Raw genomic sequence first — 1,153,433 nt, 5'->3', positions numbered from 1 at the left:
CTTTAAGGCTTATTAAATTTTAACCACATCTGTGAGGTCTTGCTTTATATTGCTAGCATTTATTTTGCTATGTCTTGTGTTTTAATGAACTAAGTACAACTTCTAACTCACCAACATACTGTAAGCTCCTTGAAGGCAGAGATTATGATTTATTCATATTTGGATTCCCTGAAGTAATGAAGAAGTGGTCTACACAGAGGTGCAGGTCCATAAATTCTCTGTTAGGAGTTTGCATCATGCTAAGTGCAGAAATTGAGAGTGCTTAGAAACTTCTCCAGCAATCTTACATCACAGCCAAATCCATATGTAGGAACTTACATTTTCTGGAGTGTCAATCCATGAAGGATTGTTGGGGGGGTGGGGGTAAGGAGAGCAGGGGAACCTACTCCTTCACCATTTAAGAAGCACTGCCATAGAATACAGGACATATGATCCGAGAGGCCTAAACCATGAAGGGCATCATGGTACAGTGAAAAGTATTTTGTTCAAACCTCCATATAAATTACCTTGTAATTTTAGTTTTATTCAGAGAAGCAACATAACATAGTGGAAAGAATATGGATACTGGATTCACAAAATCAAGACTTATACTCTGGTTTACCCACTAAGTTGATATTGAGTAAGTTAATTAAATTCTTGAACCTCAGTTTATCTATAAAATTGCAATTAATAATACTAATTTTTCGGGGCGCCTGGGTGGCTCAGTCGGTTGAGCGTCCGACTTCGGCTCAGGTCATGATCTCACAGCTCATGAGTTCGAGCCCCGTGTCGGGCTCTGGGCTGACAGCCCAGAGCCCGGAGCCTGCTTCTGCTTCTGTGTCTCCCTCTCTCTCTGCCCCTAACCCACTCACATTCTGTCTCTGTCTCTCTCAAAAATAAGTAAACATTTAAAAATAATAATAATAATAATAATAATTTTTCTAAGTTGTAGAGATAAAATAAAGTTTTTCATCATGTATTCAATATGTAAATATTTAGCAAATATTGATAGCAAATATTGATTTAGCAAATATTGATTCCCTTTATTTTTCTCATCCTTAATAGTGTTCAATACATGAGATAAATGAATGAATAAGAAAATTAAATGGCATTGGCCAACACAGAGCATCAAAATTTCTTTTTTTATTAATTGTTTTTTTATTTAAATCCAAGTTATTTAACATATAGTGTAATGATGATTTTAGGAATAGAATTATTAAGGATTCACCACTTCCATGTAACACCCAGTGCTCATTCCAAAAAGTATCCTCCTTGATACCCATCGCCCATTTAGCCCATCTGTCTACCCAACCAGCAACCCCACCAGCAACCCGCAGTTTGTTCTCTGTATTTAAGAGCCTCTGATGGTTTGTCTGCCTCTGTTTTTATCTTATTTTTATTTCCCTTCCCCTGTGTTCATCTGTTTTGTTTCCTAATTCCACATATGAGTAAAATCATATGATATCTGTCTTTCTCTGACTTATTTTGCATAGCATAGTACACTCTAGTTCCATCCACATTGTTGGAAATAGCAAGATTTCATTCTTTTTGATCACCAAGTAGTATTCCAGTGTGTGTGTATGTACACACATACACACACACACACCACATCCTCTTTATCCATTCATCAGGCTATGGACATTTGGGCTCTTTCCATACTTTGGCTTTGTCAATAGTGCTGCTATAAATATTGGGGTACATGTGCCCCTTTGAATCAGCACTCCTGTATCCTTTGCATAAATACCTAGTAGGATCTTCAAATTTTCAGGTCTCAAAGATCTTTCAGCAATACATTATAATCATCTCCTTCCACATAACACAATATTCATAATATTTTAGCAGTCAAAATAAATACCATCCTATGTAGCTTAAATATATTTCCTCTCACAACTCACTGTATTTCTTTATAGTACTTACGACAAATGTAATTTATTGATTTTTTTCTTTGTTCTCCTTCATGATGTACTACAACTTCCACACAGTGAAGAACTACATCTGTCATGTTATCCAGTGTATCCTAAAACTTAGAATCACACCAGGTACAGAATAGAGATATATAAATATATCAGGAAATAATTATTTGCTGAAATAAGAGGATATATTTAGATGATTAAAAATATGTTTAATTAGATAGGGAAGGTGGCAACCCAGCCAAAAAGGGAACTACAGGCCAATAACCCTGATGAATATGGATGTAAAAATTCTCAAGAAGATACTAGCAAATCAAATTCAACAGCATATAAAAAGAATTATTCACCATGAGCAAGTGGGATTCATTCCTGGGATGCAGGGCTGGTTCAACTTTCGCAAATCATTCAACGTGATACATCACATTAATAAAAGATAAGAACCATATGATCCTGTCAATCGATGCAGAAAAGGCATTTGACAAAATTCAGCAACGTTTCTTAATAAAAACCTTCAAGAAAGTCGGGATAGAAGGAACATACTTAAAGATCACAAAAGCCATTTATGAAAAGCCCACAGCTAACATCAACCTCAATGGGGAAAAACTGAGAGGTTTTTCCCTGAGATCAGGAACACGACAGGGATGCCCACTCTCACCCCTGTTGTTTAACATAGTGTTGGAAGTGCTAGCATCAGCAATCAGACACCAAAAGGAAATCAAAGGCATCAAAATTGGCAAAGATGAAGTCAAGCTTTCACTTTTTGCAGATGACATGATACTATACATGGAAACCCGATAGACTCCACCAAAAGTCTGCTAGAACTGATACATGAATTCATCAAAGTCGCAGGACACAAAATCAATGTACAGAAATCAGTTGCATTCTTATACACTAACAATGAAGCAACAGGAAGACAAATAAAGAAACTGATCCCATTCACAATTGCACCAAGAAGCATAAAATACCTAGGAATAAATCTAACCAAAGATGTAAAAGATCTGTATGCTGAAAACTATAGAAATCTCATGAAGGAAATTGAAGAAGATATAAAGAAATGGAAAGACATTCCCTGCTCATGGATTGGAAGAATAAATATTGTCAAAATGTCAATACTACCCAAAGCTATCTACACATTCAATGCAATCCCAATCAAAATTGCACCAGCATTCTTCTCGACACTAGAATAAGCAATCCTAAAATTCATATGGAACCACAAAAGGCCCCGAATAGTCAAAGTAATTTTGAAGAAGAAGACCAAAGCAGGAGGCATCACAATCCCAGACTTTAGCCTGTACTACAAAGCTGTCATCATCAAGACAGCATGGTATTGGCACAAAAACAGACACATAGACCAATGGAATAGAATAGAAACCCCAGAACTAGACCCACAAACGTATGGCCAACTAATCTTTGACAAAGCAGGAAAGAATATCCAATGGAAAAAGACAGTCTCTTTAACAAATGGTGCTGGGAGAACTGGACAGCAACATGCAGAAGGTTGAAACTAGACCACTTTCTCACACCATTCACAAAAATAAACTCAAAATGGATAGAGGACCTGAATGTGAGACAGGAAACCATCAAAACCCTAGAGGAGAAAGCAGGAAAACACCTCTCTGACCTCAGCCGCAGCAATTTCTTACTTGACACATCCCCAAAGGCAAGGGAATTAAAAGCAAAAATGAATTACTGGGACTTTATGAAGATAAAAAGCTTCTGCACAGCAAAGGACACAACCAACAAAACTAAAAGGCAGCCAACGGAATGGGAAAAGATATTTGCAAATGACATATAGGACAAAGGGCTAGTATCCAAAATCTATAAAGAACTCACCAAACTCCACACCCGAAAAACAAATAATTCAGTGAAGAAATAGGCAGAAAACATGAATAGACACTTCTCTAAAGAAGACATCCGGATGGCCAACAGGCACATGAAAAGATGCTCAACGTCGCTCCTCATCAGAGAAATACAAATCAAAACGACACTGAGATATGACCTCAAGCCAGTCAAAGTGGCTAAAATGAACAAATCAGGAGACTATAGATGCTGGAGAGGATGTGGAGAAACAGGAACCCTCTTGCACTGTTGGTGGGAATGCAAATTGGTGCAGCCACTCTGGAAAACAGTGTGGAGGTTCCTCAAAAAATTAAAAATAGACCTACCCTATGACCCAGCAATAGCACTGCTAGGAATTTACCCAAGGGATACAGGAGTACTGATGCATAGGGGCACTTGTACCCCAATGTTTATAGCAGCACTTTCGACAATAGCCAAATTATGGAAAGAGCCTCAATGTTCATCAACTGATGAATGGATAAAGAAATTGTGGTTTATAGACACAATGGAGTACTATGTGGCAATGAGAAAGAATGAAATATGGCCCTTTGTAGCAACGTGGATGGAACTGGAGAGTGTGATGCTAAGTGAAATAAGCCATACAGAGAAACACAGATACCACATGGTTTCACTCTTATGTGGATCCTGAGAAACTTAACAGAAACCCATGGGGGAGGGGAAGGAAAAAAAAAAGAGGTTAGAGTGGGAGAGAGCCAAAGCATAAGAGACTGTTAAAAACTGAGAACAAACTGAGGGTTGATGGGGAGTGGGAGGGAGGGGAGGGTGGGTGATGGGTATTGAGGAGGGCACCTTTTGGGATGAGCACTGTGTGTTGTATGGAAACCAATTTGACAATAAATTTCATATATTGAAAAAAAAAGAAAAAGAAAAGAAAAGAGAGAGGACCCAAATAGATAAAACCATGAATGAAAATGGAATCATTACAACCAATCCCTCAGAAATACAAGCAATTATCAGGGAATACTATGAAAAATTATATGCCAACACACTGGACAACCTGGAAGAAATGGACAAATTCCTAAGCACCCACACACTTCCAAAACTCAAACAGGAAGAAATAGAAAATTTAAAAAGACCCATAACAAGCAAAGAAATTGAATCAATTATCAAAAATCTCCCAACAAATAAGAGTCCAGGACCAAAAGTCTTCCCTGGGGAATTCTACCAGACATTTGAAGCAGAGTTAATACCTATCCTTCTCAAGCTGTTCCAAAAAATAGAAAGGGAAGTAAAACTTCCAGACTCATTCATTGAAGCCAGCATTACTTTGAATCCTAAACCAGACAGAGACCCAGCAAAAAAAAGAGAGCTACAGGCCAATATCCCTGATGAATATGGATGGAAAAATTCTCAATAAGATACTAGCAAATCGAATTCAACAGCATATAAAAAGAATTATTCACCATGAGCAAGTGGGATTCATTCCTTGGCTGCAAGTCTGGTTCAACATTCTCAAATCAATCAATGTGGTACATCACATTAATAAAAAAAAAAGAAAAGAACCATATGATCCTGTCAATCAATGCAGAAAAGGCATTTGACAAAATTCAGCATCCTTTCTTAATAAAAACCCTCAAGAAAGTTGGGATAGACAGAACATACCTAAACATCTTAAAGCCATTTATGAATAGCCCACAGCTAACATCAACCTCAATGGGGAAAAACTGGGAGCTTTCCCCTGATATCAGCAACACAACAGGGATGTCCACTCTCACCCCTGTTGTTTAACATAGTGTTGGAAGTGCTAGCATCAGCAATCAGACACCAAAAGGAAATCAAAGGCATCAAAATTGGCAAAGATGAAGTCAAGCTTTCACTTTTTGCAGATGACATGATATTATACATGGAAAACCTGATAGACTCCACCAAAAGTCTGCTAGAACTGATACATGAATTCATCAAAGTCGCAGGACACAAAATCAATGTACAGAAATCAGTTGCATTCTTATACACTAACAATGAAGCAACAGGAAGACAAATAAAGAAACTGATCCCATTCACAATTGCACCAAGAAGCATAAAATACCTAGGAATAAATCTAACCAAAGATGTAAAAGATCTGTATGCTGAAAACTATAGAAAGCTTATGAAGGAAATTGAAGATGATATAAAGAAATGGAAAAACATTCCATGCTCATGGATTGGAAGACTAATTATTGTTAAAATGTCAATACTACCCAAAGCTATCTACACATTCAATGCAATCCCAATCAAAATTGCACCAGCATTCTTCTCGACACTAGAACAAGCAATCCTAAAATTCATATGGAACCACAAAAGGCCCCGAATAGCCAAAGTAATTTTGAAGAAGAAGACCAAAGCAGGAGGCATCACAATCCCAGACTTTAGCCTGTACTACAAAGCTGTAATCATCAAGACAGCATGGTATTGGCACAAAAACAGACACATAGACCAATGGAATAGAATAGAAACCCCAGAACTAGACCCACAAACGTATGGCCAACTCATCTTTGACAAAGCAGGAAAGAATATCCAATGGAAAAAGACCGTCTCTTTAACAAATGGTGCTGGGAGAACTGGACAGCAACATGCAGAAGGTTGAAACTAGACCACTTTCTCACACCATTCACAAAAATAAACTCAAAATGGATAGAGGACCTGAATGTGAGACAGGAAACCATCAAAACCCTAGAGGAGAAAGCAGGAAAACACCTCTCTGACCTCAGCCGCAGCAATTTCTTACTTGACACATCCCCAAAGGCAAGGGAATTAAAAGCAAAAATGAACTATTGGGACCTCATAAAGATAAAACCTTCTGCACTGCCAAGGAAACAATCAACAAAACTAGAAGGCAACCAATGGAATGGGAAAAGATATTTGCAAATGACATATAGGACAAAGGGCTAGTATCCAAAATCTATAAAGAACTCACCAAACTCCACACCCGAAAAACAAATAATTCAGTGAAGAAATAGGCAGATAACATGAATAGACACTTCTCTAAAGAAGACATCCGGATGGCCAACAGGCACATGAAAAGATGCTCAACATTGCTCCTCATCCGGGAAATACAAATCAAAACGACACTGAGATATCACCTCACGCCAGTCAGAGTGGCTAAAATGAACAAATCAGGAGACTATAGATGCTGGAGACGATGTGGAGAAACAGGAACCCTCTTGCACTGTTGGTGGGAATGCAAACTCGTGCAGCCACTCTGGAGAAGTGTGGAGGTTCCTCAGAAAATTAAAAATAGACCTACCCTATGACCCAGCAATAGCACTGCTAGGAATTTACCCAAGGGATACAGGAATACTGATGCATAGGGACACTTATACCCCAATGTTTATAGCAGCACTTTCGACAATAGCCATATTATGGAAAAAAGCCTAAATGTCCATCAACTGATGAATGGATAAAGAAATTGTGGTTACAAACACAATGGAATACTACATGGCAATGAGAAAGAATGAAATATGGCCTCATAGCAACATGGATGGAACTGGAGAGTGTGATGCTAAGTGAAATAAGCCATACAGAGAAAGACAGATACCATATGTGTTCACTCTTATGTGGATCCTGAGAAACTTAACAGAAGACCAGGGGGAGGGGAAGAAAAAAAAAAAAAAAAACAAGAGAGAGGGAGGGAGCCAAACCATAACAGATTCTTGAAAACTGAGAACAAACTGAGGGTTGATGGGGGGTGGGAGGGAGGGGAGAGTGGTGATGGGTATTGAGGAGGGCACCTGTTGGGGTGAGCACTGGGTGTTGTATGGAAACCAATTTGACAATAAATTTCATATAAAAAATATGTCTAATTAGAAGCATCTGTGTGGCTCAGTCAGTTAAGTGTCCAACTTCAGCTCAGGTCATGATCTCACAGTTCGTGAGTTCAAGCCCCGCGTCGGGCTCCATGCTGACAGCTCCAAGCCTAGAGCCTGCTTCAGATTCTGTGTCTCCCTCTTACTCGGCCCCTCCCCCCCTCACACTCTGTCTCTTTCTCTCAAAAAATAAACATTAAAAAAATCTGTTTTAATATATCCAATTATATAATTAAGATGGGTAAAGAGTTTGTGCATAGTTCCTAAGCAACAGAGAAAAACAGAAAATAAAGGATTGTGAAAGTGAAGAAGAGTTAGGAAAAAGAGAAGAAATAAACAAGATTAAAAGGGAAATCTAAAAAGGTTGAAGGAATTAGGAAAATATATACATAACAAAGAAAAGAAGAATAAAGCTTACTTTAAATTAAATAAAGATAGTTTATGAGGTATGATTTGCAATACTTTCTGGATCCATTCTTGACAAATTCTGTAATCACAAATATAGTATTATATCTCCAGGTGTCTTTTAGGTGCTAAGGCTCTTGGGAAAGTGTCTCAAAAGCCTTTATCAGCTATGCACATAGAGCTGTGAATTTATTTGTCTTTTGGCTCTCCAATATCCATCAACTGGGTAAGAACTGAGAATTTTAGGGAAAATGACTTTAAAGCCAAACAAGCTGTGAATATGGAATTAGATGCGCTCAGAGGATAAAAATATATTCGTTCAAATATCAGCGAATACAGAAACTTGAAAAGTTTAGGTCATCAGAGTTTTAAAGTGACTTGAGACAGGGTCACATACAAATCTCAGTCCAGAACAAAAGTCATAAAGAGGTTTTTAGATAGAGACACAAGGATATGTTTATTCACCTAGAAGTCATCAAATACCCATAGGGAAAAACTCCTAAGTGATGATGTTCTGAAATCATCTTCTCTTATATATTTTCTCTTCTTTGAAATAAATTTTCTTAACCATATTAATTATATCCATAATCTTATAACTAATTAAACATCCATGATGCAAAAGACAAGGCCCGACTCTGTCTTCTTTTTTGTGATTAATCCTTTTTTCTTGGTCCATATGGAAATGATTAATCCTCCAGACAAATCTCCATATATTTAATCCTGTATAGGTGAAGGAAATATTGGTAACTATTCTAGTTCTAAAGTTCTAAATAATAGAGTTATCAAGTTAGAAGAGATCTACAGACAGCTGTTAGGTTTGAAAATAGTGCTAATCTAAATCATCATCCATATAAATTTTCTCAATATAAAAATATTTTGAGTTTAACATCTCCCTAAGCTCATACTTTCTATATTTATATCTTTCAAACTATCACCAAACCTTCCTTATACTCAAGTAAAATCTTCCTCTGCTTTTACTTTTTATTACTCTAGGAAAAATAAATCTTTGTCCTTTTCAAATAACCTTCTCTGTACCCAAATGCAACAAAATAGGTCACCCCTAAGCTTTTTGTTTGCAAGATTCAACAAACTCAGTATTTTTTATATTTCCTCTGAAGACCTTTTTCTCACTCCCAACCAAAAAATTCTCATTTGTCAGCCTTCTTTAAGCCTTTTTTCATTCTACTTACAACTTAGAGATAAAATTCATGTAAAACACTCTAATTCTAAACCATTTAAAAGACCGTAAAACTTAGTTCAATCCCCTAGTAGCTTTATAGGTTTTTTTTAGTAGTCCACATTGCATTTTAAAATGACATTACATGGGAAATTATTTATTCAGCTTTGGAGTTTCTGGTCTCCATGTCTTTTATTTTTATTGAAATGTCTATGCAGTCCTTTTCCATCTTATAAACTTAACAAGTTCCTAATAAATTTGCTTTCCTTTTCACAGAAGATGATCAGTTTATACCCACCTATTTTGAAAAGCTAATGGAGAGACAAATACAATTAGTCTTGTTTTTTTGTATCATCATGTGCCATCAGTCTTTCCATCTGTTAATCAAGTGGCAGAGGGTTTAGGATCATTCATGTAATCAGCATTAGGAAAAGAGTGATTAATTGAAATCTATGCTGATCACAAATTTAGAACACAATTTGACCATTTCTAATGTCTTTCACATTACCCAAGGTACAATGTGATTCTAGCTAAAAGTCAAGGTCCATTAACCTTTTCTAAAATGTCAACCAAATTTTTCACAATTATTCTTCTATACTGTTCAGTTCCTTATTCTAGACACTATCTGCTTGAGGATAACACTCATAAACGAGGATATGACTTGTATTCATAGCAATTCTAACAACAAAATCGTGTCTAAAATTAAAGGCACTTTTTTGCATTGCTAAATTTATTTCCAGCCTTCCATTTTACCTGTACAAAGGGAACAGCATCTTCAGGGAGTCTGAAATTTTCCTGTGCTTTCTAACACAAAGTGCCATATAAAATCCTGCCATTAGAAGAAATAAAGCTAATTACAGCTCAAGAATACAGTAACCAAGTGACACTGCAAAAACATGATAGTTTAGAAGGATCTCCTGGATCAGGGGACTTTACCCCTAGAGAGCTATTTGGTTTGACCAGACCAACCAATGATCTAAAACTCATAATAAGACACTAGCGAGGAAGAAGCAAATAAGAGTGGAATATTTTTGTTTAATATTTATGCTATTTCATTGGAAATTTTATAAATATTTATGATTACCCATTAGAATTAACCTCTGAAAATAGGTAAATATTAACTCAAAAAAAACCCCACAAAACTATGGTCATCTTAATCATCTCCAAAAAAGGCACTGTGCTTATTTTTTCAGTATAATTTAAATAGAAAAATGTACACTCAACTTCATTTTTATGTAATCTTTATATTGAGTAATTATGGATGTATACAAATATATGAAACTAAAGAAATTTAAGCTCTTAAATTTGAGCTTAAAAGTGAATGAAACAGGGACCACTGGGTGGCTCAGTCAGTTGAGCATCTGACTGTTGATTTCCGTTCAGTTCATGATCCCTGTGTCATGGAATCAAGCCCCCCATTGGACTCCATGCTAAACATGGAGACTGCTTGGGATTCTTTCTCTCCCTCTGCTCCTCTCCCTGCACTCACTCACTCTCTCTCTCTCTAAAATATATATAGATACATATATACACATACATACATAATGCATAAAAGAAGTTTTTAAAAAAGAAAGAAACAGCTGAAACATGTATCAACTGATGATAAATTAAAGATATTATGATATATCCATACAGTCAAATTCTCTGGTGCCATTCAAAAGCAAGTTCAAAGTTTATGTAATTAAAGACACCCATAACACACTGTTGAATGAAATTCTGGGTAGCAAAACAGCATATATAGTGTGTTGTTGTGCATATAAATAGATATACGTATCTGAACAAATAGACAATAAACTTTTAAAAATAAATACCTCAGGACAGTGGTATTGTTAGATGAGAAACCAAGGATTTTGATTTTCAGTTTTGTGTACTTGTATCAGTCAGGATCCTGCCCAGGCAAAAAATGTCACACCCAAATTAGGTAACTGGAAAAGAACTTAATACATGCACAGAGTCACCTGCAGAAGAGTTTAGTGGAGGGACGCCTGGGTGGCTCAGTCAGTTAAGCATCAGACTTCAGCTCAGGTTATGATCTCACAGTTTGTGAGTTCGAGCCCTGCATCGAGGCTCTGTGCTGAGAGCTCACAGCCTGGAGCCTGCTTCAGACTCTGTGTCTTCTTCTCTCTCTGTCCCTCTCCCACTCATGTTCATTCTCTCTCTCTCTCTCTCTCTCTCTCTCTCTCTCTCTCTCTCTCTTTCTCTCTCTCTCCCCCATCTCTCTCAAAAATAAACATTTAAAAAAATTTTAATAAAAAAATAATTAAAAAAAATAGAAGAGCTGAGTGGAACTGAAGGGGCAAATGGAAGCTATTCTTTTACTCTCTGAATCCACTCTTGTCTTTTTATCCAGGGGACAAACAGAATAGGGAAGATAATATTAGGACAGAGAGTGATTGGGGGAGGGGCAGAGAGAAAGGGAGACACAGAATCTGAAGCAGGCTCCAGGCTCTGAGCTGTCAGCACAGAGCCCAACGCGGGGCTCGAACTTACCAACCGTGAGATCATGACCTGAGCTGAAGTTGGATGCTTAATGGAATGGGCCACCCAGGTGCCCCCTGGCAGGTCATCTTACTCAAGTACAGTGAATAACCTCAATTATGCTCTTATATTGGCATGAATACTGTCATTCTCTGTGCTTTTCTGAGAAGTCCAGCTATGTACCTCTCCCTAGAATTCCATGCTAATGATTTTATAAGCTCATTTCTTAGTTTCTCAAAAAGCCAAATAATTAGGCCTGCCACAAAATGGCAAGATTTGTGCCATAATCTATTGTTTCCTTCCAAGGGAAGCATATAACTAAAGGTATTCCTTGAAGTTCTTTCTATTATAAGGGTTTTCCTTTACCACTATCCTTCAAGGCAATCTCTGAGTAGTTTAAATCTTTATTTATTTTTGAGAGAGAGAGACAGAGTGTGAGTGGGGGAGGAGCAGAGAGAGAGGGAGACACGGAATCCTAAGCAGGCTCCAGGCTCTGAGCTGTCAGCACAGAGCCTGACGCGGGGCTCGAACTCACAAACTGTGAGATCATGACCTGAGCCAAAGTCAGACGCTTAACTGACTGAGCCACCCAGGTGCCCCCAATCTCTGAGTAGTTTAATGCAATGGCCGTTTACTTACAGCTGATGCTAAAATACAACATGCATAACTATTCATAAACCAGTCTGTTTCTTCTCATCCATTGTTAATTGGTCATAGAGAATTCCCAATATCCAAAGAGAAATATGGTGAAAAGAATAGGAGAATCTGGGAGTCTGAGCTTCCTGCTCAGACCTCAAAAGGCTACTTGTGCCTTCCAGACTGTCTATCAAGCCTTTTCTTGCTCCATACACACCTCAAATTTTCCCAATATATAGACTGAAGCAACATGTTCAAATATGGTATATGTTCACCAAGGATTGGGCTTCTTTCTCTGGTGGGTATCAGAAGGTGAAGATACTCTAGAAGAGATATTCTGGTATGCTCCAAACCACTTGGAGATATCACTGATGTTGAAGGTCCCTGAAATTTTGATGTATTTTTCTCATCATTTGACATACATGTGTCTTACAAAAACATCTAGGGTACCTACTACTTGTAGTTCACAAAGTCTAATTAGCATGATGTCATTAGAGTCATGGACAAACATAGTATTCCATATATACTGAAACCATCAGCTACCTTCTCTGACACGTATCTGAGAAGGATCAGGAAAATTATGTCAAAATTTAGATTCCCGGGGAAACAGATGTTGAGATAAAGATCAACACACAGGAAGTTTTTAGGGAATGCTATTAGCATGAGTTAATTCCATTTGAAAGTAGGGAATTAAGGGGCACCTTGGAGGCTCTGTCAGTTAAGCATCCAACTCTTGGTTTTGACTCAGGCATGCTCTCACAGTTCGTGAGTTGAAGCCCCGCATGGGCTCTGCGCTGGTGGCCTGCACAGAGCCTGCTTGGGATTCTCTCTCTCTCCCTCTCTCTGCCCCTGCCCCTCTCTCTCTCATTCTCTCTCTCTCAAAATAAATAAACCTTAAAAAGAAAAGAAAGTAGTGAATTGAGCAGGAGGTGGCAGAGGGAAAACTTGCCAAACTTGTGGGAGCTGTGCACCTGGGATGAGATTCCAGAATTGTCCCAAGTAGACTGTTAATCAATCATTAAATGCAAACTAACCCAGAAAAGTGAGCATATTCACGGGTATGTCAGCTCTCTTTAGTCAAGGGAATTCCCAAAAAAGGGCAAATGGATGCAAGACATCAGATAACGTCTTCCCCAACAGTGGGGAATAAATATTTCTGTCCTGAATAAATCTTTCTGTCCTGAAGGAAGGGATCTGGGTAGCAGGTCATAACACATGTGACATCCACCCCTAGGTCACTTGCATCTCCTTGATTCATTTCAGTTCTAGACACAGCTCCTTCAGAACTTTGCTGAACTTCTTATCCTGCAGTCACTTGAGAGGAAACTTAAGGGGATGAATTGTAACACCTGCTCCTGAAGTGAGTCATGAGCCCACAACTGGTACTCCTATCCCTCCTCTGCTATGTAGTCTAGAGTTCTTGGTTAGCAACTCTACTGGCCTAAATGCCTCTTCTGATAAGGTGACCTAAGTCTTTATGCATAAACGTTCCAAAACCCTGTTTATTGTGTTCTTCTCAGGCTATGAATGTTGCATTTGTCTATTTACCGTTAAAATTGGTTGAGGGAGTTCTAAAAGACACCCATATGAATCACCTGGTGCCAAACTGTATCCTTCCTACTCTCACGTATAACAGCAGCCTTACTTCTTCCTAAAGATCAATTACCCCTTCAGGGTAGTGATTCCTCTTCTTGTCTGTTTATTCTTGGTGCAAAAAGCCTGAATTTCCTGGGCAATAGCCACAAACCAAAATTTAATGGAACTCTTTTGTTGTGTCTCTGATGGAAGTGTTTCGTCTTGTTATAGAAACCAGGACTTCTAAACCCATAGTGCCCAGAGTTCCAAGATGGGAAGCTCAAATTTCCCAATCGTATCATGTATGCTGCCTAATGGGGACACAACACTCAATAATAATTATTTATTGTATGTGTAGTATATATCTCAAAATATCAAGTCCATGCTGGTACATCAGCTGTACCTGCAGTAAGCCATTCCAGTTCCTCTATTAGACCAGCAGATTCTGGTTGGTACAGTTTGATGAGACTAATAGATCTAACGTTCATGTGCCAATTCCCGCACCTCCTTTTCTTTAACGTGGATCCTTGGTATAATGTGATAATTTGTGTTATAATGTGTCTATATTTCAATTACACTGTAATCCTTAGGGGAGATAGTTTGTCCAGAGCTATAAAGAATTGTGTTGTGATTATTTCAATTGATACTTGCTATAAACTTCACATCTGTTCTTTTTTCACTACCAATTTTTCTAATACTACAGGGTACGCCAAATAGGATTGTCTAAGTACAGGGTTATTTGCATAAAGTCTGGAATGCCGCAAAAAAAAAAAACTTTTCCAGATCTATACCCTTTCACATCTTTTAATATATAAGTTTGAGTGCTATTCCTGTTGTTGAATGTTTCCTCCAGAAATAGGAGAAATCTACCAGACGTTGTGCTTCCTTATTAGTGATAGAGGGTACAAGATTCAACAGTTTTCCTTTACTTTGAGAGGATCTCCAGACATGCTCAGACCATTAAACTCCTAGTTTTTTTCAAACTTGATTGAGGATAATTGACAAACAAAACTGTCTATATTTAAAGTTTATAATGTGATGACCTAATACCTACATGTATTGTGTAATGATTGTCAAGTTAACACATCCACCACCTCACATAGGTAACTCTCAGGTGTGTGTGTGTTTCTGTGTCTTTGTGTCATAAAAATGCTTTAGATCTACTTTTAGCAACTTTCAAGTACACAATACCATATTATTAACTATAGTCACCACACTGTACATTAGATCTTATGAACCTATCTTCCTATAACTGAAAGTTTATACCCTTTGACCTATATCTCCCCATTTCCACCTCCCCCAAACTTCTTGAAGCCACCATTCTATTCTCTGTCTGTGAAATCAGATTCTTTTTGTAAAAGAAATTATCCCACGTATAAGTGATAATGTACATTATTTGTCTTTCTCTATCTGGCTTTTATCAGTTAGAATATTGCCCTCCAGGCTCATCGATGTTATAGCAAATGGCAGGATTTGCCTTTTATGGCTAAAGATTCCATTTGCATATATACCCCATTTTATTTATTCAACGTGCACCGAAAGAAATTTACATTGTTTCCATATCCTAGCTACTGTAATAATGCTGAAGTGAAGACAGGTATGCAGGTACCTCTTCAAGATACTGATTTCATTTCCTTTCAGTATCCACGCAGAAGCAGAATTGCTGGATCATGTGGTAGTTCTGTATTCAGTTTTTTGATGAACCATCATATTGTTCTTTGTAAACTTTCGTAATGTTCACTATAAATGAACAGCTGTACCAATTTGCTTGTCAATCAGCAGTGCAGAAGGGTTCCCTTTTCTCCACGTCCTTGCTAGCATTTGTCTCTTTTTTTGTAATAGCCATAATAACAGGTGTGAAGTGATATCTCATTGTGGTTTTGATGTGCATTTCCCTGATGATTAGTGAGGGTGAGCACCTTTTCATACACATATTGTACATTTATATGTCTTTTTTTTTTTTGGAAAAATGTCTTTTCACGTCCTATACCCTTTTTTTAATTGGATTAATTACTTTTTGCTATTACTTATATGACTTTCTCATTATTTTGTGTAATAACCCCTTATCAAATATATGATTGGCAAGCATTTTCTGCCATTCTGTAAGTTGCCTTTTCAATTTATTGTTTCCTTTGCTGTGCAGAAGCTCTTTAGATTTGTTTCTTCTCAATCGTTTATTTTAGCTCTTGTTGCCTGTGTATTTGGTGTCTTCCCAAGAAATTATTGCCAAGACCAGTGTCAAAGACCATTTGCCCTGTGTTTTCTTCTATATTTGAGTCTTTGATCCATATCTTGAAATCCTAAAATTTTAATGATGTGAAATTTCCTCATTCTTTACACAACTTACTCTCTCCCTTGACAACACATACATATTACCAATGGATGAATGTACTTGCCATTTCCTCCTTATCTGGTTTGATGGCATGATGTCATTAATATAATAGACAATTATGATGACATATAAAATATCCAGTTGGCCTGGATCTCTTCAACTATAAGATAAAGGGTAAAACTGTAAATATATACTGATGTCCATTTCATAAAAATGCTGTTTCTAATCTCCTTTCTGAAAGATATGGGGAAAAAAATGGACGAGATCAATGATCACATATCATATGGCCAAGGCTGTGTTAATCTGCTCTTGCAAAGTTACCACCCTTGGTAAAGCAACTGCAGTTAGGTCTGTTACAAGGGTGAGTTTACAATAGTCCATTGTCATTTTTCAGGATCTGCCTGACTTTTGTAGGAGTCACAGTGGCGAATTAAATGGACAGAGGATGGGGATCACCATTCCAATATTGTTTGGGTATTTTATTGCCACCACTGTCCCTACAGAATATAATGTACTTTTTGAAATACTGTCTGGATGTGTGGATGTAACAGTCTCAGCGCCTCACCCTCTACAATAGCTGAAACCCACAGGGCACGGAAACAGTGTGGGGGTTGTATCAACTACCAAGTACCTTCATTCAAATCATACATCAAGGAAGTGGTGCGGTGATCATGGGATGGGAGGGGGTATCATTTGGTGGACACACTATGCATTGCTGTAGACTAGGAGTCTGTATATAGTTAACTCCCACATACCTTCATTCAAACAAAAGGGCCACAGTGAGCCTTTAGGAATTTGAGTATGGTCATGGTAGAATCTAAGAAAAGACTTAGAAATGATAAGGAAGTGCTCAATGTTGATGACTATTTACCAGTAAAAAAGGAATACATAAGAGATATAAACCTCTTTCTTTAAATAGATCTATAGGAAATAACTAGAAGAGTAGAATTTGTTCAGAAATTCAAATGCAAAATTGATTTGAAAGTGATGGGGCAGTGACATGGCAACCAAGGACATAGTTTCTGGTGCCTGGCTCTCTGGTAATTTCTGTCCTGCTCCTGGGCCAATGGCAGTCACCCCTCATTTCTTGGGTTATAGCTAGGGCACCAGAAGGATCAGAAGCAGTGATGTTGGTAATTCAATCTAGCTTTAACTTCTACAATTCTAACATAGAATTAGCAATTTTATACACTGCCAGATAGAGGAGCCTGATAAGGACACCAAGGAAGCAGAAAATGGAGAAATAAGAATCAAACAAAGTAGAAACAAAGAAAATTGAAATCGAGACTTAAAATCCAGTAAGCAGAAGGAAGATAAAATTAATCTTGGTTATTCAATTATGTGTCATGCTCCTAACCATGTGGGTGACAAAGCACATATGATTTGGTTTTTGACACTTTGATGTATAGACTACCAAAGAATAACATCGCTTCTAAATTAATGGTGAAATCGATATCATAGATAGTACTTTTCTAGGCATATAACATCTTAAGTGTTGAGTATTTTCCTGAGATTGTAAAATGTCTTTTCTACAACCAGCATGGGGGAGAATCTATGATTTCATATCTTCATAGCCAGCAGTTCACGAGATCTTCCGGTAATGCACAACATGACTGCACAATCTCCTCATTGCCGCTTTCATCTCTTTGTTCCTGAATGTGTAGATGACTGGATTCAGAAAAGGAGTGATAAATGCATCAAAAATAGCAAAATACTTATCCAGGTTGGATGTGGGAGACGGCCATGTGTAGAAAAACATCAGTGGCCCAAAGAACAAAACTACCACAGTGATATGAGCTGACAGTGTAGAGATAGCCTTGGATGAGCCACCAGAGGAATGTTTCCAAACAGTAAACAAAATGAAGATGTACGAAATGACCAGCACGATAAAGGAGCCCACAGAAATGAGCCCACTATTCACAGTAACCATGAACTCCAGTTCTTGGGTGTTTGTGCAGGCAAGTCTGAGGAGCCGGGGAAGGTCACAATAAAAACTGTCCAACACGTTAGGGCCACAAAAAGGCAAGTCTACCACAAAAACTACTTGAATCAATGAATGGATGAAGCCAATGACCCAGGAAGTGACTACAAAATATAGACACATCCTGGGACTCATGACGGTCAAGTAGTGCAGAGGCTTACATATGGCCACATATCTGTCGAAGGCCATGGCTATAAGCAGCACCATCTCAGTGCCCCCGACAGCATGGCTAAAGAAGATCTGGGTAAAGCATCCACAGAAAGAGATGGATTTGCGCTTCTTGAAAATATCACAAATCATTTTAGGGGCTATGATTGAGCAAAACAACATATCAATGACTGAGAGGTTAGCCAGGAGGAAATACATAGGGAAGTGCAAATGAGCATCCAAGGTTACAGTGAACACAATGACAAGGTTTCCCATCATGCTTGCCAAGTAGAACAGAAAAGAGAAAACAGAAAGGAGAAGTTGGATCTCCCATGAATTAGTGAGTCCCAGGAACACAAACTCTGATACTGTCAACTGATTCCTTCTATCCATTGCCTCAGATACCAGGATCAGTTTTCATGTTACCTAAAGGAAGAAAGAAAATAAAAAACAATTGCCTAGGCAAGTATTAGTGTTTACATAAGGAAACAGTTATCCTATTAGCAGTTCACACAGCCAAATAAGCTTCATGTGATTTATATTGGTCTGCTACTTGGAGGAGGCAAGCAGTGCCCAATGCCAGTGTGGATCCAAAACTGCTACAACTAAATGAATTCCACCTCTGGACCTGTTTCCCTTCTGGTTTCTGGTTTCTTCTACTCTCACTCTTACTATTTCCTCCTGCCCTGCATTCTACCTCAGTAACATACAGGGTCAACTTCAAATACTTTTGACTATGATTTCTTATAAATGGATAAGATTTCAGCGACTCGTGTGAGCCACCTAACAATTCCTCATGCACAGCAAAGAACTTTCAAAGTCTCTGTTATTCCTGTTGCTTAATTAGACTTTAAACATTTTCCTTCTTTCCACTTTCAAAATTTCTCATTCTGTTCTCTAATGTCCCAATTTTCAGTGTCCCAGCTCAAATATCCCTCCCTGTGAAATCTTCCAAACCTGCCTAAGTCTCTCTACTCTGTACTGTTAGCATTTATTTCACTCTATCTCTCATGATTATATCCATTTCCATCTCTCAAGTTAACCAGTGTAGTCTCTTGGGTACAGGAATAATTTTAGTTCATATGGGTATCCCCTACCTCCATTAAAAACACCAGAAGTAACTAACACAAGTAGTTATTTAATGAGTGCATCACACTGATTGAATGAAGGAAAAAAATTAAAGGGAGTAAAGAATGACCCTGGAGTCAAGAGAGTCTATCATAATTCACTAAAGTTCATATTAATAGTATATTTTATGGTACAAGTCAGGAGTTATCACAGGATCCCAAGCTTCATTCACACAGTTGTCTAACTACACAAAATAATTATTTCAGAAAAGAATTCTATCATCAAGTGAAATATGGGATCTCAATTATTAATTTAAAATAGTTTATAGAGGGGCACCTGGGTGGCTCAATGCATTAAGCATCCAACTTCAGCTTAGGTCATGATCCTCACAGTTCGTGAGTTCGAGCCCCGCATCAGGATCTGTGCTTACAGCTCAGAGCCTGGAGTCTGCTTCGGATTCTCTCTCTCTCTCTCTCTCTCTCTCTCTCTCTCTCTCTCTCTCTCTCCCCCCACCCCTCTCCTGCTTGTGCTTTGTCTCTCTCTGCCTCTCAAAAATAAATAAATGTCAAAAAAAATGTTAAATAGTTGATAGAAGTTCTTTGATAGGTTTCAACTGGAAAAAATCATTTTATCTTTTAATGATACTCACTTTGAGAAAAAATTTTCAATTTTTAACATAATACATGTAATGACCTGAGGCAAATAATCTCCTCCGGTAGTAGACACACAAACAGAAATAGAGATGTGGGCACCTGGATGGCTCAGTAGGTTCGGTATCTGACTTGGGCTCAGGTCATGATCTCATGGTTCCTGAGTTCGGGCCCCTCATCAAACTCTGCACTGACAGTGTGGAACCAGCCTGGGATTCTCTCTGTCTCCCTCTCTCTCTGTCCCTGCCCCATTTGCATGTGCATGCTCCTTCTGTCTTTCTCAAAATGAATAAACTTTAAAAGAAAGAAAGAAAGAAAGAAATAGAGATGGGGCGCCTGGGTGGCTCAGTCAGTTGGGTGTCCAGCTTCAACTCAGGTCATGGTCTCACAGCTTGTGGGTTCAAGCCTGCATCGGGCTGTGTGCTAACAGCTCAGAACCTAGAGCCTGCTTCAGATTCTGTGTCCCTCTCTCACTCTGCCCCTCCCACACTCATGCTCCGTCTCTGTCTGTCTGTTTGTCTGTCTCTGTCTCTCTCTCATAAATAGAAAACACTAAATAAAGTAAAAAACAAGAAATTTAAAAAAAAAAAGAAATAGAGATACATACTCATTGAATACCCAAAGATAAGAACTCTGCCACATAAAAGCAGTCTCTTTTCTTTTCAAAATACATCTGGAATGGATAAAAGAATAACAGGAAAAGAACTGGGTGAAAACAGCCAGCCAATATACGGGTCTTCAATGATAGAGGGTCATAACTGAGTTATAGAGATAAAGGGCAGGAAAAGAACTAAGGGACAATAGCAAGATCGGAGCATGGAAATGTAGGAGACAATTACAGTTCTTTTTTTTTTTCAATACATGAAATTTATTGTCAAATTGGTTTGCATACAACACCCAGTGCTCATCCCAAAAGGTGCCCTCCTCAATACCCATCACCCACCCTCCCCTCCCTCCCTCAGTTTGTTCTCAGTTTTTAAGTCTCTTATACTTTTGCTCTCTCCCACTCTAACCTCTTTTTTTTTCCCTTCCCCTCCCCCATGGGTTTCTGTTAAGTTTCTCAGGATCCACAATTACAGTTCTTTAAAGATGAAAATCTGCCAGAAATAAATTATCAGAGGTCCAACTCAGTGGTGGTTTTTGACTGAGTACAACTTCATGTTACACCAGTGAAGCAATTTATATACAAAGAGATATGCCTGAGGACCTGCTCACTATCACAAAGTTAACTGGTGGGAGGGTCCACAGAGGATGAAGAACACCTGGCTCCATTGAAAGTTATTTGCCTTAAATAGAACTTTGTATTTGTTCTATATGTATTCATTATCTATTTCTGCAATAACAAATTACTGGAAACCTGGTAGTTTTAAAACACACCAATGTGACATCTCACAGTTCTGAAGATGAGAAGGCCAAAATGGGTCTTCCAAGCTAGAATCAAGGTGTTGGCCGAGCTGCATTCCTTCCAGAAGACCTAGGAGAGAATTCATGACCCTCCTTCTTCCAAGGATGCCTGCATTCTTTGCTTCATGACCTCTTCCTCCCTCTTCATGGTACAGCACTCCAAACTCAGCAACTGTCATCACCTCTCCTCTCTGACTCTGTCCATCCTGCCTTCCCCTTGTAAGGTATATGCCGTGTGATTACATGGGGCTGACTCAGATAATCCAGGATAATTTGCCCTTCTCAAAATTCTTAATCACATCGACAAAGTCCCTTGTGCCACGTAAAGTAACATATATTCACAGGCTCGGGGATTAAGACATGGACGCCTTCAAGACTCTTATTCTGTACACTTCTCACAAGTGAACAAATAATTTTAGTGGGAAAAGGAAGACCTTATCACTAACCGGTGAATCAGATGGAGGAAATTTCAGAGAGCCTGTCAAGAACATGGAAGAGATATTAAAGGATGAAAGACAGATGGTGCATCCAGACCCTTCCTCTGAAACTACACATAAGACACTTCTGACTCCAAACACATCTAGGACCAAGTCTGACCAACTAATACCCACCAATAATAAGGAACCTATCCTGGGATTATCCCAAGATAATCAGCCAACCAACGTGTTCTGGAAAAACTGGGTATATACTTTAGTCCTGAGTGGTTCTCTGAATGACTTTGAGATGAGTTTCAGTCATGAATTTAGTAAATAATTTTGAGGACCCACAATGCCAAGCACCATTCCACACATTGAGGTTACAGCATAGGTAAGATTTTCTGCTTCTGTGAAGTTGATATTCATGTCAGAAAATTCAATTTTGGTCTGTTACATACAGAGTCTTTTCTCTAGAAAGGATCAGAACCCTTGAAGAAACACTGTAATTCATCAAATACTGGGGAGTCTCAAACACTCTGCTTCCTTCTAGTTCAATGTCCACATTCACAGAATCTCTTCTCAGTATCCTGACTTTTTATATGAATTTTTACATCTTTGATATCTATCACACTAATTTTTCAGTGACTTTCTAATAAACATACATGGATTTTACCTCCCCAAATATATTATAAGACACTTGGAGCAAGTTTTGTGTATCAGGTTGTTTGTACTGACTGAAGAGCAGCTCAGAAATTATGTTGGCTGTATTTCATAACTTACACATTCATTCATTCAAAAAGTATTTTTGTATCAGTCATCAGGACAATTTTAAGTAACAGTCACTTAAACCATTAAATGATTTGACTTAAAACCAAACCTCGATATCACGAACTATGAACTTAATAATAATTTTTTTTCTATGGAATGAGCAGAAAAATAAGGCAAAAAACATTCCTTATGATCACTAAGTAAAACTGTGTTAGCCAAAACTTTTCTGAGTCTTCTTTGGAAGGAGGAGTATGAAATAGGAATGCAATCAGAATATACTATGAGACAAAAATATAAGTGGTGCTTCCTCCAAATTGTAATGTGAACAGCAAAAAAAATAACAAATGAGAAGATAAAAGAAATACTGCTAAACCTGCCTATTAATAAAAATGTAAGGAATAGGGTTAACAAAATCAGCAAAGGATTTATTGGGTCATTCAGGAAAAAAAACTATGTGATCTTTGTAAAGTTTACATAAATAGAGAGTCTAGCACAAGGGCAAAAAGGACAATTTTGGAGAAAAAGAAACTTACATTTTAAAAATCAGAAAGGAAATTGATAGAAATGACAACAAGGAAGGCAATAGGAAATCGGGTTTTTGAATGCAGCAAGAATTCGAGATGGTCAGTTAGATGGGAAAATATGTTAAAAAGTAAGAAATGGCAGACTGGGAGCTTGTTCAGATATACAGTCTCAAAAGTCCCAATGCTCAGAATTCCTTCCTACTAGCACCTAGCATTAGAGTCGCGTTCTTTTTGACTAACATACTGCATCCCCTAGTTTTACTTACATTGCTAAGGGAAAGGTGCTTCATTAAGCTATTAGAGACAAACAAGGAAGTTACCAGATGGCTTTCCTCAGCTGAGATATTGTGCATGCAAGAAATAAGTTTTCACAGTGAAGAAATAACGGATTCATTTATGCCTCATTCAACACCAAAGAAGGATGAGCTTAGAATAGGTTGCTGCAGAAGTCAGGGAAAAACACAGATGAGCTCAGGAGGAGAGGGCCAGACCCCAGGAATGAGAGCTAATGCTGAGTAAAGAAGGATAAATGGGTTCAAAGACAAAATGTACCTACTTTACATCACTTAAAGAGCAAAAAAGAAAAATTACTACAAATAACAAATAGGAAATCTGGAAACTTACTCAGCTCCTGTCTTCAAGTATTCAGATTTCTTGAGTATCTCTCCATTGGCTCTGAGATACAGTCTCTGAATGGCCTCTAGAGGAAGGTCCTAGGTTCGGTCACTTTGAGATATCGCAGGCCTTCCATGGAAACAGGGCTGCTCCTCTAAGGCCATTGCCATTAGAAGATATTCCACTTTGTGTTCTCTACTTGTGGTCTAGCTATTTCTCTCAAGAATCATGACAAGAATTACAGCCATCATTTCATTTAGACTATGTAAATGATCATGGTATGCAGTAAATTCAGATTCTGCAGCATTTAATGGAATCATCATCTAATGTCTTGATTTTTATGGAATTAGAATTGGGCAACCTCTTAGAATAGACTCATGGGAATTTTACATTTTAAAATTTTGTGGGGAAGAAAAACAGAGAGATGCTCATTATGCCCAGTGAATAAAATCACTCAGTTGGAAGAGATCTAAAAATATTTTCTGACCCAGTTCTTTTCTTCGGTTTCTCCACCCAGGACATGGTGGTTTCTCTACAGTTTACCTGGTTTGAAAATTCATTTTCTTCCTTGGTGTCTCACTTTTTATTAACATAGCAATCCAAAGGTTCATCCTTACAAAAAGAAAACCTCTCATTCTTTCAAGTAAACCGATGTCCACTTGATTCTTTCTCTGTGAATAGAAAGACATTGTCAGCACTCTCTCAGATAAATGTTTATTATCCTTGATCTTGGGAGAAGCAAATAAACATCACTCGTCTGTACCCTCTAGATTACCCACCTCCAGTCCTTTAGTCTTCCTTCATAGGATCATCTTCTATCCCTTCATCTTTGGTGCTATTTCACCACGAAATCACCACCATTTCACCATAAAACATCTCACTGGAGGGACCTAGAAAAAAATTCTAACAAATGTTAAAAGAATATAAACAAAAACGGGAGGATCGATTACTGGTTGTCAAAGATGATACATTTAGTTTCCTACTTTTTTCTCCATCCTTCCACCACCTAGTTTTAACCTACACTACATTAGTTTAGTTTAAGGTGAGTTAGATGCATAGATACTTCTAAGCAGGTTTTCTATTATCCTTTCTCCATCTTGATTCTATGAACTTGGGGTTGTGTTTAATGTCACTTATCACTTCTACCTAATGAACTTTCTCTCATATTTGAGTTCCCTGAAGATAAAGGTAAAGCAAGCTTGTTATCATGACCGCACACATATTTGTATTTACTTTGCATACTAATAACTCTCCCTAAAGACCCCTTGGTACAGTTAACAATTCAGCCTAAATCCTGGGCCTGACCACAGTGTGGATTCCAGACTCTGCAGTGTATCTGCATTCTCACCCCCTGAATCTCCAAGTCATTTCCAAGTCCTTATTAAAATTTAAGATTAATTCAGTTTTTCATGTTGACAACCATTCATGTTTATTTCCTGCTCTACTCATCATCTCCCCACCACTAACACATGTTTCTTTCTGCCTCTGGGCAAAAGCTAATTGAAATACACAAAAGCAAACCCTTACCTGAGTTTTCCTCCTGACTGAAGTTTACCTAGTTTGATCTTCCTCCTGTTGTCTATTTCACTCCATCCTTCCCTTGGAGCTATTCCCAGACTATAATCTCAAGCACACAGGAGGTGTATAAATGTATCTATATATGGAACACATAGCTAATTAACTGAACTGAAGGATAGTGACCAACTAATGTTATCCTGACCTGGGATTGCAAAACTAAAGTCAATTAGTCAAGGAAATTGCCTCCTAAAAAATATATTCATTGTGATCCAAGCAACAAAGGGAAGTGTTATAAATGAGTCAGGCGAGGGGCAAATGACACTAGATTATTTAAGAAGATCATCTCTGTTATATGGTTTGCTACTTTAAATCCTATCATCAATAATAAAAGCTTCCTTAGGTAATTTGATAATATTCACCTTCTGAGAATGTTATGCAAATTGCATAGAACAGCTTGATAAATATCAATTTCCCTGCATATAAATGAACTAGGGAACTGAAAGAAAAGGTGAAAATTTTTAAGTAAAAAAATAGCTACACAAGTAACATCTCACTTCTTTTTCATTAGGATCACATAATAAAGCAACTGAGCAAGTTTAACATCACTAGGGATGACGTGTATATTACGTACCCCTGGTATGATTTATAGTATACTTTTCAAAAACCCAGAATCCCAGTCAAATTATGAAGAAAAAATTCAGACAAACCCACATTGAGAGGACATTCTAAAAAATATCTGACCAATATTCCTGAAAGCTGTCAACACCATGGAAAGACTTTCAGGTAAGACTATGAAACTCAAGAAACCAGAGGTCGCTAAGGAATCATGACAGCTAAATGTCTTGTTTCCTTGATTGAACTCTAGAAAAGAAAAGGGTAAAATGAAAAAACTGGTGAAATCTGAATAACGTCTATCATTAGTTAATAGGCACGTACCACTGTTGATCTCTCCGTGTACCACAGAAATGTAAGATGATAACATTAGAAGAAACTGAAACTTGATACCGGGTGAAGGCCATGTAGGAACTCCCCGGACTACCTTTGCAACTTCTCTGTAAATCTAAAATTCTCCCAAAGTAAAAGCTCTATTTAAATGAACCAAAGAGGGTACCTGGATGGCTCAGTCTGTTAAGCGTCTTAACTCTTGATTTTGGCTCAGGTCACAATCTCACAGTTCCTAGGTTCAAGCCCTGCTTGGAAACGTGCATTGAGCTCTAAGTGGGGTTCTCTACTTAACAGAGCAGAGCCTGCTTGGGATTCTCTCTCTCCCTCTTTCTGCTCCTTCCCCAATCTCTCACTCTCTCTCAATAAATAAACTTTAAAAAATAAATTAGTGACACAAAAGATCAAAAAAGAAACATAAAATTGGGGCCAAATATATTTATTAAGTGAAAATCATTCAGGAATGTTGAAGCTCTGACAAACAGACATTCAAGATACAAAGTGGAAAGATATACCAGTACACATTAGTGAAAACTCAACAGTCCAATGGAGATGTAAGACTCAGCAAATGAGGACACAAGATCTAAAATGATAGATGACAACAAAAGACAAGGAGCCTGGCAACTTAAACTCGGAATTTAGATCTTCCATATAGTCCCTTTATGGTCTTGAACTAATTAACTAATTTTCCAGTACCTGAAACTTTTTAAAATAGGGAGAATCTATGAGATGATGTTTACTTTACTTGAAAAATTTAAAAGCCGTGCGACCCTCCCAAGTTGAATTTTAATAATTTTCCATGTTACTGCATGTGCTATATAAGCAATCTTTCAGCTCTGAGGTATCTTTCTATACTCTGTTAGGATGCAGGCACTGAGGCTCTGCAAACTCCTTTCTTTCTTGCCAGCTCTGCCCTTGGAGGGCACTAGAGGGCGTCGCCAAGGCTAGAAACGGAACAGAAGACTTCTTTGCTCGCTCCTCTTTGCTGCCTGTGAGCTTCCTCTCTGCTCACTGTGCCTGGAGCATCGCCCAACGCCCTGTTCACCTCAGCAACCCTGATTTCTTTCCAAGGCAGCAGCTGTGTTCCAGCCTTAGCGCTGCTCACCTCATCACACCCTCCTCAGGAACACCTGTGTTGGCCACCAGCACCCTTTCCTCAGAGGTGGTGACCCTGCCTTCCTCTGAGCTCGGAGACACGAGCAGCAGCCCCTCCTCAGATATTTGAGTTTCAACTCCACAGGTCCTTCCTCCAAGATCTTAATAGCTTTTTTCTTCCAAGTGTACTTATTCTAACTGCTACCCTTTATTTTCCATCCCTAGGGGTGAGAGCTCCTTCGTACAATGCTATGTCTGTGGTATCTCAGGGTTTATTGTTTTTCAAATAACTAGTTAACAGCTTTATATTTAGTTAACCATTCTTTATACCAACATTTTCTCTCATAATAACTGCTATGGTTATTATCTCCTTGCTGGGCCCTGAAAAATCCAGATTAGCAATAGAATAATGAGGAAGGCTGACAGATAAGGAGCTGAAAATATAGAAAATCAATCAGCTGTATAATAAGAAACATAACATGAAGGAAAAATTAACATTTATCCTTAAACTGAGATAGTATGTTTACTATGGGAAAAATAGAAAATGAGCAATACAGGGGTGACTTGGTGGCTCAGTTGGTTAGCTGTTCAACTCTTGATCTCAGCTCAGGTAATTATCTTGCAGGTTTGTGAAATTGAGCCCAATGTCAGGCTCCATACTGGACTTAGAGCCTGCCTGGGATTCTCTCTCTCTCTCTCTCTCTCTCTCTCTCTCTCCCCCCGCCCCTCCTCCAGCTTGTACGCGCACTGTCTCCCAAAATAAATAAACACTTTTTTAAAAATGAACAATAAACCACATATTGCCTTTCAAAGGGGATTGATTAACATTTATACTAATTCTGTTTACCACCATCTACAGGTATGACCCCTGGTGAGATAAGAAATCCATGACCTGTAAGTCTCTTCTATAACCAGAGTCCAGGGAATGACATCACAGTTCAATCCTCCACATGTTTAAAAGACATTAACTTACAAACTGAGAGCATAGGCTCCTCATTGCCACCTTCATATCTTTATTCCTAAAAGTATAGGTGACCGGATTCAGAAAAGGATCGTAATAACTGCATCAAAGATGGCAAGGAATTTCTTCAGATGAGATGTGGGAAATGGCCACACATAGAACAAGATTAATGGCCCAAAGAACAAAACAACCACAGTGACATGAGCTGACAGAGTGGAGAGAGCCTTGGACATACTGCCTGAAGATTTTCTGAAGAGTCACCAAAACAAAGATGTAAGAGATGATTAGAAGTAAACAGAAGGCCACAGAAATAAAGCCACTGTTGGCAGTAACCATGAATCCCAATGTGTTTGTCTCTCCACAAGCAAGCTTGATGAACCGAGGAAGGTCACAAAAAAACTGTCTAATTCATTAGGCCCACAGAAAGGCAAGTCTACAACAAAACCCCGTTGAGTCACTGAATGAATAAGGCCAATGATCCAGGAAGTGACTAGAAATAAAATGCACCTCCACGGGGGTCATGATGGTCAGGCACTGCAGAGGCTTACATATGGCAACATATCTGTCAGAAGCCATGGCGATGAGAGCACCATCTCAATGCCCCCAACTGCACGGATAAAGAAGATCTGAACTACACAGCCCCCAAAAGAGATGGTTTTGCATTATCTTAAAACATCATAAATCATCTTGGGAGCTGTGCAACGGCAAAATATCACGTCGGTGATGGAAAGGTTGGCCAGCAGGAAGTACGTAGGGGACTGTAAACCGGGGACAGAGGTCACACTTAGCACAATGAGGAGGTTTCCCACTGGGCTCGCCACATAGAACACACAGGAAAAGAGGGAGAGAAAGAGCTGGATGTCCCCTGAGGTGGAGAGTCCCAGGAACACAAACTGCAGCATCGCCGAGTGATTGGCCTCCTCCGTTGCCTGTCAGCAGTGACACCTCTCACGCCACCTGAAAGAGGAGAGTAAGGAGAAACTGATTCAGGAGAAATGGCACTGATCTTAATCCTGGGCCATAATATCATTGTCAGAAAACCTGACGAAGACTGATGTGTGCTCCTGCAGACCATTTCAGTCACAACGCAATTCAGATATCCTTGTAGTATACTGCGTCTCAAAAAAGTACTGCAAAAAATAAGGATACCTGTACTTATTTTTATGGGTAGTTCTGTTGTATTTTTTCTGTCGTTGTTGTAGGGATATCTCGTATATGACCACAAGTTAATAGACTTTTATAAATTACTCAACTCCATGAAATAATCAAGTGATGTAAATTTCATAATTTGGACATCTCACAGTCACATTGGCAAGTTCTATGAAAATTATTATAAGCTTTCTTTGAAGACCTGATATGTATATTTCTCATATCTATAAGTTAGCAAGAAAAAATGAGTTAGAGGAAGGAAGGAAAGAGAGGTGTGCAGGATGCCAGAGCGTGGCACTCACCACCCCATCAAAGGATAAGGGCTAGAGAGTGACACAGTTATGGGTTTGTGGAGGACACTCTGCCTAGGTATCATCATACTGTATCTTCCAAGTTATAGCAAAGATGAACGCCATACCTGTGGTAACTCTGTTACTACACTCCTCCCTATACCTCCCAGTCTTAGCTGAACTGCCTCTTCTTCCCTGGACAGGCATCAAATGGTATTTACCCCTGCCTCACACACACACTCGAATGTTTCAGGCCACGGCTCCCCTCCACATTCTTCGCCCAGCCTGCAATGCCTGGGCCTTCATTACATCTCTCTACTTCTTCCCATTCCTCAACAGCACACTGCACAACTCCTTACTCTATCAAGTCCTTTCTCATACTCTTCCTTGACATTTGTGAGGTGAAGGCAAATTTTTCTTACATTGTGGTGACAAAACCAAAAACACTAACACTAATAGTGCCCTGTTCCTGCTCTAACTTTAAATTTGTTAACGTTTGTCTATGTTTGAGAGACAGAGCATGAATGGGAGAGGGGCGGGCAGAGAGAGGAAGAAGACAGAATCTGAAGCAGGCCCCGGGCTCCGAGCTCTCAGCACAGAGCCCAACACGGGTCTTGAACTCACAAACCCTGAGATCATGACCTGGGCCGAAGTCTGACATGTGTGACCGCTCTAACAGAGACCACTATTTAATTCTCTGTTGCTTGACATAAACGTTCTTATATATGTGTTTTAAATGTCTTTTTAGACTTTTTCTTGATGATGATATAGATGATATTCACATTAATAAAAAGCAGCTCATCTTGGCAGCAGTTAGATTCCTTTCCTAGGGATTATCACCAGTAACCTCCCCATGGATACAATTCATCCAAACAAATGATTGATTCTAAATTACCCTCCTTGAAGCTGACAGTTATTCCATCCATGCTTTCCACATACCAGTCAATCTAAACTTTTTTTAGTTTTTACACAAGACCTTATTTTCTCTTCCACACAAAAATGGGTATTTTTCACGCATCTGCTTAGCTCAGATTTAAATAGTAGTTAACTCCTAGTGTTGGTAAAAAGTTGGAAAACAGGATGGTACACTCGTGGATGACACTGCTTCCTAGCCAGTCTTTCACTTTCTGCCTATACTGAAAGGTTGTTAGAGGCCATACTTGGTATCAGTTTCCACTTTTTTTTAATGTCTTTATTTATTTTTGAGGGAGAGAGAGAGAGAGTGGGAGAGGGGCAAAGAGAGAGGGAGACAGAGGATCTGAAGCAGGCTCTGAGCTGATAGCAGTTACTCCGATGCTGGGCTCAAACTCAGGAACTGTGAGATCATCACCTGAGCCCAATTCAGCCACTCAACCAACTGAGCAACCCAGGTGCCCCAGTTTCCACTTTAAAAAAAATTTTTAACAGACACATAGACCAATGGAATAGAATAGAAACCCCAGAACTAGACCCACAAAAGTATGGCCAACTAATCTTTGACAAAGCAGCAAAAAACATCCAATGGAAAAAAGACAGTCTCTTTAACAAATGGTGCTGGGAGAACTGGACAGCAACATGCAGAAGGTTGAAACTAGACCACTTTCTCACACCATTCACAAAAAGAAACTCAAAATGGATAAAAGACCTGAATGTGAGACAGGAAACCATCAAAACCCTAGAGGAGAAAGCAGGAAAACACCTCTCTGACCTCAGCCGCAGCAATTTCTTACTTGACACATCCCCAAAGGCAAGGGAATTAAAAGTAAAAACGAACTATTGGGACCTCATGAAGATAAAATGCTTCTGCACAGCAAAGGAAACAATCAACAAAACTAAAAGGCAACCAACACAATGGGAAAAGATATTTGCAAATGACATATAGGACAAAGGGCTAGTATCCAAAATCTATAAAGAGCCCACCAAACTCCACACCCAAAAAACAAATAATCCAGTGAAGACATGGGCAGAAAACATGAATAGACACTTCTCTAAAGAAGACATCCAGATGGCCAACAGGCACATGAAAAGATGCTCAACGTCGCTCCTCATCAGAGAAATACAAATCGAAACGACACTGAGATATGACCTCAAGCCAGTCAAAGTGGCCAAAATGAACAAATCAGGAGACTATAAATGCTGGAGAGGATGTGAAGAAACGGGAACCCTCTTGCACTGTTGGTGGGAACGCAAACTGGTGCAGCCACTCTGGAAAACAGTGTGGAGGTTCCTCAAAAAATTAAAAATAGACCTACCCTATGACCCAGCAATAGCACTGCTAGGAATTTACCCAAGGGATACAGGAATACTGATGCATAGGGGCACTTGTACCCCCAATGTTTATAGCAGCACTCTCAACAATAGCCAAATTGTGGAAAGAGCCTAAGTGTCCATCAACTGATGATGGATAAAGAAATTGTGGTTTATAGACACAATGGAGTACTACGTGGCAGTGAGAAAGAATGAAATATGGCCCTTTGTAGCAACGTGGATGGAACTGGAGAGTGTGATGCTAAGTGAAATAAGTCATACAGAGAAAGACAGATACTATATGTGTTCACTCTTATGTGGATCCTGAGAAACTTAACAGAAACCCATGGAGAGGGGAAGGAAAAAAAAAAGAGGTTAGAGTGGGAGAGAGCCAAAGCATAAGAGACTGTTAAAAACTGAGAACAAACTGAGGGTTGATGGGGGGTGGGAGGGAGGGTAGGGTAGGTGATGGATATTGAAGAGGGCATCTTTTGGGATGAGTACTGTGTGTTGTATGGAAACCAATTTGACAATAAATTTCATATATTTAAAAAAAATTTTTTAACATTTATTATTGAGAGAGACAGAGAGAGAGAGACAGAGCATGAGTCCAAGAGGGGCAGACACAGAATATGAAGCAGGCTCCAGGCTCTGGGCTGTCAGCACAGAGCCGGACACGGGACTCGAACTCAGAAACTGAAGATCATGGCCCCAGCCGAAGTCGGACGCTCAACTGACTGAGCGACCCAGACGCCCCCCACCGAGTTTCCACTTTTAAACAAGGGAAGAATAGTGGTTTAATTCTGATCTAGTCCATGGAGACAGAGTGAAAGTGTCCACTTAACTGCTCCTACAAAAGGAAAATAGGTTACTAACGATGATCAGCAACTAAATTCCAGTGTGCATTTGTAGTGTCCTGAGTCCCACCCTGTTCAACACACACACAGCATTGACCTCTCACCACACCCCCACCACAAGCCTAGAATGTAAGAAATGACAGATACCTCAGAGATCCTCTAGTGACCAGCTGACTGCCTTCTCGGCCCAGGTCTGTTCATCCTTGTGCTGCCAGCACAGATAGCAAACAAATCATAAATAACTGGGCTCACCTCCAATTCAAGAATGCACGACAATTCTGGAGTAATTTTTAAAGTAGATCAATGGTTGGGGTCACTCAGACAAAGATCTGTAACCCTCTACTTCCTAACCTGAGTTGCAAATTGCTGACGAGGTTGATTTTAACATAGAATTACCAGAAAACAATAAAATTCACAGAGAAACATCTCCATATCATCCTCCTACAGGTTTCTCCACTAGTTTGCTCCTCCGGAGATGAATAGAAGGAGCTCAGGACAGAAGAGCAGAAAGATGTACAGGAATGCTCACTGGAACTTCCTGCTCTCAAAGGAAGAGAGCTTCCTTCTCCTGCTTTCTTCTCCTTCCATCTCCTGCTTATTTTTACTGCTATCAATGCAGCCAGCCTTGGACAAGCTGTTGTTGCTGGGACCTGAACGAAACTGCTAGTGATTATAAAATCTGCTTATTTTAGAGTTAGGAAAACCAACGTAGAGAAAGGATAAACAGCATTGCTGAAGCTAACCAACAAGCTGGTGGCAAATCCGGAATTAATATGGTTGACTCTTTGTTTTAGTCAATCCAGCTTATTTCCACTACCCCACGCTTCTTTTGCTAGAATGGTCCCATTTGGGCATCCAGTGTGTGGCCCAGGAAATCATAGTATGTCAAAGCTAGTTTCTTCAGCATGGTCCAAAATTCTTCTTATTCTGCTGCTACTATATTCTATATCTGGAGACCAACACTCAAAACACATCTGCAAATGTCACGAGAATAGCTCCTCCAATACAGTTCACAATGACATGATTGACTCCACTCATCTTGCTGTCTTCTCTCTTTTGGTTGTGAATTTATCCACTGTCATCTCCCTGTTGAATAATAGAATTAATTCATTTCTTCTAGTTGATTACATCTCCCTTTTCACTGCTCTGTGGGTTTTCACTTGAAGCTCTGACCAGTATCAAACACTGTGTCCTTCCATCTAACTCACCTGAACCCATGCCAAAATGATTATGGACTTAGAGAACCACAGAATGCAGAGCTCTTACCTTTGAAATGTTATTGTCACCTGGCATAATAAGCCATATGTAAAACCTCCAAGCAGGAAACACAGCCAATTAGTGGCACTGAAAAGTTACTTGAGTGCTTCTGTAGAGACCTGGGATTGTCATCGTACTATGTTTAGTCAAGGGAGTTGTATCCTAGAACCACAGAATTTAGCCACAGCAAGCAAAGGGAAAGGTTAGTAATAGGTCACTTGAGGGAAAAAGAGAAGGAGACTAGGGATTTTTGTGGAAATTATAGATTTTGTGAAGGAAGAAACTCCATAAGAATGAAAATGTACACCAAGGCACCTGGGTGACTCAGTCAGCTGAGTGTCCAACTCTTGATTTCAGCTCAGATCATGATCCTAGGATCATGGGATTGAGCCCTCTGTCTGCCTCCATGCTGACTGTGGGTCCTGCTTAAGATTCTCCCTCTCTCTCTCTCTCTCTCTCTGTGCCCCTCTCTCCTGCTCACACACTGTCTTTCTCTTAAAAAAAAAAGAATGAAAATATACACCTTCAAACAAGTGGAAACAATGCTTATCATCTCTACAGGAAGGAAGAGAGGAAGAAAAAGAGGAAGAAATGTAGGGCTCCATTGTGGCACTGGAATGTGTCCCATTCAAAAGGACAACCAAAGTAGAAATAAAAGGCATCCAGGGGCATCTGGGTAGCTCAGTCGGTTAAGCATCCGATTTCTGCTCAGGTCATGACCTCACAGTTCGTAAGCTCAAGCCCCACATCAGGCTCAGTGCTGACAGCTCAGACCCTGGAGCCTGCTTTGGATTCTGTGTCTCCCTCTCTGTCTACCCCTCCCCTGCTCATTCTCTCTCTTTCTTTCTCTTTAAACATTTAAAAAAAAAGCCATCCAAATTGGCAAGGAAGAAGTCAAACATTACTATTGGCAACCTACATGGTACTCTGTAGGAAACCCAACAGACCCCACCAAAAAATTGCTAGAAATGATCCCTGAATTCAGCAAAGTGACAGGATATAAAATCAATATACAGATATCTATTGCATTTCTATACACCAATAATGAAGCAGCAGAAAAAGAAATCAAGGAATTGATCATATTTACAATTGCACCAAAAAACATAATATACCTAGGAATTAACCTAACCAAAGAGGTGAAAGATCTCGTGTCTGAAAACTACAGAACACTTATGAAAGAAATCAAAGAGGACACAAAGAAATGGAAAAACATTCCATGCTCATTGATTGGAAGACCAAATACTGTTAAAATGTCTATACTACCCAATGCCGTGTACACATTCAATGCAATCCCTATCAAAATAACACCTTCATTCTTCACAGAGCTAGAACAAACCATTTTAAAATTTTTATAGGACCAGAAAAGACCCTGAATAGCTAAAGCAATGTTGAAAAAGAAAAGCAAAGCAGGAAGCATCACAATTCTGGACTTCAAGCTGTATTACAAAGCTGCAGTCATCAAGACAGTGTGGTACTGGCACAAAAGAGACACATAAATTAATGGAACAGAATGGAGAACCTAGAAATGGACCCACAGCTATATGGTCAATGCATCTTCAACAAAACAGGGAAGAATATCTAATGGAAAAAAGACAGTCTCTTCAACAAATGGTGTTGGGAAAACTGGATGGCTACAAGCAGAAGAATGAAACTGGACCACTTTCTTCCACCATACACAAAAATAAATTCAAAATGGATGAAAGATCTAAATGTGAGACAGGAAATCATCAAAATCCTAGAGGAGAACACAAGCAGCAACCTTTTTGACCTCACCTGTAACAACTTACTAGACACATCTCTGGAGGCAAGGGAAACAAAAGCAAAAATGAACTATTGGGACTTCATCAACACAAAAAGCTTCTGCACAGTGAAGGAAGCAATCAGCAAAACTAAAAGGCAGCTGACAGAATGGGAGAAGATAATTACAAATGCCATATTGGATAAAACGCTAGTATCCAAAACCTATAAAGAACCTATCAAACTCAACACCCAAGAAAACAATCCAGTTTAGAAATGGACAGAAGACATGAATAGACTTCTCCAAAGAAGACATGCAAATGGCTAACAGGCACATTCAAAGATGCTCAACATCATTCATCATCCAGAAAATACAAATCAAAACCACAATGAGATATCAGCTCATACCAGTCAGAATGGCTAAAATTAACAACTCAAGAAACATATGTTGGTGAGGATGTGGAGAAAGGGAGCTCTTTTGCACTGCTGGTGGGAATGCAAACTGGTGCAGCCACTCTGGAAAATAGTATGGAGATTCCTCAAAAAGTTAAAAATAGAACTACCCTACGACCCATGTGTAGGGTATTCCCTACACATGTGTATGTGTATGTGTATTCCATTGTGTGTGTGTGTGTATGTGTGTATGTGTATATGTGTATATATATATATATATATATATATATATATGTATATGTGTGTGTATGTGTGTATGTATATATACATACACACATACACACACACACACACACAATGGAATACACATACACACACAATGGAATATTAGCCATCAAAAAGAATTAAATCTTGTCATTTGCAATGACATGGATGGAGCTATAGCTATGCTAAGCAAAATAAGTCAGAGAAAGAGAATACCATATGATTTCACTCATATGTGTAATTTAAGAAACAAGACAGGTGAACTTATGGGGAAGGAAAAAAAGAGGGAAGCAAACCATAAGAGACTCTTAACTATAGAGAATAAACTGAGGGTTGATGGAAAGAGGTGGGTGGTGGGTGGGCTAAATTGGTGATGGGTATTAAGGAAGGCACTTGTTACATACAACTAGGTGTTGTATGTAAGTGATGAATCACTGAATTCTCCTGAAACCCAATATTAGACTATATGTTAACTAACAAGAATGTAAATAAAAATTTGGCAAAATAAAAAATAAAGTAGGAATAAGATATGCAGATGTCCTATAAATAGTTAGCTAGTTCTTTATTATGTGTGAGATGTGGAGAGATGAAGAAGGTTTATAATAACAGCACTAGGGATGCACTCAAATGGTTGTGGAGCTGGGATGAGGAAAATCATTAATGGTTTAATCTCTCATAGGTTAGCTCCTTAAAAAGAAACATCAATGAAGCAGAAAATCCCCTCTAGTTATATTGTTTATCTTTACACCAAAAGTATGCAGAAATTCAGTGATGTGGCCATTGATAAACCATCATTATATAGAGCACTCTGTATCAGTTACCTATTACTGTACAACAAAGTAGCTTAAAGCAACAACATTTTCCTTGCTCCTGAGTCTGCAGTTAAGGCTGAGCTCAGCTGGGCAGGTCTTCCATTGGTCTCACCTGGGTTTTCTCAGGAGGCATCAGTTATCTGGCAACTTGACTGGGACTGGAGATTTTAAATGGCCTCATTCTCATGTCCAGCGCCTTAAGCTGTCTATTTGCTGGGCCTGCCTCTCCAGGAGGTCTTCTATCATTAGGTAGTCTTGTCCAAGCTTCCTTACAGGGTAGTAGGAATGCTACAGGACAATAACACAGAAGGTGCAAACTATGCTTCAGTTCTGGAATTCATTGAGTATCATCTTTACCACATTCCATTGGTCAAGGAGAGGCATGAGACCAGGCCAGATTTCAGGTGGGGAAATCGATTCTACCTCTAGACAAGAAGAGGTGCAAAATATTGTAACCATGTTTCTCAAACAATTAGAGACTCCATAACTACTCATTCTGAGTTGTGTCTATTGGCTAAGTATTTCTTAGGTAGAAATACCCTTACTATAAGGACCCGATATATGTCCTCTAGGTTTCTATGGTGTTGTCGCTCCAAATTTTACTAACTCAAAGGAGTTAACTCATCAACTGTCTTCCATTCCTGTATTTGTCTTTGATTTAACAGATTTGTAGTTATTAATTTACATTTTCTTAATGAATTTATATCGATACTATATATGAGACTAAGTAAGTTAAAGCACATGACCTTCCACATTCTTCTGTGTGCAGGACAGACCACTTCCTAATTGTCAAAGAATATTCAGAATCACTGAAGCAGAGATACAGCCACTTTACTTGATATAAAAGGAGCCTAGAGGTCCTGTGGGAAAGTAATTTCTCACCATCAACACATACAGAACTGCCTAATAAGTGTGAGGTGTCCAAAGGAGGGCAATCTCATACATCTGAGAGAAAATCATTATGAAAGCAAAAGACATCTGGCAGAGTAGGTGAGACTAAGCAAGTAAGTGCTGGTGTTAGAGCAGGGAGTATAATTCTAGATGCAAAATGAGGTTATGCATGACTCCTTTCCAACACAGCCTCTCCACCTTTTCCCCTCCGCCCCTATCCCCCATATCCCTGAATGTTCCTGGGCTCTCTGGAAATGAGAGGGCTGTGATGCAAAGAAAAGACCTGTGACAGTAGAACCCAGATCTCTTCTTTGGGAAGTCCCTTCCCACAGAAGAGGCTGTGAGGAAAAGTATAAAGCAAGCCAAAGGCTGGCAGTCCACAGCAGACCTCAGAGGTTCAGACAGTGGTATGTGGGCAACTAGCAACCAGTGGTTTGGGAGAGGTGGGCAATGACTCAAGCAGAAACCTGTGTGCCAGAGTGGCCCCTGTCCTTGAAGCAGAAGAATGGCTGTAGCATGGCCAACAGAACAAAGAGTCCATACTTATATGGGAATCTAACCACCAAGTACTTTAGAGAGAATACTTAGGGAGGAGAACCCAGGAAAAGATTTAATTTCTGCTTCTGAAGCATGTCAGAGAAATGAGACTTGGAATGTTGTGGTAAACGTGACATGTTTGTGCTCGGAGGGTCCTGCAGCTGGTGTTTTGATTGTCTCATTTTTACTTTTTTAACTTGATTGTGTGCCTGCTTATCAGATAGTGTGTGCAGACCTTTATTAAAATGTTGGATACCTAGATAAATATTTTACTTAAACCAAACATTGTCTCTTTACCAACCAAAAGATATGTAAGGGCCAGGTTTACAAAATGAATGAACCTCTTCCCCTTCACCTAGAGATAGTCTCTACAATAAATAGTGTTGGGAAAACTGGATATCCATGTGCAAAAGAATTAAATTGGGCCCTTAGCTTACACCATATACAAAATCAACCCAGAATGGATTAAGGACTTTAAATATAAGACCTGAAATTTTAAACTCCTCGAAAAAACATAGAGAAAAACTCCTTGACGTTGATCTGGGCAATGATTTTTTTTTATTTGACACCAAAAGCACAGCAACAAAAGGAGAAGTAAATAAGTGCGACTGAATAAAACTAAAAAGCTTCTGCACAGCAAGAGTAACAATCAATACAATGAAAAGGTAAGCTACAGAATGATAAAAATATTTATAAATTATACATATGATAAGAGGTTAATATCCAAAATATATAAAGAACTCATACAACAGCATGGCAAAATAATAATCTGATTAAAATGGGCAAAGGCCTTTAATAGATATTTCTCCAAAGATATTGAAATGGCCAACAGGTCTATGAAAAGATGTTCAAAATCACTAACCATCCAAGAAATGCAAATTAACACCACAATGAGATATCACTTCATTCCTACTAGAAAGGCTATATTTTTTTACCTTTCATTTATACACACACACACACACACGCATAAAACTTTGCTAACATACAGTGTATATACAGTGTGCTCTTGGTTTTGGGGGTAGATTCCTGTGATTTGTCATCCCAACAAGTGCCCTCCTAAATGCCTATCACCCATTTCCCCCTTCACCGCCATCAACCCTCACTTTGTGTTCTGTATTTGAGTCTCATGGGTTTGCCTCCTCTCTGTTAGTAACTACTTTTTCCCCTTCCTTTCCCCCATGGTCTTCTGTTAAGTTTCTCAACTTCCACATATGAGTGAAAACATATGATAACTGTCTTTTTCTGATTTATTTCACTTAGCATAATACCCTCCAGTTCCATCCACGTTGTTGCAAATGGCAGGATTTCATTCTTTCTCATTGCCAGGTAGTATTCCATTGCATATATAAACCACATCTTTATCCATCGTCAGTTGATGGACATTTGGGCTCTTTCCATAATTTGGCTATTGTTGAAAGCACTGCTATAAACACTGGGGTGCATGTGCCCCTATGAGTCAGCATTCCTGTATCCTTTGGATAAGTTCCTAGAAGTGCTATTGCTGAGTTGTAGGGTAGTTCTGTTTTTAATTTTTTGAGGAACCTCCTCACTGTTTTCCAGAGTGACTGCACCAGTTTGCATTCCCACCAACAGTGCAAGAGGGTTCCCGTTTCTCCACATCCTCACCAACATGTTGTTTCCTGAGTTGTTAATTTTAGCCACTCTGGTGTGAGGTGGTGTCTCAATGTGGTTTTGATTTGTATTTCCCTGATGATGAGTGATGAAGAGTGTCTTTTCATGTATCTGTTGGCCATCTGGATGTCTTCTTTGGAAAAATGTCTATTCATGTCTTCTTCCCATTTCTTCACTGGATTATTTGTTTTCGGGTGTTGACTTCAGTAAGTTCTTTATAGGTTTTAGATACTACCCCTTTATCCAATATATCATTTGCAAATATCTTCTCCCATTCCATCTGTTGCCTTTTAGTTTTATTGATTGTTTCCTCTGCAGTGCAGGAGATTTTTATCTTGATTAGGTCCTAATAGTTCATTTTTGCTTTTATTTCTCTTGCCTTCAGAGACATGTTTTCTCCTTCTTTGAAGGAAGAAATTGCTGTGGCTAAAGTCAAAGAGGTTGTTGCCTGTTTTCTCCTCTAGGGTTTTGATGGTTTCCTGTCTCACATTTAGGTCTTTAATCCATTTTGAGTTTATTTTTGTGTATGGTGTAAGACAGTGGTCCAAGTTCATTCTTCTGCATGTTGCTGTCCAGTTCTCCCAGCACCATTTGCTAAAGAGATTGTCTTTTTTCCATTGGATACTCACTCCTGCTTTGTCAAAGTTTAGTTGGCAGTACATTTGTGAGTCCAATTCAGGTTTCTCTATTCTATTCCATTGGTCTATGTGTCTGTTCTTGTGCCAGTATCATACTGTCTTGATGATTACAGCCTTGTAGTAAAGGCTAAAGTCTGGGATGGTGATGCCTCCCACTTTGGTTTTATTTTTCAACATAACTTTAGCTATTTGGGATCTTTTGTGGTTCTACGCAAATTTTAGGAATGTTTGTTCTAGCTTTGAGAAGAATGTCAGTGCAATTTTTATTGGGATTGCATTGAATTGTACATTTCTTTAGGTAGTATTGACATTTTAACAATATTTGTTCTTCTGATCCATGAGCATGGAATGTTTTTCCATTTCTTTGTGTCTTCTGCAATTTCCTTCATAAGTTTTCTATAGTTTTAAGCATACAGATCTTTTATATATATATGGTTAGGTTTATTCCTAGGTATTTTATGGTTCTTGGCACAATTGTAAATGGAATCGATTTCTTTATTTCTCTTTCTGTTGCTTCATTATTGTTGTATAGAAATGCAACTGGTTTCTGTACATTGATTCTGTATTCTGTGACTTTGCTGAATTTATGTATCAGTTCTAGCAGCTTTTTTGGTGGAGTCTTTTGGGTTTTCCATGTAGACTATCATGTCATCTGCGAAAAGTGAAAGTTTCACTTTTTCTTTGCCAATTTGGATGTCATTTATTTTCATTTTGTTGTCCGATTGCTGAGGCTAGGACTTCCAACACTATGTTAAACAACAGCGGTGAGAGTGGACATCCCTTCATGTTCCTGATCTCAGGGGGAAAGCTCTCAGTTTTTCTCCATTGAGGATGATATTAGCTGTGGGATTTTCATATATGGCTTTTATGACGTTTAGGTATGTTCTTTCTATCCCAACTTTCTTGAGGGTTTTTATTAAGAAAGGATGCTGCATTTTGTCAAATGCTTTTTCTGCATCTATTGAGAGGATCATATCCTTTCTTATCCTTTCTTCTATTAATATGATGTATCATATTGATTGATTTGCAAATATTGAACCAGCCCTACAGCCCAGGAATTAATCCCACTTGATTGTGGTGAATAATTCTTTTGGTATATTGTTGAACTCAATTTGCTAGGTCCTTGTTGAGAATTTTTATGTCCATGTTCATCAGGGACATTGGCCTATAATTCTCCTTTTTTGTCTCTGCCTGGTTTGGGAATCAAGGTAATGCTGGCTTCATAGAATGAGTCTGGAAGCTCTCCTTCTGTTTCTATTTTTGGAATAGCTTGAGAAGGATAGCTATTAACTCTGCTTTAAATGTCTGGTAGAATTCCCCTGGGAAGCCATCTGGCCCAGGACTCTTATTTCTTGGCAGATTTTTAATAACTGATTCAATTTCTTCACTGGTTATGGGTCTGTTCAAATTTTCTATTTCTTTTCATTTGAATTTTGGTAGTGTGTGGGGGTATCTAGGAATTTGTCCATTTCCTCCAGGTTGTCCAGTTTGTTGGCATATAATTTTTCATAGTATTTTCTCATAATTGTTTGTATTTCTGTGGTGTTAGTTGGGGTATGTCCTCTTTCATTCGTGATTTTATCTATTTGGATCCTTTCTCTTTTCTTTTTGAGAAGTCTGGCTAGGGTTTATCAATTTTGTTTATTTTTTTCAGAAAACCAGCTCTTAGTTTCATTGATCTGTTCTACTGGTTTTTTTGGATTCTATATTGTTTATTCCTGCTCTAATCTTTACTATTTCTCTTCTTCTGCTGGCCTCGGGGTTTCTTTGCTGTTCTGCTTCTAGTTCCCTTAAGTGTGCTGTTAGATTTTGTATTTGGGACTTTTCTTGTTTCTTGAAATAGACCTGGTTTGCAATGTATTTCCCTCTTAGGACTGCCTTTGCTGCATCCCAAAGGGTTTGGACTGTCATGTTTTCATTTTCATTTGCTTCCATATATTTTTTAATTTCTTCTTAAATTGCCTGGTTGACCCATTCATTCTTTAGTAGAATGTTTTTTAACCTCCATGCATTTGGAGGCTTTCTAAATTTTTTCTTGTGTTTGATTTCAAGTTTGATAGCATTGTGATCAGAAAATATGCATGGTATGATCTCAATTCTTTTATATTTATTGAGGGTTTTGTGACCCAGTATGTGATCTATCTTGGAGAATGTTCCAGGTACACTCAAAGAGAATGTGTATTCTGCTGCTTTTGGATGAAAAGTTCTGGATATATCTGTCAAGTCAATCTAATCAAGTATACCATTCAAGGCCATTGTTTCTTTATTGATTTTTCCCCCAAATGATCTGTCCATTGATGTAAGTGGAGTAATTAAAGTCCCCTGCAATTACAGTATTCCTATCAATAAGATTGCTCATGTTTGTGATTAATTGATTTATGTATTTTGGTTCTTTCAAGTTGGGAGCAGAAACATTTACAATTGTTAACTCTTCTTGATGGATAGTCCCTGTAATTATGATATAATGCTCTTCTTCATTTCTTGTTACAGCCTTTAGTTTAAAATCTAGTTTGTCTGATATAAGTATGGCTACTCCAGCTTTCTTTTGACTTTGATAGAATGACTATTATCAAAAAGTCAAAGCAAGTGTTGGTGAAGATGGGGAAAGAAAGGGAGCACTTGTACAATGTTGGTAAGAATGTAACACAGTATAATCACTAGGAAAATAGTATGGAGGTCCCTCAAACAAATTAAAAAATAGAACTACCATGTGATCCAGCAAATCCAACTCCTGAATATATATCCAAATAAAATGAAAATCACTATCTCAAAAAGTTATCTGCACTCCCATGTCCATTACAGCACTATTAACAATAGACAAGATATGGAAGCAATCTAAGTTCATTGACACATGAGTGGATAAGTACACACACACACACACACACACACACACACACACACAATGTATTAATATTCAGCCTTTAAAGAGAAGTAAATCCTGCCATTTATGATAACACAGATGAACATGGTGGGGGAGGTGCATTATGCTAAGTGAATTAAACCAGACACAGAAAGACAAATACTTTGCAATTTCATTTATATACAGAGTCTAAAAAAGTAAATAACAGAGTACCAGAGAATAGGATGGTTGTTACTAAGGGCTGGGATGTGAGATAAAGGGGAGATGTTAGTGAAAGAGTACAAGTACTTTCAACAAGTACTAGATGAATAAATTCTATAGACTTATGTTCAGCATGGTGACTACATTTAATAATAATGTATATTTGGTAGGGCCTGGGTGGCTCAGTCAGTTAAGTGACTGGCTTTGGCTCAGGTTATGATCTCACAGTTCATGAGTTTAAGCCCTTCATCAGGCTCTGTTGCTGACAGCTCAGAGCCTAGGCTTCAGATTCTGTGTCTCCCTCTCTCTCTGACCATAGCCTGCTTGTGCTCTCTCTCTCTCTCTCTCTCTCTCAAAAATAAATAAACATTAAAAAAAATTTTACCTAATAATAATGTATATTTCACATAATAATAATGTAAGAAAGTAGATTTCCAGTGTTCTCACATAAAAAGGAGATGGTTAACTAGGTGAAGTGATGAATATGTTAATTAATTGAGGTAGTCATTTCACATTACATACAAAACATCATATTGTACAACCTAATATGTACACTTTTATTTGTCATCATACCTTAATACAGTTGGGAAAAAGAAAGAAATAAATTCCTGTCTGCTAAATGTTAAAATATAAACAGCTTTTATTTTGATACCTACTAATGTGATGCAGAAACCACCTCAAACAACCTTATACTACTTTCTTTAATATTAACTAAGAAGAGAAAGTTTTGTGTGTGCCCAAAAGAGGTTTACTTGAAGCCTGGTGTTCAATTTTTTTTCTTTATGTCCTTGTTCAGGTATAGAAGGAGCCTAATGCTATAGAATCAGTAAGCAATTTGCCATGTTAAGGTCATTTTCAGCTTTCAATCAAATAGTTGATAAATTGGCTCATCCTCTGCCTGGACTACTGCAAACTGTCTGTTTCTGTTAGGCTGAAGGAACCCCAAGAGGTGTCCACTCAGGCTTCAGTAAGAATACTGAAATAACATGACTCTATCATGGACTAACTATCTCCAAGGAGTAGATGGTGCAATGCCCGCCACTCATGCAGAATTTCGTTTGAATACAAGAGAGTTATAAAGTCAGTTTATCGTATAAATTACCTCTGAGTTTCAGCCCCTTTGTGTTTTTTTGAAAGTTTATTTATTTTGAGAGAGAGAGAGAGAGAGCACCCACACGAGTGAACAGGGGAGGGGCAGAGAGAGAGGGAGAGAGAGAATCCCAAGCAGCTCTGCACTGTCAGTGCAGAGGCCAATGCAGGGCTCAAACCCACAAAATGTGAGATCATGACCTGAGCTGAAGTCAGACACCTAACCAACTGGGTCATCCAGGCGCCCCCAGCCCCTTTGATATCCATCTAGTAAATAGGTGGATATTTTAATGACAGATTTAAATGACAGAATACAATAGCATTGTATTTTACTGAATTGATGCATGTTTTGTATTTGTTATTTTGTGTTATTAAGTAGAGAGAGAAAAGATATGTTCAGATTTTAGAAGGACAGATAAGAGAGACCCACCAACTTTGATGTGTGGTGATTAAGAGCAGGGATACTAGAGCAGAAGCTGTGTGGATTTGCAACCAAGCTTCGCCACTTACTACCTCTGTGTCTCTGGGCTAGTTAGTGTATCTTTCTGTGCCTCAGGTACATCTCCTATAAATAAGAGTAATCATATTACCTACCTGATTTCTGAGAGAATTAAATGAATTGGTATATGTTAACAACTTCAGATAGTACCTGCCACATATATGTTCAATAAATGTTGGTAAACGTAGAGGTGGTGACAGGTGGACAAAAACAATGAATGGGCTTTAAAAAGCTAGTAAGAAAGGTGTTGGATGAGAAGGAGCTATGGCAGTCTCTACCAGGCTTGTAAACGACACAGTTAAGGGCAAGTAAAGTGATAATAAATCTGTACTGAATTTTATTTGGAGTGAATGCACATCTAAGTTTCCATTTTTCAAATAGAAAGGCATGTGATATTATGTGATCCTTTGATCACATAATATTTATAAGGCTGATATTCAAAGGAGCACCCTAAGAGGTCACCAGGAGAAAGATAAGTATAAACAAAGTTTATCAAGAGGAAGAGGAAAAAGGAACAGTTATACACAAACAACAATCATCACCCAAAAGCTAATTTTGCTAAAAAGAAATATCTCTCACTTGGTTAAGCTAATGTCTTAGCCTGTAATTGTCCTGGTAAATATATATTTTACAAACGAATGAACAATTTTAAATAAGTCCAAAATAACATCAGAAGAAAAGTGAATATAGAAGAATGAAATAACTTCCTAAATGAAGTCTGAAACCTGAATACAATACTGTATGTTAAGTAACTGGAATTAAAATAACTTTTTTAAAAATAGGTAAACTGAGAAAAAAAGAAATCTGAAATCTGTTAGTGGCTTAAGAAGATAGATTCATCATGAAGATCTACCAAAAATTGCTAAATAACTGGGATATGAGTACACATATGGCATTTTTAAAGAATCTTTAAAATAAGTAGGCATTAACACAACTTTATCATAGTTTGTGTTCATTATCTTGATCTTGGTAATAACTTCACAGTATATATGTATATCAAATTACCATATTGTATACTTTAAATATATACAATTCTATTTGAAGATTTCAGTTATTCCTCAATAGAGTTAGGAAGGGAACTGTGGAGATCTGATTCTCACCTTAGATCTATCACTTAACAAAAGTTGGAACAAATTATCTCAAATTCCAGTTCTAAAATTTCATAATTCCATATATAATCAACAGCTCTAGGTAACCAAAAGAATGGGGTAATAGGAAGCAGATACCTTAGAGGAAAAAAATCAAACCAATTGGTATTATGGCAGTTTGGTAGATAGTTTGAGGAAAGGACATTAACCAGTTCAAAGCAAGGAAAGTATCACAGTGAAAAGGAATAACATGTTAATTTCCAACACTAAATCATTGAACACATTCTCTGTTTGGCACCTTTTGAGGGATAAAACTGTTGGAAGTGGTGGATTAAGGTGATATCTTTGGTTTGAGACATTTTCCGCAGTAATTAAAGAATGAATAGGAAGAATTTCTTACTTTGTCCCCTCCCCCCCGCAATATAAATCAAGATAAAAATGCTTACTACACAGTTTTCATAAATATTAAATAATTACTATAAAGCATCCAGCACAGGAGGGCCTGAAACACAGACGTGCCAATGTTAGCTCCCTTTATCATAATTAATTCAGGTGCTGGTGATACACAGAGACGTGGTAAATGCTTAAATGTAACCTAGTACATAAAGTTAATAGAGATCTAAAACTTCAATTACTCTATTTTTTTCTGTTGTCATTGAGTGTGTGGGTAAAATTTTTTTAACCTTTAGAGTACTTAGGACATCCTCCTGTAACTCACAAGCTGATGACAGAGTTTCTTCATTGCTGCCTTCATCTCCTTGTTCCTGAATGTGTAGATGACTGGATTCAGAAAAGGTGTGAGAACTGCATCAAAGATGGCAAGAAATTTGTCCAAGTGTGATGAGGGGAAGGGCCAGGTGTAGAAGAAGATTAATGGCCCAAAGAATAAAACCACCACAGTGACATGAGCTGACAAAGTAGAAAGGGCCTTGGATAACCCACCTGAAGAGTGTTTCCAAACTGTGACCAGAATGATGATGTAAGAAATAATCAGTATAAAGAAAGAACCCACAGAGATGAGTCCACTATTGGCTGTGACCATGAACTCCAGCCTATTGGTCTCTGTGCAGGCAAGTTTAATGAGCTGCGGAAGGTCACAATAAAAGCTGTCCAATACATTAGGACCACAGAAAGGCAAGTCTACAACAAAAGCCAATTGGGCCACTGAGTGGATGAAGCCAAGGACCCAGGCTGCAGCCAAAATCAAAATGCACATTCGTGGGCTCATAATGGTCAGGTAGTGGAGAGGCTTACATATAGCAACATATCTGTCAAAGGCCATGGCAATGAGCAGCACCATTTCTGTTCCCCCAATAGCATGAATAAAGAAGATCTGAGATATACAACCCCCAAAAGAGATGGCTTTGCGTTTTCTGAAGAGGTCATAAATCATTTTGGGGGCTGCAATAGAGCAAAACCCCACATCAAGAAAGGAGAGATTGGCCAGCAGGAAGTACATGGGAGAGTGCAAGTTAGGGTCAGTACTCACAGAGAACACAATGAGGAGATTTCCCATTAGGCTTGCCATGTAGAACACAGAGGAAAAGAAGAAAAGAAGAAGCTGGATCTCCCATGAATTAGAGAGTCCCAGGAACACAAACTCATATACCACAGATTGGTTGGCTCCATCCATTGCCTCTGCAAACAGAGGTGACACTAATTTTACCTAGGAAAAAAAGTAAAGAGAAAATAAACTTTGTGGGGAGTCACTGACTGCATGAATTTCATATCGTAAAGAAAAAACATTGCCTTATTTTACACAGCCAAAACACGTCTAATGTAACCCCTTAAACTATAGTTGCATAAAATAGGTAGTAACTCATTGCTACAAAGCGTGGCTTCTAACTCCCTAGTCTCCTTAACTTCCCTAGGTTTTGGTAAGAGAAGATTAAGCAAAATCTTCTGCTAAATCCTAAGGGCCATGAGTGGCAGGCCAGGAATGCCTAGAATAACATGAAAGAAGAAAGAAGAAATGGAAGGTAACTCATTGATTTCTCCCTCGGTGTGTTACTCCTGCCCGTGGAGTCCCCCAAAATTCAGGCAACTTCTGATGATCTTCATGTTCCTCACCCCTTTGATTACCTTCCATATGCAATGCTATCAGTCTCATTACTACTCTCTTATGTTTGGCCTCATGCTATTGCATTTTACCAAATCATGTTCACCTTTTCCTCTCCAAGAGAAAAGATCATGTAGAAACCCTAAAGGTATCCAGCTGTTGTTGCACAGCTCATGGAGTGGAAGTATCACAGGGTTTGAGCTATAAGACCATATGATAAAGTAAGGACAAGCCAAGAGACGTCTTTCCCGCAGAATCTAAACATGGTTGAAGTAATACAATGTAGCAAAAAAAATGCTATGTGATTCGTATTTGTAGATCATTGTCCATTCCATATTCACTTTTCATGGTTCATGGAAGGGCAAAAAGAACACAGCACTTGGAATCAGAACTGTGATTAGATCCTAGCCCTAAACTACAGGAACTTAAATTTTTTCTCCCATCCCTTCTACAACTTGACTCACTTCTTGAACTCAGTTTCACCATCTGTAAAATAAAGGGGCTGAGGTGAGTGATAGTAAGTAATTTTTTCAAGTCTAACATTTCTATGAGTTTATAATACAGTGCCTCCTCAGTAAGTAATGACACTCACCATAATGATGGTATTCTTTGCATTGGACTACTACCATATTCACCATCTATTTCCTTGTCTACAGTTGGTTATACGTCCCATATCCCATAGAAATCCCTCTCCTCATATCTCCCTCTTCTCTAATTCCTTTTGCACTACTTACATGACTCAATTAGCATATTATTGTTAAGTTTGCTATATGATTTATTTTGCCCTTTCTCATAATCATCTGTAATCAATCTACAAACATTTACTAGATGCCTGCTAAGCACAATGCATTGTTACAGGACACTGTGGACCTACTGAAATGTTAAAATACCCACTACCCCTTAATGCTTTTACATTTCAGCACATATACAAAAATATAAACAATATTTAAAGACATACTATATTTAAAAATGTCTAATAAGTAGTATGATCATAAAATTTGTAAAGCAAAGAAGATACCCAGAGTGCCAGAGCGATCAGGGCTTTCTTCAAAAAGAAACCAAGACCTCTGTTGCATTTTAAGATGTGGATATAATTTATTTGAATATGCAACTTCATAGATGAGCTTAAAGAATTTTTGTAATACCTAATATAATCAAGAAATACAATCAGGATAATATGTATAATTAAGAAATATTGGCGCACCTAAGTGACTCAGTCAGTAAAGTGTCCAACTCTTGACCTTGGCTCTGGTGGTCACGATCTCACAGTTCATGAGATAGAGCCCTGCATTAATAGCTCATGGCCAGCTTGGGATTCTTTCTCTCTCTGTCTCTCTGTCTCTCTCTCTCTCTCTGTCTCTCTCTCTCTCCCTCTTACTCTCTCAAAATAAATAAATAAACTTTAAAAAAAAGAACTGTCTCCTAGGCTGTAGCAGTGTTTGATGAGCTATTTATGGAAATAATGATAATCAAAACAAAAAACTGACCACCATGTACAAAACACCACAATAACTTCTTTAAATACATGTTGTTTGATATATACAGAAACCACAAAAGTTGGTATTATTAGCTTCTTTTGCAAAGAAGCAAATCCAAACCAAGAGAGGGAAAGCAACAGATTACAACAATAAATGATAGAGCTGATATTGATTCTCTGATCTGCCTCTCAACCAGTATATAGAGAAGACTACTCTTTTCTCATGACTTTCTGATTGTATGACACAACTTAGTCACTTTCTGGATGCCCAATGTTGCACTTTCAGCATCCTAGCCAGATCTAAGTGAAAGAAAATGAAGTTTTGTCCTCAAGTGTTCACAAACATTTGAGTTTCTTAAACTACTTCTCACACATCTATAATCCATCCAGGGTATTTAAAGAACCACAGTAGGAGAAGGAAAATCCATATGATACCTGCATCTCAGAGCATTCTGGTTGAGTTCCCAGACCAATATTTTCTCAATCCACATGAACTCCTTTAGCTTCCCATAGAAGAGACTCAGCTCTCGCAACTCTCTAATTAACAGAGAAAACAAAGGTGCTCTATCTCCATGTCAACAAATGAAATAAAGCCCAGAACTAAACCAAGTCAGATTTTATTCCCTCTTACAAGACCATCTCCTAATGGTTGAAAATCCCTTTTTTGGTTCTCCAACTGGGACAGCAATGGAGGGGGAAAAAGTAACTTCAGTTTCTGACTGCATGTCCTTTTTCTTCTCATTTTTATTGGTTCTTGCTCATTAAGCTCAACTGAAGCTGCTTCTGTTGTACAAGATAACATATTATTGATCTCTATACAAAACAATCCTGTCACCAGAATCATCTATTCAATGCTGGCCTTTGGGGACTTCAACATTCTACACCAGTATTCCTTAACTGTTGCTGTGTTTGTCACCCACCCACTCATTTAAAGACCTAACATGTGACTGTTTCCAAAGAGTTAAGCATATCCAACTTTCCCTGGTTGAAACTAGCATTACTTCATGCACAGGTAGCTATAAAAATGTTATTATCTTCAGAGATATGGGTAATTGGCACACAGGAGAATACCGACCAAATGACACTGCAGTGGCTTGGGATCACCAGTATGAGTTCATTTATTCACGGGAATTGTCATTCAGAATCCTGGCCAACCATCAGAGGAAGCTATTAATAAGTCACCAAAGAGGAAAAAGATAAATAAATAAATAAATAAATAAATAAATAAATAAATAAATTGCCATTTCTTCACTTAATTGGAGATATTTATTTCATACATAAGGTTAAAGAAGGATCTCCAACAAACATGTGAATATACACTGTCTTATATTTATATTAAAATCAACTCTGCTAAAGAACCCTGATACTTAAAACAGGAACCTTCATAGAAATTCCCAGGATAGTGTGTGTGTGTGTGTGTGTGTGTGTGTGTGTGTGTGTGTATGTGTGTTAATTATTTGTAAATTCATTCTTCTGCTCTATAATCAAAAGCTACCATATCCATAACATAAACCGTTTATCTGTAGATTCTATTACATGATCTACAACTTCACATTAAAAATAATACTTTTAAGTCAGAAAAAACTATACTACAGGCGCCTGGGTAGCTCAGTCAGTTAAGTGTCTGACTTCCACTCAGGTCATGATCTCGCGGTTGGTGACTTCAAGCCATGTGTCGGGCTCTGTGCGGACAGCTCAGAGCCTGGAGCCTGCTTCGGATTCTGTGTCTCCTTCTCTCTCTGTTCCTCCCCCCACCTTTCTCTCTCTCTCTCTGTCTCTCTCTCTCTCTCACTGTATCAAAAATAAATAAATGTTAAAAAAATTTTTGATATTTGTAATTGTACAAGATTGGGGAGAATGTTCATCAATAGAAGAGTAGCTAAATAAATTGTGGAACATCCATAAAACAGAATATTATGAAGCCACAAGAAAAGACTGGGGACATTCTACCTGTGGGGATATAAAATGCCTTCAAACAGCAAGGTGCAAGATAGTGGGTTTAGTAGGAAACCGTTAATGTTCAAACCAAGGAAGAGGGGATGAGAGATAATACCTTATATTAGTACTTACAAGTGAATACAAAAGAAAAAGGTGAATTTTCTTAACTCTAGCAAGAGGAAGTAGCTATCTGAATAACCTTATCTAATTTTTGGATATAAATTTCCTATTCAAGAATTTTTATTTAAAAAATAAGAAGAGGGGCACCTGGGTGGCTCAGTCGGGCATCCAACTTCAGCTTGAGTCATGATCTCGGGGTTCGTGAGTTCGAGCCCCCTATTAGGCTCTGTGCTGACAGCTCAGAGCCTGGTGCCTGCTTCAGATTCTGTGTCTCCCTCTCTCTCTGCCCCTCTCCCACTCATGCTGTCTGTCTCTCTCTCAAAAATAAACATTAAATTTTTTAATTTGCTTTAAAAAACAAAGTTTATTTTATTAAATCATTCCCTCTAACCAGCTCTAGAGGCATTACTATTTGATTTTAATATTTCCTCTAAACCTCTAATAGATAGTAGAGGCTGGGAGGAGACCAGAAAAGTCTGTGAGATTTAAGACTAATTTTAAAGCAGGAAACACTTAGACCAAAAAGAATATATATCTAAAATGAAAGAATTAAAATAAAAACACAAGAATGTCAATTTTCCCAAAGTAAATCCCTAAATATAATGTGATCTCAATACAGTTATCATCAAGACTTTTTTCAGGAGCTAGATAAATTATCAATTTCATTTGAAAGACCAAATGAACAAGGATAGTTAGGTAATCTTGAAAGGGGAAATCATGGGAAGGAGGAGGAGGAAGAACTCTCTAACAGATATTAAAATATATTAAAAGCCTTTGTAAATAAAAACTGTAGGAATAAACAGATAGATTAATGGGACCAAATAGAAAATACGGACATCCCCAACTGCAAATTGAAAATTCAGTATTCAATAAAGATGGCCTCTCAAATCAATGGAAAATATATGGACTTTTGTTTCAAGTTTTTATTTAAATTCTAGTTGGTTAACATATAGTGTAATATTGGTTTCAGGTGTAAAATTTAGTGACTCATCACTTACATATAACAACCAGTACTCATCACAAGTGCCTTCCTTAATATTCATCACCCATTTAGCTCATCTCCTGCCCACCTCCTCTCCAGCAATCCTCAATTTGTTCCCTATAGTTAATAGTCTCTTATAGTTTGCCTCCCTATCTTTTTTTCTTCTTTCTTCTTTTGTGTTCACCTGTTGTTGCCTAAATTCCACACTGACTTATTTCCTGACTGACTTATTTCACTTAACATAATACACTTTAACTTCATCCACATCATTTCAAATAGAAAGATTTCATTCTTTTTGATTGCTGAGTAATATTCCATTACACACACACACGCGCACACACACACACACACACACACACACACACCCCACATATTCTTTATCCATTCACCAGTCGATGAACATTTGGGCTCTTTCCAACTATTGTTGATAATGCTGCTATAAACATCAAGGTGCATATACCCCCGTTGAATCAGTATTTTTGTATCCTTTGGCTAACTACCTCGTAGTGCATTTGCTGAATAGTAGGGAACTTCTATTTTTAACTTTTGAGGAACTTCCATACTGTTTTCCGGAGTGGCTGCACCAGTTTGTATTCCCACCAGCAGTGTAAGAGGGTTCCCCTTTCTCTGCATTCTCACCAATATCTGTTGTTTCCTGTGTTGTTAATTTTAGCCATTTGGACAGGTGTGAGGTGATATCTCATGGTTTTGATTTGTATTTCCCTGATGATGAATGATGTTGAGCATCTTTTCATGTGTTTGTTAGCCATCTGGATGTCTTCTTTGGAAATGCATCTATTCGTGTCTTCTGCCCATTTCTTCACTGGATTATTGGGGCTTTGGGTGTTGAGTTTGATAAGTTCTTTATAGATTTTGTTTACTAACCCTTTATCAGATATGTCATTTGCAAATATCTTCTCCCATTCTGTAGGTTGCCTTTTCACTTTGTTGTTTCCTTCACCGTGCAGAAGCTTTTTATCTTGATGAAGTCCCAATAGTTCATTTTTGCTTTTGTATCCTTTGCCTAAGGAGACAGATCCAGAAAAATATTTCTAAGATTGATGTCCAAGAGATTATTACCAATTTTTTAGGACTTTAGTAGTTTCAGATCTCACATTTAGGGTTTTAATCCATTTTGTACATTTAGGTACAATGTAAAATGGTCCAGTTTCATTCTTTTGTGTGTAGCTGTCCAGTTTTTCCCGCACCATTTATTCAAAAGACTGTCTTTTCGCCATTCTATACTTTTTTCCTCCTTTGTCATAGATTATTTGACCATATAATGTATGAGTTTATTCTTGGGCTTTCAATTTTGTTCCATTGATCTATATGTCTATTTTTGTTCCAGCACCATACTGTTTTGATTACTACAGCTTTGTAGTGTATCTTGAAATCTGGAATTGTGATACCTCCAGCTTTGTTCCTCTTTCTCAGGATTGTTTTGACTATTCAGGATCTTTTGTGGTTTCATACAAATTTTAGGACTTTTTTGTTCTACTCCTGAGAAGAGTACTATTGATATTTTGATAGAGATTTCATTGAATTTGTAGATTGTTTTGGGTAGTATGGCCATTTCAACATTAATTTTTCCAATACATGAGCATGGCATATTTTTCCATTAGTTTGTATCATCTCTGATCTCTTTCATCAGTGTCTTATAAGTTCCCAGAATACAGGTCTTTTACCTCTTTGGCTAAATTTGTTCTTAGGTATTTTAGCCTTTCTGATGCAATTGTAAATGGGATTTTTTTCTTAATTTCCCTTTCTACTATTTCATTAGTAGTGCCTATAAATGCAACAGGATTTTGTATATTGATTCTGAAAAATAAAAAATAGACCTGAAATGAAACTTTCACTAAGTGGAATGGACAGCAGATTAAATATTTAAAAAGATATTATCAGTGAACTTAGTGACATAGCAATGAAATTATCCAAATGGAGCACAGAGCATAAAATAAGTGAAAAAGAAAATTCAGAGCATCAGGAACCTGTGAGGCTATATCAAGGAGCCTAACATACATGTAGTTGGATGCCTAGAGGGAAAGTAAGGGAATGGGACAGAAAAAGTAATGCTTGAAATTTTTCCACGTTTTGTACAAACTATAATCAAACCTAAGTTTACCTAACTCCAAGCAGGATAAAAATAAAGAAAATTCAGCCCAAACAGAGCATAATAAAATTGCTGGTAACCAGTGATAAAGAAAAAAATTTTGAAGACCCAAAGAAAAATTCACATCACATACAGAAAACAAAGAATTAAAGCAGATTTCTAATGAGAAACTATGTAAGCCAGAAGACAATGGAGAGACATCTTAAAAGTACAATAAAGAAAGACAAATATGACAAATAAAAATATTTACACAACAAAATGTCTTTCAAAACTGAAGTCAAAATAAAGACATGTTCAGACAAAGCTGAGAGGATTAAAATTTTAAAACAAAAAATAATAATGAGGTACAATGATTATAGCATATGTAGGTATAAAATGTATGGCAACAGTACAAGGGATGACTGTTGTAAAGTTATTACACTATATGAGAAGTGGTCTAATATTATTTGAAGTGTGAGTATTATGAGCTAAAGAGGTTTATTGTAAATCCTAAAGCAAACACTAAAAATAATGATATATAGCTAATAAGACAATAGTGAAGGGATGGAATCCTTAATTAAAATTGAAACTTGAACATTAAAATTGAAAACTCAATTTCATACTAATTGTTTTAATAATAAAGGACTTAATTCCTTAGGAACATAACAATACTAAATGTGTATGCACTGAACACAGACTTTCAAAATACATGAACCAAAACCAAAAGCCAAAGGATAAATAGGTGAATCCAAAATTATACCTAAAAATTATAATGCTAGAACAAGTAGATGAAAAATCGGGAAGTATATAGAAGACCTGAAGAACACTATTAATCTAATTGATATTGATAGAGTATTCCACCAATAACAGCAGAACGTACATTCTTTGAATGAAATATCATAAAAAATAAACCATATCCTGGACTGTAAACCGTGTCTAAATAATGTCAGATGACTGAGATCCATGCAAAGCGTGTTCTTTGATAACAATGAAAATATGTAAGAAATTAATAACAGAAAAATATCTGTAAAATCTCCAATGTGTTTACAATAAGGAACCTACTTTTAAATATGGGGCGCCTGGGCGGCTCAGTCAGTTAAGCGTCCGACTTCGGCTCAAGTCATGATCTCACAGTTTGTGGGTATGAGCCCCGCATCCAGGTCTGTGCTGATAGCTCAGAGCCTGGAGCCTGCTTTGGATTCTGTGTCTCCCTCTTCCCCTCTCTCTCACTGCCCCTTCCCTGCTCGTGCTCTATCAAAAATAAATAAACATTTTTTTAAAAAATTTTTTAAAAAGAAAGAAATGTGCAAAAGACGCAAATAGACACGTTTCCAAAGAAGACATCCAGATGGCCAAGAGACACATGAAAAGATGCTCAACATCACTCATCATCAGGAAAATACAAATCATAACTACAGTGAGATATCACCTTACATCTATCCAAATGGCTAAAATTATCAACACAGGAAACAACAGATGTTGGCAAAAAGTCAGAGAAAGGGGAACCCTCTTATACTGCTGATGCGAATGCAAACTGGAGCAGCCACTCTAGAAAACAGTATGGAGTTTCCCCAAAAAGTTAAAAATAGAAATAGCCTATTATTCAGCAATTGCACTACTAGGTGGTTACCTAAAGGATACAAAAATAGTATTCAAAGGGGCACATGTACCTTGATGTTTATAGCAGCATTTTCAACACTAGCCAAATTATGGAAAGAGCCCAAATGTCTATCAACTGATATATACAGGGGAATATTATTCAGCCATTAAAAAAATGAAATTTTGCCATTTGCAATGATGTGGATGGAGCTAGAAAGTATTATGCTAAGCAAAATAAGCCAGTTAGACAAGATAAATATCATAGGGTTTCACTCAGATGTGGAATTTAAGAAACAAAACAAATGAGCAAAGGGGAAAAAGAAAGGTAAACCGAAAAACAGACTCTTAATGTTTATTTACTTTGAGAGAGTGTGCACGCATGCATAGGGGAGGAGCAGAGAGGTGGGAAAAGAGAGAATCCCAAGCAGGCCCACACTGAGCACAGAGCCTAATGTGGGGCTCAATCTCACAATCGTGAGATCATGACCTGAGCCGAAATCAGGAATCAGACACTTAACCAACTGAGCCATGAAGCCGTTCCAAACAGACTCATAACTATAGAGAACAAACTGAGGGTTACTGGAGGGGAGGATTACTGGGGACATGAGTGGGAGAATGGGTTACATGGTTGATGGGTATTAAGGAGGGCACTTTTGATGAGCACAGAGTATTGTATGTAAGTAATGAATCACTTACTTCTACACCAGAAACTAGTATTGCACTGTATGTTAACTAGCTAGAATTTAAATTAATCCTTAAAAAGAAGATGAACAAACTGTGGCTCAAAACAGATATCTCAAGGAATTTGTGATGCAGATCAAGCCTTGCTTACTTACAGGGAAATTTATAGCACTAAATATTTATATTGGAAAAAGAAAAAGTTCTTGAAAAAATCATTGAATCATTTAAGCGTCATGAATTATTTAAGTAATTGAAATTACCAATGTCAAGAATGAAAATTACCAATCTCAACATCACTGAAGATCCTACAAGCTTTAGAAGAATAGGGAATATTATGGACAACTCTATGCCAGGGAACTCAACCATTTAGATGAAATAGACAAAATGTTTGAAAGAGAAAGACAAACCAAGAAACAGACTCTTAACTACAGGTAACAAACAGATGGTTAAGGGGGGGGGGGGGGGTTGGAATGGGTGAAATAGATGATGAGGATTAAAGGATACACAGAGTAATATATAAAATTATTGACTCACTATATTGTACACCTGAAACTAATTTAACTCTGTATGTTAACTATACTGGAATTAAAATTAAAAACTTAATATAAAAAGTATCTGAGGGGCAGACACCTGGGTGGCTCAGTCAGTTGGGCATCTGACTCTCGATCTCAGGTCATGGTCCCATGGTTTGTGAGATCAAGCCTCTCTTGGGGCTCTGTGCTGACAGTGAGGAACCTGCCTAAGATTCTCTCTCTCCCTCTCTCTCTGCTGCTCCCCCACTTACATTGTTCATTCTCTCTCTCAAAATAAATAAACTTTAAAAAAGTTTGAGGGGCACCTGGGTGGCTCGGTCAGTTAAAGGTCCGACTTCAGCTCAGGTCATGATCTCACGGTCCGTGGGTTCAAGCCCCGCGTCAGGCTCTGTGCTGACCACTCAGAGCCTGGAGCCTGTTTCAGATTCTGTGTCTCCCTCTCTCTGTGACCCTCCCCCATTCATGCTCTGTCTCTCTCTGTCTCAAAAATAAATAAATGTTAAAAAAAAAATTAAAAAAAAAAGTTTGAAAGATTCAAAACTACCAAGTCTCACTCAAGAAGAAATAATCTGAGTGACCTTCTATTTACTAAAAAACTTGAATTTGTAGTAAAGAAAAAAGAAACTCCCACAAAAAAGAATCAAGGCCCCAATGGCAACACTATTAAACTCCACCAAGTACTTAATGAAGAAATAATGCCATAAATTTGCTGCACAGATTTCTCAGAAAATGAAAAAGGAAACATGTCCCAATCCATTTTATAGAGCTAGCATTACTTTGACACCAAAACCAAAAACATTTTTTTAAAAGGACAGACTCCCGTGAACACAGAGGCAGAATTATTAATAAAATACTAGCAGAGCAAATACAAAAGTATATCAAAGCAAATACATCATGATCAAATGGTTTTATTCCCAAATCAAAGATGATTCAATAATCAGTGTCATTCACTTTATCAAAACTAGAAAAGAAAAATCATTTTTATCCTCACAATAGATGCAGAAAAATAATTTGACCGAATGCAACACATTTTCTTAACAAAAACTCAGCAAACCAGGTGGCCTAAATTGTAAAGAGGTATAACACTATTGAGCTTGAGACTTATTAATAAAGGAAATTTTGCATATATATTTATTTAAATGAAAATGAAAACATTTAATTCAGTGTCTAAATCTTTAAACAAAATCCTCCCCACTACCCAAGAATATGGGTACTCTTTGACCAGTAATTACATATCTAAGATCTTATTCTAAGAAAATAATAAAAAAAAGTGCACAGGGTGCCTCGATGGCTCGGTCGGTTAAGCATCTGACTTTGGCTCAGGTCGTGATCTCACAATTCATGAGTTTGAGCCCCACATCAGGCTCTGTGCGAACAGCTCAGAGCCTGGAGTCTGCTTCGGATTTTGTCTCCCTCTTTCTCTGCCCCTCCCCCACTCACGTTCTGTCTCTCTCCTTCAAAAATAAATAAACATTAAAAAAAAGTGCACAAAGATGTATTATAGCATGCTTTCTACTAGCAAAATGTGATGCCTAATTATATATACATCAGAGGAAGGGTGGTTAAAAAAAATATGGTACAAACTTCTAGATATAAAATAAGTCCTGGGGATGTAATGCACAGCATGGTTAGTATCGTTAATAATACTGTTTTTGCATTTTGAAAATTGCTAAGAGAATAACTAGATCTTAAAAGTTTTCATCATAAGAAAACAAATTTGTAGATATGTGTGATGATGGATGTTAAACTACCATCTTGTGGTGATCATTTTGCAATATATATAAATATTAAATCTTCATGTTGTACACTGAAACTAATAAAATGTTATATGTCAATCATACCTCAATATTTAAAAGAATAAAAAATTTCAATACATAAAAGCAGGAATTACAAAGAGTACCAATATATCTTTCCTGAAGTTTGAGAGTATCTCATCTGGCAGCTGAGATTCACTGGCAAATCTGGGAAGGGAAGAGGGTAAAGATTTGTCAGAAACACTAATTTTAGGCGCACCTGGGTGGCTCAGTTGGTTGAGCCTCACACTTCGGCTCAGGTCATGATCTCACAGTTTGTGAGTTGGAGCCCCACGTCAGGCTCTGTGCTGACAGCTCAGAGCCTGGCGCCTGCTTCAGATTCTGTCTCCCTCTCTCTCTGCCCTTCTCCTGCTCACACTCTGTGTCTCTCTCTCTCAGGAATAAATAAACATTAAAAAAAAAAGAAAGAAAAAAAAGCATCAATTTTAGCCTTGAACATGATTCTTCCCATCTTTTACAAATAATCTGTTGCTGATGATGATCATCTTGGTGCTCATGAATAGCCGGCCAGTTTCATAACAAGTTGCCTAACCTACATGTGAATGATAATGACCTTCACTCAACACCTGCTCCTATTTATTTGCTAGCTTAAAAAAAGTAGTGAGATACTTTGAATAGTTATTTATACCACTTCAAAACAGCATATTTATTTTTTTAATAATTATATATATTTTATCACATGGAAAGTATAATACATTTCTTCATTATAGATGATTCATTAATACATCTCATCATTTGTAGACAGCTTTATAATAAATTTTCTTTTGTAATGTCTATACTTTGAATTTGCTATTTATTTACTTATAAACCTGATACATATAACATAGAAATCTTTTGCATTTTATTTATTCATTCATAAGCCAGTGCTACCTATCCTTAGCTCCAAAATATTCAATCCATTTATAATCTTTTAATATTCACATAGCTTTCTTTACCATATAAAAATTGTTTAGGAAATAATTAGGGTAAAATATAATTATGATACACACTGAGTGGTGTAGGACTTTACATCTCTGGTCTCAAAACATTTGATTAAATAATAATATTAAAGTATCCTAGGTTGTCATTCTATGATTTATCCCAAATTTTGCCTTCAAATTCCCATTAAATCTAAAAACCTCATTATTAGCTAAATCTGAGTGTGTATAGTCAAATCCAGATGTTAGAAGCCTCAAATTCTGAGAGCTACCTAGGCACCTATCTTCATTTTGTTTATTCCTCCAAGTATATAGACAAAAGAAACTCAGAGGGTATGAATATCAGTACATATGTAGACAGAAGAGACATGTCTTTGAGAATCATTACCAAAGAGGAGTATCCAACATTTGTCTTAATGGAAAATGTGCCCAGTATGTGAGATTTCATATTCTTCTATAACAAGAAAGACACTGTATTCCAAGGCTGAATTAATTCCTCCTCAATAGTTTCAGGATCCACAGGGTAAGGGTCCCTATAAAAAACTGACCAGATCAGAACAGAGTCCTGAGGACGATTTTCAAGTAGATACTGAAATTAATAACTAAACTGAAAAGATTTATGAAAAGTTTAAAGAGATTAATTTCCAAAAATAGTCAAGATGAATCCAAATAGCTTTGATTGTTCATGAAAGAACTCTTCCTGACACTTAAAACCTTACCAAACAGTCTCTTTATTGCCACTTTCATCTCCTTGTTTCTGAATGTATAGATAATAGGATTCATAAAAGGAGTGATAAGGGCATCAAAGATGGCTAAAAATTTATCAATTGGTAAGGTAGGGAATGGCCACACATAGACAATAATGCAAGGACCAAAGAAAAAGACCACCACGGTGATGTGAGCAGAGAGAGTGGAGAGAGCCTTGGATGAACCACCTGAAGAGTGTTTGCGAACTGTGACCAGGATGAAGATGTAAGACACAATCAAGATGAAGAAGGTGCCCATGGAGATGAAACCACTGTTGGCAGTGACCAGAAACTCCAGTCTATATGTGTCTGTACATGCAAGTTTGATGAACCGAGGAAAATCACAATAAAAACTATCCATTTTGTTGGGACCACAAAAGGGCAAGTTTATAACAAAAGCCAGTTGGGCCATGGAGTGGATGAGTCCAATGGTCCAGGCAACAGCCAAAAGGGAAATGCACATTCTTATGCTCATGATGGTCAGGTAGTGGAGAGGCTTACAGATAGCAATGTATCGGTCATAGGCCATAACTATGAGCAGCACCATCTCCGTACCCCCAACAGTGTGAATAAAGAACATCTGAGTAATGCACCCTGCCAACGAGATGACTTTATGTTTTCTGAAAAGGTCGTAAATCATCTTTGGGCTTGCAATGCTGGAAACACCAGTGTCAATGATGGAAAGATTTGCCAGCAAAAAGTACATGGGGGAATGTAAGTGATGGTCTGAAATGATTGTGAGCACAATGAGAAGGTTTCCTAACATACTTGCTATATAAAATATAGTAAAAAACAAAAAAAGAAGAATCTGAATCTCCCAAGAACTGGTGAGTCCCAGCAACAAAAATTCAGACACCACTGAGTGATTTCCTCCATCCATCAACTTAATGTGCTAGGCTGATCCTGAAGTTACCTGAAGAGCATAAGAGGGAGAAAAACATGATTTTTAAGTTGAAAGGGAAACTAAAGATCACTTAGCCATTGTACACAGTTACATAGAGTTTACATGGTACAAGACTCACAGAGAGCCAACACCAGAATTTTTTCCATGCCTAGTTCTTTGGTATCATTTAATCATGTGCCTCAAATTTAGTTTCATCTTTAGTGTATAATGAAGAAGGGAAATGTAGACAAGTAACCTAAGAATTTTAGGAGAAATAAATTAGGAAATAGGCTTATATTTTCTAATTTATACACTGAAATATGCCACAGAATAGAAATATGCAAAAAGGCACAGAGAACTATCTGGAGAGGTGTTCTAATTTGTTCTTTTTTTATTAAGTTTATTTATTTTGAGAGAGAGAGAGAGAGAGAGAGAGAGAAAGCACATGAGCAGGGAAGGGGCTAAGAGAGGGGACGAGAGAGAGAATCTCAAACAGGCTCTGTGCTGTCAATGGAGAGCCCAACACAGGGCTTGATTTCACAACTGTGAGATCATGACCTAAGCCAAAATCAAGAGTCAGACACTCAACTGGCTGAGCCACACAGGCACTCCTCTAATTTATTCTTTTTAATGGCTGCCCAATAGTCACAATGTGGATGGACCATAATCTATTTACTAATTTCCCAGTTAATAAGCATTTACCTTGTTTCTAGTTTTTGGCCCCTACAGACAATGCTACAAATTTTTTTCTTTATATATACATCCTTGCATATTAATGCTGTGTCATAGAATCCCAGAAGTGAGATCACTGGGTCAAAGTGCACATATTTTTAATGTCAGTGGTGTTGCCCAATAGCTTTCCAAAAAAGCTGGAACAACACATATCTACAAAAATAAATGTTACCACTTTTGTAAATTGTTGCCAGAATAGTAATAGCTCACTGTTACTCTAATTTTTTTTAATATTTATTTTGAGAGAGAGAGAGTGAGCATGAGTAGGGGAAGGTCAGAAAGAGAGGGAGAGAGTGGGAATCCCAAGCAGGCTCCACGCTCTCAGCACAGAGCCCAAGGTGGGGCTTGAACTCACAAACTATGAGATCACGACCGAGCCAAAATCAAGAGTTGGACACTTAACCAACTGAGCCATCCAGGTAGCCCTGTTACTCTAATTTTCATTTCCCTGACAACCAATAAATTTGAACATTCTTGTAGTTTGGATCTGCTCTTTTGTGCATTGCCTATTCATGCCTTTTCCTATTTACTACTGTGCTTTTTTTCCCCCAATTTGTAAGAGATCTTTTTATATTACAGCTTTAAGCATTTGTCATTTTTTTTTAAGTTTTCTAAATCAATTATATATTAATTTTATTTATGGTTTCTTTTGTTACACCCAAGTTTTCAATTCTTAGATGATTAAATACAGCTATTACTTTTTTATAGCTACTATTTTTAAGATCTCCCTTGCATCTGAAGCATACATGTACATTCTTAGATTTTCTTTCAAGACTTTGTTTTGTTTTGTTTTGTTTTCTATTGGGACCTTGCTCTATTATTTTCTATATGTTTCAAAATATAAGTCCATCTTTAATTTCTTCCAGGTGAATAGAATTGTAATGGCACTGTTTGTTAAATGACCCATTCTTTCCTCTTTGAATTTAACTACCATTTTTGCATTATGCTAAATTCTCAGATTTTAGGATATGTTTCTGAATTCTTTATTCTGATATATTTGTCTATTTCTGTAGAAATATCAGGGTATTTCAAAGCAGTAGCTTTATACTATGTCACTATTTCTGATAAAGCAAGTCCTCCTTCACTGTCCTTATTTTTCATATTTTTTTGGCTATTGATCAGCATATATGATAGCATATAAATTCATTTTATCCAATCTCCCCAAGAATTCCATTGAACTTCTGATTTGAATTTCAGTAAATTTATGTATTAACTTTGAATGAAGTAGCATGGTTATGATGGTGTCTTCCACTCAAGAACATTGTACATCCATCTATTTGTTCAAACCTTGTTTCATGTCCTTCAACAAGATTTTGCCATTTTTTATATATGTTCTATGATTTCTTTGTTAAAGTTATTCCTACGTATTTTATAGCTTTTTTCTTGGCATTATGAATGAAATATTTTTCTCACTTCCATTTCTAGATTCGTTTTGTTAGAATGGACAAAAGTTACTTCTTTTTATCTGTTGCATGTAGGCAACTTAATTATTACTGGGTAAGTAGTTTTTTACTGAAATATCTTGGGTTTTCCAGGTTGCCAATAATGTCATCAGCAAAAAAAGACAACTTTTTCATATTTGATTTTTGCTGGTTTGGTTAAGATAGTATTCATCAGCACCTTATTAACATGAAAGTCCTACTGTACTTTCCTATTTTTTTCATATTTATTGTCCCTTATCCAGTGATACGTTTCTCTATTCTTTTTTTTTAAGTTTATTTATTCCAAGAGAGAGAGAGAGCACAACCAGGGGAACGGCAGAGAAAGAGAGAGAGAGAGAGATAATGAATCCTAAGCAGACTCCACACTATCAGCACGGAACCCAGTGCTCCAACTCACCAACCACGAGATCATGACCTGAGCTGAAACCAAGAGTTGGACACTTGACCAACTGAGCCACCCAGGCACCCCACATTTCTCTATTCTTATTAAATTTTTTTTTCTAATGTTTATTTATTTTTGAGAGGGAGACAGAGAGAGAGTGTGAGTGGGGGAGGGGCAGAAAGGGGGAGACACAATCTGAAGCAGGCTCCAGGCTCTGAGCTGTCAGCACAGAGTCCAACGCGGGACTCAAACCCACACACCGTGAGATCATGACCTGAGCTGAAGTCAGACGCTTAACCAACTGAGCCACTCAGGTGCCCCTCTATTCTTATGTTAAAATAAGATGCCAATTATTTTCCCTACCAATGTGTTCTTTTACCTCCCTGTCTTCCCTTATCACCAATTAAGATAAAACCTCAAAAGTACTTTTCTCCCCATCATCTCACTTCCTCACCTCCCACCCCCATTTAAATTAAATCAGGTCCTTTTTCTTTCTGGAACTTCTAATTGTTTTATATAGTGTGCTTCCTGAGTCTATCCTCCCTATTTTGTTTCCTTTTCCTTTCCATCTCATTATCTTTATCCTGTGTGCTTCAAGATATCCATTGCACCTAACCTTCTAGCCTCAAATTCAGATTTCAAGAATAATCATCCTTTGTTTAAATTCATCTGAATTGTTCAGTTCTAAAGGGTTTTGTTTATATTGCTCATGAATCCCTTTGCAGGCTAATATAACTTTTCATTGAAATTAGCATCTGCTTCTTCCAGAAGTCTTGTGTCCCAACTTCAGCCTAATAGCACTTATACTTAATATGTATACTTAATACTTAACAAATTCTAATACCTGAGATGAAATTTCAGAAATCATCTATATCAGTCTATCTGATTTTAAGATTTATTCAATATATCCAGTCTAGTCTGATACTGGCTTTACTTCTCTAATCTCTCAGGGATGTAAATGCCACCTAATACTAGTGTTAGAATCCTTGTTAAGTGTTGTTGGAATAACAACTTGACAATAGAAAAGTGCCTAAAAAATCTGTGAAATAAATAAATACCATTGCATTGGGGCTTGAAGTAAACTATAGCTCTTAATTACAATATTCTTATGTATTACTTTATGATAAAGTGATAAAGAACAGCCAACTTGAGAGTTTGATTTTTCTTAAGGCTCCAAACTAGGAATTAATCTCATCCCAAATATTTTCTGTCACAGAGATGGGTGATCTTGAAGACAAGTGAAATTTTCTCTACAAGATAACACATTTAAAATACACATTTAAAATAGAAATCCATTCCTATTAATCTTTCCAAATTTGGATACTATGTAGTTTATTTAAATGGGTTCATTCATTTTCTTTCTATGTTTATTGTTCTGGAGGGATAGATGTAAAATGTTGGTTAAAAGTAAAGAATCACAAACCATACTCCTGGGGTTTAAACTTGCCTTAACCACTTGCCCTACCACTAACCCTTGAAATAGGGCTTCAACTAGCTTCATTTTGACCTCAAACTTTCTAATTAAGTTCTTCCATCTTATCTCTTAACTCAGGCAAAAGACCCTGAAAGCAACCAAAACTACCCCCTCAAGCAACAGAGACAGCCCTCAGCCAGCATGACCCCTTGTGATTGACCCCAAGACAATGATCGACCTGACCTTTACTGCCTTCTGCATGTACCCACCCACCTTTGTCCCACACTTCCCTCATAAAACCTGGGCGTATTTTCAGCACTATGGAGACAGTCTTTGAGACACTAGTCTTCTGTCTTCCTGGTGTTGGTCTTGCTGAACTAAATCCCTTTCTGGTTTCACCATCATCTCTCTGCCTTTAAATTTTGTCAGCAGTGAGTGGCCGAATCTGGTCTGAATGAGACCTCTGGAGCCAGACGCTCTTGCATCCCAGTGCCCCAGTTAATACCCTGACCTTAGACAAGTTACTTAATCTTATTGTATCTAAATTTACTCATCTGTTAAATTGGAATAATAATAGTCTGGCCTCAAAAATTGCTATAAATAAAGAGCCTAGAACAGTATTGGACACATAGCAAGAATTCAATAACTGTTAGCTATAATGATGTTATTGTAAACAATCCTTAGTTCACTAAGCTCTCCTGGTGGTCCTAATCTTCAGACTCCTGTTTTTGTCATTCCCTCATTTTTTGTCCTTTGTTCACTATATACGTTATTTAAGATCTTGCCTTGTTCTCCTCCTAAGGGGCTTGTTTTGTATTATAATTATACCTTCCCCAAAAGCTTGACCACTGTGGGAAAGGCAATATGTATGAAAGGGTCTAATAATTTCATTAGCATACAAATGCCAGTTGAATCTGAATAGGTCTATCACTCATTCCCTAATTCTGTCCTAAATAATATAGTCATATTTCCCATAGTCTACTAAACACTATCACCTAGATGCTTATATATCAGTCTTCTGCATGTGGAATTTCACATGACTGCAATAAAGCTAATAATCATCTCATTTCTCCCCATACAGCTTTTCTTTCAGATCCAGTATAGCCTTACAGGCATCTTATCTACCTGTTCTTCTCAAATCCCCCACTTGTTTTCACTAATCATTACTGAAAATCTACCATACAGGGCAAGTGATCTCTCCCTATGTAACCTGAATATGGACATCAGATTACTCTTGCTAGGTAGCACTCTGATTATATAACTAGCACCACCACAAAACTTTCAGTGGTTCTCATTGCGTCTGAAAGTACAAATTCCTAACTTAGAATGTGTTGCTGTACTTTGGCTCCATACCATCTTTCCAAGATGATCTCCCTCTATGCTTCTATTTTCAAGAAATATTTATTCTGCCTTAATATTATCTGCTCTATGGCCTATAGATGACTTCCTCTGTAACTCCCTGCATTCTGGCAGCTGCCTCCTTGACCTTTATACTGGTCTCACTGATGTGGAGCCAGAAAGCAAATGGTCAAGGAAGAATTCTTGAGACATCTTTGGTGCAAAAAGGTGCTTTTATTACAGCACAAGGATAGGACCCACGGGCAGAAAGAGCTTCACTGGGATTGTGAGAAGTAACTGATTATATACTTTTCAGTTAGTGTGGGTTAGAGATAACGTAAGTCTCTCAGGAATTTATGTATGCTGAAACAGAATCTCCAAAACCTTGGAGGACTAGCTATTATCCAGATAAGCTTATTCTTTATTGTTTTAGTAAAGCATTAATCATAAGATCTTTTAGATGTGTCTGAGTGGATCACATGTGGAAAGATGATTGTTATCGTATCCTGGAGGTTTGTGGTTATCAGAGTGAAGTTACATTAACCAGAGCAAAGCTACCCTGGTCAAACGTTAAAGAAAATCCTTGGGAGAGTTGCAGGAGTGTTACACCCTATATGTCTCAGGGATTTATCAGTGGGCTGCAAGTTGTAAGGAGACTTCATTTTAGCTACAATTCTCTTGCCTTTGTCCCCCGCCTCCCATCATCATGAAGATCACTAAATACCTCACAATAGCTAAATCTTCATCCTTATGATCTCGCTGCATCATTTCATACTGTTCACCATTGCCTACTTTCTGAGAAATAGTGAGATGTGTTATGCCCAGAATTCGTGATCCCCAAAGACCACGAGGGAGCCGAGTCCGATGCAAAAGCAAAGAGCCTTTATTCGAGCTAGCTCGAGCTCAATCCCCTACCTGCACTGACGCAGCGGTGAGATACCAGGGAAAGAGCGAGTTTCAAAAGGACAAAGGTTTTATTGGGGCCTAGGGGCAGCTGGTGAGGTAATGGCTGTGGCCTCAGCCGATTGGCTGGGGAAGGGTCCTGGGGAAGGGTCCGAGTCCAGTTAGGCAGGTGAGGGGGGGTTACTCAAGGGGAGGAGGTGTGGTCAAGGTGAAGGACACAGAACAAGATGGAGTCGGCTGGCGTAGGCCCGCCCTTTCAGATGTTTTTTTTCCCTGTTGCCTTTTTTTCCCTGTTGGTAATGTCTTTTCTATAGGCTGGACCTAACAATAAGATAATTCCTCAAGCAAAAATTTTAACTAGAATCATTAACATAAGGAACGACTTAAATTCTTATGGATTTACATCCCATTAGGTTGTACACCTGAAACTAATATAGTGTTATATGTCAATTATACTTTAATTTTTAAAAAAGACAAAAAAGATTAGCCAAAAGAGGAATATTTAGACAAAGGAGAGAAAAGAACTGGAGGTAGTAGATGAGGAACAGGGTAAACATTACTGGAGCATTCAATTGTCACTTCAAAGGGGAAAAATGGGTTAATTTTTTTTTCCACCTGGTTTATAGTTGAAGTGAAAGATTAAAAGTTATTCCCAGTATATGGGCCAGAGACACTTCTGTTCATTGAACATACAAAAAGATTCAGAAGGGAAAAGTAAGTGATCCAAGAATGTAAACAGTAGAATCTCTGATACTAATGCAATATTGTTTCAAAGGATTCACTTCTAGAAAGTTAGGAAGATCATCTTATTTAATTTTCCCCTTCTGTGAGCATTCTTATGGAGACACAATTGAAAAAAGAGAATTCTAACTAGAGTCATTAACATATTAAAGGATTTGAATGTCATAGCTTAGAGGCCAAAGGACAGAACATGCCTACATACACAGTACACAACTTAACTTTAAATATATGCAAATATCTAAATTCTAAAATCCACTTTGGGCATCCTTTTGAGTGTTTCCTAAATGGTTTTCTTCACTCCTCTTCAAACCCTCAGATATAAATTACTTCTTAGGATGATTACTTAAGAGCAATTACTTTTGCTGAATCCTTAGTATAGATGGAAACTATTAGTGCCCACCAGATGCTGATCTTTTTTATACGTGTAAAAATGCCAAAGGGGCCATCAATTATATCTACTGATCAATGAGTCAGCCATATAATTTTTTTAACTCTTACACCTCTTCTTAATCTTATGATATCCAGAATGAATACTTTAAATTTTTTTTGAATGTAGTTGACACACAGTGTTACATAAATACTTTTTATTATTAATGGTGTCTTTTTTCTCAACTCTCTTCAACATATTAGTTCTCTGAGGCTCTTCATGCTCTATACATTTCCTTAATGTGCTAATGAATCTTGGTTATAAAACATTGGAAAGAGTCTATCTATAAATATAGTACATTTTCCCCTAAATCTTACAAGTGAAACTTCCATTAATTCTGATTTCATAATGGCTTTAGAAATTAATAGTATATATTATATTAATATTATATATAATAACTGTATTACATCCTCTGGAAATAAAGATGCTGTGTGTTAGAATATCGTTAGTCCTCATGATTAACCGTATGAGTTATAAACTCATATGAATTGAGAATGTTCCTATTCTCTCACAAAATTACAACTAAGACAATTTCTGTCCTACCATGAACGCTGCTGTTTTTAATCTTGTTTCATTAATCATTTCCTACAGGATATGAATACCAAAATTTGTAACATCAATTTGGTTATTTCTAAAAGTTTATAGCCTCTAAAAACCTTTCACGGGGCACCTGGGTGGCTCAGTCGGTTGAGCATCCAACTTCAGCTCAGGTCATGATCTCACAGTTTGTGAGTTGGAGCCCCACGTTATGCTCTCTGCTGTCAGCATGGAGCCCACTTCAGATTCTTGGTCTCCCTCTCTCTCTGTCCCTCCCCTACTCTCTCTCTCAAAAATGAATAAACATTTTTTTTAAAGATAAAAACCTTTCATGTCTTTTGTTGTAAAATAGGAAAGAGTGTAAGAAAGAGAATATTATCCTTATTTCATAGATGAGAAGATAAGAACTCAAAGAGATTAAATGGGTTGCCTAATTTTGCACAGCTAAGTGTCAAATTCAAGCCCAATTCTTGGAATTGTTGTAAGGATGCAAATGAATACAAGAAGTACTTGAAGAAAATGCCAACATTTTAACAGTTGCTATCTTCCTATGAAGAGGCTGAGTGACTTTTTTCTTTATACTTTCATAAATTTTCTATTTTGCACATCTATTTTTCTCCTTTTTTAATATTAATTTAAAAAAATAAGTTGACTCCAGAGTCCAGGATTTCTTCAGTACACTACCCTGTAAGTCACAGACAAACTATAGATATGAATGACTTCAAGGGCATGAGGAAGTAGCTTCTAATACCAAAGTACTTGATAGAAGTTCATAGAAGGCAGTGTGGGTCTTTAGTGCCTATCTCCTCATCTCCAGATCTTCTGCTATCTATTGTCATACTGCCTTCTACACCTGCTCAGTTCTGTAGTACCCTCATGCTGTCTTCTGGCTGTCCAAGATCTTCACTATGTCATTCTCACCCATATCTGGTCTCTTCTGAGTTCCTAGCCTCCAGTGTTATCCTTTCCAGACGCTTTTCAATTGTACCATTTACATGCTGAGCCACATCTACATAAGGTGTTAGAAGGAAATCAAGTTTCCTGGATGTATATAAATTTAACTCTCATAATATTTTCATTTTAATTATACATTTCCCTAACTGTACTGAGCTTCCTGACTATTCCAGGCTACTCCAACTCTTCCACTCTCAACCTGCCCTCCTTGCACACCAGAAAGAGTCATCAACAACTTGGCATTCAACTCCTAAAACGTTGCCTATACCTGATTTTAGCTCCCTTGGTGAAGTTTTCACATGGGAATTGTAGTTTACTGCATTCCACTGTCTGCTTCATCTATGTTGAGTAACACACACACACACACACTCACACACACACACAGATTAATCTTCTCTCAGCCCTAGAAGTGGCTCACACTTGATGCTGAAAATGTCATTAATCTTATTTGCAAAGAAAGTCAGTGAGAACCAGACTCTCTTACCTGAGTTAGACCAAACAATCTATTTTTCTCAAATAGTAGATCAATTCCCTCCAAATTTTGTGATAAGATAGAAAGCTTCCATTATGTAAGAACTATAATTTCTGAAAGAGAAAAATAAGAATTAGTTTAATGGATGCTGAGAACCAAACGACAAAAGTTGGGAGTTTCTAAAACATAGAATCTGAAAATATCACTTAGGAAATTATCTAGGATAAAAAAAGCTAAAAGAAAATGCAGAATGGAATAGAAAAGAATAAGAAAAAAGATGAAAATATACTGTTTCCTCCTCTCGGAACATCCTCTTCTAGTCAAAATCCCACCTTTGATTCATGATCCAGCTTATTACCCTCCAAATACCCTCAGCAATACCTTTCCCAATACCCTTAGCAAGAGCCATAGCTCATTCATCTTGATACTCCTCCCCATGCCTTGCCCAGAATACATGTATGACAAATATGTGGAATAACAATTAAACTATGTATTAAGTTAAGAGAGGAAATAATTACTGAGCAATCAGTGGACAGAGACCCAAGGATAGGTTGGATTAATGTTCAGTCTGCTAAACTATACATTTGTTTTACATACATTTTACAGGATAGTACCTGAAGTAGGAGCATTTTTCTAGGTTCAGGGGAGGGTAATTTCACATTCTGACTGAGACTGTAAACTTTTCAAAAACAAAGAGCTTAATATTGTTTTTCTCAAGTAAAAAAGATTCTAATTAGCAACCTTGAATACTGGTGACCAAATGATGGTGTGACTCTTGGGAATAGCCAACCTTTCCTTGATTAGATTTTCCTGGAAATTATACCTTGGATTCCACAGTGATTTTCCCCCTGGGGAATTAAAAAAGGACAAAAAGAACTGAAGAAGAAAAGTAGCTTCTGGGTGCCAAATTTAGTAGTACTTTAGGTAGATGCACAGAAATATTTTTGCTTTAAAATGAATCAATAGAGGGACACCTGTCTGGCTCAGTCAGAAGAGTGTGCAACTCTTGGTCTTGGGTTCATGAGTTCCAGGCCCACTTTGGGTGCACTGATTACATAAATAAACAAACATTTTTTAAATAGTAAAATACAATAGGGGCGCCTGTGTGGCTCAGTCAGTTGGGCAGCCGACTTCAGCTCAGGTCATGATCTCACAGTTCATGGGTTCGAGCCCTGTGTCAGGCTCTGTGCTGTCAGCTCAGAGCCTGGAGCCTGCTTCAGATTCTGTGTCTCCCTCTCTCTCTACCCCTCCCTGCTCTCACTCTGTCTCTCTCTGTCTCAAAGGTAAATAAACATAAAAATAAAAATAAAATAAAACAGGGGCTCACAACCTATGGGTAGAGGCATATGGGCATAGCCATATATTTAACTCATTGAAACTACACTGTGTATAATGTGCCCTTCAGCTAACATCTTCTTTCATTAAAATATAAATGTTTGTAAATGTATGTGTAGAAGCATAATGGACTAGCTGTATGTTTCACTGTGTGTAAACTGTTGTTCAAGTAATGTCTTCTTTCATTAAGATATATGTGTTTTCTGTACCTTTATGTCTTTAAAAATGTGTCTTGTCAATAACATATAGATGGATTTTTAAAGTCTATTTTCTCTACAAATTCTCTACATATTCTTTACAAATATGTAAAACCCAGACAATAGTTTTCGTTCATTGATTTTTTTTAACAGCTGATCATTGATAGAGTTTATGTCTATGAGGGATGAACCATTTGAATACATTGATTAATTGTGAATTTATTAAATATATTTTTTAAATGTTCTTTTATTAGAGAAAGAAAGAAAGAAAGAAAGAAAGAAAGAAAGAAAGAAAGAGGAAGAAAAATAGACATTAGCAGGGGAGAGACAGAAAGAGAGGGAGACAATCCCAAGGAGGCTCCATGCTGTCAGTGCAGTGCCCAAAGCTGGGCTTGAACCCACAAACCGTGAGATATTGAGCTAAGCTGAAGTCAAGAGGAGGATGCTAAACCGACTGAGCCACCCAGGTGTCCTATTTATTAAATATTGACTATATAGGGGTGCCTGAGTGGCTCAGTTGGTTGGGCGTCCTGCTTCGGCTCAGGTCATAATCTCGCAATTCACCAGTTCGAGCCCCACGTTGGGCTCTGTGCTGACAGCTGGGAGCCTGGATCCTGCTTCAGATTCTGTGTCTCCCTCTCTCTGCTCCTTGCCAGCTCATGCTCTGTCTCTCTCTCTCTCAAAAATAAATGAACATTAAAAAAAAAAAAAAACCTGGTAAATATTGACTATATATTCTGCACCATGTACCTCTCCTTGCTTTTCTTACTTATCAGATTATGTCAGAGTGAGGTGGTGTTGTTGGAGCCAATCAATTGTAATTCTTGTAAGAGTTAATATTGGGCAATAATACCGGAACAAGAATACCGAAAGATGGTAATAATAGAAGCAGACGAAAAGATTATAGGACAATGAAAGGAAAGTATAAGAACCTCTTAAATGTGTTCAAGGAATGGGGCGCCTGGGTGGCTCAGTTGGTTGAGCATCTGACTTCAGCTCAGGTCCTGATCTCTCGGTCAGTAAGTTGGCCCCACATCGGACTCTGTGCTGACAGCTCAGAGCCTAGAGCCTGCTTCGGATTCTGTGTCTCCCTCTCTCTCTGCCCCTCCCCCACTCGCGTTCTGTCTCTCTCTCTGCCTCTCAAAAATAAAGAAAAGTAATTAAAAAAAAATTTTTTTAATGTGTTCAAGGAAGGCTTTCCTGCAAAAGCTGTATGTATTTTAAAACTTTCTGACATAATTCCCTTTATGCTCCAGTAATTAACACTTTATAACTTGACAGCACTCTGCTGAAAAATTTATGTAGTCTAAGATCCTGGCATTATTAGGAGCAGAGGGTGCTACTGCATAATAAAAGTTTCAATTCACCAGGAACATTCTAAACTTGTACACAATTAATATAATAGTCTCAAAATATATGAATCAAAATTTCATTAGATACATTTTTCCAACATAATAGAAAACTTCAATACCTTTCTTACACCATCTATAAGTCAAGTAGACAAAAAAATAGCAAAGCTATGGATCTAGTTGAAATATATGGAAATCTGTATCCAACAATTAAGACACATGTTTTTTTAAATACACATGGAGCAATTACAAAGAGGACATAAGTAAGTTTTAACGTGTTTCAAAGAATCGCTATCAGGTAGACCTGAATCTCTGACCATAATACTATCAAGTTAAAGGTTATAGAGAGCAGGGCACTGCACAAGAAAAACACTTCCCCAAAACCATTGACTGGGAAAATGAGAAACACTAATTATCACAAGTTTTTATGAGCAACAGAGCTCAAAGGCTAAAGTTTTAGCAGTCTCTGTCATCACCAGGTGGAGCCTGGCAGGCATAGAGATAAAGAAGGAGGGCAGAGGCCTGGGAGTGGACAGTGTGGTCTGAGGATCCCCTGGGTGGCGCTGGGAAAGATACCCTTCTCAGAGTATTTTGGGAGAGGTAGCACTGCCTCACCACAGAAGAAAGAGCCACCGAACACCATTGAGCTGCCCTGTTTGTTAGCATAGTATCAGAGGCAGCTGCTAAGCACAGCTGACCTAGATGCTGACCTTGTGCTGTGCTTTACCTTAAACTCTAAGCCCCTCTGCATTCGTGGGACTGCCCTTCTGGGACAAACTGGCACCAGCCACAGTGATGTGAGATCCTCCTGCATAAGATCAGTGTGGGTCTGTGCCATGCTGGGTCACTAAAATTTGGAATTTTAAACCCAGATGACATGCCTCAGACAGAACACAGGAGCACTGCACTGCACTGCCAGGTGGGCAGACAGCTTGGCCACAGACAAGGTGAAGGCAAGGATCTGAGGGTAGCCAGGGACAAACAAGGGGAGATTGTTCACTCTTCTCTGAGGGCTTCCTGAACAGCAGCAGGTGTGAACTCCCCTCACCAGGGATGAGAGAGCCAGCTGACAGCATTTTTACCCCAGCCCTCCAGTATGGACAGCCGTCGGTGAGAGCAGATCAGCACCCACAGTGAAGGCTTGAGCCACCTACACCAAGTCTTACCTCTCTGCTCCCTCGCAGATGCTTCTGAACTAGGGCAAGCGTGCCTGAGAGTCAGAGCAGCAGATCCCTCCCCCAGAAGATGAGCACAAACTCACAGCACACACCAAGTCTACTGACCATAGAGTGCTGCAAAGCTTCTGCTCTAGAGGAAATGGGATCTAGCCTATTTTCTTTATTTTTTTAAAAGTCTGTTTGTTTATTTCTTCATTTATTTACTTATTTATTTGAGAGAGAGTGTGTGCATGTGTGCAAGCAGGAGATGGGCAGAGAGAGAGAGAGAGAGAGGGAAGGAGAGAGAATCCCAAGCAGGCTCCACACTGTCAGCACAGAGCCTGATGCAGGGCTTGAATTCATGAACCATGAGATCATGACCTGAAGCTGAAATCATGAGGTGAATGCTTAACCAGCTGAGCCACCCAGATGCCTAGGATCCAGCCTCTTTGAACAAGCAGACCAGAACACACCTAGTTAAAACTTGCAACACAGTGGATAAGGTCCAACTCCCCACTGAAGACAAGGAGAAAGTCTGCAGATGACTGACCTGAGGGAAAGATCAGCCAAAACACAACAGAAGAGAGCACACAGCATATACCGGGAACACTTCTTGAAATGCGAGAACCTGGACAGTATAGGACCTCATCAGGTCCTATAGGCCGTTACTCTCAGGAGTAGGAAACATAACAGGCTTTCCCAACACACAGAAGACAGAGACCTAACAAAATGCCGAGATGAGGAAATTTGAATTCTTCCCTAAAGAAAGAACAGGAAGTAGAAGTAATGACCAGGGATCTAATCAAAACAGATATAAGTAATATGCCTGAGCCATAATTTAAAACAATAATCATGGGGCACCTGAGTGGCTCAGTTGCTTAAGCGTCCAACTTAGACTCAGGTCATGATCTCACAGTTTGTGAGTTCGACCTCGCGCCAGAATCTGCTTCAGATTCTGTCTTCCTCTCTCTCTCTGCCCTTCCTCTGCTCACTCTCTTTCTCTCAAAAATAAATAAACATTAAAAAGTAAAATGAAATGAAAAAAAACAACAATCATAAGGATACTAGCTGGGCTTGAGAAAAGCACAGAAGACACTAGAAAATCCCTTACTGCAGAGATAAAAGACCTAAAAACTAGTCAGACTGAAATAAAAAATGCTATAACCAAGTTGCAAAACTGACTAGTGTAATGACCACAAGCATGGAAGAGGTAGAGGAATAAGTAAGTGATACAGAAAATAAAACTATGGAAAATAATGAAGCTGAAAACAAAAGTGAAAGAAAAGTACTGGATCACAAATGTAGACAGAGAACTCAGCGACTCCATAAAGCATAAATATTTGTATCATAGAAGTCCCAGAAAAAGAAGAGAGGGGGAAAGGGACAGAAGGTTTATTTGAGCAAATTATAGCTGAAAACTTCCCTAATCTGGGGATAGAAACAGACATCCAAATCCACGACGTACAGAAAACTCCCATCAAAATCAACAAAAGCAGGCCAACACCAACACCATTTTGTAGTAAAATTTGCAAAATACAGACATAAGGAAAGAATCCTGAAAGCAGCAAGTGAAAAGAAACCCCTAAACTACAAGGGAAAAGAAATAAAGTTGGCAGCAGATCTCTACAAAGAAACTTGGCAGACCAGAAGGGAGGGGCATGATATATTCAATGTGCTGAAGGAGGAAAATATACAGCCAAGAATACTTCATCCAGGTAGGCTGTCATTCAGAATAGAAGGAGAGATCAAGAGTTTGCCAGACAGGGGTGTCTGGGTGGTTCAGTCGGTTAAGCATCCAACTTCGGCTCAGGTCACAATCTCACAGTTGGTGAGTTCAAGCCCCACATCGGGCTCTGTGCTAACAACTCACAGCCTGGAGCCTGCTTTGGATTCTGTCTCTCCCTCTCTCTCTGCCCCTCTGCCACTTGTGCTCTGTCTCTCTCTTTCTCGCTCTCTCAAAAGTAAATTAACATTATAAATAAATGAAAGAAAGAAGAAAGAAAGAAAGAAAGAAAGAAAGAAAGAAAGAAAAGAAAAGAAAGTAAATAGAGTTTGCCAGACAAATAAAAACTAAAGGAGTCTGTCACCACTAAATCGGCCCTGCAAGAAAAGCTAAAAGAGACTCTTTGAGTAGGAAAGAAGGACCAAAAGCAACAAAGATTAGACAGGAACAAAGAAAATCTCCAGAAACACCAACTTTACAAGTAATGCAGTGGTACTAAATTCTTATCTATAAATAATCATTCTGAATGTAAACAGAGTAAATGCTCCAACCAAAAGACGTAGGGTATCAGAATGGATAAAAAAAACAAGACATCTATATGCTGCCTACAAGAGACTCATTTTAGACCTAAAGACGCCTGCAGATTAAAAGTGAGGGGATGGAGAGCCATTTATTATGCTAATGCATGTCAAAATAAAGCTGAAGTAGCCATACTTGTATCAGACAAACTATATTTTATTTATTTATGTATTTTTTAATTTTTTAAATTTTTTAATTTAAATTTTTTAATTTTTGAAGGAGAGAGAGAGACAGAGCATGAGCAGGGAAGGAGCAGAGAGAGAGGGAGACACAGAATCTGAAGCAAGCTCCAGGCTCTGAACTGTCAGTACAAAGCCCGACACGGGGCTCAAACCCACGAACCGCGAGACCATGACCTGAGCTGCAGTCGGACGCTCAACTGACTGGGCCTCGCAGGTGCCCCTTGACAAACTATATTTTAAACAAAAGACTGTAACAAGAAATGAAGAAGGGCATTATATCATAATAAAGGAGTTTATCCAACAAGATCTAACAATTGTGAGTATTTATGCCCCCGATGTGGAACCACCCAAGTATGTAAATTAGCTAATAACAAACATAAAGAAACATTGATAATAGTATCACAATAGTAGGGGACTTTAACACCCCACTTACAACAATGGACAAATCATCTAAGCAGAAATCAACAAGGAAACAATGTCTTTGAATGACACACTGGACCAGATGGACTTAATAGATCTATTCAGAATACTTCATCCTCAAGCAGCAGAATACACATTCTTTTCAAATGCACGTGGAACATTCTCCAGAATAGATCATATACTGGGTCACAGATCAGGCCTCAACCAGTACAAAATGATAGAGATCATACCATGCATATTTTTCAACCAGAAATCTATGAAACTTGAAGTCAACCACAAGAAAAAAATTGGAAAGACCACAAATACATGGAGGTTAAAGAATATCCAACTAAAGATTGAACGGGTTAACCTCGAAATTAAAAAATATATGAAAAAAAATGGAAGCAAATGAAAACACAATGGTACAAAATCTTTGGGATGTAGCAAAAGCAGTCATAAGACAGAAGTACAAGCAATCCAGGACTACCTTAAGAACCAAGAAAAGTCTCAAATATACAACCTAACCTTACATCTGAAGGAGCTAGAAAAGGAACAACAAATGAAGTCTAAAGCCAGCAGAAAAAGGGAAATAATAAAGATAAGAGCAGAAAAAATGATACAGAAACAAGCATAGGAAAAAAAATAGAACAGATAAGTGAAGTCAAGAGCTGATTCTTTGAAAGAATTAATGAAATTGGTAAACCTCTAGCATGACTTATTAAAAAGAAAAGAGAAAGGACCCAAATAAATAAAATCATGAATGACAGAAGAGAGATCAAAACCAACACCACAGAAATGCAACCAATTATAAGAGAGTATTATGAAAAATTATATGCCACGAAATTGGGCAATCTGGAAGAAATGGGTAAATTTCCAGAAACAAAGTACCAAAACTGAAACCGGAAGAAATCGAAATTTGACCAGACCCATAACCAACAAAGACATTGAATCAGTATCAAAAATCTCCTAACAAACAAAAGTCCAGATGGCTTCCTAGGGGAAGTCTACAGAAATTTAAGAACAGTTAATACCTATTTTTTTCAAACTGCTCCAAAAAATAGAAATGGAAAGAAAACTTCCAAACTGATTCTATGAGGCCAGCATTACCTTGATTCCAAAACCAAATAAATACCCCACTAAAAGGGAGAATTATAGGTCAATATCCCTGATGAACAAGTATGCAAAAATTCTCAACAAGATACTAGCAAATCAAACCCAACATTACATTAAAAGAATTGTTCACCATGATCAAGTAGGATGTATTCCTGAGTTGCAGGTGGTTCAATATTCACAAATCAATCAATGTGATACAACACATCAATAAAGAAAGGCTAAGAATCATACGATCCTCTCCATAGATGCAGAAAAAAGCATTTGAAAAACTACAGCATCCCTTCTTGATAAAACCTGAACAAAAGTAGGAATAGAGAAAACTTACCTCAACATCTTTTTCTTTTAAATTTTTTAACGGTTATTTATTATTGAGAGACAGAGAGACACAGAGCGTGAGCAGGGGAGGGGTAGAGAGAGGGGGAGACACAGAATCTGAAGCAGGCTCCAGGCTCTGAGCTGTCAGCACAGAACCCAACGCAGGGCTCAGACTCACAAACTGTGAGATCATGACCTGAGCCCAAGTCGGTCACCCAACCAACTGAGCCACCCAGGTGCCCCAAAACTTACCTCAACATCTTAAAGACTGAATATGAAAGAACCACAGCTAATATCTTCGATGGGGAAAAACCAAGAGTTTTTCCTCTACAATCAGGAATAAGACAGGGATGTCCACTCTCGTCATTATTATTTAACACAGTACTGGAAGTCTTAGCCTCAGCAATCAGACAACAAATCAGCAAGAAAGAAGTCAAACTTTCTTTATTTGCAGACAACATGGTACTCTATGTAGAAAACCAAAAGGACTCCACCAAAAAATTGCTAGAACTGATACACAAATTCAGCAAAAGCACAGAATATAAAATCAATGTACGGAAATAAGTTGCATTTCTATAAACCAACAGTGAAGCATCAGAAAGAGAAATAAAGGAATTGATCCCATTTACAATTGCATCAAAAACCATAAGATACCTAGGAAACAGTCAAACCAAAGAGATAAAAGACCTGTACTCTGAAAACCATAGAACATTTAAGAAAGAAATTGAAGAGGACACAATGAAATGGAAAAACATTCCATGCTCATGGATTAGAAGAACAAATATTATTAAAATGTCTATACTACCCAAAGCAATCTACACATTTAATGCAATCCTTATCAAAATACCACCAGCATTTTTCACAGAGCTAGAACAATAATCCTAAAACTTGTATGGAACTACAAAAGACCCTGAATAGCCAAAGAAATCTTGGAAAACAAATGCAAAGCTGGAGGCATCACAATTCCAAACTTCAAGCTTTATTAAAAACTGTAGTCATCAAGACAGTATGGTCCTGGCACAAAAACAGACACATAGATCAATGGAAGAGAATAAAAAACCCAGAAATGGACTCAACAACTATATGGTCAACTAATCTTCAACAAAGCAGGAAAAAAGATAGTCTCTTCAACAAATGGTGTTGGGAAAACTAGATGGTACATGTGAAAGAATGAAATTGGATCACTTTCTTAGACCATACACAAAAGTAAATTCAAAACGGATGAAAGACCTAAAGGTGAGACAAGAAACCATCAAAATCCTGGAGGAGAACACAAGCGGCATCCCCTTTGACCTTGGCCATAGAAACTTCTTACTCAACACGTCTCCAGAGGCAAGAGAAACAAAAGCAAAAATGAACTATTGGGACTTCATCAAAATAAAAACCTTTTGCACAGTGAAGAAAACAATCAACAAAGTGAAAAGGCAACCTATGGAATGGGAGAAGATATTTGCAAATGACATATCTGACAAATGGTCAGTATCCAAAATCTATAAAGAACTTATCAAACTCAACACCCAAAACACAAATAATCCAATGAAGAAATGGGCAGAAAACCCAAATAGACACTTTTCCAAAGAAGACATCCAGATGGCTAACAGACACATGAAAAGATGCTCAACATCACTCATCATCAGGGAAATACAAATCAAAACCACAATGAGATACCACCTCACATCTGTCAGAATGGCTAAAAACAACTCAAGAAACAACAGATGTTGGCAAGGATGCAGATAAAGGGGAACTCTCTTACACTGCTGGTGGGAATGCAAACTGGTGCAGCCACTCTGGAAAACAGTATGGAAGTTCCTCAGAAAGTTAAAAACAGGGGTGTCTGGGAAGCTCAGTCGGTTAAGCATCTGACTTCAGCTCAAGTCATGATCTCATGGCTCGTGAGTTCGAGCCCCATGTTGAGGTCTAGGCTTACAGATCAGAGCCTAGATCCTGTTTCGATTCTATCTCCCTCTCTCTCTCTGCCCCTCCCTCACTTGCATGCACACACGCACACATGCACTGTCTCTCTCTCAAAAATAAACTTTTTTTAAGTTAAAAATAGAACTACCCTATGATCCAGCAATTGCACTACTAGATATTTACCAAAAGGATACAAAAATACTGATTCAAAGGGGGTACATGCACCCCAAAATGTTTCATAGCAGCACTATCAACAATAGCCAAATAATGGAGAGAGCCCAAATGTCCATTGAGTGATGAATGGATAAAGAAGAGGTGGTGTATATATACAATGAAATGTTACTCAACCATCAAAAAGAATGAAATCCTGCCATTTGCAATGACATGGATAGAGCTACAGTGTATTATGCTAAGTGAAATAAGTCAGTCAGAGAAAGACAAAACCATATGATTTCAGTTATATCTGTAATTTATGAAACAAAACAGATAAACAGGGGGAGGGAGAAAAACAAGACAGGGAGAGAAAATAAGAGACTCTAACTGTAAAGAACAAACTGAGGTTTGAGGAACAGGAGGTGGGTGGGGAATGGGCTAAATGGATGATGGGTATTAAGAGGAGCACTTGTGATGAGCACCGGGTGTTATATGTAAGTGCTGAATTACTAAATTCTATTCCTGAAACCAATATTACACTATTTGTTAACTAACTAGAATTTAAATAAAAACTTGAAACAAAAATAAATAATTTTTAAAAATTTTAAAGTTTATAGAGAGCTTTTTCGAATTCTCGTACATTTTCAAATTTTAAAACTTCTAAATAATTTGTGTTTCCATGAAAATTTTGTGGAAATTTTAAAATACAGAGAACTAAACTTGTGGGTGTGAAAGCCTACATGTGCCTCAATGGAAATGCATATATGAGAAAAGAAGAAAGCCAAAAAATTAAATATCCCATTTTCCAACATGAGAAGTTAGAAAATGAATATAATAAATTCAGAGAAAGTAGAATAGATACAAAATAGACAAGAAAAAGCCAGAAGTTGGTTCCTTCAAAAGACTTATAACTATACACATATATATATTTATATAACTATACACATATATATATTTATATATTTATATACCTTCTTTGGAGAAATGTCTGCTTAAGTTATTTGCCCATTGTTTAATTGGGTTATTTGGTTTTTGCTGTTGAGTTTTGTTTGAGTTCCTAATATATCTATAAATAACCTCTCATGAGGGGCACCTGGGTGGCTCAGTTGGTCAGGCGTCTGACTGTGGCTCAGGCACAGCTCTGAGCTTTGGCTTTGGCTTTGGCAAAGCTCATGAGTTCAAGCTCCACGTCAGGCTCTGTGCTGACAGCTTCAGAGCCTGGAGTCTGCTTTGGATTCTGTGTCTCCCTCTCTCTCTCTGCTCCTCCCCAAATTGCACTCTGTCTCTCTATCAAAAATAAATAAACATTAAAAAATGTTTTGGGGGAGCCTGTGTGGCTCAGTCAGTTGAGCATCTGACTTTGGCTCAGGTCATGATCTCATGGCATGTGAGTTCAAGCTCTGCGTTGGGCTCTGTGCTGACAGCTCAGAGCCTGGAGCCTCTTCAGATTCTGTGTCTTTCTCTCTCTCTCTGCTCCTTCCCCTGCTCACACTCTGTCTCTCAAAAATAAATAAACATTAAAAAAATGTTTTTTAAATAAATAAATAACCTCTTATGAGATACATGGTTTGCAAGTATTTTCTCCCATTCCAGAGGCTGCCTTCTGACTCTGTTGATTGTTGCCTTTGCTGCACATAAAATTTTTAGTTTGAGATAGTCCCACCTGTTTATTTCTGTTTTTGTGTGCCGTTGATTTTATATCCAAGAAATCATTGCCAAAAACGATGTCAAGAATTTTTTCCCCTATGTCTTCTCCTAGAAGTTTATAGTTTCAGATTTACATTTAAGCTTTTAACCATTGTGAGTTGATATTTGTGTATGGTGTAAGTTAGGAATCCATTTTTGTTATTGTTAACCTTAATACTAAAACTGCCAGTTATTTTACCAGCAAAAAGATGGGTTTATTTAGGAATAGCAGAGACTTACAATCAGAGACAAGCAAGCTATAGCAAAACCATAGACAAGTCAACCGTACAAGGAGAGAAATACTTTTTTTCATAGGAAAGGAGGGAGTTGGGAATGGCTGTTATAAACAAAAGTGTAAACTGGGAGTTCAAAGCATAGTGGCTTCTTGTTGGCTGACTTGTGACAGTACCTTATTTGCTGGGCTATTGGCAGGGGAAGAGGAAACGTTCCCTCCTTCTACTGGGATAGTAAAGTACTATCTAATGCAAGATCCTTCTCTTCCTGTTATATTTGCAATTGGCAAAAAGTGGTAGGATATGAGAGCTCCACCTAGTGGCCTTCCCACTCCATTTTAGTGAGGTTTCCCTCCATTAATTTTCACATTTTGCATATGGATATTCAGTTTTCCCAACACCATTTGTTAAAGAGACTATCCATTCCCCCATTGTGTAATCTTGCCATTCTTAATCAAAGATCAGTTGACCATATACACACATAGTTTTATATCTTGGCTCTAGAGTCTGTTCCCTTGGTCTGTATGCCTGTCTTTATGCCATTTGCCAGTACCATACTGTTTTAATTATTGTAGCTTTGTAGTATCATTTGAAATAGGAAGTGTGATGCCTCCAACTCCTTCTTCTTTCCCAAGATCACATAAATTGCCAACAGGCACATGAAAATATGTTCAATATCATTAACTACTAGGGAAACGCAAATCAAAACTACAATGAGATATCACTTCACACATATTAAGATGGCTATTATCAAAAGAAGAAAAAAGATAACAAGTGTTGGTGAGGTGTGGAGAAATTGCAACCCTTAAGCACGATTGGTAGGAATGTAAATTGGTGCATTCATTATGCAGAGCAGTATAGTGTTTCCTCAAAAAATTAAGAATAGAATTACCATACCAGTATCTCAAAGAGTATCTGTAGTCCCACATTTATTGCAGCATTATTCACAATAGCCAAGATATGGAAACAAGTATCCACCAAGTATCCACCAACAGATAAGTGGGTAAAGAAAATCTGATATTCATATTCAATGGAATATTATTCAGCCTTGAAAAGGAAGGAAATCTTGCCATTTTGACAACATGAATGATACTGGAGGACATTATGCTAGTGAAATAGCCATTCACAGGACAAATACTACAGGATTCCACTTATATGAAGTGTCTGAAATAGTCAAACTTGGGGTGCCTGGGTGGCTCAGTCAGATAAGCGTCTGACTTTGGCTCAGATCGTGATCTCAAGGTTCATGAGTTTGAGCCCCACATCAGGCTCTCTGCTGTCAGATCAGAGCCTGCTTCAAATCATCTGTCCCCCTCTCTCTTTGTCCTTCCCCCACTCTCTCTCTTTCTCTCAAACATTAATAAATTTTAAAAGTGAATTAATTTAATTTAATTAATTAATTAAAATAAAACAAAATGAAATAGTTAAACTCATAGAAGCAGAGAATACAATGGTGATTGCCAGGAGCTAGGAAATACAGATGTTTTCCATTGGTTATAAAATTTCAGTTATATTAGATGAATAAGTTCTAGACATCTATTGTGCCGCATAGTGCCTAAAGTTAACAATATGGTATTGTATGTTTCAAAATGTGTTAAAAGGATAGATATCTTAAGTGTCTTACCATCAAAAAAAGGAAAACTAAGGGACACAAGGAAACTTTGGAAGATATTAAATGTCTGTTACTTTAAAATTTTTTTTAACGTTTATTTATTTTGGGGACAGAGAGAGACAGAGTATGAAAGGGGAAGGGGCAGAGAGAGAGGCAGACACAGAATCGGAAGCAGGCTCCAGGCTCTGAGCCATCAGCCCAGAGCCCAACGCAGGGCTGGAACTCACCAACCGTGAGATGGTGACCTGAGCTGAAGTCGGATGCTTAACCGACTGAGCCACCCAGGTGCCCCAAATGTCTGTTACTTTAATTGTAGTGATGGGATCATGGGTATTTGGATATATCCAAACTGATAAAATTGTACACATTAAATATGTGCACTTCTTTGTATATCAATTATACCTCAATAATATACTTAATACACAGAGAGAGGAACAGAGGGAGAGACAGAGACAGAGACAGATAGAGAAAATCAAGTAGAATATATCGACATGATACAGATATATCATTTTTTAATTTTTTTTTAAATCCATTGCTTTAAAAAAAATTTTTTTAATGTTTATTTTTGAGAGAGAGCAAGAGAGAGAGACAGAGCATGAGTGGGGGAGGAGCAGAAAGAGAGGGAAACAGATTCCAAAGCAGGCTTCAGGCTCTGAGCTGTCAGCACAGAGCCCGACGTGGGGCTCAAACTCACAAACCACAGATGGTGACCTGAGCTGAAGTCAGATGCCCAATGAACTGAGCCACCCAGGTGCCCCTATCATTTTTTTTTTTAATAATGAAAATGCTTAGGGGCGCCTGGGTGGCTCAGTTGGTTGAGCATCTGACTTCAGCTTAGGGCATGATCTCATAATTTGTGAGTTTGAGCCCCACATAAAGCTCTCTGTTGTCTGCACAGAGCCTGATTCAGATCCTCCGTCCCTCTCTCTCTCTCTCTGCCCCTCCCCCACTTGTGCTCGCTCTGTCTTTCAAAAATAAATAAACAAAAATAAACATAAAAAAAATAATGAAACTACTATAAAAAAACTTTATGCCAATGAATTTTAAAACTGTAAAGATGAAATAGACAAATTATTTAAAAAATATACTCATACTTTGGGATATCTGGGTGGCTCAATCAGTTAAGCGGCTGACTTCAGCTCAGGTCATGACCCCGTGGTTCATGGGTTCAAGCCCCACATCAGGCTCTGTGCTGACAGCTCAGCGCCTGGAGCCTGCTTCAGATTCTGTGTCTCCTTCTCTCTCTACCCCTCCCCTGCTCACACTCTTTCTCTCTCTCTCAAAAATAAATAAACATTTAAAATATATATATATATATACATGTATATTCATATTTTTTTCTTGAGTGAGTTCTAATAAGTTATATATATTTTTAAAGAAGAATGTATAGAAACTTTTAAATTGAGCAAAATTAAACAACATTGTGGATTTATGCTTCTTTAATAAAATTATTTTTCAAAAAAAGCAAAAGAAATATAAACAAAAAAGAAATAGTGATTGTTTCTGGATGAAAAACAAGATAAAGGAATAGGGGTTGGGAGAATAGGTGCAATGATAGATAGGCTCACAGGTATTTATTTTATTGTGCTTTTTAACTCAAATATATGTTACATATTTTATAAATATGTAGTATTTTATAACAAAAAATAGAAAAAAATTAGATTAGTAGATAATATTTTTTTTCTTTCAGATTTGCAATTATTCAAATTAGTTATATATTCACTGTTTGCAAAGATAGGAGCAACTCATGCTCTAATTCACTGTTGCTGACAGAACTTTATTTTTTTTTTTAATGTTTATTTATTTTAGAGAGAGAGAGAGTGCAAGCAGAGGAGGGGCAGAGAGAAAGGGAGACACAGACTCCCAAGCAGGCTCCAGGCTCTGAGCTGTCAGCACAGAGCCCAATGTGGGGTTCAAACGCAAACCTTGAGTTCACGACCTGAGCCCAAGTCGGACGCTTAACCAACTGAGCCACCCAGGCACCCCTCTGCTGCTGATGGAATTTTAAATCAACCTAATCATTTTATAGGGCGCTTTTGCCGTATTTAATCAAGCCTTACAAATACATTTTGGCCCAGCAATTTCATTTCTATTAAGTTATTATGGAGACGTAATCCAAGCTGTGTGTATATAAAAAGGTACATCATCTTTCATAGCAGAGTTGTTGAAAGCTAAAAGTTGGAAATGACTTAAACGTCAGCAATGAAGTACTGACTAAAACAATATGGCTATTGATCTATTGTTAGATCTATTGATCTATTGATACAGTAGATTATCATATAGTAACCAAGACTAAAACAATATGGCTATTGATCTATTGTTAGATCTATTGATCTATTGATACAATAGATTATCATATAGTAACCAAGAACTACATGCTAGAAGTAGATTTATCAGCGTGAAAAAAATTATACATCATATTGGTATTGTTAAATGGATTATAGAACAATGTGATCCTATTTTGTATAATTTTTCACATGCATAAAGGAAAATCCTAAAAAAAATATAGCAGAATTTTGACAGTTATATTTGAGTGAAATGATCTTTGGTGATTTTTTTTCTTTTCTTCCTTATGCTTATGTAATGTAAGCTACAAATGTACTTTAGATTCCACAAGTTTATTATCCTGAATAAGTTTAACATTTGTGCTAAATCTACTAGATTTCTCTCATTTCTTTCCATTCTTTGCAATTTAGAAAGAAACAGTTGTTTCTCTTTCTCTCAGCTTTTATTTACCATTTGCTCTTTGGACAGAAACAAATAATTATTTACTTCCCACTGTAGGCCAGGAATCCATCCAGGTACAAAGATCAAAACACCATGTTTTCTGTTGTATGGACCTTCCTTCCCTGTGGACAGAAACAAAAAATAATTGGGGCACCTGAGTGGCTCAATCAATTAAGTGTCCAACTCTTGATTTTGACTCAGGTTATGATTTCACAGTCGTGGGATGCAGCCCCTCATCAAGCTCTATATAGGGCTCAGCGCTGGGCCCTGAGCTCAAGATTCTTTCTCCCTCTACCCCTCCCCCACTTGTGTGCACGCACTGTCTCTCAAAAAAAATTTTTTAAGAAACAAAAAATAATTAATAAAACAATAGAAAGCAATCATTCAAATGGAGATGTTCAACAACACATTTAATAGAGAATGACTGGAGTAGAAAGGCAAGAGGGAACTTTAGATAGGAAGTCTTCTCTTGGGGTTGACACTCAGGCTGAAACTTGAATGATGAGAAGGAGCCAGCCCTGCCTATACCCAGGCAAAGCTCTCTGCAAGTGGAAGAAAAGGCCAGTGTACACATCTCAGACCATGAACTGGGTGTATTCAAACAACAGAAAGTCCAAAATGGCTAAGAAGAGCAAAAACGGGTCAATGAAGTTGGCAAAACCAAATCTTGTCAGGTTTTACCAATCCTGGTTAGGCAGTGAGGTGGAGTAGGTATCCATCCCCCATCATGCTGTGATATCAACCTGCCCAAAGCGTCCAGAGCTTTCCATGAGCTTCTCTTCTTCCCAGGGCATGCACTTACCTCAGAAGACTGGTCAGCATGGGATCTAGCCCCATCCATAACATTCACAAATTCACGAATTCCCTCTACTCAAACCCTTTTGTTGAGTCTGCCCACCCTACCACACCGCTTACTTTCTCACCATAATTTTTTGCCTCAGAGATGGATCATCCCTCTCTACAATTAAGTTGCATAGTCCTAACACAATTTTCTACAGTTCCTAGCATGGGACTTAGTATTCAATACCTTTTTTGATTAATTACATTTCTATTCATGTAATTTTTTCATAACCTAGTCAGCTTGGTAACTTCTTCTGGCACATTAAAAAAGCACCACAGATAACCAAAACAAGCTTCATAGAACTATTGCATAGCTCTTAAGAAGGCAATTTGAATCTAAAAGGAAGTGTAGAAAGTAAATTGAATTGTGGCATGTTGAAGTATCAAGGAATTTTATCATTTAAAAGAGTCTTGTTAGGAAAAGAGTACATTCTTTTTTTTTTTAAGTAATCTCTACACCTAGAATGGGGCTCGAGCTTACAACCCCAAGACCAACAGTTGCATGCTCCACGACTGAGCCAGCCAGACAGCCCAGGAAAAGAGTACCTTCTTGACCAAAGTCTGATGAATGGAGGAAAGGAAATAATTTCTGGACAGCATGAAAGAAGGTCATCAAAACTGAGAAGTGGTTTTAATGTTTTAATTCCTTTTATTGAATAGGCACATATATAACATTATAGACCAAGAATTGTTTAAAGCACTTTACAAATATTAATTTGTTCAATCTTTATAACTTATGAGGAAGATACCTTTAGCCATAAGGAACTGCCATTTTGGTAGGTCAAAAAAAATATCAGAAATCTCAGAATGTTCAACTTAACCTCTATTTTACAGATGACAGAATTTAGACATAAAGAGCTAAAGCAATTTGTATATTAGTAAAAAGCAAAGCTAAGTTTTGAAGTCAGGCAGTCTGGCTCAAGAGTGTGTGCTTGTAACCATGTCACTGAAAAAGAAAAGAGTTTACCTAACTCTGAGGAATCACTGATGATTTCAGTATAATTAGGGCAAGAATTAGCGCTACTCAGGACAGAATTATTAAATAGGTCATTGTCTTTGTCCATTATCTGGCCCCCATCATTTAAATCTCCTAACATACAGGAACACAGTTTTTGAAAGAACTGAAGTAATTATAAGGCTTAGTTCATAGTTGCCATGTGCACTAGTTGAAAAGCCTAAGAAGCCATAATCCAGTGATCCAATTTCAGGCTGATAAGATTTCTAAAAAACACAAAAATAATTCAAAATAACTTTAGCTCTGTTTTCATTTAATGAAGGGCAGTATATTTTGAAAGGTAAGAGATAGGGGCACCTGGGTGGCTCAGTGGGTTAAGCATCAGACTCTCGATTTTCAGCTCAGGTCATGATCTCGAGTTCAAGTCCCACATTGGCTCCGCACTGATAGTGCTCTCTCCCTTTCTCTCCCCCTCCCCCATTCGTACGTGCTCTCTCTCTCTTTCTCAAAATAAATACATAAACATTTAAAAAAAAAAAAAAAGATAAGAGGGGCACCTGGGTGGCTCAGTTGCTTAGGTGTTTGACTTCGGCTTGGGTCATGATCTCACAGTTCATGGGTTCAAGCCCCACTGAGAGCTCAGAGCCTGGAGCCTACTTTGGATTCTGTGTGGGTCTCTCTCTCCCTCCCCTGCTCATGTTCTCTCTCTCTCTCTCTCTCTCTCTCTCTCAAAAATAAATAAACAAACATTTTTAAAAACTGAAATGGTCTTCTTTCTCTGAAAAAGGAGGTATTTTAAAAAGTAAAAAAAATTAAATTAAAAAAAGGTAAGAGATAGACAACAGTATCTCTTTAAAATCCTCTTTTTGTCTTTTATCTATTTGTTTCACACACTACAGCTACTCCCACACATCTCACTATAGGACCTCAAAAGAAAAAAAAGAAAAACGCTATCCCTAATAATTTCAATTTTGTCAAATTTCCAAAGCACTTTTCTTCAGATTCTGCATTACAAACCCCAAAACTCAATATGATAAGGGAAGATTCTGCTCAGCACACAAAGCTGGAAAAGAGATATAAGAGGCCAGTAAAGAATCTCTTTTATAAAGGAGGGACAAGAAAATTTGGAAATAGTCATATATTAATACTTTTATTCCATCACATTGCATAAGAAAGCACATCATATCCTCCTTGGTTGTGAGCAGAAAATACATTAAGAAATTCTGGAGTTAATTAAACTAGTAAGTAGAATATCCATGGTGCCGTGTTTCATCAGATTCATGTCTGTAGTACAGTCAGGGAATGTTAGAGATGCTTGTCTTTCTTGATATCAAAATTACTTAAAACATCTTCCTGAAACTTGACACCTGACTGAATATTCTCCTCATTGCCACTTTCACCTCTTTATTCCTAAAAGTATAGATGGCAGGGTTCAGAAATGGGGTAATAATTACGTCAAAAATGGCAAGGAACTTATCCACTGGCACTGTGGGAAATGGCCATGAGTACACAAAAATACATGGACCAAAAAACAAGACTACCACTGTGATGTGAGCTGACAGAGTAGAGAGGGCCTTGGACAAGCCACCTGAAGAACGTTGCCAAACAATGACCAAGGTGAAGATATAGGAAATAACCAAAATGAAAAAAGTCCCCAGAGAGATGAAACCACTATTGGCAGTGACCATGAGCTCCAATCTGTAAGTGTCTGTGCAGACAAGCCTAATAAATCGAGGAAGATCACAGTAAAAGCTGTCCAGTTCGTTGGGGCCACAGAGTGGCAGGTTTACAACAAACACAAGTTGGATCAGTGAGTGGATGATCCCAATGGTCCAGGCCACCACCAAGAGTAAAATACAAGTTCTGAAGTTCATGATGGTCAGGTAGTGAAGAGGCCTGCATATAGCAACATAACGGTCAAGGGCCATGGCAATGAGCAGAACCATCTCAGTTCCTCCAATAACATGAATGAAGAACATCTGAGCAATGCAGCCTTGGAAAGAAATTACTTTTCTCTCCTTGAAAAGATCAGAAATCATCTTGGGAGCTGCAATGGAGGAAACCCACATGTCAATAAAAGAGAGGTTGGCCAGCAGGAAGTACATAGGGGAGTGTAAATGGGAGTCAGAGATCACTGTGAGCACAATGAGGAGGTTTCCTAAAATACCTGTGACATAGAACACAGAGAAAACTAGAAATAAGACAAGCTGCATCTTCAAAGAATTGGTGAGTCCCACCAACACAATCTCAGACACCACCGAATTATTTCCTCCCCCCATGGTTTCAGTCACTTTGGGCTCCAAATTTGCCTGAAAGAACAGGAAAAAATAAGAAATTGGGATTATAGGCCATATCAGTCAAGGTTCCATTAGAGAAGCAGAACAACTAGGAGATAAAATACTAAGGGATTTGTTAGTGATTTGACCTTACATAATCATGAAAGGTGAATCGCAATCTCTGGAAGTCTGTTGTCTTTGCATCTGATGCTGTAGCTTGAAGTCCACGGGACACACAGCCAGGAAGAAAAGATGGGTGTAAAATGGAGTAAAACAAAAATAAACTGGAGCCCACAAGCAAGAGCTAAAGTTCCCAAGGTCAGACGAAAATGAGTGTCAATGTTCTTTGCCGCTAACCTCAATGGTGTGGATGTATTGAGAAACCAAGGCCTTCACCACAAAGCTGAACACACAGCTGGCCCACAAGTCAGAGAAGCCAAAGAAGGATCCCAAGTGGCAGTTGCAGTCCTGGCCCCTGCCTCATACCAATGAGATAAGCCAGCAAAGAAATGACAATGTGTGCGAGTGGCAAATATGGCTGCTGTTTCACTTTGACCTCAAAATATTGCAAAAGAATTTCTCTTATAACCTATTGTAGTTGCAAACATACAGAAAAAGGAATTCTAGAGGACGTAGCTCAATCTAGCCAAGCTGACACAATACAAAGCCACCACGTTGCCTACTTAAAAGAATGTACAAATTTTGAAAATTATCTGTCACCTCTAATCATTTGGTCAAATCATGATCACAGTGGCACCTAAGCAGATATGAAAAAGGCTCTAAATCCATTGGTCCTAATCTCACTCCATCTCCCACCAATTTCCCTTATTATTACGGACTCCATTTAAAATTTCACCATGGGCTCTCTTCTGATGTCAGTAAGCCGCTTCAAGAGAGAACTGTAAAGGACTTTAAATAAAGTTTTGGTGAAAGGAAAACGAAGGTGCTAAGTATTATATGCCAATAAACTGTTGCTTCTACTAGCCCATAGGACTTTCAAAATGTCCAAAAACATATGAAGAAAAACAAAACTTGCAGAACTACAGAAGGAAATAGAGAAATTCTGTTCCAATTTTAGTATATGTGCTGCCAAAGCGAGCATGAAAATAGAGAAATTCTGTATATTTGTGGCAATAGTGGGAGAATGAAATACACTTCTTTCAGTGAATAATAGGGCAAACTGACAAAATGTTAGACAGCATATGAAGGTTTAAAAACATGATTAATCTAATTGAATTATATAGATCCCTGTCCCTGATATATGCAGAATACTCAAGCATTTATAGAATATTACAAAATTTTACCAAATGCTATATTATAAAGCAAATCTTAACAAATTCAAGATTGCTGCCATGAAAATAATATTCTAGCCTAAAGCAATGAAGGTGGAACCACTAACCAAAATACAGCTAGAAAATCTTCATATGTTTGGAAATTAGGTAATGCATTTTTAAATAACTCTTGGGTCAAAGATGAAATCACAATGGAAATTAAAAAATGTTTTAAACTGAGTTATAAAATATTTTATACCAAATCCTGTAAGATACAGCTAAAGCAGTAGTTAGAGGGAAATACATAGTCTAACTGCTAATGTTAGATAAAGAAAAAAGGTTTGAAATTAATTTAAAATTTAATGAGCTAAGTATCCATCTTTAAAAACTAGATAATACAACCACCATACAAAAAGAATAAGAAAGGAAATCATATAGTATAAATTAATGAAATAGAAAACAAAAAATCTACAAAGTCTACCAAAACAAAGCTATTCTTTAATAAGACAAGTAAAATTGATAAGCCTCTGCTGAAAGTAATCAAGGAAAAAAGAGAGATGGCACATAGGACTAATATCAAGAACAAAAGAGGACTCTAAGTAGAGATGTTACAGACATTAAAAGCCCAATAAGAGCCTATAATAAACAACTTTAGGCCAACATATTCCAAAATTTTAATCATAGCAGCAAATATCTAGTAAAACATAACTTACCAAAATTCACTATGCTGGACATTCTAGATTCATTGTCCCTCTTCTCCATCCACCCTGCTCTGTACCTCTGGGAAGGATCTTTAAGGACTGCATAAACTGGGCTCCCTTGCTCTCACTGATGGCTAGTTTTGGTCAATTAGAGGCACTAACAAGAAACAAGAGGCCAGGAAGAGTGAGTGAAAGATAAGGATATCAATCTCCTGACCATCCCCTCCAAACCTTGTGCTTGCAATGTCTGCCTTTCTTTTTAATGGGGCCAACTCTCTCCCACAAGCATAATTTCCTTTACAGATCCCAGCAACTGGGATGCTTCACCAGCTCCTTACTGGTCTCCTTTAATCCTATCCTCAGCTTTCTTTTTTTTTTTCTTTAATAGGATTTTTTTTAATTTTTTTTAATATGAAATTTATTGTCAAATTGGTTTCCATACAACACCCAGTGCTCATCCCAACAGGTGCCCTTAAAACCCCTCACCCATCCTCCCCTCCCTCCCACCCCCCATCAACCCTCAGTTTGTTCTCAGTGTTTAAGAGTCTCTTATCCTCACCTTTCTAAATAGTCTGTTCATTGTTCATCTTCCCTCTATTATTCTACTTGACTGTGCTGTTTTCTGTGGGAACAAATGATAAAATCGGAAACATAAATAATCCTACAACTGCACTAAAGAGATTAAGGAATTTAAATCCAATTTAAAAAATCTTCCCAGAAATATAACACTGGTTTTAATGGCAAAATCTACCGAAACTTCAAGGAACCAATAATTGTAATTCTACTGACATTGCATAGAAAGTGAGAAAACTTTATTCCCTACCTCATTTTATGACACTAATATAATGTCGATACTAAAATTTGACCAGGGCGGTATGAGAAAAAAAATTCTTTAGGACAACGTCACCCACGGATTTAGATACAAAATAGATAAAAATAGTTTGCTATAAAGAGGAAAAGGGGGAGGAAGGCAGTAAAGCAGTCTGGGTTCCCAAAAGCAAGCGCTGAGGTGGAGTTTAGGGTACAAGTTGCTCATGGGTGGTTAACACCTTTAAAGGGAAGTCAGAGAAGGCAGGATTGGGCAAAGAATGAAATCTAACTATGATGCAGACCCAACAAATCCCCACCACAGAGAGCTCTGGAGTGAGCTCAGATTGCCCCATGTGGGGTGAAAATAGCTGAGCACTTGTACCTCCCTTCACTCAGTCATCCACCACATGTGGGCTGCTCTTGTGCGACCTCAGGGCCGCCTGCTGATGGCACTCCCCACAGCTGGGCAGCAAGTCCCTCCCTAAAGGGAAACCCAGGTGGCAGGGAGGGCAGGAGATGATGGATTCTAGTGTAGACATGCCAAGTGTGAAGTGAAAGGTGGACATCCAGGTTTAAGTATCCAGTAGTATTCATTTTTAAACAATGTGGATCTTTTTTTGCTTTTGCCTAATTTGCATACATAAATGGTAAAAAAAAAAAGAGAGAAGAAAAAGCAAGGGATTCTTAACACAAAAATCAGCTGGAGGTTAACTGTAGGGGAACAAAAATAGAGAAACACAAGAGCTTTATAAGGTACTTAAAAAACTATCTTTTGGGGCGCCTGGGTGGCGCAGTCGGTTAAGCATCCGACTTCAGCCAGGTCACGATCTCGCGGCCCCTGAGTTCGAACCCCGCGTTGGGCTCTGGGCTGATGGCTCAGAGCCTGAAGCCTGTTTCTGATTCTGTGTCTCCCTCTCTCTCTGCCCCTCCCCCGTTCATGCTCTGTCTCTCTCTGTCCCAAAAAATAAAATAAAAACGTTGAAAAAAATAAATAAATAAAAAAATAAATAAAAAGGTCTTTACCTTCCAACTGATAAAACACTAGAATAACAGCAGGTTGCTTACTCATAGTTTAATAGAAGGGTAGATAACACCTATTTAAAAAAAAACAAAAAACAAAAAATTATCTTTTAACCTGAGTGATAAGTGCACGGGAGTTTACCTTATTATTTTTAGTATACATATGTTTATATACTCTTTTGTATGTAGAATATTTCACACTTTTTAAAAAATAACCAAAAGAGATGGGTAGGGATATTCCAGAGAGGAAACAGCATATGGAAAGGTACAGAAGTGAGAGTAAGCAAGCAGTTTTGGGGGGAAAGCAATGACTTTTTTGGCTTCAGTGCAAGCTGTGTAGGAGAAACATAAGAGATAAAAAGTAAAGATACATGGGAAACAGATTGCAGAGGTCCTGGAAAGCCAGGCTATGGAGGATGAAATACTCCATGATGGATGGAGAAGGAACCATTTGGGGGATTTAAGTTGAGAAATGTTATATATGTAAAGTAGTGTTTTTTTAAAGAAGCCAAGGCTAGGGAGGTGACTTACAAATCATCTGCATGAATATGATCATTGAAGCCACAAGATATATATGTATCTAGAGGAAGGGTCAAATACGATATGAGAAAAGCCCAAGATTTAAAGTCTGGAAAAAAGAACCAAAAACAGAGAAAGAAAATTTCCAGAACACCAGAGGGCTCAAGGCTCTAGAAGTCAAGAAATGAGATTATTCCAGAAGGTGGATAGTGTTGCAGTGGAATCAAGAATAGGAATTAATTCAGTGTTTCTGGGATCAAAAATAAGAAAATTGGTATTTGAGGGAAGACCGTTCTAGGAATTCTTCACTAATGTATTTCCAGTGCCTAGAATGTAACACATCAGTTATGCTCAATAAATAATTATGGAATGAATGAATATTAGAAGGAGGAACTCAGATTGCCCAGGATACATGGAGAGAGCCCAAAATAAAAGGACTTTTTAATGATTAAATAAACAGCAGAAATGAGAGTTTCATAGGAACAAATGGGGAAGAATATCAAAGTGCCTAACCGCCAGAGGTAATTGGCCATAGGCTCTGGAGTAGCAGAAATGGATGAAATAAAAAATAAAAATAAGGAGGCTTAGCCTTGCAAAATAAAAGGGCCATGTATTGTTCTGAGTCAGGAAGGGAAAAGGAAAAGAATTTGTAAAGATACAAAGAAAAATTATAATAAGTCTTTTTGTTATAGTGAAAAGAACACTACAGTAGAAACAGGTGAATTTGGACTGTACTAGAATCAGAAGGTCTGCCTTTTAGTGGCTATACTGTCAATAAGTTACATGAACTTTAGATTTTCACACAGATGTATAAAATAATTTCTGCCTATTACTGTCCCTTTTTTCATTTGATCATATCACGATCAAATAAATAAAAGAAAAGCCCCAAACCAAGGAAAAAATCGTCCAACATCCTGCAGTTTTATTACTTGAAGAAGAAAAAAATCCAAATTTTCCATGATTTACCTAGAATCTGGTTGGGATGGAGTGGGATCCAGGGAAGCAGGGCAGAGAAACCAAATAAGAAATAGGGAATGAACCAGTAGACCAGAGCTTCAAGATGATACAGTAGTGAGGATTAACCAGCCGAAGATGAAAAAATACAAGGGTCCTACAAAATTCTAAGTGTTCCTGGTCCCCAATCTCTGCCCACCCCTGCCCATTCTACAGCAAATTAATATTCCGGAAACACTAGCTATGCCTCTCTACTACTCCAAATTGGAGACTTCCCATTGACTAAAGAACAACCCTGGTATTCTAGGGCCTCTGTGTTTTGGCTCCAGCACTAACTCACCCTGTGTTCGGCTAAATCAGACCCTTCACCATGTCTGAAACTATCTTTTCCTCCTTTTCTTCAAACTATCCCCTCCAAATAAAACACCCTGCCTCATCTGTCTTGAAATGTTGCTCGTTTTTCACAGCCCAGTTTAAATGCCACCCATTTCATGAAACCTCCCCACTATCCTAGCAGGAAAAGAAACCTCATTCCCTCTCTTTCCCATAGCACTTCATACTTCTCATAGTACCTTTTGCCCTGCAGTATAGTTACTGTACATGACTCGTTTCCTGTGTTCCCAAGCCCTAGAGGGCAGGACCTCTGCATTATTCATCTCTGTCATCATCCTAGCAGTTTCAGAGGGCAGAATTGTCAGTTTTAGGAAGTCAGTGTTTGCTAAATTAATTTGAGTTCATTCCTTTGTAATGTCAACTTAATTGTTTAAAATAAGATAACTTAGAAGATGAAGATTTAGAAAGCATACAAAGAGAAGAACTTGAACAATGGTGAGGGATAGAGAGAAAAAAAGGATTTAATGATAAAACAAAAATGAAGCAAAGGAGTAAGAAATAGAGAAAGAGCGATGAAAAGAATCATGTAGGAGAGAGAGAAAGGACAAAGAATGATGCTTCCCTCAAGTTCTGAGACTAGATGGAAAAATACAGGAAAGAATGAAAAAGTAGTTTACATATTTAAAATTCCAAGGAGCCCTAGCCACACACCCAGTAAAAAGCTTTAGAAAGACAAGCTAATCTCACAAACACAAGGACCTGAGTTTTTCCTCTCAAAAAATATTTGAGGGGCGCCTGGGTGGCTCAGTCGGTTGAGCGTCCGACTTCAGCTCAGGTCATGATCTCACTGTTTGTGGGTTCGAGCCCCACGTCGGGTTCTGTGCTCACAGCTCGGAGCCTGAAGTCTGCTCCAGATTCTCTGTCTCCCTCTCTCTCTGCCCCTCCCCCACTCTGTCTCTCTCTGTCTCAAAAAATAAAATAAACATTAAGAAAAGAAAAAGAAAATATTTGACAGAAGGCCTCATCTGCCATAGAGAATGGCCGATCTTTAATTTGAAACCAAATTTCCCCCTTATTCCCATTTCTTTTCTAATGAGACATTTCCCTAAATAATATTCTTCCCTTACTTACCTCTCCACCTCTCAGCTCTTCCTGCTCCAGGCACAGTAATGCAATGTAACTTTCTATCTTCTATTCCCATGGAGTCCAGCTCATGGGGGTAAGAAATTGTGTATTTTTCTCTGTAAGCCCAGCATTCTGGTTAATGTTGAAAACATAACAGAAGCTGAAGAAGTATATTTTTGTTGAATGAAAAAAAATGGATATACAAAACACCCAGATATCAAGGTTTTATGAATCGTTCAGGAAGACCGTGATCCTTTTAAATTAAATAGAATGTTTGACCTCAGCAATTACTTCAGATTTTTTCTTGTCAGTCATTTCTTGTAGTAACTAATTAAATGGTCAGTGTAGGAGGAGAGAACATGCAATTCCTGCTTCTTTGGCAAATGCTTGACTAAATTGAATAATTCTGTTTGCTTGATCCACTCAGAAGTTGTGTTCTACAACCAAAACCAGACATTAGAACCAACTCTGGAGTGGATGTCTGCTACCAAACTAATCTGACTCGGGAGCTAAATCTAAATATTCCATGCACATCCTAATGTCATTTACACTCCTGTGTGCCTCCTGGATCGCGCCTGACTCTTTTGCATCATGTTTCTTACCCTTGGATACGTGACACTGAATACCTCTCTATCCCTGTTTAAAGACCAATATAGATTCCCTGCAGACTATTTTTCAAACCCTGCCTGTTGACTCAGTTACTCTTCTCAACTCTTTCTCTTCTGGGTGTCCTCTTCTCCTGGACCGCAACTGGGTATTTCAAACTCTGATTTAGTTACCACTGGAGATTTCAAACTCTGATTTAGTTACCAGAAAATATCTCAGCCAACAACAATCTGATTGAATCTGTTCTGCTCATCTTTCTCACCCACCTGTTTTCTAGAAGACCTGAAATAGCAGCATCAGAAAAATCACATCTAGCATATGGAGCTATTTGAAATTCCCCCAGAGTGGAAAAGAGATAGCTAATTAGCAATACAGAAGGTAGTCAAAAATGGTACCAAACAGCACAGGGAAGACCAATATGCTTTCAATCTGTGCTGGGAATGGTCTCAGAATAAGACTGATTTTCCCAGAGCAATGTAAAAGGAGACAGTTAATGAATCACCTAGGGGAAGAGCTCCCTCATGAATAAGTTTGATCAGGTTGTTTTTAGTTGGTTTTTGTTTTTGTTTTTGTTTTACCTCGGGTCTTAGGTGAAGTCCTAAAATTCATGAAAAAATATTTAATTACCTTTTAATGAAAATCATCTTTACTGTTCTCCTATATGCATACATATAAGACAGACACAAACACACAACCGGATATTTATTTTCTAGATACATGCATTTGGACGGGTTGAAAAAAGAAAAGCATATATCCTGAGGTTTAGAAAATACGACAATCCAAGAAAGAGAGCCACCAAAAACTTAAAGACTCCTTGTTCTTGACACCATCCTAAATCTACCTATTCACCTACCTAAGGAATTCACAAATATTCTTGCCTCTAAATGCCCATTGCTCTGCCAAATAAATATTTATAGGATTTTTATGAGATACAGTTATATTTTCTGTCTCACCTGTGGCTTTTGCAGTGTCTAATTATTGCTCATGACAAGATATTTTTCTTTACATGTTCAAAGACCATTGATCAGACTGGTAGAGAAAAGCGTGAAAATATGGAGTTCAAAACAGCTAAAAACACTAATTCAGTTTTTCATATACCAAGTTCTGTTGTAGATGATAATTATGCAGAAGAAAGAGAAGGAGGAGGAGGAGATATGGAATCTCCCTCGAAGAATTCATAGTCTGGAAGTGAGAGAAATGTGAAGAGATATTTTAAATAGAGGATAAGTATAGTATTTAAAACTCCACATAGAAGATAAATAGTAAGATATGAGCAGGAAGTATGAAAAGACTTTATCAAAAAGGTAATAGTTGTGTGATAGCTTCACTTCAAGCAATGTCAAAGGAAGGAGCACAGGCAAAGATATGGAAACCGGAAACAGCAATTTATGCATGGTAGGCTGTGGTTTGTGAAGAGAGCTGAGGATTCTTAGAAATAACTGCGGGCACCGTGGGTTAATGAGAGATGACGTGACCAAAAATCACAGATCAGTTTCTTGTCTAAGAGCTCAGAAGGTGAATACAAGGGGGGAGATATGGACACAAGCCCATAGCCAGATGGAATTGTGATTCCCATTGTGCCTTTTTTTTGTTAAGAAAAACAAAAATCGGGGCGCCTGGGTGGCTCAGTCGTTGGGCGGCCGACTTGGCTCAGGTCATGATCTCGCGGTCCGTGAGTTCAAGCCCCGCGTTGGGCTCTATGCTGACAGCTCAGAGCCCAGAGCCTGTTTCAGATTCTGTGTCTCCCTCTCTCTCTCTGACCCTCCCCCATTCATGCTCTGTCTCTCTCTGTCTCAAAAATAAATAAACGTTAAAAAAAACAAAAATAATCATTTTTCATTGACATATAATTAACATGCAATGTTTTATTAGTTTCGGGTGTACAACATATTGATTCAACAGTTCTACACATTACTCAGTGTTCACCAAGATACGTGTAGTCACCATCTGGCACCAAACAACATTATTAGTGTGCTATTGACTTTATGCCTTATGCTGTAATTTTTTTCTCCGTGACTTATTTATTTCATAAATGGAAGTTTTTACCTCTCAATGCCCTTTATCTATTTCATCCACCCCCCTCACCTGCCAATCCTCTGGCAACAACTAGTTTCTTCTCTATATTTAAGAGTCTGGGCTTTTGTTTGTTTCTTTGTTTCTTGTTTGTTCAATTGTTTTGTTTTTTAGATTCCATATGTAAGTGAAATTATATGGTGTTTGTCTTTCTCTGTCTGACTTATTTCACTTAGCATAATACCCTTTAGATCTATCCATATATAACACATCTTCTTTATCCATTCATCTGTTGATGGATATTTGGGTTTCTTCCATATCTTGGCTACTGTAAATAGTGCTGCAGTAAACATAGGGTCACACACCCTAACCCTAACTATAACCGTAACCCTAATCCCTAACTTTAACCCTAATCCTAACCCTAACCCTAATCCTAACCCTAACCCCAAACCTTTAACCACTAACCCCTAATACTTACTTTATTATTTTTACTGTTTTTAAATTTATTTAGTTAGTTATTTTAATTTCAGTTAGTTAGTGTATAATATAGCGATCCAACACTTCCATTCAACATCCAGTGCTCACCACACCAAATACAATCCTTAATCACCATCACCTATTTAACCCATCCCCCCACCCACCTCCCCTCTATTAACCATCAGTTTATTCTCTATAGTTAAGAGTCTGTTTCTTGGTTTGTCTTTTTTTTTCTCCCCTACGATCATTTGTTTTGTTTCTTAAATTCCACATGAGCGAAATCATATGGTGTTTGTCTTTCTCTGACTGACTTATTTCACTTAGCATAATACTCTCTAGTTCCATCCACATCGTTGCCTAGGCCTGAGAATTTTTTGCTTGGATGCTAGTTGTTTTGATTTTTATATTGTTTATTATTGCATTTTATTGTATTCCTTTATGTTTTTAAGTTTACTTATTTATTTTGAGAGAGAGAGAGGGCAGGGGAGGGGCAGAGAAAAAGGGAGAGACAGAATCCCAAGCAGGCTCCAGGCTGACGGCACAGAGCCTGACACAGGGCTCAATCTCACAAACTAAGATCATGACCTGAGCCAAAATCAAGAGTTGGACTCTTAACCAACTAAGCCACCCAGGCGCCCCTATATTCCTTTAAATAGTGTTGGAATTTGTCTTAGAATTTAGGTCATTAGAATCTTCCACTCTGCTTTTTAAACATCTAAGATTTGGTGAGATATTCTCTAAACAATGATTACAAAGCATAAGCAAGACAAAAGGAAAGCAAATCTGCCTTGACTGATTCAGTCCAACCTAGAACTACGATTTTGTAAGAAATATGGAAAGCTGTCTATAGCCACACCATCCTGAACGTGCCAGATCTCATCAGATCTCAGAAGTTAAGCAGGGTCAGGCCTGGTTAGTATTTGGATGGGAGAAATATAGAAAGCTAAAATGACTTTTGGGGTGTTCTTAGGTTGCTTGGAGGAGAAGAGCCTCTTTGTTCACTATTTTCTTTAAGTAAATGATTGATTCTATTTCCTGAAACACACAGGAGCTCTTAAAAGCTAAAATAATAAACAGATTTTTTTTCTTGTTTTAGAATTGCGTTCTACAGAGCCCCCTCAAAATATATTCCAGCCGTGGTTATTAACAAAACAAGAGATTAAATCTTTCACGTTTCAAGGGCTGCCTATGGTCATGTAACCATCTTTTCTTTCCAGAAAAGTCAATCCCTGAAACATTAAATTCAAGTAGCTAGTTAGTGCTTTTAAAATCATATCAAGACCAAATCTTTTTATACCACGTAATTGGTTTTCCATTTATGTAACAAACTGACTGTCTCACTTGTGTTATGTATACATTGAGAACAAGGGATCAGTTCTGTTTAAATGTCTCTTGTTCACTCTTTAGCTTCAACTCTTCCATTTGAATAAACAAAACATTTTAAAACCTGTTTTCATCTTTTCTGTTATTGCATTGCACATCTCTACTTATTCTCCATATATTTTCTAAACCACATTCTTTTTTTTCACCCATTCTTTTTTAAAAAGAAGAATACAAAGCAGCAGTCTATTAATGTAAAAACTAGGACTGAATAAAAAATGATGCCTCCCTGGTTCTTGCAAGTGATATCCTATTAAGACATCACAATCCCATACAAGCACTCTCCACTAACTACTCATCTGCATCTGAGAATGAGAACTTTTTTAATAGCAACACCCTTGGCTATAAGGCTAATAACCTCTCTGAAATACCTATGGTCCTACTAATAATTCTTTCTGCTCAAGATGGCTTTTTCAAATCCCTTCTTCCTTCTCTGGGTGAAGGGTTTTTCTCTAAGCAAGTTGTATTGTCTTAGGAAGGTTCAGGTATTGTTAAGGGAAGAGAAGACTATTTGCCTGCTAACCAGATCCACCTCAGAGATCTATGGGATTATGAATGCCATATCAGATTATTCTAGCATGCCAGGTACTATCCTTGTCCTCCCTTTTCCTCCTTTCCATCATAACAGTGTGAGTCCAAGGAAAAGTGCACCTTCAAGGTTGATGTCTTTATGTATACCTGGCCCACTAGTGTTAAATGATTAAAAAAAAAAAACTTTATCACTTAGCTGTTTCCTATACTTCAAAAATACTTTCATTTTTTAAATATTTATTTATTTATTTTTGAGAGAGAGAACGCAGGGGAGGGGCAGAGAGAGAGGGAAACAGAGAAACCAAAGCAAGCTCAAGTGCTGTCAATGCAGGGCCTCAAATGCAGGACCTCAAACTCACAAACCATGAGATCATGACCTGAGCCAAAGTCGGACACTTAACCGACTGAGCCACCCAGGCCCCCCAAAAAATATCTTTAAGTCATCCCCAAATGATGCTTTGAAAACTTAAGATATTTGGACTGAACTAAATAGAAGAGAAACATTTGCTTTATCTTGGACAGATTTTCTCTTTACTTATTAGATACTTGGATTAACAAAAAGGAGAATGCGGGAGGGGAATCAATGTAATATAGGGAAGGAGATTTGGACTGAGGGTCCTAATTTTGTCACCTGTATCTGATGTAACCATGTGGAAGTCATTTCATGTACCTGAGCCTTAGGTCTCTCATGTTTCAATTAAGGGGAAAGGGTAGAAAATTAGATGACATATTCACATATCCATTGACAGTCTCTTTCAGGTTTAACATTCTGTATTGTACATAAATATATATGAGGTATCTGATGAAATAGAAAAAAAAAGCAGGAGATTTTTTTTTAAATCTTCAGAAAGGTAACAATTAACTACTGACACCTACTACTGAGTGCCAGCCCTGGGGATTTAGCAATGAAAGAAGCAAATATGTCCCTGCTCTCATCAACTTTAATGGCAGAGAGGAGGACAAACATTAAACAATAAACATGATTCCATTCACACCATTAGTTAATGAGTAAACTGATTGTATGAGCTATGAATACTTTGAATAGGGCTACCTAATCTAATCTGGGCATTAGAAGGTTTCCCTGGGAAACTCATTTAAGCTGAGACCTGACTCAAGGAGAATTTCAAAACATGAAGTATTTTTAAATAAGAAAAATGGGGAAAAGAGGAGACAGGGAAAGAGCAAAATTATAAGGAAAAGAACCCTAAGAAAGTTGAAAAGGAGATAAAAATAAAAATGATATAAGGGATAGCCAAGATATGCATAATATATACGTTGATCTTAGAAATCCCAAATTTAACCAAACGTCACAATTGTCCTGGACATTAATCGCTGCAAAAGTTTCTATTCTGGTAGGTAAAGTTGTTAATTAACAGTTCTGGATATAAGTAATAATATATTCTACAGAGACTACATTATGTCATGTCATCATCCGAGGTTTTTATTTACTTGGGAATGAAGTACACAGAGAACAAACACCTTCTGTGTCTGAGATGAGGTAGGTACTTCCCTGGCTATCAAGAAAGGGACAATGTGCAGCACATTTGCTTACAATGGTAGAGACTGGATGGAGACCTCCTTGCAATCACTAACAGTTCATGTCAACCTCATATATACTCACAGAAAAATAAACTGTCTAGTAGAGAATAGCCCCAAGACCCCCTGTGTGCCTAGTTTACCCCTTTCCGGCTGCCCCGGCCTCTGACTAGAGCTGTCCTCTCCTGTTTTCCTGATTTGAGCGTCCCAGGAGACTATGGGTCTCCATGGTACATCAAGCCTCTCCTTTGTTTCAAGATGTCTTCAAAAAGAGCAAGTACTTAATTAGGAACTTGAGACTTAAGCAAAACTATGTCTTTAGGAATGTCCATTGTACTCTACATTTACCTACAGATAAACAACCAACCAGAAATAAGTATCAAACCATAGAAAAATTAGGAGGTTCTAGAGTTTATAGCAAGTTGAATACTTGTGTCAATGGAAGCAATTTCAGTTCGTAGCAAAATAGCACATGGTTGGTGTGATTTTCCTAGCCTTGATTAGGTAACAGAACATTTCAGGTGTTTAGTATGCGATCTTTGAGGAGATTCTCTTGTGAGTAAAGATACAGATTCTCTTGTGAGTAAAGATGGTCTCTATCTTGCTCACTGCACAGTAAATCCATAGACAGAAATATCACTCTTGTTCTTTATGTGACGAAGGAAAATCATTCAGTAATACCAATGAAGCCATAAATTGACTGCAGAGTTAATGAACAGAGCCATCATCTAAGTACTAAACTGGGACAATTGGTTAGAAAGTAAGAAAATTGAATGGATTTCATGAACTATATGGAATAGCAATTGAGCTTGAGAAAATAACCAATTAAGCCTAGGAACAAATGAATAAATGAATGAGCTGTTTCTTCCTATTTCCACAGATCACCCATGCCTTCTTATTTCTCTCCTACAAAGAAGCTCTCAGCTGCTCATTAGACCCTGATAGAGAGGGGTAGTGTAGCACAGTGGTTTAGAACACAGACTCTAGAGTTAGCCTGCCTGCACTGAAACCATGACTCCATCACAAGTTGCATAACCTTAAACAAGTTACCTAAGCTCTCAATGGCTCAATTTCCTCATCTTTAAAATAGAGAAGAGGGGTGCCTAGGTGGCTTAGTCAGTTAAGCGTCCAACTCTTGATTTCAGCTCAGGTCATGATCTCACAGTTAGTGAGTTCAAGTCCTGTGTCAGGCTCCATGCTAACAGTGCAGAGGCCGCTTGGGATTCTGTCTCCCTCTCTCTCTCTCTCTGCCCACCCCCCCACTCATGCTCTATCTCTCTCAAATATATAATTTTTTTAAAAAACTTTTAAAAAATTAAAAACAAAATAGAGAAGATACTAATGTCTACCTAAAAAGACTCTTATATGTCTTACATTGAGTTAATATGTCTTAAGTTGAGTTAATATTGGAAAGTGCTTCAAAAAGTACACAGCACCTATATGAAGTTCTATGAAAGTGTTCATTGCATAGTTAAATGACAATAACAAATCCAAAAATACTATATTTCTTTGACTTTATTAAGTAGCCTTTTAATTTGTCTCTATCATTTCAATTAGTTTATCATTATAATAAGCATCATCAACACTATTATTGCTAATATTATTATACCAATATGATCTTGGCCAAGCTAACTGCCTCATAATCTATCAGTCTCATCCATATCTGTAAGAAATAAGTATCATTACATGGAGATACTACAGGATCTCAAACCTAATTTCTAGCTTTTCCCAAGAATCTGTCATAATAGACAAAGGAATTCAAAGTAACAAAACAAAATAATTAAAAGTAATGAAACAGTTTTATCTATTAATAATGTATACAGGCCTTATGTCAGTTATATTTCAATTTTTTTAATCTATAGAGGCAAAAGAAAACTGACCTTCAAATGGCCATGTAGAATATTTTATACTTTTTCCTTGTTCAGAAAATGTGGGTACTCACAGACCTATAAAACATTAGAGATGAAAAGTAAATTTGGTTATTTTACAGGTTATATCATATTTACCAAAAATATCTGTAGCAGTTATGACTCTAGGTTCACAAATTCAGGGATACAAGAAATAATGTGTTGCCTTATTTTCTTCTAATCATCTTAAATCTGACTTTGAACCCCATTCTGCCATGCTACTGGAGATATGCACTTCCATCCATTATTTGGGTTCCCAATTCCAAGTTGTGCCAAGATTGTGGGATCTTTTGGCACTGAAGCATGAGAGGGTCAGTCATCTATCCAGACTGCCAAGAAGTCAGTTGCCCCAGTGAATTGTGATCCCTTCCTGTCCACCATTTCACCTCTTCTGTGCATACTCAGAGCATTGAAGTCTTAGGCTGGGGGTCCTGTGCCTCAGGCCCAGGTTTCTAACAAGCACAAGTCCCATTGACTTTTATCTCCTTCCCAGTCTGTAGTATCTTTTATCTCTCTTTGTTTGTCTATTCTTTTCTTTTTCTTACCCACTCAGGACATAAATTATATTCAGTGAAGGTAATATCTTATCAAAATCAAAAAAGACTTATTGACATCAAATTTTGTATTTATATCCTACAAAAATATCTGAAACAAGGAATTTCTCAAGGGCTTAGCTAAGCACTTGAATTGGAGAAGCAGAAATAAATATATGGTGGAGTGCCTAGGTGGCTCAGTCAGCTGAGCATCCAACTCTTGATTTGGGCTTAGGTCATGATCCCAGGGTCATGGGATCTAGCCCCACATCTGGGTCCACACTGAGCAGAGAGCCTGCTTAAGATTCTCTCTCTCTCTCTCTCTCTCTCTCTCTCTCTCTCTCCCTCTCTCTCTGCCCCTCCCCCCAACAAACAAACAAAATCAAAGGCATTCCTGGAAGGCTCAGTCAGTTAAGCATCTGACTCTTGGTTTTGGCTCAGGTCATGATCTCATGGTTCATGAGTTCAAGCCCCATGTCAGGCTCTGTGCTAACAGCTGAGGAGCCTGCTTGGGATTCTCTCTCTCCCTCTCTGCCCCTCCCCTGCTCACTTTCTATCTTTCTCTCAAAATAAATAAATAAAAATTTTTTAAAAATTAAAAATAAAACAAAAAAATAAACATAAAAAGAATTTTTAAAGAAATAAATGTATGGCAAAAAACAAATTAATACTTCCAAAAAATTATCCTGCTACACATCAAACAATTCAATGTAATAGCTTTTCTTATTTGAAAGACTTGGCTCTGAACACCTTTTGACTATTTTAAATTAATCCTTTCAACATCTTTTACAAACAAAAGACTGCCAACTCCAAGATAAGAACCAACAGGACTTGTTCTTAAATAGCCTAACCTAGATGCTTTACCAAGTGGATCTGTGTTATAGACTGATCATTTGTGTTCCCCCCCCCAAAATTCGTGTGTTGAAACCCTAATGCCAACAGGATGCTATTTGGAGGTGGGGTCTTTAGGAGGTGGTTAAGTCACCATTGTAGAGCTCTCATGAATGGGATTAGTGTCCTTAAAATAAGCCAGAGAATGTTTTTCATTCTCTTTCCACCATGTGAGGATACAGTGAGCAGTCAGCAGTCTGCAAACCAGAAGAGGGTCCTCACCAGAATTTAACCATGCTAGCCCCCTGATCTTGCACTTCCAGCCTCCAAACCTGCCAGAAATAAATTTCTGTTATTTAAAAGCCACCCAGTCTGTGGTACTCTGTTACAGAAGTTTAAACAAAGACACTGTGGTTTCTAACGGGACATTGCAAAAAACTGGCTAGTTCCTTAATAGAACTACTGTGATGGAGGTTGATTTTGATAGAGTGTGTCTGCCACCTACTGTAATTTTTGTGAATGACCAGCCAACAAGATGCTTGTACCTAAGAAAAACTTGGAATAAAACTCCATTAACACTGTTCTAAGAACTATAAGAAAGTGCTGCAAAAAATATTGCTAGTGTTTGAGATGGCCTCACAATTAACCCCTTTTCTACCTCATCACCAATAAGAATGGAGACAATAAACAAGGTGGTTGGAGGACAGATATCACTTGTGTTAGTGATAAAGTTGGTATCAGAAAATGTTGTATGAGAGATAGGAGAGCTACATAAGCTTCCAGTGCTGAACCCCAGATTAGACTCAGCCAGATACAAGCAGTGCTGAACCACCACAACCCTTCCCAAGTGGAAGCCTGTCCTTCTGTAACTTAGCGCCTAGAGGAACTTAGAGGAACAAAAGCTGCCTGAGGACAGAGAGAGAGGCATGTCCACTTTCCCCCTCCAAATTCACCCAGCAGATAGGGTACAATATCTCCCACCCCCACAATGTTGGGTGAGTATATGTCCATCCACAAGGAAGGAGATGTCAGGAGGGAAGAAGGAATGACCCTCCCACCTCTCATCCTACCACACTCCCTACCTTAAAAAGGCAAGAAAATTATAAATGTTTGAGAATGAATAAGTTACATATTAGGAAGTAATAGTAGGAAGGACAAAGAACTGAATAAAATTAATTTTTAAATATTTCACTGAGTCAGACAACCAATGGGTAATAGAATGTTAAAAGCTCTTTGTTGTGAGGGGTGCCTGGGTGGCTTAGTCAGTTGAGCATCTGACTCTTGATTTTGGCCAAAATAATGATCTCATGGTTTTTGAGTTCAAGCCCCAAGTTAGGATCTGTGCTGATGGTGTGGAGCCTGCTTAGAATTCTCTCTCTCCTCTCTCTTCCTCTCTCTCTCTTTCTCTCTCTGTCTCTCAAATTAAATAAACATTTTTTTAAGTTTTTTAAAAAAAATTTAATAAAAGAAAATCATATTTGGGGATCCTGAGTAGCTCAGTCGGTTAAGTGTTCAACTAAGGCTCAGATCATGATCTTGAGGTTCCAGAGTTCAAGCCCCACGTTGCTTGGGCTTTTTCTCTCTCCCTCTCTCTCTGTCTCTTCCCCACTTGTGCTCTCTCTAAAAATAAATAAATAAACTTTAAAATAAAAACTTTTTTAAAAGCTCTTTGTCATGAGAATTCAACCAGCTAAAATATAAAGTACTTAGCACCTGCCTATTTCCACCCTCGCCCCCGTTGTGGACTGAATTTTTTTTAAGAGTAGAACAAACAATGTCTCTTCTCTACCTAAAACTGTCCATTGGCTTCTGATTCTGCTCAGAGTAAAACTTAAGACTATAAAATGACCTGCAAGGCCCTATGTGACCTGACCTTTCAGGATCTCCCCCACCACATTTCCTATTACTCCCCCCATCACTGCACTCCTTGCCCCCCTCCAGCATGCAGGTAGCCTCCCTCCTCAGAGCCTTTTACACCTGCACTTCCCTCTATTTGGAATGCCCTTCTCCCAGATAGCAACATCATTAACTCCCTCTCCTCAAACATCACCATCTCAGTGGGTCTTGCCTGATTATAATCCCAGTCACCACCACCCCAAACTGTTGAGCACTCTATGCCCCATCCTCACTTGTTTTCTCTTTAGTGCATATATATATATATATATATATATATATATATATACACACACACATATATAACATATGTTATAACATATATGTTATATAAAATATAACATATCACACACACACACATATATTAAATTGTTTTCAGAGACAGAGAGAGCATGAGTGGGGAAGAGTGGCAGAGTTGGGGTGGGGGAGAGAGAGAGAATCCTAAGGAGATACCACACTCAGCATGGAGCCTGATTCAATTCCACAACCCTGGGATCATGACCTGAGTGTCGGTCTGACACTCAACCGACTAAGCCACCCAGATGCCCCATATACATTTTTTTATGGTTTTTGTCTGTGTCTCCTCTCATTCATGGCCTCTCTCTCTTTCTCTCTCTCTTCTCCAGGAGAGCAGAGATTAGTCTCCTTTTTTCATGGTTGTATCTCCAGAATCTACAACACACAGCAGAGTACATAGTAGATGCCCAATAAAAGTTTGTGGAATGTGGGGCACCCGGGTGACTCAGCTCGCTAAGTGACTGACTCTTCATTTTGGCTTAGGTCATGATTTCACAGTTTGTGAACTCAAACCCCATGTCAGGCTCTGCTGTGACAGCACGCTGTGGCTGCTTTGGATTCCCTGTCTCCCTTTCTCTTTGCTCCTCCCTGACCTGTGCAGATACATGCTCTGTCTCTCTCTCTCTCTCTCTCTCTCTCTCTCTCTCTCTCTCAAAAATAAACATTATTTAAAAAGCTTGTGGAATGATTGACATAATAAAGGAGCATTTCCCCCAGTTTTCTGTAAGAATGGTATACAGACTATATTCTTTTTTTTTTTTAATGTTTATTTCTGAGAAAGAGAGAGAGAGCAGGGGAGGGGCAGAAAGAGAGAGGGAGACACAGAATCTGAAGCAGGCTCTAGGCTCTGAGGAGAGCCCATAATTACAACAGCACAGAGCTGTTGTCAGCACAGAGCCCAAGGCAGGGCTCAAACTATGAACTGTGAGAACATGACCTGAGCCGAAGTCGGACGCTTAACCAACTGAGCCACCCAGGCATCCCCAGACTATATCTATTCTTAAGTTACTTGTTGTAATTATGGGAAAATGCAGATTCTGAGGCCCACCCCAGACCTCCTGAATTAAAATCTCTCAGGATGAGCCAGGAAATTTTCATCTACCTGAAAGCACACAAGAGTTTGATAATTACTGATCCAGCCCAGCCTTCATTTTATAGGCAGCGCCTGATGGTCAAGCCTACAGAGCTAGATCGCAAGAAACGAGAACTACAACTACCATTTCATATTCATTCCATTGCAAATGTTTTTCATTTGTATCATCTAACATGGAGTTAAGGTCTCAGGGAGAACTTGGAAAATGACACTAGTCTTTGAGGTTCCTACAGGGAGGCCATGCAACACTAATTAAAATATTCATTTCTGACAAATAGTTGCAAAATGAAAAAAAAGTAACCAAAAAAAAAAGATATGAGTAGTTCTAAATATTATATACAACTTTCAAGAAAATGTAAGTTTTAATAGTGGAATTTTATTTCATTCCTTTGACCCCAAGTTTCCACTACTACATTTCCCTGCTGTAATAAAAAGAGTAATAATTCATTCCAGTGATTTTTAAGTCCTGCTAGGTACTCTGTTCTACAGCAGCAATAGCAAAAGAAAACAAAGTCCCTGCACTCATGGAGGCATATGCCAAGGAAACAGGGAAATGGCAAACAAAAAGATAAATATACACTTTAGAGAATACTACTGTGAAAGAAAAATAAAACAAGTTACTGAGATGGTAGGCAAGAGGGGCAGGATGGGAAGGAAGGAGTGGTGCTATTTTATATCTGGGGTTCAGGCAGGCCTCTTTGAGGGGATAGCATTTAAATAGAGATCTAGTGATGGGTACCTGGGTGGCTGAACTGGTTAAGCATCATCTGACTCTTGCTTTCAGCTCAGGTTATGATCTCACATTTCATGAGTTTGAGCCCTGCACTGGGCTCTGCACTGACAGTGCTGAACCTGCTTGGGACCCCTCTTGACCCCTCTCTCGACCCCTCTCCCCCCACCCACTCACCCCCGTCTCTCTCTCTCGAAATAAATAAACTTTCTGAATTCCTGGGTGGCTCTGTCAGTTAAGCATCTGAATTCGGCTCAGGTCATGATCTCACAGTTCATGAGTTCCAGCCCCACATCCAACTCTGTACTGACAGCTCAGTATATGGAGGCTGCTTTGGATTCTGTGTCTCCCTCTCTGCCCCTCCCCCACTCACTCTCAGTCTCCCTCTCTCTCTCTCTCACACACATACACACACACATAAAGGTTAAAAAAATGAAATAAAATAAACTTTCAAAAATAAAAAGACATTTTTAATAAAATAAAATAAGTAGAGACCTAGTAAAGGAAGGAAGGTAGCCAAAGCAAAGTCAAGTGCCCTGAGTCAGAAGCAAGCTTGTTGTGAGTCTTAGGTCAGGATTTATAGCAGCAGACTGAGATAAAGATTCATATTCAGGTGATTTATTGAGAAAATGCTCCCCAAGTGTTAACGAGGATGTAAAGGGAATTCTTATGCACTCATGGTGGGAGTGTAAATTAGCACAACCATTATGGAAAATAGTATAAAGTTTCCTCAAGAGATTAAAAACAGAATTATCATATGATCCAGCAATTCCCCTTCTAGATACTTATCTGAAGGAAAAGAAATCACTATCTCAAAAAGATATCCACACCTGGTGTCCACTGCAGCATTGTTTACAATATCCAAGACATGAAAACAACCTGTGTCCACTGATGGATGAATGAATAAAGAAAATGTGACATATATAGATACACACACACACACACACACACACAGGAATATTATTCAGCTATTAAAAAAGAAGAAAATTTGGGGGCACCTGAATGGCTCCATCAGTTGAGCATCCAACTCTTGATCTCAGCTCAGTTCTTGCTCTTAGAGTTGTGAGTTCAAGCCCCATGTTGGGGTCCGTGCTGGGCGTGGAGCCTATTTTTAAAAAAAGAAGAAGGAGGAGGAGAAAGAGGAAATCTTACCACTAGTTGACAACATGGATGGACTTCAAGGGCATTTTGCTAAGTGAAATGAGTCTGACAGAAAAACAAATACTGTATGATCTTATTTATATGTGGAATATCAAAAAAAAATAGGACTCATTGATATAGACAACATATTATTGGTTGCTAGAGGCAAGGAGGGGTGGGAAAATGGGTGAGGGTGGTCAAAAAGTTCAAACTTCTGGTTATAAGATTAAAAAGTCTTCAGGCACCTTGGTGGCTCAGTCAGACAAGTGTTTGACTCTTGATCTCAGTTCATGGGTTCGAGCCTCATGTGGGGCTCTGTGCTGACTGTGACACTGCTTGGAATACTCTCTCCCTTTCTCTCTGCCCCTCGCTTCTTGCTCTCTCTCTCTCTCTCTTTCAAAAATAAATAAATAAACATTAAAAAAATAAAAGTAAGTCCTGGGAATATAATGTACAGCATGGTGACTATAGTTTACTATACCATGGTATATATTTGAATATTGTAAGAGGGTAAATCTTAAAAGAGATCTTTTAAAAAAGTAGATCTCATCACAAGAAAAAAACCTTGTAACTACGTGCGTTGATGGATGTCAACTAAGCTTATCATGGTGATCATTTCATAATATATACAAATATCAAATCATGATGTTGTACCCCTGAAACTAATGTTATATGTCAATTATACTTCAACTGCTTAAAAATACAATTAAATTATGTTGTACATTTAAAACTAATACAATGTTATATGTCAGTTTCTCAGAAAGTTAAATTTCAAAAAAAAATGACTCACTGGAGCAGTATTTCCTGAGTTCCTGCAAAAAAGAAAGAAAGAAAGAAAGAAAGAAAGAAAGAAAGAAAGAAAGAAAAAGAAAAGAAAGAAAATTCTCCCAAAACTAGTCAGGGGAAGCTGGACAAGGCAGGGAGAAAGCCAAGAAAGAGTGCAATCTCATGCAAGGTCCAGCCAGATCCTGCAGGGGACTTCTGGAATGTAGATGATTCCTCACAGTTTAGACTCTATCCCAACTGGAGTCAAAGGAGTTGAGTTCTCATACTTCTGCAGTGACTAAGAACTGGGGGCGTTGGTGAGGAGGAATGTAAACCCCCAGTCACTTCCTTTGGCCTTTGCCTGAGCAAAGCAGCTCTAATACTGATCTCATTTCCTTTGGCTGTATACCCAGAAGTTACACTAAGTGAAATAAGCCAGATACAGAAAGGCGAATGCTGTGAAATCTCACTTATATATGAAACTTAAAAAAGCTGAATTCATAGAACCAGAGAATAGAATGGTGGTGGCTAAGGTTTGGAGACCAGAGAGATGGGAAGAGGTTGGTCAAGGGTGCAAAATTTCATTTATAAGATGAATAAGTTGGGGCGCCTGGGTGGCTTGGTCGGTTAATTGTCCTACTTCGGCTCAGGTCATGATCTTGCAGTCCAGGGGTTCCAGGCCTGCATTGGGCTGTGTGCTCACAGCTGAGAGGCTGGAGCCTGCTTCAGATTCTGTGTGTGTGTGTGTGTCTCTGTCTCTGCCCTTCCCCCACTCATGCTTTGTCTCTCTACATATCTCAAAAAAGAATAAACGTTAAAAAAATTTTAAGATGAATAAGTTCTGGGGATATAATGTACAGCACGGTGGCTATAGTTAATAGTACTATATTATATACTTGAAATTTGCTACAAAAAGAAAAGCTGGGGGTGCCTGGCTGGCTCAGTAGAGCATGTGACTCTTGATCTCAGGATTGTGAGTTGGAGCCCCATGTTGGGTGTAGAGATTATTTAAAATAAAATCCTTTAGGGGTGCCTGGGTGGCTCAGTCAGTTAAGCATCTGACTTCGGCTCAGGTCATGATCTCGCGGTCCGTGAGTTGGAGCCCCGCATCCGGCTCTGTGCTGACAGCTCAGAGCCCGGAACCTGTTTCAGATTGTGTGTCTCCCTCTCTCTCTGACCCTCCCCCATTCAAGCTCTGTCTCTCTGTGTCTCAAAAATAAATAAACGTTTAAAAAAAGTTTTAAAAAAATAAAATCCTTTAAAAAATAAGCTAACTTTGTGAGATAATGGATATGTTAATTGATTTGATTGTGGTAATCAGGTAGCCATTTCACAATGTATACATATATCAAATCATCCCATTGTATACACTATATAGAGAGGGTTTTTATTGTGAAAATAAAAGGCTGGGGGTGAGGGGAAGCAGTTGTAATAGCCCAAGACAGTCCTCCTAAGAGAGTTGCCGGTGCTGGCTATTAAAAAACATTAAAAAATGTTTCACTAAGGAGTCCAAGAGGATCTAGGTAGAGCACTGACAGGGTCCCCTGCAGTGTGTTTAGGAACTAAATGGCTAGGAAGGGGCAGAGAGAATGGCTAGAAATAGGATTGTGATAGGTTTCTAGTATTCTAAAACCCATTTTTTTTTTCATTAAGTAACCATTTATTGAGTACCCATAATGTGCCAAATGCTATGCCAGCCCTGAAGATCCAATGATGGACAATGGGGACACAGTTATTGTGTCCTCTTGGCACTTATAGTCTGACGATGAAAAGAAGCATTAAATTACTCTCAAGCACTATAGGGCACAAAACAGGAGAACATAAGCCAGTTTGGGAGTCAGAGGCTTCTCTGAGAAAGTACTATCTGAGCTGATGCTGAAGAGTGAACAAGTTGTTGTCAGACATAGACTGGGCTGGGGGGGTTGGTGAGGAGGGAAGTGCTTCAGGAGAGGCAACCAGATGTTCAAAGACCAGGAGCCAAGAAGGGTGTAGTGAATTCAAGGAACTGAAAGAAATTGGCATAACTGAGGCAGAAAGAGTGGGTTGGTGATGATAGGAGTGAGCAAACTGAGTAGTAACTAGAGGCCAAATTCAGGATGATATACTGTAATCGAAGGACAGTGACAAGATTTAAATGGGATTTGGCTAACTGGATGTGGAAGTGGTGATTGGTCATGCTGAATTTGTAATACATATTTCTAATGAAAACTAAGATTATAAGAGGAAGAAAAGTTTTGGGAAAGTGTTTTGCCACTTCGTTCTGTTTTCAAATATTAGTATTTTTACTAGTGTAAGATATTTATTATGCTATTTCAAAAACATCTGAAATCTAAGTGTTATGCAAATATATATTATGTACATAATGTATATATTATATATTATATGTATTATATGTATTTTTGTATATATGAGGCAATATGTACAAAATTGTAATAATGGGTCCCTCTAGAAAGTAGGACTGCAGATTTTTTGTTCCTATTTTGCACATTTCTGCATTGAGGTTTTATGAGCATATATTTTTATATAATTATGAAAATGTTGCATATAATAATAAAAAAGAAAATAAGAATAAAGGCAGATTGTGTGTGTGTGCATGTTGTAGTTACTCTTTTTTTAAAATCTTTTTATTTGAATATAGTTGACACAATGTTACATTAATTTTAGGTGTACAATAGTAATTTAGCAATTTTATACATTATGCTATGGTCACAAGTGTAACTATCACCTGTCACACACAACACTACTACAATATCATTGACTATATTTCGTATGCTGTGCCTTTTATTCCCATGACTTATTCATTCCATGACTGGAAACCTGTATCTTCCAATCTCCTTCACCTACTTTGCCCATCTCCCCCATCCCTCCCCTCTAGCAACCATCATTTTGTTCACTGTATTTAAGAATCTGGGGGGGGTTTGTTTTTTGTTTATTTTTTGTTTGTTTCTTTGTTCATCATTTCTTTGTTTTTTTGTTTTTTGGTTTTTTTTAGATTCTACATAGAAGTGAAATCACAAGGTATTTGTCTTTATCAGTCTAACTTATTTTACTTAGTATAATGCTCTCTATCCATCTATGTTGTCACAAATAGGATAATCTCATCCTTTTTATAGCTGCATAATATTCCAGTGGGGTGTGTGTGTGTGTGTGTGAGAGAGAGAGAGAGAGAGACAGAGACAGAGAGAGAGAAAGACATCTTTATCCATTCACCTATCAGTGGATACTTAGGTTGTTTCCATATCTTGGCTATTGTAAATAATGCTGCAATAAACATAGGGACACATAAACCTTTCCCAATTAGTGTTTTAACTTTCTTTGGGTAAATACCCAGTAGTGAAAGTACTGGATTGTATGGTATTCCTATTTTTAGTTTTTTAAGGAACCTCCATACAGTTTTCCACAGTGACTGCACCAATGTACATTCCCACCAGCAGTGCACAAGGGTTCCTTTTTTTCCCACATCCTTACCAACACCTGTTATTTCTTTTTTGCTAATGTTTATTTATTTATTTATTTTGAGAGAGAGAGCAAGGGAGGGGTAGAGAGAGAGATACTCAAGCAGACTCCTGGCTGTCAGTGCAGAGCCCAAGACAGATCTCTAACCCACAAACCATGAGATCCTGACCTGAGCCGAAATCAAGAGTTAGTCGTTTAACCAGCTGAGCCACCCAGGCCCCCCTCTTACCTTTTTGATACGAGGCATTCTAACAGGTATGAGGTGATATCTCATTATGGTTTTGATTTGCATTTCCCTGATGTTGAGCATCTCTCCATGTGTCTGTTGACCATCTGTATGTCTTCTTTGGAAATAATGTTTATTCAGGTCCTCTGCCCATTGTTGTTTTTGTTTTTGTTTTTTGGTGTTGAGGAAGGTTCTTTTTACAGATGAATGCTACCTGGAAATATAGACAAATGACTGAATTAAGAAATCACCCCTTTTGTAGCATTGTGTTCCAACTATACTTCAATAAAGAGAGAGAGATGGGACACCTGGCTGGCTCAGTCGGTTAAGCATCCGATTTTGCCTCCGGTCATGATCTCACAGTTCATGGGTTCGAGCCCCTCATCAGGCTCTGTGCTGACAGCTCAGAGCCTAGAGCCTGCTTCTGAGTCCATCTCTCCCTCTCTCTCTGCCCCTTCCCTGCTTGCAGTCTGCCTCTCTCTCTCAAAAATAAATAAACATTTAAAAAATTAATAAATAAAATAAAAAGAGAGAGAAAAAAAAGAAAAAGAAATCACCCTTTTGTCACCACAATGTGATAATTGATGCAGGTGGGAATCATCAATGGATGCCAAAATCATCAGGAAAGATTGGTAGGAAACATGATGCCTGTGATAGTCTGATTGTAAATAATGGTCTCAATTCTCCTCCCCTCTCTAGCCATGTCTCTTACAACGTGATTTTATAGCTCCCCTATCAAGAGATGGAGCCTATTTTTCTCTACCCTATGAATCTCAACTGGCCTTGTGATTTGTTTTGACCTATGGAATATGGAAGAAGTGACAGTGTCAGTTCCTAACCTAGATGTCACTCACTTCTACTTGCTCTCTTAGAACCCTACCATCATCATGAGAATAAGCCCAGACTAGCCTGCTGAGGAGATTCAACGTGCCACAGGCAACAGTGAATCAACACTCAGGAGCAAAGCCACCTAGCCAATCCACAGTTGACCACAGATGCATGAGGAAGTCCAGCTGAAGGCAGAACCACCCTGTAAACTCAGCTTAAATTGCCAACCCTCAGAATGCAAACTGGTGCAGCCACTCTGGAAAACAGTATGGAGGTTCCTCAAAAAACTAAAAATAGAACTACCCTACCACCCAGCAATTGCACTACTAGGCATTTATCCACAGGATACAGATGTGATGTTTCGAAGGGACACATGCACCCCCATGTTTATAGCAGCACTATCAACAATAGCCAAAGTATGGAACGAGCCCAATGTCCATCGATGGATGAATGGATAAAGAAGATGTGGTAAATATATACAATAGAGTATTACTCGGCAATCAAAAAGAATGAAATCTTGCCATTTGCAACTATGTGACTGGAACTGGAGGGTATTATGCTAAGTGAAATTAGTCAGTCAGAGAAAGACAAATATCATATGACTTCCCTCATATGTGGAATTTAAGATACAAAAGAGATGAAAATAAAGGAAGGGAAGCAGAAACAATATAAAAACAAGGACGGAGACAAAACATAAGAGACTCTTAAATACTAAGAAAAATACTGAGGGTTGCTGGAGTGGTTGTGGGTGGGGAGATGGGCTAAATGGGCAAGGAACATTAAGGAGGACACTTGCTGGGATGAGCACTAGGGGTTATATGTAGGGGATGAATCACTGGATTATATTCCGGAAATCATTATTACACCATATGCTAACTAAGTTGGATGTAAATTTTTTTAATAATAAATAAATAAATATTTGCCAACCCTCAGAATCTTGAGCTAAACAAATCATTATTTTAAGCCACTCAGTTTTGAGTTATTTTGTCATGCAACAATAATGTAAAACCACATAGATTTGTTACTAATAGCAAAGGTGAAAATATGTGCCATTCAGTGGAGTGATCTGGTGTTGACCACCTTAACTCTCACTGGTAGTAGATAGAACAAGCTAGCATTATTGTTTCCATAGGCAATGCAATATCAAATACATCAAGTATAATTTATTCTTGCCAAAATTGTTTAAGCTGAATCTAACCAGGTCTCTAAACCACCAGTCATGCATATAGGGAAAACAGGGGAAAGAAAAACAGTGATATGGCAGCATGAAGAAATAAGTATTTTATAAGATGATTGGCCTGAGGGCACCTGGGCACTGTGCCCAGAGCCTGCTTAGGATTCTCTCTCTCTCCTTCTGCCACACCCCAGCTCACATGCGTGCGTGTGTATGTGCGCATGGGCTCTCTCTCACTCTCACTCACTCTCTCTCTCACTCACTCTCTCTCTCAAATAAATAAATAAATAAATAAATAAATAAATAAATAAGAGATAATTGGCCTGGACTTTTTAGGAAAGAAAAAATGTGTCATAAAAAAAGGAAAGCTAAAGTTATGGAACAGTTCTGGAGGCTGGGAAGTCCAAGATCAAATCACTGGCAGTTTCAGTGTCTGGAGGAACCTGCTCCCTGGGTCCCAGACAGCCATCTTCTCACTGTGTCCTCACATAGTGGGGCCGGGGAGGGGGGGGTGGCAAGAGAGCTCTTCGGGTCCTCGTTTACGAGGGCATTGATCCCACTCCTGAAGGTTCCACCCTCATGACCCAATCACCTTTCAAAGGCCCCATCTCCTAACACCATTACGTTGGGCTTCAGGGCTTCAACATATGAATTTTGGGAAGAACACAAACATTCAGTCTGTAGCACCAGTCAACCCACAGACTCATGAGAAGTATTAAATAATTCTCATTTGAAACCACTAAGCTTTGGGATGACATATAACACAACAACGGATAACTGAAACCATACGGTCTTCATAAAAACCCTGTAAGGTAATTGCCATTATTATCTTCATATTGTATAAGAGAAAACTAATGCCTAGGTAGTTTAAATAACTTGTCCAAGATTACAAAGTTCAGAGGTAGCAAAACCAGGAATTAAAATCTACACTGGTTTGGAGCACCTGGGTGGCTCAGTCAGTTAAGCATCCTGATCTTTGTTTTGGCTCAGGTCATGATCTCACAGTTTGTGAGATCAAGCCCTGCATTGGGCTTTGCACTGACAGCATGGAGCCTGCTTGGGATTCTCTCTCCCTCTCTCTCTCTGCCCCTCCCAGTCTTGCTTGCTCTCTAAATAAATAAATAAATAAATAAATAAATAAATAAATAATTAAAATTTTTAAATTAAAAAAATGTTAATTAAATAAAATAAATAAAATCTATATTGGTTTGATTCTAGAGCCTGACTCCTAAGTATTATATGACAAAGTTTCTGACCAAGGCCAACTTATGCCCCAAGATATTCAGTTATAGAGTAAAAACATTCCTAGAGATAATGTATTCAGAACATGAACAAATGACTTTACTATAGCATTTTTGTCACCTACAGACAACATCTCCAAACCCAGGGCTTTAAAAAAAAAAAAAACACTTTGTCCTGGGGCACCTGGGTGGCTCAGTCAGTTGGGCGTCATGACTTCAGCTCAAGTCACGATCTTGCAGTTTGTGGGTTCGAGCCCCACGTCGGGCTCCAGCTCAGAGCCTGGAGCCTGCTTTGGATTCTGTGTCTCCCTCTCTCTCTGCCCCTCCCATGCTCATGCTCTGTGTCTCTCTGTCTCTCAATAATAAATAAATGTTAAAAAAAAATTTTTTTAACAAAACACTTTGCCCTGTACAGCCTTATTAGTGTTCACCCTGGGTAATGCTAGAGCACAGGGGAACTCAGAGACTTTTACAAAAAAACAAGCACCCTCCCACAGAGAGTAAAAGGAGGAAGGATATTAATTAGGACCAAACATGAACACTAACATGTGGTCTCAGTTGGTACCATGGTTAAGAAGAAGAAGTCTTTGAAGAAAGATTAAAAACCAATGACAAAAATGATGTTCAGCATCACTAGCCACTATAGGAATGCAAATTAAAACCAAAATGAGATGTAATCACACACCTATTAAAAGAGCTAAAAATTTTAAAGTAGTGACAACACCAAATGCTATTCAGAATGTGGGATATCTGAATCTCCCATACGTTGTTTGTATAACTGTAAAATGGGTGGCCATAGTTTGCCAGTTTCTTAAAAAACTAAACATGCAATTACCATACAACCCAGCAATCACACTCCTAGGCATTTATGCCAGAGAAGTGAAATTTGACTTCTACACAAAAATCTGTACATGAATGGTCATTGCAGCTTTATTTGTAATACCCAAAGGCTGGAAACACCCAAAATGTTCCTCAACAGGTGAATGTTACAATAAACTGTGCTACATCCACTGCACGGATACTAATCAGCAATAAATAGGAATGAAATAGTGAAACACATAACTTGGATGGATCACAACAGCACTATGCTAAGTAAAAAATGCGAATCTGAAAAGTTTTTTTAAAAAAGTCACATGCTGTAGGATTCCACTTATATAACATTCTCAGTGTGACAAAATTGCAGTGATGGAAAACAGATTAGTGGTTGCCAGGAATGAGAGATGGTGGGGAGGAGAGGGGCAGGTGTAACTCTAGAGAAGTAACAGAAGGGAGGGGCAGCTGGGTGGCCCAGTTGGTTGAGTGTTTGACTCTTGATTTCAGCTTGGGTCATGATCCCAGGCCGTGGGAGGCCCACGTCAGGCTCCACACTGAGCATAGAAACTGCTTAAGATTCTCTGTCTCTCTCTCTCATTCTATAATTAAAAAAAAAAAAAAAAAAAGGAACAAAAGTAAACAACAGAGATCTTTGTGATGACAGAGTAGTTCTGCATCTTGATTGTTGTGACTGCTACCCCAATGTACACATGAGATATAATGGCATAGAACTATACACACACATTCTATCAATGCCAATTCCCTAATTTTGATATTGTACTCTAGTCACATAAGTTGTAACCCTTGGGGGAAACTGGGAGAAGGGTATATGGACTTCTCTGTACTGTTTTTGAAACTTCAAATGACTTGATAATTGTTTCAAAATAAAAAGATAAGAAAAAAATTACAGTGTAAAATAGACCTCAATAAAGTCTGTTTTAAAACTGACAAGAGGAAATTAATACAGTATCTTGTTAATCTCACTTATCTTTTCCCTGGTTCTGATTCTTTTATCTTGTTTAGACCCTATTCTGTGTGTTCTGATTGTGAGCCCAAAAGCGAATTTGTGAAATATGGCATGAAAACGCAGTAAGTGTGACTTTGCATTTAGCCAACAATGACAAAGCTCCAGGCACTGTGTGAGGCCCTGTGGACATGACTAATACCTGAACACATGCTCTGCTTTGCCTCTTTGCACCCCCACGCCTCCCTGCCTCCACACACAGTCCCTAAGCTAGTTCTCTCCCACACTTCATTGCTTGTTCTTGGATCTTTCATCAGAACTTAAATGGAATTTCTGAGAGGAACAGAAAAAGGCAGGAAGCAGAACTCTTTGGTTGCCCCCAGAAAGGAGGAAGGCTCAGGACAAAGAGGGAGGAGGGAATGACTGCAGAGAAACTAACATTTAGACAGGGGATATGGGAACAGTGGGTGGGCGTGTGTCCCAAGCAAAGGACTTACTGAACAACAGTCCCATAAACTATATTGTGGTGCCAAATTCAAGGCTGTTTATTCTGTGCTGATTTCACTCTGGCAACTCAGATCCCTACCATTATTCCTAAGAAGGATCAGCACAAATCTAATACCCAAGCTGTAAAAGATAGCTCAGACTGTAGTGTTGTCTTTGTAAATACCAAAGACATTCTTTTATTTAGCAGCCTACCATTCTGTGAAGTGCACTGTGAATGCAGATCTCAGAGCAGTCGCTCAGATACAGTGATCAATAGCCATTATTCCAGGCCCCTAGACGTGAGGGACTCACAGAGGAAAAGAGGACATCTGAGATCTGTATCAGCTATTGTGTGAGCTTTTTTTTTTTAAATCTGAGACTCTCCAACACCAGAAAATATTTATTAAACTTAGGTGTATTCAGCACTATGATATGCTCAGGGCCACAGAGATGAAAGTGCCTTTTCCCTTTGCTCACACGTGCCCTTATGCAGTAAACTCCCCCTTTTTTTTTCTCAGGGAGCCTGGGTGACCCAGTTGGTTTTAGCTTCCTACTCTTGGTTTTGGCTCAGGTCATGATCTCGTGGTTCATGAGTCAAATGCCTCAGGTCAGGCTCTGCACTGACAGTGTGGAACCTGCTTGGGATTCCCTCTCTCCCTCTCTCTGCCCCTCCCTGGCTCTCAGTCTCTCTCAAGATAAACTTTTAAAAAAAGCAAACAAAACTTTTTTTCTCATCTCAATCTTATCTTGAGTATTTTTGAATATGCTGAAGTTTAACTGTGATTTTTCCCCCCAATCTCTAATTCCCCCAAGGACATCCTGGGTGAACCTAGAATGAAGGCGTAAAAACTGTGCTATCCCTACCAAGGAGAAGTCTGGTCTCTCAGCTCCCAAAAAAAGAATCTGGCTTGGTATTAAATGAGCTCATTGCCTATTGAGATTTTATGAAATGGACCAATGGTCCTGACTCAAGAATAAGATGGAGTAAAGAAGGTGGAATTCAAGTTCCACAACCATAATAGAGACTGTGCCCAACTCACCTTGTGTGTGTGTGCGCGCACGTGTGCGCGTCTGTGTGTGTGTGTATGTGTGTGTGTGTGTGTGTGTGTGTGTGTGTTTCCAGCACCTCGTATGGTGTCTGGTATAAAGGGATTATCAATAAACATTTTTTCATTAAATTGAAAGCAGACAAGATGGTTTGTCAGGAGAATTCCCTCCTGATTTAAGGCACCTCTGAAACAAATAGAAATACATCCCAAAAGTATATGGGAAACACACTCCTGACTTTGATTTCTCTACCACATGCACAGACTTCTCCAAAATCTTTATCTCCATCCCTGAGCTCCAAATCCACATTTTTAAAAGCCCACTAGACAATGCCTAGATCTGGATGGTGCCTCCCAATAAATATGTCAACCCCAAATCTGCCTGGTCTTCCAAGCTAGACCAGTGGTTTCCAACCTATGAAACAAGCACCTAACAGATCATGGAGTCAGCAGGGTACCAAGTGCAAGTTAATGATGGGGTCAGCCCCAGCCAGGTGCAGGGCACTAAAAGTGCCTCGAAATCAGTCAGCGTTTCACTATCACTATGCATCAGCAATTCTGAACAATGCCAGCGATGAAATACTCCTCCAAAAAAAATATCCAATGAATCCAAGTTTTAAACAATTGCTGTGGTTACTTTCGAGTTTTGGTAATATTTATTTAAGCTTCAAGTTGGACATTTTTATTACTTGCCTTTAATAAACATTGTAATCTGCATGGAATTTAACTCAAAGGACTCTCAGTTGTACAATTGCCCCCAGACACAAGTGGATTCAGTAGCTTTTACCCATCATTTAGAAAGTTTCCAAAGGTCCAGAATCATTCCAGACTACTTCAGGCACCCTTCATATCTCCGGCCTCTGTGGTACTCTGTATTTCTACATTTAAACAGATTTGACCTAAACAATGATAGCATAGTGATAGTGTCTCAGTCAGCTGACAAAATACCATGGGTGGCTTGAAAAACAGAAATTTATTTTCTCACAGCTTTGAAGGCTGGAAGTCTGAGATCATGGTCCGTTTACAGTGAGGGCTTTCTTCCTGGCTTGCAGATGTCAGCCTTCTCACTGTGCCCTCACATGTCAGAGAGAAAGACCACAAGTTCTTTGGCATGAAGTCCCCACCCAAGGGTCAAATATGCTAAGTATACTATGCATGAAGTAATTCCAAGGGATTGAGAAATCAATACAAATGCCAAATGTTAACTGCAAGCATATGTATTTGCAAATACCTGCAAATATCTGCAAATGTTATCTGTATGAAGAAATAATACAACTCACATTATATATATGTAGCCACATGCCTGGTCCCTAATTAGTTGACTTCGAGTTAATCAAAAGTAGTATCATCCTGGATGGGCCTGACCCAATCAACTGAGCCCTGTAAAAGAGAGTCTGGAAGTTAGGCTCTTTCTGGTGCTGGCAGTAAAAATCAAATTACCATAAATTCTCCAGCCTCAAGGAAATGAATTCTGCCAACAACTGAGGGGGCTTGGAAGCAGATCTTTGCCTAGTCAAGCCACCAGAAGAGAACATGGCCCTTGCAACTCGTTGACTTCAGCCTTGTGAGACCCAAAGCAGAGGACCTAGCTAAGCAGACTCAGTAGCTATTCCCATTCATTTGGAAATTCTGACTTCTGACATGGAGAAACTGTGATAATAAAGAGAGGCTGTTATAAGCTGCTAATTTTAAGGCAATGTGTTATACAGCAACAGAAAACCAGTAACAGCAGTTTTTTGTACATAGCAGAATCTCTGACTTAAACTGGCTTAATGAGCAAAGAAATTTATTTTCTCATATAACAGGAAGTCCAGAAGTACTTCAGACTTCAATTTGGTTTGTTCAGAGGCTGTATTCTGTCATCAAAGATCCAGATTCTTTGCATCCCACCACTGTGTTACCCTAAGTGATGTTTGATCTTCAGATAGTTTCAAGATGGCTCCAGTAGTCATATCGGTGTCACATTCAGAAACATCCAGAGGATAAAAAAAGAGTGTTAATTTGTAAGGCATTTTCAGAAAGAGTAAGGAAACTTCCCAGAAGCTCTTCAAATTTTCATTCCTGTCTCATTGTCCACAGCCACATGCCCATTCCAAATCAGTCACTGACTGGGTGAAAAGGACTAGGAGAAATGGAGAGAAAAGACTAACATGTCCACTACAACCCTTAATCAAAGAGTTTACAAAAAAAGGACAGAAGTATGAAATGTCCACAAACACTGAGATGGCTCTGCAATCAGTGATAAGAAATCAGAGACAATGAAGTAATAACATGTCGGAGAGCAGCAAGGAGCAAGAACATTGCAAGAGATATACAAGGTGAACAAAACAAATGATGAGAGAAGAGATATCCACACCAGACCCATTGCCTAAGGGTTTTCCATCAATTCCATAGAATTAGAAATTAGTATCAGGGTGCCTGGGTGGCTCAGTTAGTTGAGTATGCGACTTTGGCTCAGGTCATGATCGCACAGTTCATGGGTTCAAGCCCTGCATCGGGCTCTGTGTTGACAACTCAGAGCCTGGAACCTACTTCGGATTCTGTGTCTCCCTCTCTCTCTGCCCCTCCCCTGCTTATGCTCTGTCTCTCTCTCTCTCTCAGAAATAAACATTGAAAAAAAAAAGAAATTCGTATCAAAACTTTGCGCATCACTGATTATATGTACAATTTAGTGACATAGTAATTTGCATACAATTATTATTGCTATATAGGTCTGTGTCCCAAGCTTCATAACTCCTCCTGGTATGGTTACAGATAATTTATGATAAAATATTAAAGGCATAAAAAGTAAATTATGTGTAACTATACATTTAATGAATTGCCTGAATTGAAGAACAAGAAATTGCAAAAATATTTTAACTATTCTGGAAAACGCAAGATATATAGAAACCTGCTCTCCCTTAAATAGGAGGTAGAAGATATACCTGTATCTTATCATCGCAATGTGGAAATGTTGAGGTGCAGAGCCAACAGCCAAAAATAATTCTTATGGGCACCTGGGTGGCTTAGCCTGTTAAGCATCCAACTCTTGATTTTGGCTCAGGTCATGGTCTCACCATAAAGGGATGAAGCCCCATGTCAGGCTCTGACTCTGCACTGGCCAGGGAGCCTGCTTGAGATTCTCTCTCTCCTTCTCCCTCTGCCCCTCCCCCTCCCTCCCTCGCTCTCTCTCTCTAAAAAAAAAAAAAAAAAAAAAAAAAGTAAATTTTTAGACATCTTCATGCACGAAGGTGGCTTTATTAAAGCAGGGGACAGGACTGTGGACTGAAAAGCTGCACTGGGATTGTGAGGAGTTACTGATTATATACTTAGAAGTTGGGGGAGGTAAAGGTAAGGGGAACTTTCCAAAGGGATTTTCACCATGCTGAAGAAGGCTCAGAGCATCCTGGAAGCCTAGCTATTGTCAAGTTAAGGTTGTTTTCCGCTCTAGCAAAGCATTAATTTTAAGACAGTAGGGAGTTCCTGGAAGAATGTCTTACTCTCCTTGTCTCAAGTATTTGTCAATGGGGTGCAGGTTATAAGGAAATTTATCTGCATTTCTTTGCCTTTGTTTCCCCACATCAATCACATTGTACACCTTACACACTGATGTCAGTGTGATCTCGATAAATCTGAAAACGGTTTTTAAATTTTTTTAATAGGTAAAAGTGAGCTATTGAATCTTAAGAACGTTTAAGAAATAAATCTTGACTAGATATCCCTTTGTTTCCCTGAGAATGGTGACGCTCTGAAGAATACAGGTAGAAATTAAGTGAGTAAATTATGGGGCAAGGAGGCAGAGAAGGGGATCTAGACAGTAGTCTTCTGGCTTTTGCCTGGTCCCCCTTCCAATGAAAGATTAATGGTGTTCAATGACCTGCCACTTGTCCCCATTGCCCTCAGGAAATGGTGACTGACAGGAATGCAGAAGGGAGAAAACAAGCTGAACCCAAGGCTGCCTTCTTTCCACAAGCAGGGAGGTCCCCTTACCCTTTTTATCGTATTACCACTCTGATTTTGTTACTCGCTGTGGATCTCAAAATCCACCCCATTTTCTGATCTCACCATTGAGTTTTCTAGGATGATCTGGGGCTTGGGCGTTAAGGGCAGAGAGGCAGAAGGGGGGCAAACGGAGAAAAAGAGACAAGGATGGAAAAAGAAAGCTGCTGCTGGGGTCGTCCAGCCTTCCCGGTTCCTACTGCCCCTCCCCAGCCGGGCCTTGCGGGCTCACAGGAAGCACACGGGCCAGCCTTTTAAGAGCTTGAGGGCGTCCGGCGGACAGAAGGGGTCCACCCCGCAGAACAGGAGGCCCCGCTTAGCGCAGGCAGAACGCGGGTGCGGAGAGGTGTGAGGCACAACGCATCCGCCAGAGGGCACGGGCGCCTCAAGTCCTCCCGCGATGGCGTCGCCACCACCAAGCAGGGAAGGTGGTCCGCCAGCGAGCCCGCGGAGAGAGCGGGGCCCCACCCGCCCCCGAGCTGCGGGCCTCGGCGCACCGCGCACAGTTCCTGCATTCCTAGCCGCCCGAGGGCCCCGGTCCGCGCTCGGAGGGTGACCTCGACTCCCGGGCGGGGTCGGAGGACGCTGTCAGCTCCGCGCCCACCTCGCGATCCCAAGCCCTCTCCAAGCCGGAGGCCTGCGAGGAGGTGGCGGTGGCCCCGTGTTCCGAGAGGAACGCCCGGAGGCCAGGCCGGGGGTCAGCATACCCCAGCATCCGGCCGCCGCGGAACAATGGCCGGAGGGGCTGCGGCGGGCGCCGAGGAGCCCGGGCGCCGGGGAGCTGGAAGCCCCGCCCCTCCGCCGGCTCCCTGACAACGCGGGCCGGGCCGCGCCGCCTGCTCCCCGCCCCTCGGCGCCCGGCATCAGGCGGGGCCCCGGTGGGAGCGCTGCAGCCGCAGCTGCTGCTCTGCAGAGCGGGGCCCGGGGTCGGGGTCGGGGCCGGGGCGCCCTCGTTCCCACTTTTCTCCCGCCGCTATGAGCCAGGGAAGTCCGGGGGACTGGGCCCCCCTCGACCCTACCCCGGGACCCCCGACGCCCCCCAACCCCTTCGTGCATGAGTTACATCTCTCCCGCCTCCAGAGGGTTAAGGTAAAGTGTGAGCGGTGGGCGTCGGGAGGACTCGTGGAGGTAGGAAAAGGAGGTTGTTTAAAGCCCAGGAAAAGATAGGGATGGGGATCCAGAAAAGAGGTGGGTGAGAAGCTTGGGGGGCGGGAGTTCGGGGGAGCACACGTGGGGGCGGCAGTGGATGGGCGAGGAGTCCTTGGAGAGGACGCGGGATGGGGCGATGGATAGCTCGAAGGTGTGGAAGAAAGGACAGGGTGAGGACGGAGAACGCAGAGGACCCGGGGGAAGGGGAGACGGAAGATACTGGGAATGCGGTTTACATCCTGCGGAGGCCGATGAACTAGGATGGAGGTGGAGGCTACGGAAAGCCGGCGGTGGGGGTGGGGGCGTACGGAGTGCTTCTCGGAGGCTCGGAATTAGAGGGAAGAGGTTTCTAGACCCAGAGCCTGCGCCCCTTTGGCCATCCAACACCCCCCCTTTCCCACTCCCCCCACCCCTGCACTGCAGCACCTCCTGGTGGGGGGTAGGGCGGCTGAGAAAGGGGCAGGCTACAGGAAGTGGAGGGCCGCACCAGCCTAGGGGGAACTGGGGAAGGGTGTGGGAAGGGAGTGTCCAAGGTTTCTGCTGCCCTCACCGCCCCGAAGGCTGGCTCCTGGGGCTCGGTTTGTTTACCTGCGCTCTCCCTAGGGCAGCCCAAGGAGTCACCCTGGCTCCTGGCAACCCCTACCCTGCGGAGTAGGGCCAAGCTCTTGTTTCCCCCATCCTCCAGCACTGGGGGAGTGCTGGTGAGTTGCACTAGTCTGGCCTGGGCCTAAAAAGTGGACCTCTGTGTGTTCCAACTCTACACCTCCCAGGGCCAAAGTAGAAAGAACTGTGCACCTGGCTTCTGTTGGACAGAGTAGCTATTTATGGAATGCGACGTGGGGGGGAGGGACTGTCTCCAGCCTGCGCTACATCAAGCACTGTGCTGGGCCCTTCCATAGGGGTTATCATTAAATGCTCTTGACAGCCTTACCAAGTGCCAGGTGCATTTTATGACTTTTAGGTAGGGTGGGGACCAACCGAAAGATATAAAACATTTAGGTCTGATCCTATTAATGAGGCCCTTAATCCTATCTGTTACCCTTTTGCCCTTACTGATATCTTCATCTCATCTTGGATTCCAATCCATCTTCTGTTCCCACACCACCTGTCTCCTGATCTGCAGGCGGTGACAGCTCTCTATTCCATCCTTGTGGGAGAAGGGAAGCAGTGGGGAGTGTGTCTCCCGGTCCTGAAGTGGCATTCTCTCCCACCCTTTGCAGTTCTGCCTCCTGGGGGCACTGCTGGCCCCCATCCGAGTGCTTCTAGCCTTTATCGTCCTCTTTCTCCTCTGGCCCTTTGCCTGGCTTCAAGTAGCTGGTCTCACCGAGGAGCAGCTTCAGGAACCAATTACAGGATGGCGGAAGTAAGTGGAGCATCAGCCCCCGGAGACCCTACTACTCACTTCTCTTCCCTGTTACCCATTCTGCTCCCTCTTTGAGAAGAAAAGGAGGGAGGATTCTGAAGCTCTGCTACCCATCTTAGGTAGGCAAGATGAGTCAGCCAGGCTCACACCTGGTCCCCAGGACCACAGCTCTAAGTGAGGCACCCTGATGTGTCCCAGAGGAGGCAGACTTCAGCCCTTGGCAGAGGATAGAGGACGAAAGAAGGGCAGCTGCTTTTCCGGGTGCCCAAGCCTGGGAGTGAGTGAGGGAAGGGACGGAATCACTGCCGCTGCTCATGGCCAGCCTTGCCCCACAGGACCGTGTGCCACAATGGGGTGCTGGGTCTCAGCCGCCTGCTCTTTTTCCTGCTGGGCTTCCTTCGAATTCGAGTTCGGGGCCAGCGGGCCTCTCGCCTTCAAGCCCCCGTCCTTGTTGCCGCTCCCCACTCTACTTTCTTCGACCCCATTGTCCTGCTGCCCTGTGACCTGCCCAAGGTTGTGTCCCGTGCTGAGAACCTTTCTGTGCCTGTCATTGGAGGTGAGAGAGTTTAATAAGAGGGGTAAAGGGGAGAGATGACCACTCTGAGCAAAAAAGGCAAGAATCAGAGATGCTGTGGAGAGAACTGGCCTCCAGGGGGAAGGGAGAAGTTAGAAGGGGTACGGACTGATGCTGGCCAATGAGATTCAAATGGACACCTTTTGTGAACCAACCTCTTAGATGCTGAGGGCTGGTGCTTAGAGGGTTGGAGGGATCTCTGATCAGTTCCCTAAAAGACAATATGCAATAAAAGGAGTGTCCCTGTGGCAAAGAGACAACTGAGAAGCATCTCCATACTGTTGAGGGAGTGGAGGGTGCAGGTGTAAATGCCCCTGGGAAGGAACCAAATGATTCCTTGTATCCTGTCTGGATCCCAGCCCTTCTTCGCTTCAACCAAGCCATCTTAGTATCCCGGCACGACCCGGCTTCTCGGCGCAGAGTAGTGGAGGAGGTCCGAAGGCGGGCTACCTCAGGAGGCAAGTGGCCCCAGGTGGGTAAGGGTCTCAGGAGCTTCTGGCCTTTTATATACTCTCAAAGAGACTTCTCTCTCCTCTTACCCCTTCAAGCTACCCCTCCTCATTCTGATCCCTTGTTTTTTTTCCCCCAGGTACTATTCTTTCCTGAGGGCACCTGTTCCAACAAGAAGGCTTTGCTTAAATTCAAACCAGGTGAATAAATGATAGTGGGTGATAGGGTGGTAGGAAAAAAAGTAGCCCCAGATTTACAGAGTCTGGACCAACCCAAGAAGTGGAGTGGGATGGCAGGGAAGAGAGATGGGAGACTTCCTAGCTAACCCTCAAAAGTCTCCAGGAGTCAGAAAGAAACTTATCAATGAAATGGAGCAAGTCCAGGTGTTATTTCAGACCTGTCCCAGACCCCAACACTTCATGCCTTCTAGCTATCTGAATGAACTAACCTCTGCCTGGGGGGGTGGGGGGTGGAAATGGGGTTCAGGAGCCTTCATCGCAGGGGTTCCTGTGCAACCTGTCCTCATCCGATACCCCAACAGTCTGGTGAGTCTGAGTCTAAGAATGGAGGGTGGGGTGCACAAATCCACCCTAAATGGGAATCAGTGAAAACTTCCGAGTGTCATGGTGGGATGTGCATGTGGGGCTGGGGCGGGGCCTCTGCCCAAAGAGAATGGGCCAGCTCCCAGGGAAGAAAAGGAATGCCTTTCTCCCCTCACCTCTGCTTCTCCTGTAGGACACCACCAGCTGGGCATGGAGGGGCCCTGGAGTGTAAGTCTTGGTGTTGGTTCCTGGGGTGAGGGTGGGGAGCAGGGCCCATCAGAGAATTCCTGGCCCGCCTTCCAATCTCCAGACAAGGCCAATGGACCTTCTTCATTCTCAGATTGAGAGAACTCTAGAGAAGGGCGTGCCCATTTCCCTGTTTTGTTCTGATCTCCAGGTATAACCTGGAAGTGCTTTCAGCCATCCCACCTAATCATTCCTGCTGTGATTACAGCTCCTTTTAACTTCCTGTCCTATGTTTCTAAGTGATCTTTTCCATCAGCCATCCCTTCCTGAAAACGAGCAGGTGTGCCTCACCCTTTGTGCAGTCACTCACACCTCTTCCAGCAGCTCTTCCTCAGGCATATGCCTGCTGGCGCTCTCTTTCCCTACCACCTTCTGGCCCTTTCCTCTGTCTCCCTACTGCATATTCATCCAGCTGACTGTGTGGTTAGGAGTCTGTTTTTATATGAATAGGCAGAACTTTCCCACTCCCCTCCTCAGGGTGGGAAGACCCCTAGTTAGAGATTGGTGAGCATCTGAGGTCTCTCTTCTCTTAGACTTAAAGTCCTCTGGCTCACAGCCTCTCAGCCCTGCAGCATCGTGGACGTGGAGGTATGACATCCCCTACCCCCCCTACTACCACCATGAGTGGGATAGGGGAATGGGCATCGGCCGAAGGGGATGAGAGTGGGAGTGGTCACCCATAGCTTTGAGGTCCTGATGTGTGTGTGTGTGTGTGTGTGTGTGTGTGGTGTCTTTCAGTTCCTCCCTGTGTACCACCCCAGCCCAGAGGAGAGCAGGAACCCCACCCTCTATGCCAACAATGTCCAGAGGGTTATGGCACAGTGAGTTACCCACAAAATATTTCCTGGAGCAGATACACAGGGCATAGGAACCACAAGAGGGGTGGAGGGCTGAGGTTCCAAGGCAAAGATGGGGGAGTGGGCAGTGGGATGGACTCTGAACGGTTGATACTTGGAATGGGGGGCGGTTAAAAGGGCCTGGTCTCCTCTCCCTGTTCAGCAGCCCAGACTCGGTAGTGACCCCTCAGAAGAGTCTTCTTCCTTGCTCCCCCTCCATTCCATCACTCTTCATCCTCTAGGGCCCTGGGCATTCCAGCCACCGAGTGTGAGTTTGTAGGGAGCTTGCCTGTGATCGTGGTGGGCCGGCTGAAGGTAGCACTGGAGCCACAGCTCTGGGAACTGGGAAAAGTGCTTCGGAAGGCTGGGTAAGTGACCTTGAACATAAGAGTATGGTCAGTGTCACTTATAGATAGAGAAAAAAGAAGAGGGAGAAATGGGAAGAAGGAAAGTCTTTTTTTTTTTTTTTTTTTTTAGTTTATGTATTTATTTTGAGAGAGAGAGAGAAAGAGAGAGAGAATCCCAAGCAGACTCCACACTCAGCCTGACTCGGGGCTCATTGCCACAACAGTGAGATCATGACCTGAGCCAAAATCAAGAATCAGATGCTCAACCAAAAGAGCCACCCAGGCGCCCAAGGAAGGAAAATCTTTTAAAAAATAATAATAAATAAGAGGGAAGGTAGAAGAATTTTTTTTAGGATGATGGAGTAAAAGAATTGGTAAAAAGTAAGGGAAAGATATTTAATAACCCCAGTGAGGAAAGGAGGAATGGCTCTCAACGGACTGTGAGTGAGAGTACATCTTAGAAAAACACCAGATATGTCTGTGGTGGGAGGGCTGCGGCCAAGGTCGTGTGTCCAGGAAGAAGATGAGTAAGCTGTCTGCCTTCAACATTTCTGTTGTAGGCTGTCCCCTGGCCATGTGGACGCTGGGGCAGAGCCAGGCCGGAGTCGAATGATCAGCCAGGAGGAGTTTGCCAGGCAGCTACAGCTCTCTGACCCCCAGACGGTGGCTGGAGCCTTTAGCTACTTTCAGCAGGTAAAGGAGCTGGGACACAGAGGCCAGAGCCCGGGCACTGCCCTCCAGGCTGATGTGCTCAGGACTTCAGGACACTATCCAGTTGGCCCCATGGGTGGCCAGTTTGGAATCTGCACTGTTGGATGGCCATGTCCTGAGGTCTGCTGGGGGATTCATTTTTTGTAGAGTATCCAGTGCATTGAGGAACAATGTTTTAATCATTGTGGAAAGGAGCAGTGGAGAACTAATCGGGGTCAGTGAGGTCCCTAAGTTTTTTAAGCCACTTTAGGGATTGACCAAGATGGAGGACCAGATGACCTTGTGGGGCACCTGTGTGAGTTTCAGGGAAGAGTCATGAAGGTTGGATGGGAAAGTGACCTATGGAGGAGACAACATGGGACAGGTTAGACAGAGACGAGTGGGAGCCTCAGATCTCAGCGATACTTTTTAAAGATAGCCCGTGGCTGCTTAGGGGATTCCTGAACTATCTCAAGAATTTTGGTACTCTGTATATTTCCTGGGACTTAACTAGGTTTTCCTGTTGAATTATAATAATTCCAAAAGATTCTTAATGTTTGCAAACAGCCACCACTGGCCCCAAAGAGCTCTTTTTGGTCTAAGATGCAAACCGTGGCTCTCAACACCCTCTAGAGAGGGACAGAGTGACCCAGGTGTGTTGATTGCTTAGACTGGGGCAGACTTTCCCTGAAAGGAGCTTCTCTGCTTAGTCTCTAGCATAGCTAAATAGCATGGCTCCGCTGGGGCAGCATCCTCCTTGGGGTTTTTTATGCCGGTGGCCCCCTGTCAGTCTGTCAGACCAGTTCTCCAGCATTGGCTGAGTCAGAAGAGAACCAGTTATTCCAGCTTAGCGTATGTCAGAAACTTGGTGGTAACTTCAGCATTCCTGAGGGATTCCCTCACGTTCATAGGAGATTCCCTAGAGGAGAGTTTTGTCACCACGTGACTTTGGGGTGGCTTGAGCATGACCAAGAGAAATGCTGGGAATCCTGGTGAGTTTAGGGCTTCAGGTTTTGAGGGAAGCAGACAGAAGATCATCATCCCTGTTCCTGCTGAGAAGAGGGAGGAGCCAAAACCCAGGGCAAGAGGGAGGACACAGGGTTGGTCCTCATACTGCCCTGGTTTCTCTTTCACCATCTAGGATGCCAAGGGTTTGGTGGACTTTAGAGATGTGGCCTTGGCACTGGCAGCTCTGGATGGGGCCAGGAGCCTGGAGGAGCTGACTCGCCTGGCCTTTGAGGTATCAGGAAGGTGGAGGGATGTGTGGTGGCCATGCCTACCCCACCCAGAGGCCTGTATGCACTGCTGCTCCCAGTACCTTCTAGATAGTAGGTGCTGGCTATGCACCGCAGTGCCTCCCTGTCTCACCTACAGAGCCCCAGTGCCTCTGTGTCGCAGCCTTGCTGGGAACAGGGCAAGGGCAACAGCTGTGAAGTTTACAGTTCTGCAGAAAGGGCCAGGGTGAGGGTGGCAGGGGAGACGGGGGAGGCTGTCAGGCAGACCTGCAGGGCGGTGTGGGGCTATGGCCTGAGGACAGTGCTTGACTTGCTGTCCCTTTCTGTCCCAGCTCTTTGCCGAGGAGCAAGTAGAAGCACCCGACCGCCTGCTGTACAGAGACGGCTTCAGCACCATCCTGCACCTGCTGCTAGGGTCACCCCGCCCTGCTGCTGCGACTTTGCATGCTGAGCTGTGCCAGGGGGGTCCCCACCAGGGCCTCTCCCTCTGTGAGTCACTGCCTCCTCTGCCAGGACGGCTCGGGCCATCATCAGCACAGGCTGGGAGAGGGTGCTGGGGATCCTCGTACAAGAGGTGAGGCTGGGAAGGCAGAGAAGACATAAGCTAGGACTTGAGAAGTGAAGCAGAAAGGAGAGGGACAAGACATACCAATTCCCAAAACGAGCTGGCCTCCCTCTTCCTCTCCTTCCTGGAGGATGGTTTTACCTTTCCACCTTTGCCCTTCTCACTCTTTCTTACCCGTTCAGGTCAGTTCCAGGACTTCTCCCTCCATGATCCGCTCCACGGGAAGCTCTTCAGCACCTATCTGCGCCCCTCCCAGAAACCACATGCCTCATCCCCAGGCACCCCCACTGCTCTGGCCAACGGGACTGTGCAAGCTCCCAAGCAGAAGGGCGACTGAGCGCCTCGACCTCCCCAGCTTGCCTCCGGCCTACCCTGTGCCTCAAGCCCATTTGCTCCTGCTTGATTTTTTTGTTATTGTTGTTTTTTTTTAATTTGATTTTCATTTTTTTTGTTTGTTTGGGTTTTTTTTTTGTAAGAAACTATTTTATATATAAATATAAATATATATCTATATCTATTTAAAAAAAAAAAAGTAAGGCTGTTACACTGGTGATATCAGCTGGGAACGAAAGGGATTAATGGTTGTAGGCTGCCTGTTGGAAGATCCCAAACGTTCCCAGGGTCAGTCCTCTTGGCCACTGCTGAATGATTCCTCACTTGCAGTTGGACTGGACGGAGCTTTTTCCTGCACAGAAATCCTGCAAATCTCACATCCTCCTCTCCTGCTGTCAAACCTTACATATGCACATTTTAACAGGCTTCCTCATGAACCTCTTTTCAGCCTATTCCCTCTTGTTCTGTCCTCATTAGAAATTAAAAAATAGCTGACTACCATTTTACATTTAGTAATCCTACTGAGAATGATGCCCCCTCCCGTGGTGGGAGCAGAGAGCTGTGTCAGTAGCAGCCAAGCCTCCTCCCTGCAGCTGAGACTAGCCTTAGGAGGGTGTTTTATGCCAGAGGATAAACAGTAAAGTCTCTTCCTTCCAGCCCCTTTTTGAGGCGGGGGAACAATAAGCAACCCCCATGCCCCTTAAAAAGATGGTGTGGAAAATTAATTCGATTCAGAAAATTAGATATCTAACCCAGAGACCTGACAGGTTTAAAAAAAAAAAAAAAATCTTCCCATCTTACAGATTTTTTAAGGGAGATGGATAATGATGGCCTGTCCTGGGAAGAACTGCCAGCTTCAAGTCTAGGCTTTTCATGAGTGGGGGGATAAAGTGATCACTGGGACTTCTCACTCCTGGAGCTTGTCAGGGAGCCTAGATAAGGCTGGAGGCGGGAGTGGTATCTAGATCCGGTGAATCTGGAGCCACCTCCACCTCCTTTCTTCTTTTCAGCACCACACCCCATCTAGCAGGGAACACGCAAATACACAAGGACACACTGCAAGCATTTTCCAACAACCGGAAAATCTTTATTCTTTTTCCCCGTACAACTCTTTTCAAAGGTACTTCACCTCCCACCAAGGGGACCACCTTCAGCCTAGCCAGTGTGGCCTCCCTTCCCACACTCACTACTTTTGCAGAACAACGAAATAACATGGGGTTGAGAACCAGTCTGTTGGTACTCAGCCAGGGTGAAATCTACTCTGGGGCCCCCACCTTCAAGGGATCAGCAGGTGGGATCGTTTGGTCCTGCTGTCCCCTAGTGGCTGCGCCGTCGTTTCTTCCTTCTGCCAGTAACAAAAGTATCGCGCCGCCTTTTACGGGGCTGTGAGGCCCGAACCACCTCCAGAGCCAGGGGTTTCTCCCCAGAGACACCAAGATCAGTAGGTGTCTTGTAGGGCCTCTTGTCAGCAGGAGCTGAACTTCCACTGAGTGTTCTCTTCCCAGACTTGGTCACAGGATATGGAGGCTGGCCAAGGCCCCTCACCTCAGCGGAGAGGGAGCTGGATGCTCTCTGGACCCTCTGTCCTCCCGTGGAGGGCAGTGGGCCTGAGGCAGAGTGAGGACTGAAGGGAGGCCCCCTGGGAGACAGGCTAAGTTTAGAAGCCAAGAGGTAGGCAAAGCTGGCAAGTTCCTCATCTTCCCCCTCCTCCTTCTGCTCTTCCTCCTCCTTTCCTTTGGCCCCATCTGTTGAGCTGCATGTTTCACTGACAGGAGAAGCATCTCTCAGAACTAAGGCATCCCTGGCTCCCCATCTAGAGAACATGCTTTCAATGCCCTGGTGAGGAGACATTGATTTGGGGGTCCCATGTGCATAAGAGTCTTGATTCCCTGGTAAGGGAGCAAGGTCTTGGGGCTTGGATACATTAGTATCTTCCCTGTGCTCTCCTTGGGGGTCATAAGAATTAACATTTGGCAGGCAGGTATCCTGACTCACCCCTAGATGGAGGCCACAGGCATCTCCAATATCTAGTATGTCGACCTGTTCTATGGTTTCCAACAGAGGAGAGAGGGAATTGCCACTGCTCCCCCCCTCTAGGCTGACCTCAGGGAAGGAGGAGATCCCCTGGGTCCCCAGCATAAAGATATTGCCTTGACATGCAGGCTGAAGGGTTTCTTTGGGAGCCCCCAGGGTGGGGGTGCTGATACTACTCTCCAGCATTGGGGGGCAGCCTTTAGCCCACAACTCCCTGGGATCCCCTGTAGCCTCAGGGCTCTGTTCTCCATTTCCTTTAGACCCCAAGGACGGGCTGTTGGCCCTCAGAGGTCTGGGCAGGCTGCTGTAGTTTCTCTTGTGCACAGCTGCTGTGCCGTCTGTGCCTCCATGGGGAACTGCAGTGCTCCCCCCTTCCCCAGGTGCTGTGGTTTCTCCAGGACCCAGAGAAATGTTGCCTCTGGAGCCCAGTGCCTGGCAGTCACCCTGATGCTCAGTGACACATTCCCTGGAAGTGGAGTTCACATGGAAGTTCTCTATAACCTCCTCAATCTCTAAGGGCAGCTCCAAGCCCACAGCATCCAGCTCACTGCTCAGCCAAAGTCCTGGACTGAGAGAGGCTCTGTCCCCATCCCCGTCCCCAGCTTCTTTAGGGGACGGGCTCTGATCATAACTCTGAACTACAGGAGGACCTTTGTCGTCTCCCCACTCTGTCATCTCCTGGGACTCTGCTAACAGCTCCCCCCCTTGAGGAAGCGCTCCGAGCCCCCCTAGCTGCTGTCCAGTCTGCAACCCCACAACCCGCTCTTCTAACCCCTGTCCTTGCAGAAGGGCCAGCCCTGCAAATCCGACATCCAAACTGGGAACCGTCTCCAGCAGGGGGCCTTCCTGCCAACAAAGGGGCGGAGTCTCTGAAGTGCTGTCCGCCACCAGGGAGTGCCCAGGAGACCTAGCACCTCCCAGGTGGTCATCCTGATGAGGGCATATTTGATCTGTCACCTTCCCAGACCCTCTTCTCTCCATATTTAGGGACCCTCGAAATCCCTGCGCAGCTGTAAGTTCTGGCTGCAGGTCCCAGCTGCTGGGAGATGGCAGAGCAGTCCCATCTCTGCGCATCCCCCTCCGGCCATCCGGAGCCCGTTTTCCTGGGAAAACAGTCTTTCCAAGGCGAACAGTGCTGTCCCCCGCCACCCGAGGCCCAGCTGAGGGCCAAAGCCGCCCACCTCCATCTTCGTCCTCATCAGAAACGGAAGGACTGGAGTCCGATTGAGCTCCGCTACAACTCGGAGATGCCTCTGCAGCCTCCTCTTCCAAGGCCAGGAGTCGCTTCTGGACCAGCTGGAAGCAGAATGGACAAACATTGTTCTATAAATGGTTGTGAGAAGGAGTAGCTGAGGGGGTGGTGAAGAGATGGTACTTAGGGCAGGGAATGGAAACAGGTGGCATAAGTCACAGTATCAAAAACAGATACCATCGCTCTTTTCTCCCTTCTCGGGCCTTCCTTCCATGCTTTGACCCCTTATGCTCGCTCCCCTTCTCCTGTGTTTCCACAATCCCTTGCCTACTTGTTCTGCACCCAAACCTCAATCCTGAAGCTGTCTCCAGAAGCCATACCATCCAAGACCGTGTAGAGTTCGATAAAATTATACAAGCTTTTTATTCTGTTATTCCCTACCTCCCAGGTTTACCTGGGCAAGACTGAGCCACTCTTCTTGCTCTAATTCCTCAATTAAGGCCAATGGATCCCTCTGCTGCTCTGGGGACAGCAGATCTGCCAGAAATTGAGGATGAATGATGGCCTCCACCTGGAGAACAGAAGGAAAAATGATCTGAGTCCTTGACAGAAAGTAACCTGTGAACCAAGAAGCTCTGGAGAAGAAGCCATGTCTCCACCCCTCCTCCCCTGGGGTTGTTATTAACCGCGACCACCACCAGCTATGCACGTTCACAACCTAGGAAGACACTAGGAAGACAGCCTAGCTCCTAACTGCCTCGGGCAAAACCCTAGGTCTTTGGTGCCCTGGTGTTTCCACCCCAGGATCTGTTAGAAACCAGATACCCAGGTCCGACCCACCTTGGAGACAAAGACCTCCTGAGAACAAAGCTCCTCGATGTAGCCTAGGAGGCCTGGATCTGGGTACATCCCTTCCTCCTCCTGCTGCTGCTCTTCTTCCTCTTCTTGTTTTCCATCTGACCCCCCGCTGGCCAAGTGACTCCCCAGGAGCCCTTCCATGATGTCAGCATACTCTTTCACAGCTTCTGGTGGGATTTCCTTGGGTACCTCAGGAAGCGGAGGCCTCTGGGCTTTGCGCTGCCGCCGACGGGGGGCCCGGGCCTTGGAAGCCACCTTTTTGGGAATGTACGCTAAGGGAAGAGACGGAAAGGAGGAACACAAGGTGGCACAGAGATTGTGGCTTCTGCCTCCCGACCTTGTGTTTGTAAAGGGCAGCAACCTGGGTACACTGAAATGGTTACAGGCTAGATGAGGCCTGAAATGGTACCAGCCCATAGGAGAAGACTGTGGAGCTAGAAGGTCTAAGAGGATCACCGTATGAGGCATCTGGAAACCTCTGAAATTCCAAGAAGTCCTCTGATCCAGCCCCCATTTCTTAGGCAGATGAAGTATTACGTGCCTCATTTATGGACAGTCTCAATTAGAGACTAGTTGGTCTCCTTGGCCAAGATCAGAGTTTGGGACCAAGGGAAACGGAGAACCCAGCCTCCTATGTATGCCCTGTTTGGAACATCAATGGCACTCCCTGGAGGGAAAGTGACAGAAGCAAGGGCAATGCCTTTCCTAGTCCATGACTGGCTCTGTGTACGCCTCCCTTTGAGCCTTTGGCCCAAGGCTCCTATTTGGAATTGGGTAGCCTTACCTGGCTGCTGGCTAGCCTCAGGGGCCAAGAGCCCTGGAGGATCAAGTTTCAGAGAGGCTGCCGGAGGCAGGCCCTGGGACCCATTCATCACCTGTGTGTTCTGAATCTGCATCTCCTCCTCGGCCTCAAACTCCATGAACCTGCAGAGGGCGAGGAAGGCCTGGAAAGTTCTCAGAAGGTCAGACACTGGGAGGGGGTTGCTCACAGATGGCCAGATAACAATTCTGGAGAAACATCACAAGGTCTCCACAAAGTCCCTTATGTGCAATCATCACTTAGGAAGCTTGTTAAGAAAATGAATGGTCTAGGGGCGCCTAGGTGGCTTGGTCGGTTAAGCGTCCGACTTCAGCTCAGGTCATGATCTCATGGTCCGTGAGTTCGAGCCCCAAGTCGGGCTCTGTGCTGACAGGGCTCTGTGCGGAGCCTGGAGCCTGTTTCGGATTCTGTGTCTCTCTCTCTCTCTGCCCCTCCCCTGTTCATGCTCTCTCTCTGTCTCAAAAATAAATAAACGTTAAAAGAAAATTAAGTAAAAAATAAATACATACATACATACATACATACATACATACATAAATAAATAAATAAAAAGAAAATGAATTGTCTAGAACTTGTAAAGCTTCTCCAGGACAGAACCATGGCTTTCACTTCTATTTCATACCCTATCTCGCCCAGCATCATGGAGGGTATACAGCAGCAATTAATTCAGGCTTGTTGAAGCCAGTCAGGCCTCTGCCAAAGCCTAGCAGGACCCCACCAGCCAGCCCATAGGGCCTGGGGTTGCAATTTAAGGCAGTTCCTACCAGGAGGCAGTACTGAGATCCGAGTCCTCAGCCTTGCACTGGGACCCTACAAGAGTAATTCTGGGAGATACAGGTCCAGAAAATTTGGGGGTTGGAAATGGAAGCTAAGCTTTGGAGGAAAGAGTTCGTCTTCCTTAAGAGTTACTTCTTTAACCAAGGAGATTATCATGGAAAAATGGGGAATATGAGCCAGGAGACAACTCTGGGCACCCAGGACCCTCCTCTGACCAACCTATGCAAGCACCAGGCCCTCCCTGGGATAACAGGGTAAATGATTTCTGTGATAAGTCCTTCACAGATATATACTCTTTCCAGAGGAGGCATGGTCTCAAAGTCTGCATCAATAGCCACTTGCTGCTACCTGGTCAGTGAGATAGGAAAGAACCCGCCTAGTAGGGCTTACCTCCCCATTGCTAGGTCCCTTTAGCAAGGAATTTTTACACCCATTGGGTTCTGACCCCATTCTAAGAACTTCAGTATCAAGGACCTATATAATTCAGAATCTGGAGGAGGGAGAGCTTCCAAGGGACAGGAAAACTCAAGAGTCAAGGTGGTGGAAGCAGTGAGAATCCAGGAGACCCCATTCTAGTCCACACTCCTCCTAGCACCCCTTTGAATAATAATTCCCCCCACACCCAGACTCATGATGTTCAGACCTGACCCCATCCCTCAGCTGAAAACAGCGCCCCTCAGGAGAATGAGGGGTGGTCAGACTCACTTTTCTGCCATCTCATAGAAGATCATCCGGTCAAAGTTGCTGGTATGCTCCCACTCCTGCACAGCCCTTGGCAGTCCCTCCTCCAGGGTCATCGTGGGCTTCAGCCGAGCCAGAGAGCGAAGCACAGGGCTAAAACCCCCACTGGGTCAGTCATGGTCTACAGTGCATGCCCCACTCATCCACCTGTCCTGACAGACACCTCAACACATACCCCCTTGTCCCCTCAGCAGATCTAACTTGCCCCCCAATCCTTGTCACATCCCAACTTCCAGTTAGACTTCCAGACCCCCAACTTTCCATCCATCCTCTACCACACTGGGCTTCCCACTGAAATGTTCAAATCGCATGCAAAATCAGATGATTGGCTCTGCTCCCCACCTTTTGAAATCAGCCACCTTTAATTCTCACAGTGCTGTCCTCAACTAAACATTAGGAAGAAAGCACTCATGTTGTTAAATTAATGGATTTGTTATAAAGTAGGCAGGCTTACCCCTGCCCGAAGGCTCTTGCTTTTGGAGAAAGGCACTACCTAACCCAAATGAATCTCTAATTAAAGGTTGTGTGGTGTTTTTATTTGTTGGTTTTTAAGTGCTTTTTGCCTCCAGGACACCCTTCACAGTCAGTCAAATATCAATACTCTTTAAGCACTTTATGATTCATTTTTGCCTTTCTGACTTGCCAGAGTGCTCAAGCACTGTGCCTAGAATCACCTGGTGAAGCTTGTTATAATTATGGATTCCAGCGCCCCCGGATCTCTTGACTAAGTATTTTACTAGCTTCCTGGGTGACTGTTGCAGAGGGTCTGAACTGCATTGTGGAGGAGACCCTGCCCAGAGCCCCTGAGCATGGAGAGCAGGAAGAGGCCAGGAGTTAGAAATCCAGCCTGCCAGGCTCCAAGAGAACTCAGAGCCGTCTGGAGAAAGCAGGGAGCTGGTAAGCTGATCTACACCAAGGACTTGGGGGAAGGCTCTTGATTTATTCACTCCAGAGTCAGGGTGGAAAGGGAGATTCCTTTAGGTGTTCAGTGATGGCGAGAACAATGTACCTGTATTTTAAGTCCAGTAAAATGTGGTATGTGTTACATAGTGGTTTACACAAGATGTTGAGAGTGCAGTGCAGTTAGGAGCAGCTGTGGGTCTGGGTGGGAAGAAGAGAAAATTCCCCAGATGGCTGGCTAATGACTCTGCTTGATAAACACAAGAGACAGCCTATGACACGTGGGGTCCTTGGCTAAGCGTCCCCTCACGTAAACATTCTGGCCTTTTGTGAATTCTTTTCTTCTACTAGACTGCCTTTTTTTTTATAACGATAGTAATGACAACAGCAGCTACCACTTAATGAAGCATTCTCTGTGCCCAGCACACTGCTAGGTACTTCACAGATATGAATTCATCTTCTCAGCAACCTTTTGAAGTAGGTATAATAATCCCCTTTCTAGGTGAGAAAACTGAGGGCAAAGATAGCAAATGTTGGGCCCAGGGTCACCAATCTAGCAAGTGGTGGAGCCTAGGTCACTGGTCACTAGGCAAGCTCTACCAACTCCCTAGTTCAACTTGAACTGTGGCTAAAATAGGGACTAGTGGGGGTGGCGGTGGCACACACAAGGTCCTTCGCCAGGCCCCACACCATCCTCCACTCCTCCAGGAAGGCTCAGGGCCCAGCACTCATCCTGCTGGTTTGGACGGCCCAACTCGATGTCGGGCGGTAATAAAACAGAATGGAGGCCCCTGTACTTAGTGTCAGAGACCTCAGCTCCACCCATGGCTCCTCGCTCTATGACAGGGAACCTCTGAGCTCCGGTCTTCTCATCTATAAATGAGGACCACATAAAAATGCCTGCCTCAACCCACAGGTTGTGAGGATCACTTCAGAGAAGACACCTGAAAGCTTGTTATACTCTGGAAAGCGCATAAAGAGGTGTATCATCATCCTCGTTATGCTTTTTCATTCTCACAGCATCTCTAGCACCCTCATGACCTGCCCTCAAGCATTCCCGAATAGCCTAACCTCTCGCCCACCCCAAAGTCCTCCCTGTTGAAAAGCGCTAGGATAATCCATGTCAGATCTCCCCACTTACATAAGAAAGCAGGAAAGGGCTTCTGCATCAGGACTTTGAGATAAGTGCCTCCGAGCCAAGACTTTGTAGCGCTGCCAGCGTCGGAAGTTCTCATACACACCCTTGGAGGTACAGGAGAGGTCACCCAGTGAAGGCTTGGATTGGGTGGACAAAGGACCTCCTTCTCCAGTTGCCCCGTGTGGCCCTGGCCAAGCCTTTTCCGGGGACACAATGGGGGCCAGTTGGGCAGCTGGTGGTGGAGCTCGAGCAGGAAGGCCCGGGAGACCCTCCTGGCTGACCCCAACGGCCTTAGTGGGCAGAAGAGTCTTCATGTTAGTGGCTGTCATGAATCGCGGGGGAGGACCCTCAGGGGCCCCACAGGGACTGCCTGAGGCCATCCAGTTGAGGGCTGGCTGAGTAAGGATAAAGTTCTGAGTCTGAGAGGGCTCAGCCGGCCCCACTTCTGTCTTGACTTTGACAATGACTCCAGCCCCAGTGGGGCCAGGGCCCCCGTCCCCTGTCACCAACAATGGGCTGGGGAGAGCAGAGAGCAGCAGAGGGTTGTCTGGAGAGAATGCTGAAGGCATGGGAGGCTGTGGAGGCGGCTCCCAGGGTGGCTGGTCTGGTGGGCCAGAAGCAGGTGGGGGAAAGGGAAGTGCAGTGAAAGGAGACAGGGTGGCACCAGGTTTCAAGGTTATATCCGGTCCTGGCAACGGAGATGCTGTTGAGACAAAGAGAGGGAATGGAGTAGGAGAAAGGGAGGTCAGAAGTAGGTCATCAGAGCTCCATTTAGTCCCTGAACCATCAGAAGACTGATTCTCAACAGGTGAGAGAGGGGCTACGGTGGGGAACTCGCATAGTCTGCAAATGTCCCCCAAGTGATTTTGACTTGAGAATTCTCGCACCAGAGAAGGTGCAATGACCCTTGGGCCCATAACTCATATTCCATAACACGTGCCACCCAGCATACATCTCTTATTCTCACCCACTCCAAACACATTCAAACCACCTGAGCCCTGCTCCCAGCTACTCTGTGGTCCCTGCCACCGCTCACAGAAGTACTATTTCCAGGAGAGGGTGTGTGGATTAGATGTCTCGTTTCCAGAAATCTTGTTATGTAACAGCTAGGAATGACTAGAGATAAGGGCCAGGAAATGGGTGAGGGGAGGGCTGTGCAAGAAGAGAGGTTCCCAGAGTAGCTGCTGCACATGCTAAAATTTGGTGATGTAGACTATCCGTGGTCCTGCTTGGAACTCCTAATAGCAGACATTTAGGGTCCACTAGGAACAAGGCACAGACGGTGAAGTCGGAAACATAGTACCTGCTGATGAGAAGCTATGTGGAGTCTAGTCAAAGGGACCAAGGAAAATACATAAAATACGTACTTAATTAATCAGGACATGTGTTTCTTAGTATTTTTCATTATAATAATAGAAGATCATTTTCCTGATTTCACACGACTCTCCTCCCCCTCTAATAAATAGTTTCCAGTGGCAAATTAACGGCACTCAGCTTCCGCTTCCTGACCATGAAGGAGACATGGAATATGAGCAAACCCCTCATCTCAACCACACAGCAGAAGGCCAGGAGTCTTCCACCAAGTGTGGACAGTGAAATGTGTCTGAAGGCCTAAGTTCCACAAAACGTAGAAAAACTGAGAGCAACTCAGGGAAGCCCCAGCTCTCATTCTGGTTGGAGTTACCCACCTCCCCTGGCCCTGGGAAATCAAGGAAAACTGCTTCCCTGAACTGGAAGAGAGGCCACCTCTTGGGCAAAAAGGAGTCATAAGGCTCTGAGCAGAGGCACTTATATAGTACCTTCCAGTCTGGCTTTGGGGAGAACATTTCTTTACAGATGAGGCAACAGATAACCCAGCAGAACAGTTTTCCAGCTAAGGTCTCCCTCCATTCACCTCACTCAATAAGATAGGGAGTGGCTCCAGCCCGGTTCTCTCAGGGCAAAATTCTAGAGCAGGCTCCAATCGCATGAAGAAGACACAGGAATTTGGACCTTCCCCTTGAGCCCTCTCTGAGCTATTCGCACCACACATAACCCGGCCACACAAACACATGTTGAAGGCGGTCCCTGTTCCAGAGAAATGAGTTGCTAACTTTCCTCTGAGGGGCTCTGATTTATTTACCTCCCAGGAAGCTCGCTTCATCCCCTAAGCCTGGTGTTAATAGCACAATCTCCTTCCCCAGCCTCCCCAAGATGGATGACTTTGCTGGGGTCTAGTGCTCTCACATCCCTCTAGGTGAACCCCAAAAGCTGGTCCCCAGGTAAAACGTCAAATTTGAATCCCCAAGGATGTGGGCAGGTAGCCAGGACCTTCCCCACCACTTTCAGACTTACCTCCATCTGAAGCCATCCTCTCAGGTTTGGGCTCCAACTGTGGCTCTGTGGAAGCCTCCAGAATGGCCAGTTAGGTCCAGGACCCAGAGAGAAACCTGGCCCCAGCAGATACACAGGGATCCAAGTAAGGGAAGACAAAGATCAGATCAAAACAGAACTAGAATCTAGGACTCGAGGCATTCTGCAGTGGGGGAGGGGAGAGGAGCTGGGGTAGAGGTACAGAGAGATTCCAACGGGCTCTAGTAAGTAGGCGGTAACCAGGAATTCCCTCCAAACCAAAGTACCACAACACAATTTTTGAGTATCTTTTTAGGGCAATTTGTAAATTCTTTCTGATTCCCAATATTACAAGTTTTACATCAGTAAATATAGTTTTGTGCCCTTCAATCCCATCCAGTTCTGTAACTGACTTCCTATTAATAGCAGGTTGTGGCATACGCTTGACTTAATTCAATGTTGGCTATATTTTTTAAACCAAATTCAGAGCATTATAGTCTGTGTACTTAAGGATCAAAGAAACAGAATGTTTGAAATCAGGGTGTCTCAGAAAATCCGGGTTTGATGGGCTATATGCATATCATTTCCTTAAAAAGCTGTCCTGCAGTTCCCAAACAGTCCAGTACCATCAGGTCTGCAGTCCACAGAAGGTTCAGCCTTACCCTTGGCTGAAAAGCACCCCCCTATCAGAAACTGCCATTCAGCCTAAAATTCCAAAAGCAAAAAGTCCTTCTTTTTGTTATTTTGTTTAAATTTTTGTTAAATAATTTTAATTTTTGGAATGGGTAATACATCCGCATGTTTCAAAAGTCAAATTATGCCAAATGTAATATACAGCAAGTCTCCTTCTCTCCCCTTTCCTCTGGAACTGAGTTCTTTCTCTCTCTTTCTCTGTTTCTTCTCTTTCTTTCTTTCTTTCTTTCTTTCTTTCTTTCTTTCTTTCTTTTGTTTTTAGAAGCAAGTTCTTTATCTCAGAGGAAACCAATAGTATGCTTCTTGTGAAATTTTGCATTTTATGTAACTACAATTAAATACAAACTGTATTCTTAAAAAAAAGAAGAAAGCCTTCAGGTTTTTCTCGATTATAAAATTAACCTATGTTCCAATGTCTTTGCCATTATAAATAATACTGCAATGATCATCTTTGTAATGACATCTGGGTTCCACTATCATTTTTTAAAAACCAGGTTCCTATGAAGACAATTTCTATGTTCTTTTAAAAATTCGAAATAACCCTATGAGGTGCATCTTATTATGCTATTATTAGCTACTCACCACTATTAGAAAGAGCGTTGAATTTGTGGTAGAGACCTGAGTTTAAATCTTGGTTTGACCACTAAAATCTACTTCACCAGTTTCATAAAATAACTTCACGCTCTCTTCGCTGTACATAATATCGAATACCCATCATGCACTCTTTACCGCCAATACTTTGAAATAGGGCGGAGGAACCGGATGTAAAAGAGGGGAGAGAAGAAAACTTTCTTCTTCTACCATAAGGTAAAGGGGCTCTGAATCCTGGAGCCTTTGTTTCTCCAGGCACTAGAAACCCACTGCCTGTGAAATGGGTGTACATCTCGATATAAAGACAGGATTCTATTAATCAGTGTTCAAGCCATATCCATTCCTACCCCCCTCTAATTCCTAGCAGTGTCTTGCACACAGTGGGCACATTCCACCTATCTCAGAACTCCTGCAAAGTTGCAACTGGAAGCCAACTCCTGCAAGGTTGCAACTGGGTTGCAACTGGGCCAGATCCTGCAATAGTTCGCCCCCTTCTGGCCAGCTGGAGAAAGACCTAAATGGACTACATTTCCCGGTATGCCTTGAGAGAGAAAGAGAAAGACTCTTCCGGCTCCAGGGGAAGGAAATTGACAAACACGTGAGACTGGCGGCGGTTAGGAAGAGGTGCAGACGGAATTGGAACTTCTGGCTTCGGTGTGGTCATGTTTCTCCAGTATTACCTCAACGATCAGGGAGACCGGGTCTATACGCTGAAGGTGAGAAAAGAAGACAGGTTGGAAACGGTTATGGCGAGAAACATGGGTGGGGGAGCGGTTGAGACCAGCCACCGAATTGCCTAGGTGGGTGAGGGGAAGTAGAAAGCCCAGAAACCAGGAGTGATGGAGGCAGGAGTGTATGACTTGTTGATCTAACTGTTGCGTCTCCTGTCTTCCTGTTAATCTTTTTTTTTTTTTTCGCGCAGCCTCCTCCCCATCCCAGCCTCTGTCTCCCTTATGACTCCAGGGATTGAGTTTTCCCACCACTCCTGTACTGAGCTTATGTTCTCTTTCTTCCTCGAGCAGAAGCTTGACCCTATGGGACAACAGACCTGCTCGGCTCATCCTGCTCGGTTCTCCCCAGATGACAAATACTCTCGACACCGAATCACCATCAAGAAACGCTTCAAGGTGCTCATGACCCAGCAACCGCGCCCTGTCCTCTGAGGGCCCCTTAAATTTCATGTCTCCTCTGCTACCCCTCAAGAGACTTTCTGAAACCAAGCTCTTCAGTGTGTGAGCCTAGAAGCCTTCTTATCATCCTTGCTCTTTGGAATCGGTTTCATCGTTACCATTGTTCATGCTTGTGTGAAACAGTCATGGTAGCATACCTCTTAAGGGAACAAGTTTGAATGTTTCCATATTTTTAATCGCTGCCAGGTTATTAAATTGATTTGAAAGAGCTCTTGTTTTGTACGTTGTGGGAAGAAAGGAGGGAGATGAGAGGGAAGAGCACCTGAGGGGTACAAGTGGTACTTGGAAGAAAAACTTCAGTCACTGCAGGAGCGGTAGTGCGCGGGATGGGGTGTCGGGGAACGGGAAGAATGGTTGAGACTCTTCCACAACCGTCAGCATTCACTCAGAAGTACCCCTCTTGTCACTGAAGTCATTCCTTGCCCCTTGAAATGACGTTTTGACTCGGAGGGGTTGCTTGAAAAATAACAGCAGCTATACTGTAGAGGGGATGCTGTGAATTGGAAGTCGGGAGACCAGGATTTTCCCCTCTGCGTGCCTTTGAGAAAGTCACTTGTTTAGTCTCACTTTTCTCATTTCTAAATTCTCTTCCAACTCTAAATTTGATAGAGTTCAGTGGTGGATCTTAATATAGCGACAGTGTGTTATAAATAGAACCGTTGTGAGTATGAATGCCTTTGTTCATTAAATAAATAATATGCATCAATGAATGCATATTTACTGGCCCTCTGAAAATATTCCCAGGTTTTTCGTTTTCTCCATTAAGGAGTTGCCTTCTCACATACACCTAACTTTATTTTCTCCTTGGCAGGCAGCTACTTTGTGGAATTCTACATGGATCTTAATTTAGAAAATCGCGTATGAGAGATTCAAGCAGGGTTTTGCTGGTTTTTTAAGCTACTTTTGGGGTTAATTAAAAAAAAATGCAAGATTTCTTAGGACTTAAGCTGCTCTTATGGGGCAACCATAAATTTTTCAGCCAATTCATAGTAAAGGGATGATGAGGGAAAATGCTGTATTTAAGCTTTCAAGAAATGCTAGCTTGCTTCTTCTTGTCTTTGTCAAGTTAATCAACTCATTATTTCCCAATTTTCCCATTTGTGGCTTTTGACATTGGATTTGAATACTTAGTGCCCCTGATTTTAAAACTGCTTTATGGAGATTGTGTTCTAATTATACAATCGTTTTCTACTGCATCAAGATTCTAGACTCTGGAAGCAGATGTAACTTAAATCAGCATAAATTTGATTTATCATCACTGGTCCTGGAAAGGAATAATTATGTTTCTCTTGGACTGTGATGTCTGACGATCTCAGTTAAAAAGTTAGGGATAATTGTTGACTGCCGAGAAAAAGAAAATCTTTCTACTTGGGTCATAGTTAATAGAAGACAGATGATTGTTGAATCAATTACTTACTTATAGGAATGGTAAAATGAGATACTCGTTTCCTGTCAAGCAATTTTTAATTTCTTAGCCTGTTCACTTCTGGGGTCTTAGCATTGGATCTGAGGGACTTTAAAGTGTTACCCTATCCTGGGGTTTCTGGGTGTCAGGTCATGATCTGATTGTGATGATCGTGGAGCCCCTCATGGGGCTCTGCGCTGATAGCTCAGAGCCTGCTTGGAATTTTCTCTCTCTCTCTCTGCCCAATTGCATGTGCGCTCTCTCTCCTCTCTCAAAATAAATAAAAACATTTGAAATTTTAACATCCTGTTAAGGGGATAATGATGGAAGAAATGTTAATTCTGCAAATAACTAGAAAAAGGATCTGCTATGGAACCTTCTTAAGCACCAAAGTCGGTAAATGAATTCTACCAATGTTTTATAATACTGACTGTAATTTTGTTTTTATAAGTAACCCACTACCCACCCCCGCCCCCCAAAAGGATTACCATTGTTCCATGCTACCTGCTCTGTAAACTGAAATGAAAAGACTTTGACCTGGAAATATTCCTAATTGAAGCAGAGGAGAAAAGGCAGACTGGTTTGAATACCCAGGGCTTTTTCCTTAAGAGATTCTCTAGATATTAATATCTTCTGAGATGTGCTCAAAAACTGGAGAATTTTAAAAGTTATAGTCTATTGGTATTAGGTAGTATATATAAGTGAATGAAAATACAGTGTGGTATGAAACAAAATTGGATGTTGCAGAAATCCACCATTTCTTTATAAAGAGAAAGTCTATTGAGATTTGAATAACTTAGCAGGCCTGCCTGAGAAAGACATCCCTCAGGAAGTGAATTTCTTCCTCAGGAAAGCTGTGAACCTGAGTTAATAATCACAGGCTTTGAAGAGCAAGAATCAAGCTTGAAAGAATCAAACTTTAAGGAGGTTTACATTTTAAATGGGAATTCTCATTTTGTTACCTGGATATTTTTTATTTTGTGGTTTTGTTTTATTTTTTTATAACCTGGTTCATTTTAACCAGACTTTGGACTTTGTGTGTCATTTGCTAAAAAGGGATTTCCTGGCTCAGGTTTTCAGTATAGTTCTGACCTAGTGCTAAGAATGATGCTTAAACATTTACCCTGGGAGGTATAAGGACCCAGGCAAAGCCAGGACACAGATTGTTAAATTTAAATGTCTTGTTAAAGCTATAGGAAGTAACTTTAAAACAAAAGCATTGATAAGTCAAAACTTACTGAACACTCTATTCAGGTATTAAATAAACAGGCTAAGAAAAATATTCTGGTGGCAGTAGTAGGGAAAACACTGGGATTGGAACAAAAAAGTATCTCTTGTTTTCCCCAGGTTTAAAATTAAAGACATTTTATATAGGGGTGCCTGGGTGGCTCAGTTGGTTAAGCATCTGACTCTTGATTTCTGCTCAGGAGATGATACCAGGTCTGTGGGATGGAGAACCGTGTTGCGCTCTGCGCTGAGTATAGAGCCTGCTTGGGATTCTCTCTCTCACTGTCTTGCTCTCTCGCGCTCTCTCTCAAATACATTTAAAAAAAAAAATTATGAAGACATTTTATTTAATGGAGCTTTCCGTCTAACTAGAAAGCGAAAAATAGCATTTCCGCTCACCTTTATTGAGGTATAATTGACCAAATTGTATACATTGTGTACACGATGGCATGAACTATGCATGTGGTAAAAGACATTTTAAGGATGGGGGGAAAATGTAGCACAAAATATATATAGATGTGAGGATACAGTGCTGTAAAAACACATCTCAAAAATTTGAGTAAGGGTCATACGTAGGTGTATGGTATGGGAGGTTTGTGATTTTTTTAAAGAAATTATGAACGGTATTTTCAGAGACGCTTTTATTAAAAAGAGATGGGTTTTCAGGTTCTGAGGGCAAACGGCATTGTCTGCTCCCCCGAACGCCTCCAGACCTGAGTTTGTGCAACACAGCAAGACTGAGAAGGAAAAGGATTTGTTTTCTCCCGTGCTCGTTGCTCAGGCCCCAACACGCAACTACAATTCCCATCGTCCTCCGGGCCTCCCAAGTGTGGCCCTTCAGGCCCGCTGCGACTTCAGCAGCGCATGCGCGCAGCCCTTAACGTCGCCTCGCAGACTGCAGAGGCTGGGCGGGGCTCCTCGGCACTCGCGGGACGGTACCGCCCTCCGACCGCTCCCCCAGGCTTCTCTTCGGACCGTTAACCTCGAATGAGGAACGAGCGGAGAGGGAAGGGAGGGGCTGCGGCGGCGCTGGCACAGCCCGCCGGGCCCGGGGCCGGGGGCGGCGAGGTCACGTAACGGCTGCTCTGGCGTCTGCCCGGGGAGGGGGCGCCCTCCCCGGCAGCCGGAGCCCTCCTGCGCGCTGCTCCGAAACAGTTACCGGCTCGTAAACAACAGCTGCGCGCGCACCCGCATCAGCTGGCGCCGGGATTCAGCACCTGCGACCTCCTCTTCCCCTCATCCCCGCTGCCCCCTCCTGTTCAGCCCGGGCCAGCCTACGGGGCCGTCTCCTCTCTTGCTAGGACCCGAAGGAAGAACGGCGAGGGCCTGACCTGCGCCGCGCCCTGGTCGGGGAGAAGGCGTCCTCCGGCAAAGGGGTGGCCCGTCCTGTCACACGCAGGAGAAACCCAGCGAGCAGACCGTGGGCTCGATGGACTAGCAACGACCTGCCACGACCCTGAGCTGCAGTCCGAGGGGTCTCGATCCGCTCGCTAGCCGCCCCCTCCCAGATCCGAGGGACCGTTCTGCCCGAAGAGCGGGCGGGCCACCCCCGCAGACCTCTTGGAGACGAGAATCCGCTCTGCCCCTGCATCCTCTGCTCACCCTTTTCTCCTCATTCTCCTGTATCCAGTAGTGTGGGGTATTTTTCTCGTTATGCATGCTCATCTCTCCCACCAGACCCAAGTGGATTATTGGCCTCAAAAACATCGGGTGACTCTCCACACACCTCCCAGCCAAACCTGTGGGGTATTCACCTGATACACAACAGGTGGCCGGGTGTATACCATTTCGCAATCTGATCTGTGCTGTATTCGCCTGATAAGGGTGGGCCTGCGCGCACTTTGCTCAACTAGAACCGTGGGACATTTACCAGATAAAAAAGACTTAACTACCTCGGCGGAAACCTGGGGGTCGAGGGGAGAAACGCTTCACCAGCTTCTCTTGAGACCATGGCGCTGGGGTCGCAGTGCTGAACCAGGGGAGATAGCTAGATAACTTTTTGTTTTCCCCCTGAAGAAAGGAAGTTACACGAGTTTGGCATCGTTTTGTCTTTTTTCCTCCTTAAATATTTAATGGTAGTGCACTTTCTGGGATAGTCTGTTTGAATTCTGAGAAGGAACTTTTTGTGGTGTAAATCAAGGTTATTGAAGGGTTTTTTAAGTTATCTTTTCTATTTTACAATCAAAAGTAGCTAGCGTAGGAGGAAGGATTTTGCGGGGGTTTCCTTTTTTCTTTGTTCTTATAAAGGAAAAGAGAAAGAATAATGCATCCTCCAGAAACCACCACCAAGATGGCTTCAGTTCGGTTCATGGTGACACCAACAAAGATCGATGACATTCCTGGTTTGTCAGATACCAGCCCGGACCTCAGCTCCCGGTCCAGTTCCCGAGTAAGATTTAGCTCACGGGAAAGTGTGCCGGAAACAAGCCGGAGTGAGCCCATGAGTGAGATGTCCGGAGCCACCACTTCACTGGCAACTGTTGCACTGGATCCGGCTAGTGACCGGACTTCTAACCCCCAGGATGTCACGGAGGGTAAGTAGAAACACAGATGACAGGATACTTTCATTACCGGCTTATTTATCTGGTTGTCTACTGGAAAATCACTTTTCCATTATACAGTAATCATCAGGAACCAAGGTACCTCTTTTTGAGATGCCTAAGGAACCCTTTGGAATAATGGTCAGCACAGTGACTCTCGGCACCAATAATTTGGCATGTGGGAAGGTATATGGAAAGAAGGAAAGCAAATTTATATTTCGACTTCTTCATTTTGCCTCCTTAGAATTGAAATGAGTGTTTTGGTTTAGGGCAAATATCAAAGAATTTAATAGTTTTTCAGCACAGAGAATCCTAAATGGTGAAATTCAGTGGAGAGCTTTGGGGTCAGAATATTACAGTTGGCTTTTAAGGCTAGTTACCAGGAGTAGTTAATGATCATATCTTAGTTACCGTTTTCGCACAAAGATTTCAGATATTATGTCACCGAATTCTTTGTAAAAAATTGTATCTTACAGAGACAGCAGTTCAAGAAGCTTAGCTTACTCAGGATGAGGCTGGTGGATCTATTGTCCTTGCTATCGAATGGAGAAATTGTAAAGAGGCTTTTAGGGCCTAATTCCCATATAATTTTGTAGAGAGGCTTTTAGGGTCTGATTTCTACATAATTTATTCACTTTGAACATTAGATGGAATGTGTTGAGTCTTTGTAGTCAGGAAATAGTAGTACACAAGCCACTTTCTGACTTACCTTGACCACTACAAACCTTAAGCTGCCTACACTAATTTGTGTTAGCTGGTTTGTAAGTTTTTACAGGATTTAGTGGGAAGAGGTGATGTAATGATAGAAAGGAGATGAGAGGTCATAACATTTTTCAGACTCTGAAGTACAAAAGTTTGAGAATTGCTGTACTGCTTTATATGTTTAGTTTTGTGCTAAATTATAACGTAGGTATGTCTAGTAATGAAAATTTCTCTTAAAACGCTTAAAGATTCTTAAAATGGTATTCTACCCAAATTTGAAAACCATAGCTTCAGCTACTGACTTGACATTTTCCGGTGTCAGGAAGTATTGTTCCTCTTAACCGAAAGGGTGCAGGAAACCAGAATGATTTTAGTTCCTTATTTGTGTTTGTGTTTCTGAATGTCTGGAAACAAGGTAGATGTGGTAAAGTTTGTAGTCTTAGAATTCACTTATCCTTGACTATTTTATGGAGATATGGACTTAACTATTTTCAATTTCTTGACACACTTTATACCATGGAATGGAATAAAAAATAATTTATCATTTTCTCTTCCTCCAAATTAGTTCTAAATTGTAGTTTTAGTCTGTATCCATCATACTATATTTAGGTTGTAAAAATACCAGGTAAAGACTATAACAGTGTTAATTTTTTTAATGCTGTAATTGTTGTTAGGCAGTTTACAGCTAACTGCTATTAGTCTTGTACTTATATATTTTGGAATTGTATTTTTATTCTGTTTAAAAAGTGAACTTATTTCTGTAATGTGCGAGCCTTGTGGAACAGGATCCTTATCCAGGCTGTTCTTCCCTTATTTACAAGCATTATTTACAGTATGGAATGGTATCGTTTTACACTACAGAGGTAAAACTGGGGACCTATCTAGGTGAAATCTATGTTGTTAAATGGGTATAGAAGTTAAAGCTTGGCTCTTTATCTAACATACTCCTTAATGTGTAAATATTATGATACCAAATGAAAGAAATTAACAGTCCAGCCATTAGACTGCAACTTCCACTATATTCTCAGGAAACTAGTTCTGTATTTTACTAATGACCTATTTTTTTCTCTGTCTTCTAAAAAATTATGACAACCAGAATCCTATATTTTCCCCACTATTAGAGGGACTGATCAAAAATACAATTATTTCATCTTTGGCTTCTTAATACGCGGATGCCCTTGTTAGACTTAGATATAGATCTTCACAGGATCCTGTTGTCAAGAAAATCAAGGACATACTAATCTACATTTGTCTCTGGGCTGGAATCAGTATTGGAAAACAACGCTGCATTTTCCACAAGTGATTCTGTCCTTAAGCTCATACTATACTTCAGAATTGTGTTTGCTATTTTAATATTTAGAATTCTGTGATTTTTTTTTTGGCCTTTTATATGTACATCCTTCTGTGGTTGTGACATTGGTATGATTATCTCTCTTTTCTCCACAATTCCCATGCCTCTCACATTTCTTCCATATATTAGCTTCCCACCTTAAATTTCTTTTCTCATCATACACTTTTTATTCACATTACATTGTACAACCAAGGGGGGTGGGGGTGAAACACGAAATTTTATATTTCTGTCTGTGTTTTAAGTTTTTCTCCTGTCGGCCTTTTGAGTAGGTAATTCTTTCTGCTATCAAAGTATTTATAATTTTCCTTTCATTTTGTTAAGGTTCCATTAGAGTTTATAGGATTGTGCAGTTGGTAAATAAAAACAAGAATATTAGACTGTACTTGCTTTTACATGAAGAATGCCTTAAAGATACAGAAGGAACTGTTGAGAGTGGATACCTCTGGTGGGTTATGAAAATAGGGTGGAAAATGGGAACTTTCCTTTACCTAAACAATTCAGAAGGGCATGTACAATTTTTTAGATTGAGGATGCATCACTTTAATAATAAAAATTTTAAGAGGCATAGCATGTTAGGGAACCTCAGATGACCAAGAATTGAATTCTGAAGAAGAACAAGAATTGAATTCTGAAGAACAACAAGAATTGAATTCTGGTCAAACTCTATTTTAAAAAATGGGAAGGGAGTGCACCTGAGTGGCTCAGTCGGTTAAGCATCAGACTTCAGCTCAGGTCATGATCTCACGGTTCTTGGGTTCAAGCCCCGCATCAGACTCTGCTGACAGCTCAGAGCCTGGAGCCTGCTTCGGATTCTGTGTCTCCTCCTTTCTGCCCCTTCCCCATTCATGATCTGTCTTTCTCTCTCCCTCAAAAATAAATAAGCATTAAAATAAAAATGGGGAAACTAAGGCTTACAGAGATGGTTATTTGTAGATCAGAGTGGGAAAGCCAAGACTGAAAAGTGCAGGCCTCCTGACTTATATCCAGTGCTTATATCATTTTGTCTCTGTCATGATGAACATTATTTACATTTGCCTTATAACTATTTTGTTATCTTAAACGATTGTTAAAATAATAATACCCAAAAAGAGCAAGGGACATATTTTTATATGTCTTACACAGGTTCTGATACATTTCACCCTTTTACGATTGAACAAATGCTCCCTGAGGCTCTGCTATGTATAAGGCACTCCAGTAGGAATTATAGGAAATATACCTATGAGACAGTCTCTGCCTTTGGAGAGCTTATAGTTTAGTGGTGAAAATGACCAGAACACTTTATCCATTTCTTCACCAAACATTTACTGAACACTTCTTAGGAGTCAGGCCCTGTCCTGGGTGTTAAGGATGCAAGGATGCAAGAAAAAAAATCCCAATAACTGTTGTAAGGAAAGTTATGATCTAACAGAGAAAACAAACAAATGTTCCTATAAATTATAATGCTGTGTGATAAATACAAAAATGAAGATACAGCAAAACACCAAAAAAAGAAAAATACAGCAAATTTTAGAATAATACAATAGAAAAATTTAGCAAAGGAAAATGATGAACTGAGATAAAAATGGAGACATTTAGAGACTGGAGGTCCTGATGGAGTAAAGTTGTAGTGAAAGATGTAGAAGGATTAAAGACTGTGTTCAGAGAGTTGAATGTTGGAGTTAATTGTTTCAGAGGTGGGGCAGGTCCAGTGTTAAGATGATCTAATATGCAGCCTTGGGAGTGGGTTTCTGAAATGGAGTAAAACTAAAATCCATTAAGTCAAGGAGCTCTAAATATACCAATTCCAAGGGTGACTGTCAACAAGTTTTTATTGGGGGGCATTAGGTGGTAGAGATGCAAAAGTAATAAGTCCCTCCTTCAAAGATAAGTCCCTCCTTCAAAGAGTCACCTTCTGTCTGAAACTTTCTCTGATTTACCCCCACCCCCAGATAAAATAGATAAGTTCTTTATGTCCCTGTATCCCTTATGCAGACTGTTACTATAATACCTATTTCACTTAATTTTGTTGATTTTGTATGTTATCTTTCTCACCTAGGCAGCAAAGTTCTTGGGACAGGAACACAAAGTTGTCTTTGTATCATCAGCACCTAGTATAGTGTGTCATGCCACATATAATTTGCACTCAATAAAATACATATTGAGTTGAAGATCTTCTAAGCCAAAAAAAAAAAGATCTAGAAATAGGGACGCCTGGGTGGCCCAGTCAATTAAGCGTACAACTCTTGGTTTCAGCTCAGGTCATGATCTCGTGGGTTTGAGTCCCACATTGGGCTCTGCACTGGCAGAGCCTACTTGGCATTCTCTTTCTCTCCCTCTCTCTCTGCCCCTCCCCCACTTGTGCTGTCTGTCTCTCTCAAAATAAATAAATAAACTTAAAAAAAAGGATAGAAATATAAACAAAAATTAGAAACATAGTATGGTAAAGGCAAATGAAATGTACCCACTAGAGCAGTGATGCTTCATCTGGTTGCGTATTGGAATGATCTAGAGATCTTTTTAGAAAATACTTCTGCCCCTTTCCCAGGGATTCTGATTTAATTGCATCAGTAGTTTTTAAAAGCTTTTCAGATGATTCTAATGTAAAGCCCGCATTGAAGACCATAGCCCGGAAGAGAAGCGTGATTAATGCTGTGCATTTGAGAAGAACTTTCCCACCTGATTAGGACTTCGCTGTGAGCAGATAGGCACAGCAGGCCTTTCCTTAAATGTCAGGAGGTCTTATAGAGTAGAATATTTATCTGCCCATGGAGCCATTACACTACACACTTACGTTTAGTGTATTCAGCTGATCTAGGGTTAAATCAGAATAATGATTGACTAAGCAACTTGGAGAACTAGCTAGTTGTGTTTTTTTTCCCCCATAAGAACATACTTCAAAGTACCAAGTACTTTTCTGTACTTTTCCAAAAAACTTCTAAGTTTTTGCCCCAAACCAAAATAAGTGAATTACATTGTATTGCCAATCAATGACTATTACCCTTATTTTAAATATATTTTTCATATTATACTTGGCCCTTGAAAAACCCAGGGGTTAGGGGTACCAACCCTCATGCAATAGAAAATTTGAATGTAACTTTTGACTCCACCAGACTTTAACTGCTAATAGCCTACTGCTGACCAGAAGAAGCCTTACCAATAATATAGTCAGTTAACCTTTTTGTACATATTATAGACTGTATTCTTACAATCAAGTAAGCTAGAGAAAATAAAATGTTATTAAGAAAATCATAAGGGATAGAAAATGTGTTTTCTGTATTATTTATAGAAAAAAATCCAAGTGTAAGTGGACACATGCAGTTCAAACCTGTGTTGTTCAAGGGTCAAGTGACTGTGGTTCTTGAATATTGTTCATTTTACTTTGGCACTCTGTGAGCTATAACATTGTAGAAGGTAGTAAGATGGATAGTTTCATAAAAATACATGGATTTGGTACCTTCTTAGCTCATCTGTATCATCCTCTGATTTTATATATTTTTAAGGGTTTCCAGTATTCTCTGAAACATTTTGAACATTTTGGTCACAGACCACATCTGTTTTGGTCCACTTTTCCATACTCTACAGCCAATGATTAAACTTTATAATATACTACTTTACACCACAGGGAGCAATCAGCCAAATCCAGAATATGGGAAATTTTACTGAATAGCCAGATTCTTCAAAAAATAAATGGCATGGGGTGGAGGAGGAGTGATGGGAAGAGAGGGAAAGCTGTTACAGACAAAAAGCAGACCAACCAAATGCAAGGTGTGGGCTTTATTTGGATCCTGATGTAAACAAGAGTAAAAGATACCTTTAGGGTAGTCAGGGAAATGTGACAATGTACTTGGTATTAAATGATTTTAATGCATTATTGTGAATTTTCTTAGGTGTATTTAAGACATTGTGGTAAAGTCCTTGTCTGTAAAGATACATATTGAAGTATCTACAAGTGAAATGAAATGTACTCCACCACCCAGCACCCCCCCCCCAAAAAGTTGAGAATATTGGCAAATGTTTATATTTTGAATTGGAGTAAAAGGTGCATGGGGATTCATTTTACTGTTTTCTCTGCTTTTGTGTATATTTGAAAATATCTATAATAAAAACTTTCAAAAGGTTGAACTGTGTGTAAGAAAGCTGCTTTGATAGAAAGGACTTTCTTTTAGAGTCTGTCCTAGCATACTCTACGTTTTGACTCAGCAGTTGGTAAAGTGATGCTTCAACTTCGTGTCTTTTATTTTTGGTAATATCTTCTATGTCCTCACTAATTCTTTTCTACCAAAGGCCTTATTCTTTCCCTGTCAGTGGCATATTTCTTGCTTCCAGATTCTCATAAACCTTGCTTTGATATTATCTCTACTGGAATGGAAAAGAAGGAAGAGGACACTCCTGGTCACTTTTAAAAGTTATACTTCCCATTTCAAGACTGTTAGAATAAGAGTAATGTTTCTAACGCTGACATTTAAGATAATTTGTAATGACCTATGCGGATGATGTCTTGCTATGAACTTTTGGATTGTAGCTGCCTCTCTTTTTGTCCCCTCTGCCTGCACTCTGAAATAGCAAGACCTTTGTGCAAATTCTTTTTTTTTAAACTTTGTTTATTTATTTTGAGAGAGAGCAAGAGAGAGAGAGAGCAAAAGTGGAGGACAGGCAGACAAGGAAGGGAAAAGAGAATCCCAATCAGGCTTCGTGCTGTCAGTGTGGAGTCCTACACAGGGCCCAAACTCACAAACCATGAGATCATGACCTGAGCTGAAATCAAGAGTCAGACACTTAACTGACTGAGCCACTGAAGTGCCCCAACCTTTATGTAAATTGTAAAAAAGACAGCCCTTCCAGGCTTCACTAGAGAAGGACAAACTGGATTTCAACCCCCAACCCCTGCCCTTTTGGTGTGACACAGTCTGCACAGCAGCTGCATCTGGTGGGTTTGCTGAATCAGAATAATGCAAATTATATGTGTTTGAGTTCTTGGCGAGGTCTCTTGTTGTTGTTGTTGTTGTTTTCTTTTTCTTTTTTGTAAAGAAAGGCGAAAGATTTATGTGATATGAAGAGAAACCAGAGTATGGTGATGGGTTTCTTAGCACATACGAAACTTTGGAGGGGTATATTGTAGGAATTATGAAAGCATTTTATTTTGTGAATGTATAAAACAATGTGTTATTTTAATGAAGTTTTGTAAGTAAATAGGGAAATAAGAAGATTTTTCTCATTGCAATCCTGTGATTAGTGCTTTGGTGTATTGTGTAGAAGCCCAGCAATTATAAATGAAGGTGTGAGCACAAAACTGCAGAACATACAGCACACACACAAGCAGACACACAAGGCATCTTGCTTTAAATGCAGAAGTTCCATAGTTGATGAATAATAAATATTACTACCATATTTGCTCGGTTCTAAGGCATACACTTGTCATCTTTTTAACATTTCTGACATTTAGGTGCATTTTACTTTTGAAGAATTTTAAGCTACTGTTAAATCATTGGTGGAACTTAGAGTTAACAAAATTTCAGAATCAAGTCACAATAGTGAATAAATCAAATTGAAAGGCTGTCCACAATCTGAAATTCTGAAGTTACCTTTGGATGTCTACTGAAAAAATGTGAGGGCTGAAGCTTTTTTTTAGTCTTAAAATGGAAGTTTTTGTAGTTGAAAAGCCAGAGATAGAAAACAAAAAGTGTGTATAAGTAATTAAGAGATAAGAGGTGTGTTTGTGTTTGGGTTTTAATCCTAACTTTAGTTGTTGTATTTTTGTTTGTTTGTTTGTGTTTTTCAATTTAAAATTTCCTGTTCTTTTAGAACTGTGTTTCAGTCTCCAGTTTCTCTACGAAATTAGTCAGTGGCATCTTTGGCTTTGCGTTTTTATTACTGCATTGCTCAGCCTTATACTTTTCTAATGGTCTTGAGAAATCCATGCAAGATATTCAATTGGTAGCATTCCTCTGTTTATTTTTATGTTATTTCTTTTTTTATTTTAGAGAGAGCACGTGCAAGTGGGGCAGAGGGACAGAGGGAGAAAGAGAGAATCTCAAGTAGACTCCGACCTCAGCACAGTGCCCGATGCAGGGCTCGATCCCATGACCGTGGGATCATGACCCAAGCTGAAATCAAGAGTCGGACCCTCAATTAACTGGGCCACCCAAGCACCACAGCATTCCTCTTTTTACAGTCAGAACCATTTGGTTAATAGTTTTAATTTTTGGCCAAGTGGCACCTGAATTTCTTCATTTTCTCCATTTCACTAGACAAATCTACTTTTACTTAGGGGTAAAACTATTCCGTTTTTATACAGCTAGTTTAAAAACAAGAAAACAGTGAGTTTAAAAACTCGTATATATTGGGACACCTGGGTGGCTTAGTCAGTTTGAGTGTCCAACTCTTGATTTCTGCTCAGGTCATGATCTTACAGTTTGGGAGTTTGAGCCCTGCATCGATCGACCTCTGCACTGGCAGTGCAGAGCCTGCTTGAGATTCAGTCTCTCTCTCTCTCTCTAAATTATTTAAAAATAAATAAACTTAAAAAACTTTTTAAAACTCTTGTATAAATATGTACATTATCACTTTGAGGAGCTATGAGAAATTGAACCAAACTGAAATTTATCTTATTTGAGAGCATTTGCATTTAACATCCAAGCTTTTATATATATATATATATATATATATATATATATATATATATATATATATATATATATCTCCAGAAAGAATACTTACTTTCACAACTGGCTAGTTTACATCCTAAATTATTAAAAAAAAATTTTTTTTATTTAAAAAATTTTTTAGGGGCTCCCAGGTGGTTCAGTTGGTTCAGTATCAGACTCTTGATTTCAGCTCAGGTCATGATCTCACAGTTCATGAGATCAAGCCCTGCATCAGACCCTGCTTGGCATTCTCGCTCTCTCTTGTTCTCTGCCCATCCCCCACTTGCTCGTGCACACTCTCACACTCTGTCTCTCAAAATAAACATTTTTTTAAAATAAAAAATTTGTTTCTTAGTTTTGCAGTGTACTCATTTCCAATAGAATTCTAAGAATTATTAGGAAATAGAAAACATTCTTCCCTATTAAATGAAAAATCATGTTTTGATATTTTTCATTTAAAATAAAGTCATTTTCTTCAGAGCTATGATGGGATTTCTCATCCAGGAGAAAATTGAAACTGATAAGGTTAAGTAACCTGCCCAAGGTCATACAAGTAATAAATTGAAGATTAGTAACTTAAACCCAGGTGTGTGTGATTTTAGTATCAGTATCCCTGTTATTACACTTCCTCTACTAACATTAGTTGGCTGTATTGAAGCATTTAGTAAGCAGCAAAGGTAGAGTAGAAGAAGTATAAAAGAAAAAGAATTTTTATGTTCAGTGTACATTTTTGCAGTTTTTTGTCTGGATTGGGGGCATGAAAGGAAATAGGGGTTTTTGTTTTTTCAAAAGAAGGTAGTAAAATGACATGTTTCCTGAGTAATTTTAAGGTTCTGTGTTCCTAAAAGGAAATCTGGCCTAAAAGTATGTATTTTTTTTTTAAGATTTTATTTTTAAGTAATCTCTACACCCAACATGGGGCTCAAACCTACAGCCCTGAGATCAAGAGTCACATGTTCTACCACCTGAGCCAGCCAGGTGCCCTTATTTCAGTGTCTTTTAAATAAATGGCTTGCAAATACCCAGGGCAATTTGGTAGTGCTGAATTATACAGTTATTAGGCACATTAGTTCATCTTCCTGAAAGTTAATATTCGTATTTCTAGTTTCAGTAGATCTACTTGTTTTTTGGTTTTGGTTTTGGTTTTTAGTAATCTCTACCCCCAACGTGGGGCTAGATCACAACCCTGAAATTGGTAATCACATGTTCTACCAACTGAGCCACCCAGGCACCTTGTGGTATATCTATTTTAAAATGGAGTTTTGGGGGTTCTTGGGTGGCTCAGTCAGTTGAGCATCCAACTCCTGATTTTGGCTCAGGTCATGGTCCCAGGATTATGGGATGGAGCCCTGCATCAGACTCCATGCTGAACGTGGAGTCTGCTTGAGATTCTCTCTCTTTCTCTCTCTCTCTCTCTTTCTCTCTCTCCACCCCCTCCCCCCCCCCCCCCGTCTTCTGCCCCTCTCTCCCACTTGTGCATATGCGCTTTCTCTCTCTCATGGGAGTTTTGTTGGAAGAAAGGAAGCAATAACTTCTTTAAAAACAAAAACTTGTTCTCTGAGGTGAAATTAACAAGAAAATTTTGTTTTGAATTGTATTTTCATTTTTCTTTATATTTTTAGAAATATGTCTTAAGTTTTGACAGTATGTTGCAGTTTCATTTTCCATGCACTGTTCGTAGTGTTGACTAGAAACCTATCTAGCAAGTATTTCATTTATAGAATGGAATGTCCTACATCAAAAATGAAATTCTGAGTGAGTTACTGAGTAGTCTATGTTCATAGTGCCAGTGCTACGTTTTTGGTTGGTGATTCTTGGGTCTTACAGTATCTAGGCTATAATCACATTAGACTAATGAAAGAGATGGGCAGCCTTATTTATACAGGGAGTTGTAATATCGTGAAGAAGGAAACAGTGGAAGCTGAGGACTCTTGGGTACACAAAGGGTTTTGATAATGCCTTCTTTAATATCAGCCAAAATGGGTGATGTAGCTATCAAATTGGCCAGCCATCAACTATCCTCCTACTTCGTTCTTTTCTTTAGTGAAGATTCACACCTGTAGGTCCTTGAAGAAGTAACTGGGCAAGGTAGTAGTGCGTTGTGCCCTCAAGGTTCTATGTTTACATTATATTGTACTTACAGAACTGGTCTGATGTTGCCTTTTATTATATAGTGAGGTAGATAACATGATTGTGAGCTCCTTGAGGGCAGGAACAGTGTCTTGTTCTCCATTGTATTCCTATTTCCTGGCACATAATGGTCACTCAAATATGTATTGAATAATGCGTGATTTCTTCAGCTTCAATAAAGCATGAGATTTTCCTTACATTTTGATTTGGAGAAGTCTCTGCCTTTCTTACAATGCAATATTATGAATCCATCAGAAAATAATGTCTGAGGTATTTATTATCTTTCAGTTGTTAGCCCCAACATATGTTATATATTAATCACTGATGCCATTTTATAAAAACCCATTTTCATGGACAATTTTATGTAATTCTGAGATTTAGGGGTTATAAGTTCTTACTATCCATTGTAGTTGGTCTTCACCAGAGTAATTGATTGACTCTATAATTCTTTCTGTACTTGTCTACATAAGGCAATATTTAGAATTTGTGATCATTTCAATATTTTAAACCACTATTTCCAGTGTCTGAAGGGGAAAGAGGGTTTGCTGATATATTAAGGAAAAAATATATATATATGTATATATATATATATTTCTACTTAAGAATGAGAGTCTGTATACTTTTCTAGCTATAGCTCTAAATTTAAGTAGTGAACTGCCAGTAAAATGTTTACAGTATTCTGTAACACAGCCATGGAGTGTAGTATGTAAATGGTGCTGGTCCATCAGCTGTCTACTTAACCTGTGTGAGGAGGTAAGTTCAGAAATTGAAAGTTTTAAAAAACTTGCTTAGCAGTTTGATAGAGCAATTTTATGTCAAATCTAATAATAAAAATTAGAACTTGTGTTTTGTATATTTTTCTAGTAATTCATAAGATTTTTAGTCCTCAATGAATTCTGAATATAAAGAAAAATATTCCTTTACCAGCAATCATTTGCAACGCACTGTTCTTTTGAATGTTTGCCTAACCTTCTGAATGATACCTCATGAGGTAGTGTTTCCCTTTAAAGCCTGAGTAACTGAATGGGGGTCACGGAGTAAGTTAGTCCTTTATGCAAGTCTGATATTTTCCTTAAGAATGCCTGCTTTAACACATGACCTCTTTCTTTTCTTAATATTTGAAGGTAAGTTAAAATTTTTGTAAATTCTGTGCTTTTTTAGAAGTTCTATAATTCAGACATTTTAATGAAATCCTATAATTCAGATCTTTTTCCTGTCAAACAACATCTTTTAATAAGATGAATTTATTGTTAGAAAGATTCATAGAATGAAGAGTACGAAGGGTTTACTTCTATGTAAACTTCATGAAGAATTTACTGAGGATAAAACATAATTAACCTTTGTTGCTCAAAGTTCATCATAAATTTACCTTAATCAAGAAAATTAAAGCATAATGCCATTTTCTATTTATATTTAGTTGCTGGCTGGCATTTACAACGATTTGATGAGAATGTCTATCCTAAATATTTTGAAGTAACAACTTACTACATTAGAAGCAACTGCTTGGGGGGGAAAAAGCAACTACTTGGAAGTAGATTCCACTTTCTTTACTATTTGTTGTAAAAACACCATTTGTAATAAAACAAATGCTGTAAGCACAAAACTGTCAATTGGCTACAATTTTAAAGGCTCTCTCAAGTGTGGCTGGATCTCAATAGTAGATAAAGCACTCTGAATGGTATCTTCAAACTACAAGAGTTTAGGAGAGATTCATAAGATTTGAAGCTGTTTTCCAAATCAGAATCCTTTTTTCTTTGCACACCATCCCCATCAAATGTGTGTGTGTGTGTGTGTGTGTGTGTGTGTCTATGAGAGAATTCTGTAAAAAGGTGTAGACAGATGAGTTAAGTCTACATTGTGTGTGTCATGGGAGCTATTGTTCTATTTTATATTTTTCCAGCTTTTTAATAGCATGCTGGTACCTTTGATCAAGCTCTAGTTGCATTTTTAAGTTTTTTGAAAGAATACTATTTAATATGTTACTAAATCCTTAACGTCATATCTAAAAACTGCTCTCAGGAATGGACAGAATGACATTTGGTAAAACTCATGTATTCAAAATGTATGTGGCTTTTTAATTCCAGGGATTTTGCTTGCTGCTTACTTATAGAAGTTTTCTTGCATCGTGAATTCATTTTTAGCATGCATTACTAGATTCTTAAGAATCACTTCAGCAGGATGTAGTGTGGTTCTAGGTTATTTGTGAATGGCTTTTGTATAATACAGTTCTCAGGTTCTGAGAATGAAGAGGAAATGCATATATGATTTGCTCTAAAATTGAGTGATGTAGTATAACAGTATAGTACAACCTGGAAGAGAATCCTTATGTTGAAAATAATTTCCCACTTACTTTCCCTTAATTGTTCAAGTCTTTTCACTAAATCTAATTTGTCTTTGTTTTTTTAATAAATGGTTTGAATAAAACAAAATGCTGGTTGTCATGAGTTGTTAGCTCTGATTAAAAATAAGTAATTGGATAGTGTAGAACAGTAAATTGTACTTCCAAAATATTACCCATGGTAGATCCATTCTTCTAAAGAATGGGCATGCTTTTTAAAAAAACAAACATAATGTCACAAAAAAGTTTTACTGAAACTAGTAATATAAATAATGTATAATATTTGGCCTAATGTACAAAGCACTATGGGAGTAATGCCATTATAAATGCGCTTTTGCCCTAGCCTGGGCTTATGTCTTACTACTAAAAAATACCATAGGGGCGCCTGGGTGGCTCAGTCAGTTAAGCTTCCAACTCTCTGTTTCGGTTCAGGTCATGATCTCGAAGTTTCATGGTTCAAGCCCACGTCGGGCTCTGTGCTCACGGTGCAGAGTCTGCTTGGGATTCTCTCTCTTCTCCCTCTCTCTCTGCTCCTCCCCCGTTCATGCTGTCTCTATCTCTAAAGAAATAAACTTAAAAAAAAAAAAGATTTGAAAAAAAATAGTTTTTTTTAAATGTAAAACTAAATATTTCAAACGTGTATGATTCATTTCAAACAGCATTCAACACTATAAAATCAAAGTACAGGACTAGCATTTATGTAACTGCTTAAATTTTACATGAAATGGAATTTGACCCATAAGTGCTTTGCTTTATACTCTCACACCTAAAGATCTTTATAAAGATTTCAGTGAACTTCAGTTCATTGAATTTTTTCCAACATTTTATTAAGAAAATTTTCAAACATACAGAAGAATTGTAAGACTTTTGGTGAACAACCATCTTTATCCTCCAGATGCTACAATTAACATTACACTCTATTTGTTTTACTACCTATTTATCCCTTCCATTGGATCCATCTATTTTTAAAGCATTTCTTTTTTTTTTTTTTTTTCCACGTTTATTTATTTTTGGGACAGAGAGAGACAGAGCATGAACGGGGGAGGGGCAGAGAGAGAGGGAGACACAGAATCGGAAACAGGCTCCAGGCTCCGAGCCATCAGCCCAGAGCCTGACGCGGGGTTCGAACTCACGGACCGCGAGATCGTGACCTGGCTGAAGTCGGACGCTTAACCGACTGCGCCACCCAGGCGCCCCTAAAGCATTTCAAATTAAGTTGCGGGCATCAGTTATGCTTCAACTCTAAACACTTTTGTATGCATATGATTAATATGTAATATATAACTTAAAATGTTTTTGAGATTCATCCATGTTGTTGAATGTATCAGTAGTTTGTTCCTGGTTATTGTTGAGTAATACTCTATTGTATGAATATACTACAGGTTGTTTATCTTATTGATGGATAACTTGTCTGTTTCCTATTTGGGCTGTTATGAATAAAGGTTTATAAACATGTTTGAAATTTGTAAAAGGGGCACCAGGGTGTCTCAGTCGGTTGAGCATCTGTCCAACCCTTGATTTCAACTTAGGTCATGATCCCAAGGTTATGGAATTGAGCCCTGTGGTGATGGAGCCTGCTTAAAATTCTCTCTCTCTCTCTCTCTCTCTCTCTCTCTCCCTCTCTCCCTCTCTCCCTCCCTCCCTCCCTCTCTCCCTCTCCCCCTCTGCCCCTCTTCCTTGCTCTTGCTCTCTCTCTTTCTCTCAAATGAAAAAAAAAGACAAAATTTATAAAAAGCTGCCAAACCTTTTTCCAAAGTGGTTGTATTATTTTATATTCCCACCAACATTTGCTCTACATCCTTGCCAACAGTTTTAATGGTGATTTTAATTTGCATTTCCTGAAAGCCAATGATGTTGAACACTTTTTCCAGTGCTTATTAGCCATTTATATAACTTCCTTTGTGAATTGTCTATTTAAATCTTTTTTTATTTTGTATTCAGTTTTTTTCTTATTGAGTTGTAGAGGATTTTTATATATTTAAGATATAAGTCCTTTGTCAAGTACATGTTTTATGAATATTTTCTCCCAGTCTCTGACTTATATGTTCATTTTCATAATGGTGTCAGTTTGTATTTTTTCCAGTGTTTTATTATGAAAATTTTCAAACATACAGAAAGTTGGAAGGCTTTTATATAAGTGAACACCTGTACACCCACCACGCAGAATCTATCATTAACATTTTATTGTACTTTTCCTAACACCTCTTTATCCATCTATCTTACTGCATTTCGAGGTAAATTACAGATATCAGTTCACCTCTCCCAGATACTTCAAAATGCATATTATTAGAATTCAGTATTTGTTTGTAGCTTTTTAAAAAATACATTTATTCATTCATTCATTCATTCATTCATTTATTTATTTATTTATTTATTTATTTATTTATTGAGAGACAGAGACAGAGAGAGCAGGGGAGGGGCAGAGAGAGAGGAAGAGAGAGTTCCAAGCAGGCTCAGCACTGTCATCACAGAGTCTGATGTGGGGCTTGATCTCATGATCTGGAGCTTATGACCTGAGCTGAAATCAGGAGTCGGCCACTTAACCAACTGAGACACCCAGGCACCCTTGTAGCTTTTTTTTTTTTTTAGGTGAAGTTTTCATACAATGAATAACACTAATTTGAAGTGAACATCAGCTAACTTTTGATGAATGCATACACCTATGGAATCCTAAACTCTAACAAGATGTAGAATATTACTATCACTCTGGGAAGTTTTCCTGAGTCCCCCTTCCCCCAGAGGCAGCCCTTGTCCTGGTTTGTTTGTTTTTGCACCATAGATTAGTTTTGCCTGTTGTAAAACCTCATATAGTTGGTTCATATATTGTGCACTCTTAAGGCTACTTTCATATAGCGTGATGTTTTGATATGCATTCAGATTGTTGCTTGTATCACTGAGTCATTCCTTTTTTTATCTGAATAGTAATCTTTTGTATGAATACATCATAGTTGGTTTACCCATTCTGCTATGGATATACATCTGGGTTGTTTCCAGTTTTTGGTTATTGTTCATAAGCTGTTATGAATATTCTTGGACAAGTCTTTTTGTGGGAATATGTTTTCATTTTGGGAGGATAAATACCTAGAAGTGCAATTGCTGAGTTATAGGGGAGAGTACTAGACTTTTCCCTAAATTGGGTGAACCAATTTACGCCAATATATAAAAGTATCTTTTGTTTAACATTCTCACCAGATTTGGTGTTTCCAGTCTTATCAGTTTTAGCCATTAGTGTGGATATGCAGTGGTACTTCATTGTGGTAGTTTATTGATGTTTTTATCTTATTTATTTTTTAAGTAGTCACTATGCCCAATGGGGGACTCCAAATTACAGCCCCAAGATCAAGAGTTACAGGCTCTTCCAACTAAACCAGCCAGGTGCCCCCATTGTGGTAGTTTATTGTACTTTAAATAGCATTTTCTTATATCCTACCTTCCCTATCTAATCCCTGTCTACACAGCACTGCCCTCAGCTTTACCAGAACCGCCCCCCTCCCCAGCTTTTTCTGTATTACTTTAACTTTGCCTTCAATTTTTTTTTGCCATTGCACTTTTATCTATAGGCCACTCTAGGAGAGAACTATTTTAAAATTGCTGAGCACTGTGGTATCAAATCATCGAGTTTGGTAAATAAATACGCCTATCATAGGTCAGCAGGAATGTTTTGCCTTCCTACTTGTTTGGTCTGCAGATATTTTTAGAGGGGAGAGGTGACAGGATAACATTTGTACATAGACTTATATGCACAAGCTGTGCACAAATGTATAACACAAGTCATTGTTCTTATCCATCAACTGTAGATTAGCCCTAGTTCAACTCTCTTTTTATAATAAATATGAAAGGCAAGATCCTATTGGAAATATCCAGTGGCACTGAAGAATTTGGAACCCAGAATCTACTATTGAAATTTTTGACAATTTGGTAGTTAAGTTCCTTTGAATAAATTAGTAGAGTAGCTTCCTGAGTTGTAAGTATGGGAAAATCACCCAAGGCACTACCACGCTTAATTTTCTTTCAAAAATAAAATAGTTACGAAGACTTCTTAGGTGATAAACTTTTTTCCCCCATATAGTAGTAATTTGCAATCTTGGCTGCTTGTTTGAACCATCTGAGAGTGAGAAATAGGGGAGCTTTTAAAAGCCTTATTGCCCAGGCTCTACTCCAGAGCAATTAAATTACAGTATCTGGGATAGGACCCAGGCATCAGTATTTTGTAAATTTCCCCAGGTGATTCCAGTATGCAGCTAAGATTACAAATCAGTGCTACATGGGAACCCATGAAATAAAATTTAGGGGCGTGTGTGTGTTTTCTTTCTGTGAAACTTCTATGTTGCTTACTAACAAGGGTATTACAGGTTTTTAGGTTGGGCTTTGCTGTTTACAAACTCTGTGACTTTGGGCAAGTTCCTTAGCCTAATGTTTCTGTGATGATTAAATGAAATCATAATGAAAAGTTTTTAGTACAATGCAGAGTACAAAGTGGATCTTTAACAACTATTGGTTTCCTTTTCTTTTAGAAACGGTATAGGAATAAATGAGGATTATAAACTATCATTCCTTCTTTGTTAAATTTAGTGCAGCCTTATATGTCAGGTGTTACTAACAACAAAGCCCTTACATTCTATCATCAACATAGAAGTTACCACAGGGCTCAATGTACTGAAGTCCCTTATCAGTGCAGAGATAGACCTCATACTCTATAGTTAAAGCCATCAACTGAGCAGTGGACACAGTTATGTGATAAAATATACCAAGATTTAAATATGTTACATGTGTTGAAGGAACCATACACCACCTAATCAGAGGGATTTTCTTGAATTTTTTTCTTTAAAACACGATGTTTAAACTCTGTCCAAAAAAAAAGTCTGAACTCTTTAAAAGTATTTTGCTCTTTTAAACAAACTTGGACTTCGGGGAATATTAATGTCTGTTCTTGGAAGTTGTGGTATACACTACAGTATCTACAACTATGCCTTGTATAAAATATGTAGGCATTCATTGAATACTTGCTGAATGTTCTCATCGGAACCATAAGAAATTACTATTTTTCATATGCTTTGAAGTAAAGCAACAACAGAAGCTTACAAATAGTTTGTTTCATTTCCTAAATTTATGTGGTGCCAGTTTCTTTTTAAAGAGGAAAGTTTGTACAATGAACTGTTCCCTAATCTTTCTCGTGTGAAATATGAGGGCAGAGGTTGAGATCACGACGTGCACATAGGGATGGAAATAACTTAAGTGAAGGAAACGAGCGGGTGAGCACACAGTGGGCGGCAGGTCATGAATTCTGCCCACTCGCAGCTTTTGGCAGCTCTGGAAAGGCGGTCTAAGAAGTTCTTGGGATTCTTGAGCTTAACAACCATAAGCAAGGGGTGGAGTGCTTAATCCTTTCGAGTGAATGATAAACACTGTGGAAGGCGTGTCTTCCAGCGTTCCACTCCCTTGGGGCTGTAGGTCACGTGAGCAGAAAGTACTTCCCTCTTCCCAGCCTTCGTCTCCCGTAGGCAGTGATTTGAGTGCGAAAGGGGCACAGTAAGGAAGAGGTAGGTAAGGAAAGTAGAGTGGAGGGCAGTGTGAATACAGAAAGAGCACGGGATTTCTACGTGTAACAATGCCACACTTTACCGTGACTAAGGTGGAGGACCCAGAGGAGGGGGCAGAAGCTTCGGTCTCCCAAGAGGGGGCGACCAGCTTAGCAGAAATAAAAGCCCTGATTCAGCATTCAGATGAACTAGGTGAGTACTCAACTTGGGAGCTTCTGGAACCTGTGGGGTCTTTCCTGAAAGAAATGGTGACCAAAATACTAAGAATACCTCCTTAAGGGTGGAGGGAAAGTATTGTGGTTAAGGTGTTTTTCAGTCGGCTGTTTCACTCCTTTGTGTATCTGATAACTTCTCTTTTTTCCCATTCTGGTTTATTTTCCCCACAATGAGTTCTGTGTTCATTACCTACAGGTGAAATTGAATCGGTGGCAGTGTATGAGAAGAGTTTTCAAGCAAAAAGAAAGGCACAGTTAAAGTTAATTATGCCGAATTTAAATTTTACCTTTTGCTGAGTTTAAAATATATCTGGAAAAGCACATAAAGGGGGAAAGCATGGCTCAGTAGTTTTGTACAGTGGACTCTGCACTTGTGCCTTCTCAGATTATCCAGTATTTTGCCTCAGTTTACCAGTTAAACATTAATTCAGTAGCAAATGGTCTAAGAATTCTTTAATAAAAGAAGTACAGTAGGTCATTATGGTGACTAGCATAACATCAGGTTTAGTAAATTTGATGAATGTCATTATCCCTATTATTTTCTCTAAATGGTAACAGTTAGAATTGCTGGCGGGATTGTGGTTTTGAATTTTTAAACATGCAATTAAAATGTTAGTTAATACTATATTAAAGATAGAAGTAGTTTGAAGCCCTTTATTTTTTTAAGTCTATAAATTTCACAGATTGCCAAAAAAAAAAAAAACCTTCTCTAATATATGAATAAAGGCTAAGGGGATAAATAATCTCTCAAAATTCCATGAATCTAATTTTTCCTATAGCAAGTAAGACATCATAATTCCTTTCTGTAAACTGTTTACTGTCTTCTGTCTTACCACGCCTGTATGAATTTTTAAGAATCTCTAACGTAAAAACAAAGGACTACAAAAAAACATTCTTCTTGTTTATTGTTTCCTTTTAGTGAGAAAATTTACTTGGGGGAGATATGATTTTATGGAAACTGTTTGCCAGGTTGTTTTCATTTTGCTGAACAGTCAAGGGTGGTAAATTGAAAGTAAGTTTAGCCTACTTTGAACTTGATTCTCCGCAACTTTAGCTCAAAGAAGTTAGGTTTTCTTCCCTGGATTGTGTGTGTTTGAAGTTACACTTTCTTAGTTGTTTACGTTTGCTGCCGTCAGATTTTAATCCCTTTAGGCTTTTGGCTTTGCTATTGTCTTAATTAATTTCACAAGATGTAAACAAGTGAAGTCTATCTGTACCTCATTTGACTTCTCATTGTTTTTTATTTCCTTTCTTCACCACCTCTATTATTTCATCTTTACTGGTCCCATCATGTTTGGTGAAATTTGCTTTCCTCGGATTACAACAGCGTTGAAATCATTTAAACTATTAGCAACCACCTAGAAGAGCTGTAAAAAAATTTTGATAGCAGCCAACTTTGTAATAAAATGACATTGCTAGGCTTAATTTATGTTTTTCCATAGTTATTGCTTTGGGCAAAGAAGTTACAGATATAATCTAACTTGAATTTAATAAGGCTTTTTATTTTGGCGTTTTCCATGACAGCCCGAAAGTGTCCGCTTGAATGAACTGTTGTTTGGTAAGTGAACAACTGATGGGAATATATTACCTAAATTGTATTTTCTTTATTGTAGGGTTAAATTAGAGGGGAAGGAGGGAAACATATGGGAAAAACTTAATTAGAAGGGTTTTTTTGTTTTGGGTTTTGTTTTGTTTTTGGATTCTAACATTCTTGATGATAGATGGTGTTTTGGGAGCAGTTGCTTGAAATGTAGTAAGTTTTAGCCCTTTGGTCTTCTGAGTTAAAAAATCTCCTAAATTGATTGTGGTTTTGTGGCAAGCTAACACTAGCCAGTTGTATAACCAGTCACTTTTTTAATGTTTTTCTGTCTGTATCTGTGAGGAGAGAAAAATACGTAGTTTCATATAAATGGAACATATTTAGAAAGCAAATCATTCTTTACAATGTGTTTTTTCAGAGGTGAGATTTATTTGAACTAGGCATATAATTTCAGATAAAATAGAAATATGAGTATAGATATAATCTAAACTAATTCTAAGAAATACATTAATCCTTGGCATGCTGGCTACCAATCTAGTAGAACCTGCTTAATTTTGTTTTTTTTTTTAATTTTTGTTTTTTAAGGTTTATTTATTTTTGAGAGGAAGAGAGTGGGAGCAGGACAGGGAGGCACAGAATCCGAAGCAGGCTCCAGGCTCTGAGCTGTCAGCACTGAGCCCAATGCGGGGTTCAAACTCATGAGCCGTGAGAACATGACCTGAGCTGATGTCGAGTAAGCCACCCAGGCGCCCCTGCTTAATTGGTTTTGAAAGGAAAAGCAGAAACTCAGACTCTCCCAACTAACATCTTTCTTGACTGCTTTCCTCTTTCCCTATCCAGTTTAGGTGCCCCATCCTATGTTTTCTTAGCAACCTGTCCATAGGAATTGTATGAACCATCCATATTACAATCACCTGTTACACTTGTCTTTCTTCCCCCAGTAGACTAACTGTAGTTCTTGAGGATAGAGACTTTGTCAGACATTTTTATATCTCCGGATCCAGGTGAATTGCACACAAGAGCCTATTGAGTGAATAGACCTTTTTCCTGCCTTTTTAATTCACTAAACACATGTTCAGTGCAAATATCATGCCAGGTGTCTTACCTTCTTTTTAAGGCTACAAATGCCTTAAGATCCCCACCAAAGGCAGCAGAATGGCTTTGGAGCCAGAGACCTGGCTTTGAATCCCAGTCCTACTAATTATTACTAATTAAAAGTAGTGATAATTTGTATTAATTATTACTTGAGTGACTTTTGGGCAAGTTGTTTAACTTCTCAAAGCCTTACTTTGCTCTTTGATAAAACAAAAGGATATAGTAGGAATAACAGTACCTACTTTACATGGTGGTTGTGAATTACATGGGAAAATGAATGTAAAGCACTTACTCCATGTGTGACACAGCATTCAAAAATAAGAGCCATCTTTTACTTACTGTGATTAGTCGTTTAATAAGAGCAAAAAGAAACAGCTTTGGGTACCAGATGATGGGGAGAATAATAATACGGCCTACAGGGGACCCTAGATGGGTATCTCAGAGGATGAGAACACCACTGATTCTTGAAGGGAGATCTAGAGAAGATTACAAGTAAGAGTAAAACAATAGGTATGAGAGGAAGGTAGAAAGCCTGTGCAAAACAAAAGTTTAAGGCAGTTAGCACACTGGACATAAGGTGAAGAGGGCTAAGAGATGAGACTACTTAATGAAGGATTATCAGTTTCATCTTCTCCTCACTCTGTGGGAATAGTGGGTGTTAATGCCTTTTTAGAGCTACACCAGGCTGTCTGTGGACAGTAAGTACATGCCTCGAGCAACATGGGAGTAGTAGCAGAGGCAGTATTCAAACTTGTAAATTTTATGTGCTTCCCATCACACCATGATGGGAAGTCCTAGTTTTTTAAGAGTAAGTTACTTTATATCTTAATGTTCATGTGTCCACAGGATTTCATATGTCATCAGATCTGTGATGGGTTTTATAGGAACAACGCAATTGAATTTTACTATTTATTACATTTACTTAATCAGGTGTAAATGTTTCATTCATTATGTATTTAAATGTTTATTGAGTTTGTTAAAGTGTTTCTGTGAAATAATTGTTCTTCCCCTCACTCCTCAGATCTTCTTATAGTGTCTACAGATTAGGCAGACTTCAGCTACTGAATTTACTTTCACTTGATATACACAGAGAGCAGATTGAAGATTTCTCCTTTCTTTGAAACAGGATTCTAAGGAAATGTTCAGAAACACACTTGTAACAGAAAAGAAAGGAACCTATACTGGTATTGAATAGCATGTCCAGATATTAACTGTCAAGTAATCCAGATGGTATGAGAGCATACTATGAGAGAGATTGTGTTATATAGAATTTAAATTTTATTAACCCACAAGAAGTTAGACTGCTATTCTGCTATTAGTGCTATTAGTACTTTCTTTACTGACTAACACTGAAATAAGTTGAAATAGACAACTGAAGAATTTCTTTGTATTGATTAAAAAAAAAAAAATCTTTTCTAGGGCACCTGGCTGGCTCAGCCAGTAGAGCCTGTGACTCTTGATCTCAGGGTTGTGAGTTCAAGCCCTGTGTCTGGTGTGGAGCCTGCTTAAAATAAAAAATTAAAAAAACCTTTTCTGTAGTAAAGATTTAAAGCTTTTTTTGTGTGTCCTTTTAACTATTCACGTGGGGCTTTTACAAAGCCAAATAACAAAAATTCACATCTGCTGTCTTAATATCCTCAGATATTAAGTTTAAAAGTTTATTAAGTTTAAGTTCAAAAGTTTATCCTTTTTATTTAAAAAAAATTTTTTTGTTGTTTTTGAAAGAGAGTGCGGGAGCAGGGGAGGGGCACAGAGAGAGAGAATCTTCAGCAAGCTCCACACCCAGCACAGAGCCTAATATGGGGCTTGATCTCATCATCTTGAGATTACCTTAGCTGAAATCAAGAGTTGGATGCTTAACTGACTGAGCCACCTATGCACCTCTCAAAAGTTTATCCTTAAAGGTGACTCAGTGAGACATGTTTTTCTGCCTCCCTTCCTACCCCCTTATATTCCATCATCGTCAGAAAGAACACCTCCCTGAAATACTTTGCCAGTTCTTTTTACTGTGTATTTTTATGCTGTACCTGAGACCTTAATACAAGAATACAAATTTGATTCTGAGTTTTTTCAGTTTTTTTACATCTTAAAACTTTGTTTAGATTGCTAACCTTTATATTACACTCCGGCAATATTGAACTCTTTCATTCCCTATTTCAGTATTCTTATCACCAGTTTTTTAGAGTCTTTCCCCAAATTTTCCTTGCTTAGTGTGCAATCCTCTGTATACCATCTGCTGCTTTTGCCCAACGGGATATACCAGATTGGAACTGATTTGATTCTGTAAGATAAAATTTCTCCAAAAGATACATACATTCTTACTGCTTAATATTCTTATAATCTATACTCAAAGCAGCATTTAGTTTAGGATTATAAAAATGTTAAGTGTAGTTGTAGCATATTGTAAAATACTCAAAGTTTTCAAATTTCCGACTGAATTTGGACATTTGGCATACGTTACAAAAATAGATTGTAAGCTGATAAACTTTAAAGGCTTTAGCATTTCTTGGTTTTGCCAGGTTGAAAGTGGCAATGATTTTACACTACAAAATGTCATCAACATTATAGTAGTAATTGTTGAGTACCTATTGTATGCTAAGTGTGTTACAAATATTGGCTTATTGAATCCTGACAACAGCCAAGACAGGCAATCATTATCAGCATTGTACAGGTGAGGGAATTTAGGTGCCAAGAAATTAGATAGGCTGTTAAAGTGATAGATGGATAATTCAGACTAGAATCTCTGTGACTCTAAAGCCTTTTCTCTTTTCACCACACCACATTATCCCTCTAAACAGACACCTTATTTGTTTTCTCAACTAGGCTGTTCTATTTTCTCAGTAGTTCCTAATTCCTGTTAGGTTCTAAATCTTTTCTGTGTGTAGTTCTCAAAATTAATGGAAAGTTACTTGCTGCTTCTACGTTTTCATGTGCTGGATTTTTTTTTTTTTTTAATTTTGTGTAGAATATTTCCAAATGTAGAATACTCTTACAAATGATGCTAAAAATTGAGAAGTCTGAACAAGCAATGAACCTAGTTTACTCTAACAATCCTTTACTAGTCCTCTGCTCCTCAGATTTCTTTTTTTTTTTAATTTTTTTTTTTAATGTTTATTTTTTTGAGACAGAGAGAGACAGCATGAATGGGGGAGAGACAGAGCATGAACGGGGGGAGGGTCAGAGAGAGAGGGAGACACAGAATCTGAAGCAGGCTCCAGGCTCTGAGCTGTCAGCACAGAGCCCGACGCAGGGCTCGAACTCACGGACCATGAGATCATGACCTGAGCCGAAGTTGGACGCTCAACCGACTGAGCCACCCAGGCACCCCCGCTCCTCAGATTTCTAAGGAGATGTACATTTATCAGTGAGATAGGAATAAAGGCTTCATTAAAAACCAAATGTTAATGGTGGGCATAGGGATTAGTGAAATAATTTTCATGTAACTTTTAAGAATATACTGAACGTATGAAAGATGTGTTTATTTTAGCATATTAGAAAAAGTTACATTCGGGACGCTTGGGTGGCTCAGTCAGTTTAAGCTTCCGACTCATGTTCTTACGGCTCATGAGTTCAAGCTCATGTCAGGCTCTGTACTGACAGCTCAGAGCCTGGAGTCTGCTTCCAGTTCTGTATCTCCCTCTCTCTCTGCCCCTCCCCTGCTCACACTTGGTCTGTCTCTTGCTCTCAAAAATAAATAAACATTGGGGCAGATGGGTGGCTGAGTCGGTTAAGTGTCTGACTTCGGCTCAGGTCATGATTTCATGGTTCATGAGTTCGAGCCCCCGTATCGGGCTCTGCCTGGAGCTTGCTTCAGATTCTGTGTCTCCTTCTCTCTCTGCCCCTCCTCCACTGTGCTCTCTCTGTCTATCAAAATTGTATAAGAAAATTTTTTTTTAAACATTAAAAACAAAAAAAGAAAAAGTTATATTTCTTTTAATGGATCTTATTCTTAGAATGAAGCCAGGTGAAAACACAATTCTATTTAGAGAAAAATACTAACATAGGTAGAACATAGTAAAGATTGACTGTGGTTGCATGAATAGTGTAAATGATTTTAATCTATTCCAAGCCCTCATATAGTGAATTAGATTTCCTTTCTTTTCCCATGGGTTCTTTCCAATGTGACATCTAACCTTTTGGTGATGAGATTTTTTTTTTTTTTTTTAGTTATTTTGGGAGAGAGACAGAGAGAGAGGGAAAGCGAGCAAGAGCAGGGGAGATGCAGAGGGAGAGGGACAGAGGGAATCCCAAGCAGGCTCCCCACCGTCCGTGTGGAGCCTGACTCAGGGCTTGAACTCAGGAACTGTGAGATCATGACCTGAGATGAAACCATAGGCTTAGCGGACTGAGCCGCCCAGGAGATTTTGATGGTGATTGTGAGAATACTGAGGGGTGCCTCGGTGGTTGAGTCGGTTGAGCATCCAACTTTGGCTCAGCTCATGATCTCACAGTTTGTGAGTTTGAGCTCCATTTCAGGCTCTGCACTACAGCACAGAGCCTGCTTAAAATTCTGTCTCCCTCTCTCTCTCCTCTCCCTGGCTTGCTCTCTCTTTCTCAAAAAATAAATAAAAATAACTTAAAAAAAGAATGGTGAACCTATAATAAGAGTCCTTTTAAAAAAGCTGTCTTTCTCTTTTCCCATCTTACTGCCTTTGTTCATATGTTTTTCATCTGAACTCTTCTCTGCCTTCTGCTCCCTGTCTACCACAAAAATTGTGCAAACCCACATCATCTCAAGACCAGGCTCATACTCATTTCCTCCAAGATGAATTGCCTGATTTTCTATCCCAACTTTGATTATTACATCAATCCACATTGATCAGTACATCACATATACTTTGCAGTGTGGCCCAAACTTGCAATGGCTATATAATTGTATCTTCAGCTGTATTGTGAATTATATGAGGGCTAGGGATAGTGTTTAATATATTTTGAAAGTTATATATTTTTATTTTATTATGGAAAATTTCAAACCTACAAAAGCTCAGTGACTTTCTGTTCATACCTCTTCCCTGTTGGTGTTTTACTTTACTTTTAGATGTTCTTTATATTTAGGAATATCATCTCTTTGTGATATAAATTGCAAATATTTTTCCCAGCCAATATTTCTTCTAAAGTTTTTTTTTTGGTTTTTTTTTTTTTAATATTTATTCATTTAGAGGGAGAGAGAAAATAGAATCCCAGGCAGGTTCCATGCTCAGCACAGAACCCAACGCAGGGCTTGATCTCACAACCTGAGATCGTCACCTGAGCTGAAATCAAGAGTCAGATGCTTAACCATTTGAGGCACCCAGGCACCCCTCTTTTAAAAGTTTATTGAGGTATAATTGATGTAAAATACACTGCACATATTTAAAGTGTACATTTTGGTGAGTTTTGACATCTGTATATACCTCTGAAACAGTTATCATAACCAAGATAATAAACATTTCCGTTGCCTCCAAAAATTTCCCTGTATCCTTTTGTAAGCCACTTACCTAATTCTGTGCCTGGTCCCCAGGCAACCACTGATCTGCTTTCTGTCACTGTACATTAGTTTGCATTTCCTAGAATTTTCTATGAATGGAATCATACAGTATGTACTCTCTTTTGACTTTTATGTAACAGTTACTTTTACAATTCATCCACCTAGTCAATATCCTTCAAGTCCAAGTAACATTAAGATCTTCCTTATTTCTCAGAGCTTAACGTTAGGGCAGTAGTTGAAAATGATAGAACCCACAGATGTTTGGACTTAACAGAGTCTTTTTAAAAATTTTGACCTATTTGTCAGGATTTGAATGTTTTTAGTATTAGTCTGTAAACAGACCTTCCTTTTCAGAGTGGGTTCTGGGAAGGTGAAATCTCGCTATCCCTCTGTTCCTGATTCCAGCCTGTGTCTGCCTTATTTGAGCCAAATGGCCCCTGGATCCAGTGAACAGTTAGGTGCAAGTGAGGCCTGGGCTTTGTGGGAGCTCTGTCAGGGAGGGGTGGCAAAGGACTTGTTCCTCAAGGGCTGGTCAAGAGCCTTGGGGTGAGGATAACAATGGCAGCTCCAAGAAGGAGCTTGGTTTGGTAGAGATCCGTGGACTCCTGGAGGCGAGAAGAAAGGGACAGAACCAGGGGACTGATATCTCTCTGTCTCTGAGACTGGGAGATGTAAGGATACCGGAGAGCTGGGAGGCTTCCTCCTGGGCCTCCGCAAGACTGTCATCTTGCCCGCTGGACTGTCCCCTACGGGCATAGAGCCTGCTTTGTCTGTCCATTCTCTTGAGACTGCTACCACTTACTTGTGGTCCTCCAACAATGAAACCTAAGCTCTTCTGAGATCGTAAAGGAAAAGAACCCATGTAGGGAAGCCAGGCAACCAGAAAGAGAAAAATCACTTAGAATAAACAATGTGGTAGACTAGCTAAAGAGAAATGCTGGGGGAGGCAGTAACTTGAATATGAAAATAATAGTATTTAAGGAAGTTCAAGTGAAATACAAAAAAAGACTTCACAGAGCAAAATATGTGATTTCGCAGCTAAATACTTATTATCATCTGACTCTCAATCCATGCACAGATACTTTTTTATCTACTATCTTCACTAAAATGTAAGCATTGTAAGCCCAGGAACTTTTTCTCTTGCATACATTGCTAATGTGTTGTCAACACCCAATGCCTAGAACACTGTCTTGCACATAGTAAGCACACAGTGCATAATCACTGAATAAAGGAGTAAGTGAATATGATCATTTATTGGCCTGGAAGATCAAATGGAAGAAATATTTCATAGCACAAAAATACAAAACATTGAAAAAAAAGATAAGAAATTTGGAGGGTAGATTCAGAGCACCTAATGTGGTTTATATTAGTTTGAGAAAAAGGAACGAATGGAGGAGAAGCACTAATTAAACAAATAGAAAAAAAACTTCCTGAGTTAAAGACTTTAACATGCAGAAAGTAGTTCCAGGGAAGACGAGTGATAAAAAACATACTTAGGGTTATCCTGATAAATTTTTTGATATCTACGGATTCATCTTAGAGGCTTCCAGATAAAAAGGATGGTATACCTATGAATTGTCAGACTGGCATCATAATTCTAATCCACAGAACTGGAAATTAGGAGACAGTGGAAGAGTATCCACAGATCACCAAGAAAAAAAGACTGTTAATCCCCAACCCCTATTTCCAGTGAAGATATCCCCACTATAAGGGGGAAATGAGTTACATAGTATGAGAAAATTTAGAGAATATGTTACCACTTTAACTCTTCTGAGAATATTTAAGAAAGGTTTTTAACCAAATAAATGAGCCGGAACAGAGATCACAGGGTGAAAGGAATAGAAATAGTAGAATGACAGACTCTCCTGGGAATGTGTTGTGTAAATGCTAACCAAAAGGGACATGCTTCAAGGAACAATAATTGCAGTGTAGAAGTACTAAATGAGTCAAAGCAAAACCTCAAAATTGTGTGTGTGGGGGGCGGGGGTAAAGGGGCAAAAGCTTTCCAAAGGGAGATGAGGAGAGGAACAAATACCAGTAGGCACATGTAAAGCTGTTCAACATCATTAGTCATCGGGAAATGCACGTCAAAACCACAATGAGATACCACTGCACATCTACAAGGATGGCTCTAATAAGAAGGTGGACAATAACAAGTGTTGACAAAGATGTGAAAAAATTGAAGCGTTCATATACTTATGGTGGGAACATAAAATGGTATAACCACTTTGGAAAACAGATTGCCACTTCCACAAAAAGAAATAGTTACCATATGGCCCAGTGATTCTACTTCTAAATATATACCCCCAAAGAAATGAGAGTATGTATCTACCCAGAAACTTGTATGGGAATGTTCATAGCAGCATTATTCACAATAGCCAAAAAGAGAGAAATAACCTAAATGTTCACTAATTAATAGATAAATAAATAAAATGTGGCATATCCACATAATGGAATATTATTTGGCAATAAAAATCAGGTTAAGTACTGATACATCCCATAGTATGGGTGAACCTTGAAAACGTTACGCAAAGTGAAAGAAGCCAATCACAAAAGACCACATTTTACATATTCCATTTATATGAGATGTCCAGAATAGGCAAATTTAGGAAACAGAAAGTAGTAGCTACCAAAGTGGTAGCTGTGGACTGAATAATGTGAGGGAATGAAGTGGAGATTACTCATGGGTATGGGGACCAAAATATGCAATTAGATTGTGATGATACTTGCACAACAGTGTGAACATATTAACATTGAATTGAACACTTAATGTGTGAATTTCATGGCATGTAAATCATATCTCAATACTTTTTTTTTTTTTTAATGTTTTTAAGTGTTTATTTTTGAGAGAGGAAGCAAGAGCATGAGCGGGGAGGAGCAGAGAGCAAGGGGTACACAGAATCTGAAGCAGGCTCCAGGCTCCTCACTGTCAGCACAGAGCCCGATGCAGGGCTCAACCCACAAACCGTGAGATCATGACCTGAGCTGAAGTCGACACTTAACCGACTGAGCCACCCAGCCCCCCCCACTCAATAAAACTTTTTAAATAAAAGGACGAAGTACCAATATGTGCAAAACTTGCAGGAATCTCCAAGGCCTTGTGCTGAATGAAAGAAGCCAGTCTCAAAAGGTTATATACTGTAAGATTACAGTTATGTACTTTTTTAATTATGGAAGATCATGACACATTTATTAATCAAAACATGTTTGTGTGCATGTGTTTATTCACATACATACTATAAAAACAATGTTTCTAAAATTTCAATATACAACATTTACAGCAGTTGTTTCCATTTTAACTTCTCTTTATGTTTGAAAATTTAGAAAATGTTAAATTTAGCTTGCATTAAGCAGTTAGCCTTTGTGACATGAAATCAGTACAGGGTCTTAAAATATCAGAAACGTTTACTGTATCCTCTTAGTCCACATAACACGAATTTTTAGCTCCTTAGTTCTTAGCTCTTTAACTCCTTAGAATTTGAGTGTTTGTGTCAATTTCCTACCCTCCTTGTTAAAGAGGTAGTCTATATGGATAGGCTTGGTCTTCGAATACCATCTATTAAAATGAAGGAAACATGAAATATCTTTTTCTAGAGTGAAATAATTTGGGTCACCCACAATGCCAAAGAAGGATATAAGGTATCAAGAGTCTTGAGTGTTCGCAACAATCCCCAAATCCTAAGTAAGAATTATTTCTTGGTGAGATTTTTCTGTTTTATTAACTGTGTAAGTTCTGCCCTCTTTGTGGATTTGACTCGGGAAATCATCTTTCTATGATACTGTGGGCTTTTACTAAATCTGCTTTCTGCTATTATGCTTGCTGTCTCCCAAATTTTACTGGGTGTTAAAATCACAACTCTCTTCTTCATAGATGAGTTCTTCAACTTTTGGTGGGTTTACTCCTATAAATATATTTCATCAAGGGTCTCTATTAATCTAATGCTTATGCTTAGCATACACATCAGAATTTGAAGGATGTTGCTGATGAGCATCCAGCACTGGCGGCAGATGTGCCTGTCTAACCTAGTGTCTCCTGCCACATCTTCTGCCTCTTAGAGCCCATTGCCCCCCAGTGCCATCAGTTTCTCCGCTGCCAACATGCGGCTGTCCCTGTCCCTGCACCACAGCAGGCCCCTGCTCCAAGAGTTGGGCTTGCGTGGCCTCAAGTCAGGATGAGACTTGACTGGGCCTGGTTCTTGGTCTCCTCCAGCCTCAGCTACTTGCCTGCAGGCTGCTGTGGTCTTGCCACCTCTCTTTAAACCAAGTCTGATGGGTCAGAGGGAGGATTGCTAAGTGAATTATCATACATTTTTTCAGGGCTTGGGTATAGTGTTCTCTGCTCCCATTGACTCTGCATTTTTACTACTTCCCATCTTCCTTCCCTTTCTTTCCCTAGTGTCTAGATTGGTTGGGGAAGACTGCGTTACAGCATTGCAGCCATAATTCTTTCAACGATTTTTTTTTTCTCTGTTTCCTTCTTTGGTTGCACTTTGTTGTGTTCACTGTTATTTCCAGGACGATCTCAGTTCCTCTCTCTTTACATTGACTTTTAGGAAAACATATCCTTTATCTTCAACTCTGTGTTTTTATGATGACTTTAAAATTTTTATTTCCATCATTAACTTTTACTGAAACTAGTCCTGAATTTCTATCTCTAGATATTTTTCTTTGAAATCAGCTCATCATCAATTAACATACATTGAGTATTTTATAGCATGTACCAAGCTCTGTGTTACAAAAAGCTATAATCGTCACAGCAACATCAAAACAAAGTTCTTGCCCTCAAAGCACTTAAAATGGGGTAGATAGGACCCTGCCCCTGCCCATCCCCCACCCCTCCCAGTGCTCAACCCTCAACCCTGGATTGACTCACTGGGCCTCCTCTCATTCTCTTTTCCTTAAAAACATTTTTTTTTCATTGAGTTTTTACTCTCAGTCTTGGCAGCTGTGTTGCTGGGGTGGGGACACGGGGATGGTTATCTCACAGCTATGAAAATTGGTGCCACCATAGGGGCGACTGGGTGGCTCAGTCGGTTAAGCATCTGACTTCGGCTCAGGTCATGATCTCACAGTTTTTGGGTTCGAGCCCCTCATCAGGCTCTGTGCTGACAGCTCAGAGCCTGCAACCTGCTTCAGATTCTGTGTCTCCTCTCTCTCTGCCCCTACCCCGCTCATGCTCTGTCTCTCTGTCTCTCAAATAAATGTTAAAAAAAAAAAAAGAAAATTGGTGCCACCAAACATTACCATTTCCAACTTCAACCGTACTGTTAACACTATTCAGAAATTCTTCTAAGTAATCCTAGTTAGCCTCCTTTCTCTCAAGTTCTTTCTCAAGAAAGAAATATTTGGGAGATGCGGGGCTTAAATTCACAGACCGCAAGATCATGACCTGAGCTGAACTTGGACACTTTTAACCAACTGAGCCACCCAGACGCCCCTAGAACATTCCAACTTAACAGCCTCCTTAAGACTGAGTTCAAACTTCACTTCTTCCTTAATGGCTTCTCCATTACATTCTTCAGAGAATGTAATGTATTGTATACACTCTCATATCTCTTTGTACCTCTATTATATAGTGTTTTAATTGCCGTTATATAATTGTTTTACCATATGTGCTATAAATCCTTAAGGGTAGCTACTATGTTCTGTTGTTGGTGTATCCCCTGTGCCTGTCATATAGTCTTGACACTTACAAGTGCTTAGTAAATATTCTTTGAATTAATAGTTGGTTAATGAAAAGATCATACGAGACAGTATATGCCCAACAGTTCAGAAGAGAGTTAAACCTGATAGAAAATTAAACCTCAGGGTAGGCCTATGCCAAGAAGCTCTTGAGTTGGCCCTTTGAAGGATGTAGAAGTCAGGTAAGTAGAAAAGAAAGAAAAGGAAATTTTCAATGGAAATTGGTTTAATCAGAGATGTGTATTTCTAGAATCAGGGCTCACAAAGCATTCCAGAGTGTGGAGCAGAGGGTTCATGACTAAGAACAGCAAATGATAAAGTTAGAAGTAAGACAGTGTTAGATTATAAACAGACCTGAAAGCTAGGGTGAGGTTTTTGGAGCTCATCCTGTAAGCCAAGGAATCCAAACAAGTAAACCAGTGTCTATGTATTGGTATTTAAACGAGTAGCTTCTGCCATTGCCACCCTCATGCCTGGGCTGAGAATTCACAGTAGGAATGGAGGCAGAACCTCCAAAGGCGCCCCTTTCCTTTTCTTGGAGGGACTTGAACCAGTACCGCTCACATTATGTCTCAATATAAGTAAGTGAGAATGATCATTTCTTTTTTTTTTTTTTAATTTTTTTTTTCAACGTTTATTTATTTATTTTTTGGGGGGACAGAGAGAGACAGAGCATGAACGGGGGAGGGGCAGAGAGAGAGGGAGACACAGAATCGGAAACAGGCTCCAGGTTCCGAGCCATCAGCCCAGAGCCCAACGCGGGGCTCGAACTCACGGACTGCGAGATGGTGACCTGAGCTGAAGTCGGACGCCCAACCGACTGCGCCACCCAGGCGCCCCGAGAATGATCATTTCTTAACAGAATGGTTGGGGACACCTGGCACAGTCATTAGGAGAACTTTGAAAGTGTTTTGGTTTTAAAGCAATGAAGCAACCTGATAAAGGCAGAATTTTAGGATTATTAATATGAAGGAAAATGCAGGATTGTTTGAAGATGGGAGAATTGGTGGCAGGGGGAATAATTGATCATCGAAATAAGCTATTTCAATGGTCTGGACTGGAAAGGATGAGAATTTAAATGATGGCAGTGTAGTGGAAGAGATTGGTATAGAAGCCACAATTGACTGGCTTTTTGGTTAATGAGGGAAGGGGAAGAATCAAAAGTTGGTAACACATATGCTGACCAGTTCTTCTTACCCACTTGTTTTTTTTTGGGGGGGGGGGGTCAATGACAACAGCATTCTTCTTTCCTGTCAATTTACATGGATGTTATATATTCGGTACACTATATTTGTATGTATGGCATTATAGGCTAATATATTGTATATCATTATGTGTTCTGTTATACACTTAATATTATATAAAGGTATATTATTAGGTATAATAGTTCCTGTTATATCTCTAGAACTTCTCCATTATCTATGTCCTACCTGCTAATCCCTCTGTCTAGAATGTCTCTCCTCCATTTCTCTCACCCTTTTGCTTTTTGATAAACTATCCATTCTTCAAGATTTAGCTCACGTATTTCCTTGACACCATCCCTGACTGCTTTGTTTTCTTTCCTTTTTGATTCCCACAGTATTTGTACCTACACTTGAACAATTATTTTTATTGTTTCATAATTGCATAACTCCTCTCCAAACTTCTTGAGAAGAAAGGGTCATCACTCTTTTGGTATCTGTAGTGCCTAGCACAGTACCTAATATATGGTAGGCAAATTTCAGAGTATTGGTTGAATTAATAATAACAGCTATTCATTATTGCTATCCTTTTTTAAAAAAAAAATTTAATGTTTATTTACTTTTGAGAGAGAAAGAGAGCGTGTGCACACAAGTGGAGGAGGCGCAGAGAGAGGGAAACACAGAATCTGAAGCAGGCTCCAGGCTCTGAGCTGTCAGCACAGGGCCCAATGCAGAGCTTGAACCCATGAACTGTGAGATGATGACCTGAGCTGAAGTCAGATGCTTTGCCCACTGAGCCACCTAGGTGCCCCTCCTTATGCTATCCTAGAGACCATGTTAGAGGTGGTTGTTAGCACATGGATATATTACAGTGGTCTGATAACAATTACGCCTGCCTGTCTCTAATAATTTGGCATTCATTTCATTTTGCATATTGCATTTATTTCCTTGTCTAAAACACTGCTTTCATTTTGAGACTTCTGTGTAGAGAATTTCAGTTGTTTTCCATCTGCTTTAGACTCCCAAGACTTGCTAATATGACCCAACCCAAAGCAGACCATCCCAGACATGTGCCATATTTATTCTCCTCCTGTGATTTTGAGTTCTCCATGATTGTTTTTTTAAAGTTTGTTTATTTATTTTGAGAGAGACAGAGACAGCATAAGTTGGGGGAGGTGCAGAGAGAGAATCTGCACTAGTAGTGCAGAGCCTGATGTGGGGCTCGAACCCACGAAACCACGAGATCATGACCTGAGCCGCGATCAAGAGTCGGATGCTTAACCAACTGAGCCACCCAGGCGCCCAGAGTTCTCCATGATTTTTAAAGGTTTTAAAAGATCTACTTAAAGCTTACACTTCCTCGATCTATGTTGCTCCTCTACTTCTTTGGAACCTTAACAGCACTAAAGGCTATACCACAGGTTATTGGCTTTACCTCCTTGGGCAAATCATTCCAGCTTTGTCTGAGCTAGTTTCTTCTGGAACATGGGAATAATTTTTCCTCAGAGGGTTGCTGTGATTTGGTGTGATGAGAGTAGAAAATGTTCCCTTAAATGGAGTCATTTAGAGATTGCCTTTATAATGTTTCCATTTTTATGTATCATCTTTGCATTTATTTAATGTTTTTTCTTAAATTGAGTGACTGATTTTCTAGTTTCCTTTACAAAAGGAACTTTATCATTAAATGAAATACCAGAGTGTTTGCCACTCTATAAATAGAGAATAAACTAAAAATAGGTATAATATAAATGGCAGTAATCTTGCTAGATACTGTTGCCAAGCAGAGGCTCTCAGCCTGTCAAAAAAAGAGATCAAGGAGAGAGTTTCATCTTACTGGGATAAGTTATGTTTTTTAATGATCACTGTGCCACACATTAGATACCTATTTTTCTGATTTGTAATTATTGCATAAATACCTTGTTATAATTTCTTTTACCTTATTTTATTCCCAATATATTTTTCTGGATAATGAAGGGTTGACTATATTATTAATACTCATTCTTGTACCTACATTTTATGGCCAGTATCATGTAATAGAAAAATCAGAATCCAGGTTCAAGCCAGTCTTTGAAATGTACACTCAGTATATACCTTGGCCAAACCGTTGAGCCCAACTTAGCTTTTGCTTATTTGTTTGTTTCACAGAATCATCATGGGAATCCAATGAAATATGGGAAGACATTTTAAAAGCTGTTAGATGTTACTAAATGTGAAGTACTACTACCATTCTCTCTTTAGTTTCTTATTTTGAACTTGACCCTTCAACTAGATTGTGAGTTGTGAGCTGCTTCATGTCAGGAAATACCGTACACTCATTCTTTTATTCCTCACAGTATCCAAACACAGTTTTAGGTGTGTTTAAAACTTACTGAGTTACATTATTTATTCGAATAGCAGTCATATTAGTAAACTTGTACTGGGAATGTAACACAGATGCTCCTGGACAATTACTATTGTAATTATTTTATCAAAAAATTCCAAATCCTATGTTAATGCATATTTAGTCCAAAGTATAAATGTATTAAGTTTGAAATAAGACAAGTGACTCAAACTATTAGTATCACAATTTTAAGTCAGTGTGTAGATCAGTCCAAGGATTCACCTGTGTTAACTTTTGCATTTTTCTAAGTACTGCTGTACTGCAAAATGTTTAAAGTTCTAAGAAATATCCCCAGCTACCTAAATTCTAATTTAATCACAGTTATTTCTCTTAAGGGTCATTCCATGGCTCATCTCAATTTCCTTTTTTTGATTATTATTTTTTTTTTTACTTTAGAGAGAGAGTGCAAGTGTGGGAGAGGAACAGAGGGAGAGAGAGACAGAATCTCAAGCAGGCTCCATGCCCAGCATAGAGCTCAATGCAGGGCTCGATCCCACAACCCTGGGATCATGACCTGAGCCAAAATCACGAGTCGGACACTCAACCAACTGAGCCACCCAGGAGTCCCATCATCTCAATTTTCTTAATAGTTACCATTTAATGAGCGTCTACAGTCTGTAGTCCTCACGGTAATTTTCTGTAGTGTAGTATTCCTGTTGCATAGATAGTAAATTACAGCTAAGGAATATTAAATCATTTTGGCAATTACATGAATAGCGTATACAGAGCTAGGATTGCACCTGAGCTTTATCTGCTTCCAGATCCTATGTTCTCTTTTCACTGTGCCTTATTATTTGCTCCAGAATAGCTGCACAGCTGTCACAGTATGCCTCCTCTGACCCACTCCACTCAAGATCGCTCTTCTCCCAGTCTCCCACAACTCAGGAAACGGCATCTCTTTTCGTCTCCTTGCTCTTAGAAAAATCTTCGACTCCTTTCTCCCCTCTGCCCCCAGTCCCGACCATCTCCAGTCCATCAGTATGTTAACCTTGTGAACCCTTCCTTTAAAACATACCCAGCCTCTGACCACTTCTCAGCAGCTCTGATAATTCTGACCTGATCCAGGCTACCATTATCTTTCTTGGACCATTGCAAAAGCCTTCTATTTCCTCTTCCTCCCTTGCCTCCTGCAATCTGTTCTCCAGACAACAGCTAGAGTGATTGTGTTAAAGCATAAATCAAAACCTCCCAATGGTTTCCTAGCTCACACAGAGTAAAACCCAAAGTCCTTAATGTGTCCTACAAGGCCCCATGTGATGTATGCCTCCTTCTCCACCACACACGTCCATCTCTTATCCCGTGTCCTATCACTTTTACCCTGCCACCTTGCTGTTCATTGAACATGCTAACATCACCTGCTTCAGGGTTTTTGCACTATTTCCTCTGCCTGGAGTGTTCTTCCTACAGATATGTGTATGCCTAGATGCCTCACTTCAAGTTGCTGGCCAAATGTGAATTATTTATTATTTTTTTTTTTAATGTTTATTTGAGAGAAAGTGTGCACATGAGCGAGCACGAGTAAGGGCGGGGGGTGGGGAGAGAATCCCAAGCCAACTTGACACTGTCAGTGCAGAGTCCACCACCAGAGGACTCAGCCTCATGAACTGTGAGACCATGACCTGAGTCAAAATCAAGAGATGGATCCTCAACCAACTGAGCCACCCAGGCGCCCCCTGAAATACATTTTTAATCTTCTTGTTTGTTTGTTTTTTAAGTGTATTTATTTTGAGAGAGAGACCAAGTGGGTGGGGCAGAGAGAGAGAATCCCAAGCAGACCCTGCACTGTCAGCACAGAGCCCCACACAGGGCTCAAACTCATGAGCCATGAGATCATGATCTGAGCCAAAGTCGGACACTTAACTGACTGAGCCACCCAGGTGCCCCATGAAATACCTTTTTAGACTCAGTATCTAAACTAGTACACAAACCATCCCCCCTGCTGATCCTTTGCATTCTCTTACTCTGCTTTTTTGGTTTGTTTTATAACTCCTCACTCTTGACATATATGTTGCTCTTTGATCATGTAAGCTCTTGATGGCAGGGATTTTGCTACTGCATTTCTAGTAATTAGAATAATGTTTCATATGTAGAAGGTGCTCAAAAAATTTTATTGAGTAAAAGATGAACTGTAGATTTAGAGTAACATGGACATTGTCTCTAAAGACTAAAGAGTTCTTCTGGAAGATAACATCACTCTCTCACCATGGATTTCACCATCTTGAGTACAGTCATTACCATATCTTCCTAAGATTTCTGCAGTAGACTCCCAGTTACTTCCCCCATTTTTGCTCTTGTTCCTTCCACAATCCATTCTTCAACCAGCAGCCTGCATCTTTTAATTTAACCAGACTTGTCTTGCTGCTATTTAAAACCTTCCCAAATGGGGCGCCTGGGTGGCTCAGTCGGTTAAGCGTCCGACTTCGGCTCAGGTCATGATCTCACAGTCCGTGAGTTCGAGCCCCGCATCGGGCTCTGTGCTGACAGCTCAGAGCTTGGAGCCTGTTTCAGATTCTGTGTCTCCCTCTCTCTCTCACCCTCCCCTGCTCATGCTCTGTCTCTCTCTGTCTCAAAAATAAATACAACGTTAAAAAAAAAAATTTAAAAAAACCCTGTCTTACTAAAAAAAAAAAATAATAAATAAATAAATAAAACCTTCCCATTGTTTCACCTCACTTTAGAGTAAAATTTACACTCTTTACCACAGTCTGCGATACTGCGATAACTTTTGTATGCATTACTTTACATTTCCACCTTACAGCTAAATTATTTCACCAAGATTGCTTTATGTTTTTCACCCATCTATTTATTTAAGCCCAGTTAATCACATGTAAATATTTCTATGTCACTCTGGTCTCATTGCAGTAAGTTCAAAATGTATATAAGGAGGATATGCTTCTTCAGATTTTACCTTATTTCAACTTGTTTTCATCCTTGGGTTCCCCACCACAATAAGTAACCATATAGACAGGCAGAATCTAAGTGTGAAATGTTAGAGTAAGTGTTCCGTTTTTAATCAGCTTTGCCTAACTGAGTCAAAATGGTTTTTCTTGGTGCTAAGAAACTTTGGTTTTTTGAAAGTTGGAGTCCAGAAAATTAAAGAATGTGTTAAGGCTGGTGCTTTCAGATATTTTGTATCCTGAAATAGGTTTTTGAAGTGTGTCTAGATAATATAGACAGTAGCATAATAAGCTAATTGTCCTCATGTGTATTCACTTGGTCATGCCCACTGCTTTTTCTAAAATAATTAGGCCTAACAGTTCCCATTATTGATTGTGTTTTTTAATGAAATTACTAATTCTATCTTTAGTCAAGACTAAAGCCTACACTGAGTTTTAGATGCAAGATACAAGCTAGCTTTTATTTGCTTCAAATTCTCTACCAAGAATGGTAGATGAAGTGATTAAAGGCTATTGCTATGGGCAAACCAAGGGAGATAATTAGGCTCTTCAGAAAAACTATTTACAGAGGCAGTTTTGCAAGCGAGTACCACCCACAATCATTTTTCTCTCTATTCTTTAAGGCATACGGTAAGAAACTAAATAAAATCTCCACTCTTTACCATTTACCCAGGATAAAATATATTGAGCAAGTGCCCATTTGTAAAACTACTGTATCATTACTGTTACAAGGAAATACTTTGAGGTCATTTTTCTGATTGCATTTACTTGTGAAAAGGTACATGTTTCTATTTTGACTGGTAGAGTATCATAGGCTTTTGAGTATAATGTGGTGTATAACCTTTTGAGTTATAACCTATGAATAGCTTAGTTTATGAAGGCCATCAAATGTAAAAATAGTTACATTATTGGCAAGTTGTTTCTATTGCAGGAAGTAATTCAGTTTTAAAATAAATGTCATTTTGAGTAACGTATAGGACAACTCCCATTCTTCGGCAAACTTAGGTGTGCCCTCACCAGACGTAGGCAGGAAAAATATTAAATGGGAGAGTTCAGACATAAGACAATAGAAAGATGCCTAGACATATCTCAGAGCAGTGTTACCAGATTGATTACACAATTTGGATTGCACACTCAGAAACACCCCTCAACTTAAACCCATTTACTAGTTCTGATTTTTACATGCATGGCTAGTTTCATTCTAGTAGGTTCATGAACCTGTTTACTCGTAGTTTTGCCCTTGTTTCAAGTTTTACATGTATCAGTGAAGTATTTGCAGGTTCTTGGAGGTTAGTCTTCAAATTACCAAGTAAGTATCAAGTAAAGGTTGCCCTGCATTCCTTCAATTATAAAAAATTAAAAACAAAAATCTAAGTTGAATAAAGAACTAAACAAAACACTTATTTCTATTCATCTCAAATACAAGAGGGTGTTCAAAGGAAGAGTCCTGGCTTCACTAGAAAGCGTACATACAGCATGTGTGCACAGCTCAGAAGGCAAGGAAGTAGATAGTATAGAAGGAGGTAATGTTTAAGAAGAAAATCATTTGTTTCCCCCATCTAAAATCATACCTATTCTGCCTGAGTTATCGGAGTTGTTCTTCTATTCATAGATTCCCTGGCAATTCCAAATTACTTGTTTTAGGCTATTATGCTTCATTTTCGGACAAAAAAAGTTAGAATTACAGAGTATCAAGAAGCATGAACATAAGTTCCCAAAAGATCAAGACTGTCTCTGTGAGCTTTCTCTTTTGGCAATAGCGTGCCATGTCTTTGGCCACTTACTAACCAACCATTCATCTTCTTGACTGTAAGTATTAAGAGGTTCTCACCTTTGCTCCATCCTGGCATACATAAAAGGCATTCCCATTAATGACAGCATCTGGGAATCAGAATGTTTTTTTTTTTTTTAAATACTCTTTTGGGGCACCTGGGTGGCTCAGTCGGTTGGGCGTCCAACTTCAGCTCAGGTCATGATCTCACAGTTTGTGAGTTCGAGCCCCACATCAGGCTGTGTGCTGACTGCTCAGAACCTGGAGCATGCTTTGGATTCTGTATCTCCCTCTCTGACCCTCCCCGGCTCACACTGTCTTTTTCTCTGTGGAAAATAAATAAACACTGAAAAAAATAATTAAATAAATTAAATAAATAGTTTTTGGTGATTTTGTTTTTTTATTATTTATTTTTTAATGTGTGTTTTTAGGGGGGAGAGAGAGAGAGAGAGAGAGAGAGAAAGAGAAAGCAGGGGACGGGCAGAGAGAGAGAGGGAGACAGAGGATCCAAGGCGGGCCCCAGGCTCTGAGCTGTCAGCACAGAGCCCCCTGCAGGGCTTGAACCCATAAACCATGAGATCATCACCTCAGTTGAAGTCAGAGGCTTAATTGACTGAGCCAACCCAGGCACCCCTGGGAATCAGAATCTTGAGAAGGGTTGTTGGTATGGTTTTAAGGAGAAAAATAAATGACGCTGATAGCTCCTCTCCAACTTTTCCTTTGGAATCACTAGAATAGATCTAGATGATGACCATAGTTCTTCTGGTTCTAAAATTCTGTGATTCTTTCTCTGTTCTTCTTTCTTTGCTACCTGTACACCTGCTTCTCTGTATTGACAGGGCCTAATTTATCAGTTATATGTGTGTGTGTTATGTGTGCATGTATGAGAGAGGGAGAAATAGGATCAATCTAATACACTAATGTACTATAGAACTGTTATTCCTGCTTTGTCTTATGTGCAAACCCATATTGTTTACGTATATGGGAAATAAGATGAGTTTAAATTTAAAAACTTGACAACCCACTTGATGGTATGTTGGGGAAAATATCTGAGAATATCTCTTTTTCAAAACCAAATTAAGGAAGAAAATCTAAAAATATATTTTAAAATTTTCGTATAGCATTTGAAACTTCAGTTGTATCAATCAGGTTTCTTTCCTCCTCTATCAGAGTATGTGCTGTTCATCAGACCAGAATTTGTTAAGGATTCTGAGTGGTTCTTTCTGTCTGGGATGCTTAAAGTGTTATATTTAATTATATGTAAAAAACATTTATGAGCACCATTGAAAATATTATTTGAATTTTGTTTAAAACAGTAATTCTAAATCTTTTTTGTATCTGGGACCTTTTTGGCAGTCTGAAGTCTACAAATTCCTTTTCAGAGTAACCTTTTTTAATGTGTAAAGGATTATACACACATATAAATATATAGGTATAGCATTAAAAAGAACCCTGTTAGGGACCCCTGGGTGGTTCAGTTGGTTGAGCATCTGCCTCTTGATTTCGTCTCAGGTCATGATATCACAGTTCAGGAGTTTGAGCCCCACATCGGGCTCTGCACTGACAGTGCGGAGCCTGCTTGGGATTCTTTCTACCCCCCTCTCTCCCTGCCCTTCCCCCATTCACACATACATTCTCTCCCTTTCTCAAGAATAGATTTTTTTTTAAAGAACCCTATTATATTGAAATACAATTATCAAAATATTAAATTCATGATCTAATATAAGTGCTTTTTTATCAATGCATCGAAAAAGATCTAGAAGCCATTTAATAACTACCATAATTTCAAAGTAGTATTGCACCTAAATCATATTATGAGATACATGCAACAATTATAATGTGATATGAAAATACCAGATATTTATCGTTAACAAAAATCACAGGTACTTTTATGTAGTTTGTTGCTGACATCATACTTGGAGAAAATACTAACTTTCCCCCCATAATTCACAGATACCCTCATCTAAAATTATTTCTGTTTCCCAGACACAGGGAAGCCAGATATAATCCTCATATCTCAAGACACTTAATCTTTGAGGAAACTGGAGCTCAAAGTCTTCCATATTTAGCCCTTAATGCTTTTCAAGCCTTTAAAATAAGCAAGTGGTTAGTTGTTAAATGGTGATTGTCAATACCTCTTGCATTAGGAACTTGGCTTATTGCCACTAGTTTTATTATAGATTACTGAAGAAACATATTTCTAAAAGCCTGTTTAGTTATTTTATCATGAAGTCGAATCAGGACATTATCTAGTAATGAGTGCTTTACTTATGTCTTGACTTTGAGCTGCTATGGCCATTATGTTCCTTTGTCATTAAAGAGAAAATGTAGCCCATGTCGTAAGCCCCGAATCATCCTTCTACTTTACGGAACTATTTTTGCTTCGTCAAATTTATGTGATTGTTTTGTTAGTTTACTTTTTTCTGGTTATTTCTTTTAAATGGAATTATACAATATTTGTCCTTCTGCTTTTAGCTCATTTCCCTTAGCATATTTTCAAGGTTTGTCCATGTTGTAGCACGTATCCGAATTTCGTTTCCTCTTTATGGCTGAATAATATCCCATTGTATGATATACCACATTTTTGTTTATCCATTTATCTGTTGAAGGACACTGGGTTGTTTCCACTTTGACTAATGTAAACAATGCTCCTATACACGTTGTCATATAAATATCTGTTTGAGTCCCTGTTTTAAGTTCTTTTGAGTATATGCCTAAGAGTGGAATTGCTGGGTCTCATGGTAATTCTGTTAGTTAACTTTTCAAAGAAGCTGTGTGATTATTTTTTAAAATAGTTTATTCTGTTTTTATTATCCATTCATTAATGTATTTTGATCACTAAACAACTTTTGGTTTTGGTTTTTGGGGTTTTTTTTGCTTATTTCCTTGGTTGACTTTTGTTGCTGATTTTTAAGAAATTATTTGTTTTGGTCATTCATTTTTTTCTTTTCTTTTCAATTGTTTGTTTTTCAGACCCGAGTCAGAACTCCATCACAGGGGAACACAGCCAGCTGTTAGGTATAGTATTACTATGGGATTGACTTTCTCTACAGTCACCCTTTTCTTGCTTATACTAACAGACATTACTCCCATTTCTAATTCTGTTTTCTATCCCCTCTTCTGCTTTTCACTTCTCGACATTTTTCCTGGTATTTCTGGTCCTAACTAGATAAGTTTTAGGAAACTACTTGTACAATTGATTGTTGAGCCTCAATGTAGTCACATATAAAAATAATTTACATGGTTCTATGTTTAAAAAAAAAAAATCTGTAGGGGCACCTGGGTGGCTCAGTCAGTTAAGCGTCTGACTTCGTCTCAGGTCATGATCTCACAGTTTGTGAGTTCAAGCCCCACATCAGGCTCTGTGCTGACAGATCAGAGCCTGGAGCCTGCTTCGGATTCTGTGTCTCCTTCTCTCTCTACCCTCCTCCACTCACACTCTGTCTCTTTCTCTCAAAAATAAACAAACATTAAAAACAAAAATTTTTTTTTTAGTCTGTAAAAATTAGATCTTTTTTCCAAGATAATTTTGTCAAGAAGATAACTATAATATTCTATAAGCTTGGGCTTTGCAGCTACTTTGCCCTTTTTATTATTTTTCTTGGTCTTTAATCGCCCTCATTTTAATTGCTGAAAGTACTTCATAAACAGCATGACCTTAAGCTGTAGAAGTTGATGTTCCAGTTCTTTATCTATTAAATAAGTTTTGGAAATAAATTTATTTCTTCTAGTTATCACATATTTAAATTTCAGTAAGCTTGTAATTTAATAGGTATTTCACAGCATCACAAGACTGATAAAAAATTAAAATAAAGGAAACATACTCTGGTGAGGATTCAGACAATAAAGAGTATATGTACAGAAAGTAGAGTCCTCTAAATTATCTCTTCTCCTCACCACCTTACCTCTATCCCCTGAGGTACTTATTCTTGGAAATTCTTTAGAAATTTTTAATTACACATTTTCTTACCATCTATGACTATCTTTTTTCCTTTTTTCTCCATGGAATTACACTCTACAGACTATGACTTCCTTTCTTTGACTTAACATTTTACCTTGTGACATTTCAGTGCATAAAGATTTGCCTTATTCCTCTGTTTTAGAATAGTATTCCATTGTTTTCCTGTAGAAATTACTTAAAAACTTAAAAAAGATAATCTTGCTTAGGATAATTAGGCCTAGTACGTTAAAAACTACAATTGCTTTGCCTGCTGAGTAGAATTTATAATAATATCTTTCAGACCTTTTAAGTTTCTTCCTGTCAGTAGGGGGCAGTTATTTTAATGTATCTGTTGTTGGCACTGACTCATCAGATCTCTTACAAAACTTAGGGTTAGGCTGAGGAGATGGATGGAAGAGTGAAACTGCTGTTGTGAGAAATAATTAAGCTGTAATGAATTTTGCTGTGTATATGTGTGTGTAATTTTCAATTTAAAACATTTTAGTAAGCAAGTAAGCAAATGAGCAGTGGTCCCTGGCATTTTTACAACAATTTTTACCAAACACCCAAGGAACAGTAATTCCTTTTCTACAGTTTCTCCCAAGGAATAGAAAAACAAGTAAATACTCCCCAACTCAGTTTGAGGATTGCATAACTTTGATTCCAAAACTTAATGCCAGTGTGAGACAAGTATGGGCCAGTTTTACTTATGAATACAGATACAGATGTCCTAAATGAAATATTTGCAATCTAAATCAAGCAATATATTTTTCTAAGTTACTCCTGACCAGATTGGGTTTCTGCTAGAAATACATTGTTGGTTTACCATTAAAGATCAATTTATATAATTCAGTGTATTAACAAAAGGAGATTAAATGATTAATCATCTTAACTGACGCAGAAAAAGAATTTCATTTGAAATATATCCAATATTTAAATTCATGAGTTCATATTGAGACTTTAAAAAGCTAATTAGTCACCATTGGAGTATTCTGGTGAACGAAGTTGGTTAATAAAGGGAAAGAATGAAGTATTTGCCATGCTTTTAACTGTATTAATGGGTAACCAAACAGTATATTAGAGGGAATATCTCTTTATAAAAGTATTTCAGCTAGTAAGTTAAGGAAGAATAATAGAAAAGAATATCACCATTTTGTAAGCCCTCATAAATTAATGGATCTAGGCATTCATCACCAACAGTTGCTAGTATCTCAGAAAGAAAACCTCCTGACAGAAGATCAAAATACCACTGTGAAGGAGTTTTCCTACCTCTTCCTTAAAAATACTGGATGTGGTTAAGCCTCTAGACCTAATTAGCAATTTATAGGAACTACAAAAACCAAACAACATTTAAACATCATATGGATGTCATCATCAAAATCAGAAACCCTACTGAACACCGGACATGGTTTCTTCAACAAGTAAATAGTGAAGAAAAAGAGAGTAGACGCTTGACTTAGGAGACACAGCAGTCAGTCATACTGCATGCCTCTTATTTGGCTACTGATTGAAGCAAACTATAAAATTAAAAACATAATTTGTAACATTTGAGACAACCTTTCATGTTCACACAGTGCATAGTTCAGACCCAAGCCTGTGCCAGAGGAAATTAAATACATTTACTGCTCTTGTTCTGCCTAGCTCAGACCAGCAAACATCATTTGACGAGATCAGGAGACTAAGGGAGGAATGTGAGATTTATTTATCTTAGCCCCCAATTGTAGTATAGTGGGAAATTATAAAAGCAGCAATATGGAGGTAATTGCACCACAAGAATAAAGTTTTTATTAAGAGCAAGACATTTGATATGCCATTTTATGTTTACCAAAAAAAGTATGCCATAAAAAATGGAAATTTGAAATTTGTAGTAGAATCCATGGCACTTATCAGTCTCTGACTTGTGCAGTGAAACACCAGTAAGTTCCTAGTAATGTTAGCATTATCTGGATAGTAAAATGGGGAAAAACAAAACATAGTGATCTGTTGGGCTGTTTAATTGATAGTGTCAGTAGGTATCCTTCAAAGGAATCCTCTTAGGATTCTGGATAATCATAAAACAGCCCTAGGACATGCATTTGGTTCTTAGTTCCCGCAGAGTAAAACTTGTTATTCAGAAACTCTAGAATTTCCATTCCATTTGGGATTTCCTGAGGTTACAGTAATGACCCAGACTTCTGAAGGCTGTACTTTTGAAACAGCATGATTTCCCACCAAGAAACTGAGATTGAGAATTGATCCATGCCTTTCAGTTAACCACTCCTGATGAGAACTTTGTTCCTTGCCTGGAAGGCCTTGATCTTTCATGATTGACCAGGATCTCTACGGGACCCTCCCACTCCTACCACCACCACAGGTAGACCCTAATAAGATATAATCTTGGAGGCATCATTGGTCTTGTAAATGTAGGCAATGTCTCCAGGGATATTTCTTCCATCTCGAAATAAACAAGCAAATGGAAGTTGGACCAGAAACATCCATGACCAGAGTGTCTAAAAGTTAAGGTGGTTGCACCTGAAACTTGAGAATACAGAGGCCCTGAAAGAGGTGCCATGGCTGCAGCAAGGGGAGCCAGAGCTTTTAGGATGTGGCTTGGACCAGTAGGCAGCAGGATGGGGCAGGATTGTTCTGAAGCCAGATTTTTATAGCAACAGTATTGTGAGACTCTTGAACCATTAGGAAAGTAGGATGTTGGATCTGGGATTCCTAGTCACATAACCCTTAAGAGGGATAAAGTGGTTCTGAGTCTGGGATACAAAACTATCAAATGTTTTCATCAGTAAAAGGTGCAGTTAGATGAGCATATTACCCAGAAATGAAGGACTGTTTAGAGAGGAGAACAAATGGAACTTGTAGAAAAAAAAAAATAGTTATTGATACAAAAAATAAAATTAACGGGTTATAAACAGGTAAAAGGTGTTGTGAACAGAACAAAAGGAAAATTACACCTAGACACATCTTTAATGATGCTGCAGAACACCTAAGAAAAGATCTTGAGATCCACCAGAGGTACAGATCCTCCCCAGAACAGCAGAATGACAGAATTCTCCATAGCGAAACATATAGCAAATGATGTCTTAGTGTTTGCAAAGCTTTTATTATCCTAGAATTGTGCTTGGCAAGATACTCAGTAATAATTAGGACAAAATACAGGCAACTGTTGCTAAATAAAAGCCAAGAACGTTTCTCACCGCAAGACTTGCTCCAAGCTAGTGGTTTACAACTGAGGACAATTTTGTCCCCCAGGGGACATTTGGAAATGTTTGAAGACTTTCATGATTGTCATTGTGGGAGATGCTACTGGCCTCTAGTGACTAGCAGCTAGGGATGCTCTTAAACGTCCTATGATGTAACTGTATGATGTACTACAACAAATACTTATGTGGCCTTGAAATTTCATGGTGCTGAGTTTGAGAAACTCTGAAGGAATTGTAAAGAAGGGACCTCAAGTAAAAGGGAAATGATCCCAGAAGAACAGTGACCTTGACCTTGACCAAAGTCAGTGTTTTGTCTCTGAAATATTTTTAGTGTCTTACTGTGTAGTAAAATTAACTACTAGAAATATTGGACAGAACAGTAATATTATGTGAATCAGAGGACAGTTGAAACTGAAGTGTTCAAGTGTGTTGTTTGTGAGGATGACAGATTGATTAAACTCACTTAACAGTTTAAGTAATATATGTGGTAAAATTTCAAAAGTAATTACTGAAAAAAATAGAATGTGGAAACTCCAAAAGAGGAAAGAGAACAAATGGAATAAGGGAAAAACAAACCAAAAAAAATCCAGGGAGAGGGGCATCTGGGTGGCTCAGTCGGTTAAGCGTCTGATTTTGGCTCAGGTCATGATCTCACAGTTCATGAGTTCGAGCCCTGAGTAGGGCTGTGCGCTGACAGTTCACAGCCTGGAGCCCGCTTCGCATTCTGTTTCTGTCTCTCCCTCTGCCCCTCACCAGCTTGTGCAGGCACGCGCTCGCGCTCTCGCTCTCTCTCTCTCTAAAAAATAAATAAATGAACATTAAAAGAGAGAGAAATCCCAGAGAGAGAAAATGAGAATGAATCATAAAAAAAGACCAAATAGAAATTTTAAAATCCTATCTTTCCAGTCGCTCTCTCCTTTCCTCTCTCTGTTTCAGCCATGTTACTCATTCTGTTTTATGACTGCATTAAGGTTGTTTCTGCTTTAGGATTTTTTAAAATTACTGTTCCCTCTGCTTGAAATGCAGGCTTTTCCTGAACATTCTATGTCAAGGGTGTGCTACAGCCAGCTCATACCAACTCCTGAGAACCAATTGTATGCATCTCTTCCCAAAACCATTCTCAGTGACTTCGCATTAGTAGTTTATTTTTTTTATTTGAGAGAGCACGCGGGCAGGAGAGATGGGCAGAGGGAGAGAAAGAGGGAGTTTTTTTTTTTTTTTTTGAGAGGGAGAGAGAGAATTTTAAGCTGGCTCCACTGCCAGCATGGAGCTTTCTCACAACAGCGAGATCATGACCTGAGCTGAATCAAGAGTCAGATGCTCAACCAACTGAGCCACCCAGACGCCCCAACATGTTAGTAGTTTACAATTGGCGTGTGTGAGTATTTACACTGTGGAAATAGACAACCACTATAAATCAGTTTTATGTGTGTGTGTATATGTTTTTAACTGTCTTCTGTGACTTCATATACACACAATGAAAGCAACATCTTTAACTGCTCTGTCTATTGCTGTATCACCAGGACCTAGAACAGTGCCCAGCACATCATAAGAACTTAATAAATGTGGGGTGCCTGGGTGGTACAAGTCGGTTGAACGTCCAACTCTTGATTTCGGCTCAGGTCATGATCTCAGGCTTCATGAGTTTGAACCCCACATCAGGCTATGCCCTCAGCGCAAAACCTGCTTGGGATTCTCTCCCTCTCTGTCTGTCCCTTCCCCACTCAGGCACACTATCTCTCTCCCAAAATAAATATTTTTTTAAAAACCTAATAAATGCTTACTGAATTAACTGAATAAATGGATTACTTAAAACCGGTGATAATTTTAAGCTGTGTCATTCTCTCTTTAGGATTTTCTGGAACCATTAGAGGAAAAGAATTTCATTTTCTTTTTTTTTTTTCCTTAATGTTTATTTTGAGAGAAAAAACCGCATGCACAACAGAGAAGGAATAGAGAGAGAGGGAGACAGAGAATCCGAAGCAGGCTCCATGCTATCATTTTCCTGTTTTGTTTTGTTGTTGTTTTTTTAGTAACTTTTTATTGTGGAAATTTCCAATGATATAGAAAAGTAAATAGAATAGGATAGTGAACCTCCATGAAGCCATCACTCAGTTTCAACAATGTTGAGAATCTGTTTTCAATCCCCACTTAATTTTTTCCTGGAATATCTTAAAATTCCAGACATCACATGATTTTATTTACTTTAAAAAAAAAAGTTTAAATTTATCTGTTTCAAAGGTGGGGTTTTTTGGGGTTTTTTGTTGTTTTTGTTTTTGTTTTCTACATTTGATTAGAGTCAGGATTCTAACAAGTTTCACACCTTGTACTTGGTTGGTATGTCATTTTAAGTCTCAAATTATGAATTCTGCTTTCTTAGTTTATGCCATTTATTTATTGAATAAGTCAGATTATTTGTCATGTAGAATTTCTCACATTCTGAATTTGGTGATTGCCTCATCTTTGTGGTGATGTTTAGCATGTTCCTCCTCTGCTTTGTTTTGTTTGTTTTCTTTGTTTTGTTTTTGTGAACTGATAGATTTAAGAAGCTTGATTAGATTCAACTTCCATTTTTTTGGTAAGAATACATCATAGGTTGCACAGGGTACTTTTTATTGTATTACAGTAGGGGTTTGTGTCGTCCACTTTTAACAAGCAATGTTAACATTGATCATTGAGTTCCAGATCACCCTGATCCATCCATTATAAAGTTATGTCTTAGCCTTTCATCTAATGGTTTTAGCAACCATTGATGATGATTGCCTAGATCTATTATTTCATTAGGGGTTGAAAATTGGTGGTTTTTTTTCCTAATCCATCTGCATTTAAAATTTTTTTTAATTTAAATTTCAGTTAATATACAGTGTTATATTAGATTCAGGTGAATCAGTATAGTGATTCAGCAATTCTGTGCATTACTCAATTCTCATCATGATGAGTGTACTTTTTTTTTTTAATTGTTAAGTTTGTTTATTTATTTTGAGAGAGAGAGAGACTCTGTCAACGCAGAGCCCAGTGCAGGGCTTGATCTCACAAACCATGAGATCATGACCTGAGCTGAGATCAAGAGTTGGACCCTTAATGGACTGAGCCACTGAGGCACCCCATGATGAGTATACTCTTAATCCCCTTCGTCTGTTTTCACCCATCCCCCTACCCAACTCCCCTGTGGTAACCACCAATTCTCTGTAGTTAAGAGTCTGTTTCTTGGTTTGTCTGTCTCTTTTTTCCCTATGCTTGTTTGTTTTGTTTTTTAAATTCCACACTGATTAGCTAGAATGTTTCTATAATGAAGAAATTTTCTTTAACTTTTTCATCACCTAAAAATATAGTTGGTACAGGAAAGGCAAGATAATTGCTTGATTCTTTCCATTTATTGTTTTTCATATATGTTTGTTCTTAGTAACTTGCAAAGGTGACTAGTTGTTTTTTTTTTTAATATATTGGATATTTCACATACTTACTTTTCAATTCATTGCATTATTTATTTTTAGTGCTCATATTATCCCATTTTTAGCCATTAGGGATCCCATCAGGTTGGCTTTTCTGTCCTTTGACATGATCCAGTTATTTTCATAGCTTGTTGACTGTTTCCCAAACTTACATTTAAGGTTATAGGACTTTAAATTAATTTCTTTAAATTTTATATTAGTGTCTATTTTATCAATATTTAAAGTCTTAGTTCTTAATGACATTTATATATTTTTTTATTTTCTCTCTCTCCTACGAGGTGATTATAATTATATAACTCTTACACAATACAGAACCAAAGCTAAGGATACAACACAAACTTTACTGTGTTAGGGAACCAAGTCTCTTTATCTCTCTCTCTCTCTCTCTTTTTTTTCTTTATAGGTGGTTCACCAAATGCTTGTGGGATGAAAAAAAATATGTGGCAGGAGTTTGTACAAAAATAATTCTTGGTTACATGACCTAATGTCATTTTTTTTTGTTTTTTTTTTTTGTTTTTTTACCTAATATCATTTATAAAAGGTTGGACATCTGTAAGTAGAGGGCTTTTGCTGCCATTGTTCAACAGCAATAGTGTATAAAGGTATTATATACTAAGGACTCAATAAGTACTTTTTAAAAAAAATTTATTCTAGATTTGGGTGACTTTAAGTGTAGGGTCTCTGTAGGTTAGAATCCTAAAAGAATAGTGTGTCCAGAGGCCTTTGTATTAAGAAAAGCAATGACCTATGTTTACCTCTTAGAAATTTATTTTTGCTCCTTTTCTAGAGGGAGCCACATTCTCCAAGCAACGCTAATTGAGTTCTCCCACTCTCAGATTAAAGTTTGAATATGAGGGGTGCTTGGGTGGCTCAGTCAGTTGAGCATCTCACTTTGGCTTAGGTCATGATCTCACAGTTTGTGAGTTTAAGCCCTGCACTGGGCTCTCCGCTGTCAGCACAGAGCCCTCTTCATATCCTTTGTCCCACCCCCACCCTCACCCCTGCTCCTTCCCTGCTCTACTTACGCTGTCTCTCAAAATAAAAAAATAAACTTAAAGTAGTTTGAATATGAAAATGGGTTCTGTTAATACAGAGGCAACATGAAGTTATTTGGTGCTGATACTTCTTTAATACCACTGAGAAACTGACTTGGTTTACTTTTTTTTTTTTTTCCAGATGATGGGCATAATAAGAAAGCTCGAAATGCTTATCTCAATAATTCCAATTATGAAGAAGGAGATGAATATTTTGATAAAAACCTGGCACTCTTTGAGGTAATATTTGGGAGAAGACTAGGGCAGAGATTTCAGGAATAGAGATTTCAAGATCGCTGTTTTCTATCCCATTTAGTTTTAAAACAGTACAGCCTGGATACTTTTAAGAATTAATTGTTAAAGTATAATACTTATGATAACTTGTCATTATAGTTGATTTATTTATGTAATCTAATGATCACTAATAAGTACCATTAAATCAAATTTCTGAGTATTGAGGAAGAATGTTGACATTCTTCCTCAATATGGGGGACCTTGCTATCTAATTCAGCTAGGATGTGAATATTTGCATTATCTACAAAGTGTAAAATAGTGAGTTTTTCAATCTGTGTTTAGGAGGACTTTCACTTACCTTAGAACTACTAAATCAAAAATCGGTGTAGGAAGTAGGCTGCTAGATTAAGAGGACCTTGTAGGTCTTAACCTGAGACCCTACGGACTCTGACGGCGTCTGCAGGCAGGTTCTTGAAAGGAACCTACTTTAGTCCCGCCTTTGTTTCTGGCTTTGGACAGTGATGTGAATGTTAGTTCTCTCAGCATACTTATCTTTTAAATGATATTTTCTTTCAGCTTACTTGAAGAAAAGATCTGTGGTGAATATTTACTTCAGTCACAAAGGTTTTTTTCTTTTAATGTTTGTTTATTTTTGAGAGAGAACACAGCTGTGCGCACAAGACAGGGAGGGGCAGAGAGAGAGGGAGAGAGAATCTCAAGCAGGTTCAATGTAGGGCTCGATCTCACAAACCATGAGATTATGACCTGAGCTGAAATCAAGAGTCGGACCCTTAACTCACTGAGCCACCCAGGTGCCCCTCAGTCACAAAAGTTTTTTAATGAGCTATCCGTATGTGCTGCAATAAATAATAGCCCTAAATTTTGTTAGAATGTTGGTAGCCTAAAGAAAGGGGCACTGTAGTTAAAGATAATATTACCAACATTTTTTACAAGGTTACAGCTGTCTGTAGGGGCCAGTGTGATTTTGTTTTTACTGTAAAGTTAAGCTATTAGAAAGAATCCTAAAGCTTTTCACTTAAGAATCTTATAAGGATTCATGTAGCCCTGATTAAGTGATATTTTACCTTGGGAGGAAAAGAAAGCCTCACTGATGAATTGTCTTAAAATATTTATCTGTGAAATATTTTCTTATTTAATTTGCAATTTTCTGATACATGGGCCATTTTGATGTTTATGCTTCCAGTGTTCTTCATTACTCATTTCTTCCATGTTTACGACTTTATAGGAAGAAATGGACACAAGACCAAAGGTATCTTCTCTCCTCAACCGTATGGCCAATTATACTAATCTGACACAAGGAGCGAAGGAACATGAAGAGGCAGAGAACATCACTGAGGGGAAAAAGAAGCCCACCAAGGTGAGGCCTTAGGATAACAATGATAAATAAAAAGAGTCCCATATATAAGAAAGGAGGAACTATCCAGGGCATCACTCTGTGCTCCGTAACTATTGAATGCTTGCTTTAAGCCAGGCACTGTTCTGGGCACCGGGATCATAGCAAAAAGAGAACCTACAACGTCCTGCTCTCATGCAGTCCGAATTCTGGTATGAAGAGATAGTTGTTAAACTGTATATTAGATGTTGATAAATGCTCTAACAAAAATATAAGCAGGGACAAATAGTAGCTACACTTGTGGCATATCATAGGCAGAGACTTGTCAGATCACTATGTTGTACGCCTGAACCAGTGTAACATTGTGTGTCAACTATACTTCAGTAATTAATTTTTTTTAAAGCAGGCTAAAGAGACTGCAACTGGCCAGCAAGAAAGCCAGGGCAGAAGGGGTTGCTGTTGGAGAGAGGTTAGTCAGGGAAAGCCCTTCTGACAGTGATATTTGAGCAGAGACCTAACCAATGTGAGACAGTGAGCCTGGTTGGGAGAAGACCGTTGCAGGGAGAGGAAGTAGCACTTCAGAAGAGGAGTGTCCACGCCCACCTGCTGATGCCATCTCTCTGTGGTGAAGTGGTTGGGTTTTTCAAAGACTACATTTCAGTTTTTCTCAAAATGAAAATAAGGAACAAGGTAGCTTCCTGGTTGTTCAGGAATTAAATGACCCTCAGATCTTCATTTTACCAACGTATTTACCAGCTACTATGAAAGATTTATACCACATTCTAAAGGAATTCCATCAAGTCATTATTCCGTTTAGATGAAAAGGGAAAGCTGATAGCTTCAAACTACGGAACATTTTAAAAGGGGGGGATTGTGGTCAAATACTTATGTAAAAACATATGGGGACCTGTGTAAAGTAAAAATGTATAGTTCTAGGACTATTAAAAAGTATGGTGATTGACATTTATTAGATGGAGATTTTATATGTGCCTCTTCTAGGATATTCTGATTATCTCTGCCTAATAATTAATATGGTAGTTGGGAGCAAGTTTTTATACACAAGTAAAGGGATAAAAGCATGGCTTCTAGATGACTATATAATTTTTCTTTTGTCAACTTTCTTTCCAGACCCCTCAAATGGGTACTTTCATGGGTGTCTACCTCCCCTGTCTACAAAATATTTTTGGAGTGATCTTGTTTCTACGCCTTACATGGGTTGTGGGCACAGCAGGCGTTCTTCAGGCCTTCGCAATCGTCCTTATCTGCTGCTGCTGTGTAAGTCCTGAGTTGGCTCTTAGAAATCACCTGGAACGTTGCAAGAGCTCAAGATTATATGCACTTGACCTGTTTGAGAATAAAACAAAGGCTAATAGGGGAAGACTCATGATCTCAAAAGGAGAGATTATTTTGATATTAAAATCTGAAGGATTTTCAGTTATTTAGGGCCCACTCTTCACTGCTTAGATCTATAATATGATGTACTAGAAATTACAAAGGAAGACTTCTTTCTGGAGGGAGTAGGAGATGTAGTCCTTGACTTCAAAGAATTCAGAATACAAACCACTTGTATTGATGGCACCAAAGTTGTGATAGAAAATGATGCCGCACTACTCCAGTATAGTATGGAGAAACAAAATGGATTGTTGTTTAGGGTGAGGGGCATTTGTTTTGTTTTCAAGTCTCATCTGTTCTCCCTTCCCTAGAAATTCAGGTGTGTTTTCCAGGTCCTCTCCCCACTGTACTGAGAACATTCTGATCTTCCTTGAATTTAAACTCCTCTTATGCATTATAAGTTGATTATTATAAAAAGTGTATTTTTTTGTTCTGTTACCTGCTGACCTCTTTCATTACTATCATTATTATACCCTCCTTGTGCATTAGGCTCACTGAGTACATACAAAGCAGGATAAGCAGAGATAGTTCCTATCATTAATAAATTAAAATTAACAGTACTACCTCTCCCCCCCCCCCCCCTTTTTGTTTTCTTAGTCTTAAAACTTCAAGGTCATGTTTGGCTCCTTGGTCACCTCTCACATCTAATCAGCTACCAGTGTCAATCAAGTCTCCCTCTGAAATCTCTTACCTACAACCCTTCCTTTATATTCCTGTTTTTTCACTGAACTGTAATAGCCTATTAACAAGTCACTCTGTCTTCATCTGCTCCCTGTCTGCAGTCCATTCTATACTCTGTTGCTCCCAGGCAATGTTTTCAAAATATAGTTTTTATTAGTTCAGAAGTCTTCAGTGGTTCCCTTCCTTACTGAATATTGTTCTTGTAATATCTAGTCCTTAGTCAGTTTCCAGTCTGTTTTCCAAGTTAACTAGGAGACCAAGGTGAGATCAGGGGTTTCTACTAGCCCCTAACCTACTGATTATGACATAGAACCATTTTAACAGAATACTCAAGATGATAGTAATTTGACTAGTGCAATGAGTTGAACCACATCATATTTCCATGCTATTAGGTATGATATCCAACTCCGTCCGTAAAGTATGTAGAGTTAATTATTCAAACAGTGCTCTGAATTCCACAGATGGGAAGATAGTACAGAAATGTCATCTTTATAACAGTAACAGTCTTCTCCTTTCACTTCCTTTACAGACAATGTTGACTGCTATCTCCATGAGTGCCATTGCCACTAATGGAGTGGTGCCAGGTCAGTTGGCTAAGATTGCATTTCAGGGATTGTCAACAATTACTGTATGTTTATGCTGTGAAGCCAGAGGTGCAAACTTCCAAGGGACAGAGTACTATTTAGTCTGTTGGTCATAGGCATTCACACTCTTTGACTTTAGAATACATTCTTTAAGTCTCTTTATGTCCTAAACTAGGGGAACCTCACTCACTCTTGGTGGGAATAGAATCTGATCCAGCCACTCTGGAAAACAGTATGGAAGTTGTTCAAAAAATTGAAAGTAGAAATACCTTATAACCCAGTAATTTCATTTCTGGGTATTTACCCAAAGAAAATGAAAACACTAGATTAAAAAGATATAGGTGCCCTTATGTATAGTGCTGTATTATTTACAATAACCAAGATATGGAAGCAACCTAAGTGTTCATCAATAGATGAATGAATACAGAAGTTGTGGACACATACACACAAAATAGAATATTACTCATCCATCAAAAAGAATGAAATCTTGCCATTTGCAACAACACAGGTGAACCTAGAGATCCACTCATGCAAATGAAATAAGTCCAAGAAAGACAGATGCCATATGCTTTTACTTATATGTGGAATCCAAATAAATAAATAAACAGACAAACAAAAACAGAGACTCATAAATACAAAGAACAAACTAGTGGTTGTCCAGGAAAAGAAGAGTAGAGGGATGAGCAAAATAAGTGAGAGGGAGGGAATAAGAGTTACAAACTTCCAGATATAAAATAAATAAGTCATGGGGATGAAAAATACAGCATAGGGAATACACTCAATAATATTGCAGTAACATTGTATGGTGACAGATGGTAACTGCACTTACTATGGTGTGCTTAATGTACAGAATTGTCAAACCACTATGATGTTGTACTATACCATTTATTAAAGTCAACCATACTTCAATTAAAATAAAAAGGAAAAAAATCTCATCATGTTCTAAGCTAGAAGTCTTAATTTGTATCACATTCCTATCTTCTTTTAGTTAGGATATATATTATGGGGCTATCTCATGCCTGTAGTAAATATTCCTTGATATTTATCTAAGTAATACTGACAAGTTGAACTAGTTGGTGTGGAGCATTAGCTATGCAGTATATTAGAAAGGTTTTATCCTTTATTTCCCATTAGCAAATATACTTTTTATCAAAACATTGAGAGTTTTCAAAAGCCTGAAGCATTTATTCTTCTTATTTATGACTTTGTTTACATTCTTCTTACCGGTGTACTTTCTTTATCCTGCTTACATTGTTTTGTCTTTTAGCTGGAGGCTCATACTTTATGATTTCCCGGGCCCTGGGCCCAGAGTTTGGTGGGGCTGTTGGCCTCTGCTTTTATCTTGGTACCACATTTGCAGCAGCCATGTATATCCTTGGTGCCATTGAAATTTTTCTGGTGAGTAATGGCTTAATTGTGGTCTACAGTGTAGAAAAGATAGAGATTTGGATTTATTTTGTTGTTTGGTAGCAAAACTTCTGAGAGATCCGCTGTAGAATCAAACAAGTGATTCACTGTTAACTTGTCATTGACTTCCTGTTGTGAGTATAAGTCAGAATGGTTGAAAGTCTCCACTGCCTGCCTACTGCTTCCCTTCCACCCGTTTACTAACACCCTACCCACCTCACCAAGAAGTGGAAGTCGTGAGGCAAGACACACTAACAAGGAAAAAGTAAAGTTTATCTTTTGTCATATCTTTATCCCCCCAAAATAAAATGTTTTTCATTTCTTTATTCACTGGATTATTATTATTATTATTTTTTTTTTTTTTTTACTGTTTAAAATGATAGGTAAGTAGGAATAATAAGGTAGGACCTAAGGTAATCATTATAATTATTTTACATAACCCTTCGAATAAATTATTAATGCATTCTTTGCTGTTTCCTTTGGGAAATGCAGATATTCAGAACAACATGTAGCCTTAAAAAAAAAAAAAGATCAATGCTATCCAGTTTTTGCAGGAATAGGTTAAGTCTCCCGTCATTTTCTATCTTAGCTTTTCTTTACTTTGTGAAAATAAATGCAAATTACAACAGCCCTTTTACTTGATGACTATAAAATGACCTCATTTTCTACTTCTTTCACTTAACAGGTATATATTGTCCCCCGAGCTGCCATCTTTCGTAGCGATGATGCACTCAAGGAATCAGCAGCCATGCTAAATAACATGCGTGTCTATGGCACCGCGTTCTTGGTTCTCATGGTATTGGTGGTATTCATCGGTGTGCGCTATGTGAACAAGTTTGCCTCACTTTTCCTGGCCTGTGTCATTGTGTCCATCTTGGCCATCTATGCTGGAGCCATCAAGTCTTCTTTTGCCCCTCCACACTTCCCGTATGTGTCTGCCTCTTACCGGCCATCATTACTGGGTAGTCATTGACAATATCTGGTGATGTGACCACTTCAAGTACAATTTCACAGTGTCCCTGAGATTTCACTTGTGGATAAGCTCAGTTAGCATCTAGGCAGGAAGCCTCCCCGCAAACTTATGTCATGTCAATCCTCTTCCTTATGTCCCAGGCATAGAACTGGCAGCTGTAACCATCATTTGGATGTAGATACTGAGTTTTGTTTTAAAACCTCCTTATAATGGTTGTGCTTGCTTAAACTATTCATGAAGAGCTTTACAAATAATATAGTTATTACCGGCAAGCTTTGTAAAGTATTCAAAAGTTGGATTCCTGTTATTAATGAAATATCAAGAGAGTCAAAGAAACCTTAGCTCCTATTTAAATATTTGTAATTACCCTTTTTATTTTGCTGTTAATATCATAGCAGACTTTCTTTCTACTTATAAAATAAAGAGGAATACATGTCACATTTGCATATATATCTCTCTAGAGAGATTGTATTCCTTACCATAAGTAGTACAAGTACATTAAAGTATATTTTTTGAAGTAGCAATGGATTTGTACAGATAGGTGACTCCCAGGTCACCTGTTCTCTGTTTGACTAGTGGCATAGGGACTAACCAGCACTGAGTGTTTGTAATCTTGCTACAGAGATTGTCTTTAAGAAGCATCTGGATTATCAGGTATCAAACTTATCAGTCCTATGTTCATTAAACCTGATTACAGAAAAATAGTTGTTTCAAGATGAAAAGACAGATCCATAGAGATTAAATGACTTGCCCAAAAGTTAGTTAATGGCAGAGCACAAACATGAACACTTTGATTTCCTAACTCCTGGTGCAGTATTTCTTCTACTATGCTAAATGATGTCAGTGATAAATTCCATCATCAGTTTTTAGTCTGCTCATTTATGGGCTACAACTAGCCGAAAGTACTGAAGGCTACTGGATGTCTTCATTTGAGAAATTCCACTTTGTCTTAAGTTCTTCTTTGATTCTTCTCTCTTTTGGTGGGTAAAAGGTCACGATGTGTGGTATTTTCTTTAAAATATTCCAGCAAAACAAGACAGAATTCCCTAGAGGAACACTAAACCAGACTGTGCAGTGTTGAGTTATCGAAGCTGAGTAATGGGTACATGGCTCATTATACATGTATGCTGTCATTTTGCAGATTTGAAAAGTTGCTTTGTTCCTCTTGAGAGTTACTTTAACTGTGGGTATATTGTTCTTTTGTTCATATTTATAGCTCCGGGTTAAAGAAAAAAATAAAATCAGCAGTTATTATTTGTAATATCCTTAAATACCCTCACTCCCACTGGGTCTAGGCTTACGTTCAAAAATAGTTTTCTCTTAGGCCATAGTGGGATGTGCCTTCTATTTCAGCCAAGCTGTTTTTCTCAAAACGGTAGCCAGAAAGTTTGACCTTTAGCAGAACATTTTCAAAGGGGTTTTTAGGAACATAAGGCTTTTCTAGGCCAAAAAAATAGGGGAAAAATTTTTTTGTCAGAAGAACAAAAGGACTCTGGGATTCTTTTAGGCCTAACAATTGGTTAATAACCTAGAAAATTTGGAAGATGGGTAAGTCCTGTGTCTTCAGATAGTTTTTGTATTTGAATTCTGTCACTACCACTCGAGTAGACTGCTTTATCTCCCTAAACTTCAGTTCCTCCATCCACAACATGGAAATACTCATGCATATTTTGTGAGATGGCTGTGAGGATTAAATTGCAGAAAATTTAAATCCCCATTTACAGAATGAGTCAATAAATGTTAGTTCTTTTCCCATCCATGACAGTAAAAGCTCTTAGAGATGAGGTGTTTTGTTTTAACTTTGCTAATCTAATTTACTAACCTATATCTAACCTATCTTCTTTTCTTAAACGTTTTTTCCCCCTTGCTTCATCTTTCTCTCTCTTTTCACTTAGGGTCTGCATGCTGGGTAACCGCACCCTTTCATCAAGACACATTGATATTTGCTCTAAGACCAAGGAAATTAACAACATGACAGTACCATCAAGGTTATGGGGCTTCTTCTGTAACTCAAGTCAGTTTTTCAATGGCACCTGTGATGAATACTTTGTTCACAATAATGTCACTTCAATCCAGGGCATTCCTGGATTGGCTAGTGGTGTCATTACAGGTAAGTTAGGAGGTATTTGAACAAGTTTTTTATTTGTTTCTGAGGAAAGCGGGCCTTTCAATCTTAGACTCTTATATTGTCCATGACGCCTCACTGCCATTGTATCACTTCCCTGCTTAAGCTCAGCACACAGCTCCTAATTCAGCTTCTTTCTGCTTTTCTGTTAGTGAACTTCTCCTTTTTCAGGACTCCTTGCGGTGTTTTCTGTTAAAATTTCCCACCTTTAGAGAGCAGAGCTAAGCCAGTCGCTTTTTGAACTGGGATAAAGTAATAAAATATTCTGTGTTACTGTAAAGTTGCCAATGTTCTTCCCACAGGGACAGCTAGAATGGAACTATTTCAGTGTCCCCACATGCACATATGTGTTTTCCTAACTCAGCCCGATTTCTGAAGCTCTTTGCTTAAGTGACTTCTGTCTTAAATGTTTGGTCCACAATTTCTTTGCATGTAAGCAGGTTTACACTAAGGTGTTAGAAATAGCATTGATTACTAATTTTTAGAAAATAGGCTTTGCGGGGCACCCATCTTTAGTCTGATTAACTTTTACTAATTTGCATTTGTAAATTTAACTGTATTTGTATGTACCAAAGTCTTTTGTCAAATTACATTTGAACCATTTGAGAAAGAGCATTAGGTTTTTATTTGTGCTTTATTATGTAATATATACATGTGCTCATGTAGAAAGAAACATACCTTCAAACACTAGAAATGAGGAATCTGATTTAGAATGTTGTTTAGGTAGAAAATGAATTACCTTCTTTCCATACTTCTGTTGCTTATATACCTTTTTCTTCCCTCTACAGAGAATCTTTGGAGTAATTACCTACCAAAGGGAGAGATCATTGAAAAGCCCTCAGCCAAATCTTCTGATGTCTTGGGCAGCTTAAACCATGAGTATGTCCTTGTTGACATCACCACCTCTTTTACTCTTCTGGTGGGGATCTTCTTTCCTTCTGTCACAGGTAAGCAGAAGGGCTGTTATCTATTTTAGAAGTTATCAGACCCAGAGAGTGATTTTCCTTAAGACACAGGCTTCTCAGATACCAGTCTTTGGTATCAGTATGAATATCAAAGTGTCCAGGAACTAAGAAATTAACTTGTTCTTTTTTCCTTCTCTAAAGGTATCATGGCTGGATCAAACAGATCTGGAGATCTGAAAGATGCTCAAAAGTCTATTCCCATTGGCACTATCCTCGCCATCCTGACCACCTCGTTTGTCTGTATCCTTGTCATGAATCCAATTTGAGTTTTAGTCATAGGCATATCTGTGGAATGAGGGCCATCAATATTTTTATCCTAGTAATAAAGATGTCTGCTTTCTATCAGCTCACTTCTTACTAGATAATCTACCCACCTCATCTCTAAAATTCAAGGAAAAATTTACAATAGTGAATCTACCAACTAATTTTACTGATGTAAGCAGACACACAGGATATTTCTTCTTATTTCAGAGGGTTAGAGGTCAGTTTCCTTGACTCTCAGTATGGTAGATTTAAGCAATGTTGTCCTTTTTGGTGCCTGTATTGAAGGTGTTGTTCTCAGAGACAAGTGAGTAGTTGATTTCTTTGTAATATTTGTGTGTCTGTCTTCCAGTATATCAGATCACTGCCCCCAAGATGGTCATAAACTCAAAACCTAACCTGAGGTTTATATCGTGACTAACAATTAGAAAATATATGTATATACTTCCCAAAAAGGTTAGTGAATAATAAGTACTAGTTACATTGTTATAAATAAGTGAGATGCCATGAATATAGCTCTTTCATGAAGTAGTGAATTTGTCTGAATGACAAGGACTTGTCTGTAGTACATTAAAAGCTGTTGGAAAACTAAGACCAAAAGTAGAGGAAAGCACGTTAAAAAAACAAACGAAACAAAAACTTTGAAGTGTCTCTAGCATCTCTTCTATGAGATATAAGTATGTGTCTGTTTAGCATTCTAAATAAAATCTTGGAATTTTCTTCATTTCGTTCATGAAGGCTGCTGGGTGTTTTTCCTTTCCTCACACCTATGAGCAAAAAACAAGTTTTTGTAAGAGATTCTTAGAAAAATCTTTCCCCTAAATCTGCTAGATCTCTTCCCATTTTCCCTGTCTGGAGGAATTACAAGCCTCACCATTCACCCTTTCTCAAAACAGAAATGTAGGTGCCATCCTAGACTTTCCCCAGTTCCCTCATCCAGTTGGTTTCTAAGCCCTGTGAATTCCACCTTTCATCTTAATAGATCTCCTTTTCGCTCTTTATCCCCATCCCTTTGCACAGACCTTCAGGATCTTTTTCCTGGATTATTGTAATTACCTCTCTTTCAGTTTTATCACCTTCTAATCCTTCTTCCATGCTGCCACCAGAATGATTTTTCTACAACACAAAATGAGATCATTTTCCTGCTTCACAGCCTGCCAAGCCCATTACTTCAGTCCGGCCCTGTTTACCTTTTTCTTATGTCATCTCCCATCATTCCCTCATAAAGTCCACATGCTCTAGCCATAACTTGAAGTTAAATATGCCTTGTTTCAGATTCCCATCCAGCCACACATTTGTCTGTGCAGTTTCCTTTGCTTAGAATGGGTAACTCCCGCCTGGCAGCCACATGAATCCTTGAAGACTAGACTAAATGTCTTCTGTCCTGTGAAGCTTTCCCATACTTACCCATCAGAGATACCCACTCCCCTCCTTGTTTAGCCACTACAGTATTACACTTAACCATATATATGTATTGTAGCTTTTCATATCACTCTCCCTGACTAGATTGAGTTCTTTTAGGACAGGAACCCCAGTAAATAATATATACATATTGCTGACAAAAATAAGTAGCACAGTTTACTATTACTATACTATTGTCACTGAAAATATATGGGTTCATAGAGGTTTGGTAAATTACACCATAATATAAAAAGTATTGAAAGTATAAGCTGGAATACCACTTTGGAAAACTGTTGGTCATTGTCTCCTAAAGTTGAACATGCATGTACCTTATGACCTGGCACTTCCACTGCTAGGTAGATCCAACAGAAATTCATGCACATGTGCGTTAAGAATCATGCACAAGAATTCTCACAGCAGTATTGTTACTAATAGTCAAAATCCTTATATAGTTCACACGTCATCAGTAGTAGAATGGATAAGTTATGTATTCATGCAATGGGAAATCAGAGCAATGAAAATAAATAAGCCATAGCTATATATACACCCACACAAAAGGATGAATTTCAGAAAGTTAAGTGAAAGAAACCAAGCACAAAACACATATATTGTGGTTCATTTATTTAAAGTTTAAAAACAGGTAAAACTACATAGTATTAACAGGATAGTGATGGGGGAAGGGCTAGTGATAGCAAGTGGGCATAAGAGAGACTGGGGTTCTGGCAGTTTTCTATTTCTTGACTAGATAGTAGCTACATAGATGGTTTGTGAAAATTTATTGAAATGTACATTTGTTTTTTGCACATTACTTTTTGTGTGTGATTCTTAATAAAAATGGTTGAAACCAAAAATAAACAGATGAGATGCCATGTTTCACCCATCAAATTAGCATTGACTTTTAAAATTTTAATATAAGGCTGGTGTGAAATAGATACATGCTATAAAACCTAAACCTTCATATACTTCCAGTGGGAATAAAATTTATTATAACCTTTCTGGAAAGAAGTTAGATAGTGATTTTGAAATATTTTAAGATATTGAAATGCGATTTCATCCCTTTTATTGCGATGACTACCTCTTAGAAATCTGCCATAAGGAAAAAAAACCTGAAGTGCGAATGTAGATATGTGCACAAAGATGTTAATCACAGTATTTTCTATAATACAAAATAACCACTAGAGGAATGGACTGTGTAAATTATGATGCAATATTATTAAAACCACTAAGATTTTCATTCATAAAGAGCTTTTCATGACATAGGAAAATGTAAGTTTAAAAAGAATATGGAATTATAGGTATAGAGTGATCTCCTCTATATTTTAAAAAACATAGTAAAGAGGGGCACCTGGGTGGCGCAGTCGGTTAAGCGTCCGACTTCAGCCAGGTCACGATCTCGCGGTCCGTGAGTTCGAGCCCCACGTCAGGCTCTGGGCTGATGGCTCAGAGCCTGGAGCCTGTTTCCGATTCTGTGTCTCCCTCTCTCTCTGCCCCTCCCCCGTTCATGCTCTGTCTCTCTCTGTCCCAAAAATAAATAAAAAACGTTGAAAAAAAAATTTTTAAAAAAACATAGTAAAGAGACTACAATGTACAAAGTGTGCTAAATATTACCAGTTATGTTATCATGATGGATTTCCTCCCTGCTTTTTATTTTTTGTATTTTTCCAACTTTTCTGCAAAGAGCAGATATTTTGATATTTTGAAGGGAAAAGCTATAATTGAAGCTTAGCTTATTTTCTGGCTCTTCAGGTTATTTTCTTAATATAGGTTAATAATTAGCCTTTTGATCAAATCTATCCACCTTTACATTTCTTAATTTTCATGTCTATCTCCATTCAGTTCTCTAAAAATTATAAATAGAAAAAAATTGGGTGATACTTTTCTAGGCTTTCAGTCTGTAGTTACTTCCCAGTTAATTTTCCCCACTCTTATTTCTCTCCCAGGTTTGGGGATGCTGTGAAAGGTAATCTGGTGGTGGGTACCTTATCTTGGCCATCCCCATGGGTGATTGTTATTGGCTCCTTCTTCTCCACATGTGGGGCTGGACTTCAGAGTCTCACAGGTGCACCAAGGCTGCTCCAGGCTATAGCCAAGGATAACATCATACCCTTTCTGAGGGTGAGTGATCTTTCCCATGCCCTCTTCTTTTTTTCTCAGATTTTATGAGAAACTGTCATCTTCATATGCTTACGAATTATTAGAGCATATAATACGAAGATCTGGGTTTTTAGTACAAAACACTCTAAATCTCTATGAGGGATGAGTTTATATGTGAGTGGGTAAAGGTATTTTTAAAAATATCACAGTTGGGAGTTTGGGTTTGGGGTTTTTGTTTTTTGTTTTTTTTGAGAGAGAGAGCGTAAGTAGGAGAGGGACAGGGAGAGGGGAGGGGGGAACAGAGGATCCAAATCAGGCTCTGCGTGCTGACAGCAGCAAGCCACAGTAGGATGCTCAACCGACTGAGCCACCCAGGCACCCCGAAATATCAACAGTCGTTAACACCATCATCTTTCATATATCTGAAACTGTAACATGGAGGAATCAGGGAGCATTGACTCAAACACTTCCCACATTCCTGTGTCTGATATTTCCCTTCTCTGTACAGGTTTTTGGTCACAGCAAAGCCAATGGGGAACCTACCTGGGCTTTACTTCTAACTGCCGCCATTGCAGAGCTGGGAATCCTTATCGCCTCCCTGGATCTTGTGGCCCCAATTCTTTCTATGTAAGAGCTAGTTCCTCTCTTCACTTTTTCTTGCTTAAATGATACATAATACATGTTGATTTCCATCAGGTGTATAACAGTTGTGGTAAAAGAGTGAGCCAAGTACTGGTATAACTTCACCTAAATAGTATATATTGCTAAGAAGTTTCGTGTAAGGCTTTTATAAATTGTCATGGTTTCTTCCTACCTGTATAACTTGAAAAGTTCTTTTCCTTCCTTTGTGATTCATCATCAACTAGTTGTAGTTTTTACTGCTACTGTTAGGTTGGATCCTTTAGCTGGGACTTAGTGTTGACTTAATACCTACCTGGCACTGGGCAGCATGGTAGGAATACAGAGGTGAATGACACAATCCTAAGAAACTGATGATAGATAAAGAGACCAGTGATCTTTGTACAGTGTGATGAGAACCGTGGTAAAGGTGAACAGCGTCATAAGAACTCTAAAGGGAGGCACCTAAGTGGACTGAGACTCAAGAAGGGTTTACTACTTGCATCTTGAAGGAGGACTGGTGATTAACTCAGCAACTGAATAGTGAGATGTCCCAGGCATGGAATGTGTGTGAAGGAACTGAGGAATGAGATAATGTAGCACATCTGAGGATTGAAAGTAGTTTGGCTTAATAGAATGGAGGGTGCCTGTTGTGAGCTAGCTGAGCAGAGAAGTAGGTAGAGCCAGGTCACAAAAGACCCAGAACTTTTACCTGGAGGGAGGGAATGATCCTTTGAGAAGAGAATGGCCATATTTATGGTTTAGAATGATCAATTTGGTATAAAAGATAAGTGTGAAGGAGGCTAAAATTGAGCTGGGAATGTATGCTAACTGGAAGCTTATTTAACTAATCCAGCAAGGAATAAATGAGAGCCTGAACAAAGATAATAGTAATAGAGATGGGAAGGAGGGAAAAGGTTTAGAAATGTGTAAATAGGTAGAATCCACAGGACTTGATAAGTCAATTTGGAACAAGGATGCGTAACAAAGAGGACACTGGGATTTTTCCAAGAACAACTGGGTAAAGAGTGGTTGTGTCTTCACTGAAGGAGAACACAGGAAAATGAGCAAGTTTGTGGGGAGAAGTTTAAGTTTCTCTACATCCTAGTCTTAATCAGGGGCTAGTGGGCTAGAACAGAGGCTTAAATACAACAAAGGTCTCCGTTTAAAATAATGCCCGGTGGCTTAGTCAGTTGAGCATCTGACTCTTGGTTTTGGCTTAGGGTCTGATCTCACAGTTCATAGGTTCCAGCCCCACACTGAGCTTCATGCTGACAGCATGGAGCCTTCTTGGGATTCTCTTGTCTCCCTCTCTCTCTCAAAAATTAATAAATAAACTCAAAAAAATAAAACAACCCTTGAAGAATCATTTTACAGTAATCTTCATGCCTCTTACTTTGTTTAATCTGCCAGGTTTTTCCTCATGTGTTACCTCTTTGTGAACTTGGCATGTGCCTTGCAAACATTACTTCGAACACCCAACTGGAGACCCCGGTTTCGCTACTACCACTGGTAAGTCTGCTCTTTTTCTTCTTCTTTCCCACATTTGGAGAGAACCCATCATTGAACTAGGAAACTAGGAGATTCTGGGTTGTCAATATAATTTTTCTTGGTCAGCCATTCCATACTGTTGCGACTTGCAGTGCTTACCTGAATTTCCATCATCCTACCATGTTTTCTTCATAGGTCACTTTATAACTTCTAACACCCACTTGAGGATAAAGATCAAAACTATGAAATAAATATTTCCAGCCTGCTGCATTCTTCAGGTTAAACCAACCTACCCTTTGCAGATCTGTTTTCTGTTTACCTCTTAGCTAAGCACTAGACTTCATCCCTTTCTACCTTTATTCTCATACTGTCATCCATTTTCATTCTCGAACTCTCTTTTGACAGTTTCATTTAGCAGGTAAGAGCACGAGCTATAGAGTCAGATGACCTTAGCTTAATGTCAGCTCTACTGTTTCATAGCTTTGTAACTTTTTTAAATTTTTTTTTTTTAACGTTTATTTATTTTTGGGACAGAGAGAAACAGAGCATGAACGGGGGAGGGGCAGAGAGAGGGGAAGACACAGAATCGGAAACAGGCTCCAGGCTCTGAGCCATCAGCCCAGAGCCTGACGCGGGGCTCAAACTCACGGACAGTGAGATCGTGACCTGAGCTGAAGTCAGACACTTAACCGACTGCGCCACCCAGGCGCCCCCATAGCTTTGTAACTTTTAACAAAGCACATAACCACACAGAATTCAAGTTTATTCATTTGTAGAATGGGACTGATAGTATTACGTATCCCACAGGGTTGCTTTGAGATGATCTGAAGTGCTCAGCACAGTGCCTGCTACGTGGTGAAACTCTCAGTGGAAACGTCACTACAGCCGCTGCTGCTGTGTTGGCATCTCCTCAGTCCTAAAGGAGTCATTACGCTTTTTGCTGCCATCCCAGCTCTTCCTCATTTCTTTTCTGTCATGGCTAAAGGTTCTCTAATAGGTCCCATATGGACCTGTTGCTACATTCCTCTTTGCTTTTTCTTTGACCCTTTCCTGGCTTTACTTACCAGTGATGAGCAGTAATGTGACCTTTATCTGGCAGAAAATTAGATCCTCACTGATTTTATCGCCTCTAATCCAATTTCTAGCTTTAACCTTAATCAAAAGTTCACTGTGAACTTTTTTGTGTTACTATTTTGCTTTTGTTTTCTCTTTATCCTGTTTTTACTGGAGCCTAATCTTTCCAGATGGAGCTCTCCTGCTCATTCTTTGAGATTCATCATAGAGCTAAGAAGTTCATTCTATACACAGAAGAACTGCAATAAACATGATTGTTCACCTAATCTATTTGCTTAAAACAAGCATTTTATCATTCTCTGCCATGTTTCTCTTATGTAAAGTAAGAAAACTAACACCAGCTTTCCTTCAGTGGGTTCTACACGTATGCTAATAAACATTCATAAGGTAAAGATCAATATCTACATGAAATATCTACACGAAATACTTTTTTTAGAGATCATCACGTTAATAATTCTGACTATATGCCCCATCCCTGTTTCACCTAGTAGGTATTAATTATCCTCACAACTACAGATAACTTTTGTTGAATCATGGTTATTTATATGTTTTTCCAGCAATGGGACATATCAGCACAAAGGATGGTTTGGGCCTCAGCGCAGGCCACGATAAAACAACTATAAAAATTGAGAAATATCATTTAGAAACTTTTATAGCAATTTGACATTGTCATAGCATCCAGGCATATAGTAATTTTTCTAACAAATCCTTTTTATTGCATTTTACAAAAGTTCACTCTGCAATATATTAGAATTAAAAAAATAATAACAATTTCTCACCAGTTTGAGAAGCACCTCTAGCATAGGCTTCTTTTTTAGTTGCTTAGGAAAGCACTTTTTTCGTTTGTGTTTTTGTTTTTAATTTTCTAGGGCCCTCTCTTTCATGGGAATGAGTATCTGTCTGGCTCTGATGTTCATTTCTTCCTGGTATTACGCTATTGTAGCTATGGTGATAGCTGGTATGATCTACAAGTACATCGAGTACCAAGGGTGAGTTTGTGGATGTGACCTTGATTACTGATAAAAGTATCCACACCAACTAGTTTGGTTAGAGCCAGCCCAATGGAAATTGCATTAAGGATCCAGATAACCTCATTCATCTGTAACTAAATTTTGTATCCTCGACTCTCCTAGCCGTCTTACAAGACACAAGCTTACAGATACAACAAATATTGAGAATACAACCTAATGAGAAAATATGAACAGATCAGTGAAAAAAAATAACTAAAAGGACATGTCGAAATAATAATGATAAGTATGAAAGTATAACACAAATATAAATACTTTTGCTTATCGCCTCAGTCAAGGTATTGTTTTTGAAATGAAAAAGAAGTTAATTCTGAAAAACTGTAACAACTAAGACTTCAGTAACAGTTTCCAAAAATTAGGAGTAAATAACACTCTGGTTCAGAAGATTACATTGAGTTTCACTTTCTCTCCATTATTTTCAGAGTAAATTGAACTTTGGGTCTGCAGTCATTTTATTCTCCAAATTGCTATTTTACATTATTGCTTTTAACAGGTACATAGAAGGACAAATGAGTGATCCTTCCAGCCTTTATTTTGAACTATTTATTGTGCAGTGCAGTCCATCACTGAAGGGCAGTGCGGATCTGCTTATAGCGGGTTCATTATGTTAATAAAGAGCATTTAGTTAATATGAGTTTTAATTTTCTGTCTTGTGCATATGTTACTTTAAGATAAAGAAAAAATAAACTTTATGTTTTGAAATTGTACTTCCTGTAGTTTAAATCTGTCTCTACTCTTTTCTTTTTTTCTCCCAGAGCGGAGAAAGAATGGGGTGATGGAATCCGTGGGCTGTCCCTCAGTGCAGCCCGATTTGCTTTGCTTCGGCTGGAGGAAGGACCTCCACACACTAAAAACTGGAGGTAAAGAAATCAACAGAGCCTAGTGGTGTGGTGTTTGGCACATGGTTAACACACCCAGCCGTGTGCTTCAGGATGACAGGATAAGGAATTGAGGCGGCTCAAAGAACTGGTGTAATATATCTGTTTTGAACAATTCCAAATCCTTCATCTTGATTCCCTTTTCTTCTTGTGGTGTCTGATCTAGACTTCTACCATTTTTATTGTTTGTTGCAGATTGATCAGTCTGCAGTGATACTGCAGTGATACAGGATTCAAAATCACTATACCCTCATCCTGTCCTTTCCTTTCCTTTAATCTCTCCCTTCTGCCCAGTTACATGTTTTATCCAGATCTCCTCAAGTAAATGCTAGAATCCTCATTCTGTTCCCCAAACCGAAAGTCTTTTCTCCTTCCCCACCCCACCCCCCCTGCCAACCTCTTTACAGGCCTCAGTTGCTTGTATTGCTGAAACTAGATGAAGACTTACACGTCAAGCATCCTCGCCTCCTCACCTTTGCTTCACAGCTTAAAGCAGGAAAGGGCCTCACTATTGTGGGCTCTGTTATCGTGGGGAACTTCCTGGAGAACTACGGGGAAGCTCTAGCTGCTGAGCAGGTAAGAAAGAGTCAAGGCCTACTGACTTAGTGGAATGTAGCTTATGGTTTTGTGATGTAAAGTTATAAGATGTTGTATTTCTAAATTAATCCCTTTCCTGAGTGATCCAGGTTGTTTCCTTCTTGGTGCTTGCTTTCGAACAATCGTATTCTCCCAAATAATAAGATGAACCAGAAAACAGTAATTTATTCTTTCCATTTAGAGAGCACTACTGGGGCACCTGGTGGGTCAGTCAGTTAAGCATCCAGCTCTTGATTTTGGCTCAGGTCGTGATCTCAGGGTTCATGAGATCATCGGGCTCTGTGCTGACAGCATGGAGCCTGCTTAGGATTCTCTCTCTCCCTCTCTTTCTCTCTCTCTGCCCCTCCCCCCTTCAAAATAAACAAACATTTAAAAATAAATAAAAATAAAAAGCACTACTAAACTCTTAAGATTATTAAGGCTGAGCACTATTTCCAAACATTGGTTGAGTCAGGCCTCAGAGAGGTCCTTTAAATAAGTCTGTCCCTTGAACTGTGGAGATGGTTCTGCTCAATCTGGTGACAACGAAGAGTGGTAAACAACTTTTTTTCCTCCTTAGCAGTCTACATGGTATTGTGAGCAAGATTCCTTTGCTTTACTTCTGGTTAACTTGCCAAGTATAAGCTCTCCTTAAAGAAGAAAGCAGTTTTCACTCTAATGCTTATTATAATTGATAGAACCAACCCTGTTGTTCGGACAGATGTTCAATTACATTTCAAAAATTTTACTGGGTTGCATTTTGGAATACTTTGAAACCCTAAAAACTAGAAATAATGAAGAAGCATTAGTGCAGGATGATAAATATAAATAAAAAGCACAGGATTGGAAATCAAGAGACCTTGCTTATAGTACCCTAGCTACACCACTGATGTAATCTGTGCCTTTGGGAAAATCATTTCTTCTTTCTGCACCATTATTCCCTTCACCTTTCCACCAGGAGAGCAGAGTAAAAGTAAATGAAATATTATCTCCAAATTGGCCTGAATAAATAATAGTAAAGCAAAGACAAGTGTCATCAATAATCATTTTTAAAATATCAAAAAAGATACAGAAATAGGAGAAACCAAAAAGAAAACATACCTGAAAAGAAAACAAAATTCTTAAGTGAAACTGAATCATCAGATTGAATTTCTAGTAATATGAGTCAGGGTATCAAGGCAATTGAGGAAAGAAGGAGATCATGTTTACACTCAACCTAGTCGGTTAAGAAAGAGTATTGAATCTTTGCTTTGTGAAACCCCTGTTCTTGTTTGTCTTGTATGTTACAGAGAAGGAAAAGGCAGAAACTCCCTATAGTCAACCAGCAGTATGTGTAGTAAGCACTTAGAGAAAAAGGCAAAGGATAATGAAATTCCATCGGATTAATTTAAACTTTTTGGACGTTTCTGTAGGAGATATGGTCTTATGCAGAGTTTGTTAAAGAGGAGGAGAATATAATAAAGAGAAGAGTAATAAATAAAAAGGTTCAGTGTGAAGCAATTCAGTGTTGAGGTTATCTTTTCCAGACCATAAAGCATCTAATGGAGGCAGAGAAGGTGAAAGGGTTCTGCCAGCTGGTGGTGGCGGCCAAGCTGAGAGAGGGCATTTCCCACCTCATCCAGTCATGTGGCCTTGGGGGCATGAAGCACAACACCGTGGTGATGGGATGGCCTAATGGCTGGCGCCAGAGTGAAGATGCTCGAGCTTGGAAGACTTTTATTGGTACAGAACACTTTTCATTTTATCCTGAGGACCCAAAGAGGGGATAGACCTATATCCCTGTTACCTTAACCCCACCCCATAGCCTCCTAAAGTGGAGATTGTGCCATTGTTGAAGCAGAGTATTATAAGGGCACCTAAATGACTGCTAACAGTAATAACCTTATTCTACTCACCCCTCCACCTTTACCTTATGTTCATGAATTGCTTATCTCTGTCATGTATTATGTTGGGAGTTATTACTGAAATTGCCATATTTTCACTTACGATCTCCTATCATTGACATTCTCACAGGAATTGGAAGGATCGTCTTTAATCAAAATCTCCAAAATTCACATATCCTGCCTCCTCCCCAGAAATGTAGTGATCAGAATATATCTAGTAACATAAATCATGGTTCTGAATCTAATTGTGTTATTCAGGTTTTTCTCAATGATTGTTGTTGCTCAATGAGTTATAACCTACTATGTAAACAGAACACCTTGCTTAAAGAAGTGTAAAAAAAAAAAAAAGTAAGGGCACCTGCTTGGCTTAGTCAGTTAAGTGTCCACCTCTTGGTTGCGGTTCAGGTCATGATCTCACGGTTCGTGGGATCAAGCCCCATGTCGGGCTTTGTGCTGAGAGTGCGGAGCCTGCTTGGGATTCTCTCTCTCCCTCTCTCTGCCCCTCCCCCACTCATGCTCTCTCTCTCTCTCTCTCTCTCTCAAAATAAATAAACTTAAAAAAAAGTGTAAAAAAAGCATTATCCTTGGGGCACTTGGGTGGCTCAGTCAGTTAAGCAGCTGACTCTTGATTTTGGCTCAGGTCATGATCTCATAGTTCATTAGATCAGGCCCTATGTCAGGCTCTGCACTGGTAGCTCAAAGCCTGCTTAGGATTCTCTCTCTGTCCCTCTCTGCCCCTCCCCTGTGCTCTCTCTCTTGCTCTCTCTCTCTCTCTCAAAATAAATAAACAATCTGACATGGTGGGAAGCAAGGCAGGCCTCTCTGTTGATCCTGATTCTGTTTTCTCCCTAGGCACAGTTCGAGTGACAACTGCTGCCCATCTGGCCCTGCTGGTGGCTAAAAACATCTCCTTCTTTCCCAGCAACGTGGAGCAGTTTTCTGAGGGCAACATTGATGTGTGGTGGATTGTGCATGATGGGGGGATGCTCATGCTCTTACCATTCCTACTTAAACAGCACAAGGTATTTTAGACACTTTTTGAAAAAAGTCTATCTCCCTTAATTAAGTTTTGTCCTGGTTCACTAGTCAGATCCTTCCTCTTTGATTCTATAGTGTTGGGGCTTAGGATCAGAAGAGTTGGGGATTATTCTTAGCTTTCCCATGATCCCAGTTTCAACCTTATGAGAAATGGTTTTGTAGTTGGTACCTACCTATTTCCACATGAAATTCAGCAAATTAATAAAGTTCCATATGAGCCGCTGGAAAAACATTAACAAATGAACACATCTGTAAAAAAAAAAAAAATACCAAAGTCTCTCAAATACTGGAAACCTACATACAGGTGTATGGGTGTGTGTGTATCTCATATACATGCTCAGGGAGACTGGGTGGCTCAGGCAGTTAAGCATCCAACTTCGGCTTAGGTCACGATCTCACTGTGAGTTGGGGACCTACCTGGGGCTCTCTGCTGTCAGTGCGGAGCCCGCTTCAGATCCTCTGTCCCCCTCTCTCTGCCCTTCCCCCACTTGCACTTTTTTTTCTCTCTCTCAAAAATAAAAAAATAAACATTATATATATGCTCATCCTTTGGTAAGACTAATTAAACTGAAATTTAAAATAGTAAGGGGCACCTGGGTGGTTCAGTCGGTTAAGCGTCCAACTTTGGCCCAGGTCATGATCTCACGGAGAGTTCGAGCCCTGCATCAGGCTCAATGCTAACAGCTCAGAGCCTGGAGCCCACTATGGATTCTGTGTCTCCCTTTCTGTCTGCTCCTGCCCTGCTCGCTCGCTCGCTCTCTCTCTCTCTCTCTCTCTCCCCTTCAAAAATAAATAAACATTCAAAAAAAAAAAACACTTAAAAAAAAATAGTTAGCTATTATAGTCTCTCTGGTACCATCAGTATTCTACCTGAATACAGCACCCTCTTAAGGTATCATATATCATCTTTTGCCAGTTTTTTTCTTGTTAGGAAATTAAGAACCTCTTTAAAATGTTTTAAATGTGTTTCTTAGTCAAGCTTTTGCCCCAGTACCATAATTTAGCAAGTAAGAAACTGGAAACAAATACCCTGATACTACAGCAAGGTTGTCTAAAAAAATGGCTTGCGTTTTAGGAAATAATTATTTTTTTTTGCCTTTTTGCCTCTCACTTTCCATTTCTGTATGGTAATTTCTCAGGTGTGGCGAAAATGCAGCATACGGATCTTCACAGTAGCCCAGTTAGAAGACAATAGTATTCAGATGAAGAAGGACCTGGCCACCTTCCTCTATCACCTGCGCATTGAGGCAGAGGTGGAGGTGGTGGAGATGGTGAGAAAGAGTTTGAGATCACAAAGACCACCCTTCCCCCACTTCCTACCCTGTCTTCCTAGAGCTTTTTCTGGTTTGGGAACTTGTTCAGCTGCAAATATGAATTAATCCCTTAGTTCCAACAAACCCCTAATATAGTGATCGAGAGAAGTGACTATGTATGTGATGTGTATTTGGTGGTGTTTTTAATTTTTGCTTTCTTAGTTGTGACACATTCTTTGTATTTTGGCCAGATTCTTGTCTGCTTAATATAGGTTTTTTTAAATTTTAATTTATTGGGGCGCCTGGGTGGCTCAGTCGGTTAGGTAGCCGACTTCGGCTCAGGTCATGATCTCACGGTCTGTGAGTTCGAGCCCCGCGTCGGGCTCTGTGCTGACAGCTCAGAGCCTGGAGCCTGTTTCGGATTCTGTGTCTCCCTCTCTCTGACCCTCCCCCATTCATGCTCTGTCTCTCCCTGTCTCAAAAATAAATAAAACGTCAAAAAAAAAAAAATTAAAAAAAAAATTTTAATTTATGTACGCGTGGTAGTCACACATAGCTTTTTGTTTTGTTTTATTTTGTTTTGTTTTGTTTTGCTTTAATAACCTGGCAGTAAAAAGAAAATTTTTTTAAAGTAGAGTTTGTGCTTTGGAAACATATGTAATGGTTAGCTTATGGTAGACTCTCAGGGCTTCTATATTTGATCTACAGTCCATAAAATTACATAGCTCAGTGCCTGGACAAAACAGGGGTGAAACTTAGGTTGATGTTGTGATACTTTCTCTGGTTTAGTGAGTGGAAAAGAAAGCTATGGCTGATCCTTGTTTCTCCTTTGTGCTTATTGCCCATGCTGCGTGTGATCCGTGGCAGCATGACAGTGACATTTCAGCTTATACTTATGAGCGCACCCTGATGATGGAGCAGAGATCCCAGATGCTCCGGCACATGCGACTGTCCAAAACCGAGCGGGACAGAGAGGTGAGACCTTCCTGTATTCATTGAATACTGGCCCTGTGAAGTCTTGTCACTGAAAGGGATGATCCTCTATTGTTCTCCTAGGATGACAGATTCTTTCCTTCCCACTTTATCAGTTCTTCCACTGTAACCCTACATTATTGTTTGAAAATAATTGAAGCTGAAGCATGAGAGAAATTTGGGTATAGAGGTCATAGCTGTGTTGGGCCCTCCTCAGGCACAGTTGGTGAAAGACCGGAACTCAATGCTGCGATTGACCAGCATTGGCTCTGATGAGGATGAAGAGACAGAAACCTATCAGGAGAAGGTGCACATGACTTGGACAAAAGACAAGTACATGGCATCCCGGGGACAAAAGGCCAAGTCGATGGAAGGATTCCAGGACCTGCTTAACATGCGTCCGTAAGTTTTCCAACTCACAAGCTTTTCACATAACATGGTATCCCAGTCAGTGGCATACATGTGACTTTGCCTGGATACACAGGATAAAGTCTGTTCACTCCACACCAAATCCAGCCATCTCTGTTATTTCCCTGTGCATACCAGCTACCAGTTAACATTGTACACAAGCTAACCACCCTTCTTCCTCACCATGTTCTGTTCCCGGCATAAAACAAGCAAACGTCGAATGAGAAAACCCAGGCCAGAATATTAAAATAAAGAAATCATTTGTTCATTGCATTATTCATAGTCATTGCAAAAAAGCTCTGTATCTCAAGGTTTTTAAAGTTAACTGTATGTCTAGCTTTCTCTTTGCCTTAACCACCTCTATTTCTCCCTTCCACCTGCCCAGGGACCAGTCCAATGTGAGGAGGATGCATACAGCAGTGAAACTCAATGAGGTTATAGTTAACAAGTCCCATGAAGCAAAGCTTGTTTTGTTGAATATGCCAGGGCCACCTCGAAACCCTGAGGGTGATGAAAACTGTATCCTTTCCAAGAGTGGGGTTATCAGTAAGGAAAATCTTAGCCTGTTTCTTAGATGAGACCACTAGGTAACCTTAAAAGTCATTGTCTGTGCCCACATTTCCCTCTTGAGGAGGGAAGGCTGTTAAAAGTCTTAGGCAAGGATTCTTACAAAGTAGTGAGAGTAATCTCCTTTTGGGGAGGTGGGTGTATATGTTCTCTCTGAACCCTAAAAAGACTTTATAGGTGGTAAATTTGCATCATGACTTCTAATATTTCATGGTATAGAACCCTTTCTGACAGTCCTAGAGACAGAGTACCCACATCCTTTCTCCTTTTCAAGCTCTACCCGCTTTGCAAAGCTCCTGTGGATGGAGTTAGGGGAGAAGCAGTGGAGTGGAACCTCCTTCAAGTGGAAAAAAGAGATAAGGGTTTTTCCTCAGACCCTCATCCCAGGATTGTTTTCATGGGGCCCCTTCAGAACGGCAATGGTGTAGACTGGCCCATTTGCACCAGTACCACTAAGCAAAAAAAGATTAAGAAAAAAAGAATTGGCAGAAAAATCTGACTTGAGCAGCTTCACTTAGAAATTACTTAGGTTCTCTCTAGCAGTCTTCTAAGCTGCCCTGTTGTGACTTTTTCTTCTTTTTTGGCTTATTTTGCTATGTGGTATGAACATGTTATTTGTGGTTTTCCTCCATTTTTTTAAGTAACGTTTAGAAAAAAATCTAACAAATAGAGATCTTGTATTATACATGCAAAGGGACTAGATTCCTGGATTATTTCACAGGGTTAAATGGACTCCAGAGTTCAGATCTCTCCAATTCTTAGTATATAGTAAGTAAAACAAGCATGTTGATTTTGCAAGTTTGTAGTCAGATAAACCCAGATTATCATGTCAGGTTATAAAAATGTGCTTTTCTCCCACCTGTTTGTCTCCTTGACAAATTCTGAAGACATGGAGTTCCTAGAAGTGCTCACCGAGGGACTAGAGCGAGTCCTCCTTGTCCGAGGTGGTGGCAGTGAAGTGATCACCATTTATTCATAATCTACTCCTGAGTGACTCTGCTTGGCCTCACCTTTCCTAAAAGGCTTCCATCCTTCGTGGAAGTGCCAGCTCTTTACTACTACTCCCATCAAGTAGGCCTGGGTTCTGTACACATCACACTGAACTCTCGACAGGCTGAGCCTCAAGTACTTGTGCAAAAAAAGTACAAATAGTTCTGCTCTTTGCTGTCATATAATCTGCCATCCTTACAGAAGAAGCAAATATTCCCTCAACATTGGAACACTGGTCAAGTCCTAAAAGCCATGTCTGTCCCAGTTGAAGTCAAGTTAGAATTAACAAGCTAAACCAATAAAAATGAATTGGCAAAAGGGATGCTAGAAATTCAACTGAAGACCGAAAGCAAGTACAGGTCCAACATTAAAGGGAAGTCTCAGAAGTCATGGTCCAGTGATGACACCATGGGGGTAACAGCCAGAGGACACAGCTTCATCATACTAAAGAAATCCCAGCCAAGTATATGGGGACCTAACATCCTTGTGGAGATAACCTGTGGCAAACCAAGATGAAAATCTTTTTTTAGCTAATTTTCTTTAATGAATCCACTGTTCTCCAGGACTCTGATTTTCTGTTAGGGTACTAATATACAAAAACTGACACATGGCTGCAGCCTTTACTTCTTCCTCCAAAATAAGATTCTCCCCAAATACCAGGTTTAAGTACATATACTATGTTGGTGTGTATATATATGTTTGTGTGTGTGTGTGTGTGTATGCACACACACACACACACATATGTAGGTGTGTATATATATGCATATATATGTGTGTTTACATATACACGTACATATGTGTATATATATACATGTATATATATACACATATGTACGTGTATATGTATACACACATATATATATATCAGCTGGTTCTCAAAATCGATTGTGGTTAAGATTGTAATACAAGCATTATTATCCTGGAAATTGTTTTTTAAAGTTGGAGTGGAAAATTTTCTTTCAGGCTGTGTTCAAATGGCCAAATTAAGGTAACTCCAAATGGTAGCTGTTAAGATCTACTGAAACACAGTCTGTGGTTACCTATGCGACAAGGGCAAACATTAAAGTTGTTATCTAGGAAACCTAGATGATGATGCATAGTGCCCAACAGTTTCTCCTCTCCCTTTTTTTTATGCCCTCTGGGTTGGTAGGCAGGCATAAGTCAAAAATCAGGAACAAACACTAGGAAGACTGGCTGAAATCCTTCCCTAAAAGCATTGGACTGTCTTTTAAAGGGGGAATCTAGCAATGGGATTTGAAGTTCCAGAGCCATACTCCTTCCATAGTGCCAAAGATTGAGCTGCTGCTCCTCTACCTACCTGCTTCACTAAAGTAGCATATGATTGGCATTGGCCTGATTGAAGAAACTTCTTTCACTAAGAATCCTGTGGACTCATTTCCAAAGCCATAGCAAAGACTTGAGGCACTCACCTAAATGCCCACAGTATGAGCAGTTTTCTTTTCTCAATTCTATTCTTGTGACTGCAGAAACTTGGCTTTGAACTAAGAGTATCCAAGCCAACAGTCTTCTGCTATAACAGTTGTTTTCAGAAAGCTCTAAATGTGTCAAGGAAATACTTGTGCAAGCTTAGCTTTTTATTTGCTCATTTACTGGTCATTAAAACACCTGGCTTTCAAGCATAGGGAAACCACCTTGAGTAGTAATTGCAAATATGTGAAATGTTCATTTCTTTTATAGGATAAGTATTTAGAGAAACTATCTTAACTGTATTCATGACTGATTTTGAATCACTTTATTAATGATAAATAGTGCCACTCTTTTTTGATTACCCAATAGGATTTGGAGGAAGCAAACCTAGGTATCAGCAGACTATTCATTTGACTGTAACGGGGCAGAGGAGAAAACTCTTCAGTATGGCTTCAGAAATTGAATCATTTTGTTCCCTTTGCTCTTTTTTCAACCTCAAGACCCAGTCAGGGTAGCAAAGCAGACACAATCTTTAAGTCTTTTTCCTGCTCCTTCCTGCAGAGGGTAGAAGCATTGTTTACAATTTCCACCGTAATACTCCATTGTTGAATTGAGTCCACAGTAGTGGAATAGGTTCCTTAGGACCCAAGATATTGACACCCCAGTCTTTAAAGGTCAGCCTACCCAGGAATTCCTCTACATTTACACACATCCTCTGGCCAAAGTAGTTGATCTTTTTTTTTTTCCATATAGAAAAAATATGGGCAGAAAACAAGGTTTTAGAAGAGCTTTTTGTGGTTGGAGCTCTATAAGAATCTTTTAAAAGGGATAACGGAGTTAGTGGCTACTAATAACAGCTGCTACTTCAGCCCTTAAAACGTACAATCACCATTATGTGGGAAAATGGTTATTAGGCCAGATTTAAACTCATCTCCGTCTAGAGCATTTCATGTCCGTGTGTTGCTTATGTTGTTTGTCTGCAAAGTGTCTTGTCTCTTCTAATCACTGCAAATAAAGCAATACTGAAAACTTGATAAGAGAATGCACCTTAGGGGAAGGGGCTTTTATGTTTCAAGAAGGAAGAGAAAGGAAAGACCTCTTCCTGCCTTTTGAGTAAGATTCAGCTTTTAAGTCTCAGCTATGATTTACCAGGGCAGATTATGACAATATCCATTCTCCAGATGCTGGCCCTCTGCCTTCTAAAGCTATCTTAAAAGCTGAGGTTTGAATTGCAGCATCTGCTTGACAGATGCCAGGTTCCTCTTGGCAGGGGAAAGATCATTACTGTGTATCTTCCTTTGCCTCAGATGGCTGTGGCCCCGACTATCCCGCCAATCCTCACGCCCCCTACATGTGTTAAAAATCCATTATTGTGGATATTAAAGTAGCGATTACACTGTACGCATATTTACGTGCCCTTTTTGTCTGGTTTATTTTTCTTTTCATCATGTATAATCTGAATCCAGCATTAGTTTCTTACATCTTCCACAAGTGTCTCCAACAGAATTTTTATGTTCCAGCTTGTGTTAAATAGAAGTGAAATATTAAGGAAAATAGATTTAAGGGAAACATGTGCAACTTTTTTTTAAGCATTGTTCTCGACCATTTAATTTATTGAAAGGAGCTGCTGCTGTGGTTCTCGATTTAGCAGCGGCCATTCTTTTGTTTACATAGAGTTACAGTTTTATTTGTTGTTTTGCTCTGTACTGGAAACATAAATAAAGTTTTCTACATTATTTTCAGTCAAGGGTTGTAGTATGGTTTGTGTGTGTAGTGATACATACTTGTCTTTCTGGGCCTCACCATGGAGAAAAGAGAGCTTTGGGTTCTTGTTGGCATGAGTGATCATGTGAAGAGTAAGTATGTGAAGGAGGAGCCACTGGACATGAAAAGGTTGTAAATGGGATCCTGATACAAAGGCACCAGGTACTTCTTTCTCAGGTTCACAGAAGCAGTCCTCCACCACTGAACTCCATCCTCTGAAACAAGAAAAGGTGAAGGGGTGTTGAACTAACTCCTGGAATCAAGTACAGTTACTTTATTTAATCACAGGCTCTATTTCACTCTATCCTTAAAAAATGACAACTTCCAAACTCCCAAGGAATCTTATTTCTTAAAAAATAAACTCTAGTACCAACTCAAATCCTCCACCCTCAAATGGGTCAATTATTTACAACTGGCCCAAATTGAACTTTTCTTTTGGCTTACCTCAGGGGGCTCAATGAAGGCTAACCAATCTGATGCATGTGTAGGCAACAGTCCCATTGACTGGCACTTATAAACAGCCAGTGCCAAACCCATGAGGTTTCCAATGAGATATACCAAACCCTGCAGAAACTTCTGACTTGAACTTTCTAGCATCTTGAAAGCTGTTGAGAGAACAAGCCAAGTTTTTTTCCCCCAATATGAATCAGGTCATTTATTAAAACAATATAGACCCAAAGAAAGAGAGCAAATAGGACCACTGAAGGTGAATAAAAAACCATGATAAGTTCCCTCCCCTCCATACTGCCACCATTATCATCACCTCCCTGTACACCCCCCTCCACCCCACTGGCAACTAGCCAACAGCAGTACTAAAGATTTTCATGAATTTCACCTAAGAATATGTCTTCAATTCTTAAAACTTAAGGAAGGGTTGTTCTATCAAGAATACTTACTGGCTGAAATGGCCATAAGTGCCTGAATGGGCCGCCAAGCCATCATACACACCATCATAGTAGGGAAGATGGAGATAGTATTGCCTGCCATGTACATGATGAAGAGGTTCATGGGAATCTGTTTGAGGGGACCCAAGGCGATATCCCAGCAGCGCTAAAACAAACACAGTTTTAACTGATGATCTGTATCCTCCGTCCCACATTTGTCAGATCACTGATGTTAAGGTGAAGTGAACACAATTCCCAATTCTGTGCTTCTGAACCGACTCCTCAGTTCCACCACTTTTGCCCTTCATGTTGCCACAAGAAGCTTTCTCTTCCACTAAAGATAAGGCATCCTCAACATTTGTAATATTTTTCCCCATTGGTTTTCCAGATGTTATTTTCCCCCCATGATCTAACTAAAAAGAAAGACTTCCCTACTTTGGTTCTTGTACTTCTGCATCTATCATTGTCCCATCTACAACTGAAGAAATAGGTAAATCCACAAGATGGGAGTTAGTACATCACAATCAATAACTAAAAAAACAAACTGACAAATCAAGATATTGAAGTCCTGGGGGTGCCTAAGTGGCTCAGTTAGTTGAGCTTCCAGCTTTGGCTTGGGTCATGATCTCACGGTTCATGGGTTCAAGCCTCGCACTAGGCTCTCTACTGTCAGTACGGAGCCCACTTCAGATCCTCTGTCCCCCTCCCCCTCAGCCCCTCCCCTGCTCACACGCTCTCTCTCAAAAATAAACATAAAAAAGGAAAAAACAGATACAGAAGACCTGAATGACATTAACTTAACCCAACTGATATATACAGAACATTGCACCCAAAACCTGTAGATTTCACTTTCTTTTCAAACATACTTGAGACACTTAGAAAAGCTGACCACTTGCAGAGCCATGAAGAAAGTGTCAGCTCACAAGAACCCAAATCCTACAAAGCATGTTCTTTGCTTATGATGCAATTAAGCTAAAAATCAGTAACAAAAAGAAAACAAAACTCCCTACATGTTAGAATTAACAAATGTATTCTAAATAATCAACAAATCAAAGAAGAAATTAAATACGTATTAGAAAACTATTTCTCTTTTAAAAATTTTAAAAAGCTTTTATTTTAAATTCCAGTGAACATACAGTGTAACATTAGTTTCAGATGTACATTATAGTGATTCAACACTTCATACAAGGTGCTCATCACAAGTGCACCCAAATCCCCATCACCTATTTAACCCATGCCTCCACCCACCTCCCCTCTGAGTCTGTTTCTTGGTTTGCAGCTCTCTCTCCCCGCCTTTTGCTCATTTGCTTCTTAAATTTCATATATGAGTAAACCATATGGTATTTGTCTTTCTCTGACTTATTTCTCTTAGGAGAATACTCCTTAGCTCCATCCACATTGTGCTCGGCATCTATTTCAAGAAGTTAGAGAAAGGAATAAAGCCCACAGAAATGAGAAGGGAAGAAAAATGAGAAAAGAAATTAATGAAATTTTCTTTAAGTAAACAAAGCTGAAGGCATTTTTTTTTGAAGATTAATAAAATCAATACTGGAGAGCCTGACGAAGGAAAAAGAAGAGATATTTTACATTGTGAATAAAAGAGGAACATCTCTATAGTTCTTGCAGTGTATTAAAGTGATCATATTATGAATTTTGGGAAATGGATAAATTCCTAGAAGAACTACCTAACAGCATAATATATTAGATTGAAATTTTAAATAGTCCTCAAATTATTTAAGAAACTGAATCTTTAATTAAGCCCAGATGGTTTTCCTTGGCAAATTCTAAACATTTTAGGAAAAAATTAAGCCAATCTTATACACACTCTCAGAAAATAAAAAATGATCATTCTGCAACTCATTAAATGGGGCCCCATAAATACCAAAACCTGACAAGGACCTTATGAGAAAAGCTTATAGATTGATATTACTCCTGAAACTAAATGCAAAAATCCTAAACAAAATATTAAGTAAATCTAGTAATAGAATATATCACTATGCATTGAGCTTATTCGTGTTAAAAGAATAAATGGCCATATTTGTAAGCAGTTCCTGATGTGTCACTTACATAAAAGATCACTTATCTTGGAGTTTAAAGATCAAACCATCCATACAACAGAAGTGTTCTAAAGTATAATAATCTACCTGCAAAATCAGGCCATTTTAATACTTTCATGTTATTCATAGTACTACAACTTGATGTACCAAGATGAAAAGTGATATACTTATCAAGAAAGGCACTGATACCAGCTGTCATTTTCATGTTGTAAAAATCACTGCAATTCATGAAATGAAGATCATTTGGTATTGAACAATATTAAGGCTGAGATGAAAAAAAGTGCCAGGTTGTGTTCTAGCTGTCAGGAAACAAAAATCTGCTCTCCTGGAGCTTACCAACGTAAAAAAGACAGTTGATAAAGTAACTATATCATATACATGAATGATATGGGAAAAATATAGGAATTAGGAAAGGATAAGTAGGAAAACAGGATAGGGAGTGCCATGAGTAGGCTTCACTAAGAAGGTAATTTTTTTTTTAATTTTTTTTAACGTTTTTATTTATTTTTGAGACAGGGAGAGACAGAGCATGAACAGGGGAGGGTCAGAGAGAGGGAGACACAGAATCTGAAACAGGCTCCAGGCTCTGAGCTGTCAGCACAGAGCCCGACGCAGGGCTCGAACTCACGGACCGTGAGATCATGACCTGAGCCGAAGTCGGCCGTCCAACCGACTGAGCCACCCAGGCACCCCTACTAAGAAGGTAATATTTGAGAGACCTAAAGGAGATGGGAGAGCAAGTCATAAAAGTATCTGGGGGAAGAGTATTCCAGGAAGAGGTAAAGAACATGTAGGAAAGTCTGAGATGGAAGCCTGCCAGGTATATTCAAGAAGCAGCAAGGAGGCCATTCTGACTAGAGTGGAATGAAGAACAAAGGGGAAAGTGACAGAAGATGAAGTCGCTCAGACTCGAATGATAGGTAAGGTAATAAATAGTAATAAGTAACAAACTTTCTCATCTGTTGTGAGGATAAAGCCAAAAGTATATCTGACACATTGGTTGTGTCAGGGAACTAGAGTTGTGGTTGTAAGGGAACTAGAGTAAAAGGAGGACTTCAGCTGTTAGGCACAGCACCAGTAGATAATTTCCACCTACTTTCTTACATCGTTCAAACGCCTTTTGTTTTTCCAACTATTAAGCACTTTTACTACTGTAAATTAATCTCAATCGGTTTATCTACCAATATTGGGATTAAGACTCCTACAGTAAATCAGTCATATGCTGCCTGGGAGAGGAGGGTGCGTGTGTAGGTCAGGATTGGCCTAAGAACTACTGTAACATCTATACCTCTGTACCTTCTCCACCAGAATCCGGTCTGTCTCCTGCACGCTGGTATCAGGCACTTGCTTGTCCAAGTAGCCAACAGGGTACAGCGAGTCTCCCTGGCCACCGCCCCGGTCACTTCGGCTCCTAAAGAACCAAAGCAGGAAACTAAGGCTGCACCCTTCCACACTTCAAATCCCACATTTCCTGTTCTATTAATCATAGGAACAAAGAGCCTCAGATACACCTACCCAGATTAGACCAAGCCCTCTCGTGGGTTCGTCAGACCTCTGTCTATTGGGAGGAATAAAATAAACATCCTTTGAACATTAGAAACTTCCGCGGCAGAGAAGCCACTAGCTCCCCAGGAGTCGTCTTTATGCCACCCGTCCTTTTCAGAGAGTTGTGCCTCAGAGATCAGTTCTTATTCCTCTGCGGCAGTACTGGGGTGAATGAAGGCTCTGTTACCTAGCTCGGTCCCTGCTCCTCACCTGCTGCCTCCTCCAGGCCCGCTCAGTTCAATGGCCCACTTGAAGCGCCGGCCTCGGTTAGCCACCAGGCTCCCCTGGGCCGTCATGGCAACGGCCACCTACCAAAGCTGCAAAGCTCCTCACTGTAAAGCGGGCGGGGACCCAGGCCCACTGACACCCGCTACTTCTCTGTCTTACTCTTCAAGCCCGCTTCCGGCGCGTAACGTACACGTCACTTCCACCCGGAAATTGGCGGACGGAGGGTGGAAGAGAGAGTCCTTGGAAGTGCAGAAGGTGGGTGTCGTGAAGGTCAGACCGTACTTAGCTCCGTAAAACGACCCCCGAGCGCTTCCTCCTCTCTGAAGAGGCCTGTTGTGTGTTCCCTGACCTCTGAGGTGCGCTTTGCAGAGGGAAAGTCCTTACTGACCCTGTTAGGAATTGAAGCCTAGAAATCCTTCTGAGCTCCTACGCTCTCCCGGGAAGACAAGATTCAAATCTGCGTTAAAACCTGTATTCACCACGGGTTGAGTGACCTTGAGCAAGTTATTTAGTAGCTTCCGAGTATTGAAAATGCCCTCCATGTCCCAGGAGCTTTGTGTTTAAGAAGTCACGTTTAACCCTGCGCGGTAAATATGCTCATTCCGCCCAATGCTAGGAGGCAGTGTAGAAGTGGGAAGGCTCGTGGGCCTGAGATACAGATGGCCTTCTTTTGAATCCTGGCTTCTTTACTTATGTGACTTTGGACAAGTTAAATCTTTTGTGTTTCAACCTTTTCATATGTAGAAGTTGGATAATCTGCCTCCTTTCCAGGGTTTTGAGGTTAAATGGAGTGCCCGCTACGTATGCATCATTTTTTTAAATTAAAAAAAAAAAGCACAATAGTGATTGGATTTTGTGTTCAGTTGTATACTTATATAATTTAACCTGATGTTCGATATTTAAGTTGTTTCCCGTTTCTACCCCTTTTATAACCATTGAATGTGAACATTCTTGTGTGTGTTGTATTTCCTTAAGTTGAATGCCTAGAAGCGCAGTTGCTGGATCAAAGACTATGCACATTTTTAAGGAATTTTCATTTTCAATGCTCACTAGCAAAATCGCACCCATTTGCATTCCACCAGCTTTATAATGTGTTTTAATTGGCGGTTTGAAAATGGTACTGTATTTTTAAACTTTTTTTTTCTTTGACTCCCAAGTTACTTGATATGGTCGGCTTAGGGGTGAGGGAGGAGGAGGAATGAGGTGAGAATATAATCAAGAGCTAAGGTTGAAAAGGGCCAGTTAAAGAGTTTGGGCTCTTGAAGATGATGCTGATCTGGAGACGCTGAAGATTTCCATCCCCACTTTGTTCTGTGATTTTAAAAGTATCGTGTGTTCATAGACTGTTTGAATAAGGTAGTAACAAGAAACACTTTTCCCCTTCCAATTCATTCTAAAATATTTATCTGATCTTAGGAAGACTCAGCTTGTGGATTGCTTTCCTGCTTTTTTTCTACTTTTCTGCCTTTATCTCTCATCTCTGATAAACCTTTGAGATTCATCTCAGACTTCACAAGGGTCTTGGCCCTATTGGGCAATCTTCTTTGTCCCCACTGTAATCTGCGTAACAACAGCACTTAGTGCATTGCATTTATGTTTGTTGACATCCCCTGAGCACATATCTACCCCCTCTCTTGCTGCACCCTGCCCTAAATTCCTTAAAGGTAGGAGGTATGTGTTAATTATATTTGATTCCATTGCCTAGAACATGATGTACTGAATAACTGTTTAGTGAATGTGAGTAAATTAATTGAAAGTAAATATAATACAGAACTGAATATACTATAATTACATTTATGTGAAAAAATGTAAAAACTAGAAGGGAATACGTTTTAGAACGTTATCTATTGTATCCAATTAATGGTTTTCATGGATTTTTTTTTCTTTTTTTGAGTTCAAGTTTCTTTAATAAATTGTAAAGGAGCACTTTTGAAAACATTGTTAGTCATCCGAATCATATATTCCGTCCCTTTTAAAGTACTCCACCACTTAACTATAAAAATGTTTAAACTGGAACCCAAATCGAGGTTGCTTTGGCCTCAGTAGGTTAGTCCAGGTCATTTATTCCTTTATCCTAGGAATCCTCATAGTGTAATTTGCTAAAACATGTTCCAAAGAACATGAAGACTGAGGTGAACAATGAGACTGAACTGAGAAAGTGTTCCAAGGTCAAATACACTTGAGGAAAACTGTAGATGATATTCTGCACACACACCCTAGAGGGTCTCAGTGTGATTAATATAACATACTAAAACCATGAGAAGTGATTCCGTAATGAATCTTCATTTCCCATCCACCTAAATAAGAAGCCCCCCCCTTTTTTTCTTTATCACACCTATTAACTTCCTATGGAGTCATTGTTCCATAGAATACTTAGAAGTCTTGAGAAAGATGAAGGTACTCCCTGACAAGCTCTGCTTGTTGTTGTTTTTTAAGATTATTAGAATACCATGAGAAATAATATATCCTTTATAGAAATGGAATTTCAAGTTGAATTTAAACTTGAGGACTCAGGGTTTTTTTTTTTGTTTGTTTGTTTGTTTGTTTTTACTAATTATGTTTTGCAAGAAAAGTCAAGGGAAACCTAAATTCTGATCCTGACTCCAAATGAACTCCACTTTGAGTTAGGAACTCTTGGCTTTAATTTCTTCATCTCTAAAATAAGGGACTTCTAGATGACTTCTAAGGGTAACTTCTAATTCTAAAATACATTTTTTTTTTTCAAAAACATTTTGCGTATGGGGCGCCTGGGTGGCTCAGTTGGTTGAGCTTCCGACTTGGCTCAGGTCATGATCTCACGGTTCCTGAGTTCAAGCCCCGTGTCGGGCTCTGTGCTGACAGCTCAGGGCCTGGAGCCTGCTTCGGATTCTGTGTCTCCCTCTCTCTCTGCTCCTCCCCCGCTCATGCTCTGTCTCTCTCTCTCCTTCAAAAATAAATAAAAACATTTAAAAAAACACTTTGCATATTATTCTTTCATAGACATAGAGAAAATGATGAACACATAAAGGAGTAATGTGATTTCAGATAATTTTTTAAATTGTGCTTTCCCATACTTTTCCTAGTTACCTGCATTGTGCAGGTACCATTTTTGGATTTAGAAAAAGTATAAATGTTAATAATATGACACATTTCCAAACCTAGAAGCATAATGGTTCTCTGTCCCGGATTCACAGGAGAATCACCTTGGAATCTCTTTAAAAATATTGATGCCTGGGCCACACTCCAGAGATTCTAATTCATTTGCTTAGGGTAGAGCATGGGTCTACTGTGCAGCAAGTACTAAGAATCACTGACCCAGAGCATTTTGCTACTCTAAAAGGTTTGAACTTAACACAGTAATTTAAGCAAACAGTCAGTGGTTTCTGAGAGCCTCCTTGTATGCCTCCCACTGGACTAACCTTGAATAAGACAATAATGGAAATACTCAATTTGTAAAAATAAATCTTAAACTTCCTTTTGTGACTTTGAGCAAATACGATTTTAATTAAAGAAACTGAGAAGACCCACACCATGATTCCATAGGTCTTGTGAGTTGCCTCAAGTGACTTTATATTTGGGCTGTCTACACAGTTTTTGTATTTGTTTTTGAATCTCCCCACCACCACCACTTTAGGCGTCTAAGATGCTATCTGTTTCTAATACTTTATGCCATTTTCTGAGCAGTTGCATTTGGATTGAAACTTGGAAAGGATATTTTTATTTATTTTTATTTTATTTTATTTTTTTAATTTTAAGTAGGCCCCGTGCCCAACATGGGGCTCAAACTCACGACCTGCAGGCCAGGAGTCACATGCTTTACCAGGGCGGTGCCCCGAAGAAAAAAATTTTTTTCTAAGTTTATATATTTATTTTGAGAGAGAAAGAGACAGCACCAGTGGGGGAATGGCAGAGAGAGAGGGAGAGAGAGATGATCTCAAGCAGGCTCTGAGCTGCCAGTACAGAGCCCGATTCGGGGCTGGAAGCCATGAAGCTGCGAGATCATGACCTGAGCTGAAACTAAGTCAGACACTTAACCGACTGACCCACTCAAGCACCCTGAAAATTTTCTACTCAAACAACCAGATTTGCAAGAATAGATCTCTCTAAAGGGGAAAAAAAAAAGCTTTCATAGATAATGTCTTACATTCTGGGGTATGCCACTTGTCTGTACAATAATTGTTCTGCCCTCTTCCGTGGTCCAACCAGCTTCCCTAGTATGCTGTTCTAAAAGGTCCTGTAGCTTCCATAAAATGGGTTTCCATTGCAAATCCCCAGTTTATTTGTGTTATTTAACTCTCCTATCATCACTGCCTTCTGAAAAGGACCACCTCACACTATTTTATTCAAGATGCGATTTATTCCGTGTCAGTAAGAGTCTTAATGAGAGGAAACTTTTTTCCTCCATTTTGTCTGTTTGCAGTTTCAAACCCTTTTAGTGTAAAAACAATTTGGTGGGGAGTGGGGAGCAGTAAAATACTACCTTCCTAGTTATTGTTGGGTTTCTGTGTCATTTCTATGTGGATTACATTTTTTTTTTTTTTTAATTTCTGGTTTATGGCTCTGTGGGTGTCATGAAATACCCCTGTCAGCAGTGACATGAACTAGACAGTGCTGGGAGATGTTGGCTAGTAATACCATTCTTCCCTAACAATTACCTTTTTTTCATTTCAGGAGAGCTGTTGTGCAATTCACATTTTAACAAGTTCCCATTATAGCACTTCCCTCCAGCACTTGCTTAGGAAACTGGGAGGATTGCCATTCCCACAGATCTTATTAAAGGATAAGAATGACAACCATAGCATGAGTCATGATGATACATTACTGATGGCCCAGGATGCTTCTTCAAGCGTGATTACTTTGGATTCATTCTGGTGATTAATTTCAGCTATCTTGGATGTGGGCTAACTTGTCTTTACATCAGGTATCTGAATGACCAATGCAGGTCCTTCATGGCACTTTTTCCTATGTGCTAATTTTTAAAAGCCTCAATTGGTTCAGATATAAGCACTGCTTTATGGCCTGAATTTTTTGGAAGGAAGATTATTGTGCACTGAATGTTTATGTTTCCCCTAAACTCATGTGTTGAAGCCCTAACACCGACATGATAGTATTTGGAGATGGGGCCTTTGGGAGGTAATTAGGGTTAGATGAGGTCATGAAGGTGGGGCTCTCATAATAGGATTAGTGTCCTTAGAAGAAACCCAAGAGAGCTCACTATCTCACTCCACCATATCAAGACATAGTGAAAAGGTGGCTCTCTACAGGCCAGGAAGAGGGCTGTCTTCAGTAATTGAATCAGCCAGCACCTTATCTCAGACCAGCCTCCAGAACTGTGAGAAAATAAATTTCTGTTGTCTAAGCCACCCACTCTGTGGTATTTCGTTATGGCAGCCTGAGCAAATTAATGTGAGGATTAAGTAGGATTCAGAAAAATTGAATAAGTACCTTCTGGTACTTGGAGGCAAAATCATCCCCTAAAACATAAACATAAATGTAGGGGTGTTTAATTGGTAGGAGCTTATTGTATAAATGTAAACATACTCAACACTGTCCACTGACTTTTTTTTTCACCTTATCTTGAATATCTTCCATATGTGTCACTCAGTTTTGCCTCATTTTTTTAAAGGCTATAGAGTATACATAGGATAGGATGTATGATAATTTAGTTAACCAGTCTCCAGTTGATGGACATTTAGGTTGTTCCCTTTTGTCACTATTACAAAAAATGTTGCTGTGAACATCCCTAGGGTCCTTGGCAACATGGTTCTATAGGAGAAGGTTTGTGGACTAAATTATGTCTATGGTCTTGTAGTAAATTGAATAGCGTCCCCCCAAAATTCACATCCATCTAGATGGAAACTCAGAACCTGACTTTTTTTGGAAATAAGGTCTTCACAGATTTAGTTAGTTAAGGTGAGGTCATATTGGATGACGGTGGGCCCTAAATCCAATGACTGGTGTTCTCATAAAAAGAGAGGAAGACACACAGATAAACAGGGAAGAAGTCCATGTGATAATGGAGACAGAGACTGGAGTAATGCAGCTACAAGCCAATGATTGCCAGAGCCACCAGAAGCTCGGAAGAGGCAAGGAAGGATCCTCCCTAGAGCCTGCAGAGAGCATGGTCTTTGGCAACACCTTGATTTTGGGCTTGTAGTCTCCAGAATTAAGGGAGACTCTCTTTCTGTTGTTTTAAGCCACCCAGATTCTGATACTTCATTACAGGAGCCCTAGGAAATGGATACAAGTTTCTTTCTAAAAGAGGTCCATTCAAATGAATCCAGCTAACAACCAGGGCTAGCTAGCTTCAGTGGGAAAAAAATATAACAAGTAATAAAACAGTATCGCCAAAGCTGCCAAATTAAATTCTAAACTTTCAGAAATTTGCACAAGAAGTTTAATTTCCTACTTGCTTATGATTAGTTCCTGTAATAAAGTGATTTTTAGAAATTAATTACAAAAGAAGGACAATTATTGTATAAAATGGAAAATGCAACTAACCCAAAAAAAGGTAATAAATCATACCATGGAAACAAAAAAATTTTTTTCCCGTAGACATTTTGAGTTCAACTCTTCCAGACTTTTTTGATTTATATTTAGACTTACTAAGACTATACGGTTTTATAACATGCTGTTTCATGAAGAGCCATGCTTTCATCTTTTAAAAAGGCAAAGAAAAAAAGTATGGCTTAATCTTTATTTCAATGTTTTTTAATGTCTCTGATAGCTCTTGCCAGATGTTCAGGCTCTGTTGCTCCCATCCCACCCTGACCAAGATCACGAGGCACCCACCAGACTTCCACACTCCTCTCCACCCAGCCTGCAGCTGGAGCCACACCCCATCTCCCAGGACCTATGCTGGTACTACTACTCTTTCTAGATAGGAGTAATTTTTTTAGAATATTGGCTTTCTCTCCCTTAAAGGATTCAGAGTTCAGGTAAGTTTGGGCAGCACTGCATATAACTTTCTTTTAGAGATTTACAATTCATGTTAGTATTTTTTTTAATTAAAATCCAAGTTAGTTAACGTATAGTGTAATAATGGTTTCAGGAATAGAATTTAGTGATTCATCATTTACATATACCATCCAGGGCTCATCCCAATGCATGCCCTCCTTAATGCCCATCACCCATTTAACCCATCCCCGCTCCCCTCCCCTCCAGCAACACTCAGTTTGTTCTCTGTATTTAAGAGTCTCTAAAAAAAAAAAAGAGAGAGAGAGAGAGAGAGAGACTGAGAGTCTCTTATGGTTTGCCTCCCTCTCTGTTTTTATCTTATTTTTGCTTCCCCTCCCCTGTGTTCATCTGTTAAAGTTAGTATTTTAAAGACTGAAAAGTGCTATAGTAAAGAAATAACTTATTTAATATTTGTTTAATCCAAAGTTGCCAAACTTTGTGTCCAAGGAAGACTTTTTCTTTTTCTTTTTTCCTCTTTGTTCAGTCTATCAACAGCTTATAGAACTGGTATTGTGAAGAACAGAGCTAATTTGGGGTAGGAACTTGAGCCAGTTTAGGTTCAGACTCAATTTTGTCACTGTAGGAGTAGTTTTGCCTTTGCATCCAGCTCCGAGAGGTGGACTTCAGTCTTGTAATCTTCCTACTGCCCCCATCTCCTGAGGCTGGGGATCTGCTTTCCTCTTTCACGTCTCCTTTCCATGGACATTATCCTGCTTCTGATTATTGCTGTCCTGCTCATTTTGTTTCTTTCCTGCCTGCCACCCTGCCCTTGAACTCCCCTCTATAAGGTCTGTTTGTTATGAGGCACCAGCAGTGTTGAGCCCCCATGGTTGGGTGTGTGTTGCATATGGCATAGCTTTCAGATGCCATGCACCGATTACCAGGCCATCAGCACCACAGCGGGTCTGTCTTCCCACCACTGGTCCCGCTCCTAGAGCTGGTGTAATTCCAGGACTCTGCTTTCCAAGGCTGCGCTCAACCATACTGTGTTCTCTTGGAAAGATCACTGAACAGGTAAAGTTCGGAGTTGGGGGATATTCTGCAAAGAGATACACAATCAGTGCACTAGGCACTACTGAAGTGTTTTACATAGGTTACCCTACTTCCCAGCATCCCCAAGGGAAGAATATTATTATCTCCACTGTGCAGTTAAGGTAAAAATAGAGCAGAAAGGGTCCAAAAGCAGTGATCCAGGCTTCTGATAAGAGAGGAGCTTTGCTCCAAGGCTAGTGTTCTTTCCACTCTAAGATGCTGCTGTCTACCATCTTCCAGTTGGTAACAGTGTACCCTAATTGCTGGAAATCTACTTGGGGAAGGAGGAAAATAGTCTCTTGGGATTCAGAGTTGAAAATCTATAAATAACAAATGTTACCTGCTGTCCAGCTCTTGAGTTGTAACAGAGAGCTGCATCAGAGACCTCTTTTCGTTTTTGTTTTTTAAATTTTTTTAATGTTTATTTTTGAGAGAGAGAGACAGAGTGCGAGTAGGGGAGGGCAGAGAGAGAGGGAGATACAGAATCTGAAGCTGGCTCCAGGCCCGAGCTGTCAGCACAGAGCTAAACGCAGGGCTCAAACTCATGAACTGCGAGATCATGACCTGAAGCCAGATGCTCAACCAACTGAGCCACCAAGGTGCCCCCAGAAACTGTCTTAACAGGGGGATCTCCTACTACCCTACAGTCCCCACCACTTCCACCCTCCAGCAGCCCTCAAACCCCCCTCTCCCCCACCCCACCCCCTTGCCACACACACACACACAAACTTTGCTGCTTCTGAACCACGGAGGGCATCGGTACAGCGGTGGTGATTGAAATAATCATAAACCTTGTAAACTGGGAGCGAAATCTGCTCTTTTCCACTGCTACTGCCTTATCTGAAATGTTCCCTAATGCCATTCCTTCCTTCCACAGTCTACACAGGAAGGTGGGGAAGGGAGGAGCAGAGAAAAAGGGATTGACTTCCCACTTGGACTGCCAAAGTCAAGTGCCTGGAATTTTCCAAAGGCTGTGAAGGCTGAGCAGTGGATGCAGTTATTTATGGAATGGATGAGCTATTGCTGTCTTGTATTTAGGTCTCTTTAGGCATTGCCCTTCGTCAGTCTGCACTGATGAGAATGACACACACCACAGTAAAAGCTGTGGCTCCCTGAACCGCTGGCGTGAACTACAGCACTTTCATACCTAAGGTTCTTGCCAGCAGTCCCCCCTCCCTCCCACCAGCCATCTTATATCCTGGTGACGGCTTAATCCTCCTGAAGTACTGATTTAACCATCAAGCTTCCTCGCTAGATGTCTATGCATTTTTTTTAACTGACATTTTTACTATGCGCATTTATATTAATTGGTATGGATTGACTTATATCATATGACATTTATTATAAAAAACAGTTTACAGAGTTGTAGGTAGGATATAATCTCATCTCTGTTCCTAGATATAGTTACATTTGCATAGGAAAAAAAACCCCCATATATTCAAGATGGAAATAGTGCTTATTCATGAGTAATAGACTTCTAAGGGTTTCTAGTGATCTTTTTCTTTCCCCAAAACCTTTGCTTCATCGCTCCAGATTTTCACAACCTGTCAAGTGACCACGTACGTTTTCAGGCTTTGCTCTTGCTACCCTGCTTGTCAAAAATCCTCTCCAGCTTGTCAGGCCTGGTTCAAATCTTCCTCCATGACACCCCCACCCCCACCCCCACCCCCACCCCAGTTGTCCAGTTAGAAGTGTACGTAAGACTTTGCATGAGTGTTCTTTTCTCACGCGGGTGCTTATGTTCAGGGTGTATGCTATGCACTGTCCCTGAATGACATCCATACCCTTAAGCAGATGGGGTGGGGGCAGAAATGCTAACTCAGCTGCCTGTTCATTCAGATAGAAGGAATATAAGGTATTCAGAAGGAAGGAATAAGAGAATGACCAGAGGAGTAATTCCCTCAGACACTGCTCACTGGGAGGTCTAGCCATGAACCACCTTTCTATGCTCAAGGACTCATGCAGGGATACTAAAAACATGTATGGGATGACCTTTATTTATTTATTTATGTAAGTAATCTTTACACCCAACATGGGGCTTGAACTCACAACCCTGAGATCAAAAGCCACATGCTCTACTACTGACTGAGCCAACCAAGAGTCCCTCTTTTTTTAAATCCATAAAAAGAGAAAAGCTTGATTGAGCTCCAAGTGAAAAAAATTCAATTTTGGTTGACTCAAAAGTGTCAATGAAGAAGACGAACCTGCAGTCTCATTGCTAAAATGTATATATTTCGAAAGTTGCAACATGAAGGCAAATCTCTTTATTTTCACTTTAAATTATGTGGACACCAGGCAGCGACATGAGATCTATAGGCCAGGGCTGCTCTTCACTGGTATAACTTTAGAACCTGAGTCTGGAGATGGACTGCCTGAGACACTGTGCCCTAAGAAGACCTAGAAATGAGAATATCGGGATTCGCATCTGGCCTTCAGACAACCCGAGGCCTTGTTTTGGCTGACATCTCTCTGTGTTAACGCAGCACATTCCTTGGGTCCTAGGACTCCGTTATTTGTCTTCTCTCAACATCCAGCCTCCCTTGAGATAAAGTCCCATGTCTTACACTCTTCATCCTCTTCCTATGAGGGCCCCACCGATGCCTTTTGTGGGTTATCAGGAAATTCCTGTTTATGATGGTAGTGATGAAGAAACAGCTTGAAAGAAAGTGACTTCATCCATGTGCGTTGAATTTTTTTTTTCTTTAAAATAGCATACCTACTTAGTGGAGGTCATACGCAAGGAATGTTCTATGTTGCAACACCCCTAGAGCCCAGGGGTCCTGCTCCCTCCCCTCACTCACCCCACTGGCCTCTCTCAACAGTCCCACCTGTTACAGGTGTGGCCACACACATAGGCATGTGCCTGCTTGTGCTTGGCTCTTAAAGGCATTGCCAATGCAAAATATATCTTAAAATATTTCTACCACCAACCTAAAGTAGTGACCCACTCACCATTACTTAATTTTTTGTATTAAGTAGGTAAGGACCCAGTTACCAGGGAGGAAAAATATATTGCTTTTATCATCTAATGACATCTTAGTTCTGATTAGTTTATCTGTGAGGCCTCCCATTGCTCTGAACTCCCACAGCATTTAGGATACACCTTTTGTCATTGCACTCACCACAGTTTATTCGAATGATCTCTTTCCCTGTTTATCCAACCCCCTAGGAGCTCCTCTGGACTATCTGTAGCAGCTGATGCAATGTCAGCCTTGTACATGGTAGGCCCTCAAAGATATTGCTGAACCAAACGTAAGCAACCCATGCCTTAGGCAAGCCCTGGAGAGTTCTGGAAAAAAGAGCCCCCCCCCCCCCACCTCCCAAGAGTGGAGGAATGTAGTCTTGCAGTGAGAAAATGTTTTTTCAAATACACCACTTGATTGGCTTCTGCAAGGGCTCCCATCACAATTTGATTAACCTTGACCAGTGGCTTACCTTTGAAGATGGGTACACTCTGTGTCTACTAAGATGAAGAGAATTTCCTCAGTAGTTAAAAGCAGGTGAGGGACAGACCCAACCCTAACCTCATATTCTAGTGTTTCTAGTCCCAGAGAGACTGAGTTTGCTTTCTGGGATAGGGTTTGCATCAGACATATTTCTTGTGTTCTTAAGAGTCTAACACAGAGTCTGACACATATTAGGAATTGAAACATAATAGCTAATAATTATAGAGTGCTTACCATATGGCAGACACATTCCTCTAAGCATTTTATATGTATGAACTCATTTAATCCTCACAACTATGAGACAGATACTATTATAATCCCCATTTTACAGATGGGCAAACCAAAGCACACGAGAATTTTTATGACTTGTGCAAGGTCACATAGCTCCAGAGTCCATGCTTTTTAAATACTTTGCCTTAGTACCTTTAAATGCGAGTGAAGGAATAAATCTCTCCCTGCACCATACTTTTATAGCGGATGTTTTCCTCTCCTGGGACAACACTTAAGGCAGTCTCCCCCACCAGACTGTCACTAGCACAGGGTCATTCTTTGACTTTTGTCCACCCTCAGTTCCTAGAGCTTGATTGCCGCGCCATAGCAAGACTACCGGGCGTGCGCGTGGCCACCAGGGGGCACTATGGGCACACGTCCTCTTCCCTCCTCCCTCCAGTCCTGCGCGACCTGAGGGGGGTGCCGAGCCAGCGTTGGGCGGAGCCTGGGAGAAGCGTCAAGGGGGAGCTATCCCGGCGGGCCGCGCGCGCGGCCGCGTTTGAATGGCTCAGAGTGGGGCTCGGCCCGGGAGCCGAGGGACGGTGTAGGCTGCCGGGCGCAGCTCGTCAGCGCCGGGGCAGGGCTGAGGTGCCGCGGTACCATGAGGCGCCGGTAAGTGATGGCCGGGCCTGTGCGAGCCCGGCGCCCGCAGCTGCCGTGCCGAGGCCGCGCGTCTCCTCCGGTCCGGCCGCGCCCTGGGCCCACCTGCAGGCCCCGCGGCGGCCTCCGCTCGGCGGAGCCCGTCGGCGGCGGGGCTGCGGGGTCGGAGGGTGGGGAAGGGCGGGGCGGCGAGACCTCCGTTTCCCGCGAGTAGCCCCTGCCCGGCCGCTGCGGGGAGGGTCAGGACAGCGGGCGCGGGAGGCCGACTGGGGGTCGCCGCGGGGCCGGGCCGGGAGAGGCGTGGACGCGACCAGCTGTCACTTATTTATCTGCGGGTGGAGCCGACATCTGCACGCCGGGGAGGGGGAAGGACGGAACGCGTCTGCGGCGATCTGTTTGAGGGCTGGTTTTCCCGAGCCGCCTAGGCCGGGCCTTGGTATTTCCTTATATTCTGACGGGTCCTTGGTTCCCTGACAGATAAGCTTTTGTTTAGCAGGACAGAAACTTGACATAACTGCATACGAATTGCTGATTGCAGCTTTAAAAACCTCATTGTACTTGCTGAAAAGTTGTTCTGTAACAGTACCTAGGCTTTTACCACGCTCTTAAATTGGCGTAAATATGGAGATAACAAAGAGTTAAGTTGTTTTCTTGTGGCTTGTAAAGTTCTTTGAAAACAGAGGTGTCTATGTCAGTTTCTTTACAGATTAAAAGAAAAAAAAAAACAGTAACAAAAATTAGGTGTGTAATTACCAATTTAGCACTAGCAAAAAATCTGAGAAACTAGACCACCTCATAGCTTCAACTTGTGTAAATAGTTTATTCTGGGTTTTTTTTGTTTTTGTTTGAACCTGCTTCAGACTTGAATCAGAATTTTATACGTTGAGGCTTTTACTGGGCTAATAACTAGCACTGTAGTGTTAGCGATGATAAATATTTATTTTGGGCCTTCTGGGTGTTAAGCACTGTTTGAGAGCTTTGCTTTGTGATGGGTACTATTATTATCCCCATTTTGACAAAGAGGAAACTGAGACACAGAAAAGTTGAGCAACTTGTACTAGGTTACACAGCTAATACGTTTGGGACCCAAGCAGGCTGGCTTCGTGCTTTTACCTATGCTGCTTTACTGACTGCCTCCTTTATATATGGCTTTTTTTAGTTTACAAAGCTCTTTCATTTACTTCTCTTAACTGAGGGTATAAAATATGTGAAGTGTGTTTGTGTATATATGCATTCGCACACTATTAAATTCAGCTCTCTGCTTTTGTTGACCGTACGTAAGTTTTGCGTACTGAGCAAAAATTCCGTTGGATATTTTAAGATAAATGGAGTTCATAAAGTTCATGTTTGTGTCATAGTTTATAATGTTAGTTCCTTTGTATCATGTCCTGGAAGTGTAGAGAACAACAGTTTGAAACCTACATACTCTTTAAAATATACCTTTATATATTTTTATTCTGAGAATTTAATTGAGTGGTTACTCTGTTCTTGGAATGATTATACTTACAGCTCCATGACAAGAAATAAAGGTTCAAAAAAAAATCATTTCATAAGAAATCAACCGTTTGTGGTGATTTACAGCAGAGCAGTTAAATTTCATTCATCAGTATCAAGCTTTTGATTGTCTCTATGCCCAGCAGTGTTAGGTACAGTTGGTTATACAAAAGAAATGTGCCAGGGCAACAAACCTTAGTTTGGGATGTGAGATTAACAACAACAATATAAAATACTCTTCTTTAGTACAGAGGGTGTATGGTGAACTGAACTGGGCTGATCGGTAATGCTTCTGCAGAGAACCAACACATAAAGGATGGATCTAGGGCATTGAATAGAAGTGTGAATGGGGAATTTTAGTGAGGAAACAGTGTGTTCAAAGACTTGGAAGTGAAAAGGATAAAAAAAATACTGATTCAAAGGGGCACATGCACCCCAATGTTTATAGCAACATTATCGACAATGGCCAAATTATGGAAAGAGTCCAAATGTCCATTGACTGATGAATGGATAAAGAGGATGTCCATTGACTGATAAATCGATATATATCTATATCATATATCTATCTATATATCTGTATCTCATCTATCTATTTATATAATGGAACATTACTCAGCCATCAAAAAGAATGATGGCAAATTTGCAACCATGTGGATAGAGCTAGAGTGTATAATGCTAAGAGAAATAAGTCCAAGAAAGACCAATACCATGTGATCTCACTCATGTGGAATTTAAGAAAGCAGATGAACATGAGGGAAGGGAAGAAAAAATAAAATAAGATGAAAATCAGAGAGGGAGGCAAACCATAAGAGACTTTTAACCATAGAGAACAAAGTGAGAGTTGGTGAGGGAATGGGATAATGGGTGATGATGAGTATAAAGGAGGGCACTTGTGATGAGCACTGGGTGTTGTATGTAAGTGGTGAATCACTAAATTCTCCTGAAACCAGTGTTAAACTATATGTTAACTAACTTGAATTTAAATAAAATCTTGGAAGGAAAAAAAAAAAGACTTGGAAGTGAGAATAAAAATGATTTTTCTTGAGAACAGCGAACCTGATCTATTTGGAAAGTTCCTATTGAGAAAAATGAGATTATGTGGGCAGGACTGAGGAGTGTTGTATAAGACACATATGGCAGAGAAGTTTAAGTTTAACATATATGTATATACACAGAGAGATGATTTTGGAAGTTTTGAAACTTATATCAGTGGCTCTCAACTGGGGACAATTTTGCCTGCTTTGGGACATTTGGCAGTGTCATGGCTGGAATGGGGAGAGGTGCTAACTAGTATCTAGTTGACAGAGGCCATGAGTTCTGCTGCTAAGCATCTTACGATAGGACAGCCCCTCCATTAGAAATAATTACCCCAAATGTCAAAATGTCAGCGGTGCTGAGGTTGAGACCCTGTTGTGAGTTGGTTGTTTATATGGCCAGCTTCTGCTTCCATGTGCTGTAAAATAAGTATGAATGATGAATTTTAGGAGCATGAGTACAAACAGTATTAAAGCTGGGGGAAGCTGGCTCAGAGACCTCAAGAAGGAGGCTCTTGTTGGAGTCCTCGAAGAAGGGGGAGATTGTAAGGAAATAGGATGAGGGCAATGAGAATGACAAGCAGTGATAAAATGAGACAATTATTTAAATAACAATTTTTCCTAAGTTTGAAAATAATGCGTGTTCACTGAAAATAATGCATGTTCATTATAGGAAATTTTGGACATGTAGAGAGTGAAAAATTAAAAGCACTTATAACCCTCCCACTCCCTACCCCAGGCAGAAACAACTGTTAAGCATTTTCATGTGGTGGTTTTTTTCAAATCTTTTAAAAACTAGGACTATACATTTTTCTCCCTGTGGGCTTTTATTGTTTGGTGTGTTTATTTGTTTGACTCAGCATGTCATGAGTATTTCCCATTCCTTGAAAAATGGTCTTTTTAATGGTCACAATCTTTTTTGGTGTGTGTGTTCTTTTGAAATTGGGAATTTTGCTTATATTCCAGAGAGACACTTTGAAGGAAGAAATAGAATATGATGACTGATTAACTATAGAAATCAATAGGGGTAAAAGTCAATGGTATCTCCAAGGTTTCAAACCTAGGAAGCTAAAAGAATGGCAGGGCTACTGAAATAAATCGGTTTCTCATAATAATTTGGGGGGGGGGGCAGGGGATTCTCATAATAATATCCATCTTAGGTATGTAAACTGCCATCACAGAGACCCATAAAGAGATTTTAATAAGGACCTTTGCTGCCTGTCAGCTTACATTCTTCCTAAAACTCTTAACAATAATAGTCTTTCTTTGTTTTTTTTTTTTGTTATCTTTGTTTTTGTTTTTGTTTTTTACCTTTTGTTTTTTTGTGCTAAGCTTATTTTTCAGTTCCTAGCAAGTTTTCATTTTTCCTCTTCTTGAAAAGTTTTTTAATAATTTACTTTCTATTAAAATACTAAATAAGGCTCAGGTTTGTTGGTCATGAGTCTTTGAGAGATTAAAGGACTACTTGGGATTTTTGAATGTATAGATTGGTACAGTTTATAAGCAAGACGTGAGTATAACTCTTTTCTGGAGGAGGAGGAATTATCTTTAAAAATCCTTGCCCAGGGGCACCTGGGTGGCTCAGTCAGTTGAGGTCCGACTTCTGGCTCCCGCTCAGGTCATGATCTCACAGTTCATGAATTCGAGCCCCACATCAGGCTCTGTGCCGACAGCTGCAATCCTGGAGCCTGCTTTGGATTATATGTCTCCCTCTCTCTGCCCCTCCCCTGCTCTAGCTCTCACTGTCTCTCTCTCAAAAAAAAAAAAAAAAAAAAAAAAAATATATATATATATATATATATATAGGGGCACCTGGGTGGCTCAGTCAGTTAGGCGTCCGACTTCAGCTCAAGTCAGGTCATGATCTCACTGCTCGTGAGTTCGAGCGCTGTGTTGGGCTCTGTGCTGACAGCTCGGAGCCTAGAGCCTGCTTCAGATTCTGTCTCCATCTCTCTGGCCCTCCCCTGCTCGCTCGCTCGCTCTCTCTCTCTCTCTCTCTCTCAAATATAAAAGATAAAACATAAATAAATAAATAAATAAATAAATAAATAAATAAATAAATTTTTAAAAATGCTTGCCTAGAGGTGCCCAGGTGGCTTGGTTAAGTGTCCAACTCTTGATTTTGGCTTAAGTCATGATCTCTCAGTCTTGAGATCACGCCCTGCATTGGGCTCTGTGCTGAGAAGTGTGGAACCTGCTTGGGATACTCTCTGTCCCTCTCTCTCTCAAGATAAAGTAAAAAATTTTAAAAAAATGCTTGCCCAGTGCCTGATAACATCAACCCACTCAATATTACATTACTGTTTTATGAGTCATTATACTTGTTGATCTGTATCAGTTAGTTTAGTGCTTTCTGGAAAATGTATTTTAGGGAAATAATTTTTTTTAAAAAGCTTAAAACTAATACAAATGGTGCTTTTACTGGCAACATACACTTTTCAAATTGGATAAGATATAGTTTGACTTTGCTGGATTCAAATGCTGTGTTTACTACTCTATGCTTATGTCCGAGTATCTTCTCTAATATCCATTAGTTTTGTATTCCCATCTTTGTTCTTGGGACATAATGAAGGTAGAGATGGGAGAAAGAGTCTTCTGAAAGTACCCCTAGTTTGCTTCCCCTTGACCACCTCACTCTCTTTCAATTTTTAAGAATACTTTTTTAATGTTTATTTTTACTTTTTTTTTTAATGTTTATTTATTTTTGAGAGAGAGAGACAGAATGAGAGTGGGAGAGGGGCAGAGAGAGAGGGAGACACAGAATCTGAAGCAGGCTCCAGGCTCTGAGCTGTCAGCACAGAGCCCAATGCAGGCTCAAACTCATGAACCGTGAGATCATGACCTGAGCTGAAGTCAGATGCTTAACTGAGCTACCCAGGCGCCCCTGTTTATGCTTACTCTTGAGAGAGAGAGAGACAGAGACTGTGTGAATAAGCGAGGGTCAGAGAGAAAGGGAGATACAGAATCCGAAGCAGGCTCCAGGCTCTGAGCTGTCAGCACAGAGCCCGACGCGGGGCTCGAACTCGCTCACTCACGAACTGCAAGATCATGACCTGAGCCGAAATCAGACACTTAACCAACTGAGGCACCCAAGCACCCCTCTCTCTTTCAATTTTACACACTGCCTCAAATTCTTTTTGCCTTGAACAGTCATCCAGGAATGCCCATGCTAGCATCTCTTCTCACTAATCTTAAAACAGGCAGCTTGGTGTTATATGGGAAAGGCATTAACACTGCAAGTCATAGTTCTAAGCTGCTCTCTCCTGCTGGTGACTGAGTGTTCTTGGGCAGATCCTGTAATCTCATTTGTAAATTGAAATTATCTCCAAGGTCCTTTCCAGCTCTAAGAGTCTGTGAATCTGTGAAGTCTTTACTTTTCAAGGGTAATTGCCTCTGCTGAGACTATTCTAAAGACATTCTAAGATGTCTTTCACATCTTAGTGTGCATTAATTAGATGATACCTCCCAAAGGCATTTGTAAAAGCTACTCCCATGTAATAGGATTGGGGAAGAAATTTTAGAACGGAATTTAAGTGCCACTAGCATATAAGCTTCAGGAGGGCAGGGATCATTGTTCACTGATGTTTCCTTAGTGCCAGGAATGGTAATTAGCCTGTAACATGTACTTAGTATTTGCTGAAGGAAGGAAGGAATGGACTGGTGTTGAGGAGGACTGCACAGATATTCTGAGTATCTTGAAAGAACTCCAACAAACCAACAGGATTACAACCTAGTCTTTCCTAGAATGTAAAAATACCTACAAGTGGTGGTAAAGCATCCACTGTTCACTTGGTTACCTTTCAGAACTATTAAGTAATTACTGCCCTGATTGCCCTTCATACTCAATAAATGCAGTTTTGTCCATTACCAGATCTTACTTTAGTGCCAGCTTGACTTTTGAGTGCGCCTTTTACTCTTATTTGCAAAAACCTATGCCTTGCTTATTCCTTACACCACTTAATATCACCAGTAACAGTATGTTTAATGTTGTAGCCAAAATAAATCAATAGATTGATTAAAATTTGTCCTCTCATCCATAGAGGATTCATGGCACAGCTGTTGGAAATTAGTACTCTTGGCATTCCTGTTCCAGTCATCTTAATTCTTACTCATATAGAATAATCTTCAAGAGGGGTGGGTTAAGCGTCCAACTTTGGCTCAGGTCATAATCTCACAGTTTGTAGGTTTGAGCCCTGCGTTGTGCTCTGTGCTGACCACGCAGAGCCTGGAGTCTGCTTCAGATTCTGTCTCCCTCTCTCTCTGCCCCTCCCTGGCTCATGCCTGTCTCTGTCTCTCTCTCTCTCTCTCTGTCTCTCTCTCTCAAAATTGAATAAACAATTTTTTAAAATTTTGGGGGCGCCTAGGTGGCTCAGTTGGTTGGGCGGCCAACTTCAGCTCAGGTCATGATCTCGCGGTCCGTGAGTTTGAGCCCCGCCTCGGGCTCTGTGCTGACAGCTCAGAGCCTGGAGCCTGTTTCAGATTCTGTGTCTCCCTCTCTCTGCCCCTCCCCCGTTCATGCTCTGTCTCTCTCTGTCTCAAAAATAAATAAACGTTAAAAAAATTTAAAAAAATTTTAATAATCTTGAAGAAAAGTTAAAAGAATTTTAAGTTTAAGTAATTGCTACACCATCGTGGGGCTCAAACTCATGACCCCAAGATCAAGAGCTGCATGCTGTACTGACTGAGCCAGCCAGGTGCCCCAAGAATAGTTTTTAATTATGTGATTCATACACAAAGCTTCTCAGTAAGTCTGTTTTGTGTACAAAATTAAGTCCAGGTTCCTAACCCAGTATCGAGGGACTTCTGCATTTTATCCAATGCAGTCTAGCATTGGATCCTTCTAGTCTGTTTCCTCCACAGTGACCTGGACTGAGTAACTATTCCGTTATTTGAATAGTTGGGGTAGATAATAATGAAACAACAAGCTGGGTTATTCTCACCTAGGAAGTATGTTTCCAGGTAAGAAAAGGCTGGTAGGTATGCCTGTACAGGGTGACATTCATTATTTGGGGGAATATTTACTGAAAAATAGTATCAGGAACAAGAATTCTTTTTTTTTTTTTTAATTTTTTTTACATTCATTTTTTGAGAGAGCACAAGTGGGGAGGGGCAGAGAGAGAGGGAGACAGAATCTGAAGCAGGCTTCAGGCTCTGAGCTGTCAGCACAAAGCCTGACGTGGGGCTCGAACTCACAAACCGGGAGATCATGACCTGAGCCGAAGTTGGACGCTCAACCAACTGAGCCACCCAGGTGCCCCGGAACAAGAATTCTTAAACTCCACATAAATATTTTTTTCTCTTCTTGTTGGCAGACCTATTTGGAAACTAATAATTAGAAGGAAATTACTTATGTATATTTAGTGGCATCACTTGACTACTTAGTGTGACTAACCACATTATTCTGTGCCCACAGCATTGTTTAGATGGTTTATCAGTCTGGATGGGCTGTTTTACAGTAACAACCCCCAAATCTCAGTGGCTTCAAATAACAAAGGTTTACTTCTCCTTGATTCATCTTACATGTGAGTTATCTGGGGGCTCTGCTCTATGTTGTCCTTGGTAAGGAATATGGACAGATGGAACTTTACTCTCTGTCCTGTTGCTGCTTGCCATAATAGAGGGATAGTAATAGAAGTGAATCACACAAAGTGGCTCTTTATTTCACTGGCAAGAGCAAGTCATATGACCATTACCTAGCTTCAAGATGATGGGCAAGTGTAAACCAATCATGTATCTGAAAGGAGAATTGGAATGTCATGGCACGGTTTTAATGTTTACCACAGTTAGGCACTCTCCCCTTGACATTTTTAAATATTTTGTGACTCCTCCCAGCCTACCATTATCTTTCATGGTCTTTTTTTAGATAGGTTCCTTCATTCAGCAGCTGTTCATTAAGCACCAATTCACTATATGCCAGGCGCTATTCTAGATAGTGAACGTGATTCCTGCTTTCATGGAGCTCACAATTTAGTGGGAGGATGTGGACAATAAGCAAATAAGCTTGCTTCAAATAGTGATGAGTGCTATGGAGAGGGATAGATACAAGGTACTGGCATAGAGGATAGACCCCAAGTTGGTGTTATTTTTGATTGGGTGGTCAGGAAATCCTTTTGGGTGAGTAACATTTGATTTGAGAGGCAGTAGCCCTGAGAGTATATGGGAGGCATATTTTAAGCAGAAGGAATGGTTTGCCCACAAGATGGAAATGACCCTGGCATGTTTAAGGACAAAAGGCCAGTGTGGCTGGAGCATTTAGGAGCAAACAGATATAGTCCAAGGGAGAGATGATGGTGGTTTTGTCTAGGATAATGCTTACAAAAATGAAGAGAAATGAAATAGTTTGGGAATATGTTATAAAGGCAGAATCAGTGGATTCGAAGTAGGGAATTTATGAAAGAGAAAATAAGAATGAGTCTTTGGGGCTTTCAGCAACTGGGAGGATGATGATGGTTCATTTTATTTGATTAGGAACAGTTGAATGTGATGGGCATTACGGAGGGCACTTGTTGTATGTTGTTGTATATGTAAGAGAGGAATCACTAAATTCTCCTGAAACCAATAGTACACTATATATTAACTAATTAGAATTTAAATAAAAATTTGAAAAAAGAAAATAAAAGGAACAGTTGAGAGGATCAGATTTGAGAGGGTGGATATTAAGGCCTCTATTTTCAATATGTTAAGTTCAAGAATAGTTGACTATAGAATTGACATCCATATGGAGCTGCTCACAGGCAGTTGGAGGTTTGAGTTCAGAGTTGAGAATCATTGAGAGAAGCGATTTTTTTTTTTTTAATGCGGTTAATACATTAAATTTGGTTACAGTTCAGTTTTGGACCTGAGTTTCATTATACCTCTAAGAGATGGGGGCATTTTCAGATTTCAGTATATATTCTAATTTCAGCCCAGGAGACATAGTGATAACAAACCACTGTAATGGACAGGGAGGGATGTGTGGTAATCCTTGCACATGTTGGAGTGTAAGAAAGATTAAGAACCATTGTTATAAAAGGGCTCTAGCATCATCTTTTGTTGATTTCTTTGTTTAATTCTTAAAGGGCAGTCTACCCTTATTTGTAAAGTCTTAGGGAGTACTTACCCTGTTTACTTCAAAATTAGGCACAAGTGTTACAGATTTGTAACCTTAGTCCAAATCATGAAGATAGAACATTAAAGTTAGCTTATGTTAGCTGGTCTTTTTTGGAGTTGTATGTCTTATTGCAATATCTTTTCATACATAGTCTATCTTGAAAGCATCAGAAATACGTTTAGTAGCTAAACAAGGGGTCAGAAAGGATCCTTAAGGTGACATTGTTTTATATATGTTTATAAAAATTTCTGAGTTTAAGAAGACAATTAGAAAGGATTATTTTTCTTCCCTATGAATATTTCCAGAAAAAGCTGGAATATTCTAAGAGGGAGAAGAGAGCTATTCACCAAAACATGCTAAGATAATCATCTACTTGGCTTTGGAAACCCTAAGTCTTCCTAAAGATTCATGTGTTTGTGTAGCTATTGAAGAAGAGATGTATATTATATTATCAATACATTTTATTATTTTTTAAAAATATTTTCTTTTCATGTTTTTATTTAAATTACAATGTAATATTAGTTTCAGGTATAGAATTTAGTGATTCTTCACTTACATGCAACACCCAGTGCTCATCACAAGTGCCCTTCTTAATGCCCATCACCCATTTAACCCATCCCCTCACCCACCTGCCCTCCAGCAACCCTCAGTTTGTTCTCTGTAGTTAAGAGTCTATGGGGAGGGGAGGTGGATAAAGATTTTATTTTTAAGTAATGTCTACCCTCAACGTGGGCCTCAGACTCAACCCTGAGATCAAGAGTCACATGCTCTATCGACTGAGCCAGCCCCAGCCAGGAGTCCCATTAACAATACATTTTAACTTAGTTAAAAAATAATACTTGCATTTGGGGTACCTGGGTGGCTCAGTTAGTTAAGCAGCAGACTCTTGGTTTCTTCTCAGGTCATGATCTCATTGTTTATGAGTTCGAGCCCCACATCGGGTTCAGCTCTGACAACATGGAGCCTGGTTGGGATCCTTTCTCTCCCTGCCTGTCCCTTCCCCTCTCCCTCCCTCCCTCCCTCCCTCTCTCTCAAAAAATAAATAAACTTAAAAAAAAAAAACTTACATTTGATACAAAATCCAAAAGCCCGAAAGGAAAAAGTCTCCTTCTCACTTCATCCCCCAGCTACACCTATCCTCTCTCTAGAAGTGACTTTTGTCCCCATTTTCTTGTGTATCCTTTCAAAGGAAGTTCAAGGAATATACAGGCAATCACTCATGTACACATTTAGTCTTTTTGTTTTTTAATTTTTTAATGTTTATTTATTTTTGACAGAGAGACAGACACAGTGTGAGCAGGGGAGGGGCCGAGAGAGAGGGAGACACAGAACCTGAAGCAGGCTCCAGGCTCTGAGTTGTCAGCACAGGGCCAGACGCGGGGCTCGAACTCGCGAACAGTGAGATCATGACCTGAGCCGAAGTTGGAAGCTTAACCAACTGAGCTACCCAGGTGCCCCGACACATTTAGTCTTTATGTAAGTGGTAGCATACTTTTCTGCACCTACCTCCCCCCACATGCCCACTTTCCAGTTATAAGGCATTGAAAAAAATAAGTCTGTGGGTCCAGAACTATTGGTAAAGATGATGATAAATAGCCACCAAGTAATCAGAATTTAGCTAACTTCCTTTTCTCATTATTAATACCAATCCCTTAATGTAGACTACTCAGTGGACTTAATAAAAATAAGGATGAGGTGGTGGGAATGGTAATTCCCACTTAGCATCAATTTTTAAATTTTCGTTTCAGGGTAACTCAGTCATAAGAGAACTGGAATTCAGTTTGGTCTAATTGACTGAAATGATATATTATCATCTTGTATCCATTGAATCTGCAGAAATCTGTATATTCATGCTTGATCTGCCTTCCTGAATTTGATGTTATTTCTCAAACCAACCTTCCATGCATGGCAGACTGAGTTAATAGAAGATGGTGTGATAAATCATCAATGCAGCAAGTAAAAAGCCCTTAGGATTTATTCTGGGTCCTAGGGGTTTTGTGTTGTTCTGAACATGGAATCAGAACAAGGGTACTTAGTTTCATGATTTGAGTATTTAATATCAGGCTCTGATAACTTGGTAAATCCATTTCCTCAATAGGAAGAAACCTAGCAAGTGCATTAGACATCCAGGTAATTTGATGGGGCACCATTTCCCTGGGTGGTGCATAAATAAGTACTGCCTATATTTATTTCTGTGCTTCTTTTTCTTCTTCTCCATTGTTCTTCACCTCCTACCCACCAATGCATGCCCTATGTAATTGAGACATTCTTTCAAAATGCTAACCCTCAATCAGATTAGAATCTAGAAGGGATTAAAAGGCTCCAAACAAAACTAATCAACAGAATGTATCATTTTTCTACCAGTGTACTAGTGAACATGCCATTCACTTTGTCACTTTTTGAGTACAAGTGTCTGCAGTCTTTATAAGCCACTCCCACCCCCCTTGTCCAAATGTGCCTTTAAGAAATCATGGAATTTTTTTTTTGGAATCTGGCTTGATATTAAAGTACATGTGTTTAGTTCTTATGATAAGTTGTGACTGCTCTACACTATGTCACATAATCTGTTCAGCCCAACATTTGTTTTGGACACCCCTGTAATAGTTATGAAAATAAATTTTACACATTAAAATTTAGTGAAACTCTTCATTGAGAATCATTGGGTGAGCCCTGTTGGACTAGAAGCTGTTGTTACTCTATAAAATGATTCTTTTTTTCTTTTTTTTTTTAATTTTTTTTTAATGTTATTTATTTTTGAGAGAGAGACAGAGTGCGAGTGGGGAGGGGCAGAGAGGCGGGTTGTACACAGAATCCTTAGCAGGCTGCAGGCTCTGAGCTGTCAGCACAGAGCCCAACGCAGGGCTCAAACTCATGAACCTTGAGATCATGACCTGAGCTGAAGTCGGATGCTTAACCGACTGAGCCACCCAGGCGCCCCTAAAATGATTCTTTAAACATACTTGCTTTAAGGGGCAGCTGGGTGGCACAGTAACTTAAGCCTCAGACTCTTGATCTCAGCTCAGGTTATGATCCCACAGTTCATGAGTTCAAGCCCTGCATTGGGCTCTGCGCTGATGGCACAGAGCCTGCTTGGGATTCTGTCCCTCCTTCTTTCTGACCCTTTCCAACTGTGTGCTCGCTCTCTCGCTCTCTCAAAATAAAAAAATACTTAGTGCACACACGGAGAAGAGGCAGAGTGAGAGAGAGAGGACTCGAACCCATGAACTGTGAGATAATGACCTGAGCTGAAGTCAGATCCTTAACTGCTGATCCACCCAGGCTCCCCTAAGCCACTTTTTTCTATTTAATAATTTAATTTAGCTCAGCAGTTTTTCCCCTTAAACTATTTGATAAGTCATTGGAGATAATTGCCATGCTTAATATATTTTATTATAATGGCTTTTCTGTGTTTCTCCCACTATGAATATTGTGAAGGTGAGAATTTTATAAGAGGAAAAGTTGGGAAGTTTAAGGGTATGAGCAGAAATGAGGCAGGAAACTACTAGTTGCCATAATGTAGCTATATATAACACCAAAATTCATCAACTTTGAAGTGATTCAGGTCACTGAATTTTATAATTTTACAATTCTTTTGTGTTCCTTTACATAACAAAGACATGTGTTTTAAGGCTTAAGAAACTAATTTATCACTTCTTATTAAGGTATTGTCTTATGTTAAGAAATAAACTTAATTCTTTTATTTAAAATATACAGATCTTTAGGGGCGCCTGTGTGGCTCAGTCAGTTAACCGTCCGACTTTGGCCCAGGTCATGATCTCACAGTTCATGAGTTCAAGCCCTGCATCAGGCTCTGTGCTGACAGCTTGGAGCCTGGAGCCTGCTTCAGATTCTGTGTCTCCCTCTCTCTCTGCCCCTCCCCAGCTCATGCTCACACTCTGTCTCTGTCAAAAATAAATAAACTTAAAAAATAAATTAAATAAATAAATAAAATAAAATAAAATATACAGTTTTTTACTGTAGAAAATTGATACAGAAAAATAAGCTGAAGAAAATGATTCAACATTAATACCGTAAAAAAAATAAACAGGAAAAAAGGATTCAACTGTAATACTCTTAATAAAGAATTTTTGTCCTTTTGGTCTCGTGTTTATTTTTTTCCTATGCTACATGTACGCATACACAGAAACCTATAACACAGGTAGGAACTGGTATTAAAGTTTGCTGACACCATAAAGCATATTTCTTATACGAAAGACAACTTGCTTCATTGGTGATGTCTATGTATATATAACTTAATGATAGCTAACATTTATAGAGCGATTAACCATGTGCCAGACATCGTGGCAAGTGGATTATTTTATTTAATCCTCACAGCACCACTCCGAAAATAGGAGGCTAAGTAATTTGCCTAAGATCGTGTAACTAATAAGTGGTTCAGGCAGGACTCAAACCCAGGAAGTCTGACTCTAGGACTTATGTTTCCCTGTTATGACATACTACCTCGTCCTTTCAGTTTAATCACCTAAGAAAAGTACAAGTGCATACTACTGCTTTCACATGCAAACTAAAACATGATCTTCTATAACATCTGCCAAATTTGTAAAGGCAGAAATTGATAATACAGAATCTTCTGTCATCGGGGGTGCCTATTGTCCATTTGCCCATTTGCCAGGTTTACACGGTTGCCCAGCTTAGTAAATATGCTGAAGTTTAAAACAGGAGTTTAAAAACATTGTTTCTGTGAAAACTAATTGGAATGGTTTAGATAGACTACATGAAGGCAAGTGACTCAAAAACTTCATATCAACTTGGGTGTAGGTTAGAAAGCTAAAGATAAATGAAGTAAAACCATAACAATTTAGAATTTTGTACTGATAATGCTTTGTGAGTGTCATTAGTTCTTGGGGCACTTGAAAGAAACCCAAAGTAGGAATCATTGATGCATATTCATCATTTTAAGGTACATGTGTACATCTCTCTTTTGAATCTCATTTTAAATGATTTTTTGAGTAACCACTATCCCAGTCACATTATATGAAATATTTTTATCATATATTTCAAGAGCTCTATAATCATATTTTTTGACCCACTCATTTGATTATCTAGAGGAAGTAATCTATTTTGTACAAATATATTTATATTTATATCCACCAAAGTATTTTCTGTAAAAGCAAAAATAAAATTCATGTGATAAAATAATATACATTTAAATCGTTTTCAAAAGACTTTCCAATATGTAGGAAAATAAAATGTTGATGACACAATGCAGTATATAAAACTAAGCTGCTTGGCAGGAAAAGCACCAGAATAGTATTGGTGGTTGAATTACTGGTGATTTTTTTAATTTGACTTATTTTAAAAGTAATACTTGTATGAAATGCAAAATTTTGTATAAAGAGAGCATAAAGTAAAAAATTTCTCTACTGTTCTCCACCTTTGTGGTTCACCTTTGTAGAAGCATTCAGTGTTTCTTGGGATATTTTAATGTGAGAGAGATAACTTTTATTCATGTTTATTTCCCCCTTTCATGCAACACACTTCTTCTGTTCCCAAATCCAGGGATATGGAGTTAAAGAGGGAGGGACAGGACCCAGACTTCCTGCCCACATCTGTTTTTGTTTCTCTCTTTTCCCCCCTCCCCTTACTTTCACATTACTCTTGTTGAGACAAAGTTCGCTGCATCTACAGTCATTGAGGGGAACACTACCTCTAGCCCAAAGAGCAAGGACATGCCATTTAAACTATATTATTGCAGAACACTGCTATATATATTTATATATAGCCCACAAATAAGCTTTACTCATTGAAATACTCTAGTATCTTATCTATTTCTTTTAACTTATGGAAATATTTAACCATATAGAGAAACAGAGAGGATGGTATAATGAACATCCCAATTACCCAGCTTCAGCCATTATCAGCGTTCCTTGTTTCAGTGATTTTCCCGTACTCTGTGCAAATCCTAAATATCTCTTTTCATCTGTATGATGTATGTATGTAGATGTATCTCTAAAAGACTCTTAAGAAAACAACAAAGAAAGATAAAATACCATTCAACTAGAAGTAATTAACAATGATTAATAATACTTCCTTACTCTCATATTATTGCTGATAGAAATGCAAAATGGTACAATTTTTTAGAAGTTTGACAGCTTTCTTGAAAAGTTAAACATATACTTACCATCATCCCACTCCTAAGTATTTATTTACCCAAGAGAAATGAAAGTATCTGCTCATGCTAAGACTCGTACAGGACTATTCTTAGCAGCTTTATTAGTAATAGCCCAAATTGGAAGCAACCCAAATGTTCATCAACAGATGAATGGATAAAGAAATTTTGATATATTCACACAATAGAATACTGTTCTGCAGTAAAAAGGAATGGACTATTGATACATGTAACAGCATAGATGATTACCAAAATAATTAGTTGAGTGAAAGAAATCATACCTCCCTCAAAGAAGGAGAATATACTATATGATTCTATTTATGTAAAATACTAGAAATTGCAAACTAATGTATAGTGATGGAAAACAGATCGAGTGGTTAGGGAGGAATTATAAAGAGGCACAGGAAATTTGTTAAGATTATGGATGGGTTCCCTATATTGATTGTGGTAACGGTTTAATGGGTGTATATGTATGTATGTGTACAGAAGTACACTTTATGTACAGTATATTATTTACTATACTTTAGAGTTGTAAACAATTCCTTAATATCACATATTCAGTCAATACTCAAATTTCCCTAATTACACATTTTAGCAGTTTTTTTAAACTAGAATCTTAAGCAATGTCCATACATTGTATTTAGTTGATGCAATGTCTTTTAATATATAGTTTTCTCTTCTTTATTTTTCTTTCTTGTGAAGTATTTGTTGAGGAAACTGAATTTTGTGTCCCAAAGAATTTCTGTTTTCTGGATTTTTAAAACTATATCCCCCACGATAGTGCTTAATAGGCCCTCTTTGTCTTCTGTATTTCCTTTAAACTGATAGTTTGTAACAGACAGTTGAAACTTGATTATGTTCAGGCTAGATTTTTTGGCAAGAATATTTAATAATAGTATTGTGAAGTGTATTTCCTGTTGTATCACACCAGGAGGCATTTAATATCTGATTTTCTCCTTGTTTGCGATGCTAAAGTTGATAAGTGGTTTGGATGTTGTCAGCCTGATCTATTCTTTATACAGTTCCCCATCACCATCTGTATGTTTTTGCTTTGTATTTGTGCTCAAATTGAACAACGATTTCTGGAGAAGAACTGAAAATATAGTAAACAGGAAAGCTCTAGATTCTGATTTTTGAGTACCTAAGAGTTTTTGCTGTGGTTGCTTAGCGAGCTTTCCCTCATTTCATTTGTACAATTTCCTTTGTGTCTTCAGGGATCAGATCAGGTATGACATAAGATGTATTTCTGGATACTTTACTCTCAGATTAGAGTCACTGCTGCTGCTCTTTTAGCAACCTGTTATGTATTTCTCTTTTATAGCACTTATTTTATATTTGTTGACTTTTTCTTTTCTTCCCCACCAGGCCATGAGCTTCTTGAGAAATAAGATGTGTACTTCTTACTCATCTCTTGACACATAGTAGGCGCTCAGTAAATGCATGTTGAATTGAATACATGTGCTTTCTTTAATCATTTAAAAAATGAACTTTAAAATACTAGTACTTTGTGATGATATTTGTTCTGGAGGATATACGCATATATACACACACACATATACGTCTGTGTATATATTTAAATTAAGAGTTGTTGAATTACCTTTTAGATTGTGTAACTAAGAGGCGCCTGGGTGGCTCAGTTGGTTAAGTATCCAACTTCAGCTCAGGTCATGATCTTGTGGTTTGTGAGTCCAAGCCCTGCTTTGGGCTCTGTGCTGACAGCTCAGAGCCTGGACCCTGCTGCAGATTCTGTGTCCCCCACGCTCTCTGCCATTCCCCCACCTGCGCTCTGTGTCTCTTTCTTTCAAAAAATGAATAAACATAGGGGCGCCTGGGTGGCGCAGTCGGTTAAGCGTTCGACTTCAGCCAGGTCACGATCTCACGGTCCGTGAGTTCGAGCCCCGCGTCGGGCTCTGGGCTGATGGCTCAGAGCCTGGAGCCTGTTTCCGATTCTGTGTCTCCCTCTCTCTCTGCCCCTCCCCCGTTCATGTTCTGTCTCTGTCCCAAAAATAAAAAAAATAAAAAAAAAGTTGAAAAAAAAATGAATAAACATTTAAAAAAAATTTTTTTTTTAGACTGTGTATCTAAAGGTGTGAAATGCAGCCCCTGATCAGGAGAATCTCATTTTTCAGTCCAGTTGGCAAGAGGAGACACACCTGGATCAGTTAGTTTTCAGTCATGTCTTACATTTAAACCCTCAATTATTTATTGATTGTTAAAGTCCTAAACTATGTGATGTTAATTTACTAAGTGCCATAAAAAAGTGGTGAAGGAAGAGATCAGTGAAGATAGGAATCAAGAAATGATAGGGAGAGGAAACTTTGAATTCAGTCAATTATGGTCAGAGGCCATGATGGAATGGAAAGGGACATTTCTGTTTCTATAAAAGAAACATTTCATTTCCATAAAAATGAAACATCAGGGGAGGCAGGAAGTATTAATAGCAAAACAAATGAGACTTAATGTTATAAAGTGTTTTCTGTGTTTAAGGATGCTTACAATGAGTTTAGAAGTCCATACCCTTTTCTCATTTCCTTTTGTGAAAGCTTTTTTTTTTCATTTTTTTTTAATGTTTCTTTATTTTTGCGAGAGAGAGAGAGAGAGAGAGAGAATGTGAGTAGGGAGAGACAGAGAGGGAGACACAGAATCTGAAGCAAGCTCCAGGCTCTGAGTTGTCAACACAGAGCCTGACATGGGACTCCAGCTCACAAACTGTGAGATCATGACCTGAGCTGAAGTTGGACGCTTAGCCTACTGAGCCATCCAGGTGCCCCTCCTTTTGTGAAAGCTTTAATGTGGTTAGTTTCTTACATTTTCATCATTTTCTCATACACTTAACAGCCCTTGATCCATCTGTAAAGTTCCAATGTTAGTCCTCTGCTTTCTGTCTTCAAAGTTGGCCTACTGCTTTGAAATCACTTTAGTCAGTTAAAATATTATTTTCTTAAGTTTTGACAGTTAGGTAATTAACTTATTTACCCCCATTCTCTTTATCCTAGTTCTTCCTTTATTTAAAAACAAAACCAGAGTGCCTGGGTGGCTCAGTCGGTTAATCATGTGACTTCGGCTCAGGTCATGATCTCTTGGTTCGTGAGTTTGAGCCTCACGTCAGGCTCCATGCTGACAGCTCAGAGCCTGGAGCATGCTTCAGATTCTGTCTCCCTCTCTCTACCCCTCCCCCACTCACGCTCTGTCTCTCTCTGTTTCTCAAAAATATATAAATGTTAAAAAAAAAAAAAGCCACCAAACTGTTTTATTGTCTGCAGGTTTTCTTTTACTTTTGGAGTGGGGCAGGATAAATATGCAAACATCTTTGTTTTTAAAGATGAGGAAAATGAGACTTAGTTATTTCCAAGGTCACATAGCTAGTTAAATAGGAAAGCTAGAGATTTGAACATGGGACTATTTGACCTAATCTTTTAGCTACGCTAAACTTTAAGGTTGGTTGAGTCTTTAATTTTTCACCCAGTTAGTGAGTTTTGATAACTACTGCATGGTGAGCAAAAAAGCTTTCCAGAGAGCTAGGAGAGACCAGAGAAGCCTGGAAGTCTTTGCAGATTAAGCTTTTAACTCCCACTGGCCTCCAAATGAGAGCACTCACCCTTCATCATTGCACACAGAGGACACTGAAGGCATCTCCCATACTCAGGGCCAGACAACCCACATAGATGAGTAGAACATGGAGAGAGCCAGAAAAGTGAGCCTTAGTAATCACCAATCAGAACAGTACATATTTCAGATACTTGGAGCAGTGTTTCTAGAACGTTCACCACTGAAATATGGACCAGTTTCCTGGAGGAAAAAAAAAAACGGATGGGGCTCCTGGGTGGCTCAGTCCATTAAGCGGTTAAGTGTCTGACTCTGGTTCAGCTTGGGTCATGATCTCAGGGCTTGTGGGTTCGAGCCCCACATCGGGATCTGCCCTGGCAGCCTGCTTGTGACTGTCTCTCTCTCTTCCTCTCTCTGCCCCTCCCCTGTTTGCACACGTGTGCTCTCTAAATAAATAAATAAATAAATAAATAGATAGATAGATAAATAAATAAGCTTAAAAAAAAAAAAGAATGGATATGGGCCTAGTGAAACCACATTTCTCACTTTTGTCAAGTGAGTGTCAAGTGTCCAAGGAGCCTAATGAAAAGCTATGAATGACTTGCGCTCTGCACCCCAATTTTTTATTTTCTTATTTTTTTTAATGTTTATTTTTGAGGGAGAGTGGGTGTGGGGGGGAGAGACAGAGAGAGAGGGAGACAGAGGATCTGAAATGGGCTCTGCACTGACAGCAGCAAGCCCAATGCAGGACTTGAACTCAGGAACCTGAGCTGAACTCAGACACTCACCCGACTGAGACACCCAGGTGCCCCCACCCCAATTTTTTAAAAGTCAAGTTATTGAGGTGTCATTGACATGAGTTTTGACGTATGCAGAGTTATATGTGTTTAGTCACTACCACAGTCAAGGAATAGAACATGTAGGGTGCCTGAGTGGCTCAGTCAGTTAAGAATCCAACTCTTGATTTCGGCTCAGGTCAGGATCTCACAGTTCATGAGTTCGATCCCTGCATTGGGCACTGTGCTGCCAGTGTGAAACCTGCTTGTGATTCTTTCTCTCCATCTCCCCCCCCCCCCCCCGTCTCTCTCAAAATAAATAAACTTTAAAAAAAAAAAACAAAAAGAAATAGAACATGTCCCTCCCTACAGAAAGTTCCCTCTTGTCCTTTTGTGGTCAACTCCCTTCTTCGAGACTGGCAACAGTTGCTATTTTTCTTTCCCTATAATTTTGCCTTTTGGAGAATATCATAAAATGAAGTTGTATGGTGTATGCTGTTTGGAGTCTCACATCTCTCATTTAGCATAATGGGATTGAGACATATTCATGTTGTCATGTATATTAGTAACCTGTTTCTTTTTATTGCTGAGTAGTTGATAATTTTTATGGAACTACAGAAAATTCAGTCTAGGAATGTAAACCTTTTAACTAAGGTGGGTGACCATATATCCCAATTTGTTTGACAAACTTGGTTTATGTCTGTTGACCCAGCATAATTTTTTCTAAATTTATTTTCAAGTTAGTTAACATATATTATAGTCTTGGCTTCAGGAATAGAATCCAGTGATTCATCTGTTATATGACACCCACTGCTCATCCTGAAAAGTGCCCTCTTTAATGCCCATCACCCATTTAAACCTTCCCCCCACCCACCTCACCTCCAGCAACCCTCAGTTTGTTCTCTGTACATAAAGACTCTCTTATGGTTTGCCTTCCTCTCTCTTTTTATCACATTTTTCCTTCCCTTCCCTTATGTTCATCTGTTGTGTTTTTCAGATTCCACACATGAGTGAAATCATATGATATCTGCCTTTCTCTGACTGACTTATTTCACTTAGCATAATGCACTCTGGTTCCATCCACATTGTTTCAAATGTCAAGATTTCATTCTTTTTCATCACTGAGTAGTATTCCATTGTATGTATATACCACATCTCTTTGTCCATTCATCAGTCGATGGACATTTGGGCTCTTTTCATAATGTGGCTATTGTTGATAGTGCTGCTATAAACATTGGGGTGCATATGCCCCATCAAATCAGCATTTTTGTATCCTTTGGATATATTCTTTGTAGTGCAATTGCTGGGTCATCCAGCATTCTTCACAGAGCTAGAACAAACAATCATGAAATTTGTATGGAACGAGAAAAGACCTCACATAGCCAAAGTAATGTTGAAAAAGAAAACCAAAGCTGGAGGCATCACAATTGCGGACTTTAAACTGTATTACAAAGCTGTAATCATCAAGACAGTATGGTATTGGCACAAAAATAGACACATAGATCAGTGGAATAGAATAGAGAACCCAGAAATGGACCCACCAGCCAACTAACCTTCGATGAAGCAGGAAAGAGTATCCAGTGGAAAAAAGGCAGTCTCCTTAGCAAATGGTGCTGGAAAACTGGACGGTGACATGCAGAAAAATGAAACTGGACCACTTTTTATACCATACACAAAAATAAATTCAAAATGGATGAAAGACCCAGCATAATTTTTAATAGTATTTCCTTTCATTCTCAAATATGTCCTGGTTTGGTTGATAAATTATATGGTTGATATGATACGATCATAGTTTACTTGCTCTGCAGTGTTGTCAGATTTGCCTTCCAAAATACCAGAATTGTATATATTTATATTTTTTAGAACTATTGTGATAATAGCAGTAATTACTTACATGTAATATCATTTTGATCTCAACAGCATCCCCATTTTGCATTTGAAAAAACAGATTCAGAATAGAATAAATGACCTGCCAAAAATCATGAGCTAGAAAGTGATAAAACCTGCATTGTCTTATCTACATATTCACCATTAATCTCTCCTGTTACTTGAGGTGCAGTACAGTGTGTTAGTTAAGAATGGAGGCAGTGGTGGCAGAAGGCCTCAATTCCAGTCCCAACTCTTACCATTTTTTTGCTGTTTGACTTTGGACAAATTATGTAATCTTCTTGTGCCTCAGTTTCATCATCTATTAAAAGGGCATAATATGATATCTGCAATGCCTATGGGTAGCATATGGTAAGCTTGTACTAAAGGCTACCTATTATTTTTTAATGATATTGTTATTTGATTAACACCATTGCAATGGAACTTCTGTCCCTCAACAAAAACCTCCGTTCCCACCATATTAAAAAAAAAAAAGTGGGGAGCATTTTGCTCTTTTCTCTTTCTAGTTAAAAAGAAATTATTAATCTTTAATAATATGGTACCCAATTATGAAAGTCTTCAACATTTAGATAAATAGTTTAGTTTTGGGTGTAGTAAATCAATTCCACAAATTATGTTCCTTGGAACATCTGCATCTTTCAAATTTTATATGTATCAACATTTTAAAAAGTAGGATGGTGGCCAAGTTTGGGAAGCAGAGTGAAATAAGATTATACAGGCTTCTCAGAGCCTTGTTAATGTTTAAATGATTCCCAGAAATAATTTAATATGCAGCTTATCCAGACTTATGTGAACAGAGTAAAACATCTATTAAATCTATGTGGATACTTTAAACACAATTCAGGAAATCCTGTAGTAAACAGTAAGAAACTACTGGAGATATGGGGATTTTGCCATGAACACTGTAGGTTGTAAAGAATGTTTTGCAGGGACCAGGAAGGGAGGGTGACAGGAAAGTCAAATAATTGTTATAGTAATTTAGTCTTGAAGTGATAGAGCTGACAGTGGACAAAGTAAGGTCAGAATGGATCCATGAAATATTTTGAAGAAAGATTCAAAAAGACTTAGTAATCTGTTAGAAGAAAGGAGAGAGAATCAAAATAAATCCTAGGTTTTTATTTGGGAGAAGTTTGATGCCAGCTAGGCATGTGGTAGCTAGGCAGGGCAGTTAGTTGGTTTGACATTGGAAGAGACTGAAGAGGTTTGTTTTAAATGTGTTGACATGGACCAATCAATGCCAGATCAGGAAGCCAAATAAATAGGAGTTAAAGGAGAGACTGGGTTTAGAGAAATAGCTGAAGCCGTGAAAACATGGTTTTTTTCTTTTTTTTTTTTCTTTCCAATTTTAGTGTAGAGATAAAAGAGTTGTTGAAGGAAAAGGAACCAAAAGGGTTAGTAAGGGAGCAAAGAGAGTCAAAGTACTGTAGTGCTTTGTCCTATGAATAGAAAAATTGTGTGTGTGTGTGTGTGTGTGTGTGTGTATTGGGGGAACAGTGAAGGGATGAAGAAGCTAAATGGTGAGGAAGAGTGAGCAGAAGTCTTTAGACTTGGCTGGGCTGACCTTGATATGAGCGTCATCAGTGTTATAAAAGGCTCCCTTATAAGCTTCAAGTGACTTTGAAGATGTAATTTTTTTCAAATGAGAGGACAAAATCAAGGTTATAAAGGGTTAAAGAGAAAATGGAAACTAAAAAGCACTCATTGTAGAAATTTGGCAGGAAAGAGAAATAGAGAAAGGGTATAGGAGTTGATAGAGGAAACCTGAGCATGTTTGAAAGCAGAAGGGGAGGAATCAGTTCAAAGGGAGAAACTGAAGATATGGGGGGTGGGGAGGGGGGGGAAGCTAAGTCCCAAATGAGGTGAGAAAGCAAGAACTGAGAAAATTAGATAGCATTGCCCTAATTTTGGAGAAGTTAAAATAGATCTTTCCAATGAAATGTTACCTCTCTGTTTTGGTATTTATACCTTTTTCACTCTTTTACTATAAGGGAGTTGTACAGTTAAGCTGCTTTTATAAGACAGTGACCTCATTAAGTTAAAATATTTATTCAAATTATGAAATAATTCATGTTCCTTGAAGAAAGTAGAGAACCCTGTAAATGAAGGGGAAAAATCACCTGTAATTTCACTAGCAATAAGTAACTTGTTAGTGGTTTAGTAGAGTTCTTATGAATACATTGATCATTTAAACACACACACACACACACACACACACACACATATAGCTTTTGAAAAACCAGGATTATGAGAATGCTAGATGGTGCAGCCACTCTGGAAAACAGGATGGAGGTTCCTCAAAAAACTAAAAATAGAACTACCCTACGACCCAGTAATTACACTATTAGGCATTTATCCACAGGATACAGGTGTGCTGTTTCCAAGGGACACGTGCATCCCCATGTTTATAGCAACACTATCAACAATAGCCAAAATATGGAAACCACCCAAATGTCCATCAATGGATGAAAGGATAAAGAAGATGTGGTATATATATACAATGGAGTATTACTCAGCAATCAAAAAGAATGAAATCTTGCCATTTGCAACTACGTGGATGGAACTGGAGGGTATTATGCTAAGCAAAATTAGTCAGAGAAAGACAAAAATCATATGACTTCACTCATATGAGGACTTTAAGAGACAAAACACATGAACATAAGGGAAGAGAAGTAAAAATAATATAAAAACAGGGAGGGGGACAAAACAGAAGAGACTCATAAATATGGAGAACAAACTGCAAGTTACTGGAGGGGCTGTGGGAGGGGTGGTGGATTAGATGGGTAAGGGGCACTAAGGAATATACTCCTGAAATCATTGTTGCACTGTATCCTAACTAATTTGGATGTAAATTTTTTAAAATAAAAAATGAAACTACAAAAAAATAAATAAAATAAATAAATTTTAAAAAAAACCAGGATTACACTACACGTTTATTTTTTTTAACCTGCTTTTTGTAATGCCATTCCTTTTTTGTCTTTTTTTCTTCAATTTTTTTACTGTTTTTATTTATTTTTGGGAGAGAGAGAGCTTGAGTTGGGGAGTGGCAGAGAGAGGGAGACAGAGAATCTGAAGCAGGCTACACTCCCTAACCTCTCAGCACAGAGCCTGATATGGGGCTCAAACTCATGAAACGCAAGGTTACAAACTGGGCCGAAGTTGGACACTGAACTGACTGAGCCACCCAGGCACCCCAGTGCCATTATTTTTTTAACCTTCTTCCACTCACAAAACATTCTTTGGAAGTAGTGTTTTTAGTATTCCGTTGTAGACCCTGATCCCATTTGGATCAACCTTAGCATTATCAATTACCTTTTTATCACCTTGTTTTTAAACCTGATCCAAATTTCATTTTTAAATGTTTGTGCTGCAGATACCAAAGCAGTTATTGAGTGCCCGGTAGCTGAATTTAGGTGGAGAGAATCTATATCCCCAGGTCCTTAAGATTGTACCAGAAAAATCTCATCTTTACCTTCTATTCCTCTCCCCTTTGTTGAAGTTTTGAAGAAAAAAGCCCATGTTCATCCTTCCCGTTTATTGTTATGCGTGGCTGCTGTCTTATTAAGAAACCTGTGAGTTTTCTTTGAGCCCTGTAAATCCCCTGGTGGGACTTAGAAGAGAGAAGAAAAGCTTACCCTTCAGGGTAAGGAAAGGATGGGAAGTAAGACTCCGTTTTGGTTTATGTTCATTTGTCTCTCTCTTGGCTCCTCAGAAGAATTAGTACTACCATCTTATTTGTTTGTTTGCCTGTTCAAGATTCAAAGTGTTGACTCTCATGTGGTTAGGAATACGTTGCATTCAGTTAATGAAAATAAAGATGTGGAATGGCATGGATTTTATGCCCTACACTCTGTCACTAGCCTAGCGTCTTTGGGTTACTTGATCTCCTGGGTTTAAAAAAAAAAAAAAAGTTAGGCTGAAGCTTTAAATTCTAAAATCTCTTTATTTTTTATTTGTGTATCTTATTATTATATGATAATGGTTATAAACAGTTTTCAACCTCATGACTTGGGGTTGAAGTCAAGCCCTTTGTGAGAGGAAGTCTGGTAGTGATTGGAGGAGAATACTTGATACCAAGAATATTAATTATTGTAATTCTTTGTTCACAACCATGCTTTGCTTTTTAAGAAGAGGAATGAAATTGCCTAGTGATATTGCAGAGTTAAATACATTGTAAGTAATTGATATACTGTGGGGTATTGATGTAAAAAGAAAGCTTGAATTAATTTGATCTTGAGCTGTAAGAAGTTAAGAGTCAAGAGTCCAGACGTGTTTCATTCTTGTATGATAAGTTTTTCTCACGTTTCATTCCTGTATGATGAGTTTTTCTCATCGTTGTGAGTAGGTAGGGAGTATGTGAACACATAGAGCTGTTTAATCTCTTAATTTGGCAGCCATTGTAGATGAATAGATCCCTTTTCATCTTTCCGATAAGAGATAACTACTGTATGAGGGGAATTCAACCCTCCAACTCCTTCTACCAGAGTTTGTTCTATCTTCTCAAGAAAATACCCATAACAATCACTGTTTTATCTTTATTTAAGAAAATATGCACCATACCCAATGTTCAGAACAATTATGGGTAAAGTTAGTATTTCAGTCTCAGTATCTTCTAACCCTTGCTTTCATTCCCTTTAGGCCTTGTTTCATTTTATTCCTTTTGAATTAAAAGATTATCCTTTCTGGTTTCTGTAATCATGGTCTTCATCCACTCTTAATTTTATTTCAGATTATTCTTTTTGTATATTAGCAAATAGCACTGTGGAAACACCTAGGAGCCTCAACAATTGCTTTAAACCGTCTTTTTATCTGAAAAAAAATTTTTAACATGCATTTATTTTTTGAAAGACAGAGGCAGAGTGTGAGCAGGGGAGGGGCAGAGAGAGAGAGGGAGACACAGAATCCCAGGCTGTCAGCACAGAGCCTGAAGTGGGACTCGAACTCACAAACTGTGAGATAATGACCTGAGCCAAAGTCAGACACTTAACTGACTGAGCCACCCAGGTGCCCCACTTTAAACTGTTTTAGTAGCACTATGAAATGCTCTGGAGGGGAAAGGATAATCTTACATTATTGCCCAAGAAGGGTAATAGCAAATGTATCCGATGTAAAGCAAAATGGACTCTGTAGTGTAAAAATCCTTTGTAACGAAACTTTACCAATTACACTTTTTTTTTTTAATTTTTTTTTTCAACGTTTACTTATTTTTGGGACAGAGAGAGACAGAGCATGAACGGGGGAGGGGCAGAGAGAGAGAGGGAGACACAGAATCGGAAACAGGCTCCAGGCTCTGAGCCATCAGCCCAGAGCCCGACGCAGGGCTCGAACTCCCGGACCGCGAGATCGTGACCTGGCTGAAGTCGGACGCTCATCCGACTGCGCCACCCAGGCGCCCCCAATTACACTTTTGATAGTGTATTTTTTTAAAATTTTTTTAACGTTTATTTATTATTGAGAGACAGAGAAAGACAGAACATGAGCAGGGGAGGGGCAGAGAGGGTGAGACACAGAATCGGAAGCAGGTTCCAGGCTCTGAGCTGTCAGCACAGAGCCCAACGCGGGGCTTGAACTCGTGAACCACAAGATCATGACCTGAGCTGAAGTGGGATGCTTAAGCAACCCATTTGCAGTTATTCTCACTCCTGCCTCAGCCCTAGGCAACCATTAATCTACTTTCTGTCTGTGCTCTTTATTTTTATGGATATTTCATATCAATGAAATTACGTAATATCTCTTGTGTTTGTCTTCTTTCACTTAACTGTGATGTTCATACATATTGTATAGCATGTATTATTTTCATTTTTATTGTTGAGTAGTATTCCCAACAGATAGAGCACATTTTGTTTTTCCATTCACCAGTTGGTAGACATTTGGATTGTTTCCAGTCTTTAAAAACATTTTTAAAAATTTATTTATTTTGAGAGAGAGAGAGAGAGAGGCTGTGTGTGGGTGCATAACCTGGGGAGGAGCAGAGAGAGGGGGAGAGAATCCCAGGCAGGCTCCATGCTGTGTTAGCACAGAGCCTGACGTGGAGTCAAACTCACAAACTGTGAGGTCATGATGTAAGCCAAAATCAAGAGTCAGACACTTAACCAAATTAGCCACCCAGGTGCCCCATGGGTTGTTTCTACTTTTTAGCTATTCTGAATAATGTTTTTATCAACATTTGCATACAGGTCTTTGTGTAGACATAAACTTTCATTTTTCATGAGTAAATATGTAGGGGTAGATTTGCTGGATCATATGGTAAATCCATATTTAACATTTCAAGAAACTGCCAAACTATTTTCCAGAGTCACTATACCATTTTACATTCTTACAATAATTTAAGGGTTCCAGTTTCTCCATATCCTTCTCAACATTTGTTATTATATGTCATTTTTATTATAGCCCTTCTCATAGTTGTGAAATAGTATGTCATTGTGGTTGTAACTTGCATCATTAGTTAAAATGGCATGTCCTTGTTCTGCTGTTGTTGGGTGGAGTTTTTTGTCATTGTTGATTTTATCCTGTTGGTTGATGGTTTTGTCTTACAGCCTTGTTGAATTTGTCTGTTTGTTCCATCAGTTATCTGGAGGAGATATTGAAATCTCTAAGATTATTGTGGAATTTCCTGTTTCTCCTTTCAGCCCCTTTCAGTTTTTGCTTCATGTATTTTTCAACTGTCTTCTTTGGTACACACATATTTAAGATTTCTTTTTTTTTCTTTCTTAAGATTAAAATTTTTTTTTTGTTTTTTTTTTGTTTTTTTACATTTATTTGTTTTTGATAGAGAGAGACAGAGCACAAGTGGGGGAGGGGCAGAGAGAGATGGAGACCCAGAATCCAAAGCAGGCTCCAGGCTCTGAGCTGTCAGCACAGAGCCCGACGCAGGGCTTGAACTCACAAACCTTGAGATCATGACCTGAGCCAAAGTCAGACGCTCAACCGACTGAGCCACCCAGGAGCCCCTAAAATTTTTTTGAATTTATCTTTATTTATGTTTTGAAGCAGGCCATTTATTTATTTATTTTTAAGTTTATTTATTGAGAGAGACAGAGACAGCAAGAGCAGGAGAAGGACAGAGAGAGAGAGAGAATCCCAAGCAGGCTCCACACTGCCAGCTGTAGAGCATGATGTAGGGCTCAAACTCACAAACCATGAGATCATGCCCTGAACTGAAGTTGGACGCCCAACTGACACCCAGGCACCCCTTACAGTTTAATTATCTTAAATATTTCCTCTCTGTGTATTTTGAACCACATCAGATTGTATTTTTGCTTCAACTATCAAACATGTTTACCATTTTCTTTTTGTCTTTCTGATGTTCTAAGATTTCTTCTTTAACTTCCTTTTACCCGAGAATGTCTTGGTTTCCCCTTCATTCCTGAAGGATTTCCTCTGCACATAGGATGCTGGGTTGGCAATTCTTTTAACTTGGCAAATGTGCCATTGCCTTGTGACTCTCCTTCAGTTACCTCCATCTCTTCTCTCATGAGCACCACGTTTTATTTCATTTATGTAGAAACGTCTTCCCTTAGCCTGCTCTCCTGCTTCAGTGGTTGTCCTCTACTCCTTGTGCACAGCCTTTACTCATCCTGGAATCTTCCTTCATAACCATCCTGGGAATTCCCTTCTCCTCTTTCCTGTTGGATTTCCATTTGTTATATTTCTAATTTTTGTTTTTCACTTCTCTGATTGCTACTGCAAAGAATGTATTTGGAATTCTGAATGTCTGAAGATATCTCTGTTATACTAAATTGGTAATTTGGCTAGTTATAAATCTTAGGTTCCTTAAGAATTTTGAAGGCATTGTTTTATGTCATGATAATGTGTGACCTGATTGGGGTTTTAGGGTTTACTGTTTGTTTGTTTGCTTGCTTGCTTCATGTTTTCAGCTTTTCTAGTGCCATGAAATGTGACAGTTATGTGCCTTGTAGGTCTATTTTCATGGCCCATGATGGACCTCATTGTGTTTTTCAATGTGGAAATTCATGTCCTTCAATTCTATACAATTTTCAGTTATATCTTTGATTTCTTCTTTGTTTTCTCTGTACTCTTTCTAAAATTCCATTTATTTGGGTGTTGCTTCCTCTAAGCCAATCTTACCTATGTTTTTCCTATATTCCAGGAGATACCCTCAAGTTTCTTTTCCAACTTTCTGTTGATTTTTTTTTTGCTATCTTATTTTACCCTATTTTAAATTTCCAAATTAAATTTTAATTTCTTTGTTGGTTTGTTTTCTGTCTCATTTGTGTTTCATGTATGCAGTTTGTTCTTGTCTCTTGAGGGTTTCTGATAGTTGAGTTTGTTGATATAATTTACATAAGATAAAAATTCATCCTTTTTAGTGCATAGTTCTGTTAGTTTTGGCAGGTAACTACCACCATAATCAAGATGTAAAACAGTTCCTTGGGGACTTTGACCAAAACTGATGTCAGTATTTTTAGATGTGTGAATGTGTAGGTATGTGTGTTTTCCTCTGGGCTTGATGAGAGTTTCCCAAAGAAGGATTTTCTGCACTCCTCCTGGAGTGTATAAGGCTGGCTGCGAGAGGCAAATGGTGGAAACGTTAGATCTCAGTATTTAGTATGTAAACTTGCACTTGATTCCCTATTACAATATATTCTTCTCCTTCATTTCTGCTTGGTATTTCCTATCCCAGGGACTCTGTTTTAAATTTTCTGTACTGTAAAACTTTTATTGGAACTGGGAAAGGGATCTAGGGATCTAAATGTTTCTTAAATGGATATTCAATCATTCTACTTATTCTTAAGCCTGCATTTATCCTCACTTCTTGAGGTCCTCAATATTGCCAACTCCTAAACGTTTGGGGGATTCCGCTTTAAACCTTTACTCATTGCTGATTTAGGGTTTGGCTTTGTCAGGTCTGAAAACTGCTTTGCAGTTTTCAAAATGTTGTTGCCATCGACTCGACTCCTCTTTGTCATTATGAGTTTTATGCCTTTAAAAATCCTTTACTATCATTGTAATGGGGTTTCAGGGAAGGGTAGAAATAATTGCCTATGTTTAGTCCATTATCTTTAATAAGTATCTCTACCTTGTACGAAAGATCCTTTATGATCTAGCTTCTATCTCTCCAGCCTCATTTTTCACTGTGCTGCAACCCACCTCCAGCCTAAGCTCCAGTCACATGCATCTACTTAAGAGATTGCCAACCAAACCGTGTTGCTTCATGCCTTTCAGTTCTGTTCATGCTATTTTTTCAATGTGCTATTTATCCTTTAAGTCTCTCCTCAGGGAAGCTTTGCTGCCTCACATGAGTGTCCTGTCAGGGTGTTTATCGTGTTACTGCAATTATTTATTTTTTTAAAAAGTCTCATCGTAGAGGTTTTTAAAAAAAATTTTTTAATGTTTATTTATTATTGAGAGAGAGAGAGAGAGAGAGAGAGCGCAAGCAGGAGAGGGGCAGAGAGAGGAAGAGACACAGAATTCGAAGCAGGCTCCAGGCTCTGAGCCGTCAGCACAGAGCCTGATGCGGGGCTCAAAACCACAAACTGTGAGATCATGACCTGAGCCGAAGTCGGACGCTCAGCCAACTGAGGCACCCAGGCGCCTCACATCCTAGAGGTTTTTTAATCTGAGATTACAGGTAGAAGGGATGCCCAGGGATTAGTGGCAGGAGATCATAGAACACCCTGAAATTATTTGCACATTTTTGTGTGTTTGTGCGTATTTTTGGAAAATTGTCTAAGGCAGATTTTCTTCTAAGAGGTGCATCAGAAATGCTGTGGAGCTTTTTTAGAAATATAATTGCTTTGGGCTTCACTCCAGAGACCTGCTGAGTTACAGTCTGAAATTAAGGCCCAGAAAGATATGTTTTCTAAAAGCTTCCCAAGTGATCCTTGAGAACAGCATCTCTGGTCCATCATCTACATTAATTCCAGGGCCTGGCATATATAGTGAATGTTCAGTAAATGTTGAAAAAAGGAACAAGGGAGGAACTTGTATTCAGGTCATGGGCTGAAATAAATTTCTTATGTGAAACCTGGGTGCAAGTCAGGAAATCAGTAATTTATTCTGTTACATATAGGAAGTAATAGCCTCTATTTCCTCCCCCTCTTTGGATATAATTGAAGAACTGAGAAATAGTGGAATGGCTTTTCAAAGGGAGAGGAAAGCTCTGGAGACCTAACTGTAAGAATGAAAGAAAAATTTAAGGATTAGACATAAAACAAGTCAGATATATATATATATATAGTTTGATTTTTATTCCTCTGGCTGCTTATAGTTGTATTTGACCCACTGATTTTGATTCTAAAACTAGACATCTATACATTTGGATGTCATTGATACTTACTATATAGACCTGATTTCATAACCTATAAATTTAAATTTAATATATGACTAGTGATAGGGCAAATGTGGAGATTGACATGTTGCATTGGCAAAAACTATATGCCATATTATTGTTTACTAGCTGCAACTAAAGAATGAGGACAGAAAGAGCCTAATTTCCTGGAATGCCCTGCCTTGTGTTTCCTCTGTTTAAGGTTAAAAAGTGTATAAATTAGAACCATGTCCTCTGCTTTACTCATAAACCTCTTTTACATAGTGTTGTATGTTTATGTGTCTGTTAAGGAAATGATCAGGCTCTTTTGCTTTTTGTATTTTCTATTTATTATTTTTGTTTTGTTGTTTAGGTATTTAAGAGATTATGGCAACTGAGGCCCACAATGTTAAAAAACGAACCTTTTGTAATAATATTGAGGATCATTCCACTGATCTTCCTAGAAAAAGGATCTCTAATTTTATTAATAAGAACATGAAGGAGGTAAGTGCATGGTTTCTAGGAAATGGGTGAGAGAGTATCTTAATCTGTTCATGGTGCTATAGCATAATACCATAGACGAGATGACTTATAAACAGTGGAAAGTTATTTCTCACAGTTGTGGAGACTGGGAATTCCAAGACAAAGGCCCTGGCTGATTTGGTATCTGGTTAGAGCTCATTTCCTGGTTCATAGTTGTCTATCTTGTCTGCTGTCTTCACATGGTAGAAGGGGCAAAAGAGCTCTCGGGGGTCTCTTTTACAAGGCCTCTAATCCCGTTCATTAGGATGACACCTCATGACCTAATCGCCTCCCAAAGGCCCCACCTCCTAATATCATTCATTTTGGGCATTAGGATTTCAACATGAATTCTGGGGAGATGTTGTCATTCAGTACATCAGATAATTTACACTGTTAAGTCTATGGATAGTTTTGATTAAACTATTTAAACAACAGGAAGGTGACCATTTGCTTAGTCTCCCAGAATTAGGTAGAATTAATGAAATACTGAAAATTGTTTATATTCCAAAAGCTGTAAAAACTTTATGGACAGTATGCTATTTTTGATGAAGATATCATTTAAATATGGTAGTTTAATTTTAAAGAGGAATCCCAGAGGTGCTTTTGGTTCACCACTGCAAGGCTCATTCATGCTGATAGAATTTCTTTTAAATGATATTAAAAGTCAGTGTACTTTAAGTACCATGCAAATATAATATATGACTAGTGACCTAGAAAATAGGGAGATGAGTATGTTGCTTTGTCAAATATACCTACATAGAGTATTGTAACTAAAGATTGAGACTACAACTTTAATCTGGAAAATTTAACTATTAGATTTCAGATTTGTTGATATCAATCACAAAGTTTACATAGCTTCACAAAAGAACTTTATTATGCTGTTAATAACTATATCTACTTTTATTTTTCAGGTTAAGAAATCTCCAAAACAGTTGGCTGCTTACATAAATAGGTAAGAGCTTCTTTAAAGTTTGTGGGAAACAGAAATGTTGAAAGCTGGGTAATAGTGAAAATAGGGAAAACATTAATTATTCTCTTCTATTGTTATAAGTGACTATTGTCAAACAGCTCCTTTGTGCCAGTCACTGTGCAAAACACATCAGTAATATCTCTAATCCTTACAGCAATCCTACTAGAGAGGTATCATTGCCCCTAACAGTTGATGAGAAAAACTAAAGATTTGTGATTAGTTCAGGGTCATACAGCAGAAAGTAGTGAAAATGGCATTCATTCTCTAAAGGCACTTTCTAGTAAACTACTGGTTCTCAAAATGTGATCCGATAACAGTGGGGTTCCCTGAAGCCCTTTCAGGGAATTTGTGAAGTCAAAACTATATTCATAACAATAACATTAATTCATCGTTTTCATTTTTACACTCTTACCAGTGTACAGTAGTTTTCATATTTGATACCACTGGAGACTGAATGCAGAGTCGGATATGAGAATCCAGCTGTCTTCTGTTAGGCCAGATAGTAACGATTTTGAGCAAATAGAAAGAACAGTGCCTCTTCTTACTATATTTTGTTTTGTTTTGGAAAAGATAGGATTTTTCTTTTGCAAAATACTCTGTGTTAACATGTGACAAGCTTATTATTTCTTAAATGAATCCATAAGTATTCTCAATTTTAGAGTCTGATACAGTAAATATCAGTAGATATTGGCCACATAAAAACATTCTTTTGAAACTTCAATAATTTTAAGAGTTGGAAGGCATCCCAAGGCCAAAACGTTTGAGAATCACCATGCAGAACTGTGAGATTTGCTGTATTGTGTTTCATCTTATTTAAACAAATTAAATATACTTAAGTTTAATCAGAGTAAGTATTCTTTTTTATAATACATTAAAATATATTTCAGATTTGCACAATTCAAACTAATATTTCATTTTATTATTTTTCTTTGTAATATTTCATTAAAAAAAACCTTTTTTTTAAATGTTATTTATTTTTGAGAGAGAGAGAGAGGACAGAGCGCGAGTCAGGGAGGGGCAGAGAGAGAGGGGACACAGAATCCAAAGCAGGCTCCAGGCTCTGACCCGTCGGCACAGAGCCCCACACAGGGCTCGAACTCAAGAACCACGAGACCATAGCCAAAGTCGGACGCTTAAACAACTGAGCCACCCAGGCACCCCTGTAATATTTCATTTTAAAAGCATCTAGTTATTATGCCTTTTCAGTTTCATTTGGTATAAAGTATTATTTTTTTCATTGCTTTCTAGATGGTTTGTAATTTCCTTTTTATTTTCCTCGTCAATCTAAGAGTTAAGATTTTTTTTATTCTATTTTCTTTTAATTTTAGTGGATTGTAATCACAAAATGTGGCCTATTGAATCTTTCTGCTTAAAAAGTTGTAAAGGTTTTCATGTGGTTCTTTTTCATTTAAAAAAAATCAATTCTTTTTACAGAACAGTTGGACAAGCTGTGAAAAGCCCAGATAAACTACGTAAAGTGATCTATCGCAGAAAGAAAGCGCATCATCCTTTTCCAAATCCTTGTTATAGAAAAAAACAGTCCCCTAGAAGTGGGGGCTGTGACATGGCAAATAAAGAAAACGAACTGGCTTGTGCAGGTCACCTGCCTGAAAAATTACGCCATGATAGTCGAACATACTTGCTTAACTCCAGTGATTCTGGTTCTTCACAGACAGAAAGCCCATCATCAAAATATAGTGGGTTTTTTTCTGAGGTAAGTCATTTATATGAGGCTAACTTTATCCTATTATACTATTGGCTTTTTCCTTTGTCATATTCTGCTAGCAGAGTAATTCACTGTGCACTGAATTTAGACTTAAGTAATTGTAACTCCCTGAGCCAGTTTTCTAGATTAATCAAATTTGAATCAGTAGTTATCCCATTTCGTTAAGTCATGATATCTGAGATAGAATGAAATGATTGACAAGCTGCAATAAATATTCAAAATGGCAAGTTGACCAGTAGAGATTTAAAGGAAAGGAAAAGAAGAAATCTTGCCTCAACAGTGGACCACCAAAGTCAGTTATCCAGGAACATTTTGTTTGACTCTCAAAATTACCATTGGAAGCTTCATTCAGGCAAACCCCCTGAGATTTGCTGCTTTTCTAGCTCAGGTAAAGTTAGTTGTTTGAACAGGTTCAAGGGAATATTGGGTGATAGAAATACTCTAAAATTGGATTGTGATGATGATTGTATAATTTTATAAATTTATTACAAATTGTATTGTATTACATTCAGTAGTTGAGTTTTATGAAAAAACACCTCAAAAACAAAAACAAAGCAGCTTTCTTTTAAAAATGATCATTTGTGGGGCACCTGGGTGGCTCAGTTGGTTAAGTGCCTGACTTTGCTTAGGGCATGGTCTCATGGTTCGTGGGTTAATGCCCCACGTTGGGCTCTGTGCTGACAGCTCAGAGCCTGGAGCCTGCTTCGGATTCTGTGTCTCCCTCTTTCTCTGCCCCTCTCCCACTCATGCTCTGTCTCTGTCTTCAAAAATAAATAAACACTGAAAAAAATAAAATAAAAAATAAAAATGATCATTTGAGGCGCACCTAGGTGGCTCAATCAGTTGAGCATTCGATTCTTGGTTTCTGCTCAGGTCATAATCTTACAGTTTGTGAGCTTGAGCCCTGCATCAGGCTCCACAATGACAGTGCAGAGCCTGCTTGGGATTCTCTCTCTCCCCCTCTCTTTCTGTCTGTCCCCTGCTGGTGTGCTTGCTCTCTCTCTCTCAAAATAGGCTTAAAAAAAAAAAAAAAAAAAGGAAATTTCACAAATAAGTTCTTAAAAAATAGTCATTTGAAGGAATAGTTTGATAAAATTTATAAACATGAGTTTATAATTATTATCGCATGTGTATTGTATATGTTGTAGAAAATAAACTCAAAGGAAAAACTTATTCATAATCTCAACATTTCGAAATAATCACGTTAAATTTTTGATGTATCTTTTTCTCTTCATGTTATACATGTTGCTTGATTACTTGATTTTTAAGTTTAATAAATTTGGATTTTTTTCCATGTAATTAAATAATGGTTCTACAATTTTTTGATGGATACATAACATTAACTTCTTTTACTATGAGTTGGTACACTTAGTATTGTTCTATCTGGCATGACAACTTGAAAAACATTTTCTGTGGCATACAAGCAGAAAATCTTTTTAGATTAAAATGATATTAAGCGTGTAGGTAAATGAAAATGAACATTGCATTTACGATAATAAATACAGGTAAATAAGAAGAGGGATGCCTAGGTGGCTCAGTCAGTTGATTTCAGCTTGGGTCATGATCCCAGGGTCTGTGCTGAACATGGAGCCTGTTTCTCTCTCTCTCCTTCTCCCTCTCTCCCTCTCCCTCCCTCCCCCCTCCCCCTCTCCCCCCTCCCCCCTCCCCCTCTCCCCCCTCCCCCCTCCCCCTCCCCCTCTCCCCCCTCCCCCCTCCCCCTCCCCCCTCCCCCTCCCCCTCCCCTCCCCCCTCCCCCTCTCCCCCTCTCCCCCTCTCCCCCTCTCCCCCCTCCCCCTCCGCCTCCCCCCTCCCCCCCTCCCTCTCCCCCTCTACCCCCCTCTCCCTCTCCCCCTCTTCCCCTCTCCCCCTCTCCCCCTCCCCCCTCCCCCTCTCCCCCTCTCCCCCCTCCCTCTCCCCCCTCCCTCTCTCTCTCACTGTCTCTCCCTCTCCCTCTCCCTGTCTCTCTCTCTCCCTCCCTCTCCCTCCCTCTCTCTCCTTCTCTCTCCCTCTCCTCTGCTCACACACACATGCTCTTTCTCAAGTAGAAAATAATGATAAGATAAAAGAAAGATGGAAAATTAAACATTGTTAAGTAAAACCATACACTGGAATATTATTTGACCATTATAAAGGAGTGAAGTACCAATACATATACTACACTATATATAAACCTTGAAAATATTATACTGTATGAAAGAAGCCATATCAAAAAGGCTAACTGTTGTATAATTCAATTTATATGAACTGTCTAGGTAAAGTCATAGAGTCAAAAAGTTGATTAATGGTTGTCAGGGGCTGGCAAGAAGGAAGAATTGAGTCCAGGGTTTCTTTTAGACATGATGAAAATGTTGATTAAAACTGATTGTGATAGGGGCGCCTGGGTGGCTCAGTCAGTTGAGCATCCAACTTCGGCTCAGGGCATGATCTCACGGTCCGTGAGTTCGAGCCCCGCGTTGGGCTCTATGCTGACAGCTCAGAGCCTGGAGCTGCTTCGGATTCTGTGTCTCCCTCTCTCTGACCCTCCCCTGTTCACGCTCTGTCTCTCAATAATAAATAAATGTTTAAAAAAATTAAAAAAAAATCTGATCGTGATAACAGTTGCACAACTCCATGCATGTACTAAAATCTACTGAATTGTACATTTTAAGTGGTTAAGTTTTATGGTATGTGAATTATATCTTAATCTGTTATTTTTTAAAAATGGATCTAGTTGTTCCAGTTCTAAAATTAATCTTACAGAAATATTTGTACAAGTGCATATAAGTGAAAAACAAGGTTTTCAAAAACACAATATTGTAATATTTTAATTTTGTATATCTAATTTGTCTCTGTCTAGAAAATGGTTTTTTAAAGATACATACCAGTCTGTTAACTGTGATTAACAGTTAACACTTCTAGGGAGTGATACTAGATTTTTTGTGGGCAGATAGAGATTATTTACTTCTTATTTGATACAGTCCTGTGCTATTTGAACTTTTTACAACAGGAATGTATTACTATATTATATAAGAAAAAATGAATTTAAATATTGGTCATGACTGAATTTTTGTGGTTTCCTTCTCATGTTATTCAGTTGATAGTGACTAGCCTATACATATTTACTTCTTCCTTTAATCCACATTATAAATTAAATCCCAGGCTTATAGGTGAGCTAAATATAATTTATTTTATAAATTGGTGAGATTTAAAAAGAAAATGGTAGCAAATAAAAAGTATTGATAAAAAACGAACAGGTCCTAAATTTATTCAGATCATTTGTTTACTGTGTTTAACTGCAACATTGCTTTGGCAGGGGGCAGTAAAAGGAGTCACCTCTGCATAATTTAAAAATATGTCTACCAGAATCATTTAATTGAAAAAAAATGGTTTCATGTCATGTTTCAATGTGCTTTTTAACAAATTAGATTACTGCCTTTCAGGTTTCTCAGGACCATGAAACAATGGCACAGGTTTTGTTCAGCAGGAATTTGAGATTGAATGTAGCTTTAACGTTCTGGAGAAAGAGAAGTATAAGTGAACTTGTAGCCTATTTGGTGAGGTAAGTGTGACCTTTTATGCTTTTGTTCAGTTAAAGCAATTTCCAGTGTTTTGTCTTGAAGTGTCTCTTTCTTATGTTATACTGGGTAAAATTTTAAACTTCTTATATTTAGCTTCACTAGTAACAATATAGTTTAAATTACATTTATCACCAATCTAAGAGTAAACAAAATACAGAAAACCATTGGTTTCATCATATTGAACAAAACTATTACCTTCTCTAAAATTTTTACAATATAAAACTAAGAGATACCAGTATGGGGAGAATAACTTTTTAAAAATCCCCTTTGAGCAGGGCGCCTGGGTGGCTCAGTCAGTTAAGCGTCTGACTTCAGCTCAGGTCATGATCTCGCGGTTCATGAGTTCGAGCCCTGTGTCAGGCTCTGTGCTGTCAGCTCTGAGCCTGGAGCCTGCTTCTGATTCTGTGTCTCCCTCTCTCTCTGCCCCTCCCCTGCTTGCACTCTGTCTCTCTCTGTCTCTCAGAAATAAATAAAAACTTCAAAAAATTTAAAAAAAAAGTCCCCTTTGAGCGAAAACTTTAATCATGGCCTTCTTCAGTGTATTCAAGTCTCTTCTCAAACAGTACCTTAATGAGGCCTTCCCTGACCACCTTATTAAAAAACATTTCTTGGGGCGTCTGGATGGCTCAGTTGGTTGAGTGTCCGACTTCAGCTCAGGTCATGGTCTCACAGTTCGAGGGTTCAAGCCCCTCATTGGACTCAGGGCTGACAGCTTGGAGCCTAGAGCCTGCTTTGGATTCTGTGTTTCCCTCTCTCTCTGCCCCTCCCCTGCTCGCTCGCTCTCTCTCTCTCTCTCTCTCTCTCTCTCTCTCAAAAATAAATAAACATTAAAAATATATACATTTCTTCACTCCCAATCTTTCTGGTTTTATTTTTTTCCATAGCACTTACTACTATCAACATGCTGTATATATTTTACTTGTTTGTTTATTGTCTGTTTCTGCCCTCTCCCACATCCTACTCTGAAATACATGTCCTTTCTCTTTGTTTACTGCTGTATCCCCAGCACCTGGCTCATCAGAGAGACTCAGATCATTTGTTGAATGAGTAAATTTCTCAAAAGCAGTGTGAAGGGTATAAACAAGGAAATCTGTTCTCTAAGCAGTTTTGTACCCACAGGATAGAAGATCTTGGAGTTGTCGTGGATTGCCTTCCTGTGCTCACCAATAGGTAAAAATAATATTTTTCAGAAAAAAAGTAAGTTTAAATAGAAGGGCAGATGACCTGTTCATATTTTTACAACTTAGTATTTATTTTAGTTTACAGGAGGAAAAACAGTACATCTCACTTGGCTGCTGTGTAGATTTGTTGCCTCTAGTCAAGTCCTTACTTAAAAGCAAATTCGAAGAGTAAGTGCTAATCTCTCAATTCACTTTTCTCTTTCAACATCCTTAATTTTGTTTCTTGCGTGTATATAGTGATAGATTGAGCTACGTGAGACATGAATGGTGTCTGTTTTCAGAGAGCTTTTAATCCAATTAGGAAAAGAACATGAGATGACTGAAGAATAATTACAAAAGCATCTATAAACAACTTACATAAAATACAGCTTTTGAAAGCAGCAAAATAAATTTTTTAAAGGGGAAAGTGTGTGTGTGTGTGTGTGTGTGTGTGTGTGTGTGTGTGTGTGTGTGTGTGTGTTTTGAAGTGGGGGGAGTGTATCTTTTTTGGTAAAAGCTTCTTGGGAGAAAGCACTTGAATTTTGTAACAAAATGTCATTTCAGATATATAATAGTTGGTTTAAACTGGCTTCAAGCAGTCATAAAAAGGTGGTGGTCAGAACTATCATCCAAAACAGAAATTATAAATGATGGGTGAGTATATCTTTAAAAATAAATTCTGGCTACTAAAAATTTTTTCAGAAAAGCAGTTTGATTAAGCTAGGTGATAATTCTATTCCATGATCACCATTAAATAATAGTTTATTTTCTTCGTTTTCAGAGAAATAATAAATTGGAATAGTGTTCACATGTGAAAATTACATATGGAAGTTGAATCCCAGAGCCCAGTAACCCCATGTATCTCTTTTTCTGGCAGAACCTTACATGTAATTTTAGGAGGAAAAAGCAAAGCAGTGATTTAACCCTCATATCTGTTATAATGAGTAAGGGAGGAAGAGAGAGAGCTTTTGGTGGATTAAGTATTGAGGCACAGAGATCGAAGCATCCTGTAGTGTCTTTTGACTACCTAGACATTAACCTGAAAATTCAGTTGGATGATTATGTACTATAATTATCATAATTTGAATATTGCCTTGATGTAAAATTCTGTGGGTGTTCTACCAAATGAGCCAGATTATCATGAAGCTGCAAAAAAATATCCCCCCAACAGTTTGATTAAAGTCCATAATTTTCTCTTTAGGCTCTCAAAAATTTCCTACTTCATACCCAGGAAGAGGTTGTCCAAATGCTCCAAGTACCTAGTTTTCTTTCCTGCTTTAACAAATAAGTAATCTTTTAATTTCCATAACTAACAAGTATCATTGTAAAGAGTTGCTTGGCTTCAAACGGTACAATTTTCTCCGATAAATACTTAAAATCTTAAAAACCTGTGTTCATTAAGTATATTTACTAAATACGTATTCTTATATTTGGATTTTCTCTCTTTTTTTCCTCATAGAAATATTCAGATTTTAAAGCAGCAATTAAGTGGATTATGGGAACAGGAAAATCATCTTACTTTGGTTCCAGGATATACTGGTAACATAGCCAAGGTAATCAACATTTAAGCTTATAAAGTTAAGTTTGGGGAGGCTGGGTGGCTCAGCCGGTTCAGCCTCCAACTCTTGATTTCAGCTCAGGTTATGATCTCACAGTTTGTGGGTTCAAGCCCCACATCAGGTTCTGCACTGGCAGTGCGGAGCCTGCTTGGGATCCTCTCCCTTCCTCTCTGCACCCTCCCCTGCTTGAGCTCTCTCTCTCTGTCAAGATGGATAAACTTAAAAAAAAAGTTAAGCTTAGGGGCGCCTGGGTGGCTCAGTCGGTTGAGCGTCCGATTCGGCTCAGGTCACGATCTCGCGGTCCGTGAGTTCGAGCCCCGCGTCACGCTCTGGGCTGATGGCTCAGAGCCTGGAGCCTGCTTCCGATTCTGTGTCTCCCTCTCTCTCTGCCCCTCCCCCGTTCATGCTCTGTCTCTCTCTGTCTCAAAAATAAATAAATGTTAAAAAAAAAAATTTTTTTTTTAAAAAGTTAAGCTTAAAAATCTGTATTTAATCTTAATTAAATATTAGAAATGATGTATTAGTATTATGCATTCATAAATGATGTCTTTCAAATATCCAATACAGTACTATTCAAATAAGGTCTAAAGTTAATTTCATATTTGTAAATGCTTAAGGTCATCTGGATATGAATATAACTTTGACAAGGGACACAGGAATTAGCCTTTCAGTGTGTTTCAGATACAGCTATGGAAATGATGCGCTAGAGGGAATTTAATGAACTAGTTCCAATTAGAGAAAAAGTTAACCCAAGTTAGCAAGGCATCTGAAAAGATAGTCACACATAGGAAGCAAGGGGTGAGGAATGTAATCATATGATTTCAGGCTTATTTTTTACTTGGTTTTTGCAAGTGTCCTGCTTTTGGGGAAGTAAATTTTCCAATCACAATGAATTTGACGTTGTTATTTATTTGCTTGTCTCTTTTTTTTTTTTCTTTTTTTTTTTATTTGCTTGTCTCTTAAAGGGAAAGATATGTTGCTAGTTTGGATTTTAACATTTAAACTCCAGAAACCATTAGTAATTAAAATATAAGTGCAAAAAAGAAGTCACTGTTAAGAAATATTTGCACCTTTTACTGGGCATAGTGCTATCATAAATGGGCATTAGTCAAAAATATACAAGCATTCTTTAGTTAAAAAAAAATACAGTATTCTAAATAAGAGGAATTATGTTGTGGATTTACCTGTAAAATTCTCCTTGGATACCCTCAGAAAAGAAGCAAAATGATGTATCAAACAAGTGTGTTACCACTGTGTATAATTTTACTCTGTAGAATTCTTAATGATGAAAATCTCATAAAAATCAGTTTTCCAGTTTTTTGTTGTTTTAGTTTGTTGTTCTTTTGATAATGGAAAAATGAAGTAAAAGTTGATAGAAAATGGAGTACTTACAGAACATACATCATATATCACCTTGTTCTGGAGGCACCTTGCATTCTTGGTAGTAGTACTGAAAAAATATTACCTCCTTAGAAATTTGCTTTCAATTAGAATTTTTTATAAAGAGAGAAGCTTTATCATAAATATAACTTTACAATACTGTATTTATTATTGAAGACAATATTGAGTGATTGAAAGCTCTGTGAAGTTCCTTACCCTATGATAAAACCTCTTTTACAGTATTAAACTCTCCACTGTAATTTGTCAAGGGTGGGAATCAGAAAGGCTGTCATCACGCTGGCCTGTGGTTTATATGGTGCTGAAGGAATTGCTGGGAATGATTTAATGATCTTGCGTAGCTATAAAAGCAGAGTTGTTTGATCACAGGAACCAAACACTCAGCACTTAACAGACACTTACGGAGTATGTGCTGTGTGCCAGGCCCTGTGCTAAGCACATGCAGCTAAAAGTTGAGTAAGACCCATTTTTTTACCCTCAAAAGATCACGAAAGGAAGCTTAAGCAAATCAGGTGACAAAAAAAAGAGAATTGGATGTGTTTATATATATTTACTATACCTGCTAATGGAATGTTTTGTTTTTTTTCCCTAAGGATGTAGATGCTTATTTATTGCAGTTGCATTGAGAGACTATCTACTAAAAAGAGCATTTGATTATTCAAAACGTCCCCAGACTAAGATTTCCAAAAAAAAAAAAAAAAGTCTCCTTTGAGAACTGTGAACTGTGGAAGAAATCAAAACTTTTTTTTTTTCTTAAAAAGCCACACGTGAAACCACTAATGAAACCCTAACAATCTGCTTCACATTGAAGTGGAAAAATGTACAAAAGGAGCAGCTTCAACTTCAATGAGGTGAAAGTGCACTATGAAGATTGTTCCCCTTTGCTGATAAGTCCCCCATTTGGGACTTATATGGTTATTTGGTAACATTGTTTAAGAACTACTGGGTCTTAATGCAATACTGCATAAGAATATAATTTATACTATGTCAGAAAGAAGACAGTACTTATCACTAGGAATCACAAAGACCAATCATCGTTACTTTTTTGAAGATTGTGTTTTATAAGAAAACACTTAAGTGTGTGCAGCTATTTTCTTATTTTGAAAAGACTTTGCAAGTTTAAAACGTCATAGAAAATAATCAGTACTAGAAATTTGTTGTCCACACTGAGATACTGTGTATACAAGATGCCTTAATTATTAATAAGCCAATGTGTATGATATGAATATCTGTTTAAAAAATTAACATCAAACATGCTCTGGCATGATAAAATCATGGAATTAAATCAGGGGTTTCCATTCATGTAGAACGTTGTTGCTAAAACTTACTCCATACCATTTTTAAAACTTGAGAATATTTTTAGTATCTCTGATTTTTCTTTGCCAGAATCATTGTGTCATGTGTGTATGTGTTATTCCTATATAAAAGAAAAGGTGAATATGTGTTTGTATGAATGCTTAACTAGAAATGTCCGTGGAGTTAGCTAATTTATATTCACTTTTTATTGTATATAGATTTCTAATATTTTCAGTTCTGTATCATTTAAGCTTTCTTCATTTGAGTAAATTCACTAAATATTTCTATTTTTTGCTTTTTTAAATTCTTTTATATGACTTCTAGTTCTTTTTCACTACTCATGTTTTAAAGAATTACATACAGTGCTTTAGAAATGTTTACAGTTAGTGCTGACCTTGTGTTTTAAATTCCAACACTTTACTACCTCCTCCAATGGTTGGTATGAAATGCCAGCAGACTGTATGAGGTCTTTTTTCTTTTTTTAAGTATATATCTACCATTTTTAGTGTCAGTGAACCCACTTCTGGAATGTCTTAACAGCTATATATCGCATCTTGAAAGTGATTGGGGTTTAAATACCACTATTGGTGGTTCATGCATCATCTCATCTTTATAAGCCTGAGAGGCATCTGAGCAAAGATTTTTAGTAATCGAATTTCTCTGCAGTAATCTTTCAAGCACTTGAATGTAAATCTTTAGCATTTATCCAGTTAGCCACTACTGATGTGAATTCCAAACAAATAACTTTTTTGCTTTAAAAATGTTATGTTTTACTGAATTCTCTATTTTTTGTGTAGCTGTATTTCATATAGCTATGCATTCCTCACAGTGAACATCCATTTTTGGTTATTTTCTTAAGTCTTTAGAATAATTTAAGATTACTGCATTTCTGTGATTTGAGAGTTGAGTTATTTAAGCATATTGTTTTTCAGGAGGTGGGAATTTGAATCGTAAACCTGCGTCATCTCTGTAAAACCTTAAGATGATGAAATATAACCTTTCTTTGTTCCTATTCCTTTAGTTACCACTGTCTTATCTAACAGTTTGAACCAGTTAACTCAGTTGGAGCGTGGTGCTAAGGAGGCTAAAGACAGGAGTTCAGTCCTTTCATAGGTTCACTAACTTGGCACACTTACACAGATTCGTGGCTACATATTGCAACTTCCTTAGGTATAGGTCTTTCAAATTCAGCTTTTAGTCACAAGGAAGATGGTGTGTATAGCTTAGCATCAACCTTTCACCTCAAATGGAAAGACAACTCAAATAATTGGTATATGTGATAGTATACACTTCTAATATTTAAAATAAACAATATTAATCATGTAATATTAATACTGTAATTATGTCACTATAATTTTCTGTGGGTAAGATCATTTTCTAAACACTATCTTGTAAAAATCAAATTTTAACAAATTAGAACATGGTAAGAGTAGGTAATGTCCTGTTAACAGTGAGTTCTTGTGCCTAAGTTTAGGTTTGTTAAAGGAGAATAGAGAACACTTCATTTTATGTACTCGGAGCTATATAAGGCAACAGAGTCTTTAGCTCACAAATATTCAGTAGCACACACCCCTAATTTCTGTTCTTGGCCTTTACAGTTTTTGTTAGTACCTACCCTTCTCAGTTACTGAGTTATGATTAGTATTATTTTTACTACAGGTTTTAGATTTTTGGGTAAAAGATGTTAAATAAGTAAATATTGTTGAACACTTTGGTTGCTGTTAAGTTTTTCTCATGCTATTTGATCAGAACAGTGTTGATCTCCAGGAAGAGCCAAAGAAAGTGTTTACAAAGTATTTTGGCTGTTGTATTGACCTAGATTAGGACAATTGGTGTCTGTCATTGCTCATTTGTTATTGTGCTGCTAAGAATTATACAGAACCGAGGGACTACCCAAGGTCTCTATGCCTTTTTACCTCTTCTACCTTCTTAGGTGTTCTGTACTTGATGTTGCTAACTTTGCAGGTCTAGGGACAGGAAGTGTATTTAGGTGATAGAGGGTTATAATCAAATAATTTGCTTCCACTAGGGATAAAGTGAATGGATTTTGTAATGAATGGTCATGATCAGAATAAGGGTTAAAAGTTGGGAAGCAAGCTTAATCAGATTTTTTTTTAAATTAATCTTTTGGCAGTAATTTCAAAAGTAATTGACACAGATTATTTACTTGAATCCTGAGATGTGAGGATTTGAACATAAATACTGTATCCACTTTGGGGAATCAATAATATTAGCACTAAGCCCTCAGGGCTACTGAGGAATTAAATCTTAATGCCTTTAAACATTCTTGCTACTTGCTATGTCCTAATCTTAAAAATGGTCATGTGGATTCAGAGCTACCTTTCTGGCCTTGAAATAGTAATTTTCTCAAACTTAGAACATTTCTTTTTTTGGCAAGTTGTTAATTTAACTAACATTAATGGAAAACTAATTTGAGTAATGATTATTAGCTATTAAATGCTGATAATAGGAATCATATTTAAATATTTAGTTTCTTAAATTAAAGAGTTTGACAAAGCAAAATTTAAGTTAATATTTTAGCCGTCATTCCCAGTTATCTTCCTGTTTAAGAACAAGGTGGTAATGTCAGTTGCCTTTGTTGATTTAAAGAAAGAAAAAAAAAAATCACAAGCAGCTGACTTGATTGATACATTTGGATGCATTACTTATCTTTCAATACGTTTACTTTCTTGTTACTTCAAATGGAAATAGTATTGCTGGACATTTGTTGGCAGGTATTTACTCTTATTCTTCCTCCCTTAATTTCTAATTCTGACTATGAAAACTGTCATAAAATTTGTGACCAGCTATTCCCACTCATTTCTTATTCTGTAACAAGAATATAGAATAAAAAGTTCATCCCTGAACACTGTATTTCTAATTTGTAAGATAGCTTGATTGATTCAGTAACAGCACCAAGTATAACAATAAAAACAAACGCTGCATATTATATGCGCAGTATAATGAGTATATTTTCCAGTACTGTACTTAAAATAATATGTAAAAATTTTTTTAATGTTTATTTATTTTTGAGAGAGAGACAGAACGTGAACAGGAGAGGGGCAGAGAGAGAGGGAGACAGATTCCAAAGCGGGCCTCCAGGCTCTGAGCTTCAGCACAGAGCCTGATGTGGGGCTCAAACTCACAAGCTGTGAGTTCATGACCTGAGCCGAAGTCAGATGCTTAACCAACTGAGCCACCCAGGCAGTCCTTAAAATAATATTTAAAATATTGTAGTCATGGGACGCCTGGGTGTCTCAGTCAGTTAAATGTCCAACTTCAGGTTATGATGTTGCAGTCTGTGAGTTCGAGCCCTGTGGGGGACTCTGTGTAGACAGCTCAGAACCTGGAGCCTGATTCGGATTCTGTGTCTCCCTCTCTCTCCCTCCTCTTCCCTCCCTCCCTCCCTCCCTCCCTTTCTCTTTCTCTCTCAAAAATAAATAAATATTAAAATATATATTAATTATACTCGTATTGTTCTCTGGGTCAGAGCATTGACCTAACAGCATCTGCTAAAATCAAACTTCAGTAAAAATTAAGTACAACAAACGAAATGTATATACCACAGTATTTTCTCTAATAGACTGTAATTAATTGTAAAACACAGTTACTGTGTACCAATAGTTGTATGAAAGGGCAGCCCCAGACTGCCAGTATTTTTTGTAGCAAAGCTTGTTATATATTATTTCTTTGATAAACAGAATTACTGTTACCTAAACTGCAGAGTTTTCAAATGATAGATGCCAGGAGTCTAGATGAGGATCCAGCCCCAAGTACACTTGAACTAGTATTGATTTTTACTTATCCTTTACAATATTCTGTATTTTCATTCAGATTTAAACCAGAATTTTTTTTTTTAATGTTCTGAACCTGGCCAAGACTTTTGTCACTACAAATTTATACCAAGTCTGAGAGTAGTTATCAAAATATTTTCTAGGATAAGAAAGAGTTGTCAGTGGGACTCCTGGAGTACACTGAATTGCCAGAATTACTTGCTTCTAGAATTAACTGTGTTGTATTTATCAACCAAACCTGCAGCATGGAGCCTGGATCAGAATTAGACCTTACCTTCCAGAAGTCAGGAGGAGAGTTGGCATTCATTTACTTTTCTGCTTTGATTTTAAAAGAGCAAGAGAAAAGAAAAAACTTCATTAGCCCTTTGTATAAAATTAGTTAAACTAGGTGAATGAGGACCTAACTCACCTCTCAATTGCCCTGAAGTACACTCATCAGTTCCTCTATATATAATTGTATCTTAGGCTCAACAGCAAGAGAAGTGAAGGTTGATATTTTTCCTTTAGGCAAATTCTGAAGCTTACAAAAAGGTTTAGAAGAGGCCTATCTTTCCCCTTAGCCATCCAGATTCCTTTTCCTCTACTTAGATAAGAAATCAGTAAAGGGTACAACCAACTCACTTTTCAGTTTCTTCTTTTGAAGGCTCCTCTGCCTGTCCTTTAGGCATTGGTTGGTGTTCAAGGTTTTGTTTTAAGGTCTCTTCTCACTCTACCAGTTCCCTGAAAAACATTTTTATTCCCATGGCTTCCTTTACTATCTACATTAAGTATTCTCACTGTAGGGGTAGAAGGGAGACAATTTTTTGGTCAATCAAATGGACATGTTTTTTTTTTAAGGTTGTGAAAACACTGAACTGTATATTTATTATTCTGAAATACATATCTTGCCCTAATCTCTCAGCTCATAAGTTATATATGCAGCTGCCTACTGGGAACATCCGTTGGGACATCTTTTAAGCATATTAAATTCAGTATATCCAGAATTGACCTCATTCTCTACTTCCACTTCCCTCCCTTCTCCCTACTCATCCTCAACTCCTCTCCAGGGACACAAGTTATTCTACTTGGGTCCTGGGTTTCCATTCTCACTGAATAGCCCTAATATCAACAATTCTCAAGCCACAGAACTCTGAATCATCTCCAGATCACTCCTCAAATCCTGTTGGTGCAACCCCCTCAATTTCATTTTTCTCTTGCTCTCCACCTCTCCTGCCATTATCTTAGTCTATATTATTGCAACAGCCTCCTGACTGGTCTCTTGCATTGGTACCGTATGTCTATATGCTATCCTCCACACACCCTGCCCCAGAATAGTCTGTAAAGCACAAATTTTATACCTTAAAGGCCTCTTAGTCCAAATGGTATGATTTACAATCTGTTGACCACACCTCCAGGTAGAATGAACTTGTTTGAGTTTCTGGGAAAACTGTAAATGCTAAAAACTTTTTTTGCAAATGCATGGTTTGCCTGAACATTCTTCCCCAAATTCACCCATTTCTCATTTCTTAACCTCCAGGTCTCAGCTGAAACAGTTTAAACACCTCTTAAAACTGTTAAAGGTATCTGCTACACACTCATCTTAACCCTCTTCTCCTAACACTACTAATGGATCAGTGTTTTCTGATTGCTAAGTCTTCCCAGCTATATTGATAACTTAATGAGGCCAGAGACTGTGTTCTCTGGTGCCTCTCCAGTACCGAACATAAAGCCTGGCAAGCAGTAGGCATTAATTCTTATGAATAAATGCAAGGATGTGGCACCTTTGGGCATACATTGTATGAGGGAGTAATTGAATAATCCAAAGCTATTTGTGGTAGCAGCTAAACATAATTTTAGAAGAAAAATATCCAGTTTTCTTCTCTCACTTTTTGTTTTAGGAAATTGCTTTGTATATGTTCATGCTACAATAGAATAAAACCTTAGCTAAAATGTGTTTGATTCCTAAAGGTTGTAACATTTGTTTTTCTATTGTATGGTTTCTACATTTTCACACAAGATCCATGGAAGAGAAGACCATCTATGGGGCACCTGTGGGACCATCTATGGGGGGCTCGATCGGTTCTCTTGATTTTGCCTCAGGTCATGATCTCACAGTTCATGGGTCAGGCCCCCTGGCCGGCTCTGTGCTGACAACATGGAACCCGCTTGGCATTGTCTCCCCATCTCTCTGCCACTCCTCCCTTTCATGCACGCTCTCTTTGTCTCTCAAATAAATTTAATGTTTAAAAGGGAGAGGACCATCTATAAAGTGCATAGTGAAGGTATTTTCGTGTAATGTGTAAAAACATACATTTTCTTGCAATTTAGGGCGTCTCTTTGGGGTTTTGTGTTTCTCTTCAGCTTTTATCTTAAAATAATTGAGAATCATGTGAGGTACAGTATTTTTCTCCTATAAGTTTCTTTTTTAAATCACAAAAGAAGTTCATACTTATTTTTAAAAATATCCATACCCATAATGTCATCCACAAAGAAGAACCAATGTGTCTGTCCTTCCATATTCTGTGTGCATGTATATTTTTAATGCACATATTTAAACCTTATATACTGATATTTGGCATCTTGTTTTCTACTTTCCATACACTGAAAAAGCTTGAAGGTAACTGAAAAACTTTTTTGCCTGTTTAAGCTATATGTTCTGAGCAGTTAATTTCTGTAGAGAAATTGGAAGTAGTCAAAGAATTTTGAGAATTACTTTTGAAGCATTCTTAGTATAGGATTCTGTTTTCTTTGGCCATTGCTAATTATTACCTAATATTTAAAACATTTAACATTTTAAAAATGCTAACATTAAAAAATGCTAGCAAGAGGGCTTATAAGAAAAAACAATTTCTCTATTTTGAAAAGGAATAGGTGTGTTTAAATGATTTTAAGTAGGGGCGCCTGGGTGGCTCAGTCGGTTAAGCGTCCGACTTTGGTTCAGGTCATGATCTCACAGTTCGTGAGTTCGAGCCCCGCGTTGGGCTCTGTGCTGACAGCTCAGAGCCTGGAGCCTGTTTCAGATTCTGTGTCTCCCTCTCTCGGCCCCTCCCCTGTCCATGCTCTGTCTCTCTCTGTCTCAAAAATAAACAAACATTTAAAAAAGTAAATAAATAAATGATTTTAAGTAATTAGGAACAAAATTTCAACTTTCGTTGTAGTGTATTTCTTCTACCCATCAAACATAATTTTCTAAATGAGGTCACCCTTTATTTCTGAAACTGATAATGTTAATACTATGACTATTGAGTCAGTATAGAACTAAGATATAATTTTTAAGATTCAGCCCTTTTCCGAATAAATCAATTCCTAATAAACTGACTCTCAAAATATTTTCTAGACTCTAATGAAGTGGTTCTAACTGAATAATTTTCTCTAGTGACTAATTTTTTTAAGATTCTATATCCTTAATTAAAAAGTAATCATTGCATAGTGTTGTGGAGGAAAGTCACATAATGCTAGAAATAGAGAAAAATGGTAAATAACAGGTGAATAATAGGAAGAGAGGTAGGTAAAGCTAATAATTATACACATACTCGTATGTATTAAAAATGTGAAATTCTCCTATGCCTGGGATCAACCTATTATCCAATGCTATAATCAACCATAAAGATTATTATATCTTTATAGGGAATAAAAGGAGGTGGATTTTCTTATAAATGGGTGTATTAATGATTTTTGCTGAATTCTATAGCATATTAGTGTTTTTATACTACTAACTAGGTAAAATTCCTTGGTCTTTGTTAATTCTAAGATCACACTTTACATTGGCTTGCTTTTACAACCATTTAAATGTTTGTTTTATTTTTAATTTTTTTTTTTGAGAAAGCACATGCACACACAAGTGGGGGAGGGGCAGAGAGAGAAGGAGAGGGAGAGAGAATGAATGAATGAATGAATGAATGAATGAATGAATGAATGAATTCCATGCAGGCTCCACAGCACCCAATATGGGCTTGGACACACAAACCTTGAGATCATGACCTGAGTCAAAACCAGGAGTCAGACACTTAACCAACTGAGCCACCCAGGCACCCCTAAATATTTGTTTTAACAGCAACAAAACTTTATTCTCCACATTATCTGTAAAAACTATTGGTGATTTGTCCAGGTATAGTTTTGTTTGAACTTACGTAGACAATTAACAGCTAAACAGATCAACAAAAATTGTTAGCACCCTTCTAATTAATGATTTTAAAATGATTTATTTGGTTATTTATAAACTTTAAAGATAAATTTAATTACAAATGACTATGTAGCAGTTGAAACAAAAAAACCTAACATGTTAGGCTTTTAAGAACATCTGATAGTATTGATCCAGGGCCATGAACAATTGTTGCCTTAGTCTAATAATTCAATCATTTCTGCTTTTCAGAATTTATGTAATTAATGTGTGTAATGACTTCATCCTACAAATCTTCAAAATATGAAATAGCAAAAGTTTGCTTTAATTAAAAAGCTTTTGATGATAATTAGCAACTATACTTTGGTAAAATTATTCATCTGAAGTATTTTTCTATAAATTATTTAAATACTGACATAAGTTGGGAATTAAATAATGAAAGCCATAGCAGTTACGATAACTGATGTGTGTTTGCTGTAGTTTTCAAAAGAGTAACCAGTGTTTTAGAATAGCAGTATTACACTGTTTATCTTAAAGTTTTCTTGGGCAAATGATATACTTTTGTAATTTGAACTAAATGAAAATAACATGACTTTCTTTTCTGTTATCGTTATTAGGTAGTGGGACCTAATAATTCTTTGAAAATATAAATTGCTTTGGGAGGAGTCAGTTACAATTTTTGTGTTTAAATGACTTAAAACTTAGTGCTTTTTCTTTTAATTCAGCTGTCGACCAGTGTGATATTTGAGGAACTGCATTGTATCCTTGAAATCAAATACTTCAATTAAAAGATATTTATAAAATATACACGGCCTCCATGAGCTGCTTGTAGCAGCTGGTACACTCCCATTTGTTATATCACGTGTGGTGTGAGTTTCATGTCTGCTACTTGTATCTCTTAATCAATCTTTGTAGAAAAAAGTGACAGCTGACTATATAGAAGGAAGAGCTTCCTCAGTTACATCCTAGTTATATTTATTAGCAGTGATCTAAGTAAAAGAATTCTCTGATAGTTTAGAAATATATGTATACAGCCAAATGTTGACAGATCCCAAAGAAATATTAGATTCAATATTTAACAATTAAGTCATTAGCAGGTATATTGTAAAAACAGAGCCTCAAAATTAAAAGTTGAATCTATGGATTCTTTCCCTCTTTTTCAAGTGAGACTGGTAGAAATTTCTCCTGTTAATCATTCTGATTATACAGCTCTCTAAAAGTCATATTTCAAGTTAAGTTTCCGAAAACTTTTATTGGAAAATTAAGGAGGTGGTTTTGTGCCCCAATGAATGCTAACAGGTATGATTGAGACTCTGTCTAAAGTTCTCTGTTTATGGCATGTCATTATTTCCTGCTAAACAGAGACATTAAGCTACTAGATACCCAGTGGGTTATAAGGTGTTAACTGGTTGAGTTAGGGAGACTGTCCATAATCAATAGATTACTTGCTATAAGCTTGTTGATCCTATGCACAAAGGTTGGGTACAGTCTTCAAAAGAATTGTTGTAAAATACTAAATGAACTACAATTCTAAAACCATGCCATTAAAAAAAATAATAAAAAATAAAACCATACTATTGGGAAAGACTTTGGAAGCCCAGAGTTCTTATTTATACTTTTAGGAAGACTGAGATCTAAGCAATCTCATAGTCAAATGCATAAGGTGCTATACTAAACATTTTAAAGGTTTTTTTTCTTTCTGTACCACATGTTACTCTATTTATTAGATAATTGGTTGCAAAAGAGGGAGTCTCTTTGCCCTGGTGTTAAGTCACTCCAGCCTTTATAATCAAAACTCAATAAGCTTAATAGGCAGTTTTGTATACCTGTTTATTTTTAAATTAGATACACAATATTCATACACTACCTTATTATCCACACTGATGTCTTTTGAGAATAGTGGCATCAAGTGGGTTAAGGTACAATTTTCAAGGACATTTGCTCTTTCCATGCTTTTCCTGCATATTATGACTTACGTAATGGGTTGCTGCTAGGAAGTTTTCCTTACAAGACTTTGAGCCAGAAGAATTCTGATTACACCATTTCCAGATCATCGTAAGCTTGTTTTAGTGTTTTTTACAGCTTTATTGAGGTATAAATGATAAAAACACATCTTTAATGCATACATTTTGATGGGTTTGGGTATATACACAGATGTTTACCCGTGATACCATGATGACAGAGCAATAGACATATCCATCACCTCCAAGGTTTTCTTGTGTCCTTTTCTGTGTATGTGTGGTAAGAACACTTGCCATGTCTACACATCAAAATTTTAGTTTAATATAGCATTATTCACAATAACCAAGGTAAGAAAGCAACCCAAATGTCCATTGACAGATGAGTGGATTTTTAAAAAATGTTTTATATACATACAGTGGAATATTATTAAGTCCTGGGGAAAAAAGAAGTCTTACCATTTGTGACAACATGGATGTCTTTGGGAGACACGTTAAGTGAAATAAGTCACAGAAGGACAGACACTACATGATTCCACTTTCTTGAGATATCTAAAATACATTTATAGAAGTAGATAATAGCATGGTGGTTGCCGGGGATGTGGGGAGGGGAAACCAGGGAGTTGTTCAATGGATATATAGAAAGTTACATTTATACAAGATGAGTGAGTTCTAGAGACCTGCTGTACAACATAGTGCCTATGGTTCACCATAATACCTTGTTAAACCATCAATACCTTTGGAAGTCAAGGTGAATGCTCCATTAAAGAAACAAATATAAATGTTTACTAATAGTAAAATTGGGTTTTTTTTCACTTTCCTTTATGATACTTTGCCTCTTTATTTTCTTCTATGTGCCACATACACGCTTGTTGGTATTTAATTTAGATTGTAAGTCTGCTAGACAACACACGCCCTCAATTCTCATGTCCTGAACCATACTGAGTAAATGGCTGTTTGATAAATTCTAAGTATTTGTTTTTCATTTTTCTTTTCTGAATTGTTAAAGCAACATTCTGAATTGCTACTTTTGGCTTTCCAGGGCAAAGTCACAGTTTAATTATAAGTTCTATGCAAAAGCAAAACTGTAGATCCCTTTTGGGTTTCTGATGCCATTATCTTTTATAGAAAAAAATGATAAATTATGTAAAATCATAGCCTTTAAATATGCCTCCTCCCTGTGATACCATTTTAGCTAAAATACCATTTCCTGGTGAAACTGGCATTGTACAGCGGATATGCACTGCCTGCAGATTACATTCCTAATGCAGAGATAAAACCATATGTCAAAAGCATGCCCTTTGAGGGGTGTGGTTAGCCTAAAATAAACACATTCCCTGAACTTTCTCAAACGAAATTGCTGAACTTCTAATTCCAAAGTTGCATATGTTCTGGTAATTCGAGTTTTTCCTTTTAAGAATTCAGAAGGAAGCTGTTCCTTAGCACAGGCTGAGTCACAAGTAGTGTGACAGAGGGGAAAGAGAGGACTACAACCAGGGAATCTTGAGTTTTAAACTCCTAAAAACAAGCTCAGAGAGATTACCAGGTGAGGTAGGTTTTACTCATGTGGATTAGGATAAATGAGTCTGACTTCAACTCAGTACCCCAAAATAATAATTCGTCCATGGTAATAAGTCCTCAGCATACTATACAACTTCTGCTTTGACACTACAGAGAAAGAGTATCTTGATAAAGCTATGTCAAATTTGGCTTGGAAGGTAAGATTTAGGCAACATATCAAACTAGACCTTTTTATATTTGTGAAGGCTGGGCCAAAAGCTAAGCTACATCCTTTTTTTTTTTTTTTTTTTTTTTAACGTTTATTTGTATTTGAGACAGAGAGAGACAGAGCATGAACGGGGGAGGGTCAGAGAGAGAGGGAGACACATAATCTGAAACAGGCTCCAGGCTCTGAGCAGTCAGCACAGAGCCTGACGCGGGGCTCGAACTCACGGACCGTGGGATGGTGACCTGATCCAAAGTCAGACGCTTAACCGACTGAGCCACCCAGGTGCCCCTAAGCTACATCCTTAATAAGCTTAGCTCTTTCACCATAGTCTGACCTACCCATTTTTTGTATACTTAAGGTATTAAAGGTCTCAATAAATATACAACAGCTAGTTGGTTATAAGCTTTGAGTTTCTATAATTATAGAAACATTACACTTTATTTGAACAGGACTCGGTAAATTCATTGCCTTCTAACAGATTTGCCAGGTCACTTGATTCAGTATGTGATTTCTGCAGTACTTTTAAGGAACATAAACATTCCTGTGAAGCACCAGCAAAGCTGTAATCATATCCCACAGGAACATTTTTGACTCCTACATTTAAATCTTGATGCCCACTCATAAGCTCCTCCAACATATTTTACCTATTTACCAAAGACTATTTGCCCAAGTCAGAGATGTATAAAATCTGGTGATTTTTTTTTCTCCTTTCTGCTTCCTAGTTTTTCTCCCAAGAGTTATTAGTGTTTGCAGTTTTACTTTAATAAACATTTTCTAATCATTTGACTTGTTGACATTGAACATATCTGTGTGTTATTGAAGATCAAAGATAATGATAACACAAATATTTAACTCTTTAGAAGTCCTTGATGTAATTGAAGGCCCTCAGAAGAGAAAGTTTCTAACAGTGATGATGATAGCTAACATTTACTGACTACTAATTGTGTGCCAAGCAGTGATCTGAGTACTTTATAGGTATCAACTCATTTTGTCCACAACAGCATGGTGGGTACTATAGTTCTTATGAGGGAATGGAACTACAAAGAATTTAACTGACTGCCTACCTCTCCTCTCCTCTCCCCAACCCCCGTAGTATCCTTACAATGAACAGGAAGCTAATTTCCCTGGGAAATCTATTGCCAAGTACACATGTTCCACGAGTGAAAATCAGTTTCACAAAAGGCTCCCTCTTTTGATCACAGAAAGTCCCGGGATGAGGTATCAATCATTCCATTTTCTGCCTCTCCCCCCAAAAGTGAATCTGGAGACTGAATTCTGAAGTTAAAACAACCATTTGCAAGAGTCAATTTATTACTGTCTTCTCCTTCATTTGGATACTATTTACTGGTATGCTAGGCGTTAATCAGACTTGCTCTCTGCCCTCAAAGCAGCTTCCAACTTCAGCATAGTGTGTTAATTTAATAGTGGAGGGAAATCTAGGACTTTATGGGCTCACAGAGGAAGAACATCTAAACAGACTTTGGTAAAGGAGACCTTAAAAGATTTAGGGGCACCTGGGTAGTTCAACCAGTTGAGGACCCGACTCTTGCTTTCAGCTCGGGTCATGAACCCACGGTAGGATCAAGGCCCAAGTTGGGCTCCACACTGAGGTTGGAGTCTGCTTAAGATTTTCTCTCTCTCCTGCCCCTCTCCTCTGCTCACTCTCTAAAAAAAAGAAAAAAATATCATAGAAATAGCTACCCCAAGTTGAAGGAAGAGGGGTAGGGGTAACTAGCTAGCTTAGCTGAAGAAAGGTAGTCTGGGCAAAGAAAGCAGTGTGTTTGAAGGCATTGTGATTTGAAGCAAAAGGTATACTGTGGGAGGTGACAGGAGAGTTATATGAGGGATCAGATAAAAGGTTTTGTGAGCTCTGAGAATAACATTCCAAGTCCCTAGATTTGGGTTAATATTCATGATTCAAAGCAAGTAAATGCATACAAGTTTATGTTTCAGGCAATTTATTCTGGCAATGATGTAAAGTTGCAGGGAGCTCAACAGAAGCAGGAAGCTCTATGAGAAGACTAGGGAGTGACCCAGGCCGGTAAGGGAGAGACCCTGAACTAAAGCAGAGGTAATGGACTAAGAACAGAATGAGTGCGAGATTGACATGGACATTGTAGAAATAAGTGAATGACTGGTGTTCCAGTTATCCATTGCCCTGAAACATTGACATTATCAACAAGGTTGCAGAATACAAGATCAATATACAGCAGCAATGAAAAAAATTGAAAATGAAATTATGAAAACTCCATTTACAAAACACAAAAAGAATAAAACAGTTAGAAAGAAATGAAACCTGGGGCTCCTGGGTGGCTCAGTGGGTTAAGTGTCTGACTCCTGGTTTCAGCTCAGGTCATGATCTCATGGTTTCATGAGTTCAAATCCCACATTGGGCTCTGTGCTGACAGTGCAGAGCCTGCTTGAGATTTTCTCTCTCCCTCTCTCTTTCTCTCTTTGCTCCTCTCCTGCTCACCCAGTCTCTGTCTCTCTCAGAAATAAATAAATAAACTTAAAAAAGAAGAAATGAACGTAACCTAACAAATATACTCTGAAAACTACAAAACATTGTTGGAAGAAATTAAAGAAGACCTAGAAAAATGGAAAGATGTCCCATGTTAATGGTTTGGAATACATATTGTTAAGATAGCCATTCTCCTGAAGTTGATCTACAGATTCAATGCAATCACTCTCAGAATCCCAGCTAAGTTTGCAGAAATTGATAAGCTGATCCTAAAATTCATATGGAATTGCAAGAGAATTCCATTCATATGGAATTTGGCAAGAGCCAAAACAATCTTGAGAAAAATAAAATAAAATTGGAGGACTCACACTTTGTAATTTCAAAACTTACCACAAAACTACAGTAATCAAGACAGGTTTTGGGGCACCTGGCTGGCTCAATCAGAGAAGCACATGACTCTTGATCTCAGAGTTGTGAGTTCAAGCCCCATGTTCAATGTAGAGATTACTTAAATAAAACTTAAAATTAAAAAAAGAAAGACAGGTGGTTGGGAATGCAAGCTGGTGCAGCCACTCTGGGAAACAGTATGGAGGTTCCTCAAAAAACTAAAAATAGAACTACGCTACAACCCAGCAATTTCACTACTAGGCATTTATCCAAGGGATACAGGTGTGCTGTTTCAAAGGGACACATGCACCCCCATGTTTATAGCAGCACTATCAACAATAGCCAAAGTATGGAAAGAGCCCAAATGCCCATCGATGGATGAATGGATAAAGAAGATGTGGTATATATATACAATGGAGTGTTACTCGGCAACCAAAAAGAATGGAATCTTGCCATTTGTAACTACGTGGATGGAACTGGAGGGTATTATGCTAAGTGAAATTAGAGAAAGACAAAAATCATATGACTTCACTCATATGAGGACTTTAAGAGACAAAACAGATGAACATAAGGGAAGGGAAATAAAAATAAAAACAGGGAGAGGGACAAAACAGAAGAGACTCATAAATATGGAGAACAAACAGGGTTACTGGAGGTGTTGTGGGAGGGGGGATGGGCTAAATGGGTAAAGGGCACTAAGGAATCTCCTCCTGAAATCATTGTTGCACTATATGCTAACTAATTTGGGTGTACATTTTTTAAAATAAAAAAAATTTAATTTAAAAAATAAAAATAAAAAGACAGGTGGTGCTGGCATAAGAATAGACATAGAGATCAATGAAATGGAATTGAGCCTCCAGGAAAAAAAGCCCTCACATTTATGGTCAGTTAGTCTTCCACAAGGGTACCAAAACAAATGGGGAAAGAATAGTCTCTTCAATAGGTGTTGCTGGGACAATCAGGTATCTACATGCAAAAAAAAAATGAATTTGAACACTTCATATCACCTACAAAAATTAATGGATCAAAGAAGGGCACCTGGGTAATTCAGTTGGTTAGGCGTCTGACTCTTGATTTCAGTTCAGGTCATGATCTCACAGTTCATGAACTCAAGCCCTACATCGGGCTCTGCTGATGGTGCACAGAGCCCACTTGGGATTCTCTCTTTCTTCCTCTCTGCCCCTTCCACACTCACATTCTCTCTCCCTCCCTCTCTCTCTCTTAAATAAACCTTTAAAAACAAGTAAGTAAATAAATAAAATGAATCAAAGTCTAAAAATATAAGAACAAAAACTATAAAATATAAGAGCAAAGCTATAAAACTCCTGGAAGAAAACATAGGTATAAATCATTGGTCTTAGATTAGTAAGTAGTTTCTTAGCTATGACACCAAAAGCATAAGCAACAAAAGAAAAAAAAATCGGATAAATTGAACTTTATCAAAATCAAAATTTGTGCTTCAAGGAACACTAGCAAAAGAGTGAAAAGTAACCCACCAAATGGAAAAAAAAAAAAAAACTTTTGCAAATCAGGTATCTGATAAGGAACTTGTATCTAGACTATATAAAGAACTATTACAACTCAATAATAAAAGACTACCCAATTAGAATATGGGCAAATGATCTGAATAGACTGTTCTCCAAAGAAGATATACATGGTGAACAAGCACAAGAAAAGTTGCTCAAATCATTAGCTACCAGGGGAATGCAAATTGAATTCACAATGAGGTATCACTTTATACTCACCAGGACAGCTGTAATCAAAAACACAGATATGGGAATGCAGGCTGATGCAGCCACTCTGGAGAACAGTATGGAGGTTCCTCAAAATACTAGAAATGGAACTGCCCTACGACCCAGCAATTGCATTTATCCAGGGGATACGGGTGTGCTGTTTTGGGGGGACACATGCACCCCAATGTTTATAGCAGCACTATCAACAGTGGCCAAAGTATGGAGGGAGACCAGATGTCCATCTATGGATGAATGGATGGGGAAGACGTGGTGTGTATATACAGTGGAGTGTTGCTTGGCAATCAAAGGGAATGAAATCTTGCCATTTGCAGCTACGTGGACAGAACTGGAGGGTGTTGTGCTGGGTGAGATTGGTCAGTCAGAGGAGGACAGGTATCGTATGACTTCACTCATGAGGACTTTGAGAGACAGGGCGGATGAACATAGGGGAAGGGAAACAAAAGTAATGTGGAAGCGGGGAGGGGGACAAAACATGGGAGACTCGTGAATGTGGAGAACGGACAGGGGGTTACTGGGGGAGCGGTGGAGGAGGAGGGATGAGCTGGATGGGTGAGGGGCACTGAGGAATCTACTCCTGAGGTCATTGTTGCACTATATGCTAACTAATTTGGATGTAAATTAAAAAAAAAAAGGTAATAGCAAATGTTGGTGAGGATATAGAGAAATTAAAGCCCTTTGTACACTGCTGGTGGGAATGCAAAACAGTGGGGCCACTTTGGAACAGTGTGGTAGTTTTTCAAACAATTAACCAGAGATACTATAGGATGTAGCATTTCTGCTCCTAGTTATATGCAAAAGAAATGAAAACATATGTCAACAAAAATACCTGTACATAAAAGTTCATAGCAACATTTTTCATAATAACAAAGAAGTGTGTTGTGGACTGAATGTTATCCTCCCACAAATTCATATGTTGAAATCCTAAGACCCAAAGATGATGGTATTAGGAAGTGGGGCCTTTAGGAGGTGATTGGGGCCAGAGGCGGGAGCCATCATAAATGGGATTAGTGGGCTTGTAAAAGAGACCCTAGAGAGCTCTCTTACCCCTTCCCACAATGTGAGGACACAGTGAAAAGACAGCTATCTATGAATCAGGAAGCAGGCTCTCACCAGACATCAAATCTGTTATGGCATTGATCTTGGACTTTCCCAGCCTCCCAAACTGTGAGACATACACGTTTGTTGTTTAAACAACCCAGTCTATGGTATTTTTGTCATAGCAGCCTGCATTGACTAAGACAAAGAGTAAACAATCCAAATCCCATCAAATGATAAATGGATAAATAAAATGTGGTATATCCATATAGTGGAATATTACTTGATAAAAAAAAAAAAAGGAATGAAGTATTGATGTATGCCACAACACGGATGAACCTTGGACGCAGTATGCCAGGTGAATGAGGCGTGAATGAGGCCAGTCACAGAAGACCACGTTGTATGATCCCATTTATATGAAATGTCTAGAACAGGCAAATCTGGAGACATAAAACAGATTATTGGTTGCCTAGGGGTGGAAGGTTGAGTGGGAGGATTGGGAAGTGACAGCTAAAGGAGTTAATATTTGAAGGGTGGTGGTAATGAAAATGTTCTGAAATTGACTATGGTGATGGACACATGACCATACAAATATACTAAAAGCCACTGAACTATACACTTTAAATGGGTGAATTACATGGTATGTGAATTATATCTCAATAAAACTGTTTTTTTTTTTAAAAAAACAACTTGGTGGCATTAAAAAAAACCCAACTTTTATTATGCTGCTCACAATTTTGGGAGTCAGGAATTTGGGCAAAGCATAGCAGGAACAGCTCATATCTACTCCGCTATGACTGGATCCCAAGCTGGAATGACCTGACTGGCTAGCGTTGTCCAATATGGCTCAACTGTGGTCATAGGCACTGATGTGCTGAAACCAGCCTGCACCAACTTCTTGGAAAAACAGCTGTGCACATCCCAAGTCTGCCTTCCGTGGCATGACGTGATAATTTTTATCGGTCCTGGTGGAAATATTTACACCACAGACCCTGGAAAATGCTGTAAATCAACATTTCTTGATTCTGGTATTAGAGCAAGGTAACAAAGAAAAATGAAACAAAACGGCAACAGAAGCCTTTCTAAAAGAAGCCACCAGTTGTTTCATGCTTTGTTGTTTGTCCGGTTTTAACTGAGGTTTTAACCTAAGGGATAAGCTGTTAACCTGTGTCTCTCCCTAAAAAGGCAGAATGAAAATTAAGACTAGCACATTCTCATAGAGCAGTAAGGCAGCCCTCTACCAGCCTGCATCATGGGTTTTCCATGTGACATTGCCATGTGAGCCTGAGACAGGGAAACTGAAAGGACTCCATGGAAGACTGCTTTTTTTGCTGCCTCTATTCTTGCTAGGACCTCCACCTCCACCTTATACACGCCTTATATTTAAGATAATGTACGTCCTCCTTGTATAGGTCAAGGAATCAATGATTTCTCTGGAGTCCAGCACAATAGGTACCATCTAAGGAGAGACCTGGCAAGGTCATCGTGTACGTTTTCCAGACCACTGCCTCATAAGCCCTCCTGGTTCCAGGGCATCAGTGACCTATGGAGGACAGCTAAGTACCTGTCTTTGTTTTAACCAGTCCCTGGATGCCTGAGAAGACATGTACACCAGACCACAGTCCTCATTAAAACCCCAGCCCCAAAGCAAAGATGAGACTCACTCTCCTTTTCTTTCCACCTCTTCCAAATGCTGTCTCTATTTGGTACTCTCTCTGTGTCTTCAGTGAACTCTGCTCTCACTTTCTCTCTACTTGCATTTGATTTCTATCCTGTGAGAAGTCAAGAACCCTTTTGGCTGGTCCAGCAGGACCCCTCTGGGTCCTCGGACCCAGCCAGCCTGCATCAACCCTCTATTTCAGAAAAGTAAAGGTCTATAGTACCACAGAGCACCATGAAAAGCACAGGAATCTGACATTTACCCTTCAAGGACAGCAATTATAATTTCAAATCTTTTAAATGTACAGTTTTTCCAATGGGAGGGGCATATGAAATCAGCACAGCTGGGTCCCTTTGGCCACACTCTTGTTCATGTTGGGAATGAAATCTTTTGGGTTGATCTGTTTAGAAGTTCCTACTGCTTTACTTTTCCTGTCCAATTCAACACCAAAGTTTGGGAGAGTATGAACTCTGAATTATGTTTTCAGGTGTGTTGTGACCAACAGATTGTTATACACATAAATGCACAGGTGTAAAAACATATCTTCATTGAAAAACACCCTGTTGTATGTACCTGCTGTGTACAAGGTTTTGTGGACTCTAGAAGGAAGCACACAGGAGAAAAATCTAAATAAGTAGCATAAAGCATATGGAGGGAGGGTCGTGGTTGTGTGTGTTACTGTCTTTGTTTATATTTTTCTTTTTGGTGGATGTGGTTGGATAGACATTGGTTACTTTAGCCTGAGGGAATCTGGGAATCTCAGTCTGCAGTCAAATTAGCAATTTCAGGCAGTATATATCAAATGCCAAATTTGTTCAAATACTTTGTAAGCTTATTGTGGATAGAATGTCTTCACCTTTGTCTTCTAATTGGAATAGTTTTATTACTGACATAAACCAAAGTAATGTGTTCTTCAATTTTACAGTTAATTGGGATTAGATAGGCTTTAGAAAGACATGGAGTGAAAGCACCAACACCTGCAGTACAAACAGAAAAAGCCTAATCCTCTTGAATTTGACTCAGAATCTGCTCAGACTTAATCAGTTCACCCCACTGCTGCTAGTGACCCAATTGGACTTTGCAACCTCAGTGTGGTTTTAGCAAATTTAGAAAATACCACCGGCTACTATTTGGGATGGTAAAACTTTTATACTTTTTAATTTTTATTTGTTTATATATATATAATTTATTGTCAAGTTAGCTAACATACAGCATATACCGTGTGCTCTTGGCTTCAGGGGTAGATTCCCATGACTCATCACTTATATACAACACCCAGTGCTCGTCATAAGTGCCCTCCTCAATGCCCATCACCCATTTTTCCCTCTCTCCTGCCCCCCCCCACCATCAACCCTGAGTTTTTCTCTGTATTTAAGAGTCTCTTGGGGCGCCTGGGTGGCTCAGTCAGTTGAGCATCCGACTTCAACTCAGGTCATGAGCTCACAGCTCGTGAATCCGGGCCCTGCATCGGGCTCCGTGCTGACAGCTCAGAGCCTGGAGCCTGCTTTGGATTCTCTGTCTCCTTCTCTCTCTGACCCTCCCCCACTTGTGCTCTGTCTCTCAAAAATAAATAAATGTAAAAAAAAAATTGTTAAGAGTCTCTTATGGTTTGCCTTCCTCTCTGTTTATAACTATTTTTTATTCCTTTCCCTTCCCCCATGGTCTTCTGTTAAGTTTCTCAACTTCCACATATGAGTGAAAACATATGATAGACATCATATGTTTTTCTGACTTTCTCTGACTTATTTCACTTAGCATATTACTCTTCAGTTCCATCCATGTTGTTGCAAATGGCAAGATTTCATTCTTTTTCATTGCCGAGTAGTATTCCATTGCATGTATACACCACATCTTTATCCATTTGTCAGTTGACGGACATTTGGGCTCTTTCCCTAATTTGGCTATTGTTGATAGTGCTGCTATAAACATTGGGGTCCATGTGTCCCTATCAATCAGCACTCCTGTATCCTTTGGATAAATTCCTAGTAGTGCTATTGCTGGGTCATTGAGTAGTTTTATTTTTAATTTTTTGAGGAACCTCCACACTGTTTTCCAGAGTAGCTGCACCAGGTTGCATTCCCACCAACAGTGCAAGAGGGTTCCCCTTTCTCTATCTTCACCAACATCTATTGTTTCCTGGGTTAATTTTAGCCACTCTGACAGGTGTCAGGTGGTATCTCAATGGGATTTTGATTCATATTTCCCTGATGAGGAGTGATGTTGAGCATATTTTCATGTGTCTGTTGGCCAGCTGGATGTCTTCTCTGGAAAAGTTGTCTATTTATGCCTTCTGCCCATTTCTTCAGTGGATTGTTTGTTTTGGGGGTGTTGAGTTTGGTAAGTTCTTTATAGATTTTGGATACTAACCCTTTATCTGATATGTCATTTTCAAATATCTTCTCCCAGGCTCCGTACCTCAGGGGTTAGAGCACTGGTCTCGTCAAATATCTTCTCCCATTCTGTTGGTTGCCTTTTAGTTTTGTTGATTGTTTCCTTTACTGTGCAGAAGCTTTTTATCTTTTTTTTTAACGTTTTATTTATTTTTGAGAAAGAGAGACAGAGCATGAGCAGGGGAGGGTCAGAGAGAGAGGGAGACACAGAATCCGAAACAGGCTCCAGGCTCTGAGCTGTCAGCCCAGAGCCCGATGCAGGGCTCGAACTCACTGACCGCGAGATCATGACCTGAGCTGAAGTCGGACGCTCAACTGACTGAGCCACCCAGGCGCCCCAGGAGCTTTTTATCTTGATGAGGTCCCAATAGTTCATTTTTGCTTTTGTTTCCATTGCCTTCGGACACATGTCAAGTAAGACGTTGCTGTGGCCCAGGTCGAAGACGTTGCTGCCTGTTTTCTCCTATAGGGTTTTGATGGTTTCCTGTCTCACATTTAGGTCTTTCATCCATTTTGAATTTATTTTTGTGTGCGGTGTTCAAAAGTGATCCATTTCAGGCTTCTGCATGTTGCTGTCCAGTTCTCCTAGCACCATTTGCTAAAGAGACTTTTTTCCATTGGATACTCTTTCCTGCTTTGTCGAAGATTAGTTGGCCATACGTTTGTGGGTCCAATTCTGGGTTCTCTATTCTATTCCATTGGTCTATGTGTCTGTTCTTGTGCTAGTACCATACTGTCTTGATGATTACAGCTTTGTAGTATAAGCTAAAGCCCAGGATTGTGATGCCTTCAGCTTTGGTTTTCTTTTTCAACATTCCTTTGGCTATTTGGGTTTTTTTGTGGTTCCATACAAATTTTAGGATTGTTTGTCCTAGCTCTGGAAGAATGCTGGTGCTATTTTGATTGAAATTGCATTGAATGTGTAGATTCCTTTGGGTATTATCGACATTTTAACAATACTTGTTCTTCCAAACCATGAGCATGGAATAGTTTTCCATTTTTTTGGTGTGTCTTCTTCAATTTCCTTCATAAGCTTTCTATATTTTTCAGCGTACGGAAATATTGCCTCTTTGGTTAGGTTTATTCCTAAGTATTTTGTGGTTCTTGGTGTGATTGTGGATGGGATCGAATCCTTGATGTCTCTTTCTGTTGCTTCATTATTGGTGTACAGAAGTGCGATCATTTCTGTGCATTGATTTTATATCCTGCGACTTTGCTGAATTCATGGATCAGCTCTAGCAGTTTTGGGTGGAGACTTCCAGGTTTTCCACGTAGAGTATCGTGTCATCTGCAAAGACTGAAAGTTTGACTTCTTTGTGGATGGCAAAACTTTATGAACCTACTTGCCAGGTTGTCTTTGAGGCGGGGTTTAAGAGAATGACTAAATCTTCTCCCTTATCCCTTGTAACCAAAAGCTAGAGGGATCTTTCCAACATGCCACCATTCATTTCCTGATGTGAAATTCTTCAGTAGTTGTCTATCGTCTCAGGATAAAGTGCCTTGACTTGCTTGACCCCTTGTGTTCTTGGCTTTGCTTTCCTCTCCAGCCTCATCTCATCTTGCCATCACACACACATACTTACACATGCACACTCCACCCCTGGGAGCCAGTGCACTCTTCAGCCAGTATGTCCGAACCACTTGCATTTTCAATTCCAAGCTTTCAAACATTCTGTTCCCTCTGCGAAGAACTCGCCTCCCTCCCTCTCTGCCTTTTCTGTCCAGTCACCCTCCCCAGCTTCTCTTAAAATAATTCTCCCTCGAATCTTTGAGTCCTCCAGTTTGGTTTACGTCAGGGTACTCCGTATTTCCCCTGTCGTGGGACATAGAATAATTGAGTGTACTGCATTTTTACCTATTTACCTGTCAGCAGCTTCTCAGGCAGGATCAGTGTAACATTTATCCCCACCTCCCAGTTTTGTATGTCCTAAATAAGAAACGTATGATACAAGGGCATCTGGCTGGCTGAGCCAGAAGAGCGTGCAACTCTTGATCTCGGTGCTGTGACTTCAAGCCCCACGTTGGGTGTAGAGATTACTTAAAAATAAAATCTTAAAAAAAGAGAGAGAAGAAATGGTCGATAACACATTTGTCGAGTAAACGAGTAAACAGAGGAACAAAGGGCTACTGGGTGTTTTTATTAAACTAGAATATTCAGATAAGACCCAGGTGCCTGTGTTTATCAGGCATTCATTCTTGGCTGTAGCCACCAGGTAACACCTGTTTTTCTATCAAGAGACAATTCACTCAGCAACCGAGCGCCTGTAACAGGACCTAGCTGTGCTGTCAATGAGCACATCTGCAAACCCTCTGTTACTGCCTGGGATTTTCTGCCTTACACATGGATCATTGATTGTGAGACTGCCTATTTTGTTGCAGATTTAATGGCAGGTGGTTGCTCAATAAGGTACCCAACACAGTGCCTTTTACAGTTTCATTGTTTGATAGATATGTGCTGATCATTACGATAAAACCCAGGGGGGCTGGCAGCAGCTGATCAGGATCTGGTGTGAAAGTTATTCCCTCACCACACTGGATGCTCCTCTGACTGGTTCCCAGAGAGGAATGTGAGTACAGAGGTTAGCGATGTTGCTGCCAGCACTGTCTGCCTCTGTTCAGGGACCTCACCGTCAGCTTCTGAGCCTTCTTCTGCTGTTTCCTCACCCCCACCCCTACCCATAGAAAATCATAGTATCGGGAAATGAAAAGTTATTCCTATAGAAAAAGATTAGGGAGGGGCGCCTGGGTGGCTCTGTCGGTTAAGCATCTGACTTCGGCTAAGGTCATGATCTCACAGCTCATGGGTTCTGTGCTGACAGCCTAGAGCCTGCAGCCTGCTTCAGATTCTGTCTCCCTCTCCCTCTGCCCCTCCCCCGCTCACGCTGTGTCTCTTTCTCCTTCAAAAATAAGTACACATTAAAAAAATTAAAAGGAAAAAGGTTAGGGATATTTGAGAATAAGAGTTGGGTAAGTTTGGGATAGGGAGACTGAACTGCTCTATTGGAAATAGAGTTGTTGAAGATTATTTATCTGAAAACGATTCATATTCATTGTAATTTAATGGGTCAGAGAACTCCAGCAAAAAGAACAATGGTTAGTGTTGTTTGCTGATTATGTTACCGCTTTTCTGCCTGGTGTTAGGACATACGCTTCTCACTACTAAAAAACTAATTTATTTTTTGTTTTAGAAAAGCATCTCGTTTTGAGGGAAAGCTATGGTGTGGAGTATGAAAACAGTCATCCAAATCTTGGATTTCCATAGCTTGTGTCTGCTGTGTGGTCTGGAATATGACACAGGCAGCCCGTATAGGGCATTAATTTCTTTCTTTAAAATCATATCCCTGTGATAATAGGGGACTTAACTTCGAAATGATATAAACAAATGAAGAATGAAAAGGACTAGATAAAATGACCGACTTTAAAATAGATAAAACATTGATTGTAATATGTATATAATGGAAACATGTATGTTTCATCCTCCCATGGAACTAATCTATGGTCACAGAAAGCTCATTAAATCGATCCTATTTCTAATCCTGCATTAATCACAGTAGGGTCACACTAAAATCATCTACTGATTAGTCATAATAATAGTGCTTCCATTTATTGGGTGCTTTCCACATACCTGTAGCTGTGCTACATGCTCACTCATATTAGCTCATTTATTCTATTTATTTTAATTTTTTTAATGTTTATTTATTTTTGAGGGAGAGAGGGAGACAGAGTGTAAGCTGGGGAAGGGGCAGAAAGAGAGGGAGACACAGAATCCAAAGCAGGCTCCAGGCTCTGAGCTGTCAGCACAGAGCCCGACGCAGGGCTCAAACTCACAGACCCTGAGATCGTGACCTGAGCCGAAGTTGGAAGCTCAACCGACTGAGCCATCTAGGCACTACCCATATTAGCTCATTTAATCCTCATAACAACCCTGTGAAATAAGTACTCTAATTCTATTTTTTTTTCCACCTGAGGAAATTGAAGCTTGGCAAAGTGAAACCACTTGGCCAAGGTCTCACTGTTAGTAATTGACGCCACCAAGATTCAAACCATGGTTTCACTCCAAAGCCTGTTTGTGTATTCTGCACCCCTATACTTTTAAGGGTTGAGTTGGAGCTAAAGAGAAATTTGTTACTAACCTGATATATGGACATAATAATTCGGCTTCTGGGTATTTGCTAACAGCCACACAGGAAGCGTTCTGCTTAAAAATAGAGCTTGGCATTTACATTATACTTGGTTTTCTGAAAGCTTTACTAGACTACTTATTTAATGCAAATGCTTTCTCCTGAGCTAGGTCAAACTTGGGGTGCATCAGAATCACCTGGGGAGCTTATAAACCTGGAGATACCCAGGGCCCCATCCCAGACCTACTGAGTCAGAATCCCCATGGGCGGAAACCAGGCATCTGACGTTTAATAAGCTTCCCAGCTGATTTCTGACACATAGAAGATTGAGAATCACTGAGGTCTGTGAATGGTAGGAGGGCTTTCTTCAGGAAGGACCATTCCCAGGTTCATAGTGTTACTGAGGGCTTCACAGGAAGCTTGGGAATGGCTAAATTATAATACATAAGTTTCAAACCATCATCCTGTCTAAGTTTATAGAATAATTGTCAATTGGCAACCTCTATGATATGACCCATCACAATGGAACTGATTGTCACCTCATTTTTCTTTTCCCTGTTGAAAAATTGTTTGGTAATAATAGCTAACACTCTGTTTTGTGTGTGTTTGGGTAACCACTATGAATAAAATCTCAAGCAGTTTAACACAACAACTGTGCAGACTCTAAATAAAGAATCACAAAACCCCAAGATTAAAGTCAGCATGTGCAGCCATATGTTACTTGAATTCTCCTTTACGGCATCTCTACCAAGTGGCTAAGTGGTCTATTCCCGCTACAGAGCTGGGACTTCCTGGGAACAGTCTATTCCTTCTGACTTAGAAATTCTTCCCTTTAATTGGGTGAAATATATTTCACGAGAGCTTTCATACTTTGTCCTAGTTCTAACCCGTCTATCAGAATGTTTCACCCAAATCAGCCAAAACCTTTGCTCAAGAAAGCAAAGGTTGCTGATTGCTGTTTTCTAGAAGTTCACAGGATGCCTTTACTGTTTGACATAAGTTGTTGTTCCATGGCCAGTTTCTCTGTCAGGCTATTTTCTGATAGAGGCACTTAGAATTCTAGGACTTAGACTAAATTAATGATTCATATTATTTAAAAAATAATAAAGTTTAGAAGGCACTCTTCAGGATGAGCACTGGGTGTCGTATGTAAAAGATAAATCACTGGGTTCTATTCCTAAAGCCAAAACTACACTGTATGTTAACTAACTTGAGAATTAAAAAAAAAAAAAAGCCAATTTTTTCCTCTGCAAATATAAACAAACAAACAAATAAATTTTTGTAATGCTATATAGAGAAATTTATGGGGGCTATTTAAATATAGAGGTCCAAAGGACAGAAAAACGAATGTGATCTTACATTTTCTCAAAGCATTCTAAGTGCTTCATTTTATATTAATATCTCTAGTATGATATGTTAGATGTAGCCACCAGAATTGAAGCTTAAGATGTTGTTTACTTTCTCTGTGAGATGTTCAGGATCTTCTAAAAAGCTGGTGGGTGTTAATAGGTCTCCTCTAAATGAGAAATATAATGTACTCCAGCTTCCTGTGATTGCTTTGCTCCTTTGAAGCTTGAAAGGAAAAGAACATTTATGTGTGTGTAGTACCCAAGAACTTCTGCCTCTAACATTCCTTTGAGGTGTATGTTTCCTTTTCCTCATCCTCTCTACAAACCAGAACTTGAGACAGTCATTTTTCCAGTATCCTTTTCCTGGGGCCAGAATGAGAGGCCACCATTCTCCTGTCTCTCCTGATACTTCCAGACTTTTGACCTTCTAGCATAGATCTCCTTTCCTGAAATCACTGTGATCTCTTTTTGTGGCTCTTAGCCAGCTGAGATATTTTGCCACCTCCTCTTTAGCATCTGGTTGTACCCACACTCCTATCATCATCGATGACCTCTTCAACATGCAAGTTGATTCTGCAGATGTAAAACAAAGAACAACAATAACAGAAACCCACTTCTGGGTCATTTGTCTTTATTTTATAAGAGAACAATATGAACGTGTAGACATTCCCTGACAACTGAAAGTTACACTGTGGGAAATTACATATCTGTTTCAGCCAAAGGGACTGGATGACGTTTGGAACTACAATAATGCGTGTCTTAAAGTCTGGTTTTTGGAAAACATACACGGATTTGTACCACTGAACTTCCTAGGGTTAAGTCTCACACAAATTAACAGATAAACTACACTGGCAGTGATTTATAATTAAAAAGAAGGGCAGCAGTTGAAAATGATGACCAACTCACAGCACTGCTGATACACTGTTTCAGACAGCATCCTGTCTGGAAATTGTAGGAATTCTAACTATCTGACTGCTCATTAACTGTGGGAGCTCAGCCGCCTGCCAAGTATTGTATGACTGCCAGGAGTCCTCATGGAATTCTGATTTAGAGTCTTTGGCAAACCAAACGCCAACTTATGTATTAAGCACGGTAGGCACAATGTCTAGGGCCCAGGATACTTTTAGGAGCCCACAAAAATATCTTAATTTCTTTTATTTTTTTTACCCCCACCCCTTAATTTCTTTAAAAAAAAAATTTTTTAAGTTTATTTATTCTTGAGAGATAGAGAGAGACAGAGCATGAGCAGGAGAAGGGCAGAGAGAGAGGAGGAGACACAGAATCTGAAGCAAGCTCCAGGCTCTGAGCTGTCAGCACAGAGCCCGATGTGGGGCCCGTACTCACAAGCTGTGAGATCATGACCTGAGTTGAAATCGGATGCTTAACCAACTGAGCCACCCAGGCGCCCCCCCCCTTAATTTATTTTAACATAAGAAGAAAATAAATAAGACAACGATGAATCTCCCTAAATTGTATTTGTCTTTATACCAGTGCAGTTATAAAATAAAATTTACAATTTTTTTATGGAAGAAGGAGTCAACAAAGGCAAAAGTGCCTAGGACGTCCCCAGATCATAAGGCCCTGTGGTAAACTCGAATACTCTGCTAATGTAGCCCATGGATACCAAACTTTAATGGCTCTTAGTAACTTACAAAATATAGCATTCGGTGTTACACGAAACCCTATGGAACTGCTTGCCATGTGATCGTAAGAACTAAAGAAAGGACTTGTATTTTAGCCTCTGGACTGGAGGATACTTATAAGTCCACCCATGAATGGAGGGACATGTTTAATGATTACAGCTCTCCCCCACAACCTCCCTACTCAAAATGTAGCCCATAGCATAAAGGAGCATGAAGGAGTTTGTTAGAAATGCAGAACCTTAGGCCCTACCCAGATTCTGCACTCATAATCAGAATGCACATTTTTTTTTTACAAAATCCTCAAGTGATAAGTATGCTTGGGAAAATCGAGAGGCACTATACATTTTAGAAGAATCTATACCTACGAATTATTCAGCACTCTCATAGGGAGGAACTCTCCAAAAGTGACATGATTGAGTGAAAAGAGAGAGAGAGAGAGAGAGAGGGAGAGAGAGAGAGAGAAATCCTTGATTAACACCTCTAACCCATCAAAAAATAAGTAGTTTGGATCCCACAAGAAGCAGAGAAATCTTCCAACAAATGAGGAGGAGGAGTCATAAAAAGACAGTAAGAAAACTATAAAACTCTTAGAAGAAAATGCAGGGGAAAAGCTTCATAACATTGGATTAGGGACTGATTTTTTGGAGATGTCACCACAGCACAGGCAACAAAAGTAAAAATAGACAAATTGTACTACATGAAAATTTTTAACAGCTTTCCTGAGATATGCCACATACCATACAATTAATCCACTTAAAGCTTTTGGTGTATTCACAGAGCTGTGCAACCATCACTATGATTTTAAAACATTTTGGCCACCCCAAAATGAAACTTCCTATCTGTCAATAATCACTTTCCTCACTTCCCCCCAGATCCTGACATTAATCTTTCTGTCTGTGGATTTACCTACTGTGGATATTAAAAAAAATTTTTTTTAATGTTTATTCATTTTTGAGAGAGAGAGAGAGAGAGAGAGCATGAGCAGGGGAGGGGCAGAGAGAGAGGGAGACACAGAATCTGAAACAGGCTCCAGGCTCTGAGCTGTCAGTACAGAGCCGGATGAGGGGCCCAGGGCCCGTACTCACAAGCTGTGAGATCATGACCTGAGTTGAAATCCGACGGTTAACCGACTGAGCCACCCAGGCGCCCCCTACTGTGGATATTTTATATAAGTGAAATCATATAACCGGTGGTCCTTTTTGACTAATTTCTTTCTCTTAGCATAATGTTTCCAAAGTCCATTCATATTAGAGCATGTGTCAGTAGTTCATTCCTTTTTATCGCCAAATAATATTTAATTGTATGGCTATGCCACATTTGCTTATCCATTCATCAGTAGATGCACTTTGAGTTGTGTCCACTTTTTGACGATTAAAAATTATGGTGCTATGAACGCTTGTGTACAAGTTTTTATTTGGATATATGTTTTCATGCCTTTTGGGTATATACTCAGGGGTAGGATTGCTGAGTCTTATGGCAACTCTAGATTTAACATTTCAAGGAACTGGCAGACTATTTTCAAAGCGGCCACACCACTTTATATTCCTATCAGCAATATATAAAGGTTTCAACTTCTTTACATTTTTAACCAATGCTTGTTATTATCTGACGCTGATTATAGCCTAGTATTTGTGAAGTAGCATCACATTGTGGTTTTGATTTGCATTTTCCCTGGTGGTTACTGATGCTGAGAATCTTTTCATGTGCTTATTGACTAGATGTATTTCTTCTTTGGAGAAATGTCTATTTAAATCCTTTGCCCATTTTTAAATTGGATTATTTGTCTTTTCATCGCTAATTGTATGACTACTTTATATATTCTAGATACAAGTCCCTTATCAGATATATAGTTGGCAAAATGTTTCTCCCATTATTTGAATTATCTTTATACTTTCTTGTTGGTGCCCTTTGAAGCAGAGTAGTTTTTAATTTTGATGATATTCAAGTTATCTATTTTTTTGTTTGGCTATTTGTCCTTTTGGTGTCATATCTAAGAAGACATTGCCTACCCCAAGGTCTTGAAGATTTTTATATTTTCTTCTAAGATTTTTATAGTTTTAACTCTTATATTTAAGTATTTGATCCATTTTGAGTTAATTTTTGTATATGGTGTGTGGTAAGGGTCCAAATTCATTCTTTTGTATGTGGATATCTAGTTGCCCAAGCACCATTTCTTTAAAAGACTATTCTTGGGGCGCCTGAGTGGCGCAGTCGGTTAAGCGTCCGACTTCAGCCAGGTCACGATCTCGCGGTCCGTGAGTTCGAGCCCCGCGTCAGGCTCTGGGCTGATGGCTGGGAGCCTGGAGCCTGTTTCCGATTCTGTGTCTCCCTATCTCTCTGCCCCTCCCCTGTTCATGCTCTGTCTCTCTCTGTCCCAAAAATAAATAAAAAAACGTTGAAAAAAAAATTTAAAACACTATTCTTTCCCCATTGATTTGTCTTGGTACCCTTGTCAAAAATAATGTGAATGTAAATGTGAGGGTTTATTTCTGTACTCTCAATTTTATTGCATTGATGTTTATGAATGTACTAGATAAAAATCGAAAAAAAAACCCTTTTGTACAACAAAGGACATATCAACAGAGTGAAAAAGGCAACCCACACAATGGGAGAAAATATTCGTAAGTCATATATTCAATAAAGCGTTAATATTCAGAATATATAAAAAGTCCTATAACTCAACAATAACAACTATCTTAAAAAATGGGCAAAGGACTTGAATAGACATTTCTCCAAAGACAATATGCAAATGGATAATAAGCATATGAAAAGATGCTCAACATCAGTAGTAGTCATAGTCCATTTGGGCTGCTATTACCAAAATACCACAGACTGGATAGTCTATATTCAACAGAAATTGATTTCTTACACCTCTGGAGACTAGGAAGTCCAAGATCAAGCCACCAGCATGGTCTCATTCTGGTGTGGGCCTACTTCCTGGTTCATAGATGGCCATTGTCTTGTGTCCTCGTGTGGTGGAAAGGGCTAGAGATCTCTATGGAGTCTCTTTTATAAGTACACAAATCCCGTTCATGATGGCTCTACCCTCATGACCTAACCACCTCCCAAAGTCCCCACCTCTTAGTACCATCGAAGAGTTAGGATTTCAACCTATGAATCTTGAGGGGACACAAGCATTCAGATCATAGCACTGGTTATTAGGGATATACAAATCAAAACCACAATAAAATACTGCTTCCCATCTATTAGGAAGGCTATTATTAAAAAAAATTAACAAGTGTTTCATGGATATAGAGAAACTAGAATGCTCATCCATTGCTGGTAGGAATGTAAGTAAAATGCAGCTGCTGTGGAAAACAGTGTGGAGATTGCTCAAAAATTAAACATAGAAATATCATATGATCCAGCAATCCCACTTCTGGGTACATACTCAAAAGAAGGGAAAGCAGGGATTCGAACAGATGTTTATACACCCATGCAGTATTAGCAGTGCTATTCACAAGAACTAAAAGATGGAAGCAACCCAAATGTCCATCAGTGGACGAATGCACAAAAACAATAGTATAAATGTGCAATGGAGTATTATTCAGTCTTAAAAAAGAAGATTGTGACATTGTGACATATGTTACAACTGGGGGGAACCTTGAGGACAGTATAGTTAGTAAAATAACCCGGCTACAACAAGATGTATAGTGTATGATTCCACTTTTGTGAGCTAGCTAGAGTAGTCAAATTAATAGAAACTGAAGATAGAATGGTGGTTCCCAGGGGCTGGGGGCAGAGGGAAATGGGAATTTGTTTAATGAGTATAGAGTTCAATTTTGCATGATGAGAAAGTTCTGGAGATTGGTTGTACAATAATGTGAACTTACTTAACATTACTTAACTGTGCACTTGAAAATGGTTAAGATGGTATATTTCGTGTTCTGTGTATTTTACCACATTTTTAAAAATGTTTATTTTTGAGAGAGAGAGAGAGAGAGAGAGAGGCAGAGCATGAGTGGGGGAGGAGGGTGTGGCAGAGAGAAAGACACAGAAAGAATCCAAAGCAGGATCTAGGCTCCAAGCTGTCAGCGCAGAGCCCAACGTGGGCTTGAACTCACCAACGGTGAGATTATGACCTGCGCTGAAGTCAGATGTTTAACTGACTGAGCCACCCAAGTGGCCCTACCACAACTTTTTTTAAAAGATGGTAAGATTCAAATCAAGAAGATCCAGTTTTTACAATTATTATGCACAGATGTACTTAGAGGGCTATTGCTTTTATAAACGCTGGTGCGTATGTCAGACAGAACAGGGATGTTGCAAAGAGGGCTTAGAGATACCTTGTGTGAAACTGGAGTTCAACTACTGTACTTCTCAAGTTCTGTGACTGGTTTTGGAGCCAGTCCTTTAGCCTAGGTCCCTGTGGTGCATTGAACATTGCTATCCTGCAGCCACAGGCCAGTGAGAAGCTGGGTCCCTCAGGCCTAGAGAGCCCAAATGCACAGAGGGTAGTGTTACATAACTCCTTCATTCTAACACTTTAGCTTCTTATTCACTGGTGTTCAAACACAACAACTAACAATATTTATGTTTTCGTGTTTACAAAGCAGTTTCTCTAGGGGCGCCTGGGTGGCTCATTGGTTAAGTGTCTGACTTCTGCTCAGGTCATGATCTCATGGTTTGTGAGTTCGAACCCCTGCATCAGGCTCTGTGCTGAGAGCTCAGAGTCTGGAGCCTGCTTCAGATTCTGTGTCTCCCCTTCTCTCTGCCCCTCCCATGCTCATGCTCTGTCTCTCTCTGTTTCTCAATAATAAATAAATGTTAAAAAAAAAAAGTTAAAAAAAAACACAACAAAGTAGTTTCCCTAGAAGTTCTTGGGATGTTGAGAATTTTGCCTTTTTTTCTTAATATTAAAGATAATTGTTTCCTCCTCATGCTTGTAAGTTGTTTAGCATTATCTTGACACTGCTCCAATTTATTTTACTTATGGTTTTTTACAGAATTTGGTGGAAGGGATGAGAATCTAGAGTAAAATGGAAAGTGAAATCTCTCCGTTGTGATTTATTTTTGCAGGACATGAAGGCAAGTTAGATGCTTCTGGGACTCCCTCTGAGAATGGTGGATGACGCATCCCATTTCAGACAACTCTACAGGCAACTTCAGAAAGCCAAACCTGGAGTCCCAGTGGATGACAGGCATTTTTAAATATTAAGGAAATTGGCTCCAGTTTACTTGAGTGAAAAACGTTAGCTGATCTACTTGAGGTAAATGAAGTTTGAGAACTCAAAGGACAAAAATCACTTAAAGTAAAATAGCAGGGTGTTTGGGAATCAGCACAGCTGATGTTTTCCAAGCATTCGGCTACTATTACTCTATGTTTTAAAAATAAACCTGTTGAAAATAAATAAATAAGTAAATAAATACCCATTGGCTTAAATATGAGAGAAGCAGCAAAGGGTATGATCCTCATTACTTTGTAGTCACAACTTATAACCTATTACCTCTTCTATAACAATCAATGTATAAAGAATTGTTTGAAAAGCACCTTGACACTGAAAGATGCTGACAAGCAGATTACTGAGAGGGAGGAAGAGATCAAAACCACCATCAAAGACGCCACTTTAAGTGATTATGAAAACTCTAGATAAGGATGGCAACAGGTTTTTTTTGGCTTATTCATTAAGAATTCAAAGAAAATTCTATTATATACTTATATTAATGTTAGCTAGCTTCTCCCTTTATTTTTAAAAATAGGTTTATATTTTTGTAATTTATATTTATATTGATGAAACACTTATATTACAAAAATATTGCAAAAAATCAGAAACATAACACTTTTTAAAAAAAGAAAATACATACCACCTGTAAAACCCAGACTTAACCTCTGCTGGTACAATCCCCTATTTATAAAAACGCTTTGTGTAGTTTTTGAGTTTTGTCTCTGTCCTTATCCTTGTTCACCCCCTTGTGGCCACGCTATGAAGAAGCCAAGAGCCGGGCAACAAAAAAGGAAGAGAGAAAAGCAAAGGGCCTGGATAATAAACTGATGACCTCACTTTAACAGTATTTTCCATAATTGAGATAAGTAGGTCTGCCTGAAATCTATATTGGCCAAGATATTGGCAGGAAATAGATGCAAGGCTTGAAGGGGTTATTGTAAATGATCCCTTCATTAAAGTTTCTTGCAAGTATGGGCAGAAGTAAGGGAAACTGAATAATAAGGTGTCCTCCATATACCTCCTATTGGCCGGACCCAACTGGAAGCTCCCAGAGGTCAAAGGAACCAAGTTTTTGCAATCCTTCAAGATCCAGCCTTCCAAGGCACAAAGCAGAGTAGAGGCTAGAAAGTGGATCTGGCTGGGCAAACAGAGCAAGTCCAGTGCAAAATCTTTTTGAAATATTTCATTGTAAGTATAGTTTCTTTTATTAGGCATCAGTCCAAGAGATACATTATGGAATAACTCTTGTATACAGTTGAATACCTATGTAGTTCCTGTGGTCTACCTGGAAAACACCAGAAGTCATAGAATTTCACACTGCCAGAAAGCATCGTTTAGGCTTCTCTACTTCATCTATGCTGTAAAAGTATCAGCCTTGCATTTGAGGGGTTCAAATCACTGGATTGTTTGGTGTTAGAGTGACAATAAGGTAGGGGAAAAGAGAAAAGGCATGCAGAGAGCTTAGTTGCTGTTTGCGGCTGGTCCTCTTCCACTCTTTGCTCCCTGTAAAAAGGAAACTCCCCGGTTCCTACTTGATTTATGAAGACCAACACGGATTACCTATTAATCAAATTGAACATGTGTCTAAGACACCAACAAAGCAGGGTCACCAAAAATATGTGAATTATCAGAAAATTTGGGGATGAAGCTATTTTTATTTCAGCATATTTGTAATTTTTGTGTCATTTTAGAAAAGTGAAATTTTATTTCATAGTTTAGTGTATTTTTGAGGCGTCGTGGTAGTGGATAGCGTTGTAGCACAGGATAACCTTTTTACAGTAGCCCTGCTTCTTCCAACGGTCAAATGTGAAGAAATGGCTACATTCAGAAGCAAAGTACCTCCAATTGGCGGTTGCTGATGCTCAGGACACTACAGAGTATGGTTGGCCCCAGCTGCTGCGTCTCTACCCCTTGCCAGGGGCTCAGAGTACTCATCTCTTGTATCCCTTTCCCCAATTTTTGTTATTTTTCTTTGGGAGGCTAAGTCTAAAGAGTTCACAGGGCAAAAACATGCACTCCCTTCGATAATCTTCAACAGAGATTTGTAAGAGAAGGCAACGTTTATGGCCAAGAGAAACTGTGGGCAAGTTCCTTCCCTTTGTACCATCAAGAAAATGGAAAAGATTGGAGCGGATGATCTCTGAAATCTCGGCTTAGCCCCCATGATCAACATTGGCAGTCCCTCACCCCCAACGCTATTATGTTTACGGTCAAGCATTCAAATCAGAACGAAGGGTGTAGTACCTGATAAAGGTCTCTCAACTCTTGCCTTTTCACCAGAGGCAACCCTTAGCAAATAGTTCACGTCTCTTTCTATTTTCTCTGCCGAAACATTATCTCCTTTAAACATACAAATGGGAGACTTCATCTCACACGTCTTAGGGAATCTCTAGAATTTCTTCTTTTTTTTAGAACTTTTTTTAAAAATATTTTTTAATATGTATATATTTTTAATGTTTATTGAGTTTTGAGGGAGAGAGAGCGCGAGCAGGGGAGGGGCGGAGAGAGAGGGAGACACAGAAGTCCAATCATGTTCAGCCTCTGAGCTGACAACATAGAGTCGGAGGCAGGGCTCAAACTCAGGAACTGCGAGATCAAGACCTGAGCCGAAGTTGGATGCTTAACTGACTGGGCCACCCAGGCGCCCCTTTTTATAACTTTTTCAAACGCTCTCTTCTGGGCCTGTTTCTCCAGAGCCAGGGCCTCATTTGCAGACACTACTTCAGATCGTCGTCGCTTTCAGTCTTAACGTCTTTTACTCCAGCGCGACGCCGGCTGCCACAGCAACACACTTCACCACTTTCACTTTGGGGGGGGGGGGCCCTTTCCGAGGCACTTGACACTTTCCTCAGACCGCATTCCAAACTCGAGCGCGGGGAGTTCGCGGTAGTACCTTGCCTCATTTCCGCCTCGCAAAGCGATTGGCCCAAGAGTCCTTCCCTTGGGTTTGAGCCTACAGCTCGCGCCAAGACCCGGCGCGCAGTGATGACGACATCGGGCCGCGGCGGCGACGACTGGGAGACTGGGAAGGCTTCCGGGGCCGGTCTGGCCGCTGAGAGCCGCTGTCATGGCGGCCATTCTGTGGGGCTTCTTTTTCGTCCTTCTGCTTTTGCTATCAGGGGATGCCCAGAGCTCGGAGCTGCCTGGGGCTACGGCCGATGGGTCAGGAGGGATTGGGGTCGGCATAGGAGATCGCTTCAAGATTGAGGGACGTGCGGTTGTTCCAGGGGTGAAGCCCCAGGATTGGATCTCGGCAGCCCGAGTGCTGGTAGACGGAGAAGAGCACGTCGGGTTCCTTAAGTGAGCATCCTGTGGGCAGCGGGAAAGAGGTTGGCGTGGAAGCCGGAAGGGAATTCCCTCTAGGAGAGCCAGGTGTCAGGAGCTGACGAAGTCGCTGTCGGAGGGTGAAGGGGCGGGCGCCGTTAGCGGTGTGTGCCGGGAGACCTTGGGGGGGGGGGGCAGCCCGACGCTCCCCCCCTCCCCCCCGTTTCCCCCTCACTCCACTCCCTGGACCTCGGAAATGAGGATGGCAGGTGCTTGCCCCCGGGCCAGCGCAGTGGGGTCAGTTTTCTTCAATTCCATTTTTGCCACATACGGGGTCGACCACTCTTGGGCACTGGGGACAGGTGGGCCCCTTATTTGTCTCATGCTGAATTCTTTGCATCTCATCTAGCTTCCATGGAATCTGGCCTTTTTTTTTTTTTTTTTTTTTTTTTTTTTTTTTTTTGCATTCGTTTCAGTCTTTTGGCAGCTTGATTTGTGTAGAAAGATGCTAAAAACAAATGGGAATTCTCAAAGCCCAAAGGGACTTCTATGATGGCATAGACTGGGAGGCTAACGTTGTCGCTTCTCAAATTAATGGGCCCTGAAGTCCCTAATCAAAGCACCGTTTTTTTGCCTGGAGGTGGGATTGTTGTTCTTTTTTTTACAGTTGAATTCATCGAGGGATTTGCAATATTACACTTGCTGGTATTTATGTGAGACTGGGGTTTCTCTACATTTGCTTATATGCTTGTCTTTTCTAGCTATTAGCAGAATAGGATTTCAGCCTATATTAAAGGACCTGGTGAATTTATTAGCACTCCAGTTTTGTAGCAGCCTGCTTTTCAGATGTTTAGGTACAGATGTGATGTTTTGTATCTTTCATTCGCTTCTTGGGAGGTGAAACTACAAACTGAAAGAAAATATTTAGGAAAGGAAATGTTTCGTTTGTCCACCACCAACTGATATTTGAAACCCAGACAACTTAAATGTGGACACTTCTAAATCTGATTTGCAGATATTCAGATCATCCAGGTGCTGTTGAATGAGAATTTGAATCCCAGATTAATAGATAATGACAACAAGGTTACAATCAGTATTTTGATGCTATTTGTCTTTGCAAATCTGGTATTCTTTGGAGTTTGCCCTAAGTAATGATGTTTTAATGAAAAAACTCTCTTAAGCCTTGGAAAACTAGCCTAAATTGACCATTTGGCTTCTCTTTTCTGCAGTATATAATTACTTTAAAAACAATAATTTTTTTTTTAATTTTAAAATAATGTGTATGCTGTGGCACCTGGGTGGCTCAGTTGGTTAAGCCTTGGACTTTGAGCTCAGCTCAGGTCTTGATCTCATGTTTCTTAGTTCAAGCCTGGCATTGGGCTTCACACTGGGCTTGAAACCTACTTAAAAAAAATTAAAATATGTATAAATATTCTGTTTATTGAAGAAAACATAACAAGTTAGGAGTAGCAAGCCTTAACATTTTGTTGTATATTTTGCAATCTTTTTGTAATCATATGACCTGTTTTTAATAGTAAAATATCTAGTACTTTGTAACCTGTTTTTTTTTTTCTTCAGTTAATATTTTGTGAGCAGCTTCTGATACCATTTCATGTTCTTCCATTTGTATGTAGAAAACTTAAAATTAATGTGAGGAGCTTATGGTGGGAACTTGTCCAAAGAGGGATAGGTAATTTTTCTTGTGCATGTTATGCATAACTAGCATGCAGTTTTATGTTTGTTGGAGGTGGCATTGGTCTTGGCTAATGGAGATGAGGGGAATTTTGACTGAGGATGCTTCGTGCCACTTCTTGCTCTCATCACTGTGTACATAAATCATAATCTATTTAGACATCTTCTTTTTGGGGTCATTTAGGTAGTTTTCAGTTTTTTGACATAGTAAAATTCTGCACGATACTTTTTTGGAACTTTTTACTATGGAAAATTGCAGACATACGCTAAAATAAACAGTAGTTTAGTGAATACTTAGGTACCCATCCCAGTCTACCATTTTTTTTTTTTTAGTGTCTCCTCTGTACTTAATTTTTTTCCCTGGAATATTTAAATATGATCCTAAACATCATATAATTTCACGTGAAAAAACATAATTATGTGTCTCTAAAAGATAAGGGCTTGAAAAACCCCCCACAATACTATTATTGATTTAATAAAGTAAATAATAATGCTATAACTTCATCTAATACCTCGTTCATTTATCTGAAAAATGCTTTTATGTATTCTTTAAATCAGGATCCAACAAGGCTTACATATTGCAGAGTCCATTTGTAAAACCAAGTTTTAAAATTTCATTATAAAATTTGTATATTATCTTTCTAAAGTAAAATATTTACTGTAGGTTGAAAAATAGATTTGCTTTTTCCTTTGGGCAGTTAGTTCTGTTATTTGCATTGCACAGTCATTGCTTTAATTAATTTTTTCTGGACCTAGAAAAATGCTTTGAAATTTTGTTCACTGAGGGTCCTGTGAAGAAGCAGAAGATACACTCAAATTAGAATAATTCCAGGAAAGTCGAATGAAAGGATTAAACAGTATAGTCGTGGTGTAGGGAAACCAGATTGTACAGTACTCTAGAGTTTACAGCCTCAAGGCTATTATCACCTCTGAGCTTGAAGGATGTAGGGGAAGTAAAGTTTACTGGGACGTAGAAGAAAGGACTGCCTTGAGAGGAGCAGTGTCACTTGACAAAACAAGTCACAGGTGGCTTCTCAGGGAGAAAGCTGGGGAAAAATACGCTAAGCTCATGTTCTTTCTTTCCTTCCTCCAGTCTGCAAAGAGAAGGGTGGAGAGTGGGTCCGAAGGGCAAATGAAAGACATCCAGCCTAGTAATAAGTGAACTTGATGTTTTACGTTTTTTCTTTTAATGTTTATTTATTTGAGAGAGAGTGGGGGAGAGGCAGAGAGAAAGAGAGAGAATCCCAAGCAGGCTCCACAATGTCAGCACAGAGCCTGACGAGGGGCTTGATCCCACAAACTGTGAGATCATGACATGAACTGAAATCAAGAGTTGGACACTTAACTGACTGAGATACCCAGGCATGCTGGTGTCTTTATTTCGATTCTGTTTTAGTTTAGTTTGTATTTTGAAGTAGCAAGGAATATGTTTTCCTCTTACATTTTAGTAAATATTGTGCATGTTGCAGAATCAATTACTGCTTTAGCTTTGAGAGAGTCTAATGATTTAAGAAGGATTATTTAATATATTATGCTGAGAATTATCTGATAAAGCCAATCCTTTTAGGATCATTTGTTTCCTAAAACAGAAACTTCTTTTTCCTCAGAATGTCAGTTTTCATTATCAAAACAAATTAATTTTGATCTATGAACCTGAAATTATCAGCTCTTGATGGGATGGTTTTCTAAGTCTAGAAGACTTAGAAGAAATCATTAAGGAAAAGGCAGGTGATTTTAACTACATAAACACGTTAGACTTTTATATATCCAAACTAAAGTAACCAAAGTAGATGGGAGCTATTTGTAACAAGTGGAACAAGTGGTACTTAATACCCCATTTTTTAGAAAGAAAGACAACAAAATGCAAACAAAAACTAGAAAAAAAGCCATTTATTTTAAAAAATCAATTAATTTATTGTTTAATATACGTCCAAGTTAGCATATAGTGCAACAGTGATTTCAGGAGTAGATTCCTTAATGCCCCTTACCCATTTAGCCCACCCCGCCTCCCACAACCCCTCCAGTAACTCTCTCTTCTCCATATTTAAGAGTCTTTTATGTTTTGTCCCCCTCCCTGTTTGCGTATTGTTTTTGCTTCTTTCCCTTATGTTCATCTGTTTTATATCTTAAATTTCTCATATGAATGAAGTCCTATGATATTTATCTTTCTCTGACTGGCTAATTTCGCTTAGCATAATACCCTCTTGTTCCATCCACGTAGTTGCAGATAGCAAGTTTTCATTCTTTTTGATTGAGTAATACTCCATTGTATATGTATATATGTATACCACATCTTCTTTGTCCATTCATCTATCAATGGACATTTGGGCTCTTTCCATACTTTGACTATTGTTGATAGTGCTGCTGTAAACATTGGGGTGCATGTGCCCCTTCAAAACAGCACACATGTATCCCTTGGGTAAATACCTAGTAGTGCAATTGCTGGGTCGTAGGGTAGTTCTGTTTTAATTTTTTGAGGAACCTCCATACTGTTTTCCAGAGTGGCTGCACCAGCTTGCATTCCCACCAGCAATGCAAAAGAGATCCTCTTTCTCTGCATCCTCACCAACATCTGTTGTTGCCTGAGTTGTTAATGTTAGCCATTCTGACAGGTGTGAGGTGGTATCTCATTGTGGTTTTGATTTCTATTTCCCTGATGATGAGTGATGTTGAACATTTTTTCGTGTGTCGGTTGGCCATCTGGATGTCTTCTTTGGAGAAGTGTCTATACATGTCTTTTGCCCATTTCTTCACTGGATTATTTGGGTTTTGGGTGTTGAGTTCGATAAGTTCTTTATAGATTTTGGATACTAACCCTTCATCTGATGTGTCATTTGAAAATATCTTCTCCTATTCCGTCAGTTGCCTTTTAGTTTTGCAGATAGTTTCCTTCGTTGTGCAGAAGCTTTTTTATTTTGATGAGGTCCCAGTAGTTCATTTTTGCTTTTGTTTCCCTTGCCTCTGGAGACGTGTTGAGTAAAGTTGTTGCGGCTGAGGTCAAAGAGGTTTTTGCCTGCTTTCTCCTCGAGGATTTTGATGGTTTCCTGTGTTACATTTAGGTCTTTCATCCATTTTGAATTTATTTTTGTGTGTGCTGTAAGAAAGTGGTCCACGTTCATTTTTCTGCATGTCTGTGTCCAGTTTTCCCAACACCAGTTGCTGGAAGAGACTGTCTTTATTCCATTGGCTATTGTTTCCTGGTTTGTCAAAGATTAGTTTGTGGGTCCATTTCTGGGTTTTCTATTCTGTTCCTTTGATCTGAGTATCTGTTTTTGTGCCAGCCATTTTTTTTTTTACTTAAGAAGTTGTTGCAGGGTATTGCAAAATGGGAACCCTAATACTGTAGTAATAATGTAAAGTGGTAATTTCCCTTGAATGAAGATATGGCTTCAGAATTGGAACTGTGTTCCTGTTATATCACTGTCTCATAGAAGGAATTAGAAGTATTTTCTATGTCAGGATTCTCTGCTCCTGTGGAGTGCTCTGGGCTATTTTCAGAAGCCTGGCAGTGTGATTATGGAAGCTGAAGTGTAGGGACAATTCTTGCCAGTTTTTTGTGGGGTTTTGTTTGTTTGTTTTTTCTTTTGCTAATTGCTCTGAACGTCATTTTGGGGGGAGTTGATTTAGGAGTTAACATGATTTAAAAGAAGAATACAAGCTATTGATCCAAAGTGTCTAAATACGATTTTCATTTTTCTAGGACAGATGGGAGTTTTGTGGTTCATGATATACCTTCTGGATCTTATGTAGTAGAAGTTATATCTCCAGCTTACAGGTTTGATCCTGTCCGAGTGGATATCACTTCAAAAGGAAAAATGAGGTAAGGGTACCTGATGTAGTTTTTACTAAAGGATAGACTACTGAATACCTCCTATATTCCTTTTGGATTTTATAGTTAGGATTGAAAAGTTTTCTCATTTAAACTACAGGTATTCCTTAAAACAATTAAAATATCCTTATATTGTTTTTAATTTAAAAATTTTTCTCACTCTGTTCCCCCTAAAATATCCTTATATTGATGTGTGTGTGTGTGTGTGTGTGTGTGTGTGTGTGTTTTGAGAGAGAGGATGCAAGTGAGCAAGAGGCAGAGAGAGAGAGAGAGAGAGAGAGAGAGAGAGAGAATCCCATGAGGGGCAGAGAGAGGGGTGGGGGAGAGAGAGAGAGAAAAGCGGCTCTTACCCAAAGCGGGGCTGGTGTTCACCTGAAGCAGGCTCACCTGATTGGGACTCAAACTCACGAACTATGAGATCGTGACCTGAGCTGAATGAAGTCAGATACTTAACGACTGAGCCACCCAGGTGCCCTCCTTATATTGTTTTAATCTGTGCATTGATAATATTATAAAGTTGAACTTCCTCCTTCTCTGCTTTAAAATTTATTTTAAAGCTCCTTTATATGAGTATATAGAGAAGAGGCAAGATTACCTACTATGAGAGCAAAAGCCCTATAGAAGTTGTAATTGAAATGGGATTCCTAAAGTGGGTAATAATTTAACTTTTCTAAATTAGAAATATTAATCGTCCCCTGTTTCTCATTGGGATATTTTCATAATACCGTTAATACCTATGTAATAGTTGTATTGATCTAGAAATTTCTACAGTTCTTTCTGAAATATTTAGTGTGCAGTGGAAATTTGGTTTTGTTTGAGAAAACTGATTATATTGTAAGTTTATATCTACGTGAGGATCATGATAAGAGAAGAAAGGGCAGTATCAGAGGCTGGCAGACTAGGAAAAAATTTCAGAATTTCTAAGTAGATGAACACATGCTTTGAAGTTGAGGAGAAAAGAATGCTGGACAAATTCAGGCTGTGTGTGGAATACCACAAATCCATTTGCAGTTGGAATCCGTTGTATAGATGTCCACAGTGTTCAGATTCCTTCTGTTGTAACTCCAGTTTATTGGTTTATTTTTTTTTATTGTCCCATGCCAGTAGTTGTCTCTTTGGCCTAATGACCAGGAAATATATGAAACAATTTTATTTATTTGCTTTTTTTTTCTAGCTTTATTGAGGTATGATGGCAAATATGAAAGAATTTTGAGTGGTTATGTCTCTTCTCTGAATTATCACAAAATAACTCTTTGTTGCAGTAATAAAGCACAGGTCTCACAAAGGCAAAAATAATTTTGGGGTTCGAGGAACTCTGTTTTATGACTGACCTTTTTGGTATATGTTCCAAAAATATTTAGGTTGATTTGTAGAGACTCCAAGTTGAGCTGATCTAATAGAGATATGTTCAGTTAGTACCATAATATTTACATTGGCATTAATGTTTATGCCTAAAATGTTTTCTTCTTTCTTTGCCTTTTTTGGTTTTTTTTGGACATTGAAAGTTTGAAAAGTATATGTAAATATGGTATAGTTCACATAGAGTGAGCCACACATAGAACTGTCTCATCCTTTATATCAGCTGAATATTAGTCCATTGATGCTGATGCCCATTAATGGACAGGTAGGGTTTTCTTTCTCCTCTTTTAACATGTGTGGTGAACAGAGATGATTATTTGGTAGTAATTTAAATTCTTGACATTATCATGAAACTAATATTATGATGCCACTAAGAATACATTCTTTAAAAACAAATTACTTTCCCCCCTATTTGAAGTTAAATTGTTGTCTTAGAATAGTCTAGTTTGTCCAAATTCTAATCGTATTTCTTGCTCTTGGCTATTTAGAGCAAGGGTGAAGCTTGAATTGAAGGTAATGTCTTGTAAATATGTTTATAAATATTTTTTGATAGAATAAATGAATTGTTTCAGAGCAGATGAACCTTATTAGGTATCAAATTTCTCATGTCTTAAAGGCATAAAGATTTTGAAGGAAATATATAGGTAAAATTCTAATGTTAAATTTAAACTTTAAAGAACTTATGACTTTTTATATATTTTAGAATTGGAAGCTTGGAGATGGGTGGGTGTGTTGATTGCACTATACTTATATACATATTTAAGTTTTTTTTTTTAATATTGAAAACAGTACTGGAGGAAATGAGGGTTGTTAAAAGGGGGTATTTGTCTGTTAACACCTATAATTTTTATTTACTTTTGCTCTGAATTTTGCATTAAGTAGTTTAAGCAAATAGAAATATTTTTCTGTATATAAAGTTTTTTGCTTTTTGCTTTGGGTAAAGAGTACTTCCTGCTTTAGCATTTAAGGACTGGTTGCAGCAGTGGGATTCATATTCTCAGTTCCATTCCTGATGATTGGATGCCTGAAGCATAGGTAAAAAAATGAGGCTCTTATCATTTTAATAATTGGGGGTGGAACAAAATAGAGAGCAGATGGGATTCATATAAAATCCTCATATTCTTGACCAATATTTTGTAAGCATGCATGGTAACATGACAGACATTTCCTTTTAAATATATAGCTCCCAGAAGAGCAAGGGAAATCCCTGGGGGACAAACCATAAACCACTTTCCTACCTGGGGGTTTTGATATTCTAACCAAAATGCTTAGATTTTATTAGCAGTATGTAGGTAAGAGGTAAGCCTTAGGCTTGCTTTGGGCGAGAATTAGATCTAAGACTCGATTCCCCCTTTGACTCTTGGCATTAAAATCAACTAGTCTCCCAATCTAGCCCTGGCCTTTTGAAGGGGAAAATCTCTCCTGAAATTTGATAGTCACAGTCCTCCCTCACTGAAATTTGGGGTGTGAACTTATTACTTCCTGCATGATTCAGAAACTTTCAAGCTGTGCAATTAACAAGATCATCCCTGGTCATAATCCTGAACTCCTGGTGAAGACAAATGCATAAACTTTCTGCAGGGAGATATTCTCTATTCAGGCCCACACATAAATAAAATTATCAAATACCCAAGAAAACAATGTACATTGAGTCAGCAGATGAATTAGATATATAAGAACCTTATATAATAGGATTATTGGATATGGACTATGAAATAGTTTAAAGTATATTTAAAATGCCTAAACAAATAAAAGATCTATTTTGTAAGAGTAAGATACTACAAAAACAGACCATTGATATTTGAAAAAGAATAAAATAGAACTTCTACAATAAATACAGGCTTTGGAATACAAAATTCAATGCATATGTTAAACAACTGAACAGAGGTTTGGTGAACTGGAAGACAGATAGGAAAAAACTTACCCAGAATACAGTACACATAAAGGAATGGGCACTGTGAAAGAATTTAACAAGATGCAGAGTAAAAAATGAAAAGGTCTAGAGGCACCTAGGTGGCTCAGTTGAGTGTCTGACTTTGGCTCAGGTCGTGAACTCGCGGTTCGTGAGTTTGAGCTCCACATCGGGCTTGCTGCTGTCAGCCTGTCAGCTCAGAGCTGGCTTTGGATCTGGTCTCCCCCCTCCCCTCCCCTGCTTGTGCTCTGCCAAAAATTTAATAAAAGAAAGAAAGAAAAAGTTCTAACTGGTGTCAAATAGAAGTTCTGGGAGGAAATGAGAGAGAAAAGAGGAGGCAGTTTTCAAAAAGTAGCCTGGAACATGTATGAACATGTTGAGAGTTTTGATTAAAATTAGTGACATCTCTGGTGAAAATGTAGTGTTACCTATGGTACTGTTGCAGGACTTTCTTTTTTTTTCCTTTTTTTTTTTAAATTTTTTTTTTCAACGTTTATTTATTTTTGGGACAGAGAGAGACAGAGCATGAACCGGGGAGGGGCAGAGAGAGAGGGAGACACAGAATCGGAAACAGGCTCCAGGCTCTGAGCCATCAGCCCAGAGCCTGACGCGGGGCTTGAACTCATGGACCGTGAGATCATGACCTGGGTGAAGTCGGACGCTTAACCGACTGAGCCACCCAGGCGCCCCAGGACTTTCTTAAATCATAATTTTTTTCTGCAAAATTTTAGACTTAAAAATTGGGTGTGCTCATTAATGCATATCTCAGACAGCCAAAGAAATAAAATACAACATTTTTATATATTTATAACAAAATTAATTTATTATTAAATATCATCAAAGAACTTTAGAGTTAGAAGAATTCTAAAAGACCTTTTGATACATCCAGAGAAGAACTTGTCTAGCCCCACAGGACTAGGTAATAACAAGAGTTACAGCTAGAAACTAAGTCTCTCTCTCTACATTTTGCTAAATATTTTAGAAATACAGATAAAGCTACTTTAATCCAATTTCTAAGATCAAAAGTTTAGATGCCAAAGCATTTTAGAAAAATGGTAATTTTAAAGGTAATTATAAGGCATTGTTAATATAAGCAGTTCTTTTAACTAGTAATGTTTTTGATAAAATTACTGATGCTTTTTTCATGTTGCTTCATCAGAGCAAGATACGTGAATTACATCAAAACATCAGAAGTGGTCAGACTTCCCTATCCTCTCCAAATGAAATCTTCAGGCCCACCTTCTTACTTTATTAAAAGGGAATCGTGGGGCTGGACAGACTTCCTAATGAACCCAATGGTATGTATCAGGCTACAGTTAAACATCTTTACAAATCTCTAATTTGAATCTAGGAATTTGAAAATTTCTAGCCCCTCTGAGAAAGAAAGCTGAGGTCAGATTGTTAGATGAAAGGATAATTGTGAAGTTTATTGATTTCATAAAAATAGTAGCTTTAGGAATACTAATGAAAAGAATATGGTGAGAATTGCACAATAGATTTGATATTGAAATGTGCAACAGAAATGGGATAAATACTTATTTATGATGAAATGTTTTAAAATTTAAATGGAATAAGAGTATGTGGTAAGTCCCATGGAGTTAGCAGTCTCATCCTTCATACTACCTGCATATAAGTCCACTGATGAATGTGCCATCATTTATTAATCAGCTACTATTGATGGCTTGAGTGAGGGTCTTTCTCCTTTTTTCACATGTGTGGTAAACAGAGAATTTTTTCTGTGGTAATTTAAATCCCTGGTATGAAAATGATGTTATGGTATCCATTAATAATAAATCACTAATAGAATACATTCTTTAGAAACAAATTGACTTTTTTTTCCTGCTTGTGGAAGTTGAATTATTATCTTGTAATTGTCTAAGTGGTGATCATAGTCCTTGCTGATGGCTATTTAGATCACAAACAGGAATATTTGGGGACTGTACATTTTTTGAGAGGAATAAATAGTACCTAGAATCTGCTATCAAGAGTAAAGAAGCAGGAAGGTAGAGTGGATAGGAGAAACCAGCAATGAGGTTCCAAAGTTTATTGAGAAATAGATTCCATGTTCTCATTTCTGAAATTCATGGAAACATATACAGTGCTAAAGCTTCTAGGTCATTTTTCAAAACTAGTCACCTAGTACTATATTGCAGTCTCGAGAGAATGTACATTAAAGGGGCAATATAATATTTTCTTCAAGAACCATAAAGTCATCTGGAAAGAGACGAGCTGGCCATCAGGGTCGCTATTCCCAATGCCAGACTGCAGATTGAAGAAAGTGAATAGATAGTTACATTTGCAAACAGTTTGTGTTAAAACTGTAAGCACAAATATAAAGCGAGGTGTCTATAAATTCCAAATCCACATAGATAAGGCTCTTCTCTACAGCAGTCAGACATTGATTAGCACCTGTATCAAACAGGCTGAATGAGTAGATTTGAGATGGTACTGCTAGGTTTATTCTATATATAACATATGAATCTTTAATTTCATCATGGGTTGTTAAATGCAGATTTTATTCTGCCGTTAAAGGGGAAAAACATTTTCTGGATTTCTTTTTTTCTTCCATAGGTTATGATGATGGTTCTTCCATTATTGATATTTGTGCTTCTGCCCAAAGTGGTCAACACAAGTGATCCTGACATGAGACGGGTAAGGTGATTGCCCCCACTGTGAATTTTTGAACCATATTCCAATGCCTGATTCATTCATTGTGGCTGAATGGCTTGGGTTTTTTAGCTTTATCCTAATTCCCAAGCCAAATTCATTCAGAGGTTGTATTAATACAGTATCATTTTCCTGGTATTAGTTAGTTGTTTCCATTGGACCAGATAAATTCAGTTGGTTCTGCCTGATAAAAGCCTGGGTCTCTTCGTACAGCTAAAACACTGCTTAGTACTGCTCTCTTTGTGCCTCACTTGTTAAATAGTTGAAATGCATAATAATCCTGGTAGTCCAATCCAAATAGTTTGCAAAATGATAGCTTCTTACAATTTACCTTTACTTTACAAAACTCTTCAGAGTACACATTTAGTTTATGTGTTCAGACACACACGCACACAAATTTGGATAACCAAGGGAAGAAAATAGAATAGCGACTTCCAGACTCTTCACCCCCAAATTATACTGGTTTGGCAATGGGCAGAGGATTGCCAAATAAGATGCTTCAAATTTAGTGCCACTACTTTGTCTCTCTGAAATATTGGCTTCCATAAAATCTTCAGAATTTTTTTTAAACCATTGTTTTTCTTCCACCTGGAAATGATTAACAAATACCTCCTGAGTTCTAAGTTTTTCCACTGTATGTAATATATTGATGTGTTGACACCTTCTTTTTGCTGAATGAACATTTATTAATCAATGTTTAGGTTATGGATACTGGGGATACAAAAGTGAATTGTATATCATCCCTGTTGCCAATGAGTTCAGAGTCAAGAGTAGGAAATAGCATGGCTTTATAAAATACTTTCTCTTGCCGTTAGAGGATTGTGGGTGTATGGGTGAGGCAGTGTATTTGTGTTTTAAATGGGAAAATAAGATATGCATAAAATAAATAAAAATACTTGCTGAGGTAGTAGGTGATTAAGTTCTGTAGAAGGCAAGGCATTTTATTCCAAGCTGGAACAGCAGAAAAAGCTTCATGATTAAAGTTTTAAGATATTTCATAATGTCTCATTGCCAAATTTGACATCTTTGCTTCAGTGTTGGTCAGAAAGTATACATCCTATGTAATCCTGGTATCTGTTAAGCCAGGTAACTCTCCGTGGCATCAATAGAAGGAAACATTAGAGGTCACATTGGATTAAAAGTTCATTCCTTGCAAAGTGCTTTGCACATAGTAAGCAGTATAAAAAGTTCTTTATTCAAGAGCTTCAGAATTGAACAGATTAAAACATAGATTTGATGATATATTTTTGCAGGGTCTCAAGACTTGTTACGATATATATTTGATTATGAGGGCATGTTAACTTTTTTTTGGGGGGGAGCATGTTAACATTTTTGATTTATGCTTATGTTTCTTTTCCTGTCCATATCTGTAAAAGCACATTCTCCTTGAGAACCCATGTATAAATTCTACCTTTGGAGAGAAAGCCTAAGCTAATATCCTAGTGGTGTTCAACTTTACATGAGAGATAATATAATATTTGCTATTTTTTCCATGTGTGAACTAATACTATTTTAAGTTCATTTTTGGAATGTTACATAAAATTCATATGTAGCATATATTACATCAATATTGTTGAAGGTAGAACAATACTTTATTGATTGTTGGCTAAATAGAGAGAGGACAAAACCTCAAAATAAAAGTGCCAGATCCTTATGAGGTCCTGCCAGTGACTTGTTTGTAACATTTTTATTGCTGGCTTTAGATGCTGTTAAGGTCCATAGTAGTATTCATAGATTTACTACTAAGGGCCTTAGGAATTAAGTGTTGGAAATGCTGTAGTTATTTTCCGAACTTTTCTAATAGCCTTGATATATAATTAAAGATTGATATTCTTTTTTTAAATGATTTTTTATTTATTTGAGAGAGAGAGAGAGAGTGTGAGCAGGGGAGGGACAGAGAGAAAATCCCAAGCAGGCTTTCATGCTATTAGCACAGAGCCCCACACAGGGCTCAAACTCACAAACCCTGAGATCATGATCTGAGCTAAAATCAACAGTTGATCACTTAACTGACCAAACCACCCAGGTACCTCTGATATTCTTATTTTTATGCATTTAAAGAAAGCATGAGTTTAAGAAAACACTCATTTAGGGGTGCCTGGGTGGCCCAGTAGGTTAAGCGTCCAACTCTTGATTTCGGCTCAGGTCATGATTTCACGGTCATGAGATCGAGCCCCCTTAAGAGTCTCTCCCTTTGCCTTTCCCCTCATTGTGCTCACACTCTCTCTCTCTCTCTCAAAAGGTAAAAAAAAAATTTAAAAAGGAAAGAAAACACCCATTAAAACAGTAAGAAAGCATTTTATTTATTTATTTATTTATTTATTTATTTATTTATTATTTAATGTTTATTTTTGAGAGAGAGAGAGCGAGTGAGCAGAGGAGGGGCAGAGAGAGAGGGAGACACAGAATCCAAAGCAGGGTCCAGGCTCCGAGCTGTCAGCACAGAGCCCAACATGGGGCTTGAACTCATGGACTGAGAAATCATGATCTGAGCCAAAGTTGGCTGCCTAACCAACTGAGCCACCCAGGCGCCCCAGAAAGCATTTTAATCAGAAAACATAAAATAACGGGCACCTGGGTGGCTCGGTTGAATGTCCACCTCTCAATTTTGGTTCAGGTCATAATCCTAGGGTCATGTGATTGAGCCCCATTTCAGGCTCAGCACTGAGCATGGAACTTATGGAACCTGCTTAGGATTCTCTCTTCCTTTGCCCCTCTCTCCACTTCATGGTCTCTCTCTCTCTTTCTCTCTCTCTTTCTCTCTCTCTCTCTTTCTAAAATTAAAAAAAGAAAAGCATTAAATGAAATGACAGGAATATGGTCACATATAATAATAGAAAGTACTGTTTATGAAAACATAAGCCAAATCAAACCCTAGGCAAGATTTATTGGACATTTATTAAAGGATCACATGCTTAGTAGTATAAAGGAGGTATGAAACATGGTTTCTAAAAGGATACAGGAGTGCTGATTCATAGGGGCACATGTACCCCAATGCTTATATTTATAGCAGTGCTATCAACAATAGCCAAATTACCGAAAGAGCCCAAATGTCCATCAACTGATGAATGAATGAATCAAAAAGATGTGATTTATATACACAATGGAATGCCACTCAGCAATGAGAAAGAATGAAATCATGCCATTTGCAACAATGTGAATTGAACTAGAGGGTATTATGCTAAGAGAAATAAGTCAGTCAGAGAAAGACAGATGTATGTTTTCACTCATATGTGGATCCTGAGAAACTTAACAGAAGACCATGGGGGAAGGGAAAGGGGAAAAATAGTTTCAAACAGAGAGGGTGGCCAACCATAAGAGACTCTTAAATACAGAGAACAAACCGAGGGTTGATGGGGAGAGCGGGGACGGGCAGGGCTTGGGGAGGTGGGGAAAATGAGTGATGGGCATTGAGGAAGGCATTTGTTGGGATGAGCACTGGGTGTTATGTGTGAACGAAGAATCATGGGAATTTACTCCCAAAGCCAAGAGCCCACTATGTACACTGTATGTTAGTTAACTTGACAATAAATTAGGTGAATGAAAGAAAGAAAGAGAAAAGGAAGAAAGAAAAAGAAAAAAAGAAAGAAAGAAAAGAAAGAAACGTGGTTTCTGAAGTCCTATTGGGTATGACATTGCTGAGAACCAGTAGCTTCTACTTGTTCTATTCCTCTTCTTCCTTGATGGAAATGTTAGTTGTTAAATGACTTGAAGGATCCCAGTGCCTTTTGTATTATTGTACTTGGTCTTCTTGCAGGAGATGGAACAGTCAATGAATATGTTGAATTCCAACCATGAATTGCCTGATGTTTCTGAGTTCATGACAAGACTCTTCTCTTCAAAATCATCTGGCAAGTCGAGCAGCGGTAGCAGTAAAACAGGCAAAAGTGGGGCTGGCAAAAGGAGGTAGTTGGACAGTCCAGAGATAGCATTTGCACAGACATGGCAACACTGGGTGACATCCAAGCCTTGAGGGAAAACCGTGAAGCAACTACTGTAAACTTGAGTCATCCTTAAAGTTGATCTCTTATAACTGTTGTGTGTGGTAATTCTTTAGCACGTGTTTTGTACTTGGTACACAAGAAAACCCAGCTTTCATCTTTTGTCTGTATAAGGTCAATATTGATGTCACTGAATTAATTACAGTGTCCTATAGAAAATGACATTAATAAATTATATGAAGTTCTATACATTATGTATATTAAAATGTCTTAATCCAGAGATAGAATTATCTTGTCATTTCTTCTTTACTTGATGTTTCTTTTATTCCAGACAGCTTCGTTCTTTCATTATATGAAGCTTGAAATTGATCTTTCCTATCTAAAAGAAGTGGTTGCTATTTTTAGAGCAGCATGAACCATTGGGTTTTTTAATGGCCAGACCTTGAAAATTATCAGCCCTGCCCTGCATTTAACATTTCCTGATGTTTGAGGTAGAACCAAATTCTGATGTCTTAATTTGTGTTATTACAGTTAGTTTCAGAGTATGGATATATGAATTAGAGTAGATGTTACCAGTTTTTAAGTTTTTGTTACCATCATTGGGATTCATTGAGTATCAGCTATGTGCTGTACTTCAAGGAGGGATTCAGAGATGGAGAATGTCAGTGGCTGTCCTCAACAGAGCTTATTATGGAAAGAGGAAGCCCAAATAATAACAGGGAATGCATAGCCAGGTGAAGGAAGTGCAGCAGTAGGAGAGCCTTCTGGAGACTAAGGATGGAAAATCAACCTTAGAGCTCCATGTTGTAACGTTGGTAGTGTAGCACAGGTACCTTTTAAATCCTCTCGTCTCTCTCATCATTGATTTTCAGAGTTGTTGGAATGTAAATATTACTTTCCAATCAGGATTATCTCAAAAACCTTATGTCAATAAGTTATAAAAATTTCATACCTTTTGTTTTTAATTAAAAAGGAACTCAGACTGTTTATAGTATTACTGTAGTAAAGGTCTCCTATTCTCTTCTATGATAAAGAACTCCCCTATTGCTTTCTTAAGGTTATTAAGTCTGCCAGAATGACAAAAAAATATTCCAAACTCGTATTTACCCTTTTGTAGTAGGTACAATTGTTCATTTTGAAATGAGGTTCATAGGTTTTCTTTTAAAGACATAAGCTTTGATACAGGACATTTTATTAACTCATATAGTGTTTGTATTATTATATGCTAAAGTTACCAAACTGGTTAAGCTATGAATGATTAAGGGGGGAAACTGGGCAATGGTAGAACTAGGTAGGTCTTTGGAAATGGAGTCATTTATTGAAAATAACTTAAATATTAGAATGCTAGTTGAATGAAAGTTGCAATTTAAAGGAGACAGGATATAGTGAGAGTCATAGTTATATGACTGGAAATCATCTTGAAAAATTTGAAAATTTGGGGTGTCAAAATTTGCACATAGAATATCTAATGACCAAAAAATTAAAAAGAACTTTCAAGGAAATTATTTCATATCTTAATTAAGAAAGTTTGTGGTTATTTTACATAGATTCTAAAACCATCTGAATATAATATATATACATCCCTTATAATATGGAATATTATTATATCAGTTGTATATGAACATCTTATCTTTGCATGGAACCTTCGTCAAATGCTTATTGTGCTTACAGGTGAAGAAATTATTGTATTTTATTGGACAATATTGGGTTCAGTGTAAAGGGACTGTTTAGCTGCTAACTTGCATTTTGTGACTTTGGGCAAGTCACTTCCCTCTTTGAACCATATTTTATCTTGTTCATTGTTGTATTTCCAGCATTGAGCGTATATATAGGCACACAATAAATGTTTGTTGAATGAATAAAATAATGGGCCTTAAGTTTCCTCATCTGTAAATTTAAGGATTTGGATTAAACCTGTAAATTCCTTTTCAAGATCTAAAAATCCACTATAGTTCTAACCTGGTCCTATTATTTCCTATCCACAAAAACCATATATCAGTGCCAAATTTTTCTTTTTTCCCCACTTCCTTTGATTCTTTTTGCTGTTATTCATCATTTGGAGGCAAAGTAATATTTTGCTCTTCTTTAGGGCCTTTCTTAGATTCAGTTTACATATATCTCCTAAATATAAGCTTTGTGTTTTAAAATTTTTCACATCTACTAAGTTAAACCTGAGTAGTGACTTTATGCAAAACAGATCTTTGTTGTTTCTTGCCAGGAAGTCCTGAGTGCCCAGAATAACTTCCAGGGAGGATCCATACCTCCTAAGTTTTCAAGCAGTGTTTTAGGAGTCAAAACCTCAGGACTCACCTTGAATCTGGTTAACATTTTGAAAAGATTCAGGATTTTACCTAGCTTTCCCAGAGTAGCAAAATATCTTATTTCTCTCTTATGTTTCCTCTAATGGGAGAGAAGAAGCAACCATTCACCATACTTTTCAGTAATTGGAAAGCTTTCAAGGTCCTGATGAGGAATGTCATTGATGTCATTTAAGTGGTCACTCAAACTTTCAGGAAGTGCTCAAAAAATCTATTGAAAATATTTTTATTGAATATCTTAGAAAATTAATCCAACTATTTTTATTTTTGTTTATTGCCTTCCAGGTTACATATAGACCTGCTTTTGCATGTTTACAATTATTTATGTGCCATTTTGTATTTAAACCCAACAAAAACTCTAAGTACTAATCTCAAGGGAATACAATAGAAACTAGTGGCTAAATCCTTTATCTCAATTTAAGGAGTATGTTGAAACAGGACCTAGTTGTACTGTGCTCTTATTTTAGCATTGTATATATGATTGTTGTCATCATTTAGCATCAGATTTTTTTTAGTTTGTAAGGTATGTGAGAATAAAATAACTATTTTAGAAAAAAAAATCCTCCTAGGGGCCCCTGGGTGGCTCATTTGGTTAAGTGTTCAACTTTAGCTCAGGTCATGATCTCATGGTTCGTAGGTTCGAGCCCCGCATTGGGCTCTGTGCTGACAGCTCAGAGCCTGGACACTGCTTCGGATTCTGTGTCTCCCTCTCTCTCTGCTCCTCTCCCATTCACACTCTGTCTCTCAAAAGTAAATAAAGGTTAAAAAATTTAAAAAAAAAATCCCTCCTCAAATAGCCTCAAATATTAGCTTATCTCTTTTTTCTTTGTAACACAACTTTATTATGGGAGTGTAGGGGAACTGAAGCCATTCATGATGGCTACAGTCCAGTAGGATTGAGCCAGCCAGGCTAGCATGCCTGAGAACAGGGAGGAGTAAATTAAGAAGGTCAAGTAGTAAATAAGAGGAATGAGTAAAGGCATAAAAACTAGCTGTGCACAGCATTTCCAACAGAGAGCGTTTGATAGGGCATGTAATTCCACTAAAATTTAGTAAACTAGTAACTTTGAAGATTCATAAGTGTACCTCCTCAGGTAATTTTGAAATCAAGTTTTCCATATATATGAATGTATAACGTACTCACTTTTAATGAGCTCCTACTACATATATTTGAGTATTTTAAAAACACTTCTAAATAACTAATTTTTTTCTAAAAAAATTAGAAAATATTTAGAATTAAATGATCATGAAAATTCAGCATGCAGAGTGAGAAATGGAATCATTCAGAAGTGTTATGAGATGATCCATAAAGGACCGTGAGAAGATATATAAGGAAAGCTTCCTTGCAAAAAACTGCTATCATGGAGTCTTGTGCATTACACATAAGAAAGAAGGAGAAATACCATTTTGCGCTCATCTCTCCACAGAACTGGATGGACCTGCTTTCCCACCCACAGCTGGTTGGACTGAGGGTGGGACTTGGCCAATCAGTTGGGTGGTACTGGATCAGAGAAAGTAGTACGTTGACCCTGAGCCACAGGTAAGCAGAATCAACAGTGGAATCTACCAAAGTAAGGAATCCGACCCACAAAGAGGATAGCAAATGCCCAGGTAGGAGACCATGGTGACCCCCAGGGAGGGATGGAGAGAGTAGCTGCTGGATAACCTTTCAGGTGCATGGAGGCACACTTGGTCTTCTTGCAGTGGATTCTGTGAAGGCCTCTTGAATCCCTTCCCTCACTGCCTCTGCCCTAACCCCTTATCAACTATCCTGACCAGGTGAGTCCTGCGTGCAGTTTTATCCTCTGTAATAGGATACTCTAGGAAGGCTGATAGAAAACGTGCCAGTGAGTGATACTCATATATTGGTTCTACTAACTTCACGACTATATGGATTAGATCTAATTTGGGAAGTATTGAAGGGTCTGTAATTTTTGCAGTTTGGTAAAGAGAATGCTGAGGTGTTCTCAAGTGCCTATTAATCCCTTTAAAGCCAATTCTAATCAGCTGTTTAATCAGCCAATTTTAATCAGCGGTCTGAGAAAGGAAATGGACTTAAATCGCAGCAGAAGGAATTTGTTGTGAAGAATTTCTTGGCACGGTAAACGAAATTGTGAAATGCTAGTGACTATGAGATTTGCTTTTCTTGGAGTTAACACACTGGGCAGTCACCTCTGAGGATGGCTTATATATATACCCACCTGACAGTTCCCTATCCCAAAAAGTGAATTCTTTTTCCCCAGAATGTGAAGCACGGTAAGATCGATATTTTAATGGAGAAGGAAATGAGACATACCAGCAAAATTGGGCTGTGGAGAAGGGAGAGGAAAAACGAGAATAAGCAATTTCTTTTCTTTAATGTACATCTATCTGTAGGGTTGTCATCCACTTTGCCCCTTGTAACTGGCTCTCCCCTGAGCACTGGGTGCAGCCCACAGGAGTATTCTCTCAGCAGCTGCATTTGTGGCAGGTGGCCCTGCTTTTATGGGTATTGCTGATTTTTCTAGGAAGAGCATCTCACCCAGATTAGGCCGACGGCTGTTCCTTGAGAATTTGAAATTAAAACCGAGAGACTAGAGAAGAAATGGCAACGTATAAACTTGCAAGGTATTCATGGCTATGTATTCTATCATGCAAACCACACACACAGAAAGGGAAAACAGTTCCAAAGAGAAAAAAATAGAAAGGAACAGATGCACAGAGAGGAGCTGAAATGCAAGATGAATTTTGAGAACCGAACCTTTGTTCCAACTCTTTCCTGAGATGCCTGTGTTCTTGTCCCCGGATTCCACGGAGCTCTGCTGGATCTTATAATGTAGTGTTTCTGTGTTTTATGTTTCAGAAGTTGTACAGTAGGTTTCTGTCACTTGAATCCAAGTGTCCTCATTTACACACTTTTCCAGAACTGACCAAAATGATCTCCAGCCTGCTGAAAGCCCCTCCTTTTCCCTCAGTCAGTACCAAATTGACCGTGTTGCCTCCACGTCCATCTTTAATGAATGGGTCCTGTTGCTAATTTTCGGACCTTGGGAGAGTTACTTAACCTTTCTGAACCTCAGTTTTATCATGTGTAAAATAGGTCAAAAGCTTCAACTGTAAAATGGAGGAAATAACTGCTTCATGAGTAGAACTTTTCAGAAAACTTCGCAGGTATTATTTAATATCCACACCAACCCTATGCATAAGTCCTCAGTAAAAGTTTGTAATTATTACTATTTTCATATTTCAGATGAGGAAACAGAAGTTAAAAATTTCCCAGGCTCACCAACTGGTCCCCTGGTGTGAATCCTGCTATTTCCTCTAGGGCTTCTTACAAGCTAAACTAAAAAACTAAATATTTCTATACCCATAACCAACACGTAGATATACATCTATTCCAACTTGCCACCCTCTGCCTGCGTTTATTGGCATCATCTAGGGACTTGCCTTTCTCCTTCCAAACACTTCTCAGAGAGAAGCGTGGTGTAGTTAAGAGAAATTGACTTCCAAGAGAAAGTGGTTCTAGTCCTAGTCTCTGGTGCCTAGAGCTTCCAACACCATGAGCCTAAAGATCTTTCTAAAAGGCAAATCTTAAGGGTCACCCCCCTATTAAAATCCTTTGTGGACTCTCTATGGATTTTAGGTAACCCCCCACCCCCAGTCACATTTTCTCCAGACTCACCTCTTGCACTTCCTTCCTGCATACATCTCAAGTTTTCCCACAGTTTACTGGATGCTTTATACTCCCTTTCACCTCTGATCTGGGCCTTTTCAAGTATTTCTTCATCTCAACTCGATGCCCCACCCCTATCCCATTCTCTTGTCTACCTCTTACATCTTCTTCGGGACTTAGTGTAGAAATTACGTTTGACAGAAATCTTCCAGATGCCCCCAAAGCTTAGATAAGAGTCTCTTTTCTGTCCCCCCCCCCCTTCCTGCCTGTGCTTAAGCCATTAGAGCACCTCAATTTATTGGATTGTCTTTTTACTTCTCTGTGTTCCCTCTCTGGACCCTAAGCTGCTTGGACTGTAAGGCATTAGTAATAGTCCTGTCCTCAAGGAAAGGTAGAAGGAATCTTAACTTCTCTTCTAAAATAATTCTGCGGTGGCTGCCATTTGCAACTGAACCTAGCTTCAACTTGCATTGTTGGGATCACAACTCAAATCATTAGGCAAAGATAGAGATCACAGACTCATGGTGAATTAAGCTTCTTCTCAGGGAACCACAAAGATGCTAGTCACGCCAGAACCCGCCCCCCTCCAAAACCCAGAAACCTTGTCTTGCAACTATTTCCTATGTTAAGGTCTGCACATACTTATTTAGTCAAGAATATATGCGAAGCATCTATACTATTGAATGTGCCAAGGGTTACTGGGTGAGAGAACACAGTTAGGGACAAAATAGCATGATCTCTGGTTTCAGAGCTTAAGAGTTTAGTGGGAGAAATTGACACTAATCAAAACACATACTGATGTGTAATGAAAACCTTGATAGGTACTCCAAGGAAAATCCAAGCTGCCAGAAAAGCTTATAACATGGGCACCTGGATGGGAGGGTAGAAGGGAAATGCAGTGACCTGTGATATAAGATGAAAGACTGCGTGGGAATTAAGTAGGCTGAGGCTGAGAAGAAGGGGGATAAGAGTGAGGAGCTTCCCAGCCTGAGCTGAAGTAGAAGGGAGGTAGGCTCCAGAAGGAACTGAAAGAACAATGTAGATAAAGCACTTCCAGAGGAAGAGAGAGCACCTGGACACCTGGGTAGGCTGAGGCTGCCTGGAGGTGTCACAGGACTGAATTTGCCTTCTCTTCCCTTGGACATGCTTGCTCCTCTCGGGACAGATCATGAGGGAGAGGCCCATGTGCGGCGTTCCACAGTCACCTGGCTATGACTTATTACTGATAATCAGTCTGAGCAAACTGAGGAACATGAAAATCATCGCCCCAAACTCTTTAGTTGAAATGTCAGGGTCCCCCAAATATTGAGATAGTATGTTAATTGGAAGAAAAGAAGCCTGGTCTTCCCTCCTGCCTTGCTCCCTGCCCACATTTGGCCCTACCTCTAATCTTTAAATGATGTAGTCCAGCAGAGGCTGGCATGAAGATGACTTCTCTTTCCTCTTCATCCTTTTTGGAGCTGATGGGGATTGGTTGGGAAGGAGGTTGCTGCTCTTCAAGATCTCAGAGGGCTCTTAGTTCCTGGTAGGCTTTTAGCCCTCCCACTCTGAACTAGCTGCCCCCACCTTGAATTTCAGGCTCTTTTCTGTCCTCCCTACTTCAAGTTGTATGTGTGTAAATAGATGTGTGATTGTACGTATTTGGTTTTGCAGGATCCTACTGACCACTCTAATTTGTGCATTCTTACCTGACCTCTGCCCTTGAGAAGAGGTTAGATTATGGAAGAGGAGGATTGGGCTATATCCAGACAGGGCAAGGCTCCTTTCTAGAAGGCATATAATCTCGGCATGTAGCCCAGGAACTGGGAACCACATTGGAAAAAGAGACCAGATGATTGTGCTCCTGAGAGCTTCTAAGTAGAATACTGGATATAATCCACATTCATCTTAACATTCTTCACTTATCATCTCTCTTCAATCATATAAAGGTCTACCCTGTGCAATTCAGGTGCAAGCTTCCCCTTTTGTGCCAAACAGTAGGGATGAAGAAGCCTGGAGAAGGGAAACTTTGGTGCTTGAGAAGGAGAAGGGCCTTCAGCCATCACTGAGCTGATTCTCTGTACTGTAGTTGTTCTGTAACCCATTCTGTTAGTCCATGTTCTTGGGGAGCAGGGTTCCCATGTATCCCAAGTTTGAACTCACAAACTGTGAGATCGTGACCTGAGCCGAAATCGGACGCTTAACCGACTGAGCCATCCAGGCTGCCCTAAATAAATAATTTTAAAAAGAAGAAAACTAGGGGCGCCTGGGTGGCTCGGTCGGTTGAGCGTCCGACTTCGGCTCAGGTCATGATCTCACAGCTCGTGAGTTCAAGCCCCGCGTCGGGCTCTGTGCTGACAGCTCAGAGCCTGGAGCCTGCTTCTGCTTCTGTGTTTCCCTCTCTCTCTGCCCCTAACCCACTCACATTCTCTCTGTCTCTCTCAAAAATAAATAAACATAAAAATAAATAAATAAATAAATAAGAAAAAATATGTCTGGGAAAATAGATAGATAGATAGATAGATAGATAGATAGATAGATAGATAGATAAATACTGGTAACTATCCTATGCCAGTCAAGACCACTTTGTCCTGCCAGGCCTCTTTGAGGCAGTTGAGGACGCCACGTATCTTCTCAGTAGTGACCCTGAAATCCTTCCCATTTGATACTACCCAGCATTGGTCTATAGTTTGTCCATCTATAAAATAGGAAAGTGTTTTTCTCTCTTGGTTATTGTGTGGGTTGAATTGTGTCCCCCCCAGAATATTGGAGCCCTAACCCCCAGTACCTCAGAATGTAACCTTATTTGGAAATGGGATCTTTCTAGAGGTAATCAAGTTAAAATGAGATCTTTAGTGTGCCCTAACCTAGTGTGGCTGGTGTACCTATAAAAGGGGAAATTTGGACACAGAGACAGCTAGACACAGAGGGAAGATGACATTGAAGAGACACCGGGAGAAAAATGGCTACCTACGAGCCAGGGAAGGCCAGAAGTTACCAGGCCCAGAACAGATCTTTCCCTGGGGCCTTCCCTAGCAGCATGGCCCTGCTGACACCTGGGTATCGATTGGATCTCTGGCCTCCAGAACTGAGATAACACACTTCCATTGTTTTATGCTACTTTGTTTGTCGAACTGCAGTCCTAGGAAACAAATATAATTATTTAAAAAATTAGACTGTATAAGTTAGAGAAAAATATCTCTGGATAATGATTGGTTCATCTCAAAGTTCAAACTGTAGAGGACTAAGCTGTATTGTGTGCATCTATCAAAGATGAAAAAGAACAGAAGTAACCTCTTTCTAATCTAGTTATGGATGGGAGCTCCCCATGTTAATTGAAACTTTGAGATTTTCTGCTTAGGAAAAGCTTGAGTCGCCAGATATTTTCTGCAAGATCTGATCATGAAAATTGCTGGACCATACATAGCAGTTCTGTGAGTTTTAAAAAGTGTATGTCTATACTTGGAAGAAAAGACTGTAAGGACAGACACTGAGATACCTAGCAGAGGTTATAGAATTGATGGTAGTTTTTTCTTATTTCCTTATTTATTTTCCAAGTTTTCCGTGAAAATATGTATTATTTTATTAGTCACTATATTATTAAATATAATAATGATAAAACAAAACCTAGAGGGCACCTGGGTAGCTCAGTCGGTTAAGCGTCAGCCTGGATTTTGGCTCAGATCATGATCTCTCTGCCCCCACTGGGGCTCTGCTGACAGCACAGAGACTGCTTGGGTTTCTCTCTCTGCCCCTCCCCTGCTTGTTCTCTCTCTCTCTCTCAGTATAAATAAATAAGCCTAAAAAACAAACCTAACAACCTAGTATCTTTTTTTTGGTTTCAGACTCTCCTGCATAGGCCCTACTTCTGGGTATAAAGGACCTGTCAAAAGGTGTTCAACCATGGTGATCTAGTTTTTTAGGGAGAAGAATGGTTCTCCACATCCCAGGTGTAATCTGTACTGTTTCTTCTTTGCCATCTTCTGGCTGGTGGTTTTTTCTTCTGCAGCCTACTGTACCATATAGTAGGAAGACTTGGCTATAGTTAGCATATCATGGTCAATAGCTTCATGGATTGTAATGGAAAGTGGCTGCACTGTAAACTTATCCTTGGGTATATGTGGGACTACTAAAAAATAAGCACAAGCTCCCAGCTACTGATATTGGCAATAAGTGGGTTGAGTATGAGTTGCTCTTTGCTGAAGATAAGAGTCCCCATTCCTTTAATGAGGACACCATTGCAGATACATTTATGCAAGATAGCTCTCCGTAGAAAATCATTGCCAACGCCTGGGAGTGAAACTTTGGAGAACTGCCCTTAGCAGGAACATAAGGGCATTAATGTCTAGAGACATTAAGTAATAACAGGCAAAAGACTGACACTTAAATATTCACATTAAAGTCAAAGAGGACACATCCAGCAGGGTAAATTACCCTCCCAGTGAACTGTCTTGTCCCCATCTCCTTCGATGAATTAATGTGGGTGCGGGGGAGGTGCTACAACCTTAAGTTTATTTGTGATGAGGCAAAGAAAGCCAAGGTCTAGCTCTGCTTACTGGGCTTGACCATCATCCAGACTTGTCTACATTAGTGTGCCTTATGGCAGTCTATTTCTCCAAAAAGTCCTCATCTTCTTATACTTGAATAAACCTCATACCACCAGATGCCCTTGATGGTTAGTGACATGGAGCCTCACACGGGCTCTGTGCTGATGGCACGGAGCCTGCTTGGGGCTCTCTCTCTCCCTGTCTCTCTCTGGAAAATAAGTATGGGTATGTCAAAGGGTCACAGGAGTCATCTGGAAGGGGCTCTCAGTGCTTACATTTATGACAATTTGAGCACTGAAATAATGATAGTAATGGATTTTAACCAATTACTAAAATGAGTTCAGGAGTCCATAGTATTAGTAAGTAAGTAAGCAAATAAATAAATAAATGGAAAAAGTCTTCCTTGTAGTAGAATGCCATCCATTTGGCTATTATAGAAATAACTTATTTGGGTGAGAATAATAAGTAGATGCTGCCATTATTGGGTGAAAACCCATAAGAAATTTACATAGAATCAGTCTCTTCCTTAAAAATTTTTAATTGCAGAGGGAAAAATAGTACATTTATAGTAGAGAAAACTGGGGTGGGTAGGCAGTGGGGAGCACTTTAACCAAGTAACCAGTGTTAACATCACCAATGATGGGATAAAAGATCATGTCCTCCTGATGTGATACACTGAGGACACAATATCCATTTGTGATATTCTTGCCCAAATCAAAAGTAGCAGACAAATTAAAACGAATCTAATATGGAAATACCAGACAACCCCAAATCGATGGAAATGATGATTTTTTTTTTATTGGATTGAATGCACTCATAAATGACCATGTCATGAATGACAATGGAAAGCTGAGGACCATTTCCAGATTAGAAGAGTTTAAAGAGACATGAGAACAAAATACAGTGTGTAATATTGAACTGGAAAAGAAATTCTTATAAAGAACATTATTTTGGACAACAGCCAAAATTTGAGTATGCAATGTATTACACAGTTATGTAATTATGTATTACATAAAAATATTGTAGCAATGTTAAATTTCCTGATTTTTCAATATTTGTGTTGTGGTTATATAAGATAATCTTCTTAAGAAATAGCCACTGAAGTATTTATTTATTTGTTTGTTTGTTGTTTAACATTTATTTATTTTTGAGAGAGAGAGACAGAGCACGAGCAGGAGAGGGGCAGAGAGAGAGGGAGACAGAATCTGAAGCAGGCTCCAGGCTCTGAGCTGTCAGCACAGAGCCTGATGGAGGGGCTCGAATCCATGAACTGAGATCAGGACCTGAGCTGAAGTTGGACGCTCAACCAACTGACCCACCCAAGCAGCTACCTGCCGCCCACGCCCCACCCGCCAATGAAGTATTTAGAAGTCAACGGACATGATGTCTGCAACTTCCTCCAAATGGTTGAGGAAAAAATACATGTGTGTACACACACACACACACACACACACACACATAGAACACAAATGTAACAAAGTGTTAATAATTGGGGAATGTGGGTGAAAAATAAGGAGTTTAAGGAGTTTTTTGTACTATTCTTGCAGCTTTTCTTTAAGTTTAAAATTATTTTGAAAAAAATTTTTGTTTTTCTTTTAAAGTTCCTTCTGGCTCCTTCCCCGGTACTTAAAAAAAATTTTCCCTTTCTCCTCCCACTCACAATCTGGATTCCTTATTGGGCAAGAGTGCACATATTCTCAAACTTTCCTGGTGAAATGGTGTGGGGGAGATGGAAATTAGAACCATTTATAATGGAAATGAATGACTGGGGCACCAGCTCTGAGTAGCTGCAGAGGAAATGCTGCTGTTCTGTTCTGTTGCAGGGTCTGCCCTACCTCCCGTGTCCTGGAGGGAAAGGGAAGACTTTTAGTCACAGGAATCTTGTCATCATTATTTCATCTTCATTTAGTCATTGGTAGCTGAGAGGAAAGGGCGAAATCATAAGGGTAGCAAGAAGGACCTGTATCCACACTGTCTATCAACCCCGCCTGCTTTTTTTTTTCTTTTCAAGTTTTTATTTAAATTTTAGTTAACATACAGTGCGATATTAGTTTCAGGAGTAGAATTCAGTGATTCATTACTTACATACAACACCCAGTGTTTATCACAAGTGCCCTCCTTGGTACCCATCATCCATCTAGCCCATCCGCCACCCACCTCCCTCCATCAACCCTCAGTTCTCTGTCTTTAAGAGTCTCTAACCTGTCACCAGGGGCATCTGGGTGGCTCAGTCAGTTGAGCTCTCTACTGCTTCAGATCCTCTGTCCTCCTCTCTCTGCCCCACCCCACTTGTGCTCGTGCTCTCTTTCCCTCTCAAAAATAAACATTTAAAATTAAAAAAAAGATTTGCAACAACGTGGATGGAACTAGAGGGGATAATGCTAAGCAAAATTAGAGAAAGACAAATATCAAACATCATATTTCACTCATATGTGGAATTTAAGACACAAAATAGATGAACATAAGGGAAGGGAAGCAAAAATAATATGAAAATGGAAGGGGGACAAAACATAAGAGACTCTTAAATACAGAGAACAAACTGAGGGTCGCTGGAGGGGTTGTGGGTGGGAGGATGGGCTAAATGGGTAAGGGGCATTAAGGAAGACACTTGTTGGGATGAGCACTGGGTGTTATACAATGAATCACTGGAATCTACTCCTGAAATCATTATTGCACTACATGCTAACTTGGATACAAATTAAAAAAAAAAAATTTAATAAAAATAAATAAAATTTAAGAAAAAAAAAAAAAAAAGAGTCTGTAGACCCTCCCTTCTTAAAAGACCAGAATGTGCAAATGTGTGTAGGATCTCTCATATAGATGGATCTATCAAGCTAATTTGAGACCATTTTCTTTATTTTTTTAAAAACCCCTTTTCATTTTTATCTATTTATTTTTAGTAATCTCTAGACCCAGTGTGGAACTCAGACTCAAGACCCTGAGATCAAGACTTACATGCCCTACTGACTGAGCCAGCCAGGCACGAAGACCATTTTCCTATGTATGTATATTTATTTTTTTAGTAATCTCTACACCCATCATGGGCTCGAACTCATGACCCTGAGATCAAGAGTTGCATGCTCTTCCTTTTTTTTTTTCTTAATGTTTATTTATTTTTGTGTGTGTGTGTGTGAGAGAGAGAGAGAGAGAGAGCACAAAAGGGGGAGGGGAAGAGAGAGGGAGACAGAATCTGAAGCAGGCTCCAGGTTCTGAGCTGTCAGCACAGAGCCTGACTCGTGGCTGGAACTCAGGAACAGTGAGATCATGACCTGAACCAAAGTTGGACACTTAACCAACTGGGCCACCCAGACCCCATGAGTCACATGCTCTTCCGACTGAGCTAGGCAGTTGCCCCACGTTTTCTTATTTAAACACTTTCCATTAGACTAGTGTACAGTTAAATTTCTTTAATATCCAGAGTAATACTAGCACGATACAGAAAAAGCAGCCTAGTCCCCACATCGTTAGTTGTAATTCCAGTATTTACAGTAGACAAGTGGATATTCCCATCCAGAGATTAGGTACAGATTTCACAGTTACAAAGAGGCAAACATCAGCATTGCTGTCAAAGGACATTTCCCTAAAGGAGCACAGCAGAGTGAAAACAGATTCCTCGACAAGCTATCAAATTCACAGTCAAGGAGAAACAAGCCACAATGTTAGCAACATAGCAGCATTCAATAGGTGACGAGTCAAAGCTGTACACAGTTTACCATAGACAGAGCTTGGGAGACTGGGGGCATAAAAAGCCTAAGATCCGAAGTCAGCCCGCACCTCACCAAGCCACCCACCCGCCAGGTCCCTGTAGTTTACAATTGGATCTGTTCATTCCAAGGGCCCTACCATAGGCCCTATTCTAAAGAATAGTTTCTCCTAGATTGTTTTTTTTCCTATGTCAAGGGGTGTCAGTAGTCTGTAAAATGGGCTGCCTCCCAAATCCAATGACAAAAAAAGGAAAGCATAGCCCTCTCAGTTTCACAAAAGATAAACCCAAAAGGCTAAGTCCTAGGCAATTGTGGCATATGAAAAATGTGCCCCAGTGTTCGTCCCCTCCCCCACCTGTGCATTCTTTTGTTTGAATTAGCTTGTGTCTCTCTCTGCTGTGAACAGTAAATGCCCAGTGTTGGCTCAAAGTGCTCTTGGAGGGATTTGCGATTTTGTCAGGAATGAAAGTCTTAAACTAAAAGAATCTACTGTCTATCTAGAGCTGGTAGAACAGGTTTGCTTATGAAGTCACACCCTGTTAGCATCATGCAGGCCTGGGAGACTCTCTCCTGGAGAACTGAGCCAATTAATTAATATTCTTTATGAAATTCTTGGCGGGTGTCAACCTGCCCTTCACAAAGTCTCAGCAGCTACATTGCTTCTAAAATGTTTCATCTCAACATCAAGTCCCCATAAGGGTGGGGGAGAGACCTGGGTGCACCTGTGTGTCCCGCCCTGAAGCCTTCTTGGGATCTGGTTTAACAGACTGATTCCTTCTTCTGTGGTAGGAGGAAGTTCTTTTATACTCAAGTACATATGTAATTCCTAGGACAACTAAAGCAGCTATTTATACATCCCCTTAGCAAATGAGATTGAATCATGACTGGCCTACGTTAAGTGAAGTCTGGAGGTGTTAAAACACAACTGCAGATGTTGTCAACAGGTTAGATAACGGGGTTCTGTCTGACGGGAGAACTTCATCTCTAAAACCCTGTGTTACTACACTGCCACTTTATTAATTGTATGCAGTTTTATAGTTTCCATTTCTTGCACATTGGTTTATTCTCAGAATTTTCAAAAAAAATTGTTTATATACACTGTTTATACACATAGAAGAGAAATTCCAATCAAATTTGCTTTTGATCATTTTGATACTCTAATGTATGTTATGTTGATAACTTCTATTTTTATTTATTACTATGATATACATTTTGTTCTTAAAGATGAGGCTTTCATTAAAAAAATTTTTTTTAATGTTTTTATTTATTTTTGAGACAGAGAGAGACAGAGCATGAGCAGGGGAGGGGCAGAGAGGGAGACACAGAATCCGAAGCAGGCTCCAGGCTCTGAGCTGTCAGGACAGAGCCCGATGTGGGGCTCGAACTCACGGAGTGTTAGATCATGACCTGAAGTCAGACGCTTAACCAACTGAGCCACCCAGGTGCCCCAAGCGGCTTTCATTTTTAATGACTGTCGCCAGCTTCGCTGGACCTTAACTGTACTTTTCTGAGCTTCTCATCTTTGATGGTGAATTTTGAGATGAATGAATAAGTCATTTCTGAGCCATGATTTGAAAGACCTATAAAAATAAAAAAGAAAGAAAAAAAGTCTTTCCCCTGCTGTCCTCCAAATAGCACTTCTGGCTGGAGGCTGCACGGTGACCTGCTTGAGCCTGGCTGTGAATTGCCTCTGGATGAGGGAAATTGGGGGCTGGCAAAAGAGTTTTGGAAGAAGCTCAAAAGCATGGAGTGAAACCAAATTTGTTTTCTACAGTTTGCCTCAGGTTTGCCTTGTGAAGAGATTACAAAGCAAGGCCTCTGAAAACAATTAAAAGAATTGTGATGAAATAGCCCAGAGAAGACCTTTATGCATGAACAGAGCATGAATAAATAGGCCCAAATAGTCACAAAATAGAATACACAATATCTGTTTAGACGAAAGGAAAAAAAATCCCATTGGTAGAAACTAAAACAGCTGCAGAGGCTTGATCTTCTTTATTAGCAGAGTAGAGGCCCCTCTATCTGACTGGGTGGGATCAGGTTTCAGTCCAGACCCAGGATTCTGGGGGAAAGGATAGTTCCATGGAGACCAGCAGGGTTTCAGTGGGTACCAGGAATTGGCATCGGTTGTGAAAGCTTCACTCAGATGTAGGGACAGAAGAACATACCACAGTACAGAACACATAACATCGGCATGATACTGATCAGTTTATAAAGAAATGGAGTCTTAGACGCCAGTTGAATATCACTCTTCTTAACAGGTAACACTGACTTATAGTCTCCCGATTCTCACTGACAGGAGCCAACCCCACAGACACACACATATTGCACAAAACCTGAATACAGGTTTCCACAGGGAAGGTTTCCACCCAGTCCCTGCTGCTCTGCAGAGGTTAGGGGACCAAAGTTCCCTAAGTCACTGTTCATTGTGATCCAGTGTTCCTCCCCCTGTGGAGGGACACAAGTCTGTCTCCTCACTTCAACAGCGAACTCCAGTGGCATCAGGAGACCTTGGTCATAGACAAGAATCATTCAATATGGCAGCACTTGTGGCAGCTGTGACTCCTCCCTTTTGGTGACAGATCTGAAGCCTTTACAAAGTCCTCAGGCGCTCAAAATGATATATGTCTTTTTTGAAAACAAATAAGCCAGAATCAGCCCACCCGTCCTCAGAAGAAATTGACCATGGTCACTCTTTTGAGAGGAGTTGTTACTTTTCAGGAGAGCTTGCTATTCCCCTGCCAGTACGGCTTCTCTTCTACTTTTTTCTTTTTCCATCGGCAGAGAAGCAGCATCTTAAAGGTCTTCCTGAAGGTTCTGTTGCAGAGGGCGTAGCAAATGGGGTTGACAGTGCTGTTGACATAGCACAGCCAGTAGCCCAGGTGCCACAGGGTGACTGGGACACACTTGTCACAGAAGGTGGAAACCAGGACCATGATGTTATAAGGGGTCCAGGTGATGATGAAGGCCAGTAGGATGGCACTCAAGGTCTGGGCTGCTTTCCTCTCCTTGACAAGGACCATTCTCTTTCGTTTGGTCATTTGGTGGCTGAGGTTGGGATCCAGGCCTTTCGCTGAAGGGTCCTTGGACACTGGGAAGGAGCAGGGCATGATTTTCAACTTGTGACAGCCGTTGTTGGTCTCCTGGGTCCCATCAGCTTTTACCACCAATCGGAACTTATAGGCCACACATTTCTGACTCCTGGGTCTATGAGCAGCACCTGGGGACAAGAAGTATTTTTGGGTGTCATAGTCCTTTTTCTCAGTGTGAGCTTTCACAAAAGTTTCCTTGGGCTCTTCAGCACTGAATTCCTCCCTTGGGCTTTCCTTGGCCTGACTCTTGTAGACTACTTGGAAGACAGGGTCAGTGGTGGGCTTGTCCTCATCCTCTGAGGAAGGGTAGCTACTACAGGTAGTGAGCTGCTCGACTTTGGCCCACTCGGTGCTTGGGCCGGTGACTTGGGATGGCTTCCCAGTGGTGGAAGTGCTCCTGCGGGAGGATGACCAGGAGGCTTGGTTCCTTTCCCTCTGGGCCAGTGTGGGTCGAGGGCAGCTAAAGCAGGACCTCAGCAGAGCCTTATGAGCTGGCTTTCTTGGCTCAGCTTCAGCCATGGAGTCAGAGCCCTGGAGGTCAGCCAGGTCCTTGGTTCGCTTCTCTGTTTCCCGGTAGATTCGGCAGTAGAGGATTGTCATGACCGAAACAGGGATGTAGAAGGCAGCGATGGCAGTGCCGAAAGTGATGGTGGGCTCAGAGAGGAACTGGATCTGGCACTCATCTGGTGGCACTGTCCGCTCCCCAACCAGGTATTGCCAGCAGAGGATTGCTGGTGCCCAAAGGATGAAGGAGATTAGCCAGGCCAGGCCAATCATGATGCCAGCCCTTTTTGGGGTACGCTTGGCCCGATATGTCAGAGGTCTTGTGATAGAAAAGTAACGGTCAAAACTGATCACCAGAAGGTTCATGACAGAAGCATTGCTAGCCACATAGTCCAGTGCAAGCCAGAGGTCACAAGCCAGACTCCCAAGCACCCAGCGTCCCATGAGGATGTAGGTAGTGTAGAGGTTCATGGAGAAGATCCCAATGATGAGATCTGCACAGGCTAAGCTGAGCAGGTAATAGTTGTTCACTGTCTTCAGTTGACTATTGACTTTGAAGGAGATCATGACTAAGACGTTGCCCACAATGGTGATCAGGCTTACCACAGCAGTCACAGCTGCGATGGTGATGACTTCCCACAACCCATGGCGTTCCAAAGGCTGGTGATTTACTGGGGTGTCATTGACAATGGTTGTATTATGGTGAGATTCTCCTTCCATCCTGGTGCAAGAATTTACATTAGGATTAAGTCTTGGGTTCTAGACCGTCTCTTTTCTATCTCACCTCTTCTTGGCCAGCATCTGGAAGAGAGGGAAGTATATTAGCTCCATTCACCAGCACAGATTTTTCTCCCCACTCATTGTTTATCATTTGAAATGGAATATTAAATGTTGTCACACACATATCCAGAGCAAGATGCTGAAATCCCTAAAGTTTTTATAACATTTTTGTAACCACATCATCCCTTTGCTTGTTACAAGTACCAGTGCCTGAGAGCCTTTTTTGTGCTTGAGGCTGTTGTCCTCTTGTGGTTGCAATAGGCAATTTAAAGAAGAGGGCTGGGAAGACAAGGGGGAAGGGAAAGGAAATTGGGTAATTTGGGAGCAATAAAGAGAAGAAAGCAGGTGATGTCAAGTTACTTTATATTGCAACGGCTTCGAGGTCAGAAACTCATTTTTAGATTCCCAGTGATAAGTACCTATTCTGTCATGCGCTGGGGAAAGAGACAGGTATTATCTACTCTATAGTCTGATTACTAAACATTATTGAGTTTAATTACAAATTCAATTATTAAACATTATTGAGGTACTGCTGTGAGCCAAGACTGTATTATGACACTCCTCCCTGACTTAATGTACAAACTCTCCTTGCATGCACCTGGTTTTCATCTAGAGGGTTTGAAATTGGACCCACCTGCTGATGTTGACTCCCCCCCATCTATTCTTGAGCTATTTGTGATGTAATAGAAATGGTTTAAATTATATTATTTTCTGATTACAAAGTAATATTTTCTTGTAAAATTTCAAGCCATGTCAAAATGTATAGCTTGGAAACAAGCTTCCTCTGACTCCATCTTGCAAAGGTAACCAATGCTTTCTCCTTTGCACATATTAACGAACAGTTAAATACAATTATTTTTAAGTGGGTGACTTTTTAAAAAGTTTATTTATTTATTTTTGGGAGAGAGAGAAAGAGAGTGCATGAGCGTGGGGGAGGGGCAGAGAGAGAGAGAGCGAGAAAGAAAGAAAATCTCAAGCAGGCTCCGTGCCGTCAGCACAGAGCCCAACTCGGGGCTCCGTCTCACAAACCAAGAGATCATGACCTGAGGTGAAATCAAAAGTTGGAGGATTAACCAACCGGGCCCCTAAATGGGTGACTTCTTAATGTTTACACTCTGAATTTTGTTTTTTACCTAACAATTCATCATGGACATTTTTTTTTAAGATTCATTGTTTTTTAAGTAATCTCTCCACCTGAAATGGGGCTTGAACTCACGACCCCAAGATCAAGAGTTGCATGCATGTCCCTCTGACCAAGCTAGCCAGGTACCCAAATGGAGATCTCTTGTATCAGTATGTCTGTTGGATCAAAGCGCTTTTTTCATTTTAATGACTGCACATTATCCCACTTAATGGATGTAATATAATTTAATCAACACTCACTGACAAATTCCAACTTTTAAAAATAAAAGGAAAATTTTCTTTTCCAGATTGAACATCTATGTACATGATAAAAAGCTTCAGTGGGTATAAAAAGGTAAATGCTAAAAGATAGGTCTTTTTCCCATCTCTGACCTCCAAGCTTCTAATCCTCCTTTTGTGGAGGTAACCACTGTTACCAACATTTCTTATCATTCCTTCCAGAGATATAATATGTGCAATATATATTTGATGATATAGGAAAAATACCATTAATTTTTTTTATTAAGTAATCCCTACTCCCAGTGTGGGGCTCAATAAGAGAGCCCCTGAGATCAAGACCCTGAGATCAAGAGTCGCATGATCCACCAACTGAGCCAGCCAGGTGCCCCTGAAAAAATACTATTTTAATTGCAAAATTCCAGGCAGTGTGATATGATGAAGGGAGAATCTTCTTGATGACCCTTTCAAAGCATGCCATGTGGGCAATCACTGCTCTGCCTGCTGACCAGTCCTGACACTTCTATTTTTATAAAGATGACAAATTTGTGAACGGTTCTGGATTTTCTTGGCTTTGTTTTATATTTTCAACTGCATGTTTGGATGTTTTTCTAATGCCTCAAATTCCATATGGAATTGAATTGATGACATTGTCTTGTGCCAGAAACTAGATTCTTCTGACTTTTTGATCGTGTACCCTTTTCCTTCACATTCCAACGGATGCAGTACAATTTACCCATGAAATATCCCTCATATGGGTCCCTTTACTTCCTGCTTCTATCACCCAGGCTTAGCCTTGTGTTACCTTCTACTGATAACCCCTTGCTGTTATCCACATTCCAAAGAGGGCAAAGCATGTCAGATGCCAGGTCACTAGACTGACTCCCTAACACCGGAAAGGCGCAACCTGTAAGTTGCTCTACACCGTACAATTTTCTGAGCAAATTCCATCCCAGGCTGTCTCTATTTGGCAGATCTAAGTCTCACAGTGCAAGAAAGGACCGACAGAAATTCCTTCCGGTCTCCTTCATTCTATCTTTTTTTCCTTCCCCCAATAAATATGCATTGAATGTCTTTTCTGTGACAGACTCCAATGGTGGGGGTACCGTGGAACAAGACACTGGTGGGGTTGTAGATAAAGAAACAGGTAATAAATGTAAGGGGGCGGCACTGCATGCCATAGGGTACATGGAAGGACATGTAACCCAATCCCGTGAGGGTTGGGGGAAACACTTCTTGAGGAAAATATGTCTAAGCTGAGACTTGAAGCATGAATGGGCTTTGGCTAGGCAAGGGGGATATGTAGGGGTGGGCAGGGGAAAGAGTGTTTCAGTCTCAGAGGGGATGAACTTATTTGTAGTAAGCCCAGAGGCAAAAGGAGATACCAAGCTCAGTATCACTGGTCGTCAGGGAAATGCAAATCAAAACTACAATGAGATACCATCTCATGCCTGTCAGCATGGCTAAAAACAACACACACACAAAAACAGGTGTTGGCAAGGATGTGGAGAAAGGGGAACCCTCTTGCACTGCTGGTAGCAATGCAAACTGGTACAGCCACTCTGGAAAACAGTATGGAGGTTCCTCAAAAAGTTAAAAATAGAATTGGGATGCCCGGGTGGCTCAGTCAGTTGAACCTCAGACTCCTGATTTCAGCTCAGCTCATGATCTCACGATTCATGGATTTGAGCCCTGTGTCGGGCTCTGGTTCTCAGTCCCCCACGTATGCTAGCTCTCTCTGTCTCTCTCTCTCAAAATAAATAAATAAACTTAAAAAAAAGTTTAAAAATAGAACTATCCTATGATCCAGCAATTGCACTAATAGGTATTTACCCAAAGATGCAAAAATTCTGATGCACCCCGATGTTTATAGCAGCATTACCAACAGTAGCCAAATTATGGAAGGAGCCCAAATGTACATTGGCTGATGAATGGATAAAGAAGAGGTGATATATATATATATATATATATATATATATATATATATATATATGTAAATGTACACACACACACACACACACACACACAATGGAATATTACTCAGCCATAAAAAAAGAATGAAATCTTGTCATTTGCAATGACATGGTTGGAGCTAGAGTGCATTATGCTAATAAGTCAGTCAGAGAAAGACAAATACCATATGATTTCACTCATATGGGGAATTTAAAAAACAAGACAAATGAACAAAGGGAAGAAAAGAGAGAGGCAAACTAAGAAACAGACTCTTAACTATAGAGAACTGATGGTTAATGGAGCTGAGCAGGGGAATGGGTTAAATAGGTGATGGGGATTGAGGAGTGCACTTGTCATGAGCACCGGGTGTTGGATGGAAGTGTTTAATCGCTATATTGTACACTGGAAATTAATATTACACTGTATGTTAACTAACTGGAATTTAAGTAAAAACTTAAAAAGAGAGGAGGCATCAAGCTGGAGGAAGCCAGAGACATGAGAGGCGAGACTAGAGAGGTTGAGGGGGTGGGGTAGGAGGGACAGGAGTGGACTTCAGATCAAAGAAGTCCACCTTCTGGGAGAGCTGTGTCAGCTGTTTCTATTTCCAGACTCCCCATCTGCTCTGAAAGTAGTCCCAACATCCAGGGTGTTGAGGGAGATAGTCTGGAGAGAAGTAATAAAATGAACTGACTGATGATTTTTTTCTAGTCAAGTCTTCAAAATAGAAATAAATGGTGTTTTGGAAGGATTTAATTTTTCCACCTAATTTTATTGGAAGGTAGTGAGCAATTTATGAAGAGTTCTGGGAATTTGGGAGTGCATGTTCTCCTGTGAACGCATGTGTATAACTAGGGGCTCATGCTCTCCCATGTGTTTCCTCATTTGTAAAAATCAGGAAGTTTGACTAATGGGATGCAAGATACATTTTCATGATTTTGTATGTTATACAGTGTGATGGTTAATTTTATGTGCCATCTTGGCTGTGCTACAGTTCCCAGTTGTTTGGTCAAACACCTGATACTAGCTGTTGCTGTGAAGGTATTTTTTAGATGTGACTAACATTTAAGTCAGTAGACTTTGAGTAAAGCAGATTATCCTCCATAGTGTGGGTGGGGCTCATCTAATCAGCTAATGGCCGAGTTCCTTCTGTCTCCAGATTACCTTTGGATGCAAGACTACAACACTGACTCCTGCTGGAATTTCTAGTCTTTTAACCTACACTGCACATTTTAGACTTGCTAAACCCCACAATCCTTAACAATTAAAAAAAGTCTCTCCCCCCCCCCCTCTCTCTCATAAAAGAAATAAACACTTTGATAAATGGGGTAAAGATCATTTATAGTGTCAACGTGGTCTCTTAATCATACAACTGAATCTGGCAGTGGGCAGTGTCAGGTTCAAAACCTACCTACAGGGGTGCCTGACTGGCTCAGTTGGGAGAACATGCAACTCTTAATCTTGGAGTTGTGAGTTTGAACCCCATGTTGGGTGTAGAGATTACTTAAAAAATAAAATCTTTAAAACAAAAAAAACCCTAGTTCCACTCTTCACTGTATGGCTTTGGACATGTTACTTAACCTCTTTAGGTCTCATATTTTTAAACTTAGAAGTGGGGATACTAAGAGTCCTTACTACCTCATTGGGTTGTTTAAGGATTAAACGAGGTAATCCTCAATAAGTGTTTCACATAGAGCCTGACACAGGGGAATGTTCATTACAAAGTAGCCATCCCGCAGAAGGACATCAAAATGACTTTTCCTTTTGTGGGAGAGGGTCTGAGGCATGGTCTACTAAGGGACAAAGTGGTATAAAATGACAAGACAATAATACTCTCACAACCTTGAAGTGGCTGTTTTAGATGCTTCATGGTGCTAATGATACTTTCCCCTTTAGTTTTGGTAGTTGTGCTCCACCTTTAGGGACAGAACGAATTGTTCCCATCCACTAAAGCAGAATAACCTTGAAGAGAGCCAAGTTAACAGTCTTCTTCAAAGTCTGCTCATTAGAATAGGGCTCCCTCAAGATACTTGATTTAAAAAAAGATATGATTGCATAGTCGAAGAAGCTGAGAAAATACCCTATAGTATATAAAGCTCACAGAGATTCAGAAGACACATGAGCCCAGAGAAGGCTGGGAGGTCCTGAAGTCAAAGACAGTATTGAATTTGGTTTAACACAGAGGTGGCTTCGAGTGTAAGTTTTTTTCAGAGGAACAACTGTTAGCATCCTGCGGCATCCGTGGAGCACAGCTGGGAAATGCGGGTTAGTGGGAAACACGCTGAACCAAGAGTATGGAGATCTGAGTTCACATTTCAGCTAAAATCTTGTGATTTGACACAAATCTCTGGGCCTCAGTTTCCCTACATATAAACTTAAGAGATTGGAATGAATGATTTGCCATCTAAAATGCTTGCAAGCTCTCCCTATAGACTCGCTGTGGGAAATAGTGGACACTATAGGAATTTTAGACCTCCGCTTCCCTCTACTGTCAGCCAGAGAAACAGCAGTCAGCCGCCGTCTGGAAGTTAGTGCAGTGTAAGCAGCTCTCAGCGGATTTGGAGTCCTCAGGCTTCTCATCTGTTAAGCTAGGGTAACAGTATCTGTTCTCTCTTACAGATATGTTTTGAGGACTCCCAAATGAGGTAATGTAGGGAAACCACCACGTCCTATTCTGATGTCGGTTTGGGGTTGTAATTATTATAAAATGAAGGGTTAGTCTAGGTAAGTGGAACTCATCCACTGGCAGCTCATTAGAACCACCTGGGAGCTTTTGGAAAATACTAATGTCTAGACCCCACCCCAGCTCCGTTAACAGGTGTCTATGTGGGAGAGACTTGGACATGATGTCGTTTTGAAATTCCTGAGGTGATTCTCCCCTGAAGCCGGGGTGGAACACTAGTGGCCTCTCTAGATCCTTGCTACTCAAGGTGCAGTCGATTGATGGCCAGGCACCACCCTGGAGCACGTTGGAAATGAAAAAGTCCCCAGGACTAGAATCAGTGCTTCTCAAAATGTAACATGCTTGTGCATCACCTGGAGGATCTAGTTAATCTGCAGAAGAGCGAAGTTTAAAATCCTACATTTCATCATCCCCATATCAACAGCTCCTGAGCATTCTGTCTATACTGCTGACCCATGAGATGTACTTTATTTATTTATTATTATTATTATTTTTAATGTTTGTTTATTTTTGAGAGAGCAAGAGAGAGACAGAGCATGAGCAGGGAAAGGGCAGAGAGAGAGGGGAGACACAGAATCCATAGCAGGCTCCAGGCTCCAAGCCGTCAGCACAGAGCCTGATGCCGGGCTCGAACTCATGAACAGCAAGATCATGACCTGAGCCGAAGTCAGAGGCTTAACTGATTGAGCCACCCAGGTGTTCCTGAACGGTACTATGAATAGCCAGACAGAGGATAATTGCTGATCTTCCTAGAAAAGGGCAACCATAGCTTTACACAGGTGCTATTAAAATTGGAATTTTCCGACTGAAATGTGCAATAACATTTGGATCCCACTCTGCCTTCCAAGGACATTTGAGTTATTTTTATTTCTCCTGTTTGAAATTAATGCATACTTCCTTACCAGGTTTGCTTCTTTCTGTTCTTTCCATCCCCCCTCCGCCTCATGTTTGAAAGGGTGATCTTTCCTGATTCCTAAGCTGGTGGGGATGGACAGATCTTGTCACAGTCAAAGGCATATGAGATAGGGACATGAGGTAGGTTCCATGACTCGAAGGACTGATTTTTTTGTGTGGGTGATAGTTGAGTGTGAAAACTGAGTTTCAAGCATAACAGTCTTCCAAAATAAACATTTGAACCTTTAAAAGGTTTTTGAGTAAAAGATTATGTTTATGGAGGAGTAAGTCTTGTTTTGGGGGGTTGTGGTTGTTACTGGGGAAGGGGGTGAGAATTCTTCTGAGCTCTTTTTTGGTTACTCAAATTTTAAAAGTTCCCATTTTCCACAACTTTATGGAGAGTATGTTTATTTCTAGGGTGCTAGCATAGGCAGAGAGCAGTCACCCCTGGTTTATTTTCCACCCCCAAATAGAAGACAAACCCAGAACAATGAAAGTCTCCTTGTTCCGAACTCTGGCACTTTGCTTCAATAAGTTACAAAGGAAGGAAACCAACATAAACACCAAAAGAGGCAACACAATGTGTCAAATTAATTCTTTTCCTTGCTGGTGGCCTTGATGACTTCTGAGGTTTTGCATGAGATATGCTTAGACCTTGCTTTTCTGAAATACCTTTTCTCTGAGAAGCTTTATGTCTGAACTATGCTTTACTGTTTCTATAGCAACTGCAGTGGAATATGTCAACAGCATCTACAATCTAGTGATATCAGGACATCATCATAACCAGCTCAGGTTGTTATGCAGAGTATTCATGAGCTGATCTTCTCCCAACCCCTTCCTTTTCAAGTATAAATCGAGAGAAAGTAAGCTTAAATACAGATGATAACATTGGTTTAGATGTCAGGAAGAATTTCCAGTGATGGAATGTAGGAGTAAAAGAGGTTCTGAATTTACCTTTTTTGTTTGTATTTTAAAGTAGGTGTATCTAACCTCTTTCAATTAATAGAATGCTGTCCAAAGATTTCTGGTGATTAAGAAATGACTTCTTAATGTTGTTGAAGCAATATCTGGGCCTGAATTTTAATGCAATGCATACTCTTTTAAAATTTCTTTTCTTAGGGTGCCTCGGTGAATCAGTTGGTTAAGTGTCTGTCTCTTGATTTTGGCTCAGGTCATGGTACCACAGTTCATGAGGTCGGGCTCTGAGCTGACAGTGCAGAGCCTGCCTGGGATTCTCTCTCTCTTTTTCTCTCTGCCCCTCCCCTGATCTTTCTCTCTCAAAATAAACACACTTAAAAAAATTTTTTTTTCAGTTTACTTATTTTGAGAGAGAGAGAGAGAAAATGAATAGGGGAGGAGCAGAAGGAGAGGGAGAGAAAATGAGCAGGGGCGGGGGAGAGAGAGAGAGAGAGAGAGAGAGAGAGAGAGAGAGAGAGAATGCCTAGTAGCCTCTGCCTTCCATGCTAAGCCCCATGCGGGGCTCTATCTCACGAACTGTAGATCCTGACCTCAGCCGAAGTTGGATTCTTAACCAACTGAGCCACCTAGGCGCTCTGTAAATAAATAAACATTTTTTAAATATGAAAAAAATAATATTTAAGAATATTTTTGAGAGAGAGAGTGCGAGAGAGAATGTGTGTATACAATCGGGGGGGGGGGGTGGGTGGCGGGAGAGAGAGGGAGAGAAAGAATCCCAAGCAGATTCTGTGATGTCCGCACAGAGACTGATGCTGGGCTCGATCCCACGATCCATGAGATCATGACCTGAGCTGAAATCAGAAGTCGGATCCTCAACAGACTGAGCTACCCAGGTGCCCCATGTATTTATTTTTACTTGAAGTATAGGTGACATACAATATTATATTAATTTCAGGTATTCAACATAGTGATCTAAAAGTTCTATATTTTCTGAAATGCTCACCATGATGAGCATAGTTACCATCTGTCACCATACAAAGTTATTACAATATTATTAATAACACAGTAAGTTCTAACTTTTTATTTTTATTTTTTGTTTTTAAGTTTTACTTATTATTTTAGTAATCTCTATACCTAATGTAGGGCTTGAACTCATGACCCTGAGATCAAGAGTCAGATGCTCTTCCGACTGAGTTAGCCAGGCGCCTTCCCCCCAACCCTGTAATAAGTTTTTAAAAACATATTCTGTGTTCAACACTGTGCTAGATTCCAGGGGGGGCATATAAAAGAGATATACAGTAGTCCTTGCAGTAAAGGAGTTAGACGTCTACAGTTCTAAGAAAAAGAGGATAGAAGAGTGAAGTCGTGCCTTTATACCACGACAACGTGACAGAAGTCTTATGGAGCACATCAAATGACTGTATTTTCAGAGTAAGACAGGAAGACGGGTGGGACTGCTTTACAAGACAGCATCAGCTGGAGCCATTCGGTGCATGCCTGTGCCCCACCACGCCTTGGGGTTGCCTCTGCAGGGTGGGGACTCCTCCTGCTGAGACCAGCCTTGTCTTGTTGTTATCCCAGTGTGCTGGATAATATCATTTCCTGTGTGTGCCATGACATGAAACGGGCTGGGAGGTGCTGCCCAGACGGGTTTATGTGAGAATCTGGAAGTCCGGGAGCTCTGGACGATATTGTCCAAGTCTTCCCTCCGACAGACTTAAAGGCATGGCGAATATATTTATTTTTGCGTTCTGAGGGTAGTGTGTTGTTCCGGAAGCAGCAGCAAGACAGTCCGTGAAGGAGGGAGTTATGAACTGTATCAGATGAACTGTAACATGATCAGTTATGAACTGTGCATGGAACAAGAGCCTAGGACCGGGGACTGACGATTGGACTTACTTACATGGGGATCCCGGACAACCCTGGGAGGTCATCTGGTGAGGTGGTAATGGTGAAGGCCTTGTGGAGCGGATTAGAGAGTTAACGGAGGACGCTGGAGACAGTGCCGCAGAGGACTCTTCTGAGGAGCTTTGCTATAGAAATCCATTATGAAAATGGAATAGGATATGGGGCCAAGAGTTTTCTTGTTTTTGTTTTGTTTTAGAGGGGCAGAAGGATAGCATATTTGCACGCTAATGTGCATGATCCATTGGAAGGTAAAAACTGCTGAGCAGGACAGAGTGGGGCCAGTTGCTGGAGAGGTGTCCTCGAGGAGGTGAGCAGGGATTGGACTTAGTGCAGTAATAGAGGCCCCGGGCTTCACACGGGAGCAGAGACCTCTTTGTAGTAACCTGGAGAGGACACGGCAGGGCAGACGGGCACTGATGTAGGTAGTCTGTGAGTAATGGCAGTGGAAATTCTTTCCTGATTGCTTTCATTTCTCTGTGAAGTAGAAAGCAAGGTCAGCAACTGAGAGTGGGGATGGAGGGAGAGAGAAGGAGGGAGCAAGTCGTGAATCCTGTATGTTGGGAGTTTGCCCCGTTCATTTTCGGTTGTTCCGTGACTCTAGCTTTAGAGGCCTGGGCACCGTTGTGACCTTACAGGCAGTTCACTTGCTCTTATCTTTTTACCACGTTCCAGGCTGAGGATTCTGGGCTGAAAGGAGAGTTCCTGGCCAGATTCCTCCCCCTGCAGTCCTGGAGCACTTTCCACAGTGGCTGTGGCTGTTCAAAAACATCTACTAGATACAGAGACCGCTTTTGGAGAGACCTTATCAATGTTCTCCAGTTTATACTGTTTATATACTAAGCATCAGAAATCAACAAAACTAGAAAATCTGCCTATGAAGAGAAGAATCAGAAAGATGCATATCCCTTGAACATTTATTTGCAAAGGGACAGTGTTTTTTAATTTATTATTATTATTATTTAATGTTTTTATTTATTTTTGACAGAGAGAGAGACAGAGCATGAGCGAGGGAGGGGCAGAAAGAGAGGGAGACACAGAATCCGAAGCAGGCTCCAGGCTCTGAGCTGTCAGCACAGAGCCCAACGTGGGGCTTGAACTCACAGGCCGCGAGATCATGACCTGAGTCGAAGTCACTCAACTGACTGAGCCACCCAGGCGCCCCTTTAATTTATTATTAAAAAAGAGTTTTAAGTCCTATCATAACATCCACTTTTATCAAACAGTGAGAATGTATAAGCTCGGGCTAGGAATTAGGTTTCCAGGTGATATTTGAAGGCTGAAATACTACCTTGATTCAGTGGTTCTCAAATTTGACCATGCATCTGAACCCCTGATGGGGATGGTTGTTAAACCACTGATTGCTGGGCCTCATCTCCAGTTTCTGATTCTGGGGTGAGGCCTGCAGATTTGCATGTCTAAAAAGTTCCCAGGTAATGCTATGCTGCTGGTCCACGTTTTGAAAACTATTGCCTTAAGCAGTTAACTGCCTTTTTTTTTTTTTTGTAATAAATCAAGTCATATATATTAAAAAATATGCAAATAGTGCAGTTTATTTTCTTAAAGAGCTACCTATGTAATTCAGCATTTTCTTTTTGATATCTCATGAATACTACCTAAGGGAAAACTGAATTTTTTATTCATGCAATGGCATACGTTTAAAATCAGGACTATCAAGTGAAAGCAATAGCAGGAAAAACCTTCCTTCCTTTTGTGATTTATAAAATCAAAAGGTCTCTGGGTTCTTGCAATGCAAGAATTTTTTTTTTTTTTTTTTTTTTTATCCTTGATGATCTCTTTACCATGTGGATCAGAATCAAATGAGGAAAGCATAGTCAACATCTTAAAAGAACTTCAGCTAGAGGTGTCCTTCCAGTTAGGAGGTGTTAGCAGGGAGATCTCAGAATTCTCCACATCTAGGGGCGCCTGGGTGGCTCAGTTGGTGAAGCATATGACTCTTGGTTTCCGCTCAGGTCACGATCTCCATTTGGTTCGTGAGTTCCAGCCCAGCGTCGGGCTCTGCGCTGATAGTGTCGTGGAGCATTCTTGGGATTTCTCTCTCCCACTCCCTCCCACTTGACCCTCCCTGCCTTTCTCTCTCTCCCCAAAAATAAATAAACATTAAAATACAAGAATTCTCCATATCTAAATACTCCTGGCTAAAAACAAAACAAAACAAAACAAAACAAAACTCAAAAGGACAGGAGGGGAAGGGGAGTAATACAGGCTCTGGACCTCTGGTGGCATCCGCAGCATAGACTTAAGAACACAGATTCTGCAACCAGACTGAATGGGTATGAACCCCAGTTCTGTCACGTATAAGTTTGAGCAAATTATGTGCAAAACTTTGCCAATTTCTGTGGTGTAAAAATCCCTACTGTGACCCATTTCAAGCTACCAACTTTGTCACTGAATGTAGAATTAGGATGAGATAATGTACCAAAACATTGTAATTCTTGGCTACACAGAAGATGGGGGTCCAGGCTGACCAATGGAGTCTTGAAACAAGCCTTTCTTATCTGTTTGTATCTCCTGTTAGCTCCTCTTTGGTGCACAGGGAAAAGGATACATTTGTTGTTACTATTCTCATCTTCCTGTTTAGTGTTCAGAGGTGGGACTTTGAATTTGAGAGTTTAGCATGGGGATGAATAACTTAATCCTGGGTGCTGACAGTCCTAATTTCACAAATAGAGACATGGAAAAAAATGAGGAAAATAGGGTATGGGGGAATACAAAAAAAGGGGGAAAGGCTGGAGATCAGTGGACAAGGAAAAGTTGATGTACTGTGTAAGACATAATAGTGTCCACTAACAAAAAATGTTAACTATGAATACAACAAATTAACACAGAAAAATATAGAATATGATGTTAAAAAAGTTATGCTGACAACCTTCCGTGACACATCTCCCTCCACACTGTATTCTCTCTTGACTAAAGGCATCATTAACTACCAAGAAAGAAACCTGGGATTCACCTCCAACTTCTCACCCCCCAGCCCAATTACAGTTGGACAAGGGGTCCTATCAATTTTCTCATTATCTGCCTCCTCAGCTCTCAACTTAATTTAGGCCCTAATCATTTGTGGCTGGGACTATTCTAGTAGCTTCCTAATGGCTCTGCCTAGAGTCTGAATGCTCCTCTACAGAATGATTTTGAGTGTAGTGGTTGACAACATAGGCTCAGACTGCCCTAGGTCCCAATCCTTCAATTACGTACTAGCTGTGTAGTCTTGGATGTTACTTAGATTCTTCATCTGTAAAACCGGGCCAACACTAGTACAACCTCCTAATGCTGCTGTGAGGTTTACGTCAGGTGCTATGTAGGATGTACTCAGAACTGTACTCTGAACTATGCTCTGCATCACTATATTTAAGATTTTTTCTTTCCAGTTTACAATCCTTCAGTGGTTCCTTCTGTTTAGAAAGCTCCCAGATCCCACTTATCAATGAGGCAAACTCCTGCTTAGGCCATCAGGCCTTTGTTCAAGGTCGTATTTCTCATGAGGCCTTGGGCTATTCATTTAGGGCTAGTTTCTTTCTTCTTTTGGGCCTTCACCTTGAACCTCCCACTGCACTCAGCACTCCAGAGCAATCATCTGTTTAGAGGGTTATCCTTACAGAAAGCAAGCTACTCAGGGAGCCTGGGTGGCTCAGTCAAGTGTCTGACTTTGGCTCAGGTCATGATCTCATGGTTCATGAGTTTGAGCCTCTCATCTGGCTCTGTGCTGACAGCTCAAATCCTGGAGCCTGCTTCAGATTCTGTCTCCTCTCTCCGCCCCTCCCTTGCTTGCACTCTGTCTCCCTCTCTCAAAATTAAATAAACATAAAATAAAACAGCTTCTTGAGGGCAGGGATTGTTTTTTTTGTTTGTTTTTTGTTTTTTTGTAAATCTCCAGGACAAAAGCAGTGTGGCTGGCATAGAGAAGACGATCAGAAGCAATGAACAGTGTTAAGTACATACGGATATAAGAAAGGACTGAGAAGAGGGGAAAAAAAAACCAATTGTTTTGCTATGCTGATTGGATGATGGGAGTTTTAGTTAGCTCTTGTTTATTCTATGTGGTTTCTGTAATACAAAGTTAAAAATGGCTCCCATGTATCCATATGACCAATTGCCCTTCTGGTTAAAAAAGTAGACTGGATAAATAAAATGGACTACCACTTAGCAATACAAAGGAATATAATTATTCAATCATGGGTAAGTCGCACAAGTTTCTACTAAAGAAGTGATGACACACACACACACACTGAATAGAATGTAGTGAGTCCACCTGAGTTAAAATGCCAGTTGTACCACATAAGACAAGTTGTTTAACCTCTAGGGTTGCTTCTCATCTGCAAAATAAGAGAGTGACGCTGCCAGGAGAATTAAACACTCAGGTGCTCAATAGGTGTGGGGTAAAGTAGTCATTATTACAGAAGTTCTCGCAAGGACTTCAGAGCCCTTCCACTCATCACCAGTTTTGCACTGTGCTATCCCAGCTGCCTGCTGCAGTCCACACCTCTCACCCGAGACCCCCCCCACCTTCTCCATACCTCCTCCTGAACCCTGAGTTCAGAATAATTTTAATAATTATACACATTCATGCTTGATAATTAAGAGATTAAACGGGGGAAAAAAGGAAAAATTAACTCACTGGGAGTCCCACCTTACCGTTAATTAACCTCTGCTTACATCCTGGTATATGCTTTTTAGATTTTTTTTAATGCAAATACACTCATATTTATAATTTTTTTTTTAACAAAAACGAGTTCCAATTATACAGTTTAGCCCATCCATTTACCTTTACTTTATAACCCGTCCTTGAGCCACAGTCCCTTCCCCAGACCCACCGAGTCCCCCACTTCCCGCTCCCACGGGTGGGCCTTTCCTCTGAAGCCCCAGCCTTCCCGGGGCCCCGGTTCCGGCCCCACCTGCCAGGCCCCGGGCCGCCCCGCCCCCGCCGCGGCCGGCTTCCATCCCCGGCCCCGCACCCCGCGCTCGCCGCCACCGGGGGCCTGTCGCTCGCGGCTCCTCCGAGCGACCTGTTTCCGGTGGGGCAAGGGCGTCTCCGCCGCGGCCCAGCTCCGGCGCGCTCAGCATCGCCGGCGGCGGCCAGATGCAGGCGGAGCGAGGAGCTCGGGGCGGCCGCGGACGCCGGCCGGGCCGCGACCGGCCGGGCGGGGACCGCGACCGCGAGCGGGCGGGAGCCGCAGCGGCGGTGGCGAGAGGCGGCGGGGACGGAGGCGGCCGCCGGGGTCGCGGTCGGGGCTTCCGCGGCGGCCGCGGAGGGCGAGGAGGAGGGGCCCCGCGAGGCGGCCGCCGGGAGCCAGGAGGCCGGGGCGCCTGGGCCAGAGCGCCGGTAAGAGGCGGCGGCTTGTGGGGTCCGGGCCGCGATTTCGTGGGACTGGGTCTGATGAGGCCCCGCCGCGAGCCAGGAGCCGCGAGCGGCTTCCCGGCCGCCCGCGAGCAGGGCGGCGGCGGCACCTGCGCCTGCGCGGGACGGGCGGAGGGCGGCGGGGGCGCGCGCAGGGTGCGCACGTGGCGCGTCTGGGGCTGAGCCGCCGGTTGTCTCCCCGCCGGGGTGGCGCGGGAGTAGCCGCTCGGAGGGCTTCCCCAGCCTGCCCAAGTGGTCCGGGACGGAATGGCTAAGAACGCCGGGGCCGAGGCTGTGTGTCAGGGTTGCAAGGCTAGCGGGCTTGTTGGTTTTCGGGTGGAGTGTCGCCTGGATTGACCCTTGTGGTGTGGGGGTGCGGCCAGCGCTTGGTCTGGAGGAACTGAGACTTGGGCAGCCTTAGAGTATGGGCAGATGTTCCTGTTACTAGGAGGGCAGGGATTTTTTTTGATCTGTTGTGTTCACTGTGCAAGGTCTAGCACACGGTAGGATAATAAAGGTTTCCTGAAAGAATGCCCACCACGGAATGGACTCTATAGTATTTGGGGACAGGATCAGATGCATAGTTCTCTCTCTTCTTTTAATAGCATAGTTCTTTTACTACACAAGTGTCGGAATCAGGGGTCACTGGCCTTCGTCTTTAAAATTTTTTAATCAGGAAATGTTTCTGCAGTCAGGTCTGAATTTTAATAGCAATGTGATCGACCTTATTCACACGTTCATAGAAGGACACTTAACAGCTTGGAGCAGGGCATGATAGGGGGCAAACTTCACTTATCTCCCAGCTAAAGGGGTTTGAGTATGGTCTTTTTAGGAGCTGTTATTTTAACATTTGTACTGCAAAACGTACCTGTGCGGCACAGTGCTTGGGGCATCACTGATCCTTGCAGCCACCACCACTTCTGCCACTGTTACCACTATCATATTTTGAGCCCAAAACTGTGTATTTTTAATTATTGTGTGCATAGATTAAAAAAAAAATTTGGTTGAGGCAAAATTTCTTGTTACTGAAATGTTTGGAGTATTTTAAGGGCATAGAAGGTTAAGATGTCCCTAAAGGTAGTAATTGTATACCGAAATAAAGAGCTTAAAAAAAAATTAGAAAACTTAAAATTAAGTGTAACATACTTAACCTGGTTAGGATTAAAGTAGGAAATAAGTAAAATTTGAGGTATGAAGAAATCCTTAGGTTCAGTTGGCAGGAAATGATCAATCTAGTGCACACTGGCAACACATTTTGTCCTCATAACAACTGTATACAGTGGACTCTTGAACAACACAGGCTTGTGGGTCCACTTAACATGGGGATTCTTTTTCTTTTATAAACCAGTATAGTACTGTTAATGTATTCTTTTCATTATTTTCTTAACATTTTCTTTTCTCTAGCTTATTTTATTGTAAGAATACAGTATCTAATACATATAACATCTAAGTTATGTGTTGACTGTTTATGTTATTGGTAAGGATTCCAGTCAACAGTAGGCTATTAGTGATTAAGTTTTGGGGGAATCAAAAATTATATGTGGAATTTTCCACAGCACCCCTATCCTAGGATATGTATAAGAATCAACTGTATATATGTTGCATATATATGTAGTATAACTTTGTTACAACTTATTTTTTTAATTAAAAACATTTTTTTTAACATTCATTTTTGAGAAAGAGCGTGAGTGGGGGAGGGGCAGAGAGAGAGGGAGAGACAGAATCTGAAGTAGGCTCCAGGCTCCCAGCTGTCAGCACAGAGCCTGATGCGGGGCTTGAATCCACTGACAGTGAGATCATGACCTGAGCTGAAGTCGGACGCTCAACAGACCGAGCCAGCCAGGCGCCCCATAACTTATGTATTTATTACAACTTTATTTTTCTTAAATTTTTATTTTTTATTTTTTAGAGAGAGAGACAGAGTGCACACGAGTGGGGAAGAGGGACAGAAGGAGAGAGAGAGGCTCCACCCTCAGCACAGAGCCCAATGTGGGGCTCCATCCCACAACCCTGGGATGATGACCTGAGCCAAAATCAAAAGTTGGATGTTCAACCGACTGAGCTACCTTGGCACCCCACAACTTTATTTTTTAAACAACTTCAAGTTGTTTAACTTTATAACAACTTCATTTTATATCTATTGTATATATAAAATCTTCATTATTACCAATTAAAAATCTTCATTTTTAATTGACTTGCCCAAGCTTTTATAGCTAGTGGCAGAGCTGGAATTTATACTAAGCTGCTCTTGACTCAACTCTGTCTTATCTCTTACATTTTTGTGAACCAGTCACCTCTTAACTGAGAGCAAGGTAGATCGATGCTCCTTTGGCTGCCGGGATCATGTTTTAATAGTAATTGTAGTAATGGTACCTTTGGTACTTACTACAGTGTCTGACACATAGGCGTTACATAACAAGTGTCTTTAACCTGATGAATTGAGTGAATGAAGGTGCTTCTATCTTACAAATCTCTATGGAACTAAATTGAGTAAAATGATGGTACATTGTTTTGAGAATGAATAATATATTTTTTGATTTATGTTAATATTGTAACCTATTAAAATTTTAGGCTTTGATCCCTTTTTGGGATCGTCTTAAAAATCCCATCTTAGGGGCACCTGGGTGGCTCAGTTGGTTAAGTGTATGACTTCGGCTCAGGTCATGATCTCGTGGTCCGTGAGTTCGAGCCCCGCGTCAGGCTCTGGGCTGATGGCTCAGAGCCTGGAGCCTGTTTCCGATTCTGTGTCTCCCTCTCTCTCTGCCCCTCCCCCGTTCATGCTCTGTTTCTCTCTGTCTCAAAAATAAATAAATGTTAAAAAAAAAAAAATTAAAAAAAAAAATCCCATCTTAGGGGCACCTGGGTGGCTCAGTCGGTTAAGTGTCCGACTTCGGCTCAGGTCATGATCTCGCGGTCCGTGAGTTCGAGCCCCGCGTCAGGCTCTGTCTCTCTCTGTCTCAAAAATAAATAAACGTTAAAAAAATTAAAAAAAAATCCCATCTTATATATTCTTTTGGGATTTTTTTTTTCCCCTGCATAGTTTAATGATTCCGTGTGTCAGCATATGTAAATGTGTGGCACAGAGCTTGGTACATCACTGATCCCTGCAGCCATCACCACTTCTGCCACTGTTCCCACTATCCTATTTTCAGTCAAACCTGGATAAAGAGATGTTGGAAGGATTTCTTCCTTTTGGTTTGGTCTGTGATCTCTAAGTCCTTGCACTTCTTAGATTCTGAAGTACTATTCATCTTTAGGCTTGCTAGGAATACCGTTCTTGGTGCGTAAAGATTAAGGGGGACAAGATTGGTTGCCCTGCCTGAGGCCTCCTTGCTCTCCTATTGCATGTTGATTTGTGCCCCAAATGGAGAGTAATTGAAATGATCAGAAAGAAAGAAATTCATGATAGAGGTTTAGCTGTGTAAGGATCAGTTAGTTACCTAATTCCAGAACTTAATGTTGTTTACACCTTTCGCTTTCTACTTTATTTTTTTAAGTTTATTTTTGAGAGAGAGAGAGAGAGAGAGAGAGAGAGAGAGAGAGAGTGCACATGTGCGCGAACACGACTGGGGGAGGGGCAGAGAGAGAGAGGAGATGGAGAATCACAAGCAGATTCTGGGCTGTTAGCTCAGAGCCCCTTGCAGGGCCCAAACTCACAAATTGTGAGATCAGGACATGAGGCAAAGTCAAGAGTCCTAAGTTTAACCGATTGAGCCACCCAGGCACCCCTGTTTTCTATTTTAGACCACTACATACACATGGCTTGTTAATGAAAATCAGGACAAAATAAGACTAAACAAGTACCAGACAAGTAATTCTCGAAGGGAACTTTACTGAACACATTGGGTCTGCTAGTCTCTTGCACTTAAATCATTCCCTGTGTAGATCATATGAACCCTAAGTTTACGGAGTTTGGGTAAGCATATCATAAGGCTAATTATCTCCATTGAATGTCCGTCCACTTGAAGCATGACATTGCACTGGATGTAGCCATTAACTTAAAGCATACTAGGATTTGTTAGTATTATACTTACCTTTTTTTTATTAGTTTTTTTTTTAATGTTTTATTTTAGTTTAAAAAAAATTTTTTTTTAATGTTTATTTATTTTTGAGACAGGGAGAGACAGCATGAATGGGGGAGGGTCAGAGAGAGAGGGAGACACAGAATCTGAAACAGGCTCCAGGCTCTGAGCTGTCAGCACAGAGCCTGACGCGGGGCTCAGACTCACGGACCACGAGATCATGACCTGAGCCCAAGTCGGATGCTTAACCGACTGAGCCACCCAGGCGCCCCTGTTTTATTTTAGTTTTAAGAGAGACAGAGTGTGAGCAGGGAAGGGGCAGAGAGAGAGGGAGACACAGAATCTGAAGCAGGCTCCAGGCTCTGAGCTGTTAGTACAGAGTCCAACGCTGGGCTGGAACTCACGAACTGTGAGATCATGACCTGAGCGGAAGTTGGTGCTTAACCAACTGGGCCACCCAGGCGTCCCATATACTTATCTTTCTGATGAGCTACTAGCAGAGAGGAACTCAAGGCCTATCGGTAGTCCTCGGATAACTCACAGTTAGGAGAGGTTAACTAAGTTATCCGTTATCATGCAACCAGAAAATTACAGAGCCTAGATTCAACCCAAGCATTTTGGTTCCAGAAATGTTTTTTCCACTGTGTCCCTAAACTGTCTCTAGAGTGATTTGAGATTTGAAAGGTCAAGTGTGGCGGACTGTTGTATGATTCTTTCACACACTTTTGTTTTCCTGATGTTCCAAAATGGTGATCAGGATTGAAGGTAACACTGATGCCGTATTTGGTTATTGTGGATGTCGGCAGATCTTTGCTTTCTTGCTCCACGTTCAGATGGCAGCTGCTTTTAATCATTTTTAAATTATTTATGTCCAATAAAAGATAAGGCAGCTGTTTATAGCCACATTAAGGAGAGTAAGAACTTGGAGGTAATTTTTTTTTTCTGACCAAACTTTTGCTTTGCAAACAAAAATATAAATGCTTTGCCTGAATAGTAATTAATCCTAGATGCCCTTGACATTTTTATTGCTACTATTTCAGTAAAAGGGATATCTCTGACTTTGATATTCAAGTTTACCGTGAGCCTGGAGGAAGAAAAGATGTCAAATCCAAGTTGCTGGCAGGTTTCTATAGCATTTGCTCCTTCATTGTTGCTGAAAGGAGTGCCCCTCATTGTGCCAGCCAGACAGAGATGGAGAGTCCGTTAAAGCTCACACTTGATAGCCTCTAGGCTGTATTTCTTCCCTTTTCACAAAGCCTGACGTAAATTCACTTAGACACTGAACGTGCTCAAGTGTCCTAAAAGAAAATTGCTTTCAGATTAGCCCTTGGTAAGGGGTGCCTGGCTGGCTCAGATGGTGGAGCATACATCTCTTGATCTCGGGGTTGTAAGTTTGAGATTAGCTAAAAATAAAGTCTTTAAAAGAAGAAAAAAAAGATTAGTTCTTGGTAATCCATGAAATTGGCCCTTTCCTCTGCTGTAGACCACTCCTCAAACACGGTAACTACTTTGCTAATAACGTATACTGTTTTGAGATCTGTTTTTCTCACTGATCATTGTATCACTTACATATATACATTATTGACACTTTCTGCTGGTATTCTGCTTAAAGTCTTTTTGATAAATTATCTATGACATTGTACTTTAACATTTACAGTTAATACTTTTGATCATTGGTTCATATAGTTTCAGAATGTAAAGTTTCCAGCATATTGTTGATTTGACATTTTAATTAATTGTATATTTGACATTTTAAATAGAACTGTTGCATCATTCTTATACCTGGATGGAGTCCAAATACTATAGCGGTTTGATATTCACCATCATCCATTTAAGAATCTCACATTAATAAACTTTTCAGCAGTGAGAAGATTTACCTTATTTCTTATTCTTTTTATTTTGTGTTTTATTTTATTTTAAAGTTTATTTATTTATTTTGAGAGAGACAGAGGCAGCACAAGTAGGAGAGGGGCAAGAGAGAGAGAATCCTAAGCAGGCTGTGCACTGTCAGTGCAGAGCCCAATAAGGGGCTCGAACCCACAAAGCCCTGAGATTGTGACCTGAGCTGAAACCAAGAGTCGGACCCTCAACCTACTGAGCCACCCAGGTGCACCTTATTTTATGTTTTGAGTCCACATCTTCCTAGAACTTCATCTAATATATCTTCAAACTTGAAAAGCTTTTAGCAATCATTTCTTCTGCTTCCCTGTAACAAATTTTGATTTTTTTTTAAAAAAAGTCTCATAACCTTAAGGGCTTGGATGTAAAATTTTTTTCTTTTAGGTTAAATTGCGATTATACTGATTAATATACAACTTATTTTGATTAGCAGTTGTCACACAGAAAGGTAAAATTTTACTGTAAATGCATCTCATTTTCCCTAATGAGTTTAACTAGGTGTCCATGGATAAATGTGGCTTATTGCCTGAACGAAATAGGATTCAGTGTCAATTCTCTTCCCAATTAGATTTTTATAGATGTAAGCATGACATTATGGTTGGAGCTTCATCATATGTGTCACTCAATTCTTTGAATACCTTTCTAATTCTATATCAAAATCATTATTATAAAAATTTTTTTTTAATGATTTGTCATTTGACAACTGGATTAGGTTCTCCTTCAGTTTTGTCTAAAGCAAGGAATTGGAACCTTCCTGGTTTGCGGGACTTGTTACTCAGTCTTTAGAGTTATACTCTCTCAACATCTATACCTCTATTGAAAATTATCCCTTTGCTTGGGGCCTCAGGGAACGCACGACAGCCAGAGTGAGAATGGCTGAGCAGGGGTCGCCCGTCCTCAAGCGCTTTCTAAGACTGTTTTCAGTTGAGAGTATGGACACTGAAGATCTGAAACTTAATTCCCTAAGAACTCCTTGCTCATATACCTTTTGAGAAATCTTCATGAACCCCCAGGTGTATAGATACTCCATTTTGGGATTGTTGACTAAGAGCACATTACTTACTCTTTTATTATTATTATATTATATTATTTTATTATTATTACTATTATTACTTTAAGGATGATAGTTATTTACATGTATTTACCCAGAGGGATTTATTTATTTATTTATTTATTTATTTATTTATTTATTTATTGGGTGGGGGACGATGCACCACTTGTGGAGTATGGTTTCCAATTGTTGTCATTCTTAATGGTGTTTCTGTCTTTGTTTTAACTGATGCTCAGATGGAAAATGTCAAGCTCATAATTCTAGACTACCAGGATCTGTTTTCTGGGGAATTAGGTACTAAGCTATTGGGCTTTCACTGTTTTCTCCAGAAAAGTAGTGATTATTTTCCACGATTCTGGGAAAGTGAGGTTTCCAGAGGCCTGGTTAGGTCATTTGGTCCTACCCACACCACAGCATGACTTTCTAGACTTGGTTTTTTTTTTGTTTTGTTTTGTTTTGTTTTTTTTTTACTTTTTACAGTAAACTGTACCCCAGACATGTGGCTCAAACTCATGACCCCAAAACAGAGTTGCAGGCTCTACCAACTGAGCCAGTCAGGCGCCCCCCCACCAAGACTTTTTTAAAAAAGAAATTAAGTGGTTGAAAATAGATTTTCTACTCAGATGTCACTGTTTCCTGATGTGCTTTGAAATATCAAAAGGAGAAATAAGGACCATACTGACACATACTTATTTCTATTTTATAGACACTATAGATACTTATTTGTATTTTGTAGACATTAGATTCATTCTTTTTGAAATTTTATTTTCTTTTGTTAGAAGCCATTTGTGTGTGTGTGTGTGTGTGTGTGTGTGTGTGTGTTGAAGTACCAAGAACAAATGCTTTAATGCTGTTAATATTTTTTCTTTTGGGATGTAAATAATGTCAACAATTTTGTTGGTCTCAGAATTTTTTATAAAGGTGTCATGGGGCAGTGCGTGGAAAACTGATATAGATAATCTTTCACTTTTGAGTGGGTGTCGAAGGATGTTGACAAGAAATACAAATCGAAGCGTTTAATTTTATCCTGATGTTGCTAGGAGGCTGTTTTAGAATTTGACCAACCTGATGTCCATGAGCCTTAAATTGCTTAAAAGACAATTTCTGTAAAAACAGCACTCCCAGGAATACTGTTTCCTACAATCCATATCATGTCATTGGTATATGCAAACAGTAGGAAAATTAAAAAAACATGTGGGAGATTGATAGAATGAATTCCCTGTTGTACATATTTTATCCTCTCTTTGGGTCCTCTTTCTGTGAAGGACTGATACAAGTGTGTCTGATCTATACTTTTGTTGTGTGAGAGATAGGGGGAGTGAGTGCACATGCATGTGTGCGTGAGTGGGGGCGGGGGAGGAGAGAGTGAGAGAGAGGGAGAGAGAGAGAGGGAGAGAATCTCAAACAGGCTCCATTCCCAGCACAGAGCCCAACACAGGGCTCGATCCCATGACTGAGATCGTGACCCAAGCCGAAATCAAGAGTCGGACACTCAGGCGACTGAGCCCACCCAGGTGCCGCTGACCCATCTTCTTTAGTACCCAGTCAAACTTGTGTTGAAAGATAGCAAGCACATTTTAATATTAATTTAAGCAAGGCATCATTGAGATGATAGGACTGTTACCAAAAATTCACATATATTCTTGGATTATCAGTGCCATGATTCCTCCATTTATTTAGCTGTGGGAAGTTACTAATGTTGACACATGTTATTCATGTGTGTATATTCTGTGAAATAATTAGTCACCATATTTAGGTTTCTATAATCTCTGGCTTGAAAGGATCATTAACAGTTACATTTTGGGAAAATTTAAAATAGCTAGTATTCACTATCACAGTGTAATGCAGTGCGGATGTCATTTAAGTGGTAGATTTGGAGTCTGTGGCTCTGTTGTTCATCTAAAGGTCACATCCCAGTAGCTGGCTTCATGATATTGAGTACTAGGATATTTCATCCCCACCTTTTCATTTTTCTACAAGGCTGATAATAAAATAACATGTCTTTGTGTAATATTTGGGCTCATTAAAGCTTGGTCTTACTGAAAAGGGCTTAATCCCTGTCACAGGTATATAAATCTCAAATCCTTCCAAAGAGGTTATGAGTTTTCTGGGAGCAAAGCTTGATGACAAATGAATATTTTTCTGAAGACAAAGCTCGGCTTCCTATTTTCCCTTAACTAATCTTCACTTCATTTTCAAGTTGTGTTTTGGTTGGCTGCTTCTTTATTATGCCAGTATGAATTTGTAGAACAATTCCTGTTAAGTTTTAAAAAACATTTTTCTTGGAGCAGCTGGGTGGCTCAGTCAGTTAAGTGACCGACTGTTGATTTTGGCTCAGGTCATGATCTCAGGGTTCGTGAGACTGAGCCCCACGTCTGGCTTTGCACTGAAAGTGCGGTGCCTGTTTGGGATTCTCTCTCTCGCTCTCTCTCTACCCCTCCCCAGCTCTCTTTCTAATAAATAAATACACATTTTTTTTTTAAAAGTATTTTTCTCCTCTTTACAGCCAAGAGAATCATTAAATTAAGAGGTGACCAGAAAATGTTATTTAAGACCATGTATTTTGGGGTGTCTGTGTGGCTCAGTCAGTTGAGTGTCAGACTCTTGGTTTTGGCTCTGGTCATGATCTCACGGTTTACGGGATCAAGCCAGCATTGGGCTCTACGCTGACAGCATGGAGCCTGCTTGGGATTCTCTCTCCCTCTCTCTCTATCCCTCCTCTGCTTGCTCATGCTCTCTTTCTCTCTTTCTCTCAAAATAAATGAATAAACATTTAAAAAAAAGAGCATGTATTTTAATTCACTGGAAGGAGAAATTAAGTAGACAAGTTGATTTTTCATTTTATAATATGGAAGTAGACTTCAAAGGGATGGTTTTTAGACAGAGTTGGCAGGGATGGGGTCTCAGGTTTGTGCCTCATCTGTATTCCGGTTGGCTTCTGGCAGTCAGGGAGGGGAGGGGTGGGAAAGGGCTGTTGAAGCTTGAGGATGAATGTTTGCTCTGGTGGATGGCACCACAGTGATTTCATACAGAATGGGATCTCTGAAAGCTTAAGTGTTAGAATTGAAGAATTACAGACAGAGAGTGATTATTATTTCAAGATACTAGTATAAGTTTACAGACGCATGAATGAGTAGGGTATACCTCCTCAAAACCTACTCATTATTCTGCCTTTTTTTTTTTTTGGCTCTCTTTTCCTTTCTCTCTTCTCTTTATCTTTTCCCCCCACTAGTGTTGCATTTGTTTGTTTGTTTGTTTATTTAGTAAGCTTCACACTCAGAGATCAAGGGTCGCGTGTTCTAATAACTTAGCCCACCAGGTGCCCTGTGTTGTTATGGAGAGAAATCACATGGCGGCCAATAATGTATGTTTCAGAGTCTAACAGAAACTGGTTAGAATCCTACTCTCCATCCCCCCAGTTACTAGTTATATCTGAAAAGTTGCTTAAGCTTCCTGAAACCTCAGTTTCATTACCTGTAAAGATGATTAAGAGTGTTCACCTCACACAGTTGTTGTAAAGAGTGAATTAGGTGAACACAATAAAAGGCAGTTTTTATACTTATCATGCCACTCTGGCGCCCTCCCTCATTCGGGGTCTTCTCAGAGTGCGAAGGTCAAATGCAAAACTATACACTCATTCACATGTAACACATGAACACACGCACACACATATATAGAATATTTAGAATTTATATTACTTATGAATATCGTTTATTCATTTAAAATTTCCTTAAAAGCCTTGAAGCATGAAGTCTCCCAGTCTTTACTGAGGGGCTGCTGTGTGTGTGTTGGGGCATGTGTTCATGCTCTGGCAGGAAACTTGTAACTCTGCCTTAACCTTTCCTTCCTGCTTGTGTAGAGACTCAAGGTTAGCCAGAGGTAAGAGGTCATTAGGGACTTCTCAGATCTTTTCTGGGCATGCCCACAGTGATGCACAAATTGCATGGCCTTCTAGAGTCCCAGGGATATGCCACAGTTTTACAAAGACCTCTTGGACATCTCTTTCCCCAGTTTTAGCTTATAAGGTGTTTGTTTATTTATTTTTTCAGTCTCTTTTGAGGCCCACCTGTTATCACTGCCTCAGGCAGTTGTGGTTTTAAACTTTTGCTAATTGTTTCTCACGAATTCCCTGATGATAGGACTGTTCACATGGAGTGAGCTCTGAACCTGGTTGAATGAAGACAAGACCCAAGAATGGAATTTTTCACAGAGCTGCCAGAGAGGTCAAATAGTGACAGGTCCCTGTGGAGGGGACTTTCAGCAAGCTTTTCTTCCCTCTTCCGTGGTTGTAAGGCTGCTGTTTTTCACGTCACCATAGTTGTGAGCCTGTCGGTTTTCAAAGCAAATGCAAAGTTTGTTACTGCAGAGATGAGAATGGGACAAGTTGCAGTTCTTAGAGATTTAGCTGTTTTTCTTCCATAAACTCTCCTTGGATTGTTGTAGGTTTTGGTTAATTTCCAGAGTTCTTGGTTTTGGCAGTTTTTGTCAGTGTTCTTGTTGCTTTTGCAGTACAGTGGATTTTCAGGGGTCCTTACTCTGCCATTCTGGGAATATTTCTGTTCTCCTTTATTTTATTTATTTTAGAAATCTTTTTTGATGTTTTATTTTTGATAGAGAGAGATAGAGAAAGAGCGAGCAAGCAAGCAGGCAGAGAGAGAGGGAGACACAGAATCCGAAGCAGGCTCCAGGCTCTGAGCTGTCAGTACAGAGCCCGATGTGGGGCTCGAACTCACAAACCATGAGATCATGACCTGAGCCGAAGTCCAACACTCAACCGACTGAGCCACCCAGGTGCCCCTGTTCTCCTTTATTTTGATGCAGCCATTGCTGCTGTTTCTAATTGTTAGAAACTTCTCCCTTTGTTTGAGACAAATCGTATCTCCCCTTCACTCTTTTATGTGTACCAGCCAGAGTTTTGTTCTCTGGAACAACAGAATTTTTGATTGAGCCAAAACACAGAATTCTCTTAAGCCTGAAAAGGTCATGGGGGGTGGTTTCAGTGTTTAATGTGAGAGATTTTTTTTGTTTTCTGAAACTGTCAACTTGGAATTGATCACATATAATAAGAGTATATTAAGAAGGCAAAAACTAATGATTTAATTATTTAGGCAAATTTGATATTCCATCATTTTGTAAGACTCTTTTCATCATTTCTCTGAAGATTTTGGCACCTAATTTATAGTTTACATTCTTTATTACTTTCTGGGTGACATCTACTTATATATGATTGATACGTACCACATCATGATTTTCACTATGTGATTTCTTCAATTTCAAACTTATCTAAAGTATGACCTCTCTCAACATGCCTTGTTTTGTTATGAAAGTTAATCTTTGTTTCCATTCCTCCCCTTTTGTATCAGTGATACACGTATCTCCTAAATCTATAAAAGTTTTACCTATTCTGGGGCGCCTGGGTGGCTCAGTTGGTTAAGCATCCAACTTTGGCTCAGGTCATGATGTCACAGCTCGTGGGTCTAAGGCCTGTGTCTAACTCTGTGCTGACAGCTCAGAGCCTGGAGCCTGCTTCGGATTCTGTGTCTCCCTCTCTCTCTGACCCTCCCCTGCTCATGCTCTGTCTCTCTCTCAAAAACAAACAAACAAAAAGTTTTACCTACTCTCCTGTTAAATGATAGAAAAATACCAAGAAGAAAATAAAAATTACCTATAATATTACCACCTATAAATAACCACTGTTAACATTATGACGTACATTTGTTTTCCATATAAAACTGGAAACAGGTCATGATAAGACTTTAAAGGGAAAAAAGACAATATTGTACTTATGTAAAAATTATAAGATCTATGCATGCATTAGGATCCTAAAAGGATATAAATACGTATCAAACTATTAACTGTGTTTGGAGTGGGAAAAATACAGGGATTATGTGGAACTTTTTAATCTTTTTTTTTTTTTTTTAATATGAAACTTATTGTCAAATTGGTTTCCATACAACACCCAGTGCTCATCCCAACAGGTGCCCTCCTTGATACCCATCACCCACCCACCCCTCCCTCCCACCCCCTATAAACCCTCAGTTTGTTCTCAGTTTTTAAGAGTCTCTTATGTTTTGGCTCCCTCCTTCTCTAACCTTTTTTTTTTTTCCCCTTCCCCTCCCCCTTGGTCTTCTGTTAAGTTTCTCAGGATCCACATAAGAGCAGCACTTTCAACAATAGCCAAGTTATGGAAAGAGCTTAAATTTCCATCAACTGATGAATGGATAAAGAAATTATGGTTTATACACACAATGGAATACTACGTGGCAATGAGAAAGAATGACATGTGGCCTTTTGTAGCAATGTGGATGGAACTGGAGAGTGTGATGCTAAGTGAAATAAGTCCTACAGAGAAAGATACCATATGTTTTCACTCTTATGTGGATCCTAATCTTCTTTTTTAATTCAAAAATTTAAATGTTTGTTTATGTTGTAGAAAAATAAATATGTTCCCCATTGGAAAGAGGATTCTACGGATATACATTGATTATAAAATAAGGTGAGACAGGCAGGAAGATGATGCATATAAAAATAACAGGGATTATCTCTAGGTGATGGGACCATGTGGTATCATGCAGTGTGGTCAGTACAAACAGGTTTTCTGGGGAAAGATGATTACTTTAGTTTGGACAGGCTTGATACCTGTCCATTTTTCTCTGTCCACAAACACACACACTATTTTTTTTTCTTAAAGATTTTTTTAATCTTTAAGAGTAAATGGTAGTGGGGCACCTGGTTGGTTCAGTTGGTTAAGCATCTGAGTCTTGATCTTGGCTCAGGTCATGATCTCACAGTTTGTGGGATTGAGCCCCATGTCGGACTCTGTGCAGACAGCTCGGAGCTTGCTTGGGATTCTCTCTCTCCCTCTTTCACTGCCCCTCCCCAACTTGTGCATATGCACTCTCTTTCAAAACATATAAATGAACATTAAAAACAAAACAAGCTTAAAAAAAAAAAAAAGAGTAAATGGTAGACATGATGCCGTTTTACCCCCTAAACACTTCAGTGTATATTTCCTAAAGGCAAGGAAATTTCATACAACCATAGAACAATGATTGAAATCAGGAAATTAACATTGGTAGAATACTGTTATCTAACCTTATTGAGATTTTGCCAGTTGACTCATTACTGTCCTTCATCAGGTTTTGAATCTTAAAGCAATGACATACAGATGTAGGACAATTAGAGATTATTTCCTATGGCAGTTACCATGGCATCCTGTCTAGTCTGTTTCTGTTATGTTACTGTGTCTTAGTTCTCAACAGCCTGTTCCTGCTTTTTTTTTTTTTTTTTTTTCTCCAGCCTCTAGATTTCTCATGAATTTTAGGAGCTACTTTAAATGAGGAAATTCCATGGGGCGCCAGGGTGGCTCAGTCAGTTGAGCCTCCGACTTCAGCTTAGGTCATGATCTCTCAATATGTTGGTTTGGGCTCCGAGTCGGGCTCTGTGCTGACATCTTAGAGCCTGGAGCCTGCTCTCGATTCTGTGTCTCCCTCTCTCTCTGCCCCTTTCCCACTCACGTTCTCTCTCTCTCTGAAAAGTAAAATAAACATTGGGGTGCCTGGGTGGCAAAGTCTGTCCGACTTTGGCTCGGGTCATGATCTCATGGTTTGTGGGTTCGAGCCCCAGGTTGGGCTCTGTGCTGACAGCTCAGAGCCTACAGCCTGCTTCTGATTCTGTGTCTCCCTCTGTTTGCCCCTCCCCTGTTCACACTCTGTCTCTCTGTCTCTCAAAAAAGAATAAATGTTAAAATAAATAAATAAAATTTAAAAAAAACATTAAAAAAATTAAAATTAGGAAATTCTTTCAGGAAATTCCTCTTTTGCCTAAATTAGCCAGAATTCTGTAGTTTGCAACCCAAATTCTACCGTTCTATATTTTTCACACTTTACATTTTTCAAAGTCTTACTCCCCCTTACATGTTCCGTTCAAATGTCGCTTTTCTCTGTGAATCTTCTGGTTTTCCTCAGTTAGTAATGTTGTACTTTGTAAACATAGTACTTATTTTCAAGTCTCATTTGATTACAGTTAATTATTTACTTGTCATATGTTTGCTTCATTAATTATAAGCTACATGAAGGCCTGTACATGACGCAGCACTGTGATTTTCAAGAAGAGTTCCATTAATGTTTGGACAAACAGCGTTGAGAAGGTAGTTTAGAAGGTAAATGGTGCAAGCTAGAGAGAGTGTGTCTTTTTTTTTTTAATGTTTATTTTTATTTTTGAGAGAGAAAGTGTGAGCAAGGGAGGGGCAGAGAGAGAGGGGGACAGAGGATCTGAAGAGGGCTCTGTGCTGACAGCAGTGAGCCCGATGTGGGGCTCCACTGTGACATCATGACATGAGCTCAACCAACTAAGCCACCCAGATGCCCCTAGAGAGAGTGTGTTTTTAGGTAGAGTCATTTTGGGAGGTCAGGTCAGGAGAACCTTTATGTTTCATTTGTTTGTTACAGTATTTGAAGTAGCTTCTTTGGGTAGTTGAAAGGTCAGTAGCTAAAAAGAGATTGCTCTCCCCAGGGCCAGATTTATACACAAACATGAATTCACATTGGATTTTATATTCTCCTAGTTCTAGGTCTATTAAACTTTACAATTCATTGCAAACAGTAGATGTTTTAACTGTGAGACTGAAACAGGAATTATAGTATCCAGAGATTTTTTTTTTTTTAAGTAGTCTACACCCAGCATGGGGCTCAAACTCATGACCCTGAATTCGAGAGTTGCACGCTCTACCAACTTAGCCAACCAGGCTCCCCCAGAGATCTTTTATCTAGAGAACCCCTTTTCACTCTTCAGTTCCTTTTTATCTTTGTAAACTCAATTTGTTACATATATTTTTCAAGTTTTATTCTTTGTGTGTACTTTGGATTCCTTGCCACTTTTACCTTTGCCATTTTCGAGGTCAATTATTAACTAGAAAGGATTTTTTAAAAAACTAATTATATATTTCTGTATTTTTATTCTGATACTTGAAATGTCGGATTTCGTAAGAAATTTTGTGCTTATTTTTGTGTTTTTTCCTTAACTATTTCTTACACTATTAGTGATGAATTGACAAGAGTACATATTTGTTAAATTTAAACTAAAATTTATTTGTAAGAGTGTGCTGTTTATTTTATGTATAGAATAATGGGATAAGAGAGATCTTTTTTTGACCTAGCAGGGAGGAATTAAAGCACACCAGCATTTTATTAACATTCCCGTTACTATTTTATTTTATTTTATTTTATTAATGTTCATTTATTTTTGAGAGAGTGAGAGAGATAGAGTGTGAGCAGGGAAGAGTGGGGGACACAGAATCTGAAGCAGGCTCCAGGTTCTGAGCTGTCAGCACAGAACCTGATGCGGGGCTCAAACTCACAAACCATGAGATCATGACCTGAGCTGAAGTCGGATGCTCAACCAACTTAGCCACCCAGGTGCTTCCCCTCCCCCCCCCACTTTTTTTTTTAACATTCCTTTATGCTGAGTTAGGTCAGGACCTAAACCAGGCCTGAGCATTCTTGTGTCTCAATTTTGGTTTTCTCATGAATGATTTTTAAATTGTTACACACATCATTCTAGATAAAAGATACTAGCATCATAGCAACGTTTTTAAAACCATGGGGAAGGGGCACCTGGGTGGCTCAGTCATTTAAGCATCTGACTCTTAATTTTGGCTCAGGTCATGATCTTGTGGTTTGTGGGTTTGAGCCTGGCATCCGGCTCCCTGCTGACAGTGTGGAGTCTGGTTGGGATTCTTTCTCTTTCTCTTTCTCTCTGCCCCTGCTTGTGTACTTTCTCTCTCTCTCTATGTCTCTCTCAAAATAAGTAAATAAACTTAAAAAAAAAAAACAACATGGGGAATATAGACAAGTATCCAGTATTTAGAGACATTTACATTTTTAGGATAATGGTAAAACTGCAGTGTAATAACAGTAACAATACAAAGGCCTTTCATATTGATGATGGCTAAGTGTATTCAATGTGTCTCAGCCAATGCTCTCTTTTTTGGACTGTCTTGTGACTCAAGTTTTAAGTTATTATTATTAATTTTGTTTTTTCCAAAAAATGCAAATTGTGGGTTCTTCACAAATTTGCTTCAAAGAGAAGGTGGAAACATAGATTGCTTACAAATGTTCAAAAATCCATGCTAATTTCCTTGGAGATAAACTTCCTAATGCAACTAGGTGTAGAAATAGCCCTTTAAGACTATGTTTTTAAAAAAACAGAGTTGAGCACATTCTGTATTGGCTGATACTCTTCTCTAAGTTGATAGAACCCATAAATGAAGCACTTAGACATCGAAATTTAGCTGGTGGCCCTGCAGTTCTGTAGTTGGCAATTTATTTTGCAGATATGTCTGAACACCTTAGTAAATGTATGGGAGCAATTATTCGTCGCAACAGTGTTTAAATTAAGGAAGAGCTGGAAACAACTTCCAAGTCTCTATTAAGAAGGATTGGTTCATATGTTATGGTATGTCTATGGAGGAATGCCATGTAGCTGTTGAAGAATGGGGTAAATATGTAAAATGTCCTGCATCGGGGTGTCTGGGTGGCTCAGTCGGTTAAGCATCCGACTTCAGCCCAGGTCAGGATCTCACCGTCCATGAGTTCGAGCCCCGCGTCAGGCTCTGGGCTGATGGCTTGGAGCCTGGAGCCTGCTTCCGATTCTGTGTCTCCCTGTCTCTCTGACCCTCCCCCGTTCATGCTTTGTCTCTGTATCAAAAGTAAAATAAACATTTAAAAAAAAAATGTCCCACATCGAGGAGAACAGTTACTTAAAGAAAGTCAGTATAGTATCTTTCCGTTGTGTAAAAAGAAGATAGGTATCTATATGCAGAAGATATTTCTGGAAGGCTAGATGGGAAACATGTAGTAGTTACCTTTGGGGAATGAGACTAGGAGATTAAGGAGGATGAGAATTGAGGATTAATGAGGATTATGTCTTTCTGTACTATTTTAATTTTGATTTTGCTACCATGAGCGTGCATCACTCATATGAACAAGGAAGTAAAAAACCAATAAAATTTAAATGAAAACATTGTTTCTTCAGAGTAGCCTCTAAAAGAAATCCTTACATTTCTTTCTTTCTTTCTTTCTTTCTTTCTTTCTTTCTTTCTTTCTTTCTTTCTTTCTTTTCCTTCCTTCCTTCCTTCCTTCCTTCCTTCCTTCCTTCCTTTTTGAGAGAAAAAGAGAGTGTGTGTGTGAGCACAAGCAGGGGAGGGGCAGAAAGAGAGGTAGAGAGAGAATCCCAAGCAGGTTCCACACTGTCAGCACGGAGCCATCGAGGAGTCAGCATGGAGCCTGACTCGGGGCTCGATCCCATGAACTGTGAGATCACGACCTGAGCCGAAACCAAGAGTTGTACATTTAACAGACTGAGCCACCCAGGCGCCCCAGAGAAATCCTGACATTTAAAGGATTATCAGAATCTCCCTGGGAAAGAGGTAGGCGGTGGTAAATGTAGTTTTCCAGGTGAAGAAATAGCCATTGGGTTGAGTTAGGCCTTTTTAAGAATACAGCCGAGTGGTGGGATTGATACTTGAACTTGAGGTTTCTGATTTCTAGGAGGAGATTTAATATTGTGTTCTGAGTGATCAAAACAATTGACACAATGAGCTGTTTTCTTTTCCCTCCCAGAGCAATTAAGTACTTTTCATGGTTTCCCATCAGGCGTTAATGTCTTTCTTTTTAATATAGCAAATGGTTAGAATGTATTTAATTGTAGCTCATCCCTTTGATCTATAGACCTAAAGCTTTCTAGTTTACTCAGTATGTATCTTCTTACTCTTCGAGATCGCAAAAGGTGGAGTAGTAGGATATGAAGATGGAAGTTTAAGGTTTTCCACCAAATGGCTTAGAAATTGAGATTTCTCACAGAGAACAAACTGGTGGATGCCCGAGGGGAGAGGAGTAGGGGAATGAACAAAATGGGTGAAGGGGAGTGGGAAGTACAGGCTTCTGGTCGTGGAATGAATAAGCCACAGAAATAAAAGGCACAGCATAGGGAGTAGAGTCAATGATACTGTAATAGCATTGTATGGTGACAGAGGGCAGCCACACTTGTGGTGAGCACAGTATCACATATAGACTTGTCCAGTCACTATGTTGCACACCTGAAACTAATGTGACACTGGGTCTCAACTATACTTCAACTAAGAAAAAAGAAGAAACTGAGGTTTCTGCCTGGTATCCTGAAGTCTAGGTGTGTGTCTCTCCCACGCTCTTCTCCCCAAGCTGTGAAAACCATACTTCCAGCCCCAAATTATAGTTCTTTAAAAAACAGAAGAGGTTCCTAGTGGGCTGCTGTGATGTGTGATATTAAAAAGACTGGGAGAGGTGCCTGGGGGGTTCAGTCGGTTAAGTGCCGACTTCGGCTCAGGTCATGATCTTGCAGTTCATGAGTTCGAGCCCCACACCGGGCTCTGTACTGACAGCTCGGAGCATGGAGCCTGCTTCGGATTCTGTGTCTCCTTCTCCCTCTGCCTGTACTGCACTTTTTGCATCCATCTGCCTTCTCAATTTATTTTTTTCTCTAAATTTGGGACATCTGTAGCAAACAGTATTAATTCATTCTCATTCCCACTCTCTCTCACTTATAAAACATTTAAATTTGAAAAGCCTGTAAGAGAGCACTTGGTATTAGAATGCCATCATTATAATTTATAATCAATTAAATCATCCTATGGAGGAAAAAAAAATAAGTGTTCACAGTGCTGTGTTAAGTATACACCTTCTGGAAGTGCAAATTGCTTAGAAGTTGTGATTAAAGGATTTTTTAAAATAAGCAAATTTAGGGGCGCCTGGGTGGTGCAGTCGGTTAAGCGTCCGACTTCAGCCAGGTCACGATCTCACGGTCCGTGAGTTCGAGCCCCGCGTCAGGCTCTGGGCTGATGGCTCGGAGCCTGGAGCCTGTTTCCGATTCTGTGTCTCCCTCTCTCTCTGCCCCTCCCCCGTTCATGCTCTGTCTCTCTCTGTCCCAAAAATAAATAAAAAACGTTGAAAAAAAATAAGCAAATTAAAAAAAAACATTTTTTAGGTTTCATTTATTTTGAGAGACACAGAGACAGTGTGAGTGGGGGAGGGGCAGAGAGACAGAGAGGGAGAGAGAATCTCAAGTGGGCTCACCACTGTCAGCACAGAGCCTGACATGGGGCTTGAACCCCTGAAACCACGAGATCATGACCTGAGCTGAAATTGAGAGTCAGACGCTTAACCAACTGAGCCACCCAGGTGTCCCAAGAAATGAATTTTTAAAAGCAAATGTGTAAGTGCTTTTTGGCCTAATCAAATAGAGGACAACCAATGTCAAATGAAGTTTGAACTAGATGTATTCACTCCTAGGCCCTTGTCCAGCTCCAAAACCATGACAAAATTTCAGGCCCCTCCGAGGCATCACTTGCAGCGCAGAGCCTGTGTCTGCTTGCAGCCGAAATGAAACCAGCAACCAAGCAGTTTTACTAGTGAACAGCAGGGGGGGTAAGCAGTCTAACATTTTTCCAGTGGGGGTAACAACATTCATTTCCTGCTCTAGCCATTTAATCAGAGGACCATGGAATGCATGCATAGTTCAGCCCTTAGCTGAGCAGACTAAAACTACAACAGTAGCAAAAATCTTCGTAGTGATTGCCTGACTGAGCCACTCACCGCCCCAGCAAATGTATGAGTTTAATATGGTGTTACATATTTTATCCTTGACCCAGGAATTTCTAGATGAAACTGTTGACTGAAACTTACTTGTATAAAGTTTTTTTTTTTGTTTTGTTTTGTTTTTTTTTTGTTTTTTTTTTTGGTTTTTTTTTTTTTTTTTTTTTTGAGAGAGAGACAGAGACAGAGTGCCAGTGGGGGGAGGAGGAAGGGCAGAGACAGAGGGAGACAGAATCTGAAGCAGGCTCCAGGCTCTGAGCTGTTAGCACAGATCCCGATGCGAGGCTTGAACCCACAAACTGTGAGATCATGACCTGAGATCATGACCATGATGCTTAACTGACTGAGACACCCAGGCGCCCCTGAAACTGCCTTGTATAAACTCCAGATCTGGTTATGTATTATCGTATTTGTGAAATCTCAATACAGTTTCATTTGTTACTGACATTAATGGCTTAGAGTCCAGGGAGAACTATATATACAGAATCAATTTTGGGGAATGAATAGCAAACTGTGGAAGTTGTTCTTTTCTTTTGAGTTATTGGCCCCTTTCGATATACTGACTTTTGTTTGCACTATGTTCTTAATATTCTGGATTGTATACAGTTTATTGCATATTGCAATTTACAGTTGCAATTTATGTATGTAGAGGCCTGTTGGTACCATAGCCATCTGTATCTCCCTGCTTTCAAAACTAGTATGTCTTTAAGTACACATTTATTTTAAAAGAACAAATTGAAGAGCCATCTTTTTTTTTTAGTGTAGGAGCTGACTGTATACATTGTATAAACATAGACAGTTGGCTCGTGTCCCTCTATGTCTGCACATATATTAATATATTAATGAACATGTAAGTTGTATATTAATATCCTACTTGGAAGCTCCTTATATTCCCAGATTTTCCTTTTTCTTTATGATACTTTATATGACTTAATGGTTTCCTTTAATGAATATTCACTAGGCAAAATAGCTTTCTTTTATTGTTTTTTGACATAAATAATAATCACTCATGGTGTTATGGACTGAATGTTTGTGACCTCCCCCATCCCCAAATTCACATGTTGAAGCCCTAACCCCCAGGTGACTGTATTTGGGCTTGTGTGGAGGTAATAAAGTTTAAATGAGGTTATATGGGTGGGGCCCTAATCTGATACGTTGGTGCCCTTTTAAGAAGAGGAAGAGAGACCAGAGCGCCATCTCGCTCTCTCTTTGACGTGTGAAGGAGATATAGCAGGAAGGCGGCTGTCTGTAAGCCAGGAAGCACCAAATCTGCTGGCACCTTGATCTTGAACCTTCCAGCCTCCAGAATTGTGAGCAATAAATTTCTGTTGTTTAAGTGCCCCCCCCCCATCTGTGGCATTTTGTCGTGACTAATACATATTAGCTAATTCTCTAGCCATAAATAAATAGTTTTTTTTTTTAAACAATGGTTAATATGAAGATTTCAGATGAAGTAAAATAAGAAAACCAACAGGAATTTTAATGCTAAGGCCATGTATTACTGAAATGAATAGCCCAGCCTGCCTTTGGCTGTAGCTTGTATCTTTCAATTCTTTGGTTCCTGATCTTTTGATTCTCTTCTTATTCATGATTGTTTACTCCACACATATGAATAACATTTTTGCCCCCTTTTCCTTTAATTAGCACGCGGTAGAAACACCGCCTGATACTGGGTTAAAAGGGCTCTACCGCTCAAAGTAGGAGAATTCTTTCTGCAGGCATTGTATTCCTCCCTGCCATTGCTGTATGTATTGTAGTGCCACATACTTAGAGGCTTAAAGCAATAGACACTTATTATAGTTCTGGAGTCTGTTTTATACTTTTGGAACTATCTTATAGTTTGGGAGTATGTGGGTCTGTCTCCCTGGGCTAAAATCAAGGTGTTGACAGGGCTGTGTTTTTTCCTGGAGGCTCTACAGAGAATGTGTTTCCTTGCCTTTCCAGCTTCTAGAGGCTGCCACACTCCTTATGACTGGGGTCCTTTAAATTTAAAGTCAGCAGCCTATCATCCCTCTGACTTCCGTGGTCACAACTCTTTCCCTCGCTCTCTTTTTCCACCTCCCTCTTCCACTTCTAAGGACACCTGTGATTACATTGGGCCCACCTGGATAATCCGGGGTAATTTCCTTATTTTAAGGTTAGCTGATTAGCCACTTTAATTCCCATCTACAACCTTAATTTCCCTTCTCTGTGGTCCCAGAAGAGTCACAGGTTCAGAACATTAGGACATGGATAGATCTGGGGGAAGGCCTTTATTCTGCCTATCACAGGCAGAAAGGGATCTACTTAAGACAGCACAAGAAAACTTGGTTTTGAAAATTTTGGGAGTTCATGTCCGTCAGCTTATCTTTTTCTGGAGGAACCATGCTCTGTGAGTGTTTCTCAATTGTTTAAACCCATGCCCTCTTTTGAAAAACAAAAAATCTCGTGTAGTCGATGGTCAATACAAACATTAGGTTTTTCTCCACCTAAGATATTCACATACCCAAACTCTCCCCCCCATCGTGAGAGCTAACAATAGTTTGTCACACCTATACTTACCCTATGTCTGGGCCACTGGGATAGGCTCTGGGATATAGTGTTCACACTTCCGTTCAGATTTAAAATCTGTGTAGTGTTTGCTTTATTCTTGTCACCAACTCCATTTCCCCCATAATAGTAATTATTCGATCTTGCTATTGTGAACTTATTTAAAGAGGCCTAGCAAATATTTTGTAAACATGTCCACATACTTAAGCACTAGGTAGCGTGTGGATAGTGCTTGTTCAGAAAAAGTAAAAGACCTACAATTTCAACTGCTTAGTTGATTAGAAGTTAATTTTCAGTCTCATTCTATCAACTGAAAAAACTCAAAGCACTAGGACAAGGTGATTGCTTTTTGTTGATATGTGGTCTCCGGGCACGTATCCTGCAGGTTTATACACAGGGAGATCGATCTATATCTTTCTATCTACCTTTCTTTCTGTCTATCTCTATAGGTCTATCTCTCTATATGGTTTAAAAAATAGACTTGATAGGCTTTTTAGAAGAGCTTTAGATTTACAGAGAAATTGAAAGAGTAGTATAGACAGTTTCCATATATCCCATGCTTAGTTTCCCCTGTGATTAACATCTCATTATTATAGTACATGTGTTACAATTAATGAACCACTGTTGATACGCTATTAACTCTCCATGCCAGTAGAGGAATGTTCCTTTATTGGAATTTGTCTGATGTTTCTTTCATGATTAGACTGAGGTTATGGGTTTTGGGAGGTTAAGTACCGTCACCCTAACATATCAAGTGCACATACTATCATGATTGTTGATGCTGACCTTGGTCATCTAGCTGAGTTGGTAATTGTCAGGTTTCTTTAAAGTTATGCCCATCTGTCTTCTACACTGTTTTCTGGAAGGAACTCACTCTCTGTAGCCCTTGGAGATGCAGAATCTATGTATATTACTTGAAATTCTTCTGTGTGGGAGATAGATCTACCCCACTGATCTACTCCATCATTTATTTATGCTGGTGTGGACTCCAGGATGTTTATTTTATACTGTGGGCTAGAATCCAATAATCCCACTACTACTTAATTTATTTGGTTCTTCAGATTGTTCAGCTTTGACCATTAGGAGGTCTCTCGGTTGACTTCTGTGCTTCTTTGCCCCACCCTCATCAGGGGTGTGTGTGTGTGTGTGTGTGTGTGTGTGTGTGTGTGTGTGTGTCACCCTCTACCTTCTGGTACTACTACATACTAGATGCTTTAGGTTTATCATGTATATTTTCTGCCCAGTCCTGGAATCTGCCATTTTTCTAAGAATACAGGGCTACATTTTATACTGGATCCGGTGTCTTTGATGATCAGTCCTGTAAACAGTTTGACCAGTTCATTGTATCTACTATTATAGACATTGAAAATAGCATCAACCTACTGCTTATATGTAGTAACGTGTGGTGAGAGAGAGAGAGCGAGAGTGAGCGAGCATGAACGAGAGTGTGAGCAGGTATGTAAATCCTCATTTTAAAGCTGAATGTCAAATAACTGAAAACGAAACAAAATAACTGAAAGCTCTCTCATGAATCTATTGAGTATGGCTTAGTCAAAGAATTATTTCAAGTGACTCTAAAATCATATTTTGGCTATATATCCCCAGTTGGATAAGTCCTAAGAACAAAGGTACCTAAGAGAACTCTTAAACTACATTCAATATTCTTAGTAGTGCTGTTAGTATCATTATGTTGAAAATATTAAAGATATATTACAAGGTAAAGGAAACAAGTAATTATATTAATGTTGTTAGTAACTAAGATTTTCAAAGAGAAAAGAGAAACTAATATAAAAATCGCAGCAATTAAGTAAAAACCCTGTAATCTTAAACTTGAAATATCTGTATGAACTTAGGTTTACTTTTATTTATTTTTATACATTTGTTTATTTAGTTTGAGAGGGAGAGAGAGGCAGGGGAAGGCCAGAGAGAGAGAGAGAGAGAGAGAGAGAGAGAGAGAGAGAATCCCAAGCAGGCTCCACAATGAACACAGAGCCCAGTGTGAGCCTTGATCTCTTGATCATGAGATCATGACCTGAGCTGAAATCAAGAGCTGGTCCACTGAGCCACCCACGTTCTCCTACTTTTATTTTTTTAGGTATGTGTTTTCCACTGAAAAAGGTAGAAACAAAAACAATCCTGGCACAGTGAACATTCTTAGCACTTGGATTATAGTTTCTAAATAGCATTCCCCACTTAAAAAAAAAAAAAAACAGACATATTTGAGAAAAGGCTGATTCCAGGTATGGGGCAGAAAGCAAGAATGTTATCAAAGGTTCCCAGGAACTTCCACTGGTTGGGGCTATTTGAGCATCAATAAGAAATAATAAATGCGGTGGATGGAGAGAGAGCAAATGAGTTTTTAATGATACTCACCACCCCCCAGCCCTCCACCCCCTGCCCCAGCCTTCTATCTTTGGAGGCTGGTAAGGTGACAGTGCACAATTCTGAACATTGATAAAATAAGGGAAGAGATTTAGCAATTATTCTTTCCTGAATGAACTATATACTTTAGGATAACCCAAATAGTTGGTGATGAAAGTTGTTTTTTCCCCCAAAATATACATTGCATCTAATGCAGAAGAAATGCTAGAATTAGAAAATTCCCATTTTCCAGCTCCTACTGAACTAGTAAATCTAAACAGTAATCACTAATGGATGCTAAACTGGACTGTAATCACGCCACTAGATCCCCTTACTAGTTTATGGAGATAAGTGGGATAGAAGAACAAGTTAAAGGACAATATAAAGAGGCAACAGTCAAATCCAAAATGTGGGAAATTCTGTGGGATCAATATAGATTACAGGAAACTTACAGAGGCATACTAAACATGGGCACTGTGTTGGCCTCGTTTGGATCTTCATTCTTAAAACCAAATATAAAAGGAAAGACTTGAGGTAGTTGGAGGATATTTGAACATGGACCAGGTAATGTTAAGGGATTATTGTTTCTCTTGTTAGCTATGACAAAAGCACTGTGTTTATATTTAAAGTTTTTAATAAAAGAGACATAATTAAATAATATGGGTGAAATGACAGATGTGTTATCTCTATTTAAAAATATTCAAGGGGCGCCTGGGTGGCTCAGTCGGTTGAGCATCTCACTTCAGCTCAGGTCATGATCTCACAGTTTGTGAGTTTGAGCCCCGCGTCGGGCTCTGTGCTGACAGCTCAGAGCCTGGAGCCTGCTTCGGATTCTGTGTCTCCCTGTCTCTCTACCCCTCCCCTGCTCGTGTTCTGTCTCTCTCTCTCTCTCTAAGATAAACATTAAAAATGTTTTTTTAAATCCAGAAAAAAATACACTAAAAAGTGTGTGTGTATGCATGTGTGTATTTGAAGAAGCAGGGGGTGATAGATAAAATCAAGACTGGCAAATTATGTGCAGTTGTTGAAGCTGGGTTATGGGTACTTGGGGATTTAGTGTACTGTGTTTGAAGAGTTTTATAATAAAAACACAAGTTCAAAAGCTTAATGTAGTCTTTCAGTTTCTTTTCTTTAGTAGAAAAGAAGTGATTTGGCATTTGAGGCTATTTATGATATATGAGTATTGTTTTGGGGATGGATTAAGTGTGCTTCATTCATCTTTAAGGTTGTGATGTGATTTTGTATTAACTTTGTGATCTGTTAAGACTCTTAAGTGTGTTGGGTTGGGGGATGGGCTAAATGAGGGATAGGCATTAAGGAAGGCCCTTATTGGGATGAGCACTCTGTATTATATGTAAATGATGAATCACTAAATTCTCCTGTAACCATTATTACACTATATGTTAAGTAGGATTTAAAAAAAAAAAAAAAGACTGATTGTGAAGTGGATTGGAACATTTGGTTTAGCTCTGAGTCTGAAAGTAATTTTTTTGGTTGAGATTGAGGGTGAGAAAGATGGTTAGATTAAACCTTGCATTGTTCACATCTCTATAGGTCTGCTTTCCCATCACATTTAGGATAAAATCCAAATTCCTTACCATGCCATGTAAGGCCCTTCATGATCTGATGCCTGCTTAGTTCTTAGGCCTCATTACTACACTCTCCTCCAAGTTCAATCCAGCATAGCCAGTATAATGACATTGGCTTTATTTCTGATCCTTGAGTGGGGCAGGATTGTTCTCTCCTGAGGGCTTGTGCACCTACTGCCTGGAACATTCTGCCTTTCCATCCCCACATCCTGACATGGTTTACTCCCTTATCCGTTCAGATTCTCTGCTTAAATGTTATCTCTGAAGAGATTTTCCTGACTCTTCTATATCAGATAGTGCTCTCATTGTTCTCCAACCCCTTATCGTACTTTATCTGTATAGTATTTGTTACTACCTGAAACAACTGTGTTTTATATTTGTATAACATTCTATATTCATTTTGTTGTTGTGTGATGACTCCTTGAGGGCAGGGAATTTGTCTTGTTTACCTCTATTCTATGTAGATGAAACAGTGCCTGGTGTAGTGTAGGTTTTTCAGAGATATTTGTTATGTGACTGAGGAGTGGATTTTGTGTTTAAGCATGGCATTACTTCCAACATTCTGGAAACATCCACATTCATTTTCTGTTAGCAGCTTTGATTTTCCTATTACAGCTCAAAGCAGTGCAGGGGAGCTAGGTTCAGCTGTGTATCTGAAACTAAACCCAGTCACTGGGTTCCTCTCTGGATATAGTCCTCTAGTTTGCCACCAGTGAAAAGAGCCAGAATGAGTTTAAATGTCTGCCAAAGAAAGAAGCCTCTAACACACACTTTTTCTTTGACGCCCTTAACAGCCTGAACCTGTGTAGGTTAGTTTTTCTTGGTCCCTATCAGCATACCTGATGAGCAGCTGTTTACAATGAATAGTGAACCTCCCACCTGGCTTCTTAAGCCTGGTGTGGTTGGGAAGGAAGGCAAGAGACTGAGGCTTCCAGAGAGCAGGAACTAGGAGAGGACAGTGTGCCAGAGGTCAGGTAGGTTTTTTCTTTCCCTCTGTCTTTTTTTTAAGTCTGTTTTTTTTTGAGAGAGAGAGAGAGAGAGAGAGAGAGAGAGAGAGAGAGAGGGAGAATGAACGCCTGCAAGCGGGAGGAGCAGAGAGAGGGAGAGAGAGAATGCCAAGCAGGCTCTGCACTGTCAGCACAGAACCCTACTTGGGGCTCAAACCCGTGAACAGTGAAATCATGACCTGAGCCGAAGTCAAGAATCAGACGCTTAACCAACTGAGCCACCCAGGTGCCCTCCCCATGTCTTTTGTAAGGATATGAAATAAAGAGTGACAGCTAAGACCAGGATAAAACATGTGCACTGTACGTCCTGGTTTTATGAGAATCAGGGATCGGATTTCCTCCATGCTGACTATACCCTCAAGGAGAAGGTGAGAGGCGAGCTGGTGCCTCAGCTAAGGCGTGGAAACTACTGGAACGCGAAATGGGAAGAGAGGTGCTGCCTTAGCAGGCAATGAGAAATGGAAGTTACTGGAGGACGGGACCGAGGTGAAGTCAGCCCACTAGGTCTTGTTTCTCCTGTGCATTGCGACGGAAAACTATGGACAGATTGATTACCTGAGGACTCGGGAAAGTAAAGAAAAAGTGACAAATTGGGAAGGGAGTGAAAGCGGGGGAGAAACCACCTATGCTGGGGACCAGTGGGGTGAATTTCTCTTTTTTCTTTTCTCTTTGGCCATGAGCCAGAGGCTCTCAGAGCTGCAGCAGATGTGCAGAGGGCACTAAAATCCAAGAAAAAATCCGATCTTTCCTGCCAGAAGAGTAGGGAAATGTAGGCTGGAAAGTGTATAGGTGTCTCTCCCTCCTTTTGAATCCTGGAGCAGATCCCTTGGGGGAGCTCACATGGCTGGTGGTGCTGGCACCTAAAATGCCTTTGGAAATCCTTTTGTTCTGGTCAGGGGAACCAGGATAAGGGGCCCCTGTGGTCCAAAACGTGTAAGAGAATGCCCGTTTTTATTTCCCTTTTTTTCTCTCTCTGCTTTGCCCTTAGAGGAGCAATGTGGGCAGCTAGGACCCCAAGAGAAATCCCACCTCTGGGCCAGCAGATTGGGAGACTCCTTACAGGAAACATCTGGAAGGGGGCGAGGGTCTTCTCTGTGTCCGGACTGGCCTGAAGCTAGGACTCATCCTGAGCTGCACATGGGGGAGCAAAAGCCTTGAGCACTGGGGTGACCTTGGAACCATGGCCCATCTGAACCTAAGCAGATTGGTTGTCTGATAAAAAGGAACAAACAAAATCCTAATGCTCTCCAGAGGATTTGCAACAGGACTCAGCGTCTGCACAACTTCATATTCAGGATGTTATTCTGCGTTTAAAATTTCACAATAATCCAGAAAAATGTGACCATTTCTTGAGACAAAAGACAGTCCACAAACGCTAACCCCAGGATGATCCAGATCCTGGGATTACGAGACAGAGACTTTGAAGCAGTTAACACATGTCCCATGAGTTCAACTGTCTTGAAATGAAGGATAGCTATTCTTCTAGGAGACAAATAGAAAATGTGACCTTGGGTTAGGCAAAAAATTATTAGATATAGCACCAAAAACATGATCTGCAAAATAAAAAAAATTGATAAATTTGGACTTTTCATGAAAAGATAAACCGCATAGAGGGTATGTGGGTGATCTCTGGACTTTGCACTCAGTTTTGCTGTGAGCCTCAAACTACCTAAGAAATAAATTCTACTCAATAAAAAAAAAACAAAAACAAAAACACCACAGACTGGGACAAATATGTTCAAGTCACATATCCAACAAAGGACTTGTATCCAGAAAATATATAGCATTCCCAAAACCCAATAAGAAATAATCCATTAAAAAAAAGGGGGAAAAGATTTAGACAGCTCACTAAAGAAGATATATCAATGGGAACTGGCACCAGGGTGTTCAACAACATTTGTCTTTAGGGAAACGCAAACTAAAACCACAACGAGAAATTGCTGTATGACTATTAGCATGGCTTAGAAAAATGGCGGTACAAAATCCTAGCAGCTTCTTATCAAGTTAGACATGCCCTTATATGATGTGGCAGTTCCACTCTTAGGTATTATTTACTGAAAAGAAATGAAAATTCAGGTTTGTGAATGCTTGCGGTGGCTTTTTTATCATTGCCAAAGGCTAGAAATGACCACCCAAATTCTGGAACTGGTGAACGAATGGATATTCAAACTGTGGTACATTATAAGGTATGTGTCAACTTAGCAATAAAACGGCATGAACCAGTGTCATCCACAAGGATGGGTCTACTATGAATGTACTTTCAGTGAAGGAAGTCTTGGAGAGTTGGCCTGATGGAAAATTTTGGGGGTGATGGGACTGTTCTATGTCTTGATTGTGGTGGTGGTTACATGACTACATTTTTTTAAAAGCTTATTTATTTTGGGAGAGAGCAAGAGAGAATGTGTGTGCTCACTCAGGTGGAGGGGTGGAGAGACAGGAAGAGAGAGAATCCCAAGCAGGCTCTGCACTGACAGCACAGAGCCCAGCACGAGACTCAATCCCACAAACCATGAGGTTATGATTTGAGCCAAAATCAAGAGTCAGCTTAACGGACTGAGTCACCCAGGTGCCCCTACGTGACTACATTTATCTAAATTCATAGAACTTTGTATTTTACCCTGTGGAAATGGAAAAAAGGAAATAATTGCTGAAGAGCCACCTACTTAAAATTTTTGTCAAATCTTAAAAAGATAAGTACTCCAGACCAAGAGGACTATTATTTTTCATGTGAAATCTTTTGTCAGTGAGGATGTAGGTCTTCAGCCCTCCACAGAGCTGAAAGAGAGAGCCTGTCTGCTTGGCAGAGTTGTAAATATAGGATTTCTTTTTTCAAGTGAGTTGTGTGCTTTGAGCTAATGGAATCTACGTTTCTGGATCAGGACCCCGTTCTTGTAGAATCTCACTCTTGCTGCTCTGTGAGGGGCTTCAGGACCCTTAGAAGACTAAAAAGAGTTTCCCTTATTCTTTTTTCCCTTAATACACCGAATTGCTGTGGATAAAGCCTGAAGACTGGTCTTGGGGTTGTATTGAAGGAAGCAAGGTTTATCTTGCTGGTGATTGTGACATTTTCCTTGGGACAGACCCTCTGTTTCTCAGGGCCCTCATCGTGTCCCTTTTTATTCTCTAGGGCTGTCTCTGAGACGTAGCCCATTCAGAACTATCTTAATGATATATCACACTCTAGACGTTTTCTTTTTTTCTCCCCTTGTCAAAGTTGTGATAATGATGGTGCATCACTTGGAGGCAAGGGCTCTGAATTTCACATGACTTCAATCTACTACTCAGTGTTGCCTCCACAGAAATCCCAGTGGGGCTGCTGTTTGGAGGCAGATGAACCTTTTTGTGTGAAGCACCGCAAATTGTGTGAATGCTATACAGGGACGCACAGCGTTTTCATTCTGCCACGACTAGAGCCCGGGTCCTAATAAGCTTTAGCTTTTTCAAGTTTATTCCTCTTGAGCGTTTCGATTACGGTTTTAAATCCGCAGGCCTCCTTGTTAGAAGAAAGCAATACTAGGATTTAATGTGTGCTTCCTCCACAAAAGAGTATTGGATGATGTGGTGGGGGATCTCAAGAAGGTGCAATGAGGGGTCGCTTTAAACGTCTAGAAGGGAGGCAAATAGTGTCACACTTGTACAAAAGATAGGGCACATGTGATGTTAGTGTCACCAGCTCCGAGGGAATTTCACCAGCGTGTGGTCAGTTAGGCCCACTGTGCCGTGTCCCTGCTTCAAGGCCCTTAGCTTGTGTGCTCGATATAATCCTGATCCTGGGATTTGCATTTTGTCCTGGCAGTTGGGAGCTTTGAGAAAATCCACCTTTGTCTAATGCAAGGTAAAAAAGCCTTCTTCCTTCCTTAGGCCTCTTTGCTGCCCTTTCTTTTAATTAAAGTTTTTGCCTCCCCAATGTCGGAAGAGCCTCTTAAAGGTCACACTTGAGAAGAGCTGCAGAAGGGAAATACAGATTGCAGAATTCTGTCCTGACACGGGAGAAATGGTCTGTCGAATCTGTCTGCCTGTGAAAAGCGCATTTTCTTTCTCTTGTTTCTCAGTTTCTCTAAAGTAGCGTGGACCGGAAGGAGTTTTTGCTCATGTGTAGCCATGATGTCATTCCCTTGATGGCGGAGGCACAAGACCACGCGGTGTAGCCAGAAAAGAGTGTGCCAGCCGAGCGCCTTTCAAATGTCATGCATTGTGTGGCAAAAGTACGTTTCACGATTAATATGTGCACTCATCTTCTTTGCAAACAATGCCATCTTATTCCACCTGCAAAATGTTTGCACTTGAAATCTCTAAATACAATTTTTGCAGTAGCTGTCGTTTGATTTCTGCTGGCTTCTCTTTCCAGGGAGTCTGCTCACAGGAGTGCTGTGAGTGCCTTCTGACTTTTCTCTTCGTGTTCATGTGGTTGTGTGCAAGTGCTCTTGAAAATAAAGAAAAGAGCTCAACACACAGAAAAATCCAACCAGTCCACGGAAAAGAAGTGTTGGGCATTTTGCACAATTCTTAAGGGAAGAAGTGAAAAGGAGGAGAAATTCAAAGGTGGAGCTTCAAATGGTAGAAGGCTAGAGAAGGGGAAGCACATGCATTATTTCAGGAGTGTCAGGTCAACCACACGTACAAAACAAGGCTTGACAAACGGTTGGTCTAGTGGCGTCCTTCCTCATCCTTTGGTCAGTCTGTGTATGTGGTCAGTCTCATGTGAACCACATGCTTAAAAAAGGAGGGAATTCTGGTAGATCCATTGTTCTCTAATGTGAATTGGCAAATCCAACAGCTTTTACTGGTTAGGCCTTGAGTTTGGCCCTTGTCTAAAGACAGGATGATGAAAGTTACATGGAGATTAGGTCTTGTATCTTCTGAAATTTGACCTAGTCAGTTAAACTCCGAGCTTTTTTGTCACAAGGAGGGAGAAGATTGTAATTTGGTCAAGGGACCTGAATGCTGTAATGTGTGAAACTTTCGTGTAGGCACACAAATTTCTAGCTGCACATCTGTAACTTAGATCCGTCACTAATGAAGGCATAGTGAGATTGGCAGTCCATTTGACTGAGTTGTGAGGTGCTGGGGGAAGGGTTTTCTGCCAGATGGTGGCATTAATCTTTTAATTAAGCATAGATTAAGGTTTAGATCACACCTGTTTTGTACAGTTTCCTTTTTTCACATTTTACCAATTTATCACGAGTTGACATCCTCTTCTGTTTTCGTTTTGCTCTAAGGTACTTGCGATAATTTTTGCAAATGCTCATCAACTCTTTTCAAATTCTGTGTCTTTTTTTAATTGTTAATGACTATGTGTGTCCCTCTCCTCCCAATCTCTGGCCATATTTATTGCTTTTCACTGTAAGTGACTTCTTACTATCAAGCCATTTCCTCATTCTGTGAACCTTGCTGTTTTAAATGACGCGTATGAATTGGTTGCAGTTGAATAAGCTTTTGTGTCAGAGATTTGCTTTCTCGTATGGATGCTAAATTTTTGGAGTGGGTACATGACCTGTTTCAACTGTATTTCATCTGTGTATATATAATTACATATAAGGTCGTAGCCTATCTTCCAGGACTTCCTTGAAATTAAGATAACTGAATGAAAATGAAGTTTTGAGAGATCAAGAGAGTGTTATTGATGTAAGGAAGGTAGCTTCACACATCAGAGGATGATTCTGGAATCATTGATCGCTGGCTTGCTGTATTTCTTTTGCCATTTAAACAGTGTCCTTGTTTTTTTCTAATGGTAGTCAGGAGTTTTGAATAGAACCTTCACAAAGGCTTTAGAAATGAAGAAACTTAAAACATTATAGAGAATCATTTATTTTACTAAGGTTTTGCTCAGTCAGGAGACATGTTTGCAAAAGCACTGGGTTGCATTCTAGGCAGATTGTGATTCTGCTTTTGCTGTTGAGACCTTGGACAAGTCCTTTTCTGAACCTTTTCTCCTCTCTTAAAGCCTCTGGGCTTAAACCTGATGATCTACACAATACTTTGAGAGAGATAGTATTGTTTCCACCAAATTTTCCATTTGCCTCCATAGATTGACGTCGTAGAGCAAGCATGCAAAGGTATTAGAAAGAAGTTCTATTTTAAAGGTAAAAAAGACATTGTCTAGTAGTAAAACCTCTATTTGGAGGCATAGAAAAAGACTAGATGATTTCTGTTTTTTTTTTTTTTAAGTTTATTTATTTATCTGGGGGGGGAGGGGGAGTAGAGACAGAGAGCAAGGGGGAGGGAATCCCAAGCAGGCTTCTTGAGGGGCTTGATTTCATGAACTGCGAGATCATGAACCTGAGCCCAAATCAAGAGTCAGATGCTCAACAGAATGAGCCACGCAGGCACCCCAGATGATTTCATTTTTTTTAAAAAAATCAAGAATCTGTTGACCTGAGAGGCACTGGACTGACTCAGTTGGAAGAACGTGTGACTCTTGATCTTGGGGTCATGAGTTGGAGTCCTGTGTTGGGTATAGAGATTACTACAGAAACTAAGTAAAACTTAAAAGACCGAATTTCTTTTTTTTTTTAACGTTTATTTATTTTTGAGGCAGAGAGAGACAGAGCATGAATGGGGGAGGGTCAGAGAGAGAGGGAGACACAGAATCCAAAGCAGGCTCCAGGCTCCAAGCGGTTAGCACAGAGCCTGATGTGGGGCTCGAACTCACGGACCGCGAGATCATGACCTGAGCTGAAGTCGGACGCTTAACCGCCTGAGCCACCCAGGCGCCCCAGAAAGACCGAATTTCTTAAAGAAAAAAAAAACAAGTATCTATCGACTCTGTTGTGTGTATTAGATGAAGTAAATAGCAAGCAAAAGAATTGTATATGACAACACAATCTTTGTAAGTGTTGCTAGAGTAAATAGTGGTCAGGTAGCAGAACTTCCAGTCCTTTTAGAACTTCTGAATGAGGCTTACTGAGGTCACTTACCTTGATGATTGACATATTACAATTGGTAGCTACATGGTAACAGGAACATTGCATGAAAAAACTTCAGTGATAAACGTCCCAAAATAGCTGGTGAGAAGGGACTTCTTTGAGGAAGCTGCGTAACTTTATAGACAGAAAGATGGTATGTATCTCCATGGTGTTGAAAGTGGCATGTGGCCGGGGCGCCTGGGTGGCTCAGTTGGTTAAGCGTCCGACTTCAGCTGAGGTCATGATCTCACAGTTGGTGAGTTTGAGCCCTGCGTCGGGTTCTGTGCTGACAGCTCGGAGCCTGGAGCCTGCTTCGGATTCTGTGTCTCCCTCTCTCTCTGCCCCTCCCCTGCTCATGCTCTGTCTCTGTCTCTCAAAAATAAATAAACATCAAAACAATTAAAAACAAAAGCAAGTGGCATGTAGTGGTGGTAACTTTGTCTCGTTTATAGGGCAAGCTGAGCATACGTTCTCTGCTTTTTGATGTTAACAAATGGACCAAGGAGGTGAATTTGGGAGATTATTTAGAAGTTGGTGGTTTAGAACTCAGTATAAAGAAGAAACAAGTGTTTTGTCTGTCAAAATAGCCATTTTTTAAAGAAATGAAGGAGCTCACAAGAGGAGGGAATTCTTTAAGTATTTCCATCATTCATTCTTAAAGGCTGTATAGCATTCGAACACGAGGAGACACTCAGCTTTAGATGATAGTGAATTTGCAGGTTTGATGGAGAAAAGTGTCTTGGCTGGATCAAAAACTCCTGTTAGAAATATTTTAGGGGCACCTGGGTGGCTCCGTCAGTTAAGCGTCTGACTCTTGAATTCGGCTCAGGTTATGATCTCCCAGTTTGTGTGTTTGAGCCCTCATGGTGCTCTGTGCCGGTGGCATGGAGCCCATGTGGGATTCTTTCTCTCCCTCTCTCTCTCTACCCCTCCCCTGCTCACGCTCTGTGTCTCTGTCTCTCAAAATAAATAAACTTAAAAAAAATATCTTCTAAAAGATTTGGTTACATTTCACAGCTCAGGAGAGAAATCTGGCTGAGATACTTTTGACCCAAGTATCCTACGAAGGAAAAGAGGGGAAACCTGTGAGAGCAAATGGACTGCCACAAGCAGGTTACTGAGGAGAGAAGTGACTGTATGAGATGGATATGCAGATGCCCATCAGAGCTGAACTCAGTGCCTGTTTTTATTATGTTGAGTTTGTTACAGAAGTTAAAAAAAAAAAAAAAGTCTGTCGTGTTGATCTGACAGCACCGTGAACTTCAATCTGACAAAAAGCTAGGAAACAGAAAAATTTCCCCAGTTTTGTGTCCACGTAAAGGTTACTGTTGAGATGTGAAGGTGTATTGTTTGAAGGGGAGTTAAGGGCATCTGAGGAGCTGGGCATGGAGAGAAGAGTCGTTCTGACCCAGATTCTCGATTCTGGTAACAAATGGGAATGACTTTTTCATGCCTCCGAGACAAATTAACACCGATGAGGACAAGATAAGAACCTGGAGAAGGGAAAGGATGGAGTGAAGGATTCTGTGGGTTGTTACTAACAACTGCTTTGTGGGTTCGTTTCTGTTTTTCCTCTGTTCTCAGATTCTCTTCAACCTTCCTTTTTTTTTTTTTCTTCTTCATGTGTCCAAGTTTGTCTGATCAAGACTGAGACTGGAAATCCCTTTCCTTTCCTTTCCTCTCCTCCCCTCCCCTCCCCTCCCCTCCCCTCCCCTCCCCTCCTAGGGGTGCCTGGGTGGCTCAGTCGGTTAAACATCTGACTTTGGCTCAGGTCATGATCTCATGGCTCATGGGATCGAGCCCTGAGTCGGGCTCTGTGCTGACAGCTCAGAACTTACTTGGGATTCTCTCTCTCCCTCTCTGTCTCTGCCCCTTCCTTGCTCCTTGCTCTCTCTCAAAATAAATAAACTTAAGAAAAAAAAAATCCTTCACCTCTCAAAACCTATGGTGGGATTTCTAGTTACATACTTAAAACAGTGAAATTGTATTACAATAATGAGTTTTGGGTGGTTTGTTTTTATATACTTATTTATTATGTAAATGCTCCTGTCCTTAGTATCTTTGTCCTTATAATGACAACTTTTTATGGGATTTGACCACGGTCCTTTGTTGTTGGTGATTTTCATGTGGAATCCGTTATCCCAAGCTTGTAAAAGAGGGACACTCTTAAGGATAATTTTCAAGGTTCATGGCTCTGGGGCACCCTCTTCTGTTATTTTAAAGTGCCAAAATACGGACCTTTTCAATTGCAGTGAGTCCCTGCCTCCTCACTCTACACCCCTCCCCTAATCTCACCTTTTTATCCCCCCTCTCTTCACTGTCTCTGTTCTGCATGGTTTGGATTCTGCCTCTGGCAATTTCTCTTCAGAGTGGAGTTGTGTCCTGTGAGGAGCTTTGCCCAGTTACTTCTGAGAGTTTGTGGGGTCCAGATGTACTTGCCCCTTCAAGCTTTTCTGTGAACTTCCTGTACCTGATAGCTGTCGGTGTGCCTAAGACCCAACATTTCTGGCAGCTGCTCTCAGTGGGCCTTGCCCACTTCATGAGCACCTGCTCTTTGTTTTGGGATGCTCAGGTCTGTCAGGTGCCCTGCTGACTCCCTCTGCTTTCTCTCCTAGGTGCTGGTACCATTCAGGACTTGGGATTCTTGCTGTGTTCCTATCCTATCCTAATTCTTGCTATTCTTGCCCATGTTGGGGGCTTTGTGGAGATAGCTCACCCCCTAGGTTTTTGTGGGTGTGTTCCCTGGAGTTTTGATCATGCCGTCCTAAATTGCTCTGTGTGTGTTTTTTATGGGGAAATTTGGGAAGACTAAAAAACCATGCCACTATGGGTACCATCTTCCCGGTGACCTCCCTGGGTTTTGTTTTGAACAGCTGCCATCCCCTGGTTATAAGCATGTCCTTTGCTCATTCTCTTGGGAGCCTGGGAGCTGCCTTCCAGCAGGAGATGGCAGCTGGTGATTCGCTAGGCTGATCTCAGGTCCCATGCCCATGGCTAGAGCTGAATGATATATTCCCTCAACTTGAAATGCTGTCCTCCTTATCTCTGGCTCACAGATACCCTCCCTCTCTCTCTCCTCCATTGCTGGTGCTTTTCCTGTGCTCCTGTGACATCTTATGAATGCACATGCACACATATCACACTTTTTAAAGTATATGTTTGCTTCTCTGTTTGTTCTTAGGACTCTGGCTTCCTAAGGTGAGGGGCCTTGTCTTGTTTGTTTTTGTACTCCCCAGTACCTGAACTGGTGACTGACACTCTGTAGCTACTCAAGAATTAGTTGCTGAAGAAATCTTGGCAACAGTGTAGGAATGTTAGCAGGGAACAAAAGCAGTCCTGCCCCCTTCAGATATATTGTAGGACAGACAGATGAAAGATCAGTGCCATTTAAGGAGGGGAGCCTGGGTGGCCTGTTGGTTTAGCGTCCAACTCTTCATCTCCGCTCAGGTCATGATCTCACAGTATGAGATCGAGCCCTGCATTGGGCTACGGGGTGAGCGTGCAGCCTGCTTGGAATTCTGTCTCTCTGTCTCTCCATCTCTCTCCCTGCTTTGCGTGCATGCTCTCTCTCTCTCAAAATAAATAAATAAACAAAAAAGTTATATTTATAGAAAGAAATGTGTCCAGAGAAGGAACTAAAAATAAAGGTGCTTTTTAATTTTTAATTTTATTTTCAAAATTTGTGGTGTGGAGAAGGTGGCACAGGCTTAGTCCCTCTCAGCAAGTTCATTTTGAGTATAACTAAAAAAGGTTACTGGCATTTAAGAAATGTAGAGGAAGCAATAATGTTTAAGGAATTGGACGTTTGTGCTCATGAAGGATGCAATATGGTTAATTTGGGTAGAAGACATCATCGCAGTCTCTGGCATAGGGTAGACTGGCCCACAGTGTGATTTCCACATCTCACTTGAGGGCAGAGGGTGGACCTGGGCTACTCAGGCTCCTTCCTGTTCAATAATTGTTTCCCTGTTAATTAAGTTCCCTCCCTCTGGTGACTTGTGAGTTTGGGGAGTGTCTTAAAGTCGGCCAGATAACCAACAGCCATTTAATGGTCTGTGAGTTTTCTGGAAAGTGGAAGGTGATGGTGTTAAAACCTCAGTAACCAAGGAAACCAGTCCCGTGCTGGTGGACGAGAGGAGAGGAAATTTAACTGAGGCCGTCAAAAAAAATCTGGCCATTTGCAGCATTAAGCCCAGGCAGTGAAATCCCAGGGAAGATGGGGCAGAGGCACATGTCCCTGATGTATCAATTGCCCCCTTAAGAGAAAGTGAACTGTCAGGGGCTGTGGTCAAGGTGAGCGTGGTTTGTACACTAAGCTTGCCCAGGAATGCTCAGAGTCTACATGCAGCCTTCCTATCAACATTGGTGTGTGTGTGTGTGTGTGTGTGTGTGTGTGTGTGTGTGCGCGCGCATAAGAGATGGGCAGAGAGAGAGAGAGAGAGAGAGAATCCTAAACAGGCTTTGAGATACGGGGCTTGATCCCACAACCCTGGGAGCATGACCTGAGCCGAAATCAAGACTCAGATGCTTAACTGAGCCACCCAGGCGCCCCAGATAATTTCGTGTATACAAAATCTTTTAATTAAATGATTTAACAAAGAGAAGTTTTTGCTCAAAGGCCTCTTAGTTGTATCTCTGGTTATCGTACGTCTCTCTATTTTGCGTGTCAATAGATTGGCAGAGCAAAATGCTGACTTTTTTCTTAGATCAGAACCATACCGAGAAGCAGACGGTCTTTATAGTTCCATTCTTTACCTTCTTTACTAGAAACATTGTTGACATTGACCTAACTCACAGAATTTTATCTGGAGGTTGGGACTTGCAAGGTTGAGTAATTTGGTCGTTTTTAAAACCTTTTTTAGTCTGAATTCTTACATGAAGTTCAAGTTGTAAAGCAGATAAAATGAAACTGATTCTATTGCCACTTCCCTCACCTTTCCACAAGGACCTCGTAAAAGGACCTTCACTAAGTATAGTTTAAAATTGCCATTTAGTCCAATGAAAGTTACTGCAGTCTATTTTCCAAACTACCCTTAAATTACGGCAGCATAAACTCTCAGGGTCTTTGCGATGAGCTATCCCATAGTCTAGCCCTTCTATGGACTGTCGGCAAATGGTAATTTCCTTTCTGTGTCTCCTCTTTTTAGCTAACTCTCCGAAACAAAATAACACAGGTGAGAAAGATAAGATACAAGGACTTGGAGAAAGAAAGATAAGGACTGGGGATGAGTGAAGAGGCCTGGCAGAAGTGTCACTGAGTAGCTGTTTTGAGGATGGGGGTACCACTTTTTCTGTTCTCAGATTCCTCTGTCTCCTCTTCCCATAAACTGATCACAAGGAAGGACAAGAAAAGAAGCTGTAGATAATTCTCTTGTTAGAGAAACATCTGAATTTGATTATGGTCTAAATCACTTTTTCCCCATTCATACTGGCTAGAGAGAATTGTGGAGCTCAAATACTGTGAACATTGTTCTGGGCTCAATAGGTAATGTAGATATACGTGCCATATATTGCATTTATTGTTTTTTTTTCAAGTATGATCACACTCTAATGCATATTTTTATGTAATACACAACGACAAACTTATTAGTTTACTTGTATACTAGTTATATAGTGTGTGTATATATATATATATATATATATATGTTTTTTTAATTTAATTTTTAGCTGAAATTTGGCTTCTTGAAATACTACATAAAATTATTATTATTGAAAAAATTTAATGTTTTTATTTTGTTTTTGAGAGAGAGACAGAGCATGAGCAGGGGAGGAGCAGAGAGAGAGGGAGACACAGAATCTGAAGCAGGTTCCAGGCTGTGAGTTGTCAGCACAGAGCCTGACGCGGGGCTCAAACTCACGGACTGTAAGATTGTGACCTGAGCCAAAGTTGGACGCTTAACCGACTGAGCCACCCAGGCGCCCCTACATAAAAATTATTTTTGCTAGCACACTTCTCTAATACCAAAAACTGTCAGTGAACTCTTCAATTATGATTTATACATTTTTCTGTTGTTAAGAATATTTAAAGTGGTGAAGCATCAGCTGTTTCACAAAATGAGTATAGAAGATAAAAAAAATGACCTTAATAGGGTCATAAATATAAAAGTTGGCAATTAGACTATTAAGTAATGATCTATTTTAAAGCTTGGTAACATTTAAAAATTTTAAAGTTAAGGTGAATTAATATAATTTTCCAATTTTATACATTGTAACATTTTTGGTTGAATATATTTGACATTATTACCTAATTATTGAAATCAGTTCCCAGTGACTTTCTGTTCAAGAGTTTCCTTAAATTTTCTCTTGTATATCTTTCTATCCTGTTGCCTTTTAGGATATAATTACATTTTGTGAGAAACATAGGAAGTAGTTGAAAAATATGTGATTGACTGTGTTCAACCTCCTTATTAGGGAAGCCATTTCCACATCCCTTACTCCAGCAGAAAGTAAAAAAAGGACCTTCAAAAGTTAGGTTTCTGGGGCGCCTGGGTGGCCCAGTTGCTTAAGTGCCGACTTCGGCTCAGGTCATGATCTTGCAGTTCGTGAGTTCAAGCCCTACATCAGGCTCTGTACTGACAGCTCAGAGCCTGGAGCCTGCTTCGGATTCTGTGTCTCCCTCTCTTTGCTCCCTCCCTACTCATGGTCTGTCTCTCTCTGTCTCTCAAAGATAAATAAACATTATTATTATTATTTTTTACAAAAAGAATCTTAAGTATAAAAGGCTTTCCATAGGCTCTTGTTTAGTTGTTAAGTGTTACTAGTAACTTCCCAAGTTTTATTGGCTTATCCGAGGGCTCTTCATGATAAAGAGAATCTTTAAATACTCTCTTGGCCAATGGTCGCCCTTTTGAAAGAAAAGGTAAGAGGATATTTAAAAAACAGCGTTGCCCAAACATACTGTTCAGTCCAGTTAAATTAAGCAGATTGTAATTTAATGTAAATTATAGTTGTAAATTAAATAGCAGTATAGTTGCGGTGAGTAAAGCTTTTATTGACTCCGTTGTGCATATGGTACCTTTTATCTCGTTCTTCTATCCATCATCGAAAGTGGGGTATTGATGCCTCGACCTATTATTGTTGAACAATTCCCCTCGTTAATTCAGTCAGTGTTTGCTGCATGTATGGTGAGCAGAGAGCCTGATACAGGGCATGAACCCATGAACTGTGAGATCATGACTTGAGCCGAAGTCAGATGCTCACCTGACTGAGCCACCCAGATGCCCCTATAATTTTACCTTTTAAAGAATGAGAGAAGAAAGAAGAAGTATAAGCATGTATTGATAACTTTTGTTACATTAGCTTCTTATTTCCTATTGCTAGTTTTGTACATTTGTTTCTGATATTCGAGTTCCTGTACAAAGTCCTGTCCTTACTGCAATACAGTTTTGCTCCCACCCATCTCCTTTGTGCTATTATTGGCAAATATTTTGTTGGGCCTATAACATATGGAAACATAATTAAGCACATATTGTTTTAAATTGCTTTTAAAGTCAGTTACGGGAGGAGAGGCTGTATTAGATACGATTTGTAAATATTTTCTCCTATTCCGTAAGTTCCCTTCTCATTTTTCAATTAAGCTTTTAATTTTAATTCCAGTATAGTTAACATACAGTGTTACATTAGTTTCAGGTGTACAATACGGTGATTCAATAGTTTTATACATCGCTCAGTGCTCATCATGAGAAGTGTACTCTTTAATCCCCATCACCTATTTCCCCCATCCCTCATCCATGTCACCTCTGGTAACCATCAGTTTGTTCTCTATGGCTAGGCATGTGTTTATTGGTTTGTCTCTCTATCTTATTTTTTTCCTCTGCTCATTTTTTTGTTTCCTAAATTCCACATATGAGTGAAATTGTATGGTATTTGTTTTTCTCTGACTGGCTTATTTCACTTAGCATAATACTTTCTAGCTCCATCCACGTCATTGCAAATGGCAAGATTTCATTCCTTTTTGTGGCTGAGTAATATTCCATCATCTGTGTCTATATCTATCTGTATCTACAGCTATATCTAATTTACTTATATTTATATTTAGATATAGGTATACACACATACACATATACCACATATTTATGTATTTCTCTATTGATGGACACTTGGGCTGCTTCCATAATTTGGCTATTGTAAATAATGCTGCAATAAACATAGAGGTGCATGTATCCCTTTGAATTAATATTTGTGTATTTTTTGGGTAAATATCCAGAAGTGTGATTGTTGGATTGTAGGGTAGTTCTATTTTTAATTTTTTTGCCATGTTTTCTAGAGTTGCTGCACCAGTTTGCATTTCCACCAATAGTGCATGAGGGCTCCTTTTTCTCCACATCTGCACCAACATTTGTTGTTTCTTGTATTGTTGATTCTAGCCATTCTGACAGGTGTGAGGTGATATCTCATTGTAGTTTTGATTTGCATTTCCCTGTTGATAAATGATGTTGATGCCTTTTCATTCTGTTGATGGTCTCCTTTGCTGTACAGAGGCTTTTTAGTTTGATGTATTCTCACTGGTTTACTTTTGTTCTGTTGCCTTTGCTTTGGTGTCTAATTCAAAAAATTGCCTAGACTGATGTCAAGGAGCTTACCACCTATATTTTTCTTCTAGAAGTTTTATGGTTTCAGGTCTTACACTCAAGTATTTAATCCACTTTTTTTTTTTTTTTTGAACAGCAGCAGGCCAAAGTTTATTAGAATTTATTAGAATTAGAAAGGAAGAATAGTAGGAAAGCTCTCTTTACAGAGAGGGGACACTTGAAAGTGAATGCCCCCTCAAGTATTGAATCCATTTTGAGTTGACTTTTGTGTAAGGATAAGAAAGTGGTCTAGTTTCATTCTTTTGCATGCAGCTGTCCAGTTTTCCCAGCACCATTTATTGAAGAGACTGTCCTTTCCCCATGGTGTACTGTTTGTCATAAATGACCATATATGTATGGGTTTATTTCAGGGCTCTCTATTCTGTTTCATTGATCTATGTGTCTGTTTTTATGTCATTACCATACTGTTTTGATTACTATAGCTTTGTAATACAGTTTGATACCAGGAAGCATGATGCCTCCAGCTTTGTTGTTATTTCTTAAGATTGCTTTGGTTATTTAAGGTCCTTTGTGGTTCCATACAAATTTTCAGATTGTTTGTTTTATTTCTGTGGAAAATGTCATTGGAGTTTTGATAGGGATTGCATTGAATCTGTAGATTGCTTTTGGTAGTATGGATATTTTTAACAATAGTCTTTTAATCTGTGATATAGTGTATCTTTCCATTTGTGTCTTCTTTAATCTTTTTCATCAGGATCTTATATTTCAGTATACAAAATTAGCTTACTAATTTTGTAATGATGTTGTTAACATAATAACGATGGCTTTATAGTTTTCACATCGCTTTCATCAGTATTTTCCTGTTTGTTCTGTTTCTTCTGTCTTGCAATTTTGCATATTTTGGCCCAGATCATTGCAAAATGAACCAAACATAAAATCTATGGGAGTTTTGAAGATACACCTTTCTCTAAGTTACATCAGATGTCTTCTAAGCTTTATTACTCTTTACTACCCTCTTGTGATGGAGGCTAATGACACCTCTTCTCATCTCTGCAGTTGGGTCGGGGGTAATGAGATCATTATTCAGTGATTCTTGTAAGTTGGGGATTGGTGAGTCATTTAGCTGTTGGAGGCCCCAGCCTATTATACACACGTAAATACTAAATGATGGTGAGGGCAGGGCCGTTCATTTTTCCTAGGTCCCCTGCCTCCCGTTTCAGGGCTTATGTCACTGTTAGTAGTTCCTCAGGTGTTTCAGATCATCATCCTCTTTAGCATCAAGCTAATTACTCTGCCCAGGCTTACATTTTTGCCATGTGTTAGGGCGATGTTCACAAGTTTTATGCTAACTGGATAAGTCTTTCTGAACTCTGTGTACCCAGTGGACCAACAAAGGAAAATTGGATTTTCCCAGATTAAACCCTGCTAGTATTTTCAGCTCTAGTTCAGTCTTCCCCAGTTCTCATCAGTTATGAAGCTGTTTTCTTTAGAACCTTCCTGGTATTTATTATCTAAACAGGAGATCTTACTCAAGCACATACCTTGAATCTGCTACCATCTTTTAATTCTGAGAATCTCTCAGGAATGGCAGGAAACCTGGAGGTTTCAGGGCATCTTTGCAATCCCTAGATTATGATGTAGTTTGCCATCTCTTTGTGCCATCAAGGAGGCTTCTGATGATATTTGAGGGCTGTGAGTAATCTTGAAAGGTCAATACTCTATCCTTTCATGAAAGCTTACTAAATTTGATCCAGGTGAGAATTACTGACTAGCGTTAAATCTGTTTGGGGAATTAGAAATTTTTAGTGGACAAAATAATACCACGCAGTCGAGTTCCTAGATGCAAGGGGGGAAAACCTATGTGTACAGTGGGTGGATCAGACTTCGTCCAAACTCGTTGGGTAATCTTAGCATTACTTATGTTGGGTCAGACATTTATCACCTGTCCTTTCATGTGGTGTAACATAAAGTTCAGAGCACCATCTATGCTGTATTTTAACTAAAAAATATTTAACTTGACCACATTGGGCATTCAGATTTTTAGGGCTTTTTTTTTTTTAATCCATTATTTCCATAAACCATACTGCAAGGAAGCAGCCAAACAAAGGATGGGTCCTTCTGCACCCTACGTGTACTGGTCTCTTCAATAAATCAATGTCTTAAAGATAGAGATGGAACTAGAATCAAAGGGATTTAAGGGACAGTGAGATACAGGGCATGATCTTGACGAGGATACCAGCTTGGACAAAACCAGCTCTAAAGCAAATTTTTGGAGTCAGACAAATTTGGAAATAGTCTGGATGTTATATGAAATGATATTTACTGAGATGGAGGGATGCAGAATTTTGATGAAAAAATTCTTGTTACAAAAAAATGTATATATAAATAGCGCATATATTTCTAGATGTCTTTCTAAGGTGTTAATAGTGGAACTCCCACTCTCCAGTGATAGGAATGTGGGGTTTTTATTTATCTCTTTGCTTGTCTCTCTTCTTACTTTTCTGCAGTGCACATGCCTCATTTTTGTGTTAACAAAAGCTATCTACAACCTATCTACAGATAGTTTGTTATAATATATTTCACAAGGTTTTTCTTGATGAGGATTTTATAATCTTTGGGATGCTTCTTTGAACCATGACTTTAGATTCTACATGCATCTTTCTTGTTTAAAGTTAATTTTTTATTATAATAGGACAATTTCAAAAAGTAGATAGGATTATATAATTATCAATTGTGCCCAGTTTATTTCCTCTGTACCCACCATTCCTCTCCACCCATTATTATTATTATTATTGTTATTATTTTTAAAACGTTTATCCATTTTTGAGAGACAGAGAGAGACAGATCATGAGCGGGGAAGGGGCAGAGAGAGAGGGAGACACAGAATTGAAGCAGTGTCCAGGCTCCGAGCCATCAGCACAGAGCCCGATGTGAGGCTCAAACTCACAAACCATGAGATCATGACCTGAGCCAAAGTCGGATGCTCAACCGACTGAGCCACCCAGGCGCCCCTCCACCCATTATTTTGAAAGAAATCCCACATTCTTGTCTTTTCATCTATAAATAGTCAATATTTTTTCCTAAAAAATAAGAACATTAAAAAAAAAACATGGTCTGGTATCACCGCAAACAATAAATATATGAAATAATTGTATTCCTTCAACATAATCAAATATCCAGTCATTCACATTTCTCTGTCTCATAAGTGATATTTATCTGTAGTTATATTGTTAGAATCTGACTTCAAATAAGCTCCTGGGAGCCTGCCTGGCTCAATTGGTTAAGTATCTGACTCTGGATTTCAGCTCAGGTCATGATCTCACAGTTGGTGGGTTCGAACCCTGCATCAGACTCTGCACTGACAGTGTGGAGCCTGCTTGGGATTCTCTGTCTCTCTGTCTCTCAAAATAAGTAAATTCACTTAAAGAATAGTAAGAGCTTCGTCTCCTTAAAAAAAATAAGTTTCTGATATTACAAATGGTTATGTGTCCATTAAGCTCTTTCAATCTGTAGATATCTCCCTCCTTCCCCAGCATTTTTTCCCTTGCAAATTATTTGTTGAAGAAACTAGGCCCTTCATCTTTTATAATTCCTCACCTTCTGCATTTTTCTGCATGCTCTTTTTTTTAAATACTCAAGACTGGAAGTTGTACTCTTGAATGCACCTGAGCAGAGTTCCCATTTAAAACTTACAAAACTTATTTATTGTGTTTGTAAAATCTGTAAGTGGAAATGGTTGATTTCTATCCTAAAGTCCTCTAAGTTTAAGACTCATATAGCCTTGGGGTGCCTGGGTGGCTCAGTCTGTTGAGCATCTGGCTCTTGATTTCAGTTCAGGTCATTTCATGGTTTGTGAGTTCGAGCCACTCATTGGGCTCTGTGCTGACAGTGTGGAACCTGCTTGGGACTCTCCCCCTCTCTCTCTGCCCTCCTAAAATAAATACCCCTCTCAAAATAAATAAAAATAAGCCTAAAAAAAAAAAAAAGACCTGTATAGCCTTGATTGTTTCAATAAGATGAAACAACTAATGGGAAAGGATACACTGGGGTAGCAGGCATTAGCCCTATCAGTTACACAAATTTTTAGACAGGAACTTGCCAGATTTCCTTTGCAAAGTGAAATGAAAAATTTACCCTGAAAATGAATTCAGGACCGTGGTACATTGGGGTCCTTTTGAAATATAATTTTGTATCCTCAGCTTGATCTATAAAATGCTCTTTGTCATGATACTTGTATACTATTTTTTGTTTTGTTTTACTTTACTGCTAAGGCTGCTATGGTTGAAATTTCCACTGCCTGTGTATTGATTTGTTTGTAATGATTGCAGGTTGAAGATGACAGTGATGCAGAGACCTTTGGAGAAGAGAATGAGGAACAGGGAAATTATTCTAAAAGAAAGATAGTCTCTAACTGGAATCGATATCAAGATATTGAAAAAGAGGTCAATAATGAAAGTGGAGAATCACAACGGGGGACGGACTTCAGTGTCCTCCTCAGCTCTGCAGGTATGAATTCTGGTTGCTTGCCTATGGTTTAGTGCTCTGAAAGTTGCATAGGCCTCTTATTGATGTTCCCTTTAAAGCTGCATTAAAAATTTTTTTTTTTAATGTTTATTTTTGAGAGAGACAGAGACAGAACGCGAATGGGTCAGGAGCAGAGAGAGAGGGAGACACAGAATCTGAAGCAGGCTCCAGGCTCTGAGCTGTCAGCACAGAGCCCGACGTGGGGCTCGAACTCACGAACTGTGAGATCATGACCTGAGCAGAAGTTGGATGCTCAACGGACTGAGCCGCCCAGGCGCCCCATAAAGCTGCATTTTAGTAACTAGCAATTCATCCTTTTGTCCTTTGGGTTTTAAATTCAAGTAAAGGACAGTGTGTCTAATGGTTTGCAAGGGAAAAAGATGTTTCATTAAGTGGAAGCCAGGGATTCCAGGTACTGATGAGGAAGGACTTAAGGCCTGGTTGAAATGGATAAAAGGCTTTACAGAAATGAAAATGCTGAACCATGCCCCTCTAAGTTGGCTAGTCTGAAAACAGAAGTGTTTTCTTTGATATCAGAGGAATCAATGATTATGTTTATACAAAGCTTTAGCAAGCTTCTAGAGTATGTGTTCTTTTCCCTTTTATAGCCAGGAATATGCATATTCGTGGATATGCACATATTAGAGTCCTGTGTACCTGAACACGAAAACTTTTCTGTTTTGTTTTTGGACAGTCTTCTCTATCAATAAGGTGAAATGCTCATTCCTTCTATGCCCAGCTGTTGTTTTAAGATTGACTCTACCCTGAACGATGTGTAGCAGTGTGAAGGTGGAGTAGGAGAGTAGTTACAGAGAGTGATGGAACAGAGCTGGCTGGAGAGATGGCTGCTCTCTCCTAGAGTGTGGCGTAAGAATCGGAAGGACGAAAGGAGGATGGATTAGTGGTTTTCAGGGGTTTGGGATGGGAGGGTGGGAAGTGGATGTGGTTATAAAATGGCAACGTGAAGGTTCTTGATAGTGCTGGTACGATCTTTTGTCTTGTGGTAGTAGGTAGACAAACCTACACAAATGATAACATTGTCTAGAACTTAATACACATGCACATGAGTGACTACAAATAAAACTGAGGAAACCTGAAGAGGATTGGTGCTTATATCAATGTCAGTATGTCCGTATTTCCGGTTGTGATATTATAATACAGTTTCGCAAACTGTTATCATTGGGGGAAACTGGGCCAAGTACATGGGAGATCTCTGTGTGTTTCTTTTAAAAAAATTTTTTTTTTAAATTTATTCATTTTTGAGAGACAGAGAGAGACAGAGCATGAGTGGGAAAGGGGCAGAGAGAGAGGGAGACACAGAATCTGAAGCAGGCTCCAGGCTCCGAGCTGGCAGCACAGAGCCCAACATGGGGCTCGAACTCACGAGTTGCAAGATCATGACCCGAGCTGAAGTCGGACGCTCAACTGACTGAGCCACCCAGGCGCCCCTCTCTGTATTATTTCTTAAATTTGTATGTGAGTCTACAATGACCACGACAACAACAAACAGCATAATATTGCCAGGTTAAAAAAATATAAAGAATTGAGAAGCAGAGAAATAAAATGAAAATATTTTCAGACAATTTGCTTTGAATTCCCTCTTGCCTGCAACTTTTACGTTGCTATTGAGTTCCACCTTTCTTTTTTCTCATCTTGCCTATTATTTTTGAATGCCCATACCAGACTAAGAATCATAAAGTGATGAATTCTCTTTGAGCTTAATAGAATAAACCTCTTGAGTAGAAAAAAATTACACGTGGAGAGAGTAGGGTGAGTGTGGGTCAGCAGAGCGAGGTTCAGACTGGTGTCCTTCTGTTGTACGCTCCCCACAGTGTCACCCTCTCAGGAGAGGTTTGCTGACGGCATCCAACTCATTGACCGTTTAGGGGCCAGTGACTCCTCTTTTTGCCAGTCAGATGAGTACTGCCCTCTTGTCACCTGCATTTTGGCCGCTTGCAGGTTTATAAGCACCTTTCTTCAAGGTGAGAGAAAGGTAGAAGGTGGGCTGCTTAGTTTTAATTTGTGTTAGCTGTTCTGCTAAAGGACGGGGCGGGGGGGTGGGGTGGGGGGTGGGGGAGGGGAAATGGAAGCAGTGTAGTGTGGACTACCTGGTTTTAATTGAATTAAAAGTGTACTCGGTTACTAGGACAGTATCTGGCAAGTGAAAGATACTGCCTGAATGTCGGAAGGCGATTCACAGTTCTAGTCTAACCCGGCAGCTATGCCCAGAGGCTTATGATTTTGACTGTTTATGTTAGCATTTTATTTATAACTTAAAGCCTGGCATGATTTGGCTCTCCTATGTATTTTTCTTGTAGTCTGTCTTTGCTTACTGATTTCTTTTCAAGTAGCTTGTTTATGTGTGATTGGTTTCTCGGGAGATCACAATTGTCCCATCTTCTGACATGTGCTTCTAGCTTTTCCCCACTGTGCTGCTGATGTATCATTTTCTTTTCACCATGTCATATGCCTGAGAAGAGCTGCCATGCTTTCTTCATTGTAGGAGTAGGGCTATATTAGTTTACTTTTGAGAGATGGAGTACATTCTGTGATCATAATATATATATATTTATAACATATATTATATATAATATAATATATTATAATATATTATAATTATTTATAATATATATAATATATTATATTATATATAATATATTATATAAAATATATTATAATATATGTTATAAATATATAATATATATTTATATACATATTTATTATATATAAAAATATAAATATACTAAATATATATACTAAATATATATATAGTAAATATATATATACTAAATATATATAGTAAATATATATATATATATATATTTAGTATATAATTTCTTTACTAACTACCAAAGTAACTCAGATTAGAAATAACTTATCAACTTTGAAAATTTGATTATCTTAATATTGGACATTTAAGTTCAGTCGATGATGTTACAGTCTTTCCTTTGTCAGTGTTGTTTAATATAAGGAGCACAGACTCCTAAGTTGAACAGATGTGGATTTGAATCCTAGTCTATCATGGTTCTGTCGAACATTAGGAATACTATTTCTCTTAGTATCCAGTGCAAGAATAGTTAGATGGAACAGTGCCTAATTTGATGCTGTCAACATCTTATCCCAAATTGGCTGCTGGTTTTAGTTCTGCTCAATGAGTAACCGTGTGCCTAGAATTAGTATGTATCAGAATTTTTTGTCCATAGAAGCTTAATTAACTACCTTCAGTAAAGTCAAAGTCTAATTTCTTGTTTTCCTTGAATGTTAGGCATAATGGCAGTGGTTGCCAATAGAATTTGAAGATCCTTTTTCTGAGAAATTAAAAGGTTTTGGGTGTGATAGAGCTGATTATTGAGTCTACTTGTTGAATAACCAATGGTGGTGGTCTTAGCCTCTGAGCATTTAAAAGTTGGTGATTTTAGGTTTCAGGTTAAGTCCTAAAATAAAATTTCCCCCCTTTTCCTCCAGTTTGCCACCTATAGTTGCTCATTTGTTTTTCTCCTGCATATCTGTGTCTGCCACATGCCCTGAAGGATGGCCCTTGTTGTCCCTGCGACAGATGACAGACTTCATTTCTCTGAACTTTGAACTGTTCTTTATGCATTCTTTTTATTCTAGAATCAGCTGTGTGGTGCATACACCTCTGGTCCAATTCTCAAATGCCATTTTGAGACGGACCTTTTGCTAAGAGTACCTCTAGCTTAATGTGTTGTTACTCACCCAGTAGGATTTACGTCTCAACAGTGAATCTTTGAGGACCAGTAATTAAATCCCAAGAGTGAATTTCTACTGCACACACAGTTGGTGTGTGTGCATGTTGGTATATTCATTTAGGAAGGTGGTTTGTCATTTTTCTGTAAAGTTGAAGATCTGGCACTTGTACCCTGGGAAGGCACTCTCGAGAAGCTATGGTGCCAATGCACACACCGGGAGACGTGTGTGTGCATTCATAGCAGTGCTGGTCAGAAGAGCCACGTGGAAGCAACTCAACTGTCTACTAATGGTGGAATGAATACATAAGTCAGTGGATGAGCTGCTCAAACATACTGTGAAGTAAAAGGAACACTACATAGCCACAAAATACCTCCGTACAATTCTACTTACATAAAGTTCACACGCAAGAAAAAAGCAAGCTGTTATTTAGGGATGCGTATTTGAATGGTAAAATGGAAACCAAGGAAACGGTTATGGTACAAATCAGGATCGTGTTCCCCTCTAGTAGAGGGGTGAGGGGTAATGATTGGGTAGGGGCATGCAGCAGGTGTCGGTGTTGGGGGGACTTCCTGATGTTGATGCTGATCTATTTTTTGACCTGAATCATGTTTACTTATATTCATTGGATAATAATAATAATAATAATAATCATCATCATCATCCTTCTCCTCCCCCTCCTCTTCGTTCTCCATTAATTTATTCATTTTTAGAGGGGGAAAGAGAATCCCAAGCAGTCTCTGCACTGCCAGCACAGAGCCCCACACAGGGCTCAGTCTCACAAACCCTGAAATCATGACCTGAGCCAAAATCAAAAGTCAGATGCTCACCTGACTGAGCCACCCAGGCACCCTGAATAATTATTCTTTAAATCTTACCCATTCTTTTATGTGTCTCTCTACACAAGGAAAAAAAAAGTCTAAAAATGGATTTCTAATGAGAGGATTTCAGTTACCACCACGGACCATGGGGAACATTTTGGGAGAGGCATTCCTTTTTGGCATCCCGAGGTCTTCAACACACAGGTGCCGCCTGCTTTGTTTCAGTCTCTGGCTGAAGGTCATGGCATCTTGTTTTGCTGAGGAAATGGGGAGAGGCCACTAGTTTGTTTGAGGTCACACTCTTTCTGGTAGGATTGGGAGTCTTCAGACATCTTTTTAGGAGTCTTTCTGTAAGCCTCTGAAACAGACGATCGCGCCTACAGCTTTTCTTTTTGAACAATGTTCTTGCAGTTCTAAGTTATGTTTCACAAGCTTGGAGAATGGTACCATACTCTCACTTATATTCAGGCATAAGAATGTTAGATCTTTAAGGAAGTTTTCCGCCCCCTACCTTTATTTTTTTTCCCCAAGTGGTGAGTCATTGAATTCATGCCATATGCTTTATCTACTCCTTTCAAGAAGTCACAGATAACTAGTTAGAAAAATGTTTACAGTGTGAGCAAGAGTGCACTGGGGCAATATTGAAAAGGTTTTTTTTTTTTTTCCCCCACGTTTCTGTGCAAGTCTATAAGCTCTGTTTATTTTCAGTGGAGCAAATAGAAAAAAAATGAAACGATTAGACTACAGTTGGGTCAGTATAGTTGCCCGTGCATATTTTCATTTAAAGCTATTGTAGATCTTTCTTCAATGACATTTTATGAAAAATTGATTGGGGGGAGATTTTAATTATAATGGTATTTGATTTTCCTCCCCACCCTTGGTATCCTTTTGCCAGCAAGTAGACTGGACGGGAAAAGAAAGCCTATCTCTCTAGCAGCCCACGAAGCAGCCAGACAGCTGCATTTGTCCCGTTGACTCAGTTCATTTTTTTTTTCTTTTCCCATGGGTGTGCATTTTGTCAGTTTTTACTAATCTATTCTTGTTACAAAACAGTGTAGTGGAAGAACCTTCCCTTTAGTATTTGAATCATTTGAAATAACAGAAACAGAACTATGTATGCATTAAAAAAAAACCCTTCATTTGAGTAACAACAACAAAAAGAGGTTAAACCACACACACACAAAATAAATAAATCTTTCCTTTCTCGTAGCCAGACAAGGAAATGGGCTTAATTTGATTTTCTTTTTTTCAAGCCTCCAGAGATAAAAGCAGCTTGAATACCTAGAAGTTTGCTGGCTAAATTCCTGCTCTCTGCACCATTTTGTGTTTTTGCTGTCATTGTTTCCATGCCGATTCTCCTTTGTCTGCTTTTACTGGTCCAGCTGCATCCATTTGATCATGTTCCTCATCACCATCCATGTTCACTTTCTAGCCGTGAAACTGTACTTTTCCTGGACAGCTTTAATTCCTCTCCCCCTTCCTTTAAATCTGTGACCTTTTCAAGTTCATTTGTTTAGGGATTCTTGTTGATCCTCCATGATTTTTTTCAGTGCCGTTTTTTCCCCCCTGCCTCTCCTAGTACCTCCCACCTCTCTTCTCTGTTCCTTAATTGTAAATTAAGGCTTCTTTGGCTTTATCTAGTGCTGCTTAGCCTTTTCTTTAAATAGCATTATGAAGTCTATCCATTTCATTTCCCCACGATTTGAGAAAAAGAAGTGTGGATCTTTCCAACGGGTCTGATCATCTAAGTCATCCCAAAGTTTCAGCATTCAGTTTTGCCAGAGGATTCATGTCAGCACCTGGAGCACTTCTGGTTTTCTTCTTGTTCTTGTTTGGTATCTGAATTTAGCTTATACCTCATTTTAATTTTTGTTTTTTTCTTGTTTGTAAAATAATACTCCTTGAAAAGTATTAGAAGGTCTTTATGCTTTTAACCAGTGTCTCTATAAACTTGGGCAAATTCAATACAATCAGACCCTGCAAATATTGATCGTTTCATGCTTTGTGTAATGTTGTTTTCATTTGAATATTTTGTGCTTGACCTTTATCTTCTAATCCTTTATGTCACTAAGGATTGCATCAGCTGGAAAGGCTTTCATATACATGGATCTGTTTTCACATCATTTTTAATACTCATTGGTCATTGGAGAGATGTTTTGTACTCATCAGAGAGAGGTTTGTGTGGGGAGCTTCTGATGTTAGCTTTATCTTTATTTCCTCAAGTTTTGTGTTGGGTTTGCTCAGTGCTTCCATTATATTAAAATCTGTTGTTAGGCGCTTCTACCTATTGGATTTTAGTATCTCCAGGGGAATCTGCCTTTCATCCAGTGTGATCTGTCCCCTTCAAAAACTTGTCTCATGGCAAATTAAAGTCAGTACAGTAGTACTTGATTTGATGACAGATTTTGGTCCCAGAGTAGCCATTTTGTCACAATCCCCATTTTTGGCACTTGGAGCTGTCTTTCTGGTCCTTGTCCCACTAAGCTGGGCCATAGGGTCACCAGCAGTGATGATAGGGTCTCCAGTTCATTTTTAAGAACTGAATGGTTAGCATATTAGATAATTTAGATTATTTTTACTGGAAATATCTTTTTTTATTTATTAAAAAAAATTTTTTTACGTTTACTTATTATTGAGAGAGAGACACACAGAGCATGAGCAGGGAAGGGGCAGAGAGAGGGAGAGACACAGAATTTGAAGCAGGCTCCAGACTCCAAGCTGTCAGCATGGAGCCCGACGCGGGGCTTGAACTCACAAACTGTGAGATCATGACCTGAGCCAAAGTCGGTCACTCAACCAACTGAGCCACCCGGGCGCCCCTGGAAATATCTTTTTTTAAAGTTTATTTATTTTGAGAGAGATGGAGATAGCGCAAGTGGGGGAGGGGCAGAGAGAGAGAGAGAGAGAGAGAGAGAGAGAGAGTCCCAAGCAGGCCCTGTCCCATCAGCGCAGAGCCTGATGTGGGGCTCAAACCCATGAAGCTGTGAGATCATGACCTGAGCTGAAACCAAGAGTCCCACACTTAACCGACTGAGCTGCCCAGGCACCCCCTTACTAGAAATATCTTAATGAAAGAATATTAGTGAATTTTTTTGAATTTGACTTGTATTCCAGATACAGTTCTTGTTGTTCAGTGTCTAACTAGCTGCATCATCAAATTTGCATGCCACGTTCTGATAGCATTTACTATATTCCTCTCAACTGCTGCTGTCTCCTCTCTGTTTATTCTCATGGAGTCATACTTACTTTAAAAAGAGAAATATCATTTCTTTTTATTTTTTCTTTTTCTTTTTTCTTTTAGAGAGCATGGGAGAGGGACAGTTTGGGGCGGAGGGAGAGAGAGAGAATATCTCAAGCAGGCTCCATGCTCAGCGTGGAACCTGATGTAGGGCTTGATCCCATGACCCTGTGATCATGACCCAAGCTGAAATCAAGAGTCAGATGCTCCATTGACTGAGTCACCCTGGCGCCCCATGAAATATCATCATTGAAAGGGAGGTTTTTGGGAAGCAGAGCAAATAAATGCTCATGATCAATGTCCTATTTAAGTGGAAATTGGTAAGTTCTCTTTACTGGCTCTAGAGAGAATACCCTCCTCATTTTCCTAACTATAATTGATACTATAGTAATAATTAATATATTTATATTAATTAATGGTGAAATTTGACATAAAGCTGATATGTAAGGTTTTGTCATGTCAATAAGATTAAGCCTGATTATTAATGCAATTCTTTGTGTAAAGAATACTGAAAGGCAGAATGGGGAAAGTCCAAGCCTTATAATAAAGGCCCCTATAATACTAATAAAAAAAGAGAATAAAAGTTATTTTGGCAAAGCCTTGAATGAAGGTCCGTGGAGAACTCCTTGTAATCTAAAAAGCATGAAACACATGAATTCAGAGGCTATGAATTTAGAATTAAGATTAATAATCCTTAAGATCGTGATGGTAAAGTCATCTGTTCCGGTACGTGTAAGTGAAGTGTAGTGACTTTATTCAGGCAGTAGAGTGGAAACCACCCTTGACTGACGGATGTCAGCTGATCCCAGTCTTGGTTCTGGTTGTCATTACTAAGTACGTGCTCTTGGAGGAGTGAAACTCCTGGAAGCTCTTTTTTAAAGCTGCGAACTAGAAATAATACCTGCCTTGCTTTTAGTACAGGGTGCTTGTGAGGATTATGGAGAATTACTGGAAAAATTAGAGTGCTACACAAAAGTCAATCATTATTGTATAGGCAAGGAAAGCAAACTGTTGGGGTAGAATATGCTAGGTAAGTGTGATGGAGGAGAGTGCGGGGCGGGGGGGGGGGCAGAGAGAGAGAGAGAGAGAGGGAGAGAGAGAATCCCCAGCAGGCTGCACATTGTCAGTGCAGAGCCTGACATGGGGCTCAAACCCACAAACCATGAGATCATCACCTGAGCCAAAATCAAAAGTAGGACATTTAACTGACTGAGCCACCCAGGTGCCCCTGAAATCAGGCCTTTAACTGGGGCTGTCATTAAAATATCCAAACATCGTATTGATATATATAACTAGAATATAGCACACAATGATAATTAGCTCATTTTTTTTTAGTTTCTTTGTAATATGTGTTGACCTATTTCAGTCTCGGCAACTATAGAGGTTACACAGGGAAGTTGAAAGATGATTAAAAATGGGAAAAGCAGGATCTGTGATGAAAGGTTCATGATACTAAGGAAAAGAAGTCTGAGAAATGATTTAATAATTATGTCATATGTGTTCCAAACCCAAGTCAATGGAAGAAAACAAATGTGCTTAACTAAAATACAGAAGATTTTGATAAGATATTGCTGTGCATTTAGTACATGAGATGTTAACTGGGCATCTAAGGGAGAGTTGGGGATCATCTTGATTGGAAATCTTTCAAAATAGATTTGGTCTCCTTTAACTAGAATGAGTTCAGCAATATTCCTTACTGCTGCATAGGGATGGGCAAGGTGATTTCTCAAGGCTTTTTCAACCCTATAATTCTGTTCTCTGGGCTTCTTGTAATTTCTCAGTAGTTCTATAGCATTTTACCCCAATGTGTTAAGTTAGCACATCTAGTGTTCTCAGAAGGGTTAGGCTTAAAATAAATGGGCAAGTGATGTGTGTGTGAATGGAGTCCTGTGGCCGTTAGTGACCCTGTGACAGCAGATGGGCCTGAAGCTGACAAGCAGACGGCAGTAAGAGCTACCACTGCCTGAATACCTACCATATGTAGGCTCTGTATAAGGTGTGTCACGTGTCCTTTTTTCTATGTCATTGACTTGTGACTGTAACCACAGGGTAGATTTCATTATCTTGATACATGTTGAAACAAAGTCTTAAAACCAACGGTAAATAATTTGTACAAAATTCACATATGTGCATATCTAATAAACAGAATAAGGAATCAATGTAAGTATACCTGGCTTCAAAGTTGATATTTGTCCCACTTGATACTATCCATTAAAGTCTACAAATATATTATTATCTAAGACATACTTTTCTTCTATATTTTTTTTTCTGCAAAAGGAAGCTTTATTTATATGTGGTCTGTAGCTTGGGAGAAAGTTTGCGGTTGGTTAAGAAACTGCCTTTGGGTTGGAAGCAGAGACCCAGGCAGAAGTCTGGAGGCTTGGGAGCTGCATCTGGGCCTTGAGGGTACTGCCCTTTGGGGTTCCTAGTCCTGTTGAAGGTAAGCCTTCCAATGAGGCCTCACCCAGCCCTGTTGGGACTGGACTCAGGAGGTTGGTGATTTGTCCTGCTGGATAAGTTTCCTCTTCCTTCGGAAAGTATCTGTTCAGGAAGTCACAGAGATGGGAATCTGTGAGGGCAGGAACTGGTTCAGGGTTTCCTCCAGGGCTGCTTCCTTGGCACCCAGGGTGTGACCCCACTCATCTTGTGTCAGCTTCTGCATGTCCTAGAAGAGGACTCAGCCGCAGTTCTGGTTTTGTGTAGTCTAGACATGGTTGGTGCCCTTGGATCTCCCTGCCAACTTGTGGAAGAAGTGGACCCTGCCTTCCCAGGCCACATTCTTGCAGTTGTGATAGAAGCCCAAAGAGAGAGAGGTATAGGAAACTCATAGGTGCTGGTAGACTGGGCAAGTAATGGCGGCCCTTACCTTGGTAGAATAATTTTGGTGACTCTGGGGGCTCATAGTTGATTGGAGACAAAGAGCTAACCACAAAAAGATGGTATTAACTGGTCTGAGAAGCAAGGGATGGGCCAAAAGATGGGTCCTGGAAGCTACAGCTAGAGAGGAAATTGGAGGGTGATCAGAGGCTGGAGTGGGGGAAATCCTCAGGTCTATTCCACCCAACATTGCTGAAGCAAGAGAAAAGCCAATATGATAAACTAATTTGAGATATTTTAGATGGAAAAAAGCCTTTAAATGTACCTTTTCTAATGGAAATGTGGTATACTCAAAAGATTAATACGCCTGTAGGATCCTTCATCATGTATTTCTAGCGTACTGTCATACCTGAAATGGAAAGGAAAGGATGCCTTCATATGATTTGTTATGAGAATACTATAGTAGTTTCAGCATATTCAGCTAAGAATGGAATGATGTTCATGAAATACCATTATGTACTACTAATTTAGTGACTGAATGTGGTATACATTTCCAAAAGAGTAGCTGATGATGTCAACATGTTGCTTTTCATAATTTGTGGTGAGCATTCTTCCTGGAAATTAAATCTGCCTCTTAAATGTGTACTTGGCACTTGCAAAAGGAACTTGATGGAGAGCCTCTCAGTCATTATTATCCCTTCAGTGTTGCATCCCTGTGTATTGTACACGAAGGGAAACATTCCATCTTTAATAATAACGCTGCTGGTCTTTTAAAATCATAAAGTTTTACATCTTTTCATGTGCCTGTTGGTCATCTGGATGTCTTCTTTAGAGAAATGTCTATTCATGTCTTCTGCCCATTTCTTCACTGGATAATTTGTTTTTCCGGTGTGGAGTTCGGTGAGGTCTTTATAGTTTTGGATACTAGCCCTTTGTCCGATATGTCATTTGCAAATATCTTTTCCCATTCCGTTGGTTGCCTTTTAGTTTTGTTGATTGTTTCCTTTGCAGTGCAGAAGCTTTTTATCTTGATGAGGTCCCAATAGTTCATTTTTGCTTTTAATTCCCTTGCCTTTGGGGATGTGTCAAGTAAGAAATTGCTGCGGCTGAGGTCAGAGAGGTTTTTTTCCTGCTTTTTCCTCTAGGATTTTAATGGTTTCCTGTCTCATTCAGGTCCTTTATCCATTTTGAGTTTATTTTTGTGAATGGTGTCAGAAAGTGGTCTAGTTTGATCCTTCTGCATGTTGCTGTCCAGTTCTCCCACACCATTTGTTAAAGAGACGGTCTTTTTTTCCATTGGATATTATTTCCTGCTTTGTCAAAGATTAGTTGGCCATACTTTTGTGGGTCTAACTCTGGGGTTTCTATTCTATTCCATTGGTCTATGTGCACATGAAAAGATGCTCAATGTCGCTCCTCATCAGGGAAATACAAATCAAACCCACACTCAGATACCACCTCACGCCTGTCAGAGTGACTAAAATGAACAAATCAGGAGACTAGATGCTGGCGAGGATGTGGAGAAACGGGAACCCTCTTGCACTGTTGGTGGGAATGCAAACTGGTGCAGCCGCTCTGGAAAACAGTGTGGAGGTTCCTCAAAAAATTAAAAATAGATCTACCCTATTACCCAGCAATAGTACTGCTAGGAATTTACCCAAGGGATACAGGAATGCTGATACATAGGGGCACTTGTACCCTAATGTTTATAGCAGCACTTTCAACAATACCCAAATTATGGAAAGAGCCTAAATGTCCATCAACTGATGAATGCATAAAGAAACTGTGGTTTATATACACAATGGAGTACTACATGGCAATGAGAAAGAATGAAATATGGCCTTCTGTAGCAACAAGAATGGAACTGGAGAGTGTTATGCTAAGTGAAATAAGCCATACAGAGAAAGACAGATACCATATGTTTTCACTCTTTTGTGGATCCTGAGAAACTTAACAGAAGACCATGGGGGAGGAGAAAAAAAGGTTAGAGAGGGAGGGACCCAAAACATAAGAGACTCTTAAAAACTGAGAACAAACTGAGGGTTGATGGTGGGGTGGGAAGGTGGGGAGGGTAGGTGATGGGTATTGAGGAGGGCACCTGTTGGAATGAGCACTGGGCATTGTATGGAAATCAATTTGACAATAAATTTCATATTTAAAAATCATAAAGTTTTAGAAAGTTTCATTGTTTTCTTCATCTCTTCTTCTATGAGTTGCTAGCTAAGTAGATCATTTATGTGGTTTTTGAATTTACTTTTAGAGTTCTGTGGTGATAGTTTTCTGCCTTCTGTTTATAGAGTTTAATCTTTGTTTTAAACATTTTTTTAAGTTTGAGACAGAGATAGCAGAGTGTGAGAGGGGCAGAGAAAGAGAGGGAGAGAGAGAATCCCAAGCAGGCTCTGTGCTGTCAGCACAGAGTTGGACACAGGTCTCAAACCCATGAAACCGTGAGGTCATGACCTAAGCCAAAACCAAGAGTCAGATGCTTAACCGACTGAGCCACCTGGGTGCCCTGAGAGTTTAATCTTGATACAAATTTATAGTGAAATTTGAGGTGATCATGAATAACTTAAAAATGATTTTTTTAAAGTTTTATTTATTTTGAGAGAGAGCATGAGCAGGGGAGGGGCAGAGAGAGAGAGAGAGAGAGAGAGAGAGAGAGAGAGAGAGAGAATCCCAAGCAGGCTCCTCACGTTCAGTGCACAGCCACATGCAGGGCTTGAACTCATGAACGGTGATCAGGAGTTGGACACTTAACCAACTGAGCCACTCAGACACCCCAGTCATGAATAACTTTGAATAACCAAAATTAATAGAATTCTGAGTTTGTTACCATGAATTTCTACCTCCACGGAGGGAGTATTACACGAGTCCCATCTGTCAGAGACAATCATGCACCTGAGCTTTCTTGCATTCTGCTCTTTAGAGAATTGTAGAAACTTTCAGTTTTAGAGATAGAATAATCCTAGGGGATAATTCATTCACCGAACATTTCTTGAGTTTCTAGTATTGTCCTAGAAGTTAAGAGAATGAAACTGAAAAGAGATTGTCTGTGTATATGGTCACAGTATGGTGCAGTTGTCTTTGGCTTCAAACTCAGCTTATTTTAGCAGGCTTGCATTTAGCAGACCCTCCGGTGTGTCGTATATCATGCCAGGTGCTCAGAGTACAGAAGTGCCTAAAACATACTCCCTGCCATTAACAATATTATTGGAAGAGGCAACCTGTCACAGGTCCTGAGCATTCCTGCCTGATGGACGTGCCAGGAATGTAGGACCCTGATCACTGCCTACCTGGGGCAGGAAGCAGTCATATGAGCTGGGATAATGTCCCTCCCCCCCCCCCGGCAAAGATCAGGCTCACTCCCAGTTACTTTAAGAGCAGTGAATCTCCAAGCTTGGTGTTCCTTTCTTGTAACATAATCCATAGCATGTATTACAGTGCTTCCACGAGGGGCTTTTTGACATCATCCTCTGAGCTGGAAAGGGCAAGAGGAACCAGTGCAAACAAACATGGGGCTTTGGCTACTGCTTTTGCCAAGAGTTATCAAGGCCTTGGTCTGTGATCCAGTAGTCTCCAGTCTTCTGCCAGCATCCATGCAACAGTAATAGGCTAACTTATCTTTCAGACAGGATAAAATCTCAGCCTCTGCATAGTTCTTGGCAAATACCACTTGTGAGGTGATATAGATGGAGAAATGAACAATTACAGTTCAACATAGGAGGCACAGAGTGCTGGAACAATCAAGGGAGAGCACCCAGTTCAGCTTGGAAAGGTCAGGGAGGCTTTTCTGAGCACCTTGCTCTTAAATCGATCGTACTTGATTGTATGTCTGTTGAAGGTAGATCTTTTTATCATTAGAGGGTGGCACAGGGCATAGCATATGGTTCGCAACTAATAAAGCTTGCAGAATGGATGGATAAGCTATTTTTTGTGGTTTTGGGGTGTGATGTAGTGCATCGGAGGTCCGTTTGTTTGCTATTAGAGTTGTCTCCTTTTTAAGACCTAAAGTCCTGGGAAGATAGTCCTCAATGAACAGCACCTCACTTTGTAGCCTGACATGAATCTATTTATTTATTTTTAATGTTTATTTTTAAGAGAGAGAGAGAGACCGCAGGGGAGGGTCAGAGAGAGAGAGAGAGAGAGAGAGAGAGAGAGAGAGAGAGACAGGATCCAAAGCAGGTTCCACGCTGTCAGTGCAGAGCCCGATGTGGGGCTCGAACTCATGAACCATGAGATCATGACCCAAGCTGAAGTCAGATGCTCAACTGACTTAGTCACCCAGGTGCCCCCCTGACATGAATCTATCTCAACAAATGAGGAAAGTGGTCAGTTACAGAATATCTTGCGTGTGGATTTATTTACTACTATGTGACCTTAAGGACCAATTAATTATTTTTTGAACTTTTTATTTTCTAAAACGTTTTAGGTTTTTCAGAAGTGACAAAGATAGCACAGAGTTACCATATACCCTTCACCTAGCTTCCCTTAATGTTAACATCTTACCTAACCATGGTACATTTATCAAAAATAAGAAAGTAACATTGTTATACTACAGACTTTATTTGACTTACCCCAGTTTTTTTTCCTTTCCTGGTGTTCTTTTTCTGTTTCAACTTAGGATACCACACTGCATTTATTTACCTGCTTAGTTTCCACTAATTTGTAACAGTCTCTCAGTCTTTTCTGGACCTGATAATTTTAAGAATAGTGGTTAGGTATTTGGTAGAACATCCCTCAATTTGGGTTTTTCTGATGTTTTCTTATGGTTAGATGGAAGTTACAGATTTTGGGGATGATGTGCCTTTCTTGTTGGATCACATCAGTGGACACATGACATCGACATGACTTATTACTGACAATATTAAGTTTGATCACCTGATTAAGATGATACCCTCCAGGTTTCTCCAGTGTAAAGTTCCTTCCCATTGTCTTCACTAGAAGTGAGTGAGTAGGTCCTACTCATACTCAAGGGGGTAGGAATTAAGCTTCACCTACAAGAGGGAGGAGTATCAAGAGATTTTGGATATAAAGTGAAAACAATGGCAGTAAATAATAAATACTTAGGGGAGATACTTTGGGGCTATGAAAATATCTTATTTTTACTTAAAGCTTCAGGGGAACCTGTTCTCTAAGAATGAGGCCAAGAATTGCATGAGACAAGAGGTAAAGCTGTAATGACCAAATAGTTGACCCTTTTTATTTATGTTTTATGGCAGAGCTATAAATGTATGTGCAAATGTATAAGTTTTGCTGTATCTGTGTCATTGACCCTTTTGTCCGTTTCTTTGAAGAGTAGATGCATTTATATTCAATAAGGTTAATGAAGGTAGTACATTTGGGAAACAAGGTAAAACATCAGTAATTGACTTCAATTTCTGCCTCATAAATCAGTTACAACATGCTTACTTTATCTCATAGCATTTGTTGGCTACCAAGTAAGAAGACGTGTGTGTGTGTGTGTGTGTGTGTGTGTGTGTGTATGCTTAGCTACATTCCAAGTGACTTCTATGCACATGTCTAAAATCCACTGATCAAAACAGCCTCATTTAAAGTTGTGTTTTTATGCAGTGTCACAGTGTCCCATGCAATCAGGTGTTGCAGCCATCCAAAAGGTACCCCCGTAGGGGTTGATAGAGGAGAGGGAGGTATGTTTTAGTGAGCCTGCATCCTTGGTACATAGCAACTATTTATTTTATCTCTCTTGGAAGTTGGGATAATTCTAGGGCAGCCATTAGGGCAGGAGTGTTGTCCAAACAGGTGCTGGTCTCCAGAGAGATGTGTTTTTATGATTCATAAGGGGAAAAGCATCATGAGATTTTGATGGGTGACATAATCATTTATTTCTTACTGCTGATCTCAGCAGCTCTGTAATCTAAATGTATCTTTGTTTAGATATTTGAGTTTGGTAATACAAAGTCTAGAGTAGTAGTTAGTGCAGCGCTAGATATGGCTAAGGATATGTAGCACTGGAAAAAAATTGTAAAATCTTAAAAAATATATATGATCAAGATTTGCTAGTGGTTTAGTAGTCAAATTGCATTGGACCATTGGGACTGAGATTTTGCTATTTATTTTAACTATGTCATTGCTTTGCTCCAGAACAGATTTTAGTAATGAGCTATTCTCAGAAATATTTTCATTGATTTCCTCCACTGTTTTTGTTTTCTTTCTTTCTTTCTTTCTTTCTTTCTTTCTTTCTTTCTTTCTTTCTTTCTTTTTTCTTTCTTTTTTCTTCCTTTTTTCTTTTTGTTTTTTTTTTTGGTTTTGTTTTGTTTTGTTCTGTTTTGTTTTGCAGAGCACAGCATTTCTAATTCTTGGGGTTATCAGAGTAAGGTTTGGGTGTGGAGGGGATGGGTTGAAGGGAGAGGGAGAGATCTTGCAGTGATTTGCAATGGAGAAGGCAACGTTGTTGTGAAATGTATTGGGGGCCAACTTTTATATTAGGTTGAGCAACAGTCACTGTCTTAATTTGGGGCATAGGGGAAGATGAGGTGTAGGCATAAACAAATGTGTTACAGTTGTTTTTATTTATAGAGCCCCTGGCTGGGTATTTGGTACTTTATGTACAACATTTTAATTTCAAGGTAATCTTGCAAGGTCGGTATTAAACAATTTTGCAGATGAGGCAAATTATGTTCAAGGAAATTAGATATCTTGCCTAATGCCACATAATTAGTATATGACAGAACTGTAATATGAATTTCTATCAGTCTGATCCCCAAACCCATTATTACTCTTTGTACTGAACTGTTGCTGTTCAGTCTGCTGTGTGCACACAGCTGGCTGTGCAGCAGCAGGCTCGATTGGTAGATTATGTGGAAAATGAGTTGTTTCGTAGTTTGGGAATAGTTATTTCCCCCTGCCGCCACTTTGTAGTAAAGCAAACAAATGAAGAACCACACACACACAGACACACACACACACACACACACACACACACACACACCCCCTTTCGGCTACTTAAAAAAAATTATCTTGGATAGTTGGGCACCCTTTGATACGGTCATGACAGGGGGAACATTACTCTTATTACTAGCTCCTTGTGTCATTTAACCTGAAAAATCTGGAAAACAAATATGGATTCATTTCACCTATCTGACATGTATTATGACAGAGGTACTCAGGAACTCTAATATGGAAATTAATTTTCCTTGACAGCTGGTAATTATTAGCTCAAGCAAAAAAGATAATTTGTGTTAAGCTGTATATGCTGTGTATGCATAAATGAAATTCATCTGCTTTATATTAGGAAACGTGACAAGGCATCACTATCGTTAATATTTTTCATATTACCTGTTGGATTTCTTATTTAGATAGCTTCTCTCCATAATTCTGAGAGAAAACCATGAGGGATTGCTGCCAGAGCTTGGAGGAGCCCTGGAATAAGTTGTGATCATATGATCATCCATACACCCAGTTTAACCTAAGAACGCTTTTGAGCATTTTTGCAACTTGATGATTCTGATTTTAACATAGAGAGTACTTATTTGCAAAGTGTTTCTGAATCCCCGGTTGGTCTTTTTTGAGCTTTGATTGGAGGCTCTACTGGTCATTTTTGGGGTTGACTAGATTTCTTTCTTTTTTTTTTAAAGAGAGAGGGTGCAAGTGAGTTAGGGACAGAGGAAGAGAGAAAGAGAGAGAGAGAGAGAGAGAGAAAGAGAGAGAGAGAGAAAGAGAGAGAGAAAGAGAGAAAGAGAGAAAGAGAGAGAGAGAGAGAGAGAGAAAGAGAGAGAGAAAGAGAGAGAGAAAGAGAGAGAGAGAAAGAGAGAGAGAGAGAGAGAGAAAGAGAGAGAGAGAAAGAGAGAGAGAGAGAAAGAGAGAGAGAGAAAGAGAGAGAGAGAGAGAGAAAGAGAGAGAGAGAGAGAAAGAGAGAAAGAGAGAGAGAAAGAGAGAGAAAGAGAGAGAGAGAGAAAGAGAGAAAGAGAGAGAGAAAGAGAGAGAGAGAAAGAGAGAGAAAGAAAGAGAAAGAGAGAAAGAAAGAGAAAGAAAGAGAGAATGAGAGAGAGAAGTAGGGCTCACCCAGGGCTCGTGTTTTTACCAGAAGTGGGGCTCGTGTTCACCTAAAGCAGGGCTTGAGCTCACTTGATGTGGGATTCGAACTCATGAACTGTGAAATCATGACCTGAGAAGAAGTCAGATGCTTAACAATTGATTCACCCAGGTGTCCAGGGTTGGGTAGATTTAGCTATATGAGATGTATTGCAAGTTAGTAATTTTCATACTCTCCTTGCTGATTTCATTGGCATATGCTGTAAGTGGGATTTGGGAACTAGCTGAGGAAATTGCCCATATCTTGACTGGGAGGAGGAAGTAGTTTTGGGCTCTCTCTGTGTACAGAGATAATGAGAAATGGGCCAGGTTGCGGAGCAAGTTTATCTTGAGACCTCTGCGTCTTTTTTTTCCTTTTCTTTTCTTTTTTCCACTTAGGTACTTGACTATTACAATGCCCAAGGCTTTTATGTACTCATTTATGCTTTGCCTGTTCTCCTGGTACAGCTCCCAGGAAACCCGTACATGCATATTTAGTGTTTGTACCTGGTAATCACAGTGTATATGGCCTTCAGGCCACAGCTGGAGAAATGGGAGGGAATGTTGCTTGGGAGGAGTCCATTGGAGTGTTGGTGCGTGGGACTGTACCAGGACACCTTTGTATATGTAAAGCAACAGGTAAAGTGAGATCATTTTAGAACGGGCTGCTTGGTAAGGTCTTGTCAAGTCACAGCATTCCCAGTGCACTGGTACTTGAAGGGTAGGTTGCTAACAAAAAGGTATTATTAAATCCCTTCTGTGTAGGAGTGTGCCTGTCTGTCAGCTATACAGTATCATTTCTAAATAAGAATGTGCTGCTCCTGATGTCACTTTAAATCACATATCTACATGTTTGATAAGCTTGTGCCTTCTCTCTACTGTGCCTGGTTGCTATGAGCCATCATAGTTTACTATGGTGTCAGGCAAGATTCCCTAGGGTGCCAAATTACTGTTAGTTGAGTGAAGTTGGTGTCTTTTCCCCTCATTCTTCAGAACACAGTGTATAATGCACACTGTGAAAACAATCTTACATAATATTTGGTCCAAATTTTTCACTTTTCCGATGGGAAAGCTGAGGCTTGTATAGATTGGGTTTTAACCTAAGGCTGTAGGTACTTGGAGATGAATTGCTCAGATAAGTATCTTGTCCATCTGTTCACAGATAGTGTAGTGCTTGGGTCATCCACTGAATTCAGTTTTTATTTCCGAAGGGAAATGAAGAGTTGATTCCCTCGGTGTTGTGTCCTTTGGGGCAAACTTTAATCAGAGTGGTATGTAGAGTGGAAGTAGAAGTGACTTTTTCAGAGTTTAAAATTGTGGATATTCTCGAGTATATAGACCTTCCTAAACAGGTTCATGTAGGATGAAAAACCTGGAGGGTTGTATAAGCCAAAAGTTCCCACCTATCATCTGCTTTTTGGCCCATCTTGTTCTGCTACCCTTACTCCCTACTGTGGCCTGACATGGACATTTCTTTCTCCTCCTCCTCCTCCTTCTCCTTTCTTCCTCTTCTTTCTTCCTCTTCCTCTTCATTTGCTCTTGATAGAGTTGGGATTTGGGACTTCGGGGTAAAAGTGAATATTACTCCCCTGGGTTTTCTATTTGTGATTTAAATCCTTCTAATGTTTCTTGAGTGTAGGACCCATGGGAAAGGAAAAAAAAAAAACAGACTGACTGCTGTTTTTCTCAGACACTGTAGGAACCAATCAGTATAATTTAATTTTCACTTCAGTATTTTTGTTTCCAATTTTAAAATAGATTTTTCTTTTAAAAGTTTTTTTAACGTTTATTTTTGAGAGAGACAGAGCATGAATGGGGGACAAGCAGAGAGAGAGGGAGACACAGAATCTGAAGCAGGCTCCCAGCTCTGAGCGGTCACCACAGAGCCTGACGGGGGGCTCCAACTCACGAACTGCTGATGATGACCTGAGCTGAAGTCGGACGCCCACCCGACTGAGCCACCCAGGTGCCCCATGTTTTCCTTTTCTTTTAAATGCCTCTAGATACCTCCTCTGTCTACAAAGGATCTGCCATAGTCTAGTACCACAACTTGTTCAGGGGGTGTTTAGGAAATACTATTAATACGTATACACCACTTTATTTGGCGTGGCCAGTCTGCATTGGGTCTCTGCCTCCAGAAAAATTTCCTTCTCTCATCATAACTCTGATCCCTAGGTTTTTCTGGATCAGTTCATTTATAACCTTAAATAGGAGTGGTGACTTTTGAAATTATCTTTCTAATTTAAGCCTGGCTACTTTAACAGGGAGGACTAGGTTACCCCAAGATCGTATTATTGGAAACTTAGAGTATAATAGAGAACCTGTGATTCTCCATTTGTAGAAATAGTTGAAGAGTTTCAGTGGTGAGAATTTCACAGACATAGATCTAGAGAGGTAACGAGAAGGAAAATATGCCTGGACCCTTGTTTCTCTCAAAGCATCCTTGAGGAGGGAGAAAACATGGGAATTGTGCTCCGCGAGGCCACTGGGTTGGGCTACAGCAGCCTGTCAGTCTTCAGTCACATCGTCCTGAATGAAAGAACGTGAAGTTGGAATTTATTGTGATATGCAGTGGTTTATTTGCTTATAAACAAAGATAAGGGGAGAGTAGGAAGAGGTGATGAGGAGGGGAGGGTTTATTGGAATCTGTTGTATCTTTGGCATTTGTTGAAATGTCACTCAGATCATCTTTCTGTGGTAGCAGTATGTGAGCAACAGTCTCTTTGAAAGTGAGCCTGTTGGAGCTCGTTCTCAGTGCTTATCCTGAAGGCACTGCTTCCTTGTCTTCACTGTAAGGAGTCCAGCCTCTGGGTTCCCTTTGTATGGAGTTATTATTGTGTTTTTTGTTGTTTTTTGTTTCTAAAAAGGAGAGCGGGTGAATTTTTCTGGCTGTCCTTAGAGTGAGGAGATGCGCATTTTCAACCTTCTTAGCTCTTTGGTACCAACTTGAGCCAAAAATACATTTTTATTTATTTATTTACTTTTTACAAGATGTTAACCTGGCTATAAACAGTTTGTGTCTTTGTGAGTTTAGGTAGGTCTTTGCAACACAAGAAATCACTGGTGAGAACTGGTTTCCTTCTCAAGGAACCATGTAATATTGATAATTTTACTTCTATCCAGGATGTCACTACACCACAGGAACCTGGCACAGAGAGGGGTTGGGGAGGATATGGAAAAAAATCAGTCTATGGGTCTATCCTCTAGGACATTTGCTTCAAAAGTTTGGCTGGGTATCTGAGGTGGGAAGGGTACATATTTCAAAAAAATGTCTTTGTCTCTGTCTTGGTATTTACACGAATGTAAAATTTTTATCAGGAAGATGGTTGTATAATTATGGCTACAAAAGTCCCCTCTCTTGACTTAAAAATCTTAATAAAGATGTATAAATGATAACTGGCTCCTGACATAGTTATCTCAAAGCATAAAGTTGTAAGGTTGTATTTTCTACTGGAGCTTTTCTTCTTTTTTTATAGAGGAACCATAAAAATAATCTGATGCAAAAATGGCAAAAACTGATATTTGTTAAAACTAGGTGGTAAGTACATGGTTATTGGTCAACTGTTTGAAATAATTCATAATGAAATATTTTAAAATAAATAGAATCTCAAGAATATATTTCAAAATATTTTAAAGCATTTTAGGGGGAAAAGAGACATTGCTCACTTGGGAGATTGGCTTCAGAATAAGAATCATTTGAGATTTTGGAATAATAGTTATAGAATTCCTTAGTAAATAAGAAATAGTTTTGGAGATGATCAATGAATAGAAACTAATAACACAACCAGTGGGTCACCGTAATTGCATGTTTTTTGGGGGATGGAAAATATTGCCTCTCGAAAAGGAAAGGTTGCTTTATCCAATATACCCTGTTAGACATAACATTTAGTTATACATGGTTTCTAGTTTAAATACTTGAGCTCTGTCTTACTCTCAAAGTCAAGTAAATTACAAGAGCCCACAAACCTGGAATTTAACTAAAGGAAACTAAGATGTTTAGCACAATGTTATAGGTGAAAGAATATTATGAAGGGGGCCTCTTGGTATTTCCAACAATTAAAGTCTGTTGATTTCTCACACTGAATTGTGATTCCTATTATGACAAATTCTCATTGTTTCATTTCCATGCCTTACTTCTTGACTGCAAATGATATAGTTTTCTGAGATTTTGTTAATTTTAGTTGTTTCTGGGATATCTTAACCCAAATTATAGATGTTTGTTTATTTTACAAAGAACGGGAGAATGCATTTTTTGTTTTTCATTTATTTAATTAATTTTTTAAATAAACTTTATGCCCATTGCGGGGGGCGGGGGTTGTGAAACTCACGACCCCGAGATCAAGAGTTACATACTATGCCGGCTGAGACAGCCAGGTGCCCTAAATTATAGATGATGTTTAATCCTTGTTTATCTACTTGTAATTTATTTGAATCCTAGGTCTTGGTTGCTTGATCATTGTTGAGACAACAGAATGATTGAGTAGCATTCTGCATGTCTAAGCAGCAGTGTTTTGCAACCTGTGCCCACTTGGGCTAGAAAAAGCTATTGCTTGACATAACTCAAATGAGGAGTTTTAGAGTATTGGGCAATGTCTGTATGGAATCAAATACATGTGTTAAATTGGAGAATACCTTTGAAGATCCTCTAGATGGCAGAACAATTACAACAAATATACCTCAGGAGCTGCTCTAAGAAGTGTGGGGAGGGGAGAGTTTAGGAGACATGGGATGGGAAGGGGTCTTTCAGCTAGCAGGGCTCTGTGCTTTCTATCTGGACCCGATGAGGTTTTTACATGCTCTAGGTCTTGCTTTTTATGTGCTTTATGTCTTGATGTTTTATCTAAGATCTTGTTTGAAACAATGTAACACTGCTAAAGAAAATGATGGGATGTCAAAGCCCAAAAATATCTTGAGTTGTGTACCCAACATCAAACTGGATGTAATAAAGGTGTTCGTCCACATGCCCTGAGCATTTCTAGAGACTGTAGCTGATTCCACCCCAACACACATGGTGATGAATTCTAGAACAATGCTGGCCTACCTGAAGGCATTCAGGTACTTTGATTTCTGTCATAGAGGATAATGTGCAGCATGCTTTGGAAGAGATCACCATTGTTGACATAGATTTAACAGATCAATCATGATGATACCATGGCTCTCAAACTTGAAGGAAATTTGACTTAGATACTTGTATAGATTTATTCCTCATGCCCAGAGAATGCAAAATAGACGAAAGATATTTAAGTATGTCACTTCCTCCACTCTCATCTTTGAATGAATCAGAAAACTGACTGTATCTCTTCAATTTCTCTTGTAAAGTGCTTATCCAGATTCTTCTGTAATCACTTTTTGCTAGCAAGGCCAATTTAGATCCTTTTGAACAATTGATGAAGTTCTAGATCATAGCATGGTATGGCAAATTTAATTTCCCAGAAAAAGTATAGGGGATAAATTCACAATCCTGTATTTGTATCCCTCATGGTCTCATGTGGTATACTTAACAGACCAGATCTGTTTGTAGCTATTATTTCAGAATCACTGCTCCAAAATGTTCCCAACATGGAGACTTTTCTGTATTTGTCCTATTTTCTCATTACCAGTGAAGCTGGGGTATATTTTAGAATCATCATTCATCCCCCTTTTTGATGAAATTATACTTGAGGATGTATTAAGGTACATTTTCACATTCATTTAACAAAGCTATTGAGTAACTAGTTCTGTGCTTTCCTTGGGAATAATGAAATGTATGAGATGGGGTCCTTATTCCTGAGGTCGTCACCCAGGAGGGTGCAGACTTAGCAGGCAAGATAAATATATACATAGATTTTTAAAAAATGTTTCTTTATTTTTGAGAGAGAGAGAGAGAGAGAGAGAGAGAGAGAGAGAGAGAGAGACAGAGCATGAGTGGGGGAGGGGCAGGGCGAGAGCGAGACACAGAATCTGAAGCAGGCTCCAGGCTCTGAGCTGTCAGCACAGAGCCTGACGTGGGGCTCGAACTTGCACACTGTGAGATCATGACCTGAGCTGAAGTCAGACACTTAACCAACTGAGCCACCGACGCGCCCCTATATAGATTTTCAATGCAATGTAACAGGGTATTATAAAAGAGGTGTTACCGGAAGTGCTGTGGAAGTTCCTGGACAGCTCTTCTGTAGGTATTACCACAGGTTACCCACAATTAGTGCATGCAGAGGACTGTGTCCTTATGGCACAGATGAAGGAAGACCTGTAGTGGATGAAGGCTTGGACTAGAACCATGTTATGTTCTAAGCCTGATAGATGGAGATTTTGCACCAACCAGCATATTTGGGCTGTTGCACCAAGAAAATTCTGTAGACAGCTAAACGTCTTTATTGGAATAATTGAACTGGAAGCTGACTTTTACTACTCAAAGCACATTATTTAATGCAACCTGTATATAGTGATAAACAATAAACTGGAAGGCCTGGTGTATTCTGATGACAACAGTGTAACCTCAAACTATGAGGTTTATAAAAGTAATGTTTTCTGATTGATCTGGATTCTTGAGTTATTTTGCTAATGCCTCCAGTGCCATGTGAAACATGGAGGATGGCAGGATCGTCAAACAACTGTTGATAATAAACTGGTAGTAATTAGCCAGTATATAGGACTGGATAAATGCTTTAATAATTCTCTAATACACCATTGTTTCAAGCAAACTGTAACCGTAGGTAACAAATGTCAGTTTGGCTTGTAATTATTTATGGAGTTCTTATTATTTTTAACATAGAATCTTTATATAGGCTCTGAATCTAGGAGTCTAAGACACACGTGACTGATATGTTGCACCAGGGCTATTGCAACTCATCAAAGGATAAAGTACATGTGTTCAGTGAGTTGTGCTTTGTCCTTTGCAGCTAGAGCTGCCTAAGAGATACAGGAGAGATGGTCTGTATACGTGTGTGTGTTTGTAAGAGGAGCTCTCATGTTTCTTCTTTGTTGAACCCTAACTCCCAACTCATTTTTGCAAATTTTTGGTGACGACTTTGATAGAACACAGTCATTCTCCTTATTAAAGAGATATTCCTTTTATTTTATGAGTTAATATTTTCTTTAAAAAAATTTTTTAAATGTTTTTATTTATTTTTGAGACAGAGAGCATGAGCAGGGGAGGGGCAGAGAGAGAGGGAGACACAGAATCCGAAGCGGGCTCCAGGCTCTGAGCTGTCAGCACAGAGCCCGACGTGGGGTTTGAACTCACGGAGTGTGAGATCGTGACCTGAGCTCAAGTCGGATGCTCAACCAACTGAGCCACCCAGGCGCCCCGAGTTAATATTTTCTTAATTAGTGTTCTTAAGGAATCCCCATGTTATCATGTTAGTTCATATGCTATACACTCATTAATTTAAGTCATGGAATCACTGTATAATTTAGGAGTCCCTTTCTCATTTGGAGAAATTCATTCCTATTTTGGGAGTATTGATAATGTTCTCAATTTCCTGAGTAGTATCAGTATTTCTCTTGGGACCAGGGTGAAATTTTGCACCAATTCCTCTATGTTCTTTTTCCATTATTGTCTGACTGTTGACTGGTACTTTCCTCCCTTCCGTTTTGTCATCTGTGAGTTTTATTAACACGGTGTTTACTCCCTCTTTTAAATGATTAATGAAGTAAACTGTGAAATGGCGCTTTTATCTTTAATAGTTGATGTTGTACAAGTGACAAATGCAACGAAAGCATCCTTCTCTCATTCAGTTCCTGTCGTGCGTCTCTTTAGTGTCTCTGTGACATGACTTGAAATGACACTGCTCGTGTCTCTTTTGCAGCTAGTTCACACTGAAAGGATATAATCTTCTGTTTGATATCACAGCCACTTCTCCAGCTACAGACTGTGATGTTACAAACCAAAGATTATTCTCTCTCAGCAGGAAGAAGCTGGAGAGGAGATGAATCTCCATGATGAACCATCATCCTTATTCAAATTTGGTCATTTCATAAAATTAACCACAATGAGGAGCAAATATACTGGCTAGTTGAATTATCCTTTTGCCTTAAGCTTGAAAAACTTTACCATTATACTGGAATGAGAGAAATTCTTTCAAAAATTCTAAGTAAAAATTTGGGAGTTATAATAATGCAGGTATCTGTAAATACCTTTTTATGGAGTTTAAAAAATGTTATGTAGTGCCAGACCCTTTGAGTTAGAGGTTGACACGTGAAAATGAATTTTAAGTATGTTTCTAATTTCAGATGCAAAATTATATTGCTTATTGTTTCAGGCAAAAATGACATACCAGTCTAAAAATGTCAACCAAGGCACTAAATGGATATACTTTATTTTGACATATGTGCCTACTTTTATTTTCTCATGGTTTAAGCAAAAAATTTATAACTTTTGGATGATTTGAAATGAGCAGAATCTATGGGTATAGCGGTAGATATCATTGTAAGGATATGGTAGCCAGAATATTTGCTTCATTTCTATGAAAGAATCCAATATTACATAATCGTATTACTTTTATGATACTTTTATATAATACGTGGACATAAAATACATTCTGAATTACACAGACGCAAGTAGGCAACCACTGAATACTTCCCAAGAATGTTCCAAATCCCTTTAAGTCTTAAATGTATCAACACAAGGGAAAAACTCCCATAAATAAACCAAATCTTCAGGTACTAACATAAAATTCCTTGTCCATCTGTACTCATGAGATACTGATGTGGAAGCAATTTTCAGTGTTACAAATGATGTGTTAAAAGGTAGTTAATGTTTTTTATTCAGTTTTTCACTAAAATGAAGAGGAATATGTAGATTATCCCAAATTGCTGTAGATTTTTTTTTGAAAGCTGTTATTTAAACCTCAGTAATTATTATTCAGAATGAATCATTATGGAGAAAAAAACCCCTTGATTTAGATGGGAAAGAAAATGAAGAGAAATTGGGACAGATGCTTACAAGGGCTACAGAGGACGAGGGTCATGTCTGTTTACCCATCACCATCATCAAAGTCATGGAAGCAAAAAGTCCCTGAACTGGTGTAGATCAATAATGAGTAAATAAAATCTAGGAAACTTCACAAGAATAATTTTATGCCCCATTCAGTTTTGTTTATTGGAAGCAAATTGTTTGAGCATAATAGTGTTTATCTTATGTTTTGCCCAAGTTAATTAAAAAACCCCCAAAACCTTATTTATGAGTTGAACTAATGATATTTTTCATTTACAAAAGGTAGGCATATTTTCAAAGCATGTCAGTTTGCAAAATAGGATATTATAATAAGGAGAAAAAAGATGCAAAGAATCCTTAAGGATTCAGGTAAGTCTGGATGTAGGTAAAAAACATTATTTTTAGTTAGGGCTGGTATACAAAGGAAGTCATTTGAAATTTCTAAAATAAAGATTTTTCTGTGAGATAAATTGGTCTATTATACCACGACTGCTTGTACATAAGTTGCTGCTGCTTTCCTTTGGTACTAGAAAATGATAAGTAAATTTCTGTAATGACTTCAGATGCAAATGATGATACTTAAGGTTCTTTAAAGACTGTTTTGAAAAGAGTGAAAGTATCATGTAATTCACTCTATTAATTAAAGCTCTGAGAAAAGGAAAGAATTTAGTGAAATGGAAGAGAAATTCAAATTTGACTTAAAAAAATTTTTTTTGGCAGGTACTGCGTAATTACCTCTGATAACTTTCCTTGTATCATCAGGTCATTTCTATTGTTAGGTGTGATTTGCTTTTATTGTTTCCCTTATCTCTTGTCTTCTAAGATAATAGAACTGTATTATTTATTTTAGGGTTTCTTTATGAAAAGATTAAGCTTTGAACTTTTCCTATTGAATTTATATGCAAACCAATATAGTTGAATTTTGCCTAAAAATCTATGTAGGGAATTAAAATTCTGACTGTCCTGTTTTGTGTGTGTGTGTGTGTGTGTGTGTGTGTGTGTGTGTGTGTGTGTCTTTAAAAAATAGATATATATAAGATAGTCTCTCTAGAAGTCTCATTATGGAGTGATTTCTAGGGAATTTCTAAAAGGCACTTGGACCTTTTAAAATTCTTTGGCTCCAGTTAGTTCTTTACATTTTGCTGTTTGGACCATTGATCTGAGGTAGAGCTTTTGTGGTACTAAGACACCAGACATCTTTTTGTTCTGTTGTTAAATCAGAAAAATGTCCTTATTTAGTCTGTTAACACAAATATGCCCAGTACTGTTACTGTTAGGGTATGAATATCATTCTACTGTGGTGCTGCCTTTTAGTTTGCTAGAGATTGTTTTTCTTGAGTGTGAATGAGAGTGACATCACAGTTTTTTTTTTTTTTTGTAATGCTAAAAATCAGTTCTTGAGCTTTCTTCTTTTGCATTAATAGAAATATTAAAAATGCGTTAATTTTTGTTTTACCAAGTGCCCTGGGAATCAAATTTCATTTGAATGTGTTTGGTATATAACATCTGTGAATGGCTCTTGTGCCCCATTCAGGGTTCTCTTCATGCATGTTTTTCAAGCTATTAAATAAAACAAAATTGGGATTTTAAAAATGAAGACAAAGATGGGACATATCCAATGAAAAATGAATGAGATTTTGGGGATGTTTTTATCTAGTTACGAATGAGTAGTTTATGCAGCATAAGTAAAAGCAAGTGTTTACCTCACAAGGCTTAAATCTGCATAAAGCTTAAGGGAAGGTCGCATGAAATTCAAATCTAGTGGCTCGTGCACAGCATTCAGCAGGTTCAGTTTCAGTAGTCAGGATAGAAAGTAATGTTATAAAATTAGATCTTACCTGGCAGTGGTGTGTGTGAAGCCCAATAATCTAATTCTGGCTGGAAATAGTAAGCTTCGGTACCTGAAATGCCTTCTCTACTTGGCTTGCGTGTTTTCGTTCACCACTGTGTTTTATTTCATGCAGTGTCTGTCTGTCTGTATTCCTGGTAATCCTGTAGCATTAGGGCAGCACGCAATAGATGAAGATTCCACTTGAATAGGATTATAGAGAAAGGGGGTGAGTTTTGCCTTTCTTTATCCGGTAACGGCAGTTGATCTGACCACAGACAACTTGAGCGTTCAGAACTTATTAAAAATTCATTGAATGTTTCAGCAGTGAGAAATCCAGGGTCCTTGTATAGATGTTTTTACCTTCTGGAAAAGTTCTGCTGTCCATATTTCAGCATTACACGTGCCCCCGGATCAAGTTGCTTTAAAAAAATCACTTGGACTGGATCTCTCTCGGATCTTCTCTTGCACTGTCTTGCTTTCCTTGTGTTCCCCTTTACCAACTTTTCAGTCCACTGGCTTCCTTTTTGTAGAGGATTAGGGGGTCTCTTCTGTCTTCCTTGTGCCTCTGCAACACATAGTTCTGGGACACTGTTTTGTGAATAGCGAGGGGAAAATCCAAAGAAGGTATGGCTTTATCATCCCTCCGGACAGTGAGCATACTTGGCATGAATGAAGAGCTGATAGGAGCTATTCAAACCAGACAGCAAACTGATGGGATGACGCTTTCATACATAATAAACCCATTAATTACTTCTCCTGATGGACAGCAGTATGCCCTGAAAGGAAAAGAGGAAGGAGCCGATGATCATATTCAGTTTGATAGGTGCTCTCTGAGCAGCCTGTCATTGTGAAGAGAATCCAGGAAGAGCTGCAGCTCTGGAATGTGATCAGGTAGAATGGGCAAGAGTTGTTTTGACAGGCAGTTAAGTGACGAATTTGGGGAGGAAAAAAAGAGCTGAGCAAAGAGGGAGCTGGAATAATGTTCCAAAATGCTGGTGAAAATGTTCATTGTTTTCCTCCTGTTCATCCTTTTGGCTGGAAGAAAGTACTCTATTTTACCTTTGCATTATTTGCAGAAATTCCGCTGAGCTGTTTTCTCATAATCTAGTTTTCTCTAAAGAAGGAACATAATTTTAAAAAATCCCATGGGATAGAAAAATATATTGTGAGTTTTAAAAATTTGTAGCAGGGAAAAGGCTGCTTTTTTGTGAAAAGGCACACCTGTTTTTACATGTCTTTTGGGCACATGCATTTTGTTGCTTTGGAATAGAACATTATGAGTCATCACTTAGTATAAAATTTTAGCAGAGTGTTTATTTAAAAATATTATATGGAATTCTGAGGAGCTGTATAAAAGAATAGATCTAAAGAGTGTCAGTTTTATAATTTTTGTACTTCATTTTTTAAATAAAACAGGATTTTTTTCCTTTTCCTACCTTTTCATAGAGTCCTTTCAGGGGTGTTTCGGGACAATAAATGCTTTTTCAATGTTTTTTAAAATTATTAAAAATTTCACCTTACACAAGGCTGTGAAAAAATAATGTATGAACTTCCATCAACCCATTACCTGGATTCAACAATTACCGAGTTCTTGCCATGTTAGCTTCGTTTAACTTTTTTTTCTTAGTTGAAACATTTTAAAGCAAATCTCATTCCATCCTTACATACATTAGCATGTATGGACACCTCACATAACCACTGTTCCGTTATCACACCTAATAGTAATTATAATGAACAGTAGTTAATAATGAGGTTAATTGTTAATAATTCTTTGGGGTCGTATGATATCTGGCCTGTTTCAGATTTCTCCTGTCTCAGAGATGGTGTCTTGACCAGGTTTTTTTTTTTTTTTTTTTTTTTTTGAATTAGAATCTAGGCAGGGTCCATATATTATATTTAGTTGCTAGGCATTAGAATTTTAAACACTAATTTAGATCACATGTAACGAAGAAATAAAATTTAGTTTTATAGCAGTCTTCTATGCACATTTATAATAGGAATATCTAGATAAGAGAACATATCTCCAGAATATTTTCTTGAACTCTTGCCCACTTAACATTATGCACGGTAATGATAGCTGAAAAGGAATGTAATTTTCTGTGGTTATGACTAGCTGTTGGTTAGGTTCATTACTCTGCAGGTTTTTCATGATTTGTTCTGGAGTATGATGTCTAAAATTCTGCCCCAAGCTATTGAGTCTATCTTTTAGGCTGGGCAAATTCAATCAAATTCCAGGGTCAGTTCTACTTAATTGCTGAAAAAGACCATCTTGCTTATTTACCTTATCAAACACAGTAGAACATTGTTGTAATAAATACTCCCAAGTTTCAAACCCCTGATTATTAAACCAAGTTTCAACATTTGAATGTGACTTAGAGTTCTGTGAAGATCTAAAAATAGAGAAGTAAAAATCAAATGGGCCATTGTGTTGATGAGAACCAGTGACTCTAATATTATATAATTATATATAATTATATAAATTGTTTTATAATTTTTCTCATAATACCAGGTTTTTCCTTTAGTATGAATTTTTATTTTCCTGTAAGACTGGAACTCCCAGCTCCTTTTTGAAAACGCAGAGCATTTGGCGGTCTACTTGCGTTTTCCTGGAATGTAGTAACATAAGTTCCTGAAATAACTGTGTGGGGCACTGTACCCCACTGAAATTGGTTCTCATTCGGATTCTCTGTTTCTCTCTGATCCCACCCATTCTTCCTCTGTCTCCATCTTTTAAATTGGCTAGATGAATGAGAATGGGGAAGGTGAAATATGGGGAGCCATTGAATGGGCGTGGATGGAACTTCTACCTGGGCTCAAAGGCACTATCGAGGACCATGCTTCCAGTTCTGTGGAAGCCTATAGAATAATACTGCTCTCCAAAGGCTCTGTCTCCTGCTGCATATCATGTTATGACATGATTGTTTGGCAGCTTTGTGTAACACTTTTTTATATTCTCAAACAATCCCTTTGGAAGCCTTGTCCTTACTTAAATGTTGCTGAACAAGCAGTGTACGTGTTTTATTACCTACCTATGTGCTTTATTGAAAGTTTGTGAAAGAGTTACTATGACCATTATATACAAATAAACTAAAGGAAAAAGGCTTCTTTTTCCTAAGCCATTTCTGTAATTTTCTCCCTTGATCATTTATAATGCAATACCAATATTAGGTGGCATTTTACAAATATGCAGTTTTTACTGTAGAACGCTGTATAATTGGTGACAGAGTGGCTATAGAGGGAACTAGACTAATAGATTAGGAGTATATTTTGGGTATAAGTCCTCACTCTATTTCCAATCATTATTTCCCAGTGCACTAACTATAAACTGAATTAATAGGAAAACAGTGACTCAGGCAGTGACCCTGTAGAGTTCCGAACCAAAGAAATAGGTGCACCTCAGCCATTGTGTGAATCCTTTTTTCCAAAAGCATGGAGTTGTTCCTGTGAATAGTATTATTCAGAGATCTAATTTGTCAAGTAGCTAGTTGAGCAGGTGGCTTGTCTCTCATTGTCCCCCACCCCCATATGAGGGGAAGGAGGGAAAGTCTCAGAAAAATGAACTTGACGTTCTTTCTGATGCATATAATAAAGCACAGGTTTTGTTGTTGTTGTTCAGATGTCTCAGTTCCCATCTCCCATTTTGCAGCTGCCTTTATTCTCATATTTGATCTAAACTCCCATTTCTGTTATGAAGTTGACCAGACAACTTAGAAGTTTCATAGGCTTTATAGATTTTTAAAACACTTTATGTATAATAAGATTAATGATTATTTTCCTCCTCAAAATTCTTCCTTGCATGAACATTTGGTCCACACCTAGAAGTGTGGTCATAGGTGATCTTGAGCCTTCGCAAAACTCTAACAGCTTTTATAAGGAAAAAGAAAAAACAGTCCCCTCTTTATGTTCTCCAGTTCTTAAGTGAGTGGGATTTGTGGTTAAAGATTTCTTCTGTAGCAACTACCTATTTTTAGGGCAGTTTAAATATTCATAATCTCAACTGAGTGTGATTATTTTTCAGTTAATAAACCAAGAAAAAAAGTTGCGCTTTAAGGGAGTATTGTAGAATCATGCAAGCTCTTTCTAGAATGCATATATTTTCTTGTTGCTTTAGTGAAAGACATCAAGTCTTTGTTGGCTTACCTGGGTCATTCTAGATCATTCTAGCCTGTAAAAACTAACAACTACTTCCTAGCTCGTTACTGGATACATGACAGTGCTCTAGGTCCTTAGAATGTTCAGTGCACCTACTTTCACAGCTTTGATGCAGACTGTTGTTTGTTTTATAAAGGAGGAAACTGAGACGTGGAGAGCTTAAGTAACTTAAGTTGACTTAGCTAGTAAGATGTTGAACTGTGATATGAATCCAGGCCCAGAATCCAGAGAGATTCCAAACTGAGAAAAAAAGATGATGGAGCTCTTCCCTTCGAGTGTGAGACTCCTAGCAGAATTTTGAAAGAGTGGTGGCTCTGGCATCACCAACCTTCTACCACAATGAGATCTGCAGATTCAGGGGTACCTGATGACTGGCAGATGATCCTACAAATTGACTATCTTTGAGAAAAAGATACTGAGTTTAATATAGAATGAATGTTTCCTTCTTGTCTTCCATGCTAAGAGTTTATAAAGGGGTGGTTTTTTCTTTCATTCTGTTCTTTCATAGTCTCTCAAGTAGATATGCTTTAGAATACTAGTCATTTAAGTTTAAATTAAAAAAAAAAGTTAAGTACATGTGATGTTAGGAGAGGATGTGAACCAGACTTGTTGGTACTCTACTATAAAATTATTAGGAAACCATTGCTTTCTTCAGATGTATCTCATCCAGATAAATGGATTCCATTTTTATCTTCTTTTATTTAAAAAAAATGTTTATTTACCTTTGAGAAAAGGAGGGGCAAAGAGAGAGGGGGGACAGAGGATTGAAGCAGGCTGCACGCTGACAACAGCACGATGCGGAGCTCGAACTCAGGAACTGAGAGATCATGACTTGAGCTGAAGTCGGATGCTTAACCAACTGAGCCACCCAGGCGCCCCTCCATTTTTATCTTCTTATTTGGACTTTTAAAAATGTCTCCTTTTTACACTTCTTTAGTTCATTGCTTTACCAGAGCATTCCCCTGTTTCACTCAGCTAAGGCCTTCACCTGTGTCCTAGTTTGGCCCTTTCCAGTCTGCCCTTCAGATTTTGACTTCTCCTAATGAACTGTAGACCACCACTAGAGGTCTCCAGACCTCACTTTAGAAAGCTCTGATTTTGTAAATTAAACAATAAATAAATTAAAATGTTTCAAAAATAAATAAAAATAAAAAATAAAACTCCCCAAAAGTAAAAAAAAAGAAAGAAAGAAAGAAAGAAAGAAAGAAAGAAAGAAAGAAACCTCTGATTTTATAGGCACAACCCAGTAAGTGGAATAAATATGTTCCCTGGGAGATTAGTTACTGGTATTTCCCCTTAAATACTAATTAAGTGCTTCTATGTTCTAGGTTCTAGATTATGCTATGTTCTGAGGGTAGATTAAGAAAATGGTAAGGTCTCCCCCCTGGAGAACCCTGCAGTCTACTGGAGACACTGAAGTGTGAGCATAACGGCCACAAAACTGCGTGTTAGGCATGGCCACATCACATACTTTTAGATCCCTATTACCAGAATCCTTCAGATTTCTAGGTTTATCAAAGTGCCACTAATGCTCTTGAACTTTCCTGTAGCTCTTCATCTATACTGAGATCACTTCTGCTTTCTTGGTCAAGCCCGCTGATGTGTCTTCATCAATATGGCAGGGAGCCATTCTCTGGGACAGCAGGATTATTTGGGTAGGCTCTGGTTTTTGTTTTCTGATGCCCTTCTCAGCAGCTCTATGCATCTGATCTTTAGGGAACAATTTCATACAAGAGTCCCCTTCTCCCAATCCCAGGGAACAAAGCAAGCCCCATAACTTAGAGCCTTCTGTATCCATTTTCCTTTACTAGAGAAATTTTTTAGAAAGGGTCTGTGTCCCATTTTCATCCCTGGTATGTTAGGGATATTTAAATAGAGAAGTGTCTCATAGTAACATGCTTACTAGTAATATGCTTATAGACATATTGTGAATGATCCATGAAAAACTCGTAGCAAAGTGCCTGGGACATCACTGGCAAGTGTTAAATAAATGTTGGCAGTTGTCATTATTATTATTATGGAACTTAATTTAATTTTAGTGCTGGAGGGGACTTCGAAGATAATGTAGTCCAACCACCCATTTTACACAGTAAGTTTTAGTGCTATTTTCTTTTTCATACAAAACAGTGGAGCTGTTTGGAGTGGTTTTCTCTTACGTAGTGCTATCTGTTTTATATTAGGAAGACCCAAATTTTGGTTCAGTCGTTATCAGCTTAATGGCTATACTAGTTCATAATGATTTTTATGTGGGTATTTTGAAATAAATAGCAATTGTGAATTTTAAAAGAAGTTAAGGGTGAAATTGGAGAAGCATTAAACAAAATAAAATCCTGGCAATTTGTTAGCCTTTCTTCTGTAACAATGTTCCAGAGGGAGTTGTGAACATTATAGATTAGTGACCTTCTGGATGACAGATCTATTTTTTTTAAAGTGTAGAATACTTGAATACTTAGGTGAACAATTATAGAAGAGAAGGTAGCTTGATTTTAGACACAAATAACTGTATGGATGACTAGAAACAAGTGGGTTATATTTTATTAGATTTAAAAATATATTTGGACAAAGTTTACACCTTAAATTCTATTTTAAAAACCTGAATAAACACTAACTATATAAGTAATCTTGGGGACCTTTATGTGAATAGGTCATTTGTCTGAGCCAATAACAAAACTATAGGAATAGATATCATTTCTTGGAATGGAGGAACTTTGGGCATTCTCTACAAGTTGAGACCATTTTCATGCAATGTTTGTTTGTTTGTTTGTTTTTTAATTATTTGAAAGACAGAGGTAAAAGATGGGTCCCAGGACTGGGTAATAATATATAAAACTGCCTGGGATAAATTCTAGTTTAGAGCTCTATGAGTTAGAAGTGGTAGATGCATTTTAATGTAGGCATGAATAAGTGAAAATAATCTCGATCATGACTATGTGATGTTATGCAGAAAGATAAGGGGGAAATTAAAGGTTTTAAGCAAGGGCATGCCATGATTTGCTATGTTTAAAAATTTTTTTATATGTTTATTTATTTTTGAGAGAGAGAGACAGAGAGAGAGAGAGAGAAAGAGAGAGAGAATGAGCAGGGGAGGGGCAGAGAGAGAGAGGAAGACACGGAATTTGAAGCAGGCTCCAGGCTCTGAACTGTTAGCACAGAGCTGGATGCAGGGCTTGAACTCAAACTGCAAGATCATGACCTGAGCTGAAGGTGAATGCTTAACCAACTGAGCCACCCAGGTGCCCCTGATTTGCTATGTTTTTAAAAGATCTCTCTTGAGTCCTGTGTGCCATGGTAAGAAATTAAGAAATTGGTAGAGTAGTAAGGAGATTATTGTAATGGTCTGGGCAAAATATGACGGTTCCTATCTTAGCTTGGGCTGCTATACCAAAATACCATAAACTGGTGGTTTAATCAACAGGCATTTGTTAATCATAGTCCTGGAGGCTGGGAAGTCCAAGATCAGGGTGCCGGCATGGTCAGGTTCTGGTGAGGACTCTCTTCCTGGCTTGCCGATGTCTGCCTTCTTGCTGTGTCCTCACATAGCAGAGAGAAGGATGTTCAGGTTTCTTCTGGGGTCTCCAGTGTCATGAGCTACCCCTTCCCCAGGCTCTACCTCCTACGCTTATCACACTGTGGGGTTAGGGACTCAACATAAGAATTTTGGTGGTGCACAAACAGTCTGTGACCTAGACTAAGGTAGTAACAATGGAAAAGTAACAGAGTGGACAGAATAGAGGAAAATTTTGGAGGTGTAAAAGGTAGAATTTGCTGATGAATTTGGTGTCTGGGTTTGATGGAGAATGAAGGGTTGAGAATGACTCTCAAAAGTCTGCTTCAGTAAGAGGATGAAGTAAATGGGTGGAGATGCCATTTGCTGAAATGGAGGAAGCCAGATGAGCAGCTTTGGGAAAGGGAAGATTGAGAGAGAGAATATTGAATAGGATGAGCTGTGGATCTGATAATTTTTTTTTTCTTTTAAAATTTTTATTTAAATTGTAGTTAGTTAACATACAGTGCATTACTAGTTTCAGGAGTAGAATTCAGTGATTCATCACTTCCATGTAACACCCACTGCTCATCATTAATACCCATCACCCATCTAGCCCATCCCTCACCTCCCTCCATCAACCCTTAAGAGTCTCTTATGGTTTGTTTCCCTCTCTGTCTCCCTGCCCCCCCATATGTTTGTTTATTTATTATTGTTTTGTTTCTTAAATTCTACATATGAGCGAAATCATGGTATTTGTCTTTCTCTGACTTATTTCACTTAGCATAATACACTCTAGCTCCATCCACATTGTTGCAAATGGCAAGATTTTATTCTTTTTGATGGCTGAGTAATTTTCTGTTGTTTATATATACCACATCTTCCTTATCCATTATTCATCAATTGGTGGACATTTGGGCTCTCTCCATAGTTGGGTTATTGTTGATAATGCTGCTATAAACATTAGGGTGCATGTACCTTTCTTAATCTGTATTTTTGTACCCTTTGGATAAATACCTAGTAGTGCAATTGCTGGGTCATAGGTTAGTTCTATTTTTAACTTTTTGAGAGACCTCCACACTGTTTTCCAGAGTGGCTTCTCCAGTTTGCATTCCTCCTGTAGTTTTCTTGTCTTGTCTTGTCTTTTTTCTTTTCTTTTCCTTTTCTTTTCTTCCCCTTCCATTCCCCTTCCCCTTCCCCTTCCCCTTTCCCTTCCTCTTCTCTTCCTTTTTAAATAGGCTACACGCTCAGCATGAACCCCAGTGTAGGGCTTGAACTCATTACTCTGAGATCCTGAGCTGACATCGAGTTGGATGCTTAACCCACTGAGTGACCCAGACACCCTACACCTGTTGTTTCTTGTGTTGTTAATTTTAGCAATTCTGACAGGTATAAGGTGGTATCTCATCATGGCTTTGATTTGTATTTCCCTGATAATAAGTGATGCTGGGAATCTTTTTATGTGTCTGTTAGCCACCTGGATGTCTTTGGGAAAAGTGTCTATTCATGTCTTTTGCCCATTTCTTCACTGAATTGTTTGTTTTTTGGGTGTTGAGTTTGATCAATTCCTTATTGACTTTTGGATACTATCCCTTTATAAGATAGGTCATTTGCAAATATCTTCCCCCATTCTGTAGGCTGCCTTTTAGATTTGTTGATTGTTTCTTTCACTGTGCCAAAGCCTTTTATGGTGATGAAGTCCCAGTAGTTCATTTTGGCTTTTGTTCCCTTTGCCTTTGGCAACGTGTCTAGTAAGAAGTTGGTCTGGCTGAGGTCAAAGAGGTTGCTGCTTATGTTCTCCTCTAGGATTCTGATGGTTTCCTGTCTCACATTTAGGTCTTTATGGATCTGATAATTCTTATCTTCTCAAAAACTTGAGGCACGTGAAAGAATACAATCTTTATATATGAGCATCAATATACTCTTAAGTGCTACTTTTGTGAAGAGATCTTTTTCTGTGTTTCACATAATGGTTTTTAACCTTGTCTTTTTTTTTTTTTTTTTGTCTCCACTATTTACATGTAACACATACTCATCATAACTGCTCTCCCTGCAGGTATTTCAGGGAGGTAGGAAAAGAACTGATAAATCAGTTTCCCTGCATGTGGTGTGATTGGAAAAAGCACTGTAGGAATGAGTATCATGTACTCTTCCACCTCTTCCCCAAACCTGCTTGAGAATCATTTCCTTAAAATCTTCCGTGAATGGCTTTTGACATGTTCACATTTCTTTAAATGCTTTAAAAAAATGTATTGGTCACACTGGTTCATAGGTAGGAGGGGCTCTCAGATGGTCTGGGCACCTCCATTTTCTAGGTGAGAATGCTAGGCATCTGAGAGGTTGGCATTTACTTAAGAATGCAGATCTTGTGGCTGGTTAACAGGAGGTATGTTGAATAGTAGAACTCCAGGAATCAGAATCCCAGCCTATAATTCTTTCCATGACACATGCTCTTGAATTCTCAATTTCTCTCATAGGAGAAATTCTTGTGAATAATACAAAAAATGAAGTATGTTTTATAAGAAATACATTTGGTAAGGTGAAAAATTATATTGTCCCTGTAGAGAGATTTTACGTTTACAATTTGATATGGGGGTTGATTCTTGAGTCCTTAGTCGAGCAGTTTAACACCTAAAAGTATCTGCATTGTTCTAGGCACTGGATGTATAAAGGTAACTAAGGATAAACTGTTCCCAAGCAGCTGATGGAGTGAGAGAGACAAACATACAAATGAAAAACATTGCCCTTAGTGTGATAGTTATTAGAGCATTTATAAAATAAGAGGGAACATGGGGCTTCCACACAGTGGGGAAATAGCTAATTTCACTGGGAGAGATCAGGGTGGCTTCCTTGGAGGAGTTGTGTTAAGCTGGGTTGGGGGTAGACATTGGCTATGTACTCTTTGAACTACCCTGACCCCCCTGCCCCGGGAGCTAATTTTATTTTTCTTGTTGATCCCAAAACATTAACAAGAGCCTTGTTGTATGCAAAGTGAAGAATATAAGTTTGGGATTATTATCTGTAAAGCATTAAAAATATTTCTAACGGAAGTGGCAAGAAAATCGGCCACACACACACTGACTCTCTCTTCCTCTCTTTAACCCAGGTATTCTAGTTGCCATAACAACCTGATTGTGTAGTGCATTTGCTACTGTGGTGGACATTGTGTCAGCAGGTTCCATTGTAAGCTGCAGTTTTCAGGATTTGAAAATTCAACATCCTATTCACTGACATGACATATAAAATTCCATCTGCTGATTGGCTTTGTTTACCCTTATAATTGAATATCAAAAGTCATTCTCCTCTCTGGTCATGTCAAAAAAGTCCATTTGTTTGTTCAGTGTCTAGGATTCTGCTTTTGGTTGTGAATATTTTATTGCTAAAGGAAACCTCCGTATCTGATCAAGTTATCTTAGTTTGTAATTTGGAAATTGAGGCTCTGAAGGGTTAAATGACTTCCCTATGGGAACACAATTCACCAGGAATTTAGTAGTTGATCCACTACAGCTCTGATGATATTGGAGTTCAGCAGCATCTTGTTCTTAGTGAGCTCTCTGAGCTTTGGTTAAATCTCGCAACTCACGTAAATATGTGTCTCTGTGTATTTGATGTGTGTCCTGTCTTGTCTAGTAACATCCTTTTGTGTTACACACTGAGGCGTGTAAACTTGTTTGTATGTCTGTCCAATCTCCACCAAGTTGAGCTTCTCAGGGTCGGACGCTGCACTGTACTTACTATGATTTCTCCAGAATTTGCTGGGAAGGATCAGCTCCTCCTCTTCTTCTTTCTTGCTCTGACTCCAGTTCACCTGGCTTCTGATCTTTGTTGTCTGTTCCTACTCCTTTGACCTAATGACCTGTTACTGGCTGTTGTAGTCTGACTCTAGGACTCACGTCCACAGGGGAGCATAGGAGATGAGGACAGAGGATGTAGTGAGCGGGATGGAGGGGGGGTGTTCTAGGTGGAGGGAGAAGCACATGGAACCATCTGGAAACACCAGAGAGCTTGGTGCTTGGAGGGCTGTGGGCTTTGAATAAAGTACAGGGAGAGGTGGGAGAGACGTTAGAGCTGTCCAGGCTACTAAAGGTAGGCTTGGACTGGACTTCCTACTAAGGAATTTGAACTTCATCTGGTAGGTAATAGGGACCTATTAAAAGGTCTTAAGTAAGGGATTGATATAAAGAGATTACCTAAAAATGAGGAGTCTTGGAGACTGAACTATGCGTGGAAAAAAAGAGAGGCACAGGTAGATATATACATTCTCTGAAGTAGGAAAATGTAAGCACAGAGGAGAGAGCAATTATTGCTGCCTGGTGTGTGATGACAGGGAACTTGTACAAAAGAGGTGATATTGCAGCTGGATTTTAGTGGGTAGCCAGGATTACACCAGGCGGGGACGTGGGGGAGATGGCATTTGAAAAGAGATGAGAAGCAGCCTTTGTTCAAACAAAGGATTGGAGGCAAGAACACGCCTGGTATGTTAGCAATACCCTGACTGTGCCGATGTTGGTGCAGTGTGAGCTCCAAAGGGGCCCATGGCTTGAGATCAGATTGGATATGTTGGGCTGAGACCAGGTTGCCAGAAGTTTTGATGCCCTGCTAAGGACTAGAGACTTTATGCTCCACATAGATAGAAGGGAGCCATGTTTGTGTTTGTTTTTGTTTTTGTTTTTTTGTTTTTTTAAAGCAGCAAGAAGACATTGAGCTGACATAGAGAAATAGCTCTGGCAGTGTAGAGACTGAGCCGGACAAGGTGGGAATTGCCAGCATGGAGCAAAGGCAGGGAGGGAGTGGAAAGGGAGCTTTCCCATTCAAGCTCCTGGTGGATTATTTTGCCATTTATCAAGGTTAGGAAAATAGGAAGAGGAGACCCATTTGGGTTAAAGATGATATTTATTATTTTATTACTTATTTTTGGGGGGGTTAAAGATAGTATTTAAAGAATTGTATCTAAATTAACAAAATGATGTGTAATTTACTTATAAAATGCTCAGATCCTAAGCCAATGTTTTCTCAAGTGTTGACAATTGTATACACCTGTGTAGTCACCACCGCAAACAAATAGAATAGTGGTGCTTGACCTTGAGTATGCATCAGATACAGGAGGGTGGCTTGTCAGGCACAGGTTGCTGTGTCCCTCCCTGCCACCCCTCCCCCCAACCCCCACAGTTTCAGATTCAGTAGGTCTGGGGCAGGAACTTGAGAATTTACATTTCTAACAATTTCCAGATGCTGCTAGTTCAGGGACAGCACCTTGAAAATAGCTGCTATGAAACATTACCATCATCACTCCAGAAAGGCCTTTTCTCTTCTCCAACCCCCCCCCCCCCCCCCCCCCCCCCCCGCCACCACAGCCCTCCACTCCCCAGGGAACCTGGCTTGCTTTCTGTCGCCATGATTAGTTTGACTGGTCTTTAAAGGCAAGCAAATAGGATTAGGCAGTATGTATTCTTTCATGTCTGATTTTTTCCACACAATGTAATGGTTTTGAGATTCACTCATACTGTTGCATGTAGTTGATTCCTTTTTATTGCAGACTAGTTTTGATCATATGAATGTAGCACAATTTGTTCATCAGTTGTCCTGTCCGCAGATATTTCCCTAGTTCCAAATTTGGGCTATTATGAAGACAACTTACAAGTCTTTTGGTGGCTGTATGCTTTCATTTCTCTAGGAGTGGACATGCTGGGTCATAGGATAGATTTCTGTTGAGTTTTCTAAGAAACTGCCAAATTATTTTCCATCCTGGTTGTGATGTAACTAGTTGAGTTGTGATTAAATGTTCATTGACTCTTGAGAGGTTGCTAGACATTGACTAGACTGAAGGCCTAGAAAAGGCTATGGGGCGCCTGGGTGGCTCAGTCAGTTGGGCATCCGACTTCAGTTCAGCTCATGATATCATGGTCTGTGGGTTTGAGCCCCGTGTCAGGCTCTGTGCTGACAGCTCAGGGCCTGGAGCCTGCTTTGGATTCTGTGTCTCCCTCTCTCCCTGCCCCTCCCCTGCTTGTGCTCTGTCTCTGTCTCTGTCTCTCTCTCTCAAAAATAAATAAACATTTAAAACATTTTTAAAAAAAGAAGAAAGGGCTAGGTTGGACAGGGAAGTTTGACAGACTTAACCTTTGGGGCGTACACACAGTTAATCAACAGTGATGCAACTCTTCTCTCAAACCTGAACACAACTTAAATCTGTGGTTGGTCTTAAAAAATGTGGATTAGTATTCATTCAAAGAACATTTATTAAGCGTTTATTGTTTGCTAGTCACATAAGGGTACTTGGGTCCCCAATACCTGCCCCAAAGAGCTCACAGATAAAGGAAATTTCTGTCCTTTCAGAAGGTGTAAGGCAATGCCTTAGCTCTCAACTGCTCTTAATTCTAGTTTATCTCAATACCATTACACCAGGAATCCCAAGCACCAGGGGATCATGACATAAGCAAAAAACTCCAAAGCATTTCAAATCATTGGGAAAAAGATGGATTTGTTAATCAGTGATGTTAGCACAGGTGGAGTCACCAACTGGAAAAAGAGTGGGATTCAGAACTCATACCATGTCACAGGATCGAGTCCACGAGGGTCAAAATTTTAGTGTAAAATAAAAAAGCCATAAAAGTCTTAGAACGAATCACTGCCAAATTGTTTTGTAATGTCAGAATGGGGAGAGTCTTTCTGAATATTTCACAAAACCCAGAAACCATAAAAGAAAAGACCATTAAATTAGATTACATAAAAATTAAGAATTTTTGCCTGGCAAAGCCATGCTGAAAGACAAATGACTATGTACATGGGGTGGGGGTTGGAGAGAGGATTGTAGCTCCTGTGATAGAGAACCAATTGCCAATGTATGTATAATGAGTTTTAACAACCTTGTTGAACATGGGCCAAGGCTATGAGCAGACTGTTCACAGCACATGAAATTCAAATGGCTCTTAAACATGTGAGAAGATGCTCAACCCACTCATGATAAGAAAATGCAAATTATGTTAAACCAGAAGACATATTTTCAGCTCTCAGACTGACAGACCAGAAAGTTTGGTGAGATACCGCGTTGGCAAAGGTGAGGATGCGTGGTGTTGGGAGACACGTGTTCGGGTCGAAGGAATAACAGGAGCAGGAGGTGGGGGCTCAAAAGTAGGGTCTGCAAGTTCAAAGAGGGCTGGGAACGTAGAGGCAAGCCTGTTGCCAGTAGCACGGAGCGACAGCAGGAAACCGACGTCAGGGGAGAAGACAGGGAAACCAGACACGTCCAGGCGAGGACTGGAAGTGCTCATCTGTGTGGAAGCAAGCAGCCCTGCAGGGACCAGCACCCCAGAGTGGCACTGAAATGACTGACCCGGGGTCGCCACCAGAGGTTACATTATGCCCAAAGAGTAAAATGGAATTTTAAATGAAACGGATGTCACACACCCAATAAATGATCATTTAAAGAGATTTCTTTCCCAGTTACCTCAAATTTAAGTTTTGGAGAATACTTTGTATTTGAAGATGCTGAATAAATGAAGTACGTGTCTTACTATTTTAGTTGCTTATCGCCATTGTCAGATTCTCCTACGGTGAGTTATGCTACATCACTGGATGTTTAGGATGATAGTGGCCAGTGAGAGACCCCGTCGTCTCTCTTTGCTTGCCAGGGAACAGCTAACGTAGTTACTGACTGGGAGACAGATGAACTACCACTGCTTGATTTTGGAAAAGCAAGTAATAGGCATTAAATGAACAGAATGGTGCTTGTTATTTTTTTATTATTTTTAAAAATTTTTTATTAAAATTTTTTTTAAGGTTTATTCATTTTTCAGAGAGAGAGACAGAGCGTGAGTGGAAGAGGGACAGAGAGAGAGAGGGAAACACAAAATCTGAAGCAAGCTCCAGGCTCTGAGCTGTCAGCACAGAGCCCGATGCCGGGCCGAACTCACAGATGGCCAGATCATGACCTGAGCTGAAGTCAGACACTCAACCGACTGAGCCACCCAGGCACCCCGGTGCTTTTTATTTTTAATTCCCTTTCCCTTCCCTTCCGTCCTATTTCCTTTTCCCCCCTCCTCATATTTCTTATCCTTCTTTTATCACTCCTGCTTCATTGCCCGTTTGACTCTCAGAAAACTAGAATTCATGATGCTGTATCACTTTTCATGACTACTTCAGCATCGGAGGCAAAAGGTTAGCCCAGATAACTATTTGCGATACCTTCTGGTCTGGGATGTTATCATTCTCTGCAGCACTCCATGGTTTGAAGCATTGTACATTGTGGATTATGCCTTCAGATTTGATAAGTATTAGGGGCAAATAGGGCACCAAATATTTAATGAGTTTCCTGTCTGCTTACATTCCTAACAAAGAATACAATTATATGCTCAAACCAAAAAGTTACCTTCATTTACATTTTCCTTCTCACAATTTGATTGCTATCTAGAGTTTAAAAAAAAAACAAAACACCAAACCAACTAATCCTGTGCCCAAGTATATTTCAGTAGTCCTTCTCAGTCACTAAGGCAAAAGCTGAAGCAGAAAGATAAACTAAGAGAGTACTTCTAATGCTGATCAGTATAGATCCTACAGGATTTTCTGATAGGCAAGACTGCAGGTGTTGTTAAAAAAAAAACAACAAAAACCAAACTGTGATAAATAAGTATCTTCTATGTTGTCTGAAAATTAAGGGTATCATTTTGTATTGGATTCTTGGACAGGTAGTCATTGTCCATTAGAAAACGTAATGACTGGGGAGCCTGGGTGGCTCAGTCAGTTGAGCATTGACTCTTGGTTTCAGCTCAGGTCATGGTCTCTCGGTCCCATGGGATTGGGCCCCATGTCAGACTCTGTTCTAGCAGAGCGGAGCCTGCTTGGAATCATCTCTCTCTCTCTGCCCCTCCCTCACATGCACGTGCATGCTGTCTCTCAAAAATAAATAAATAAGCATTTAAAAAAATGAAGCCTAAAAAAGAAAAAAAGAAAACCTAATGACTGAGAAATATAGATACTGATAATTCAGGTATCATTCCTCTCAACAGTTGAGTGTGTGAGACTAGAAGTAGATGGAGAAGTCTGTTTTACTAATACTGGGAATCTATATGTCCTTGGAAACAAAGCAAAACAAAATAATTCTTTTTTTTTAATAATTAAAATTTTTATTTAAGTTTATTTATTTATTTTGAAAGAGAGAGAAGGTGTGAGTCAGGGAGGGGCAGAAAGATAGGGAGAGAGAAGAGAATCCCAGGCAGACTGCTCGCTGACAGCAGAGAGCCCAATGTGGGCCCTGAACCCAAGAACCGGGAGATGATGACCTGAGCAGAAGTTGGAAGCTCAACTGTGACTGAGCCACCCAGGCACCCCTGAGTCGTTTCCTTTTTAGCTCCATGTGAACAAGGGTCCTGTCAAACTCGGTGTCCGTGTGGGTAGCTTTCTTCCTAAGGTACTATGTTAGCCACTCAAATACAGTTACTGATTGATTGACAGACCTTGGCCTGCATCATTTTCCTCAGTGGGACAGTGTCATTTCCACATCTAGTTCAACCATCTCCGAAAATAAGATGAGGTTGAATTGTTGCACAAAAACCTAATGCTTGTTTAATCTCTGTTTTTCCATTGACGCTGTTCTGGGAGCCATTTCTTTTTTTTTTTTTTTTTTTTTTAAAGAGTGAATACTATTTCATCATTTATGCAATTTTGTATCTTTTCAGACATTCATTATCATTTTTTTGCCATGGAATGCATTGATGTCTGACTCAGAGAAGGCTGAAATTGTAACGAATGAGACTTAATTTCTAATCTCTCTCTCATCAGCAGATGCTACAGGTGCTAGCAATTATAGAGAAGCATCTACAGATGGGGACGTAGGATACATGTAGGAGTCCTCGTCTAATAGGTCCTGGAGTGGGTTGCAAGGTGTAGTGTGTTTTCTTGGTGCTTTGCAGTGTTTCAGCTCCCTCCACCTGTACCCCCAGAAACCTAGAGTGAACTTTTTCTTTTTTTTTTTCTTTTTTAATTTTTAAATTAAAAATTTAAAGGTGCCACTCCCAATGTGGGGCTTGATCTCGGGACCCTGAGATTAAAAGAGTTGCGTGCTTTACTGACTGAGCCAGCTGGCTGCCCCTGTTTTTTGCTTTTTTTTTTTGATGTGGAAAACAACTGACTTATTTTTCTCAATGAAGGCAATATTAATATTTCTGCCCCCTCATTCGTGAGCTGCTGTTATCTCTATAGCCACCTTGATACAGACTCTTCAAAAGCTGGGCCAGATGGAGTGAATTTGTTTCTAACATACATCTTTTGTTGCTAGAGCTACATAAACCCCGGGTGATCTAGAGATCTTGCAGTTGAAATTGAATGGGGTTTTGAGCTACAGAGCTGTGCTTATTTGGATGAAGAACAGTGAATTGTGTGTGGCAGGTATTTAGGAAATTACTATTTGGCATCTGTCTTATCCAGCTTTATAGATGGAATTGAGAGTGATTTCCCTGAAGGATAGAAGCATCCTTCTCAGTGAAGACGCTTTTTTTTTTTTTTTTTTACTTTGAAGTCTAACTATCAATGTGTCCTCCTGTGCTATCATGGTCTTTCTTAAACAATTTCTTCTCATAATGATTTTATATTAGTTGTATGTGTGATACTTTACTAACAGACATGGTCCTAGGACTCAGGAAGTAACCCTCATCTTCATTTTTCTTCCACCTTATTTGTTTGGTTGGCTTTTTCTGGGGTGACCCTAACTCGGTAGGTAGGTACCTTTTCCCTCTTATCTGGGAGTAGCTAAGTAATACAATTTTCTTTATTCCTATTATGGAGACGTTTGTCATATAGCATGGAGTGGATTTAATTTTTTTTGAATTTAATCTTTTTAATTTACATCCAAGTTAGTTAGCGCATGGTGCAACAATGATTTGAGGAGTAGATTCCTTAATGCCCCTTACCCATTTAGCCCATTTCCCCTCCCACAATCCCTCCAGTGATGCTCTGTTTGTTCTCCATATTTAAGAGTCTCTTATGTTTTGTCCCCCTCCCTGTTTTTATATTATGTTTGCTTCCCTTCCCTTGTGTTCATCTGTTCTGTATCTTAGAGTCCTCATGTGAGTGAAGTCATATGATATTTGTCTTTGTCTGACTAATTTCATTTAGTATAATATCCTCTAGTCCCATGCACATAGCTGCTAATGGCAAGATTTCATTCTTTTTGATTGCCGAGTAATACTCCATGGTTATGTATATACCACATCTTCTTTATCCATTCAGTGGATTTAATTTTTGAGGTCACCATGGCTCCTTTAGCTGAAGGAGCACCTTAGAACTTTTTATAGCTTTTGAGCCTGGGTGAACTCGATGCTGTAATGGTAACAATAATCAACTATAAAAACTGTAAGTTTTATTATGTGGCTAAATATGTAAAATTTCATTTGAAGGAAATACACACAGAATTATCTTAAAAAAATTTTTTTTAATGTTTATTTTTGGGAGAGAGTGATACAGAGTGCTAGCAGGGGAGGGCAGAGAGAGAGGAAGACACAGAATCCCAAGCAGTCTCCAGGTCCTGAACTGTCAGCACAGAGCCTGACACAGGGCTCAAACTCACAGACCATGAGATCATGACCTGAGCTGAAGTCGGACGCTTAACTGACTGAGCCACCTAGGCACCCCACACAGAATTATCTTAATATTACATGTGTGTATATTTGTAATACAGATAATTTGTAGTAGCGTTTGGTTACTGATTTATTCATTCTAGAAACATCTGCTGGGCAGCACTGTGTGTTGGGGCACTGTGCTAGGAGTGAGGGGGGCGTTGGTGAAGGTGCAGAGAAGAAAAGTCTTGGTTCCTCCCTTGAGCTTTCCGGCTAGGGGAGTGGGTGGATCTGCATTTATGTGACCAACACCTGATGGAAGTACCTAGAAAGCGGAGAACGCAAGAAGAGTGAGTAGTCTGCTGGGGGAAATCTGTACTAGGAGTGCTGGTATTTAAGTGATGTGCAGAGGCCTTGTTGGGGAGAGGGAAGGGTGGAGACTAGGAAAGAGTAAGGAAAGACTGGGAAAGGCGAAGGCAAATATTTAAAGGAAGGAGTGATCAATGAGTAAAAAGAGGTTTTAAAGTGCCAGTTGTGGGGCGCCTGGGTGGCTCAGTCAGATGGGCGTTGGACCTTGGCTCAGGTCATGATCTCATAGTCCGTGGGTTCGAGCCCTGTGTCGGGCTTGCTCAGAGCCTGGAGCCTGCTTCAGATGCTGTGTTCTCCCTCTCTCTCTCTGCCCCTCCCCTGCTTGTGCTCTCTGTCTCAAAAATAAATAAATAAACATTAAAAAATAATAATAAAGTGCCAGTAATTTTGGCATAGGAGTCACTGTGGGGAGGGCAGATCCAGTGGAGTGGAGAGGGTAGAATCCAGAGCAGGGCAGGGAGGAGGGGGTTGATGAATGAGCAAGAAGAAAATGGAGGGAGCCTAAGGGCAGCTTGCTTTAGGAAGTTCGTTGGGGAAGAGGCAGAGTTTGAGGGAGGGGTGTGCGTGGCTTGTAGGATATTTAAAACTCCTTAAAGTCGAGGAGACTTGAGCTTGTTGGTGAGTTGAGAAGGAATTATAAAAGATGAGATTGAAATAAAAGAAAAAAAGCGTTAATAGTTTGTAGGTCTGAGTCTGAGAGGAAGCAGGAGAGGAAAGAGAATATTAATAATCCTATAGGTCATTTTGTTTTGTTTGTATCTCCACTCTTTGTTCTTCTGGAACCATAGAGAACAATGTTATGCTCACCACAAACTGGAGACACAGTAGACATAAAATCAGTAGCTGTCATTCTCAACAAGTGTCTGCTGTTACGTTCAGTATGAGCAGGTGAGTTCTGAGAGAGAGTGAGTTGGAAACTGTGCCTAGAACCTATGGAATTATTGAGGTTATGTAGAGAAAACACAGGGCAGTAGATGAATGCAGGGCTATTTCAGAATTTGTGTTTATTCAGGTAGATTAGGAAGGAAATTTGTTTCCTGTATGTGTGGAGTCATTTGGGCAAAATGCTTACTGCCTTCCAGGACGCAGGTGTGCTGGGAGGACGGGCTCGAGAATAGTGAGATGAGAGAGAGACCCTGTGAAGAGGAAAAAGGGAACTAATGAAGGGACTTGAAGGCTTGCTTAGTGTTTATTTAACTTTTGGTTCAGAGACTAATGGCTGTAAAGTATTAGATTGACATGGTCAAAGTATTAATTATTGCATTGTTTTCGGAATGCTGTGAAGCGACTGGAACCTGGGAGGCTGAATGTATTTGTTTCCCTCCAGCCTGGAGGCCTTGAGAAAGGTTTGGGACTCAAGGCAGGAATGCCACACAAGATTTGTCCAGATGTGGCCTCGGCCACAGTCTTGCCTCCTCTGTCCCAAGTTCATCCTGTATTTAATAATAGCAAGCCTACTTGGAGTTTCCAGAACATACCATGCGCTCTACCCTTTTACCAGTTGTCTTATCTGATTATACCCCTAATCAACTTTTCCCTTTGCCTTAAAAACTCACTAATCCTCATTCCCTTTCTGAAACTTCCCCCGATGCTCTAGTGTGGTTGGTCAGTCCTTTGTGTTGTCTCTCTACCTTGGACCCATGTTTTCACAATGGTTGTAATGACTTGTTTGGGTGTCTGTCTCCCTTACAACCTTTGAGCTATTTGAGGGCAGAGGCAGTGCCTTTTGTCTTTGAGGTTCAGCACCCAGCATCAATAAATGTTTGTTGAAATGAATTGAGTTGAATTGTCATATTTAAATAATCTTCAAAAACTGTACTTAATTTTATTTTATTTTATATTTTAATGTTTATTTATTTTTGAGAAAGGGAGAGACACAGAGAGCAAGCAGAGGACGGGCAGAGAGAAAGGGAGACACAGAATCTGAAGCAGGCTCCAGGCTCTGAGCTGTCAGCACAGAGCTCAACACAGGGCTGGTATCCATGAACCATGAGATCATGACCTGAGTTGAAGTTGGACACTTAACCAACTGAGCCAGCCAGGTGCCCCAAAGCTGTACTTCATTTTAGACACATTCTTGGGGGCTCAAACTCCTGCCATTGTATCCATGAGTTTAGTGATGGGTTTTTTTTTTTTCCCCTTACATTGTCAGATTCTTTAGGTATTTATCAAGAGCTGGGAAAGTGTTACTTAGAAGCATGATTACTTTCTTTATGATAATTTGTAAAGCAAATTATTAGTTTAGTTCTTGATTCTTTATATCAGTTTGCATAGCAACTGAGACAGCTGATATAGGCAATTAAGAGACATTATTTGATATTCTCATAAGCATATGGGATATGTTTAGAAATAGCATGTGGTCTCTTATGTTAATATCCAATTGTATATATGCTTGAGTATGTTTACATGTATAGTTGCAAAAGATTTTTTTGTCATTCTCGAAAATGAAAAACCTTTTTAAAATGGGTGGAATTGTTCATGGATTTTCCACCTAGAAGAAACTCATTATTGCAATATTTGCCATCCATCACAGATAGAACTTAGCTATCATTTTTGTTCCAAATGATTGTTTCCAAGGTAGTCTAAGCAATTACACTTGATGGTTAAATTATTTAATTTTGCAGTCCCCATGCCAGGTATTTCTATTTTCTTTATCTTTTTCTCTCAACCTCTCATGATGGTTTTTTACTTCTTCTGTCCCTTAGTTGGGGTATACCTCTCAGTTTTCTAGAAATGAAAGCGCTTGGAGCGCCCTGGCTGTTAGGCTTTGCCCTGCCTCACACTGGGAGCGTTTGTTTGCTGTTGCCCAGGCCAGCCTCATCTGGTGCACATGTGTCTGACTGCCTGTATTTTCTGTCCATGGTTTCTTGGATTAGATGGGAAAATTAGGCTGGAGGGGTTGAGAGCTTGGATCTTGAGTTTATCGCCTTTTACTTAATCTTCCTGTTTTCAGTGGAGCCCCTCCACCCCCTTCCCTGGCTACAGCTAGATGCCTGAGGCCAGGATGCTTCCAGTTCTGTGGTTCTAACCTCATCTGCGTATTAGAACCACCTTCAGAGATTTTGAACCAGATTCACAACCAGCCACACCCCATATCCGTGAAAATTCAGATCAGAAACTCTGGTGGGACTCGTAAGTTTATTTTTAACGCTCTCCAGATAATTACAATGTGCGGCCGGGTAGGTAGGGACATTGTTGCTTTGACGGTTCCTTCTATATAACCTGGCCCTTCAGTATATCTCAGGCCCCCTACCCCCTTTCACCTTCACCTGCCTCATCACGTCAGCTGCCACACTGTTCACGCTTGGAGTTCGCTTCCACCTTGAGGCTGGTGCACCCACCCCCATCTGTCTGGAATACTCTTTCCCTGGATGTCTGCATAGCTCACTTCTTTCTTTCTCTGATTTCTCCTCTTTAGCAAGAACCACACCCCCTTCCTGTCCTCTGCCCTTGCTCCATAGCAGTGTCTGATCTGTCAGTGAGGTACTTGCTGGTTCTCCCCCACTAGAAGGGAGGCCCCATGGGGACCAGCCTTAGTTTTGTTTCCTCAAGATTCCTCTGACTGTAAGGACTGCACCTGGCACAGAATAGCTGCTTGCTACCAGTCAATTAATTTCCCTAGGTAAGTTACTTGCTGGTGTTGGTGGGAGGGTCCGTTATGTGAGGGCACCGTGTTGGGCAGCAGATCTGGGGAGTCTAACTGCTCTAAGATCTGCTCAGCATCCTTTCTCCTTGCGGCCCTCCCTGCAGCCCGCTATTCAGAGATACCCGTGCCTCATTCCTATGCCTTTCTTCTGGGCTGCCCTTCTAAGGCTCACATTCCGACGGCTGCCCGATTAGTTTCCCTTTCTGCCCCCCACCCCTGATTTGGCTGCTGTCATCTCTTTTCTTTGTATGGATTTGTGCTGAAGAAAATGTCTTTAACAGTTATTTTTGTGAGAGTGCAGGAGGGAGCAGAGGTAACATTTGCATTCAGCCCACTCTGTTTCACCAGAAGTTGGGCCCTTCATTAATTCCTGCCTTATTCACTTACAGATTAATTTCTTCCATGAATTTACTGACTACCACCTCTGTGCCAGGCATATATGAATAACATATACAGTTCCTGCTCTCACTGAGGTTGTGTCCTATGGTTATTAGGAAGTGGTAGATTTGCATGAAAAGGGTAAGGGGTTCTTTTTACCATGCTTGTAACATTTCTGTAAGTTTGAGCAGGGGAGTGTCGCAGTAAGTTTTGGAACTTCGATTAACGCTGACTGCCAGCTAGGGTGGATGGGTGTGAGGCATGCAAGATTGGAGGGAGGGAGGCTTTGCAGTAAGCCAGAAGTGATGGAGGCCTAAGAGGAGACACTGAGGGTTCAGAGAAGCAGCTTTTCCCATAATGCCCACTTTATCAGTTTCCCTTGGAGGCAGAGCTGTTTCTGTGGTAACATAAGCCACCAATACGCCATTATTAAAGGAAGTAAGCTTGTTCTTATAGACTATGTGTCTCTCGTGGCTGTTCCCAGAGGCGAAGTACTAGCATTTATGACAAAATTGACACTGCAGGATACAGAAAGACCTACCAGAAAGTAACACGAATGATTGCTGTTGAGACAGGCAACTGATTACGGGACATTGCCCAGAACTGAACTCCTCTGGTCTGGTGGATACAACATTAGAATTTGTATTCAAAAATTTCTTTCTGGTTACCTCAGCCATGGATTTTCTATCTTACCGGCTTGCATATTTTTATTTCATTCTTCAGCTTTTGCTCCTTCTTGTTGCTATGGAGAGTCCATCCCTCCTACCCTAGGCTAATAAGCGCCTTAAACATTGTCCATATATCTGCTTTAGTGGAAGGGCATTTCTGTCGTTTTCAATTCAAGTGTTTTCTCTTTTAGCACTAGGACTTTTGGCTAATTGAATGTTTGCAAATTTACATTGACTTCCGTCCCTCGTGTGGGTATTGTCCTTTGTGGCTATGATTATGGGAACTTTGTCCAGAGGAACTGTGGTCTAGAGAAAGCCTCTCTTTTCTCCTATAATTTAGCAGGTAATTGACGGCAACTATGGAACTGGTCAATTCACTGCATAGATAATAGGTTCCCAGCACTGAGCTAACTAAGTAAGTGCAGGGGGTTTCTCTGATCTGCTCAGGGGCAGGGATCACGGCTTCGTTAATCCTGATATTCCCTTGCACTTACCGCAGTTTAGTTGCTTGGTAACTGTTGAACTGAGCAGAGGCTATGACAGAAGTGGGAGGTTTTGTTCTGGGAACCGCATTCAGAGCTGCACGGGACTTTGAGGCAACCGCATTCAGGATGCGCCTGTCTGTGTCAGCTGTAGAACAAATAGAGTGATTAAAAACATTTTTAACAATTGTGGCAAAAGCACATAACATAAAATTTGCCATCTTAGTCATTTTAAGTGAATGATTGAGTAGTTCTAAGTATATTTACATTATGAGTGAAACAGCTCTCCAGAACTTTTTCATCTTGCAAATCTGAAACTTTATTCTTACATAAAAACACTCCCTTCTCCTCCCTTGTCTCCAGCCCCTGGTAATCACAATTCTACCTTCTATTTCTATGAATTTGATTACTTTAGATACTGCGTATAAGAAGACTCATACAGGGGCGCCTGGGTGGTTCAGTGGGTTGAGTGTCCAACTTTGGCTCAGGTCATGATCTCGCGGTTTGTGAGTTTGAGCCCCGCATCGGGCTCTGTGCTGACAGCTGGGAACCTGGAGCCTGCTTCGGATTCTGTGTCTCCCTCTCTCTCTGCCCCTCCACTGCTCATGCTCTGTCTCTCTCTTTCTGTCAAAAATAAATAAACATTAAAAAATTAAAAAAGACTCATACAGTATTTGTCTATTGGTGACTGACTTATTTCACTTACTGCCCTCAAGGTTCATCTATACAGCATGGGACAGATTTCCTTCTTTCTTAAGGCTGAAAAATATTCCACTTTATGTCTACATCACATTTATATATCCACTCATCTCTCATGAACATGGGCATGCAAATATTTCTTCCAGTTTCTGCTTTCAGTTCTTTTGGATAAACACCCAAGAGTGGGATTGCTGGATCATATAGTCGTTCTATTTTTAGTTTTTTGAGGAGCCTCCATACCATTTCCCATAGCAGCCACAACATTTTACAGTCCCAGCAACAGCACACAGGAGTTCCAATTTCTCCACATCCTCGCCAACACAAGAACATTTTTATGTTAAAACAAATGTATAATGGTGTTGAGTCTTACATTTTGAATGAATTTTAAACGGAAAACAGAAGCCCTCAAGTAAATGTTGATGTTATGGTAGCTCCTTTAACAAAAGGAGTACTTTTGGTGGAAGCATTTGAGAAGCCGTGAATTCTAACTGGAGGCGTCGGGATGGTGCAGCTGAGAACAATTCATGCACATCCATGAAGATGAAGAACATCTTCCCAGAGCAGCAGTTACAAAGTACAGCTTGATCTTTAAACACTTAAAACCTCAGGCATTTATTTAGTAGGGGAGCAAAATCTTCCTGAAAGTGATACATTTGGAATGGGAACTTGAAGGAGGATGGGAAATGTGAATTGACAGCAAGAGGAATGAGCGTTAATGTAAATTCCAGACTTCACACTTATGACAAAGCTGTATTTATCAAGACAGTGTTGTACTGGCAAAAAAACGTAGATCAGTGGAACAGAATAGACAACCCAGAAATGGACCCACAAACGTATGGCCAACTAATCTTTAACAAAGCAGGAAAGAATATCCAAAGGAAAAAAAAGACACTCTTTTCAACAATGGTGCTGGGGAAACTGGACAGCGACATGCAGAAGAATGAACCTGGACCACTTTCTTACACCATACACAAAAATAAACTCAAAATGGATGAAAGACCTAAACGTAAGACAGGAAGCCATCAAAATCCTAGAGGAGAAAACAGACAGCAATCTCTTTGATCTCAGCTGCAGCAACTTCTTACTTGATAAGTCTCTGGAGGCAAGGGAAACAAAAGCAAAAATAAACTATTGGGACCTCATCAAAGTAAAAAGCGAAGGAAAAAATCAGCAAAACTAAAAGGCAGCCGACAGAATGGGAGAAAATATTTGCAAATGACATATTGGATACAGGGTTAGTATCCAAAATCTATAAAGAACTTATCAAACTCAACACCCAAAAACCAAATAATCCAGTGAAGAAATGGGCAAAAGACATGAATAGACACTTTTCCAAAGAAGATATCCAAATGGCTAACAGACACATGAAAAGATGCTCAACATCAGTCATCATCAGGGAAATACAAATCAAAACCACAATGAGATACCACCTCACATCTGTCAGAATGGCTAATGTTAACTCAGGCAGCAACAGATGTTGGTGAGGATGTGGAGAAAGAGAAACCCTTCTGCGCTGCTGGTGGGAATGCAAACTGGTATAGCCAGTCTGGAAAACAGTGTAGAGGTTCCTCAAAAAATTAAAAATAAACCTACCCTACAACCCAGCAATTGCACTACTAGGTATTTATCCAAAGGATACAAAAGTCCTGTTTCGAAGGGGCACATGCACCCCAATGTTTATAGCAGTGCTGTTGACAATAGTCAAAGTATGGAAAGAGCCCAAATGTCCATTGACTGATGAATGGATAAAGAATGGATGAAGTGTATGTGATACATACATACACACACACAATGGAATATTATTCAGTGATCAAAAAAGAATGAAATCTTGCTATTTGCAACAACGTGGATGGAACCAGAGTGTATTATGCTAAGCAAAATAAGTCAGAGAAAGACAAATATATGATTTCTCTCATATGTGGAATTTAAGAAACAAAACATATGAATGTAAGGGAAGGGAAGGAAAAACAATACAAAAAGAGGGAGACAAACCATAAGAGACTCTTAAATACAGAGAACAGAGGGTTGCTGGAGGGGTTGTGGGTGGAGGGATGGACTAAATGGGTGATGGGCATTAGGAGGACACTTGTTGGGATGAGCACTGGGTGTTATATATAAGTGATGAGTCACTAAATTCTGTTCCTGAAATTATTGTTACACTGTATGTTAACTAACTTGGATTTAAATTAAAAAATAGGAGCTCCTGTGTGGCTCAGTCGGTTGAGCATTCGACTTCAGCTCAGGTCATGATCTCACGGTTTGTGAGTTCAAGCCCCGCATCAGGTTTTGTGCTGACAGCTGCTGACAGCTCAGAGCCTAGAGCCTGCTTCAGATTCTGTTTCCCTCTCTGCTCCTCCCCACTCATGCTCTGTCTCTTTCTCTCAAAAATAAATAAACATTGAAAAAAATGTAATTAAAAAATAAATAAAATATACTGTTATACGATACACTTATAATAATAAAATATGTACTTATAACAATACAAAATGCATTAATGTAAAGGAAAATGTGATCTCATAATTAAATAATCATGGAGTTTGATTTTGGGAGCTCATAGAGTGCTTTCCCCACCCCCATCCCCCATATTTAGTAATAGCTGTAAGTGGATGTAGTAACTGTGAGCTTATTTAATGAGGACAGTTTTAGTGTTTTTATTGTGATTTTTCTCAAGATCTGACTGTAAGTCTTCAAATGCCGTAATGATGTGTGTCACAAAATTCCTAGAATGGATTTGGAAGACTACTTGATGAAAACACCATTTTGTTAGCTAGTCTCCTAGGACCAAGTGTTTTTTGATGATGGTGATTTAGGGTAAGCTGTTTCTGCTCCTCCTCCTCCCCCTCCCTCCCTCCTTCTTGCTCGTGGCTAGAAGAAAGAACACTTACTGTCAAGCAAACAAATATTGAAAAACCGAAGTGTATAGATGGTAACAAAGTCTGAAACTTTTTGCAAGTATCACCCCATATTGTGTGAATCTAAGTCAATCTTTTTAAAAAAATGTTTATTTTTGAGAGAGAGAGAGAGAGAGAGAGAGAGAGCTAGCGAGTGGGGGAGGGGTAAAGGGAGAGGGAGACAGAATCTGAAGCAGGCTCCAGGCTCTGAGCTGTCAGCACAGAGCCCGATGCGGGGCTTGAATTCATGAACTGAGATCATGACCTGAGCTGAAGTCGGATGCTTAACCGACTGAGCCACCCAGGCACCCCTAAATCAATCTTAATTCAAATGATGATTTATATTTTAAATAAAAATGTCAAGTAAATTTTTATTTATTTATTTTTTTTATAATGGGTTTTCTTCTTTTGTAAGGAGTATCTTCAGACTTGTCCATTGTCAGTTTTTAAATCTCCCTTCTGGTAATTTAAATTATTATCACTTTGGCTGTATTTTAATTACCTTTCTGCTTTAAAGTTTTGTGTTTTTTTAAAAAATTTTTTTTAATGTTTATTTTTTTTGAGACAGAGAGAGACAGAGCATGAACGGGGGAGGGTCAGAGAGAGAGGGAGACACAGAATCCGAAGCAGGCTCCAGGCTCCGAGCTGTCAGCACAGAGCCCGATACGGGGCTCGAACTCACGGACCGTGAGATCATGACCTGAGCTGACGTCAGAAGCTTAACTGGCTGAGCCACCCAGGTGCCCCCCCCTTTTTTAAATTTTTGTTTAATGTTTATTTATTTTTGAGACCGAGACAGAGCATGAACGGGGGAGAGTCAGAGAGAGAGAGGGAGACACCGAATCTGAAGCAGTGTGTGTGTGTGTGTGTTTTTTTTTTTAATGTAAACTGTACCATGACCAAAACTAAAACTAAAACAACCAGACAAGAATGGATGCAAGTTATGGACTGACGGGTAATTAGTGATGTGTGAATTTGGACCAGAGAGCTTGGGATAGTTTCTATCCCACTTGACCATATTCTTTGGGTGGTACGTTTCAGGTGCCCATGTCAGAGGGAAAGCTTTACAGTTTGTTTAATTTTGAACAGTTGGGTGTTGGAAGATTAATTTAGTGTTTAACCTAGTAAATGATTGCCCGAGTGATATAGAATATCAGAAGCAAACAACAAAACATAATGAAGCAAACAACAATCAAATCAGTTTCAGTTTTTAGCAGTGGGTGAATTAAATATTACGTGTAAGCTTGTGTAAGCACATTCCAAAGTGACTTCTTTGGAGCATGAGGTTTATAGAGTGTTAGTGAATAATCTATGAAGGAAAGGGTTTTGTAGTTACTTGGGTTGAGAAACCCTAGATTAGATAATACAAATCAGAATAAAATTTTCTTTACATTTTATTTATTTATTTTGAGAGGGAGGGAAGGAGGGAGGATAGAGAAAGAGAGAGAGAGAGAGGGAGAGAATATGAGTAGGGGGATCATGACCTGAGCCGAAATCAAGAGTCAGACACTTAAGCACCCAGGTATCCCAAATCAGATTTTTTTAGAGCTTCTCAGAGCCTTTAATATTTGCACGTTCCTTGTGAATTGCTCAAGAATGAGGTACAGCAGGCAGCATTTCTGAAACATTTGTGGTATTCTTTTTTCTTAGAGCATCTTGCAGGGCTAATATTCTGTAGAACAAATTGTCGGAAGGATGTGAGGGCCATCTGGATGTGACATCTGTCACCCCAGTGATTGCCAGGGTTGACTGGATGATTAGGCTGCCTAGGAGGGTGTCCCCTTCCTCCCTCACCAGTCCAGGTGCATCTCTCCTGGACTGAAGTTTACTTTGCGGACACTGAACACTGAGTTGTCCTAGCAATCAGTAACTTGGAGCATTGTATTTGCACGTCAGAACGTAGGGAGGAACTGGAAGGTTGATTGATAGGAGGAAAAATAAGAGGAGGTTGTTTTGTTGAAGTACTTGGTATTAACTTGATTTTGAAGAGGTCATAAGTGCCTTAATGGTTTTTTGAACTTGCTGAAAGGAAATTGAGATGCAGATTTATATTACCTGTTAAGTCCAAATCATTTTTTGTTCACTGTACCACATTTTCCCCATCTGTAGAAAAGGGTTTATACATTGAACTTAAGAGCTTCCAGAACTTAAAAAAAAATCCTTTCATCTTCTTTTTAAGGATGAGAAAGCTGAAGATTAGGGATGCTTTTTAATTAACAGTTGATGGCAGGGTTTATATTGGAATACAGAGTCCCTGATTTCTAGTTTGAAATTCTTTGCCATGCATTTTGTACCTTTCCAGTGTGGTAGTGATCTCTGTCTGTCTCTCTCTGGTTTTAGAGTTTACCTCTGTAGGGGACTCTGTCTTTATTTTATTTATCTAGTTTATTCACTTGTACGTTACTCCGTAGATGACAACTGATAGTGATTTCTAGTCTGTGATCACACTCCCTAAAATGATGCCATTTCAAACTCTGGCAACATATGAATGATAATTGATTATTAAAATTTGACCAAATTCTGATGACCACATTGTAAATTCTGTGACACTTAAGTGAAGAAAACGGAACAGTGCAAGACTGCCAGGAGGCCCAAGGGGTTAGTGCCTGGGACAGTGATGGTACCATTTTAAGAAGCAGCCATATATGGTGCTGTGGGTTTGACAGGAAACATGATGTTTTTGGTTAGACATCAGAGCCTCTTTTAAATTATAACTCGTCATTTATTCTGAATATGTAACTTATACATTCCCAATTATAAATAATAAAGTGCTGTTAAGAGGTTCTGTATAAAGAGCTTGCAAGCACTTTTGATTTGTGTGAGTTCTTTGTATATTCTAGAACTAGAGGTTAATTTTAATTTTTTTACCTTTTTTTAAATTTTTTTCTTTAATGTAAGCTCTATGCCCAATGTGGGGCTTGAACTCACAGCCTCAAGATCGAGAATTGTACGCTTTACCGACTGAGCCAGCCAGGTGCCGTGAGAATATTTTCTCCCTTGAAATAGCCTATTTAAAAAGACGTGTTTGTTTTGTTTTGTTTTTACCATGTGCAATTTAATAAAATAAAGCAAAATGGATCTCAAAGATGCTGAGTTGGGTTAAGTGTTTTAAGGATAGGACTCAACATGAACAAACAATAAAAGAAAAAGTAGTAATAAATCGGTCCTCATCTGTCTTAGTCTGATCAGGCTGCTATGGCAAAGCACCACAGACTGGGTGGCTTTTAACAAGAGGACTTTCTTTCTTGCATTTCTGGAAGCTGGCAAATCTAAGATCGGTGTTCCAGCATGGTCAGTTCTGGTGAGAGTTCTCTCCCAGGCTGCGGGCCGCTGACTTCTCATTGTATCCTCCCATGGCAGAAAGAGAATGGCCTGTGTTTTACTTGGGTCATGTGTCTTTTGTTGAACACAACATGTAAATTTTATAGTAACCAAATTTACCAGCATTTCCTTTATTGTTTCAAGTAGATTGTTTTAAGAAGTTCTTATTTTCTCCTAAGATCTTATAAATATGTTTACTTTCTTTTCTTTAACTTTCTTGATTTTCTTTTTTTTTTTTTAACATTTATTTATTTTTGAGACAGAGAAAGACAGAATATGAATGGGGGAGGGTCAGAGAGAGAGGGAGACACAGAATCCGAAACAGGCTCCAGGCTCTGAGCTGTCAGCACAGAGCCTGATGCGGGGCTTGAACTCACAGACCGCGAGATCATGACCTGAGCTGAAGTCAGACGCTTAACTGACTGAGCCATCCAGGGGCCCCTAGATTTCTTGATTTTCATATTTAGTTATTTAATTCACTTGATTTTTTTTTTTTTGGGGGGGGTAAAGTAGACATATATTTTAGTTCAGGATACCATAACAGAATACCGTAGATTGGGTAGTTGATACAACAAACTTATTTTCTCACACTTCTAAGATTACAAGTCCCAGATCAACGTGCCAGCCGGGATCATAGGTTTCTGGTGAGAACTCTTTCCTTGGATTGTAGGAAGTCCCCTCTCTGTGTCCTCACAGGACAGGGAACGGGGAAGAAAACATGTGCAGGCTGTCTGGTATCTCTTCTTATGAGGGTACTAATCCCATCATGGGGGCGCTATGACCTCATCTAAGTCTAGTTACCTCCGAAAGCCTTCATCTCCACACACTATCACATTGAGGGTTAGGGCTTCAACATAAGAATTTTAGAAGAATACAATTCAGTCCATAGCAGGATTTTATTTTACATTTTTTTTTCTATATGGCTAACCAGTTATCCCAGCATCACTTACTGAATTAGCTATCCTTTTCCCACGGATTTAATAATGACATAGGGTCTATTTCCAGAGTATTCATTTTTTTAAATCCCTGCCTTATCTTTAATTGCACTAATACCACACTCTTAATTATTATAGTTATACAATAGAGGCCTTTTTTTTAATGTTTATTTAGTTTTTGAGAGAGAGAGAGAGAGAGAGAGACATAGAGCGTGAGCAGGGGAGGGGCAGAGAGAGAGGGAAACACAGAATCTGAAGCAGGCTCCAGGCTCTGAGCTGTCAGCATAGAGCCTGACACGAGTCTCAAACTCAGGAACCATGAGATCATGACCTGAGCCAAAGTTGGACATTCAACCAACTGAACCACACAGGCCACCTTATAATAGAAGACTTAATATGTGAGAAAGCAAGACTCCCAATTGGTTATTCTTTAAAACTGTCTTGGCTCTTTTTGACTATTCTACCATGTGAATTTCAGGAATAGTTTGTTAAATAATACACGCACACTAAAAAATAACCCTAGACTTACGGATTTTGTTTGGATTTACATTGTATTTACAGGTGATATGGGGAGAACTGACTTCTTTAAAAAAAATTTTTTTTTAATGTCTTTATTTTTGAGAGAGAGAGAGACAGAGAAAGAAAGAATGTGAACAGGGGAGGGGCAGAGAGAAGGAGACACAGAATAAGAAGCAGGCTCCAGGCTCTGAGCTGTCAGCACCAAGCCCCACGTGGGGCTCAAACTCACCAACTGCAAGATCATGACCTGAGCAAAAGTTGGACACTTAACCCACTGAGCCACCCAGGTGCCCTGAGAACTGACTTCTTTATGATATTAAGTTTTATTATCCATGATGATGGCACATTACTCCATTTATTCAGTACTTATATATCCCTGAATGAGATGTTATAATTCTTTTCCACAATAGCCTTTGACATACTTTAATATATTTATTCTTAGTTGACTTACAGTTTTGTTTATATGGTACATAGGATTTTTTTGTCAATTATATTTGCTCGTTATCAGTGGAACACATTTGATTCAGGAGCCTTGGTGAATTCTCATCAATTCTTAATACTTTTGCATTCTCCATGCCGTCTGTGCACAAGGCCAGTCTTGTTTCTTGCTATCTACTTCCTGCCCCATTGACTGCTTTTTCTGATCACACTGGCTTTTGCATGATATTAAAAAGAGGCAGGGATGGAGGGGATCCTTTTTTGTTTTTTACTTTAGTGGGAATAATTATAAAGTTTCTCCATGATGCATAATGTTTGCCAAAGATTTTTGATAACTTACTCATTTAAGAAAGTTCTACTCTTACTTTTTTTTAATTGTGAAGGTGCTTCATTTTATGATTCTGTTTTCAGGAAATTAAGTACTTACTCTTTAACACATTTCTGGCCTGTAGTATTACAAAACTAAATGTGTGAACACATGTGATTCAGTGAGAGTAGCTTTTTTAAAGTTCATTTATTTATTTTGAGAGAGGAGAGAAAGAGAGAGAAGGAGGGGGAGGGGCGGAGAGAGAGGGAAAGAGAAGAATCCCAGGCAGGCTCTGCACTGTTAGCATAGAGCCCCATGTAGGGCTTGATCTCCTGAATTGTGAGATCATGACCTGAGCTGAAATCAAGAGTCAGAGGCTCAACCAGCTGAGCTACCCAGGTGCCCCAATATATTTTGCAACTTTTCCAATGCAACAATATTTAATCAGAATCTTCCCAGATCTTATAATAAGGCTTCTTAGAGTGCCCTTAGATGAATATACCATAATTCAAACATTCTCCTATGAAGGAGGTTCTTTCCTATCACAGTAATCGACTGTGACCTTGTGTATATACATCCTCACTTACTTGTGTGAGCTTTTTTGTGTGATAAATTCCCAGAAAAGAATTGCTATGCCTTAGACTTCCCATGTCTTGGAAATTATGACAGAGTGCTTTTTTTCACTTTAAGTGTTTCAGAACTTTCAGTTTGTAAATCTCTGGTTCAAAATAGGAGAAAATGTAGCCATCAAAATACAATAACCATGTCTGTAAATATTACCATGAAATCATAGCATTTTAGTAGGTCCCCTCACTTCTGAAAGGGGCCTTTGTGACCTCTGCTTCAGTTCCCTTTCTTTATAGGTGAGTAAGTTGAAAATCAAAAGTACTTTCTGGGGTTTGAGATGGGCATGATTATTGTCAAAGTAAAATTTGAAACCTATAATGTGCCAGGCAGTGTACAATCTGCTTTATGTGTGTGATTTTACCTAATTCTTACCTAACCCTGTTAAGCAGGTTTTTTCCTTTACCCTTTGCAGCCTGAGGAAACTGAGGTTTAGGGTTTAGGTGAGTAACTTCCGAGTTACATAATCACAAAGTGGTAGAGCTGGAGTTTGGAACCTCAACTTTCTGATACTAGAGCCTGTGTTATTTCCACCCAGTTACTTCCTTTCTGAGCTACCGCATAACCAAGATGTTAGGTAAACGCATCATATTCAGATTGTTTCTGTGGTGTATTGATTTCACAATGCAGAGTTAAATACATCTGTAATTTACCAGTTAGTCTTCCTTCTTAGTGTGGATGTTAATATGCTGCTGAGAGTCTACTTAACAAAGAGGTTGCAGTGAAGGGAACCAGCTGATACTTGTTGCCCCTATGTGGGTGTCCAAGGTTATTTTGAGATAGATCCATTTAAAAAACAAAACCAAACTAACCTGGAGATAGTGGCTTCCCTCCCACAAGTTCTTTTCTATTTCTTTGGGTTTCTAAAAGAATTGTTTGACATAGAGCTCCTGAAGATTTTTTTAATCCTGTTGTTTGAATTTCACTAGGTATTTTGGGTAAGTAATAGATTGAGTCTCAACCATGAGAAAAGAGGGATTTCTTTAGTAATGAAAATCCCCGTTCTTATGCCAATCTTTTAGCATTATGTGTTTGTCCTCTCTTTTTGCTTATGCTGATTTTTAATTTTAAACATGTTTGATAACTGGGATCTAAGCTGGTAGGTCTGTCTTAATAACTTGTGATCCAAGTCTCTGTTGAAAGTGGAAATCCCTTATTAGCTGACTTGGTGGTTTGTTTTTTTTTTTTTTTTTAATCAAATAGCATTTTGAAGGAGGCTTCACTGCCTTTTCTTTCAAATACTTTTTTTTAAAAAAAGTTTATTTTGAGAGAGAGAAAGCATGAGTGGGGGAGGGGCAGAGAGAGAGAGAGAGAGAGAGAGAGAGAGAGAGACAGAGAGAGACAGAGAGAGACGGGGTGGGGGTGGGGAATGAATGAATCCCAAGCAGACTCTGCACTGTCAGCACAGGGCTCAATGCAGGCTTGAACTCATGAACCATGAGATCATGACCTGAGCCAAAGTCAGACGCTTAACTGACTGAGCCACCCAGGTGCCCCTCTAATACTTTTTGAATCTTTTCTGGCATCGTGGGGGGATTTAAAGTTAAAAGTTATGTGTGGCCATGAGAATGTATCGGCTATATACATTTGATAGTATTATGTACTTATTATTGTGTTTGTTCTGTCTTATGATTGTTGTTGTTATTATTATTTTTATTTTAAGAAAAGAGAAATCATCTCATAAATATCTCAGCAAGTTTGGATCTTTGAGGTTATTTTGGAGATGGAGCCATGTGATTCATTAAGAGTAAAGATTTCCCCTTTTATAGATGCCTGAACCCTAAAATAGGTAGTGTCTTTACATAATTTAGTTGTAGTGAACTCTTTTTTGATTTTTTAGCTTTTAAAAAAGGACGGTTTCTCAAGGAGACCTTCATCGCAGCCAGTGTTAATGTACAACGTAGTCATGCTAAAAAGTGACTAAATTGTAGGTAACATCTCATCAGTATAAAGATAACTGGAGAATGGGGTGAATCTGGGAGGAGGAAATAGTCATTTTAACAGATTGAATCTTACAGTTGAGAAAAAAGATGGATTTTTTTTTTTTTTTTTTAATTCTGTGTTTCAGACTTGCCAGGTTTACAGCCATTTGCTGGAGATCTGGATAGGATGTTCCTTTGTGCCCTAGTGATAACTGGCTTCCTCGTTGGAGCTCTCCATCTTGTAATGATGATTGAAATACCGAAGGCTTTGTTGGTGGCCACTGTTTAGTTGTCCTGTGATGGCTGAAAGATTTCTCTGCAGCTCCGCAGGAAGCTGGGCAGATCACTCAGACCTAACCACTGTCTCTCAGTTCTTTCTGAACTTCACAAGCTGTGGCTGCTTCTGAAAGATCATTCTACTCCAGCAGTGTGTAGAGCATAGACAAGGGCTGTGAATGTGTTCCACTCCTCTTCAGAGACACAGTGGTTGTGTGATGTTGTGATTCATAAAAAGAGATACATGCATTTGATCTTTGTCCCCATTTCTGGTATAGAGCTCCTAAAAGCCTTGGAATTTCCTAAGTGCTAAGAACTGTAAAAGTGTCTTTTATTATGTTAATAAGGTGATTTTGGACCACACCTAAGGATAGGGGCTGGTTGCCTGGACAATCAACTGTGTGATTTGAGGGCTGGGACCTACCTCTGGGGAGAGGAGAAAGACTAGAGGTTGAATTGATTGCCAGTGGCCAGTCATTTCATCAGTCTTGTCTATATACGGAAACCTCCATAAAAACCCAGAAGGACCGGGTTTGGAGAGCTTCCTGGCAGGTGACATGTGGAGATTTGGGGAGACAGGCATGTTGAGAGAGCACCGAAGTTCTGTGCCCTTTTCATACCTTGCCCTGTGCATTTCTTTCATCTTGCTCTTCCTGTGTGATGTGCTTTGTAAGAGACTGGTGATCTAGAGAGAAAAACTTTGCTGAGTTCAGTATGCTGTTCTAGTGAATTAATCTAGCCCGGGGTGGGGGGCAACCTGGGAACTCAGATTTATAGCCAGTCCGTCAGAAGGACAGGTGATAGATAACCTGGACTTGTGATTGGCATCTGATGTGGAGGACAGTCTTGTGGGACTGAGCCCTTAACCTGTGGAATCTAATGTTGTCTCTGGGTAGATAGTGTCAGAGGTGAGCTGACTTCAGGACACCAAGCTGGTGTCAGAAAATTGGTTGGTGCTTTGCAAAAAACCTCTACATTGATTGGGTGTCAGAATAATAGGTTGGGACTTGGTTAGAGGAACCTTTGTGATTCTGGAGCTGCCAGGCTATGAGAAGGAACATGATTATTCTACATTTTCCTTCATCTCAAGCACTGATTACTCATGTTCTGTCTTGTAAAGGCAACGTTTGAGGCGGTGGCTTTCAAACTTTTCATACAAGATCCAAGTAAAAAATAGTTCATTTTGCTACCCTCTCCAGAAATAAAAGATTCGTGAAATAAACCTTTCATTCACTATATGCAGTGGCTTGGATATATATATTTTATTATTTATTTCATTGGAAAACACTGATGCCCATTAAATTGATTTAACAAACCACTAATGTGTGGAGAGTTGCAATTGAAAAATAGTTCTGGATTAAGGAGACTATCATTTTTCTTCATAGTTGCCTATTATTCCTTTTACGGTTTAACTTTCTTTTTTTTTTTTTTTAATTTTTTTTCAACGTTTTTTATTTATTTTTGGGATAGAGACAGACAGAGCATGAATGGGGGAGGGCCAGAGAGAGAGGGAGACACAGAATCGGAAACAGGCTCCAGGCTCCGAGCCATCAGCCCAGAGCCCGACGCGGGGCTTGAACCCACGGACCACGAGATCGTGACCTGGCTGAAGTCGGACGCTTAACCGACTGCGCCACCCAGGCGCCCCAATTACGGTTTAACTTTCTTATAGAAGTAATCTTCTAAAAATGTGTACAGTGTAATCTCATTGTGTATCAAGTTGTCCTGGGAACTGTGCACACACGTAACTGACGAGGTTACTGTATGACTTTTCAGCATGTGTATCCACTGGTAGAAACGCAGACTCCAAAGTATTTTGTTGATTTGGAAATACAGTTAAAACCTTGCCAAATTGGGTATATTTTATTAAGTAGTGTATATTTCCAGAAGGGCCTGAAGTTCTGAAAATGTGTTGTTTTTCTTCAGATTTCTGCTCATTGGGATCAGTAGATGTAGCTTATTTGTAACATCTAATGCTACTCTTAATGGTGTGCATCTTGACCTGGTAAAATGTACTTAACCAACTGGACAATTTTCTAATTTGTACACGCCGGGGGTGCGTTTAAGCTAACTTTACAGGATGCTGGGTAATACTTCTCTTTGTGATCTATTTCCCTGGAGATCATTGCCATCTCAGAATTGGTCCTATGCAAGTGAGTGCGAAGATTCTGGACATTTTATTCTTTCTGTGATCTCTGTGTCTCTCTTTGGTTAGCGGAATTATTTCGACTATGAAGCACTGTTTTCTCTGTTGCAAATTAGCTCTACTTCTAGCGGTGAGAAAGAGATCTTTGAACCAATTGGATTTTGTATTCTGCTTGCTACGTGAATTCTAATGTTCGAGCTCTTTATTAAGGAAAGGAAGATGAAATTGAAAATATTTGAAATGGAATACTTGGTTTTGCTGTAATACTGTTTATTTTATTTGCAAAAATAAACTGTGCTGAATATTTTCACTAAATATGAAAGTGAAGGGGACCTTTTAAAAGGTTTCTTAATTTGATGGTTATGTGCTGATTGAAATAGCTGCAAAAATAAACCCATACAGATGGTCCTATATATGGAATTAAATATTTCAACTTTGGAAGGTTTGGGAGAGCTGCTTCTCTGTAAGTGAAGAGGGATAATGGTTTATGATTCAGGCTATAGATAATGCGCTCATTATTTATACCTACCTGTCGTTGGTAGTCATTCTGAAAGAAAAGCATGGGAAGTTGTAACTTCTTTTTATTCTTAAGGAGTAGGTGGGTGGCGTATGCCCCTAAACTACAGGATTTGCCTTGAGAAGACAAGGGATGTTTAAAAATCATGAAACCACGGTTATCACGATTATCATGCAATCAGCCCTCGGCACTTCTTAAATGGTAACAGATTACTTTTTTCTGAGAATTTTATATTTAATGTGATAATCTTGCTTTGGGGTCTGTCCATAGTGACTATTCCTACAGCACTTTACAGTTAGCAAGAAAGTATTTGTAGGCTGCTTCATGCAAAAGGAAGAGGGAATATTTGGCTCAGTCTTTGAGCAAAGATTTATGGATTGTAATTTATGCATATTTTATTCATGCTAACATTCTCTTGCAGGAAAGTCTCTCTATGTCCAGGACATGACTTTTACCTGGCTTAATTAAACTGGGCTTAAAATTAGTTTTTAGTGAATAAGCTGTCTTGACGAATTACTAAAGTAGGTTCTTTGTTGGATGGACCCAAAATAGTACTGGTGTCATGCTGTGCTTTCTCGTCTTGAGTGGCTCTGTGTCAAGATGTCTGACCTTCTCAACTTTGGAACATGGTGTTGCTCATGCTGAAAAGATCAGGAAGCCATAGACAGAGGAACGGAGAAAGATAGTAGAAGCTTATTTGTAAAATGATGGAAGGTATCGGTTAGGTTTTGTTTTTTTTTTTTTTTTTTTCCCCTGTGGATTTACTGTGTCACATTAGGACACTTTTCTAATCTGATCCTCAAGCTGCTGGTGCATTTACAGAACTCCTTTGGTCTCAGGCAGACAACTGATTTGAGCACTTGGGAAGAACGGACTGGATGGGGTGGTGGTTTTTTAGCAGCAGTTCCGCGAGTGATAACGGAGCATATTTGTACTCATCAGTCTGTTATCATATACTTCTTATTCACCTCCCCAGTAGTTTCATGCCTTATGTTCCTATTTGTTCTGAATAAATTTCCCTTCTCAGATATGTAAAGATTAAACTGATCTGCTTCACTGTGTATTTAGGGACACTGTGTTTCCCATTTATCACCTGCTGCTAATCTTTAGCAGTAAAATTGGATTGACATTTGTTAAAGGGTGTTTTGATCTATCTTTGAAAAGGGTAGTAAAGAGTAATTAGTCACAGTAATGGCTTTTTTTTTTTCATTTTGTGTGCAAATTTAGGTTGCTGAAACAGATTCTAATGTTGTAATGGTGGTAGAAAATTCTTTCTTTAGTTTCATGGTTTGTTTAAACACTTGAAAGTCTGATGAATCCTGATCTCATGGGTTCGTGAGTTCGAGCCCCGGGTCGGGCTCTGTGCTGACAGCACAGAGCCTGGAGCCTGCTTGGGATTCTGTGTCTCCCTCTCTCTCTCTGCCCCTCCCCCGCTCATGGTCGGTCTCTCTCTCTCTTAAAAATAAATAAACATCAAGAATTTAAAAAAAAATCTGACGAATCCTTGAAGCATTTGTAAATTTAGCAGCCATGAAAACTAGCCGCCTTTTCGTTGGTAGCTCCCAGGGCTGGCACCAGCTCCAGTCCTACACAGTGTTTTTCTATTCTTCGTTTGACCCAGAGGTTGGGCTCAACCCTGTCAGTAGAAGGACTGTCTACAGCTCTGAGGTTTGGGCCACTCAGCTGAAATCAGCACTTACGATACAAAGTCAGGGCATTGGCAGTGTGACTTGAGACCAAGATTGACGGTTCTGTGCCTCAGTGACTAACAGTCAACACGAAGTCCTGGGAGGGAACAGAATGTGTGTGGGAAGCAGACTGCATCAAAGGACAGGTAAGACTCTGGTGCTAAGCTGATAGAACATGCACATTTATATGCTGAACATAAGTGATGATTCTGGGTCAGGCATCCCATTCTGCCCCTCTGTGCTTCGAAAGCCCCGCCAAGAGCAAGGCTTCTCTCTTCCCCAATCAGTTGCTTCTTGGAGAGTTCTGACCAGGTTTACCGTTCCCCATCATTCAGCTTCGAACTCTTGGGCTGTTTAGTGTATGTTCCCTTCAGCCCAGATCTGCTGGCCACCATAGTCCGGGCCTAGGATTCTCTCCGGGCCACCTTCCCTGCCAGTTCAACACTCCTCCTGCCTCAGTCTGATGTCCCACTTTACCCTTGTGTCTTTGTGTCTGTTGTCAAACTTAGGGACATCTCTCCAGTTTCTTTCATAATAAGAGCTGTAGGATTTCAGAGCTTTCAAGTTTTCTTGTGTAGAGGCTCATCTTGGAATCGATAACACTTGGGGACCAGTTCTCGTTTTAGTGGCAGTGGCTTACCGTGAGTTTTATGGGATAGTCTTTTTATTTTTTATTTTTTTATAATTTTTTTTTTCTTCAACGTTTTTATTTATTTTTGGGACAGAGAGAGACAGAGCATGAACGGGGGAGGGGCAGAGAGAGAGGGAGACGCAGAATCGGAAACAGGCTCCAGGCTCCGAGCCATCAGCCCAGAGCCTGACGCAGGGCTCGAACTCACGGACCGCGAAATCGTGACCTGGCTGAAGTCGGACGCTTAACCGACTGTGCCACCCACGCGCCCTGGGATAGTCTTTTTTAAAAAAAAAATTTTTTTTAATGTTTATTTTTGAGAGGGGGAGAGAGAGAGAGAGAGCGCGCGCGCGCGCGCGCGCGCGCGCGCGCTTTAGCGGGGGAGGGGCAGAGAGAGAGGGAGACACAGAATCTGAAACAGGCTCCAGGCTCTGAGCTGTCAGCACAGAGCCCACTGCGGGGCTCGAACTCATGAACTGTGAGATCATGACCTGAGCCAAAGTCGAACACTCAACCAACTAAGCCACCCAGGCGCCCCTGGCATAGTCTTTAATAATGGTTCTGCTACATTATTGAACAGAGAGAACTTCCGTTTTGACTAAGTGTTGCAGAGAACTGAAGCTTGAGCCTACTGTTTTACTTGTGATCGTCTGAAGAGTTTTGTATGGATTCGCTTCTGCCTTGATACATTTTGAACCTTGTCTCTTCTCCACTTCCCACAAACATCATCACCAGGTCTAGCAGGACACATAGAGCTCCAGCCCTGTGTATTTGCGTCCTGATGCTGAGTGAGTGGGTGCAGTAGGAGTATTCCCAAAAGGTCATATGCCTTGATGGCTAGCATGACAGAAGTGACTGCATACATATGTCCCGCTAAACCCAAATCAACCATGTCCCCAGCACAAATTCCCTTTATCTAGATCTCCCAAAGGCCCACCAGAGCTACCCCATTGAAGGGAAAGTGTGAAGTCCAAGTGGGAAGACTGCTCTTAACAGATGGCAGTTAAAATATCTTTTGCAAGTTCTAGAAAACCCTATGACCATGTGAACACATTGCTAGACCTCCCAGGACCTTGGAAGGAGCTTGTGCAAGAGAGGAGACCTGAGCATAAGTTTCATTTGCTTCGTAAAGTGTCTCAGGTGATGTCTTACCTTCCATGGTAGAAAAAGATCTCTGGGTCCTATCTGAGTGCAGTTACAAGTAATGCATGGAAGGAACCTTTCCAGTATGCTCAGTATGGATGTCTTTTGTTTTTCCTATTGTAGGAAAGCTGTGGAAAAGAAAAAGATTCATAGAAGGGAAGCTAAAATGAAAGGGGGTGATAAGTAGGGTTCCTAAGAAAACACGAGAGTTCAGACTGTTTAGCCAGACAGAGGACAGGTATTCAGAAGTACTTAATTTTACTGAGTTTTCTAGATTCCAAGAAGTACTTCTTTTCACACTTTAAATGTTTTTGGTCAATGTACACTTCACAGATGTATATAGTAGGCGAGGTTGTAGTGTTTCCCTCTTCCTCCCCTCTGAAAAATTATTTTATTTTATTTTAATTGAGTTTATATGCTTTATTTAATTTATTTTTTTAATTTTAGAGAGAACATGAATGGGTCAGAGAAGCAGAGAGAGAGAGAGAGAGAAAGAGGGAGAGAATCTTAAGCAGGTTCCACTGAAAAGTTATTTTAAAACTAGTAATACACAGGCACCTGGGTGGCTCAGTTGGTTAAGTGTTCAGCTCTTGATCTCAGTTCAGGTTATGATCTCATGGTTCTTGGGTTTGAGCCTCACATGGGGCTCTGCACTGACAGTGAGGAGCCTGCTTGGGATTCTCTCTTTCCCTCTCTCTCTGCCCCTCCTTTGCTTGTGCATGCTCCCTCCCTCTCTCTCTCTCTCTCAAAATAAATAAACTTAAAAAAAGAACAGATGATACAAATGAAAACGGTGTCTTGCACATAAAGTCTTGCTACAGAACGACTATTGTTCACTATCTTCATTTGCTAAAAAAGGAATAATTTAGAGAAAATGGGTTAAATAATACAGGAGAGCTTGAGACCCCAGGAGTGCTTTCTTAATGATAATATTAGAACAGTGCACCAAAAGGAGGTATAGAATTTCAGTCTCTGAAGCTGTATAAAATATGACTAAGAGCTTTTCGTTTTAAATACACTGGGAGTTGAATTCTCACCATGGTTTGGAATTCTTCCTTTCACTTAAGAAAGACTCAGAATAGAATGAACTTTGCTATAGTACCTTGTAGACAAAAATCGCCTTAATTATGTCCCTCATGCACTGCCATCTTACTAGTTTATATTATTCAGCTCTCACCCGGCGCGTTTGCACAGGCCTTACTCTTAAGTATCTTACGTAGTTAACACCATTAACCTCCACGGCTATGTTGAATGCACTGCCTTCTAATCTGACGGCCTCAGAACTATCACAGCCCTGTCACTGCAAGGGCTGGAACACCAGACAAATTAATGACTGTGGAGCAGTCTCATTCTTTTACCCATTTCTTCTAATGACATGCCATAAAAGGCATAATTTGAGATACGCTTGGATGTAAATGGGACTATACACTTTTTTTTTTTTTTAATTGGAAGATTCTCAAGGAATCCACTAAAGGCTGCAGACTTAGTCCTGGACAGTGACATGTAACATGTAACATGTTTTTATCTGCAGAAAGTTCTGCGGGACAGCACTGCTCTTAGGAGTTACGTTAGATCTAACAGCCTCTGTTGACTACTTAATAATCACATATGGGTCTCTAGGGTTTGAAAATGACTCTGTCCCCTCCTTTATGTAGAGCTGGCATCCAACCTGAATTCCCACATCAGTCCTGCATTTCTTCCAAACTTGGTGTCAGACTTTCATAATCACTTTAAAACTTGTCTGCATTTTCACTCCACTGTCTAACCCCTATCTGAAAGCACCCCACTGTGAGCCCTCTTGCCACCTGTCTAAATCATACCTCATTTCAACTTACTTATGCTCCGTATATGCTGCTTTATATTATTGAGCAGCTTTTTGTTAACTTTTTGGAAAACAGGGACCAGACCGATCCCTGGTTCTCTGAATACGCTTTTGCATTCAATAAACGCTTAGTGGACATGAAGATGGTCCGCATCACAGGTGGACAAATAGCCACCTGAAGGAAGGCCAAATCTGGCCCATTCCCTACTTTTGTAAATAAAGTTTTATTGAAACACAGCCACACCCAGTTACTTACTTACTGATTGCTTTTGCATTGTGATACTGAGAAGTTATAGCAGAGACCAGGTGACTGGCAAAGCCTAAAATATTTACTGTTCAGCCCTCCACCAGAAAAGATTTTCCTTTCTCTGCTCTACATTTGCAACACTTCAGGCTTTTACAACCGCATGTCTTAGAACTTGGAAGTCACAGAAAAAATCAATTAATATGCCTAAGTGAAGTAACTGTGATTACTCTTCATTAGTGCATCTGCTTGAGTATTATTATAAGGTTACATATAATTATCATTAACATTATGGAAGTTAAACACATGTTTCAGGGATGGAATAAATTTCCAAGTGCTCATTCCTTCAATTGGTAAAACAATGTTTGACTAAATCTTACATTACTAATTCTTTTTTCTGCCTAATAAGGTTGTTTCATTGAGATGGAACAAAGCATGGTAATTACCAACCTTATATTCCCTTCTTTTTAGCTTATCTCTTTTTAGTGTATTTGCCTTGATCTTGTAAAAACATTCTAATCATAGTATAAAATTTGCATCCTTAAAATATGTGTTCTTAGGTTAACTCAAAGCATCAGATTTATTTAAATTAATATTTATTAAACATATATGATACTGATTAAAATACCTATAAATTCAAATTTAACATTCATTCATTCTTTTTTAAGTATTTTGTTTTACCTAAAAAATTTTTTTTTAAATGTTTTATTTATTTTTGATACAGAGAGAGACAGAGCGTGAGTGGGGGAGGGTCAGAGAGAGAGAGAGGGAGACGGAGAATCTCAAGCAGGCTCCATGCTGTCAGCACCAAGCCCGACACGGAGCTCAATCTCACAAACCATGAGATCTGAGCTGAAATCAAGAGTTGGACGCTTAATTGGCTGAGCCGCCAGGTGCCCCAACATTCATTCCTAACAAAACTTTGATTGAGCTTTGTACGGAGAATTGTATCTTAAGGATTTGGCCACAGACCAGTAACAAAAAATTAAAGTATCAGGAGTAAAGCAGAATCACATTTCGTGAAATAAGCAGTTCAGAAGAAGTCTCTGAAAACACGGAGGGTAAGACTCTGAAATCAGATTCACAAGAATCCAGTCTTACTCCTCATCAGCCTTGACCATAATGACCAACAAATGGTCCTGAGACGTCACACAAAACATGGTGCGGACAGGACTGTGGTCCCACTCTCCGGGTCCTCTCTGGCTGCATTAGGATGCTGTGGTCCAGGTTAAGGTACAAAGTCTCTAAGGAATGCCTGTGGTACATTACAATGCTGCTTCTCTTAGGAAGCATTTCCATTTGTATTCTGGTAGCATAAACGATTTATGTCACTTATTACCCAAGGGGCTGTACTCCCTAAAGTCAAGGATTCCAGATTTATTTATTTATTATTATTGTTAATTTTTTTTTACATTTATTTATTTTTGAGGGACAGAGAGAGACAGAGCGTGAATGGGGGAGGGGCAGAGTGAGAGGGACACAGAATCTGAAGCAGGCTCCAGGCTCTGAGCTGTCAGCACAGAACCCACTGTGGGGTTTGAACTCATGAACTGTGAGACCATGACCTGAGCTGAAGTTGGATGCTTAACTGACTGAGCCACCAGGTGCCCCAAAGATTCCAGATGTATTAACCATAACTAATTCTAGACATATTAGGTATATCCTGCTAAAATGATTCCATAGGTAAGGACTCTTCTGCTAATAAACACCGTTAGATTTTTTTTTTGTCAAGCAATCTGACACTAGTTGTTTATAAGGAGCATTGACCAGGCTAACTGACCTCTTTCTTCCCTAGGAACATTTTCACACCCCAGTCCTTCCTGCTTTGCAAAGAGAGAAAATGAATTGTAGGCTTACTGCCAACCATTTCTTCCTAGTCTCTCTCTCCTTCCCCACTTCCCCACTTCCCCACTACCACACCCCTCTTCCCCCCTCTCCCCCATAGAGAGTCTCATGCTGTGGAAGGTGGAGAGGGAGGCAGACAATACAGCCATGTCAGTTAGCCTGTGTCCTGAGTTTTTCTTTTGTTCTTTTTTCCTAATGTTTATTGAGATTTGCGGATGTGCCTAAATTGAGTGTTATTCTTGTACTTATATTTTCAGAAAAGGAACAGAAGTGTCCAAGTGAATCTTTCTGAATTTCAATCCTCATTATGTCATTGCTTTGTCAGTATTCCTGGTGCCATTCCATGGGGTGTAGTTTAAATATCTTAACCCACCCTTGCAAGGCAATGCACAGTCTGGTGCCAACTTATTCTTTACAACTCTCTTGGTTTTAATTTTACTAAAGAATCCTCCTTGACAACAAGGTGAAACCACCCTTACCTTCAAGACATCTATCCTTCCTGTACCTTTGGGTGACTTCTCTCTTGCTTGCTCTTATCACCCAGTCTATCCGAATGTAACTCCTCTCTCCACTCCAAATCAAACCTCACCTGTTTTGCCAAACTGTTTTTGGCTATCAGTTTATAGCAGGCTCTTTTCTTTTACTTTTAAAAAAAGTTTGAGTATAATTAACACATAATGTTATGTTAGTTTCAGATGTACAACATAGTGATTCAACAACTCTATCCATTATGCTGTGCTCACCACAACTGTAGCTACCACCTGTCACCATACGAGGTTGTTGCAAAATCATTGGCTACATTCCTTATGCTGTACCTTTCATCCCGGTGACTTACTTATTCCATAAGTGGATACCTAGTAGGCTCTTTTCTGAAATACAAGTAGTTACTGTTTGTGTTTGTCACCTGAAACTTGCTTGTCTTTCTCCCTAATTAGATTGTGAGCTCTGAAGGATGGGTGCTGTCTCAGGTACAGAAGGTGCTTAGGTACAGTACTGTCAAAATGAGTCTGCATCTACTAGGAGTTGATCCATGTGTCAAGAGACTACTCTAACAATAATAATACTACAAATATGGGCAGGGTCATCTTTTTCAAGTTGGTGAGATACTTGTTTTCAGTATGTGGTTTTGTTTTTTAAATCATACCTATCAATCCTGTGTGAGGCTAGCACTCAGCAGCACAGTGGGTTAGGGTGAGGACTCTGTAGCCGGTACAGACACGAGGGGGCACCAGGATCACACATATCTGACCCTCAGCAAGTTACATAATCAATTCCTCAATTTCCTCTTCTGTGAAGTGGGGGTAATAATTGTATTTACTGCATGTGGTTGTTGTGAAAATTAACTGAGTAATGTGTGCAGTACATAGAACAGAGCCTGGCACACAGCAGAACTGCTGCTGCTTTTTGCTGTTACTGTCATTGTTGAAGTAAGAAAACAAAAAGCCAACAGTTTTCCTTTAAATGTCTGAAAGTGAAAGTCCATCTGAAAGACAGGTTGTTAAGTTTTTTGGGGAAGCTAGCTATGTCCTCAAGAGATGTTGACTATTTGAGGATGAATTCTGATGCCAGGAAATTTGTGCTACCTAAATGTAGGAAATCTCAGGGCGCACTTATTTCCAGATCAGCCACGTTTTCTATCACCGAGATCTTGTCTGACTAGGACAAGTTTTCCCTCCATTAAGCTATCAGAGCCCAGAGGTGGTAATGAGGGAAATTGCTGATGCTAGCTTGGCTCTTGCAATAGTAATGAGCAACTTCAAAAGAAGAAGGATAAGTACAAAGTAAGAGGCTCTTGGCTTTTTTCTGCCTTTTTTTTTTTTTTTTCACTGGTAAAAAGACCTAGTGTAGAGAGTAATAAATAGGGGAAGGAAAGAGGCATGTGGGTAATGGATCTATATTCACTTTAGGTAAGGAGAATTGGTAAGGGAGGGGAGTGTCTGAGAGCTTATAAAGTGTATTTATCATTCTGTAAACTTCTAGGAATTCAGTGACAGTCACTTTATAAATGCAGAATGTGGTAAGGAGGATAGGTGCTACCAGGTCAATTAATTCAACGAGACTTTTCTGATTAGTCTTTTAAGAGCCTATTTTGAAACTGTGACTCTTAGGAATAGAAATGCGTATTAACTAGTGAGATGGAATGTTACTTTCGTGTAGTTGTGAAAGGAACACAGACAAAAGTGGTTAAAAGTAAGATCCTGTTTTCCTATCAAATCAGCAAATCCAGATGAGAAGATAATGTTCAGGATGCAGTGTGAGAGGCACTCTGATTATGTGGTTAATGGCAAAATGAATTGATAAAACCTTTAGTTAAAGCATGATAGCAATGTGTTTTTAGATGTAAAAGAAAAACAAAACAAAACAAAAAAAACCCTTGCTCTCCCTTCTAATGAATTTACTATTTCGAATCTACCAGAGAAATAGAGGATCATCACACTTGTCAGAATGGCTAAAATCAAAACCACAAGAAGCAGGTATTGGTGAGGATGTGGAGAAAAAGGAACACTTGTACACCGTTGGTGGGAATGCAAATGGGTGCAGCCCCCGTGCAAAATAGTGTGGAGGTTCCTCAGAAAATTAAAAAATAGAACTACCCTATGACCCAGCAATCACACTACTCGGTATTTACCCAAAGAATACAAAAGCACTAATTTGAAAGCATACATGCATCCGTTTGTTTATTGCAGCATTATTTACAATAACCAAGATATGGAAGCAGCACAAGTGTCCATCAACAGATGAATGGATAAAGAAGGTGTGTGTTTGTGTGTGTGTGTGTGTGTGTGTGTGTGTGTGTGTGTGTGTACGTACTCAGCCATAAAAAAAATGAAATCTTGCCATTTGCAACATGGATAGAGCTAGAGAATATAATGGTAAGTGAAACAAGTCAGAGAAAGACAAATACCATATGATCTCACTTGTATGTGGAATTTAAGAAACAAAACAAACAAGAAAAGGGACAAAACAACCAAAGAAATAGACTCTTAACTATAGAGAACAAAGAGAGGGTTATCAGAGGGGAGGTGAAGGGGGGATGGGGGAAATAGGTGAAGGGGATTGAGAGTATGCTTCTCTCTCTTTTTTTAAAATTTTTAAATGTTTTTATTTATTTTTGAGAGACAGAGAATGAGCAGGGGAGGGGCAGAGAGAGAGGGAGACATAGAATCCGAAGCAGGCTCCAGGCTCTGAGCTGTTAGCACAGAGCCTGAAGCGGGGCTCAGACTCACAGAGTGTGAAATCATGACCTGAGCTGAAGTCGGACGCTTAACCGACTGAGCCACCCAGGTGCCCCGAGAGTATGATTCTCTTGATGAGCACTGAGTAATACACAGGATTGTTGAATCACTATATCGTACACCTGAAAAATAACACTGTATGTTAATTATACTGGAATTAAAATAAAAATAAAATTAAAAGAAATAGAAGATCAGATAAATAATTATACATAAGAGAGTTAATTGAATCATCATTTGTTATGAAAAAATGGAAACCATCAAAATTTCCACCAATATTAGAATTATTAAGTTGTGTGGTAACCATAAAAGGAAATATTATACAGCTACTGAGTTTGGATTGGAGAAGAATATATAGTAAGTTTGGACACATTGGTGATTTAATATTTATTTTTAAATGGTATACTTAGAATGTGTATATAATTCATACAAAATTATAAGCACAGGCCATGACTGGGTGAAAATACAATGAGGGGTTATCTCAATCTGGTTGAATAATGCATAATTTTAGATTGCTATATATACATTATTGAATTTTTTAAAAAACTGTATTACTTTTTCTTTATACTTAAAAAATTTTTAATGTTTATTTTTGAGAGAGAGAGAGAGTGAGTGAGTGAACAGGGGACAGGCAGAGGGAGACACACACACAGAATCCGAAACAGGCTCCAGGCTCTGAGCCATCAGCACAGAGCCCCACGTGGGGCTCAAACCCACAAATCATGAGATCATGACCTCAGGCGAAGTTGGATGCTTAACCGACTGAACCACAGGTGCCCTAAAAATGTGTTACTTCTATAATTAGAAAGAAACGTTATTAGATAATGAGCAGCTATTTTCTCATGTCACCTGAGCCCCCCCATTTTAGGGCTCTCTAATGGCCCAATGTCAGTGTAATCTAACAAAGGCAATGCCAGCACTAAGTCTAGCCTGCCATGAGACAGGTGTTCTATAAATGTCCCTTGATTTAGAATTCATCTCTAGGAAGGTTGGACCTAATGATTTTGCCTTTCTCTGTCAGCAACCAAAATAAATAAGAATCGTAATAGAGAGTGTCAATTTTTAAAAAAAAAAATATTTTTAGAGAATCCTAAGCAGCCTCCATACTTAGTGTGGAGCCTGATGTGGGGCTCAATCCCACGACCCTGAGATCATGACCTGAGTCGAAATCAAGAGTCAGATGCTGGACTGACTGAGCCACCCAGGAGCCCCAAGAGTGTCACTTTATTTTTTTTAATGTTTATTTATTTATTTGAGAGAGAGAGAGAGAGAGAGAGAGAGAGAGAGAGAACGAACATGTGCACTCACATGGACAGGAGAGGGACAGAGAGAGAGAATCCTAAGCAAGCTCGGCGTTATCAGCACTGAGCCTCGTGCAGGGATCTCGATCTCATGAACTGTGAGATCATGACTGTAGGCAGAACAAAGAGTCAGACGCTTAACGGATTGAGTCACCCTGCCCTGTGTCCTTTTATTTTTTTAAGCTAACATTCAGAGGGGACTAAGACGGCAGAGCAGCATGGAAGTTCTCAGCTTCTTTCATCCCTGAAACACAGCTCGATCAGCACCAAACCTTTTTGCACACCTAGGAAATTGATCTGAGGATTAACACAATAATCTGCCTAACTTGAGGCACAGAACTCGATAGATAAGTGGTGCAGGGAGGTGAATTGGTGGAGAGAGAAGCTGCAGAGGGTAGGGAACTGATTTTGTGGAGAGAGGACGGAGAAAGGGGGGAGAGTGTGGCCCATGAGGAGAGTACAGGAAAAGCACTCCCCCTGAAAGTAACTGGAGAGAAAGAGAAAGAGTGGAAACACTCACAAGGGACTGAACAAGAAATGTGCTCCCCAACACCGTTGATGGAGAGAAAGGAGAGGGTTTCTTTAAAAAAAATTTTTTTTTCAACGTTTATTTATTTTTGGGACAGAGAGAGACAGAGCATGAACGGGGGAGGGGCAGAGAGAGAGGGAGACACAGAATCGGAAACAGGCTCCAGGCTCTGAGCCATCAGCCCAGAGCCCGACGCGGGGCTTGAACTCCCGGACCGCGAGATCGTGACCTGGCTGAAGTCGGACGCTTAACCGACTGCGCCACCCAGGCGCCCCTAAAGGAGAGGGTTTCAATACCATTAGGACTCTATAGGAGAGCACAGAGTTGGAAATTCTGGAGCTCAATACCTGGCAGTGATCTGGTAGGGAGGAAGGGTGAATCCTGAGGGTGAATCCCCAGGAGCAGGCAGGGAGGTCTCAGGGGTTCATGGGGCACACAGGGAGAAGCTGTTCCCCTGCTTGGAGGGCATTTGGTAGAAGCCATATGGCCTCCCCACGCCAAAGGTCCCAGCAGACCCTGGAGAACAGCCACGTTTGCTGGTATTGGGACAAAGATGCCAGAGTGTGTTGAACCCTGGCACCAGCTGTGTGTCGTGATTTTTCCTAATCTCTGAACCTTTGCCGTTGTGCATTGGCACAAACTTTTTCTGGGGCACCTGACCATTGGTCAGTGAGACCCTTCCCCCGAGGGTCAGAGTGGGTCCAAGCAGCACGGTCCTCAGAAATGAGGGGTTTGGAAACACAGCCCCATCTGAGATAAAATTCGGGAGGGAGGTACCGCCTGGCAGGCTGGCAACTTGGACATGGACAATGTAAAGCCGGGAATGGACAGAAGCCTGAGACAGAGGAGGGATGCTTGATTATGAGTGGTTAAGAGTACAGAGTTCCTGGGCCAGAAACTAGGAAGCTGGGTGACACCATTATCACCTCTTCTGCGAACGCATGTATGCACACAATGCACGCCAGACCGATCCGCCCCGGTAAGCTAAGCAGCACTGCCTAGTGGAGAACAGAGACTTTACACCAAGCCCCACCCAACTGTGCCTTCCAAGAACATGTCCTAGACCACCACAAGTCTCTCTACCTGCTTAGTGTACGGAACAGAGAGTGCTTCATAGTTTGAGTTCTAGGAGACATGGGATGTAACTTCATTCGGGTTTCATCCTGTTTGCTGGTTCATCTATTCGTTTTCTTTCTTTTTCTTTTTCTTTGCTTTTGTTTAAATTGTTTTTTCTTCTTTTCTTTTTCTTGGATACAGAAAAAGAAAATTTTATTTTTATTTTCCTTTAAAAAGTTTTTTTTTTAATTCTTCTCACTCTGTTTTTATTTTTTTTTGTAAATTTTTGTATTCTTTCTTCATTTTATTTTGAGTATGTTTTTAAAAATTTTTAACTTTTTCTTACTTTTTTTTTTCTTTCCCTTTTTTCTCTATTCTGTCAAGCTTCTTTCAACAACCAGACCAAAACATGCCTAGGATCTAGTTTCCTTTATTTGATTTTTTTGTGTTTTTAATTTTTAAATTTTAATTTAATTTTATTAATTGTTTCTCTTCCTCCAAAATGACAAAATGAAGGAATTCACCCCAAAAGAAAGAATAGGAAAAAATGACAGCCAGGGGCTTAATTAACACAGATATAAGCAAGTTTTCTGAACTAGAATTTAGAATCGTGATGATATGAATACTAGCTGGAGTTGAGAAAATCATAGAATCCCTTTCTGCAGAGATAAAGAAGTAAAATCTAGTCAGGACAAAATTCAAAAGGCCAGAAAGGAGTGGCAAGATATATTCAATGTGCTGAATCAGAAAAATATGCAGCCAAGAATTCTTTATCCAGTGAGGCTGTCATTCAAAATAGAAGGAGAGATAGAGTTTCTCAGACAAAAACTAAAGGAGTTGATGACCACTAAACCAGCCCTGCGAGTAATTTTAACGGGGACTCTCTGAGGGGAGAAAAGACAAAACAAAACAAAACAGACCAAAAGCAGCAAAGACTAGAAAGGACCACCAGAAACTCCAACTCTCCCAGCAACATAATGGCAATAAATTCATATCTTTCAGTACTTGCTCTAAATGTCAATGGACTAAACACTCCAATCAAAAGACATAGGGTAATAGACTGGATAAGAAAACAACATTCATTTATATGCTGTTTACAAGAGACCCACTTTAGACCTAAAGACACCTTCAGATTGAAAGTAAGGGGATGGAGAACCATTTTTATGCTAATGGTCACCAAAAGAAAGCTGGAGTAGCCATACTTATCTCAGACAATCTAGACTTTAAAATAAAGACTGTATCAAGAGATGAAGAAGGACATTATATCATAATTGAGGGTTCTATCCACCAAGAAGATCTAGCAGTTGTAAACATTTATGCCCCCAATGTGAACGTACCCAAATATATAAATCAAGAAACTCATTGTTAATAATACCATAATAGTGGGGGACTTCAACTCTCCACTTACAGCAATGGACAGATCATCTAAGCAGAAAATCAACAAGGAAGCAATGGCTTTGAATGACACACTGGCCAGATGGACTTCACAGACGCATTCAGAACATTTCATCCTAAAGCAGCAGAATACACATTCTTCTTGGGTAAACACGGAACATTCTCCCAGAATAGATCACATACTGGGACACAAATCAGCCCTCAACAAGTACAAAAAGATCAAGATCATACCATGCATATTTTCAGACCACAATGCTATGAAACTCAGAATCAGTCATGAGAAAAATTTGGAAAGACCACAAATACTTGCAGATTAAAGAACATCCTACTAAAGAATAAATGGGTTAACCAAGAAATTAAAGAGGAAATTAAAAAGTACATGGAAGCCAATGAAAATGATAACACAACACCCCAAAACCTCTGGGATGCAGCAAAGGCGGTCATAAGAGAAAAGTTTATAGCAATCCAGGCCTTCCTAAAGAAGGAAGAAAGGTCTCACATACACAACCTAACTTTACACCTTAAAGAGCTGGAAAATGAACAGCAAATAAAGCCCAAACCAGCAGAAGACAGGAAATAATAAAGATTAGAAATCTTTATATCATTATATATTTATATCTTTTTATCATTGATATTAAAATAAAAAACAGAACAGATCAATGAAACCAGGAGCTGGTTCTTTGAAAGAATTAACAAAATTGATAGACACCTAGCCGGATTGATCAGACAAAAAGGAAAGAACTGAAATAAGTAAAATCAAGAATGAAAGGGAAGAGATCACAACCAATACTGCAGAAATACAAACAATAATAAATTATTATTAACAATTATATGCCAATAAATTGGGCAATCTAGAAGAAATGGAAAAATTCCTAGAAACATAAAAACTACCAAAACTGAAACACAAAGAAATAGAAAATTTGAACAGACCCATAACCAGTAAAGAAATTGAATCAGTAATCAAAAGTCTCCCAAGAAACAAGAGTCCAGGGCTGAATGGCTTTCCAGGGGATTCTACCAAACATTTAAGGAAGAGTTAGCACCTATTCTTTTGAAGCTATTCCCAAAAATAGAAGTGGAAGGAACTTCCAAACACATTCTATGAGGCCAGCATTACCTTGATTCCAAAACCAGACAAAGACCCCACTATAAAGGAGAACTACAGAGCAATTTCTGTGATGAACATGGATGCAAAAACTCTCAACAAGATACTAGTCAACCAGATCTCACAATACACTAAAAGAATTATTCACCATGATCAAGTGGGATTTATACCTGGGATGCACATTTGGTTCAATATCTGCAAATCAATCAATGTGATACATCACATCAATAAAAGAAAGGACAAGAACCATATGATCCTCTCAATAGATGCAGAGAAAGCATTTGACAAAATACAGCATCCTTTCTTGATAAAAACCTTCAAGAAAGTAGGGATAGAAGGATCATACCTCACGCTCATGAAAGCCATATATGAAAGACTCATGGCTAATATCATCCTTAATAGGGAAAAACTGAGAGCTTTCCCCCTAAGGTGAGGAACATGACAAGGATGTTCCCTCTTCCCATACATTCCAATACAGCATAGTATTGAAAGTTCTGGCCTCAGCAATCAGACAACACAAAGAAATAAAAGGCATCCAAATTGGCAAGGAGGAAGTCAAACTTTCACTCTTTGCAGATGATATGATACTCTATATGGAAAACCCAAAAGATTCCATCAAAAAACTTCTAGAACTGATCCATGAATTCAGCAAAGTCGCAGGATATATAATCAGTGCGTAGAAATCGGTTGCATTTCTATATACCAATAATGAAACAGCAGAAAGAGAAATCAAGGAACCAGTCCCATTTACAATTGCACCAAAAAACCATAAAATACCTAGGAATAAAACTAACTGAAGAGGTGAAAAATCTATATACTGAAAACTATAGAAAGCTTATGAAAGAAATTGAAGAACACACACACACACACACACACACACACACACACACACACACAATGGAAAAATATTCCATGTTTGTGGATTGGAAGAACAAATAGTGTTAAAATATTGATACTACCCAAAGCAATCTACATATTCAATGCAATCCCTGTCAAAATAACACCAGCATTCTTCACAGAGCTAGAACAAACCATCCTAAAATTTGTATGGAACCATAAAAGACCCTGAATAGCCAAAGCAATCCTGAAAAAGAAAACCAAAGCTGGAGGCATCACAATTCTGGATTTCAAGATGTATTACAAATGGAACAGAATAGAGAACACAGAAATGGACCCACAAACGTATGGCCAACTCATCTTTGACAAAGCAGGAAAGAATATCCAATGGCATAAAGACAGTCTCTTCAGCAAATGGTGCTGGGAAAACTGGACAGTGAATGCAGAAGAATGAACCTGGACCAGTTTCTTATACTATACACAAAAATGAACTCAAAATGCGTGAAAGACCTAAATGTAAGATAGGAAACCATCAAAATTCTCGAGGAGAAAGCAGGCAAAAACCTCTTTGACCTCTGCCACAACAGCTTCTTACTCTACATGTCTCTGGAGGCAAGGGAAATAAAAGCAAAAATGAACTATTGACCTCATCAAGATAAAAAGCTTCTGCACAGCGGAGGAAACAATCAGCAAAACTAAAAGGCAACTGACAGAATGGGAGAAGATATTTGTGAAGGACATATCAGACAAAAAGTTAGTATCCAAAATCTCTAAAGAATTTATCAAAGTCAACACCCAAAACCCAAATAACCCAGTGAAGAAATGGGCAAGAGACATGAATAGACACTTTTTCAAAGAAGACATCCAGATGGCTAATAGACACATGAAAAAAATGCTCAACATCACTCATCACCAGGGAAATACAAATCAAAACCACAAGGAGATACCACCTCACACCTGTCAGGATAGCTAAACTTAACAGCTCAGGCAATGACAGATGTTGGTGAGGATGCAGAGAAAGAGGAACCCTTTTGCACAGCTGGTGGGAATGCAAACTGGTGCAGCCACTCTGGAAAACAATATGGAGGTTCCTCAAAAAATAGAACTACCCTATAATCCAGCAATTGCACTACTAGGTATTTATCCACAGGATACAGGAGTGCTGTTTTGAAGGGGCACATGCACCCCAATGTTTATTTAGCAGCACTATCGATAATAGCTAAAGTATGGAAAGAACCAAATGTCCATTGACTGATGAATGGATAAAGAAATGGTGTGTGTATATATATATATACACATACATGATGAACTATTACTCAGCAATCAAAAAGAATGAAATCTTGCCATTTGCAACAACGTGGATGGAACTAGAGTGTATTATGCTAAGCGAAATAAGTCATTCAGAGAAAGACAAATATCATATGACTTTACTCGTATGAGGAATTTAAGATACAAAACAGATGAACATATGGGAGGGGAAGCAAAAATAATATAAAAACAGGGAGGGGGACAAAACATAAGAGACCCTTAAATACAGAGAACAAACTGAGGGTTGCTTGGAGGGGTTGTGGGTGGGAGGATGGGCTAAATGGTCAAGTGGCATTAATGAGGACACTTGTTGGGATGAGCACTGGGTGTTATGTGTAGGAAATGAGTCATTTGATCCTACTCCTGAAATCATTATTGTATGCTAACTAACTTGGATGTAAATTAAAAAAAGAAAAAAAAGGAAATGATGACACTGAAAAGAATAGACATGTTGGAATACCTCGAAAAGAGAAATGCAATGTTGATAGCAAATGAGACATTAAAAAAATAATTCAGTAGAATCTCTAGGACAAACAAGCCACATAACAAAGGACTTAAAATGGCATATTACTTGATTCTTCAGGCATTATGATATAAATACTGATAATTTCCTATAAAAATATTAAAACTTCATTGGGAAATGAGAAAGGGAGGTGGAAGAGTAGGCAGAAGTGCATGTCTAAAACTGACCAATTAAGAAATAATAAGGACAAAATGTTCAGAAATATGAAAGTAACTGCCTAAAAGGATAAGTAATAGCATTAAAATTGATAAAAGTATTTGTCTTTTAAGAGCAGGATTCAAGTGCAGTGGATTGGGGACTGTTATACTCTTTTATTTTAAATATGGGGCTAATCAAGCAGACTTGAAAGAGAAAGAAAAAAATAAAATAAAGCTAAAATTCAATGGGAGGAATTATGGTCACAATAAGTGGTGGAAGTTAGACTTTGTAGAAAAGCATTAAAAAATTATCAAGGGCAAATATGAATATAGCTGTTGAAAATTGAAAAATGACATGTATTTAGGAATTAATCATCAAACATTTATTGAATGTCTTTTATATACTTGGCACTGTGCTAGAGATCCAAAGATGAGTCAGATATGGCCCTTGCCCTCAAGCTCAGAGTCTAGTGCTAAGAGACATACACATGTGTGAGTCATTAGGAGACCGTATGGTAAGTCCAGTAGCAGAGCAATGTCCAGGTTGTTACGGTGACCAGAAGAGGGATGTTGATTGAGGCTGGAATGAGTAAAAGGAACTCTGTCTGGAAGGGGATGATGAAGAGATGATTGTTAATTTTATTTTATTATTAAAAAACTTTTTTAAAAGTAAACTCTACTCCCATTGTGGGGCTTGAAAACTCATAAACTTGAGATCAAGGGTCGCATGTTCTATGGACTGAGCCAGCCAGCTGTCCCTATGATTGTTAAGTGTTTTTTGTTTTCGTTTGGTTTTGGGGTTTTGTTTTTTTTTTTTTTTTTTTTTGGAGAGAGAATGAGGAGAGAGGAGGGGAGGGAGCGGGGCAGAAAAGAGGGAGAGAGAGAGAGAGAGAGAGAGAGAGAGAGAGAGAGAGAACCTTAAGTAGACTCTACACCTAACACAGAGCCTGAATCTGGACTTGATCCCACAACTGTGAGTTCATGATCTGAGCCGAAATCAAGAGTCAGCTACTTAACTGACTGAATCACCCAGGCGCCCCTCGTTGTTAATTTTAAATCAGTATGAGTGAGCTAGATGAAGGAGAAAGGGTACGATTATTCCAGAGAGAAGGAAAAGCAAGAGCCAAGGCATAAAGACCCGTCCCCATAGAGAGGGGTGAGGGAGTGCCAGTTACTGGAGTGTAGAGGCAGAGAGTAGTAGGGGTCAGGCTGATGATGTAGGTATGGAGCAGTCAATAGTGCCCTCAGTGGTATCCTAAGAATCTTAGACTTTACTTTTTACTCAATGGCCATTCACGGGCTTTAAAGCAGAGTCCCAGCAATAGCACTGCTAGGAATTTACTCAAGGGATACAGGAGTGCTGATGCATAGGGGCACTTGTACCCCAATGTTTATAGCAGCACTCTCAACAATAGCCCAATTATGGAAAGAACCTAAATGTCCATCAACGGATGAATGCATAAAGAAACCGTGGTTTATATACACAATGGAGTACTACGTGGCAATGAGAAAGAATGAAATATGGCCTTCTGTAGAAACGTGGATGGAACAGGAGAGTGTTATGCTAAGTGAAATAAGTCGTACAGAGAAAGACAGATACCATGTGTTTTCACTCTTATGTGGATCCTGAGAAACTTAACAGATCCGTGGGGGAGGGGAAGGAAAAAAAAAGAGGTTAGAGAGGGAGGGAGCCAAAACATAAGAGACTCTTAAAAACTGAGAACAAACAGGGTTGATGGGGGGTGGGAGGGAGGGGAGGGTGGGTGATGGGTATTGAGGAGGGCACCTGTTGGGATGAGCACTGAGTGTTGTATGGAAACCAATTTGACAATAAATTTCAGATTTAAAAAAAAAAAGCAGAGTCACAATGAAATTTGCAAATTAGGAAGACACTTGGCTACAATGTAAGGCATGTGGCTTATGGGTATGAATGTAAAGGCAGGAAGACGAACCAGTTAATGGCTGTTGCAGGAGTTGACCTAAAACATGAAGGGAACAGGACAGGAAGAAGGATGAAGACCGATAGTGGGATCGATAAAAGTAGGAAGGAAAATCCAGTATGTTTTAACACCAGTTTGTTAAAAGAATTTTTTTTTCTGCCTCGTATAGACAAAGGCACATAGAAAATCACGACTGTAAGGACTTGTTAAGACTCTAACATCACTGATGTTAATAGTGATTCTTTTTAGGTTGTAGGAATTCAGGAACCAATGCCTTTTTTTCTTGATGTATTTTGCTTTGAACACGGATTACTTTTATAATCAGAAAAGGAGCATGTCCTTTTAAGAACAGTAGGAGAAAGATAAAAGAGAGTACTGGGGTTAAGATAAGTCGGGTTTAGGGATGAGACTGCTATATAAAGGAATACCATAAAGTATTGACAAAAAATAAGTGAAATGCGGCAATCACAAAGGGACCAATACTGCTCGATTCTACTCATGTAAGATATTTAGAGTAATCAAACCCAGCAGTAGAATGGTGCTTGCCGAGGCTGGGGGTGGGGGAAGTGGGGAGCTGTTTAATGCATAAGGAGTTCCAGTTTTGCAAGATGAAAAAGTTTTGGTTGCACAAAAATAGGAATATACTTAACACTTCTGGACTGTACATTTAAAAATGGTTAAGATGGTAAATTAGGTTATGCGTATTTTACCATAATTACCATGACAGGGATACCTGGGTGGCCCAGTGGGTTAAACATCCAATTTCCGCTCAGGTCATGATCTCACGGGTTCATGGGTTTGAGCCCCCTCATTGAGGTTCTTTCTGTTCCCCTCTCTCTCTGCCCCTCTTCCGCTCGTGCTTTCTCTCCCTCAAAATAAATAAATAAAGTTAAAAACAATTTTTTTTTAAATGCAGGGCAAACCTGCATTTTATGGTTATCTCTGGAATACTGCTGCATATAGAAGCAGAGATATATCATGAATCCAGGGGTAGGGTTTTGCTGGCCACTGTAGAAAGGTAGTGGGGGGTGCTGGTAAGAGTGATTTACATGGTCAGTTAGTTCTGGGATAGGGGATAGATAGGAAAGGAATAAGAGGTTAGAAGGGGCCCTTGAAGAGTAGGTATGTTGGGAAGATGCTGAGTTTGCAACCAGAGACGAGTTTGTAATCAGAGAATAGGAAATAGAAGTTGAAATACATTCTGTGGAAGTGAGACTTAGTTACATTCATTGTAAATCCAATTCTCCTGTTAGAAAGGAAACTCTTTAGAGGCTGGCTGGAATTATTCGTATTTGTACTTTGTAATAGTGGAGGGAATGCAACTAAATATTGACCAAATATGCTCAATAAAATTCTTTATCAGTTGAAGAATGTGTGTATATTGAGTCTCACATATTTGGAAGTTGCATCCCACACATCAAAAATGCTTTTTGCCTGCCCATCTTTTCCTTCTGTGGTCTTACTCTGAGCCCCAGATTGCTGAGGTGTTTGCCAAGTAGGCTCAGAATTCATATGGTCCATTCCCATCCCTTCTAGTTTTCCGTCTAAGGGGAATTGGTATTCCACTGAGATTTAGGGAAAATATTACGGATGTTGACTGCATCCTGTAGCTTCTGACTTAATAAATGGCTTTTGGGTAGGAGTTGGGCATTTCTATTTTAAGCAAGCTCCTGGGGTGATTCTGATACACCCTAGTCTTGCACAACTACTACTTGGGAAATAACCAATTTTGTCTTTCTAACGTCAGAATGACCTTGCTGTACTTGCCTTTGCTATGTAAACCATTACCCAAAGTTGCTAGACTAGTTAATACTATGTCAGAGGTACCCAGAGAAGTTTGGAGTAGAGTCTGGAATTCTTTTTCTTCTTTTACTATGAAAATGCATGTCAGCAGGATACTAATATGGGCCTTTTTTCTTAAAAATGCAAACAAAGCAGAGGTATGCGCTATTTCATGTGTTAGATGAGAAGTCAACAGCATTAACCTCCCTTTAAAAATGTAGATTAATTTCCTCCACATTGAGGAAATTGTTAGTCATTTGAAACCATGTTATTTATAAGAAAAGTTTAATTATGAAAAGGATGCTATAATTTAAAAGACTGTGAAGACATAACATGCTTCATTAAATTTTGTGAAATGCTTTGTTTTTCTTTGACACAAATTATAGCAATGTTTGGCCTGTATTGTCTAAATTATTTAATAAACAAGATGTAGAAAAAAGTTGCTAGATTTATATCATCATTTGGATTTTACAAGTACAGAGTACGAGCCAAATGAGCTTAAATTTTATGGTCATTTAAAAGAAATTTCAAGAAGCTTTAAAAAATTGATTAATGTTTTCCAGGACTGCCAATAGCATTTGCTTTTATTTTCTTAGATATGTGTAAGAATTTGCTTTTATGTCAGAAAGGTTAAAATGAAACATATTCATTTTTGTTGTTGTTGTTGCGTGATTTTATTGTAAAATAACATACACGTACAGAAAACCATACCAAACAAATATATAGTTTAAAGAAGGCAAATACCGTTGTAATTTACCACCTGTGTCAAGAAATAAAACGTTATATCTTCGGGTCCTTCTTTGTACTGAGTTTGTAGTAATTATTTCCTGTGTTTTTACTTTTATTTTTTATTTTTTTCAATATATGAAGTTTATTGTCGAATTGGTTTCCATACAACACCCAGTGCTCATCCCAAAAGGTGCCCTCCTCAATACCCATCACCCACCCTCCCCTCCCTCCCACCCTATTTCCTGTGTTTTTAAAAAATAGTTTTATCATGTAAATGTAGCTCTAGACACTATAGGTTAGCTAATTAAAAAAAATTGATCTCTTTGTAAAATCTTTTAATCTAGGGCAACACTGTTCAATAATGGGAGCCACATATGCAATTTCAAAATTTCTAGTAGTACAAACAAGTGCAGTTAGTATTAATATATTTTATTTAACTAAATATATCCAAACTGTTACAATTTCAACATGTAATCAATATCCAAATTGTTGAGATATTTTACATTCTTTTTTCTGGGAGGGGTACTAAATGTTTGAAATCTGGTGTGTGTTTTACACTTACAGCACATCTCAAATTATACTGGATTTGGCCGGTTGGAAGCCCCTTTTAGCTGGCTCCTCTGTACTTGTAACTTGTGCTACCCCTTTTTTTGGATACTTCCTTACTTTGTAACATTCAGGATTTTCCAAACTCCTCTTGTACCTGCCCTGTCCCAACCCCAAATCGGCCATTTCTCTCACGAGCCCGGGTCCCTTTTAAAGGGAGTGGTTTAACAAACTAAGATACGGGTGCTGGGTATGTGCGTTACTCCTGGGGTGCCTTTGCTAGGTGGTCAAAGCTAGGGGACACATGCGTGTGTGTGTACATGTGTATGCGTAGACTGATACATACACATAGAAGCATGCACACAGGTTCATGTATACATCTCTACATACTTTTTTAAATACAGTAGTCATGCATTCACACCAGTACTTCGAATTCCAGTCTATCCCCACAGGTTTCTTTCTTGCTCTCCTCTTCCATACATACTTGCATGTTCCTTCTTTCACAGTGAGAATGCTGGAACTCAGCAGTATAACTCATCTGATAGAGTTTCCAGTCTGCTTATCCCATTTACCACTGCAAAAAACCCAAACTTCCTAGAAAGAGATGAGGATTTATTTGCTGTTTTCACCCACAATTCAGAGTATATAGTCACATACGGCGTTTATAAATGTCTTGAATTAGTTCTTCCTCCCTCCCCCTTTAGCAGGGTTATGGTATTCGCTTGAAATCCAAAGGAGTATGTTTGTTTCTTTTCAGTTTTAGGTATTTCCTCTCCTCCCCACCGTTGTTGATTTAATTATATGTATAACAGTGCCATCTTCCAAAAGTTGACACTTTATGTAAGAGGTACCCAGAGAAGTGTCCCTTCCTCCTATATCTCTTCCACTCGGCTTCCTTGTAGGTAACTTCCATAACTGTTTTCTAGCTTATCTTTCTTACATTTCACGTTGTCATGATGGGCATATATATGCTTTCTTATTTTCTCTTCCTTCTCACATACTATATCCAGAACAGGAAAATCTATAGAGACAGAAGGTACATATGTGTTTGCCTGGGGCTGGGAGACTGGGGGCAAATGAGGAGTGTCTGCTGATAGGTACAGGGTTTCTTTCTGGGATGATGAAACTGTTCTAAAACTGTGGTAATGGTCGCACAGCTCTAAAGTTACTAAACACCATTGAATTGTGAAGTTTAAATGGGTATGTATATCATGTGAATTATATCTTAGTAAAGATGTTGTGTTTTTTAATACCTAAAAACATTTTTTTAATGTTTATTTATTTTTGAGAGAGAGAGAGACAGAGTATGAGTGGGGGAAGGGGCAGAAAGGGAGGAGTCACAGAATCTGAAGCAGGCTTCAGGCTCCGAGCTGTCAGCACAGAGCCTGAACTCATATACGATGAAATTGTGACCTGAGCAAAAGTCTGACGCCCAATTGACTGAGCCACCCAGGTGCCCCAGATGTTGTGTTCTTTTTTTAAAGGTAGCATGTTCTATGTACTCTTTTTGCATTTTGCTTATTTTACCTTCAGCCGTGTCTCCTGGGAATCACTTCACATCAGTTCATAGAGATCTTTACTGTTTTGAATAATAGCTGCTTAGTACTCTGTCGTGTGTACATAGTTTATTCAGCTCTTCTTCTGCTCTTGGACATTTAAGTGGCTTTAAGTCTTCTTCAATGATAACTAGTACTGCAGTGAATAAACATACGCTCATGCTATTGGAGACTTCAGAGTACATCCCTAGAAACAGGATCAAAGGGAAAATGCACATGCGGTTACTAGATAATGCCATTTCTCTCTCTCTCTTTTTTTCATTACTTAAAAAAAATACACTTTTTACTTTGGAATAATTTTAGACTTACAGAAACATTGCAAAGATAGTACAGAGAATTAGTGTATATACCCTTCAGCCAGTTTCCCTGAATGTTAACATCTTACATAACCATTATCCTTTTGTCAAAACTAAGAAATTAACATTAATACAATATTATTGACTACTTTATAGATTTCACTGGGATTTTACCAAATTTTCCACCGACATCCCTCCCTTTTTGATTATTGTGTTAAGAAAACATACTGTGACATCTACCCTCTTAACTTTTCAAGTGTATAGTTAAGTATTGTTAAAGTTTTCACTACTTTTAAAGGCATGACTGCATTTGGTCAGTCACAGCTAATTTATAACATAAACCCAGTTCTTTATTGAGCCTGTTCCATTTCGCATTCCCACCAGCAGTGAATGATTGTGTCCTCCCATAGCCTTGGCAACAGCCTTCATTATCAAGCTTTTCGATTTTAGCCAATAGGAAGGCTGGAAATTTGCCAAATGATGGCTAGTATCTCCTTGTGATTCAAGTTAGCATTTCTCTTATTCTCTTGAATATCTCTTCATATTTTAAGGGCCATCTTTATAATCTTTTTGTGAATTGTCTTTTCATTTTTCTGTAAGATTTTTATTCTTGTTCTTCCTCCATTTTAAAAAGCTCTTTGCATATTAGAGGTATCAACCCTTTATTTCTGTTGTATGTTACAAATATTTTCTCCCAGTTTGTTTTGCATATGTAGAAGTTTTAATTTTATCTGTTCCTCTTAATCCCCTTTATTTATTTCACCTATCCCCCACCCCACCCGTCTCCTCTCTGGCAGCCACCGGTTTGTTCTCTGTATTTAAGAGTCTGTTTTTTGTTGTTGTTGCTGTTGTGTATTTAAGAGTCTGTTTTTGTTGTTGTTGTTGTTGGTTTGTCTTTTTCTTTGTTCATTTGTTTTGTTTCTTAAATTCCACATATGAGTGACATCGTATAGTATTTGCCTCTCTCTGACTTTTTACTTAGCATTATACTCTCTAGGTCCATCCATGTTTTGGAAATGGCTAGATCTCATTCTTTTTTATGGCTGTATAATAGTCCATTGTGTATATATACCACATCTTCTTTGTCTATTGATCTATCAATGAGCACTTGGGCTTCTTCTATATGTGTGCTATTGTAAATGATGCTGCAATAAACGTACAGGTGCACGTATCTTTTTGAATTAGTGTTTTCATTTTCTTTGGGTAAATGCCCAGTAGTGTAATTACTGGAACATATGGCAATTCTATTTTTAATTTTTTGAGGAACCTCCATACTATCTTCCACAGTAGCTGTACCTCTTTGCATTCCTACCAACAGTGCATGAGGGTTCCTTTTTCTCCATATCCTCACCAACACTTGTAATTTCTTGTGTTTTTGATTTTAGCCATTCTGATAGGTGTGAGGTCATATCTCATTGTAGTTTTGATGTGTATTTCCCTGATGATCAGTGATGTTGAGCATCTTTTCATGTCTGTTGGCCATTTGTATGTATTCTTGGGAAAAATGTCTATTCAGGCTGTCTGCCCATTTTTAAATCAGATTATTTGTTTGTTTTTTTTTTTTTTGGTATTGAGTTGTTTAAATTCTTTATGTATTTTGGATATTAACCTCTTTGTAGATATATCATTTGCAGATATCTTCTCCCATTCAGTACATTGCCTTTCTGTTTTGTCAATGGTTTCCTTCACTGTGTAAAAGCTTTTTATTTTGGTGTAGTCCCAAGAGTTAATTTTGCTGTTGTTTCCCTTGCCTTAGGACACATATCTAGAAAAATATTTACCTAAAAAGCTTTTATTTTTATGTTGCCATACATATATGTATGTATATATATTTTGTATCTGGATTTGATTTGATTTTTTTTAATGTTTATTTATTTTTGCATGCAAGAGAGACAGAGCATGAGTGGGGAGGAGCAGAGAGGGAAACAGAATCTGAAGCAGGCTCTAGGCTCTGAGCTGTCAGCAGCTGTCAGCGCAGAACCCGATGCGGGGCTTGAACTCACAAACCGTGAGATCATGACCTGAGCTGAAGTCAGATGCTTAACTGACTGAGCCACCCAGGTGCCCTGATTTTTTTTTTTTTTTTAAAGTGAGCTCCACACCCAGCATGGGGTCCAATGTGGGGCTTAAACTCATAACGCTGAGATGAAGACCTGAGTTGAGATCAAAAGCAGGATGCCCAACTGACTGAGTCACCCAGGCACGTGTGGACTTTAAATCATAGCTAGAAAGCCTTTCTCTGTACTCATGCTATAGAGGGATTTACCTACATTTTCTTCTAGAACTTGTTTCATATATTATATTTAGATGTCTGATGCTTTGAAGTTTATTCTCGTATACAGTTTGAGGGATGGATTTAACCTTTTTCCAAGTAACTATCCAGTGGTACCAATCCTGTTTGTTAAAAAGGCAGTCTTTGCCTCAGTGGTTTGAGGTATCTCTCTATCACATGGGCCTATTTCTGGACTTTGTATTCCATTGGCATGTCTGTATGCATGTGCTATGCACTGTTTTAATCAGAGGCTTTTAAATGTGTTTTGATTCTTCTCACGGCTCTTTAGAGTGTGTTCTTAGCTCTTCTTTTGTGTTTATTTTTATATTCGAACTTTGTAAAGAATCAATCTACCACTTATAAAAGAGCTCAATCCTGTCTTGGGGGGATTTCATTAAATACGTACAATAACTTCAGGAGAGCAGAGATTTTGCCTTCCCACTACTTGTCTGTAAGTGTAATTTCCTTCCCCTCCTTGCTACTCTTTGTGCTGCTGTTTACTTCTGCAGATGCTAATGCACCCCGCCTTACAGTGTTGTTATGTTTGCCTTAAATATCAGTTGTCTGGTCAGGAAAGAAGAGAGAAGAAGAAAAATGGTCTTTTACATCATTCACATACTCCCCATTTCCAGTGCTCTTTACTGATTTCTGTGGATCTGAGTTTCCATCTGGTACCCTGCATGATTTTGACATGTCCTTACCAAGAGCAAGGGCTAGCTTTCATTTCAAGCCTGCTTTCATGTTCTTGAAATGGTGGGAGAGGACATCCTTGCCTTGTTTCTGATCTTAAGAGGAAAGCACTCAAGAAAACTGAGACCAATTATATTTGTGATCATTTCTTATGACTCAGTGGGCTGATTTTCAGCTTTACAAGCAATGTGCAAACTTTGATGACTTAAGGTAATTGGTAGAGGAGGGAGTTACCAAATTAGATCTCATCCCAGAATCACCATGCTTGCCACTTCCCACATTGCAAGTCACCCCACCATGAGGCGTAGGAGATACTGCAGGTAATTTTAATATTAGATTAAGCAAAACATAATTAGGAATGTAAATCTGCCCAAAGCCCCTTATGTTCTGTAATGTGCTGTTCGGTCCCAAATTAATGATGTTTTGGTTGGCTCTATTATCTTCTTCATTAATAGAAAATTGTAGTAACTCCTTGAGAGTTAGTATTACTTGGGATGAGTATGAATATTTCTACTCTCCTTAAAACCAATCCATTTTAAAAGTTTAACATTTGGTTTCAGCCTTTAAAAATAGGCATGGCTGCTCGTTTGTTTTTGTTTTTTTTTTCTCTTATGTCATTTATATGGTAATCTCTCAACCAGTATATCCAGTCAGTCTGAAAATAGGTGCTAAATTAATGTTTACTACTGAATTTTAGAAAGTTCCTGCCCAATATGGACTTTAGTCCCTGGCCTATAGGGAGTCCATTTTTTCCTTTAGCAATCAGTGGGAGTGTGGTACACATGGTGTTGCGTGTCACAGGTCTGGTTGCGTTGACTGATTTATTCAATTAGGAGTGGAAGACAAGCTTATCCCTTGAAAGAGAACATGAGAGAGCTAAGATTAGAACAGCTAAGGGGCGCCTGAGTGGCGCAGTCGGTTAAGCGTCCGACTTCAGCCAGGTCACGATCTCGCGGTCCGGGAGTTCGAGCCCCGCGTCGGGCTCTGGGCTGATGGCTCAGAGCCTGGAGCCTGTTTCCGATTCTGTGTCTCCCTCTCTCTCTGCCCCTCCCCCGTTCATGCTCTGTCTCTCTCTATCCCAAAAATAAATAAACGTTGAAAAAACAAAACAAAAAGAACAGCTAAGCATTTCAGATGGGCAGAACTTCAACTAAGGTGCCCTCTTAGAGATTAGATTACATGTATGGCAATACGTGCTTGGTAATGTTTTATATTGTACTTTTGCCCTTTTACCAAATATTGCCCTTAATATTTTAGATAATGATTTTGTGAGGATCTCATTTAGATGCCCATATTTAAATAACTTGTTCTGTGAATATTTTACATTTCTCCAATTTTTTTTTAAAGAGTTGTTGTTTTTTAAATAAACCTAATTCTAATGATTACTGCTCCATAGCTGAGAATTTTTTTAATAGGAAGCAAGAACCACCACACTACATAGGACACTTTCCAACTATGGTCAGTTAAGTTTGTAAGTGGTAAACAGGGAGCAGATGTAGAGGACACTGATACGGTCTCTCTTCTAAAAGACGGGCATGTATTCCTTCACGCAAACTTAACAGTAGGCCCATGAAGTAGATAGTGTAAAATCTTGTTTTACAAATGAGGAAGTTAAGAGGGATTAATTAACTTAATTAAGGTCACAGAGCCTCTGGCCTGTGGGGCAAAGTCTGAGACACCTGTTTCTTTGATTTCTATCACTTCAGGCTGCTTCCAAAGACCCACACAGTTTATGGATTGCTGGGAACCTATAAGTGGCACAAATCTTTCCTGAAGCCTTGAGTTCCTTCCCTTTCCCCTCATCAAATCCAGTTCTTGGAAGATCCAGCAGAAGAATAGTGAACTGACTTACATTTCAACTCTTGTCTTTCTCTTGTGTCTTTCTGTCTGTACCTCTCTTGATATATAACTGAACAGGAGCAAAGGAACTATGTGCATCACTGGCTAGTTGTCAGCCTTTAAGTAATGGGAAGCTTGCTAAGATGATTCTTAACTGCTCTTCCAGTTTTCTGTAATTTATAATGACAAGGTGTCCATCTTTTCATATTGCCAGGTAGATGAATATACAGTGACTTTTCCATGTTTAAATAATACATGCCTTTGTTTTCAGAGTTCTATATTACTGACCATTGTGTTGAGCTCTTTAACGGTCTCAATTTGTGGCTCAGAAATTCTTATTTTAAAACTCTTGTCCGGAGGGTGCCGTAGATTTCAAATGTAGTTTATGCTTTTAACAAAGAGATGCTCTCCCACGTGGCCTTGGTGTACTGACTAAAATGTGTCTCTCTCTTTTTAAAAGAAAAATTTAAAACATTTTTATTTATTTTTGAGAGAGAGAGAGAGAGAGAGCAAGCACAAGCAGGGGAGGGGCAGAGAGAGAGGGAGACACAGAATCTGAAGCAGGCTCCAGGCTTTGAGCTGTCAGCACAGAGCTCAATGTGGGGCTCGAACTCAGGAGCTGTGAGATCATGACCTGGGCCGAAGTCGGATGCTCAACCCACTGAGCCACCCAGGCATAGTGCTGTGTGAAAGGCTCTGTAAAATATTTTACCAGTTACATGTATTTCATCAAAAAGAAAATGGGGACTCCTGGGTGGCTCAGTTGGTTAAGCATCCAACTGTTGATCTTGGCTTAGGTCATGATTAGTGAGTCGTAGCCCCAGTTGGGCTCCACCCTGACAGCATGGAGCCTGCTTGGGATCCTCTGCCTCTGTCTGTGTTCCCCTGCCCCTTTCATGCGCATGCTCTCTCTCTCTCTCTCACTCAAAATAAATAAACAAACAAAAAGAAAACCACAAGTATAGATGAAAATAGCTAGGGATGCTGTTAGGTTTTTGTGTGGGTTCTGGCTCTTCTCCCTTGTTCCTCAAGAGGCGTCAGCTCCAGCTTTTTTCCGCTGCCCTTATGGAGCTCTCTGGTCAGCAGAGCATGTTTTAACCATGTGCTTTGCCTGACACCTAACACGGCAGTGGCACAGGGGTGATTTCGATGCTGGGACCAGGCTTTGTCCCGGGAAGAGTAAGGAACCTTTATTTCACATCTGGAAATATCTCTGAGGGGAAATGTTCATGGGTTAGATTCAGAGCAGTTCAGTTTTGGGAACTGTTCTCACTGTTTTGGCTTCTCCCCTGACTCCGTGTTGAGTCATGATGATTCATTGGTTTAAAGCTGCTTCTCTTCCCAAAGAGCTCAAAACACTTTAACAGGCAATTTCTGCTCCTGGTACCTGCCCTGAAGTGGGCAAGTGGAGAGCTGAAGTGATGACCAGTGGGTAGGGGCAGAAGAAGGGATGGGTCTCCTCCCGCCTGGTTAGGGTGGCCGTTCCTCTTGGCTAGACCCCAGAGCACTCCATCTTTCCAGATCTGTCTCCCGAGGAGTAAAGGCTCTGGCCCATCTGCAGAATGTTCTTGTGATTCCAGCCTCATCAGTATGTCCAGTCAGGCACATCTCCTCCTGGCCTGGTGAATAAGGCTCCCTTGCGTGAGTTGGGCGTTTTAGGAGGCACATTCTCTCTGTGTCACTTTGTAGTACCCTAGAGCAGAGATTCCTGCCAGTGCCTTGTGAGAGAGGCAGCCTGTGCTCAGCACCTCGTTAGCCGTGGGGTAATTGAACACACACGCGTGGTGACACTGGCTTCAGGCCCCAGTTACGTCTGCACAGTTTTCACCTGTGTGGCCAGTGTGCTTATGGCACCAGGGACAACGCCTTGCGGATAGATAGTAAATGTGTTTGCTTCGTATTATTTGGATTTCTCTTTTGTTCTGTCCTGCTGGTGATGTCTGAGTAGACACTTGAATTGTTGTCCAGCAAGGTTCACAGCCACTTCACAGCTTCTCACCTCGTCTGTTTTTAACACTCCCTCTAGCTCCCCACTGACAGATCTCCGAGAAAGGAAAGGAATGTGCGCCCTTCACAGATGCCCTGAAAGAGACTCATTCTACCAGCAGATGTTTTTAATGCTAAAACGAAAAAAGAAAAAAGCCCTAGATATATGTGGTGTCTATAATTTTGTATACCTGATAGGATTACAGTAATTTTAGTCATTCTAAAATTGTTTCAGTTGAAAGGTGAAATACTTGGATGATTTTTGTAAACAAAACTTTTTAATGTTTATTTTTGAGAGAGACAGAGCGTGAGTGGGGGAAGGGCAGAGAGAGAGGGAGACACAGAATCTGAAGCAGGCTCCAGGCTCCGAACTGTCAGCACAGAGCCCAACGTGGGGCTCAAACCCACACACTCTGTGAGATCATGACCTCAGCCGAAGCCCGATGCATAACTGACTGAGCCGCCCAGGCACCCCAGTATTTAGATGATTTTTTAACTGGTGGCTTGGTGAGGGTAGGAACAGCCAACGGTTTTATCATCTAACTGAAGCTCTTTTTCCTTCTAAAGCCAAGTTGCTAACTCTAAGGAACAGTGTGCTCGTAGTACCTACAATTAAGGAGCTCTCACCTTTATATACAATAGTTTTGTATCTTATAGCAAGCATTATTGTTAACGGGAAGAAAAGATTCCTGCTTTCTTATTCAGACCCTGAACTGGTAATATATCAGTATTTATTCATGTTACTACTAATGCCTTAATAGCATAAATAGTATAAAATCACTTTATTATCACAAATGGGCAGGTTTCACATGACAGTATTATGTTTTGGGTTTTTTTTTCCCTCTGCATATTTTAATTTTGTCTTTCTCCCTGAATTGCCAGCCTATTACCTAGCTTTCTTCCTGTCTAAGGTAGTAAACACAAAATGCCTTCTTCCTTCTTGGATGTGGAGGTAAAGATGTTTCTGTTGTATATCTTTCGGAGGACCCCGGGATCCTGCAAAATTGCACACTAAAGTAACAGGAGAAATAGGGGTGGGAGCAGCCCCCCAGAGCCTATGCAACTTTGTAACCAGATCACTCACAAACTCAAGCACCAAGAAAATAACTAGTACTTAGGGAGATAATTTGAGGGGCAGGTACTCCGAGTGGCAGAAGGCTGCCGCAGGGGCTATTAAAAATGTACGAAACCCTTTGGTCTCTGAAGCAGCTTCAGAGTTGAACAAGAATTATGTGAGGGAAGCTGGTCATGCTTCAGATCTGTGGTGGTGTCACCCCAGACCCACAGACTGCTGCAGTCTGGGCCGGCTTCTCTTCTCCCCTCCAGCAGCCCCCTGTGTGAACCAAGATGCAGACCTCCCGTGTTGGTCCACTAACTGGATTATTTGTCTTAAATTAAAAAAAAAAATGATTTGCACAGAAGATGGAAACATTCTAAAATCCATTCATCCATGAATGAATGAACATGTATAGACACACAAAGGAATATTGTTCAGCTTCAAAAGGAAGGAAATTCTGACACATGCTATGGGATAGATGAACCCTGAAGACCTTATGCTGAGTGGAATGAGCCAGTCACAAAAGAGGACAAATACTGTGTAATTCCATTTCTATGAGGTTCATAGAGTAGTCGGTTACCGGAGGCAGAAAATAGAATGGGGGTTTCTGTTTACTGGGTCCACAGTTTTGGCGTGGGAAGGTAGAAAGTTCTGGAGATGGGTGGCATTGATCGTTGCCAAACGAGGTGAATATACTTAACGCCACTGAAGGGTACACTTAGATTAAAAATATTTTTTGTGGTATATTTTACCACAAAAGTCATTTTTGTGGTGTATTTTACCACAGAAAATTTTAAGATTGATTTGTAAAGTGTACATTGTAGCAGGGGAAGAAGTCTTTTATCTGCTGTGTTGCAAATATTTCTCCCACACTGTCATTTGTCTTTTGACGCCAAAGTTTTTGACTCTACAGACACTTTACACTTTTGGAGTCATACGCATTTTGTAGTGTGTTTATAAAGGTCTTCCTCCCTTCTAAGGGTATAAAATAAAACAAGATCTACCTATGTTTTCTTCTAGCACTTACACTTTTTTTTTTTTTTTAATGTTTAGGTCTTTGCTCCATATAGAATTCATTTTGGTGTTGGGAATTTTGTGGTTTAGGACAGCGTGGCAGGGATATTACCAAGGCTTTATTATTTTCAAGGTTTATTAGGACTTCAGAAAAGCAATTTTTGCTCCCTGAGGCTTAGGAACTGTTGAATTTTAACTTGTATGGTTGTTGGAATGGAGAGGTGAGGGGAATAAAAGACATGAACTCTGTGCTACTTGATGAATTATGAGGACTTTTATAACATGCTGGCCTAAAGCAAAGTCACATTTCCTTCCTTTTTGACAAGCTGACTTAGCATTTTTTTTTATGTGAAAAATATGGAACAGAGAGGTTAACAAAGTCCCTTAAGAGACAACATCTCATTTAAAAAGCATAATCCAGGGGCACCTGGGTGACTCAGTCGGTTGAGTGTCCGACTTCAGCTCAGGTCATGATCTCGCGATTTGTGAGATCGAGCCCCGCGTTGGGCTCTGTGCTGACATCTCAGAGCCTGGAGCCTCCTCCAGATTCTGTGTCTCCCTCTCCGTCTCTCTGTCTCTTCCCCCACTCGTGCTGTCTGTCTCTCAAAAATAAATAAAAAATAAAACATTAAAAAAAAAAAGAAAGCATAATCCAGTTTGGAAGCAAAATAACTGACGTTGGTACCCCAGGCTTTCCTCTGAAATATTCCCAAGGCATGTCGCGGTTGCCGGCCTCAGGTGGCTGCCCTTCCGAGTGGAGAGGAAAGCAGGCGGCTTCATTTTCCATCATCTGAGGTCTCCGCTCCGAGGAGAGGCCTGGTGAACTTAGTGCCTCGAAGGTGCCAGCCGAGAGCTGGAGCTGGACAGGCAGGGACACGTCCTGGTGGCATCTGGAATTTTGATTCTAGATCGGAAGCCGTCCAGATGCCGAAATGGGAGGACACCCCAAGTCTGTAATCATTTTTCTTTTCACCCGTGGTTTGCTGGAAAAGTGTGTGGACATCGACAGGAAGAACTGGGTCCTAATCCCGCTCTACCGCTCACTAGTTGTTTGACACGGGAAAGTCAGCTAACCACTTTAGGCCTCACTTTTTGTGTGTGTAAAATGAGGCAGTTGAATCAGATAGAGTACAGCCCCTCAGATAGCTCCAACAGTCTGTGTGGTGCGCTGGCCCAGAGGGCTTCTGCGTCCCGTGGTGTAGGTTCCGTTTCCTCCTCAGTGTGTTCCTGCCCCTGCTCAGCCCCACCCATCATGCAGACACAAGAGAGCGGGCACACCCATGCTTTCTGGCGGAGCAGTCCCTGGAAACTCGGACCTACCCTTAGGGAGCTGGGTGGCTTTGCGTTTTGCCCTTAGTCATTTTCTTTTGGTTTGGGCACTTGGGTTAATAAAATCAAACGTTAACAACTTACTGCGTGTCTTCATGGATGTATAGAGAGTAATTCACATATAAGAAGTGCTGAGAATCTAGACATACACGCAAGAAAGACAGTGTACTAGAAATAGAGGAAAGAGAACATGCTAAATAATACGCCAAATATAACGAAGGGTGTTGTTGTTTCACTGGGGTCAGTGCGCGCTTGGTTGGATCGGGTCCAGGAGTGAAATTTCATTCTCTTTTTCCTGACTTTGAAAGAAAGAATTCCTGGAGGAGGTGAGTTTGGATTTGACACTGAGAGATGGGTAAGTTGTGTGGGTGGTACTACAGACGTTTACTTAACACCGAATTCATGTCAGACACGGGGTAGGTGTTTTACATATTATTTCATTCTGGAAACAACCCTACGGAAAGAGTGCTATATCCTCATTTTTCCATTTTCCAATGAGAAAACTGAGGCCCAGAGAGTTTGGGTAACCTCCTCAGGTTTTCACAGCAAGTAAGCAATGAAAAGCAGTGATCTCTGACCTCCAGGCCCATGGTTTTTATATATATCATGCTGTTTTTCATTCTTTTAGAATCACCGAAAATATACAGTCTCAATATTACATATATTTTTCCTAAATGTGTCTTTTTACATTGGATCCCATCTGTGCTTTGAGGAGATTTATAGTTAATGAGGTTATCTAGTGCCAGAATTTGGCAAAGTTAAGTGGATCAAGATACCGTATCAATCAAGGTCTTAGTCATAAGCAACTGATAAGAAGTTATAAGTTATAAGAAACTGATTTCGGCTAATTTAAGCAGAAGGGGAATGTATTAGAAATACATTGGGTTAGGTGCTTGGGTGGCTCAGTCGGTTAAGCGTCCGACTTCGGCCCGGGTCATGATCTGATGGTTCATGAGTTTGAGCCCCACGTCGGGGTCTGTGCTGGCAGCTCAGAGCCTGGAGCCTGCTTTGGATTCTGTGTCTCCCTCTCTCTGCCCCTCCCCTGCTCATTCTCTGTCTCTGTCTTTCTCTCTTTCTCTAATATATATATATATATATATATATATATATATATATATATATATATATAAATTTTTTTTTAAAGGCATGCATTGGGTTGCTCACAGTCTCTCTGGAAGCATCTGAGAACCAGGTTCAAGCTTGAGGGCTTGGAACAGGCCTCCTGTTCTATTGAAGAGCTGACCCCGTGAGGGCTTGCTGCTGGTGCTCTGCCCAGGACACTGCGGTTTGTACCAATCCCTCCAACGTTACCGACCTTTTAGAAGTCGGTTATAGTTGCTCCCACCCAACACTAACAATGGAATTTGCATGCTCCCTTATTCTTGTCATTGGTTTTTGACTCAGAAACTAGACATGAGTATTCATGATCAACATGGCCATTGTGTGTGTGTGTGTGTGTGTGTGTGTGTGTGTGTACCCATGTCCTAGAGCAAGAAAATTGGAAAGGGAATATCTGCCATTTTCTCTTTGGTAGTAGGAAGAGGACTCTACTTCATAAGAAAGGGGATTCAGATCTGGTGGCCAAGAGAATGACAAATGGCTCCTGTAGGTGACAGTTGCTTTGTTGCTTTAGCAATTCTGGGAGGTTGTTGGCAGCAAATTGATCATCAAACCATAAGACAGAATGCTAAAGATAAACACATATGATTTAGGCAGGAATTATTTTACCTAAAGTAAAAAAAAGCAAGCACAATTTGGGTTTAAAGAAAGGAAAATGATATTGACTGATGAATGGAAAAATAAAATGTTACAAATATATCCATACAACGGGATATCGGGCAATAGAAAGAAATGAAGTACCAATACATATGGGTACAGGTTTCCTTTCAGGGTGGTGAAATGTTTTCAAATTGATCGTGGCAATGGCTGCACAACTGTGTGAATATACTAAAGACCATTGAAATGTCTAGTATAAGCGAGTGAATTGTATGGATGTGAATTATATCTCAGCAAAGCTGTCATTAAAGAAATAAAGTGAAGCAGGAAACTTTAGGAAACAAGGCTGTCAATTGAGGGGCAGGAAAGGCACTGAAAATTCAAATCGTGGCTTACCTTCCATGATCTCTATTTACTTTTTGAAACCTAGTTCGAGGGACTACACTGAGACTCGTTCTAGCCCGAACCCTGGGAAATCTCTGAGGGGAAGGAAGGAGAGGTATCTCATGATTCCTGATGATGGGGAAACAGTAGGCTTGTCACTGGTAATTAATAGTTGGCTGGTGTTGCCATTTATGAAACTGAACAATTAGAAGTTAGAATTTGATTTAAACTTGTTAACTGTAGCTGAATGTCAAGTTTTAGACCTTAAAGAAATTATACTGTGATTGAAAGAAATATGACACCAACCTGATATTTTAATTGACTTATCTGGCTATACACTCAGATGTTTTGTATTTAAAATTAAAAAAAAAATTGTTTTTCAGAAACGCTATCCACTTTTCCACACTAGAGTTGCTGAAATGTCAGACAGTTGAGAACATGTAGGCACAATGTAGCTTTGTGGGAGAGATGACCTTCTAGATCCCAAAGGGTTTCAAGGACTCATTTCTGTAGAGCAATTAAAATTGCATAGTCCTAGAAAAGGGTTTTAGAAGAAAAGGAGAAAAGATTCTTAAATACAGACCCAGATGCTAGGATGAGAATACATGCAGTAATTGTGACCTTGGCATTCTCGCTGTGAATTCCTGCACAGTTGCTGTCAGTTACGTTCTCTATTCTATGTACTTGTTTGCACATGACTTTCTTCTTGTATGTGAAAAATAATCTAAGTATGGTTCAAGGATCTTCAGCTTTGTCACCTAGAAGAATGAGTTGGTTTGTACTCAGGGAACACTTTTTGGGGGAAGAAGAATTACCAAGATTAAGAGAACAGTTTCTCTACAAATTAGGAATCTTATAAAATTTTGTATGCTAGCTTGCAAGTTAACAATAGAAAAGACCTTTACTGAAGTGAATAAATATAAACAGTTTGAATTAAGGTTGCATTTTCCAAAGGGAACCATATTTTAGCACATGAATGAAATAGATTACACATCAGTAGCAAGATGTTTGGGCCCCTCTAGCTGTTTCTAGTCTTGGTATTATATGTTTTCCAGATCAGTAATTGCTACCTGTGTGATGCGAACAGTCCAAGGAACTGCATTTGAAAAGTCCCTTGTCAAGTTTCTCAGGATCCTGAGAAACTTAACAGAAGACTGTGGGGGAGGGGAAGGAAAAAAATCAAGTTAGAGAGGGAGGGAGCCAAAACATAAGAGACTCCTAAAAACTGAGAACAAACTGAGGGTTGATGGGAGGGAGGGTGGGAGGGAGGGGAAAGTAGGTGATGGGCATTGAGGAGGGCACCTGTTGGGATGAGCACTGGGTGTTGTATGGAAACCAATTTGACAATAAATTTCATTAAAAAAATAAATAAATTTGCTAATGGGAAAAAAAAAAGAAAAGTCCCCTGTCATATTATGTGAACCTCTTCACTGTGTCTAAGCAGGGCTGAGAAAAGAGGGCTGCTATTACCAATGTTACCCTCTCAGTGGCCCTAAAACATCTACTGAATGATGCACAACCTCCTTATTTTGGCATTCGACCACTGCTACCTGGTTCCCACCTACCTTTCCAATCTATCACACATAGAGCTAATGCTTTCATCCAGTTGGGCTCTTTCCTGATGATCATCCATTCCTGCCTCCGTCTTATAACATTGTAGCATTTCTTCCCTTTGCTGAGGATGCCCCCCCTTCTTCTCCATCATGTCTCTTGGTCTCAATCATACTGTTGCACCCAGGACCACTTCAGATACCATTTTTTTTTTTAACATTTATTCATTTTTGAGAGTGAGAGAGAGCATGAGCAGGGGAGGGGCAGAGAGAGAGAGAGAAAGACACAGAATCTGGAGCAGGCTCCAGACATTGAGCTGTCAGCACAGAGCCCGATGCGGGGCTGGAACCCACGAACTGTGAGATCATGACCTGAGCTGAAGTCGGACGCTTAACTGACTGAGCCACCCAGGCACCCCTCAAATACTATTTCTTAAATCGCATGAAGTGCCTCCCTTAAGCCCCCTAGAGTTTCAGAACTATGGCACTTTCTACTCCTTTTTGTGCTGTCCTGTTTCTGCCTTATTTCATAGCTGTTTGAGTGTTACGGTTTGAATTATATCCCCTTGAAAGATAGATTCAAGTCATAACCCCCAATACTTAGGAATATGCCTTTATTTTTAAATAAGGTCTTTGCAAATATAATCAAGTTGAGATGAGATCCTACTGGATTAGGGTGGGCCCTAATCCAATGAATGATGTCCTTTAAAAGAGAGGGAACTTTGGACAGAGACACAGTAGCGAGGGGAGATAGGGGAGGAAGATGTTCATGTGACCCAGAGGCAGAGATTGGAGCGATGCAGCTATCAGGTAAGGAGTACGGAGAATTGCCAGTAGCAGCAGAAGCTAGGGAGAGGCAAGGAAGGATCCCTTCCTGGAGCCTTCAGAGATAATACAGCCCTGCAACACTTCAATATTGAACTTTTAGCCTCCGGAGCTGTGAGAGAATGAGTGTCTGTTTGTTTGTTTTTTTTAACGTTTGTGTATTTTTGAGAGAGAGACAGAGTGTGAGTAGGGGAGGGGCAGAGAGACAGAGACAGAGAGACAATGTGGAATAGGCTCCAGGCTCCCAGCTGTCAGCACAGAGCCCCATGCAGGGCTTGAACTCACACACTGAGAGATCATGATCTGAGCTGAAGTTGGATCGGATGCTTAACCGACTGAGCCCCCCAGGCGCCCCAAGTGTCTGCCGTTTTTAGCCACCCAGAGTGTGGGAGTTTGTTAAGGCAGCCCTCGCAAACTGATACAGTGAGTTTATCTAACCGCTCTTGCTGCTGCCTCCGCCGCCCCTGCCCATTATGCTGTAAATTGGTTAAAAGTTTGGGATGTGATTTGCTCATTACTGTCTCCTCAGCACTGACAGATTCATTCAGCTATGTTTTTGTAAAAACAAGTGTCTGTTTCTCGGGGCACCTGGGTGACTCAGTCGGTTGGGTGTCCGACTTCTGTGCTGAGAGCTCAGAGCCTGGAGCCTGCCTTGGATTCTGTGTCTCCCTCTCTCTTCCCTTTCCCCGCGCATGCTCTCTCTCAAAAAGTAAATAAACATTAGAAAAAAAAGTTTTTAAAACAAGTTCCTATTTTTGAGATATAATTTGTATACAGTAAAATTTACCCTTTTCTGGTCAGTTTTTACAAATGTGTGGTCTGTGGCCACCACCACAGTACCAAGATACAGTACTTTTCCATTGACCCAGAAACGTTCCTTGTAACCCACTGCAATCCCCTCTCCGTTCTCCCAGCCCCTGGCCACCTCTGATTTGTGGGTTTTGTCATTTTCAGAATGCCGTATCAATGGAATCTTATAGCATGTGGCCTTTTTGTGTCTGGCTTCTTTCCCAGTGCATAATGCATTTGAGACTCATCTGTGCTCTTGCAGGTATGAGTATGCTCCTTTTTATTGCTCATCGAGCTAATTTTTATTGAGTGTTGTTATGCACTAGCTGTTGTGCGAATGCTCCACCGATACAGTAATGAATAAGGTGGGCACTGTCCCTACCGTCTCGGAGTTTGTGGATCAGACAAGTACAAAAAGAAAGAGTATCATTAGTGCTGCAATGGTGCAAGTGCAGTGTATCATGGGAGCACAGAGCAAGAATATTTAACTCACATTTGAAGGAGCATGGAAGCTTCCCAGGGGAGCTGCTGCTGAACTTGGGACCTAAGGATGAGTGATTGGGCTGCAAGCAGGTGATGGGAGGGATGAATTCAGACCTGTACCAGCTCAAGAGAGTTGGTAGTTAAAAATTCAGGAGCTTTGCTAGCGGGTTGTTGAATCACAGATAGCTTGACATTGGTCATGGTGAGAGTATTTATACCACTGATATTGTTAAATACCTCGAATTGGGAAGTTGTTTTCTTCTTTAGACAGTCTCCTTGCACATCACACTGGATGGACAAGCATTATAGTCAGGGGAGATTGTTAACTGTGAAAGCAAGAAGTGTTTGTGCAGAACTGAAATAAAATCAGTAGGGCTTAAGTGTAGAGTGTTGAGGGGAGAACTGACAGCTAGAGAATTAGGTGGGGGCAGATCGGATTGGGGGAGGTAAGCTGTATTAATCAGCCATGATGTCATTTTCTTATTTTAACATCTGTGTCAGCTCTGGCTTGGCTTCAATCGATTGATTATTCTCACTGGGGAGAATTATTCTCCTGCTTTACATGCCAGGCAGTTTTTGATTGTACGTCAGAAACTGCGAGTTTTACCTTCTGTGTTCCTGTAAATCTTGGGTAGTTTTGTTCTGGGACACAGGTAAGTTTTACTTGGACACAGTTTGATCATTTCGGTCATTTATTTAAGATTCTTTGCTTGGGACCAGAGCCATGTTTAGTGGAGAGTTAATTCTTCCTACTGTTGGAGCCAAGACCCTTTGAATTCTCTACTGGATGCCCATGAATTATTAAGTTTTCTAGTCTGACTGGTGGGAACAAGCACTATTCCTTGGCCCTGTTTGAGTATCAGGTAGGTACTGACTGGTTCCTGTAAATCCTGGGTCATTTTTTTCTTGACCTTGAACAGTTCCTCACACGTTTGCAGTGATCACATTCTGGTCAACATTTGAGGGGGACCAGCTCAAGCTCCCGAGGGTTCTGTCTCTCAAGCATCCGCCCTGTTGCAATTCTCTCCTGAAGACTCTATTTACCTCATTTCCCTGGATTCTTACTTCCATGTTCTAATTTCAGGGAGTCTGCCTGACTCTGCCTAATCCCCCCTAGATTTTTAGGCTATTTCAGGTGAAGGATAAGTTGGGTTCCTGGTGTTTCTGCAGAACTGAAATAAAATCAATATTAAATAAATCAATAAAATCATTGATTTTATTACAGCTGAATAGTAGCTCAATCAATCAATCAATCAATAAAATCATTGGCTGGACCTAATATCAGTGGAGAGCAATTAAAGAGAGGTTTACATGGGGCTGGTGGGATCAGATTTGCTTTTTTAAAACATCAGTTTGAATGTAATATAGAAATAGATTGAGGGTGCCTGGGTGGCTCAGTCGGTTAGGCATCTGACTTCGGCTCAGGTCATGATCTGCGGTCCATGAATTCAAGCTCCGCCTTGGGCTCCATGTTGACAGCTTGGAGCCTGGAGTCTGCTTTGGATTCTGTGTCTCCCTCTGCCTCTGCCCCTCTCCCGCCTACTCTGTGTCTCTCTCGCTCTCAAAAAATAAACAGATTGTTTTGCTTACCTGTTGGGGTTGCTGGGGACCTGAAAAAAAATTTTTGGAGTTAGGTAAACCAGCTACAGTGGTAGCGCAATAATTCAGTTAAGAGATAGTGGTGACTGGGGTGCCTGGGTGGCGCAGTTGGTTAAGCGACCAACTTTGGCTCAGGTCAGGATCTTGTAGTTGGTGAGTTCGAGCCCCGTGTCGGGCTCTGTGCTGACAGCTCAGAGCCTGGAGGCTGCTTCGGATTCTGTGCCTCCCTCTCTCTCTCTGCCCCTCCCCTGCTTGTGCACTCTGTCTCTCTCTCAAAAATAAATAAATATTAACACAAATTAAAAAAAGAGATAGCGGTCACTGAAACTAGGGAATCGTCAGTATGGATTAACAACAATGTACGCATGGGAGAGATGTCTGTGAGGTAGAAAATGTGAACCAAACAGGAACCGTAACAATGGACAATTAGTAGGGTAAGTTTCAGCGACAACAAATCTATTAAAACTCGGTTGGGTCTGATTAATAAAATAAAAGATATGGCATACTGCAGAGGCAGAGTAAGTATGAATTCAGAGAGGACGCCCACCAGAGGTCAAATCCAGAAACCTGAGTATGGATATGAAGGAACAGTGACGTTAAGCCCTTGAGGAAAGTTGAAGAAAAAAATGCTTTCAGGAAAGGAACATTCTCAGATCTTGCGATACTATAGAATTGGGGCATCCAAAATGTGGCCTGGTTTAGTGTCCAGATACCACTTTTAATCACATAGATTGGACATAACAATTAGCCTGGAAAAATTATGTGGAAAAATGGATAGTTTAATAATCAATTAAATATAAGTTAAACAAGAAACCTTACTTCGTATACTTAATGAATATACTAAATAAGAAACATTATACTTATTATAATTGTGAACATAAGTACGGAAGTTATTGATAAGGCTTTGGGGAAAGAAGCGAATTAATTTAAAATGTCTTCTGCCTTTTAGTAGACATATAAGTAGTAGAATATAAATTCCAAGAGAGCAGGGACTCTGTTTAACCTTCGTATCTCCAGCTTCTAGTCTGGCATGATAGCAGGCACTTAAATACATGTGTAAGTGGGTGAATACATTGTAAGTGTATTCAGATTGTATTCAGTAGACCAGGAGAGCAACATACAAAACTAGTTTCAAAGTATATTTTATCTTTGGACCCAATAATTGCAGTTTCCAAAAATATCTGTCAAGAATTAAAAATGCCAAAAACCTTAGCATTACGTTGAAGTATGAACCTTGAAGAATTAGCTGTGGGATGAAATATGCATTTGACAGATTAAAAAAAATTTTTTTTAAAGAGATACAGACCCCATTATTCCAACTATGCGTGTTGTTTCACTTTTAGTTAGATTTCTTTTTAATGTTTTTATTTATTTTTGAGACAGAGACAGAGTATGAGCAGGGGAGGGGCAGAGAGAGAGAGGGAGACACAGAATCTGAAGCAGGCTCCAGGCTCTGAGCTCTCAGCACAGAGCCTGATGCGGGGCTCGAACCCATGGACTGTGAGATCATGACCTGAGCTGAAGTCGGACGCCCAACCAACTGAGCCACCCAGGCACCCCAACTTTTAGTTAGATTTTTGGCATTTGCTGCCAGTGGAAGGATAGCAGTTCAGTTGCTTGCCTGCAGTCTTTCCTGAAGCGGCATCTCTTACCAAAAATGAGGAGTAAGATCCTGAGAAAGGCCTGTCGGTGCCTTCATGTTCCGTAACCACACTCTCCAGAGCAGGCTCCTTCTGGGGATCTGAGCTCTGAGAAGAGCTATTTAAAATTCTTGGCTTCAGGGTTGTTCCTTCTTCCCACTCTTTTCTGTTTGAGAAACCTTGAGAAGGAACTCGGTATCACTGATGGAACACTGTGATCATACCCTCTTCCAACTGCTTCATTGATGTATTGCACATTTGGTGTGAGCCAGAAGTTGCTGATCAGAGGTGCTGTTTAAGCAAAGAAAGGCTCCCGTGGGGTGCAGGCTTCTTCCTGCTGTTCCAAGACATCTCAGGCCATCTCTGTTTTCCTAGTAGTAGTGACCACAATTTTTATTCAGGAAAGATAAAGCACAAAAAGAACAAAAGTAAGTTTCCAAAGGATTTATATGAAGTCTTTATGTGTTAGGAAAACTGGCGTAAAAGCAGAGAATTCTCAGAGAAATACTGCTTTCTAATACAAGCATGGCAGCTTTGTATGCATCTCGTCCAGTAAATAAAATTTCCCCTGGGGATCAATTTCTAAAACTTGCTTCCTCATAACAAAGGACATCTTTAAAATTTATTGTTTTTAACGTTTATTCATTTTTGAGAGACAGAGACACAGTGTGAGCGGGGGAGGGGCGGAGAGAGAGGGAGACACAGAATCCAAAGCAGGCTCCAGGCTCGGAGCTGTCAGCACAGAGCCTGACGTGAGGCTTGAACCCACAAACCGTGAGATCATGACCTGAGCCGAAGTCAGATGCTCAACCGACTGAGCCACTCAGGCACCCCACAAAGGAAATCTTTTAAAGCAATGTTTTCTAGTATATATTTTAGGACTTCTTCCCTTTTTATTTTGTATTATTTTTTCCAAGTTTGTTGAGAATTGACAAATACATATATTTAAAGTATACAGTACAATGATTTGAGACACAGTTGCATTGTGGAATGATTTGTTTGCTGTAAGAACACTTAAGATCTGCTTTCTGCAACTTACAAGTACGCAACAAAAATTTATTTCCTCATAGTTCTGGAGGCTAAAAGTCCAAGGTCAGGATGCCAGTTTCTGATGAGACTTTCCTTTCTGACTTGCAGATAGTTGCCTACCTTCTCACTGTGTCCTCACGCAGCCTTTCCTTTCTTACACTCCTGGTGCCTCTTCCTCTTCCGTTATCCCCAAGGTAGGGTGAGATCAAGGGTCACATGCTGTACTGACGGAGCCAGCCAGGTGCCCCTCTCTTCCTCCTCTTACAGGCCCACCAGTCTTATTAGGACCCTGCCCTTATGACCTCATTTAATCTTAATTACCTCCTTAAAGGTCCTCTCTCCAAATACAGTCTCTTGGAAGTTCGGGTTTCAATATATGGATGTTGCAGGGGAGGGGAGCAGGGAAGTGGGCCACTGTCCAGAACACAAAGACTTTTTTTTTTTTAACATAAACACAGTACCATTATCACACCTAAAAATAGTAACAATAAACCATATCAAATATTTAGTCAAAGCTCACCTTTTCCCAATTACCTTATAATTTTTCTTAATGTTTGTTTATATTTGAGAGAGGGAGAGAGACAGTGCACCAGCAGGGGAGGGGCAGAGAGAGAGAGAGAGCAGGAGACAGAATCTGAAGCAGGCTCCGGGCTCTGAGCTGTCAGCACAGAGCCCAACGTGGGGCTCAAACACTCAAGCCAAGAAATCATGACCTGAGCTGAAGTCAGATGCTCAACCGACTGAGCCACAGGCGCCCCAATCTTATAATTTTTTTTTTATTAAAGGCTCAAAGTTTTATCTTACTGGTAGTCTGTGGGAATGTCTTTGTATTATGTAATGTGCATTTATTTACTGTGTTCTCGGCATCGTTCTAAGCACAAGGAGGAGCTGAGTGCCCATGTCAGAAAACGGTAAGCTGAGGTGAACTTCAGTTTCTCCAGTGAGTGACCACACGACAGTGCCAATTTCCTTCACCTCACATAATGCCTGACTTCTAGATACAATACAGTGTTATTTAACTATAGCTACCATGCTGTACGTTAGATCCCCAGAATTTATTCTTTGTATATTGGAAGTTTGTCTCATTTCCATCTTACCCCCAACCCCTGAACCAACATTCTACTTTCTGCTTCTATGAGTTTCTTATTTAGATTCCACGTGTGAGATCATGAAGTGTTAGTACTTCTCTATCTGGCTTATTATACTTAGCATAATGCCCTCCAGGTTCATCCATATGGTTGCAAAAAGCAGGATTTTCTGCTTTTTAATGGCTGAATATTCCGTGTGTGTGTGTGTGTGTGTGTGTGTGTGTGTGTGTGTGTGATCTTCTTTATATATTCGTCCGTTAAGGACTTTCGGATCGTTCCTATATTTTGACTATTGTGAATAAAGCTGCACTGAACATGGGTGTACCAATATGTCTTTGAGATCCTAATTTCATTTCCTTTGGCTGTTTATCTGGGAACGGGATTCCTGGATCATATGGTAGTTCTATTTTTAATATTCTGAGGGACCACCATGCTGTTTTCTATAGTGGCTGCACCAATTTATACTCCCACCAACCATGTAGAAGGGCTCCCTTTTCTCCACATCCTCGCCAACATTTGTTATCTCTTGTCTTTCGATACTAGCCATTCTGACAGGTGTGAGGTGATAGCTCATGGTGGTTTTGATTCACATTTCCCTGATGATGAGTGATGTTCAACACTTTTGTGTGCACAATGGCCATTTGTTTGTCTTCTTTGGAAAGATGTGTATTCCGGTCCTTTGCCCGTTTTAAACAGAATCATTTGCTTTTTAGCTGTTGAGTTGTATGGGTTCTTTAATAAGTTTTAGATTTTAACCCCTTATCAAATATATGATTTGCAAATACATTCTCACATTCCCTAGGCTGCCTTTTCAGTTTGTTGATTGTTTCCTTTTCTGTGCAGAAACTCGTTAGTTTGATGTGGTTCCACCTGCTTTTGTTGCCTGTGTTTTTAAGGTCTTACCCAAAAACATCTTTGCCAAGACTGATGTCAGAGAACCTTTCCCCTTTCTTCTCTTCTAGTTTTATGGTTGCTGGTGTTACATTTAGATCTTTAATCCATTTTCAAGTTAATTTTTGTGAGTGGTGTAAGATAGAGTCCAGTTTCTTTGTTTTTTTCTTTTTCTTTTTTTGCATGTGGCTATCCGGTCTCCCCAATATCATTCTTTGAAGAGACTGCCCTTTTTTCCATTGTGTGTTCTTAGTGCCCTTGTCTAAAATTAGTTGCCTACACAAGTTTTTCCCTTTTCAGCAATCATGTTCATAGTCATCAGCTCATAAATTTGCACCATCCACTTTCCTTGGCTAGTGGTAATTATTAGAATGTTTCATTTTGAGATCCGTTTGAGAAAGTTCCTTTTCATTTTTCTCCAGTTTTGAGGGCAATGTGAGAGAAATTCCAGTTGATGGTCTCTGTGTCTTCTCTTGCCCACTTGTTATTTATTTATTTAATTTTTTAGTATTTGTTTATTTTTGAGAGAGAGAGAGAGAGAGAGAGAGACAGAGTGTGAGAGGAGGAGAGGCAGAGAGAGAGGGAGACACAGAATCCAAAGTGGGCTGCAGGCTTTGAGCTGTCAGCACAGAGCCTGACGTGGGCTCGAACTCACAAACCATGAGATCATGACCTGAGCCGACATCGGGTGCTTAACTGACTGAGCCACCCAGGTGCCTTGTCTTGCCCACTTGTTTTTAGTCGATGTCTGTGATTTACCATAAGTTCTGAGTGCAAACATAATTCTCTATTTCATGTTTCTGCCCTGTATTTTTGGCAAGCTTCATGAAAATAACATGTTTAATACTTTTCCTTATTTTTTTATCCTCTACCCCCTTTATGTTCTATAGACCATATTTCTATATGTCTTATGTTCTACAGACCATATTTATATATGGTCTATAAATATATATTAAATATATATTATTTACATAAATATATATTGTATATTATAATAAATATAGGTAATATATAAATATAAAATACATTATATATCCTATATATATTAAATAATATGTATATTAAAGTTTTTTCCATCTTATTTAAGTAATCTGTACACCCAACATAGGGCTTGAACTCATGACCCTGAGATCAAGCATTGTGTGCTCTCCCGACTGAGCCAGCCAGGCACACCTAGACCACTTATATTTATTTGCTGATTTATTTTTTGTACGTTCACTCATTTGCTTATTCCTTCTCGAATGCATAGATGTACACATTATTCATACAGTGAAGACACATTTGCTGTTTACTGTGTGCCAGAAACTGCACTAGTCCCGGAAGTATGTGACAGTGAAGAGATCTGGCTCTGACAGGTACAGTACTTGAGATAATCACGTTAGCGAAGCTGTCTGTGAAATGCAGACGTGATTTTGGCTTTGTGTGGAGCAAGGTGGCGTGGATCCTCCACGAAGATGAGATCGCTGTGTACCTCAGTCAAACCACTGAACACATACTCTGTTGTGACCCCTTTTGTTCCCCTCAAGGAAGTAGAAAACACTTGCAGTATTGAGGAACAGGACCCTAGGCTCTATCAGTGAGGCAGCACCACCACCGGATTAAGATCAGCGTAGCCCAACGTGAAGGGCACTTGGGTGGATACGTGTGGCAAGGTGGATTCTGTGAAGTCTGGTTTTGCAGAACACTGGGTATGTAGGTAGTCTCCTTGCCACACTACTGTGCTACGAGTAGAAAGCCACCCCTTTTTTTTTGTACGTCATTTTCACAGCCAGGCTTTATGACCACTCCCCACCCCTGCCCCCAGTAATATTGTATGCCAGATGCTGTATATACATAGGTGGTGAAAAGGGGCCGTAGTTGCTCTGTAGGCCTCAAAGGTCATGACCCAAAGAAGATTAAAACCACAGTTTGCACATATTTGCTTTAATTTGAGTTGGGAAGGCAAAGCAAAAAACTTGTAAAATTTGAATTACTCTGCCTATCATTTGGCCCTTTAAATCGTAGCTCAGTAGAATGATACTTGAGTGTTTTTCAAAAATAAAAATAAAAAAGTAAAGACAATGTCATGGGAGAAGAAGGCGTGATGGATGCTGATGTTTTTGTTTTGTTTTGTTTTCCATGCGGAAACACATTTCATACTCACGGGGTTGAATAGGATGAAGGAGAGGCAGAGAAACAGATCATTTGAGGTTTACACTGATTGGAATGTGAGAGGGAGACTCTGAGGGACAACATGATGTTCTTAATGAGCCTAATATTATTTTAGAGTTTTCAGCTGAGATCATAATGTGTGTAAAAACAACAAAATAAAATAAAACAGACTTCGTAAGCCAAGAATGGAGAGGGCAATAAAAGCCAGAAATCTGCTGGATGCTAACAGTAATGATCTTGGTATTGGTTAGAAATGGTTTCATTATACTGATTTAGATTAAAAGGCCATCATTATTTGGATAGTGAGATCTTATATAGTTGTCATGTGAAGTGTTTGTATTGCAACAGACAAAAGATGCCCATTTTTATAGTTTGTTAATAAAATAGATTTTTTTAAATTAGAAATTTAGAAAATTAGAAAATTAGAAATTAGAAATTTAGAAATTTAGAAAATTTAGAAAATTACAAAATGTTTGAAATATAAAATATGATCACTAAATATTTTCTGAAAGATATATTTTCAAGTACGCACAAATGAAAAGAATTTTTTTTTTTAAATATGTATAAGAGTACATCTTACTTGAGCTACCAGAATAGGAAAAAAGAATTCCATCCCCAGTGGGTGGCTCCAAGTCATGACCCTGAGATCAAGAGTTGCAGGCCCTACTGACTGCAGCCCTTTCTGCCCACAGGTCCTATCCCTGTTTTTATTTATTTTATTTATTAATCACCTTTTTGCATCAAAGATGTCTTCAAGGATTCTTTCTTGGCCATTGGCTCTGGACCAACCCACTATCACCCTAAAACTTCATCAGATAAGATACAAGCTCCAAGAGGGCACAGACTTTGTTTTATTCACCACTGTATCACCCACATCTGGGACTGTAGGTTAGGTGGTAAATAAATGTTGAGCCAGTGTATGAAAGAATGAATGAAATTGACAGCTGAGAAAATGGAGTTATCTAAGATGAAACTAGTCGTCCCAACTTTAATTACTTTTATTTTTTTTAAGTTTCTTTCTTTATTTTTAATGTTTATTTTTGAGAGAGAGAGAGAGAGAGAGAGAGAGAGAGCGTGCGCAAGAGTGGTGGAGGGGCCGAGAGAGGGAGACATAGACTCTGAAGCAGGCTCCAGGCTCTGAGCTGTTAGCACAGAGCCCAACGCGGGGCTCAAACTCAGGAACTGTGAGATCTTGACCTGAGCCGAAGTTGGATGCTTAACTGACTGAGCTACCCAGGTGCCCCTTACATTTATTTTTGAGAGAGAGAGTGTGCATGAGAGTGTGCACACCCGTGAGTCGGGGGAGGGGCAGAGGGAGAAGGAAAAAGAGAACCCAAGGAGGCTCTGTGCTCTCAGTGCAGAGCCTCATTCGGGCTCCAGCTTAGGAACCGTGATACCGTGACCTGAGCTGAAATCAAGAGTTGGATGCTTAACTGACTGAGCGACCCAGGCACCTCTCCCAACTTTAAATATATCTTATCTCTATTATGTGATTTGCCTTTACTCTTCATGGTTGTACAGAAAAAGACAACACAGCAGGCTTGAGGCTGCTTATCCAAAAGAAAGTCCTGCTTGCAAGGTTGGTTGGTGTCTAGGAACTTGGAATTTGGGAGGATTCTTACCATTCTCCGAACCAATCAGAGTGGCTCACCATGCCTAGATTGTTCATACAGGCTATATAGTTTATATTGGACACCTGCTTTCCTTTTGCATATCTGGAATTTTGGAGCAGGGGTATGGAGAGAGTGCTTATGTGCTCAGTTCCCAGTAAGAACCCCAGTGCCAAGTCTTTAATGAGTCTTCCCTGGTGGGTAATACGTTACACGTGTTGTCATATCTCCTTGCTGGAGGAGGTAAGCACTTCCAGTGGGACTCCACTGGGAGAGGACTCTTGGCTGCTTGTGCCTCTGGACTTTCCCTGATGCACTTTTTCCCCGGCCTGATTTTGCTTTGTGCTTTTTTGCTGTAATAAATCGTAGCCACAAGTACAACTATATGTTGCATCCTATGAAGTCCTTCTAACAAATTATTGAGTCTGGAGGTTGTCTCGGGGCCCCCTGACACAATGGTGTTGCTTAGTGTGCTCTTTTGGCTCATCAGTGCATTACAGACATCCTTCCGTGTTAGTTATACAAGCCTGTCTCAATCTTTTTAATGGCTGTGTAGTGCGCTATATTAGGAACATGCTGTGAGTTATTTAACCGTTCTGTTAATGAATATTCGGAATGATTCTGAATATTCTGAATTTTTCATTTTTATAAATAGTGCTTGTACACATACACTGGGTTCTAAAAGTAGATACACTTTTGTCCATTTTGATAGGTACTGCCCAATTATCTTTTTAATTTTTTTTGAATGTTTATTTTTATTTTTGAGAGAGAGAAAGAAACAGAGTACAAGTGAGGGAGGGCAGAGAATGGGAGAGACAGAGCAGACTCCAGGCTCTGAGCTGTCAGCACAGAGCCCGACACGGGGCTCGAACCCACAAACTGAGATCATGACCTGAGCCAAAATTGGATGCTTAACCAACTGAGCCACCCAGGAGCCCCTGCCCCATTATCTTTTTTTTTTTTTTTTTTTTTTTGCGTGTGTGTGAGATCTGCTTGTTTCTTTTTATTTATTTATTTTTTAATTTTATTTTTTTAAATTTACATCCAAATTAGTGAGCATATAGTGCAACAATGATTTCAGGCGTAGATTCCTTAATGCCTCTTAGCCATTTAGCCCATACGCCCTCCTACAACCCCTCCAGTAACCCTGTTTGTTCTCCATATTTAAGACTTTTGTGTTTTGCCCCCTCCATGTTTTTATATTATTTTTGCTTCCCTTCCCTTATGTTCATCTGTTCTGTGTCTTAAAGTCCTCATGTGAGTGAAGTCATATGATATTTGTCTTTCCCTGACTAATTTTGCTTAGCATAATATTCTCTAGTTAATCCACATTGTTGCAAATGGCAAGATTTCATTCTTTTTGATTGCCAAGTAATACTCCATTGTATATATATACCACATCTTCTTTATCCATTGATGTCATCCATCAATGGACATTTGGGCTCTTGCCATACTTTGACTATTGTTGATAGTGCTGCTATAAACATTGGGGTGCATGTGCCCCTTTGAAACAGCATACCTGTATCCCTTGGATAAATACCTACTGGTGCTATTGCTGGGCTGTAGGATAGTTCTAGCTCTATTTTTAATTTTTTGAGGAACCTCCATACTGTTTTTCAGAGCGGCTACACCAGCTTGCATTCCCACCAGCAGTGCAAAAGAGATCCTCTTTCTCCACATCCTCGCCAACATCTGTTGTTGCCTGAGTTGTTAATGTTAGCCATTCTGACAGGTGTGAGGTGGTATCTCATTGTGGCTTTGATTTGTATTTCTCTGATGAGTGATGTTGAACATTTTTTCATGTGTTGGCTGGTCATCTGGATGTCTTTGGAGAAGTGTCTATTCATGTCTTTTGCCCATTTCTTCACTGGATTATTTGTATTTTGGGTGTTGAGTTTGATGAGCTCTTTATAGATTTTGGATACTAACCCTTTATCTGATATGCCGTTTGCAAATATCTTCTTCCATTTTGTTGGTTGCCTTTTAGTTTTGCTGATTGTTTCCATCACTGTGCAGAAGATTTTTATTTTGATGAAGTCCCAATGGTTCATTTTTGCTTTTGTTTCCCTTGCCTCTGGAGACATGTTGAGTAAGAAGCTGCTGCAACCAAGATCAAAGAGGTTTTTGCCTGCTTTCACATCGAGGATTTTGATGGCTTCCTGCCTAACACTGAGGTCTTTCATCCATTTTGAGTTTATTTTTGTGTATGGTATAAGAAAGTGGTCCAGGTTCATTCTTCTGCATGTCGCTGTCCAGTTTTCCCAGCACCACTTGCTGAAGAGACTGTCTTTATGCCATTGGATATTCTTTCCTGCTTTGTCAAAGATTAGTTGGCCATACATTTGTGGGTCCATTTTCTGGGTTCTCTATTCTGTTCCATTGATCTGAGTGTCTGTTCTTGTGCCATGCCCAATTATCTTTTTAAAAGGCTGTTCCAGTGTACATTTCCACTAACAATGTAAATGCCCCATGTCTCCACATTCTTTTTTTTTTTTTAATATGAAATTTACTGTCAAATTGGTTTCCATACAAACACCCAGTGCTCATCCCAACAGGTGCCCTCCTCAATGCCCATCACCCACTTTCCCCTCCCTCCTACCCCCCATCAACCCTGTTTACTCTCAGTTTTTAAGAGTCTCTTATGGTTTGACTGTCTCCCTCTCTAAGTTTTTTTTCCCCCTTCCCCTTTCCCATGGTCTTCTGTTAAGTTTCTCAGGATCCACATAAGAGTGAAAACATATGGTATCTTACTAACCCTGTTACTCTTTTAAATTTTTATGTCTCATGGTCAAAAAGTGAAATGGCCTCCTATGGTTGTTTAAATTTGAATTTTCTAACAACTAGCAATTTTGAGCATCTTTTCCTGTGTGAGCTTAATCTGTCTATTTTTATGTTTTGTTCTCAATTCTGTTGAGTGTCTTTTCTGAGTTGATTTGTAGGTGCTGTTGGTGTACTAAGGATTTCAGCATTTTGTCTTTTTTATGTTGCTAATTTTATTTTTTTATATTCAAGTCAGTCTTTTTCTAATGTTTGTAGTCTTTTGCCTAAGAGAAGTTTTCAGTTTTGAGTAGTAAACTCTGTTCATCTTTTCCTTTATGGGTTTTCCAAATATCAAGTCTTGCTTTGAAAAGCACTACCCCATTCTAAGATAATAAAACTATTCCTTTCTGGGGGCGCCTGTGTGGATCAGTATCCAACTTTTGCTCAGGTCATGATTTCATGGTTCATGGGTTCAAGCCCCATGCCGGGCTCTGTGCTGACAGCTCAGAGCCTGAAGCCTGCTTCAGATTTTGTGTCTCCCTCTCTCTCTGTGCCCACCCCCATTCCCATGGTGTCTAGTTACATATACCCCTTGTCACGAAGGGTGGCCTTTTATGACTGCTGGATCTGACACTCTTGAGTCAGATACAGTTTTTACGTGTAAATGGTTACCTGTTGTTCATGGTGTTGGTGAAAACTCTGTCCCAGGCTGAACATTTACCCTGACCCCTGTGGAGTCCTGCCTGGGCACCGGTGGCAGGAGCAGTTGAGAGAGAGCTCTGGGCCTGGGTTGATCGTCTTGAGTCAGAGTCATCAGGTCATTTTGGATCTTACTTGTTTCAGGTCATGTGGCCTCTCATGCCACACACACATCGTGGTTCATAGTCCTTGATAAGTGGAGCTGCTTTGAGAACTTTAGGAAGTCATCTCACTACATGTGAGATGTCTCCCTTTATGTTGATGACCCTCTGCATAAGGCTGATCTCTGTCTGCCATTTTATTCTGGTGTCCATTTCATGGCGATTTTTTTTCTTCACATAGGTGGATAGTATATATTTTGATGTGGTTTATGGTTATTCATTGCTTAAGTGTCGCATTGTGAAGCCAGTCTTCTATGGCCTTCATGCCATTAGGTGATCATAGGCCCAGCAACTAAACCAAGAAAGGGGGAAAGTTAACTGTGTATTATACAAGCTATCAAAACCTTTTAAAGTTTGAAAAAATATGTAAACTACATAATCAAAGCTTTCTCTAAAGACAGTTAAGTTACCTTGAAAGACTACATCTATAAATAGAACTATCAGCTTTTAAATGTCACATATAACTGTTCAAGAAAAAAAATCTCCTTCCCATTTGGCAGCCGGATGGACCTCTTCAGAAAGAAACCAAAGGAAAGCAATGCCAGAATTTATTACATTTGAACAGCTTTAAAAATATAATGGGTTTAGAAACATTGACATTTCAAATAGCTGTTTTTTCCCCTCATTTACCACCAGAAAAGAGAAAATCTTTTAACATCTCCTATAAAAAAGGGTGATAAAAATTGACATTATATTTTGTAACAAAATACCACTTTACAATTCAATTACAATTCTGACATAAAGACCATTTTAGCAATAATACATTTTCACAATGTAGTTATAAATAAATGAGCATAATATGGATCACTCACTAAAATTTAACTTGAGAACCCGAGTACAATTGACTGGACATAGGCATGTGGAGCAGCAGAAAGGAGTTTAGGTTCCCGTCCCTTAGAGTTAGAAGCCCTGCATTAGTGGGAAGAAAGAGGGCTGCCCATTTGCCACATTCAGCAGAGGAAATGAAAGGACCAAGCCTGTAGACATTGGGATGCTGTAGGTACTGCAGTGGGGGACCCATGTGTGGTGAATGCATGAACCCTTTCCTTCTCTTCAATGTGTGAAACTCGCTGGGGCAAGAGTCATCCCGGGGCACCTGGGTGGCTCAGTAGGTTAAGCGTCCGACTTTGGTTCAGGTCAGGATCTCGCGGTCCATGAGTTCGAGTCCTGCGTCAGGCTCTGGGCTGACAGCTCGGAGCCTGGAGCCTGCTTCTGATTCTGTGTCTCCCTCTCTCTCTGCCCCTCCCCTGCTCGTGCTTGTGCTGTCTCTCTCTCAAAAATAAATAAGGATTAAAAAAAATAAAAAGAGTTATTCCATAAGCCCCACAAAGCAGCCATCCCAGAGCATTATAATTCTTTCTTTAGAAATCTCTAATTATGCACCGCTTTTTGAAATTTCTTAGGACGGAGTTCTGAATTTACTTTGTACACAAATCTGCTTCTGTTTGTGTCCCATCTCTAAATTACAGGGATGGGAAAGTGGCATGGAAAGTGACTGTCTTCTCTTTTACTTGCTACCCCTTTTCCTTGGAAAACAAAAGTTCAAAAGGGGATACAAACATCCAACCATTTCCGTGGGTGATCATGAACTAATCTGTTCTCATCTGAAGAAAAGCTTATTGTCAATTAACATTTTGGATGTTATATGATGTCATTATTGATGACAACAGGTTGTGTATTAATCACTTTTTAAAAAAAACTTTCCTGTGTTATTACTTATGTTAATTTCACTACTAAATGATGTTACTGATGAGCAGTTTTAGGATCTGCTCATCTCCTAAACATTTCAGGCAAAGAGTAGTAGGCAAAAAGTATCCCAATATCTGGGATACTTTCCTCCTGTCCAGATAACTCGAAAAGCCAACATTACACCCTTATCTAAAATTGGATTCTGTCCTTATAAATTTTAATTAATTTTCTGATTTTAAAGCATCCTTCCAGAAAATTCAGTTCTAATCTGATCAAGTCTTTAATTCTAACACCCAGTTTATAGGAAATATAAGGAATAAAAGAACAGATTAGATAATATGAAAGTACAAATCAGTAAAATCCAGGAAGTGAAAAAACTGACAGGTCAAATGGTCTGGTTTCTTCAACAAATAAATTATGAATGCTAAAGATATTTAAGGGACACATCAAGTAAATGTCTTGTGGGTATTTATTTGGATTATGATTTGAATACACTAGTACATCAGATAGAAAAAACAATCTCCTGGGGCATCTGGGTGGCTCATTTGGTTGGGTGTCCGACTCTTAATTTTCGCTCGGGTCATGATCTCATGGTTTGTGGGTTCGAGCCCCACACTGGGCTGTGTGCTGATGGTGCAGAGCCCGCTTGGGATTCTCTCTCTCCCTCGCTGTCTCTCAAAAGAAATAAATAAATGTAAAAAAAAAAAATAAAAACAATCTCCTCACCATCCCTCCCCAGTCCACCAGAGAAACCTACGCATTTTATGGAGATATTTAAATATTATGTGCATATTTTATAGTATTAATTTATTATGTAATCACTGCCATTTTACATATTGTAATATTGTTGTTATTAAAAAGACACCTTATACTTTAGGGGTAGATGCCAAGACATATTATCTGGTTGATACCAGGCTCCAGATGGGGCTAAATTTGCATACGTACATGCTTAAGATAAATTAGGCCCTTAACTTGCTGAATTCTGCCCAGTGGCATCTCTTGGAAATGCAGTAAACATGAAATGGAGAAAAGCTGGTTAATTATGTCAAAATGATTGCTAAAACTTGTCAAATGGAATTTGGTAAACAGATTCCACTGGTTTCTTGCCTAGCCAAAGTTTCTCATATAGTCGTAGTAAAAAGAGAAGATAATTCTTCCTTTAAAAAAGCAGCAGTAAACCCAACATTTATTACCCTCATTCTACTCCTAAAACATAAGAAATACACCAATGGTTTAGAGCTATTCCTCTGATAGTGCACTTGTATAAATTCTACATTGAGCTTTGAAACTTTGAAGAAGTGTTACTACTTTTGATAATACCCGTGAAAAGCAAAATGGTTATTTTGGGTATACAATAAAACACAAACATGATCATCAAACTGAAAACACTGGAGTTGGCATCCAAACAACAGGTGTTTTTTATAGATAATCCACTGATGTTCCTTTAATTTAACCATAAGTGTATTCTGAAAAGTGTTAAGTAAAGCTTTTAGAAAGTCAGTCACATTTTAAGGATATCAAGGGATCTCAGTACAGATTTCCTCTGCTATCTGAAAGCAGAGTGTTCCTATGAACGCTCTTTGAAGCCAAAATGGTGTCAAGTGATGAGCATTTCTACTTTCTTAAAGTTTGCTTTACACCATTTCACTTTTATGAATGACCTACATTAGTCCCTGTTCTCACTGAAAGAAATTGGAAGAGGATTTTTGCCTTTAAAAAAAAAGCCATTACCATATTATCGTAGGTCTGTCATAAATGTGGAGTGGCATAGCGTGAAATTCTGGAAAGTGGAGGATACCTGTATTTATGTGAGCTCACGAATCCTTTGGTATAATCCGCAAGTTACTCAGTTTATCAAGTTACTGCCGTACAGTTTTGTGTTTTTTGGGTATCAGATTTTTAAAAAGACTACGTCTTCGAGATGTGGAATGTAAACTTTAAGTTAAAGAAAGCCAAGTGCACTGTAAGGCACCTACATAATGAGAATCAACATCCTTACTACTGACAGCCTTAAACACATCTACCAAGGCAACTTGTGACTTTATGATAAAAGTAATGTATATCATTTATATAAATAATTCCAGGACCCAAAAAGTGCCCATCAAAATATGTTCAGTAATAGCAAATACCAAGGCTTCTGAACACGTTGTTTGCATTTCTGCTTCGTAGTGCTGCACTTAAGTGTTGAACACTCTTATCATCAAAATAAATACTGGCATCTATGTGAAGAAAAAAAATAGCTATGAAATGGATCCCAGCAGGCCTGGGAGTGCCGGCCTAGGCCAAGGTTCATAGTTAGGGATTGGTTCTGGAAAGGTGCTGTTTAAAATAACTGTGGTCTTAAATAGCTAAAGTCTAGGAGACAGGGTTCAGTACTCAGTGCCAGGTACCAGGGTTAGAATCTGTGGGCCAGTGAGTAAGAACAGAGACCCAAGAGACTTAACACTAACTCCCTCTCTGCTAATCTGAACAGGTGACAGGGATTCACCATGTTATTAGGTGAGGTGTATACTTCTCCCCGGTTTCGTTCTGTCCCACTATGTTTCCTTTTCCCTTCTGTCACTAACTATTTAAAAGTCTGCCGCTCTCCAGATTAGCGACTCTGGATATTAATTAGGAGGAAATGGAATGTTTGTAGGCATGGAGATTTGTCTGTTCCCAAACATTTCATAGAGGTCCCACAACATTTTTCCCTGAGCTAATTACCAGTCAGGATAGCTCCTCCAATTCCTTAGCTTCATGTTTGGGTTCTAGGTTCTCAAGAATGGCTTGGAGAGATGGCATATAGCCACGGTAATGTTAATTAGAATGAGCTATTATCCTATGTGGACAAAGAGAACTTTTGTATCTTCTACCCTCTATGTTTCGAAGGTGACAATTTGGCCCTGCTATTTTATGTTATGTTATGTTATGTTATGTTATGTTATGTTATGTTATGTTATGTTATGTTATGTTATTCTGTTTCTGTTTCTGTTTTTGTTTTTGTTTTGTTTGGGTTTGTTTGGGTTTGGGTTTGGTTTGGTGTTGTCTCATTTACTCTGTAAACAGCTTAAGGAAAATGATCACTTGAGAGTTAGTATGTGTTTAGGTATTCATGTAAAATGTGCTTAACGGATATGTAGGACGAATTGAGTTTTGCTAAGCCTGGCTATTATTGTGGAATACAGCGCTGAGCAGTAAACCTTAGTAACTGGTTGCAAGTGTTGAGTCACGTGAAGAATATGACCCAGCTTCTCTTCAGTCATGTCTTACCTCTTCACCCCTCACCACACTTCAGTGGTGGTGGCCATCCTGGCCTTTCTTCTGCTTCTCGAATGGCCAAACTCCCTTCTATCTTGAGGCCTCTGCTCATGTTGTTTCTCTGGGGACATGTTGCCCTGCCAGACTCATTCCAGGTGTCCTCAAAAACCAGAATTGGGAAAGTTTAAAAAAGAAAACCAAGAGGAAGAAGAAGTTCAGACTCCCTTTCACAGGTTCTGTGTCGCCCACATGAGTTGACCTCAGTAAAAGCAGTTGGCTTATAGTCTCTTCTCTTCAGCTTGGGTATTATCAGTGCTTGCTAGAGCTGCTCAGCTGAAGATTTTATGGAGAATATGTTTCTGAGAAATGAATTTGACTAGGAAAATCCTTATGTGATTTTCAAAAGAGGCTTTATAGAATCTTACAAATGAGAATAGAAGCTGGAGGAAGAGCTGTCAGCAGTTAAAAGGTGTGAGTTTGGATTTTATACTAAGATGTGAATTAGTACCAGAGAGATGGTTTCAGTGAACTGAGGTACAGTAAGAAAATAATCAGACAAGTCAAAGATAAGACAATAGGAAGACTTCTTAATTCTTCACTTATGAGACTCTGGCATACGTTTAGCAGGTAAACAACAAATTGAAAGCAATCTCATATTCCTGATAGAAATGAGCGTTCAGACATTTTCTCCAGCAAACCGCAAACGGTGTCCTCTGAGGGTGTGCTTTGAGCCATCTGTTCCATCGTCGGATTGCAGTCTTTGGTGCTTTTGATTATTTGACATTAACCTTGATGGAGAACTCTTCATTGCAAGAAGAAAACTTGGGCAGATTAAGGTAGAAAATAACCATGTTTGAGAGACATAAGTAATAGTAAGGGTAGATTGATTTTCAAAAAAGTACTCAGTATAGAGACAGGAAAATAAAACAATAAGGAGCCACGGATGATAGGCCACGGAATTCAGGCAAGGTTTGACTCTGCTAGGAGACCACATTGCTGAGTTTCAAAGTGAGCTTTGGAGAGTACTGTAGTACTAGTGGGATTGTGCTTTTTTCTGTATTACTGCACTGAAGTGTGTGTGTGTGTGTGTGTGTGTGTGTGTGTGTGTGTGTGTGTGTACCTAAGCATCATTCTACAGGTGTCAGGCTATTTTCCAGGTAATGACAGTTTGGCGTTGGCCTCGTTCTTGTTTCTCATCTCTCTCCGGAAGTGAATTGTGTATCACTATAAGATTACTGATGGCATTAGAGGGCAGTCTACTTGAGGTATTAGTCATGGAATCTTTGATTATTTGTATGATGGTTTTCGCCAACTTTTGGGTGTCAGAAAGGCTATAAATAAAGTACAAATAAGTGGACTTAATCTTTTTTCCCCTTAAGTTTATTTATTTTGACAAAGCATAGGAGGGGCAGAAAAAGGGAAAGAGAGAGAATCCCAATCAGGCTCTACCCTGTTAGCACTGAGCCTGACGTGGGGCCTGAACTCGTGAACTGTGAGATCATGGCTTGAGCCGAAAGCAAGAGTTGGATGCTTGACCGACTGAACCACTCAGGCATCCCTGGGCTGAGTATGTTAAGTAAATCAACACCATAAGCATATCATTATGTGTATATAGGCATCAAACAAGAAAGGGACAGCGCAAACCCTTCTAAAGGTTTAGGGAAGGAATTTAACCCTCCTTGTGTGTGTGTGTGTGTGTGTGTGTGTGTGTGTGTGTGTGTGTGTTTTGTGTATACCCTTCTTGACTTGTTCAACTCCAGATCTGAGAGCCAGGAGAGCAGGGAGTGTGTCTTATATATTTATATTATTAACACCCAATAGTGTTTGGCACATAGTTGTGCTGAAAATTGTATGAAAGAATGAAAGAGTTACTAAGTAAGTGAATTGTTACTCTTGAAGTTGAAGAAGTTACTAAATAAATGAATTGTTACTCCTAAAGTTGTTAACTTCACATATGCCCATTTCCCCTGAGAAAGGTAGTAAACTATTTCGGTAAAATTCTTACATTATGCCGGAAACTAGAAATTTATCCTACACTTACCTCAGACCAGAATTGGAGAAAAAAGCTGAAAGGCATGTATTCTCTAAAGTTAATTTTAACTACAGTTTGAGAAGTTTGGATGTTACAAGCATTTCACTGAAATAGAGACAACTCACACTTCAGTGAGCACAATCACTACCCTAGAAATTGACCCTTACTAACTACCCCTTGAGTAGGACCTTCTGATAATTTGTCAGAGAGGGTACAATTGACCCTTGACCATCACAGGGTTTGGGTGCCAACCCCCCGTGCAGCTAAAGGTCCATGTATAACATTTGACTCCCCTCCCCAATTTAACGACTACTGGCTACTGTTGACTGAAGCCTTACTGATTATGTAAACCATTGATTAATACATATTCTATATGTTATATATATTATATATCATATATACTTACAGTACAGTAAGCTAGAGAAAAGAACATGTCAAGAAAGTCATGAGAAAATATTTACAGTATTGTATTTATTGAAAAAAATCATATAAATGAACATGTGCAGTTCAAAACTGTGTTATTCAAAGTCAACTGTGCTTGCTTCCCCATCCCATACTCATTCTCTTTCTCTTCAAACCCCTGATTCTCATCTGGGCCAACAGCCACCTGGGAAGAAATCAATTATCCCACATTCCTTGTAGCTTAATAAAACAATATGCTACTGCCAAAAGAGAAATAAGTGGAAATGTTCTGTAGTGGTTTCTGGGAAAACATAACTGACAGATGGTGCATGCCTTTTGCCCGTTTTTCTTCAAGTCTTCTTGGATCTTGCTGTCTGGAATTTTAATGGGATAGCGGAGACCTGGTAATCATCTTAAATCATGGCGAGAAGAGTCTTCATAGGAATGGCAGAGCAATGAACTGGAAGGAACCTGGGCCACCATGCCAGCATTTGACTGCCTAAGTGTTAACTTCATTTGGTTGATAGAGATATAACTTCTTACCTTGTTTAAGCCATAAATTCGTAGGTCTTCATTACACATAGCCAGGCCTAATCCTAAGGGACGCACTATTTTACTACAGGTTATTGTAACATCTTAACATTCCATTGTTTGTCTGAGGATTGGTCCTTCATTTCTCTTATTTATTCTGCCTTGTCTAATCATTTGCTTCCGTCTTGGGAATTCTGTGCCAGGGTTTGATGTTGGCCTTGTTTCAGAAAATAATTGATCTTGAGGCGCCTAGGTGGCTTAGTCAGTTGAGCATCCAACTCTTGATTTCAGCTCAGGTCATGATCTCATGGTTCGTGGATTCTAGACCTGCATCAGGCTCTGTGCTGACAGTGTGGAGCCTGCTTGGAATTCTCTCCCTCTCTCTCTGCCTGTCCCCATTCCCACACTCTCTAAACAAACAAACAAACAAACAAACAAACTTAAAAATAAAAAAGAATTGATCTGAGAGATTTTACGAGATTGTCTACAATGGTACAGGGTTAATACAGAATATTCACCAACTATTTTGTGGAAAACAGCTAGATTCTAAATTCCAGAATGTCAGCATCATCCTTCTCTCATAAAGCCTAGAACCCTCTTAGTGTACTTGAGTGTATTTGGCTTTTCCTTCAACATAATCCATGCAGATGGGAAAGCCACATTTTAGGGGCATTGGAAAGATAGGCACATCTTACTATGTAGTGCTCAATGTGGATATTTGATGCTCAGGGGCTTTTGGGGCCCCACATCTGGTGAGAAACCTAATTATAGGTCACTGTTGAGCAGGAGGAGAGATTTTTCTTACCTCTCCTGTTATTTTGGCTCAGCCTAACTTTTTTATTAATCACTGTAGTGGCTTGTATAATATTTCTCACAAAGAGTTAGCTGTTGCTTTGTTTTGGGTAAATATCAAAGTGTTTGACATCTACATCTAGAAAAGCTCATCCATGGAAGCTAGACATTGGGTGGCAAAGATTTTTTTATGTCCTTTAAGCTAAACTGTGGGTCATCTCTGGTGTGATCTGTGTCAGCCTGTGGATTTAGGATCCACCTTGACTTCCCAAATATCTCATAGATGAGAATAGAGAAATTCAGAGAGAGAAAAAGGGTATATTTCATTTTCCTATAACAGCCATCGTGATGACTATTTGGACTTACTCTCTTTCTATGAAGATTGTGAACTTGTCAGCCTATGGAGTTCATTTGTGAGTTCCCAGAGACCTATGTCCTGGTCAAGGGCATATTCTCAGGGCTGTATGGCAAATGTGATCACGATAAGAGCCAGGAAAATGGAGCTTAAAACTAAGTATTCATTCAGAACTAGTGATATATTCCTCTTGCTTTCTAGACTTGGTTTCTGAAAGGATGCACTGCAACTCGGCCACTTGGGCCAGTTTTATGAGAAAGAGCTCCAAATACATAGGACAGATGTCAGTTATGGGAATTGGCTGCCACTACTGAATTAGTAGGTATTACCAGGCTTGGGCACATCTTCTGTCTTTTGCGCTCACTCTTCATGTACACCTGATGTATATTGTTGGAACTGGGAATCTTAGTGGGTTCTTATTGCCCACATAAAGGTCGTTCCTTGTTATCCCACCTGAACTTCCTCTGGAGAGCTTCATGGTTGTATTAAGTGCTTTCAATTTTTTTGCTGGTGGGGCTGAAAGGGTAAGCTTATAATCCAAAGCTGTGTTATCTATGACTAGATGGTAAGCTTTTTGAAAGCATATTAATATGGTACTGTGGAATTCTAACAAGTGTAGTGTCCGCTTTGTTACTGATTCTAACACTTGTGTTAGACCAATTTGGGAAGGAAGGCAGAGTGAGAATCCTGGGTATTGTAAATACAGTGACGGACTTGCTCATCACCTTTATTTCTCCAATGCTATCATTAGCAGAATACTACCATTACCAGAGTTCTGTGAAACTCTTTTATTTTTAAAAGTCGTATTGTGGTTATTTAAAGGAACCCCTGAAGTAATCCCTTTCCTAAAGTGAAGAATTATTTACTTTTGAGTTTGAATTTTCATATCTTCCAACATGTCAGCTTGTCTAATGTTAGTATATCAAATGTCATAAATATTTGTTACCTGTTTTTGTTCTAGGAAACTCAGACAGCCAAGAAGCCTAGTGGAAATAATTTTATTAATTATAGGTGTAATAACAAATGGTAGGACTCAAGAGGTGTTGGTGTTCAGCCATTAACTGACCATCTGGCTTTGGTTAGACCACTGAGCCTGTCTAGACCTAAGGTTTCTCTATTCTTCTACAAAGGGAGGGTTATAATGAATGACACCTATGGTTCCGTGGTCCCAGCCTATGAGATCTATGCATATTTTGTCTTAAATGCGTTCTGAGAAGGTCTTCACCCTCAAGAAATTTTAGCTTTTTTTTTTTTTTTTTTTTTTTTTAGATTTCCTTCTTTGTGGCTAGTGGCTAGGTTCCAAAAGTAACATGTGCTTGTTGTTTACAAAGGAAAATTCAACTGGAAAATGTATTATGCAGAAAGGAAAGTCTCCTTCAACCCCATCCTCTGAGAGAGAATCACTCTTAAAATAGGTATATAATTATCTTGGCTTATTTCTATGCATATATTAGTATTTTTGTGATATATACACATGTGTATATAGCATGTGTGCATATGCATATTGCATGCATATATATCTTATTTATGCTGTACTAAAACTTGATTTTTTTCAGGTAGCAGTTGAAATAATATCTTTGCACGTCAGTACATATAGTTACCTTCTTTTTTTAATTGAGGTGTGATTGACATGTAATACTATGTTAGCTTTAAGTTGTATACCATAATGATTCAACATTTGCATGTATTGTAAAATGATACCCACAAATCTACTTAACATCTGTTACATAGTTAAAATTTTCTTTTCTTGTGATGAGAACTTTTAAGATCTACTCTCAGTAACTTTCAATTACGCAATACAGTAGGATTAACCATAGTCATCATGCTGTACGTTACATAAGCTACCTTATTTTTCAAATGCCTCGTACAGTGTCACTAACTGAATATTGGAGGCACACCAAAATCATGTTTTGGCCAAATGGTCAAGTGGTACGTCATATTTAGATGAAACTAAAGCTAAATATCACTGTCATAGAATGGATGTCTGGAATACAAAAAAAAAAAAATCTGAAAACTTAACAGAACTTGAAATTTTTTAATAAAAGTTTATAGTAGTCAGATTTAATTTTGACAATATATATTCTCCTTTTTCCCCAATACCTGGCGTTGGATTATTCCTGCAGTCACTATAATATACTACACAGAGTATAGTACCGCTGATACTAATGTTGCCCCTCGGCAACTAACCTTGTCCTCTCCAATAATAACTAGGCAATAGACTAGTTAAAGACTTACAACCTCATTAACCACTGGCCTTGGAGATTTGTGTGACGATCATGAGTTTAATGGAAGGAATCTCAGAAATTGAAGCATTGTGCACTGCCAGAAACATACTCTCTCGATGTTTTTAGGAGCATACACGTAAGATTGCTGCCAACACATATATCCAACTTTTTAATATTTTTGTTGCCTCATACAATTAGTTATTTGAAAAAAATCTGTCATTAACTTTGGCTCTAAAATTGTGGCAGTAAATTAATGTGGTTGACTTTCAAGATGTAACAGAATTGTTTCAATATCACGTGTATCTGTATCTTGGCTTTCCTTGCATATACACCAGCTTCCCCGTGATTTCTGCAATAGAATGATATGAGACTTCTTATATGTTAGAAAAATGTGAATTCTCAAAGTATATCAGTTTCGTTTAAATATGCCCCCTGCCTTATTTAGCAAATTCTAGTGAATAAATCATGTTCGTAATAAGCTATCATTGGATTTAGCAGGCCTGTGATTTTGGCATTCTTATCAAAGTAGAATATTAGGGGATTTTTGTTGCTCAAGCAGCCTGTGTAACAGGTACCGGCTCTTCCTCCATCTTTGGCTGAAGAAGAAGAAGAAGAAGAAGAAGAAGAAGAAGAAGAAGGGGAAGGGGAGGAGGAGGAAGAGGAAGAGGAAGAAGAAGAAGAGGAAGAAGAGGAAGAAGAGGAAGAGGAAGAAGAAGAAGAGAAGGAAGAAGAAGAGAAGGAAGAAGAAGAAGGAAGAAGAAGAAGAAGAAGAAGAAGAAGAAGAAGAAGAAGAAGAAAGAAAGAAAGTACAGCACTCCTTTTATGCTTTCTAGTTCTGTCCATTACACTGTGCCTTAATTACCATCTGAACATACAGTGTGACCGAAACTTTGAACGCTTGCAGCTCTTAAGACACCCATGTTTGTTCATTGTCAACCACAGTTAGCTGTCACTGTTCATTGGTTTCTACTCTATACTTCTCCATCTGGACTCACCATGTGAGTGTGAGAGACCAGGAACTCTTCCAACAAGAGAGTAAAGCAGGAGCAGGATTGAATAGATTGTTAAGGAACTGTGCTGTTTGTTTGAGAGAGTGTGAGCAGGGGAGGGGCCGAGGGGCCAGGGTTGGGGGGGGGGAGGTAGAGGAGGGGGAGAGAGAGAGAGAGAGAGAGAGAGAGAGAGAATATCAATCTGAAGCAGGCTCCATACCTAGCGAAGAGCTGGACATGGGGCTTGGTCCCACAAATCGTGAGATCGTGGCCTGAGCTGAAACGTAGAGTCAGACGCTCAACTGCTGTTTTATTTAAAGTAGGTCTACATGTCCAAATGTCTGATGCACAGGGTAGAGGAGTAGCACATTTGGTACTATCACCATTGTTTTTGTGCATGTTGCAGTATAATTGAGGAAGAAGAATTTCGGTAACACCTTTTCCAGAAGCACTCTTGAAATGCTAAGATTCATGATTTCCACAAGTCTGGATACTCTTTCATCTTCAGTGACAGGATCAGAGGGGTTGGCATTCTTTCGTAGGCATTTGAACAAGCTTATTTTTCAATGTTGGCCTCTCTGTGATTTATTATAATTTTAATTTTTTTTTCAACATTTATTTATTTTTTGGGACAGAGAGAGACAGAGCATGAATGGGTGAGGGGCAGAGAGAGAGGGAGACACAGAATCGGAAACAGGCTCCAGGCTCTGAGCCATCAGCCCAGAGCCCGACGCAGGGCACGGACCGCAAGATCATGACCTGGCTGAAGTCGGACGCTTAACCGACTGCGCCACCCAGGCGCCCCTATAATTTTAAAAATGTGTTTTTGAAGTTTGATTACTGTAAGCAAATTGTGTTTTCAGCATCTCATTTTCCTCAAGCATTTTCTTCTTTGTATTTTTTATGTGTACATTTTATATGAATCATGATGATTTGGTGGATGTCATTGTGATTTTGTAGATGTTCCTATTCTTAAAATGTTTACATTGCTCAATTATAAAATCCATGTCTGATAAGTCAAATATCTTAACCTCTGTGGATCTTTTTAGGGTTTTATCCCCCCCTCCCCCCGTCACCTTAGTTTTTTGTTACCTTGGTCTCCTCTCCTGATATGCTTGATGGTTTTTAATGAACTCTGGACACTGGTTATGAAAAATAGTAGAGATAATTTTAGGCTATTGATAATGTCATTTTCTTCCAAAAAGGATTTACTTTTGCTTCTTATGGGCAGAATCAGAGACTGAGATGATTTATAGCTTTGCCTTAGACTGTGGGAGGTCTGGCTTATTCCTACTTCATCCCCACCATTACTCCTCCTCCTTCTCCTTCTCCTCCTTCTCCTCCTCCTCCTTCTCCTTCTCCTCCTCCTCCTCCTCCTCCTCCTCCCCCTCCTCCTCCTCCTCCTCCTCCTCCCCCTCCCTCTCCCCCTCCCTCTCCCCCTCCCTCTCCCCCTCCCTCTCCCCCCCTCCCCCTCCCCTTCCTTCTCCTTCTCCTTCTCCTCCTCTTTCTCCTCCTCCTTCTCCTCCTCCTTCTCTTCCTCCCCCTCCTCCTCCCCCTCCTCCTTCTTCCTTTTAATGTTTATTTATTTATTTTTGAGAGAAAGCATGCAAATGGTGGAGGGGAGAGAATCCCAAGCAGGCTCCATGCACAGAGCCTGATGGGGTTCAATCTCACAACTGTGACCTGAGTCAAAATAAAAAGCTGGACACTGAACCAACTGAGCCACCCAGGTGCCCCCCAACTCCCACTTCTAAGATGTACTCATCAGGGCTCCCATGTGAATGTCTTGGGTTTTCCAAGATTCTTCCTCATCCTTGGAGCCTGAATTCCAATTTTTGTCTGCCCTGTACCTTAAAACTAGCAAAAGCTCTCTGCATTCCCTGGTTGTTACTTTATGCTCAGTTCTTCAGTTTCTCAGGACCACCTGTGGGAATGAATAAATGCCTCAAAGGGAAAAGCAGTTCTAAATGTCAGGCTTATCTCCTTAGCTTCTCTTCTTTCTGAGACCTTTGTCACTTGTGTGCTAAGTGGCTCTTTTTGGCCTAGTGTTCCTAAGCTGTTCTCAGTAAGAGGATTGGTTTACATCAAGCTATTTAGCCACTGTTGGAATCTTACCTGTATTTGAAAGTGAATATTCAAATATTAGACAGTGTAGCATGCCTTGTTTGTATTACTGTTACCTTGCGCTGGTTATATATTATTCTATGCAGTCATAGCATCATTTATAATGATTATAGCATTATTTATAATAGCATTATTATATAGCATTATTATATATTATATAACATTATTTATAATATAGAAGCTCAGGAATGCCAAAAATAACACTGAATATGGCATTCAGATATTTGGTCAAGTTTTAAAAATCTACCAGATAGATTTTTAATTTATTCATATATGTGTATATATATAATTATATATATAATATATATATATTTATATATATTATATATATAATTATATATATAATATATATATATTTATATATATTAGCAAATGGTATTTCTTATTTTCACTCCTTTTCCTCTTTTTCTACTAGGTGGTTTATTCTGGTTGATTTGCAGAAGCTCTTATTAACCCTTTGCTTATGTGTGCTATAAATGTTTATCATTAGCAAATACTGCTACATTTCAGATTTATTGAGGTTTTTGGTGGCCTTTTTATAGCTCTTTTTAAAAACTAATGTCGCACAGATATTTATAGAGTACACAGATACAACCATAATATATATGTGCACATACTCATATCTATATATACATAAAAAACCTTATTATATCATTCAGATCCTTTATTGTCATAATTTTTGAGGGATCAAATTGATTTGCCGATGACTAAGAGTATTAACTTTACCCCTTCTAATAGTGGTGTTCTTGGTCCTTTTTGCTTTTAATTTGATCTTGCCAAATGTTCATATTTCTGACCCATGTGTTTTGGAAATGATGGGGGTAGTATAGGGTCTAATTTTATCTTTGTCTCTTTAATTTTGAATTCTTCACTTTCTTTTTCCTCTTTTAATTTAGAAGAATGGATTCTATGGTTAAGTCACCTGAGAGGTATCACAAAAGAGTATAAATATGATATGAATGGGTAGAAGTGTGTGGGTCTTCTAGACAAGGGGGGAGGATTGAAAAAGAAAGAGCCTAGGATAGAATATGAAGTATGTTTGGAATGTGAAAAGAAGTCAACTCGAGCAGAAAGTCTGAAGAAATAGGAAGCAAACATGGGTTATTGAGGGAGGATCACATTTTGGAGAATCCTGAAAGCTAGAGAGAGAAAGAATTCTTCATGTGTAAATTAGATGTTCTTAATGCAGATAACCAAATAAGTATGCATTTACAAAATAAGCCCTGTGTCAAAGCTTGCTGTCCAGGATCATCTTTCACGCTTGTTTATGTTGATCTTACGTGTTCATTTTCCTTTATTCCACGAGCTCAGAGCAGTGCACCAGGATTCACATGAACTAATTTTGTGCACCTTCTTTGAGTTTTACTTTGCATTTGACATTCTAACCAGGTGAGTTTTAGAGTGATGGTTGAGGACGGTCACCTCACCTGAGAGAGATAGTAAAAGTCTGTCATATCGTGGGTAAGTCTACAACTTCTTTCCTTCAATTCGCTTCTTCTGCCTTTTCAGCTGCACCTGCTCCCCAAATCATAAATCTGTTTCCTTGCATACATTAAGCAGATGAGATGAAAATGTGCTAAATACGAGTAGATGGCCATGTCTGCAGGCCTGAACTATTTTGTTGCCTCTCGAGTAGCATGGAGATGGTGGCTTACTGAGAATTGGGTGAAACGGTGAATGATGGCGCCCACAATATTTTCAAGGGCACAGATTGCTGTGTAAGGATGTGGAAGCCAAGAACTTCGACTGAATGATGTCGCCGAATTCAGGACAGTTAGCTCTTCAGAAGTGGCAATTTTATGCCAGAGGGGAGATATAGAGAACTGAGCCTTTTCCTTTGGCTTTTGCATAAAATTGTGGGTTTTTTTTTTTCTTCTATCTCTAGGGGACTCATTCTCTCAGTTCCGCTTTGTCGAGGAGAAGGAGTGGGATGCTGAAGCGTCGTGTCCAAAACAGGTAAGATGGTTTGTCTCGAATGCGGGTTGGCTCTGCTCAAGGCTGGAGGCTAACATCCTTACATTATTGTTGAGATAGAGTCTCCGTGTACAAAAGTCATTCATGTACAGTTTAGTCTCCGTTACAGAAACCGTTCAGAAAATGTCTGGGAAGCTTAAATTATACAGGTCTTTGAAGCTAGAGTTCACCTTTACATCTGGCCATCTGTGTGAATTCCTCACATAGACTGGGCTGCAAGGTAGTGAGTTTATAGTCATGATTTTTGTGTGGATTGCTCTGCCGTTGGGCCTCTCTTCTTTCCCTTTCTGTGAAACTTCTCCTTGGAGTTGAAAAGTAATTTTTTCCCCCTCATACTGCTTTTGGTATCAGGTGAAAAAAAATCCTCAAGTTTATAGCTTTAGATAACTCTTTATCTGTAATTAGAAGAATAAAGCTATAAAAATAAGGACAAATATCACAGAAGCCTTTCAGCGAATCCAGAAAGGCCAACCACTTCATTCGCTTTGTGTTCGTGCCATACTTCCATCCCAAGGAGTTTCGATTCTTTTCCAAGTGGGATTTGACTGATTGTTTCCATATGAGAGATGACAGGTGTTCTTACCCTTTTACAAAGCGCAGAGAATGAGTAGTGGCTTGTCATGGGCTCTCTGACTCCATGGCTAGGGCATACTGTCTGATACAATGATTAGACAATCTGTCCACAGCTTCAGGCAGGTGGCTGAATAGCAGACCTGAAGCCCAAGGGTCGGGCACCCTCCTCCCCATTCTGCTATTAGCTCCGCACACATGCACACTGTAAGTGGTTCATTTTACCCCTGGACTGGTGTGATGTCTACTTGTTTGGGATGAGCATTGATTTACCACACTGTGCGGCGGGGGGTGTTACTTACAAAGTGACTGCCTGTCACTTTACATAGGGCATGTATTACCCCATGGAGAAAGTAGGGAATTAAAAATATTGTCTGCTTGAGTCTGTGTGGGCAGATGCCTGAGGTGCAGTTTAGCATTCTAGGACAAATTGCAAACAGATAACCTCTCACATTTCAACTCCTTTTGGGCGGTGTTGACTCCCAGAGAAGGTTTCAGTTATCCCGAGGGTTTCAAATAATCCTAAAGTTCTTCATTCATCAGAACACTGAGAACTTGCTCTTTACTAGATATTTTATTAGATGCAGCCTGTTCAAAGATGAACCAGACAGAGACCATGCTCGTGCATTGCCCGTAGCACGGTGGCTGACCTAAAGTAGATGATCAGCAAATATTTTTGTAATGAATGAAAAAGCGTGACATAAAATAAGTGGGGTCATCAGTGAATGAAGATAATACTGTGGGGACCACTTTGGGCTGGCAGGGATGGAGAGTAGCACCCGGGGAAAGAGATCGTTTGCTGCGTCTCGGCAGAGGAGTGTGATTCTGGGGGGTCCTGTCAAGGGAGGAGAGCTGAAAGACCGGCCGTGCTGAGAGTCAGGATGTCATTGGGGTGCAGTGTTCCCAGAGGAGGGGGCTTCAGGGGTTGTCCTGGGCCAGTTAGTACCAGCAGTTTGATCTTCATTTTCTTCTCGGGGGAAGTTTAGCATGTGGGTAAGAGCACAGACCTTGGAGAGACATGCCTGAAGGTGGGTGTATCTTAGTTCTAGGACTTGGGCTGACTTGTTTCCTTCTCTTGTGTTCTCATCTGTAAAATGGAACTAATAATAGGATATAACTTGGGGTTATAATGATGGTTTATTTCTATCATCTTCTGCCTTTTTCTAAAAGGTCATTTGTAATCATCACCTGATATATATGTAATTTTTTGTTTGTTGATAGAATTCGGCATTTTATGTGGACTGTGAGTCATTGGTTCGCGCCCTTCAAGAACTGCCTCTCTCGCTCCGACTCAATGTCGCTGCTGAATTGGTCCAGGTAAAAACGCTGATAGCATCTTCCAGCCAGTGTGGGTTAGGGCAGCAGAAGAAAAAACGAGTGAAAAATATCCCTCTGCAGAATGTCTCACAGTGAGCTTTTCCTTTCGTAAATCTGAGGGTTTTGTATCAAGGTAGCATTTTGAAAAGTTTTAAGGGAGAATGAAGTAATTTTTAGAGTTTTTTTCTTTTCTTTTGTTTCTTTCTTTTTTTTTTTTTACATTTTACATTTGAAACATTTTGAAGGATCAAAGGTAATGGAACTGAATGAAATGCAAAAAGATAAAGTCTAGCTGGTATTTTACTCACAAACCTATATGCCAGACTCTTTGTTAGCACTAAGGGGTGATCAGACAGACATGGTTCCTGCTCTTTGGAGCTTAATCTGTTGGGAAATTGGAGTATCAATCAAGTGACCCAATTGTGTTAAGTCCTACGAAGGAGAAGCCTAGTGTGCTGTGAGCATACATAATAACGAACCCGATCTACTTTGGTGTGCTTAAGAATGCCTTTCCTGCAGGAGTGTCCGATTAGCTGAGATCCAAAGTAGAACAACGTCTGAGTTGGAATTTAAAGAAGAGTGACCCAACCGGATCTACCTTGGCAATACTGCTCATAACGATAATAGCAAGGGCCATTCTGGGTGCAGGATAGTAGAGAGTAGACTAGGGGAATAGGCAGAAGTGTCTGGTAAATGTGTGCGTGCAGGCACGTGGCGGAGGAGAGTGGAGGAGGGGAAGCAAAACAGGAGGCCGCTGCACGGGTCCCGTGGGATCCCTGTGTGATCGTGTTGCTGGGGCTAGGGTGATGATGGTGGAGGTGACAGAGAGCTTGACTTTACTTTTGAGCACCTGTGGGTAAAACTGGCAGGACTTGGTCAAGTACTAGAAATGGAGAGCAAGCGAAGAATTGTTCTAGGCTTTCCATCTTGGGCACCTAGGCGGTGGGGCAGCATCAGGAAAGGCAAGGTTGGGACATTACGGGTTTGTGCCTCTGAGATAGCAAAGTGCAAACAGTAGTTGGATAGAGAAATTGATGGTGCAGAATTAAGGGCTCAAAACATAAATGTAGGAGACACCAGCGTAAGACAGCAGTTGAATAATGAACTGAGACGAGGAGGCCCAGTGGACGAGACTACAGGAACTTGAAAATGTTAATTGTGGCTCCACTGAATTATTTAAAAAGCGAAACCCTGAGCAGTCCTAATTGTAAATAGAATCCCGGCAACTAAAATGATCAGCTTCATTCTGCACCTGAATGTGATGCTACGCTGGAGCAGATGCACAAATTGGTTACCCACGCGGGTTGAATTCAGGGCTGGAGGACAGTTAAGGGCAGGGCAGAGAAGTAGAGAGGACGGCATTTGCCTCTAAGGGGGAATCGCCATAGAGCTTTAGAAGTGTTTGGGGTTTTCTTACGGATTGGGAAACCACCGCTGTCTCTGCTGGGTGTCCAGAGATGTTCCAAGTCCCGCCATGCATCGTTGGGTCCCCCAGAATGAGAAATGGTTGTTAGCACTACACATCAGGGTAGCACTGAGATGAAGGTGATGGGGCCTCAGGACTTAGGGAGAAACAGGAAGCGCTGTGAGCATTTGAAAGTGAGGATGTCGTATCAGTGGCAGGCCTTAGAAGAAAGGTATAAAACAATCACAGGAACTTTGAAAACCCGGGTCCTAGTTTTAAATCTCACCCCCACCCCACCCAGTGATGTAGAGCAAACTGTGTTTGCACATTTGAATTACTGGGGGAGTTAAAAAAGCAACACCAGACACCCAGTCCAGAACAAATTCAACGACTCCAGGATTATAATGAAAGACCACATCCCAGCTTTATCTTGCACACTGAGAATGATGGATGAATATTTATGTGTCAAGCCATACTGCTCTGAAAGCCCTGAGGGGTCATTAGCAAGCTGGATCTGCTCAGAATGCTTAAATGCAGGGACAGGTCTTCCAACAGTAGTTGAACCTCATTCTCCATCTACCCACCCTGCTGCCATGCTGGTCACCCCATGCCTCCCCGCCTCCCCACCAGAACAGAGCTTCTCAGTCTTCACTCCACATTACAGTCCCCTGAAGAGTTAACTTTTGTTAAGTCATTACAGAAAAGTGCACGCATAAGTATGTATAACCATGGAATCTGCATCCAGAGCAAGAATCAGGATATTGCCAGCACCCCAGAAGCCACCCCTCCCTCGAGTCACTACTGCCCTAAAAACTACTATCCTGATTCCTAATACTAAAGATCAGTTTTGCCCATTTTTGTACTTTTTACGAATGTAATCAAGTATGTTTTCTTTCCTGTCTGGCATTTTTTACTCAAATGTTAGCAAGCGTCCCTCTTACCTTGGGGAGCTTCTCCCTTCACCTTTCTTATTCACACATTGATTGGCTGATTGCTTCTCGGTGCCTTTTACAGATGTTTATGTCCTCACAGATGGAAGTATACGTACATTCATATAGACCTGTGGTGCTGCCAGCTCTCAGGGCAGTTATAGAAAGACATGGCCCTTTTGATTTCAACTCTGAGTTAACACACAGTGGAGGTGGGGCAGAGGGGGAGGCCCAGCCCTGTTGTGTTTCAGTGAGGTCTCCCATGTTTTAGCCCCCATCAGTAAGGAACGGTGCTGGGGCAGGGCCTGAATTCGAGACCCTTTGTGGACTTGCTGTCTGGATAGAATTAGCCATTGCCCAAAGTTTGGCTTCCTTTGTTTTTGCTTAAGCAAATGTGGCAGGACTCAAGATTTTTTTAACTCTTTATGCTTCTCTTTCAGACCACTCTTCCTTTAGAGCTTCCTCAGGTGAAACCAAAGAGAAATGATGAAGGCAAGGGACGAGGGATGCAGTTAAAAGGGCCCTTGGGGCCTGGAGGAAGGGGGTCTGCTGAGCTGAAGTCTGTTGCTGCTGGCTGCCCCATGTACCTGGGTAAAGATAGCCCAGGTCCCACAAAGGGTTCCCGGGAACCCACTGGCCCACTGCAGTCAGCAGCAGGCCCCTTGGAGGAAGAGTTAGATCTGCTGCTGAGTTTAGATACACCTATAAAAGAGGGAGAGAACATCTTACCAGACCAGACATCTCAGGACCGAGGATCTGAGAAAGATGGGGAGGTGGCCCCAGAAGAAAAAGGTATGGCTTCCATTTGATTCCCTATCCCTCTTCCTGTTTTTCTGCAAACAGCCCCACCTGCGTCCCATCCATACACATCTCCATCAGCGTCTGACATCGATCTGCTGTGGTCCATGGACATCTATTTCTGTGCTCACATCCCCACTTCCCCCTGAGCTGACCTTTCTGACACCCTTCCTCCCACTCGATACACCCGGCTTCCAAAGCTGCTACCTGCCTGACTGCAATATTAAACCCGGGGCTGCAGATTGAACTCGAGCTATAAAAAGGCATTAAGCTTCTCCTGGTCCTCAGCTGTGCATCAGCAGGCCTTTTAATCGACTATCTGAACAGGCCAGTTAACCAACTCTCCAGACTTCTTGCTTGCTGTTTCGATCTTATTTTTTACAAAAGAGCACTCCCTCCCTTGTGTGTGCTCTGCGAGACAGTGGCCCATCTGATAGGGAGAGGCCGAGGGTGACTGCTGCAGCCACACACTGCCTTGGAGAACCTTTGAAGACTTTCCAGGAGTGCTACAATAGTCAAAACAAAACTGAGCTGTTGGTCTTTTTTAAGAAACTAGTGAACGGTAAAAGGCAACTTCAGAATAACTAGAGGGGCAAATCTCTACCCCATTTATTGTGAGGATATTACTGTAACTGATTGAATAACTGAATGTTTCCCCTTGTTGTAAGCAAACAGGTAGGGCTGACTTCTGTCATGGAACAAGCTCCAAGGCAGCCTTAACCCTCACTCTGGGGACCAACGTGTAGTTGTTAACACTGCTTTTATTTCCCCAGCTCCTGCAGAGCCCTCTGTGGTGGAAGAAAAGAACGTGGAACCGGAGCAAGCAAGTACATCAAAAACTGTTACCGAGGAAGAGCTCGAAGACTGGTTGGACAGCATGATTTCCTAACGTATAGAAAGAAAAATGAAAAAAAGTGCCTGAAGCAAATTTTGGTGGCCGTGTCAGCAAGGGCGGGCCCGAGGCTGTCCTTCCAGAACAGCTGGTTTACAAGCATGCCCCACGCCAGTGCGTTCTGTCAACGCTTGCCGCGGTACAGCCTACCTCTGTGTTCCACAACACGAGACTATACCTTTAAGAGGCTCCTTGCATTTTTTCTCTGGCTTAGTGATCTAGTAGATCCCTTAAGGGCAGGGGATGTTAGGGCTCTTGTTTCCAGCCTCCTTCCTTTCAATGTTTACGGCAGAGCAGGTGCTGCTGATAGACACAAGCAACAAGGCATGCATTTGGCCCAAATAAATGAACACTGGTGTGTGGACTTCCTTTCTTTCCTGGGTGGGGTTTTAGGCCATTTGTGTCGTGTCCCTTTTCCCAGCTGTCACAGTGCGGCTGCGGAGTCAGCGGCAAGAGGTGCAACGCAAGACGCCAACGCCACAGAGTGGGGTGTATTACTTTATTGCAGTGGGCACTTCCTTTTATTTAAGGAGATTCACCTAAACACAGCAGCTCCACTACTTACAAGGGGACCAGAAAGCAGTACTCAATTTGGCATAAGATTGAACTTTTTCTGAATTTTCAGTACAGTACTTCTAATAACAGCAGTTGACAAGCTGTTACTGGAAAAAAAAAATTATATGAATAACCTTCAAGTGCAGTTTCATAAAGACAGAAGATCACAACTAATTAATGGAACTATGTCCATCTGGGACATAAACATAAAAAATTTGCATAGCTATATCTAAAGAGATTTTTAAGGCACTTAATCGATATTTCAGTGTCGACAAAGTGTGTTTTTTTTTTCTATTTCTGTAACTGCTTAAAGCTTTTCAAGCTGATTCTGAATACATTCACTAGCAAGTACCATGGGAGAAATTTGCAGTTAAAATGATGTTTTTTGTAGTTCAGATCATGAGTCACTAGTGGATACTGTCATGTGACATCCAAGTGCGTAAAATTTCAGGTACAGTGCGTTGAAGACTTCATATTTCTAGTCCTTTCCTCAATGACTGCCATTGTGACAAACTAGTTCCATTACAACTGAAAAACTGGAAGGTATTCAATTACAGTTTCCTTGCTTCTTTGCCTTCTTTTAACATTTTGAGAGGTTGTCTCCCACAGGGCTATGTCCATTAGGCACAAAAAGCCAAATCAATTCCACGATCTCACATATTTAACAAACACTTTCTCATAAGGGAGGCATTTAGAATATGTCACATTTCAATTATTTTGCAGAACTGTAAAAGGATTTATTCCACTGGAAGTGGTCCAGAACTGTGGAGTTTCTTTCTGATTTATCCAAGCTGATCTTCGTATTGTTTCCGAAAGCAGTCACCAGCTGGGAAGAAATCCCAACACCTTTCTTGGTACATCTTCCAGACATAAGATTCCTGAAACAATGGGAACAAAGGGTACTTCTTTTGAAACCACAGTAAGCTAAAGCCTACGTTGTTTTTACTCTGTAGGTATCCCTTTGGGAATGGTGAGGGGGTTTCATTTATATGAGGCCCAACTAGAACCTTCTTCCTTGCTCTGTTCCCAGCCTAGACTATTTTGAGAGCAAAAAGTCATTCCCTACCCGACTCCTCCTCCCTTTCCCCGCAAAACTCACAACACTGAACACCATGCAATGATTGCCAGTAAATTGCTTAAAGATCTAGAAATAAGCTCATTCTGTGCCACTGATACTTGGTAGTAGGCAGAATAATGCACAACGAGGGGACAGTGAGTGCTAGCTCGGGCAGACACCTGGGGCACTGAAGGCAGATCCAGAACCAAGTGCCTCACAAGTGTGTGAGCTGTGAAGTTTTCCTACAACCCTGATGATGTTGGAATACTTGATAACCTACCTTCTCTTCCCTTGTTCTCTATCTTTGCATTTCTTTCTCCTACTTAATCACAGAATCCCTTTTGACACATACTTTCACTCATACTATCCACACCTCCACATTCCCTGCGTCACCCACACATGAGGTGGTTATCTTTCTCAGGCTGTCTCTCACACCATTTTACTCTCTTTGTTAAGCCGCCCACTCAGCTTCTCCTTGTCTTTTTCTCTGTAATGTTCTCCCCACCTCCAGCTATTCTACTCTGAAGCAGTAACCATAAGGGTTTAGAAAATGTCAGTGTTAGCTGGGAAGGATAACCAGAAAGTCTTTAGGAATAGATGGGAGTTGCCTTAGGATGTGGGGTTTCTCAGGTCACAAAGAGATGGCGGAATAACACAGAGGAAGAACGCATGTGAGACACTAAGGGAATCATCGGTCTACTTCAGACATTCGATGCTCTGGTGAGTCTCAAGGCTTCTGAAAAGGAAACTCAATGCAGGGCTATGCTTTTTTTTTTAATCAAAAAATTATTTTATTATTTCTTTTGTTTTAAGCTCATGCCATTTTCTTTTTGTTGTTATTACAAAAGCAATTTAAATCATGACCGAAAGTCAGAAAACGTAGCCCAACAAAAAAACCAACACTCATAACCCACCAGCCAGAGAGACAAGCATTGCTAACACTTCTGTGACAAGACTTTCAGACCATTTTCCTCACTGGCTATGAGTTCAGGTAGCAGGGGAAGAGTGGTGTTTTGTCACATGTTTTCTAATCCAACGTAATATATTTAGTCAATCTAATTCTAAGTGCAGAAAACTCTAGACTGCAGGGCTATGATTCTTAAGATATTTTATTTCTCACCTGACCCGTGTGTTCTGTTTCATCTTTGTTAATCAGATACATCAGGAAGAACCTGGAACAAGAGAAAAAAGGTATAAGTGAGAAAAAGACATTACTTTGGTTACTCTTTTTGTGAGGAGAAATTCTTTTGTCCCTAAACCTTGAGCTAAGACAACTTATGAGGAAGCATTTTGGCTATCTTTTTAAAAAGCCCTAAACAACCAAATGGTGACTAAAACGCTCTTAATAGGTGAACACAGAACTGAAATTATGTGTGTGTCTCAAGGATAGGTCATGGAAAAGGTGGAAAGTATTTAACCTCCTTAAGTTGCTGCGACTCTTCCAGAAATAGTTTTGTTTGCATTATGGATACCAGAGAAAAGTCCAAGTAGTCTCACTTGTTCTAATTGTGATGGGTCTGAGGTTTGGGTCTGTTTTTCTGGAACACACAAGTATCCATGGAGGCGGGGGCTGATCATTCAGCTCACATTGCATGATCTGAGAGACCACTTCCAAACGAGCCAGTCTCTTGCCCTCTGAGTATAGGACTGTGAGGCTGGAGGTGGGGAGAACCGGAGCCCCAGATTTCACATCCTTTGGGGTGTCCTTAGGGTTATAGCTTCAGAAGCTATGAACAGATTTGGTTCCTTCCTCCCTCTTCCTTGATCAGACTAAGAAGAAGGTATGGCCAGTAGCTTTATGAGGTCTGATACCCAGGCATGTAGGACATTACTCCTTTCCTCGCACATTTATTTGACAAAGCACTGTTTTTAGGGGGAGTTTCAAACATGAATAAGGGGGTTCTCTCAAGCTTGCTGCTAGAGCTGCACAGAGCCAGAAGGGACATTGTTACAATACATAGTGCTCTGGGAAGACGTACAAGCAGGCCGCATAGCACCATTTGACATTCCTCTATTCACAAGTCCTCACAAATGCTCCCCTTTTATAGAAGGACATCCATCCCAGTCACCTCCATTGAGACGAAAACTCTCTTACTGAGAATTAACAATCATGAATACTCACGACTTGAAGGGTATGCTAAAGTTTTTTTAGTTTTTGTTCTCGTTAGGATTTTTTTAAATTTGCGTTTTCGTCTTGAACTCACATTCTAGGGAAAAAAAAATATGTCTTTGCTACTTCTCTTTAACAATAACACCTTTCCCAAAGGCTAGGGCTGTTCCATCCTAAAGAGAGGTTAGTTTTTCCTCAACAATAAAATGTTGACTCAGGGGGAAGAGCTAAGCCAGGGAGCCGCTTTTTTTCTTTTCTTGAAAATGATCACGGAGAGAAGCTGTATCGTCAGGTACTCTATATTCTCTAAGGTACAGGATTCATACACAGTGCATAGCACACAACAGGCTCTGAATATCTTGTTCTTGAGTGAATGCTCTACCTCAGAACAAGTACATACTTACTGGAGCTTCCAGGGGGCCAAGCTCTAGGTGCTGGGACACCCACACCCACAACTATCCCATGCTTGCAGAGCTCGTATGTTCAAGGAGAGGACGGGCAGGGTGAGGCCTGCAAACTGACCATGGAATCCGGCAACACGCAGGGTGCCGACCGCCCTGATGGAGGCCCCTGTGGTGTGGTGGGGAGGAAGGCCTGACCAGAATGGGATCACCGGAGAATGGGAAGAGAAAAAACGGAGGCGGTAAACACAGACATTTTAAGTTTTGCTGGAAAGGAAAGAAAGAAGCAGGGCAATAATAGCTGGAAGTAAAAGTAGGGCGGTAGCCTTTTTGCTTTGTTTAGGATTTTCAAAGAGAACGCATGTATGGTGATAGGGAAAGTCCAGTAGAGAAAGAGAAATGGCTGTAGTGATGTATGGGGTCTGATCCTGGGTGGAGGGGCTGACCGTGGCTATCAGTAGGAACGGCCCACAGCCCCCATCTGTCAACACCCGGGAGACGCAGAGAATAGGGACAAAGGTGCAGGCTCTTGGGGGCTGCTTGAAGTTTTTCCTAATCACCTCTCCTTTTTGAGAGGAATAGGCAGAAATGGCACCCACAGAGGGGACACTGAGGACACAACTGTTTATTTTAACCTGCCACTCCTTCCCCCAGCCACTGGCCCCTCCATTGACCAAGGGTACTCACAAATAGTTGGCTAAGTTGTGCTCCTGTAAGGTGTGTGTTTCAAAACCATGAGGGGTCGTGTCAAAGTAGTCATTGCCAATCCCGCAGATGAAACATTTAGTCTAAGAAGAACAAGAGAAGCAGTGAAGGCATTAGCAAACATGACATTACAGGTGGGCGCAAAGAAAGGGGTGATGATCTCTGACTGAACTGATAACCAATGAAGGATACTTCTCTCCTTAACGTGTTGGGCTATTAGTCGTCTACTTCACAGGGTCCCATACCTAGCTCCTTGCTAGCCGAGGATGCTTGCTCCTGCCCAAGCAGGGGACGTGGTGAAGGCACCAGGGTGGCAGGCTGGGGATGGATAGGGTAGGGTGCAGAGCAGAGAGGGTGGCACAGAAGAAATGCCCAGAGCTGGCAGACAGGTGCAGGGAGGGAACAGGGAAGGCAGACAAAACTTTATTGGTAACTTGCCTAAAATTTGTCTGGCCCTTGGTAATAGCAGACCCTATTATTTAAAAAGTCCCTTTACGGGGCACCTGGGTGGCTCGGTTGAGGGTCCGGCTTCGGCTCAGGTCATGATCTTGTGGTTTGTGAGTTCAAGCCCCACATTGGGCTCACTGCTGTCAGCTCAGAGCCCACTTCGGATCCTCTGTCCCCTCTTTCTGCCCCTCCCCATCTTGCGCTCTCTCAAAAATAAAGGTTTTTTTTTTTTTTTTTTAATGTTTTACTATAAGCTACAAAAATAGAGTTGGAACTAGTCGAACATTACCTCCATATCTTCTCGCACCTGTTCCTGTTGGTCTCTTAGCTCTCCAAAAGCATCAATAATAAGACCTGGTATTTTAAATACAAAGACAGATAAAGTGTTTAGAATACTCTGTTTAGTGGCTCAGGGCAGTGGTTCAATTGTTGAGGCCACAGTGTTTTGAAAAAAAGTGAATTATCAAGGCTGATTAAAGAAAAATCAGAAAAAATAGTTGTGTTTTCAAGTATTGCATCCAGGCTAACCATTTCTCATTGTTCCTCTTCCTCCACCTTGCTGCAGTGTTGGATGCTAACCACGGACTTCGTGACCCACTTGGCTCTCCCCTAGTCCTTCCCTGTTCTATGTTGCTTGGCCATTCCGTTTCCAGTCCTGTGGGCTCTTCCTCTTCTCTAGCCCCTTAGGCAGTGATGTAGATCAGGATTCCTCTTCAGGTTCTTTGCTTCTGCTTCCGGAGCATCTCCTCTCCACTCACATCTTTGATCACCACCACCAGCACTGATGTATCCCATTTGTACTGTTGCATTCGTGTTTATTTTCTGTGTGCTTATTATACATTATTTCTATCCTATTCCATTCCTGACAGGTCTCTTGAAAGACTTACCACAGTTACCCACTTATTAGCCCTCAACACCCGCATGTTTATAGGTACCTCAACTTGGTGTGACTCCAACTAAATTCATCATCTTCCTCTAATTCCTGACAAGTTGTTGACTACAATAGCAGTACCCCTCCCCCCAAAAGATTAAAAAAAAAAACCCAAAACAAACACGTCACTCTCTCATAGCTCCTTTCTCTGCTCCTTCCCCACCCTAATGCCTGGGAAGAAAAATAAGGGCAGGAACCATGAGGCTGTGGGACAAGACTAGCCACAGGAGGGATCTAGGAAGCAGAAGGAGAAGGAAACAACCAGAGTGGGGGATAATAGGGGGGAGGAGGAGTCCTCCCGTGGCATTCTCAAGTTTCTTATGTCAGTGCCCCTATCTTTGGCTCTATGTACAGCCGAATCCCTGCATACAGGAGATAGTCAATAAATATTTACTGAATTAACAAGTAAATAAATGTCCAAACCTCTATACAAAACGTCACAGACACAGAGCAAGAAAGAACTAGATCTAATAAGCCCTGTTCATATTTAACTGGCAACCCTACCTTGAATGATGGCCAGCAAGATGACAATGACAAAGAAGAAGAACGTGATATCAAAGACAATGCGGTACATTTCGTAAGGATCACCAGCAGGGTCTTCAATTTCGTCGCCAATGCCGCCTCCTGCTCTTACTCCCACATACATGTGGAATAGGTAACACTAGAGAAGAACAATAGTGGCCATTCAGATAAAAGTCACGGAGCTCTGTCTTTAGCAAGATGGTCCAAACCTTCGCCTGCGGGAGGCAGGACACAGCCCTCTCCGGTGATGTCAGTATTCTGCTGCCAGCTGCTGTCCTCTGCAGCCCCTGGTCAGTGTGGGGTGTCTAAAGGTGGAAAGACTGTGGGTACGTGTAGCCTTTAAAAGATTTTTTTTAAATGAGCAGATAATAAGTTTTGAACTATTTGACACCTGTACGAGAATTCATGTAGGAAACGTCTAAGTTAAAACACCTTTGGACCCTGATGAGCATGCTTTTGCCAGATGCTCATTTTCCCTCCTTTAAAGTTGCAGCCTCCGGAAAAGGCCTCCTCCTACTTCCACATCCTCTGTGCACCCAGGAGGGCAGGGATTCCTACAGCTTCTGAGAGAAGATGACTTCTGCTCCCGTGCTGCATGGGTCATCCAGGGCAGGGATCTGCCGGATCCTAGAGCAGGGCGCTGCCCCCCCACCATCAGTCCTGCCTAGAGGGGTGAGGTTCAGAGGGAAAAGCATGGAGATAGATGCATGCTGGTCACACTGGTGCTCTAGTGACTGTTACATTGCTGTCTGATAGGGGTACCTGCCCCAAGAAAGCATAAGGTGAGTCTTTGGCCAGAATGTTACCTGTATTAAATGATCACAAGGTAGGGTAGTTCAATGTCACCTGTCCCTGACACACAGTGTTTGCCTGAAATCTCATCATTAGGAACATCTACAGATGCATGTGTCACTCTGCCAGCTCCCCGGGAGCTGTGTTCTTCTTGCCCACTAGTGGCTGGCCTGACAGGAACCTTCTGCCCCGCTAGCCTGCCACTCGCATTTTGTCAGACTATAGCGGCTGTTCTGGGAAAAAAAAAAATCCCCTGGGGCTTCCGGAAATAAACTGGGCACCAGATTCATGGGACTACACCCCTAGATTTCCGAGACAAAGAACCAAAGCTTGACTTCCAAGAAATTTAGATGTGTGTCTGTCCACATTCAGATACAGGTAATTCGCATCTTTACCACAAATGTAGGTGACAGAGACTCTCTGTGCAGTGTGCTCTTTCAACCTAGGTGTAGGTGAGTGCTCCCAAACCCTGTTTCATTCCGTCCCTCTGTCTTTCCTGGACACTTCTCCCTTTCAGAGATGTGGATTCTTCTCTAGTCTCTGTTGTCGCTGTGACCCTCCAGTTCCTCCCTACCCAGGGAGGACAGTGACCAGCTGGCCTGCGGGGGGGGGGGGGTGTCTCACTGTCATCATGTCGTCACACTTCATATCAGGCTCATCGTCATCTTCACTTTTGTTGTAGAACTTGCGGAAGAAGTTGAAGGCCACCACGGTGTAGAGGTAAACCACCACGGCCAGGAGACCCACAGTCAGAACCAGCTGTGAGCGGGAAAGAGACAGGAGAAAGGAGGTGGGTCTTCTCCACCCTCAGAGGTTCTTGGAGACCCCAAGGAAACAAGAAAGGGGACAGAGGAGGGGGTAGGAGCGAAGGTTGCTCTACTGCAAGTGGAGAAAATGGGCTATGGGGAGAAGACAGTAACACTGAGGGCTTGTGGACTAAATTCATCACCTCCAGCATCTCAGAACGTGACTGAATTTGGAGGTCAGGCCCGTAAAGAGGTAAATGAGAACGAGGCATTTAGAATCAGCCCCACTCTGATCTAACTGGAGTTCTTACAAGAGGAGGACGTTAGGACACAAAGAGACAGCAGGAGCTGCAGGCACAGAGGGAAGAGCAAGTGACAAAGTAAGAGGCTGGCCAGGTGTAAACTGAGGACAGAGGCCTCCGAGTCCACCTTGATCTTAGACTCCCAGCCTCCAGAACGGAGAAAAGATAAACGTCCCTAGTTTCCTTCCATCTATTGTTTGGGCCACCGGCCTGGTTCTGTCACAGCAGCCCTGGCAGACACATACCTGGGGATGGGACTGGGCTAAATAATCTATGAAGGCAGGTAGGACTGAATAGAAACTGTGCTAGGAGGAGGTTCCCTAGGTTTTTTACAGAGAGAGCAGGGAGCTGAGGCTTCACGATCTGGCTTCCACTCCAACGCTGCTTCTAAAGAAATTAAAGGTTGGGGCTCTCTCTCTCTCAAAAAATGAATAAACCTTAAAATTTTTTTTTTAATAAATTAAACATTCTTCGGACTGGTGGGTGTCCCTACATTACACGTTTTCATAAATAACCATGAGTGGAAAACTGTGATAGCTTTGAAGTTAGTATAAGAATTATTTATGATGGTTTAGCAAAGTGACGTTTCTCATCATCAACAAATCTGCCTAAAACCTTTGCAGGGGCACAGGGCATGCTTATTTCCAGGCTTCAGGAAGTACTACAAATGAGGACTAGGCAGGACCTGCTCATCTGGCCCATTTGACAGACTGGGGGCTGAGCCGAAGCTAGGAAGATCACAGTCTTTATGAATACAAGAAACAAATTCAGAGGCTTCTTCGAATGGTGAATAGTAACTTACCAAACCTCAGACCGCAGACCTCACAGAATGCAGTTCGTTTTAGAAACAGAGAACCTGGGCTTTGCGCCAAGGAAGAAATGGGCTAGTTCTGCCACTTAGCAGCTGTGTGGTCTTGGGTGAGACACTCAGCCTCTCTGAACTTCAGTTCACTCATCTGTCAAGTGAACATAACATCTACCTTACAAGGTAGTTGTGAGCCTGTCATAGTACTTGGCTGATGGCACCCAAAGCTGGGCATGTTGTTTTGTTTGCTTTTTACAATCTTGCCAGAGTTTATTCAGCAAGCCCATATAAAAAATTCATGGTTTCCCCTTTCCATTTAAGGTACAGTTGGGCGTAATGCCATTAAGCTGAATCAATAAAAACTGAAGTTTCAATATCTGAGTAAAGGGGAAGAAATGAATTCTGAAAGAGCATATTGTAATACTGGCATTCCACAGATCACACTTTAGGAAACACTGCCTTTATAGGATCAAACTTCCCAAGACACACACGTAAAAATACACAATGGCCTTTCTCCCAGGAACCTATAGGGAAGCATTTAGCACGCTAAGCAAATACCTACATCACAGTCTGTCATTACCTCCCCAAACTTGAGTGGTTTGAATGCGGCGGCAAATTTCTATCTCTAGCTTTTCTCTGTTCTTTTTATCTTCAACTAAAACGAGAAACACTGACTGCTGCTAGTGCCAGAAACCTAGAAGAAACAAACCACCCTAATACTTGATGGTCTAGCACCTTTTATCTTGCAGAAACTTTTTTGAGTATCGTTGACAATGAAACACTGGTTGCAGGTGTACAACATAGTGATTCGACATCTCTATTTGTTGTGCCATGCTCAGCATAAATGTAGCTACCATCTGTCGCCATGTAATGCTGTGACAATATCCTTGACTACATTCCCTATCCTGAGCCTCTTATTACCACGGCTCATTCATCCCATAACTGGGAGCCTGGACCCACAACTCCCTTCCCTCTGGCAAACCACTGGTTCTCTGTATTTGTAGATCTGCTTCTATCACCTTTCACTGTAGAACAGTTAAAGGTCAATTTGACTTTAGTTTTTTCTGGTTGGAATCCCTATTGTTTTTTAAGGCATACAAGATGATTTAATAGGTGTACACATTGTAAAATGATACAGCAATCAGGTTAATTAACAGATCTGTCACCTCACACAGTTACCATTATTATCTGTGTGTGGCGGGGCGGGGAGGGTGGTGAGAACACTTCTGATCTACTGTCTTAGCAAATTTCAAGTATATGAGACAGTATTTTTAACTATAAGCACCATGTTTTATATTAGATCCCCCAAATGTATTTGTCTTATAACTGAAAGTCTGTACTCTCTGAGCAACACTTCCATTTCCTCCAGCCCCTGGCAACCATCATTCTACTCTTTGGTTCTAGGAGTTCAATTTCTTTCGATTCCACATATAAGTGAGATCATACAGTATTTGTATTTCTGTGTCTAGCTTATCTGACTTAGCATTAATGCCATCAAGGTCCATCTATGTTGTTGTGAGTGCTATGGTTTCCTTTTTTTTTTTATTATGGCTGATTAATATGCCATTATATATACATACCACATTTTCTTTATCCTTTCGTCTATTGATGGACACTCCGGTTTTTTCCATATCTTGACTATTATGAATAATGCTTCAATGAACACGGAATGCAGATATCTCTTTGAGATAGTGATCTCATTTCCTTTGGATATATACCCCTAAGTAGGATTGGTGGATCATGGGGTAGCCCTTCATCTCATTTTTTGAGGAATTTTCGTATGGTTTTCCCAATGGCTGTACAAAGCTGGGCACATTTTAAGTTCATTCTTTTCTCCCTCTCCTACACAAAGGTTTAGAGACGTGAGGGAACTCCTGCCTCACTTAGGAAGTTGCACTTAATGAGGAACGAAATGCTAAAGAGTTTGAATTTGTTGACAGAAAGAGCCATTAGAGGATTTTAATCAAGGGAATGACCCTGACAGCACTGTAGAAGACAGACTAGACACTGATGAGACTGGACATAGCCATGACTATAGACAGATATAGATATAGACATATATGTGTATATATATATATATATATATATATATATATATATATATATATATGTAGAAGTCATTGCTTCCTAGTCAGAAGCATGTATCAGAAGTGCCTGGGAAGTTTTCTAAATACATAGCCTACTTACCAATCCCCAGGGAATGTATCAGATTCATGGAGGAAAGGGTAAACCTAAAAAGAGTCTCCAAAGTGATTCTGAGATGCCCATCACCTGCTTTCCTCCCCCCTTTCCTGAACATTTGATTAAATGTTCAGGGTTTCTAAACCAAGCTCTTAGGGCTCTTAAGTGATGGCCACAAGTTTGCAAAAACAATCTAGTAGTTCACGTGTTTGGCCAAGAAATGTGTACTATACTCTAAGACCCACAGTTGTACACTAGCAATACTACCTGTTGTTGGCTCCCCCCCCCCAATCCGTATCGAGGCCCCTCCTGTTCTGCATCAGGATAAACCCAATACCTGTTTGCCGTTGTGAGTTACAGATGACAGAATAGTCCTCAGCGTCTTGAAGCCCATTGCAATGTCTAGCAGATGGGCAGCAAAGAAGAAATTGTTGTAGTGGCCCAGGATCGACATGGTTGTATACCAGGCAAGGTAGAGAAAGGACTGTGGAAACAGAGGCAATTTAGTAACTTTTCAGGCATTCCGGCCTCATGATGGGCCCATTAAACACTCCCCCCCTTTTTTTTCCCTCATCTTTGGGAACAGAGCGAGTGAAAGCCTGTCTGCCTTACACTACTGTTCCCCAGGTATGGTGAAGGCCCTCCATCTTTCATAAGCAATCAGTGAATCTTTCTTGGCACCCCCTAGCGTGTTACCCAATGGCATCTAATGACATCCCTGGCCCTGTGGCACAGAATCTCATTTTTCCAGATGCCATACTCACGTTATCGGTAAAAACAACTCCCAGCTTCCAGATATGGTACTTCATGTCGATGGAACTCAGCCTAAAGGGAGACAAGTAATTTTAAAACTTATGTCAGAATGCAGTTAAGTGTTTAATAAGGGGAAAAATTCAGTTTTTTTCCTCTCAGGTTTAATAATCTAAATACAGCTCTGAGTTTTGCAAGCTGTATGTGTTCCCCATGAGACCGAGAATGGTTGAATCATACATCCTGAAATTTTAATTAGTCTTTCTCTTTCAGCTCTTTCAGGCATAAAAGCTGATAGGCCTTTCCATTTTTTAAGGCAGTGTTCTCCCAATATGTTAGAACCTAGAAGAAACTCCTAAGCCAGACCAGAGCCTGAGAGCACACAGACATTCTGCAGTTCCTTCCTCTGGCATGCAGAAGAGGGCTGGAAAATCAAAGGATCCACTATGGCCAGACTTTGGATTTAAACTCCTAAGCTCTGTACCATGACACCAGAGAGGCCGCCTCTGCTTTGCTTTCTTCTACTGGGCTGAAATCAAGGGCATTTTTATCCAAACCTAGGAGTTCAGCAATGCGTTCTGCTCCGTAGAGATCACCATACTTGTTAATCACCTAAAGAGAGAAGACAGCAGGGTGGGTTTGGGCCACTCAACACCATCAGTGTTTTCTCTGGCCCCGAGGTCTTCAGAGCTTTGCTACACTCTGGGCTCTTTCAAGTGACTGATAAAGACATGATTCAAAATGCAACAGGAAAAAAATTAAAAAATCAAATAAGATAACCCCCCCCGCCCCCCCCCCCCCGGAGAAAACAGAAGTGACAGAGATAAGTGAAAAACGTTTTTTTTCAAGCTAGTATCTTTTTGGAACAGAGAAACTAGTATGCAGAAAACAGTGACTGTATTAAGCTGTTTAGGGCAGCTGATTATAGCAATGGAGCCAAAACCTACATATGCTCATAAAAAACCCTTCTGTGACTTACTCTTTTTGAGATACCATCATAAAAACAACATCAAATTTATTCATGTTTGTAGATGAAGAACTTTTAAAAAAATTTTTTTAATGTTTCTTTATTTTTGACAGAGAGAGAGACAGAGTGCGAGCAGGGGAGGGACAGAGAGACAGAATCTGAAGTAGGCTCTAGGCTCCGAGCTGTCAACACAGAGCCTGATGCCGGGCTCGAAATCGTCAACTGCGAGATCATGACCTGAGCTGAAGTCAGATGCTTAACTGACTGAGCCACCCAGGCGCCCCTGTAGATGAAGAACTTAAAAAAACAAAACAACAACAAAAAAACACCCTACATTTCTTTGGTGGTCATGGAACTCTCCCCATCCCTACACCCCACTCCCAACTGACAAGGCCTACCTTTCTCTTTACAAACTTGTCCCAGTAGTTATTAGGAAAAGATCTGAAAAACAGAATAAAAAAGGGAGATACTTAGGATCAAGGCAAGCACATCAAGAAGCTTTGCAATCTGTGTCTGGATCTAGGATCTCCTTGGGTTTTGTCCTGCTCATTCGAGAATTCAGACTGATTGAGAGAGTCCCCGTCCCCACAGGTCTGATTTATGGTTTTGCTTCTTCGTGTTGACTTCTGGAATACTGGAGAGCCACTCTGCATTTTCTGCTTCAAAAGTATGGTAAAGAGCCAGAAATTGTGGCATCAGACTAGACAGAAGCAGATCCATGTCTCCTGATCCCAGTATAACTGCAACCAAAAGCCTATAGGAAAACACATGCATTCAACCTTCCTTCACTGAGTGCCTAACTTCATGTTGGTACCTGGGGTAGCTGATAGGGATATAGTGGTGGAAAGTGTAGACGAGGTCCCTAACTTCATGAAGTTTCCAGTATGGGAATCATCTTTTGTTCATGTATGTGGGGTTTTTCCTAACCAGAGCTCTCATCCACTCTATTTTCCATTCCCATATAACTCCTGTGGGGTCTGCTTTTCTCAGGGAATTAGACCCCTCTTGTCTTTTGGACGTGGTCCCCTCAACCATACCATCCCTAACCCCTCAGAGGCAATTTCTGCCCTGAGCCTAGGAACTCATACCAGCTCCACTGCAAATTGTCATTGTTCAAATTAAGGAAGGACTGTCACTTTTGGGTGGGTTGGCAAAAACCATTTAAGATACTTTTCTCCTTTCCATCCTGAAATCGATCTTTCCTGGGAGAGTTCATTGTGAGTCTAGATTGCAGCCAAGGAACCTCTGACCCTTGGTGCAGGCATTCTTACTTCTGTTTTCCTTAATCTGAGTCATTCTTATTGCCTGTGGAACATAACAGTCTCTTATTTTATAAAGACCACCCAAGCTGGTGATAAGGAAGTGAGGACATCCCTCTCTTCATGGGCCTCTCAGAAGAACAACTGTGAGCAAATGCCACTTCTCCCTCAACAAACAAGCTGACAATCTTTAAACATTTTTTTCTGTAGGGAGGGGGGAAAGGGGAAGCAACAGCAATTTCTTTGTTTCAAACATCCAAATGCCACTTAAAAGCAAAAACAGATGCTGGGGTTACAAAGTAAACTGGTAATAGGTTTTATCTCTGGAGGAATGCAAGTGATTATTTTGATTTTCTTCTTTGTACATTTCTCTACTTGATTTTTTTCACGTATTACATTTAGAGCCTAAAATAAACAAAGCAAATAAAAATCAATCCAGGCTTCCTCTGTCCACACCAATATCTCCTTTCTCTTAAATCCTTTATCCAAATGGTCTTAACATACAACTTGGCCTTGGTCACATTTGGTCCTAAGGGTAAAATTCCACGAGTGATGCCACAGAGATGCTGACTGAAGGTTCCAGGCAAGACCATTTCACAGACATGATCTTACCTTGGTCTGGGTATTCTTGTCCCCTGACTAGGTATGTAAGCTCCTTGAAGGTAGAAAACATAGTTTTACTTGATAATATACATATTTTTAAATAATATCCTTTACTTAAAATCTGAGGTAGATGGGGGCTCCTGGGTGGCTCAGTTGGTTAAGCATCTGACTTCAGCTCAGGTCATGATCTCGCGGTTTGGTTCATGAGTTTGAGCCCCATGTCAGGCTCTGTGCTGACAGCTTGGAGGCTGCTTCGGATTCTGTGTCTCCCTCTCTCTCTGTCCCTCCCCTTCTCATACTGTCTCTCTCTCTCAAATAAACATAAAAAAATTTTTAAAAATGTGAGGTAGACGACAGGGCCTTCAGAAGGGAAATGCATAAGTAAGTGCTACTTCTATATATGAATGGTCAAAAAATAATACAAGATGCTCAACCTCTTTAGAAATCAAAAAAATGCACAGTGAGATGCTATTACACACCTACTGAATTAGCAAAGTTATTTGAGTATCTTAACAAGTGTAGCAAAAAGGCAGAGAAGCAGGAACTCTCATACAGTGCTGGTTGGAATGTTAATGAAGACAAACATTTGCATACCTTACCATTCAGGAAATTCCTTTCCTGATTTCTATTCTAGAGAAACTCTTTTACTTGAGCATCGGGTATAAAAGTATTCATTGTCCCATTGTTTATAAGAGCCAGAGACTAGAAACAGTTGAAGTATCCACTGTCAGGAAAATGTATAAATACACGATACACACATGACAAGTACTTATATAATGGAAAATGCTACAGCTTTGAAAATGACCAAACTATGGCTACACACCTCAACCTGGGCAAGCTCCAGATGCACTCCTGAATGAAAGATTTCAATGACAGTATAATGCATGTAGCATAATTCCCTTTACATAAAGTTCAAAATCAGTTGACATGAAACAATGGTTCCAGGGACACATACCTAAGAGGTAAACTATATACTAAAGCACAAGAATGAATATCACTGAAGCCAGGAGAGTAGTTAAGTGGGGGTTGGGGAGAATACGATCAGAGAGAACATCCCGGACTTTGAAGCTATCAGCAGTGCTCCGTTTTTTAAAGTTTGTCGTTCATTAACAATATAAAAATAAAATAAGATAGCTCTCTTTGACATATAGTTAACTGTAAAAAGTAGGTTACGTGTATTGTGGTGCCATTACTGTGGAAACAAAGATTCATCCATCTAAAATTTTTAAAAATGCTATCTACACATTTCTCTACTCATGGGCATTGAAGCCACTTCAAATGAAAAAAAAAATCAACAAATATCCTTGTTGGAACGTTTTAGTGTAATTGTCTTATTATCTCCTTAGATCCATTCATAGAAGCTGAACTGCCTTTTTACTGAGACTTTTAGGCCAAATCACCTGTGTCACATATACAAGCATTACTAATAACTGCAGAAAGCTGACCAAAGAATCACATTATTTAAGAGTATACAAAATTTCTGTGATGTGATGACAAAGGGTCAGAAATTAGGCCTCGTGTTTTCCTTTTTTTTCTTTATTCGAGCTGACTGGCACAGACATGGAGCAGGGGACAGGCTTTTGATTTGCATGCTCACTTCTTTTCTTCCCCTTTCTAGAGACTATTTTAAAAAGCTCAGCTGGGCCTTTACAGAGCTGCCTCCCTCAGTGTGCCTGACCCTCTTTGGATAAGGAGCAATTTTCTTCTCCCAGGGTCAGAGTTGCTGTTTGCAGACATGCATATTTTAATTGGCACAGCTAAGGGTTTCAACAGTCCCCTCTGTTTACATATCTCTTTTCCTTCAACACATTAATTTATCTTCAAACTCTCATTTTCCCAGTTGGGAACACACTGGCATTACCTTCGCTAATGATGGCAGTCATTTTCTGAACAGGTAGGGAGAGGCAATGACCAACAGCTTGATGCCTACCACGTGCCAGGTGTACTGTACCAAGCATGTGACATATACTCATTGATCCTCCCAGACTGCAGGAGGTCGTAGGTATTCTCATGGCTCCATTAATGAAGAGGAAATCAGGGTCTAAAAGGCTTCATTACCTTGCCCCTTTCACAGGCAACTAAGTTACAGAGCTGACCTGGTAACCCGCCTCTGCCTGTAGAATCAATGGTCTTTCCCATCACAGTACTAATCACATACATGCCCATCAAGACAGGCTTAATGACACAGGTAGTAGCACCCCCAGCCAGATGGCTCTTTTTTAATTATTTGAGAGACAGAGAGAGAGAGAGGCGCATAAGGAGAGAGACAATCCTAGGCAGGTTCCATGCTCAGTGTGAAGCCTGACATAGGGCTCCATCCCACGACCCTGGGATCATGACCTGAGCTGAAATCTCGAGTCAGACACTTAACCAACTGAGTCACCCAGGTGCCCCCTGATGGCCCTATTCTAACTGCCCAAGGAACTGCCTATCCATCGACATTGGAAGGAGCTCTAATACTATCCAGGCTACTTCTTTGAGACAACTTCAGAGTTGGTGCCGACACAGGACTGATGCGCAGCATGGGTGCTCTGGAAATGGATCAGATGATCTCAGAACCTCTGGGTCAGGGAAGCATTCTGTATGACTCGAACATGAAAACTACTTAACACTGTACTGGACCATCTGTTCTTAGTTAAATATGCTCATCACTCCCCGACAGCCTCCAGTCCCCCACTGAATGCATAGGGATACACCACCAGCGTTTGACAGGCAATGGGCTATTTACTAGGAAGGCGGTGGAGAAAACACGTCCTAGAAACCAAAAAAAAAAAAAAAAAAAAAAAAAGGCTTCTATTAATCAGTCTCCAAGGCTGGTTAAGAACATGCCATTCTGTTTACAGTACAGACGCCTTTCCCTTTTTGGGATGGAGGTGAGGGGACACTTACGGTGTGTTGATTACCAAGCGGTCCCACTGCCCCTTGATGTCATCTTCAGATGGCTGTTCAGTGATATACAGGCCATCGAACTCCAGCTTCCTGGCAATTTCTTTTTCTCTTTTGAACACCACCAAAGGGACCTACGAGTGGGAAGACACTGCTTACTCAATGCAGGCTTTCTAATTCAAACACCCTCTCCCAAGCATTTCTCGCAAATTAACCTTTCCCATTTGAGGGGGCAGTAATCTCTTATTTTTGAAGTTTATTGTTTTTAGTAATCTCTACACCCAACCTGGGGCTCAAACTCACAACTCTGAGATCAAGAGTCTCATGCTCTACCAACTGAGCCAGCCAGGCAGCCTGGGGGCAGTAATCTCTTTGTAGTAGGATTCTCAGGGTGCCTAGTTGTGGGTCCAAAGTCAAATCTCTTCTCACTCCTTTGGCTAATATGTTTCCTTCTCCAAAAATCTGGAGCCACCCTCATCTTGGGCCACCCTTTAAGGTTTGGGTTAAATAGCTTGTAGTAATACAAACTGGACTCCTTGACCCATCCTGGGGAGAAGGCCATATTTAGACCAGTCTCTGGGCCAAATGAGTTAGGTACCCTAGGACTCCTAGGCTGGAGTTGAAACATGACTTAGAAAGAAAATGAACTATTCTAGAATGGATTGCTCAGCCACAGAATACCATGGAATGTTCCAGCCCCCTTCAATGGCTAGGGTCATATTGATTTCATGGCGCTGACGTTTGGTTGATGAAACATGGGGGTTTGCTAGCAGGGATGAGAGGATTCACTGGGCTGTTATTGAAGTTTTCTTCCTGAGAGGAACACAGTTATTGGTTTCCTATTACCATTCCCCATTCTCTTACATTTGGAACTTTGATTTTAGCCTAGAGATGGTGGCATGGCTATGGTGGCCTACCACAGAAAAAAGTAGAAAAGGAGGGGAAACTTGCTTCAACCATCAACAGACATACAATAATTCAAATAAGGGACAGAGTTAGTGAGGTCAGAGGGTGCTACTGAAATCCTAGGAAATGAGAATTCAGAATAGCCAGGGCTCCTATAGCCAGGAAAGCTTAATGCAGACAGAGCCAAGGCTTCTCATTCAGCTGGAAAGCCACTGGTTACTTGGCAACATCCCTCAGGCTTTGGTCTCCAAACGGGTTCTTCCAATAACTCTTTCTCAAAGCTCACGTTATCTATAAATACCCATGCTATTCCTTTATTTCCAAGGGAAAAAAAAGACAAAATTTAGATAGTGATTTGTAAAGAGTTGCTTCTTGCCCTTTTTATCTTTAACATGACAAAACAACACCAAGGAAAGAAAAGACTAATGACAGGAAGGTGGCAAAGGCTAATAATAGGCATTGCACCCTGTGAGGAACTGATGATCGCTTGCTAGTTAATGGATGAGGTGGGAGGGAAAGCAAAGATAAAGCTACTCTGACTAATACCTGCTATATTGTGAAATGACTCTGAATAGTCATCATCATCATAATCATAATCATAATACTATGAAGTTTTAGAGCAGTACTCATCTCTGGAGTTTGAAGCATTCCCCCCTTCAGTCTTCTAAGGATTTGTATATCCTTGTAAGTAGGACTTCCACATCTTTATTCCCTAGATAGTGTTTACCTTGTGTTTTCTCTAGGTCACTGGTATATCTGCACTGAATCCAACAAGCTGAGCCCTAGGATGGTAAACTAAGGTAAACCACTAACACTCTAGTGGTTACTATGTTTGTGTTCTGGGTCCCTCTATACATTTTAGTTCATTTAATACTCCCAGCTACTTTTAGGGGTTGTGCTATTATTATTAACACTCATATGTACAGAGGAGGAGATAGGAATGGTGAGGTTAAGTGGCAGAACTGTAAGTCCCACCCAGGCAGCCTCCAGAATGTGTGCTCTCATCATTACAAAAGAGTCCTTAGCGTGGATTAGAGCAAGTGGTCTCCCCACTGGGGTAGCTAGACTTCCCACATGATACTACAGTTCCTGGGGACGAAGAGAGGGCCACAAAGATAGGAATATATGTTTGGGGCTCTTCCCAGGAGAAGATGGCTTAGTGTATGGCCAAGGAGACTTCCTACTTACGAAACAAAATGTAATGAGAAAAAAGATGTGGTATAGTAGCAACAGAACCAGACTTAGAAGGCCAAAAATACTATGATTCACATGAATATATAAAGATTCATATAACTATAGTAGTGTCTGAAGATGGCTCCCGTGAACTATGTCTCCTTGTATTCACGCCCTTGTGTGGCTCCCCCTCATCTCCTGTGCAACCATGAATCTGGGCTGACCCTGTGACTTTCCGTAAGCACCAGAAGGCAGTAAAGTGACACTGTGACAGTTCTAGGCCTAAGCTTTAAAAAGGCTAGCAGCTTCCATTACTGTGCTCTTTTTGGAAAACCCCAAGCCGTCATATGCAAGAAGTCCAGCTACCTTGCCAGAAAGAGCATACAGAGAGGCCAAACGGAAGGGGGAATGCTCTGAGTCTATACGGAGAGAGGTCCAGCTGCCCCAGCTGAGCCCAGCCTTCCAGCTGTTCCCTTGACAACACTCCAGGTGTGAGAGTGTGCCATCATGGACAGTCCAGCCCAGCTGAGCTGACAGATAGTTGCTGACACAGCTGCCTTCACACAGAGCAGAGGGATTGCTCAAATGTGCCCAGCCAAGTCACAGAATCTTAAAAAGTGATCGTTATTTTAAATGACTAAGGTCTCGGGAGGATTTGTTACACAGCCCTACATAGCTGAGACAGTAATCCATCAGTAAGTTTACTTCCGACATCTGAAGTAGTTAAAAACCAATAGATTTTGAAAGGTGAAAAGCATTTTTATAGAATTCCAACATAAGTTCCAAGATCAGAAGCGGCTCTCATTACTAGCTGCATGTGTGACTTAGCATGATGACTCTAATCCTATGAAATTCAACAGGAAGTATCTGAAAAGGGACTCCCGGAGTAAGGCTTCTTACAGCAGGGTGTGAATACAGATCACCCAGGAGGGCATGTAGAGTCGTAGCTTCTGAGGTAAAAGGCCAGGGGTGGGGCAAGATTCTGCAGTTCTAACCAGCTCCCCGGTGATGGCACTGCCACCACTCTCTGAACCTCAGGCTACAAGCAAAGTCCTGGAGAATAAAGGGCTCGCTGGGTTCAAAATGATGCATCCTCCCCAAGGAGTCAGATTAGATTCAGAGTAGCCAGCAACTCACCTTCAGGCAGTAATAGCCCACCACACAGACCAAAGAGATGATGGTGTGGATAATGGCCAAGGCCCGCAGTGCTGGTGCCATATACCCAGTGCTCTCCTGTAGGACAAAGAACACCATCGCTTCTTCCTCTTCCTCATCATTAAAGGAATTCCACAGGTTTGCAACGTCCTCTGTCTCTTCTTCTAAAGGCTCTTCAGTGACCTGGCCCAAGACACACACTTTCTTACAAACATCAGAAAGTACCTCTGCCAGTGGGCTCTCCCCCCATTTTTTCAGACTGCTAGCATATGCTATACACATGGTAGTAATGCAGCATTATTTGCTGAGGGAATGAGGTTTTAGGTAACTTATTCCTAGGAATCTCCAATGTCTATCATAACTACAAAGAAAATTTCCGAGAGACAAATACTATCTCTTGAAAAACAAAAAAAGTTACGAGAGCTGGGGTGCCTGGGTGGCTCAGTCGGTTAAATGCCCGACTCTTGATCTCAGCTCAGGTCTTGATCTCAGGGTGGTGAGTTCAAGCCCCGCATTGGGCTCCGTGCCCAGCGTGGAACCTACTTTAAAAAGGAAGAGGAGAGCTTTACTACATGTGCTATGATCCCTATATCACAGGAGGTAATTTCTGAAATGCCGTGGCCTGGGAGGAGGCGAAGACACGAACGTGCACATACACAACTGCGTGCGCTCGCACATAGTCGACATTTTTTCATTCTTTTTTTAGATGCCTTTGACATGCATGCCTTCAACTGCCATTCTTACACAGATGGCTTCCAAATGTACACCTGTGAGGCTTTCCACCTGCATTTCCATTGCCTGCTGGCTACCTTCCCCTGGATGACTGTCTGCAGTCACTTCAACCTCAGTATGTTTAAAGCCAAGCTTTGCTACACGCCCCTCTACAGACTTCCATTTTTCCTCCATAGGCAAAGTGCCGGACTATAGGCAAAGGAAAGCCATTATTAGTTCAATCTAGTGGCAGGTTGATGTAGATTAAAGCAAGGTTTATACAAATCAGACTGATGGTTTTAGATAAGGAGGGAGAGAGGCAAAAGTTAAAATAGCCAGTTAAAGGCTGTGTCAGGAATTCAGGACCTAGCATTCATTTATTCATGCCACTAACATTTATTATGTGCCTATGGTCTACAAGACCCACTGAGCAATGTTCAAAATCTTTATTTATCCTGATTAGTCCCTTTTCCCATATCCCCAAACCAACTACTGTTAATTCTTCCTTCATAATAGTTCTAACATATGGACCAATTATAATGGCTTTCTGTTACCTTATCCTTTAAGGAAAAAAACTTGTATTTACTATTCATTTTGAAATGCATTATAGTGCCTAATACAGGGTCTAGAATATAGTAGGCACCCAACAAATATTTGGAGAATTTATTAAGTAATGACTAGAACAAGCTTAAACTATGGAGATGACGCCCTAACTGGCCTTCCTTGCAAGCAGTGTCTCCATTCTTCCAAATGTTAAAGACCATATCCTTTTTGGAAGCCAGTGACTTAGAGATTTCCTTAGATATTAGAATTTCTGCTCTAATTAAGGGCATAAGTTCTATTCTGATTTTTAAAAAGTATATAGTATAGTGAGCAAATAACCCCTAAATGCAGTATCACCTTGTAAAAGAGCAGGATGAAGTTGATAGCGAAGGCTACAAACAGAGCGAGGAACCTCAGGTTGTAGAAATTCCTGGCCAGGTAATGCTGCAAAGGAAAGGACAGGCAGAAGTAGAAGAGTTCTGGAAGGGAAAGAGACCTTCCTTCCCTCCAACAGGAGACCTTTTCTGGTTAGAAATTTGCACGGGACTGGCCCTACTCCTTGGTAACCATTGTACTAAGACAGTGCTGGACTTCTTATGGCTTATTTGGGGAGAAACAGGAGCCATTGATTTAGAAAAGTGGCTCAGAATAATGCTAAAAGGAACTCTGCCCTGGTTTACCCCTCAGGGAATCAAAAGCCTAAACAGGTCACTAGCAGAGGACCAAAATGCTGCTGTTAGGGTGCGTGAGTGCATGCGCACTCTATGCAGACGGTAAGTCTATTTAGAAATGAGTTTTCTATGCCCACAGAAGAGCCTTGCAGCTCCCACCCTGGATGTAGCCAGTCTGTGGCCTAAAGTCTTTGTCCCCTTGCAAGTCACCGCCTCTCCCTCTCCCTCTGCCTCTCCCCCTCAAGGTAACATTCCCATTGCCATCTTCCCTAGAAAAATCAGCACTTGGGGGCACCTGGGTGGCTCAGTCAGTTGAGCTTCTGACTTCGGCTCAGGTCATGATCTCACGGTCTGTGAGTTCAAGGCCTGTGTCGGGCTCTGTGCTGAGAGCTCGGAGCCTGGAGCCTGCTTCAGATTCTGTGTCTCCCTCTCTCTCTGACCCTCCCCCATTCATGCTCTGTCTCTGCCTTAAAAACAAATAAAAATTAAAAAAAATTAAAACAAAAAAAGAAAAATCAGCACTTGAGGACTGGAATGATAGCAGTTTGGGAAAAGCTCTCAGTCTCTCTGTGTAGGAGGCTCTCACCAATGGTGTTGGGGAAGGTGTTGTCCTGACCATCAGCAGCTGCACCTCAGTGGGCAGTTTGTCAGAGAAAGGACATTACAAGCTATGCCGAGGGCTGATTGCAGGTGGAACAACAAAGCTTCCAAGGAGTAACAGGAGAAGCTAACATAAGAATATTCTTTCTGCATCCCAAATGGTCTGGCCGCTTCTGAGCTCTGGACTATGACAGGCTAAGTGAGCACATAACACACGAGAGCTCACTGGCAGAGAGCACAGGGCATCCAGTGCTGGGTAGAGGGGCTGGAGCACTTGGCTTTCCCCAGGCTAGCCTCTTTTCCTTTTCCTCCAACACAAAAGGAAACAACAGATGAATGAGAGAAGAAAAGGAATGAGAAAGACAAGGAAGCATAACGAAGCAAACAGTGAAACAGAATCAGTGACCACTCGTCTGAGGTCTGCACCGGGAGCATGGCCAGGCTAGAGTGCTTACCAGTAACTTGGTCTGATAGATTTCCAGCCCTTTGAAGAAATTAGCCATGAAGGCTTCAGGCTTCTCAACTTTCTGGCCCCGTCGCCGCTTCTTCTTCTTTGTCACTTCTGCCCACAGGGCGTCAGCTTGCTCTTCCTCCTTGGCCATACCCTCCTTCTCCCCATCTTCCATGCTGTACGAACAAGAAGCCCACTCAGCACAGAAGGGCAGCAGGGGGCCTGGCCCAGATAGGGAGACTACATTAAAAAGAAATCTTGTAATTACTCCTTGAGGGTGGGAACCTCAGGTCTGTATCATTCCACAGTGCCTGGATGTCAATTTTGCATTTAACGAGCTGTGCCCACTTGGATGAGTCACAATCATGGGCATGTGTCAGTTGTAAATATGTTTGTAGTCTTCTTAAATTCAGCTAAACATTTTTTTTTAACCTTCAGAAAAGTTGTCTTTAAATTTTTTTTAAATGTTTATTTTTGAGAGAGAGACAGAGCATGCATAGAGGAGGAGCAGAGAGAAAGAGAGAGACACAGAATCCGAAGCAGGCTCCAGGCTCTGAACTGTCAGCACAGAGCCTGATGCAGGGCTTGAACTCACGAACCACAAGATTATGACCTGAGCTGATGTCGGACGCTTAACCGACTGAGCCACCCAGGTGCCCCGAGTCCTTTACTTTCTTAGACTGCTGGAATTAGTAATAGTACCTTTCTTCTAAGCTTGTGGTAGGAATTGAGATGCTGTATAAGAGATCTTAGCACAGACCCTGGCATGTAATATGTATTCAGTATCTTAGCACCACCATCAGCATTATACAAAGTTGCTAAGTGTGGTTATTCAATAATTTGTTTGGCGCGATGGTGAAATCCTGGTCTATTGGTGCAATCACAAAGTTAACAAGACCAACAGAATGTGTTTCTTGTATAGCTGGGGTAAAAAGAAGTATGTCCAGGACTTGTACAGTATGTGTTTCCTGCATTAAGGGAAATTAAGTTTTCTACCTACCATTGCAACAGAACAGTAGGTGCTATATCAAGAGCTATGTGCTGTAGCACCTCAAGTAGACGAAGCTACTAAGAACTTACTCTGTCTTCTCAGGCTCCACTTTTCCTTCTGCTTCATGTGATGCTTTCATTTCTGCTGCCTAGACAAAAATAACAGGTAAGTTTTCCTCAAGTTAAAGAGATCATGGTAATGAGCCATATATGGCATTGGCCATTTTCATCTCCTTGGTCACAAGTCCTCATGGCTTTCTCTCTTCAGAATGTCTCTGCTCTTCTCAGGATCACGGGACATAAGTGTCCTGCTACGCATCAAGCTACTCTGGAGAAATGCCAACACAAAGATTTCAAACTTAACAACTCAGTCGTCCTCATTATTCAACTCAGAGAGAAAACCTGTGTTAGGACCCCATGGCCCTGGTCCTACTGCCCCACGTGGTCAGGGTGAGATGGGACACAGATCACACCAGGTCCAATCCAGAAGCTGCTTCCACCAGGTTCCTGCCTTGTCTTCAATCCTCTTAACCACCACAATCCCTCTGAATGGTGACCATTGCACTTAGAATAAAATTTCAGCTCCGCACTGAGCTATGTGGTCTATGTGATCACGGCCTTTCTCTCCATCCTTGTCTTGTACCCACTTGACTTGTTTACTACACCCAAGCACCCGGACCTCCTTTTCTTTCCTGGTACATTCCAAATCCTTCCCTGCACCAAGGCCTTTACACAAGCCATATCCTCTGCCTGAAGTATGACTACCCTCGTCTTTCCTGTGCCTGTCACCCTTCAGGACTTGGTTCAGATGATGTATTTTCAGAAGTCCCTTGGCCATCCTATTCATACCAGGGCCCACATTCACTTTGTAACACATGACTTTGTTCTTATCTTTCAGCATGTGTCACAAGCAATAATTATTTTATCGATTTGTTGTCTTCTTCCACTAGAAGTTAAGCTGTTTTAAAGCAAAAATTTTGGGGGCGCCTGGGTGGCTCAGTTGGTTAAACGTCCGACTTCAGCTCAGGTCATGATCTCGCAGTCCGTGAGTTCAAGCCCAGCAGTGGGCTCTGGGCTGACAGCTCAGAGCCTGGAGCCTGTTTCAGATTCTGTGTCTCCCTCTCTCTATGACCCTGCCCTGTTCATGCTCTGACTCTCTCTGTCTCAAAAATAAATAAATGTTAAAAAAATTTAAAAAATGTTTTAAAGCAAAAATTTTGTCTCTCTTGTTAACCAATGGATACCCATACACTAAGAATCCAGCCTGGCATGTAGTAAGCCAAGAATGAATTTCTATTATGTATCAAACTCTGTCTGGGGCCTGGGGCTACATCAGGGACCAAAACACAGTAAATAATTTTGCACCAAGGCCTATGGCTCTGATGCTTCCATCCCTGACTCTCCAAAATTAGGTGCGAGTTTTCCCCTATACATTTTCTTTACCTGGCACTCCTCCTTCCTAATATTTTTCATGCTTGTACTGACTTCCACAATGTCCTTTTTTCCCCACTAAATCATAGGGATGATGCACTTCTCATTCACCATTGTATCCTCAGAGTCCAAAACAGTGAGAAGCACATACTAACTATTTAATAAATACTAATGAAATGAATGAATAAATGTTGTCTTTGGGCTCTGATGTCTTTGTACTTCTCTCCACATTGTTTTTAGGGCCAGAACGGTGCTGTGAGTCGGATGCTGCAGTGGAGGGGAACACCCAGAACCTTCCATGACCAAGGGGACTCTGAATTACTGTTATTCCCTTAATCTAGTCAAGTGATCAAAGTCCAAATTGGATAGTGGGTGCATCTCAAAAATAAAAATGATGCTAAATCATATGATATCATTTGGACCTTTTGGGACACTGCAGAAGTATTGTCTCAAAAGAAAGGTCTCTCCTTATGCTTTGTAGATTTCTCCCACTATCTGAAAGTTTGCTTTATACTTCACTTTTATGAAAGACCTCCATCAGTACCTGTTGATGCTAAGTGAAAGAAATCCAGAAAGGATTTTTGCTTTTATGAAATGATAAACTTTTCTTTGCTTTATGCCATTTCTGCTTACAAAAGGTTTTTACAGGAACGCTCTGATTTGGATAGTGAAGGAAACCTACACCTGGTTTTCTATGCTTTCGGTTCACTGAAGAAACCTGTATGCCATGAGAACTAACCTTCTAACAAAGATGTGGAAGGCCATCAGCTGTGAACTCTACAATGTCAGCTGAAGACCACTCAGCAGCAAGACCCTGAGACAACCATCTGAGTCTTGCTTTCCCCAGACCTGGAAACTGCAAGATCAGGATATGGGAGAGCTGGTATCTGCACGGTTTTCCTGGGGAATTGGTATCAGAGCTGATTGCAAGTCTATTTCTGGGCATAAGTAAAGAGGACAGAACAACTTATGCTTACCTGTGCTCTCCTTTTCTTCTGTACAGTACTCTCTAGTGTAGGGGGTTCATCCTTGCCAATAATCTCAGAGAGATCACCCAAACCCACTTCAGGCCCATGCTTTAAGCCACCTTCTTTCTTTGAGCGGAATCCAAAGAGATCTGACATGATATCTGCATCTCCTTTCTCACCCTTGACGAAGTGGACTAGTTCTGGTGTAATACCTGGCTCAGTCACCTCTGCCCGCTCAGCCTCCATGGCATCGTCATGGATACCAAACTGGGTTGGGTCAGGCATGTCACCCAGGATCTTGGTCACTCTGATGTTCTTTGCCCCTTCCACTAGGCCCCCTCCAAACACTGTGTTCCAGAGGATCTGAAAGATTCCTCCCAATATGGTGAAGAACAACTGGAATAGCCCCACAAATAACATCCAGAAGAAAGAGAAGAACACCTTCACCAGCTCCTTCACGGTCATCTTCTTCACCTTCCTGTACTGCTTCCTGAAGTTCTTCAGGGTTGCCTTCTTCAGGAAGTTGGCAACGTTTTTCTTCACTGAGGCACAGGCCATGGCAAATGCAGAGGCAGACTCAAAAGACTTGTCATCCTCCTCTTCCCCCTCAATTTCTAACGTGTAAGAAGAATCTTCATCTTCCCCCTCTTCTTCTGGCCTTTCGGCTGAGTCAGATTCAGAGATCTGAGACGCTAACTGCATTTCAAAGATGGTATCCTCACAGAAGTTCACAAACAGTTCCATCTTTTCTTGCTCTCCACCTTCATTGACCACATCAAAGATGAACTGCCGCTTAGATTCCTTCACTTGGGGCTTCTCCCACTGGGTTCGACTGGATTCACTGATCTCAAAATAAACGCGCTCAATTTTCTTGGCCCCACCCATGATCTCAATACGTCCTAGGTAGGGTTCGAAGTAATTTAGTACACTTTCCGCTGGGTCCAATAGGCACTTAAGGCGAGAATCATTTGGCATGTGTTCGGAGAGATTTGTCAATAACACTGCCACATTAAACCCTATGTCCTTGGCCGGCTCATGAAACCGGTCTACAAAATCAATGTAATTAAACATATCATTCTCATCAGCTTCTGCACATGAAAGAAGAAAGTCAATCTCTGACTGTGTGTACTGTTTTTGTCCTTCCATGGCCTTCTGGAATTCTTTTTTGGAGATAATCCCTTTACCATCTGGGTCATATTCTTTGAAGGTGTCTGAGCTGGTTAGGTCTTTAAGTTTCAAGAACATGTCAAAGAATTTCAAGATCATTTCTACATTGGTAGATGACTCTACCAGCGTGTCAACCATCTGCTTGCCAATAGTTCCATTTACCACATTCCCTGTGAGGCAGGTTCAAAAAGACATACAAATATATAAATAAACCCAAGTCATCATGTAACTGGTCAGGTAGCTACCTCTAGAAGAGTTGTATGTCCAATGAGTCGGCCCTTTTCTGACCATGATGGTTTAGAAATGGGTAGGACGGAGCAGCAAGCCATAAAGACTACACCACTAGGAGCCAAGGGGGAAGAAACAAAGGGAAGGAGGAGATGGCCACGCCAGTGCCTTTTATCTGGCCTGGGGCCTGGGAAGTGGTTTCATTATCAGATTATTGGGGACACATAGGGATAAGTGGTGCCCCCTTATCCCCTTAGACCTAGGAGGGTGCCCAACTAGATGGCTGGCATACACACTGGCAGCCAGATGTACTGAAAAGCAATGGGGAGAAGGAGAGGATAGGGTAGAGCAAAGCTTGGAGGTTTTCCCCAGTTCATTCTGGCTTTCCTATTGATATAAAATGAGTTGGTTTCAGGCTCTGTCCATCAGACCATGTGCCCCTCACTCATTTTTTTTGTTTCTGAAAATTTGGCTTTCTAACCAACGTCATACGGCATCAATGACCTGCCAGAAGGACAATCTGCGTGATTAGTATGGTTAGTGCTCAGACCAATTACAGTTGTGTGAATGCCTAGTTATACCAAACAGCCCAACCTTCCAGGAGGGACAGAAGCATCACCACCATGTCCTGAAGGAGATCCAAGAGTTCCTTCAGCAGCTCGATCTGATTGGAATCCTAGAACAGAAACAGGAGATACCCCTGAGCTATCTGATCCCTCAGCAAAGTATAGGGCAGTGAGCAAGAGCCTGCTCTGGAAAGGTTAGGTGAAGGTTGCGTCCATTGTGAATGTGGACGTCGTATCATCCACTGTTTGGAGCAATGGGGAGGCTCACTGCTGCAGGACTCATCCAATAGAGCTCTTCTAGTTTCCCTTTTATCAGCACAATGTGGCAGAGACACCACTTGTTGTCCAAAACTATGGAACAACCCAATCCACTGAAGAGGCATCAGTTATCTCTACGAGTGCATGTTGTTCTTTATACTGGCGAATTATCAGGTGAGCTTTTGGGGAATACTATTGCAGTCCAATTAAGGTGTCAAGGTTATAAACACCAAGTGGGTTCTCCTTTCTTTCTGGATTAATTTAGGGTCTCCTGATTCTAATTGGTGGTGATCTGGCTGCCACTGGTCCCTTAAAATGTTATATAATTGAGGCTATTCCTCTGGAGGGTTTTGATACTAGTCTGTTTGGTTTTCACTTCAGCATTGCAGACGGGGCATTGCCAAGTTACCCCTCTGTTTTCAACTCTATGTCACAGAAGGAAAATAATCCTTGGAAAATAGGAGGTGGGCAGTCTCAGGGTGAGATTAAAAAATGCATTCTGGGCCACACTTCTTGTACAGACTCTCTCTCTCACAAATACACAGTTCTTTGTCTAGTCTTTCAATCAGAAGGATTGCCCCCTCTTTGGTGTGGGTCATAGCCATACACAGAATATCACAGAAGTGTGGAATATTAAGAGCTGGAAGAGACCTCACATCATCTGTTCTAATTCCCAACATTTCAGAGATGATGGAACCAAACACCAGGAAGGGGGAGTGACTTCCTGAAAGTCACCAGTGAGGAGGTTGCAGGGCCAGGCTCCCGTCTCCAGAGCCTCTGCACTGCACTGCCCTGGCTGGGCTGACAGGAGTGGACCTATTACTGCCAAATTAGCAGCGCTCCCAAGAGCTCTCTCCTCCCATTAAGGCCAGAGTCAAAAGGGGAAAAATGAAAGGGTTATATAGCACATTCCAGAAGAGAGGAGGCAGATGTGACAGCCTTGAAAATTTTAGATACACATGACTTAAATTAATGCTGCAAATGTTACTCTAATCAGCCTGAAACATATCCTGAAGTTCTCCCTCATGGGTTGCCATGGAGAGAGGTGATCGACAACCACATACACTACATTTATTTGTTCATAATAAATGCTCTGAGCGATTCTGATTCATCTTGCCAGAGAGATGGGGAGTGAGAAGGAAAGGCAGAGACGGGGGGTGGGGGGGGGTGGGGAGGGGAAGCCAAGGTAAGAAAGAAGGGATGTATGAATTACAGAGACATGCAGACATTTGACAGACCCAGACAGGGCTGATAGATTGTCATAAATTGACAAAACAGTGACGAGGAAGCATAAAGGATTAGCATCATAAAAAGCAAGTGTTGAGGCAATTATGAAAGGACAGTTTGGTGGGACACAAGGAAGGAAGCTGCATCCATGCAAAACCTGTCTGGCCCCCCCCCCCCCCCCGACCCCACCCCACTCCCCAGGCATTTCTTCCTGTCTCCCATTGAAGCCTCAGTTTTAAAAGTGAGATCTAATCTGCAAGGCTTTTCTAGCCATTTGATCAAGCAGCCACATCCACACGGGGGGGGGGGGGGGGGGGGGGCGGGAATACCAAGGGGTGGGGACTGATTTCACATTTCACACCAATGACACAGCAGGGAAGGGCCACAGTACCTGAGAGAGTTTCATCTGCATGTTAGCAAATACGTGCAGGAAGCCGACCACTGCATCCCACAGCCTGCTGTGAGCCAGGCTCTGTTGGTTCCCAATGCAAGGGCCCTATGGAAAGGAGGGCATCCTTATTTCACTTAAACATTATGAGCCGCTCTGCAACTTGCCCTAGTAAAGGCATATGACACCTGCTTCTATTAGCAGATAGCTCCTTCCAAAAGGCATCTATTTTGTGGGTCAGTATTTTCCCAAGGTATTCCTTTTTGCCCCCTATTGTGGGAACCTAGACCTACAAAACACCACTAGGAATTTCACAGTGCAGTGATTTTCAGGTATTTTTGTGTTAGCTTCAGAATGTGTTCTTCAAATAAAATACTACAACGAAGAACATGATTTAAGAGTTAAATGCTCTGGTTGATACAGGACTGAAAACCCGTCCTGCCCACCTCTCACCTACACCTTGGCCTAAGAGGGATTCTGAGGAACTTCAGGCTTCCACAATTTGAAAAGCAAGCCCTACTGTTTTCAGTCAAAGCTATACATAAAATGCATGATCACAGAGCTATCAGGTAAAAAAAATGTGGATAATATCGCTAATGTTCAACTGCCTTTAGGGTCTTCATATCATTAACGTAAACTTTAGATGGAATATCATCTCTACCTTTTCTGAAAGCCAAACATAGAGGGATGACTTCATTCCCAGTTTGCATTTTCCGTTAATAACCTTTCCTCTTTTTACATTATTGAATCAACACTTAAAAAAATAAACTGTTTGGAATTCTCCCACATGGGAGGTTTGTCTATTCTTTCTTATATATTTAGTCATTTATTCACATTAATATGGACTTCACATCTTCATCTTCTGCTTTGGGTTATCATCCAATACTACTTTATTTATTTTGTCACTCAAATTTTTCCAGTTTTGGCCACTGTGTCCCTTGGACATAACCCCCCCCCCCTTTTTTTTTTTTTTTTTTTTGCATTTCCTTGCACTATAGGATTCTCCAGGCTCATCCGATAGATTTCTTGCCCCAGCACTTGGACCAGCCCTTTCTCCAAGAAGCCTGGTCCCTCTCACTGGAGAATGGTATTAGAAGCCATTAGAAACCAGCTAGTTGTGCTTGCTTCTACTGCGATGTCATTACTTTAAGGCCCTCTCAGCTGACAGAGTAGCAGGTATTTGTGTATACAAAATATATAGAAATGTTTCTATCTGCATTAGTATTAAGTTGAGCATGAACTTAGCATACTGATGTAGCCAACTCTAATGCATTTCCACTGGGGTCATCTGGCTGCTTCTCCTTGTGTATCTGTAACCTTCCATTCACCAGGGGGAAACCTTGCCCCTGCCATTTAATGACTGCTCACTTCCATTATATATGTAGAATGGGTACAGAATTATTAGCACAAGAAAAACTTTAGCAACTAAAGTGTTCATGTACAGTTCCTTTTGCCTTTGGTCTTACAGTCTGTATTCATTTCCAAAGTTTCTTAGGTCAGTATCTTATTCCCCACCCCTTCAGGGAGATCATTTTTTACATTTTTTTATACACTTAGATTCTTCTGTCATTTTCTGCCTTCATTTCTCATTATTCACTCTTCCTTATAGTTTATTTTGTTTTTATCCTTTAACTCATCTCCAAATCACTCTTCAATAATAAATTTCCAAAAAGAACACATGTAGCATCTAAAGTTCTAGAAAAGCCTTGGCAGAATGTCCAGGGGAGAGGGCAGCACAAGAGATATTGCCTGCCTTCCTAAGTCATCTAAGCTTGTTGAAAAAATCATCGTTCGTGTGCATTTGGTGTCTGATCCGTAGAAGCCCCTAGATTATTTTTGGAACAAAACCAGCTGTTGTAAGGAACTTACATTCACCAAAAATAAGCTTTTTTTTTTTTTCCCCTTTTGGGTTAAGTGCTCTAAGGGAAATTCTGAAGATTAGAATGGGTTCCACAGAGAGCAAATCAAATGCCTGTCAAATCTGTTCAATGCCCTTCACAGGTATTTCACATTCTGTCACCCTTCAGATCAGTCACCTGCTTCTACCTTTCTCTCGCCATGTTCTTACAATCCTTGAGTAAAACAAGGCCTGATCTCTCCCTTAAAATATTCCAAGTTGATAGTTCTGTATGTAGTTTAATAAGCAAATATAATTGGAGTGTGCTGGTTGGCTCATGAGATGGTTTTTAAAATATATCTTGTGGGGCGCCTGGGTGGCTCAGTCAGTTAAGCAGCCGACTTCGGCTCAGGTCATGATCTCGCGGTCCGTGAGTTCGAGCCCCGCGTCGGGCTCTGTGCTGACCGCTCAGAGCCCGGAGCCTGTTTCAGATTCTGTGTCTCCCTCTCTCTCTGACCCTCCCCTGTTCATGCTCTGCTTCTCTCTGTCTCAAAAATAAATAAACATTAAAAAAAAATTAAAAAATAATAAAATAAAATAAAATAAAATAAAATAAAATAAAATAAAATAAAATAAATCTTGTATTACATCCTAGAGGACTATGATATGGCTACTGATATCATAGAAAATTATGCCTGAATACACCCTGTTTTTACAGTTGTTAGACCACTGTAGGCAATGACCACAGGCTGTTGTAAACAGCGAAAGAGCACTGCAAGATCTAAATGTTCAACTTGAAATTCATTTCTAGACTTGACTGCCACTGGACAGAGTTTATGTGCTGCTAAGTTACCTTTTCCATAGAGTGAATTTCTGAGAAACTAGTAGGCTGTCATAAATTCTATTTTTGATCTAAAGACTCAGGATAACCCCATTTATACCTTTATTCCTTCATTCTATCAATTACTCCACTCCATTCTCCATGCTTACTGAACACCTAGGATGTGCTGCTTGTGCTAGAAATGAAGAATTTTAGGTTGAATGAGAAATTTTATGCCTGCAGCAAGTTTTCAGTCCAGAAGGGAAAGGAAAACGTAAGTAGATAAATGCAGAGTAGGACAACGCTATGACTAGGTCACAGAGAGGGAGATTAACTATAGCTTCTCATAGAGGGTAGTGCTGTTGGGAGTACTCCCGTACAACTGGCTCCTATCTGTCGATAAATATTGTCAGTGCTAGGGCCAGATGCACAGTCCATATATGCATCCAAATATTCTGTATGGGATACAGAACATGGGAATGTTAAAAATGTTCTGTTTTCAGGCATGCATTCTATAGCACATACCTGGATGTATTCTGTAAGAGAATTGAAAATCTGCTTCGTGACTGCCAGAGCTTTGGAAAAGTTGTGCTGTCCAGATTCATCAATGATGTCCTTCCCTGAATAATACCAGTAGAAATCACTGATTGATTCCTAAGAATAAACAAGTAGAGTTTAGTATTTCTCAAATTGCAGTCCGTGATGCTAAACCCAATGCTCAGGAAGCGTACAAGAGAATCCTACATTTTTATGACCTCTTTGTAGAGATAGAAACCCAGGACTCGGGCCACCTGGGTGGCTCAGTCAGTTAAGCATCCAACTTCTGCTCAGGTCATGATCTCATGGTTCATGAGCTTGAGCTCAGTATTGGACTCTGTGCTGACAGCTCAGACCCGGGAGCCTGCTTCCGAGTCTGTGTCTCCCTCTCTCTCTGTCCCTCCCCGACTCATGCTCTGTTTGTGTCTCTCAAAAATAAATACACATTAAAAAAAATTAAGAAAAAGAGAGACTCAGGACTCTGAGAAAGCACAGACGTATCTCATCCCTAGCATCTTTTATATACATATACCCCCTTTAAAAAAGAACAGATAGGAAAGAGGATAGTGTTCAGCTGGACGTTGGTGACCATGATGTAGGACAACTTACTCACAATGAAAAACATACATTAAAGGCAATACTGATTATCATCCAAAAAATGGGCACAATGGAGGCAACACATCAGCTGACACTGTTAGGTGCCACGTATTGTTCTGACCCGCTGCATACGTTTAACCTTTCCATCTTTACTATCCTTGGAGATGGGTGCTACCCATTTTACAGATGAGAAAATTGGAACACATGGAGGTTAAACAGATGGCTCCAGGTCACAACTGTAAGCTGCAGAACCAGGGTGAAGAGTCAGCAGAGAGAAAAGAGAATCTTTTTATGTTTGTGTAGATTTTCCTGATATTATTTGGAATTCTTTCCAACAGCTGAAACGAGTGACTTCCTAAGCACAAAGCGACTTCTTAAGACTCATTCCCACCATCGTCTGTACCTCTGTTTCCCAGTAAAACAATCTGTTTTCATTCATGCATTGTGGCTCTAGGGCACTGCGGTGAGGTTTTCACCGGCAAAACTGAAGTAAATTAGCATTTTATAACAGATGATTTGATATTTAACCAAGTTCCCTATTTCAGTCTTCAAACACACATATTTAGGTGTTTGACTTCCCCTAAGTGTGTGGACATAAATTATAATCCCTTTCTTTTTTTTTTTTTTTTTTTTCAACGTTTATTTATTTTGGGACAGAGAGAGACAGAGCATGAATGGGGGAGGGGCAGAGAGAGAGGGAGACACAGAATCGGAAACAGGCTCCAGGCTCTGAGCCATCAGCCCAGAGCCTGATGCGGGGCTTGAACTCACGGACCGCGAGATCGTGACCTGGCTGAAGTCGGACGCTTAACTGACTGCGCCACCCAGGCGCCCCTATAATCCCTTTCTTATTGGGGCTTGACTGTACGCGGGGCCTTCCCTGACCCCATGGTAACTGTATTCAGCTTCTGGAGACGTACGTGAGCCACACCACCATCCTAGACCCACTCACCTGCAGACGCAGGAGATAGTCCACGGTACTGATGATGACATTTACAGTGGTGGTGTTGCCCATCTGAGTCCGCAGGAAGTTCTGGAAGTCTGAGAACACCAGGGCTGGGTCAGAGCCTGTTCCCAGCATGCCGAGGGAGCTGGGCAAGCCCCCTCGGCTGAACTCAGAAGAGACGTGCTACGTGAAAAGCCTGACACAAGGCCATCCTGTTTGGGTCCTGGCAGGTCCTGCAGGACAGAGTTCTGCCCTGAGCCCTCCCACCCTGGTGATGCCAGAAAGTGGACTTAATGAGCCCCGAGGGACTTGACAGAAAGGGGAGGGTGTTTAGATTCACCATCTGAAGCTTCTGGAAGCAACTTAGCCTGGGTGGCACTAAATAACATCAGCCCTCACGTTAAAGTTCCTTTTATATAAGGTGTTTTTTTTTTTTTTTTTTTTTAAGGAATGGATTAGCTGTCGTCCTTCAGCCAACAGCTGGTTGTATTAAATGTGGCATCCTGAGCTGAATCATAATTTGGCACCTGAATGTTGTTTTCCTTTGACAAATCAATCTGTTCCACTTACCACTGTTATGTCCTTCACAAAGTAACTGCAGGAATCTAAAGAGATCTCGTGTAAACTCGTCATTCTGGAGTACTTTTTCACCTTGAAAACAGAATACTGGTGAGCATTTGTTTGGCTTCTCAACACAGAACACTTCCCGATGCAAAACAGCAGCAAAAATGATAACAGGGCCTGTGTCAGAACAGTTCGGAAAGGGAACTTTAACTGCAGGGGGGGAAACCCGATTAACCTGGAGCTGAGGCCGCAAAATGCAATGACCAACAAAGCTAAAATGTTTAGCCCCCCCACCCCCCATGCATTTGTAAGGAAAACAGCTAGGCTAAGGGCAGTAACGGTGCACAGTCCACACCCATGCTTTACAGATGGAAGACAGTTCCTTAATTAGGCATTGAACTGCTGAGTTAAGCTTCACATGCAACCACCAAACCTAAAATGTGTCCGCACTGCAGCAACTAAATAAGGTCCCTGAGGACTTGCATACATGGTAGACAACTTGGGCCAGAAGCTCAAACTTACCACGCTCACGGACAATGACTGGGGATAAGAGAAAAACAGAAGAATGCAAAGTAAGAAAAATCATAAAGACCATGATAAACTGTGTCTAGTTAAGATTGGCTCTATGGACACATCCAGCCTTTATCAAAGCTACCGATGGAAATATTGTGCTGAAAGTGAGCACACCCTTGCACATTTAGATGCACCGAGCAGGGGCTCTAACCAGAAATAGTTAACGAAGACGGAAATCAGGAAGCCTTCACATTCATTCGTTACTTACGTGTTCCTTCCTCAGTAACCATCCCCAGGCCTTCAGCTTTATTCTGCCTCTCAAATGCATTCAAATCAAGGACACTTGTAACAGACAAGAGGAAACAAGGTTCAGGGCTATGCACGCCAGGAAAATGGATTTCTAACATCACTTGTACCTACTGACTAAGAATCTTGTCATTATATTACCATAAATGGCCTAACACATTACAGTGTGGTTGAAAGTGTGACAGTTCCCTGGGTTTGCGCCAAGCGGTGTTGTCCAAGGACGCCCACAGCTCACAGACATGCACGGAGAAGGGTCAGAAAGAGTTACAGCTGCCCTTGTTTGTCCAGTTTGAGCCCTTTCTTACGCATGAAGATTTAGAAAGTTTTCTCAAGTAGAGTTGGAATAATCTGCTTCTAAGAGTTCCCCAAAGAAAGTTGACTTCAAATTGCACTAATTAATGCTCACCTCCTGCATTTACCTATTCTGAGAATCACAAGGAACTGTAGTTTTTAGTGCTCAGAATGAACATTGATGGAAAGGGCTACAAATTTCAGATTTCAAAGGGCCACACCCTTTTAGAATTCTTGCATCATTCAGAAGCCAACAGTAGCTGGATGAAGCTTTCGGGGGGCAATGGTGTCCGTAGTATTCCTGAACCTGTAACAAGCTGGCCCCTTTTTTTTTTCTTGTTCCCACACTTTCTCCAAATTTCTCAGTCACGGCCACCACCAAATCCTACTTAGCCAGGAGCCACGAGCACCACCATAGAACTTGATAAATAGGACAATGTATAATCATATTATTTCCAATTGGGACTCATTCTAGTTCTCTGACAGGCTCTAACTCCTTCCCAACTCTGAAAGACTTTACAGAACATCATATAAGGTCTCACAAAAATCTAGCTGTTAGGGTAGCTTGTGGCTGAGTCCTTTAAGAGTCCACAAAACTTTGCCTTCCTTTTACCACTGGGCAAAGGAAATGACCGTTGGATTGGAAAGATGTTAGGGAAAAATCCAGCATTTCTTCCCCCTTTTAGGGAGCCACAGATCTTCTGCAACTTAGATACATTTTAAAGAGAAAACAGTGAAATTCCTACTGCCATATTGTTTGTTGGTTTTTCTCAGATCCTGCTGTAAACAGGGTCTTCTCAATAACATAAAACCATCCTTCTATTTGGGTTTTGCTGTCAAGGGAAACAGGGCCTTTGGACATAGCTGCTTTAAAGCAGCAGTTCTGATTCAGCAGACAATCTGGAGACATTTCTGACCCTTACAGTGTTCCAAGCCACCCATTTCAAATGTTTTAACTTCTCTGCTTCAATATTTTACAAATACGTATTATTTTTATAATCAGTAGAAAAGCATAAAAATATCCTAAAACTTCTGTGAGAACTCAGTTGGCTTCTAAAGGTATGTCACTTGTCTCTCCAAGCCATCATTATAAAGGAGTTTAGTAATAGGAAGTATTACAGACTACTAAGAGAACACTCAGAAATTTAATTGAGAATTTCATGGGCAATATGGAACTGGACTGCCTTGATTTTTGCCATCTCTGAGTCTACATGTACTATTTTACACTGAGTGGGTCAGGTCGGACACTATCACATTTTCTTTTCCTGAGAGAGGTAATAAATGGATTGGTTATTGGTGGGGGGAAAATGGAGCTCAGTATAAGGGATTGTACCGCAGCTCAAATATGCTCCCTACAACCCCTGGGTACGATATTTACTCCATCAAAGAAGATTAGCAAAATTATGAACTCCACCAAAAGAATGTCCATCCCGCAAATTTTTAGGTGCAAAGCCTAATGCTCCATTTTTAAGAATATTAATTAGAGGAAAATGAGCTAGATAATTATAACTTTGCTTTCTTTTTTTTTATTTAGAAATTTTAATGTTTGTTAATTTTTGAGAGAGGGAGAGAGAAAGAAAGAGACAGAAAGTTAACAGGGGAGGGGCAGAGAGAGAGGGAGACACAGAATTCGAAGCAGGCTCCAGGCTCTGAGCTGTCAGCACAGTCTGATGTGGGGGGGGGCTCAAACCTACAAACCATGAGATCATGACCTGAGCTGAAGTCGGAGGCTTAACCAATGAGCCACCCAGGCACCCTTCTTTCTTTTTTTTAAAGCTTACCTATTTATTCTGAGAACACGTGAGAGCATGAGTTGGGGAGGGTCAGAGAGGGAGAGAGAGAGGGAGGGAGGGAGAGAGAAAGAGGGAGGCAGAGAGAGGGAGGCAGAGAGAGGGAGGCAGAGAGAGAAACAGAGGGAGGTGGAGAGGGAGAGGGAGAATTTCAAGCAGGCTCCACACCATCAATGCAGAGCCTGATGTGGGGCTTGAACTCACTAATTGTAAGCTCATGACCTGAGACTAAGCCAAGACTTGGACACTTAATCAACTGAGCCACCCAGGTGTTCCAACCTTGATTTCTTTCAGAACAAGCTGTAGACTATTCACAATACATATGAATCTTAGAGGATAAACTGATACTTTTCTTGGAAAGATTGCTAGCTTGTTCCCAAAATGAGCGAGTATGGTAACCTTATGACCTTTGGCTACACATTGTTCATTCGTCAGGGGGTCAGCCATGAGGTGACACTTACATATATGGTAATAAAAGTGCGAAGTTTAATGCTTTGGTTTTTAGGCTATGGCAAAATATTCCTGGGTTAGGATGTCCCTCTGTCGAAACAGATCTGTCAAAATATGTACCCACCCAATACTTACTCAGGCTCCAAGAATTGTTAAGGATGAAGATTAACAAAGTGCCCAATGGGTCTAATGAAAACACAGCATTAGAGTCCTAGTGAGGTATTCCTCCTCTTTTTCATTCTTTTCTGGATTTACTTTTATGAGGATTTATGTTTAGGCGAAACACTCAGCTCTGAGAAAAACAACATACCCCAAAAAAAGGAGGTAAAGGTAATTAAAAAACCAAACGAGGTGTGTGTGTGCGCGTAATGGAGATTACATTTTCCCTTCTGTATGCTCTTTGAACGTAATCTTATAGACTGGAGGAACAATCCCCATCCTTTTAGCTTTCTAAGGCAGGTAGGTCTTTCCTCAACAATTCCTTGACAAACTATTCTATTTTGTGCTCCTCCTCACCCCATTCTTCTTTCTTCTCAACAGAAAAAAACGCTATAGGTGGTTTTCTCATATTTACCTGCAAGACTGCATAAGGCCGGAAAGGCTTTGAAAGAATCCAGCATCCTTTTTCTCCTTTAGGTAATCTAGCATTTTCTAGAAGGGAGACACATTTTAAAAGGAAAAGCAATGTAAATTATGCCACAAATACTGACCCTCCCAAATGTTATGGAGAAATGCCAAGCCCAGTCACACAGAGTCATATCCAGGTGGTTTGTAACCTTGGGTAAGCATTAGAACCACATAAACCTTTCCATGTGCCCGAGCCCCACCCTCTTGTTATGGAACCAGAATCTCTTTGGATGGACATTTTATTTTATAAAGATCCACTGGCATTTGTGCTAGGGCAGTATAGGAGACCATGGGCATTCACAGATTTATTGTTTAAAGTCTCTCCCATTTGGGAACAAGCACCAGGACTGTGATCTAGTTAAATGTTGCTGAGGTAGAATATGAAAAACTCATGTGCTCAGTATGGTACCCTGGAGCAAGGAGCTTAGCCAGTAATGAACCCAGTTGAGAGTTCACTGTCTTTCACAATCAGACTTTGTTACCTCTGTTCTCGGTTACTGGGAAGGCAGTAACTTTGTCTGACATCATAAAAATGTAAAAAAAAAAGAAAGAAAGGAAAGAAAGAAAGAAAGAAAGAAAGGAAAGAAGGAAGGAAGAAAGAAAAGAGAAAAGAAAAGAAAAGAAAAGAAAAGAAAAGAAAAGAAAAGAAAAGAAAAGAAAAAAGAAAATCAACTGATGGGGTGGTGATGGAAGAGAAGAGAAAGTGAAGCGTGTCTTAGAAAATGGAAGTTCTTTCGTGACAAATTGGTTTGGGAAGAATGAAAGGCTGGGAAAAATTATGTACAATAATGGTAGTTATAAATCTGGAAGTTCTCACAGGCTACATCTCTCTGTGATGTAACCCTCACGAATGCCAAGAGTCTTTGAAATGTCACATTCCTGGGCACACAGATGATTTAAGGCAGAGCCTGGAGGGCCCTGGAGACACCAGAATCTTCCTGTCTCCTGCGACCAGCTACAAGTCAGATTGTTGCATGAGTTCCATGTGCCAGGAGCTCCCCATTGGGCTTCCGTGTGTTCTCATTTAATGCGTGGTGGCAAGAGTTTGTAGTTGCTTCATTCACTGCCGTACCCTTCATCCCAGAGCAGAGGCTGACCTTAGTGTTGTCAGCAATCACAATACGGTTACTGAATGAACGAATAAACGAATGAACGGACAAACAGGTGTGTGGGGTTTATGAACTCCACTTAACCGACTGGGCTCCTTGCTCGTGGGAAGACAGCTAACACGTAAAATGATTAAAATAAAAACCTAAGGCTTAGAGAACTTCCTTCAGAGCCTGTTTGTACAAGAAATAAATCATCTGATGATGAAAAAATTAAATGTTTTTCTCTTTGAACCATGGGTAAACCCTCTTTATCAAGCATACATTTATCTGTAGCCTCCTAGCTCTGGTTTTATCTGTGTTCCCAGCTACTCTGATATAATTGGCCACTAAGGGCAAAACACCAGCACAGGTGATTCTGGGTGGCTCCCGCTGTAGCAGAGTCAACACCTCTTGCCCGGAGTGTGACAGCTGCCAACTGGGAATACCCTGGGAAGTGTGCACTACCAACTGCGAGTCCCCAGTACCTGTTGTACACCAGCGTTGCCCCCATTCAGAATGGCGATCCCCAGCTTCAGAGTCTCAACCACCATGGGGCTCATCTCACCTGCCATGGTGAAGATTCGATTGAATTACCACGGAAACAGAGGGTAAATCACATCTACTGGGCTTTGTTGGGACTCTTTAATAATGACTTCGTGTCACAGTGTGCTATCACTGTGGTAGCTACAGGGCCCATCCACAAATCACAGAATCACCTTTGCTGGCACTTATCATCTGGAGGACCATCTCTGCAGCCCCACGCTCATGCAGTCGAGCTTGTTGGTAGAGGGTTTTCTGCTTTTCCATTTCCTTCTCCTGGAAAGAAAAAGCGACAACAAAAAACAAAGCAAGGGAAGATTTATTAATCCTCAGGCAATCTGCCATGGTTAGGTACACTGAGGGAGAGAATCTGCTTAAGGAAGGCAACACATGTAATTTTGAACAGAGGAGACATCTGAGGTTGGTTTTCAGACACTATTCAGCTTTCCAAAACTGCCCATCCACAATTCACTCCTATGGTGATGATGAATTTCCCACTTTCTGCACTGGTAGGAAACATAGCCCATTCCCCTGTAATACTATAATTATAGGAAGTGACCCCTGGTGAAAATGTGTTTGTTTTCAATGTTCCAACATACAGTGAAACCTGCTGAGGGCTCAGGTGAAGCAAATCTGCCTGAATGTAGAGAACACCCATTTATCTAGAATGCTCAGGCCGGGGCGCCTGGGTGGCTCAGTCGGTTGAGCATTCGACTTCAGCTTGGGTCACGATCTCACAGCCTGTGAGTTCGAGCCCCGTGTCGGGCTCTGTGCTGACAGCTCAGAGCCTGGAGCCTGTTTCAGATTCTGTGTCTCCCTCTCTCTCTGACCCTCCTCCATTCATGCTCTCTGTCTCAAAAATAAACATTAAAAAAAATTTTTTTTAGAATGCTCAGGCCACCATTAACAGAGACTTTACCAAATATGGAATACTAGAATGTCAAGGCCTTCCAGAACTATAATTATAGTTACTTTCACTGTTGTCTACTGTGTCTATAAAAAGGGTACCAGTAAACTAATAAGGTTTTTATCTTGGGAGACTCTGAGTCCTGCATGCCTCAAAATCAAAACTGCTAGTAATTACATTTATAGAATAGTAGTGCAAAAATCACCCTAGTGTCTCCATTGGTTTCAGTTTTCATGTTTAGACGTTTGAATTTGTCCTTCTCTCGCTCCTGTTGCTACCCTATTTGAGTAGGAGTACAAAATTTCCCAGAAGACCAAACCCATGGGGGGGTTTGTGGACTGACTGGGTGCCTGCCACTTTTCCTGAGGCTGGAAGAGAGACAACAGAACCATGGCTAACGCATGCGCTCCATGCACGCAGACCTGTGTGCTTGTCACCAGATACACGTGGTGGGCGTGCCACATGGTTAATGTCAGCACCCACCTCTGAAGGTCTGATTGTTGCTTTTGGCTTTGGAGGGTGGCCCTGTCTTCAATCTTAGTAAAAACTTACTTCAAATGTCTTTTCCTTGTCTTCCTCTTCTTCTTCGTCCTCCCCACTCTGACAACTCTGGATTCCGTGGAACAGGGAAAGGAGGGAACAAGTTAAAGATAAGCCTAATAAACAAGACTGTTCTACTGTGCAAGGGCAAGGGACAGGATGTAATTCACACGCACCTCAGGACCTCAGCACTTTGTAGCCAAGAACATTTTGACCACTGCAGGGCAACATTCTACTCGAAATGTTATCTTTGCAGCTACCAAGGGGTTCAAAAATGAGAAATGGGAACACCAAGCTCACAGAGCCAGCAGGGACCTACCTGGTTTAACCATAGACCTGAACTCTTCCACCATATAAAGTTCTGCTGTAAAGGGAGGCAAGAGTGCAGGGAGCTGTCCCTTTCCAAACAAGAGCTCGGGGCTTGGCAAGAAGACTGGAGACACCTAGGATGTGAATCCCAAAGTGCTCCTTCTCATCATGACCCTGTGGTGCAGCAGCTAAAGGAACAGGTGCTCCTGTACCCCAACTTATCCCTCTTTCTGCCTGATGTGAAGGTTTCACATTTGAGAAGGAGCAATTCCCTTACCACTCAGCATTCCGGAGGCCACGGTCATTCTACGTGACATAGGAACAATGTCACTCTGCCTCTGCCAGAGCACAGGCTCTCATTCCAGTGTCTAAAGCCTGTTTCCAAATGTACTGAACTTCCTTCACCTACAGATGTGTTTGAGCTTTTGGATATGTTCTGAACATTGACTGAAAATGCAAAGACAGTCTATACACCTAAACTCCGTATAGCTGGCTTGGAACTGCTGGGTGAACTGAGCCATTGGCACCCACGCTTTCCGCAATGCTTCGGAGTTTCCTGAGGGGGATGGTGGAATGGTTTGCTTATGGCACATGAATTGTGCAGTGCCTGGAGTCCATGTCATGACCGAGTCCTATGCCCTGCTGTTCAAAATGACAGTTTTCGCGTGTCTGAAGAGGCAAAAGGGAAGAGAGAAAGACTCAGACGATGAGAGCAGAAAACTCAGGTGTACCTTGGCCATCATGCTGGAATAGGAGGTGTACAAGGGGTCGTCTTCCAATTTGCTGGAAAGAATGGAGGAAATATTTAGCAGGCTCTTTTTTGGACTCAGCAGAAAAGACTAAGAGCCACAGAAATCTTAAATTCTATGTACTAGTGAATGAATGAACAAACCCCTTCCCCCACCCGGATTCTTAGAAACCGCTCTGAAAATCTGCACCAGCATTGGCTGATGGTGGAATTCAGGGATCAAGGTTACAGTTGCAGGCTCCTCTTCAGCCTCAGTGTCTCACGTTATGACGAGAGGACTGTGGCTTATGTAGTTTCCCCGGATGTTTCCTGATGGCCAACAATAGGGCAGCCAGGAAGAACTGTTTGAATCTGGCACCCCCTTTCCAGGCAGTGCCGTCTGTGGGATGAAAGTGTGGGGCTGGTACAGCCACTCCCGGTGCTTCTGAGAAGCAGGATGCTCTGCTGGTGCTGACCTCCTCTCCGTGAGAGCATTGCGGCTAAAATGGAGAATGATCTGATGAAGTGGGTCTGGGTGCTTGTCTGTTTCCTCCTCCTCCTCCTCTTCCACCTTGGGGCATTTCTACACAAACCAATGCAGACAGGTGTTAGGCATGGACCTCAGCACAAGCCACACAACCACATGCGAACAAAGAGAAGGGAAAGCGCAAGGCACACAGTGCGTCAGATCAAAGCACAGAGAGAAACCACTATGTCGTATGTTTATCACTGGACGAGAAGCCCTTAAGGATGCAAGGTTTGGGACGTAAATATATATATATATATTTTTTTCAGCCAAAGAAACATTGCAATTCTCAATTCCAACAAAATGAAAGGAAAAGCAAAAGCCTGACCACAGGGGAGGAGCTACAGACTCCAGTGAGCAGAAGTCTCATGCAAGCTCTGGACACCCAAGTTCAGGAGGGAGGCTCTGGACAGCTCCCCGAGAGTCTGGACCTCTGGGTCAACATTTGAAAGTTCTCCTGGAGAGGTGGGCTGGAAATAGGGGTGGGGCAGGAGTTATAAAACACGGGGGCCATTTGGGGTCTGCTAACTATTCATTTCTCTCCTAACTTCACTGCTGATTCTAGAATCTTCTTCCTGAATGATGTCATCCTGGAGCTCCAAGCCTGGCAGTTTCTCCTCTTTAACTCTTCTCAATCTCCTCTTATGGAAAAGGAAATAGCAGCTGATGCAAGAGGTGGGAGTTTCTAGCAGCGGCAGAGCCCGCAGGGCATACCATATTCAGTAAATTGTGAGAGCTACGCAGGCTGCGTGAACGGTTCTGAAGGGCAGGGCCAAAAGGGCAGGGCTCACTGTCAAGTTCACTCAACAAGAAGCTGGGAAAACTTAAGAGCCGTCATTCTTACTGATGGGAGTAGAGGAAAAGAATGAAGGGCATAAAGACAAATGGGAGAAAAATGGGAGAGAAAGGATTAAAAGCAAAAAAGAGAGGAGAAGGAAAAGAAACAAAGGGAGACAGGGAAAGAGAAACAAAAGACTGGATATGAGAAACACAGAACAGAACAAGATTAACAGAGAGACTAAGGGATGAGAGAAAAAATAAACGGGGGAAGTAAGGGGAAAGAGAAAAAAAGAACCATGGGTTGGTCAACGGAATGGAGGGTTTATTTTTTGTCTGAACCAGGACGAGGCTCTGTGGTGCTTCTGCAGTCAGCTTTTTTCCCCTTGCATGTCGTTTTAAGTAGTTTTAGAGCATGAAGTCTGTTAGAGACGGGGCATGACACGTTTTCTGAAGGGCCAGATACAGGAATGTGAAATGCAGGAAGGGGATTTGGATGTGCCTTCCCTAAAGCAGAGCTACTGGCCAGAAATGCAGAGCCTCGGCTAGGACGGGGTGGCCTCCTGCAACCAATGGTGCTCAAAACTTCACTTAGCGTGAACTTTTCATCGCATGGCTGTGCATCCCGAGAAATATTAGTTGTTAATAATGATGATGAGGATGGTAACAGTAGTAGCACCTCCAAGTGAAATTTATCCTCTGGCTCCTACGACCATTAGCAGGGCCTCCTCTGATAATTTACACAGTTAGTTCCTTCCCAACGGATACATCCAATTCTTTGTGAATGTTTAACTGTGACAACACACACACATGAATACAAAAGTCAAATTCATTCACACCCGTATCTGCTTCCAGCTGAGTCAGTACTTACAGCCAAGTCCTGTACTAGTTTCTCTTCAAAGGAATACTCCTCTGTTTCTATCCAAAATCTCTGATAGCCATGGAGGAAGAGGTTAATGGAGCGGTGCCTGAGCGGAAGGGGTGAGAGTGAGGTCAAGAGGGATCCATGGCACACCTTGTTTTAGTTTGGGTGGTTAACGGTTAGTAAGCAGGACAGACTTTTGTACAATTCTTGCCTTCTGATTGGTCAGGGCAGCCGGAAGTACACCAGAAGCATTAATTTCAAAGAAACCAGAACCCTCTAACATGCCAGTTCCCGAATGTCTGGAACACCTTCTAAATGAACTAATCATGGTTAGTGGGGGGAGCTGGTGGTAACTGAATTCCTACTCTGGTCCCGAGGGGTCTTTATCACATTTCTCCTCTAATGAGAAATGATTCATTGGGCCAAGACACAATCCTGAAGTATCTGCTTACTCTGGCAATGTGGTTATCCCTTTTGGCCAATAACCTGTCCAGGTAATCCCATTTAAGTAATGCCGACGGCAAGTGGTGTAGCTGCAGATATATCGAAAGCAGCAAAGCGTGGGTCCTTTGCAGTATCTCCAAGGAACGACACCTCCAAGGTGCTCCGGCTTTTATTAGGAAGGCAAGACTCGAGCACCACTTCTGTATGCCGCATGGACTCCAGTGGTGGCCCTGGAACACTGAGAAACTGTCAAGAGCCACCTACTCTCTAAAAGCCAGGACTGACTCCTGGGAATATGGCACTGAATCGTGGTTAACTGATTCCCAGAGGTGAGGATAGTGGTGAGAGGGAAGGAGTAAAAAAGGAAGATGCAGGTCAACATCAGAGTCATCTAAGACCTGACCTTGGTTTCTGGAAGAACACAACCCTTGCCGTCTTTCTTTGAATTCTGACCAATCAGAGGTCTTCTTAAAAATTGTACAAATTTGTGTTTTTATGGTAATGTTAAATCATGAATCAAGAAAGGAGGAGTGTGCAGAAAGTGAGTGGGTCTCTCCACAGGTTACATTACCATTAAAATGGGTATAAGCCTGTCATACTGGGTTTTTTCATTAACCTTTTCCAGCCAAACCCGTTGAAAGGTGCTCAGGAAGAAATTGTTAATTTTGTGTCTGGAGAAAAGCACACAGGTTGTCTTTTAAAAACTAACATCAGAGAAACAGTTTTCACATAATAAAATAAATACCTTTAGCCCTTCCATCTGGAAGACTCCATGCAGTTTAGATCATGACAAGGTGGAGGAAGAAGTGGTCTCCACCACCAGCTTCTCTGTTTTTATTATTGTTGTTATAAAATATACCTACAATCCTCCATGCTGGGGAGAAATCCAAGGCAAACCCTCTAAAAAGCTGGGTTACAGGCGGGCCTGGCCACATTTCATCAAAGACACAGTGAATTCCTGGACTTAACTGTTCCATGTACAGGGGTAGAGAGGGTTGCTGAAGGAGCAACCGAAACATAAGAGGATGCTACTAACATTTTCAAAGGATTTAGGAAAAAAAATGCTTGTTTTGTGAGATTTAATTTCTGCCTGGCTGGCCCTGGAGACATGTGCTGAGAACAGAGTCCTCCCGGAGACCCAGTTAGCACATGAGGCATGGGCCTCTACCACAGAGGAAAGCCGATGCCTTTGGATACTTCACCACTTCTAGGAAACAGACAAAAATCCTGTGCATTTTTGCTTTCTCTACTGGGCTATGAATTTCACTTTTCTGCCAGGACTTTAGTGTCCTTCATACCCACGACTATTTGACTTAAAATTTTGGCTTCTCATTGATGAATTCTACTTCCAAAGACACTAGTCTGTTTTCTCAAGAGTCCTGGAGGACCAGGTGTGTGCCTCAGAGGTCACCATTCTTCACTATCTTCAAAGACCCCAATGGGAAAGCTCAGGAGGCCAATTGGCTCAACACAGGGTCACAGAATGAATGATGGCCAAGAAACACAGTCTGCTGAAAGCAAGTGTCAAGCCTAGGAATCGTCTGTTAGCTCATAGTCCAAGGGAACATTTATTTACATTCAGAAAATGCCTTTCCAAGTCAGTTTATTTTTCCTGACCAGGTGAGGATGGTTCATACTGATTTGCAAGCTGATGAAGCAGAGGCTGATATTCTATCACCAGCTTTGTTTACTGGTCACAGGCCCGACCTTGTTGACTCTGCAATCAGTCTGAGGATGGGATGTCATCGCCAATGACACCGAGTCAAGTGTTAGTGGTCAACGTTTATCCAATCTGCACTGATACTCTGCCCTCTGTTGATGGAGTACATTTCAGAAAAGCCTTCACATATTTTTGACTGCAGAGTATAGACTGACCACACAGATAAGGCAATGTGCCCCTAACTGGCCTCTTACGACATCTTTAGCCAGTGCCCTTTCTTCATCTTGAGGGTGATGACACTGTGCGCATGGATTCTCAAGTTACATTTCTGTAGCTGATGAGGAAACAAAGTAATTTTGGGGCCATCCAAATACCTCAGTATAGATACATTGTTTGATCTGCTGATGGATTCTGAGTAAAGCATTTTAGAGACCCTCCTTTTTCCAGGGTTCCTTTACATCCTCACAAAGAATCCCACCTCAGTAAAACTAAGAGCTTCCATATGCTTACTGGGCTGACTTTAAGGTGTAAAATGGGGAGTTAAGGCAGGCATGGGGCACTAGGGAATCACATGTGTTTTCAGTTTTTCTGCTTACCTTGACTGCAATAGCCCATGATACTACATGCAGACTGTAAGGGTGCCATTTATGGAAAACTCCATTGGAAAACTTGGATCATGGGTGTTCGTGCCACAAGGGAGCACAGCTGAGGGAGGAAACCTTAATTCCCATCACTGGCTCCCATGCCAGAAGAAAATGACAGAATACTTACCTGGGCAAGTTGTACAGAGGGGCCATCCTGAAACAGGCCACCACTGCCCGTTTCCGCTGCTTTGATAACAGTTTGTGCCAGACTGCCTTCTTGGACCTCAAAGGCTGTTCAACCTGAGAAGACATCACGAGGGTAGGTGCACACGAGGCTAACTGGGTGGCAGGAGGGAGTCACCTGCAGCTAAGACTTCGCAACCCTGCCAAGAGTTCTGATTTCTCAACCACAGCCAGCCAAAGGTACCCAGCAGCAAATTATTCAATTTTTTTATTGTTTATTTTTGAGAGAGAGAGAGAGAGAGAGAGAGAGAGAATGCGAGTGAGGGAGGGGCAGAGAGAGGGAGACACAGAACCCAAAGTAGGCTCCAGGCTCTGAGCTGTCAGCATACAGCCTGACATGGGGCTTGAACTCACGGACCGTGAGATCAAGACCTGAGCTGAAGTCGGACACTTACCCAACAGAGCCACCCAGGCGCCCCTCAGGAGCAAATGATTCAGTTTGTGGAGGTCTTAGGTTTTCTGCCTTCTCCTATCTGTTTTTGTATATTTATTGCCTAATAGGTTTACAAATGGGTAGGGGGATTTGAAGGGGTCATTGATCTAAAGGCAAAAATTTGTAAAAGAAAGAAAGAAAGAAAGAAAGAAGAAAGAAAGAAAGAAAGAAAGAAAGAAAGAAAGAAAGAAAGAAAGAAGAAAGAAAGAAAGAAAGAAAGAAAGAAAGAAAGAAAATAAAGAAAGAAAACCTCTGAGGGAAAAGCATTGAGGAATCTGCTACCACCAGGCACCAAGATGACATCTGGAGGTGAGCTGGGATGATACCTGTTCCTGGTTTTGGGTCTTATGAGAACATTAAAAAAATTTTTTTTTTTTTACTATTTACTTATTTTTGGAAGACAGAGAGACAGAGTGCAAGCAGGAGAGGGGCAGGGAGAGAGAAGAAAAGATACAGAATCTGAAGCAGGCTCCAGGCTCCGAGCTGTCAGCACAGAGCCCAACACGGGGCTCGAACCCATGAAGCGTGGGATCATGACCTGGCCTGAAGTCGGATGCTTACCCTTAGACTGAGCCATCCAGGTGCCCCGAGAACACTTAACTAACAGCTGAGTGTAGAGGACAGCTTCCTCAGTCCTCAGGGCAGATGTGCCTTACCTGCTCCAGATGGAAGACAGCTGCAGAAATTCTCTGTACGCGCTCTACGGTCTTTTCTGGATTGGAAGGTTCTTCACTCTTCAAAACATCTTTGTAGAGGTTCAGCTGCCACTTTACTGCTGGGTCATCTGACTGCAAATTAAAGCACACAGGAGGTGAGCAGCACCTCTTGCACTGAAATAGCCTTGACTCCTCACATGGTTTCAGAGCACCTGAGACTCTTCTGTTATCGCTTCTTTCTCATTTTCTCTATCATCTTCACTGGAACATTGTAGATGCTATTTAGAAACTTCGTATTCTAGCCTGTATCTCTTAACTCGTCCTATTTCCATCCCTTTCTATCTGTACTGCATTCTAATTTCCTGAAATCAACCTTCCAATTCATAAATTTTCTTTTCAGCTGTGCCTAGCCTGTTTTTTGACCTATAAATTGGATTTTTAATTTCAATGAATGCTTTTAACTTTTGTAATCACTATGTGGCTTTTGTCAATCCCATATCCACTCTCCTTAAAAAAAACGAAAGAGCAAGTGTTGCTTTATGGCTACCATAGCTATCTTTAGCTCTTTAAGTATTTATCAACTACACTAATCTTTAAATTTCTTTCTACAGTTCCTTAAGCTTGAATTCTTCTCTTGGTTACATCTTCTGATTCTCTAATGATGGTGGATTTTCTTTCATGGTTTTTTTTTGTTGTTGTTTAAACATCACCTTGTCTTCAGGTGGAGTTTTATTTATTGGCATGTTAGCCTGTATTCTAAGAGGTGGAGAGTCTCCAAGTGGTTTTAGGGTTGTCTCTATAGGAGATTTATAGGTAAGGTTTAAGGCTAATTTTATGTAAGTTTCTTGCTCTGCATTTGTGCACAGCATGGGTAATTAGGTCCCACACTCTTCTTCGTTGAAGGTTATTAACAACCCCAGCGTGTAAGATACATATATGGTTCAGAAAACTCTATTAATTTTCCCAGCTGCATCAACTTCTCCTCATTCCTGTGATTTACAGTGTCTTGTTTATCCTGACACTTGGGATATCTTTTTACTGCCTTCTTGTGTACTGTATTTTCCCCACTATACCCATATGTTTGGGGTAGAAAGAGGTGGCTCTTTGTGTCAGCCTAATCCCGCATCTTAGGGCGTATTCTACCTGAGGAAAGAGTTGTTCAGATTCACAGGCCTGGAAAAAAAAAAAATCTCAGACAGCCTTTAAAATCCAAGTGGTTCCCCCCGGTTTGTACCAACTCCAAATCTCTAGATCAGGCTGTGCTAAAACTCCCCCACCTCCCACCTCCCCAATGTCCATTTCACTGTTGAAGAAGCCTCACAGTCAGTCAATTTTGAGACTGATCTAATCCCCCTGCTATGGCTGGATGTGTATACATGGCAGGTGGGAACGCATGCTTCAGTAAATGCCTCTTTGCATCCTCTTTGTAATAGCAAAGGAAAGAACCAAAATGAAGGGCGAACCCTACACCCCCCCCCGCCCCTCCCCCCAACAACAACAAAAACTAAAGGCAGAGAGCTAGTCCTACCACTTAAACATCAGTACTGGGAGACTTTTTTTTAGAACACGTTAGAGAGAACACGAGTAAACTAAATGGGAGGAGGGCCCCCTACAGCCAGAGGGAAGCCTGCACGAGTTCCGTCTTCCTGCCACATCACCTTTTCCTGCAGGTGCAAGTTATTCCGCACATGTTCTTTCACCTCTTCATCGGTGTCCCTCTGTGGAAAGAGATGTTCAGCTTTATTCCTAGAGGTCACTATGCAAACGTAAAGTAAGGTGCAGGGATGTATGGGTGGCATATGGGCAGTTTTGCTGTGATCTTTTTTTTTTTTTAAGTTTATTTATTTTGAGAGAGAGACAAGAGTGAGCAGGGGAAGCAGCAGAGAGAGAGGGAGAGAGAATCCCAAGCAGGCTCTGCACTGTCAGCTTGGAGCCCGACACAGGACTCAAATTCATGAACTATGTGATCACAACCCAAGCGGAAGCCAACAGTCGGATGCTTAACTGACTGAGCCACCCAGGCGCCCAGCTGCAATGTTTATTATAAGAACAAAAGAAGAAAAATTATAGACTTGTCCTAAGGGCATGTGCTCTCAAACCAGTTTTTAAAAAAAATTTTTTTTAATGTTTATTTATTTTTGGGACAGAGAGAGACAGAGCATGAATGGGGGAGGGTCAGAGAGAGAGGGAGACACAGAATCTGAAGCAGGCTCCAGGCTCTGAGCTGTCAGCACAGAGCCCGATGCGGGGCTCGAGCTCACGGACTGCGAGATCATGACCTGAGCAGAAGTCGGACGCTTAACCAACAGAGCCACCCAGGCGCCCTAAACCAGTTTTTTTTTTTTAATTTATTATTTTATTTTATTTTCATTTTTAGGGACAGAGAGAGAGCAAGTGGAGGGGAGGGAGAGAGGGAGCACGAGAATCTTAAACAGGCTCCATGCTCAGCACAGAGCCTGAGGTGGGGCTCAATCCCAGAACCCTGGGATCATGACAAGAGCTGGAATCAAGAGTCAGATGCGCAACCCACTAAGCCCCCCAGGAGCCCCCAAAACCAGTAAAGGTGAGAGTGTATCGCCTGTGTGCACCTTTGTTTCTGTTCATCTGTTGCCCTGGGAAGGAGAACTAGCCCTTCAGGCTCTGAGGAGCTGCCACCACCAGTATTCCATGCTCAGCCAGAGCAGACGGGGGACTTACATAGCTGTATCGTGACTTTGCAAGGGAGATTAGCTCCTGATCACCTGGCGTGCACATATTCAAACCAATGGGCAGCATTTTCTTGAGCGCAGCCACGATGAGAGAGGTCTGGATGGAGTACAAGTCTCCCCTCCGCTTGGTCTTCTTCCGTTCCTGGTCCTGTCCTCCAGACTAGGAGATGAGGTTGAAATAAACAGAGGGGCTCAGTGATTCTGAGAGGAACGGCCTCCTCTTGGAGGCGGCCCGCCTCCTTGTGGCCCTGTCAGTACAGGGGGTGCGGGGGGCTCAGTACATGTCAAAGCACAGTGAGAGGAGTGTGTGAAACACAACCGGATGGCCATAAAGGACCAGCACTGGTCCCGTGCCCTCTCCCTGTGCACATGCTCACAGAACCATGTAAGGGGACACAAACCACAGACACCTGCAGTCTTGGCTCACTCATTTCCGGGCCCAAATGAACAGATAAACTGGTGTCTTTCCAAAAGAATGATTTGGTAACTGATGAGATGACTCTAGGAAAGAACTGAGAATCCTGATGCTGGGCCATCAGTAAACACACGGAAGACGTTCTATGTTGAACTGCTCTGTTGCCAGGGCTGAAGCCAGTGTTTTGGAGCACCGCATCCCGCTCAACCTCTACCCCGAGGCAGTGCAAATTCTCACCGGAAAACACAAGTCCCAAAGTAGGGCTGCTTTGGGATCTGGCAGGGGAAAGCTCGGAGAAACACTGAATAGAACTCCCCCAGTCTGCGAGAGTCCACCCTTCTTTTGCTTAAACTGAATCTACCCAGTGAAGTCCACCCACTGGAGTAGTAGGTTTCAGAACAGTTCAAGGGTCTGCACGGAGGCTCTCAATTGAGAACTCTCAGTGTCCCTGACACATGGCCTTATGGGTAGACTCAAGGACACAAGCCCTGCAGCGACTGGATTTTTGTGAGGTCAGCCTCTGAAGGAGCACACTGTCCACCTGCTACCTCACTTGCTAGACTTTGCGTCAGTTGGGCAGGTGCTTAATGGAAGTGTGGGAATGTCGGAGAGCCAGAAGCAAGGGCTGTGGAGGCAACGACACATGGAGCCCAGTGAAGCTTGGCTTTATGAGGTGCCTGTGAAATGTTTGCAGGAATCAGGGGGCAGTACTGCGGTTTATGATGACATATAGACACAGGGCTCTGGGAGCAGCGGGAGGCCAGGGGCCTCTCCCGGAACTGGCAGTGTGAGACTTGGGACCCTGAGCTGGGGCAGAATTCATCTTAGGAGGCACAGGTTTTCTGAGAGAAGAGGAGGGTGAGAATTAACACTGCCTTGGGACTGATCTCTTCAATTACTTTAAATTACCTTTAAAGTATGAAAGAGGATCGTCATTATTAATGGACACTCTGAAAATGGATGTGACGGCCTTCACCCAGCCTGTGGTGACTGTACCTTCAGGTGGTTACATGACAGCAACCACAGCGAAGCTCCTGGCCAGCACAACTGAGGCCGGCCAAACACCACCAGACAATTCTGCTGGTTGCAGGGCACCTTGTGCTGGGTGCTCCAAAACAGCAGGTCAGGCCCGGGACAGCAGGGGGAGGGGGTGGTCAGAAATAATGAGCAGTGGGTAAGAAAGGAGCCTAACAGAAGGCAGCTTCGTGTGTTCCAGAACATGGTGGAAAGTGAAAGCTGGCTCCTGCAAAGACCACGAAGAGTTCTATCATTTACTGAGTGCTTGCTAGGTTCCTCACATGTTCTACCATCAGGCATAGAATTCTAAAGGTCTTGCCTAAGGCAAAACTCCTTTACGGTCTACATTACCCTTGAACATCATCCATAAAGGACAGAACCCGGTTTTGTGTCCTGTACTACGAGGTGCCCTGTACATATAAATGTAAAAGGTAAATAGTAACATGCAGTATGCAATCAAGTAAATATGCAAAATGTAACGAGGCGGATTTGATACCCGAGTCAAATAATTTCTTGCTCGCTCTATTTTATTTGGCCAATCTCATGGTGTTCTTGTTATAAATGCTGCATATGTGATGTGACTCCAATGTGCCTGCTACTTAAATAAAACATTTCTAATCTTCCCAATAACTGACACACAAACAAGTCCGTTATATAAATGAGAACATGATGCTCAGGGAAGGTAAAGGATTTTTCCAAGGTCACATAGCAGGTGAGCATCTGAGTCAACATCCAGACCCAAGTCGACCTGGCCATGGCTCCATTTTCCTTCTCTAACTAAGAGCTAGTGACCTAGCTCTTGCACGTCTCCTTTTCTCTGTCACACAGCCTAGGGCAGGGAGCTTGTGACAATGGCAGCAGACACACATTAATGAACAGAGAGAAATATTTCCAGGTTCTCATCTGTATGGGTCGCTGGAAAGTTGTCCCAGGGTTTATTCCACCATATGCACACTTTGTGCACAAACACACGGTCATCTGATTTCAAATCTTGAAGGTGAGTCGTTGGAAAACTCTTTGGGTCAAGGGAGCCTTGCATAAGAGGCAGAGGTATACAGTGTGAAAAACCTGGGGCCACTGACAGCACAGAGGACTCTGACCCTGCATGGCACAGCAGAGGAGTGAGCCTCCTGGGCTCTACGCCCTGTCGGCATCCCTATCTCTGTCAGTGTGCTGGCTGCAGAGTGGGCAGCTGGGGAAGGGAGCAGAGATAGCAAGGAGACCTCGGTTAGGGTGAGGCTTGGCTGGCTTCCCCGGCTTCCCCATTCCAAGGGTGGGTAGGCCTACATTCACTCTTTGACGGGCAGGTGTCTTCCCTGGAGCAGGCCTGGGGGACCTCCAGGTGGGAAGATCCATTCTGTACCACCCCCATGGTGATCACAGTGCCGAGGGTGGCCAGAGCCTGGCACCTCTAATACTACGACAGAAAAGACACGTCATGCATTTGACCTGTACCTTTACTTGCATGGCCTGTGTGGGAAGACAAAAGAAAAGAAACAAGGAGAAGAGTCAGTCAGTAAAAAGCAGGGGTCCAAGGCATAAGGTAGCACATGTTAGTCATAGCTTCTTAGCCCCCATTTGTCAGCCAACACAATAGAAACTCAACAGTTCTGGAAGCCAGCTGAGCATGGCATGAAAAGTGAGCGGGAGGTTAGTATGGAGGTTAATTTGGTCAAGAGGACGTACACCCAAACCAAGCAAAACACCCCGAGTCAAGTTCACCTTGAAGATTAACCTCCCTGAGCATGTGCCACTCAGACCCATGTGGGCTTCTGGTCTGGCCGCCCACACAAACCTTTTAGATCTAGAGCCTTTCCCCTCCCCCTCCTCCCTCCTTTCACCTGGGTGGGCTGTAGATAATCTGTCATGTAACCAAAGACCCCATTTTCTTTCTTCCTTCCACCCACCCACATTATCACCTTCAGCAGATCTGTGGTTGGGAAAAGAGAAGGAAGAACTGGGCTAAGGGGCAATGTGTGTGCTTCCATGAAAAGGAGGTTTGCTAACAAGAAGTCCTCTAGGGGCACCTGGGTGGCTCAGTTACTTAAGCATCCGACTCCTGATTTCAGTTCAGGTCAGAGCCTGCTTGGGATTCACTCTCCCCTCGCTCTCTGCCCCTTTCCTGCTTGCACACACACACTCTTTCTCTCAAAAGAAGCAAACATTAAAAAAAAGAGAAAACGTTTAAAAAAATAAAATAAAAATAGGCAAGCCTGCACCATGTGAAGTTCTTATCCCCACTAAAAGGTTAAATGAAGGCAAGTCAACCCAACATTAGGTATTAGGGGGAAAGGTGAATTTCTGCAAGCCAGTCTGAGAATGAGAAATCAAGAGAGAGAAAGCGAAGGAGGGAAGGCAATGAGAGGAGGGAGGAGGATGGAGGAGGGGGGAGGTGGGTAGGGTAGAAAAGAGTGAGAGAGGGAGGGGAAGCCCTCCCCCACCCCCAGGGGGAGACAGAGAGCTGGAGAGAGATAGAAAGGGGGACAGGTAGGGAGAAGGGGAGAAAACGGGAGCTGCACAAGAGCAAGGGGAACAGAGACTAAGTGAGAAAGGTGGGCACTGGAGGGAAGGAGGAGAGACTGGAGTAAGATAAGTCTGAATACCCTTGAAAACCTCAAAGATGAGCTCACAACTCTTCTCTGTCCTTTTTCAATACACCAAAATCACACTCATGGGTGGAGAGGCTTTAAACAATGAGGCACTCTAATATTTCCTGCCTTCCAACCCTTTTTTACTCATAATCTTGGGCAAGAGACCCACATTTCTTGGGCTAAACATGTTCTAACTTACCATTCCCCTCCAAGGAAGCTGCTGCCATTTTTACAGAAAACAAAACAAGTTTAAAAACAAAACAAAACAAAACAAAAAACACTTGCTCAGCTTAGTTACATTTAGCTTAACACATATTTGCAAACTGGTGTTATATAAAGAAAATATACAATGAGCTCTCCAAAACAACCTGCTTTCGCTGCCAGAAATGGAACACATCTTTGAACCAATCTTCAATGAATCAAGTATAAATAGTGTGGCCCACCGTATATTTTGTTTCTGCCTCCTTTCCATTTGCAATGGCATGTGCAGTGTGTGTAGGCATGCAGCATTCGAATACACAGATCTCTGCCAACAACCGCCATATGCACCGAGGCCAAGTTCATTTATACAACACCAGAATTCAGTTAAGAGTGGAGATAAAAGCAAGCACAGGTGACCATTCAGATTAGGTAGCAGAGAGAACATCTAATTTCAGGGAGGAAAAGGCAATGGAGATTGAACTCACAGTAAGAATACCTCCTCCTCATTCTCTCAATATGTAGTTCTACGTCCAAAGAATACCAGAAATGCCTATGAGTTGCTATTTATTGGAGGCATGGTATCTCTCCATCTGAATGAACGTGCTGCATTTATCTCTATCCTAGAGATGCAGTTTAAAGCTGACTTGTAAACATAGCATCCTGGTAGAGCTCGGAGGAGGCAGATAGTAAGCTCAAGCCCGTTCTATAGATTGGTAAACCGGGGTCCAGAAGAGTTACGTGGACGATGCAAGGCCAATACCTTTAGTCAACAGCTGGGCCAAGGGTAGGACTTAGCTTCCTTTCAGTCTCTAGTCCTACTTACTACTATACTTTGTGTCTCAACTGAGGCAACAAGATCAACAGGCATATTTGTCACCCTAAGGAGCATGGTAAATGTTATTTAACACCTGTGGCCTGTCCTCACATTCATCACACTGTAACGTTGACCCTTTTCCACGTAGCTCAGGAAAAACTGGCATCCAAGGTCAAGGGGAATTAAATGAAAGTGTTTGCTCCTACAAACGAACCTTATCAAAGATGCACAGATTCTGAATATGACCATCCTCTGATAAGACAAACATGCCCTTTTCCTCATTCGGCAATATGAATGAACAGAATTTCCAGTTAGTTTGTTAGTAGGTTAGTTTTGAAATGTCATCCTCTGTCACCTCATCTCTTTCCAAGTGTAAACCTAAGGACTCTAAGTAACCACTCAACACCGGAGCATTGAGATGTCTTTGCCATTTCTGCTCATCTGGGATCCAAATCCTTATACCAGAGTCATTTCCATTGCTTTGCTGCCATCCGCTGACAATAACAATGGGTGCTAGCTGGTTCAGTGCTGAGCCCGTGGATCTAACCCAGGGTGAAGGTACCATAAAATCTATCTGGGGTTTATTGACTTTCTGTAGGTGGGTGGAACCAAAGGAGAGCCAGTGATGGCTGTAAGAAGGCTCTTCAGAGGGAATTTAACATAAATGTCCAAGGATCAGGAGTCTGAACAATCTTATCTTTGTGTATCTCACATGAGCAGCAGATACATTTGTCAGAAGTTGAATGCAAAATGAATTTTGGAAAATCAAATAAAAATCATCTAAAGCACAAAAGGATCCACCTTATATAAAGTTCCTGCGCAGCAAAGATTCCTCTTGAATATGAACATATACTTCTGATCTCTCTACTTTGTATATGCACAATTTTATTTGTCAAACTTTATTAAGCAGTGTATACCAGATTCTAAACTCTAAGGGTCAATTTTTGGATGCTGGAAGAAGTGTGAGTGTCAGCGTAGCTGAAAGATAGAAGGTTTGGAAAGTTCAGAGAGACTTCAGCTAACCAGAGCTAGGCAAACATGGTGAAGTTTTGGGTGAGGTTGTCATTTTTCGTTGTTATACCGGCCCCTTGTCTGCAGTTTCACATACACAGGTCTTCATCCCAAATGGTTATTTGGAAAGATGCTCCAAAGCCTTTGCTACAAACCCAAGACTGTCATCTTTCCAGAACTGATTTTCACTTCTGAGGGTCCCCATGCACACTCCACCTTCATGTTCCTCAAAGGCAGTACTGTACCAGCAATGAGAGAGACGTAATCTCAGGTATGTCACTCATACTTGACATATACAATCAGCCCTCATTGAGGCACACTTCTCTAGGGAACAGAGTCAAGAGTAAGCCATAACAGCTGGTAACAAAACATCACATTGCATGTATGTATTTACACCTGAAGGAGTCTGTCTGAGAATTCTTTACAAACACAACAGCAAAGCCTCCCTTTGCAGAGCTGACTCAAGAGGAACTGGGAGTGCAGGTCCCCATCCTGTATTCCTGCTACACACCTCCCTAGGAGTGACTTTTTCTCAAATACCTGGTATGCCCTCTTTTAAACATTTCCTGCGGGGAATGGACAAATGTTTGGGTTTCTGAATGCAACCCACATGGAAAATAAACAGAAGGCATTAAGAGGTCAGCACAACTGAAATCAAACAGCCGCTGGACGTTCCAGAGAGGAGGAAAACAAGCTTACTGGGAGAACAAGTGCTAAGGAAATCTTCAAAGCAAGGTAATTTCCTCGTAGCTAATCAAAAGGTGGCTCTAGGCATGTGCAGTTTGGCAGCTTGACCACACAAGATGTAGTTCTATTTTCAAACAACTAACAGCAGCTTTGGTTTTGGAGACCTCTCGAATGCCTTAGGCAAGTCTTGAAACTTAAACTTTTTGACACACAAGCAGCTATTTATTCATAAAATGTGATGACCATGCTTATTTGGGAGCAGTTCCTTCTGGCTCATTCTCAAAGAAACAACAGTAGAGACTGTTGGTTTTTGTGGTTTGACCTAAAGGCAGTACGGAACTAATCGCTTCATACACCCAAGATACATAGCTTAGGTCAAGATTGAAGAGTCTTTGGAATTGATTTCTATGGACTTACTTTCGACATCTTGCTTTTGCTGTCTCCAGTTAAAAATGCCAAATTATTAATTTCATTCTGAATCACAAAATTTTGCTCTTCCCTCTTGAAGTTCTAAGTGGGGGGCGGGGGAGAAATAAAAAAGCCAACATTACAAGAATGTTTTCTGAGGTCTGTACCTTTCACAGCCATCTCTAAATCCAGGGCCCACATGTTCCTTACGTGAGATTTGCACCACAGGATGAAGACCTCTGCCACCATGCGGAAGAGCTGGTCAGAATCAGCATCGGGACTTTTGAGCCAGTTCGATCTGAAGTAAAAAGTAAATTGATATGCATATGAAATTCAGTAATGATTAAAAGAGTCACACTAAAAATTCTATCAACTTTGGGTGTGTACACTTATCCAGATAAAATTACATTCCCACCCAGAGGCAATCTTCAGAGAGACTAAATATCAGTACACTCCTTACATGCTTGTAGGCAGGTAATTGTAGATACTGCTGAAGGACCTACGATAATCATTTCCATCTTACCAAAGGATTCAAGGATTATCTTAGCAAACAGATGTCAGAGAACAACATTTCAATTTTGTCAAGGGTAGTTTTTTTTTTCTTTTCTTAAACAGATGAGATGATTAAGGTTACACTCTGTTTTGGGACAGGCCTCCTTTAATCCCTAAGGCTAGCAAGACTAGACTTGGTCACTATAACTCCTAATCTTGTCATTGACACTTGACATTGTCAAGCCTCTGAAATATGGAGCACTCTAAAACCAGTTAAGGCCTCACACCCTTTCTTCTCAAAGCCAATTTTATGAATGAAATTTGTAAGGCAATAGATTTTCCACTGCTATTTTAAGTATATAGGCAGAAACCAAACATTTCCTATGTCCTCTGAAATGGTTTAGAAATTCCCTATTTATATAATATGTAATATAAAATTTGTAATATGTAATATATATATTTTTATATATGAAATTTATATATAGTCATTTCATTTTTTTCTTTTTCTTTTTTAATTATAAACTAGCCCAGGTTAAGAATTTCACAGTGGTGGCAAGAAGGCAACATTGCAGAAGAATTCAGTCACTTCTTACAAGTTGGTGTAACCCTAAGTATCTTACATATTTGAGTTTAATTATATTTTGAAAGGGCTAGATAGTGCCGTTTTCAAATATCGGTGCAGAGTAACACAGTACAAGTTAAATTGTCTACCATCTTTCTTAGGTTAAAGAAAACTGGTTCTCATGAATGCTCTGAAAAATCCAATGTCCCTTATTAGTGCATGCAGAGTAACAGCTATCAAAAGCCAGTTCCCTAAGCCTTGGGACATCGCTCTGAATTGCCGTGGGCAGCCTACACCTTCTGCCCATTCATGGAGAGCAACAGGATAAAGAAGAAAGGTGAAGACTCATGAGGCCAAGACTGTCTTTGGACCCCTCTCTCAATTCCTTACTGCTGAGGCTGAGTTTCAGCCTCATAGACATTCTTGTCTCATCTTTCTTGGGTTCTACTTCACTTGTCTTTCCCGTACATGGCAGACATTATAGGTTGCCTACCCAATACTCATCCTCCTCTTCTTAGGAGCAAAAGCCCATTTTATTCAGGGTGGCATTGTGCCCTGCTGAAGACCACATTACCCAGCCTCCCTTGAGGGATAGCTACTATGTAACTAAGTTCTGATCAAAGACATGGAAGTGGAAACTGCTGGATGGACCTTCTGGAAAAGCTCTCTAAAAATGCCTCAGATAGCTGAGGATGCCTGTGCCTTTCCCCTGTTGCTTTCATGCTTCCTGTCTGGAATGAAAATATGATGGCTTGAACTCTAATTGGCACAGTGCATCATAAAGTAACTTCAAAGATGGAAGCCAATGTTAAGGATGGAAAGACAGAGGAGTTAGGCTCTCTAATGAGGAGCAATCATACTGGCCCTGGAAACCTTTAGATTTCTTTTATGTGTAGAGATTTAACTTCTCATTTCTCTAAGCCACTGTAATCAGGTATCCATTATTAGTAGCCAAATGCAATCCAAACTTGAGGCTTGAGATTGGTAATGCTTTCTGATTTCATTCATATGATTTTTCAGGAGTGCTTTTTCTGGATCAAACGTCAACTTTGGTCACAACTGCCAGCCATTCATTCCTCGGTGTTTAGCTTGAAATGAGCTTTGTACGTGTGCACTATGCCCTGAGTGGGAAGAGGTGAGGCGTCACATACCATCCTGCCAAGGAAAAGGACAGCCAAAGGGTGTATGGGCAGCAGGGGCTCTGCAAACAGGTGAGGTCAATATTCCCTCACAGGAGGCAGAAAAGGATTCTGATCCCTTCGCCTTCATATAGGAATGCAGTTTCAAGTGAATGAGTTTTGTTTTCAATACCCTTCTTCTTCTAGGAGGCAAATCTTCACGCTTTATTTCTAGCGAGGTCCTTCTTTCAGGTTTAGAGTGCTAGGTGTGAATGAAGAATACCTCATTACATGTTTCCCCAGGCACACAAACTCTCTACCTCTCTCAAATCAGATGAAAATGGTATTGGCAGGTGCATAGAAGATCCTGACCTCACTCCTCCTATTTGCCCTTCTCCTTTCTGCCCCCAGATGAGCCAACCGGGCTCATCTCCTGCCTGCTCCCAGTCTCCCAGAATCCAGATCTCTCTCAATATCCAGACACCTGTCCTGTTGGAAGTACCGAACTGATATATAGGTCTTTTTTTTTTTTTTTTTATGAATCATCTGCACTGTGTGCTGCCAAAAGGCAGGTGGAACATTCTAGGATGTAGGTGGGGAGAAAGATTGGTTTTAGAGGCAATGGGGGCGACAGCTGAAGCAACCCCAATGGATGAAATTACTGAGCATGTTAACAGAAAACAAGAAGAACAGAATAAAATCTTGGATGACTTCAAGAGTAAAGAGAGTGAGATTTTCACTTTCAAACTGACAAGTTATCAGGTTTTCGAAGAAAGTAAAGGCAGTTATCAAGCTTTCAAAGAAAGTAAAGCCATGCTCCTATGTCCATGGTCAGGTTGTCGGAGTTAGAGCTGAGGGCTTATCTCAACCTTATTCCTAAGCCTCCTGCAGAGGACACAGCCCAAGGCAGTCACCACACAGCATTTACTCAGATTCCCTTCTGTAGTCTGAGAGATGGTTTTTCACCCCAAGCTGCACTGTTTAAAGGTGCTCATTTTTTTGTGTTCCGAGTGTTCCTGATTGCCAGAAAGGAGGCTGAGAAGCCATTGACTCTGGTGGAGAGATCTGTTTAACCTGTGCTGACATATGTCCTGCACAAGGAGATACCCAGCTATTTTGCCCAGCTCCGACCACACTATACCCGGAGTTCTTGCTTATTCTGCATCAGCTTTGGACTGAAGATTAATGAACAGAAGCTTCTGTTCAGAACAGTGTTCCAAATGGCAAAGAAACTTGAAACATGGCCATGACTGGGCCGAAGGAAGTAGAAAGGTTTAATGTGACCAGGAAGAACAGGGAGGAGGACAGGACAAGATGGCTCTCTTCAATATTTAAAGAGGTGCCATGAGAGAGACTGGAACAGTTTTGTGAGAAAAGAAAGGGGGTATCTATTCATCTGGTTACAGGTAAGATGAAGTGACCCCTCTTCTTCCTGCCAACTCCATACTCCCATAATTCCAAGCCAGCAATTCTACTGGTGAAGAAAGTACTCAAAGAAGGTAAAGGCATACACCTAAGAAGGAAGTATTTCTAAGCTAGGCTCCAGTGGCCATAACGTTCTCTGGTGCTCTGTGAAGAACGGGCTGAAAAGCGGGGATGAATGAATTAATGATGATCTCAAAGACTCTCTGACATTGCCATTTTTAGCAACTGTCAAACACTGTGTAAGGAGAACACACTCTATCTTGAGTTTGATTGTCAACAGTGACAAATGCAATTAAAGAGCTATTCCAGGAGCAACCTTACTCTGCTTTCATTTTTGTTTTTACCTCACACTCTGACAAATTCCCTCTCTAAACTGCTAATGTCATTATACTATCGGAAATGACGAAAACGATGATCCTCAAACCAGAGTTTGTTTTGCGAGAGTAAGGTTTCCCACAGACAGTTAAGGGATTTTATTATGTATATAGTAAATGTAAAGCATTTATTTCGAAAGGCTAAATATAATTAATTATTTTAAACAATAATTTGTTTAAACAATTTGCCTTCTAAAATAAACGCTAAATGTGCATATCCAGACCTATTGCCTGCCCATGACAGAATGGCTTCCAACCCAAAAGTTAGCAATGCTCCCCCAAATAGTCCTAAGTCCTTTCAATATCTACAACAGAGTATTTTAAAATTAAACCTTTTCAAATTTACGTGTTAAGGACTTTAAATTTTAAGAGGGCGCAGTATAATAAAAATCCATTTGGTCCTTGCTCTACACTAGGACTAATAATCCTTTGTTCTTCTGCTTGCTCACAGACGTTAGCCCCCACCATGTCCTCACCGTCCTCAACATGCTGCTGAAATTCCATGGTCAATCGTTATGAATATTCTCTTCTATACACCCTCAACACCCTAACCTATTTCTCTTTGTCATACTCACACTGCAAAACCCCGACCTTGGTTACATCCAACTCTTTTCCTACTCTGGGCCTCGTTCTGGGATGAACTGGCTGGAGAAAAAGACAACCTAGTGATGGGTCTCCCTTTAAGTTCATGACCACAGATCTCAGGTGGGGCCCTTAATGCTGCCTGGCAATCACATGACACTGTTCTGACCCATCTACTCTCTCTCCCTCTCACTGGCTATCACCACACACTTTCTCTTTACTCCTCAAACCTCCAAACATCTTCACCCCATCCTCAATATCAGCTGATGATCCTGCTTCCTACTTCACTGAGAAAATGGAAGCTATCAGGAAAGGACTCCTACAGACCCCAGACATAGTGTGTGTGTGTGTGTGTGTGTGTGTGTGTGTGTGTGTGTGTGTGTGTGTGTGTGTATCTGCCAGCATCAGCACCTACACTCCCTGCCCCCCTGCTTGTTGTTGTGGATAAACCGTCTAATGCTGACCCTTGCCTGTGCAGAGAATGTTGCTTTAGAAATTATCTCTCTCACTCTTACAAGGTAAATTTCCCCTTCTCTACTAGATCATTCCCACTAATGAAGAAACAAGCTGACAAGTCTCCCGTCTTAAAAACTCTTCTTTTGACCTTACTTCTACCTCTAGTTAGCATCCTGTTTTTCTGTTCCTCTTTGTAGTAAACTTCTTTGAACAAATTTTCTGTACTTCTCTCTCCAAGTCTTTTTCTCCCATTTTCTTCCAACTTACTCCAAAGAGGCTTTACTTCATCTCTCCATTCCAACTGCTCTTGTCAAGATCACCAATGACCTTCACTCATCATTCTTCCCTCCTGGAAACGGTCTGTGAAGTTGGCACCCAGGACATACCATTCTGTTGGGTTTCCTCCTGTTTCATGGGTTGTTCCTCCTCAGGCTCTGCCATCAGTTCCTCCTCTTCTGCCTGACCTCTTGATGTTGGAGAGCACAAGGACTCAGTCCTTGGAACTCTTCTCTCCCCCACCACAATTCTTTCTCTCATCCAGTCTCATGTTCTCCAATATATTAATGACTTCCAAATTCCAATGGCGACAACAGAACTCTCTCCTGAACTCTGGACACATATATTCAACTTCCCACTCAACATTTTCATTTTTATATTGAATAGGCAACCTAAGTTTAACATATCCAAAAGTGATTTCCAGATATTCCCCTTAAAAAATGTCTCTACTCACAATCTTCCCCTACTCAACTGCTGGACGTTCCATTCTTCCATTTGCAAGAATAATCTTTGACCCTCCTTTCTCCTCTCATTCCCAATTTGGAAGTCCTAAGGGCTCTAACTTCAAAATAGACCCAGAATCTGTCATCTTCTATCAACCTTTATTGCTACAACCCTGGATCCAACCATCAAACTTTTTTTATTGTGGTAAAATACAAAATTTGCCATTAGTGACATTTAGTACATTCATAAGGTTGGGCAGCCACTATCATTATCTAGTTTCTGAACATTTTCAGGACTCCAAAAGGAAACCCAATCCCATTAAGCAGGTGCTTCCTGGTCCCCCCTCCCCCCAGGACCTGGCAACCAGTAGCTGGCTCTGTTTCTAAGGATCCCCCATCAGCTCTTGACTGGATCACTGTGAACCTCCCAACTGGTCTCCTCATCCCCCTATTTGCCTCTATGCTGTGCTCAAAAAGTGAATCTGATCACATCACAGAGTAGCTTAAAGCGTCCACCAACTCCCCTTCTCAGAATAAAAGCCAGAGTCTTCACAATGGCCTCCAAGGGCCTGCACTCTTGGCCCCATATTGCTTTTCTGACATCTCTTCCCTTCCTCCCTACTCCTCACTCTCCTCCACCCCAACATACTCCTTCCTCAGGGCTTACTCCACATGCTCCCTCTTCCTGGGAATATAACCCTTCTCAGACCTGCAGGGTTTCCCACTTCATCTCTTTGCTCAAGTATTGCTTTCTCAGTAACATTATACCTATCTATCCATCCATCCATCCATCATCTGTTTAAAATGTTTATTTATTTTGAGAACGAGCAAGAGAGAACACATCAGTGAGCGGGGGAGGAGCAGAGAGGGAGAGAGAATCCCAAGCAGGCTCCATGCTGTCAGCGCAGAGCCTGACATGGGGCTTGATCCCAGGAACTGTGAGATCATGACCTGAGCTGAAATCAAGAGGTGGATGCTTAACTGACTGAGCTACCCAAGTGCCCCAGTAACATTCTATTTAAAACTGTGACTCCACCCACCTGGGGCACTCTTAATTCTCCTTAACCTTGCTTTGTAGAATTTACTTATCTAAGTAAAGTATATCATTAAGTATGTAAGTACTTATTTTGTTTATTGTCTGTGTGCCTTACTTTCCTACCACAATGAAAGCCCTTAGGCCAGACATCTTTGTTTTGTTCACTCTTGTCTCCCAAAGCCTAGAACAGCACCTGACACACAGTAATATCTGTTGAATGAATATGTGACAGAACAGCGGAGGGGAAGAAGTGGGTTTCTTCTGCCCCAATCTGACCAATTCCTTCTTAGCTATAGTAGCATGTGAGGATGGAAGGGGTGGCCATGTCATTGACCATATGGAGTCGCTGGCCAAGGAAAGCACAATCCAGAGGTCCTACACCCGGAATTTTCTCTTGGAGGGTCTGGGGTGGGTGGGGGTAGGAGCCGTGACTCCCTCTCTCACCTGTAACACAACCCCACACCACCTTTCTACTCTGTGGACAGGCTGCCCCAGGTCTCCCACATACCTGTTGTTGTCCACGTAGCGGATGAGCATGGGGTAGAAGGCATAGAGGTCTCTGCAGAGGACTGCAAACTCATCCAGGATGAGGAGCTCCGCCTCCTGAGTGTCTCCTTTGGTGTCAGCCTTCAGCTGCTCCTCCTCCTGCACAGTCTTCACAGCCTTTTTCTTCAGCTTCTCCAGAGTTGGGATGAAGTGGCTTTTCAGCAGGTCCGGCCTGGCTTTGCTGATGATTGGCTGGGCATACACTGCGTTTGCAAACAAAAAGCCTCCCCCTCATTTCACACATTACAACAATTAATAAAAGGAAAGAGGTGATCCTGAAAGGTGAGGCTGTGACAATCCATCAACTCAAGATAGCCCCTGCCTCTTGTTCCCTTCCTTAGTGGCCCGCTTGCTCTCAGGAAGCCATAGCTGGGGAATGGAGCCACAGGACAAGGTCCCTATTCCTGTTCTGCTTGTCCAGGCCACAGGGAACCCCTGCCACCCCTGACCTTCTCAGGCATGCCTGCTGTTTGCCACACCTCTTAGCTCCTTATCATAGTCTTAGCACGTTCATGCTGGTTTGGGCTTACTAACAATATTACCAATTCCTTGAATGGAGCCTTTTCCCCCTAATAACCAGCTCTGTGCTGAGCCAAAAGTAGGCACTCAGTGCTATGCTTTCTGGTTATTTTATAGAAGAAACTCCTGTTAAAAATATATTAATCCACCCACAGTTCTCACTCTCCAATGTTTGAAAACTGCCAACTCGCTGCCTGGGGGCTCCTCTGGGTCCTGAGGAAGCTAGATAGACTAATTATCTGGTATAATGAATGGAGGGAGAGGCTGGGGTGGCCACCAGAAGTCAAAGAGCAGATACAGTAATCAGTGGAACTTGGGACTGTGATTCTGGGCCTCTTAAAGAGCAAGATAAAACTTAGGTGTTGTACCCTTTTTCTTAAATGAATATCCTCTTGGTCCAATTCATCATAACGATCAGAGTCAGAGTAATTATAAAAGAAATGAGTGAAATAAAATTAGTAAGAGTCAAGAACCAATGCCAATGTGCATGGTGTATGTTTTGTGTATTTCAAGGTTTCTTTAGCTTAGGGCATTTCAATCGGAAATAACCTACATTCTGGCACTTTTTCTTTTAAATCTGCCTTATTTTTCACTTTCACAAAAATGACCATTGCAGAAAAAGGAGACAAAAGCAGCTTTTGCTGAGATGCATCAACCGAGAAGTCGAAACTCAGCGCTTTGAGAGCCATTCACATTCTATACCTTGCCCTACCCGGAGGGTTACTTCTGCTTTGGACCCATAATCAGAATGGCTATTCCAGATGTGGGTGAGATGGGGTTACAACTTAAAATCACTTTTTTTTTGGTGCCAGCAATTAAGTGGCCTGAGATATGGATACCCCTGTGGAGTAACAAGTCAAGTTCAACTGCCACCAGCACACCTTGTGCTGTGACATCTTTCCTCTCTGCACCTCTAGGGAGCTGAAGGAGCCTGTCCTTCCGCCTGCTTCTGTCCCCGAATCCCTCTTGAATTACAAATTAGAGCTTCTCAACAAATTGCCTTGGGGTTGGCAATGTTCTTGGGCTAATGGGTCAGAAAGGAACCTCAACTTTATTTACTTCTATTGTTCACAGAACCCTGCACCATCTAGTAGCTATGGGCACCTATAATATTGATAATTCCAGTCTCGGTTCATTTCAGAGACAGGAAGGGGGTAGGAACTTTTCTTCCTTGGTCTCGTAGAGGAATACCTTCTCATTTGCCTGGGAAGATAAATATCTAAGGTTGGGTTAATAGCTCCCTTTGGCCCAGTCACCGTGTCTCCTGATCCAGGGGATGGCATGGGTGAAAATGCCACCATGGAGCTGTCTACACTGTAGGTTGATGAAAGGCAATGGCTTCCCCTTGGCTTCTGTTTCCTCAGACTTTGCTTTGACAAGAGGACACTAAATATTCACGGTTTCCTGACTGTGAGAAGTATGGTTATTCATTTTCCAAGCCTTTCCTTTTTTTTTTTTTTTTGAGCTTGCTTTAGGAACAGCTAACAAAATTCATTAAGAGCCTATTGCATGCAAGCAGTTCTAGGGGGACACAGATATAATAAACAAAAATCCCAAAGTGATGCTGCTGTGAAGCTAAATTAGAGAGTGTCTTAGAAAGCATAACGTGAAATACAAATGCTAGCAATCTGAGTACAGCTCAGATGGGAGTGAGTTTTCTACATGTACAAAACACACAGGATCACTTACCAGGAAAATATCCACAATTATTACTGTAAGAGCAAACGGGAGTCTTAAGTACCAAAAGCAAATAAAGCAATGAATATCTGAGTCAGGCAGAGTGTATCGAGAAGGGCTTCCTGGAGATTCGAGGGACTTGGCTTAGGTGAGGAGTGGGCAAGAGGCATTTGCTCTAGGAAGCTCTCCAGGGGAAAACCTTTTTACTGTTAAATAACTAAGATGGGGAGGGAGACTAGTTTAAAGATGGACTAAAATGAAAAGAAAACACAGGCACCCTGGCCTTGTGCTGGGGAAAAGAGGCATTTGTGGTACCTGCGATGCGCTTCATCCAGGATGCCTCGTCGATGCCCAGGTTGTTGTTGATGATTTTCAGAATGTTTCCCAGGATGACGCTGAGGTGTTCAGAGGTGACCTTGGTGCACCAGGGCCCCGTGCTGGGGGGCAGGTGCTCTGGCCCCCGCTCCCACCAGTAGGACAGGTAGTTGCACAGCATGGGCAAGATCACCTCGATGACGTGGGGCATCTCCGTGTACCGGGCCCCTGACTCGGCCAGGTCGCTGATTTCCTTCATCAGGCCTTCCAGCTGAGGGATGTCAGGACACATCTCTTCCACTGTGTCTGGCATCCCCAGAACTGACCAAGAGGGTACAGGAAGAATACAGGGACAGTAATTCAAAAGCACAAATAATGTAAACTTCCCTGTCTTTCCCGCCCTTCCTTTGGTCTTGAGACATTAAGTTTCCACCCTCAAGCTCCAGATGAGTGAGCATTGGATATGGGGGAGTTTCTGTCCTCCAGGTGTTTGTGTAAAGATGGCGGCTTCCAGAGGCTGGATTATCTTCCCAGATACCATACTCAGCATAGAACACTTCAACTTAATGCCAAAGGAGCATCACAGAGACAGCTGAGGGACATTTCCCAAGACTTCTCTGAGATAAAGCCAGTCTCTTGACTTCTCCCTCTCTGCCCTACTGCATGCATAGCACACAAGACAATACTAGAAGGAGAAAAGCAACTAATCTGTGTTTAGTTGAAAACATGTAGAGTTCAGTCATCTGGATCTCTGTACTGGTTAGAAAAGGAAAAGAAACCCCTCTCATCAAATATTCCTTCAGCTGGACCAGAGACAACATTACCTTCCATAGGTTGAAATTTGGTGGTGGGGGGGATTGTATTTGAATTAATTTCTGCATTTCCAACAGAAGTTATTGATGACCTGTGCCAAGACTTCCTGTCATGCTTAAACCTTTTTGTTTCTGAAGGCTTCTATGTGAGGAAGAGTGTTAAGCCCCACCTTTTCCTCACACTTAAGACTGAGGTCACTTCACTGAATGCGGACAGACAGGCTGATGCGGCAACAGATGGAGTTCAATGTGAAATTGAGGAAGGCTGTCAGATACAAGAATCAAAAACAGAAGCAGCCAGGGGATATCCATCCTGTTCTACAGGGCAGACGAGGAGAGACTGGAAGCATCCTGAGGTTCTTAAAGGGTGAGAAGATTAGCAGGGACTCTGAAAGCAGTGCAAGCCCACAGCTCTGTCTCCTCCCCTGCCCCCCATCTGCCTACTTCACCTGGACCCAGGACACACATCCTATGCAGACTCCACCCACAAGCCAAACTTCTCACACTGTGGCCAAAGCATCAGGCACCACAGGGGTGAGGGAATCTGAGAAGCCACAGGAAAACGGGGAGCAATTTTCTGGAACATCAGTCCCACTAAATGACTCGAGGAAATTATTTTTGATGCTTGGAGAAAAATGCGACGTTCTCATGAATTTCAAAGGACAAAGTGGAAGACTTCAAATAAAGTCTTTTGTGAATTGAGTTATGCCTGCAGGCCCTTTGCCATTGCGGTTACCGCTGGCTGGAAGTCTCCCTTCTCTATCATTTAGGTACATAGGAACTGAAGGGTTAATGACTAAGAGAGGTCAGACAAATTCTGTGGCCTTTAGAAATACTGGTCAGTTGAAAGGAACCATTTTGATTTCTCCCTTGATTGCACTTTCTGGAGCAGAGATATAGGACAGTGCTGGCCATCGTTGGAGACACTAAATCTGCAGCGGAGACAAGTGAGTCTATTGGATGGCATGGACTGTTGCAAAGCAAATGATACGCAGGAGCCTCCCTGCTATGGAAGAGGCCCCATGAGTTCCTAACACTCTTTGCCTAGTGACGACTTTTTGCTGCCATCACTGTGGCTAAAGATCTCTCTTCCTTGAAAGTCCTAAGTGGACCAATGTCCTTTAAAATCCAGATAATTCTGGGCCCCTGGGTGGCTCAGTGGTTAAGCCTCTGACTCTTGATTTCGGCTCAGGTCATGATCCCGTAGTTCCTGGGATGGAGCCTGGGGTCGGGCTGTGTGCTGACAGTGCAGAGCTGGCTTGGGATCCTCTCTCTGCCTCTCTCTCCCCCACTTGTACTTGCCTGCTCGCTCTCTCAAAATAAATAAATAAATAATTAAAAGAATTAAAAAAAATCCAGACACTTCAAAAGGATTAGTAGCATGAGAGCCAGAGAATGTGACACTCCTGTGATTTGCAAGGGAAGGGAATTATAAGGGTCAGACATGGCTTACTGCCAGTGTTGGTCATGTGCAGAGAAGTCTAGTCTGTGGACACTGCAGCAGAACAGCCACCAGGGGTGACATCAACATGGGGGTCTGGAGGAGCCTCACAAAGTAATTTTACATATACAAGAAGTTAGCGACCGGGAAGTCAAGCTTTTTATCTTGAAACTCTGCACGTCAAACAGTGCCAACTGCCGCAGATGCAAGTGAAGTTTACAACTATTGCCCGTAACATTATAATTAAGCCAGCTCAGGTGTTTGTGTTTAAATGTCACACAGACAATACATCACCATGGACACTTTCTTCCCCTACCTAAGAAAAGAGTTGCTTGAGGGTGCTGCACTGGCATCATTATAATGACCTTTAAAAGTTATTTATATGTAATTGGCCCTTGAGTGAAAGAAACATTTGTGATTCAGATGGTGTTTTATACTCCTAATGCCACATAACAAACCCAAAGAATGAATGCTGCTGAAAAACAGCCTCGGCTCGGTCCTATTAGAATCAGACACAAGGGGTGCCTGGGTGGCTCAGTTGGCCAAGTGTCCGACTGACTCTTGGTTTTGGCTCATGTCATGACCTCACGGTTTGTGAGTTCAAGCCCACATTGGGTTCCGTGCCGACAGTCTGGAGCATGCTTGGGATTCTCGGTCTTCCTCTCTCTCTGCCCCTCCCCAACCCACACTGTCTTTGTCTCTCTCAAAATGAATAAATAAACTTAAGAAAAAAAGAATCAGGCACGAGACTGTTGGAGTTATCATTAGAACATACTTCCCTTTCATCTCTAGATCAGTGGTTCTCAAAGTGGGGTTGTCCCACCAGCAGCATCTGGAAACTTGTCAGTCCGATCTCCTGAGTTAGAAACTTTAGGGGTAGCATCCAGCAATCTTTGTTTTACTAAGCATTCTGAGTTAGCTTCTCAAGTCAGATTTTCTCCACCAGGCAGCTCTTTCATAAGGCGGCATGGGAGAGCACCACCTCTTTGTGTAAACAGACAGCTCACATGGGACCTGGGCCACCGCTCTCTCTGGATGACTGCTCCAATAAGGGCATGGAAGTAAACTGGCTGGTGACTAGGGTATCTTGTTTGATAATCTGATTAACAGACCACTGCCGCCCACAACCAAAGGTTTATCTAATTTTGAATACCTAGAAGATACTAGTATTCACCTTTTCTAGGCCTATCTTAATTTCTGGATGAATCAGAAAATGCTCCAGGGTCTTACAGAAGAGTTACTAACATGAGGAAGTGCTGGCAAAACACCAACTGTCCATTAATAAAGATGTCCCATTGACTGAAGCCTTGATAAATCAGCTCATATTTCTAAACCAAAGGCTCACATGGTTTGTCACCCTATACATTCCTCCCCCACCTTGGTCCCTTGGGGCCACTCACTTTGTATAATGAATGAAGTCTACTTTCTTAGGGTCCATTAAGCCATCAGTCATTCTTTCGCTCCAGGCTAACCTGATTATCCCAGAATACATATTCATGTATGCTCTACTTTTCAAGAGCCGCACTGGTCGGCATTCCCTCTGTTGATTAACTGAATGATGGAAAACATGGACTCAGGGGACTGGGACACATCCCACAGTGTGTCACTGATGGATGAAAAACTGTGTCATCTCTAATCACACCCTTCTCTTTTTCTCCCTGTGGAGTATGCAATGATTTATATTTATTTTTTATTTATGGATATGTCTTACTAAATAAAGGTCAAGTATATAAAATAAGAAGGAACAGGTTTCTAATTGCCCTTGAGAAGAACAACGGGACAGAGTCATTCCCTTGCTTACCAGAGCCCATTCAGGGTTTCCCCCATCTTTGTCAAGTTCTGATTTTACCCCCTACTGTACGTCTATGAGCTGAAGAGCGGAGTAGGCCTATTTCCCGAGGCATAGCTCTACACCCTGGTCAAACAGAGACACAGGATTTCCTGAATCACAGTTGGAGCAGATCAAACACCTAGCACTCTCATGAGTGGGCCCATATCCCTTTGGAGCCGGGGAGGAACACTTTACCTGGCACCTGCCTACAGAGGTCACAGCTCTTTCTCAACATTACCAGAGCCTGCTTAGTGGTTCAGCTCCCATGTTAGCTGCAAGATGTGACTCATTTGGCATCAGCAGAGGGTGGAGAAAAACAAGGTTAGAGATCTATTTTTGCTAGTCTTAGAAAGGGGAAAAAGGGTAAGGTGAGGCTGAGAGCGTTGGGAAATTAGAGATTTCACATGAGACTTTGGCAAGCTGAAGCATCTGGGCAAGGTTTTCTCTTGACTCAATCTGGGAACACTCCTCTCCCCTGTATTCTAGCTCAGGACCAGAACTTTATTAAGTGGCCTTGTCTAAACTGGCCTGGTCGTCATTTCTGGTGACGATGTGCTTCTTTTATCTGAAGTATCAAGAAGCAAGTGGGAATAAAGCCACTGTGGCTTAGTACTCTGTATTCTTACATGCAGAGAGCGACAAAGAAGTGTAACATGAATGCTTACTCTCCAAACTCTCTTCCTCGGGATCTCATATCAGTTTGAAAAGGGGGCTTGACTATGATGAATTGCTATACAGTCTAGTCATCTACTGATACTGTAAATCAATATTTTAAGAAAATATTGGTTCTTAATAGGATAGGCTCTGGTCTGAAATGGCTATGTTTTTTTCTTCAGCAATATTGATTAGGACCATACGTGTGGTAATTTTTGCTTCATGTTACATCAAATTATCATAGTTCTTTCTAGTTGTAGTCCAAGTTTCATTCAAGCTCCCTTGTTTGAAGTTCCTTTGTTCTATTCCACTGACTTCTAGTAGGATCACAGTTCGTCCATATATGAGGACTCTCGCTCCTAACTCCCCAGCAGCAGGTGTATAACCTGCCTTGGATTCCAGTTTCAGGGTGTTTTAGAATACGGGGGGTGGGGGGTGAGGAACTTTTTCTGTAAACGGCCGGATAGTAAATATCTGCAAGCCAGACAGTTTTTTCCACTATGAGTTAACTCTGCGCCTATGGTTGAACTGAAACAGAATGTGCCACTCAAAAATATGCCTCTTTGGCATAAGGATTATTTGGGCTGATTTTTTTTAAAGAATCTACAAACACAGGAAGAAGCTCTGAAAATAGAGAAGTTATCCTTGTGTAAGAGGAATCTAAATTTTATAAAGGAAATTTACATTAGAATGGGGGCGTGTACCAGGAAGTGAGCTATTTACCAGAGATCACCTTTTCATCTGAGAGACTCAACTACAGGGCAGGGCACACGTTTACCAAATGTTTCTACTTTTTCCCTTTCTATGAATTGCCTTCCTCCTTTTGAACTCCCAGAGCCCTATCCCTTTCCTTAGCTCTGAATGGTGTATCTATAAGCCTCAATTGTTTGGCTGCATTTGGAGTCTCATATCTTTGTGGGGCTCCTGTAAGTACTCGTATGTATATAATTAAATTTTTTTCTCTTGTTAATCTCTGTTTTATGGGTGGGGAGGTCTCAGCCAAGAACAATTAACAGTAGAGAGAAAATGGGGTGCCTGGGTGGTTTAGTTGCTTGAGCATTCGACTTGGGCTCAGGTCGTGATCTCACAGTTTGTGGGTTCAAGCCCTGTGTCAGGCTCTGTGCTGACAGCTCAGGGCCTGGAGCCTGCTTCAGATTCTGTGTGTCCCTCTCTCTCTGCCCCTCCACCACTCATGCTCTGTCTCACTCACAAATAAACATTAAAAAATTTTTTTTAATAAAGAATAGAGGGGCACCTGGGTGGCTGGGTCGGTTGAGCATGCAACTTCGGCTCAGATCATGATCTCACTGCTCATGAGTTTGACCACCACATGCGGTTTTGTGCTGACAGCTCAGAACCTGTGTTTCCCTTTCACTCTGCCCACCCCCTCTCGTGTTCTGTCTCTCTCAAAAATAAACATTAAAAAAAAAAGAGTAGAGAAAAAATTATTTTCCTCTCCCCCATATGGTGCTAAAGTGGCCATAGACAGTATGTAAATGAGTAGGTGTGAGCATGTTCCATTAAAACACTATTTACAAAAATAGGCAGCAGGGCCAGATTAGGCCCATAGCCATAGTTTGCCTACTGCTGTTCTAGAACTTAGTGTGTCAGTATTCCCGTTAACTTCCTTTCTTGTACAATCTCAATCCCCTCTGGTGTTTTTCTATGATTTTCTATGATGATAGATAGCATGGGGTCATCCTCTTTAGAAACACAGCCTCTCCCTGTACTTGGAAAGTATAATTAGGTTACTAGTGCACATATGCTTCTTCTGATGAGGATCTGGAGAGGAACCGTAATAAGCGGTCATATCCCCAGGTGCAGAAGGGCACTTGAGACCCAGGGTAGACTAGAAAGCCTAAGGTTTTAGGATGGAAGGGATTTAGAATCCAACCACATCGTATGGAAGAGGAAGCCAAAGTCCAGCGTACTTTGTTATATGTACTTGCCCAAGCCCATTTTTCTAGTAAGATGGAGACATGCCACATGTCTTTGACCTCCCCTCTCCTCTCAGACCACATAAACCCAAAGTTCTACAAGGCTGCTGTTCCCTGCCTGGGTGGCCTTCCTTCTTGGATGCTCTCCTCTCAATATATGGATTGATGACCCCTGAGGGAAGATACTTACTAGACCTCTCTCTGGGGGTTTTGGTGTTGAAGACTGAGAGTGGATTGTAGCGGTTAAGAGTGGGCTCCAAGAATGCCACTGGTATGGCAGCTGCCAGTGAGGCCAGACATTCTCCAAGGGCAGGACGTTGCCTGGAAACAAAGAAGTCCATTTAGAAGTGGTACCACCATATGCTGGCCCCATGCATTGTGGGCCAGGCCCCTTTCCCAAGATGTCTCATAGATTACTCTACTGGGCATCCTTGGGTCCTGGGGTCAGCAAGATTACACACACTTTTCTCTCCCCCATGTTTCTCTGGACACTGATCAATGGCGTGGTCTCACCACCTGGAAACTGGTTCTTAAGTGGCTGAGGCAATATAATAACACACTATATAGCTTTGTTCTTCTCTCCCAGCATTTCTGAGGCCAAGTTTTGCAGGCATCCAAGCTGAATTTGATCGTCTCTTTGTACTCAGAATGTTTTGAAATCATCTGTGTAAGTTCTCTGTGTCTATTCCCTGCTTTGGATGGAGCCAGTGTCCAGCAGAAGGAACAGTAGATAATGGGCCAAAAGCAACAATAAGACACAAAAGAAAAGACCTGCCTTGCAAGAGAAATGTCAGATCCTAAAGCTCATTGCTTGATTTAGAGGAGAGACCTCTAATACCTGTTCCTTCTCACAAATACTCTATACAAATATGTGAGGGTCCACCATGTATAAAGCTCTGGGTCTCAAGTCTTTCTGTGAAAAAAGCACCCAAACAAAAAATGCTTAGGATTCCTTGTTCAGATTTCTAGTTCTCCAACTGAAAGAACTTGCCCTTGCTTGCCTGCTAACCAAGTCTGCAAGCCTAAGTGATGAGAACTAGCCACTGGCTGGTCAAAGCAGGGCTGGTACTGAGATAGTGCTTCCCTTTTCCAGGCCTGGGCTTAGCCTTGGAGTTGTCCTGGCTAGCCTTGCAGGTCCTGCTAGTGAGACAATACAGTTACAGTGCTGTCTTGAAGGGTCCTGTATGGGCACAGACACCTGTTGCTTTCTAATGAATGAGAGACCAGGACCATCTGTTTTTTAGTCGTATCTTCTGTCAATTACTGGCATTGGATGACAGTCAGACTACAAACCTGTTACGTGAGTTACACATGTGATGTCAGTTCCCAAATAAGGAGAAAATTTGAAATATTTCTTCAAACAAAGTAATACTATGAGTCCTTTGTTAGACCATGACACAGATAATTAGTGGGAGATGCAGACAATAGGTCTATAATTAAGGATTGGATGGGGCTTACAGTGCTCCAACATATCTTGTTTGCCTTCCTTTGCATCTGACCAAAGTGAGCGCTGATGCTGTGTATATGAAGCCCACTAGCAGAATCCCTGGGAGCTGAAGTTATCCATCTGTATCTTGGGAGAGGTTCTAGAACCATCATGGGGAAAACTGTCAGCGAGAGAGGGTGCACTTGGAGTCAGGGGCAAATGCTAACCCCGCACTATTGCAGTTCTGTGGAAACAGAAAGGCATTCAGCTCAGGGTTCCCTTCAGCTCCCCAACAAAACCAGAATAGAAGGCCATGTTAATTGCCCTTGACTGTGATAACAGCCGACAATTCCAACAGCACGAAGAAGCCAGAATGTCAAAAGTGTAGGCTCTCTGGATGAGTACAACAAGCATTTACTATGGGGTGGGGGATGGTTAGGGAAACCACTGCTTACTGAGGAGTAAGCCACATAGTTTGAACCTTAACCTTTGTCTTCCAGATAGTGAAAGTCCTTCTCCTTAGAACCTAAAGCAATGTGATAAAATAACATATATTTATGGTCTGATTATTAGAATTAGGACCAACTAATTAAAGCAGAGAAAGAGACTCACTTGAATTGGATTATTGGATTAAAAATGTGATCTTAATTGTTCATAAAAAAATAACTTGTCATGGCTATCTGGGGTACAGTCAGAGTCTGCAAGGGGCAAGCCTGAGGGGCCAAGAACTGCCTAGATGCAATGGGGAACCTGTTGGACTGGAGGGAGAAGGGAAGAGAGAGAGAGGAGGGGGAGGGTGGGTGAGTGAAGGGGAGAAAGCAGTCTTGGAACCCACCCTCCAACTTCCATCAAGTTACCAAACTTAGGGAAAAAAGTCATCCTTTGATTAACTTAAAAGACAATATATGTGGTTTTAATCCTTGTCTTCTACCTTCTTCTTAAGCTCAGCTTTTAGGGGATTACCTGACAGCTTGCTTATTAGCTCCGAAGTGTTTGAGCAGGTAACTTTAAAGTCAGCCTCCCGCAAGCAAGAATGTCCTCAGTCAGGCAATCACTTTAGGTGATGGCACAGCCTTATCCTTTTGCTGGAGGTCCGACTGTGAAATGCCCCCCATCCAGGGCCGCTCTGCAGACAGAACAGCAGCCCTCAGACAGAACAGGTCCTCTGTGTCCTGTGTCTGGAGCTTCCAGGCTCCAGTGGGAGGCCACAACCCTGCTGGAAGGGGAGGGAGTGAGAACTGGGCTTCTCTGTGGGGCGCTTCGCTTCACTTCTGAGCAAGCCTCAGGCCAGTCCTCTTCCCTCAGCCTGCACTCCCTCTCACTACCACTTCTTCCCCCATTATTTCTCTTCTTTGCTGAGCTCAAGATGGTGGACAGGCCCAAGAAGAAGGGCATCATTTTACCTTCAGGCTTCAATGACCAGCACCCTGAGTGATAACTGAGGGGAGCGAGGGCCTGGGTATATCAACTATGAGGATACGCAAGTGGTGGCCGTTCTTTTCAATTAAAAGCCTCACTGTTTCTACCAACCACAGCGGCCACTGAGGAGAAATACTCAGTTTCCTCAGTCTTGCCTTTCGAGGAGGAGGAGGAGGAAATAAGGTGACAAACCATGAAGGTGAAAGAAACACCACAGGGAGAGCGGTGATGAAAGAAAATCTGGGCGAGCATCAGGATGACAAGGGGTAAAGTCGAATCTGAGCACAAAGTCTACTTGGCCCAGCAAGATGAACCTCGGAAAACAGCTGGTCTTCAGCTGCCCTGGTGATAACTTGACCCATCATTCTTCTCTTTTCTCTTTCTCTCATCAAAAAAGTCCTGATCTCACAAAAGTAGATTTCTAGAAAGTTAGCCTGTTGGCAAAGGAACCCTTGGGGCAAAAGACAGTTTTCCAGTGTTGTGCTGCCTCGGGGACATGCGTTCCCTGTGTTCTCTGATATTAATTACTGACAAGCCTGAGCCTCAACAAGGCTCACAACAGGGCATTTTCTAGTCTAGGGCACACAGTGATGCTAATTAGCCATTCAGCTAACAGGGAGGATAAACACCAGGTCTCCTGGGTCAGCTGTTAAAAGTTCTGTAAACTTAAAGTCCAGAAGTTGGCCAATTAATGCTGCAGGCTTTGAAATAACAGAGTGAATGACCTTGGCCCCCAGACTCCTAGAGGGACTGAGCAAAGTCCCGCTGTTATAATGCTTCTCTAGTCATTAGTGCCCTCCCCCCCCCCCCAGGGGGAAGGGTGGGTATGGACCAAGCAGAGCAAGAGCTATGGAAGCATCTACAGAGCAACCAAAGGGCCTACTTGAAGAATTTGTTCACTGGATATGGAACCTTCTTTCTCTTTCCCCTTCAGTTCTTACTGCCCAGTATTTTTCATATAGAACTTGGTCAATGGTCTCAGATTAAACAGAGTGCAATTTGTATTTCAATGTTTGTTACTTTCTAATTTGTTAAGTTGCAGGCTCTCCTCGTCAGTCTCTTGATTTTATTTTCCATGGGTCCAGATCTTGCCTCTCAAATGTCTATTGTTAGGGATCCAGGCAGAGCCAAAGTTATCACGGTAATAAGAATTATGCCTTGCACATATCTGGAGCTTTACAGTTTAGAAAGTTCCTTCGTGTATGTTCCCAAGGGTGCTAAGGAGAGGAAATGATATGTAGCAGAGGACAGAACATGGAGGCAGGCCACGGTTCTAGAACAGCAATACTAGTCTCCTCAGAGGTTTAGGGAAGGTGTGCAGTGTTTGCTCAGAACCAAATGGTCAAATGGGGAAGGGCAGGAAGGAAAAAATCTCTCTCAAGTGTGAAGGGAAAAAACACAGTTTTCATTTGAAATAAAATGGAGATGCAATGCTTAAATTGATTTCCAAGTTTCCTTTCTTGACCAACCCCCCTCCAATGTTCTGTGATTAGTCAAAGTATCTCCACATCAAAGAAGGCAAATATTCTCCACAGTTAAAAGCAGAAGAGCGTTGGCCCTTTGCTGAAAATTTGTTGAAGATGGCTTGTCAGTGACCTCATATTGTCTCAATTAGAAACTATTCGAAAAGAAAGGTCTCTATTGTGTTTCAATGCCTTTTTCCTCTTTACAATCAAACTATCACTGAGGTGCCTAGAATCTTCCATCCACAATGTACACTCAAGCTATAGCTGGAAACCAAATATTTAATGGTTACCTTGCAACCCTGCCACGTTCATTAGCCAAGGAAACTTCAGCAAAAGGTGGCAGAGAAATGGGAAAAAATCTGAATCCATGCTGAGATTAGAAAATGTGTGATTAACATCAAGTCACAAAGTAGGGACCAAATCAGGTGAGGACTCTGAAACTGAAACATACTTTCTGGACTAACAACAGAGTATAGAAGTCTCTGGAAGTAAATACGGGGATTCTGAGGAGTCCAGAATATGAACTTGTGCTTGAAACAATTAGGATTAAGGGGGTGAGCAAGCCCTGGGACACCTGCTGGGTGTGTTGGGCCAGGTTCATACTGCAGAGTGACGCAGGGCAGAGTAGGAAAGAAGTGTGTACATGCCACTTGCCATTCCTGTGACCTGGGCTCCTAGCCTGGAAAAGCCACTGGCGGGGAAGTAGAGTGGAAGAGTGAGAAGTAACGTGTTCTGTAGCTGCTGACCCAAGTCTGCTACTGTACATAGTAGGTGTTCTACATTAAATGACTACCTAAAAGTCCTACGTCTACAGGATGCACTAAAAATTTTACCTGTGACCTCTTACCTGGGGCTCTTACTTACTTTTGTTGGAGGGAGACACCAAAGGCTAGGGGTGGATGCACTCTAGAGCTAAAGGCACTGGGGGTAGGGTGAGAAAGAGCCCTGAACCTGTTTGTCAGATTTGAAGCTGTATGAGGTTTCTTCCCCATTCACTCCTCGACTTCATGTGAAACGAAGCAAATGAACAGAGTCAGGAATGTGGAGAAAGTTTGAGAAATTATCTTACAAACACAAAACAGCAAAGAGCAACCAGCTCAAAGTTACTTGGGAGAAAATGAGAAGGAAAAAGCCAATAAATACACACGATCTCTTCCTGAATAACACCTAGGAAAAACCTCCCTGTGATTACATAATAAAGTGAAAAATTTGTAAGTAATGCAAGACCCACTTGTGAGGCATATTAAGTTCTGAGGAAAAGCAGAGGGGACTGATCTAGAATAAACACATCCTGGAACATATTAGAGGAACTTAATGAGCTTCGAGGCTCCAGAAAGAATCCAGTGAACAGTCAGCTTCTCCTCTCCCATTTGCAGTCATGTGTAAGTCAATAAATCACCCGGTTCAGGGAACATGGTCAGAACACAAAGAAGCAAAGTCTACCTACTTCTGAGGGGAAAAAAAATTACGACTCAGGGATTTTATACCATGAAAACTGTTCACAAAGTCAAAGGGTAGTATTCTAAAATATGCGAGGATTCAAGACTATCTAACAGCTCTTACAGAAATAAGTACTTAACGATAAAACTGGCCAAGAGACAAAAACCCAAAATAAAAATTTAGGAATGGGAAAGTCATGGTTCAAAAGGATTGGCTGTTCAATGAATCATTTAAATACAAACTAAGGTAAACAACTCAGGGAATATTTGTCCTAGAATAGCATGTAAATGTGTGAAATTATACAGCAAAATAGGCAGAAAGGATGGGAAGGTAGGCAGGGATGTGAGTGTACTAAATTTGCCTACCTTTTTAAGGTAAAAAGTTAATGATTATTTTATCTAAATGATAAATCTAAAAATAGGAGTTGGGAATTCAGTTTTTAGTTTCATCCAATGGGACAAAGTTGGGAAGTATGGATATCACGATCTCACATACGTAAGAATGTACATGTGTAGAAAATATCTAGAATGACAAACACCAAACTGTTAATAGTGCTTTCCTCTGGGAATTGGATCCGTGTGTGTGTGTGTGTGTGTGCACACGCGCATGTACGTGTGTGTGTGTGTGTGTGTGTGTGTGTGTATTGGGGAAGGTGGTCTGGAGTAAGAAAAACAGTAGACTTTTACCTTTATATACTCAGTACTGTTAGATTTTTTTTTTTAACAAGTATGTCTTACTTTCACAATATAAGAAAGTAAATAACAGTCATTCGTAGTGATGGCATCACAACTCTAGGATTTTAAATGTTCAATTCCTCAGCTGCTCTGCTAACCGAGAGGAAGGGGGTCTGCTTTCATCTAGGGTCTTCCTCTAGAAATGGCTTCTACTAACATGGAGTATAAAAGTCCGGCACCGATATTCACAATGCTGGAGGCAGCAGATATGCAGTAAGACTGTAACAGATCAAGTATAAAACATCATGAAAAGCAGCCTTTTTCTGGCCTGACATTTCAGAGCTGACTTTTTGCAAGAGAATAATGCATTAGCTTTTCAAAAAGGTGTACCAAGAAACATGAATGCAGACAGATGTATGTACGCACACACATATCATTGGAGAGAGTAAGAAAAAGTATTGAGAAAATATTTACAAATCCTCAACAGAAGAAAGAATTAAGGATACCTTCCTTAAGGTGAAATTCAGTATTAAGTGGAAAGTATTTTTTTATTCTCTTGTTGATGAGATATAAAATCTAGTTAAAACTTTTGTCTTCCCAGGTCCTATTCCTAACTAACAAAACTATGCATGTCTTCTCTAAATCCATAAGGAAAGCTAAGTAACTGGGGATGAAAATCATAATGAAAATAAGTGGTCGTTAGTTCTTCAATTAATTTCTTGAACTCTGGGCTCTATTTGAAAGCTGTGATTCTTGGGGCACCTGGGTGGCTTGGTCGGTTGAGCGTCCAACTACGGCTCAGGTCATGATCTCACGGTTTGTGGGTTTAAGCCCCACGTCGAGCTCTGTGATGAAACCTCCGAGCCTGCTTCAGATTCTGTGTCTTCCTGTCTCTCTCTCTCTCTCTCTCTGCTCCACCCCTCCCCCCACTCATGCTCTGTCTCTCAAGAATGAATAAACATTAAAAAAAATTAAAAAAAAGAGAAAGCTGTGATTATGAAGATAGACATTTCTTCAACATTTTTTTTTTGTCACTAGTGCATGATGTGACAGAGCATGTTTGAAAGGAAAAAAAGTCTTCTAAGGATAAGACTAAGTCGAGAGTTTGGTTAATACTGTGTTGATCCTTCTAATCCCCGTGGATTGAAACGGAACAACACAACACGGAGCATTTAATGCTAAAAACCAGGGGGTCACCAAAGGCCTCCACTGCTCTGGGCATATTTGGGCAAGCAAAGCTGGAACCCCAGCATCTCTGCAGATCAGCTTGTTCAAGATTTCTGAATAGCATTTCTGCTACCAAAATGTGCCCTTGTTTAAAAGTATAGCTAATCTGGCAGCTGTGAACAGTAAAGGTCCACGGTTGTATCACAGAGAAACTCATTCAACACGAAAGTAACAGCCTCCTGTCCCTTGAGCTTTTCTGCAAGCTTTAACCACAGGAACTCTGGAAGCTATTTGGAAGCTGTGATTATGAAGAAAGAGACATTTCTTCAATGTTTTTTGGTCACTAGCACATGATTTAGCTTGGCTATATAGTATTGTGTCTCCAGTCACATACACTGACTAGCTATCTGTTACAAAAAAAAAAACAAAAAACCCCAAAACCAAAAAACAAACAGAATTCAACTGAGTAAATCTGAAGATCTCCTTGGCTTAAGTGAATCATCCTAGCTAGCAACATCCTAGCTAGCAAGTGCTGGGGGGTGCTTGGAGGAGATGGTACAAAATGGAGAGTTTTTATAGGAAGAAAGAAGGATGGGACAACAAAGTTAGAAGCAAAAAAAAAAAAAAAAAGACTGTTCCAGGCTAGAAACTTTCCCTTAAGGGGAAGAGAAGGGGTCTTACCACACAGTTTACCTCATCTTCCTTTAGGGTATGGAGAGGGCCCCTGTGACTGATTACCTCATTGGCGCCTATCAGAAATTCCTGACTTACAAAAGGGTGGCAAGAGAGGTTTAAACCCCTCTCTTGGTACACCCGGGAATGCTTAGCTGCCTAAGAAAACTGTACGCAGGGGTGAAGACAGTAAAGGCATAAACAATGCATGCTACTAATGAGCTGTGGTGGAGTATTTCAGAGCCAGAGGACTGAAAACAGCATATGCATCTCGAACTCGGGTGGATAACCCTAACTACCAAAGTAGAACGAATTGAGGCTTGTCAGTCATAACAAATTGCCAAGAGGCTGGGGACACATACCTTACCTCCTGGCCTCCATAGTAGAGGGCGGACCCTACCTGACCATAGGCGGTCTAAGGACACTCTATGTATTCTGTTATTTAAAAGCAAAACTGTAAGGATCTTTCTCATTTATAGATGAATAAACTGAATGATCAAAAATGAAAAAAAAAAAGAAAAAAAGAAACTCCTGACTTACAAGTTAAGATTTCTATTTCTGTGGGACGTTGAAATTGCAATTAGGTTAGGCAGTAAGCCCTTTTTGGTGCTTTGGCTTGGCCCAATTAATACCAATTTTGGCCTGTGGTTCTCTTTTTTAACAAATCTTCACAGAGGTCATAAATCTCAAAAGCCTTCCTATGTTTCTTAATATAGCCATAAACACTGAATGGCCTGGGCTCAAAATCTCCATCCTATTTCAGTGAGCATTTTGACTTTGCTGTATTAAAAAGATGCTATTAAGGGTTTCAAGCCCATAAGTAACATTTTTCTAAGCCCTGAAATGTGTCAGCCTCTTCTGTTCACTAATTACCTTTCAACGTAGATGTTCTTTCCGGTCCCAAGGGAGTAGAGACTGCAGAGTATGTGGTAGCATGAAATCTGCACATCACCTACTGAAAAGAACAAACACGAGCAGTCACTTCCAGGCCTCAATCCCAGCTCTTCACCTCCAGCACATGGAAAGGGTCCACCGACAGAAAGAATGTGCTGGCATCACCCAAGAGCTAAAGCACATGCACGTGTGCCCCCCGCCCCCGGCCCTCACCCCACCCCCCCAACACACGATACAGCCCTTTCTACCAAATGGTAGCTACAGAGAAAGGACCCACTGACAGGGAGAACACCCTCCAATGAGCCATCCCACTTCCTTTGGGGGCTTTTGATATGAATCACACTGCTTCCAGGGAAAGAAATCATTTGACCAAGGAGATCCACAAGGGTTTTCTTTTTCCCCCAAAAGAGGGAGACACTATGGTTAAATTTTACACATAACAATATTTCCTTTCTTGGAAAGGAAGAATGCAAGAAGTCTGAAGTTTGAATGAGCCTTTTGGCAATTTCCTAGGAAGGTAGGCAGAACATCCTGACCTCTTTAGAGACAGAGCAACGCTTCTCATGTCCACCTGCGTAAGTTCTCTGACGGACATTTTTCACAAAACGGTTCAATCACATCACGATTTTGCCAGATTTCCCGAGGGAAGTGTATGTTCCATTTAGGAATCCACAGAATTTAATCTATAGGCTACATGCTCCTTTAACGCCTGGCACTCATAATAAGGCAGGGACTAAATGAACACAATGAGAACTAATTTAATGTAAAATTTTCAACAAGTAAATGCATTGTTTCCATGACATGAAATAATGAGTTTGGATGTTCCCCTATTCCTTTGCCCACCTCCATGGAAATAACTGATTTTTAGTTGTTCAGGGATACAGAAATCATAGCCTTGGCTATGGACAACTGTTTAAATTGAATTAAATCATGCGCCAACATTTAAAGTGTGAAACTGAAGCTCGGTGGCAGAGTATTTGCACTAAGGGGCTATATGTGGCACTAAATGCAAACTGAAATAATACCAGCCGACTATGGTCTCTTCTGAAGGCTCAGATAATGAAATGTTAGCAGCTCTCCTTTGCTCCTGGTATCCAATGAATAAATTAGGGCTTCTTAACAGGAAATTTGGTATCTGAAAAACCCTGGGAGCAAACCTGTATCCCCTACTGGATTACTCAGATAACCTTTTCAAATTAAGTGGGAACACAACGGCTGACAGCTAAGCTAGTGGGTGGAAAATTCTGGTCCTCAATAACAGTGGAAAAAGATGAAATATTATATACTCAAATTGGGGGATTTCTGCCCCTGTAAGTACCTATTACTCCATTTTTAAACCTAAGAAGAAGAAAGTATGGAATAATTATCTCTATTCCACTTTTTTTTTTTTGAAGATTATTTATTTTGAGAGATACAGAAAGAGAGCGAACGAGCATGTGCGCAAGTGGGGAGAGGCAGAGAGAGAGAGGAGAGAAACCCAAGCAGAGCAGAGTCCAATGCAGGGCTCAAACCCACAAACTGTGAGATCATGACATGCACTGAAATCAAGAGCTGAACACTTAACCGACTGAGCCATCCTGGTGCCCCTCGATTCCGTTTTTAAGGTTAATTCAAGCAAATGAGTCACACACCCTTTTTATCTGGAGCCATGTGCATATAAATCCACAATAGACGGCAATCTGACTTACAGAGTAAATCCACCCCGAACTGATGCTGAGCAACATGCTCAAAGATGGACGTCAGGATGGGGAGCAGAGCCACCGTGGTATAGTTAATATTCTGAGACACGCCTTTAATCTGTGTTCTGGAATGCGTAAACTTCCCGAGCTTCAGATTTTCCGAAGTCTTCTCTAAGTCTTCCGCCGCATTTTCAAAGAAAGCTCGTAACCCAGCCTTCACCAGCTCTGAGCCTGACTTCATGACAGTCCTGTAAGCAAACGATGTTCAAAACCAAAAGCACAATCCTAACCTCTGGCCGACCCCCTTCTTGAAACGGGTGACTTGTAGTTTAACCTGGTCAGACATTTGACACCCCAGTCACCTGACTGACACAGAGTCAGGGGAAGAGGAGAGAGCAGTTAGCATCCAGGAAGCAAGCTGGGTCACACAATCCCAAAGGGGGCTAGCAACTGGACAGTGTTGTCTGTTGGAGGGAGTTGGCACTCGACTCTTCAGGAAGATGTGGAGGAGAGTTTAGAAAGAAACTGATTTTGGTCACTTGCTATTAATAGAATGTCCCAGCAGGCTATATTCCTCTGTAAATTTCTAATTGTAAGGAAGGAGAGGTGAGTTTTTCTTACAGTTCACTATGAGACGAGCAACTTCTTTAAGGAAAGAAATATTAGCTCTCCCATGATGTGGGACCTCTCAGAACAAAGAAATAACTCAGCTTAAGCTTACGTTTCTATTAGCTAGCAGGGATGTACTAGCTTGGAGAAGGACATTTTTTGTCTCCCACACAACAAAAGTTTATTGAAAAATAAAGTTCCCCCTAGTTTTCTCTACAACCGTGGAAAACAAAGCAGTGTTCTCTATGCCGGTACAGTGTATTTGGACAGCGACACCTTATTTGTAGAATCCTGCACTACGTCACCCCAGAAGCGAACAGGAGAAAATGGTTGTACCAGGAGCTGTTTGGGGACACAGACGCAAATGGCCGTTAGCTTAAGGACGTCAAGGTTATGACAGCAACTACAGTAGAAAGGGTGTCACCATCTCCTTTGGCATCGACTATCCTGCTCCTGTCCTGTTAATACTTGGGCATGACAGTGAGCAAAATGCTTCCCAATTTTTCAGAGGGAGAGTGACAGAGCATGAGTGGGGGACAGGCAGAGAGAGACAGAGAGGGAGACACAGAATCTGAAGCAAGCTCCAGGCTCTGAGCTGTCAGCACAGAGCCTGACATGGGGCCTGAACCTACAACTGTGAGATCATAACCTGAGCTGAAGTTGGATGCTTAACCGACTGAGCCACCCAGGTGCCCCTCCGTATTTCAGCATCTTATTCACAAGATTATGACAGGCTTGCTTCAAGGACAGATGCTTTTTATCTCCAGCATTTTCAAGATCATCATCTGTCCTAGCCCCCCACTCCCCCACTGCTAACCAGAAAAAGAAGAAGAAAGAAATGAGGTAAGTGAGGCTTGCTCCTGGCCTGTAAGGATTCACGAGCTATCTTTCTTTCTAGTCTTGGGTTTTTGTCAGGAATGATTATCAAACACGCTGACCTGCATTGAGAAAAAGGGGGGGTACTCTCCCAAAGGCAGTCCACATGCTTCTGGAAATAAAGATTCCTCATCTCAGGTGCACAGAATTTGAGTCCCCTGGGGTGCCTTGGTCTGATCTGCAAACTTGTGCTGTCCTAATACCTCCATGTTTGTTTCTAGGGTTTAGACCCCTAAAATCGCTTTTAATTATCCTTAACATTTTTTTTTTTAGTTTTTTTTTTTTAACGTTTTATTTATTTTTGAGACAGAGAGAGACAGAGCATGAATGGGGGAGGGGCAGAGAGAGTGGGAGACACAGAATCTGAAACAGGCTCTAGGCTCTGAGCTGTCAGCCCAGAGCCCGATGCGGGGCTCGAACTCACGGACCGCGAGATCATGACCTGAGCCGAAGTTGGACGCCCAACCGACTGAGCCACCCAGGCACCCCAGCTTAACGTTTTTTTGATAACCAGTCTTAGTTTGCAGTAGATTTTCATCTTGTGGCCACTCTCTTAGTTGGTTTCTCTCTTCCTCATATTGTTTTGGGAAGTGCGTCATCCTCCCAACTTTGACAAGGGCTCTACTCAAAGAGTGTGTTCAAGAAAGCTCCCTGTCTTTCCTACTACTTCTCCTTTTCATCTCATCAGATCACTTATGTTTAAAAAATTTTTTTAATGTTTTACTTTTGAGAGAGAGACAGAGCATGAGCGGGGGAGGGGCAGAGAGAGGGAGACACAGAATCGGAAGCAGGCTCCAGCCTCCATGCTGTCAGTACAGAGCCCGACATGGGGCTCGAACTCACAGACTGAGATCATGACCTGAGCCCAAGTCAGACGCTTAACCGACTGAGCCACCCAGGCGCTGTTAGATCATTTATGTTTATATTACCAGAACTTACATGTACGTTTGTTAAAATTTCCTTTCCCTTTCAGCCATCTTTCCTGCAAGACCCTCAGGTCATGGGTTTAAACCTGTCTTTGCCTCTGATCTTTTTATCACACATGCCCTGCATTCCCCTGCTTGGCTGCTTTGGATTCAGAGTGTTATGGTTCCCATCTCCCAGGACACTTGTGGCTTCGCCACCCATCAGGCAGCTCTTCCCTTTTTGTGGATAATGAGGTATAAAGCGGCACTTTGCTATATTATATACATTATCTTCTGAAAGATGAACTTCTCAGGAAGAGAAGACAAGAATTGATCAAATGCTCAGCTTTTAGCGTGCGGTACACACCCTGACAGTGGCCCTCCATCATGTGAACTGAAAGATGGAGAGTGCTAATGTCAGGTGAAGATTCATCTCTTCCCTGTCTCCCCTCCCTCTCCCCAGCTCCTGCAGAGCTGTGGCACATCTCCTCTTCTGTACAATAAGTGAGAAGAGAGGGTCACAGAGGGAGTCTTGAGAAACTACTGGAAAAAACTGGGCAGACTTACCTTGTGTCAAGTGTCTGAGCTAAGATGTGAAGACAGCTCACCATTGTAGTAGAATCACTTCCTAGAACAAAACAATATCACTGGTGACTCCCCAAACCCTTCAGCCTGTCTTTTTTTAATGTTTATTTATTTTGGGGGAGAGCATAAGCAGGAGAGGGGCAGAGGATCCAAAGCGGGCTCTGTGCTGACAGCATGAGCCCGATGCACGGCTCGAACTCACGAACCATGAGATCATGACCTGAGCCAAAGTCAGACACTCAACCTACTGAGCTACACAGGTGCCCCCAGCCTATCTTTTAAATGCAATCTTCTCAATATGCACAAACCACATCCCGGCATAATTAACCATCAACACTAAGAGTGCCAGACCTATGTGCTGGGACAATGCATTTATCTTTGGCCTGACACATACACTGTTTGATGGATGTTAGAGGCAGAGCTTAAAACATTCATCGGTGTGGAAAATTTGAGCTGTTGTAGGGGTAGAGAGGTCATTTATCATACTTCAGATCAATTTTCTATGGCAAATTTAGGTGACACCTTAGTCCTAAGGCTCAGGTTGTCTGTAGGCACCAGAAATAAAGGCAAAATGCAAGTGAAGGATAATTACAGGGAGGAGTGAGGCTTTGAGCAATACTCCTCTTCACTTACCAAAGAGGGAAATCCTGTGTCGAACAAGAGCAGCGAGTTTGCAGAACAGGCTGAAGCAGAAAAGAAGGCGAGTAGGAAAGGCACAGAAATCCAAGGTCTTACTCGTACCCTCCCTACCCCAGGCCCCCACACTTTAAAACAAAGAGCACAGAATGACCCCTGAGCCAGATGCACTGTGTTCCTCTCAAAGGATCCTCTGGACCACACTAGAAAAACATATGCTTTCCAGTTCCATCCATGTTGCTGCAAATGGCCAGATTTCATTCTTTCTCGTTGCCAAATAGTATTCCATTGTATATATAAACCACATCTTTATCCATTCGTCAGTTGATGGACATTTAGGCTCTTTCCATAATTTGGCTATTGTTGAAAGTGCTGCTATAAACATTGGGGTACAAGTGCCCCTGTGCATCAGCACTCCTGTATCCTTTGGGTAAATTCCTAGCAGTGCTATTGCTGGATCATAGGGTAGAGTGTTATGCTAAGTGAAATAAGTCAGGCAGAAAAAGACAGATACCATATATCTTCACTCATATGTGGGTCCTGAGAAACTCAACAGAAGACCATGGGGGAAGGGAAGGGGGAAAAAAAGTTACAGGGAGGGGAGGAGGCAAACCATAAGAGACTCTTAAATACCGAGAACAAACTGAGGATTGATGGGGGGTGGGGGAGAAGGAAAAGTGGGTGATGGGAATGGAGGAGGGCACTTGTTGGGATGAGCACTGGGTGTTGTATGGAAACCAATTTGACAATAAATTATAAAAAAAAGAAAAAAAGAAAAATGTATGCTTCCCCCTGTCTTGTGGGACAGTCATGAAGGCACCTTGGAGGCAGCCCCCGCCCCAAAGAAAATAATCCTTCTGCAACAACTAGAGTATTTTGCAGTAACAAGGTTACTGCCAACAACCTCTTGCTATACAGTCCCATGTGCTGAAACATCCATTTGTAGGACATCCAGGAGTAAATGAAGGTTCTGAAAGGGATCATGCTTTTCCCACTGTTGCAATGGATTGCAAACCATTTTGCAGCCTTCTCTGGGGGTGTGAGGCTTTAGTTGGGAGGTGGGGAAGAAGGTGGGAACAGAAGAAAATTAATGGTTCAGGCACAGGGGGATATGATGTTGAATAAAAACATTTTAGGATATTGCTTTCCTCTGTCATTTCCTATCAGTCTGTGGGCCTGACCGAGTAGCTGTCCTCACTGTGCCCCGGGAAGTTAGGAAAGCCCATCTGCTATGCTTTTGTGCTTTCTGACCCTACTCCACCCTTTCACCCATCTTTTCTACACCAGAACCCCTTGGAGGTCCAGCTGTATCTTATCATTTTACTTTCCATGGTATTTGGCAGAGAGCCCTGTGCAGTTAGAAAAAAGCTCCATAAATGTATGTGAATATGCCATGGATGGACCCTTGCCCACTATAGCCGTAATTTGGCCTGAACTGCCAGTAGTTCCTGGGGAGAGAGTACTCAGAACTCTGACACTATGTGACAGTGGCACAGCTAGACAAGAACTTTGTAGTCCCTTGAGAAAGCAGTCCTTCCTGGTGGAACAGAAAAGGGAAGTTAGAATAAAAACACCTGATACAGGCCAAGGGCTTCCAAGGTGAGATTGAGCTGAAGTCCTTCCCAACCTCTCACTCATAGCTTGTCACGGGCTCTCTGACCCACAACAGCGGCAGAAGTCTTTTCGGGGACAGCTCAAACAGAGAAGAAACACATCCCGAGTGTCGGTGGAGATCAAAACTTGCTCGCCTTTATGTACTGAAGTGCTGAATCACTATATTGTACACCTGAAACTACCATGACACTGTAGGTTCAATAACCGGAATTTAAATAAAAACTTAAAAAAAAAAATAATAACACAGACTTGCTCACTTTTAAGTGGCTTTCAATTAATGCCCTGAGTCTACTGGGCTGTCGACTAGAAAATCGCAGCCAAAGTTCCCCTGTGGTTAGTCATCTGTTTTTGCAGTGGGAATAAGTTGGAAACCCTGGCCTAGTGCTTCAGAGAACTCAGAGTAAGTTAATAGAAATCTGACAGACTGCTAATATGAAATTAAATAACAGACTGCTTTTTTGTGTTTCTCATCATGTGTACTTTTTTAAAAAAAAGTTTATTTTTGAGACAGAGAGAGAGAGAGAGAGAGAGAAGAAGAGAGAGAGGGAGAGCCAGAGATTCCGAAGCAGGCTCCATGCTGTCAGTACAGATGTGGGGCTCGATCTCACCAACCATGAGATAATGACCTGAGCTGAAATCAAGAGCCTGATGCTTAACAGACAGAGACACACAAGTGCCCCTCACTGTGTCCACTTAAAAATAAATTTAATGTTTATTTTTGAGAGAGAGAGAGAGGGCACATGTGTGCAAGGGAGGGAGAGGCAGGGAGAGGGGGAGACAGAGAATCCCAAGCAGACTCTGTGTGGACAGCAGAAAGCCTGACCCGAGGTTCAAACTCAGGAACCATCAGATCATGATCTGAGCTGAAATTAAGTGCCGGACACTCAACTGACTGAGCCACTCGGGCACCCCTCATTGTGCCCATTTAAAAAAATTTTAATGTTTATTTATTTTTGAGAGAGAGAGAGAGGGGCAGGCAGACACAGAATCTGAAGGAGGCTCCAGGCTCTGAGCTGGCAGCACAGAGCCCAGCATGGGGCTCACACACACAAACTGTGAGATCATGACCTGAGCCGAAGGCTGATGCTTAAGCACCTGAGCCACCCAGGCTCCCCTCATTGTGTCCATTTTTTAAAGACATATGTATTTGATAAAAAAAAAAAATCATGGAGTTGGGGGAGGGGGATAGCCTGAAGGAACATGTGTGCTGTGGCTCTACTCTGACTAGCTGGGCTGTCCTGGTGAAGCCACTTAGCTGCTCTGGGCATCACTTTTCTCACCTGTAAGTAGACAGTTATCACAAGATCCTCTTCCTTTTTAGAATTAGAATTAGGGGCTGATAAACTCAGATATTTCTGGTGAAATGCTTCAAAGTGGACTCATGCTCAGTACGAAGTAACATTATTTTTAAAAAGTGCATTTTGAGAGAGAGCGAGTGAGCTCGCACGCACGTGTGCACATATGTGCACGAACTGGGGAGGGGCAGAGAGCCAGAATTCCAAGCAGGCTGTCAGCACAGGGTTTGAACTCACGAACCCGTGAGATCATGACCTGAGCTGAAATCAAGAGTCGGCCGCTTAACTGACTGAGCCACCCAGGTGCCCCAAAACAACATTTTTCAAACTAAACCAGATGGTTAGGTCGTTTGATCCTAATACTAACCTGGCTCCCCTTGCTGTCAGAAGCACTTGCCCAGGCATACCAAGGCCAGTTAAGTTTTCAGAGGCCCTCTCTTGTCCCCTAGGGGGCCCATAATTTAAGTAGAAGTCCTTAGGCCAGTGTTATGAGGGGCCAGAGTCCCCAGGTGCTTGCCCATCTCAGAATTTGCAAGTGATAAATTAGAGGGACCACAGGGAGAGAGTGTGGTAGCACTGGCGAAGGGCACCAGATGCAGAAGAGGTGAGGCAGAGGTGAAGGATGCGGACACGAGGGGTCTGGAGGTGGAAAGCATTTGGTGCAGACACAAGCGCTTCTGTGGGAGGGGAGCGAGGACATGATGGATTTGGAAGCTATTTGCAAGGCTGATCAGATCCAGGTTGTATTCCAGCCATGACAAATGGTGCCTGGCTGAACAAATGTTACATTTCCATGAATTAATAATCTAACAAAAATAGATGAAGAAGACAGACACACCTGCCCTCTGTTGGATTATCAGAGTATGTCACTTTGCCTCTCATTTCTCTGCCTTCTTACAAAATACACCAGCTAATCCTGAAAATATTTAGGAAGTCTTTGGTCGGTAACTGACGCTACAGGTATCTCATTTTGAAAGCATGGGCTCCTCCTTTTTTACTAAGTGAAATTAAGTAATGACTGTGCAGAAAAAATGGCACTCAACGTGGATAGAGACGACTCTCATTCTTGCCCTCACTTACTACCTGGGTCACTTCAGGCACCAGCGTGAACCTGACCAAACCTCAGAGTCCCTATCTGCAAATTGGAGAACATATACAGGCAGTTCTTAGAACACTGTGAGGTTTCACAATGATATTTGCAAGAGTTATAGCCCATTTATGTAAGTATGAAAAATGATCTCACTGCTTAGCCTTGTGTTTAATAAATGTTAGCTAAATCCTAAGGTTGAATATCCTCACAAGGATGATGGTATTTAATGGCTGGGCCTTTCTAAAGTATATTGTATGCTGTTCACCATCAATGGCTGCTAGGGAAAGAGTTGACTGCTTCCGTTACAGTTCTTAACTCTGCCGTTTAGAAGTCTAACCCATTCCTTGTCATCTTAAATCACATACGGAGAAAACTGGAGGCACGGTGGAATTCATCTTTTAGCCTGCTCATAAAGCACTCCCTTTGCTCTCCTCTCCCTTGAGGTATCCACACGTTACACCTAGCGGAATGAGGATGAAGGCTGGTGTTCCAGATGCATTTTTTTTTCCTATTAGGAATTTAAATTGAATTATGTTGCTCTAGATTTCAAATATCAGATCATCCACAATAAGACTTGTAAGATCTGATTCTTTAAAACAAATTTAAACTTAAAAAGCCTGTAAGAATGGGATGGAAGCCAGCATTAATCTTGTTTCTTCTCAACGTTGTGTGTTTGCTTGTCCAAGCTTCAGAATTGACTTTGCCTTTTTCTAAATGTTATTTCAGGATAAAACTTGATCTGAGTATATAAAATTTTCCCAAGCCCTACTGATACATCCAAACAGTGCATTTCTCTTCGTTGCCAAAATAATACACAGATAAGTATGAATATAATTACTTTCAAAACCAGGAGGATAACCAAAACCTCTGTGCTACCAATCATCAGATCACAGTTCATTTCTCTGAAGGATTCGCCATTTGGTCTCCAGGAATCTGGGGTTTTACACAGGTCACGTCAGCACCACGACCTTGTCATTTGTAGACTCACCTGGCCACCATTTCTTTCTCCTTATGGGAGGCATAGCCACTGCTGCTGAGGGGTTTTAGAGGGGATGACAGGAAGTAGAGGCGGTGATTGGTGAAGTACTGGTCAACCAGCGGGAGGAGAACCTGGAAAATCCACCATAAATGAACTTCTAGAAAGTTCATCAAAGCCCCTCCTTCAGTTCCTTTGAAAAAGTTCATTTTCAGGGAGCAAAAAGCCTCTAAACACAGGTCCTGGAATTTCCAGGAATCTCTACCCGGTGAATTGCAGTTTCCAACCCATTTTCCTCTTGTACACCTCAAACCAGAGGCCTTGGGGATATGGGAATGGAGAAGGTCACTGACTGACTGAGGGTCCAGAGAAATATGCAAATGGCCCTGAGCCAGTATTTTCAGGATAGTCTGGTGGGTCATGGTAATTCTTGGGCATGGCATCCAACAAGGACACTTGGGGAAGGGCCTACCACTTTCAGCCTTGAGCCTTTATGTCTCTGTTTCTCAAGCACAGTTATCCCAAGGCCTCATGTGCATTCAGGCCTCGGAGTAGGGTTGTTTGGTAGAGACTGCTCATCACTGGTACCCAAATTCATCCTTCTCTTCTTTTGGCAATAGAAACCCCCATGTTTTAGGTGGGCATGGGGTCGCCCAGCTACAGAATGCATCACCCAGATTCCATGGTGGCTGGGTGAAGCTAGAACAGCTGAGTTCTAGTCAATGGGACAGATCTTTAAGAGAGAAGGGGCCTGTCCTCCCCTTTCCCATCGATGTGACATAGGTGAGCCCATCTGGATCCCATTGACGTACATCACACTTGAGGTAATGGTAGAGCACCAGGAGAGGACAGTACCAGAGTCCCTGGATGATGGCATGGAAAAGACCAGGCTTCCTACCATCTCAGTCGACCTACCTGCCCCCGGACTGTTCCACAACAGAGAAATACATGTCCAGCTCATCAAAGCCAGTGGAGTTTTGCCTATCTTTGTTAGATTAGCTTACCGGACACCCTACATTGTACAGATTCTAAGAAGACAGTAATTTGGTTAAATGCAGGGAATCACTTACTTTGGCAAAGAATTTGATCTCCTGGTCATGGGGAGACTTTTCAGTTTTCCCACTGCTGACAATGGCTTCTACAAAGACAAAAGTAACACAAAGTTGGCCATAGTTAAAACAAACACAAAAACAACCACAGCATTTTAGAAACAGAGCAACTTTCCTCAGGGTCATGGAAAGGCCATTTCATTTTTACAAAATATCTCGTATTTTACAAAGTACTTTATAGCTGTGTTGGCTAGGTGTTTCTTCTGTCAGTTCTCTAAGCTGTTTTAGTACCCTTTCCTCTACTTTGTTGATGAGAAAGCAGCTTCAGAGAGGTTGAGTCATATGCCCACAGTCACAAAGCAAAATAATGGAAAAGTTAAAATAGGATGGATTATATGAAAAAAATGACAAGTGGCTCAAACCCTGAAACCAAGGATGAAACAGATTTTTTTAAAGAGGGGGACAAAAATCTCAGCCACCGTTTCCCCCCCAAAACCTATGATGTCTCAATGAATTACGAACAGCTACAGTATGAAAGCATCATCCCTTGATAAAGGAATACCACATTCTTTTTGAGATTATGAAATATTAAGGGAAGCACACATTTGGGGGATATTTCACAATGATACTTACCCAAATGGGCAATAAACTCTTGGGCGGAATCAACATATTTCAGGATCTTCTTCAAAAATTTATAGGCAAACCTCTTTTCCATGGAGGAGGCATCCAGCTCCATATCCTTCATACCTCTAGGTTGGAAATGGGTAAATCCCAGGAAGTAACAGAGATGACTATGTGACTTCGGAGCATCAGCAATCCTATCTGTGTTGACTTTACTTTCCAAACGTTAATGGTTATTCTGGCCTAGTGACCTGCTTTGTCATTTGACTGATTCCCCTTGCACTTGGAACCTGAGTTTATGCGCACCCAATACTTGCACTATGATAACGTCTGAAAAGATTTTTCAAAATATCTTTATCATTCATTCAACAAATATCGAGCTGGGGATAAATCGGAGAAGCAAACAAGATCCCTGCCTCCATGGAACGTACAGACTAGCTGTAAATGGACACAAATAATATATAGCACAAAATATAAATTATGTGGAATGCTAGAAGCTAGTAAGTTTTGTGAAAAAAGAAAGATTAAAGCAGTATGAAAAGGCCCAAGAGGGGGGAGCAAGCAGACTGTAGTGTTACACGGGGCCATCAGTGCTGGTTTCATTGGGAGATGACACTGGGGTAAAGGCTTGAAGGAGGTGAGGAGGTGAGCCATATGGACATCTGGGGAAGGAGTTTTCCAGGCATATGGACTGGTGGTGCAAAGGTCCTGAGGCAGGAACATGCACGCCGAGCTGAAGGAATATGGCAGATGCTAGTGTGGATGGAATGGATGTGAGCAGGCAGTCAGAGAAACAGGAGGTGGTTAATAAATCATTAGGGCCCTATGGGCCATCCTTAGAATTTTGCTTTAGCTCTGAGATGGGAAGCTACTGAAAGTTCTGGATAGAGGAATGACTTAAATTACAAATTACTTTAATTGCTAGGTTTAAAACTGATGGTGGGGGGCAAGGGTTGAAGCAGGTGCCCGGATAGGAGGCTCTTACAGGAATGATGTTAACAGCACGGAAGGGGTGAGAATGGTCACATTCTGGACATCGTTTAAAGCAGAACTATCAGGATGTCCTGAAGGACTGGATGTGGGTTGGGGGAAAAAGAGGAGTCAAGGCTTTTGGCTTGAGCACCAGGAAGAATGGGCTGCCGTGGCATGATGGGGAAGCTGAGGATGGAGCAGGTCAGAGATACGGATAGCGGGAAACGAGTTCTCCTTACTGACGGGGCTCTGGCTTCCTTGCCTGCACACCCAAGTGCCCTCCATAGGGGCTGGCGCATGGTAAACAGCTACTAGGCTATGTCTGCTGAGTTCAACCATCTTTTTCCTTTCCCCCCTTATTTCTTTGATTTCCTTTTTAGTTCTGGTAAAGAGGAATTTTTCATTTCTGTAAGCAAGTTATTTATCAGCAAACCACAGCGCACGTTCCTCTGGGTGTTAAGAAGAGGATTAAAACGACGAAGGGAGTGTTTCTCAAATGCTTCCCCAGAGGTGGTCTCCTGCTGTCTGACCTTTCCTGCTTCACAATATGGCAAGTAAGTTTTGATATTTTTTCATAGGCGCGACAAGAGAAATATTTGTATGGGTTTTTATTTTTTAGTTTATTTATTATTATTCCTTTTTTTGGCCACTCTGTGGCAAAATTCTGTAGGAGACTAAAACAAGAAACAGCAGTTGGCTCAGCAAACGTTTCTTTCAGAAGGAATGGCTGTATCAGATAGGAACCCTGGCTTGTTTTGTCTCTCTTCAAGGGACTCAGCGAGCATGACTTAAGGAGCAAAGCCCACCAGTGACATCTGACCAGTGAGGAAACAGGTTCTAGGTTCAAGCAGCTAAGACCCTATTCATATATAATCCTCATCTAGATAATTCGGACAAGCACAAGTTTGCGATAAAAACTCAGGAAATCTTGATGCATTCAGTCTCCTCAGTGGTGCTGTGTCTTCAAAGAATCTGTTCTCTGTGTTCAAAGACTGTTTATGTCCATTTTGCTCACTATTGCTCTTATGTAATTTAATCAAATATTGTCTAAAACAAAAACAAAATAGAAATTTGAAGACAACTGCTGATTCTGTGAGAACTAGGCTGTACATTTTGCATTTGTGTTTCCAAATACATGTTTCTGAAATAGGTATGAGCGAGATAACTAGCTGTAGAAGACAAGAGAGGAAATTGAAAAAAAAATCTACAAGGGGGCACCTGGGTGGCTCAGTCGGGTAAGTGTCTGACCCTTGATTTTGTCTCAGGTCATGATCTCACGGTTCAGGAGTTCGAACCCCACGTTGGGCTCTGCGCTGACAGCCTGCTTGGGATTCTTTGTCTCTGTGCCTCTCTCTCTCTCTCTCTTGCTCTCTCTGCCCCTCTCCAGCTTGTGTGTGCACACGCTCTCTCTCCCCAAAATAGACATTTTTAAAAATCTGGAAGATACTGCACTTCTACGGTTTTGTATATGCCGTAATTCTTGCTGTCCTGCAAAGAAGCCCAAGTCCCAAAGTTCTGACGATGCCCTATGGATATGCTTTAGAAGGCCAATCGATAAAACAATATACAAAGAGAAGCTTCGGGGGCCTATAGCACAAGATTTGTGAATGAATGCATGTTTATATGTTTCAATTTCAAATTAAATGTTTAAGGTGTACATGTATAATTTGTCATGATTCTTTGCTATAACTGAGCTTTAAAAATTGATATTGACTGGTCCTGTTTAGGTCAGAAAAGATGGCTTCATGCTCCCCAATAAAAGTTTTCTCATTTCAGAATACTGACCATTATCCTGTCTCCCGTCTGTTTTGCAGACAGGCGATTAAATACCTGGGGAAGGAGAGACCACGTCCACAAGTCCTCCCTGCCCCCCTAACATCACCTGGAAGATGACTTACCTAGAAACCACGATGCCGTTCACCTGGAGGAATTTAAACAGGTCCTGTGCCTTTTCTCGGTCCCTGAACTTCTCCTTGGCTGTCAAGGTGTCATATGGTACCAACAGAGGGTGACTGCCGCCACCTGGGGACAAGAAAGTGAGAGATGACCAACTCTTTGGCCCTTCCTTTGCACTTCTGGGAAAATGTACCTGCCGCACCCCCAGCTCCCCTCCTGCAGGGGGCACCGGAAACCTGGCTCACCTTTGCTCTCCAGTTCCAGCTTCTTCTTCTTGGCCCAGATGTTGTGATAGTTCTCGGCCACGACCTCCACCATTCCCTGTGTCCCACCAAAGAGACAGCAGTCAGAGCAAAAGCAAAGAAGAAAAATGGGTCCATATCTGCTGGGCTGTTTCAGGCAGCCTCGGGAACTGAGCACCACCAAATGCTAACAGCACATCGCGGAGCGTCTCCCATCATTAATTAGTCTGTGTTTATGCACCTCATTAGTTTTTATAGCTTCGCCTCCATACAGAAAACAGCTTCTAATTCTGTCCTTCCCTTATAACTTATTATCCTGACAGTCTGATGCATTTATGAGACACACACATTTCCATCTGAAACTGCATTCTGGCAGGACTTGGACATTTTACTCCTGACCTGAAACAGGGAGATGGCAGTGGGTGTCAGAATCCCCCCAAATCCCTTACCTTAGCAGGCTAAAAATAATCACATCTTAGAGAAAATGGCTGCAAATACAATTGTTCAAAGAGAGTTCATCTTTCTAAGGCTCAGAAAATAGTGACCTGGAATCAAGGGTGTACGTTGGAAAGACACTTTCTCCAGGGTCCAAAGGGCTGGTCTGACGGACTGTCTGGGGAGTATCTGCCCTGGGTTGGGGCCAATCCTGGCCACCAATGTATGCGGGAGGGGAGGGCTGAGAGGAGGCAGCTTGGGGCTTTTAATTTCATCCTCTTGGTTGTATGCCCCTGAATTCTGCACCAACATGGGGCACCCAAGCGAATCTTCCACAGGACATGAGATATGCAAGTGCCCTTGCAGCTGGCGGCACCTGCTGGGACCAGGAAGTCACCCTCACCCCAGGGGCGGCTGCTCCACAGGCTTTCTCCTAGCTCTTACTAGTTTTGTTCCAAGTTTTTTTTCCTCCTAGCTGTTAGTTCTGTGTGTTGATACAGTAATTTGCAGTTTCTTCCTCCTTTTAGTGAGTCATTACCTGTGATGATGGCCCTGGAAGAAGTACAAAGCCTGGCCTCCTTAGATAACCGGTTTATTCTAGCCAAGACTTGCCCTGTGGCCCTTGCCCAGTCTGGTTCTTTTCAATTCTGATATTTCAGCGGTGACATGTTCTAGGCTTTCTCCCCTCTCCTCACTCCTTTTTCATTTATTTTAATTTTGTAAAGAGCCCTTCTCTCCCTAGGGTCATTATTTTTTTTTAAAGATTCTTTTTAAATTTATTTATTTATTTTGAGATAGAGAGCACAAGCAAGGGAGAAGCAGAGACAGAAGGAGAGAGAGAATCCAAAGGAGGCTCCATGCCGTCAGCAGAGAGCCTGATGTGGGGCTCGGTCTCACGAACCATGAGATCATGACCTGAGCTGAAATCAAGAGTTGGATGCTCAACCGACTGAGCCACCCAGGTGCCTCCTCACTCCTTTTGAACAAAACTCTTTGGAGGGTAATATGTCCTGCACTTGGGGGCTTTAGAAAGCAAACTGTTCTGGAAGCACCAACACTGACCTGGAGCTCTCTGGAGAGCACAACGTTGGAGAGGTCCAGGGGAGCAGGACTGTAGCTGTTGCCCTGGGAAAGCAAAGGCAGAATCACTGGGTTTGCCATTATTTTCCTTACTCTTACCAGTATCCTGACTTCAGCTACCAAAGACGTATCCTCGAGAGATCCCCAGGTTTCATTGTTGGTAGTCCTCGCCCCTGACACACCAGGGACAGATTTCCCAGATTCTCTGGGGGTTCCTCACTGGCCCAGTGTTGGCCCCGGGCATGCTGTCATACCTGGCTGGCCTGGGACACGCTCCGAAGCTTCTCATTTTCCCGCTGTTGCACCAGGGCCTCTCCCTCTTTGGTCCTCTCCACAGACCAGCCCACAGCCAGCATGGTTTTCAGGGACTCTCTAGCAGGCCAGCGGTAAATTTCCTTCTCCTGGAAGAAAATCCGGGCAGAAGAGCTTTGCAGAGCACGCCCCTGCACTATGACAGGCCTGACTCCCTGGGAAGTTGGCCCCCACGGTGGATGTGGTTGCAGCTGGCTCCAGCCTCCTCTCTCACTAGGTCCAAACACCCTCTGCGGCATCTCACCTGAAACATGTCATTGTCAGTCTTTCTAACATTTCCAAGTGCAAGACCCTATAGTCTCCTGCCTCTGGAGGAAACGTACCAGACATTATCCACAGTTTATGGATAAAGAGGATCAAGAATAGGAGGGTGACTCCTCATGCTCTAGTCACTGTTTCAGTTGGGACATGAGGGAATCCATCTGCACAAAACTCTCCTTTGTGCTTGGGAAGTAGAGTTTCTTAGATTTAGAATTCTCTTGAGCTCTGCACCATTTTACAAATGGCCACTACACCTACAGAGATACATATGCCATCCTTTATGTGTGACATAAAGCTGAAAGCTTACGAAGAACTCTTATTGATACCAAGATAGGAATTCGGAATTGAGTTGAATCAGATTTAATAATAATAATAATAATAGTAATATCATCTCAAAGATACCTGTCCATACTTCCCTAGGGGTCCTTCTCTCTACTCCCTTCATCTGTCACAATTGGAAGTTATTTCTAGCTTAGTTTTCTCCAGCAATTCAATGCTTCCCCAACCCCAAATCCCCCACGTCAACAGTCTGACAAAAGCCCTTCCTAGTCCTGTTGCAAGTGAATTACGAATGCCTTTTGGCCCAGCCTCCAAGGGCTGAACAGTGCTTCTCCATCCGGTGGGTGCTCAGGGCCAAAGAACAGAATGTGAGGATGGGCTCCTGGAAATCGGTCCTTGAGGGTCTTGCCCACTGGTGAGTTTCTGAGGAGTTTATGTAAAGTTGAGAATGAATGTGCCCTGAATTCCTCTGACCACCTGATACAATTCTCAAGTAAGGACAATCAGCATGGCCACTCAGTGCTACCAGAGGCGAGTTTCCTACCTTTTCTGTTAATGTCTTGAAAGGCCTTATCAGGGGATGGGTCTTCACATTTTCATCCAGGGAAATTCCATATTTCCATCCATTCTGACTCTGTAGAAATGTTCTCAGTTCAAATATCCTTGGCATCCAAAGAGCCCTCCTATAAGACCCAAATCCCAGCTTCTATTTTCACTGAACAAATGGAATAATGGGATGTGACAGAGCTTGAAAATTCCCCTCCAAAATGTCTAATTGATCCTTTAAGGCCATTAAGCTCTCTGCCCCCCTGGATTTTGAACTCTGCCCCTTTATTTCTTCTTGTTTCAGCAGCTGTCCTCGCTGCTTACTCGCTTGTGTTTCAGACAGAAGGATGTTTCAAAAGACCTGAGAACAACGCTTCTCAGGTCAGTGTGTCATGTTCACAGGCAAGGAAAGAAGTCAAGGCTAAAGGCATCTGAGGACTGGTCCCACTGCCCACTGCTTGGAGGAGGCTGACCTGACTTGCACTGCTTGTCTGCCAACCCTAGGGAACAATTGTAGCAAGGCAGGTCTTCTAGCATCATAGAAGTTTAGGAATTTCAAAATCCATTCAACAAACATCAGCTGAATGCCTACTACATTAGGTGCCAGACTCTGTCCCTGGCACTGGGGATAGAGAGGAAAGTAAGAGCCCCTGAATTGTCATAACCTCACAGTTCAAAGACTCCTGGATGTTCTTTCTCAGGCTCTGCCTCAGCCCATGCATTAATGTGTATGTTTCTCAAGTTTCTGTCCCTTCTCAAAGGTACACCCTCCCTGGTAGATGTAATCCAGGCCCACGGTCCATAGGTGGCCTAATCTCAAATCGGGATTGCAGCCCAGATCTCTTCCCTAATTTTCAAACATATTTAAGTTCTATTTGGATGTCCACAGGTACCTCCTCACATGCCTGAAACAGAATTCAGCATTTTACTCCTCTAGGGGGCCTCTCCTCTTGGGTTCCCTGGATCTCAGTGAATGGCACCAGCTACACTAACTTTCCAAGCCAGAAGTGTGAGAATCTTCCTCGATGCCCCCTTCTTCTCTGTACCAGCTCATATTATGTTCAACTTCCCAGACATATTCATTTGTCTGCCTCTCCCTAGCTTCCCTGCCAGTATTTTAGTTCAGGCCACCATTGGCTCTCACCTGGAGTACTGCAATAGCTTCTATGTGGTCTCCCTGCCTCCAGTCTTGCCACCTCTCTGTGGACTCCATTTTCTACACCACTGTCAGGCAATATTTATAAAATCACCGAGATCAGGGCACTCTACTGCTTTAAGATTTTCTGACTCCCATCTGTCATCATGGTAAAACCCAAACTCTTTGTGGACTCTAAAGCTACAGCGAGATCTTGTTGACCCTTCTAGACTCATGTCTCACCCTTCTTCATCTGCTCTACTCTGTGATCCCACCATATTGAACTATGGTTCCTTAAAGCCACCAGATTCTCTCTTGCTTCTCTGCTCCCATCTGCTGCTCCCATGGACTGCATTGCACTTGTTACCCTGTGCCTGAACAACTACCTGTCCCTTATCATATAGCAGAGATGTCACCAGCTCAAGGAAGCATTCCTGGACCCCCACTGTTGACTTAGGGACTCCCCTTATGGGTTATGTGCTCTAACCCTGTGCTCATTCCCACAACCTGTATAATGGCTGGCCTATTTTCTTTATCCCACAAGAGTCTGAAGTTCTTGAAAGCAGGGGAAAAATGCTCTTTTCTTTGTTAGATGATCAATGCCCACTTGGCAATGGTGAGCAAACATGTTTCCTTATAAACGTGCTTATAGTCCAGTGGGAGACCGAGAGAGAGATTCATCAAATTCCACACCAGTAAACATGTAGTCAATAACTGGTGAAACTGTTTAATTGTTATAAATATAAATATTAATATAAATATATAAGCTGCTATGAGAATACCATGAAGGAAAAGAACAAGAAGCTAAGAGGGCCTTTATCTGAGAAATCTGGGAAAGAAGTGTCCTAGGAAGAACTCACATGCGGATGGATATTTGAAGGATGAATTGGTAACTGGTGTTTGTTTGTGTGGGTGCAGATGGGGACCTGGCTCAGAATGAAAAGGGTTTCAGGCTTATGTAGAGTGTGTGTGTGTGTGTGTGTGTGTGTGAGTGAGAGAGAGAGAGAGAGAGAGAAAGAGAGAGAGAGAAAGACAGACACACTAAAAGGAGGGGATGAGGTTGGAGAGCAGAGGGCAAAGGGAGAGAGGAGGCTGGAGATGGCAGCAGAAGCCAGATTAGATAGTGTCCGCTGTTGGGCGATGTCTGGGATTTTGGCCTTTGTATTAAAAATGGTTAGGCTATTAAGGGATTTTAACAAGGAGGAGGGCTGGACTGGAAAACAGCGGTAGAATATGACTAAATTTACATACTGAAACTAGCACTTGCCAGCAGCGTAAAGGACAGAGTGGAGAAAATGCACGTGGGCAGACTAGTTAGGATGTTACCACCATCATCTGGGCAAAAGATGACTGTAGCTTGGACTAAAGCCATGGCATAGACAGACATACACAAATTCAAGAGAGACTAAGGAGGTAAAATCCACATGGATTAGTAATGGATTGGATACTACTTTGGATTCATGGAGGTGTCCCTTTCCCCTAATTCATAGGCTGGCCAAATGGGCATATGTGAAGACCTTCTAGAGCAAGGGTCAGCAAACTGGAGCCCTTTAGCCAATCCACCCAACCCCACTTGCTAAATACAGTTTTATCGGAACACACTCTTTCATTATGTGTTATCTCTGGCTACTTTTGTGTTGCCACAAAAGTGATGAGCAGTTGTAACAGAGACTGCTTGGCCCGTAAAACCTAAAATGTTGACTATCTGGCCCTTTATTTTATTATTTTAAAAAGTTTTTTAATGTTTATTTAGTTTTGAGAGAGAGAGAGAGAGAGAGAGAGAGAACGCACAGGTGCCAGCAGGGAAAGGGCAGAGAGAGGGAGACAGGATCCAAAGCAGGCTTCATTCTGACAGCAGAGAGCCTAATGTGAGGCTTGAACTCACAGAACCATGAGATCATGACCTAAGCCAGAGTTGGATGCTTAACTGACTGAGCCATCCAGATGTCCCTCTATCTGGCCCCTTACAGAAAAGGTTTGCCAACCTTTGCTCTAAAATCATGACGTATGAGCCCACTCTATGGTTACGAGGGTTGTTGTTATCACCAGCCCCAAACAGAAACTGATCGAAGGAAAAAAAACTGACCCCAGATCAATGCAGAGGCTGAGAGAGCGGCTAAAGGTGTCCCCTCTCTAGGGCACACTGCTCGGAGGTGGTTTTCTGTGGCTCTGCAGGGCAGACGGGTTCACTGCTACATGCTCGAAGCCGCAGCTGAGCAATGGCCCCAGTCCTCAACTGGCGGCCCACAGGAATCCTGGATGTCTTTGGCACATTCCTCCCACTTTGCCTGCCAGCATTAAAGGGCTGACAGAGCAATTAAACTCATTAAGCAGCCTGACCTCATGTGGTGAGGAATTTTAAACACCAGATGGACAGGCGTATTAATAAGGGAGTGTCTGGAAGTTCTACGGCTGCCTACCATGGGAAGATGTGGGTCCTCCATAGAATGAAATGCAGCTTGCCGACAAAATACAAGGCTAAGGCTTTCAACCGCACTTCCCTTTTTCCAATGCTACATTCAAAGAAAGAATTTAACGAACGCCTCCTGCCCCATACTATGCATTTATGTCAAAATCACGTGCTCGGTGCAAACTCCAGAAAATGCAGTGTTTAGAAAAGAGTTAACAAGCCCAGAATCAATCATTTTCCTGAGAAATACAAAAAGCAGCACCAGCCACTGCTGCTGCCTATTTCTCCGACCTCCACCATCCCTGGGAAATTGCTGCTCAGAAATAATGAATTCTCTTGGCATGGCCAGTCTGTCACTTAGACAAATCAGGCAGATTTCCAGGATTGGACCCTTTAATGTTCTTGGGCTGTTTTTTCTTCCCCCTGACAATTGTCAGTTGGATGATAATCCCTACCTTGTCACAGGCCCATTTGTCATGTGAATGCTCCGCGTACTTGGTGACGATGTACTCCCATTTTTCAGGCAAGGAAAAACTGAAATGAGAAAAAAAAAATTACAACCTCCCCAAGCACTTCAGCTGGATGTACTGAAAAGATGGCCAGAACCAACGATCAGCTGGCAGAAGTTGGACGGGAGGGACCAGCTAACCCAAGGCTGAAGCTGGATTCCCAGCTGTGAACTTCATGGCTTGTCCATGCTGGGTCACAGACACACACCAGGTCTTATTGGAGGACATCACTGTAGGAGCCTCTGCTGCACAGGTGACCTTCCAGCTGCTCAAGATTCCATTGGCTCCTGTGCCAGATCTGACCTGGGTTAGACAGTGAAAATCCCCTTATCCAAAGACACTGCCTGTAACCTCACCAACTCCAAACTGGGAATGCCAGAAATGGGTAGACAGAGAACCAAATGTTACAAAAGACTGTCTACTTTTTTGGATTCAGAGACTCATGTTTAAATATTAGAATTTGGTTAGGAGAGCAGACACTTGTTTCTGTTGGCCTGGCAGCTTCTGTCCCATCTAGTGGTAAAAAACAAAAACAAAAAACAAAACAAAACAAACAAAAAGCACCCCCATTTTCCTTTGAGGAACACGTCTTGAATTGCATGGAGTCTTATGCGAACGGTCACCAAGAATGGACATCTGAGTAGGCCAATCAGACTCACTCTCCCTGGAATTTGAGTCTTAAGTTGTTTGAGGCCACGGCAGCAAAGTCTTTGCGCTGATTCATCTAATGGGGATACTACTTGAAGGTTGTTCATGTCGTCACCCTGCCTTGGTTCCTGTGCTTCCTGAGGCCTGGTTGGTCAGCTTTGCACTAGGTTTTAATTATAACCCTGTATCCTTGCAATCATGTGCTTTTCTGCTTAACTTCTAGCTCCTGTTACTTATATTTTTTGGAGAACCATACTGATGCCAGAGGTATGTGTGAAGAAATCAGAACTCTCAAGATAACATGGAACCACACTCATCGCTAGCAAACAATTGCTAGTGTATATCTCAAAATGTTTATAAAGGCATCCAAGTGATTACACCATCTGTCATCCCTTCAGTATGTTTACGTTTTCACAAGGTGAAGTTCTCCGAAGTCAACACCTGCGTCTCTTGGGCTCTAGCTTGGTACTTTATCACACCCCTTACCTCTTTTTTACAGCAGGTTCAATTCTATTTCCTGCCATCCACTCACTCAAGGCTCCATGTGATAGGATGTGTACATAATTCTCCCGAAGGTGAATTTTATACATTATCAAAGCTGACGGCCCCTAGGAACGGCTCAAGCTATGCCTCTCCTATGGGAGCTACCGCCGCAAACCACAAGTCTAAGGGGCTCTTACAGGATGTCTTGATTTCCCTGTTCAATCTAAAGCATTTTTAGAGCTCTTCATTTAAAATGCACCCGGACATGAAGACTATATGACCCACAACGCATAATCATAACTAGGAAAGAACTGCCAGAAGACAAAATTGGGCATATGTTGCCCAATATTTTATCCGTGGCCTAATCATCACTAGAGAGGAATGCTGGGGAACCAGAGGGAGGAAGTAAAAGACACTATTGTAGGGTGATTCTAAAATTCCAGCATCCCTTGGCATGGCAAAGAGTGGGTCCAGTCTTTCAAATAAGGACCCCATGCTGTTCTGTCACTCACACCCTGAGGCCTTACTGGAGTTCAGCTGAGTGTTATTTATAGAGTTGTTTTGACGTACAATGCTATTAGAACTATAGAGGCCTAATTCACAAAGAATGAAGATTTTTGTCAAAAAATTCATTAATAAATTAATTGCATCATTTGTCAGCGTGGTTCTTAACAATGCCTCGGGTGACATTTATTTGTGGAAAGCATTAGTCTCTTAAAATAAATAAACCAACCCCCGAAAGGAAAGCCCAGAATATAATAATACAGCACATAATCAGATATGGACGGATTAGACCTTCAGAAGCTGACAAAACCCAGTGCCTAACGTGACTTATAGCGTGTCAAAGAAAATGATCCGCAGGGTTAGCAGGACAGAAGGAAGAAAAGTTCATAATCCTCGCTACCTTCTGAAAGAGAAACACCAGCCACTGGCCAAAATGTCGACTGGCTTAGAGATGATTCTGGACTCACTTCATGGTGTTGATGGGTTTGGGGTCAAAGTTGCCATCTGCATCCACTGAGATCTGTTTCTCCAACGTGGCTGAGATTCTGGTATCTAAGTAATCTGGTGGTAGTGCCCCAGCTATAGCACTGAGACAAGGAAGGGCCATTCGGAAAAGGTCTGGGTCATACTTCTGTGAGGGAAGACAAAGACCATGATAGCACAGAGATGAGAACTAGTGCCGCCCACAGGGAACAACTCATCAATTAGCTGAAAAAAATAAAACGCTTGCGTTTGTCCAGATTCACCAAAATGGGGAACATCTATATCCTTTGATGCTTTCTGGTGGAAACTTAAGGATCCTTGGAAGATCAAACGACAACCCGTAAAGCCCTCAAGTCACCATTTGCTTTAAGGTGAAAATCCTTTAATCAAAGTTTAAATCAGTATCTCCCAAATAGTTAATTGCAAGAATATCTAAGGATTACAGTGGTCTATAAACTTGCCTACCACAGATGGTTATAGACCCAACCTGTGACTGGAGAGGACAGGAGAAGCTCTGACAGTCCCCTCTGCAGCTGATATGGGTCTTATGTTGGTATCCTCAGCAGATGGCTCAATATCACATCTGTTCTCTCTTGAATGGGGCCCGGAAGAAATTTCAGTCAAATAATATGGGGTTGGGAACAGTTTTTGATCTACTCCTACTAGACCAAAGGAACACTGGAATAAATAAAATTTAAGTGCAGGTGAACACCAACTGGAGCTATCCACAAGCTTCAGACTGTGGTAAGAAAGCCAGACTTACTCATTTTCCACCTTTAAAGATGGCGACCTCAAAAATCGAAATAAACTGGGCTAAGGGGAGGGGAGGCAAGTCTGACAGTTTGAACTGTATTTCAGTCAGACTGTACAGAGGCCTCTTACTCACTTTTCTTCAAGCAAGTGGCTGTGAAGAACCTTCCTCAGAATGGTATGTGGTCTTTTGAAAATCCCACATCTCAACCTCAGAGCAGCTGTTGGGGATTCTCCTCTACACCTAAGCTTGGTAAAGACTGGCTAACAGGGGCCACACAATGCCAGGAGGAAAGGAATGACAGTGAGGGTAAGTCATCAAAACTGAAACTAGGAAATATTTTTGTAATTTGCTCTGGAAGTCCTTCTCCTGTGTTTTAGCTTTGTGAGTCTGACAGGTTATTCAACTGCTCTGAGACTTTTCCTTGTCTGTGAAATGATGATTAGCATAGCTCCTGTTTCACAGATTTGGGTAAGGATGGTGTGATATACACTTGGGAAGTAACCGGCTCTGTTCCTAGCACGTGGCAAAGGCTAAAAACATTAGCTATTACTATTCACAGGCATTTATTACTCATTGGTTATCAAGGTGCTCCCTCTTTGTTCAGAAGTACTGCCATTACCTTATGGGAGAGGGAGTCGAAAATCCCCCAGAAGAGCTTCTCCGTCAGGTGCAATTCCTCCTCCACAGCTAGCCCGTAGCTCCCCCATCCTGAAGGCAGACAGTAATACTTCCAGCACTGTTCATAGTGATTTGTCAGAAGCTGGGAGGTTTGAACAGGATTGCACCAGTGGGTGGGGTACGGAAGATCCACAGGCATCCGCAACATGCAGGGGAGAACACAACAGCAGGGGGCAGACATGAGAGTGAAACCAACAGTTGAAACAGTTGGGTTATCTACAGAGAGGCCCTCAGACACCACTGGGAATGGTCTGCTTTCCTGCCTAATGAGCTCTAGCCGGAGCTGAATCCACCTGATTAACTCTTGTGCCTCCTAATGTGCCCCCAGCAGTTGCTGGAAAATGGAGAGGAACTCTTTCTACTTCAAATGAAGTAGTTGCTATCTAACACTGCTATTTAACTCAAAGGTGGGAATAATTTCTTCTCAGACATTTGCTTATAAATCTAGAAGACTCTGAGTGATGCTGATATGGAGATGGTGAGGAGCACCCCGTGGGGTCTGAAGATTTTCTCTATACTGATTACTGCCTGTGGCTTCCTTGCTTTTCTCTTGAGCCTTCTGATGGCCCAGCCGTGTTACAACAGTTCCACATGTGGCCAGGAGAGGGCAGAAGCACAGCGCCAAAGTTCCTATCCCAACAGGTGGAATCCACACCCTCTAAGAAAAATCCCGCTGGTCTCAGATGTAAAAGCGAGCTTACTGAGTGCTATTGATGCTGCTTCCTCAGGGACCAGAATCCAGCTGGCAGTACAGGCCTGCTGAGGAAGCAATGCCAGGTTGGACTATGAAAACCATAGTTTTCAGCTAAAATGCTTACTGGGATTAAGATTAGAAGAATAGCCCTTGGAGGGCAGTGGAATCTCTGACAATATACAAGCTGCTTTCTGCCTGGCATGGAGACAGAGGATTGAACTGAAGGCTTCTGGGAATTCTGTTTATCCCAGTAAAATGCTTCTGGAAATCCTTGGCTTTGCCTAATTCTGAGAAAAAGGAAAAGTTCTGTTAAAGTCACCAGGCAGAATTATCAGGTGTGGCTAGCCACTGCCAACACAATGAATATGCAAATACGGCAGGTACCTCATAGGTGAAAGTTAAAAAAACATTTTTCTCTTGGGTGGGCAGTTGATTGTGGTGCCCTCCCACCCAGGCCCAGATGCTCCCTGTGCTAGTGATAAAATTATTGTAATTTATGAGAAAATCATGAATGAGACAACAAATAGCTCTATGGTTCTTTCTACTTTACATTCATAAAGGAAAGCAGGTAAGAGTTAAAAACAAACACAAAAGAGGGTCTGTTCAACAGGAAAAAAAAGGCACAAAACAGTATGGAATAGAAAAAGGACAATTTAGTTTCTGTACTTGAATGAATAATCACAAGGCCTTCAAAGCTTTTTGAGATTGGATACATTCTGAAAACGTAATTAAGGCAGGAAACGGCACAATCCAAGTCCCCCTCATTAACTTCTGCTAAATAACACATAGCCAGTGGAAAGCAATTAAAGAAAATTGGAGCAGTTAATGATCTACTCTCTGCAACCTGGACATTCAGAAAGGGGTGTGATAGGGTGGGTTGTATCTTTTTAGCCCTCAAAAAAGTAAAACTCATTGAATGTATATTTTGCTCCCCCAATTGTGAAGCCCTCATGTTTTGCAAGGCAAGTTTCTGTGCCGTGGACTGTATTTCTGCAGCAATAAAGAGGTTTACCTTAAGAGGCATTTTGCAGTATTCGTTGAGCTGCGGCACATCAAAGACAAGACGTCGCAAGAGTTGCTGTAACATTGAAGGCCTCAAGTGACTGCAGTAAGAAATAAGAAAGAATAGAAAGGTAAGAAAATGATAAAAGAAGGAAGAAAGAAGAAACACTCATTGATAACCATATACCAGAGCTAAGCCTCAGAATAATTAGCTCCTAAAACAAGATCTTGGGTAAATCACGGTCAATGATAACACACTTTAAAAGTAAGTACAGGTGATCCTTTCACAACATGGCAGCTAGGGGTGCTGACCCCTCCAGCATATAACTTTTGACCCCCTCCAAAACCTTACTAATAACCTACTATTGACTGGAAGCCTTACCAGTAACACAAACAATTGATTAACACGTATTTTGTGGTATATGTATTATATACTGTACTCTTACAATAAAGGCAGCTAGAGAAAATGTTAACAAAATTATAAGAGAAATATATTTATACTATTGTATTAATTGAAAAAATCCACATACAAGTGGACCTGTACAATTCAAACCCGTGTCATTCAAAGGTCAACTGTATATTTAAAATATAAAAGGGGAATGTGTGGCTAACGAAGTGAGATACCTAAGGTAAAGTCTAATCACCAGGTGATAAGATGTCCTAGAGTCTATGCATCATCAAAATATAGTTACGGATTATGTACAAAGAATACAATAGAAAGAAGGTGCAGTTGATTTTACAGCCATCTCTAAGGGCCAACTGTCTCCTTGAATTCTGCAAAGGATGATGGAGTTGACCAGTGCATAGGTGGAATCTGAGGCCACCTACTGGTGTGACTGCAAGGGAGTTTAAGACCCTCTGAGTTACTATCCAATCTCTGAAATCCTCATTATTGAAATCATTTCTTTAGGTTAAGGCTCTGTCCTCAAAAAAACAAAACAAAACAACACAACCCTCCTTAAACAGGCAAATACTATAATCAATTAGCGAACAATTTATCAAATTATCGAAGAGTTCATGGCGTTGGTAGTTGGTACAATTCTGAAATAGAGAAAGGAGAGATAAACAACATTGATTCACTTTTATTTTTAGATTACCAAGGCTTTTAAAAACTGAATGGAATGTCCAAATTCTCTGCACAGGAAAGTGCCCATATACATAATTTAGCATGTATGTTCAGTTCAAGACCTACTGACTTCCAACCACAGATGCACAAGGAGCCATGGAGGCCAAGTTAATGACTGATGTTAAATGTTGGAATGTCAGAAAAGAAATCCTACAAGGAGATGGACAAGAGAACTCATCTGGCTGACAACTTTTCCAAGAGCCGGCCTTGTGATAACAAGTCCTGGAGTAAAAAGTGAAATATACAGCAAGTAAATGGCCTTGTCTCTAAATCTTGGAATTATAATATAAAATTCATTACTAATTATTGCTTTTTTTTCTAGGTAGCCCTAATCCCCCCAGTACATAGTCATCTCTTGTGTGATTAGGAAACCATTCATTCAACAAGAATAAGGACCATATCCAGCGGGCCACTACAGGGACACCTGCTGGGCCTGTCTCCTGGACATCCCAGAGCAGTGGTTCTCAATCTTGGCTGTATTATGGAGGCACCTGGGGAGCTTCAAAAATTATAAGCCTGGGTCCCATTACTAAAGGTTTGATTTTGGGGGTTGAGGTATGGCATGGGCACTGGATATTTATTTTGTAGCTCCCTATATGATTCCAAGGCAGAAAACACTGGCTTAACACAGCAAATCAGCATCTGGACCATATTGCTGACACCTGCTATTGGAAGGGGCCTTCTTCCTTTGACCCTATCAGACTTGACAGTTTTCTGAGGATCCAAGTCTCTTGGGTTGACTTTACCATTTTCCTTGGTTGCTCTGATACCTATCTGCAGTGGTGAAAACTACTGCCCTTCATTCCCCACTGGGACTGGAGATTCCTTCTTATCTTTGCTCCAGGTTCTGTGAGCAATGCACTATCTGGAGCTTCTTATCTTTGCTTCAGTGAAAACTACTGCCCTTAATTCCCCACTGGGACTGGAGATTCCTTCTTATCTTTGCTCCAGGTTCTTTGAGGCTTACAGGTAGGCTGCTTTGATTCATACTCTTACATCTGGTCTCTGTGTAAAGGTCCACTCACTTAGAGAAGGAAAAACTTGGTTTCTGGCTTTTAGGAACCAAAACATTAGTTCTTAATCTGAATACTTAAGGCCTGAAAGACAGTTTCATCTTCTGTTCCACCAACCCTCAGGGCAAGAGCCTGAGCTGTGCCCCCCATTTCTCCATAGTGAGAGATGAGACTCCATGCAGAGGTGATCAGCAAACTTGAGGTAAGTGGGAGTCCCTGCATAACCTAAGAGGAGATGTCTGGGGAGACGCTGGTGTATGGCTAAGGCCTGGAAGCTTCCTTAAGCTGGAGTCACCAGCTTATCAATTATACAATTAAGTGCAGTTGACACGGATGCACACATGGAGGTGAAAACCACAGGCCAGGGTACTTACTTGCAAATGGCAAGCAAACATTCTTCTATGGTGTCCCTCTGAGCTTTGGTGAGGGAACGTCCCTTGGAAAGCCTATATATTGTCTGTAGTGTAGAATCGATCAAAGAGGTGTAGTGTTCTGCTCCGGCAAAGAGAGGGGCGCATCTTGTGAGGAGTGGAAGCACAGCAGAACATAGATATCTATTTAGTGCAAGCGCGGCCTCTGTGGTGCTTAGGGAAACCTAGGAAAGGGAATTGGGACACTGGTTAATCTCCTTGGGAAAGACAGAGCACAGCTTACCCTGCGTATGGAGATCCTGTCTGGCAGGTTGTTAAGCTTACGCACAACAGTGTTTCACAGTGACAGAGTGAACAACTCCCTACCTTGTCAGCAGACCTACTTCTCTTTTGCATTTTAAATGGGAAAAAAAAAAAACCAGGTTAAAAGAAAAAAATAAACAGAAGGAAAGCAAAGGCTGGCTGGTCCTAACTCATTCCAAATGATCCACAAACATCTGTTCCCTTCAAAGAGGGATCCTAAAACCTATTAAAATCAGCCGATGACCAGTCTAACCCAACATTCTTCATGTTTGCAAAGTCCAACTGCCAAGCTACTATGTTATTATACTGTCTTAGCTCTTTTTTCTCACCTTGTGCACATTCACAATTTGTCCTGAGGTGATTTTGAGATTAGTAAGTGGCTACTGGCCAAGCGAGCCGTCAAACTACTGGTTTTGTGACAGGTTTACAGAGAGAAAGTGGAGCTGTGACCTTATCACTTAATTTATGAGCATTGTGAGCAATTCACTATCTGATAAATGGCACGAGGGTAGAATTCACTAAAGAGAACCTACCTTTGATGGGAAAAGGGTACAAGGAACATAAACTTAGGACTCACTTAAAAACTCTCCTTTAATTCTCACTCAGTGTTCTTTCTCATTCACTTAGGCTAGACACAAGGCAGGCCCAGTTACTGACATTTAGTCAAAGCATTCTTAGCTACCATCTTTGAAAACTAGGCAACTTCAAAAGAAACCTTGAGATCCACAAAGATAAAATCTTATCGTTATTTCCTGTGATTATCATAGCCATTGTATCTGTAACACATTTTCTGTAAGTTATCACATGATAAACTGTCTTGAACTGTACACATTTCTGGGTATTCCTATTAATTATCAAAAGTTTGTCTTTGATAAGACTTAGTAATCCTACTGAAAGAAATAGCAAATCTTTCACATTTATCATTTTGGTAAATAGAGTTGTCACAATGGGGAAGGACAGAGCTTTGATTCCAGTGGCTTAAAAGTTTTCAAAAGAGAATGCATAAAAATGCATGTGTTAAGGAACTGAACGTTTAGCTTATTTTGCTGCAGATTGTGCCTAGACAAGCATGTGATTTGAACACCAAATGGAAGAACAGAATTTGCTGTTTATTTGACCTATAAAAAACCCAAATGCTTTCATCAGGAACCTTGGGAATGTCCCAAAAGTGAAAACAATTACCATTTTTTTTAATCAAGTAATTTATAGAAAAAACTCAAAACAAAAGTAGCTGTGGAAGCAATGTTTTAATTATCCAAAACGATCATATGTCCCAAACACCTTCAGGAATACGTCATTTCTTAACACCATGCCAAAAATAAGAATGGATCTTCCATTCAGATTGGGACTTGTATTGCTTCCCATTTCTGGGTGATCCTATACATTTGCGAGTAACCCATTCAAATGAAATCCATCCCAGTTAAGGTACTGGCTAGCTGACCACCCATCACAGAGCTCAGACTTCTATCTCTATTGGACACTAGGTGGAGCCTTTGAGAGACTTTATGATTGATTAAGAAGACCTGCATCTTCTGGCTCTCCAAAAAAGTAACCCTACATTGGCAAGATGTTTTTAGACTTATGGTGATCGAATTGTTCTTTTCTCCTTGGACCCAGGACTTCTGGTGCACTGTTTCTGACTTGGACAATCATGCTTCTATGCTTTATAACTCCTGGGGCCTCTGTCTTGATGTCTGTTGATGTTGGATTACTATACTTCACCCTTGACTTTCACACTTGGGTTTGACTTGGCCTCTGGTCTTGACCTTGCCATGCCCAAAGCTCCAAAACTGCTTGGCTTGGATATTATCTTTCCTGATGGTCAGTGCATGAAACTTAAGGAGAGTGGGAAGAGTATTTCCAGCCTATAATGCTGCCAGCCAGACCTTTTCATAAGCAACAAGCCCTGGTTCTCAACCAAGGGAGATTCTGTCCCCTAGGGGACATTTGATGCTATCCAGAATTGGTTTTATGGGTGTGCTACTGGTATCTAGTGGGTAGAGGTCAAGGGATGGTGCTAAATATCCTATAATACACAGGATGTACCCCCACACCAGATAGTGCCAAGGTTGAAAAACTTGCAACAGAGGAATCTGGATTAAATATGTGAGGTCGAGTTTACCTACATTTAATTCTCTGGCCCAACAAATTAAGACCTTCCATTTCTTGGTACTTCTATTTTCTTACCTTTAAAGCTGACTGCTAACATGTAATCAGTGAGGAGATAGAAAATAATCACTTTGAAATCCAATGTTACTAACATACAATGATGGGAAAAAGATAGTTTTCCTTATTTTAGCCACTTACTGTATCTAGAGAGGCAGAGGCTCTTAAGTCAGGTAAAAATCCAACCTCTAGCAAGTGGAGCAGAAAAGTTTGATCCTTAACGCCATAAACACGATCCAAGAACAGCACCATGGGTGCCTTGTGGTCAGGGCAGAAGTTGGCTGCCATATCTGGCTCGCTGACCGACCCATCTGAAAGACACACAGAGAACGTCATGGCCCCTTTTCTATCTCCACAGACTCAAAGGCCACACAGAGTGTGTCTGTCTACACGCCTTGTTCTCCTAACAAGCAACAGGAATGCAGTACTGTGCTGCAGCCAGCAGATACTCGCTTGGAACAGCAGGTTGCTTACATTTCAGGAATTTTCTTGAGCCAGTTGTTAGACATACTCATTATCAACAACTAAAATTTACAATTAAGTAAATTATATTTAGAAAGGTGACAAATACTCAAAACGCATCATCTCCTAATGACTTTGCTATCAACTATATTTTTGAGGTTATTTATATCTGTTTTATTTGCATGTTGGAAATACAATACAGTGGTGTGCTATGTGCATTCTCTTTCCAACTCCGTGGCTCAGTGACACACATTGAGAGCTTGAAATGGACCATGGTGAGAGTACTTACACCACACAAAATGGGCAAATGCCAGGAATCGGGGCTTGGTTTTTTTGCTTTGTTGACTGAAGACAGAAGAAATGAAGGGAGAAAATGTAAGGGAGATTAAGTTTAAGAGTGTGTCTTGTCTGTAGCCATTACATCATAAATAGCACATAACTGAGGAAATATTCTCTTAGTATCTGGAAACTATTATCTGATTTAGGTGAAATTGAGGACAGATCTTCCAATAATTCTAATCTTATTTTAATACAAAAGTTCAAAGGTGAAGTGAGGAATACCATGAATTAAACAAAAACTGCTTGACTTAGAGAATAAAGACAGGAGTTTGAAAGTTTGTTAACATCAAAAAATAGGAAAAAGAGCACCTAAATGATCAAGCTAAATCAGAGCATATTTACATACCGTACTTCATAAATTACCTTGAGAGCCACAAAGGTTTAGTCCTATCCAGCCCAGAGCCTCACTCAGCGCAGGGATCAGTGCAGGGCTCTGGCCAAGCAAGGAGAGAAGGGGACCTTCCCAACAAGAAGCCACCTGCCTCTGCTGAACACCAGGGGGAGCCAGATCTGAATGGCGAGGATGAATTAATCTCTGAGACTCATGTTCTGAGGAACATTCATTTTATCGGATACTACTAAGTGTTTTGTGCTCAAAAAGTTTGGGTAATTCTGAGTTTGACATTTCTTTTATCATATGTTTTTTCAAAGGCTCTATAATCTTTGTTCTTCATGATAAGCGCAACATTTTCGAGATTGATATCACCAAGACTGAGAAGTAAGAGACCCAAAAAGATCAACAATTAGCTATCCATGAACAAAAACAGCACTGGGAGAAGCCAGGAGTCAACGTGAGAAACTTCAGTAACACAGTAGAACAAAAAACCTGAGAATCACTGCACAAGAAAGTAAGGATACATTTTGCCAGCATTATCCCAGGCTGGCACTATTCAGGGCCAAGCAGGAGCTGCTCATCTAGAAAGAGTTCCCTTCACTGGGTAAAGAGAATGGGGTGAACAATCATCTCCTTTACCTTTTGGGGAGCTACATGAAAGATACCTTCTGTCTCACCCCAGCTAGGGCCCAGTGAAGGGAGAGGTCTCAGAAAAAGAAAGAAGGGCAAGGGCCACTTGTATCAACCAGGCAGTGGGAGTCACTGTGGTCACCAGTGACCTGCTCTACAGAGGACCCCAGCAGCTCTTGCCAGTGAAGAAACCAACATCCAGCATTAACCACCGTGAAACCCTGGCAGGTTTCCCAGGTTTTGTGTTTGCAGATGCCCAGCCACCTGGGTCTCTTCTCACTCCCAACTCTCTCAATGCCAGAACCCTGATCTGCATTGGCAGCCAGTCCTGGGCTCTGCAGCTGTACTGATTCAAGATGCCAGCCCAGACCCTTGCAGCTGATACCCACCATCGTGGGCACACTTGGGAAGACTTCCGTCACTGGCCTCTGTTTCCATGTGTACACCCGTGGTAAGATCCTGCAGCCACGGGAGTACATGCAGACAACCAGGGCCCCACAGCTGCTTGTGGGCCCAGCTCTGGCCTTGCCTCCAGTCAGTGGCCTGCACTGCTGGGCTCATCTCAGCTGGCACCTTCAACTGTGAACTTGCATCTCACTGGCCTGAGTCTTGTCACTGGCTACCACTGCTGTGCACCTGTGGTGAGACCCTGCAGCCGCAGGCATGCATGCTGACAGCCAGGGTCCCCGCAGGTGCTAGTGCCTCCATACAGCTCACCCTGATACTTGCTGCTCACCCTGGCTCCTGCCACTCCACGTGTGTCTGCAACTGGCCTGTGCCACTACACAGGCACCTGCAGTTGGTCCCTGCAGCAGAGTGTACACATCACCGGCTCCAGCTACCACCACTGCCTACCTTCTTCCTAGTTGTTAGATATGGACTTCACTGCCGAGGATCCCAATAGCCCTTGCAGCTACTGAGGAACTCCAGCAGGACTTGCCAAGGACCGCATAATTATCAGTGTGGTGGACCACAGTGGCCTGAGCTGCCAAGACATCATGCCCCCCAAGCTCCAGATCTAAAGCCAAAGCACACACCTGTGCTTGGTGCCCTGTCCCACGAGATCTGGGGTCACAGCACACTCTAACATGCCCCCACCTGCAGGTGAGGGTCTTTCCTTACCAAAGTCAGTCCATGAAGTGTGAAGGGGCGACTGCTTCTCCCAGGGTGCAGGTATCTATGCAAGGCTATAGGTGTCACAACAAAGAAGGGAAACAGGACACCACAAAAGGAACACAGTAAACTCCTAGTAATTGACCCCAAAGACAATGGAGACACATGAATTACTTGGCAAAGAATTCAAAATAATTATTCTCAAGGTGCTCAGAGGTCAAAAACATAAAGAAACAAACACAAATTTCACAGCTCAAGAATACAGTGACTGAATGTAAGAATTCATTGTGTAGAGCACTTCAACACCACCCTGGCCCAAGCAGAAGAATCCATGAAATTAAAGAAGGATCATTTGACATTTCCCATTAAGGGGAACAAAAAGAAAAAAGAATGAAAATGAAGAAAGCCTATAGGATTTATGGGACACCATTAAGAGGAACAATCTACACATCATTCAAGTCCCACAGGAGAAGAGAGGGCAAAGAAGGAGAAAGCTTATTTAAATACCATTGAGATCTTCCCAAACCCAGAGAGATCTGTGGACATCCAAGTTCATGAAGCTAATAAGTCACCCTTTAATTTCAATCTGAAATGATCTTTTCCAAGACCCATTATACTAAAACTGTCTACATCAAAGGCAAAAAGAATTGTAAAAGCAGCAAAAGAAAAAATTTCACCAACACCAGTGAACCCCCATTAGGCTATCAGTATATTTCTCAGCAGAAAAACTCTGCAGCAAGCTAAGAGAGATGGGATGATACATGCGAAGCACTAAATGAAAAAAACGCCAACCAAGAATAGTTTACCTAGTGAAGTTGTCTTTCAGAAGTGGAGGTGAGAGAAATACCTTCCCAAACAAACAAAAGCTGGGGAAATTCATCACCACTAGACCTGCCTTACAAGAAATGCTGAAAGAGTGGTGTCTGGGTGGCTCAGTCGGTTGAGCATCCGACTTTGGCTCAGGTCATGATTTCGCAGTTCATGGTTCTGAGCCCCACATCAGGCTCTGCGCTGCCAGCTTGCTCAGAGCCTGCAGCCTGCTTCAGATTCTGTGTCTCCTTCTCTTTCTGCCCCACCCTTGCTTGTGATCTCTCAGAAATAAATAAGTGTTAAAAAACAATTAAAAAAAAAAAAAAAGAAATGCAGAAAGGAGTTCTCCCCCCTCATTTATTTATTTATTTATTTATTTATTTACTTACTTACTTACTTACTTATTTAGAGGGAGAGGGAGTACAATAAGGGGAGGGGCAGAGACAGAGAGAAAGAGAGAGTCCCAAGCAGACTCCATACTGTCAGCACATAGCCTGATGTGGGACTTTATCCCACAAACCATGAGATCATGACCTGAACCAAAATTAAAAGTCAGACACTTAACTGACTGAGCAACCCAGGTACCCCTGAAAGGAGTTCTTCAAGCTTAAATAAAAGGATACTAAACAATAACATGAAAACATAAAACACACTGGTAATATGGATAAGTATATAGTTAGATCCAGAATACTCCCATACGTAAGGAAGGAAAAAAAAAAGAACAGAAATAAATAAGGAATGGAAAAGACACTAAAATGATCAACAAAACTAATAGCTAACTTTTGAAAAGATAAAGTTGATAAAGATTTAGCTAGAATTACCAAGAAAAAGAGGGCTGAAATAAAATTATAAACAAAAGAGGAGGTGTTACAATGGATACCACACAAATATAAAAAAATCACAAGAGACTATTATGCTTAATTATGCACCAACAAATTGGACAACCCAGAAAAAATGGATAAATTCCAGACACACAGACCAATGGAATACAGTTGAGAGGCAGAAATAAACCTATGCATATATTGTCAACTAATATTTGACAAAGAAGCCAAAAATATTCAATGGGGAAAGGACAGTCTCTTCAAAAAATGGTGTTGGGGGAAACTACATATTCATACTCAAAAGAATGAAACTGGACCCATAGTTACACCACTCACAAAAATTACCTCAAAATGGACTAAGGAAATGGAAGACCTGAAACTGTAAAACTAGAAGAAAACATAAAAGGCAAACTCCTTGACTTCAGTCTTGGAAATATTTTTTTTTGGATATGACACCAGCAGCACAGGCAACAAAACCAAGAATTAATAGGTGGGACTACCTAAAAGAAAAAACTCCTGCACAGCAAAGAAAACCAACAACGAAGCGAAATAGCAACCTACACAATAGAAGAAAATACTTGCAAACCATCCGACAGGGAGTTAAAATCCAAAAGACATAAGGAACTCATAGAATTCACAAGAAAAAGACCCTAAACCCAATTAAAAATGGGCAAAGGACTTGAGGGGTGCCTGGGTGGTTCAGCTGGTTGAGCATCAGACTCTTGGTTTTGGCTCAGGTCACGGTCTCAGTTTCATGAGTTTGAGCCCCATGTTGGGCTCTGCTCTGGCAGCACAGAGCCTGCTTGGGTTTCTTTCTCCCTCTTTCTCTGCCCCTCTCCTCTTGCACTGCCTCTGTCTCTCTCTAAACAAACACACTTTAAAAAAATGGGCAAAGGGCTTGAAAAGACATTTTTCTAAAGACATGAAAATGACCAACAGGCGCACAAGAAGGTGCTCAACATTACTAATAATCAGGGAAATGCAAATCAAAACCACAATGAGCTATCACCTCATACCTATTAGAATTGCTATTTTCAAAAAGACAGGGAATAGCAAATACTGGCAAGGATTTGGAGTAAAGGAAACTCGTGTGCACTGTTGGTAGGAATGTAAACTGGTGCAGGTGCCATGGCAAACAGTATGAAGATTCCTCAAAATAATGAAAAATCGAACTATCATATGACCCAGCAATCCCCCTTCTGGGTATATTCCCCAAGGAAACAAAATCATCATCTCAAAGAGATATCTGCATCCGTATGTTCATTGTGGCATTATTCACCAGAGCCAAGACATGGCAACAGTCTAAGTGTCTGCTGATGGATGAATGGATAAAGAAAATGCGAACACACACACACACAGGAATATTAGTCAGCTATAAGAAAGAAGGAAATCTTCCCATTGGCAGTAACATGAATGGACCTTGAGGACATTATGTTAAGTGAAATAAGTCAGAGAAAGACAAATATTGTATGGTCTCACTTATATGTATAATCTAAAAACACTCAAATTATAGAAACATGGAGTAGAATGATAATTACCAGGTCATGGGGGAGGTAGGGTAAATGAGCAGATGGTGGGCCAAGAGCACAAACTTTCAGTTATAAGATGAGTAAGTCGGGGATCTAATGGTATATATAGCATGGTGACTAAGTTAACAATACTGTATTATATCCTTGAAAGTTGCTGTGAGAGTAGAGCTTTAATACTCTCAATAGAACAACAAAAAAGGTAATTATGTAAGGTCAAGGATGTGTTAACTAAACTTATTGTGGTAAACACCTGCAAAATACACACACACACACACACACACACACACACACACACACAAAATCACACTGTATACCTTAAACTTACATAATATTATATACTGTAGCTCAATTATGCTGAAAAAATGTGATCTATCCCAAGGCATTTCCCAAACTTATATTACTCCAAACTTCTTAACACATACAGCAATTAATGTTTTCTACAAAAATGTTCTGTGTAACACCAGTTTGGGAAACACTGTAATAGTCAGAGTCATGTTATCTTTTCAATTCCTCCAACTGCCAGGAGGAAACTGCCCGGATAGCAAGTGCAGTGACATGGAGAAATTGAATCCTTTTGGGAAAGTATAGGTTTTGCAAAGCTAACATTGATAGATGCCAAAGGTCATCTGGCAAGTAGCACTGGGTGAAAACCTCTTTATATCCATGGACATGAGGTTCACGGGGCTGTGGTGGAAGGGAGCCCAAGTCAGGCCCTAGCCGTCTGCTGCCCACCTGGCTGCACAATCCGGGGACACTGAGGCAAAGGAGAAAGAAGGCTGAGGTGAGAGCTTTCATTGGTTCCATTCCATCAGCTTCCTTCCAGAGGGTTAGAGCACTCAGAGGACTGTGAGGTCTAGACTGGCCCTCCCCATGGGGAAAAGGGTACAGGAGTCGTCGACAGCAGACCAGAGGAGACAGCAGCTAGCTGGAGCCAGGAGGAGAGAACTCCTCATTGCCAGAAAAAGAGCAACCTTTCCCAGGGCTGCCTGTCCCATGAGTAGGAGCCTGGAAAGACAGGCTACCTACCAGTACACAGTCCAGCCCCTGAGCGAGTGGCCCCTTGGGAGACTGGCAGAACTCAGCCTTCAGCTGCTTCTCTTACCTTTGTTCAGGGAAGGCAGCTTCAAGGGGATGCTGATGATCCCAACCAGGTCCTCAGTGGGGACCAGGGAGCGCAGGATTGACCTGATCCGGATGGCTTCCCCCTTTCCTGTCTGGATAAGCTGCAATGCAGGGTTGGAGAATGACATAAAGGAAGTTCCCACACCCCTCACCACCCCACCTCCAAACCTCTGGCAGTGAAATAGTTCTCCTTAAGGGGTTGGTACACTTCTATATTTCTCTAATTGCCACAGACACTTATGGCCATGGGGAAAGAAGGGAACTTTCTCTTTTGATTTTCTCGAGGAGGTGCTACTGAGGGAATAACTCTGAACAAGGAGGTCACTCGATTCCTTTGCTGTGATTACAATGGTTATGCAGTTATGGGATCAAGTCTCTGCAGTAAATGTGCAGGCTGCTGGGGATTTTCAGTGTGACTGCAATACACGGAATTCTCAGTGGCCGTGTCAGAAGTGTTGACATTGTGGCCACAATTCCAGACTTTAGAATTCAGCTAAATATAGAAGTTACTTATGAATTTCACCTTCCTACAAGTTTGATTAATGCTGGGGCTGGGGGTGGGCAAGAGGTAGTGATAGAGAATGTCCTAGAGAATGTGAGTGTCTAAGCAGAGGTATCCCGAGATGGATAACCTGATCCATACGATCATGAATGAGCCAACCAGTGTGTACAGGTGCATATCCGGAACATGAGGACAGTGGGTAAGCTTCTGAGAACAGGCTCTCAGCTGCAAACTGAACTGTTACGAGCTCAGGATGGAATCTGCACGGGTGATGATGGCTCCTCCCCTCCAACCACCCCTTATAGAGTAGGAGCCTGAGGGAAGGGTGCTGAGAAGGGTTATGTGTCAACTGTCAAGCCAGAGGGGCAGTAAGGAAGGAAGGAACTCCTTCCCAGATGGAACAGCTCTGATGGCCTACCTGTCCCACAAGGCTGCCCTTCCTCCCTTTAAAGCTTCAGTTGTTGAAAGGCACAAAAATGGAAAGATGGGCTTATGTGGATGAGGCTGATTTATCACAGTAGGAACCAGAATCCTCAGTTAAGAATGCTGATCAGGCTCCCTTAGCAAGATTTAGACTTTCTTCCATGCACAGTACTTTTAACCTGGATTCTTCCACATTGGGATAGTTTCCCTACCCACTTGTAGATGGATTTGCAAATGGGCTAGACTGTGTTTTAGGCAGGCCCATGACATACTGGAAGAAAGAGAAGACTGGGTACTTTAGTGCAGTGTCCTAACCTATAGGACGTGACCAATTAGTGGGCTGTGAAATCACATTAGGGGGTTGTGACCTGCATTAAAAAGCATGAAGTAGATTAGTATAGAAAAGAAAATGTTAGCGTGCAGTGTCTGTAGGAATGGTAAATTTAGTTTCTGGAATGAATATATATATATATATATATATATACACATATATATATATACATACATACATACATATATATACACATACACATATATATATACACACACACACATATATATGCATATATACATATATATGGTGGGTTGCAAGGTAAATTAAATTTCTTACTATGGCTAAAACAATTTTTTTTTTGGTCAAAAAGTTTGAAAGCCACTATTTTAATGAGTTCTGTCTTTTGTAAGAATTAAAAAAAAATACAACATATCTATTGTTAACCTGTCAATGACCAAATACACAGTCTCATCAATACTAGATACCACTGTTTATATTAACCCAATCTGCATTGCAAACCACGTTTGAGAGATACCCTGGCTTAATCCAAATGCGGTGAGCAGTGCAGGAAGAGGCAGGCAGGCACCAGAGGCTTGAATGAGCAAATCAAACAAACAGTTCTTTTAAGAAATGACCAAGGACATTTTTTAATGAAAAAATTTTTAAACTTTTCTATTTTGATATAAAATGGAATTATTTCCTCCTTTCCTAATCATGTGAGGCCTTATGTGAAATAAGGTCACTCTCGCTCATCCCTGAGCAGAGGTGAAAAGGGAAGAGGAGGAACATAACTTTTTAGGACAGAACTGGAAGCCTGAGAAGTCATCCCATAAAAATAGAAGCATCTATTTTTTTTTTCCTTTTGCCTGCAAAGTTTACCTCTGGGAAATAATCACACATGAGCCAGGGAAAGAGACTGCCTTCCTGGTGCCTAACACCATGGGGCATTGGGAAAAGAGGATTTTCCATGTGGAGTGCACCAGTGGCCACAGTCAAGAATCAAGTTGGTCACATTCTGGACAAATTGATGGAATGGAAACGTAATTTGGGGGGGCTTATAAGACGGAATATGTGGAGGATGTGCCCAACTAGCGCCACAGAGAAATCACACAACACAGGGACTTGCTCAGGAATCAATCCTTAGAAGCCTGCGGCATCAGCTATGAGAGGTGGAAACTACTCTAGTAGCTAAAAGGAACTGAGAGAAATGCCAGAGACTGAAGAAGAAATTACATTCAGGAAATCTCCAGTGCTCTTTTGCTCAAGCCCCTCAAAGTTGCCCAGTGGGAACTCACATGCATTTCAGGAGCACAGCGGCCCAGGAGATCTATAAGGGCTGAATAGAAAGACATAATTGCATTGCCCATGTGCACGATCTCTTCTTCATATTCACCGTCCTCCGTGCTGCTGAAAGAGAACCAACATGGGGAAGGTGTGAGGAAGCCTGGCAGGTGTGGCCATGTTATTGGACATGAACTGCAAGACAATGAAACCCTCTGCTCATTCTAAGGATCCCATATCCTTTCCCTTGGACACCCTCCTCCCAACAACGTGGTTTTACTCAGTAAGCTCAAAGGACCCAAATGTTTGTCCACAGAATTCCTAGGTCCTCTGAACTTCAAGGCCTAAGTACTGACATGAGCTGATCCTGCAGACCTGTGGAGTGGAGCAGGATTTCCCAAAGCTCCCACTAACTCTTCATTCCATTTTCTGCCCTGAACGTGCGTGGAAAGCATATTGGAGTAAGTCCATGCCCTGGCTCTGTTGGTAACAAGCTGTACGACCCTGGCCTCTGTTTCTTCTCATGCCACACGAGGAAGGTGGAGCAGCTGATGTTTTGGGTTTTTTCTAATTCTACCAGAGCACCTACCAGAACAAACAATAAACAAACGAACCCCAACTGCCTAGACAGGTACCCCTATGGGGTTATACCCACTCTCTAGATTCTGGGGTCTAATATAGAGGCTATAATAAAAGAAAGGGAACTGGTCCCAATACACAAGGACAAGACAGTTCACCAACCCACCAACTACATCCTGAACCCTTAAATACCGGGATTATCGATGCTGCGATTTTTTCACATTCTACAGCTCTCTTTTTCTCTTTTTTTAAAATTTATGTATTTATTTTGAGAGAGTGAAGTGGGGGGAGGGACAGAGAAAGAGGAAGAGCGAATCCCAAACAGGTTTCCTGCTGTCAGCACAGAGCCTGACGCGGGGCTCGATTTCATCAACTGTGAGATTATGACCTGAGTCGACATCAAGAGTCGGACACTTAACTGACTGAGTCATGCCGGGGCCCCGTACAGCTCCCTTTTTTTACCTGAGGAATCAAATCAAAACACTTTCGGGAAGGAAAGCGGAGAGTACTACCCCTTTGCAAAAGTGAGGTAAGGGATGAGGCACTGAGGTTTAAGCACTAAAGGGAATGGGCTGGAGGGAGACAGTGGCCGTAACCTTGTCCAGTCCAGCCTTTCGTCTCTGCAGCTTCCTCCTGTAGTGATGCCGTAAGGGAGGCACAGTGGGGGCTGAAAGAGCTTTTAGATGGCTCGATCTGCCAGTTGGTGTAAGAGAGAGAATGGAAGAGGAGACATGCAAGGGGTGGGGGGAAGGTGATCCTGATCACTAGCCTTACTTGGGAGAGTCAAGATGGCAGTGTGCTTGACAAAGTGATTTAAAAGGTTTTAACTACAACTGTAAAGAACCTGTGCTTTCCCCACTAGGGAGAACAGGCCCAGAAGGCAATTCCATTCACTTACACTTCTCTCTTATATCCCTGAGAGGGGAGGTCGAGAGCTGGGTTCTCAGAGATCTTAATGGCACCCTGCATGGCTGCCAATAGACCGTTTCCTCCTTCACCTCGCAAGGCTGGGCCGAAGCACTCTGGGCGTCTGATGAGCAGCTTGACCACGACGCTAGCATTTTCTTCCACACTTTCACCTAAGGAAAAGGGGCATTATTTCCTTTTCATTGGAAGGGACACCCCCAATTATTTCTAATTCATGAGGTGAGAAGAACAGTATTGGATTGAGTGTGTCACTTATTCTTAAAATTAGGAGGTAATACTGATGGAGAGAAAGGGGAGCTTTGATAAATTCGGTCAAAATCTGTTTTCTGAAGCATTAAGATTAACCATCATAGAACAGAATCTGAGTTTTAAGTTTGGGATTTTTGCACTGTGATTCTTTCACTACTATTTTGATCCTCAGAAAGCAAGTCTTCCAAGGATTACTGATTCAGTCACAATTGACTTAGAGGACAAAGAACCTGACATGTTTACTAACTCCATGAGAAGCTGCTAAAACCTATCTCCTTCCTTCCTCGAGAAGAGGTAAAATGTTAACTTAAGCTGACATGCTTCAATTAACATACAGGGAAATAACATGGTAGCTCATGAACTGTATTCTCATGGACTATTAACAAGTACTTCAGAACAACCAAGTCTGTGTGGATGGACGACAGACCTTTCTGAAATTATTTATCCAGCTTTATCCAACTTGATAAAACGGTCTTGGTTATTCCTAAGTACCTCTGTGGGAAGCTGCAGGTTGAAGAACTGTATTCTGCTGGCATTTCTCTTTGGAAGAACATGGACCACTGAGACAGGGTTAATTTCCTGAGGCAGTGATTAAGCAGGGGAACTGGAAAACTTAAGGGAGGGGTCCAGCCAGTGCCCCTCAGAGAGAATACTTGGTACCAAAAGCGGTTTTTGCAGCTTGTTCCAACAACTTCATGAAACACACTTTTGGTCTCAGATGAAATCTTAATTTGTGTTGAGAATTTATCTTTGGGCTAAGACTCTGAGAAAAGACTTTTTTGATGTTGTGTATTGGATAAAGGCTGACAAAAAATTTTTCCATGAGATCATCAGATATTCTCGGAGAACTGAGTTCTAGAACAGAGGTTGCCTTTTGATACACTGCTGTGTTAATTATTTATTCTCGCATCAAAGTACTTCAAATCTTAGCAGGCTAAGTCAACAACTATTTACTACCACAAAGTTTCTGTAGATCAGGAGTTTGGGAATGATTGAGCTAAGTGGTCCTGGCATGGGATCTCCCATGAGGATGCTACCAAAATGTCAGCCAGCACTGCAGTCCCGTGAAGGCTTGACTGGGCACGGAGTATTGGCTTCTGTGCGCATACACACACACACACACACACACACACACACACATACAGCTGTTGGCAGGAGGCCTCAGCTCCTCACCATGTGACCTCTCTGTGGGGCTGCTTGAGTGTTCTCACCACATGCCAGCTGGCTTCCCACAGAGGAAATGATTGGAGAGAGTAAGGCAGAAGCTGTGATGCCTTTTACAACCTTGTCACATACTGTCACTTCTGCCATATCCTATTCATTGGAAGTGACTCACTGAGTCCAGCTCTCACTCAAAGGGAGAAGCATCCATCTTTCGGAGGGAGATGCACTGAAGAATTTAGAGACATATTTTAAAACTATCACAGGAGTTCTGTTTAATGAAAACTTTTAAGAATCAACTTAGAGGCATGTTGTAAGAAGAGCATTAGAATGGGAACCCAGAAGCCCTGGCTTTCATTCCAGCTTTTTAGCAAATCAGTGTGCAAGTATGCATGGTGCACAATCTCCTTGGGTCTCACGTCCCTGTTGAGATACTCATGCAACTTCTAGTTTTTTGGAGTCAATCTATTAGTCTAACCTCATATACAGAAATTTCTCCTTCATGTCCAGAGAATGAAAGGGGCTGAGCCTGCTGTCCCAGGGCTTCAGATTAGCTTGTAATGAGCTCTCACGTGAACTCACACCTGAACACACTTGATTTGACTCATGGCCCCGGAGAGCATACAGTACAACCCAGCGGTGGTCCTGGCCTAGAGCTCAGCCTGCTGACATCCTCTTCTCATCCATCTATCTAAAGTACAGGTAAATTCAAGATTATAAATACACACCATGTAAGTTTTAGAACTGTGTAACTGGATTCAGAAAAGTTTTCATTACACTGAATTTAAATAGTCCGCTGGCATGCATTTACTGTTTTATAGCTCAATCCTTCACAAGACTAAAATTCTTATAAAGAGGCTTTCCTCTAGCCAGATTATGGAAAGGGCCTAAATGTCCATCAACTGACTAATGGATAAAGATGTGGTTTATATATACAATGTAATACTACTTGGCAATGAGAAAGAATGAAATCTGACCATTTGCAGCAATGTGGATGGAACTGGAGGGTATTATGCTAAGTGAAATAAGCCAGGCAGAGAAAGACAGATATCATATATTTTCACTCATATGTGGATCTTGAGAAACCTAACTGAAGACCATGGGAGAGGGGAAGGGGAAAAAACAAAAGTTACAGAGAGGGAGGGAGGGAAACCATAAGAGACTCTTAAGGACTGAGAACAAACTAAGGGTAGATGGGGGGGGGGCTGGAGTGGGTGATGAGCACTGAGTGTTGTATGGAAACCAATTTAACAATAAATTATATTTAAAAAAAGAGGCTTTCCTCCAAGTTCCATCTAATATATAAAAAAGAGTTTGATCTTATTAAAACAGAATCCATGTGAAGAAAATTCTTAGGAGATGGCAAAAGGGCACAATAATCACAGTAATGGTATGGTGGAAAGAATCATTGAAGGAGAGAAACCAAGGAGATGTTCAACAATGTTGAGCAACCTGTGGAAGATACAACAATGATGCCAAGTCCTAAGGCCATGTTTTACTATGAGTCAAACCTAGTATTTACATTTGATACAGTTTAATACAGCATATAGGAGGGGCACTTAAAGAAAAGCACTAGGAAAATCAACCTATTAGAGAGCAAATAATCTTAGTTATAGATACAACTCACAGCTCACTACTTTCAAATGTTGTTGGCCTCTATAATTTACCAGGTGTCACTTATATCCACACTCCTAGTTGTCATTTTTCATTGTAAGAATAACAAAGCTAAAACTGTAAAATTTTAAGTGTCAAAAATGGCCAAAAACCTCCAATCCTGTTATTCAAACTTATTTAAATATCATAATCTGATTCTTTCAGTTCTCAGGGTGGAAACACTTGCAGATCAGCCATGATCTTTACCAGCAAGCTGAAATCAACCTAGCTCTTCTTGCCACAGTGATCAGCATCATGGAGTTAGACGGAACATGGACCACCATGTGCAAGAAAATGTGAAAAACTAAGACCGTGGGTTCTACATTGAGCTTGCTATTGAAGTTCATTCACCAAATTAACCTTATTTTATCTGAATCTCAGGGCTTCAAATCTAAGCTAATTAAGTGAGCTGCTACAACTGACCCAGGAAGCCATCTCTTGATTACTAAATCGTAGATGTCTGTAGGGGATGCAGAGAGCAACCTGCAAGAGGAAGGAACTGTAAGCAACCATTGTTGCTAATTGGAGAGAGGACCAAGGAAGAGAATTTCCAATGGCTTCAGAAGGTAGAGGAGACGGCATAATTAGGAGAGAGAACATTCTATTCCTAATTACCTGTAGCTCAGCAAACTAGACTGCCAAACAAATCCACTGTGGGGAAGCTGAATACTGACCTTGAGGGCATTTTTTTAAGGGAGCAAGAGATCTGAGGTAAACTAGTTTTGCCCAGGGGCTTAAACAATGTTTTTACTTGAGTTCCAAAATGAATAATGAGCTTAATAACTGTGTGAATGTTCTCAGTGCCTTTCTTCAAAGGCTCTCAACACTATCTTTACATTGCTACCTTCTTTTCAACATTCCTGAGAAGTCAGATGGCAATGGCTGTGATTCTCCCCCTATCTGACCCTGAAGCAGTCATTCTCACCACAAGGATGATTAGTATTATTGCAATGATTTTACCTACAGTCCATAGATTTTCTTATTCTCAATATTCTAACTACAGTCCTTGTTTCAAATTCCTTTGCCTGGAATGCCTTCTTCCTTCTCATTACCCTAACATAAACCCTTGACCTAGGTAGCTCCCATTCATCCTTGGAAGCCCTAGAGGACCTGGTCTTCTCAAACACCCTGCCCTCTTCCTGTAATCATTGAACACAAGTATAATTAATGAATTGTTTGTATTAGTTTGTGTCTGTTTTTGTCACCAGATTGTCTATGTAATAAGAACAGAGCCTTATGTCTGCCTTATCTAACCCTGTATGTTCAAGCATCTTGTTAACATCTGACACATAATAGGCATTCAAAAATATTTTTGAATAAATGAATAGACTCCATTGAGACTCAAGGCAGAGACTTGAAATGACTGGATGGAAAGTTTGAGGGTCACTATCCATTACTGTATTACTAGATCAACTGTCAGCCTTTGTTTACAAGCACCTGGGTTGTTCATTTCTTCAGATTTCAATTAGTCTTAAGGAAAAGAACATATCCTTCATCAAGTCATACTGTAGGAAGAACGAACACTGGAGGCGTAGCATGAATGCATCTAGAGTGTCTTACCTTATAGTATCACAAGGTAGGGGCGATGAGCAAGACCCAATACCTTTTAATTGTAAGTGCCAACTTTAATACGGTTGTCGGCAATTTGCATGAACCAAGTCATTGCAAGTGTTTAAGATATACGATTTCCTCCTTAGGGCTTTCTAATTTGTGGAGGGAGGAGCTAGGGATAGGTCAATAAACTACTATGGCAGCCAGGGAGCAAATGAGGAACTGTTTGCCCATTTGGTCATTAATTCAACCATTCAGTAAGCACACATTACTTGCTAATCACTGATCCAGGGCCAGTGGACAAGTATTGTAGAAGATGGTCAAGCCTAGACCCTGGAATGAGATAAGTGGAACAGAGGAACTCTACCTGGTCTATATACCTGCAGCAGAGCTTCTCAAATATCTTGCAGATAGTGCAACAGAGGCCAATTAATGCCTTTCTAAGAGTAGAAACTGGGAAATCCGTTTCTAGGCAGCTGAAGTGGTCCAGGTGGAAGATAATGATAGCTTGAGGTAGGATGTGGCCAGTGAAGATGGAGAAAAATCAGTCGATGGCTTTCAGGTAACTTTTAGACATTGAATCTACAGAATTTTAAATGGATTGAATGTGGGGATAAGGAAAAAGTCTGAATTAAAGATGCCACCTAAGAGTTTTGCAAAGTCAGTAGTGCTAGCTAGGGAGGTGGGGAATCTAAGAGAACAAGTTTAGGGTAGATATACAAATTAATCCTTAAGATGTTCAAAATTTGAAATGCCTATTCATCCTTCAAGTAGAAACATCAAGTAGGCAGCAGGTTACACAAGTCCGGGGCTCAGGGAAGAGAAAAAAGGATGGGAATGTACATTGGGGGGATCACGAGCAAACATGTGGAATTTAAAGCCAAAGGACTGAATGAAAACCTTGCAGGGTGGACTGGTATAGTAGTCCAGAAATTTTAGAGACTGCTATTTAATGCTAGAATCATGCTAAAATGTTGCCCATGCATCTAGAGTTTGGATCCACATGGTTTTTTCATGAAATATGTTAAATAAAATTTGCCTGAGACTGAAACCTAGAGTCAGAATTGAGGTGTGTTCTAATAGGGTAGAGTCCACCTTTTAAATACAGGCATTCTCACTGAGTTAATGAAAATCAATTTGTGATGGGTAGGATCATTATACTGCCATTTTGTGGGAATAATGTTGATGAAGCAGCTTTAGTCTGGTTTTACTATTTCAGTTAAAATCTACATTATGTAGGTATCAAACTTCATTTACCATCGTTATTAAGAAAATGATTGATAAAGAATCCATATACCTATGGATTCAGGACATTTGGGCTCATGCCAAAATGCTCAGCCAGCACCACTGCTGGGATCCCACAAGCAGCAGTGGGGGAGAAATGCTGAATGATTTACTTAGCATGAAAATAACAAGGCCAAACAGCTTTTCACACCAGTCAGATTTCCTCATTTTGGTGTTCTGGGCATTTGTTTGCCATTGGCTTCTTTATGTGAGTAATTTATTTTCTATTACTTGTGCTGTTTTGACCATCTATCTCTGGGCGTTTATAGTTTCACTTTGAGTTTCTACAAATGGAGCCACATTTCCTTGTCTTTGTCACTATGAGCCCGTCCTGACCCCAATGACCAATTTCTTTCTTCTCAGGCACAGAGATTCAAGAAGGTCCATTGGGAGAATGAGGAAGATGGGGTAGAAGAGATTCTACATGTCTTGTAATTGGATAGAAGCTATAACTCAGGCGTTAAGTACCCAACCCCCAGTAGCCGTATCTCATTTGTAACCCATATTGAATCTTCTCTCACCACAACAGCCTGAAGTGTCTCCTGAGTAGAACAGTGATGTTGTTTGTAATTGTCTTAAACTGTTATGTAAATCTTTTACTCTTGGTCAATTTTTCAAAAGTTTGCTGAATCTTTCCAACTGTATTATAAATGTGAGCGTAAGAACAATGTCTAACACATTTTAATCCTAATCATCCCTAGTCTTTAGTACCAATCACACCTAAGAGTGGTTATTACATCCTTTCTGACTCTAATAAATACATGGATGGAAATGAACCGGCTGATTTTTTAAAGCATCTTTATCTACTGTGCGCTTCAAAGGTACCATGCTACTTGGTGCTTTTGACTTTAAAATTTTTTTCCAGCTTTATTGAGATAAAACTGATATATAATAAAAGATTAATGTTTCCTAGTTCAAGCCAATCAGTATGCTCTCACCACACTACTCTGTTATTCTATGTCCATTTGTTTCTCCAAGATGTTGTTCAACACTTGCCTTTTTCCCCAGGTATTTGTAGATTCACTCTACCAGACTCCAATATGCACTGTCACTTTTGCCATGTCAGTAGTCCCATGTGTCACTCTATAGGCAGGTATGGTTGATCACAAGGTTTTTAGTAATTATTCCATGTACATTTCCGATAATTCCACTTAAGTTTGCTCTGTTTCCTGCTTTATGACGTCAGGGCTCTTAGGTCATGTCTCTTATTACATCTCATAGCCCCTCACATACGCTTCACGTGTCACATAATGGATCCCCAAGTTATGTCCACTGCTGACAAATCTGCCTAGGGAAATATTCAGCAAAGCTAGGAATAGTGTGTCCCTCACAACTAAGTTTACAGCCTGGGGAAGATATCACTAAAATACTCCAAGGACTCAAAAAAAGCACAAAATAACTTTCCCTTCTTCTTGTGGATTGGTAAGACATCTTCCTTCTTGGAATCTACATTAGGAAGGGATTAATCAGATACCTAGACAGAGCTGTGTCTAGACTGGTTATAAAGTTTACAACTGCTGGGTAAATATAAGCCTCTCAACTTCATTACTCCCACAGTAAAACACAACTCAAGGCTTCTGAGCAACCTAATAAAAAAATGGAGAAAATTATAGCCTCAAGAAGTTCTTTTAAAGACAAATCTTGTTTAATAAGATTTAAATCAAACATTAAGAGAGACTAGGAAAATAATGTTAGAATTTTCCAATTCTATTATTTTGATATGGCAAGAGCTTTTGATTTGGCTTAATTTAAAAAAGAAAAACATTAGTGCCAAACAGTAATTAAATAATGCCACAATTTTTGAACATCTCAAAGGAGAAAATGCTGTTTCTCCTTATTCATTCATTAGACTACGCTACCAAGACAATACTGCACAATGTTTGAGTAATGTTTGGACTCTTGGGCCAAATTGTTCTATTTCAAATCCTACTTCAAATCCTGCTTTACATCCTACTAGCTGCGTGATTCTGGGCAAGGCACTTAATCCTTCTAAGCAACTGGGTCTTTCTCTATAAAATGAGGAAGATAACTTATACCTAGGATTTCTGTATTATGTAAGTTAACACATCCCAATTTTTTAAAGTTATTTATTTTGAGAAACAGAGAGCAAGCATGCAAATATGGGGGAAGGGGGGGCAGAGAGAGAGGGGGACAGAGAATCGGAAGCAGGCTCTGTGCTGACAGCAGACAGCCCGATGTGGGGCTCAAACTCCAGAACCATGAGATCATGACCTAAGCTGAAGTCAGACGCTTAACCAACTGAGCTACCTAGGTGCCCCCAATCCCAAAATGTTTTGAACAGTGCCTGGCACATGGTAAATGCTCAGTAAGTGTCAGCTGCTCTCATCACCACCATCATGCTCACTAACTCTATCATCACTCACTACCACTCACCACAGTAACCCCTACACCCCCTATGGCAATCCACCACCCAACCATCACATCCCATCATCATCCACTGTGACCACCCACCATCACTCATCACCCCCCACAACCATCACCGCACTTCTCATCACTAACCACCACCCACCTCAATCACCCCAAAACCTGCTATGACCACTACTCAACCCTCATATCCCCCATCAATATTACCCCTCACCATCATCCAACTTCACCACCTGTCACCACCCACCATTACCCATCACGACCACTCTTATCATCTACCATGATCACCTCTAACACCTTTATCTTTCACTGCTGTGCAGATGCCACAAAAGGGCTGGGAAGTCCTTTCTAATCACCTTTTAGACATAAAAACTTACAGAGGGCTTTGAGACTCCCAAATAATCCATTTATTAGAGTCTTTCCATTTCAAATGCCCTAATACTCTTGTAAGGATCATAAACAACAATGACAACTAACATGACTGCAGGCTTACTATGTTTCTGGCACTGTGCTAAGTTTTCCACAGATTATTTCATTTAAGTCTTACGACAACTCTGTGAGGTATATACTACTGTTATCTCTACTTAACATACATAAAAAAACTGAGGCTAGGAAAGTTTCAGTAATGTGCCTAAATTTGCAAAGCAGTAAGTGTTTTGCACTGTATTTGCTCCTCAGACACTCCATTCTCGGGCCCAAAGTCTTCCATAACACTCAGCTGTTTTTAAAGCACTCTTGCTCCTTCTTTAAGGCTTCAATAAGATTCTTTTTCTTTCTCATATGTTCCATCTCTCTGTTTTTCATGCTTTCCCCTGTGACAGTCTACGCCCACCGTTTCAACTACAGATCTGCAAGTCTATTCATTCCCAATCTGGTCATATGAAACTAGCATACATCAGTGTTGGAATGTGGGCAATCTAGATAGGTGCATAGCCGGTGGATTCCTTTACCTTCATAACCTATGTAGACAATCCCTCTAAATGACTCATAAAGCTCTTGATCTTGAAAAGGTGGCCAAGATGAATAAATGAGTCTTGCCTTGATTTGGTTTGTGTCATATAGTCTACTGAGATAATTTAGGGAGACTTATGAATCCTTAAAATACACTTAAAAAAATGTCCCTATTACCATAGTACCTCTGAATTAATTCTGGACACGTGGTCCAGAATCAGAAAGATTTGGATAGAAAGTGGAAGAGATTATTAGAGGATACGCTGACACTGGCCTCAGAGGAAATGGAATTCAGCAATGATGGTGAGGAACAGTTAGGGACACTAAAGAGCACTCAGAGAGTGGCAGAAGACAGGTGATCAAGCATCTGACTGGATGAGACCCAGGGGGAGAAACCAGGACAATGGAAATCATTCAAATATTAAGAGTGGAGTCTAGGAAGACAAGTAGTAGTTCGGGGATGAAGGGAGATAAGAAAAGCACACAGGAAATCAGTGATCACATTATGTCAATATATTCTGAGATAAACTCTTATACCTAGAACACTTGGCGTGATTGCTTATTAGCTGTAATCCCTCTTTGCAATCTTGTAACTAGCCAAGCTGGATTTGTTAGCCTGGAACTCCAAACTTGGAGAAGGGAGAAGGATCACAATTCTGATGTGAATATACGTGAATTGGTATTAGAACACAATCTTGGGAGACAGGGCACATTTTCAAGAAAGTAGCCCACTTAAATTTTACACAAGATTCAGTACATTTTACTTGGGCAACTAAAGAGGTTTGGAATTCATTATAAGTAGGAAGTGACTTGTATGAGAAGAATAGTATTTAGGGTCGCCACACAAATATTTTTTCTCCTGGGAGTTGAGCTACCTTTTATGGTTACTCAGTTATTTTTAATTTTTATGCATGTATGCATCCATTCATCCAATAGTCTGGGGATCTGAGGGCACACCTGAGGTTAGCTTTGTGAATAAGTGAGATGAAGCTATTAACAATCCCCTGTTTTACTGATAGAAGAGGTACAAAGCAGTGACAAGCTCTAAGCCTTCGCCTTTATTTTCTTCCTGGATCTGGTGCGAGAGCTCAACACACTGTCCACCAGATGCTGCTCTTGGTCCTTGTCTGGCCTGAGATTGTCCTGTCCCCCACCACCTGTAAAATCTATCCTACTTATAGGTAGGAAGAAATGCAGAGGATCTCTCTTTCCTTGTATGTACCCAAGTTTATGCTATCCTAGGTCTGAAAGGCATGAAAATTTTGGGACTCACTGTTCACAAAGACGGCAAACCTCAGGAAGGACAGGTAGCGCTCCCCTTCGATGGGGTTCCAGCCGACGTCAGGGTACCCTTTGGCTAGAAGCATGGGGCAGCTCTGCAGGCCACAGCCTGCCAAGTAGGTCACCACCTGCCAACAACGGTACAAAAGTAAGTGTCTCAGTTTTTTAGGAGACAGCTGTGAGGCCTACAGAATTCTGGGAACAGAAGGGCTTTCGTTTGCCTAGAAGCTAGAGAGAGCCCCAAACTTTTAATAATTCAGTAAGTTTGAAATCAGAACTTCTAGTTCATTGTTTCCAAATAGCCAAGACAGATTGTCACTGTTATGTAGGAATATGCCATGAGCTCAGTTCCCTGGATTTTCCAGTTCTGGCAAGAGGGAATGGACATATTTTAAAAAAAGTTTTATGTATTTTGAGAGAGAGAGGGGGGGGGGAGGGGTAGAGAGAGAGGGAGAGAGAGAATCCCAAGCAGGCTCCACGCTCCTGGCACAGAACCCGATGTGGGGCTTGAACCCACAAACTGGGAGACCATGACCTGAGCCAAGATCAAGAGCTGGACACTCAACACACTGAGCCACCCAGGTGCCCCAAGAGGGAACTACTATTTAAACATAGGCCTAACTAGGGGGTCTCTGGGGAGATAATGGGTCCAGGTGGGCCATGTTCATTTGGCCATGGTATTTCAAGATCAAAATATTGAGTCACTGGTTGACTCTAAGTGGGCCCTTCCTTGACTAATTGGGGCTCCCTACTCAAGTTCTGCATTAACAACTGTTGTCTCAAGTCACAAGCCAAATGTTCAGGTTGGGGTGGTGAGTGAGGGGCTGTGGCCAGTTAAGACCTGGGATTGGTAGTGTTCTCTTCACTTCCTGGGTCACTGGATATCAGCCCTGTGATCTTGTAGAGTGTTTTATGACCTGCCTACTTTTTAGAAGATATCAGGCAAGAAAAAGTGCCTAGCAAATAGACCTTTGCTTGAAATGCAGTTGCTATTCTAATTTAGCCTTTATTATTTTATGTGTACAAGGAGAAGGGGAGAATCCATTGGACTGTAAACTCCTCAGTCAGGAATTTGTATCTTTTTCATTTTATGATTCCCAGGGCTCAGCACATAGCAGATGGTCAATCAGTGTTTTTCAAATGAATGATGTATTTGCTGAGGTCACATACTCCAAGTTGTTTTGTAAGAACAATGGATCTAAGTCAAAATTCAGTAAGAAACAATCATCACACCGTTTCCTTCTTAAACCAGTAAGGATACTATTCTGCTTGGAGCTTAGATTTGATTTGGCCTTTAAGATGTGAGAAAAACATCAATAAAGGCAAGAATTCAGCAGTGTTTTCAAGGTTACAGGTGCAGGACATTTCACTGGCCGCTGAAATAAGCACCCTTGTGTGTCTGTGTGCGCACATGCACGACGTGTGTTGGTGGGGGGGCTGTTGCTCAATCTTAAGGGACCTAATTTCTGTTGTGATCAATGGCAAGGAAGAACTGTGGCATTTACCTGTCCTTTCCCCTCTCTCCTAGGAACCACACTTGGGTGATTTCCTGACACTGGTCCTCAACAAAGTCTGTGGCCCTGTGCTGAGCCACCGGGACCACCTGAAGAAGCCTCCCCCTCACAGATGTCCCTAGGTCCCCATTTCTTCCCTTTCCCAGCCTCCTGGCCTCTCCTTAGCCCATCTTCCACCTTCCAGGGGGGACTTAGGGTCTTTGTCAAGTGCTGTCATTTCCAAAGCTGAGCTACAGCTGAGGATGGGCACTGAGTCCCCATCAGTGTAAGGTGGCACTGTCCTAGTCTAAGAGAACCATCAGCCACTTTCTTATCCAGGGATCAGTTACCATCTCACCACCTGAAACGGGGAGTTCTTGACTGGTGTTGCAATGTATGCAGAGCAGAGTTTGACTAAAGTCTGTCGCACCAGAAGCAGACTAGGAATATTCATGGCATTTGTGGAACAGCTATCACGCAACGTACCGCTGGGTGGCAGAGCATGAGTCCGTGTGTGTATGGGAGGGGGTGTGTCTTGTCTCTGTTCTCATCAGTTCTTCTTGCTAAAACCAAGATGTGCTTTCTAAAATACAAGTCATTCCTCTGTTGAAAGCCCTCTGATGGTTTCTGTTGCTCGTGGCTCTACAGAGAGGTCCTGTAATATGACAGGTGAGAGCACGGCCTCCGGAGCCAGACCCCTGTGGCTCCTGGCTCCGACACTTACAAACCCCATGACACTGAGCACATCAACTAAACCCCTCTAGGCCTTAGTTTCCTCTCCTATAACTCGGGGCACTAACAAAAAGGCATGTTCTAAGGGTTATGTGAGTTAATTCAGAGTGGGACCTGGCCCACAGTGATCCTATAGGAGTATGAACTTCTATGGTAACCATTATGGTAGCATCAAGCCCAATTCCTGTCTCCCCTCACTGTTCACCACTCCCTCCACACACCCCATGATCCGTCACACCCACCTTCCCAATTCCCAAGCATACCATGCTTTCCTCACTGAACCTCACACATTCTTGACACACTTTTCCCGATGGTGAGGCTGCTGGCTTCCTACTCCCACCTCAGCTCATCACTTTCCTGAGTGACCTTCCTGATCCCCTGGTCAGGATTAGGAACTCTTCTTCCATGCACTTCCAGACCCACTACTCAATGGATGACCTTTAACTTGTTCCCCTCCCCCCTCACCAGACCAGTCTTCATACTGTAAATCTTGGCAGCCACTCAGCCAAGGAAATAGACCCGAGATGGAATGGGGAAAAGATGGTAGGTGAATCAGCCTCCAGTTATCACCACCAGTGGGAGCACACTTCACAATCCCAATGTGGGGCAACTCAGTTTTGCCTCATTTGTACAAGGATAGGACATGTGGGTGTTCCTTGTCCATATATGGACTATACAGTTTTCTATCATGTTTCTTTCTTTAGTGTGTGAACTTAAAAATTCGATGACATAGAACTTTATTAGGATCTAGGTCTCTGGTAGTGTTCCATGTAGACCAATGAGGCTGGGCCTCCACATACAGACAGCACACATATCCAGATATCCATGTCTAAGAAGTTGACTATCCCTGCCCATAGGAGATTCTCTGCTCCTAATTATCATACTGCCGCTGGTTACTCACTTTCTACCACATTTTCATGGAGCATTGAGAGGTTCTGATGGAGACCCAGCCTTTGGTCTGCATTTCCTTGTCCTGGCTGTGCTATAAGGCAGGAGAGGGCAAGCACATTGCCTCCCCAGGGCCAATTACCTTCTCAAGGTCTGGTTCCTCTAAGCCCAGGGCTAACTCGTTGTTGTCCATCACGGAGGAAGCTGCCACATCCAGCGGGGTAGATCCCCTCATCGAAGGGGAGGCTGAGGAAGGAAGAGAGAAGGAGAGAGAAAAGGGACAGAGGCCGTCCAGCGCTGAGCTGAGGGTGCAGTGCATGTTCATGGCCAGGAGAGGGCAGCAAGCACATTAAACTCCCATCACCATTCTAAGGGGGCTGCCTGCCCAAGAACAGAATTTGTTATCCCAGTCCCCATACTCATTATTAATTTTGACCATGGATTAAGTCAGGAAATCAGTGCACGTAATTAGCAGGGACCATGTATTTTCAAGTATTTTTCTAACATGATACTTCTTGGAGCTCTGCTGTGGTGATCACTCAAAAGGTAGTGATGTCACTTAACCAACTAATCTCAAATGAGTCGGTCATTTCTAGAGCCACCAACCAGAGTTTGAGAATAGCCTCAAACAGCATTAGCTCATACAGTTACATCAGGTCACCAATGTTGTCTTTGATTTTCCTTTGGTTCTTATGCTAGAACTCAGAAAAACTTTTTTATAAAAGGTTGGGAGTCCGAGGTTGCATCTGATAAATTGGAAACTCCAGCTTTCAGATTTCACATGCATGTATGAGTGGTTTTGTGTCTTTCACAAACTCATTTGGTTTACATCCAGGACAGTGAGTAAGGCATATGCACTGTGTTGCTTTTCTAGTGGTGGTGATGGATTTACACGGTCCACAGTTGCTCTTGGCCAGTCCACTTCAAAGCTTAGGAGAGAGGGATGCAGCCTGCAGCCAGCCCTCCAAGAAGGGGTTGGGTCTCTGACCTTGGTCTCATTAGCACCTCCTTGGTCAGTGGAGTGGGCTGGGGGTGGGGGAGCGGTGTCCCCAGACTGTATCTATAATTTCAGGCAGCATTTCATGAGCCATGGGCCGCCGGTCCCAAGGAAGACAAGGTAAAAACTGTGTGACTATGCCAACACAAATCTGTCACCAGTTCTGGGTGGCAGCAACATCTCTACTTAGATTGGACAGCAGAGACATGGTATCATTATTTCATTTTTTTTTAGATCAGGCAGCTTCCTTCTTCTATTTAAAAATACCTTAGCAGGTATGTCACTTCTTTCGCTTTACCTCCTAAGTGGCCAGGAGGAGTGTCACCTCCAAGCCCAAATGTGGAAGTGATAACTTGACATACCTAGGCCAACACTGCTGTTCTCCAACAGGTAACTTAGATGCTCAAACATGGCCTTCTGATTTTGCCGGCTAATTCGACAGAAGTAGCAGAGGAAGCGGCAACAGCTAGCAACCATTTTTGGAAAGGCAATCTGTAGGGAGAAAAAGGAAATGTCAAGGAAAAGAATCTATCATGAGTCCTTTCTGAGAAGTCTGACTTCAAAGAGTCTTAGGGTAGGCCATCCACTGACCCCCACCTGTCAATACGGGTGTATAAGCTATGAACGGTTTGCAAAATGCATTTCGTCCTTGCTTCTAGTTTTTTCGAGGACTTATTCACAGGAGGGACAGAGAGGGGACACACCTGAGAGGAGGCTTCCAAAAATATTGAGAGCTAATTATAGTTCCTGAAGTATCTTCCTTTCAAAGGAAAAAGAGGTCAAACAAGAATCCCAGACACCCTCCGATGTCACATGAAATTGCACGACCCTACATCACACTATTGTTTCCATCCGGGAAGGGAGCAGACAGAACTGTGATGAGCAGGTCCAGAAAGGGAGAGGAGCGATCATGATGAGAAGGTCCAGAAAGGGAGATGAGTGATCCTGACAAATAATGCCCAGCATTAAATCAAACCTGGGTCCTCTGGGTAAAGGCTGGTCCCCCCAGAGTTGTGGGAGCCTGATAAGCATTGCCCTCTCCGAATGTGAGCCCTCCCCAATTGCTTTTTTCTTCCCTAGTTACTTCTGTCCTTGACTACTGCTCTCCTACGGGCTCCCATAGCACTTGTAATCTGATTCATACAATTTAGCACTGAGATGCCATCTTATGTTACTGCTGATTGTACTTGGCTTCTCTCAACAAAGTAATTAGCATCTCTAGAGCCTGGCCACATCTTAGTTTTGATCCAATAATGCTCAATAAGTGGTGTCTATGTTTAACTTAGCTCTGGATCTTAGAAAGCCCTTCATTTCTCCTTTTAGAATCATGGGGGTGGGGTGCTCTTACAAGTAAGGGCCCAAAACCTATGCTACCTGCTTGCTGAGGCATGCAGGCATTTTCTCAGGGCTCTTCTGGAGAGTCTGCTTTTCCAAGGGACCAGAAGGAAGTGAGTGAGAAGGAATGTGAGCTTGGCTTTTGTTCTTCCTTCATACCCCCAACTGTCCATACTGGTGGAACTGCTTTGGGAATCATTCATTCCTAGGACCCTGGCCCTCTGGAATTTCCAACATTTGAAAACATCCCCCATCTACTGCCTTAGGACCCTATCTAACTCTGAGGACCCCACATAAGCTAGAATAAATGTCCAGGGGGCTCCCCCTGACAGCAGGCTTGTTATGGGGGGGCTGGGAAGGAGAGCCGACATCCTCAGGAGCTTGGCACAGAGGAAACACATGCACCCCTGAGGGAACACTGCCAGGATCGTTATTAAGATCTTGTTCTCCTTTAGAACAGCATTCTCCTGACACAGCACAAAACATAGCAGGTTTCTAAGTGGAACCCAGAGGAACTCCATGTTGGAAGGAGCAGGGCTGCAGAGTATGTATGGGAAGTAAACTTAGCAGGTGAACAGCCTCGTAGAACGAGTGGGGAAAGCTCTAAGCTTCAGGAGCCAGAGCGCCTACACTGGCTGGATTCCATTCAGCAGCTCTGTCCCATCCCTTGGCTGTTTCCTGGCTTTATGCACATCCCTCCCTCTCCCTGGGAAGAGGAACTGAGACAATGGACACCAGCTATTTGTCTGTGAACAAGTCACCACATGCACCTGCCTAAGTTCTCCTGGTAGCATTACCTGAGACTTCTCTGTCCCCAGCACGTTCACCATCACCTCCATCACTGTCTCGTGCATGCCAAGGACTCGCATGAGGTTGGGATGCTGGTAGAACACCTTGTTGTTCATAATGTCCCTAGGGTAAAGATTGGACAGTCTTCAGTACTTGCTTCTAGCAGTGGTATGAAAATGCAGGCATGAGAAAACACACATGCACAAACACACTGGGGGTGGAGTGACGCAAGCTGAAAGGTAGTAAGAAGGTACCAGAATAGAAGTAGAATTCCTTTTTTTTTTTTTTTTAGCTGATAGGAGTATATTGTACTCTTTTACTTCCATTAAGTACTTTATTTTGAAACATTTCCTTCTAATGACATTACACAGTTGTCCTTTTGTCTTTTTGCTTGTCATAGCTTCAGAGAGCTGGAATCACTGGATTTCTCTTCCTCCATGTGCTCAGTGTCTTTTTTCCCCCTCTCTCGTCCTTTTATCTATGTCTCTATGGACTTCAGTTTTTTTTTTAAATATGAAATTTATTGTCAAATTGGTTTCCATACAACACCCAGTGCTCATCCCAACTGATGCCCTCCTCAATACCCATCACCCACCTTCCTCTCCCTTCCACCCCCCATCAACCCTCAGTTTGTTCTCAGTTTTTAAGAGTCGCTTAGGGTTTGGCTCCCTCCCTCTCTAACCTTTTTTTTTTTTTCCTTCCCCTCCCCCATGGTGTTCTGGTAAGTTTCTCAGGATCCACATAAGAGTGAAAATATATGGTATCTGTCTTTCTCTGTATGTATGGCTTATTTCACTTAGCATCACACTCTCCAATTCCATCCATGTTGCTACAAAAGGCCATATTTCATTCTTTCTCATTGCCATGTAGTACTCCATTGTGTCTATAAACCACAATTTCTTTATCCATTGATCAGTTGATGGACATTTGGGCTCTTTCCATAATTTGGGTATTGTTGAAAGTGCTGCTATAAACATTGGGGCACAAGTGCCCCTATGCCCATCCCCAAAGGCAAGAGAATTGAAAGCAAAAATGAACTATTGGGACCTCATGAAGATAACAAGCTTCTGCACTGCAAAGGAAACAACTAACAAAACTAAAATGCAACCAATGGAATGAGAAAAGATATTTGCAAATGACATATCGGACAAAGGGCTAGTATCCAAAATCTATAAAGAGCTCACCAAACTCCACACCTGAAAAACAAATAATCCAGTGAAGAAATGGGCAGAAAACATGAATAGACACTTCCTAAAGAAGACATCCAGATGGCCAACAGGCACATGAAAAGATGCTCAACATCACTCCTCATCAGGAAAATACAAATCAAAACCGCAGTGAGCTATCACCTCATGCCAGTAAGAGTGGCTAAAATGAACAAATCAGGAGACTATAGATGCTGGAGAGGATGTGGAGAAATGGGAATCCTCTTGCACTGTTGGTGGGAATGCAAACTGGTGCAGCCGCTCTGAAAAACAGTGTGGAGTTTCCTCAAAAAATTAAAAATTGATCTACCCTACGACCCAGCAATAGCACTGCTAGGAATTTACCCAAGGGACACCGGACTTCAGTTTTCTTAATGATAAGGGGTTGTACCCCTCTCTTAAAGGCAATTGTACGTTAGGTACCCATGACATTTGTGGACCGCAGTCTTCAAAAAAAAAAAAAAAAGAAATTAACAATGAAATATAAAAAAATTTATGTTTAAATCGGTCACTATAAATTCACATAATAATGCTGCAGGCAAATCAAAATACAGAGGCAGCCTGTGATGTGGCTGTGTAATCCCTCACGGGGTGGTTTCCCTCTGCCTGTACCCTTTCCCTTGAGTGTTGCAGCTGTCGAGAGGAGACACCACTAGGTTTTACTTGCTGCTATGTCTACTGCGAGAGTCAGGGGAGAAGCTAATTCTATGGTTTTCTTTTGCCATAAAATTCTCTTCGTTTCTATTACATGATTTAGCCTTGGAAAGGAATTTGAAGAATGCGTGCATCCCACCCATGCCCCAACCCGGGGATCTTCAAAGTCTCTCTTCTGGGCCCCAGTGATGCTCCTTCAGTTTGCTGGCTCCAGGGTGGTGGGATGGAATATCAGGTTCTTGATTTCAAAAAGATTTTTTTTTAATTTTTTTTAACATTTATTTATTTTTGAGACAGAGGGAGACAGAGCATGAATGGGGGGAGGGCCAGAGAGAGAGGGAGACACAGAATCAGAAGCAGGCTCCAGGTTCTGAGCTGTCAGCACAGAGCCTGACGCGGGGCTCGAACTCACGGACCACGAGATCACGACCTGAGCTGAAGTTGGACACTTAACTGACTGAGCCACCCAGGCGCCCCCTTAAATTTTTTTAATGTTTATTTTTGAAGGGGGGGAGGGGCAGAGAGACAGGGAGACCCAGCATCTGAAGCAGGCTCCAGGCTCTGAGCTGTCAGCACAGAGCCGGACCTGGGGCTCGCAACAGTGCTATCATGACCTGGGCGGAAGTCAGACACTCAACCGACTGAGCCACCCAGGTGCCCTAATGAGTTCTTGATTTTAATCAAGTAACATCGTGGGCTGGTCAGGTAACTTTTTTGGGCTTTGGTTTTCTCATCCCCAAAAATGGAACTACGCCATTGAATTAAATTAAAGGAGATCTTTTTGATGTCTAAAATGCTATCTTTTAGATAGCATAGCTTCTAAGAGCCACGAGCTACTGTTAGGGTGAAAGGTGTCTCGTACAACTGACAAAACTGACTTCCTGGGTCAGTCCCAAGCAAAGGGAGGGATCCACCCGCAATACCTCAGAGGGAAGTCTCAGAAGAATTCCAGTCAAAAGCCCAGCTGCTCAAAACCTTTCTCTCTTGTTGATTTGAACGCTCTCCCTTCCGCTGAATTTTTTTCATCGCCACCCTGGAGCGATTTTCTTCAGACACAAATGAAGTAACTGCCTTTCTCTAAGACTCCTCCCCACTGCTTCTGACAATGTCCCTTCACCTGGGGCACACAGTCAGATCTCTCAGGTTACCAAAGGGGACGGAGACACGGAGACACGGAGAATGGTTTTCCACAAGAAGTGAGATTAGGATGGCTGGGGTTTTATGCGATTTGATTCCAGAACACCTGCAGAGCAAGGTAAACCAGCTTTTCCTCTTGAAGTTCTTTGGAAAGACTCACACTAACTATGAATGACCTACCCCAGCCCATTGATCATGAGCAGCTCCTCTTCCTTGCCCATTCTGACACTGAGGAGGCAACGGATCTGGCCCAGGGCGGCCAGCAGGTTGATGGTGTCGCTCACGGAGGCCTGACTGATGGTGTAGGTCTTCCGCAGCGCCTGCAGCAGCTCCCCGATGCTGTCGTACTGCCTCCGGAGGAGGTTGAACATCATCCGGACCAACTCCGCATCCTGGATCTGGTCCTCCTGAGCCCAGCGGATCATGGTCTGTGAGATGAGCTCCTTCAAGGTCGCTAGAGGGACAACACAGAGGACCGGTACTGTGACTGTCATGGCTCCGGGAGAGCTGGGTAGCTCAGCCACTCCATTCAACACTAAGACAACATCAGGGGTCAAGGTTAAAACATTCTTTTTCTAAGGGTGGAACACGGCATGCAGAGAAATGAAATATATCATCAAAAAACATATATGTGAGCCATACTACAAGAAAAAGGTATCTCCATTTTGAATTCAGGGTGCTAAATATTTTAATTAAATGAAGTTTGAATCGATATTGGAAATAAAAGACTCAGTAAGACACTGTCCTTGTTTTTAGAGTGCTCACCAATCAGTTCTTTACATTTTCATTTTGATTTTATGAAGAACAACTTTTACCTTTATTTTATAATGCAATGTAAGAAATACTACAATGTGCAAGTGCCATGGGACAGAGCTGCAGGAGTGGGGGGCAAAGGTACGAGAAGATGACACTGGTCACTGCGTCTTTAGAGTCAAGTGATATTAAGCATTGGATTTTCTCTACCATGGATACTATTCCCCAAGCACTTTACATATACCACATACCACAAACCGAATAAACCATGCCGTTGATTCTAGACCTTGAGAAGATATTTTGGCTGACATACACATAGAGCTACGTTAGGAGATGCAAAGAAACAGATGAAGAGCGTTCTGTTACGTCTGAAGACTGCACTTGGATATATGACTATCACCTCCTTGTTGTGACTGTGTTGCCCTGGATCTTTGGCAGGGGCTCAGCTAACAAGGCATCGTGACTACTTTCAGAAGCATCAGGAGAAAGGCCAGTATGGCGTTGAGTTTAGAAGCTCACACTGGTTACAAAGAAAAACCACTGGCTTCACAGGTAAAGGAGAAGTCACTGAAGTGGGACTCGAACCAACTGTGGGACCTTCAGAGGTTGAAGTGAGTGGCTCCTGAAAAGTGCTGGCTGGCACTGTGAGGGAGCATAGTCAGCAGGGACATGTAGGGGTACCAGGGTGGCTCCGTCAGTTAAGCGTCTGACTCGTCATTTCAGCACAGGTCACGATCTAAAGGTTCGTGAGTTTGAGCCCCGCATCAGGCTCTGTGATGACATCACGGATCCTGTTTGGGATTCTCTCTTCTCCCTCCCTCAGTTTATTTAAAATAAATAAACTTAAATATTTAAGTTTATTTATTTTACTTATTTATTTATTAAATATTTATTAAATTAAATATTTAATAAATATTTAAATATTTAAATATTTATTTAAAATAAATAAACTTAAAAAAAAGGTAAGAAGGGAGAGGCAGATCTGAGGTGGAGGACAGGATGAAAGAGGGCCTGCCAGAATGGCTAGGAGGGCACTGCTGTCCCCTCCCTGTGTCTCACACACATGCACACTTCCAGAAAATGCCATGAGAGGAGTGAGAAATGCTGCTCTGAAATAACAATCGCCTCCAAGTCTGGCTCTGCCTATCACATTCCAGAAAGGTATAGATGGCATCAAGATCCTTCATTTGGACCTGGTGATAAAGGCAGAGCTCAGGGGACCATAAAGGTTACTCGGTCCATCAGTGGAGGCATTGGGAACAAGCTCAGAGGGCTGCCTTTGGTAGCCTGCACCACCTCTAATAGTCAAGGTTCTCACCTCCATATCCTTATATATGGCAGATGTCTGCTCTACATACAGTCTTGGCTCATCATAAGGATATAAAAATAGAACTTGGTTACCAAAGCTTCACAAGAGATCGAGATGTAAAGGATGAATTTAACTTACTGCTGGGTCTATCAACCCTGTCGGTGTTTCAGGTTCAGACGAGAGACAGGCTGAAAAACTTAAAAAAGGATACCCAGAGCAGAGAGAAGCAAAGTTAAAAGATATTCCTAACAGATCTCACTAGGCAGGGATTGCTGACTAATACCTGTTAGGTTAGGTAATATCTCTATCCTCTGGGGAAAAATAAGTTATTTATGGGCCAAGATGGGCTCGTGTCAGGAACTTGTTTCCTTGCTGGCCAAATGCAAGAAGTCCTGTTTCTTCTAGTTAATAGTCACAGTAAAAATCAAAGCATGACAAAACCATAGACACTTCAAGTTTTTCCAGTCCCGTAAGTCTAATTCCTCCTTAAGCCTACATTGTGATCATGGTTTTCTCTCCACTAATAACCAAATTCTCTGCTGGGATAATCATCACAGTCCCTGCCACACACGAAGAGCAGCAACCAGGAATGTTAATCAGCTCAAGGACCATCCTCTTTTCAACAGGGAGGGTTACAGAGTCATAAGGAAACCAAGTAAGTATTAGCTTTCCCTTGACCTGGCTTTCAGATTCATTCAGGATTCTGGTGAGTGCTTAGCCACACACTGATTTAATAATCCAAATCCATGTTTATAGAGAATGGAACATTCACAGCCAAACACCTCTCTAGAAGGCAAATGAGAAAGGAGACAGCCCTTTATTTCAAAGAGTAGAGCAGGAAGCACCCCACGGGTTCTCTGTCCAGGTCAGCCTTCCAGTAAGTATGAGAGAACGGGATAAGCCATTATGTGTGTGTGACCAAGCGGAAGCTCGGTTAAAATACAAAAACAAAACAAAACAAAAAGAGCCAACAAAAAACAACAACAAATAACAAAACAAAACGTGGCCCCAAGACCCTGAAAGAAAAAGCAAGACTCATGGTCATGTTTTGGATGGACAGATGTCATTTAGTGGAAGGCATGACATTGAAGGCCATTCTTGTAGGACGGGGTTTCCAATTGTGAGACCGAGGTCCAGGAAGGGAGAGAAAGAGTAACTACAAGAAGAAAGAAAACTTGGGAGAGGTGGCGGGGGAGGAAATATCCCCACAAGAGCCCTGGAAGCATAGCATCTTTGGTGGCCTGACATATGCTAGAGACCCAGCAGCCACCAAGCAAACTTGGCTGAATTGAGGACTTTCTAGTTCTCTGAACACTTCTGGGCCTGAGAAAATGGAGTTGGCACCCCCGGCAGTGATGCTATTGAAAATTCCTCAGATTTTAATTAGCTCCCATGAACTAGCTGCAGAGTAGCATAAATGTACCGGGGTCCAGAGGTTAAAAATAATACACTTTCTAGCATGTGGTAGGCTCTCCATATACAGCTGAAGATTAAAATAACTAATGCGTATAACCATGTCTGGCACATACGTGAGCTTAATAAAGGTTAACTATTCTGTTATCGATATCAGCCTTTGTAAAAGTGTGGGCCACAGACCCTTAGGAATCCCAAGGCCCTTTAGGTGGCTTGCAAGGCCAGATGGATTTTCATAATAACTCTAAGATGTTTTTTGCCTTTTTCACTGTGTTGACAGCTGCCCTGATGGTGGAGAAGCATGGTGGGTAAAAAGGGGTGGTGCCTTAGCGGGAATCTAGGCAATAGCACCAAACATCAACCTTTATCAACACATCCCCAGAAAGATGCTCAGTTTCACGTAAGAGTGTCCTTTAGGAAATATAAAAAATTTATATTTCATTAATAACAATTTCAATGTACATCTTTCCAACCTCCTGTGGGACAAAAAGGCAAGTATGTGCACAGCACATCCCCAAATGAAAGGTCAGAGGATTTCATGAGGAGAAGCACTTGTGTGGTGGCTTGAGTTATGAGCTAAACTGGCTGCTCATTTCGTGGAATGCTATTTTTAATGAAAAGAACGGCAGACAAACTGGGCTGGTTAATCAGACTTGGGTGAATGACTGACATGTCTTCACAAATGAAGGAAGTAAGCTCATCACTTCAAGGAAAACAACGGATGGTATCTTTTGCCAGTAATATAATCTGAGCTTTCAAGTAAAAACCAGAATTTTAGAAAACGTTTATCTGCACAGTGTGACATCTTCCCAGTACTTAAAGGCCTTCTCATTACATCGTTGATGTTAACAAATATGATTTCTAAAATATTTTATAATGAAGTATGTCAACATTTGGAAGTTCTGCGTAACTTGGTGAGGCAATAATTTCCCGATGACCAAACCATGATGTTACGAAAACATTCATGGGTAAAAGATCCCTTCAAGATCAAAGACACACCAATGAGTTTTCATATAACCAAGTACAAACATTTCCTTAATGAGGTTGCAGGTTCTACATGGCAGTGAACTTTTGAGAACCTACTACTTGTTGAGTTTTGAGGTAGTATCGAAGAAGACTATGCGCAATTATCTGAGAAGGTTATTAAAATACTCTCCCCCTTTTCAGCTATATATCTCTTTGAAGCCAGTTTTCTCCCTATTTTTTAACCAGGTATAAGAACCCAGCTCATCTTCTACTATTAATCTTCATTAGAGATTTACAAAAATGCAAAACAATGTCACTCTTCTCCTTATTCTTGTTTTGAAAAATTAAATCATTTCTCACAGAAATATAGTATTTACATAACATGTAATGGGTTGTTTAAAAACGTTTATTTTGAGAGAGAGAGCACGCACGCATGCATGCATAGGGGAGGGGCAAAGAGAGAGAATCCCAAGTAGGCTCCACGCTATCAGTGCATAGACCAATGTGGGGCTCGAACTCACAAACAGTGACATCATGACCTGAGCTGAAGTCAGCTGCTTAACCCACTGAGCCACCCAGGCGCCTGTAGAGCAAAGCTTTCTGTAGGTAACAGCCTGGATTTCCAGTATTAGTGAGAGTAATGTCATTGCTGAAGGGTCAGCTAATGTGGGGCTAAGAATTAAATGCCTCCCTATCCTACAGCCCATTTCTCTGTGTGTCCAACTGTCCTGGCTACAAGCAGGCCAACCAAGGCCCTGTGGCCTCGATGTGAAAGCCACCCACCCCGCTCCTTGCTCTGGAGATGACGGATCTTGAACCCAAATTGATATCAAGAGGGAAGCAGCTAGAGCCCTTCAGGCTGGCAAGGAGCCCCTCGGTGATGGAGGAACAATGGCCAGAATCCTTCCTAACTGCCAAGATTCAAATGGTTCCTTAACTCTCATTTATTTCTCAGTATGAGGTGTCTCACTCACCTTATTCCCACATTTCTTCTACCTCCCATCCAGAAATATGGACGGCTTCCTAAGCTGTCGCTTTCCCAGTTCAGACCAGAGATATTTGATTACAATCACACAGCCTAATGGAACAGGGCTCCATCGTAACTGGACAGAAAGCTTTGCTTTCTGATCATGGCCATCACCTCAACATAGACCCTTCTGTACAAATCAATGCTTTTCCAACTTTCTGGTCTCAAGACCCCTTTTACACTCTTTAAAAATTATCAAATCCCTTTAGTTTATGTGGAATATATCTACCAATGTTACTGAGTTAGAATTTAAAACTGCTGTCAGCATGGAGTCTGCTTCAGATCCTTTCTCCCCCACCTCTCTCTACCCTTCCCCTGCTCACTCACTCACTCTCTCTCTCTCCAAAAAAAAATGAAAAAAAAAAAAAGCTTTGCTCTGGAGTCACTGTGTACCTGGGCCTCAGGACATGGCTCATTTGCAAGTTCTTGCTGTCCTCATCTTAGCAGTGGAGTTAACTCCAATTGTATCAACTCCTAACGAGCTAACTAATTGAGTAGTGTTTTCTGTTAAGTGCCCAACACTGAGGTAAGTAGTCTGTATGAAACTATTTTGAGACCCAGGGATTACCCGAAGCCTCTTAGTTGGGGAAACTAAATACATGTGTGAGGCATTTAATGAGGAGTAACAAGCAAGATAATGGGTAAAACTGCATTGTCCAAGACATTTAGGAAACTAGACAATTCATAGAAAGCCACAATTTCTCTAGTAATACAAAAACTCAAAAGAAATTAAAGACATGATCAGATCTTCCTCTCTTACTTTTTTCCCCAATGGGTCCTTCATCTAAAGCTCTTCCCTTCTTGAAGAGGTCACATTACACAGTGACTAAAGAAGCAGGGAAGAAAGAGTTCTAACATAAAGAGGGCCCCTCCCAGGGATGCATGAAGCGATCTGATGGGAAAGACACCACCCTTGGCTATGGCTATTTTGGAATGCGGTCTTTCAAGAGCTGATCCACACAAGTAGTCCCTGTAGTAAATACTTGTATGTTTTTCTATCAGTGGTGGAATGCCAACAAATTTGGTAGGACCTTCAAACAGCAAAGGGAGTCAATTCTTGAGATATATTTAAACCTCTTTCATAACCACAAATATATTAACAGCAGTTGCAACTAAATACTGATTTCATTTCTGCTGCTTTTCTAAGCTCATCTTTGGAAATGCTGGCCTTTAATAACTAAAAAGACATTTCAGTATGCATAAGAAACATGACTCCTGAGGAGGAAAGACTCCAGGAGAAAGGTAAGGGTGAAGTGGGGGAGTTAACTCTACTGTTTGCTATTATGTACGGCCTCATTTTATTCCCTGACACATGCACACACCCCCAAGTACATGTGCCTCATAACTCCACTCAGAACCCCTACCACAGGGGTGCCTGGGTGGCTCAGTCAGTTAAGCGCCTTTTTTTTTTTTAGATGTTCATTTATTTTTGAGAGAGAGAGAGCATGAACAGGAGAGGGACAGAGAGGGAAACACAGAATCTGAAGCAGGCTCCAGGCTCTCAGCTGTCAGCCCAGAACCCGATGTGGGGCTCAAACTCACAAACCATGAGATCATGACCTGAGCCAAAGTCAGACACTTACCTGACTGAGCCACCCAGGCGCCCCTAAATGTCTGACTCTTCATCTCAGCTCAGGTCTTGATGTCAGGGTTGTGAGTTCAAGCCCTGTGTTGGACTCTGTGCTGGGTGTGAAACCTACTTTAAAAAATAAAAAAAGAACCCCCACCAGATGTAATAAAGTTGCTTCCACAGTCTTTGCTACAACTCTAGGATTTTTCATTCATGACTTACCTGTTTCAAAAATGCCTTGTCAAATGCACTAGATGGTTTAGCTTAGGAGGTTTTTTGTTCTTATTTCAGAGAGCGAGAGAGAGAGACAGAGCGCGAGAGAGCACGAGCGCATGAGAGAGAACAAGTGGTAGACAGGGGCAGAGGGAGGGAGGAAGAGACAGAGGAGAAAGAGAACCTTAAGCAGGCTCCTAACATAGGGCATGATCCCATGACTCCAGGGTCATAATCTGAGCCAAAACGAAGTCAGACACTAAACCAACTGAGCCACTGAGACGCCCCAAGCTCATGAGGTTTTTAAACAGCTACAGTGTTCTTTTCAAAAAGAAAAAAAAAAGTGTAACCAAACATTTGTTTTGTGATGAGATGTGAATCCTACAAAACAGAATGTCTTAATGAAGCTAGTCATGTACATATAGTTCCCTTGATAATTATAAATGGCTTCATTTAAGAAATTATTAACATTCTAACTTGCCCCACTTTTGTAATTAGTGTAATTAGGGATAGTCACAGTTAGGCAATTACATCAGATACACGATCTAGAAACTGCATTCTAAATAATTGTTTAGGCTAACTCAAAAATGAAATATTTCTAAGGTACTGTATTGTTTAGGGGAAACTTGATGCCTGAAAGACACTTTCAAAGAAAAATAGCTACTCTGCTACTTGATTTCTGGACTAGCCAGACATTACTTACAAGAAAAAAGGATTACAAGTGCCCTTAAATTAGAGCTAGCCTTAGTACATCAGTGCGGAGGCTCAGCTATGATTTATTGTTAGGTTGTTTACTGGTCTCCACTTGTCATTCTGTAACCTACTATTGATCCTCAAACCCCAAGCCTACGTTCTGTGACACTTACAAGAAGGTTCCCCAGAGTTACCCACTATATTTGGCAAAACGCTTCTCTAAATGATCAAATTACCAGCTTCGCAATTGCAATTCCAATGAGAAAAAGATCATCTATTCTCATGGTACAGGTTTAAGTTTTTAAAAGGCTACTGAGGTCTGGAAAGAATCTTTCCTTTTCATCTCTAAATTTAGATCACAGTCCAAGTGGCCATCGTGTCCTGAAATACATGCTTATTATCAAAGAGGAGATGTTGGCCACTGGCAAAGCAAATCCCTGAAGCTTACGGATCCCAAACGTAAGCTGGTGTTACATTTCGGTGAGTGTGTTCTTCCATCTGGGTCAGTTTGGAAGAAAACATCTTCCAATTATGTTGACAAGAGGGAACAAACACAATTGCACTGTACTTAGTTTCAACTTAGAAAGCAATTTATAATACTCGTGCTTACAATGGGAAAAGAAAAATAATTATGTGCATCTAAATTATGTGCACTTATTTTTAAATTCTAGGTGATTAAAAAGTCAGCTTGTGATATGCTGTAAATGCTCTGGAGGCATTAACAGGTGGTAGATCACTTCCAAACATAAAGAATGCGTGTATTTTGACCTCTGCTTTCTTCCCCTGTGGTGGGCTGAAGAATGACCTCCCCAAAATGTTCATCTCCTAACTCTCAGAACCTGTGAATATATTACCTTAGATGGCAAAAGGCACTTTGCATTTGTGATTAAATTAAGGGCCTTGAGATGGGGAGATTATCCTGAATTATTACTCAGGTGGGCTCAGGATAATCACAAGGGTTCTTCTAAGAAGGAGGCAGGAGGGTCAAAGTCCTAGAAGGAGCTGTGATGACAGAAGAGATCGCACTGGTACCATTGCTGGAAAGAGCCACTAGTCAATGCAGGTAGCCTTTGCGATGTGGCAAATTCAAGAAATGGATCTTCTCCTAGAGCATCCAGAAGGAATGCGATACTACTAACCCATTTTAGACTCGTGACCTCCGGAACTGGGTGATAATAAATTCGCATTGTGTGAAGCCATTAAGTTCACGGTAATTCATTGCCTTATATTAGAGAACTAATATACTCCCACTGGTACAAAGTCCTGGTTGAGATTACTTGAAGCTCTCCAGATCAGACTGGAGAGGCTCAGTGACCAAGCTGCTACAGAAGAGCTCACAGAAGCTGGGTCCTGAGAGAGATCCAGTTCTGTTTTTGCTGAGGGAACCGGAGTGACAGGGCTACCAACACCTTGAGGTCTGCCTGGGTCTTGCCCAGAGCTTGCGTCAAACCAGAACAACATTAAATGCAGAAAGCACCAATTGCACAACCGCTATGGCCCATCAGATAATGTACACAGAGTGCAGAGGGCACGTTCCTTAGTTCCTGTAACACAGCTTTGTGGCCTCTACTCTCCCTCTGGACGTCAAGAGCTAGAACCGCCTGCATTCCAGCACTAACCACTGAGTAATGGAAGATGACAGCCATCATGGCATCATGAATATTCCTAACCACATATCAAAAATCCATTTGCTCCTTCCTTTAAAAAAAATTTTTTTTAACGTTTATTTTTAAAGAGAGACAGCACGTGAGAGAGGGGCAGAGAGAGAGAGAGAGAGCGGGGGGCAGGCAGAGAGAGAGAGGGAGACACAGAATCTGAAGCAGGCTCTAGGCTCCCAGCTCCCAGCACAGAGCCCGATGTGGGGCTGGAACCCATGAATCGTGAGATCATGACTTGAGCCGAAGTCGGATGCTTAACCGACTGAGCCACCCGGGCGCCCCATCTCCTTCTTTCTTCTTAACAGAACTTGATTTTGCATAGCTATCTGCCTCTCCCTCTTAAGGCCATGAACACTGACCCAATCCCACTCCACAGGTAGGCTCTGCTGACATCCATCATCCAGCACATTTTATTTTCTAGGTCATGCTCAATGGTTCGTAAGCTGGCCCGCGACCAAGTTCTCCGATCAAAGGTAATTTCAGAATCCTTGCTTCCAATACCTGGGCAGGAGAAATGGTCTTGCTTTTCCCTTGGACACTGTGGCATGTGGATATGAGGCCGAGAGTTGCAGCCCCCACCCTGCTGCCAGCCTGAGGGCAGAGCTAGAACAGGAGCAGCTGTGGGAAGAAGGAGCAAAGCCTCGGGTTTCACTCAACCCGCTGGCTGGCTCCGTATCTACCTTCCAGGTACACCAGTCCAGGAAGTCTTTTACCGGATACTCTACCGGAGTTGGATTTTCTGTTTTGTTTTGCTGCAAACATCTGAAATAATAAATGTGGAGACCAAGTTCTTAGGACTCACACTTTGTATATCTGCTTCAGAAGCTGGGAGGCATACCAACCTCTAAGTACTGGAACATTACACTGAGCAGTATTTCACAGAATCCTTATCTCCCTGCCCCCATGAGGTAGGGACATCACTATTCTCATTTCGCAGACAAGGAAATGGAAACATATGGAGGTTTAGAAACTGGCCCAACATCACACTTCGTAAATGACAGAGCTGGGATCCAAACCTCAGCTGCTGGAATCTAAACTCATCTACTTTTCTGGCTGAGAGCTGCTTCCTTTCTATAGCTTCACAAAATCCAGAAAAATACCTATCCTTATTACTGCTTTAAATTTATATTATACTGCCTAGATGCTCTTTTAAACAATGATGTGGATTCAGAAATAAATAAAATCATAAAGCTTTGGGTCTTTTTGTAGCTGATGCTGAGCTAGGAAGATTATTCACATTCCCAGAGCTTTGATCTCTTCACCAATAAAATCAAGTTAGCGAAAGAAAGTTCATGCTGAAGGAAATGAATGGACAGCTGATGTGGTGACAAGAGTGCTGGCTTCTTTGTTCCAGCTCTGGCTGTGTTACCTTGGTCAAGTCACTTTACCTCTCTGGGTCCCTATGTATTTCTACCAAGTCACAGGTGGCTTAATACTCTAGAACTCTATGTTTACCTGACCTGTTGAGCTATTGGAAAGGGTTGTACTAATTTATTAAAATGGCAAATTTTACCGGGTTCACTGGGTTAAAGCAATGAGCACCAAGAATTTTACCCCCACCTTCTAGTGCCCACCTGTCATATCAGGATGTCACCCAGCTTGCTTTTATTAATAGCAAAACTGGAGATCAAAGAAATAAAACAAAATGTTAAAATCCAGCGGTCACTGACCACAGCAAATGGCCAGGGGCTGAGGCATCACCGTATACCATGAATCACTCACATGGGGGAGATGAGCGGTGGCAGCTTGATGGCTCTTTTGACGGCTGTCTTGAATGCTGACAGAGAAAGGACCTTTCCCCCGTCAGGGGTCCGAGAGCACAGTAACACCCTCTTGATTTAGTGGGTAAGACTGAATATGAAGGTCTCATGCCCTCTGTGCTCTGTGCCCCAGAGCTTCCCTCTGGGCTGAAAGTCTGGTCTGCTTCACAAAGTGGCCAAACACCTACTATTTATTAGCAGCAAAGGTCAGGGAGAAATTTAAACCCATGGACTCTGAGGAGACTTGGAAAATTCATCACGCTAATTTCTCTGTGCCTTCCCGGGGCCTCCCTGGCCCAGGAGGTACAGTCAGTGCCACTTTTGCTTAGTTTCACTGGAACGAGAATATTACCGGGATCGTGGAGGACAAGATGACGAGGCTTTCTGGAAACCTGAAAGGGAGAAGCCTGTAAAGACAGTCTGGAGCACTGTTCTTGGAGCTGCTCCTTTCTCCATTTACTCATCAGGACACCGCTGCCAGAGACCCAGCGAACGGCGTGCGATGGTCCAAGGCCGGCCCCGGACAACCCGTGAGGGCACCCAGCCTCCCTTCATCCGAGCTCTATTTAATTTTTGGATGTGTACACCTGTCTCCTCTATTGGCAGGGGAATAGGGTACAAGTTCAAGCTGCCTGCTAAAACATTCTAGTTCTTATCACAGAAATTATAGCCAATGTTCACTAAGAGCTTCCTGTGCATCAGACCCTGTGCTAAATGCTGTACCTGAGTTATCATTTATTCCTTTTTGGTTAAGGTAGACATTTGATTGATTGATTGATTTGGCATGCATGAGCAGGGGAAGGACAGAGAGCGAGAGGGACAGAGGGAGAGAGAGAACCTCAAGCCTGACACCAGGCTCCATCCCACCACCCCGGAATCATGACCCGAGCTGAAATCAAGAGCCAGACACTCAACGAACTGAGCCACCCAGGCGCCCCGTCATTTATTCCTTACAACCACCGTGTAAGAGAAGACAGATGTGGCAGGGACCGAGTTTCCCCCACAGTGAGGGCCATGTTCGCCTGATCCTCACTCTATCCCTTCTTTAGGCAAAGAAGCAGTTCGATTTAAGAAACAAACCTGTAACTACTAGTTACAGGAGTCCTGTAACTAGTAGTTACAGGACTCCTGTAACTAGGGGGTCCGCCGAGGCAGCCATGGCTGGGCGTGCTGCACGGGACGAGCAGCACTGGAGATGGCGCCTCGTGCCTCTATGCACAACTGGTGTGAACCCCACAATCCCCCCAGTCAGGCTGGCCTGGCTGCCCTTGAACGTGGCTCTCAGGGAAGGCTGTGTGTGGATGGCCACATGGCTGATGTATATTTCTGCTAAACCCGTTTCTAAATTTCCCTCCTTAGCGGTTTTCTGCCTTGGCCAGAGCCTCCCATCGGGGAGGGTGGAGACAAGCGTGGAAGCAAAGTGCTGCACCCCCAGGACCGTTTCCCCAGCCAGCCGGACGCGCCGTCGGCACCCGAGGCCGCCCCGCCAGCCGCCAGTGCACTGGGCTTGAGCGGCGCGGCTGGCTGCTGCCACTCCATCTCTGCTGCCCCCTGGGGTCTCATCCATCATATGGAGATAATTAGCCTGTTGTTTTTGGAATCAGTCAACCAGCCTCATAATCACTTTCTCAAAAACATTCCAGAGATTAAATGACCAATGACGACGCCGGGGAGAAGAGCACAGAGAACAGCTGCGGCTGCTCTCGTGTTTGGGAAGGAAATCCCTGACAGGAAGATGGGGCGGAAACCGGACAGCGAAGGGCTCGGGGCCCTGAGGTCTCTGTCTTGACTCTTCTAGAAAAGAAATCGAATCACTTTTATTTCAGTTCCTGTGTGTACTCAGTCTGGAGAATAGACCAAGGATGAGGTGAGCTATAGACCATAGGTCCTCAAGGTCTGTGCTCCCCACCCCTGTCCTGCCACCCCCACGGCCCCGTCCCAGGCACCCCTACACGGTGCTCTGAAAGAGTGTGGGCCCTGGGCATGGAACATGATCCCAGTCTGGGCCAGTTCTAACTTGGTGTAGAAACCTTGTCCAAATTATTTTGCTTCTCTCTCCACTGCCTGACATGCAAAATGGGAACCTGGCTGTCACCGAGCCTAATTGTTTGCTGCAAGGGGTAAATCGGGTGAGCTAACATGAAGTGTCTACCACAATGCCTTGTGATTATTTTAGGTCTACTCCAGTAATCCAGGAGATTTCTTTATTTTAAGCTCAGCTAATTAACAGCCTTAACTGTGTCTGCACCCTAAATTTTCCTTTACCATTTAATACATAGGTTCCAGGAATTAGGACAGGGACATTGTTGGGGCCATTATCCTACCCACCACACCATCCTTAATTCAAGTCCTTGGAGCTTCTCATCTAGAGCACTGCAATGACATCTCATGGGCTCCATGCCTCCAGTGACCCTGCACTGCAATCCTTTAGATTCCTATCCTGTTAAAGCAGAACTAACTAGTGTGTGATACAGTGCCTGAGAAATGGTAAGTGATTACCATTTTTTAAATTTATTTTTGAGAGAGAGAGAGGGAGCGTGTGCTAGTGAGCACAGAAGCAGGGGAGGGGCAGAGAGAGAGGGAGAGAGAGAGAATCCCAAGCAGGCTCTGTGTTGTAAGCACAGAGCCCGACATGGGGCTTGATCTCACCAACTGTGAGATCATGAGTCGAGCTGAAATCAAGAGTCAGACGCTTAACTGACCGGCCACCCAGGCATCCCCAAACGTTTTAATGCCAAATATAGTTAAAATTAAGTGCATACTCTATGCCAGTCACACTTAAAAATACTTTGAATTTTTAATTTAATCTTCATGTCAACTAAGTAAGGTATTAGTGCCATGTCCGTTTTACAGATGAGACAACTGAGGCACAGAGAGGCCATCACATGCTCAGTCTTACCGAGATTGTGTGGCAGAGCAAGAATTTAAGACCAGGTGGCCTAAGTCTAGAGCCCTATGCTCCTAACTACCTCACTACTGTTGAGTAAATGAATAATTTAGTCCTCAAAGACCTTTCATAGCCACTGCATGGTGGGGGGTCGGGGGGGGGCGCAGGATATTATTATATAAATAATATGGATGGCAAGTAGACTCAGGTGACAATGGTTTGAACTTTTATGCCACTACTGTGTGACCCTATAAAGTTGCTTAGAAGGAACTTCAGTTTTAAGAAGATTAAGAAACTTCACTCTTCAGTTTCTTCAATTAGAAAATAGGAATAAAATCATCTACTTCAGCTACTGCCTGTTGTGAAAATTACATGAGGTAACAGAGAACTGCTTCACCCAAGGCTCAGGACACAGCGGGTACCATGTACATGTTAACCCCTCCCTCCCTGCAACTGGATACAAGTGATAGGTCACACTCTAAGGCTAATTGTAGTTGAGTGATTGGATTTTCAAGCCACTTTGTCCTAACACCACTCTACTACCCTCTACCCCATTCTTTTCCTTTTAGAATTCAACCAACCTCAACTGGTTGCTGCTCCTGGAATATGACCTGAACTTTTCTTGTGGGGACCTTCACTGAAGCTGATCTCTTCATCAACAATGTCTGTCCCTTCTTGGGGCACCTGGGTGGCTCAGTCAGTTAAGCACTAGACTTCGGCTCAGGTCATGACCTCACGGTTCGTGGGTTCGAGCCCCGTGTCGGGCTCTGTGCTGACAGCTAGCACCTGGAGCCTGCTTCGGAGTCTGTGTCTCCCTCATTCTCTCTGCCCTTTCTTGGTCCACACTCTTGTCTTCTCTCTCAAAAACAAACATTTAAAAATTCTTTTAAAAAATGTCTGTCCCTTATCTTATCTACAGATCTATGTTCTCTATGGACATTTTCCCAATTCCTCCTCTGGCCACCTCCTGTATTTTATCTGCACTTTTATTCTCCCATAGCCACACTCATGATTACCTTGAGTTTCCTGCCCACACCCATTTCCTCCTTTGTTCAGAAGGTCCTCATTTTCATCATCTTTACGAGCCTATGACTAACATATACTGGAGGTCGGAAAGGAAAGATTTGTGACAATGAATTAAATGTGGCACAAAGACCCAGTGAAGAAAGCAAACAGGGACACAGACATTCCACGTAAGGCAGAAGGTCATACAGGCCCCGTGAGAAGTTCTGTGGAATGGCTGGGGCAGAAGGACGGAGGATGAGGTTGAAAGAAAGACTTCACAGAGGAGGTGTCTGTGCATGTACATCATGGGGAGAGGCTTGTGGGACAGAATCTGAACAGGCTTACAAATATTGCCTGAGTGCCACAGATGCATCTATCACTGAATTATCTCACTTTGCGTATTTGTGCTGGGCTCCAGGACTTATTTTTGTAGTGAACAGTGGGATTTTCCCTTCCTCAGCACTCAGTAAGCTGGAGCATTTAGGCAGGAGAGAATTTCGGTTTGGGTTCTTAGGCTGTTCAGTAATGGGGCAAGAATGGACACAAGTAGCAGCTTTCTTTGTAGAGAGAAGATAATGGAAAAACCTCCATGCTTCGGGAAGGCATTCAGTGAATGAGAGAGAGAGGAACGCACCAACTTGGAGCAGGAAAGTGACAGGTGATCTTCATTTTGTTAATTTCAGAATTTAGCGGAAACAGAGGGTTGGTCTCTTCTGGAGGAGTAACTCAGTGGCAACACATTTATATTCAAGAAACCTTGCTTAAACTGTCATGTGTGAGAAGCCCTGGCTCAGAACAGGCAAAAGATTTTCTCGGGAATTTGCTGGATTAGGATATGCCAGAGAAATGTGACTTAGTATGGCAGGCTGCTACTGTTGGGTCTTTTTTACTTCTTCATTATCATATGATCTTTTAATAAAGATTGTAACAGCTTTCATCAACAATATGGCTTAGAGTTAGTTTAAGCAGATCCTTGGAACTCTGAGCCAGCTAGCAGGATTCTCATGAAGCTCAGGACCCTGTTGATTCCTCTTTTCTAGAAAAAGTGAGGTTTTCCTGCAGGTCAGTTGGCCAACACCAACTGCTCATAGAGGAGGAAGTGTACCACCTACCCTGAACCATCCGAGTGCAGAACTTTGGCTTGGTCAACTTGGGCATGTTAGAATTCTGACTTCTGTTGGGTCACAAGCATGAGTTACCTCACAGGTGCAGTAAGCCAGATAAAAAGATGATGGCTTTAAAAAGCCATTGGGTATGCCATAGCTATGTCGGAGGCTTCACGGGACAATGGAAAGAGCACAGAACCAGAGCCAGAAAACGTGAAGCAAGCCACAGCTTTACCCAGCTCAGTTACCTTGTGCCAGGGACATTCAGTCACCTGGAAAGTTTTCTGGAACCAGGGAGTGGTGGCAAGACTAAATGAATGAACAAGTATCCCTTCATTCTTCAGAGTCCTTTTTTCATCAACTACACAATAGAAGAGTGAAAAAAAAAACCACCAGTAACAAACTAATAACATGTGAAGTACTTGAGGAATTGTCAATTCCCTATCCCATGTTATTCTCTGTAATTTCAGGATTTTATCAAATGTAAGGGTAAGAACAGTGACGTAATAACGTAATAACGTGGACAAAGTTACTAATACCGGAAAGTATTTTGACCCTTTTATCGCGCTATGTATTCAGAAACACTGTCTCCAATTTCAGTGGTGTGGCAGTTAAACCATTCCCAAGATTTTCTCCTCATATGTCAGGCCTGTGTGAGAGGCTTTATGTCTCTGGAACATTTGGAAGAGGACCCACATGGTGACAACTAGGCACGCTTGACCACCTTCATATCTATTTCTCAAAATCCAGGATAGGACACTTAGGACACAATATGCGAGCCCCTCACAACTCTCCTTCTGGAAGGGAAGCAGCATGAGGAGAAGATGTGAACTCTCACACTGGAGCGACCTTGTTTGCACATTCTATCAGAACAGGCAGAATATGGTCTTCCAGACTGAGTCCCGAGGTAGCAATCTGTGGAGCCTGGACACCATTCTTAGAGTTAGGGAGACTTCACACAGCCAAGTGATTTCATCTGACTGACTCCACTTACCTCACATGAAATGGTCACCTCGTGGGACCCCTAGTGGTGACACATTATATTGGAAGCATCCGCTTCCAAAATAGACTCACAGCAGGTAATATGGGTCAGCTCAGCCTATTTTTAGTTCTGCTTTGGCAGTAACCACAAAGGGAATCTAAACTCACTTTTGTGCTTTTAGCATCCTGCTGGCATGCCCTTATCAAAATTCCACCCATAGAAATATGGTGATGGAGAGCACTGATTAAGGGTTGGCAGTATGACTGCTTCCAAGTATCCTATACTCTTTTCCAGAGGTTTTAACACTTGTGCTGAAAAAATGGTGAGGATTCTTTCCCTTCAGAGATATTCTGACAAAGATGAAAGGTCAATAGAAAGGGCAATAAGATGTATGAACCCCAAAGTAGAGTTCTCAGACAAACCAATCATAGCTTGACAGTCTATTGCTCTAGTCTATGATTTGAAAGCATGTTTTAAAATGGTTAAGAATAGGGATGCCTGGGTGGCTCAGTCGGTTAAGCATCCAACTCTTGATTTTGGCTCAGGTCATGATCTCATGGTTCATGAGTTTGAGCCCTGGATTGGGCTCTACACTGACAGCACAGACCCTGCTTGGAATTCTCTCTCTGCCCCTCCCCTGTGCTCTCTGTCCCCTTCAAAATAAATAAATAAACTTAAAATGGATAGGAATAGGAACAAGATAAAAGGCAATTATGTTAAACCTCAGAAGTTCCTTCTTCTTTAGACAAATGAAATATTTGCAGAATTTTGGACGGAAGAGCATATTGATTATATATAATACACAGTCTTCTTCTTAAAACGTTAATGGTTTATGGACAGTACACTTCCCTGCAGAACAAATTATAATCTTGTTTCAACATGAGTCACAGCAGTAGGAGTCACATCTACTATAAGGCTTAGAGAAATGAATTTGGACAAGGTTTGGGATTGTTGAAAAATGGAAGGTCAAAGTCCTCTAGGATGCTACATTATGAAAATCATTGCCAAAACCCCAAAAACGACCCCCAAAGCCCACATCCTATTTCCTTTACTCCCCTCATATTATTATTTTTCCTCACTGGGGCAATTTGCAATTCTAAGAAAACAATGCAAATGATTGAAACAACAATGATTGAAGGACGGAGACCATGGAAACCTAAAAGAAAGAAGAACAGAAATCTGTTTATAGGCATTTTTAACCAGACAGACAAGAGCAGAGCCAAAGTAACAGATCCCTCAGGTTTCAAAAGGCTCTGAAAGTAAGGTCTTTAAATTAGAAAAGCATAGCTCCAAATACACAGTAACCACCACCAATTATAAAAGAATGCCCAGATGCCTCCTTTGAAGCTTAGACAGTCCACCTCTTACACAGCATTTGTCAGAAAGCCAATTCTCTTCATTATGTCAAAGAAGAGCACTGTGTCAGGAGGACTGAAAGGCATGGTCACTTACTAGGGCATCTCTCTTCCTCCTCTGTTGGCTGTTCCTTCGCAGGCTTGGGAGGGCCTTTGATTTTATACACCAAGGCACGGAGTTTCCCAGCCCAGGATGTGTCTTCCTCCTCCTCTTCTTCCTCCTCCAGGGGAACACCTAGCAAGTCACAGAACAGAGTGAAAATCTTGAACAGTACATAAAAATAACCACCGTAAGATTGAAAGAACATAAATCTCTGCTTCCTACCCTTCTGCAACTTTCTCAAGATGCTATAGGCAGCCTCCCATAATTATTTACCTACAGGATGTCTTTTTGGAAAGTATTTTAAAAAGATAATTCCTTACATACAAAAACACCAAGTAATTTCAAACCCTAAAATCAACTCTTTTTATTTTTGAAGTTTATTTATTTATTTTGAGAGAGAGAGAGAGAGAGAGAGAGAGAGAGAGAGAGAGCAAGCTGGCTCTGTGCTGTCAGCACGGAGACTGATGCAGGGCTTAATCCCATGAACCATGAGTTTATGACCTGAGTCAAAACCAAGAGTTAGCTGGATGCTTTAATTGACTGAGCTACCCAGGTGCCCCTAAATTTAACTTATTCTAACCTGTACCCTAAAAGGGCTCTAAAGCATCTAGAAAGAGTTAACATTGAGTCATTTCCTATGAAAATACCACTTATTTTCCATATATTAGTCACTCCATCCATGTACAAGCAGCACAAATGTTGAGAACAATTTAAAATCAGCAGTTACGTATCAAAGGAGGGACTGCAGGTTTACAATTGTTATTTAAAATAGTTATGTATTAAAGTAGGGACTGTAGTTTAGAATTGTTAAAGGCATACGTTATCATATTTATATCACTGCAAAAGATAAGAAGCAAAGGAGATCAGAATCTTGGTTCACCCGGGAGCAGAGTCCAACCATCTAAGTAAAGTGGGTGAAGTTTACACAAGTTATCAGTTATTTTCCTTCTTCAGAGACCCTGTTCACTCTCTTCTATTTCAACAAAATTTCTTCTTGGTAGAAGGAGTTTCCACCATATATGGATATGGCATATATGCCAGAATTATTTTCTGTATCTTCTCTGACCCCAGTAGTCCAGGCAGAATCATTTCTTGAGCAGTTAGAATTGTTCAGTTAACCCTCGAACAATGCAGGGGTTAGGGGCACCATTCACGCACACAGTAGAAAATCCACATATAACTCTGACCCTCTACAACTTAACTATCAATAGCATACTCCTGATGGGAAGCCTTACTGATAACATAAACAGTCAACTAACACGCATTTTTAAATGCGATATGTATCATATACTGTATCCTTATAATAAATTAAACCAGAGAAAGAAAATATTATTAAGAAAATCATAAGGAAGAGAAAATACACTTCGAGTACTGTACTCTATTTATGGAAACAAAATCCCGCATAACAAATGGACTCACATAGCTCAAACCCCTACTACTCAACAATCAAAAAGAATGAAATCTTGCCATTTGCAACAACACGGATGGAACTAGAGGGCATTATGCTAAGCAAAATTAGTCAGAGGAAGACAAACATCATATGACTTCACTCACGTGGAATTTAAGATACAAAACAGATGAACATAAGGGAAGGGAAGCAAAAATAATATTAAAAAAGGGTCAACCGCACTTTTAAATACAAAACTGTCTTCCCAACCCCCACTAGCTTCTAATGAAGGAATTGGGAACAGACTTGTCTTTGATAAAGCTTTCATCTCGGAAGCTCACCACAGTGAATGAGAAGGTCCTCATGGAAGTCATATAGCTCCTCTCGGATCTCTTCTGGGCAGGGGCAATTCTCTCCCAGTCGAAAGTTAAGAAGCATGTTGATCTTTGAGGGACAAAGAAGAATGGGTAAGTGGTTCTCGGTGTTGGCCAAAGAACTCAGATCCTGCCTTAGACACCTAACATTCTTTGCAAATTTTATCTACCTCAAACTTTTTTGTAAAGATGACCATATTTAAAAGCAGCTTTCACCTTTTCTCTGATTATAATGGTGACTTATTAACTGCACAAAATTTGGAAATACCTAAAGAAAACTTACTGTGATCCCACTACCCAAAGATAACCATATTTAATGATACTTAGTTCATAACTTCCAGGCTTTATGTATATAGATTGAGAGCATGCATACTCTAGATAAACATTTTTGAGGTCAGATTTCCCACTTAACAATTTATCTTCAGCATTTTCTTTTTTTATTGATTGTTAACAGGTACACTGCATTTCATCATAAGATGAATAGCAATTGGTGTAAAATTAATGACCTGTTAAGAAATATTTAAATTGTTTCCATTTTTTTGTTCTTATAAATAAATAAATATAGTTTGTTGGAATTCCCTTATAACTAATTTTTGTTCACATCTCTGATTTTTTTTTTTTTTTTTTTTTTTTTTTAAGGATAAACTCCTAGAAGCAACATGACTGGATCAAAAGGTTTGCACATTTTAATGGCTTTCGATAGGAATTGCCAAATCACCCTCCAGAAGGCTTACAACAATTTGCATTTTAACCAAATTTATTCAAGAGTGTGTATTACTTTGCCATCTCCATTACAGTAATGAGAGTTAACACATTTTCAAATATTTTCCAATTTAATGGGTAAAAAATGTCACATCCCTGTTGCTTTAATTTGCATTTAATTGGTGAGGTTGAATTTTGTTTTTCCACACATAAGAACCATTTTCATTTCAGTATTTTATAAATTTCCCATTCATGTTCTTTCTCCCTTTTTCTGTTGGGTAATTTTCTTTTTAAAAATTAATCAGGAGGTGCCTGGGTGGCTTAGTCCGGTAAGCTGCTGAGTTTGGCTCAGATCATGATCTCACGGTTTGTGAGTTTGAGCCCAGCGTCAGGCTCTGTGCTGACAGCTCAGATCCTGCAGCCTGCTTCAGATTCTCTATCTCCCTCTCTCTCTCTGCCCCTCCCGTGCTCACACTCTATCACTGTCTCTCAAAACTGAGCAAACGTTAAAAAAAATTAATCAGTATTTTGCACATCCCTAGACTATTAACTCTTTGTAACATGTTCTCTAAATATATTTCCTGGGTTTTAGTGAGCTTTTAACTTTACCTACAAAAAAAAATTTTTTTTTTGACATGCAGGTTTTAACAGGTAGTTAAACACTCATCTTTTCCTTTAGTTTTGTCTCAGGGAGTCTTAACTGTTTTAATGCCATGGACCACTCTGACAGTCTGTTAAAACCCACCCGATTACTGCTTAAATTAGTATTTTGAATACGTAACATAAAATATAGAAAATTACATACAGAAACCATTACTGAAATGTAGTTGTCAAAAACCATGAAAAAGAAATCTGTGATATAGTAACATGTACTTGTTTATTAACCTATTGGACAAAAAGATCTAGTGGCAGTCTCCTATCCACTGTGATTTTGAAGTAGTGATGAAGTAAATGATATTTCAAGGTATGATGCTCATTGTGACACAGTATGAGAAAACGTGCTATTTCTGTTGTTGCTGGCAAAGTCAGCATTAGTATGTGCTCGGCAGCATTAACAATTCGAAGAAATGCTATCAGAGATTAATGAAATGTTGGTAAGGATGTGGTCATTCATTTCCTGGTCAGATTCCAGGATGTCTCAATTCTTTCCAAAGACCCACGACCCCAAGGCAGTGAATACTGGGAGGGACTGAAACAATAACTAGGGGTGATGTTCTCCACTTTGCTCGCCTCAGGCAGCGTAACCTGAACACCAGGCAAAGATACTTTCTCCTTCTGTTTAGAATTTCTACATTAAAAAACGTCACCATCTCTTTTATTGTGTTTAATGTTGGTAGGAAGACGCTTATTTAAAGCTTCCACTGCAAACAGTTTTTTTGGAAGTTGGTGGAAGTGTTGCCTGTAATAAAATAATATCCATAAAATAGGTTAGGAAAGTAATTTTTGTGGTTGTTCCCCAATGTTAAATTATGGTAGTTACATCAACATAGATTGATAGGTTGTTTATGAAATAAAAACAAGATCTGAGGATCTAGTTTCAGAGCCAGAAAATTGAAGTCTTTGCTGAAAGATCTTGCCGTAGGTGGAATACTTGGGAAGCAGTGGCCCACCAGCCGGCAGGTCAGAAAACCAAAAGAGGAGTGCGGCACCTAGGTGGCTCAGTCAGTTTAGTGTCTGACTTTGGCTCAGGTCATGATCTCACTGTTCTGAGTTCGAGCCCCACATTGGGCTCTGTGCATACAGGTCAGACCCTGGAGCCTGCTTCAGATTTTGGATCTCCCTCTCTCTCTGCCCCTCCTCTGCTCGCACTCTCTCTCTCAAAAATAAATAAACATTAAAAAAAAAAAACAGTGGAGTGAGCTGAACTTTCTGCTACACAGGGCATACCCTTTAATGATGCCTTTTCTACCTACCTACTACTTGCCTGTTTATCTTTTAAGTTTACTCATTTTGAGAGAGAGGCAAGGAGGGGCAGAAGGGGAGAGGGAGGAGGGGAGAGAGAGAGGGAGGGAGGGAGAGAGAGATAGAGACAGAGAGAGACACACAGAGACTCCCAAGCCCAAGCAGGTTCCATACTGTCAGTGCAAAGCCCAATGTGGGGCTCAAACTCAGGAACCACGAGACCATGACCTGAGGAAAAATCAAGAGTTGGTAGCCTAACCAAATGAGCTACCCAGGTACCCCAGTGATGCCCTTTTTAAAGTCAAAGGCTTACTGACTGTGCCTGGCTAATATGCCAATGACCACTGGACTAATCTTAGTTTTACCTACTTTTGTACATCCCCCAAGTATATGTTTTTTTCATCTCTCTGATCCTATATAGATACAAGGCTGAAAACCTTTACTTTCTCCTCAAAGGTTACAGAAGGATGAGATAATTGTATCATTGTTTTAAAATTCTAATTCTTATACACCCAATTTTCCACATGATTTTGTATTGCTATCCCCTGAAATTGATCTGAATCCTCCTTTGTCCATACTCAATTTGGAATTAGAGAGCTCTATTGGTTGGTTCCTTCTAGAAATGAACATTCTGTGAGGGGTGGTAGGTGGGACAGCTGAATTTGATAGGAATTAGTGTCTTTTCTTTCATTTCATTCCTAGACCAACATCATCAGTATTACCTGGAAACTTGCTCAAAGTAAAAATTACTGGGCCTCACACTACAGCTACTGAATTAGAAGCCCCGGATCACCAGTCTGTTTTATTAAGCCTTTCTGGTGATTCTGATATCTGCTCAAGAATCATTTAGTCTAACACATTAGGGAAGAATTTCCCAAGTTCCATCTGAAACCAGTCTGAAATGATTGCCCAGGGGAGTACTGAGAGGGCTAAAGGAGGAAGTGATAGCAGGCCCTGGGGACAGCAGAAGAGAAGGTAAGGAGGTAGCAGGTGAGGTGGGAGCCAGCATGGCCCTTCCAGGAGCCAGGATAGGATCAGTAGCTGTGTCCATGAGGACAGCGTTAGATAGACAGTGCAGGTCTAGTGGGTTAAGCAGATGTCTCAGAAAACATACATAAACTCTACTCAGTGGGTCACTGGCAGAAGGCAAAAGAACCTTCCAACACTGAAACTAATGATTCCACTTACAGAATGTTTACCATATGACAGTATCCCACTAAGCAATCTAAAAAATGATCTCCTGGGTTCTCCATAGAAGGGAGGGAGGGACATACAAACATCCTCATTTTGCAGCTGAAGAAAGGGAGACACAGAAAGGCAAAGGCCTAAGGCCACACAGCGAGAGAAGGGGGAGCCAGAAAAGGAGCCATGCATCACATTGTTCTTCCTGCCCATTATTCACAAATAGGAGTCAGCATCTGCCCAATGAATTGGGAAATGTTTGCACAGGTTGCCAGTCCAAAAGCAGCCTGACAACATTTGGAAAGCCTTTAAGAGTAATCCAGGCTCACTGCGCTTCCCTCGGTACGGTATGAATTACCTCCTCCCATCAATTCAAAGGGCCTTCTCAGTGTGCCTCCAGCAAAGCGATGATAAACTTTGCCTAGTCTTTACAAGGCCAGCATCATTCAAGTGAATCTTTTAAAAGCCAAGATATGTGGTTCACTTTTAAGTCAATATAAATATCTATGTTCTACCAAATAGGTTAGGAAAGTAATTGCACCAAGTTGTACCATTAATATCAAATGGTGGTAATTATACCTGACAACAGTTTATGGATAGACTGCTTATTAAATATACAGAAGATGCAAAGATCTGGTTTCAGAGACAGAAAGCAAATTTCTTCACTGAAAGATCGTCTGTTTTGAACACTTAGGGAGCTGTGGCCAAGCTGCCTGCAGGATGTACATGGGAACAGGGGGACAAATGCCAACTATGTTCTGCAAGGTGTCCCGATCCTATCTGCCAGTTACTCACTGGGATTTTGAGTCTTTTCAAAGCAGTCTCCCCATATGGGCAAGGCTGACTGCAAGGCGGGGGTACTGTACAAAAATGAAGACAATCCCTCACAGAAGGGACCTCACTTGCCCAGTCCTGTTTTCCTCGCTTCTGGGGGCTGGGAGGCTTTGTGAGGGTCTTGGTCACAGCGTAAGGGGCTTCGGGCACTTAGCCGAGGAAGCCTGTGCACCTGCTCTCGTAAGTCAGGAAACGTCGACCAGGCTCTCTTGATCTCTAATACAAAGGAGTGACTTCTGCAAGGACTGGACAGACATTCTTCTTTTTTTTTTTTTTTTTTAATTTTTTTTTTCAATGTTTATTTATTTTTGGGACAGAGAGAGACAGAGCATGAACAGGGGAGGGGCAGAGAGAGAGGGAGACACAGAATCGGAAACAGGCTCCAGGCTCTGAGCCATCCGCCCAGACCGTGAGATCGTGACCTGGCTGAAGTCGGACGCTTAACCGACTGTGCCACCCAGGCGCCCCATGGACAGACATTCTTCTAATGGTGGATCCTTGCTGGTATAGAAGCTGGGTCATGACAGGGATCTGGTCTTTGACTCAGTGACAGGGCACCGGTAGGAGCAAGCAAGGGAGGAGAGGAAGCCCCGCCCTGTGTGCACTTCTGGATGGGTTATTTTCCCATCTAAGATGATTGGCAGATACTCCTCGCTGCCATTAGCATCAGACCAGGCCTGTCCCCTGGCACTGTGCTGGGTCACTGACTGGCCCACACCTCTCACGGGCGCCCCAGGCACATAAAGGTTTCATGTGCCCTGCTCTGTAAGGTTCAAGTTCACCCCACTGGCATGGAGGCTCAGGAAGAGTTTCTCACCTGCTCCTGGGGGGGTGAGCGGAACTCCCTGGTTTTCCGGGCAGTCAGGGCTGCAGACATGTTCAAGGCCTGCATGAGCTCGTTGTAGCGGAACTTCTGATTTGCCTGGAGCTTAGAGACATAAATGTCGCCAAATGCCACAATGGCCTCCACTCGATGCTGCAGCTCACAGTCACAGAGATAGCTGAGGAGCTCACACATCTGCAACCAAAGCGTATATTTATGCTCATTTAACAACACTTCATAAACATTGGTGAAGCAGCTAGCATCCCCATTTTACAGAGGCTAACACGAAGACTTAGGCGCTCTAAGTGACTTGCCCAATGTCACACAGTGACCACAGCTCCGTTACTTGGATCCAAGTCAGTTTGAACCCAGCCACCAGCCCTTTATCCTAAGGACAGGAGAACAACAGGAAAACAAGCTCACCAAAGACAGAATGAACCTGCCCGTGGAGAGTGAGAACGGCATTCCTAAGAGAATTCTTCCCTGGCTCTAAGCTCCCCATGGAAACCAGCACTCAACTGCACGGGAGAGCTCTGGCTCCTTCCTGACATCTTCTGGCTCCAGATGATGGGAACCAGAGACTTCTGTTCCCCTCTCTTTCTTTCTTGTTTGTTTGTTGGCACTGCTTTGTCTGCCACCAGTTCTTTCGGACTGTTACTAGTCCTGATCTTATCGCTACGTGCACTTTCACTAATAAGAAAAACAGCAGCCAGAACTTATTGAGCTCTAATCACCTGACTCTGTGTTAGGCACTTGCCAGACCTGCTCCTTCAAACCTCAGTGTGTTCCCGATACTTTTATTCAGGCGTAAGTTCTATGACCCCATCTCCACATAACCCCTTGCATGACTAACAGACGCTCTCCAGTCCGTCTGGGCAGGGACAATAATGTCCCTGGTGTGCTCTTACCTAGCAGGCTAGTCTCTGGCATATCTGCAGGTGACCTAGGACCCAGAGCACATGCCCCTCACACTTGTGATTACAGTTATCACATCTGATTAGAAGCTGTATGTGCCAATGAAATAGGAAAACTAAATTGAAAGACTAGGGAACATCCGCAAAAGGCAAGTTGTTTTTTAAAAAAAAATACTCAAAGTTGGGTGTGAGTTAGACAACTACAAAAAATTGGGGGAAAATCATTAAAATCTACAAGTGTTCTGCACTCAGGTTGCTTTCCAATAACCTCTAAATCCACAGTCTGTCTTCAAGATACCCCCAAAACTGGCCATCAGGCACATCACACTGTATGTGACAGGTGTCATTTATGTAAAAGAAAGGACTCTACATGCCAGGCAGGGACTCACATGGAAGAAAAAGTCTCAGAAAAAGTCCACATCCGAAGAGCACATTTATGTTTTAATAAAAATGTTTAAGGTATCTGTGTAAAATTTGTTACGTATCTCCTCTACATACAACATTTTGATGAACTGACACCTACCAATCCCACCACATTAGGTAAGAGAGCTTCATTTGGAGATTATTCTAACACGGTTTATGATAAAATATATTTCATACCGTATTTTAAAGATAAAAGTGAATATTACGTTTTATTCAATTATCATCCACATTTTACATATTGTGAAGCCAAGGCTTTGGGAGGCTACTGACTTGGCAAGCCTGTAGAGCTGCTACGTGGTCCAGGGATGCCTGAGCCAGGCTGACTTTGTGGATCAGACTGTACTGCTCTGTCCTCTTTCATTTCTCTTTTCTCAGTGCCCAGAAGACAACAGTTATCATCTTCAGCGTATCGCTGCTGCCAGCTTCCCTCTGGTAAGACTATGTCTTAGGAAACGTTGAGGCTTCCTAGGTGATGCCAAGGGGACAGCTCGAAGCGAGCATGCCTCTTCTCCTCGGCTCAGACGGCAGTTTGTTTGCATGCCAGGACAGCACATCTACACAGTCTTGGTGATCAGTACATGGCAACAAATGAGCCCAAGGGATGAGCATGGCCGCCGTATGAACCAGTGTGGTCTTTCCCACAGCCAAAGGCTCTTCCTCCTCCTTTCCTGACAGGGGCTCACAGAGCAGCCATTTAGTCCCAAAGGGTAAGAGGTAAGATGAGGGCCAATCCATCCTAGTTCCGTAAAGACAATTCTAAGGCACGTGCCTTATTGATAAGGGTTAGCACTTTTCTCTTGACTTCGGGAGTACATTTCATGCCAGAGAAAATCATGAGCAGTGAATGCTCTCTATCAGTATTTCCACTACACTCCAGGTTTAGGCCAGCACCCTCAGTCCCAGCCTTAGCTCCAGGCTGCACTGTCACCCTCCCCCCGCACTTTGCAAAGGCAGGATCTTTGCTGCCCTGAGTTACCTGCAGCTTGACGGACTCTGGCAGTCGGGTCTGCAACAAGCCTTTGACTGGAGCCTCCTTGCTGGCCTTTTCTCCGGCCTCCACTGCCTTCTCCTCCACCTGGGTCACTTCCTCCTTCTCTGCTCTGTTCTCCGTCTCCCCACTGTGCTCCCCAAACACAGAGGGATCGATCAGGAGGAGGATCTGCCTGACGTCATCGTCATCAAACACCCCCATGACCAGCAGGGTCCCGATGAGTTTCAGCACAGGCACAAACTGGAACTCTACAGACCCACCGACAGGGTCCCGGATGTGAGCCCCACTGTGCTGCACTGCCTCCGTCAGCATGCTCAGTGCCTTCGTCTTGAGAATCTCCAAGGGGATCTCAGGGCTCTGCTTCTGGTGCTCCTCACTGGTCACGACAAAGCAAGGGGTGGAGAACCTGAACCCTGGCTTGAGGCACGTTCTCAGGCCCACCCCAGGCAGCCCGTGCCTCTTGGACTCATCTGGATACAGGCAGATTTTTCTGGTGGTGCTGGTGATGGGGATGATGTACTCATTCTTCATCATTAGCTTCCTCTCCTTAGCGTTGGCCAGATGGATGCTGATGAGCAGGTCATAGAAACCAGACCGAAGGCGGCCAGGGAGGTACTTGTTGTCAATGGCGTAGAACAGCTGGGAGAGATCCACGTGGCCGCATAGGGCGTAGGCCACGCGGCTGTTTCCCAGGGCACACACTGCACTGTAGAGTCGCAGCGTGTGGTAATGGAACTGCATCAGGTCCTCCTGCTCACAGAGCTCCAGGACATCCACACACCTGCGGATAGGACAAGCCATCAACCACTCCACGGTTGGAAAAGAATACGCCAGCGCTCAGCAGAGTTCTTCTCTTTGAATCCCCAGGGATTGCACCCAACTCAATGAGGGCAGAGGGCATAGAAGGATGGAGGAGCCTCTGCCCCCTGCCCTCGTACAGGTTATCATTCCTCTCTCAGTTCTGGTCCTTATCCCAGTTCCTGATAATCCTCCCTAACTCAACGAGTCTCAGAAGTCTGAAAGACTTAAAGACATGGATTCCCAAATATGAAAGTGCTCCTTATTAAGGAAAACCCTCCCAAATGGAAAACTGAAAAACATTCAGGTGTGTGACAGAGGTGACTTGGTCCTCTTATTTGTGGGTAGAAGGGGATCCTCTGCTCCCCAGTACAAGAGCCTCAGGCATAGCTGAAGGGGCCACCTGGGTGGCTCAGTTAGTTAAGCGTCTGACTTTGGCTCAGGTCATGATCTCACGGTTCATAAGTTTGAGCCCCTCGCTGGGCTCTGTGCTGACAGTTCAGAGCCTGGAGCCTGCTTCGGATTCTGTGTCTCCCTCTCTCTCTGTCCCACACCCGCTTGTGCTCTGTCTCTGTCTTTCAAGAATGAATAAACATGAAAAAAAATCAGAAAAAAAATGTAGCCGAAGCCCTCTGTCAATCCACCACCCACATCATCTGTATAATCTCCAAATCTACCGTCATCCACAGGGCCTTCCCTCCCCTGAAAACAAACACACCTGCACTCTTGTCCCAAGAGAAAACACTTTGCAATTTGAGTTCAGTTGGCATAATCAATTCACTTTCTCCTTCCTGACTTTAGAAGCCCATTTACAAGGCTGTCTTGCTCCCTCATTTTTTGGGGGGGCTCAGAGCACAGCCTCTGATCCTTGCTTAGATTTTCTGTTTTGTCTTGCTCCTCACCACGGATCTGAGGATCCTTTGCAACCGGCGTACTTGGCTGGATTCCTATTTGTTTCCTGCTCCTTCCCTATACCAGCCTGTCTTGCCGCTGTCCATGACCCAGCAGAATACCTAAATGGGAGCTGTGCAGCTATCAAATCCTGCCACCGGCTCGCCCATTACTGTATGTTTTTAGTCCAACAGATCAAGGGGTGATAATAGGCTAGCGATAAAATTTCTTTCTTTCTACATATAGAAACTATGCTAGTGTAGATTCACCTACACAATTCCATTTATTTCTCCCTGCAGTCCTCTGGGCGGTCATGTATTTTACGTATCATGAGGAAACACAGGTAAGTTATAGGAGTCATTTACCCAAGGCCACAAGGCCAGAAAGTGATAGTGCTGGGATTAAACCCAGGCCATAATCCAGGAGTACTTCTTACCAAGAGGAGCCCAGGAGCCCATTCTTGGTTCTCTAGGCAAACTAGGCATGCCTCATTTTCTCCCTTCTTGTCATTAATGACATATATTTCACGGTCACGTTACACCTTTTAATTAAAGGGATAGAAACACTCCTGACTTCGGACACTCAGAGAGAAGGCCCTGTGGCAGGCATATCGTAGTGGATATTCTGCTGTTTCTAAGTGAATAATGTAAGTGAGGAAGGAAAAGAGACACTGAGGTTTTTGGGAAGAGAGCAGGGCCCCTGGCCAAGGGGGGGGATGCTGCTCCTCCCCTTCTCCTGCCTGCCTCCCAGGCCTGCCCCCTCCTCTGTGGGTCCCTCCACTACCTGTTCTCCTCAGGGATGTGGAGCGCCATCATCTGCAGGGGCTCCAGGCACTGCACCACCCAGCCATGGCGCTCGCTCACCCGCTCTGTCTCCACCTTCAGGAAGCTGCTGGGCATGCGGCTCCAGAGCACAGGCTGGATGGTTTGGACGTCCAGCCGAGGTGGACACTGTGGAACTGGGTTCTTCTCTTCACTTTTAAATATGGCCGCCGACAAGGGCATCGCATTCTGGGGCAAGGCAGAAAAGGCATTCAAAGGGAAAGACAGGTGCACTACAGAGATGCTCAGCTGCTGGACAATGCCACATGGCCCACGATAACCAATATGGTGAGTATGAACTAAAGAGAGACAAATCAATCCGGAGACCTTTAAGGCTTTGCCAGCCTTAATTAAAACCTTGCATGATGGGTTATATTAACATTAAGTAATTCTTTCAGCACCCAGTACAGGGCCTGGGTGAGAAGGGATTCCCTTGTTTTCTGAGGCTTAGAAAATTTTCCCCTAATGGTCAATGCTGCCTTCTTTTATCATAGCCATTGGATGAGGAGGCTGACCAATACCTTCAGCTTCCCAAGTTCAAACTGAAACAATGAAGTGCTCGTGGGCTGCAGGAAGACTGCTGGAAACACTTTGGTATTGGGCTCCACCTGGAAACCAAAACAAATGGAGGTTTGCTCAGAATTATAAAATCGCAGATGGCTAAGTCATTGGGTGCATTCATCAACACCCTCATTTTAACCCTAGCTGAAACAGGACAACTCCCTGGCGGGTCATTCTCTACTCCTCAGAAATTCTGAGACCTGGTGCTTCTGGGAGTGCAGTCACTGCTCTCCACCTTATTCCTGCCCCCCACCAGCCCCCCACCCCCACCCCCCGCGACTTGGGGCTGAACAATCCCACAGTCTTTCATTTTCTCTCACTGATAACAGTAGCCAAAATCTTCCTCCAGTACTCAGGACAGTCACACGTGGGGAGCTATTAACATACCACCAAGGGTAATGCCTGCTTTTATTCATGGAATGATGTGATTCCTGGCTCGTCATAGAGCAGGGAGACACCTGGCATGCAGGTGGCACCATCATTCGTCACTCCTGCCCTCAGGAAGTCATCACTGAGGGTGGTGCAAGGACTTCAGTGTTATTTCTGAAGGCAAAAAGGACTTTGGGAAGGCAAGTCCAAAGGGCGTCATAGGACAGGGCTTTTCAACCTTGGCACTACTGACCCTTTCGGCTGGGTGGGTAACTCTTTGTTGTAGGGCTGTCCTGTAGGACAGATAGCAGCATGGCCTGCTATCCCACCCAGAAGATGGGCCTGGCCTCCACCCAGAAGATGTCAGTACTACTCTCCACCCCCAGCACAGTCATGACAACTAAAAAAGTCTCTGTTGATTGCCAGATGTCCCATGAGGGAAAAGCATGCCCAGATGAGAACTGCTGTTTTACAGGTGAGGGCTTCCTTGAGATAACATAAAGAGGCTGCTTCCAGAACCTATCTCCTTTTCTTAGAACCTCTCCTTTTTCTTGGTTCCTCTGGACTTCTCTGTAACCCCCTTCTCACTCTTTATGACTCTAGAGCTCACCTTAAATAGTGTAGGATTCACTGTCTTCCAGCTGCCACTTAGATGAAGTGTGTGGATTTATTTATGACAGTAGGGGCTCCACTTATCAACTGCCCATGTTGATGAGCTTTTTAAAAAATGTTTATTTGTTGAGAGAGAGAGAGAGAGAGGGAGAAAGAGAGAATCCCAAGCAGGCTCTACTCTCAGCATGGATCAATCTCACGACTGTGAGATCATGACCTGAGTAGAAATCAAGAGTAGGATGGTCAACCGACTGAGCCACCCAGACACCCCTGATGTAGGACTATTGATGAGACTTGGAGACCATGGAAACAGAAAGGTGACTTTAATTCTATCAACTAAAGTCCTTTGCCTTTAAGTAAATTCAGACATTAGGAAATTCTTGCAACTCTCTTGCAGTTAGGGAATGTTGAGTATCCTGGACACACTCTAAGGTGGCCCCCAGGGAGCCACTCTCTCCTACAATCCCCTCCCCAGAACCTATATCTTGTTTCTAACAAATAGAGTATAGCAAAAGGGTGTAGAGATTGCTACTCCCTTGATTTGGTTACGTTTTGTAAGACTGTGTTTCGGTAGACTGGAGAGAAGGTTCTCCACCTGGCGTTGGAGAAAGAAGCTACCATGGTGTAACAGAGCCTGTGAAAGTCTACATGACAGGAGATTTCAGGGGGGTTCATGGGACTGGGAGTGCCCCTGGATGCAGCCATCAAGAAAGGGACCCTGAAACCTACAAACACAAGCACCTAAATTCTGCCAACAAGGATAGGACATGCCTTGTCGGCATTGAAGAGGCCACATGAAAAGGAATATGGACACCTCTGGGAAGGAAGGGGAGGGAAGGAGAAAAGAAAGCAAAGAAGAACGGACCTCAGAACCTTGGCCTATAACCACAATGGATCCTGATGACAACCTGAATGAGCTTAGAGTGGATTCCTCCCATAGCCTCCAGACAGAGGCAGCTCAGCCCAGCTCATGCCTTGACTTTGGCCTTGTGAGAACCTGAGCAGAGAACCCAAACTTACAGAACTGGGAAATACTAAATGTATGTGGTTTTAAGCTATTAATTCTGTGGTCACTTGTTAAGAAGCAATTAAAAAACTGAAACAGTGGCTTCGCAGCCAAGTTGGTCGGTTTGATAACAAATACTTAGCAAGCACTTACTAGGTGCCAGGTCCTATGTCAAGCACGGGGACAGCAACAGGCATGACAGATGGCCTCTGTCCTCTAGGAGGTGACATTCTGGATGGGGAGCTTCCATTTTTTTTTAAATTTATTTTTGAGACAGAGACAGAGCATGAGCAGGGGAGGGGCAGAGAGAGAAGACACAGAATCCGAAGCGGGCTCCAGGCTCTGAGCTGTCAGCACAGAGCCCAACGTGGGGCTCGAACCCACAGACCGTGAGATCATGACCTGAGCTGAAGTTGGACGCTTAACCGACTGAGCCACCCAGGCGCCCCAAGGGGAGCTTCCATTCTAATGTTAGGAGCAGCGAGCCCAGATTTGAGGCTGCTGTGGAGTGCCATGGACCTTTTTTCTATTTAAGGTACCTTTTATCTCTGGCTGATCTTATATCCTTGCAATAATAGACATTTTATTTCTGATCACGTGTGAAGGTCAGGGCATAGGAACTGGCCTGAATTGAAAGCTCACCCCTCTCGTAAATCTGAGTCTTGTAGCTGACTCTGTTCTCAGAGCAGTGTGGCTGGGGTGGCAATAACCGAGTATCTCTTGAACATACATTTTATTTCTCATTCCTCCCATGATTACGTAAATTAAGTGCGGCGGAAAGAGATTTTCAAACTGCACAGCAGTATTTAACGGGGAGGTCTAGAAACATGGTCTGAGAGAATCCTCCTCTCATTATTTTGGTCACTGGTCCTTTCTGAATAGAAAGCCAGTATATAAATATTGCTGCCCTGTTCCTCTTGAGATAATTGAAAAATGAAAATGGCTACGGCTGCAGAATAATAATCATCCCACTGCCGGGAGACCAGATGCATGGCTGGACACGTTGGTGTCTCGCCTGGAATGAAAAAGGGGTTGGCCGGGTGTGAGACACCTGAGGGCTCCTATGCTGAGCCCTGGCACCATCCCATTCACGACAACATGCCTCTGGGCGGGACGCAGGACTGGGGCCACTGAGCAGGGAAATCAGGATTCGTACGCACGGAGTGGAGGAAGGCATCTCAGGAGGTGGGTCGGTGCCAGCACACAGCTGGGAGAAGACAACGGATCAGCCCAATGTGACCCAGGAACTACTGGGCAAGTCAGGATACCAACAGCCACGGCGTCCTGTTGTGACATTTCCTCCTGCATTATGGGCTCTTCCCAGAGGCAGGCAAGTCACTGCTGCTGCGAAGGCCATGGGTTGTTTATTTATTTATTTAGGGACCGCCGAAGCCCGGCTAGCCTTCAGAGTTATTAGATGCTTTAGAGCTCTCTGCAGCTCAGGGAGGACCCTTCAAACTCATTTCAAAAGTTAATGGGAAAAAGCTAATGGATTCTGAAGGACGGCAGTAATGTATATAAGCATTTTCTCAGGGGGCTGGGGGGTGGGGAGTGGAATCATGAGAAAGTACCGGAAGAATAATACGTTACTTTCTGCCTCAAAGCCTGGTTTTGCAAAGGCCTCTTGCTGGAAAGACAGGTCCCTCCGGCTGCCCAGCCAGGCTGTCGAGTGATGTCAGTGGTTCTTACTTTTTCCCAGGAGGACAGGGAGGCACACAGACTGGCATGCATTGCAGGAGATGCAGAAGGGGAGGTGGCTGATCCCACCAAACCCAGAAAGGGTTTGGTCCATCCGTTCTTGGTCACCAAACAATTCAGACTTGGGGCTACTCCGTCTCTCCCCGCCAGATGCCATCTCTTCAAGCACAAGGCAGACAAATGGCTGCCAAGAGGCTTTCCAGCCTGGAGGCTATAACATGGGGCTGACTGTGGAATCTGGGGTTTTATCCATTTACACAGGAGTGGGATGCTTTTCATCTGCTGTAGTTAGCTAAGGGTCCTTAAACACTGTGCATGTCACTGTTCTGGTCAGAAACCTTCAAAAGCTCCTCAATTCCTATCAATACCTCCTGGTTTTTCCAAATGAATTTCTCACCAATAACCACAGAGGCCCATACTATGGTGGCCACTGTTCCTCAAGTGTACCTTATGCTTCCCTATCTCCATAAGGGTATCTCCTGTGCCATTCTTTAAATCAAGGTTTCTCTGAAACGAATATTTCTCTGACCACTCTCAATGGAGGGAAGCTCTTCCTTCTCTGAACTCAGAGGACACTCTCTGTCCACACGTCTCTATTCTACCTTGGAGTATCAAATAGGTTTAACAGAGAAATTTAACGCCTGAAGTTAGCCTTTTCCAGATATGCTTTGTACAACTCCAGACTTCTAGAAAACTACTATGCATGTTAAAGTAAAACAAAACAAAACAAGCCAAAAATGTTTTTGGTTATGTAATATGAGAAATGCCTGGTTAGACAGGTTTCTTTCTGAAGTATTTTTTCAAGTTGTCCTGCACAAATGTTCATTGCCAATGTCAGAAGCAGGATATGATATGTGGTATTTCTCAAGCTTACCTGGCCATCAAGGATGAAGCTCCTGCTTAAGAGAGATAGGGCTTCTTGTTAATGACAGGTAAATCTACTTGTGTGTAACTGAGGGTTTTCCCCATAGTTCTATCAGAGCTTACAGTCAATGAAGCAGAGAAACACATTACTCATATAAATGCAGTTTTAAAAGATCCTGTAAGGAAATCATAAGGAATGAGAATAGCCTTTTTGCAAAAGGAATACACCTTGGCAAACGAGTCTGTTTTTAGGAGTCTGTATTTTGAGCACAGAAGTTTCCTAAAGCAAGGAGTATCTCTGCTCCCCTTTCAGATTTTGCATCTTACAGAGCACAGGTAACACAAGTTGCACAAGAAATGTTCATGGAATAGATGAATACCCTTTTAGAGACCATCACCAAAGAAAATCCTTCTTAGCTTCTAGAAAGATGACCAGGATATCTGATCAACCGATAAAGAACAATACTTTCCCCTATTTTCCCCTCTGTAGAAAACCAAGCCATTTTGTTCTTGTTTCTTTCCCTCGATGGCTTGTGAACCACGTGGGCTCCTCAACCCCATCTGCTGTGGTCGGGATGCTGATGGAGAAGAACGAGGAGCAGAGCCACAAGCATGCAGGCTGGGGATGCTGCTGTCTTGGCCACAGAGCCACCCTTACCTGATAGCAGGTACCCAGCTCTCTCCCATTGGCTGAGAAAGACAACACGCCCATCGCCAGATCCACGAGGCAGCCGATCTCCAGGTCCACGTTGCTCCGGCTTGATCTTTGCGAAGTGGCCACAATATCCCCGCCCCAGACCATGTAGCAGTTGCTGCGTTTCACGCTGGAAACCAGAGAGAGAGGAAAAAGCACAGAATCTGGACTGGGGCAGTGTGCAATCAAGGCTCAGGAACGAAATGCCCCAGAAACCTTCCAAAGAAGCTTTCCAGTCAGCACTTTTTTTTTCTTAAACACATTCATCCAGCTTCATCCTAATTTTCTCAGACATGACCACTCAATTTAAGGATGTGGCAATCTATCAGAATACTTTGGTCCAGAGAGCACGGTGTTTTGGTAACTGTCTCCCGGCTCAACGTCAATTCACCTTTCTGAAATGGATCATGGGGATGGTAGTATTCCCAACTCAGAGATGGGAGATGGGGGCACAGGGAAGGTGACCACCATGGAAAGATTTATACAGGGATTTGGTATAAGAGGCACAAACAAAACTCTGCAGTGTCAGTGAAAAAGGCTGTAACACACTTGAAAACTCAGGCCCGCATTCCTTAGGATGGCAGACCCAGGCTTGCTTGCAAACTAGGTCACAAGTGGTCTGATGCCCAACTACGTCCTTGACCTACACAACCTGGCCCTACCCTGGAGTTCTGCTCCCTGAACTCTTCACCAACTACCAGCTTGGGTGCCTTTCTTAGCTGGCTGTCTACCTACCCCTACAGTGTAGACTCCATCACAGGCATTTATATTCAAAAGCCAATAGTAATAACCAAAGAAAGGCACTAAGGCTCCAAAGCCTGATTCCTTAATTAAAAGATTTCAAATCCTGGGTAGGCTTTGGAGAAATTAGTGGCAGAGGTGATTCTCAGAGCCCGTCAACGTGGCTGTGGGCAAGAGACAGATGATTTGGTCTCCTTCTACTAAGCCCAGCCCTGATGTACAATGCCTAAGGAATCAGTTGTTTGAAGTACTATAAAGTGCTTTTTCTCAGGCTAAACCAGAGCATGACTCTCTACCTGTTGCTTTAATGCAGTCCCTTTAAACACCTAAGGTCAACCTGATTTGACCCTGGAAAGTTAAAGCTTTGATTAGAATTCTCCAAGGTTCTTTCCAGCTCTAGAAGTATATAATTTCCTCCCCCGAGACCAGAAATCCCCTTTGTCAACATACGCTCACCTCCTCTCCTACTCCCTCTCCTTTGGGGGACCAGTGGGGCCAGTTTCTCAGTGTGAATGCCCCTCAGGCAGAGCCAGTACAAACTGCCCCTTCCAACGAGTGACAGTCACGGCGAGATTTCCATACAGGTTAAACTTCAGCCATGCTATTACTGCCGTTCAGTGATTAGAGTCCCAAGTACATTGATGCCTACTGCAGAAGTCCATTGCTAACGTACTGAAGCGGTGGGAATGTGAAGTGACATGCTTCGGTCATACTTTAAAGGGGCCAAATTTGAAATTCCTCAAAACATCGGACATTGTTCCTGTATTTACTTCTTATTGTGCAGGACAAAAAACTAAGAATTACTGAGCACCAACTATCTACTGGGTCTTGCTCCAGATGCTAACGAGTCACTTTTCAAAATAAATGTTGTCACTGAGGCTCAGATAAGTGAAGTCATCTGTGTGGTGTGGCACCATCAGCAAACTCGAGTAATAAACCCAGTTGGGATGGACACGTCAGCTTTTTGTTCTTCTGGCTCAAGAACAAAGTCTTCTGACTTCAGTCAACTGCTTTCAAATGCTTTCCTTACCAACCCAACAAGATGTTGGATGCTGTTTGTAGCATCTATTCTGGGTCTTGTAATGTATAAAAGACATCTGGTAATAGTAGTAATGTAATGTGTTTATTCAGTCCCTGGGTCAAGACATTGTTTTAGGCATTTTTCCAGGTATTTCCTCATTTAATCCTCCTATCACTCCATGAGACTGAAACTATTATCCTCATTTTATAGGTGAGGAAGTTGAGGCCCTGGAAGGCTAAATGGTCCAGGACGTCCTGGAACTCCGTTTAAAACCCAGGCAGTTTGCTTCCAGAGTCTGTGCTCTTAACCACCTACCCACAATGGTCCTGCACGATACAGTGATTATAAGTGACCTTTCTGGTCACCAGTGTTTGATGACCCGGTAGCATCTAAAGAACACTGCCTGCAAAATGTTCCTGACTTGGTAAGGAAAAAGGTCAGCTTGCAAAACAACCTATTATATCTCTAAACATGTCTGTTTGGCAAAGACTCTATTAAGTCTCACTTGGGTGGACGTAAGGCATGGTCTCCTGGGTCACCTCTGGGGCACTGCTGGCTGGAGATTCTTTCTCTGGTGGCAATCAACCCTCATCCCTCCTCTCCCCCATCAATGGACCAGGGGAAGGCCTGAGTGTACCTAAAACCTGCTTTCCCAAAAGATCTCTACGTAATTGTTCGTGAACTTGCTGTATCTCTTTTATGTTCTTTATGCTTTCAGACACTTCACATTCTTAGGATGAGGAGTTCTGAGTCTGTCAGTTGCTATGTGATGTGGTGCATCTTTGTATTTCTTCTGAATTGACTTCTTTCAAGTACCCAGGGGTTTTTCTGTCTTGTTCTGATGTTGCTGAAATTGGGGCTTGCCCAGAATGCACAGAAGAGAAGTGTTTGAGAGGGGGCACAGACTCCCAGCTGTCCATTTGTATCTCCTACCCCTGGGTCATTTTTTTTTTTAAGTTTATTCATTTATTTTGAGAGAATGAGAGAAAGCAAACAGGCGAGCATGTGCGAGTGAGGGAAGGGCAGAGAGAGAGAGAGAAGAGAGAGGGGAGGGAGAGAATCCCAAGCAGGCTTTGCACTGCCAGTGCAGATCCCAACACGGCGCTTGAACTCACCAACTGTGAAATCGTGACCCGAGCCAGAATCAAGAGTCAGACGCTTAACCGACTGAGCCATGCAGGTGCCTCCATGGGTCATGTTTGATACCGTGATGGAATTATCCTCCATTTTCACTAACACACTTCTGCCATAGTACTGCCTATTTAGTGAAGGCTTTTAAGCCTGTGCTTCACTTTTCCTTTTTCATAGATACTGGGATGTTTCTTTCTTTTGGGGTGTTGGGTGGAAGGGAAAAGAAGACAGCTGCAGGGAGAGAGTGAGGAGCCTGGTGGCTGACCCTGCCCGCTTGGGAGCCCCCTTACCTTTCGTGGACCCGGCCTCTTTCATCCCCTAGAGTAACAGTCACCGTGCAGTTTTTACTCAGGTCAAACTTCTCGCTGTACAAGTGATAGTCCGGAGTCACCCATCCGACCCAGACGCAGGAGGGGTCCTGTCCAGCGAAGACGCGGATTGCATAGTAGCACTGCTGGGGAGAGACCACAGAGGGGAGTGAGTGGCCCCTGGTGGGGGGCCAGACATGACAGAACAAATGCAGGAGCCCACGTGGCCCTCTTTCCTTAAAAGGCACACACCGCTCTAGAGCTGGACTGCCCTACACTCCAGACTTAGGACAGGCTGACTGGAGAATCTGCCTTCCCTATTTTTCCCTTTGCATGGAGACAATCGAGCATTTAACCTACCACTTTCTGCCCAGAAGCTGCTGCTGCTGAAATCAGGGGCAGCCGCTCAGAATGGCCAGCACAGAACCCTCACCCTCTCCTGGGCGCTGCCCTTGCCCTCAGGAGACAATAGTTGACAACTTCTGCTACCCTTTCCACTTCCACAGGGACGTCCAAAGTATTTTTTGTGGTTGTTTTGAACGTCTTAAAAAAGATGCTGTAAAAGCAGCAGCTCACATGGTGGCCCAAGGCACCCTGTGTGGCCATCAGGCTCAACGACAGGCAGTATTGAGAATTACAGCAGTTACTGGCTGGCATCGCTATCTGTAACACTACGCTATGACACTAGCTAAACCACGAGGTAAGTGACTGCTTCATCACGTGCCTTGTGAAATTGAGCACATTTATTCTTAATGAAGTTACTTTTATTTGGAGCCTGTTGTTTTTTGTTTTTGTTTTTTTTTTTTTTTTTTTTTTTTTGATTAGGAGACAAAAGGGTCAGCCTGTCAAATGGTGGCTTGAATCTCACCGCCAGCAGCTATTAACTGTGTGCCTTGGGCAAGCCATTTGTCCTCTATGTGTTTCAGAGTGCATAATATGGTCCCTCTTGTGGGGATGCCGTGGGAATTAAGCGGGAAGGTGATTCAATGCACACAGCGTAGTACCCTGCACTTCCTGTAACTTCCTGATGATAGTTAACCTACAAGCTTGTGGTTGCAGGATAAGTTTATAGAAGGGATGCCATGGGGGTGCCTGGGTGGCTTAGTCGGCTAAGCATCCGACTTTGGCTCAGGTCATGATCTCACAGTTTGTGAGTTTGAGCCCCATGTTGGGATCTGTGCTGACAGCTCAGAGCTTGGAGCCTGCTTCACGTTCTGTGTCTCCCTCTCTCTGCCTCTCCCCCACTCACATTCTTCTCTCTCTCCCCCCAAAATAAACAAACATTAAAAAAATTTTTTAGAAGAGGTGACATGCATTTCTCGCAAAGAAATGTTTTTTGTCAGGTGCTAAAGAAGGATGAGAGAAAGAAAGAAATTAGCAAGTGTTGCTTTCTGACTACTGTCTAGCTATATAGAAATGAGACCAACATCAGTTTCCATCATCTGGACCATTCCCTGCTCATACTTCTCACTTGATTGCTTTCAACATTATTGCTGGCACTACTCAGAGACATGGGAGAGTTGATTCACAGAAGTTTACACACAAGAGCAAAAAGAGGATTAAATTAAGGACCGCCCCCCCCATGTTCATTTGAATCAGAAAGGCAGTACTGGTCCCTGGTGGCAACTGGGCACAAGTACACCATGATGCCCAATTAGAGCTCCAGGTGGAGCTTCTCCTTTGTACTAAACAACTGTCTTTCTTTTCCCCATTTGAGAAATGTTGGAGTTGTGTTCTGGAAGCATCAAGATGGATATTAAAAGGCACAGTAATTGGCAATTAAGGAGGATCTCTAGACAGATCTTTGCTGTAAGGGGCATATTCCCAGGCACAACAAAGAATCGAATCATGAAAACCATAATTGAGCACATTTACTTACTGTTGTTGTATGAGAGAGTATTTCTTGCATCTGTTTCCTGGGGTGGGGGCAGGGGGAGGAGATAATCCATGTTTTAGTTATTCCGCTGTACAGAGAATTCCACAATTCGGACAGGCAGTTAATCTACCTTTAATGATGAAGGCAAGGTTAGAAAACTATTTTGTATACATGAGTGATCCCAACTGGTCTTGGGACTTGTGCATTTGTAATCTGCTACCACAAGCCAGGACTGTGACTTGTTACTCTTGTCTCTCAGCCCAGATGGTAAGTGAGAGCTAGGGAGCGGTTGAAGAGAATGAAATAACATAGGCAGGGACACCTCTCAATACCTTGTCCTGTTCTTTCAAGCAGCTGTACTTGTTTAAAGCTGGGTAGATACTGAAACCCTAGAGGCAACCCAGACAAGACAGCTCTAGACAGGCAGACATACATCGATGATTAGAAACAGACATTAAAGGAAAGAAATACAGCAAGGAACATATATATTCCTTATCAGGAGGGAAGAAGTCTTAGTACTCCTAAGTCACATAGCTGCTGGGCTGGACACTGGCCACAGTTATACAAAGACGGTAGTATTTGCCTTGAGAAGCTTTTAATTTCACAAAGGCAACAATTGCACCCTCTTATGTACCTTCTATTCCAAAAACATAGGATTTGTAGGCTGCAAGGAGGCTAAGGACCCAGAGGGCTCAGCAAGAGTGCAAACTTTTCCCCTAGATGTGACCCTGTTTAGCTTGACTGGTCCTCTAATTATGCACTGCACAAACACACACATGCATATGTATACACACGTGTGTACACACACATTCTTGTGACTTTACCTGACTGAAAGTGGACAGAACCTTACCCACGAGTTCCATTTGTACCCGGGTGAGATGGGGGACACCTGAGAGGCTCAGCTGGTTAAGTGGCCAACTCTTGATCTCAGCTCAGGTTATGATTCCATGGCTGTGAGATCGAGCCTCACATTGGGCTCCACACTGACCATGGAGCCTGCTTGGAATTCTTTCTCCCTCTCTCTTTGCTCTCTCTCCTGCCCCTGCTCTCTCTCTCACTCTCTCGCAAAAATAAATAAGTAAACATTAAAAAAAAAAAAAAAGAGGGCGCCTGGGTGGCTCAGTCGGTTAAGTACCCAATTTTGGCTCAGGTCGTGATCTCATGATTCGTGAGTTTGAGTCCCGTATAGGGCTCTGTGCTGACAGCTCAGAGCCTGGAGCCTGCTTCGGATTCTGTGTCTCCCTCTCTCTCTGCCCCTCCCCTGTTCATGCCCTGTCTCTGTCTCCTTCAAAAATAAACATTAAAAAAAAAAAAAAGAAAGGGAAGAAACAGAAAAATGGAAAGCCAACTTTACAGCACACACGATGAGCACCTCTGAGAGTGGGAGGCCTCGCCCTCACCTTTTCTGGAATGCGTCACTGTCCAAGCAGGGGCTGTGGCTGAAGGAGGAGTGGCATTCGACAGGCATGCTCAGGCGTAGGTAGATCATGTTGGCATTGCTATTCTGTGTGCCGAATGTCTTGTGGGTCACCTTGAGGCATGGAGGGCTGTCCATAGTGCCATCTATCCTCACAACCTGGAAACACCATGGGTCCTTACCTGACACACCTGATGGCCTGACCGTGACCTTGTCCCTCCTTCCTTCATTGATATTTCATATGTCATGGCTTTCTGTGAACTATAAAAGTTGTCACCAGTGATAACCAAACCTTATTCTCACTGTTCCTTGGATCCTGCTCCATACAAAATAACAGATCTGCCTCTGGCTAGAGAAATTAAAGATTTAAAAACACGCTCATTGGGTTTTCTGCAAGATCAAGGGTGGCGAACAGGTATAACAGAGGTGGTGGTATCTGAATGATGCAGCATGGCATCTGCTGGGGATGACCTTTCAGGTCAGGGGGTAAGTAGCTCAAGAAGAAGATGCTTCCAAAGATTTCCTTTGTCAGTGGGCAAGTGGCTATTTAAGGAAAAAGTAGAAAGCCCAAAGCTTGACAAGACACATCACAGCTCCCTTGGAGGGATTGTCTCCCACCCTGTGCATTTCTCAGCCCTGCCCCAATCACAGCCTAAGGGTTGAAGTGCCTGTAAATACTGGGGATGGCTGAGTCAGTTAAGCGTCTGACTTCAGCCTAGGTCATGATCTTGCAATTTCTGAGTTTGAGCCCCACATCGGGCTCTGTGCTGACAGCTTGGAGCCTGGAGCCTGCTTCAGATTCTGTGTCTCCCTCTCCCTCTCCCTCTGCTCTTTCCCTGCTTATGCTCTGTCTCTCAAAAATAAATAAATGTTAAAAACATTTTTTTAAGTGACAATAATAATAAAAAAAAATACTGGGGAAATTCCCAGTGCTGGGGCACAGCATCTCAAGGGGTGGGGTTGGAGGAGGAATGATCAAAACTGGGTTTTTAAAAATGTGTGCTACGGGAGGGTGCAGAGGAAATAAACTAAGGAATAATAAAAATAACAATAACAACAACAATAATAATAATAATAAATAATAATAATATTTTTCTTATGGTCTAAGCATTCTAGAGAATAGTTCCTATCCTGGGGTGAGTGTGCTTACACATTTTCGTGTGGTTTGTAGATGGTTCTAATAGAGTCTCTAGACTCCATCCGTTTGTCAAACAGGTTCATTAGTTCCAAAAGTTTATGAGCCAGCTTTCTAAGGTGCTGATCATCGGTAAGAATCAGAGAAATCAAAGTCTCTGCTATTTAAGACTATGGGGACAAGTAGAGGACTAAGTGTTGGTGCCTGTTGGGTTTGCACTGGAAGGTCAGTTAGGGGAACTTACCGCCAGGTGGAAGCAAGCCACTGCATCTTGCCTCAATGGAGCTCATCTATCTGACTTTGCATCAGCCCCCTCACCCATCTCCTCACCCCCCATGAAAAAACCACTGTGGGCACAGGCAAACGGAGCCACGTAGATGTTCAACCAGCACCTTCATCAGGCTCCTTACAACCTCTGGCTCTTCCCTACTCCCTCCTACAAGATGGGGGCATCGTAATCAACTACTACATGTCGGTCTGAAATGCTGGAAGCAGTTCTGCAGAAACTATCCGGGTCTAAAAGACATTACATTAGGAGCAAGAATTCTGTCTAGGACATATCATCTCGAGTATCAGTAACAAACGCTCTCAGGAAAACAACAATTAAGGTCTTTGGATACTGTATGGGTATTGCCACAGCAATGCAGGAACATCTGGAGGATACACAGTAGCCCAAAGGCTTGGGGACTGATCTGCAAGGATGGATGTGCGAGGTGGGCGCCATTTGTAAGGTGCCACTGAGCTGCCCCGGTGAAGGTGGCCACGATCACAGCCCCGAGCGCCAGCCGAGGAGGTGGCTGGGAGGCCGCCAGGGCATGGCCTTAGGTAAGCAGCCGCCTGTTGACACAAGCATTAGCAGGAGCTTAGGGCCTTGGCCCACCTGCCCTGCCGGGGCCAGCCACAATGTGTAACATTACCTCTATGTGCGGATGATCCTTTGGCACATTGACAAATGTCGGGAGGCGCTTGCTGAACCACATCGCCACGTCTCGGTTCATGTTGACAGCAAAAGGCTCAAAGCCCTCTTGGAGGCCGCACATGGTATAAAACTTGAAGGTACTGGCATCCATCCCAAGATTCATGCGGCCGATCTGAGACAGTCCCAGAGAGCAGATGGGCACGAAGCCTGCAGAATGGTGGGGGAGAGCCTGCTTCAGCCCATGGGACCAGCCCGGAAGCTGTGAGGGAGTCAGACCCTGGCTTCTTCAACAGCTTTGAGTCCCAGTAGGAAACAAGAGACACCATCCTTGGTCTTTCTTCCTGGCACACAGACTCCAACAACAGGAGGTCACACGGAGTCTGTGGCTGCTGCTAGTGTATGGGGAAGATACCTGAATTTGGTTCAAAATTATTTGGGTGGGGGGAACCATCATTCAGCCTAAATTATTCTTTTTTTTTTTAAACTTTTTTAAAATATTTATTATTTGAGAGAAAGAGAGACAGAGTCAGAGAGCAAGCAGAGGAGGGGCAGAAAGAGAGGGAAACAGAATTGGAAGCAGGCTCCAGGCTCTGAGCTTCTAGCAAAGAGCCAGACACAGGGCTGGAACCCACAGACCGCGAAATCATGACCTGAGCTGAAGTCGGCCGCTTAAGCGACTGAGCCACACAGCCCCCCCCGGCCTAGATTATTCTTAAGGTGTTAATAAATATCAGCTGGAAAAGTAAAACCAGTAAGAGGATAAGTAAAATTCTTTACCTATGCTTTAGTTAAAAGTGAGATTAGGCCATGGGAAATTTTAAACACTGCCCCAAACGAAACAACACCAGAAGCCTCAAGAAGGACTTAATACCCAGGGGTGCCTGGGTGGCTCTGTTGGTCGAGCGTCGGACTTGGGCTCAGGTCATAAGCTCACAGTTCATGGGTTCGAGCCCTGCATTGGGCTCTGCTCAGAGCCTAGAGCCTGCTTCAGATGCTGTGTCTCCCTCTCTCTCTGCCCCTCCCTGCTCATATGCTGTCTCTCTCTTTCTCTCAGAAAAATAAAAACATTAAAAAAAATTTTTTTTTAAAGGACTTGGTGCAAATAGCCTAACGTCTCAGTGCCTTCCAGTGAAATGAGGAGTCTAACAGTTCTTCCCGTTTTGAGTCTGAGAAGTTTTACATGCTAACAAGGACTCTGTTGGTTTACAAAATACCATTTACAAACTGCCATACCCCCAGCCTGCTGTTGTGGACCCCACCCGAGCAGGAGGTGACACTTCCAGCAGGAGCCATGGGAAGTTCCTTCCTCCCCTCCTATGGCTACGGTCTCTTTCCAAGCTCACTCCTGCATCCCATCATGTTAAAAAACTGCCATGCAGAATATTCCAAAGCAGAGGTTCAAACTGTTTGCTGTTCTTGTTTGTGGGCTATTTATAAATCATAATTGTGGACCAACAAATCAGCAGGGCTGGGAAAGCACTAATTATCCCTAGAGCACTCGGCAAGGGAGGAAGGGCTCTGAGGCCGGTGGCTAACACAGGGACTGGAGCCCCCACAAAGAAAACTGATGTCACTCCTAAGACAGGAGTGTTTATTTCAGGGGAAATTTAAAGGCCAACTTTGGGAGAATTTACATTCCACAATAAGAGGTTTTGTCCATAGACATCAAGGACAAAATTCACTCCTAGAGTCCATGCTTATGTATCATTACCTAAGGCACAAAGTGTGTATGTAGACGAGCCACATACGTGAAAAGTGAATCCTGCACAAGCTAAGAAACTACGAACTCATTTAGGACACTATTTGATACCATTTAATATCGTTTCAAATAAAAGAGCTTTAACACAATGCTAGCAGAGTAAGGGTGATGTTTATACAGAGAGCCTCTGCTCCAACACACAAAGGACTGAGAATACACCAGTGGCCTGGCCCCTAGGAAGGTAGATGGGCAGGTCAGATAAGCACCCACTCATGCAACCTCCAGAACAGGTTCTATGCTTCTGGCATTTTTGCGACAGGAAACCATCTCCTTTCTGCAGACGGGATGTTTATAATTAAGGAACCCTCGGAAATCTGATTCCAGTGTGGAATGAGCATTGCTTATTAGCAACATTTCCTGGGTCCCCACTGAGACAGAGGGCTCTGGTTTGCACTATGAGAAGATGTAAAGGAAGGAAACTATCCTGATCCCAAGGTGTGTATACAAACAGGACAAAACTGGACTAGAGAGCAGTGAATGTTCTGCTGTAAAACACCGCTGCTCCCATGACCGCACTTTGGTTTCTGCTAAAGCGGGTAACGTAACCCAGAAAACCATCACTATAGCGGTCTTGGAGCCATGATCATGAAGCAGCACAGCCCTGAGGCAAGCAGAGAAAGGGCATCTCAAGAAAACCTGTCTTCTCTATTGACTTGAGTGGTGGAACGTACGAGCAGTAGTCACACAAGCCTGAGTGGGAAGAAGCGGGGCTGAGTACTTCGGAATAACTCAAGCCACAGGAGTAACTTCCTAGTCACAGACCCACTGGCAATGGGAGATACATGCAGAAGGAAAACAGGTAATGTTTGCATGAGGCCTTTTTTTCTGTGGGGCTTGGGCTTCTCCCCATTCCTAAGCTACCAGCAAAGCAGACAGCACTTTACTGAGGACAGAACTGGAGACTTGAGAAGCTAATGGACATGACCAAGGTCATGAGAAGGGCAAGTGACAAAACGGGACAAGATCCCACACACTCTGACTCATAGGTCAGCTGCCAGTCAGTGTGCAAGATAAGGGGGGGAATGTTCCAAGGGATGAGTGCCCCAGCTTTAAATAGCAGCCATATCCCAGGGCAGAGTCCCATCCCTCCAGGGCAACAGCCCTCTACACAGGGGACAGCTGAACAGAGCACGAGAGAAGGCATGGCCACAGTGGTCATGGATGTGACAGCAGTGGGGGAAAGACTGTTGGGCACCTTCATGGGACCAAGTGGGCATAGCCACGACAGCTCTGCAAAACAGCAGAAAAGAAGCTAAGTCCAAGGTTTGGGTCAGAAAACAGAAAACCGAGAAAGGACCAAGAGCAAAGATAAATCCTCATAAGGTGCCAGCACTTTCTCCGGGGGAAGAATACTTGATATATTCAGCTGATAACTGAACCCAGGGAATCAGTTCCCTCCACCTGGCTGAGAGGCTCTAGTTGATGATCTTTCCATTCCTGAAAAGTCCTTTTCATGAGGCATTACAATGTCATGTAACTTTCTAATTCTACCTGGTAGATAAGGGGGGGACGATGACAAACCACAACAGCTAATGTTTATCAAATACTTTCTAGGTGTTGGGCACTGGGCTTAGCGCTCTGCTGATTCGGCTCACTGTTATGCCCATTTTGCAGAACAGGAAACCGAGGCTTAGCAAACTGGGTAACTTGCTCGAGGTCTGTCACCTGGTAAGCATGCAGAGCCAGCATGTGAAAAAAGCTGCCAGAGAAGCGGTCCAGAGCAAGTAATTGGGACTGAGGCCAGGATGCCTGGCTTTCTAATTCTTATCTATAGTAACTTGCTTTGTGACTTTTTCTTTACTTTTCCTAAGTGTTAAGTAGTTGAGCAGTTTGCCTCTAGATAAAGCAACTGCAGACCCACAACCACCAACCACTGTAGGCTCCTTACACAAAAAGGGCTACCTCTGAAGAGGCCACATGGCTTCCTGGAGTAAATCTGGATAACAAGTTCCATTTGGTAAGGCCACATGGCGTTCGAGTGAGCAATGACTCTCACAAACAAGGGTTTGTGCTTTGCACACAACTCGGTTAACCCCTAGCTTCAAATGAGACTGGAGAAGTAAGTGGACAGAAAAATAAAGGGGAAAAGAAATGCCCCTCCACATATGCAGCATCATAGATGCAATGTGGTAACGTTTTTGAAAAGGTCGGAGGAGAAGACTTGCACATGGCCTTATCTTGAACCAGGATATGCATGGAGTTCTTGTTCCAGGAGAGGAATGCCAGAACACAGACATTTACATCCTGCCGAGGACTCCAGGTTCCAGTAAGTTTTGTATCACGAGGCCTCCTGACTACTTCTGTGATTAAAAAGAGGGAGAGCCAGGGGGGCATGTTTCAATTATTCAGGACCTTGGAAAGAAACTGGTTCCCTAGAAAATCTAAACCATGGCCCCGGTGTCAATCCATTTTAAAGCTGTGGAAAGACACGAGAGCAGCTCACTAACAGTAAAGGAAAAACGAGATCGTGGAAAGAGCTGGTTAGGTGAGTGCCCAGGCCCCTCCTGGGTGTTTCTGAGAGTCTCACCACAGTAGCCTGTGTTTTACCCATTCGTTTTCATTTCTTGCTAAGCCTCCTGAAGATGGAGTCCAAGGACAGCTCGGAGGTAGTCACGAGACTTGCAGCAAATGCTGCACGTTCCCTGCTCCAACCACTTTCAGAACCATAGCACCCATCTGGAGAGAGAATGGCAGGGGCCCCTTGGCACCAATGTGGCTTGCATGTGGATGGCAGTGACGCCTCCCGCAGGTAGGTTTCATCAGCCACCTACGGAAAGAGCTGCCAGCAGAGCTGGGGGATCTGTTAAATCCTGATGGGCCAATGGCAGGAACAGCCTGGGAGGCTGTCCCTGCAGACACCGAAGCTCTAATGGAGCAGTTTGTCCCTCAGGGGAGTGCCTGGCAGAGAGGCAGCACAGGGGACCGGCAGTAAAGCCTCATTCAGATGCCACATTCTGAGGTCTAACAGGACGTTCAGAATTGTATTTTCTTCTCCTCTAAATGGAATAAAAGAGAAGACTGATCGCAAAGGTTTCACCAGGGAAGCTTCTGAGTTTTCAGATGCTATTAGGTGACAATGCTGAAAGCTGTAATGGTCCAAGGCAGGGATCAAAGTGGGGAACAATGATGAGGACAATTCTAATGAGGCAGATAAGAGTATATCAACTCTTAGAATGCAGAAGAGGACAGAGGTAACAGTTTATAAATAAGCCAGAGGAAAACAGCCATGAATTAGAATGCTTGTCCCTACTCTTTCGCCAAAGGATGGGAAACTTCCCACCAGCACAACTCTCACTTTGGGAAAGGCCTGAATCAAGGCTGGGATGCTGGTGACCAGAATAGAAGCACATAGGGGATTTTGCTTTATGGAGGGATACCATGTACAAAATGCTTTGTTTTCAACAGATGCTTTTCCTAACAGCTCCAGGCAAGAATCGCTGCCTCTTTCCCCCTTATGCAGAGAGCAGAGAGATGCTATAAGGACTATTCTAGGCCTCTGGACTATTATTATCAAAGAATGGCAGGGCGACTTCCTTTCAACTGTCCTTCTTCAGACTCCTGAGCCATCACAGAAGTGAAAGAGCCTTCCAATTAACCTTGTCTCTGTGTTATTAAAGTGCAATACAATATTACAGCATAATATGTGAATATGTACAATTCTATTATAAAATAGCTCGCTAATAATAGACTTTGTTATTCTGAAGGTCAGATCATGTCCCTGTACACAAAGGGTCCAGGAGGCATTTTTTTCAATACAACACAGATGATCTCTAAAAGCAAAGTTACCCTCAAACATCCCTCTTCTTTACAGTATTCCTCTGCTGAAAGCCTCCAACAGCTCCCATGCCCCAGAGAGTGAAGTCCAAGGGTGCGTGGCCCAGATTAGACAGCACAAATTTCTTGAATGTAAATACCAAGTCTTGGTATTTGAGACTGTCCTCTGTACCTTCTCTATCTTTCCAGTTTCGTCTTTTATAAATTCCATACACAAATCTTCCAAACTTTCCCACCCTTTCCTGAAGTTTCCTGATCCCACACTATTACTCACACTACTCATACACTATTATTATTACTGCAGTTATATTCCCAGAGGGGAACACCCTGGCTCCTTTGAGGTGGGCATCTGTTATATTCTTTATTTAACATCCAGTTTTAATGCATTTATGGAATTGCCATCTGTATTAGATATCGTTTGCCATTTCTAACCTACTGCCTTGAATTATTATCTTTTCAGAGTTATGTGTTATTTATTGTTACAACTAGAAAATGAGCCCCTTAACACTGCTATGGCTTGCATTTTTATATATTTTGGACAACTGCTTTTCATGCTTTCATTTGTATGCAAACCACTGGGGTCTGTTGCCACCAGTTTCTGGTCCACTAGGCCTGGTCTGGGGCTTGAGATCCTGCATATCTAACAAGTAGGCCACACTTTGAGTGGCAAGGCTTTGAGCTTCACGTCTAACTGAACAACACACAAGATTCTTATCCCTTCCTTATGTGGAGCCAAAGCCTCATAGGTAAGTAAACTCCCCTAGTTCATACACAGTAGAGCCAGGACAAGTTTCCTCATCCTTGGACTCTGTCTACCTTAGCGAGCTACTTTCCTAGGGGATGAGTCTCAATCTCCTAGTTCTTCCTTTTCCTCCTGGCCTCAAGAAGAGAGCACTGCATGTAGTGGGTACCAGGCAGGTATCTGTTTTCTAAGAATCATGTCAGAAGGCGGATCTTCTACCCTGCCCTCAGGTCCACGTCCCCATTTCCTCTGCTTTGCCTCTGAACCAGCACAGAAACATTTCTTTCTGCTGGTGACCTCTTTCCCCAATGTCTCCAAAACCACGAATCTTTAAGGCCTTGATTTTAAACCTTTTTGGCAGGCATTAAAATGTGACCCCACCTGGCTTTAGTCATCCTGTCTTTCTAGGAAAATACACTCAATTGCAAGCTTTCTGTTTCCCTAAATACGTGGCTCTTAGAAAAATCTTTGAAGTTCTCTTAGAGTACAGTTATGTACAGAAAAGAGGTGTCCATAAAAAATCATGAAAGTGACTTATAGAAACTCTGTTAGTAGAGAATTGTTTAAAAAAAACTCTTAGTAGAGATTGTTAAAAACTCTGCAAGTAGAGAATATTTATTTATTATATATATACAGTGACACGTATTTCTGCTGCTCTCACCTATGTAGTTCTGTTCTTTTTAGCTTTCTTGGTGAAAAGGTTTCTTTTTGCATAGTGTTGGAAATTTAGAGCCAGCCGGAGCCCTCATCATTTAGAGAGAGGGAGATGAAGTTTAAGTCCACCCCAGATGTCCTAAGTGGAGAGCAGCAGAGACAGGAGGAGTCTCTGCTTAAGTCCACCTTCTCGACTACTCCGCCTCATCCCCATCTGTCATGAAGATGGCAGTGACACAGCGTCAAGCATAGGGATGTACGTACAGCGGGCACTAAGTCACTGCTGTAGAATTTTATATCCAGGAAGGATGTTGGAACTTCTTACCGTCTATTTGTCTGGTATAGATGAAGACAGCGAAGCCCAGAGACGTCAAGCCGAGACTCTCTGGGAGCCACAGCTTGTTAGGAGCAAGTCAGCTGACTCAGAGTCCAGTGCTCCTTCTCCTATATGCAGCCAACGTTTGCATATAACGTAGTGAAACAGACAGGAAGTAAGCGCCAATTGCTCCTTTATGTAGCTGGAAGCGCCGTTCTGACTGACGTCTATTCAGGGCCTTTAATAAGTGCAACTGTGCTTGGGTTTCAGAGCATGTTTGAATTTCAAAATAAATTATATTTCATTCAAGGGAACAGCTATGCCCAACTTTTGTGTTTCAATGGTTCTCATCAAAGCATCAAGTTCAATTACACAAACATGCAGACTGACATTTCAAATCAGAATGAAAGGACAATTCTTTAATTCACTGTGTTTTTTATTCTGCCAGGGACATGAATCCACACGCAATTAGCATTTCGTTTGTAACGCTGGGAAACTTTAACATGCCATGCTGCAGGACAGGGAATCACAGGAGAGCTTCTTAATTTATGTGGAAGTTCAGAACTGATATTTATACCAACTATTGCCATGCTCTTGACTCTTCAAAAATGACAGTAAATGGGTTAGTCTTCACCACCAGGGTTTTAAATATGTAAAGGATGGCCCACCCTAAATAAGGAGGCAGATGAGCTCACCCAGCTCTCCCTGGATTTTCCGTGAACTCATGGAGCTGGAACGGGGAGGGGGGTAGATGGTAGACTTACCATTCTCAATCTCATAATCAGCGAAGGCAAGTTCAGAGCCTTTGTTGGTAATCAGCAGCTCCCCATTCAGTGTGAAGATCATTGAAGCATCATCAAGGTTAATCATACATCCAACCACATCTCCTGGCTGCCACGTACGTCCAAAATACCCACTGCCTTGATGCCAACGCTGGCCCTAGGAAATAAGACTCCAGAGCTTAGAGAACTGGAGGTCCTAAAAGCCCCCATGCAGCTAAAGAAATGCCTCCATGAGCAATTTCTCCTAACTGGTAGTGGTACCTGGTCTCTACAAAGTACTCACCTCTCTACCAGGGACAACTCACGGGGAGGAATGATCTGTCTTACAAATAAATGAAACCGAGTTACATAGGCTCATCAGAAAAGGTAGCCAGAGTCTCCCAACACCCAATCAGCTATGACAGCAAACAGAACTCTCTCGAGGACAAAGTGGTAAGATTTCCTCACATACTAGCTGCGGTGTGTTCTGGGAACCTCCTTCAGAATGGAGGCAATGGGCTCAAGTTCAAGGGCAAGTATGGAAGTTACAGAAAGGAACTTGGGTGTATAGTCTTCCCCTATACCAGAGCAAAAAGCAAAGTGACGATCACTAGGTAATGATCACTCAATGACCTAAATTAGCCAGTGACGGTGGTGACTAACTTTGAAGCCAGAGATTTAGACACTCAGAACTTCCAATTGCTAAGGAAATGTTTGGAGAAGAAAAACTCTGGGGACATGTGGACACGACCCAGACTCACCCTGCTGCCTTCAAACACAAAGGCTTGATCATCGGCTCCCAGCTCAACGTCGGGCCGACAGCCCGGCCTGGCCCAGCCAACGCGCATGTCTCCTCCGGTCACCACCTCAAACTCAAAATACCACTTTCCAGATCTCACTGCGTAAGACCGCTCTACCCGGAAAAATCGAATTTTATCTATGCTGACTTTCTCCACAGCTGGGTCAGCTATTGTGAGAAGGAAAGGAGTAGAGGGAACAGGAAGTAAAGAGAGAACACAGGCCTTTAATAATTAGGTAGCATTCCTTACAGGAATTGCACAACAACAAAGACTGACAGACCTCCTGCTACCCAAAATGGCATTTTGTTCATAATACAATCATCACTATGATCATCATATACTAATCAGAAGACAAGGTACATTCACTGAGTGACTACTTTCTGGTAGATCCTTTAGAAACGATATCCAGCAACAATTCTATGAGGTCAGTTAATATGCTCTTCATTCCACAGATGAAAAACTGAGGCTTAGAAAGGTTTACTTGTTCAAAGTCACAGAGCCAATAAACGGAGGAAAGTAAGGATATGAACCCAGGTCTGTCTTACTCCAAACCCATCCTCTTCATTACTTATAATAGTGACCTAATTTGCCTCTAGTCCCTCAATGGGTTTGGGATCCCAATGACATGTTCATCAGTTGTGGCTGGTGATTTTAATGAGTTGTAGAAGTCAATTTAGAGATGAGATGACCTGGCCCAAAAGTAAGCTGAGAGTCACGTGTTTGGTAAATAAGAGAAATAAAGATTTCTCGGTTTTGTGACTAAATATCCCCAAAAGCTCAGCTATGCTGGAGGATCGCTTATTCCCTCTGGGACTGGGTCACAGAAGCGCTCACCATACAAACTCATCACACCGTTTAAACATGGTTCTTTCTCCTTCCTCCTCCCCTCTCTTGTTAAAATACACCATTCTGTTTAGTGCTCTTTGGTACCAATATCATTTCTAAGAGTACATGTTAGACTTGTTCAAAGTCAGCATTTTTGCAGAAGTAACATTTCAGTCGTCTGGGACCAGAATGAACAATCTCAACTCGTTACCTAGTTCTTGGTCTGACGGCTCAATGTTATAGCCATAACCAACAAATGTGCGAACAGCTTCACGAAGGCTGTCCCTATTGGACTTCTTCGTACGCTCATCCAGTAATGCGTATGGCACCAGCCGGGGATTTCTTTTGTTCTTCAAATCCTACATGAAGCCAGACAAAAGAGGTTCTGAGAAAATACATTTTGTCTTTACCAAGAGCTTGTCCACCTTACATGTTCTGAGCCACCATCCCGGCTTCCTCATATCTGTCCACCAGCCCTCCCCCCAGCACCTTGATATTTAGCAATATACTCATTTACTACTTCTCTTCAGGATTAAATGAATATAAATGGCAAGTTTCTGCTATTAAAAACACATTCTAATAATGCCAGGCTGTGAATAAAGTGAAGTATCCTGAAATTGGTTAAAAACCTCTACTCCCAAGGCAAGGCAGGTGGGGATTCACCTAGTTATTCCCCTGTGGAAGATCATGCCTTGATTCAAACCATTAGAGTCTCCTCACAACAGTCTCTTAACAGAGAAACAAGATAGATAAACACGTATGTTCACGGAGAAGCATCAGAAAAGGTGGCAGTGCCACAGTGGGTCCATGTCATTATAGAAGGCACACATTTGTATTGGAGACCTCCTCAGTTCCTTAGGGAGTACTAAGAACACAACGGCCAATGACTGCAGTGATAAGTCATCATCAACAAATATGCCTACCATGCTGTTTTGAGTCTCCCTTACCCCATTCTGCCATGGTTTCCATAGTTGTGGTCTTCTTGGCTTCCAGACATGCGCAGAGTTGGAGACTCAGGCATAAATAAACACGTGTACATACAACTACCCCTGACCTTCCCTGATGGTACCCTGGATACTTAAGGAAATGAAAGAACACTAAAGGAGAGATGGTTTGTCTCTAAACTCCATCTAATTCCTTGCCAGGCCCTGATTCTGGGGCTATCTCCTGTGCAAGCCAAGGACTCTGCCCATGAATTGTGGGCAGAGGCTAAAGTAAGGGGCACAGGCTTCTTGGCAGGCTGGTTTGCCCCTCTCCTGAGCTGGGCTCCCCTCCTTTTCACCTTCAGTGGTAGATGCCTGGGACTGACCCAGAAACACTTCTGAGCTGTAATGCTGAAGTGTGGAAAGCTTACCTTGGCCTTGGAGAGTGGCATAAAAGCTCAGCTCTCCACAATGCCAACAAAAAAGACAGGGAATGAGGCAAGATGCAGCCAGTGGGCACACACACAGGGAACATGATCGCAAGTGAGCCAGATTAACAAAGGAAAGGTAAGCCTATTCATTTCTACAAAATTGGAATTATGCCTGGAGTTAATGTCAGTGTGACCATTACAAATCTCATCCAGTCCCGTGATTCTATAAATAACAAATGCATTGAGGCATGACGGACAGAGTGCAAGGGCAACTTCCATCTTCCAATCTAATACCCACCAACGCAAAATGGCATTTTGATGGATGATCACATCTCCTAGTTTTTCCAGCAGGCTTACTTAGTACTTCTCACCTGTTGGATGCCATAGGTCCATCCTTGTTTTATTCTGTCTTTGGCCCAAACATTATGTGCATTTTCTGCAAGTTTATCCACCAAAATTTCTTGAGGAGGTAATAGCTTCACATCAGACAAATCCAAAGGGGCTGGCTTATAGCCATTGGACATCATATAGCTATAAGTAAACAAAACATATACTTCTATATATATACACGTGTGTATATTCCAGATCTTAGACCCATACCAGATTTTAGACCAGCAACACATGGTAAGAATGCCATGAAAATAAGGCTACAGTCTCAGGTTCTACCCTTTGGTAGAATGAATTGTCCAGCTCTATTGCAAGTCCTTAGATGAAGCCCCTAATCCACCACCCTTTTTGCCAATGCACGTCGCAGATGACACAAACTGCTGGGCAAAGTGGATCGTCAGTGCAAACCCAGCCTTATTTCTAAGAAAGCTACAAATGAGGGGCTACAAATGCCTGACAAATGAGGGGCACATTCAGTGTGCCGTGGTGTTACCGACAGCTCCTTCAACTCACTTCCAAAACAGAAAGGGTTACAACTAGATTGGCAAGGACAGGACCTTGAGCCAAATGGTTTCTTATAAATTAGTAGAGAATGATCATTCCATCTTAGAAAGCTAAACCTTTACTTTGGGAATTAAACAAAAAGTCAGGACATCACACAATGTGAGAGCTTGAGGTGACCTTCATGGTTTGCTCTTCGGTCCAGGAGCCACAGCCTCAACGGTCTGTAATTTGGTAGATAATGTGAAGATGGGAAAAAGTGGAGTATGAGGCCCGGTAGATGTGTGGCATGAATGGAGAGGACCAGGGTACATGGTGGAGTGACTCTCAAGGAGAACAGCTGATCATAGCCACGTAGGAATGGGAGTCTGGAGGCGCTGACGGCCCCAGGGACACCGAATGCCCAGATCAAAGCCAGAACCTGAATGTGATGACTTATAGACCAGGAACTCCCTCTACACAGGAACTGCTGAGCAGTGTGAGAGGCACGGTCTGCTACAGGCATTAAATACTGCCCCTCATCTACCTTCTTGGGATGCCCGATCTTGGGCAGAGTCAACATGTGCTGGCTGTTGAGCACTGACCCCAGCAGTGTGGTCGGCAGGCTCTGCACCTGGAGTTGCCTCTGAGAGTGAGGCTTGGCAGCTTAGGAGTTTCACAGGGAAGATGGGGAAGAGAAACATTTGATTAAAGCTGGCATTGCCTTGGCTCCTAAGTAACTGGGACACCTGTGTGTGAATGCACACGCACCCAAGGCTGGTGCACGTGAGGGTGAGCAAGCAGTTGAGCGTGAGAATGTGCCATGAGTGCATATCTGAATGTGTGAGAACATGTGACTCTCCAGGAATGTACGGGTGAGAGAGAGCATAGGACATAGATTTAGGGGCCGAATTAAATCTTGGCAGAGACAACCGTTTCCACAAAGGAATTATCAGGCTGGCCCAATACCAGAGGAGTGAGTCTTTTCTGTGGCTACCAACCATTTTTGAGCTCCTGTGCCAACTGCTATTCTTACAGACTGAAGGCTGTGTAACCTTCTGAGTGTCGCACCTCCTGCAGACTGAAGGCTGTGTAACCTTCTGAGTGTCGCACCTCCCGGCTTAGAAGTAACAATAGTAGCGTAGGTCCCAGGTGAAGGAGCAAAAAGCAGGGAAGCTTGGAAACACTCATATTTCAGCAGACTTCTGTCTGGGTTTACAGTACAGTCGACGTAACTGGGAGAACCGTGCCCTGCCAGTGCAGGCATGGATCTGGGGCCATCACCTGCCTTTGCCCACGGGCCTCCCATCCTCCCAGTTAAAAAATTCAGACTGAAGCATGAAAGTTTTCGATCATTAAAATAATCACTTACTTTTTGGGCAACTTGACTTTCTTGAGATCCTCCCCAGCAGCTGGATTAACGTGAGCAATGTGGCACCCCAGGGCCAGAAGGGTTCTGTGATGTAGCAGAGGGAGAGGAGAAGGGTCAACTTGCTAAAAGACAGCAAGAACCCTAACCTGCATCTGAGCTGATCAACAACCATGGTGTATGTGTTATTTACTATGCTAAGTCCTTCAGTGGCATGAAGAATCACCATCTCCACTCATTTATCAGAATGCGTCATGTTTTCAAGGCAAGAGACATACCTTTACAGTGTAGTTATAAGGCATTAAATCACCCACTCACTGTTTAGTCCACATTCAATTCAGTTCAGCACTCACTTTAAGGTTTCCGTTGACATTTGTAGGTTATAATTCTTCTCAGTTTCAGGCAGCTTTGAAAACTCCACAAGACAGGGGTGTTGTCTTTTATTGTCATCCCGTGTCTAGGTGACAACATAAGAAAAACATAATTTAAGTTTTGACAACAGGCACTGCCCCCGAAAACAGAAAAGGACACACTTTGAAACATGGCCCAGGCAATCCATATAGGGCAAGACAAACACAGTTATTTGCTGATAGGCAAACAGACCATCTCTCTCTCTCTAGCAAATGACACACATCGTCCCCAAGTTGCCAGCGGCTTGTGCTCTGTGGATTGTTTCTACTCAAGTGTCTGCGTTCAGAACATAATCTCATAGAGAAACAATTTTACACATGGTAGCCATGTTCCTGCCTACCCCAAATTCATGGAACCATAATGATGCTGCAGGACAGCATTCTTTATAAGGGACTACACAATCTGTCCAGGAGACACCACTGTCCCAACAGAAATATAAAGTCAGCCACAAATGTGAACCACATTTATAATTTCAAGTTGTCTAGCAGCCACATGAAAAGAGCAAAAATAAACAGGTGAAATTAATCCTAATGATATATTTTAGGAGCACCTAGGTGGCTCCATCAGTTAAATATCTGACCCTTGATTTTGGCTCAGGTCATCATCTCATGGGGTTGTGACTTCGAGCCTGCATTGGGCTCTTGCTGACAGCACAGAGCCTGCTTGGGATTCTCTCTCTCCCTCTCTCTCTTCCCCTCCCCTGCTAATGTGCACTTTCTCTCTCTCAAAATAAATAAACTTAGAAAAATAATATATTTAACCCACGATAAAAAATATTACCATTTTAGCAAGCCATCAGTATAAGAAATCATTTCTGAGACAGTCTATAGTAGTTTCTCACAGCAAGTCTTCAAAATGCAGTGTATTTTATAACTATAACACATTTCAATTCAGACCAGTCGCATTTCAAGTGCTCAGTAGGCATTTGTGGCTCACGACTATAGTATTGGATAGAACAGATCCAGACATTAACTAATTAAGTCATCCAACAAACATTTGTCAAGTGTCTGCTATGTGGTAGGCACTGAGCTAGACACTAGGAGTTCAGTGGTGAGCCAGGATAGCCCCAGGCCCATGAAGAATACAGTCTAATGGAGTAGAGAATAGTAATAAAATAACCATACTAATAAATGTAATATTGCAGCTGTGAGTAGTTCTCTAAAGGAGAGGTCTGTGGTGTTATAAAAGCACCCAGCAGAGACGTAGTCATCTAGAAGGAGACTATTTTACGGTAGCTATATCGATACCAGGAAGTGTTAGAGTGCAGGGACCCTTTCAGTAACTAAGCTGGAATGTTCATAATTTGAGGGTGTCAGGGTCATAGGCAGCTTCAGAACTCACCTATCCTTATGCCTTCAGACATGACCTTACACAAATCACCCAACACAAAGTCAGTTTACATCCTCTTTGAAAAATGCTTTCTAGCACAAGAGATTCTGTAACCTGAGCGCCTATTAATCTTAGTGATATGTCTGAAAACAGTATTAAACAAATTCTTATTCAAAACAATGAATCAGCCTCTTTTCGCCCCCCCCCCCCCATGAAGAGAGGACAGCTTTTTTCTGAAGAGAAAAAGGGGATGTGAGGGTTCTGAAGGAGGCACCTGACAGTGCCTGATATTCCCCGAATGAAGGAAGCCATTTTCAAGTAAGAAGGGAAGTGAATCCCCAGTTCTGTCTTCTCAGAGCTGGCCTCCCCCACACCCTTGACTGCGCTTAGATAACTGAGTAAAGCTTAGAGCAAAAGCTACACAGAAGGCGGTAAGAAGGAGCAAGGTTGGGCTCATGCGGTTCCCTTCCTCATTCGAGTCTTTCAAGAACCCTCCCCAGGTGACAAGGCAATCCAATCCTCCTCCCCAGCTTGGCTCCTGGAATGCATACCTTGCCAAAAGTCCAGCCAAGCTCTATTTTATTCATTCCCCAAAGTTCGTGGATGTTTTCAGCCAGTCTGTCTCGGATCTTCTCTAGGTGAGGTGGCAAAACCACCTAAAAGGAAAAGGAACAAGTGTGAAATCAGCAGTATACGAACCGGCTGTACTAAAATCTAACATAAAATCTATGTGGATGAGGTGCCGCAGTTGAATTCCCTACACATCCCCCAGGAGAGGCTGCTTGCAGAGGCTCCTTCCCAAGAGAGGCTGTATGATTCCAAACCACTCTGCTTGACCCAGATGCTTCCAGAGATTCCTTCCTCTCTGGGCTTCCTTTGTCCATCCCTTCTCAGTCTTCTTTGGAGATATTTGTGTTGTGTGTTCTTGACATGTGAATGCTTCCCTGGGCCTCACCTCCCCTCTCTCTATGCTCTTTCCTTGGGAGATCACACCCAGCCACAGATATCACTCTTAAGTGTGTATGTCTCCAGCCATGGTCTCTCCTGAAGTTCAGACTTACAGTTCCAGCTGCCTGCAGGATTTTCCCACTAAGTAAACCCAATATACCATTCAAAACTGAAATCATTTCTTTCCTTCAAAACCTTTTCTCTTTCTGTTTTTCTCTTGTTGTTCAGTGGTCCACCATTGCTTCGAGTCTAGAAGTCATCCTAGTGTCTTCCCTCTGGGGTATTACTTGGACCCCCAGTACCATTGGATCAATCACAAAATCAATCATGTTCATCTTTTTTTAATGTAGTTTTCACACCCAGCATGGAGCCCAATGTAGGGTGTGAACTCATGACCCTGAAGATCAAGACCTGAGCTGAAATCAAGAGTAGGACGCTTAGCTGACTGAGCCACACAAATGCCTCTGATCATGTTCATTTTTGAAGCATCTTTTTGAAAGGCTCCCACCTCTAATCACTCAACCTCATTATTTTCTCTTTGGACCATTGCAAGACCCTCACAGTTTGGTCCCCCCAACTCCTGACCAATCTACCCTCTGCATTGTGACCAGAGTGAAGAGTCTACAACAATAAAATCACATCAAAACACTTCCTGGGTGTCTGCAAGTGTTCCTTGAACTCCTAAGACACAGACTAGATGTGTTAACCAAGTATTGAGTGTCCTCCTTCAGTTTTTCCACCATGTCCTCAGAAACACATCCTTGCCAACCTTTGAAATTACTGCAAAAGATCACACTGTTTCACAGTTGTGTCTTTGCATATTCAGTCTTCACCTTTATCAACTTCCCCAATGATACACATAAAATGTGCATACACACACACACACACACACACACACACACACACACACACACCCCTCTACACCACAGAGCAGATGACAAAGACACTCTCCTAGACCAGGCTCCAGATGGGGGTCTCTGAGCCCTTTTTTCCAGCTAGGCTCTATCCTTGGGCCTTGGTCTCAAGATCCCAGTTGGAGAAAGTATCCTGCTAAATCAGTTTGGTGAGAATCCACCACCCTTGATAATGGAACAGCCCTCCACCTACTTCCTTGTCTGATGGAATTTCCTTCTCCCTCACCATCCTCCAGGTGATATCAGATCACTCTGGCCTGCCTACAGACAGAATCCCAGGAGGTCAGTTTAATAAGAATCCATCCCAACCGCTGATGCTTCTCTTAGTAATTTCTCTTCCATTGGCTCTCACCACCTCCCCATCTTGCTCTCCTTGGCTCTAAAGCCCTGGTTGTTCTTGTTGTATTCAGAACCGAGCCCAGATCTACACTGGAGATCCCCTTCCCCTATTTATGTAGCTCCTAACTAAAATCTGTTTTTACTGCTGTAACTGCTGTCCAGCTCTGGTTTTAATCCCAACACCCTCAGTATCCATCCTTCTCAATTTAGCTCAAACGTCCCACCTTTGGGAAGTCTTCCCCAATTACCTTCACGGAGAGTTTCTCCGTGTTTTCCTGGCACTTTGCTCATATCTCTCCACAAAGGTCATACAACTTTTTTCTCCTTTCCTTCCTCCTATGTTTTAAAATTTACTATTACTGCTTCTGCAGCAATAACAATAATAGGTCTTATTCCCATGTTTATCCATTGACAACTTTTAAGCAATGGGAGATTTCATATAAAAATTCAGATATCTAGTTTGCTTGGAAGATCACAAACACTGGACCCACACTTTTGCCTGGTAACCATCAGCTGGAGCTGAGAAGCAGTTTCTGAGGGCTTGTGCACTTGACATACTTCACTTCTGTATCACCTGCCTGGCCCTTGCAATGCCCCCTCTATGACAATGGTTATTAGTATTTCCACTATTTACAAAAATCCTGATTTTGTTTTTCTTTTGAGGCACGGTAGCTTCTGGATAAAAATTGCTTTTGGTAAAAAAAAAAAAAACAAAAACGTGTATCAAGTAAGTGATGTATATGAGATCATGGAGGAAAATTGCAGTAACATATTTAAACTATGTGTTATAATCACTATTTGACTTTCAACTAAAGCCATTAAAAATCAACTTAATGCAATTATCAAAAGGGCAACACTAATAAGTGGCATGAAGTTTCAATAAGGAACAAAATGGGGAAAATTATTAGCCAGCAAATTATAACTGTATTTGGGCTTTGTTGGTAAACCCAGAGAATCTGTTTAAACTAGGTTTCCCTTAGGAGATCATGGACTGCAAAGGGATTTCCATGTGGGAGGAACCAATGTGGGAGACAGTGTGGAACAAGGCCTCCACAAGTACCCCAAATCATAGTTTCAGTGACCTCAATTGGTTACTACCTGGGGCAGAGTAATGCTGGCTTGCTAACTTCCTTAGGGTGTCTGGGATTGGGCTGCCTGGAGTCGGACTCCTTTTTGCCTGTGTTCAGCCAGGGGCTGGGGTGCTTCAAGCCCTGGGTACTGTTAGTGCCTAAGAACAGGGCTCCAGTCAGCAATATTTGGTCTACAAACTGGTTACCATGCTCCAGGGAAAATGGAGTTGACTCTCCACATATATGTTTAACTTCTCCTTTGATAATAATTTCACAGAATAGTAGGTTCTAAAAAATTATAAGGTCTCCTTCGAGATAATAAATTGTACCTTTCCCAAGAGAACTTCCCTATGATTTGATTTCCTGGGAACAAGTCCCTAGTGCCAACGTCCATACAAATTCAATTTTGGGTCCTGACATCAAAGGTTTTTCTGGCCTGTTGATTTGTCTGCGATCTTTAATTTTCAAATCTTCAGTTCTGCACGTTTAGACACTCTTTCCACTCTTTGGTCAAGCCCTCCTTCCCACCCTCATCAAAACACCCCCCCCCCCTTTTTTGAGGCCCACTTCTTCCAGGAAGCCCTTCCTACCACACATTTCTGATTATTTAGTGAGGGGTGGCACAGACAAGTAGGTACCACGTTCATGCTCTTTCCTCACTAGGGCCCTAGTGGCCTTGCATCCATGCAAAAGCTAGTTTCATTCTTTGGCCCTCAGTCTTCGTATCTAGATTACCTAGGAACCAGAGGATCTGATTTCTAGGATCGTCTCTGGCTCACAAACTCCTCCCCAGTTTCCCATCAACCTTCTCAACGCCAACTACTTTCAAGGTGCCGCGCAGGCTCTGTGAAGCAGACAGAGAAATGCTGCTTTACAATAATTTTTATGGGAATTCACACATGGGAATTTGCTGCAGGAGGGAAGAAGCAAATTCACGAACATGCGCGCATAGCTGAATGTAATAGGGTCACATGAATATTATGGGAAAATAACATGCTGGAGACCTTCTACAGGTCAAAAGAGCTATATTTCCCAAAACTACTAACCCCTTGTGCCTCAGAGACAAGACCCCATTGCATTTATTTTTCCCTAACAATGAGAATAGTGATTTGAATAGCACCAGTGTGGAGGAAATATTCAAAGCTGTTGTTTATGCCCCATGTCATAAGCTTGTGAGTGTGTCCCTCTCAAAAGAGGCCCTGGAAAGGCAAAGAAAATGTCCGTTTATCAGCACCTTCCCCTCATATATACCACCTCATTTCTTTCAGTTTTATTTCCAACCCTTCTCCTACACACTCCGCCTCCTCCAAGTATCCAACCACAAGAGAATATTTATCACCACCTCTGTTGTTTTGAAGTTTAAATTCCAGTTAACAGCATAATATTAGTTTCAGGTGTACAATACAATGATTCAACACTTCCATACAACACCTGGTGCTCACCCCAAGTGTAAGCCTTAATCCCCATTACCTATTTAACCCATGCCCGCACCCACCTCTCCTCTAGTGACCATCAGTTTGTTCTATGTAGTTAAGAATTTGGTTCTTGGTTTGCCTTTCTCTTTTTCCCCCTTCATTCATTTGTTTTCTTCATTTCCATGTATGAGTAAGATCATACGGTATTTGTCTTTCTCTGACTTATTTACCTTAGCATAATACTCTCTAGCTCCATCCAGCCGTCCAAATGGCAAGATTTCGTTATTTTTATGGCTGAATAATGACCCATAATTTGGCTCTTATAGACAATGCTGCTATCAACATCAGGGTGCACGTACCCCTTTGAATTAGCATTTTGGTATCCTTTGGGTAAATATCTAGTAGTGCAATTGCTGGGTGGTAGGGTAGCTCTCCACCTGTCCCTACTTTGTGTTTCTACTTCTAGACCCTTACCCCATTCCTGTTACTTCACATCTGGATCCCTCCCCGTTTAAGCTTATTAAAGGCCCTGGTTGAATTCTAGCCTCACAAACTAGACTTCTAGAAATATTGTAGCCTAACAGGTGTCTCTAGCACTTATTTGTGCATACTGTTCGTTTTGCATTTATTACATTCAGGCTTAAAAAATAGCACATTTGCTTTTTACCTCCTTAAGTGGGTTGTGAATTCCCAGAGAATACTGCATATTTGCACCTGTACCTCACAGGGCCTTGCACGTAGCAAGTGGTCAACTTGTCTGGGAAATCCTCAAAGAGCTCAACGTATGCATATGGTGGAAACATGAAAAACAACAGTTGTTCACATCACATGATAATAATACTGAATGCATGACAGGAATGGTTCAGAGACAACAGAGACAGAAGGATTTAGCCCTAGGATTTCATCTGCCTGGGTTGCCTGCTCGAACCTACCTGACTGGTGTCTATGGGGCATGGGATGAAAGAGGCTTGAGAGAGGAACTGGGTGGTACCCAACAGATCTCTAACTCCTTCAACATCGCGTTTATATTCTTTGACAGGCTCCAATCTCATCTTTTCTTTTGGAAGTAAGGCTTCGTAGCAAGGGGCATAGCCAGAGGGAGGCAGGAACTTAAATTCTCCATGACGTCCACCCATCAGGAAACGTACTCTGTACCATTTGGAAAGACCAGGAAGAGAGAGGTTAAAAAGAGAAATCCCAGCCTCGATAAGAGAACATTCAAGATAAACTACCCGTCCCCCGCCCCCAGCAATTATTTTGTGGGAAAGTGCCTGAACTCCGATTCAGTACAACGAACATCCTGAAGTATGCAATAAAGCATTGGGGAAAACTCTCAGTCTATGATCCTCAGGTGACCCATGTCAGCTAAGTTCTTAAAAAAGTTAATTCATACATAAATATCATTAGACTTTAAAAATAATGTTTTTCCTGGAGTGCCTGAGTGGCTCAGTTGGTTAGGCATCCAACTCTTGATTTCAGCTCAGGTCACGATCTTGCAGTCATGGGTCAGAGCGCTACATAAGGCTCCAAACTGAGCTGAGCATGGAGTCTGCTGAAGATTCTATCTCTTTCTCGCTCTCTCTCTGCTCCTGTCCCCTGCTCATGTACTCTCTAAAATAAATAATCATGTTTTTCTTTACCCTAGTAGACAAATCATTATAAATATTACCAGACTATTGAAAAGAGTAGCAGTGATGAGAAGGACATTATTCTCTGACAAGATCATGTTAAAACTACAGCATGAGGACTTCAAATCTTTTTACTTGAGGGACATCACTCACACATCAATTTTTAAGATGCAGGCAAAAGATGAATACCAGAATATTAAGCACAAATGGTATATATGCCAAGTGATACCCTGCAGAGGCTGCAGTTCCCCTAAATAGCCATACGAGGGCGACTCTGAAGAAGCAACAGCAGGCGGTCATAGCCATAGGCAGCCAAATAGGTATGAAGTGTTTGCGCCCTAGGGTACCAGTGCCTTTCTCAGGGGCACCACCACCCTGCTGGCATCCAGGCCTGACACTCTAGTCCACTCCAGCAGTGCCTACAGAGACCTCCCAGGAGGGGGAGAGACACTTGGGGGCTCACAGTGATGCAGGCACTAAATTTCCAGTATACTGAAGTCTTTCAATATGTTAATTCAGCATCTGGCTGCATTTTAGCCTTATATATGTATAGGTTCAGTTAGGGTTATAGGTACACCCCAAAGCTTTCCCTGCAAGGAGGAGAGGGTGAAAGCGAACTATTTCAAAACGATACTTTGTATTCTCCTAGGTTTGTAAAAAGAAAGAGAGCTTTTGCAGATCAGCTTTAACTTAATGAGAAAATATGACCACAGTTTTAAGTAATTAAAACATGATGGGGCGCCTGGGTGGCTCAGTCGGTTAAGCGGCCGACTTCGGCTCAGGTCATCATCTCGTGGTCCATGAGTTCGAGCCTCGCGTCGGGCTCTGTGCTGACAGCTCAGAGCCTGGAGCCTGTTTCAGATTCTGTGTCGCCCTCTCTCTGACCCTTCCCTGTTCATGCTGTCTCTCCCTGTCTGAAAAATAAATAAAATGTTAAAAAAATAAAAAATAAATAAAACATGAAAAGATATGTAGCCCTGCAGGGTCAACACTAATATCACACAGGAAAAATCAGTATATACACATAGCTTCTGCATACAACCCTCACACCCTCTTCCTTCCATTTAACAACGAGTGATCGAACCCATATGACTTGCTGTTCTTTGCACTGGAGACTCGGCAACGAACAAAGACTACAGTGCCCCTGGTGTCACAGAACAGGGATCCAACTAGAAAAACAGTCCTAATTACTGATTGGGAGATATCGAGGAAGGAATAAAGAGGGCGATGTGAAATAACTCAGGAAAGAGGGGAGGCTCCTAGACTGCAGTCAAGGAAGGCCTCTCTGAGGAAGAAACATGAGTTAACCCTGTGGACTAAAGAGGAGCTAAGGAGTTTAAAATCTGGAAGAGCATTCTAGGCAGAGGCATGACATGTGCCAAGGTCCTGAGGCAGGAAAGAGCTTGGGTGCAGAGCCCAAGGGGCATGAGGTGAGGTGGGAGGGTGCGGTGCTAGATCAGGTAGGGTCTGTGAGTCACGGCAAGAAGATGAGATTGTATGCCAGGCAGGAAGCTTCTGAAAGACTTTAAGAAGAAATACAAGACTCTTCTAGCTGCTGTATGTGGACAGGTTAGCAGACCATTTAGCGAGTATTTGGAGGCACCAGACACCCAACTAGTGATGGTGGGAGGTGAGGATAATCGGTTGAGCCAATGTGATGATGGACAAAATGGAAAGCAAAAGCCAGATCCCATTTTTGTTTTGGAATGAGGACAGTTAGGGACTGCTGAGGGAGTGAGGGCATGTTTGCAGGGGGCTGAGATATGTGGCAAAGGGTTATGACCTAGCAAAGCCCTCACAGCAAGACTCTCCACCAGGCCTCACTTTCTTTAACTAGAATGTTCTGGTAGGGCAGCCTTGCAAGAGAGTCTCAGTGTTGGCTGAGTAATCATGACTGTGGAAATAGCCCAATTATGAAACTGGAAAATAAAACTCTTTCCAAGTGGGAGACATTAAAGTTTTTTTTTCCTTCCCAATACAAACAAATTCTTTATCCAAATAGCATTGTAAACAATGCTGTTTTAAAATTAATTATAGAAATCATAGGACATCTCCCACTTTCCCATTTTCAAGTACTAAACAATGATATAGAATTAGAACCACAATTGTCCCTTGTGGATGTTCCTACATTAAATGTTACGTAACGGAGCATGCTATATGTGTATTAAGAATATGAACGATGACATTAAGACAAAATTGAGTCATTAGCCTGAAATGTTACTAATTTAGTGAACCTTCAGGAAATAATGACTAAGCCTTGAAATTATTGGTTGAGAACTTCCCGATTCAACTGAAACACAGCAGATTGTGTTACTGACATATTGAAACTGTGGGATAGAACTAGAGCTTTTTGAGCAAAAAAGAGAGTGTAGGACATTTTTTTTTTTTTGCCTCCCTCTTCTCCTTGAGCATCCTTCCTGTGAGAAACTGAATGCCCAGGAGCTTGTACAGCAAGGGTATGAGTATTCTTTGTTACTCACTAGTGAATAGATTCCAAGAACAAGTAAATGATCTCCTATGAGGTCTTCTGGCTGGACTTAATTATTCATGAGCTGTCTTGCCAGCTCTGTTTAGTGTTAAAATTTCTCTTACATTTTAAAATCTGCCATCATCTTCTGGATAGAGAGCAAATCAAGAAAGCACAGAGAACATAAGGAAAACCATCATTTCTGGTTTTATATTCTGTTATTAAAAAGAGAATAATTTGGTTATAAATCTTCATCTCATCTCCTCTGATGGCCACAAAAACTGTAAAAGGAAAAATGTACATAACCAGAAATTAGTGTGTACTGTTCACTGAAGCATTTGTCTCCAAACGTCATTTCCAGTGTCATCAGTGGGTGGAAGGAGTGGTCCTGGGTTGCTTCCAAAGACAGACAGAAGCCCTGCTCTCCAGCAGGGACTGGACAAGACCTGTGCCAGGTACACCCGCGGTCTGTGGCTCCTTCCCTCGCTACCCGCAGTGCCTGGGAAGGGCTCCAACAAACGAGCACTAACAGTGGTGGTCCTCCTCATACCTCTCTCCGTGAGATCCAGACTGACCACGTCAAAGGAAATACCCAGAGATAAAATGCAGGCTTGAAAGGGATAATCAAAAGAAATACCTGCAACCCACTTTAATTATCTGAAGATATTAAAATGGGATTCCCCCTCTTAGAGTTTTAGCAGAGGTCCCAAAGGCAGATAAATCAGAGGATGCCAGTATTTTCACATCCTGAAGTGAGATGCTGGATCCACTACGAAGATCCATCCAAAAAGTTATGAAACAAATGCAGCTGTAGTCTACCAGGTGCCTGCACCCTGATAAGAAAGGTAAAGAATTCATTTGGAGAGAACTGTCAGGGAGAAAAGGCAGGGAGTTCTCTCCTATCTGAAGTCAAATGAAGAGTGCTTTAAGAACTATTCAGAAGCTTTCGAGTGTCCCCCTGGAATCTAGTGAGGGACATGTTCGCCCGGTGACAGGCAGAGAGGGAGACAGAGAGTGAGAGAGAGCACGAGCAGGAGAGTGAGCGAGCAATAGTTGATCTCAAGGGAAAGAGCTCCCTTCTGCTCAGGGCGGGGCCAAGGACTGCGTTCCTGGAAGGCCAGACAGACTCCACAAATGAGTCAGCTGTCAGCCATCTCAAAAGGAAGTATGCCCCGAGAGGCAAATGACTGATCAGAGATCAGAAAGGAGGTAAGCAGGGGAGGTGGGAGGCCCCGTGTGCGGGGAGGGAAACATATGTAGAATAGGGCTTGGGGTCAGCCAGAAGGAAGCAGCCAGCACAGGTGGTGAAGCCTGTGTAAAAAGAACTGCAGCGAGATGCTTCGAGATGCTCCAGCCTGAGGCTCCAAGGAGACCACAAAGGCCTCAAACATCAACTGCATACAAATCTGAGTTACCTTCTAGTCAAATAGATGGGATTTTCATATGGCTGAGAAGACTGTTCTTATTCTTAAAAGGGGCAATAAAGGTTACAGAATGGGCAGAAGGGCTTATCCAGGGCCAGAAGTCCAGAGCATGGATGTAGAGGGTAGCAAGAAAACAACAGAGTGACAAATAACTAGTCTATTTCTTTTCATAAATCTGGCATCTGGCGCTGAAGGTTTATCATTTAAATCCTTTTTCCAATTAGGATGTAAATCTCTCTTCTCTAGGTGTTATTCTTCCCTGCTTCTTGGGTTCCACTGCATCTCCCAGCCTCAGAAAATGTTAAATTTAAAAATAAAAAGGTAATTTGAGAATTGAGTTCATTCAGATTCATTCTTCTTGATCCTTGGATTTTTCTCTACATTAATGGATTTTCAAATCAACTTAATTAATCAATTTAATCTCTTCCACTAAAGCACCTGTTATCTTCTGGAATTCTTCCTAGAACTCAGGACATTCCATCAGCTCTTAAGGGCGGTTTTCCTCCTAAAGTGATTAGAGTAAGTGGGTCCTTAGATTCTTCTGCCTCCGAGATGAGCAAAAGCTTCCATAAGAGTCTCCAGGGAGTACTGAGATTTTTGGGAGATGTGGGGGAATTTTTTATTTACTTGACTGATTTTGAAAACAGAGAAAATTGTACTGAAAAACCCCTGCTAGCATTTTCAATTCAGCCTTTTGAGATTTAGACATTGTGGCTTTCCCATTTGCAGAAGGGACCAGACTACCTATTACAAGTTCCCAGATTTGAAAGACGGATCCACAAATAAAAACAACACAGTAAAAATCAAGACACGGCTTTGTTATGCTCCAGAAGGATGACTAGGTTTCCTTATCCACGGCTTACTAGCAAACGTGTGACGTCACTTGAGTCTCTCTTCCTGAATATCTCATTACTCTCATCTGCTAGTGAAGCTCTCCCAGACAGCGGGGAAGGTGTTCCAAAGAAGAAAAGGATACAGGCTGTGGTTAAGAGGACAAAGAATTAATGAGCTTTGGCTGACCTGAATTCAACTCGTAAGTCGTGATTCATAACCGCATCCTCTCCCTAAGACGGGAAAACAATCTGAGTTATGTATGTTCCCACATTCATCTTTCCTTCTGGCCAGTGTTTGATGAAAGCCCAGGGCAAACATCATGTTCTCCACAGAAGTATATTTATCTCAGTAATAATTTCCACAGCATTGACCACAGCAAGCTGGAAATAGCTAAGCTGTTGGTTACCTGAATTTTAGCCAAGTCTGGTGGATACCAACAGAAAACAAACAGCAACCACAAATACCAACCACCTTTGGATATTGTTGCTGTTATAAATTAGCAAGGGCCGGTAACAGAGCTACGTCAGGCCGTTAAAATAGATCTCTGGGAAATTTAACTATGTCTATAAACCATATTCTACTACAGCTATGAACTCATCCATTTTCTGAGAAACAAAAAGTATCACCCAAATCACTATATCACTATACGTTTCACTATACGTCATGGCTTCCGTGTCATGTTCTCCACGTGCTTCACGCCATGATGCAATATTGCAGGGTGAGACTGCCTTTTAATGAGGGCTTGCTGGCATTTAAGTAACTCAACCTTTTGGGTGGTCTCCAAGGTACACATGCCTCATCCTAAATTCTGTCCTATAACAAACTGTGTTGTCACACTAAGGGCCTACTGCATGGATAGTATCCACACACAAACCCCACGGAGAAGAAACCTAAGGAGGCACATTCATAATAGTTAGAAAAGAGAGCACATATGGATTTGTGGATTTTGTTAGTAATTACTCATGCTGCCTTTGACTTCACTGTGGATAAATCTAATTGAAAAAGATTTTTTGCTCTTCAGTGACTGCTTACAGGGACATCTTAATCAGGTGTTATTAACAACATAGTTTGTAACTATACAGATAATTATGGGGTCACAAATTCATGACTGTGACCTCAGTAAAGACCAGTGAATAGGAGGAAATGGGGCTGTAAAAGAGAAATCGAATTTAGAAGCCACACCAAAGTTGAAAATAAACACGAGAGACAATTCTGAATGCTTCTATGACAGGAGAAGGACCTCTTTCTAGAATGGCATAATCTTGTACCCTGCTGGAAGAGACACAATACAACCAAACAAGTATTCTACTTACTATATTGGTGAAAATAGTAATTTCTTTTCAATTGTCATAAATACACACACACATATATTTTATAGGAGAAATAAAGTTTTGTTCTTGCAGTTTTTGAAGTTACACTGTGGGGAGTAGTATGATCCTTCAACATGTAGCACTGCTTTCAGAGGGTCTCAGCATTTCTGTTCTGCCTTCCTCAGCTTGACCACTCACGATGGAACTTGGCACAGGACCGAGGACCAGAGGACTCACTTGCCTGATCAACTGTGTTATTCAACATATTTCAGTGAGATTAACTCATATTTAATTAACTTGGAATTAACATCTTGCTTTCTCTCTTGCTTTCTGCACAGCTGAGTGAAAGCAGTATAGAGAGACTTCTGGGTTTCAGCACCAAATCATAGTTTACCAGTTGATGTAAGAATAAGTACGGGTATACTGATCCTCTTTTCTCACAAATAAAAATCAGTCCATTGGCTACTCTTCAACACAAGACCAGCACTGGGAACGACTGAAGACATCATATAAGGGGCTGTATGTACTTCAGTAAAATGTATTTCCCAAATGTGCAGGCAATTCCATCTCTCCTCAGATCATATTATGTTCTGAGAACCAAAGACAGGAATATGTCAGAGGTGACATTTTCCTGAGAGAAAGGAGGCCTGAAAGACATCAAGTCCCACTCATTAGCTTACCACTAATTCAGGTGCTTTAAGCAAGAGGCTCTCATAGCTAAGGTAACAACTTTTCAAATCAACACATCTGGACCCTTCAGTTTCTTAAATTCTCTTACCAGTTTTGTGCCTTATAAATGGGTTAGACAACTCATTTTTCCTATCCTGGAACTTTGCTTCTCTTTTTCCTGGGCACTCAGAAGGCTGCATGCCCTGCTGACCCAGACAGGAGATGCTAGAAGCATCTTCGACATGTGGATATGGTGGAGTCGCCCATTTCTTTACCTGCCAGCTGCAGTTCTTTGCCAAGAGATTTCAGTTTAAGTCCTCACCAAAAAATAAATAAATAAATAAATAAATAAATAAATAAATAAATAAATTCACACACTTAAATATCCTATCTCATTTCTCTGAAGGAGACTGGATGGTTGAGTTCATAATTAAAAATCATTAGGCAACATACAAGATTGGATGTACTGATCTCTAAACACAAACTACTTAGATACCATTAAGCCGGCACACTAAAAAAGGTCCTTTTCTCCAGAGATCTGACTTCTAGCTAAGCCCTTGTCTCAGATGAGATGCTTGAGAAGTAGGCGTACTTGCCTTGAAAATAAGTGAAACCCAGCGAGTGGGATGTGGTCAAAACCAACAGAGAAGGGAAGGGCAGTGATGCTGGGTGACCAAGGCCATTAGCTACCTAGGCCAGTGTGGTCCTGGGAAGCGACTGCTCAGAGTGATCTTGTTTCTCCGAAGAAGGTACTGAGTCAACAGGTGGATGACCCAAACGCTGTTACATCATATGTAGATTTCTGCTCATTCTTTTTCTTCCTGGGCAATCAAGTGGGGAGGATGCACAGTGGAACATGTGCTGGTTCTCCCCCGACTGCCAGGGGTCTCTGTTCCAATCAGTTCTCTTTGGGCTTACAGTGTCTCTGTCTTGCAATAATGCTCCTGGTTTTCTAAATGCTTCTTATGGATATCAGCGAAGAATGGGATGTTATGCCACGCTTAAAACGGGAGAACTGGAATGAAATTCTAACGGGTATGTCCTCAGCAGACAGAAACACAGATAAAGAACTCACAACTCTAGAATACAGTCCCTGGGGTGGACAGAAGATTCGTTGGCTTGCAACAGTGCTGAGTAGATTTGCAGCCCCAGTAAGGTTTTACTATCATTGTTCTCCTTTTGTTAAAAGAATCCCAAACAATGATAATGCTTAATTTAAATTTATTATATCCATTGACATCAACATGTTTATAAATATGTATATGTACTGTATACGTATCACTATGTGTGCAAACATACATTAGCTTATGTGCATATTGCATATCTATATATGTGTATATATACTATGTGTATTTGCATATCTGTGTCAAATTCCCAAGGTTCAATATCATTTCCAAAGGATAATTGTTTATTTCTAAATTATTTAACTGAAACAGAACTAAAATTTCATCCATTAGAAAAATATATCAACATGTCTTGCTTTATCAGTCTACCTGAGGTGCTGAGGACTATCACAGTGCTATCACTTTGGAAATCCATCCCTCAGATGCCCGCAGCTCTGAGATGGCATCTTTGTGGTCCAAGCTCTAAGTGCCTGCTCTCTACAACGCCCCTCCTTTTATGGCCCTTTCCAAGGGCTTCAATGGAAACCAGTTTGATTCTAACTGTGTTGATTCTAGTTTTCCACTCATTCTATTGTAATCTCTTTAATAAGCAGGGATCGAGAATGATTAAGAAAATCTTGGGGAAGAAGAGTCACAATGGGGTCTTGTCTTGACATTAAATTAATGGGGTCTGTCTTGTCTTGACATTAAAATATATTGTCAGACTAAAATAATTAATACAGCATCCAACTGGTATAAGGAAAGGGGCAGAGCAACAAACACACTAGTTAGACATAGTATGTAGAAAACAACTTGTACAGTATAAATCCAATTTAGTGTAAAAATATTCGGATGTATGAATAAAAAGGTAATAGGGTTGTCTCCAGGTTGTGCAATTTTGGGTTCTTGGTTATTTCCTTGATGTACATTATTTTTGTAAAAGGGAAAAACAAAGAAACGACAGGAAAACAAAGCTAAGTGTGAAAATGTAAATCGTCAACTGGGAAAAAAGATTTGAAACCAATAAGGCAGTATTTTAAATAGTCTTAACATACAAAACATTGAAATTCATACCAGATAGGCAAAGAACATAAAAAATACTGGGTTGAAATACTATCTAAGAACAGTAAGCATTAAAAATGCTTAACCACACAAGTAATCAAATAGAAAATTAAAACTAAGTTACAATTTTCTCAAATTAGCAAAGATTAAAAATCACCCATAACAGTAAAAGTTAATGAAGACTCAATCAGTTGGGCATTCCCATATGTTGCTTTAAATGATACTACAAGGCCCAAATCCTTTATCTGAAATCTGGAGTTGTGTTTCAGACTTCATAATTCTTTAGATTTTAAAGAAAGTATACATATTATGTATTAAATACAACCTCTAGACAGGTGAGGGGCTGTACCCCTTAATCAAACACATTAATATTTCTGCAGTTAAGCTTGTAAATATTCAAAAGAAGAGGAATAAATGAAAGATTAAAAGCAACCTCATTTCTGTTGATGACAGTTTTGACAACAAAATGAGTTTAGGTCAGACTCTGTGGTGAAATGAGTTATGAAAAAAATTCATGGGTTTCAGAACTTTTGAGATTCCAAAATTGTTGATAATTATTTCTGAACTGTTCCATACAATCTTCCTGAAAATCTACTTGGCTATGTGATTATACATTTATTATTTTTTAATGTTTATTTTTGAGAGAGACAGAGTATGAGTGGGGTAGGGGCAGAGAGAGAGGGAGACACAGAATCCAAAGTAGGGTCTAGGTTCTGAGCTGACAGCAGGGAGCCTGATGCCAGGCCTGAACTCATGAGCCGTGAGATCATGACCTGAGCCGAAGTTAGACGCTTAATTGACTGAGCCACCCAGGCACCCCTACAAATTTAGACTTTAAAAACTTCATAGCTTTTGACCTACTTCTAGGAAGAACTTAACAGATATGCAGACAAAAGAGTTATGCTCAAGGATGTCCACCATAATTTTATTTATAAAGATAAAAATGGAATTAGCACAAAAGTCTAACAATAAAGTAATGGCTATATTATGGGACAACCAAATAAAAGGATATTATATGGCTATAAAAATTGTTTTTGAGGAGGATACTTAAGGAGTCAGGAAAAGGCTCATTATGTATGGCTGAATGGAAAATAATGAAGACATAAAACTTCATATTGACTGTGATGTCAATTAACAAAGCCTCATGGGGTGCCTGGGTGACGCAGTCAGTTGAGCTTCCAGCTCTTGATTTTGGCTCAGGTAACAATCCCAAAGTTGTGGGATCAAGCCCCACGTTGGGCTCCGTGCTGAGCATGTAGCATGCTTAAGAGTCTCTCTCTGCCCCTCTCTCCTGCTCACGTTCTCTCTCAAAAAAAAAAAAAAAAAAAGAAAAGAAAAGAAAAAAAAAAAGCTCCCAAAATGTGTAGAATAAAAGACTTGAAACTAATAGCAGAGATTATAGTTACACGTTGGGATTGTGACGTTGTTTTATCTAGAACTATATCTTATAAATTTTTAATAATGAGGATGTAATTTTTAAAACAATTATTAAAACAAGGATCTACCTAAGATTGATGTTATTCGTCTTCTTATTTGAAGACATTACAAAACCCTTGGTGGTAGGTACGTATTCAATGACTATCTACGGAGTCAGTGATTCTGGATTGCTCTCCTGCTTTCACCATCATTTTGGCGGGGGAGGGGGAGCAGGGGGGCAGTCTGGTTTATGGTGTGGAAGTCGTGAGGGACACTCCCTTGCTCCCTGGCTCACACGAGTGGTGGGGAGGTGGGCTAACAGCCACTCCCCATGAAATCACAGCCATCACTTACTTGACACCTGCTGAGAAGCTCACCACAGGAAAGAAGAGCCCATCTGTGTTGAAGTTCTCAAACATCCCCTGCACAGGCTGCCCGTTGATGCGGAAAGAGATGCTGGGCACCCCGAGGTCGAGGCAACAGCTTACCACGTCGTCTGATCTCAGGAGGTGCTGGTTGATGGAGGCCACGGCTCTGGGTATGCGGCCTGGTGAGCAAAGAACAAGAAGGCGTTGTGGGACTCTAGAGAAGGCTCTCACAGTGGGAGGTGGGGAGGTATAATGGCACACAGGAGGTCTGGATATGCTCCTGCATTTGCAATTCAACTTGGCTTTCCCAGTGTGAGGGGAGCAGTGAGAAATGATTTCCGGAGCTTGTGAGTGGGCAGCCCAAAACGAGAGGAGTCTCAGAGGAAACTCAAACTGCCAGGAATGAGAACAAACATGAATTCAACCCCCTCAGTGTGTGTTCAGATTCTGGCCCGGTGTCTGAATTAACGAACAGATTGCTTTGCTGGTTGTGGGTCCTGCAGTGTGAGTGCGCGTGTGTGCGTGGGTTTACTCTCAGATGCCCAAAGATCTCACCCTCTTCCATTTCCTGTAAAAGATATGGCCACTCTGGCACTGGACGCAGGAGCCATCAAAGTGAGTAACAGCAAGGTCATCCAGCCATTAAACTATGCGGCATAGTTTACTTGTTTTAAAGAATTCTAGTAGTTCATATAAGCAGTGAAACAGAGGGTCAGTTGTACACTGTGTTGATGACTTTTGTCATTACTGTATATCTCTTTAATAGGATGATTTATCATTGCCTGACCTAACTTACAGTCATGAGAAAATCACCTCTCGGGATTTTCGTGTCACACCATCTCATTCTGGAAGTTCTAAAAGTAAATTATCCTAACTCCCTCACCCATCTCCCTACCACGGTTACAATTCTATTGGCAAGAGAACAATGAAGAGGCAGAACTTAGGTATTAAAATGGACTTTCAGGCAACAAAAATTATAAAAATGTATCTTATTTTTTGATGACAGAGGTAATACATATTCATTATAAATGTTCATTGTATACAAAAATATAAACAAAGAAAAAAATTTAACTCAATAAAAAATAAAAAATGCTTCCACTTTCACACACACATACACACTTTTCATCCAAACTAGGATTCTGTGGGTTTTGTGACTTTTTCTCTACCTATCGTATTGTAAATATTTGATTGTACAATGGAATATTCACTAGAAACTGCATTTTAATGGCTTCATCATATGCCATAAGGTAATTAAAAACCCCCTTATGATGGGTACGTGAGTTGTTTATAAATTTTGTATGCACATCTATGCTATATAATCTTTCTAATCTCAGCTATGAATTATTTAATGTTTCCAGTGGTTAATGCTATTCTAGTAGGTTCTAAATTAAGTGGTGGATTTTATTTTTTTTCAACGTTTTTTATTTATTTTTGGGACAGAGAGAGACAGAGCATGAACGGGGGAGGGGCAGAGAAAGAGAGAGACACAGAATCGGAAACAGGCTCCAGGTTCCGAGCCATCAACCCAGAGCCTGACGCGTGGCTCGAACTCCCGGACCGCGAGATCGTGACCTGGCTGAAGTCGGACGCCCAACCGACTGCGCCACCCAGGCGCCCCAAGTGGTGGATTTTAAAATAGCGAGGGCACCTGGGTGCCTCAGTTGGTTAAGCGGCCAACTTTGGTTCAGGTCATGATCTCAGCTTTTGAGTTTGAGTCCCGCGTCGGGCCCTGTGCTGACAGCTCAGAGCCTGGAGCCTGTTTTGGATTCTCTCTCTCTCTCTCTCTCTCTCTCTCTCTCTGCCCCTCCCCAGCTGTCTCTGTCTCTCTCAAAAATAAATAAACATTAAAAAAATTTTTTTTAAATAGTGAAACTACTACACTATCCTTAATTAAAAAAATATATTAAGTATCCTCTTCTGGTTATCGTGGGCAACTGACAAAACCATATTGTATTTCCCCCCACCCTTGTACAAACGTGAACGAGGCTCTACGTGGTACCAGACACCGGGCTGGGGATCAAGGACTGAAGACCCAGTTCCTGCTCCTAATAAATCCATAATCTGGTGGGAAATAAACATTCAAATAAAGAATTACCATTCAGTCTAGTTAATGGAATGAAGGTGTACACAAGGTGATGCTTCTAAGACACAGGAAGGTGCCAAATCAGCCCGGGAGCATGGGACAAGAGTCAAAGATCCACTATATAAGAAAGACTACTTCTTATAGAAGAATAGTTTATACAGAAGGAGGGAGGAGACCTACCTGTGTGAGGCAGGTGTGGGGACGGATAGGAGCTTGGGGAGTAGATGCAGAACACAGCCGGACTGGACACACAACTTGGACTGTTTGCACCACACCAGGTGCAATGACACAAAATAACGTACGCAAGGCACATAAGCCTGGGACAGCGCCAGACTCGGTTTTTGTAACCTTGCTTCATTCCTGAGAATGAGGAACACGTTCCTTTAAAACACAGCAATCTAAGCCAAATTCTAAGACTGCAGAGGTTTGACACCTTTCCAATTTCTCTGAGGAGACCGAGGGCCCTTGGTTCCTTTTATGGAGTTGAGGTATCCCAGGCCCCAATTATCTTTTCTCCCTTATCATAATCAAGTCTGTTATGAAAGGAATCTATGATATTAAAACTCAGCCAATCTTGCTACAACGGTCTCATTCTCAGTATTTCTTATTTTCCCATTAAAAACCAATCTTTTCTGCTTCAGTTGTTTCTTTCTCCTTTAGTTTAACTTCTGGATAATATCACTGTAGTCATTTGAAAAAAAAATCCCAAGAGATTTCTGTGAATTTGGGAAAACCAAGAAGCCACTGAAACGCTCGGTTGGTCAACTAGCTTTATTTTTTTCAATGTTTATTTTTGAGAGAGACAGAGACAGAGCGTGAGTGGGGTAGGGTGTACAGAGAGAGAGACAGACAGACAGACAGATATGGAATCTGAATCAGGCTGCAGTCTCCGAGCTGACCGCACAGAGCCCGACACAGGGCTTGAACACATGAACCACGAGATCATGACCTGAGCCAAAGTCGGACGCCCAACCAACTGAGCCACCCAGGCGCCCCGGTCAACTAACTTTCAAGGTATTCAGATCCTTGCTGGCTAAAAATACAAATGAGAAGGTCCTTTACTGTTCTGAGACTCACATAAACTAGGACAAACTGACAGTGTTGAATTGTGATGCCAGCGCCCTCTCGTCCTAGCTGCTCAAAGTGCACTGTTGGCTTCCCTGCCGGCCAGAACCTCGGCCAGTAAAGACAGAGAGCAGCTTTCACGAGGGATACTCTTCATCTACAGCAGTGCTTTGATGCCATCGGAAGCTGAGTTCCAAGCTTTATTTAGCCCTTAAGATGCCATAGTTGCCAAGTGCCTTCCCGAAGAATGGCAGCCGAGAGCATTTCTCCTGTCTAGTTCCCTCCATTGGTGGAAAACAACAACCAGGATGAGCAATTATACCCTTGTGGTAAACACCACTGCCTTTTACAAAACTCCTTTATTCTAAAAGAATGGGCACCGAGTAGAAGATCATCAGTAGGCCAAGTGAAATCATGGTTTGAGCCTATTTTTAAAACATATGCAGAATACAGAGTTGGGACTGATACTATCCAGAAACTAAAGGGAGACAGTGGATAATTACGGGATAGGAAGCTTGTACTTAGTGATTACTTAGAGCAATGGTTTGGGAAGTCTATTGGAATAAAAAAAACCCATTTCATATAATGTTCATGTTGTAAAATATCATCTGATAAGGTATATGTAGTTTTAATATGGGAGCAGCGTGAAGGTTCTCACACTAGAAAACAAGGGAATTGTGCAATGGCTTTTACACACTGTTTTATAAATCTGTTCTCATCTACAAGAAGAAATCTCTAGCCCCGTGAGGGCTTTCCAGGCTCCAAATGATTCAGAAGGGTCCTGTACCCCACATTTAAACAACATACTTGTCCTTTAAATTGCTCTGTAGTGAGGTGGCATTGTGGCAGGGAGCAGAAGTGGATCACAGAGGGCTGAGTTCAATACCAAGTCTTTGTCTGTTACCTGAAGCTGGGCATGTAATTTTACCAGAAAATCAGATTCCACCTCTATAAAATGGGTACCGTGTTGCCCACACTATTGTTGTTAAGAGTTGTTTGTAAGGTACCGTTAATTATTCCCGGGACTTCAATGAAACAAATGACTGATGTCCTGTATGCCACTCAAAAGGTTTAGCATGTAGCAATAACTGGGCATTTCTAGAACCAGACTCTCTGGGCTAGAGTCCTGGCTCTGTCACTTACTATGTGACCTTGGGCAAATCACTTACCTTTGTCAACTCAAGTTTCTTCATCTGTCAAGTGAAAATAGCGTCATGAGGTTGTTTGAGTTTTGGATGAATTATTCCCTAAAGAGGGATTGATTAGAAGCGTGCCTGACACATCATAACCCACAGTAAGTACTATTATTGCTTTTGTTTCTGAAGCTCTAGAAACTTTAATTACTAGGCTAACAGTAGAGAAGAATGCCAGAACGCTGTAGGAATGTCTTTGGTATTATGATGAAAAAATAACACTATGGAGAATCATGGCATTGAGGGCGGAGTCCAGAAAGAGACTCGAAAAGTCACTGAATTGAGTTAATAAAAAGGAGTAAGACCCTTTTGTGAAGAGAATGCTCAAAAATAGTCACTTTCAAGTATGTTTCACGTATGTGACCCTTTAGAACAACCAACAGAAGGGCTAGTCCGTAGAAAGGAAAGCAAAGGAGTTACAAAGTCTAAGTCTCTATAATCCTAGCCACAGCCCACCCAAACAGGCTGGGGAGTCCTGTAACCTCTCTTTGTCTGAATAAACTGCCCCTGGCTCAGAGGCCTGGGCCTACCTTAAGGTCCCGGGAAGATCAGAAAGGCCATTCCAAAGCAGCATTGTAAGATAAAGGAAAATCTCACTTTGTCATAGGCTGCACATCTTCAAATTGACCCAAGGACACATTCCTGCAGGATTTAGCCTCTTCTGATGAGTAATGTAGGCAACTGATCAGCATTTCCACTGCCCCAGGCACTGCAGAATTTGGCACTATCACGCAAACACAAACACTCTGGCATTCGGAAGGAGAGAGGATCCAAACACGTAGAAATGCTGGTGTTCTTTAGCCACTCCTTGGGCCCTCTTCACAGAGCAGCAGCAGGGCTGGAAGGGTCTGAGTCACAGTGGGGTGTGCCTCCACAGCTCAGTGCTGGGACTCCTCTCAGGAGGGAGACAGGTAAAGACCCTCTCATACAAATGTGATTGTTGAGCTAAATGATTTAAAAGTTTAAAAAGCCAGACATCATAATAAATCAGGAAATGCAATTTTACCCCATTCATTTCCTGCATCACTTATCACTCAGGAAGGTAGATTCCTCTGCTTATTCCAACTGCACAAGGGGAAAAGGTATTAAAAGGGAAACGTAGACAGATTTCTTTCTGTGAAACCGTCCCCCCAGCCAGGAACATACTACAGGAAGCTCTGAGTCGAATTCATCCCAATGGCAGCCCCAAAAGGCTACATGAAGGCTATGTCAGCAGAGGGAAAGCAATGCCAGGACCAGAAAAGAACCCATCCTCGGAAAGGAAACTCCCAGTGGCTAAGCTGACTCAGGAGCCTGTTAGGAGGGTTAAGATGGGGGACAGATCTACAGCTGATGCTTGAAAGTGGCTTCACAGACTTTGGTGGCTAGAAAGACCCATGAAGACTGCTTTTTCCTTACATAGAGAAAAAGCTCATTCATCATCCCAGGAGGTCACCTGAAACTTCCCTTCCTGTGGTGCCTGGCTTGAGCGTCCGACTTCGGCTCAGGTCGTGATCTCACGGTTTGTGAGCTCAAGCCCCATATCAGGCTCTGCGCTGACAGCTCGGAGCCTGGAGCCTGCTTTGGATTCCGTGTCTCCCTCACTCTCTCTTTGCACCCCCTCCCCCCGTCCCCGATGTGCACTCTCTCAAAAATAGACGTTAAAAACAAAAAAAAGAAACATCCTTTCCCATTCAGCATGGGACTCAGGTAGTTCCCCTGAGGATGGGCTGCTCTCCTGGTCTCCAGTGAGGTACCCACAACTCTGGACATGGTCTTTATGATTACAGTGGACCCCACAGACAATGAGGGATGGGAAATCGTATTTACTGGGTAGCTAATGTGTCATGAACTTCATGTTCCTTACCTCATTGAAATTTCATAAGAGCCTATATATCTTCATTTTATCTGAGGAAACCAAGTCTCTGAGCCCAGAATAAAAAAAAAAATCAGTAAACAGAAGCACTGGGATTCAAACCCAGGCACAACTCCAAAGCCATGCTGTTTCTTCTTGACGCTTTCCAGCGACTACATGTTAGGGGCACTATAATTCCTACCAATAACAACAGTATCTACTGTGCTTTATTTATTTAAAAAAAATTTTTTTTAACGTTTATTTATTTTTGAGACACAGACAGAGCATGAACGGGGGAGGGTCAGAGAGAGAGGGAGACACAGAATCTGAAACAGGCTCCAGGCTCTGAGCTGGCAGCACAGAGCCCGACACGGGGCTCGAACTCATGGACCGCGAGATCATGACCTGAGCCGAAGTCGGCCGCTTAACCGACTGAGCCACCCAGGTGCCCCTCCACTGTGCTTTAATAAGTACATTAAAGATCAGTTCGAGGCAGTAGCTTAGTTCATACATACAGATGAGTTTAAAGTTAATGGACGTGGGCATTTATATCTCAAGGAAAAGGAGAAAACTTGTCAGGAGGAGTTCCCAGTAGGTCTCCCTAGCCACCTTCCCTTACATCCTGCAGTAAGTTGGAGTATTGTTTCCATTTCATTTCTTCATCCAACAATTATCCTTTCATCAGATAGTCCGAGATACAGTGGTGTCCTGGTGGGAGTCATTAACAGAAACCTTATTTCTTCAACTGGAACACATGTTGGCATATTTACCCGCAGTGCCTTCTGCCAGATATATGTTCCCTGTGTGCTGGCTGGGGAATTCGAAATGACGCCAGACCCAAGGAAGCTTTGTGTTTTAATGAGCACGAGATGTGTCAATCTTGTTGACACTGGTCTCTCCACATCTCATCAGATGCTGAGGACTGAGGGGGTGAGGTTCTCTGAATGTACCTATACGGCATTGTATTACTAAGTGTGGGTCATGTTCAGAGAGCCACAATCAGCTCTTGAAACGCGGAGTCCCAAGTCCCTTTCCCCTGTCATCTATCACCAATCAGAAGGGCCACTGCTCGTGATGACTGGTGTGGGCTCGGCGCATCTGGCTTCCCACTCTTCTGCTGAGAAAGGACAAGAGGGATGACGAGCATGTGGCATGCTCCGGGAATGGTACACAATTAGATGGATGTTTGAGTTCTGAAATGCAAATGGCAACCTTTCCCGGATGCCCTGGCTTCTCTGTCTCTTGACTCATCGATGTATTCATTCCGCAAATTTTATGGAGGGATCCACTAAGTGCCCCACACAGTACTACAAAATCTGGGAAGGACTGAGTAACACTTTTCCTTTGAGCACGGTTAGTTTCTCTTTGGAACAAGGGTCCAGTTTGCCTCATCCAACAGTCTAGGTGTCCTCCGGATTTCCTTAACCAGTCCCCACGCAGAGTTCCCTTCAGGTGTAACCTGGGATGCAGGTGTAGCTTGGGTGATGGTGACGAGATGTCAGGAGAGGAGCAGCTATCAGCAGGCAGTAGGGGAATGATGTTGTCAAGCCAATCCCACTCATGCCCCCTCACAGATTCCACCCTACCAAACTCAGGAGATGTAGATGTGGGTAAGAATAAGAACTCTTTATTTTTCACTCACTTCCTCGGAGGCAGCTTTCTGAGCACTTCATGACATGTGAGGCTAACCCACATCACAACCACAGTCTGTATAGCCACGGACACAGTGGCTCCGTGACCCAAGAAGGGAAGATGCACGGTCACTCCCCATGAAGATGGCACTGGCGAAGGGAAGTTGGGAGGATAAGAGAACGACAGGACAGGGCTTTCACGTCACTATCACCCATCATTCGGCCATTTTTCACCTGCCTTTGTCTGCAACACACTGTCCCCTGGGACTCACAAAACACAGATTTTTTTTTTTTCTTCCCACAAATGATCCAGGATACATTTATCAATAAGTAAGCGGACACCATTCCTAAAAGTTTTTAAATGTTTATACTGAATGTACAACAGCACAAAAAATTAAAAAACCAACCCATGCCAACCCGCTGAAAATACATACCAACTGTAAGATATGGAATCAGAGCCCCAGGTGACGGTTTTGGCCCGAAAGTGGAGGGAAAAATGAAAATGTGATAGGTTACATAGTTCCCAGTTACAAAAGAAAATGTATAGGTATGTATTGTAGATACAAGCTTCTCCGTAGTACTGGATTTGGGGAAGAATGCGTGTCATCGTTTCTTACGTAAGAGACATGCTTACATAAGGGATTTCTATAAGGGACACAGTGACTCCAAATACAGTCTCACAAAAGATACAGGTACGATGTGCTGTGGACAACAGAAAGAAGAGGTAAAGCTCTAGTTCTGGGGGAAAGCCTAAAAGTTAGCCTTGCATTTTCGTCTAGGCAGAAGCTAACCCATTCCTGCGGGCACAGGCCACGGATATGCTTGGGGAAAGGATCAGTGGAGTTTTAAAAAGGAAGTTGCACTTTTTTTTTTTTTTTAAGCGATTGGCATTTAGGGTGTGCCCGGCACTGATCCAGGCATTCTGTAAAGTGTATCATGAAGCAACATGTTGCACTGACATAATGATGGACTTGTAGTCAGATCTGGATCCCTCTCAGCATGACTGTAAATAAACTACTTAAACATCTTTGTGGTGGTTCCACATGCGTCACATGAGGCCAATATTATGAACACTGGGGCGCCTGGGCGGCTCAGTTGGTTAAGCATCCAACTTCAGCTCAGATCATGATCTCACGGTTCGTGAATTCGAGCCCTGCATCAGGCCCTGTGCTGACAGCTCAGAGCCTGGAGCCGGCTTTGGATTCTGTGTCTCCCTCTCTCTGTCCCTTCCCTGCTCGCTCGCTCTGTCTCAAAAATAAGTACACGTTAAAAACAATACTATCTACATTAAGGGGTCATTATATAAATAAAGTGAGGGGAAAAATGTACAAAAGGTATGTAAGCTCACTGTCCAGTAAACAAACGCTGAGTCTCTTTCCCTGTTTGACTATATAACCCTTAACATCCTAGGCAATAGTGATGCTACAGGTACAGTCACTGAGCTTGGGAACCGTTAACTGAGCCACACTAGATCACGCAGCTGCAAATAAGTGCCGGAGTCATGGTGGCAAAGCAGGACAGTCTCATTTCAGATCTGATGTGCTTTCCACTTAACCCTCTAATTAGCTGAGACTTTAGAGTCTGCATCCTTTTGACAGAAAGTGACCACCGAAGCTTGAACAATTCAAGCCTCGATCATCTCCAGCAAGGGAAAAGGGGCCAAAGCTCTGGCAAGGTACTCACCTGACCAAAGGTGAAGGCCATCAAAGCCATAGGAATACAGGTCGTCTCCAACACCATTGCCTCCCCATCCTTCTCCACCTCCAGGGTACGGAGCATAGCCTGAGGAAGAGGCCCAGCCCACCCGTAGGTGTGTGGGCTCAGCTGTTAGGAAGGGGTCCACTTGGTCTATGATCAGTTCGAAGTACCACTTCTTGTACTGTGCTGAGCCCTCAGCAACTCCCAGGAAGATGTTTGGCCGAATGCTGAAATTGAACACGGGACAGGTGGCAGCTACAGACTTGGAAGCACGGAGATAAACAACAGCAAGCAGGTTGAACTGGGCCACAGGACGCACTGTCAACTGAAGGCAAGAGCACTTTTGTGTTTTTCATAGGATTCTAAAATAGGAAACGCTTAGAGACTCTAACACTTGATCGAGTTCTCAGTGGGAGGTGTCAGGACAATGTTAATTCTATTTAAAAATATAAAGAACGTCTCCTTGTTCCATTCAAGGCAAGCAGCATTTACTGAGTGCCGACCATGGGTAAAAGATGCTGAAAACGTCATAGAAATGCATAACCATAAATCCTTGTGTCTTTCTGTAAGTGGAAGAAGGAACTTAATCAAGTTCCATCTCCTGGGAAATTGGTTCAAGCTCCCCCTATTCCCACAGTGGCAGCTTTGTCACCTAAGCATAACCAGTAACAGTGGCCTCTTGAAAGCATTAAGAAACCTCTATTTGAAATAAGCCAGACCAGGGGCACCTGCGTGGCGCAGTTGGCTGAGCATCTGACTCTGGTTTTGGCTCAGGTCATGATCTCACGGTTTGTGGGATCAAGCCCCGCATCGGGCTCTGCGCTGAGCAAGGAGCCTACTTAAGATACTCTCCCTCTCTCTCTCTGCCCCTCCCCCACTCGTGTTCCTTTTCTTTCCCTCTCTAAAGCAAGCAAGCAAGACAAACAAAGAAAATGACATGGAACTACTTACAGGTGGAATCTAAAAAAAAAACAAAAGTCAAACTTCTTGAGAGCAGAAAAGCAGTTGCCAGGGGCAGAGGTAGGGGGTGGCAAAAACAGAGGTTAGAAAAAAGGTACAAACTTTCACTTATAAGATGCATATCGTAGGAGGATACAACGTGTAACATTGTAGCTACAGTTGGTAACACTGTATTGCATAACTGAAATGTGCCAAGACAGAAGAACTTAAGGGCTCTCTCACACACAAAAAGGATAAATATGTGAGGTGGCAGATGTGTTACTCAATCTGATGGGACAAATCCTTTCACAATGTATATCAAACCATCATATTCCATACTTTAAATATCCTTTAACTGTTTGTCAATTATACTTCCATGAATAAAGCTGAAAAAATTCAATTGAAGACAGCAGAAAAAGGGAGAAGGGAAGAGAAGCCACTCTTAGCCAACTTTGATAAGGGCTGGAGGACTTAATGTATCCAGAAAGATGGTTAAAAGCTTGGGACAAACCATTTAGAGTTTTCCTAGTTGGAGTGCTATTCTTAAATATCCACTGTTCTGGGCTGGATCTGCATCCCATTTTGGGTGGGCCAGGAAAAACCAGGTTGGTACCAAAAGAAACTGTGTGGATGGCTCAGTTCTGCTCTATGCACCACAGTTCTTTCCTCACCTTGTAGATTAGGGAGTGGGCCTGGGTAGAATATAGCTCAGTAACTTAGGCCTGCCTAATGTAAGTCCCATGAGTTCACATGACTCACATGTGGCTGCACATGTGGATCAGCAGGCTAGGATTCTGTGTGAGCCCATGCTCTTCATCGTGGCCTTCACAGATAACCTCGAATGCCATGTGCCAGAGGATGCAAGAAACCATAGTATCAACATGGGGCATCCATTCTATTACAAGACTTTGAGGGGCACCTGGGTGACTCAGTCAGTTGTGCATCTGACTTGGGCTCAGGTTTGATCTTGTGGTTTGTGAGCCCCACATCAGGCTGGCTGCTGTCAGCCTGTCAGGGCAGAGCTGGCTTCGGAACCTCTGTCCCCCTTCTCTCTGCCCCTCCCCTGCTTGCACTCTCCCAAAAATAAACATAAAATTAAATAAAAGAAAGAAAATAAAAAAAAAAAATAAAAGCAGGACCAACGCAATAGTGCTAGAAGTATCCAGGAGCTGAGCTAGGTTAAAAAAAAAAAAGATTAAAAAAAATAAAAGGTGGTATATTAAAATAAAAGTGAGGGGGTGCCTGGGTGGCTCGGTCGGTTAAGCGTCCGACTTCGGCTCAGGTCATGATCTCACGGTCTGTGAGTTTGAGCCCCGCGTTGGGCTCTGTGCGGACAGCTCAGGGCCTGGAGCCTGTTTCAGATTCTGTGTCTCCCTCTCTCCCTGCTCCTCCCCTGTTCATGCCCTGTCTCTGTCTCAAAAATAAATAAACGTTAAAAAAAATTAAAAAAAAAAAGTGAGTACGTTATGAAGAAGGTACAAGATCTGTACTTAACTGTAACATGAAACATGGTAGACCACTTCGGGTTAAATGCTCTGGCCCTCAGGTGGAACACATACTCTCCACTGTAGGCTACTTCAGGGGAAACGTTTAAAACCCTGTGAAAAGGGCTGGTGTACAGGGCCCTGAAAAAGCACACATCTGCCCAGTCTCATCTTATGTACCCACTTCGCCATGGAAACCATGGGGACGCAGCCCTGGAGTTCAGATCAGCCCTCTTCCTTTCTTGTCTGGAAACAAGATGGACACTGTGGAATGATGATAGTGGCCTCACCTTGTCACGTCGTTAATCAGCCGCGTCTGCAGGAGCAGGTTTCTCCGGGGCAGCAAGTTGTCACAAATCAGATTCTGGTTGGCTCTCACGGCGACCCCATTGCAGAGACAGAGGGAGCACAGCACATCCAGAACCTGCAGCAGGACACAACCCACAAAGCCTTAGGACCACCTGGAGGGCACAGTGGGCAGGACCTGATTGCCAAGACATAGGAAGGAAGCGGGCCTTGTGAAGTGGCGAGGGGAGGCTGGTGGCAGGTGGGGGGACCTATTCAGAGTCAAGGCCACCACACCTTCCTCACCAGGAAAATCAGTGAGCAATGCTGGAGCCTGCTGCCCCTGGGGGACATGAAGCTGGGTTCCTTCTAGCCCCTTTGCCCTCACCTCAGGCCCCTTCCCTCTCAACTATGCATGTGACCTGTGATCACTGTTCTGTGAAAACAGGTGGGAGTATGGACTGTGAAGACAGACTGTCTGGGTTAATATCCCAGCCATGGCAGGACTAGGGTCAGATGAGGCATCTGGAGCACAAAATCCAGGCCTGACACCCTCTTGGGAGTCGTGCATGAATGGGGCATGGACCCAGAAGGACCTGGAAGGTCCTTCATTGGCATTGAGGCTAAGTTTATGCTCCTGCCCAGCCTTGGAAACCCCCTGCACTATGATCAGTAGGGACTCATAGCTGTTCATGAAAGGTGCTGTTAAAGAGAAAGCCACAGGCCCCAAATGGCATCACTTGGGTTAAGGCCCCAAGTCAGTAAGCCAAGACTTAATACCTAATCTAATTGTAGTTTCAAACCCCTAGGAATGTAACCTTTAACCAGTCAGCACGGGGATTTCCCGGTCAGCAATAGGAAATTGACTGATAGACCCCTTCTGTTCCCAAAAGGAGGGTGACCTTGCCTAAAACAATGGATTCTTTGCTAGTAATTTCCTTTTCCCCCCACTTCCTCTCTTCCTTTCAAAGACTTTCCTTTCCTGCAGCCCTTTGGAGCTCCCCTCTACTGCTAGATGGGTTGCTGCCTGATTCATGAATCGATTAACAAAGCTAATCAGGTCTTTAAAATCTCCTTGAATTTTTGTTATCTAACAGCACTCAGCTTTCCATTTGACCAAGGTCCCTCACAGGCAGCAGGCTTGGGGAACCTCACATAGGTCAGTAGAGAACACAGTAGGGCATATTCCAGTTCCTGGGTCTCCTGCTGTGATATCCTCAAAGTTCGTTAAGAGACACTTCTATTCCTACTAATGGTATTCAACAACCTTTCACCCGCTCTCATTCTCTCCTAGAGTGAGAGCAAACCTTCCAGAGCCCAAGTGTTCCCTGAACCTATGAGACCAGCCACCAAGCCACCTCTGCACCTCTTCATTTTCCAGCTGCGTGGGAAGTGGGAACCCAGCCCCCGGCTTCCTAGCCACAGTCTCCTTGTGCCGCATCCTCTCTCATTCAGATTTTGTGTGCCTAGATCGACAGAGGAAACTGTTCTGGGCCAGGCACTGCTCTCCCCTGTCTCCCCTACAGGGAGGTGTGTGCAAACGGCAGTTGATAAATAATAACCGACAAGATTGTGGCAGCCACATTTCAGTCTTTCAAAGTGGCCACGAAGACTCGATGCTTAGTGGGGTTGGATGAATTCAGGTTGTTGGCATTAGTATCCATAATTCTCACAAACCAATTTTCTACCTGACTCCCTGAATGTCAATTTCGTTCCAGATAAATACAAAGCACATTTATGGGACAAGCAGAAAAGAATCCCAAAGGCAGTTTAATGGAGAACTCTTACCATTCCCACTCTGTGAAACATATCAACTGTGGAACTGGAAATCCAGGGGATAATTTCTCATTCTAAGGAAAGAGCCATAGATGGCCAGGAAATTAAATACTTATCATCCAGCCTATCAGACATTTTCATCGGTTTTGCCTTCGAGTGACGGCTGCGGGAGCCTTGCTGTCATAGCTAGAGGGACAGCAGAGCTTAATTCACATCCAGCAGGAAGAGCAAGGAGAAAAAAGGCTCTGTGAGAAGGACCTGCCTAATATAATGTCTCACTTATAAATAAACAATGCCAGAAAGCAACGGGGCTGACTTGTTTAGGCTTTGTTTTAGCAGGCCTTTCTTGGGGTAAAACAGGGCAACGTGGCCAGACTGCCTATATGAGAAGGTTTAAGTGGGTTCCTGTCAAGGTGACGGGAACGTAGACAACAAGGCCAGCCCACCACAGGGGACCCACAAGTATTGTGCCTGGGGGTCATCTGTACTTAGGGAGAGGGAGTATTTTCGTGGCCTCTGAGAAATGTGGCTAGATGTGGCAGGCACGGACGAGCAGTCACCAAGCTCCAATTCCTTCTACTCCACAGCCCACAGAGGCCCCACTTCCCAGCCTACCCTGCAGTGTGTGGGGTCATGTGACTGAGTTGTGGGCAATGGAAAGCAGATGGACATGACCTACATGGCTTTCAGGCCTGGTCCCTAAAAATCTTCTACACAGTCCTCTGAGCATTCACACTCTCCTCCCAGCCAGAAGTAGGGGTCCCGGGGAAGATGACAAGGGCATCACCTAGCAACTTGCCAGAAACGCAGGTGTTTAGGACCACTTCCTCTATTCCCCTCCACTCCTCCCCACACCAGACTCACCAGCTGAGAGTCTTTATTTGAACACAAGGAGTAAAGCACACTGCCTTCTGCGAAGCCTTGAGATGGAAGGAACTCGTGTCTCCCCTGAGTGGCCACACAGCCTGAAGCCCTCCCACTGACTGGCCTAGGGTGGTGATGGGAGCAAAGATAAATCTTCCTAGTAAGAATCTGGGCTGTCATAGGAGTTAGGCTTCTCTAATCTATACACTGGCCCAACCGGAGACTGTCCTTGGCTCGTGTTGTGGAGGTCATTGGCTTCTGGCTGTCCTCCTTTTCAGACCCCACATTTCATTCAAGATCCTCTCCATCTGCTTTTTATTTCCACTAGTCTCTACTCCCAAACAGAGGCTTATGTGGAAATTCTCCTTCAAAAATAAACACCTATCGTACCATGGAAACATCAGTTGGCTGTTGCATTTTGCCCTTCAGCTTATATCTATAAAAACAGCTCCATGCTAAAATGTAATTATTCTGTATAAAAGCTGTAAAAATGCTAATGGTACTTATTCTGTGATTCTTCTTATTGAGTCCTGTATTTGAAAAATGAAGATTTTTGAAGCCCCTGAGGAACAGATTTTTTTTTCTTGCAGCAGAGGCGAACTGGGTTTCTAGAAAAGCTTCTCTATTGCCTTGGCTGCCCGGGGGCTCAGAGATAATTTCATGGAGCTACTATAGCAACTACGTGGGAGTTAATGGTATGCTTCCCTGTGTTCTATCTTCCCCGTAATCCAGGCCAAACCTCCAATTCTGGTGTCTACCTTTTTGGGACCAAAGTTGTTACATTTTACCATATATTTTTCTCACTGGGGGCTCGAAATCCTCATAAAAATAAAACATATTTGTGACTACTGAGGAGGTTTGGAGTAAGATAGGCTTGGGGGCAAGTAAAAAGGGCAGATTTTATTTTTATTATTAGATGCTTAGTCCATGGGAAAATTAGAGGGCGACTTAAAATGTTCCAATTGTTCTTTTCACCAAACAAGAAAAACCAGTGCTACTAACATAGTGTGTTTCTTAGCTCTGATAAGCCAGCCATCTGTTGGATGAGACAAGGCCCATCCATATGGGTGAGCTTCCATCTAAGGTGAGATGGGAATGTATTCTGGCTCCATTCATTGCTTTTATTCATTTAGGACACCCTCAACAAACATGTATTAAATGCCTGCTATGTGTAATGTATGAGCTTGGCACTGTGAGGAATGAAAAGTTGGTCCCTGCCCTGAAGGAACGTAGAGTCTGTGAGAGCAATCTATGTGCAAACATGACTACAGTGATAGGTGAAGCAGAACCAGCAAGGAATGGAGGGCTAGTGGTAGGATGGAGGAGAGGAGATCACATCCAACTGGTATCAGAGAAAGTCTCCTCAGGGCACCTGAGTGGCTCAGATGGTGGAACGTCAGGCTCTCGATTCCGGCTCCAGTCACAATCTCACGGTTTGTGGGTTTAAGCGCCACGTCAGGCTCTGCACTGACAGTGTGGAGTCTGCTTGGGATTCTCTCTCTCTTTCTCTCTCTCTCTCCCCTCGTCTCTCTGCCCCTCCCCTGCTCACACTCTCTCACTTGCTCTCTCTCAAGATAAACATTTAAAAAAAAAAAAAGAAAACTTCAAGGAGGAGTGGCATTTGAGTAAGTTTTGAAGGGCAGACAGAATTTTTCATGGGTGCTGGAAAACTAAGAAGTGAGGAGAGGTGGAGATTTCAGCACGAGTCAAGGCACTGAGAGGTCGAGGGGCAGAGAGCATTCGGAGAATGGTCTTTTCACTCCAGAGATTGTGTTCTTTCCCTCGAACTTTCTGACCTCCATTGGATCATGCTTTAGATGAGTGGCAATGCTTTCCACGTCAGGGAGAGAGCTAACAAGTGAAAAATCTTAGAGGCGGCATTAATTACTGCCACCACTGTATCTACTCCCGTCCTAAACCTGTGATTAGAGCTGGAACAGTACAAAAAGGGGTTCATCAAACCCATGAGATGTACAAACCTTTTTTTTTTTTTTTTTTTTTAAAGAAAAATGTCATGACCCTGAAGACCACAGATGGGCCCACAGGGGAGTGCAAACTCCAGTCTCAGAAACCTTTACTGGTCTAAAAATGCCTTCTAATTATGAATTCTTCACTGTGCAGTTTTGTTTTTAGAGAACTATAAAAATAAGAACGTGCAATTAAAAATATTCTCCCGGAACACGTGGACCCCAAAGAACATGTTCACAGACGGCAGTTTGAGAAACACTGGAAAGAATATTAAACGCTGAGGGGGAGACTCAAAGTCTGGTCCTGGGCTGTCGTGAACGAGTTGTGTGGCCTCTGGCACGTGGCTTAACATGTCAGGGCCCACGTCTCAGCCTTGTTTCTGCCACCGACAAGTGGAAATAACAATGCTACATCATGGGGTCATACTGAGGACAAAGAAAATGCATGGGAATGTGGAGCACAGCACACCTTGCATTTGTCAAATGCACAACAAATGTTAGCTATCGTCGTCACCATAATTACTGTTGCTATTATTGGGAGAGCTGTGAGGCGCTTTGTGCTTCTAAAACTCTATGTATTTTCTGGAGTACCTGGGTGGCTCAGTCAGTTAAGTGTCCGTCTTTGGCTCGGGTCATGATCTCGCGGTTCATGGGTTTGGGTCCCGCGTCGGGCTCTGTGCTGACAGCTCAGAGCCTGGACCCTGCTTTGGGTTCTGTGTCTCCCTCTCTCTCTGCCCCTCCCCTGCTCACACGGTCTCTCTCAAAAATAAATAAACATTAAAACATTTTTTTGTAATTCTATGTATTTTCAGCCACTATCTTCACGGAAAACTAAGTGAATAGATCACAGACATGTGAAAACCCACGACTGGAGAAAAAAGAACAGCATGGAGAGCAAAACATCACCTTGACATTTTCCAAGCAAAAAGAAAACGTCACAGCAGAAGTCTGGCCTTCACTCTGCACATTCTCTATAAAGCTACCACAAATAGCTCTATTTGTGGTAGCTTTATTGATGATTTGAGACAGATTTCTCTTTGGAAATAAAAGTTATCCAGATAATTTCTAAGGGAAGGCCTGAATTCATGGCAAACCAACCTTCATCCAAAAACCTATCAAGAGACAAAAAAAGGGATATCCTTGAGGAGGCTTTTATGTACCGGGAACATACTGCCTGAACTTTTCTAACATTGCCGGAATTTCTCAGTGCCTTGGCTCCCAAAGATTAAAGACCGCCCTGCTACTACATTCGGGTAACCTATCAGAGCAGGTAGTGATTTGTAGCAAAGTCCTTCAGCTTACTGGCCTCAGATTTCTCAACTGTGGAATGGGCAGAATAGTCATCAACTCGCCACCAAGCGACATCCATTAAATGCTCTGTAGCTCTTGGCTGAAAGAAGCTGTCACAAAGCTGTGGTTATTCGTGAAGTGCGTTATGTGGTCTGACCATAAAGATGACCCAGGAGCAATGAAACAACAGCAGCTTTTCTCTAGCCAAAGGGCTCTTCCTGACATCTGCATGTAGCTCATGGCCCAGACCATGTGTTTCCTGGGTGCTTATCAATTACTCTTATTATGCTTTGCTGACAGGAGAGAACATGTCGGAGCATACAGACACTGGTCTGATGCTGGAGCCTCATGCCTGCTTTTGATTTACCCCATTTGGGAAAGCAATTCCAGGCCCCACATATTTCTTTCTCTTCTTTGCCAAGCAATTTCACAGATGCTAAGGACCATGGCTTTTCTGCTTCCTAAGGAAGGCACAGCTAAGCAATGCTGCAGAGGCTTATTCTCCTGGACCCCCTGAAACGTGTCTCAAATAAGCAGCGCCCCCCAATGATGGTGAACACAGAGGGCCAGTGACCAAGCTGAGTTTTCGTCACTGCAGGAGCACAACCGTGGCCGCTCATGTCATCTGCTCTTGAAATACACCCTCTCGGCCTTGGGGTACCTGCCTGCTCACTAATTAGGGCAGGAACTCCCCAACCACAGGGCTGATGTTGAAGAGTCAGGAAAAAGCATATTTTAATAGACTTTCCCTGCAAATCGGGTGTCTTCAACACATGATTCCATAAAAACAGAGATGACAGAACTTTAAGACCCCTAAAAAACTGATGGAGCTTTCTACCTTAGCAAATGAAGTAGCACTGTCTCCACTGCGCAGATGATATAAATGAGGCCCCAAAGCACACAACTATTTTGTATCTGTGCTCTTGCTTGCTCATGAGCAAAAAAGTAGATTCACTTCCTTCGCTTGGTGCGGCTCAGGGTAAATCTGATTTCATTTAATAACAAGCCAGTTGCCAAGACTTTCTATGCTATTTTTATCTGATTTTTGTGTAACTTCTTTCTACAGCTTGGTATTAGCTGTTCCACTACTAAGTTCCTAGACCCCAGGGTAGGTCTTGCACTCACCCCAGCCCAGCACCTTATGCTGGGCTCCATGTTCAGGGCTGAAGGTGATGGATGAGCTGGGCTTGTGAAGCTGGTGGAAAGAGAGAGAGGACCTCCAAGACCCAGTGTGACTGTCTGCCTTGGAGTGTGCTCCTAGGGCAGGAAGTGTCTTTCAGAACCTCAGTTTCCCAAAGTGTTTTTCTTTTCCCTACCCTCAAATCAGAGCCAAGAAAGAGACTAGTCAACATGCTCTCAGTAACACACACTGGTGATTAAGCAGCAGAAGTCCATCCCTGTTTGGGTTCTTCTTTCTGATACCCACCTTGTGATTCCGCCCATGCTTATCCAACAGGGAGATGATAGACTTGATGTGGCCCTCTGCTATCAGATTTAAGGCTTCTGGGCTTTCAGTCAAGATGCAGTGCAAAACTTCCAAGATACCTGTATAAATGCCACAAAAATCGTGTGGATGTTAAAAAACCTGCAGAACCGACCGCACTTCAGAAACCTGAATTATAACTGAAAGGACCATCCTGAGGGGACAGAATACTATCAGCTCCTTGAATGTATTAAATATTTCCAGCCAGAAGAAAGACTGTAGCCATCTCTGGTAGACTTCAGGAGCCTCTGGGGCCTAAGAAGTCTGTGATTTAGAGAGGATATGTCCTTAGGCACTAACCTCACCTTCCTCCTTCTTAGACAAAGACATGATCCTTCTATGTCAAGATATAGAGAAGCAGCAAGTTAAGTAAGTCAGAGAACAACAAATACTATATGATTTCACCCATGTGTGGAATTTAAGAAACGAAACAAAGAAAGCAAGAGACAGAACAGACTCAAATACAGAGAACAAACTGGTGGTTACCACAGGGGAGGTGGGTGGGGGATGGGTGAAATCAGGCCAAGGGGATTAAGAGCACACTTATGATGAACACTGGGTAATTTATAGAATTGCTGAATCACTATATTGTACACCTGAAACTAACAGAATACTGTATGTTGGTCACACTTCAGTTAAAAAAAGAAAAAATTGTAGAGGAGCAGCAGTAAAATGGAATTCTTCACTTGGTCAGACCAAGCAATACTTAATTAAAATGGCGGATGCCCACTCGGAGCCTGGAGCCTGTTTCCGATTCTGTGTCTCCCTCTCTCTCTGCCCCTCCCCCGTTCATGCTCTGTCTCTCTCTCTGTCCCAAAAATAAATAAAAAACGTTGAAAAAAAAAATTAAAAAAATAAATAAATAAAATGGCGGATGCCCAGTTTAGTATCAATTCTAGAGGTCCTTCAAGTAATTCAGAAAATATTGTAAGTGTTCCTTGCCTAAGAGTTTTTCTAGGAACCACCCCAGAAAGTATTTTCATTTTAGATGTACTGGTGTACCAAGCAAACTATAAACTCACTAAATAAAGTTTACCTTTGCCTCTTTACTCAGCACACTGGATGGTTTTCTCTGTGAAGGGAAGGCTTAAGAAACACTAACTGGTGCCCCTGCAACCTGGCACCTACAAGGGTAACACACCGTGATGAAAATATAAGGGAAGTAGTTGGCCAGTATCTTTATTGGTTTTATTGAAAACACTCCCCTTGGTTCCGGTTTTCTCAAGGTTTTCATAAATTATTATGAAATGTAATATGGCCCATGGAGGAGGCACTGATGAAAAAACAGGGGCTTGAGAATACATAGGTGTAGGTGGATAGAGCTTAGGGGAGCCTTCCTTTGGCCTGTCCAAGTTCAGGCCACCTCTGGACAATGAAAAAAGCATCAAAACCTTTTAGCTTTCCAGAGAGGGGTCTGCAGCTGTCACGTTCTCTCACCACCGAGGAAGCCAATGGTTGAGCTTCACAGCCCAGTTACTTAACTTACCAACAACAACCATTCTCTTGGCTCAAATTCTCTGCGAGTCATCAAGAAGCATTATAGATAGATGTCAAGGGTGACTTAGCGGGACGGAGGACCATCATTTCCTCCTATCCCATGTCATCCTTCAGTCTGCTTCTAACCACAACAGGATAAGCATGTTCAGAGAGGGTTTAGAAGCCCAAGGAAAAGAACTGCAAGCAGCAGGTAGGAGACCACTGCCTGGGTGGGGGCAATGAAAGGATCCAGGGGATGGAGATAAACACACAAAGTGAAAAGTGAAACAGAAAAGGAAATCATTGAAGTCTGGGTTAGAGTGGTTAAATAAAGTCACAGCATCACCAGAAAGATTCAGGACCTTCTCTTTGTTGAAGTAATCACTTGAGGATTGCTTACACCTCAGTGGGAAAACAGAATTATTCAAAGATACAACTTTTTTTTTTTTTCCAGAAAGAAAAAACCCCACCTTCTTCAGTGGTTTCCTGTGAACACTTACCTGAGGAAGATTCTAGTCTATCCAATTTGCTGATTAGCCAATCAAGGTTATTAGAGAATTGAGCACAGTTGTTTCTGTTTCCACGAATGAGAGCAGCTGCAAACAAGGACACATTGGAACATGTAGGTTAAAGGGCAGGAGGATGGGCATAAGAATTTGGGAAACTGTTAAGCACAGCACGTGCTTAGCAACAAAAAGGAACTGTGTGTAACCATCTTCCCCTTCCAAGCCCTTTGATACAATTGTTCCTATACTTAGCAAAGTGAAAATCTACCATTCACTCAACTATTCCAGAGAATCTATGTACCAAGCACCTGCCTACTTGCTGGGAACAGAGCGGTGGGAACACAGCAGCAGATACCTGCTTGGTTACTGGTTTAAGAACTCCATTCTTTGCACTGTTTTCTTAAACCCAGCTACAGAGTTGCTATTTTTCAATGCTAAAGGGAGGCATCCGAGTGAAACAGCTGGAAAGGTAGGTGAAACAAACAGGCAAGGGCGCCTGGGTGGCTCAGTCCCTTGAGTGTCCGACTTCAGCTCAGGTCATGATCTCACCGTTCGTGAGTTTGAGCCCCGCCTCGGGCACTGTGCTGACAGCTCAGAGCCTGGAGCCTGCTTCGGATTTTGTGTCTCCCTCTCTCTCTGCTCCTCCCCCGCTCACTCTCCGTCTCTCTCAAAAAATAAACATTAAAAAAATATTTTAAAAATAAACGAACAGGCCAATAACTGCAAAACAGGAAACTCTAAAATACCTAAAACACATTAGCATATGATGAGGGTTCCCCAAGTATGGTCTGTGGAGGCCAGAATGCTTTACCTGAGAACTTGTTAGAAATGCAAATTCTCTGACCTTATCCCAGATCTAAGGATTCAGAAACTCTGGGGATGAGACTGTTTTAACCAGCCCTCCAGCTGATTCTGATGCCTGCTCCAAGTTGAGAACCACTGGTAGAGAACATTGCTAAGAGTGGGAGAGAATATGCTGTCAGGAGATTTTCACCAAACTAGACCAAGCAACCTTCCCTCCACAGGCCTCTGCAATGAATCCACCTAAAACCACTGGTCCCATGCTCTTCATGCTGTTAGTTTTCAAAGACAGTTTCACAGATGCTTCAAAGATACCTGGATGAGGGAAAAGTCTTCCTGAGGACCTCTGCTTTGTACCTCCACAGTCAGAGGAGGGCTGGATTGAGTCTGACCCCCCAAACCACTTTCAGGTCTGCAGCAGCAAAGGGGTTAAGCACAGGGTGCTGGAGTCAGGCGGCCTCACACCGTAGTTCCTTCCCATACTACACGTATGACCTTGGGTACGTTATGACTTTGTGAGCATCAGTTTCTTCGGATTCATGACTAAACGGTTAACAGTGCCTATACCTGAAGGTGTTGTTGGGCAGATCAAAAAGATATTCTACTTCTTGGCAGAAAAGCTCAATAACTGCTTTTTTTTGTATAATTGCTGTTGAGTTTGAGCATACCAGTACAAAGTATTAGAGTTGGAAGGGACTTCACAACGTCACACAGAATGGTGGTAGTCCAATCAGCCTGACCCTCGACATCGAGAATGGGTCCAACCTGATGTTGCTGGTTCCCCTCTGGCCCGCTCAACTTTCTATGGACTTTCTCTAACGGGACATACACTTCTGAGCAAACCCCCAAATGCTGCCTTGTCACCATCTCCAAGCAACTACCGGTGGCTACCTTCCCATTCGGGCGGATACTGTCTTCCACTGCCTTCCTCCTGTAGCTTGCTGGCTGGGCCCTGTGGTGGCACTGGTTAGAGCAGGCCCCAGGACATCACCCCCACTGGTGTTGTGAGAAGAAAGGCTGGGCGCCGAACCTCCTTACTCCCCGCCTTTGTCGCCCCTCCCCCCCCCCCCCCGCCCAAATTAAATAATGAACAGGCCAAAGTGGCAGGAATCACAACCAACCAACAAGAGGTCAGGGACAGGTCAGGGAGCTGAAAAGAGTGACTGTCCTTCAAGTGCAAGTGCCCGAGTCTAAAAGTGGAACGCACTGCAAACATATTCTAGTCTTGTTCCCTCATTTTATTTAAAAAAAATTTTTTAGGGGCCCCTGGGTGGGTCAGTCAGTTAAGCGGCCGCCTTCGGCTCAGGTCATGATCTCGCAGTCCGTGAGTTCGAGCCCCGCGTCAGCTGTGCTGACAGCTCAGAGCCTGGAGCCTGTTTCAGATTCTGTGTCTCCCTCTCTCTGACCTTCCCCTGTTCGTGCTCTGTCTCTCCCTGTCTCAAAAATAAATAAAATGTTAAAAAAAATTTTTTTTTAATTTTTTAAATGTTTATTTACTTTTGAAGGAGAGAGAGACAGAGTGTGAGTGGGGAAGAGGCAGAAAGAGAAAGGGAGACACAGAATCTGAAGCAGGCTCCAGGCTCTGAGCTGTCAGCACAGAGCCCGATGCGGGGCCTGAACTCACAAACCATAAGATCACTACCTGAGCTGAAGTCAGACACTTAACCGACTGAGCCACACAGATGCACCCCCTCATTTTAAAGAGGAAGGACTGGGGGCACCCGGGTGGCTCAGTCGGTTAAGTGTCTCTTGGTTTCTGGCTCACGTCATGATCTCACAGTTCCTAGGATTGAGCCCCAGGTCAGGCTCTGCGCTGACAGCAAGGAGCCTGCTTGGGATTTTCTCCCTCCCTCTCTCCCTCCCATGTGCCTGTGTGAGCGTGTGTGTTCTCTCTCTCTCTCTCTCTCTCTCTGCCCCTCCCGTGCATGCATGCTCTCTAAATAAATAAACTATTAAAAAAAAATAAAGAGGAGGGACTGAGGTTCGGAGACAGTAATGACCGTCAAAGGTTGTACAGGTAGTTTTGGCTGGGCTGATCACAATCCCCTTCCACTCGCTGCTGCCTTCTTGCTCTAAGTGTGGAAAGTACTGTAAGTTGCTGGCGAACAGAACGAACAGTGCTGGGCTGGAATCAACCGGTTAACAAAAGGTGTCCAAGGAGTGAGGCCGGATCGGCGATCTTGCACAGACACCCTTGGAAATCCTCCCAGGGAGAGGCTCCGGGGGTGTGCTTACCCAGCAGTTTGTATAGCAGGCGCAGGATCTCTTTCCAAGCCATGCCACTCTCCTCCCTTGCAATTCCTGCAAAGTGCGCCACGCTGTTGTAGATGTTTAAGCGATCGATGCAGTTTAACACAAGGGCCAACATTCCCTGCGAAGGAGAGTGGGGGAAAGAGTGAAAGCCCCTGAGAAAGCAGGAGCCTTTTGTTCTTTTCCCTCCCACGTCATTCACCTTTTAAAGCTCGTAATGCTAATGTGCTAACAGACCTTCACGATCTTTTTTCCCCCTAAAAACAAAATGTACACATTCTTATGCCTCTGAGACACACGGGGCATCCATTTGGAGCATGAGTTAGCGGTTTCCTCGTGGCGGGTTTGCCCCCGTGTGATTATCTCAATCTAAGGACCTATCACAAGAGGGAGCGTGAATGACTCTCACAAAAGCTTGCTCTGTGTCTGGTGGGAAATGGTTCTGACTCACCCAGAAACAGCCCTACATATAGTTCTTATTTTCCTGTCAAATGTCAAGTGAGTTCAGGAAGTTCCATTCAGATGCACAAAGAAAACCATGCTTGCTTCCTCCCTCTCCCCCTGGCAAAAGGGTAGGATTAAGAGACAAAATCAAAGTGGATTTTTAACTACTTTTCTTCTACATTACAATACTATGCCGCCCAGTGAAAACATCTGTGCCTAGTTGTTCTTAAAGACATACAGTTTCAGTAGCCTTTCAGGCGTAATGTCCCCAAAGCCAGTTTGCTTGGATCAGAAGGCTGAGCAGGGCCAGTCTTATATTCCAGGCCAATGACTTTGGAAATGCCCGAGGGATAAGCCCTGTCCCCGGGAATGGGGGCCCGGCAGGAGGGCGACCATGGCCTCTTACTGCCAATTCATCACGTCAGTGTTCAAAGAAGGCATGTGACCTAAGGTCCCGCCTAACCAAGGACGGAGGCAGAACCCGAGCCAGAGCCCCCGCCAAGTCCCAGGTTTGTTTTTCCTTGCATCCAGGTCCCATCTCTGGTGACTCAGATGCTCAGGTTCTAAGTCAGACCTGGCTCTTTACTTGTTACCTTTCAAACCAGCTCCTCAGTCATTTCCAAAGTGGCAGAACCTGGCCATGTGTATTTTTTCAAACAGGTTTTCTAGGTAATTCTGACATCTTCCAAAACTTGGCAATCACAGCCAATGGCATGCTCTGATAGTTGAGGTTTAGTAACAATAGATTTGGGATACACACATGCACTGTGGCAACAAAGCTCTCAAATACAGTTTGGTCTGAGTGTGCCAATGTGCACGGTTACAACGTACATTGGTAGTGTAACCCGGTGCGGTGGACAGGGAAGGTTGGCTTCTCTTTAATCCTTTTCTTCCCAGCTTCCTTCCTTTCTTGTTCTTTCATAACTACGTGCATGCATGCACACAAGGCTCAAATGCAATCACAGGGATGTTTTAGCGGTGGACGCAAAGAGAATCGCGATGTTCAATTTTCTAGACTTACTTCTTCCTTGAAAAGATTCTGTCTGTTCTTAAGTGAGCGGAGCTTGTTCTGTTTGTCTTCGTGTTGCATCTCCTCCTCTGGGGGCTGGAAGTAGGCGATCAGGTCCTGTAAGGTCTGCAGGACCTCTTCTATCGGCAGGCTGATGGGGGCCGCCGTACGATTGTTTCCACTAAAGAACACAAGACGGACACGGACGTGGACGTGGCTCAGACATGGGCCTTCAGGCAGCGTCCCTGGCTCTTACCTGCCCCACATGGGGCGCAGCGCACGGCTTCCTGCAGCAGTCACTCAGGGAATGACCACAAACTGGCAGTTGCCAACCAACAGACAAGGGAAGAAAACGCCTGCTTCGATTTTCAGGCCATTTCATAAATAAAGGGAAATGACCTGTGGCCGTCTGCCACACTTTTTCATTTTTAAAAGTAAAAACAGATTTAAAAATCATAAACTTATTCACTCATGGTTGTCTGGAACTATCAAAGATTCTTCTTGGAATAAGGTAAACATAGGGGCAGAAGGGCTTCTATCACTGGGTCTCTCCCTCCATCTGTATTTTTGTCTTCTCTCTCCATGTATCTCTCTTTCTGCATATTTTTCATGTCTCTGCATGTGTTTTTCTCTTATAGGTTTTATGCATGTGCACTCACACACCAGCTCCCCCTTCCTCATTTGTTATCTCCTTCGGACTTCCTCTGTGTGCGCTCCGTCCTCATTCTCAACAACTCCGCCCCCATCTTGTGACATCCTTCTCTCCTTCTCTCTGTCTTCATGTCCCTCTCCCTCCTCAGAGTTACCCTCCCCACCATCGCTCTTTCTCTGTTGTGATCCATCTATCCTGAATCTGTGTTTCTGACTCTGTCATAATTTTTCAAAAAGTCTTGTTATTAAATCCTGTCAATGCAGAGAGACCACAAACCTCCACAGATGGCAAAATAAGCCCTCAATTTCCCATGTCCTTGGCAGGTACACTGGTGAGCCTTCTGGAAGGTAAAGGCTAAAAAAGAGGAAGGGGGAAATGGAGCCAGCCCCCGTGTAAATGCATCATGGCCCCAGGGGACTGGGAATTGGTGGAATTGGTATAAATAACGTCATGGCTTTTCCTTCGGTCAATTTCTAAGGCCTTCTCCTTGAATTTACAGTGAATTTAGTTATATATTAACCTGGACACATGCTAAGAAAAGACTGTTATCTAGGCCTGAAGCAAAGGCTTAATAAGCCCTAAGAACCCTCAGCTTATGAAGTGACAATTCCAATTTTGTACATACAAATGACAAGTGTTGGGGCGCCTTGGGTGTCTCAGTGGGCTAAGCATCTGACTTCAGCTCAGCTCATGATCTCATGGTTCATGGGTTCAAGCCCCACATCGGGCTCTACACTGACATTATGGAGCTTGGTTGGGAGCTCGTCCCCCCCCCCCCCCCCCGCCTGCCACCCCGTCTCAAAACAAACAAACATAAAAAAAAATGACAAGTGCATGCAGTAAGGACAGAACACCAGTGGATTACAGGCAGGGAGATCCTTCTCATGAGTGTGTGCTCTGGACCGTGGAGGTGCTCAAGGAATGCTAATGACTATCTGAGATATTATAGTATACCTGCTGTGAGGACATGAGGTGAAGGTTTGAGACTACAAAACCTAATTGGGAATGACTTTCCAGTTCTCGATTCAGAGAAAAATGAACACAGTCTCCCCAGTATGTTTGGTCCAGTTGCAGAGTCCCCTAGCCCCACTCGCCCCCCTTAATAAAAACATTTTAAGTCTACTAGAAACAATGACACCAGTTCAGTAAAAAGTGTGTGATTAAAATAAAGATGAAAACATATAAGAGGTTTGCTGGCATTTTGTATTTTGAAAGGGCAACTTACAGGGGTTTGGGAAACCCAAGTTATAGTCAATGCCATGAACATGTGCTATCTGGAGTGCCTGCTTCTAAGCCTCTTGGGCTTCACTTTCCCCCTGGAAAATAGGAAAGGTACTATCTACTATTGCCAGGGTCCTTCTGGGTCTAATTTTTTCGGAGGGTTCTCAACGTTCGATTGCTTTATCTTGTCCTTTCGAGACACCTCAATATAATAGTCTTCCGCTGGACTAAGGCAGATCCCCCCATTCCCTCAAAACAGAGCACATACCACATGCCCAGCAGTGGGGAAACAGACACGACCTCTGAATGGCTTCAGGGCGCTCATGTTCTACTCCAGAACCTTAGGGAGGAGGCCCAGATGTACCAAGAAGGATAGGGACAAGATGATGTCTCAATTCAGAACTAACTACAATGGTACCTACTTTATCCCAGCCATCTTTCACTCCCTACTTCAGCCACTGCCCCACTACCTTCTCAGATCTTTCCAAGGACTTCTTTTGTTTAATTCAAGCACAATCCCAGGGATTCTGAATATTTACCATACTATTACCATAACACAACTATTTATGTATTGTTTCGATCATAAGGTTAAACTCAGGACAGCTGGGCAATATCTACTCGTCAGCAGGATTTCTGAGACTCCCTCACCCCTCACATTGTTCATCTGTCCTATTGGACAGCTCCCAGCAACTGACCAGAGGATGATGAGACAGCACAAGCCAACGCCAACCTTTCTTCCTCATTGTTCTTTCTTCTTCCTTCCCTATTAATTTAACTTTAATGTGCTTCTTCCCAGAAGGCCACCCCCTGTCCTTCTGGCTTCCACTGTACACAGCATGTTCTGTTGGTTTCTCAAAAGAGACAGGAGAGGAGAATCTTACTCACAAATGATTTTTTATCCTTCATTTCCCAGCTCTTGAAAATTTCAAGTGCTATGGCTTTTGCAGCCCCCTTCACTGCTGCATGGGTTTGTTTTTCAGTAGTCCTCCTTTCTTCCAAAAAAAAAAAAAAAATCTTATGGCTTGGAGAATCCAGAATGTCCCCCATTGAAAGGGAAACATCCAGAACAGCTGAGTGAGGAGCTCAGGAAATCCTCTCTCCCGCAAAATAATGATAAACTTGGGATAAATCATCTAAAACAATTGTTTTAGGACTCTGGAAATTGACCAAAGCCATACAATAAATTGAGACTGATCGACTGATTGACTGGTTTATTAAATAATGAGCCTCAGTAAGAACAGTAGGAGTCTATGGTGTTTCAGTCTGAGGCTGTTTCCATGCTTTCTTCCAGCTTCAGACCACAGAAGTTCTAACAAGGTGGGGTAGACAATGAGCAAGGCCACACATGCTCAGAAAGTACTGGAGAGGGACCTAGTTATCTACTCATCTCTGGCCGAATATGAGGTTTTGTACAAGCAGAAAGCAAAATCCAGGACAGACCTAAAACTGTCTGAACTCTGAATGTGTCATCTAGCCCACAAGCAGGTCCATCAGCAAATACTTGTAAGAAATATTTACAAGACAACCAGGCTTGCCTTCTAAGAAAGACTAAGGGAAGCCCTTCAGGCTGAAATAAAATGACACCAGACAGTAAGCAGAATCCACATCTAGGAATAAAGAGCACTGGTAAAGGTAATTGTGCAGGTAAATATAAAATATGGTATAAACATATTCATTTCTCTTTTGTTTTTATATTTTAAAAAACACAAATGGATAAGAAAATAATGATAAAACTGGGCTTATAACATATGGGGATGTAATATATATACATGACAATATTATCACAAGGAGGAGGAAAGTAATACTGGAGCAAAGTTGCTTTATTTTACGTAAGTTAGTATTAATCCGAGGTGGAGTGTTGGAAGTCCAAAACAGAGTGAGTTTCCTAGAGCAACCACTAGGAATATAACTCAAAAAAGTAGCAAAATAAAAACAAACAAACCAAAAAACCTTAAAGAAATGAAAATGGTAAACTAGAAAATATCTATTTAACACAAAAGAAGGCAATAAGAGGAAGAGAGGAAAAAAGAACATGAGATCTATAAAAATCAGCAAAATGGCAGGCATAAATCCAACAATTTGAATAACTACATTATCTATAAATGGATTACACACACCAATAAAAGGAGGACACTTGTCAGAGTACATAAAAATAAAAATTCAGTGTATGCTCTCTATAAGACCACTTTATAGATTCAAAGATACAGGCTGCAAGTAAGAGGACTGAAGAACTTACACCATGCAAACAGTAACCATAATCTGCATATAAGGCATCTGGTGTGGCTCTACAAAACAGACTTGAAGATAAAAGATGTTCACAAAGAAAAAAGGGAAATGTTTTGTAACTATGAAAAAGTCAATTTATCAGCAAGATATACCTATTATAAACATATAACCATGTAACAACAGAGACCACAATATATGAAGCAAAAGTTGAGAGAATTGAGGGAGAAACAGACAAGTCAACCTACTAGTGAGAAATTAAACACCCTATTCTCAGTTAATGTAACATCTTCTAATGGAACTGTATTAATGAAGGGCAAAAACCATACAATCATCTCAATAGACAAAGAAAAAAAGACTGTCAAAATCTAACTCATTCAAGATGAAAGAAACCTCGCAACAAACTAGGAATAAAAAGAGAACTTCTTCATCCCAATAAAGGGAATTTATAAAAACCCTACAGTTAACTTCATATTTAATAATCAAAGACTGAATGTTCTCCTGCTAAGATCAGGAACAAAACAAGGATGTCTGTTCCTTCCACTTTGATTTCACATCATAGTGGATGTTCTAGTCAGTGCAGTCATGAGGTGGTGGTGGTGGTGGGTGGGAAGAAAGGGCATCCATATTGGAAAGGAAAAAATAAAACTTTCTTTATTCACAGATAATATGACCCTTTATGTAGATAAAGCACGTGTGTACACACACACACATCCACCAGAATAATAATTTTCAATTAAGTCACAGGATATATGATGGATATTTTAAAAACTCAATTTCTATATGCCAGTATTATTTACGCAGTGAAAAATCTGAAAAGAAATTAAGAAAATAATTCCATTTGTGGTAGCATCAGAAATAAATACTTTGGGGGCACCTGGGTGGCTCAGTTGGTTAGGCGTCTGAGTACAGCTCAGGTCATGATCTCATAGTTACGCAGTTCAAGCCCCACGTGGGGCTCTGTGCTGACAGTTCAGAGTCAGAAACCTGCTTTGGATTCTGTCTCCCTCTCTCTCTCTGTCCCTCCCCCACTCGCACTCTGTGCCTCTCTGTCTCAAAAATAAACAAACATAGGGGCGCCTGGGTGGCTCAGTCGGTTAAGCGTCCGACTTCGGCTCAGGTCACGATCTCACGGTCTGTGAGTTCGAGCCCCGCGTCGGGCTCTGGGCTGATGGCTCAGAGCCTGGAGCCTGCTTCCAATTCTGTGTCTCCCTCTCTCTCTGCCCCTCCCCCATTCATGCTCTGTCTCTCTCTGTCTCAAAAATAAATAAACGTTAAAAAAAATTTTTTTTTAAATAAAAAAAAAACAAACATAAAAAAAAATACTTAGGAACAAATTTTACAAAAGCAGCCCAAGACTTAAACACTGAAAACTGTAATACCTTGCTGAAAGGAATTCAAGAAAAATAAATGGAGAGACATTCTATGTTTAAGAATCAAAAGCCTCAGGATAATTAAGATAAAAGTTCTCCCAAAATTGGTCTAAAGGTTCAAACCATTCTCTATAAAAATACGGGCAGGCTGTTTTGCAAAAACTGACACCTTTACCCTAAAATTTATATGGGAATTCAAAGGATTCAGAAGAGCCAATAGAATTTTGCAAAAAAAGTACAAAACTGGAGGATTCACTGTATCTGATTTCAATACTTACTACAAAGTTATGTTTGTCATTTTGGCATAATCACAGGTATGAAAGCCAGTGGAATAGAACTGAGGGTCCAAAAATAAACCCTTATATTTATGGTCACTTGACTTTTGACAAAGGTGCCAAGGCAATGTGATGCGGAAAGGATGGTCTTGTCAGCAAATTGTACAGGGACAACAAGGTATCTACAGGATCCACTTAAATAAATTTCAATTCGTATTACCTCAGACCATGTATAAAAATTGATCCAACATGCAACCTCAGCCTAAATATAAGAACTAAAATTATATAACTTTCAGAAGAAAACACAGGAGAAAGTCTTGGTGACTCTGGGGACACCCAAAAGCACAGTCCAGAAAAAAAGTTATGTCATATAGGACTTCACCAAAATTAAACCTTTTGTGCTTCAAAAGACATCATTAAGAAAATGAGAAGAAAAGCCACAAACTAAGAGAAAACAGTTGCAAATCATGAATCAATAAAAAGCATGCATCCGGAAGATACCAAAAACTGTCAAATGTCAGCGTGAGGACAAACCACCCAACTAAAAAAACAGGCAAAAGCCCTGATTACATTTTACTAAAGAAGAGATACGAATAAGCACATGAAAAGATGTTAAAAATCATTAGTCATTTTGGAAATGCAAATTAAAACCATAATGGGATACCACTTCATATCCACTAGAATATATACAATTAAAAGTCAGACAATAAGGATGTGGAGAAACTGGAACTTTATATATTCTGTGTGGAGTGTCTAACGGTGTGTCTGCTTTGGAAGGCAGGTTTTCAGTTTCTTAAAAAATTGAACATACCTACATGTCCACTGATGGATGAATGGATAAACCAAATGTAGTATTTGCATACAACGTAATATTATTCAACCTTAAGAAGGAAAGAAATTCTAACATGCTACAATATGAGTGAATCTTGAAGACTTTGTTAAGTGAAATAAGCAAGGCACAAAAAGATAAATATTGTAGGATTCTAATTAAGTCAGTCAAATTCACAGGAAGGTTGAATAATGGTTACCAGGAGCTGAAGGGGGGGGCGGGCTGCAGAGGGGGGAGGGGAAGGGAGGAAATGGGGAGTTTTTTTCATGTTTATTCATTGTTGAGAGAGACAGAAACAGAGAGGGAGGGAGATCATGCACACAGGTTAGGGAAGGGCAGAAAGAGAGGGAGACCCAGAATCCTAAGCAGGCTCCAGGCTCAGAACTGTCAGCACTGAGCCTAATGTGGGGCTCGAACTCCCGAACTGCGAGATCACGATCTGAGCCGAAGTTGGATGCTTAACCAACTGATCCACGCAAGTGCCCCAGGGAGGTATTATTTAATGCATATGGAATTTCTGTTTGAAATGATGTAAAAGTTCTGGAGACGGATGGTGGTAACTGTTGCACAACTATTTGAATTTAGTTAACATCACTAAATGGTATACTTAAAAATGGTTACAAAAGTAAATTCTATGCTTTGTATATTTTATCATAAAAATATAAAAATGTTTAAATGAGTTACATATGACTTTGCAATTCCATTTCCTGATATTTACCTAAGAAAAATTAAAATATATATCAAAAGACTTTTACACAAACATCCATGGAACCATTACTGATCATAAGCAAAAATAGAAAAAAATCCACTGTTCCTCAAAGGGCAAACAGAAAGTGAGGTGCATCTGTACCTGTCTGTTCATCTCTCCCTATAGATAGATCTCTCTATACACACGTGTATGTATATACACAATCATACATATACATACGCAGACATTTATATGTGGATGTGTATTATGAGATACAAATACACAGGAACACTCCAGCAATAAGAAGGAACAGAACACCCTTATGTACTACAATAGGGATGAACTTCAAAAATGTAATGCTAAGGGAAAATCTGGATCCAAGGACCACATATTGTATACATTAACTTATAAATTTGTTAAATTGAGATCCAAACCAGATGACTGGTTGCCTAAGGCTGGAGGTGGGAACTGATATACACTGCAATGGGCATAAGCAATCTTTTGGGGGGACTGGAATGTTTTAAAAGTGAATTATGGTGATGGTTGCACAGCTCTGTAAACTTATTAAAATTCACTGAGTTGCATACTTAAAAGGATGAATTTTATGATATGTAAATTATAGCCCAATAAAGCTGCTTAAAAATAATTTTCCCACTGTCAGGTATGTAACTCCCACTGACTTTTTAAAGTAATAGCTTTATTAAAATATAATTCACATATTATACAATCATCTATTTAAAGTGTATAACTCAGTGGTTTAATGGTTTTTAGTGTATTTATAGCGTTTTGCAACCATGGCCTCAATCAATTGTAGAACTTTTTCATCAGCTTCGACCAAAACTCCACACCCGTCAGCAGTCACTCCCCTTGACCCTTACAACCAACTTAGCTCTAGGCAACCACTGATCTACTTCGTCTCCACAGAACTGCCTATTCTGGACATTTCGTATAAATGGACTCATACCACAAATAGCATGTATCAGTCCCTTCTTTCTTTTTTACGGACCAATAATATTCCATTGCATAGATATGCATAAGGCACATTTTATTTATCCATTCATCAGTTCATCATTTGGGTTGTTTCCCCTTTTTGGCTATAATGAACAATGCTGTTTTGAACATCTGTGTCCAAGTTTTTCAGTAGACGTGCTTCATATATCTTAGGTATATAACCAGGAGTGAAACTGTTGGGTCACATGGTAACTCTGTTTAACCTTTTAAGGAATTTCCAGACAGCATTCCAAAATGGCTTTAACATTTTACATTCCCACCAACAGTGTATGAAGGTTCCAATTTCTCTACATCCTGTCTCACACTTCTTATTAAGTCTTTTTAATTATAGTCATCCTTGTGAGAGCAAAGTGTTCTCTCACTGTGGTTTTGATTTGCATTTTCCTCCTGGCTAATGGCTCTGGCCATCTTTTCATATGCTTATTGGCCATTTGTGTATCTTCCTTGGAGAAATGTCTATTCAGATCTTTGCCCATTTGTAAATTGGCCCAATTGTTTTTCAAGGTTGAGTTGTAAGAGTTCTTTATTCTAGATACAAATCCTTTATCAGATGTATGATTTGAAATATTCTTTCCCATTATATAGGCTTTTCCCCCCCACTTTCTGGATGGTGCCCCTTGTAGTAAACAAGTTTTTCATTTTGATAAAAGTTTACATACTTTTTGTATGTATTGTTGCTTCGTATTTTGTATTTTCTTGCTTTTGTTTTTGGTGTCCTATTGAAGAAATCATTGCCTAATCTAAGGTCATAAAAATTCAAGCCTTTGTTTTCTTCTCCCGGTATTTATGGTTTTAGGTCTTACAGTTAGGTCTTTGATTCATTCTGAATTAATTTTTGCATATCTATGAGGCAGGGGCCAGGGACTTTTAAGACAGACACAGGGGCAGGGTTTGAGAGAACCAAGAACCAAATAAAGCCATCCAACCTCTAGGGTCATGGTTCTGGTGACAGTCCAGACTACACAAAAAAATCTTGTTTGCACACAGCTATGTTTTCCTGACTATACCAAGCTATTCATTCATATTATACCCTTTCTCTGAAGAAGGGGAGCAGGTGACACATAACATGGCACAGAAGGGAGGAACCACTTTGCTCAGGGATCACAGGAGACCAGTGGCAGGGCCACAAGCGGACAGAATGGCTGACTTGAAGGCCTCAGCTCCCTTCTGCGGTAGGAGTACCTAACTGTCTGCCTTCCTTTCTCTGCTTTAGTCACGGCGGGACCCCCTGATTGGTACTGGGAACATGGCCAACCAACCAGAGGTTCTATTTCTCAGCCTCACTGCAGCGAGGTGTGGTCACATGACTAGTTTTAACTAGCAGAGTTCAAGAAGACGTGATCTATTTCTGGGTCCTATATTAAAAAAAAATCTCTTGCCCTCCGCTGCTTCCAATTTCTTCCCCCACACCCTCCGTTCTTTTGGGTTTTTTTGGCAGTATGCAACCTGAGAAATGGTGCCAGCAAGCTTTTTTTTTGATCATGTAGATGAAGAAAATATAGCAGGACAGTTGGTCTCAATGGTGTTGAATATTAGAATCACCTGGGGAGCTTTAGTCAAAAGCTAGAGGTGGAATCCCACCACAGAGATTCTAATCCAATTGGTATGAGATGCCACCTTGGCATCAGGGTGGTAAAAGCTCTCCAGAGAAATCTAGTATGTGGCCAAGGGTAAGACCTCTATTCCAGGGCAGTGGTTTGTAAACTTTATTATGCTTCAGCATCAACTGGAGAGCCTATCAAAACATGATTTTCTGGGGGTACCGCTTCCCAGGTGTCTGATTCAATATGTCTGGGGTAGAACCTGAGAATGTGCATTTTTAACAAGTCCCAGGTGATGCTGCTGTGCTGGGTCAGGGACGCACTTTAAGAACCTGTAAATCTCAGGGCAGCAAGATAGAAGGAACCTGAGCCCCTGGAGCCAGACCTTGCCTAACCTATACTATTACTTAAAAGAGAAGTAAGTGTATATCTTGAATTACAACGGCAGCTTAGCCTATATCCTAACTGACACACATTGCTTGGATCACATTATTCCAACAGGAAAAGTAAAGGCATAAAATTTTTTTCTTATTTCATGCAAATTCACACACACAATTTAAGCCCCCCTGGCTTTAGAGATATTCTCCTACAAAAAAGGACGGTTTGGAACACTGCACTGTTTACAACAGAATCCATTTCTCATGGTAATTGGTGAACACAATCCACAGCGTTCTGCATTGGCAGCATTGTTTCGGCATCCAGGGGATTATGATCCAAGCAGGCAGTTCAGTTACTTTTCCCATTTAGGTCTCAGCCATAGGTGGGTAACACAAGGCTTTCAATGCAAATCTACTTGGATCAAAAACCATAGCAACAATTCTGAATGATGTAGAAAGCTTTTCTCAATAGCACGGGAGGGTGTGGAGCTGTTTCTCCCCTCTTCACACACTAATACCAAAGGGATTTAAAGTGCTTTGGCAGTCTTCACTTAATTTTCTGGAGGAGACCTTGGGTATTCATGACACCAACCTCAGTAACCAATGGGACTCAAGCATCTGTTGGGCAGAGGGCGAAGCTGGTAGGAGGTCATTTGCTGGGAAATAAGATTCAGTCCCAAGCTCTCTGTGGTAAAACTCTTTGCTGGTGTTTAATAATTTCCTGAAAACTTCAAGTATTGAAAAGGGAGTGGGGGTAGGTAGGACTGGACGGCCACAGAGTAGAAACTATCAGATAAAGGGAAGGAGCTTATGTACCTTACAAACTGGCTGAATAAGGCTGTCGTGTTCCGGATGATCCGAGCAGCTTGGGACTCCTCGCACTGGCATCTCTGCAGTGTTAGCCCGTCATCCATGTGGCCTTCCTGATGGAGTATGACCTACCCGCAGAGCAAAAGAAACCAGGGCCGTTTATACATGACTCCATAGCTGGACAGTCAACTTTTCTTGCAGTATTTATTTACCTCATCCCTTGTATTCCTTCCCCCCAACCAGGTTCCTCTGGGTCCATTTGAAAATGGGACATTAACAAAGTTATTTTGCCCATACTCCCTATTACTGACCTATGAATCATTCCTGAGACACAGTGCTTTGAGGAAAATAAAATTTTATGTGCTACTGTGGTATGAGTTACAGTAAATTCCTTAGGACGGCCAATTTGAAAAGGTGAAAACATATTTTATAATAGATTTTTCTCTTGAAATCAACACAAAAACTTACCCTTGGAAATGGGAAAAGTCACTTTCTTCAGAGTCTTTTTGTCCAGAGATAAATTGAGGAAGAATAACAAGTTAGACAGAAAACTCTACTGGGTTAACAGATCCGGCTCAGATTCCCCTCCTGAAGGATAGCTACAGTTGACTGTACAAATGGGGATGCAGCTCAAGGTCGTAGTTTGCTTCTCATGGAGGCTAAGGAGGGGGTTTGAAAGCATAGGCTCTGGTATTAGTTGACGTGAGTTCCAGTCCTACTCTGCTACTTCCCATCTGTGTGACCTTAAGCAAGTCACTTAACTTCTCTTTGCTTCAACTTCACCATCAAATGGACTTATAGGGTTGTTTTGAGGACTAAATGATTTACATGCAAATCACGTAGCATGCTTCCTAGAATCTAAGAGGTACTCAATGAATACTTGTTATAAAGGGCAGTGTATTACTGATTTCAAATCAGTTATCTAAAAGCTAAATATACATATTGACCACCAGTGACATCAGGATACAATTCTGGGGCAGGACTAGCAGCTTTGAAGATGGAAGTCAGTGGCATTTTCCCTTGAAAGGATCAAGTGTATGCAGATATTAACTGGGGTGGTTTGAGTCTGAGTCAAGTCAAGTCAGAGTTAAATCCTAATTCAACTTCCTGACATGGTTTCCTCTTGATGTGAGTGAAGAGAGACCATTTATAAGGTTTTAGGGTGTGGGGCAGAGTTAAATCCTAATTCAACTTCCTGACATGGTTTCCTCTTGATGTAAGTGGAGGGAGACCATTTGTAGGTCCTGGGGTGTGGGGTGGGGTCAATTAAATAGAACATGTAGCTCTATAAAATATCTTTAGGAAAAGCATTTTGGTCTCATTTTTATCATTTTCTTAAGTTTATTTATTTATTTTGAGAGAGAGAGAGAAAGAGCCAGAGTGGGGAGGGACAGAAGAGAATCCCAAGCAGGCTCTGCACCGTCAGCACTGAGTCCAACATGGGGCTCAAATTCATGAACCATGAGATCATGACCTGTGAGCCAAAATCAAGAGTCGGACACTTAACCAACTGAGCCACCCTGGCATCCCTGTCTTTCTCACTGTTAGCTCAAAGCAACTTCTTTTCCTTTCCATGTGAAAATCTCTTATTACTTGTTCTTCTGAAATTGTGTCCTACCTAATAGAATGAATTCACACAGGAAGTAGAATACTGGCTTACAAAAGTTTATGTTCAGTTTTGACACAAGACTTAGCACCGCATCTAGCTTAAGTGTTAGCAAAGGATACCCTTAGTATTGGATTCACCAACTGTTTCAGAACTACCTTGTCAGAGCTTCCCAGCAACTGTTTAAGCATTTCGATTCGGCAATATACTGCCACTAGGTTTACTCTGGCCTCAGTCCCAGTATTCGGGTCTCTAAAGACCAAAATCCTTAGATTTTGCTTGTTCAGATACCACATCCAAACCGGCCAGCCAAACAAGAAAGTAATGAGAAATAGGGGAGATGCAGTTGTTAGAACACTGTTACTATGTGCCCTTTTGATCACCGCAGCCCAGTTTCTCCCGGAGGAATCCCATGACCCAAGAACAGACAGCAGAAGCCCAAGATGGGAATGGGAAGGAGGTGGCTTCCTTAAGGTGAATGCCATCCTCTAGGTTTTTTTTTTTTTTTTTTTTTTTTACTGTCTCGTTTTCCCACTGGTTTTTCTAGGTTCCCGATTTGTTTTATGAAATACTTAACACAGATTTGAATATCCTTTGTATTTTTAGAAAGAAATGTAACCTGCTCTTCACAAAATAGAGCAGGGCAGCCCTGCCTGAGACCGAACATTAGGACATCATTTTAGAGAGTTTCTGAAGGGACTCCCAAATTCATATGCACACTGCAGCAGTTCAAAAAATATACACACTATGGTCCTGGAAGAGAAAGGCAAGGAGAGGCACGATAAGTCACCAACTCAAGGTGGGATCTCTCTTGGTTCGCAGGGTCCTTTGAGTATGTCTCCTCCCATCCAGAGCTATTGCCAAGATCCACAAATTCCACCCTCTTTAAATGCCATCATTTCCTTAGTAGGAGTGAAAAATTGTGGAGACTCTAGATAATATTATTGTACGCTACAGAGGATTTAATTTTCTTCTGATAGGCTGGTAGGATAGGTAGGTTTTTGGCATCTATCTTCAAGGTGCCCTTCTTCCAAGGGTAGTTTCATACTCCTGAGGTGGAGCCCTTTTGGGGTTTAACTGAAAGCTTACTGTATTTTCAAGGGCTGGTCCAATCTGAGGGATCCTGAACCCCAACCTTAGCCTCCCTAGTCCTGTCATTCTGTTGACATCTCTGCTGTTATCTTGTCCATCATAGCTGTAGACTTCTATTACTGTCCTGGCTTCACAGCCCATCCATGGTCAGCTTTAGGGGAAACTGCACATAGAATTTCAGGTTCATGTTTCTAGAGTTCCCTCCATTCTAGAACATTGGCCTCTTAAGTCCCAGAGACCCTGGCTGACCTCCTCTCTCATCTGTCTTCTCCAGCCCAATGAGGCCAACACAAGCCCCCACCTCCTTGGTGCCACAACTCAGAAAATATGCTGAGGGGCAAGTAGAGACAAAGGTGTGGCTCACTTGGCATAGCCACATTCCATCTGGGACCTTTAGCACTCATGCCCCGGATGCCCTGGTTGCTGAAGCCTTCAAATGGTTTTGTTGTTGTTGTTGGGTTATACAACCTAGTCAGTATAACCTACTCAGTGTGGCTGTTTTTTTTTTTTTAAATTTTCTCTCTCTTCTTCATAATTTTAGTTTCACATTTATGGATATCTTCTTGGTATGTTTTACTTTACACCAAAGTAAGTTATTGCCTTAAGGTTTGCTTCCAACCTCCCCTCTTACAACAACCTGCATTCTGGGAAGCTTTGCATTACCTGCACTTTTGGCTGATAAACCCAAGCTACAGTGGACAATGGCTCCTAGAACCCCATTCTAGGGTTCCTTGACTACCCAAACAGGTGTCTGGTAAGAGTTTTTTCCAAGAAAACTCATGCCCTTGGCATCTATTCTCTGGTTCCTATCAAAACTGTTACAACAACTTTTTGGGACAAAGATGTGGTGCGTATCCAAGCCAGTTTCCCAATGCAGCCGGCTGTGATGGACCACTCCAATCTGAGTGCTCTCTGTGGATACCCTATCAGTGCACAGGATCTCTTCTTTCTGCATGTTGGTTCCTGCGGGCTTGTTACCATGCAATCTGCATTTTCTCTGTAGCAATTCTATTTAGTCTCTATATCATGAAAATCACACAGAAACTCAATTATCCACTTAAATGAAGAGAGCAATGGTGTGAGTAATCCCCAAACAGCATATCACCAAGAGTTACTTAGTTCAGGTTTTTTAGAGAGCATTGAACAAACTCTCCCCCTTCATCACAGATTTGCCATGTATTTAACTTTTTTTTCCCCTTGCACTGAATATGGGGTCAAAATAACCAATTAGGAAGTACAATCTGTCACAGAATAACTCTTCAGAATAGCAAAAACAGTGTGAAGTAAACAAACATCATGTTCGCCTGATTCTCCTGATCGCTGCTCTTGCCTACTTGCTTCCAGTTCAATGGAAAATAATTCTGGACAGCCTTCGTGAGCCTCACCTTTCTTTTCAGAGGTCCAAGGCGGGAGGTCTTGGCATCTTGTGCTTTGTAGGTCACCCACAGACCACTGGCTATATGCTGGACAAAGCAGACGGAATCTCCATATTTGATTTCTGGAACTCCCATGCCTTCTATATCCCGCTTGTGACTAGAATCCAATTTCTCCTTGATTTCCTATTTCACAGAAAATAAAACAAAGGCATGTCTGATTAAATAGAAATGCAATATATGAAACACATCACCTATGCAGAATTTGTCAGCCAGGGAACCCATTACCAAGATCATCATGATGTGCCTGTCCAAGCCAGGATTTCGGAAAGGCTTGCTTCCCTTAGCTGCTGTTAACTGTAAAGTCAACGGATTCCAAGTTTCAGCCACTTTAGTAATTACTTAAATCCACGGGGAAAGGAGGCAGCTGGTAGGGTCTCTCTTTGGTTTTGATTTTATAAAATTCTCCACTATATTTTCTACTTTTCTTATCCTGACTTAGACACCTTAATAGTAATCAACACTTTACAGGCCAATTACCTTATTTTCAGCAAGTTGTATCCTCTGTAGTTTCAACAGTCACCTGATATACATTCCCAAAGTCAGGGCTTTAAATGTATCTGTTAACAACATATAAAAGTCTTTTCTTTTTAAAAAATTTTTTTTTCTAACATTTATTTATTTTTGAGACAGAGAGAGACAGAGCACGAACGGGGGAGGGTCAGAGAGAGAGGGAGACACAGAATCGGAAACAGGCTCCAGGCTCTGAGCTGTCAGCACAGAGCCCAACGCCGGGCTCGAACTCACGGACCATGAGATCATGACCTGAGCCGAAGTCGGCCGCTTAACCGACTGAGCCACCCAGGCGCCCCTATAAAAGTCTTTTCTAAAGATCAGCAGAGAAAGCAGATTCGTGGAGTAGGTAGCGGCTACTATGCTGTCCTTGTAATGCTGTCATCAGTATTATCCGTCTCTTATGGCCTCCTCAGTAGTGTGTTGCCATCAATGGGTTTCATTCTTCAATTACCTCTGTTTCACTACAGCCTTTTCTCCAGTATGGAAAAAGGAGTTGCTGCACATCAGTTATCTGTCTGGTGACAAGCTGAGGTGCCTGTCAAAGACGGAGTCAGGAAGCAGACCTGGGGTGCATGGTAACTCTGTCCCCTCCTCATTAATCAAGGCCTCTTGATGGTTCTACCCGACTTCTATTTCTCCTCTACATCTTGCGTTAAATTGCTCATTTGTAAAAGCCATTAGCTAGACAGCATTTTGAATTTTTTTACAAAATAAAAAATGCAGCATGCCGTTCCCTCTGCTTGTGACAATTTTACTCTTTCTTAACGAAGGGACAAATAGCACACAAGTACAGAGCTCTTACCAAGTGCAAGGCAGTGTTCTAAGTTCTTTACATGTATGAATTCTTGCCAACAGCTTTGGATGGAGCTACAAATACTATCCCAGTTTTTCAGAGGAAAAAACGAAGATACAGAGAGATGAATAATTTTCCCAAGGTCACTCAAGAATTAATCAAAGAGCCAAGATTTTTTTTTAACGTTTTATTTATTTTTGAGAGACAGAGAGAGACAGGGCATGAGCAGTGGAAGAGCAGAGAGAGAGGGAGACACAGAATCCGAAACAGGCTCCAGGCTCTGAGCCTTCAGCACAGAGCCCGACGTGGAGCCTGAACTAATGAACTGCGAGACCATGACCTGAGCCAAAGTCAGATGCTTAACCAACTGAGCCACTCAGGTACCCTGAAAAGAGCCAAGATTTAACCCACGAGGTTCAGTTCCAGAGGCTCCGTTCTTCCCCACTGTTCTAAACTCCTACTCATCCTTCAACACCCTTTTCAGATGCCACCTTCTCTGTGAGGGTCAAGTAGTTTCTCCTGCTGTATTTCCCCAGCACAGTCTCATTCCTTTACTGAGCACTTAAGCCCATCACAGTGTAAATATGCTTGTTTATATGACACTTTACTTTTGCCAGGCTACAAAACAATCAAGGGCATGGCCAGATTTCAATTACTTTTGGATTCCCAATACAGAGAATCCAGCACCCATCAATTAATGAATATATGTTAAAGAAATGTACACATATATATACACACACACATACACACACACATACGTATGTATATTGCTAAGTCATTTTTCGTTCAAATATATTTTTTCATTTTGGTCTGATTTCTCTTCCTTCAAACCTTCCTAACAGCAAAATTAATTATTTTGTATACCTTTACAGGATCATCTTGAGCAATGTTAATACTTTACAAGGAAACTCTTATTTTAAAGGTACGTTGAAACTCTGGCTGGATTTTTAAATATGACATTTCTCAAAATGAATATTTCTAAAGGAACTTATCTTTGATTTTATAACAAAAGACAATGGGAAAACAGAATCTGATATATTAAGACTTCTTTACGGGCAGGGGGTCAAGAATTCATTTATTTTACAAAACAATGGATACTTGATTTTCATTCCAGAAATATTCCTAATTCTGATGCAAAGTTATCCTCTCTAGTCTGTTCCCTAAAGCATAGATAATTCAGCAAAACAAAATAATATACACTACAACTGTTAAATATGAGTAATTATGCTGACTGCCAAGAGCTCACAGTTAAAATAGTGCATGTTCCCAAACTATCAATGACTATGGTCACTTCATTCATTTTCTCACTTTTTGTTTATTTAAATATGACTTTGTCAAAAGAAGAGCAATACTGGGATATATTTTTTCTAGAGCCTGAAATCAATGGATCATTACTATTTATAGAATAGGGTATCTCTCTCCATCTTTGGTTTTACAAAACAGCATCTACTTCCAGGGTTCTATGGTGGTCACTGTAGTGGCCACTGCTAAATTAGAAGAAAAACAGGAGAAACAACAAGAAAAACTAACACATGGAGACAAGCCAACAATAAAGAAAACCTAGGGGCACCTGGGTGGCTCAGCTGGTTGAGCGTCTGACTTCAGCTCAGGTCATGATCTCATGGTTTGTGAGTTCGAGCCCTGAGTCGGGCTCTGTGCTGACAGCTCAGAGCCTGGAGCCTGCTTCGGAATCTGTCTCCTTCTCTCTCTGCCCCTCTGCACTTGTGCTCTGTCTCTCTGTCTCTCAAAAATAAATAAATGTAAAAGCCAACCTAAGCCAAACATAAATGCCACCGAGGATATAATAAAGAAAGGAGAGTGATCCATGATAGAGACGCCTGAGTCAGCTGAGAGCAGGTTCGTGATCTTCTGATGTGAGCATGCGCAAATGCTCCCCCTCTGTTTTCACTGGAATATGGCCCCATATGCACTTAATCTACTGCTGCAAATGGACTCTTCGTAAATGACAGGGCTAATCCAATTCCTCCTTTGCATTAATTCCCTAATTCCTATAAGATACAATTTTCATTTCTAAAGTTCAAATATACCATATACTTTAATCAAATTGGACTATGTTCCTTTGATACATTAAGATTCCCTTCCCCTGGGTCTTTACGGACATTACACTTTCTGCTTGGCAACCCCGTTTCATCTCTGCATCTTTACATCTCAACCATCAAGCCTTTCCCAGATCCACCTTTGCATTTTCTCTGACCTCATGGCACTTTTTCTCCCCTGTCAAGGCTCTTTACAATATTCTGTGAATCCTTTGCTGGCATGCTTCCTGTCCCCTACCAGACTGAAAACTCTCCAAGGGTAAGACTTGGATTTGCTTGTCTTTGTATTCCATACTATGCTGTGCTTAAAATAGGTTGCAAATAATTTCCTTTTGTTTTATTGGTCTGTGGACATCAATTTGCTGATCTCCATCAACCTTCCCGGTGTTAGATGATGAGCTGATTCTAAGAAGGAATAGGTTACTTGGCTTAAGAGGTGTTGATGGATCATCATCTTCTCCTGTCTCCACTGAGAACTTCTTAATGAAATGGTCATGACCACGTCACAAGTGTTGAATAAATACCTGGTTTAAATGATTAAGTTCCTGCTCTCCAGAATGATTTAAGATTGCTAGAAGGACAAGGAAGGGAATTGCAACTAGGGTTTGTCTAGCACCTACTTAGAGCAGAGTATTTTGCTAAGTACCCTACAATGGCAATGCCATCATGTGAATTTACCAAGGATCTACACAGTGATACGTATTATCCATGACACTTTAAAAACATTTTCTCTAAACCTTTCAGCAGTCCTTTGGTTTTCCTTTTTCCTACTCTATAGATGATAAAACTGAAGCTTACAGAATTTGAGCAATTCGGTCAAAGTCCTATAGCTAGTAAGTAATAGAAAAGAATCTAAAATCAAGTATAATTCCAAAGCCGATTTTTCATTTGCACGTAAGTTTTTGAATGGTTACCATTAGCACAGCTAAGTATTAATTGTATTACTGTTTCAGTTGTTTAAAGGTAATTATAATGAAAAGGTTGAAAGGTTGAAAATATATGCATTTATTTTGTGAAAAAGTGGCTCTGGGCTCATATACAACTTAGAAGTCATACATACAAACCAATAATGATAGCAAGAGGATATGGTCTATAGTGAAGGTGCAACTGGAGTTTTGGAGAGAGAACAATCCATTCTGCCCGAGAGTTAGGTTTGAATTTATGTAAGAATGACACCTGAGGTGAGCTTGGCTAGGAGTGAGAAGCGAGAAAGAAAATAAGGGACTGAATTCTAATAAGATGGGTATAGTGTGGCAAGGAGTGTGGCTGAAGTTCAGGAAGGGACTTGAACAACATGGACTCTGAACGTTGTTATCATAGGTACATGTTTCTCAAACTCACAAAATTAACAGACTTTCTCTAGGAAAAGAGGACTTTGGACAAGCTCTAATTCTTACACCAGGAGCCAAAGGGAACACTAGTTGGGAAAAGCTAGTGTTGGCAATGGAAAGCCACTGAGAATTTTAAGTGGGGGGATAACACAGGGTTGCATCTTAGAATAACTATTCCAGCAGCAGTGTGAATTATAGATTGAAAAGAAACAAGGCTAGAGACAGGTGATTTTTAAGCTATGACATCAGTATTTAGCATATCTGGAACAGAGAAGGTCCTAATTCATGTTTTTTAATTAGAGTGAAATTTGTTATTTGACATAATTAAACTGCCTGTGTCCAGAGACAACAAGAAAGTACCTTTCCAACAGACTGTAATCACCCAAAAATGTTTCAGAGGAAAAGCAAATGTGGGAAGAGGAAACCCATCCATGGATACTGGGGTATATCATCAAAAAAGTCCTGGCTAGCCTGGCTCCTTCCTAGGCGTCTCTGGAGAAACTTTGAGAAACAGCCTTTGGGTTCACTTGTCCACAAACAGAGTCCTTTTCTCAATTTCTAATCTAAAATATGAGGTCTTAGAATAGCTTTAAAGAAATCACACACTTTCAGACACTGCTTGGAACTTGGCTGGGTGGGAGGACTTCACTCCCACTTTACAGTGTGCTGGGTGGGGGTGAGGATGGGGGACGGACCAGACTCGTCTGCTGCATTAGGGAAGGTGCGTTTCTCCGGGGGGCTCTTCCCTCTGTCTTTCTCCTTTAATTCCTACACCACCACCAGGACGTAGGCAATACTACCGCCATTTCATGGATAAGGAGACACTCCCAGGCCACTTTCCTTGTCTCACTGAATCCGCACAACAACCGTTTGAACCACACGTCCTCACCCCCATTTTCTAGACAAAAGACATTAAGGATGAACAGCAAACGGGAGAGCCAGGATTCACACTCAGGTTTTTCACACTCACTGTCTTCCTTGACTGCTTCTCTACTTGGTCCACTTTGAACAATAAAGACTTGAGAAATCATTGGTTTAAATTTTAAAAATACATGTGTAGTTTATTTGAAATGAAATACAACTGTTGTCTCTAGATATTTGAATCTTAAGGTAGATGTTTTCTCCTAGCCCTTTTCTCTCTTTCCCCTACTGATAACTCAGTGAGGAAGCAGAGCAAGCAAAGGGGCTGGAATAAACAGAGTCAATGTTTTCCTAAGGGATGTGCCATGAGCCCAGCTGCCATCTTGATTCAGGCCGCCAAGGTTAAAGGGCACATGAGGCTAGTCTACAGAGATGCTTTCCATACACATCAGAGAGAACAGTGTACAGTTTTTAAAAGACAGGGATTTTTTAGAGCCTGGGTGACTCAGTCAGTTAAGCATCCGACTTTGGCTCAGGTCATAATCTCCCGGTTCGTGGGCTCTGTGCTGACAGCTCAGAGCCTGGAGCCTGCTTTGGATTCTGTGTTTCCCTCTCTCTCTGCCCCTCCCCTGCTTGTGCTATGTTTTTCTCTCTCAAAAGTAAACAAACATTAAAAAATTAAAAGAAAAATAAAAGACAGGGAAGTTTGGCCAAGAACACAGTGCTTAGTAGATATTTGATCATTGCTGACTAAATTGAATTTAGTGTTTAATACACTGAGGAAAAATTTCTTCCAATCGGGAACAATTGTAGTTTTGTTTCCTTATGCAATAAAATAGGCAAACTGAGATTCTATCTCGACCATTCAAGACTTACAGTACAATCATTAAAAATAACTCTAAAATAAATGGCTACATGTGATAAGGCTTGCTTTAACATTACTAATTCCTTCTTCCCCAAGAGGAATAAAGTGTTGTAAACTGATGTGCAGACATGACAGCTAAATAGACAGTATTGCTATGCTAGAGAAAATATTAAATCACATTATCTGACAATCCTTGGGGAATGGCTTTGCAATGTCAAGACAATGGGGAAATGATGTGAAATCAAGTTCACAGAAATTTGACTTAGATGTTCCAAATAATGAATCTGTCTGCTTGAATGTTTATAGGGAGAGTATTCTGATCCAAAATGATTACACAGTGATGGCAGGATAATTCTATGAAGATGAGGAGGGTTAAAATGAAATGGATTTTAGCTTATCTTAGGGTGTGACCACATTCATGTATGCCTTCAGGAAGCCATCTCCACACTTACCACATGCTACACACTGTGCCAGGTGCTGGGGTGCAAAAAGGGGGGCATATGTGGTCCCTGTCATCTAGGGGCTCCTGGTCCAGGGATTGATGGCTGTTACAGAAGCATGAACAGGGCCCTACTGGAGGACAACGGAAGAGCCCTCCTTTTGTAAAAGGCATCCGACACTGGTCTGGAAGGGGGAGGAGTTCATGAGCGGGGGTGTGTAGGAGGGGTAGAAGGCATTCTAGGTCCCGGTTTAGCAGTGAGAAAAAGTAACATGTTCAAGGACTGGTAAATATTTAGTATGCCAGCGCTCAAGGCAACTGTGAGCCAAGTGATGTAGATAAGATGGTAGGGCAGGCAGGGATTGGATCTTAACCCTTTATGACAGACCTCAAATGAGGGGCAACCAGAGTAAGACTGTGTCGAAGACCACACAGAGAGCAGACGGGAGTCAAGGCCAGATCTCGGTGACCTGGAAGCCATTCTCCATCTTACACCACTTCCACATTAAAGAAGTAAGTTGTTGGGGCACCTGGGTGCTCAGTCGGTTAAGCGTCCGACTTTGGCTCAGGTCATGATCTCGCGGTCCGCGGGTTCAAGCCCCGTGTCGGGCTCTGTGCTGACAGCTCAGAGCCTGGAGCCTGTTTCAGATTCTGTGTCTCCCTCTTTCTCTGACCCTCCCCTGTTCATGCTCTCTGTCTCAAAAATAAATAAATGTTAAAAAAAATAAATGTTAAAAAAAATTAAACAACAAAAAAAAGTAAGTTGTGATGCTGCAGTTCAGGGGCAACAACACATCCCCGACCTCCAGGTTGATTTGGATCACGCTGCTGAAGGAGAGGGAGAGAAACTGACCAAGATCACATGCTGCTCATTATTCTCCATGCTTCAAAGGGCTTGCTCGAAGGCCTCGGTTTGATTTCATCTGAGCCAATGACTGCAGCAGGTGTTAGTTTTGAGCACCTTCCATGAAGGCTCAGTCACACCCCTGTCCTATCCATGTGTACAAGATTCACAGGGTACCTGCCACTTCCTCCTAAGGGCAGCCTGCTAAGGATTTTAACATGCACCTGCAGCTGTTCCATGGTCCCCGATTTAGGAGTCATAGCTGTTACAGGCTAATGAAGCCAGACAGGAACACGGGGTGGGAAGCCCATCAGTGCCAAATGACTCACAGCTCAGCTAACCCAGTGCTTCCCTGAACACATGAGCCCAGAGTGTCCCTCCTGGGAATCTCTTTTTCTGTTTCCTAGATTCTCCAACATACAGAGGGGATCAGATGATTACCCTCTTAATCCTATTCACAAAGGCACAAAGGACACAGAATCTCCACCTCTCAGCCTTCCCACTTAGTTCCCCCAACCCCTGTGCCACCACCCAGATCCTGAAATGGTATCTGAGACTACTGTCTGCCATCTGCTCCATCACATAGCACCTATAGCAGGCAAGAGCTGGCAAGATGGCTCAATGGCTCTCACACCATTCAGAAACAGAGCCAAAAGTCTCTTTCTGCGGGGAGCCTCACTACTACCCAGTGAGGGCAAGCACACTGGAGCGTGCATTTAAGGGAGAAGAGCCTGCACCAAGCAAGGTAAAACCACGTTTACTAGGGAGGAATTGAGCCTCCAGAGCAATCAAGGCATTTCTAGTGTTCTTCTCCCAAGAGTTCTTTACATTGTGTATGGCAGAGCCATGCGTGCTCCATACATTCCTGCTTATGGTGTAGCTTCACATTCTAAGATGCCAGATGCTCTGCCCACACAGTGTCCTCAGGAAGCCCTGATCTCCTGGAGGAGCACAGCTGTATCTTGGCCTGCCATGGAGCCTAGGTCATTTTAATTTCAGCTCCTTCCACGTTAAAATGAACAGAGCTGGGCCGAATACTGCTGCACTGGGAGTTATTTAAAACCTGTAACATAGTGACTCCACTGAAATGTAACAACGTTGCCAAGTGCATAGGACAATGTGACTCACGGGTGACTTTTACATCCAGCTCTGCTAGGCCGGCTGTCCCCATGGTACCTCGATGACTTTCAGCCATAAGCTGCTTGCCTCCATGTGCAGAGAAATGGAGGGACTTGGGGAGATAAGAAATGGGCCTTTTGAGGATAAATGTGCTCACAGGCCAGAAGGGGTGCCAAGTGGAAGGAGTGTTATGAGGAGTCTCTACGGTGCTCTGAGTTTTTCTGGCTCTCCCCAGAGACCATGGCAAGCACCAAGCCATCCTACACAAGGCTGAGCCAAGAAAGGAATGGAATGCAAGAATCCCCTTGGGACAGGATTCTGCCAGCTGCCTGGAAGGCCACCTGAATGTCTGCTATAGTAAGAAAAGCCCCTTCTGAAACAGTAAAGACCTCAGTGTCACGGATCCATCCAGCTCAGCCTATCTAGAATGGGCTGAGGGAATCACGGTAGAGCACTCAAAGAGAGAAAAAGCCAAGCTGGCATTCTTAGAAAGGCATTTACTTGGTCATCTGCTATAATAAATCATTTTTCCCCCAGATTTTTTTTTAACTTCCCACATCTGCTGTTGCCCCCTACACCCCATGTCCAAGTTGTGTCTTAGGGAAGAATATGATCTTGCTTGTCTCTGTTCTTTGGACCTTTTTTGTTGCTTTGTTTCACTGAGTTTTTAGCAAGTTACACTGCCATAAACAACTTCCTGGAGCCCAAAATGTTTTGCTACACAGATATATGTTTATATTTAAAATCTTTCTTTTGCTGGCAACCCTAAAAAACTTAAATAAAGGTAACATAAAGGAGATATGGTCAGAAAACCAGAATGAAGTCAAGGAGCCAACACAACATTTAAGGAGAAGCAGATGGAAGGTGATATCTGAGAAAAATTTAGGGTAAGAAGTTTATATATGTTAATGTTTGAAATAAAGGTGTGGAAATAGCCTAACTCTGATATATGGCCATTTGGGGAGAAAAACCTATATGCCAAAGAGATTCTCTGCCTATAAAGACTCTGGGACCATAAAAAAGAAGGAAAAAATGAGTCTGAGCCCCCTGCTTCAAAGAAGGGCAATGGTGGAAGACTGTCTTCCTTTGATTCATTGAGAAGTTGAGCTGCCCATGGAAAATTCATCTGTCAGCTTCACACCGAGTCCTACATGAACAGAATCATCAACCACCCCTTCCTGGAATCGTGTTGGGAACACAAATCAAGATCTATTTCTGGAAAAGAGCAAAGAACAAAACTAGAGATGAAACCCCCAAAAGAGATGTCGAACTGTCTCATTAGGAGGTGGAGGCTCCCTGATAACTAGGCATGCATCTGTGCACAGCCTTTCTGATGCTTGCGTGATCTTTCCAGAACAATCATAAAGTGACAGAGCATCCAACTCTCTGTCAGAAGTTAGCTCAGCATGCAATTCTGACCATCCAACTAGATCCAGCTCTGAGTTATGCAGAGTTAAAAACCTAGCTAGATGTTAAGGATAGAAAGAAGTCTTTAAAAAACAGATGCCTATATACACATCAGAAGGCAAAGCTACATGTTGCAGTTAACCTAACTACCAGAGGGTCTGCTTTTAATGGAGGTTGGGGATGGATGGGTGAGAGCAGAGAGAAGAGACAACCTAGGAAAAAGATGAAGAAGGTACTGGTGACTTTGTATAATACAAATAACTGCAAGAAGAGGTCATGTTCAGAATTATGTCTTCTCTGCATCTTTCTGAAAGAGATTGCCGCCTTGCTTTAAACAAATATAGCATTAAAACTCATGCTTCCATGTTCTTATTGCCTTATAGGACTGAAGCATATGTTTCCAAGTATTAAAAACAACTTAGAATATATTAAACAACATTTTTCATTAGCCTGTGAGCAATAGTGCCCATCCCTGTGATCCTTCCCCTCTATACTCAATTCAAAGGATGGAAGAAGAAAGTGTTTATCAGAAGGCTGAATTTCTTGTTCCAGCCCACTTTCTTTTCAGCCATAGTGCTTTCTGGAAGTTTCAGAGCTTTCACTCTTAAATGAGGTCAAAGTCGACTTCATCACACCTTACCTTGGAAGCCCGGAAAGAGAAGGCTGTGGACTTGGTGTCTGACTTCGCCCGGTCCTGCAGTATAAGGCCTTGGTCCTCTGTCAAGGCCAGGTAGTGGCCTGTGGTGAGATGCCGGAGGCGGAAAGCCTGGCCCCATCTGATGTTACTGCCACTCCAACTGGGCAGATGAAACAGACAAGAAACTGCATTTACACAAAACTATGTCTATTTCAATATTTCTCCTGTGCTTTCTTCCACATGCTAGCAGACTTTTAAACCCTCTTCCTTAAGGGACAAAGCACTTGTCTCCTGGCTTGCTTTAGGATTTCAGGTCTGCTGACAACTCAGCATGGTACTTCTCTTGTGGCCTCTCTTAACACCAATGAGGAGGCATCCTTGTGCACTGTTGGTGGGAATGCAAACTGGTACAACCACTGTGGAAAACAGTATGGAGTTTCCTCAGAAAATTAAAAGTAGAACTACCCAATGATCCAGTAATCACACTACTGGGTACTTACCCAAAGAACACAAAAATACTAATTCAAAAAGATACATGCACCCCTATGTTTATTGCAGCATTATTTACAACAGCCAAGACATAAAAGCAATGCAAGTATCCATCCACAGATGAATAAGTATGTGTACTTATAATCATACATATATACACACACCATACCTTTTTAATAACACACACACACACACACACACAAAATGGAGTATTATTTAGCTATATAAAATGAGGTCTTGCCATATGCAACAACATGGATGGATCCAGAGGGTGTAATGCTAACTGAAATAAGTCAAAGACAAATACCTTATGATTTCACTCATATGTGACATTGAAGAAACAAATGAACAACAACAAAGAGACAAAAATAGACTCTCAAATCCAGAACAAACTGGTAGTTCCTAGAGAGGAGGTGGGTGTGGGTATGGGTAAAATAGATCAAGGGGATTAAGCATACACTTATCTTAATGAGCATCCAGTAACGTATAAAATTATTGAATCATATTGTACATCTGAAGCTAATATAACATTGTATGGTAATTATACTTCAATAAAAATAAGGGAAAAAAAGGAAAAAAAAAAAGAACACCAACAATGATGATGATCTTGGGACAAGACAACAATTTAATGCAACTGGAAGTCTGAGGCTTCCAATTTTTCCTTCACTCCTCTGAAATTTCTTGATACATAAAAACACATGAAAAGAATACCTTATAAAGAAAGCTCATTTCTGGGAAAACAAAGTCATCTCTGATGTGCTATCTCAATTCAAACATTCTACTACCACAAAGAATGCCATCTTTAAGAGAAATAGTAAAAATATTTGTGCAGTTTACACTTGCCAGGGAGAGGCAGAGAATAAAGAAGTGTGTGTGTGTGTGTGTGTGTGTGTGTGTGTGTGTGTATGTATTTGTGTTAGAAGGGGATACATTTTGTGGAAAAAAATAAAGCGAGGTTAGATGATTAAGGTAAGAGAGACCTCGTGTTTGAGTGGAAACCTTTCGATGGACCTACATCAAAATGTTGGCATTCAACAAAAGTCACCGTAAGTATTTGGGGAGCACTTATCTACTGAACAACTGAGCTCATTATCTTTTAAGTTAGAATAAAATCTCATGGTTAGACCTCTAGGGAAATAAACAACCTTAACTGAAACTATATATACATACCTATTTTGACATTTTAAAGAAGTCCATTAAGCAAGAACCAACGCTTAATATCCCGAGAATGTGAGTATGTTATTGCAAGCTTTTTAACAGGGCTGGGAGAGAATACAAATGCCCTGAGCCAGCTAACAAGTGGGTGATCCTTAGAACCAGTATTCTTTAAACCAGAAACTTCCAAAGAGTTGTTCTCAGTAAAAAATTTAAATGTATCTGTGTGCCTAAGTTCTAATATTTTCTTCTGATTTCTACAGATTAGCTTGAAGACCACCTTGGAGGCATATACCCTCACAAGAGAGACTTTCACAATGAACATATATTCAGGGAGAGACTGAGCAGAGAGCCAGTGGAAAAGGCTGACAAGGAAAACCAAACACCTTTCCCTCCTCTGTTATCCCAAGCAGTTCATCTCTAGCCTGACTTGCAATCCCTCTCAGCAAAATAACAGCCCAGAGATTACTGGATGCTGCTTTGTACTTTAATGTTTGGAGACCACATGTTTTTACTCAGGCACACAGCTCAAGTCTCAGCCTCCTGTTCGTTCCACCCCAGGCACAAAATTGTTTCTGACAAGTCAGGTAAATACGGTTTTCCTCACAGCTACATTTGCAGTGATGCTTTAGTCTTCTCTACCTCCTGCCATCACAACCACTAGTTCTGTCATTTAAAGCTAATGTTCCACTGGAGACAACCATACTACTGAGAAGAGAAACACTAGCTGGGTTTCAGAGAATCTGTTCAAGAAAGCAAATGGGAAAAATACTTTGATGACTTTCAGCAGACATATCCAAACTCACGTTTTATAACCCGGTCACTGCAAGGGCAGTAAGACCTGGGGGCTGGGTTCAGGGCAGCAGAGTCCTCTGGCTTCAGTGTGTGTGTGTGTGTGTGTGTGTGTGTGTGTTACTGTTGTTTGAAAACAAACTCAGGAAAATTTCAAAACTTAGCTCTGGGCCAAGGAACTTTTGAGAGTTTGCCAGGTGATGTGGAACAAATGAAATATTTAAGAAAATGGAGAGTATAGGAAAAGAAAATAATCACGAAAAGAGCACCACCCAAGCCCTTCACATTACCTTATCCGAAGGGGTTCCACTCTCCACAGAGATCTGGCTCGTGTCCCAGCTCCCCCAGCTTCATAGAATATCCTCCTGTGAGGAGAGTTGGAGATTAGCTCCTCTGAGCTTGACACTGATCAGCACCGGGGAGGGGACAGCTCCCGGCAGAGATTGTTCAAACCCTGCCGCTTTTCTAAGCCCTCGTAGAGTCAGCAAAACTAAAAGCTGACTCAAAGAGAAGAACAATTTCCCAGTCTCAACCTCTTAGGAGGGAAAAAAGGTGCTATGGGGGAGGGAACTGCTCACCACAACAGATAATGGACACTCATGGACCGTCAGGGGTATGATGAAAAGGACCGTCTCCATTTGCACAGTCAAAATAGCCTAATCACTCACATAACCATCAGAGCAGATACCGAATGCTCCAATTCTTTTAGGTTAAGCTCTTTGATGTAGTTTTCCATCTCTTAAAAAATGTATTCGTACTTTTAAAACATATATACAGTACAGTATGAATTCACTTCCATTATTCTAGGAAGTCCAGAACAAAAAGCTTTATGCTCAATTGCTATAGTGTCCATAATTTTATCACTGTGCTGTCGTCTCCTTTTCTCTATTAAAGATAATCTTTTGATGTATTTTTAAATAAAGTTGTTTATTTTGGAGTAATTTTAGGTTTACAAAAGTTGCAAAGATAGTAGAAAGAAGTATATAGTCTCACTGTCTCCTAATGTTAGCTATACTACACATAAATGTACATGTTACATTTGTAAAAACTAACAAACCAACATTGCTATGTCATCGCTAGCTAATCAAGGCTTGCCTTGGATTTCAGCAGTTTTTCCATTAATATTTATTTTCCCGTTCCAGGATCCAATCCAGGAATACCACAATGCATTTAGCTGTCCTGTCTCCCTTGTTTCCTCTGGCCTGTTCTTAGTCTCTCCTTATTTTCCATGACTTTGACAATTTTGAGGAGTAGTGGTCAGGTATTCTGTAAAATGTCCCTTGATTTGGGTTTGCTTGATATTTATCTGATGATCAGTAAACTCTATTTTTCAAGCCATACAATAGGGACCAACCTACACATGTAAGTTAACTATCCTTGTTGAAGAGTATGTCTCATGAATAGTGGTCCCAGATTACCTGGTATACTGAATCCAGGCTCTTTTTGAGAATCTTGTGACCTTAGATCAAGACTGGTCGTTTAATTGCATTTAACTGCACTAATTTAAAATCCCACCTCCACCACAGAAGGTTTCTCTATACTACAACTGAATCACTCAAGCTCCCTGAGGATCTTGATCTAGATTTTGACACAACAGGTAATCAGAAGAGATGAGGAGAAAATGGGCAATTATTATTTTTTATCTGAATAAGTAACATCATTTTGAGTTGGTTGAAAATAGCGGCTTGGGAGTTGGGCAGACCTCCGTCTGACTCTCTTAGGTGTGTGACCTTGTTAAGTCCCTTCACAGCTCTGTACAGAGCTTTGTTATCTATAAAATGAGCCTGATTTAGGACTTTAGTCACAGAATGGTTATGAAAAGGTAATGTGTTTTTTAAAGTAAAGGACATGCACAAAAATATTCATAGATGAATTTACCCAAAATTAAAAAAAATTATTTTTGAGAGAGAGATAGAGCATGAGTGGGGGGGGGGGGGGAGAGACAGAGACAGAGACAGAGAATCTGAAGCAGGCTCCAGGCTCTGAGCTGTCAGCACAGAGCCCAACATGGGGCTTGAACTCACGAACCATGAGATCATGACCTAAACTGAAGTTGTACACTTAACCAACTGAGCCACCCAGGGGGCCCCCATCCAAATTTTGTTTAAATACAGATGTTTATACGGGTGCCTGGGTGGCTCAGTCAGTTAAGCATCCAAGTCTTGATTTCGGTTCAGGTCATGATCTCACGATTCGTGAGTTCGAACCCCACCTCGGGCTCTGCACTTTCAGTGCAGAGCCTGCTTGGAATTCTCTTTTTCCCTCTCTCTCCATTCCTCCCTCACTTGTGTACTCTCTCTTCAAATAAACTTAAAAAATTTTTTTTAAATACAGATATTTATGTCAAATATAGAATAACACATTACATGGCACAGAAACACTGAAATGTTATGTTAATAGTGGTTGCCTCTGGGTGGTGGGATTATAGAACACATTCTAAACCTTGTCCAAATGTATATGGAATCAGGAAACACACAGTAAACATTAAGAAAGAAATCCTGTGTGACTTGAGAGCTCTAACTGCCCAGGTGTCTCTGTGCCAAGCCTAGAATGGTAATGGCATTGTGCTGACCTCCTACTCACCCGCACTTGCTGAGGTTTTCATTTATGTGTCTCCCCACTCAGGACTGGAAGTGTCTCTCAGGTGAAGAGGGTAGGAGCAGCTCACCCCAGGTCACAGGGTTACAGAATTCTCTCCCTCTGACATCTGAAGAATTCTGGAAGGTTAGTCCCTCCCACCTGGGAAACTTGAGGGCAGCCTGCTCCATTTAATCTTGTAAGGTTACAGAGGTTGAAACAACCTGTTCTTGTTCTATAAGACAATTACCCAAGGAGAAGTGTAGAGTGGGTGGTGAGCTGAGGAACTTTGAAAGCTTGGCTGACAGCTTAGCCTCAGCTTTAACAGGTTAAGTGACTTACCCCAGGGTGCTTGACAAGCCAGAGGCACAGCCAAAGACCAGATCTCAGAATGCTAGATTGTTACTCTACCCGGCCTGCTGCTTTCAGGCTTTAGAAGGAATAGAAATGATTTCCTCTGGAAAGTCAGCACCCTTACTCTGGAATCACCTGCACGCCTTCATGGCTGCTGGTGTCTTTTAGTGCATTCTTGATTCCCTATTCCTTTGTTGTCTCCCAGATTTCAGTATTCCTGGCCATCCTGGCCAGTTCTGAGGATTTTCCTGACACCACAAGACAATGACGAGGTTGCATCCTCTTTTGATTGAGACCCACTGACACAGAATCTCAGGTTGTAGTATAATGAATAGCTGCTTACTCACCCCTTCATGCTTCCTTATAAAGGAAAGGGATAAGGCTATTTTACCTGTAAAATCCCCCCCCCCCCCCCCCAAATACATATTAGATCCTGTAGAATCCTCAACCAAGGGAAGGTCACCTTTGTCTTATTTCAATGATGGCATGCATGCCTGCTTCAGGATGCCATTTGGGAAATTCCTCTCCATCTGTTTCACTCTTCCCAGCACCTCCTTTCAAATATTTGTACAGTCTTTCCTTTTTCATCAGGCTCTTGTTAAAGTACTCGCCAGGAATGGCCACCAAAAGGTGGGCTTCTCCAAGCAGAGTTTCTGCCCAGGCTGCTACTAATTTGGTTCAAATTTAATGTGTGTGTGTTGGGGATGGGGGAGGGGCGGGGGAGGGCGGGTCAAGGGTCATGCACAAGGTTATTTCTTTTTTTCCAAATTCCTGCCCTTTCAAGAAGAACTGGAATAGGAAGAAAGAACGAGTTCAGATGTATTCCATCTTAGAGGTAGCTGACTGCAAAATTCCTAAAATTTCAGGTCTTTACCCACCTGCAAATCTTCCCTTTAGTGCAGAATATTTAAAAGATAGTACCTGGGCTATTGCATCATTTTACCATTTAAAATCAAGAAAAAGAAAATCACCATTGCATACAATCACATGACATTATTTAGGGTAGGGAATCCTTAATTCTAAGGAAATTAGGTCAGCCTAACACCGTATCTCAGAGATAACTGTCAGTTAACTGGACCAATGCCAGGGAGGAAGTCAGTGAATTAATTAGGCACTTGCCACAGGTCTGTACTTTATGCATCTAGACAGTGTTCTGGGTCACATCTGGTTCCCATGGAGAGATATTCAGAGGACAGAGCAAGTAGGAAGAGATTCAGCACAATAGGGATACGTACTGCCAATGCATGGTTTCTAAGACATACATTAACATGTTTGAGCACACTGCTCTGCTCCTGAAGGTCCTTTTATAGCTCATCGGATCAGGAACAAGCACTGGTGGGAGTGTCAGCAGCCTGGCTTCTAAGCTGCCACCTGAAAGCAGCCGGTAATTGACCTTTGGCAGGAGCCTGAGCTAGAGGATCTCTTAGTTGTGAGGACCTGATCCCATGTGTCAAATGAAGTAAAAGAAATGCAGTTAACAAGGTTCCCACAGGCAATTCACAAAAACATAGAATGTATTACCACTGGGAGATCACCCACTGCTGTCACAAATTCCACCTAATTTGGATCCAATTTTATTTTTTTAATTATTTACCATGTTTCTATAGTTACAGGGGTCAAGCTTTTTGGGCTCTGTTCCTTTGGTGATCAACAGGCTACCAAGGGACACTGCAGAATGAATTTAAGACCTGGATTAGTATCGTCTATCTCCTGGTTTTGAATTTTTGAAAAGCATTCGTTGAGGAGTTAAGCAGAGGATCACAGAAAGCATCACCCTCAGAAGTGTCATCTACATGTGTCCCTTGGCACCATCCCTGCTAAATCTAGCTCCTGTTGGATACTGTTATTTGGTTTCTCCAATCCTATTTAGTAATAAGCAAAATGAAATCACCAAACTCCACCTCAATTACTTAGCACCTGAGAGGGGAAAAAGAGAGATGATCTGCCTTTGAAGCGCCCGGTGAATGAGTTAAGTGCACAAACTCACTAGAAAGATTAGCGGGTGCTTCAATCTACAATGAATGCTACCAGAAACTCCTCAGAGAAGCACTTAAAGAAAATGAAGGCACTGGGAAGCATTACAGAACTGCTTGCCTAAGAAGCAACAGGTGTGGCCAGGTACTCCTGTGCTTGAGCTCCAGGGCACTGCCATTCCTGTTTTACAATACCATGGCTGGGTACGGTTGATGTCCACTGACCAATGCTTACAGAATTCATCTGTGGATTAGTCCGAGTCACCCGAGACTGAAACACCTAGGAAAAGGATGATGCTATCAGCTTACCTGTGCTGGGAGTCATTCTGGTCTGTAGATGGTATCGTCAAACACTCATCATGACCATGGAAGAGACGTACTACATGCCCACCAAGTAGGTAACCTGTGAGAAAATTATATTCTACTATGAGCTGACGGGAAATTTAATAATGAGAACACCAGGTTTAAAAAGGATAAATTCACACAGCGTTGAGTCAGTTATAGAAAACACCAAGAAAGAAGCATTTGGAAAATGGCAGATTCCATGAATTCTGGCCTCAGGAAGGAAAGACAACAAAGTCAAAATTCTTTGTTTTATTTGAGAGAGAGAGAGACAGAGACACACACACACACACACACACACACACACACACACACACACACACACACACAGAGACTCCCAAATAGGCTCCACACACAGCACAGAACCCCATGTGGGGTTCGATCCCACAACCCTGGCATGATGACCCAAGCCAAAATCAAGAGAGTCGGAGGCTCAATCAGCTGAGCCACCCAGGTGCCCCAAGAAAGTCAAAACAATTCTAACATTGAAAGTTAAATAGAATCTCAGAGATGAGCAAGTCCAACATCAAAATGTAGGGTGAAAAGTGTCGATTCACATCATTACAAGGAAAATTATGTTGCTAGTATTAGGAAGGGAAGGATTTTCTAGTTGCTTAGGATGAAAATACATCCAACACAAAATTCCTGGATAAGCTCTTACAATCTTGATGTGTCCATTTTGTGGCAAAATCCCAATCAAATTGCAGCCATGGGGAATAAAGAGGAAGCTGGGAAGGAGATCAGCAAACTGTTACTAAGAGCTGTCGTCTTCTCTAAAGAAGACATCCAGATGGCCAACAGGCACATGAAAAGATGCTCAACATCGCTCCTCATCAGGAAAATATAAATCAAAACCACACTCAGCTATCACCTCACGCCAGTCAGAGTGGCCAAAATGAACAAACCAGGAGACTATAGATGCTGGAGAGGATGTGGAGAAACGGGAACCCTCTTGCACTGTTGGTGGGAATGCAAACTGGTGCAGCCGCTCTGGAAAACAGTGTGGAGGTTCCTCAAAAAATTAAAAATAGACCTACCCTATGACCCAGCAGTAGCACTGCTAGGAATTTACCCAAGGGATACAGGAATACTGATGCATAGGAGCACTTGCACTCCAATATTTATAGCAGCACTCTCAACAATAGCCAAATTGTGGAAAGAGCCTAAATGTCCATCAACTGATGAATGGATAAAGAAATTGTGGTCTATATACACAATGGAGTACTATGTGGCAATGAGAAAGAATGATATATGGCCCTTTGTAGCAACGTGGATGGAACTGGAGAGTGTGATGCTAAGTGAAATAAGCCATACAGAGAAAGGCAGATACCATATGGTTTCACTGTTATGTGGATCCTGAGAAACTTAACAGAAACCCATGGGGGAGGGGAAGGAAAAAAAAAAAAGGTTAGAGTGGGAGAGAGCCAAAGCATAAGAGACTCTTAAAAACTGAGAACAAACTAAGGGTTGATTGGGGGGGGGTGGGAGGGAGGGGAGGGTAGGTGATGGGTATTGAAGAGGGCATCGTTTGGGATGAGCACTGGGTGTTGTAATGGAAACCAATTTGACAATAAATTTCATATATTAAAAAAAAACATATATATAAAAAAAGAGCTGTCTTAGGGGAAGCTGGCTTTCAAATGCATTTAACAGACACAGATAAAACCTGGATGCCCATCCCACAGCACCAAGGGGAGGCAAAATGACATTCCAGTATCCCACAGTGAGTGAGCCACTACCGATAAGCACTTAGCTTTCAGCATAAGGAATCTCAACAGCCACAGAGTTGCAAGATGTATGGAAAACAATGAGCTTTAAGTGCATGATGACCCATTAGTCTTCAAATAAATTCTGAGCCTTAATTCAAAAAACATACTAGGAGCAGGACTCTAGTCTGAGGTTTACTTGTACGAAGAAAGCAAAATTTGTAAATTTGTTATCACTTTAGGTAAAAAAAATTCTCTAGGCCAGTCTGATCTCAGGAGACATATGGACTTAATATATGCTCAATGTCTGCATCAGGACTTACAAAAAAAAAAAAAAATCACACAGCTATATCATACTAGGGACTACCGAAGTATTCTGGGTGTTGAATTAACAGTAAGAAAGAGAAACATGCCAAAGGAGAAAGGGCTGTTTATCAATGTATTTTGTACAGGGACAGTGTGATATTCCATTGTTCACTTTTTTTTAACCAGGCGAGGCAAGTTCTTCTTAAACTTTCCTTGAATATTCACAAATCCTTCCCCAATTTTCCTCTACCTTACTATACTAAGAGTTTCACTTGTACAACCTCTTTTGCATTAAAATGATTCATGATATACTGTAGGGGAAATCTTAACAGCCAATTTATTTCGAAAAATTAAAATCTTCCATGATCATGCTCTTGATTAACCTCTCGGTCATCTCATGATGGTGAGGCCACGCCCCATTTGGATCTATCCTTTGCAGTCCTCAGGCTTCTCCAATCAATATTCTATTCACACAGAAAATCGCCAAGTGCTGGTGCATTATGGCTCTTCCTAATTGAAATCTATGAGGGCAATATTCAGGAAAGAAGGGTCATGAGGAGGATCACTTATGCTCTCAGGGCTGAAGTGGGCTTCTCACCAGGGGATGCTGAGAGGGCATTTTCTGCAGGGCCAGATGACTCAGGTGATGAGCTTTCCAGGCTAAATTACAAGGGCACTCAAAACTTCGATAAGGACCTTTATTATGTGATTTGCAAACACTCCTTAATTAATCTCCACAAGCTGTCTGTTGGGACTGGGAAATAATTTTACTCCTCCAGTGAAAACGAAAAATATGGAGAAGAGTAAGTCAAGACTCTTCCTTCAAGAAGACTGAACCCCAGTTTCTTGATTTCTTACAGAAAGGCAATAACAACAGACTCAGGGTGGTGAGTTAGTTTCGGTGTAAAAGAAGAGGGCTAAGCATAGCCTGCCTTTTTAAAGCCTTCCATGAGTTGCGGACAGAGTTAAAAATCTGTCATTTCCTGACTATTCAGCTACAACACGATGCCTTCTAAAACTGGAGCATTGCCTTGACACCCTTAGGCTTCCCTCTATTTTCAAACATGTCATCATAGAAGGGCATTCCTAGTTTGAAACTACTGGGCTCAAGATTAAAAATCGGATTAAAGCCACAGTAGTAGTATTTCTTTAAAATTCTGATCTTGCTGTAAGGTGCCAAAATGTAATATGATAACCTACAGGGTCACTGGCATTTGATTATTCTGCTCAGTTGCAATACTACCCATGAATAAGGTAAGGCCAGTATATTAATTCTGTAACTTGAAAGGTGCATTGACTTTGCCAGCTCCAAGAAATAGGATATGTTGAACAAACTTTGAGGATCTTACTTTCAAGGGAAGAATAAAACACTGAGAACATTTTGTTATTGTGAAATGGCCCTGCAAAAACACAAGTAGAAACAAATGACCAAACACACTTTTATTATGGAGAAAGTCCTTCCTACGATCTCTGGAAAGATGGTCACAGTATCACCTTCTTGGCAAATAATCTCTTCCAAGACTGAAGTGGCTGGGGCCTATAACACTGATAACTAGTAACCATAAATGAAAATGAGAAGTCAGCAGGAGAGGAAAAGTACATATCCAAATCCTGCATGCATAAGTACTAAAACAATGGTGGGCTCTAAAGGATTAAAAGATGTTGTCAGGAATGTCCATGTAATCAGAAATCAGGACAGAAAATAATCCACACCCGCGTCAGAGAAAGACATTCAGGTGGACTAAAATAATGCTAGCTGTGTAGCAAGGCATTAGGTAGGAGCTGGGAAGCAGCAGAAAATGTCAATATATACAGCTCAAGAAAGACTGGAAGGCTGAGGGCTGAATGCATATTAAAAAAAGCACACCTTCTTCGATGCTACTTCCTGAGCACGTGGGATGTACATTCCAGAGTGTTTGCATAAAAGAGGCATCCACTTGTATGTTCCCATTTGATACGGAGAGATGCTGCAGCAGAAACAGAAATGAGACGTCCTTTAAATAACTGGCCTGGTCCTGGCAGAAGCAGCTCACCCAAAACCGCAAGGATTGAGTTAAAGAATCTCACTGTCATCAGGCTCTTTCTGCATAGCCTGTGGGAGACTGCTACACCCAATCCAGAAGCATGCTTCAAAGGGGGACACTTCCTTCAGGGAAGAGGAAGTTTTCTGCCACAGAGGAGGCAGACAAGTGTTGACTTCATCCCCTCAGCTGGATCCCCGATTCAACAGGAAGTCATAAAATGTCTGTTCTTGCTGGGAGAAGAGAATTCACAAATGGGAACAATTACTCCAGCATTTGTTCTAGGCAAAGTAAAATCTGCTGGCAAGATGGGTGCTGAGAAGCTTAAAAACTTATCTCTAGACACTTCTCTGATATTCAGACACCCGAGGGAGCCTAACACTCATCCCCAGGTGCAAAATCTCACCGGCATCTTTCAACCACTGTGACATCCCATTTGCCAAAAGCATTTTAAATTCTCCATTCCTCCAACATAAGCTTATTTTCCTAGATCCTGTTCTTTTTGGCTGGTTCACTGGACAAGAACTAAACCACGTGAGAAATTCAGAGTAATAGTAGCTCACGTTGGTTTTCTCAGAAAGTGCCCAGGGCATTTTGGCAGAGTTCGATGGGCCCAGTATCTTACTCTGAAAGGATAACGAACAGTTAAATTCCAGGCCCCATGAGAATGTGACAAGGGAGAGAATCCAACCACCTCTCCAGTACACCACGTAAAAGTTTCTTAACGTACCCATCCTATTGTGGCTCAGTTCGCCTTGGCCATTAGTTCCTAAAGGAAAATATTCTAGAAATGAAAAGATGCCTGGTAGGAAGTACTTACAAGGTATCTTTCAGAGGACACGCTGACGAGGATGAGGTCATCACCAATTCGAACTTTCTCTCCCTCGGATCTCTGTTTGGAAGCAGGATGTATGGTCCACCAACAGGCTTCTCCTACATAAATGCTCCTTGAGTTAGTCATTGCTTCATGGAAACCAGTGTCCCTAAGTCAGTCCCTCATTCTCCTTTCTCCTGAGAACAATCCCTCAAGCACACATGTGCACACACATACAAACTCCAGACCTCAATTTCTATTTAGCCCCATACCTGCTCGACTGTCTTATCATTTTCATTTTTTCCAGTGACAGGAAAACAGAGTTTGGGAGAGAGTATTGGAATCCAGAAACTACAGAAGCTTTTCAGTATTTTTAATACATACAGAAAAATGTTTCCATCATAGGTCCTTACAAATCTTTAAGAACTGACTTCATGAGTCTACTGACTACTTACACACTTTTATTTTTTGCCATACTCTCCCTGAAATTCTACTGAAACGTGAGTAATTCTACTTAAAACATCAGAGATTTTCAAAAGGCCTGAATCTACAAAGACTCAGACAACAGGTGAGAAGTTCATAGCAAAGAAGTGAAATGGACAATTTGGCAAAAGGAAAGCAGACAGATGCTTTCAGCATAGACAAGCTAACACCCAAGTCCTTAAGTAAGAAAAGGGAGAAGTTGATCTCAAGAAATAAGGTCATCCCTGCTTCGAATTTCTCAGGAAGTCTCTGGAATGGGAGATAAGTTACTTGTGAAGGTAGCAACAGAAGATGGGCTTGAAAGCAGGAGAATTGGCTAAAAGCTATAAAGGAATTTTTATCACCTGGCATCCTTCTCTATACCCAGCACAGCCAGATGACCCCTCCTTCTCTACCCTACAGAAGATTAAGAGTTAAATCCATGGAATGACCAACCATTAAAGTTATGGTTTTGTAATATCAAGCACTGTCAAACAAGAAAGTAAAAACTACTGCTAAAAATAGAGAATTGTTAACATTTTATGCCCTGATTAGTAAAGCCCCAGCTCCTTTCCCTGGGCCTCTATTCCTCATACACCAGCTGTGATCCTAAGTCTTCTCCTCACCTCAAATTCAAGGATTCCTCTTTAGGGAAGCCCAACCACCCAAGATAAAAAATACTATTGTCTGGGCATCTCCAGTGAAATGCGTAATCCTTGACAGATTACCCAAAAGTAAGGCTTAACAGATGGCAAGCCACAGCCACACATTCAGGGCTTCCGGTCAGCTTTTACTGCCTTGATCTAAACATGAAAGGACACCAAGGATCACCTGACATCTGAGCCAAGTCACTAACATGAATGAGAAGAACAAAACAAACACTGAGCAAAGGGACTTGGAGAAAACAAAGATTATGGAGAGCCAAAGAAAACTTTTAAAAATTCATTTAATTAATCATCTCAGATAAGAAAAAGTTTCATTCATGAAATGGCAATGAAAGTGTCCAGGAATGATCCCTTTGGAGAAAAACCCTTGTATCCTGAAAGAGAGAGAAAGAAACAAGAGACTTATAGGATAAAGTTGAAAACTTTTCCCAAAAATAATGAAGAGAGGGGCACCTGGGTGGCTCAGTCAGTTAAGCATCCGACTTTGGCTCAGGTCATGATCTCGTGGTTCACGAGTTTGAGCCCCGTGTTGGGCTCTGTGCTGACTGCTCAGAGCCTGGAGACTGCTTCAGATTCTGTGTCTCCCCCTCTCTACCCCTCCCCTGTGCATGCTCTGTCTCTGTCTCTCAATAATAAATGTTTGAACATTTTTTAAAAAAAGAATGAAGAGAAACATTAGAAATAGGAGTAAAGAGATAATCAGAAAACCAATCTAGCGGATTTTCAGAAAGCAGGAACAGAGAAAACAAAGTGAGGAATTAATGAAGAAATAGTATTAAACATTCCCCAAAGCTGGAAGGCAAGCATTCAGACTGAGAAAGCCCGCTGAGTCCCTACCACAGTGAAGAGAGACCCACAAAAGGGTCCTTTCCTGTGAGACTTGGAACAAAAAGGATCCATGCCCAAACACATCACTGTGGAATTTTAGACAGAAGGGCAAAAGAGAAGATTTAAGTAGCGCTCAGAAAATATAAACAGGTCATACACAAAGGATTGGGAATCTGAATGTAGGTATCTCAGTAGCCAGGCCTTAAGCTAGAAGAAAATGAAGAAAGCCTTCAAGATGCAGAGGAAAAATTTATTTCCAATGTAGAATACTATGAATTACTTGTGAAGCATGATTTAAACTTCTTAGATGATGATTTACCTCCCATGGATCTTTTCTGTAAAAGCTACTGGATAATGGGCTCCACCAAAGTGACGTGGTAAACCAATGAGGGAGAAAAACATGAGATCCAGGAAACATGGAATCTAGGAGAGAGGCCAAGGACATCTCCTAGATGACGGTGGATGTTTCTATAAGAGGACACTGATAGAACAGCCAATATGATTGAATCCCATCAGGGGAAAGTTTCAGTTCTATAAAACAGTTTGAAATGAATGAGCGATTGGGTCACAGAAAATAAAGCAAACGATTCTCTCAAAAAGCCTAAAGTCATTCTACCAATGTCAGCAGAATGAACATATAGGACTTTTCCGATTACATGCTCTAAGACTGACAGCTGGTTTATATATAGTGGCCAACTTACAATCAGTGAGTGTGGCATTTCACTCATTTTGTAATTATCAGCAAAGGTTGACAATACCTTAGAGGAAATTATATTTTAAGAATAACACTTTAGCTGAAAACAAAGCAATCTCAAATCAAATGCAAGTATAATCTCATTTTAAGAGAAAAAGCATCATGGAGCCCACTCTTGTGCTTTGTACAAAAATGAGAAGTGGAGAGGCAGGGCTTCTCCTCAGGAATTCTCAGAAATCCCTGAGCACAATGCAGAGATGGCAGGCACACATCGTTAAAACTTCATTTTTTTTTTCCCTAGATCATCTGTAAAATCAGACAATCTGGATCATTCCCTTATGAACTGACACAATTTTGGAACAACATGTAATTTTGCCCTTTGGCTACCCAACAATGGAACTTCCTGTCATGGTATGAAAGATTGTATTCAAATTAGACTCTTCCTGCAGTGTGACCTAAGATGTTTTCTCTTCTCTGGCCTTTGTTCCTATCCTTTTTCCAGGCCTGGGGTTTCTGCTTTAGAGCAGGTTCTACCCAACCTTCTTCCAGCAAATTCTCATTCAGTTTGAGCTAACCTGAAGTAACTTCTGCCATTTGCAACCAAGAATCCTGATTGATACATAGCCCAACCTGTAAGTGGAGCAGATATTCCATATACATTGTCCTTGAAGGATGGTCATATTACCTATGAATATCTCCAGCCACACCGAGCACCCTACATCCCAGGGCCAGCTGCTATGGTGCTGGATAATTGCAGATATGGCAAAGTAGTTTTCTTCATTGGGGTGAAATGTGTTTCCTTTCAACTTCTATCCCATCGCTCCACTGGTCTATGGAATAACCCACAGCAAGTCAGACCCTTCTGTGACACCGTAACTATTAAGTATGTATAGTTATGCTGGTCCTCTCTTCTTCATTTCTAGTTTCCAGGGAGAATCTGCATCATGGTCACCACCTTTCTTAGCATCCACCTCCTGACTGTCAGCATTTTTGACTGACCTCAAAACAAAACAAAACACAAGCCAATGTTTCCCAAAGTATGTGACTGTGGCGAAAGCATTATGTTGTCCTTCATTCTTAGTTACTGTGTCTCCATCACACGTTGTTTCTTTCTTTTTCCCCTAAATTTTATCAGACCTATTTCTTGACCCCACTGGTTGCTTGGTTTGGAATTCCCAATGAAGAACTTATTATTCAATATCCTTCTCAAAAGCCCTTAGCCCAAGACCCAAGTGAACAGGAGATCTGGGAACGTTGACTTACCTGTGGCATGTTCCCGTAGACCTACATCAAAGGCAAGTTTATCTGTCTGGGATCTTGATGTGGTCAAACATGTTAGATACTGTGAAACAAGAGCAGATGCTAGTGAAGTCATACTCTTCTATCAGGTCTTGGCATCTCACCACTAGTTGGCTTCCAGTTGTCAATTTCAATACTGAGCTACTGTATAAAGGGCTCGTTTACTGTATTCAATGGTATAACACATTTGAGATCTACTTTTACTAGTGTATTTAAAATCTCAAAGATGTTCTTCTCTGGTGACCCAGTGATTTAACTTCTAGGACTATATGCTACAGATATAAGTTTGAAATTAATATTTCAAACAGATTTAATATGCTTTAGTTCAAAGATACTGAGAAACTTTTAAATTGGAGACAAATGGAACGTCTACAACCAAGAATAATGCAAAGGTTAATAAACTTTGGTCCTTCATTTTATGAAATATGTTACCATTAAGAGTATTCATCCAGAGTGTGTAATAGCATGGAACATATGCAAAACAGCACAATTAACAGGTACACAAACCTTAAATGTCTGGCAACTAGGCTAAAAGGAATTACACCAAAATGATATCTGAAGTTCTCTTTGGACAGTGAGATGGACCATGATGATTCCCCTACTTGTATTTATTTTGGTTTTCCAACTTTCTATGAGCTTCAGGACTTCTCAATGTGTACGGGATCCCCTCCCCCCAACCCCCCCGCCACTGATTATAAAAATGCATGCGCATGTAAAACTTAACATTGATATTTAAAATAATAATGGAAAAAAGCCATGGCCTGTTCCTTGCCCCCTTTACTGGCAGGCACAGTGGCTGATCTTAGAATCAAATTGGTTGGCAGATATGCACTTGAAATGTGGTTTCTGAGTTCTACTTCTACTTCTCTGCAACAGATAAATGGAGAATCACTGCATTGTCCAAAATCCTATGTCACAGGCTTCATTCTCAGAGCTACTCCTAAAAAGAACTAGCTAGTAGAGAGTTTATGTTAACTGTGAATCCAAATTTTTCTGGGCCTGGGGGACAGTAAATATAATAATAAATCACATAATCCTTCACATCTCTACCATGCTTTTAGCCCAAGTTGTCAAAGCCATGAGAGGCGTGCTGTTTGAGGTTTTGTTTAGTCTGTTCAGGTAGGAAAAGAGAGGTATTAAGGTTTTATTTACCCTATGGATAAGCACCAGGTTCTGAAAGATACATGATCCCATCTCAGTTCTAGACATCATCAGGATACAAAGTTTCCCCACTCTCTAAATGTCCCCATCTCCTGCTCCTATAACCTTCCATTTGGTCACTTTTGTTCTCTGTCCTCTGCCATGAAAGACTACAACAGAAGAATGTTCAGGCTGAAAAGGTCAACTTCTTACCAGTCCTCAGGAAGAAAAAAAAAAAGCCACCATAAATAAATTATTTAAGAGCCAGCTGCAGCTCCTGCTGCCAATCTGACAGTTCAAGCTTTGAGATGAACTGTGAGCATACTGCAGGTGTAAATGTGTGAAAATGAAGTCTTGAATTAATGTAACATTTTCCACTTGGGCCAGAGAAAGAAGACGAGCCTCCCTTACACTGATACAAGTGACGATGAGCAATACAGGGATGGAAGCAAACAGGATTAGAGCTGGCACGTGTTACATTCGACTGAGATCACCATAGTCTCCTTAAGGTGCCCTGCAAAAGTTCTACAGTATCCAGATTTTTCTAATTTTATTTACTTAAAACTTGAACACTTTTTCTCATGCTACACTGAGTTAGCACCATTTTGGTTAGTTCCGGTTCCAGACCCCTAATTAGTTACAGCTCAATGAGCTTTCTGTGACGGCTTTGCTCCTTATCTTCCTACAGCCTCTGGATTAACATAATACCTTCCAATTATTCCAGGACTGAAAGCAATGGATACCATCCCATTTCCGTTAGCTAGCAGAAGAGTAGAAATTTCATAAAAATCTCATTTGATTTTTCTTCTCTGTTGGTTATCCTTTTATGCTTAACGAATTATTTCATGGTTTATTTCCTCATCAGTTGAACAAATATTTATTGAGCATCTAGTATGAGGCACTGTCCTTGACAGGGTTAGGTTTAGTTAAATTAAAAAAAAGAAAAGACAAGGTCCTTTTTCTTCCCAGAGTGGGGAGGAGAGTGGTTAGACATTAGGCAGATCCCTAATTGCAAAATGAGTAAGTTATATGAAGAAAATGCAAAGCAATAATGTTTACATTCCAAATTACTTGTGTGTTAACATAATCTAGATGCTTGTTGGTTTCCTATACTTCCTCCCCTCTTCATCTCTTTCCTCCTCCTCGAATGGTGAAAGCGGACATCCAGATGTGCTTACCATTCCGCTGAAGGAGTGTCGCAGGAGAATCGCGTGGCCATATAGCAGGGTCCTGTGGCCACCCCCTTGTGCTGCCTGTGGGGAAGGACAAGGAAAAATGTCAGCACGGGCCGCTTGTGGCCCCCCCTAGAGCAAAGCAGGACACGAATTCTCAAAGACAGACTACAAAGGAAAGACCCATTGCGAAGCTCCCCAAGAATTCATTCTAGAAGCGAGTGGCCAGCCTATGGGCGAGGGGGAGACTGGTGACCACAGCCATGCAACATCCTTGGGAGAGGGCTTAGAAAAGTCCCCTGCCCAGGATGAGCAGAAACCCGAGCTGTTCTACCAGAGAAGCGTGTAAATGAGATAGGTACTGCTTACCTTCCTTTGAAACTTCTCAGAAGCATTCGAGAGTGAGAGAGAGAAACAAATGTAACTATAGCCTAGCGACAGAAAGGCAGCTTGGGGGACAGGCATATGGTCACATTCTGTGCCCTGTGGTCTTTTCCCTTCAAGGCATGTGGCCTTCTGCACCATCACTTAAAGGGGTCCTATTTACCCAGATCTCACCATTGCAGACAGCTCTGAAATGCAGGACTTTGAAAGGGCAACCAGCAGTGCAGAAATGGACCCATCAGCTGCAGGACCATCTCGGTACCTTCTCTGCCACCCCAGGTAGCTCCACTTTGGCTGTTCACTCAGTGGCAACCCACCCAGTGGGAGAGGCACAAGCAAAGAGACAACTCAACATAAAGCTGCTGTGTCTGCTTCTTTTTCCCTTCATCTGTCTGATTCACCCACCATGGTCTGAACCCAACAGTACATGATAGGAGACAAAACTATTATTTATTGTCGTTATTCCTGAGTTGGTAACATGACAACATTGAAATCCACAAAGAAGTCCTAGAATTTGTTGGTATCCGCTTTTTCGACCTTTTGCCTAAATCCCTTCCCCATCCTATTACCCTGCTCTGAGACACAGTCAAATAATTTTGATCACACATACCCCTTAGGAAAAGATGTTTCAGCATAGGACCCCATCCCTAAATATGCACAAAAAACATCCAAGGCCTGAGATGAAAGTTAATCCTAACGAGAAATTCTAACATTTTCCTTCTATATGCCAAGAGCACTTCTTAGGCACCGAATATTATTTAGACCTGCACACCAGCAACCACAGGGGCTAGTGTGCGGTGTGGTCCTCTCCTGTGCCTACCCTCCCTCAGAGCAATGAGCAAAGAAGGCAAAAGCCGGTGGTATGGAGAGAAGGCACAGGTCTGAATAATAAGGTCTGGAGTAATTTTATTTCAACTCAATTTAGATTAAAAGAGTCGCTCTGTTGAAGAGATAACTTTTCATGTCATACCAGGAGCCTAAAGAAAAGAAAAATGATAGACGGGGTATCATGTTTTTTAAAAAGCTGATAAGTATATAAAAAGGTGGCTGCACTTTCCTCACAGCTGCAGAGATATTTAAGGGCTCCCCAGACCTTAATACGGTGGAGCAACGAAATGCTCTTTGTACTATTTCCGAATTGCTCAAAATCATTCGAACTAACTTTAGTTGCTGTATTTCCAAATGCGTCAACAGCTACGTTAAAAGGAGTCACACCCAATCATTTCCACAGCCTGTCCGTCTGCTATTTTCCCTATTTTCCCTCCTGAACCAGTCCGATGTCTCAAACCGAACTCCTGACGAAATGACATGTCCTGGTGTTAACTGTGGGTCACACCTTTGTCTTTGTTCCCATCGACTCAGTGAAGCATCTTAAAAGGAGCCCAGCGTCGCTGACCACAAAAAGTGGCACCCAAGAGCGTGTGTTCCCCCTCTTCTCTGGCACTGCTGCAAACATCTCCTGGCCCTCACAGCCTTTACTATGGCACCAACAGAAAAGCAGAGAGATGAAGCACAAGTGTCCCACTGGGACTGAATGCGGCAGCACCATGAAGAACACAGGAGGCTTCGCATCCCTCTGCCTCCCTCTGCCACGGCAGTGCCTCGTTACACTGGTGGGCACCATTGATGGGTTACAGCAGAAGCTGCTGGACACTATTCCTCTGTGCTCGCTCTACCAGGCCTGGGGTGGAACCTGGGAACTGGCGCTTCTAACAAGCTCCAGGGGACAGGACCCTCATGTTGCTGGTCCGGGGATGACATTTTGAGGGCCACTGCTTAAGGAATGATCAAGCTTCAGTGCTTGCCGGAGTAGAAGCAGAGGCTTTGCCAATCATCATCCCGGTGAGAGCTCCTATGGGTACACACCATGGGTAGGTGCTTTCCAGAACATCGTGGCTTGTCATCAGGATTTTTCCAGGGAGGAATGATTGCCCCCACTGACAATGTGAGGAGTTTGACCATATATCCTACGGCTGGATGTGGCTGGTGGTGGTAGTGGTGGGAAGTGACCTCACGGTCAATTCCAGAACATGAGCCTATTTTGCTCTAGTTTTTATAATATATTCATTTGCCTACCGTATATAAAACCAGTGTAAAAAGCAACCAGGAAAGCAGGAGAGAAAGATACTTCCTTAGCTCTTAAAGGAAGGTGAATTGATACAGCAGGGATTTAAGGAGCCCTGAGCATACAGCAGGCACAGAACTATGCAAGGTGTTATACATGAACTATCTCATTTTAGACTTGCAATTAGTGGTGTGGAGTAACTGTAGTCATTATCTCCCTTTTTCAGCAATGCAAACTGAGGCTTTAAAAGGTGAAGTAACGTGCTCCAAGTCATACAGGTTCCAAATACAGAGTTGGGATTTCACCACACGCCATGTTGTCTCCATCTTGGTAGTCTGGTCTAAAAAGACCCGTGTAAAAAAAAAAGCAAAAAACAAAACCATGTTGCAAATAGGAAACAAGCTGCCTGTTTAAAGAGGTGAAGACAAGGCGCATTGGAATAGACTCGAAGGGTAAGAAGGGTGTTGAGGGATAGCATTATTGAAAAGGTAGACCCTAACAGGTCAGAGTGTTGACAACCAATGAGGCTAAGAACGAGGACACACACGAGCAGAGGCCTGTTGGTGGAAAGTATGAAGTGCACACGGGGACCAACAGATGATTCACTGATTCGTTTTGGGGTCAGGTGAAATGAAAGGGAACACCTGGAAAAAAATGAGGGCACAGGTACAGGGAAGTCAGATTATGGGCAGCCATGACTGTTCTACTGCTAATGGGACGCTGGTGTAGTTTTTCGTTTTTGTTTTGTTTTGTTTTGTTTTTTAACTGGTGTAGGTTTTTAAAAGCAGAGGGTCACTGTCAAAAGTGTACCTTAGGAAGGCAACCCTGATTGCACAGTGGTGGAAGAGCTGGAGGCGTCAAACTCTGGGACAGAAAAGATCATTCATTCAGTTCCTATGACAACAGTAGAGTGTGGACCAAACATCTTGGCGTCACCCTTTACTCGCTTCTCCCTCGCATACTCCACAGTCAAGCCACCTCTGGTGCCATCTCTGAAATACATTCAGTTCTATACCCTGCTGCCAACACCAAGGACGCAGTATCCACCTCCTGCCAGGCTGCCTGGTACACACCAGGACGGTAATAATGGTGCCCTAACTATGTTTCCTGCTGCAGCCACACCCCCACCCCCACCCCCTTTTATAGTCTGAGCCAACATGGCAGCCGGAGCCATCCTTTTAAAACTCTGTTACATCGTGTTACTTTCTCGCCCAACTTTCCCACAGGCACTCCCTCCCATCCACTGTGGCTCCGTTTCACACCTACAAGTGCAATGTCCTCACCATGGTCTCCAAGACCCTGCATCAGGACTTGGCAAATCTTCCCCATAAAAGACCAGACAGGGGGCACCTGGGTGGCTCAGTCGGTTAAGCGTCCATCTTCAGCTCAGGTCACAATCTTGCCGTGTGTGGGTTCCAATCCCTCATGGGGTTCTCTGCACTAAGTTCAGAGCCCACTTTGGATCTTCTGTCCCACCCCCACCCCCCGCTCCTCTGCCTGCCAACCCCCTGTGTCAAAAATAAACATTTTTTTTAAAAGAAAAAAAAGACAAGACAGTAAATATTTTAGGCTTTCCAGGACACATGTGGTCTCTGTCATATAGTCCTTTTTAATTTCAACCAACTTTTTCAAAACCGAAACCATTCTTACCTAGAGGGCTACCCATAAACAAGCCACAGCCTGGATATGGCTGCTGGCCTTGGTTGCTGATCCCTGCCATCCTTGATCTGGATCCTTTCTACCTCTCTGACATCACGAGAGTGCTCTCCATCACTCCCTCTGCTCTAACCACACAGGCCCCTGCTCTGTTCTTCAGACAAGTATGCTGCTCCCTCCTACCACAGGGCCTTGGCACATGTGTTCCCCTCTGCCTGGAATGCTCTCCCTCTAATATTCCTGTGTCTCATTCCCAGGCTTCATTCAGTTCTGCGCTCACATTTCTCATTTGGAGAAGCCTTCTCTGATCACCCTTCCTAAAGGAAAAATCACCCTTACTCTGTCATAGTTTGCTGTCTCATTTCTTGAGGCATGTATTATTAGCTGATATGAATTCATGTTATTTCTGATATGTATCTATCCTCCTCTACTCCCCAGGATATAAGCTTCATGAATCTGTTGTATTCTCTGCCACAAAAGCACTTTTATCAGTGCTGGGCAAACAGTAGGCACTCGTTCATATTTCCTGAAGAAATAAATAATAATTACATCAAGTGGTCCTTTTGTCTCCCTTTTATGGATAGGAAAAGATAAACTTTCCCATAATTGGCTTGTAAGAGGTGAGTGGGGATTTGAACTTGGATCGAACTACAAACTCTACTAACTCTTTCCACAGTCTGACTCTACTGTTGGACTAACATTCCAGGAAGGATGTATTACGGTACACAGAAGACTGCATGAACCTGCTCACAGGGGATTCAGACCGCAAGACTCTGAGGCAGCATTGGGATGGCAGTCCTGTCCCTCCATGAGTGGCCTTAGCTGTCCCCAACAGCAGGAGGAGATTATGTGGTACCACCTCACAGCACGGGGGTGGGGCAGGGTAAACCTGGGAAAGGGCCCTGATGCCACATCCAGAGGAAAAATATTCCACTGGATCATTAATTCAATTGTCTTGCTTGTATTTTATTTCTTTTAAGTTTGTTTATTTATTCTGAGACAGACACAGTGCAAGTCGAGGGGTAGGGGGAAGGGGCTGAGAGAGAGAATCCCGACCAGGCTCCACACTACCAGCGCAGAGCCCGATACGGGGCTCGAACCCATGAAGCTGTGAGATCATGACTGTGCCCAAACTAAGAGTTGAATGCTCAAGCAACTGAACCCCCCAGGTGCCCCTTCTTGCTTGTAATTTTAAATGTATTTTTTTTTAATTTTTTTTTAACATTTATTTATTTTTGAAACAGAGAGAGAGCATGAACAGGGGAGGGTCAGAGAAAGAGGGAGACACAGAATCTGAAACAGGCTCCAGGCTCTGAGCCGTCAGCACAGAGCCAGATGCGGGGCTCAAACCCACAGACCCCGAGATCATGACCTGAGCCGAAGTCGGCCGCTTAACCGACTGAGCCACCCAGGCGCCCCTCTTGCTTGTAATTTTAAACTTAACTACTGACATTACTGACATTTCTTTTGGTGGATACCAGAAAACACCGCCTCCCAGTAAGATAAACCTGTTATGGCCACAGAGGGGGAACAGTGATTCTCTCTAGCCACACGTAAGTATTTCAAGATATTTTAAGCGATCTTCTTTTCCAATCTGGAACCCCAAGTTCCTCTTTGGGGACCCCAGGCTCTGGGAAGGCTCCTTGGTGAATGTCACAGAACACATGAAGGCTTCAGTTGCCACCTTCCTGGGAAGTTTGTAGGGCATGAGATCATCTGTTGGATGTGCCTGTGCACGCTTTCATTTGCCTTTTCTTCTCTATCACACTCTGTTCTACTTTTAGGCTATCAAAGAAAGAAAGAAGCCTTTCTAGAAGGTCACAGAGAAATAGTTCCTGGACAGGCTGGAGGCCCTCCACAGTGCCCAGGACGATTACATTTCCTCAGATACAACTGACAACTAATAATGATGCCATATAAGTAAAAACAAACCAACCGAACACCCCATTAACCTAACAGTACCCCTAACAGTACAAACGAAAGCAGGTAACTCAGTACTTTCAGTAAGAAAACGATTAAAGATTCTATTCATAACTGATCAAAAAAAAAAGTAATAAATTTTTCAGGAATTTACTTAGAGGCATTAAACCTTTAGAATGAAACCACAAACCTTTATTCTATAAAATGTAATTTGATTTGGTGAAATATTAAGGTGTACAATGAGAATACCAATATTGGTAAATGCCTGTTCTTCTAAACTTAACTTACGGATCTAATGCAGTTTTAATAATTCTAATGGAATATTTTGGAATTCAGCAGAGTTGCTAAAAATTCACCAGGAAATAGAAGCAGTAAGAAATTTTTATTCTCGGGCACCTGGGTGGCTCAGTCAGTTAAGCAGCCAACTTCAGCCCGGGTCATATTCTCATGGTCTGTGGGCTTGAGCCCTGAGTCAGGCTCTTTGCTGACAGCTCAGAGCCTGGAGCCTGTCTCAGATTCTGTGTCTCCCTCTCTCTCTGCCCCTCCCCCACTCACACTCTCTCAAAAATGAATATTAAAAAAAAAATTTTATTCTGAAAAGGAACTAAGTTTTAGCAAATGTTGTGAAGTAAAATTAATTCATTCTGGTATGGTTCAAAAAGAAGAATGTAGCACAATCTAGGCAGTCCATAAACAAGTACCAAGGATAGCATGTGATAAGACAGATTTTTTAGTACAATGGGCAGGGGAGGCATGATTATTAAACAAATTTCTCTGTGATATGTGAACAGCAAATCAGAAAAGCATTCAGTAAGATCCACAGGAAATATAAAAGATTCTGGATGGATAACAGAATTAAATATTTTATTTTAAAATTAAATTCTAGAACTAGCACATAATAGAATAGTCCACCATTCCTTAACAGAGCTAACACTTACGTATGTTTGAAGTAACAGATGCGCTCAAAGGCAACAAAAAACAGATTAAGATTGTACAAAGATCACTGGACTTCAGAACACTGCAAACACTGAATAGATTTCAGAATACTTTGTATCACTATGACAAATGGGTTAACATCTTGTTGAAATGTAAGAAAAAAACTAAGCCTCAAGTAAAGAAAAAGGCAAAGGAGATGAATAAATGATTCATATCAGGAATAAAGTTCAAATATATGGAAGGGACTTTATCTCTTCTAGTAAGGAAAGGAGTGACAATTAAAGAAAGCACTTTTTAGACATCATTTTATATCAACTAAATTTGTGAAAATGGGGAAAACACAATGCTGTCTGAGCTGCAGTTTGGCTGGTGTGATCCCGTACGAGGGGACACTGGAGCGCAACTCTTGCATGGCAATGTGGTAATACATAAAAGAGCCATAAAGAGGTCTGTAGCCTTTGCTGTAGTCATTCCACTTCTGGGAGTAATTCAAGACAAGCAAAGAAGTATGCACCCTGTTGTGATAAGAGCATTATAATGGAGGCAAACCAAACACCTGGAAAGAGCCTAAATATCCAAAACAAAAATTGTGTCTCGAAGTCATGGGCTTCTTTAGGAAGTTCTATCCATAGCCATTAAAGAAGACCATCACAGAGGCTCCCAGAAACAGAAAAATGTGTGCAACATGCCGCCCGTGAAAAAGGCAGAATGCAAAATGCCTTCGACTGTTATGCATCTGCAACAACGATAAAGAATCTAAAAAAAATGAACTAGCCATTTGGTTGGCTGCGGAACCATTTGAACTTTTCCAAATTTTTCACCCTACTAGCCCGACATTTTAATAAAAAACGCATTTGTGTTGGGGGCAAAAACTGTTGCATGTGTTTAAAGACGTGGAATGCTACAAAAGTGTTTTGTCTCCTCATGACAACTTAAGTTGCTCAAGGATGTCATTAGCTTGCCAGAACTTTCCCTGCCTGAAGGCTGATGGCAACACACAGCAGGGGGCCTTCTTTTTGGCACTAATCCAGAGACTAGCTCTTCCCTGTTGTCAAGTGGAAACACCAGGGAGGAAGTCTTTAGCCAAGACCCCTCTGACTCCCTCCTCATTCCTTCAGGCCCAGGTCCAAACTCCTGAGGAAAAAATCTCTCACCGCAGCAAGTCACTTCTGCTGGGATCCCAAACACACTCGTTCTTCTGACTGCTCTTTGAGGAACCTTCACCTTGGATTCCATCCTGATTCCTGGAGACTCGCTTCCTACACTCTTCCATGCTTCCAAGGCTGCCTGCCCCCCTGGATCAGATTCCAGGCCCACCTTCCCCTATTGTCATAGGCCAGCCCATTACCCACCCTCTGACCAAACTCTCAAGTCCTCACTTTTCTAAAAGGGGTGGGCAGAGAGGACTGGGCAATACTTCCAGAGCTCAAAGAATAAAGGAACTGATGGGCATTTTCCAAACAGGTCTGAGATTGTAAACTCCTGGTAACAGGGACAATTTTTGTTCTTTAACAATAGTTAAGTAGTTCATTAAAATTTAAAAAGTGTCACCTGGGGATGGGAGGCCACATGCACAGATTAGTTTGACTTATGCTTTAAAGTCAGAGTTGGAGGGGCACACCTGGGTGGCTCAGTTGGTTAAGTGTCTGACTTCAGCTCAGGTCATGATCACACAGTTCATGAGTTCAAGGCCTGTATTGGGCTCTGTGCTGACAACTCACAGCCTGGAGTCTGCTGCAGATTCTGTGTCTCCCTCTCTCTCTGCCCCTCCCCTGTTCATGCTCTGTCTCTGTCTCAAAAATAGATAAAAACATTAAAAATTTTTTTTTAAAAAAAGAAAAACCAACATTGGTACCTGTTTTTGCTGACCAAAAGAAATATAAAGGGGATTTTCTATTTCTCACACACATCTACATAAGTTATCACAAACTGTGAGATTATGACCTGAGCTGAAATGAAGAGTCAAGAGTCGGAGGCTTAACCGACCGAGCCACCCAGGCACCCAAAGGGATCATTCTTTTATTTTGACAACTTGATTTTCTATTTGTAATGGGATGGTGCATATGGACCCGAAACTCCTAGTCAGAGGAGGCTGAACCACTGGCTACAGAAGGCCACACCTCCAGGAAACAATCACCCTAAGGGGTTTCCCCCATTAGAAATCCTTCACGTGAGTCTGGGGCAACTCAACTAAGACAGCACAGGCCTTTAAGGTAAATGTACTTGAAAAGAAGCCATATTCTTGGCATTGCTCATGGGCCTCTCGGGATACCGTTAAAAACTGAAATAATGAAACAATTTTAATTAAGTATAGAAAAGAGGAGGAGGGTGTGGCATCTGACAGCCATACTTCCCCACGTTCAGTGATCATGGCAGTCTCCCCAGTTGCCTTTCCAAAAACACAGGCCCACATGTCAGAGGCTGTGAGGCACAACAGGACCCCCAGAGAAAAGTCTGACTCCAGTTGGCTGAAAGCCAACGGGAGTCACTGCTCCTTCTGCTAATACTCTTGCAGCAAGGTAAGCAGGGGGACGGGATTCCAGGGAGCTCCGCCTCCCACACCCTCACTGCTTCCCCCTCCCATCACCACGTGTGACAGGACTGAAGAGTGCAATGTCCCAAAAGCTTTGTATAAAACCAGGCTATTGTCCTTTCCTTCACTCTTCAAGTAGGGAGAACACAATCCATCCCCAGCCACGTACCACGAATGCCAAATTTACCATTCCCACAGTTTATAATTCACTCAATTCAGCCAAGCCCTCCTCTTAGAAGCACACAGAATTATTTTTCTTGGGTAAGAAGATTCTGGAAATCTCATTTTTGTTCAGGTCATTAATTTCCCAGCCACACTGGAAGTGTTTCAGGACATAAAGATGAAGGGCCACAGCCTGATTTGAGAACGTTCTGGGTCAGGAGCGCCCTCTCCAGCAATAACCTGTACAGCAGGGAGCTATTCTGTTTCAGCAAAAAGCCCCTCCGACACAGATCTGGCCCAAATCTTGCACATATTTTGGTAAGTGAAGTCTGAGAGATGGCTCACATGACCTAGGGGCTGTGGAGGGGCTTCCGTGGTGACCCGGAGTTCATGAGTTCCTACGAGAATTTTTAAACTTCTAAGAAAGAAGAGTCCCTGCATGGTGTACACGTAATCCCTGAACGCACGGCTGAAAAGACCTGAGAAATCTCCTGTTAAGTCTGTAAACATAAGTTTTTGATCCATGAGAACCTATGTAGATGTGTATAACCATTTCCCTCACTCCCTCCCAATCTGAGGAGTTTGGGAAACAAACCAAATTACTCTGTGAGGTTCCCACCAGGGCTAGGATTTTACAAACACTGATTGTGCAACAGAAAGATAACCATTCTCCACGAAGGAGAAAGAGCCTGTTGTTGGGATGCCTCCAATTCAGCACAGGGTCATTCTAGATACATCTGTGCTTTCCTTTGAACATAGATGTCCAGGGAAACCAGATAGCCAGAATGGCAGCTCTAACACGTGTTTATTTTTATGGTGTCTTTTAAGAGAGCAAATTGACAGGAGGTATCTGTCAGGGTATTATCGACATTTAGATTGATGGCAAGTATACTTTGGAAAGAGGTGAAGCAATCATTTTTTTCTCCGAATTAATGTTTCCCCCCTCTATCCCACAGCTGGCTAACACACTTCTAAGAATCTGACATTGCCAAGTTCATTCTTTACATAAAAGAACCCCAGCAGTTGGATTTGTTTCCAGTAACTGCTCTGGTTTTTTATTTCAACCACCTACACATCATTCATCAGGCCTCTGATGAAATGGCAGACCAGCGGCCACATAGGGTCAAGACTAAGCACTCTGTCCAATCATTGCCTTTCATCCTAGGTAACATATACTGAGTATTTTCTACCAAGAGTTTAACATCTGAAAGGTCAGATTACCTTGGCATGAAAAATTGAATATGTCTCTAATCTACTATTTCTCTAGGGAAAAAATAGGAGTAAGTTTTTTTTCACAAAGCCACTGTTGAGTCCTACTGTGTGCAAACATTTCTACCCATGAGGGCTATGAGACAGAAGATGAAATCAATTCTATTTTGCTCTTTGATCCTCCTCCCTTTCTCCTGCACTCCTCAACCTATTTCTTTTCCTCTCTCGGATGCCCTTTCACATATTCCTCATACTGGTCTCATATCTGATCTTGCTGAACAGAGATCAACTCCATCCTGCTCTCTATATCCATACAGCAAGGCCAGGGCCATATATCCAAGCAAAACAAACACACAGCCTGATCTGTTCTTGAAGTATATTAAGTGGCCTTGGATGGAGAAGCCAACTCCTAAGAGTTCTGTGTATGTGTGGACCTGTGTGAAGATAAGAAACTAGGTGCCCCTAACACTTGCTATCTGCCCACAGACCATATTCTGCTCTGAGAACCATAGCACAATTCTTCTGAACATCTTATAGACTGATTCCAGACAAGTAGTTCTCAGTCCCACCTATCAATCAGAACCACGGGTAGAGTATTAAAAATGAAACCAAAGCAAGCCAAACAAACCAAAACCCTACAGCATAAAAGGTTGGGCCATCCCCTAAGATTCTCATTCGGTAGGTCTGTGATGGCCTGGGCTCTCAGGGTGGCTCTGATGCATGGCCAGCTTGGAGAGTCACCCTTCTGGGGTTTCTCAGTCACACTGGAGACTTCTCCTGAGTCATCTGTATGGTATTTACAGTCAGCAAGTACTTCGCTTTTCTCTGAATTGTCTTTCTGGATGAGGGACTGATTTTCCTGTTAGCATTTCTCTAGAACCCCACCGAAGCAAAGAACAAATATGGTTGTTACCCCTTGTCCTTGATAGCTTTAATCAAACTACAAATTGCCTCTCTCTGCCTCTTAGCTCTGCTGCCATATATGTGGCAGATGGAAAGACAAAAATCTCTACTATAACATCTCTCTGGGGAGTCCCACTATCATCACCCCCAGATCCACCCATCTTCACCATGTTGCAGGTCAGCTAGATTCTTCCTAATATGCCTCACTCACATTCTGGACCTCCTTCCCCACCAGCCTGGACTCTACTGGGCCTGGAAAAAGATCAAGTTCATGGCAAAGAACAGAACAGGTTAGGGGGAAGTTCTTTTACTTTTCTGCTGTTACCGCTGGGTCACTCCTCTCCCTAGTCAGTCATCTCTGCTCTGTTTTTACTCTGGCTTCTGTGCTTCATTGGTCCCCTGCCCTTAAGAGTGCACAGCATCCCACATCCTTATTTACAACATGCCACTTTTCTGTGTCTGCAAGGTTAATGTCTCTTCGAGGTGTTCTGACTCATGTAACACTTGAGCAGTACTATTCACATGGCTGCTTTCAAAAGCCCGCTTTTCAGAGGTCTAAGTGTTCCTGCCCCCAAGTAGCTCTCTGTCAACGAGAACAAAAAGAAGTCTTCTCCGCTGATCTGTGAATGAAAGCTAGGAATTGGATGGCACAAGCACCACTGGATCTATTTTTCTCCCTATTGTGCAGAGAGTAAATTCATCACACTGACACTGGAAGGATAACCTACAAAGACTGACAAGTAAAACCCAACTTCCCTTGAGCTGCAAGAGAAACTCTATGGGCAAGGGAAAGAAGAGATATTAAAATTAGCAGCAGCCATTGGTCGGAGGAGGGGAGCAGCTCAGAAACATGGAATATGGTTCACAATTTGAAAAATATAACCAAAAAATAAAACTCCAACTTCAGTTGTGCTGACCTTTGCCTCCTTTGATGGCTGGAGAAAAATCCATCAATCAATCATTTCCCAGTGGGTTTGGTAGTTACCCTAATGTGCTGACTTGGTACTCAAAATAACATGACAAGCAACAAAAAATAAAGAAAATAAAGAAAAAAATAAAAAGATCTCATTTTCAATAGCATCAAAAACAATAAAATATTTAGGGTTATGTTTAACCAAGGAGGTGAAAGTTACTTACACTGAGAAGCATATGACATTGATAAAAGAAACCAAAAAAGACACAAACCAGATGTAAAGATGATACCCTGTATTCATGGGTTGGAATAATCCATGTTAAAATGTCTACACTACCCAAAGTCATCTATAGATTGAATGAAATCTCTACTGAGGTTCCAATGACATTTTTCACAAAAGTAGAAAAAACAACTTAAAATTTATATAGACCCACAAAAGACCCCAAATAGCTAAAGCAATACTGGGAGAGAAAAACAAAGCAGTAGGCAACACACTTCATGATTTCAAGCTTTATTATAAAGATAAAGCAATCACAACAGTATAGTACTGGCATAAAAACAAATACATAAACCAATGGAACAGAATGGAGAGCTCAAAAACAAACCTACGCATATACAGTCAACTAATATTTGTCAAGGGAGCCAAGAATACTTGATGGAGAAAACACAGTCTGTTCAATAAATGATGCTGGAAAAGTTGGATATTTAAATGTAAAAGAACAGAACTAGACCCCTATCTTAAACCACTCACAAAAATTAACTTGAGATGGATTAAAGACTTAAATGTAAGTCCTGAAACCATACAACTCCTAGAAGAAAACAGAGAAAAGCTCCTTGATATAGATCTTGTCAATGACTTTTTTTTTGATAGGACAGCTAAAACACACGCAACAAAATGAAAAAAATAGGCAGGACTACATCACATTAAAAAATTGCACAGCAAAATAACCAACAAAGTGAAAAGGCAACCTACAGAATGGGAGAAAATACTAACAACTCATGCATCTGATAAGGAGTTAATGTCCAAAATGAATAAGGAACTCAAACTCAGTAGCAGAAAACCCTAAATAATCCAACTAAAAATAAGCAAGGGACCCAGGTATCTTTCCAAAGAAGAGATGAAAATGGCCAAGAGATACATGGAAAGGTGTTCAACATCATTCGTCATCAAGGACATGAAATCAAAACCTCAATAAGATGTCATCTTACACCTGTTGGAATGTCTATCATCTCCCCGTACCCCCTGAGCACCCCCCAAAAAAGATCAAGTGTTGGTGAGGAGGCAGAGAAAATCAATACCCTTCATGTACTGTTGGTAGGAATGCAAATTAGTGCAATCACAGTGGAAAACAGTATGGAGGTTCCCCCCAAAATTTAAAATAGAACTACCATATGATCCATCAGTGCCATATCAGGGTATCTATCCAAAATAAATGAAATTACTATGTTGAAGAGTTACCTGCACTGCCATGTTCACTGCATTGTTATTTATAACAATCAAGACATAAAAACAACCTAAGTGTCCACTGACAGTTAAAAAAGTTGTGGTGTCTATATACAATGGAATACTATTCAGTCACAAAATGAAGGAAAATCCTGCCATTTGTGACAACACAGATGGACCCTGAGAGCATTATGCTAAATGAAATAAAACAGAGAAAGACAAAACTATATAATGGAATCTAACAAGAGGCAAACTCCTAGAAAAGAGATGAGATTTATGGCTACCAGAGTGAGGGTTGGGGAACGGGGAATTAGGTACAGGTGGTCAAAAGGGACCAACTTCAGTTAGAAGATAAGTCAGTATTGAGGATGTAATGTGTAATATCATGACTATAGGTAATCCTGCTATATGGCATATTTGAAAGTTGCTGTGAGAGTAAATCCTAAAAGTTTTCATCACAAGGAAACAACAATTTTTAATTTATATGAGACAGTAGATATTAACTAAATTTACCATGGTAATAATGTTACAATATATGTATGTCAAGTCATTATGTTGTATACCTTAAACTTATACAGTGTTGTATGCCCATTTTATCTCAATAAAGCTTAAAAGAAAAAGAATATTGCAGCTGATCTCTGCTTATTACTCTTACATCTTACAGACTGGGAGAGACTGTAGCTAATGTTCCTCAGAAATCAGAAGAAGCAAACAGGTTATCTAAGAAAGTCAAGTCCAAAGTGAGAGGCAGAGTCTGAGAGACAGATTGACTGACTTGATCCAAGGCAGCTATAAAAATTCCTGGTGACCTCTCCCTGCCTGTTAATCAATATGCATCTATAACTGTTTCTGCAGCTTGAAGAATCAAGGAAGTTCTTCCTTAATATCCTAGACAACAATGCCATGAAACCAGAAGACAGAAAAGGAATATAGTAGGTAATCCGTCAGTGTTTTTTAAATATAGAAAGCACAGTGCAGTCAATATAGGTACAGGCGATAGGAAATCTGTTACCTTAAAGGGGAAAAAAACCAGTTTAATAAGAGCCCACGTAAGGCAGGAAAAATTGAGAGGCTGCAATTACATAGGAGATACCATTGTGACCCTTATGGTCTTCAAAAACAGGAAGTACCACTAAGATGCTTGAAGTAATCTCTATTTTGGTATCACACTAATATCTCCTCCAGTAGCCACGGCAGAGGCTATGAAGTATGCCTCCCCAACACCAGAGTTTGGTCTCTGACTTATTCCCCATGAAATGGAACCACAGTTGTCCAAATTCATGTGTGTGACAAAAGAATTAAGATGGGTCTGGGCCGCCTTGTTGCCATGTGGGAGCAAGGATGTTCTCAAAAACATCAACTGTAATATTCAAAAGGCTAACGTGTACGCCCTCTGACCAAGCAGAAGGGATCTGGGCATCACAGAGAAAATGACGACTGTATTTTGGAATATGCAGGGTATTTGGAGAGAGACATGGAAAATAAGATGATACTAAAACAAGGACAGCCATGATACATTGTGAGGAAAGGTCACTGTAATGTACAGTTGAGTTTCCAACGGTCTTCAAGTCTTCTCAGTTCAAATTATGATAGTCCTATATTGATGTTATTTTTCAATGACTAGATTATAAAACAAGGACACAAATTAGAAAGACTGTTTAGTTGGTAGGAGAACTCTGGATAACGTGTTTGGCCCTTACCACTGATTTGTTAACATGGTGACCCCCGCTGTCCCTTACTGATGAACTACCATGGCGATTACCTTTAAAAAAAAATCCATTCTGAAAAACTGTAGGGGCTCCATCTGGGACAGAATGCTGTGCAAGGTCTCATGGACTATAAACTGGACTTTCAGGAGGCGGGTGACCCTAGCATCAGGGAGGTTGGGGACACTGGGGGTAGGGTGTCATCTGGGCCTGCCCCTGCTCTGGATGGGCAGGGGATGTGTGAGGAAAAGGTGGATTCAGCCCAAGACTCCTTTCCCAGATCAAGTGACTACATTTAGAGTAGATCTTATAAACACTTAAATCTCTTGGAGGGATAGACACATGCACGTTTGATAAAAACTGGATTATTTGGGACTGGATATACCTGTGTTTGTGCTAGAACCTGAAGATAAATTAAAAGTAGCTCTTATTGGATGAAACATAGGTAAATGTCAAGGATAGAAAGGTCTTGATTACTTTAGCACACTTCTCAGGACACTGCAACTGCGATATCACTCTTCAAAAGAAGAGACTGGAAAAATTTAATACGAGAAATGAAAATAAAGTCTGTTTTTCTTCTGTTGGAATTACATTTTAGTACATTACTACAGGGGAAAATAAATCAAGAAGGGCAGATACAAATAGATTCTTCTCATACAGAGGATAAGTTTGGAAAGACCAGTGCAAGTTGGGGAAATGCTGAGTGATGTCAGCAAAAAGAAAAATACCAAGTTTCATTAACAGAATTAAAATTAAGTTAATATATATTTCTAGAAGTGTACAAGTCCATGAGTGCTGAGGGACAGACAGACAAATGAGGGAAAGGGACCAGCAGGGCTGAGGAGTATTTTGCATTCCTGTGAGCACAAAAAATTAGGTGAAAGGAGTAATCAGTTGGAACTGGACCTCTCAGAACCAGGATTCAGCACAGTGAACTTACCATTCCTGGTTGCCATAGGAACAGCTCAATCTAAAAAAGTCTAATAAAAAATTACAAATGAATTAAGTAATGTTAGAGGTGAAGCAATCATGGCCTAGGTAGTACCACTTGGGAGAGATACAGCAAGGAGTTTATGAGGGATCTGAGCCATAGGTAAAGATTGGGGTTATAAAACTAGGAAATGAAGTTCATTATCAACAGGTCAACCTAAGACTGCCTTCTTAAGAGGGCATGGAAATACTGCCATCCTACTGTTTCTCCCACCAACTTCGACAAAAATCATGGATTTGTAGATATCTCTTTACCCTCCATACATCCAAGTGGCTGCCAGCAAGGAGTAATAAACAGGGAAACAGCAGTTGTTCATCCTCCTGGTGACCCAGGTCAATCGCCTGAGGTCAGAGAAGTGTGGCTCCTCTTACTGAGACTTGCCCCCAGGCCCTTTGCATCACCCTGGGGGCCAGGCCTGCCTGGATGGGGTGTGGGAGGAAAACAGGCAATCAACACCACCACAAAATTTGCAACTTGGAGGAGAGCAAGAGATTCTGAAATGCATCTTGCTAAGTATTCACCCTCCATTCTCACTATTATTGGAAATCTCTAGAAACACGCGAATGGATCCATTTCAAGGCTGAGAGAAAGAATAGGAGTATGAGATAGTATACCATGCCAGGTCATCATTTCCCAAATTTGTACGAATCCTAAAACTGGATAAGGGTTTGCAACAATGTCCCTTTCCCAAGCTGCTATGGGAAAACCCCATGAGGGCAGGTCATAAAGTTGCCAGGGTCATATCATGGGAAGACAGTTTTATAGACTACTGGGGCAAAATACCTGCTTCTCTCCCCTCTGTCACTGGGCAAGAATGGCAAGTAGAGAGTGCTACATTAACTTTGAGAGAGTCAGTGCCACCGTGTTCTCAGCTTGATTAAAGGTGCATCAGTAATTGCACTCCAGTACCTGTACCCATTGGTAAGATAAAATTTGAAGATTTCTGGACCCCAACAATAAATCACAAATTCCTAATACCAAGTCATAAACTTAAAAAAAAATAAACTATTTAAATATGTACACAGAAGTTTTTTTTAAAGTACTGCATTCAACTTAGTTTTCTAAAATCTCACCAAGAGCCATGAAAACAGGTATTTTCAGGAACAGTCCTGCCATGAGTTCCCATCATTGGTCCCAGACCACCCTGACAGCAGGACTCAGGGGAAGAAGGCAGAGGAAGCACCTTCTCATGCCAACTCCCAAAGGCAGTTCTTCAGCAAAAACCTGTTGGGTGCTGGCCACACGGACATGGGAACGGCCCTTAATTCATTCTTTAGAACAACGTCTCCATTCTCCTGCCTGCCACCCTCCACCTCATCAAAGTAGATAAGCAGCAGAAAAATGGGGGCAGAGAACCCAGCCTCCAGCCGCACATCATTAATGACAAAGGAGCAGGCCACTCCTATTAACCCGCCTCTTCCACCTTTCTCTCCATAACAAACACAAAGGATGCACATAACCAGTGTCTAGAAACTCAGAAAATCCCTCCCCCATCCCCTCGCAACAGAGGTGAGACCTGGAGTTATCTATCCACCAAGAAAGAGAACTATAACCAGCAAGGGCACCAACCCTCTGGGTTTCATCAGAAGAGAAGTTTTGTAAAGCCAAGAGCTTTCAAGCCAAAACAGGTGTCTGCTGTTTGAGTAAAACTACTTAGAACCTGGAGTTCATAAGAAGAGGGCTTATGGGTTAAAAAAGTTCAAAAGCTGCTATGATTTCAACATCAGGAGCAAAAGTGATAATAAACATAGTGGCCAGTTTTACATTTTGCCCAGTAAGGGCATTTTTTTTTTTTAAAGAAGAAAGCTATCACCTGCATGATCACTATAATTTCAACCAAATGAATGAATCGATGAGTCAACAAATAAATAAACCCACTTGATAACCATCATCACAAAGACATAATCACAGAAAATAAAAAGGTAGACTTTTCCATTCATAAAGTAACCTTAATGAGACAATCCTTACATTGTTTTCTTGCTGACTTGCAAATCATTATTCTTAGGCAGGCATGGGTCCCGGCACAGTGCCCTATGATGTTTAAGAGCCACTACTGAAGGGGCGGGTGCCTGGGGTGAATCAGTCAATAAAGTGTCTACTCTTGATTTTGGCTCAGGTTGTGATCTCCCGAATCGAGCCCTGGGTAGGGCTCAGCACTGACAGTGCAGAGCCTGCTTGGGATTATCTCTCTCCACCCTTCCCTCTCCCCATCCCTCTCAAAATAAATTAATAAACTTTTTTTTTTTTTTTTTTAAAGAGCCACTCATGTAGCTTCGAAGCCACATTTTGCAGACAGATGGACAGAGCACCAGCAGAGAGAGGCAGTACACAGGCCAAAACTCCCAGCCCGTGCTGGCTGGGCACTTTTCCCTCTCCCACCAGCCTGAGTATTGGCACAGGAAACACCAGCAAAACCAAAAGCATCCTGCCATTCCTGCCCTCTGCAGAGCAGGGGCCTTTTTATCCCAAGGGCCCCCTACATCTTGTAGTTCTTATTCTTGCTTTCCATCGATTCCACTTGATCAAAATGCCAGGTTCTTCCATTCTAAAACCACACCGTTGTAATGGGAGGGTGAGGGTGCTAGCAACAGGGTTTTTTACTCCACTGAGGACTGGAATGCCAGTTGAGATCTCTGGAACCAAGACAATTTTTCTTCACCAGAATATCTACATAGGTGCTTTCATTAAACTTTCATGAAAGGGAAATAAGCTGGAGGCTTTTCTAGTTCATTCAGTTCCCCCTACAAATATATAATTTAAACGCTGGTAGCTGTTAAAAAGTAAATTACACGATCAAAGGAAAAGTCTAATAAATAAACTGAGAGGTTTCTATTCTCCCAGGATTTCTTGAATTTCAAATGTGCTTCATTTTTAAGAGGTAAGCAAGGGTTTTAACCCAAAACATTTCCCCTAAATTCAAGTATCATTAAAAAAAATTTTTTTTTATGTTTATTCATTTTGAAAGACAGCACAAGCAGGGGTGGGGCAGAGAGAAAGGGGGACACAGAATCTGAAGCAGGCTCCAGGCTCTGAGATGTCAGCAAGAGCCCAACGCAGGGCTCGAACTCACGAACGGCGAGATAATGACCTGAGCCGAAGTCAGTCGCTCAACTGACTGAGCCACCCACGCGCCCCAATTCAAATGTCATTTAGAATTAAAACATGTTTCTAAAAATGCAGCTGAAATCCATTTTTACAACCCATCTCTACCCCTGCCCCCCAACTAAACAGTTATTTTTTAAAACCTTCAACAAAATCTTTCATCAATACCCCCCACGAGAATGCAACTATACACTTAACAGTATGGGCTAGAGAAAGCTTAGCTGCCCCAATCCCTCCTCACTCCTCTAAGAAACTTTAATAAAAATGTTTAATTTTTTATTGCAAATTAAAATGTAAGAAAACACAACACGGCATGAGAAATGACCTTTGGTTCAGCCATGGAGAAAAAGCTCAAGCTTTCTAAGATGACTGAGGTCATTACGACAAGACTAGACTAACAGAGCGCCAAATGTCAACAGCAAGAATGGCAAGAACTCCAGGGTTTGTGTGACATTAGCAAGGCTGAATGTTATCACATTTGCAAAACGCCACCAGGATTGCACAGCCGTATCGATTTTAAATATGAGGCACCCGACTCAGAGTGAAAACATTTCCCCCAAGAAAAGGCAATCCCACCAAAGCTGAAGCACTATATTCGGTAAAGAGGAGGAGGATTTGATCCTCTGGAACTTTAAAAATTCACTCTATGGGTTCTTTCACTTGAAAATGCTTCTATTCAGGATATGAGGAAACGTAAAAAGCTAGTTAACCTTAATGGTTGTTCCTAATTGTTGAAATTAACATTTCATTCTCCCTCTGGTTCATTTTGGGGATTGGATGAAAAAGGGAGAGACCATTCAACTAGCTTTTTCCATTTTTACGATGAATTCCAGCCCTACGGAAGAGCAGAACTGGAATCGCATCATGGCACCAGAAGAGAGTGGAAGCATCGAGAAGCTGGCATTGAGGTAAGGCTGCACACTTCTGTCACTTCACCAAGTTCAAGCCTATGGCCACAGGCCATCCAGACCACACGCAGAATAAAAAAGGAGACTTGGAAAACTTTTCAACGTCTTAAAGGAGGAAAATGACTCTGCAGGCGACCCATTCTCCTAATTGCAGAGCGGCAGTTTAACAAGCTGCTTGACAATTAATTTTTAAGTATGCAGCCACGTCTAATTCCACAAGATTGAAGTGTGTGGTGCACAGGGTGGTTTTTTTTTTTTTTTTGTTGGTTGGTTTTAATTGCGGAGGCACAAATAATGGAAATTGCTCTGAACACTCACACGTGAGAAGCTCAGTTCATTACAAATAAGCTGGCGTCGGTTGTCCATTCAAAGTACATGTATATTAAAGGAGTGAAGGGGCATCTGGGTGGCTCAGTCGGTTAAGCATCCGACTTCAGCTCAGGTCACGATCTCACGGTCCCTGAGTTCGAGCCCCGCGTCGGGCTCTGTGCTGACCGCTCAGAGCCTGGAGCCTGCTTCCGATTCTGTGTCTCCCTCTCTCTCTGCCCCTCCCCCGTTCATGCTCTGTCTCTGTCTCAAAAATAAATAAACATTAAAAAAAAAAAATTTAAAGGGGTGAATAACATACCCATTCCGATAGGTCACTGAGCTAGCAAAATCAAAAACAAAACAGTAAATGGATATTTTAGTGTATGAAATTCTTGCAAAAGCTTTCAAGCAATTTGAGGAGTCAACAGATGTTTACTGTAGGAAAAAGAAAAAAAAAAAACCAGTGAGAATAAAGGGAGTGGATTTCCCGCCTAGTGAGTATGTGGTTATTTGAGCTAGAAGTTAAGCAGTGGCATCAGATGTAGAAGTTTGTGTTCACTTCTTCCCCCTGGTACAGTGCTGATGTCTTCAAGAAACTAGCAAGCAGCATGCTACAGCCAAACTTTGTGGGCAGCACTTTTTCATAATTACATTTATATAAGAAAATCCAGGGGCACCTGGGCGGCTCAGTCAGTTAAGCATACGACTTCAGCTCAGGTGATGATCTCATGGTCTGTGGGTTCAAGCCCTGTGTTGGGCTCTGTGCCGACAGCTCAGAGCTTGGAGCCTGCTTCAGAGTCTGTGTTTCCGTCTCTCTCTGTGCCCCTCCCCTGCTCATGCTCCGTCTCCATCTCTCACAAATGAATGTTAAAAGAAAAAAAAGAAAAAATCCACCCAAACAAAAGGGTCAGTACCCACAACAGACAAATTTCAAACTTCTTTTTCTTTGAAATACTGCAAACAAGCATTTGGACTTTCTTTTAAAACCAAAGAGGTACTTTCTTGCCATCAACTAAGGTCTTGTAGATGGCATATTTTAACTGGATACCATGTTATCAAAAGGCCAGTTCAAAAATGAATTATGAGTTGTCTGCATACATTTTCATAACCATCAGCTTATCAGAGAAGCATTAAAATCCATTATATTAGCATAAAATCATAGCATAACATGTGAGAGAATTGTAAGAAGAGGAGAAAAGGAGCAAGAATGGTGATATACGTTTCATGACAATTTGGTCTGTGAAAAAACATATTCAAAACCTTAGTTTGAAGGCCTCTCATTATTATTTAATTTCTGAAAATAGCATCTGGTTCCTTGAAGAAAGACATTGTGTCAAAACTACAGACTACATCCCATATCCGTCTAAAAGAAAATTTATAGGAGATGCAAAAAAAAAAGATTAAAATTATAGAGTCATCACTTTATGCTTTAGGGGTGCTGTCTTAGGCGGAGTTTCGAACATCCTTTGTTCACATGAAGGTAGAAAGAGAATGAGCACATGGATTCAAATCTACCTAAAATTATGGGAGCCGGGTCTCAAAAGCAGTGGCTAACACAAACAGGCTAATATTTCCACAGCTCATCAGTGATGGGCTATATATAGTCACTAGGACACTCCAGATGAAGTGAGTGGCAACGCTTTTCCTTGGTGCAGGGCAACCTCCGTAGGCAGGGGACAGGTCTCTTGCATCCATGTGGTGTCAAGTAGTAAGAGCTGGTGAAACCAAAGCCCAAAGGAGGTAGGAGATTTACCATAGTCAGACTTCCAGTTGGTTAGCAGAGCCAGGATGATGCCTAAACTTCCTGCCTCCCAGGTTCCTCCCCTAAACAGGCTGCCTCTAGGGAGCAAATCTGAATGAACTCTAATGCTGGACAGATTTGAAAGAGTAGTTTTTTTTTTTTTTCAATATATGAAGTTTATTGTCAAATTGGTTTCCATACAACACCCAGTGCTCATCCCAACAGGTGCCCTCAATACCCATCACCCACCCTCCCCTCCCTCCCACCCCCCATCAACCCTCAGTTTGTTCTCAGTGTTTAAGAGTTGAAAGAGTAGTTTTGACATATAACCTCCCCCGGGCTTTTGCATGTAAGCGTTATTCTGCCCAGTAGAGGTAGTTATGTTTTTAAATACAAAAATATTATTTTTGTAGAAGGTATGGACAACCAGCTGTAAGGGAAAATAGAAAGGGAAGCATCCAAAATCAGAATGTTATTTTTTCTTCACTTCCAAAGAAAAAGCAGGGGCAAGCCAAGTAAAAATGTAATACTGTGGCATCCTGTTCTCACTAATGAGGCAGTAGACAGGGGTAACATTTCCAAGACGAAACAGGCACTGGCACTGGGGTGGGGGTGGGGCCAGAGTCCCGAGGGTGGGCATCGAGGAGGTCCCTGGGGACCCTGAAGTAGTGGCTTTTACCAAATCGTGCAAAGGCAGGTCATACTTGAATACCTCATGGGGCTGTTTTGGTGTATCCTCGCTACCCTGACTTTATGGTATATGAGGGCAGATCCTACGACTTACTGGATAATACACGCAGAAGTGACTGTAGTTTTTGTCCAAAGGAAAGCTTACGCATTATTGCAAAGGTGCAATTAATGCCTCCTGTTAGATTTGATTCGTGAAATGATTTCTCTCTTTTAAAAAATGTAGTCTTTAAAGAAAGGTCAATGGGGATGAGGTTTATTTAGAACTGGGTACATAGTTCCTCCGTCTTGTTCCCTCTCCATACATATACCAAAATACATTCTCATTCTGGCTCTTTTCTGACAAGTATGAAAGGAAGGCAACAATCTCAGACTGAGAGGCTAAATCTCGATGACAGGGTATCCCTTCCCTTCTATAACACAGAAATGGTGTGAACTCATGGTCCCAGGAATAAAGGGGTAAGGATCCTATTAGCCTTCTTCATTCTGGATGAGTTCAAGATTTCTAAATCTGGGCAAAGCTCGAGTTCAAACTTTACTCAAGGGGCTCCTAAGTCCTCTCATCAGCATCTTTTTTGATTTATTTGCTCATCACCTAACAATCCCCGGGTATCTTTCGCAGATTCTTAGAAAATGATGTTGTCACTTCTCTGTGACTTTATAAAATGGATGCATGTTCTGAACTTGCCCACAAGGTAAGTATCTCATGACATGTACTTTAATGACCTTTACATGAAGATAGCATAATGTAAGATTAAATCTCACTGCTGGTTATAAGGGCATATGGTACCAGGAGACAATCCCTAGATTCTGAGACAGCCGAGACTCATCCTCCTCGGACCCAACAACTGTGTCACACACCACACATGTACATTTCTCTAGCAGCTGTGTTGAGGGTAGTAGTCCCACTCTAAAGGCAGGGGCAAATGAAAGAAGCCTAAGGCTCCTTTCAGAGTTAGTGGGACTATCACATAAGTAATATGGGAAATTAAAGGACTACCTCTCAGTGACGCTGTGAGAAAAGCTCTTGCAGAAGCAATATTTTTCCAGGTCACATTTCCCAATCAAGGTTGAAAGAATGATTGTGTAAGGGTGCCTGGGTGGCTCAGTCTCTTAAGCAGCTGACTTCAGCTCAGGTCATGATCTCACGGTTTGTGAGTTTGAGCCCCACATGGGGATCTGTGCTGACAGCTCAGAACCTGGAGCCTGCTTCAGATTCTGTGTCTCCTCTCTCTGCCCCTTGCCTGCTCACATTCTGTCTCTCACTCAAAAATAAATAAACATTAAAAATTTCTTGGGAGCGCCTGGGTGGCTCAGTCGGTTAAGCGGCCGACTTCGGCTCAGGTCATGATCTCGCGGTCCGTGAGTTCGAGCCACGCGTCGGGCTCTGTGCTGACCGCTCAGAGCCTGGAGCCTGTTTCAGATTCTGTGTCTCCCTCTCTCTCTGACCCTCCCCCGTTCATGCTCTGTCTCTCTCTGCCTCAAAAATAAATAAACGTTAAAAAAAATTAAAAAAAAAATAAAAATAAAATTTTTTTTAAAAGGCTGATTGTATGTTAGCCTCCTAGACATTTTAGCAACTAAAGTCAAGCATGATCTTATGTGCTCATGATATTATGTGTGCGGTCTTATATAAAGTGTAACATTAATATGGCAATCGTAACATTAATGCATTTTACATGTCTTTTTTTTTTTTTTAAGTAGTAGAAGTCTAACAATGATTAAGTTTTAGAGAAAACTAGAGCCCTCATCAGAAGGAGGGCAGCTGGTAATTATATTAATCAAGGCCTTTCATTTTTAGAAGCATTATGCCCATTCGTGTCAAAACCCACTTGGAACTTCTATGCACCCGGTTATGTAGCACAGCCCTCTCCTTCCTGTGAGGCATCCAAATATGAAAGGAGGGAGTGGAACAGAGATGAAGAAAAACCAATATACACTTTCAGCCCTTGTAGAGATTTCTCTCATTTACTTTTCACCCAACACTATGAGGTAGGTTGCATTCTGAAGATTCAGAAAGTAAGGTGATTTGCCCTGGAGCTCACCTGGACTGAAAACACATCTACCTGATTCTAAAGACTGACTTGTTCTCACTGAAAATTTCTGAGGGATGGTGGGATTGAGGGCTCAGAGGGAGATGGTAACATCTCTTTTAGTGCCATGTCCTGCTGAAAGTGGCTGGGTATTTCATATACTGTAGGTCCAATCAATCAATCAAAAATGTTAAAGCATTTTAATATTTGTATGCAGGGATTCTATCTCAAACTCCAGTCATTTAATTGGCCACAGGGCCAACATGTGTCTCTTGGTAATTTTCTCCCGAATAAAATCAGATAGGATTTAATCACAGTCAAATTGACCCATAGATGAATTTAGCTAGGGTGGACTCTGGGGGCACCAAACATTCTCTGCTTCCAAATCCTCATCATTTATTCTCCTTTTCAACATAAAGCTGGGTCCCATATGCTACTTGCTATAGCTACAGACACTTCAATAACAAACTCTATTGTTAAACAAAGCTGGACACCTTTGTTTTCTTTATTAGCAAGGGGAATGGCTGCAGAATTATAAATCCTTGCAAAAAGACTTCTGTACGCTCATCATGTGAATAAACAAACAACCAAAGTCATTTTTAAACATGTTCAGTTGCTGCACACCAGTGAACAGACACACCACACAAGGACCAATTTATGGCTAGAAGGAAAAATTACACTCTTCAAAGCATCCCATTTGGTGGCAGTCATGATCATTAGTGAAAGTAATATCTATTTAAAAGCAGTAAATGCCTATTTCCAAACAGAATGGACTGGCATACAAAGGAAGCGTCATCCCACTCAAGCATCCCCAGGCTTCCCAGAGAATCATTATGGTCTGTCATGTTAACTCACTGCCTTTTTTTTTTCCCTCTCCTCTTTCTCTTTCTTTTCCCCCTGCTGAATATCATCATCTAAAATCAAATTAAGTACTAATAGTAAATGTGCACAGAAATCACTTCAGGAAAGCAAAACAATCAGACTCAAGAGGTTATATAAAAATACTCTTTCTCATGGTAAAGATCAAGAGCCCAGATGGAATTGTGACAACATTCCAAGAGGGTTACAGTAGCTGAGCTGAAGCTGTTATCCAGGTGACTAATTAAAAGAACCACCAACAAATAATGTCTTAATAATTTCAAGAGTACCATCTCCCATCTATCTGTACTCCAGCTCCCCTTTCAAGTCCCTTCCTTCCAGCTCTAAAATTGCTAGTCAAGGATGATGGTGAGGATAATAATAAATGTGTCAAGATGAGAAAAAACTATTATATTCTCTGTTTGGTCAAATAGCACAAAAAGGTGACATGACACACAGGAAATTTCAGAGTCTGACCCAATATGGGGATCAATGAATCTTTAGTAATAAATACTGTGTATCATTTATTTTGGACTCAAGTTTTCAAAGAGAATGAATCACCCAGTAAGATTTAATGTACTGGTTTTTGAATATGGTCAATTAAAGATGGCCTCTGAAATATATAATTATATTGAGTAAACTTCTCCTACAACATGGCTGGTCTTTAAGGTAGGTCTTATTTGTATGCTCCAAAAGTAGTCACTGTTACCAAGAGTCTTCACATTCTCTTCGGAAAATGAATTGCTATGTATGCTTCTTTAAGACAGACCAAGTTAAGAATGTAACTGCATGGCAATAAAGAGGAAGGATTACAACCAGAACTTCTGAATGTACTTTGTCATGCTAAATGAAAGAGTCCTTTCAAATACACGTTTTGACCAAATCAGGATAAAAGAATGCCCAAGAGATATAATTCTCCAGTTAACATAGCATCTAGCTTCCCAGTTTCTATCCTTGGGCCGTAAGTAGGCAGAGTCTAGCTGATCTTGGTTGAAACTCAAAATGGTACTATTCCAAATCAGCCAGCTCCTCCTCACCAAAGAGGTCTATAAATGATGAGTTGTTAGTTTTGGAAAAAGAATGAGGAATTAAAAATTGATTTGTTCCACTGAGCTGAAGGGCATATGTCTATGGAGGAAAGCATGGGTACTAAGGTCAATGAGAGGGGGAAGTGAACACAGACTTCAGTGAACATCCAAAGAACAAAAACTCACCTGTGTTAATGCTCTACAGTACAAAACAAAGCTATTCTCGGGTGGCTGACAAAAGCATCTTATTTTAAACCACAAGAGTGAAGAATCACAAACACTGGTGTTAAGGACCCTAAGAAACAAATTAAACATTCTAATTTTATAGGTGACAACACTATGGCTCCAAGAGATGACAAGACTTGTGTAAGATCACTTTAAATGCTGGAAGATGACCCACATGTAAATACTGATTCCGTTGAGTCTATGATCATCATCTCTTTTACCATAAATGACACATTCCTTATTATGTATGAGTTCATTTGAGTCAAGTGAGAATAAACTGTGCTAGGTACTACAAATTGTTCCTATATACATGCAGTTTACTCCCCAGTACAGGATGCAGAAAATTGGACTTGCAGTTACAGTACAGAATAAGAACTACTTACTCCCTGTTGCTCAAGCAAGGGCACCCATCCCAGACTTCTGGGGTCAATAAAGGCTTCTCAATAGATCTAATATTCAAACTGGTTCCTTGAAGGCAAAGTAGAGATTTTACAGGGGCAGAGAAACAGGAGGAGGAAGCTGTTCTAACAGGAGGGGGTAGCAGACACACAGGATCAGAGGCAAAAGAGTGCTGCTATGTTAGAGGAAGTGAAAGGAATTCAATATGGCTGGAACACTGAGTGCCTGGGGGGAAGTGGTGAGGGACAGGGCAGGAAAGGTGAGCAGGGTGAACAAATCCAGAAAGCCTTTTTGTCTAGTTAAGGAATTTAGACTTTTTCTCAAGATAATGGGAAGACAAAGAGTTTTAAAACAGGGAAGTAAAATGATTAGATCTGCATTTTGGAAAGAACATTAGGATAGCTCAATGAAATAAAATGGCAGCACGGGGGTGCATGTGTGGTTAAGTATAAAAGAAATCAAAGCAGTTAGTAAGCTGTTGGTGTAATCTGGAAGACAGGATAGTCATCTAGTGCAATATCTGAGGGGGATGGAAAGAGATATTTGTATTTGAGATATTCAGGCCACAGAATTAAAATACCCGATGATAAATAGATACAAATGGATGTGGGTCATTTGGGAAAGAATCAAAATTATTCTGAAGTCTGTGGTCAAAGACCTTCTGACACGGGAGCTATGGAGTACAGTCCCTCAGTTTTATAGTCAGGGACCATTCTTATAACAATAGAAAGTCAAGACAGCTCTATATTTTCTCATCATGAATGAAACTGTGGAGTCCCGGAAGGCAAAGACTGAATTCTACAGGATACTTCATTGGGGCAGTCATAAACCTCTGATGAGACTTTCCCAAGAAAAAAGAACTGCCCAACAAGCACCCTCCATCTCAACGCCCTTCTCACATCTTCTGGTGGATCATGGGTTAGGAAAGAGGAGTAGGTTCAATGTCCTATGGCCTGCATATGCAGCGTAAATGGTGATATCTTCCATTTTCTGGTGGACGTTGGTTAATCCAAAGGAAGCAGGATTAGGGGTGGTCAATAAAAGAAATCAAACACAGCAAGATTTATGTGGATCAGCTCAAGGTCCTAAGGTTTTCCAGTTCAAAACTGGAGGAATGAAATGAAGTATGTACTTTTGGGCTACGGTGTGTCCCAATCCCCATTTAGGATGTAAATCAGGTACTCACCCCTTCGCCGCCATTTTCACCTGTATTGGCAAGCATTTCCTGCAGAGCTCTCACAGAGAGGGACTGTTCCAGCACAAAATTGCAGACGCAGAGATCTGGAGGAACATACTGTGGGAATAAAACCAGAATGAGGATACCTACTCATATCAGTAGGGGACCAATCACACAATAACATCTCAAGGGCAAAAAGCCTATGAATCAAAGTGACAGGTGGGTGGGTGGGTGGGTGCGTGGGTGGGTGGGTGGATGGATGAATAGGAATATAAAAGGTAGCCTTCTCTTATTCAAGTTAAGATGGGTTTCAAGCTGAATTCTAAAGGATGAGGAGAAGAAAATGTCTAAGTCTCAAGGAAACAGTGACCAAGATGCCAGGATCAACTTCAGTGAGGCTGGTAGTACACATAGAAGAACACACATACAGCCTTGCTGAAGAAGGCAAAGTAAAGATATACTGATCTACACTGATGCCTGAGTAGGACCAAAGGAAGAGGGCCACTGAGATATCATTCACAATAATTTGTAAGAGGACAGTGGACACACCACAGTGTGGCTCTAGATAGTAGTGACACGATAGGTAATCTATTTACTTGTTAAGAAAACCTGGATACTGGGGGCCTGGGTGCCTCAGCTGGTTGAGTGTCTGACTCTTGGTTTCATCTTGGGTCATGGTCCCACAGTTTGTGGGTTTTAGCCCTGCATCAGGCTCTGCGCTGGCAGTGCAGAGCCTGCATGGGGTTCTCTCTCTCTCCACCCCTCCCCTGCTCTCTCTCTCTCAACATAAATAAAAGAAAAAGAAAAAAGAAAACCTGGATGCTGCACTATAAAAAGGGGCATTAGAGGGGATTAAGAGCTATATAAATATAATTCTGAATAAGCAATGTCCAGAACTAAAAGAACTGATGGCCCCTACAACAATCATTCTAATTTATTATGTGCTCCAGTGATATTAATATTTGTACTTGTTCTGGAACATTTCTCAACAATAGTTAAAGACAGCCTTTACTGCATACTGACTAGTAATAGCTAATGCTCACTGACTATTTTCTCTGTGCCAGGCCCTGTTTTAGGTGCTTTGAATATATTAGCCCATTTAATCCTTACAACCACCCTGTATGATAGGAATTATTCACATTCCAGTTTACAGCCAAGGAAACTAAGGAACAGAGAAGTTAGGTCACATGCCTAAGGTCATGGCTTCTATTTGGCAAAGTTGGATTCAAATCCAGGCAGTCTGTCCCCAAAGTCTATACACTTAACCCTACACGATTCTTGCCACTGATGGAAATATTAAAGACATTTTTCACCACTAGAATGTTTTCAATCAGCAAATATTTAAGTATTACATTTATATAAAACACAGCACAGGGTATTGAAAAGGATACAAAGACACCCAAAATCATTGCCCTGTAGGAGTTTACAATCCAGTTTCATGATATACCATCTTCCTTAGGAAAATAGCTTATAATCACTTTCCATGCCAAGCCTTTGTTTCCTACGGGATACTGGAGAACACTGACACTAGGAGAGGAGAACAGGAATGAGGAATGAGGGCCAGAAGTCACCAACAGCTTATGTCTAACACTCAGACAGGTAGAGCTGTTTCCATGGAGCTCCAATTTAAAAGATCAAGCCAGCCTGCTACTAAAACACAGATAACCTCTCTGACTTCAACATTTTCTTTTTTAAAATAATGAAATGGTAATCTCTAAGTTTCCTTTAATTGGAGACATTTTGTATACTCTTCAGCCCTCTTCCCAAACTCAATGTCCTCAAATAAAATGATGTTCTACTTGGGCCTATTATCTCCCTTCATTAAAGTTTCCAGACCCCCAGGCCAAGAATGTGTAACCCTATCCCATTTTGAGGACTTTTCCACTAAGTACGTTTCTCCTCAGGGTCCCCATATTCTGAAATCTTAAAAACCTAGTCTTCCTAGAATTATGGTATTACACAAAATTGCCCAATTCTTTTTATGAAAATTTTGATAGGAGAAACTACCAGGACACTACAGCTTTTTTTTTTTTTTTTTTTTGATATATATATTCCTTGCTTTGTTTTCAAAGTCTGTTCTTGCTGCAGGTAATTAACTCATCAGTATGGGACTTGAGCAAGCAAGCAACTGTTAATGCAGGGCAGAGTGTCATGTCCACAAAGGGTTTCTGGAGCACAGAGAGCATCATTTTGAGCAGCATACAATATGATAAAGCATTTCCCTAAAGGCTTTACACCATAAACATAGATCGCTCAGCTCAGTTTCCCCAAATATGGTGCCATCGCAGAGAATTTTACAGAGATTTTTTTTTTTCCCCACCACTTTGTCTACCCGGATCTCAGGTCACCAGAATAGGAAGCAAAAGGACCAGAGTTTGAGTGTTTCTTCCTCTTCACTAAAGCATGTGGTTTGGAGATTTTCTATTTAGGAAGGTCTGCAGTTACGGTTGGTACTTTAAAGGGCACTTTTCGGCTAATTCAACATTCACGCTCACTTTTACAACCACCCTATCTAGCCCACTCTCCTTTGACAAAAACTTTCACAGTCCTCAGAGCTAGAGATCCCGCCCTGACAGGAGGCCAGGGGATTCGAAGTCCCCCTTCTTTCTCTCCTTAGTCTGGTCCACAGGAGCACTCCCCCAGCACTGCCATCATCTACTCTGATGGAGGACCACCAATAATACGGAGACTAGACATGCCCCAATTATGATTTTCTTTTCCTTCCAGATACTAAAAGCCCTAAGGTGGTCATGACTTAACTGCTGGTACAGATGGGCACACTGAAATGCGAGAGAGAGAGAGGGCACAGGGAGAAAGCACCTCAAATGAGAGCACTGTACCTGCACTGGCTTACACAGTTTCCTTACAGTTCAGTGTCTCTACCACTCAAGTGTGGCCCCTTCCTGGAGCCTACGCTTGGGGTTAAGTTCACACTGGTCTAAGAGCACACAGAGCAACACGTGGGCAGTGGCAAGGGAGAAGACAGGGCAACAGGAGTATCCGGAGGAAAACAAAATGCAAGTAGTAACTTGTAACATAAACGGAGTCCAGAGCACAGAACCATCTGACCTGCTACCTCAGCTGCCATCCTTAATTAAACTCCACACAGGCCTCAGGTCCCACCTCCACGTTCTTTAAGAATGAGCAAAGGCCACTCGTCCATCAAAGCTAATTTGTTTGCAGCGAGCGAGTCCCCTAGGAGGTCAGCTCATTGTCTCTGTGCTCTGGAGCCTGTGCCTCAGTCACTCTGCCTGGCAGGCATGCGGCATGTGTTTACAGATTCTCAGCACGGAGAGAAGGGCTCTGTTGACATCTGTTCTGAAATAGCTCTTCATCTCTCTTCCCAGCCCTGTCCTTTGCCTGGAGACGCACTCCATTCTCAAATGTCCTACAGAAAACCTTGAGATTCCAGGGCGCGAAGAAAGCCAGGAACTAGGTATTAATTTAGCTCTGCTATGGAAAGTCAAAGAAGGGAAGGCCTACGGACTTCCCATTTTCCATAAATCTATGTAACATCTTCCTCACTTCACTCAACATGTTTTTTTCTGGGGCTCACTAAAACCAAGATGGTGGCAATCTGATAAGCTCATTGTTAAATTCACATAGCATTTTTCTACCTAGCACCTCACAACATGCACTCAGCAAGGTGCTAGCTTGTTCTAGCCAAGCTCTGGGGGATATGAAGAAGGGAGTCAGTTACAAGGAGGGCTGTCACCCCTCTACTACACTGTTAACCACACTCTGTTCCAGTTACAGGATTCTTTACGCAGTACAGTCTATTTCACTAGATTGTGGGAATCTTGAAAAATCTGTGTCTTTTTCTATTTTTGGTATCTCCAGTACAAAAAGAGCAAGTACTCAACTTCAGTCTTCTTGAATTGAGTGTGTCCTAGAAGACTACCTGAGAGTATGTGGCTCATGGTGGCTGTGGGTTCATACAAACTGTACTGAGCACTCACCTGCCTGGATGGACCCTTTCGCCAACTGTTTCATTATCTTGGCTCTTGTTCAACTTCTCTGTTTATCCAGTTCTCACACGGTCATGCCTTAATGATACCCCCTAGAAGTGTTATCAATAGCTCTGAATTAAAATATAAGTCCTATTAGTTAATAGTGAATACTCTAGCCTAGGAATGCCTGAGGTCCTGTAACTGTTCAACTGCTTATTGGTTTAATGAGGATAAGCAGGTACCTTAGTTTCTCTGTGCCTCAGTTTCCTTATCTGTAAAATAGACATATTATAGTAACCACTGCTCAGAATGACACTTTTTGTTTAAAGAACTTAAAATAGGGTCTGCTACATAGAAATAATAAATGTCAGGGGTGCCTGGGTGGCTCAGTCAGTGAAGTGTCCAACTCCTGATCTCAGCTCAGGTCATGATCTCACAGTTTGTGGGTTCAAGCCCTGTGTCAGGCTCTGCACTGACACCATGAAGCCTGTCTGGGATTCTCTTCCCCTCTCTTGGCCCAGCCCCTTCTGTCTTTCTTGCACTTGCTCAAAATAAACTTAAATAACGTCAGATATTCTCCATCACAGAGCAGTGAAATCAAAACATCAATAACTCACTTAAATGTTCATTTATAGATCTAGTGTAGTTGAAGTTCTTATTTTGTTTAAGGATAAGGCAAATTCCCCACCCTTCAAGGTTGTGTGGTCAAGGGGGGTATCAGGGAAGCCAATGGACAATTTCCAAAGTAGGTTTCGATAGGCCCAGGGTGAGTAAGAAAACAAGTGAAGAAGCATACAGAATTTAACGTGACTGGGGTGGAAAGATGAGAAGGAGTTGGGGAAGGGGGAGGAGGGGAAGGAGAGGGAAGGAAACAAAGGGAGGTGAGAAGTAAGGCTGAGGAAGAAGTAAGCATTAGACCAAGAGGATCCTGAGTTCTCTTGTCAAGGAGTTTGGACTTTATCTTCAGAGCAATAGAACACCATTAAAGGAAGTTATGCTGAAGGTCATCTAACCAAACTTTCAGCTTTGAAAGACCATTGTGGGTCTAGTCTGAAGAAGGCTAGACCAAGGCAGAGAAACTAATTACGAGGTTGTTGCCATAAACTGGTTATGAGGTGAGGATAGCACAAAGTTACAGTAATCACACTGGAGATGGAAATAAGAGAATGAATTTGAAAAATCTTGAGAAGGTAGGAGAGATAAGACCTGATGATCAATTGGATATAGGAGATGAAAAAGGCGAAGACGACAGGTGTTTCTAGGATGAGAAAGAGTGTAAAAAGGGTAGGAATCAGCAAGAATAAGCCACACCAAGTATCCTAAGAACCACAGAGACCGTAGTTACACTTGGCAAATTGTCCACTGGACTCTCCCTTTTGGGCCAACAGAATGATGACGGGAGAGTGGCTGTGTATGGGTATGCCCACAGATGTCAGCAGAGTAAGGCTCATCTGGAAAAAGAGTGGGAATATGCGAAAATAACATATATTCTCCATAGGAGAATTCCTTGAGACCCAGCCACCAGTCAGCTCAATTAACCTCACTTTCCTTTCCCATGTCCATTTAAGCCGTCAGCCGGTATTAGGAGAGCATAACAACATTCAGTACTGCACTAGCTGCTGTGGGGAACAAAAGACAAAAGGCAGAGTTTCTGTCCTTTAAGGAGTTTTTAACCTATTTGAAGAGACATCTACTGTACACGAAACTTTATAAAACAATGAGAAAGAGAATATTCAATGCTCAACTGAGGGGTATGAGTGATACTTCCTGCAACACACACAGCCTTCTTAGCAATGTTGTGATTAGGAAAGCCCAGCCCAGACTGGAGGTTGGCCTCAAGAAAGTTTTTGTGCACAAGAAGTTCCTGGCACATAAAAAGAAACACAAATTTTTGTTTAACAATGCACAAGATGCGAGAGTTATTTTTTCCATTTTCTTGTGTGTATTCCTCTCTTCTGTTTATAGAACATTATGTTTTTTTAAATTTTTAAAAATCTTTTTATTTTTTTTTGAGAGAGAGAGAGAAAGACAGAGTGCGAGCAGGGTAAGAACAGAGAGAGAGGGAGACACAGAAACTGAAGCAGGCTCTAGGCTCTGAGCTGTCAGCACAAAGCCCAACAAGGGGCTCGAACTGTGATATCATGACCTGAGCTGAAGTCGGATGCTTAACTGACTGAGCCACCCAGGCGCCCTCCTCCCTTCTGTTTACAATTCCATTAATGAAAGCAGCATTTTTAAGTTAGGAGCTTCATAGAACCTCTGTCTTTACTTTGCTTTTTTCACCCACCTCCTTAAAGGAAAAGGTCAAGCACTTGCAAGTATCATGAGTCAGTACAGGGAGGGCACAGAGAAAAGAGAAAGAATAACTTCTGTTTACTAGTTTTTCTACATATACCTCCCACTCCAGTCCCAGGACTGAGAAGTTAGATGCATGAGCTTGAAGCTGTATTATACTTATGTGCTGATGAGTTTATACGGACTCAGCCCCACTGCAATGGATAGGCCATTACTAATTCCAGTTATCTGGGGGAGAAGTAGTGGCTGTAAAAACAGAGAGCAAAACTAAGTAGTCAGAGCTGAAGTAGCTGAGCGAAGTGCATCTCACATTCTTTGATCCACATTATGAAGAAATCAGCATAGCCAGTGGGAAGTTCTTGGGCAGATGGTACAGAAGCATCCAATCAACGATAGGTCTGAAGGTAGGAAGTAAGGGACCCAGGCAGTTCATTCTTTCCTCTGGGATTCCATGTAAATGGGGACCAAAGAGTGAGTATATTAATTGTCTAAGAATCTGAAACTTTAAGCTAGAATGTTGGAATGTATTTGACCTTCCATTTTAATTTTTCTTCTGTTATTCCTTAGTGTTTAACAATTTTTTTGAAGCTCTGGCCTGTTTTGGCTTGATTACATAAATTGAGCAAAGAATTTTGGTCTACAAGTGAGCCAAAATATTAAAGCAAGGTGCCTCAGTATGGTCAATGGGACAGTAATAGGGGCAATAAAACAGGAGAACCACAAGACTGATACAAAGCTGGGGGCAAAGCAGAGGGTCCTTGATAAGCCAGCTCTCACCAATAGGACATTTCTATTCAGAAGACTTGAAACTTCTGAATTTTATTAATGAGGATGGTATCTCAATTATTACCTTCATGCTCTACTCATGCTGCTTGAGGTAGCCTAGTCCAAGAATAAATACGGCTTGTGGTTATTCTCATGACTGTAGATTTAAAAGTGTGAATACAAAGGAAGTCTATTTCTTTAGGTGCACTATGTCTGCTAGAAATAGGCAGAGGTAGAGCCAGTCCCCAGTGGCCTGGTTTCTATCGTGTTTGTTCCATTTCACCACACCACCTCAAAAAAAGACTAATAACCATCACCCTATGATGGCTTGATATAGTCCTAATTCAAAGACCATCAATGAGAAGGCATCCCTAGCCTCCTGGCATAGAAAATTGATCTCTCCTCTAGAAGGTGTTCCAGTTGGGTTCAGAGTGGCATTGGATAAGACCAATTCTCCATGGGATAGCATCAAGATAGTCAGAGATGGCATGCGTAGCTTGAATTTCAGGAGTTGTAAGCACTACACAGACATGATCTCATCCACCTACAGCAGACATGAGCTCATTTGTGGACTTCCTCTCTACTATTGATAACACATAATTATTTGTATTGTGTTTATGCTTCGAAGACAGAACTAGCCACCAACCACATCTTGTCCCAACCAGGTTTAAGTATTTACGCAGGTAAGTGCTTTTTAAACCTATCTTTGCCACCTCTGCTAAGTTTTTGATAGATTATAATGAAAGAAGTTATACAGTGAATGTTTAAATCTGAAGATGTTGCCTAGTATCTGGATTTCTATGAAAATGGAAGATGGTTTTTACAATTATTTTAGAGGCAACTCAACTGCAATACAAAGGAATTAGGTAAAACTTACACGGGTAAGTGGAGAAACAAAAATAGAACCCGTATATATATTTTAACTATATCTACTTACTCATCTATATAATTTTACCAGATTTTGTGAATTCTTTATATATATATATATATATATATATATATATATATATATATATGGATATATATATATGGATATATATGGAGATATATATATATATATATATATATATATATATATATATATTCTCTCACTTAACTCTCACCTCAACCCTTAGGGAAAAGATTATAGCCAATTTACAGATAAGAAAACAGACTCAGAAAGACTAAAACACTTCCTCACAATCACACCCTGGAAATGGCTTTTCAATCACGAATTTCAAACTCAACTCTTTCTGACCGATCCTTTGTCCCTTCCCCTGTAAAGAGAAGATGCCATCCCTATGCCAAGCTTGCAGAATTTTCCTATGCTGCCTCCTCTCAACTCTTATACTTTAATAAGAAGTTAAGGGCTTCATATTAGATTCTTGACTCTCTCAGAAAGAATTCTCTATTTTAGAACGGCCACTGGGAATACAAAGGCTATGACTGCAGTTAGGGAGACAATCAGGGCTCAAGAGCTTTGTAAAACTGAGATTTCTGGCAGGAAAGAGCATACATAGTTCCACAATCTAAGACTGACCATGTAAGTGCTGTCTTCCAAAAGGCAATTCAATTCTGGCCATGAGGGGGCCGGTTTCCACCAAGGATATGTATGTGAAGATTTTAAAAACATGTACATATGCAGATTGTAGATATTTTGAGGGAACAGACTTTGCCTGTCTGTGTTAAGAACTGTTCTCATGAAACAAGGTTAAAAATGTGTACAAACTTAATTTTTTCTTTTCTTTTGTTTTAATGTTTATTTATTTTTTATTTTTTTCAATATATGAAGTTTATTGTCAAATTGGTTTCCACACAACACCCAGTGCTCATCCCAAAAGGTGCCCTCCTCAATACCCATCACCCTTCCCCCACTCCCTCCCACCCCCCATCAACCCTCAGTTTGTTCTCAGTTTTTAAGAGTCTCTTATGCTTTGGCTCTCTTCCACTCTAACCTCTTTTTTTTTCCCCTTCCCCTCCCCCACCCCCATGGGTTTCTGTTAAGTTTCTCAGGATCCACATAAGAGTGAAACCATATGGTATCTGTCTTTCTCTGTATGGCTTATTTCACTTAGCATCACACTCTCCAGTTCCATCCATGTTGCTACAAAAGGCCATATTTCATTCTTTCTCATTGCCACGTAGTTCTCCATTGTGTATATAAACCACAATTTTTTTATCCATTCATAAGTTGATGGACATTTAGGCTCTTTCCATAATTTGGCTATTGTTGAGAGTGCTGTTATAAACATTGGGATGCAAGTGCCCCTATGCATCAGTACTCCTGTATCCCTTGGGTAAATTCCTAGCAGTGCTATTGCTAGGTCATAGGGTAGGTCTATGTTGGTGGAAATGCAAATTGGTGCAGCCACTCTGGAAAACAGTGTGGAGGTTCCTCAAAAAAAAATTAATGTTTATTTTTGAGAAAGAGAGGGAGAGAGACAAAGTGTGAGTTGGGGAGGGGCAGAGAGAGAGGGAAACACAGAATCTGAAGCAGGCTCCAGGCTCTAAGCTGTCAGCACAGAGCCCGATGTGGGGCTTGAACTCACAAACCATGAGATCATGACCTGAGCTAAAGTCGGAAGCTTAACTGACTGAGCTACCTAGGCACCCCAAAACTTAATTTCTTCTATTTTAATACTTTGCTATGATAAAAGAATAGAAGGTCTTTCTGAATATAGACACAAACTATTTAAATCAGATAAGTTCCAAATTTTGCTTATATTTTTGCCAACAAAAGCCATTACATGTAAGTGGTAAGGTACACACATTGTTTTAAAAGTTTTAAGTAATCTCTACACCCACCATGGGGCTCGAAATCACAACCCCGAGATCAAGAATCACACCCTCTTGTGACTGAGCTAGCCAGGTGTCCCTGAAAAAATTGAATAATACAACTGGAAATAATTCTTTTTAGGAAGAGGAGGAAGAGATCATTATCTTTGAAAAGAAGTCAAGAAGCTCCCTTCTGACTGATGCCTGAGGAGTCAACTATAAGAATGTGACACTCTCAGAATCCACCTGTTTATAGATGCATCTTTTTTTTAATGTTTATTTATTTTGAGAGAGGTTCGGGAGGAGCAGAGAGAGGGAAACAGAAAATCCCAAGCAGGCTCTGCACTGTCAGAGCAGAGCTCCACATGGGGCTCCAACTCCCCAAGTTTAAGATCATGACCTGAGCCAAAATCAAGAGTTGGACACTAAATCGACTGAGCCACCCAGGTGCCCCTAGGTGCATCTTCATTGCAGAGATGAGGGAGTTGCCCTGGAAGAACTGAAAGCCATGGAAAATCACTGCTGCAACAGAAGGAGACTTACTAAGCAGAAACACCCACAGCCATGGGCGAGCAATGGCAGCGTCTGATGCTGTGCTGGCCTAAGGTTTACTCCAAGACAAGAGCATGAAAAGGCATGGAGTAAGTTGATAATGTGCAAGGAAAAGGGAGAAGTTTATCAAGTTATAAAAAGGTGTTGATACTTAAAAAAAAAAACAAAAACAAAAACCTTCTACTGGCGATCTAAATATTTACTTAATAAGACCACTTGTTGAGGTGCCTGGGTGGCTCGGTCGGTCAAGCGCTCGACTTCGGCTCAGGTCATGGTCTCACAGTTCGTGGGTTCGAGCCCCATGTCGGGCTCTGTGCTGACAGCTCAGAGCCTGGAGCCTGCTTCAGATTGTGTCTCCCTCTCTCTCCGCCCCTTCTTCACTCACACTCTGTCTCTCTCTGTCTCTCTCTCTCTCAAAAATAAACATTAAAAAAAAAAGAACACGTATTGAAATGACTTCTATGCCAAGGAGATGCCACTGCCACCTAGAAGCAGGACATCTAAATTGCAGGACAAATATCCTTTGACAAAAATCTCGCTGAGAATGTTAATCCCAACTGTGGAAGAACTAAAAACACCCACAACCACTGTTTCTATGCCCCATCTGTGAAGCATCCAGATATTGGCTGTTTAACTGACACTGACCGGCAGACACAACACAGTCTAGCCTCTCTTAGGGAGAATGTTTAGTGAAAGCAACAGCTGCAACATCAACTATCCTTTTGATAATACTCAGAGATTTCTCTTAAGAGCTAACACAAATAAGCCTGTTCTGGAAGAATTTATGCAGAAATATGGTGGGCCCAAGAATCTCCTGGTTAAGAGTGCTAACATTTCAGATTCCTGGGACCCTTCTCCAGATGGGTACTTTAAAAGAATATTCCAGGTGACTTTGAGGCAGGAGGTCTCTGACCCCAGTTTGAGAGACACTTGAGAGCAACAGGGCCAAAGAAGTAAATTCGGGTCCCTAGAAAGTAGCTGATTCTCATTCTAAATGCTTCCATAAAGAATTTAGTTCATCAAAATATCAAATTTTCTTTCAAATGCATAACCCGGTAATTTGAAATCCACATGACTGCTGTTTTTATAATCTTGCCTGATATGGCCCCAACCAAAAGTAACATCTAGGTGTCCAGGACACCTATCTTCTGCCAAGAATCAGTTGTTTCTGGCACAGTTAGGAAGAATGTTACCAAGGGCTTGGCAAAAATTAGTGCTGTGAAGCTGGTGTTCTTTAAAATAAGGAAGAAGGGGCAGCCAAAGAACCAGAGACAAAACGCTGGGCAGCTGGCTTACAAAAACTGCCTGCTGGGAAAGAGCATAGCTGACAGGCTGGATGGCTGGTTTGGTTCTTGACTGAGCCAAGTTTTTCCCCCGGGCCGGCATGGTCAGCATGTTAGGAAAGGTGCCAAAAGCTGGAGACTTGGAATACTTGCATCTGGGGGGAACAAACAAGCTGTGGAGAGGAACCGCAAAACATACCTACTGTTTATGGACAGAGATAACCAAAAAAACAACTCTTTATACGGTCCTTAAAAAAGACGGCCATAAATAAAACTCTTCCTTAATGAGTGGGACAGGTAATACAACAAGTTCTGTGGATAAATAAAGAGACTCTAAAATCTCTAGTTTTCAACGGGAGCCTACCAAGAGAAACACACTGTTATTCTCAAGAGCTTGTGTATCAGAAAGATAGTAGAGATCAGGAAAGAGGACAGGTAGCCTGTCAGCAAGGAGATGAACTCTGTGCACGTCCCATGTTCCATGAAGAAGTTAGGGGCACACACATCAGCTAGAAGAGGAGCACAGGGTACAGGATGATGGAGTTAGAATGAGATATGATGGGCAGAAACACCAAAGGATAAGGTAAAAAGCCGAAGGGGCAGGCTGGTAGGAAAGCCTAGTCTCAAGCTTGATTTACTTTAGTGTTGGTGGAAGGAACATGGACCAGCACCATATCAACCATGCATTCCTCTGTATTTCACTTGCTCCTTCCTCCCTTTTGCACGATGACATGGTTGCTAAAGAGTTTAGAAATCATGATGAGGCTGCTCTTTATTACCAAAGCAGCGGTATTCAACAGCTGCAGAACAGAATTTTTGTCTCTTGGCCTTTTCATTGCATAAGAGGAAGGGGACAGTTGAAAAAAGCATTATGAGGAACCCACGGGAGTAGAGAAAATGCCAAGCTGGACCTGAAGGCTGAGAGAGAGAACAGAGACACTGGGTGCTCAAAGTCCTGTTCCCTAAGGTGCATCAGCTCCATGAGGCTCATAGACTCAGGATCTCAAGTGGGCACAGAGCTCATGGATGAGGGGCAAGGACAACAGCTTGGCTTTCAAATGGCTTGCCTTTTTTTTCCTAATGCCGCCTTCCCACTCTCAAATTGAATCCAAATTCCAATGTGGAAATGCAGCTTTTAGTTTTACCCACTACATGAAGTTTTTGCTTTGGTAGAAATAAGCGTATCACTATAAACTAAGTTCTGAATTAAAAAAAAAATTTGGCAGCGGTATATGGACAGATGTTCATAACATTTGTAGTTATAAAAAGCGTTTGTGATGATAAGTAACAGTCGTAAATATTCTTTGCCAATATGGAAAAAGTACTTTTATCCCCTTATAGAGACCAAGACCCCAACCATTCTAACTGCCTCATAGCATCTGAGCTAAAGTACCACTACTAAATGCTCACATTGACAAAGATTAGCACTACATGCAAGGATTAGTACCACATACCCTCACTTGCAAGGGGACATGTAGTACTCAGATATTTTATTTATTTATTAAAAACTCTTTTTAATGTTTATTTATTTTTGAGACAGACAGCATGAGCAGGGCAGGGGCAGAGAAAGTGAAAGACACAGAATCCAAAGCAGGCTCTAGGCTCCAAGCTGTCAGTACAGAGCCGGATGTGGGGCTCAAACTCACAAACCATGAGATCATGAACTGAGCTGAAGTCAGATGCTTAACCGACTGAGCCACCCAGGTGCCCCATCACAGGTATTTTAAAACATGTACATACAGCAGGGAGTCAGCACTGTTAGTGGCTGCGTAAGTTAAAAACATTCACAGGGCACTGAGTGGCTCAGTCAGTTGAGCATCCAGCTCTCATTCTCGGCTCAAGTCATGATCTTATGGTTCATGAGATCGAGCCTCCCTTCAGGCTCTGTGCTGACACAGAGCCTGCTTGGAATTCTCTCTCTCTCTGTCCCTCCCCTGCTCTCTATCAAAATAAATAAACAAAAAACACATTCACTTAATAATAAGCACTGCTTTAAAAAAAAACAACAAAAAAATAAAAATTTTGGAACTGTACCAAAATAAAAAGCTCTTGCACAGCAAAGGAAACAAACAATAAAATTAAAAGGCCACCTACTGATTGGGAGAAGATATTTTCAAACAGTATATCCAAATAAGGGGCTAATACACGAAATATATAAGAAGAGTATACAACACTAAAAAATATAAGCTGATTAAAAAATGGGCAGAAAACGTGAATAGAAAATTTTCCAAAGACGACATACAAATGGCAAGATACATGAAAAGATGCTCAACATTACTAATCATCAGGGAAATACAAACCAAAACTACAATGAGCGATCACCTTACACCTCTCAGAATAGCTAGAATCAAAAAGATAAAAAGGAAATGTTGGCAAGGATTTGGAGAACAAGGAACCCTTGTGCACTCTTGGTTGCAATGTAAACTGGTGCAGCTACTGTGGAAAATCGTATGAGGGCTCCTCAAAAAAATTTAAAACAGAACTAGTATATGATCCAGCAATTCCACTACCGGGTATTTACCCAAAGAAAACAAACAAACAAACAAACAAACAAAAACTAATCCAAAATGATACGTGTACCCCTATGGTTATTGTAGAATTATTTACAACAGTCAAGATATAGAAGCAGCCTAAGTGTCCAATGACAGATGATGGATAAAGAATATGTGACACAGACACACACACACACACACACACACACACACACACACGACTATTACTCAGCCATAAAAAGGAATGAGATCATGCCATTTGCGACAATATGGATGGACCTAGAGGGTATCATGGTATTATGTCTTATTGTGAAATAAGACAAAGAAAGACAAAAACCATATGATTTCACTTATGTGTCAAATCTAAAAACAAACAAGACAGACTGTAAATACAGAGAATGGATAGTTGCCAAAGGGGTGGGGGGGGCAGTGTTGAGAGATGGACAAAATGGCAGATGCAGCCTTCCAGTTATGGAATAAGTCACAGGGATAAAAAAAAATAAAACTAAGCACTACTTCACTAGAGAGGTAGTAGAGAGGCCTATTACCTCCTTGGGTTAGGTCTTCTTTAATAATGTCCTTCCTACCAGGAAGCATGAGTTGGGCAATCACAAAATGCTACTGATCTGTGAAGATCTATTGGATCTCATTCTCTCCAAAGGTTCCCTCACTTAAGTCACTAATCCCTTTCACTCAGGGCATGAACCAGTTCTGATCAACACAAAGAAACCATTAAGAGACTTGGTCTCTTTCTGCCTGAGCCCAACCCATCACTCAGCACCTAGTAAAGCTGGCCAGGAAATACCATGTCCACAACTGCCTCTGCTCAACCATTCAAGGTCACGTGACTGTGCCATCACTTGAGTTCCCTTCCTCTCAGCTCTGCCCAGTAACTAACCCAGGTTACTAAGATTCATCATCAATGATGAGGATGGGGAATAGGTGTTCCAGGGAAGATTATGGCCTTTCCTTTCCCCTTCCCTACTGGATAATCAGGAGTTACCTCCATTACATAATGGTTGAGTTAACTTGGCTCCACTAGAGACAATGAACACATTGATACAAACTGACGGAGCAATGACACACCTCAGAAAGCAAAGTCTTGGCTCACGGTGACCTAAGCAAGGCTTGTCAAGACCCTATAAAGACAAATGCTTCAAATTATCCAGTTGCTCTCCAGGGGCATTTGTCCTTATGTTCTCAATGAGTAAGATGGAGATGAAAGTCATGTTTGGCGTCCTATTAAACTTGTACACTTTGGGAAAGAAGTAAGTTCATTCATTACTATAGCAATTGGGAACTTTCCATAGCAGGCTGTAGGGAAGTTTGAATGTGATGCCAATAAAACCAAGGGCATGGATTTGCTTCATTTTGTGATGACATCTACACACTAAGCTGGCTAGCTACTTTACCATCACTTAGTTAAACGTTGATGACTGCGACTGGCACTATTTCTGAAAGTGTAGTCTGAGGACCACTTGCCTAAGAATCATACAGAAGTTAAGAAAAATAAAAGCAGAATTTCTGGCCCTACCCAAGACAAGGATGGGGATGGAAGACTATGCTCATTCAAGTTTGAGAAGCATTGCCCTTCTGGGTGAGGTCTGTGCCAAACCCCCTGGATGCTGGCCAGGGTTATCATCTTTGAAGATAAAACATTCTTGACATAACTCACTTGGGAAGCCAGGTAGTGAGCAAAACCACAGTGCTTAGTTTTCAACTTACACAGTGATCAGAGGAGGCTGCGAAAACCTTCTCATTCACATCAAAAAGTTCTCATCTTTCTTGGCTTATTTGTCACCAAAATTCATCTTTACCTGTTTACTAGAGGTTTTCTTGAATGATAGATAACACTAAGGCTTCTTCGTTGACTCAGTTTCAGAGCTTTCATTAATTTCTGAAAACCCTCCCCATGTTTAGGTAAAAGGAGTGAAATGGTTTGGACCCAGATTGCATCCAAATTTCAGTCTCCAGTGACCGCTCCTGGGATGAAAGAGGTGGGCTAGAGATTATTCCCCGCTCTGTGCTCTGAGGCAGGAGTAAACCTGATCCACCACAAAGAGAGGACAATCTCTTCTGTTGTGAAGTAGAAATATCTTAGGATATAGACTGAAGTGCTCAAGTAGGGCTTGGGGCAAAAATCCTTGATGAAAGTGCTTCAATAAGAAATGGATCATTAGGTCAAAGAGTTTTTGTCAACCACTCCATAGCTAAAACAAACAAACAAAAAACCCAACTGTTTGAGAGAGGCTTACAAACAGCTTTATTACACCAGCTGTTTGCATCTTCTAAAGGTTTTGGATAAAGCTCAGTTGAGTTTAAGCAAAAAGGAAAGAAAATTATTTGAAAACATCCTAACAGAGAAAGCAGCTAAATCCTGGAATGGCTGAATTAGAGACACTTTGTACTCCTTCCCTGAAAAAAACGTGGAAGAACAAAAATACGCTCACTCTCCAGTGTGTTTTAATTATTTAAAGTCACCTATTTGTTGCATGTCAGGAAATGAATAACCAACAAAATGTTGTTTGCAAAGTATTCATACAATTTTTTCCATTCCTCTCATTTGTTTACAGTCACTGTTAAAAATTTAGAATGAAACTTGAAAGAATAAACTTGTTGCACAAATTGTTGAAAAGGAGAAGTTGTCAACTTAAATGCCTGGAAATCTTAACTTCTAAAACAAATTTAAACATTTCCTTTACAAACATCTCCTCATAGGATGGTCAAAAATCAGACCTGAGAGGTTATCTCGTTTAACATCTTACAGCACGCTGGAGAGAGAACAAAACCACTTCTCTCAAATCACCATCCAGTGTTCTTTAGAAATGGTTCAATCTGTGAACTATAAAGATGTCCAAAACTTCAAAAGATTACACAAAAGGTCATAATCATGACTTAAGTTTTATCCTCAAGTTTTAAAACACCCATGGGAAACAAAAATGATACATAGACATGGCTTGGGTTCTTAAGATTCAAGTTCTAACACAAATGCAATACATCATGTTTCTTCCATATAAAAGCAATGAATGAAAAAGAGATACTATAATCACAGGGGTGAAAAAAGCAAGTCTTTGTGATATAATTAGTAAGTTCAGGAGTTGATGCAGGAAGAAAAATACTGCTAATCGAGATCAAAATAGCAGCTATTAGGTCTGAAGAGCAAAGTACTAAGTACTGCAGAGGTGCCTGGGTATGACTAATACCTACTCTTAATTCACCTGGGGCCATTTGCCTACTGTGAACAAGTAAATGACAAATGAACAGTAGAGCTATGGTGCCACTTTACACACTGAATAAATTTTTTTGTGAAGATTCCCACCACTAAGGTACAGACTGTCTTTAAGTAAAGAGAGGGGACTTGTTTTTCCACAAGCAGTTATCACAACAGTATTAATAACTCAAGTGGGAAGGTGAACAATATAGATGAGGAAAGATCTTGGGGCTAAAAGATTGGACTTTTTTTTTTCCTTTCTAATGAGGTCCTCAGAGCAGCAAATGACAAATGCATTAATAAACCTGACCTGTGTTACATTGGACTTTTATGCTATTTCTTTGGATATCTGTTTCCCTTCTCATCTCTTGACAGTTAGAAATAGCAGAGCACGAGGCTCCACGTGGATACAGAAATAAGAATAAAACTTCCTCAAAGAAAATAGTTTAGCTGCTAATTGAGAAGAACTGGAGCCATGTTTTTCAGAATCTGATCATAGTTAGGCCTATACCCTAACCCTTCAACTGGGTGAATTCATGGATGGCCCAACGTGAAATGAAATTTGTTTTCCTCCCTGCACAAAACAATAATAGTGCCTGGCCCAATGTCAGCAATAACCTGATGTAGAGTAGCCATCCAATGCAGAAAGCCTGCCCTGCTCCCCACCAAGACCCCACCCGAGGGCCAGCTCACCACATAGGCATGACTGTACAGAATACTCCTACCGATTCTGTTCACCTGCACATGTTAAGACAGCAAGGCTTGGCCATGAAAACAGATCCTCTGACAGTTAAGAGAAGGTCTCATCTAACAGAATGAGTATCCAGCCTCCATTTCCTGCATGCCACTGAATGGCCACCATCCTCCAGAAAACTGTAGGCTAAGCCCACAAAGGCTGTCACCTTTGTTTTCTTGGACAACTGCCACAGTGTAAATTCTCTTCTGTGTTAGTTTTCTTCTTCTGTATGATCATTTCCTTAATGCTCTCACCCTTCCAATCGCCTCACTCAGCCCTTTCTCTCTTCTAGAAAGTGTACTCCACAATCAACATGTTCCATCATTCATCCTCTGCCTTTTCTCTGAATACTGCCTGGAGACATGAAACCCAGCTACTCCCAAAAGACACCACTTCCCTTGGAGACTTCCCGATTACAGGATGCTCATTCTCTCATACCTCAGGTGACCGAAGATTAAGAGGTAGGCTCTGTGTCCTTTCCCACCAGGACTGTCTCTAGATCATTACTCTTCTTAAAAAACTTAAGAGGAAGAGAACTTACTCTTCTTTAAGCTTCCTACTCCTGGTAACATCATTCTCCACTCCCTCCCTCACTGGTGTTTGTGTATTTCCTGGACCTGCCCTTCACTGAAATCCCTGGCCCCTTTTCATTCCTACTACTGGTAATTTGAACATTGACATTTTTATTTGTTGAATTGTGTCCTCTCAAAATATACGAAGACCTAACCCCCAGCACCTGTGAATATGACTGTATTTGGAAATAGGGTCTTGGAAGGTGTAATCAAAATAAGATGAGGTCAGTAGGGTGAGACCCAATCCAGTATGACTGATGTCTTTATAAGGAAGAGGAAAATACCATGTGAAGACAGATACACAGAGAAAAGGACCATGTGAAGATGAAGGTAGAAATTTGGGTTATGCGGTTATCAACCACAGAATTCATGGGGCTACCAGAAACTGGAATGGGCAAAGAGGGATGCTCCCACAGAGGCTCTGGAGGGCTTATGGCTCTGCCAAAACCTGACTTCAGATTTGAGCCTCCAGAGCTAAAGGGAATAAATTCTGTTATTTCACACCACCTATTGTGTGGTAATTTGCTACAGCAGCCATAGAAAACTAATGCATTATATGAATAATCTATCATCTATTATGGCCTCTCAGTTATTTTGCTTCCTTCTTACCAATGATCTTCTATACTCTAATTCAGCCACTGTCTCTCATGGTCAGACACAGGAATCATGTTTTCAACCAAACCACTCTGCTCTGAAACCTCTAACATAGCATTTATCTTCCAGTGTGCTTTCTTATTCACTCAGCTGCTCTCATTACGGTCTTTATTTCTTATTTCTTTTCACTACCATTCAGCTTAAATTCCAAGATTTCATTGGCTAGCCTCCCAGACTCTCTTATACCTTTGTCATTTATCACACTTACCTGCAACACTTTGGCCCTGGCTGAATTAACTCTCCTCTTTTTTCATGCCTGTGCTGGGACTGCTAAGGACTGCGGAAGAGGACATATAATGATTATCGATAGCAACAAAAATTCATGGTCACCAACTTCAACTGGCCCCCCAATGCTGGGCCCACACACTGCTCAGCAATCCTACGCTCATCTCCAGGCAGCTCACTTTCCAAATGCATAAAATCTACAAATCTACTCTCATCCCTGCCTTCTTCCTTCCTATTTAATGGCACAGAAGTTCTTCCTTTACTTCAAAGTGAGTTCCTCCTCTGTCCTTAACACCAGCCTTTTCCACTATATGAGCATTTTTCACAGCAGACCAACCCCTCCCTCCTCTGTATCCCCTCCTCCTTCTCCACTGAAGTTCATACACGCTTATGTCTTTCCCATTACAAAACTCCCTCCATCCTCCAACCCTCTCCAGCTATCACTATCTCTCTTTTAGAGATAATCTGCATGAGCTGCCTTTGTTTTCTAATTTCCATCTTACTCTTCATTTCCTCTAAATTGGCTTCTGCCTTCATCACTACATTGAAAGAACTCTCACAGAGACTGTTGCTGGCCTCCAGGTCACATTTCATGGACACATTCCATCCTTATATTACTTGACCTCCAGGTGGCGTTCTACCCTATTGACTATGCCCCTTTCTTGACACTGTGCAAGTGTTTTCTGTGGCACAGACATCACATATGCGTGTTTTTCCACTGAGCTCACAGGATGCTCCTTCTCATTCTATGTGATGTTACTCTTTCTCTACTCACTTTTAAATATTGACATTTTCTGGACCTTCCCACTTCTTAATCCACCTAATTTCCACTCACTGTTATAGCTTGGTTTACTAGCCGTATGCCAGTATCTCTCTTTTCTTTTAATGCTTATTTTTGAGAGAGAGAGAGAGAGAGAGAGAGAGAGAGCAAGGAAGTGGCATAGAGAGAGGGAGACACAGAATCTGAAGCAGACTCCAGGGTCTGAGCTTTCAGCACAGATCCTGATATGGGGCTCAAACCCACAAACTGCAAGATCATGACCCGAGCCGAAATTGGACATTTAACTGACTGAGCCACCCAGGCACCCCACCCCTTAAGCCAGTATCTCTTAAATAATATCTCCATCCCAACCTCCCTTCTGAAGTCCTGATCCATGTGTCCAGATGCCTATCAGTTTTTTGTGTCTCTTACTGGCCCTTTGAATTCAACATGTCCAAACCTTAGTTCATAAGCTCCACCACCACCCTCTGTCCTAACTTATTCCTTTTCACATAAATTCCTTTCACTAAATAACATGCCATCTACAAGCAGCTAAAGCCAGTAACTCTGGAGTGACACTTGACTATTCCCACCTTGATTCTTTAGTCATCCTATGCATTCTGTTAGCCTGAATTCAATTTTATCAGCCCTTATAAGTTCATGTTTTCATCTAACAAGAGACCCCTTCACATTCATCTCCTGTCCTTGCTACTTCAAAATCCCCTTGCCTCCTCTTTTCTTTTGCATATACCAAAGCTACACTCAATTTAATCCCCTAACTAATAGTGCCATCTCTTCTCCATCTTTTGCAACCTCAGTCTCTTTCTCTAGAGCCACCTGCTTCTTTGACTAGAAACATGCTTGTGTTTCTCAGTGTGGAAACACCCCTCGATCCTAGATTCTGCTTTAACACTATTTTCTCTTCTTCTTTTTAACATTCAACTACTCAAAGAGTAGTGAACACTAAATGATGAGGTTCTGGTTCAGGTAAGAGTGGAGAAGCTTACAGCAGAATAACCCTCCTAACAATAGCTATTATAAATTCTGAACAAAAATTTTTAAAAAAATTGCTTAAAGGCACTGGAGAGCAACCTAAAGCTGGAAGGAATAGGACTCTTGAAAGATGGAAAGCCCATTAAGTGATATCTACATTTCATTAAATTTTCCCCTGCGAGTACTCCCCTGTTCATAGGTTTCATGGGGGACAGATCTCAGGAAAAAAAGCTGCTATGGAGCCAGAGGCCCGAGTTTGGGCTCTCAGAATATAAAGAAATTGACAAGAAGAATGCTGGAAAGAACAGAACTGCTATAGATGAAAACCCAAAATCAGCATACAGATTTTTGGCCAACTCAACTGTACAGGGCAGCATTTCAAGTATCCAAGGAAAGGCAACAGCTGGAATGCTAAAAATGGGTGAAGGTTTCAGCAGCTACCCAGTTTTAAAGTTCAGAATTTGGTGTTCAAGTCTTGCTACTTACAAGGGGTTAGGAAACACTCCAGGATTTTCATGAAAACCCAGAAGGGCTACATCTCAAGACCAAAGGCTATATGCTAGAACTAAAAGCAAAACCAAAATAGACTAAGCCTCTACAATATCAAGGAACTCCACCAGTAATTTAACTGTCTGCTAGAATAAAATGCAATACTCTTCAGGGGAAGAATACAAATGGTAACAACTACAAAATAGCATCTACAATCTTTAGAATAAAATTACTAGACATCAAAATAAATAGGAAAATGTGACTCCTAATCAAGAGAAAGCTCAGTTAGTAGGAATAGACCCACAGAGAACCCAGATATCGGCATTAGTAGTCTAGTATTTAAAATAACTATTAGAAATACATTAATTTATAGGGAAAAACCAGAAACAATGGAAGAAGAGAATTTTAGGTTACTATGTTAAAACTTAGAAATGAATGAAGAGAAATTTTATAATTAAAATATACATTATCTGAAAAAAAATTCACTGGAGGGAGTCAATGGGACATTTTTATTAAATAAGAGTATCAGTTAAAATAAAGACAAGCCAGTAGGAAATATTCAAAGTGAAGCACAGGGAGGAAAATAGTTGGACACCAGCCATTTTAGTGACCTATGGAACAACATGAAACAGTTTAATTTGTAAGTAATTGGAATATTCCAGAAAGAGTAAATGTGGCAGAAAAAAACATTTTAACAAGGAATGCCCCCCAAATTTCCAAATATTATTAAAAACAAATACAACCACCACCAAAAGATCTATCAAGGTTAGCAAAACCCAGGCAGGACAAATGCAAAGAAAACCACCCTCATCCATAACCATTCAAACTGAAAAACAAAGATGCTCTGAATTTTTGTAAAGATTAATCCCAGCTTCTTTTCTGAACTTCGGTTTTATATAGTCAGATGCCTATTTCTTCTTGGATGTCTTACAGTGCTTTTGAATTCAACATGCTTATAATCAAAGATAAAATTATTAAAACCTGCCAGAAAAAAAAAAACTTACTATAAATGGAGGAATCCTAAGAAGAATAGCTAACTTTTCATTTAAAAATCAAAGGAGATTGGAAGACAGTAAAACACCATCTTTACTAGTGATAAAAGAAAAAAAAAATCAAACCAGGATTTCACAGAGAAAAATATCCTTCAGAAATAGGGACAAAATAAAGACATTGTCAGTGAAAAAAAGCTGAAGAGAGTTTGTCATCAGCAGACCTGTACTACAAGAAATGATAAAGGACATTCCTCAGGCTTCAGGAAAATGCTACCAGAAGGGAATTTGGATCTAGAAGACTGAAAAAAAAAAAAAGCACTGAAAATGGTGAATATAGGAGTATATAAAATACTATTTTTTCCTTTCCTTAATTTCCTTAAGAGACAACTGACTCTTTGAAACAAAAATAAAGTAGTGCATATTATGTAACTTGTAAAAATAAAACGCATGACAATAATAGCACAAAGGATAAAAGTTAAGTGGAATAATATTCATCAAAATAGACTCCAAGAAGCTGAGGACTTGTATTGTAATCCTTAAAGTAATGACTAAAAAATAATACATAGAAGTAGAGCTAAAAAGCCGAGAGGAGACAAAATAGGATAACAAAAATATTTGATTTATCCTAAATAAGGCATAAAAAGATGAAAAGAATAAAAAACACAAAAGACAAAAGGAAACAAATAGTAAGATGGTAGACCAAATCCCAACACTATCAATTATTCCAATAAATGTAAGTGAACTGAACACTCCAATAAAACAGCAGAGATTGCAGAAAGGGGGAGGAGCAGCATATTAACTATATGCTATTTATAAGGGACATGCCTCAAATATAAAGATATAAAGACATAAAAGAACTGAAAACAAAAAGATAGATCATACAAACAGTAAGTATAAGAAAGTTTATGACTATGTTAATATCAAAGTATACAATTAGATAAAGGATAAACAGGAACATTTGATAATGACAAATGATTATTTCACCAAGAAAATAAAAATCATACACACACACACACACACACACACACACACACCTAAGAGAGCTTTAAAATATATGAAACAAAACTGACAGAACTAAAGGGAGACATAGACAAATTCTCATAGCTTTTAACACCTCTATCTCAGTAATTGGTAGAACTTATAAATACAACTCAGTAAGGATACAGAAGATTTGAACACCATGGTCAACCATCTTAACATTCATAAAACACTATCCAGCACACTTGTAGAAAGTACAACACATAGAATATTAAGATAGACCATATGCTAGGCCATAAAACAGTCCTAATAAATTTCCAAGAATTGAAATCTACAGAACATGTTTTTTGATCATATCAGAATTAAATTAGAAGTTAATAACAATAAAAATATACATCTCACTGATTCACCTTATTTTTTTTAAAAACTAACCACTCATTACTTAATCCTTTTCATCTCACTTACTCACTCTGACTCTCATTAATATTTCACTTTAATGGTCATAAATGTCCTGCTGATCCTCAAATCCAGGCCTTTGAAATAGTTATTCTCATGCTATACACAAAAGTAAACTCAAATGGATTAAAAACCTAAATGTGAGACCTGAAACCATAAAAATCCTAGAAGAGAACACAGGCAGTAACTTTTCTGACATCAGCTGTGGCAACATTTTTCTAGATAAGCCTCCTGTGGCAAGGGAAACCAAAGCAAAAATAAACTATTGGAACTACATCAAAATAAAAAGCTTCTGCACAGCAGAGCAAACAATGAAATTAAAAGATAACCTACTGAATGGGAGAAGTTGTTTGCAAATGACATATTCAGTAAAGGGTTACTATCCAAAAATAAAGAACTTCAACAACTCAATACCAAAACACCAAATGCAGTAAAAATGGGCAGAAGACATGAACAGACATTTCTCTGAAGGCATACAGATGGCCAACAGACATATGAAAAAATGTTCAACATAACTCATCAGCAGGGAAATGCAAATCAAAACCATGATATAGAACTCACACCTGTCAGAATGGCTAAAATCAAAAACACAAGAAGAAACAACAAGTGTTAGGAGGATGTGGAGAAAAAGGAACACTTATGCACTGTTGGCAGGAATGTAAATTGGTACAGTTACTGTGGAGAACAGTATGGAGACTCCTCAAAAAATTAAAAATAGAATCACCATATGATCCAGCAATTCCACTACTGGGTGTTTACCCAAAGAAAATGATAACACTCATTCGAAAAGCTATGTGCACCCCTATGTTTACTGCAGCCTTATTTACAATAGCCAGTTATGGAAGCAGTCCAAGTGTTCATCAATAGATGAATGGATAAAGACACTGTGGTATTTATATACAAAGGTTTATTATCCACACACACAAAAAATGAAATCTTGGCCATTTGCAACAATGTGGATAGAGCTAAAGAGTATAATGCTAAATTAAATAAGTCAGAGAAAGACAAATAACATATGATTTCACTCACATGTGGAGTTTAAGAAGTTAAAAAAACAAACCAAAAGCAGACTCTTAACTATAGACAACAAATCGATAGTTACGGGGGGTGGAGGATAAAGGAGATTAAGAGTACACTTATGATGGGCACCGAGTAATTTATAGACTTGTCGAAATCACTATATTGTACACCTAGAACAAATACAATACTGTATGTTCACTATACTGGAATTAAAATAAAAATAAAAGAAATATTTAAGTAATTCAATATGTGGGTAACTTAATTCAGTCAAACAATACTTCTTGGGGACCTAATTTATGTCTGAATCTATACTTGGGATAATAAAAGCTATTGCCTAAAAAGCACTTGGGGGTATGTCAGGCACTGTTATAAGTACCTTACAATTGGGAACCCATGTAACTGAATCCTCATAACAATCCTATGAGATGATTACCGTTTTCAAGCAGAGGAAACTGAGGCAGGTTAAGGTAAACTCATTGAACCATAGTCAGACAGCTGTTAAGCGGTGGAGCCTGAATTACCAGCCCAGGCATGGCCCAAGGTCATATTTCTTAACCACTGCCTTAACCACAATCTTCAGTGCTAAGAGCCTGGTGGAGGGGAGGTAAACTATTGCAATTCAATGCTGTAGATGTTCGATCCCACATTCACAGTGTTTCTATGCCTTATATCCCAATACAGAGGCACTCAGTCATCTGCTTTATTCCTCCAACAACTTAATTTCAAGAAAATATCTGATTATGCCATTTATACTAAAAAAAAATTACCTCTAGAAATCTAATATTGCTTCATGTGCTCTCTCAGAACATTTGCATTTTAATAGTTCCTATTTGATTTAAACAAAATACGTATTTCTAACTTTGGAATGTCAGGCATTCAGAGGACAGATGCATGAAGGTTGTGGGAGGGGGTATGGAGATCTGCCCAGGTAGTCTTAAAATCTAACCACATGGAGAAATATGGCTTCTTTATCCTTAAGTTGGATCTGTGATATTCTTTATTGCTGAGTACTACAGAAGTAGTGATTCAAGTTTAGAATGAATCATCTTCAGGAATTTACATAACTTTGTCTAAATTCTTGTATCTTTCCTCTCCATAAATGAAATCAATATTTGCACCATAGAGATATAAAAATTAAATGAGAGCATGTAAGCACCCATTGTAGTACATGGCATATAGCACATGATGCCTGATAAATGTCAAACAAAAAGATCACATCTTTCACCTATAAGTCTCTATTACATAACAAAGTTTTTCAAGCATGTTTTGTAATAGTTTGGCTTTTCATAAGATCTTAAGTCCATAGAGAATACTACCCTCTAAAATATCAATCAGAAGTTCAAAGAAAAGTGTACAACCTCAGGGTGAGCCTCACTCTCTGCAAATTTGCACAGGCTTAGTTGTTTAGAAGTAAACAGTAAATCTATTCTGAGCTAAAGATAATAAAAATAGTAGAAAATAAACTATTTTTAGCCTAGAATTCTCTCTTCATTTATGCCATCTACATAATGATGTTTGCACAATCACAGATGTTTAATCCTGGGTCTTTAGAGCCTATCCAACTTTGCAGAAACCAGAGCAGACTATTCTTCCTTTTCAAAAGAGGGGGTGGGAAACAATAGGCTTAAAATTTCCCCTGGAAATTTTCAGTTTGAAAATTGGATTTGAAATTGGATTTTTCATTTTGAATAAACCATGGTAAGAGAGGCCATTGTTACCCAACAGAGAGGCACAACTTCATTCTGAGACACGGAGTGTCTGAAGACTTTGGCTAGGTCACTGACTTTGAAAGGGCACTAGGGTGGGGCACCTGGGTGGCTCAGTTGGTTAAGCATGGGACTATTGATTTAGGCTCAGGTCATGATCTAATGGTTGTGAGCTTGAGCCCCACTGGTGTGAAGCCTGCTTAAGATTCTCTCTCCCCCTCTTCCCCTCCCATGCTCGCTCTCTAAAAAAGTGAAAAAAAAAAAAAATTAAAAGGCACGAGGGTAAGTTTCCCCCCCTCAGCAATTTGTGTTTCATCCTCATTAAAATCAGTGAAACAAAGCTTGGTGTGTTCAAATCGATCTTAACCAAAAAGTGCTCACATTCTTCTTATTTTTTGATGACCTATATATTTAAGGAAGGTCAGAGTGAGGATTTGGAAAGGTGTTGGGGTTCCAGACACATCCGACAAGGCCACAGTCATGAAGTAACTGCCATCAATGAGGAATACTATGGGATAAAGCTTATTAAATTGTTTTTTCCTTTTGCATGAGAATTTGACCTTCACTTAACTGTCTAGTTTTGTTCTTGGACAACCTGGTAAAACTGATACGTGAATTACGCCACTAGGGAACATTGCTTACAGTGAAAATGATCCCTGACTGGCAGCCTGAGTCTGTACTGAGAAGACACCATTACCCGATGTAGGAAGCTATATCTTTGCAATTCCCCAAGTGTAAAGACTTATAGCTGGGAGGTGGTGTCCTTTGTGGGGCTCCCAAAAGCCATGCCTGTGGAGTTGTTACAAGAAACACTGGCTCCTGTGGTCCATGAGGCTTGTGAGCCATGGTAACTCTCATATCTGCCTGAAGTGGACCTCATCTCTTTGCACTTGGCCTCATCTTGGGTGGGGGATTCAGCAGCAAGGATTCCCACAGGTGTGCCTGACACTTCCCAGAAGGCAAGCAGTGGTTCCTGCCCTAATGCACATACTGGTACCAAGCAGTGTGTGAGTTTTATGAGTTTGGATGTTAAGTTAAACCAAGTAAGATCCCCTTTCCCCAGCTAATGCTGTAGATACAAAATAGATAATATGGATGAGAGGAAAAGTAGTAAATTCCTGGGAATACGTTTTCCACTTAAAAATAGCACTCAATAAGCATTTGCTGTTACTGATCAAATAAAGAAGCAACATTTCCTTTCCATGTTTCCTGGTTTCTGGTTATAATTCTGAAACCTTTCTTGTAAAACAGGGAGGACACCTTTTAATTCCTGGAGCTGTGCATCTTTGAAAGGGAAGTGGATTAACAGTGCTTCCATCTGTTGACATTTGCAGTTTCAAGAGACCTTCAAAGAAGAGTGGGCCACGGCAAACAGAAAGTTACAAGCGCTCTCCCAAGTGTTCAACAGTCTCCATGTCTACAGCAAGTGTTGGTGTACTTTTGCTTCCCATTCTTCTACTCTCTCACCCCTTGTTTCAATGTGACCTCCTTTTCATAGGGCTTGTACATTAAGAATACCTTTTGAGAACCTTATCTCATCTCCTCTTTCTTAGAGGTGTATCTTCTCCTTAGAATTTATCTCAATTTTATCTCTCTGTGGCTCACCTAGCTTGAAATACCCTTGACTGGGAATGCCAAGGTCACTGGTGGCTCTGTAGCTGGTGATAAGAGTGCTGTTTGAGGTGTGTGCCTCCTGCTCAGTGCCAGGCTTGGGAATACACCTTCTCATTTCACTGCACCACCTATGTTAGCTTCTGAGAACCTAAGAATAGCAAAGGTGGTTGTGAAAGTGGATAGTAGAGAATCAGAGGAAATATTTAGTGAAAAGGGAGGGGACAGGTCAGAAGCAGTGTGCACAGCTGTAGCTGACTGTGGGAAAGACTGAAGCCACAGAAAATGGCGGCCAGCAGGCACCTCCCAGGAATGGGGACATGAAGTTCTAAAGACTTTATCCTTTCCATGAACTCGACCCTGTTTTTTTGAGAAGCACTCACGATGCAGTTTCCTCATACTGTATATACAAGAGACACATATTCATGCTATGATAGTGGGCATGTCAACTGTGACAACTGGTATACCCTTTGGGGAAAGTAGTTTAATACTGCTCATCCTCCTAACACCATTAATTTTTCTCCTGGATATTTACTCTAAAAAGCAAAAAAGAACTAACAAAACCACATACTTTTTTTTTTTTTTTTAAACCACGGAGACCACATAGCTTTATGGAACTGGCTAAAATGTTAAAGGAAAAAAAAGCAGAATGCTTACACGTCAACTCTGAGTACAACTCTGAAAACATACAGGTGGCATGTGAACAGAGGCTGAATGAAAAACAAATGAAAATAGTTGTGACAAGATGAGTAAATTATGATTTGTTACATCTCTTTTTCAGTCTTATTACCTTGTTTTAAATTTAAAATGAAAAATTAAAATAAGGACACTTAGTCAAGTGGGTGTTAGGAAGGACATTTTCTCATCCTCAAATGCATTTATGCGTGGAATCGGTTATTTTTATTCCTGGGCAATACAAAATATTCTCGGGTTAGGATATATAGTTTTTCATCTGGTTTAGACAAGGTTCAATCATAATAGTCAATGAGGAGTCAATAGTTATAGAGAGTGTGCTATGCACTTCTTAGGTATTAACTCATGTAATCCTAAGAAAAACCTCTTTAGGTAGTTACTATTAAATTCTCATTAAGCAGGTGCAGAAACTAAGCACAGAAAGGTCAAGTACCTTGGCCAAGATCCCGGCTTAGCTGGTATGTGGTGAGAGACAGGACTCCAACTCTGACAGTCTGGCTCCAGAACCTGTGCCCCAAACCACTGCCCCATGACCCACTCAGTGGATGACTAGAAAATGAGACCACTGGTTTTCAGTTTAGGCCAATGCTCTTTCCACTGCACCAGGATGTACCTCATCTGGCAGATGAGGAAACGGAAAGCAAGGTTGAGTGACTTGCCCATAGTCACATGACTAGCTAGTGGTTGAGGATTAACTTCTTGACTTCTAATCTAGTCATCTTCCTATTATCCCAGATGGCTGGGAATGAAAAGAAAAATATCTAGCTAAGGACAAAAGCAAATGAGAAAAGACCTCAGGGAAATCAAGTCTAAGGCCTTTAAAAAAGATAAAAACATCTTCCTTTTCTCTCTGCCACTTATTTTAATGGGACTCTGTCCTTTTGGCACTGGTCACACATGTCACTGATCGATGTTTGAACTCAGGGATTGGTGACCTCCCTGGGAGGGCAAAACAGTGATGGAGAGCACAGGGGCTTCTGGGACATGCTGCCTTCACAGTGCACATCTGGTGTTCAGCCACACCATGCATGTCTGTGTTGTAGATGTTCATGTGGAGAAACAGCATGCTAATCCGGTGGGCCTACTGGAAAATATAGTAACCATTTTCTGTTTTAAAAAAATGGCTCTGTGAGGAGGGTAAGATGGTTAGCTGTATGTCAGCTTGGCTAGACCATAGTACTCTGTTATTTAACCAAACACCAATCCAGGTATTGATGTGAAGGTATTTGATAGATGTGATTAACATCTATAATCAGTTGACTTCAAGTTAAGGTGATGACCCTTGATCATGTGGGTGGGCCTCACGCCATCTTTTAAAGGCTTTAAAAATAAAAACCGACGTTTCCTGGAGAAGAGATATTCTGCAAGACAGCATCAACTTCTCCCTGAGTTTCAACCCTACTGACTTGATGTATAGATTTTAGACTTACCAGACCCAATAATTACGTGAGGCAATATCTTAAATCCATCATCTCTCCATCCACCCACCCATCGAGAGAAAGGGAGAGATCCCACTGGTTCTGTTTCTCTGGAGAACCCTGACTGATCTAAAGGTCTGGCCAGGACCGCCAAGTATGGCGATCTTGCTGAGCACATGGATATACTTGACAGATCACGAAAAGTAGAGACAGTCTGAAACTGGAGGAAGAAAAGGTTTGGCTGAAGAGACATGACATTACATGCCACCACGCAGGCAGGGACTAGAGCAAACACTCCTGTCTGCCCCCAGGTCACAGTGGGCAGGCAGGGGTAACGATCGCAGGAGCTCAGCGCAGTCTGAACTGAGAGCAGTGGGCTTCCCGTGAAGCTCAGGCCCAAGCACCTGGGAGTCCTGGTAGCCATAAATGACAGCTGAGAGTACAAAACCCGCACTGAGGACCTTTAGGAATTAACAATACAAAAAGGTGTTCTGGGAATATGAAAAGAACCTCTTCTGTGACAGTGACCTCAAAGCATCACTGGTGTGCTGAGGAACACAGACAGACAAGGCACCACTAATTCTTTGCTGCTCTGCATTCCTACTGTTCCTGGGCTGGGAAGAGTCATATTTTACTTCCGATCTGCTTCCCATCTGAAAAACAAATGCGTCCTTTCTTTCTACCTTCTTCCTCATCACTCTCAACCTCCTCTCCCTGCAGCTCCTTCCCCTAAATGACTGCCTGGGAGGTCAAGGGAGAAGGTGCAGGGCAGGCAATCAATCGTACCTTGGCTTCTGAAGTGGGTTCCAGGAAGCACAGGCGGTTTCCCAGGCCCTCGGCTGCCAGGCAGAACTTCCTCTGCTCCTTGTGAATGCTTGCGATGCACTGGAGAACCACTTCATCCTCCTGACGGCAGAACAGAGACACACGTGCAAGTGAATGAGGGGCTGCCTTCCCATGTGGAACCAGGTCCCCAAGTCACCCTGCTATATCGTCATCATGTACACCGAGAGGCACATACTTTTGAGCATGATACAGAAAAGGAGAACATATGGCAGTACTGAACACCTCCCCTGAGTACTCTGAACTCTGGGGTGGGGTCAGTGGGTGCAGGTACATGTACGTGGAACGCGTGTACCCCACACATCTAGAGCATGAGCCTCGCTTCTGAGGTGCAGGAAATGCACACAATCCGGCTGAGCAGCCAATTCCAACACGTGAGCGGACATGAAAGTAAATCTAAGCCATCTCCAAATACATAATAAGAACAGAAAATTGAGATGAGACTGAGGGGGAACAGAGACAACAGCAGAGATCAGACGGAGGTGGGGTTCGTGCAGGGCAAGTCCGTTGTGTATGAGGCTTGGAGGAAGCAAGAGACATGTTGTTGGGGGAGGGGGGCCCATGTAGTGGGTAACACATTTGCCAGAGATGACAGAAGGAAGCTATGGAGGGTGACAGGAAATGGGTTTCAGACATATGGGAAAGGAAGCTCAAGAGAAGCCTTGAAGCTTGAGATTGGAGGGAGGAGCTGAAGGTCAAGTAGAGGAGCCACTCTGAATTCCTTAAGGAGGGGACCTCCCTCCTATGCATCACTCTCAGAAGCAACCCTGCTGAAATTTCAGAGGCCTTGTTTGGATGGCATCCCTCTTGTTGATGGTCTAGAAATGAGGTCAACCTCTATTTACAGTAACATGCTCACCTCTCGCACAGTCCTGACCGAGGCTGAGAGGAAATCATTTTCCTTACAGTTTCTCCAATCTGTTAGTCTATGTCCCCCCTCTCTCCCACCACTCAATGTTGGATTGCAAACATCAAAAATATTTGCAGGTGTGGTTATGTTAAAGGAGTAACCAGAGGAAAGCCACTTGAAGCTTCCTCCTTAGCAACTGCTCTCCAGTTGCCCGGTCTCACCCCCGTGTCCCCCGATTTTAGTGTTTGTCCCAGAGTACTGGACAGTCAGATTAAACAGAAACAGCTTTTCTGAAAAGGGGTCTGCGATGTGCATAGTCATGTGGAAAAATAAAATCCTTCTACCTGATGGGAAGATAAAGAGATCGAATAGTAAGAGATCCCACAAAAGAGGACTGCTGGTGCCCAGAGATTGGTCAGAAGCTATAGGAAACTATAAGAAGCCACAAATCACAGACATATGAAAAGAATATGGAGGGGAAAAAAAGTTTCACACTTCTACTGGCACTGGAATGTCACTGTTCGTCATTAAATTGAGTCACTAATAAAAAGCCTCCGCTTAGAGTGCAGTCAGAATTCATGGTCTTCACTTGAATTGAAGCAGAACAGAACTCCAGCATGGCACTACTCTCAGAATGTGGATTCGGTGAAATCTCTGAAGAGAAACAAGTTTTCCCCCAGCTGGAGTCTCCCACAGATCCTCGGGGGGAGGAGGTGATCACATCCTCCCCAATGGCACAGGCAACAAGGGAGTACTCTTAATTGTCAAAATCACTGAGGGACACTATGCGCATTCCAAAATGGGTCATGAAACTTACGTGGTCTGTACTTCAAGAAGCAGTCCTCAAAACACCTGATTTTTCTGTCCCAAATGTCGAGAGGACCCCCTACTGAGAAATATTTAAATATCTCCCACCTACATACCATTTGCCAAGCAAACAATAGTCATTTAGAAATCACAGGTGTGTGTTAAGGACTAGACTTTTCATGAGCTGGTAAAAGCCGACAGAATTTTCTCTTCGACCTGAGTTGAAAGTACGTCTCTGCATGACCTTATTTCCCATGCCCTTTCCACTCCAACGTGCCCAAACCACCTTAGCTTGACTTGGCATTAGTTGCCTCTCTGTCTTCTGAAACTTCCCTGTTCTATAACTCACATCCTCATAAGCTAGGCTGCCAGTCAGCTAATGCAATAAAAAAACCTTGCCCTGGCTTAACAGCTGTCTGCTGAGGAGCACTTGGCACAAACATTTTCCTAGGTCCGCACTCTGCATGCCACACAGATGGGTTTGGGGCTCTAAGCCAAGTTTACTGTTGTCCCAAAGCTTTCCCTTTTTCCCACATGCTGTCTGGAACCGGACGCTCCGTGCTGACCTGGCTTGTACCTGCCTTCATTCCAGGTGGCACCTACCATTCTCCACAAACCTCCATCAGACCAACATCCTGAGCCTTCGAGTACCCGACACTGTCATCTTTGCACCCAAGTTTCATTCAGAACCACAAGTTAATTCAACCCATCACATCACATCTTCTATGCCCTAAACACAGAACACAGCCCCTCCAGTTACCAGCCCTCCCTAGTTGACTGCTTCCTGTACCGATGTACATTCTCTTCTCCCATTACCTCTCTCCCTTTGTCCCTTTGCTTTAAATCAAATCTGGGTATTTACAGAAGGTACCGTTTCCAAGGAACTCCCTGTCACTCACTGGAGGCTGCGAATTCTTCCATCTTCTTGTAACTCCCCTCCCATTCCTCAATGCCAAATTCAGATAATCGCTCTCCTACTCAGGTCCAAAACTCTTCAATTTCGAGGTATGTGACAGCCAATCTCCACATCCTCTCAAGTCATCTATCAATATCCTACTTAATTCTCCCACCTTTATCTGATTCTTAACGACCATCACAAAGTCTGATCATTTTTGTATGAATTCAATACACATTTTTGACTACCATCCAATGACAAAGCATTCTGCCAGGATACTGCAGAGCATACCTAGTTTTACAAGACAAGATCGGTTAATACTGGAGTAGTGGAGCTGAGGTCTGAAAGGCCAGCTCCTGGCCTTTCTCCCTGCCACCTGAGCCATCATATCGACTAATTTCAAAGTTCACGTGGATAATCTCTTCCAAGTGAACACCTTGACGTAATTACTTGCACAGTTTCAGTAACACGCTATGCGTAACACTCCTTGTCAAAACCTACAACAGTTCCTATTCTAAAATCCAGAACTAGACTATCTTACTCCGAACCAGACTACCTGGCTCTATGAACCCAAGCCTCTCTTTCTTGCTTTCTCGTTCTCTTATGTTCATTGTTCTTGCTTTCCCTCACCAATACTTCCAATTCCCAATTCCTAGAGAGCCCTGCCTTCTCTTCCTCTTTACCAGGAAGAGAAAGGATTTTTTGAATAAGAAAGTAACACAACTCTGGGGTTTTGTTCTACTATCAACTTATGGGATTCTTTTTCCAGTAATACATTTTTGGCTTGTTTGAACTCTGGTTTCACTGGAACAAGATCATAACATCTCCCCTCTTTGTCGAACTCACAACAGATTCAACTCAGTCACGATCAAATCACCTCCCCCCCCCACCCCCCGCCGCCATCTATAAGACAAAGAGATAAAATAAAGAGGAAAGAAGGGTTAGGTCAGAGGGCATAATAATCAGTAATGAAAAGACTTTTTAGACCTGGCCTCTCAACTTAAGGATGAGGGGTGCACCTGTCTTAAGTCCCCAAGAAATACCAAAGATCACATAAGCATCTCTGGCTTTCCACTCACTATGTCAAAAGGTCTCTGCTCACTTCCCTCGCAGGTAAGTTCTTTTCTCTGTCTCCACCCTCATCTCTCCTCCATTCCTACTGCCTTCCCATCTCTCAAGTAAGTCTTGTCCAGCATCCCTGAAGTTCTCCTCCTTGAAACTCTTCTGTTCATTTAATCAACTGTGTTCTCCTGTCTTTCTGATGGAACCTTCCTATGTCCACTTTCTCCTGGTATTCCTTCACATAGGGATCACCTAAGGACTGGTCCTCATCATCTTTGCTTAGCAATCCCATCCATTCTTCAGGCTTCCAGTTTTATTCTGATTAGTAGTTGGACCATCTGTATCTCCAACCTGGTGGCACTCTAAGGTTCCAAACCTCCACTTATCCCTGACTTTATCCAAATACTCATGCTCAACACTGCAAACCGACATGTCCCAATGAACCAAAAGGTACATTTCCAGCCTACGCATCCTTTTATGTTGTCCATGTTTGTTAGTGACACATACAACCTCTTGGCAACCCAGGCCCAAATATCACCACGTCCTGTCTGAGTCTTCCCTCCTGCCTGTCCTACAGCAAATGGACCAGAGAAAGGACAGACTGGAGGTCTAGAGATGAAGACAACTCAGAGCATTCTTCCTCTGATCTATTTCTAGAGGCATAGCTCTGACCTTACCATTTGTCTGTTGAAAATCTATAATGGCTCTCTCTCTCCACTGTCCACGTAGCAAATACAAACTCCTTGAGCCAGCATATGAGGACCTTCACTTTCTGACCTTTTTCCCCCAACTTCTTCCCTGTAGAGTTCCTTCACCTGTCTACCCTCATATTCTTACACAATCACTAACTCTAAAGCTGCCCTGATTTGCCATTTTTCCACGTTCATATATTGCCTATTCTCCCAAGTTTAGCTTAAATGCCACATTCTTTTATGAAGTCTAAGTAATCTCTCCTCCATCCAAATTTCCATAGCAATATCACCATACTCTTGCCTTATGTTTGTTTACATGCACAGTTATCCCCTACTCTATATTTTGAAATGGCTAACATTTACTGATATCGGACTGTATGACTGACACTGTGCTTTATGAGTAATAAAGCTTACTTCACCCCAACACTATGGTGTAGGTACTGTTTTCACCGGCATGCCACAAATGAGGAGCCCTACACAGGGTAGTCAAGTAACTTGCCTATGGTCTCATGGTGGTGAGGGGTAGAGTCTGGTACCCAATCCAGGCAGGATGCATCCATGCTTTCTCTCCCATCTCTCTCACAGCTGGCTCTGAACCCCTTGAAGGCAAGGTCCATGTCTGGTTCATATTTATATCTATCAGGATACTTGCTAGCATAGTACCTTATGCACAATATACATCCAGTTATGATTTATTCAATGTATGTGTTTTTTACCTTGTAATCTAAATTATAAAAGCACAAAAAACTGTTTCCCCATATAGGCTGGGAACATAATGTGTTTGGTAAAAACATGTTGACTGATCAAGATATGGAATCAGATTTAAAAAAGATTTCTCTACTCTCACCCATGTAACAATAGTTATTCCAGAAAAGGTCACTTTTCTATTGATAAAAATATCAACTATTCATTCCATACCAGACACACTGCTTAGATTTCCCCCTAGATTATTAACAACAACACGACCATTTTAAGAATGAGGAAACCAAAGATCAGAGGAATCTGGCAATTTTAAGAAGTGAATATTTAAGGAGCAGTCATTAGGTGCCACCATGTCACAGCATCTCAGTTAAGTCCTTACAACCATCCTGTAAAGAAGATACTAATATTCCATTTGTAGATAAAGATATTAAAGCACAGAGGATAATTAATTTGCCTAATACACACAGCATGTAAATAATAGATTTTGACCTTGAACCTTAGGATTATCTGAATCAGGAGGCTGTCCTATTTACCATAATGCCCAACAGTCTCCCAAGAGACTGACCTTAGTAACAGGTCTGAATTCACCTATCCCTGACTCTAAGGCCCGTGGTGATCCTGTTGATAAAAATAGGTAACTCCCAGCCACCAGCCCTCTCACATGGCCATACAATGTTGACAAGTAACCACATCACAGAGCACGATGCCATAGAGAATAGCCAGAGACCTAAAATTCAAATAAAACAAAATTTTCCTGTGCTCCATGACTTAACAGTGGAAGGAATGTACGTCATCCCCAAACTTGTAACGTAGGGGGAAGAATGATTAAAATCCTAGGTATATCATATGTCAGCATCCTTCCAAGTTATGCAGTTCATAAGCGCCAGCTATTCCTGTCATAGATTCAGTCTGTGGTGGTGTTGAGTGATTGTCCCTGAACAAGGATATACAGCCTTTGGCTCTCTTTGCTTAAATTTCATGTTATCACAGGTCATTTCTGACAAAGTAAGTTTCTTTCTATACTCCTCTAGCTAAAGAACCTTGAATTTGAAAATGAATGGAGCTTGCCTATTCTGTCTCTACTGCTTCTTTCTTATACCCTTGGCTCCTGGTCCAAGGGTCATGACAACCTTGTTTGGAGTCTGTGTTGATGGCTGGGGGCACCTTGGCTCTCCCTCTTCTCCCTGGGTCATTTGCAGAGAACTCTTTGGGACAAAACAAAATGGCTGACAGCTCTATTTACGGTAGATCATTAGGCAGCTGATGACAGCCCTATAGTTAGATGGGCACATCACTGATACCAAGAAGCTCGTGAGCAAAGAGCGCATGGGACGGAGCGCAGTCCAGCAGATTTCATGGTCCACATTTAAGTGCAGATATTACTGCAGAGGAAAATCCATAACCATTTATTCATTGCTTTAAAGAGGAGGATGTGTCCTAGCCACTCATCTTGAACATCAGACACTATGTTAGGAAACAAACCACCTACTAAATATATGCAGACATGGGTGAGAGAGCTCATTCTCAGGCTTTACCCCTACAGCATCTCTTCAGTGAAAAGTAAGTAGACTTTTGGAATGATGAGACCATCCCTAAATTATTTCACAAGGATTAATGGCACTGGTGGTCTACTGTATGTCCTAAACATCAATCACTCTATTTACTTCCTTAGATTCTAACCTCCTTGAAGGCAGGAATGTCTCATCTCCCTATGAATCCTCAGTGCCCTTCATAGTGCCTGGCACAGAGTAGAAAAGTACAATTATTTGTGAATTTAGTGGACAAATCACATAGTTTGAAAACAACAGCATTAACAAAATTGCTGATGCATAAAAAATTCACATAAAAATCCTTCTGCATTTCTTTACTTGTATAGTCTAGAATGCCAACAAGGAAATAGTGGGAAGCATATAGAAGGAACTATGATATCCTGCTTCCACAATGGCCCCATGAGACATACAAATATTTTTAATCCCATTTTAAAAATTATGCATCTAAAGGTTATAGACTGAGGGAGGAGGCTAACTAGTCCAATGTCCAACTCACAGAAGCTGACATTATATCGTGTCCCTAGAGACAACCCTTCTAGGGTTTTTCTGTTGCTGTGGTCTGTTTTTGTTGTAGTATGATTACACTTTTGAAAATCCCCATTGTTTTCCCAATCTCTCAAAAATTAGGGATGGTTCCCATCTCTCATTCCTTACTACTCACTGATTGCTGCAAAATGCAGTAAAATGGAAATCTTGGGATCCAAAGAGAGAAAGTTGATATCGTTTATCATTCCTTCCTTCTTTGAATACTTTATTCATTTGGTTCATAGGGTAGACTCTCTTTTGGTTTTCCCCTCTATTCACTAGCAGGTCTTCCTCAGTCTCCCGGGCTAGCATCCTGCCCTCCCCTCTCCGCCACTACCAGCAGGGCTCACAGGGTGTTCCTTGGAGTTTCCCTCTTTACCTGCACTCTCTTCCTTTGTGATCCCATTTGATTACATGGCTTTTAAAACCATCAGTACATGAATGACTCCCAAGTTCATATCACCAACAGCTTAGATTTCTCCTCTGAACTCTAGCTTGTATTTCCAGTTGCTCTAGTATCTCCAAAATCCAACTCCTAATCATCTCCCCTGAGAATGTCCTTCCCAAAGTCTTGTCTGTCTCGGGACATGGCAACTTCTTCTTTAGGGTCTCAGGCAAGAAAATAAATCAGTAGGTAAAGTCAACAAAAATATCTGCACTTTCTAGATGATAGCTGTTCTTAACTACTACAAAGGGGTATTTCTACCATGAGGTGCTGTCCTCAGCATTTTGAAAATTGAAAAAAAAATAAAACAGGATAATTACTACTTTTATTAATTTAGAGCATTTGAAGTATAAAAATAAAGTCCTTTTTAACATACTATATGTAAAAAATAAAATAAAAATAACGGAGTCCAGAGTGCCCAGGTAGTTCAGTAGGTTGAGTGTCCGACTCTTGGTCCCAGCTCAAGTCGTGATCTCATGGTTCATAAGTTCAAACCCCACATTGGGCTCCCTACCGTCAGCACAGAGCCTGCTTCAGATCATCTGTCCCCTCTTTCTGCCCCTCCCCCTTCTCAAAAAAATATATAAAAAATCTTGGGAGTCCTATTGATTCCTTTTTTTTTCTTCTTTCACCTCACATCCACATCAGCAACTAATCCTACCCATTCTACCTTCAGGATGGATCCAACTGGACCACCAGGCTCAGGCCATCATTTCTTGTCATGATTATTGCAGTCACCACTCCTGTTTCCCATCTCTTCTCTACACCTCTTCTCTGCCCCCAGATAGAGGTTTCTAAAACCTGAGATATGTCACTCCATTTCTCAAAACCCTCCGGCGATTTACTGTCTTATTCAGGAAAAAGGCAGAATTCTTACTGTGGCCTAGGAGGGGCTAACACCTTCCAACAACCTCTCTATCACCCTTTGCTCACTTTCAGCCGCACTAGCCTCCTTGGAAGAGCCCCAACTCTTGAAGCATGACCTTCCCTCACACGCTTTGTGCTTGCTCTTTCCTTTGCCCAGAATGCTCTTCTCCCAGAGGTTTGCAGACCTCCCACCCTCACTTCCTTCAGGTGTCTGTTCAGTGTCTTCTCATCAGAGCGGCCTTCCCTAATTACCCAATATATAATTACAACCTCAATCCCACTCTGCGCTTCCCATCTTGCTTCATCTGCCTTCTTGGCCAGCAAGCACTACCTACCTAAGAATATATATTTCTTAGTTGTCTCCTCCTTCGTTAGAATGTAATGAACCGTATCTCTTAGACACAGTTTTTCTCCTCAATGCATCTCCAGTGCCTGGAAAAGTGCCCAGTACATGGTAGGCGCTCCAATGGTCACTAAATGACAGCCTAGTCATATTGTTTCATATTAGACACAAGAACTTACAACTTCATTGCACCCTTCTGTTGCTTTATAGGAAGTGATCTAACAGTCCTCAGACTCAGCTGGAATTGTTTGCTTATGTTGGGGACTGACAAGCCAAAGAGTCACCTGCAGCCTCCAGGGCCCCTTCTGCTCCAGCAACTGGAAGGCGTATTCTGCTTGCTCTTCATAACTTTTCTCATTGCTGAGAAGGCAGAGTTTGGAGCTTGACTGTAAAATCTATTCAGTGTCACCCATGGGTTGGTCTCTCTGGAACTTACACGAAAAGGGCAAAGGCGGAAGCCTTTCTCTACATTGATTAGTGGGACAAGCAGGCACCAGGGTTTACACAGGGATTTAATTCCCTCTCAGACAGATCATGCTGCTATTAGACATGGAAGAATGCAATGACCTGTGACATGTTTGTCTAGAAATAATGGCCAATTATTAACACTTACCTATTCTCATAGGACAGAAAAATAATGATCTAGTTGGTACCAAGGAAATTTCACAGGGAGGTTTTCTGTAAAATTTTATGTGCAATGTTGGTATTTTGAATACTTCTCTCCCACCCAGTGAGAACACACTGGGTGGGTGACCATACCCAGGTGCATGCCCTTACCTATTTGGTTTCTTTTCTTCTTTAGGCACATCAGCCAGGGTAAAATATGAATGGGAACAAGCTAGAATACTAAAGCAAACATGGTGTTCAGCGTCTAACCTAAGAGGTGTAGCAAGGGTTGGTAATACAGTTACTGTAGGAAAGTATAGGTCTCTGGAACCAACACTGATCTGAACCTAATATTAAAAAGGGGATCTAACCAGGACACTTCAACTTCCCATGTTTACATTATAGACACTGATGAGTTTGCTCTGTGTCTCCATCCTCATGCAGTCTGAGCACTGTAACCTGAGAACCATGCAAAGGGCATCCAATTCTGATTCTACCATGGCACTACTGAGACCTGGACAAACCATGCAATATAAGCCACATTTTTATGTTTTTAGATCTATTCTTTAATTTCCTTTTTTTATATCATTGATTCTTGGATCTTCAGCTTCTGAACTGAGGTATAACACCTTCCCTGGGTCTTGCAACTCACCCATGACAGCCCACCCACTTGTAGCCCACCACTTGTTAGATCTTCTAATAGCATCTAGGATGAGGGGTGAGGGCCACAGTACTGTCTGCTTTTGGTTTAGGGAAATAAACTAAACAGGGAGATTGTTTCTACTAGCATAATGCTTTCTTATGCTACTTTCTGGAATTTTCCCCTTTAAGAGTTTTAGCAAAAGTAAATGACACTAAAATAGCCAACGTGAAAGACACAAACACTCTTGTGTGCATAATCAATCCAATTTACTGGAGACGTTGTAAAATCCAAAAGCAACGACAAAGCATCTAGCAATTTCCATCCAAAATCTAATAGCTAGGGAACACTGTGCCTTTTTCAGAAAGGATGCTTGATAAAGTTAGTAGATTGTAATGAAATTTATGGGCTGACATTTAGATAGATAAGTCTTTGAAAATAGGTCACTTAAAAGCAAAAGAAGTGTTTTCATAATTTAATGGTGCTAAAGCCCTATGAACTATCCAGGACTACTTTCAGTAAGACATGAAGAGAGGGAGGGAAGAAGGAAGGAAAGAAGGAAGGAAGGGAAAGAGACATAGAGAGAGAGAGAAAATGAACCCATCAATTTCTCCCAGCTCCATTCAGGATTAAGTCATAAATTCACTCAATTTATGTGTGTGCCTATTAGTGTGTCAGCCTCTGTTTCATGGACTGGGGTACAGTGATGAACAAGACAGGCCACATCTACCTTTCTGGAGTTCCCATTCTAAGTGGATGACTATCCTGTAATATACATTGACTCAAATGGGGTTTCAGTGGCAGTGGTTTGCAGACATGATATAATCCAGGACCAGAAGAACCTGAGTGAGACAGAGACAAGAACTCAGGGATGTTTGAGCTATTTCTCTTTCCTCCCTGATATTTTTTCTGTCCCATGATTAGTGTATGTTTCTATCAGAAACTATCAGAAACTACTTCTCTGCACTGTAACTCTTGGATTTCTAATCTAAATCCCCTTAACAGAAATTTTCTGTTTTGAAGCCAAGAATTACATCCTTCTCATCTCCATCTTGTTTGTGTTGTATCCTTAATACCTACCATATGGGGCAAACATGTCACAAATGCGTCAAGTTAAAATAATGAAGTTTAGGACAAATAGTGGATCAAAACATTGGGTCAAATCTGAGTAAAAAGCTGTAGACCAAGAGTACCCAACAGTCAGGAATCAAAACCAGACACTGTCAGAAAGATACCTACACTTACATGGTCAATTAATTTATGTCAAAAGAAGGCAAGAATACACAATGGGGAAAAGACAGTCTTTTCTATAAACAATGCTGGGAAAACTGGACAGCTACATGCAAAAGAATGAAACTGGACCATTTTCTGACGTCATATACAAAAATAAACTCAAAGTGGATTAAAGTGGATTAAAGACCTAAATGTGAGATCTGAAACTTAAAACTGGTAGCAGAAAACATAGGCAATAGTTTGACATCAGTCTTAGCAACATTTTTCTAGATAGGTCTCCTCAGGCAAGGGAAACAAAAGCTAAAATTCCTATTGGGACTACATCAAAATTAAAAGCTTTTGCACAGTAAAGGAAACCATCAACAAAACAAAAAGGCAGTCTATCGACTGGGAGAAGATATTTGCAAATGATACACCTGTTAAAACGTTAATATCCAAAATATATAAAGAACTTCTACAACTCAACATCAGAAATCAAATAATCCAATTAAAAATGAATAGATAACTGAATAGACAGTTTTCCAAAGACATACAGATGGCCAACAGACACATGAAAAGATGCTCAACATCACTTATCCGCAGGGAAGTGAAAATCGAAACCACAATGAGGTATTACCTCATACCTCTCAGAATGGCAAGAATCAACAAGTAAAGGTAAGTGTTGGTGAGGATGTGGAGAAAAAAGGAACCCCCATGCACTGTTGATGGGAATGTAAATTGGTAGAATCACTAGAAAACAATATGGAGGCTCCTCAAAAATTTAAAAACAGAAATACCCTATGATCCAGGAATTCCACTACTGGGTATTTACCCAAAGAAAACAAAAGCACTGATTCAAAAAAATATATGCACCCCTATATTTATTGCGGCATTATTTACAACAGCCAAGATATGGAAGAGGCCCAAATGTCCATCAATAGATGAATAAAGAAGATGTGGTGTATCTACACAATGGAATATTATGCAGCCATAAAAAATAATGAAATCTTGCCATTTACAAGAACAAGGGTGGACCTAGAAGGTATTGTCATAAGTGAAATAAGTCAGAGGAAGACAAATACCATATGATTTCACATGTATGTACAATCTAAAAAACACAAACGAACAAAGAAACCAGCAAAAACCAGACTTAAATACAGAGAACAAATTGGTGGTTGTCAGAGGGCAAGTGGATGGGAGGATGAGTGAAATAAAGGGGATTAAGAGGTACGAATCCCCAGAGCACCTAAGTCATGAAGATGAAAGGTACAGCATAGAGAATATAGCCAATAATATTATAATATGGCAAGCATGGAGTCATGAATAGAAGTGTTGAATCATGTTGTATACCTGAAACTAATATAACACTGCATGTTAATTATACTTCAATTAAAAACAAAAACAAAAACCAGACACTGTTTGGGATCCTAAGACACACTTCACGAAGAGACAGAGGACCTGTGAAAGCCAAGCAAAGCCTGTTTCTCGAAACAGGAATTCTCCTTGACACATCCCCTGGTGGCAGGGTTCAGCCTTTATTTCTCAGAGTCAAATTTGAGGTGAAATTTGGCTACTGTGTGCAACAATTTCCCACACTTCAGGATTTCAATTCAGCAATGCTCTTCCTATCACAAATCTGTGAAACTATAGCACTAGGGAAGGTGTATGGCTAGAAGACAACTTAAATATAAGGAAGCTCCACCAGGCACTGGTTTATATACTTTGTAGTTCATACAATCCTCAAAAATCTCCTCTACCTCTCAGTATACCCATTCTACAGGTGATGACACTTAAGCGCAGGCACACAGGTTAAGAAACTGCCCAGAGTCAGACAGTTATTTCTTTTGGGCATCCATTATTCATTTATTAAGTATTCATTGTTATGGTCTATTATATGTCATGCACTGCCAGGTCCTGGGAATACAAAAATGCATCAAAGCTAGTGAAGTGAGGATTTAAATCCAGTTCTGTATGTCTCCAAAACCCAAGTTTTCCCCCACTGTATCAAGGCTCCTTTGTGAAGAAAGCATTTCAGTACCTTCATGGTTGACACCACTCCTGCTTGCCGGTGCTGCTTTTTCAGTTTCTCACCTTATTGCGGCTGGAAAGGGGTAGATGTTACAGCTGGAAGGCTTTAATTGAAGGGTAGTTGCCTCTTTCTTAAATAAAGTACCATCTGTTTCTTGATCTTCTGTCAAGTGAAAATACAACTTCAAGCCCCAGGACCACTCTCTCTGTCCAGCAGGTACTAACTACCCCCACCTCCGTGCACTACCACACTGCTGCCCCTAAGCCCTGTCATAAAAATCCTAGAACCCCCTCATTCTATGAACAGGCCTATAAAATGCAATGCCCTACTGCAGCAAAATCCCTCGGAGTTCTTTGTCAAACCAAAATCCAGGGGTGCCTGGGTGGCTCAGTCGGTTGGGCGTCCGACTTCGGCTCAGGTCATGATCTCACGGTACATGAGTTCGAGCCCCGCGTTGGGCTCTGCGCTGACAGCTCAGAGCCTGGAGCCTGTTTCAGATTCTGTGTCTCCCTCTCTCTCTGACCTTCCCCTGTTCATGCTCTGTCTCTCTCTGTCTCAAAAATAAATAAACGTTAAAAAAAATTTTTTAAAAATCTAATGAAAACCCAATAAAATTAAAAGCATAGGAGATGGGATCAGTCAATCTATTTGAGCCTGATTGCTTGATTCCTATTGTTACAGAGACTAAAATTTATTCCATATCCCTTAGATGAAAAAAATTCCATATTGGCTTTTTTTCTAAATATAGTAATGGTTCTGAATCCCTACATACAATCATTTCAATCTCAGTCACAGCTAGGAAAGTTTTCCCCTTCTCGGGTCTGTATAATAATCTAAGGAGATTTATACAGTCCATAAAGTTTGGAGTAAAGCAGCTGGTCTTCAAGCCCATCAAGATGGCTATTAATATGCTCATTATCCAAGCATGTGTGGTCCATTTGATGGCAGGTATCTTCTACTTTTTACCCTTCTTAGCCACAGAGACTGTGGTCCCCAAGATCTTGGTGTTTCAGCTCCAGCATCTTGACGTTCATCATCCTACCATCTCCTGTGTACGAGTATATGAACAGGGTTGCAGATCTCTGCTACCTATGAAGCCCCCTATAATGCCCTTCCCTGCTGCCTCTGAAATAAAACTTCCCTAGGTTTGGTCTCTTAGCCTCATCCTGTCCAACCCTCAGGGCCCATCCCCAACTAGGACCACCCAGATTTTCACCTCCAAGAGACTTTGGGAAATAAGTGTTAGATCACTTCAGGGCAAAAGGAAGCCCCAGAAACCCAAGGCACAAAGTTCTGCTGGGCTTGGTGAGAAAGAAAGGAGGAAACAACTCATTTTTATGTTACCATTTTTTCCTGGGTATCTCTCATTTTGAGGAGTCTATAGGAAAAAAACCAAATCTAACTCTGCTGTAAAGCAGTGGGGCTCAACCATATATGACACAAGAATCATATGAAGTACTTATAAAATATACTGATTCCTGAGTCCTACTCTAGTCCAAATGATGGGAATCTCTAGGGAAGGGTGCTGGGTGCAGGTATGGAAGGTCTCTCTGGGTGATTGATGCACAGTGAAGATGGAGACTTGCCACAGACTCCAGGCAGAGGGGATAGCTGGGGGGCCAGAGGAGGCTGACACACACTCTGATACAGGTCTGGAATCACAAGAGAAAAGAATGGAGTTTTAGATATAACAGAGAGTAAGTAAGCGGGGAATGATCAATTGTTGTGGTTCTCTTTTTCTTTTAATCAAGGATCCAAAGACTAAGTCACTGCTGATCCAAGACCCTCCAATCAGCAAAGGCTACTATCTGTGGGTCCCTCACTAGGTGTGCTCCTCTAGAACATGGCACAATTCTTTTTTTTTTTTTTTCTCTAGGCCTTTATAATATTGCCTTGTGGGATTTGAATACAGGGACTAAGAAGACAATCTATCAGCTATAAATCAATCACCAAGAAAAACTATTATCTTACAGACTTCTCTAAAATTAGGGAATCTGAGTTTAAAACGCAAAACTAGCCAACTAGTAAGTTACTGAGTGTTCTCTATGTACCCAGCACTATCTATGTTAGAGTACTTGTGGGTCCTTCCTTTCCTTTCTCCAGCCCACTCCCAAACCTTTTCATGACAAGGCTGAATGACTTTCTGGTAACTTCAAAGAACAGCATGTAAAACTATTTTGAATGAGAAACACTTTTCATGTTCCATGAAGTGCTTCACAGCCAGGACAAAGAGGTCTCAAAATGTACAAGGGACCTTTTCATAGCTGTGGAGAGGCAGATCGTGGTGGGAAATCAAAGTCTTTCCATCTCTACAATAGTACATTTCCTTCTCAATGGGAGGAGTCAGAACCCCTAAACAATGCCCCAAAGTTCTTAGGTTTCAATCTGACTTTATCCTTGGCACAGATGTTCTAGCTGGAAACAGGGAAAGCAACTGTAGTCTTCTTTCCAAAATGTGGGGAATGTATATGGTTGGTATCCCACAATGTTAAATAACTCATGTGACTTACAAGTAAACGTATTCCAAATAAAAATTTGAAATCATGCTCATCTATAGGTAGTCACCCATGTGTTGAACACAAGCAAAATTTGAGTCACTATGTAACATTTATGGCTTCAGGGATTAAGAGCCTTACCTTTTACAACTTTAGGTTGTAACCTGAGTCAATTTAGAATTAAACATCAGTATCTGTTCCTTTTGTATAAAGCAGATCGATGATACAGAAAGGCCTGTATTTTATCCTACAGTTGCACCTAATTGTGGCTTTGATGATTTCTGAGTCAGCCTTCACTAAAACCATACAGAGCAGATCACACTAGCAATAACCAAAAGCAGTATCCATCTCTACCACCAAAATCCAAAGCAAGGGTTCATGACCTCACTCTTCCTGCCTTGCCATTATCAGGTTCTCCTGTGCAAAATACACCTCTGAACCAAGATAAGGGAAGGAAAAATGGTCTACATGGAATCACAGAAAGTTTGGGGGAAAAGCACTTTGGGAGTGACTGAATCCAAACCTCTTGGGAATTCATCCATGCAAACATCAAGACAGAAGTTCAAACCCCTCTCCTTATCAGGGCAGAAATTCACACGTAAAGCACCAAAAAATACCATAAAAGCCAACTAAATGACGTACTAGTATTTTCTACACTTCTCTTTCTCATTAAAAACCTCCTCTGTCATGTGCTTGCCTGCTCTGCTTATCAACAGTCTGTCCACTAATGAGGAAATCCTCTTGTATTCTGCAAGATCAATTCTTTAGGCCCTATCAGAGCTAAGTAGCCTGGGGAGTTCCGAGCAAAAAGGAAATTTATTATTCATCTGCAAATATGAGAAGGGCTGATATATGGAAGATGGCAACCATCTGTTATCCACTGAAGTCAGAATGAGACAGGCTAGCCCTAAAAATATAGCAGCAGAAATTGAAATGAACTATGAGAAAGAACTTAAGAAAACCAAGGGTTAACCACCACCATAAATTATCAAGATTGGATTATAGCTTCTTTACAAACAGAATACAGAACAATCTTCTCTGGGATGTTGAAAGCATATTGTGATTAGAATTCTGTAAGAACACGCTCTATGGAAATAGCCATTTAAAAAAAGATTATTTTTGGTCAATTTACCCAATGTGAGAGTCTTGATACTTGTGCACTAAAGAGCTTGAGCTCCATGAATGCATAAACTGTGTTTAATTCTCCTTCTACTGTTTAGCATGGCATTATGTGCAAATAAACAGGCAGTAAAGTATTTCTGCTGCTCTTTAACAAGGTAAATAGCTTTGCCTATTACTTTTCTCTAGAACCAATACCCAGGATTCTTGGGGTCTGTCCGTGTGACAATGTGACAAGGGTTCATCCATTTGATCAATGATGCATGATATTATCTCTGCTCCTGCAGCCAACTGCTTTCACTTTAGGTCACCAGCAACCTCCAATTTGTCATATCTAGGGAATATGTTCCGACCTTGTCTTTCTTGACCTCTTTCTGTGGTAATGGATATCACGAATCTCTCCATTTTTCTGGTAACAATCTTCTCTTTGGGCTTCTAAGGCATCACACTCCCAGCTGATGTCCAATCTTCTCACCTGTCATTCAGCCCCCCATAAGACTTGTGAGTTGGCAGTCCTCAGACTCTGTCCTCAGGCCTCTGCTCTGCTCAGAGTATTCACCAAGTGACTGTATCCAACTCATCGGTTTCAACCCATACCTCTTTCACTGGTGACTCCTCAGTCTTTCCTGAGACCAGTCCCCTATGTTAAAATGACGGCTGCTGGTCATCACCTCTGTTTGGATGTCCCTGACACACTGCAATCTATCTAAAACTCATCTTGCTATCTCTCCTTTCTCAGACTTATTCCTTCTGCATTCCCTGCATGGGGGGCAGGTGCCATTATTCACCCACACACCCGGGGCAGAAGCCTTGAAGCCATCCACAGTTCCTCTCCCTTCTATATCCACTCAGAATTTTCTTTTCTTCCCTCCTATTTCCACTGCTCTTGCCTCAGTTCATACCCCTAGGATTACTATAGTAGCTTACTTAGTACACTTGGACTTCTGTGCCACTCTTCTCCATTAACCCTCCGTGCTTTCAGAGTGACATCCCCAGAAGAGCTCTGAGCAGTTCACTCCGTTCCTTAAAGCTCTCCAGTGGTCTCTCCAGAACTTTCATATTCTGTGGAGTTCAAGGCCCACCCCCCCCCCCCCCCGCCATCTGCCCTCTTCTCTATAGTCTTGGTTCCTACCTTCCCTCACCAACCTTCACCCAAACACTAAACTTCAGCCCCCTGGAGCTACCTGCTCATGGACCATGTTTTACACTGACGTCTGAGCCTTTAGTTGGCCTAGAGTGCCTTTCTCTATCACACTCCTCATTTTCTAAGACATCACACATGTCATCTCCTCTGGAAAGCTCTCCCTTATCCCACTATGCTTCCATAGTACTCCTTGCATGCCTCTGGCACTACATTTACTAGCCTGTACCCCAATTGTAGTTTTGTCTGCCTCCCTCTGCTGGTTATAAGATTCCTGAAGATGGAGACTATGTCCGATCCATCTGTGTGCCTAGAGCAAAACCTTGCACCTAGGGGGTACCCAGGAAATGCCTTCTCAGTGGATGACTGAGCTTAGCTGGCCCAGGGTTTTAAGTTAAACTCGGTGTGTTATACAAGTATAGTCACCACTTCCTAGTCTTTATTTGTTATGCCAGGACAATGGATGGGAAAGCAGGTGGGAAAAAAAGGCCAACTTTACAAGTAAAGAAGTAACAGGCTGGCTTAAACAAAATCTTACCAGCAAGTGCCTCAATAACCTTCTCTGGATAATTTGATTTGAGAGTTCTCAGCAACCACGTAACTCCTGTTTCTTAGCCTTCAAGTCTTCTCTTGACTGGAAGCTCCTTGATGTTGGGAGCCCTGCTTTCCAGTACTCCAGTATCTTCTTAGTTCTTTGTCAGCTGAACTTTCAACCTCAGAAAGAACTGAGGGAATAGACCAAGGGGGATGTTCTCTGGCCTCCAGTCCAATTCTCACTAGGCCTGTTCAGATTTTGAGCATTTGCCAATTTTCAGGGTTAATTCCACTCTCCTCTCCAGCCACCGCCCCCCCCCCCCCGCCCCAAGTCTCAGCCTGACATGAACCCAGCAACTCCCATTTCAAAATGAGCCAGTCATTTAAGTGTGGATCCTCAGAAAGGACCCGGTGAAAAGGGAAGTCTGTGTCTGACTCACTGTTCTTCTCCAACTGAGTCAAAGGGTTAACCATTTGTTGTGTAGTCTGGGTTCACCATATGTTTGCCCCTCTGAGGCTAATACTTCCTTTAGAGACAACATTTCTTTTTTTCTGATTAAAAAGGTCCTGAACTGAAACCCATGTGTTCACTATTGCAGAACACAAAGACAATGCAACAGCACCTGCTCGTTTTCCAAGTACAATGGCATTTGTGGTATGACGGCTTAGTCAACATCTGCATAAGATATTTATTTTTAGGGAAGCTAAATTGCTACTCTTTATACTATACCACTTGGCCCTTTTTGCATAAAACCTACAGAGATGTCCTGTGTCCCACTTTAGACTTTTGTTTTATGGACAAGCAATAGCTATGGAGAACTTTCTCACCCAGGCAATTATGGAAGCAGATGTTGTCTCTTTCTACCACATGCCATGCCAGAATTTTCATGGGGAGATTGCTCTAGAGGAGCAATATATAAAAGTCCCCAAATAGCTAAAGGTAACCACTAGCAAAGCTGGAAAAATCTTATGGAATCAGCTGCATCTGGGCAAGGATCAGCGATAAATGGATAAAGAATGCCTAAAAGCTATCTAAATCATAGTTAAGATTTGTTTTTCTGTAAATCTTGCTTTAAGGGGACACTTAACCTTCTTAGGCCTCAATCTGAGTTGACAAATGGATGTTCTAATAAAGGTTTTAGTTTATATAGAGCTTAGAAATACAACTTGTTGCTTCAGTATATTCTCTTTTGAAGCTATAACCCACAATTCAAATCACAGCCCCTAAGAATGTTGGTTCAACAGCAGCCAACCTCACTGGAGTCTTCGAAGAGGGGGGAAGAAGATAGAGTTAGAGTGCTGTTGGCTTTGCTACAATGGAGATTTTTATCTTACAAGTTACACATTTGCAAAGATAAAACCTCTATTGGCACTAACCCATTGCTGGAGGTTTTTATGTAATTATGGTTAAAGCATTAAGATTTTTTTTTAAGTCTATCTTGTGCATTGATTGATTTCACTATTTCAATTTTCATATAAATCCATTCCAGAAGAGTGGTGAAGAGTACCAGTTTCTGAAATCAGATGGGCTGGGTTGGAATCCTGTCTCTGCATCTAGCTATGTAGTCTTTGACAAGCTTTATTAACTTCTTGCCTCAATTTTTTTTTCTGCTTGTGAAATGGGAACAGTAATAATTTTTTTATGCATTGTTTGAGGTTAAATGAGTTAGTAAATATAAAATCCCTGAAACCATAGTTGCACATAACATTCACTAGATAACTATAATATTAACAAAATACTATTATTTAAGAAGCCCTTTAAGAATAATCAGCATTCACTTGCTTATGTTTCCTTGTAACAATAGAATTGTTTGATCTCCACATATATTTCATTGATGTCTCCAAAGTTACAGCTATGATTTAGAAAGAGAACTTGAGCCGATTCAATGGGGGGAGGGGGGTGATGTTAGTTGCTTTTGTGACAAATGAGATGCTCCTTTAAACCTAAACAATATAAAACTCCAACAGATTACTAACCCAAACCCATTCTATCAGCCCTATTTTTGGAAGGTTTAAGTTAAATGAAAATGTCTTGTTTCTGTCCTTTAATAAATGGTCAACACGCTGGGTGATCATGAAGACTGACCCAAATGAAAAGACACAAACTGTTCCATTTACCTTCTGCCCGGACCCATACCCCACAAACAAGCCTGCCTATTTACTCCACCTAAAGGCTGGATCTTTCCCATTCTTTGAAACCAGTTCTAGTACTGGGAAATAGGCAAATAAATATGAGCTAGGACCCCAACTTCTGCCCATCTCTCAAGTTCTAGTTGGTTGCTGGAGCAGAGGTCCTTTCCTGTCCTTCCACCAGACATTGAGCGCCCTGGACAGCCTAAGTCTGTGGTGGCTATTTAACAGAAGAGGAACCAAAAACAAACTCCAAAGTCCCCAGTGAGTACTAATTAGATTCCTCACTGGCTGCACAGCTTTGGGTAAATCCTTCCTTTTATGGGCCTTATTTACAAAACGAAGTTAATAATGTCCAAGTCAGAGACTGCTATTGGAAGTAACACAATCGTGCATGTACATGCATTCTATGAACTGTGAAACAGTACAATCATAACAAATACTGATGATCCCAAATCTTGGCCTTTGCTTTTTAATCTCCCAGTTTTCCTGGCCCTATCATGCTTGCTGTGTCACCTCCAGTTCCTCTCCACACTTGACCTCTGGCTTCTATATCTTCTCAACGCTTCCATCCAAAAGCTGGCAGGCCCCTGCAGATACCGCAGATGCATTAATAATCCTGCAGTTAACATAACCTGCTTATCCACCTCAACAAATCTGACGTGCAGTGCATTTTTCTCTAGTGTTTTTTTTCTTTCTTTTTTTTTTTTTTTTTAACGTGGGCTCCTCTTTTCTGACAATCCTGACAACTTCCAACAGAGCTAAGCGGCCAGTGGGCACTCTCTTCTTTCAGTTTATGTATAAAAGCCTCTACCAGGCAAATGGGCTGGTATATGAGGGTGGGGAGGAAGCAAGAGGAGGAGAGGGTGCAAGACTAAATACAGGTAATGACTGATGGCCATTGCTATCTGCTGGGGCAAAAAAAAAATGAAGCCCTATTTACTGAGTGTCTAATATGTACCAGTTCTATGTCAGGCACTTTATAAATACTAAGTCATTCAATACTGACAATAAACTCATATGCATATTACAGATGAGAAACCAAGAAGGCTCAAAGCATACGGCATTTATCCAAAGTCACACAGTGGTGGAGACAAAATCAGAATTAGGTTCTGCTGGAATGGATGGAGGGGAAAAGTCACCCCTTTACTTTCAGCCACCTCCATGTGTCTCCAATAAGAGCCACAGGGCATCTTATTTCTGCTTGTTTTGGAGACCACTGCAAACATCAGAGGGGATGGGAATAGGTACTTGAGGCTGTAAGCTGGAGAGTCACTAAGTAGGCCTTCTATCTTGGGGCAGTAAGAAGGACTGGAGTAGGAGATGCTGAGTACTGCTGTTTCCTGTGGTTCAGAGCATGCGTTCTGGAATCCTTTTCCTTCCTGCCATCTACACGTGCATGTGAACTGGGCATGACCCAAATTTCTGCTTGGCAGGACAATCAGGGAGCCTGGACTGAGTGCTTCTGTAGAGATAAGGATCCTGCAGGCTCAGCAGTCTGAATAAAGACTACACATGTAGTCCGTAAGTGGATGCTGTATTCAAACAAAGACTAGGGAGGACGAGAGCTCTGTCCACTAGTAGACAATGCCACCCTGCTCCCCACGGTTCTGTCTCAGCACCCTGGGCTCTGTAAACTGATCCGCAGAAACATTTGACATGGGGCAGCCTGAGACGAGGGCAGGAGATGGAGTGTTTTTGCTGCCTGCACAGCCACAGCAAACGTGACTTGGGGCTTGGTGGCATCCAGTCCCTCCCCTCTCTGCCTCCGATCTAGCCTTAGGAATCAATTATGCGTTATAAACTCGCAATCAGGCTCTTGTTTTCCCAAATCAAGTACAGCCAATGGACTCAAGAACTAATTATTTCCCAGGACGTGCTCTTTGCGCAGAAGGGCATCTCAGAATCTCAGATTCGTGATCAGACACCTGAACTCACTAGCCTCTGCTTGGGTGGGGGCACGGCCAGTGATGCCCCCTGAATTCTTCCCTTCGAAGAGTGTTCCTGCTAAGATGTCCACAGAACCAGCTCAGGGCTGCAGCCTTATCTTCTCTCTGGGTATCCATGCTTCAGTCACAATAAGGGCAGTGGAATATGGATTGAGAGGAAGGAAATGACTAATTTGTGGATAATTTGCTCCCTAGGAGGGACCCGTAGAACTGCCCCAAGCAAAAATTCCAAATAGTTTTAAACATACTTCTGGATGTTCTCCCACCTCATTCAGAACCTGTTCCATTTCCTCAACTCCCTTTTGTCACTCTCCTCCCAGAATTTGCCTTGATGCTTCCCTCTGGCTGAATACCTTCCCTTTACTCCAGCAGGAACAGCCAGTCTTTGGAACGAAGATTTGAGCTCTGGAGTTACGGATCTACTCCTACACACACAGTCAAAACGTCCCTGCTTCCAGTGTTATCACAAAAAGCAATCTGATTAAACCTCAGGAAACTGTCGAGATTCTTCCAGGTTTCATTAGGGCATGGGAGTTATTTTTACAACACATGGCACTGCTACATTTGAAACAGGTTACCAAGAAAACAAATGTATTTCTGTCATGTGTTCAGTAACCTTCCCCCACTCACGGTATGTTATGCCACAGACAACCTCTCCAATGGCCTCCAGTGATTCACACCCCTGTATAATCCCTGCCTGCCCCCTGAACATGGCTAGACCTAGTGGCCTCATTCTGACAAAAAGAATACAGCAAAACCCAGTGTGATGTCACTTCCAAGATTAGGTCACGAAGAGACCGGAGCTTCCATGTTATGCATCCTCCCTTGCTCTTTCTGGTGGACACCAGCTGCCCCATATAGAGAGATCCATGTGGTCAGGAACCGCTATCTGTTGCCAACAGTTCACAAGGGCCAGTCACTGCTAACAGCCAGGTCAGTCACCTTGGAAGTGATCCTCCCTCAGTCCAACACTGAAATGACTACAGCCCCTGACACCTCGATTCAGCTTGAGAGAGACCCTGAACCAGCAAACTCCGCTAAGCTGCATCCAGATTCTTGACCCACAGAAATTGGGAGATCATAACCGATGTTTGAAACCACTAAGTTTGGGGTACTTTATTACACATCAACAGGTAACTCATTACTCTAAATGACAAGTTCTGAGCACTGAAATGCCTCAGGATATTCATGTCAGGCCCTAGAGTCACAAATACCTGACATCTGTACCACTATTACCTCCTCTCCCCTTTTTTAAAAGTTTATTTCAGAGAGAGAGAGAGAGAGAAAGAGAGAGAAAGAGAGAGAATCACAAGCAGGCTCTGCACTGGCAGCATGGAGCCCAATGCGGGACTCGAACTCAAAAACCGTGAGATCATCACCTGAGCCAAAATCAAGAGTTGGACGTGATGTGACTGTGCCACCCAGGTGCCCCCACCACTTCCCTTTCTGGACCCGTGGGAGGTATGAATCATCCATCCTTGTGTTTCTCTCCTCACACTCCAGGCAGCCACCTGCAATCAACTGGAATGGGCAACCAAGATAAAGCCCTTTGTCCTCAAGCTCTGGTCTGTCACAAAAGTGTCATCACCTCTGTCAACTAATGAGGCCCAGAATCAGCTTCTTCAAGACGTTGGCTCCCTTACTCTCTTCTTTGCTTTACTTTAAAAGTCTAACTACACTGGGGCAGTAAGAACACACACAAAAAATTGTGTTTTGATTTCTAGATAAACCTCACCTTTGCTCTCTCGGCAAAAGATCCCTCATTACTTTATCATTGTGGAAATACTTATCCATGCCCAGAATTTTATGTAAATTCCTTATTTCATCACTGTTCAGCCACTTTCAAATCTCACTTGCCATGTTCCTTCTTTGTTCCCTTCTTCAAAAATATTCATCTCTTCCTCTAGAAAGTCTACAATAGTCTCCCCTGGTCAGGATGTTTTATAACTCACCTAGAAACATGAATAAAAGATTGGCCTCCTTAAGTCTTTCAAGGTTCTTTTCGCTCAACCGGTGCATCTTTTCAATGGTGCACCGGGTTGCCTAGAGGGAAGGGTCTGCTGTTGAGTCTTATCTATTCTTAGTCCCAATTAAACACGACTTGGGTAAGGAAGAGGAGGAGGGGCAAAAGGCAATGCTAAAATTCAAACCTTTCCTTCTAAAAGAAATGTCAGGATAGAAAACTGGCTCCACTTTCTCCTGTGGTTAGCAGCTGGGAAGAATTCTGCTTCCCTGAGAGGCGGTGCCCAGAGCCAGAGAGTCCCTCCGTGGAAGATTCAGCCACCTCCAGGCAATGGGAACCAAGAGAAGATGGGAGGCAGGAACCTGAAACCAGCTTAGGAGGAGATACAACCTCTTCACAGGATTAGCTCTGTCCTATTTAATTCCTCTGTCAAAGATATCCAAGTTGAAACTATAATGCAGGACAATTTTCATCAATTAAGTTAGTAATTTCTTTAAAAAAACAAAACGAAATAAAACATATTTGCATAATTACCCTACCTTTGATACTTTTTAATTTGGGGATCTTGAGCAAATAACTTAATTCACTGAGCCTTTGCTTCCACATACTCAAAGTGAGATTTTATAGAGAGTATAACTCATGGTGAGTGCATACTAAACAGTACTTATTATGATTATTATCTACTGAAGTAGATAACAACAGAAAGTTGTGATCTGAGCTTTAGAGCCATGTTGAACAAAAGAACTTTCTGTGATGACGGCAGTGTTCTATAATCTGTGTTCAATACAGCAACCAGGAGACATGTGTGGCTACTGAGTACTTAAAATGTGGTTAGCCTGAGGAACTGACTTCTTAATTTTATTTTAGTTCATTTAAATTTAAATACCTACATACGGCCAGTAACTACCATATTGGACAATACACCTTTACTTTTGACTGTCTGCATTGACCAGAAAGCCCCACAAAATATAACCTTGACGTCTTAAGGAGTCCAAGAGCCCAACATTGCTCTGAAGAAAGCCCCTTGTAAATGGGCATGGGATGGAGAGGGAAGCCCTTGTAGGCAATGATAGTGCATCTGACCTACAATTAACAGGATATTCAGTTCCAGTTCTGAAGACTACTGATCATTTGTACCCTGTTATCATCACCTAGTCACCCTAGTGGCTACTGGTTGGATGAACTCAGGGGGTTCGCTGTGTAAAGCTAATAAGAATATGGGAATTTAAAATAGTATCAAGTTCCAAGCAATGAACAGATTACCTATACTGATGCTATGTGAAATATGTAAGTTGTTTGCAAGCTAATATTAACATCTATGTATCCTTCATCTCCTTATTTATTGAGCACTCACTACATGCTAGGCTAAACACCAGAGTACAAAGTTAAAAAACACCATTCTTGACCTCGTTCCTTTCATTCTAGTCAAAGCTAGAGACGAAAGTAAAGAACCATGGTACAGGGTGAGAAGTAAAATAAGGTGAATTAAAGAGTGTGATCAACTCCATTTGTTGGAGACGGAGCAGAAAAGCTTTCTCAGAGCACGAGGCAGCAAAGCAGAGTCACGAAGGCACCGCACAACTTGCCATCTCCAAAGTGAGTTAGACAGGGAAGGGCGCTCCTGGAAAAGAAGTCAATGTGGAACCAGACATCTTTGAAAAGCATCAACACGGGGAGCCTGGGTGGCGCAGTCGGTTAAGCATCCGACTTCAGCCAGGTCACGATCTCGCGGTCCGTGAGTTCGAGCCCCGCGTCGGGCTCTGGGCTGATGGCTCAGAGCCTGGAGCCTGTTTCCGATTCTGTGTCTCCCTCTCTCTGCCCCTCCCCTGTTCATGCTCTGTCTCTCTCTGTCCCAAAAATAAATAAACGTTGAAAAAAAAATTTTAAAAAATAATTAAAAAAAAAAAAAGAAAAGCATCAACACTTCATGGTTGGCACTTGGGAAGCAAATCTGGGAGGAATAGAGAAGAGTGGGGATTAGAACACAAAAGACCATCCCACAGAATTTAAATCTTATCTCCTAGAAAATGGGACACCACTAAAGGAACATTGAGATTGGGGATCCAATCTCTTTGATGCTGTGTGCGAGATCAGAGGGAGGGCAGGACAGGAGGCATGGGTATGTACCACAAGACCTATGCACCAGTACAGGGGGTGGAGGGGAGTCAACAGTGGTTAACAACATTAAGATACTAAAAGAAAGGCTGGAAGCTTCCACATTAGAGTTTTGGGGGGGGTTAATATGATTGAAATACTTTGATGAGCTTAATTGTGTTCCCCCCAAATTCATGTTTAAGTCTTGACCCCCAGTACCTCAGAATGTCACTACGAGAAAGAACCTTTAAAGGGGTTACTGAGGTTAAATATGGGGTCATTAGGTTGGCCCTCAATCTAATATGACTGGTCTCCTTATAAGAGGAGGAGATCAGGACACAGACAAGCACAGAGCAGAAGTCATGTGAAGGCACTGGATGAAGACAGTCATCTATAAGCCAAGGAGAGAGACCTCATTAGAAACCAACCCTGGTGACATTTTGATTCAAAGCCCCAGTCTGCAACCATGAGAAAGTAACGTACTTTCTTTGAGCTACCTGGGTCAGTAGTCCTTTGTTACAGCAGCCGTAGCAAACTAATACAAACATAGTATGTCTACCTTTACACTAATTTCCACCCATATAAAGTGACATTGGCCTTTATTATAAAGCTTCCATATCTGGGAGAGAAATGCTTGAGTTTTCTTAGGTCTTAAATTTAAACAGAATTTTTTTTTTTACTCCAATCTCTTTCACCCAGTCCTCATGAGAACACGAATTTGAACAAGTCAGGAAAATAGAAGTTAGTGAGGCCAATAGAAATTAAAGGCATTTTTCTCCAGGTTCCAGAAAAAGATTATTAGTTCACATTCTAGAAAGCTCTCACACAGAAAATAATTACGAGTGAGAATATTGAGAAACTAGCTCCACTAAAAACCCTACTCTGGACAACAACACTGAAGCCACTCCTCAGAGTTCGTGTACCGGGCTTAAGGGAAACACATCTACAACATCTCCTAATAAGGTGCCTCAGGGCCCTAGAACCTTCAGAATCTCAAGGCTCATCTTCATTATATAACTTAAAACACTTTATAATGTTATTTATGACAGCACAAAAAACACACCAAAATTATTCTTTGGCTGTGAAATGTATAAATCCAGTATCCCAGTACCAAATAAGGATGAAGTTGATTTTTAACTCATATCAAGACAATACTCATTGAATTCTTCCCTTGAATTTCTTAAGTCTCAAAAGGGCTTTCCTGTCTGTGTGCACGCGCACGTGTGTGTGTGTGTGTGTATTTATTCTTGCGGCAAAACGAGATAAGCAAAGACGGGAATTCACATTATCTGAGACCGAAAGACAGAGGCAGGGTCTCTGTACTTTAATGATGTTTACTAAACCCTAGGTCCACCCCGTGTCTGCTACCTTCCCTAGAGGGGACTTCAATCAGGAAAAATAAGATGTATTTCTCTCCTCAGATGGCTAATAAGCATTTCAATGTGAATAGGCCAAAGACTAACCTTTTCATTTCTTACTGTCTTTGTCAATACTGCAAATAACACCATTCACCCAGTTGTTCAAACCTCAAACCTAATACTAGTTTTTTTAATTGGGGCATAATTAACGGTGCTATATTAGTTTCAGGTGACAATATAGTGATTCCATAACTCTATACGTTACTCAGCACACTTCATAAGTATACTCTTAATCCTCTTTATGCAAGGTTTATTTTTTTTTTAATTTTAATGTTTATTTTTGAGAGAGAGAGAGGTTGAGAGAGAGAGAGAGAGAGAGAGAGCGAGCGTGAGTGGGGGAGGGGCAGAGAGGGAAACAGAATCTGAAGCAGGCTCCAGGCTCTGAGGTGACAGCACAGAGCCCAACGCAGGGCTCGAACCCACTAACTGTGAGATCCTGACCTGAGCCCAAGTCAGATGCTTAACTGACTGAGCCACCCAGGTATCCCTCCAAAGTTCATTCTTGATTCCACCTTCCCCTCACCCCTCTATCAGTCCCTCAGAAGCTCTTATCGCTGCCACCTCCAAATACACCCTGTCTTCCCATGTCATGGCACCCTCGCTGCCCACTCAGGCCCAAGCTCTCCCACCTCTGCTCTGACCATGTCAACAGCTTCTTCATTCACCTCCCTACTCCCTTCTGCTCTCCAGCCTGGTTGACATCTCAGCAGTCAAATGGAATCCTTTCAAGACATAAAAGATCATCCCTCTTCTCTGCTAACCACCCTTCAAGACTCTGGATTTATTCTGAGAAAAACTGGAAACCCCTTGTCTTGTTCTCCAAGGCCCAACGTGAGCCATCCACTGTTTTCATCTCTACCTCAACTGTCATTCACTGGGACACACACACACTGGCCTTATGTCCTTGAAAGTGACAAGCCTTTCCTCTTTTCAGGGCTTCTGAACTGACCCTTCTCTCTGCCCATAAGGCTCTTCTGCTAGCTCCTGCATGTGGCTGGCTCACCCACCGCTTGGGTATGAGGCTGGAACCGAAGTGCTGAGACTCCCTCCCCTTTACCCTCTCTCCCCCACCAACAGTATTTCAGAGCACCTGCCACAGTCCATGTATGCACGTGCCTTCTCGTTTGGCTCTTCCCCATTGCAAAGTGAGCTCCGTGAGGGCAGGGGGGTGTCTTCTTCATCCCTCCACCTCCTACCACACTCTGCACATGGCCAGCGCTCTGTAAGTAGTCCCCAAACAAACGTGACCTCAGAGTGGGGACCATGGCTGTTTCACACTGAACCCGGCATAATGAGGTATTCTCCTACTGCTCTGAAATTGCAATTAGCAAAATAAGAATCACTTTTAATTTTTCTGATTTTCACAAAGCAAATTAAAATGCAGATGGGCTAATTTGAGGGGCGGCTGCTAAGAAAACTTCCTGTTCTAACAAGCTTCCCGCTCACATGGCCAAATAATTAGTGTCACTTAGCTGTCTATACTGAGTCTGTGATTGCCTCCTGGACTCAGCTTTGAGCAGAGACCCCATTAGTAGCTCATGAAATAGAACACAACTCCCACCAGAATTTTATTATTGTGAATCCCCAGTTGGTTCTCTAGACTAAAAATTTAATTTCAAGCAGTGGTAACCACAAAGTCCTCAAATTCATTCCAGGCACACCGGGCACCTTGCAATCATCACTATAATATAACCCACAGGGTGTAACATAACTCAATTGCATATGATGGGGGCCTCCTCCAGGAACTGTCGTGCGTTGGATGGAACAGATCTTACAAGCTGTCCTATGTGGAACCCCAGGTGAACTGTCAACACAGATGCTGAAATCACCAAAGATGATAACAGGAGCTAAATGAAGGCAGGAAAAAAAAGGAATCCTAAGGAAAATATAATTAAGAGTATCCCACTACTGTGTGCAGATGGTTGAGGCATATGCAGTGAATTCCTGAATGAATGAGTAAGCTGGACATGTTTCTTTTGTGTCTGCTCCATCAATTCCAGAGTCTGGGGTCTCCAGGTCTTCTAAAAACAATAAAGGACTTGACAGACAATTACTCCTCTTAATGTCAAAACCTTCTTTCCCACTTTAGGTAAGTAACACTTTTGATGTGATATGGTCTCATTATCATCAGGAGCTGGTCTCTATCTAATTTCTCAGGGGAAAAAAATGGGTTAATATCTTTTTAAGTCAATTATAAACTTTTGCTTTGTTAAACAGCCCATACTGAACATAATTTAGCCCACTGTTAATAACAAAGGCTCACTGTAATCAAGTTAAATTATTATTTTGTGCCCCTAATGTGTCTGGTGGCCTATTTTAACAGCTCAAGAGCATCACCCTTTGAATTTTTCTGACTTACAGAGTTTGGTTCATTTTCTAGCTGTCAACTAGAAATATTTTGCTTTTGTTTACACAGCTTGTAATTCCCCTCCTTTCTCCCACCTTCTAATGTGCTGTGGTCTAGAAATCCTAACTACCAAAGCAATCAGAACAATTTTGACTTAAGGACAAATACACTTTGATTATGGCCCTTTTCAGTGAATAAATATGTGAATTTAGTGTTTTGGCTTTGTGACATCTATTTTGCCTGTTCAGAGGCTTTTGCTTATTATTAGATTACCAATTATTACATTTTAAATGTCCACAGATAGTGGATACGTGACCTGCAGATAAATTATTACTATGGTTGAAACTTCCGTCTAAAACCTATTTGCCTTAAGAAAAGGAAATAAGTAAAATATGACATTTCCAAGCCATGTGCAACCTGCTGATATAGTCAGGTGGTTATAACCTCTGGTGCTAATTGTCTTTCTTATCAGCATCACTATTATCAAATGTCACTTCTTTGTAAACTCACTGCCCTATTTAGTTCAGTCAGAAGCATCACAGAACACCATCTCACACTGAAATCCTTAAATCTAATTCTCCTTTGAAACTAAAAAAAAAAGAAGTTTTAGAAGCAATGAAAGCACTAATGTATAAAGCAGCGCGGTCAAAGGTGGAGGAAGTCTTTATGTTTTTTAGGTTTATTTATTTTTGACAGAAAGAGAGAGAGAATGACTGTGAGCAGGGGAGAGAGAGAGAGAGAGAGAGAGAGAGAGAGAGAGAGAGAGAGAAAAGATAAAGAATCCCAAGCAGGCTCTGCCCTGTCAGCACAGAGCCTGACATGGAGCTCACAACCCATGAACCAGGAGATCATGACCTTACCCAAAGCCAAGAGTCAGATGCTCAACCAACTGAGCCACCCAAGTGCCCCAAAAGCAAAAGTCTTTAAACAATGAACTTCTATAGCAAGGCATTTTTGAAAAATTAATTCTATGATTACAGAGTTTTGAGAAGATATGAGAGAGCTGGTTTGGTCAAGTGGCTGAGAGCATGGGCTCAGGAACCAACAAAATGTGTGGGTTTGAGTTTCCATTTGTATGAGCTTGTGTGACCATCGGAAAATTACTTCTCTCCCTTTGCCTCTATTTCCTCACCTAAAAAATATAGTAATGGCACCTACTCATCAGTTTTTTGTACAAATTAAATCATTTGCTATGTTCCTGGAAATTTTTAAGTGCTACAGAAGTACTAGTCAAAACACCTTTTATACAAAGATGATCCCTACCAATGGATTTTCGGTCCAAATGACATTTGTTAATGCCATTGCTGAAACAGATGGTCAGAAAGCCAGAATGAACACTGTGGCAAACAGAGAATAAAATGGTGTGCAATTTCTGCTAGGTATTCTTAACCCTAACTGTAGCACGATTGCAATAAATCAATTCGGTGAAGAGTACTATAAATTTAATCCATAGCACTCAGCTTTGTCCACAGCCTGCCCAGAATGATGGCAGACCCTCACCACTGAAGTGACCCTGAAGATGTGGCTGGCTGAGCACAAAGTGCTTGATAATGACAGAAACCATTCAGCGGTGCAACGCGTGTAACAAGGGGAAGAAACCACTGCTACACAAGGGCAAGTCACTTGAGAAATCCTTGTTACCACCACCAGAACAAGCCAGGGACAAGTCGGCCTGCCCCTGAATTCAGAGCTCTGGGCACTCGTTTGTTTGTTTGCAGCTCTCCTAACTTCCTTTCCTTTTTTGCCTTCTATGTACTTGGTAAAGTGCATTTATTAAAATGCTCTCACTAGGGGGCGCCTGGGTGGCTCTGTCAGTTAAGCAACCGACTTCAGCTCAGGTTATGATCTCATGGTTGATGGGTTCGAGCCCCATGTCAAGCTCTGTGGGCACAGCTCAGAGCCTGGAGCCTGCTTTGGATTCTGTGTCTCCCTCTCTCTCTCTGCCCCTCCCCCACTACTCATGCTCTGTCTCTCTCTTTCTCTCCCTCTCTCTCAAAAATAAACACTAACAAAAAAAATAAAACGCTCTCACTAGGTCTGTTCAGTACTTCTCAAGGTGAATATCATGGACCATCTACATCACATTCATCTGCATGTTGAAAAATTCAGATTTTAGGGCTCTGCCAAGTTGAAACAGAATCTAATAGGGATGGAACCTGGAATTTTAGAATATTTAAAAAGAAACCCAAAAGATACATGGAGAGGCTATGTTGGAGAATCACTCTGATACCTACATGTTTTAAAGTCCTCATGAATGATATTTAGGATCAGATAATTCTTTGTTATCAGGGCTGTCCTGTGTGTTGTAGGATGTTCACCAGCTTCTCCTGCTTCTACAGCAGATGCCAGTAGCACTACCAACATGCCCATTGCAACAGCCAAAACCATCTCCAGACATTGCCAACTGTCCCCTGGTGGGTAAAACCACCCCTGATTGAGAACCACTGAGCTAGTCCAACCTCAGACACAGACACACAGACACACACACAGGAATATCACTCGGCCATAAAAAACAGTGAGATCTTTCCATGTGCAACAATATGGATGGACCTAGAGGGTGTTATGCTAAATGAAATAAGTCAGACAACGAAAGACAAAACCATATAATTTCACTTACACGTGAAATCTAAAAAACAAATGAACAAACTAAAAAACAGACCCTTACATATGGAAAACTGGTAGTTGCCAGAGGTCAGCCACGTGGGGGGATTGGTGAAATCAAGTGGATTAAGAGGCCCAAACTTCCCGTTATAAAATAAGCCACAGAGATTCAAAGTATAGCATAGGGAACATTGCACGTAACAAATAGTGGCTCCACTTATCGTGGTGAGCATTGAGTAATGCACAGAATTACCAAATCACTGTACTGTATACCTGAACCTAACATTACCAATTATACTTCAATAATCTAAATAAATAAAACCACATAAGAACACAGGAAAAGATAAAGACTACTCTCATTCATTAGCATAAATTATAAAAGAATAACTGCAAACTGAATCCAGTAGAGAAAAAGATAAATGATGATAATAATAATCCAGCACATTCCAACAATTTTAAGTTGGGTATAACATCAGAAAGTATATTTATGTACTCAATCATATTAATGGAATAGAAAAACCATATGATGATCTTAATCGATGTAGAAAAAGCATTGGAATATCAACTCACAAAAAACAAACAAAACCTCTAGTAGACTAGGAAATGAAGGGAACTTGCTTAAGTCATATTCAATGATAAAACACTGAAAGGATTTCTTTAAGAAAATTAAAACTAGTCCTGTATAACCACTATCATTACTATTCAACATTGTGCAGTAAAATACAGCAAAAGACAAAAAGGTTTTCCAGACTGACTGCCCCAGTTTGCATTCCCATCAATAGTACAAGAGGGTTCTCCTTTCTGCACATCCTCACTAACACCTGCTGTGTCTGGTGGTGGTGATTTTAGCCATTCTGGCACGTGTAAGGTGATACTTCATTGTAGTTTTGATTTATATTTTCCTAATCTATGATGTTGAGCATCTTTTCATGTGTGTGTTAGCCATCTGGATGCCTTCTTCGGAAAAATGTCTCTTCATGTCTGTTGTCCATTTTTTAATTGGATTATTTGTTTTGGGGTGTTGAATCTGTAAGTTCTTTATATATTTTGGATACTAACCGTTTATGAGATATTTCATTTGCAAATATCTTCTCTATTCCATAGGCTGACTTAAGTTTCGTTGATAGTTTCCTTCACTGAGCAGAAGCTTTTTATTTTGATGAAGTCCCAATAGTTTATTTTTGTTTTTGTTTTCCCTTGCCTCAGGAGACATTGCCTGTAAGAGGTTAAGGACTGTGTTCTCCTCTAGGATTTTTACAGTTTCATATCTCATATCCAGGTCTTTAATCCATTTTGAATTTACTCTTGTGTATAAGAAAGTTGTCCAGCATTATCTACAATGGCCAAACTATGGAAACAGCCCAAGTGTCTACTGACTAATGAAAGGATAAAGAAGAGGTAAATATATCACACAATGGAGTATTACTCAGCCATAAAAAAAAAACAATGAAATCTTTCCATTTGCAATGACCTGGGCGGAGCTACAGAGTATTACTCAAGTGAAATAAGACAGAGAAAAATACCATTTTACTCATATGAAAGAATTTATGAAAGAAAACCAAGGAGCCAAGGGGAATAAAGAAAAAGAGGGAAACCAGGAAACAGACTCTCAACTATAGAGAACTGATGGTTACCAGATGGATGGAGAGATGGGTCAAATAGGTGATGGGGATTAATGAACGCACTTGTGATGAGCACCAGATGTTGTATGAAGTGCTGAATCCCTATACTGTACACCTGAAACTAATATGATACTGTGTATTAATTAGAATTTAAATAAAAACTTTACAAAATCCATTATTTGCAGTGTATATAACTTCTTGCATAGAAATCCCACATGAATCCAAAGACAACTATTGAGAATTTCACAAGGTAGCTAGTTCTAAGATCAACATCCAAGAAGGCAAAAAGCATTCCTACATCCCAGTTGTAAAGGGTTACAAAACCAAGAAGATTTAAATAAAACAAGAAGAGGGTTGCCTAGGGGGCTCCGTCGGTTAAGCATCTGACTTTGGCTCAAGTTATGACCTTTCAGTTTGTGAGTTCGAGCCCTGCGTAGGGCTCTGTGCTGACAGCTAGGAGCCTGGTACCTGCTTTGGATTCTGTGTCTCCCTCTCTCTCTGCCCCTCCCCTGCTTGTGTGCTCTAAAAATAAAAATTCAAAAAATCAAAAATAAATAAAACAAGAAGACATAATGGGGGGAGGGAATATAATACCGAAAGATTAAAGGAGCTGTATTTTAATTTTGAACGTTGAGCTTCACTTCTTGACCATAAATCAACACGTGACCCGATCACTTGCATTCCTACTTCAATTTCAGAACACCCACAGAAAAGACCTTCTAGTTTGTTTTATTTGTATCCTTTTGTTTGTCTAAGTCCTTGGAGAGTATAGTTTACTGTTTTATGGGCAAGGGTGTGTATTTATCTGACATAAAGGGTAATGTGCTATCGATTCCATTCTTTTAGTTATGTTTTTAGATCTATCAATTTCAGGAGAAAATCATAAGCCTTACAGACATTAAAAAAGCCCTGAATAAATGGACCATGATCAAAGATAAAAAAGAGAATGTTAAAAATGTCAATGTCCTCATATTGATCTATAAATGCACTACAGTGCAACAATAAGCAGCAAGTGTGTGTTTAACCTGATAAGCTAATTCAAAAAATTATATGTATGGAAGATAAAAGAGTAATAGCTAAGACACTTACAAGAAGAATAATAGTGAATAAGGGAGGAAGACTTGCCCTACCACACAAAAACACTCTTTTAAGAAGTTCTAGTAGGGGCACCTGGGTTACTCAGTTGAGAGTCGAGCTCTTGATTTTGGCTCAGGTCATGATCTCAGGGTCAGGGGATCAAGCCCTGTGTTGGGCTCTGTGCTGAGTGTGGAGCCTTCTTGGGATTCTTTCTCTCCCTCTGTCCCTCTCCCCAATTTGCACGCTCTCTAAAAAAAAACAAAACAAAACCTTCTACTAAGAGAATGTGGTTCTGGGGCTGAGATAAGCATCTAGACCAATGGAAAAGTACAGACCAATGGAATAAACCACTGGCAGATCCTGTGAGTTGGTTCATTCAGTACTTATTTCAACCCCATCCCTCTTGCTTTTGTCCGTAGTGGAGGCTACCCAAACACTCTAATCCCTAGCCTCCTTTTAGCTAAGGGTGGCGTATTTAACAGTTTTATATGGTATGATTTAGGCATAAATCATCAGGGAAATTTTCTCTTCCTGAAAAATTACAAGGGAATGAATTAAAAAGATCAGGTTTACAGTTCCCGCTCTTCTTCCTGACTTGAACATAGATACAATGCCTGGACATCAGCAGCCCTCTTGTAACCACAAGGAAAGTTAAGGATGGCAGAGTTGTCATATAAAAGCAGTTCAGGACCTTGACGATGCTTTTAAATGGCTTGCCAGCCTCAACTACTTTCCCCAGACTACTTACTAGATGAAATACATCCTGTTTAACAGGTAATATAGTCTATTCCTTATAATCAAACAGAATGTTAACTCACACATACACACAATCTTGATATTGACAGAGGTCCAAGTATCAATCATTACAATCAGTGATGCCACGCCAAATGGTTAGCCACCTGAACAGATTGGATTCCTCACTTCCGAACTCAACAACAGCAATTCCAGGGATTATTTTTTTAAGCTTAAAAAAAACCGAGTTAGTTGACACACATTACATTAGTCTCAGGTGTACAACACAGTGATTCAACAAGTTTATCTGTCATGCTATGCTCACCCCAAGTGTACCTACTGTTTGTCACCACATAATGCTATTAAAATGCTATTGGCTATATTCCTTATGCCGTGCCTTCTATTTCTGCGACTTACTCATTATGTAACTGGAAGCCCATAATGTAGCTACCACAATGTAAGTAACGATCACTTACGTAAGGAACAATTGAAAGATCACACATCTTGAAAGACAAATACATCAGATTGCATTAAAATTAAAAAAAATACAGCTTCATCAAAAGACAGATAAAGTAAGAAGACAAGCCAAAAATTGGGAGATCATTGGAACATATAACCAACAGCATAACAATCATAATGTACTCTGTAAGAACTCTTACAAACTATTTAGAAACTAAAGTAACCCAGTATAAAAATAGGAAAAATCCATGAGCAGCAATTCCAAAGAAGAAGGGAACACAGATGTCTGATATATATACGAAAAAGATGCCCAATCTCAATGCTAATAAAAATTAAGGACACAATGTGACACCATTTCATTCTATCAGATTTGAAAGAAAAAAAAAACTCTAAGAAAACCAGTATAGCAAGGACATAAAATAAGGAGGATTTAGACATTGATGGTGCAAATGTAAATTGGTATAAGCCCCACTCTGCAATACAATTTGGCAGTATATGATACCGATAAAGATGCACATGGTTTATCTGACCCATCAATCTCACCTCTAAATATAAACACTGTAGAAATTCTCACCCACATACAAGCATGTGTATAGTAGCACAGTTTTGAAATAGAGTGTGTGCATGCACACACACACACACACACACACACAATCCCAAACTCTCTGACAGAATAAAATCACTGTGATAAAAGTATGCATTGGAATACCACAGAACAGTTGATAACTAATAAGAACGATGATATATATATATCTCAGCATAAATGAAACGCTCAATAAAATTCCAGTAGAGTATGGAGTGTGATACCATTTATATGAAAATTTTAAAAAGGAAAAAAATAATTTTTTAATAAACACTAATGTGTTTAGAGAAATATATATGTAGCAAACCCTAAAGAGAAATGACAAATAGAGTTATTTGGTCAGAGGTTATCACCAAAGAGAAGGGAGAGGAATACAATTGGGAAGAGACACTCAGTTATTTATAATGTCTTGTTGCTTTAGCTGAATAGCAAAGACATGTGTTCCTTTTTATGTTTTGTACCTCACAGACAGGTACTATTTATTTTTATACGAATACAGTGTTTTGTAAAATTGCCAAGGTTCTACATCAAATCCTGCTTTCAAAAATCTTGCCATGAAATTGGTCACTGCTCTTCTGTTATCAGAGGAGATGGCTTTAGGGACATGGAAATATGATCAAGAATAAACGGATTCAACTGAATTCCAACACCTTCTGAAGTATACTCTGAGATCTCTATGTGCAGATGACACAGAGCTCCCCCAGCTAAAATAAGCTCTAAGCACCGCATCTACAATACATCGGAGGTGATTTGCAGAACCAACTTCTGAAGCTGTGCCTGGCAAACAATCAACAAACAAGTAGTGAATTTCACCATGGGGGAGCACAAGACAGTATTTTTACCGAAAAAATAATCCATATTCGACCAACTGCCTGATGAGCTTTCTCTCTGGCACAACTTAGAAAAGAGGACTTGATGGGGCGCCTGGGTGGCTCTGTCAGTGAAGTGTCTGACTTCGGCTCAGGTCATGATCTCTCGGTTTGTGAGTTTGAGCCCTGCATCAGGCTCTGTGTTGACAGCTCCGAGCCTGAGGCCTGCTTCGAATTCTGTGTCTCCCTCTCTCTGCCCTCCTCTGCTCACACTCTGTCTCTCTCTCTCAAAAATAAATTAGCATTTAAAAAACATTTTTTTAAAAGAGGACTTGATGACAACACAAACTATTTCTAAAGACATTGACCCAGTGTGGTATTGCCTAGAAAAATAGCCAACAAAATGTCAACTATCATCAGAAAAGGCACAAAGTATTATCTAGTAATTCTGGATAACAAGGGTGCTTGGATAACATATGGTACACTGTGTGCAGTTAAAATTGTTGCACTTGAAAACGAATTCATCTGGAAAAGATTCAAGAAGATTAAGTATAGTGATCAAGGGGATGTGGTTGTGTTCATAATGAAACACAAGAGTTTGCCCATCCGGAAACTAAGATTTCAAGAGGAATATGACTGAAATATACCAACTTCTCCAAAGGTGTAAATGAGACATTTTAAAGCATGAGAGAAGGAGGGGGAAATCAACATAGATGGACAGCCTGCAATGTACTCAGCTACTAAGTTTGGTGCTTCTTCACCCATGTTCATTTTATTTTTAAAATGTAAGAATTTTTTTATAGAGTAATCATGTGAAACTCATTACTCCAAAAGATGCTACAGAATACATAAAAGTAACTTCTTACCTCTTCTTGCCCTTACTCATCACTGCATTTATTTCTCTACACATCAATCTTCCCTGTTGTTTTTTAAACTCTTTGAGAGTACCTTTACTTCCTTTTCATCTTTTATGTCCAGCACATAGTATCTGAGACAAGCTTTGGCACTTAATACGTAAAGTGAAATAAGGGATGAAAATATCTTTAGGTAATTCCAAATATGCACTCATGGTTTATTAATGGAATGAAGGATTTGGGGAAGACATGCCTGACTTAGATACTTGTCTTTTTTTTTTTTTTTTTTTTTAAGTAGGCTTCACAACCCAACACAGAGCCCAATGCAGGGCTTGAACTCACAAGCCTGAGATCAAGACCTAAGCTGAGATCAAGAGTTAGATGCTTAATCAACTGAGCCACCCAGGTGAACCTGATACTTGGGTCTTAAAAAAAATTACACAAGGATGCTCTTCTGTAACAATGGATGTCCTATAGAAGAGAGTGAGATGGGCAGTGTGTGTGGGGTGAGGGAGGGGGTAGTGGTGGTGGTTGTGATGGGGAGGCTCCTGGGTCCAGTCCCAAGTGGCAGTTTTATGCTCTATACACACTAACAGAACACACACCTGCGTATACACAACATAAAACCCTGATCTATACAGCAGATAGCAAGGACTTAGAAGGTCTCCTATCTTCTTCCTCCCCAGTGTTTGCATGGGTCCAAGACTGATAAAGACAAAGGTCAATACAGGTTTGGGGCAATAGACAAACCAAGTGAAAGAGTTGATCAATAAACTGATGCAGCAAACATGATAGGCATTTTTTCCAGGGTTATAAGACAAGATTAATTTAGGCCAAAGAGTTGGAATTCTATGGATTTTTCTATCTTCACTTGATATAAGCTAGACATTGCAAAACTAGTTAGTTCCAAGTGGGATTATCAGAACTATAAAGAGCTTCACATCTAGTAGAATGTAAGTGGTCCACATGATGAAAAACTGAGGCGAGATGGTTGACTATCGTAAGACTAGTTCCACAGTCACCTGAAAACCCGACTTAAATGCAGCATTGTTACAAAGCTCAGGAGGGGTGATCTTAAGTGACAGGAAGCTTTAATAGCCCAGAGGGAAGAAAAACCTTGGAACAGCAAATTTTCCTCCAACAGATGATGCGGGGACAGGACGGGGGTTGGCAGGTTAAACGTAGGTGTATTGTTTTGAAAACTACATTTATGTAGTTCAATAATATCTTTTGTGCTCCGAAGATATCAAGCTGTTCCGTAACTAAAAGCAGACACTTGGCTTTCTTCCGCCTGTTCTAGTCCTCTTTTTACATCAGCACCTATGATTTTTATGATCCTCAAGGCGACTACTTGTGACACTCATCTTGGCTTTCTCTACAAACTCATTCAGCCATGAAGAGAACATGAACTTAGGCTCATCTGAAACTGCGTAATTAATATTTGTGAGGCACCTATGAGGTAAACCACAACCAGCTGTTACATTAGCATTTTACAAGGAGCCAGATCTGCAGGCAAGGACAAGCATTCTGAGCGAGGGTAACTTGTACTTAGCAGTACAAAGAAATCCTATGTCCAGTAAGTCAAGTTGTTTGTTATCTAAAATATGCTGACTGAACACTGATAATGCAAAAACCTTCCCTGGCCCCACACATTTCCCAGTCCCACCACAAAAGGGGCAATGCTTTTTGTTTTAAGCTTTAAATTAGATCAGTGATACATGAACACATACTTAAGTCTTTTTGGCATTTCAGAAAACGCTGTCATTTTCCATTCCTATCGCTCTCTTCCCAAAAGTAAAAAATGGGTTTGCTTCCTCTCAGACATACCTATACACACATATACATATGCTCCCATCTATGTGTGACTATACGTAAATGAAACTTACATATACATATATATGTGATATATATGATATGATATGTCATACATGTGATATATATATCTGTCACATATATGATATCTATGATATGTATATATGTGTCCTATATGTATCATATATGATATGTATACATACAGAAACTATGTGGTAGCTCATAAAAGACATATTTGTCAACTCCCACCATCCCCCCACACACACTCAGCACATCTTGGAGATTCTACTGTGCTGGGCTGCAACAGATATAGCTCATTCCCTTTCACTGCTTCATAGTTAACCTCTGAAGGTATTAAAGTACCCCTAAGTACCTCTGTTATTTGGTAATAGCCTTTTTTTTTTCTTAAGAGAGCATGCACATGAGCAGGGGAGAGGTGGGTAGGGGGGGGGAGAGAGAGAGAATGAATGAATGAATGAATGAATGAATGAATCTCAAGCAGGCTCCACATTCAGCACTGAGTTTGACATGGGACTTGATCTCACAACACCAAGATCATGACCTGAGCTGAAATCAAGAGCTAGACGCCCAACCAACTGAGCCATCTAGGTGCTCTGGTAATGGACACTCTTATGCTTACCTCCTGCCAAGTACACTGCAGTAGAAACGCATGGTTGGATAGATACTTGCACCTCACCTTCTCAAGGGCTGCAGCAATTCAGTCCTACCAGCCATGCATGAGAGGCCCAGTGAACCCCTGTTCCCACCTACTTGTGGCATCGCCAACAGTTTTATTTAAGGCAGCTCACTTTGACCTACTCTTTTCTGGACCTCTCAGTTGAATCATTTTTCTGGGCAGGAATAGGGAAGGTGGGTCTAAGAAAATGAAGACGTAAGAAAGTAATTTATACTGTCTTCTTAGGCTGCCAGCAGTTGATGAGCTTTCTAGCAGGCACAGCTCTCAACACATCTATGCCTCCCCCTTCCTTGTTTTTCCTGACACTGGTGGGAAACCTCACTCATTCATTTGCCCATGTGCCCCTCTCTTAGACCAACCCTAGGTGTATCCAGCCTGAAGGCCTTATGTGCTTCATACAACTTCTGGCCGAGGGTGTTGTAGAGAGCCACAGAAATGTCTTTGTCTCATGCGACTATTTCTATTTCCTGAAGGAAACCCTAATAATGAGCCATCTTTTCAAAAGCAATCTTATTTATGTCATACAATATTTAACAGAGCTTTCTGTCCTTCCAAAGCCAACTGTCATAGCTACTCAGTCAATACATAGCTTTCTAAATTATTCATTGGATTTTTGTGATTTTTCTACACATCCTCAAAAAGTTCTCAATAAATCAATTTAAGGAAAATGTACAAAGGAGGAAGTCCCTTAAAATAGTGTTTTGAGACGGGATGTAGTGTTGGGAAAGCGTTCATAGTTCTGAGGAGTGTTTCTTCTCTTCAAACAGCTTCATTAAAGCACAATGAAACCATTAGTGACATCAATGGCACATTTTAACCAGTAAATTAGACAGCAACATTAAAAGCTCAAAACTGATCATCAGGGTTGGTTCCCAGAAGCTAAGAGGAAGAAAGGCTAATCCCGTAGCACTACATCCTGCAATTTATTATCTCTGATTTTTAAACCTTTCTCAGAAGAGGCTCGATTTATTATTGCAAGGAAGGTAGTTTACAAGAAAATATTTAAATCTTTTTGAGCTATATGACAACTCTTAGTGCTTACAATACTTCACTAAGATGGTGTACTCACTGGGCTGAAAAAAAAGCTTTGTTTTTTTCTGTCTTCCTTGCAAACTTCCACATTAATCCATAGTAACTGAGCATAAATAAAATTGTAACTTCTTTGGGGTCCCTGATGGTATAACTCTTAGAAACACTTAGTCACTTTGAAAGATTAGCTTCCCAGGCCTCTTATATTACCTGTTTCAACAATTATTCTATGGGAATGTAGAAAACAAGAAGGATCAGAGTGGGGGAAAAGGAAAAACAAACTCCTGCAGTGTCCCATCCCCAAACGTAAAGTATTGTTTATTTCTCAAGATGGTGGAGCCACTGACCGTTCTGATGACTGAAAGACAAGGTTCTTATAGAGATGAGGCTCTTGAAATTCTCAAGCTTCAACAATAAAAGAATTTCAACAGCTTAAAGGAATATAAGTCACCAGATATTCAAATTGCAGTCAGGTATGGGGCCCTATAAGCTCAGTTATTTATAAGACTTTAGCCCAGGACTAGGTGGCTTCACCTATAAATTCTAACAAATATTCAAAGAAAAATTAATGCCAATCCTTACCAAACTCTTCCAAAAAATAGAGGGTAGACATTTCCAAACTTATTTTATAAGGCTAGCATTACCCTAATGCCAAAACCAGACAAGGACACTACAGAAAAAATACAAGCCAATATTCCTGATGAATACAGATGTAAAAATTCTCAAAATATTAGCAAACTGAATTCAACAATACATTAAGAGGATCGTGTGAGGGGCGCCTGGGTGGCTCAGTTGGGTAAGCGTCCAACTTCAGCTCAGGTCATGATCTCACGGTTCGGGAGTTGGGGCCCCGCGTCCGGCTCTGTGCTGACAGCCTCAGCCTGGAGCCTGCTTTCGATTCTGTGTCTCCTTCTCTCTCTACCTCTGTCCCTCTCATGCTGCCTCTCTCTCACTCTCTCAAAAAATAAATAAATATTTTTTAAAATTAAAAAAAGAAAAAGAGGATCGTGTGAGTGGGATTTATTCCAGGAATGGAAGGATGGTTTAATATCTGCAAATTATCAAGGTGATAGCATTAAAAAAAATGAAGGATAAAAAGTATAATCATCTCGGCAGATGCAGAAAAAGCATTTGCCAAGGTTCAACATCCATTTATGTTTTTTTAAAAAAAAAACTCAAGAACGTAGGTATAGAGGAAAGGTACCTCAACATCATAAAGGTTATATATATATATATATATATATATATATATATATATATATATATATATATATATGACAAACCCATATCTAACATCATATGTAACAGTCAAAAGCTGAAAGCTTTTCCTTTAAGATCAGGAATAAGGAAAGGATGCCCACTCTTGCCACTTTTATTCAACACAGTACTGGAAGTCCTAGCAAGAGGAATTAGGCAAGAAAAAGAAGTAAAAGGCATCCAGATCAGAAGTGAAGCTGTTATATTTGCAGATGACATGATATTATATATAGAAAACCCTCAAGACTTCACCAAAACACTACCAGAAGTAATAAACAGATTTAATAAAGTTGCAGGATACAAAATTAATATACAATATCAGTTAAATTTCTATATGCTGATAATGAACTATCAGAAAGAAATTAAGAAAACAATTCCATAAAAAAATACACGTGAATAAATTTCACCAAGAACACAGAAGATCTGTACACTGAAAACCCTAAGACACTGATCAAAGAACTGAAGACAACACAAATAAATTCAAAGATACAGTATTCAATCGATTGGAAGAATATTGTTAAAATGTCCATACTAGCAAAACAGTATACAGATTCAATGCAATCCCTATCAAAACCTCAATGGCATTTTTCACAGAAATAGAAAAAATAATCCTAGAATTTATACAGAACCACAAAACACCTTGAATAGCTAAAACAATCCTGAGAAAGAATAAAACTGGAGGCACAGTGTCTCCTGACTTCAAACTATATTACAAAGCTATAGTAATCAGAGAAGTAGGGTATTGGCATAAAAACAGACCAATGAAAAAGAATAGAGAATCCAGAAATAAAATCACACATACATGATCAATTAAATTTATGACTAAAAAGCCAAGACTATACTATGGGGGAAAGGAGAGTCTCTTCAATAAATGGTCCTGAGAAAACTGAACAGTCACAGTTAAATGGATCAAACTAGATCTCTTATACCACACACAAAAACTAACTTAAAATGGATTAAAATCTTTCATGTAAGACATGAAATCAAACTCCTGGAAAACATAAATGGTAAGCTTCCTGACATCCATCTTGGTGATTATTTTTTGGACCTAACATCAAAAGCAAAGACACTAGAATTTACAAAATACCCAAGAGGAACTGTACCAAACTAAAACACTCTGCACAGCAAAGAAACCATTAACAAAATGAAAAGACAACCCAATGAATGGGAGAAAATATTTGCAAATCCTATCTTTTAAGGGGTTCAATAACCGAAATATATAAAGAACTCAGACAACTCAATAGGAAAAACCCCCAAATAATCCAATTAATAACATGGGTAGAGACATTTTTCCAAAGAAGACATACAGAAAGTCAACAGGTTCATGGAAAGGTGCTCGACATCAGTAATCCTCAGGGTAATGTAAATCAAAACCATAATGAGATCGCATTTTAACAGGTGTGAGGTGCTATTATCAACAAGACAAAAGATCACATGTGTTGGCAACGATGTCAAGAAAACAGAACCCTGGTGCACCGTTTGTGGGAATGTAAATTGGTGGAGCCACTATGGAAAACAGTAGGGAGGATCCTCAACAACTTAAAACTAGAACTACCATACGATCCAGTTATTCTACTTCTGGATATTTACCCAAAGGAAACAAATACACTAATTTGAAATGTTACCTGTACCCCCATGCTTACTGCAGTATTATTTTTAATAGCCAAGACAAGGAAGCAACCTAAGCATCATGGATAAATAAAGAATAGGTGACATATATACCATGGAATACAATTTAGCCCTAACAAAGAAGGAAATCTTTCCAGTTGCAACAACATGGATGGACCTTAGCATTATGCTAAGTGAAATCAGAGGGGGAAAAACAAATACTGGATGATCTCACTCCTATGTGGCATCTTAAACAAAATTACTCATAAATACAAAAGCACTGATAGATGTTGCAAAAGTATGGGCAAAATGAGTCAAGGTGGTCAAAAGGTACCAACTTCCAGTTATCAAATAAGTCATAGGAGATAATATACAACATGGTGGTTATAGCTGATACTATATTGTATAAATCAAAGTTGTGAGGAGGGTAGTTCTTAACAGTTATCACACAAGAAAAACATTGTAACTGTGTGGCAATTAAACTGACGTATTCTGGTGATCACTTCATAATATATACATACGGTGACTCGTGGTGCACTTGAAAGTAATATATGTTGATTATATCTCAGTTAAAAAAAACTTAAAAACCTAACATGGTATGCTACAGAATCATATTAACAACTCGACTTTTTTATTAAAATACTTCCTCTAATCTACAACTCATTATTATTCATGTTTAAAAATCAAGTCATGAAAAAAAAATGACTTAATTTGGTCTGATTGGGTGAATGCTAAAAAACAATAAGAAATCAAATAGTCTTAGAACTGGAATGTATCTGAGAAGTTCTTCTGTTCATCTTCCTCTCAAGGAAAGGAGAAAAATCCCTGAATAAACTTAAAGGCTTTGCTTCCACGTGGGCATTGTATTTTGCCTTAACATGGATGTATGAAGACTAGATATATAGATTTGAGATGTTTTGTTTTTGGTGTTTATTCAGCAATAAAGAAGGTTTTTGTTCATTCAAGGTATTTGGGTACGGATTAAAAGCTTCAAAATATACATCTCCATTTCTACACACAAAAAGACAATTTTCATAAAGGGAAAGTAGGATCTTTCTTGGAGCAGAGCTGGTTAAACCTGATATAATGTCCAACATTATTAATTACCAAGTGCTCACGTGTTAAGTGTCATTTCATATGCAACCAGCTTATTTACTCTAATGCAGCACGAGAGATGGAAAGAGATGTATGGGAAGAAGGAAACGTACCACAGTTCCGACTGTCTGATGAACAACAGGCTCACCTAGAAATTTCACGTTATTCAAGAATATCAAGATGGTCTTCTACTACTGCAAGACAAAGACATCAATCTGTCCCTCAAGCAACAAACTCTACAAAGATAATGGACGATATGTGGCAGCATATTACAGCTGATGGCTGAGGTTGACAAGGGAGAGGTGGTGAGGAAGAGACCTCTTTGACTGGAAAGGGAGGGAATTTCAGAAAGGTTTCACCAAGACAGCATTTCCTACGTGAGCATTTCTGGTCTCCTCAAGACCTGCCCTGTGCTACTTCCTTGGGATCAGAGCTCCTAACCAGAATGACTATCAGGAAAAGGGGACAGATATGCAGCCATGATACTTCTTTAATGCAAATCCAGAACCTAAATGTCAGGCTGCAGTTTCATGTTTTAGAGTAGTGAATCCGGACCTGTTTCCCTTCTACCTCTGTCTTTCATTGTGATGCCGCTGATTGCTGGCTGGTCCCATCTGGAGATGTATAGCTGACGGCTAAGCATTCATTTCAGAGAGCCATGAATAAACTTTCAGTGACCCACTACCATGCAATATTCAGTTTCAGAAAATAAAATATAAGGGTTTTTTTTACGTCCTTACCCCAAAATGTATTTTTCAAGGAAAAAAGAATACTAGTCATAAAGACAATACTCAAACACACAAAATTGTAGCTATGAGCAGGAGTTCTCTGTTGCTAACTACTCATCATCACAGTTGAATGTTTTAAAATCCTCAATCAGAAATATTTTATGATATTGCTCTGTAAAATAAGATTAGGGCTAAATTCAAGAGAGTATAATATTAAATTTTGATACTACTGCACTTGTATAATGGACACCTACTGACTCACATAACCATACACTTAAAACACTCAAGTTTAGGGGCACCTGGGTGGCTCACTCAGTTAAGCGTCTGACATCAGCTCAGGTCATGATCTCATGGTCTGTGAGTTCAAGCCCTGCATCAGGCTCTGTGCTGACAGCTCAGAGCCTGGAGCCTGCTCTCTCTCCCTCTCTCTCTGCCCTTCTCCTGCTCATGCTCTGTCTCTGTCTCAAAAAGAATAAAAACATTAAAAAAAACACTCAAGTTCAGTAATTTGCTGGATATTCTCCTCTGGACCCTTATATCCATCAGAGGCACTATCTAGCCAGCAACTATGGAACCCAGCAAGTAATTGTTGAACATGATTGAATTTTAAAAAATGATAGCTCTACAATAAACATTGAGGTACATGTGCCCCTCAATAGCCAAATTATGGAAAGGGAGCAAATGTCCATCTACTGATGAATGAATAAAGAAGGTGTGGTATAGATACACATGATGGAATATTACTTGGCAATAAAAAAGAATGACATCTTGCCATTTGCAACAACATGTATGGAACTAGAGGGTATTATGCTAAGCAAAATAAGCCAGTCAAAGACAAAAATCCTAGGATTTCACTCATGCGTGGAATTTAAGACACAAAACAGATGAACATAGGAGGACAGAAGGAAAAATAAGATAAAATCAAGAGAAGGAGGCAAACCATAAGAGACTCTTAAATACAGAGAATAAACTGAGGGTTGCTGGAGGGTAGGTAGGGCACTTGTTGGCATGAGCACTGGGTGTAACATGTAAGAAATCAATCACTAAATTCTACTCCTGAAACCAATACCACACTATATGTTAACTAACTTGAATTTAAATAAATGCATTTTTAAAAAATGAGACTTGAGGATCCCAGGACTGGGTTTCCAATCCTGGTTCTGCCACCAGTCAGCTGCTAATTTACTCAACTCCTACGAGTCTCAGTTTTATCCTTGTTAATTGTGGATGATAAGGAGACAGTACAGGGTCATTGGGATGGTTGAATACAATTAGATACATATAAAAGCCTTTAATAAACATGCAACCTTTGTGTCATTTTTGTACCTACTAAGCTGCCTTTAGTACAAAAAGTGCACTGTTAACAGTAAGAGGCAGGCAAGGTGCCACTTCCAGGGGCAACTTTTGTTTTTTCTTAAGTTTTATTTATTTATGAGAGTAAGAGCTCATAAACAAATGGAGGAGGGAAGACAGAAGGAGGAGAGAGAATCCCAAGCAGGCTCCACCCTGAACCCATGAACCGTGAGATCATGACCTGAGCTGAAAGCAAGAATCAGATGCTTAACCAACTGAGGCAACCAGGCACCTCCAGGGGTGTGGAACAGTGCCTGTAGCCTACTATCATTCAAACTCAGGAACAAGAAGCCCATCCTTACTTCCAACATCCAACATCACCTCAAATCTTGAAGCAAGGCTAAAGCATATAAAGGTCCACAGTGGATGCCTACAATTGCCACATTTTCATAAGATAAAAGAAAAAATTTCAACTAAGTAATTTCAAAGATTGGAAATCATAGTATTCCAAAATGTTAATTCAGTTCCTGTTACTTTATTATTCTCTTTTGCCTTAACTGTCAAGAAGCTCAGAACAAAGTTTTATGTCTAATTTTAAAAAGAATGCTTAGTCTCAGCTTTTTGCTTTAACTTTTGTCCTGACTCACACTTCTTCCCCCTTCCAGAAGAATGCTACTGAATTTGTAGCTTTTATTATACATTCAGAGAGATGGGGAGGCAGGTTATAAACAATGAGGGAACACAGCAACACATTTTCTTTAAAGACGAAAAAAAAAGAAAAGACCAAATTGTGCGTCTCAACCTAGCACAACTTGAGACCAAACAGTGAGAGTCAGAAAACCCTTTGCAGACTGTCACCAGCACAGAGTTATTTTGTTGAATGTTTCCTTCTGAACTGCTTCCTACTGTGATCCCCCTCTGGACTTCTTTGCAAGCAGCAGAATTTCTCTGGTCTCTGTAGTTTCAAATTTCACCAGAAATTCAAGGAGCTGACTCAGGACTAAAGTGGCCCCATCTACAAACCAAGGAGGAGGAGGTATTTTGGAAATAAAATGATGTTATGAGGAGTCACAGTTTCCTAAGGCCTTTCCAGAAAATAGAGACCACAATTCCTCCTACTAGATTTTACATTCCTCAAAGCCACAGGATAAGCAACAACATTCATCTTGAGAGCCTCATTAACAGAAACATCTCAAGCAATTCTCTTACCTCCCTTACGGGGACTATTAAGTGACTTACAGAGACTGGGTATTCAATAGAGTTGTTGAATAAATAATACACTGTCGAGACCAACAGCAGCAAGTAAGATTCATCCATGGTTCACTGTTAAGGCGTCTTTCCAATGACCGTATGATCACATGAAAAGACAGGGAACTTTTAAGATGCAGAAATTCTACCCACAACCCTAACCAACCACGTTAAGCTAGACAACAGGGAGCAGGGCTGGTTTCTGTAACTGACGTGTGTAGGTTAAGTAATTCCCTATTTACATTTTGATTGAGCCCCCACAGTATGTATGATATAGATAACGAGATAAGAGGGGACCAGTGCAAAAACATCTTTATGACAGCAGATTGTCATCCTTGTGACAATTGCTGTAACAGTGATGTGGGAGCCACAACCCAGCTTGGCATACCAGGCAGGGCTTCACAGGAAAGGGGTTTTCCTATAGGCATTCAAGTCAAGGACAAGTTCCTTATATGAAGTTCAATCAGGCAGAGGGAAAGAGCAGGCATGAAGTTGGTCACATGAATGTGTCTGGTCTATACTGGCTGGTGGCTCAGGCAGGCAAGGGGAAGGGGTAAGGCAGCAGATAAAGCTAGTAACTTGGACTGCAAAGGACTAACTGCCAAACAGCTGAACTTTGTTTTGGTAAAGTAAAAATCCAGAGTAGTTCAAGAAGAGGAGTTCCATCATCCAGTTTTCGGAGCGTTAAGTCCGTAGGCTGAGTAATAGGAGCCCAAGTTAATAATTACTGAGCATGCTCTGTGTACCACGCATGGTACTAATGTATTAACGGCTCGATGTGCGTTGTCCTTACAATAGGCCAGTCAAGTAAGCACTATTTTACGGGCATGGACAAAGGGTTTAGTGAGATTAAAGGACTCGTCTGAGATGTCATGGCTAGTAGTGGCAAGCTGGGACTCCAAACAGGGTCTGATTGTGATGTGTGCGCTCTTAGAACGAGAAGGGGAGACCATAGCCATGGCCCTACACCAGCCCAGAGACAAGGAAGGTCTGAACCAGGGCAAGGAAAGCGGAACTTGCATAGCCAGTCATACTGAGAAAGCTGGGAACTGCAGTTTCAGTAAATTGATCCTGAATTCATTAGAGAGTATTGCAGAATCAAAGATTCGCTTACTCTAAAAACTTGAAAGAATGCAACTATAAGCCTTACCTTGGAAACCTAAGTCTACAATCAAACATCATTTTGTATGGAAAAACCAGAAATACCTATTTTAAGAAGCCTCATGAACAAAAGGGTCTTCAAAGCTTGGTATTACGCACTAAAAAACACTTTTGTGTATCCCAAACCTAGTGTGCATGAAACCACAATACGATTCTGCTTCCCACCCACTAGGATGGCTATAATAATACAACAGCAACAACAGAAGGAAAATAACAAGTGTTAGCAAGAACGTGAAGAAATTAGAACCCTTGTAGATTACTAGTGAGAATGCACAGCCACTATGGAAAACCTTTTGGTCATTCCTCAAAATGTTAAACATAGGATTATTATATGACCCAGCAATTCCCCTTTCAGGTATATACTCAAAAGAAATGAAAGCAAAAATTCAAATAAATATTTGTCGGTCAATGTTCACTTTAGCATGATTCACAACAGCCAAAAGGTAGAAACAACCCAGGTATCTCTCAATAGATGAATGGACATAATGTGGTACATGCATACAATGGAGTATTATTCAGTTATAAAAAAGAATACATGCTCCAACACAGATGAGCCTTGGAAGAATTATGCTAAGTAAAATCAGCCATACACAAAAGGACAAAGATTGTATGGTTCCACTTGTATGAAATATGTGGAAGAGGTGAATTCATAGATACAGGAAATAGGTTATCAGGGGATGGGGATGGGGGGAGAGTTTTTGCTTAATGGTTACAGAAAGTCTATTTGGGGTAACGAAAAAGCTTTGAAAATATAAAGTGAGAATGGTCATACAACATTGTCAAAGTACTTAATGCCACAGACTTTTACACTTAGAAACAATTAAAATGATAGGGGGGCCTGGGTGGCTCAGTTGGTCGAGCGTCGGACTTCAGCTCAAGTCATGATCTCACAGCTCGTGAGTTCGAGCCCCATGTCCGGCTCTGTGCTGACAGCTCGGAGCCTGAAGCCTGCTTCAGATTCTGTGCCTCCCTCTCTCTCTGCCCCAACCCACTCACATTCTATCTGTCTCTCTCAAAAATAAACATTAAAAAATTTTTGAATAGTTAAAATGATAAATTCTATGATACACACGCGCATACACACCCACACACCCACCCACAATAAACAATTTCCCCTCAAAGATGGGGGGAAGCTAATGTTCAGAGTTTCTTTTACTATTGCCAGAGGGAATAAATGCAACCTTTCTTACCTAGAAGATCTATATCCAACTTAATTCCTGTCCTAGGTAAGGATGACAACATAGACAAATGAATGGAGAACAAGAGGCTTTTCAAGTGTGCTATTCAAAATAATTCAGTGGCTTCCTACCACGTACAGACTAGTATTTGAACTATTTTACAGAGAATACAAGGTTTTTTCCTGATCTGGTTCCTACTTACCTGTCCAAGCCCAAGCTCATCTCTCACATTGTTGTTGCTCTCTAGAACTTTATTCTTCAGCCCCAGAACGTTCCAAGTTCTCCCATTCCTGTTTTCCCATGCTGTTCCATGTGCTTCGAAAAGACTCACTCCCCCAACTCACCTTTCATCTATCCAAAGCCTAATCAGTCTCCCTTCAAATTTCATTTCCATGAAGCTTTCCCCAGACTCCTGAGGCTCTTCCACCCGTGGTCCACTAAGTCTTTATTTATCCTTCTGCAATAGAAATTTTAATAGTCTAATTGCTTATCTGCATGTCTATATTCTACCATTATTCTGTTGACAACAAATATGCCATTTTATTGCTCTCTGCAGACACTAGTATTCCATAAGTGGTGTAAAAAATGGGAAAGACAGTGAGTCCAGCACTTAGCTAGGGAGTAGAGACTCTGATCCCCCAAATTCTAAGGAGCAGTCAGTCACTCATCGGTGCTTCTCTAATATCCTTCAATGGACACCAAATTTCAGTATGAATACCATATATTATGTAAAAAATAAAACAATCAAAATCAGAAAGCCTGGAAAGGACCACCCATACCCGTGAGACTGTCCAAAGTCCACACCATTTGGAACCTGAGGAAGTTTTCTGAGAAGGCAACTGAAAATCAATTTATTGAAAATGTGCTCCAAGTGAAACAGAATTGCCCCATCATAAAGATGCACTGAAGATGCATTGCAGTGAAGGGAAACAAAATCTAAAGGCGAAGAATAAAAGTGTTGGTCATCACCCACGACTACTAACCTCAAGTGGTGGGTACTTGGATTCTTTTTGTCACTAAATATACCTGTTTTCAAGCAGACCTTCCACATTTTATGCGACTATGTAACTCCTTTAAAATCTACCAAATTTTTGGTTCTGCTTCTGAATACATCTGATAACTGGGTTATTCTAATGCTCTACCTAACTGCTGTAATGGATATCAATATGGGATCTTCCTGTCACCAGAAAGATAGGTTTCTTAAAAAAAGGTTAGCCAACTGATACTCATTGATGAGTTTGATCAGCATGATTAGGGCTTCATGAGTTTAATTAAAAGTGAGCATTTAGTCCTTCGGGACTGATGATTCCAACATTAGGAATGCTACTGTCCAGGCTTACTTCTTTATGGCTGGAATGGTGGTTATATGAAGACCTCTTCACAGCTACCTCTTTCTTTCTCCCCTCCAAGACTGTCTGGTTGCTGCACTCCACAGATTTCCCCTTTTGCCATTCAGCTAATTCCAGATCTATTCAATTTTTATTATCTACAACTTCCATTTATATCATTATTTCTTTTGGAAAACTCATTCTGTATCTGTAACAGCCAGCTTTAAAGTAAACTTCTGACCACTTGTAAGTTGGAGTCTACTTAGTACCCCTGGCCTGATTAGACAGGACTCACTACTGAAGATATATTTACTGAGTTTCTACCTCCCTTGTGCTACTCTTGTCTTGCTATCAAGACTCTATTATTACCAGCATGCTGGATCCACTGTAGAACAGAGAATTAGGGATGAATATCAAAATGCTGTCCTTCTGCCTTTCTGGAATGTCTTTTTATCAACAAGCTAAGGGGAAACCTACACCATTGCTTCATTATGACAGCCCAGGCCCCTGCCCAGCACTTGGAAATGACTGGAGTTTTGGGTCTTCTCTCATCAAGGTACCACTTGACACTGCAGCAGGAACCTTGCTGGTCTTCAGAGGCATTCCAAAAAGAAAAAAGCTGGACTCTGCTGTGATTGAGTCCCCAATGGCCTAGCTAAGAATTTTACCTAAAGGTCATGTCACATTTCAACACAACCTCAGAGGCTTTTTAACATGCTCATTTCAGAAGGACGTGGCTTGGCCAGTCCTAAGGCTCACACATGCCCTTCAGCAAGTCCAATTTCTAAGTCTTCACTCAGATGCTCCCCACCTCTCACATCCAAAGGCCAGACCCTTTGGGGGAAAAAAAAGATGGTGAGGCCAGGAGAGCTCCAGCCCTGCATTTCAACTCTGGCTCTCTGACTTAATCCCATGTGTGAACCTGGGACTGTTATTCATTCCTCTGAGCCTCTGTGTTCCCAGTTCTCATAGCATTCATACAAATCTTTTATATTTGAAAAGTTTGCCAAAAAAAAATAGTACTACTAAAAAACAATCCTTACTAATGTAAGGGCTAGGAACTCCTACTTTACTAATTACTAAGATTGAGTCACAAGTTTGGCTCTCCCAAATCTGCTGTCCATATATCTGCTCTCCCTATTGGCTGGACTGGATTCTCCTTGCATCCATTCCATTTAATTGATCCATGTTAGCTCCCTGGGGAGCTCTGGGAGATTGAAAAAAAAAAAAAACAAACAACAAGTAGAGTGCAACTCAGTGGGGTCCCAGAGAGACTGAAGGCTGAGGCCAAGCCCATAGAAGCAATTATGGAAAAAACAACAACAACAAAAAAACCTCCTTGGCTTAAAAGTTTTTAAATTGCCATTTTTGCAAGAATAGGTTCTGTTTATTCTGTAAATACAAAATAAAAAAGATAACACTATTCTCTCAGGATGGATGTGAAAAATGATGGTAATTCAAAGCCTTGCTTGCCTCCAAGTCCTTTTACGTGGTCACCGCATTGTGTTTATTGTACCAAGGAAAAGACTTTTCACAGCCTTCTGGTTTCAAAATGAGATGTCCTTCTCATGTTGCTCTGTTTTTAATTTATTGAATTGTAAGCATAATCTTCTGGGCACCAGCAATTCTGTCAAGTGGATGGGCTCAGCCTGATCACTGAAGACCTTAGAAATAAGGAAGAGAAAGCTGACACCTATTTATAATTTCCCCCCCTCCAGCCCTAGCTCTCCTGTAATTAAGGTGTTGGATTTATGGAAGCTCCTTTTTTTACAGGTCAGCTTTATTGAGATACAATTCACATGCCATACCAGTCAGCCTTTCCAAGTGGACAACTCAGCGGTTTCCCATATGTTCACAGAAATTGTGCAACTCTCACTACCATCCACTGTTAGAAGAGTTTCATCACCTCAAAAAGAAACGCCATGCCTATTAGCAGTCACTTCTCCCCAGCCCCAGTGGTTAGCAACCACTAACCTATCTGCTGTCACTGGGCATTCGCCTACTGTGGCCATTTCGTGTAAGTGGAATCATACAGGATTTGTCCTTTTGTGACCGGCCTCGAAGCGCCTTTTCAATCTCCTCTGGTGCCCTGTTCCCTCTCCCCTTCCCTTGTCTGGTACATGCCTTAGGGTTCTCCCCTACGTCCTCTGCTCCATCCACTCTCCACTCTGTGTCTGGGGAACTTCATCCCCTCAGTCCAAAGGCTTGGATTCCTCAGCTGAAGGCTCAGAGCTTCATCTCAAACCTAGATCTCTGTACTGGGCTTTTGGTCCCTACATCCACAGCTTCCTTGGCATCTGTCAACTTCTCACAGACAATTCAGAGGTGTCAAAAAGCAACTCATAGTCTTCTGTCATCCCTCAAAGCTACTCCTCCAGAGTTCTTCTCTCACACTTACTTGGCTTGCACAACCAGAAACTCAGACCTCATCCTCAAAGCTCCCCTCCTTGGCCTTTGCCTCCATATCCAGTGACCAAGCCCTGGTAAGTATTTCCCAAACCACCCAGATTACTTCTACCTCAACACCCTTCTCCTAGTCAGGCCTTGAGTTTTTTTTGTTTTTGTTTTTGTTTTAATTTATTTTTTATTTGAGGGAGGCAGAGAATGTGGGTGGGGGTGGTGGGCAGAAGGAGAGAGAATCCCAAGCAGTCTCCACATTGGCAGCGCAGACCCCAATGAGGGACTCGAACCCACAAAACCACGAGATCATGACCTGAGCCAAAACCAAGAGTTGGACCCTTAACTGACTGAACCACCCAGGCACCCCCTTGTCTTCATTTTTACATTTATTTATTTTTGAGAAACAGAGTGAGACAAAGTGTGAGCGGGGGAGGCGCAGAGAGAGGACACACAGAATCTAAAGCAGGCTCCAGGCTCTGAGCAAGCGGTCAGCACAGAGCCTGATGCGGGGCTCGAACCCACAGACTGTGAGATCATGACCTGAGCCGAAATTGGACGCTCAACCGACTGAGCCACCCAGGCGCCCCATGTCTTGATTTTTAAACTGGAGTGTGAACTAACTCCAAGCTGGTCCCTTAGCCTTTAGTCTTACCTCCTTCCAACCTATCATTAGACCCACAGTGACTGACCCAGAGCAGCCCTGCTCAGAGAGACTGCCATGTGTAGGCCCTTCTGCGTGCCTGACACAGCATGGCCCTACCTAGCCTCTGCCTCACCCCCATCTCACCAGAAGCCATGGTCACTGGAACATCAGCTCTCACTATGTTTCTCCTCCAGCTCACTTGGATCTTGCTAACTGCCAGATCTATGTTCTGCACAGAGGAAACAGCACCTGAGTGCCTCCTCTCGACCTCCCCATTTGTGTTGTTTTCCCTGGCTAAACCATTAGTCTTCTAGTCTCCTTTTCAAGGCAATTCTCCGTAACAAAGCACTACTCCCAAGAGGTTAGGGACTCCTCCTTTGTTCCCATGACATACTACTGCAATCATAGCTTATTTCATAGAATTTGAATCTTCTGTTTACTTTCTTCTGTCTCCCACTCAACTGTAAGCTATGACAACAGGGGCTATAACTGTTGTTCACCATGATAGGGAGATAGGTCATTTATTATATTATTCAGCTGATACCCTCAATCTCCAGCACACTAACTTCCTGGCACAATACAGGTACTTAAAAATGCCCCGAGCATGACAGCTTACCATTTTGCAACATACAGGCCATAGGCAGCGTAGGATTCCATTTTACCAATGGTAGGAATCAATCCAGAATATATTTGCTTTTTAAATTTCTTCTATCTGGGAATATTTCATCATGGGGCCTCACCAAAACCAAACAGATTCCTTTCTTACAAGGTACCAAAAAAAAAACCAAAAACCAAAAACCAAAAAAAAAAAAAAAAAAAAAAAAAAAAAACCTACGTAAACAGCTCAAACATCAGTTTAATTTTTTTGATTTTTCTTTCTTTCTAAAAAGAAGGATAAAAACATGCTGTCCATTCAGAGTCCTGATTCCAGCACTCCACCTGCCCTGATCATTTTTGTTGAAATGGACTTCTTTGTGTTTTCACTTATAAATAAAATGAAGATGATAAACCACACCTTATTATGTTCCAAGAATAAGAAGAGATGTGAAGGTACCATGACTCTGAAAAGAATGACCTACAAGAAATCAACAGATCTGCCTTGTTCTTCTATGTCAATATAAAAATATTAGCCCAACCTCAACACCAATTAAGTAATGTTACACACACAGGAATGGATTAAGCCCTGTGGAGACATATACACAGGGCCCTGAGCTTGAGACACCCAGGTCACCTGCTGAACACCCACCTCCCTGACACTCTGATTCTTCTATCGGTTGCCCAGATGCAGGTAAGGGAAACCCATTACATTTTCTTATTTCAGCCCTAATGGATGAGCAACACATCCGTTTCTCCTTTTCCATCCTCCATGCTACTCAAATTCTTGAGAACAGGGATGGATTCTCCAAAGGAGAAAGCACGATTAGGGTACTACATTAAGGATCACTGTGGAAAGTCACCTATTGTCTGATAAATTCATAATTATAGGTTGCTTCTCCGTTCTCTTAGAGGCACCATAACAGTCTTTTAATTTTAATTTTTCTGGTGGAGTGAAGGACTTTCAATCATTTAGGAGGCCAGCTGTGTTGTACTTCAGCTGCAAAATATGAAAGTTCTCAAGTGTGCTTGGCATATATTCTGAGTTGAAGTATAACACTGCTTATGCAGGCAAAATGTCCTTGTGCTGCAGATGCCTAGTAGTGACATGGGGACTTTATACATATGTAGTCCATCGACACCAGCTTCTTCACCAGTGAGCACATGCTGTATCACTTTTTCTTTGTTTCAGGTCTCGTTGATTGAATGGGCACCAATTCAACTTAGAACCATGCCCCCACGTAATCTTAAAATTAAGAGGAGCCTTGGCAATAATCAGTTCTAATGCCTAAGTTTTAGAGAGCAAGTAAATCAAGCCACAAGGTTGTCTTTTACATGGTCATACTGTCAGGTAAAGCTACTCTTTCCATTAAGTTTGATAGAGCCCTTCTCCATCAAGACATTTCATTTCCTTACAGATTTTCCAACAAGTCTAAAGGACAGCCCACAGATTTTTAAAAAGTGGGGTGGGGAGTACAGGAGCTTCATGTTTATAATTATAGTCAGTGGATTCCAACATCCAGGCGTTTGCTTCATGATGGAGAGCCCACCTCCAATGGCCGATACCAACTTTCCTACTTCAAATGGATTCCCCACCTAGTCTAGCAAACTGGACAGCCAGCAGAAACAAGACTTAAACCTCTAAGATGCTTGTTCCAAAATGAAGAATTTCAAGTTGGCTGTGCCCTGTTACCAAAAGAGATAGAACAGAAGGTTTCGGCAACCTCAATTTCTCCACGGTGGCTTTTTCAGATTTGACTTCTTTCCTTTAGCTGCAGATTTCCAGCCCCTGCTCATGTCTCCTCAGGAACCTTCCCCCACTAATTATCCCCTTGCTCTTCCCTCTCTCCTTGATCCTTCCCTCCTGCCCACCGTAAGCCCGAGTTTCCCTCGCTATGAAACACATGCAGCAGGGTGACTATGTCCCACCCCCATGTGCTCCCACCAAAGGCTACTAGTCCTTCTGTCTCCCTGCATTTTCAAGCTGCTGTAAATAAACAGCCATCTATTCTGACAGCTGCCTCTTCTTTATTTCCATTCACTCACACACTTCCATTCACTCATTGCATTCTGGCTTCTGCCCTCGCTATGCCAGCAGATTCCCCAGATTCCCCAAAAGCAACTCAGTTTCCAGACCTTATTTTTTGTACCATCTGGATACTTGGTGAATGTGTCCCCTTGTCTGATCCCTACTCCCATTCTCTGAAGTTAAGGCCCTCATGTCTTTTGACAATGACCTTATGCCTGACTTTCCTGGGCAGAACTTCTGTCTTTGTGTTTCTTGGAAAGTTATACTGCTTTTAGAGCTAGGTTTTTTTTTAAGGTTTATTTTTGAGAAAGAGACAGAGTATAAGTGGGGGAGGGGGAGACAGAGAGGGAGACACAGAATCCAAAGCAAGCTCCAGGCTCTGAGCTATCAGCACAGAGCCCAACAGGAGGCTTGAACCCATGAACGGTGAGATCACGTCCTGAGCTGAAGTCAGACACTTAACCAAGTGAGCCACCCAGGCACTCCTAGAGCTAGTTGTTTTAAAACACAAATCTGGGGTACCCGGGTGGTTTAGTCGGTTGAGCATCTGACTTTGGATTTCAGCTCAGGTTGTGATCTCACGGTTCATGAATGAGCCCCCCACTGGGCTCTGTGCTGACAACATGGAACCTGCTTGGGATGCTCTCTCTCCCTCTCTCTCCACACCCCTCCCCACTCTCATGCTCTCTCTCCCTCAAAATAAAATAAACTTAAACAAACACAAATTTGACATCACTTCTGTTCAAAAACCTTCCATGAAGAACTTCTCTAGACTAGCTTATCTTATAGGCCATATCCTATAGGGTCAAGTCCGGTTTCTCCAACTATCTTTCCAGGATCATCTTTCTGTGCTTGTTTTCACCTCTGGCCATACTCAACTCTGCTAGAACCCTCTTTTCCCAGCTCTTTCATGTCTTTCTGTCTTCCTTCACACTTTTCTCAATACCTGGAATATGTGGTTCCCATTTTCTCCACCTGTTATATTTTTACTTTTCTTTTCAAGTCTAGTCCAAATGCCTTCCCCACTCCCTGGCTTGAGGTGGTCATTCCCGCTCTGGTATCTTCTGTGCCTCCAAAGCATGTGCACACTCCTCTATTACAGCACTTAACATACTGCACTGTGATGATTATTTTTAATAGAAGACTATCTCATCTATCAAATAGCATGGCTCCTCCACTAGGAATTAACAGTTCTCTACTCTGGTTTCAAAGTTCATGTGCATTTGGAAATCACACTTGCTATAGCATCTAATGTTCATCCTTGGAGAAGATGGCTAAAATACGATGAACGATGAACTCTCGCCCAAGACATAAATTTTCTGCAAATCCTCTACATCAGTGAGAAGATATTTTGGACAATACAAATGTGCTTTAACCAAGTTTCCTGGGAAAAGCAAGCTACACCTTACTTTTCTTAAAGGGTTTACTAAGACCGCTCCCAAAAGCAAAAATGCCAGAATTCAAGAGGTAAAAGAATGCCTCATTTTTTCTTCAAAAGAGTCATTTTATATACAAAAAAAAAAAATCATTGCTATTGAAAAATCCTAATTATCAAGATGTTACGCTTGTCTTTCAGATTCAGAGATGGGCAGATGATTCCTATCCTCAAAAGAGCACAGCAATTAAACGATGGAAAAACCAGGGGTGCCTGAGTAGCTTAGTTGGTTGAGTGTCTGACTCTTAAATTTCAGCTCAGGTCATAACTGCCTCATCATTGGATTGAGCCCCACGTTGGGTTCCGTGCTGAGCATGGAACTTACCTGGGATTCTTGCTCTCCCCCTCTGCCCCTCTCCCCTGCTCAGCTCTCTAAATTAAAAAAAATAATAAAATTAAAAAAATAAAAGATGGAGAAACCAGCCTATGCAATCTTCTATTTTTTAAAGTTTATTTATTTTGAGAGAGACAGAGCAAGTGGGGGAGGGGCAGACAGAGAGGGACACAGAGAACCCCAAGCAGGCTCCACACTGTCAGACTGGAGCCCGATGTGGGGCTCGAATTCACAAAACCATGACATCATGAGCTGAGCAGAAACCAAGAATCAGACACTTAACCCACTGAGCCACCCAGGCGCCCCAAGGAATCTTCCTTCCTTGAACAGAATCCTATACTCCTGATCAAGACAACCCCAGCTGCCTTCCTCCAGGAAGACTGGCTTTCCTCCTCCTTTTCCTGACACAAATGCATACACGCTTGGTTTTCTCCATTTAACAAGCAAATCTGTTTGCAAACAGGAAGCTGCCAAAGTGGGAGGGTGTGAAACAGGCAAGCCGGAGGACAGTTCTGAAAATGCATCTGTGGAGCAGGAGCTGGATTTAGCCACACTGCTCAGCTTCAGAGATACTACCAAACCCAGGCATCCACTGTAGCACAAGAAAAGCCTTGAGTCCCATCCTCTTGAGCCCTGGTGACAGACTCTAGGCCCTGAAGGCTTTCCTCTCCTTTCCCCGGAGGGCAAGGAGACTTCTGCCAACAAACGTGGATAGTTGGTTGGGGTGGCTACAAAGTGATCCTACTGGTGATAACCAAGTAATTTGATGAAAACCCACATACCACCACCTGCTGCCTCTTCCAAAGCCCTAAAGAGAGCTGGGGGTTCTGCTGTCAGCTCAGTACCCTTGGAGGAATGGCATCAAAGACCAGATCCAGCTTGGGAACATACCTCTGGCATTTGGAAGAGGTCACCAGCAAGTCAGTGCCCAGAACCACCCGTGGCCTTCCCAGCCTTGGCCAAAGGGGCTGTTAAATGGAAAAGGTGCATTCCTTCACCAGAAACCATGTCCTCCACCAGCCCATAACTGTGTCTGAAAGGAAATGGATCCATTTCATGTCAACAATCACATTCATAATCTATTTGCCTAAGTGACTATTCTAGTAACTCCGAAACTATCCACTAAGGAGCCCAGTGAGTGGCAACAGCAGGTGTAGCTGACACACAGGAAACATAAATTTGATATTCCATTCACAGTAATATGAGATTTCTTGGCAGGCAACTGTGACAAATTCTTTCCTGGGGGTTAATTTGGCCCTCAAATATCTTCGTGGAGCTGATTACTACAGAAAACTTGCAAAAGACAGGACAGGCCATACATTTGCCAAGCCTCTGATAGTTTTCTCCCTATTTCTCAATGCTTATTGCCAAGGTGATGGAAAAATCCTCACTGTACAAAGAGAAGAGACCTGCACAAAACCATGGTTTTCGAGTGAAGACTCAGCCTCTCAGAAAGCATGGAACCACTGCTACCCCCCAAGGTCTTTTGTGTGTGAGCAGTAAGGGAGATCCACTCTTAAGGCAAAGTTGATGTGATTCAGATTTGGGCGGCTCTGTCCAATTAGCAAATAACTAGAAAATGATCATTTTGATGACAGAGCGTGCCCAGAGAACAGGTGGTGCTGCATCATCCCCCTGCATGTATCCTGTATAACCAATCTTTTATCTCATTCCTTCTCATGGCTGCATGTGGTCACACGAACTTCTCTCCACTATGTACATCTGAATGCAATGTACACAGCTGTTTGCTTGGATACTTGCAGCTACAAACACCTGCTTTCCTAATTCTTTTTAAGTAACCTCCACAGGCAACGTGGGGCTCGAACCTACAACCCCGAGATCAAGAGTTGAGTGCTCTACCTACTGAGCCAGCCAGGCACCCCTTCCTTTCGTAACTCTTAAAGGCAGGCAACATATTTGCCTGCAACCCTTAATACTGCAAAGAGGCCAAGGTGATGGCTGAGCTTTGTGTAGACACCATGACGATCTATTATTTAAGTTTCGTCTGCTTATCTTGTAGCTTTTCTCAGGGGCTCCGCTAGACAACTTCAGCTCTAGGGAAGCACATTTTCTAACAGCCAGAGCAAGAAAAACCCTGGCATAGGGGGCTGAGAAGTGATGCACCCACAGGAAGCCAGCTTGTAAGCCAGGGACAGAGAGTGGCAATGGTATCCCACTGCTCCCTCCACCCACGGCCATGCTGTGCAGAGCCCACGCCATTCCTAGCACTCTCAAGTTGAAAGAATTCACAGTGGAGCATTTCTCTGAGAGGTCTACACTGAATCCCAACTCTCCCTGACAATTAGACGAAAATAAGGCAGCCAAGTACACAGACTACTCGTTGCTTTCTGAGTCCTGGGCTTTCTTCACCTGGTAAGTTTTTCCTCTCAGACCCATTACAGACAGCTGATTTTGTGTTTGAATAACGAAGATGAACTTCAGTGACCAAAAGTTTGTCTAAACTGGTAACAAATCACTTTCAACATTTTGACACATAGTGAATAATTAATTTCTACCATGGAGGGTACCTGCCTGTTCATTTCAGTTCATCTCCAAGGATTCCAAATTAGGGAGCGTTGAGTCCCTCCAGTCAAATGTTCTGAAGAAGCAAAGCATCGTGGTTCAGTTGTTTAAAAATACATGAGGAGCCGTAATGCCACCGAGTCTGATGAGCTAGCAGGTCAGGCCCAAATATCTGCGTAATCGGTGTTGTGACATGCATTCCCCACGTGACTGCATTATACGAGACAGTCCCTCTTGTATCATTTATCACTGTACACAGAGCCCCAGATTGTGTTTATGCGGTGAGATGTACAATTTTTCCAGGTTCAAAGTCAAACAACGGAAAAGAAAAAAGGAAAGACCATCTGTTTTAACTTGATTTCTGTATTTGGGGGGTTTATACCTTCTTTGGACTGTCTCAACTAGCAGGGACATGATTTGAATCCCAGGATCACTGGGCCCTGGCTCTTTAAGCAGTCTCTCAGGTTATACTTCTCCATTCCAAGCTTTTTCAACCTCCAAGATAAATTCTTGATTTCCTCCCAGAGGTGGGTCTTCATTCATCTGTTTTTTTTAGTTGTAACTATAATTCCAGGAGTGAGAAACTCCTAACTTGGAAATAAAGATGGAATTAAAGGACCAGATTTTCCCTTCTGCCTGCAACAGAAAAGTAGGACAAAATACTGTATATGAAACAATGGTTTTCAAGACATAGGGCATCAGTTAATGAAGGGAGAGAGAGCCATACAGCTGGCCCAGCTTCCTGCCCACAGCATGGGGAGGGGAGTCCAGGGGAGTCTGAGTAAAGGAGACAGAGCTGAGAATCTGGAGAGACCACAGTGGCAGTGTTCAAAGGACAGAGTGCCAGAGAGGACAGAGATCCAAAAAGGGGACACTGCACGGTTTTCTGAACAGGAAGGCCTGTCCCATATTTCTAAGTAGAATACAGTTACCTGGTCCATTGGCCAAGTCAACTGGGTAACTGGAAATTCTCTGCCTGTCTCAGTGTTTACAGACAGAAAGGCCACTGGTTAGTAATCAAAGTAATCAGAAAGTGAACCACAGTTGCATTATGAAAAAGTGATGTTTACCTTTTTTTTTTTTTTTTTAACCATGCAAGGAGTGGATTTTGGTCACATTTGTAAGGAGCATTGTTCCAGGCATAGATAACTGAGTAGATGACTAAAAATCCTAAAAATCCATTTTTCATTCTACAGAAGCAGCAACTGAGGTCTATACCTGAAATATTAAAGTTTATGTTCTGCCCAGTAGGCTCACCAGATAAAATATAGGATGGGAGGCAGCATCTGGAATGTACTTAAAAGTTGTTTATTTGAAATCCAAGCTTAACTGGGTTTCTTTTTTTTCTTTCTTTTTTTTTTTTAATCTGGCAATTCTAGTTCAAAGCAATGCTACATAGAATAACACTACCAGGTTTGACTCTCTTGAGTGAAAGAAAGGGGAAAAAGAAGGGGCGCCTGGGTGGTTCAGTTGGTTAAGTGTTTGACTCTTGGTTTTGGCTCAGGTCACGATCTTGTGGTTCATCAGTTTGAGCCCTTCATCGGGGCTCCGTGCTAGCAGTATGGAGCCCGCTTGGGATTTTCTCCCTCTCCCTCTCTCTCTCTGCCCCTTCCTCACTTGTGCGCATGTGCTTGCTCTCTCTCTCTCTCTCTTGAAATTAATAAACATTAAAAAAAATGAAAGGGAAGAAAAAGAATACACACTCTGCTGGAACAACTCAGATGGTAACCATGTAACAATGCATGACTCATCTGACATCCAATGGCCACATGAGGAGTAAATGCCTTTCTCCAGATTCTAAGCTCGTTTTCTACAGACTCCACCAATTGTATCTTACTCTCTTCCACTTCCCTGGATCAAGGTTTCTAAAGCTATCCAACTTCATCTAATGACACAAAATCAAAGTTAACCACCACAGGATTGGTACCAGGTGAAATGGCAGGTCACCTCTTCAGTGCCTTCCCATCTCCCTCAGAGTATCAGCCAAAGTCCCCATCGTGGCCTCCAAGGCCCACTACCATACCTGCTGTTCCTCTGTCACACCAAACACAACCCAGTGCAGGACCTCATACTTCCTGTTCTTTCCATCTCAAATTCTCTCTGCAGGTATCTCTAAGGCACCCTCTCTCTCTCTCCTATCAGTTCTTTGTCCTGGGAGGCTTCCTCTTGGCCTCATGCACAGCCTCTCCTCAATAGTTTGTTCCATTCCTCTTCTGACATACAGATTTCCTGGCTTATTTATTATCATTCTCTCTCCTGTCCTAGAATATATAATAGGGCACGGACTTTACTTTGTTCATTGATGTAGCCTCAGAACCTAGACTCAAACCTGACATATATTTGGAAAGTAGTGAACATATGTTGAGGGCATCAGTGGACTGGCCCAAGGTTATTCACCATTGCACCCGGAGTGCCTCCACCTGACAGCAAACTTTCAGCTATGTCCAAATTGATTCGTCAGAACACAGAGCTGGAGACTATTGCCTGAAGCAGACAAGGTGGCTACACTGACTGCATTATTTGAGGATTTGCAGGGCAGGGCTGCCTGACCCCCAACAGAGAGCCTCTGTCCACCGTTTCATGGTAATTTTTTATTCCTTGACTCTTAAAAGCTTTTCTTTGAAAAAATCTCCAGTGTCCACGTTCTTGGGAGGCAATTAAATCTCATTTTCTCAACACTTTCAGTGTCAGGCTGATATGAACAGATCACAGAGATTTTATGGAAGCCGAATGAGGGCAGAGGTGAGGAAAAACAGTTGGAGGATTCCTGAGAGGGAGCTGGAACGTCCGAAGGTCCCAGTGTCTGGCCAAAGGGAGGTAGTCTGTCACCAGTTGATCCACTCTTTGAAGCTCTTTCCTCCTCTATCACCTATCCAAGCAGAGAAGGTAGTGATAAGGAAGCATTTCTTTGGGGGCACCTGGGCCGAAAGTCAGTTGGGCATGTGACTTCAGTTCAGGTCACCAACTTGCTGTTCCTGAGTTCAAGCCCTACATCAGGCTCGCTGCTGTCATCACAAAGCCTGCTTGGGATCCTCTCTCTCCCTCTCTTTGCTCGTCCCCCACTTGTACTCTCTCAAAAATAAACACTTAAAAAAAAAAAAAAAAGAAAGACAGCATTTCTTTGGCATCCAATGAGATTATTTCCATATATCCATGACAAAGCACAGAATGTGCTCTGATGAATCACTGATGCTCTTTCCATCCCAACCCCCTGCTACCATTGTATCCCCTTTCCAGCCACAGTAGTGAGCAGGTAACTCAGGGTAAACTGCCAGAGTAACGTATCCTTCTAGGTACACTGCTTAGTTCACGGGTGAACACATGACTTAAACGAGGCCAGCAAGGGTGCTTTTCAGACTATGAATACTTGAGAAGAGAGACACACATTCTTTTCTCCAAGATGGACAGTGGTAGGGATGCTATGGGCCTGGAGCCATTTGTAGGCCTCCCTGCCCCCAAAGAGAGAATCTGCCTAAATGTGTAACAGAGGACAGTAGAGTCAACCAAGGGAAGCAAAGTCCTGATGATATCATCTAAATCTTCAGATCAACTCGGACTGAAGCCAACCCTGTCAACTGGACTATTCGGTTACATGAGCAAATAAATTTCCCTTTTTATAAGCTTATTTGAGTTGGGTTTCTAGCATTTGAAACTGAATGAACACCATTAACACACCTCATTACTACCCACAGGCCTTACATATTTGTCAGTGTCAGAGAAGCATTGGTCTGTCAAATGAGCTGACCGCTATGCTGTCTACAAGAGAATGTACGTGACATATAATATACACAGGTTAAAAGAATATATCTGCATACCAAAGAGATCTCATGGCTCTCCAGATTTGCTCAGCCCTATTTCTTTCTACAATGAAAACCAAGATAAACCTCCCAGAGTCCCAGAATCTTATTTTTGGCCCATAATCATAGCCAAATAACTCAGTGAAAAGGCCTAAGGAACATCCCTAGAGAGTGGACACAAGACAGTTTATAAGGTCACATCTCACCCAGTTAAACCATGCCACATACTTAGTGTATCAGGAGACTGGTTTAGAGCCACTGTCCCCGATGCCAGGACCGTGGCCTTAAGGAATGAAAACCAGCCATGGCTGCTTGCTCAGACTGCTAAGCTACCTCCCAGCCTAAAAATACTCACCCAAGATGACCAAATTTTTTGTCAAACATGTACAAGAAAAACCACCGTTGATTCAGAGAACACTATGTATTTAAGTATGTCCATAAACATCATCTCACTGGGGCTTTCTGAACAAGCTAGAAGTAATATTGCTCTTACCTTCCAAATGAAACAACTGAGGCATGTGGAAACATTGCCACTTGCTCAAAGATCACACAGCTAGTGGCAGACCCAGGACATAAACTCAGGTAATTTAACTTAAGGATTCATACTCCTCTCATTCTGCTTCCAAGTTTTCCCAAGAGATAGCTCCTAGGGTACCAGACATCAAAAAACAAAAAAAAAAAAAAACCACAAAAACCAGGGGTGCCTGTGTGGCTCAGTCAGTTACAATTCTTGGTTTTGCATCAGGTCGTGATCTCACATTTTCGTGGGTTTGAGCCCCACATCAGGCTCCACACTGACCGTGCAAAACCTGCTTGGGATTCTCTGTCTCCCTCTCTCTCTGCTCCTCCCCTACTCAAACTGTCTCTGTCTCTCTCAAAATAAGCTTAAAAAACCACCCCCCCCCAAAAAAAACACACACACACACAAAAAGATTTTCAACATAAATATTAGAAGTGCTGATGAAAAGTATACACTCTAAGAAAGAACAAAAATTAACCTACAGTTTTCAAAAATCAGTTTCAGTCCTGTTCATACATTATGAATTTATTATGAATTTTTAATTATTTTCCATTTGTGTTAAGACTTTGTTATGGTAGCTAACACCTTCCATAAGTAAGTTTCCATTTTGTTGGTATGTTAATTGTGCGAATTAACTATTTCAGTAACAGTAATTGTGCCAGGAACAACCAGATGGCTAAAGAGAATGGTCTAGCCCAAGGAACCTGAGCTTTGAGATCAGATACACTTATAGATAGTTTCAGATAACAGCCACCCCTATCTATGTGACCTTGGCCAAGTTCCTTAGTAGCTCTGAGGCCCATTATTTTAATTAAGAATGGGTAAATATTTACCATTTAGAATTACTATGAAAATTAAATGAGCACACAAACATGTAAATGTTCAGTGAATGAGTTCTTTCCCTTTTTTTAAATGTCTGTTTATTTTTGAGAGAAAGAGAGAGCCAGAGACAGAGAGAGAGCATGAGCAGGGGAGGGGCAGAGAGAGAGGGAGACACAGAATCCAAGGCAGGCTCCAGGCTCTGAGCTCTCAGCACAGAGCCCCACGCAGGGCTCAAATCCACAAACAGCAAGATCACAACCTGAGCCAAAGACGGAGGCTTAACTGACTCAGCCACCCAGGTACCCCAAATGAGTTCTTTCCCTTTAAAGATAACCAATATGTTTCATCATTTATAGTCAACAGTCTATGTGACAAACAACAGCGCAAGCAATATTTTGATTTTACATCCTGTCATCATATCTACTAATAAAAGGCACCGCTCCAGATGCAAGCTAACAGTTATTTCACTACCACATCACCCCTGAAAGGGAAAGGCAAACACTTGTGAAAAAACAGGAACATGTGGTCTGCTATTACAAGGGAGGAATATCCATACAAAATAACTGCTTGTCTCTTGAGTTGACAAGATATTCCATATGTGTTTTGGCAATTGCATTTACTTTTTTTACAGCTCCTCTAAAATGTTGGCTGGCTAAGAGTCTCTCTTCTGGTTTTAATTTGGAAACCATCCAGAATTTATTTAGAGAACTTGGCCAAATGGAATGATAGGTAAAGGTATTTTGAGGAAATCAGAGAAACAATGGACTTGATTATAGGTAGTTTCTACTTAACCATTTATTTTCAGCGTTGGTAGGTTATGGATACACAGCAATACTTGAATTAGTAGCTACAAAGCTGATGGGATCCAAAATTATAACTATTTACTTTGCTAAGAAAAAGGATTCATTTTATATTTTATCATAGTACACTAATTTAAAACAATGTAGCATACATGTTTACCGAGAGTTCTGTTGTCACAGAATTCTTATTCTACGGTGAAATTTACAATTGACCTAGAAGAATCTTCAGAGATTTCATCAAGCCTACAAACACTCAAAGACTCACATCTTCATTTCTTGCATACATGTATACATATTCATAGACTAAGGATGTTTATATTTAATATATATCAGGCATATACATTACTAGATAGAAGGTACTGTTGACACTTATAAAGTATTTCAATTCATCTCTGATTGCTTAAAACATCTGACATCCACCAACAGTAAAAAAAAACAAAACAAAACAAAACAAAAAAACAAAAGTCAGCATTTCTCAGTGCAGTCTTGAATTAGCTTCATGGTTTTAAACATATATCCTATTTAGAGTTCAAATTTGCTTATTTTCAGAAACCCGAATATTTTGTTAAAGATACTGGCTCCAAGTTTAAAAAAAGAAAACGCACTATCACAAACTGGTTTAATTGGCTACCTATGCACAGTTATCAAGAATATACCAACATCAATAGTTAAAACATGCTAAAAAGCTCTTTCATCAGTTACTGGGTTTCAAACCTCTTTATAGAGTCCTGGTTCAGAAACGAAGTCTTTAAGATTCCTCATGTCCAAATCAGCCATCCTGGCCACTCACTCATTTCTAGACTGCTGCACAATAAACACACAATCTAAAATAAAACACCAAAGTGAAATGCCATTCAATAATCCTGGGTCTTGTCATTCATGGTGGACTTGTTCACTTATGGCAAGCTCACGGCCGAGGCCAGCACTGCCCACCCATATCTATCTGTGGTAAGCTCACCAACTGCCCTCATCTCTGCAGCTGACACCATGGTCAACCTAATTAGTCTCGGCCCTATCAGGCATATGATTTCATACCAACCAACAGCACCAAGTCCTACCAAGACAGAACACAAACTTGATATCTCAGCAGTGAGTCTTCTGAGTCCTTGAGTAGTTGTCCCTAGGCCCCCCCCCCCCCCGCCTAAAGGCAGTTCTAACTGACTGCTCTTAGTCTGTGCAGGATTTATACCGAATGGATCATCCTCACAGCTGGTGGCCTAAGTCTAGCAAAGCTGTTTAACATGTCAAGTTCAGCCGAGTATTAACAAAAACAACAGTCTGTCTAGATTTCCAAAATGAATTAGGCACGAAAGTAGAGGTCTGGGTGAAGCTGATGAATAAAAGATATTGACCCAAGGCAGACTGTACAGAAAAGAAACAGAAAAGAAGTTACAAGTATGCACGGCAAGTATGACCAACACGATACAACTGGTCACACTTGTCTCAGGTTTGATGCGACTGGTTTATGAAGGCCTCCTACATACCTTCAAGCTTTGGGGAATGAAAATCAAATTAGGAACTAAATTCCATTTTCATTTACTCATCGTACCACTTCATTGGTGCTATTTACTGCCGTTACTCATCTATAAAATGCAAACTGTTATGGTCTCCTTGTTCTCTTATGGTAACACTTGTGAATCCATCAACCACAGAGTCAAGTATGAATTTAGTAGGGTCTTATAAGCTCTTTCCTGATATTCTATAGGTAAGTATCTCCAACCAAGAAAACATGCTTGAAATACAACATTTAAACTAATTTCTATTCCCTGTCCCTGAAGCCAACCTCTCCCTAAATACCTTTAACCATTTCTGCAGATCATTTTTGTAGATGTTTTGTTTCTCCATCTACTACTTTATAATAATCATGGGGAAGAACTTCGTCTTTCTCTATGAGGATAAACTTGGGCCTTGCATCTTTTTAAAAAGGCACTGTTGAAATTAATGTTCACTTAGAAAATTTGGAAAACACAAAGGATAAAAAAATAAAATTAAATCACTACAGTCCCCAACCCAGAGATAATCACTGTTAACATTTTGGTAGACATTCTTTAAGTGATTGAGACATAGCTTTGAGAAAGAGGAAGAGAGAAATCATAATTAATTACAAGATGCTATCAAATATGATTTATCATAATAAATTATCAGAGTGGAACACATAAGATGTATCTTTTTGTCAAAAAGATTTAACAATGGAAAATAATTTGTCTTAAAGAAACAGGTCAATCTTATTTTCCACGCAACATCACACAGAACATAACTCTTTTGTAACCCATTTTCTCAATTAAATGTTATGAACATTTTTCCATATAAAAAACTATGCTACAGGTCAGAAATTCTGGAGTTTCCAGGATTTCTACAGCATCATTTAAATGGCCATATAATGTTCAGCTCGGGGGGGGGGGGGGGAGTAGAAAGAGCTAAATACAATCTTTTGAAGGCCTGTTGTAGGATTTTTACCAGATGGCTTAAATGTATACAATATGTTTAGTGCACTTGTGAAATCAGACACCTGAGACAAGAAAGTTATATTCATCCTAACCAAGGACATTATTGCAAAGATAAAATTAATTTTTTGAATGATCCTTAGGAGTTAAAACTGCTCTATGAATGTAATATAGGAAGCACTTTCCTAGGTGTCCATCAATAGATGAATGGATCAAATTGATATATATATACACAATGAAATATTATGCAACCATAAAAAAGAATGAAATCTTGCCATTTGCAATAACATGATGGGTCTTTGAGGGCATTAGGTTAGATAAAGTCATAAAAACAAATACTGTATGAGCTCTCTTATATAAAGTATCTAAAAAAATAGAGAACAGATTGGTGTTTGCCAGAGATGGGGGTGGGGGCAGTGGAGAATGGTTGTCCCAACAAGGCAGAACTATTTTTAAAACCTCATAATAGCTGAGCAACCAACTTGTTAAATGAGATTCTCTAGGGACATACCTTTCACATGGTGCAGATAAGAAAAGCATTAGTTCATATTTGGCCTGAGGTTGTTAATACCTTTAACATGTCCTGATAACCAGAAAATATCTCTTGGAGAGCCAACCATTATTTCAGGGTAACCAGAGGACAGTGAGTTTTGAAGGCATGCTGCTGGCCTTGCAAATCATTTATGTAGAATGTACCTTCCCACGGTGCCTTTGCTTTAGGTGATTATGATTGACTGAAATGAGTAGCTCAGAGATCAGAAGGAAGAAAAGGATACTAAAAATCCAAGAACACCCTTTAAACGGTAACTTAGCAATACCACTCCCCATTGGAGGCCAATTCAGGAGCCTTACTATGGAAGCCTTTTTTTAAGGTTAAGAAAATCAAGCACCCTTACTCCAGCATCTTACAAAATTGCCCCTTTCCCTTACCTTGTTCTGCACAGATCCCCAGGAAAGCCAACAGTCTCCATGAAAGACGGTCTGATTAGTGACAGAACTCAGCCCTCCATAGCTATCACAGACCTCCAGAAAGGGAAATGTCTCAGAGCCCCACCTGCTTTCCCCCAATGGATCAACACAACATTGTGAGGGCCAATCAATTACCTTCATCACTGGGAGTGAGCTTTAGAGGAAAAGAAGTTACAAAAGGGCAACCCATAGGGTGTGTGGGAGGAAGTTTTACCTCTTTGCCTTGGTGGGAGGTAGGGCTCCTCATTCAATTTATTGCTCAAATCAATACACTTTCAAGAGTGAAAAGGTAAACTATCAACAACTACCTATGGTTACCTTAGTGTTAAGACCTGCCTTAATGTGTTTGAGTCTCACAAATTTAACTCTGTATGGAAGAATTCAGACACAAAAGAATACATACCCAATTCTAGTTGAATGAAGTTCAGAAACACGCAAAACTTCTCCATGGTGTTAACAAGGCAGGTTAGAGTTTTACTTAGGGGATGGCATAAGAAGGCGAGGGGAAAGAAAGGGTAACACGAGGGATTCTGGTAATTCTGATCATTAATTTCTCAAACTGGGTGGGGTATAGACTTTGGTAATTCATTGAGCTGTTACGGTATGTGCACTTTTCTGTTCTACTTCATTTAGAAATTTAAAAGCCTTCGGATTTGATTGTACATGTAATGTGTACATATGTGTATATACACCTATCTCTATAGCTACAGTTGTAACCAGCAATCGCCATAGATACAGCTTTCTTTCAGGTTTACTTTAGGATCTGCTATGTCACTTTTCTCCTTGCCTGTGGGGTTGGGAAGGGACAGGTCAAGCAGCTGTGGCCCAGAATCAATTCAGGGTATCCTTTTGAACACACAGAGAGCGAGCTTGGTTCCAGATCAACTCATTTATTACATTTTAACAACGCAGATCTTAATAGCACTGTAAATGTCTGTAAATTAACTAATGAGCAAATACAAACAGTGTCACATAAGTCTTACCACAGTCTTTACCTCCTGTTTGGTGCTTGAGCTGGTATAGTAGGGACTGCTCTTAGTCTTCTAATCCGGGCCGAACTAGGTCAACCTGGCACACTACTAGGAGATGATCAAATTTACAATGTAATCGTTACAGCCCATGCTTTTGTAATGATTTTCTTCATAGTTATGCCTATTATAATTGGAGGATTCGGTAACTGATTGGTCCCATTAATGATTGGAGCTCCTGACATAGCATTCCCCCGAATGAATAATATAAGCTTCTGGCTCCTTCCTCCCTCTTTCTTACTTCTACTCGCTTCATCTATAGTGGAGGCTGGGGCAGGGACTGGATGAACAGTGTATCCACCCCTAGCTGGCAATCTGGCTCATGCAGGAGCATCCGTAGACCTGACTATCTTCTCACTTCACCTAGCAGGCGTTTCTTCAATTTTAGGTGCTATTAATTTTATTACAACTATCATTAATATAAAACCCCCTGCCATATCTCAATACCAAACACCTTTGTTTGTGTGATCAGTTCTAATCACTGCAGTCCTGTTACTTCTATCACTCCCAGTTTTAGCAGCAGGAATCACCATGTTATTAACAGATCGAAATTTAAATACCACATTCTTCGATCCTGCTGGAGGAGGAGATCCTATCTTATACCAACATCTATTCTGATTTTTTGGCCACCCAGAGGTCTACATTTTAATTCTACCCGGTTTTGGAATAATCTCGCACATTGTTACCTATTATTCAGGCAAAAAAGAACCATTTGGTTACATGGGAATAGTTTGAGCCATAATATCAATTGGCTTCCTGGGCTTTATCGTATGAGCCCATCACATGTTTACTGTTGGAATGGACGTAGACACACGAGCATACTTTACATCAGCTACCATAATTATCGCCATCCCTACTGGGGTAAAAGTATTTAGTTGACTAGCCACTCTCCATGGAGGTAATATTAAATGATCTCCCGCCATACTATGGGCTTTAGGTTTTATTTTCCTGTTCACCGTAGGAGGCCTAACAGGAATTGTACTGGCTAACTCTTCACTAGATATTGTTCTCCATGATACATATTACGTAGTAGCCCATTTCCACTATGTCTTATCAATAGGAGCAGTATTCGCTATCATAGGAGGCTTCGTCCATTGATTCCCCTTATTCTCAGGATACACTCTTGATAATACTTGGGCAAAAATTCACTTCACGATTATATTTGTAGGAGTCAACATAACATTCTTCCCTCAACACTTCCTAGGCCTATCTGGAATGCCACGACGTTATTCTGATTACCCAGATGCATATACAACTTGAAACACAATTTCCTCAATAGGCTCTTTCATTTCATTAACAGCAGTCATACTTATAGTTTTCATGGTATGAGAAGCCTTTGCATCCAAGCGAGAAGTGGCCATAGTAGAATTAACCACAACTAATCTTGAGTGATTACATGGATGTCCCCCTCCGTATCACACATTTGAAGAGCCAACTTATGTATTACTAAAATAAGAAAGGAAGGAATCGAACCCTCTTTAACTGGTTTCAAGCCAATGCCATAACCATTATGTCTTTCTCAATTAAGAAGTATTAGTAAAATAATTACATAACTTTGTCAAAGTTAAATTATAGACTTGAATCTATATACTTCCATGGCATACCCTTTCCAGCTAGGCTTTCAAGACGCCACATCCCCTATTATAGAAGAACTTCTACACTTCCATGACCATACATTGATAATTGTATTCCTAATTAGCTCATTAGTCCTTTATATTATTTCATTAATATTAACAACCAAGCTTACGCATACAAGCACAATGGATGCTCAAGAAGTAGAAACCGTCTGAACTATCCTGCCTGCTATCATCCTGATTCTCATCGCCCTGCCCTCCCTACGAATCCTTTATATAATAGACGAAATTAATAACCCCTCCCTCACAGTAAAAACTATAGGGCATCAATGATATTGAAGTTACGAGTATACCGACTATGAAGACTTGAATTTTGACTCTTACATAGTCCCTACCCAAGAACTAAAACCAGGAGAACTGCGGCTACTAGAAGTCGACAACCGAGTAGTTTTACCAATAGAAATAACCATTCGCATACTAATTTCATCAGAAGACGTACTACACTCATGAGCTGTACCATCTCTAGGTCTAAAAACTGACGCTATTCCAGGTCGACTAAACCAAACGACCCTAATGAGTACACGACCTGGATTATATTACGGTCAGTGCTCAGAAATCTGTGGCTCAAACCACAGCTTCATACCCATTGTCCTCGAACTAGTCCCGCTGATATATTTTGAAAAATGATCTGCATCTATACTATAAATTCATTGAGAAGCTAAACAAGCATTAACCTTTTAAGTTAAAGACTGGGAGTTTAGACCTCCCCTTAATGGTATGCCACAACTAGATACATCAACCTGATTTATTACTATTATATCAATAATTATAACACTATTTATCGTATTCCAACTAAAAATCTCAAAACACCTGTATCCGTCAAATCCAGAACCTAAATCCATAATCACACTAGAACAACCTAATCCCTGAGAAAAAAAATGAACGAAAATCTATTCGCCTCTTTCATTACCCCAACAATAATAGGACTGCCTATTGTTATATTAATCATTATATTCCCAAGTATTCTATTTCCATCGCCCAACCGACTGATTAATAACCGCCTAATCTCACTGCAACAATGACTAGTACAACTAACATCAAAGCAAATATTGGCCATTCATAACTACAAAGGACAGACCTGAGCTCTAATACTGATGTCCCTTATCCTATTTATTGGATCAACAAACCTACTAGGCCTATTACCCCACTCATTTACTCCAACCACCCAATTATCAATAAACCTAGGAATAGCTATCCCACTATGAGCCGGTACTGTAATTACCGGGTTTCGCCATAAAACTAAAGCATCCCTAGCTCACTTCTTACCACAAGGAACACCCATTCCCCTAATTCCTATGCTTGTAGTTATCGAAACTATTAGTCTCTTTATTCAACCTATAGCCTTAGCCGTACGACTTACAGCTAACATTACTGCAGGTCACTTACTAATACACCTAATTGGAGGGGCCACTCTAGCCTTAACAAACATTACTGTCCCTGCTGCTTTAATTACTTTCATTATTCTTATTCTACTAACAATCCTTGAATTTGCTGTAGCCCTAATCCAAGCCTATGTCTTCACCCTATTTGGCTCTATTTCTCAGGCAAAGAAAGACCTAGAAAGAGGAGGTCCCTGGTCAAAGGTGACACCAGGATTTGGCACCAGGTATAATGATGGGTTCTAAGCCTATGCTCTTTACCATGAAGCCTCGTGATTCTGGATTTACATATAATGCTACAGTTCGGGAAACTAAACCTTCAACCTAGAAAACCAAGAGAGGTCAGCACAACCTAGGAGGTCTATTCTTAGTATGCTGTGGGCAGGTGACAGTCCCCACAGACACCAGGTACCTTGGCCACCAGAGACGCCTATACCCACCTGTGTGAGCAAGGCCCCTCTGGGCCAGGCTTCACAGTCCTTGGAGATAGGCATATGGGTCAAGTCTGCACCATCTCTGACCCCCTCCAGGGGGTGGTCCCTGGGGCTCTCACTCCAGAGCGGGTGGTCCAGGCCCACTGTGCTCTGTGGTCTCAGTGCTTCTCAGGGCTCCTAATGCTGTCACCCACTCACTCCCACGGAAGTCGACCAAAGCCCCGGCTGCCTGCATGAGAACCGCATGGAGATAATCCCTCTCCCCGAAATCGATGCACAGAGAAATCTCTTGTTTAACACAAAGTGAAACTACTAAAAATCAATCTACCACCTGAAGCCCTTCTGCCAAGATAGCACTATCGAGTCTTTAGTGACCTACTTGTTAACCCCTTTGACCCCTAGCCCCAATTTTCTGACTGTGCTATTGCCAAACACCATTCACAGAGTTGACAACTTAAGTTCTCAACAGTAAAGCTATCAGAGTTACAAGTTCCTCTCACTGCTGCTACACTAAGGTACAGTACCCTTGGCAGCCATCAAGTCTGTGGATGAATGACAGTTTCTAATTACATAAACCTGTCACCTTTGCTTTGACCCCTCCTAAATGATCTATACATGTCTGAAAAAACAAGTATTTTCAAAAAAGGTACTTCAACAGTTTCTAAACACTGTCTCGCATTTTCATTAAGGCTACTTTTTTCCTCTAAACCTACTTTGTTGAAAGTTTTTATCATGAACGGATGTTGCATTTTTGTCAAACGCTTTTTCTGCATGTATTGAGATGTTCGTATGGTTCTTATCCTTTCTCTTACGGATATGATGTATCACATCGATTGATTTGCCAATACTGAACCACTCTTGCATCCCTGGAATAAATCCACGTGATTGCGGTGAATGATTGTTTTCAATGTATTATTGGATTCAGTTTGCTAATATTTTGTTGAGGATTTTCACATCTATGCTCATCAGAGATATTAGCCTATAGTTCTCTTTTTCTTGTAGTGTCTTTATCTGGTTTTGGTATCAGGGTAATGCCTGCCTCATGGAATGAATCTGCAAGTTTTCCTTCCTCTTCAGTTTTTTTTTTAATAGTTGGAGAGTAATAGGTATTAACTCTTCTTTAAATGTTTGGTAGAATTCAGCTGTCAAGCCATCTGGTACTGAACTTGTGTTTGTTGGGAGTTTGATCACCGATTCAATTTTATTGCTACTCAAAGCTACTTTAATCTTTTAAAGGATCATTCTTTTTAAAGTCCCAAGTTGAGGATTTTATCTTGATGGGACACTAGAGAATGAATCGAGATAATTATACAGATATTATATTTGATATATCAGGCTCTTGACAGATCACAGAATCAAACTTATTATGTTCCCTTCCCTTGATATATAAGCTCCAATTTTTCTGCAGATACTATTCCTTCCCCTATTACAATAGTATTCATACACTGTATCAGGCTTAGTTTCTTCACCAAGGAAAGAAAGAGACTGGTTTGTGTTTTTGGCCATGCAAGCATTACTCTTCTGGGTTTCCAAGTCTATAAAAGGGACTGAAGGAGGAAGGTGCCTAAGTGTTCTTTCCTGTGGGATGAGTTATCTATTGGTGAAAGGCAAAAATCTCCCTAGGACTCTAGACTCAGATCATCTGTGATCTCACTGACAACAGTGAGCCCAAACACTGGGGCGAGATCCCTCATACGTGTTCATGTATAGAACTGATGGGTGGAGAGAGAACTGAGGAGTGGGGGTTGGGGACTAGAGATATCCAAAGGCAGAGAAAGCAGCTGCTTCTGAGAGAGATCACAAATGGCAGTCCCAGACCCCATGTGATGCACCGAAGTTTCTGTCTGTCTCAGAGTTTTAAAAACCTGAGTTTGTTGTCAACAAATAGGAAATCAGAAGATTTCATGTCATATTCTGCATTTACAGTGTCTCTTGAATCTCTCTGGTCTCAAGTGCCTTCTCAGCAACAACCATCTGGAGCAGAGTGGCAAGTGTTCCCTGTAGGTGGGTCACCAGTCTTCCATTTTCCTATGGTCCCCACTGCACACCTAGGGTTTCTTACACTGGCCTGTCTCACTCCTGTGTCATCCAGCTGACCATGTGACCTCTGCCCTGGAGGGAGAGGAGCTCAGGGGTTGAGTTGCAGAGCTTGTGATAAAGTCCCACCGCTTTACCAACAAGCAAGTGCAATGGCTCTCAGGGAGGCAGAAGCCAGAGGAAGACCTTGGAGGTGAAAACCGTGACTGTGCCCACTGAGAGATAGAACATGCCACAAAAGGTGCCAGCCACAAAACACAGAAGGGGTTAGAAGGTGCGCCACTCCCCACGCACCTGGCTACTTTCTGACTTTTAACCTGAATGAGTGCAGTCCCCAAAAGGCCCGTGCAGGGCGTTTCAAGTGCATGCACTGCTCTGGACCAGAGTAAGTCCAGCTTTCAGAATTACTCAAGCGGGTCAAGAGCAGACTAGAAGAACACTTCAGATCACATCTGCATCCCTCCAGAGTCCATGGAAAAGTCTTCAGTGCTCCGTGTCTGAGTCCCTGAATGACAACACAGGTGGACAGAGTCTCGCTTTCCCTCATTCAGGCCAGACATCCACAGGGGACAGGCCCCAGTGGGACAGATATGAACTCCTTTGCAAGGCAAGCTGTCCCCAAGATAAATCACTCGGCTAACCAGAGGAGATGCAACAGGCGGGATCCTCCAAGTGAACCACGTCCGTGTTGGGCACCACACAGAGCGGCCAGATAGGATTTCTAGGATCTCTGACAAACGTGGGGCTCCAGCTACAGAGGAAAGACTTAGCAGAACTCCTGCCTGTGTCACTGGCAGCCCATCAGTCACTGAGCCCGGCCTGGATTCTATCACCAGCTCAAATTTTATGCTCCGCCAGTCTTTCTGGGTTTGCCTGTCAGTCAGCAGAGAGCCCAGCCTGACACTCAGAAATGCTCACTGTCGAACTACCTCTGTGCTTTGCATTATGCAGCAGCTGTTGGAGATAAAAGGGCCTTGGATGGGTTCCATTTCGAAGTTTGGTTTTTAAAGAAACTATCACAAACACAGCAGTGCTCCAGGAGCAACATCTGAGAAAGAAGCAAACAAAAATATCGTCTCTGCATTAGAAGTACCTTCCCATTATCCATCCACTGCTGGAGGTAACGGCTTGAGCTAGATCCTCATGTTTGTGACCAACATGAAAAGTCACACCTTGATATGTGCACAGCTATGAGGGTGAACAGTAGTTTCTCACCATCAGAACTTAAAGCCCCCTGCTTTATGCATTTGAGCAAAACTTGTTTTTCCTCCAAAAATTATCTCGATGACACAATCCTTGGAGAACACCTGTTTTCTAGCCCAGGGGTGCTGAAACTCTGGGGAGCTTGGAAAATCCCAATGCCAAAGCTGCACCCCCCACACCATAGCAGTTAAAACAGGACTTCTGAGACCCAGACAACAGTATTTTCTACCATTTCTCATGACTAGCGGGCTACTAGCAGTCTGCCTCTCCCTCCCTTTCAAATTCCAAATTTATTTCCATTAATCTCTCAAAATTGGCTTTCAAAATCAATTTCTCTCCCTCATGTTATTGCCCTACCTGGTTGCTACATTATTTGGAAATTAGCTTGACTTGCAAAAAAACAGAATCAGCCCATCCTTGGTTGGTGGAAGCCCCAGAGATTCAAAGATGAGCTTTTCTATACAGCATCGTTTCAGGATCAAATTAGTTTGCAGCTTCAGCTAAGGATCTCATGCAATGAAGACAAGAATTCGTCCGCTGAAATCACAGTTCGCTTCACAGGGTAACACCCCAAAGAGACACTAAGAAGAAAATGAGCTCAGCAGCCAAAGTGAGGATGGAAAAAAACCAAGGTTTCTCCCAACCCCCACCCTGCACCCCAGGCTTAAAAAAAAACAATCTGTAATGTGGGCCCCCTAAACTGCCTGGGAAGTTGGAAAATAAAATATCAATTGTGTCTCTCTCTGACCACTGGACCCAGATTACTACATGCTCTGACGTGCCCATGTCTCTTTTGAGCTCTCTAGAAAATATCTTAAACAATGTTGAACAACAGTAAAAACTCTGTGTGTGTTGTAATGCCTTTATTGTCCACTGTCTCAGCCCATTGTAGGGTCACCACCGTGCTCACATAAAGGGATGTTTTGCTCTGGGTAGGGGATACTGCCTTGCAGTGTTCAACGTGTGGCCTTCCACATTCCCAATGTGGCAAAGGAGGCTAATAACACTTCAACTGATTTTCCAAAGTCACAGGAAAATGGAGAGGTGACCTGCACCACAGGAAGTAAGACAAAGGCACAAATTTTGGAATTAGTAAGAGTCTGGCTCTGCCAGTTACTAGGAGCTGATCTGTGTGTCTCAGTTTCCTCATCTGAAAAGGGGATTGCAACATCTATCGCTAGGGTTGCTATGTGTAGTAGGAGATACTACACTGAACAACTAACACTGTGTCTAGCACACGTCTAGCACATTTAGCAATGTCTCTTGCTCTGTAGTGGTGTCTTTCCCTGGGATAGATGAGGAAACTATCAAGGAAAAGCCATATGGTGTGCTCTAAGGATCCAAGATAGTGAGCTTGCCTGGTTTGGAATTCAAGCTTATCATCCTGTACCAGTGGCCAACAGAGGCTCGGAGAACAGCCAGACTGGAAATGTGCCACACCTAAAATATGTTATGGAGAATTCCTAATCCTGAGTCCTACCAATCACCTCATGTTAAAGGTCTCATATCATACCTCAACCATAATTGGTTTGAATGGGCTCATTATTAAATTCTCAAAATATGTAACTGCTTCCCTCCCTATGAACAACAAATTTTTCTTCTTTTCTCCTTCTGTTTTTATTATATGGTTCCTTCTTCCCAGAACCAGCTTAAAGAATGGTGCATTTTCACATGTCTTATGCAGGTTCTCATCATGGTTCCTGTCATCTTTAGAACAATGCTGCCACAGGAAGAAAACCATCGCACTGACAGGAAGGTTAGTGGGTATGGAGAAAGTTCACTTGATATTTATGCTAAACTTCTGAAAACAAGCACTGGCTATGATACAATATTCCCGTTTTCTTTCGTTCCAGGAGAGTTTCAGTCCCTTGAGTCAGGTCAGCTATTAGGTTCTACCTGTTAATACCCACCTAGCAGAATCGTTTCCTGAAAACACGTAAGCAACTGCAAAACCACACAGTCCAAGACAAATGCTGCCAGGATCCCCCCTCTTGATGGAGATGGCTCCCTGTGATAGAGGTCAGGTGTTACCAGCCACCCACCCAGGGTCCTTAAAAGAGCCTGTTTTCAGTTTCTGACTGTAGGCAACATTTTCCCCACCACCACCGCTACATGTTGTGCAATTCACTGCTCTTACACAGTCCTGAAACATACTTGGGCAACAACTGCATCTATATATATGGTTTTATTTTTTCCTTCTATTTTCAACATAGGACACAATTATAAATTCTCTTTGCTTCATTTTCATCCAGTTGGGTTTCTGACTATAGCAGATGCTGTCGGCAGCCAGCTCCTATCCCCTCAACATCATCCCAGTGGAGGCTGAGATTTTGCCTAAGAAACTCGCCTCGCCACAGGAGCCTGCTAAGGCCTCATGTGGAAAAGACTAGGAGTATCAGGGAGTTAATGATCCAGGGAGAAGCCTTCCAACAAGACAGAAGGGAAATTAGTGAATAAATATCCAATTCCTCACCTCTCAGAATACCTGAGTCCTGTGCTATGCAGTATCTGAGGCCCTAAGCAGGACAGAGTCCCAGCTGCCCACAGGGCAGCTGTTCATTGTCCCTGGGTTGTCTTCCTGGCCATGTCTGCTAGTTCCCCACCCCCTGCCAACACTCCCTGCGATCACCTTCCCAAGGAACAACTTGTACTCCAACCTCGCCAAGACATGCTCGTGGGTCAATCTAACCTAAGACAATGACACGTGCAATGAGACCAAAAAGGTTCCCCAATGCAATGAGATGAAGGGTCTTCATTCCTTTATTCAACAGAGAGGGTTTTAGTTTTGTTCTGTTTTTTGAGCCTGGCTCTGTCCTAGGTTCTAGAGCTGCAACTGTTAACAAGGCAGACACCATCTTTTTCTCATCAAATTTATAGTCTAACAGAGGAGATGGTCCTCTAACAAGTTAGAATCTAATTGATGGATGCTATCAAGACCACGTGCAGAACACAACCAGAGTGTATAAGGAGACCTATCTACGTCTGTGAGAAGAGTTCCCTTTGGGAAGCAGCTTTCAGCCAAAGGCTAAAGGGTGGGTAGGAGTGAACAAGGTAAAGAGTGCGCGAAATACTGTCCCAGGCAGAGGAAACTGCATTTATAAAAGCCTTGAGGCTTAAAGAAACAGTGCTGCACAGAGATAACAAATGGGACCAGAGTACTGTCAACAAGCTTGGCTCCCTCTTCCAATCCCTTATGAGTCATCCATAATTGTTCCAAGGATCCTAAGAAACTGAAAGGACTACGTAATTTCACCTGGGAGTTAAAAGAAAAACTTGACACACTATTACTTAACTCCTTTAATGGCTAATCAATTCTACCTGTTTGGGCCAGCCCTCAAAAATTTAGTTACATTTAGGGACACCTAAGTGGCTCAGTCGGTTAAGCATCTCTTTGTTTTCAGCTCAGGTCATGATCTTGCTGTTTGTGAGTTCAAGCCCCACATTGGGCTCTGGGATGGCAGCGTGGAGCCTACTTGGGATTCTCTCCCACCCCCCCCCCCACGTGTCCCCTGCTCATGCAGTCCCTGTCTCTCTCAAAATAAGTAAAAGCAACCAATTCTTTTTAAAGTTTAAATTGCATCTAGAACCAGGAAGTTTTACTCCTGCATGGCTCACTTGGTTGAGTGCCCAACTCTTGATTTTGGCTCACATCATTATCCCAGAGTCATGGGATCAAGCCTCACATTGGGCTCCATACTGAACATGGAGCCTGTTTAAGTTTCTCTTTCCCCACCCGCCCCTTGCCCCCTCCCCTGCTCACATCCTCTCTCCCCCTCTGCCCCTCTCCCCCAATCTTGAGAACATGCTGTTTTGCTCTCTAAAATAAAGTTTAAAAACAGGAAATGTTGACATTATTCGAAAGTAAAATTAGTTGGCTAATGAAAAGTACCCTCAGCGGAGGCATACCAGGTCAGAACAGTTGGACTTCTAGTGCTTTGTTAGAAGAGTTCTTTGTTTGAGAACTATTCTTAAATCTTTGATACTGTGGTGGGAAAGAGACATGGGTGGTTAAGGAGGGATGAGAGACAAGGGGAATGATTAACTTATTTTCCTTCTGGTCCCAAAGATCACCACGCACCCATAATGAGAAATTCACTAGAAGGATTCATGGGACTCAGCATATACTTGTACTCTAGTCCAGGATTTATTACAGCCACACAGTAAAAACACACAGTTGGATCATAAAAGGAAAAGACAGAGGCAGAGAAATCAATGCCAAGCTTCCTTGTATCTCTCCCTCTTCTGAGGGGATACACATGAGTGTGATTCTTTCTCGGGCAACTAACAGTGCAATAATATGTGTAACTTCTTCCCAGGGATCCCAATAGAGACTCAGTACCCACGGTGTTTACTGGGGTATGGTCACACAGCACCCTCTGCCTAGCCATGTACTATTCTAGATTCCCAGAAGTAGACAAGCGTTCTGTATAATCACCTTGTTTGTGCAAACAGTCTAGACACCTCAGACCACTCTTACCCCTTAGAGAATGTTAAATGCCAAATTCAAATGCCAGCCCCAGGCCAGGCTTGCAAGTAGGTCCTTCTAAAGAAGGCCAGAGGTCTGCTGTGGTCATTCTTTTCTGAACACCTACCACCCTGGGGGGAATGAGAAGTTGTGAAGATGAATGGACTAAATTTTCTTTTATTTTCACTATCATAAGATCCACAAATAAAGATAAGCAACTTAGTAGAAAGTTTTATATAAATTCTCTTCTACAGAAACTTGGTCCCTTGAATGGTTTGGAGAAGTCAGTGTTATGTAGTTGAGATAGGGGTACCTGGGTGGCTCAATCAGTTAAGCATCTGACTTTGGCTCAGGTCATGATCTCACGGTTCGTGAGTTCGAGCCTCGCATCAGACTCTGTGCTGACAGCTCAGAGCCTGGAGCCTGCTTTGGATTCTGTGTCTCCCTCTCTCTGTGCCCCTCCCCTGCTCACATTCATTCTATTTCTCTCAAAAATAAACATTAAAAAACAAGTAGCTCAGATTAAGGCACCCCCAATTATGCAGACATTGAAGCCAGTCGTGGCCCAGCCAGAAGAACAAGCTCACCAAAAAACTTATTTTGTAAGTTTCAAACAGTACAAATAAGCTATCCTTAGTGACTGTTTTCCTTTGAAAAGCACATTAGATCACCTCTTCGGGCTCTCACAGTGAGACTTTGCTTGGAATAAAAGTACAGATTTCCAGCAATAAAGCCAACTCATCTAGTGACATAAAATCCATTTACCACAAACATAAACTGTGTTTTCAGCGATAACTTACATATCTGAAATGAGAGAAATTGCAAGCTGATCAGCAAACCCTAAATAAATGGCCCTCTTCATTGTAACTCTTTTATAGCCAAAGTGACATTTCTTAATGCCAAGACAGTATATTTATAGGATCCTATTTTCTCATATAATTCACTGTCACATTACATTTTCATAAATATTTCTGAAAGGTAAAACAGCTGCATCTGATAATAACCCATTAATACTAAACTGTATCCTTGAAAGAGCAATGTATAAACATTAAATAAAATTTTACAAAGAGAATCATTCACAATTTCACACAAAATACCTGTTTTGTCTGCATAGTACCTTTAGGCCTCTATGTATATTTTATGAAAATTATAATCCTAGTGTAGATCTATTTTCAGATGTTTAAACATATGTAGGATAGTTTTCATACATGTCTGTTAAAAACTATTCATTTTAAACAATTATATGCATTGGTTAAAATCAAGTAGTCAAGGAGCACCTGGGTGGCTCAGTCGGTTAAGCCTCCAACTTCAGCTTAGGTCAGGATCTCACAGCTCGTGGGTTCGAGCCCCACATCGGGCTCTGAGGACAGCTTGAAGCCTAAAGCCTACTTCAGATTCTGTGTCTCCCTCTCTTTCTGTCCCTCCCCTGCTCACGCTCTTTTTCTCTCTCAAAAAAACAAACATTAAAAATAAACTAAAAGGAAAGGAGGGATTTATAATAAAATGTTACAGCCCCTACCTTATCATATCGCAGCTGTTTTTATTCCCCAGTAGCAGCCATTTTTATTTAAGTGTTCTTGTTTTAAATTTTTCTGATTATCTGCATTTCAGTAAACACATTATTTCTCATTTTAGATATTATCTACTAAGTATTTTAGATTTTTTTCTGTGTCATAAGACACCTGGTCTCTCCATTCATTGTCCACCTGCTACAGGTAATACTTTACTTGCTATCCTCAGAATGAACAGTTCTGGTACCTTTATCCTCCCCTTCCACTTCTCCCCAGCTTCTGATTCTGAACTGCTGTTGTTTATATGTATGCTTCTACGTGTAAGATTGAGACCTTTCACATGAGGTTCTGTAGCCACGACTGTCTTCCATGCTTTGTCTATAATTCTAAAAGCTGAAATCAATAGTTATCTATATAGTGATGACTCCATAAATACTGTTCACTCTTAGAGCTAAATGATACAGCACGATTATATTTCCTTTCTGTAAGGCTTTTTATATTTCTAGTTGTCTTTCGTTTTCTCTCTTGTGATTGTATCACATTCTTATATCGTCTAAGGAATCTAAAGTAGTAATGTATCTGTGGAAACTCATTCCTCTAACTATCCCTACTTGGATACCTTCTTCCTAAAGCACTATTTTCTCCTGCTCCACTAATGACTAATTGCTACCAGTCAGTACAACCTAGCTGTCATCCTGGGACTCTTCATTACATTCTTAGGTTGAAATTATTATTTCCAAGATTCTACCTTTTTTTTTCTTCCTCTCAGAACTTATCTGAAAATATCTGCATTGTACATTTACACTTGCGTGATAGTTTTGCTAACAGAGAAATCTAAATGGAAAATACTTTTCACTTGAAATTTTATTCTATTAAAGTATTACATCCCTTGTTGCTATGATTCTTGTTCCTTTGTGGGTGGCCTGCTTTTATGTTTTGTTTTCTTCCTTAAGAGGCTCATAGAAACTTCTCTTCCAGGTTTTCAAAATTCTCAGAAACAGTGTATTTTCTCTGTAAATCATGTCTTATTCATTTGTGCTGGACATTCAGTGAATCCTTTTCTTCTGGCTCCCCAATTTTAGCAAATTTTCTGAAAATATTTTGATAGTTTTCTCCCCTCTCGTCTCTGCTCTTCCTGATTCTGCTGGATTTATCCTCCAGCATTTATCTTTATATCTCCTATTTTCCATCAATGTATCTCTTTATTTTATAAGAAATCACCTTAACATTATCTTTAACACTTTCAGTATTTTTTTTAGATCAAGTCACGTTAAATGTTGTTTGTTCCTTTTGTTAGATCGTCTTGTTTTATGGATGCATTATCTATTGCCACTTTCCTGAGAATCACTGGGGAAAAAAAAACAAATACCTGCTCTCTCATTCTTTATTTCTGTTTTCTTTTTTTTTTTAATTTTTTTTTTCAACGTTTATTTATTTTTGGGACAGAGAGAGACAGAGCATGAATGCGGGAGGGGCAGAGAGAGATGGAGACACAGAATCGGAAACAGGCTCCAGGCTCTGAGCCATCAGCCCAGAGCCTGACGCGGGGCTCGAACTCACGGACTGCGAGATCGTGACTTGGCTGAAGTCGACGCCTAACCGACTGCGCCACCCAGGCACCCCTATTTCTGTTTTCTATGAGGCCATTTTACCTGTCTATTCATCTTTTTTTCCCCCTCAGATTTTCTTCAAATATCTGGTTATCCTTGCTTACTCATGTAAGAATTAAGCAGTAAGAAGCTTACAGTCACTTCAAATCTTCAGGATGTCTACTACCAACAAACAGAAAATAACAAGTATTGGCAAAAATATGGAGAGATTGAGATGCTCGTGCGCTATCGGTGGGAATGTAAAATGGCACAGCTCCCATGGGAAACAGTATGTGGGGGCGCCTGGGGTGGCTTAGTCAGTTAAGCTTCTGACTCTTGATTTCAGCTTAAGTCATGATCTCAGTTTGTGGGATTGAGTCCCATGCTGGGCTTTGTGCTGACAGCATAGAGTCTGCTTGGGATTCTCTCTCCACGCCCCCCTGCCCCTCCCAGGCTCACTTACTTTCTCTCTCTCAAAATAAACATTAAACAAATTTTTAAATTTAAAAAAAGGTCAAAAGAAAAACAGTATGTGATTCCTCAAAAATTAAACTTATCTTATGATCCAACTATTCCATTTCTGGATATATACCCGAAGAATTGAAAGCAGGGTCTGGAAGAGTTATCTGTACATTCATATTCATAGCATTCACCATGGCCAAAAGGTAGAAGCAATATAAATGTCCATCTATGGATGAATGGATACACAAAACGTGGAATATATACACACAGAATATTATTCAATCTTTAACAAGGAAAATTCTGACACATGCTACAACATGAATGAATCCTGATGCATTACACAAGTGAAATAAGCCAGTTACAAAGACATTCTGTAGGATTCCACTTATATAAGGTAGGGAGTCAAATCCACAGAAACAAAGTAGAACACTGGTTGCTAGAGGCTGAGAGGAGGAAGAAATGAGGATTGTTGTTTAATGGGTATAGCGTTTTAGTTCTACATGATGCAAACTTTCAGGATATGGTTGCACAACTCTGGCAATATACTTAATACTGATCTGTATCTTTTAAAATGGTTAAGATGATTTAAACAAACAACAAAACAAAAACCTGACAGCGAGCTGGAGCAGAAGCACTGGGATCCAGCCCATTATCTTTTAAGTAATTAGCATCTCAGCCCAGGCTAGTAGGATTCCAACTGGACTTGAGTGTACTGGTTCATGACACTTTTATCAGTTTGAGATATGACAAGAGTCAATATTAATATTGTGCATTCACAGAAACCTTTCTCCCCAAGAGGATGGGTTTCCTGCCACCCTACCAGTCGTTCTGTATTTGGAAATGGTTGTAATCACGAGAAAACAGAGGCAGCAAGGAATGAAGGGTCAAAGAGTTGCAGAAACTGATCAGGATTCTTTATTCCTATCTTCTTCTAGGAAGGTATCAAGCAAGCAAGGGGGGTGGTGTAGCAAGGAACAGAATTTCAAGCTATGTGAATAAAATGAAATGCCACCGACTTAGAAAAATTAACATAGAAGGTACAAAGATTCTTCTAAGGATTTCTGTTTTAAATCCATGAATTCTCTGTTGCTGGAGAAATAGGTTTTTTGTTTTACAAAAGCAGACGTTTTTAGAGACAGAAGAGGGCACTGGTGTCACCACATTTCTTGCAAATTGTTGACGTAAAGGCAAGTCATTCCTACCCCCAATCAGTATTACCATAGAAGCTAAGTATTTCTGCTTTGCCATTCAGATTTTAAACTCACACTGAGGTTTGGGTTGGGATATGGGAAGACAGGGAGGCACTTTTTACTTTCAAGGTCTCCTCTCTGAATACGTAAAAGTAGCAGTAGAGGCAGCTACACAACAAGAGGACTTGAATCACACAGCTCATCATTCAGCTACAAATAATCAGCCAAGCTTAAGTATCCTGGCATTTATAGGGATAAAAAAAAGAATATTTCCATTGCCACTGTTGTTAGCAAAGAGAACAGATTTCTTCATCTTCTACAAGGAAAAAAAAATTACCATTGAGCACCTGGCTCTAACTCAATTCTGCCAAGAGGCCCAGAAGTAATCAATAAACACTTATTAACTAATCACGTAGTCTCTCACTTTTGTGAGTAAAATGGCAAGTGTTGTACAAATCCAGAAAATAAACAACCCTTAGCACAGAGGAAAAGGAAGGGAAATAAGGAAATAGCTCAACAACTAGTTTTACATCAGATTTCCCAGAGAACAATGTAGCTTTCTTCTTTCTATGCCTGTGGGTACCATCTAAGTGGGGAGGGGGGAAAAAGGCTAATGTATATAGTCATAGTTTACTATTCCTTCCACAGTTCCCCTTTACCTTTAAATGCTTACTAGAAATCAATCCCAATCAACCTTTAGAAAATCATTAGTCAAAACAAATGCAAAGTAGTTAATTTGTGTCCACAATCACAGGATTCAGAGAATTATTCACATAATTCAGGCAAAACTCATCCTGATGCCCATGGCCTGCATTATTTGGTACACTAATGGGCCTTTCCCTCACTCTACCCTTTTCAAGTGCCTAGAGAGGCAGATGACTGAGACTGGTGGGCTCTCTGAAGGTTTAAAAAAAAAAAAAAAAGTACCAACAGCCAAGCCATCATTCTTCAGTCCAGGTCTAAAAACTGTATCCCACGCATGCACAATGGAAGACTGTCAAGCAAGACCATGATTTAAGACATAGGAGACACAACTTACTTCTGCATCAACAGGGGCACAGTGAAAAAGTTGCTTTGGTTTTTCTGATTTGGGGCCACACAACTAGAGGCTTAGGTAGATGTGCACAGTTTGGAAGGCAAGACTTAGACACAGTAGATTCCATGAAAATGCTTCCTGTTAACCCATGGTATCAGGTGTGAAATCTAGAGGGCAATCTTTGGAAAACACCAACAGGGACCATCAGTCCTCTTAGTCAAATAATACTAGTTAGGATATGTGACATATCCCAAAACTGTGACAGCTCTCAAAACTGCATCCATTTGGCGGCAGGGGAGGGGGGCTCATCTTCCTATGTTCCCTCTCCAGCGACAGCAGGTAGCCAGTTCCCTTAATATGAACCTGGCGGCCACTCTACACTCATCTCTTCTCTTCTGTGCATGTCCTAGAGTTTCAGACGTGCTCATATATTCTCCTTTTCCATCCTACCTGATCTTGACCCCGCGGCTGCATCCCCATCCCCTGGGATTCCTGCAAGATCTTCCAACCACTGCTGGTCCTCCTGCCTCCATCGGGTACTTCTTGCATCTCCTTTCCCCACTATTGTCCTGACATCTTTTCATTATGTGATCACATCACCTCCTTACTGAAAATCTTTTGGACGTGGCAAGTGCTTCTAGGTTCTAGGTTCAAAAATCCACTCATGTTTGGGGCGCCTGGGTGGCTCAGTTGAGCAACCAACTTCACCACAAGTCATGATCTCACGGTTTGGGACTTTGAGCCCCACATCGGGCTCTGTGCTGACAGCTCAGAGCCAGTAGCCTGCTTCTGATTCTGTGTCTCCCTCTCTCTCTGCCCCTCACCCACTCATGCTGTCTCTATCTCAGAAATAAACATTTAAAAAAATTTTTTTAAATCTGCTCGTTATAACTAATTTTTTTAAGTCAAGGTAATACCGATGCAAGTTTAAATGTTTACGTATTACCAAAGGATATACAATAAGGAGTCAGTTTTTCACTCTTTCTAGATCCTGAGTTCCTACTATTAAAAGTTTATGCATCACAAAATTTTTCTATGTATGTGCACACATAATACACACATATAATTTTACTGTTTTTACTTATGTTGAAGATTATATCCTATAAACACATATAGACCTATATTCATTTGCATGGTATTCCACTGAGCATATCAACTATGATTTACTTAATTAGCACCTTTCTGTGGAGATTTATGTTGAATTTTTGTCTTTTACTCTCAAAATTGCCATGAATGCAAAATCAAGTCGAAATACTTGGGAGACAAGTTCTTTAGGAACTGGCTGCTGCCTACATATTTTGTTTCATTTGCTCCACTTCCCCATATGTAGTCTTCCTTCTGGCCACACCAAGCTACTTGCAGTTTCCAAAAACACGGTCCTGCTAGGTTACATCTTCCGGTCATGTCCTCTCTGCCCTTCTTCGTCTGGCCAACTCCAACTCCTCTTTTAAAGGTACTCAAATTTTATTCTGATTCTGATGCTCCTCCTTCCCCCTTCTGAACTCATTTGATTCCTGTGCTACGTTGTGTTCCATGCATTCTGGAAATCATCGTGATACCTGTCCCAGCACTCAAGACATGAGACAGATGAAGGAAGACCTGTAACAAAGCAAAATAATAGAGACTTGGAAAGAAAATGGAATGAGGCCTCTAAGAGCCTGAAGGAAAGTCATGGAGTAGGACCCTCCATGGCAGTGCCACGCTCGCCACCAACGAACAGAGCTCCTGTGAGACAGAGAGTACGGAGGTGGGCAAGCAGGAGTGTGCTCATGGGAGACAAACGTCAACACACAGCAGCCTGGATTAAGTGATCCATGAGTTCTACAGGTACCACAGGAGGCCAACTGACAAACAGAAGCTGAGGTCTGGGGCTCTCAATGATATTGAGGAGTGACAGAACTGCCCTGAGCCTTGAAGGAGAAATTACACTGAGAGGAACCATCAGGGTAGAAAAAGTGCTATGAGCAAACATCTGGAGGTCAATCAAGCTAGGGTAGCTGAGGTCTGCAGAGGAGAGCAGGGAGGTGGAAAGAGGGCTGGACCAAGGTTTTGGCGACTGGTGGTCTAAGCCTGGCTCCTTCATAAATTAATTCAATCAATATTTATTGAATCTCTGGCTGTTCTGGGCACTGGTGACAAAGTAGTAAGCAGAGTAAAAATTTCTGACCTCCTGGAGCTTCTATTCCCAGGGTTCTAGTGACAACTGCCAGTCTAACACAGAGCAAATCACATCACTCCTATACATCTGCCTCCTAGATCTGTACCACATGGGCCTTGGACATTTTTCTGATCACTTGTCTCTCTAGTATTGTAAGATTAATAGGAAGAGGTTGGACATGTCGGTGCATTGTGAGCTTAGTGAACTAAGGAGGTGGACTCCATCTGGACAGTAAGGGACCTCTGCTGAGCTGTGCACAGCAAACACTTTCAAGGTTCACAAAGTTTCAGAAGATTGGTCTGATAAACTGAAGGCTGAAGAAAGAACACTGGAAGCTGGAAACAATTTAGGAGATATGTGATCCTTACAAGGTGAGGAAGGCTCATACATAAATCCTAAGGGTCAAAATCATGGGGAATAGCACAGATTTGATAAACCATGAATAAGCCACTTCTTCCTAAAACACTGGCTCTATTAAGCATCTGGCTATAAAGTCTTCATTGGCATGATGCTAAGATGAGCAGAACTGATCAACAGACAGCTTTCAGGCTCAAGACAATTTTGGATCTCTGTAAGACTGAGCTTAAGTGTACATGTGCCGCTTCGCAGGCTCCAAAGAAATACCTGTTTTCCAGAGGAATACCATACAACCTGTACCAACTGTCAGACACTGCACAGGGTATGGCTCGACAATGCATGTAAACGTGGGTGGCCCAGTGCACAAGATGAATGAAGCCCAAGGAACAGGAGCGGTCTCCCCAGCATTCTGATACTCCATACAATGTGGCATATGCTATCTTGAGCCCTCTCCCTAGAAAATTCTATAGTGCTTATCACCCTAGTAGTTAATCGCTCAGCCTTCTCTAGTGCAGCCTTCCCGCGCCTAAACGAATTTTAGAAGTCAAAGATAAATGCTCCCTGCCAGAAAATGCCTTAAAATAGAATGCTGTGAGGATTTCCCTGGAACGAGTGATAGGCACTTACTTAAGTACCTCCATCTCAAGTTCTACCTCTTGCCTCCGAAAGCATACACTCTGGTCAGTCCCCCCTGCCAAACCTGGGGGTGCTAGGTTACCATTATAGAAGGTCTTCAGGGAGAGAAGTCACCAGTGTGCAAATCGGAAAACTCCAGGACTCCAGCTCAGTACCAATCTTCTTGACTTAGAAGTTCCATTGGGTGAGTAACACACTGAAGAGCAATGAAGTCTAGAACAGCAGGACAGTTCAAGTCAAGTGGACTTCGTTAACAGAATAATGACAAAACTTGGGGCATCCGGGTGGCACATTCGATTAAGCCTCCAACTCTGGATTTCGGCTCAGGTCATGATCTCATGGTTCCTTTGAGCCCCACATCCGGCTCTGTGCTGACAGTGTGGAGCCTGATTAGGATTCTCCCTCTCTCCCTGCACCTCCCCCGCTCAAGCTCCTGCATGCTCTCTCTCAAAATAAATAAACTTAAAAAAAATTTTTTAATTAAAATAAGGACAAGGTTTTTAATAAACAGACCTCACTTTTTAGTGTCTTTTCTGTCCAATACCCCCAGAATGGCCCTTCAATTCCATTCCTTTTAGACTCTAATAAGGAACAGACTAGTCATCAATAGTCACGTGTCACTTCCATTTTTGGAATAATGCAATCTTTCAAATTCTTGACAACCATAGCGTTTTACAAGGCCAAAGGCAAGCATTTCTCCAGTTTTATCTGATTACCAAGCAGTAACTAGAAGTGCTTGTTCTTTTTCCTGACCACAAGACTGTCAGGATTTGCTGTCTTTTACCATCTCTCTCTTATGGGTGTGGAGAGATGGACCTCCACAGGGGTAGTTTACCCACAGTCAGAAGAGAAGGAAACCTTTGCCATAACCAGGACAAAACTTGCACTTGGATTAAACGTTATAGTAAAACATTTTCTTTCACTTTCTGTTCTAATGCTTCTGACAAGTCCAACAACTAAGTTACAAAACATCTTTCTAGTTTATTCCATAAAGCAACACTAGGTATTCCCTCCTCATCTGCTTCTCATTTACACAATGGGTTTCATCAGAGGTCACTGCAAACCAGCTGTATCACCAACCACTTATCCTCTGTCACAGATGAAGAGAAAGCTTTAAAATACCTACAACCCAAGGTGCCCGGGACTAGAAAGCCTTTAAAAAGTCTGCTATGGATGGCTTCTGACCACTTGACATTTCTCACAGGAAATAACACTTACAAGTATAAAGCAGAGGGGGCACAGAGCTGTCTGTTTTGATGTTCTGGTTCCTCCAAGAGTTCCCAGGATCTGAGGAGCAAAGTACTGAAAGGTAGCAGCGGGGAGAAGCTGAGGTAGACCACTCCCCTAGATCTAAACCCTTCCAAGTAATTCCTACAGTCCTCTATGAATGCACATGATAATAACCATAATTTATTAAATGCTTATTCTGTGACAAACAGTATGCAAACCTATATGCTATATTTTATGTATATGAATTCTTCAAATTCTCACGGCAACCCTTTAAGTATTATTGTCCATCACATTTTATAGATGAAGAACCTGAGGTGTCAGGTAATGTATATGACATGCTCAAGGTCATTCATGTAGCAATGGGGCAGCGATGGGTTTGAACCTAGAGGAATCCAGCTCTAGAGCATACATTTAATAGCTCTACTATAAAGCCTCTCACAATGACCATCATCAAACTCCACCTTGCCTCAGTCCCAATTTCTCACTGCCCAGGATCACCTGCAGCAGACACAGTATGTTCATCAACCAAAGACTACATGTCCCAGCCTTCCCTGCAGTTAGGTTGGGTCATGTGACTGTGTGGGGGTCATTAGATAGGCGTGGAAATGACGTGAGCACGTCTAGGCTGGACACTTAAGTATCTCGTGCAGTCCTTCCAGCTTCCTCTTCCCTGTCCAGGGAACCTTAGAAGGTGTAAGTTCCAGATAGCTTAGTTTTAAGATAGAAGCAGCCCAGGTGTCCTAGTCATTGCTTACAGAAGAGCTGCTCAGAAGTGCTACTCAACTCACACCAGGTGGTGATGTGAGGAAGAAATAAACTTTTATAGGGTTAAGTCAGTAAGATTTCAAGATTGGCTTTTAACTATGGCTGAGCCTAGCCAGTTCTGAGCACATACCATGTAATTTACTTCAGGTTTTAATTATTAGGGCCCCTTATTGTCTACATCTGCCTAAATGAACCTGCATGCTCCATACTGCTTTCCTTGGCTCCCTACACTACCAAATCAGTTTCTTGATCTAAAAGGGTAATGTGGTTTCTGCCAGATTTCTTTCAAAACACTACCTCATGTAAGGATAAATAGATCAATGAAACACAATAGAGCGTCCAAAAATAGACCCACACATACGTGGTCAATTGATTTTCAACAAAGGCACCAAGACATTCAATAGGGAAAGGAAAGTCTTTTCAACCAATGCTGCTAGAACTGCTTACATGTAAGAAAAAAAGAACTTCAACTCCTCACTCTATATACAAAAATAAATCTGAGGTGAATCATAGACATAAATGTAAAATAACCACAGAACTTCTAGGAGAAAACAGGACATTGGAGTAGAAGAGAATTTTTTAGATAAGGAGAGCAAATGCTGCGGTATACCATCTGGGTTCCCTACATCAAACCAAGACCCTCATTCTCCCAGCAGCAGGTGCTGACAGTTGTGGCTCACAGCTGAGTCTTTCCTCAGATGTTTCCCTCAGAGAAACAATGGATTGGGGATACAATGACCCGCCCTCTCTGCCTCAGTTTGGAACAACTATGAAGGGTTATCCCATGAGAAATGCAACATATGCTCACAAAAACATTTAGTCACAAGTGTGTGTAGTAGACAAATTCTTGACAGCCCCACAATGGAAACCCAAACGTCCACCAGACAATGAACACACTGTGAGATAATCATACAAAGACTACTACTCAGCAACTAAAAGCAACCAACCAATGGCAACTAAAAGCAACGGCAACCAATGCCGTGGATGCTGATCTTAAAACCATCAAGTTGAGCCAAAGGAGCCAGACATGTAAAAATGCATATGGCAAGATTCTATTTTTATGAAATACCAGATCTGGTAAAACTCTGATACTAGAGATGGGAAAGTTGTGGTCTCTGCGGCAGGGAGGGGGAAGTTGCCCAAAAAGTGGCAAAAATGAGTTTTCTGGGTAGAGAGAAATGTTTCATATCCTCATTAGAATGGTTACATAGGTATAGGCAGTGATCAAAACTCATCAAACCATACGCCAAAGCTCTATGCTTTTCACTTCACGAAGATATCTCAATGAAAAATAATGTTTGTCTTGCATCTGAGCTTGTTCCCTCACCCCCACATGTGTGCAGGGCTCTCGAGATGGTCAATCCACTGCAGGGGATTCAAAGAGTGGTTATTAACACAACTCCTGTCTTCAAGTCTCAAGCCCTGAGACCTCCCTCCTTGGCTTCCCCTGGAACTCTGCCCCTCTCCTTTCATTCTTTCCTGCACTTTACCTAGCTGAATTTCCCTCCTCTTAGGAGCTTTAAGGTTCTTCGAGAGCTTCCTTCCTCGTGTACTCTCCATCTCACTATTTTACAACTAAGGAATCAACCTCTCTTCCAGCCCCAGACCAGGGAAGACTTCACAGTGATAACAGCAGTAACAATAGCCCTTTCTTCAGTGCTGACCACAGGCCAAGCGCTGTTCTAAATACTTTGCTTTCAGTCTTTGTTTGGGATGCTATAACAGAATACCATCAACTGGGTGGCTACTAAACAACAGAAATCTATTTCTCACAGTTCCGAGGCTGGGAAATCTAAGATCAAGGGGCTGGCAGACCTGGTGGCTGGTGAGAGCCCATTTCTTGGTCCACAGACGACCTCGTTCTTGCTGTTAACCTCACACGTGGAAAGAAGGAAGAAGCGCTCTGGGATCTCTTTTATAAGAGCACCAATCCCATTCACGATGACCCCACCCTCATCATCTAATCAGGTCCCAAAGGCTCCACCTCCCCACGCCATCTACACTGGGAGTTAGGTGGGGACACAGGAATTCTGGGCGAACACATATCCAGTCTACAGCATATACATTATGTCACTTAAACATAACAATCCCTTAAAAGTAGGTATTATTACCCACATTTTACAGATGAGAAAACAGACAGAAATTCTGTAAATTATCCACATTCATAGAGCCAACAAGTGAAAAACCGAGGAGTCAAACCCAACTCCGATTCCAAAGGCTGGATCCTCTCCGTAGACACTATTGGCTTCTGACACGTATTTGATAAAATGTTTCTTACTTGAATTAAAAAAAAAGAGCTGTGCTTTTAAAAATGTGATCATTATAGGGGCGCCTGGGTGGCGCAGTCGGTTAAGCGTCCAACTTCAGCCAGGTCACGATCTCGCGGTCCATGAGTTCGAGCCCCGCGTCGGGCTCTGGGCTGATGGCTCAGAGCCTGGAGCCTGTTTCCGATTCTGTGTCTCCCTCTCTCTCTGCCCCTCCCCCGTTCATGCTCTGTCTCTCTCTGTCCCAAAAATAAATAAAAAACGTTGAAAAAAAAATTTAAAGACTGTGATCATTATAATGAATATGCAAGATATTTTTTAAAAATAACAGCAGCATTTGTTTTTTGGGTTGTTTTTTGTTGTTGTTTTGCTTTGGTTTGGTTTAGAAACAAGTGGCACCCAAGTTGCAAGCTTTGATTTAGGCTGGGTAAAGCCCACCTCAGGTCATGGCCATAGAGCAACAGAGAGCAGCTGCTGAATATTCTCAAGGGCTCCGGAACACTTCCAAAATGCTCTGAACACATGCTATCACAATTACATTTCTCTTCACTGGCTGTTTAGTGTAATATACTTCACTTGCTCTCAATTATAACACTACCATTTCATTTGGTACAGTTTTGCTGTGGATTTTTTTTTAAACCCCAGTGAGATTCAATTCAGGCCAGCAGATACAAATTCAAAGAGTCCCAAAGGGGCATGTTTGAGCTGGTGCGTGAGAAATCTTTCTTGATGCCATTATGTGCGGATATTTTCCACTTCTCTTTATTAGGGGCTGCTTGAAGCAAAGAAGACAGACAGCACTGACCATGACTCATAAAGGATGGGATGCAGCTGTGTGTGTGATAATATAGTATATATACTATATATAATCATAGAGAAGGGCAGGTGCTATGGAAGCCACTGGCTAAATGAGGGATGAGCTTAGAACTAGTTACATGTCAGTCAGCTGGGCACCTAGCATAGTTGAGAGTCAATTATTCAGATACTGGGGGCCCAGGATCTGAAATTAACTGGTTTCTCTCTCCTTTTTTTTTTTTTTTTTTTTTTGTTGTTACTTATCTTCTTCCCTCTAGTTATGTTTTCAACATTTCGCTACTGATCAGCTTCTCCACTGGAGAGTTAACAGAGAAAATACAAGATAAATTAAACCAGCCAATTTTGTTTTCAGACAGAATCTGATTCAAGGCATTGTACAAGAGGAAGGTGGTTTACAGCATCAAGTAAAATAAGATTTCTGTAATTTTCTATACATTTCAATTACTCTTGATAGTTTCTGGTCTCTGTCTTTTCCTACTTTGGCATATTTAAAAAATGGTTTTAACTTCTATTTTATCTGTCTTGTACTTTTACAAAATATCATAAATACTGGCAGCTGTTAGGGAAAAGGCATGCGTCGAGTTAATCCCTCCGTACTGGGGAGTCAGAAACAGATACTAAGTAGGACCAAATCCCTTGCTGCTTGCTCAATCCCCCTGAGATGCGTATTGTATTTTAAAGGTTGCAATGTCAGAACTTTCAGCTATTTTTAAAAGAAACGTTGTTTTCAGCCTCTCAAACCATTTAAGCTGCTTATCAATTAAGCTGTTAGAGCACTTCAGGATGTACTCTGCTCTGAGAGTGAAGGCCACTGCTGCGAAGGTAGCGCCCCACAGCTCACAGGGGTGGGCGCCCCGTCCGGAAAAACACCGTTCCCTGTCTCAGTCTCTGTGCCAATCCCAAGGCCAACTACGCCTTCACGGAGCCACGAGGCTGCGCGCTGCCTTTTCCTCACCACGTTCACTACTGACGGCCCTCGGTTTAATCATTCTGGACCTATTCAAGGGCATGCGATTTAATTGTGGTCTGCCACAGAACTGAGCACTGTGACGCCTTTTACTTGGATCCTGTGTCATTTAAAACACATAAGAATATAAAAAGCAAGTCAGCTCCTGGAAACTTATTCTGGAAAAAACAAAACAAAACAAAACACAGAGCAACTATTGCATCAGAATCTGACAAATGCCTAGAAACACATATTGAGATTCCACTCAGTATGGTACATCACAACTGCTGTTATTTTTCCACAATAAAAAAAATTAAAAAATAAAAAAGGGAGATCATTTACTGTACCAGGCTCTTTGCATGCTTTATTTCAGTTGGACTTCACAGCAGCCTTATGAAATAGGTAGTAAGTCCATTGTACAGACCCAGAAATAAGGTTCAAAGAGGTTAAAGCACTTGTTGAAAGTCTGTCCTCTGGTAGGTGAACTAGGAATGAATACAGCACATGGTCTGGATCTTCTCCGGCATTTATACAGAGATAGCAGAAAAAGAAACAAGTAGGGATCTAAGAACACTACGTGGAGATGTATTCCTAAGACAGAAGGGGAGGAACAGGACTCTCTCAGTCAGCCACTGCAGATGCTGATTGGTGAATTCAAAAGAGACCAGGAAGGGGAAGACCAACATGATCGGCATAAACCCACGATCCCTGGGAAACTAACTGCAAGCGAATGGGTCACTCAGTAAATTCGCTGATAAGAGCAATGGCAGAAAGATACTATGACCTTCATGAGAAGTATGAGGTCAGGTCTGCTATTGACAACAATGTCCCCCAAAATTCATGTGGAAGCCCTCACTCCCCAGTGTGATGGTATTAGGAGGCTTTGGAGGCATAAGGAAGTTTAGATGCAGTCATGAGGCTAGGGCTCTTTTGATGAGATCTGTGCCCCTATGAGAAGAGACACCAAAAGCTTGTGCTCTCTCTCTCCCTCTCTCTCTCTCTCCCTCTTTCTCCCTTGTCCCCCCATCCCCTGCCCATCATGTGAGGACGTGGCCATAAGACGGCTGTCTGCAAGCCAGGAAGAAGGCTCTCTGGAAACCAACCATGCTGGCACCCTGATCTCGAACTTCCAGCCTCCAGAGCTTTGTGAAAAAAGGTCCATTTTTAAATCCACACAGTTTATGGCATTTTGTTATGGCAGCCTGAGCAGACCAAGCCAGTGTCTGTCCTGCAAAGGATGCATAATCCAGATGGGGTGCCCATGTAAACACAGGGACGGTGACTAAGGCGTGGGCATCTAATGTGTTAAGTTAAAATTCTTATGATTTTGGAAAAGGCACAATTTAACACAGACCGGAGTAGTCGGGAAGGCCAATTAGGAGTTGAAACTTGAGCGGAGGTTTAAATCATGAGAAGAGACAAAAAGGAGAGAGCCTCATGGGTGGGAGGTTAGCACAGGCCTAGCGATGAGGAAAAGAAGAGAGTGAAAGGGTGCGTGTGAGGTACTGCCTGGGCCCGTCAGTGTCTGGGGAAAAGCAGCAGACACGACATGAAAGGCAGGTTCTTCGTGATGAGGGGAGGACCTTCACCCTGTTTAAACTGTGACAGGGCAGAGCGGACAAAGCCCCGCTCGCGAGGCAGTGACACCTTCAGACTGGGAATGGCAATGGTATCTCTTCGCGGCATTGCTGTGAAGATGGAAGGGAATAACAAATCATGCGAAGCAGCGAACACAGTGCCTGGCACAGAACGAACATCAACAAGTGTCGACTGCCATTGGCAGAGAAGGTTCGAGAAGGCCAGTGCCTAGTTGGCTACGGTGAGTAAGCCTCAACCGAAGCCCTCCAGGCCTCAGTTTCTTGGCAGAAATGCCCAGCAAACAATCTGGCCAATGCTCAGGAGGGCTGCAGAGAGCCAACCAGCATGCTGGCTCAGCTCACTGACCCTCCGCAAGCTCCCCACCTCACCTCACTGCAGGCGGCACATTCATTGCCAGAATCTAGAACCTGGACGGAGCTAGTCATAGCCCTTGAGGTTTCAGGAGTTGCTGCATTTCCAGCTTTGTGCTGCCCGAGTTGGAGGATCAATCACTGGTTCCCGGGAGGGGGTGGGGGGGATGAGTACTCCTGCTCTCCACCCCCCCTCCCCCCCAGTGTCTTCTCTGCTGAGAGGCAACCGACTCCAAGCAGCAGAAGGAGCTCTGGACTTGAAACTGAAGGCCCGCAAGGCCACTTTCCAGCTGAGCAACCTCCGTGCCTCCGCCCTTTTAACTCCCTGCCTGTTCCCCCATTCATAACACAGGACAATATACTCCCCCAAAGAGCTGCTGCAGGATCCCACGTGGGACAATGTGTGTGATTGTTTTTGATAAACAAGTTGCAAAATAATATTAAATAAAAGAAAACTATCTCTCCTAGATTCATTTATTCGCGGATCCAATATTTCCTGAGCACCCTCCATGCGCCAGCAACTGTTCTTGGAGCTAGGGATCAAACAGGAGACAAAGCAAAACAAAATCCCTGCCTCACGGTGCTTGTATGCTAGGGCCCATAATTCCCTAGGATGTAGATGGTAGACAGTACGGCAAAGCACCCTCTCTAAAAGCTACTACTCTTGTTAGGAGTTATCTTCATTTCCAGCGTCTGACGTACACCTTCCCTGCCTGTCTACAGTTGCCTTGAACCTAGACGTGGCCTTGGCTCCAGATCCCCCTCTGGTTCCTCTGGATGCTTTGTTTGACTTGCTTTACTTGACTATCTCCATCCTGGCTCACAGTCTCGCTTGCCAACAGCCTGGCACGACAATTTCCATAAAATGCCCCACTGGAAAATGGAAGACCAGGCACATGTAACGACTCCAATAAGTTTATTTTGCATCTGGACCATACTAGTGATTACCTATGTGAAAGATGAGAACCACAGCCAAGAACTGAGAGCACTCTTTATGGCCAGCTGGGTCCTGTCGGCAAGCAGCACAGTTTGCCAGCTGCTTTTCTCAGCACATCTGGTATTACGGTTCTGGACTTTGGAGTTCTGAGCCAAGGAGGGTACCATGGGAATGATCACTATTGGTTTTCTGACATCATGATTACAGGCCTCAAAATAGCTCATCAGTAACAGGGTGAGAGGTGGAGGTGGAGAGACCAGTTGGAAACCATGTCAGAGGGTGCAGGTGAAGGGTTCTACCTACTCAAATCTGCTCAGATGGAAACAACAGCCATTTTTGGAAAGTGTCTCCATGCATGGTTTTTAGAGCAGCAGGTAGAAGGAAAAGCCTTCAGCTCCTAAGACACACTTCCAAGTCAAACCAATTTGGTTGCCATGGTACCAAGGCTCCTACAAGGGGGGAAAAAAGATGCATTTTCAAACACTGTTGGAAATATTCAAATAAATGGCAGTGTGATGACTGAAAGTGCCATGAGGCCCCTTCAACCCAAGTGAAAAACATACTCGGATGAGCCCTTTCTCTGTGCTAGGCACATTCCATCAGGTATGGGATGGATGCTGGGATGAACAAGATACTGTCTTAGAGCCCAATGGGCTCATAGTCAAGTTTGGCAGAGAAACACTTCACAAAGAGAGCTAATATATAAAGCAGAATGTGACAGCTACTAAAGGAAAGGTACAAATGTCTGTTCATTTCTTTACCTATTTACCCAAAAAATATTTGAGTCTAAGCTCTCTTAAGGAGTTTTGAGTATCCGGTGATAAGAAAAATAAACAGGATGCCTTCCTTTATAGACTAGGGTAGGAAGACACATGAGCAATAGATGAGAGATTACAGATAAATGATGATGGAGATGAGAGATCGATAGATCAATTGATAGATTGATCAATAGATAGATCGATAGACAGGCTGATAGATAAGGGATTACAAAGTGATGCTTGCCATGAAGGTAACAAATAGGATTCTGTGCTAAAAGTCCTCCTGGAGCACCAAGGTAGGAAAGGTATTACAGCCGGAGGGAGAAGGGTAGGCTTCATGGATGAAGGCAGCATGTAAGCTCAGCCATGGATGATGAACATATTTTAACAAACCGGGAGAGAATGAAGGGCATCCAGGACAAGAAAGTGAACACAGACACAGAGGTGGAAGCATACCAGTGGTACTTAATGGACCGGAGAGTGGCTGGGTTTGGAGCATGGGAAGGAGTACACTGGAAGGAGGAAACGAACAAGGTCTATGCTGGGACAGCAGAATACAGTGGTTAGGACTCAGTTCTGGAGCCAGACTGCCTGGTTTGGCCACTTCCTTTGGCAAATGACTTCACTTTTCAATGATTCGGTTTCCTTTTATGCAAACTTGGGATTATAGAGTTATTTTAAGGATTAAACAATTTTACACAATTCCAATGTGCAAAGTAGTATCGGAACAGAGCAATACATATTACGACTCAGCAGAAAATGGTTGCTAACAGTGGGGAGGGACCTTCTAACAGTGCCAGTGGGAAGCAAGAGCTCACTCAGCCCCACCCCCGTGCTAACCTTGGGAAATGTTCCTGATGATGGCTAAAAGGCCCCTTATTCAGAGGTGGATCGAGGAAGGTAAAGCTTTCAGGACCCTGCATTCCTTCAGATTTAAATCTTCTCTATTCGACCTTGCTGCAAGTTTGGGCCTTAAGGCCTGTGTCTCAGGTCTCCAGGGACTAGACCCACCACTACCAGATAGAGGCTTCCTGCCACTGCTCTCCATGCCAAAGGAGCTGAGCCACTGCTGAAGGCAGAATGCTGTGGAGACGGTGTTCCGCGCGGTAGAACAGGAAACACACTGCGTTTCTCTGGGGAGCGATGTCTCTCACTGGGGTAGTGCAGCCATTTTATAATGAACAAGATCTCTGAACTGAACACCACTAACATGGGACCAGGAAGTTTATCTATCCATCTCACCACTTCCTGTGGTCACAGCTAGACACCCTCACGAATGCCTCAAACACCAAGCAGGCAGCAGATGTAGGCTGCACAGAAAACATGGGGACCATGGCAAGTGGAGGCTGGCTCCCCTCTTAGCTACAGGGCTTGCAGACGTTCAAGGGAGAGATGCAAAGTGGTCAGCCAGGCCTCAGGATAAAGAGCTGGCAGGGAAAGAGAGAGAGAGGAAGAACATTGGAAAAGGGAGACCACACTCTCACTCTCAAGCTGCAAAACCAGGACATGACCCGGAATCTAGACCGACTTATATATTTGGATGAGCTGAGGTAATTCAAACTCAGTAGGAATTTGTTCCTTACGCTGAGTTCCTCATGTCTTTTTGTGATTTATCTTTGTGAAATGGTAGCGAGGCTGGATCTCCAAAGGGGATGATTAGGCAGCCTGAGCAAAGTTAAAGGGTTTTTGTGATTTATTGGCAGAAAACAAAATATGAATGTAACTGGAGTTCAGTTTAAAGATTAAATAACTTCATACAAGTCATGCGTGTAAAGTAGTATCTGCCACAGAGCAATGTATCTTTCCCCTTCCCACCTATACTCCTAACGATCCTTGAATACATGTATTATGGAAAATATGTCCTATCAACAAAGTGAAGGAAAGCTTCCAATGTGGAAGATCATTCCCCGCAGAGAAGCCACACAACTTTATACAAGTCAGCCTTGATTTTCCCATCTCCAAAATGGTGAGCCTGACTGGGAAATCCCCGGGGTTGCTTACAACATACAGAGTCTAGGAACTTAAGGGAATGTGTTTTCCTCAGATCTACCGACATCACTACTGGGTACATGGTTTCAGGGATACGGAAGCAGTCAGAACTTGATAATATTGTACTTATACATAAGAAAAGGGCTTAGTTTTGTTTTGTTTTTAAATCATGGCGTATGCAGGCATTGTTTAACTTGTTAAGAGCAAATCCCCTTTACTGACAACCTTAGTACCAAACCAGGAATTGTGCTCATCAAAGATGGTCCTCATGCAGCCAAAGCTTTGTTTTCTCTTTCTTCTTACCACAGGGTTATTCTGCATACATGTTCTCATGACTGGAAGAGCTGTATTTGTTGTAGCATGTCATATTGCTCAGATCGTTTTAGTATTTCAATCAGAGTTCCCCACCCTTTAAATTAATTCAACTTAAGCAATATCAGCAAAATGGTGGTATAGACATTTAAAACACCTCTCCCATCCCTGAAACATTAATTTGAACAAAAATATCTTCACAAGATCTAAGGATTCCAGGTGAGCACTTGGATAAAGCACAGAAATAAGAAAAAAACACATTGAGGAGGGTAGGAAAGATAGATTCACATTACACCCTCCCCCATGCCTGGGCAGCCCAGCACTGAGAGAAGAAGCCCTCTCTGTAGAAGAAAATGAAGTGGGTGCCTGATTTCACTGCAGACACCAGCACTGGCCCACCCTACCTCCAGGTTAACTCTCGAGACCCTAAGTGGCTCCCAGTATGTTCCTTTGAATCCAGGCCCCACACTTCCCAGCACTGGCCCGATTTCACAGGCAGCTCTTATGGCTTCAGGTTCCCAATCAGCTCCTACAAACCTAGGCTCCAAGAGGGCATCCGTGAATACAGGCTCCCAGATGGGCCAAATGCTGGTCTTACCACTGTGGCCCGAGGCTCCTGCCAGATTAGCCCCCACAGAACTGAACTCCAACTAGATTCCATGGACCTAGTCTCCCTGTCTGCTTTAGCACCAGACTAGCCCTGCAGACTGGGTCCTGGGAAACCGGCTCCTGGTCTGTCCTAGTATCAGACCAGCCTCTAGACACCCAGGATTCGGGTCTTCCCATGCAGACCTGGGCCCATCACTAGAAACCCAAATGCCAAGTACACTCCAGTGATCACAGTCTCCAAGCCTGACCCCATGTACCTAAGCATCAGGTCTACCTACCTGCTGGCTGAGACACCAGACCTGCCCACCCAAGGACTCCAACAAACTCTTACAAAAAGTTAAAGAGGAAGAATAGTCCCAAACTCATTTTACAAAGCTAACATTACACTGATAGTAAAGCCAGATAAGAACAAGAAAACTATAGGCCAATATCCTGGATGAATATAGATACACAAATTTTCAACAAAATACTATCAAATCAAATTTAATAATACATTAAAAGAATCAAACACCATGATCAAGTGGTATTTATCCCTGGGGTGCAAGGAAGATTGAACATACATAAATCAATAATGTGATATACCACATTAATGAAATAAGAGATAAAAATAATATGATTATCTCGATAGATGAAGAAAAAGCATTTGATAAAATTCAACATCCTTTCATGATTAAAATTCCCAACAAATTGGGTATAAGAAGAATGTACTTCAACATAATAAAGGCTGTATACCACAAATCCATAGCTAACATCAAACTCAACACTGAAAAGTTTGAAGCTTTCCTGCTAAGATCAGGAACAAGACAAGAGTGCCCATTCTCACCATTTCTATTCAACATACTACTAGAAGTCCTATCCAGAGCAATTAGACAAGAAAAAGAAATGTAATCCATTCAAACTGGAAAGGAAGAAGTAAAATTGTCACTGCAGATATGATCTTATATAAAGAAAATCCTAAAGACCCTACCAAAAAACTGTTAGAACTAATCAATTAATTCAGTAGAGCTGTAGGATACAAAATCAATATGCAAAACTCAGTGGTATTAGTATACACTAACAATGAAATACCTGAAAAATAAAGAAAGAAAACAACCCCATTTACATTAGCATCAAAAATAATGAAGTTCTTAGAAATAAATTTAACCAAGGAGATGAAAGATCTATACACTGAAAATTACAAGACAATGATGAAAGAAATTCATGAAGACAAATAAATGGAAACATATCCGTGTGCATGGGTAGAAGAATATTGGTAAAATACCCATATCCAAAATCCATGTATAGATTCAATGTAATCCCTACCAAAATTTTAATGACATTTTTCACAGAAATAGAAAATCCCAAAATTCGTATAGAACCACAAAAGATCTGAATAGCCAAAACAATACTGAGAAATAAGAACAAATATGGAGGCATCACAATTCCTGATTTCAAGTTATATTACAAAGTTATAGTAATCAAAACAGTATGGTACTGGCATAAAAACAGACATAAAGACCAATGAAACATAATCAAGATCCCAGGTTAAAAATCTTGCATACACAATCAACTAACATTTGGCAAGGGATATACAACACTCAGTGAGGGAAAGGACAGTCTTTTCAATAAACAGGTGCCAGGAAAACTGGATATACATATGCAAAAGAATGAGATTGGGGCCCTACCTTACACCACTAATAATAATTAACCTGAAATGGATTAAAGACTTAAATGTAAAATCCCAAACTATAAAACTACTAGAAGAAAACACAGGGAAAGGTTTCCTTGTTATTTGTCTTGGCAATGATATTTGGATATGACACCAAAAACATAAGCAATAAAAGCAAAAATCAACAAGTGGGACTATATCAAACTAAAAAGCTTCTGGACCACAAAAGAAACAATCAACAAAATGGAAAGGAAACGAATGGACTGGAGAAAATATTTGCAAAGCATCTACTTGATAAGGAGTTAATATACAAAATGTATAAGAAATGCATTCAATTCAATAGCAAAGTAATATTAATAATAATAATAATCTGTTTAAAAATGGGCAGAAGATCTGAATAGACATTTTTCCAAAGACAAACAAATGACCAACAGGAACATGAAAAGGTGCTCAACATCATTAATCATCAGGGAAATTCAAATCAAAACCACAATGAGATATTACCTCACACCTGTCAGAATGGCTATTACCAAAAAGACAAGAAACAAATGTTGGCAAGGATGTGGAGAAAAAGGAACCCTGTTGCACTGTTGGTGGCAATGCAAACTGATGCAGCCTCTGTGGAGGTTCCTCAAAAAGTTAAAGATAGAACTACCCTACAATTCAGTAATTGTACTATGGGGTATTGAACCCCCAAATACAAAAACACTAATTCAAAGAAATACACGCACCCTTATGTTTATGGAAGTATTAGTTACAATAGCCAAACGATGGAAGCAGCCCAAGTGTCCATCAATAGATGAACGGATAAAGAAGAGTGGCGCATATATATATATACATACATATATATATATACATATATATACATATATATATACATATATATACATATATATATATACACATATATACATATATATACATATATATATACACATATATATAATGGAATATTCCAAATATATTTATATATATATTTTTTTCCTATATATATATATTGTATATATACAATGTATATATACATTCCAATATATATATATATAATGGAATATTCCAAATAATGGAATATTATTTGGCCATAAAAAAGAATGAAACCTTGCCATTTGCAGTAACATGGATGGAGTTGGAGGATATAATGTTAAGCAAAATAAGTCAGTCAGATAAAGACAAATAACATAGGCTCTCACTCATATGTGGAATTTAAGAAACGAAACAAATGAACATAGGGGGAAAAAAAGAGAGGCAAAGCAAGAAACAGATGCTTTTTAAAAAATGTTTATTTATTTTGAGAGAAAGAAAACGTATGTGTGTGAGTAGGGGAGGGGAATAAAGAGAATTCCAGGCAGGCTCTGTGCCGTCGGTGCACAGTCTGATGTGGGGCTTGATATCACAAACCGTGAAATCATGACCGCAGCCAAAGTCAGAAGTTTAACCGACTGAGTCACCCAGGTGTCCTGTAAGAAGCAGATCTTCACTACAGAGAACAAACTGATGGTTACCAGAGGGGAGAAAGGTGAGGAGATGGGTTAGATAGATGATGGGGATTAAGGAGGGCACTTGTTGTGATGGGCACAAGGTGATATATAGAACTGCTAAGACACTATATTGTATATCTGAAACTAATATAACACTCTATGTTAACTATACTGGAATTCTTAAAAAAGAGAGACAAGATAGCAAGTGTAGGCGAGGATGTGGAAAACAGGGAACTTTTATGAATCGTTGGCGGGAATGTAAATTGACTGAGTCACTATGGAAAACAGTATGGTGGTTCCTCAGAAAATTAAAACCAGAACTACCATATGATCCAGAAATCCCACTTCTGAGTACATATCCAAAGAAGATGAAATCACTGCCTCAAAGAGATATCTGCACCCCCATGTTTATTGCAGCATTATTCACTCTAGCCAAGATATGGTAACCACCTCAGCGTCAGTCAATGGATAAATGGATAAAACATAATGTGGTGTATATATATATGAGATTCACTTATATGTGGAATCTAAAAAAGCCAAACTTATACAAAGATAGTAGAATAGTGGTTACCAGGGGCTAGGAGGTGGGGATAATGGGGAGATGTTGGTCAAAGGTTATACCTTTCAGCTATAAGATGAATAAGTTCTGGGGATCTAATGTATAGCCTATAACTGTGGTGAACAATACTGTACTACATACTTGAAAGCGGTTAACAGAGTAGCTCGTGTTATCAACGCACCCACAAAGAAATGGCTGTTATGTGAGGAAATGGAGGTGTTAATTAACCTTATTATGGTAATCATTTTGCAATATACACATGTATCAAAATCATCATGTTGTACACCTTAAACTTTAAAAAACATTTTTTTAATTTTTGAGCTCAAAATAAAGAACTTTTTTCTTTTTTTTAATGTTTATTTATTTTGAGAGACAGGGGGAGGGGCAGAGAGAGAGAGATTCCTAAGCAGGCTCCACGCTGTTCAGCACAGAGCCCGACGCAGGGCTCAGTCCCACCAACCATGAGAACTGAAATCAAAAGTTCGGTGTTTAACATTCTGGGCCACCCAGTCACCCCAATAATTTTTAAAATAAACTAAAATCAACTGTACAAAAAGGTCTGAAGGTGAACAGAGTCAGAAAAAGATTATCCAGGGGTAAAGGACAGAGGCCGGGAAGTACAGAGGTAAAAAGGGAGAGAATGGGAAAAGGGAGAATTCAAAGGAGATAAATATAAAGTTTCCACAGTTCTTTCGTGGCTATTTATTTTCTGTATACTTTCTGAACTTTCTTCAGAAATGCATTGTGACAGAATTTAACATATGGTAGTAAATAAACTACATGTTTTCTGATTTGATGAGGATCACCACTAGGAGGTATGATAGCCTCTGGCTGCTGAAACTAATTTACTTACAAAAATAACAATCATGTGTGTTATTTATTTTTCACAGATCTTAGGTTATCTGCAATGTCTCCAGTAGCATTCAAATGAATGAAGGAATAAAATGTTACACTCCCAGTGCTAGAATGACCTCTCTGGTATCAGATATACCCATTGTCATCCAGATACCCTTGCATCCCTCTGAAGATTTTGGGGGCTTGTTTCCTCCTATGATAATCCACTCCATCTTAGCTATTCGAAAAATGCTTCCTGGGGTGCCTGGGTGGCTCAGCTGGTTGGGCGTCCAACTTCGGCTCAGGTCATTATCTCACGGTTCATGGGTTCAAGCTACATCAGGCTCTGTGTCTGTGCTGACAGCTCAGAGCCTGGAGCCTGCTTCAGATTCTGTGTCTCCCTTTCTCTGCCCCTTCCCAGTTTGCGCTCGCTCGCTCTCTCTCTCTCTCTCTCTCTCTCAAAAATAAATATTTAAAAAATTAAAAAGAAAAGAAAAATAAAAATGCTTCCTTGGGGGGGGTTCAAATCCATCTCCCTCATTTCCTACCAATGAGCCCCACTGTGCCCCATTTGGACCATGTATAGCAAATCTCTCATAGAGCAAAACTCTCTCGTATTTTAAGTCATTAACACCATCTACTATGTAGCTCCAGGCTCCAGACTCCCATGGATCTAATGGTTTCCTGTAGCTCGCAGTGTTCAGGCTGTTCAACATCCAGTCATTTTCCTAGCAACCCCTACCCCAGTTTGTGTCTATCTAATTGTTCACATCAGCTCTTCATCAGACACACCACAATGTTGACTCACTGAATTTACTGTCCATTTAAAACTGCTAAGTCTTGGGGCGCCCAGGTGGCTCAGTCAGTTGAGCATCCAACTTTGGCTCAGGTCATGATCTCACAGTTCCTGAGTTTGAGCCCTGTGTCGGGCTCTGTGCTGACAGCTCAGAGCCTGGAGCCTGCTTCAGATTCTGCGTCTCCCTCTCTCTCTGCTCCATCCGACTCACACTCTCTCTCTGTCTTAAAAATAAAATAAAAACATAAAAATAAAATAAAATAAAATAAAATAAAATAAAATAAAATAAAATAAAATACAATAAAATAAAACCACTAAGTCTTATTCACATGTACTTTTGCTGCTGGTTCTCTTAGGTTTTTTGAAACTAAGTGCAGGGCCCCACATTAATTCATATATAAATTTATCTTCTTAGATGAGGCCCATTATTCCCAACTGTCAAGATCTTTTTTTTTTAATTTTGCCATCCAATATATTAGTTATTCCTGAAAGTTTCATGACATCTACAAATTGAAAAGCATGCTTTTTAAAACTTTACCTAATTCATTGATCAAACTGTTTGCAGCCCAGGATCCATGTCCTTTATTTACGGGTATTAGCTACAAACACAATTCTGGTATCATTCACTTTACATTTCTCAGTCTGCTTCACAATACTTTCATAAGAGACCTTAGTAAATGCTTTATAAACTGTAAATATATATGTGAAATACTACCCAAATATTTAAAAAATTAAGGAAAATCAACTTCTCTGAGATGACTTATTTTGGGTAAACATAAGCTGGCTCCTACTTACCACTGATAACTTTTTCTAATTTTCACAAACCAACCTTTTCATAATCTATACTAAAGAACTGCATGGAATTGATACAGAACTCATCAACCTAGAATCTTTATCATCTACTTCCTTCTTTTGTACATCTGGAAACTCTTATCTCTCTTCCCCAGCCTTGGGTGCCTTTCTTGTCCTTCCAATCTCTTAAGATTCTATAGAAAATTCAGTGATCTCACCAACTGTTTCTTGATCACATAGGATATAATTCATCCAGGTTAGAATCCATGAACTCTCAATTTCTGTTATTAATGTTCATTCTCTCAGTCTTAAGACAAAGATAAGCACCGTGGCACCAAGGAGGAGGTCTATACAGACTGTCCCTCCTTATTCCTTCTTAACCAACCTAACTAAAATAGCTTCTAAGGTTGCCATTATTTTTCACCAGCATCAGCCGACCTAAACCCTCGTTCTTACACATTGCTGTTACTCTGTCATACATGTCCTTCTGTCCATCTTCAGTACGTGCTCTCTTTGTCTCTTAGCTCTTGAGAGAGCTCCCTAAGCATTCATAGTTCAATTACAAATGATCTCAATAATGAAATAAAGAAGATATATTTCTTAATTTTTCTTAAAATTTTCCTTTTCTTCCTTGTTGAGTTCATTTGCAGGTGACTGAATTACTTTTTTTAACTGAGGTGTAATTGATATACAATATTATATTTGTTTCATGTGTACAACATCCCAATTCAACATTTGTATACATTGGGAACTCATCACCACAGTAAGTCTGCTTACCATCTGTCACCATACAAAGTTAATACAATAGTACTGTTTCCCCATGCTGTACGTTACATCCCCATGACTTATTTATTTTATAACTGGATGTTTGTTCTTCTTGACTCCCCTTCACCCATTTCACTCTCCCCCAATCCCCTCCCCTCTGGCGAGCACTACTCTATGTACCTATGAGTCTGGGTTTCGTTTGGTGTGTTTGTTTTGTTTTTTAGATTCAGTATCTGTCTTTCTCTAACTGACTTATTTTACTTAACATAATATCCTCAAGATCCATCCATATTTTTGCAAATGGCAAGATTTCATTCTTTGCTATGGCTAAGTAGTATTCCATTGTATATGTATACCACATCTTCTTTATCTATTCATGTGTCAATAGACACAGGTTGTTTGCATACCTGGGCTACTCTATATAAGGCTTTAATGAACATGAGGGTGCATATATCTTTTCAAATTAATGTTTTCATGTTCTTCAGATAGATACACATAAGTGGAATTCCTGGATCATATGGTAGTTCTACTTTTAACTTTTCCCTTTTCATACTGTTTTCCATAATGGTTGCACCAATTTATATTCCCACCAAAAGTGCACGAGGGTTCCCTTCCCTTCATATCCGTGCCAACACTCGTTATTTCTTATCTTTTTGGTAACAGCCATTCTGAGTACTGTGAGGTGATCTCAGTGTGATTTTGATTTGCATTTCCTTGACGATTGGTGATGTGGAACATCTTTTCATGTGCTTATTGGCCATTTGTATATCTTCTTTGGAAAAGTGTTTATTCAGATCCTCTGCCCATTTTTTAATCAGATTATCTTCTGTTATTGAATTGCATGAGTTTTTTATATAGTTTGCATATTAATCTTTTATTAGATATATGATTTGCAAAAATTTTCTCCCATTCAATAAGTCGCTTTTTCATTTTGTGGATGGTTTTCTAGGTTGTACAGAAACTTTTTGGTTTCATGTAGTCCCGTCTGTTTATTTTTGCTTTGTTTTCCTTGCCTTTGGGGTCAGATAAAAAAAAAAAAACATTACTAAGACAAATGTCAAGAAGCTTACCACTTACATGTTCTTCTAGGAGTTTTATGGTTTTGGGTCTTACATTCAAGTCTTTAATCCACTTTAATTTTGGGGCATGGTGTAAGACAGTGGTCCAGTTTCATTGTTTTGCATGAATGTCCAGTCTTCCCAACACCATTTATTGAAGAGACTGTCCATTCCCTATTGTATATTCTTGTCTTCTTTGTCATAAATTAATTGACCATATGTGTGGGTTTATTTCTGGGCTCTCTGTTCTCTTCCACTGATGTATGTGTCCGTTTTTATGCCAGTACCATACTATTTTGATGACTGTATTTTGTAGTATAGTGTACTTTCTTGGTAGTATTATAATTTGAAATCAGAAAGCAGGATACCTACAGCTTTGTCCTTTTGAGTTACTTTTTAAGACCTCCCTAACATTACTGAACCCTCTTTCCTGCTAGAGTTGGATGCTATGGAGTCACATCTACTGCTTTTTCCGACGTTTCTGAAGTCTGCCGTGCTCAAGTCTAGGGGTCCCTCTGCCTAGTCTTCATTAATTTTGTTCTGATGAACTCTATGGATAGATTCACTTTCTTCTGTAATGCATTCTTCTCCAGCTCATCATTCTGGGTCTTCCTTGTTGGACAGAATTCTGTCTGCCTCATCACTTCTTCTGTATCTTAGGAAATGACTTTTACAGCAAAGCACATCAATGCGTTGTCTGCTGGCACTCTGTTCTCTAGATGAATGAGTCTGCCTATACAGGGCCAAATATTTGAAGTCTCCCAATGCTATTCTATCTTGCATTTCTCCCAGTCTTACGCCCATGGTTTCACAAGCTGGTAACAAAAATCATGATCTGGTTAAAATGAAGATTTAGAGGAAAGATACAGATGGGAAACACAGGGATCCTGCAATGATGTGCTCATGAGTTGTGCAGAGAAGGAAGTAATTTTGCTTAATCACTTGTTTTCAGGTAATCATAGATCCCCTTTGCTCTATATGAAATAGAGAATAAGGAGAGGGAACAGGTTTATGCTGAGAAGAATCACTTAACCACTGAGAGACATGGTGTAGTGATGCACTGTCCAAAAAAATATAACAGCACCCATACATGTAAATTTTCTAGTAGCCACATTAAGAAAAGTAGAAAGAGACAGGTGAAATTAACTTCAATAACATTTTATTTTCACCCAATATATCCAAAATATTATCATTTCAGCATGTGATCAATGTAAGAAGTTACTGTGAGATACTACACATTTTTATACTAATTCTTTGAAATCTGGTGTACAGTTCCCACTTACCATATATTTTCATTCAGATGCTATATTTTCATCAGAAATACGTGATCTGTATTTACAGTTGAAAAAGTAGATTCTTATATCCAAGCTGTTCCAAACATACTTTAAAATTTTTCTAATGGCCGGATCCAGTATTAGTTTTAAAATTAGCCAAATTATGGAAAGAGCCCAAATTGTCCATTAACTGATAAATGGATAAAGAAGATGTGGTTTATTTATACAATGGAATACTACTTAGCAATGAGAAAGAATGAAATCCTGCCACTTGCACAACCTGGATGGAACTGAAGGGTATTATACTAAATGAAATAAGTCAGTCAGAGAAAGACAGATATCATATGTTTTTACTCATATGTGGAATTTGAGAAACTTAACAGAAGACCATAGGGGAAGGGAAGGGGAAAAAATAGTTTTAAACAGAGTGGGAGGCAAACTATAAGAGAATCTTAAATACAGAGAACAAACTGAAGGTTGATGGTGGGGGGCAGGAGAGAGGGGAAAATGGGTGATGGGCATTGAGGAGGCACTTGTCAGATTGAGCACTGGGTGTTGTATGGAAGCGATGAATCATGGGAATCTACCCCCAAAACCAAGAGCGCACTGGATACACTGTATGTTAGCGAACTTGACAATAAGTTATATTTTAAAAAATAAATTAATTAAATAAAATTTAAAATTCCATTCCTGGGGCGCCTGCCTCTTGGTTTTGGCTCAGGTCCTGGGATCTCACGGTCCTGGGATTGAGCCCGGCATCGGGCTCCAAGAGAAGAATCAGCTTGGGATTCTCTCTCTCCCTCTCTCTCTGCCTCTCTCCCCCCACCTCTCAAAAATAAATAAACTTTAAAAAAAAATTAGAATATCATTCCTTAATTGCACCAGCCATACTCCCAAGTGTCCAATAGCTGTATGTGGCTGGTGGCTACCAAACTGGACAACACAGTGTAGAGATTTTAAGTGTAATAACCTCTCTTTTAACAAGAATTACTTAGGTTCAACATGGACTAGTAATTATTTTTAATTTTTTGAATGTTTATTTTATTTTCGTGAGACAGAGACAGAGACCACAAGCGGGGGAGGGGCAGAGAGACAGAGGGACACACAGTATCCAAAACAGGCTCCAGGCCTCGAGCTGTCCAGCACAGAGCCCAGTGCAGGGCTCGAACTCAATAACTGCGAGATCATGACTTGAGCCTAAGTCGGCACTTAACTGACTGAGCCACCCAGGTGCCCCAACACGTACTAGTAATTTTTAAGCTAACATTTCATGATTTAGAAAATGCAAACTGACAAAAAGTGATGTATTCAGCAATTCTTTTAAACAACGCCCTTTTATGCATCACAGTAATGCCTACATCTATGTGAAAAAATACCAATACCAATATCTCAAGAGAATGTATTTGTTCTTATAAAAGCAGCACACACACCTTAGTACACATGTGGATTTGAAAACTCACCATAGTAACTGCTGCTATATCCCAGGGGCCCTCATGCCACAAGCTAGAATCCGCCAGCCAAAAGATCTCCTGGACCCTAAAATGGGGCACTCGAAATCTGTATTGGTTAAAATGCAAGAGAGAGCCCCCGAGCTGTTATTCACCTTTAGCATACTCATAACAATTAGTTATCAAACGTTAGCAAGCCAATAATCTGACACAGAACCAAGACGTTTTAATTGGAAGGAAGGAGGGGGAATAAAAGAGAAACCTGGGACCAGAGACCCCACTGGCTAAGCAAGCCTCTCTGCAACAGAGAAAGAGATGAACACAGACGACAGTCACTACATAAGCTGCGCACTTTCTCTCTGCTGCCTCAGGCTGACTGATAAACACAGCACCCTTACAATGTGCGCTATATTTCCATTTATTCACTGAACCAGTGTGCATGGAGATGCCACCACATGTGGATCATTGTGTTGGGGAAGGGGCAGCTAGGACAGGACGAGGACACAAAGAAGTATCCAGTTCACACCCTGTCCTAAAGCCATGGCCTTTATTCTCTGATTATCTCACAAGGTAGAAAGTATCAATGGCATAAGGGAAGTGAGATAAACTCTACAGGTAATACCCTGACATTTCACAGGAAGAAAATATTAATACTGGTTGGGGAAATTTGGAGGGGAGGGGATGATTTTGATGTCCGGTCTTAGACACTGAAGGATGGTCACAGAGTGTGATGTTCCAGGGAGGGCACGAAGTCTAGTGGAAGAAGACACATGGAAAAGCAGCGGAGGGAACACTGAGAAATTCCACTCAATTAAAACACTGTATGGGTGAAAGAGACAACTAAGATTGGCCAGGAAGCCTGAGGTCAGCCTTGGCTGCCAGGCTAAGCGTTAGGCTCCATTAACAAGCATGCTGGGGTCCACAAAGGCATTTGAACACAGGGTTTAGACATATGTACATATTTATACAAATGTGCAGGTTTATGCTCATGAAATGATTGATGATGATGATGACGATGACAACTAGCATTTATTGAGCAGTTATGTGTGCCAGGCTCTGTTCTCAAAGCTTCACAAGCATCATCTCATTTCATCCCTCCAACAACTCTACGACGTAGAGGAGAAGGGAAACATCAGGCTGTTCATTTTGGAACACAGTGAGACTAGACAGAACAGAAGACAAAAACACCAAACAAGAAATCCAATAACACATGCCAAAGAGAGTTCTCACTTACCAGAGTTCTAGAGCATTCGGTACAAAAAATAAAAGGTGACACACTGCAAGAGGCAGGAGTAACAGGTTCTAAATAACACAACATTAACCTGTCGGGTTCCCCTCCCATGGAATACTGTGGAGGTGGCCCAAAGAAAGGCAGGCCTGGCTGTGAAGAGATAGCAGTGGCCAGATGGCCCCACCTCTGGAACCAACGTGCCTCAGCTGGGCTTTGTTGGGTAGATACCTCATGGCTTCCACGGAACACTGCTCACAAGGAAGATGCTCCTTCTCTAAAGCCTGGTTCCCTAACAACAAACATTCAAAGCATCTGGGAAATGCTACAACGCAGATTCCTGGGCCCCATCCCAGATTGATTCGCTCCAAATCACTGAGGGTAGGTTTTGGAAATCTGTGTTTTTAATCCACCCCGTGATTGTTGCTCACATACTGGGAACTGGGTACCACCAGCTCATACACCGGCCGAAAGAAAGTTTCTTTCACCTTTCTCCATTCTGGCTCCACTCCTCAAAAGGTGTAACTATGAACATGCCCAATATTCATTCTTCCTCACCCTCTTCCCTGAACTCTAGCCTGCTGCTTCCGCCAAGTAATTCCCACGCTACTAGAATGGAGAAAAACCATGCGTGGGCGGCTGGTTTTATTCCAGGAATGTTCTTACAAAAACTGCATTAGCGTATACTTGCTCATCCCCCTTCCAATTAGACTGTAGCTTGCTGAGGGATTCTATCCTCTATAATACTTCCATGTTACTTGTTTAGCAAGCACCCAGGGGAGAGTCCCAGGGGAGAAAGAAAATGGCTTCTTTACCAAATAGGAGAACCCGGATCTAGTGTCTATTTCTCACCACATACATGCAAGGTGCAGTAGCAAAGTTACACCAGCCCAGCTGACGACCTGCAACCAAGTCCGTGAGCACTGTGGGTCCCAAGTGTGCACAGGCTAAGAAGCCTCCAGCTCGTGGGGAGCATGCCATGTCCTCCAAGTAGAACAGATGCTCTACAACAGCTTTTCCCCTCAGTACAACCACTAGTGCTCTATGCTCAGAGAATCTGGGGCAAGAAGCAGGAAGGGGAGTCGAAAAAGAAGGGAATCAAGGAGGAAAGTGGGTGTCCAACCCTGGCCCAACCCCATTCTACTGTTCTGTCCCCAAGAACAGAGAGCTGGCCACTCTGAGGCATATATGAGACTCTTTAGCTGCCTTGAGCTATAGAAACCTTCAAGGAAAGACTCAAAACTTAGGCACTTTGGAGTTGAACAGCCCACGTGCAAACCCCAGCTCCACTGCTCACCGAGTATGTGTTCTTGGGAAGGTCATTTATCTTCTCTAAGGTTCCAATTCGCATTTGTAAAACTCATTCAAATACAGTAAAACCTTGGATTGTGAGGAACTTGTTCTGCGAGTGTTCTGTAAGATGAGCAAGCATTTCTAATAAATTTTAACTTGATAAATGAGGAATGTCTTGCAATACGAATAATATGTGACACGGAACATCACATGATCACAACTGAGCCAATCGTTCTTCTCTCTCTCTCTCTCTCTCACTTTCTCTCTTGCTGCAGAATTGTGGGTGATGGTCTCCCATGTTCAATGCTTGGTCTCAGGGCAAGATGTTTGGCAGAAATCAGTGATTTTTCAGAATGTTGGAAAATGCCCCCAACTGGCACTATTGCATTTTTTTGTCAGTACCTATGGACAGTCCTTTGCTTTTCCATATAAGAGTAAGCTTAGGAATGCTTTGCTTCATTCTAGGTCAATCTGCCTGCAGATACAGACCCTTTCCTCTGCTGCCTTATTGCCAGTTACATTAAATACGGTATATAACAAGAGTTTATGAATATTGTACTGTAGCCAACATCCATGCAAGCATATACAGTGGTCCCCATAGAGGAAAAAATTCCATTGAGCCAACAGATAGCAGTGATACCATTAGTGACAGTGAAAGTCGTCCTACACAGTAACCCTCCTCTCTCCTGTCTCCCTCACACCAGCCACAAAGATTTTCAAAGGTAAGTGTAGGTTAATCGGTTATTTTTCTTTATATTTTGTATTTTATTGTTTTGTATAATACTACAGTATTATAATAATTTTTGAATACGAGTATTTTGGGTTGTGGAACAAATCATCTGAGTTTCCATTATTTCTTACAGGGAAATTCACTTTGATATACAAGTGCTTTGGATTACAAGCATGTTTCCTTCCAGAACTAATTATGCTCACAAACCAAGGTTTTGCAGTATGTGAAGCCACTCTTAGATATTTACAAAAGAGAACTGAAAATATATATCCTCAAGAAGACTTGTACATCAATGTTCATAACAGCTTTATTCATCACCGCCAAGGACAGTAAACGGCCCATATATCCATCATCAGGTGAGCTGACAAAGTATGGTACATCCATTTAATGCAATACTTGTCAGTAATAGAAAGAAACAAACTACTGGGACACACAATAACACAGGTGAATCCGTGGTTTACATTTGTGTCACTGCACTGAGAAAAGTAACCAGACACAAAAGAGTACATACTGTAGGATTCTATTTATATGAAATTATAGAAAAGACAAACAAACTTTAACTATAATGATAGAAAAGAGATCGAGATCGACTGGGGCTAGAGTGGGGCAGTGGGCAGGGATTTACTGCAAAGGGGCAAGAAGAACTGTTTTATCTCATGATTGTAGTAGTGGTTACAGAGGTTTATACGTGTGTCAAAACTCATCAAACTATTCGTTTAAGTGGGTACATTTTCAGAAAGAATGAAATCATGCCATTTGCAGCCACATGGATGGAACTGAGGGTATTATGCTGAGTGAAATAAGTCAGTCAGAGAAAGACAGATATGATATGTTTTCACTCATATGTGAATCTTGAGAAACTTAACAGAAGACCATGGGGGAAGGAAAGAAGGGAAAATAGTTACAGAGAAGAAAGGAGGCAAACCGTAAGAGACTCTTAAATACAGAACAAATTGACGGTTGTTGGGGTTGGTGGGGGGGAAGAGGGGAAAATGGGTGATGGGCATTGAGGAGGGCACTTGTTGGAATGAGCACTGGATGTTGTATGTAAGCGATGAACCACGGGAATCTACCCCCAAAACCAAGTGCACACTTTACATACTGTATGTTAGCCAATTTGATAATAAATTATATTTTTTAAAAAAAAAGAACTGTAAAACAACATGAAACAAAGAAAATAAAAATAAAAAATAAATGGGTACCTTTTAGTGTATTTAAATAACATCTCAGTGAAGTTTATTTACATGCAGCACTGCCATGTGCTAAGTACTGTTCTAGGCACTGAGATACAATAATGAACATAAAACCAAGTCCTTGCCCTCATTAAGCTTATTGCCTTTTTTAAAAAATTTAAATTCAAGTTAGTTTACAATATAGTCTTGGCTTCAGGAATAGAACCCAGTGATTCATCTCTTACATACAATACCCAGTGCTCATCCCAACAAGTGCCCTCCTTATAATGCCCATCACCCATTTAATCCATCCTCCCACACACCTCCCCTCCAGCAAGCCTCAGTTTGTTTTCTGTATTTAAGAGTCTCTTATGGTTTGCCTCCCTCTGTGTTTTTATCTTACTTTTCCTTCCCTTCCCCTGTGTTCATCTGTTTTATTAAATTAAGCTTACTTTCTAAAGAGAGGAGACAAATAATCAATGCATAAAAATAGATTCACTTCATTGTGATGAACACCGTAAGCAAAATAAAGCAGGGTAAAGGCATAGAGAGGGACAGAGACACTATTTGAGATAGCGAGTCAGAGAAGGCCTCTCTGAAGAGCCATTTGAGCAGAGCCTTCAATGAAGGGAAATAAAGAGAGAGAAGGAGAAGAAGGAGAAGCGGGAGAGAGGGAGGACATCTGGGGACGAGCATCCCAAGTACAGAGCTGTGTTGGGTGGTTGGGCACTGTGTCTGGGAAGGTTCTGTGGCTGAAGCCAAGTGAGCAAGGCTGAGAGGGGAAGACTGAAGACTTGATCCTGCAGGGGCTTTGAGGACTATGCGAGGAATTTGGAATGAAATATGTTCATTTCATTTCCTGAGTGGTGGCTTTTGTTCGCTGTCGTTATTTTGTCTTCTTTTACGGAGAGGGTAAATGATGTGACATGATCTGATTTATGTTTTAAAAGCATCAGGCTGGGGGCCTGGGTGGCTCAGTCGGTTGAGCTTCTGACTCTTGGTTTCGGCTTGGGTCATGACCTCCTGGTTCCGTGGGTTCGAGCCCCACATCGGACTCTGTGCTGGCAGTGCGGAACCTGCTTGGGAGTCTCTCTCTCTCATTCTCTCTGTCTCTCCCCCACTCACATCGCGTCTCTCTCTCAAAATAAATAAGTGAACTTTAAAAATAAATAAATAAATAAATGATAAAAATAAAAATAAAAGCATCAAGCTGTTCACTCTGTGTAGAAGAGAGACGAGTGAGTAAAGACAGCAATTATGAGGACTGCGGTAACCAAACAAGAGGGGACAGTGACCTGGACTGAGGTGTGACGGCGAAGGTGGTCAGGGTGAATTTGGGGAACAGAGAGTATCTACTTCATAGGGTAGTTCTGAGAAAAAAACCTGAAAAGTGCCTCGTACACTCAAAATACCTGAAAAATACTTAGGATACTCGAAGCACCTGAAACAGCGCTTAAAATACATAGTACTTAGAATATCCTATGGAAAATAGAAATGCGCTTAGAATATTCTAAGCCCCTGAGAAGTGCTGAGAATAGCACCTGGCCCGTAATTAAGTACTCAGCCAGTGAGCTACGACTATCCCTCCTATCCCTGCTGTGTGGTAAAAGAACAGCCCTCATCCCTTGGGAGAAGGAAGCATTTCATTCTTTTTGGCCAAAGGGCTGTGAGTGGGTCCTATTTTCACAAGTTTAATTACTTGCAAAGGGGCTGGGAAGCAAAATTTCCCAAAGTGTTAAAATTAAGTTAAAACAATTCCTCTTTCCCTACGATGCCATTGCCCTTGCTTCAAAAGTCATTACAAGGAGACTAGGTAAAAATTCTTGTGAATATTACTTGGGAGCAGGAATTCAGGACTTCAGCTCCATCTCAGTCCTGGGCTGAATCAAGCAAGTCACCACGTTTCTGCTGCCTTTTTTTTCACATTAGCACAACAAAGAGTTTTATTTGTGGAGACAGGACTGAATTTGATGCATTTCAACCTTGTCTAAAGCCTTCTCTTTATGGGTCAGCTAGAGATACTGTCAAAATTTTAAGTAAGCCAAATAGAAGCGGAGAGAATTTGCCAGTAAAGAAACCCTGGGCATGTTTTCCTTCTGCTGCTAGAGACGGAGACCACAGGTAGCAGATCACAGTAGTGCCCCAACCCCTGGCGTGCCCAGCACAAGGGCCATGCTTGCGCCCCACGTGGCACTTTCTGGGGGCCTGGTAGCTTGATCCACCGTGGAGTTAATCCACGAAGTCAGCATTATCATCTGCATTTTACCAAGGAAGAAAGCAGGCCTCAGAGCAGATTTCTAAGCTGTCAATGGTCACTCAGCCAGGATCTGGACCCAACCTGACTGCATCCTCCTTCCATTACTTTAACTGCGGGCATAAAAGGAAGTAGTCAGAAGCAAAGTGTCCCTTGATGTTGTGCAGTCTTTTGCCCCTGGCAGTTTCAAATATCGCTTACCGGCTGCATTGGTGTAAAAACAGCTTGGACACAGCCTTCTTTCCAGCGAAGTTTCCCATCTGGTCCAACACAAGTTTCTTGTAAGATACTTCTCATCTGAAGACCCAAAACACGATCTGATTCAATGGTGATAGGGAGGAGTGGAGATGCGGACAGCACTGCATGTTTGTTCTTAAACGGTAATTAAAATGGCTGCGCGGGTGGCTCAGTCAGTTAACTGTCCCACTTTGGTTCAGGTCATGATCAGTTCAGGAGTTCGAGCCCTGTAACTGGGCTCTCTGCTGTTAGCACAGAGCCTGCTTTGGAGCCTCTGTCCCCCTCTCTTCTGCCTCTCCCCTGCTTATGCTCTCTGTCTCAAAAATAAATGAACATTAAGAAAATAATAATAAAAATAAAATAAAATGGCAACTAAAAGTTAGTAAAAGGAGAGGTTATTAAAATATTCATAAATGAATTCTGAACTTTCTAAATTTATTTATAAATATGAATGCTCTTTTTAGGCAGACATTATGAAATAAAATAAGGGGCGCCTGGGTGACTCAGTCAGTTAAGAATCTGACTCTTGATTTTTGGCTCAGGTCAAGATCCCAGGGTCGCAGGATCGAGCCCCCATCTCAGCCTTCACACTGAGCATGGAACCTGCTTAGATTCTCTCTCTCTCTCTCTCTCTCTCTCTCTCTCTGCCCCTCCCCTGCTCGTGTGCTCTCTCCCTCTCTTTCTCTCAAATAAAAATAAAATGAAACAGACTAGGTTTATAGATTATTGATATGTTTACCATTTATTATTCAGTTTAAGTCCAGTGGCCTATTGCATGCATTTAAATTTCAGAAATAAGCAGTTACCAGATTTTAACAAAAACATTCTCAGATTTGCTAATAGTAAGCCCCCCAGAAAGATCCTAGTGCTTCTTATATAATGAACACAAAAGACTCCTTACATAAACTTGTAACAATAGCTTTTATAAACTATTTTTGATCAACTGTGACTTATAACAATCCATCATTCTAATTATTGCTTTGGAGTTAAAACTTTGGTTGTTTGACAACCTAACTATAACGTTTACTGAAGTTAATGAATCCATAAGCCCATGAATTTATTATTATTTTGATTGCACAGGCACACCCCGTTACTTTGTGCTTTGCTTTATTGAGCTTTGCAGATATTGTGGGGGTTTTTGTGTGTGTTTGTTTTTGTTTTTTGTTTTCTTTTTTCAAACTGAAGGTCTATGACAACTCTGTCTTGAGGAAGTCTATGGGCACCGTTTTTCCAACAGCACTGGCTCACTTCACGCATCCATTACACTTTGGGAATTCTTACAATATTTCAAACTTTTTCATTACTAGTATATTTATCATGGTGATCTGTGATCAGTGATCTTTGATGGTACTACTGTCATTGTTCTGGACACCACAAACTGTGCCCATATAAGCCCGCAGACTTAATGTGTGTGTGTTCTGACCGCTCCACCGACTGGCCGTTCCCCCATCTCTCTCCCTCTCCTTGGGCCTCCCTATTCTGCGAGACACAACAATACTGAAATCTGGACAATTCATAACCCCACAATGGCCTCTAAGTGTTCAAGTAAAAGGAAAGTCACACATCGTTCACATTAAATCAAAAGCTAGAAATGATTCAGCTTAGTGAGGGACACATGTCAAAGGCCAAGATAGGCCAAAAGCTAAGCTTCTTGTGCCAAACAGTCAGCCAAGTTGTGACTGCGAAGGAAAAGTTCTTGGAGGAGATTAAAAGTGCTCCTCAAATGAACTCACAAATGTTAAGAAAGCAAAACATCACTAATATGAGGAGAGTTTTAGTGGTCTGGATGGAAGATCAAGCCATTCCCTTAAGCCAAAGCCTAATTCAGAGCAAGGTCTTAACTGTCTTCAATTCTATGAAGGCTGAGAGAGGTGAGGAACCTGCAGAAGAAAATTCTGAAGCTAGTAGAGGTTGGTTCATGAGATTTAAGGAAAGAAGCCATCTCCATAACAGAAAAGTACAAGGTGAAGCAGCAAGTGCTAATGCAGAAGCCAGAGCACATCATCCAGAAGAGCTAGCTAAGATCAGTAATGAAGGTGGCTACACCAAGCAACCGTGTAGAAAAGCAGCCTTATATTGGAAGAAGATGCCATCTCGACTTTTCTAGTTAGAGATGAGAAGTCCACGTCTGGCTTCAAAGCCTCAAAGGACAGGTGGACTTTCTTGTTAGGAGCTAATGCAGCTAGTGACTTCCAGTTGAAGTCAATGTTCTTTTACCATTCTGAGTAATCCCAAGACCCTGAAAATTTATGCTGAATCTACTCTGCCTGTATTCTATAAATGGAACAACAAAGCCTGGATGATGGCACATCTGTTTACAGCATGATTTACTGCATATTTTAAGCCCACTGTTGAGACCTACTGCTCAGAAACAAAGATTCCTTTCAAAATGTTACTGCTCATTGACAATGCACCTGGTCACTCAAGAGCTCTGATGGAGATATACAACGACATGAATGTTGTTATAATGCCTGCCAACACACATCCATTCTGCAGCCCATGGATCAAAGAGTCATTTCAACTTTCGAGTCTTATTTGTTAACAAATACATTTTATAAAGCTATACATGTCATAGACAGTGATTTCTCTGAGGATCTGGGCAAAGTAAATTGAAACCTTCTGGAAAGGATTCGCCATTCTAGATGCCATTAAGAACATTTGTGACCCATAGGAAGAGCTCAAAATGTCAACATAACAGAAGTTTGGAAGAAGTGGATTCCAACTCTCATGGATGACTTTGAGGGGTCAAGACATCAGTGGAGAAAGTAGCTGCAGATGTGGTAGAAACAGCAAGATAATCAGAAGTAGAGCCTGAAGATGGAACTGAATTGCTGGAATCTCATGATCGAGTTTTAATGGATGAGGAGTTACTTCTTAAAGATGAGCAAAGATAGTGGTTTCTTTTTTTAATTTTTTTAACGTTTATTCATTTTTGAGACAGAGAGAGATAGAGTATGAGTGGGGGAGGGTCAGAGAGAGAGAGGGAGACACAGAATCTGAAACAGGCTCCAGGCTCTGAGCTGTCAGCACAGAGCCCGACGCGGGGCTCGAACTCACGGACTGCGAGATCAGGACCTGAACCGAAGTCAGACATTTAACCAACTGAGCCACCCAGGCGCCCCCTTGGTTTTTTGAGATGGAATCTATCTACTCCTGGTAAAGATGTTCTGAAGACTGTTGAAATGACAACAAAGAATTTAGAATATTCCATAAACTTAGTTGATAAAGCAGCAGGAGGGCTTGGGAGGATTGACTCCAATTTTGGAAGAAGTTGTACTGTGGATAAAGTTCTATCAAACAGCATCACGTGCTACAGAGAAACTATTCATGAAAGGAAGAGTCAGTTGATGTGGCATATTTTATGGTTGTCTTATTTTAAGAAATTGCCACAGCCACCTCAACCTTCGGCAACCATCGCCCTGATCAGTCAATAGCCATCAACATCGAAGTAAGACCCTCCACCAGCAAAAAGATTAAGACTCACTAAAAGGTCACATGATGGGGGCACCTGAGTGGCTCAGTAAGTTTAAGCATCTGACTCTTGATTCCGACTCAGGTCACGATCCCACAGTTTGTGAGTTCGAGCCCCAAATCAGGCTCCACACTAAGAGTGCACTGAGAGTCCTGCTTGGGATTCTCCCTCTCTCTCTCTCTCTGCCCTAACCCTGCTCATTCTCTTTCTCTCTCTCTCTCTCTCTCTCTCCCTCTAAATAAATAAATAAATAAATAAATAAATAAATAAATAAAACTTTTAACAAATTTTTAAAAATATTTTTACAAAAGCTCAGGTTAGCATTTTTTAGCAATAAAGTATTTTAAAATATATGCATTTCTTTTAGACATAATGCTATTGCACACTTACCAGACTATAATATAGTGTCAACATAACGTTCATATGCACTGGAAAACCAAAAACTTTACTGGCTTGCTTTACTGCAATATTCACTTCATTGCCATATTTGCTTTACAGTGGTGGTCTAGAACCCATTGCATCTCCAAGGCATGCCTGTGAGTGAAATGAACTGATCTCTCCTTTTCCCTACACAATGTTGTCCAGCAAAGTTATCTGATTTTTGCTTCTCCTTCTCACCTTTGCCTATAAATAGCTCACCTATGGCAATTCCAGGTTCACCTGTCTTCTCTAGGTCCTTCATCTCCAGCTCTGCTGGCTAACAGCATGGTGAGAAGCAGGCCCTAACACCCCACCAGTCTAGATAACTGGTCCCGACTAATGGAAGAAAACAGATAGAAAATTCCCACTCAGTCTCATCCGGCTAAATATTTAGCTTCCCTGGGTTTCAACTCCACTACTAGCTCGTTATACAAACTTCTTGTCAATAATACCTGCCATGTATTGGATGCTGTGTGCCAGCCACTGTCAGAATAAACCACCTACACATAAAAGAGGGAGAAGAGGGTAGATAACTTGAGTCCATAATACTAGGCTGCTTCTCAGTAGCCACGGGACTGACTTCTTGCATGGTTATTCTGTGCTGGCACCTATGGTGAGGAGCTTTGTGTGTATTTTCTAAATCTCATTTAATATCCAAAATAAAAATATGATGTGTATATATAATAATTTCCATTTTACTGAGGAAGAAACCAAGATTCAGAGTAAATGACTTAACCCTTTTCTATACCTAATTTTATTTATCTTGATATGTTCTTAACTATCATTTGTTTCTTGCATCTGTGCCACTGCCTATGTCTATAGGGAAAGGACGGATTCAAATTCCGATTCTGAGCCTACCTCCAAAGTGGCGGCCAGTAAACCAGGTGTCAATTCAACATGAATCCACCCCCACGTACTTTTGTTTTCCTCCCTTGTTTATACAACAGTAACAATCATAACAACTGAAATTTTGATAGCACATCACAAAGTATGTCAGAATACTTCATCGCTATCCTTGTGACAATGCTGTAAAGTAGGGAGGAGAGCTCTTCTGTTTTATGAGATAAAGGATCTTGGGTTTCGTTGAGGTTATATAGATTGCCAGAGGTCAAGCATCTTGTAGGAGGCAGAAATGAGACTCTTAACACAGACCTTCTCCCTTCAAATTCCAGGCTCTTTCTGAGAAACCATGCTGCTTTACTTAGCTTCCTCGAGCCTCATTAAATGCATGACTCAGAAATCTATACTCATGGTCCTTATCTATCTTCCAAATTCAAATACAACTCTGCTCTCTATCTGCCGAGCATCTCCATCTGAATGTCCTAGCTGAAGGTCTTATCCTTTTGTTTTCCTCATGGTATCTACAACAGGGTCCTGCATAAAGTAGACTCTTAGTAACAGTTTTGAATAAATGAAGGATCTTAAAGAAAGAAGGGGAGAAAGTCCAATAACTGCGCTAGGTGATGTAGCAGGGAGTTGGACAATGTAGGGGCTGGGAGACACCAAGCTCTCCCCATCTGCATGCAGATGAGTGTCACTGGCATCAGTGCAGCCCAGACCAGGAGACCAGGGGTGGGAGGCAGCCATTTCCCCCTGGAAGCTCAAGTGATAAAGGGCTGCCACAGTGGGAGCAACACCAGCCTGAGAGGTCTAGACACCCTGGATGTTCCCCAACTGGACTCAAGGTTCGTTCTTTAAGATTCCATGAGGAGGGGCACCTGGGTGTTTCAGTCAGTTAAGCACCCGACTTCAGCCCAGGTCATGAGGTTGAGCCCCACGTCTGGCTCTTTGCAGACAGCTTGGAGCCTGGAGCCTGCTTCCTATTCTGTCTCCCTCTCTCTCTCTTCCCCTCCCCCATTCATTCTCTCGCTCCCTCTCTCTCTCTCAAAAATAAACAAACATTAAAAACGATTCCATGAGAAAATATGCCAGAAGAGAAGCCTGAAGATAAACATCATGGCTTTGATTGCCCTATGGTACCCACTGCAGGAGCAATGCTTATCAGCAATGTGAGCCTGCACAAATACCTTAAAGTTTCTGAACCTCAGTTTCCTCATCTATTCAGTAGATATGAGAATATATGCCTGATAGGACTGGTAGGAAGCTTGTAAATGAGGTACCATATGATGCTAAATAAATATCAGCTATTATTAAAATCACAAGCCTTATTCTTCTTGCCAGTGAATGATTGCAAGTTAGAAACCTTCGTAATTAAATATTGAAAACACAATCTTCCCTAATGCCATGCTTCATTTGGAAGATCTAAGGATGACAAGCCTGCCCAAAGCAGCTAATGACATGACCTTGGCTGTCAGGGTACACGATGAATGCTCTGAAAGGTGGCTCCGTCATAGACTGGCCAATGAAGTCCAACTACTTTATTTGCGAGTTGCTAAGGAACTTGGGGATCACAGGAAAGGGTATGCTTCCAGATAAGCCTTAAGAAACAATTCCTTAAAAGAAAGATTTTCTTCTCTTATAGAGAGTATGTGAGAGAACTAGAGGGAAGCTATACTTCCTACCCCTACTCCTACGCCACAACCTCCCGCCAGGCTCAGAAAGCTGATTACATCAATCCCAGAGCAGTTTGCAAAGGAGATGAAAGGACTGGCAATTCCTGAATAAAAACAAGTCAAGAACTGCCTTATGAATTGATACTTGACACTTAGCAGGTTTTTCTTTTTTGTAAAGATGCTCTCATTTACAGGATTTGAAAAGAGTCTTGATATTTCTCCATGGGTTGGTTCAAGGCTTTATGTGTGACATTAGTCAAAATGTTTGCACCTAATGTGTACAGTTTGCAGAACGCAAAGCAAATAGGAGGCAACTGCTATAGCAGAAGTGGGGAGGGGCAGGCCCAATTCCAAAGAGAGAATCAGAACTGAGTGGATAGGAACACTAACAAATGGGCATCTTATTACACGGTTCCTTTGCACACGGTTGCTTGGCAGGTGCTGCAGAGATGCTGAATTTAACAGCTGCAAGGTCAAATGCATCTCTAAGGCATTCTCAGTGAGGCCACCTGTATCTGAGAAAACCGGAGGGTAAATATTTATCTTGGGCAGTGACAGCAAACACTCATTAAATTTTACATATGCCAGCTCCTTTTGTTGTAGAAATCAAACCATTTGCCAGAGTCATAAAGGTGACGTCAGGAGTCAGGAGGTCATGTCCACCTTTCCTTTGACTCTGGGTAGCCTTCAGATGAAAGGACAGCCAACCTGCTTTTCAAAGTCCTTTCAGAGGGAGGAGTCACCGCTTTCCATTTCCCAAGGCTATAAAGTTAGAAAATTATTTCTTTTATAGAAGCTAAATCTCCCCTACCAGGAAAGAACTCTTTTCCACATAGACATTATAAGAATGGGATGTGTTATTCTAGAGGGGATGCCTTCTTCTGAGGTGCCTACCCTGGTCCTGCCAGAAAAAAAAAAAAAAAACCACCAAGCTTGCCTTAGATCTTCTATTAATGGCGGAGAAAATTCCTGTGCAGGAGTTATACACAGAATCACCGCAGCAAAGAACTTTAGAACTATGGAGAACCTTCATGTTATGTGAATCCAATCCCTGACTTTAAAGAGCGGATCATCCCTGACCAGACTGACCCATCCTAAGACAGGGACAGTCTTGGGCAAACCAGTGTGGTTCACTGACTTACCCCCCAGTCGGGTTCAGTCCATCAGCAAGTCTACTCAGCTCTGCCCCCCAAATACGCTTTAGCTCTGATGCCTTCTCTCCAACTCCACTGCCACCACCTGGTTCAAGCTATTTTCCAGCTTTTCCTGTCAGTAACTCCCTAATAACATTCCCTGGTTTCCACTCTTGTCACCCTAAAATTTCTCCTGGACACACTGTCAAGAATAATCTCTTCAAAAAATGAATCAAATCACATCAATATCATCCTTAAAATCTTTCGGTTGCTTCCCTTGGCAAATGGAGTAACAGAAATATCTTACCCCGGCAAAAAGGGGACTTGGTTCTACACTCCTATTTCCCTCCAGCCAATTTAGGCTATTCTCACTGAAATTCAGACTAAATAAAAAATACACCCATATACCTTAGGGGAGTGAAAAAGATGAAACAACATTGGATTTGCTGCTCTAAATCTTTCTACTTGATGTAACAAATACCAAAAGAAGGCCTTGTACAGTAGGTTCTTCATTTGGGGGAAGCACTTTCAAAAGAAGAGCTTATGTTAGGTCTAGGGAAGATTTCAAAGCCTATATAGTATATGTTATATACTAAGAGAAGAGCAAGCAGGCCCACAAATTCCTGATACATTATAAGTGAGACATCTGGAATTGCTTCTACATATTTTCTAGAAATGATCCAGTTAAAGCTTTAACATTGACTCTCTAAATCACCACCATGAATAAACAGAAGTGGGAATAGGCTTCTGCTTTAAAATTTGTTTTAAGTTTATTTATTGATTTTGTGTGTGTGTGTGTGTGTGTGTGAGAGAGAGAGAGAGAGAGAGAGGTGGGGGGAGAGAACATGAGCAGGGGAGGGGCAGAGAGAGAAAGGGAGAGACAGAATCCCTAGCAAGCTCGGCACAGTGAGCACAGAGCCCGATACGGGGCTGGAACCCACGAACTGTGAGATCATGACGTGAGCTGAGATCAAGAGTCGGACGCTTAACCCACTGAGCACCCTGGAATAGGCTTCTGCTTTAAAAGCTAATTGTAGTAGCCAACTTTGAACTCACTGAGAGTAATCAAATACTTTGACATTAAAGCTTTTGCTTTAATAATATCTCATGCACTATTAGCTTAAAGAGTATAAGATCCAAAGTAACTAAGGCACAGAGATATATAGTACCGCTACCTTTTTAAAGCTACATAGTTGGTAATAAAATAAATAGAGCCAAAACTAAGCCCCAAATCTCCAAAGATTTTATGCATGTACCTCCCCACAGCTTCAATCTAGTTAAGTCAACAAAGAGAGGCTCCAAAGTATGGTGTGCAGCAGTGAGAATCTAGACCAACAGTTATCAAAATAGGAAGGGAAGAAGAAAGCACTGGCCGTATCAGAACAACGGATCTTGTCTACCACCAGAAGGTTTCAACCCTAAAGCTACTCACTGAGAGTAAAGAAAATCGTGATAAAACTAACAACACATGAAAGACACTGTTAGGATGAAAAAACAAGCCACAGGATGGTAGAAAAATTTTGCAAAACACATAAGACTTTAGAACTCTTAAAACTCAATAATAAGAAAAAGCATATTAAAAATGGGTGAAAAATCTGAATAGCCATCTAAAGAAGATATACGGATGGCAAAAAGCATATGAAAAGATGCTCAACAACATTTGTCGTTAAGAATTACAAACTGGGGGGTACCTGAGTGGCTCAGTTGGTTAAGCGTCTAGCTCTTGATTTCGACTCAGGTCATGATCCCAGAGTTATGGGATCGAACCCAGTATCAGGCTCTGTGTTGACAGTGAGGGGCCTGCGTAGAATTCTCTCTCTCTCCCTCCCCCCACCCCCCACCCCCGTGTCTCTCAAAATAAATAAACTTAAAAAAAAAGAACTGCAAATTGGGGTGCCTGGGTGGCTCACTCAGCTAAGCATCCTTAAGCATCCAACTCTTGATTTCAGCTCAGGTCATGATCTCACAGTTCTGAGATAGAGTCCCAAGTCTGGGCTCTGCACAGGGAGATAGAACCTGCTTAAGCTTCTCTTTCTTCCTCTCCCTCTGCCCCTTACACACACACACACACACACACACACACACACACACACACTTTCTATCTCTCTCTCAAACAAAAAAGAACTGCAAATTACAACAATAATGAGATGTCATCCTGCACCTATTAGAATAGCTAAATCCAGAAAACACACACACACACACCCCAAATGCTGGCAAGAGTGCCAAGCCATAGGAAATGCAAATTAAAACAACAATGAGATAGCACTACAAACCTTTAAAACGGCCAACATCCAGAACCCTGGCGATACCAAATGCTGACAAAGATGTGGAGCAATGGGAACACTCCTTCACTGCTGCTGGGAAGGCAAACATGGTAAGGCCACTTTGGAAGACCATTTGGCAGCTTCTTACAAAATAAACATAGTTTTACCATATGATCCAGCATTTACACTCTCAGGTATTTACCCAATTAAGTAGAAGCTTTATGTCTACACAAAAACTTGCACATGAATATTATTTATGGCAGCTTTGGTCATAATTGCCAGAACCAGAAGCAACCAAGATGTCCTTCAGTGGGTGAATGGATAAACAAACTGGGATACACGCATCCCATGGCATGTTATTCTCTGAAAAAAGAAACAAGCTATCAAGTCACAAAAAGATATGGCAGACTCTTAAATGCATATTGCTAAGTGAGAGAAGCCAGTATGAAAAGGCTACGTACTGTGTGATTCTAACTATAAAACCTTCTGGAAAAGGCAAAACTGTGGACCCACTGAGATCACCGATTGCCAGGGGTTCAGAGGGAGAAGAAGAGGGATGACGCCCGTGGCAATTTTAGGATGATGAACCTGTTCTGCATGGGACTATAATAGTAGATATATGGCATGATGCAGCTGTCAAAACCCACTGAAATTCACAGCACAAAAAGTGAACTTTAATGCACACACATTAAAAAAGTCATTTAGGAGACCAGAAAACATCAGGGAGGACTGAAGACAATGACAAGAGAATCTAAGCGTATTACAAATGTATGAAACAACCTCGCTGAAAGGAGTGAGAAAAAGATGCTAAACTACATAACTTGGAAATGAATGACGTCTGTAAGACTAAAGGCAAAATGAACTGCACGTCGCGATGTACTCCAGTTGATTAAATTGTTTAAGTTAATTAAGTGGCTTAAGGTATGGATTAACAACTCTGATACTGCCCTAGACTGGACTGAAGACTGAAGACAGAACCTGAAGCTGAACCATTAAGTCAATGGATGGTGGGTGGTGGGAGGCAGGTTTCTCACAGTGGGAGTGAAATTTAAAGATAAGCAAGGGGAGAGCCTGGAAAGATCCAAGTGGTGATGCATTTGGAGACATCAATAAGCACTCATGTTGAAATTAATATAAATATAGATTACTACATACAGGTTAGAGATATAGGTACATCCAAAGCTTAGTATACACACATATATATTTTTTTGCTCTGTCAGTAAAAAAGGACCTGAAATAAACACCACGCCGGTAGCAACAGGCAAACCAGCACCTAGAACTTGGTTTGTAACACCATGCTCTAATCAAGGAGAAATGGCTGATTCTTAGACTAGGCCAGGGAAGATATAAGATGAGTTTGGAGCACCTGCTGGTGCCAGGAGATAAGGAAGTGCTAGAAAAAAAAAATGAGGGAAATATGTCAAAGAGATACAGGAGCCAAAAGAAAGAGCCCCCAGTGGCCAAAGCTGGAGCACTATGAGCAACAAAATAAAGTCATAGTAGATTATAATGCAAAGTATAAAGTACGTATCCATGATTCCGCACTGTGTTAAATAAATGATTGACTAAATTAATAAAGGGTGAAAAGAGACAACTCTCATGCAGAACACTTCCAAATAATGTATGTAGCTATTCTACTCTCAAGGAGGTAGAACATAACCCCCTACTCCTTAAATGTGGGCTCTGCATAGTTTACTGTGGAAAAACCTGACAAACGCTCCATAAGCCCAGTGATCAAGGTCAGCACCAAGAGTCATAAATTACATTGATAGCATGTATCTTTGTTCTAATGTGATGAAAATGGTACTTTGCGTCTTTGATTCTCCTCCCCCAGACCCAGAACCCCAGCCTAATCATGAAAGAAACATCAGCCAAATTCCAGGAGAGGGACATTCCACAGCATACCTGATGAGTACTCCTCAAAATTGTCAAGGTCATTAAAAACAGAGTAAGTCTGAGAAACTGTCACAGCCCAGAGGAGCCTAAGGAGACATGATAACCAAATTCAATGTGGGCTCCTAGATGGAACCCTGGTACAGAAAGAGGACATTAGTTTAAAACCAAGAAGATATAAACAAACTGTGGACATTAGTTAATAATAATGTATCCAGGAGCACCTGGGTGGCCCAGCAGTGGGGCACCCAACTTTGACTCAGGTCACGATTTCACGGTTCACGAGTTCGAGCTCTGACAGCTGGGAGCCTGGAGCCTGCTTCAGATTCTGTGTCTCCCTCTCTCTCTCTGCCCCTCCCCCACTCATGCTCTCTCTCTCAAAAATGAATAAAGATTAAAAAATTTTTCTTAAATAATAATGTATCCATATCGGTTCATGAATTGTGATAAATGGACCATAGTAATGTAAGATGTTAATAAGAGGGAAAACCGTGGCCAGGAGGAGGGAGTCATACGGGAACACTGTACTATCACCTGCTCAATTTGTTTTGTAATTCTAAAACTCTTCCAAAAAATAAAGCTTACCAATAAAAACAAAAACTCAACAACACTGATTTGTGTTCTAATGTGCTATTTTGTAGCACCTTCACAAAGAAAGCAACACAATTATGTTGGCTGCCTCTTGTTCTTTCTGGCATCCTACAAAGAGAAGGTCACAGGAGAACCTTGCTTACCAGTTTTTCTGATGTCAACAGGATTTCTCATTACGGCCAGATACCACTGCAAACAGGGCACTTGGAAGAACTTTGGAGTTCTAAAGCAGTTAAAAGCAAGTAGACTCTTATGTGTGGGTATCAATATGTGACATATTTCCCTGGCTACAGCTATTCAAGTTAAAGGGTGAAGCCACTATACTCCCCCACAAATGCTTCTGGGGTTCCCAGTCTTGAGGTCCATGGGTTACTGCCACACTTTTGGTGCAAGTGCCATTTAAAGATTCAGGCAAATGGGGGTGCCTAGGTGGCTCAGTCAGTTAAGCCTCTGATTGCTGATCTCAGTTCAGGTCATGATCTCACAGCTTGTGATTTTAAGCCCCACGTGGGGCTCTGCGTTGACAGTGTGGAGCCTGCTTGGAATTCTCTCACCTTCTCTCTCTGCCCCACCCCACTCGTGTTCTCTCTCGTTCAAACTAAATAAATAAATAAATAAACTTAGCAAATATATAAAGATTCAGGCAAATAATTAGGAGAGGATATTCCCCCTTCATTTCAATGGCATTGTTGTGAAACCACTGAAGTCAGTATATAAGGACAATAGAATGTCATATGATCAGCTAAGTCTCCCTCACCCCGACACACACACACACACACACACACACACACACACACACACACAGGGTTTTTTTTTTTTTCTTTCTTATATTCCAAGAATCACCTGTCACTTTTATCTTAAACAGAAAGGTCAATATCCTTTAGAGGTTGGTATAATACTGTTTTAGAAATAGAAAAAAGGGGAGCCTGGGTGGCTCAGTCAGTTAAGTGTCCAACTCTTGATTTCAGCTCAGGTCATGATCTCACCCTCCATGAAATCAAGCCCTACATACGGCTCTGTGTTAACAGTGTGGAGCCTGCTTGGGATTTTCTCTCTCTCCCTCTCTCTCTCTCTGCCCTTCCCATGATTTTACTCTCCCTCTCTCTCTCTCTCTCCCTGTCTCTCTCTCTCTCTCTAAAATAAATACAACTTTTAAAAAATAGAAAAAATGTAGTAGTTTAATATTCTGATAAACCCATTCAATAGAATGCTATATAGTCTTTTTAAGATAAATCTACTAACATGAAAAATATCTAAGAGAAGTTTTAAAAAGTTACAAACTAAGTGTAATATAATTGGATTTTTATTAAGAAATGTCATATGTTAATATATTCAAAGGAAACTGGAGAAATGTACTCCAAAATGCACTTCCATAAAAATCCAAACTACGGAGGGGTTGTATGATAAAGGATTTTTACTCTTACATATGGATTGTTGTAATGTTTAAACTTTTGTAAACAGAGCACATTAATTTTGTAATTTGAAATTTTTTCAGGGGGGCCTGGGTGGCTCAGTCGGTTAAGCAACCGACTCTTGATCTCAGTTCAGGTCATGATCTCACGGTTCATGAGTTCAAGCCCTGCGTCGGGCTCTGCGCTGACAATGCAGAGCCTGCTTGGGATTCTGTCTCTCCCTCTTTCTCTGCCTCTCGTGTGCACGCGTGCATATGTGCTCTCTCTCCCTCAAAAACAAATAAATAAATATTTTTTAAAAAATAAAAATTTTCGGGACGCCTGGGTGGCTCAGTCGGTTAAGTGTCCGACTTCGGCTCAAGTCATGATCTCACGGTTCATGGGATCGAGCCCCGTGTCGGGCTCTGTGCTGACAGCTCAGAGCCCGGAGCCTGTTTCAGATTCTATGTCTCCGTCTGTCTATGCCCCTCCCCCATTCATGCTCTGTCTCCCTCTGTCTCAAAAATAAATAAACATTAAAAAAATTTTTTAAAAAGAAAAAAAATTTTTCAGTACTAAAAATTGTGTATTTCCTCTTGAATATCATGTGGCCTGAGGCAATAAGGTGCTGGCAATTCAGGGCTGAGTTGTGTTCCCTTCCCCTTCGAGTTCTGCCAGGACCCAGGCTGGGCCCATGCAGGACAGAGTGAAGTCTGAGGCTCTCTCCTTAGCCCTATGATTGACCTAAGTTACACACCACTTTCTCCTGTGTTCAATCCATATCTAACACTCTGTCATGAAAACATTCACTTTTCCAAGAACCACAGGACTTCTGAGCTGCAAAGAACCTTAAAGGCATCTCACTTAGCCCTCCATTAATTGTAGAAATGCTCCATTGAGTCCCTGGTGGTTATGCCCGGCCTAGACACAGAGACAGCACTGCCTCGTGACAGCCATTATATTCTTAGGAGTTTTTTGATACGTCCAAAAGAAATTCTAAATGCTGCTTTAAAAGTACAGAATAGCCATTCAACGACATCCCAAATAGCTGTTTTAATGCTGTGCCTAGCACAATGCATATCATGTGGGGTGGCTACTCTATTAATATTCATCGAATGCTGGAATGGATTGCTGAAGGCAGGTAGGTGAAGTCAGCCCTGCTCTTTTACCTGAGTTTGTGTCACATATAAACTTCATACTGAACTTGTAAAAAAGCGATGGATTCAAAACCAAGATACACAAGTGCTGTTTCCACTTGTGCTGTTGTTTATCAGCTGTGCAAATTTGGGAAAATTATTTCACATCTTTGAACTCCTCTTTCCGACCAATAAAGGATGGTAGATTGCAGCAATAAAATTCTGAGAACAAGCTAGAGCAGCAGGACTTCTGCCATCCCATATGAGTACTCGTGCCTAAGCCCAGGGCTTTTCAATTATACTTATTAAGTGACTTTTATGTTTTGGTCTCTTATTTTATATATCGACTCACATCTCTGTCCCAACCACTTCAGGTCTGTAGTGGTTGGAGATTCAATAATGCAACTGAAAGTAGAATGAGCTGAAAATAGATCCTTTTGTCTAAAAGAAACCATCTTCAAAATGTTTATATTGTTATATTCATCAAGAGTTTTTTCACCCAGAACCAGTCTCTAACAGTCAAATGGAAATATTTGAGAAACATTCTGTAGGCAGTAGCCTTAAGAACCACCTAGAAAAAACACTCTGCCTGAGAAAATAAACACAGTTTTTTTTCTATATGAACTGGCTGTTTCCAAAACTTCTTTCATGAAAAAAAAAAGTCCTTTGCTAAGAATTAATACAGAAAACAAGCAAATGAACTGAAAGCTTTATTAGGGAACACCTGCCTGTGTGGATAAGGCGATATGGACTTAAACCGTCAACTGGTCAATACTGGAAAATACTTTGTGGTAAGAAATGACCCTTCGTTACTCAAGTCAGTGTTACCAAAACACATTTGTTCAACCATCGGGCAGATTTTGGTGCTAAGTAAAAGCTGTTCAATGAAGACAACAGAGGAGTTTCCTTTTTCAATGCAGGTTTATAGGATGAATTGGAGCTGAGAGCAAAGAGCTTCATTCTTTGGCTCACACAGACCGGTAACTTCTCGTTACTCTGCAGTAATGCTGCTTTGCAAAGAGCAACAACAAAAATTCCAGCAAGTGAATGCACGATTTTGAATTTAAGCTTGCAACAGCATTTCAGGACTTTTCCTCCAGTGCGGAAGTTTCTGAATCTTCAAATAAGACTGCCAGAAGCTGCCATCTTTGGAATTCTTAACCTTTCTCCATTCTACTAATCACCGCTCCAAAGCCAGGGAGGGTCAAGAATTACTACTATACAGGAAAACTGCAAGCACCCAAATCATCTTTCTGAATCACTAAGTGATCAAGCTGTCTGCAATTGGGCTACATAATCAGCGACCCAAGCAAAAACCTGCTTCCATTCCTGGAATGGATCACCTCTCACTCAGTCCTTAACTTACTTGTTCTGAAAAATGGAATCCAAACAATGGCGACTGAGTATAATAAGGCACGGCAAACTATTCTGAAAATATCAAGATGTGCAGATAGGAAATAATACTGAAGAAAAAGAGATGTTTTTCCACTGACAGGAACAATCTCTTTCTTTGAGACAGTGAAAAATAGGCAACGGTGATCACAAATCACTCTAGAGATGGAAAGGGCTGGAAAATTCAAAAGACGGGCAAGTGTGAGCATCTGGAAAGTCAAATGAGGGACTGGGGGAAGCAAGAAATAAACTCTCTTGTGTGATTCAGCAGGAGGTACCACAAAGTAGACAGTACAAAGAGAGACACAAACGGGGGTGTTTTTAGGACTGTAAAAGAGAAAATGAATAAAAGATAAAGGTTTTTATTTTGCATTTGACAACAGAGGGCAGATTAGGAAAACTGGGAGCCTGTAGGGGGGAGCAAAGAGCCACCTCTATGATTTTAAGGAACTCATAATTTTCAGAGGACCTATGGAAACAGATTCTCCTTGCTTACCCCATTACCATGTTGCAAAATACTGTACTCCTAGTAAATACAGGGCCATATATTGGCTCATGGCTGCTTTCTGGTGGTGAGAAGATAAGAAAATCATGCTCCCTGATTCCAATTTCTCATTTCAATTATCAAAAAGAGCTCTGCTGTGAACGTTCATTTCTGTCTTAATTAACTGGAGCAAGACAGAACATTAGAAACAACCAACTCTGTTTTGTTCAAGGCCTTTTATTTACTTCTCCCCCTTTAGAACATCAGGAGATGAGAGACTGTACCTAGATACCTCATCACAGATGGCAATTTGTCCGCCAACATTATCTATAAGGAAGGACCTAGGGGACAGAGTTTGAACAAAACTTCTGAGCTATGAGCTTGATATCAATAAGAAATGCCTTTTTCCTTCAGAAATGATTTTGAGGTTAAGTCTCAGAACATGGCTGTGAAATTCACAGTTCGTTTACAATAGCAATGTGACCCAGAAATCCGAGAAATAAACTCAGGTAGCTGGAGCAAACTATAAACAAACAAACAAACAAACAAACAAATAAATATCATGCAATTCTAAAGAGAAGCATCTTTGTTTCTGGATTTTGAATCCTGGGGAAGGAAAACTCTGAAAGAGGAAAATGATACAAATTGGCTTTAACCACAATAAACAAGATCACTAGTGTGCATGCAACTAGAGACCTGCTTTCCTTGAAAATGACTTATTAAACTATTGCAGGTTATGGAAACTTCACCTGTGAATACATTTTTCACGCCTTGCTCAGTGGATATCAACTGGTTCAAAGCAGATATGCAAAGGACAACTGCCATCCAGGGCTGAGATCTTATATAAGAAATTAACACTAAATACCCATTCAGCTGAGAAGAATGAACACGTGTCAACTTTCAGTAGGCAAACAAATTTCTTTTATGGGTGCAGCGTGCATCGTCTTGTATTTTTCCCCCCAATTCATAAAACCTGAGTCTTGAGTCCATGCAACAAATCCTTTTCTAAACCCCAGACCAGAGAAACTTACAGCCTGCAGGGGCCAGAAGTCAGTGAAGGCTGCCGGCAGGAGCGCTTATGTAACATATGCCGCCCTTTCTAAATGCTGAAGTAATCCACCCCTGGCAGCTGTGGGGGTCAGCCCTGCTGCTCCACTGAAAAGCAAACATCCTGCCCATCCAGTCCCTTGTGGATTCTCTTACCTCCCCCGCTGAATCAGTTGTTTATCATGCTAAGGAGGTACAGAGCCCCTGGACTGGCCAGGTGAGTGAGTCTTAGACCTAAATTCTTGTTCCAGCACTGCCACTGATTTGCTGTGTGGCTTTGGGCAGATCATCCTGAAACCCCAGTTTCCTCCTCCGAAAAAGTTATGACTCTGGTCTAGAAAGGACTTACAATCTCTTTGAGCTCTAACGTCTTTTTTTTTTTAAGATTTTATTTAAATTCCACTTTAACATACAGTGTAGTACTTAATTTCAGGTGTACAATATAGTGATTCAACACTTCATACAACACCCGGTGCTCATCACAAGTGCCCTCCTTAATCCCCATCACGTAGTTTTTTAAGATTTGATTTCTAAGTAATCTCTACACCCAACGTGGGGCTCAAACTCAGAACCCCAAGATCAAGAGTCACGTGCTCTTCTGACTGAGCCAGCCAGGTGCCCCCCATCACATATTTAATCCATCCCCCCTACTACCTCCCCCCTGGTAACCATCAGTTTGTTCTCTATAGTTAAGGGCTCTAACATCTTTTGATTTTTTAAAATCCTTTTTGGACAGAAAGCAGTGACAGGGTTACGGCCCCCCTACAGACTGTGGACATCACACTGAGGAAGTGAAATTCATCACTGGATTTCTTTCGGCATGCTTGGGCTTCCAGTATCAGCCTTTTCAACAGGGTTTCCACAGAGAAGTGAGCTTTAGTGACCTAAGACATCCCCTCCCTGTGAAAATGTATCCCTTCCTATGCATCTAGATTGGTACTAGTTATATACCACCTTTAGAATTGAGAAAACAGCCACTCAGATCAATTTCTAGGTTGCATGGTTCAGATGAGGAACCCCATTTGAGAAAGGCTGTAAGATTTTACTACAGGATCAGCATACAGTGTTAAAGCTAAAAGGGCTGACTAGATCGTGCTTTTCCAGTGGTTCTCAAAGTGTGGTCCCCAGAGCAGCAGCAGCACCTAGAAACTTGTTTGCATGCCAAGTCTCACTCACCCCAATCCACTGAATCAGAAACTCTGGAGATGGGGCTCAGCATCTGGTTCAAAAAGCCACACAAGCAATTGTAATACATCCTATTGTTTATGGATGTTCTAGCCCTTACACGTTCATTTTCAGTAGAGGACTATAGGAGTACAGGAAAAGTCACTTGCCCAAGTCAGACCTCTAGTGTCTTGATTAGAACTCAGACATCATGGGGGTACCTGGGTGGATCAGTCAGTTAGGCATCTGACTTTGGCTCAGGTCATGATCTCAGGGTCCATGAGTTCAAGCCCCGCATCGGGCTCCATGCTGACAGCTGGGAGCCTGGAGTCTGGTTCAGATTCTGTGTCTCCCTCTCTCTCTCTGTCCCTCCCCCACTCACATGTGTGTTCTCTCTCTTAAAAACAGATAAACGTTAAAAATTTTTTTAAAAAAAATACAGAACTCAGATGTCATGGACTGAATTATTTCCTCCCTTCAAATTCATATGCTGAAGACCAAACCCCCAACGTGACCGTATTTGGAGACAGAGCATTAAAGACATCATTAAGATTAAATAAGATCATAGGGGTGGGATCCTAATCCAACATGCCTAGTGTCCTCATAAGAAGAGGAAGAGACACCAGGAATGTGTGCATACAAAGGAAAGGCCATGTGAGGACACAGCAAGGAGATGGCCATCTGCAAGCCCGGGAGAGACGCCTCAGAGAAGCCAAACCTGTCGACACCCTGATCTTGCACTTCTAGCCTCCACAACTGTGAGAAATAAATTTTTGCCATTTCAGCCACCCAGGCTGTGGTATTTTATAGCCCTGGCAGACCATTACATCAGATCTTCCGATTCTCTGGACAGGAATATTTTATTTTAATTAAGTGAGTTTCGAATTCTGAAACAAGCTTCCAACACCCAAAGAAACAAGTGAACCTCCAGGAGGGGCTGGCTGTCCCGTCGGCTCAAGCCCCTGACGACGTGCACAGGTCAGACACCGCTCAGAGTGTAAGTTCCCTGAAGCTGCAGCCTGTATAATGGTTTTGCCATGGTGATGTGAGAGCCTCCATAATAAGGGTTCAAAGGAGCCGATAAATGGGAGGAACCTAAGGAAGACTGAGTAACACAGGGCGAGTATTGTTTGTCTTTCCAGAAGAACAGCCAGTAGTCCTGGGATGGGTCTCTAGGAAGGGCAGTGGCCAAATGCTCTCTGGACAGACCCACTCTGAATAAAAGGGCTTCAAACATACCTCAAGCCCAGCCTGAGGAAGTGAAATTTTTTCTTTCCTCTTCTCCATTGGGCCACAAAAACAGTCCACCTCTGGTGCTCTGTGGCTCAGATAATCCCTCTGATTATGCTGCCTGGAATCCCTGAGGTCACCTTTGACTTTTATTATTTAAGTTTTTGTTAATGTTTATTTATTTAGTTTTGACAGAGACAGAGAGAGAGGGTGGGGGAGGAGCAGAGAGAGAGGGAGACAGAGAATCCCAAGCAGGCTCCAGGCTGTCAGCACAGAGCCAGATGCGGGGCTCCATCTCACAAACTGTGAGATCGTGACCTGAGCCAAAATCAAGAGTCAGATGCTTAACTGATTGAGCCACCTACCTTTGACTTTCTTTTATTCCCTCATCTCCCATATCCATCAGATAGAACCCCGTCCTGTTCATTCGGTCTCTAAGGTACCTTTCAAGTCCTCTGTCTCTTCTCTACCTGACTGCCACTATTTTCTATGACACTTGTATCATCTCTTACCTGGACTAAACCTGAAGGCTTATCACCAGTCCTCTGGTCACTGGCCTCACTCTTGCAAAATCCTCTCCAAAATATGGTCATAAATCTTCCCTTCAAAGATCTCAGACAAGGCTCTTCCTGGTCTTATCTGCCCTTCCAGTCTGACCCTCGGCCACACCCCAGCAGCTCTACAGAATGACTGGCAGCATGCCTCTCCAGTCCTGCCCTTGGCCTGCTCCTTCACCCAGGAAGCCCTCTTCCCCCCACCTCCCCTCCTCCATCTGCCAGAGGTAGTGGCCATCCTTACTTTGCCGGTGTTCCAGCCAGTCTCTTGCTTTCCTTTATTGTTGTGCTACCTGCATATGTACCCATAAATAATATATTGTTTAGTTTTGCTTGTTTTTAAGAGAAACCAAATGTTTGTAGGTTTTAAAGACTTCCTTTTTTTTCACCATTATGTTCACATTTACTCACATTGTTGCAGGTAACTGTAGGTAATTCATTTCACTGTTCTCTACAAATGTATATGAATATACATATGGTAAGCACACGTTTTTCATTCTATTGTTGACGGGTGTGTGGGTTGTTTGCAGTTGCTTTGTATTATGAACATGCTTGAACACATCAGTCCACGCATGAGTGCAGAGGCTGTACCTAGATGATCTGCTGTGCCCCAGGGTATGTGTACTTTCAACTGTCCCATGTTAACAGGCAATGCTAGGTTGTTTTCCAAAGCAGCTATACCAACAGACAGTCATGATGTGCTAACTTTTTTATGGATCGGTAAATTCAGTCTGAAGATATTTTGCTTAGGATTTTGCATCTATACTGAAAGGTGAACTTGGTAGTTTTCCTTTCTTAAATAATCTTTGAGTGATTTTGGTGGAAAGGTTGTACTGGCCTCATATATCCATTGGGGAGCATTCTACTCTTCACGCTCTTTTATTTTATTTTATTTTATTTATTTATTGAGAGAGAGAGACAGAGACAGAGAGACAGAGTGTGAGCAGGGGAGGAACAAAGAGACAGGGAGACACAGAATCTGAAGTAGGCTCCAGGCTCCAAGCTGTCAGCATGGAGGCCGATGCAGGGCTCAAACTCACAAACCACGAAATCATGACCTGAGCTGAAGTCGGACGCTTAACTGACTGCGCCACCCAGGCACCCCTCTTCATGCTCTTTTAAAAGACTTTGCAGGGGCGCCTGGGTGGCGCAGTCGGTTAAGCGTCCGACTTCAGCCAGGTCACGATCTCGCGGTCCCTGAGTTCGAGCCCCGCGTCAGGCTGTGGGCTGATGGCTCGGAGCCTGGAGCCTGTTTCCGATTCTGTGTCTCCCTCTCTCTCTCTGCCCCTCCCCCGTTCATGCTCTGTCTCTCTCTGTCCCAAAAATAAAAAAATAAAAATAAATAAATAAATAAATAAATAAAAGACTTTGCAAGATTACAATAATTAGTTGTTTGATTTGTTTGTAGTTGTTGTAGAATTTGCCTACAAAAATTACCAAAACCCTGGGTCTTTAGAAGAAATTTTTTAATACACTGATTCATTTCATTTAATACTTTACAGAAGCAACCGAATTTTCTTTTTCTTCTTGAATCGGTTTGGACAATTTACACTCTGTTAAGAATTTGACCTAGCACCTAAGTTTTCAAAATTATTGGCACAAAGTGGTTCATAATTTCTTATCTTTTAAATCCTGCCGTATCAGAGATTCAGTAGTGATATTTCTCATAATGTTTACTCATGCCTTCTCTTCTGTGTTACAACAGTCTTTCTGGATGGTGAGAAGCCTCATTATCAGTATTGCAACACAAGCTTCATGTGCATTCTTAGATTCTCTTGACCAGGTTTCTCTCTCTGGCTCTTACACACAGCCCACCTATGCTGGATACCAACCCCCTCCCCTGTCAAACCCAGATGACGGCCGAGCGAATGTGCTGATGGGCAACATGCTCTACCCTTGGACAGTTCACTGAGCTTCTGCTACTCTTTTTTAATCTCTCCTGGCGCTGGGCTTGTACCTCCCAAATACAAAAGTACTAGAGACCTCAGACCTTACCCAAGGTTCTGCTTTCCAGAGCACCCAGACTAAAGCAGTCTTTTAAATAATCAGATTTTGGCTTTGTTTTACAGAGTCTTTATTTATTTCTGCTCTTGTCTTTATCATTTCCTTCCTCTTCCTTTTGCTAGGTTTATTCTGCTTTTTTGTTTTGTAAGCTCTTAAGTGAGATGATTAGTCATTTATCACAACCATGTTCTTCTTCTATTATCAGTCATTAAGGCAGAGGTCAGCAAACCAAAAGTGGCCCAAGAATTTTTTGTAAGTAAAGTTTTATTAGAGCACAGTCACAGCCATTCGTTTTCATATTGTCCACGGCTGCTTTTGTGCTACAGGAGCAAAGCTGAGTTTTGGTGCCACGGTTGTGATGGTAAATAGTGACATTTTACTATTCCTTTACAGAAAAACTTTGCTAGCCTCTGCTTGAAGGATATAGATTTTTCTCTAAGTATTGCTTAAGTTGTACCCCATGAATTTTGCTGTTAGTATTTTCATAACTCTTCTGAACTTAGTATTTTCTCAGATCCAGTATGATTTCTTTGATTCACAGGTCATTTAGAAAGTGTGTTCCTTAAATTTCCAAACATATGGGTTTTTTCCAAGGTCATCTGTTGGTGACTGATTTCTAAGCCAAATTGTTCTCTGATGAGAGAGTAGCTTTGTATGATACTGATTTTCTAAAATTTTTAGAAATTTTTACTCCTGGTCTAGTACATGATCACCTTTGAAATTTTTTAACGTGAGCTTGAAAATAATATGTATTCTGTAGTTGTTGGATGTAGCGTCTTATTACTTGTATCTTTCAAATCTTTTAGATTCTTACTAATTGCTTAATCAATGAATTATTGAGAAAAGTGTTAAAGTCTTCTAGTAGATTTATCAGTTTCCCCTGTAGTCAGACCATTTTGGCTTCATTAATACACCAATTAAATCTTTTACAACTTCCAGGTGAACTGATTTCATATGAAGATAAGCAGTGTCACTATTCATTTTGTATAATATTTTTTAAAGTTTATTTTGAGAGAGAGAGAGGAAGGAGGGGTAGAGAAAAGGAGAGACAGAATCTGAAGCAGACCCCCCACTGTCAGTGCAGAGCCTGACACAGGGCTCGAAATCACAAACCTTGAGATCATGATCTAAGTAGAGATCAAGAGTTGGACACTTACCCAACGAGCTACTCAGGTGCCCCTCCTTTCTGATAATATTTTTGTTTAAACTGTTTCTGTGTCTTAAGTATGTCTCTCATAAATTGTATATAAATGAGTTTTTGTTTTTGATTATGTATCTCTCTGAGAATCTCTGACTTTAACTGGATGGTAAGGCCATTTGATTGATTGCAACTATTGCTAGATCTGGATTATTTTGAGCATCTGATTTTGTATCTAATTTGTCTTCTTTTAGATTGACTGACATTTTCCCTACTACATTTTTTTTCTTCTTTCACAGAGGTTTTCTTTCCTTTATTTGCAGGCAAATTTAGGAATTTTAACTTGCATATTTAACTGAAAATGTAAAATTAATACCTTTACCCTCCTACAAGAATAAAAGGATGAATTCTTTATCATCAATCACCTCCTTCCTGATTTATATGCTATTATTGTTCAAAATTTTGGATACATATCAAGTTGAAATCAGAAAACTTAATGTTATTGTTTCACACAGACTTGCTCACCATTTTTCTTTGTTTTAGTTTCATTTTGTTTTTCTCACCATTTCTTCTTTCTTCTCAGACCCTCCTTCTGGGATCATTTTTATTTCTCATACCGCACATCCTTTAGTTAAATCCTGTTGGTGGCAAACTTTCTTAGAGTTGTTTTGTCTATAAAGGTTTTTATTTAGTCTTTGTTCTTGAAAGATCATTTCACCGGACATCTAATTTTTGGCACTCAACATGTAAATATAAATATATGTTGTATATGTGTTTTTTCATAGCAGGATTATTTAGGTATATAGTTATTCAAAATTACATAATTACTATATTTAACGTATAAATATATATTGTCTGTGTGTATTTTTTGTCACAGCAAAATAGCTAGAAGCATTGTCATCACTAGGTGAATCAAGGAAACTACGAGTCTGTTTCTAATTTGCTACCAACTAGTTAAACTATTAAGAGTCTATTTTATTTTCTAGTTAAGAGTCTATTTCTAATTTGCTACCAAAAATTACTTAATTAAACCAGACTATGCTTCAGTACATCTTCCTAAATGTGGAATTAGCTAATGATCTACTTTATAAGAACATCAGCAAATTAAAACAGCTATAAGATAAGAGGTGAGATGAATTTCAGGACAGGTTACTTTGCCTTAACTGTGTCAAGGTACACTAAGGTCCTAAGCATCAAGAATATCTGTGTGTATGTGCGTTTTCAGTAAACATTTTATTGCATTTTATTTATTTGAGTTGGGGGACAACCCAATGTGACACCAGTCTCAAGAACATTATAAAACATATTTGAAGGAGAGTGAATCAATTTTAAAAGATCTTCCAAAGGTTCCAAAGTGTGTATGTCTAGAAAAAAAAAATTAACTCTAATGTATTAAAAAAAAATGCAGTAGGATAAAGAGGCTGAAAACCTTGAACACCAACCTTTAAAATAGGTTCTCTCAACTCTTCTCATAAAACTTCAAAAGTCTCTGTCACTTAAGTGCTCTGCTCCTGGGAGGGCAGGTGCCCGGAAAGGAGGTGAGGTCTCTGCCATTGTAGAAGACTGGTGAATCTGAATGCACTAAATCAAATGTACCCTCCTCTACCCAAAATAAAGCCAAAACCCAAACAGGCATAATAAAGCACAAAGATGCCATAAAAGACTCTGAATAGCCAAAGCAATCTTGAGAAAGAAGAACAAAACTGGAGGCAACATGCTTTCTGTTTTCAACCTACATTACAAAGCTATAGTAATTAAAACATAAAAAACAGACACACAGATCAATGGAACAGAATGGAGGACCCAGAAGAAAACCCATACATATACAGTCAATTAATTTATGACAAAGGAGCCAAGACTATATAATGGGGAAAGGACAGTCTCTTCGATAAATGGTGTTGAAAACTCGAAAACCACATGCAAAAGAATGAAACTGGACCACAGTCTCACACCATACACAAAAAAATTAACTCAAAATGGATTAAAGACTTGAACTTAATACCTAAAGCCATAAAACTCCTAGAAGAAAACACAGGCAGTAAGTTATTTGACATAGGTCTTGGCAATGATTTTCTGAATCTGACACAAAGTAAAAGCAGTAAAAGCAAAAATAAACAAGTGGGACTACATCAAACTAAAAAGCTCCCACACAGCAAAGGAAATCATCAACAAAAGGAAAAGGCACCGTGCAGAATGACAGAAAATATTTATAAATCACATATCTGATAAGGGGCTAATATCTAAAATATATACAGAACCCACACAACTCGACAGAAAAAAAATCTGATTAAAAAAGGGCAGAAGATCAGAATAAAAAAAAAAGACTACCATTTGTCAAACTGTAAGAAACAGATACTGTTGTGATGGCAAAATATTTTGATGTTAAGGAATACTGAGAATATTCAGAGCTGGAGAGCAAGCATTTATGAGTGTGGCTCCAGCTTCTAATACACAATGCATGCTCTGCTTCCGATCAAAATGCACCAAAGTGGAATACTTCTGCACTAAAATGAAAGAGCCTGATGCAAATGTCCTCTCAGAAACATCAATTTCCTTTTGTCATCATCAATTCTTCACTCATCAAACAGCTTAATGAATTTTAAAACCCTGCATATATAATAGTTTGAGCCAAGTACATTCTCCCGGTAAATTTGAAGCCTGACTTTCTAGTTTTTATATAAATCTTTTGGAACTTTTATTAGCATCACTCATGTCCCTCAGTGAGTGACTTCCCTGGGGACATAAAAATGTTAGTTTCTTAGGGGGTGAAGTTCAATATTTGATGCTGACCCATTCATGGAAATCGAGTCTAGAATTACATACCAGCTCTTACCGCTAGAGAAAAAAAATTTACCAGCCCATGAGCTTGACACATCTTCCAGAAATCTCAAGGGGAGGGAGTGGGCATGGGAAAGAAGAGGAGGCAGAAGACCACCTCTGAGCTTGTAGACCAGATCTGGTAGGCAGCTACACAAAGCCAATTCAGGGAACAACTGGGACTGCTCTGACCTTGTGTGTCCTTTCATGGAGCCATGCTGGCCTACATGGTTATTCCAGGGCTAAACTCTACCTGTACTTACAGATATTTCCAGAGAAAGATTGGAAAAAGAAAGCTAGAAATGAGGGAAGGGAGAAGCATCTGAAAACAAGGGAGAGAGAGAGAAAAAAATGCAAAATAAGCGACCAAGGGATGAAGGGAGAGAGAATATGTAAGCATGAGAAGGAGGAGGGAAAGAAAGCAGTCTTATGGGGTTAGATGTATCTGAATGGATGCCAGATCTTGGTTTATAAAAAGCTGTAAAGTGATTCAGGCATTGGAATGGCAACATTAGATCCACAAACCAAAGTCCAAGATGACAATTACACCTCTGTAACATCTGGAAAAGAAGGCTACAGATTAATCTTAACTGAAACATGGGAAATAGGTTTACTCATAACCACATATATGCAATGTCCCCAAAACTATAATGAAGCTCTTGATGAAAGCAAAGAGAATATTGTCTGAGGCATTCACTTCAAGGACCCCATGCAGAGTAGTGAGAGAGAGGGCTCACCTGAAGGTGAAGTATAGGACCTGAGACCTGAAGAAAGGAATGTAAGAAGGGATAACTGAGGACTGGGAACAAAAAAGATGCTATGCTGGATGGCCCTCTTCATTAAGCAGATCTACAAGGGAACAATGGTAAGTCTGAAAAGAGACAGAAGAAACATCCTAGAAAGATAAGTGCAGTTATGGACAGAGCTGTGATCACACCCCACACAGGGAAATTGATAATACCACACAGGTGGACACCAGAGGTGGAGTTTAGTTAAAACACAAGGTATCAGATTTCACATAAACTTAGGTTTCCTCCTGTTTTCTCCATTTTGCTTTATTAGGTTGTTCTATAAAGGTTTATTCAGAACATGCCATAGGCTGTGCTATGTTGGCCATTAGAGATACACCAGAAATAACAATAAAAACCCCAAATCCCTGAGTTTATGGAAAAAGACTCAGTTCCATCAGAAGTTCAGATGAATGGATAAAAAAGATGTGGTGTGTGTATGTGTGTGGATATACAATCACTCAAGAAATCACTGTGCCACTGTGTATGTGAAACAGCCCTGATTGGAATCCTGAGAAATCAAACTAACTATATAAAGAAGACCTTGCCCCCTGAGAGCTATTCAGTCTTGTGGAGAAAGAGAGATTTATGTACCACAAAACAAAATTTGCACAATATGATCAAGTACCAGATTATTTAGTTCAGACCACAACAATTATCAATTATTTTGCAGTCATGTTCCTCACTAAACTTTTAGCAAAATTTTAAACAAATAATCTAAATGTGCTGATTTGAATTCTATCTTCTGTTTCTCCTCAGTATTGGATGTGACCAAATGGTAAGTCACAAAAGGGCAAGAACCAGGGTAGTAAGGTCTGTAATGTCTATTCAAGAAAGCGTTGCACCATATTACCACTGTGCCTTTAAGGGGCTTGTGTGCCATGGCCTTTGGCAGGAATGCAGGGGCCAAAGTTTAACAGTCTGAGGTATAAGGGACACCGCTGATACTTAACAGCCACAGTCCTCCATAAAGCCTTTAAGTGCCCTTCAGGGCTAATCAGTTTCTATTTTCTAGATGTTCCTGAAGTACCTATTTCTTTTAATGTCACCTCAAACCACCTGGCCTGAGCCAAAGTAAATCACCTTTTGTAGCTGCGGAATAGTCCTCATCCCATGAAGACAGGTTTAGGTGCAACATGAGACCCTTCTTTATTTCCATTCTGGGGCCAGGCCAGTTTCCCATCAGTGGATGTTCTGCCTCACCAATGGTCTCACACATCTGGGGTCTAGTCTGCATACATGCAGTTGCTCAAGTGGTCTGTGTTTGTCCTTAAAGGGCCACCTAGATTCTCAAATCATCAGACATGCAACTGTGAACTGAAAAAAACAATGCAAAAGCATCTTTACAGAACCTATATATTCTACTTAACCAAAACCTTGCTGCACTAAATTAACATAAGCATATCTTTGGAAATCTTTAGGGTAAATTATATGTACGTTAGCTAGCTCTCCATCACCTAAAGAAAAAAGGCCAGATCATCTTGACTTGCTCCCAAGAAAGTTTTCCAGTCTCATCTCCCAAAAGCCTTCCATGTAACCCCTATGTTCCAGCCTTTATAGTTCCCTGAACATGTCACAGACTCTCACACACTGGGTTTTACTTTATGATGATCCTTGTATCTGAAATGCCCTTTTAACTCCATTTCCCATCTACCAACACCTTATGGAACCCACCCAGTTCAAGTGCTCCCTATTTTCAAATTTTCCTTGACTCCTAGTCAAAATTAACTATCCCTTCCAGGGTTTGTAACTTTTACCTTTATTTAACACATCCTTTGTCCTATCTTACTGTTAACTCTTTAGATGTCCAAACTGCCCTATTACACTTGAAGATCCTTGAGAAGAGGACTGTGTCTTTAATTCACCTGAAATCTTCTCCAGCCCCTAGCATGTGTCTTTCACATAGTAAGCACTCAACAAATGCCTGTTGGGTAAAGGAATGAATGGATAACACACAGGATCTCAGTTTCCTAAAACAAAAATTAATAGATGATTGTCACAGGTCCCTACCTAGCTATAAATAGCTCATGATTCTGTTAGAAAGGGATTAGCTCTGATTTAGCTCAGATTTCAGACACTGAAAAACAAAACAAAACAAAACAAAACAAATAATCCTCAATACACTCATATAAAGAAAGAAAGAGGAACCTCATCACAGTCCTATTCGGGACCTACAGAAGGAAATTTCCAAAGAAGGTTCAGAAGGAGGTTTTAAAGGAGGACAAGCACTAAGAAGAAACAGGGATAATAAAAAGTAAAAACAAGATGAGCGACATGAAAGTCATAAAGTACAAAGCCAAACAAAAATCAATCTTGAGTTATCCAGTAATTTGAACTAGTAATAAAATGACTTTCTTTCATCTGCAGATGTTAACACTGGCTAAGTTTTGCTTTAAATCTGCAGGTTCACATGCCAGTAGAGGAAGCTGGTATGTGCTGTTGATAGCACTCAAGAATCTCACGGAAATAAAGGGGCATATGGAGTGGTTACTGGTCTGTACCTGGTACAGATTAGAGATTTTAAAACATAACAAATCTTTCCTAAGGCAGAACAACATCAAAATAACCTCTTGTTTCTCAAATAAGCATCATTTTGCAAACATCTAGAAACACAAAAACTACAAAAATATCAATAATTAGCAAACTGGCATCAAAGATATATACAGCACATATGTGTTTCACATGTATGGCATCGTCCCATATCCACTTTCTATTTCCAGAAGGACCCAGAAATGTCCCATGTGTATGTTTGGTCCTGAGAGTCAGGCACACATGTGTGTGATGGCAGGGCCATTCTTATTTCTCAGTGTTCATGGGCTGACTTCATATGAGCCACTGAGGTCAGAAACTGAGACATTAGTCCCCGTATCCCCAAGCCTGGATGATTCCATGTAACATTGGGTTTATTTTTGTGATGACACACATTTTGCCTACATCAGTGTAGAATCACTCCTCTTTAATGAAACACACTGAGTTCCATCTAAGATACTGGCATCTACAAAATAACAATGGGGTGAAACTTATGAAATTAGTGATGCTTAGCCTCTTTCTCCTTATATTTATCCTTTAAGTGCCTTTTTTTTTTTTAATGTATCCTCCCTTTTTCTATTTCTCTAGGAAATCCAAAGTAACCTACCGGGTACTGAACCTGCCAGTGCCCTAGCGACCATTCCTTATCTTTCAACCCTGAATGCCACATTACCAGATCAAGGTGTTATTCCTGGACAATTTGATAATCCAGGAGCACGTACAGCAACATCTAAATCCACTCCCCCACCCCCAGACAATATGTTTGCCTTGGAGATAATGCCTTAATCTCCAGGAGTATTTTGAATGTCAGGGATTCCGTGTACCTTGTCATATGTTGAGAAGGATGTCTGGAGCAAAAGGATCATACTTTCCCCAATGACATATTATACCGAACTTATGGGCTAGAGAGAGGTTAACCGTAAATTTCTTTGACTCTACAACCCCAGTAAACCTGCTTTTTAAAAAAATTTTAAGTCTATTTATATATTTATTTTGAGAGAGAGAGAGAAAGAACAGGGGAGGGGCAGAGATAGAGGGAGAGAGAGAATCCCAAGCAGGCTCCGTGCTGTCAGCACAGAGCCCTTCGCAAGGCTCGAACCCACGAACTGTGAGATCATGACCTGAGCTAAAACCAAGAGTCAGACACTTAACTGACTGAGCCACCCAGGTGGCTGGGTGAACCTGCTTTTTAATTTTCATTTGATTTTAGCAGTTTAGACTAGACCTAGGAGCCTCCCTGGCTTTGTGAGATATTTGCCTTCCTATGTGTATTCTGAAGGCCTCATCAGGACATGACCATGAATACCATGCACTTAGCACAACCTGAGACCAGAGCAAAACCTGGGGATCGGTCAACATATTTGCCATCATCTACCGAACAGCTGGGGGTCAGGCGCAGGTTCCTGTTTTTCATTCAAAGCGAGACTTGGGACTGCAACCTTTTCATTCATGTGTTCAGAAAATCAAGCACAAACACATGCACACCCACAGGGTTGCATTTGGCTAAGTCTTCCGAAGAGCAGGTGGAAGAGCTATTTCGATTTTTTCCAATTAATTGAGTTAGAAATTGTAGTAAACAAACAGTTTTAAGCACATCTTCTACCCCCTAAACAGTTCCCCTATCATGAAAGAGCAGCTGCTGTGGGATCCCAGGTGGCTGGTTGAAGCAGTGGCTGAGCACGGGTGCCGGGGCCATGGCAAAGGGAGTCCCAGCCACTGGGCAGTACGACCTACCATTAAAATACGCACTATGTCAAATCGCAGAGTATAGCATGGAAAACAAAATACGCACAGTATGAGTAGGTTCTGTGCTCATGACAGTTCCACAAACATCACCATATTTAACTATCTCAACAGCTCCGTGAGAAGCTAGTAATATCCCCATTTTAGAGATGAAGAAACTGTCCTGACAGTTTAATAGCTTATAAATGACAAATATAGAATTCACATCATGATCTTACTCTGAGCTCTTAACCACTCTCTTAACAGACACTACAGGTGGTGATCTAAAAATGGTATGCGGTACCAGAGAAACCATCAAGTTTAGGGTCAGTAAGGAGAGAAAGAACTACGATACTCAGTTTTTTTAAATCTTTTTTTTTTTAAAAGATTGATCTGGCTAGGCACAATTTATACTAATTATAGTCATTTATGTGAATTGTACAATTATGCCTAATTATGAGCCAGTACAATAATATTTATGTATAAAATTAAATAATTCACAATAACTTTGATCTTAAATTTATTTGATTATAATAGTGAGCTCTATATATACATAATCAGACTTCACTGTTGCCCAGTTTTTAATATGCACGTGCAACATCTTTACAGCATTTTATATTTTATAAAGTATGATTTCTGAGAACATCGTCAAGTGCCAGACATTATCAGATTTTACAGGGAAGGAGGCAGCGAATAGTAATAAAATATGGCCTTGCTCTGGAGAATCTTGGAGTCTGGTCATTTCATCCTGACCCCTCCCTGAGAATTAGTTATGATTTCTACCATTCTATATATTAAAAAACTGAGGCTGGAGTATATGAAATAGATCATCCATACAGTTTGGTTTTTATTCACAACTAAAAAAGTGAAATATATTGCTGTTCAAACACCATGATTAAACACCAAGAACAATCGCTTCCTTACTTTAAGGAAATCAAAAGCCCAACCATTCTCTATTATTTGGGGAAATGTTGCTTTAATTCTTTTAATTAAATTTCCCAACTACTTCGCCCAGTTAAGTTTTCAGTTATTGGGATCTTCTTTTTGAGTGAAAGCAAAGAGCCAACTAGGGTGATATTATCTAGTCAAAACGAAGGTGCCATTAGCCAGCCCATGTGCGTAGACATCCTATACACCTGTCACTGACAAGAAGTAGAGTATTTTAACCAGGTAAACATATACTCTCATCCAGGGACAGGAAAACTGTTAATAGGGATTACATATAGCCAACATTATCCAATTTAATTCCATGGAAAGCAGAGAAAGAAAAGATGGGAATAATGTTTGATAGGAAAGGTGAGAAGCAGAGGATTGGACCACTCCCCATAACAGGACCCTCCAGAGAAGAGGACACCAAAGGATGTAACAAGAATCAAGCTCTACTTTAGGTTCATGCTTTGCATCCTTAGTCATGAGAAGGTATCAAGAAGGTGCATAGCCAGATCCTTATAGTGGGATGACCTTGTATTGCTGAAAATACAGTGAATTCTCAGAAAGGCATATTTCCACATTTAAAACATATGTTGTAGGGGCGCCTGGATGGCTCAGTCGGTTAAGCGTCCGACTTCGGCTCAGGTCATGATCTCGCGGTCTGTGAGTTTGAGCCCCGCGTCGGGCTCTGTGCTGACAGCTCAGAGCCTGGAGCCTGATTCGGATTCTGTGTCTCCCTCTCTCTCTGACCCTCCCCCGTTCATGCTCTGTCTCTGTCTCAAAAATAAATAAACATTAAAAAAAAAATTTTAAATAAATAAATAAATAAATAAATAAAACATGTTGAAGAAAAAAATCTCCCCAAACCAAGGACAAGTTGTCTGTGTTTAGGAGTCTCCAAAAATCATGTTGCCCATTCACTTGTAACAAGAGGCTTTGCAAAGTGGGCACTTAAGAAATGACCCATCCATCTGTGCTCCTGAGGCCATGTCCATTCCAGGTTCACTGCTAGTCACAAGTCCTGATCATATTATAGGTAAGCAGAATGCCAGGAATCAAGACCACAGAATGATCACAGGGCATTGTCCTTTTGTACTTTTCAACTCTAAGATGAACGTGCAATGGGAGCCTGAGTGGCTCAGTCGGTTGAGCGTCCGACTTCGGCTCAGGTCATGATCTCGCAGTTCATGAGTTCGAGCCCCACATTGGGCTCTGTGCTGACAGCTGAGAGCCTGGAGCCTGCTTCGGATTCTGTGTCTCCCTCTCTCTCTGCCCCTCCCCCACTTGCGCTCTGTCTCTGTCTCTCAAAAATGAATAAACGTTAAAAAAAATTTTTTTAATAAAATGAACATGCAATGACATTTGGAATAGCTAGTGTGCCTAATGTCAATGCTGATGCTGTTTGTTGGGACAGTATTAGTAGCTAATATTTGTTGAGGACTTATTAGATGCTGGGCACTCTTCCAGGCACCTAACACAGATTAACACATTTAATCCCCACAACAACCGTCTGGGACAGACACTATTATCACTCACATTTAACACATGAGGAAACAGGCACAGAAGTTACGAAACTCCCCAAGGTCACACATTTTAGTAAGAGTTACTTTAGTACCATGGAGTTACAGAAAACTTAAATTAATTGTTATACATTCATCTGAAATGACTGATACCCTTGCTACCTCAAAACAAGACTGAGCCCCCTCGTGACCTCCAGCAATGGAGGCAATAAACGTTAAGATATCTTTCTTATTCATCTATGTAAAGGCCAGCAACTTGGTCAGGGCCAGTGAGTAGCTGGTCAATAAATGTCGAGGGGATACCCTGCTTACTTCAAATTTCATGATATCTATATCCATGTGATCATTTTAAAGGGTTTTTAAAGGCTAGCACAATCTGAATTCATTTTGATGATCAAGTCTATCATTTATTAAGCCTATTAATTTATCTTCCTGCCCATCTGTCTTTTATGCACTGTGATAAATGATACACTGTCTTTTATGTTGACATTCTCATCCAAGGACCTTGATGTGCATTGTGAGCCTGATCCTACTCATAAAAATATTCATGCATCCTGGGCAGCTTATGCACTTAAAATGTGAGGGTTCATCCACGCCTGCAAGCTGGCGAGCAGCTCACAATCCTGCTGCAGGGGTATATTGCTTGGCTGGAAGTGTTCAAGAATTTTTTACCTGAATGTGTACATCAGGCCCACCTCTCTTTGCAAATAAAGCCTGATTCACATATTTAGTTACCTGCCTGGCCCCCAAAGTGTTTAAGATTGTGAGCCCTGTGATGTTAAGATACCTGGGGATTCAGAACAGACTGAATTTAAAGCCCTTGTATTCCTGGAGTGTATAGTCTATGGCTCCCACTTTAGGTTGATAGAAACCTTTTAAGGTAATTGGGCAACAAGGCAACTTTCATTCCAAGCCACTCCCTCCATATATACATACCTCATTTTCCTAGAGGAGACACAGAGTCCCTTCAATCCTAGTTTCAAGGCATCCCTGAGATATAATCATTATCACCATGCCTTGATAAATGGATGAACTAAAACCCAGGGAAGGGCAGACAATCCTACAGCATCTGGTGACAGAAATGCCACCAAATAGAGCAAATGCTTTAGCTCTGAGTTTACCCACTGGACCGCGGTGTACTCTGTTATGTTTTTCATCTTAAAATCCCTCTTGCAAAGAAATGAGATTCGTTCAAGATATTGCTATGGTTTATTCTTGGACTCCCCTTTTCTGGCCAGCCTAGACAGAAGAGAGGTCGACTTGAGGGTGGATCACTGCTATAGTTCAGAACAACAGCCACGTGTCCTGAATGACAGACAATGATGTTCACAGACAGATGCAAGGGCTCACAAGGGGCTCACACTCCTCCAGGAGTAGCTGCTCTATTTTGTCTTGACCTTCGGGATTCAGCTCTTGGTTCAATGTGCAGTTGTGGCCCACTGGATCCCCTGCATTGTTCTAGCATTATTTAAAGTCTGGATCTGGTCCACAGCAGAGTACAGCTGTCCCAATCGATACTTCTTACAGCGTGCACATTTATGTGCCAGGGATGGAGAACTTTCCATTTCTTCCCATAGACCCATTGACTAGCTCTCTCTGCTCAAGCCCATTAGAGAACTCAACTGTGAAATTATCAGAGACGAAATGCCAGGCCCTGCCACTGGTCTGTTGAGAAGCATGGACCTTCCAGGAAGAGCCTTTTCTATTTGCTCTTACTGGGAGACAGGCAGCTCTCCTTGGCATCCTCCCTTTTTTGCAGTAGGAACTGGTCTAAGTTGGTTTCAGGAACTCTGCGGCATTTGCTTGGGATAATGATGAGCAACCTATCAACAAACACGATCATGGATAATGGACTTTTGTCCCTTGAACGCTTTTCTACTTCAGGAGGGTGGCACCTTAGCTCTCACTTTGATGGAGAGTCACCTCATAAAAATCTGAGACTTTCTTATTCTAACCATTGCCTCTGATTCTGAACTATGAAAAACAAAGTATTTCGTACACCAGTCCTGGTTGCAAGTAGTGCTCTCTCCAATGCCTAGCCTAAGGTTGGCCACTTTGTCTTCTGTAACTCAAAGCTTCCTCTCCTCTGATCAGAAGCCATAAGTGGATAAAGAGGAGTGTTTCTGTGCCAGCAGCCCCAGAGTCCAGACTCCTGTGCCCTAATGCTTCCTCCGCCTACTCAGGGCTTCCCAAGACCCAGTGCATGTTCACTCAGGCTTGTCCCTCTCAGTAATGTTCCCAGACGCTCTCATCTTTCACTGATCCAATTCCCATTCCTTCAGGAACTGGCTCTGCTTGGCTGTTAATGATGCTAATCATTAATGGTACCCACTGAGCTCACAATTTTGCATTTCAGTATTTTGATAGAGGGCATTTCTTGAGTGAATGCCTCATTCCAAAGACAGACTAAGAAAGCAAGCCTTCTGTATGTGGGTCATGTCCACACTGACACCAACCCAGATTTTCAGTCTCGTGCTTCCTCTAAAACTGTGCTGCCTTGCTCATCACGCTGGTTGGTTCCTGCAGCATAAAACCACACATAAACGGAACTCCGTAGAAAAACTGTTGATGGCCTGCGAGATTCTGCACAGGCACCAGCCGCTCTGTCTCCAGAGCTCTCTCCTGACTCCTCTGCACTCCTCAAGTAAGCAGCAGCAAGCAGCTGTCACCCCAGAGGAGATGGCTCATGTTGAGTGAAATTTCTGAATCTCTCTGTAATCTGACTTGAAGATACAATGCTTGCTTTCCTTCTTCTTCGGCATGGAATCCAACAAAAAGAAGACCTCCTCAAGTAGACAAGCCCCTGTGGGGGCTGGGAGACCGGAGATCAAGAAGGAGCCCACTGCCTAAAGAGGTAGAAGGTGAAAGAAAAAAGGGGGAAGCCTTGTGTCTCAGTGCCTCCTACCTGCAGGGCTGCGACCCGCCGAAAAGGACAACAGCCCGGTGTATTCCTGTAGCGTCAGCAATGTGCTCCGGGCTAGAGAGGGGGAGAGGTGCATGTGAGGAGAGGAGGCACAGCTTTTATTTTTGAATACTGCATCATCAGTCTCAGAGCCGATCCGAACTTTGTTTTCTAACAATCGGGAATCAGAAATGACATAAAGAGGGGGAAAAATCATCTTAGCACCTCACAGGGCTCCTCCCAGGAGCAGGGTCAGGACCAAGGTGCCAGCACTTTTTCCTCCCTGTCTCTGAACTGAAGAGGTGCTATGATGGCAAAACTCACGGAAGCAAAGGAAACTGCAGTGGCTAGAAATGTCTTTGTCCCTAAAATACCCCATCGGCTTCCGAACAAGAAGATGGCTGAGAGGACACCAGAGCCCCGAAGACTGGACGTGGCTCCCTGGGGAGAAGTGGTACCCGGCAGCCTCAGCATTGGCTGGGCTCCCACCACAAAAGCATCTGCTTCATCCAGGTGTGGCCAAAAGGAACTTTCCAACGGCCCTGAGTCCCCAAACAGACGTGACTGAAGCAGCAAAATCCAGAGGAAAAGCAGGGCTGGCTTCATAGAAAATGGCCTTTTGAAGGCTCTTGCACCAAATGACTTGCCTTCTCCATCATGCCTCTTAGTCAAATTACTTGAGGTAAGTTGGTGTTTGCTTTAGTGGGGTAATTTCCCAACACTGGGGCTGAGCCAACACTGGAGACAGTGTAACAACTCTGAGAAGAGGGTGAGACCTGTGGCAAGGGGCATCATAGAGAAAGAGAACATGAGTTGCTTTTTCAACAAGATCTGGTCACAAGTAGGGCTGATGTCCTATGCAAGAGACACACGATGATGATGTCCTACAAAACACACCCTCGTCTCTCATTTGGGGTATTGCTAGGATTACCAACGCCTTTCATTCCACTTCTGTGAAGCCATGAAATCAGATTCTATCTCCATACAGTGGTGGAAATGAAACCTGTTTTCTTAAATGACTCACTCAAGGTCACAGTGAGCTTTGTCTGGAATTAAGAATTCCTGCTTCTATGCTCAGTTTTTTTCATGTTTCATTACATTTCACTCCTACTGGATAAATCTTGTATCAAGGGTAGCTTAAAGACCGAGGTATAATCGAGAAGGGTTTAGAAGGCTGTGGAAGGGTGGGAAATGAGCTAAAGTACTGCTTTCTGAAGACACAGGACCTCTTCTGCCTATACAATGATATCGGTAAGAATTGTTCAAAAGGATCCCAAGCCATTAGAAAATGTGGCTTCTGAACTCAAAATTCTTTAAGTAGTAAGGTAAAGGAAAAACCGAATTAGGACATTAAAAAATCCTTCCCAGGAAGGAGTGGAAACAAATGATCACAAAACAAGCAAAAGAGACAAATAAATACAGACAGACATAATAAGATCTACTTTGATACAAACCCTTCGAAAATAATTATTATAGTATTTTAATCTCCAGATAAACTCCTCCCATCCTTTTTTCAACACTTTTTTCCCCTCAGATCAGTCCTAAGGAACGGGACAAATATATTTGTTTTTCCTCTAATAATGGGAAAGGAATGAATTGTTTGAAAAACGTATTGCACTGAAGTGTCTTTATCCTGTTACCAATCATATCAGCATAAGACAAAATACGCACAGACGTCAGAAACACCTTTCTTCCTTCAGTCACACCTTCAACTGCACACCTGTTCTTGGTCTCACTCCTCTTGCACAGGCTGCAACACATTCCAAGTATTTCCAAGTTCACAGTCACCATCACCTCGTGACCCTGGAGTTCGGCAGCTTCAGATCCCCCAGGACAACCCCTGGCTGTGGGCAATCAGTACCTCGTGGGTGGGAGCCACCCCTTGGTGAGGATGCAGCCTTTCTGATGCAAGTTCATTTCTTTGAGGGAAGGACCTTGCTTCCTTTTCATACACACCACCCCCCGCCCTGGGGCATTTCCCTGGAAAGGAGGTGACACTAGGTGTCCAGCCATTCCGCTACAGCTCCTTAATAAGATCAGCTCTCCAGAGCCAAGGGGAAAGAGACTGGGAATGTGGGAAGTGACGCAAGAAGGCCCAGACTGTGAGGATAGTCTGAATTCTGTCATTTTAAACATCAAACCCAACTCAGCAGGAGAGCCCAGCTCTGCTCACCAACAGCATAGGCCTGGGTATCTGGGTCTGCATTCTAACGCTCCCTCCATTACTACTCACTGTCACCCTGAGACGCTGTGCTGGAAGGAAGAAGTCACGCATGTCTACCTCCCTCCTCGAGAGAAAGCTCCCGAAAGCAAGACAGTGGCATCACGCAGTGGCCCCGGGAATGGACTCTACCGAGGGGAGAAACAAGCCAGAAGCTATAAACCACCAAGCACAGGTTCACAGTCCTCCCAACCTGGGACAAGGTGCTGTGGAGGGACTTGGGCTCACACTTGGTGCCACAGCTCAAATTCAGGGATCTGTCCTAGTCACCCCGTAGGGAGGAGCCCAGACCACATGAGCTGTCTTGATCTTCAGCACAAATGCCTTCTCCTGTCCCTCGAGAGCTGCCAATTTAGACAGAGGACAACTTTCTACAAGGAGGGCTAAATGAGGCATCTATGACCAATCTTTAATTGAAACTCAGGGAAACACTTGTCTCCCTCACTTTGAGTTCTGTTTCAGTTAACTCTGTGGTGGCGAGGGGGCCAGCAAGGAGAAGGCTGTGGGGTTTTTAAAACAACAAGCTGAGGTGCGGAGGTCTTTCTTTCTTTTTCAATGGAAACCGTAGCCAAAGGGAGGTGGGGGAGCAGAGAACAGCTACTCCCTGGCACTCTCTGAGCCTGGTATAGAGCCAGCCGCTCCAACCGTCTGGAGATACGGCAATTGTCACTCCTCTCTCACTGTAACTTCTTGCTTTCAGATGAGTGGCTGGCAGGTTTATCTCCTTCTGAGCAGCTTCAGAGCCACGTCAGTGACACCGGCGACGTCAGCAAGAGCAATCGGAAGGCAGGATGATGCCACTGCCAGCAGCAGCGGCAGGGAAATTTTTAGCCTTAAAGAAAATTCTTCGGCTATCGGTCTGGCTGACTCTCTCTCTCATTGACTTGAATGACTGCCAATGATTTTAGAAGGCCAGAGAGGATATGTAGTTTTACACAGCCAGGTTAAGGTTTGGGGTGCAAGAGCATTTAGTTTACGTGATGTGCTTGCACTTCCAAACCCCTTGTGTAGGGACTGTCCCTACCTTGGAGAGAATGGGCTTCAGATGTACCAGAGGATGCAGCGAACGTGAACACCACCTCCTAGCAAGTGTCCAAAGCCCCAGTACACACACCTATTGTGATCACTGCAGTGATCCTGGCCCATTTCATGTTGCTGATAGCTCCGGCTGCTTTTATTTTTGTCACTATCATAATAAACAAGATACTATAACCACCGACAACTTGACAGACCCTCAATACAGTGCTATTCTTTGATCTATTTTTTTTAAGTTTATTTATTTAGAGAGAAAGAGAGAGAGAACCAATGGGGGAGAAGCAGAGAGAAGGGTACAGAGGATCCAAAGTGGGCTCTTTGCAGACAGCAGAGAGCCCGAGGTGGGGCTCAAACTAATGAACTGTGAGATCATGACCTGAGCTGAAGTCGGACACTTAACTGACTGAGCCACCCAGGCGCCCCATGGTCTATTTTTTTAAAGTAGGTTTAAAAGCCTCTGCTGCCTGGAATGGCAATCCTCAAGTTCTTGGTTGCAAACATAGGATTCTTCTCCATCATCAAATATCAACCACATTCTGGTCCAGGACAACATGAAGGTTAGGAGGTATTACATGACTGACAAGTGGCCAAAATGCTTTAAAAGATATTGTTTTGGGAAACACAGCAAACTCTAAGGTAAAGGTAGGTGGGGGAGTTCAAACCCAGGCATGATCAAAGGTGAGAAAATCCCACTTCTAGCTCAGCCCTGGGATTCCTGACTCCCCTAAAGGCAGTCAAAATTCTGTGCGAATTAAAACTGATGGTGATCAGTTTTGCAGAAATAACTTTGTCTAATTCATGGATATATAGAGAAGAGTGTCACAGGTCAGAAAGCAGGAGTTCCAGTGGCAGTACATTCTGAAGACCACAGCCTCTGGAGTAGTGCTCAACACCAGGCTCTGGTGGGGATTTAAGTGAACGTTATGTAATGACGAGCATTAGTAACTCTCTGGGCAACCATGGCCAAGTTACCTGATTTCCTGTATCTCAGTTTCATCGCCTATTTCCCCACCCCCCCCCCAATAAACCACAGATGAAGATGTTCACAGAGTCACTGAAGAACACGCCTAAAAAACACTCCAGGCGATTACTAGGAGGAATAATAATGCCACATGTGAAGTCACTCACTCCCATGGTTACTTCCAGCTCTCCCTGGAAGCCATAACTGACATGCAGTGCATCTGCAATAGAGGTTCTTAACCTGGGTCCTTGAACCCTGCAGGAGGCCACGAATAGGCATTAAAAAGAGCCCAACTGCTCTCATCTCTGGGGCAGGACACCCACGACATACACAATTTAAGAACCATTGCTCTACAGTAAGTCTTGGTTATAGGCATACCAAAAAAAAATCCCACTTACACCGCCTGATGGAGAAGAAATGTCAGGGAAGGTGACCACAGAAGCCACGAGAAACACAGAGGGTGGAGATCTCAAGAAAACCACCAGGATTTCACCTCGACCCTCTCAGCCCTCTATTCCACACTGACCCAATCTGTCAGAAGGGGATTTCTTCAGTCAGCAACGTCTACAAGATCATTAATAGCAAGCAGAAGAAACAACTGATTGAGGAGGACACAATACACGGAGTACAGGAGGTATCACCCAGCTAACATCAAGGACACCTGTTAGAAGGAAAGCTTGGGGATTCCACAGGGTTTTGGAAGGAACGGGTAGCTTTACAACAAAAGGGCTGTGAGAAGCGGCCAAATGTGAAGCCGTCTTGAGCTCTTGAATGCAGTGTGAGAGATGAGGAGGGGGTCTGGATCCAGGATGAAGAAACGGCTCATTCTGTAATATCAGAAGGTAGCGTTAGTAGGGAGGTGGGTCCCTTTAAGTCTCCCAAATGAGACTCCCAGCCCTGATAGAGGAACCATGTTTGGAAGAGAAAGTCAAGGGCTTTGGAAAAGGGGAGGGAATGGTCCAAAAGAGGGACAAGACCTAAGCTGTGATCTTCAGACACCAGGTCAGAAGGGGGGCACTTAAAGAGAAGGAGAGAGGGAGAGGGAAAGAAAGAATTTCATTGTAATTCCTGAGAGCTAGACAGCGCATTTAAAATGATCTAACACTTATGGAGCAATTTACAGTTTGCAAAACATTATGACATTTGGTATCTCATTTAATCCTTATCACCCTGAAACGCTGGTTATATTTTCTCCATTTTACACAAGAGGAAACTGAGGCAAGGAAGGGCGGATTATGCGACTTGCTCAAGGTCACCTGGCTGAAATCGGAGCTGGGACGCACCTCAATGCCCCCCACACCTCCCAGCTGTAGTCCGCCTTGAAAGGCTTTCAGTTAACTCCTAAGGGGCAAGGTTGATGTGGCTACAATAGATCCCCGCCCCCCAGCCACTTCCCCTAAAATCTGGGGCGGAGCAGCGCCCTCCGGTGCCAGGAAGGGGACCTGAGTGACGCGGAGCCACAGACCGGGGTTTCCCCGTCCTGCGGGGCTCGGGAGAGCAGGCAGCAGAAGCCGCGGCTCCTACACTCTGGGCAGTCAAGTAACGCTCCAGCAGCAGCTGCCGGTTCGGGGCTTAACGTGCCAGGGGTAGCGCTGGGTGAATTCCCTTCCGAGTGATACCAGGAGTGGGACCGAGCGCCTGCGCCTGCTTCTCGCACTCGGCTCCCCACGCTCGCCCCTACCCCGCTGAATCTTTCCGGCGGTTCCCGGGTGCGTGGGGGCACCTCGGAAGAGGCAGGGGGCTGGGGCGGAGTGTTGCGGGGGTGGGGGGAAGAGCGGACCGACTCTGGGGCGAGATCTTCCACTTCTGATTCTCCAGGTTAGGGCAACCACGAGCAAACCCTGGCTGGAAGTTTGGGCATCAAAGGTTTCGGATCAAGTAGCAAGTTGCCTGGACAGCAGTAGAGGTGGAGGTGGAGGTCTGGGGTGGGGGTGGCGGTAGGGGAAGTAGGGGCAGGCAAGAGAAGGTGCCCCTTCCCACACTAACGCTGCCGGCCCCGCGGGTGGGTGGCTGGTCCGCCTCTGCAGCCAGCGGGTGCGGAGAACGCGCCGGGCACCTGCACCCGGCATAGGGCACCCGGCGCAGCGCAGCCCCTCCTCGCCCCGCTCTGTGCTCCTCCCCACCTGCCCGCCAGCTCGCCCCCGCCACGGAGACTCACAGTCCTCAGGAACTGGATCTCGTCCTCGCCTCCTTCTCCCCCTTCGGCCATGGCTCCCGAGGCGTCGGCGGTGCCCCAGCCTCCGGCGCCTCTGCTTCCCCCAGCAGCCGCTCGGCGTGCGCTGGCTGCTGCTGCGCTCTTTCTCCTCCTCCTCTTCCTCCTCCTCCTCCCGCTCCTGGCTCAGCCTCAGCAGCGCCGAGCTAATCCCCGACCATATAGGGAGCTGGGCTAACACTCCACTGCACTGCAGAGCGCCAACGCCAACCAAGCAGCCCGCCTACCCCTCTTCGCCTCTCGCCCCAGCCAAGTGCGCGGCGGCCGCGGGCCGGGCGGAGAGCGCAGCGCCCAGCGCGCGGAGCGGGCGGGGGCGGCGCCGGGACCCGGGGGGTGGGGTGCGGTGGGGCCTCCCCCGCACACCGCCGCACCGCGCCGCGCGCCCAGCAAGGCGCGCGCTCCGCAGCGACGACAGGGTGCCCCCTACCCTGCTCCGATTCACAAACAAAGGCCAGTTGCTTAGCTCCAGCATGCTGAGACTGGGCGTCAGAGCCCTCTCGCTATGCCCACTTTGCCCTCGCGTGTGTGTGCGTGCGCGTGTGTGCGTGTGTGTCTGTGTTTGGGACACGAATGCGTTGCTCCAACCCCAGTGTGTTGTTCAGACCCCCAACCGAGGACGGCAGAGAGAGGTGTGCCTACAATCTAAAGAGAGGCAGGGAGAGAGACGGTGCAGTGAGGATGGAGGGTGGCTGTCCATTCATAACAAAGTTTGCAACTCCTTGGATAGCCCTTTCCTCACCTTGAGAGAGCCCCTTCTCCTCTTCAAATCTAATGAGTACATTTTACTACCCCCCTATTATTGCTCGACAGATTAAGGGCTCCCTGTACCTCAGGAAGCTTCTGGGGCTCCCCATTCCATTCGAAATTCAGAGGTCAGGTGGCATCAGAACCCTTCCTCTTTGCCAAGCCCTCAGGTAAACTTTAGGGTGCAGTCCTGTGGACTCTAAAAGGGATAGAGGAGTATACGCCTCTTCCAGGTCCTTGGGCTGCTGACATGCCACCCAGCCTTGGGTGGTTTTCCAGGGTTGGGGGCTGTAGGATTGATCCTGGCTAAAGCTGAGGGTACAGGGTGCCACCTTCTGTCTGCTGGCCAGGAAGCTCCAGGGTAAGGGAAGTATTCAAGAGAAGGGGCTCTAGGAAGAGATCCAGACCTAGGATGAAGAGTAACCAGAAGATGTATGGGTGACAATTCTGGGCTGACAGTAGCAGAGGACACTAGAGACCCAAACGGATTTCATAGCTGCCTCGCGGATGACCTCTCTTTTGGTTCTGCCTAAAAGACCTTTTCTGAGCTCCAGTCCCACATTTCCTACTGCACATCAGAAATGGTGGGACACCTGACTGGCTCACTCCGTGGATCATGAGACTCTTAACGTTGGGGTTGTGAGTTCGAGTCCCATGTCGGGTGTAGAGATTTCTTTAACATCTTCAAAAAAACCAAGAAGTGCTAAGAAAAAACGTGTTTTTCTTAAATTGTACCCAAACTGCTTCCTTCTAGAGCTCCATCTTGGCCCTCACACCTCTCCTGAAGCCTGCCCAGAATCATTCAAACCCTCGGCACACTGTAGCCCTCCACCTATGGGAGGGCACATGTCATGGTCCCTTCTGTAACCTACCACCCACTTCCCTTCTTCTGGCTGCACCCTCTTCCCCCTCATCATTACCTGTGGCATGGTTTTCAGATAACCATGTTATCGTTAATGTATGAGCATTCCAGTTTGTCTTCTTCCTCTTAGATTGCAGTGCTCTCCTCTTGTTTTTGGACAATCTGTACACGCTGCCTCATAGCCAACTGGCTTTGAAACAGCACCAACGGGGGGCGCCTGGGTGGTGCAGTCGGTTAAGCGTCCGACTTCAGCCAGGTCACGATCTCGCGGTCCGTGAGTTCGAGCCCCGCGTCGGGCTCTGGGCTGATGGCTCAGAGCCTGGAGCCTGTTTCCGATTCTGTGTCTCCCTCTCTCTCTGCCCCTCCCCCGTTCATGCTCTGTCTCTCTCTGTCCCAAAGATGGATAAACGTTGAAAAAAAAAAAGAAAGAAAGAAACAGCACCAACGGTACCTATTAGGATTATGTTTAACTAGAATTTCTAGACTTTTGTGTTTTGTTTTGTTTTCTCTCCCACATGAATCCCTAACGCAAACCTCTCCTGTCTTGGCTATGTCCGAGTACTTAAGTATCAACTTTAAAAAATATTTCTTCTTAATTTATTTTACTAACTCCTGTCCCTATCTGGTCCTTTAAAATATTTTTGAATCTAGGGCCACCTGGGTGGCTCAGTCAGTCAAGCACCTGACTCTTGAATTCAGCTGAGGTCAAGACTCACGGTTCATGAGTTCGAGCCCCATGTCAGGCTCTGTGCTGATGGCACGGAGACTGCTTGGGATCCTCTCTCTCCCTCTTTTCCTCCCTCCCCTGCTCACTCTCTCTCTCGTTCTCTCTCAAGACAAATAAAAAACTTTTATTTTTTTTTTAATTTTTTTTTAACGTTTATTTATTTTTGGGACAGAGAGAGACAGAGCATGAATGGGGGAGGGGCAGAGAGACAGGGAGACACAGAATCGGAAGGAGGCTCCAGGCTCTTGAGCCATCAGCCCAGAGCCTGACGCGGGGCTCGAACTCACAGACCGCGAGATCCTGACCTGAGCCGAAGTCGGACGCTTAACGACTGAGCCACCCAGGCGCCCCCAAATAAAAAACTTTTAAAAAAAGATATTTTCGAATCCATATTATGCCATCCAGAGTGCTAATTATCACCAAACTATGATGTGGTGTACTTTTGGCATACCACTAGATCCCATCTCCGGTCATTTTATATTTTTGTTTATGATTATTCAAGAGGTAAAGAACTTTTCTAAATATATTATTTTGCAGCTCAAATATCTTCTTGTTCATGAGGAGACTACAAAAGCCTTTTTCACATACTCTACTGAAACCTAGATACATAGATGGGATACTACTTGCTTTATCAGTCAAACAACTCCACCAAAAAAGGAAATGGAACAGAAGCATATAACACCATGATACATCTACTTGGATTCCTGGTGATCCTTGCACTTCTTTGGTGTGCTCAAAAGGGAGCTGCTTAATTACCCAGTCCAGGATTTATTCTGGGGCTCAGCCTATAGTTTCTCACCCTACGGTTTCAGTTTAAAGTGTGGCGAAAGTTGACATTCACCTCTATGTGAAATCCTCTTCCATTCTCTAAGATTCCCCCCAAAATCATCAATAATTATGCTGTAGTCGGGTAATCAAATTATTTCACCACCTTAGGATTCAATTCATCCAGGTCTGCAGATTAAACATTGATTATGACAGCCAAAATCCTTGACCTCAGGGATAGATAGCTAAATGCTGAAGGACTGTGAAGAAAGGAAAGAGAGAGAAGACAGGTAGGTAGGTTGGTAGATAGATTTCAGACACTAGACTTTGATGTTTGTTTTTTTATTAGTTCTCCCATCAAGTCTAGAACAGAATAAACTAAGGTTAAGTTACTTGCCTAAACTTACACATGTGGTAAGTGACAGAGCTGGCATCCAGACTTGGGTTGCCTGACTCCAAGCCTAATACTTTTCGGTACTTTTTACACTGGACCACCTTGCTTCTAGGACGGTATGGGGGGAAAGTCAGATTCATACACCCCCTCCCCACCACCCTATGTCCCCCACATGTCAGGTTTACTCCTCCATACCCTGCATTTTTTTTAACATTTATTTATTTTTGAGAGACAGAGAGACAGAGAGTGTGAGCAGGGGAGGGGCAGAGAGAGAGGGAGACACAGCATCCAAAGCAGGCTCCAGGCTCAGAGCTGTCAGCACAGAGCCCGATGCGGGGCTTGAGCCCACAAACTGTGAGATCATGACCTGAGCCAAAGTTGGATGCTTAACTGACTGAGCCACCCAGCATCCCCACACCCTGTATTTTAAATTGAGTTTCTCCAAAAGTGAGTTATTCTTCATAGATGGACATTAGGTCTTAGTGGATATAGCAGCTACTATAGGCCAATCGGGGAAAAAAACAAGCCTCCCAGGTTTCAAACACTTTCTCTGATAGAGAAAGACATCAGCCATTAGCCATCAGCCATCACCTTTAGTAAGGTGCCCACAGAGCAATAAAATACTTTTGAGATGCTTGAGTTGTTCCAAGCCAGCCCTGCCAACCAACAGCGTTTGAACATTGGGGTGCTGTGCGGCCAATATCAACAGCAGCTGGAAAGCACATAATAACAACCTTATGCCTATGGGGCCAAACTAGAAATTTTTCGTTTTTATCTTTTCAGCACTTCTATACCTTTTCCATATATAATTCTTAAAGGCTTGACAAAATCAGAAGCCTTATTACCGAAATAAAACTCGTGTTTATTTCCCCTCTGGCAGATTCTCAAGTGAAGTATTTGGTCCTGAGGATTTTCTCACATAACAGGGCTTCTTATAGGTCTTTTACCAGCAAGATTGATACAGTTTTAAAAATACTAAAAAGGCCATGGTCACATAATTCAGTATGTCATTTGCTATGCTTTCTAATGGTGGTCAATTGCGCAAGCGGTGTTAATGAGGCTAGGGTTGTGGACTCAATTCCAGGAGGGCCAGTTAGCTTCACTCTATTTGCTGGCCAAAGACCCTGGCCCCTTCATTCTGGCCAAGAATTTCAAACCTTTGCTGGTTTAGCCATTTGTAAGGCAAGCCTGAGCCTGGTCACTCACTGAGATCTACCATGCTTGGAGACACATAAGTTAAGAGTCCACAGCTGATCAAGATAAGCTTTACCCATCTTGTTGGACTATACACAACACTGAATCTGTCTTCAATATCCCTTTCAGCTTCACCTCCTAATAACAGCAGTCATCTATTTGCTGAAAACACATTTCTTCGGTTAATCGCGCTCATGACTTTGGTCTGCCTTGACTTAGGCTCTACTTAGGGGAAGTATAAAAGGCAATGATTGGCGTGCCTGGGTGGCTCAGTCGGTTAAGCGTCTGACTTTGGCTCAGGTCGTGATTTTGCGGTCCGTGAGTTCGAGCCCTGCGTCGGGCTCTGTGCTGACAGCTCAGAGCCTGGAGCCTGTTTCAGATTCTGAGTCTCCCTCTCTCTGACCCTCCCCCATTCATGCTCTGTCTCTCTCTGTCTCAAAAACAAATAAGCGTTAAAAAATAAATAAATGAATAAAATAAAAGGCAATGATGGAAGAACTGTAGAGGTGAGGGAGCTGACCTCTGCTAGCCCCCATCTTTTTTGACACATTACCATATCCATAAGTACTATCCATATATTGACTGAAGATTTATTTTTCCATTAGAAAAAAAAAACCCCACCTTTCTGTTCCTTTTCTTCAGGTATTCAAGCATTTAAATTGTAAGCTCTGTTACTGGTGGTAGGGTGAGAAAATACTGTCACCAGCCAAGCTCATGAACAGAAATCATTCTTAAAAGGACACCTGCTTTTGATTTGGTACCAACAGGGAAGGATGGCATACACACTTACAGAAGTCTTTTTTTTTTTTAATGTTAAGAAATCATTACCATTAGTTCCCAAGATCTTTGCAATAAAACTACTAAATCGATGTATCTCTTTGGTCCAGTGAAATGGAAGCCATACCAAAAAAGCCTTGAATTCCTTTCTTCATTAGGGAGGGGACAGGTACAAGAAAACATTTTTATTTTCTTGATGTTATCCATTTAGCTCTCATAAAAGTCACAGACATAGCAACACTTAACACAGGCAAGGATCCACAGCTAAGGATATACCTCCTGCAGCCAAACACATAGAAATGTCTCTTTTTTTCCTGACACCTTAAGATTGGAAGATGACATAATAAGGTCAAAGTTAATACAACACCCCGGTGAAAGGCTCCTGAAACAAAACCACTGAAGGAGGGGCAGCTTCTGAGTGTTAGCAAAAGCCTGGGAGGCAGATCTTCTCCACGAGGTGCATACAGGGAGCTAATTCATCTCCTAGGTGTCTCCACAGGGACCAGTTTGTTGAAACAATAGATTAAGCCACCAAGCAGTAGGGTGGCTCATTTGCAATTACCTCCAGGTCAATGCCTGTTTAACCTCTCGAGCTTATTGTATAGCGCAAAGGTCAACATGAGATAGATGAGGATTTGAGTCCTGGATAAGACTCTACAATTCAAGGATTGCCTGACCCCGAGCAAGTGGTTTCAACTCTCAGAGCCTATTTCGTCTTCTGTAAAATGGGGGTTAAAATACCTGCTTCACTAGGTTATTTTAAGAATTAAATGACTTAGTGATATAAAATAGCGATTAAATGACTTAGTGTAAAAGTGCTCAGTGCAAAATCCTGAGATAGCTCTTGAAGATCGTCCCTTCCTCCTCCTCCTTTGTACTGGTTTTCAATGCCTGCCCTTCGGGTCTGTCTATGCTCCTGCCTCTCTTAAAGTTTCATTCCCATTTGACTTTTCCTGGGGCCTTAACTCCCCCCAAAAAGCCACAATGACCCTGATTTCAGGAAACAATTTCCTGCCCCAATAAGAAAACATTTTAGGCATGTCTCATGCATTGCAAGTTAACTGTGAACACCAATACTGCTTTTTGGTGTTTGTTTCCTAGGAAGTTTTATTCTGAGCTGTATTATGTCTGCATCTTTAATGAGAAATGTATTCTGTTGCTATGGCACATTGAAATTCATGCCTTCCTTTGGAAGGTGGAACTGTCAGTGCCCACCTGCCTCAGGTTTTCCCTAGGGCATTATGAGATTGAGATCTAGGGGATTATGAAAGTATAGTTAATCAGATAATTCTCACACTAAACTCAATGCCTTTGATTTCTAATTTCTGCATTTTAATTTTTCCTGCAGTTCAGAGGCACAGATTTACTGAAGCTGCTGCTAGCAACAATTTGCTCTGACCCGCTACAGTTTTAATAGTCCTGCTGAAATAGGCGGGTTTATAGTGGGAAGGAAATGAATGGAGATTGGTGTCATTTATTTCAGGTGCCAGGGTAAGACCCACATTTCCGTAGGTAACAATTTAGGTAAAAAATGTTTCTTCTGGTTCTCGAGTATGTTTCTACGGCCAACCCTGGGTTCAGTTTGTCTCTATAGGCTGTTCTGAGCAGATCTCATTTCCAGTATCTCTGAGCTGGTAAAATGTCCTTTAAAATGATTTAAGGAATTTAACAAAGCACAGCTTCTTTCTCACTACACTGCCAGGACGCACAATTTCCTGTTGGCATTCAGAACTTCACTGTCCTGGAATGTGAGCTCTACGTTTGAAATCCCTGTGCAATATGTCACTCCGGCTGACAAGTACGGCAGGACGCCCCCAGATTCTAATAAGAGCTGGGGAGACAGGCAGTGCTGCTGAGGAACCTGTTACTCTCACCTGAGATCCAAATAAAAGTCAGACTTTTTTTCTTAATATAATTTATTGTCAAGTTAGCTAACATACAGTGTATACAGTGTGCTCTTGGTTTGGGGGGTAGATTCCCGTGAATCATCGTTTCTATACAACACCGGGTGTTCATCCCAAACTCTACCTGCTACGTTCAATCTAGAATTGAAGAGGAAATAGCATTTGAGACCAGTGAGTCCATGGACCAGTAAAAATTGAGAGAAAATGTTCTGCAGTACCAGGAGATTGCTGGTTTTTTATGTTGCCGTTTGAGCACATTAAAAATCCAACTGCTGGGGTGCCTGGGTGGCTCAGTCAGTTAAGTATCTGCCTCTTGACTTCAGCTCTGGTCATGATCTCATGGTTTGTGAGTTCAAGCCCAGAGATGGGCTCTGCGCTGAAAGGGCAGAGCCTGCTTTGGATTCTCTCTCTCTCTCCCTTACTCTCTGCCCCTCCCCTGCTGGTGCTCTATCTCTCTCAAAAAATAAATAAATAAATAAACATGTAAAAAAATCCAACTGCTAATGCCCATGACCATTGTTTTATAAAAGATAAGGCCATTTTAACATAACAGTAGAAAGGACAAGTCTTAGAATTAAAAATAAACAAATTTGACTTTTTTAATAACTCACTACATAATGTGTCTCTCTCTCTCTCTCCTTCCCCCTTTCCTTTGCTCTGAAGGAGATGAAAACATCATCAGAGATCAGTACTGGTTTGAGAATCACCAATAAAGGCAATCTCATTTTAGGATGAGGAAACTGAGGCTCTCTGAGGTAAACTAAATTAATGAAAGCTGGGACTAAAGCCCAGATATCCTGGCTCCTCATCTAGTATTTATTTTCTCTGACTTCTTTGTAATGGAATTCAGGGTAATGGCCCAGAGGTACAGAAAGATCCTGGAGTATCTTCTTAATCATCAAATATAATTACGCTATCTTCTATCAAGTTGTGATATTAAGTGCTATGGTCTAATTCTTTTAAAAAGCAACAATACATGTGAGGAGATTCTCTAGTGACTAGTTAAAGAACTTGTTCCCTAAGGGATTATTCAGTAGTCTTTAAAGCCAATAACAACAAACAAATAAAAAAAAGAAAAAAGAAACCAGAAAGTTAAAATTGAGGTCACTCATAAAGATTCCTCATTAAACATCTATTCTACATTTAAACAGAAGTTTGGGGACTGGTGGAGCCCATATTTTGTGGTGATTCTAGAATACCCTTCACAAAAGTAAAAGATTGGTTCACTAAATTGCATGACTTACACACTGCATTTCTCATTTTCCATACCCTTCTTCTTCTTAGTTTCTACCTCTACATTCTAGTCTCTGGCCTCAAAGGTTAGGAGACACATCCTGAGCACTACATTTTCATTTTGGTCCTTGTTCTCCAAGTTGACCCTTGAGGTATTTCGCCCTGTTGATTAGTAACTATTGCTTGGGACTACTGACATCCTTGGGGCCCATTCTTGGGGAGTACCATCCTGGCTCTCCTTCTACGTCTCTGCCTCCCTTGACGACTTCCCTTCCTCATTCCGACATCAGACATCGACATTCCCTAAGATTCCATCCTTAGACTTTCATTCTCCATCAGCTCAATTTTTCTCCTCTCCTATGACTCCCACCTCACCCACCACCACTTCTAAGCCCACATCATTTTATCAACTCTTCCAAGTTCCAAAGTCACTTTCCTAACTACATGCTGAATATTTCCAACTGTGTGTCACCATTTCTTCAAACACAACATGACTAGAACAGAATTCATTACACAAGTTAGGGCCTTCTCTACTAACCGTCCGTCTCCACACCACCTGACTTCTTCTCCTGACTTGTCTCTCTCTCCCTCTCTCTCCCTATCTCTCCCTCCCCCCTCCCCCTTCCCTGTTATAGGTACCATTCAGGAGCAATTCCTGGGAACAGTGACACCGGCAAGGGAACCAGCAGAAATGATGAGTGCCACTCGGTCAAGATACGAGGACACACTGCTTCTCCCTGTTGCACTGCCCCTCCTCTGGCCTCCAAACTGAGCTCGGTATTGGAAGAAACAAGTAACATCTCCAATAAAAAGTCACCTCTAAGTTGTCCAGACTTAAAACATTTAAAAGCAAAGACAGGATTCAGGAGTTAGTGAAAGAAAAGGAGCTTTGCCAAGGCCTTCCGGAGGAAGCTGTGATTCTTACTCAATGGGCAGCATATCTACCTGGATCAACAAATTTCACTCTCTTCATCAGGGAAACCTGTGCTTTGAGTCCTGCCACCAACACATATTAACTTTGTAAACTCAGGTAATACAATTAACGTTGCCTTGCCTCCAGTTCCTTATATGCAAAATGAAAAAATGAATAAAAAAGTTAATAGGGTGGCTGAAGGATTGAAGGAGTCAATATCTGTAAAGCTTTTAGAATCATGATCGGTAACGAACAGATGCTGAGTTCATGTCTGGTTTCCCCAGAAGCAGACCCTGAAACAAGGATTTGGGAGATGATCCCTGGAAATACTTATAATGGGGAAGTGAGGCAGGGAAGGGAAGGGAAAGCCATCAAGAGGTAAGTTATCAAACCAGTTACCACTATGAGAAAGTGGAGCCTGATCTAATAAGCGAACTCTGGGAGCCCGTGAGGAACACCCACCTCAGAGTCACCCCCAGAATGATAAGGAAGCTGGGGTATTTTCATACCATCTCTAGTCAGTGGTTGAAGGCTGTTCACAAGGGTGTGACTTCTCTGGTCCTTCCACCTGCTCTGGCTGCCAGAGAAAGCCCTCAGGCATTTGGAAACCTGGCTGGCAAGTACCCCACAGTGGTAGGGCCCAAGGAGATACATGAGGACCTTGTCTGTGCTCAATAAATATACTATCATCATCATCACTGAAGTCAGAAGGCCAAACAGATGAAAGCCAGGCTCTTCTGGCTGAAGCTGACTGGAGGGAGAAGGGATTATGGGCCCAGGATTTGGCACTGGGAAGCCAGTTCTCTCATCCTAGGTGACGTACCTGAATCACCCCTACGGAATCTCAGAGATCCACAGAGTAGTTTTTGACCACAGTTCATAGCCTACTACTGGGAATGAATGGAAGAAGGTAAAAATCCACTTCTATCCTCAAGGAACTGCAACTTAGTTTTAGACACAAACTATAAGCCTGGGACTATAACAAAATTGACAAAGGAGGTTAGGACTTACTAAGTGTCCAGTAAATTGGAGCGGAAGTTGTTTGGAGAAGTGAGATTGCAATTGGCTGCGACAATCAGAATAGGCTCCATTGATTGGATTACATAGGATTAAACTAAGCCTTATAGGATGATTAGTTTTCAATTAAAAGAACACAGCCATGGTAGAATTTCCCGGAGGTAGCAATAAACTGATTGAGTCCAAGAGTTTCCCTGATCTAGATGCTGGCTGTCAATGGTGAAGGCCTGGGGGCCAGGCCCCCTGCTTAACACAATCCCTCAGTTATCCTGCAATTGCAAAGTGATTTTGCTAGTGGTGATGCCCGTCTCCTAAAACTACCACTCCCAGGCAGATACAGCTTTCAATCTCTCAAATGCTTCACTGACCATGCATTTTAAACACTGTGTCTAATATCATAATAATAGCTACAACAACTTTGTGAGGTAGGTGTTTTTGTCACCATTTTAGAGGTGAGGAGGCTAAACTTGGATTGGCACCCTAGTGTATCCGATTTCAAATCTAGACCAAATCACTATGCTTTGATGCCTACGGTTCAAGCAAAGAAAAAGAGCTCTTAATTGCTTTAAATTTGGGGTCATCAAATCAGATCTTGCACACTGATCCCAAGCACTTGTATTTATAGGCTGTCTAGTCTCCCTTAGTGTCAACACAGCTATGAGAACTCTTTCTAAGGCTACATTTATCCCAGCAGCTGCTGCAAGCTTATGGAAAACAAATTGGGAAGGGACAAAAGGGAATAAATTGAAATCCATTTGAGTGACAGCTTTCTTACCGTGGCCAACAGATGGTGCATTTGTGGCATTCTTGGATCTCTAGGAGTGGAAGAATTCCTTGAGATCGGAGTTCAGCCCCATTTCTGCAAAACTGCAACCCTTATTTAGTACCCAACATTCCATCTGTCCCCATTTGGCAGGTTTTTTTTAAATCAAAGGTATTCATTACTCGAAGCTTCCTTTTGCTATAACAGGTATGTTAGATACATTCATTCATTCCTAATAAGACAGCTTAGAGAGGTAGAGAGGGTAAAATATTATCCTTCATCTACATGTAAGAAAAGGGAGATGATCAATAATGACCCTTTAATTTGGTCTTTCCTTTTGCAGACACCCCGCTCCACCCACCCCAGTCAACATCCTCAGAGAAAAGGCTCTTCAAGATTCTGGAATTGATCACAGCAGATGCAGCCTTTGCTCAGGATTTTTTTAAGTGATGGCTCACCAATCCCTGAAACCAGAGGTGTTCTCCACGTCTCAGCAGATAACTCCATGACCAGGTGTTTAAAATCCTGGGGTAATATCGCATCATGATGAAAGGGATCAAATATGAAAAGAAGGCTGTGGAAGACATTTCCCAAATACTTCAGATCTTGTAGGATATTCTGGGCTCGGTGAGGCACTGGGCTCCCTGGGACCACCTGTGTATGTGGACGTGCTATTCCAAATTTAGAAGTGCATGAAGCTAGCAGGAGCTTGGGAAGTTAACATTGAAAATTTAAGGCCAGCTCCCTAAGGGACAGCAATTAGTCTCAATTGCCTGATGGTGACAATGCATGTTTCTCTAGAGGAATATACACAGTGATCCTTCCCTAAACTTATGATGATGATGATGATGATGATGATGATAGAAAAAGTAGCAGTAGCCAGCTAACACTTATTGTGTGCTAGGCACTCTTTGGCTGTTTATATATATTAAATCATTTAGACTGAGAGTAGTTCTACGCAGTCAGTATTATTCTTATTGTCTACATTTTACAAACCAGTTAGCTGAGACATAGAGTTCAAGTTACTTGCCCAAGGTCACAAAGCTAATAAATGGTAGCATTTAAACTCAGGCCGTCTATATTAGTTACCCATTACAGTGTAACAAATTATCCCAAAACTTGGTGACTTAAAACGATACTTATTATCTCATAGTTCTGTGATGCAGGAATCTGAATTTGGCTTAGCAAGATCTTCTGACTCAAGGTCTCTCACAGGCTGCATTCAGGATGTAAGCAAGGCAGCTAGTACCAAGGCTTTACGAGAGAAGGCTCCACTCCCAACATCTCTTATATATTTATTGACAGGTTTCAGTTCTTGGTGGGTTGTCAGACTGATGCTTTAGCTCCTTTGTGAGGAGTTCCTTGCCCTGAGTTCCTTGCACATGGGCTTCTCCATAGGGAAGCTTACAACATGATTGCTTGCCTCATTAGAACAAGTAAACAAAAAGATTCAGAGAGAGATTCAAAAGTGCTACCAAGATGGAAGTCAGTTTCTTATAACCTAATCACAGAAGTGACATACCATCACTGCCATATTCAGTTAATTAAAAGTGAGTCACCAAGTCCAACTCATACTCAGGAGTAGATAATACAAAAGTCGTGAATGCAGAGGGCAGGATCACTGGGGGCCATCTTAAAGGATGCCTCCCACACAATCGGATATGACCTTAACCAAGAGAGGAGAGAGCTCACACATTTTCTCTATGGTTAAATTCAGAAGACCTCAATCTATCTCAACAAAGAGTATAAGACTGTAGGGCTGGGGAAGTTCTAGCCCAGAGGCCAGCTCTAGCCAGGATCTAGAGTTAATTGGTTTCAAATCACTTGAGCCTCTAGAGTTATATTTCCTTCCCTGGAAATCTCTTATAGCTATGGCATTAACTCTAAGTGTGAGGAAAATGAGAGTTGTGAATCATAATTATTTTTTTTAATTCCTACTTTAAAGTTAGCAATGAGAACAGCTTACCTCAGGAAGTCACTCTTCCCTCCTCCCCCTCTTGTCCTTTGTCTTTCCCTCTATGATTTTGTATGTCTCCCTGTGGTATGTTTTGTATGTCTCCACTTTCATACTGGTCTCTCCTCCAGTCCTGTCCCACTGGACCAGCTTTCTCTTCCTACCTTCTTATTGCTCTGTACTTCTCTCTATCCTTGATCCTTCTCAGTCTCTAGGTTGTGTTTATATTTTAATTTATAAAAAGATTTTAGGGGGCGCCTGGGTGGCGCAGTCGGTTAAGCGTCCAACTTCAGCCAGGTCACGATCTCGCGGTCCGGGAGTTCGAGCCCCGCGTCAGGCTCTGGGCTGATGGCTCAGAGCCTGGAGCCTGTTTCCGATTCTGTGTCTCCCTCTCTCTCTGCCCCTCCCCCGTTCATGCTCTGTCTCTCTCTGTCCCAAAAATAAATAAACGTTGAAAAAAAAATTAAAAAAAAAAAAAAAAAGGTTTTAGGATGGGGGGGGCGGGGGCGGCCCTGGGTGGCTCAGTCAGTTAAGCGTCCAACTTCAGCTCAAGTCATGATCTCCCAGTCCATGGGTTCGAGCTCCACATTGGGCTCAGTCCTGACAGCTCAGAGCCTGGAGCCTGCTTTGGATTCTCTGTCTCCCACTTTCTCTGCTCCTCCCCTGCTTGCGCTCTGTCTCTCTCTAAAATAAACATTAAAAAAATTTTTAATAAGAGAATTATAAAAAAAGTTTTTAGGAAGGAAGAGTCCATCAAACAAATTCACAATAAGGTGGTATGATGGTCAGTTTTTTGTGTCAACTTGCCTAGGTGATAGTACCCAGTTGTTTAATCAAACACTAATCCAGGGTGTTGTTGTGAAGGCATTTTGCAGATGTGACTGAGATCTACAATCAGTGGCCTGTATGTAAAGGAGATTATCCTGGATAATCTGAGAAGGTCTGATGCAATCTGTTGAAACAGATTTCCTAGCAGAAGAAGAAATTTTGCCTGTGGTCTATAACACTAGCTCTTGTCTGAGAGTTTCCAGCTTTCTTGTCCTGACAGTGTGCCCTACAGATTTAGGACTTGCCTAGCTCCCACAAGTACATAAATCAATCTTTAAATGCATTTATATAAATATGTGTATATTTATTTATTTGAGTGCATGCCCACATGCACAAGCAAGGGAAGGACAGAGGGAGAGAGAGAGAAGGAGAGAGAGAATCTTAAGCAGTCTTCATGCTCAGCAAGGAGCCCAACTGGGGGCTCAACCCTGGGATCATGACCTGAGCCAAAATTAAGAGTTGGACACTCAACTAACTGAGCGACCCAGGCACCCGTATGATATTTATTAATATAAATATATATGCGTATATATATGTATGTGCATATATGCATGTATGTGTGTATAAATTTAAATCTAAATCTAGATATGTAAAGAAATACAGAACATACTGATTCTTTTTGTCTGGCAGGATCCTGAATGACATAGGTGGGAATGTCCAAGAGTTCTGACAACGATCTTTATAGCAGTTGGGAGAGGGAAGTATAAAAGAATTGAATAGCTCAGAGAAGTGAATTTTCATGTTAAAAGAAGAATCGAGTAACTTTAAGAAATGAATTTTCAGAGGTACTTTTTTTCTCTAGATGAAAGTTATGGATGTCCCTCAAGTAATACCATGCTGGCCACCGCTATGGCCTGAAATAGTCCTCAATAATATCCTCTTCAGACTTTTCCAGCCATTCTTCCTGTCCCATCAAAACTTAACTTGTCATGTTTTCCACTCTCTTAGGGAACTATTTGCTAGAAGTGTTCTATTATTCTGTTTGATTCACATTTATGTTCCTAGCTCTGAGTCTTGCACATTTATCCCACTTAATATAGGTTTATTTAAAGGATGATTGATGAGGGGTGCCTGGGTGGCTCAGTCGGTTAAGCATCCGACTTCAGCTCGGGTCATGATCTCACGGTCCGTGGGTTCGAGCCCCGCGTCGGGCTCTGTGCTGACAGCTCAGAGCCTGGAGCCTATTTCCGATTCTGTGTCTCCCTCTCTCTGACCCTCCCCCATTCATGCTCTGTCTCTCTCTGTCTCAAAAATAAATAAACATTAAAAAAAAATTTTTAAGGATGATTGATTGATGAATTTACATGTAAACAGGAGCATTCAATGTCTTTTTTTTTTTTGCTTTATTTATATTTTAAAATTTTATTTTAATTCCAGCATGGTTGATGTACTGTGTTATATTAGTTTCAGGTGTATATTGAATCCCTTGGCCTAGGAAGGGTTAGTGAAAGGGAAATACTTTGAGGCAGGAGCACCTATACTTGATTCTTAAATCCTTTAACTTGGGTATCTGCCTAATTGGCTACACACAGTTATACTACATTTCTGTGCCTGTACCCAAACGTGGTCTCAGACAGACGCTAAGCCGTGCAAGCCACCTGTGCCCATACTCTACATAAAGATCACTGATCTCAAAGTGTGGTCTGAGGACCCCTAGAGGGTCCCAAAATACTTTCACGGGGTCTGCTAGGTCCTCCTTTTCCAGCTACATAGCTGTATAAGACTGTATTTTCTTCATATACTTCAATCAAGACAACATATCACAACAGATTACAAACGAAGAAGCAGACACAAGAATCATGTTCTCTTCTACTAAGTCATCCATCCATTAGAGAGATTTGAAAAAAATGTAAAACAATGCCATTTTTCTCACTAATTTGTAGTTATTTTTCATAAATATGTAGTTTTTTTTCATAAAATATGCTACACGCAATGAGGATATTATTGTTACTTCAAAATAACTATAGATTTAATAAATAACTTTAAAATTCTATGTTTTAATTTCTAATATGATCATCAGACATCATCTACATAAACAAAAGCTCTTTGTGTCTTCAATTTTTAAGAGTGTGAGGAAGAATCTGGGGCACCTGGGTGGCTCAGTCAGTTAAGGGTCTGTCTTTAGCCGATGTCATGATCTCACAGTTTGTGAGTTTGAGCCCTGCATCAGTCTCTGTGCTGACAGCTTAGAGCCTGGAGAGGTTTCAGATTCTGTGTCTCCTTCTCTCTCTGCTCCCCCCCACCCTGCTCTCACTTTCTCTCTGTCTCTCTCAAAAATAAATAAAGTATCCAAAAAAGTTAAAAAAAAAAAAGAGTATAAGGAATCCTAAAACCTTAAAAATGCTTAAGAAACTGTTGCTAAGGATCATTGATTATGTTTCTTCTGGACCATGAAGCACAATGTGCCTCTAGGGGTGACTGGTTGCCCTAGGAATTGGGAACAATTTAGAGTGACATGCAACCTCAAGTCTGTCCCATTTGCTAGTCGCCAAACCCACATCAGAGGTCATTTTCATATTCCTTATGATCTTCTACAGAGCCCAGCAGGACCATGAGCACACAAAACACACTGTAAAGTTTACTGACTGATTTTTATTAATCTTCAGTTCTGCAAGAAGTATTAATTTAGAATAAGGAGATATCTGCCACATCGCTCAAGAAGCGTACTGTCAATCTCAAGGGCTAGAACCCAAACAGTTTGGGAGACCTGGAGCCTGGAGCCTTTCCTTATTAGCCCATGGAGTCACTGAGTCCAGGAGATTCTGATGTTTTCCTTTGGTTAGAGAAACAGGCAGGATAGGATTGCAGCTTTATAGCCTGGGATCTTAGAGGAACTATGGATAAGTGACTGGCAGTATAGAACTCAAGGTACTACTTGTACACATGTTCTATTTGAGTACAGCCTTTAAGTCCAGACTAGAGTATGGTTCCAAGCACTGAGTCAGAGCTCATCTTACTGGCTGTGAGATTTGGAGCAAATTTCCTATTTGCTCTGTCAGCCTCAGTTTCCCTATCTGTATAATGGGTATAATAGTAATAGGACTTGAAATGGTTGTGGTCAAAATTAAATGATGTGATGTATAGCAAGTCCTTATCATGGGTGCCCAGCACAACAAAAGACCTAAAAAATATGGCTAACTACTATTATATAGCTAATATTTCTTTGTATTAGGCAGAAAAGCGGGGCTGGGAAAGGGACTTTCTGTTCTTATTTGGTAGTTAATATTTAATATGCTAAGCACTAGAGAGACCTATTGTTTCCCGCAGTCCTTGCTGAGAATGGGAAAGGAAAAAACAGATCTTGTTTTGTTTCTTTTTCATTCTCAGAAAAAGCCTGAAGTTGGAGGAAAAGGAGGAAGGAGAGGTCGACCACTCATTTACTAAAGAAAACGTGCTTCCACTTTGACCTGCTGTGTATGAATTTGCAAAATCCCCCTTCATTCCAGCAAGATCCAATTTGTGCTTGAATAGGTGCTTCTCTGGCTGGAGCAGAAAGTGCATGGGTTTGACCGGGCACTGTGTCTGTTTGCTATGGGTCCTTGGGCTGCTGACTAAGTCTTGGGACAGAGTTTGTTTTCAGGTCTGGAGCCAGGAAAACATACCCCTTGATGCGCACATATCTGCAGTGTGACACATGGCTTGGAAGCCTATCACATAGACTGGAGCGGCCGCCTGATTTGTTTCCCAGGAAAGATTGTCTTCATGAGATATTATTAGGGATGAATGCTGTGTGCGATGTGCACCGGCCGAGGACAGTAGCCACCTAACTTCAAAGGCTCCCCCCTCTCAGGCCCCTGCAAGCTGGGCTGTGCCAGCCATAGGCCCAAAAAAGATCTTTCAGCAGGGAGGGGACTGTGACTTGCCCAGTAGCTGCATTTGAGAATCAAAGGGCAGATTTCAGGGAGTGATAGGATGTTTGTCTGGAGAAGGGCTTGGGGACTGCTTTCACGTGCCGCTGAAGGAACAGAGAGCAGCATGAATTCTGATTGAATGGTTGGCTCTGGGATATGCTTGATTTAAAACCAAAGTAAACAAGAAAACACCTGCCACTTAACCAGTGATGCACTTGGCACCACAAGAGGCAGACTAATGCAGGGGGTTGGGACAAGAGTGTGCTGAAAATGTCTTGGACCAATCCACTTGTTCTAGAAGATGGTGCCAAAATGCTAGAAAAGTTCTTCTGCAAAGAAGCTAAAAAGAATGCAGATTATTTCACCAGAAGAGCAAAATGCCCAGGAAAGGGTATAACAAAACGTTTTGTTTCATAGGCTGTTTCCATTACTAGCTGACAGAGAAGGAGGAAATGGCTTTCTACTTGTCTGGTAGGAATTTGGGTAATACTATCAGAACTCTTGCTGTAACAACAGTGGGGAGGGAAACAGGGAAGCTAATGGAACACGTGCTTCAGTGAATTTTTTTTCCCCAGTAAGCTCTACACTCAATGTGGGGCTTGAACTCACAACCCTGAAATCAAGCCTGCCTCTAAGGACAGGCTCCCCACCTGGGGGCCTGTATGTTAGGAACGGTGCAGGGCCACCTACAATTCCACGCAGTGAGTTTCAAACACTGTCATGAGTTATTTTCTACATAATCTTTTTACCTAAAGAAGCACTTCTGTTATGTTATTACCTCCGACAGCAATGAGGCAATAGCGGGGATTAAAAATAATCACGATTAGAAATAAAATGTCACGCACGTAGTGAACAGTAAATAAGTTCTTAATGAATGAAACTGGATTTTTAGAAACAATGAAGTACGAACAGGAAAAAGTGGGAGATTGTGGGCATGCTTATTTTAATTTTCTAAGTATATGTTCTTGTTCTAAGTATATGTTTTCAGCAATTTGGAGCTCACTCCAGATTCTAAATCGCCCTTCCTGAGATTCACACCTCTACAAAATTAGGTTAGATCGCCCTCTGGTGGCATGGAGCTAACCTTTCTTCTCACAAAGTGTATCTTCTGTTACCTCTACGATAGAAGTTCAGTATTCTGTTCTACAGCGCTTTCACATAGAACAAATACAAACTCACAACTTTGCAGAACGAGGAAATCATAAGCATCTAATTATGGTTCCTGTTTAATTTCTTGCAAAGAGTTCAAAAAGCAATTTGGGATCTTGAAGAACTTAAGGAATATTTACTGCAATACTGTATCAAAAGAGGTGTCTTTAATAGGGATTCTGTATTACTGAGATTAATTGAACGACTATGTTCAAGAGAAAAGAAAAAAAATTTAGTAATAGAGTTTCAGTAATTGTCCAAGCAACAAGATTAATCAATAAACATTATTCTAATCTTGATACTGTCATTATCTGGCTGTGTGTTTTTGGATTTCACTAGATACCCCAATAGTCTTAAAACAAATTTGCTGTTATTTTTCTTAAACCACCTCCAACATAACTTGCAACCCAAATATTAATGAAATTAATATTAACTCAATATTAATTCTCTCCAGGAGACTGTAATCAGCATAGACTCAATAATATGTACATACACAATATAAAGATAATTATAAAAATAGCAAATGCATAGGGAATTTTTCCTCTGATTATTTGGAAGACAGTGGGAAATATGGCAGAAGTAAGCATTGAGGTTAACATGTTATGGGCACTGCTATGAGGAAAGAGCCTCACAGCTAATTTCAAGCTCAGATTTTAGAGAAAGAGTCTGTGATGAAATGAATCCAGTTTTGGTCAGGGACTCACACAGGTCTATATAACTGGAGCTGTGAATACGGTGGATAGGATGGGGGTGGGGGCAGATAACTCAAAAGATGTCCATGACAAGCACAAACTCATATCACTCTTAAAAAATTGAATTACGTCTTGCTTTTTGACTCTTTTTTTTTAATTTTTTAACATTTATTTTTGAGAGACAGAGAGAGACAGAGTGCACGTGGGGGAGGGGCAGAGAGAGAGGGAGATAGAATATGAAGCAGGCTCCAGGCTCTGAGCTGTCAGCACAGAGCCCGAAGTGGGGCCTGAACCCACCAACAGTGAGATCATGACCTGAGCTGAAGTCGGACACTTAACCGACTGAGCCACTCAGGCACCCCTTGCTTTGACTCTTAATAAGAATGTGTTTATGCTATTGTGCTGATAATTAATGAAGTACATATTTTTCATTTATCTCATTGAATTTAGGTAATATAACTAAAGCTATATTATTCAGTTAATATGTTCTAACGCATGCCACAAAAAGGTTTTATGGCCCCATAAAGATTTCTTACAAGGAATGTGGCATAGTCTAAAAAAATTAATCTAAGATAAAAATGCATCTGAGCCTTAAATGTCTGCTATAAAACTCTATATTTGGGGGGGGGAATTAAAAAAAAACCTGTTTTTAATTTTTAACCGTTATTCATTTAAAAAAAATTTTTTGAAGTTTTTACTTATTTTCGAGAGACAGAGAGAGACAGAGCGCAAGTGGGGGAGGGGCAGAGAGAGAGGGAGACACAGAATCTGAAGCAGGCTCCAGGCTCTGAGCTGACAACACAGAGCCCGACGCGGGGCTTGAACTCATGAGCCACGAGATCGTGACCTGAGCTGAAGTCAGACACTTAACCGACTGAGCCACCCAGGCGTCCCGGAAAGTCAAATTTTAATGAGATTTGAAACAGGAACAAAGATTCATTGATGGAGTACTCTTACGATGTTTTGCCTAATATTTTTGTATTTCCGGTATCTTTAAATTCATACATTAGCTACTTCCTCTGGCATTGCAAACCAGTAGGGCTATTAGTTAATGTCCATTTTATTAATTAGAGGAAAAAAGTCAAAGGATTTCTTAAGATCACAGAAAACCTCCTTAAAGAACCCACATGCTTTTGTTTGTTCCACCCATCCATCCACCCATCCATTTATTCATCAGATATCTATGGAGCAAATCTGTATATTAAGTATTTAACCTCATAAGAGTAGCAACGGTGATTAGGAGGTAATATCCCTGTATGCAAGCAGTTTGCAGTATAGTAGGACCAATCAGAAAACTACATGTATAAATATAGAAAACAGGCTGAAATGGCTACTCTGGAAGTTCATAGGATTGGAATTTCAGATAGTAGAGAGAGCTTAGAAATTATGTAGTCCAACTTCTCTCCTAGTATATAAATGCTCAATAAAATATTTGGCATTCAGGATCTTTTCTTAATACTTAGCATATATATATTAAACTATACATAGCATTATATATATATATATATATATATATATAATATACACACACATATACACAGAGTATATAATACTATATAAAGGGTGTTAAGGTCATAGAGATGTGTATACACATTATATATATATATGTGTATATATATATATATATATATATATATATATATATATATGAATCTTCCCCTAGGTTGTATGTTCTCCCAGAGAGGCACTGAAAATCTTTCTGCATTCTGGTTTGCTTTCTTTAGATTATATTTTTATTATCTGTATATATGATGCCCATATTGGATCTGGAGTATAATGGGGCTACTTTATCTCATGATATTTGTTATACTTCTACTAATGAATTATACAAAAGTATGTGCTTTTGTAGCATCTATATTATACTTAAAGTCAACTAAAGCCCTAGTTCTTGCTGTTCCAGCCATCATCCTGGCCAGGGGAAGCATGGTCTGTGATGGTGGGGAGACAGGGACAAGGGAGCGCTAGTTAAGGAAATGCCTCTTGCACTTAATGGGTCTCCAGACAGAATCTGGGCATGTGGGCAGAGGAGTAAACAGGCTGGTTCCTGTTCTGGGTTTGGGAACCCAGGCTAAGGAGAAAATCAAAATAGAAGTCCTAGATGAATGCAGGCCAGAAAGCAAGAGAAATTTAGAAACTTAATATCTAAGGAGTAAATTGAGATAAAAATCAAGATCCATATTGAAATGGCTTCCATAAGGAACAGGCGAGGATAAAAAAAGTTTCAGAGGTGGAATCCAGAGAGGTAACTTGAACCAATTTTTTGTCTTCCAGGGGTGAGCCCCAAGAAGAAGAGGAAAGTATTAGGAGGACAAAGCCTGTTCCAGCATCTTTACTTAATCAACATTTACTATGTGCCATGCTCTGGGCCAAGCACTAGCTATCAAAGATGAAGAAGACCTATGTCCAGATATCAGAGTTCTCGCAGCTCCTTTGGGAGATGGACATAGGCCATCTACCTCTTACATAACGTGGTTAATACAATGACGGAGAACACACAGGGGCCACAGAAGAGGACCAAAGCCCCTAGGGAAGGCAGTGGTCTCATAGGATACAAAAGAGTTGAGCAGATGGAAGGAATGGGGAAGGACTTTCTAAGACAGAAAAGTCAAGTGAAGCCCCAGAGGATAAGAAGCAGCTCGTGTAAAAAGGAGCTACTTGTAGTTCTGTGTTGCTGGCCTGTCAACTATAAATCACTGTAAGCCAGATTTTTCCTCTCCTGTACTTGAGAAATTTTGTTTAGAACCTAAGTAAAGGTCTTTACATTGATCAGTTTTAATATTTATATTCTTTGCTTTCCCCTTTTATAGTAGTCTTAGAATATTCTTAAAGTATCAAAGGTCTATATTCAGTGTTTCCCCAGGCTACAGATACTGCAAAATGTGATGAACATTTTTTCTACCTTCCTCCTAGTCCTTGATTGAAAAAAATTAAAATAAATGGTTGAGTGTAGCACCAAATCCAGAGCCCTTCAGTATTCTCTAGAGGTGTCCTGCCAAATTGACACTGATCCAGCAATCAACAGCCCACACATATGGTTGTTTAATTAGCTAACACTCTGCAGTAATGAGAGCTAGCATGGCTATTTATGGCCAGGAATGGCAGGTTAGGATAACTTGGAAAGGATCCACATATAAAAGCACACCTGCCAAAGGGGAAGCCTGGCATCAGAAGGCAGATCTGCACGTCAATGCTAGAAAGAACCCAGTCAAGTATCAGCCAGTATCTGGAAATTATGTTAACAGACAATAATCAAGTAATCAACTGGGAAAGGCAAAAAATGAGAACTACCTAATGTAATGGCCTTGATCTAAAAGGTGAATGGGCAGAGCGGTAGGGCAGATATTTGCAAATCCAGGGGAACATTTAGCACCAGGAAAACAATCTATGATCTCGTGAAAAGTGTTGGTCAAGTTCATGGGCAGGACTCCAATTCCCAGGGGAAGATATAGTAGAATCGATGCGTGGTGTTAGAGTTAATAAAAGATCAAGAATGCAACAAAGATAAGTAGTACAGTATAGAAGGCCAGTAAGAACTGGGTCTAGTTACCAGAACTTGGACATCTAGTGGGGACTTGGTTTCAGAAGCAAGAAAGCAGACTAAAAAGGCAGCAGATACAGAGCTGGACAGGCCACAAGTGTGACCCAGACTAGATCCCCTGATAGCCTCCGAGTAAGGCTGAACCTATTGTTGGGGGATCAGTGGCTCAACATTTAGGGGGAGGAGAGCTCCAGAGGCCAGGAATCTGTATGTCAACAGTAATAAGCTGCTTATATTTCTACACCTTGTTCACACTGTAAGTCTTGGTCACATACCTTGCTCAGTTGGGGATGCCTCTATTATTTCCGTGAGTCTTTAGTCCTATGACCTTATCACAGAAGGGGATGAGATTATGCTGATAGAGCTTGCCCTCACTGTGAGAAGCTGGCTTCTGGTGATTGCTTCCTTCCTTTTTTTTTTCTAAGTGTTCATAGACTTGTGTTTCATAATCCATCTTAATTTTGCTGGGGATAACATAAAACTCAAAGAAAGCCAAAAGAAGTCCCATAAAGGGAGACAATGGTTCTATGACTGGGGAGAAAATATGGACAGTTTCAGGTGATATTTGCATTCACTCTGGGGAAACAGTGAAGGGTACATATCAACTGGGGAGATGGGAGTGGAGAGAACGATCCAGTATGAAGGAACATCTTAAGACAGTCAGAGATGATATTAGACTATGTAGTCCAGTCTGGCTGTGGTATAAAAAGTCAGATTGGAGAGAGGAGCAGTCAGATCCTTGAGGCCAGAGAATATGAACTTTCCTGGGGATGTAACAGGCAGTGAATAAAGGTATTTTCCTGGCCAGCTTGGAGCTTTAAAAAGAGTTATATTAATAGTGAGAAAGCATCAAACTCCAAGTGAGGAGTACTGTATAAAATTACTGGCCTGTATACTTTAAATTATTACTGCCATGAATGACAAAGACAAATTATTCCAAAGTAAACTAAATAAACATGACAACTGAATGCAACAGGTGATTTGGGGATTTTTTTTAGTGCTAAGGGAATTGTTGGGATAATTGGCAAAAATCTGAGTAAGGTCCATACATTAGAAAATAGTATTGTGGCAATGGAATTCCAGATTTCAATAATTATATCATGGTTATGCTTGAGAATATTCTTCTTTTGGGAAAAGGTACACTGAGGCATTTAGAAATAAAAGGACATATATCTGAACTGTCAAACGGTTCAGAAATGAGGATATATAGACATGTACATGTACGTGTAATGTCTATACTGCTACACACATGTATAGTGTGTGTGTGTGTGTGTGTGTGTGTGTGTGTGTTCCCACCTACCTATTTAGAGAGAATGAAACAGAAATGTGATTAAATTTTAATATTTGGGAAACCCAGGTGAAAGGTATTCTGGAATTCTTTGTATTTTTCTTACAACTTTTCTACAGATCAAAATTTATGTCAAGATAAAAGTTAAAAGAAAAAATAAACCTCATAATGTAGTGATGGAGTGTAGTAACTGCTTATGAGGCTCCCAAGGTGAGAGGTGATAAGCACCAGGTGGTGGCAGGAATAGACGGAAGATGGAAGCAAGAGGCATTCAACAGGTAAAGGTTCCTGTATTTGGCAACTCAGTAGGTATGATACAGGAGCTCAGACTACTTGGAGTTTTCAAGTCAAAGTGCCAGATGAATGATATCACCTTCATAGTTGGAAACGTTTGGTTAATGATCATGGTGTAGAATTACTGATAAGATTTCAAAATAAAAACTATAATTTCAGGAAAGAAGCATGAATGGAAAAACATGGACTAAGATAGACTGGTTGAACATGTAATAGGTAAGTTGAACATTTTTTGTTGTTGTTGAAGTATCTAATTAAATTTAATTGTGGCCCAGCTGGTAAATTTTTATTTGTGCAACCAGCCAGAAAAGAATCACATTAGTGCTTGATGAAGATGAAAAAGTGCTGAATGCTGAAAGGTAAAAAGCAAGCCCCGTAGTGGTGAGATTCACTTTCAGAAGACTGCAGGCTCTGGGCTGGGCTGCCCTACCTGCTGGGACGCACAGTCCTCTCATTGAGCTTGGAATCCTGCTCAGCTCTGTGTCATTATCAGGTCATGCATGTGCCTGGAGCTTCCGGGAGCTGCCCTCTTGTCTGTGCTTTCACATCCTGAAATGTTAAGCATCCATCCTTTTTGCTCTTCCCAACAAGTTTCTTCTCTTATCAACTATTGTGGTAGAATATATTATTTGTTTACAATTCCTCCTTCCCACCTTTATTCACCAAGTGGACTTCCCCACTCATTGACTCTGGGCTGGGCCATGTGGAGGAAATGACATGTGCAAGTTCTAAGCAGAGGCATCACCTGTGTCTGCTTTTGCTTCTTGTCCTTCTAACCTCTGCCAGAATCACATGCCTTAGATAATGACTGCTCTCTCAGCCTGTTCCATGTGGACCCAAACCCCACGCCCCAGTCTACACAAGCCCTATCAAGCCCAGCCAAACCAAAGCAGAGCCACAGTTGGCCCAACAAACATATGATAGAGAAATAGAGGCTTATTGTTGTAAATAAGTTTGGGGGCCATTTGTTACGCATCATAACCACAACAAAAAGTGATGAATAATTATTTGTCTCTTGTCTGTTTGGTTTGTAGCTTTTCACTCTGCTGTTGAGACTGATGCTTCTGGAGCCTTCTTCAGAACTGAACCCTGACTTTTCTGGTCTCTGGCCTCCCCATATATCATGGTTATGTTTGAGAATGTTGTTCTTTTAGGAAAATGTACAGTGAGGCATTTAGAAATAAAAGAACTGTCTGAACTGTCAATACTCCTTTCCTCCATAGATCATATGGTTTCTGGTCACCCTACCTATAATTCTGACCCATAGTGGCTATCCCCTTGTACTTGCATCCCCACTGGTGTCTTCAGGCCCACAGATTAGGAAATAGGCACAAGGTGGGCAGTGTTCAGAACACAAAGGTTCTTATCTATGTGAAATTCAGTTATTTAGAAAGCTGTCCTCTTTACAACACAATTAAAAAGGAGTGCAATATGATTGGAAATGGTGAAGATCATAAATTTTCCCACAGTTTATGCCTAAGAGTAGAAATGTATTATGCGGAGGACAGTTCCTCACTCAAAAACTGCATGCTTTGATATTACATACACTTGCAACAAATATGGTTATGTGGTTTTCAACCATACACCTGATTGGAGGAGAAAAGGAGTAGTGAGAAGGAACAGCTGACCTATTGATGGGAAGAGAGGAGACAAAAGTCTGCACCTGAGTGGTTCAGTTGGTTAAGCGTCTCACTCTCGATTTCAGCTCGGGTCACAATCTCACGATTCACAGGATCGAGCCCCATGTCAGGCTCCGCACTTACAATACAGAGCTTGCTTGGGATTCTCTCTTTCTCTGCTCTTCTCCTGCTTGTGTGCGCGCGCTCTCTCTCTCTCTCTCTCTCTCTCTCAAAATAAATAAACAAACAAAAGAATATAGAAGAAAAAAACAAAAAGCCTGGTAGCAAGTATTCCCGTACACCATAGGACATCTTAGTAGTGTAGTAGATAGAGATCAAAGTAATTGCTGGAATTTTCTTTTAAATCTGCATTTGGCTATCCGAATAGAATTGTTTTATGAAAAAATAGTTCCACAGATATATGAAAAGGTGCTCAACATCACTAATCATACGGGAAATGCAAATCAAAACCACAAAATATCACCCTACTCCTGTTAGAGTGGCTACTAACAAAAATAGCAGAGATAAAAATTGTTGATGAGGACGTGGTGAAAAGGAACACTTGTGCTCTGTTGGTGGGAGTGTAAATTGGTGCAGCCACACTGGAAAACACTATGGAGATTCCTCAAAAAATTAAAAATAGAACTACCATATGATCCAGCAATTCCACTTTTGGATATTTATCTGAACAAAATGAAAGCACTAACTTGAAAAGATACATGCACCCCCACGTTCACTGCAACATGATTTACAATAGTCAACATTAGTCTAAGTGTCCACTGATGCATAAATGGATAAAGAGGTGGTATATATACAATGAAATATTATTCAGCCATAAAAAAGAAGGAAATCTTGCCATTTGCAACAACATGGATGGACCTTGAGAGCATAATGCTAAGTGAAATAAGTTAGAGAAAGACAATCATACGATCTCACTTATATGTGAAATTAAAAAGAAATAAAAACAAATAAACACCCTAGTTCCTAGACACAGAGAACAGATTGGTGCTTGCCATTGGGGGGCAGTGGGGGTAGGAGAAATGAATGAAGGGAGTAAAAGGTAGAAACTTCCAATTATAAGATAAATAAGTCATGGGGATAGAATGTATAGCATGGTGACTATAGCTAATAATATATTGTACATTTGAAAGATGCTAAGAGAGTAGATCTTAAAAGTTCTAATCACAAGCAAAAAAGGTATATAACTGTATGTGGTGATGGATGTTAAGTAGACTCATTGTGGTGATCATTTCATAATATGTACAAATACTGAATCATTATATTGTACACCTGAAACTAACAGCATCTGTCAAATATACCTCGATTGAAAAAAGCTCTCAAGTTAGTGGTATCTAATTGTCAACGTACAGCCAAACTTATTAGGAATGTTACCGGTAAAATATATCAAAACTGAAACTCTGTTCAGTTGAATGTCTACTAAGTGACAAGACCTCCATGTTTCACATCAGGGTTTAAAAGGGCGGGGGCGCCTGGGTGGCTCAGTTGGTTAAGCATCCAACTTTGGCTCAGGTCATGATCTCACAGTTCATGAATTCGAGCCCCACATCAGGTTCTCTGCTGTCATGGTGGAACCTGCTTCAGATCCTCCATCTCCCTTTCTCTCTGCCCCTCCCCTACTGGTTCTCTCTCTCTCTCTCTCAAAAATAAAAAGAAAGAAAGAAGGAAAGAAAGAAAGAAAGAAAGAAAGAAAGAAAGAAAGAAAGAAAGAAAGAAAGAAAGAAAGAACAAAGAAAGAGAAGGAAAGCAAAAAGAAAGAAAGGGTGGGGGCAGGGCTGGGCTGCGGTGAACATTTGTAAACACAAAAGCAGTCCTCCATGGCCTCATTAAGGACAGGAAACTGGCTTAATATCCACTCTCATCAGTTTGCATGTGCCATTCTCCCCACTGTCCTATCTCCCCTATATCTCCAACCTGTGCTTTCTTTGTTAGCCAACTCCTTCTGGTACTTCTAGTCTCAGCTTAGAAACCATCCTCTGGGAGACTTTCCCTCACCAACTCCTCCTCCCCAATTTGGTTTTAGTGTCCTCTCTGGTGCTATGACAGCATCCTCTACCCATTCCTGTCACGCATGGCCTCTATGATGCTACTTTGTACCCATCTGTTTAGAAAGAGGAACCCTCACTCACTGGCTCCAAATCCATGAAGGCAGGTGCCGTGTCTGTCTGGTGCACCACTGGCTCCTTTGCGCCTGGCATGTGTATTTGTTAAATGAGTAACTCCAGCTAGATATCTATATCAGGGAATCTGCATTACAACCACGATTACGAAATAAAAATACTTGTCATATATTATTCTGAAAGGAAGAACATTGAGCTACCTTAAGTCAGATGGTTGGTGGCTCTTAAAGTTGTGGTCAAGGTTTTGGACAAATTCCGCATGCATGGCCACAGACTTCATCTTGGGTTCTCTAAATGTGTCTTTCTCACTGGTGTTCCCTGGTCACAGGATGACTCTTTGTATGTGTGGTGGTTCTTCCCATCTATTGCAGTGGATAGCAGCAAAGGCCTGGGGAAGAAAGAAGGATGAAGACAGTGCAGATTCAGGGGCACCTGGGTGGCTCAGTCTATTGAGCATCTGACTCTTGATCTCAGCTCAGGCCTTGATCTCAGGGTCGTGAGTTCAAATCCCGTGTTGGGCTGGGCACTGGGTGTGAAGCCTGGCAGAAAGGGGCCTGTATGCACCCAGGATTCACAGTGATCCCCAGGGGGTCTATGAGACATAATTGGACCGAAAGCCTCCCACAAAGAAAAACTTGTGAAGAGGATCCTCTATCAGACACCCAATCGAAGGCCGTTTCTCTGGGAAAACAAAATGGCCTACAGCTATTGCTGATTGCAGGTGAGTGGTTCTAATTTTGGATAAAAGTTTAGAAAATTTGAGAAGATGTGAGTAGGCGGACCTAACAGTTTGTTAGAATGGAAACTAGAAGCTTACAGGTCTAGGCTCTAGTCTGTTTTTCTTTTCCCACTAATTTCTTTTCTTTCTTTTTTTTTTTAAATGCATGTTTATTTTTGAGAGAGAGAGAGAGAGAGAGAGAGAGTGAGAGGGAGGGAGGGAGGAACAGAGAGAGAGGGAGACACAGAATCCGAAGCAGGCTCCAGGCTCTGAGCTGTCAGCACAGAGCCCGATGTGGGGCTCAAACCCACTAACGGTGAGATCATGACCTGAGCTGACATCAGACTGAGCCACCTAGGCGCCCCTTTTTCACTAATTTCTGTGTGTACTTAACACAAATCACGTAATTATGTCCTCATCTGTAGGCAAGGTAAGCGAGCAAGATTTGGTCTCTGTTGTTCCCTCTGGCTTTCCCTGCAGTTCTCCCCAGTATAATGTATTCATCATGATGACTAAGAGTTATTAAGAAAAAAAATAGTACTTGTCTGGAAAAATAACGAAATGGGAAAGGGTTCATGATATACTTTTAAGTGAAAAAAGCAATTTATAAAATGGTATGTAGTGTGTTCCCAATCCATAGAATACTCATACGTGTGTGTGTGTGTGTGTGTGTGTGTGTGTGTGTCTGTGCAGGTAGGTATTAAGGGAAAATTTACACATACAGAAAAATTACCAGACTAAGACAAAGCAGTTTATTAGCACGGGTGGCCCTGGAGTTACTGCTATTTTATTCTTGGGGTGTTGTTGTATTTTACAATTTTTCAGTACAGTACAGGTTTTACATTATTAACTAGAAAAAAATAATTTTTGTGAATATTTTCTTCTGATCATTACATTAATGTATATACCTTCTGTGGAGCTTATATTTTGTACCTATGTCATTGGAACTAAAATGATAGTTGCTCTCTCTCTGCCCTTTCCCTTTTTGCTCTCTTGCTCTCTCTCTCTCAAAATAAATAAATAAACATTTTTTAAAAAGTACAAAATGGGGTATGTGGTGGCTCAGTTGGTTAAGTGTCTGACTCTTAATTTTGGCTCAGGTCATGATCTTATGGTTGTGAGATCGAGCCCCACATTGGGTTCTGTGCTGAGTTAGACGCGTGCTTGGGATTCTCTCTCTCTCTCTCTCTCTCTCTCTCTCAAAAGAAATAAGTAAACATTGAACAAAAACCTTTTAAAATGATAGGTGACCAATTGACTATATTGGAGTTTTGTCGCTATGAAGTGAGCCGTACTCTGTGAAAATAAAATGAAAGGCCTGATCCATTCTATTCCAAATTACTGGAGTTCAAACACCAGTGAGACCTCAGGCAAGCCCCACCCAGCCTGGAACTTAGGAACTGCACTGACTGCTGAGTCTCCTTCCTCCTGAGCTGAGATCTGCAGTCCTCACTTGCCAGCAGCTCCCACTTCCTTCCTGCCCATTGCTTCAGCCTTTGCATCTTCTACCCAGGTAAATATCGAACAGTTAGTAGAACAGTTTGACCCTATCAGCAACCAGCGTCAGCCAAGCTGGTGAGGAAAAATCAAAACTTGAAATTAAATTGGGCCAGGACAATGGAAGTTAAGAGGAGACAGCTTTGTGATATGAATCCAGACCAGGAGGCAGACACTCTTTTGGCATGAGAAGCGTCAAAAGTGGAAGAATAGCACCCACATTGGGAGATGCCTTTTTCTTTCTTTCTTTTTTTATGTTTATTTATTTTTGAGACAGAGAGAGACAGAGCATGAACAGGGGAGGGGCAGAGAAGAAGGGAGACACAGAATATGAAACAGGTTCCAGGCTCTGAGCTGTCAGCACAGAGCCCGCAGGGCTCGAACCCACGGACCATGAGATCGTGACCTGAGTCTAAGTCAGACACTTAACCGACTGAGCCACCCAGGCTCCCCGCCTTTTTCTTTCTTTTTAAAAGACTATGATATTGAAAACAAACAAACAAACATGGCAAGCTGCTTCCTGGAGTCTGACCTCCTCAGTGGCGTTCCTTCCCTGCCCTACCCTCAGAACTTAACGCTCCTCCCTCTCTCTTCTCAGCTCCAGAAGCTTCAACGAGGCCAGTGGTGTAATACTAACAGCTGGAAGGCTTTAGAAGAGGCTGGGGGACCTCTCCCCCAAGAATATATCGAAGACCACAAGGGATATTGAAGAAATTAATCATCCATTGCTGAAGCCAGTAGAATGAGGAAGGGGTAGTGGATATTTGTTGCTCATCCCGCAATACCAATTTTATTGAAGGTAGTTTAACTACCTTCACCTTTGTAATTCTGTCACCCTTGCCAGCATTTGGCTAGGAATAGCCTAAGTGACCAAATTCTGTGGATGAGAATCGAAGGAGTCGGCTGAAGGCTTTAGGGAAAACACAGGAAGAAATTGTCTCACTTCTTCAAGACATTGTTATGTCTGCATGTCACTCTTGGAGTTGCCTCAGTCATCTCTACCAGTCTGAAAATTAAGAGAACACTAATGATAACAGATCAGAGAAATGGAACAAAACCAGGGCTCTAGTAGCATGGTTGAACCACTGAAACCAACAAGCTTGAAGCCTCTGGACTTTTAGTTATGGAAGATGGTACATGTCCTTATCGTTTCATCCTTAGGAGTTAGGAAAGAGAAAGAGGTCCAGAAAGATTCACTAAGGGGTGAGGGGTACATCCACATGGCCTAAACTTAAAGGGTGATGGTGATTCCTGAGCTTATGGATGGGGAAGGCAGTGAGATTTGGGTAGTTTGGGTCCACCCAGCCTTTTTCCTCCCTGACTAAGCAGTTTGTAAGCAAAGCATAACTGAAGAAAAGAACTTTCCTTGGGGTTTCAGATGTATTTATTCAGCTAATGTAGCAGGGTTACAAATCACACAAACTATATCCTTCTACATACAAAGAACATGTAGTTAATTTTCTATAAGCCTAAACCCTCACTAGGTACCAGAAACACTTACTAATTAACTTGCTAATTAAAGTTTCTGTCTCTTGCGGTTTAAACAATCTTTTAGTTAAGCAATCAGATTATTCAAAGTTCAGTTTCTTAGCATGGCTGGCATAGATCATGGATTTTGAATGACTCAGTCCCCCTGGATAAACTGTCAGCCTTCCAGAGAGATTCTCTACACCTCTTCTCCTTCCTAAGGGTTGTGTGAGACAGCCTACTGGGTTCCTGCAGTGGATGTCCTCTGGAGGCTTGCTGGTTTCTGCTAGAGTGTGGCTTGTCTGATCTGCACCCTTAACTGTGAATCACTGTGGTGTGGCCCATCCCAGGCCTTTTCAAGTCATGTCCTGGTACCCATCCCCTGGAATCTGTGGTCCCAGATGCTTCATGAAGACCCCTCGCATAGGAGTTCTTCGTCCTGCTGATGCCCCGGCTCCCTCAGCACTTCCCCTCCCTTCAGCAGGGCACGTAGGCATCTCTGAAGGCAAGATGGGGCCAGCTGGGAGCCCCGAGCACGGCCCCATGCTTGCCTGACCAGTCAGCTCACTCTGCTCCATCACTCTGCTGCCATGTTGGGTGTAGAGCCAAGCAGTGAGGCACGGCTCCCCAAGAAGCCAACAGCCTCCTCTAGGCTTCTCCCTGGGAAGCAGCCCTAAACCCCAGGATTGTGGATGCCTCAGTACCTACCTGAATGTTCCCACACTTCCACTTGCTCAAGGCTTGGGCTACAGAAAAGAAGAAAATGCCTCTGGACTTGACTCCCTTTCATCCCTCCCCAAACCTGAAGAAGATGTTGAAACACTCAGGCTTATCACTTCTCTATCTTGTCTCACAGGGCTTCCCCATCTAAGACTCTAAGATCAGCAGCCACTGATCTGTTAAAGAAGAGCACTCTGGAATTTAGAAATCCCTTCTCTATTTCCATAAAATTTTGCTTTTAAGACTTTTGAATTTACTAAATTGCTTAAGCAAATCACCCCACATTTGAAATTCAACTGGCCCAGTTTTAAAAATGCAGTTTTAATCTTTTTCTCATGTGGTACAATGAACTTCAAGGTTGCTTAAAGGCAGGAGGCCATAGAGTATCAGACTTAAAAAAAAAAGTGACAATAAATCGATTATATCAATTTGTCTAGATAAAGTTATGTAATTATATATCTACTATATACTACATATAATACATAATTTATGTATATATTTAATTACCACACTTGATAGTAGGGAATGAACAGGGACACTCAGGTGCAAGGGACCATCACACTAGCTACTTAGTAAGACACACTGCCCATTCTCATCCCTCCTTTGCAGCCCCAATGCCGAGATAAGAAATGCAGGTTATCTGGGCCTTTTGATCACCTATAAATCCTTTCTGAATGATTTGACAAATAGTTAAAGTTAGGCAGATTTTTATTTCTCTCCACTGTTACATTAAGGAATTAAATCGAAAATGCTACAAGATAATCTTTGAATAAATATTATTTAAATGAAGGGGAGGGTCTATAGCCGTATCTAATTAAGTCTCCACATAGCTTAGAAAATAAGAAGGCCATGTTTGTTGGGGAATTGCAATGGGAAAGACCCACTGTCAAAATCAGCACAGCAACAGCAAACCATGCACTGAACTTGAGATACCACTGGCCCAACAGAGTGTATGGTCATAACACAGGTCATAACACAAAAGCCCCTACTTTTTCAGTATGGAAGGCAAAATCAACATCTGATGATGAATGTCCATGCTGATTTCTGAGTCTATCTTTTATTTTTTATTTTTAAATGTTTCTGTTTTTGAGAGACAGAGACAGAGACAGAGCATCAGCAGGGGAGGGGCAGAGAGAGAGGGAGACACAGAATCCAAAGCAGGCTCCAGGCTCTGAGCTGCTAGCACAGAGCCTGATATGGGCTCAAACTCATCAACTGTGAGATCATGACCTGAGCCAAAGTCAGATGCTCAACTAAGGGCACCCAGGTGCCCCAATGAGTCTATCTTTTAAACCAGGGTCTTTTTAATTTTTTTAACTGCAACCCATAATAAGAAATACATTTAAATTTCCTGTGATGTACTTTACTTTGATCTATTCTGTTTTGTCATAGTCCATTATGTTTTTTCTCTTTTTTAATTTTTAAGTTTTTTCTTTTTTTAAATGCTAGTAGCAACCCATTAAGTTGATGCCATGATCCACTAGTGGACTGTAGTTTGAAAAATGCACACACTACCCTTAAAAAGGTTTCTCAAAGTGTGACTCAAAGAGCTCCTACTCTCTTTCCTCAAACAGTATATCATAACATCCTGGGGCTCTTATTTTAAAACGCAGATTTTAAAAAAAATTTCTTTTCTGGACTCTGAAAGCGAATATAGTCGCCTATGTCAGTGGCTCCCAACCACTATTCTCATTCTGGTGGGGGCCTCAGGTTAGGACAGGATGATCACAAACTATGGGCTCTGAGGAGGAAGGCTGGACCAAAGAAGGTAGCCTGAGCTTAGTGCAGAAGACCTGGCAGACACAGCCCCTAAGAGCAGGGGAGGCTGCAGGACAAATAGGCCAGAGATCAGAGGGGAAAAAGCGGAAATGAACTAGGAAAGCAGAACAAGGGGAAGGGCTGAGCCTTCCTGGATTTGCAAGTACAGAACAGAGTACCAAACGAGGTCTGCTTAGGGCCCCTCTCTGAGGATGCTCAAAATCAGAGTCTGAGACTGGGGCCTGGGATTCCGATTTAAATAAGCTCCCCAGGAGGGTTTTAGGCAAATAGAGTTGTAGAGACATTGCCAGGCACAAATCGTGTCATTCACTCTCCCAGAAGGAGAAGACTAAAATTTGCAGCTGGAGCCACGGAATAAATGTTTAACACGCAGCCATCCATCAAAGTGAGGTTTCAACACTGTCAATACAAGGCATGCTCGCTTCCTTTGGTGGAGTCTTCCTTCTATTGCCTACCATAGTTTTCAACAAAATATTTGATTTTCTGTAGGAACCCCAGTCATTGGTTACAGTTGTTTAATGAAATTCAGATCTGCTTCTCACAACCAGGTGAGACACAGGGCGGGCATCCCCCCAAGGACATGTGAGCGCAAGCACATTAGCCAGACTGAAGGTGGATTTTTGAATGGGATGACTTTAAGGGTCAGCCAAGATCTGAAAAAAAGATCATCATCTTCAGAACCATATTAATTTTGAACGAAGAAAATGTAAGTACCAGGAAGATGGATGCTCATGTTTGGTGAGTGCACCCTCTCTCTACAGGCGATTTTCCTGGGATACTGCACTATTATCAAAATGTTGTGTGGTAATCATGGCATTACACCAAGTGGAACTAGCTGGGTGAACCTAATGCCCACTGGTGACGGATGTATCTCAGCCCCTCTCTGGGGACACAGCTGCCCCCAGGTCAGTAGGGCCCACTCTTGGGGCAGGGGGCACTTTCTATGCTGCACATTTTGAAGACACACTGCTGATGTACGAATCTCTATATCTGGGGCGCCTGGGTGGCTGAGTCAGTTAAGCATCTGTCTTCGGCTCAGGTCATGATCTCAAGATTTGTGGGTTCAAGCCCTGCATCTGGCTCTGTGCTGACAGCTCAGAGCCTGGAGCCTGCTTCCGATTCTATGTCTCCCTTTCTCTCTGTCCCTCGCCTGCTCGTGTTCTGTCTCTCTCTGTCTCTCAAAAGTAAATAAACATGAGAAAAAATTAAAAAAAAATAATCTCTGAATCTAACTTTTCTTTCTCATTTATATAAAACAAAGTTTCAACCCTTCTCCTTCTGTTTTTTTAATTAAAGTTTTTAAAGTTTATTTATTTATTTTGAGAGAGAGAGCAGGGGAGGGGCAGAGGGAGAGGGAGAGAGAGAATACCAAGCAGGCTCTGCACAGAGCCTGATGTGGGGTTTGAACCCACAAACCATGAGATCATGACCTGAGCTGCAATCAAGAGTTGGATGCTTCACTGACTGAGCCACCCAGGTGCCCCTCCTTCTATTTGCTTAATTCAGAAAACTCATACAAGCAAAAGACATAAATTAAAAATACCCTCTTAGAGACAACTACTACACTGGTGGTGATTCTTCCAGACTCTTCTGTTTTCGTCAATTGTTCTGATCTTTTCTGAGCACAGCAGCCCTAGTCCCCCCATCCTCAACCTGGGGTAGATCCCAGCTGTGGGAGAGGAACCGGGGACAGGGCAGAGAGGGAAAGCAGAGCTCGTAGTTCAACACGTTCTCGGGAAGACTGTGATGTGCTAAATAGGACAGCAGCAGTCTGAGCAGCCTGAGGTGTGCTCCACAAGAAAAACAGACTGAGGGTTGCTGGAGGGGAGGTTGGTGGGGGGGATGGGTTAAATGGGTGATGGGCATTAAAGAGGGCACTCTTCTGGATGACCACTGGGTGTCATATGTAAGAGATGAATCACTGGGTTCTACTCCTGAAGCCAAGACCATACTGTATGCTAACTAACTTGAATTTAAATTAGGAAAAAAAGTCCCACCATGGCAAAAACTGTGAGTTTGAGTTTGCATAGCTTGTGTTCTCTTACAATGGAAATTCCTCATGAGCTGTCTCCTGCTCAAGAAAGCAGAACTGGTCAGTCTAGAGCAAGGTGATAATTACTGCTGGTATTTAGGGACCATTTATCTACATGTCATCAATCACTGTTTGAATATTTGAGTGCCCACGTTGTTCCAAGAACTTTTCTACACACTGGAGACATAGGCATAAACAAACAAACTACCTGCTCTCATGAAACTTCCATTCTTATGTGGAAGCAAATAATTTTTTTAAACAAGTAAAATAAATAGTATATAAATGCTGGTCAATGATATGGAGAGTAACAAGGCAGGAAAGGGGGCTAGGCTAGTGGAGAGTAGGATTTTAAGCACAACGGCCAGGAAGGCTTCTGAACAAAGGTGACACTTGAACAAACACCACAGAAAGGTTAGGGAGTGAGCCACATGGATATCTGGGTTGGGGGGAGCATTCTGGGCAGAGGAAATATTAAGTGCTAAGGCCCTGAGCAGCCACAATGGCTGGATAGGAGGAGGGCGGAGGGTAATGGGTGGAAGGAAGGGCTAGTTGGTGTTGGGTCCTTTTTTATAGGTCACTGTAATGACTTTAGTTTTTACTCTACAGTGAAATGGGAAGCCTCTGGGTGTGGGAAGTAAAAGAGTGACACGTTCTGATTTCCTTTCAACAAGGTGCCTCTGGCTCAGAACACTAGGAGCCCTGGGCAGATGGGAACCTAATGCCATACTCTAGATTAAAGGCAATCATGACTCAGACTGAAGCAGTAGTCTCGGAAATTGCGAAAACTGGTTGGCAAGTTTGGGATACGTTTTAAAAGTAGAGCTATTGGGATTTACTGACAGGTTGGAAGTAGGGTTCAGAGAAAGAGAGGAGTCAAGGTCAATAGAGCAAGCAGAAGAATAAAGTTGCCATTTCCTGTGACAGGAAAACTGTGGGAGAAGCAGGCAGTGGGAGGAAACTTGGGGGCTCAGTTTGGATATATTAAGTCTGCGGTGCCTATTGGATGTAAAAGTGGAGATAACTGTCCTGCTGCCATACATCGAGAACTGCCAGCATATAAGATGGAAGGCAGTCAGAGAGCTGGGAGATGAAGGAAAGCTCACATCAGAAACTCAGCATGAGAGCCCAGTGAGGCGGAGCAAACCGAGGCTGGGATGCCAAAGTGAAGGAGAAGCAGAGGGGTCGACCGTGCCTGATGACACACACAGGCCATGGGAGACCACTGGGTTTGGTGCTGCAAAATTATTAACAGCAGCTTTGGTGGAGAGCTGGGGGAATGAGAGCTTGATGGGAATGGTTTCAAGATAGGAAGAGAGGAGAAGAATTGAAAATGCAATAGACCAGGGCACCTGGGTGACTCGGTGAAGTGTCTGACTTTGGCTCAGGACGTGATCTCCTGGTTCATGGGTTCGAGCCCCGCATCAGGCTCCGTGCTGACAGCTCAGAGCCTGGAGTCTGCTTTGGTTGGATTCTGTTTCTCTATCTCTCTCTCTGCCCCTCCCCAGCTCAAGCACGCTCTCTCTCTCTCTCTCTGTCTCTATCTCTCTCTCTCTCTCAAAAATAAATAAACTTAAAAAAAATGCAAAAGACCATTCTTGCTCTAAAGGGAAAGAGGCTTTGCTCTAAAGGGAAAGAGGTAAATGGGGTAGTAACCAGATGGATGTGGAGTCAAGAGACAGTCTTTTTATTTGTTCATGATAGGAGAAATTACAGTTTGTATGCTGATGGGCACAATGCACTAGAGAAACAAGGACCAGGGAAGAATGAGGAACAATCCTGGTGTGGTGTCCCTGTACAGAAGAGAGGAGAGGGCTTACAGAAAGACGTCCATGATGCCAGGAGGGGAGGCACAGACGCTGATTACTGAGTTGGGGCAGTGGTGGGAGCGTATTATGGATGTTCTCTGATTGCTCGTGGGTTCACAGTGAAGGAGGAAACAAGTCATCAGCTGAGAGTGAGGATGGCAGGGAGTGTAGGAGGTTTACAAAAGGGGATCACATTGAGGAGAGAAGAATTAATAGATGAAAGCAGTGCACCCTTGCTCTAAGTGCTTGCATTAACTCATTAATCCTTATAAGAGCCCTGTGCAATAAAACCCGCCTCCTCATTTATAAATAAGGGGACAATCTGATGAAATGAAATAGATATGCCCAGTAAAGCGAGACATCATGAGAGGCAAGCCTCACTAGCTGAGAGCAAAAGCAAGGAGTATGTGGCCAATAGACTCACCTTAGATCCCAAAGACCTTCAAGAGTTGATTTTTGTGTATCCTTATGATTCGTCTTAGTCCTCCTAACTCAGTATCAGAGACTTCATTCCATGCAATAAAAAGAGTCTCAGTTAACACAGTATTATAATTAAAGTCTGAAAGTTGACCCAGCCCTCTCTCCACCAGTCAGATGGTATGGCAGGAGGCAGACGTTCCATCTACAACTAACAGGCCATTTCTGGGCCCTTCTGCCTCTTGGATTGAATCCAGTTAGACTTCCCCCAAGCTAGCATACTTCTGGTTCTAGCTCAAGAACTATTTTATTACTTGGCATCACTGTCCAAAAGCATTGCATAAGAATGACAAATATGGTGGTAGAGACTGGGACCTTTTTTTAGAGAAAAAAAAAAATGAAAGAAGCTATTTTAAACAAGTTAAAGAAAATTGGGATATTTAGCATTTTGGTCTTTTAAACTGAACATGTTTGCACGAACCACTTCTCTGATTCTAACTTGAGAAGACATTTCTGTGTACAACTCAATTTACCAATTAATAAAAAGTATTTTCTTTTCTGTCCTTAGTCATTGTTTTTCTGTGGTCCCAGACTTACAATTTTACCTTGATGTAAATATAAATGGTGACAGCTGCTGATTGTGTTGACATTCAGTCTAGTTCCAAATACTTTAATCAAAAATATGTGTAACCACACATAGCTGCCAAGCGTTAATTAAAATAATGTTTGTACCATCTTCCCAATTTTGAGCAGTAACTATGACTTTGGTGTATGACTTTATCAGAAAAGGAAATATCTATTTTCTGGTTCTGGAGGGATACATGAGGAAAGGTAGTGCTCCATAGCTTAGAGCAGTTCTGACACTAAGAGCCCCCCCCCCCCCGCAACATTCAGATTCCAGTTTTGAGACATCAACCCAAAGAAATCTGAATTTGGTTTGAAAAAGGTGTGGGTTTTTTGGGCTCACTTTGGTCTAGATACAACGATCATAATTTTTATAAATAAGGCATGCCAACTTGACCTGATGTACCTTTGGAGAAGAGCGCTCTTTTGCATGAACTAAAAATCCATATCCTTTCTCTTCATTACCATCTATTTTCTGGATTTCAAGCTAAATTGGAAGCAATTTAGCTGACACCATTTAGATCCATCTCTCTTAAAGAACACTTTTTTTTTTTTTTTTTTTTTTTTTTTTACTTACAGAAACCCTGTTCGCTATAAAAAAAAAAAAAAAGATAGCACTCACATTGTTTGGTTCACATACTGATGTGAGGACGTGAGCAAAAGAAAAAGCAAAAAAAAAAAAAACCCAAAGAACCCCTCACTTCTATTTAATATAAGTCGTTTTTATACTAATAGTTTTATTTATGACATTTTTCATTAAGAGCAAGATAGATTTTGTATGCACCATGAAAAAATTCAACTATTTTGCCTTTGGGATTTACCTGAAGGGAGCTATGGCCACCCCTTTCCACTTATTCCTACAACAAATACTTATTTAATGCCTATTATGTCAGTCACCATGTTAGTAATTGAGAATACAAAATTAGGGAGCTCACTCAGACAGAAATATGCCTTTTTAAGAAGAAATTCTGTAAGGAAAAATTCTTACCTGGTGGACTCATTCTGATAACCTGGATATTGATTACCTTTGAAATTTTAAATAGGTTGAATTGATTGCGATAGCTATTTCCAATAATAGTTGAGAGATTATTTCTACTTTTTGTAAAATTAATTAAAGGCTCTAGACTGCCTGAACTCACATTGATGAACAAAAACAATAGTTTACCGTTCAGTTGAGTATGGCTTCATAGTAGATCAGTAAAGGGACAAAGTTAAAATGCTATATCATGGTGTTTAGGGATTAAATTTCAATATATCCTTACTACAAATTAGTAAATTATTTCTCTTCCGCTCTGGACTCTTCTTCTCCCTACTCAGGGACCATGCTCAGACCATACTGGTCTGGTCTTAAAGTCTATTTCCTTGTATCAGGGTACTTGTTGCCAATTTCAGAGATTCTGATTTTTGATTTGTAAATGTATAGGTCAGATTTTATGTAACAGGTTCCCCACCAATTGTACTTCTTAGGAGATTTGCTTTGTTAAGTGAGTTTAGCAAAATGCTTGCCAATATATACTCATTAACTAGGAATAGGGGCTCGATTTGCATACTGCTGATGCTTTCTAGCCGTCTCTATTCTGAATGTTCCTGAAGCCTCCGTAGGAAAAAATAACATATGGGTTGCATTTGAATTGGAAAAGAATTCTCCCATTGCACAGAAATTACAGGTGTGACAATTCTTCTTTCATCTCTTAACCTTTTGACACCCTTCTGTTCAGAGACTGTCAAAACTCTAGGGGCTCATGTACTACCAGGGGTTATACATTTGTGAGGAAGTATATACAAAATACTGTGCGATTAAAGATGGGGTAATTGCTCTAGGGGTTGGAGGTTCAAGGAAGGCTTCACTGAGGAGCTAAACCTTGAGACAAGATTAGATGTTTGCTGTCAGGGAAAGAAGTGCAGAAGGACTTTGAGATAGGGAAGAGGTGAACTTTCATTACGTTCAACTCAGTAATTATTACTTTTTTAATGTTTATTTACTTTTGAGAGAAAGAGAGAGAGAGAGACAGAGACAGAGTACGAGCGGGGGAGGGGCAGAGAGACAGAGACAAAATCGGAAGCAGGTTCCAGGCTCTGAACTGTCAGCCCAGAGCCCAACATGGGGCCTGAACTCATGAGCCGTGACATCATGACCTGAGCTGAAGTCAGAAGCTTAACTGACTGAGCCACCCAGGTGCCCCTCAGTAATTATTTTTAAGAAATCATAACCTAGTTTATTCTCCTCCTATCGTTAAAGATGAAGGTTAACCCTGGAAAGTAATTTAAGACTGTTCTTCAACTTCCACTTTCATGCCTCTGTTTCATCCCATAAAGACCGGCTTTCCTGAAAAACTATTACACTCCTTTTCACATCAAAATGTATCTGTCCTGCATCCTCCTTCACCCAGGACATTTGCCACAGCTTTCCAAGGCAGCAATTCTTTATTTCAAAAGGTCTGAGATAAAACTGTAATAACTGATCATAACTGATATGGTACTCTCTCTAGAAATAATAATATTTTAACAGGTTGCAAAAAAGGGTTACTGAAAATTGATGAATCTTTATTTGTAGAATTTTTGTCATCTTGGTAGAATGGTGGGGATATATTTTAGTACAGTCATGTCTATTATAATGGACAAAATTATGTGAGATATTATTCATCCTTTGAGTAATCAGACGTTAATGTTGTCTCTTAGCCATGGTATTCTTTGTTCCATTTGCCCTTTATAATCAAGATTGTATCTTTCCCAATCCATGATGAACTAATTTCACTAAAGCTGGAATATCTTTTTGAGTCTTAATTTGTTTTAAACCTAGGAAGAGGAAAGGCAATTTTAGAAAAAGTACAGAGAAGCATTTTTACTCATTCAACTGAACAAGATTGCATTAAAAGTGTGTTTTTCTGTTGTAATGAGGCTTTAAAAATGGTAATTTACCTAACTTTTTTCATTTCTATAAAAATCCTTTCATCACTGTTCTGGTCCCCCCCCCCCTCCCCAGTAAATGAAAATCTAATGGAAATACATTAATTAAATTTTCTAATAAGATTCTGTAGCTGTTGGCCCTAAACTCTAGGGAAATCATAAGTCCCTAATTACAGCTTATCAACTGCAATTGAGTCTTCCAACTACACCCTACATGTACTTGAGAAAAGGAAAAAGAGTTGCTAACAAATTTTAGGCTCTTTCTATGGCTGTCAAGGGACCACTAGCCACCTATGGGAGAAAATCCTAACCCACATTTGGGAAGTCTTTATCATATAGTAGCTCTTATTTTCATGAGATAGACTCACGATTGGGTTCTTTGCTCAGTGACTCTTGTGGAGTTGGGCTGGTCTTAAGCACAATGGCTATGACTGTCCTTGCTGACCCTGGGTCTATACTGTAGAGGCTCTTGCTGTGCATTTCACTTTTCAAAAGCCTTAGTTTCAATTACTTGGGAGTTGAGTACTCAGGGCAAGGCAGGGAGTGGCCTGATGATTGTTACTATAAAGCAGAAAAGCAGAACAAAGGTGGGATATGGTCTTTACTGTGAAGGACTAGGATAGAGTGCAGGAGGTTGAAGGGCTGATCCAGCAAAACTCTTTGGAGCCCTGCTTGGAGCCTACTATGACAGTTTTTAAGCTGGAACCTTTAAAGTGTGACTGCTCTTTCTTCTTTATGCGGTCCATCCAGTCAGTATATGTAAAGAGACCTCTGTTTAATTTCTTCTGATTGGGTCCCTTCTATTGTGGTATCCATGAACTAGAACACTGTTTTTGTTTTGTATCTAAAAGGATTCTCAGGGGCACCTGGGTGGCTCAGTAGGTTAAGTGTCTGACTCTTGACTTCGGCTCAGGTCATGATCTCATGGTTTGTGGGTTCGAGCTCTGCGCTGGCAGTGTGGAGTCTGCTTGGGATTCTCTCTCTCCCTTTCTTTCTGTCCCTCTTCCGCTCTCTTTCAACATAAATAAACTTCTTAAAAAATTAATTAAATAAATATGTAAGTAAATAAATACATACATACATAAGTAAACGAATAAATAAAAGGATTCTGAGCACCTCACTCCTGGTTTCTTGCTTCATCCTCATGTGACCACTGACTGACAACATTCTGATTATCAATAGCTATGTAACAACAAACCACATCCCAAACTTAGATGCTTAAAACAGCTATATATTTTTTCACACAAATCTACAACTTGGGCAGGGCCCAGTGAGAGTAGAAACTCTGTTCTCCATAGTTTAACTAGGGCTGTACAACTGGGGGCCAGAGGACTTACCTTGAAGATTTCTTACTCACATAGCTGGAAAGTTGGTATTGGCTACTGCCAAGGAGCTCAGCCAGGCCCAGAGGCCCGATGTTTTGATTCCTTTCCATGGGCTGCTTGGGCTTCCTCAAAGCATGGTGGCTAAATTCCAAGGGAACCAGGCAGAAGCTGCATGGCCATTTCTAGCCTAGGAAGTCACTCAGTGTCACTTCCATGGCATTCTATTTATGGAAACAGTCACAAGTTCAGCCAAATTCAAAGAAGAAGAGACTGGGACTTCTCACTTGATAAAGGGGTGGCTGGGTCCTAGAAAGAGCGATTATTATGGTCATCTTCGGAAAATGTAATTTGCCACTGAGAGGCACCCTGTTCATAAGGTACTTGACACCCTGCGTTCTCTCTATCCAAGTTCTCCCAGCCTTCAGGCTTCTGATTCTTTCATGGAACCTTCTGAATACATATACTTCAGCCCCCCTCCAAACCATTCTTTAGGAAGCAACTGCCTAATGAAAATGTAATGTCTGAATTGCTCTTTTAAAAATTAATTTTAAGTTAGCCTGTAGATTAGTTTACTTTTTTTAGAATTAAGCATTGTGGAAATAATTTCACAGGTCCCTTGAACACTAAGATTGTCTCTCTCTCTGTATCTTTCTTAGTCTTAAGAAGATTATATGTAGGGTATATATTAGGTACTATGGAGAACATTCCATGCAACGCTTGACTTATACTTTTCAGAACATTGATGTCATTAAAGACAAAAGAAGGCAGAATTGTTTCATGTAAAAGAGAACTAAAGAGACATGACAACTAAATGCCGTGTGTGATCCTGGAATGGATCCTAGAGTTAGGAAAAATGCTATAAAGAACACTGTTGGCACATTGGCAAGATTCAAATACTATATAAACAATAGGCATTATGCAAATATGCATTGAATTTAAATGAGTTTAATTTGAATATATTTGAATTCCAATACTTAGAGTGGCTTGATGGACATTATGGCAATCATAAAAATCAACATTTGTTTTTATAAATACATCCCCACCATTCAGCAGTGAGGCATGGTCACGTTAGGCAAATGAATGGAAAATGTTGAATGAAATACCCTCCCTAAAATAGTGAGGACCTTTTAGTGATCCCAGCAGCAATGAAGTACAGGGTTTCCCTGCCTTCATCTGATTTTCTTCCCAACCAGGAGAGCCTCCCACCCCTGTAGGCAGTATAGAAATGAGCATCCTTGCTGACCCCCTTTGGATTCAGGCCTTTGCCCAAATCTTGTCAGTTCCATTACAATCCGTTCCTTCACCTGCCCAGTTCTAAAGTTGGACAGGCCCCTCCCATCTAACTTAAGTCCCCCATTCACTCTGGAGAATCCAGGCTACAGAGTAACCCTGAGTTCAAAATCCTCATCATCCTTTTTCCTCTCAGTACCAGCATCAGGTTGAGATTTCAGTCTCCCCTCTCCCAATCTACCCAATAGCCATTCCAATCTTATCCTGTCATAAATACTAAAAATATTATTCTTTAATTTTAATTTTATTTTTTACATTTATCTTTTTGAGGGAGGGAGGGAGGGAGATAGAGACAATCCCAAGCAGGCTCCTCACAGTCAGCACAGAGCCTAACGCAGGCTCAATCCCACGAACCATGAGATCATGACCTGAGTAGAGATCAAGAGTCAGACGCTTAACCAACTGAGTCGCTCAGGAACCCCAAATACTAAAAATTTTAAATATTAAGGGCATCCTACTTATTTCACGACAAGCAACCTCCACTGCTACCTTTCTGTGGTCCACAAAGTTCGTACTCACCCCTGGCTCCCTCCAGGAAGGATAGGACCCACTGACTCACCAGTCCTGCTGCCTCCTGGTCTCCCCCACCAACCCTAGCCACAGCCACTTTTCCTCTCCTCCCCTCTCCCAGCTGTTTGTTATAAGCTCAGTTTGCTTTATTTCCTACACATGTGCAAGGACAGGGGCTGTTAAAAAGAAATGGAGGGTGAGGAAAGCGAGGAGAATTAGCAAACCTAAGAGTCACTGTCTTGAATGGGAGGAGAGAAAGAGGCGGGACATGTTTATATGTTAACTTTTTTCACTCCCATCAAAATAGGAAGTCGTAAAACACCACATAAAAGGCAGGAATGAACATTTTCACTATAATCAAAATGCAAAACAGATATTTGTTTTTCTTTATCAAGTCAGATCTCTTTCTGACTCACCTTTTCAAGAGCAATGAGATGCCCAGTATCACTTTATTTCTGTGGCTTCCTCCCATTGCCATCCACCTCTTGTGTTATACTAGGATCCTGAGCTTCCATCATCCAGAAAAAGCCAGAGAGAAGTGTTAACTGTTGTTCTTTACCCTAACAACATTCTTCCGGTACAGGCTGCTGTGAGGCCCCAAGAGACAGCCATGGGGCTTCCCTGGCCACACCCACTGGACCCAGCCCCTTCCTACCAGATCTTTGCAGGCTGGCCCTAGGGGCCCTCATTGCTGCTTCAGGGACCTGTAACTTAGGGCCCAGTCTCCACAGGCATTCCCTTGGCCTTTGCCATGCCCAGTCTTATTTCTGGAGCTCTAGAAGCAAAAGGACATTTTCATGTCGCTCACAGAACCCACAAGTCAGGTGTTGCCCAAGCCTTCAGAGATGGATTAATGTAAATGAGCAACTTGAGTATAAACCAATAGGGACTGATGGGGACAGTCCTGAACTGGAGAGTGAACATTCTATCTAACTATAGAGCCAATGCTATCATATTTGAGCTTTCGAGAGGAACTGAAATTCAAGATTTTCACACAAAATCTCCTGTTTTAAAGTTGTTGGCAACTAACAAAAAAATTATAGGGGTGCCTGGGTGGTTCCATCAGTTAAGTGTCCGAGTCTTGGTTTTGGCTCAGGTCATGATCTCACTGGTTTGTGAGTTGGAGCTCCACTCTCAGAGGAGCTTGGAATTCTCAATCTCTCCCTCTCTCTCTGCCCCTTCCCCGCTTGCTCATGCTCGCTCTCTCTCTCTCTCTCTCTCTCTCAAAATAAATAAAAACTTAAAAAAAATTACAAACAAGTGTGGGTCAAGCCTAACATGTCTCTGGCGGATATGAGACCCCTCACTGGCAATTTGCAAATTCTAAACCTCAGAACCAAGTGGCTTTCATCCCCCCATTGGAAATGTGCCCCTTCCTATTTCTGCTTAAAGCCATGCCTGCCATTATCTTCCCATTTTGGCAAATCCAGAGTGATTGCTTCAACAGATCAGCACTAGATTTGGATTAAGGGGAAAAAGTCTGTCAGGGGATTGCCTTTTGCTGAAGGGCTAACCCTCTTTCTTTCAGCTGTTAACTGTGAATATCCCCTGGGGCTATAGGGACCTCAGCCATCAGGACCCCAAACCCAGCTGTCTATCCTCTGTATGCTTTATTGTGAAGTATAGCATAAGCATAATATAAAAACACATGTGGAGGGTTTAAGGACTAATAACTAGTCAACACTCATGTACCCAGGCTAGAAAGCAAAATATACTCCAAAAGCCTTCTGTACCCTATCCTGATCTCATCCCTTCTCTTCTCTAGAATATTAACCACTATTGAAAATTTTATGAAAATTATTGCCTTGCTTCTCTTAACAGATTTATTACCTATATATGTATTCTAAGATACATTGTTTAGTCTAATCTACCTTGAACTTTATATATCTCAATTTAGAATGCATACATTCTGCCTTTTTTGGTCAATATTGTGTTTAGGGGTGCCTGGGTGGCTGAGTCCGTTAAGTGTTGGACTCTTGGTTTCCGCCCAGGTCACTGTCTCGCGGTTGGTGAGTTCGAGCCCCGAGGAGCCTGCTTTGGATTCTCTTTCCCTCTCTCTCTCTCTGTCCCTCCCCTGCTCACTCACTCTCTTTGTCTCTCAAAATAAAATAAATTAAAAAAAGTCTATACTATTATGTTCAGGGGATTCAACAATGTTATTGAGTATAATAGTAAATTATTTCCTCTGCTGTGTATCACAACTTATTTCTCCATTCTACTGTTGTTGGACATTTGGATTGCTTCTAGTGTTT

General features: G+C 41.1%; 14 protein-coding genes, 2 long non-coding RNA genes and 3 pseudogenes across 23 annotated transcripts; 9 read left to right on the top strand and 10 right to left on the bottom strand.

Moving 5' to 3' along the window:
• Positions 1-15,205: 15,205 nt before the first annotated feature.
• On the bottom strand, positions 15,206-28,029 carry LOC128315976 (olfactory receptor 4F15). The gene is made up of 3 exons (XM_053224219.1): positions 24,487-28,029; positions 23,717-24,378; positions 15,206-18,688 (listed from the first exon to the last, which is right to left on the bottom strand). The coding sequence occupies exon 3, from the start codon at positions 18,653-18,655 to the stop codon at positions 17,717-17,719; it is 939 nt and encodes a 312-aa protein (XP_053080194.1). The 5' UTR covers positions 18,656-18,688; positions 23,717-24,378; positions 24,487-28,029; the 3' UTR covers positions 15,206-17,716.
• An 85-nt stretch (positions 28,030-28,114) lies between these two features.
• Positions 28,115-29,435, bottom strand: LOC128315977 (olfactory receptor 4F6-like; annotated as a pseudogene).
• A 16,224-nt stretch (positions 29,436-45,659) lies between these two features.
• LOC106969849 (olfactory receptor 4F3/4F16/4F29-like) lies at positions 45,660-51,465 on the bottom strand. The gene is made up of 3 exons (XM_053224218.1): positions 51,255-51,465; positions 50,615-50,716; positions 45,660-48,309 (listed from the first exon to the last, which is right to left on the bottom strand). Exons 2-3 carry the CDS (start codon positions 50,618-50,620, stop codon positions 47,338-47,340), a joined length of 978 nt encoding a protein of 325 aa, XP_053080193.1. The 5' UTR covers positions 50,621-50,716; positions 51,255-51,465; the 3' UTR covers positions 45,660-47,337.
• Positions 51,466-58,654: 7,189 nt separating this feature from the next.
• Positions 58,655-64,868, bottom strand: LOC106969805 (olfactory receptor 4F3/4F16/4F29-like). The gene has a single exon (XM_053224217.1). It carries the CDS (start codon positions 62,476-62,478, stop codon positions 61,507-61,509), a length of 972 nt encoding a protein of 323 aa, XP_053080192.1. The 5' UTR covers positions 62,479-64,868; the 3' UTR covers positions 58,655-61,506.
• A 24,267-nt stretch (positions 64,869-89,135) lies between these two features.
• LOC106969848 (olfactory receptor 4F3/4F16/4F29-like) lies at positions 89,136-93,886 on the bottom strand. Its single transcript, XM_053224216.1, has one exon. The coding sequence runs from the start codon at positions 92,569-92,571 to the stop codon at positions 91,633-91,635; it is 939 nt and encodes a 312-aa protein (XP_053080191.1). The 5' UTR covers positions 92,572-93,886; the 3' UTR covers positions 89,136-91,632.
• Positions 93,887-129,642: 35,756 nt separating this feature from the next.
• Positions 129,643-137,774, top strand: LPCAT4 (lysophosphatidylcholine acyltransferase 4). 2 transcript variants are annotated; one of them, XM_027066864.2, is made up of 14 exons: positions 129,643-130,334; positions 131,615-131,757; positions 132,093-132,313; positions 132,691-132,803; positions 132,921-132,981; positions 133,283-133,326; positions 133,517-133,551; positions 134,103-134,157; positions 134,308-134,390; positions 134,648-134,773; positions 135,313-135,445; positions 136,584-136,682; positions 137,010-137,166; positions 137,425-137,774. In XM_027066864.2, the coding sequence occupies exons 1-14, from the start codon at positions 130,221-130,223 to the stop codon at positions 137,577-137,579; spliced, it is 1,539 nt and encodes a 512-aa protein (XP_026922665.1). In that variant the 5' UTR covers positions 129,643-130,220; the 3' UTR covers positions 137,580-137,774. The 2 variants fall into 2 exon arrangements, with proteins under 2 accessions (XP_026922665.1, XP_014921914.1); XM_015066428.3 differs by having other exon boundaries at positions 129,645-130,334; positions 133,268-133,326; positions 137,425-137,771.
• Positions 137,775-138,640: 866 nt separating this feature from the next.
• NUTM1 (NUT midline carcinoma family member 1) lies at positions 138,641-149,801 on the bottom strand. The gene is made up of 8 exons (XM_015066427.3): positions 149,642-149,801; positions 148,370-148,464; positions 146,039-146,738; positions 143,962-144,090; positions 142,444-142,583; positions 141,642-141,931; positions 141,256-141,372; positions 138,641-140,905 (listed from the first exon to the last, which is right to left on the bottom strand). The coding sequence occupies exons 2-8, from the start codon at positions 148,383-148,385 to the stop codon at positions 138,893-138,895; spliced, it is 3,405 nt and encodes a 1,134-aa protein (XP_014921913.2). The 5' UTR covers positions 148,386-148,464; positions 149,642-149,801; the 3' UTR covers positions 138,641-138,892.
• A 405-nt stretch (positions 149,802-150,206) lies between these two features.
• On the top strand, positions 150,207-151,048 carry NOP10 (NOP10 ribonucleoprotein). Its single transcript, XM_015066426.3, has 2 exons — positions 150,207-150,366; positions 150,673-151,048. The coding sequence occupies exons 1-2, from the start codon at positions 150,313-150,315 to the stop codon at positions 150,811-150,813; spliced, it is 195 nt and encodes a 64-aa protein (XP_014921912.1). The 5' UTR covers positions 150,207-150,312; the 3' UTR covers positions 150,814-151,048.
• Positions 151,049-154,265: 3,217 nt separating this feature from the next.
• On the top strand, positions 154,266-235,401 carry SLC12A6 (solute carrier family 12 member 6). Of its 3 annotated transcripts, none has more exons than XM_027066865.2 (25): positions 154,270-156,006; positions 199,898-199,942; positions 208,687-208,784; positions 210,025-210,156; positions 211,261-211,407; positions 212,735-212,789; positions 214,057-214,187; positions 214,882-215,123; positions 217,065-217,279; positions 218,083-218,241; positions 218,401-218,499; positions 218,770-218,827; positions 221,862-222,036; positions 222,524-222,642; positions 224,047-224,145; positions 226,068-226,187; positions 226,982-227,086; positions 227,512-227,680; positions 229,207-229,402; positions 230,416-230,585; positions 231,741-231,872; positions 232,722-232,829; positions 233,044-233,228; positions 233,620-233,753; positions 234,689-235,401. In XM_027066865.2, the coding sequence occupies exons 1-25, from the start codon at positions 155,736-155,738 to the stop codon at positions 234,778-234,780; spliced, it is 3,456 nt and encodes a 1,151-aa protein (XP_026922666.1). In that variant the 5' UTR covers positions 154,270-155,735; the 3' UTR covers positions 234,781-235,401. The 3 variants fall into 3 exon arrangements, with proteins under 3 accessions (XP_026922667.1, XP_026922666.1, XP_026922668.1); XM_027066867.2 differs by lacking the exon at positions 154,270-156,006 and adding an exon at positions 171,756-174,888; XM_027066866.2 differs by lacking the exon at positions 199,898-199,942 and having other exon boundaries at positions 154,266-156,006.
• Positions 235,402-237,626: 2,225 nt separating this feature from the next.
• EMC4 (ER membrane protein complex subunit 4) lies at positions 237,627-242,889 on the bottom strand. 4 transcript variants are annotated; one of them, XM_015066423.3, is made up of 5 exons: positions 242,680-242,887; positions 242,221-242,335; positions 238,880-239,033; positions 238,428-238,588; positions 237,627-238,198 (listed from the first exon to the last, which is right to left on the bottom strand). In XM_015066423.3, exons 1-5 carry the CDS (start codon positions 242,763-242,765, stop codon positions 238,163-238,165), a joined length of 552 nt encoding a protein of 183 aa, XP_014921909.1. In that variant the 5' UTR covers positions 242,766-242,887; the 3' UTR covers positions 237,627-238,162. The 4 variants fall into 4 exon arrangements, with proteins under 4 accessions (XP_014921909.1, XP_014921910.1, XP_026922673.1 ...); XM_015066424.3 differs by lacking the exon at positions 238,428-238,588 and having other exon boundaries at positions 242,680-242,889; XM_027066872.2 differs by lacking the exon at positions 242,221-242,335 and having other exon boundaries at positions 242,680-242,810.
• Positions 242,890-242,912: 23 nt separating this feature from the next.
• KATNBL1 (katanin regulatory subunit B1 like 1) lies at positions 242,913-299,680 on the top strand. Of its 2 annotated transcripts, XM_015066422.3 has the most exons (12): positions 242,913-242,952; positions 247,348-247,547; positions 249,404-249,614; positions 287,579-287,709; positions 288,639-288,679; positions 290,132-290,411; positions 293,843-293,961; positions 295,100-295,150; positions 295,240-295,329; positions 295,705-295,794; positions 296,600-296,693; positions 298,691-299,680. In XM_015066422.3, exons 4-12 carry the CDS (start codon positions 287,593-287,595, stop codon positions 298,721-298,723), a joined length of 915 nt encoding a protein of 304 aa, XP_014921908.2. In that variant the 5' UTR covers positions 242,913-242,952; positions 247,348-247,547; positions 249,404-249,614; positions 287,579-287,592; the 3' UTR covers positions 298,724-299,680. The 2 variants fall into 2 exon arrangements, with proteins under 2 accessions (XP_014921908.2, XP_026922670.1); XM_027066869.2 differs by lacking the exons at positions 242,913-242,952; positions 247,348-247,547; positions 249,404-249,614 and adding an exon at positions 254,494-254,993.
• Positions 299,681-335,945: 36,265 nt separating this feature from the next.
• EMC7 (ER membrane protein complex subunit 7) lies at positions 335,946-353,469 on the top strand. The gene is made up of 5 exons (XM_015066344.3): positions 335,946-336,238; positions 341,595-341,714; positions 346,154-346,292; positions 347,566-347,646; positions 351,419-353,469. Exons 1-5 carry the CDS (start codon positions 336,006-336,008, stop codon positions 351,569-351,571), a joined length of 726 nt encoding a protein of 241 aa, XP_014921830.2. The 5' UTR covers positions 335,946-336,005; the 3' UTR covers positions 351,572-353,469.
• A 12,503-nt stretch (positions 353,470-365,972) lies between these two features.
• Positions 365,973-370,232, bottom strand: CHRM5 (cholinergic receptor muscarinic 5). The gene has a single exon (XM_053224215.1). The coding sequence runs from the start codon at positions 370,116-370,118 to the stop codon at positions 368,520-368,522; it is 1,599 nt and encodes a 532-aa protein (XP_053080190.1). The 5' UTR covers positions 370,119-370,232; the 3' UTR covers positions 365,973-368,519.
• A 13,910-nt stretch (positions 370,233-384,142) lies between these two features.
• Positions 384,143-579,805, top strand: AVEN (apoptosis and caspase activation inhibitor). Its single transcript, XM_053225089.1, has 7 exons — positions 384,143-384,147; positions 384,766-385,228; positions 433,094-433,271; positions 573,442-573,512; positions 575,322-575,417; positions 578,192-578,543; positions 579,323-579,805. Exons 1-7 carry the CDS (start codon positions 384,143-384,145, stop codon positions 579,436-579,438), a joined length of 1,281 nt encoding a protein of 426 aa, XP_053081064.1. The 3' UTR covers positions 579,439-579,805.
• Positions 439,030-440,311, bottom strand: LOC113601761 (lupus La protein homolog; annotated as a pseudogene).
• Positions 579,806-579,926: 121 nt separating the features above from the next.
• RYR3 (ryanodine receptor 3) lies at positions 579,927-1,105,709 on the bottom strand. The gene is made up of 103 exons (XM_053224214.1): positions 1,105,393-1,105,709; positions 937,774-937,893; positions 906,392-906,499; positions 877,100-877,174; positions 874,746-874,824; positions 870,840-870,952; positions 869,866-869,965; positions 865,954-866,047; positions 861,031-861,105; positions 858,308-858,464; positions 847,388-847,561; positions 843,311-843,432; positions 832,317-832,485; positions 830,837-830,972; positions 827,795-827,890; positions 825,762-825,880; positions 818,444-818,577; positions 815,716-815,957; positions 806,213-806,405; positions 794,878-795,094; positions 789,811-789,915; positions 787,873-787,976; positions 787,523-787,606; positions 785,655-785,814; positions 784,141-784,288; positions 783,066-783,271; positions 782,308-782,482; positions 774,297-774,505; positions 772,228-772,403; positions 770,831-770,867; positions 768,934-769,097; positions 765,715-765,880; positions 760,468-760,554; positions 759,909-760,135; positions 757,422-758,217; positions 755,103-755,303; positions 749,633-749,735; positions 747,899-748,036; positions 729,285-729,558; positions 726,117-726,231; positions 724,347-724,476; positions 723,130-723,233; positions 719,867-720,002; positions 709,331-709,511; positions 707,868-707,976; positions 705,354-705,474; positions 698,355-698,524; positions 695,748-695,968; positions 693,245-693,335; positions 691,480-691,620; positions 690,091-690,254; positions 687,935-688,013; positions 683,933-684,022; positions 682,791-682,937; positions 682,519-682,581; positions 681,025-681,100; positions 680,786-680,905; positions 677,924-678,043; positions 677,312-677,379; positions 676,254-676,375; positions 671,264-671,313; positions 670,613-670,673; positions 667,665-667,903; positions 665,956-666,037; positions 657,009-657,139; positions 650,144-650,464; positions 647,595-647,835; positions 640,533-640,620; positions 640,332-640,424; positions 633,168-633,338; positions 632,129-632,188; positions 630,471-630,602; positions 629,326-629,438; positions 626,457-626,553; positions 624,759-624,865; positions 624,287-624,338; positions 623,259-623,315; positions 621,976-622,075; positions 621,745-621,824; positions 620,119-620,195; positions 616,976-617,049; positions 616,717-616,734; positions 616,201-616,281; positions 615,637-615,725; positions 614,076-614,204; positions 610,897-611,001; positions 609,049-609,130; positions 607,069-608,396; positions 604,751-604,809; positions 603,675-603,846; positions 602,306-602,392; positions 600,677-600,877; positions 597,464-597,594; positions 593,111-593,153; positions 592,230-592,357; positions 591,760-591,820; positions 591,333-591,479; positions 587,586-587,720; positions 586,152-586,308; positions 585,006-585,070; positions 584,252-584,352; positions 582,174-582,225; positions 579,927-580,874 (listed from the first exon to the last, which is right to left on the bottom strand). Exons 1-103 carry the CDS (start codon positions 1,105,441-1,105,443, stop codon positions 580,779-580,781), a joined length of 14,595 nt encoding a protein of 4,864 aa, XP_053080189.1. The 5' UTR covers positions 1,105,444-1,105,709; the 3' UTR covers positions 579,927-580,778.
• LOC128315974 (cytochrome c oxidase subunit 1-like) lies at positions 1,011,717-1,013,284 on the top strand (annotated as a pseudogene).
• Positions 1,056,541-1,073,852, top strand: LOC128315975 (uncharacterized). Its single transcript, XR_008299254.1, has 3 exons — positions 1,056,541-1,056,678; positions 1,058,454-1,058,676; positions 1,073,620-1,073,852. It is a non-coding gene; the product is annotated as an uncharacterized LOC128315975 (long non-coding RNA).
• An 8,634-nt stretch (positions 1,105,710-1,114,343) lies between the features above and the next one.
• On the top strand, positions 1,114,344-1,131,521 carry LOC113602013 (uncharacterized). Its single transcript, XR_003423393.2, has 5 exons — positions 1,114,344-1,115,076; positions 1,117,083-1,117,252; positions 1,127,485-1,127,908; positions 1,130,493-1,130,549; positions 1,131,368-1,131,521. It is a non-coding gene; the product is annotated as an uncharacterized LOC113602013 (long non-coding RNA).
• The last annotated feature ends 21,912 nt before the right edge of the window (positions 1,131,522-1,153,433 follow it).

Source organism: Acinonyx jubatus, chromosome B3 (assembly GCF_027475565.1).
Source record: "Acinonyx jubatus isolate Ajub_Pintada_27869175 chromosome B3, VMU_Ajub_asm_v1.0, whole genome shotgun sequence".
NCBI classification, from domain to species: domain Eukaryota; kingdom Metazoa; phylum Chordata; class Mammalia; order Carnivora; family Felidae; genus Acinonyx; species Acinonyx jubatus.
This window is presented reverse-complemented; position numbering and strand designations above follow the sequence as displayed.

What these genes read in the sequence shown, in the direction of transcription:
- AVEN (XM_053225089.1), top strand. An exon ending in GCGCCTGGGCCAGAGCGCCG is followed by an intron (nt 385,229 to 433,093) that starts GTAAGAGGCGGC and finishes TAATGATTGCAG; the next exon opens with GTTGAAGATGACAGTGATGC. An exon ending in TCGCTGCTGAATTGGTCCAG is followed by an intron (nt 575,418 to 578,191) that starts GTAAAAACGCTG and finishes CTTCTCTTTCAG; the next exon opens with ACCACTCTTCCTTTAGAGCT.
- LOC106969848 (XM_053224216.1), bottom strand. Translation starts at nt 92,571, where the DNA reads ATGGGGGGAGGAAATAATTCGGTGGTGTCTGAGATTGTGTTGGTGGGA.
- EMC4 (XM_015066423.3), bottom strand. Translation starts at nt 242,765, where the DNA reads ATGACGGCCCAGGGGAGCCTGGTGGCTAACCGAGGCCGGCGCTTCAAG. An exon ending in GGGCCTGGAGGAGGCAGCAG is followed by an intron (nt 242,336 to 242,679) that starts GTGAGGAGCAGG and finishes TTGGTTCTTTAG; the next exon opens with GAGCCGAAGTGACCGGGGCG. An exon ending in ACCGGATTCTGGTGGAGAAG is followed by an intron (nt 239,034 to 242,220) that starts GTACAGAGGTAT and finishes TGTTTGTTTTAG; the next exon opens with CGCTGCTGGGATATCGCCTT.
- LOC128315976 (XM_053224219.1), bottom strand. Translation starts at nt 18,655, where the DNA reads ATGGATAGAAGGAATCAGTTGACAGTATCAGAGTTTGTGTTCCTGGGA.
- EMC7 (XM_015066344.3), top strand. Translation starts at nt 336,006, where the DNA reads ATGGCGGCCATTCTGTGGGGCTTCTTTTTCGTCCTTCTGCTTTTGCTA. An exon ending in GAGCACGTCGGGTTCCTTAA is followed by an intron (nt 336,239 to 341,594) that starts GTGAGCATCCTG and finishes TCATTTTTCTAG; the next exon opens with GACAGATGGGAGTTTTGTGG. An exon ending in GTGATCCTGACATGAGACGG is followed by an intron (nt 347,647 to 351,418) that starts GTAAGGTGATTG and finishes GTCTTCTTGCAG; the next exon opens with GAGATGGAACAGTCAATGAA.
- NOP10 (XM_015066426.3), top strand. Translation starts at nt 150,313, where the DNA reads ATGTTTCTCCAGTATTACCTCAACGATCAGGGAGACCGGGTCTATACG. An exon ending in ACCGGGTCTATACGCTGAAG is followed by an intron (nt 150,367 to 150,672) that starts GTGAGAAAAGAA and finishes TTCCTCGAGCAG; the next exon opens with AAGCTTGACCCTATGGGACA.
- LOC106969805 (XM_053224217.1), bottom strand. Translation starts at nt 62,478, where the DNA reads ATGGATGGAGGAAATCACTCAGTGGTGTCTGAATTTTTGTTGCTGGGA.
- LPCAT4 (XM_015066428.3), top strand. Translation starts at nt 130,221, where the DNA reads ATGAGCCAGGGAAGTCCGGGGGACTGGGCCCCCCTCGACCCTACCCCG. An exon ending in GCATGGAGGGGCCCTGGAGT is followed by an intron (nt 133,552 to 134,102) that starts GTAAGTCTTGGT and finishes CTCTTCTCTTAG; the next exon opens with ACTTAAAGTCCTCTGGCTCA. An exon ending in CCACCAGGGCCTCTCCCTCT is followed by an intron (nt 137,167 to 137,424) that starts GTGAGTCACTGC and finishes TTACCCGTTCAG; the next exon opens with GTCAGTTCCAGGACTTCTCC.
- CHRM5 (XM_053224215.1), bottom strand. Translation starts at nt 370,118, where the DNA reads ATGGAAGGAGAATCTCACCATAATACAACCATTGTCAATGACACCCCA.
- SLC12A6 (XM_027066865.2), top strand. Translation starts at nt 155,736, where the DNA reads ATGCATCCTCCAGAAACCACCACCAAGATGGCTTCAGTTCGGTTCATG. An exon ending in AAAACCTGGCACTCTTTGAG is followed by an intron (nt 208,785 to 210,024) that starts GTAATATTTGGG and finishes ACGACTTTATAG; the next exon opens with GAAGAAATGGACACAAGACC. An exon ending in AGGTGGAGGTGGTGGAGATG is followed by an intron (nt 231,873 to 232,721) that starts GTGAGAAAGAGT and finishes GATCCGTGGCAG; the next exon opens with CATGACAGTGACATTTCAGC.
- NUTM1 (XM_015066427.3), bottom strand. An exon ending in TTCTATGAGATGGCAGAAAA is followed by an intron (nt 142,584 to 143,961) that starts GTGAGTCTGACC and finishes CGCCCTCTGCAG; the next exon opens with GTTCATGGAGTTTGAGGCCG. An exon ending in AGGAGGTCTTTGTCTCCAAG is followed by an intron (nt 141,373 to 141,641) that starts GTGGGTCGGACC and finishes TCTGTTCTCCAG; the next exon opens with GTGGAGGCCATCATTCATCC.
- KATNBL1 (XM_015066422.3), top strand. Translation starts at nt 287,593, where the DNA reads ATGGCAACTGAGGCCCACAATGTTAAAAAACGAACCTTTTGTAATAAT. An exon ending in CTTAAAAGCAAATTCGAAGA is followed by an intron (nt 295,330 to 295,704) that starts GTAAGTGCTAAT and finishes ATGTCATTTCAG; the next exon opens with ATATATAATAGTTGGTTTAA. An exon ending in ATACTGGTAACATAGCCAAG is followed by an intron (nt 296,694 to 298,690) that starts GTAATCAACATT and finishes TTTTTCCCTAAG; the next exon opens with GATGTAGATGCTTATTTATT.
- RYR3 (XM_053224214.1), bottom strand. Translation starts at nt 1,105,443, where the DNA reads ATGGCCGAAGGGGGAGAAGGAGGCGAGGACGAGATCCAGTTCCTGAGG. An exon ending in CAGAATGACTCCCAGCACAG is followed by an intron (nt 861,106 to 865,953) that starts GTAAGCTGATAG and finishes CTCTCCTCACAG; the next exon opens with GAGGATATTCTATGAAGCTG. An exon ending in AGCATGGGCGGAATCACAAG is followed by an intron (nt 818,578 to 825,761) that starts GTGGGTATCAGA and finishes GTCCTGCTGCAG; the next exon opens with GTTCTGGATGTGCTGTGCTC.